This window comes from Botrytis cinerea, chromosome 12, assembly GCF_000143535.2.
Source record: "Botrytis cinerea B05.10 chromosome 12, complete sequence".
NCBI classification, from domain to species: domain Eukaryota; kingdom Fungi; phylum Ascomycota; class Leotiomycetes; order Helotiales; family Sclerotiniaceae; genus Botrytis; species Botrytis cinerea.
This window is the reverse complement of record NC_037321.1, coordinates 938,015-1,969,251: the sequence shown is the minus strand read 5'-3', so window position 1 is coordinate 1,969,251 and position 1,031,237 is coordinate 938,015. Positions and strand designations below refer to the sequence as shown.

At 41.7% G+C, this 1,031,237-nt stretch overlaps 303 protein-coding genes across 333 annotated transcripts in view; 144 read left to right on the top strand and 159 right to left on the bottom strand.

The window, feature by feature from the left end:
- Bcmet8 overlaps nt 1-974 on the top strand; it is a 1,434-nt gene extending 460 nt beyond the window's left edge. The window contains exons 2-3 of the mRNA XM_001547151.2: nt 1-288; nt 337-974. The exon at nt 1-288 is cut by the window's left edge and continues 194 nt beyond it. Of these exons, the coding sequence (XP_001547201.2) occupies nt 1-288; nt 337-559 (511 nt within the window). The 3' untranslated portion in view covers nt 560-974. The remainder of the gene's footprint in view (nt 289-336) is intronic.
- Nucleotides 975-1,753: 779 nt separating this feature from the next.
- On the top strand, nt 1,754-3,098 carry BCIN_12g05700 (hypothetical protein; the record flags this gene model as incomplete). The annotated part of the gene is made up of 2 exons (XM_001547152.2): nt 1,754-2,824; nt 2,876-3,098. The coding sequence occupies 2 exons, from the start codon at nt 1,754-1,756 to the stop codon at nt 2,966-2,968; spliced, it is 1,164 nt and encodes a 387-aa protein (XP_001547202.1). The 3' UTR covers nt 2,969-3,098.
- A 3-nt stretch (nt 3,099-3,101) lies between these two features.
- On the bottom strand, nt 3,102-4,373 carry Bcgst20. The gene is made up of 2 exons (XM_001547153.2): nt 4,149-4,373; nt 3,102-4,089 (listed from the first exon to the last, which is right to left on the bottom strand). Exons 1-2 carry the CDS (start codon nt 4,182-4,184, stop codon nt 3,403-3,405), a joined length of 723 nt encoding a protein of 240 aa, XP_001547203.2. The 5' UTR covers nt 4,185-4,373; the 3' UTR covers nt 3,102-3,402.
- A 1,230-nt stretch (nt 4,374-5,603) lies between these two features.
- Nucleotides 5,604-8,205, bottom strand: BCIN_12g05680 (hypothetical protein). Its single transcript, XM_024696530.1, has 6 exons — nt 8,079-8,205; nt 7,779-7,968; nt 7,564-7,721; nt 7,193-7,509; nt 6,235-7,145; nt 5,604-6,184 (listed from the first exon to the last, which is right to left on the bottom strand). The coding sequence occupies exons 1-6, from the start codon at nt 8,171-8,173 to the stop codon at nt 5,708-5,710; spliced, it is 2,148 nt and encodes a 715-aa protein (XP_024552341.1). The 5' UTR covers nt 8,174-8,205; the 3' UTR covers nt 5,604-5,707.
- Nucleotides 8,206-8,428: 223 nt separating this feature from the next.
- BCIN_12g05670 (hypothetical protein) lies at nt 8,429-10,343 on the bottom strand. The gene is made up of 2 exons (XM_024696529.1): nt 9,918-10,343; nt 8,429-9,870 (listed from the first exon to the last, which is right to left on the bottom strand). Exons 1-2 carry the CDS (start codon nt 9,967-9,969, stop codon nt 8,630-8,632), a joined length of 1,293 nt encoding a protein of 430 aa, XP_024552340.1. The 5' UTR covers nt 9,970-10,343; the 3' UTR covers nt 8,429-8,629.
- A 185-nt stretch (nt 10,344-10,528) lies between these two features.
- Nucleotides 10,529-11,937, top strand: BCIN_12g05660 (hypothetical protein). The gene is made up of 2 exons (XM_024696528.1): nt 10,529-10,771; nt 10,851-11,937. The coding sequence occupies exons 1-2, from the start codon at nt 10,587-10,589 to the stop codon at nt 11,605-11,607; spliced, it is 942 nt and encodes a 313-aa protein (XP_024552339.1). The 5' UTR covers nt 10,529-10,586; the 3' UTR covers nt 11,608-11,937.
- Nucleotides 11,938-12,658: 721 nt separating this feature from the next.
- On the top strand, nt 12,659-15,428 carry BCIN_12g05650 (hypothetical protein). Its single transcript, XM_024696527.1, has 6 exons — nt 12,659-13,096; nt 13,157-13,511; nt 13,564-14,263; nt 14,318-14,425; nt 14,476-14,697; nt 14,752-15,428. The coding sequence occupies exons 1-6, from the start codon at nt 12,743-12,745 to the stop codon at nt 15,299-15,301; spliced, it is 2,289 nt and encodes a 762-aa protein (XP_024552338.1). The 5' UTR covers nt 12,659-12,742; the 3' UTR covers nt 15,302-15,428.
- A 46-nt stretch (nt 15,429-15,474) lies between these two features.
- On the bottom strand, nt 15,475-17,197 carry BCIN_12g05640 (hypothetical protein). Its single transcript, XM_024696526.1, has 5 exons — nt 17,005-17,197; nt 16,801-16,952; nt 16,422-16,669; nt 15,840-16,319; nt 15,475-15,778 (listed from the first exon to the last, which is right to left on the bottom strand). Exons 1-5 carry the CDS (start codon nt 17,117-17,119, stop codon nt 15,625-15,627), a joined length of 1,149 nt encoding a protein of 382 aa, XP_024552337.1. The 5' UTR covers nt 17,120-17,197; the 3' UTR covers nt 15,475-15,624.
- Nucleotides 17,198-31,091: 13,894 nt separating this feature from the next.
- BCIN_12g05630 (hypothetical protein) lies at nt 31,092-33,729 on the top strand. Its single transcript, XM_001547161.2, has 3 exons — nt 31,092-31,484; nt 31,639-32,346; nt 32,606-33,729. The coding sequence occupies exons 1-3, from the start codon at nt 31,291-31,293 to the stop codon at nt 32,895-32,897; spliced, it is 1,194 nt and encodes a 397-aa protein (XP_001547211.1). The 5' UTR covers nt 31,092-31,290; the 3' UTR covers nt 32,898-33,729.
- A 756-nt stretch (nt 33,730-34,485) lies between these two features.
- BCIN_12g05620 (hypothetical protein) lies at nt 34,486-36,103 on the bottom strand. The gene is made up of 4 exons (XM_001547162.2): nt 35,443-36,103; nt 35,297-35,382; nt 34,754-35,142; nt 34,486-34,657 (listed from the first exon to the last, which is right to left on the bottom strand). The coding sequence occupies exons 1-4, from the start codon at nt 36,054-36,056 to the stop codon at nt 34,583-34,585; spliced, it is 1,164 nt and encodes a 387-aa protein (XP_001547212.2). The 5' UTR covers nt 36,057-36,103; the 3' UTR covers nt 34,486-34,582.
- Nucleotides 36,104-37,979: 1,876 nt separating this feature from the next.
- BCIN_12g05610 (hypothetical protein) lies at nt 37,980-40,150 on the bottom strand. The gene is made up of 2 exons (XM_001547163.2): nt 39,848-40,150; nt 37,980-39,775 (listed from the first exon to the last, which is right to left on the bottom strand). The coding sequence occupies exons 1-2, from the start codon at nt 40,083-40,085 to the stop codon at nt 38,181-38,183; spliced, it is 1,833 nt and encodes a 610-aa protein (XP_001547213.2). The 5' UTR covers nt 40,086-40,150; the 3' UTR covers nt 37,980-38,180.
- A 590-nt stretch (nt 40,151-40,740) lies between these two features.
- Nucleotides 40,741-42,929, bottom strand: BCIN_12g05600 (hypothetical protein). The gene has a single exon (XM_001547164.2). It carries the CDS (start codon nt 42,737-42,739, stop codon nt 40,883-40,885), a length of 1,857 nt encoding a protein of 618 aa, XP_001547214.2. The 5' UTR covers nt 42,740-42,929; the 3' UTR covers nt 40,741-40,882.
- A 361-nt stretch (nt 42,930-43,290) lies between these two features.
- Nucleotides 43,291-45,917, top strand: BCIN_12g05590 (hypothetical protein). Its single transcript, XM_024696525.1, has 2 exons — nt 43,291-43,552; nt 44,324-45,917. The coding sequence occupies exons 1-2, from the start codon at nt 43,390-43,392 to the stop codon at nt 45,877-45,879; spliced, it is 1,719 nt and encodes a 572-aa protein (XP_024552336.1). The 5' UTR covers nt 43,291-43,389; the 3' UTR covers nt 45,880-45,917.
- Nucleotides 45,918-46,184: 267 nt separating this feature from the next.
- BCIN_12g05580 (hypothetical protein) lies at nt 46,185-48,787 on the bottom strand. 2 transcript variants are annotated; one of them, XM_024696524.1, is made up of 3 exons: nt 47,717-48,787; nt 47,116-47,346; nt 46,185-46,841 (listed from the first exon to the last, which is right to left on the bottom strand). In XM_024696524.1, the coding sequence occupies exons 1-3, from the start codon at nt 48,383-48,385 to the stop codon at nt 46,680-46,682; spliced, it is 1,062 nt and encodes a 353-aa protein (XP_024552335.1). In that variant the 5' UTR covers nt 48,386-48,787; the 3' UTR covers nt 46,185-46,679. The 2 variants fall into 2 exon arrangements, with proteins under 2 accessions (XP_024552335.1, XP_024552334.1); XM_024696523.1 differs by having other exon boundaries at nt 47,116-48,787.
- A 356-nt stretch (nt 48,788-49,143) lies between these two features.
- On the bottom strand, nt 49,144-51,595 carry BCIN_12g05570 (hypothetical protein). The gene has a single exon (XM_024696522.1). The coding sequence runs from the start codon at nt 51,501-51,503 to the stop codon at nt 49,602-49,604; it is 1,902 nt and encodes a 633-aa protein (XP_024552333.1). The 5' UTR covers nt 51,504-51,595; the 3' UTR covers nt 49,144-49,601.
- Nucleotides 51,596-52,381: 786 nt separating this feature from the next.
- BCIN_12g05560 (hypothetical protein) lies at nt 52,382-53,723 on the top strand. Its single transcript, XM_024696521.1, has 3 exons — nt 52,382-52,576; nt 52,632-53,323; nt 53,377-53,723. The coding sequence occupies exons 1-3, from the start codon at nt 52,457-52,459 to the stop codon at nt 53,615-53,617; spliced, it is 1,053 nt and encodes a 350-aa protein (XP_024552332.1). The 5' UTR covers nt 52,382-52,456; the 3' UTR covers nt 53,618-53,723.
- Nucleotides 53,724-54,155: 432 nt separating this feature from the next.
- On the top strand, nt 54,156-56,241 carry BCIN_12g05550 (hypothetical protein). The gene is made up of 2 exons (XM_024696520.1): nt 54,156-54,675; nt 54,727-56,241. Exons 1-2 carry the CDS (start codon nt 54,496-54,498, stop codon nt 55,813-55,815), a joined length of 1,269 nt encoding a protein of 422 aa, XP_024552331.1. The 5' UTR covers nt 54,156-54,495; the 3' UTR covers nt 55,816-56,241.
- A 355-nt stretch (nt 56,242-56,596) lies between these two features.
- BCIN_12g05540 (hypothetical protein) lies at nt 56,597-60,640 on the bottom strand. Its single transcript, XM_024696519.1, has one exon. The coding sequence runs from the start codon at nt 60,551-60,553 to the stop codon at nt 56,804-56,806; it is 3,750 nt and encodes a 1,249-aa protein (XP_024552330.1). The 5' UTR covers nt 60,554-60,640; the 3' UTR covers nt 56,597-56,803.
- Nucleotides 60,641-60,843: 203 nt separating this feature from the next.
- Nucleotides 60,844-62,205, bottom strand: BCIN_12g05530 (hypothetical protein). 2 transcript variants are annotated; one of them, XM_024696517.1, is made up of 2 exons: nt 62,156-62,205; nt 60,844-62,064 (listed from the first exon to the last, which is right to left on the bottom strand). In XM_024696517.1, the coding sequence occupies exon 2, from the start codon at nt 61,983-61,985 to the stop codon at nt 61,299-61,301; it is 687 nt and encodes a 228-aa protein (XP_024552328.1). In that variant the 5' UTR covers nt 61,986-62,064; nt 62,156-62,205; the 3' UTR covers nt 60,844-61,298. The 2 variants fall into 2 exon arrangements, with proteins under 2 accessions (XP_024552328.1, XP_024552329.1); XM_024696518.1 differs by lacking the exon at nt 62,156-62,205 and having other exon boundaries at nt 60,844-62,151.
- Nucleotides 62,206-62,644: 439 nt separating this feature from the next.
- On the top strand, nt 62,645-63,627 carry BCIN_12g05520 (hypothetical protein). Its single transcript, XM_001547170.2, has one exon. It carries the CDS (start codon nt 62,683-62,685, stop codon nt 63,226-63,228), a length of 546 nt encoding a protein of 181 aa, XP_001547220.2. The 5' UTR covers nt 62,645-62,682; the 3' UTR covers nt 63,229-63,627.
- An 888-nt stretch (nt 63,628-64,515) lies between these two features.
- BCIN_12g05510 (hypothetical protein) lies at nt 64,516-66,841 on the top strand. Its single transcript, XM_024696516.1, has 5 exons — nt 64,516-64,897; nt 64,951-65,162; nt 65,209-65,407; nt 65,461-65,735; nt 65,852-66,841. The coding sequence occupies exons 1-5, from the start codon at nt 64,650-64,652 to the stop codon at nt 66,628-66,630; spliced, it is 1,713 nt and encodes a 570-aa protein (XP_024552327.1). The 5' UTR covers nt 64,516-64,649; the 3' UTR covers nt 66,631-66,841.
- A 398-nt stretch (nt 66,842-67,239) lies between these two features.
- Nucleotides 67,240-68,796, top strand: BCIN_12g05500 (hypothetical protein). Its single transcript, XM_001547172.2, has 4 exons — nt 67,240-67,375; nt 67,508-68,114; nt 68,293-68,392; nt 68,543-68,796. Exons 1-4 carry the CDS (start codon nt 67,333-67,335, stop codon nt 68,612-68,614), a joined length of 822 nt encoding a protein of 273 aa, XP_001547222.1. The 5' UTR covers nt 67,240-67,332; the 3' UTR covers nt 68,615-68,796.
- A 65-nt stretch (nt 68,797-68,861) lies between these two features.
- Nucleotides 68,862-70,473, bottom strand: BCIN_12g05490 (hypothetical protein). The gene is made up of 3 exons (XM_024696515.1): nt 69,979-70,473; nt 69,632-69,918; nt 68,862-69,576 (listed from the first exon to the last, which is right to left on the bottom strand). The coding sequence occupies exons 1-3, from the start codon at nt 70,413-70,415 to the stop codon at nt 68,957-68,959; spliced, it is 1,344 nt and encodes a 447-aa protein (XP_024552326.1). The 5' UTR covers nt 70,416-70,473; the 3' UTR covers nt 68,862-68,956.
- Nucleotides 70,474-70,972: 499 nt separating this feature from the next.
- On the bottom strand, nt 70,973-72,501 carry BCIN_12g05480 (hypothetical protein; the record flags this gene model as incomplete). Its single annotated transcript, XM_024696514.1, has 3 exons — nt 70,973-71,572; nt 71,635-72,053; nt 72,116-72,501. 3 exons carry the CDS (start codon nt 72,499-72,501, stop codon nt 71,043-71,045), a joined length of 1,335 nt encoding a protein of 444 aa, XP_024552325.1. The 3' UTR covers nt 70,973-71,042.
- A 1,277-nt stretch (nt 72,502-73,778) lies between these two features.
- BCIN_12g05470 (hypothetical protein) lies at nt 73,779-77,773 on the bottom strand. Its single transcript, XM_024696513.1, has 4 exons — nt 76,402-77,773; nt 75,571-76,264; nt 74,540-75,523; nt 73,779-74,491 (listed from the first exon to the last, which is right to left on the bottom strand). Exons 1-4 carry the CDS (start codon nt 76,424-76,426, stop codon nt 74,443-74,445), a joined length of 1,752 nt encoding a protein of 583 aa, XP_024552324.1. The 5' UTR covers nt 76,427-77,773; the 3' UTR covers nt 73,779-74,442.
- Nucleotides 77,774-81,739: 3,966 nt separating this feature from the next.
- On the top strand, nt 81,740-83,956 carry BCIN_12g05460 (hypothetical protein). The gene is made up of 3 exons (XM_024696512.1): nt 81,740-82,337; nt 82,392-82,714; nt 82,770-83,956. Exons 1-3 carry the CDS (start codon nt 81,837-81,839, stop codon nt 83,740-83,742), a joined length of 1,797 nt encoding a protein of 598 aa, XP_024552323.1. The 5' UTR covers nt 81,740-81,836; the 3' UTR covers nt 83,743-83,956.
- Nucleotides 83,957-84,044: 88 nt separating this feature from the next.
- On the bottom strand, nt 84,045-85,749 carry BCIN_12g05450 (hypothetical protein). The gene is made up of 3 exons (XM_024696511.1): nt 85,259-85,749; nt 84,978-85,016; nt 84,045-84,819 (listed from the first exon to the last, which is right to left on the bottom strand). Exons 1-3 carry the CDS (start codon nt 85,544-85,546, stop codon nt 84,274-84,276), a joined length of 873 nt encoding a protein of 290 aa, XP_024552322.1. The 5' UTR covers nt 85,547-85,749; the 3' UTR covers nt 84,045-84,273.
- A 1,437-nt stretch (nt 85,750-87,186) lies between these two features.
- Nucleotides 87,187-90,441, top strand: BCIN_12g05440 (hypothetical protein). Its single transcript, XM_024696510.1, has 4 exons — nt 87,187-87,470; nt 87,529-88,066; nt 88,135-88,201; nt 88,292-90,441. The coding sequence occupies exons 1-4, from the start codon at nt 87,389-87,391 to the stop codon at nt 90,161-90,163; spliced, it is 2,559 nt and encodes an 852-aa protein (XP_024552321.1). The 5' UTR covers nt 87,187-87,388; the 3' UTR covers nt 90,164-90,441.
- Nucleotides 90,442-90,710: 269 nt separating this feature from the next.
- BCIN_12g05430 (hypothetical protein) lies at nt 90,711-91,908 on the bottom strand. Its single transcript, XM_024696509.1, has 3 exons — nt 91,469-91,908; nt 91,348-91,409; nt 90,711-91,281 (listed from the first exon to the last, which is right to left on the bottom strand). The coding sequence occupies exons 1-3, from the start codon at nt 91,565-91,567 to the stop codon at nt 91,086-91,088; spliced, it is 357 nt and encodes a 118-aa protein (XP_024552320.1). The 5' UTR covers nt 91,568-91,908; the 3' UTR covers nt 90,711-91,085.
- A 1,024-nt stretch (nt 91,909-92,932) lies between these two features.
- On the bottom strand, nt 92,933-94,822 carry BCIN_12g05420 (hypothetical protein). Its single transcript, XM_024696508.1, has 4 exons — nt 94,287-94,822; nt 93,728-94,234; nt 93,294-93,671; nt 92,933-93,236 (listed from the first exon to the last, which is right to left on the bottom strand). Exons 1-4 carry the CDS (start codon nt 94,689-94,691, stop codon nt 93,123-93,125), a joined length of 1,404 nt encoding a protein of 467 aa, XP_024552319.1. The 5' UTR covers nt 94,692-94,822; the 3' UTR covers nt 92,933-93,122.
- A 175-nt stretch (nt 94,823-94,997) lies between these two features.
- Bcesf2 lies at nt 94,998-96,130 on the top strand. The gene has a single exon (XM_024696507.1). It carries the CDS (start codon nt 95,097-95,099, stop codon nt 96,078-96,080), a length of 984 nt encoding a protein of 327 aa, XP_024552318.1. The 5' UTR covers nt 94,998-95,096; the 3' UTR covers nt 96,081-96,130.
- On the bottom strand, nt 96,064-97,092 carry BCIN_12g05400 (hypothetical protein). The gene has a single exon (XM_024696506.1). It carries the CDS (start codon nt 96,814-96,816, stop codon nt 96,124-96,126), a length of 693 nt encoding a protein of 230 aa, XP_024552317.1. The 5' UTR covers nt 96,817-97,092; the 3' UTR covers nt 96,064-96,123.
- A 233-nt stretch (nt 97,093-97,325) lies between these two features.
- On the bottom strand, nt 97,326-98,100 carry BCIN_12g05390 (hypothetical protein). The gene has a single exon (XM_024696505.1). The coding sequence runs from the start codon at nt 98,074-98,076 to the stop codon at nt 97,708-97,710; it is 369 nt and encodes a 122-aa protein (XP_024552316.1). The 5' UTR covers nt 98,077-98,100; the 3' UTR covers nt 97,326-97,707.
- Nucleotides 98,101-98,606: 506 nt separating this feature from the next.
- BCIN_12g05380 (hypothetical protein) lies at nt 98,607-99,588 on the bottom strand. Its single transcript, XM_001545465.2, has one exon. The coding sequence runs from the start codon at nt 99,383-99,385 to the stop codon at nt 98,765-98,767; it is 621 nt and encodes a 206-aa protein (XP_001545515.1). The 5' UTR covers nt 99,386-99,588; the 3' UTR covers nt 98,607-98,764.
- A 614-nt stretch (nt 99,589-100,202) lies between these two features.
- Nucleotides 100,203-106,601, bottom strand: BcCHSV. The gene is made up of 3 exons (XM_001545464.2): nt 105,986-106,601; nt 100,624-105,926; nt 100,203-100,569 (listed from the first exon to the last, which is right to left on the bottom strand). Exons 1-3 carry the CDS (start codon nt 106,279-106,281, stop codon nt 100,538-100,540), a joined length of 5,631 nt encoding a protein of 1,876 aa, XP_001545514.1. The 5' UTR covers nt 106,282-106,601; the 3' UTR covers nt 100,203-100,537.
- Nucleotides 106,602-109,637: 3,036 nt separating this feature from the next.
- On the top strand, nt 109,638-116,035 carry BcCHSVI. Its single transcript, XM_024696504.1, has 3 exons — nt 109,638-110,494; nt 110,546-114,220; nt 114,284-116,035. Exons 1-3 carry the CDS (start codon nt 110,181-110,183, stop codon nt 115,632-115,634), a joined length of 5,340 nt encoding a protein of 1,779 aa, XP_024552315.1. The 5' UTR covers nt 109,638-110,180; the 3' UTR covers nt 115,635-116,035.
- Nucleotides 116,036-116,150: 115 nt separating this feature from the next.
- Nucleotides 116,151-117,899, bottom strand: BCIN_12g05350 (hypothetical protein). Of its 3 annotated transcripts, none has more exons than XM_024696503.1 (4): nt 117,709-117,899; nt 117,390-117,617; nt 117,003-117,041; nt 116,151-116,834 (listed from the first exon to the last, which is right to left on the bottom strand). In XM_024696503.1, the coding sequence occupies exons 2-4, from the start codon at nt 117,516-117,518 to the stop codon at nt 116,367-116,369; spliced, it is 636 nt and encodes a 211-aa protein (XP_024552314.1). In that variant the 5' UTR covers nt 117,519-117,617; nt 117,709-117,899; the 3' UTR covers nt 116,151-116,366. The 3 variants fall into 3 exon arrangements, with proteins under 3 accessions (XP_024552314.1, XP_024552313.1, XP_001545511.1); XM_024696502.1 differs by having other exon boundaries at nt 117,390-117,679; nt 117,822-117,899; XM_001545461.2 differs by having other exon boundaries at nt 117,390-117,899.
- A 43,508-nt stretch (nt 117,900-161,407) lies between these two features.
- On the bottom strand, nt 161,408-163,074 carry BCIN_12g05340 (hypothetical protein; the record flags this gene model as incomplete). Its single annotated transcript, XM_024696501.1, has 6 exons — nt 161,408-161,997; nt 162,066-162,257; nt 162,352-162,432; nt 162,485-162,635; nt 162,689-162,939; nt 162,994-163,074. The coding sequence occupies 6 exons, from the start codon at nt 163,072-163,074 to the stop codon at nt 161,647-161,649; spliced, it is 1,107 nt and encodes a 368-aa protein (XP_024552312.1). The 3' UTR covers nt 161,408-161,646.
- A 1,470-nt stretch (nt 163,075-164,544) lies between these two features.
- Nucleotides 164,545-165,807, top strand: BCIN_12g05330 (hypothetical protein). Its single transcript, XM_024696500.1, has 4 exons — nt 164,545-164,922; nt 164,976-165,034; nt 165,085-165,203; nt 165,349-165,807. Exons 1-4 carry the CDS (start codon nt 164,772-164,774, stop codon nt 165,641-165,643), a joined length of 624 nt encoding a protein of 207 aa, XP_024552311.1. The 5' UTR covers nt 164,545-164,771; the 3' UTR covers nt 165,644-165,807.
- Nucleotides 165,808-166,034: 227 nt separating this feature from the next.
- On the bottom strand, nt 166,035-167,504 carry BCIN_12g05320 (hypothetical protein; the record flags this gene model as incomplete). Its single annotated transcript, XM_001553788.2, has 1 exon — nt 166,035-167,504. The coding sequence occupies exon 1, from the start codon at nt 167,115-167,117 to the stop codon at nt 166,035-166,037; it is 1,083 nt and encodes a 360-aa protein (XP_001553838.1). The 5' UTR covers nt 167,118-167,504.
- Nucleotides 167,505-167,679: 175 nt separating this feature from the next.
- Nucleotides 167,680-169,766, bottom strand: BCIN_12g05310 (hypothetical protein). Its single transcript, XM_024696499.1, has 6 exons — nt 169,597-169,766; nt 169,345-169,468; nt 169,088-169,271; nt 168,902-169,031; nt 168,425-168,848; nt 167,680-168,364 (listed from the first exon to the last, which is right to left on the bottom strand). The coding sequence occupies exons 1-6, from the start codon at nt 169,674-169,676 to the stop codon at nt 168,014-168,016; spliced, it is 1,293 nt and encodes a 430-aa protein (XP_024552310.1). The 5' UTR covers nt 169,677-169,766; the 3' UTR covers nt 167,680-168,013.
- Nucleotides 169,767-169,914: 148 nt separating this feature from the next.
- Nucleotides 169,915-171,020, bottom strand: BCIN_12g05300 (hypothetical protein). The gene is made up of 2 exons (XM_001553790.2): nt 170,288-171,020; nt 169,915-170,235 (listed from the first exon to the last, which is right to left on the bottom strand). Exons 1-2 carry the CDS (start codon nt 170,935-170,937, stop codon nt 170,013-170,015), a joined length of 873 nt encoding a protein of 290 aa, XP_001553840.2. The 5' UTR covers nt 170,938-171,020; the 3' UTR covers nt 169,915-170,012.
- Nucleotides 171,021-171,335: 315 nt separating this feature from the next.
- Nucleotides 171,336-173,612, top strand: Bcgln4. The gene is made up of 3 exons (XM_024696498.1): nt 171,336-172,023; nt 172,082-173,307; nt 173,359-173,612. Exons 1-3 carry the CDS (start codon nt 171,465-171,467, stop codon nt 173,434-173,436), a joined length of 1,863 nt encoding a protein of 620 aa, XP_024552309.1. The 5' UTR covers nt 171,336-171,464; the 3' UTR covers nt 173,437-173,612.
- A 201-nt stretch (nt 173,613-173,813) lies between these two features.
- Nucleotides 173,814-175,937, bottom strand: BCIN_12g05280 (hypothetical protein). The gene is made up of 4 exons (XM_024696497.1): nt 175,749-175,937; nt 175,595-175,697; nt 175,485-175,538; nt 173,814-175,435 (listed from the first exon to the last, which is right to left on the bottom strand). The coding sequence occupies exons 1-4, from the start codon at nt 175,810-175,812 to the stop codon at nt 174,076-174,078; spliced, it is 1,581 nt and encodes a 526-aa protein (XP_024552308.1). The 5' UTR covers nt 175,813-175,937; the 3' UTR covers nt 173,814-174,075.
- A 2,044-nt stretch (nt 175,938-177,981) lies between these two features.
- Nucleotides 177,982-179,058, top strand: BCIN_12g05270 (hypothetical protein). Its single transcript, XM_001553793.2, has one exon. The coding sequence runs from the start codon at nt 178,082-178,084 to the stop codon at nt 178,718-178,720; it is 639 nt and encodes a 212-aa protein (XP_001553843.1). The 5' UTR covers nt 177,982-178,081; the 3' UTR covers nt 178,721-179,058.
- Nucleotides 179,059-181,799: 2,741 nt separating this feature from the next.
- Nucleotides 181,800-183,451, top strand: BCIN_12g05260 (hypothetical protein). The gene has a single exon (XM_001553794.2). The coding sequence runs from the start codon at nt 181,932-181,934 to the stop codon at nt 183,279-183,281; it is 1,350 nt and encodes a 449-aa protein (XP_001553844.2). The 5' UTR covers nt 181,800-181,931; the 3' UTR covers nt 183,282-183,451.
- Nucleotides 183,452-184,394: 943 nt separating this feature from the next.
- BCIN_12g05250 (hypothetical protein) lies at nt 184,395-186,214 on the bottom strand. Of its 2 annotated transcripts, none has more exons than XM_024696496.1 (3): nt 185,850-186,214; nt 185,384-185,800; nt 184,395-185,318 (listed from the first exon to the last, which is right to left on the bottom strand). In XM_024696496.1, exon 3 carries the CDS (start codon nt 185,036-185,038, stop codon nt 184,697-184,699), a length of 342 nt encoding a protein of 113 aa, XP_024552307.1. In that variant the 5' UTR covers nt 185,039-185,318; nt 185,384-185,800; nt 185,850-186,214; the 3' UTR covers nt 184,395-184,696. The 2 variants fall into 2 exon arrangements, with proteins under 2 accessions (XP_024552307.1, XP_024552306.1); XM_024696495.1 differs by having other exon boundaries at nt 185,384-185,779.
- A 169-nt stretch (nt 186,215-186,383) lies between these two features.
- BCIN_12g05240 (hypothetical protein) lies at nt 186,384-192,327 on the top strand. The gene is made up of 15 exons (XM_024696494.1): nt 186,384-186,767; nt 186,823-187,398; nt 187,450-187,647; nt 187,704-188,156; nt 188,206-188,329; nt 188,378-188,534; nt 188,585-188,648; nt 188,701-188,977; nt 189,031-189,119; nt 189,174-189,271; nt 189,324-190,229; nt 190,285-190,678; nt 190,725-190,763; nt 190,815-191,174; nt 191,227-192,327. Exons 1-15 carry the CDS (start codon nt 186,668-186,670, stop codon nt 191,928-191,930), a joined length of 4,539 nt encoding a protein of 1,512 aa, XP_024552305.1. The 5' UTR covers nt 186,384-186,667; the 3' UTR covers nt 191,931-192,327.
- A 332-nt stretch (nt 192,328-192,659) lies between these two features.
- BCIN_12g05230 (hypothetical protein) lies at nt 192,660-197,537 on the top strand. Its single transcript, XM_024696493.1, has 2 exons — nt 192,660-193,176; nt 193,278-197,537. Exons 1-2 carry the CDS (start codon nt 192,766-192,768, stop codon nt 197,394-197,396), a joined length of 4,530 nt encoding a protein of 1,509 aa, XP_024552304.1. The 5' UTR covers nt 192,660-192,765; the 3' UTR covers nt 197,397-197,537.
- A 93-nt stretch (nt 197,538-197,630) lies between these two features.
- BCIN_12g05220 (hypothetical protein) lies at nt 197,631-199,500 on the bottom strand. Its single transcript, XM_001553798.2, has 2 exons — nt 199,019-199,500; nt 197,631-198,971 (listed from the first exon to the last, which is right to left on the bottom strand). Exons 1-2 carry the CDS (start codon nt 199,379-199,381, stop codon nt 197,910-197,912), a joined length of 1,425 nt encoding a protein of 474 aa, XP_001553848.1. The 5' UTR covers nt 199,382-199,500; the 3' UTR covers nt 197,631-197,909.
- Nucleotides 199,501-200,569: 1,069 nt separating this feature from the next.
- Nucleotides 200,570-202,269, top strand: Bcmdh1. Its single transcript, XM_001553799.2, has 4 exons — nt 200,570-200,740; nt 200,834-200,951; nt 201,053-201,843; nt 201,918-202,269. Exons 1-4 carry the CDS (start codon nt 200,672-200,674, stop codon nt 201,963-201,965), a joined length of 1,026 nt encoding a protein of 341 aa, XP_001553849.1. The 5' UTR covers nt 200,570-200,671; the 3' UTR covers nt 201,966-202,269.
- Nucleotides 202,270-203,722: 1,453 nt separating this feature from the next.
- On the bottom strand, nt 203,723-208,539 carry BCIN_12g05200 (hypothetical protein). Its single transcript, XM_024696492.1, has 6 exons — nt 207,853-208,539; nt 207,016-207,611; nt 206,434-206,961; nt 205,885-206,386; nt 204,474-205,834; nt 203,723-204,391 (listed from the first exon to the last, which is right to left on the bottom strand). The coding sequence occupies exons 2-6, from the start codon at nt 207,415-207,417 to the stop codon at nt 204,233-204,235; spliced, it is 2,952 nt and encodes a 983-aa protein (XP_024552303.1). The 5' UTR covers nt 207,418-207,611; nt 207,853-208,539; the 3' UTR covers nt 203,723-204,232.
- A 7,169-nt stretch (nt 208,540-215,708) lies between these two features.
- BCIN_12g05190 (hypothetical protein) lies at nt 215,709-216,998 on the top strand. Its single transcript, XM_024696491.1, has 3 exons — nt 215,709-216,203; nt 216,257-216,731; nt 216,786-216,998. Exons 1-3 carry the CDS (start codon nt 215,794-215,796, stop codon nt 216,816-216,818), a joined length of 918 nt encoding a protein of 305 aa, XP_024552302.1. The 5' UTR covers nt 215,709-215,793; the 3' UTR covers nt 216,819-216,998.
- Nucleotides 216,999-217,676: 678 nt separating this feature from the next.
- On the bottom strand, nt 217,677-220,930 carry BCIN_12g05180 (hypothetical protein). Its single transcript, XM_024696490.1, has one exon. The coding sequence runs from the start codon at nt 219,868-219,870 to the stop codon at nt 219,106-219,108; it is 765 nt and encodes a 254-aa protein (XP_024552301.1). The 5' UTR covers nt 219,871-220,930; the 3' UTR covers nt 217,677-219,105.
- Nucleotides 220,931-222,649: 1,719 nt separating this feature from the next.
- BCIN_12g05170 (hypothetical protein) lies at nt 222,650-224,745 on the bottom strand. The gene is made up of 7 exons (XM_024696489.1): nt 224,309-224,745; nt 224,070-224,183; nt 223,870-224,002; nt 223,204-223,817; nt 223,129-223,152; nt 222,856-223,049; nt 222,650-222,781 (listed from the first exon to the last, which is right to left on the bottom strand). The coding sequence occupies exons 1-7, from the start codon at nt 224,700-224,702 to the stop codon at nt 222,686-222,688; spliced, it is 1,569 nt and encodes a 522-aa protein (XP_024552300.1). The 5' UTR covers nt 224,703-224,745; the 3' UTR covers nt 222,650-222,685.
- Nucleotides 224,746-225,990: 1,245 nt separating this feature from the next.
- Nucleotides 225,991-226,834, top strand: BCIN_12g05160 (hypothetical protein). The gene has a single exon (XM_024696488.1). The coding sequence runs from the start codon at nt 226,105-226,107 to the stop codon at nt 226,489-226,491; it is 387 nt and encodes a 128-aa protein (XP_024552299.1). The 5' UTR covers nt 225,991-226,104; the 3' UTR covers nt 226,492-226,834.
- Nucleotides 226,835-227,057: 223 nt separating this feature from the next.
- Bcppx1 lies at nt 227,058-228,819 on the top strand. Its single transcript, XM_001553809.2, has 3 exons — nt 227,058-227,236; nt 227,358-227,847; nt 227,959-228,819. The coding sequence occupies exons 1-3, from the start codon at nt 227,122-227,124 to the stop codon at nt 228,599-228,601; spliced, it is 1,248 nt and encodes a 415-aa protein (XP_001553859.1). The 5' UTR covers nt 227,058-227,121; the 3' UTR covers nt 228,602-228,819.
- A 33-nt stretch (nt 228,820-228,852) lies between these two features.
- BCIN_12g05140 (hypothetical protein) lies at nt 228,853-232,773 on the bottom strand. The gene is made up of 2 exons (XM_001553810.2): nt 232,173-232,773; nt 228,853-232,115 (listed from the first exon to the last, which is right to left on the bottom strand). Exons 1-2 carry the CDS (start codon nt 232,588-232,590, stop codon nt 229,030-229,032), a joined length of 3,504 nt encoding a protein of 1,167 aa, XP_001553860.2. The 5' UTR covers nt 232,591-232,773; the 3' UTR covers nt 228,853-229,029.
- A 331-nt stretch (nt 232,774-233,104) lies between these two features.
- On the bottom strand, nt 233,105-236,017 carry BCIN_12g05130 (hypothetical protein). The gene is made up of 2 exons (XM_024696487.1): nt 235,741-236,017; nt 233,105-235,690 (listed from the first exon to the last, which is right to left on the bottom strand). Exons 1-2 carry the CDS (start codon nt 235,808-235,810, stop codon nt 233,310-233,312), a joined length of 2,451 nt encoding a protein of 816 aa, XP_024552298.1. The 5' UTR covers nt 235,811-236,017; the 3' UTR covers nt 233,105-233,309.
- Nucleotides 236,018-237,598: 1,581 nt separating this feature from the next.
- Nucleotides 237,599-241,433, top strand: BCIN_12g05120 (hypothetical protein). The gene is made up of 4 exons (XM_024696486.1): nt 237,599-237,999; nt 238,052-238,182; nt 238,714-239,073; nt 239,129-241,433. Exons 1-4 carry the CDS (start codon nt 237,893-237,895, stop codon nt 241,024-241,026), a joined length of 2,496 nt encoding a protein of 831 aa, XP_024552297.1. The 5' UTR covers nt 237,599-237,892; the 3' UTR covers nt 241,027-241,433.
- Nucleotides 241,434-243,078: 1,645 nt separating this feature from the next.
- BCIN_12g05110 (hypothetical protein) lies at nt 243,079-244,366 on the top strand. The gene is made up of 3 exons (XM_024696485.1): nt 243,079-243,390; nt 243,457-243,678; nt 243,919-244,366. Exons 1-3 carry the CDS (start codon nt 243,369-243,371, stop codon nt 244,137-244,139), a joined length of 465 nt encoding a protein of 154 aa, XP_024552296.1. The 5' UTR covers nt 243,079-243,368; the 3' UTR covers nt 244,140-244,366.
- On the bottom strand, nt 244,359-247,366 carry Bcsyf1. Its single transcript, XM_001553817.2, has 3 exons — nt 247,083-247,366; nt 246,845-247,015; nt 244,359-246,792 (listed from the first exon to the last, which is right to left on the bottom strand). Exons 1-3 carry the CDS (start codon nt 247,182-247,184, stop codon nt 244,549-244,551), a joined length of 2,517 nt encoding a protein of 838 aa, XP_001553867.2. The 5' UTR covers nt 247,185-247,366; the 3' UTR covers nt 244,359-244,548.
- A 495-nt stretch (nt 247,367-247,861) lies between these two features.
- Bcvma8 lies at nt 247,862-249,003 on the top strand (the record flags this gene model as incomplete). Its single annotated transcript, XM_024698322.1, has 7 exons — nt 247,862-247,876; nt 247,936-248,048; nt 248,104-248,114; nt 248,171-248,496; nt 248,571-248,619; nt 248,671-248,680; nt 248,742-249,003. 7 exons carry the CDS (start codon nt 247,862-247,864, stop codon nt 249,001-249,003), a joined length of 786 nt encoding a protein of 261 aa, XP_024552295.1.
- Nucleotides 249,004-249,151: 148 nt separating this feature from the next.
- On the bottom strand, nt 249,152-250,264 carry BCIN_12g05080 (hypothetical protein). The gene is made up of 3 exons (XM_024696484.1): nt 250,193-250,264; nt 249,812-250,125; nt 249,152-249,652 (listed from the first exon to the last, which is right to left on the bottom strand). The coding sequence occupies exons 1-3, from the start codon at nt 250,237-250,239 to the stop codon at nt 249,255-249,257; spliced, it is 759 nt and encodes a 252-aa protein (XP_024552294.1). The 5' UTR covers nt 250,240-250,264; the 3' UTR covers nt 249,152-249,254.
- Nucleotides 250,265-250,673: 409 nt separating this feature from the next.
- Nucleotides 250,674-255,172, bottom strand: BCIN_12g05070 (hypothetical protein). Its single transcript, XM_024696483.1, has 6 exons — nt 254,509-255,172; nt 252,782-254,321; nt 252,665-252,729; nt 252,379-252,529; nt 252,023-252,307; nt 250,674-251,968 (listed from the first exon to the last, which is right to left on the bottom strand). Exons 1-6 carry the CDS (start codon nt 255,093-255,095, stop codon nt 250,844-250,846), a joined length of 3,753 nt encoding a protein of 1,250 aa, XP_024552293.1. The 5' UTR covers nt 255,096-255,172; the 3' UTR covers nt 250,674-250,843.
- Nucleotides 255,173-255,770: 598 nt separating this feature from the next.
- BCIN_12g05060 (hypothetical protein) lies at nt 255,771-257,764 on the top strand. Of its 2 annotated transcripts, none has more exons than XM_024696482.1 (5): nt 255,771-255,848; nt 256,291-256,408; nt 256,462-256,547; nt 256,605-256,695; nt 256,826-257,764. In XM_024696482.1, the coding sequence occupies exons 2-5, from the start codon at nt 256,348-256,350 to the stop codon at nt 257,455-257,457; spliced, it is 870 nt and encodes a 289-aa protein (XP_024552291.1). In that variant the 5' UTR covers nt 255,771-255,848; nt 256,291-256,347; the 3' UTR covers nt 257,458-257,764. The 2 variants fall into 2 exon arrangements, with proteins under 2 accessions (XP_024552291.1, XP_024552292.1); XM_024696481.1 differs by having other exon boundaries at nt 256,260-256,408.
- Nucleotides 257,765-257,936: 172 nt separating this feature from the next.
- Nucleotides 257,937-259,487, bottom strand: Bclea1. The gene is made up of 5 exons (XM_024696480.1): nt 259,318-259,487; nt 259,168-259,208; nt 258,653-258,913; nt 258,406-258,540; nt 257,937-258,337 (listed from the first exon to the last, which is right to left on the bottom strand). The coding sequence occupies exons 1-5, from the start codon at nt 259,394-259,396 to the stop codon at nt 258,107-258,109; spliced, it is 747 nt and encodes a 248-aa protein (XP_024552290.1). The 5' UTR covers nt 259,397-259,487; the 3' UTR covers nt 257,937-258,106.
- Nucleotides 259,488-259,722: 235 nt separating this feature from the next.
- Nucleotides 259,723-264,785, bottom strand: Bcvps15. Its single transcript, XM_024696479.1, has 2 exons — nt 264,425-264,785; nt 259,723-264,373 (listed from the first exon to the last, which is right to left on the bottom strand). Exons 1-2 carry the CDS (start codon nt 264,633-264,635, stop codon nt 259,884-259,886), a joined length of 4,701 nt encoding a protein of 1,566 aa, XP_024552289.1. The 5' UTR covers nt 264,636-264,785; the 3' UTR covers nt 259,723-259,883.
- A 373-nt stretch (nt 264,786-265,158) lies between these two features.
- On the bottom strand, nt 265,159-265,938 carry Bcpio7. The gene is made up of 3 exons (XM_001553825.2): nt 265,738-265,938; nt 265,573-265,682; nt 265,159-265,436 (listed from the first exon to the last, which is right to left on the bottom strand). Exons 1-3 carry the CDS (start codon nt 265,823-265,825, stop codon nt 265,338-265,340), a joined length of 297 nt encoding a protein of 98 aa, XP_001553875.1. The 5' UTR covers nt 265,826-265,938; the 3' UTR covers nt 265,159-265,337.
- Nucleotides 265,939-269,101: 3,163 nt separating this feature from the next.
- BCIN_12g05020 (hypothetical protein) lies at nt 269,102-271,873 on the top strand. The gene is made up of 4 exons (XM_024696478.1): nt 269,102-269,600; nt 269,665-269,748; nt 269,806-269,968; nt 270,028-271,873. The coding sequence occupies exons 1-4, from the start codon at nt 269,218-269,220 to the stop codon at nt 271,354-271,356; spliced, it is 1,959 nt and encodes a 652-aa protein (XP_024552288.1). The 5' UTR covers nt 269,102-269,217; the 3' UTR covers nt 271,357-271,873.
- A 283-nt stretch (nt 271,874-272,156) lies between these two features.
- Bcbcp1 lies at nt 272,157-273,384 on the top strand. The gene is made up of 2 exons (XM_024696477.1): nt 272,157-272,293; nt 272,519-273,384. Exons 1-2 carry the CDS (start codon nt 272,201-272,203, stop codon nt 273,323-273,325), a joined length of 900 nt encoding a protein of 299 aa, XP_024552287.1. The 5' UTR covers nt 272,157-272,200; the 3' UTR covers nt 273,326-273,384.
- Nucleotides 273,385-273,527: 143 nt separating this feature from the next.
- On the bottom strand, nt 273,528-274,664 carry Bcaro7. The gene is made up of 2 exons (XM_001553829.2): nt 274,538-274,664; nt 273,528-274,439 (listed from the first exon to the last, which is right to left on the bottom strand). The coding sequence occupies exons 1-2, from the start codon at nt 274,627-274,629 to the stop codon at nt 273,698-273,700; spliced, it is 834 nt and encodes a 277-aa protein (XP_001553879.2). The 5' UTR covers nt 274,630-274,664; the 3' UTR covers nt 273,528-273,697.
- A 1,178-nt stretch (nt 274,665-275,842) lies between these two features.
- Nucleotides 275,843-278,326, top strand: BCIN_12g04990 (hypothetical protein). Its single transcript, XM_024696476.1, has 4 exons — nt 275,843-275,972; nt 276,106-276,718; nt 276,775-277,823; nt 277,912-278,326. The coding sequence occupies exons 1-4, from the start codon at nt 275,901-275,903 to the stop codon at nt 278,194-278,196; spliced, it is 2,019 nt and encodes a 672-aa protein (XP_024552286.1). The 5' UTR covers nt 275,843-275,900; the 3' UTR covers nt 278,197-278,326.
- Nucleotides 278,327-279,833: 1,507 nt separating this feature from the next.
- On the bottom strand, nt 279,834-284,718 carry Bcnrps1. The gene has a single exon (XM_001553831.2). The coding sequence runs from the start codon at nt 284,663-284,665 to the stop codon at nt 279,887-279,889; it is 4,779 nt and encodes a 1,592-aa protein (XP_001553881.2). The 5' UTR covers nt 284,666-284,718; the 3' UTR covers nt 279,834-279,886.
- Nucleotides 284,719-285,764: 1,046 nt separating this feature from the next.
- On the top strand, nt 285,765-287,381 carry BCIN_12g04970 (hypothetical protein). Its single transcript, XM_001553833.2, has 3 exons — nt 285,765-285,840; nt 285,899-286,772; nt 286,877-287,381. Exons 1-3 carry the CDS (start codon nt 285,810-285,812, stop codon nt 287,244-287,246), a joined length of 1,275 nt encoding a protein of 424 aa, XP_001553883.1. The 5' UTR covers nt 285,765-285,809; the 3' UTR covers nt 287,247-287,381.
- A 640-nt stretch (nt 287,382-288,021) lies between these two features.
- On the top strand, nt 288,022-289,015 carry BCIN_12g04960 (hypothetical protein). The gene is made up of 3 exons (XM_001553834.2): nt 288,022-288,150; nt 288,257-288,328; nt 288,423-289,015. The coding sequence occupies exons 1-3, from the start codon at nt 288,081-288,083 to the stop codon at nt 288,944-288,946; spliced, it is 666 nt and encodes a 221-aa protein (XP_001553884.2). The 5' UTR covers nt 288,022-288,080; the 3' UTR covers nt 288,947-289,015.
- An 887-nt stretch (nt 289,016-289,902) lies between these two features.
- Nucleotides 289,903-292,850, top strand: BCIN_12g04950 (hypothetical protein). Its single transcript, XM_024696475.1, has 5 exons — nt 289,903-290,378; nt 290,447-290,710; nt 290,781-292,445; nt 292,502-292,630; nt 292,716-292,850. The coding sequence occupies exons 1-5, from the start codon at nt 290,112-290,114 to the stop codon at nt 292,797-292,799; spliced, it is 2,409 nt and encodes an 802-aa protein (XP_024552285.1). The 5' UTR covers nt 289,903-290,111; the 3' UTR covers nt 292,800-292,850.
- Nucleotides 292,851-293,155: 305 nt separating this feature from the next.
- Nucleotides 293,156-294,976, bottom strand: BCIN_12g04940 (hypothetical protein). The gene is made up of 3 exons (XM_001553837.2): nt 294,818-294,976; nt 294,557-294,744; nt 293,156-294,484 (listed from the first exon to the last, which is right to left on the bottom strand). Exons 1-3 carry the CDS (start codon nt 294,935-294,937, stop codon nt 293,263-293,265), a joined length of 1,530 nt encoding a protein of 509 aa, XP_001553887.2. The 5' UTR covers nt 294,938-294,976; the 3' UTR covers nt 293,156-293,262.
- Nucleotides 294,977-295,987: 1,011 nt separating this feature from the next.
- BCIN_12g04930 (hypothetical protein) lies at nt 295,988-296,783 on the top strand. The gene has a single exon (XM_001553838.2). It carries the CDS (start codon nt 296,090-296,092, stop codon nt 296,753-296,755), a length of 666 nt encoding a protein of 221 aa, XP_001553888.1. The 5' UTR covers nt 295,988-296,089; the 3' UTR covers nt 296,756-296,783.
- Nucleotides 296,784-303,874: 7,091 nt separating this feature from the next.
- BCIN_12g04920 (hypothetical protein) lies at nt 303,875-305,228 on the bottom strand. Its single transcript, XM_024696474.1, has one exon. The coding sequence runs from the start codon at nt 305,039-305,041 to the stop codon at nt 304,163-304,165; it is 879 nt and encodes a 292-aa protein (XP_024552284.1). The 5' UTR covers nt 305,042-305,228; the 3' UTR covers nt 303,875-304,162.
- Nucleotides 305,229-305,452: 224 nt separating this feature from the next.
- Nucleotides 305,453-306,633, bottom strand: BCIN_12g04910 (hypothetical protein). Of its 2 annotated transcripts, XM_024696473.1 has the most exons (2): nt 306,094-306,633; nt 305,453-306,027 (listed from the first exon to the last, which is right to left on the bottom strand). In XM_024696473.1, exons 1-2 carry the CDS (start codon nt 306,554-306,556, stop codon nt 305,582-305,584), a joined length of 909 nt encoding a protein of 302 aa, XP_024552283.1. In that variant the 5' UTR covers nt 306,557-306,633; the 3' UTR covers nt 305,453-305,581. The 2 variants fall into 2 exon arrangements, with proteins under 2 accessions (XP_024552283.1, XP_001553893.2); XM_001553843.2 differs by having other exon boundaries at nt 305,453-306,633.
- A 1,331-nt stretch (nt 306,634-307,964) lies between these two features.
- BCIN_12g04900 (hypothetical protein) lies at nt 307,965-309,575 on the top strand. 2 transcript variants are annotated; one of them, XM_024696472.1, is made up of 2 exons: nt 307,965-308,092; nt 308,167-309,575. In XM_024696472.1, exons 1-2 carry the CDS (start codon nt 307,996-307,998, stop codon nt 309,420-309,422), a joined length of 1,353 nt encoding a protein of 450 aa, XP_024552282.1. In that variant the 5' UTR covers nt 307,965-307,995; the 3' UTR covers nt 309,423-309,575. The 2 variants fall into 2 exon arrangements, with proteins under 2 accessions (XP_024552282.1, XP_001553895.1); XM_001553845.2 differs by having other exon boundaries at nt 307,965-309,575.
- A 498-nt stretch (nt 309,576-310,073) lies between these two features.
- On the top strand, nt 310,074-312,958 carry BCIN_12g04890 (hypothetical protein). 2 transcript variants are annotated; one of them, XM_024696470.1, is made up of 4 exons: nt 310,074-310,422; nt 310,481-310,496; nt 310,573-311,102; nt 311,154-312,958. In XM_024696470.1, the coding sequence occupies exons 1-4, from the start codon at nt 310,294-310,296 to the stop codon at nt 312,687-312,689; spliced, it is 2,211 nt and encodes a 736-aa protein (XP_024552280.1). In that variant the 5' UTR covers nt 310,074-310,293; the 3' UTR covers nt 312,690-312,958. The 2 variants fall into 2 exon arrangements, with proteins under 2 accessions (XP_024552280.1, XP_024552281.1); XM_024696471.1 differs by having other exon boundaries at nt 310,481-311,102.
- Nucleotides 312,959-313,320: 362 nt separating this feature from the next.
- BCIN_12g04880 (hypothetical protein) lies at nt 313,321-315,901 on the top strand. Its single transcript, XM_001553847.2, has 4 exons — nt 313,321-313,940; nt 314,051-314,251; nt 314,335-314,728; nt 314,979-315,901. Exons 1-4 carry the CDS (start codon nt 313,895-313,897, stop codon nt 315,679-315,681), a joined length of 1,344 nt encoding a protein of 447 aa, XP_001553897.1. The 5' UTR covers nt 313,321-313,894; the 3' UTR covers nt 315,682-315,901.
- Nucleotides 315,902-317,392: 1,491 nt separating this feature from the next.
- On the bottom strand, nt 317,393-319,390 carry BCIN_12g04870 (hypothetical protein). The gene is made up of 3 exons (XM_001553848.2): nt 319,015-319,390; nt 317,788-318,959; nt 317,393-317,712 (listed from the first exon to the last, which is right to left on the bottom strand). The coding sequence occupies exons 1-3, from the start codon at nt 319,231-319,233 to the stop codon at nt 317,478-317,480; spliced, it is 1,626 nt and encodes a 541-aa protein (XP_001553898.1). The 5' UTR covers nt 319,234-319,390; the 3' UTR covers nt 317,393-317,477.
- Nucleotides 319,391-321,503: 2,113 nt separating this feature from the next.
- Nucleotides 321,504-329,028, bottom strand: BCIN_12g04860 (hypothetical protein). The gene is made up of 4 exons (XM_001553849.2): nt 328,243-329,028; nt 327,159-328,190; nt 321,975-327,013; nt 321,504-321,923 (listed from the first exon to the last, which is right to left on the bottom strand). The coding sequence occupies exons 1-4, from the start codon at nt 328,853-328,855 to the stop codon at nt 321,867-321,869; spliced, it is 6,741 nt and encodes a 2,246-aa protein (XP_001553899.1). The 5' UTR covers nt 328,856-329,028; the 3' UTR covers nt 321,504-321,866.
- Nucleotides 329,029-331,256: 2,228 nt separating this feature from the next.
- Nucleotides 331,257-335,254, top strand: BCIN_12g04850 (hypothetical protein). Its single transcript, XM_024696469.1, has 2 exons — nt 331,257-331,764; nt 331,819-335,254. The coding sequence occupies exons 1-2, from the start codon at nt 331,467-331,469 to the stop codon at nt 335,079-335,081; spliced, it is 3,561 nt and encodes a 1,186-aa protein (XP_024552279.1). The 5' UTR covers nt 331,257-331,466; the 3' UTR covers nt 335,082-335,254.
- A 79-nt stretch (nt 335,255-335,333) lies between these two features.
- On the bottom strand, nt 335,334-336,295 carry BCIN_12g04840 (hypothetical protein). Its single transcript, XM_024696468.1, has 2 exons — nt 335,756-336,295; nt 335,334-335,550 (listed from the first exon to the last, which is right to left on the bottom strand). The coding sequence occupies exons 1-2, from the start codon at nt 335,929-335,931 to the stop codon at nt 335,451-335,453; spliced, it is 276 nt and encodes a 91-aa protein (XP_024552278.1). The 5' UTR covers nt 335,932-336,295; the 3' UTR covers nt 335,334-335,450.
- An 810-nt stretch (nt 336,296-337,105) lies between these two features.
- Nucleotides 337,106-338,454, top strand: BCIN_12g04830 (hypothetical protein). Its single transcript, XM_001553852.2, has 2 exons — nt 337,106-337,261; nt 337,314-338,454. Exons 1-2 carry the CDS (start codon nt 337,209-337,211, stop codon nt 338,215-338,217), a joined length of 957 nt encoding a protein of 318 aa, XP_001553902.1. The 5' UTR covers nt 337,106-337,208; the 3' UTR covers nt 338,218-338,454.
- A 20-nt stretch (nt 338,455-338,474) lies between these two features.
- Nucleotides 338,475-341,003, bottom strand: BCIN_12g04820 (hypothetical protein). Its single transcript, XM_001553853.2, has 8 exons — nt 340,638-341,003; nt 340,522-340,587; nt 340,275-340,463; nt 340,197-340,224; nt 339,814-340,143; nt 339,093-339,761; nt 338,890-339,026; nt 338,475-338,830 (listed from the first exon to the last, which is right to left on the bottom strand). The coding sequence occupies exons 1-8, from the start codon at nt 340,911-340,913 to the stop codon at nt 338,624-338,626; spliced, it is 1,902 nt and encodes a 633-aa protein (XP_001553903.1). The 5' UTR covers nt 340,914-341,003; the 3' UTR covers nt 338,475-338,623.
- Nucleotides 341,004-341,489: 486 nt separating this feature from the next.
- Nucleotides 341,490-342,872, top strand: BCIN_12g04810 (hypothetical protein). The gene is made up of 2 exons (XM_001553854.2): nt 341,490-341,836; nt 341,887-342,872. The coding sequence occupies exons 1-2, from the start codon at nt 341,622-341,624 to the stop codon at nt 342,578-342,580; spliced, it is 909 nt and encodes a 302-aa protein (XP_001553904.2). The 5' UTR covers nt 341,490-341,621; the 3' UTR covers nt 342,581-342,872.
- A 2,800-nt stretch (nt 342,873-345,672) lies between these two features.
- Nucleotides 345,673-346,940, bottom strand: BCIN_12g04800 (hypothetical protein). The gene has a single exon (XM_024696467.1). The coding sequence runs from the start codon at nt 346,889-346,891 to the stop codon at nt 345,827-345,829; it is 1,065 nt and encodes a 354-aa protein (XP_024552277.1). The 5' UTR covers nt 346,892-346,940; the 3' UTR covers nt 345,673-345,826.
- A 147-nt stretch (nt 346,941-347,087) lies between these two features.
- Nucleotides 347,088-348,541, bottom strand: BCIN_12g04790 (hypothetical protein). Its single transcript, XM_024696466.1, has 3 exons — nt 348,381-348,541; nt 348,033-348,331; nt 347,088-347,833 (listed from the first exon to the last, which is right to left on the bottom strand). Exons 1-3 carry the CDS (start codon nt 348,445-348,447, stop codon nt 347,138-347,140), a joined length of 1,062 nt encoding a protein of 353 aa, XP_024552276.1. The 5' UTR covers nt 348,448-348,541; the 3' UTR covers nt 347,088-347,137.
- A 1,964-nt stretch (nt 348,542-350,505) lies between these two features.
- Nucleotides 350,506-351,356, top strand: BCIN_12g04780 (hypothetical protein). The gene is made up of 3 exons (XM_001553857.2): nt 350,506-350,955; nt 351,021-351,140; nt 351,194-351,356. The coding sequence occupies exons 1-3, from the start codon at nt 350,597-350,599 to the stop codon at nt 351,327-351,329; spliced, it is 615 nt and encodes a 204-aa protein (XP_001553907.1). The 5' UTR covers nt 350,506-350,596; the 3' UTR covers nt 351,330-351,356.
- A 77-nt stretch (nt 351,357-351,433) lies between these two features.
- On the bottom strand, nt 351,434-352,658 carry BCIN_12g04770 (hypothetical protein). Of its 2 annotated transcripts, none has more exons than XM_024696464.1 (4): nt 352,418-352,658; nt 352,043-352,362; nt 351,709-351,992; nt 351,434-351,659 (listed from the first exon to the last, which is right to left on the bottom strand). In XM_024696464.1, exons 1-4 carry the CDS (start codon nt 352,597-352,599, stop codon nt 351,444-351,446), a joined length of 1,002 nt encoding a protein of 333 aa, XP_024552275.1. In that variant the 5' UTR covers nt 352,600-352,658; the 3' UTR covers nt 351,434-351,443. The 2 variants fall into 2 exon arrangements, with proteins under 2 accessions (XP_024552275.1, XP_024552274.1); XM_024696465.1 differs by having other exon boundaries at nt 351,943-351,992.
- Nucleotides 352,659-353,531: 873 nt separating this feature from the next.
- BCIN_12g04760 (hypothetical protein) lies at nt 353,532-355,047 on the top strand. The gene is made up of 4 exons (XM_001553859.2): nt 353,532-353,756; nt 353,824-354,081; nt 354,141-354,618; nt 354,673-355,047. The coding sequence occupies exons 1-4, from the start codon at nt 353,677-353,679 to the stop codon at nt 354,829-354,831; spliced, it is 975 nt and encodes a 324-aa protein (XP_001553909.2). The 5' UTR covers nt 353,532-353,676; the 3' UTR covers nt 354,832-355,047.
- A 315-nt stretch (nt 355,048-355,362) lies between these two features.
- BCIN_12g04750 (hypothetical protein) lies at nt 355,363-357,712 on the top strand. Its single transcript, XM_024696463.1, has 7 exons — nt 355,363-355,676; nt 355,723-355,863; nt 355,917-356,337; nt 356,402-356,559; nt 356,758-356,907; nt 356,963-357,347; nt 357,420-357,712. Exons 1-7 carry the CDS (start codon nt 355,419-355,421, stop codon nt 357,545-357,547), a joined length of 1,641 nt encoding a protein of 546 aa, XP_024552273.1. The 5' UTR covers nt 355,363-355,418; the 3' UTR covers nt 357,548-357,712.
- A 2,019-nt stretch (nt 357,713-359,731) lies between these two features.
- BCIN_12g04740 (hypothetical protein) lies at nt 359,732-361,249 on the top strand. Its single transcript, XM_001553861.2, has 2 exons — nt 359,732-360,407; nt 360,583-361,249. The coding sequence occupies exons 1-2, from the start codon at nt 359,797-359,799 to the stop codon at nt 360,920-360,922; spliced, it is 951 nt and encodes a 316-aa protein (XP_001553911.1). The 5' UTR covers nt 359,732-359,796; the 3' UTR covers nt 360,923-361,249.
- A 1,319-nt stretch (nt 361,250-362,568) lies between these two features.
- BCIN_12g04730 (hypothetical protein) lies at nt 362,569-367,664 on the bottom strand. Its single transcript, XM_024696462.1, has 6 exons — nt 364,921-367,664; nt 364,529-364,775; nt 364,039-364,476; nt 363,911-363,988; nt 363,512-363,859; nt 362,569-363,433 (listed from the first exon to the last, which is right to left on the bottom strand). Exons 1-6 carry the CDS (start codon nt 367,617-367,619, stop codon nt 362,843-362,845), a joined length of 4,401 nt encoding a protein of 1,466 aa, XP_024552272.1. The 5' UTR covers nt 367,620-367,664; the 3' UTR covers nt 362,569-362,842.
- A 2,627-nt stretch (nt 367,665-370,291) lies between these two features.
- Bcalg3 lies at nt 370,292-371,956 on the top strand. The gene is made up of 3 exons (XM_024696461.1): nt 370,292-370,589; nt 370,662-370,906; nt 370,988-371,956. Exons 1-3 carry the CDS (start codon nt 370,409-370,411, stop codon nt 371,885-371,887), a joined length of 1,326 nt encoding a protein of 441 aa, XP_024552271.1. The 5' UTR covers nt 370,292-370,408; the 3' UTR covers nt 371,888-371,956.
- A 2-nt stretch (nt 371,957-371,958) lies between these two features.
- Nucleotides 371,959-372,522, bottom strand: BCIN_12g04710 (hypothetical protein; the record flags this gene model as incomplete). The annotated part of the gene is made up of 2 exons (XM_001553864.2): nt 372,114-372,522; nt 371,959-372,058 (listed from the first exon to the last, which is right to left on the bottom strand). The coding sequence occupies exons 1-2, from the start codon at nt 372,422-372,424 to the stop codon at nt 371,959-371,961; spliced, it is 411 nt and encodes a 136-aa protein (XP_001553914.1). The 5' UTR covers nt 372,425-372,522.
- A 492-nt stretch (nt 372,523-373,014) lies between these two features.
- BCIN_12g04700 (hypothetical protein) lies at nt 373,015-375,288 on the top strand. Its single transcript, XM_001553865.2, has 2 exons — nt 373,015-373,780; nt 373,830-375,288. The coding sequence occupies exons 1-2, from the start codon at nt 373,335-373,337 to the stop codon at nt 374,929-374,931; spliced, it is 1,548 nt and encodes a 515-aa protein (XP_001553915.1). The 5' UTR covers nt 373,015-373,334; the 3' UTR covers nt 374,932-375,288.
- Nucleotides 375,289-375,788: 500 nt separating this feature from the next.
- Nucleotides 375,789-377,615, top strand: BCIN_12g04690 (hypothetical protein). The gene is made up of 4 exons (XM_001553866.2): nt 375,789-376,063; nt 376,119-376,973; nt 377,034-377,266; nt 377,322-377,615. The coding sequence occupies exons 1-4, from the start codon at nt 375,954-375,956 to the stop codon at nt 377,453-377,455; spliced, it is 1,332 nt and encodes a 443-aa protein (XP_001553916.2). The 5' UTR covers nt 375,789-375,953; the 3' UTR covers nt 377,456-377,615.
- A 558-nt stretch (nt 377,616-378,173) lies between these two features.
- Bcpkc1 lies at nt 378,174-383,438 on the top strand. Its single transcript, XM_001553868.2, has 7 exons — nt 378,174-379,497; nt 379,555-379,824; nt 379,881-380,861; nt 380,912-382,037; nt 382,088-382,289; nt 382,338-382,743; nt 382,796-383,438. Exons 1-7 carry the CDS (start codon nt 379,032-379,034, stop codon nt 382,855-382,857), a joined length of 3,513 nt encoding a protein of 1,170 aa, XP_001553918.1. The 5' UTR covers nt 378,174-379,031; the 3' UTR covers nt 382,858-383,438.
- A 562-nt stretch (nt 383,439-384,000) lies between these two features.
- On the bottom strand, nt 384,001-386,163 carry BCIN_12g04670 (hypothetical protein). Its single transcript, XM_024696460.1, has 2 exons — nt 385,533-386,163; nt 384,001-385,479 (listed from the first exon to the last, which is right to left on the bottom strand). The coding sequence occupies exons 1-2, from the start codon at nt 386,060-386,062 to the stop codon at nt 384,225-384,227; spliced, it is 1,785 nt and encodes a 594-aa protein (XP_024552270.1). The 5' UTR covers nt 386,063-386,163; the 3' UTR covers nt 384,001-384,224.
- An 84-nt stretch (nt 386,164-386,247) lies between these two features.
- On the top strand, nt 386,248-388,236 carry Bctcp1. Its single transcript, XM_001553870.2, has 4 exons — nt 386,248-386,350; nt 386,401-386,448; nt 386,499-386,584; nt 386,635-388,236. Exons 1-4 carry the CDS (start codon nt 386,308-386,310, stop codon nt 388,156-388,158), a joined length of 1,701 nt encoding a protein of 566 aa, XP_001553920.1. The 5' UTR covers nt 386,248-386,307; the 3' UTR covers nt 388,159-388,236.
- Nucleotides 388,237-388,388: 152 nt separating this feature from the next.
- On the bottom strand, nt 388,389-389,688 carry Bcrip1. Its single transcript, XM_001553871.2, has 4 exons — nt 389,338-389,688; nt 389,075-389,163; nt 388,851-389,001; nt 388,389-388,782 (listed from the first exon to the last, which is right to left on the bottom strand). Exons 1-4 carry the CDS (start codon nt 389,597-389,599, stop codon nt 388,601-388,603), a joined length of 684 nt encoding a protein of 227 aa, XP_001553921.1. The 5' UTR covers nt 389,600-389,688; the 3' UTR covers nt 388,389-388,600.
- A 620-nt stretch (nt 389,689-390,308) lies between these two features.
- BCIN_12g04640 (hypothetical protein) lies at nt 390,309-392,053 on the bottom strand. The gene is made up of 3 exons (XM_001553872.2): nt 391,823-392,053; nt 391,485-391,706; nt 390,309-391,429 (listed from the first exon to the last, which is right to left on the bottom strand). The coding sequence occupies exons 1-3, from the start codon at nt 392,006-392,008 to the stop codon at nt 390,386-390,388; spliced, it is 1,452 nt and encodes a 483-aa protein (XP_001553922.2). The 5' UTR covers nt 392,009-392,053; the 3' UTR covers nt 390,309-390,385.
- Nucleotides 392,054-393,380: 1,327 nt separating this feature from the next.
- Nucleotides 393,381-394,785, top strand: BCIN_12g04630 (hypothetical protein). Its single transcript, XM_001553873.2, has one exon. It carries the CDS (start codon nt 393,406-393,408, stop codon nt 394,765-394,767), a length of 1,362 nt encoding a protein of 453 aa, XP_001553923.2. The 5' UTR covers nt 393,381-393,405; the 3' UTR covers nt 394,768-394,785.
- A 134-nt stretch (nt 394,786-394,919) lies between these two features.
- BCIN_12g04620 (hypothetical protein) lies at nt 394,920-395,829 on the bottom strand. The gene has a single exon (XM_024696459.1). It carries the CDS (start codon nt 395,603-395,605, stop codon nt 395,243-395,245), a length of 363 nt encoding a protein of 120 aa, XP_024552269.1. The 5' UTR covers nt 395,606-395,829; the 3' UTR covers nt 394,920-395,242.
- A 3,275-nt stretch (nt 395,830-399,104) lies between these two features.
- On the top strand, nt 399,105-401,171 carry BCIN_12g04610 (hypothetical protein). Its single transcript, XM_001553875.2, has 5 exons — nt 399,105-399,296; nt 399,355-399,602; nt 399,658-400,268; nt 400,326-400,502; nt 400,583-401,171. The coding sequence occupies exons 1-5, from the start codon at nt 399,154-399,156 to the stop codon at nt 401,060-401,062; spliced, it is 1,659 nt and encodes a 552-aa protein (XP_001553925.1). The 5' UTR covers nt 399,105-399,153; the 3' UTR covers nt 401,063-401,171.
- Nucleotides 401,172-401,711: 540 nt separating this feature from the next.
- Nucleotides 401,712-404,295, top strand: BCIN_12g04600 (hypothetical protein). Its single transcript, XM_024696458.1, has 3 exons — nt 401,712-401,796; nt 401,858-402,027; nt 402,096-404,295. Exons 1-3 carry the CDS (start codon nt 401,783-401,785, stop codon nt 403,703-403,705), a joined length of 1,794 nt encoding a protein of 597 aa, XP_024552268.1. The 5' UTR covers nt 401,712-401,782; the 3' UTR covers nt 403,706-404,295.
- Nucleotides 404,296-404,409: 114 nt separating this feature from the next.
- Nucleotides 404,410-407,537, top strand: BCIN_12g04590 (hypothetical protein). 2 transcript variants are annotated; one of them, XM_024696456.1, is made up of 3 exons: nt 404,410-404,627; nt 404,694-404,851; nt 404,920-407,537. In XM_024696456.1, exons 1-3 carry the CDS (start codon nt 404,614-404,616, stop codon nt 407,169-407,171), a joined length of 2,424 nt encoding a protein of 807 aa, XP_024552267.1. In that variant the 5' UTR covers nt 404,410-404,613; the 3' UTR covers nt 407,172-407,537. The 2 variants fall into 2 exon arrangements, with proteins under 2 accessions (XP_024552267.1, XP_024552266.1); XM_024696457.1 differs by having other exon boundaries at nt 404,410-404,851.
- A 186-nt stretch (nt 407,538-407,723) lies between these two features.
- Nucleotides 407,724-412,736, bottom strand: BCIN_12g04580 (hypothetical protein). The gene is made up of 2 exons (XM_024696455.1): nt 412,140-412,736; nt 407,724-411,999 (listed from the first exon to the last, which is right to left on the bottom strand). The coding sequence occupies exon 2, from the start codon at nt 411,957-411,959 to the stop codon at nt 408,423-408,425; it is 3,537 nt and encodes a 1,178-aa protein (XP_024552265.1). The 5' UTR covers nt 411,960-411,999; nt 412,140-412,736; the 3' UTR covers nt 407,724-408,422.
- Nucleotides 412,737-413,058: 322 nt separating this feature from the next.
- Bcerg8 lies at nt 413,059-415,475 on the top strand. The gene is made up of 2 exons (XM_001553881.2): nt 413,059-414,211; nt 414,286-415,475. The coding sequence occupies exons 1-2, from the start codon at nt 413,700-413,702 to the stop codon at nt 415,352-415,354; spliced, it is 1,581 nt and encodes a 526-aa protein (XP_001553931.1). The 5' UTR covers nt 413,059-413,699; the 3' UTR covers nt 415,355-415,475.
- A 1,062-nt stretch (nt 415,476-416,537) lies between these two features.
- Bcgst24 lies at nt 416,538-418,012 on the top strand. Its single transcript, XM_001553882.2, has one exon. The coding sequence runs from the start codon at nt 416,615-416,617 to the stop codon at nt 417,863-417,865; it is 1,251 nt and encodes a 416-aa protein (XP_001553932.1). The 5' UTR covers nt 416,538-416,614; the 3' UTR covers nt 417,866-418,012.
- An 82-nt stretch (nt 418,013-418,094) lies between these two features.
- BCIN_12g04550 (hypothetical protein) lies at nt 418,095-420,477 on the bottom strand. Its single transcript, XM_024696454.1, has 2 exons — nt 420,379-420,477; nt 418,095-420,332 (listed from the first exon to the last, which is right to left on the bottom strand). The coding sequence occupies exon 2, from the start codon at nt 419,893-419,895 to the stop codon at nt 418,528-418,530; it is 1,368 nt and encodes a 455-aa protein (XP_024552264.1). The 5' UTR covers nt 419,896-420,332; nt 420,379-420,477; the 3' UTR covers nt 418,095-418,527.
- Nucleotides 420,478-422,518: 2,041 nt separating this feature from the next.
- Nucleotides 422,519-423,652, bottom strand: BCIN_12g04540 (hypothetical protein). Its single transcript, XM_001553885.2, has 2 exons — nt 422,911-423,652; nt 422,519-422,857 (listed from the first exon to the last, which is right to left on the bottom strand). The coding sequence occupies exons 1-2, from the start codon at nt 423,500-423,502 to the stop codon at nt 422,583-422,585; spliced, it is 867 nt and encodes a 288-aa protein (XP_001553935.2). The 5' UTR covers nt 423,503-423,652; the 3' UTR covers nt 422,519-422,582.
- Nucleotides 423,653-424,289: 637 nt separating this feature from the next.
- BCIN_12g04530 (hypothetical protein) lies at nt 424,290-426,071 on the top strand. Its single transcript, XM_001553886.2, has 5 exons — nt 424,290-424,697; nt 424,749-424,977; nt 425,051-425,292; nt 425,395-425,603; nt 425,657-426,071. The coding sequence occupies exons 1-5, from the start codon at nt 424,404-424,406 to the stop codon at nt 425,994-425,996; spliced, it is 1,314 nt and encodes a 437-aa protein (XP_001553936.2). The 5' UTR covers nt 424,290-424,403; the 3' UTR covers nt 425,997-426,071.
- Nucleotides 426,072-426,150: 79 nt separating this feature from the next.
- BCIN_12g04520 (hypothetical protein) lies at nt 426,151-428,041 on the bottom strand. The gene has a single exon (XM_001545246.2). The coding sequence runs from the start codon at nt 427,618-427,620 to the stop codon at nt 426,331-426,333; it is 1,290 nt and encodes a 429-aa protein (XP_001545296.2). The 5' UTR covers nt 427,621-428,041; the 3' UTR covers nt 426,151-426,330.
- A 1,418-nt stretch (nt 428,042-429,459) lies between these two features.
- Nucleotides 429,460-435,776, top strand: BCIN_12g04510 (hypothetical protein). The gene is made up of 4 exons (XM_024696453.1): nt 429,460-429,509; nt 429,567-433,268; nt 433,352-434,715; nt 434,799-435,776. Exons 2-4 carry the CDS (start codon nt 430,571-430,573, stop codon nt 435,174-435,176), a joined length of 4,440 nt encoding a protein of 1,479 aa, XP_024552263.1. The 5' UTR covers nt 429,460-429,509; nt 429,567-430,570; the 3' UTR covers nt 435,177-435,776.
- Nucleotides 435,777-437,439: 1,663 nt separating this feature from the next.
- On the bottom strand, nt 437,440-441,632 carry Bcnit4. The gene is made up of 8 exons (XM_024696452.1): nt 440,841-441,632; nt 440,222-440,753; nt 440,098-440,119; nt 439,968-440,018; nt 439,749-439,918; nt 439,514-439,699; nt 438,958-439,341; nt 437,440-438,909 (listed from the first exon to the last, which is right to left on the bottom strand). The coding sequence occupies exons 1-8, from the start codon at nt 441,097-441,099 to the stop codon at nt 437,769-437,771; spliced, it is 2,745 nt and encodes a 914-aa protein (XP_024552262.1). The 5' UTR covers nt 441,100-441,632; the 3' UTR covers nt 437,440-437,768.
- Nucleotides 441,633-443,421: 1,789 nt separating this feature from the next.
- BCIN_12g04490 (hypothetical protein) lies at nt 443,422-445,888 on the bottom strand. Its single transcript, XM_024696451.1, has 3 exons — nt 445,114-445,888; nt 444,534-445,061; nt 443,422-444,289 (listed from the first exon to the last, which is right to left on the bottom strand). The coding sequence occupies exons 1-3, from the start codon at nt 445,649-445,651 to the stop codon at nt 443,646-443,648; spliced, it is 1,710 nt and encodes a 569-aa protein (XP_024552261.1). The 5' UTR covers nt 445,652-445,888; the 3' UTR covers nt 443,422-443,645.
- Nucleotides 445,889-447,252: 1,364 nt separating this feature from the next.
- Nucleotides 447,253-448,444, top strand: BCIN_12g04480 (hypothetical protein). The gene is made up of 2 exons (XM_024696450.1): nt 447,253-447,386; nt 447,452-448,444. The coding sequence occupies exons 1-2, from the start codon at nt 447,317-447,319 to the stop codon at nt 448,354-448,356; spliced, it is 975 nt and encodes a 324-aa protein (XP_024552260.1). The 5' UTR covers nt 447,253-447,316; the 3' UTR covers nt 448,357-448,444.
- On the bottom strand, nt 448,290-449,438 carry BCIN_12g04470 (hypothetical protein). The gene is made up of 5 exons (XM_024696449.1): nt 449,095-449,438; nt 448,996-449,009; nt 448,866-448,945; nt 448,525-448,807; nt 448,290-448,462 (listed from the first exon to the last, which is right to left on the bottom strand). The coding sequence occupies exons 1-5, from the start codon at nt 449,378-449,380 to the stop codon at nt 448,319-448,321; spliced, it is 807 nt and encodes a 268-aa protein (XP_024552259.1). The 5' UTR covers nt 449,381-449,438; the 3' UTR covers nt 448,290-448,318.
- Nucleotides 449,439-449,655: 217 nt separating this feature from the next.
- BCIN_12g04460 (hypothetical protein) lies at nt 449,656-451,990 on the top strand. Its single transcript, XM_024696448.1, has 3 exons — nt 449,656-450,181; nt 450,234-450,494; nt 450,548-451,990. Exons 1-3 carry the CDS (start codon nt 449,781-449,783, stop codon nt 451,686-451,688), a joined length of 1,803 nt encoding a protein of 600 aa, XP_024552258.1. The 5' UTR covers nt 449,656-449,780; the 3' UTR covers nt 451,689-451,990.
- A 47-nt stretch (nt 451,991-452,037) lies between these two features.
- Nucleotides 452,038-454,624, bottom strand: Bccef1. Its single transcript, XM_024696447.1, has 2 exons — nt 452,560-454,624; nt 452,038-452,505 (listed from the first exon to the last, which is right to left on the bottom strand). Exons 1-2 carry the CDS (start codon nt 454,579-454,581, stop codon nt 452,176-452,178), a joined length of 2,352 nt encoding a protein of 783 aa, XP_024552257.1. The 5' UTR covers nt 454,582-454,624; the 3' UTR covers nt 452,038-452,175.
- A 440-nt stretch (nt 454,625-455,064) lies between these two features.
- Nucleotides 455,065-456,289, bottom strand: BCIN_12g04440 (hypothetical protein). Its single transcript, XM_024696446.1, has 4 exons — nt 456,183-456,289; nt 455,963-456,120; nt 455,812-455,910; nt 455,065-455,636 (listed from the first exon to the last, which is right to left on the bottom strand). Exons 1-4 carry the CDS (start codon nt 456,224-456,226, stop codon nt 455,236-455,238), a joined length of 702 nt encoding a protein of 233 aa, XP_024552256.1. The 5' UTR covers nt 456,227-456,289; the 3' UTR covers nt 455,065-455,235.
- A 433-nt stretch (nt 456,290-456,722) lies between these two features.
- Bcrpo41 lies at nt 456,723-461,503 on the bottom strand. The gene is made up of 2 exons (XM_001545867.2): nt 457,097-461,503; nt 456,723-457,044 (listed from the first exon to the last, which is right to left on the bottom strand). The coding sequence occupies exons 1-2, from the start codon at nt 461,243-461,245 to the stop codon at nt 456,994-456,996; spliced, it is 4,200 nt and encodes a 1,399-aa protein (XP_001545917.2). The 5' UTR covers nt 461,246-461,503; the 3' UTR covers nt 456,723-456,993.
- A 489-nt stretch (nt 461,504-461,992) lies between these two features.
- BCIN_12g04420 (hypothetical protein) lies at nt 461,993-464,891 on the top strand. 2 transcript variants are annotated; one of them, XM_024696445.1, is made up of 2 exons: nt 461,993-463,217; nt 463,280-464,891. In XM_024696445.1, exons 1-2 carry the CDS (start codon nt 462,056-462,058, stop codon nt 463,309-463,311), a joined length of 1,194 nt encoding a protein of 397 aa, XP_024552254.1. In that variant the 5' UTR covers nt 461,993-462,055; the 3' UTR covers nt 463,312-464,891. The 2 variants fall into 2 exon arrangements, with proteins under 2 accessions (XP_024552254.1, XP_024552255.1); XM_024696444.1 differs by having other exon boundaries at nt 461,993-464,890.
- Nucleotides 464,892-465,143: 252 nt separating this feature from the next.
- On the top strand, nt 465,144-467,013 carry BCIN_12g04410 (hypothetical protein). The gene is made up of 8 exons (XM_024696443.1): nt 465,144-465,462; nt 465,661-465,677; nt 465,728-465,795; nt 465,899-465,966; nt 466,221-466,277; nt 466,330-466,341; nt 466,391-466,806; nt 466,860-467,013. Exons 1-8 carry the CDS (start codon nt 465,277-465,279, stop codon nt 466,909-466,911), a joined length of 876 nt encoding a protein of 291 aa, XP_024552253.1. The 5' UTR covers nt 465,144-465,276; the 3' UTR covers nt 466,912-467,013.
- An 813-nt stretch (nt 467,014-467,826) lies between these two features.
- On the top strand, nt 467,827-469,265 carry BCIN_12g04400 (hypothetical protein). The gene is made up of 2 exons (XM_024696442.1): nt 467,827-468,097; nt 468,184-469,265. Exons 1-2 carry the CDS (start codon nt 467,890-467,892, stop codon nt 469,170-469,172), a joined length of 1,197 nt encoding a protein of 398 aa, XP_024552252.1. The 5' UTR covers nt 467,827-467,889; the 3' UTR covers nt 469,173-469,265.
- A 994-nt stretch (nt 469,266-470,259) lies between these two features.
- BCIN_12g04390 (hypothetical protein) lies at nt 470,260-472,453 on the bottom strand. Its single transcript, XM_001545863.2, has one exon. It carries the CDS (start codon nt 472,425-472,427, stop codon nt 470,403-470,405), a length of 2,025 nt encoding a protein of 674 aa, XP_001545913.1. The 5' UTR covers nt 472,428-472,453; the 3' UTR covers nt 470,260-470,402.
- Nucleotides 472,454-475,952: 3,499 nt separating this feature from the next.
- On the top strand, nt 475,953-479,915 carry BCIN_12g04380 (hypothetical protein). Its single transcript, XM_024696441.1, has 2 exons — nt 475,953-476,536; nt 476,739-479,915. The coding sequence occupies exons 1-2, from the start codon at nt 476,343-476,345 to the stop codon at nt 479,746-479,748; spliced, it is 3,204 nt and encodes a 1,067-aa protein (XP_024552251.1). The 5' UTR covers nt 475,953-476,342; the 3' UTR covers nt 479,749-479,915.
- Nucleotides 479,916-480,742: 827 nt separating this feature from the next.
- On the bottom strand, nt 480,743-481,418 carry BCIN_12g04370 (hypothetical protein). The gene has a single exon (XM_001545859.2). It carries the CDS (start codon nt 481,316-481,318, stop codon nt 480,782-480,784), a length of 537 nt encoding a protein of 178 aa, XP_001545909.1. The 5' UTR covers nt 481,319-481,418; the 3' UTR covers nt 480,743-480,781.
- A 2,494-nt stretch (nt 481,419-483,912) lies between these two features.
- Nucleotides 483,913-484,542, bottom strand: BCIN_12g04360 (hypothetical protein; the record flags this gene model as incomplete). Its single annotated transcript, XM_001545857.2, has 1 exon — nt 483,913-484,542. The coding sequence occupies one exon, from the start codon at nt 484,540-484,542 to the stop codon at nt 483,913-483,915; it is 630 nt and encodes a 209-aa protein (XP_001545907.2).
- Nucleotides 484,543-499,404: 14,862 nt separating this feature from the next.
- BCIN_12g04350 (hypothetical protein) lies at nt 499,405-501,392 on the bottom strand. The gene has a single exon (XM_024696440.1). The coding sequence runs from the start codon at nt 501,333-501,335 to the stop codon at nt 499,455-499,457; it is 1,881 nt and encodes a 626-aa protein (XP_024552250.1). The 5' UTR covers nt 501,336-501,392; the 3' UTR covers nt 499,405-499,454.
- Nucleotides 501,393-501,454: 62 nt separating this feature from the next.
- On the top strand, nt 501,455-503,033 carry BCIN_12g04340 (hypothetical protein). Its single transcript, XM_024696439.1, has 6 exons — nt 501,455-501,622; nt 501,784-501,818; nt 501,871-501,939; nt 502,515-502,604; nt 502,655-502,764; nt 502,815-503,033. Exons 1-6 carry the CDS (start codon nt 501,508-501,510, stop codon nt 502,990-502,992), a joined length of 597 nt encoding a protein of 198 aa, XP_024552249.1. The 5' UTR covers nt 501,455-501,507; the 3' UTR covers nt 502,993-503,033.
- Nucleotides 503,034-512,863: 9,830 nt separating this feature from the next.
- Nucleotides 512,864-515,105, top strand: BCIN_12g04330 (hypothetical protein). The gene is made up of 5 exons (XM_024696438.1): nt 512,864-513,186; nt 513,246-513,427; nt 513,483-513,586; nt 513,638-513,967; nt 514,034-515,105. The coding sequence occupies exons 1-5, from the start codon at nt 512,907-512,909 to the stop codon at nt 514,914-514,916; spliced, it is 1,779 nt and encodes a 592-aa protein (XP_024552248.1). The 5' UTR covers nt 512,864-512,906; the 3' UTR covers nt 514,917-515,105.
- Nucleotides 515,106-515,328: 223 nt separating this feature from the next.
- On the bottom strand, nt 515,329-517,660 carry BCIN_12g04320 (hypothetical protein). Its single transcript, XM_024696437.1, has 4 exons — nt 516,726-517,660; nt 516,515-516,669; nt 515,974-516,463; nt 515,329-515,899 (listed from the first exon to the last, which is right to left on the bottom strand). The coding sequence occupies exons 1-4, from the start codon at nt 517,587-517,589 to the stop codon at nt 515,501-515,503; spliced, it is 1,908 nt and encodes a 635-aa protein (XP_024552247.1). The 5' UTR covers nt 517,590-517,660; the 3' UTR covers nt 515,329-515,500.
- Nucleotides 517,661-517,865: 205 nt separating this feature from the next.
- BCIN_12g04310 (hypothetical protein) lies at nt 517,866-519,239 on the bottom strand. The gene has a single exon (XM_001546560.2). It carries the CDS (start codon nt 519,091-519,093, stop codon nt 518,158-518,160), a length of 936 nt encoding a protein of 311 aa, XP_001546610.1. The 5' UTR covers nt 519,094-519,239; the 3' UTR covers nt 517,866-518,157.
- Nucleotides 519,240-524,145: 4,906 nt separating this feature from the next.
- On the bottom strand, nt 524,146-526,117 carry BCIN_12g04300 (hypothetical protein). Its single transcript, XM_001546558.2, has 3 exons — nt 525,418-526,117; nt 525,006-525,343; nt 524,146-524,937 (listed from the first exon to the last, which is right to left on the bottom strand). The coding sequence occupies exons 1-3, from the start codon at nt 526,079-526,081 to the stop codon at nt 524,359-524,361; spliced, it is 1,581 nt and encodes a 526-aa protein (XP_001546608.1). The 5' UTR covers nt 526,082-526,117; the 3' UTR covers nt 524,146-524,358.
- Nucleotides 526,118-528,132: 2,015 nt separating this feature from the next.
- On the top strand, nt 528,133-530,817 carry BCIN_12g04290 (hypothetical protein). The gene is made up of 2 exons (XM_001546557.2): nt 528,133-529,367; nt 529,418-530,817. The coding sequence occupies exons 1-2, from the start codon at nt 528,354-528,356 to the stop codon at nt 530,246-530,248; spliced, it is 1,845 nt and encodes a 614-aa protein (XP_001546607.1). The 5' UTR covers nt 528,133-528,353; the 3' UTR covers nt 530,249-530,817.
- A 3,452-nt stretch (nt 530,818-534,269) lies between these two features.
- On the bottom strand, nt 534,270-535,566 carry Bctrx1. Its single transcript, XM_001546556.2, has 3 exons — nt 535,103-535,566; nt 534,754-534,858; nt 534,270-534,654 (listed from the first exon to the last, which is right to left on the bottom strand). Exons 1-3 carry the CDS (start codon nt 535,225-535,227, stop codon nt 534,459-534,461), a joined length of 426 nt encoding a protein of 141 aa, XP_001546606.1. The 5' UTR covers nt 535,228-535,566; the 3' UTR covers nt 534,270-534,458.
- Nucleotides 535,567-536,992: 1,426 nt separating this feature from the next.
- BCIN_12g04270 (hypothetical protein) lies at nt 536,993-540,562 on the bottom strand. Its single transcript, XM_024696436.1, has one exon. The coding sequence runs from the start codon at nt 540,447-540,449 to the stop codon at nt 537,987-537,989; it is 2,463 nt and encodes an 820-aa protein (XP_024552246.1). The 5' UTR covers nt 540,450-540,562; the 3' UTR covers nt 536,993-537,986.
- A 6,098-nt stretch (nt 540,563-546,660) lies between these two features.
- BCIN_12g04260 (hypothetical protein) lies at nt 546,661-547,670 on the bottom strand (the record flags this gene model as incomplete). Of its 2 annotated transcripts, XM_024698321.1 has the most annotated exons (2): nt 546,661-547,206; nt 547,266-547,670. In XM_024698321.1, 2 exons carry the CDS (start codon nt 547,668-547,670, stop codon nt 546,661-546,663), a joined length of 951 nt encoding a protein of 316 aa, XP_024552245.1. The 2 variants fall into 2 exon arrangements, with proteins under 2 accessions (XP_024552245.1, XP_024552244.1); XM_024698320.1 differs by having other exon boundaries at nt 546,661-547,670.
- A 1,489-nt stretch (nt 547,671-549,159) lies between these two features.
- BCIN_12g04250 (hypothetical protein) lies at nt 549,160-550,378 on the top strand. Its single transcript, XM_024696435.1, has 2 exons — nt 549,160-549,859; nt 549,966-550,378. Exons 1-2 carry the CDS (start codon nt 549,207-549,209, stop codon nt 550,069-550,071), a joined length of 759 nt encoding a protein of 252 aa, XP_024552243.1. The 5' UTR covers nt 549,160-549,206; the 3' UTR covers nt 550,072-550,378.
- Nucleotides 550,379-551,957: 1,579 nt separating this feature from the next.
- Bcdao1 lies at nt 551,958-553,495 on the top strand. Its single transcript, XM_024696434.1, has 4 exons — nt 551,958-552,157; nt 552,229-552,366; nt 552,441-552,538; nt 552,593-553,495. Exons 1-4 carry the CDS (start codon nt 552,135-552,137, stop codon nt 553,405-553,407), a joined length of 1,074 nt encoding a protein of 357 aa, XP_024552242.1. The 5' UTR covers nt 551,958-552,134; the 3' UTR covers nt 553,408-553,495.
- A 317-nt stretch (nt 553,496-553,812) lies between these two features.
- On the bottom strand, nt 553,813-555,050 carry BCIN_12g04230 (hypothetical protein). The gene has a single exon (XM_024696433.1). The coding sequence runs from the start codon at nt 554,920-554,922 to the stop codon at nt 554,197-554,199; it is 726 nt and encodes a 241-aa protein (XP_024552241.1). The 5' UTR covers nt 554,923-555,050; the 3' UTR covers nt 553,813-554,196.
- Nucleotides 555,051-555,624: 574 nt separating this feature from the next.
- Bctvp15 lies at nt 555,625-557,186 on the top strand. Its single transcript, XM_001546550.2, has 7 exons — nt 555,625-555,759; nt 556,063-556,134; nt 556,202-556,245; nt 556,307-556,321; nt 556,441-556,509; nt 556,580-556,715; nt 556,801-557,186. Exons 1-7 carry the CDS (start codon nt 555,740-555,742, stop codon nt 556,835-556,837), a joined length of 393 nt encoding a protein of 130 aa, XP_001546600.1. The 5' UTR covers nt 555,625-555,739; the 3' UTR covers nt 556,838-557,186.
- A 448-nt stretch (nt 557,187-557,634) lies between these two features.
- Nucleotides 557,635-559,866, bottom strand: Bir1. Its single transcript, XM_001546549.2, has 3 exons — nt 559,395-559,866; nt 558,799-559,346; nt 557,635-558,750 (listed from the first exon to the last, which is right to left on the bottom strand). The coding sequence occupies exons 1-3, from the start codon at nt 559,814-559,816 to the stop codon at nt 557,843-557,845; spliced, it is 1,878 nt and encodes a 625-aa protein (XP_001546599.2). The 5' UTR covers nt 559,817-559,866; the 3' UTR covers nt 557,635-557,842.
- Nucleotides 559,867-560,208: 342 nt separating this feature from the next.
- On the bottom strand, nt 560,209-561,465 carry BCIN_12g04200 (hypothetical protein). Its single transcript, XM_024696432.1, has 2 exons — nt 560,745-561,465; nt 560,209-560,402 (listed from the first exon to the last, which is right to left on the bottom strand). Exons 1-2 carry the CDS (start codon nt 560,882-560,884, stop codon nt 560,342-560,344), a joined length of 201 nt encoding a protein of 66 aa, XP_024552240.1. The 5' UTR covers nt 560,885-561,465; the 3' UTR covers nt 560,209-560,341.
- Nucleotides 561,466-565,521: 4,056 nt separating this feature from the next.
- On the bottom strand, nt 565,522-567,939 carry BCIN_12g04190 (hypothetical protein). The gene is made up of 5 exons (XM_024696431.1): nt 567,800-567,939; nt 567,708-567,743; nt 567,559-567,636; nt 567,430-567,451; nt 565,522-567,377 (listed from the first exon to the last, which is right to left on the bottom strand). Exons 1-5 carry the CDS (start codon nt 567,879-567,881, stop codon nt 565,877-565,879), a joined length of 1,719 nt encoding a protein of 572 aa, XP_024552239.1. The 5' UTR covers nt 567,882-567,939; the 3' UTR covers nt 565,522-565,876.
- Nucleotides 567,940-569,870: 1,931 nt separating this feature from the next.
- Nucleotides 569,871-574,112, bottom strand: BCIN_12g04180 (hypothetical protein). The gene is made up of 13 exons (XM_024696430.1): nt 573,442-574,112; nt 573,269-573,387; nt 572,980-573,218; nt 572,816-572,930; nt 572,750-572,763; nt 572,680-572,701; nt 572,331-572,620; nt 571,375-572,059; nt 571,245-571,320; nt 570,818-571,194; nt 570,508-570,761; nt 570,373-570,454; nt 569,871-570,317 (listed from the first exon to the last, which is right to left on the bottom strand). Exons 1-13 carry the CDS (start codon nt 573,697-573,699, stop codon nt 570,251-570,253), a joined length of 2,598 nt encoding a protein of 865 aa, XP_024552238.1. The 5' UTR covers nt 573,700-574,112; the 3' UTR covers nt 569,871-570,250.
- A 1,291-nt stretch (nt 574,113-575,403) lies between these two features.
- Bcnuf2 lies at nt 575,404-577,213 on the top strand. The gene is made up of 3 exons (XM_024696429.1): nt 575,404-575,749; nt 575,799-576,974; nt 577,029-577,213. The coding sequence occupies exons 1-3, from the start codon at nt 575,654-575,656 to the stop codon at nt 577,140-577,142; spliced, it is 1,386 nt and encodes a 461-aa protein (XP_024552237.1). The 5' UTR covers nt 575,404-575,653; the 3' UTR covers nt 577,143-577,213.
- A 23-nt stretch (nt 577,214-577,236) lies between these two features.
- Nucleotides 577,237-578,352, bottom strand: BCIN_12g04160 (hypothetical protein). Its single transcript, XM_001546543.2, has one exon. It carries the CDS (start codon nt 578,148-578,150, stop codon nt 577,311-577,313), a length of 840 nt encoding a protein of 279 aa, XP_001546593.1. The 5' UTR covers nt 578,151-578,352; the 3' UTR covers nt 577,237-577,310.
- Nucleotides 578,353-578,465: 113 nt separating this feature from the next.
- BCIN_12g04150 (hypothetical protein) lies at nt 578,466-581,314 on the top strand (the record flags this gene model as incomplete). Of its 2 annotated transcripts, XM_024696428.1 has the most annotated exons (3): nt 578,466-578,530; nt 578,620-578,768; nt 578,855-581,314. In XM_024696428.1, exons 1-3 carry the CDS (start codon nt 578,491-578,493, stop codon nt 581,141-581,143), a joined length of 2,478 nt encoding a protein of 825 aa, XP_024552235.1. In that variant the 5' UTR covers nt 578,466-578,490. The 2 variants fall into 2 exon arrangements, with proteins under 2 accessions (XP_024552235.1, XP_024552236.1); XM_024696427.1 differs by having other exon boundaries at nt 578,530-578,768; nt 578,855-581,143.
- A 5-nt stretch (nt 581,315-581,319) lies between these two features.
- Nucleotides 581,320-585,786, bottom strand: BCIN_12g04140 (hypothetical protein). The gene is made up of 3 exons (XM_024696426.1): nt 584,522-585,786; nt 581,880-584,441; nt 581,320-581,827 (listed from the first exon to the last, which is right to left on the bottom strand). Exons 1-3 carry the CDS (start codon nt 584,734-584,736, stop codon nt 581,815-581,817), a joined length of 2,790 nt encoding a protein of 929 aa, XP_024552234.1. The 5' UTR covers nt 584,737-585,786; the 3' UTR covers nt 581,320-581,814.
- A 346-nt stretch (nt 585,787-586,132) lies between these two features.
- On the top strand, nt 586,133-587,987 carry BCIN_12g04130 (hypothetical protein). Its single transcript, XM_001546540.2, has 4 exons — nt 586,133-586,420; nt 586,479-586,712; nt 586,775-587,029; nt 587,103-587,987. Exons 1-4 carry the CDS (start codon nt 586,405-586,407, stop codon nt 587,564-587,566), a joined length of 969 nt encoding a protein of 322 aa, XP_001546590.1. The 5' UTR covers nt 586,133-586,404; the 3' UTR covers nt 587,567-587,987.
- A 13-nt stretch (nt 587,988-588,000) lies between these two features.
- Bcrdi1 lies at nt 588,001-590,127 on the bottom strand. Its single transcript, XM_024696425.1, has 4 exons — nt 589,669-590,127; nt 588,769-589,094; nt 588,660-588,708; nt 588,001-588,606 (listed from the first exon to the last, which is right to left on the bottom strand). The coding sequence occupies exons 1-4, from the start codon at nt 589,760-589,762 to the stop codon at nt 588,476-588,478; spliced, it is 600 nt and encodes a 199-aa protein (XP_024552233.1). The 5' UTR covers nt 589,763-590,127; the 3' UTR covers nt 588,001-588,475.
- An 870-nt stretch (nt 590,128-590,997) lies between these two features.
- BCIN_12g04110 (hypothetical protein) lies at nt 590,998-593,325 on the top strand. The gene is made up of 4 exons (XM_024696424.1): nt 590,998-591,340; nt 591,432-591,618; nt 591,677-592,937; nt 593,006-593,325. Exons 2-4 carry the CDS (start codon nt 591,555-591,557, stop codon nt 593,037-593,039), a joined length of 1,359 nt encoding a protein of 452 aa, XP_024552232.1. The 5' UTR covers nt 590,998-591,340; nt 591,432-591,554; the 3' UTR covers nt 593,040-593,325.
- Nucleotides 593,326-593,352: 27 nt separating this feature from the next.
- Nucleotides 593,353-597,238, top strand: BCIN_12g04100 (hypothetical protein). Of its 4 annotated transcripts, XM_024696421.1 has the most exons (4): nt 593,353-593,450; nt 593,601-594,702; nt 594,756-595,022; nt 595,086-597,238. In XM_024696421.1, the coding sequence occupies exons 2-4, from the start codon at nt 593,649-593,651 to the stop codon at nt 596,876-596,878; spliced, it is 3,114 nt and encodes a 1,037-aa protein (XP_024552231.1). In that variant the 5' UTR covers nt 593,353-593,450; nt 593,601-593,648; the 3' UTR covers nt 596,879-597,238. The 4 variants fall into 4 exon arrangements, with proteins under 4 accessions (XP_024552231.1, XP_024552230.1, XP_024552229.1 ...); XM_024696423.1 differs by having other exon boundaries at nt 594,756-597,238; XM_024696422.1 differs by having other exon boundaries at nt 593,353-594,702.
- A 216-nt stretch (nt 597,239-597,454) lies between these two features.
- On the bottom strand, nt 597,455-598,959 carry Bcbub3. Its single transcript, XM_024696420.1, has 4 exons — nt 598,814-598,959; nt 598,510-598,756; nt 598,372-598,454; nt 597,455-598,312 (listed from the first exon to the last, which is right to left on the bottom strand). Exons 1-4 carry the CDS (start codon nt 598,821-598,823, stop codon nt 597,621-597,623), a joined length of 1,032 nt encoding a protein of 343 aa, XP_024552228.1. The 5' UTR covers nt 598,824-598,959; the 3' UTR covers nt 597,455-597,620.
- A 137-nt stretch (nt 598,960-599,096) lies between these two features.
- On the top strand, nt 599,097-600,584 carry Bcgpn2. The gene is made up of 2 exons (XM_024696419.1): nt 599,097-599,824; nt 599,889-600,584. The coding sequence occupies exons 1-2, from the start codon at nt 599,435-599,437 to the stop codon at nt 600,549-600,551; spliced, it is 1,053 nt and encodes a 350-aa protein (XP_024552227.1). The 5' UTR covers nt 599,097-599,434; the 3' UTR covers nt 600,552-600,584.
- On the bottom strand, nt 600,514-601,249 carry Bcpop5. The gene is made up of 2 exons (XM_024696418.1): nt 600,984-601,249; nt 600,514-600,915 (listed from the first exon to the last, which is right to left on the bottom strand). The coding sequence occupies exons 1-2, from the start codon at nt 601,198-601,200 to the stop codon at nt 600,566-600,568; spliced, it is 567 nt and encodes a 188-aa protein (XP_024552226.1). The 5' UTR covers nt 601,201-601,249; the 3' UTR covers nt 600,514-600,565.
- An 81-nt stretch (nt 601,250-601,330) lies between these two features.
- On the top strand, nt 601,331-603,715 carry BCIN_12g04060 (hypothetical protein). The gene is made up of 3 exons (XM_001552146.2): nt 601,331-601,647; nt 601,700-601,778; nt 601,828-603,715. The coding sequence occupies exons 1-3, from the start codon at nt 601,381-601,383 to the stop codon at nt 603,513-603,515; spliced, it is 2,034 nt and encodes a 677-aa protein (XP_001552196.1). The 5' UTR covers nt 601,331-601,380; the 3' UTR covers nt 603,516-603,715.
- Nucleotides 603,716-603,732: 17 nt separating this feature from the next.
- Nucleotides 603,733-605,694, top strand: BCIN_12g04050 (hypothetical protein). Its single transcript, XM_001552147.2, has 4 exons — nt 603,733-604,027; nt 604,162-604,372; nt 604,513-604,936; nt 605,049-605,694. Exons 1-4 carry the CDS (start codon nt 603,788-603,790, stop codon nt 605,566-605,568), a joined length of 1,395 nt encoding a protein of 464 aa, XP_001552197.2. The 5' UTR covers nt 603,733-603,787; the 3' UTR covers nt 605,569-605,694.
- An 8-nt stretch (nt 605,695-605,702) lies between these two features.
- Bcvma16 lies at nt 605,703-606,866 on the bottom strand. The gene is made up of 5 exons (XM_024696417.1): nt 606,723-606,866; nt 606,632-606,666; nt 606,487-606,578; nt 606,125-606,433; nt 605,703-606,073 (listed from the first exon to the last, which is right to left on the bottom strand). Exons 1-5 carry the CDS (start codon nt 606,778-606,780, stop codon nt 605,971-605,973), a joined length of 597 nt encoding a protein of 198 aa, XP_024552225.1. The 5' UTR covers nt 606,781-606,866; the 3' UTR covers nt 605,703-605,970.
- Nucleotides 606,867-607,009: 143 nt separating this feature from the next.
- Bctoa2 lies at nt 607,010-607,876 on the top strand. The gene is made up of 3 exons (XM_024696416.1): nt 607,010-607,084; nt 607,150-607,297; nt 607,387-607,876. Exons 1-3 carry the CDS (start codon nt 607,041-607,043, stop codon nt 607,537-607,539), a joined length of 345 nt encoding a protein of 114 aa, XP_024552224.1. The 5' UTR covers nt 607,010-607,040; the 3' UTR covers nt 607,540-607,876.
- Nucleotides 607,877-608,472: 596 nt separating this feature from the next.
- On the top strand, nt 608,473-610,569 carry BCIN_12g04020 (hypothetical protein). The gene has a single exon (XM_001552150.2). The coding sequence runs from the start codon at nt 608,692-608,694 to the stop codon at nt 609,664-609,666; it is 975 nt and encodes a 324-aa protein (XP_001552200.1). The 5' UTR covers nt 608,473-608,691; the 3' UTR covers nt 609,667-610,569.
- Nucleotides 610,570-611,159: 590 nt separating this feature from the next.
- Nucleotides 611,160-612,412, top strand: BCIN_12g04010 (hypothetical protein). Its single transcript, XM_001552151.2, has one exon. It carries the CDS (start codon nt 611,224-611,226, stop codon nt 611,980-611,982), a length of 759 nt encoding a protein of 252 aa, XP_001552201.1. The 5' UTR covers nt 611,160-611,223; the 3' UTR covers nt 611,983-612,412.
- A 783-nt stretch (nt 612,413-613,195) lies between these two features.
- Nucleotides 613,196-614,903, top strand: BCIN_12g04000 (hypothetical protein). Its single transcript, XM_001552152.2, has 3 exons — nt 613,196-613,890; nt 614,081-614,177; nt 614,305-614,903. The coding sequence occupies exons 1-3, from the start codon at nt 613,406-613,408 to the stop codon at nt 614,767-614,769; spliced, it is 1,047 nt and encodes a 348-aa protein (XP_001552202.2). The 5' UTR covers nt 613,196-613,405; the 3' UTR covers nt 614,770-614,903.
- A 520-nt stretch (nt 614,904-615,423) lies between these two features.
- Nucleotides 615,424-618,744, bottom strand: BCIN_12g03990 (hypothetical protein). Its single transcript, XM_024696415.1, has 5 exons — nt 618,219-618,744; nt 618,051-618,162; nt 616,941-617,973; nt 616,702-616,872; nt 615,424-616,652 (listed from the first exon to the last, which is right to left on the bottom strand). Exons 1-5 carry the CDS (start codon nt 618,687-618,689, stop codon nt 615,674-615,676), a joined length of 2,766 nt encoding a protein of 921 aa, XP_024552223.1. The 5' UTR covers nt 618,690-618,744; the 3' UTR covers nt 615,424-615,673.
- A 629-nt stretch (nt 618,745-619,373) lies between these two features.
- Nucleotides 619,374-620,594, top strand: BCIN_12g03980 (hypothetical protein). The gene is made up of 3 exons (XM_024696414.1): nt 619,374-619,607; nt 619,672-619,694; nt 619,789-620,594. Exons 1-3 carry the CDS (start codon nt 619,565-619,567, stop codon nt 620,158-620,160), a joined length of 438 nt encoding a protein of 145 aa, XP_024552222.1. The 5' UTR covers nt 619,374-619,564; the 3' UTR covers nt 620,161-620,594.
- On the bottom strand, nt 620,364-621,449 carry BCIN_12g03970 (hypothetical protein). The gene is made up of 5 exons (XM_001552156.2): nt 621,166-621,449; nt 620,982-621,029; nt 620,843-620,930; nt 620,731-620,793; nt 620,364-620,672 (listed from the first exon to the last, which is right to left on the bottom strand). Exons 1-5 carry the CDS (start codon nt 621,318-621,320, stop codon nt 620,610-620,612), a joined length of 417 nt encoding a protein of 138 aa, XP_001552206.1. The 5' UTR covers nt 621,321-621,449; the 3' UTR covers nt 620,364-620,609.
- A 94-nt stretch (nt 621,450-621,543) lies between these two features.
- On the bottom strand, nt 621,544-623,329 carry BCIN_12g03960 (hypothetical protein). The gene is made up of 3 exons (XM_024696413.1): nt 622,775-623,329; nt 621,917-622,721; nt 621,544-621,863 (listed from the first exon to the last, which is right to left on the bottom strand). Exons 1-3 carry the CDS (start codon nt 623,011-623,013, stop codon nt 621,759-621,761), a joined length of 1,149 nt encoding a protein of 382 aa, XP_024552221.1. The 5' UTR covers nt 623,014-623,329; the 3' UTR covers nt 621,544-621,758.
- Nucleotides 623,330-623,387: 58 nt separating this feature from the next.
- Nucleotides 623,388-624,370, top strand: Bcmrpl19. The gene is made up of 2 exons (XM_001552158.2): nt 623,388-623,614; nt 623,732-624,370. The coding sequence occupies exons 1-2, from the start codon at nt 623,486-623,488 to the stop codon at nt 624,059-624,061; spliced, it is 459 nt and encodes a 152-aa protein (XP_001552208.1). The 5' UTR covers nt 623,388-623,485; the 3' UTR covers nt 624,062-624,370.
- Nucleotides 624,371-626,071: 1,701 nt separating this feature from the next.
- On the top strand, nt 626,072-629,887 carry BCIN_12g03940 (hypothetical protein). 2 transcript variants are annotated; one of them, XM_024696412.1, is made up of 5 exons: nt 626,072-626,508; nt 626,563-626,903; nt 626,997-627,250; nt 627,523-628,912; nt 628,963-629,887. In XM_024696412.1, the coding sequence occupies exons 2-5, from the start codon at nt 626,855-626,857 to the stop codon at nt 629,553-629,555; spliced, it is 2,286 nt and encodes a 761-aa protein (XP_024552220.1). In that variant the 5' UTR covers nt 626,072-626,508; nt 626,563-626,854; the 3' UTR covers nt 629,556-629,887. The 2 variants fall into 2 exon arrangements, with proteins under 2 accessions (XP_024552220.1, XP_001552211.1); XM_001552161.2 differs by having other exon boundaries at nt 626,072-626,903.
- Nucleotides 629,888-630,401: 514 nt separating this feature from the next.
- On the top strand, nt 630,402-631,397 carry Bchsp10. Its single transcript, XM_001552162.2, has 4 exons — nt 630,402-630,478; nt 630,612-630,839; nt 630,998-631,056; nt 631,119-631,397. Exons 1-4 carry the CDS (start codon nt 630,476-630,478, stop codon nt 631,141-631,143), a joined length of 315 nt encoding a protein of 104 aa, XP_001552212.1. The 5' UTR covers nt 630,402-630,475; the 3' UTR covers nt 631,144-631,397.
- Nucleotides 631,398-632,015: 618 nt separating this feature from the next.
- BCIN_12g03920 (hypothetical protein) lies at nt 632,016-634,352 on the top strand. The gene is made up of 3 exons (XM_024696411.1): nt 632,016-632,554; nt 632,611-632,796; nt 632,917-634,352. Exons 1-3 carry the CDS (start codon nt 632,362-632,364, stop codon nt 633,849-633,851), a joined length of 1,314 nt encoding a protein of 437 aa, XP_024552219.1. The 5' UTR covers nt 632,016-632,361; the 3' UTR covers nt 633,852-634,352.
- A 547-nt stretch (nt 634,353-634,899) lies between these two features.
- Bcdyn1 lies at nt 634,900-648,518 on the bottom strand. The gene is made up of 3 exons (XM_001552165.2): nt 648,050-648,518; nt 635,720-647,997; nt 634,900-635,671 (listed from the first exon to the last, which is right to left on the bottom strand). The coding sequence occupies exons 1-3, from the start codon at nt 648,345-648,347 to the stop codon at nt 635,210-635,212; spliced, it is 13,038 nt and encodes a 4,345-aa protein (XP_001552215.2). The 5' UTR covers nt 648,348-648,518; the 3' UTR covers nt 634,900-635,209.
- A 649-nt stretch (nt 648,519-649,167) lies between these two features.
- Bctom20 lies at nt 649,168-650,339 on the bottom strand. The gene is made up of 4 exons (XM_001552166.2): nt 650,099-650,339; nt 649,795-650,040; nt 649,641-649,741; nt 649,168-649,588 (listed from the first exon to the last, which is right to left on the bottom strand). Exons 1-4 carry the CDS (start codon nt 650,157-650,159, stop codon nt 649,478-649,480), a joined length of 519 nt encoding a protein of 172 aa, XP_001552216.1. The 5' UTR covers nt 650,160-650,339; the 3' UTR covers nt 649,168-649,477.
- Nucleotides 650,340-650,452: 113 nt separating this feature from the next.
- On the top strand, nt 650,453-653,165 carry BCIN_12g03890 (hypothetical protein). Its single transcript, XM_024696410.1, has 4 exons — nt 650,453-650,913; nt 650,992-651,552; nt 651,604-652,517; nt 652,568-653,165. Exons 1-4 carry the CDS (start codon nt 650,737-650,739, stop codon nt 652,914-652,916), a joined length of 2,001 nt encoding a protein of 666 aa, XP_024552218.1. The 5' UTR covers nt 650,453-650,736; the 3' UTR covers nt 652,917-653,165.
- Nucleotides 653,166-653,303: 138 nt separating this feature from the next.
- On the top strand, nt 653,304-655,192 carry Bcpp2Ac. Its single transcript, XM_001552168.2, has 7 exons — nt 653,304-653,711; nt 653,787-653,828; nt 653,880-653,985; nt 654,041-654,574; nt 654,626-654,698; nt 654,750-654,799; nt 654,856-655,192. Exons 1-7 carry the CDS (start codon nt 653,544-653,546, stop codon nt 654,876-654,878), a joined length of 996 nt encoding a protein of 331 aa, XP_001552218.2. The 5' UTR covers nt 653,304-653,543; the 3' UTR covers nt 654,879-655,192.
- Nucleotides 655,193-655,893: 701 nt separating this feature from the next.
- BCIN_12g03870 (hypothetical protein) lies at nt 655,894-658,053 on the top strand. The gene is made up of 2 exons (XM_001552169.2): nt 655,894-657,070; nt 657,127-658,053. The coding sequence occupies exons 1-2, from the start codon at nt 655,960-655,962 to the stop codon at nt 657,624-657,626; spliced, it is 1,611 nt and encodes a 536-aa protein (XP_001552219.1). The 5' UTR covers nt 655,894-655,959; the 3' UTR covers nt 657,627-658,053.
- A 479-nt stretch (nt 658,054-658,532) lies between these two features.
- Nucleotides 658,533-661,099, top strand: Bctyw1. Its single transcript, XM_001552170.2, has 2 exons — nt 658,533-658,625; nt 658,682-661,099. The coding sequence occupies exons 1-2, from the start codon at nt 658,574-658,576 to the stop codon at nt 661,039-661,041; spliced, it is 2,412 nt and encodes an 803-aa protein (XP_001552220.1). The 5' UTR covers nt 658,533-658,573; the 3' UTR covers nt 661,042-661,099.
- Nucleotides 661,060-661,839, bottom strand: BCIN_12g03850 (hypothetical protein). The gene has a single exon (XM_024696409.1). It carries the CDS (start codon nt 661,747-661,749, stop codon nt 661,117-661,119), a length of 633 nt encoding a protein of 210 aa, XP_024552217.1. The 5' UTR covers nt 661,750-661,839; the 3' UTR covers nt 661,060-661,116.
- A 1,895-nt stretch (nt 661,840-663,734) lies between these two features.
- BCIN_12g03840 (hypothetical protein) lies at nt 663,735-664,555 on the top strand. The gene has a single exon (XM_001552172.2). It carries the CDS (start codon nt 663,806-663,808, stop codon nt 664,427-664,429), a length of 624 nt encoding a protein of 207 aa, XP_001552222.1. The 5' UTR covers nt 663,735-663,805; the 3' UTR covers nt 664,430-664,555.
- Nucleotides 664,556-666,082: 1,527 nt separating this feature from the next.
- Nucleotides 666,083-667,969, bottom strand: BCIN_12g03830 (hypothetical protein). The gene is made up of 3 exons (XM_024696408.1): nt 667,686-667,969; nt 667,366-667,629; nt 666,083-667,315 (listed from the first exon to the last, which is right to left on the bottom strand). Exons 1-3 carry the CDS (start codon nt 667,869-667,871, stop codon nt 666,224-666,226), a joined length of 1,542 nt encoding a protein of 513 aa, XP_024552216.1. The 5' UTR covers nt 667,872-667,969; the 3' UTR covers nt 666,083-666,223.
- Nucleotides 667,970-668,186: 217 nt separating this feature from the next.
- Nucleotides 668,187-669,512, bottom strand: BCIN_12g03820 (hypothetical protein). The gene has a single exon (XM_024696407.1). The coding sequence runs from the start codon at nt 669,331-669,333 to the stop codon at nt 668,527-668,529; it is 807 nt and encodes a 268-aa protein (XP_024552215.1). The 5' UTR covers nt 669,334-669,512; the 3' UTR covers nt 668,187-668,526.
- A 1,857-nt stretch (nt 669,513-671,369) lies between these two features.
- BCIN_12g03810 (hypothetical protein) lies at nt 671,370-673,666 on the top strand. 2 transcript variants are annotated; one of them, XM_024696405.1, is made up of 4 exons: nt 671,370-671,726; nt 671,972-672,694; nt 672,766-673,287; nt 673,343-673,666. In XM_024696405.1, exons 1-3 carry the CDS (start codon nt 671,631-671,633, stop codon nt 673,213-673,215), a joined length of 1,269 nt encoding a protein of 422 aa, XP_024552213.1. In that variant the 5' UTR covers nt 671,370-671,630; the 3' UTR covers nt 673,216-673,287; nt 673,343-673,666. The 2 variants fall into 2 exon arrangements, with proteins under 2 accessions (XP_024552213.1, XP_024552214.1); XM_024696406.1 differs by having other exon boundaries at nt 671,370-672,694.
- Nucleotides 673,667-673,931: 265 nt separating this feature from the next.
- Nucleotides 673,932-675,065, bottom strand: BCIN_12g03800 (hypothetical protein). The gene has a single exon (XM_024696404.1). It carries the CDS (start codon nt 674,995-674,997, stop codon nt 674,356-674,358), a length of 642 nt encoding a protein of 213 aa, XP_024552212.1. The 5' UTR covers nt 674,998-675,065; the 3' UTR covers nt 673,932-674,355.
- Nucleotides 675,066-675,099: 34 nt separating this feature from the next.
- Bcgef1 lies at nt 675,100-678,118 on the bottom strand. Its single transcript, XM_024696403.1, has 6 exons — nt 677,895-678,118; nt 677,812-677,827; nt 677,604-677,759; nt 677,421-677,549; nt 677,305-677,372; nt 675,100-677,257 (listed from the first exon to the last, which is right to left on the bottom strand). Exons 1-6 carry the CDS (start codon nt 678,069-678,071, stop codon nt 675,260-675,262), a joined length of 2,544 nt encoding a protein of 847 aa, XP_024552211.1. The 5' UTR covers nt 678,072-678,118; the 3' UTR covers nt 675,100-675,259.
- A 705-nt stretch (nt 678,119-678,823) lies between these two features.
- BCIN_12g03780 (hypothetical protein) lies at nt 678,824-679,298 on the bottom strand (the record flags this gene model as incomplete). Its single annotated transcript, XM_001552180.1, has 2 exons — nt 678,824-678,967; nt 679,110-679,298. The coding sequence occupies 2 exons, from the start codon at nt 679,296-679,298 to the stop codon at nt 678,824-678,826; spliced, it is 333 nt and encodes a 110-aa protein (XP_001552230.1).
- A 1,820-nt stretch (nt 679,299-681,118) lies between these two features.
- On the bottom strand, nt 681,119-682,631 carry Bcnop53. The gene is made up of 2 exons (XM_001552181.2): nt 682,434-682,631; nt 681,119-682,381 (listed from the first exon to the last, which is right to left on the bottom strand). The coding sequence occupies exons 1-2, from the start codon at nt 682,583-682,585 to the stop codon at nt 681,220-681,222; spliced, it is 1,314 nt and encodes a 437-aa protein (XP_001552231.1). The 5' UTR covers nt 682,586-682,631; the 3' UTR covers nt 681,119-681,219.
- Nucleotides 682,632-682,768: 137 nt separating this feature from the next.
- Nucleotides 682,769-684,068, top strand: BCIN_12g03760 (hypothetical protein). Its single transcript, XM_024696402.1, has 6 exons — nt 682,769-682,922; nt 682,974-682,999; nt 683,054-683,142; nt 683,197-683,326; nt 683,377-683,652; nt 683,708-684,068. The coding sequence occupies exons 1-6, from the start codon at nt 682,876-682,878 to the stop codon at nt 683,761-683,763; spliced, it is 624 nt and encodes a 207-aa protein (XP_024552210.1). The 5' UTR covers nt 682,769-682,875; the 3' UTR covers nt 683,764-684,068.
- A 392-nt stretch (nt 684,069-684,460) lies between these two features.
- Nucleotides 684,461-686,022, top strand: BCIN_12g03750 (hypothetical protein). The gene is made up of 2 exons (XM_024696401.1): nt 684,461-684,616; nt 684,685-686,022. The coding sequence occupies exons 1-2, from the start codon at nt 684,575-684,577 to the stop codon at nt 685,606-685,608; spliced, it is 966 nt and encodes a 321-aa protein (XP_024552209.1). The 5' UTR covers nt 684,461-684,574; the 3' UTR covers nt 685,609-686,022.
- Nucleotides 686,023-686,386: 364 nt separating this feature from the next.
- Nucleotides 686,387-691,843, top strand: Bcmet5. Its single transcript, XM_001552184.2, has 4 exons — nt 686,387-686,746; nt 686,884-687,032; nt 687,096-691,466; nt 691,523-691,843. Exons 1-4 carry the CDS (start codon nt 686,635-686,637, stop codon nt 691,550-691,552), a joined length of 4,662 nt encoding a protein of 1,553 aa, XP_001552234.2. The 5' UTR covers nt 686,387-686,634; the 3' UTR covers nt 691,553-691,843.
- Nucleotides 691,844-692,443: 600 nt separating this feature from the next.
- BCIN_12g03730 (hypothetical protein) lies at nt 692,444-695,269 on the top strand. The gene is made up of 4 exons (XM_024696400.1): nt 692,444-693,249; nt 693,308-693,379; nt 693,430-693,607; nt 693,676-695,269. Exons 1-4 carry the CDS (start codon nt 692,774-692,776, stop codon nt 694,771-694,773), a joined length of 1,824 nt encoding a protein of 607 aa, XP_024552208.1. The 5' UTR covers nt 692,444-692,773; the 3' UTR covers nt 694,774-695,269.
- A 1,188-nt stretch (nt 695,270-696,457) lies between these two features.
- On the bottom strand, nt 696,458-698,885 carry BCIN_12g03720 (hypothetical protein). The gene is made up of 9 exons (XM_024696399.1): nt 698,552-698,885; nt 698,367-698,494; nt 698,127-698,271; nt 698,025-698,067; nt 697,822-697,935; nt 697,688-697,729; nt 697,404-697,635; nt 696,800-697,339; nt 696,458-696,724 (listed from the first exon to the last, which is right to left on the bottom strand). Exons 1-8 carry the CDS (start codon nt 698,705-698,707, stop codon nt 696,856-696,858), a joined length of 1,344 nt encoding a protein of 447 aa, XP_024552207.1. The 5' UTR covers nt 698,708-698,885; the 3' UTR covers nt 696,458-696,724; nt 696,800-696,855.
- A 126-nt stretch (nt 698,886-699,011) lies between these two features.
- On the top strand, nt 699,012-700,662 carry BCIN_12g03710 (hypothetical protein). Its single transcript, XM_001552189.2, has 4 exons — nt 699,012-699,190; nt 699,259-699,365; nt 699,593-699,788; nt 699,982-700,662. Exons 1-4 carry the CDS (start codon nt 699,188-699,190, stop codon nt 700,462-700,464), a joined length of 789 nt encoding a protein of 262 aa, XP_001552239.1. The 5' UTR covers nt 699,012-699,187; the 3' UTR covers nt 700,465-700,662.
- Nucleotides 700,663-700,978: 316 nt separating this feature from the next.
- Bcnde1 lies at nt 700,979-703,890 on the top strand. The gene is made up of 2 exons (XM_001552190.2): nt 700,979-703,226; nt 703,282-703,890. The coding sequence occupies exons 1-2, from the start codon at nt 701,159-701,161 to the stop codon at nt 703,296-703,298; spliced, it is 2,085 nt and encodes a 694-aa protein (XP_001552240.2). The 5' UTR covers nt 700,979-701,158; the 3' UTR covers nt 703,299-703,890.
- Nucleotides 703,891-703,935: 45 nt separating this feature from the next.
- Nucleotides 703,936-706,184, bottom strand: BCIN_12g03690 (hypothetical protein). Its single transcript, XM_001552191.2, has 3 exons — nt 705,560-706,184; nt 704,911-705,382; nt 703,936-704,806 (listed from the first exon to the last, which is right to left on the bottom strand). The coding sequence occupies exons 1-3, from the start codon at nt 706,057-706,059 to the stop codon at nt 704,405-704,407; spliced, it is 1,374 nt and encodes a 457-aa protein (XP_001552241.2). The 5' UTR covers nt 706,060-706,184; the 3' UTR covers nt 703,936-704,404.
- Nucleotides 706,185-708,418: 2,234 nt separating this feature from the next.
- Nucleotides 708,419-711,110, top strand: BCIN_12g03680 (hypothetical protein). The gene is made up of 3 exons (XM_001552192.2): nt 708,419-708,635; nt 708,693-708,898; nt 709,046-711,110. The coding sequence occupies exons 1-3, from the start codon at nt 708,616-708,618 to the stop codon at nt 709,885-709,887; spliced, it is 1,068 nt and encodes a 355-aa protein (XP_001552242.1). The 5' UTR covers nt 708,419-708,615; the 3' UTR covers nt 709,888-711,110.
- Nucleotides 711,111-711,440: 330 nt separating this feature from the next.
- On the top strand, nt 711,441-712,573 carry BCIN_12g03670 (hypothetical protein). The gene is made up of 2 exons (XM_001552193.2): nt 711,441-711,881; nt 711,966-712,573. The coding sequence occupies exons 1-2, from the start codon at nt 711,564-711,566 to the stop codon at nt 712,173-712,175; spliced, it is 528 nt and encodes a 175-aa protein (XP_001552243.1). The 5' UTR covers nt 711,441-711,563; the 3' UTR covers nt 712,176-712,573.
- Nucleotides 712,574-712,590: 17 nt separating this feature from the next.
- Nucleotides 712,591-715,114, bottom strand: BCIN_12g03660 (hypothetical protein). The gene is made up of 2 exons (XM_001552194.2): nt 714,122-715,114; nt 712,591-714,072 (listed from the first exon to the last, which is right to left on the bottom strand). The coding sequence occupies exons 1-2, from the start codon at nt 714,774-714,776 to the stop codon at nt 713,033-713,035; spliced, it is 1,695 nt and encodes a 564-aa protein (XP_001552244.1). The 5' UTR covers nt 714,777-715,114; the 3' UTR covers nt 712,591-713,032.
- Nucleotides 715,115-715,312: 198 nt separating this feature from the next.
- BCIN_12g03650 (hypothetical protein) lies at nt 715,313-717,235 on the bottom strand. Its single transcript, XM_001552195.2, has 2 exons — nt 716,840-717,235; nt 715,313-716,788 (listed from the first exon to the last, which is right to left on the bottom strand). Exons 1-2 carry the CDS (start codon nt 716,958-716,960, stop codon nt 715,779-715,781), a joined length of 1,131 nt encoding a protein of 376 aa, XP_001552245.1. The 5' UTR covers nt 716,961-717,235; the 3' UTR covers nt 715,313-715,778.
- Nucleotides 717,236-718,307: 1,072 nt separating this feature from the next.
- Nucleotides 718,308-720,407, top strand: BCIN_12g03640 (hypothetical protein). The gene is made up of 2 exons (XM_001552196.2): nt 718,308-718,975; nt 719,035-720,407. Exons 1-2 carry the CDS (start codon nt 718,411-718,413, stop codon nt 719,949-719,951), a joined length of 1,482 nt encoding a protein of 493 aa, XP_001552246.1. The 5' UTR covers nt 718,308-718,410; the 3' UTR covers nt 719,952-720,407.
- A 1,367-nt stretch (nt 720,408-721,774) lies between these two features.
- On the bottom strand, nt 721,775-725,151 carry BCIN_12g03630 (hypothetical protein). 2 transcript variants are annotated; one of them, XM_024696397.1, is made up of 8 exons: nt 724,331-725,151; nt 723,764-724,254; nt 723,642-723,705; nt 723,577-723,594; nt 723,492-723,527; nt 723,184-723,426; nt 722,325-723,130; nt 721,775-722,272 (listed from the first exon to the last, which is right to left on the bottom strand). In XM_024696397.1, exons 2-8 carry the CDS (start codon nt 724,239-724,241, stop codon nt 722,169-722,171), a joined length of 1,749 nt encoding a protein of 582 aa, XP_024552205.1. In that variant the 5' UTR covers nt 724,242-724,254; nt 724,331-725,151; the 3' UTR covers nt 721,775-722,168. The 2 variants fall into 2 exon arrangements, with proteins under 2 accessions (XP_024552205.1, XP_024552206.1); XM_024696398.1 differs by having other exon boundaries at nt 724,417-725,151.
- A 744-nt stretch (nt 725,152-725,895) lies between these two features.
- On the top strand, nt 725,896-728,259 carry Bcarg82. The gene is made up of 2 exons (XM_001552199.2): nt 725,896-726,434; nt 726,492-728,259. The coding sequence occupies exons 1-2, from the start codon at nt 726,373-726,375 to the stop codon at nt 727,471-727,473; spliced, it is 1,044 nt and encodes a 347-aa protein (XP_001552249.1). The 5' UTR covers nt 725,896-726,372; the 3' UTR covers nt 727,474-728,259.
- On the top strand, nt 728,250-730,229 carry Bcclp1. The gene is made up of 5 exons (XM_001552200.2): nt 728,250-728,482; nt 728,540-728,644; nt 728,752-729,427; nt 729,492-729,758; nt 729,823-730,229. Exons 1-5 carry the CDS (start codon nt 728,444-728,446, stop codon nt 730,119-730,121), a joined length of 1,386 nt encoding a protein of 461 aa, XP_001552250.1. The 5' UTR covers nt 728,250-728,443; the 3' UTR covers nt 730,122-730,229.
- BCIN_12g03600 (hypothetical protein) lies at nt 730,171-731,117 on the bottom strand. The gene is made up of 2 exons (XM_001552201.2): nt 730,913-731,117; nt 730,171-730,803 (listed from the first exon to the last, which is right to left on the bottom strand). Exons 1-2 carry the CDS (start codon nt 730,968-730,970, stop codon nt 730,382-730,384), a joined length of 480 nt encoding a protein of 159 aa, XP_001552251.1. The 5' UTR covers nt 730,971-731,117; the 3' UTR covers nt 730,171-730,381.
- Nucleotides 731,118-731,301: 184 nt separating this feature from the next.
- Nucleotides 731,302-732,723, top strand: BCIN_12g03590 (hypothetical protein). Its single transcript, XM_001552202.2, has 2 exons — nt 731,302-731,908; nt 731,962-732,723. The coding sequence occupies exons 1-2, from the start codon at nt 731,386-731,388 to the stop codon at nt 732,444-732,446; spliced, it is 1,008 nt and encodes a 335-aa protein (XP_001552252.1). The 5' UTR covers nt 731,302-731,385; the 3' UTR covers nt 732,447-732,723.
- On the top strand, nt 732,713-736,763 carry BCIN_12g03580 (hypothetical protein). The gene is made up of 3 exons (XM_024696396.1): nt 732,713-732,968; nt 733,039-736,063; nt 736,124-736,763. Exons 1-3 carry the CDS (start codon nt 732,874-732,876, stop codon nt 736,475-736,477), a joined length of 3,474 nt encoding a protein of 1,157 aa, XP_024552204.1. The 5' UTR covers nt 732,713-732,873; the 3' UTR covers nt 736,478-736,763.
- Nucleotides 736,764-736,929: 166 nt separating this feature from the next.
- On the bottom strand, nt 736,930-738,747 carry BCIN_12g03570 (hypothetical protein). Its single transcript, XM_024696395.1, has 3 exons — nt 738,156-738,747; nt 737,932-738,101; nt 736,930-737,707 (listed from the first exon to the last, which is right to left on the bottom strand). The coding sequence occupies exons 1-3, from the start codon at nt 738,280-738,282 to the stop codon at nt 736,973-736,975; spliced, it is 1,032 nt and encodes a 343-aa protein (XP_024552203.1). The 5' UTR covers nt 738,283-738,747; the 3' UTR covers nt 736,930-736,972.
- Nucleotides 738,748-739,293: 546 nt separating this feature from the next.
- Nucleotides 739,294-741,044, bottom strand: BCIN_12g03560 (hypothetical protein). 3 transcript variants are annotated; one of them, XM_001552205.2, is made up of 2 exons: nt 740,772-741,044; nt 739,294-740,427 (listed from the first exon to the last, which is right to left on the bottom strand). In XM_001552205.2, exons 1-2 carry the CDS (start codon nt 740,923-740,925, stop codon nt 739,541-739,543), a joined length of 1,041 nt encoding a protein of 346 aa, XP_001552255.2. In that variant the 5' UTR covers nt 740,926-741,044; the 3' UTR covers nt 739,294-739,540. The 3 variants fall into 3 exon arrangements, with proteins under 3 accessions (XP_001552255.2, XP_024552201.1, XP_024552202.1); XM_024696393.1 differs by having other exon boundaries at nt 740,551-740,772; XM_024696394.1 differs by lacking the exon at nt 740,772-741,044 and having other exon boundaries at nt 739,294-740,548.
- A 1,742-nt stretch (nt 741,045-742,786) lies between these two features.
- Nucleotides 742,787-743,664, top strand: Bcspl2. The gene has a single exon (XM_001552207.2). It carries the CDS (start codon nt 743,052-743,054, stop codon nt 743,505-743,507), a length of 456 nt encoding a protein of 151 aa, XP_001552257.1. The 5' UTR covers nt 742,787-743,051; the 3' UTR covers nt 743,508-743,664.
- Nucleotides 743,665-743,682: 18 nt separating this feature from the next.
- On the bottom strand, nt 743,683-745,109 carry BCIN_12g03540 (hypothetical protein). The gene is made up of 2 exons (XM_024696392.1): nt 744,673-745,109; nt 743,683-744,624 (listed from the first exon to the last, which is right to left on the bottom strand). Exons 1-2 carry the CDS (start codon nt 745,036-745,038, stop codon nt 743,845-743,847), a joined length of 1,146 nt encoding a protein of 381 aa, XP_024552200.1. The 5' UTR covers nt 745,039-745,109; the 3' UTR covers nt 743,683-743,844.
- Nucleotides 745,110-746,149: 1,040 nt separating this feature from the next.
- On the bottom strand, nt 746,150-749,413 carry BCIN_12g03530 (hypothetical protein). The gene is made up of 3 exons (XM_001552209.2): nt 748,355-749,413; nt 747,157-748,303; nt 746,150-747,097 (listed from the first exon to the last, which is right to left on the bottom strand). The coding sequence occupies exons 1-3, from the start codon at nt 748,599-748,601 to the stop codon at nt 746,542-746,544; spliced, it is 1,950 nt and encodes a 649-aa protein (XP_001552259.1). The 5' UTR covers nt 748,602-749,413; the 3' UTR covers nt 746,150-746,541.
- A 4,082-nt stretch (nt 749,414-753,495) lies between these two features.
- Nucleotides 753,496-754,971, bottom strand: BCIN_12g03520 (hypothetical protein). Its single transcript, XM_001552211.2, has 2 exons — nt 753,788-754,971; nt 753,496-753,720 (listed from the first exon to the last, which is right to left on the bottom strand). The coding sequence occupies exons 1-2, from the start codon at nt 754,779-754,781 to the stop codon at nt 753,647-753,649; spliced, it is 1,068 nt and encodes a 355-aa protein (XP_001552261.2). The 5' UTR covers nt 754,782-754,971; the 3' UTR covers nt 753,496-753,646.
- Nucleotides 754,972-755,057: 86 nt separating this feature from the next.
- BCIN_12g03510 (hypothetical protein) lies at nt 755,058-755,478 on the bottom strand. The gene is made up of 2 exons (XM_024696391.1): nt 755,395-755,478; nt 755,058-755,345 (listed from the first exon to the last, which is right to left on the bottom strand). Exons 1-2 carry the CDS (start codon nt 755,426-755,428, stop codon nt 755,176-755,178), a joined length of 204 nt encoding a protein of 67 aa, XP_024552199.1. The 5' UTR covers nt 755,429-755,478; the 3' UTR covers nt 755,058-755,175.
- Nucleotides 755,479-756,788: 1,310 nt separating this feature from the next.
- On the bottom strand, nt 756,789-758,528 carry BCIN_12g03500 (hypothetical protein; the record flags this gene model as incomplete). Its single annotated transcript, XM_024696390.1, has 8 exons — nt 756,789-757,411; nt 757,467-757,497; nt 757,545-757,612; nt 757,668-757,807; nt 757,858-758,078; nt 758,140-758,269; nt 758,316-758,446; nt 758,498-758,528. The coding sequence occupies 8 exons, from the start codon at nt 758,526-758,528 to the stop codon at nt 756,949-756,951; spliced, it is 1,215 nt and encodes a 404-aa protein (XP_024552198.1). The 3' UTR covers nt 756,789-756,948.
- A 1,832-nt stretch (nt 758,529-760,360) lies between these two features.
- On the bottom strand, nt 760,361-761,912 carry Bcnbp35. Its single transcript, XM_001552213.2, has one exon. It carries the CDS (start codon nt 761,774-761,776, stop codon nt 760,745-760,747), a length of 1,032 nt encoding a protein of 343 aa, XP_001552263.1. The 5' UTR covers nt 761,777-761,912; the 3' UTR covers nt 760,361-760,744.
- A 1,592-nt stretch (nt 761,913-763,504) lies between these two features.
- Bccho2 lies at nt 763,505-767,560 on the top strand. The gene is made up of 3 exons (XM_024696389.1): nt 763,505-764,157; nt 764,232-766,954; nt 767,242-767,560. Exons 1-3 carry the CDS (start codon nt 763,983-763,985, stop codon nt 767,305-767,307), a joined length of 2,964 nt encoding a protein of 987 aa, XP_024552197.1. The 5' UTR covers nt 763,505-763,982; the 3' UTR covers nt 767,308-767,560.
- A 21-nt stretch (nt 767,561-767,581) lies between these two features.
- Nucleotides 767,582-770,836, bottom strand: BCIN_12g03470 (hypothetical protein). 2 transcript variants are annotated; one of them, XM_001552215.2, is made up of 2 exons: nt 769,698-770,836; nt 767,582-769,595 (listed from the first exon to the last, which is right to left on the bottom strand). In XM_001552215.2, the coding sequence occupies exons 1-2, from the start codon at nt 770,080-770,082 to the stop codon at nt 768,178-768,180; spliced, it is 1,803 nt and encodes a 600-aa protein (XP_001552265.1). In that variant the 5' UTR covers nt 770,083-770,836; the 3' UTR covers nt 767,582-768,177. The 2 variants fall into 2 exon arrangements, with proteins under 2 accessions (XP_001552265.1, XP_024552196.1); XM_024696388.1 differs by having other exon boundaries at nt 767,582-770,836.
- A 239-nt stretch (nt 770,837-771,075) lies between these two features.
- BCIN_12g03460 (hypothetical protein) lies at nt 771,076-772,115 on the bottom strand. Its single transcript, XM_001552216.2, has one exon. It carries the CDS (start codon nt 771,897-771,899, stop codon nt 771,189-771,191), a length of 711 nt encoding a protein of 236 aa, XP_001552266.2. The 5' UTR covers nt 771,900-772,115; the 3' UTR covers nt 771,076-771,188.
- A 261-nt stretch (nt 772,116-772,376) lies between these two features.
- Nucleotides 772,377-773,952, bottom strand: BCIN_12g03450 (hypothetical protein). The gene has a single exon (XM_001552217.2). The coding sequence runs from the start codon at nt 773,895-773,897 to the stop codon at nt 772,506-772,508; it is 1,392 nt and encodes a 463-aa protein (XP_001552267.2). The 5' UTR covers nt 773,898-773,952; the 3' UTR covers nt 772,377-772,505.
- BCIN_12g03440 (hypothetical protein) lies at nt 773,919-774,734 on the bottom strand. Its single transcript, XM_001552218.2, has 2 exons — nt 774,402-774,734; nt 773,919-774,292 (listed from the first exon to the last, which is right to left on the bottom strand). The coding sequence occupies exons 1-2, from the start codon at nt 774,618-774,620 to the stop codon at nt 774,101-774,103; spliced, it is 411 nt and encodes a 136-aa protein (XP_001552268.2). The 5' UTR covers nt 774,621-774,734; the 3' UTR covers nt 773,919-774,100.
- Nucleotides 774,735-776,690: 1,956 nt separating this feature from the next.
- On the top strand, nt 776,691-778,795 carry BCIN_12g03430 (hypothetical protein). The gene is made up of 4 exons (XM_001552220.2): nt 776,691-777,135; nt 777,188-777,435; nt 777,485-777,893; nt 777,947-778,795. Exons 1-4 carry the CDS (start codon nt 776,910-776,912, stop codon nt 778,543-778,545), a joined length of 1,482 nt encoding a protein of 493 aa, XP_001552270.1. The 5' UTR covers nt 776,691-776,909; the 3' UTR covers nt 778,546-778,795.
- Nucleotides 778,796-780,070: 1,275 nt separating this feature from the next.
- BCIN_12g03420 (hypothetical protein) lies at nt 780,071-781,175 on the bottom strand. Its single transcript, XM_001552223.2, has 2 exons — nt 780,609-781,175; nt 780,071-780,558 (listed from the first exon to the last, which is right to left on the bottom strand). The coding sequence occupies exons 1-2, from the start codon at nt 781,042-781,044 to the stop codon at nt 780,368-780,370; spliced, it is 627 nt and encodes a 208-aa protein (XP_001552273.1). The 5' UTR covers nt 781,045-781,175; the 3' UTR covers nt 780,071-780,367.
- A 176-nt stretch (nt 781,176-781,351) lies between these two features.
- Nucleotides 781,352-783,170, bottom strand: BCIN_12g03410 (hypothetical protein). Its single transcript, XM_024696387.1, has 2 exons — nt 781,899-783,170; nt 781,352-781,851 (listed from the first exon to the last, which is right to left on the bottom strand). The coding sequence occupies exons 1-2, from the start codon at nt 782,503-782,505 to the stop codon at nt 781,649-781,651; spliced, it is 810 nt and encodes a 269-aa protein (XP_024552195.1). The 5' UTR covers nt 782,506-783,170; the 3' UTR covers nt 781,352-781,648.
- A 77-nt stretch (nt 783,171-783,247) lies between these two features.
- On the top strand, nt 783,248-786,024 carry BCIN_12g03400 (hypothetical protein). The gene is made up of 3 exons (XM_024696386.1): nt 783,248-783,448; nt 783,505-784,134; nt 784,192-786,024. Exons 2-3 carry the CDS (start codon nt 783,523-783,525, stop codon nt 785,812-785,814), a joined length of 2,235 nt encoding a protein of 744 aa, XP_024552194.1. The 5' UTR covers nt 783,248-783,448; nt 783,505-783,522; the 3' UTR covers nt 785,815-786,024.
- A 3,001-nt stretch (nt 786,025-789,025) lies between these two features.
- BCIN_12g03390 (hypothetical protein) lies at nt 789,026-791,309 on the top strand. The gene is made up of 4 exons (XM_024696385.1): nt 789,026-789,374; nt 789,428-789,643; nt 789,691-790,288; nt 790,342-791,309. The coding sequence occupies exons 1-4, from the start codon at nt 789,149-789,151 to the stop codon at nt 791,147-791,149; spliced, it is 1,848 nt and encodes a 615-aa protein (XP_024552193.1). The 5' UTR covers nt 789,026-789,148; the 3' UTR covers nt 791,150-791,309.
- Nucleotides 791,310-795,902: 4,593 nt separating this feature from the next.
- Nucleotides 795,903-797,588, top strand: BCIN_12g03380 (hypothetical protein). The gene is made up of 2 exons (XM_024696384.1): nt 795,903-796,169; nt 796,268-797,588. Exons 1-2 carry the CDS (start codon nt 796,009-796,011, stop codon nt 796,911-796,913), a joined length of 807 nt encoding a protein of 268 aa, XP_024552192.1. The 5' UTR covers nt 795,903-796,008; the 3' UTR covers nt 796,914-797,588.
- A 161-nt stretch (nt 797,589-797,749) lies between these two features.
- Nucleotides 797,750-799,309, top strand: BCIN_12g03370 (hypothetical protein). Its single transcript, XM_024696383.1, has 4 exons — nt 797,750-797,925; nt 797,981-798,018; nt 798,069-798,785; nt 798,837-799,309. The coding sequence occupies exons 1-4, from the start codon at nt 797,875-797,877 to the stop codon at nt 799,153-799,155; spliced, it is 1,125 nt and encodes a 374-aa protein (XP_024552191.1). The 5' UTR covers nt 797,750-797,874; the 3' UTR covers nt 799,156-799,309.
- A 43-nt stretch (nt 799,310-799,352) lies between these two features.
- On the top strand, nt 799,353-800,713 carry BCIN_12g03360 (hypothetical protein). The gene is made up of 2 exons (XM_001552230.2): nt 799,353-800,413; nt 800,501-800,713. The coding sequence occupies exons 1-2, from the start codon at nt 799,484-799,486 to the stop codon at nt 800,621-800,623; spliced, it is 1,053 nt and encodes a 350-aa protein (XP_001552280.2). The 5' UTR covers nt 799,353-799,483; the 3' UTR covers nt 800,624-800,713.
- Nucleotides 800,714-800,859: 146 nt separating this feature from the next.
- BCIN_12g03350 (hypothetical protein) lies at nt 800,860-804,953 on the bottom strand. Its single transcript, XM_024696382.1, has 3 exons — nt 803,394-804,953; nt 801,684-803,305; nt 800,860-801,631 (listed from the first exon to the last, which is right to left on the bottom strand). Exons 1-3 carry the CDS (start codon nt 804,592-804,594, stop codon nt 801,170-801,172), a joined length of 3,285 nt encoding a protein of 1,094 aa, XP_024552190.1. The 5' UTR covers nt 804,595-804,953; the 3' UTR covers nt 800,860-801,169.
- A 2-nt stretch (nt 804,954-804,955) lies between these two features.
- Nucleotides 804,956-806,354, top strand: Bccuz1. The gene has a single exon (XM_024696381.1). It carries the CDS (start codon nt 805,212-805,214, stop codon nt 806,145-806,147), a length of 936 nt encoding a protein of 311 aa, XP_024552189.1. The 5' UTR covers nt 804,956-805,211; the 3' UTR covers nt 806,148-806,354.
- A 647-nt stretch (nt 806,355-807,001) lies between these two features.
- On the bottom strand, nt 807,002-811,756 carry BCIN_12g03330 (hypothetical protein). Its single transcript, XM_024696380.1, has 3 exons — nt 810,122-811,756; nt 807,996-810,050; nt 807,002-807,933 (listed from the first exon to the last, which is right to left on the bottom strand). The coding sequence occupies exons 1-3, from the start codon at nt 810,321-810,323 to the stop codon at nt 807,236-807,238; spliced, it is 2,955 nt and encodes a 984-aa protein (XP_024552188.1). The 5' UTR covers nt 810,324-811,756; the 3' UTR covers nt 807,002-807,235.
- A 1,099-nt stretch (nt 811,757-812,855) lies between these two features.
- Nucleotides 812,856-814,739, top strand: BCIN_12g03320 (hypothetical protein). Its single transcript, XM_024696379.1, has 2 exons — nt 812,856-813,622; nt 813,678-814,739. Exon 2 carries the CDS (start codon nt 813,737-813,739, stop codon nt 814,706-814,708), a length of 972 nt encoding a protein of 323 aa, XP_024552187.1. The 5' UTR covers nt 812,856-813,622; nt 813,678-813,736; the 3' UTR covers nt 814,709-814,739.
- A 15-nt stretch (nt 814,740-814,754) lies between these two features.
- On the top strand, nt 814,755-816,384 carry BCIN_12g03310 (hypothetical protein). The gene has a single exon (XM_001552236.2). It carries the CDS (start codon nt 814,777-814,779, stop codon nt 815,602-815,604), a length of 828 nt encoding a protein of 275 aa, XP_001552286.1. The 5' UTR covers nt 814,755-814,776; the 3' UTR covers nt 815,605-816,384.
- Nucleotides 816,385-816,745: 361 nt separating this feature from the next.
- BCIN_12g03300 (hypothetical protein) lies at nt 816,746-819,283 on the bottom strand. The gene has a single exon (XM_024696378.1). It carries the CDS (start codon nt 819,194-819,196, stop codon nt 818,297-818,299), a length of 900 nt encoding a protein of 299 aa, XP_024552186.1. The 5' UTR covers nt 819,197-819,283; the 3' UTR covers nt 816,746-818,296.
- A 731-nt stretch (nt 819,284-820,014) lies between these two features.
- Nucleotides 820,015-822,179, bottom strand: Bcafg1. The gene is made up of 4 exons (XM_024696377.1): nt 821,780-822,179; nt 821,647-821,730; nt 821,136-821,586; nt 820,015-821,079 (listed from the first exon to the last, which is right to left on the bottom strand). Exons 1-4 carry the CDS (start codon nt 822,045-822,047, stop codon nt 820,188-820,190), a joined length of 1,695 nt encoding a protein of 564 aa, XP_024552185.1. The 5' UTR covers nt 822,048-822,179; the 3' UTR covers nt 820,015-820,187.
- A 304-nt stretch (nt 822,180-822,483) lies between these two features.
- On the bottom strand, nt 822,484-824,246 carry BCIN_12g03280 (hypothetical protein). 2 transcript variants are annotated; one of them, XM_024696375.1, is made up of 4 exons: nt 824,071-824,246; nt 823,535-823,973; nt 822,889-823,372; nt 822,484-822,839 (listed from the first exon to the last, which is right to left on the bottom strand). In XM_024696375.1, the coding sequence occupies exons 2-4, from the start codon at nt 823,833-823,835 to the stop codon at nt 822,668-822,670; spliced, it is 957 nt and encodes a 318-aa protein (XP_024552183.1). In that variant the 5' UTR covers nt 823,836-823,973; nt 824,071-824,246; the 3' UTR covers nt 822,484-822,667. The 2 variants fall into 2 exon arrangements, with proteins under 2 accessions (XP_024552183.1, XP_024552184.1); XM_024696376.1 differs by having other exon boundaries at nt 823,535-824,246.
- A 36-nt stretch (nt 824,247-824,282) lies between these two features.
- Nucleotides 824,283-825,992, bottom strand: BCIN_12g03270 (hypothetical protein). The gene is made up of 4 exons (XM_024696374.1): nt 825,702-825,992; nt 825,125-825,654; nt 824,833-825,043; nt 824,283-824,768 (listed from the first exon to the last, which is right to left on the bottom strand). Exons 1-4 carry the CDS (start codon nt 825,888-825,890, stop codon nt 824,535-824,537), a joined length of 1,164 nt encoding a protein of 387 aa, XP_024552182.1. The 5' UTR covers nt 825,891-825,992; the 3' UTR covers nt 824,283-824,534.
- Nucleotides 825,993-827,151: 1,159 nt separating this feature from the next.
- Nucleotides 827,152-829,047, top strand: BCIN_12g03260 (hypothetical protein). Its single transcript, XM_024696373.1, has 5 exons — nt 827,152-827,462; nt 827,534-827,676; nt 827,736-827,955; nt 828,011-828,410; nt 828,480-829,047. Exons 2-5 carry the CDS (start codon nt 827,655-827,657, stop codon nt 828,714-828,716), a joined length of 879 nt encoding a protein of 292 aa, XP_024552181.1. The 5' UTR covers nt 827,152-827,462; nt 827,534-827,654; the 3' UTR covers nt 828,717-829,047.
- A 68-nt stretch (nt 829,048-829,115) lies between these two features.
- BCIN_12g03250 (hypothetical protein) lies at nt 829,116-832,098 on the top strand. Of its 2 annotated transcripts, XM_024696371.1 has the most exons (3): nt 829,116-829,222; nt 829,280-829,942; nt 829,998-832,098. In XM_024696371.1, exons 2-3 carry the CDS (start codon nt 829,905-829,907, stop codon nt 831,772-831,774), a joined length of 1,815 nt encoding a protein of 604 aa, XP_024552179.1. In that variant the 5' UTR covers nt 829,116-829,222; nt 829,280-829,904; the 3' UTR covers nt 831,775-832,098. The 2 variants fall into 2 exon arrangements, with proteins under 2 accessions (XP_024552179.1, XP_024552180.1); XM_024696372.1 differs by having other exon boundaries at nt 829,116-829,942.
- A 998-nt stretch (nt 832,099-833,096) lies between these two features.
- BCIN_12g03240 (hypothetical protein) lies at nt 833,097-835,379 on the bottom strand. Its single transcript, XM_024696370.1, has one exon. It carries the CDS (start codon nt 835,029-835,031, stop codon nt 833,439-833,441), a length of 1,593 nt encoding a protein of 530 aa, XP_024552178.1. The 5' UTR covers nt 835,032-835,379; the 3' UTR covers nt 833,097-833,438.
- Nucleotides 835,380-835,580: 201 nt separating this feature from the next.
- BCIN_12g03230 (hypothetical protein) lies at nt 835,581-838,272 on the bottom strand. Its single transcript, XM_024696369.1, has 2 exons — nt 837,685-838,272; nt 835,581-837,628 (listed from the first exon to the last, which is right to left on the bottom strand). The coding sequence occupies exons 1-2, from the start codon at nt 838,219-838,221 to the stop codon at nt 835,904-835,906; spliced, it is 2,262 nt and encodes a 753-aa protein (XP_024552177.1). The 5' UTR covers nt 838,222-838,272; the 3' UTR covers nt 835,581-835,903.
- A 1,705-nt stretch (nt 838,273-839,977) lies between these two features.
- BCIN_12g03220 (hypothetical protein) lies at nt 839,978-846,043 on the bottom strand. Of its 2 annotated transcripts, XM_024696367.1 has the most exons (4): nt 844,463-846,043; nt 843,660-844,406; nt 843,604-843,611; nt 839,978-842,836 (listed from the first exon to the last, which is right to left on the bottom strand). In XM_024696367.1, exons 2-4 carry the CDS (start codon nt 844,226-844,228, stop codon nt 841,560-841,562), a joined length of 1,854 nt encoding a protein of 617 aa, XP_024552176.1. In that variant the 5' UTR covers nt 844,229-844,406; nt 844,463-846,043; the 3' UTR covers nt 839,978-841,559. The 2 variants fall into 2 exon arrangements, with proteins under 2 accessions (XP_024552176.1, XP_024552175.1); XM_024696368.1 differs by having other exon boundaries at nt 843,660-846,043.
- A 13,850-nt stretch (nt 846,044-859,893) lies between these two features.
- Nucleotides 859,894-864,324, bottom strand: BCIN_12g03210 (hypothetical protein). The gene is made up of 11 exons (XM_024696366.1): nt 863,177-864,324; nt 861,998-863,126; nt 861,688-861,947; nt 861,555-861,633; nt 861,347-861,432; nt 861,205-861,292; nt 860,849-861,113; nt 860,713-860,799; nt 860,543-860,658; nt 860,442-860,495; nt 859,894-860,371 (listed from the first exon to the last, which is right to left on the bottom strand). The coding sequence occupies exons 1-11, from the start codon at nt 863,652-863,654 to the stop codon at nt 860,284-860,286; spliced, it is 2,730 nt and encodes a 909-aa protein (XP_024552174.1). The 5' UTR covers nt 863,655-864,324; the 3' UTR covers nt 859,894-860,283.
- Nucleotides 864,325-866,518: 2,194 nt separating this feature from the next.
- On the top strand, nt 866,519-869,107 carry BCIN_12g03200 (hypothetical protein). The gene is made up of 3 exons (XM_024696365.1): nt 866,519-867,039; nt 867,090-867,554; nt 867,607-869,107. Exons 1-3 carry the CDS (start codon nt 866,642-866,644, stop codon nt 868,862-868,864), a joined length of 2,121 nt encoding a protein of 706 aa, XP_024552173.1. The 5' UTR covers nt 866,519-866,641; the 3' UTR covers nt 868,865-869,107.
- Nucleotides 869,108-869,628: 521 nt separating this feature from the next.
- Nucleotides 869,629-878,298, bottom strand: Bctao3. 2 transcript variants are annotated; one of them, XM_024696363.1, is made up of 4 exons: nt 877,942-878,298; nt 877,139-877,803; nt 876,856-877,086; nt 869,629-876,803 (listed from the first exon to the last, which is right to left on the bottom strand). In XM_024696363.1, exons 1-4 carry the CDS (start codon nt 877,943-877,945, stop codon nt 870,090-870,092), a joined length of 7,614 nt encoding a protein of 2,537 aa, XP_024552171.1. In that variant the 5' UTR covers nt 877,946-878,298; the 3' UTR covers nt 869,629-870,089. The 2 variants fall into 2 exon arrangements, with proteins under 2 accessions (XP_024552171.1, XP_024552172.1); XM_024696364.1 differs by lacking the exon at nt 877,942-878,298 and having other exon boundaries at nt 877,139-877,922.
- A 1,604-nt stretch (nt 878,299-879,902) lies between these two features.
- Bccpr1 lies at nt 879,903-883,796 on the top strand. The gene is made up of 3 exons (XM_001558144.2): nt 879,903-882,481; nt 882,540-882,818; nt 883,030-883,796. Exons 1-3 carry the CDS (start codon nt 880,700-880,702, stop codon nt 883,045-883,047), a joined length of 2,079 nt encoding a protein of 692 aa, XP_001558194.1. The 5' UTR covers nt 879,903-880,699; the 3' UTR covers nt 883,048-883,796.
- A 5,097-nt stretch (nt 883,797-888,893) lies between these two features.
- BCIN_12g03170 (hypothetical protein) lies at nt 888,894-892,645 on the top strand. Of its 2 annotated transcripts, XM_024696361.1 has the most exons (10): nt 888,894-889,558; nt 889,657-889,718; nt 890,036-890,153; nt 890,313-891,039; nt 891,092-891,182; nt 891,231-891,320; nt 891,373-891,464; nt 891,520-891,834; nt 891,885-891,977; nt 892,033-892,645. In XM_024696361.1, the coding sequence occupies exons 3-10, from the start codon at nt 890,042-890,044 to the stop codon at nt 892,175-892,177; spliced, it is 1,665 nt and encodes a 554-aa protein (XP_024552170.1). In that variant the 5' UTR covers nt 888,894-889,558; nt 889,657-889,718; nt 890,036-890,041; the 3' UTR covers nt 892,178-892,645. The 2 variants fall into 2 exon arrangements, with proteins under 2 accessions (XP_024552170.1, XP_024552169.1); XM_024696362.1 differs by having other exon boundaries at nt 890,036-891,039.
- Nucleotides 892,646-892,685: 40 nt separating this feature from the next.
- Bcrio2 lies at nt 892,686-894,328 on the bottom strand. The gene has a single exon (XM_001558141.2). It carries the CDS (start codon nt 894,234-894,236, stop codon nt 892,977-892,979), a length of 1,260 nt encoding a protein of 419 aa, XP_001558191.1. The 5' UTR covers nt 894,237-894,328; the 3' UTR covers nt 892,686-892,976.
- Nucleotides 894,329-894,479: 151 nt separating this feature from the next.
- Bcrpn1 lies at nt 894,480-897,783 on the top strand. Its single transcript, XM_001558140.2, has 4 exons — nt 894,480-894,799; nt 894,855-894,922; nt 894,978-897,458; nt 897,527-897,783. The coding sequence occupies exons 1-4, from the start codon at nt 894,655-894,657 to the stop codon at nt 897,554-897,556; spliced, it is 2,724 nt and encodes a 907-aa protein (XP_001558190.1). The 5' UTR covers nt 894,480-894,654; the 3' UTR covers nt 897,557-897,783.
- A 16-nt stretch (nt 897,784-897,799) lies between these two features.
- Bcmlh1 lies at nt 897,800-900,714 on the bottom strand. Its single transcript, XM_024696360.1, has 3 exons — nt 900,391-900,714; nt 900,157-900,336; nt 897,800-900,101 (listed from the first exon to the last, which is right to left on the bottom strand). Exons 1-3 carry the CDS (start codon nt 900,493-900,495, stop codon nt 898,158-898,160), a joined length of 2,229 nt encoding a protein of 742 aa, XP_024552168.1. The 5' UTR covers nt 900,496-900,714; the 3' UTR covers nt 897,800-898,157.
- A 197-nt stretch (nt 900,715-900,911) lies between these two features.
- BCIN_12g03130 (hypothetical protein) lies at nt 900,912-905,214 on the bottom strand. Its single transcript, XM_024696359.1, has 8 exons — nt 904,597-905,214; nt 904,286-904,547; nt 904,103-904,232; nt 903,773-904,047; nt 903,504-903,717; nt 903,367-903,459; nt 902,654-903,321; nt 900,912-902,604 (listed from the first exon to the last, which is right to left on the bottom strand). The coding sequence occupies exons 1-8, from the start codon at nt 904,806-904,808 to the stop codon at nt 901,561-901,563; spliced, it is 2,898 nt and encodes a 965-aa protein (XP_024552167.1). The 5' UTR covers nt 904,809-905,214; the 3' UTR covers nt 900,912-901,560.
- Nucleotides 905,215-905,359: 145 nt separating this feature from the next.
- On the bottom strand, nt 905,360-906,923 carry BCIN_12g03120 (hypothetical protein). Of its 2 annotated transcripts, XM_024696357.1 has the most exons (4): nt 906,847-906,923; nt 906,643-906,729; nt 906,185-906,527; nt 905,360-905,945 (listed from the first exon to the last, which is right to left on the bottom strand). In XM_024696357.1, exons 3-4 carry the CDS (start codon nt 906,392-906,394, stop codon nt 905,871-905,873), a joined length of 285 nt encoding a protein of 94 aa, XP_024552165.1. In that variant the 5' UTR covers nt 906,395-906,527; nt 906,643-906,729; nt 906,847-906,923; the 3' UTR covers nt 905,360-905,870. The 2 variants fall into 2 exon arrangements, with proteins under 2 accessions (XP_024552165.1, XP_024552166.1); XM_024696358.1 differs by having other exon boundaries at nt 906,643-906,923.
- A 622-nt stretch (nt 906,924-907,545) lies between these two features.
- On the top strand, nt 907,546-910,186 carry BCIN_12g03110 (hypothetical protein). The gene is made up of 4 exons (XM_024696356.1): nt 907,546-909,051; nt 909,099-909,343; nt 909,427-909,813; nt 909,890-910,186. The coding sequence occupies exons 1-4, from the start codon at nt 907,749-907,751 to the stop codon at nt 909,917-909,919; spliced, it is 1,965 nt and encodes a 654-aa protein (XP_024552164.1). The 5' UTR covers nt 907,546-907,748; the 3' UTR covers nt 909,920-910,186.
- A 2,951-nt stretch (nt 910,187-913,137) lies between these two features.
- Bchis2 lies at nt 913,138-914,608 on the bottom strand. Its single transcript, XM_001558133.2, has 3 exons — nt 914,206-914,608; nt 913,613-914,149; nt 913,138-913,559 (listed from the first exon to the last, which is right to left on the bottom strand). Exons 1-3 carry the CDS (start codon nt 914,365-914,367, stop codon nt 913,332-913,334), a joined length of 927 nt encoding a protein of 308 aa, XP_001558183.2. The 5' UTR covers nt 914,368-914,608; the 3' UTR covers nt 913,138-913,331.
- A 303-nt stretch (nt 914,609-914,911) lies between these two features.
- BCIN_12g03090 (hypothetical protein) lies at nt 914,912-916,194 on the bottom strand. The gene has a single exon (XM_024696355.1). It carries the CDS (start codon nt 915,730-915,732, stop codon nt 915,268-915,270), a length of 465 nt encoding a protein of 154 aa, XP_024552163.1. The 5' UTR covers nt 915,733-916,194; the 3' UTR covers nt 914,912-915,267.
- Nucleotides 916,195-917,937: 1,743 nt separating this feature from the next.
- On the bottom strand, nt 917,938-918,726 carry BCIN_12g03080 (hypothetical protein). Its single transcript, XM_024696354.1, has 2 exons — nt 918,281-918,726; nt 917,938-918,209 (listed from the first exon to the last, which is right to left on the bottom strand). Exons 1-2 carry the CDS (start codon nt 918,602-918,604, stop codon nt 918,183-918,185), a joined length of 351 nt encoding a protein of 116 aa, XP_024552162.1. The 5' UTR covers nt 918,605-918,726; the 3' UTR covers nt 917,938-918,182.
- A 469-nt stretch (nt 918,727-919,195) lies between these two features.
- Nucleotides 919,196-920,885, top strand: BCIN_12g03070 (hypothetical protein). The gene is made up of 3 exons (XM_024696353.1): nt 919,196-919,569; nt 919,771-919,869; nt 919,927-920,885. The coding sequence occupies exons 1-3, from the start codon at nt 919,375-919,377 to the stop codon at nt 920,710-920,712; spliced, it is 1,080 nt and encodes a 359-aa protein (XP_024552161.1). The 5' UTR covers nt 919,196-919,374; the 3' UTR covers nt 920,713-920,885.
- Nucleotides 920,886-922,428: 1,543 nt separating this feature from the next.
- BCIN_12g03060 (hypothetical protein) lies at nt 922,429-925,374 on the bottom strand. The gene is made up of 2 exons (XM_001558127.2): nt 923,934-925,374; nt 922,429-923,884 (listed from the first exon to the last, which is right to left on the bottom strand). The coding sequence occupies exons 1-2, from the start codon at nt 924,441-924,443 to the stop codon at nt 922,916-922,918; spliced, it is 1,479 nt and encodes a 492-aa protein (XP_001558177.2). The 5' UTR covers nt 924,444-925,374; the 3' UTR covers nt 922,429-922,915.
- Nucleotides 925,375-925,869: 495 nt separating this feature from the next.
- Nucleotides 925,870-927,739, bottom strand: BCIN_12g03050 (hypothetical protein). The gene has a single exon (XM_024696352.1). It carries the CDS (start codon nt 927,541-927,543, stop codon nt 926,521-926,523), a length of 1,023 nt encoding a protein of 340 aa, XP_024552160.1. The 5' UTR covers nt 927,544-927,739; the 3' UTR covers nt 925,870-926,520.
- Nucleotides 927,740-929,645: 1,906 nt separating this feature from the next.
- BCIN_12g03040 (hypothetical protein) lies at nt 929,646-930,859 on the top strand. The gene is made up of 2 exons (XM_001558123.2): nt 929,646-930,326; nt 930,381-930,859. Exons 1-2 carry the CDS (start codon nt 929,761-929,763, stop codon nt 930,484-930,486), a joined length of 672 nt encoding a protein of 223 aa, XP_001558173.1. The 5' UTR covers nt 929,646-929,760; the 3' UTR covers nt 930,487-930,859.
- Nucleotides 930,860-932,188: 1,329 nt separating this feature from the next.
- On the bottom strand, nt 932,189-933,660 carry Bcpan6. Its single transcript, XM_001558121.2, has one exon. It carries the CDS (start codon nt 933,463-933,465, stop codon nt 932,323-932,325), a length of 1,143 nt encoding a protein of 380 aa, XP_001558171.2. The 5' UTR covers nt 933,466-933,660; the 3' UTR covers nt 932,189-932,322.
- Nucleotides 933,661-933,729: 69 nt separating this feature from the next.
- On the top strand, nt 933,730-936,607 carry Bcdbp7. The gene has a single exon (XM_001558120.2). The coding sequence runs from the start codon at nt 933,810-933,812 to the stop codon at nt 936,441-936,443; it is 2,634 nt and encodes an 877-aa protein (XP_001558170.1). The 5' UTR covers nt 933,730-933,809; the 3' UTR covers nt 936,444-936,607.
- Nucleotides 936,608-938,649: 2,042 nt separating this feature from the next.
- Nucleotides 938,650-940,613, bottom strand: BCIN_12g03010 (hypothetical protein). Its single transcript, XM_024696351.1, has one exon. It carries the CDS (start codon nt 940,457-940,459, stop codon nt 938,981-938,983), a length of 1,479 nt encoding a protein of 492 aa, XP_024552159.1. The 5' UTR covers nt 940,460-940,613; the 3' UTR covers nt 938,650-938,980.
- A 677-nt stretch (nt 940,614-941,290) lies between these two features.
- BCIN_12g03000 (hypothetical protein) lies at nt 941,291-944,455 on the bottom strand. The gene is made up of 4 exons (XM_024696350.1): nt 943,791-944,455; nt 943,635-943,741; nt 942,022-943,552; nt 941,291-941,959 (listed from the first exon to the last, which is right to left on the bottom strand). The coding sequence occupies exons 1-4, from the start codon at nt 944,211-944,213 to the stop codon at nt 941,486-941,488; spliced, it is 2,535 nt and encodes an 844-aa protein (XP_024552158.1). The 5' UTR covers nt 944,214-944,455; the 3' UTR covers nt 941,291-941,485.
- A 536-nt stretch (nt 944,456-944,991) lies between these two features.
- On the top strand, nt 944,992-946,640 carry BCIN_12g02990 (hypothetical protein). The gene is made up of 3 exons (XM_001558117.2): nt 944,992-945,440; nt 945,558-946,068; nt 946,141-946,640. Exons 1-3 carry the CDS (start codon nt 945,208-945,210, stop codon nt 946,510-946,512), a joined length of 1,116 nt encoding a protein of 371 aa, XP_001558167.1. The 5' UTR covers nt 944,992-945,207; the 3' UTR covers nt 946,513-946,640.
- A 10-nt stretch (nt 946,641-946,650) lies between these two features.
- On the bottom strand, nt 946,651-947,960 carry BCIN_12g02980 (hypothetical protein). The gene is made up of 3 exons (XM_024696349.1): nt 947,824-947,960; nt 946,734-947,675; nt 946,651-946,656 (listed from the first exon to the last, which is right to left on the bottom strand). The coding sequence occupies exon 2, from the start codon at nt 947,292-947,294 to the stop codon at nt 946,851-946,853; it is 444 nt and encodes a 147-aa protein (XP_024552157.1). The 5' UTR covers nt 947,295-947,675; nt 947,824-947,960; the 3' UTR covers nt 946,651-946,656; nt 946,734-946,850.
- Nucleotides 947,961-948,702: 742 nt separating this feature from the next.
- BCIN_12g02970 (hypothetical protein) lies at nt 948,703-950,109 on the bottom strand. The gene is made up of 4 exons (XM_024696348.1): nt 949,947-950,109; nt 949,375-949,870; nt 949,147-949,286; nt 948,703-949,070 (listed from the first exon to the last, which is right to left on the bottom strand). The coding sequence occupies exons 1-4, from the start codon at nt 950,046-950,048 to the stop codon at nt 948,957-948,959; spliced, it is 852 nt and encodes a 283-aa protein (XP_024552156.1). The 5' UTR covers nt 950,049-950,109; the 3' UTR covers nt 948,703-948,956.
- Nucleotides 950,110-950,168: 59 nt separating this feature from the next.
- On the top strand, nt 950,169-951,296 carry BCIN_12g02960 (hypothetical protein). The gene is made up of 2 exons (XM_024696347.1): nt 950,169-950,255; nt 950,333-951,296. Exons 1-2 carry the CDS (start codon nt 950,239-950,241, stop codon nt 951,153-951,155), a joined length of 840 nt encoding a protein of 279 aa, XP_024552155.1. The 5' UTR covers nt 950,169-950,238; the 3' UTR covers nt 951,156-951,296.
- Nucleotides 951,297-952,302: 1,006 nt separating this feature from the next.
- BCIN_12g02950 (hypothetical protein) lies at nt 952,303-955,399 on the bottom strand. Its single transcript, XM_024696346.1, has 5 exons — nt 955,126-955,399; nt 954,594-954,995; nt 954,400-954,525; nt 954,269-954,349; nt 952,303-954,213 (listed from the first exon to the last, which is right to left on the bottom strand). The coding sequence occupies exons 2-5, from the start codon at nt 954,990-954,992 to the stop codon at nt 952,735-952,737; spliced, it is 2,085 nt and encodes a 694-aa protein (XP_024552154.1). The 5' UTR covers nt 954,993-954,995; nt 955,126-955,399; the 3' UTR covers nt 952,303-952,734.
- Nucleotides 955,400-960,673: 5,274 nt separating this feature from the next.
- Bcfip1 lies at nt 960,674-962,291 on the bottom strand. Its single transcript, XM_024696345.1, has 4 exons — nt 961,949-962,291; nt 961,840-961,895; nt 961,556-961,791; nt 960,674-961,494 (listed from the first exon to the last, which is right to left on the bottom strand). The coding sequence occupies exons 1-4, from the start codon at nt 962,114-962,116 to the stop codon at nt 961,007-961,009; spliced, it is 948 nt and encodes a 315-aa protein (XP_024552153.1). The 5' UTR covers nt 962,117-962,291; the 3' UTR covers nt 960,674-961,006.
- A 17-nt stretch (nt 962,292-962,308) lies between these two features.
- BCIN_12g02930 (hypothetical protein) lies at nt 962,309-964,501 on the top strand. The gene is made up of 3 exons (XM_024696344.1): nt 962,309-962,482; nt 962,685-963,203; nt 963,255-964,501. Exons 1-3 carry the CDS (start codon nt 962,412-962,414, stop codon nt 964,210-964,212), a joined length of 1,548 nt encoding a protein of 515 aa, XP_024552152.1. The 5' UTR covers nt 962,309-962,411; the 3' UTR covers nt 964,213-964,501.
- A 97-nt stretch (nt 964,502-964,598) lies between these two features.
- BCIN_12g02920 (hypothetical protein) lies at nt 964,599-966,104 on the bottom strand. The gene has a single exon (XM_001558107.2). The coding sequence runs from the start codon at nt 966,012-966,014 to the stop codon at nt 964,830-964,832; it is 1,185 nt and encodes a 394-aa protein (XP_001558157.1). The 5' UTR covers nt 966,015-966,104; the 3' UTR covers nt 964,599-964,829.
- Nucleotides 966,105-968,030: 1,926 nt separating this feature from the next.
- BCIN_12g02910 (hypothetical protein) lies at nt 968,031-970,687 on the bottom strand. Its single transcript, XM_001558106.2, has one exon. It carries the CDS (start codon nt 970,510-970,512, stop codon nt 968,122-968,124), a length of 2,391 nt encoding a protein of 796 aa, XP_001558156.2. The 5' UTR covers nt 970,513-970,687; the 3' UTR covers nt 968,031-968,121.
- A 1,262-nt stretch (nt 970,688-971,949) lies between these two features.
- BCIN_12g02900 (hypothetical protein) lies at nt 971,950-975,349 on the top strand. Its single transcript, XM_001558105.2, has 2 exons — nt 971,950-972,931; nt 972,986-975,349. Exons 1-2 carry the CDS (start codon nt 972,125-972,127, stop codon nt 975,194-975,196), a joined length of 3,018 nt encoding a protein of 1,005 aa, XP_001558155.2. The 5' UTR covers nt 971,950-972,124; the 3' UTR covers nt 975,197-975,349.
- Nucleotides 975,350-977,266, bottom strand: BCIN_12g02890 (hypothetical protein). Its single transcript, XM_001558104.2, has 3 exons — nt 976,694-977,266; nt 975,703-976,640; nt 975,350-975,614 (listed from the first exon to the last, which is right to left on the bottom strand). Exons 1-3 carry the CDS (start codon nt 976,909-976,911, stop codon nt 975,391-975,393), a joined length of 1,380 nt encoding a protein of 459 aa, XP_001558154.2. The 5' UTR covers nt 976,912-977,266; the 3' UTR covers nt 975,350-975,390.
- A 562-nt stretch (nt 977,267-977,828) lies between these two features.
- BCIN_12g02880 (hypothetical protein) lies at nt 977,829-980,287 on the top strand. Its single transcript, XM_001558103.2, has 4 exons — nt 977,829-979,120; nt 979,171-979,373; nt 979,428-979,636; nt 979,696-980,287. Exons 1-4 carry the CDS (start codon nt 978,896-978,898, stop codon nt 979,995-979,997), a joined length of 939 nt encoding a protein of 312 aa, XP_001558153.1. The 5' UTR covers nt 977,829-978,895; the 3' UTR covers nt 979,998-980,287.
- A 716-nt stretch (nt 980,288-981,003) lies between these two features.
- BCIN_12g02870 (hypothetical protein) lies at nt 981,004-982,210 on the top strand. Its single transcript, XM_001558102.2, has one exon. It carries the CDS (start codon nt 981,229-981,231, stop codon nt 981,961-981,963), a length of 735 nt encoding a protein of 244 aa, XP_001558152.1. The 5' UTR covers nt 981,004-981,228; the 3' UTR covers nt 981,964-982,210.
- Nucleotides 982,211-982,416: 206 nt separating this feature from the next.
- BCIN_12g02860 (hypothetical protein) lies at nt 982,417-983,924 on the top strand. Its single transcript, XM_001558101.2, has one exon. The coding sequence runs from the start codon at nt 982,717-982,719 to the stop codon at nt 983,662-983,664; it is 948 nt and encodes a 315-aa protein (XP_001558151.1). The 5' UTR covers nt 982,417-982,716; the 3' UTR covers nt 983,665-983,924.
- Nucleotides 983,925-986,142: 2,218 nt separating this feature from the next.
- Nucleotides 986,143-988,458, bottom strand: Bcesf1. The gene has a single exon (XM_001558100.2). It carries the CDS (start codon nt 988,373-988,375, stop codon nt 986,225-986,227), a length of 2,151 nt encoding a protein of 716 aa, XP_001558150.2. The 5' UTR covers nt 988,376-988,458; the 3' UTR covers nt 986,143-986,224.
- A 107-nt stretch (nt 988,459-988,565) lies between these two features.
- On the top strand, nt 988,566-989,721 carry BCIN_12g02840 (hypothetical protein). The gene is made up of 4 exons (XM_024696343.1): nt 988,566-988,749; nt 988,857-988,887; nt 988,990-989,072; nt 989,189-989,721. Exons 1-4 carry the CDS (start codon nt 988,720-988,722, stop codon nt 989,345-989,347), a joined length of 303 nt encoding a protein of 100 aa, XP_024552151.1. The 5' UTR covers nt 988,566-988,719; the 3' UTR covers nt 989,348-989,721.
- A 741-nt stretch (nt 989,722-990,462) lies between these two features.
- Nucleotides 990,463-994,510, top strand: BCIN_12g02830 (hypothetical protein). The gene is made up of 3 exons (XM_001558097.2): nt 990,463-992,008; nt 992,063-992,474; nt 992,583-994,510. Exons 1-3 carry the CDS (start codon nt 991,795-991,797, stop codon nt 994,417-994,419), a joined length of 2,463 nt encoding a protein of 820 aa, XP_001558147.2. The 5' UTR covers nt 990,463-991,794; the 3' UTR covers nt 994,420-994,510.
- A 241-nt stretch (nt 994,511-994,751) lies between these two features.
- BCIN_12g02820 (hypothetical protein) lies at nt 994,752-1,000,797 on the bottom strand. Its single transcript, XM_024696342.1, has 7 exons — nt 1,000,108-1,000,797; nt 997,494-1,000,045; nt 997,154-997,440; nt 996,759-997,104; nt 996,211-996,709; nt 995,780-996,162; nt 994,752-995,727 (listed from the first exon to the last, which is right to left on the bottom strand). The coding sequence occupies exons 1-7, from the start codon at nt 1,000,592-1,000,594 to the stop codon at nt 995,449-995,451; spliced, it is 4,833 nt and encodes a 1,610-aa protein (XP_024552150.1). The 5' UTR covers nt 1,000,595-1,000,797; the 3' UTR covers nt 994,752-995,448.
- A 194-nt stretch (nt 1,000,798-1,000,991) lies between these two features.
- Nucleotides 1,000,992-1,003,294, bottom strand: BCIN_12g02810 (hypothetical protein). The gene is made up of 6 exons (XM_024696341.1): nt 1,002,920-1,003,294; nt 1,002,161-1,002,840; nt 1,001,793-1,002,112; nt 1,001,645-1,001,740; nt 1,001,353-1,001,595; nt 1,000,992-1,001,299 (listed from the first exon to the last, which is right to left on the bottom strand). The coding sequence occupies exons 1-6, from the start codon at nt 1,003,015-1,003,017 to the stop codon at nt 1,001,291-1,001,293; spliced, it is 1,446 nt and encodes a 481-aa protein (XP_024552149.1). The 5' UTR covers nt 1,003,018-1,003,294; the 3' UTR covers nt 1,000,992-1,001,290.
- A 930-nt stretch (nt 1,003,295-1,004,224) lies between these two features.
- Bcsen34 lies at nt 1,004,225-1,005,506 on the top strand. Its single transcript, XM_024696340.1, has 2 exons — nt 1,004,225-1,004,293; nt 1,004,493-1,005,506. Exon 2 carries the CDS (start codon nt 1,004,522-1,004,524, stop codon nt 1,005,437-1,005,439), a length of 918 nt encoding a protein of 305 aa, XP_024552148.1. The 5' UTR covers nt 1,004,225-1,004,293; nt 1,004,493-1,004,521; the 3' UTR covers nt 1,005,440-1,005,506.
- Nucleotides 1,005,507-1,005,748: 242 nt separating this feature from the next.
- On the top strand, nt 1,005,749-1,009,635 carry BCIN_12g02790 (hypothetical protein). Its single transcript, XM_024696339.1, has 3 exons — nt 1,005,749-1,006,878; nt 1,007,020-1,008,094; nt 1,008,281-1,009,635. The coding sequence occupies exons 1-3, from the start codon at nt 1,006,005-1,006,007 to the stop codon at nt 1,009,281-1,009,283; spliced, it is 2,952 nt and encodes a 983-aa protein (XP_024552147.1). The 5' UTR covers nt 1,005,749-1,006,004; the 3' UTR covers nt 1,009,284-1,009,635.
- Nucleotides 1,009,636-1,009,649: 14 nt separating this feature from the next.
- Bcopi10 lies at nt 1,009,650-1,011,158 on the bottom strand. The gene is made up of 2 exons (XM_001558090.2): nt 1,010,822-1,011,158; nt 1,009,650-1,010,713 (listed from the first exon to the last, which is right to left on the bottom strand). Exons 1-2 carry the CDS (start codon nt 1,010,860-1,010,862, stop codon nt 1,010,032-1,010,034), a joined length of 723 nt encoding a protein of 240 aa, XP_001558140.1. The 5' UTR covers nt 1,010,863-1,011,158; the 3' UTR covers nt 1,009,650-1,010,031.
- Nucleotides 1,011,159-1,011,303: 145 nt separating this feature from the next.
- On the top strand, nt 1,011,304-1,012,996 carry BCIN_12g02770 (hypothetical protein). The gene is made up of 2 exons (XM_024696338.1): nt 1,011,304-1,011,587; nt 1,011,977-1,012,996. The coding sequence occupies exons 1-2, from the start codon at nt 1,011,550-1,011,552 to the stop codon at nt 1,012,923-1,012,925; spliced, it is 987 nt and encodes a 328-aa protein (XP_024552146.1). The 5' UTR covers nt 1,011,304-1,011,549; the 3' UTR covers nt 1,012,926-1,012,996.
- A 55-nt stretch (nt 1,012,997-1,013,051) lies between these two features.
- On the bottom strand, nt 1,013,052-1,014,009 carry Bcrpb8. Its single transcript, XM_001558088.2, has 2 exons — nt 1,013,392-1,014,009; nt 1,013,052-1,013,281 (listed from the first exon to the last, which is right to left on the bottom strand). The coding sequence occupies exons 1-2, from the start codon at nt 1,013,739-1,013,741 to the stop codon at nt 1,013,176-1,013,178; spliced, it is 456 nt and encodes a 151-aa protein (XP_001558138.1). The 5' UTR covers nt 1,013,742-1,014,009; the 3' UTR covers nt 1,013,052-1,013,175.
- A 70-nt stretch (nt 1,014,010-1,014,079) lies between these two features.
- On the top strand, nt 1,014,080-1,015,472 carry Bcelp4. Its single transcript, XM_001558087.2, has 2 exons — nt 1,014,080-1,014,606; nt 1,014,695-1,015,472. Exons 1-2 carry the CDS (start codon nt 1,014,156-1,014,158, stop codon nt 1,015,450-1,015,452), a joined length of 1,209 nt encoding a protein of 402 aa, XP_001558137.1. The 5' UTR covers nt 1,014,080-1,014,155; the 3' UTR covers nt 1,015,453-1,015,472.
- Nucleotides 1,015,473-1,015,481: 9 nt separating this feature from the next.
- On the bottom strand, nt 1,015,482-1,015,964 carry BCIN_12g02740 (hypothetical protein). The gene is made up of 2 exons (XM_024696337.1): nt 1,015,796-1,015,964; nt 1,015,482-1,015,728 (listed from the first exon to the last, which is right to left on the bottom strand). Exons 1-2 carry the CDS (start codon nt 1,015,851-1,015,853, stop codon nt 1,015,535-1,015,537), a joined length of 252 nt encoding a protein of 83 aa, XP_024552145.1. The 5' UTR covers nt 1,015,854-1,015,964; the 3' UTR covers nt 1,015,482-1,015,534.
- Nucleotides 1,015,965-1,016,109: 145 nt separating this feature from the next.
- BCIN_12g02730 (hypothetical protein) lies at nt 1,016,110-1,017,323 on the bottom strand. Its single transcript, XM_024696336.1, has 4 exons — nt 1,017,104-1,017,323; nt 1,016,832-1,016,920; nt 1,016,588-1,016,641; nt 1,016,110-1,016,289 (listed from the first exon to the last, which is right to left on the bottom strand). Exons 2-4 carry the CDS (start codon nt 1,016,910-1,016,912, stop codon nt 1,016,266-1,016,268), a joined length of 159 nt encoding a protein of 52 aa, XP_024552144.1. The 5' UTR covers nt 1,016,913-1,016,920; nt 1,017,104-1,017,323; the 3' UTR covers nt 1,016,110-1,016,265.
- A 137-nt stretch (nt 1,017,324-1,017,460) lies between these two features.
- Bcmtr3 lies at nt 1,017,461-1,018,845 on the top strand. The gene is made up of 2 exons (XM_024696335.1): nt 1,017,461-1,017,678; nt 1,017,731-1,018,845. The coding sequence occupies exons 1-2, from the start codon at nt 1,017,540-1,017,542 to the stop codon at nt 1,018,543-1,018,545; spliced, it is 954 nt and encodes a 317-aa protein (XP_024552143.1). The 5' UTR covers nt 1,017,461-1,017,539; the 3' UTR covers nt 1,018,546-1,018,845.
- A 457-nt stretch (nt 1,018,846-1,019,302) lies between these two features.
- Nucleotides 1,019,303-1,021,240, top strand: BCIN_12g02710 (hypothetical protein). Its single transcript, XM_024696334.1, has 2 exons — nt 1,019,303-1,019,467; nt 1,019,648-1,021,240. Exons 1-2 carry the CDS (start codon nt 1,019,393-1,019,395, stop codon nt 1,021,136-1,021,138), a joined length of 1,566 nt encoding a protein of 521 aa, XP_024552142.1. The 5' UTR covers nt 1,019,303-1,019,392; the 3' UTR covers nt 1,021,139-1,021,240.
- Nucleotides 1,021,241-1,021,465: 225 nt separating this feature from the next.
- BCIN_12g02700 (hypothetical protein) lies at nt 1,021,466-1,024,654 on the bottom strand. Its single transcript, XM_001558084.2, has 2 exons — nt 1,024,100-1,024,654; nt 1,021,466-1,024,018 (listed from the first exon to the last, which is right to left on the bottom strand). Exons 1-2 carry the CDS (start codon nt 1,024,107-1,024,109, stop codon nt 1,021,887-1,021,889), a joined length of 2,142 nt encoding a protein of 713 aa, XP_001558134.1. The 5' UTR covers nt 1,024,110-1,024,654; the 3' UTR covers nt 1,021,466-1,021,886.
- A 1,961-nt stretch (nt 1,024,655-1,026,615) lies between these two features.
- Nucleotides 1,026,616-1,029,115, top strand: BCIN_12g02690 (hypothetical protein). 2 transcript variants are annotated; one of them, XM_024696333.1, is made up of 2 exons: nt 1,026,616-1,028,252; nt 1,028,460-1,029,115. In XM_024696333.1, exons 1-2 carry the CDS (start codon nt 1,026,761-1,026,763, stop codon nt 1,028,882-1,028,884), a joined length of 1,917 nt encoding a protein of 638 aa, XP_024552141.1. In that variant the 5' UTR covers nt 1,026,616-1,026,760; the 3' UTR covers nt 1,028,885-1,029,115. The 2 variants fall into 2 exon arrangements, with proteins under 2 accessions (XP_024552141.1, XP_001558132.2); XM_001558082.2 differs by having other exon boundaries at nt 1,026,616-1,029,115.
- The last annotated feature ends 2,122 nt before the right edge of the window (nt 1,029,116-1,031,237 follow it).

The following is a 1,031,237-nucleotide window of genomic DNA, read 5'->3' as shown; positions in this document are numbered from 1 at the left end:
ATCTTCACAGATATGGAAGTTGTGTAAAGAAAGGAAAATAGCAGCGAACATTGCAGATGTGCCCCCTGAATGTGACTTCTACTTTGGAAGTGTTCACCGAGATGGACCTTTACAAATTATGGTTAGCACAAATGGGAAAGGTCCACGATTTGCCAATATCGTAAGGAGACAAATTGCTTCGAATCTACCAGACAAAATTGGAGACGGGATAGAGAAGATTGGAAAATTAAGGCAGATGCTCAGGAAAGTTGCACCGGCACCAGAAGAAGGACCAAAGAGGATGGCTTGGTAAGCACTTTTGAACAATGATATTGGCACTATACTTACAACAAGCAGGATGATCAAAGTTAGCGACGCTTATAGTTTAGAAGACCTACATGCGATGACCGAAGAAGATATGGAGATGCTACTAAGATTTTACGCCCCGAATCAAGTCCCACGATTTCATTGTTTACAGAAGATGAAAGATAAGACGTGGGATTTGGGATGTTTACGACCATTGAAGGGTGAGGATGAAACTTTTGATGGCTCTTGGGGGTTCTCCGTGGGATGGGGTTGATAGATTTGACCGACTGTATACATGACGGGAAAATATCGGCGTTTTTGTTCTATCGGAAACATCTCTATGAAAGAGCACTTGCTAGATGCTTTTCCAAGCCTTTGGGACAACTGTTACTCATGATGGATTCTCTCAATCGAAAACAATTGGAAATGAAGCAAGGGAGTTTATCACATCAGGACAAAATCGCTCATGTTCCACCCATCAACTTATCCACTCGAGTCACTCTCATGTTACCCTTTTCTTGGCTGGAATGCTCTGTTAAAGTTCGTCCACCACTCTTTATTGATAATGTTCGGCCAAGCTCTGCTGTTATATATTTGACTCTTTCAAAGTTGTGGCTTAGGTATGATTTTGTACATATGATCTCTTCAGTTTACATTCTAGGTCTGACGAATTTAAAATTGACATACCACCATACAAGCATACAGCATGCAACATCCAACATACAAGCATACAGCATACAGCATACAACATACAGCATACAAGCATACAGCATACAGCATACAACATACAGCATACAGCATACAGCACACAAACATAAAAACCTTGACTGTGGCATTACTCTAGTAGGCACATAGCTTGTCGAAAGTTCTTGGATTTATGAGTACTAGCGTGTCAGGTAGATCTGATATGTCCAACGACATGTTTTTGTTGCATTGCGGATTGTAAATTTTCCTCCTTTCCATGATTTTGACAACACCAATTCAAACTGACTGCATGAGAATATGTACTACGTTTGATACCTTGATCCTTCCGGCTAAGACATCCTTAATCAAGTCATTTCTCCGCATTTCACTGGGTTTATACATCCGGGGTCCCCACACCCCACGTCCGCTGGAGAATTCTCCTCATTAACTTGGCAAGTCTAATCAAAGCAGATCTTATCTTCGAATGAAGATGCGTGTATCTTTGAGTAGTACGAACTTCATTTCTCGGCATATCCCTGACCCGACGGAGAAATTCTCGAAAACAAGACGACTCAAGATGAGGATGTGACGGCCAAGATTTCATGGTCTCTATACCCCTCAACGATCTCCTGCTCCTTGATTACATGCGAACAAACACGATGTCGATATTTGCATGCTAATGTATTCAAGGATGATGTGTGAATATGCAAATACTATATATGTTGGTAAGTTCCTATCTCTTTTCCATTTTCTATTCTTCATCTCCCCTCACAATCACATCAAGATGCGATACTCTCTTCTTTTCGCATATGCATCCGCATCTGCAGCAAGTGTTATTAGTACAAGGGCCGAAGATGCTACGACCAAGTATTCTACCTTGGTTTCTGATTCATTCATTCAAAGAGGAGTGCCAAAAACGGCCCAATACCCTCAAGCAGTTTTCTATCGAGGTGTTGAAATGGCATACAATGCCACTGGGAACGCAAAATACATCAATTGGGTAAAATCACAAATGGATACTGCTATATCTCCAAATGGATCGATTCTCAGTTATCCATCCTATCCAGCTTCTCTTGATGACATCCGAATTGGAACCATCATCCTCGATACATGGGCTCGAACTCACGAAGAAAGATATAAAGTTGCCGCCGATACATTGCGCCAACAATTCAACTACAACCCACGAACGGCGTCTGGAGGATTCTGGCATCGTGCACCTACATACCCAAATCAAATGTGGTTGGATGGCATTTTCATGGCTGATGTCTTTTATGCTCAATGGACATCCTACTTTGATGCCGCTAATGTTACTGCTTGGGATGATATCCTATTGCAATATTCGCTTATTGAAGAACATTGTCGCAATCATACCACAAACCTTATCGTTCATGGTTATGACGAAAGTAAAACTCAAGTATGGGCTGATCCTATAACCGGAGCATCACCTAATGTATGGGATCGAGCATTAGGATGGTATCTAATGGCCCTCGTCGATGTTCTCGATTACTTCCCGAAATCACATCCAGGACATGCAAAACTTCTTGATTGGTTTATTACTGCATCTGCCGGTGTAGCTGCTGCACAGGATACAACGGGTGGTTGGTGGTTAGTAATGAATAAACCATATCCAGGAAAACCACGAAATTATATTGAATCTAGCGGTTCAGCAATGTTTGTTTATGCAATTTTGAAAGGCGTTCGAAAGGGATATCTTGGAAGCGAATATATTGCACCAATGAAGAAGGGTTATGAATATCTTGCGGAAACTTTTGTGGCCCACAATGGAACAAACGGTACGGTTAATTGGGAAGGGACAGTTTTGGTAGGAAGTTTGGGATCGAATGCTACATTTGAGGTTTGTCTTGTGTATGAAATTGCATTGGAGATTTGACTAACTTTTGGATAGTATTATACCTCTATTGCCATTGATGAGAATGATATGAAGGGTGCCGGACCTTTTGTTTATGCTAGTGTGGAGTATGAGCAATTGGCGGCATGAAATGTTGAGACTGTCCATCAGGAACAAAGGCTTTTAAGATATTTTGATGAGTCCGGTTCACTATGCCCAAGACTAGTACATAGTGTGTATTGTATATATGAAAAAGATCATTGAAACCAAGGAATTCTTATAATGACATTATTGCCCTGTCTGTAGCCGGACTCTTCAAATAATGGAGAATCATATAAACCCATCAAAATTACAGCGTAGAAGAATTGGCCATCTATTGATTAGGTAGAGGTAAGTTGGAAAAAATCATCATTCCTCTTCTAATGCCAAAGATCTCCAAAATCGTACATTTCCACATGAGTAAAATTTAAACTGTGCATCGGCGAAATAAAGAAAGGATCGTCACGTGACCCAAACGTGATTTACAAAACAAGAAAGAAGCTGGCAAGGTCCTCATAGGTACTTTACATTTCACCCAACTTTATTTACAACTGCGCTTGCAAATGTGCCTTTTGAGGAAATGTAGTCAAATCATACCCATTTCCCTTTTCAATACTTCTCTTCCAAGCAGGTCTCTCATAACACCTCGTTAACCATTCACCCAAAGCCGGAAATTCCTTCTCTATATCCACCCATCCTCTTTGTTTAATGAGTGTCATAGGAAACTCCAACATAATATCCGCTCTTCCAGGATTCTTTCCCATAAAGAACCCTCCCTCAGGACCTTCCTTCAACTCTTTCTCCAAAACCCCCAATACTTTCCTTAAAGCAGGTCCATCGAGTAGTTTCCCCATAGGTCCAGCTCCATTAGCTATAAAATTGAAATCAAGCATCAGCATCGCATATGTCAATTGTCCTAACTCAGTCATGATGACAGAAAGTAGCATTTCATCACGAATCCAATCGCCCTCACGGAGACCAAAGGTATCAGCGGAATCGAAAGTACGGATGAGGTAAGTGGCTATGGCGAGGCATTCGGGGATAGAGCGATTCCCATCTTTGGGACCGGTGACGAGCAAAGGAGCTTTTCCGTAATTGCTGATGGCTTTGAGAGATGGGGGTGCGAGGAAAGGAGCCTTGGGATCGGTGGCGGGGTTGCGGGTATGGCTTTGGAGATTGTAGGGAATGGAAAGTTCTTCTAGAAGCCAGAAGATCCGTTGGGATTGTGAGTTCTATGTTTATTAGTATGTGAATAGGTATCATTGAATAATTGGAATGATTAAGAACTTACATTGAGGTGGTGAAATGTGGGTGTATTGTCTGTCATTTTGTTGGATTTGAGGTTTGATGTAGTGATGCAGTGGTGTAGTGGTGTAGTGTGGGGTAGAAATGGGATTGGAAATATATAAGAACAATTGCACGAGAGATGGGATATATATACAAGAAAATTGTTATGGATTTAAAACTTGAAGAAAAAGTCTAGAACTTTATCACAATCATCTTGATTTATAATGTCAAGAATGAAATGTCGATTCCAAGGTAAGAGTCGAGACAGAATGAGATCCACATGATTCGGTTAAGAAGAGAGGGGCCTCGGAATTTCGGTCGACTGGTGACAATCCGAATGGCATTGCATACGGACATAATGATGGCGATGGCTAGCTAGTCGGACATAAGGCATGTATCGTGTTACGTGTACGATGTATCGATGTCATGGATAGTGACTTTAAATATTGAAGAGTCAATAGGGAAAGCTGTTAGGGAATTGGATTTATCTGGGTGGCAATTTCGATGTGTTATGGTACATCGTGGATACTATTCATGTCATCAAGTTTGTGAGGAATGAAAATTGTGGGTTATATACCTAGATTGAATTTTACATCACTTGGAGCTGGATACATATTGAAAACATATGGGGTTATTAGAGGATACTGATGGTATAAGAAGGAAATTCATGTATTTTATATTTTATATTTTGGAGGGGGGGGTTGAGGTATTTTTTGGATCGACTATGAGATTCTGGGAAATACTTCAAAAGGAAATCGGGAGAAAAGGAAAAAAATTACAACACCTAGTGGATGTTGTCGCCAGCGACACTTATCTCTTCTCAACTGTTCGGCGCTCCGTTCTCAACTTATTGCTCGTCGACTTATTAAAAGGGTGGGTAGGGCTGTTCCAATGGCCATTGGGTCCATGGGGTGAACCGGATAGTGCAATGATCACAAAGGCCTACCTTTGCCTACACATAGCTCTCGTCTCTGGAGAGTCAAGCTGATGTGGAAGAGCGCAATCAACATCCTGAACAACAAACTCATTCAAATTGTTAAATCGCAAGTCTGTGAACAAGATGCAATGTATTGCGTACCACCCGATCTGGATGTCCTCAAATCCGTAGTAACTATCGTGCCAGTTCCGTAATGTCTGATTCCAAGTCCAAGAAGAACTCATGAAACCCCCCAAAATATCAACCATTGGAAAGGTCTCACGGACACAATCTCCAAATACTGAAGGGATGAGTTTTATAATGATTGATCCGAGTCATCCGACAATGTGTTGGCAATTGATTCGTTACTAACGGATTTCACATCTCTATACTATCTTTGTTGTTCCTACCCTCATCATCATGAGAGTTCCGTATTTACCACGAAATAGGAAGTCACTTGTATCCCTTAATCTTTCAGCATCAAAAGGAATCATGATACTTATCCCAACAAACATTTTTAACACTCACATCTTTCTCGGTGAGTGGGAATTTCAAAATATTTCTTCAATTTTTGTAATATTATTTGCAAGTGACATAACACTTTTACAGTCCCGCAAATTTATTCCCATCATAACAAGTCAAAAGACTCAACCAAAATTCCCAGTACTCCACCAATCTTCCATATGGCCTATTCCATCACCCCGTCCATCACTCCGTTGATGAAAGAAACTTTCCGCCAAAACTGCCAACTCATCATCAGAATAATGAAATGGCGGTTGAACAAATTCTTGTTCTTGATCTGCGACCCCATTTCCTAAATTCACCACACTTGTATTGACAGAATTAGGACCAGATCCTTCAAAATCTTGTCTATCAACCCGAGTAGGTTCTGGAAGGGATGAAGCATGGCTCATTTCATGAGTAGCAGGAATTGATGCCGAGTATAAGGATGGTCCGAAAAGACGACGAGCCAGTGCGGGGATTTCACTCGAGGAAGAGTATTCTAGAATTTCCCAAAATTGACCTAGATCAATGAGAAGATTACGGTTAGGGGTTTGTGGTGGTGCATCAGGATTTGGATAAGTTGATGAAACGGTATCACAAAGATGTTGAAGTTTTTCCGCCTAAGTCAATTTTAGCAGCAAAACAAGAGTCTCGAGGATGATTAACCTACCATTCGCGCAACGTGAGGCCACTCTTTAAAATCTCGTATGAATTTCAAACATTTATCAAAGTTGTCTCGTTTTTCTTGTCGCACAATTGGATCTTCGGCAAAACATTCTTGTAAATATATTGTTGCAATGATCGCTACACAATGAGCAAGAAATGGATCCGAGACCTTGAAAGATTTAACTTCCAACATATCAATATATCTAATGACCCAACTGGCATGTGACGAGATCAAATCTGAAATGTGTTGTAAGAATATCTCTGGAATCGCAGATTTGAGATGTTTCAATCGGAGTGACAACAAGAGTGGATTATTTAACAGGCAAAGGTTTGTGTGATACAAAAATTGAATAAACAACCAAGGGCCCCAATAATCTCGACTGGCATGTAATTCTTCGGAAGTTCTTTGGGAGAATTTGGCTGATTTGAAGCGATGAATTTGTGAGGTGCGGGTCTCAAAGTCCATTTGCTGAGCCATTATTAATGCGTAGTCTGATTGAGGAGACCAAGGGGGTAAAGTGCTTGGATTTCCACGTCTTCTCGCGTACCGGGTAATCTTAAACCACACTTCACTGAGTTGAATGGCATAAGCAACGACACCTTTATCTTGGGTATCAGATATAGCAAACTCCGGAGATGAAAGGTCGGGTGTTTCTCCATGCGTAAACTGGCCGTGATTTAATGGCTTGCCAGTGGTTTCTGGATACCATGGAAAGTTATCTTCGCCTGCGAAATCTATAACACTAAACTCCGCGCCATGTAATTTTTTGAGGAGGAATAAACTCCAAAAACATCGTCGGCGTTCTTCACGTAACGAGTCAGATAAGGGTGCATGAGTTTCCGTCGTGAGACCAGCATTATGGGCTAAACTCATGGCTAGACTACTATGTACACTTGCTTGTCGTGTATTTCCATCTAAGAGAGTGTTAGCGAGGTTGCATTTTTCGACGTATCATACATACTAGTAAAGTCTACTAAACTAAGAAGGCATAAAGATTGTAGTGTTGAGAGTTCTATTCGACCTCCAAATATTCTGGCCGAGATAATTGATTGAGCTGCCTCTACGTATCCCGTAATGAGTTCCGATTGATTATCCCGGAAAATATCATCATCCGAAAATCGTATTGCCAAAGCTAGGATTGAGAAAATTACTTCTGGATCACGTTCGTTGATTGTTTCAACAAATCTATTCCGACAGAATACAGGAAGTGGTTGGCAATCGCAATATAATAGGTAAGTTTTTGCAATGCTTATGACTGCCTCATATGGTGGGAGCTTGCTTCAATTTGGTCAATATAATAATCGTATAAATCACTGCATTGAAACTTCTCACCTACTCGATAGCCTGAAAACATTTGGTGTCCTCATGGTCTGTCCCAATTGTGATAAAACAGGGGAATTTGACATGTGTCTTGACGCACTCCTACTCATAGCTACTTGGTTGGAAAGGACCTCTGCAAGTTGAGCTTCAACTGATTTCAATCTATCTTCCTAGTAGATCCTGTAAGTGCTGATATTCATAATGAAAGTCCTACACTTGTGACTTACCAAGTTTATATCACTTGATCTCACGTGGCTCTTCTCTTGTATCCTAGTCGGTGTGGGTAATGGAGTTCTCTCAATTGAGGTTCTCTCATTGACATGATTTGAACCATCATCGGCATAATAGCAATTTTGTCTTAATCTCGCACAGTGAGAGCATATTGGTTTTTCACCCGGACATCTCGTTTTCTTGCGCCTTTTCCCAGTTGTTCATCAGTCAAACCAATTTTATATATTCAAGTTCTTCAATTCCCCACTCCTCACACTCGCCATCCCTTTATCCAAATGAAAAGAACTATTACTTACCGACATGGCTCACATGCTTGGCGAATACGTTTTGCAGGACGTTCTGACATTGAAGCACTTTCGATGAAATGTGCAAAGAGGTTGAGGTCGTTCATCTATCATGATGTTTATTTATTAATTGAAATGCGTGAGTGGGATAAAAGTTAGTTTATTGATAAAGAAGTCAATGCAATGGATGCACTAGTAGTAGTCATAATTATGTTACTAACCGGATTAAGGTCAGATGAAGGAGCAGGGGTTCCCGGCGGAGAACGGATGTTGTTCGGATCATCCTCCTTACCTACCCGAGTAGGTGAGAATGTAGCATTCAATACAAAATTTACGTGGTAATTATAGAACTTTTAATATAGTGTGAATTATGCCATCTAAAATATCCAGAAATTAAGGGTCTTGATGAGTCCTTGATGAGTCCTTGATGAGTCCTTGTCCTTGGTAACTCCTTAATGTGGTCCTTGATGACTCCTTGATGACTCCCTGATAACTCCTTGATAACTCCTTGATATACTCCTCGATATACTACCCCCGAAACCCAGAACAGCAAGTACTTGAGCCTATAAGCTAGCCCTCATCTCGACTTCTGGTTGTGTACCCGAAGCATGTCTCTCGATATCCAAACCCATATCATATTCATTCATCTCCTCAATTGTCAATTTCTTCTTTTCATCCAATACTTTGTAATTAGGGTTGTTGGTATTCGATGAAAATCCGATCCGTTCATTAATATTTACCCTAGCACGAGCACTAGCCGCTTGCACTCGAGAAGCTCTAGGCTTACGAATTTGTTCATACAACTTTAACCCCTCGCTAATGGTTGCTTTTGAATTGGCAAATCCATATTTCCTTCCATAAATTATACCCAATGCAGCGGCATCTTCTAAAGCCTGGCATGCCCCTTGACTTTGATCTGGAAGCATAGGATGTGCTGCATCACCGAGAATGCAAGTAGTACCCTTTTGCCAATATGGATATGGTTGATGAACAAATAATCTCCATGGTTTTACGTCAGTTGAGTTCTTGAATAATGCAAGAAGTTCCGGATCGAGGTCAGGAAATGGTCTGAGAATATCCTCAACGGAAAGATTTATATTCCATCCTTCGCCGGCATGAGGACTTTCGTTTGTTGGAAAGAAACAATAGAATGAATGAACTTCTCCATCTCGACATGGTGAAAATACAATCTTGTGAATTCCTTGCCCACCCCAAAATTCGATAGCACTATTCGGCGATAGATCTCGAAGTCCTAATCTCCTTGCATCTTTTGTTTCAATGATACAATGTAAACATGTAGATGTAGATAATTCTCGATCCGGCACAATTCCTAGAGTTTTGCGTACTTGTGACCCAATACCATCTGCGCCAATAATCAAATCATGTTTGACTGTTAGACCATTCTCAAATGTAACCACACCTTGTTCATGATCGATCTCGGCGCATTTGTGATTGCATTTTAAGATTGCTGGGATGCCGGAATGATTTGACCCTGTAGCAGAGTCCATCAACATCTCATGCATGTTGACTCTGTGAAACATATTATAAACGTATCCCCATCTACTCTTGTAGTCGGCCAAATCATAGACATTTTGAACCTCTCCAGTTTTCCAATCATGCGATATAAGTTTTTCTAGAACCACAGGTCGTCCAATTGAGATATTGACACCCCAATCCTCGAGCCATTTTGTGCCATTCGCCGCACAAGATATAGAAGCACCAACTTCTCCAGCGAAATCCGCTCGTTCATATATTGTGACTCGATGTCCGGCTTGTCGTAAACTTGTTGCAGCAGCGAGACCACCTATTTTATTAGCTATTATCAACCAATCCGGATGGATTTATGCATACCTATTCCACCGCCAATCACACCGATATCCAATTCTCTCCAAGAATTCGCCATTGAGCTAATGTTGATTGACGCCAAAATGTTGACCGAGATATTGAAGACTATAAGATGAGATTGATCTCGATAAAACAAACTCACGAATATTGATATATTCGAAACCAAATGACAAGATGAAGGCTTTGTTTGACCAAAAATGAAAACATAAGAGGGTTTTACCTTGACTCTCTTTATAACTTCCCTACTGCATCACCACAGATCTTACATATGATGGATATAGCTGGTGCAGTTCCAAATTGGTTAAACGCAAAGGCTGCAACATCTTGGATTGGGATGAAACCCCTCACTTAATTATCGTCAAGATAGGAATGATTCGTAGATACAACTTAGCTGAATGGTTTCCGCTTCCGCTTCCGTGTTGTGTAGATAGCTTGACTTTTTGAAGATGGGATTAATGGGCGAATTCTTGGAACACCGGAACTTTATCATGACTTATGTAAGACATTCCGCTTCCGAGCCGTTAGCGTGTTACCAAATCGATTCCCGCGGCCCTTGCTAGTATATCACACTTTTCGTCATTACAGCTTTATTATTGGTGATGAGTTGCATTACTTTTGGACGATATTCCTAAATTCATAACATCACGTCCTAGGATCCAAAAACTCAAAGTCACAATGTCTGTTTCAGATGATTCAGCACTGAACGCTCAAGTCGATTTTCTAAGAGAAGATGTCAAATACGCACAAGAGCATGACTTGCAAACTTTGAGTATCTTTACTGCAAGACATAGCAAAGATGATAAGCCTCTCACGGGAGTCATTGGAGAACCTTCCACAACCTCATCTAAGATTTGGGTAATGTAAAAACTCCCGAATCTGTCACACTTTATGTTTGCATCACGTGATATATCCCTTTCCACCATTCTAACATCTTTACAGTTACATTCACGGAGGAGCGTGGCGGGATCCACTTGTGACATCCTCTTCTTTCATTCCAACGATCAATTATCTTGTATCTTCATCTATTGAATCCAAGATCGCCTCATTTGTATCCATCAATTACCGTCTATCTTCTCATCCATCTTTTCCTCAAGATTCTTCGTCAGTTCCGAAACACGAATATCGTAATGCTAAGCATCCTGATCACATACAAGATATATGTTCTGCACTATCCTACTTACAATCTAAACACTCCATGGGGGATCAATATCTACTAGTTGGCCATTCATGTGGTGCAACGCTATCAATGGAAATTGCAAAGGGGAAAGAATATTTGCATTCTTGTGGCATACCAGATGAGGATTTGAATTTCAAACTTCCACGATATGTTCTTGGAGTAGCTGGAATCTACGATTTACGATACCTTCGTGATACGAATCCTCATCCTGCATACAATGAATTTCTCACCGAAGCATTCGGGTCTGATGAGCAACTCTGGGATGCAGTTTCACCAGCGAGATTCTCCAACTTTGACGAATTTGAAAAAAGTGGAAAGATTCTTGCTTTTGCTACTTCACCAAATGATGAATTGGTTGATGAGATACAAATTGATGTTATGGTGAAGAATGTGCAGGGTATTAAGGGAGGAGTAGTGGTGAAAAATCTCAAAAATCAATTGAGAGGAACTCACAACGATATCTGGAAGACTGGAAATTTGGCCAATGCTATAGTTGAGGTCTTGAGGTCATCTGAATAGCCGAATATGAGTGGAGAGATTTAACACTAAAGTTCGGAATTACAAACTCTAATTCGACTCCATTACTTCATTCAAGGAAACTGAATCAAGGTTATTCAATTCCAATTATTCCCTGGTGGCCGATATTTGAGTCTGCGTTTCCTTGTGTAATCATTTCTTGATGGAGGTGGATTCGACGCGGCGGAAGATGAGCAGACGAGAGAGTCAGTAACTCGGATTTAGTTACTTGATGGGGAGCAATCATATAATTCTTCTTATCTTATTTTATAGAGCTCGTCTGCTCTATTGGTTTCGTTTACCCTAGAGCAAAATTCATATGTTTGGTTTACAGCCTTTGCACTTCATGCATGAAGTCTTCAGAAACTTATTCTATGGAAGATGACATCACAAGCCATAATTTTGGTGAATGCGTAAATGCCTACCCCATCAGTGAGATTGTCGATCCACGAAATTATTAATGCGTTTCAAAATGTCCTAAATGAGAATAGAGTCATGTGACGAGTCTAGTGTACATGATCTGTCAGCTCACACTGGCGAGACTGGGTTGATGAGTAGGTATATGTATATTCTTCATACTGTTCCACCTCTAGGAATTGATACGTATATTATTCTTTCAAGGTATTTGGTAATGTTCGCAAATAGACTGGAACTTCATTTTCGGAGAGAAAGGTATGTATCGATAGATAAAACGACCAGAAACCCTCGATTTTGATGGCCATCTCTGCTTTAGGTCAGAATACTTCTCACAGTCTTACTAATTGAAGAACCGGCGGAGTTCTGAGAGTAATTCCAAATACTTATCCAATCAAGCGATCAGTTGTTATCATGCATTAGAGTAAGGCTTCGAAATACAGTCGAACTTGGCCGTGCAATAAGAACCTTCATGAGGTTGGCGAATCAATAATCATCGAGGGAACTGTCATGTAAGCCGATTCAAGGATCGCGGGTAAATGCATAGATTACGATAAAATTGATTGCATCGCTTTTCCTGCACCTGTGCCGTAAGCTATCTCGAAACGATTATTCTCCTTGGTACCTGTTTTCTCTTCCAGCACAATCAAACAATTTACCAAGGCTCATTCTTTTTTGGCAGATGGATATTCCTTAACATCATCGTCGTCGTAGAAATCCAACTATGGCAAATCTTCAATATGAATTAAGTTCTCTTCCTGAACGAGAAACTCATTCTACTTCTCCTGTTTCTTCGATGGGGGATAGTCGGAGAAGCTTCGATAGAGATCAAGATCATGCGACTTCATCAACTAGAGAACCATCTTCAATTTCACACAACATCGCTGCTGTTCGGATACCCGAGCGCACCTTGGATGGGTTCGATCATGACTTTCATTCATCACTTCATCATGAAAATCCTCCTGCCTACACAATTTCTCCCGAAGTCTCGCAAGTCAAAAGTCATACTTTGGCAAGGGATTTTGGTGGGCTTTGGTTGTCATTAGTATTTTCGACCTTGATCCTATTGCAATGGATTGTGAGTTCTCCAAGTCAAGTAGTGTCGTTGGAATATCTCACAATTGAATGTAACTAACAGGGACTCCTTCACACCTGTTATAAACCTTTTGGTTCGAACTATTCATACGAGGTTACAGCTGCGACCAGGAAATACGATTTCCAATCGAATGAAAGATGGTTGAAAGCTTTCCAAGTATTAATCTCAATTTGTTCCCTCTTTGTACTAATTGTTCTATCGACTATTCTCTCAAGAGCTGCTGTCATTCTCACACAGCGACAGATTTCCAAACCAGGATACACATTGAGTCAGATACTTGCTATTGCCGATGAAAGTTGGCTTAGCATCCCAACGCTTTGGAAGTGTGTGACTAGAAAGGAGATGCGATCTATTAAATCAAGCTATCTATTATATGCTTGTAGTCTTTGTATATCGGGTAAGTCCTTTCTCTTCGATAATAGATTGAGAAGATTTAATAACCCTTTTAGCAATATTGATTTACCCCATCCAGCAAGGTTCTCTTCAGGTTTTTGATATCTACGTACCGAATCCTCAATATCCATCTAAAAATTACTTTGATTCCATGTATCGCTATAGTTATCCACTCCTCAACGGCGAACAAAGTCTTTACGATTTGTACACTTCACATGGATATCAAGGAGCTCTGAGCACGGCTTTGGTTGACACCAATCCGAATGATATTCAACCGAATTTATGGAATCCATCAAACTCTTCCATCTCACATTCAAATGAAAGTCCATCTGCTGATATCTCAGCCGGTCTCCAACAAAGATTATCAAATTCTTCAACATCATGGTATGCGATTCAACATAATACTTATAACAACGGGATGTATAATTCTACCGGTCTTCGAATGAACACATCCATCACATGTTTCATCATTCCACAACGCCAGTTTCCAACAGTCTGTCCAGGTATTTCGCCATGGACTACTTCGATCAATTTAAACACTGTAGATAATTCCATGTATATTGAATATGCTGGCTATGCTATCAGTGGATTGAGTTTGAATGTCTGTGTGCCAGGAAATAAATTTGCTTTTCCATGGTCGGTGAATAGGACTCTCCAAACTATCGAAGAATTGTTGTATCTTGACATTGGTTGGTCCATGAAAGATATTGGTTATGAACCCACTGAAATTGAATCTTTGAAAAATTACACACAAAAGTAATTCTCTTCTCAAATGCATTCGATGTTATTGTTTTGACTAAGTACGTACAGGTGTATTGCAGAGACCACATTTGGGTATTTCAATCTTCCGACATACGGTAACAATCGTGCTGGTCCTCTGTTACCTGCCGACTTTCCTATCTTTGGGGCGATAGAAAGGTATTGATTATATCACAGATGATAAGATGTTGAAGTTGACATGGATTTAGTGAAGAAACCCCTCGAACAATATTCAATGAAAGTAATCCACGAGTTGGTCGATACAGTACCATCAATCGCATGTTACTTGACTATCATGGTCCTCTCTTGAGTTCCGCTCTAGCATTATTTCCAGATTGGAGCAGTATGACAGATGAATATGGCGGGATTGATCAACGCCTTAACATACAATGGCCGCTCAGCAAATTTACGAGATCGATAAATCAGAATGAGTAATTAACCATCGAATCTCTACCCAAGTATCAGAGAATTACTAACATGATTAGATCTTACGCATCTTATCTCAGTCGATTTGCAGCCAATCCAAATTACCTTGAAAACAGTCTCCGAATTTCGACATTTCTCGCCACCAAAACTGCATGGGAAGTCGCAGCGGAAAATACCGTGATTGATCCTGCCCATCCTTTATTCACCGAAATGGGGAAAGTAGTCAAACGTCCACACCTTCCCTTACCCGTCATCATCATTGTCAGTATCTTAATCGCCTACCTTACATTATCATTATTGTACCTGGGTATACGTAGTGCATTTAGTCGTACATGGACCACCACATTGAATTCTCTTTCGGTGATATTTTTGACTAGAGGTGCGGCTGAGAGAATGCCAAAATTGCCAGTAATACTACATGGCAATACTGGGAATGAGGGGAAGTTCTTTGGGGGGTTGGCACATGAACCAGCAGTGATTGGGGATATCATGGCGGGGGATAAATTAGGTATATTAGCGGTTGGTGGAGAAGGTATTCTTGGGGTAGCAGGAAGAAGGTATAGGAATGGTGAGGTTGAAGGTTCAGTTATTGGTCCTGTTATGGTATAGGTTCTGGTTAGGGGGATGAGTGATGATGTTGTGATGATTGATGTTGTGATGGTTGTTGTGATATTCTCCTCGTGATGAAAAATCCTATCTTTTTTTAACTATGAATGAATTAGACACGGAGTTATCAAAAGTTGATCGATCAATGTATATAGAATTTGAATTGAGATTTGAATTGAGATCTGAATTGATATGTTAATTGGCAAGATAACTTGCTTAATGTGAATCAAAAAGAGATGGAAGCCACGAAGCCTATTATCTTTCTCAATAAAGAATAAGATCAGGTGACGTGACATGTGACATAACCTGAACACTCTAATCATCAATTACTTCATCCATTGAGATTTGTAAAGATCAGGTCCTTTAATCTCTTGTCCCTCCTCATTATCCATCTTCTCCAATTCTTCATCCGTTGGGGTTTCATCAATTCTATAGACCAATTTTCCCGCACTAACTTTCCCTTCCGATACCTCCAACATACTAAACTCCAGTTAGCATAGATCTAGATTTATCTTTCGACAAAATAAAGTAAATCACTTACCCATCAATGACTCCTTTTAATCCTCCCGGTCTCACAATAGCAGGTTGATTCTTTATCTTCCCCTCCTCCAGTAACTTTGCACTCATCTTCCAAAATCGAACTGCAAATTCATAGTGCTCTGGATAAAACGGGATATCCAAGCCAAACTTTGAGAAAGCTTTCCCAAACGCCGTGTATGCTAAGAAAGCTTTGGCATCAACATTTTCCTCATTCTTTCTCGCAAATGTATCCACGGGAAGTACCCCAATCAATTTCAATTCCCCGGTAAAAGATCCTTTCTCGGGGAACGCCGCGGCACAGATGGCGAATGTAGATTCAGAGCATATGCAATCGTAAATGTAGTGAAGAGATGAGTTGGTGTACGCTCGAATGTCAGCTCCACAAGTGGGAGAGTGGTAATCGAAAACGGCATCTGCGCCGAGTGATTTGACATAATCGAAATTGGAGGGACTGCAAGCTGTTATGACTGTGAGACCAGATCTAATTTTGTTAGTTGAGTCTTGTATCTTAGGGTTTGACTGTCCTTTCGAATGAAAATCATGGGAAATTCGAGGGGGAACACAATTCAAAGAAGGAACATACAATTTGGCAAATTGAATTGCCATAGCTCCACAGGTTGTACTTCCTCCATAAATCAATATCGGAAATGGAGTTTTGCTAGGTTCAGTAGGAAGTGGAAGATTCAAATTCATATAAAGAGCTTGACCTGTACTTAAGATTGCTACACCAATTGTTGCTGCATCTTCGAATGACATGCTGTCTGGAATCTTGGTAAAGATACCATCTGGTGCAAAAATAGCTTCGGCAAAGGTACCACTTTCTTTGTCATTCTATTGAGAATTAGTATTTTTATGATGTGTGTTGAGAGAGGGATAAATATGAGGGATATTGAGAGGTGTGAAGAGAGGTGTGAAGAGAGGTGTGAAGAGAATAGGGGTAAAAATAAGAGAAAGCTACCAACAGTATTCCCACCATGACAAGGTCCACAAATACGATCTCCTTTTTTCAAATCTGAATTTTTACATTCAGGTCCTACTTCTTCAACTATACCAGAATAATCACATCCAAGTATATGACCATCGGGTGCAACACCTGATGCATGATGAAAATCCGCTGGTCTTGAGCTTAACTTAATATTCAAGGGTTATTTGAAGTGTGTACATACTTGGATTGATGGCTACTGCAACAGTTTTGACTTTAACAAAATCGGGCTTTAGAGCTGGTTCGGGGATGTTGGATACAATAGCTTTACCAGCTGTTTCGACAATTACTGCTTTCATGGTGAAAGTTTTTTGAGAGGGACTTGATTTAAGAGATGGTAGGTTGGATGTAGAATTGAAGATGATATCTTGATGATCGAGAGGGGAGTAGGAAACAAGAAAATGAGAAGGACAAAGAATTGATCAGAAGATAAAGCAAACCAGAAAACTACCATGCAAGATACTTACATCATAATCAAATAAATCATCATCAAATTACTGTGCCTTTGAAGCACATGTGGGTAATATGTTGGTAACATGTTGGTTGGTATTATCGTACGTGCCACTTGTGCGCCATTTAAGGGGGAAAATACAAACCATGAATGGGATTATCCGGAAAAGTCTTGATCTTACTGCATTTACTTCAAAGTTGATAGGCCCGTAATATCATTCTTGAAATCCTGCTTGCTTTTATTTTGACAAGGAAATTTCACCCATCAACCTATGGTTTATGTAAATCACCTGGTTTGAGAAGAATGAAAACTTTTGATGGGTGTAATAATTTGGTACTGATGATGAAAACGAATTGAGTAAAGTGACATAAGTCGAGATACAAATAATATGAGACCGCCTGAATGGTGAGGAGATTTTGAATCATGAGAGAGATGTCTATTGAATCATCATGTCACGTGAAGCTCTGAATATCAGCAGCATGGTGTATATAAAAATGATGGGTATATCCGAATGGGTATTTAAATCAAACTTCTTTAGATGAAGACTTCTCAAGATCTGAAACTATGCTTGAGACTTGCAAGCATAGTAATAGAGATTTTGTCCCCTACTATGATGTAATTGGCCATAAATGCAGCCAGATCATTGACTTTCCATTTTTCGACAATGAAGGAAAATTCGACGACAAAAGAACCCACAATATTATCAACACTAGTTGATGGTCAACTTATATCGAATTAATTCATCTATGATGTGATCTTTTTTCATTCTCATTCAATCAATTCCGTAGCACGTCGGTGAAGTCGCTATTGGAATTGGCAAGTGGCTCTCGTCTAATCTTGACGTCTAATCTTGACGCCTACTCTCCTTGAATATATAGTTTGGGCTTGTAATTTCAAAAATGATTCTAGCGACTGGAATCTAGACTCAAGTCTAGAGAATCTATGACTTTATTCCTGAAAGTATATCGTGAACTCATTATGGAGTTGTGAAGCTTTGATTAGAAGTGATTGATGATTTCACGCGCCTAAATAGGGGTAGATGAATGATTCGGAATATTCAACCTCTTTGTACAGCGGAAAACTTTCCAGAAGATATTTGACGCCACTAGGTTGAGTATAGACAGGTTTTAATCGTTTGCTATTGAATATTGGAAAACCTTTCTACCAATTCCGTCAAAATCAACTCCGTGTATGTTTTTGGGCATGTTCTCGACTAATGATGCTCGGGAGTGACGAGTCAAAGAAGTATCAAATTGCCGAAAAACGTCCCATCAATTTAGAAGACATCAATCACAAGAAACTTTCTAATCAAAAAATATTTCAAGGACGCATTCAGATTCGACTATTACACATAGCCTTACATATTGACTCTTGTATAACTTCTGACCCGACAAGGCTAACACCAGTGACATTCAAGATAATTCTCGATAACTAATTCACATCACGAGCCTTTCTGACAATGTTACACAACTTCATCAATCATGCCACCATAAATGCATGCGGGTACCTCCCGAGAGTTTGGTTTTGTTGCACATCGTAATCTGCGGATCATTCCATGGTTTAATCTTTGGTGATATGCATGACGCATTAGATGATTTGTTGCATATCTCATATTTCGGGCATCTCCTTGAAATTACTAGTAAGAATTCGAGATATGACTATGAACCCGAGTTGGGGAGAGTCATATTTGAAGGATATATGCGCGTATGAATGAATTAGGTACGAGGTGCATGATCGAAGTATTCGACCTATGGGAGGAGTAGCAAATAACTGACTTCGACATCCATCTCTAACATACTTACACACACAATCACGAATCGTTTTTTAAACCTTGTCTCGAATTTACCCCTCCTTTCTTTCCACCACATCATCATACATTATTCTCCTCTCACACACACACGCATAACTTTTACAATCCATCTTTATAACCATCATAATTATAATCATCATCATTATAGCCACGTTTGTTGCAATTGCACATCGAGTTTCACATCCGGGGGATCACCACATCATTTGTATTACATTTTGATCAATTCATGTACTACTTCATATGTAACGTAGTAAGTTTTTCTATTCAACTTTGACCTACTATTCATTTCTATCACATTTCAAAATCTTTTTGTTGCATATCTCGATTTGCGGGCTGCTCCGCGGTATACCCACCATCTATATGGCGTCAACTTGATAAATAAATTATCGTTCCTGTACTACTCATGGTGTTACTTATAGTGCGGGGATACTTGCATTAAGGTTCCACTTACTCCACGATTCCAGTTACTCCACGAATTCCAGTTATTCCGCGGATTTTACGGATTTCACGGGTTTCACGGATTTCATAATGTTTGACTACATGATGATGTTTGATTGTTTGTTGCATATCTTATTTTGCCGCAACTGCCTCTTTTACTACTGAAATAATGACTTGGTCAGAAATACTCCACGTGTTGTTGAATATCGTTTGATTTGCATTTGCCTAGAATATGTAGTTCCGTTGAGGTTAATTGTGGGTAGAAAATCCACTTTGATGTATGTAGGACCGAAAAGGGGAGAGTTCAATCATTTGGGTTGTAATGCAGAAGTCCCGCTTTAGGATTGAAGATGTATGGTTTACCCCACCACTACCTCATAATTTATTTGAAATGGAGAAAATGGGGAAATCTGGACACGTGAAAGTAAATCACTGGTAGATATTATTGTAAGGAAGTAAATGGCTAGATCTTCTATTTTGGTACAACTAATGAGTTCTCTTAATTTGTGTAACTAAGTTAGTATGAGGAAATATTTATTCTCCGTCCCGATTCTCCTTCCCGAATCAAATGATTTAGAATGACATTCTTTTCGGGTTTGTTACTTGATTCATTTGTATGTGCATATATAATTGACAAGTATGATCATTTGTATGGACAAGTATATTGAGACATCATAGATATAAGTATTGTGAAGTGATTAAGAAGTGATTAAGAAGTGACCAAGAAGTGATCAAGAAGTGAATGCCTGGCATATCAAAACTTTAAATGATAAGCGAGAAGCCCGAAATATAACGTTTAATCTATTATAAGTCACATGGAATCATAAATAGATTCAAATAGATTAATCTTCAAAGTGAAATGGAGGGAATATGAAACCTATCTTCTCATGTATATGGTTCGACACTCAAAATCAAAAACTGCGGAGAAAATGTTACCTTATATCACATTATCTCTACATGAAAATGAAACAGTAGTAGAAATGATTGTACAGGTGACCTCGCTAAGGAACTTTTCTCAGCTAAAATGTACCCTAAGATGTACCCAACTTCATTCATTGTCAAGCTGACTGCATGTGACAACAAAGAAATTTATGCTCGCCAACGGGGTTCACCCCTATAAATTCGCCACTAATGAGTTCAAAAACTCGCGCCCAATTCTAGATGTGCAACATTATCTTTGAGAAGTCTCAATTTTTCCCAAATTAACCAATCATAATTGAAGCCAAGGAGGAATCACTTGACGTTGGAATCCAAAAATAGAGAAGTAACTTCACAAACTCGCGCCCAATATTAGATATGCAACAAAGCTTTGATGAATGTCAATTCTTTGTTTAACGAGCGGCAATACACCAATCAAAATTTTTCTTAAAAAATTCTAAGATGCAGTCACTTATTCATAACAAAGGGGAAGTTTCATTACTAAAAGTTAGGCGAGTCGTTGTTATGAAATAGAATATTCAAGACTGTGTTAAGATATGTTTACGCTCATTCTAGACATACAATAGAAAGTTTTGAATGATGAGTTATTTTTGAGCTCTAATAGTGAAATTGAATAGTAGGCTTTAACTTGAAGTATATTCTTGTAATAGAAATATATTTCTTTCGTATATAATCTTATGAGGAGTTGTAAATAATATAATAATAAGAAGTAATGTCCTCATCTTATATGTATTATATTTATTCTATTGTTTAATTTTCTCTAACTTTCTTTATTGTCATGATCATACACCATCATTGATCTGAAAATCAAACTATAGGCTCCAAATATTATGAATCAAATCTAGAATTCTTAATTCGTAATACTTTCCCTTACTCTCAGAATCCTACTTTTCCATCAATGTCAGGCACTTCGCAAGAGATATAGTATCCGTACTTATCTACGGTTGAATACAAAGCATCAAGATGAATACTCCCTCAACACTTTACTATCGTATCAAGGGAAGATCAATATTTTTCATCATCATCAACTAGGCTCATCATCAACTAGGCTCATCATTGACTGTGCTCATCATTGACTAGGCTCATCATTGACTGTGCTCATCATTGACTGTGCTCATCATTTCAAAGTTGTATCATCCTCTCAAGAGATACAAAGTAATCATGGCTTCCCAATCTCAACTCACTCATAGAGGTTTGAGTAGTTTTACTAATCTACTCAATCCTCTAACGAATGAACTATCATTATTACAATACTGACTCAAACTTCTTTCATATTAGTCTACTTATAACTTCATTTTCCTTATATATTCATTCATCTGAGTAATTCTGATTTAGATAGTAAGAATCTTATACACTCAGGCTATAGTTATTTCCTATGCATATAAATAAGAAAGATTATATTCAATGAATAGTCCCATTACTTATTTGCGAATAGACTCAATCGAGAATACAAACCTTTTTCCGTCAAAATCAAAGGGAATTATATTACTCGTTAAATGATGTCGTCAGTTTATTTTTCCGTCGCGAACATTCAAGATACATAATAACAATAATAATGACAATGACAATATGTTTACTTCTATTCTACTCCAACCCCTGCATTTGAATTATCAAAATTCAACTGCCGTCTTTTTCATCTATAATAAATTGTGTGTGAAATAGAATGATATTTAATCATACCATGTATTCAACAGTCTATATATTAAGCTTAGCAGAAATGGTTAAATTTTAAGAGATTCCCAGCATTCGAATTAATCCATTCAATCCATTTAATCCATTCAATCCAACCCAACAATCTAGACACTCGAATAAATACAAGCTTGAAGAAACCCCATATTTACTTCCCCCATCGTCCAAATGACCCAGTATATATCTACCTAGTTCCTTGCTTCATGAAATTTCCTTACAACATTATAAACACACATACGTACGCACGCATATTCACACGCACGATTACTATTCAATCCATCAATCATCAGTAATGAATAAGATTAAATGAGACTACATCAAAATTCGAGAACCTAATTCGACCCAATTCGAAGATACACTTGTTACCAACGATCTTGAAGATGTTCTTCCGAAACATCAAGATTCCTTTCTAACCATCTTAGCTAGGAAGTTTTTGCGAAGAATATATTTTGTAAATAGAGGAAACCCCCACTATCTTTATTTTTGATAGAAGTTAAATATTCTAACAGGTAAGACCTTGCTTACTTGATTGATTTCTTTGGATCCAAGTACCCGGTTCAGTCTATTGTAAGAGAGAGAGAGAGAGAGAGAGAGAGAGAGCGTGTGTGATGAAACAAAACAAAGCAAACAAACCACATCCATCCATCCATTCATTCATCTCATCTCATCTCGTAATAACTACTCCATGCGCATTCAACTCAACCACATATTTCATATGTCGTACGATAATTCGTATATTTCCATTTCTATTATTATCGCTCCAACTGATTCAAACAATTCCACCCAGTCATGAATGATTAATCGCCGAATCATTTGTTTCGTCTTTTCACATCTCATCTCCAATCATAAATTGATCTTCAACTATGATATTCGATATGAAGAACTACAAGGAATATCGCTGTATTGAGATTTCTATATATACGTAAAACCTCTCCTTCGTGTAATGCAATCAATCAATCAAAATTCAGAAGCTTACCTGATACCTTCCACCAGTGTCGCATCAAAATTCCCAAGACCCTGTGTATTGGATTTCAATATCATGTATGTATGATTGCTTATTTTGTGCCGGGATGAAACTTGGAACAATGAGGCTTGGGAATCTCTTGGGAATTTGATTAGCGAAAAGTGGCGTGCGTTAGAGGGGGTGGGGGGTGCTGAATGGAAATTCAGGGTATTCGGTTAGAGTTGCGATTTGTTGGGGGAACACTGAAGTATGCTCTGTACGTGACGTTAATACAATGTCAACTATAAATCAATTCTAGGTATTTAGAAATTCCAGATATCGAGAGATGAAATGATTTTCTATTTTTTCCATTTTTTAACCTTTTTTCATACACATAAATATTTAGTACATCATCATACAATTCTCTATAAAACACTTTACCACCCAAAATTTATAAATAGAGCCACCAGATGAGCCGCAAGACTAAAACCTCCCATCACGCCTCCAAAAAGCCCCCAAAAGCCCCAAAGTAAAGATCAAGAAATGATCTCAGCGCCGACCAAAATGGCGGTTCTACCCGTCCCCATTCTTCCCACTTTGAGACTTCGTTCATTCCACCATTCATAAGCTATCCCTTTGATTCATTTTGCTACCCAAAAATTTGAGAAATTCAGAACAAAGAGGTAAACTAATCCTTACCTGTTGATGGGGGTGCTAGTTAGTGAATCTTTAGACTTCCCGTCATGAACCTTAAAGCACAGACTTGTAGTGATTGAATTGACGTTCAATAGTGAATTGTAAGTTAAGATGGGTTGATTTGTGGAAGTAATAAGTAAGTAAGTAAGTAAGTAAGTAAGTAAGTAAGTAAGTAAGTAAGTAAGTAAGTAAGTAAGTAAGTAAGTAAGTAATAAGTAAGTAAGTAAATAAATAAGTAAGTAAGTAAGTAAGTAAGTAAGTAAAGTCTATTATGTTTATTTATCTATCTACCTATTTGTCTATCTATCTATTTATCTATCTACTCATCTACCTATTTACCTATCTATCTACCTGTCTACCTATCTATTTATCTTCCTACCTGCCTACCTATCAATTAATACAACCAAAGAAATCTCAAACCAAAGAAAAGAAACTTGGATCAAGTACAAAATTGATTTACAAAGTACCAAATATTATTGGTGAAAATTTCGATTCTATATTTAAAGATTCTGGACCTACGTCCGCTCAGAGGAGATACATCCGCATTCGATGTGATGTGATGAGATGAGACTCGTAGTGTAAGAGATCATACAGGGGAGAAGGAAAAAAGGAAGAAAGAGAGGCAGAAACCAAGAAAATGAGAAAGAAAGAAGTAACGACTAGGATAAAATTACAAATTGTGCCGCAAGAATCATCCGATTTTAGGGATTGTAAATGGTGATGGGTGGGATTTTCGTCCAAGGGGAGTTGGAATGGGTCGATGTGGCGTGGATTGAATATTTCATACTTATCCTATTGTATCTTACGAGCGAGGAGATATGGAGAGGACGATACGCATTATTTTGAGGAGGAACCGATTTCGATACGGAGATCCGAGACGAAGGGGGGGATTGCATCCAAGGACAGATATCCATCGAGTATGGGTATGTATTGACTACTGGTATGGATGGAGTATGAAAAATTACTTTTATTTTGTTTCCATGTTTCAAAAACCCAACCACGCCCATCCACTCACACGCAGGAAAACATATCTTCAGCTTATCGAAACAAAGCTCTGTCCTCTCCCTATCCATTTTCATACATAAATTCCCTCTGTATCTCCGCCGCCCCATCCTCTTTCCCGGGAAGATACCAGAAACCGCATTTTTCCCGAATAGCTGGTACCGTAACGGTGCATTGGGCATGTCAGGTATGGATGGATGGCATGATGTTGAGTCTCATCTGTGATTCGATTCAATTTTTAGTCGGTGGATATTCATTCATGCATCTATCAATTCATCGACCATTTTTCATTTCCAAACAAAAAAGCCACGCAAGGATGTCTCACCGAAGAATCTGGCCCGGCGCCATGGAGAATTTGACATGTCAATCATTGACTCGGGTTGAAGACATTTGACATCCAATTCGACTATGGACAATGTATATTGTATACATCATATTCTACAGGACAACATACAATATACAACATACAACATACAACATACAACATACAACATACAACATACATATTTATTCACATCTATGAATAATCTGTTAAAGTTACAGAAATCATTTTATCTATATTTACTTGTGAAAATATACTTACAAATCCCCATTCCCAAAACTATCCAAGTCCGACAGTGAATGTAACGGTGTGACGGGTTGATCAGATTGGGTTCAACAACCGTTGAGAATTAAGTTTTTTTCTCTGGGACAAAAAAGTTAAATGTTGGGTCCCCTCCTCTCCCACAACGATTCACCAAAGGGTTTCGGAGATGGATAAATAGATAGATATATCGTCATTGTACATTTCTTGACCCTACCGCCGTTTCCTTTGGTGGGGATGAAGATACTTTGGATGGAAGATCTTCGTTGGTGTTTTCTGTTTTTGATTTTGCGCGCATGGAGATGCCGCGGGTATGCTATCTTGGATGGATATATGTATGTATGTATGTATGTATGTATGTATGTATGTATGTCTCTATCTGTCTATGGTATGTACATCCCAAACTATAAACATAACTACATTTTCACCCTAGAAGGAGTGGAGTTTCGATACCGAACAGAAGCTTCCAAGGTTGGGTGATCGAATGGAATGATTGATATACGAATGTACAGAACTTGGAAAGTATCGATCCGTGGTTTTGCCAGATCGATCATCACTCATTAGATTTGAAAGCTTGATTTTGGTGGTATGTGTGATGTGATTTTCGCGTGATGTTTGCGTGATGTTGTTGTTCCGTAGCCAGCCGGCCAGCCAGCCACCAAGCAAGTAACTATAACCAATATACGGTAGTGCGTACTATCTGTACAATAGGAAGATTTCCCATTCACTCACTCGGGGGAAAGATGGCCGGTTTCTCTTTTTCCCATTCATGATGTACGGAATTCGGAATGCGGAATACGGAGTACTGCGTATGTAAATGCATCATATCGTATCGCATCTCATCGAATCGTATCGCCAACCTCGTGTTTTCCCCCTTTCGATTCGTGTTGTGTTTGCGTACTCCGTTAATCAGTATCAACTAACTATCCCCAAAACTTCACGTTACATCCCCCTCCCCCCAATTTACATGACCAATCCGAAGTTCGGATACCGATTATAATCTAGCCCCTCTTACGGATATTATATGGTACACGGATAGAATGTATTTTCATGCACTCATGTTCCATTGTGATACCGTTTTCTGCATTGCTGCGACTTCACATCGCATGGCATGTGAGAGTTTCTGGAAATGTGCTGGCGTGCAGATGGCGTTCATTTATGGAAAAGTTTATTTGGAATGGATGGGTCCGGATTATTTGTTTCCCTTTTACCGAAGATGATAGCATGATTTTAGCTTGTAGATATGTTGTGTTCGAACTTGGATGCATGGATATATGTGTGTAGGGAGTAGGGAGGGTAGGTATGTGTGTGTATTACCCAGGTTGGCTGGCTGGAGTGTAGTGCGATTACGTTGATACATTCTGAGAGGGTGTTGATGTCTTGTAATGCTTAGACTAAGGTGTACTATATGCTGAAGAAGAGGAGAAAGAGCTAGGTACATCGGACATGACATTGTAATGTGATTGACTGAAGTGCATCCATTTATTCAGTATTATATGTTTCGGCAATAAAATAGATTCCATCTGCCGATATTTTCCTTGGGATTTATCTACCAAGTACGAGTAGCACGAGTAGCACGTGAAGCAGCTTGAGAGGAGGTATGAAAGAATGCCTTGACTATTATTCTTCCTTCCAGAGTAACCTTTCCTCACTCCGTAAATCCCAAAAGTCAAAGGAAGACCAACTGACGAATAGAATCATGCGGATCGTAAAATACGAAAGCAATCACCTCATTCGTTCATTTCATGCACACCAAATGCAGGGTAACAGAGCCAAGACCATTCCAAAATATTACCGGAGTACATTCTTGGGAATGATACCAATGCCATGGCAAGGCACCAAACACCATCAAAGTACCGGATGATTATGACAAAGAAAATGATGACTGGTTTGATTTTTGGGTATCAAATCACAATGAATAATTTTGATTTTGATTTTGATTTTTTTTTTCGACAGTGCTACACAGTGGCTTAGTGGTAATATAATGTTTGCTTTTGGGTGTGTGACATCCTTTCACTTTCCGATTATGGATCTGATTGAGTGGGGTTTTAGGGTCGATCAAATCAGCGCTCGTTCCAGTTGATGATTATCCAGGGATTTCCAGGAGAAGGGAGGTGGTGGGAGGGTCTTTGAGAGGGTTTGGAAGGGTTCTGAGGGGACCTTACTTTTTACCGTTTATTGGGTTGAACTTATAAAATGGGGTGGGATAAGTGATGGGATGATGGGATGGGATAACTGATGGGTCGATGATGGGATGATGGGATGATGGTATAAGTGACGGGATGAACGGGATGGTCGTGCCGTATGCAAAGCCGTAGAAGGGATATCGATCTGTAGAAATGATTTTCATGAATATGAGGGGATTTCCATTTTTTATACTTTGAGTGATGTCAGTTTGTGATATATATATATTTTCTTTTCTTCAAGATGGGGTATTGGTTTTGTAATATTGTGATTGTTGGATCTTTTGAAGGATATAATGGATGAAGTTTGACGGATGAAATTTGACGGATGAAATCTGATCGATGAAGTTATATGGTGTATGATGTATGAGGCATAGTGTATGAGGCATAGTGTATGGTGTATGGAGTATGTGAATAAGGAGTATTCGAATTAGGAGGGAATAAACAGAAGAAATTATTTGAAACGATGTCCGTCCTTGTCGTCGACAGTCGACGCGTAAATCATCAATTTCCCAAACCATTACCTATCTTCCTTCAACTCCACACCACCCTCCTACCGGGATATTTTCAATTCGTGGGTCAGTAGGTGCAGACTTGTTTAACTAAATTCCGAATAGTATCAATGACCTTGAAGAAAATGTGCTAATGATACCTATTTATCCTTGCCTTACTTACTTGATGGTTCCGCGCGGTCGATATAACGGGTATCAAAAAAGTTACCCTACCTTTCACATATGAATCGAGTAATGGTGCTCCGATGTTAAGATTTGCCGAGCGCGTTGATGATTTTTATAATTGGTGATTTGATTCTTGAAGATACGAGTCGAGAAGAATAATTCGATGAGATTTGGGGGGAAGTTTGGATTATTAAGAAACATTTTGGTCGTCTTGTCTTAAGATTTTCGCGATCAATGAAGGGGGGGATAACCGAATGGGTTTAATCTTTGAATATCATAACTACATTACCAGATAATTAGTCAATTTGATCAGATATCAAAAAAACCGGAAGCAACGGCTATTTGAATGCTCTGTCCAATCATCATTTGTATGTAAATATTTTTATGGTTCTCGAGTCTCGACCGAGTTTGATCCATAATAGAAATATCGTTCATTGATCAAAAGACCCTGGGGGATATCACCTATCACCGAACTCGACTCTCTAGATGATAGATATCACCTGTCACTGGCATATGAAATTTACACCTACCGAGGTGTTCACGGGTTTAAAGATTGTGATGAATACTGCGTACTTATTTTTACTTTTTCATTGGACATTTGACTTCATGCGGTATCTATTTCCCGTTGTAGATTTGATAAATAATCTTGAAGAAATGGGGAAATCGGGGAAGTCGGGCGCCCTCTCTAGAAATTCAAGCATTTCGATTTCATATGCTATCAAGCAATTAAATCCGAAAACTTAAGAAGAGTACCCCAGTATTTTGATCCATAGAGGAACACGGACATCAACCAAAATTGTACATTTTGACCACACCCATTCATTTAGAGGTTCCAATAGTAAGGTTACTCCTCTAGTCACTCTAGTCACTCTAGTCACTCCTCTAGTCATCCTTCAAATCCATCTTACATGGTGAGTGGGTGGGGGAAAAGGAGGAGGCATTTCTAGTTGACATTGGATAATAGGGATAGATTAAAGTTTTCCAACCCTACGAAAACCGAAAATATACCCTAGGATAAAGTAACATATTTTGAGGTTATGCCTCTAATCGCAACAAGCTACGGACATGAATCTTTTTTGGTCTGGATCCATGGAATGATGAAATCTTTTTATTCTACTGAATCATCCTTCAAATCAATCCTACCCCCCTCTTCCAAAACAGAACCCTTTTTTTTTGAGAGAGAGAGAGAGAGAGAGAGAGAGAGAGAGAAAATACTCCTCGAATGACTGCATCGAATGATATTACTTTACACCTCATTGCTGCATGTCAACAAAAACTTCAAGCCAGACCTAAAGTAATCATACAACTCTTTTCCCTCCAAACTCAAAATACACCTCCTTTCGAATCTTCCATACGTGTCAGAATTATAATCTTATGAGAAGTGGAGTTTGAGAGTGGTTATTGGTATAAGTTTTGTTATAAATCATTCCAACCCAATTCCAATTCAAAATCGAGACCATCATCACCCGAATCGAGATACGAGTACTCACACATCACTCGTGAACCCTCAAATATTAGTTGTACAAGAAGGACATGTCAGCAAGGAAGAGGTCAAGAACTTAAACGACCTACTTTTTACAACCACAACCACAACCACAACCACAACCACAACCACAATCACATTCACATTCACATTCACATTCACATTCATATCCACATTCTTAAAATCAACCTCACCATAGTGTTGATTATTTGAGGGTTATTTGTCCTCGAAAATTCAGCTCATCTCAGCTCATCTCATCTCATCGCCACCCATCGTAATACACCGCAATACACCGCAATACACCGCATATTATCTCATTCCTTTTAATATTCATTTCACCCATCATCATCTTATTTACCAACCCATCCACTTGGAACCATTATACTCACGGGGCACATTTTATACATTGAACAATATCCACGGTATCCAAACAAAATCCAAGCAATTCCACCATTCTCCACCAACAACAAGCTATCAAAAATACCAAGCATTTTTGATTATTCGGGAACTATCAAGCCCCCACATTATTTTTACTTTTTGGTTCCTCTCTTGTCCCGTCTATCTGGCACGCTGCCTCGCTGGCTCGCTAATTTCCAATCATCCCATCCATCTCCCTTTTCTCTCCTCTTTTTCTTCAACCGATATCTCTCTACATACAGCTGAAGTTTGATAATTCAAATTTGGGATTCGATAAAAGAGGTTGTCTTGGTCCGATACAAAGACTTCAGAGTTAGGATATAGAGGCATACACTTATCTATACACAACAAACCCACATTACTACCTTACATTATACATTTACTACGATTCTCACTACGATTCTTACCACTTACAACACACTACCACCAAACTACCAAACTACCAAACTACCAAACTACCAAACTACCAAAATACAACCAAATATCACCTCAAACATTTCATCCTGATACATCTTTTTGTCATACAATTTTCCAAGACAATTGGTTATCACACCAATTACTCAATACAACCCTCAATTCCTCTTACATAATAGTTTTAGGAAGACACAACATATAATTATCGTCTTATTTTTTTGTCTTCAATATCTCCATTGTATACCGGTACATTGGCTCCGAAACGCACGAGGTGGACGATCGATTGAAGTTTAATCGTAGTAACACTTCACACCGAAAAATTTCGAAAGGGGATTAAGTTTTATTCCTACCAGGAGATCAATACGCCACTTTTTGTTAGGAAGAAAAGGAAATCCTCGAGGGAAGGAAAGTATAATTGATTGATGGAATCTTGAATTTGACATTTAAGGATTTCGACTTTCATTTGGAGTGTTGGGTTTCTCGGGAATTTCTTGGGAATTTCTTCATCGATATCCATTCCTCGATATCCATTCCTCAATATCCATCGGGATTATCGGTTCGAACATTGACGAATTAATTCAATAAATCCAAAACAATAAATTTCAACAGATCGACATTCACTACGAACTACGAACTACGCACTACCGACTCGAACTCGATCTCGAACTCGAACTCGGACTCGGACTACGTACAAGTTACAGATTACGGATTACGGAACATATCTTAAAGATCGGACCCCGCAACCATGAGTTCTTCAGCGCAAGGAGCACCGAGAGCACCGGCAGTCTCGACAGTTCCAACAACATCAAATGATGATAAAAAGAAAGGATTAAGTCGAGTTTTGGGACGAATGAAGACAGTTTTGAAAAGAAGTGATGGATCAAAAAGATTATCATTTGTTGGAAAGTCTTCAACTTTAAATACAACAGGAGAACCGAGGTAAGTAATGAATATTTTGGTGTCTATTACATTGTTTTCTTTTCACCATGTCCACGTATGGTTTTATGAATATGAATATGTGGAATTTCAATGCTCAATCCTCATCCTCAATTTTCATCCATATTCATTAATAACTTACTTGTGAATTTCTTAGTGTCCCTAAATCCACTGATCAATCATCAAAATCACAATCACAATCAAAACCAACACCGGCGCCAGCACAATCCAAGGAAATCCCCGTCTCAATTCCCACTGCCGTCGAAACGAAACAAACTACCACTACCGCTACCACTACCAAATCCAAATCCACTACTCCTAACACAACAAAACAACAACAATCTCAATCTCAACCTCAACCCACCAAAATCTCTCGAGCAGATATCAATGCTGAAAGAGCTAGAAAGTTAGCTGAACGTTTTCAATTACAAATCGAACCACATGAATGGCAAACTCTTACTGGAGAAAAAGATGTTTGGAGAATCGAAAAACCTATTCGAATGAGAATTCATAGAACTTGTCATAAATGTGACACAACATTTGGTGCCAATAAAATTTGTACCAATTGTGAACATCCAAGATGTACAAAATGTCCAAGATATCCTTTGAAAAAGAAGGAGAAAGGAAAAACTGCAGTGGCTAATGTTGGTCCAACGAAAGTGGAAGTTGATCGAGAATGGAAAAAGGCTGAAAAATTAATCATGACTTTACCAAGTCAAAAATTGGGTGGTCAACCTTTGGTCAGGAAAAAACCTATGCAAAGAGTTAGAAGAACTTGTCATGAATGTTCAACTCTTTTTACGGCTGGAAATAAAATTTGTACAACTTGTTCTCATACTCGTTGTGCTGATTGTCCTAGAAATCCGTAAGTTTTTTTCTTTTCTAACTTCTTTCTGTCTATCTCAAATATTCGAGTCGACAGAAATAGTCTGCCTCCACGGCAGTGGCTCCCGGAGGGCCAGCGGAGCGTCATTACATTTCATTTGATTTTTTTAATTGATTGATTATGGGGGCAAGCCCCCAAACCCCCATAGCTCGCTCCGCTCGAAAATAAATTTAATTCTTTCCTCTTCCTCTTCCCCCCCAAAAATAAAACACTCAGACTAATATATTCATCTCAATAGATCCAAGACAAAGAAATACCCCGATGGTTACCCTGGCGATCAACCATCTTCCAAAATCAAGAAATTCGCATGTCATAAATGCGATAAAACATTCCCTCATCATTCTTCCTCGGATCCATCAAGTAACATTCAAGAATGTACAAGGTGTAAGCATGTTAGATGTGATATGTGTATGATAGCTGTTCCGCGAAAAGTGGTACCAGAGCCGGATCCAGAGGTGTTGAGGAGAGTAGAGGAAAAACTGAGAGGGTTAACTATTAGACGGCCGATGACAGTAGATGTAGTTGTTTGATGGGCTGCTAGGGTAGTGATGTGGGGTGTGGGGTAGGGTGGGAGAAGCGGGGAGCCTGGTCGAATATGGAGATTTGGTAACGAGAAAAAGGAAGAGAGAAAGGAAAGGAAAAGAAAAGAAAAGAAAAGAAAAGAAAAGAAAAATTGCATGGACGGATGGATGGATCAATGGGCAAAAAAAACAACTCACATCGGAACATTTACATATTTGACGGCATTTAAATTTTTGCATTTTTCGGATTTTGCATTTCTTTGCATTTGCATTGCATAGGAAGCGATTTGACTTGATGGGGAAGATGTTGGAAATTCGTTTCGAAAGAATTGTCAAAAAATTACGAGGCGATGAATTAGCGAATGTTAATTGTGTATGAATGGATACATGCGCATTAACATTTTTGAGTTTGAGGTTGAGTTTAAGTTTGAATTTGTTTTCTGTTTTGTTTTGTTTTTTTGTTTTTTTACATTAGGTTGTTTTAGTTTGGGAGGATTGATTGATACCTTTTTGTGTTTTGAGATTGTTGGCTTGTGTTGTGTGGAGGGTGAGGGGTGAGCTGCGTCGGCTGGAAAAGGATTGAGAGCGAGAGCGACGTGGAAAGGAGATAGGGGATGAGGATAAGGGGGACGAAACGAGATGAGGTAAAGAAATGAAGAATATTTTAAAATGCATACATACGATTGATATCATGATACCATAAACCTGTCTACCTATTAGTGGGACTTTGTTAATTGTTTCAATCGTGAAAGGGGAGTGGTGGTGATGTGGATTTGGATGTGAATTTGGATGCGAATGAATGGGTGGATATATAGATAGAAATATATAGAGTTCGAAGTCAGAAGTTGTTGTTTTGGTTGTTGATTTTGAGTGATGTGAGTGAGTGATTGATTGTTTGACTAATTGATGTTTTGATAGATTGAAAGATTGGAAGACTGGAAGATTGATGACTTGATAGACTAAAAGATTGATGGTATATATTTAAATCGTATACCTGAAAGCGGTGGCTTATGAGTACCGAAGCTAGTGGAGGAACAATTTAAGCTTATTTTATGATTGATATGAGATGATGAAGACTGCCTTAAGCTACATCATCGTCGCAAATAGAATAATCAAGATTTCTAGAGATCTTCAAAACGATACCGTCAGTTCTCGAGAAAAGAATGTAGCAATCGCATTTTCCTGATACTTCTTTAGACAATTTTGATTTTGAATTGGTCACGGAGGATTATTATGATTCCGAAAGTATGTCATATACATATGTTGATATAAACTTAGTTAACAAGTGGAAAGTGCTTTAGTCTATTATGGTTATAATCGTTGGTGATCATTATTAACTATGGGAAGCTATATACAAGGAAGCGCTAATGTCTCGCTAACTAATACACCGCCCTCTTGTGATCACATGATCGATATCCGACACCATATGATAAGATGAATTCTAAATCTCTTTGGGAAATTTGGAATGAAATGAAATAAAAAATACCATGAACGGCTCGAAAACAATTCTAGTAGGCTAGAATAAAGGAGTGAATTAGAAAGCTTAAAATACTTTCAAATACTTGGTTAACTTATCAAGTAGGATGAGCATCTGGTTTGAACCGTTAAGCGAAATTCCGACTCAAACTCATTTATTTTCCCATGAATGATCACCCTTCTAGTTACTGTTCCAATCAATAACCATCCTGATATATCTATATCTTTCCAACACCTGCATTGGCTAAAACACTACTCTTAACAGCGCTAGCTGCAACGGGAGTGACTAACCACTACACATCAAATGGTTAGTAAATTGACATTCAAGGAATTGTGAGATGAGATAAATATCAAGCGATTATCAAAACTAAATGATGAAATTTACTCACATTATTACCATATTGCTTGAAAGTGGTTAAAGCCGCTACGACTTTAAGACTAGGCCAAGCAGCACCCGAATTCGTGACGGTGTTTAAAGCACAATTTCGCCCCAAATAACTGGCACAAGTAGTTGCAGATGTAGAATCTGGAACATTCCAGACAGTACCACCTGTACCACTAAAAGGTAAAGTGACATTTTCGAGTACGTTACCCTCAACTAATACCGTAGTTCCGTCGTAAAGTTCAAAGTCGTGGCCGGCGTTATTGGCCATGTAATTGTTGGTAATTTGAACCACGGCATTAGTACCACTAACTTTTGGTGCTCGACCTGATAAGTTGTGCCAGTAATTTCTATCGAGAGTGAGTAGGTCGTTAGGACCATCAATCATCATGGTCCCTAGTTTGAAATGAAAAGTTAGTAAGTTCTTAACCTGCGTTTATGACTGTGTTTATGCTTGTGTCTATTGCGTCTATGAACCATTGGTTTCCCTTTTTATAGAGACCAAGTAGAATTGAATCATTAAAACTGATTTATAAGATTGAAAACTTACAGTAATGATTACCATTGCAGGTAGCTGAAGTTGTGGTTGTACCATAGAACTCACAATTAGAAATCGTGAATTGACTAGCGGCATAACTAATGAAGAGTTTAGTATCATTTGTGGTTCTCCAAGAAAATATTTAAAATAGAACTTACTGTGAAACAATCATTTGTCTTCCAATTAAACTGAATTTACAATGATCAATCCAAACACCTCTACTTCCCTCCAAAGAAATAGCATCTCCACCCCAAACATGTGCAGGGTTCATATTTGTGAAATGAATATTTTGAATAATGATATTGGTACTGGTAGCAGGGATTCTGAGTCCTTTACCCGCAATGACACCAGCGCTACCAACACCCAAAAGTGTTTTTGAAGATGCGACAACTAGAGGAGTCGATCCGGCTTTATCGTAAGTGATGGTAGAGGCAACAATGTTAGATCCGGGTGTACAACTTAGGGTTCCTATGTAATCTTGACCACCATTAGACGGCTTGCAGCTAGCTTGATAACAACCAGTATCAGTAGCTGATCCTTCGGAACCAACAAAGTTGAAAGTTTTATCGATGAGGATTACTCGCGGTGTACTATCAGCGAGCCATGATTTGAGTTGAGCAATATCAGATGGTGCTGCAGCTACTGCTGAGCCACCGCCAGAAACTCCTTTGGCAAAACCATATGCGCTTCCTGAGACTGTAGTTGCAGCATTTATGAGGGGAGAAAGAGCCAAAGTAATGAACGTGATCAACCTTGTGGATGATTTCATCATCGGTAGTTAATCTGAAGCAGTTGACAGATAGTAGAGAGGTAGTTGACAGGTAGTAGAAAGATAGTAGAAAGGTAGTAGAAAGGTAGTAGAATGATGATAAGTGTTTTGAGATTTAAAACTCAAATGGTTCCTCTTATAGAGAAATTTATGCCAAGATTTTGGTCATCAATCCTTTCATTTCTATGTACTGACATATTCTATGAGTAATTTTATTATACTTCAGAACTCCCTTCATCATCAAATCAAGATTTCAATTTTTAGACTTCATGTTTTGCCTAAATCCCCCAGTATCTAATTAGATGAAAGAGGTATGATTTATGGTTATCCAAGTCAGATCTTTGATCTAGTTTGTCTTTTTATACAAGGTATATTCTTGAGTTGCATATAGAGTTGCATGTAGTTGAAAATCCGTCACTAAGTAGGAAGCTCGGGAAGTAATGTAGCATTCTCAAGACTTGATAGTCCACGTGTAGTCGACCATAAGAATTCTGAGGCTTCCTCGTCTCAAAGAAACTCGGACTATATAAATTTTATAAGATCCGGACAAGGGTCTATGCCACTTAGGTCCTCAAAAGTCTTCACTCGGAGGAGATCTATAAACTATTCCATTTGAGGAAATAAATCATGGATCGGCAAATGTTGTCACCGAAAAAGATAATATACTCGACTTCTAATAGGCAACGAAATCGGCGTTAAAATTGTATTGGGGGAACAATTAAGGACCCTGGATATGAAAAAGATCCTAGTGGATGTTGTTAATCTATTTCTTACCATTTTCTTCAGATGATGAAATCTCCTTAACCTATTTCGATTCTTGGAAGTTCAAAATGAAACGCTGAATTCAAAAAAGATGGGGTAATATGGATGAATAAAACCTACGAATACCGAGGTCTCGGAAAATAAATTAAGGCTAGAAAACCCAAAGAGCCGGTTGAACAGTTTTTTGTATGGAGCATAATAATTCTTCAAGATTCTTAGAGAATAATGTCATTTTCATTGGCATCGAGAGAATTCATTGATAGGCTATGTATAATAGCTGATAGCTTTACGCCTCAATGATCACCCGCAGAAGGAAGATTTTCAAATACTTTAGCCATTCATCATATCAAATACAATAGGCAAAAAGAAATCGCTTGATTCATACCCAACCCCGATCTTAGTATAAAAGAACCTTGGAAGAAACATATGGATTTTACCTTCCACTTTGAAGATATCGTGGTGCTCGGATTTGGATCAAGTATTCGGAAGGTGACTTTGATTAAACCATAGGTTGATGATCCTTTGAATATCATATCATGTAGTTACGGGAGATAAGTTATGCAGTCACGGAGAATTTACCATACAGTCAACTTCTCTAGATATTAAAGTCGTATCACACGCATTGATAAACAGTCATCCTATTGACCAAGAAATACTAGGATCTAACATCTTTAAAAGTCATTCGGAATTGTTTTACTCATATTACTTGGCCTTTCAGACGTGTGACCTTATTATTCTGTTCTTTGCCCATATATACATCACAAAAGAAGCTGTCATCTAACGAGCAGAGCACGCGTGTATGGGTATTTTCTTCTTTTTCTTCTTCTTCTTCTTCATTACATTTCAAATAGTTGCGTATGTTAGAGCCCATACGAAGTCTCTTTAAATGAAAATGTCAATATCACATAGTTAGCTATTATGATGTCTTCTTAATGAGTTTGATTTAATGTATTTTATAATGTCTATCTATTTTATGTTCAAAGCTACGTGAGCTACATTCGTGTGCTAGCGCGAAATCACGTGTACATACTCACTCATGTCACGACAAAAACTCTCCACACTAACTCCGCTACCGTCCACTACTGTCCACGAATGCAGTGGACGGAAGTTTTCTCACCAAATTTACTCACTAACGGATATCTCGATCAATGATACTTTCAAATGTGACTTCATTATTAGATACATACCCACTATCCCATTTACTCCCGTTACATATTCGGGGTATCTTTTGCTTCCTATAATACATATCCACATATCCGCATATCTACCAAAAACGCCTTTTACTAACCACTCATACCACCAAAAAATACACCTTCATCTCATACCTAACCACTCATACCACTAACAAATATACCTGACTCCATCTCAAACATTGTATCCATTATCAGTTCCAACACCATCTAAATCCATAAATTGATCAATATCTGGTATGACAACATTTGGTTGTGGAGTTGATTCAGGAAAAATGTTATCAGCTGGAGGACCATCTAAACCTCTACCAACTTGATAATTATCTGGAACTGATTTTCCTAATGTCGTTCTCCTATTCTTTTGTCTCTTTCCGGTTCCTCCAATTGTATCACCTCTTCCATTCATCCATAAACTAGCATCACTAGTCTCACCTCTTCCAATACCAAGTTGATAAGCTTCCATACCTCTTAAAACTGGTAACAAAAGTCGAGTTTCATACCAACGACCTTTAATATCAGCTAATCCTCGACGAGCTGCTGGTTCAAGTAATTGCCATTCATACCAAGTACGCTTCTTTGCATTATCCGCTACTTCATTACGGAATCTTAAATCAGAAACCATTCGCGGAGGTAGATCTGGTGTTGGCCATTGTGATCGATTGTTATAAGGCATTGGCATCTCGACAAATTTGTAAATATCACCCACGAATGTTACATCAGTCAAAAGTGGATTTGATTGTACTGTACGTTCAATGAGTTTTTGAATGACGAGAACCACAATTGAATCTCCATCAACACGTAAACGAACTGGTTCACCAACCCAAATCTTTTCAGCTCCAAGAAACATTCCATTGTAATGTACTTCTCCAGGAGATACAATGGCCTTTTCAAGTCTATCAAAAAGTGAATAACTTCCATCAATCACTTTTGCGGCCAAGATACTACCATCAACTTGGTAATCTCCTCCACCATATTCACCTCGAACAATACGATCCCAAGGTACTTCATCAAATGGGATATTGTTGATTGAATTGATTGTGGTTTGTGGTACACTCCAAGCAAGCCAAGGTCTAATTGATTCTTGATCTTTGATTTGAGCTGGTGAATGTGAAAGTGGGTGAGAAAGTGGTTGAACCAAATATTCCGCTTGGAAATGTTCATATCTTCTCTTTGATACAACTGCGAGACCCCAAGCATGTCCTCTATTAAACCAAACTAATTCTCCTGTACGATAAATGAGTCCTGTATCAGGTGTACTATCGAGTTTTTGTTCTGCTGATCGAATTGATGAAGTTGGTTGAGGTGATGACTTTGATGATCCAGAAGCTGCGGATCCTGAGGTGGAAACTTTTTGAGGTATGCTAACAACTGGCATACTATCCTTTTTAATTTCCTTCTTGGGTGCTGGTATACTGACGACCGGAGTAGTTGCCTTGGTTATTTCCTTCTTCAATATCGCGCCATTAATTGCTTCTTCTTGTGGATCATCCTCCCCGAATGGTGAACAAACTTTACATGAACAATTCCTTGGGTCGCCATCTGGATCCGTACTTAACCAAAGTACATGCGGGAAAAAATCTGCCGGACTTCGATATCTCTTCTTTCGACCTTGTGGATGTCCATATAAATAGGTATCTTGTCGTTCATAAACTCCAGCTGTATGTCTGCCTTTTTCCTTCTTCGAATCTGCTTCCAATTTATTCTTGTTATATTTGACGTGTTCCCATAAAACATATCCTTCAGGTAGATCTTTAAGTACGTAATTCCTATCTGCGATGAAGTTAGTTGGTGAACGCATAGGATGTGCAGTACGATGTTATGAAGCTTTTGAGAGAATGTTACCAGAATGCTCTTTTCCACCTAAATAATGCATCAACATGCCGCCAATCTTTCTTCTCCAATCGATAGCTTTTGGTTCATCAGAATCGAGTTTCTTGTAAAAATCAACAAGTCCTTCCGCATCTTCTTTATCATTCAATTGAGCTGGTGTTGGTTGATTCAATTCTTTGATACCTGTCTTTGTAATGATTTCTAATTGCCCATCTGATCTACAGATAGTAATAGGATGAAATGGTGCCATGATGGCAATTGTGAATGGTAGATACAATTAATTCTTGATGGGATTCAGAAGATATGACGGTAACCTTGAGATAAAAAGTTGTGGGGCGGAGCTAGGTTCTATTTGAGTGAATGGAATTTAGTTATTACTAAGATGTTAGTTTTTAGTAATCGGTCGGATTAACTTTAATCCATTCCCCCTTTCCCCTCCCAAATGGATATGTTTAAACGTACCTTGATTCAAAGTTTCTCTCCCAAAAATGTACAACCAAAAATGTACAATCACAAATGATGATATTCTTAAGGGGTTGATCAAAGTCTGAGTAGTAATGTTCAAAGTTTATATATGAAGATATAATCATCCAAGATTATACTTGTCTTTATTCATTGGGGGAAAGGGGATGAGAATAAGCGAAGTACTGACTTTTTCGTATTGAATTTATAATAGAATCTTTTTAAAATATCTTTATATATAAACCTTGCTTGCTTTCAGATTATTCTTATCAACTTTTACTATAAGTTAATACACTAGCCGTCGGGGAAAAAGGATTTTTCAGACTGTGGATTCATAGAAGCTTTTTTTCTTCTTATTTTTGAGATGTATAAAATTTTAATCTTATTTCTTTAATCTTTGTGGCGGCCAGCCTCCAAACCCCCGATCTGATAAGACTTCAATTTGACATTTCAGTTTATTCAATTTCGCTTTGCTTGGAATTAAGTGATTGGAGAGATCAGCTTTTGAAGTCAGTAGAGATGTTGATTAGTTCTTGGGATGCCTCCAACTTTTCACGCAACAATACAAGGTTAAGAACTTTATATTTATGTTATATAATACCCCGGGGTTTTAGGTGTAGCATCTGGTAATCTATATCGATGCGCCAGGGGTGCAATTACAGGGCCATCTCCGCCAACTAAAACACATAACAAACGCCTATCCATACAATGTTTACAAGCAAATTTTTCTCCAACATCTGAACTTGGTGGACCTCTTACTTGAGTTAGATTTTTAGATCTTACTTCCACACAACGGGTTTTACTAAGTATTGTTGCTTGATACCATCTAGAAGGCCTTCCAACCCTTATCCATTCACCAATTTGTTCATTCATTTTTTGAGATAAACCGGCTGGAATATCCAAGGTCAACAAACCACCTTCTACTCCTCCACTGATCAAGAATCGATAATTATGTACGACAGGTGGAACAATTCCCTGAGCTGGACCTTGTACATTCCCGGACTGAGCAGGAGTTTGATTCGACGATGTGAAGTTGCGGTCCAATTGAAATTGTCCAAATTGTCCCTGCAAAATGGTAGGATTAGATTGTTCAAATCCAGGTGGCTGATTGGTTCCAGGTGTATGCGACGGCGAATGACGCGCAGGTAGCTGCATTGAAGTTCTATATCCTGGAGTGAGTGGTGAGCCTGAGTTAAATGCATGTCTAGAAGATTCTGGTTGACCAAATTCCGGTGAATGGATAGGAAATTGTGGTGAATAGTATTCATCAAATGGCCATGTCGGAGGAGGTGGTACACTGAATCCATGCGAGGGGATAGATTGCAAACTGGAGGTGGTAGATGACGGTGATTGTTGCAATAATGCGGACTCGCCACAAGGTGTTTGAGGTGCAATAAATCCAGGTGGCTTTGGTGATTGTTGGACAACATGGCTTTGACCGGGAACAAATGTATTAATTGTTAGTGGAGGATGGAAGATAGGTTGACTTAGTTGTTCTCTAAGTTGTTGGATCAACTTTTCTGATGCCAATGCTGCATTCTTTAATTCCTCATTCTTCCGAGATAAGATATCATTTTCTGATCTAAGTCTCTTGGATTCCTCCCTAGAATGGATCAATTCTCCATCTACCCTACCTTTTTCCTTAGAAATTTCTTCATTTCGATGCAACAACTGTTCACATTGTTTTCGAAGATTCGAAATTGCTTCCGTTTCAACGTTCTCTTTGTTTTGAACTTTCAAAGCACTGAGATTTTCTTGAAGGAACTCCTTTAGTTCATCACATTCAATGCTAGTAGCAGCAGATGAATTCATGGTAAGATCCGTAATTCTACCAGTTAGCATACCAACTTGTTTCAACAATTCTTCATTCTTGTGTGTCAAACCAATAACTTGACCTTGTCTCTCGAGCAATAAACGATCCAACAAAATTTGTACCTCAACAGATATAGTAGAGAGAATTTGTTTGTACCTCTTCATTTTCTCTTGAGTTTTTTCCGTCATCAAATTGTAGGATTTAAGTTGGGATTCCATCCAATCAACTGCTTTTTGAGATACTTCCAAGATTTTCTTTCCATTCCCAATACCTTTTTCACGATTTCTAACCTCGGCTGCAAAATCAAAGCCTTCTTCGAGATTAAGGTCTTGAACCTTTTTTATCAATTCTTGTCCAGCTGACTCCAATTCCACCTTACATCGATCAATTTGAAGGGCCGGTGCAATAATCCTTGTAAAAGCATCCCTATTATCACGTTGTGATCTAGGGGCGGATCTGGATGCGCGACTTCGTGGTGCAGGAGTTTCATCTTCACCATCATTTACGGCCGCAGCCACTTGACTACGGTTCCGACGATTATCATTTTGACTCCGAATAGTTGGTGCTTGACGACTACGGGTCACACGTCTTTCCATTTGGTCAGAGCCGTTGTTGACATTAGATGCCATGATGAGATTAAGTTCCGTCTGTGACGGCTGTCAACTAAATTAATAGCTGAGAAAATTTGGGGAAAATAATCAAAATTACTAAAATTGCTCGCCCGAAGTTAGGAAACTAGTCCAAGTCTGGGTACGCAATGATAGGTCCAATTGATTATGGAAACTAGAGATGATATCAAATGAGATTAAGATGTGAGTCGTGGAATGAAGATGCGTTGATGTCAAATGATTGTGATGAGATGGTAACAATGATTCATCTTGAAGAGAAAAATTCAAAGAGAAGGCTTACATAATCAATTGCGAGCGGGCGCCGACGAGGAACATTGCCACAAGTCCCTTGGTACCGGTGAATTTATTTCCTTTCACTTCTTTTTTCCACCACGATACAACAAGTTTTATGATTCTTTCTTAAATTCAATTGAGAATTGAACCTTGAATAGTTAATCATTCAATAATCAATCGACAATCCCCCTACCTCATATAACTCCTTCATCCTTTCAAAGAAGCGCCTTAGCCCATCCCTATCAAAGACTTGAACTCTTTGAGCTGTGGGAGACTTCGGAACTTTTTTGAAAGTTTTCCTCTTTTTCTCATTAGTTTACTTGAGTATTCTATTGACAGTGTGCACAGCACAAACTCAAAACTCTACTATAATCAAGATGGAGAAATACCTCATGATTTTCGATCCAAAAGGGTCCAAGGAAGCGTCAATTGATGATGCTGGTAACCCAGTATACCAAATCTGGAAGATCCATGATAAATGGAATAGAGAAGATGGATTATCATCACTTTATGAAGTCCAATTTTGGGAAGAAATCAAAGGTAAGAATGATATTTATCATATCGATGAATATGAAATGAAGTATAAGTATGGAGCAATGGTTGATCGATGGGAAAAGTGGTTTGGTACGAATTGGAGAGAGGAGTATGGTAAGTTTGGTCATATTTGTGGTGCAGAACGTCAGAGGTTACTTGTATCAACTCCAAAGAGAAGATTTGATGATACACCTAGTAAGTCAAGATCAATTGAGAAGAAATCAAGAAGTGGGAAATCTTCCATCTCAAGTGGGAATGATTTAAATGTGAGTAATTCTTCACTTACTGGCGGTACTCATCCAAGGTCAGGAACTAGGTTTGATTCAATGCCTTTATCATTCTCACCCGCTTCAAGAATTGGAAATTCTCCTATTTCAGATGGTAATGATTCAAGTGTGAGTAGTCCTCCACTGGCCAATGTTTCTCGTCCGGTTCAGGGTAAGACATATACTTTACTGCCTCCACCATTGTTGGCAGCATCGTCCAAATCTTCAAGAAGATCACATGAATCCCAACAAAGTAATGTGGGTTTCTCTAGTGGTTTTCATATCCCATCAAGATCTGCGAGACAAATAGCTTCGGGATCTCCATATCCGGTCGAACAATCTGGCAGACGTTCAGGTTCGGAAACTGGTCATCCTGAATCGCCATCTACATCTAGGCAATCTGCCACAAGGATAGCGGCATCCTATACCTCTTCCCATGGACAATCTGCGATGAGTTCAATCTCATACCCAAGTCACTTGGCATCTTTTTCAGTAACTGACCAATCTGCAGAGCGTTTAGAAGCAACATTTTCTCCTGCCGAATCGAGACCTCCTATTTCCGAAACTCAACTTTCGACCTCATTCTATCCTATGGGAAACGATACGGAAGATCAGTCTGCGGAAGAACAAGTGGTGGGGTTTGAATATGATCTTGATGGTTCGGAATATGACGATGAATATAAGGAGATACTCAACAAGTTCGATAGGGTTACATTCCAAGCTACAATTGACTCGATACATAAAAAATCTGGAGAAGAACTTGAAGCCATGACAGAACAAGCCATAGCCAAATTAAGACAGGAGGAGAATTCTCCAATGGCTGATGCTAATGATGGAGAACATGTCGAAAATCCTGGAATGATACTTGATGCTTATTCCAACAGACTTGTCGAAGCACATTCAATAGGTCTAAAAGAATTGGTTGATGCCGCTTTGGATTTGAAAGGTTTACCTTGTGATAAATGGGTCAATAAAAGAAGGGAAGATGGAAATCTTGATGTCATGAAACTTGAGCTTCTCTTCATGTCATCGTGTATTCATCCTGATGTATTGAAACATCTCGTTCGAGGGGATTTACCCAAAGCTTACTCGGATCCCTCCATTACATCTATGAGAGTACATATGATATCTATGATGGAAGGAAATAAAAGAGAAAAGAGGATTTTTATCTACATTCATTATTTGGTCAATGCAATTGGAGTATCCCCTTCACCCTCACAATTGGAAAATGTTTTGAAGACAGCTGACATTTACATTAGGGGATTTGGTAAGCCTAATGATCAAGCATCATATCGAATTTCCAAAAAGATTGATGAAATGATTGGTAATCACAAAGCCGAACCAGATGGAAAGAGAAGATACATCAAGGGTGATACTCAGTATAAAGTTATAAATGAGTGGATTTCTCTGGTTCGTGGGAGAATTGAATTTGATAAACTCAACAATCGTTGGAATGAACCATTAACTCGGCCCATTTCCGAAGTCGGATTTGCGTCAAGTCTTCAACGTTTAGATCAACATAGAAAGCATGTTAGTTCCAACTATATTATGAATTTGATTGAGGCCATCTTTGCGTTGGAAGGTGGCGTTTATAGGAATCGTCAATACATTGTTTTTAATTGTATTGAACCATGCCATGGAACATTTGGGGAAATTTTATGTTCAAGATATGCTCAAGCTTATTCAACACATGGTGGAGGATTCTCTCATTTCGTTGCTGGTGTAAGTGTTGCTAATTCTTATAAGCATGAAGAACAAAATTGGTCCTTGGCTAAAGAAGATTTATTGAAGACAAATTGGTTCAAACCAATTATTAAAGAGGAGACGATGAAACTACGAGAAGAAATCAGTATGATCAGTAGACTCTATACTTCAGCTCAAGATCAGGATGAAGAATTGGAAGAGATGATTGAAACGATGGAAAGTTTGGATTGTTTGAAAGAGGAATTGTCGGTTAGTGACGAGAGATTAGAGGAAATGGCGGATGAGTACACTAATCTTATGGATCCTATGTTGGAGTTTTTAGCTTTGGTTGAATCTGGTGATTTAGATGACTGGGTAGTCTAATAAATAAAACAAATATCATAATCACGTTGTAAAGCACATGTACTTGGTGAAAGATTCGATATTCGACGAAAGGTGGTACAGAGTTTGAAAAGCCCTGATAACATGGGATGTAGATACCTAAAACATCTACATCTCTGTACTAGTAAACCTGTAGCAGAACTCTTCAAACAAAATCATAGCGCATGATTGAGATACATTATATATATTATCATTTTCTCCAAAGTCATCACTTAATATTCGAGAAGAATGATGACGCTCCGCTAGCCCTCCGGGGGCCACTGCCGTGGAGGCAGAATAGGATGATTTGGGAATTATATTTTTACATTAAAACCGAAAGAAGACCAAAACAAAAGAATCATAACTCATAAATCCATTATCATTACTCATTCATATACCAAACTACCAAACTACCAAGACCAAGACCAAGACCAAGACCAAGACTAAGATCAAGTCCAAGTCCAAATCCAAGTCCAAGTCCAAATCCAAGTCCAAGTCCAAGTCCAAATCCAAGTCCAAGTCCAAAACAACACAACACAACAACTATACCCATTCTACTTTATCATAAAAGTAATTCCCCAACATACAACAGTCTACCTCACGAGTGATCAAATAATCACTATAAACTTTTCCAGCCATCTCAAATCCAGCCATCATAATTCTCAAAATTCAAAACACCAAACACCTCTTTTCCCATTACCATCTCAACCACAATTCCATTTCTTTAGAATTTCCTCCCAACTTTTTAATCTTCCCCACCTTCTCTCCAATTCCCATCCGCTAAATTTCCCCAACCCCACAAATTACCTCATCGCACATCTCGGATAATAATACTCATGTTCATATGCTTTTAACAACCCCACCAAATGCATTATCGATGCTGCCACAACTAAAATATGGAAAATTTGATGCGAATGACCTAATATATCGAATTTACCCGGAAAGTAACATTCTGGTATACGTAGCTTTTTTGATGTCAGTTTTTATTCATTTTTTATTGTATCTTTAATTTTTTTCCAGACCCATTCAGGATTTCCGTACCCTCTACTCCAAGGTACATCGAATCTGAAGAAGGTATTTGGAAAGAGGAGAAAGAGAAAGAGAAAAAGAAAACGAGATAGAAAAGAAAGAGATAGAAAAGAGAGAGATAGAAAAGAAAATAAATAGAAAGAAAATAAATAAAAAATAAAATAAATAGAAAAGAAACAAAAGAAGGAAAAGAAAAAGAAAAAAACTCACACTATAAATCACTGCTCCAAGAATAAGAAATCCTCCTTCTCCAAGATACCAAGGCATACCAGTTCCATTAACAACATAATCCCAACCAAAATAAACAATGGCATGAATAATAGGTGCAAAAGCCGAACATCCTGTTCCTATAAAAATACATACTCGAAAAGTACGCCAACGAGGACCTTGAAATTTTGGATGTAGTAGAACGATGAGGATTGTTGAAGTGAGAGTTATTATCTAAGAGGATGTGAGTATTTTGACCGTTTATGAGTACCATGTGAAGGTTTGAGGTGGTGATGGAGAGAGAGGAGAGGAGAGGTGGAGGAGAGTATAGAAGTAGAGATGGAGGAGAGTGGAAGAGAAGAAGGCAGAGGTGGAGATGAGAAGGGAGGAAAGGGGAAGAAGAGTGAAGGTGGAGGAGAGTGGAGGTGGAAAGAGGAAGAGGAAAGAGGAAGAAGAGGGGTGAAGATGAGAAGAGGAAAGAGGAAGAAGAGGGGTGAAGATGAGAAGAGAGGTGGAGAGTAGAAGGGGGGAGAGGATATGAGAAAGGAGGAAAGGGGAAAAGATAGAGAAGAGGGACAGGGAAAATCAAAATAAAAACCAATACCATAACCCAATATCCAACTTGTAACTTCCATTCACAATAAAAAGCTACATAAATCGCCGTCACAAAATCCCCCAAAGTCGCAACTACTATTCCCAAAAAATCCAACTTCAACCATACCTCCGCCACATGTTTCGAATGATTCATCAATGTATGATAGGCCATACTAAACCCCATACAAATCATAGTTGTCCAGAAGAAAATGGAAAAGATGAATCGATCAACCAATGGACTTTTGGGAAAATATATTGAAAAGATGTAAAAGATAAGACCGGTGAGGAGAAGACATATCAAAAACGGAATCGAATGAGTATGAATATTGAATGTTTCGTTGTGGAGTGTGAAGAAAGTCTTGAGAGAATCCCGAAGAGAGTGAGTGATTGGTCGATAGGAAGTAAATATTGAAGGATTATCTTGATGCCATGATGGAAGATCATCATATGTGATTAAACCTTTATGGATGGTTGAAGTTGAATCTTGTCGACAAGTGATTGGAGTAGGTGGTTTCTCCGATTCCGATGGTTGAATGTTAGGTAGTGCGTAATTGGAAATTTGGGATTTATCCATGGTGTTGTAGAATTGGATTTGTTCGAGATGAGGATGAAACTTGTAGGGAAAAGAGATATTAATAACAAAAAAAGGATCCAAAATGTTGTTGGAAGGAATTATCATGAGAGCGCTTGTTTCGAGGTACGTTGAAAAGGAATTATCATGAGAGCGCTTGTGTTGTGAGATGCCTTGAATAGGTATAATGGTAAGAGCGCTTCCGTTGTAAAAGTATATTTGAACACGGTCGATCAGTAGGTAAAGTATAAATATGTTTTGACATTGATTGTGCTTGAGAATGAATTAAAGATATAGAGTAATAAATTGACTCTCATTCATCAAATAAATAACCCCAAATTTGAGACGGGCCAAGAAATATATGAAGCGATATGGTGAGTAAAACACTAGTCCATTCACTCGAGAATTCCAAAAGTCAAGAACTCAAGAACCATCGAATGAATGAACAATCATATTCTGAACTTTCACCGTGTAAGAAATATCAGGTATACGATCGAAATTTATGATCCCAATAGGAGAAAGGAAAAGAAGTGGGAAAATGAAAACAACGATTGCTCATATGTGCTTACCTTAGCAAAAAAGGTAGAAGAGATCCGATCGTTAACCCGGTATTTCCGGTTAAAGTATCATGTCCGATTACGCCGATGTTCTATTCCTTGCGGACCTACGTATAAGGCAAAAACCGGAGGGGAATGGAAGATGCGGGATGCGGGATGGAGGGGTGGAGGGGTGGAGATGGAGTTTTTCGGATTGGATGAAATTCAAATAGATCTAAATTCGATGGCACATGAATCGTAAATGAATTAAATAAATGATGCTTATCATTCATCCATATGATATGGAATACTAAGCTATAGTAATGACCATGGAAACCCCACAACATTAATCATTTCCTCTCAATACACCATTCCCTCTCAATACACCAAGCATTTCCTCCCAATATACCACCAAGTATGTTCTGACAAATATATATAAATATTCCCAAGTAGAAATTCAAATGGGTATGTACTAAAAATCAAACCGCTCAATACTAAATATAAACGCTAAAACCATTGAACATCCAATCCATATAAGGTATCATCAAACTTTCTCGTCCGCCTTTCCATCATTTGATGTTACTTGAGCATTAGTCTTTTCTGTTTCGCCTCATACTTTTTCTCCCCCTCATACTTTCTCTCCCTCTCTTCATCTTCCTCTCTTCCTCTCTCCATCTCCCTCTCATACTTTCTCTCCCTCTCTCCATCTTCCTCTCTCCCTCTCTTCATCTCCCTCTCCTACTTTTTCTCCCCCTCCCTCTCTCCATCTCCCTCTCTTCATCTCCCTCTCATACTTTTTCTCCCCCTCCCTCTACCCCTTCCTCTCCCCCTCCCCCTCCATCTCCTCTTCTCCCTCTCTCTTCCTCTTCTTCCCTCACTTTCTTTGCTTCAACTTCTTTCTCCATTCTTACCATTCTTTCTTCTCTCCAAATTGGTCCCCACTTCAATTCAATCCATAACATTGGAGATGCAACAATACATACAAGAGCAATGAATGTAAAACACCATCCTCTTCCCATATGATCAACCATAATAGTAATAATACCTGTTCCACCAGCACCAAGTAAACATCTTACAAGATTATTTGCAGCGGTTGCAGTAGAAGGACTTTGTGGATATAAATCAACAACAAGTGTACTAAGAATGTTAAAAGAACCATTGATGAAAAGTCCCAAGAAGAATTGAAGAATGAGTGGTGCAGCCAAATTAGCATTCTTCTCCAAAACCCAACCATAACATAAATAACAAGCAAGTCCCATAATTAAAAGAGGCCAAATTATTTCTAATCTAGCTCTTTCAATTGGAAAATGTCTCAAATCATCACCCCTCTTATGATCAATAGTAAAACCAATATTTCGAGCAATTTTTTTGTAATTTCGATCCAACATCTTACCATTGATGATACTAGCCAAAGCGCAACCACTTCCAAATGGAATATAACATAAACCAATTTGTAAATCATTAAAGTTGTAAATTTCTTTGAAAAGTTGAGGTAGAGAAGCTGTGACATCATAAAATGCTGTATATAATAAAGCATTATAAAATAATACCATGGCAACATCTTTCTCCATGACAATGTATACCGTCTTCAAAGGATTTGGCCACCTTAATTGTCGTTTACTTGCAAGTTCAGCTTGTGCAAGTTTTCTACTTTCAGCAGTTGCCGTACGAGAAAGTTGATTTTCCGATTTTTGTTCTTTTCGATATTTCCACCAATCAATAACTGTCATATTCCAACCTTGAGGGGGAATAGATCCATTACCAACAACATTACGACCAGTTTCGGGAACCGTAAGAGTAAATGGTATGAGGAATAAGGCAGCGAGAATAACGAGGAACCAAAAGATTGCTCTCCATCCTAAGAATTGAGCCAATATACCACCAATAACAGGTCCTAAAGCAGGTCCCATCATGGTACCAGCTCCAACAATTCCCATATATGATCCACGTTCAGCACTTGTTGATACATCAGCCACAACACCAAATCCTAAAGCAATAGCACCACTACTTCCACAACTTTGTACACAACGTAAGATGAATAAAGCAGCATAACTATTTTGTAATGCCAACCCAATATTTGCACCCAAGTATATAATGAATGCAATAATATATGTAGGTCTTCTTCCAGCCATATCTGCTAAATCTCCAAAGACTGTTGGTGCAAGACCTTGAAAGATCATGAAAGATGTAAGGGTCAAATTGATGAGGGTATTCGATACACCGAGATCAGCGGCGAGTGGATTGAGAGCTGGGAAATAGATATTGGCGGATGTAGGTGAGATGAAAGCTGCCAATGTACACATTCCTACGATATATCGTTTTTTCCACACACCGAAAGCCGAATAAGGTGGACCAGAAATTACAGGTGCTAATTCGAGATCGCGTGTTCCATCTTGATCTTCTGCGATTGACGATGCGGATGAGGATAAGGATGGGGGGGTGAGTGCGGGTGTAAGAGCGGGTGTAGAATGATCATGGCTAGGATTTCGTTCTATAGATCTTTCTGGGTCGTCTGGGTTATGTGGGTTGTCTGTGGTGTCTGTGGTGTCTGTGGTGCCTGGGTTGTTTGTGATGCCTGCGATGGAATCTTTTGGTGTTTGGTATGTTTCTTTAGGAATGATGGCCCCTTGTAAACTCGCTACCATTTTTTCTGACTTTTCCCCATTTTCAAGTCGATTATCTTCAACCATAATGAAGAAAATGGAACATGAGAAATTCGTAATCGAGTAGAGAAACAAGAATAGGAGATGTACTCAAATATAGTGAAAATCACTTACCGTTCGAAGGACCGTTGGAGAGACATTTTAGATAAATATAGTTAAAGCCGAAAACGTTTAAAGTTATTCCCATAGTATCGCCTCAGAGATCGGAATCAATCCCCAATCCCAATCATTTTAGTGGTACTTCACGGCACTCTAGATCCGATCCATCATTTGATACACGTTCATTCGTCAATACCATCAAGCGGGACTCGCAAATACTCCACCGATCTCGCAATTCAGAATTGAAGTGATGCATTGATCGCTTGAATTCGACCAGTTGCGGGAATCGCAAAGTTTAAAGCGAATTGGGAAGGGGAGGAGATGGCGAATGGAGGATGGAGAATGGATCCTAGGATGATGGCATGATAGAACCGTAGAATGATAGAACGACGGAACAACAGAACAATAGCACGACAGAACAACAGAACAACAGAACAACAGAACAACAGAACAACAAAACAGAGCAACAGAACAGAACAATAGAACAAATCAATAGAATGATAGAACGTCCATTGATAACATTGAAAAGAAGAGAGAACACAAGGAATGGAGATGAAGCTGGAGGAGAGAAGGAAACTTAATACAATGAATGAAGTTACTAGTAAAGACACTAACACCAAACCTCTCTGTGTTGTCAAATTCAATCAGGTCAGGCTGAGAATCATATCTCCGAGAATCATTATCATTGGTGAGCGTAAAGCTTAAATTTCTTACATAAACAATCTTTAGTTTATCTCAGCCTCGTCATTGCATCTGGCCAGTCCAGCTTTATTGAAGTTATTCAAAGTTTTCAATTCAAATCCAAAGGGCGGATGGTACAACACGCTCAGATGACATTATAACACATTGATGCCTTTACCTTTTCCATACATTATTCAATCATGACAGACATCACTCCTGAGTTCAATAAACTGTTAATGGGGCTTAATGCCCCTCCTACAGTTGATCCTTCTTTGACCCTTCAAAATATTGATGAATTCTTAAGGGAAGCTTATCGAATAGTATGTTTGACCAAAATCTATTCCGCACACGCACCCTACTTACTCTCCTCATCAGAATTCGCACATAGCTTCATTGAATAGCTATCTAAAAGATATTCGACAATCCTACCTTTCAACAACATCACCTCCACCAAGACGAACCAATATATCTTCCAAGACGAAACAACGACGACATCTTACCGATCGACAACGAGAAGAAATTGATGCCGAGACGAAAAAGTTATTACGAGAATTGAATTTCAATATACGGAGTATGGATGAGGCTGAAGGAATACGATATACTACCGAAACCCTCATAATACAAAATAAATATGCAAAAGCTCTTGGACGATTTGGAAATTGGGCAGCAGGAGGAGGAGAACAATCAAAATCGTTGGAGCAACAATTGGAAGAAGCAAGATTGAATGCAATCAAGATGCATCGAGATAATGTCATATGGTATTTACGACAAAAACTTTCAGAATGTGGAAAACTTCAAGCTTCAATGATGGAGATTAGAATTATGAGGGAAGTAGAGAAGAATAAGAGCAATCTTGCCAAATCTCGAGCCATGATGCCAGATCTTGGGAGCTTGGGAGATTCATCATCAGCCAAGTTCACATCAAGTGGAGATATTCACCTGGAAGCACAAGCACAAGCACAACCACAAACATCAGGTCCTCAGTTGAGTTCGGAACAATTACAAATGCTGGCAGAAGAAAATCATGATATGGTAAAACATTATCAAAGTACTTTGGATCAAGTCAAGTATGTTTCGTGGTGCTTGGAGATGATTTGATCTGATGCTAACTCTCTATCAGAACAGCAGAAAAGTCCTTGATTGAAATCTCGGAACTTCAAACGCAACTCTTAAACAGTGTAGCATCACAAGCGGAACAAATTGAAATTCTAGCCGAACAATCTTATCAAACTACCGAAAATGTTGGGGGAGGTAATAAAGAGTTGAAGAGAGCGAGTGAGCGTAAGAGCACAGCCAAGTATGTATTCTATGCATCATGTGGTCTCAGTGCTTTCTTGATCTTATGGGATTTGGTGATATGAGGATTAGTTAATGTAGTAATGAATCAATGAAGTGGAAGTAGAAGTTGATAGAAGTGGGATACCAACCCAGTATTAATATCTGAAACTTTTCATGAAGTAGTAATCCGTAGAACCGTACCAATCATTTCTATTTCATTCACATGTAAAACTACTTGGCCGTTTAACGTGACATGCTTGGCCAGGTACCCGAATCCTAATGAAGGAAATTTATCAATCACAGGGATTTTATTTATGGGTCAACATATGCATTTGAATTAGTTGAATGTCAATGCCGAAGTTTTAGAAGGATTTTGAGGTATTTGGCAGTATTTTCTTTGAATTTGCGTACCCAAGTAATATGTTGAGAGCATGTCGGAGTATGTCGAGAGGATGTGTGTAAGACTTGGAAAATCTCGGATCGAAGTATAGGTGCTGGTGGAGTAGGGAGAGTAGAGTAGAGTAGACAATACCTCGGTTCTCAACATTGATGTGTATATAAAGGAAATCAAGTCTTGGTTTATATATGATAAAAATCATTCTCACGTCCTCAAACTTCTTAGACCTCTCAAACTTCTTAAACTTCTTATACCATATATCAGATATCAATTTTGCTTACTATTAGCTAAAGTTTGATACGGAAATAACTCAAACGTACAATCATAGTATCATAAATCACCCCAGATTTCTGCCAAGCGAGACACGGGTCCCGCATGTTTGCGTTGTTTTAGAGGCAACAATCATTAGACCAAGGTTATATATCATAACATTTAAATCGTCTTCTTCTCCCTTTACTACCGACTCACCTTCTTCTCTCCAATCTTCATTATCTTCATTCTTCATTGTCTTCATCATCTTATTGTCTTCATCGTCTCCCAAAAAGACTTCAAATTATACCAAGCATGTCTCAATTATCCAATACCAGCTTTCCAGAGGGTACAGTTCCTCAAGCTCCAGAAGATCCCCTCTTTGGGTTAATGGCTGCTTATCGTGCCGATACTTTTGATAAAAAGGTTGATTTGGGTATTGGAGCTTACAGAGATAATAATGCGAAACCTTGGGTTTTACCCGTTGTCAAGAAGGTATTTGAATACTTTGCTCGTCATTTAATATCTGCTAATGTTCTCTGCCAGGCGGATGAAATCCTTCGTAATGACCCCGCACTAAATCACGAATACCTTCCTATCGCTGGTCTCAACACTTTCACATCCGCAGCCGCGAAACTTATGCTCGGATCAGATTCGCCAGCTCTCGCAGAAAAACGTTCTTGTTCCGTTCAAACCATATCAGGAACAGGTGCGGTTCATCTCGGTGCCCTCTTCATCAAGAAATTTTACCCAGGTTCTCCTACGGTTTATTTCAGCAATCCAACATGGGCAAATCATAATCAAATCTTTTCCAATGTTCATCTTCCCACCGCGACATATCCATACTTTTCCAAATCTACCAAAGGTCTCGATTTCGATGGAATGAAGAATACTATTCAAAATGCTCCGGATAAGAGTATCATCCTCCTACACGCGTGCGCACATAATCCTACTGGTGTGGATCCAACTCAAGATCAATGGAAAGAACTTGCCGTTCTCTTGAAACAAAAACAACATTTCCCCTTCTTCGATTGCGCATACCAAGGTTTTGCATCAGGAGACTTGGCAAAGGATGCTTGGGCCGTTCGTTATTTTATTGAACAAGGCTTTGAACTTTGTATCGCTCAATCTTTTGCCAAAAATCTTGGTTTATACAGCGAACGTACGGGATGTTTTCATTTCGTCACAGGAGCTGGTGAAGATGCAGAGAAGAACATTGCCCGAATCTCAAGTCAATTGACTATCCTGCAAAGATCCGAAATCTCAAATCCTCCAGCTTATGGTGCTAGAATTGCAAGTACCATTTTGAATGATGAGTCATTATTCAAAGAGTGGGAAGAAAATTTGAGAGAAATGTCTGGAAGAATTATTACTATGCGCAAGGAACTTCGTTCCAAACTCGAAGAGATGGGTACACCAGGGAAATGGAATCACATCACGGAACAGATTGGCATGTTTTCATTCACAGGATTATCGGAGAAACAAGTCATGGAATTGAGAGATGAAGCTCATGTTTATATGACTAAGAATGGTAGAATTAGTATGGCAGGTTTGAATACTAATAATATTGATTATTTTGCGAGGGCAGTGGATAAGGTTGTTCGAAAGACACAACAAGAGAGTGCGCATCTTTAGGGGTGGGTGGAGTGAATCTTTAGGGGTGGAGTGTGAATCTTTAGGGATGGGCGGAGTGAATCTTTAGGGATGGGCGGAAAGTGGCGGAAGATATGAATGGTGGTGGTGAATGAGGTGGGAGGGATTTGATTATTTGATGGTGCATTGGAATGAAGGGAGGGAAAGGAAGGAAAGGAAAGGGAAGATGGATGGGCGAAAGAAAATAGGATTTTGTCGGAAAAGGCATTTCATTTAGTGGGATGGGATTGGGATTGAAATGATAAGGATTTGGGGCAAGATGAGATAGGTACAATTAGATTTTCATATGATTCATACATGAGGTTGATGAGAAAATGAGGTTGATGAGAAGCGTAAGCTATCTGATCTTGGAGGAATATCATAGATCGAGACGATGAAGGGCAGAAGAATAGATCTCAACTCGATTCTTGGTATTGAATTATTGTGTACACTCTTTGTTTGATTTCACGTGCTATACTGTGTAATGTATTGTGATATCCTTCGATCATAGGAATCAGTTATGAAGACTACAGCCTCATTCTCATTCTCATTCTCATTCTCACTATCCCCCCATCACATGACATCACATCACTTCATATTATATTACCCCACCTCACCTCACCACAACCACAACCACAGCCACAGCCACAGCCACCAGGTTTTCTTACCCCACCACCATGTTCTCCCATCGAGTTACCGTAAAGTTCCCCGCATTATCCGATTATTCATCACCCACCTACCTACATTCTATAACTTCCTGCTATCACATCCCATCGCATTCCAATGCAGAAGTAAAATTCCACTCTCATTATATATTTTTATTTATATCATACATCATATCATACAAATCAATCAGACATGGATGGTATCGTTCATAACTATCATACATACATACATATATACATACACACATAATCCTCTTCTTCCCACCACCACCACCACTACCACCACCACCATCTCCACCATCTCCACCCCTCAATCCCCATTCATCTCACCCCTCACTCATCTCATCCTCACTATCCCCATGTTCAAAATATCTCGACCTCGTCCCCGTCTCACTTCCTCTCTTTGCATTTCTACTCGGTGTTTTTCTCGTTGCTGGACTAGAAGTTACAGGTATGGTTTCTTTCCTTTTCATAGCTGATTTCCTCGCTATTGGTTTCTTCGGAGATGATTTTATTACTTCTTTTTCTTCTTCCTCTTTCTCTTTCTCTTCCTCTCCATCTTCCTCTCTATCCTTCTCATCCTCATCATCATCATCATCCATCTCAATATCAGACAATGAAGAGGATTCATTCTCCTCATTCTCATCATCCTCCGAATCCGGTATACGTTTTCGTTTACCAGAACCTTTTGGTAATGAAGCTCCTCGTTTTGCAGGAGTTTTCGATTTCGGTTTAGGTTTCGGAGTTGATAAAGTAGATTTTGCTTTGACAGGAGTTTTATTCGTCGATGCGGTAGGTCTCCCTCTACGAGATGTTGGAGCTGGGATGATAACTTGTGGTTTTTTGAATTGAGTTTCTTCCTCTGACTCCAATTCATCTGAAATCGAATTCATCTCGGTATTATCATTTCCAACGAATTGAAATGTTTGAGAAGTAATGGATGAAGTACCATTAGTACCATTAGTACCGTCAATACCATCGCCATCAATACCATCGCCATCAATACCATCGCCATCAATACCATCACCATCTATACCATCACCATCAATAATCTCTTTTCCTTCCTCTTCCACAATAAATCCACCTCCATCTCCATCATCTTGTGAAGCAACAACTGGAAAAAAACTAGTCGAATGATGTTCCGGTTCTTCATCATAACCTTCAGGAAAGAAACCACCTGCCATTTCTTCATCTCGTTGTTGCATTTCCAATACTTTCTCTTCCAAATTCAAATCATCAATCTCCTTTCCTTTCTTATTCTTATTATTAAATGGATTAACCCGATCAACTTCTTCTCCACCATGTCCATATTCATCCGTCATTCGTTCAATAATTCGAAGTCCCATTAACATTTTCCTCCACATACCAATTGCTGCCTTTGTCTTTTTCTCATCTTCTTTTCTAACTCTTTCCACTTCATCTTTTTCCCATTCCTCCATAACCAAATCTAGATTCTCTTCCGCAACCACAACACCAGTAATAATTGGTATGGCCATTCGAGCCCCAAATTCAAATCCAGTAACAGCTTCCGCATAGTCAATACCTAATCGTGTACAAATTCTTTTTGTACCTCTCCTAGGAATATGTACTGCACCCACTGGTACCATACTTGGAACGTAAACATCCATATTTCCATATTGATTTTTTGGTATCGCACCATTCTCAATGGGCGGAGGAATAATCCAATCCGTTTGATCACGACTATAAAGACCTTGTAACATCTTTTCTCCACTCTCCAATTCTGCTTCGGCCAATTCCCGTTTTCGATTGGTAGTCGCTGCTCTATATGGTACGCGTTTTCTTGGTTGTGCACCAGGTATAGGTGCTCTTCCCTCTTTATGCCACGTCTCCAAACTTTTACAATTAACGACATCCTTTCGAAGAAAAACTTTCTCTTCTGTTGGATTATCCCCTTTTGCTTTGACAGTAAACATTTTTACATGTTTGGCTGTATCAAGAATAGCTTCTTCTCTTCTGAGATGTCTTTCCAAAACAAATTTTGTAGACGTTTTATAAGCTTGAAGAGTTTCTTCTCCTTCCTTTACTTCTTTCTTCTGAGGTTGAATAGCTTTAAGATCAGTCGCTTCTTCATGATCGTCAATTTCCGTTCTTGGGCATTTCTCACTTCCTCGAATATACCCACTCATGACAGTTTTAAACCAATCATATTGGTCATACCGTTTGATTTTGCCTTGGGAATTGTAAACCGGAACTTTTTCAATTGGGATTCGATTGCCTTTGGTGCGACCAGGTAACATATGACCTTTTAAATATCGGATCGTCACATCTTTAGCTGAACCATCTGGTGAATGGCCAACAATATATGCAGTTACTTGTTTCGCGTTATCCGCTTTTGCGCCACGAGGTTCAAATTTTTGAAGAAGTTCGGAATTAGTTGCAATAACATTTAGGACGAGTGGATCAACAGGTGTATATGTATTTGTGATTGGTGATAAAACTTCTGTCCAATAATGTGGGAATAGGAGATCTTTATCGTATGGTTTTGAAGGTTGTATACGAGTTTTGGCGGGTGTGATATCAACGACAGATTCATCGTCTTCTTCACTATTGATCGTGGAAAGTTCATTGGAATCTGATAAATCAATTGGAGCATCTTTGAGACCATTTCCACGTGAACTTGTCGAATGATTGGTAGGTTTGATGGGTTGAGTGGATTTCTTTGAGACTTGAGAAGATTTTTCTGATCCGTTTACTTTCTTGGATGATTTTGGAGGAGGTTTTGCTGTCGACTTTGTGGTAGGGTTGGTGGTAGGGTTGGTGGTAGGGTTGGTAGATATTGGTGTAGGCTTTGAATCAGATTTCGGGTCATGCTTCGGGACATGCTTCAAATCATACTTCTCACCATACTTCTCAACATACTTCTCGTCTTCACTACTCTCCGTATCCGATGTATCATCCTTCGGAATAGGTTCACTTCTCTTCTTATCCTTCTTCTCTACAGCATCCTCATTCTTATTCCAACCAAATCCTACAGGTTGAAGACTAGCAATCATTCTAGATTCAATACCAATCCCTCTCAATAATGCGGTAAATAATTGAGCACCCACATCTCGACTTCCTTCCAAAGATTTGGCACATTTGCGAAATTCATGTATATTAATTATCCTTTCCCCATGTCGTTCAATATCATGCTCATCTTTCTGAAAACTCTTCGATTCCTGATCAAGTCTTTCGAGTGACATATAACCAATTTTTCGTAAACCTGGTGCGACAATTCTAAACCTTTGCTTCCAATAATGCATCAATAGCTTCAAAAGTCGAAACATGGGATCCCCACGACTCATATTGATTCCACCGGCCTCGTGTCTTTCTGCAGGCTGTCCCCAATCTCGTTGACTTCTAATATCGACCTTGTTTCCTTTTGTAACCTTTCCTTTACCTTTTCCCTTGGACTTTGAAGTATCATCCACCTTGGATTGTAAACCACTATCCTTCCTCCATTTTTCAATCTCCCTCAAAATTGTTTCCGGTAATTTTCCCACCAGAATATCTTGCAATTCCTTATCGCAAAGCCAAGAATTTCTGATGGCATTATGCCACATTAACATCTGGACATGAACTTTATGTGTAGCCATTCTAATCCCCCTCTCAATTTTACTTGGCCCCTTCTTCGTCCCCAATGGATTCGTAAGTGATATCCTCGTTTCTCTCGTTAGTGTAAGTTCGAGATCTCCAGTAGGTATGTTCGCAGATGGTTTATGGGTGATATTTGTATCGACATCTTCGAATTCAACATCTTCATCTTCATCCTCAGTTTCCGTCGCGTTCTCGTTGGGTTGTCTATTCATATCTGGAACATCTTCGAATTCATCATCAGAAAGGGACGATAAGGAACTTTCATCATCTTCATCTGTCGCTTGAATTTTGCGGAGAATTGCCTTTGTATCCTCAGGACTTTTTGCTCCAGCATCCAAATCATCAAATAATGTAGATTTTCGTGGAGTGGTTTTTGATGATTTACTTTTTTTGCCTTTATTTTGTTGCTTTGATGGACCGGGCCGGTCTGACTCTGGAGATGATGAACGTAAACGTTTCCGCGGAAGGAATGGAGGCATATTGAGAATTTGTCACCGAAACATAATGTTGAGAAGTTTGACATTGATGTGAAGTTATGTTGATGTTGAATTAGGCCACACGAAATCAACACGAAGTCAGGCGTCGGAATTAAGTTTGACGCGCGAAAATAATTTAATGGTGAGGTCATCAATCAATCAGGTACCGACAGGGGTGAATGGGCGATTACACAGTTGAAATATGATGGAGAATACAATAAAGGTATTGATGAGAACGACAACGAAGGTAAGAGAAGGACATGGTGGAAATTTATAATTAATAGTATTTATATTGATGTGCATGTAATATTGGTGTATTGAACATCTTCTTATTTGCTGGCTTTTGAGAAAGTCAAGATATTATTATGTGGGTGTTGTCGTGAGACCGTATTTTGATGTTATCATATCCATACTGCTCACACTGTCCATACTACCCATACTACCCATGGTGCCCGTACTCGTATGTTCTCATACTCTTCGTCTGTAGATGTTGTCTCGAGTACCACTCCTACCACTCTTACCACTCATTTCTACCCTCCTCCTATCCTCCTCTCCTCCTCTCCTCATCTCCTCCTCTCCTCCTCTCCTCATCTCCTCATCTCCTCCTCTCCTCCTCTCCTCATCTCCTCCCTCCTACTCCCTCCTCCCTCCTCCCTCCTCTCTCCTCCAATTCTCCTTCAGATATTCTCAAATACATCCAAAACTCCAAGTAACATTCAATTCATTAACCCATAATCTATTCTTCTATCTATTCATCATTATCATTATCCATGCCATCATTATATTCAGCACTAGAAGAACCTTCCATCTTATCCCCCAAACCAGATACCTTCATTTCATGACCATTCATTTGTCTCCATTCTTTAATACCTCGATTGATCTCTGCTTTATTAACACCATCTCGAACCAAACACATCTTAACTCCTAAAGATTCAACATTTCTATTCCTGGCTTCATCATCAAAAAATAACATATCTTTATATGCTATCCCCGTACTCTTGTGTAATTTCGTAAAATGGGTAATCTTGCTTCCAGGATAAATTTCGAGTTGATCAAAGTATTCAATGGCTTTCCTCTTCTTCCCATCTATATCCATAACATGAAGTAATCTTAACATTTCTCTTCCCAAGTCAGGAGCAGATGTGCGAGATGCGGCTCCAACCATTATGCCATGATTTTTAAGTTGTGCGAGAATTGAAGGGACTTCATTATAAAAGGTAAAACTTTCCCCCCAACGATCGGTCGTCGCAGAATGTTCAGAGTTTGCTTTGATCGGAGGTGTAACATGTGTATCTACCCAGAATGGCCATAATGTATAATCGAGATCGAATACGATGAGTTTGGGAAGGAGGAGAGAATCTGTAAATGTAGATGGAGGGGTATCGATTGGAGATGTTGTGGAAGGGTTATTGATTTTCTTTAACTTTTTGCCCATTGTCGTGAATAAGAGGATGAGTAGGAGGGTGTTGAAATTCGTATTGTTGAAAGGGATATTGTGTATATAGATAGTAGTACTAAATGATTGAAGTCAGTATTATGAAAGTTTGTTGAATTGAGATTGAGATTGAGATTGAGATTGAGATTGAGTAAAGAAGGAAATCTTACCAGAGAAATGGTCGATGTTGAATTGTTCACGACGACCTGTATTTCCAGGCTGTTAGGGATGTGAGGTGGTGAAGTTGCGAGGTTACGCCGCGCCGCATCATGAAGTTTTAGCGAAGTAAAGCCTAATTTGGGGGCGAAGGCGAAGAATGAAGAACGAAGAACGAACGGAGAATGAAAACGGAAAACGACACAGCATACAATTCATGGAATCTTCAGCTGGATGGAATATTCTACAGTCAATCCGTCCAGAATTCATCCATAATCCATACACAAATCCACACATCCATCCATCTACTCAGACACATCGATCAATATCATCTAGTCTGACAATAAAACCGGTACTCTACATAACAAATCGACACACCAATCTTCATCAATACTTTGTACCTCTCATACTCCATACGAGCTTATGTCTCACTCTACCCGATCATTATAAATTGTCTCACGTTTACCGTTGACGACCATAAGCCACCCTTCTAGACTTTTCAAGATCTATAGTAGTTTGTTTGATGGTACGATGAACTACCATGTCAGAAGTACATGAACAACCAAAGATTCCAAAATCGCGTCATCATACTATACGTGAAGCACGACACGAGGATATTCCATTACTAGCAGACGTTGAAAGATCAGCAGCTAAATTGTTCACATATTTCAACGTTCCCGTTGATGATTCCGTCGTGGATTTATCATTGTTAACATCCATGTTACAAGATCATCATCTCTGGGTGGCTGTTGATGATGAAGATAAACCTGTGGGATTCCTTGGAGGGTTCAAGGTTGATGATAATTTCCATGTGGCTGAAGTCTCGGTCAAGAAGGATAATCAAAGGCAAGGTATTGGGAATTCGTTAATGTATAGAATGATGAAAGATATAAAAGAAGAAGGATTTCCAGCAATTACCCTCACAACCAACCAAATTCTTCCATTCAATCGTCCTTGGTATCAAAGTTTAGGATACATTGAACTCGAAGCAAAAGATATTGGCAATGAATTGACTCTTTTAATTGAAGAAGAGTCAAATCATCTTGACAATAACCTTAGATGTGCTATGAGAAAGAACATCTTATGATTTGAGGTAACTAGAATAATTCTTTTCTCTTCCAAACCGCCACCCACAATGGATGAATGAATTACAAAGAGACTTGATAATGTCTTCAAAGTAGGATACATGATGTTTCATATTTCTCAAAGTAATTCTCCTCAAATACAAAGTTCTCAAATACAAAGTTCTCATCAAACATTACCTGGGGAAAAACACGGCACTTGGAATATCTTTCAAGGGTCATCTGAGTTGATCACGACAGTATCATGCTATTAAAGGTTGTAGAACCTGATACCTCATAGTCCGAAGTCAATGGGAAACTTACAGAATTCCACGCGGATGTCCGCTCCAGGGAAATCATCAATGTAATATCAGAAATAGAAACGAATGGCGAGATAGAAATAAATGACCAATTATTTCCAATCAGTCGCTTCCCGTTTCGCTGCTCAAATGGTTACACTTAGACAGACAAGTTACACGATATGAATTTATCGGGATTTTTAATACAATTGATAATTGAAAACACATTTGAGATATCAATTGTATTACTTTATCTTTTACGCAAAGAAACAATGCGATATTACATACTATCTCCCCTTCATTCTCTTATCGATGAATGGTACGGGGTCAAGATGATCTGATATGATCTTCTCTAGATTGAACCATTCAATAACCATGTTCTCATGCAAGTCAATCTTCACCCCAAACTTGCCCCACCCACCATGAACCTCAATTTAGATACGGGACTTTATATTTATTCCTTAACATTCAAAAACTTCCGTATGGGGTATTTTGATCTTTTTATCCACTAGATTCATCATATCCAACTTGAGCAGGGTCAACATGTTTTACGGTAAGCTACATGATCTTGGTGGGTCTTATCCGTTTAATATGGCTATGTCTACCGAGGCTGATAGGTTGGAAAAGAAATGGTACTTTTTATGTACCACCGGTACTGATAATAGTCCAGAGTACTTTTGACTGATGTTGTTTGATATCATGGATAAGATATTGAAGATGGGGGTAGGATTTGGGGGAATGTAAGATACAAAGTAAAACTCAGCTACCTTTATTCTTATTACTTTACATTGTTATTTGAACTGACTGTTCTTCTCTTACCTTTTTGACCTCATTGATTTATTTGATATCCAATTGATACTTGATTCTTGATTCTTGATTCTCTTTCTTATCCAGGCTTCTGCCATCATTCTACCCAGGCCTCTGCCATCATTCCATCTACCTCGAGTTCACTAGAAGTTCTCCACACGATCATCACAAGTTGACTACAAGTTCACCACACGATCATCACAAGTTGACTACAAGTCCACCACACGTCCACCACAACTTTCTCACAAGTTGACCACAAGTTTACAAGTTCACACAATCATCCGTGAGATTTGTCAAAGCTTCCTTTAAATCCAATACACCTTACACTACAGTTCATCAATATGGAACAAACTATAATTGATCAAAGAAATCCATCACTTCAGAATTTCTCACCAAACTCGTCAACCTATAAATCGGAGAAAGTCGCTATTGCTGATGGTGAAAATCATTCCCAATTAGTAGAAGTCAATGAAACAGGTCATGTTCAAGAAGTTGAACGTAACTTCTCTTTACTTTCTATATGTTCAGTTGGTCTCGTTACGGGAAATACATGGGCTGCTTTAGGTGGTAGTATTGCTACAGCTATTTAGTAAGTTATCATTTTTATAGAAATAAAAAAAATAAAGACTAACATGTCTATAGTAATGGAGGACCACCAGGTGTTTTATATGAATTCATTGCTGTATCAATTTTTTATTGGCTCGTTGCAGCTTCTTTGGCTGAATTAGCTTCATCAATGCCAAGTAGTTCTGGAGTTTATCATTGGGCATCAATTACTCCAGGTCCAAAGTATGGTAAAATTTGTGGTTGGTTTGCTGGCTGGTGGAATACATTTGCTTGGATTTGTGGTGCAGGTAAATTTAACCCTATCAATTTTCAAGGCTCATCTAACATTAATAGCTACTATGTCATCTATTGCTTCAAATGTTGCTGTTGCATTATATGGACTTTATCATCCTGATTATGTAGTGGCTAGATGGCATATTTTTATCGGTTATATTATTATAACTTGGATTGCTTGTGGCATAGTCTTATTCGCTAATCGTGCTCTTCCAATGATCAATAATATTGGACTGGCTTTTATCTTGGGTGGTGTTTTGTAAGTTTTCATTATTTAGTACTTGGAATGATTAACTAATTTCTTGGTATTAGTATCACAATTATAGTTTGTGCAATCATGCCATCTGGCACTGGTCATGCTACTCATTCTTTTGTTTGGTCAGACTGGGTTAATGATACTGGATATTCCAGTAATGGATTTGTTTTTCTAGCAGGAATGTTAAATGGAGCTTATGCTGTTGGTACACCTGATTGTGTTTCTCATTTGGCCGAAGAAATTCCAAATCCTAGAAGAAATATTCCACTTGCAATTGGTGCTCAAATGAGTATTGGATTTATTACAGCATTTTTATATACGATAACTATTTGTAAGTTATTTCGTCTCATTTTCATCTCTCATGCTCTTCTGTCATTCTCTTCTTTCATTCTCTTCTCTCATTCTCATTCTCATTCTCATCTCTTGAAAATATTAATTCTTCTCTAGTTTACGCAACTACCGATCTCGATTCTGTATTAGCCGCACCTTTTTTCCCACTTACTCAAATATATTTACAAGCCACAGGTACCATTGCCGGAACAACTGGTCTTCTTTTCGTTATATTCTTTCCAATTTTTTGTACCCTTATTGGAACATATATAACTGCAGGAAGATGTCTTTGGACTCTTGCTCGTGATGAAGCAGTTCCTTTCTCAAATTGGTTACACATAATTCATCCACATCATAAAAATCCTCTCAACGCAACCATCGCTTGTGGTATTTTTAGTACTATATTAGGAGTTATCTATGTCGGTTCATCAACAGCTTTCAATGCTTTCGTTGGATCTTTCGTCGTTCTTCTCACTCTTTCTTATTTAGCATCAATTCTTCCATTCATCTTTACAGGTCGTTTCAATCATTCTTCTCAAGATTTAGGTCCATATAATAATGGAATGATTCCTGGTTGGTTTCAAATGAATAATATTGTCGGTTATACTGTCAATATTATTAGTTGTCTTTATATTATTGTTTTTGTGGTTATTTATTGTTTCCCTTATTCAATACCTTTTAATGCTGCAAGTATGAATTATTCATGTCTTATTGCAGGAGCTTTATCTATTGCATCGGGAATTTGGTGGTTAATTAAAGGTGGAGATTATAAAGGACCTCAAGCTGGTATTTATGGTCAATCTGAAGTGGATTCTGATGGAAGAAATGTTTTGAATGGTATTTCTGTTGGGGATAATGATGGTTTGAATAAATCACTTGAGACTGGATCAAAATAATGGAGGGGATTTAGGGGTGTTATACTGTCTTGTGGTTTTTTCTCGATGGAAGGAAGTTTGTGGAAGGGATTTTATACACTTCGGTTCTCGTCGGTTCTCGTCGGTACCCGTTAGGTAAAAGATGGAATTTTCTAAGAGTTTTGATATTGGGATTGGGATTTGGATTGGGCTTTCTTATGGAAAAATATTTGCCCCTTCATTTTATGATGCAAGAAAATGGCGGGGTAGGGAAAATTAGTATGCTTAGTTATTATATACATTACTTGTTTGAACAGAATATAGTATGTGTTAGCTTATTCAAAGTAATATCTTTATATCGCACTACTAAATTTATTTCAAGAATTATCAGTAAAATCATCTAGTAAAATTATCTATAATACGAAAAAAACTCATTCATGACACAATTCTACCCTCCTTCCTTCAGAGGAAATCTTACATCCACTCTTCCACTCTTTCGTTCTTCTCAACAATTCCTTATCCAATCATCTTATCGTTTAAAATAGTGCTTATTCAAGTATTTCTCGGCATAATTTGTATATAAATCACTCATTCGCACATCTTATATTATCTCGCCTCTTTATTTCATTCATTCATTTCCTCAACAAAATCGAATTGCACAGAATAATCGAGACCTCGAATTTCATTATCTGATTTACGATATTATTGAATCTAATCATTATATATTTGAATAGACGATTCGGAATGCAGGATTCTATGGTGTATTTTATTACGGGAGGAAATAAAGGTATGTGAATTTATTTGTGTGATTTTTTGGGTTTCGGAAGAGGGAAATGGAAAAGGGGGCCCCTTTTTGGGTGCGGGGTTCTCGCTTAGGAGTTTCCACATTTTTTTGAATTACTAACAAGTAATGAAATAGGAATCGGTCTCCAATTAACCAGTACACTTCTTCAACGCGAAAATACAATTGTTATAGCTACCAAACGAGCGATTTCTACAGATTCATCTGAGCTAGAAAGACTTTCCAAAGCCCAAGGCTCGGAACTTATTATTCTTACACTTGGTTCGGATATTGGAGATGGAAAAGAAAAGAAAAATACCGTCGATGATTTGGTTGAGAGATTAAAAAATCAAGGAGTGAATAGGATTGATACATTGATATTAAATGCTGGTGCAGCTACATCATTTCAATCCGTGGCTGAAACTTCGATTGAGGAACTTCAAGCACATTTTCAGATTAATACTGTTTGGCCGATTCGGATATATCAAATTTTGAGACCTCTTTTGTTGAAGTACTCTTCTTCCGTCTCTAAAGTTTCCGATGGCTTTATTTCATCTAAGGGGGAAGAGAAAAGATTTTTGAAGAAAGTAATTTACATCTCTAGCTATCTTGGTTCGATTGGAGGAATGGAAGATTCAACACCTTCTCTTGCATATGGAATTAGTAAAGCGGCAGGAAATTATTTTGTAAGGAAAGTACATTTTGAGGAGGGTAGTGGATTTGTATGTCTTGCGGTACATCCAGGGTATGTTTTTGTTTTTATTTAATATTTTGGAGGGCTTCTTTATTTTTATTTTTATTCTTATTTTGGTTTTTATTTTTGTTTTTGTTTTGAGAATTAAGAAAGTTCTGGAAATATGAGATCCGAGTGAGGTCCATGGATCGGAAATGGCTAATTATGAATTCATTTCATTTACATATAGATGGGTTAAAACAGATAATGGACAGGCATTTGCCGATAGTGTTGGAGTTAAGGAACCTCCGATGAGTTTGGAGGAAAGTGTGAGTGGGGTAATGAGACAGGTATGTTAGATTCTTTCACATGAAGGATGGATAAGATATGAGGGGATTTGAAGTATCGCTGGATTATGGTTGATAGTGATGACTGGTGTTGTGATGACTGATATCGTGATGGCTAATATTTTGATTCTGGCTAATATCTTGATGGTGTAGATTGATATAGCGAGTAGAGAAACTACTTCTGGAAGTTTTGTTTCGTGGAAGGGAGATGTGGTTCCTTGGTAATGGGAGGATGTGGTCAGTGGATTGTTAGAGAATTGGTTCTTGCTATAGATCAGAATGAATGCTATATGGATCAGAATTAATGAACTAGTTTGTCTTGATATGAGATCATATGCTTTTACTTTGTATGGTTATATAGATTCACCATTTTTGAGTGGAAATTATAATACTTGGGGAGAATCTCAATTGAGAACAAAGGTTCGAAGTCATAATGCCGGAAAGAAGTTTTATTCTTCAATTTGATCATGTAGGATTTAAATCAAAGTATCTTATTTCTTATCTTTATTGAATTCCATACCAAATACATTGTGATGTTATAATGATTTATCCTATCCCATGTTATACTCAAAAATCATCATCCTCTTCTTCTTCTTCTTCTTCTTCCGTGAATTCTGGCTTATGTCGAATTAACCACACATAATATGCCGTGTCTTTAAGCAATTGCAAGGCCGCTCTCGCTATTCCTCCCGCCATTTCAATGCAGCGACTTCTCTCTCCGACCGCTGTCTTTCTCCAAAATAATTGGGTGAATGCCATACTATCACATATACCAACTTTGGGAATATCCTTATAGCTATAAGATCTTTTCATAAAAGCACGTCTCATCTTGTATTCCCACCAAGCCTTGACTTTCTCTTTCTCAAAGAGACTCTTGAATGAACCTCGTTCTCTATCATTCAGTCGCTCCCAGATTTGTTTCTCAAAAAGACTCCTATTATCCAAAATATGCCCTCCTGTAATAAATGGAAATCCCATCTTGATATAAACTGCAGGCCAATGTCCTTCCATGGCTCGTTCATCTAAGAATCCATAGCCACCGATTTGAACCACTAATGTTTCTTGATTGATTGAATTAAATCCTTCAGGGTCCAATACAGTTTCAAATCCATGCTTTGCAAAGAATCTTGCATCTGCGGGTGAAAATTCTGGATCTTGCATTACGTTCCTGGCATTTGGTGAAATCTCTATGAATAGTATTAGCATCTCGATTTCTATCTACTAGTATTCTGACCGACTTACCTAAGATCTCCATAAGTTTAAGAAGCACCGCAAATTGTTCAAAGGATCTTTTTGGTTCATTGTAAAGACGATGAAATGATCCTAATGCAAAACAAGCAACATTCGTTGGCTTTACTTTGCCTTTCATTATGCTTTTGACAAGTTTTTTCAATTTTGTTTCATCCTCACTACCAAGTTTGTATTTCTCGAATATTGCATCTAGTGTCGATTCCTCAAAATGACGATATCCAGTCCAGGATTTACCAATTATAAATTCTTCTCCGGATCCCATACAAATTTCTTGCTCTCTAGAAACATTTTTGATTAGATATCTTCTTCAAAACTATAGGAATTAAAAGAGTGAATACCTAAAGAACTCGATTTTCTTAATATCAAAATTTTCCAACATGTATTCTTCGGGACCTTCATGTTCATGCCATTTATGATCGTTTCTCAAAATCATCCATTTCTTATCTCCATATCGAATAGTATCTCCAATATCCCAATGACCTGTAGGTGGAGTAAATGATGTATCTTTTGATTCCGTGGTTAATGTATTTATCAATGGAGCAGTTGATTTATCCTTCAATGAAGCAGTTGATGTATCCTTCAATGGAGTGGTCGGTGTATCTGTCAATGGAGTAATCTGTGAATCTCCGAATACTTTCATCTCCATATCTTTGGATATTCCACTTTCGGCTGGAGAATGCATATCGAAGGTTTTGGAGTTGTTGTCCTCGTGAATATCTGTTACTAAACGTATATCCATTCCACTAAATTTTCTCTTATCCGATAAAGTAGTCATATTAATGAATTTGGATTGATTGATGATTTTGAATTTATTGTTGTAATTATTTAAGTTCAGAAATAATGATCAAGTCAAGGAATGTAGATGCATATATCATTATTAGTCTCGCTTAGAAGTGGTGTAATGCGGTATAAAAGGTTTGAAAGAGACGATTTGAGTACGATAAATGGTATGATATTTCGGTACATCTGGTGATCTCTAGTATCTATCTACTTATTTGATAAATCGTGATAAGGATCTGTATCATTCACTTAATTAATAAATTATAGTGAGGAGAAATATTATTCACTTATTAGAATAGTATGATATGATATTCTAAGAACTCGAACGATTACTTCAAATTATGATTGAGTATTTATGATTGGATTTTTATGATTGAATTTTTATGTCGCATTTCATTTCAGAAAAAGACAATATAGAATAGTAAAAATCGAATGCTTTTATTGAAATTGTAAACTATGAAGGAAATCGTATTCATGCTCTGCTCTTCCCCTCTTCCCTCCTCTCCCCTCTCCTCCTCTCCCCCTCTCCTCCTCCTCTCCCCTCACACCTAATCCCAACCACACGTACAGTGATGTACCTTCCTGATCTTTTATTCAAAGACCACCAATATACCTCTATGAATTATTCAAACTCAGAAGCATCAAAATATCGATTAGGATCTCTTTCAGAAAAAAGTGATCTCACAAATCTCCAAACATCTATAAGCCATTGAAACATTCCTCCCTCTACTTCCTTTCTCCAGAATAATCGAGTATCCCTCATGCCAGTACCTATACTACTAAGCGCAGGAATATCCTCATAATCATAAGTTTTTCTGATTGCCACAAATTTCTTCTTCCCATCCCACCAATCATTCATTGGAGGTCTTCCTTCACCACGACGCCAATTCTTAATTCCCTGCATAATCTTGCTCCAATTTTCTAAGATCATCGCACTGCTTCCACCAATAAATATGGCAGGCCAAGGACCATCCATCATTCGTTGATTTATACAATTATATCCACCAACTTGAAAGACAAAAGATTCCTCATTTACAGCTTCAAATCCTTCAGGATCATTTACAACTTCAAATCCCAAGCGGGCAAGAAATCTTTTATCTCCAGGTGAGAAGTCAGGATCTTGCATAACTTTTCTAGCGGTAGACGGAATTTCTATAAATTATATTAGCTATCAATATCCTTTTAGGAAGATTTTGTTCAAGAATCATTCATACCTAGAAGTTCCATAAACTTCATGAGCACTGCTAATTGTTCAAATGATGCTGTTGCCTCTCCACATCCCTCAAAAGATCCCAGGGCAAAACAAACTACATTTGTCGGCTTTACCTTGATTTTCTTCATCTTCTCCAAAAGATCTTTGAGAATTCTCACATCTTCATGCTGGATAGATGTTCCTGTCTTTGTCATTGCTAAATATTCATCGAATAATCTCTTGAGTTTTACCTCATCTTCATACTGAATTACTTTCCCTTCCTTCATCGTCTTTGAAAATCCTTCGAGAATCTTCTCATTTTCATGCTGGATTTTATATTCCTCAAACTCGACATCTAATTTTTCTTCGTGACGTTGATAACCAGTGAAGCACTCAAAAACTTCGAGTTGCTTTCTGTATCCATGCCAATTCTCATTGGATCTAGAGATTCACATTATTAGTATTTTTCTTTTCCATGAGTCCGACTCAAGATCTTTACTTACCTAAAAAAATCCGCATCTTCATATCCGCAAAACTTTATCTCAAATTTATCCGGTCCTTCAGTTTGATGCCATTGTCCATCATTTTTTAGAGTCATCCATTTCTTGTTGTAGGGAATAATATCTCCAACATCGAAATGGCCTGTGGGAGGAGTAAATGATGTATCTATTGGTGATGGAGCGAGCGAAGGTTTGATTGTCCCAATTTCCATGCTGATAGCTTTGCTCTTGTCTTCTGGAGAAGTAATCGTATCGGAAGGCGTACTTGCGACTTCATCCGTACCCGAATCATCAGATTTCCTACTGTTTTCGGTTGAAGTGATGATCGTTGCAGGTGAAATTGTTCTTCCCATGTTGTTGGATTCTGTGTCGTTCATTAGAGAAGCCATAGTGAAAATCTTGATTTTGTTGTTATGGTATGAGAATGAAAGTTGAAGAACAAAATCTTCTACAAAACTTTATAGATGAATCCTTTGCATCTATTTTTTAAAGGTGGTATCATACCTGTGTGAACGAAGTGAATGACTTCAATTCAATTACCACTGTAATATAGCTACCTAGGTACTGTAATATAGCTACTGTAATAAAGCCCTAAGCGAATGCGAAAGAGACTAGCTCTTTCAGTAAGTCTATATGAGACTTACTCCTTTCAATACGTAGCTATCTCTTTAGACAGAATACAATTAGACATACAGGACCTACGTGAATCCGTGGGTGCTACGTCTTTCGTATTTTTCTCGTACCAACAATGCCATACTGCAGTAGTATTGAATTACGTGAGTATTCATTGCAGATCGTATGATTTTCCTAGCATATATCTTTTATTCACTTACGATGGAATTTTTCCCAGAATTTGTATACGTAATCCAAATTCACTGAAGCCAAAACTCTTTCACAGAAGGCCATAAAAAGTATTGATATGTTCTATCGATTGACAAAAATCGAATGTTATTTTCCATCTACCCCTCAAGCTGTAGTTGATTGTTCCACATAAGTCATCGACCAATTCTACAATGTCGCCTAGACTTTAATCGTTTTTAGTATCACATAATATGCAACTACTTACCTGCTAGTATTCCTTCGAGTCCTAGACAAACTATAACTATAACTATGAATTATTATATTGTTATTATATTGTTATATTAACAGAAGAGATACTCTTAATTCTACATGCATGCATGTAATATCATGAAATTTTTACACTGGTGGATAATGTAGCTAGCCTCAAGCGCTAATTAATTAATGTCCATCCATCCATAATCGTAGTCTTAAGACTTCTAGAATACACTTGTATAAGTGTCACCCTTATAGAATTGATTTTCCTCCTCTCCTCCCCCTCTCCTCCCTCCCCCTTTCTTCATATCCCAAAACTCTCACCAACCCCAGTCCCAATTAAAGTCCCAGTCAGTCCCAACCCCTATCATTCTCGCTAATCGAATATCAAATCAAACTGATCCACATCTCCCTATCTTTATTCCTATCTCCATTCCTATCCCCATTTCTCTTAATCTCCATCTTCATATCTAGTCACTCAAATTGTAATATTCAAATTATTTAAGCCCAGTCGCTCACCCATTTATTTATTTATTCATTCATTCATTCATTCATTCATAACTCACTCAATTCATAACAATATAAAACTAAATAAATATCCTTAAAAGATCATGTTATCTTTTTTTATCTCATCGTCTATTTTACTCTAACATCTACAAATCCCTCTCTCAATTCCCTTGTAAAATTCTATATTGGTATCCATTGCAATCATTCTCCATACTCTCATTCTCTTATTTTCTCCTCAAGCTAATGTTCCTCTCCTTTCCTATTCTCCCCTCTCTGCATCTTTATTTCCCCCTCCATCTTTATTTCTCCCTCCATCTTCACCTCAACTTAGAAGAGAAGAACGAAAATTTAAACTCCTAAACACCCATCTAACTGAACAAAGAATCTCATCGAATAAAAAACGCCCGCAATTTTGTGGGATATGTACATGCATGCGTGAAAAAAGGTGGTATTCATATTATACAATCGGCATTGAAAAATATGAAAAGAGCGAATAATAAAAAGAATGACATAAACATTAAATATTGAATTGTGTACGTGTGTATACACTGAAAACTCGAGGTCGAATATGAACTGTAATTGATTTTTCGATTCCGAAAACAAGTAAAATGCTCGAGATGAAATATCAAATTTGTTGATATAAAATTAGCTTCGAAATGCTAATAGACGTAATGGTAGTAGACGTCGAAAATAACGTCAGACTCAATGTAAGAAAGAAGTATTAACTCTCAATTGAGCTAAACGTATTTAAATATTTCGATGTTTTCGATTTATGCTACACCTGTTGCTGGGTAATACCAAGCACATACTGCAATAATTCTATCAAAGGTTAGTATAAAAACACGATCAAAGTAAATTCAAACTTACATGTAAAGACATTGTAAAAGCATCCCTTCCAACCAATGACTTTTACCATCACCAATCAAATAATTGACAAGTAAGATAGCCACAAATAAAACGGCAACTTGGAAACCATCGAAACTCAAGTTCATAGCATCATTGCCCATGATCCATCCAATAACAACCAGTAAAGGAATGAGGAATAAAGCAACTTGCATACTAGATCCAACAGCTACACCAATTGCAAGATCCATTTTATCCTTGCAAGCAACTGTGACAGCAGTGGCATGCTCAGCAGCATTTCCAACAATAGGTAGAAGAATAAGACCAACAAATTCTTCCGAGATGGCACCCCCTTCAGTAACTGCACTAATACTATCAACCATGAATTCTGCACAAATTCCAATGATGGCAGTACAAATCGCAAGAGTAGCCCAAGCAACCAAGATGTGTAATTGGGCTTCTTCACCTTCATCTTCTTCATCTTCTTCATGTGCATTTGGGTTGATGAGTTCATCGTTAGGTGGTCGCTCGGTAATATTTGCTCGACCAGGTCCTGCTCCAATTCCACCCGCCTTTGCCAAACTCTTTGCAATTGCCCCTTGTGGTAAAGCATTCTTGCGTGGCTTCATTGGTACCTTTCGACTTTCCTCATTGAACATGGTAGAATGAGTATGTAATTGAAAGTAAAGGTAACCAATGTATACCACCAAAAGGATGACTGAAGTACCACGAGAGATAGCGGCAATTGGAGCATCGGTTGTTTCACTCCATAAATCAAAGGCGGTTGGAACAATGACACTAGCAATAGCTAAGGCCAATAAACTTGCAGCGGTTTGAGCAACGGTTTGGTTAAAGAATTGTTCTTCTCTTCGAAGTCCTCCAAAGAAAAAGCACATTCCCATGACAAGTAATAAATTGGATAAAATACTACCAACCAAAGAAGTTTGAACAATGAGAACTTCTCCTTTGGCTAAGGCAATGATGGCGACAATCATTTCGACGGCATTTCTAAGTCAAGTTAGTCAAGACCATAAAATGCGATTCATGATACATACCCGAAAGAAGCATTTAGCAAACCTCCTAAACTTTCACCAACATGAAGAGAAATTTCTTCTGTAGCAAAACCTAACATAGCTGCCAATGGTATGATAGCAATGAAATTGACGACGAAAATAACAATACCATTTACCCCTCCAGCGTAATTGAGTGCGATACCGACTGGCGCAGCGATAAGTAAAATGTTGATCCAGGAATTAAAGATGGTATTTTGCAATTGACTCCTCAAGGTGAAAGGCGCGTGTTTGATATCCTTTCCTTTGAAGATTCCACCTTTCTTCTTTTTCTCTTCACCATCTACTTCTTCTCTACCCTTCTTGGTAAATCTGTCAAGGAATCGTCGTCGAGCTTTTTCTTCTACACTTGGTTGCCTCGACGATCGTCTTCCAACAATTGTCGCTTCCGTACTTGGATCGCTAGGACGTCCATCATTATTTGCAGCCGACTTTTCGAGATCTTGCATTTCCATTGCTGTACCTTCATTGTCTGGATTGAAGAATGGTGCTTGGCTCGCTGATGATCGTGGTTCGGTATTTATCGTTCGTAAACCAGATCCACCTAATCCTCTTAAAGCTTCTTCGTCGGGAACTTGGGCTGGAAATGTGCTACTTCGTCGAGTGGTTTTCGAAAAAGGATTCCATTCTGTTCCTGGACCATGCCACGCTTCCTGTCGCGCCGCTCGCTTGGTTGTATCTAAATTGAACATGGTAAGTATTGAGCCATCAACAATTGGGAAGGAAAATCAAAACAAAGAAGAATAAATTGTTGACAAGGGCATTGACATGATAATCATGGACCAAAGATGTTAGTGAGGAAAGGAATTAACTAACAAAGGTTATATTCGTTTGGAGCCATGTTTTGTATTATCGAGTTGACAAACAATGTATGGGGGGGAGTGTTGATTCGAAACTTGTCGTTCGAGGGTGGATCTTGACTAAATGACGGTCGCAGTCGTGGGCGTGGTTGTGGTCGTATAATAAAATACGGACTAGGGAATAGGTAGGGCAGATAAGGTACAGTCAGGCTTTATTCCTGCAGACCCAGCTGATGGTGGTGTTGGTGCCGGTGTTGGGACTGGCGCGGAGCAGTATGGATGCTGGCGCTTCAATGATTGAAGTGGTTGATGTTGATGAATTGGAGAATATCGAGGTGAATTGAGAACTGACACCCTTTTTTTTTGCGTTCAGAGTGAGCAGATCCTTTCCGAGACCAAGGGGATTGGTTTCGTCGATTGGAATTGGGTGGTTCAGATCTAAGTTCCCATGCGTCGTCCGTGAGCCTAGCAGGTGCTGGTTGTTGATTTGTCGACTTGGCTCGTAGTGATTCTCGTAAATTGTCGTAATTGTCGTAATAAAATTATTATTGAAATTGTACCGAGTTCCTAGGTATTGTGTGACAAGGGGGTTGGTTTAATGAGAGATCCTTCGTAGGAATCCAAAGGGCAGGAGAGTTATGTGCTTTGTGAACAGGTCGAGGATTAACTTTTACGCTTTCGAATGAGGCGAATTAATTTCTGTCCTTGACTCTCTTCTTCGATGGGCAAACTAGAGAGGTGGCTTAGATGTCGATACCGATGTCGATGTTGGGATGTGAATTTATATCTGATGATCTTTTTTCTCCACGCTCGTTCCCAGGATCAACCGCCCCAGAGATTCTGGCTGTGGAAGTGTGGCTGGGAAATGGTTCTTTGCGTCGCTCGATTTTCGAGACGAGAGACCTGTGGCCTAGAGGGGTAGAAGGGTAGGAGGGCAGGAGGGCAGGAGGGAAGAAGGGTAGGAGGGAAGAAGGCGAGAAGGCGAGAAGGCGAGAAGAGGCGGAGCTGAGGTCTGATGTATAATCGCAGGTGATGTGGAAGATATTGTGGTCGGTAGGCGAACGAGGGAGAAAGAAGAGAGAAAGAGGAGAAGAGAAGAGATTCACAAACCATAAAGTGAGGAAGTGAATGAGGATAAAGATGTCAATTTCAGAGGATCCCAATATCTTGGCAAATTTAACTGCGGTACTCTATCTGGAGAGGGTAATTGTCTCCTGGGTGACCAGTTTACTTCGCACTTTCTTTGCCTCTTAGACAAATACCTCATGATGCTACCATGAACGACGGGAAGGGAGGTTTGATGATGACGATGCGAAAGGATCATCAGATTGTAAATTGTCCAATCAATGATATGTAGAGAGGTCGTTTGCGCAAACTCAAATCGTGGCACCAATGCGATATGATCTCTTGATTGTCATGGTACCGGTATTGTGACTGTCTGGCATTATGTTTGTTTGTATGGGGTTGTGACCGTTGGACTGGCATCATTGTGTCTCTATCATATATCTACAGGTATTTTACATTTGACGATAATCATATAAAATGTTACTATTCACAGATCCTGTCCTCAATAATACATTCAATTCTCGATTCTCGAATTCCATCTCAAATTCCATCTCAAATTCCGTCTCGAATTCCATATCTCCAATCGAGTCTCGAACCCCGAATCCTTATCCCATTATCCCATTACCCCTAAAACCAAGGAATCTTCGACAAGAAAATCAAGATTTCTTAATTCCTCCCAAATCACCACACCACCACTTAAATCTTGATATTGTCATCTTGGCGCGTTTGACAAGAGAAGCCAATTTCGACAAGAAAATCAAGCTTCTATCAATGAGATATTGGCATACATTAGTTTTGGACATCAACAACTACACTTGATTGCTGATACTGCGAGTACATTTCATTCTTGATAGTAATTTAGTACCTACCTAACACTTGTGTACATACACCTCACCCCTCTACTGTTCTCATTAACACGTCCAATCCCATTTCGATCAATCACAAACAAGCGCCGTATTGTGTGCTGACGACGACATTATAATTACCCCTTAACTCCCCCCCCCCACATGCAGAGTACATGAACGCTTCTCCCGGGGTCGCATATCGGTCGCTTTAAAGTTGTCCTGTACTCCATATCATTTACTATGGGCATACTTGTTACTTGTTACTTGTTACTTGTGCTCATTTCCTGAATTTGAATTTGAATTTGAATCGGTGGTCACTAGATATTTGTGTCGCGGCTAACCTCCATCAATCAATGTCGACATCAATAGTATCTATCCATCGTCACACACGGCATCATGATTCATCTTGAATAACACAACATATCAAGGTTCAACACATACACATACACAACCCCAATCTCAAACCCTCTGAATCATTCACAAAATCCAATTCATCCATCGCAAATATCATCCAGTCGTTTCTGCAATCGCTGCGGGGACAGGGGATAGACATATCCATTCTATCGCATCGTATCGAAACATCCGTCCCGTGGTTTAAGTTTCCACCCATTCCACTTGCTTGTCTATAGGCTATCCGTGATAGAAATTTTCAACATAGCCACACAACAACTGCTGAAAATCCATTCCATCCATCCACTTTTGCCCACATCACACATTACCACATCATCACATCACAATTAAGAACCATCATCCCAGTCGCAGGGTCGCCATCGATATCAAATCATGATTCGCTCACGTGATGCCGTTGATACACAGCACAACAACACAACTACCGGGAACTGCCGACGCTTTTAAAGTCGTGACTCGTGGGAAATACTGACATCGAATCATACATACCAAAAATATGAAACCGCATTCCATGCTACCACAAGTTTTGTCTTGGGTTGCAGATCACATCTGTTCAGAGTACCGGTACCTATGAAATGTAAATAAGAAATGGGGGCCAGGAACATAAAATTGATGTGGCGGTGGCATTTATGGGTCGCTGTGGCTGAAGAATTATGAATCGTGAGTGGCTAATGGCTCGCACCTTCAAAGGCCGATGAAATAAAATCGGTGAACGGCAAAACTATGGAGGAGCCCTGAGCACAGAGCTACCTACCTCATCTGCACCAGATACCATACACAAGTAACCATCCCGCAAGTGACGGTGAGGATGGATAAGCCTCCTATGCGGGGTTGCCTACAAGTTACTTACGAACTCAAATCCATGATGAGCTGTACATTGCATCGTACGCAGGAGGTTGCCTCTAGCTCTAACCTCTAGCTTCTAGCTTCTAGCCTCAGTACGTACTCAGTCATCCATCTCCACGGACGGTAAGCAATACACACATACCTACACGAGCTGGAAATGGGTGTTGGAATCTGACGTGTCAGACCAACATGCTCATCTTCTCCTTTGAGTATGTTTCGCGACACGATGACAACAAATTCTCTTTCTTTCTTTCAGTCATTTCACGTGGTAATGATAATCGTCAGGCGTGAAGTATTTCAAATGTCAGTCAGCATTTAGAATATTCCAAATCATTGCTAAGTAAGTTTACGACACTCGTGGCGAGGTAAGGCGGATCGGATGCAGGCGCGCGTGCGTTAAAATGGCCCGAATCCAGAGGTTTGGGCCGTAAGGCTATGAATGCGGTTTGGTTGGAGTTTAGGTTGCCTCGTCTTATCTTTAATTTTTAATGGGGGTCTTTTTTGAGGCGTTTTTGAGGCTTGGTTTAGGCATTTGTTTCGTTGGTTTTGAGAGGGCGTTTCGGATTTTAGGGTGGTGGGTGGTGGGTGGTGGGTGTTGGAAGCAGGGAGGGAGGGGGGTTGGGCAGAATGTTGAAGAGATTTTGATATTGGGATATCAAGTCAAGCGAAGATAAAATGTGTGGTTAGGATTGAGATGTGTAAGTGAAGTGATCGTTGGGCTTTAGAGAAGAGCTTTTTCATTTGTTCGATTTATCAATTAAGAGACTTCTCTGTTTCCTAGTATTGGAATGTCGAGGAGAGTAGTAGACTTGGAGAAGTTGATTGACTCCTAAAATCAATTCGTACCCTTCTTCAACCAACGACGAGTATGTAAATATTCTGACGTGTGTGTTTCAATCCCACTCTGTCATAATATACTTGTCATGTTATTTCTATTTTGAGATGGTTCATAGAAAGTCCTATCTGGATAACAACATCTTCCAATTCTTGTTACACCTGCCCAAAAGATTCATCAATCACCTCGCCATCAATGTATCTCTTTCATTGAAGTTAATCATACCCTCCGTTCGACGTACCACAAGTCACATTGCATTCAATTCGGGCTATGAAAGTTTATTCGGAATGTGCATGCTCAAAGACATTCCTTTTGTAATTCAATGTTGAGAGATTCTCATAGAAGATGGTTTAAAGATACGTACAAGTGTGATGAATCGGATCGATGGACTGGCTGCATTTCCTGGTAATGATGTATGTTGACGAGGGCATATTTAAGTATACTTACTATCTTGCTTCCTCTTGAACTCTAGTTTTCATTGCGCCACTATCGACCTCGTTTTTCAATAGTTTACTCGGGGAGGTGTGATGGTTAAATACAAAAAATGATGAAACCTCGGAATGATAGCATGAGGAGGAATATTTGAGTTGCGTGTGTATTTTATTCTTCTCGAGTAACATAATCATGTCACCAACATAATCATGTCACCAACACAATCATGTCACCAACACAACCATGTCACCAACACACTCACGACTACCATCCAGGTCGAAACTCCTCGATATATGAAATGATAAAGAAATTGATAAATTGAATTGCTCTGCCTTTTCGATCGTGGCTAGTTAGAACTTTGCCTGTTCATATTTCAAAGGCTAGGTAGAGAAACTTGCATGTGTTATTCATTAACTTGATATTGTTCCACGACATGAGCCCCTCTGAAATTTCTTCAGTATCACCAGCCTGAAACCATAAACACAGCCGTACTACAAGACACGAGGCACAAGATTGGATCGGGTGAGATAGAAAACATGTTTCAATTCTCGAGTCTTCATGATGTTATTGTAGTTTAATTAAAACCGGAAATTTATCTTGGTATGTCGAATAGAAGTGTTCTCTTTCCCGGATAAGATTCATAGAAGATTCATAGCAGATTCGTAGTAGATTCATAGTAGATTCATAGTAGATGGTTATACGATGGTTATACGTGCTTGCTCAAATTCTCATGAAAACTACCCAACTTCAAGTACTTCATGATATTATATGATTCTTGTATACAAGACATTAGTGTTGCATAGAAGCCTCTAATCCCTAGATATCTGCATGTGCGACTTGGAAATATTCATTAAATCTTAAAAAGCAGGCACAGCATAGTCTTTTCTATATATAGGTATCCAATTTCAATCATTTAAAATCTTGATAAAATTGATAGGCCTTTATACTGTCATCTCAACTCATCACTCTTCATCTAATGTTATAACAGCCACCGAAAATTTTCATTGAGAAGGCTGTGGTATGGACTTCAACGAGACTGAGGTATTAACCTCAGGGCGTAGCATAGGAACCATTCGAAATTTCAGTACTTTTGAAAGGTTATATAGTTTCCTTGTCCCTGGGCCAAAAGATATTTTAATTTACAATAAACACAACATACAAAGCATACAAAGCATACACAATACTGAAAAATCCCTTCCTGCATATTTTCACTACAACTCCAAACCAACTGCCAAGTTCTCTAGGCTTTATCAAATCCTCTTCATCATGATGAAATTCATCCTTCTCTTCCTCTTTGTTACCACCATCTTATCTCAATGTCCCGAACAATCCGAAGCAGCTCGAAGACTTTATCGTTGCATTAATACAACCAGTGGTCAAGTTGCTGGTCATCCATCTCCCAAGCATCCAGGCGTTTATGAATATCTCGGTATCCCATTCGCACAACCTCCTATTGGTGATTTACGGTTTGCTCCTCCTCAACCATTTATTGGAAATGAATCTATCAATGGTACAAACTTTGTAAGTTTATCATCTTTGTTCTACCCTTTCAATAATTAATCTAATCATCAATAGGGTTATACTTGTCCAAAGCTTTTCTCCGATGAACTTTCACTCATCCCATCCAACTTCCCTGATGTAATCGATAACTATACAGCTTCGGGTATTGTTATCCTAGATACATTTACTCAAGCAGGTGATGGAGCTAGAAATAATGAAGATTGCTTGACGCTTAACGTTTGGGTTCCAAAACCAGCTCAAGCACCAGATGTCGAAACAAAAAAAGCTGTCATGATTTGGATTTACGGTGGTGCGTTCAGAGATGGTGCTACTGAATCACATATCTATGATGGTTCCAATCTTGTGGATAAGGAAGATGTAATTATGGTTAGCATCAAGTAAGTTTATCCTTTCCATCATGATAAAGTCGACCACCTGACTAATAATTCAAAGCTACCGTGTAAACATCTTTGGTTTCTCTGGCGATTCAACAGGTCCCACTAGCAATTATGGAATGCTCGATCAAAGATTGGCTATCGAATGGGTTTATAACAATATTGCCAATTTTGGTGGTGATCCATCTCGCATCACTCTCTTTGGTCAATCAGCAGGAAGTTTATCTATTGACTATTATTCCTACGCCTATCCACAAGATCCTATTGTCTCCGCCATGATCATGCAATCTGGTACCATCGCCGCTCTTCCCACTCTGACCTCCGCTCAAGCCTTTTCCTCTTGGCAAAATACTTCGACAGCCCTCGGTTGCGGTGATGCATCCATCAACTCCACTTCCGTCATACAATGCATGCGCAATTCTAATCTCACCACAGCCGATATCCTCAGAATCGCACATCTCTACACCTGGCTTCCATCCATCGATGAAACACTCGTCTTCTCCGATTATCCCGCTCGTGCCGCCGCGGGAAATATTACTACCCTCCCCCTCCTCATCGGCAATACCGATAACGAAGCCGCAGTCTTCGCCGCTCAATCCCTCATGTCCGGTATCCCAGTCGATATCTCCGAAATGACCAACTCCACTTTCGCCTGTCCTACTGCCGCACGCGCAAATGTGAGTGTAGCTTCTGGAGCAAAGACATGGAGATATCGTTATTTCGGGGATTTTCCTAATTTGCAAATCGTACATGGTGTGGATGTAGGAGCTTTCCATATCAGTGATGTCTATAGCATTTTTGGAACATGGCCAACTGGAAAAGGCATCACGGGTGCAGGAAAAGAGCAAGTTTCATTGGGAATTTATATGAGAGGTGCTTGGGCGGCTTTTGCAAAAGATAGTGAGAATGGATTGAGTAATTATGGATGGCCAGTTTATAAGCCAGAGGAGGAGACGGTTATTAGATTGGGTTGGAAGAATGGGGTTGATTTGGTTTTAGATAATCCAGAGGTTTGGGATAGTACTTGTTAATTTTGATGGGAGTTTGGGAATATTGAATAGGACTTGAGGATGTTTAATGAGGATTTTCGCTGAGATGTTTGGGAGACTGTTTTTGTCTGTTGAATGGGATTTGAGTCGGGTTCGATTTCGAGTCTCATTAAATCAGATGCAAAGAATAGGGTGATGGGAGAGTGAAGATAGATTAGGATGGAGTTAATAGAGATTAAATACTTTCCATGTATCAATTGATTTTTGTCTTTTTGTGACGTGGCGATGAAGATAGCTAATACATAAGATAATTTAATTTTGTAGACTTACATACTTTGATATGATGTTCATAGAATTTTATATTCTCTAGCCTTATGGTTGTGACTATAGTAAAGTCCAGTAGCTGTCTCATACCTATGCGTATAATTTCGCAAAATCTTTTCTAGGAACTTCAAAGACAAAACACGACAAAAAAGAATCCATTATCCAACACTACAGCACTAATAAAACACTACAATACTAAAACACTACAACAATATAACACTACACCACTACACCACTGCAACTAAAAAATCATCCACACCTTACAGTAAAGTCCAAATTCAAAAACTCTTGATGATCATCATCATCCCTCATATACTCCCTTCCCGTAATCAATTCTCCCGTATCCTCATAACAATCAAAAAATCGAACCTTCAAACTTTTAAAAATCTCCACACTCACTATCTTCGGATTCCCAAGCTGATCCTTATGTTGCGCAAGTAACCATCCAGTTCCTTTCCCATTAGGTGTTCCCAAAAGTGCGGCTCCATATCCTTTGGAATCATTGATATCAATTATCAATCCATTTTGTGGAAACATTATTTTTTCTTTTTCGAGTATGTATTCAATCACTGAGATTGTTTTTCCGTTGGTGATGTGAGTTTGGATTATGTGTTTGAGGTTTTTGAGGGGGGTAGATGATTGGGTGGATTGTTGATGCCATGAGAGATAGGTTATGTCGGACCAAGTCTGAAGAGTCGTTGTCGAAATTTCATTTACTGGCTCGCCTGCTGTTTTTCCCTTTGATCGTTTAATCATATAGGGTGAGTTCGACTCGGTGGCAATGATGATTCCATGCTGAAAGATTATGTGTTAGTTAATTTATAATATCTTCAGGAAGGAGCAGGAAGTAAGATAAATCGATTTCAGAATTCGCGATTTAAAATGCTTCTACCGGATTCAACCCTCAGCAACAGAACCGTGACAAAGCTTTACGTGCCTTAGGATCAGCTTACCTTGGTGTTCATTGCATAGGAATAAAGTCCATCTGAATCCTATCTTCAGTTAGCTTATATGCTTTAAAATTCAGTTCTTATTTGATCAATTTGGTTTGATGGTAGAATACTTGCAAGACGGATCAAAAATCTTGCCACGAAAAATTCCCAGAATAAAATTCAACTGGAAACATATAGGTGCTTAATTTAATCTCTTCTTGAAATAAATAAATCCCTAATATTAGATTCCAAATTCTCAAATTATATATATCACCCAAAATAACAACAGTGAATAATCTTACCCCAAAAGTCTGACCCAATGTACCATCAGATTTAGCAAAATGTCTAACCTGAATCCCGATCCAATACAGTCTAAAATTCGACTTGGTAATTTTCCTTATGTGCTGTAAGGTATGAAATGCGGATTCAACCTGGCCACGATTTATTTCAGTATGCCAATCATATTCTTCTCTTGATTCTGGTTTGTGGAAAATGCTCTGAGCTGGATAATCAGGTTGGGTATTGTCATTTTGAGAGATTCTTTGAAGCATTAGTTGGCCTGCAGTTTGAGATTTTGAGAATCCGTCCATAACTCTGGGGGTGAGTACGGTGTTCGTCGGGTGTTTGTGATTAGTTTCGTCTGGTGTTTGTGATAAATGAGGAATGAGGAATAAGTGGAATAAGAGGAATTAGTGGAATAAGGAGGGGATATTTCCTTTTTTATAGTAGGAGACAGGATTAATTCATAGCCGTGGATATTTATCTTTGCTTGCTCAGTTTTGTCAGTTTTGTCATGAGAGCAAGTCATTGACTGGGTTGAATTGGTGTCTTGTGAGTATATGAACAAATAAAAGAGAGAGAATGTGGTTATTGTAAGGCTTTAGAGAAGGTAGTCCTTTAGGGGTGTTGAAATCACTAAATTGGCATGCTCTTCTGTATTTTCTCCTCATCTGAATACAATATTACCATATAACTGCCATCTTGTAGGGACGGAATGAGTTAGACTAGAGGTGAATCAAATCATGGAATTTTCAAACATGAAAACTAGCAAGATCTAGGTCTTCATCGGGAGATTTGATTAAAGTAGAAGAAGAACTCTCGATGAAGTGTATGACTTACCCTACTGATTTAATTCACTCATGTTCTATTATTTGTTGAATCATCGGAATTAAAATCAGTCTCCTCATCATCTCACCTCTACTTGTCTCAGTTTTGATACTCTAGATAGAAGATTAATCCTCTCATGATACCTAGAAATCCGTGATTCCGTTCCATGCCGAACTACATCACTTCATTCTCATATCAAAAGTCAGTGAATGGAGCTGTTTCGATAATATTATAATTGAGTTGAATGATTCACTTATGATTAAAGCTAGTTCAAAGATTTTAGTCAATTTAAATTTTCTCTCGAAGTCTCTTCTTCTTTTTCTTTCTTTCTTTCTTTAAGCAATCATGTCAAGGTCTCAGATAGAAGCCATGTTAACACATGTTGATCAAGTATGTGTATTTCTAATTTTCTCTTATTCGATTTTATTTCTTTATTATTCATAAATCTTTCTCCTCTCAAAGCTATTATTATTTGATCATACAATTTTTAACAAGGTTTAAAATCATCCGATTGGCTCGGCTGGAACACAGACTTATTTACCTCACTCGTACTCTCAGCTACCTTGGCTACCTTAACTACCTTAACTACCTTAGCTTTGTGTGAATTTGACTATAACTAACTAATTTATTTGTATAGTCTATCATTGATAATTATCAGCAAGCCTTGGAAATAGCAGGAGAAAATAGAATTTTAAGTGGTAAGTTTTACTGTTTCTACCTGTCTTGATATCATCTCAAATGAATCTTGGCGGATTATTTCTGTCAAGCAGCATCTTCAATACACTCAAGAAAGCGACTCAAATTTCTGATTATATTTTTAAATATATTTTAATTGTTTTAAAGAGAAGAGATAAGCGCTCAAACTTCCTTTACATCTGAATCTAATTACTATTCATATTTTTTACATCCCACATACAGCAGCCTATTCAACATGAGTCTCCTGTTCCTTTTTTTTCTCAAACAGTTTTATTTTTGACTAAAATTAAGTTGGTTCTCAAAAATCATTTATAAATGATGTTATTGAACAACTTCACCTCTTCATGTCTCTGAGGGGTCTTGGAGAACAGTCTATTTGTTGTCCTTGAGATCCTTGAGAGAGACTTCAATTTTTTCTATCTCAGCTGAATTTCAGCCATCACATTACATCACTTCAATATATTCAGATAATCATCCAAGAATTTATTCACTACACGATGATCAACTCTACCTCACTATGTTGATCATCCTTACTTTGATCACCCTTACTGTCAATGAAGCTTCACCGTAGTTAACTCTACCATCAACTTCCTTCCGTTCACCGCCTTCGAATCACTTTATATTTAACTATGAAATTCAAACTGACTTTTCCTCTTCCAAACAAAGTTGTCGCGAATCTTACAGAACCAGAACCTTTATTCGAAGTTCATGGTGAGTTTTATGACTCAATTACCCAACATCCAAACTTTCTTATCTAAACTATCGACAGCTCTCACCATTTCAAACTCTCCTTACTTAATGTGCGAACCAATATATCTGGGCGAAGAGCGCTTTCAACGCTGGCCTTCCCCAGGCAATCTTGCTGAACCTCATCAGCTCGAATTCTCTCTCGCAATCGTGAGAAATCGCATGAATCAATTTCCCTTCACTATTACATTTCCATCAGATCTTTACCGCGATATCAAGAAGTCACAGAGGATGCGCGACAAGATGCCAGATGTCAATCTCGCAGATATGTCTGGAGACAATTCTATCGATGGCATTCCTTGGCCCGACTTTCACGATATCGAAAACCCGCCAATTTCTGAAGATCAAATGGAAAGTATTGGATACCATATTGACTTAATGGAGTCCGAACTCCTTGGTCCGATTAAAGGCCCTACAATAATTGATGAGGATTTCATCGTTCAAAAGCTTGGATTGAATCAAAAGAGAACAAAAGAAGAACCTTTTGAAGATATTCCCTTCAATTTATTTGAACTTAAATTCTTCGAGGCAAGAGTTCAAAGTTTTGATTCTGCTATGAGGTATTTGAGATTTTGATTTCTAATGTCAAATCTCATGATTCTTCGAAACTGACACTTCTTTTGAATAGAGCTGGAGAAGGACCACAATTACCAGAATGGACACATCAAGGTTTTGATATTAATGAAGAAGAAGATGTAAGTCTTTCATCTCCATCTGTTCCTTTCATTTTTCCTCATTCCCTACTCATGAATCGTAATGAAAAAAGACTAATATCTAAATTTCAGATGGCCTTATTAGACCGTGAAGAAATTAAAAAAGGTCTTCGAAACTACGACGCTAGCTATCGCGCAAATTATTTTAATCCCGATTTTGCACCCGAAAAGAGATTAGGTTCATCGAAGAAGCCAGGTGCTATGACGAACTGGTATCGAAAAGGTCCTGTAGGACGTGGTAGAAACCCTCCTCCAAAACCTCGACAAGATGCTGCGGAAAGAATGTCCCAAGATCATATATGGCTCCTCCAGGAAGATAACCTAGCTTCTGCCAAAGATAAAGAGGATACTGAGATGAGTGGAATGAACATGAGTGGTAAAGGAAATGTCGTCAGTGTGGGAGCTATTGGAATGAATGCTACGATTGATGTTTCTGGTCCTTCGGGATTCAATTCTAGTTTCTCTCAAACGAACACTTTAACCGGTACCTCTGGTCCTTCGGGATTCAATTCCGGACTTGGTCAAATAAACACTATGAACAATACCCCTGGTCCTTCTGGCTACAAGTCTAGCTTTGTTGGTGCAAATACCGCCAACAACTCTGCTGGTCCTTCTGGATATAATTCTGGAGCTGCTTCAAGAGTTATACCTGCGAATACATCAGTCACCGCCACCAATAATACACTGGGCTCCTCTACATACAATCCTAGAACTTTTTCAAGCGCCGCCTCTATCAATGTACCAATGGCTTCTATTATTAGTGCGCCAGGTCCTCCAGCACATAATTCCGGTTCCATTGCAAAGAACATTGCAAATGCCACACCAGGTTCTTCTGGGGACAATTCTGAAACTATCAGAGCTAACAGTTTGAGCAGTACGGCAGTTCCTTCGGGATATACTTCTAGGCCTGACGGAAATAACTCGATGAATGCTGCGGCAAATCCTTCTAGACACAACACCCTGTCAACTCCGACTCCAAGAGAAACTGTTAGCACGAGAGGAATCGATGGAACGAATGCCATGAGCGAATCTTCAAACTCTTTCCCAGGTTACAATCAAGGATATACTAAGTCTTCAGCCGAGCCCGTCAGACATAATTATGTTAAATCTTTCCCGACACACGACGCATCTATCCCACCAAACATAAACCCTCACACCATCAGCGAAGTCCAATCTCGAGAAATTACTCACGAACCCAATATTTCCACTATAGCCGTAGTCACACCCGTACACGTACCAGCACCCGCACCAGCACCCACAAGTGGAGAGATCTTCCAAACAACATCTACAACCCAAAATCTCGGTATGGAGAATCTCGTTCCCGTCAACAAAAAGATGGCTGCTAGAGACGAAAAAGATAAAGATTGGCAGCCAGGGCAGAAACCAAAAACAAAAGCCACCAGAAAAACTACTGTACCCGAAGCTGCAACTGACAATCCAACTCCGTCCAAAACAATCAATCGAGAAATTGCTACTCCCAGAACTAGGAAGCCAAAGACTATTAATCCTATTGTCGCTAGTTCCATAGTTACCAGCCATACAGCTATCAGTCCCACAGTTGCAACACCCAATCTCATCAAGTCAGCTGCCGTTCCGAAAACTAGGAATTCTAGAGCCGCTACTCCCAAAACTGCCGGTCCCAAATCTGCTGTGTCTAAGGCCACTACTCCCATGATTACTACTCCCATGACTGCAACTCCCAGGACTACTACCCCCAGGACCATTACCACTAGAGCTAACACTCCTAAGACTTCCACTACCAAAAGCGCAACTCCCAAAACTTCTGCTACCAGAGCCAAGGCATCTAAATCCAGCACCCCCAAGTCTTCCTCATTTACTTCAACTCCCACTCTCAAACCACCTATCACCAGAAACTCCTCGCTCAAAAAGAGTATTTCAGAAGAAAGTGCCGATGGTACATGGGAACCTGATGAGGACTACTGATTTTGTTTAGCTTTCCACACTTTTCTCTTTGGAGTTTCTCATTTTGATCTGGTGCTTCATTCCTAAGATCTCGATGATATTATATCCTGCTTTGGTTTGGGTTGGTAGATGGATTCCAACAAATTTTTGCAAGGTGTTGGATTATGAAAGAGAGAATGGAAGGAAGTAAGGGTCTAACATATAGAATGAGTTCATGAGTTGATGAGGATTTTTTTTGAGCAAGCACTACCCAAGTACCTACTTAATACAGCTAATCTGCTCGGCTTTTGGTGATGACACTTTCCGAGGATAGTATTGAGGAAATCTTTTGTTTCATTTCTTTCATTCGATAGATAGATATTTCATTCCATAAGAACTCTATCATAAGTGAAGAGATGAATGAAATCGTATAGAATTAAACTAATACATAGATAGACCTCGCATATGAAAAGAATTAATAATAATTTTCCAAACACGCATGGAATGATAAATACTTAAGAAATTCGTGTTCTTAAAATGAAAAATTGAATAATTAACTTCTTAAGAAACTATCTCAAGATGATAAGGATGGAAAATCAATTTATTGCTTTCGTCTTTCCTTCATTCTATCAATTTGTATAAAGTCACCATGTGACCATCTATTTCTGTTCCCATTCCTGTTCCATTACCACTTAACCCCGATGTTCACCATGATCAATTATATGATCAAAAGTATTCCCCTCCGTATCCCCTCCGTATCCCCTTCGTACCTCCAACAACCCCATCCCATAATAATATCGATAATAACAATACTCCAACACCTCCCACTCATCCACCCAATCCAAATAACCCCAAATCAACAACCATAACCATTCTACCCACCCAATACCTATCGTACACCAATCCATAATCATACATAGAACTCCAACCACCCAATCAATCTTTGCACCACCACCCTTCCATCTTAATTCCCATACATACACCCTCTACTGGCTCTCCTCGCATGATAAACCACACTCCTCCCAATTCCACACCCATGAGATCCCGTCCTCGAATGTGATTCTGAGATATCTGAATCGTAACATCGATTTAAATTCGCATGGTGATTATCTGAAGCGACGGCGGTTGACGCAATGGCTTTTTCTTTCATGAGTGATATTCTGTTTGAATATTATTAGGATTTGAGAGTATCAAAGGAGATTTGAGAAGTGGGAAGGCTAACTTACTCATCCTCGGAATAACCGGGGAGATTTACTGCTGGGCCTTCTTGAAAATTGAAGGGTGCACTCTGTGGTGGTCATGTCAGATATAACAATGCGGAATTCGAAGATATGTACAGATACTTACTATGGATAAAGGTTTAGGAGCTTTTGATTTCAATCCCAAGGTTTCAGCACATTTATTGCTGAATTTTAAGAGTGTAGCTTTGAGTTGTATGCAGGACATGTTGAGAAGTGATTCAATTGAGGTTGAGATGAAACTATGTGCGTATATAAATATATATATCTTGTGATGTCTAACGATAAGTGATTGTTATATTGACAATTGAATGTCCTCGTGGTGATATATTGTAGATTGAGTCCAGGTATGAAAATGTAAGGCAGACGCGCTTTTCTGAAACGATGAATATGCAGAATATTGGAAGACGCGTGATTGAGGAATGATTGTAATTAATGACACAAGAAAATGAAAGAATGATTGTTAATATAGGTATTTTGCTGACTGTAAGAAGTAGAAGAAGAATTGCTGAAGAGCTGACTGCCAATGCCTCGAACAATAAGACTGGCGATGATAGAAGAAGATATATGAGGAAAAAGATTAAAGAGAAGAAGATGAATTTATGAATATAAATTGCCAGTTTGCTGTCAAGGGCAACAATACTATCAAATGAGAAATTACACAGAGTCAGTACTACAATGAGTACTACTTCGGGTGCATCAAAATTCCCATTCTTTGGTACGCCTCAAAGTAACGGCAATCCGGCGACGTAACGTGGCGGATTCCTTACTCCAAAACTTGAAGGAAATGAGGAGTTCCCCTAATTACTCCCTTATCAGATGAGGCCCTTCTGGAATGTTGATGATTAAAATGTATCGCTTCTTTTCAACTACATCTATCAAAGGGGGCGGGGAGAAGGGGGGGGTTACCGAGCTGAACATGAACACGTTTAATGTCAAAAGAGATACTAGATAGATACATAGTAAGTAGATAGACAGTTCAAGTCAGTTCAAGTCAGTAATACCATACCATAAAATACTAATAATAGTAATAAATAAATAAAACTTTGACTGGAATTCGATTGCCCTCATTCATCAACATGACTAAATTGACTTGAAGTAAATTGATGAATTACATAAATTCCCCTTCAATAATTATGATTTACAGATTCAAATCAAGGAGGCACGGAATGTTGCCCAAAGAACATACCTGAATAAGGGAACAGCGTGGAAATGTGAGGGAGCACAACAGGAAGATAGGAAATAGAAAGGGTTGATCATGTGATGACCTATTCCAAAGAATTCCCCCTTCCAATTATTTTGCAGTAAGGCTTATTACTAGGCAATCTTCACCCATTTCTCAGTTGTCTTATCCAATCAAATAGTTCCCTTGCGTTACCTTGGAAAAATGGATCAGCATTAATCCAAATCTTTTTACTTGACACAAGAATTCTTCGAGATTGTATCACTAATAAAATGTGCATATTGCTTGGCTAACATTGTACCAATGGCGCTTCTACGCCATTGGCCCATCAATGCCAGAATGACATTCGACATGTGTAGAACTTGATCATCAAAAAGAATTTCAGCGCCGTGGAAAAAGATAAGGTATATTCGTCATTCGTCTACGTGAAATCCTTCAATCGCTTATTTCTACTCGAATGCTCTCTTTTGACTAGAACTTATCGATTTGTGGCTCTGATTTCTGGTGTTTAAATACTCAAAAGTCGTTCGAGAGTTCTGTACTACAAGCACACATGTGTAGAAGTAATACTTAAAGGCCCTTATTTAGGGTAATCCTTCAAGTGGTAACTCTTCAGCTTGACGAATTGTTCAAAGCCAAATTTACTTAGAGTGACACCCCTTCCGGAATTTTTCCATCCAGTCCATGCAAGGTCCTATCAATAATTGTGAGCCATATTCATGTACATCGTCAAAGGGCAAAGGTGACTTACAGGGCTTGGATAATCACATCTGTTCACAAAGACAGTTCCAGCCTCTACATCTTCAGCTAATTCGGCTGCTTTTGCCGTGTCTTTTGTCCAAATCGAGGCGGTTAAGCCAAACTCACTGTCATTCATGAGTTTTATGGCTTCTTCATCACTCTTTACTTTCATCACGGGAATGACTGGACCGAAAGTCTCCTCCGTCATCACAGTCATGCTATGATCGACATTACCAAGCAGCGTAGGTATAACATAGTTGCCTTCTGAAGGAGGAGACTTGAAGGTTTCATTCTCGGGCGTGAGATTCTTGGCACCCTTATCTAATGCATCCTTGATATGTGCCTCGATCGTTTCCTTTGACCTCTTTGAGACGACGGGGCCGACATGCTGCATAAGCAAGTAGTAAGTATTGAGCCAGCGATAATTGTGTGTGAGGTACTTACCGTTTCCTTATTGAAAGGATCACCTAGTTTGTAATTCTTCAAGACATTCTGCAACGCCTCAATGAATTCATCATGGATCTTCTCATCAACATAGATTCTTTCCAAGCTACAACAACTTTGGCCCGAGTTGAAAACGGCTCCATCGACGATCTCCTCAGCTGCCCACGCTACATCAACATCACCTCTTACGTATGCGGGATCTTTGCCACCAAGTTCGAGTCCAACATTCACAATTCTATCTGCTGCTGCCTTAGCTGTAGCCAAACCACCAGCTACAGATCCAGTGAAGCACACGAGAGCTACTTTTGGATCTCTAACAATAGATTCAATAATGAGGGGAGAGCCGCAATGGAAGTATTGGATGACATTATCTGGAAGGCCAGCTTCAGAAAAGATAGATGCCATGTGTTCAACAATTGTAGGAGTCTGCGGAGATGGCTTGAGAATGACCGAGTTACCAGCGAGAAGAGCAGGTATCAGAGAGTTGACGAGAATAAGATAGGGGTACTGAAAACAAAAGGTTAGCCAGGGAAATGAGGACGGAGAACTCAACACTTACGTTCCATGCAAAGAGGATGAGACAAGGTCCAACTGGCACCTTTCGAATGAATCTCTTGAAACCTTTCTCTGCCTCTCCATCTGTATCTTTCAACGCATCCTCACTAATCTTCAAGAGGTATTCGCCCCTCTTCACAGCTGTGGTAACTTCTTTCGCAGTGTAGGCAATGGGTCGACCCATTTGTTCCGTCAACTCCTTGGCCAATTCATCTTGCTTGTCGTTCAAAAGCTTGAGAGCTTTCTTTACGATATCTTGACGTTCTTTCAATGAAGTCTTGCGATACTTTAAGAATGCTTCCGTGGCAGTGATGGGTAATTGCTGCAAGTCTTCCGCAGAGATTCCAGTTCTGGTCAAGACAGGCTTGTTGGTAATAGGAGAAATGGTAGTAATTGTTTCGACAGACATGTTGGAAATCGTGATGTTATCTTGAATGGTTTAAAATTCAATACACAAACAACAATGACAATGACAATGACAATGACACTCTTCTTATGTTGCAGATTTAATCCTGGTGGGGTGGTGGGATAAAGATAGTCAAGCAAAGCTATCAGTGACGCCCACTTACCGGTATCGCTATGCGTCAATGTCATTACAGGATGTAACAGGGGTCCGACAGATTCCAAGCCGCTAACATTTTAAACTTTTTGTTAATTCACCACCCAAAAAAATTGATAAGTGATCCTGGTCAAAATTTATAATTCTTTACAATCCGAATTTCTTCCAATCCATCAATCCAGCTGTTCGACCACCAGGACCAACCAGCTAAGCAACAAGTCAAACGATCGACCGATCAATCAATCAATCAAGAGAATGGCGACGAGAAAGCACAACGATTTCCTAGATTTGGAGGAAAGCGACGGAGAGGAGAGTCAAGGATACAATTCGGAAGCAGAGGATCTCAAAAAGGGTGGCAGAAGTTTAAAGAGGAGAAAGGTCGATGACGATCAAAGCGATGACGAAGATGTCGAACAGAATAGTGATCAAGAGAGGGAAGACTCTAAGGACGATATAATTGAAGACGCTTCACAAGAGATTGAATCAAAATCGGACTCGAAGTCGAAGCCAAAGAATACCTCGAAAGAACTGGAATTGCCAGGAATTTCAAGGCCTCTCACGAAGAAGAATCTTGTCGCGAGTGCTGCTGCTATCAAAAGATCCGGCGTCGTCTATCTTTCCCGAATACCACCTTTCATGAAACCAACAAAATTAAGATCCCTCCTTGAACCATACGGTGATATCAATCGCATATTCATGACACCTGAAGATCCAGCTTCGCACACAAGACGAGTTCGCAACGGAGGAAATAAGAAGCGATCATTTGTGGATGGGTGGGTAGAATTTGTGAACAAAGCAGATGCCAAGAAAGTGTGCGAATTATTGAATGCGAACACAATTGGAGGCAAAAAGGGAAATTACTATCATGATGATGTATGGAATCTTCTTTACCTGAAGGGTTTCAAGTGGAATAATTTGACGGAACAAATTGCAGCAGAAAATGCGGAAAGAAGCAGCAGAATGAGGGCTGAAATTAGCAAGACGACCAAGGAGAACAAGGAATATGTACAAAATGTTGAACGAGCAAAGATTCAGGAGGGGATGGAAGCTAAGAAGGCTGCAAAGAAGAGGAAGGATGGCGAGGACGCCGACGTCACAAAGGATGAAGGCGTGGAAGCAAAGAAGCAGAAGAAGGATGCTAATAGACCAATGCGCTTCAAGCAGAATGCTCCAGCATTGAAGAACAAGACTCAGAGTCAACCAGAACAGGTGAAGAGGGTTTTGAGTAAGATTTTCTAGACTAATCAAATCCATCGTGAAGGGAGTATCGCATCTACATAATTCAACCATCCCACGTTGGCCTTCTCAATGATCTAAAGAACCCTTCTAATAATTTTACCAAATCCATGTTGTGCTCTGTTGTTAACCATCCCTCAATCATCTCTTGTGCTGCTGCATCAATAGCTTTTCCAAAAGCGTCAAATCTTCTTCTCAATCCTTCCACTTTGATATTCCTGCCCGAAGCAGCAGCATTCTTTTCCAAATTTTCCACTTGTATTTCGGCCATAGCACGCCATGTTTCAATAGCTTGGAGATTATCATCCAAACTCTGAATAAGCTCCGCATTGAAGGTATCTTTCATTCTAAGCTTTTCATATTGTTCCAAATCTAATCGGAATCCAGGAAGATGCATTTCCACATCCCTCCAGATGATTCTCAAGACGCTATGAGCAGTAGGTTGGCTATATAAAGGACTTGCTAGGTGCGTAGTCCATTCGAGAATTGTTGCAGCCGCTCGTCTTTCTTGGTCTGGTCGGTAACATCGTGGATCTGTTTTTGCAACAATTCCAGTGCGGACTTGGCGGGCTAGAATTTCTCCTTGATCTTTAAATTCGAGCCAGCCTGGTGGAAGTGGACCGCGAGTTGGATTTAATTTGGTTCTTTGACATGTTGCGATGTTGTAGTAGAATTTCGTCCCGTCGCAACATTGTCTTTGCTCCCACCATTCGGGATTGGATATGGTGGCTTTGATCATTGGATTGATTGTAGGTATAGTTGTTTTTATCCTTTTCTTCTCTTCTTCGTAGTGATTGAATGATTGAATACCATTCTAGAGTGGCCATTGTCGGTCTTTTATATCTTGGTCTTCACCAGGTAAATGTTACTACAGAAATAATTTGATATCTCACATAAGTTCTCAATGATATTATAATGACGAAGATAGAATCATGAAGCCAGATATTCAAGCTTTTCTGAGAGTCTATATGCCAAATCTCCTCCAGTCATAGTTGATGAATATCTTTGGTTTCACAGTCCGGTGCGTAAGTGACTGTGTTCATTTCCTAATTCGATAATGCTGTAATGCTATCATATCTTCTCCATTTAGATAATCACATTGGTATGTCGCTTCATGGGCACAATTTATTCTAGTCAGCTACTCATTCATTTAAACGGCATTTAACAATATCTCACTTGACTTGATGTACTTCCAAACAACTTCCTGTCACAACCCGACAGAAAACGAACATTGAATAACAAGCAAAATGAATGGATGAAATAACAATATTATCCTAGTCTATCCTCTATGATGTTTCAATCTAGGTACTCTCTCGACTTCCCAACCTCTAAAAGCAAAATATCCCTTTACCTGCGTACAAGGACTAAAGATTCCCCTGTAGATTCCTCTCACATTCTTCTCGCCATAATCTCATCCTTCAATGTCCCAATAGCTGCATTCAAAGAATTTAATTCCTTCACCAAAAATCCAAGCATATCTTTTCGTGGCTTCTCTTCCGTCTTCTCTCCATATTTACACCATCCGTAATAAGTTTCTCTTGCCTTTCTAGCCTCTTTCCTACTCGTTTCTGCTACCCGAACCTTCTCTCCTTCACTCGGCTAAAGTAAACTCAACCACTTTTCACCATTCCTACGACCTTTCCTCATGTTCCCTGGTAATTCTTTCCTGGTCTTGAATCTTTCTCAATCCATTTCTAAACCGCACTTTTCTCTGATCAATTTTCCTCTGGAACTCCTCAGAGTCTTTCCTCATGCCTTTATAAAAGTTCTCTACATCTGTCCACAGCATTCTATTATGTAAATCAGATGCTTCCAATTGTCCCTCCATTTTATGAATCTCTCCCTCGAGATACATAATTCTTCTTTTTAATTGTTCATATGTCACTTGAGGAGCCATTCTTGTCTGAGGATTTGCGGGGATTCTGCAGTTATTTGAGGATCTAGAAGAACAATGTTGCGAGTGATTACAAGAGGACTCTGAGCTTGAAAATGTTCCCATGCTGTTTTATTCCGTTGTATTTACTTGAGGATTTTAAGAGGGAAAATATTATGTTCATGATGTTCTGATGGATTTCTACCTGTGATATACATTACCGTCATTCAAAGTTTGCCAATTAGAAAATAATGATTGCCCTGGCGGTTAATTAACATTCATATGTGACTGGTTGATAGATGTTGTTCACTATGCAATTAAAATTTACGACTCATGCTTCGAGTTTGCTAACAAGTCATACAATTCACCACCTTCATACACAGAAATCAACAATTATCCTCATTTTGATACACAAGGAGTTTAATAATCTCACTTTTGCGAAAAGAAAACAAATTCACGGACACGCGTCGTTCCCAAAATCTGTGACCACTAAGGCTTTTTTCATACTCGGATGTTGAATTTATTGTAAAAGCGACTTTCGAAAAATAGAAATCTATTCTGCAATTCATCGCCGGACATTGAACACTCATCTTACGAATCACTTTCGTACAAGACCCAGAGTTGAGCTTTCATAATTGTTCGATTTGCCAAGAAATTGGGAAATATTTCTACCAAATATTGAACTAGAGCCACCTTTTACAATCCTCTATCTAATTCCCAAGCCGACTCTGTGTCTGCAACCTTAGTCTTCTTAGCCGCCTGATCTTCTTTTTTTATCTTCATCTCACTTTCCCCATTGTACGTTCTCTTGAACTTATTCGACTCCTCCATTCCCAAAGCCCGAATCTTCTTGAGCCTCGGACTCAAACTTTTCCGTTTGATCTTCTTGACTTCCACTGTCATTCCGACTTGATTGATCATCATTTATTCCCTGATCATTCGGTCCGCGATCACCCTGTGACCATTGATTTCCACGGACTCCCTCCGGCTTTGTCTGGAAACTTCTGACACCTCCCGTCTGTCCTCGTTGATTTCCTCGCACACCGTAATTATCTTCATCGCGATTGCTATCTCTGCCAGTTTCACTCCTCTGAGCTCCATAACCATTCACTCCCCGATCATCATCTCTACCAACCCCACTACTTTCAACCCCCTCTCTTTCATACCTAGGCGATCCCATTTTATTCCTATAATTCGCTTCCGTCCGTTCCAAACTCTCTTGTAGATTCGCATAATCCTCTCTCAGACCCCTAAATAAATTCTCTACATACTTCCTCCAGGTGGCAAGAGTATCTTTTTCAACCTTGACATAACTAGCTACATTCTTCTTCTCTGCCGAAATTTCCTTTTCTAGTGCTGTGACTTTTCGCCTGAGAAGATCGATTTCGGTTTTTTGTCTTACTTCGACTGGGGTTCGGTTGAATATTGAGGGCATGGTTTTGGTAATGATTTCTTGCCGAGTTCAAGTTCGGTAAATAAAGGGTAGAATAAGCAATCATCTGCCGTTAAAAGCAAGTTCCTAGCCTAGATGAGAATCATGATATTACAAAATCGAATTGGTTACCTTAACACAATATATATTTCAAAATGTACAGAGTTTGTATATTCACTCATGCTGTACCGCAGGTGACTATTATCAAAGTGACTGTTGGTATTATTGACTTATATAGCAAGAAGTTTTCGGGATTTTCCAACAGCAAACAATGAGTAATTTCAAAATCGTTCCATCTTCGAAATAATAAGTCAGAAGTGCCTGCAGCGATGGATATGCACAAAAGTTTGAAATACCTGAGTCATCATTATTGAAACCGCAGTCTTCTGTGACGCTTTTTATATTCTTCAGCATGTAGTTTGGCCATGCAGTATTTTGACATGTTTTTCACACCAGTTCCAATTAACTCTTCTCCGCTACCCGGTACTCACTCAACGCTCTCAGATTATTTCCTGACAATTGAAGTTCCAATAACCATAACAGAAATCACAGTGTTATCTCAAAGTATCTTCTCCTTCCCTCAAGATAGAGCATCTTGTTCTCTTTCAATCACGTCTGTTCAACATAAACCCAGATGACATCCAAAAACTTTCCGTAAGAACCTCACCACAATTATTTTCTCGTAGGCCTAAAACATTACTCCCTACCCACCCCTATTTTTGAAACTCCTCAATTACATTTCTTCCTCTCACCACTATTAATCTATACATATTAGACTTCACAATCGCAGTACAATAATAAAGAATTCAACAGAAAAAAATGTTATTAATCTTATTCAGAGAAAAAATCTCCTAAACCCTAATTACGCCCCATTGCATTCCATTCTGCCCATCTTGAAATCAACTTTCAAGCTCAAATAAAATCCGGTAATTTAATGTAACCAAGTTTTCCTTTCCTTCTTCACTACAATCATTTCTCACAACCATACAATTCAGATCGCTCCAATGCTTCAAAACCCAATCCAACCCCCATTGATTCCCTCAAATCTTTTCAAACCCTAGTAAGAAAATAATTCAAATCGTCGAAAGAATGACAATAATGACTCCGTTTTATATGCATGTAGTTCAAATATAAATCTTTCTCCATTCTTTTTCCTCATAGTTGGCCAGAAAGAAGTGCTTCAGTTGCTATTTAAAAGTTAGTTGATGAATAATTTAAATCAGGAGTAAGTATCAACATACCAGAATTAATATAAGCTCTTCTAGCATCCAGTGAAACACCAAATCTCTTCTCCAACTCCATCTTGATACTCTTCTTCGTAATTGTCATCAAATCAGCTGTTCTGAGAATGTCTCTAATCTCTTGTAAGATAGAGTCATCACTTGGCAAACCTGCCAAATTAGACATCTCCATTTCTTGTTGACCAAAATATTGACTTCCGCTAAATTGACTAGCTCGGTTTCCTGGCGTCCCCATTCCCATTTCTGATGGCGCCAATGAGAGACGAGATTGATATGGATTGCCGTTCTTAGACTCGACGCCATAGCCACCATAATGGGACATTGGGCCAGATGCTGGAATGGCGTATTCTGAAATGTTAGGTTGATACTTAGTACCATAGGAATATCCTGAGATTACAGATCTTCCATCATCATCTTGTTGGGTTTGAGCTTCCCAAAGCTCAGCTTGATAATCTTCCCATCTCTTGCGTGGAATAGATGCAGGATCAAATACTCCTTCATCAGTGATGACAATCTGTTTACCCGATTCTCCAGTGACAACACGAGTGTTACCCCAAGAGAAATCATCCATATGCCAGAAACTATACAATGGAAGACACAAGGAGTACACGGGAATGGCAAGGATATAAAATATCATCCATCCGATCATCTCCCACTTGCGTCGCACGATGAAGATGATTGCTTGCAAACCATAAATTGCAGCAAGTAGAATGAATGCCGTCACAGGAACATAACTTGGTGATTCGATGACGAGGACGATGAGATAGACGATATAAGCAACAGTGACCGGTTGAACCAAGGTGGAGACCAAATCCATCATGACAACAAAACGCATACTGAAGCAGCAGAAACCACAAAGTTCCGACATGGGCGCGAGTTCCGCAAGGTTGTGTACGGTTGAGTTAATCCAGCGACGACGTTGAGAAAGGAAGATAGACCAGGTGTCAGGAGCAATAGTCCAAGCATGAGCGGAATTGATATACTTGGTCTTATACTTAGAATGGTATTTTATAAGAAGTGTGGTCAAGTAACGATCTTCTCCCAAATGTAGCAAGTTCTTCATGTGAAGTGTGTCGACTCGAATATTGGCATAGTCTTCGACAACTTCACGACTGACGAATAGAGGCTTTCCAGATTCTGCAGCTCGAATACGATACATAGTGAAACAACCTGGCAAACAAGTAACACTACCAAACAAACTTTCGAATGCTTTAGCCAGATTGTGAGAGATGAAGTATTCGTAAACTTGGATCATAGTGACGAATGTAGCTTTGGAATTTGTCAATGACGTCTCTCCACAGACACCGAGTAATTTAGTATCGTCCAAGAATGCCGAAACCATTCGTGAGGCAGAATCCGCTGCAACGACCGTATCGGCATCAATTTGTAACATGAATTCATAAAATGTCGGATTAACACCAATGATATTGCGAATTTGATGATACATTTCAAGCTCGAGAGGGCTCATAGGCGCATTGTAGTGAACGCGGTTCAAGAATCGCATCATGACCATTTGAGAATCACGCTTTCCTCTGTTTCCTGGTTTAGAAACTTCAGAAGGCTTACCAACTTTCACAACGACCAAGAAAGGAACGATATGACCTTGAACCTCGTAAAGACCGGAATAACATTTGCCCATATTGTGTTGTTTCATTCCTTCTCCCAAAGACTCGAAGCTCAAGGGTTCAGGATCAACAGTATCTGATACTCCAAGAATGTCCAAAACGATGCGTGGAGTAGGTCTGTCGTTACCCTGACCAATGATCATACCATCACAAATAACGACCAAGAGTTTACGCTTGTCGTCATACTTCATTCTAGCAATGGAGTCGATAGCACGGCGAAGAGAATCCTCGTCTTCTGTATAGACAGGCACTTGACAGATCACAAACTTATCCAGATTTTCGGGAATGTTTTTGCCACCGAATTGAAGAGCTGCAAGAAATTTGAAGACGATGACGGAGGCGATGATCATCGAGATGGCCAAAACCAAGTACTCGGAAAATTGACACTTGACAGAGTTTCTGGTATCAACATCTGCAATGTAGAAGAGATTATCGAGACAAATCTTCATTCTAGATCGCATCTCATCACTAATGGCAAGAGCATGCCAGTATTTTGTGAGGTCCTTTCCAGATTTTTGTTGGAACAAGTCCACGACTAAGGGTGACATGAAATCGACACTAACATCCGAAGGTGCAGTTTCACCCTCGGCGACAATGATTTTACGACCTCCAGAAACATATTTAGTAAGGTCATAGACTTTACCATCTATAATGCCGATCGAGTCCAATTTTTTGGCAAGCGATTTAACATATGATGCCGTATAACCAATGTGACCCTTGTAATAACCGGACTCCTTAAGCATGATCATCTGCTCTATGAACCAATCGGGACGGGAATCATTTTTGAAGGCACGGAAGTCATGATATGCAGCATTGGCATCTGTGCTACTGACTGTAGAGGCGGAGCCACTGACATTAGAAGAAGTATAATCAAGTTGCACTGACGGATCAATAGAGCCGGTGGTTCCTTGACAGAGAGCCGAGACTTGAATCGGAAATAGGCCAGTAGCATCGAGACCAGCATACTTCAAAATACTCTTTTGGGGTATGATTGACGGGTAATGACGAGTTGTAAAACTTGAGAGATCAAAAACCACTCCTCTAATGGCAATATAGGCATCGGCGCTTTTCCCGTCGTACGACGTCAACTCAGCCGCGCTATAAACGTGTTGAGTTGGACAAATCAATTTTGGAAAGACCACGATAAAGAAAACGGAGAAGAGACAAGCCAACCAAATCATCATGTTGATCGCAAGCTTTTCTCTCCAGGCCACCCGAACGTCTTTTCGAGGCATGCGACCTATCAGCCGTATCAAGAAATCAGGAACGAACCAAGTCATCAAGTACACCATTGCTACCCATCTCTTGCGACTAGCGCTGACCTTGACTTCCTCCACCTCAACCATGGTCTTTTCATTTCCCTTTTCAGCCAATTGCTCCTTGGTATCCAGATTACGGAACATGTCACCTTGACCAAGAGCCGAAGCACCAGCATCAGAGCGTGCGTCGTCTTGACTACCAAAGTACCCAGATTTCTTATCTCCATACACAAAGGCTCCAGGGGATGGTGCGAGTAGACCGGCCCCAGGGCCCACAAGACGTTCTTTTGAGGCTCCGTAGTTGTCACCACCTGGTGTGAGTCTGGTCTCACCACCATCATCAGATGGTAAGGGGTAGCGTCCTGCGACGAAACCACGTTCATTCAGTTTCGCAATTTCGGCCCAGCACCTCTCGCTGAGGAATATTCCAGTACTTCCAACTCTAGCCTCGTTAGATGGCCATCTTTTTTCTTCAATGACATTTTCAGCCTTTTCTCGCTCACTTCCAACCAAGATTGTTTCGGTGTCCGCAAGTCCGAGGAATTCGCCAAAAGGAAGGAAGATGCTAAAGTCGGCATTTCGTAACCGTTGACTGATTTCAGCAATACCGAAAGTTTGAAGTTGCATCCGTACACATTTGCTATCGAATTGATTTGCTATGCGGCGGTCATTGGGCTTAAGACAGAATACAAAGTATGGGTTCGTGTGTTGTGAGTTGAGAGCTTTGAAGATATTGTCCAAGGATGACAGGTACTGTGCAGCAGCACCTTGTTCGATATTGAGCCCCTTTCTAGCTTTGCTTCCAGAATCGATCGTTTCCGAGATGTCTTCAATCGAGTCTGCTGCATTCTTTGCACCACCAAAACGACTTGGCCGATCCCCCTTTCGGCGCATGACACTTGGTTGTCTTAGAGGCTTGGAACTAACTTGAGCTTGCATGATGGTTGACTTCTCTTGTGGATGAACCATACGCTGAAGAGCTTCTTGACCAAAGAGCTGGCTTACAAAGTCACTCTTCGTGTCACGAATCAAGTTCATAAGATCTCCCGAGATGACTTCTCCATTTTCTTCCACCAGACCCGCCACAGGGTATTCTACTTCTCCAGCAAAGTGCTTAACTGTGAATGCAGCGGCAGCATTGTGAGTAGCAAAGTTACTTCCTGGGAGTCTGGCAGTAGCACTGCTGACTGTTATCGCCGGGTTCTTGCCCTCGAAACGTTTTCTCAAGCTTTCTAGTAGTTGTATGTCTGTCTTGTGACGCTTGGTTTGATCGTCGAGAATACTCAAAAGACCGTTGCCGTGCTTGAGAAGACCCCTAACGGCATCAGAATTGTCAAAGTAGCTGGTAGCTGCAACAGTCACTTCTTCAGTCTCGAGCATATCAGCTTTGGCTTCGAAAAAGCTTTGCAAGGTAAAGTTATAGAGTGCTTCCGTTGCAGCATTATTCAGAAGTTGATCAAGAGTTGAGTCAGTGGCAGGCTGTTGAGCAAATCCTGGGAAATCGACAATGGAGATGGTGTTTCCAACCGAATCTTCTGGCGCGCATACTCTTTGATTGATACTTTCGATAACATATGCTACGAGCAACGAGTATAAAGTCCTTGCTAGTTCGTCTGCATTGCTCTTGGCACCCTTAGGGTCGAGCATCACTGTCACCCTTTCTCTGTGCAAAATTTTGGTCTTGTATCCAAGGGTGGTTTGCAAATCAGTCACCCCAACACCCAAAAATGCTGCAATGATAGAGAGAACATCCTTGTTTTTCACACCAGTGAATTGTTGACTACCTTCGTGTGAATAACCGCCACTGTCATCACCCATTGCCGTCGTATTTTCCGCTGTTTCAAACTCAAGTTGACCAATGTGAAGAATACTAGCCAAAATCTGGCAGATCTCTGCGATTTCACTTCTTGGAAACTCCAACTTTCTCAATGCTGTCTTGAACAACTGAAACCCTTCTGCATCGTTGATTCCCACTTTGAGTTGCGTTGGATGACCAAGGTATCGCCATCTCTTTTGACCTCCGGTAGAAAGTCGATTGCCGGCGCCTCCATGGTCTGCAGATGAATCTAATCCCAAATGTGCCTTTTCAGCAGCACTGGTGCCAGCTAAAAGGTAATACAATACGTGAAAGTTCCTCTCTCCGGTCGGTACTGATGCAACTCTACTTCTTTCTAATCTGTGATCGAGAACCTTTCCACCAATCAAGGTTGGGTTGACTGTTGATGCTGTGTCATATTGAAGCTCGAAGAACAGACCTGCTTTCGAAGCGGTTGGGGTGGTAGCTGTTTTAGTGGATGTGAGAGTATCGAAGACGTATGCGGACAGAGATAGCTTGGTGGAAAGAGGTGTGCCGGATTTGCTCAGTAAAGCAGAAAGCAAGTGGGAACGAACGGTGGTTTTACCGGATCCTGATTCTCCTCTATGTGTCCAATTAGCAATATGTTTTGGGGGATGGTGAATATGACATTTTCCACTTACAAGAACACAACGGCTTGGTTCTCAGTTCTGGCCCCAAGTCTGGTGTATGCCTTGTCGGCCATGCCCTCGGCACCCCCCATTGCACTCCCTTCTTTACCTCCATCTGGACCTTTTGTCGAAGAAGAATATGTATTGAGAGATATTAAGGCGTGAGAGGAGAGATCTGCCGTTGGTAAGGAAACGTGGAATCGGCTTGCAAGATGTGCAGTTAAATGTGTGTCTGATTGTAAATGGGCTGGTAGAGCAGGAAGGGATGGCTGCGAGTGAGCTCCGCTACTTGGATTATTGAGAGCCATGATGGATGGATTTGGGTCGAAACCCTTGATTTGTTATGTGTGTGTCAATGTATGATCGATCCTCTGGTCACTTTCCAGTAAGAAGTATTATCGATATTGGTGTATGGGACCGCGTTTTGGGGGGAAATGTTGGGTCGGCGAAGGGGTAAGTAAGTAGGTAAGGTTTAAGTTCGTGAAGAGAACGAAAGACTCTATTAAAAGCGGACTAGATAGCGAGTGAATTAAGAGCAGACGAAAGCGAGTGTATGGAAAAGTTGCAAAAAAGGGTTAGGAAAGCAATTCAAGAGAAATGAAATGAAGATGTTATTGATGTTAAAGTCGAAGGGGGAAAAGTTGTGAATCCCTTCTTTTTACCCAAAAACAACGGACTTTCCTTTTCCTACAAGCAGCAGGCAAAGGGAAATATTATGGTTAGGTACGAGAAGATGATTTGGTTTATGTTTACAGGGGAGGGACGTGAATATTTTGGGATTTGGGAGTCTAGACGCTGCTATGGTCTACCGTAATGATTACTTGGGGTTTAACATTTCTCGTGTGTGAACTATTTTAAGGAGGAACGACCAGGGGCAAAGAGCATTCACCAGCAGGGAAGTTGCGCCATGAAGAAATACGGACGGCGTGCATGCACACAGTCATGGAATAAGGAGAAGAGGGAGAAAACACATTGCGGCAATTTAAGCTTGCGAGAGGGCTTCAATCCCGCCTCAGACAGCTCATCACATCTTAAGGTTATTTGGAAGATCCAATAAGACTGGGAGGAAAAGGAAAGAAGAAGAAGAAGCCTTGAAGATTCAGAAATGCCCCGAACCGTGCTCCATAGAAAAAAGGGAAAAAACCTACACGCCACCACGTCGTTCCAGATTTTGTGTATTATTCAATCAACACGAGAAAGCGAGAGAGCAAGTGGATGATCATTGAGGAACAAATCAACATAGGTACATGCTAGGGTGATCAGAGATATCATACACAGCCACCAACAAATAACAAAATGCCCGCCGTTTGCAAAGTGCTCGGTCGAATCATCATGTCTATCTCGAGCGATTCTCCCTCGTTCACTCACTCAATGCTGTTATTATGATGAGAAGCCTTCGTGATCGCGTCGAACATTCCCCATTGATTGGCACGCTTGGCACGACAGGAGCTGGTTGAATGGAAATGAGCAGGAAGCGATTGGGAATTTCGAGGGAATGAATGGATGATGGATGGTGGATGGTGGATGATAGATACGATAGATAGACTTGACTGATCCACATATTATAAGGGTACCTGGGTGATCAAGTACGAGGTAGATGGATGTCACAAGCATCAACCTATCTCGCCCATCACGATGTTTTACCAAGTACAGGAAAATCAGGTGTGACTCTGCATCACAATATCCATTGTCCGATTTGATATATTGTTGTGTGATACCAGTGTATCATGTCATGTATCAATAGTTGAGTCTGTCTGCTCTCTCTCTGCTCTCTCTCTGCTCTCAAATCTTAATTTACTCCTTTCTCCTCTCGCAAAATGGTATACTTTGATTATCTTATATTAAGGTACACGCACACATTAAATACCTGTAGACATCCATCCATCCTCTCGCAGACCAAGACCTCCCCTCCCCAGCACCCTTCAAGGCTTGTTCCGCCTCCATTCCATTCTTCCTTCTACCGGTATTTTAATTTTGACGCCCGTCAACAACTCAACATACATATAGTGGAGCTTGGGGGGGGGAGGGATCGTTCCGAGGAAGTTCTAGAGACGCGACGTCCGCCCAAAATGTCCTTCCAGCAGTTCCATTCCTCAATTAGTAAGCCAAGGGGTAAGTCAAATGTGGGTAGATCTTCAAACAACTGACTCCGAGTATCTTTAGTAGATCCAGGCAAAAATAATATGGATCGATTGATTGATTGAACAAGGTTAATTTTATCGTCATCTACGATGTACGGAGTGTTATATACAGCCATATGCCCCCTATTTTTGCAAGATCAAAGTTCAAACATCAATCTTGGAAGTTTGCAATCATTCGATGCTTGTGATTAAATGGATCCTCAATTTTGCAGGACTCTGTAGGCAGGTGGATTGTCTACGGCCTTCGGAGGGATTGTATTCCCTCACACATTTTCCAACTGCATGATCTCTGTGATGTATACGTGTGTGTGTGTGTGTGTGTGTGTGTGTGTGTTTGAAAGAGGACTCGGCGCTTGTATGGACAAGCCTTCCGTGGTGATCAAAACAAAGCACGGCGAGCGCACCTAGGTAAAAGAGCCATGTAGGTTGGTCGATGGATGGATTGATGGAGTAAGGATTCACCAAGCTATGGGCAACTGTGGGAACAGTGTGAATGGTTGATCTATAATTGAAGTGCCAAAAGGTGTTAGATCATAAGATCGTTTTAAATCATATTCACAGAGAGAGCTGGAAGCGTTAGGTCGAAATGCTCAAATGCTCAAATGTCTCACGACGAGCAGTTCGGTACGATGTGGTCTTCGATAGACTTCGACTATGGAAAACTAAGAAGGCTCCCTAGTGCGTGTGGATTTCTTAAAATAAATTTGAAGTTTGTCGCTGTTTTTAAAAAGCTCGTACTTGGGTCGGTACGAGGTATGGATCGGATGGGAGCTGATATTGAGAGCATACGATTGGGTGGGAAAGGTGGTGGTGGGTGGTGAGTGGTGAGTGGTGAACCGTCAATCGTCAATCGTCAATCGTCAATCGTGATATGTATGTACAACAATGAAAAGGGTCCAACGACCTAGCCTCCTACCTAGGCAGGCACTCTTTTCCTTCCCATGCATTGAATGCAGTGGCTCGCGAGTGGCAATTAAATTCTCGATGAGCAAAGCACACTTCGAGTATCATGTATATCCCTTCAATTCCCACTTCTACCGATTAAAACGGCATTGATCCGACCACAGCAAGTCTCGTATTTATCTTTTTTTCCTTCCCAATATGCGGCTTAGCTAGATAGTTTATCACAAACAATCCTGGACCCATGGACCCATGGTCAACATTTGCATTGATCGAGCCACCATAGGGAGACTTGGCTGAAGACTGGAAAGGGAAAGGGAAAGGGAAAGGGAAAGGGAAAGGGAAAAGGAAAAGGAAAAGAGAAAAGAATTCCCGGACGGTACGGGTACCTAGCACCTATAGAACGAAGGTTGGAGGTTATACGCCGTAGCGCATGTTTATATGCTTAGTGGCCATTGCCCATCACCCACCCCATTGGCCATTTTATATTTTATATTTTCGATTTTGCATTTTATATTTTGCATTTATTTATTTATTTGTTCATTTTCTCTCCAGGGGCGGTCTCTATCGTCTCCCGTAGCACCCTTTCTGCTAGGTAATCATCCTACCCTCCGTGCCTCCCTGGCAATCATCCTAACCCATCCCATACACAACCGCAAGAAGTTATTCTCAAGTACCAGCCAGTGCAGTTGGTATGAACTGAACATTCCTATCCTTTTTTGCTTTTGCATTTTCCTCATCTCATTCCGACTTCTCCATTTTTTGTGCCATTGATTCTATCTCATTCACCTCATTCGTTTGGTGAAGGCCGTTCAAATCCATTCAGTATTTTTTTTATCATCCTTTTAATATTCATTCCCAACTCTCGTTTTTGTGCACTTGCATCAATCCAATTCACTTGCTCAGCGATCACATAAGAAAGACGCCCTGGAGAAACACAATAACACGAAATATCTTCCCAGACCATACTATTGAATCCATATCAAAAGAACGCGACTGTCGAAACTCTTGATATCGAATAGACATTTCATCCACACAAACATCTTGGAAAGGGGTTGCTTTGGAAAGAATAGTGAGTGTTGGAGTGTTGGAAAACATTGAAGTCAACAAATCAGGCTTTTGCATTGAAGTGAGGGAGGAAAAGTCCCCCCCATCTGTATTACACGATGGCGGGCAACAATCGTGTGTCAACATATTCCATGACATCTTCAGCTACTGGAGCCGCTCGAAACTTTCACGCTGCGGGTCAACAATCATCTCAAGTAACAGCAACGACACTTTTGAACGCTGTTCACCACATTTACACATCTGGTCAGCCATACCGATTAGATTCTAGCAGTAGCTTGGTTGTGAACACTTGGCTATCTGCTTCACAACCTGATCGTGAAGGAAGAACGGGAGGTGTAATAGATTCAGCCTTGGCCGCACGAGCGTGGGAACATGCTAGAAGACGTGCGGAGGATGGTTGTATCGTTTTAGGGTATGAGGTCCATTGAACTTTCTACAAATTTTAAAGCTAACTAGACAATAGTTCTCTTCACGAGGCTACTCCTTCCATTTTGGCACCATTCCTCAACACTCTCCCTCTTACAATTCCCAACTCGTTGTATACCGCCCTTGAAGTGTTACGACCATTTATCCATTGTGTCTCACCCCAGAACCCATCTACACCTCGACAATCTGCTCTTGGTGTGACCTTAACCCTTTCACTTGCTGGAAATCTTACGGCTGCGTCAATAGCATTATCAGAGGGTGGAATTGATACTAAAAAGGGACTTTTAAACCTTCCTTCCGAGCCAGGATATCGAGCTTTCGACGTCTTCTACTACCTCCTCACATCTGCATCGACTCCTGCCGAACGAGAATTCTTGAGCTTAAAGCAAGCTTCTAGTTACGCGCTTCTAGAAAAGTCTGGAACATATGGCCCTCCACCGTACCTTCCTACTGCGGATGATGCTGCTGCTGCAGACGACTTCAGAGCATCATTAAAAGCTATTGGTATCAAGGGTGCCGCACACAGAGATCTCATCTCAATATTAGCAGGATTACTAAAGCTAGGTGATACCTTGAGCTTTGTTCTTGATGGGGATGCGTTGGAGGAAATTTGTGAGGATGTTGGAGGTCTGCTTGGTTTGGAACCCGATGTTCTCGTCAAGCAATGCACAACCCAAGAGCGAGAAACTTTGATCGGTGGTCTCTATGAAGCCCTTGTAGATTGGGTAATTCTGAAGGCCAACGAAGCCATTGCTAGTGAGATGCTCAGGATCAAGGACGGTGATTCTTCCAGTGAAGGGGGACCAGGAGCTCGAACCCCAAATACAGAAGACGACAATGGTGATACTGTCTGCATAACTGTTCTTGAGATTCCAGACCCAAATCTTGGGAAAGCGGCTGCAATGCGAGGTGTCTTTGACGATACTCAGGGTATTAATTCCGAAATGAAAGAAGATGGTGTGGATGTAGTTTCTGCTGGCTCAACGGTTATCCGAGAGATGCAAAATTCTGTATCCGAAGTTGCTCCAGATCTCGGTATCATGACTGGACCTTCTGGGAGAGATCGTGAACACGAGCTTGAGAAGCGTGAGATCGTATTAGAGAAGGTTGCCCGCGAGGGAGAAGATGATGGTTTTCTCAAGAAGCTTCTGCTCCCAATCGAGGGTCAAGGTATTAACCTAGGCCGCAACGGTCGTATTGACCTACCTTCCGTTCTTGGTAGCAGTCGCGTCTGGTATCACTTATCTATGCATCCGACCGACGATTCACCCGCAGCTCTCGCTTCGCTTCCTTCAACAACTTCGGCTTGGTCCGCGGGTGCTATCTCACGCCAACTTCGCGCCTGGCGTTTGCCAGAGTGGGCAAATCGACGAAACAAAAACTTGGATTTTACAGCCGATTTCGATTTCGAAGAATTTGTTCAACGATATGCCCCCCTTGGTTGTAAGGATGGCCGTGATGGCATTGAAAGCTGGGTCATGGAGCGTGGTTGGAGCAATGGTGAAGTTGTCATAGGCAAAGAGCGAATATGGATCCGCGAAAGTGCTTGGTGGGAAGCTGAAACCATGCTTGACCTAAAGCCGGCCGAAGGGGAGTTCCAAAGTATGGGCGGTCCTGGAGGCATGGCAGGCATGCTAGGAGCCCACGACATGAACACAGGATACTCCTCCAACCCACCAAATGGAAGTGGTTTCTTTGCCGGTCCCAATAATGATCTGACGCCTCTTGGGAGTCACGATAATATGATGAATCGACAAAGTCAAGTCAACGTGGCCCGGAGTAACCTCGGGGCTCCCACCATCGCACCATCAAGAAATATCAGTGGTGGTGACTATGGACTCGGCTTCAAGGGAGATAATACGAGGGGCCAGGTTTATTACACTGATGAGAATGGAGAAATGGTGGATGATCCCGAAGGTGGCACCCCGAAAGCTGTCGTCAGCGAGGCAGCAACAAACCAGCGTCGTATCTGGGTCGCCATTACCTGGGCTTTCACGTGGTGGATTCCTTCATTCCTCCTCTCATTTATTGGTCGGATGAAACGACCGGATGTACGCATGGCTTGGAGAGAAAAGCTAGTGTTGTGTTTCTTTATCCTCTTCATCAATGCCTTGGTTATTTTCTGGATTATTGAATTTGGTAAACTCCTCTGTCCAAATTCCGATAAAGCGTGGAATGCAAAAGAAGTCGCTACTCATCAAGGAGATAACGATTTTTGGGTCAGCATTCATGGAAAAGTATACGATCTTTCCAAGTTTTGGAAGTTGCAGCACAGTGATACCACTGTCGAGACAACCTCTGATGTTATGCAACCATTTGCTGGTTTGAACTTGGACAGTTACTTCCCGCCACCATTGACTGTTGCATGCCCTGGCCTTGTAACCGATTACACCGTGGTTTTACTGGATAATAGTACTGCTGAATATCCTTCCGGGGTCCATACATCTGGCAACCTTTCAGCATATACAACCAGTAAACTTTACGACTGGAATTGGTATGCGGACGTGTACACACCTGCAATCAAAGAGTATTACCATGGTGATCTAGTGGTCAAGAATAGTGCGATCAAGAGTGAAGGCCAAAATGAAAATCATTATTGGGTTGTTCTAAAGGGCAAGCTCTACGACTTCACCAACTATTACTACACATTAGATACCTATCCTAGTGTTGACACTTATGAATTTATGGATGATACAATTTATCAAATGGTACTCAGAAACCCGGGTCTAGATATCACGAGTGATTGGGATGACAATTACAAAACAGCCAACGCATCTTATCAAGTGGATATCCTCAACAACTTGAATTGCATGAACAATTTGTTCTATGCAGGCATCCCTGATTTTCGAGATTCTATTAGATGTCAGATCAACAACTACATCCTTCTCGCTTTCACAATTATTGTGTGTGCTGTCATTGTCGTCAAGTTCGTGTCTGCACTTCAATTTGGTTCGAAGCGTCGTCCAACTCCTCAAGACAAGTTCGTCATTTGCCAAGTTCCAGCATACACCGAAGGTGAAGACTCATTGCGTAAAGCTTTGGACTCTGTTACCGCTCTACAATACGACAATAAAAGGAAGCTCATCTGTGTCGTTTGTGATGGCATGGTTGTAGGAGGTGGTAATGATCGCCCTACACCAAAGATTATCCTCGATATTCTCGGTGTAGATCCCAAGATCGACCCTCCAGCCTTACCGTTTAAATCCATCGGAGATGGCAACGAGCAACTCAACTATGGTAAGGTATACTCAGGTCTATACGAATTTGAAGGAAATGTGGTACCATATATTGTAGTGGTCAAGGTTGGCAAGGAATCCGAGCAATCCAAATCGAAGCCCGGTAATCGTGGAAAACGTGACACTCAAATTATTCTCATGAGTTTCCTCAATCGCGTCCATCACAGAGCACCCATGAACCCATTGGAGTTGGAAATGTTCCATCAAATCAACAACATTATTGGCGTAGATCCAGAACTTTACGAATATCTACTGATGATTGATGCCGATACCAGTGTAAGGGAAGACTCGCTGAATCGTCTCGTTGCTGCCTGTGTCAATGACGGTAAAATCGCTGGTATTTGTGGCGAAACCAATCTTGAAAACGAAGAGCAATCTTGGTGGACTATGATTCAAGTTTACGAATATTTCATCTCGCATCATTTGGCCAAGGCCTTTGAATCTCTATTCGGAAGTGTCACTTGTTTACCTGGTTGGTAAGTAATCCCTTTTCTGGTCCCCTATTTGTTACATACAGCACACTAATACCAGTTCTATAGTTTCACTATGTATCGTCTACGTACCGCTGACAAAGGCAAACCATTGATTATCGCTGATGCCATCATTGACGAGTACAGTGAGTGTGTTGTTGATACTTTACACAAGAAGAATCTTCTGTCTCTTGGAGAGGATCGATTCTTGACTACGTTGATGACCAAGCACTTCCCATACATGAAGTACAAGTTTATTCCAGATGCATACGCTAGTACTGCCGCACCCGAAACCTGGAGTGTTCTTCTTTCTCAGAGAAGACGTTGGATCAATTCCACCATTCACAATCTAGCTGAGTTGGTCCGACTTCCTGAACTGTGTGGATTCTGTTGTTTCAGTATGAGATTCGTCGTCTTCATCGATCTGTTCGGTACAATTATTCTTCCTGCAACTACAGTCTATCTAGGATATCTGATCTACAAAGTCGCAACGCATCAAGGTCAATTCCCTCTCATTTCGATTTGTATGATTGCTGGTACATACGGTTTACAAGCTTTGATATTTATTCTCAAACGTCAATGGCAACACATTGGATGGATGATTATTTATATCCTTGCGTTCCCAATTTACTCTTTCATTTTGCCAATCTACTCATTCTGGAATCAGGATAACTTCTCGTGGGGTAACACACGTATTGTCCTGGGAGAAAAGGGAGCTGCAAAGGTTGTGGCCGTGGACGGCGCTGAATTTGACCCAAGAAGCATTCCTCTTCAGCGATGGGACGATTACGCCTCACACAACAACCTTCCAGGACGTCGTGGAGTACCAGTCGAAAAGGCATACGATACATTCGATGATCAATACGAAATGGATGACATGAAATCCATGTACTCATCTGTCAAGCCAGCCTCCACTATTTTAACTGGTTTCCCTGGTCGCGGTCCATACATGCCTCCTCAATCTACTTACTCCGCAAACCAATACACTGACCACCCTGTCCGCAATCATTCTGCAATGTCCCTTCGCCAACAAGATCGTTCCGCCTCACCATATCAAGACTACCCTGGCAACAATCGACCTTCGATGCAAATGATGTCTTCGGATAATCTTCTCGGTGGTGGTCCAGGACGACATCAATCACGCTCGTCGGTAGGCTTCACAGGTGGTGCTCGCTCACCATTAGCAGGAGCTGGTATTGATAGACCTGCTAGTGGATTTGATTTCCAAAGGGGTACCGCCGGTCCAGATGATTTGCAGATTGTAGAGGCTATTCAAAACTGCTTGAGGGAGGTAGATTTAGATAATGTTACGAAGAAACAAGTTAGAGCTTTGGTAGAGCAGAGGTTGCAGACAGAGTTGGTTGGTGAGAGGAGGACATTTTTGGACAGGAGTATTGATTCTGAGTTGGCTGCTATGTAAATGAAGATGGATAGGAATATTGGGGATTTCAAAATGGAGAGATGGGGAGATGGGGAGCTTTAAATCGGAATTAGGAAAGGTGGAGGGGTAGAGGAAGGTGCTTAGCATTTGCGCGCATGTGAGCGATTTTGTGGGGAAGGAGGACATTGAAATTAATCTCGAGTTTTCATGGCGTATATTTTCTGCATTGGATGGTTGGTTGGATGGTGTTTTCTGGATTTGTATCACTCTTTCTTTTTACTTGAGACGGAAAACAATTCGGAAAAGAACGTACCTGAGAGCCAATAGCTAGCGGGCTGGTACATTAAAGGGAGGGCTTAATATCAGTGTGATGAGATTAGTCAAGAGTTGAAATGAGATCCAATCTTTTGAAAATAAGAATTCAGTATTGAGAACGAACATCGATTACTGGTCTGTGATATTGTTTCTGTGATGTTTAAAATTGTGATGTTCTTCGACAAATGCATATTATTGGTAAGGGCGAGGTTCCATTGGTTTTATGAATTGATGGAATACTGTGAGGACTAAATACGAGAATTTCTTTTTAAAGAGTAATTCACTGCCGTTGGAAATCTGACTCTGTAAATGAAACAGTGCATTTTATCTAATGTCTCGGTATAGAAACTACATACATGTATTGTTTCCATGTCGAAACTCTCTCTCCTTCGCTATTCCCACATATCTGAATGATCGAGCCAGTTTCAATCAGATAACAGAGACGTAATGTCTAGATCATTCTTGGCCAATTCGAAAACTGAGATTGAACAACGGAGACTTATTAGCTGGGTCTCTAGATTTACTCGAGAATATCTCCACGCTGATAATTGTCATGTCTTTGAAGGTCTCTTTATGTTGAGCCAGGAGCCAAGCAACTCCTTTTCCATTTGGGGTGCCCAATAATGCAGTACCATGACCATTGCCATCCCCCATTGACACCACACATCCCGATGGCGTGAGCGATTCTCCTCTTTTCTCCAACACTTCTTTTATGACTTGTGATGTTATCTGATTCGTTACATGATGTCGGATGACGTATTTCAGATTGCTCATTTCAGTGCCATGAGATTTGCAGACCTCCGCCCATTGCAGATATGCAATATCTGACCATCTACTGAGGTCAGGGATGATAGGAGATTTGACATCTTTGAGGAGCTCAGCTTGGTACGGGCTCATGGAGTTGTATGCTACTATTACGCCGTGCTAAAATATCTTTGTGTTAGTCAATGTACTGAATATAGCTAGTACTCTTGTAGGCTTAGCCATGGGTAATATTCGCTTAATACATAGATGACATTCTGATTCAGAGAACAGGAAGATTATGTCGAGCATCTCATCATTTGGATGCATTGAAAAGTCGTGAACACTTACTGTGAAGTTCATGGCTAAAGCATAATGAGGTATTGGCCCCTAAATCAAACGGATGTTAGCTTATTCTCTTGAACAATAAATTGTCTGCTTTTCGTGTTTTAATATTGTAAATTAAGAGACTGATAGTCCTCTGATATTGAGATGAAGTGGGGTTTCGGTTAAAATAGGACGTCGAGCGAACGTGACGCATTCACTTGTATATTCATAAACCAAAAATCTAATATGAAGGCTGACTGCTGCAGGATTAAAAGCATTATCTGTGAATAAAAAACCCACAGATCTCTCTACAGATGTGATTTGACTTAGATGTCACATTGTTCGGCAATGCCAGTATTTTAAGCACAAAGCATCTGGAAGCTGTGACAGTGTTAATCGAGGACAACTTACCTTCAGATCATCAAGGTCGAAGTTTTCCTTTTTATGTACAATTTCAAATGCTTCCCATGACTCTACACCCGTGGGAATATTCAAAACATTGAGATACACATATAGTGGCTGTATCACAGCCATGGCCATAGATGTTTCTTCCTCGGCGTTCCAGTTGTTGTCCAGCAAGGCTTTATAATTACGAAGCAGGCTTTGTTTTGGGTAATCTTTTTCTCGTGGATTATTACACTTTATGTATGTCAGTAACTGCTTCCCGGATGTTCGCGCCTTTTGATAGGTTGGGGATGAGACTGAAAATTGAGACATTAGAAATTATTACTGGATGTGTATGCGAGATTTCTAGGAAATGCTTTCAACGAGGATTTGTCTCATCTAAATGCCAATCTCACTCAATTCATTTGCTTTAATCAATTTAGTTGTGAAGAAGCTCACTTGATCGATTGCCGAATTTTGGCCGGCCAAGATAGACAGTCAACTTTCTGAGGATTTCTTGAGATGACACCCCTACTCAGTGTTTTGAACTAGAGGGCGCAAAAATAGGATTTAATGAGAATATCCTACGGTGTTATATAGGTTCGTGGTTTGCTTCTGTCAGATCCAAAGACAATCAATACTATGACACGTGTGATATGAATCATATGCGGAAGATGATGAGTAATATGTGAAAACAATTCCGAGTTAGTGACGGGACATTGTAGTGTGGATGAGAAATAAGAAACAGTGTCATCTGGTCAACAATGATCCCAGATATCACCAACAGATACTTCTGCCCGATAGCACATTAGCGACAGGAAATCAATCGTTAGGGGAAACAAAATATCGGTGGTTTGCACATACTAAATTTAACGTTCGAAACTATTTAAGGAAGATGTGAAGGAAATGACTGTGGAGGAAAGGAGAGTTTTAAACTGCTAGAACGAGCTAGTAGGGGTAGAAAACCTATAGACTTTTTATAGTAGAAAAGTAGAAAATAATTTAATTCTACTGTGCTATTTTTTAAAATTCTGATACATTGAGAATAATTGATTTCTTATTGCTATTATTAGTTTCTGATTCTTAAAAAATGCTTATATATTTCTATTATGTTAGAAATAATAAACAAAAATATTTTCCGAGATGAATTTCTCAAAGACTATTAATTTTGAATTCTTTATCATATATTACACTATATAAAGTAATAGAAATTGCTATTGAGCTTTCAAAAAAAAACTTTTTTTGTTTAAAAATTTGTTTAATTTATTAAAATATATGTCATACAAGTTTTATTGAATACATCATTTACACTTATCATCATTTTACAGTTTTTACATCCTAGTCTATATCAAAATTAAAATTGAGATTGAAAATTTGTAAGTTTTATTGTTTATTAAGAGACTCAAAAGATAATGGATTCGTAAAAGCAAATCAAATGGAAATGTACTTTATATATTATATAATCATATATCTCTATAGCAGGCCATTTTCATATTTGCAAATTTATAAAATCCCTTCTAATTTGTCATAAGTAATATACTAATGCTAAAGCAGAATTGTTCCAGCCAATAAGGAAGCTAAATCATTATAAAATTATATATCAATACATGTATTTTACTATAAATCTAATTAACAAACTATCAAATCAAAATTTCAGTTTCCTTAGTTATTTATTTATAATTGAATCTTAAGTGTGATCAGAATCAGAGGTTTGGAGATGGATTCTCATAAAGATTAAAATTTTATACATTTTAAAAATAAGAAAAACAGCTTTTACAAATCCACGGTCTGAAAAACTCTTTTTCCAAGAGGCTAGTATATAATCCTCTAATTGATTGACTTTCTCTTAAATAACTGACTTCATTTTCCAGTATCATATTTGAGATTATATAGGCTATATAGTGTAATATTTTACTAATTAATATTTTGACTTTCTGAGATGGTCATTCAAATTATTCTTCTAATCAAACTGGGTAGTGATGTTTAATATAATATTGAATAATTATAAACCTTCTGACGAGTTTAAAAACACAATAAATCAATACTCATATATTTAAACTTCCTTCAGTATTATGTTAAATCTTCTTAGTTCAAATAAGGAACTAAAATAATATAGTATTTTTTTAAACAAAATTCTAAAGTAGATCGAACTTTATAGATAACATGTTATTACTAGTGTTTAGATTTTTAGCAAATTTCAAAACAAATCTAATATTTCAAATGGATTTGTAATATTAAAATAGTTAGTGTTATAAAATCTATCGAAAACCTCATTTATTTTATTTTAACTTTAATGCATTTAAATCATCAATAGATCTTGATACTTACCTAGGTACATTACAAGTATTTTATTTATACACCACATATATATATACACTTTATAAAGTCTGTTCAATAACTACAATTGAGAATAATTAAACTATTCTTACACTATCGACCCTCGATTGAAATTTATTTAGTATTTATATTCTATATTATATCCTATATTAGATCTTAAAATTAAGAGACTAAAATCTGGAATCATAATTATAAAACTAATTATTGAAATTTTAAGTCTAGAACAAAAGACTACCTTAGTAGGATCTAAAATTATACATAAAGCCTTTTGAAACAAAAAGACTATCATTTACGGTTTCAAAAAAAGTCATTACCTAGGTATTTAGATTTTCCAATATTTTAACTATGCGGATACACAATGGAGAAGTAAAAGCTAGTCTCCAGATGTGTGACTGAAAACTAAAATCTATATCATGAACCAAAAAGTAATAATAATATATTATTTATTAAAATTCAAGTAATTCAAATGATTCAAGAATAAATCAATACATATTGTAGATTTTTGCATTTCAATATACGCTGTGGCATGTATATGACATGAAGTCACGCTTGTAGTATGTAAATCTTAACATAATTATCTCCTTAAAATAGAAGATTTTGGAATTCAATAAATAATAGCTTTGTATATAATCCCATTGTTTGATGATAAATTCTTATAACAATATTTTTATTTCTGTTCAATTAATATAATTGAGAGAATAACGCTTATTATCTATTAATTGTTATAACATTTTAAACACTTTTTACACATTACATAAATTTGATGTACAGTTAACATACTTAGGAAATGATTTTTAAATTAAATAATTACTAATTTTCTTATTTTTTAAAGTACAAATCTAGTAAAACTATAACGTAGTTTATCAGTGAATGGGTCACCTCATTTTATATACAAAATTCGTCTGTGCATAACCGTGCACTTTCTTTATTTAATAATATAATTTAGAAAAATCTGAGGGTATTGAAGTTTAATTATATAAATATTATAAAAATCTAGTTATTTACTAAAAAAATCAAATTATTATAATAGTTATTATAAAAATAACTTTTTTGTAACGAAAATTATAGCAATTTCTACTTTTTTTAGAATATAATAAAAATATTTATAAAAAACTAAATTTATAAGAAGCTAATTTCTTATTGTTATTGAAAATTCTTTTCTTTTTTCAAAATAATGATTAGTTATTAAAGTAAGAATATTGAAAAAGGCCTAATTTTGATGTATTTTCAAATGACTCATTTACTGATATGACCCACTCACTGATAAACCACGTTATAACAAGGTGATTATTAAATTTCTCTTTTATATAAGAAAGATTCTCAATAATGTTGCATATAATTCATAGCCATTAATTAACAAATGAATATTTAAAAAAAAAATTTATTAATTTGTTTAAAAAGAGTATATTAGACTTTGTATTATCAATGATAAACATAATACCTAGGTGGTTATAAGGGAACTTTAATAAATATAAGTAAGAATCAAATAAATACTAAATAAACAAAACTGATTTTAAAAGAAAAGACAGAAATATATTAAATGAATCTAATACTTATTTAAATAGTTGAGATTCGTCTTTTTCTAGGGATTTTTTTTTGGAGTTTATTTCTGTTTTATATATTCTTTACAATACGTAATTGTAATCTCCATAAAATCCTTAGCCTTGTTAAAAACAAAGCAAATTAAGAATGTAAGATTTTTGATTCTTTATAGGGAAACTTTTGAAATATAAAAAGAGCAATCATAGAAAAACTGATAATATATATTGATACCTGCACATATTTTTGTATTTCGATTGAATGTGTGGTTCTTGTTAAAAATTTAGTATTTTGTCACTTTCTTTTTTATGAAAGTTTATAATTGAATAGTTATTATAGTTCAGATTAATTTGAATATATTTGTGACATTTATATTTCATCAGTATTTTACTAAATGTAATATACAGTTATTTTGATTTTGATTTAGAGCTGTTAATATGTCATTTTTCAAAATATCCAAAGCTTTAGTTCTGTTGAATATCAAAAATTTTCTTGTTTCAATAATTTTCTTTTCGAGAGAATTTCTTCTTTTTAAAACATCAGAGTATTTTCGTATTTTAAGTTCAATACTCATGTCAAAATATACATCTATTCATAAAAATTAAGATCACATAATAGCAATAAATTTTTTTACATAACATTCAAAGTATAAACAATAGAAACGTTCATTTCAATATTCAATAGAATATCAAAGTATAAAAATAAGTTGTTTGTTCAACAAGGTTACTCAAATTCAAAAATTGCGAGTTTCAAAATTTATTTTTAATATATTATAATATTTATAATTGTTTTTTGTAAACATTAGCCAAGATATTTAGTTATTACTGAGATTGTTTCTACATGTGTACTTTCTAATAAATCATTCACTACCTAGGTAATTTAATTTGAATACTCTATATAATATTTACGAAAATGGACTAGAAATATATAATTAAAATTATACATATTTTTTGGGATATTCTGCAAGATAAATTCTACTTTTTTCTAAATATACTATTCATAGATTTTTGAATTTCCTGTTCCCAATCTTTCAATCAATTCTTTTCATACAACTTCAAAAACGTTTAATTCTTCATTCGAAAAACAAGATTTCAGGTTCCAGAATTGATCTAGGTACATTGTTTCTTGAATACGAACACAACATTCGTTTACTAACTAATTTATATTCTAAAACACCTTCACTACTTCGTTTAAAATTCAGTTAAAGTCCGCAGTTCAGAATCATCAAAATAAAATTAAATATGAGAATATTCATCTTTTACATATTATACCTTTTGTAAGATTGAAATTACATTATTATCTCGTTTTTAGTATCTAGTTTATGATACTCTGTCATCTATATAGTTCGTAAAACATATTATCAAACATGTTTAAATAAGTTAAAATACAATACCTATGAGTATAATATTCTAAATCTAATAACAGCTTTAAATCTCAGTTATTAAAAAACAATCTTAAAAAACTTTGTACAGACTACCTACCTAGGTACCTAGGTATACATTTTTGTAATAGATATGGATTCTTTTTTTTTTACATCATTTGCATAAACCTATCTACGATGAATGGAGTCTTTTCTAATAATTGATACTTACTGATTATAATCAAATTTAATACATTAAAAATAATTCAGAAAATAAAAGTAAAACTAAAGATAACAAATAACATAGAATTATGTAGAAATATATAGGATTATATAACAGTTATTTCAATTCATAGAACTTACATCTTTTTATAACTAACACTCTTTGTTTACTATTATAACATCGATACGTCATTTTCGATAATTAGTTTTTTACTTTTAAAACATATAAATTTGACATTTTCGATTTGATACTTGGTGTATAATAATTTAAGTTCTTTCAATAATTTATGTCTATAATGCGTATCTGTATTAAAATTTTATAGATGTTAACTTAATTTAGGTAGGTATTAAAGTATTTTGAGATGAAAAAGATTAATAAATTACTTTTTAAGTCATGATTTCGAATAAGTATAACAATTATGTTTGTTTTATTGTATTTCTAAACATATTTTTATATCAATTCATTTTCGAATATCTTTTATATTTTCACTAAAATTATATTAACATTATTCAGTGCAGATTATTTCACTATTGATTTTGTGAAAAAAATCTCAAACTTACCAAGATCAAAAAGGACTATTTATATATTAATATGATGTAAGATGTTTTAGTAAATTTAATTGTAATATTATCACTCATATATATTATTGTAAAAAATACTCTACTATATAAGATAATATAATTTATTTAAAATCATCTTTATTCTTATTCTTATTTTATCATCATATTGGGTAGTATTATTATTTTAAATCGGAATAACAAATATTCCCCGAAAAAAGTTTTGTTTGATACAATAAACAATGATTATTTTTTGTATTTTAAGTTTCTGATATACTATCCATTGCAGGTAAACAACAATTCAAATGCACCCTTATTGAGATTTGATTAATCAAAGTTATTATTTCAGTATTATTGAAAACTCTTAATGTTGATGTTGAAAGTCATTTGAATACATCATAAAAGTTTTTCAACTTTTCCTTTTCTGAAATATCATTTATCACATTAAATCCTTCTGAATCCATTCAGTTATTTCACATATATTTTTAATCAATGGTTATTTATATTCTGCGATCTTTGAAAAAACCATCAGAATTCAACAGACTTTGAGAAACATAATGGTTTTTAATGTTTTAAACGTCTTAATATTATACTCCAGATAATTATAAGAGCATTATCTAATAAATCCCTTTGACTTTGCAATACTGTATTCAGCAAATGTAGAAAAATGATAATATAAACCATATAAATAATTACCTAGGTACATAGAATTCTACTTGTTGTTATTGTGTATAATATACATTCAAAAAGAGGTATACTATATTACATCTAGGTAATTATATGTTTATAAGTGTGAACTATTTGTAAAATATCTTTTTTTGATGATATAAAACATGTTTTAGTATTTTTTATATTTTTTTGTTATAGTTGAAAGCATTTACTGTAATAGAAGCTACTTGGGCTCTTCAGATAGATTTTTTTCTAGAAACAATAACCTATGTGATTTAAAACAGTCTTCATGATTAGAAGCTGAACATATCTGATTTGTATTCTGAGAAGTAAAACTATTAAAATGAAGTAGTTCAGAAGATAAGTATAATAATTAGGTATAAATGGTTCTTAAAGGAATATTAGATAGGATTTAATTGATTACTAAATTAAAGGAAGGGTGTGAAAAAAATACTATTTTCATAGTTTTATAGTCAATCATCATTCATTCCACTATTTATATGAATAATGATAGATTATCCTCACTCATGCTATTTATTACAAGTCTAAAATACTACTCTTATACCACTTGGATTTTAGCTTCAATATGCTGGACTCTAGGTATCTTTCAGTAACAAAAGAATGCGTGCGGAATGGCTAAAAAGGACTATTATATTATCATACCCAGATATAATGTATATTCATAGCTAAGGATTTACATCTAAAACTAATTATCTATGTTAAAAAGATTGGGCTCTATTTTTATTAATTTCAAAAATACTTCTTAGCGATACCCTAGATTCTAATTTTAAATCACAGATTCTGGCTCGGGATTTACTACAGGATCTAAGTAGACTAAAAATATCTAGGTAATTCACTATTCTAGTCCTCATTTTAATAATCTCCAAAATAATTTAGAATGATACAAGTACTATGTACTTTTCGTCATGGTTTTTAGTGTTGTTAATGATATTAAATTAATAACAACAGAGAGAATGATACCTAATAAAAACGAGAAAGGACTTATAATATAGATTCAAATATGGATTAGGATTTGGATTTAAACCCCAATTTGAATTTTTAAAAAACGTTAATAAAAGCTTACTTTATTCGAATAAATCAAAAAAATCTTTTACAACTTGGAGAATTTCAAAAGTTAAATACCTCGGTATAGTATAAGTATGGATGTAAATTCTATGAAAAGTAAAAGACAATTATAATGCATAGTGATGATTTTGGTGTTATTTTGAATTTTGAAACCTCCAGAAAAAGTTATTATTAAATGATATCTTTACCTTGATTTATGTGAGGTATTTTTAGTATACAAGATTAAAAAGTTGTCTCTCTGGTATTTTATAATCTTTTATTCCTGATGAAAAAATGATCATTTTAGTCTCTAATCATTTTTTAATTTTGAAATAAACTATGTTCCAGTATAGATTAGTTTTAAAAGAATCAATTTCACATGAAAAGACTTAGAAATTGATTTAACATATTTGAATTAACTTTATTTAATATTCTACATCTATCATATACCTAGTTATTGAGTCAGTACCTACCTAAGCATGCACTAATAATTTGTTTTGAAGTATTAGTTTGTTTTAGCGTACTTCTACTAATAAATAAAGTCACTATGATTTTGACATTGCTTTTATTTTTATACTCAATATTGTGCTTCTTTTCCTTTTTTGGCTTTCCTTTTTCATAAATACTCTTTCAGTATACAACATTAAAAATACTTAGGTAGTAAAAGATTTGCAATCACAATCATAATTTTTATAAGAACAAATCAAACATTCTTGTTAAATAATCATATTTATTTGTATAGCATTTAATCCTACATTTATATGATATAATAAATCTTTTTACCGTTAATGGTACGCGAATTATAATATAAATGAAAATAAATGTTTTAGAATCACTAACAATATTAATAAGAACTAATTGTTATAAAGATACGTATAATTTAAGTAGGCAAATGAAAAATTTATGCAGTTTCAAGAGTATTTTTATAGATATTTATTTATAAAAATAGTTTATCTTTTCTCAATCTCTTATGTTAAACATATAGACATTTTCGATAAAAACTAATAATTCATTATCAACAATTGCAATTAAAAAGTGATGAATGATTTTATCGAAAGCTTAAACTTACATAGACTTTATCGATAAATTTAAAAATCGATATTTTAAAAATCTAAATCTCAATCCAGAAAAATCCTGAGAGTTCAGAAACTTCAGGATAAATTTCAAATTATTTGAACTACCAATATTTAAATATTCAATAAATTCCATATGAAAAGAAGAAAATTAAAGATATTTTTTTCGAGATTTTAGATGCGGAAGGGTGACCCAAGATAGAGGTGGCCAGAAATTACGATGCCTAGTAGTAGTAGTAGTAGTAGTAATAATATTTATTAATGTTCAACGAGCCGGTATAAGGCTAACCCTGGGAACCTTTCGAGGGATATAGGGATATATTAAATTATGGATTTAAGGTATCGTTATAAAAAGCAGATTATATATATAAAAGTTATAAAGTCTAATTGAATAACTCCTTTTTTATTAATTGAAATAAGGCTAATTATATTCAAAGGATTTCAAAGAATCAGATATGATTTTGAAAAATAATATATGTAAATTATAAAAACAAGTATTTATAAAAGTGGTTTATATTAATATATATATATAAAAAAAAGAAAAAGGGTTTTAATTGTATTTCTAATTATTATTTCAATAAGATATAAATAAAATGGAATCCTTTTTAATAAGAGAAAAGAAAAGAAGGAAAAGGAAAGAGATATCCCTAGTAAGAGTAAATACTAAAATAGAATTAAATGATTTTAAGGAATTCGGCTAAAATTAATAATTGGGATATAAAAAACAAAAAGTAATTAAAATCTTTTATTATTATAATTAATAAAAGTAAAAATGATTATTTAGATTATTTTTTAAATTGAATAAGCGATTTATAATAAAATACTAAATATTCAAGGATTTTTTAATAACTATAAAAGTATTTCAAATTAATATTTTAATATTTAAATTGTTTATAGTATTATATAAAATCTTTATATTTGAAACAAATAATAAGGATATAATATAATATCTATTTTAACAAATTTAATTTTAAAAAAGCTTTATTATATAAAAAAGGTTTTATTTATTATATATATTTGAAAATATAAATTATTATTTAAACTATTAATATTGTTTTATACAAAAGTCTAATTCCCTAATTATAATATTAATCCTATTAATAATAAATTCCGAAACAGATTTAATATTCTAAATAGATTTGTAAATATCAAGATTAATAAGCTTATTGATTATCTTATTATTCTCAATTTCAATATATTTAAAGAATTAATGAATTCAAATATCAAAGATTTATATAACATTTTGATAAATATAAAAAGTTTATTATAAAGAATCAAATATATTATTATATAGATATCAAATTATTAATATATTATTTATATAAAACCAAATATAATATTAATTGAATAAGAAAATCTTGAAAATGTATTTAAGATTTATATATACCCTAATCATTTTTATATCAAATATATAAAAAATAAAACTGATTATATTCGATTCTATATTCAATTACTTTTTATTTTGATATATTATATATTTATAATTAACAAATCTTCTTTTATTTTCAATTTATTTAAAATTATTTAAGAAAATTGAAATCTTATCAAAAGGAAATCGAGATTATTATTCTTTAAAACTAATTAAAATAATCTCTTTATCTATATTACTTATTAAATTAATTCTATATTCTAAAAAGAAATAAGGAAGTTTTAATATAAGTTATATAATATTGAAAAATAAAATTTCTAAATATTGAATTTTCATTTTAAAGATTTATTAATAACCAACTTTTTTATTTTTAATAATAAATAAGAATAAAATCTAATAAATTATAAAATAAAATATATTTGTTATTTGAATATATATAATAAAACAAAGTTTAATATTATTTAATAAAATATCAATTAAAAGAATACTTGTATTTCGAAAGAGAATAATAATAGAAATAGTTTTCTAAACAAAAAGAATATTCCTAATTATAAAAGCGAATATTTATTTAATAAAATCGATATACTAATCTATACAAAAGAAGATAGCAAGATTGCAATTAATATATTAAATATAAGATAATTTCATTCTTCTATTGAATTATATCTTTATTCTATAAATAAAAAAAAACAATACAAATTATTATTACTTTATATAATATTAAAATTAAAAGATTATCAATTGTTTTTATAAGGTTGTAAATATAATATACAATTATTTTGATTTTAATAATCCGAATAGCTATATACCTTTTGAAAATAAGATTGTAATTGAATTATATTTCAAACTATTTCAAAACTAATTGTATTCCTTTTTCAATAATAATAATAAATATAATAATGAAATCCTTATTAATAATATATTGAAAAATATAAATACCTTTTTTTCAAATCAAATATATTATTTCGAATTTCTTTAAAATAAAAATGATTTTATTATTATTACTCCATTCTAGAATCTTCTCTATATCATTTACTAAAACAAAAACATTTGAATTTAAAGATTTGAAGATTCAATATAAATATAGATTATTAATATATCCAAAACAAAACTCGATATTTTAAAAAATAAGCTTTATTAAATATAATATATATAATACTAAAGAAAAAAGAAAGTTTTGAGATATTCTATACTTTATATTATAATTAAAAATAATTGAATTCTCCAATCTTATTCAAATAAATCAATTAATAAGAAAAAAGTTTATTAATTTTAAAAGAATTAAAAATCAACTTTATTTAATTATTCTTTTTAATAATTATTATTTGAAAAGGGTATTAAAGGCTTTCTAAATATTTATAATAATTATAATAATCTTTAATTCTTAAGAAAATATAACCTCTACATTATAAATAAAACAAACAACTAGATCTATAATAGCTCTTTTAAATAAAAGCCCTTTATATTATAAATTAAGAATTCCATTAATTAATACAATCTATATTAATCAATAAACCACAATTCTTTTCAAATCTTTTAAAATATAAAAGATAAATATAATTGATTTTCAAAAATAAATAAAAAATCTATTCTTTTTATTAATCTTAAATAATATAACTTTTTTAACAATCTTTTAAATATATAAAAATAAATTGAATATTATACAATAATTATATAAATTATAAATAATATATTTAATTATTAATTAATAAATTTTAAATATATATATTATAATATAATTTATTTTTAACAAAATATTGAAAATCCCAATTATATTATATTCAACTTTTTTTATTGAAATCAATAACGATTATTTTAAAATACCCAATTTATTTCAATTTTCGAATAAATCTTATTTGAAATTGTTTGTAATAATAAAACAAATAAAAACCTTTCTTTATAAAGTTTTAATCTTTTTTATAGTATCTTTAATAAAAATGTTATTGATATATAAAAAAAGCGATTTCAGATTAGTTTTTAGTTTATATTAATTAATAATTTTATAAAGCTTTTCATTGTTTTTAATATTATTTATAATATATTTTTAATAATTGTATTTCGTTTGATATATTGTAATATAAAAAGTCTAAATTATAAATGAAACTTTCTTTTTGAAATTATATTTATAAAGATGGTTTTGATAGATCTTTTTATATTTAAAAATTTATTATAATATTGTTTTTTTATTATTGTAATTAAGTTTATCAATTATATATATAATAGAATTCATTATTATAATAAGATTAATTATATATAATTCAATTGCTTTTTTATTATTTAAAAAAAGAGGATTTGAAAGATAGATAATATTGATTTATATTAAATTCGAAAATCTATTTAATTTTGAATCCGGGATTTTATAATAGTATTGTTTTAGTAAAGTTATATCTTGTTTTAGAATAATTGTAATTTGGATTTTGTAATTTAAATTATTATATATATCTTTTTTAATAGTAATATTAGTGAAAGGGATATTGGAGAATATAAGATTAATAATGTGATTTGTTTTATAAATAAGATTATTAGAAATATTGATGTAATTTATTTTATTATTATTAAATTAATAAACGAATTCTATATTCCTATATTATAATTATATTTTTAATTCAAAAGTATAATATTAAATATTGAAATCCTTTTTGGTTAAGTAATATAATGGAGGGATAAGATATAAAATATAATTTATTGTTTTTTTTATATTTGATTAGTAATATAAATTGAAAATTGTATTATTATTTATATCAATTTAGAAAAGTTTCCTATTATAAATAGATTTATATTATTATATATAAAAACCTATTCTTTTATATATATATATTATAATTCTAAATTGATTAGATTCTTTAGAATTTGTAAGATTTTAGAAATCGAATAGGGTATAATAATTATAGTTTAAATAGTTTTATATTTGTATATTTATAATTGTTTAAGATTTCTAAATATATATAATATCGATTTATTGAAAATCAAAGATTATAAGAATTGTTGTATATATAAAAATATTTTTGTTAATATTGATTTAATAGATTTGAAGATTATATTATTAAATCAATTGAATATAGATTTTATTATAAAATCTGAAATATTGTATTAATATTAATAAAAGGTTTTATTAATATTTGAAATATTTAATTTATTAGAATTTAATATAGAAAAAGATTTATTCTTTTTTTTTTTATTATTAAAAATTCTGAAAGGGATTTTAAATAAAAGAATGAAGATTTGAATTAGAATTATGAAAGTTTGAATTTGATTTTGAATTAGGATTTGATTTATAGTGGAAAGAATTTTAATTTGTTTGTATATAGTGATTATTTTATTATATTTGTATTTATATTTGTTAAAGAGTATTAAAATTATAAATATATTAGATATTTTAGTTTTTAAAAATTTGATAATTATATTAATTATTTTATATTAAATAAATTCCTTTTATTTTTCAAATAATTTTGAATTTATTTTTAATAAGAATATAAATATTCTTATTTTTATATTATAAAACAGTTAAATATTTATTATAATCGATTTTAAATAAATTATAATAATTAATATATTAAAATAATATAATATAATTGATATTAATAAAATCTATATATTTTTTTATTCTATTGTTGTAGTGAATATAGAAAGAGATTTGTTTATATTATATTAGAATATAGTATTTTTAATATTTTGAATTATATTGAAAAATAATATATTTCTTTTTAATATATTAAAAAGAATTATTGTTATTAAAGAATATAAAGAAATAAACAATTTTAATAAATGAAATAATTTAAATGATTTTATTAATATATTTATTGATTTTATAATTATAAATATTATATTTGAAATATCGATTAAAGAGAGGTTTTTAATGATTTTTATTAATTTTTATTATAAAAAAAAGATAAAGGATTTATTGAATAGGATAATGGATTTATATTTTGTAAGTAATCTTTGATTTTAATATTATATATAAATTGAAATAAAACTTTTTTTTAATATAAAATTATAAAAGGTTTTTTCAAATAATATAGAATCGGGTTTATTAAATATTATAATGTTTTTGTAATTTTTAATATTATTAAATCTTATTATTTTTATAAAGGTTTTGAAATTAATAATAGATATAATATAAATAAAATATTAAATATAAATATTAAGAAATATAAAAAAGGTAATAATATTTATAAAGATTATAATAATTATAAAATTGATTATAGAATTTATAAGTTTTTTTATAAATCCTTTATTAAAAGTATTTGAATAGAATATTATAAAGGAATTGAATAGAATTGCAAAGATTATAATGATTATATATTTGTTTTTAATATTGTATTTAAAGATATCAAATTGCTTTTTAATAATATTTGATATATTGAAATCAATATTGAAATTATTTTGATTATAATAATTGATAATAAAAAATAAAAGTAAATAAATATTTATTCTATCTTTATATTTCTTATTTGTATATAAAAGATTAATATTGATTAAGGATTATAGAATTTTCAAATATATAAATCTAAGATTTAATAATCAAAAGGAATGATTTGGGGTTTCAAATATATTATTTAGTGATATTATTATAAAAGTAATTGTTGAATTGAATAAAAGAGTTTAAAGAAATAAGAAGAGTATTTTTATAAGTTTAAAAATTGAAATTCCGAAGATACCTCAATTTTTGAATGTTGTGTCGATCTTGTGTAGCAACTATACTGTGAAACTGCGAATTACAATGCCTAGGTACCTAGACTTAAGATTTAAAATTCTATTAATAATACAACATCGGAAAAACAAGCCGGTGTATAGTATTTATGAAAAATATTATCAAGTTTAACAATAATTTAATATTCATTTAATCATATGATTTGTTGTAATCATAGTAGCTTAGATATAGATATATGGATTCTATAAATTAAGAATATTTTTATTGTTTGGAGGAATGTGAAGTTTATCTACCTACCTAGTTATATAATTTTCAAAAGGGACAATAGTTTTGGAAAGAAATTGATACTACACTGTTTTTGAATAATGTATTTAAGAATCATATTATTTAAATACTTAGTAAAGCCATATCAAACATGTGTATTGAAATACTCTTTGGTTTTAAAAATAAAATTACTCATTATGTTGAAATTGGGTACTATATTTTATGGAAAAGACTTCAATGTATGATTAATCAATATTTTATTTAGCAAGGAAATCGTCTTTTTTTCAAAAAAAAAAAATGTACAGTAATATTAACCTAGGTACTAAAGTGTTATGAGTTCGAAAGGATTAAGATCAATACTTTGTAATAAATCGAAAGAAGTGTAATATGATAAATCTTCAGAATTTTTATAGAAGAATTTTTCTATTAAATAAATTTTTATTTTTTTCAAGAAAAAGAATTTTGGTATCATGAATCAGAATATACTGAGATCCAATTAATTAAACTGTATTGGTATTAACATATTAGAAAATCAACTAGTTTCGTTCGCAATCCATAGAATTGATTCTACAATAAGAAATTTGTGCTATATCATATAATGCTTATATCTGCTTGTATTATTACCTAGGTATGTTTTTATAACCATCATTACTTTATGATACATCTGGGTCAATAATACTTTAGCCTTTAATATAAGTTACAAAAAAGCTTTAGGCTATTCGGTTTTGAATATTCTCTTCAAATTCCTCGACATTTCTGTAAATCTTTGAAATATTTATGATTGTTCAATTTTTTCTAAACGAGTCCGAGTAGATATGTAAAGTAAATGTTGATATTCTAGCTCTAAGTATACAGAATATAAAAAAAGACTATAGCAATAATATTTTGGATATTGAAAAATGAAGAGAAGAATAGTGAGTGTACTGATTTAGATCGAGGGAATTAATTTCAATAGCAAAGAAAGTATTAGTGTATGAAATGTTATTATGTGAGATTGATAATCTCAGAATGGATTTCTTTTCATTCAAATGTTAGTTACTGATATTTGTTTTTTATTCCACGATGAATTAGCACCGACAACATCGATGTTGAATCTCATGTCACTAATAATGAATCTCGTTACTTTTATAATATTAAAATTCATTTAAATTTATTTGACACCATTGAGACTTTATGAGGACTAGAATCTATAGTTTTATATCAGAATTAGGGATTACAATTATTAAATTACTAATCTTTTTTCTTTATGAAAATTATTTTTAATGTTCTGTAAACTATATTTTACATTTTTCCTACATAAAAAGAAGTTTATAATAAATTAGTATTTTGAGTTCAAAATTAGAATCCAGGATCTTAAAATAAATTTATTATTAAGTCTACCTAAGTACCTAGGTGGCTTATTCAATTCAGAATCGAAGTGACAATATTGTGATTTGCTTTCAAAATAACGTATGATAAATTTACTGTCTAAATAGTAGACAATCTAAAGACGATCATTTGGTAGAAATAAACAAGACATTAAAATTATGAATGTATTTGATAAAAATGTTTTTTTATTTGTAATCTAAATCGAAATCGAAATTAAAAAAATGAAAAGCTAGGCAGGTAAATTCGGCAAAAAAGCTAGTAAGGAAATATCTAGATTCAAACCCAAACAAGAAATCTGAATAATAAATATCAATAAAAATCCAAATAAGTTTTTTGAATATGAAGTTTCGAAAAAAGCTGCAGGGAAATATAGATAAGAATACTCATCTAGGTACAAATAAGAAAGTTAATTATAATATAAACGAAACTTTAATTGAATATGAAGAACATTACTCTATTATTCTATTCTATTTTCTGATATATTACTGTGTTATTATACTACTACATAGCTTAGAGTTTAAAACAATAAGTATTGTATTTTACAGTATTTCTATGATACTCTTTTAATATTTGTGTTACATATTATACAATAATTAAAACTGAAGCATGATGAGAATCGAGAGCTTCAAGGCTGGCCTTCATATATTAAATTATATTCTCAACTTAGATTCTCATTAGATTTATCTCCATGTTTATTTATACATTATAATGAATTAAAAATTTACAAGTATGAAAAGCATTATTCTTAAACTCTAGGTACTCACAAAGCTTACTTATAAACTGTACTTATAAACTCTACATCTCATGGTAACATGTTCTCCGATATTATTATTGTAAAATAGATTATGAACGACTTACAAATCTATTTAAACATTTACATCGAAGTCCATCAAGATGAAATATTAATATGATAAAATGACATTTTAATTATAATCACGTGACTTATATAATAATAACTATATTCAATCTTTACGTAAACAATCAAACTTTGCATTTACATGGTTTATTGTCGAGTAGCCCAGATCATCGAGTTAGCCACTTTAAAATTTATTAAAATTAGTCTTTTGCTAATATTCTTACAACCAATCATTGTTTTTGGGGGGGGAAGAGTAAAAAGTATTTTGAATAATGATAGAAAGGTAGAAATCAAAAAAGAGTTTTTTTGTAGATATGTAAACATTTCTATTATTTTCTGAAAAAGATCAAAATTGTTATTATTTTGGGTGCAAAAAAATCATTTCAAAAACAGCTCTTGTATTAATTTGAACTTTCAACAAATAATTGATCTCTAAAATCTTTATTTGATTATATTTTACAATTTAAAATTTTAAGGTTTTTCAAAATGTTAATAGTAAATGAAGAAAGTGTATAGTTGTATATAAACAAATTTTTTATGTATTTGAAGTGGCCTATTCGATGACACACGCTGCTCGATAATAAACTATAAAATAACTTTTGATTATGAAACTCTCGAATCTGTTAGGTAGGAATCGTTATATTCAATTCATTTCATTTAACGAAATTTATTTAAATCTTTAGATTTGTAAATTCATAAATTTGATTCTGATCTGATTACTTATATTTAATCTAATATAAACGAGACTTTGCTTTTTATATTGCTTTTTTACAATTCACAATCTAAAATTTCTTTCTCCCGACGACTGCTTATGTAAAATATAGAATAAACGACTTTCATATAGAACATACTTACTTTTGATTAGGTATAACGGTTTCTTATAATACCTAGGTATAAAACAGTTATACATCTAATTATTGTTTTCATTCCCAGTTTTGAGATAGTAATGTTATAGGAATTAATAGTTATTATTATAGTAATAGATATATAAGGAACTTTTATTATTTTTTCAATAGAATAATCAAATATGGATACCTAGGTAATGTGATTTATCATTGAGCGGATCACTTCCATCTCAATTCACATTTTCAATTCTATATTATTCAATAAAAATTGAATAAATTGATTAAAATTATAAAGATTCTAATAATCTAGAATCTGTTATACTATTCTGATAAAGTCTCATATTGTACCTAGGTAATTTGTTTTTCTGTATTTATTATAATATTAATCAAAACATGCTTTTTATTTGAATTCCTTTCTTTTTGATATTTGGTTTATTGAATCTGAATATTAATTTTTTATTGAAATAATATATTAAAACTTTTTTATTTAATGAGTATTCATTTTTAATATAATGAAGTTTTTTTGTACATCGATGTTTACTTGATGTTTTGTTTATTTTTCAAACTGTATGAATTTCTATATTCTAAAATGTGTTTTTATAAGCTCATCTTTTTATATTATTGATTAAAACTATTATTCCTAGTTTTGAATATAAATGTTCAAGAATTTAGGTAATTGGTAAAGGGTTATTCGGAATTTTATTAAAATTGACTAAGAAATCTTTTTAATCAAATTTTGAGAGATTTGAGAGATTTATTGATTTAATTTGAAAGAAAAGGAAGTAGATACCTAGGTATATAAATTTGAATATTTAATTTTAGAACTAAATTAAAATAAATAATATTAGGCCATTGAATAGATTATTTAAATACAGTAGTAAATATAAATATATAATAATATTCTTCGGATGATATATTTGAAAAGCTAATATTTTATAGTTTTTTATATTTATTTCATATTTATATTCAATGTAATTTTTTATTCTTGATGTGTTTATTGAAATATTTCAATTATTTTGAACATGTTTTATTGTTTATTTATTTACTAGATCTTGATTTAATAATCTATTTTGTAGGAAGACAATTTCAATACATCAATCGAAAAACTGGATTTATTTCTAGATTATTAAAAATAAGAGAGCAGTTTTATCTTTCTCATTTTTATATACCTAGGTATTATAATCCACTCTTAATCTTTAAATTTTGTTAAATTTCCTTATTATATCTTTCAATATTAATAATAATTATTGTTACGTATATAATCTTTATTATAAGCTCTTTTTCATTAAAATCATTGAAAATACATTTAAAGATATTATATTCTGTTTATATATTCAAAATTAATAAAAATTATTTTTCAAAAAACTTGAAAACTTTATGGATTTTCCTGGAAAACTATAATGGTAATTAAAGAACATTCTTAATTCGTCTCAATACTTTTGAAATTAATACTTTTATAAATTTTCAATGTTTTTACACTTTCAATTCGAAAACCTGGTCTATTATATTTTTCATACTTAGGTACCTATAAGTTTGAACAAACTAAAGGCTGGTATAAATATAGATTTAATAAAACTACAAGAGTTTTTATTAATTTTTGAAAATCTTTTTCCAAGGTCATATATATATATATATATATATAAATTCTTTACTATTGAAGTAATAATCATTTTAATAGGTATTAATATTACATTGACACTCATGATAAAGCCTTCCCTTTCAAGCATTATTTTCAAAAGCTTTTTATTTCCAAAAACCTTTAAAAGTTACCGGCGTATTTGATAATCACCTTGGCAATCATTATTACGTTAAAGATGTATTAAACCTTATTATGGTAAGTTAATTATATAATCTTTCAAATCATTGAAAACAATTTCTTTATTTTATTACCTAGGTAATATTGATTTTCTTCTAAAAAGATAATAATACTTTTTAATGAAGTAATAGATTGTATTCAATGAAACTACTTCTCTCTTTTAGACTTTCTATCTTCGAAATTATAAAAGTCTATAGAATTAAGAAAATCCTGAAAATCCTAAAAGTCCAAAGCATTCTATAAGTCCTAAAAATGTTCAGAAAATATTAACCGTCCTGAAAATCATTTAAATCCTAGAAATCCTGAAATTTCTAAAATCTTTGAAAAAAGCGGAGATTCATTAGCTTTCCACCAAGTCGTCGAAATCTAACGAAAATGCTAAAAAGATGAAATCCCTTTGGCTGTCCACTCAATCAACTCAATCTCATGAAAATCCTAGAAAATCCTAAAAAGTCCTGGAATCACGAAAACCCCGGGAAAATCCTGGAAAATTAGGAGCTTCAGTAAGTTTCTGTTGGGTCCTCGAAATTTAAAGGAAATCTTAAAAAGTGATATATTTGTACTTGCTCAAAATAAAAAACTCCAACAAAATGCTTTTTAATTTTTTGTTATATACAAACCATTTATCGTAATATTGATTATTTACAATTGAATTTCATTTACAAATTTAGTTAATCACAAAGTAGTCAGTTTGACGCTTCTCATGTATGAAACATCTTAAGCATTATTCAAAAAATCCATTGTTTCAACAATAAAATCATGAATATATTATCAACAGCTTTTAAATATTATTTAGAATACCTAGGTAGGGTTTGTTTTTCTAAAAGAGAGATTTTCTTTTCTGATTTCTTTTTAATTTTTTATTCAAAATACATCAAAGGTATATTATGATATAATATAGACATTTCGACAGATTTGTATTAGAGTTTTTTTTGGCTTTTTTTTATTCAATTTAACAGATGAGATAAAGATTATCTCCATATTTCTGTATATTACATACTATTCAAATTTGAATATATCAAAATGAAATTTTGGAAATCATTTTTTCCCAATCTTTGCGATTATTTCTGGAAACTAATCAACACTTTGCATTAAAAATTCAAAATAAAAAGAATTGTCAGAACAAAAATAGAAAATAAAGATTAAAATAATAGATAATGTAGGTTATTATTGAACAGATCGTATCACTAAACGAATCACTTTTATCTCAACTTAGACTTTCAATCCTACATTATTCTATAACAGTTGAACCAATCAACTAAAACTATTAAGAAATTAATAATCTAAAGTTTCTTCTATAATATAAATAGGTTTTAATACAAAAATCTCTTTTTCTATGTTTATTATGATATCAATTAGAAAACAAGTTTTATCATACTTAGATAATTTTCTTCTTTTTAATATTCATTCTACTAAGTCTAAATATCAATCTCCTATTGAAATAATATATTAGAAGCTTTTTGTTTACTTTTTAAAATATACAAAATTGTACTAGAGTTGAGTGAAAACAAAGTTCCATTAAATTATAAAGCTTTTGAAAGATTTATTGATTTAAAAAAAAAGCAATTAAATATATTATATTGAACAATTAATTTCGAAGATATAGTTTTGAAACTAAGTAAAATTAAATTTGTTGTTCAAAACTCGAATTTTATATTTTAAAAAATCATTGATTCTTTATATATAACTTTGGAAACTAGAAAAAATTCAACTCTCAAGATATAATCAATACATACTTTAATAAATCTATTAATTTCATCATCATACAAATGGTTGATATTATTGATATTATTAGTATTATTATTCAATGTTCTTTCTTTCCTTTCTAATACATTTATTCAAGTATTTCAATTAATCTAAATCTACTTTATTATCTATTGATTTATGAGATGTAAGTTTGATAAATTATTTTATAGAAAAACTAATGAAAAGAATGAATCTATTATTAAATCATTAGAATTAAAAAACGATTTCATTTTTTATTTATTTCTATATATCATTATCATAATTCATTCTCGATTATCTAATTATACTCATTTATTACTATCATATCTATAATCCCTCCTATAAAAGTTATTCATTTGAAATTATAAAAATTTTTAATTAAATTTTTTTTTTATTTTAAACTTGGATTCTTTAGCAAAAGCTTTTTGTAAGTTATAGATACAATTACAATATACTTTTAATTTAATTCAATCTTTTATAAACCATTATACCCAAATATTTTTGATATATTTTATATCCCTCAATTCATAAATACAATTTACTATATCTTTGTTATATTCTTAAATCTAAATAAAGAATGTCAAATGTGGATCGAATAATAATTATCTCTTTTAATTATATAAAAATGTCAGAACTTCATTGAGTTCCGATATGAAAATAAAATTATTCATTCCAAGGTTTTATGATTCAATAGCCTACCAAAGTACATAATAAATTATATAAATCAATAGTTTTTTGAAACCTTTTTTTTGAATAGTTTCCATAATTAAGAATATTCGAGTTTGTCTATTATTCGATAGTATTTCAATTGATTGATAAAGTATATATCAAAAGAGAAAGGTGTAGATTGAGGTAGAAGTAATACGCTTAGTAATATGATTCGCTCGGTGATAAATTACATTATAATAAAAATCATAAGACTTTTTATCAAGTTCTTTAAAGCCTCTCTTTGACACTATATATAGGTATGAAAACTCTGTAGTGTCTGAGTAATAATCAGTCTAACGCTGATATTACATCGATGCTTGTAACAAAACTTGAATTTTTATAATACTAATCATTAAATCCTTTTATAAAGATTTCATTGAGTACTATAGGAAATTCAATTATACCTATAAATATCAATCTCAATAGGTATGAAATATTTTTATAAATAATATAAAATCTCTCTCTATATTATCTGTTATACCAAATCCAAAAATTATTTGAAAAATCACTATTCTGATCACTTATTCTTTTAATCATAATTATAAAAGAAATCGAATATCTTTTATAATTATTAGAGAACTTTAAAGTTAAAGAATTGCTTACTTTTATTAGCTTTTATCTTAATATCTATTCTCAATAGTATTTTATATTATATGAATATAGGCATCAACTGTTCAGATACTCTTTTCTTCGTTTTTTTCTTATGTTATTATTTTTTCTTTTTATATACCTAATATTCGATTAATAGAATTAGTAATCGTATTTTACTTCATTCTTGATAAAACTTATATTTTTAACCAGGGATAATTGTATCATTGTTTTTAGGTTAATTAATAATATTAAAACAATAGTATGTATGGTTTTTAATTAATATAGATTTGAGTGAATAAAAATTAAAATATTGGACTTAAATACTTCTTATAAAACTTATTATAAGTCAGAAATAGTTGTTGTCATTCCTTGATTATTCTAATTTTAAGTACCCTAGTTTAATACAACTCTATATTCTATAGTATTAGTATTGATTTTCGTCTAGCAGATATAAATTTAAGATCTATATTCTATGATTTTCTAAGTAACATAGAGATATACTAAATTAAGCGCTCTTATAGTTAAAAACATGTTGGTAACTATAAAAAGTATTTCTAATACATATTAAACTTTGAAAAACTATTCAAATATGCTTTTTTTATTTTATTTAAAATAAGTATATTTTGTTTTAAAATAATATTTGCTTTGAACATAAACAATAAAAAGAAAAGAGGATAATTGAAAAATCTAACTTAATATTACAAAATATGAAAAGATTAAGAAAAAACTATTTCTAAATTAGAAATATAAATTTTTAAGAAAATCGGCGAAAATAAAAACTTTCAATTATATTTGTTTAATATTTTCAATGTAAATATTTCAAAAATTGAATTAATAAAAAAAATTAAAAAATAAAAAGTAGCAGTTTAATAGTTTTTGTATTGATTAAAATAGAACTTTATTGAAAGTAAACATTGATATAGAAATCAACAAAAGTAAGGAATTTTTGGAATTTGAGTGATTGTTTTATTAATTGTAAAAGATATTTAATATTTTCTATAATGTTAATTAAAGGAATAAATAATGCAAAAAAAAAAGTTTTTAAAAAGTCTTTGCAATTTAATGTAGTCAATAATATCAGAAAAGATTTGTTTTATTTACAAAAGTGCTTGAGTTTGATACCTGTATAATTGAATTTCTTATAATATTTAGTAAATCCTTATAAAAGAAATTTATAATTAATATTATAAAAGTTTTAGTTCAAAAAGGAATGCAATTTTATATTCGAAATTCCATTTGAAATAACTGGTAAAAAACTTGGATTTTTATTTTAACTATTAAACTTATTAAATATTGTGACAAAACTTTTTAATATAATATACTAGCTGTCGTGGAAAAAGAATTTTTCAGGCAGTGGATTCATAGTAGCTTTTTTTCTTTTTTTCTTATTTTTGAGATATACAAATTTTATTTTTATTTCTCCAATCTTTATGGGGGCCAGCCCCCAAACCTCCGAGCCTCGCTACGCTCGAGATTCAATTATTATTATTTATAAACTTCGCTAACCTCTCGCTTCTAGCTCGTGTAAAGGCGCCGGAGACGCAATTAAGCTTTAAAATCTCAAAACCTTATAAATCTCATAAATCTCTTTCTAAATCTCTTTCTTAATCTCCTTTCTAATTCTCGCTTACATAACCTGAAGACTTACTAATCAAGGATTTTGAGATTTCGACCTGATGACTGATTAGATTTGATATATAATTTTACAATTAAATCTCAGAAAATAATAAAAATCATATATTTGAAAAATGTATAACAAGCTTTAATAGAATATATCTTTAATAATCAATTTATGTATCTTCAAAAAGTTTTATACTAAATTGAAATTATTCTATAATGGTTTAGCCTCCTTATCGGCCGAAACAACCCTGCCCTAACATCGGCACATTACTTATAATCAATCAGAAGGGGTTTTATGAGTCTACAAATATAAAAACGGCTTACTATAAAGATATAATATGATTACATAATACATAGAATATAACTCCACTTCATTTGCTTCTATAAATTCATTAATATCAATAAATATATTTATAATTTCATTATCTTCGATGTCAATACATTTCAATAATTATTTAATATAAATATTATATATTTATATAATATTTTGAATAATATAAAATGCTTGTTGAAATAACTTCAATATATTATTTTGAGTATATCAAATTATTGAAATATTATTTATATAAAGTCAGATCCGTTTTAAACTAATACTTACTACTATTCTGATTATATATTAAAAGCTGTATGATGTATTGATGATCTTACTATTACATATATAAAAAACAAACTCAATGGATTTCAAGTTATATATTATTTGTTTTTATTAATATATTATTTCAATTTATTCAAAAAGATTGCAATCTTACTATTTGCAAAAGTAATCCATTACTTTTTGAATTCTATCGTAGTGATTCTTTTGTTAAGATTTAAAACAGGACTGATATAACATTTATGAATAAAATATAAAGATTGAGGTTCTAATTTGGGAATTACAAAAAGGATATAATCGAGATATTATATCTTACCTAATTTGAAAATCCTATTTGTTTTCTGCTTTGCAATTCCTAACAATTATTAAAAAAAAGGATAACGTGGTTCAACACCGAGTGCATCATATCACCGAATGCATCAATTCAAAATACACCAAAACTAGCCTTATCCTAATAATTATATTTTAATAATCAATCAATATCTTTTGAAAAAGAAAAAAGATTTATTAAAAAGAATTTTTTTATATAAAACTGTTAAGTTTTTGTATAAAAGTTTCTATTATTTTCTATAGAAAGTGGAAATTGTCACGATTTTCGTTATAAAAAAACTATTTCTATAATAGCCACTATATCAATTCAAAATTTTCATAAATAATTAAATTTTTATAATATTTATATTATCAAGTTTTAAAATTTCAAATTTTGAAAAATTATATTATTAAATAAAGAAAGTGTACGGTTATGTACGAACGTATTTTATGTGTAAAATTCGTGGTGCACTCAGTGATATGGTGCATTCGGTGTCAAACTACGTTATATCTAGCTAGGGAATATACAATATTAATAATATTAATACAAAATATAAGTTACGGCTTTGTCTTCTCTAAAGTCGCTTTATCAAATAATAAATTTGTATCTCTATTATACTAAGGATTGAGAATATTTTGAATAAGAATTGTTCACCCTAGGTATTCCTCATAAAACAATTCACTTCAGTCCTTTAAATATATATAAAATAACTGCGATAGGTTTTTAGAAACAAATAAAGGATCTATCTTTTTCATCTACTTTGGAGAATATAGTTATTTCAATTATTCTCCAAACTTATAGGAAGGAAAGGGAAAGGTATTTGTTATATAAGCTGTATATAATACATTTGACCAACTCCTAGTATACCCTGAGAAGTTGTACAATGATCCTATCCATTCTAAGGGATATACTAGAAACATCAATAGTATTCCTCTCCACTTTCTCTAATGATACAGAGTAGAACCATACTAGCATTGTTATATCTTAGTAGTATAATATGAGGTTATATTTTAAATCATCTTCAGCGAAAAAGCAATCCAGAACTATAAAGTATAAAGCTTTTGCTTTGTTCATTGTATTATTAATTATAGGTTTGTTAACAGATAGAGAAAGGAACTTAAGACTAAAATCTAACTTACATCAATTTATAACCTTATACAACCCTTTGTTATCCTTGACCCTGTTTATTATATATTCCCAACACTTGCATTTCGCTTTTCATATAGTGTCTTGGAAGATCTTCCCAGCGATAGGGCTTCCCCCGTCTTGTCTATAGGAGATTATGGAATACAGATTTTAAAACTAAAACTATTAAACGAAAATCAATATTACCATTACTACCATTGCTGATGTATATTTTCTAGTTTTCCAGAAATTCAAACTATTATAAATAGGTACTCTATTATTGAAATTCGGCCTTGGAACTTATTTAGAGATCTTAGATTATTTTAGATAGAACTTAAGTAAAGTAACTCTTTCAAATATAATTATAGAATCAGATTTATATAATATTTTGAAATCTTTCCTACATTTGGGTTTCTTGATTCCTAACTTGAATGAAATTATTATATCTAGAACATCAATGAACTGATTATGAACACAATATCTAGGTAGCTATTCAACTAAGAATTTCTTATAAAATCAAGAAAGCAATCAAGAAACATATTTTGAACATAATTTATTTTAATGATTCAAGTTTCGATAGTTGAAATCAAATATATAATATATTTATGCTTTTCTTTTAAGTAATTAGGTAGCTTATAATTATAATAGGTACTTTAACCTCTGCATATAAAAATAAAATTACGAAGTGGATTCAAAATAGTGCAATTCAATATTAATGATATTTAAATCTTCAGTCCTAATGTTTCTAAGAAGCTGATGTATTTTAATATAAGAAATCTATTCAGTATTCGATGATGACCCCATATAGCAGCATTTCATACATTGATACTTCAAATATCAAAAATATAACTAACATAAAAAAACTAATGTGGTTTATCAGTATGTGGGTTATATTATTATATAAGCCACCCTTTTCTGTATATAAAATTCGTTTGTATATATTTATATACTTTCTTTATTAAATTATATAATTTTGTAAAGTTTCAAAAATTCCAAAAATAATCATGTGAGTACTATTACGAATTAAGTACTTATTGAAAATTAAAATTATTATAGTAGTTACTATAGTACCCAGGTAATGATTTTTTGTTATAAAAATTATAATAATTTCTATTTGTTTTGGAATATAGTAAGAATACTTATATAATATTAAATTTCCAGAAAGTTAATGTTCTATTATTATTTAACATTCCTTTCTTTTCGCAAAATAATGATTAATTATTGGAATAAGAATATTAAAAAAGGCATAATTTTAATGTATTTTCAAATGGCCTGTATGATGATATAGCCTACATACTGATCAACCACGTTACACCTCAATATCATTATTATTCTAAAAATGAAAAAATGTTCCGAATTTATTCGTTATGAAAAATAATGTTTTTTGAGATTTGTTTTTCAAACAACCTTGGAAAGTATATTACATAATATACAAAGATAATGTATTTGTTTTTATACAATCCATAATATATGATGAGGAGATATTTCTTAACCAAACTAGGTATATAAATGATTGTAAACTATCTTTACAAAAGCTAAAATAATTAGAGTACTATTTATAAAGAAATAAAAAAAGTGTAATTTATTTTGGAGTTCTATGATATCAACAACATTAGTATAGGAGATTGACTATATTCATCAATATTAAAAGATTAAGATTAATACTGTAAAAACTAACTAGGTATTAAATATAAGGTAATAGAGATTGATTATTGTTTTTATTAACTGCCCAGGTGCTATTTAATACATAAGAAATTTCTTTTGAAATATGACATAATGAAATCATTAAAATACAATGATTTTCGGAAATCAAAAAACCAATAAATTTTTTCGAATACAAGTATTATTTTCAACAATCTCAATTAAGTATTTCAGCTGTTTTATAAATTCTCAATTGATATATATCGGAAATAAAAAACTATTATATACATAGGTACAAATCAAATTAAAAATTCGAAAAGAATAGTTTTAAAGGGAATGTTAGATAATTCTTAACAAAAAGAGAGTAGATATAAAAATGTATATAAATATAAAGAACCTATTATCTTTTTCTATAATGATAAAGAAAGAGTATTTTATTAGTCACTATAAAATAAACTTTTGAATTTATAAGAATTCCCAGAATCCTGATGACTTCACTGATCGATGTAATCCCTGTATAAGCAAGATATCTTAAGTTGGCAATCTAGGGGATGTAAGTGATACATATATATATATACATTTTATTGATTATAATAATATCTGAAATTCGAGATATTACTATAACAGTCGGCTCTTAAGCAGCGGACTAGTTGCTATTGACTTAGATTTCATTAAAAAGATACTATTCAACTCAATTGTTATCTTCATAGGTAATAATATTATTAGATAATGAGTTTATAACTTTGAATCACCTATTGCAATTACAATATTTTGTTTGTATGAATGTTCTTAATTTAATACAAAGCCTTTAAAGGTATTCAATTGTGTATGAGTTGGATATAAATTTATTACTGTCTTCAGATAAATGTTTACTTTGCATTTTGTTACTACTTATGCTTGTTTTTTACTTGTATTGCTTACAGTTATTATTGATTTTGTGAGATCTATAAAGATAGTTAAATTTAAAAGTTTTTTGATATTGAAAAAACTGTATTTGAAAAAGAAGAAAGAAAGAAGATTATTCAAGAAAATCTTTTATTATTTTACATTTGATAATGAAATTTTGATTCATAATTGAGTATCTACTCTATATATAAACTACCTAGGTAGAAGCTATTTTTTAGATATGAGCTTTCTATTCTATCTAATAGAATTACTGTTATCGTCTTCTCATAAAAGAATGAGGAATTAATCAAAAATACTATATTGATTGGTATTTTGAATAAAAGTTATATGATCGGAGAGAAACTAGATGCTCATATTATAGATAGAAATAAACAAAACTTATTCTGATTATATATCACTTATCAATTCTAAACATTGTAATTTCCGAAAAAATTATTTGATAACAAATTATTATTAAAAAGCTATTTTCCACAAAAATCTATGTAATAATATGATTACATTTATTGAAGTTATGATTTTCGTTGATATTAGTTTATGAATTGAAAGTAACTCACCTAGTAATCTGTATTTTTATTATATCTAAAATGCCCAGGTAAAAATTAAAATTATTCGAATTATTTTATTTTCTCTAGACAAAATCACATTCCTTGACATTGGTAAGATTTTTGAAATTTTTGAGAAGAATATCATAGCTTATTATAATTTAGTTGTTACGGGTAATGTTGCTCCTATACTGGGATAGATTAGATACTATAATACAATTGAAATTAAACGGAAATTCTCTTTAACCTGTTAATGATATTAAAGAGATATATATGATACAAGATAACTATCCGAATTATACAGATTATTAAAATGACTAGATCGAAGATGGGAAGCTCTTTCTTTTTATTTATTTATTTGTCGAGAGATACAAATATTACAAGATTGTTACAATGTATAAAAGTATTAGATATTTTATTATGTTATTGAATAACATTGAAATCTTAGCGTAAAAGCTGATTAGAATTCCAATTCAGAGTTTGAAAACCAGAACTGAAATTGAGATGTTTAAAATTATAGCCTAAATAAGCATTATCTTAAAAGTTAATATTAAAGATAGTAGGAGTTGAATAAGCTCTAATTTGAAAGTTTATATTAATACATATTCGCATAACAATTTTGTTAATCAATTTGATATTTGATCTATGTAAACAACTCTTAGATGCTATTGTAAAGTATGATCTGATGAACCTGTTCAAATATTCTTTTTATTAATATCATTCTGTTAGTGAACGTATAATAATCTATGTTTTGGAATAAAAACCCCTTTTTGCAAAATGTAATTTTACTTTATTGAAATGTGGTTGTTATAAAATCTCAAAAATTTAATTAATTCCCTAGGTATACTATAATTTTAGATTTCATTACTTACCAAACAAATGGATCTATCACCAAACACAATTGATAATCGCTCATTAAAATCACATCTAAAACAACTATTTTACTACTTGTGTTTTATTATAAAATAAAAGCTTTAAATAAATGACCTTAATTGAAGTTTATTATAAATACTATTTCAATATCAATATTGAATAAAATCGACCTCTTGAAACTTTTTAAAATTATCTAAATTATTACTTACCTATATCATTGAAAATCGAAATTATAAATTTTTATAACTTTCGCTTATTTTACCAATAAATTTCAATCTTTTTGCCAAATTATTTTTTAAAAAGGTTTTAATTGTACATTCTATTATGTATAAAAATACTAAGAATAAACTAGTTGATTCTTGATACAATTATTCGATTATATATTTATATAAAATTAGAGCTAATTTTATTAAAACTATAAAACAAAAGCAATAAAACGGCTGTTTTGAGTGTAATTTTGATGAGCGATCATTATCTGTGTCCTAGTACTGTAATAAAAAAAAAGACAAAGCTAAAGTATTTCATATCTTTAAATTTATCATTTAAAATAAAGTAATTTTTTATTATGATAAATCAAATGGAATATGATAAACTGAAAAATGCTATAATCAAAATTAAAAAGAAACTTTATACAATGGTTAATTCATACAAGCTAAAGTCAACCACAATTCGAAATTGATTTCATTGAATCTTATCAATTGATATTTTGATTTCTAAGAAAGGAATTTTCTCAATAATAAAAATGGATTTAATATTTTCGAATTGTGTTAATTTACATTATTTGAAAAGACCAAATACTATTTTCGAATGTTTTTAATACATTACTCACAATAAAAGATTTCTTTTGCTGTCTATATATTTAATGCTTTGTCTTCTTCAGCTTCTTTTTATAAAAATAAGAGAATGCTATATTATTTAAACTTAAAAAGTATTTTTTAAACATCTTTAAAAATTAATCATGAACATTTTATTCATTTTGAAATATTAGAATACCTTGGAAGAATTATAATTCATTCTTAAATTATGTTTTAGGACGGCTTTTTTAATAGAAGGTTTCATATTTATTAAACTTATAATCTACTTGATAATAATAATAAAAATGAAAATTTGTGAAAGACTAAAAATTGTCACAACTACAACAAATATTTAGTATACTTTGAATGTAAGAGTGCTGAAATCTACTTACCACACTTTTTCAATCTTTTTACTCTTTTATCAAAAAATTAATAATCACTCAACACTAAATTATTTATTGAAAAAAGTTTGATGATTTATGAAGGAATATTTAATTTATACACCAATCTCTCAATATATGATTCAAAACCTATTAGATACATTCTTTCACAAAGTATCAATAGCTTATATCTCCATTTTTGAATGGAAATAAACAGAGTATCTTTTGTAGTTCTTTTTTGTCCAATACTATACTTTCTTGATTGAATAGACAACCGGAGAGGAGGAAGGTTAATTAAGACCTTATATGGAGTGCTTTAATCGAACTAATTGAATCAAACTAGAATGAATTTTTAACCTATAAAAATAAAATAAAACTGGAATATACGTTATTGAATGATAAGCAAATGATAATCTTAAGTATGTGATCATAATATATTGGATTAATAATGCTTTTTGTATTCGATTTCTTTTTAGAAAGAAGGAATAGGGATTCATAATTTCAATTGATTATTTTCCAAATTATTATTTGTATTCTTTTTAATTGATATTCTGATTTGATATGGGAGGAATTGCTCTTTTTCATTATCCTTAGTAGTCTAATTATTTTTATTCCTTTCTATCTCAAAAAAAGTTTAATCCAATTATATAATCTTTCTCAAATGCCTTTTCTTTAGCTTACTGATATCGATGTACACAAAATCTAACCCTTTTTTTTTAGCTTTGAAACAAATGTTTTAGAACATATTATATAGTGTTATAGTTGTACCAGTATAGTTTTCAACAAATTGTATGTATGAAAATTCTTAGCCCTAATATATTTTTGATTTACTTGTAAATCATTCTTATTTTATTCCAATTTTTACACAGATATTTTATAATTTATCGAATTTCTTTAAACATGATTATAGAAAATTAATACATTTTCTTCTTGTATATAGTTTTATAAGATTTAGATTTAATTGTAGCTCTTATTCTATTTTGGAATATACTTAACAGATTTGGTCCAAATTTGGAATATCTTATTATCATGTATTCGAAGCATGTTAATTCGACAAAGAGTATTCCAGTTTTGATAGAATTCAAAGGGACCTTGAATTAATTTAAAAAGAATAGTGGTTTTTAGTTTTTTGATCAGATATTTATTGGAAATAAGGTAATCAGCAAGAGGCTGCTTCTTTGAATTCTTTGAATTCTTTCAAAATTGAAATTTCCCAACTTTTCTAACTTTTTAGTTTTTTAGTTTTTTAGTTTTCAATTGTGTAATCTTCCTGAAAAAATTAAAATAAAATCAAAATAAAATCAAAGAAGATCTAAAATCAAATTTTTTTATTAAAAAAAAATAGAGATTGAAATACCAAGAATTTTGTTTAAGCTATATTAGTAAAATTAAACGGGTTATTATTTGAGATTGTATTAATAAAATTATTGTGCATAATTATTAATAGATTTTTCTTATCAATCTTATTTGTAAAGTTATTAATATTCTTGGGAAACATATAGACTATCTAGGTATTCTAAGCTGACAGTCTGGGGGATAGCTATTTATTATTAAATTATAAAAACAATTGTCAAGTACTAGAGTATTATTTATCTACTTGTGTAACAAATGCTTTTCTTACTAAAGATACTATAATCTCTGTTTTCTACTGATGATATTCTTTTAATAATACAATTTGGCTGTTAAAATTTATTCAAAACTTAGCGAAAAAATTGTATCAATTGACAAAATAAAAATAATCATGCTTGATATTTAATTAGATTTAAAATTGTGTATAAAATTAATTATTACTATTACTACTGAAATCATGAGGATGAATATATGCAAAATAAGCTTTTTTTAATGTTTTATAATTAAGAACAATATTATTTTTATTATGATTCTCCATGATTCTTTTCCAAAATCTATGTCTTTGTTTAATATAGCATGTGATTTTTTTGGATTCGAATTACTCTTTCATTCAGAGTTGGAAATTTGGTTTTTTTTAGTAGATATTCTCAAAATTTGCAAGAAATAATTCATATTTCAAATACCCAATTTAAAAGTTGAATCAAAACTCATGTTTCTTATCTACTATCTATTTCAAATTTAAACAGAGGTAACAAAAATAGTATTATGTAGATTTAAAAGCTATGAAAACTAAAATTCTTTAGAAATCTTAATTCCGAGAACGTTTTATACTCTCTGCTCATTTTTTACTTCAAATGTAATCAGAAATACTAAGAATATTGTCAAGTATCAGTTCATGTTTTATGTAATTTAAAAGCTATTCATTTTTCGCTTTTTTCTTAAAAGGCATCCTAGTGTCTGAATATTTTCTCAAGTACATATTCAGATATTTATTTCAAAAATTCTATGATAAAGATAACGTAATTTATCATCTATAAATTTTCAAAACCTGAAACTATAAAATTTTATTATATAAATATTATAAAATTCTAATTAGTTGTTAAAAATTTGAATCAATACAGCAATTATTATGGAAATAGTTTTTTATACCAAAAATCATAGCAATTTTCACTTTTTATAAAATATAATAGAAGCTTTTATATAAAAACTAGATATCTCTATAAGAAACTTCCTATTGATATAAATACTTTCTTTTTTATAAAGTATAAATATCAGGAAAAGATTAATTCTGATGTATTTTGAAGTGGCCCATTTGATGATATAGCCCACTCGACATTAAACCACGTTATCAGGATTTGTTTATATTTTAGTAAAGTGAAACTCTTTTTAATCAAGTCGAAAAACTCTATATTACATATTTGGTTATCAATCTTTGCAAATAAACTTCATACTTGACTTCATACATTGAGACTTTTTACTATTAAAATTAGAATATAATCAATTTTATAAAATACATATTTGATCAGTTTAAAAATACGAGTTTTAGATTATTGAAATTGACATTAATAAACTGATATCTATATACCTAGGTATGTAATTATTTTTGTAATATTCAATTGCTAATGAATTAAAATTAGTTATATCTAAAGATTATAAATCATTATGAAAATGCAAATATTTGATGCTTCAAATAATAAATAACATAGTTTATCAGTGTGCAGGCTATATCACTATATAGGCCATTTTAATTTCAATCTATCTTTTCAAAATTATATAATTTAATAACAATCGAATCAATTAATTAAAAATATAATGATCTAGAATTTATTATATTATTCTGACAAATTCTTGTATTATGATTTGTTTTTTTGTGTTTGCTATAATATTGATTAGAAAATACTTTTTTATCAGACTTCCTTTTTTTGGATATTTATTATATTGAATCTGAATATTAATTCTTTATTGAGATAATAGATCAAGGGTTTTTTATTTAGTACCTAAGTATTTTCTTTTAATATAAGTAAGTTTTCTCTGTATACTAATATTCATTTAATATTTTATTTGCTATTTAAAATGTATGATTTTTTATATCTAAAAGTGTGTTTTTATAACCCAATTTTTTGTATATTTTTAATTAGAATTAATATAATTTTGAATATAGATATAGAAAAGCTTGATTGATAATATATGATTTGAGATTTAATGAATAATGACTAAAAAATAGTTTCAATTGGATTGTAAGGGATTCAAGAGATTTATTGATTTAAATTTGAATATTTGATTTTGAAAATATAATTTTAAAATTGAATGGGATTAAATTTGTTTTTTGAAATTTTGATTTTATACTTTGAAAAATAATAATATTTTTGTACATAGTTTTAAAAGCTATATAAAACTCAACTTTCGAAATATACTTCATATATATTTTAATAAATTTATTAATTTGATATCTATATAAATGTTCTATATTATTAAAATAATTAAATATTAAATAATTAAATATTAAATAATTTGAATATGGTAATAAATATAAATATATAATATTGTTCTTTTTTGTAGTTTATTTAAAGACCTATTAATTTATAACTTTTCTACATATTTAGTAAGTTATTAATATTTGATATTTAATCTTTTTCAATTTTTAATATATATTTAGTAAGTTATTAATATTTGATATTTAATCTTTTTCAATTTTTAATATATATTTATTAAAATACTCCAATCATTTTAAATATATTTTATTGTTTATTTATTTATTAGATATAAATTTAATAGTTCAGTTTATAAAAGATTGATTTTGATATATTGAATAAAAAAATGAATTTACTTTTAAATTATCAAATGTAAGGGAATAGTTTCATTCTTTTTATTTCTATATATAATTCTTATACAATCACCATACACACCCACTAGTCGAAACACACTTTCTTCTATTTTCGATATATTTTATTGTTTAATATTATAATTTATTTTATTAATTATACTACTATAATTTACTCCATTAAGGTCAATTGATTATATTAACATTCTTAAAATGCAATTCAGTTCATTCATATAATCATGACAGAATTATAAAAAAGATTAAGGAGAATGTTGAGTTTACAAAGTTTACAATGTATCGACAGAATCATTCTTTTAAAAAGAATAAACGGCAATCATATAAATTTTGAGACAAATACACATTATAAAGTTATATTCGACTATTCCTCAAATCTTTTTACGGAGATTGTTAACGTATATACTCTTGATTGTAATAGGAATATAATACAACGTATTTTCAAAAAAAAAAATGATATAAGCAATTGAAGAATTAAAAAAAGGCCTAAATTTGTAAAAGAATATACAATTAAAGAACTAACTTAATGTTTATATTATAAAAAATAAATAGTAAAGGGGTAAAGTTTAGTATTCTAGTTAGATAAATACTCTGTAGAATAGGGGGAAAAAAATTAGAAATAAGTCTTCCACACTCTACATTAGAAATGAAAACAGAACATGATTAAAATTTATTTTACGAATGAGAATATAAAGGTTATAATCTAGGAAGGCTTTTGCAATACTAAAAGGAGTAAGCTTTATATTATAAATAGGGATTTTGAGAATAAAAGGTTCAGATATAACCCTAAGTTTTATCTCAAAGTCCTTAACAAAAAGGTACTTTTTATTTGAAAAATATTAAACAAAAGATATCAATTTATAAAGGATAATACTCCTATATATTATATTTATAAAATATTAAAGTAATTCAGAGAAAAAAACGTTTCTTTAATTAATCTTTAACCTCTTTATAATCCAAAATCTCAATCTTATCAAGCATATTTAATAACACCTAAAAGCATATAACTTTGAAATGTTTACAAGCAAATCAGAATATATTAGACAAAAAAAAAGGATTTTGCAAATAATCTAGAATACATTAAATAATAATCTATTTATAAATTTGAGAGTAAGCATAAAAAACAAACTAGAGATTTTCATCATAGCAAATAATTGATATATTAAATATTAGAAGATTCAATCATAATATTATAATAAGATTTCATACTATTATTAATATTTATATATTAATTGAAATAACATTAGAATTTCAAAGCAAAATTTTCGAATGATTGATTTAATAATAATAATTGAATTGATTGTTGATGTTAATGAATTCCGGATAAAATCTAGCCGACTAACATGAGTGCATTAGTATTGTAGTTTATTCTTGATTATTTAGTTATATAAATTTATTTTTATTATATTTTATTAATATTAATAGTGATTATTGTTGTATATATGATTTTTATTATAAAATCTGCTTTATTGAAATTATTGAAATTTTTATTCAAAATGTTGTATTTTGTTTGTACATTTGTGATTAATTGGAATGACTTTCTGATAAGTTTAGGGTTTTTATTAAAAGATTTCTGAAAATTATAAATATAAATAAAATATATTTTCAATTCGATGTGACGTTTTACGAATCGATATATTTAGATTTTATCAATATATTCTGTATTTTTCAATTTGAAAATATGATTTATTGTGTTTTTTACATTTTTAAATTTAAATCAAGAACTTTTCAGATTTATATCAAATATATATTTGATAATAATATTCTTCTTTAATTTCAAAAGACTATAAGATTTATGTAGATGTTTTGTATAAGAAATAAAATTATTAATTTCGAATCATAGTATTATGTATGAGATATTATAGAATTTAATGATTTTTCGAATATTTATTTCTTAGTTTTTTTGAATAACTTTGATAGTGAAATGTATATAGGTTTTTCAATTATTCGAATTCGTTATAGATTATTAATAAAATGTGTGTTGAAAGAAAAGAGAGTGAATTGAGGTGAAAGTTGTTCATATGGTGATGTGACCTGCATGCTGATAAACTAACTACCTAGGTATGCTATCACATTTTGATAATTCTTTAGAATTTTACAAACTATGAATTTTCATTGATCAGAGATTAAAAATTGATTGTTATTGAAAGTGATTCAAAATTGTTTTTAGTCGATTTCAACTCTATAATGAGTTTTGAACTCAAGTCTAGGATGATGGTTATAAAGCATATATTTGGAAATTAGAACCTAAAGTTAGAAACTAGGGTTATTTTTATATGAAATACTTTTAAAACGAATGATAAAAAAATTCAATTTCTTAGCCTACACTACTAATTTTAGAAATAAGTCACCGATTCTAAGCACGTATTATATAATTTTGTAATTATTGAGAAATTTTGGATACCTATATTAATTAGATTTTTTGAAAAAAGTTGTATCTAGACTATATGAAATACACTAATATACAATAAACTCAAATCTACAACCAAACTAGAATTTAGATTACATAATTGAAATTTGAAATGAAATCTAATTTATTTAGAATAAAACAATAATAGTAGTAATCTTAATTTATATTTAAGGATATTTTCTGAAGGGTATAGAGATATACTAAACTAAGGAACTTATAATAATATATTATCTATTAAAGGATTCAAACATCATAAGGGGAAAAAGGGGTTCTTTAACAAATAGTATTGTGTTTTTGATTTTATAATATTATAAATCTATTATACATTTTAGAAAGTACTTGAAGCTTTATTGTGTATAGTTTTACAGTCATTCTTCATATATAGTTATAGCTACATACTGTTTATATAATTCTTTTATTCTACTTAGAGTAGATACATAATAATCTGAATGATAAAAGGCTTCAAATAGTTCAAATCCTTTTTAAACAAACCCTAAATCTTTATCTTAATAAATTATATATCGCAAAAATTCAAAAAATCCCTTTTTTGTATTTCAAGGATTGCATCTTTTCCCCAATATCTTTTTATTATTAAATATATATATTTAATAAGATTTGTTTTAGATTATATAAAAAATTTGAAGAAATTAGTAGAAGAGTAATTGAATTTTTACAAAATAATAACTCAAAGAAAAAGAATTAATACAATTAAAAAATTATTAGAAATATCTATATTAATAATTCAATTTTAATTTTATAGATTTTGATAGAAGAATTGTGGGTTTGTAAAGGGCACTACGTATAGATATTGAATCTTCGCCTTTTTTTTAAAGAGTGAAATCTATAATACAGTTTTAGTTATAAAAACTACATCTCAAATGCTATAAAAATAAAAATAAATTAATTCTAGTAAGAAATACATTTATTTATATTGGGAATTTCAAAATTACAACAAAATTCACTTTTTGAACATTGGGCCGAGTGAAAAAGATTCAATGATAGAAAACTCAGTATCTAACTTTACAAAATTTCTTGATATTTATTATCAGAATTTGTTTCAGATTCAAATAAAATTTTATTTAGATAATACTGTTTTGAAAACTTCAAAAAATATTTTATGAGTTTTGAAGTAATTTTCTTTTTAGCAAACATGCTACTTTAAGTAATCGTAGAAGCGATACTCCTTAGTAAATAGCTCTATAACAACTTACATGTATTTGAATACTATAATTTAATTTAATTTATCTAGAATATAGATTTCATATAGTATTACAATTTTCTTTAATATTAATACAAAAATTTGAAATACTCTCATTTTTATTATAATTTTGTTAATCTCTTAACATTCCATTGGAAGTCACGATAATTTACTTTTATACTTCCTATATTTTATGATATACACTATAATAAATTTTACACTTGAATGGACAAAAGTCGGAGTTTTAAGATTTAATTCTATTACTCAGTCAGTATACAATTTATCTATTTCATTAAAGAGTCTAATTTTCTTAAGTGTATTACAGAACTCACATTTTTAACATAAAATCTATTGTAGACTCTATATAATAATTATATACAGCTGTTTGTCTAATACTAAAAATAAGCATTCTTTTTATTTATAATCACAACAAAGTAATTAAATTTCAGATAGATTTTCATCTTATAATAAAAAACTTAAAAACAATAACATTTATTATTTTTAAAAAGTAATAAATATCCTAGGAAGGAATGATTTTATTTTTTAAAAATTTAATTAATAGTGAATGAATTTATAGAATTCATTATATAAAACATTGAATCATATTAGATATATATATTAACCGTATAAGTTTTTATATGATTTCAGTATGATTTTAGCATTTGACGAATAATTATACTCTAGTACTATGGAATCCACTATAGAATTCAAGAGATACGAGAGTAAAATAAATATAAGTCTTAAAGTACGAGAATAATTTAATTAATAAAATAGAAATTGTTCGAATAGAGTTTTATAATTGTTAGATATGAAATCATTATTAATAGTATTAAATCGACTTATAATTTAATATATTACTATAATTCTTTTATTTTATTCAAGATGGATATATATTGATTTCAGTAATGAGAGATTTTATATAGTTCAAATATTTTTTAAACAAATCTCAAATCTTTGTTTTAATGTTTCTATAAACTATAAATGCCAAAAAGTTTAAAAAATCCCTTTTGAATATTTAAGAGATTCCTGTCTATTACTTCTTTAGTATTCCTTTTTCTTTATTATATACCAATTCTTTATTATATATTACTAATTATTCGACTAATGAGATTAATTTAATATTATATAAAGATATTAAAGATATTAGTAGAAGAGCAGTTAGGCTTTTGAAAGATAATTATTTAAAGAAGGAAAAAAGATTAATATAATTTTTAGAGTATTAGAAATATCAATAATTCAATTTTAGCTTTATAAGTTGTAATAAAATAATCATAGGTCTGTAGAGCGCACTATATACAGGTGTGAATCTTCGCCCTTCGTCTTCCAGTACTAAACGCATGGATAATAATTTTCCCATTATGATTACAAAATATTAGGATTTAAAAGTAGTAATAGTATTTGTTAATGTCTAACAAGTCAATATAAAACCAAGCTCAAGAATATGTCTAAGATTATAACGTGTTTTATCACCGAGTAAATTATATCACCGAGTGGATCACTTTCATTTCAATTATTGATTTCTCATTTCAATATGCATTTTATTAATCAATTGAAATACAATCGAATAATAAAGAAGCTCGAATATTTTTAACTATTGAAGCTATTCAAAAAAACAAAAAACTTAGTATTTGAAAAGCTGCTAAATTATATAATTTATTATATATAATACTCAATTATAGAATAAATGGTTTTACTTTTTGTATCGAAACTCAAGCGAATTATTATAATCTTATATAATTAGAAAAGGAAATAATTATTCAATATATATTTAATATAAATTCAAAAGGATTTTTATTTAAATTTAAAATAATAAAAAATATAGTGAATTATATTTTTGAATCGAAGAATATAAAGTGTATTGAAAAGCTTTAAATGTATTAATTTGTAAAGTATTAAATCAAATTAAAGATATATTTTAATCGTATTTATGATTTTCAAAAAGCTTTTTATAAAGATTTTAAACTTATTAAAAAATAGTTTTAATTAGTTTTGAATATATAAATGAAATATAATATTCTTGATTATGATTTCTATAATTTCAATGAAACAAGTTTTATAATGGATATAATATACTTTGGAATAGTGGTAATTAATATTAAACGAAATAATAGAAATAAGGTAATATAATTAGGTAATAAAAAATAAACTATAGCGATTATATATAATAATGGGGAGGGTGAAATTATATCTTTATTTCTAGTAATTCAAGGATAGGTCCATTTTTTTAATTAATATATCGAAATCGATTTTCTTACAAATTGAATTATTAAATTTATATTTAATAAATAAATAAATAATGAAATGGATTTAGAATAATTAAAATACTTTAATAAATATATTAAGAATTAAAGAAAGGGTAAATATTGAATATTAATATTAAATAAATATGAAAGTTATAAATCAAAAGTTTTTCAAATATATTATAAAAAGAATAATATTATATATTTATATTTATTATTATATTTAAATCATTTAATTCAACCATTTGATATAGATTGTTTTGATAATCTGAAATATTCATATGGTAATCAAATTGATAGATTTATTAAAGTATATATTAATCATATTTTGAAAATTGAATTCTTTATAGTTTTTAAAACTATATATAAAAAATCAATCATTTTTTAGAATATGAAATCAAAGTTTTGAGAAATAGATTTAATATTATTTAATTCTAAAACTATACTTTTGAAATTAGATATTCAAATTTATATATTTACCCCCCCCTTTTTCAATTTAGATTAATAAATCTTTTAAACTCTTTACAATTCAATTGAAACTTTTTTTTAATCAATATTAATTAAATCTTAAATAATTTATTATTAATCAAACTTTCCTATATTTATATTTGAGATTGTATTAGTTTTAATTAAAAATATAAAAAGATTAGTTTATAAGAATATACTTTTAAATATAAAGATTTGTATATTTCGGGTAGCAAATGAGATATTAAGTAAATATTAATATATAAAAAAAACTTAGTTATATTAAAAAGGAATATTTATTAAATAAAAAGCTTTTAATATATTATTTTAATAAAAGATTGATATTCAGATTCAATACAATAAATATCAAAATAAAAGAAATCCTATTGAAGAAGTATTTTCTAATAAATATTATAATAAGTGTGGAAAATCAAATTATAATTCAAGAACTTATTAAAACAATATAATAAATCCTAAATTATTAAATTTTTAATAGTTTTAATTAATTGATTCAATTGTTATTGAATAATATAAGTTTAAAGTGATAAATTGAGGTGAAAGTGATTTATTTGGTGATATGATTCACTCGGTGATAAAATATGTTACACATAATAATTATAATTATATATGAAGAATGTTTATAAAACTATATATAATAAGCTCGAAATTCTTCTTAAAATAAATAATAGAACTATAATATTATAAAATCAAGAACTCAGAATTACCTGTTAAAGAATCCCTTTTTCCCTATATAGTTTTTGAATCCTCTAATAAATGATATATTATTATAATTCCTTAATTTAGTATATCTCAATGCCCCTCAAAAGATTTCCTCAAATATATATTAATACTACTACTACTACTACTACTACTATTGGAAGATTGCTGCTTTTGAATCCTACCTTGAAATTTGCTTGTACTGTATTTGTATTGTATGTCCTGACAGTTGTGAAATTATCTAGGGTAGTATGAATCTCTCTTTTCATCTTCCCAACTGGATGGATCAAAACTGTCTTCTCCGCTTCTGTGGTCTTTACAATTTTTGTTATGGCCTGACCCGCTGCCCTGTGAAGCACATCAATTTCTCTCAATTATTAATCAATCGAGATTTGAGAGCATTTTTAGAGACTATCTCAACGTTAGTTACTGCAGTTGCCGCCCATGTGCGTTAGCCTGGCAGTTCACGCTTAAAATTGAGTTATTGCCAAATCTTGTACAACGTTGACGCAATTAATTTGGCTTTAAATAATTGGTTGATATGAACGACAGAGGTTTCCTGGCCAGTCAGAAAGAAAGCGTGACTTAGTACTTAGCTGTGAGAGCCTTCCAGGTGAGATACCCTTAGGGACTTTGTCAATCAACTGGATGATCTCGTGAAAGACTTTTTGCTGCTTTGCTGTCATACCAGCCATTAATCTCTCTTTCAAACCTTCTGAACTAGAGATATCAACACCTCTGGACTTGACTTCTACCATAGCCATGGCAACAGTTATCTTGTGAAGCCCTTTAATGCTGAGGCATGTATAATCGACATGAAGGTAGCCGATGACCTGCCTGGAATTAGGAATTAGAAAATTCGACTAAGCTATATGGAATGAATCATCACATTAGGTTGGTGGGAACAATTGCTATTGATCTGCAAGACAGATGAATTGGGCGCCGTTTGACATCTGACACCAAGAATTCATAGATATTAATAGCTGTCACGATCATGGTGACACTGAAAGTAAAAAATTAACTCTAAAATTTGTTCAGGGCCAGCCAAGTCAGCTAGGTATATTTGAGAGTTTCAGGGAGAAGGTTTAATATGAAGCATGTGTTCTATATGTTCTGAAATGTATCGTCATTGATGTGCCATAGCTATAACTTTAAGATTTTCAATACGGTTTGAACCCCCCTCCCCCTCCCCCAAAAACAATAGAATTTAGGGTCGTTCAAGGAGATACAACAGTTCTCGCAATGCTTCTAATGTTCAGAAGTCTCTTTTCAGTGAGCAGCTTGAGAGCCCCATTTCTGCTCCAGCTCAAGCAATGACCTTACTGAGCCCACTATGGATTCTTCCAAAGTTTTGAAGTTCCAACCCCAACCTTTGGCTTGTCGAATTATTTCCAAACTCCTGGCGTTGTTCAATGGGGTAGGGCGCAGGCCTTTTGGGAAAACTTCATTTTCATCACCGCCCCTCGGTAACCTTCCTTCCAATTCAGGGAAATTCTTCCGAATGATATTCACGACCAACTGGGGCGAGAGAGGGCCCGAGGAGATGATGTGACGTTTGTTAGCCATATGGGGAGAGGTGAGTGCGATGACATGTAAAAGAGCTACATCGCGTACATCAACCTTTGCATTCATTAGTTTGATGAAGAGCAAGAGGAAGCATTGTGTACAGCTGACGAGGAAGAACTTACAAAATCCCAAAAGGCAAACATTGCATCACCGACAGCTCTATGGGTGCCATTAATAAAAGCATAGCAAGCGAACTCGTTGGTTTCGTTAACATTTTTGGGACTGGGAACAGGCTGGAGCATAGGGCCGATGACTACATCAGGATTGATCACGACAAGTTCAAAAGAAGGCTCGGTTTCTTTCATGAAGTGCCACTGTGAATAATGTGTTAGCAACCTTAAAGAAGGATCACCAAGCCAATATGTAATTGCATGCTCCATTCTGAAGGCGGGAGAGGGGCTTGCTTACGGCTGCTAGTTCGGCATTTTTTTTGCCAACATTGTATCCGATGAGAGGGCTTTGAGACGATACTGCATCATGCTCAGTCGCCTGGGGGTAAAATTAGCCACGATGCCATATTGCGAGGACCAAGAAATCTGACAGGGTTCCAATCATCTTCGCTATAAGGTTTGCCTTCAGGAGCACTCAAATCTTCGAATGAATCAAGAACGGATACAGCACTACCGAGGAGAACAAAACGCTTCACCTGCTTTCCCCCTAGTTCGTGAGTCGCTCTGAGAATTTCGGTAGTGCTTTCGTGAATGTTAGAGATCGACCATAAGAGTGTGCAGGCTTGTGTAATTACCCATGAACAGCTGGGTCAATCAAGTCTTTCTTCACGTCCTCGACGGAAAATGTGACTGGAGACGCGGTATGAATAATGTAATCGAAGCCGCCCTTTTCAGCTTGATCTCTGAGAACATGATCAAAGGCTCCAGGTGTTGTGATTTCAGGTACGAATACAAACCTAACCTTTCCCACCCATTCTGGATGAAGTTTGAGAATTTGATTGACTTTTGAAGGGGACCGGACACTGGCAATAGGTTTGTATCCGTTCTGCGAAGTCCGTTAGATACCCTCGAAATTATATCTTAATAAATGGAGGCATACCTTAATCAGAAGAGAAAGGATATGAGAAGCTATGAAGCCACTGCCCCCGGTCAAGAAGACGGATTTTCCTTCAGTAGACATATTGTATGTTGTAGTATGTTGTAGTATGTTGTAGTATGTTTGTAGTATGTTGTAGTATGTTGTAGTATGTTGTAGTATGTTGTAGTATGTTGTAGTATGTTGTAGTATGTTGTAGTATGTTGTAGTATGTTGTAGTATGTTGTAGTATGTTGTAGTATGTTGTAGTATGTTGTAGTATGTTGTAGTATGTTGTAGTATGTTGTAGTATGTTGTAGTATGTTGTAGTATGTTGTAGTATGTTGTAGTATGTTGTAGTATGTTGTAGTATGTTGTAGTATGTTGTAGTATGTTGTAGTATGTTGTAGTATGTTGTAGTATGTTGTAGTATGTTGTAGTATGTTGTAGTATGTTGTAGTATGTTGTAGTATGTTGTAGTATGTTGTAGTATGTTGTAGTATGTTATAGTATGTTGTAGTATGTTGTAGTTCGATTTTACATTTCTAAGTTCGAGAACTGAAATGGAGGAATGAGGATATCATATACTTTAATCATGCGGCGTTACCCTTTCTTAAGTTTAATGCTGCTTTGTCACAAAATTGAGCATTGAGATATTTACTAATCGCGTTGTGCGGAGATTTTCATCTCTAGGAATGTCGATGTAAGCTTTGCACATAGAGAGGCTTTGTCACCTGTCCAATGACCAATGTTACTACCCCAGCTTGGTAGCGTCGACTGCCCGAAAACGACGGATGAATGCTGGAACCGGAAACGATTACACAATCTTCTTGCATGCAGTTGTCCGTATACTACCAGCAAATCAAGTTGCCGAAAAAGCCAATCTTAGTGATTGAGGCGCCATGATAGCACATGGATGATGATGCATCAAGATACCAAGAATGCAAATGGCAAGGAGATATAGATCACTCATCATTTCGCCACTCAGAATCCTGATAATACCACAATGTCACTCATTATCGAGGAGGGCTCGTCGCTGATGCTTTACTTGACTCCCTGCCCACCCACAAACTAATAAACGGCGGGATGAGTGAGGTCTATATCATTTTCAAGCCGGTCTTCATGAGTTCCACTAGAAACAAGACAAGAATCCGACATGATGGAATGGACACCTTGGGCACATAAGAAATCCATTCGTGTTGGCGATATTGACTTCTCCCACGAGACGTACGACATCGGAAGAAGACGAAGATCTGGATTCGAAGATGTGGTTCTATGCACAGAACTACTCCATAGAAACAGATACCACTAAAACAGAAAAGGCAAAGTACCCAGCAATCTGTAGGTACTCAGGGACTTGAACCATGGGAACCATGAGAACGATGGAGACTATGGAGCTTTCCAGATTGAATCCACATCATCGTCTGCACGAAATAATATATCTTCATTGAGATCCTCTCGAGATCCTCTACTATGATTGCCCAAGTTTCACACTGCCGCGAGTTTGAATCCTTGACCGCCGTTCTGACCTCGCTCGCACGGAAACTTCCAACACTCAACCCCCGCTTTCCCTTTGCCCCACCAATTCCACCCAACACCCAAACATCCGACTCCCTCTATTCAATTCATGCCACGAGTTTCATACAAAGGGTTCCTCTTAAAGCTCCCCCATATCTGTTCTTCTCCTGAAAGCTCTCATTCACACTCTCTCATTATCTATCTTTCTCAATTTCTTGTCAACTTCAAGCTTCATCTCTATACCCGTCTGCTCCAGTCAATCAAATCAAATAAACTCACTCAAAATGGCTACTGTCAAGACAATCCCACCTGGACAAACCTTCATCGATACTCTCGATAAATCATTCGTTGATGTCCCCGTCAACAAGGAGAAGGACAATGCCATTGCAACCACAGAGTTTCTCCAAGCTGCCGAATCCCTCACCACTCTTTTTGGTATGGGCCCCTTCCTGTCTCTCCTTAAGAAGCAACGAGTTAATGAATTGTAGATGTGATGGGATCTGTAGCATTCAACCCAGTTAAGAATGATATGACTGGTAACATCAAGGTATGATTGTCCCCTGCTGACCAAATACAATTGTGCTGACGATCTGGCAGAAAATCCGCGAAAGACAACTTGCTGCACCAGCAGAGTCAGAGACCCTCCAAGAATTGGTCATTAATGAGCTCAAGACCAAGAAGCACGCCGCTACCGAAGGTTTAGTTTGGTTGGTTCGGTATGTCATTTCCATACAATTCTACATACTATTATTGCCATCATTATCTGCCGACATGATGGCATGCATTGGCACAATATTCCCAACCGATGTATCCCTTCTTACAAACTTTGAATCACAAAGCTAACAGCCCGTCTCTCCACAGTGCTCTAGACTTCACCTGCATTGCGCTCTCCCAGAACCTTGCCACCCCCGCGGATGAACTCTCCGTATCCTTCCGTGCTGCCTATGGCGAAACACTCAAACCTCACCACTCCTTCATGGTGAAGCCCATATTCAGCGCCGCCATGTCCGCCTGTCCATACAGAAAAGATTTCTACGTTAAGCTTGGAGATGACAACTCCAAGGTCGAGGGTGCTTTGAGAGTGTGGTTGAGCTCATTGGAGAGTTTGATCGCCATCTTGAAGGGATTTTTGGACAGAAAGGAGGCTAAGTGGTAAGTTTGGGGGTAGATGCTAGAGATAAGAAGGCCGTCGATTTAGGTATGAGTGAGTGAGCGAGTAAGCGATTAATTTTGAACGACTTGATATGATGAAGCGTTATATTTTGGGAGAATAGCAAATCTACAGGAGCAGAGAATATGAACAAAGTATGCATGATACCACAAAAGTATATGTAACTTAGCAAGCTTTTATTTTGTATGTGCATGCTAATCGGCATTGACTTTACGAATCCCTAATTCTGTCAACACATGCCAATTCTTCATTATTGCTTATAAGCCTGCCACATCTCCAACTACCAAGCACTGTAAATTCGTTATTTCCTGTCATAAGATCGAGATGTTTTGCTATAGCAAAAGCTTGACCATTGAGCCTGATTCATCATCAATCCCTATCTACCTCTTCTAAGTATTCTTCTGCGTGCAGCTCTCAGTAATTGTATAGCTCCTACATAGGAGTAAACGAAGTCTTGTTTCAGACCTACGTAGAACCTATCTCTCTTAACTTTGCACATCCTTAATTCCGGCATCCTATTATCCTCCGCTTGTTCCTCTTGAATGTCATCCTCGTCATCGTCTACCTCAGTGATGGTAACGCTCGCCGCCAAATTTGTTGTCGAACTCGCTCCAGTATTGCGGTGGTCAATGCCAAAATCCTTTTCAAAATATACGCCAATCTCATCACTTCCCTCCACATCATCCACACCTACAGTAACCAGCTCCGTCGCATGCCCTGGCCTTAAACTCGCTCTTAATCTTCTTCTAGCACTATTCCTACTGTCAACCGCAATACTTAATATTTCCAGATCTGGGAATAACTCTCGAATCCTATGTTGTGGTGTTGGTAGGTCGCTCGCAACCACTGCCACAAATCGCATATGTAAACTGTCCAATGCTACGTTCTTCCATTTTTTCATCGGCGCAATTGATTTCGGTGTTTCATCAAGTAAAAACCACCTCACGTCGAGAAATATTGATGCCACACAATTTAGGAATAGTGTATCAATTGCAGGATTGAAGTAAAACGGCGTGATTCCAGCAACAGCCTCGCGGGGCTCTGTCACCGGCGGCGGATCGTATGCCATTAGACAGTAATGGTTCAAAGCGACTCCTCGTGATTCATGACTTGCATGCAAAAGTGCAGGAATTCGCCGCCTGTTTGATCGAAGTTTTGTTTTGAAGTTATAAGGTGAGCTGGTCGGACAGCTGGGGTATAATTCGTGAACGACAGGACCGGGAAATGCATATCCCCAGACAATTAGTCGTAGTTCAGTTGGTAGGTCAAGGAAGCGCGTGAAACGTTGGGTAAATTTAGCTGTAATAATGCCAGATAATGTGTTTAACTCCCTCTTTTTCTTTCTTGGAGGCGAAACCAAAGAGGTTGAGGAGAGGTTGGGTGATGCATTGTCGCTGTCGTCTGCTCTTGCTGAATGTGAAATAGTGTTCTTGAATCTCGTGGTTATGGTGGTTGTCATGATTGTGGATTCAGGCCTGGTCTAGAAGCGTAGATCCAACGTGAGCAGACTTTTGTAGTACAGCCAACAGTAGAGCACCGATATCGAGTGGTGATGTAATTCTAAGGCCAAAATCAATGCCTTGGACGTCACCGTTTTAAGTCGTAATGTGATGGGCGACCTTTCCAAAGTATAAAGGACTGATGAATGGGTGGGCGTAGCGAATCAGAAGAAAAATGATAAAGGTGTGAATATCAATCAATACCGCAATAACATTGATTGGTATTCGGGAGAATCACGTAGCAGAAAAACATCGCAAGACAAACAAGGACAACAAACGTGAAATTGAATTAAAAGGAGTACTGCGCATAGAAGTGAAAGAAATGCTTTCCCCCGAAATCTGCTCTCGTCGATAATGATTTGGGTGGTTTGGAGAAGAGAGGAAGAAGCGGGGGAAGGGATGATAAGGTGGTAAGGTGGTAAGGTGGTAAGGTAAGCTTGTAAGGAAGTATAGTACGTACTAGCCGACTAGGTCGCGACTGACTAATAATCCCAACGCTCAGCCTTGTTCGTGTTTTTGAATTGTTTTAAATTAATACGATTTGTTATTGATACGGATTGTCCATTGCGTCCAGGTCCATCAAATTTACTAATAATAAGTAACTAGAACTACAAATCCAACCCCCTTCATCTCCTTTCAACTCGCAATGGAAGGATGCACGTATTGATCATACCCATATATTTGTGCCCTGGTTGCTGAATCGAACCCTCTCACAGGATCAATGTTTGTCAAAAAAGAACCTTTCATTTAGATCGAGGAACTTTGGATTTGGCTGTGTATCCTTTGTATCTCGTCACAGTTATTGTGTAGCTCCCCAGATCGGCAGATAGCGCTCGGAAAATTCATTGCGCTGACATCACATGTCTTGTAACTTTCTTTTTATCATGCCACAAAAGCTCTCAAATAAAACACTGTCGTGGCCTTTCAACCATCGAATAACAACTTTAGTTCCGGGAGGTTCTTCCTCGGGATCCCCGAATGAGATTTTGAACCCAAAAGCCATATCTCCAGGAAGAATTTTCGAGGCAACATTTGACTTCTCATCATTAGTCTTGTTTAGATGCCTGCGTGACGCTCGAGACCACACGGCTTTCTCGCAGAAGCCTGTACCAACGGATGTCGCGGGCTCCCAGCTCCATAGCGTGATAAGTTTTGATAACATATCGTGTAGTCGTGCAGCGATGTCAGCTTTGTCGTGTATGCCAACCTAGGGACCACTTAATACTCAAGATACTGTAAAGCATGCTCGCGGACAAACCAGACCTACCGTAATCGTTTGCTCTGCTGGGAATGGCAGTAGACTCTTTTGTAAACTTTTACAACCACGAGATACTGCAGCACTCGGTCTTCTGTCGTTAAAGCTCCACGCTACCGCCCACCTTCTTGTCCTAGTGCCCTGTATGAACTCTGTCACCGCATAGTTGTCGACTTTGTATTCCTTCAACTGCTCAATGACTTTCGATAAACTTGAGAACTTTCCTAGCATGGAAGTATACCATTGAACTCCATCTCTTAATTGCAAGGATTCAACTATCATCTGTGAGACAAAAGATACTTCTCCGCCTTTGCAGACCATCTCCGTTTCGGAACCGGTGCAAGCTGTAAATGGAGGTCTTTGTTTAAGGGATGCTGAAGAAATTAGGTCCTCGGCTGAAGTGTAGAATGGTGGATTGCAAAGTGTAAAGTCTAAACTTGGACTTATCAACAAACCCTCCTTTTATTCTATGGGAATCACAATAAATACCTGTCACAACCTGTCTTATCAAGAGATATCAACGGCCCATTTGGTTTGGTCTGGATGAGCTGAATCCGAGTTTGCAGTCCATTACTTTGTACATTAGTTCTAGCAAAAGCAATGCTCCTGTCATCGATATCTGAGTATAATTAATGATTATCCTCGATTAAAAAAAGAATCCCCCAGGGGACATACCTGTTCCAGTAAATCTCCATGAAGCACGTTGAGCACAACCCAAAAGTGGATATATACAACTTGCTCCGGTACCAATATCAAGCCCATGAACTTGTCGATTAGGGTTGTAGGAGTCGGTATAATCATCACTTGATGTATCAATAAGTTCTTGCAACCAAACTATGTAGTTTAACCTATTAGGTACCTTGATCCATTCAGCTTAAAGGAACAAAATAACATGTGTAATTAAATACAGTTGGAGCTTAGATTAGACTTACCGGTGGGCAGAGTCGGTCTTCTGGAAGTGTCAAGTTCAGACCAAAGTCCCGCTTCAACAGTGATTTTGTGAGCTGCTGAACCGATTTAGGATCGCTAAATTCCAATTGGCCATTTGACTTCAAACTGAGATATGTTCAGCAGGCGCAGAAGACATCTAGAACAAATTGCAGATACGACAACAAACCGAATAAACGATTTCTCGTCGCTGAGGTCAAGAACGTGGAAAGACATTCCTTTGGTTGAGAACCTACAGTTTACCAAAATCTGGGTCTTCATTTCCCAGAGCTACAAAGTCGATCTCCTCTCTGTAGATATTTGCAGCTGCCGACATCTTCGAACTTGGCCAATGAATGTTGATGAGCCAGGTACCTAAGTGATTACTATAGAGAATTCATGGAGGCCGTGTTTGTGATTTGACAACGGGGAGTTTCAGATATCCATAGCTGGAGGTCTAATGAAGAGAGATAAATACTTGTGTTGATTAATAAGCATGAAAAAGGCGGGGCACACGAGAGGGTTCAAGGAGGGGTAGCTTTGAGAACAGCTTCGCATGGCAGGCATTAGAAATTTGGTATCATGAGCTTTAGTATTCCATAAATCTAGCTAACTAGTATCAAAAACCATTACTCCAGGAGTATCATCAATCGTAATCTTTCATAAATCATCACTAGTTCGTATCATCGCTAGACTTCTGCTTCTTTGCAGCAGGTCCTTCATCCTCGATTGGCTCCTTAGTTGGAACTTCTGGAAGCTCAACCTTGCTCGCTTCTGAACCACCCTTGGCTGAACCAGTAACCTTTGCTAACACAGCTCCATTCTCAGCAGATTCAACTTCGTCGACTTCCTCCCAATCGTCGTCGGCGTTAGATTCGGCCGTCGGAAAGATACGTCTGTAAACCTATTGTTAACCCAGCGAATTGTCAGAAAATGGAAGAGACTTACGGAATCCATTCGTTGTAAGCGGCAACATCCTTGGGAACGAAGGTGCAGAAAATAATCTTCTCCATCTTCGAACCCTTCTTACTTTCAAGGAATCTTCTAACAGTCATGAGTGCGACGGGGGCAGCTTCATCACTGGGATAACCATAAACTCCGGTGCTCAAGGCGCTGAACGCGATAGTCTTGCAACCATTCTCGACCGCTAAATCCAAACTTGTACTGTAGCATCCTTCGAGATTTTGTTCAGAAACTTCGGGCTTATAGCTATCGTAGACCGGTCCGACAGCATGGATGACTTTCTTACAAGGAAGTTCATAGGCGTCGGTGATCTTTGCTGACCCAGTCCTGCAACCGTTCAAAGTTCGACATTCCCTCAACAAATCGGGACCAGCAGCGCGATGAATAGCTCCGTCAACACCTCCTCCACCCAGCAAAGAGTTGTTGGCGGCATTAACAATTGCGTCGACTTCGAGATGGGTGATGTCACCACGAATCAAGCCGATGCGATCATTGAAGAATTGATTTGGAGTTGGGGGTAATTCGTCTGCATCAGTTGTTTTGTAGGGAGTCAACTTCTTCAAGTGATAGAGAAGGGATACAGTCGGTATCTCGGTGGCTGATATAATAGACATGATTGTTTTGCTCCTGATCATCTACAATAAGATGTAGATTTCAGATTTGATCTGGAGAGGAAAAGCCTGTTTAAAAGGAAGAGAGTTATGTGATTAATGGACTCAAGGCTACAGTACAATTTAAATATTACATAGTATATATACGTGCTGGGCATGTGCCAGGTAGGTCTAGTAGATACGACGTAACACAAGGCTACAGCTTCCTACACGCCCACGTGACGCCTACCCACAGCCAGCACTTAAACTTTGAAGTGTGCACGGACTCCAGTATCTTGCTCCAGCCACTTGCAGCTGAGTAGATAAGCAACTAAGCCACTCTCGTCTTGCTGCTCGTATCCCTGCAGAGACACCGGGATGTCGGTGCTTTCAGCCCTCTGCTTCAAAATGATTTTGACTCATTGTTGAACCCCTCCATATCAGTTTAACCATCAAGATAATAACTGAAAAATCCTATCCACATCTGAAGCTCCTGAGCCTCGAGATATTTTCAAAAGCTCGAGAGCATTAAACTACACCACAATCTAATCGGTTTGACCTTATCGTTCAATATGGCGGACGCAATTACCGAAGGAACGGCCAAGCTCCAGCTTGATGAGGAGACAGGTGAGATGGTCTCGAAGGCCGAACTGAAGAAGAGATTGGCAAAACGTGCGAAGAAAGCAGCACAAGCAAAAGCAAAATCAGCAGCACCACCTAAAGAAGCTGCTGCAACTAAACCTAAGAAGCCAGAAGAGACCAAAGCAGCAGAGCCATCAAATGTATTCGCCCAAGGATTTCTCTCAGAAGTGTACAAGGAGCGTCCTGTCAAACCAGTCTTTACCCGATTTCCACCTGAACCCAATGGATACTTGCATATCGGTCATGCAAAAGCTATTGCTGTCAATTTCGGATTTGCTAAGTATCATGGCGGTCAGTGTTATCTGAGATTTGATGACACCAATCCCGAAGCAGAGGAAGAGAAATATTTTACAGCGATAAAAGAAATGGTTTCGTGGTTGGGCTTCACACCTTACAAGATTACACATTCCAGCGATAATTTCGATAAACTTTATGAGAAGGCAGAGGAGCTTATCAACTTAGGGGGGGCTTATGTTTGCCACTGTGGTGGTAAGAATTACTTTGCGCATGCGTTTGACACTGGCAAATACTAATGTATTTAATCTAGATGCTGAAATCAAAGCTCAGAGAGGAGGTGAAGCACGGGGTCCGAGATTTAGATGCGAGCATGCGAACCAATCGATCGAAGAAAATTTGAGAAAGTTTAGAGCCATGCGAGATGGCGAATACAAACCTAGGGAGGCATTCTTGCGCATGAAGCAGAACATTGAAGATGGAAACCCTCAAATGTGGGATTTGGCAGCATATCGAGTCTTGGATGCTAAACATCATCTAACGGGAGATAAATGGAAGATTTATCCAACATACGACTTCACTCATTGTCTTTGCGATAGTTTTGAGAACATCACACACTCGCTTTGCACGACCGAGTTCATTCTATCAAGAGTATCGTACGAATGGTTGAATAGTACACTGAAAGTATACGAGCCCATGCAGAGAGAATATGGTCGCCTAAGCATTACGGGTACTGTCCTTTCTAAGCGAAAGCTCAAGAAACTTGTGGACGACAACTATGTTAGAGGATGGGATGATCCAAGACTATATACATTGATTGGAATCAAAAGACGTGGTGTACCTCCTGGAGCAATCCTTGAGTTCATCAACGAACTAGGAGTGACGACTGCTCCTACCAACATTCAACTTTCTCGTTTTGATCAAACTGTTCGTAAGTACTTGGAGCTCACAGTTCCCAGACTTATGTTAGTTCTGGATCCTGTACCTGTCGTCATCGAGGATGCCGAAGAGCTTGAACTTGACATTCCATTCTCACCTAAAGTACCGGCAATGGGCAGCCACAAGGTCAAGTTGACTAGAACTGTTTACATTGAGAGAAGTGATTTCAGAGAAGTTGATAGCAAAGATTACTTCCGTCTCGCCCCTGGAAAATCTGTCGGTCTACTACACGTTCCATACCCAGTCAAGGCAGTCTCATTCTCTAAGGATGGAGATAAGGTCACAGAGATTCGTGCCGTCTACGATAAGGAGAGCAAGAAGCCCAAAACTTACATTCATTGGGTTGCAGATGGTTCAAAAAATGTCGAAGTTAGAATTTTCAACAGTCTCTTCAAGAGTGAAAAGCCAGACGATGCTGAAGGTGGTTTCTTAAATGACATCAACCCTGATAGCGAAGAAGTTTGGCCCAATGCTGTTATCGAGTCTGGATTTGACGAGGTACGAAAACGAGCTCCATGGCCAGAAGCTGCTGGAGAATCGGAGCTCGGCAAGGGAGGTCCTGAATCTGTCAGATTCCAGGCCATGCGTGTAGCATACATGGTGAGACATTCCGTCGATCTTTATACTTGAAACTTTTCTAATTATTTCTAGGCAATGGATTCGGACTCAACGGATGATAAGATTATATTGAATCGCATTGTTAGTTTGAAGGAGGATGCTGGAAAGTAGGGAATTAGGGGCCATTATGCAAGGGTCCAAAGAACTCATCAATTGAGAAGTGCATGGGATATCATGAATGAATGATTTGTTGCAAAGAAGTTTACGTCTAGTCAAGAATATACTGGCCTTGAAAAGCAGATTCATGCGCAAACAATTGAAGGGAATACTGAGTGAACAGCGTATCAAAAAAATCCAAGAACTTCACTTCAATATCTCTTCATCTCAGAAGTAACCAGTCCTTTCTGCGTCAAAAAGTTTTGCATATTTGAAAAATTGAATGGTTATGAGACAATTGATTGATTGGCCGTTTTTGAATTCAAAAGACTTGCGACTTCTGCGACAGCGCACTTCACTGTCACTCCCATATCTTCGCCCGCCATGCTTGTTGGCGTTGATTCTGATAGGAGATGAGAGAATTCTTCGATCACTCAAATAATCTTTTCAAATATGGTATACAACAATCGTGTACTGTACAATGTAAAAAGCCACGGGCGACGCGATTTGAAAATAGCAAGAAATTCGACAGTACTTGCTCAGAAAACATCCATAGGTCCCGTCACTTCTCTCCCACCAACATGGCGCTGTCCTATATCAGAACATGAATATCCCTTATATACATATTCTCTTCTTACAGATTCAAATTCCATTCTACACACCATCCTCCGTGGCTCGGGGTGCTTCCCTCGCAAAAGTTGCCTCCTTCATAAAAGGACTTCTCTTTCTAATCTCCTCTCCCTTAACCAACAACAACACTGGAGCTAGACTCAACACTAATGCTACGAATCCTAATAAAGAGCTTGCCCATTGAAAACCTAAGTTGGTGAAGAGTGCTGGACTTGCTAGTGGCAAGAAGGCTCCAAACGTATTTCTTCCTAACGACGCTGCCGAGAGCGCGGATGCGTTGTATTTTTCGTAGGAATCGGTCAGATAATTTACTACAGCCAGGTAAATGGAATATATTCCAAAGCCGACACAGCCAATACCGAGCGTGGGGACAATCCAGGGGAGAGAAGGATAGGAGGACCATCCGTACCAGAAGAGACCCGCTGTAAATAGAAGAGAACCTGGGATGGAGGAATAGAGGCGGGCTTCTGGGATGGGAGTTCCTGTCTTGGAACGTTTCGCGGATTGCAAATATAGGTGGTCTTGAATCGGATTTACGAAAGTGGCGATAATGGCACCAACGCTAAGAGAGAGCTGAATGAGGGAGGTCTGGAAGGTGTTGTAGTTGTAATTTGTGGAGAAGGTTTGAGTGACGGAGGATTGGAAGAGAAATAGCAGACCCCACGCGAATGATACCCAAAGAGTTTGCGAAAATACCACCCATTCAGTGCAAAGCATCTTGACTGGACGCTTGAAGGAGACCTTAAGCCGGGTAGCCACAGATGGCATATCAATCTCAGCTTCCGCATAGCGAGGCTCTTCGTCTGGATTGTTTTTGCGCCATTTCTTAGCTTCTCTGGCTAAAATTATATCCCCTCGAGTTTCCACCAGGAGAAACCAGAAAACGGGTAGAAGTCCACCGGTGATTATGAGTAGAACCCAGTATATCCATCGAAAAGACAGGTATGTGGAAGTTATAGCACCGCCAACAAAGGGACCCAGCGCAATTCCGATGACGCTTGTCGTTCCAAATAGAGAAAGTGGCAGGCTTCGTTGTTGAGGACCTTTCCAGACGTCTGATATAGTACCGCCAACAATATTAATAGCCACTGAAGAAGCTCCTCCTCCGAAAAATCGACACACAACCATAGTTTCGAAATTTTGTGCTACTCCGCATGGTATCAAGAAAATAAGGAAAACGATATATGCGCCAAAGTATCCGGGCATACGTCCCGAAGTCTCTGTCAATGGAACAAATAGTAATGGAAATACTGCTGCCCCAACGTTCCAGGAAGTTGTGGCGAAGAATAAGTAGGGAAAGCCGGAGTTGCTGACGTTGAATAGAGCACTCATTTCATCATTTCCAGCGCCGTATGCACCCGCTGGGAGGCCGAAAAGAATGGATCTGTAAAGAAATCGTTAGAGCAATTGTCGATTGTTTAATGGTTACTTACACGATAAGGACAGCTATAGTTAGCCTCCATTTGAGCAATCGAGACCAATTGAACCTGTGCTACTCAGTATTTTTCTCCGCACCGAGTCGGGAGGAAGGAGGCCCATTTACGGATTTCTCGGATCATTCTCGCCATCCCAGTCATAAAGCAAAGTCCCATCTGTATTTCGTTCCTCCTGACGACTTTTTTCTATTGTCAATCTAGTACTTCCATCTATACCTTGAAGTCAACATAAGAAGTAGTAGGAAAGTCTGAACAACGTACTACTTCTCCCATCCTCGTAAGGTGTACCCGCGTGGCCGTTGGTACCAACTTGAGTATCACCCATTGCGTTTGTAGGAGTTGAAATCTTAGTAGCTTCTCATTCAGTTTCTTCGTGGCAGTTCAAAAAAGTGCTTGATACTTTCAAAAGATCAATTGATTTGTTATTCAAGGCATAAGCCATTGCGGATCAATGGATATGGGAAGGTTCTTATGTTTATTACAACAGAGATCTGAAGCTCCAAATACTTGTATTGTGCCTATCTTGGCCAAAGTCTTAATTGCAATTTCCTACGTGCTACACTCATAGGACCATGGCGAATCTGAATTTCCGTGTTGATCAGCCGCAGTTAAAGTTTTATTCGAATTAAAGTTTGAATTGATGACAGCTACCCCGCTTTGCACAGCTCTCCTACCAACCTGTGATGTCATATTAGAGTTTGCGGCAATCGCGACTCGGGTTAAGATCGGAGCTGGCCTTTCCTTTTCCAGTAGAGTTGCTTGATCGAACATAAATGTAGTTACAAACATTCTAGATTGACATCATGTTGTTCTCCCGCACCGGGCTAATTCAAGATTGACCAATCGGTATAAAAACGGGAAGAGCTAAGCTCATCTGAACTTCTCCTGAATCTGTTCTAATTCACTTTAATAAGCGAAAACATTAAAGCAATCGAGACATATTAGTCAATACGCGAGTACCTTATTTTGATAAAAGTATTTGAAAACTGCTGGAGCTCTTTTTAATCGAGCTCTTTTATTTCCTTATTCATATCACTGTGATTGTATGACAATAAGTGCGAACCTTTCTTCCCACGATATATAAAAACTAGCCAGAAGTTGGTACTTAAATTGGAATTATCATGTTCAAAGTAAAGCACAAATCAATTCCAGAAGAATCTGAACAATTGACCGATCTGATCTTCATTTCTAGAATTGCTATATAAGCTCTCAAGATTCCAATGAAAGTTTTGAAATCTGCACTTGTTGATTCAAATTTCATTTGTCATTTTCCAATCTAGAATTCGGTATTATATTCCACGAGTAGTAAAAACCCGTACATTTTTCTTAGAATTCAAAGCACAGAAATTTTATCAGTTCAGACACACAAGACCCGGAAAATCCCAGCGGACACGCACAAGAAAATAAATATACGCAAGGCCGTGAGAACTGCATACCGTGACGTGAAAAATCAAATAGATCGTGAAGACCCGGTCCTTCGTAATTCAAGGTTGTCTGTATCAATCCCTGTACATTTGGATAGACACGAGCATGCAAGAAGTGGATATAAAAAGATAAAACCCAGACTTGATGGGGAGTCTATGCTGGAGGACCCGAAATGGCACCAAATGAAAATGTCTTTACCGTTATCCGACCAAAAGAATATCGATATATACCAGGAAACTGCTGTATAAAAGACTTCTTGGAGCTAGAAGGCTCCAAAAATATGGATGGAGCTTTATTTGAAAAGGATATTGAGGTTTCAGAGGAAAACGAACCACAGATAGTCGTGCGGGAGGAAGACAAACCCATTCAAAAAGACCAATTGAACTCAGTTGTAATTTTAAACTTAAGCAAATCCAATGTAATACAAGAAACTGGAAAACAAACGGTCACTGATCAGATAAAAGTGGTGTAATCGCTCGAATTTACCGTCATCGCTGTCTGAACCCAACGAAGATCTAGAGAGGAACGAAGTTTCAAATCAGGAAAACAACTAGATAAATGGTGTTCTCTTTTTTTCCCTCTGTTATTTGGCTTAGAATATCTTTGAAAAGATAATGTTGCAAATTGAAAATAGTCGAAGACAGGTTCAAGTCCAGGGAAAAGGAACCAACCGCAGAAATGGGAATGTTGTCAGGATATATTATTGAAGGAGAGCATGCAACGCCTTAGCCTGTCGACTCTTAACATTGTGGAAATCTATGAATAACAACAATGTTAAATAAGATTGGATTGCATACAAATCAAAATAAGACTTGGAGAATCTTGTTTTTGAAATTTTGAAGCCATCACGTGAACAAACAGAATCGTTACTCACAAACTTGCTACTTCTGGAAGCGGGATACGAGCTGATCTATAAATAACGGGATGGTTTTCAGCTTTTCTAGAAAATGTTGTGACTTGTAGTAAAATAGGCTGCAGCGAACCCGACACCAAAAACTTACCTATGAGTTGTTATTGGCTCCCACCAAACGCCACGCTGAAATGGATGCCAAAAGTCTCATATCGCTCTGGGACCAGCGTAATTTGTGACATTTTGATTTTGACTGCTAATTGAATATATTTCTAGAGCATCGCAAGCTCGAAGTCATACTCATCACAAGCTACTCATAATGACGCTATATACACCTCTAGATTCAGACCTGTGCCAGATTCGGCGCTTGGTCCTTCAACCGGCTGTCAATTTTGATGATCCTCTCCACAGTCATCTCGATGTCATTTCTCTGGAGTCCAGCCCGGATTTTGAAGCTCTATCATATGTATGGGGCTCAACCACACCAGCTAAAACTATCACTCTCGGTGACCGTCTAGTGACCATTGGTCCAAATCTCGACAATGCCCTGCGCAACCTCCGTCTTCTTGCCGCACCTCGTATTCTCTGGGTTGACGCCTTATGTATTAATCAAGATGATCTTGATGAGCGAGCATCACAGGTTGCGCTGATGAGGAGGGTCTACTCCGATGCATCCACGGTATTGATATGGCTCGGACCGGAGGCAGATGGCAGCGAAGAAGCGATGCGGAGTGTTGAAAGGTTTGACAAGGAATATTGGCAAACTTATGACTTCCAGGCCCAATTTATGGAGATTCTATTTCGACCCTGGTTTACACGTATATGGACGGTCCAGGAGTTCGTCATGGCTAAGCACAGCGTTGTGGATGGAAGAATGAAAAATCCTCTATTTGGATGTGGAAACGTTTGCCCTGTGGTGGCAAAGTTAATAATTTCGACGAAAAGAAATTCAATATAAATCCCCATACAAATTTTTCATTCGTACATTACGTTTATAATATATTCAATTCGTCAGTAACGATATAGCCAATTCATTAATAACGAATAGAATCGGCACAGATTGAGACCCGTTTAGTATTGACTTTTAATAGAAAAAAAGAAAATGGGGGTCTTGAAAGGTCTTAGAGATTTCAGGATTGATGGATATTAGAGTTCTAGAAAAGGTGGACGAAAGGGGAGTAAGTGTAAAAGCTAGAAGAAGGGGAGGAGTGAGTATAAAGCTAGGAGGAAGAGGGGAGTGAGTGTAAGAGCTAAAAGGAGAGGGGGAGGCATTAGTCGAAAGCTTAAAAGGGATCACTTATTTCACTTTCAATTTATTTTTTAATCAAAAGCTTTATTATTGTATTATATATATTATATAGAATGTATTATAAAGATACAAATATCATATAGCTTTAATATATATAACGTAGTTTATCAGTGTGCGGGTCATATCAGTGTGCGGGTCATTTGAAAATACATTAAAATTACGCCTTTTTCAATATTCTTATTTTAATAACTAATCATTATTTTGATAAAAGAAAAGAATTTTCAATAACAATAAGAAATTAGCTTCTTATGAATTTAGTTTTTTTATAAATATTTTTATTGTATTCTAAAAAAAGTAGAAATTGTTACGATTTTCGTTACAAAAAAGTTATTTCTATAATAACTATTATAATAATTTGATTTTCTAATAAATAATTAGATTTTTATAATATTTATATAATTAAATTTCAATATTCTCAGATTTTTTCAAATTATATTATTAAATAAAGAAAGTGCACGGTTACGCACAGACAAATTTTGTATATAAAATGAGGTGACCCATTCACTAATATGACCCGCACATTAATAAACTAACGTGTTTTATTACCAAGTGGATCATATCACCAAGTGAATCATTTTCACCTTAATTTACTATTTTAAATTTATATTATTTAATAATAATTAAATTAATTGATTAAAATTATTAAGAATCTAATAATCTAGGATTTATTATATTGTTTTGATAAATTTTTGAATTATGATTTGATTTTCTATATTTATTATAGTATTTATTAGAAAATGCTTTTTTAATAGGATTTCCTTTATTTTGATATTTGTTGTGTTGAATTTAAATATCAATCTTTTGTTGAGATAATATATCAAGAGTTTTTTGTTTAGTAAGTATTCTTTTTTGATATAATTGAGTTTTTTTTGTGTATCGACATTTGCTTAATATTTTATTTGCTGTTTGAAGTATATGAATCTTTGTATTTAAAAGTATATTCTTATGAGTTAATCTTTTTGTATTTTTAGTTAAAATTAGTATAGTTTCAAATATAGGTATAGGAGAGTTTGATTGATAATGAGTTATTTGAGATTTAATTAATATTGATTGAGAAAGAGCTTTAATTGGATTGTAAGGGGTTTGAGAGATTTATTGATTTAGATTGAAAGAGGGGGGGGGTAGATATATAAATTCAAATATCTAACTTCGAAAATATAGTTTTAGGGTTAAATGGTATTAAATCTGTTTTTCAAAATTTTGATTTTATATTTTAAGAAGTGATTGATTCTTTGTATATAGTTTTAAAAGTTATAAAGAATTCAATCTTTGAGATATAATTGATATATGTTTTAATAAATCCATCAATTTGATTATTATATAAATGTTTTAGATTATTAAAACAATTTATATCAAATAGTTGAATTAGATGATTTGAATATAATAATAAATATAAATATATAATATTGTTCTTTTTATAATATATTTGAAAAGCTTTTGATTTGTGGTTTTTATATTTATTTAATATTAATATTTAATATTTACTCTTTCTTTAATTCTTAATATATTTATTGAAATATTTCAATTATTTTAAATCTATTTTATTATTTGTTTATTCATTAGATATAGATTTAATAATTCAATTCACAGGAAAATCGATTTTGATATACTAATTGAAAAGATAAATCTATCCTTGAATTATTAAAAATAAAGATATAGTTTCACCTTTTCTATTATCATATATAATTACTATAACCTATTTTTTATTATCTAATTATATTGCTTTGCTTTTGCTATTTCATTTAATATTAATTATTATTATTTCAAAATATATTATATTTATTATAAAGTCTATTTCATCGAAATTATAAAAATCATAATTGAAAATATTATATTTCACTTATATATTCGAAATTAATTGAAATTATTTTTCAATAAATTTAAAATCTTTATAAAAAGTTTTTTGAAAATTATAAACACAATTAAAATGTATTTTTAATTCGATTCAATATTTTATAAATTGATATATTTAAAACTTTTCAATACACTTTACATCTTTCGATTCAAAAATATAATTCATTATATTTTTTATTATTTTAAATTTAAATAGAAATCCTTTTGAATTTATATTAAATATATATTGAATAATTATTTCCTTTTCTAATTATATAAGATTATAATAATTCATTTGAGTTTCGATATAAAAGATAAAACTATTCATTCTATAATTGAATATTATATATAATAAATTATATAACTTAGCAGCTTTTCGAATATTAAGTTTTTTGTTTTTTTGAATAGCTTTAATAACTAAAAGTATTTGAACTTCTTTATTATTCAATTGTATTTCAATTGATTAATAAAACACATATTGAAATAAGAGATCAACAATTGAAATAAAAGTGATCTATTTAATGATATAATCCACTCAGTAATAAAACACGTTACATTATTCATATCGAATTCAATTACTAATCGAATTCAATAGAAATAAAGTATTAATTATCTTGAGCTAAAATTCAAGAATTTCACTAAGTCTCTTTGGAATAAAAATTTCTAATCATTTATAAAAGAAAAAGCCCTCTAATCAATACTTTAAAAACGCTTTTTTCAATACAATATAAAAATATTGAATATTTTCTGGGGCTGACAAAGCGGCCACTTCGTCAATCGCGGATTCTGCCACCACAGGGTTGGGTTGAGTGAGTAAATGGAAATTTATTATTTCTAAAGCATCAAATGAGCGTTTTGATGCTTATAAGATTTGTGATATGGAGCATTTTTTTTTGGATTATATTGTCACAGACTCATAGATCTCTGAGCAAGTCATGAGTACTAGCTGAGTGACTGCTGATATATTCATTCTAGGTGGCTGCCATTTATCACAGCATGGGCACATTTTTCAGACGATAGAGATGTCATGCAAGATAAATATAAGAAGGCGTATCAAGATGCAGTGGTCGAGACTTTTCGACCAGAGTGGATTCGGACTGCCCACACAAGATCAATAGGCACAGAACAGACTTCCCTAGAAGGTGTAACCACAGGACTGAGGAGTGCTTTTGGAGAAAACTTCTTGCAGAATTTGTCGTACCATACTGTACTAGAGATAGCCGAGGATATTCAGCTCAATCCGCTAGTATGGAGAGCTAGGTATACCGTCATGAGACATTCTCAATACGATTCTGTCGAAGCGAAAGCATTTTGGAGAAGAATGGAGCTCATGAAACGAGTTCCAATTACCTATCACGGATTTCTTATGCACTCTCGGGGTACTATCCACATACGAAAAGAATCTCTAACTCTTGAAACTGTCTTGAAAGGTACAATGAATCTGCGCTCTACCGATCCGCGCGACAAGATATATGGTATCCTTGGCTTGCTAAACGAGAAGGCTAGAGCCGCAATTCCCATTGACTACCACAAGCAGCCAGAATGGACGTTCGTACCGACGATGGCTTATATCATACAGCACGAGCCAAAGGGTCTAGCACTGCTTGGTCTTCTTTGGCGAACGCGTCATTTCAAAACACCCCTACCCTCATGGGTTCCAGACTTCACCATCTCGGCTGATTTTAACGACCAACATAATCCAGTTTTTCTGCGTGGGAGTTGTGTAAACCACGATTGGGAATGGCCTGAAGATCTTAGAGCTACTGTTTCCTCAGACAGAAATAAGCTTCATGCGTTCATGGCCAATTTTGGCCGCGTTACGCATATCGTTTCTTTCATCGATGGAGATCGTGATTACTACGTCTCGCGATTCAAGGAGATTGAGACTCTTCTTACTGTTCAAGCACCCAGAAGCGAGCCCCTTTGGCGCACACTTATTGGTATCCGCAATACTGACCATGAATCAATAGTAACATATCCCAGAGCCTTTGAAGTATTAATGGGGCGGATTCCGGAGCAGGATGGTGAGGCACAAAAGATGTTTCAAGATGCAATCTTGCCTATTTTTCGGAAGCGCAAGTTCTTTGTCACAGATAAAGGGTTTGCAGGTGTGGCTACACCGATGATTCGGGATGGCGATACAATTGCCATTATAGCGGGGATGGGTAGGGCAGCAATACTTAGAGATACTGATTTTAAGGAATTAGAAATTGAGGGGAGGTTATATGAGGGGAGGGAATATAAGCGAATCACAGGGTTTGCATATGTGGGATGCCATGATAGAGATGGATTTGAATCTCTAGCTAACGAGAATATGGGAGACCCGGGAAGACATAGTTGCATTGCGAGAGGTCTAGAGCAGTGTTATATCATCTAAAGTCGAGTCAAGTCGAGCTTTTCATTTGTAGTACTGGCAGAAAACTCTTCCGCTTTCATATGCGGTTGTATTTCATAGATCGATTGTTGACTCGAGAAGCTGCTGTTATCTTGCTTGGAATATTCAGTTTGATAGTGTAATATGAAAGGAGTGATGTGGATGATTACGCAGGCTCGTTTCGAGACTAAATAGCTCGCTCTAATTCATTCATAGTGAAGTAGTTTTAGATGCCGTATTTTTCAATAATCTCTGAAAAATCATTGAGTTGAATGTTTGATCGAGCTTAAACAATCAGTTATTAATTTCAAATCCAAGTGCGGATATTGAAGTATCAATGCTCTTCAAGTATAGACAACCAAGTGATATTATCCTACAAGACTTCAACAGAACCTACTGTTTATTGACTTCCCGGGGATACATTGAATGATCAAATTTCCTATCAAGTCGGCCCCGTCAGTCTTCCGATGATGAATTCACATGATAAAATATTGTGCCCATGAAAAGTAGTATTCGCAGTGTTGAATTTAACCTTGAATATGATTTCAGAGCTAAAATCACGAAACTATGACTGAGTGACATGATCTTTTTTACCCCACCAAGAAACTGTTTGCTTCATTCCCTGTGCACCATGAAAAGCTCATGTACAGTACAAAGATTGATAGTGAATTCAAGAAACATCCACCGTTTGTTAGTAAAGGGTTTCGAAGAATTTTAATCGTTTGCCCATCCTATTTGATGGCGAATTTGACCGTATGCAAGTCACTGCGCATTACCTGATATGTCTACTCTTGTGTGACGCACTGTGTTATTCGTCCTAATTGGCAAAGATATACCAACACTTGTGAGGTTCTCCTCTATGAACCATTTCCTTTAAACCATTTGGACCGCTTAGGAGATTGAGCGCCACTCCTTTTTACATTTAATGAAAAATTCAGATCGGATTCACGTACTTTTCTTCATACTGGGAGACGGATGCAGCAATAAAATGTGATGCATGATATTTGAATGTAAGAAATAACGTGTGTTGAATTACGATAATTTATTGAACAAAAGCGAATACAAAAATGATGTCTAAAATCGAGCACATCTAAATTAAAACTTGATATCATCTCCAGAATTTACATTCTTGTAATATCTTGGTCCACCGATATTCAGTCCAAGTCACTTGAAGTCTCGGAATACATCTCATGTAACTGTTCATCCAGTTCCCATGCAGCCCCACGTTGATGAGTATAGTAGTCACCCCCTGGATGATTCTTTTTGAATTTTTTGTACCATTTAATCATGGTTAGTAGGCAATTTGATTACGTTCAAGAATTTGGGAGAATTTCGTCTATGTACCTCAAGTTTCCAGTCCCATCTAAACCACTGTCTCTCCATTTGATTCCACTTGGGATTCAGCTTTACGTCATCCTTTAGTTTCCAATTTTTTTTTCCGCCCAAAACTTGTACCCATTCCCACCATCTGCCTCTGGGAAATCTTCTTTCTTTGATTTGTATTTTTCCCTCCACCCATTAATCTTTTTCTCAGAGATTTGCACTTGCTTTTTTACCTGCTTTGTCAGATCAATGCCCGCTTCATCACATAATTGAAGAATTTCGCATTGGCAATTCAAGTCAAGATCTGTAGCGGTATTGTCGAAGAATTCTAGAAAGATAAGGCAAATGATGGGTATGTTCTTGATCTCGGAATCTGCGGTGAAAAGATCATGTCCCGAAAGCATTTCAAAAGATGTGAGAATCGTCGTTCCCATCATATCGCAAATTTCTCTCAAACCATCTGCATCATCCACATCTAATTGAGATAGTCAGCCAGCTTGATCATGAAAACACTAATTTTCAAGGGAAGGCAAACGAAATGGGAAGAGGGGAAGAGAAAGACGATCCTAATTCTCGGAAGGAGACAAAGATAATAAAAATACTCATCCACATCAATGGATCTCCAGCTTTGAAGAATATCGCCAAAACTTCAATATAAGACCATTTTGTAAAGGGACTAACTGTTTTCTTATGAATGTCCAGAACAAAGTCTTTTAGCTGCGCAAGAACAAGAAATTAGCCTCAACATAGCATCACGATTCACGTCAAAATCTACAACTTACAAAGTTTTCAATGGCCTCTGAGAATACATAACCGGTAAGATCGTTGAACATAAATGCGGCTGAAGAATTTGGGCGTCTTTTGTCCTGTTCTCCATCAAAATTTTGAGCAAGCTTCATCCCCTCTTCAGATATTGGAAAGCCTATATCAGAAACCCTGGCACACCATGTTTCACCGAGTTCCTCTCCTGGCTCCGGAAGATCCAAATCTTCTTCCTTTACCGATTTGCCTTTGTCATCCCAGGCGTTGAGTGCGAACTGGCCATCGTCACTATTCTCGCCACTCTTCTCACCTTCGCCTTCATCTTCAGTCCCAGCTTCACCGTCTTTATCGTCATCGTTGTTAGCATAATCTGTGGATTGCCAATCAAGAATAACATATGCAGGTTTCTTAGACAGCTGGAAAAAGCCGGGTTAGTTCTGAGACAGATATCAGTGCTGCTGTGAATAAAGGAGTTTCTCACTGTACCAGGGTTTGAAAATTTGATGCTTCGGTCTTTATTTGCCGTTTCGGCTTGTGCACCTGACTTTGGGTTTGTGTTTCCGCTTGATTTGGCGACCTTTGAGGAGAACCGGCGTCGGGGTTATCGCCACTAGCAGCTTTCCTCTTTGGTGGCATCTTGAATTGATCGAGGTTACAGTTGATAGTGGAAGGAAATTTAAAATATATACGGGTAGAATCTATGGCCCTCGCGATCGAGAATGATTTCCAACCCTTTTGCACGATACTTTGAATATCAACGCGTTTGATATCGCGTGCTCAGCTGATTCTCTCGTTGTAAGATAAGGCCGAGGGAGGTAGGGATTACGGGAAAGGGGGCTTTGAAAACTACCGAATGAGGGAAGTTGAGGTAGCAAAAGAATGCACAACACTCGCGGTCGACGGACCAAGTTGTTGACGAGAACATCACGTGATTACGCGATCAACAACCCTTGGTAGTTGGATTTGCATGCCCCGCATTCATCGCGCGCGTTCACGTCACGTCGCGTAAACCTTATCAAAGACAAAGTCTCAACAGAACAAAGTTGTATTGAGACTGGGAACTCACACTCGACTTGCTTATTTCTCAATTATACCCCTTGTCAAACCCAGAATATACTTCATCTCCATCCACTCTGAGGTTCTATTGCTTACGCTTGGGCGTCCAAATTGATATGAAAAGCGAAGGGCAATCTCGTATCTCGTACCAAATGAACCCCAGCTTCCCCGCAACGTAAGACAGAACATTGCCACGATTTCACTGATAAATACTACACCACACTATCCCGCCATCATAAAGCCTCACAATGGAGGAGCATGGAATCGCGTTACATCGCGCGTTCCATGAAAAAGCCTTGACAGTGGCACCAAAGGCTAGGAGAGAACCGGGCGAGTTTTGGGCAGCCGGTAGGTTACTCCTTATATTGATTGCCGTTCGTCAGATTAACCCATTTCCACACAGTGCTTGAGCCTGGTAAGACGGTTTCAAATTTGGATTCGGACAATCTGCATTGGTTCAAGGTCAAAGGCAAACACACTGTTGCAAAAGTACGAAAGGCATTCCACAAGAAATGCGGGGTCGAGGTTTTACTTCATCAAGGACCTCACATGGTATCGTTGACAAGTCAGATGCAACAGATCAACCATTTTAATGACGATATCATCATTTTCTCAAGTCTAAAAGCTGCTTCTGGAGATAATGTCTCTGACATCATGCAAGCGCCATTACAATCAATTGGTAATGCAACACAAAATCGCATGCATCCCGCATCTGAGACACCAACAAAATTGAAGCCCGACCCTGAGCCGACGCCGGCTACGGTAAAGTCAGAACCAGTTGACTCAGCTATCTCTCCCAGCCCCTTCGAGACGCCTGCCATCTCCGGCCCATTGCCTGGAGTTGGACGGCTTCCAGCCACTAGACTGTTGGGATCAGGATCAACTCAACTAAGTGTTCCTGCATCAGAACCTATCTCTGGTTACGAATTATTCGCTGACACTCATCGTGAAAACCATTGGGCGTCCAAAGGTACACCTGGTAAGTTATAGTAGGGTAAAATCTGTATATTCCTAAGCTAATCTAGAACAGCTTCAATCGAGGCTGCTTTGAAAAAGTCATGGACTGTTTTGACGCCTGAATCGCGCGAATTTTGGGGATCTAAAGCTTCAGAAAATATCAACAATGCACTCCCATCGGGCAATGCTTCCACACCGAATTACCTCTTAGGTTTTGATTCCTTTGCCGAAATACATCGGGTAAACTACACAGGCTCAAGCATAACACCTGGTAACGCCTGCTCTAAACCAGAGGTCCCATTCCAGCTTATGCTAACTATAAAGTAGCTGAAGTCGAATCTTCCCTGCGTAGGAGCTGGGATAAAATGCCAGCTCAAACTCGTCAGTACTATTCAACAAAGGATGCTCAAAAGTCGAATCTTCCCTCGTCAAGTTATGGCCTTCCTTCGCCTGAACATGCCGTTGATACCAAGCCTCTTCCAGGAAGTTTCAGTCTCTCGGCCAATGGCCCTCGAGCCTCCAGGGTCGAAGATGAAGCCTTTATTGAGCCCGCAGATTTTGTCCTAGCGACCGAATATGATAATGGAAGCCTAGAACCAGAACCACAAACTGTCGAACTCGCAAAGCTTAGACTTCAGAAACTCATGGATGATAGTTCACCAGAAGTATTGGAAGAAGAGGTGAAGAAAACAAACAATTTCCTGAATGGTTTGAAAAAACATCTTCAAGTACCGGAAGCCCAGGGAAACCAAGATACAAGCCATTGGCTGCAACAAATCGGTAAGTGGTGTTAGTATATTGTGGTTTTCCATCCTGATAATTTCTGCAGAAACTTTACAAGCTCAGGTTGTTGATACACCTACAATTATTGGCGTCGTTGGAAACACCGGTGCGGGTAAGAGTAGTGTAATTAATGCCATGCTTGATGAAGAACGCTTGGTGCCTACTAATTGGTATGTTTTTTGTTCTCCCGAGAAATTGAAATGCTTATAAGTCTCTAGTATGCGCGCTTGTACCGCCGTTGTTACAGAAATGTCATGGAACTCTAACGATGAGCCGGACAAGAAATATCGAGCAGAGATCGAATTTATCCAAGAATCTGACTGGAAGAAAGACCTTGAACTTTCTCTGAGCGAGTTGATTGATGTTTCTGGCAATGTAAGGAAAGAGCTAGCTCTTAATAAATGATAACCCTAACTTCTTGTTAGGTCTCACGAGATTGTTCTAATGCAGAAACCGAAGCTGGAATTGCATATGCTAAGATTAAGGCGGGTAAGTAGAATACTTCATCCTATACAATTTACTTTCTAAATCTGTTCATTAGTCTACCCCAACAAAACGCATGAAATGCTAGCAAAATCCACCGCAGAGGAGCTTCTAGCCGAATTCGACGTTGGCAAAGTTCTCGGAACTACCAAAACTATTGAGAAGTCCTCTCCAGAATTTTTCTATAAGGAACTTCAGTGTTACGTTGACAGCAAAGAAAAGTCTACCAAGGAGAAAGGTAAAACTAGTGAGAAGAAGAAAGAGAAGAAGACTATGGAATTTTGGCCCTTGATCAAAGTTGTGAGGATCTTTGTAAAAGCCGATGCTCTCTCTACGTGAGTACTTGAACCTTAATTATGCGTTCTTTCATAAGCTTATTCATTATTAGTGGAGCTGTTATTGTCGACTTGCCTGGTGTTCACGACTCAAATGCAGCTCGCGCCGCTGTGGCAGCTGGTTACATGAAACAATGTACCGGTATTGCTCCAATTCCCTAGTTCTGTTTGTGAATCTTGTCTAATAAGATACCAGGTTTATGGGTTTGTGCGCCTATCAATCGAGCAGTCGACGATAAAGCTGCGAAGTCTCTCTTGGGAGAATCGTTTAAACGTCAACTCAAGTATGATGGGGTAAGCCAATATGACCGATATTTTCAACTCGCAAATGCTAATCAATAAATAGCAATTTTCGAGGATTACATTTATATGCTCCAAGACTGATGATATTTCTGTCCTTGAAGCTTCAGATTCTTTAGGCCTTGAGGAAGTTATGACAGAAGATAACGCAAAGATCGACCAAATCGACAAGCAAGTTGATAAACTCAACGCGAAAATTGCAGAATTGAAAGAGAGTATGACCATGTATAATGATATTTACCACGACGCAGACGAGAGCTTAGATGTTTGGGATGATCTGAGGCGAGATTTAGATGCGGGTAAGACCGTTTACGCCCCCAAAGCCAAGCTTGAGAAATCTCCTAAGCGAAAGCGATCTTCTTCACCAAAGAAGTCACGCAAGAAGTCGAAGAAGTCCGGATACGAAGATGATGAAGATGAAGACCATTTTATTGATGACGGTGAGGATGAGGACCAGGAAGATGAAGAAGACGAAGTTTCTGATAATGACGCCGAGGTTGAGGAAGAGGAACTCGACAAAGGCGAGCCTTTAACAACCGAGGATATTGAACAAAAGATTGATGAGCTCAAGGACATCAAGAAGAAAGCCCGTAAGGAAAAGGTTGCAATTGAGCTTGCGATTAAAGATGTCAAACATGAATTGAAGGGATTCGATGCGGAAAGAAAAGAAATCGACACCAGAATGAGAGCCATCTGTATTGATGGTCGCAACAATTATTCAAAGACCGCTATTCAGCAAGACTTTGCAACTGGTATCAAGGAACTTGACATGGAAAATGCTGAAGAGGAAGATGCTGAAAATTTCAACCCGGATGAAGATATCAGGGATTATGACGCCGTGGCTCGGAGTCTTCCAGTGTTTTGTGTTAGTAGCAGAGCCTATCAACAGTTGAATGGGAGATTGAAAAAGGATGCCAAAATCCCCGGCTTTCGTAATGCCCAGGAAACCGAGGTATTTTGACTTGGTAGCACTCAATTTTATGAACAACTGATAATTGATTCCTTAGATCCCACAACTTCAAGCACACTGCAAAAAACTCACAGAAGCTGGTCGAAGTGCTGCTTGCCGTCGATTTTTAAATTCTCTTCTCCAGCTTGTGTTGTCCTTGTCCTTATGGTCCAATAATGATGAAACCAATGTTAACCTTTCAGATTCGCAAAAGGCCGCCGAGGCGGGCTGGCTTCAGAAAAACGTAAAGGAGTTGGAGGAAACCCTCGACAAGGCCGTAGGAAAGTGTGTTATGGAAATGAAAGATGCACTGACCGAGAATATTTTCGAAAAGTTCAGCGAAGTAATTCCCTTGGCTGTGGACCAAGCTCCTGGAATTGTTACAAAATGGGGCTCCCCTGTTAACAAGATTGATCGTGCAGCCGGCGGTTTGCATTTCCAGACATACAAAGGTAAGCTCTCTTCAGAAAAATCATATTATTATACTAAAGATACTAGCTGTCACTCGTAGAAATGGTGTTTATGGAAACAAGAGTGGTAAGTCTCTATCTTATAGTTTCCAAAAGAATGCAAAACTTACGGCCAAAGGTACATATGATTTTAATAGCGATTTGACGGAGCCAATCATGAAATACCTGGCAAGCCATTGGGAGAAGAACTTTTCCCGTAGAATTCCCTCTGTGTTGCGTAGCTTTACTACAAACGCCAATCTGATCCTGAAGAAATTTCATCAGGCAGTTGAGAGTAGAAGCTGCAAAAATCGTTCTGAAATTGCTGGCTTGTCAATGCTGTCTCAACAACTTCGAACTTACGAAGCAACTTTCTCGATCTTGACCACGGAAATGGTCGAAGCTATTAACAATCTTCAACGTGATGCCAATCGAGAATTTGTGCCTGTAATTGCTAGGAACTTGGCACCTTCTTATCAATACTGTGCTAGTGAAAGAGGTACGTTGAAATCTTGCTCTCCTATTCATTTTAGTATTGACATTATTTAAAGGAGCTGGCATGTATATGCGCATGAAAGACCATCTGCATGCTCAAATTGATCAGAAACGCATCTTTATATTCAAAGAAAGTTGCGATGAAGTCAAAAGAAGTCTCGATAAGATGTGTAGACGAGTTGAGGAGAGTATGAACAACAAGACCGACGAAGTTTATTTGCTTATGCGCAGAGATTATTTGCAGGTCCTCAATGGTGCTCAAGTTGGTGGTAAAATAATGCCGAAATGGGAACGTCATATGAGATTGCAAGTTGCTCGTGCATTGGAGACCTATGAAAAAGATGAAGCGGAGAAGGTTTTTAACAGCGTGAAGGAAGAAGAGTCTGAAGAGACTGAATCTTTGAAAGAGGATGAGGCCATGAAGGGTTTCAAAGTCGAAGAATTGAGTGATGAGAAGGGTGATGAACTTGTCGAAGGCAGTGAAGCTCGTAATGACGAACTCAATGTTGGTGCTGAAAGAGATGATACGTCAGAGGCAATTGCTGTCAGAAATGAGCATCCCGCAGATGAAGAGACCAGCAATAACGAGGAGTCTGAAACGTATCGAGAAGCTCCTGAAATCGAATCTTCTAAAATGGATATCGATGCTCCAGCTGCTGAAGTTTCTTCTACCACTCTTCCTCCTACCGAGGCTGCCTCAACTGAAGCTGTCTCAACCGAAACTACTTTGACCGAAACTTCTGAGCTCCCTTCCGCCTAGAGACCTCACTGTTTTAGCGTTGCTGCTCGTAAAGCCATTATATACATTATGTTTTTTGTAGGATGTTTGCAGGATATACATATCATTCTCTTACTACTAAGACGGCGTTTACAGATATGACAAAATTTTCAGAACAATTTTGTTTTAGGACGAGTCTTTGCTATTTGCTTCTGGCTGTCTATTACTTTATTTACGAGTATCTGGGTATGAAACTAGCTAACGATGGGATGCGATGATTGAGATTCAACTCAAATAACATGGATTTAAAACCAAATGTTGGGGATTATTTTTTTGAAGGGCCGTTATGATGGGTATTTGCCTAAAAGTATTTTGGTACGATGATGTCTGCTGATTATGAGCCACTGTACGAGGCACAAAATCAATATTTACAAGTCCCGATAGCTGTGATATGTTTCTGTGATCCATTGTGAACACCAAAAAGGAACAGTCCGCATTCATATATTTGGATTGATGACAGCCGTACAAGAAATGTGATTATATAGCAGATCTTTCAAGACGTTCTTCCTGATGACACATTCCAAGTAGCGATTGTTGAGAAGATCTCTGGATGAAGAAGGAGCGAAGGTATGATTTCTCCCAAATATTCATCATTATCTTGAGCGACGACTAGGGTAAGAACCAACGGCAACAAGAGGCAGATTTCTCACTTTAACATTGCAAAGCTCAAACCAATTCATTACCATCATCGTTCACATCATCATTACCCTCGTTCAATATTCATGAATATTTATTTACTTTGCATAGATAGCCACTTCATTACCACTGTCGTTATTACAAAGAAACATTTTAGCAAAGATCAGAGTACTTGGTCAATATGGGTATTCGATCTAGCTTAGCTCTACCATCCGTTTGTACTTTATTGACGGAACCCAAATTATCAGAGATTATTATTCATCTAACATTTACCCCCTCGTCACTTTCGAGAGCAATTCATGCTTTAAGGAAGACATTAAGTCATGGAAAGCTCTCTAACACAATAATCAAGCAATCTATATCCAACACCTTCAAAATCGTGTCAAGAAAACACGAACTTCATCCTTGGAAATTCATCAACATCGAGCTAAATTTTGAAGGGGCAGAATATATACCATTAATTGACGAAACGCTAAAGGAAATTCTTAGACAATTTGCCTGTAATTTGGGGCTTTACGAAGGTTGTCCTGTTTCCGTGGGTACTTCTCGGTTCATACCAGATAGTGGCTTTTATGTTCATGGATTGGTGAATGTAAGTGTTTCTCCTGGTCCAGATTTTGTCTCACCCGAAGTCGAATTTGATGGAATACCCCATCGCTTAGCTTAGTACACTCACTGATACCATATTGATAGCACGATGAACTACTTCACTTCATTCCTCGCCCTCGCATATTCAATGGATATTTGACTCGACAACTACAAACTACAGAAACTTCAAATACCATTCCTTGTAGCAAAGCTGATGAGAAAATTGCGCAATTTACTTCAATTGGTATTCGGCTAAGTGGTATTAAACTACATGGTGATTGCCATCAACCCCCAGCATTCGCGCAAGAATCCAATCCGGACTCGGCATCAGAGGATGGCTCTGGAGAAGAGCCTGATATACGGCCAGATTTCTCCGAACTATCTGAAGAGCTCAACCAACAATCTCAAAAGCAAACGCAGCAACCACTAAAACCTCAAAGTATGGGTGCGATTCCTAATGGACAGCCGACAACTGATTATCAAACTATGCAGTATCAACAAATATGGAAAATGCAGATGCAGGCCAATGCTAAGCATTTCAACTATCAAATACCTATACACATGACAGCCAGTGTGAAACACGAGCCTATAGAAACCACCAACTCTTCTGATGATTCAGATGAGGGTGGAGTCTCAATTTATCTAAAACCAACCCCGGATTGCTTTGAGACGGTCAAAGACTGGGCAGAAAAAGTTGAAACGGAGCGAGAAGATACTAAGGAAAGATCTTGCTCATATTCTTTGCAGAATAACACTTCTGGTACAAATTTTGAATGGCCATGGGCTCAAATCGAGCTATATGAAGTTTTGCAACGGCCTGTCGTGAAGGAAAGTCCCACCCTACAAGTTGATTCTAGGTCGGACAGTGAAGAAGCAACTTCTTTCATTTCAAAAATCATTCCATTTAAGGCATACCCGGAGCAGTTAGCTTCAACTGGCCTCGGAAGTGCAACAAGTTTCGGGACTCCTTGCAATGCTCTATCGATAGCAGATGTTAGAGACTCAACTTCACCTATTTCAGAATGCCGTCCTCATCTTCGTGGAGGGAGTTTACCAAATAGAGACACTTTGAAACAATGCTTAAAGAGGATTAGCGAGAGAATCTCTCGTCGTAATTTTCAGTATGACATAGATCTTGGTTATGGTGGTTCTAGCGTTTCTGCGGAACCGTTTCCTGAGTATGATCCAACGGTGGACATGGCGTACCTGAGTGATTTGAATGGTACCTATCGAATTGATACGAGGCGGAACCTTCGAGGCAATGATTCCTATGCCGAATCTATCGTCAAGCTTCATCCTGAAGATTTAACCCAATGCAATCGGCTTGATACCTCGAGTGCGGAATCTAAATCAAAATGCCATCACGACTTCACGAAGAAGCTCAACAGCGACAATAATTCTACACGATCGTACATTGGCCTTCAAATAGATGCCATTCAATCAAAGGGAGAGACCGGAAATACGACCCAGAGTAGTTCGATTGATAGTCCATCGAAATTATTTATGGCTAGCCACAAACACGATAAATTGCGAGCTATGGTTGAAAGTCCCCTGAAATCTATCAAGGGTAAATCTTCTTGCGAGAAATTCAAGAAAAAAGCCCGGAACGGAGAAATTGAAGACAGTGATGGGTACGAAGACAGTGAAGGAATCTGTGATAAATTTAAGAGGCCATTGCAAACTATGGAAAAAGAGGAAAGCGAGAAAGAAAGGGAATCTTCGGAAGACAAACATGGAAAACATGAGCGGTACCCTGCACTTGTCGGAGCGGGCGAAGGTCCACACTTTAGGAATGCATACCAGTATCCTCAGTCAGAGTTTGATACCCACCTCGGACTTGCGGCAAAGACAAGAGGGTTACAATCGGATTCACTCATTATTGGAGAACTACTTTCTGAAGAATGCACCGAGGAGTATCACTCCCGCAATCATGTTAAAGAATCGGAACCGACAGATATTTATAATTTAGGATTGGAAGAGACAATTCAAAAGAAAGAGAAGAGACTCAATGTAGAGAGAATCTACCGGCTGATAAATCATTCCATTCTGAAAGCAAAGCTTGTTATGGGAACAATACAAAAAAAAACTAATTTGGCAAGAATTGCTCAAAGCCAATTGTTTCATGGTCTATCATCTGATCCCAAGCCCTACGGACCCACAATGGTTTACTTGACAAGCAAAACTCAGTTGCGAGGAGGAAGTGGGAATGAGAAAGAGACTAGCTTTTTCACAAGGAACAGGCTAAGGCTTGGGCGATTTTTAAGAAGCCATTCAGAGAGTGAAGGAGCAACGGCGAGACATGCTCCACCGGCGACAGGGAATGGCACGCCTGGCTCAGAAAGCGGACTGCAAAGACATCATCGATATGACAGTGGCATTTCAGGAATGAGTGATGAGCAGAGTCGAAATAAAGATGTGTCTGTTGAAAATGGAACTCCTCGACAAGCCGTCAGTCTTTCAGAACCTGGGTCCCAAACCACGGAAACGGTTAGAGAGGTTGATTCGGACACCTCGGAGGAAGCAGGAAATGCAGCACATTCTGAACATGTCGAACATGTTGAATACGTTGAACATGTTGAAAATACTGAAAATGTTGAAGATACTGATTCTTCAAAACCTTTAGAGCCTAGAGGCGCTCCAAGAAAACGACCTGAAAGACAGCTGGAAGAAGATGAGACGCAACAGCTTCTTAGAAGTGGGCTTCTAGATATATTATGGAGGTTTCTTGCTCTCAAGCAGGAAATCTGGTTTAAGCGTAATGCTATCATACATGGTGCCCCTAGTTCTAAGAACAACTTCGAAGCGCATCTTACCGCGGACGAAGTAGACGATATACGCCAATATGTACAGAACAGTAGAGAAATGATAGAAGTCAGCAACAGACCGCGCGATGCAGATGTTCTTCCTGACCTGGTTACACGCGCAAACAATCACTTATTAAGAACACGTCGTGTGCGGCAAATATTTGACAATTGGTATGCAAGAGAAGGCCAACAGCAAAGACAAAACGTTTCTTCCACTGATGCTGATGAAGGATCTTCAAATATCGAGAGATCCAGTACAGTTCCGACACGGGGTGTGGGAGTTTTGGATAATTGGCCTTTCGCAGCAGCTCCAGATGAGAATTTTAGACGTGATAGAAATTCTAGCGAGACTAGTACAAATATTCCAAGAACTTCTTCTGATACTCAGTTAATACGTAGAAGATCTTCATTGATCTTAGCTCCACTTCCGAATTTGTTCGCAGCGCCTTATCCTGGTCAAGCATCTCGGGGTGAAACACATGGGGAATCTTCACGAAGTGGTGCTAGTGGTGGAAATGCGGACAGTATCGCTGAGAAGATAGATGTCTTGAGGGCTAGGAACAATATATCTCCGAGAACTTCTCAATATGAATCTAGTATAAGTAGTTGTGGAACTCAACAAGGCGGCATGCCTAACTGTAGTGAGCAAAACGAGGACCACGTATATCAGGAACCAATCTCTAAAGAAACCATCCAGAGACTCCAAGACTTGGGAGCGACGCGCGTGGAAGCTGTTAATCTTCTCAATGCTACTGCTGGTAATGTTGAGCGTGCGGTTGAGGTTCTGCAAGATGAAAATCCTCTCAATCAGGAAGATATGAGGAGAATGCTGGTGGATCCGGAGAACGATCTGCATCAAGTTGTGATGGTGACCGGAGTTCCGACCCGGAGAGCTTTTTTAGCATTGCTTGTTAGTGAGAGTGATGTTGGAGGGGCGATTGATCTTTTGACGGGTGAGGCGACTGGTGCAACGATGAATGATGAGGTTATCAGCGAAGACGATAGTGGAAATGGATCGAGTAGTAATGGGATGAAGAAAGATGAGGAAGGAGGGGAGTGTGAGAATAGTAGTAGTAGTGAAGATTCGGATGTGGAAGTTGCTGGAACGGACGAAGGACTTGAGCCTCTTGTTAGCGAGACAGAAGATAACGAGAAAGCAGATGAGTGTGAGAAGGGCGACTGTGATGGAACGAATGTAAACGCTGCTGAATCGGATGAGGAATACCAACCTCTTATTGACAAGGCAGAGAATAATAACGAGGATGATGTACACGATGACCAAGGTGGCATAGATAATGATGGATATGACGATACAGATTCCATTGAACATGATAGGGCAGGCGAGGCTCCCATTATTGAGGTGGAGATGGTATTGTCTTCTCGGAAAGGAAAAGAAAGAGCAGAGGGCTATAATCTTTGATAATTGGGCAGATGTTTTTAAACAGGCTGGGTTTGGCGATTAGCATTCTGTATTTCTTTCTTTCTTTCTTTCTATTTTTTTTATAGGAACATCAGCGGATTGTATATAAATAGCGAGTTGTAGGAAGAGATAATTGGAACACTTTGAGCGTGTGATAGATATATTCCAACGCTTGATTGTGAGAATGAAAGACGGTGGGTTCTGTTTTGAATTTTCAGAATTGGTCGTGTAGTATGAAGAGCTCATTCCGCTCATTACATTCATTGCACCTGCCTCTTATTTGCTTTGAAGCTTGATACATCCGAATGGACGGTGGAAAGACAGGGGCTTGAGGTGGTAAAGGCGAAGAGCTGGCTTTGATTCCTCCTTCTTGATTCTTTCATCTAGAGTTTAGGATAGCAAGCTTCACTTTTGAAATAAGCAATATATCATGCAGAACAGTGGCAAAAGCAGTCAAAATGAATGCGGAGTCAACCAATTATATGGCCGACCGCGCTATATCACAAAACCTCTTCACTCCCCCTCAGTTCTTCTCCTCACTTCTGCAAAATCACTCAACACCTTATTCAATCCCTCTCTGCGCATACAATTCTCAAATTTCCAACTACCCGCCAAGGCATCCAATTCATCTTCACCCAAGCCTCTAAAAAGCTCCGCAAACTCATCCGCAAAACTACTTACAACGTATGTTTGTACTACTCCCCTCAAAAGCTGCCTGTGAGTACCCCACGGTGTCGGATATTGTTCTTTTGCTTTTGGAGCATTTTCTTCAATCCAGTTTACGAGCGGATCTAGTACTTTATTTAGAGAATCCGAAGCAGGGGGTCCCCATAGATCGAGCTGGAGAGCGCGTTTCTTTTCAACAAAGGAGGATGTGAGAGAATTGTATGGGGAGGAGGAAGATGCGGTTACCATGCCTTGGAGTCCGAGATCTTTGTAGAGCCAGATACACCAGGGGATTTGGTATTTATCGTAGATTTGTAGTTGGGCACCCAGGAGAGAGTAGCGCTGGTTGTTTATTTCCGAAGCGTTTGGTTCGACAGATGGATCGGCGTAGACGGGACCGAATTCACCGTTCCAGCTGGGGACCGAGTGGGTATGCATGAATGTGCATTTGCGTAAGAAACTAGCTTCTAGTTGGGCAATCTGGGCAGGGGAGTTGATGAAGGGGGTGCCGGTCGGGAAACCCATAGACGAGTAGTCGTGTAGTGAGTAGGCGCAGTTAGGAAGTATTTTGGTGAAGTGCTTCCATTCCATGGCGAATGTATTTCCGTCTAACCAGAGAATGTGATTGGGGTCTATCTGGCGGATTTCGGATTCGAAACGGGTGTAGAATTCTGGGAGACGATGGTGTTGGGGATCGCAGGGCTCGTTGATGGGGTTATAGCCTGCTACCCATGGGTTGTCACGGTAGCGGGCGGCAATTTGCGACCACAGCCATATTGTACGATCCTGATGATCTTTGTGATCCCAGAAAGAGGCATAGTTTGATGGATTATCGGAATGCCATTCTGGGTTTTGCGAACCGGGGACAGAGTGCATGTCGAGGATTGTGTAGATTTTATGCTTGGCGCACTATTTCCGTTAGTACATTTAGACATAGAGGTTTGAAGTATACTCACAAGATCAACAACACGATCCAGATGTTTGAATCCACTTTCCTTCAAAACTCTAGGATTCATGTCATCTTCAAAATGACGATAATTGAATGGCAAACGTAGACAATTCAAACCCAGGCTAGCAAAAAATTTGGCATCTTCTTCCATGAAGAAATACTCTAGGAATTTATCGAAGAAGAACTCATATTTCTCCTTGCCGAGGACTTTTAACATGGCAGCTCGATGTTGATGTTCTTGGCCAGGAAAGCCGGTGATGAAATTCTCCATGTTCATCCATCCTCCTAAGCCCGCTCCACGAAGAATGACTGATTTATCAGACTTGTCGACGATTTGGTCGCCTTTTACTCGAAGGATGCCGTTAGACATGTTGTAAATGGGAGAGAAGCAGTTTGATATTTTGTACGACTAGAACAAGAGTGCCAATAAATAGTTCTCTATCGCAAGAACTTTCAATCATAAGAATAAAGAGAAAGTTCGCACGTCTCAGAGTTCAAATGCATATAGTTATACATCGTATGTAAATGAAGTCATGATCTTTGCATTTAGGCTGATATTCGAAGTTGTTAATATTACGATTCTAGTATAACCCCACTTGTGTCCCCCCCACGCCCCCATTTTATCCGAACCCAAAGTAGAATTGGATCAACGACAAGACTGTTCAAGCGTGCCAATTAGACTACTGAGTCTTGACATTGAAGCACTTGCTTAAAGTAAACAATTGTTGCTGGGTCAAGTGGTGAGTAGAATACATATTTCGGGTGAGCGGTTAGAGGTTCGGGTATGCATGGAATTCGGAAGGACTTCGGGCTCAATTGATCAAAACTCAAAGCTTGCCGAGAGAATCTCAAGCCAATTCTCTGGTGTGTGTTTGAATGAGTATGGAGAGTAATGCAAAAGAAACCAGAACTCGGGCATGATACCATTTCATCCACCTTGGACGTCTGGTCTGGTTGTAGAGAAGGCAGGCTTGTTCCCAGCTATGGGAAGTATGTGACTATGTAGAAGACAGAAGATGTGACGAGTTTGTATTTTATACGGCCAAGCCTTTGACCCGGCCACTCTCAATGGATGAAGACTTTTCAAATCGGAAAACATCACAATCCTCACATAGAGATCGAACTCTTGGATCCAGGGCAAACAATACGAAGCACTGTATAATATCAGCATGCATATGTGCAGCCATTGTTGGAATAGTCTGCCTCCACGGCAGTGGCTCCCAGAGAGCCAGCGGAGCGTCACCTCAATCGATTGAGGGTGACGACAAGCTCTTCAAGTCTCATCTCACAGCTCGTTGTGTTCGAAAAGACTGCGTCCTTGCACGTCCTATACAGACCGAGGAGAGCATTGCATTCTCTTGTGATCCTCCGAGAGCAGCACCAGTGAGCCCAACATCTTTCAAGTGCCGACCTCGGTCCACCTCCCCACGTGATCCCTCAAAATCATGCCGCCTTTCCTATTCAGGTTTAGTTCCAACGATCGGGAAGCAGCCGGAAACCTTGGTCAACACAAACAGCAGCTTATATGAAGTAGCACACGAAAAGATTCCTCTCCACCGAAAGTCTCTTTTGTCCCTCATCAAATATTTAATCCACACCAACACTCTTTCTTCCTTTCCCCTTTCCCACCCCCTCACCAAATAATAATATATTTCACATCATGTTCGCCGCACGAAGAGCATTGACTGGCGCAGTCCAAACCAGAGCTTTCTCTGCTTCTGCTAGAGATGTAAGATAATCTTCTCCGTCTGATCTTTCTACTGAGCTTATTGGCTTGGCTCCGTCATTTGGTGAATCCCAACTAATTCTGTATTCGATATAGCTCTCCAAGGTGACCGTCCTCGGCGCTGCTGGAGGAATTGGACAGCCATTGTCCCTTCTCCTCAAGTTGAACCCCCGCGTTACCGATTTGGCTTTGTACGATATCCGTGGAGGTCCAGGTTCGTCGAAATTTCCTAAATAAATATTGTTGAGGATTCAGTCAAGAAGAGGGGAATTGGATGTACAGTTATGCTAATAGGGTATTCAATTGGGTAAATAGGTGTCGCAGCTGATATTTCCCACATCAACACCAAGTCCAAGGTTACCGGATATGAGCCAACCCCAACTGGTCTCGCCTCTGCTCTCAAAGATGCCGAAATCGTCTTGATCCCAGCTGGTGTTCCACGTAAACCTGGTATGACTCGTGATGATCTCTTCAACACCAACGCATCCATTGTTCGCGATCTCGCAAAGGCTGCTGCTGAGTCTGCACCAAACGCCAACATCCTCGTTATCTCCAACCCAGTCAACTCAACTGTTCCAATTGTTGCCGAGATCTTCAAGGCCAAGGGAGTTTACAACCCAAAGAGACTTTTCGGTGTTACCACTTTGGATGTTGTCAGAGCTAGCAGATTCGTTAGTGAGATCAAGAAGTCCGACCCAGCTGATGAGAACATTGTTGTTGTTGGTGGACACTCTGGTGTTACCATTGTTCCTCTCTTCTCTCAATCTTCCCACCCAGATCTCGTCGGCAACGAGAACCTTCTCAAGCGTGTTCAATTCGGTGGTGATGAAGTTGTTCAAGCCAAGGACGGTGCTGGATCCGCTACCCTCTCCATGGCTATGGCTGGTGCCCGTATGGCCGAATCTTTGTTGAAGGCTTCCCAAGGAGAGACTGGTGTTGTTGAGCCAACTTTCGTTGACAGCCCATTGTACAAGGACCAAGGTGTTGATTTCTTCGCTAGCAAGGTTGAGTTGGGACCAGATGGTGTTCAAAAGATCTTGGAAGTTGGAAAGGTTGATGCTGCTGAGGAGAAGTTGTTGGAGGCATGCTTGGCCGATTTGAAGAAGGTTTGTTTTCCCATGATACCGAGAAGGTTTATTTCTATTTCACTTGGACTTATACTAACATATCTTTCTTACAGAACATCGCAAAGGGTGTTGAATTCGTCGCCAAGAACCCAGGAAACTAAACTCAAAAATCACTCTCAAAATCTCTTTGATCAATAGTCCGAAATACCCATCTTTCAACAAACCTCATATCCTGAAATGAATTTTACAATGAATCTTTGAGTCCATAAATTCCAATGCGATACTAGCGCTTTCTTTTCGCATGTATGTACACGTATGACGAAATGAAGGAATATAGATAAGATTTTGATTTTTTGATGAATTCGATGGAGATAAGTTTGGTCATGATTTTAGCTATTTGATTTAAGGCAATGTATTATGCAAGCGATGTAAAATTATAATGAAATGACTCCCCTATTATTGACATTATTTGTTAGTTCTTTGTATTTCGAAGTGAGTGTCTGATCAAAAGAGGCTATGTATTTATGTGTATTTATGTGTATTTATGTGTATTTATGTGTATTTATGTGTATTTATGTGTATTTATGTGTATTTATGTGTATTTATGTGTATTTATGTGTATTTATGTGTATTTATGTGTATTTATGTGTTTATATATGCTATTATGTTATCTACCTTAATTTCTATAATCTCGATCCATCCCTTCTCATTCCATCTCATCCACCCGTTCCGAATCCCGCCTTAGCCGTCCGTCTCCTTCCCTTCATTCCGAATCCGAATGTCAATTCTTGTTCGTTTGTTCGTTCGTCACCGTGCTTCATTCATTCATTTATTCGCTTGCTTGCTTCCCGCACCCAAAAAAATAAATAAAAAATATCCATAATGAATTTGATTGATCACTTCCTCAAGATCTATTACTTTGTAAATTACCCCCCCTCTCTCCCGTGATGCTTTCTCCCCGTTTTTTCCCTTTCTCTCTCCACTATATATCCCACTATGTTCCACTCCATCCCACTATATATATCCCATTCCATCCCACTCCATCCCACTCCATTCCACCCACCCACCCACCGTGGTGTAAATAGGTAGCCTACGTAGGTGTGGATGAGGGGAGGCAGGAAGGAGCGTGGAGAGAAGAGAGAAGAGCGCCGAGAAATGATCTCGCACTGAATGATTGTTGACTAACTGGGCTCATTCATTCATGCATTCATCTTCATCTTCATCATCATCATCATCATCATCATCATCATCATCATCATCATCATCATCATCATCATCAACTATCGCACTCAATCAAATCAAACCAAACCAAACCAAACCAAACCAAACCAAATTGATCTCACAATCCCACAACCCCTCTCTCTCTATCTATCTATCTATCTATCTATCTATAACCCCCCTTTTCCCCCTCTCTCCCTCCCCCACCACTGACCAAAAAAAAGAAGAAGAAAAAGAAAAACACCACTCACTCACTCACTCACTCACTCACCCGCCCACGAAAGAAAAAAAAAAAGAGCAAAACCCCAATCCCAAATTCAAATCCCAAATCCCAAATCCAATCCCCCAAAAAAACAAACGCAAATCCAAGAACCCCAAGCCCCCAAACCCCTCCCTCCAAAAAAGAAAAAGAAAAATGGAGATGCCCGGGATCGAACCGGGGACCTTTCACAATCACACATGGGATATCAACTCGTTAGATCTCTTAAGCTAAGGGCTAAAGAGGGCGAGAGAGAGAATGCGAAGCGAACATAATACCACTATACTACATCCCCTGATATTGTTGGAGTAGATATGAGGGTTTGAGGGATTATACATGGATGGATGGATGGGGAGATGTTGACGGTGAGTGGGGTTATGTAGGTAGGTAGGTATGGAATAGATTTCTGGATATCTGTAGAAAAGAGACAAAGAAAATAAAGATAAAAGTAAAATTCATTGCTCTTCATAAAATGGCTAAGCCTAGGGCTGCCTGCTATGCTATGCTATGTAAGTAAGGATGCGTGCAGAAAGTCTCGCTCATGACACAACCCATCCCATCCCTCCTAACCTATCCTATTTTATCCAATCCAAATCCTCACCCCGTGTAATCAGGAACATTTGTTACTATGCTTGAGATTCCCCATTCCATTCCCGTTGATTCTCCATTCGCACACCTCAATTGTTGGTAACCGGAAGCCCCCAAATGTTAAATGAAATCAATCCATAGAAACACACCAGAGTAAGGAACACTGCCAATACCCAAAATTACTAGCGCAACCCCTCCCGCCTTAAAAATTCCTCGGCCAATTCCTCACCAAATGATTAAAATAAGATAAATGAAATAGACAGATCGCTGAAATTTCCTTTTATTTATGCCCAAGGAAATCCCGTTGCCATTGCCCAATCCTCTCCCCTCCGAGCCGTTGCCAGAAACAGAGATAGAAAAGATTTAAAAGTATCCTCTCATAGCATCCTCAAATCCTGTTCCTCCCTTCAGATCCCTATCAAAAGCATTCGAGACATCCAATACACGTTTGATATGTTCCATGGAAAGAGGTTCTTTATTATTGACAGCAAGAGCTTGTGCTGTACGGACTGTGTTCTTAATCTAGAAGGTTGTTAGTTGTGTTCTTACACTAAGTCGTAGAAGGCTGATGGAAAGAAATGTAGTAAATGACAGCAAAACATACCTGTCGTCCATTCAAATTATTCCTCGCCAACGCATTATAATCTTCCTCTGTAAAAGGCATTGTATCAATACCTTCCAAAACCCTAACTCTTTCAATAAACATCTTGAAAACACTCTTCTTTGCTTTAGGACTCAAATCACCATATCTTAATGCGATGTGGATTCTTGATTGAAACGCATCATCAAATGTTTCAACACGATTTGTAGTCAAGAAAAGAATGCCTTGGAAATATTCCAAAAGCCTCAAGAAGATAGAAACCAAAGCATTACGGTGAATATCTTGAATAGTTCTCTTTTCCAAGAAAACATCAGCTTCATCAAGAAGAAGAACGGCACCCCATGCATGAGCAATATCGAGAATTTTCTGAAGTTCTGCTTCTAGAGTACGTGGATCGGTACCAAGTTCTCCGGCTGAAACCATATAGAGGGGGCATTTGAGGAGTTCTGAGATACCTTCTGCGGTAAGGGTTTTACCTGTACCAGGTGGACCATGAAGAACGGCAACAAGTCCTTTACCTTTACCTTGAATAACGTCATCGATGCTTTCGGCTGGGTGGTATTTGTGGGATTCGACCAAAGCTTTGACAATGGCTTTGGTGTTGTCTTCTAAGACAAGGGAATCATAAGCACCTTCGTTCCAAACAATATCTTTGATTCCTGAAACTGTGAATTCAAGCCAAAGCTTTTCAGCAAATGCAAATCCGAGAACAACAGGAGAAGCAATTAAGTATTCCTCATCAGTAAAGACGGGAGGAGCTTTCTTGTCTTCTTCAACCTGTCCCTTTTCATCCTTGTTGTCTTTGTTGTCCTTGATGTCCTTATCGACAACTGTACTTGGAACCTCATCTAGCTTTTCAACAACGACTTCATTACCGTCCTCATCGACAGGAACCTGAACTAGACGAGGTCTCTCCTTTTCATCAAGAACAACCTTGAACTTCGTTTTTTGTTCATCGCCATCATCTCTCTTCTCTAGAGCATGGTCTGCTTGACCATCATCAGAACTCTCATCGCCACAACAGCCACAGTCATCATCCTCACTATCTGAATCGCCGAGGAGATCCGGATCATTAGGCTTGACGGTACTGACGTTGTAATTTGGTAAAATTCGGCGATGAATAGCGGGATCAACCATAATTCTACCATCAATGTTTACTTTGATAATAGCCTTGCGCTTCTTGTAATAAGCCATTCCCTTGTGACTTTTATAATGAACACCTTGTAGAGCCACAAACTTCTTACCTCTCTCAATGAGCTCGGTACGAAGTTTGGCTTCATTCTTGTGATATTTCAGAGGATAACAATTAAGACTTGTGATCTTTCTTGCGCCCTTGAAAGCCGGAACATCACAATCCATGGTACCTGTGATGACGTTAGCAGGTTGATTTTGTGAAACATAAGATGTAACATACCCATTCCCCACGTCTTTCCATCATACTCCAAATATTTACCCTCAATATTATACCAAGTTCCCTTCATGAAACTGGCAATTTTTTCGGCCAACTCGATTTTAAAAGCTCTTGGCTCATCTGCTGTTCCATAAGTTGTGGTATAAGCCAACGTATTGGGTTTGTACAAGGCCCAGAGTAAATCAAATGTAATAATTCCGTTCTCCAGCATAGGATAAAGAGTCTTTTTAGTAGAAGCATAGTCCTTGTCGAGATATTTCAAAAGAACTTTGAGGTGTTTTCTCTTGGTCTCATTTCTCTTCTTAATCTTCTTTTTGCCTTTCTTTTCGGTAACCTTCTTATTCTTCAATTTTTTGCAAGATTGTCGAAGGTCCTCAAGGTAGAGGAAGAGAAGATTAGGATCAATGCATGGAGTTTCTTCGACAAAACTGACACCTTTAACACCATCCATAGCTTCAGTCAGAGCTTCTTTCAGAAGTTTACTCTTGATATCAACGACAGTAGCCTTCAGGATATTAGCTGACAATCTAGCAATGGATCTCGAAGACATACCTTATACTTTCCCTCCCAATCAAATGTTCTGCGAACGTTAAAAAGATATTGATCATATTCCGAACTCTCTTCATCCTCAGCCGTGTCGGTAAGCTTGTAATTATGGATTGTGCTATCCCATAATTGATCTACTCTCTTGAATTCCAACTTACTTCCCCTCTTTTTCTTGCCCTTATCCTTTTTACCCTTTACCGGTTCCTTCCTCCCATCCAACAAAAGCTTTCTACGCAAAGCTTGGCGTCTTGCATCAGGGCGAAGAGGATTTGTTGGTGGAGGTGGAGGTGGCAAGTTCCATATTGTGGCAGGTGGCAATTGTGCACCAGGGTGAGAGATATGATTTCTTTGGGTTGCTTGAAGATGCATCGCTTGAAGCTGCATCACTTGCGCTAGAATTTGATCATTCGTGGCTTCGGTGACTTCATCGGCATCATCATCGGCATCGGCATCACCAGAATCATTCTCGGCTTCTTCATCTTCATCTTCAGAATCGGAATCGGAATCGGAAGTTGAATCGGAGTCAGAAGTATCCTAGAGGATTGTTAGTGTTTGGTGGATTTGAAAATAGAATGGATTGATACCCACATCTTTCTTAGCTCTCTTCTTCGCTTTAGCCTTACGCTTCGCCTTTAATTTTTGTTTAGCCTTCGATTTAGCCTTTCTCTTCTTCTTTTCCTTTTCCGTCTCAGTCTCCGAATCAGAATCAGAATCACTGGAAGAAGAGGAAGAAGAATCTAAATCGGACGATTCATCGTCTTCGCTCTCCGACTCCGTCTCCACCACCTCTTTCTTCTTCTTTCCCTTGGACTTGCAATTCTTATCTGCCTTATCTTTCTTAGATGTCTTGGCTTTACGGAGCTTATCCGTAGTTTGTCGCGGTTTAGCTTCAATTTGTGCAGTCGATGAGCCTTCTCCAACAACCACTGTTGTAGGCTCTTCCCTCTCCGTTGCTTGATCACTACCTTTGCTTGAACTTGGAGTATCCATCTTGTTTGGCCTACCCTTTTTCTTTCCTGCTTTCAATAGGGGAGCCGTTGTGAAGGGAAGAATTTTGGCAGGTTTGACCTATTGTGCAATTTGGAATAACGTGCTTGTGCGGCTGACTGCCTAATATGAGATTGTAAGACGGCAGGCTGTATTTTTGCAGATGGGCTATCGAATGCTCGAATTGAATTGACGACCTGAGTTGATCCCTCTCGAATTAGCTTGAATTTTAAACTGGGCTCAGAACGGGCGCATGTTGCGAATTCACTGATTGCGGCAGAGGTTCTTTGGACGTATATGATATGATTCCTACCAAAGTAGGTACTTGCAAATGGTGGTAGTAGCCGTATGTTGGAGAAATGAAGTGTAACTCTTGCACGGCTATCAATCACCAGGCGGATTGTTTGCTGACGGGTAGATTGATCATCAGACACTTACCTCGTGGATTATTACTTTGTTTCAGCTGCTGCAGGTCGCCTTGGTATCCGTGGATTGGTGAGAGGAAGGTGCAATGGCAAGTCAAATGATGAATCCTCAATCCAGCGCAATCGCAAAATGGGGAAGGGGACGTGTGAAGGGAAGGTGCAAGTAAATAGAATATAGAATTGGTCGTTGGATGGGCGGGTGCAGTGAGGGATGTACTGATTGCAATGGATGCGAATCGGCCAATATACAAGGACTTTCTCCCGTCGGGGATTCCTTTGGTTCAAATAGAAAATGCGGCAAGCTGGGGAAGAGAATCCTTCTCATAAATAGTCTGTCTGTCTGTCTGTAGGTAGGTAGGTAGGTAGGTAGCTCGGTAGTTAAGTTAGGTAGCAGGTAGCAGGTAGCAGGTAGCAGGTAGCAGGTAGCTAGCTAATGGTTCCTCCATCGGTGTGACAGTCATGCATGTAATACTGCTGGGTAATAATAAGTGTACGGGATAGTAAATCGGGTGGTCAAACGCAATGAGTGGGAGTTTGAGGCTTCAAAACGTGCATCCGTCACATAGTTCGCTGAGAAGAGGAGAGAGGACTTTTGCTTTATTTGCCTTTTGGGGCTTCTCGTCGTTGCGAGTGGAGGATCGCTAGTGCAGTTGAGGCAATATCTGGATATGGAGATGTTCCCTCTCGCACGATCATCGTCAGAAGAAGAAGAATGATGGCTGTGGAATTAATGTGTGTCTGGAAATGTGATATCTGCATGCATTTTCATTGGGTGATGGCGGCTTCCTTGCATTTGAAGCTAATCGATAGTGAGAGGGTTCCTTTTATCTCGCAAACGAGGCTGAGCGTCGGCATTTCGAGGTGACATGTACGAGAATGACATTAATGAACAGAAAAAGAAAGAATGATAATAGAAAAGAGTCAAACTTCCTCTCCTTGGACTTTTATTGGCGCTCTCCATGTTCCTCCTCTGAGCGCTACATGCAAAGCATCTCCACCTCGTCGCTCGTGCCTCTTCTGCTGTATGGTGTTGGTGTTGGTAGTAGGACTGGCATTGGTACTGCTCCTGGCACTGCTGGATCGGATTGACTAAAACTTATGTCAAGAGACCATTGTGATATCTAGGTACATCCATTCATACATTCATTCATCCACTCATCCATTCATGCTAGCCTCGGTCAGCATCGAGAGGCACGCCTAGTGCATTCAGCTCAACAAGGGCATTGAAGAGTCCAACGTCTCCCATCGCCTCAAACAGACCCATTGTTTCCTTCGTTGACTCATTCATTCCCCAGCACAGGGAAAATTCCAACGGCAAGAGGCAAACAGAGACCAGGCTTTCCGCAAGACAATGGTTACCTCGTAGGATTCGAGGGGCTGGTGGCATCAAACCGGATTTGGGCTCCACGGAATATATTGGCGGACTGGATCATTCAATGGCAATTGGCAACTCGGTGTGTTGTCAGAAGATTATGTCACATTGTTATTATATTGTATGTATATTGTATGTATATTGTATGTATATTGTATGTATATTGTATGTATATTGTATGTATATTGTATGTATATTGTATGTATATTACATGTATATTACATGTATATTATATATTTAATATCGTCCATATTCGATACGTGATATTGGATATACAGTATAGAACAGACACCTAGGTAGCTGGTAGGGACATTGAACCTCACATTATCTATCCTCATGATTTTTATGTTATCATTCACGGTGAATTATAATGATATATTCATTCCACCATATCACTCATACCATTCATACATATCGTCTATGCAATTCCTACCTCCACCTATATACGCAGACAGCTAGCTACATAGACAACGTACGTTATACGCACTTGCACTTGCATATATCACCTTCCTACCTGTTGGTACTTGGTAACGAGCGATCATCAAGGACGCAAAAGCAACTCCACTCACAATGCTCAATGCACTCTGCACTCTGCACTCTGTCTGCACTCTAGATGCAAGAGAAGTGGGTATCTGTCTCGTACCTAGTATTTCCATCCTTCAAACTTCACTCGCTCACTCCTGCTGCTTTCGCTCCCTATCATAACACAACATCCAATTATTGGCCAAAACAGTATCGTGAAAATTCACATACAACCTGGCCTTCATCAATCTTTACTTGTCTAGAACTTCATCCATCTGTCCATCCATCCTACCAGCCATCCAATCATCATTTCAACACCCTTGGTGTGCTGAGTACAGCATGGTCGATTTTCCGAAGTCGGAAGAAAGGAAAGAAACAATACACATACACATACACATACACAGCACGCAGTAGTTTTGCACTTCTGCAGTCTGACAACCACTACATTTCATACATTCCTCACATTCCCTACATTTCCTACCATGCATATATCGTCGTATGCAGAATGAAAGAATGAATGGTTACCAGCCTTCATGCAGATGCAGCACCACGTAATATACTTTCCACCATGTCTCTCTCATCACCGTCCATCAATATTCGTCAATTCATTCCAGACCTTCTTTCTTTTTACCCAAACCATACAACACAGCATCCCATATGCTTCACCTGTCTCCTTTGGGTCATGATAGTTCATTTTCCCCACCACTACCAGCAGAAATTGGAATCTCCATCAACCCGGATTGGAAAAATTCCAAGAGCTGCAAGACATCATTGATGCATTCCATAGATTAACGGGATCGCCTACTGTATTGCCTTTGAAACTTTCCCCTCGCCTAACATAACCGCATAATCTATCACTTTCTCAACTTCTCCGAAAATGATGTTTACATTACATCTCGTATGCTTTTTGTTTGCATCGAGAACCATTGATTGAATGTTTCTCAACATATCGGACATTCATGATTTTTCTCAAGGAATTCTATCTCCGAAAATTACCCCGCCAAGCCACCTCTCTTCCCCTATCATATGACACTTTGCACTTTTGTATGGTGTGTGAGAAATTGCCGAGTTCCACCACATTATGCCCCAGCTGTACTAGGATTGAGTCGTGTTTTGTTTGCGCAGTACAATGCCTTTATTTGCCTCTCGTTTATCCTGATTCCTAATCATGGCACATAATCATTATCATTCTGCATTCTTCTATGTACCTTTCTGCATATAATCATGTTCTGTTGTATAATCATGTTCCGTGTACAATGATGTTCTGCTGCATAATGGTGTTCTGTTTAGTAATAGAATGTTGTAACATCCGAGCAAAGATTTCGACCTTTTGACAACATCACAACATCCGAGTAGATCATCAATCTCTTGGATCTAGTATGGTAAGATCAAACATTTATGATGCATGATCTGAATCTTTCATCTATCTGATCACGTCCCGATGATTTGTTTTGTATTTCTCCTATGATATCTCGAGAAATCTCGAGATATCTTGACAATATCGTCCCAATTCAACACAGCATTTGATCTCTCATCAATTCTTGATACACATCACATTCTAGTACAATTTATGGAATCACGACTGCAATCAAGATCTCATCACAGTTACTATTGTATCATTCTGACCTGCATTATCTCATCTCAATCATCAATCTTGATATCGTAGCAAGTCCGTTCCCACATCAATTCCGATCATTTACTTGAACTGGATGAAAGGAAACCATTTTCTGCCGTTTTACAACTTCATTTTGTCAATCCGTGTGGTCTCAACACATAGTCATTGGTCTATAGCTATAACATTGAAATCTAAGAGTTACGTTTCTCTCTCTATATTTCACAGATCTTCCGTCTGCACAATCTATCTAATTATTTCTTGGATAGTCAACATATTCATTCTTCACACTGCATCGCCTCATGACTTCATCTCCATTATCTCAATACCACAGGATCTCATTCATTAATGAGCGCTCTATCTTTTATCTCATCTCAACGATAAACCGTGTTATCGTCGATATTGACTAGTATACTTACTGCATCATCTATTTTTCCTGCGTCATCTTTTGTAACCACGCTTGAATTAAGTGTCTTTGTGAGACTGAGATGATCTCGAAGCTCGTGGTGTCAATTTTCTAGTTTCAATCGCATTGTCGAATCACAATATAATGTCAAGATAGTTGGTCATTCAAGCGTCGTCTCAAATTATTCGGAATATTTGTATCTTGCTGAATACATAAATAGATCTCCAGGATTTGCCATGATATCTTCAATATATCCGAGAACTACCAAACAAGGGTTCGTCTTGCTTTATTAGGCAAACTACTAAAGATGTTTTTTATTTGAATTGCAGACTTCCTGTTTCACAGGTTGAAATTTGCAATACAATCTCCTCCCTCTAAACTTGATGTTCTCTATTCTCGGTATCATCAATAGATTTCTTAGAGTGTAATTATAGTAGTTGTTCATTTCTCCTAACCGAACCCAACCCAATTCTCCTCGTGTATTCTGTTCATCTAGAATTCAATGGACGAGATTAATGTAATAGCTTTCGAGTTCGTTATATACTAGCTATCATCTACCGGCAACTCATCGGATCTCAATCACCTTCTTATATTTAATGAAATTTCGTGAGATGATGAAGGTATCATTGAAAACCCCAAAACACAGTATGCACTACTCGATTTGGCATTTGACCAAAAACGTATCCTCAACTCCTCTTGAATCTTTTTCTTTGCCTTCTTCTTCTTCTTCTTCTTCTTCTTCTTCTTCTTCTTCTTCTTCTTCTTCTTCATCAAAAACAAATCAATCTCTCATGTAAATTTTCTCTCTCTTTCATACATTGATATATTCATAGATTAAATTATCCCTCTTTCCCATCCTCCCCTTAATCATCTCCCACCATCCCCTTCTCAAATCTTCAACTTCCACTTCTACTTCCCCCTCCCCTTCCCCTTCCCTCTCAATAAAAAACTTCACCTCATTTCCCCAACTTCTCAATACTCTCTCCTTTTATCATCCATCCATCTACACACAACTGATTCAATCTCTAGAACTACGTAAGTTATCGCATTCTCCATCCCACCCACCTCTTTCACTTTGAATCTGAATCTGAATTTGAGAGAAGACCCAGCAGTAGTGGGAATTCATGCGGATGAAAGTATATGTTAGTGATAGTAGGTTGCGATATGATATATCGATTCCAGATTATGGATGGATAGTACATTTTAAATCCTGATTCTATTCATTCATTCATTCATCCATCCATCCACCGAAAAATCTATTTCATCCCCCAGCCCCCCCCGCCCCCCAACAAACCCATATATCACTCGCATGATTCGATTCATGAAAACAATGAAGGTTCAAAGTAAACGTCTTCTTCTCGGATTCGGAATAAGAATAAGAATAAGAATAAGATGGCTATGAAAGGGATTTCGAGAGCTAGGTATGTAATATATATAATATAGCGCGTCTTGTTTTGTCTTGGGAATTATTAGGGGGTTGGTGGCTGTTTTTGGTTTGAGTTTGTATCTGGGGTTTGGGGGTTGGCGGTTGGAAAGTGCTTGGGGAGGGGAGAAAATATTTGATTTTTTTTGGTTTGAGTAGTTTTGGGTAGTTTTGGGTTTTGTGAAAGAGGAAGAGGAAGAGGAACAGGAAAGGAAAGGAAAGAGATTTTACAGATAAAGTTTGAGAACTTCACAGGACCACCAGTGAGTATACGGAATAACAGGATACTACAAAAAAAAAAACAGACTTGGAAATATCTCTCGAGGTGTTGATTAGAGATTGAACAATGAAAAGATAGATTTTGCTCCATTCGATTCTGACATCAAACAATTTCATTCTTCAATTTTCAAAAATTTCGAAAGGTGAGAGGTGTCCCTCTATACATCCACCTACCTACCCATTTACTGATGGATGCACATAATGAAGAAAAAAATGAGCAAAGATAAACAAATAGTGGGAGATCGAAAGACCGGAACGAGAAGCGAAGGAAAGGAAATGGCTAAAGAATCATACATCACATCACATCATGCATTCATGAGAGTTTACTTTACGAGAAAGTAGCAGGAGAGCGAATGAATGAATGACAAGCAGGATATTTATACGGATTGCGAAATTGGTCGGTTGTAGAAAAATAGAATGTCTCTAGTCGGATGAATGAACTATACGAATGAGGAGACTAACTTAATTGTATAGCTTGATTGACATGATATGCTTATTATCTGATTACAAAGGTAAAGTAAAGTAAAGTATTAAAATATCTGGATTGGATCGGATTGGATTACCTGAAAAGCTGGATTTTCGCTGCACAATTTACTTTCCTACGATCCCCCGCTTCGTTGTGGATGGAATTGAAGATGGAGGGGAGGAGAGATTTGCTACTGCTTGGTTTTAACAAAGAACAGATAGATAGATAGATATCTTCAGACCAAAAAAGAAGACGGATAGATTTGGAATTATCTACATACAATACATACACATACACCGACCCCTCCCCTCCAAAAACTGCAAAAAAATCGCAATCCTCTTATCCCAGCTTCAAACTAGGTATGGAAGGGAAGAATGTTCTTTATGAATGAGAACCTTCTAATAGGAATCGAACCAATATCTCCAGAATCAAAATCTAGTGTGCTAACCATTACACCATAGAAGGATTACTTGTTTGATGTAAGTGATGAGATTATTTATACTTATATTGTTGTGGTGGGCGACGCACTGAAGAGATTTTCTGCGGAGTGGGGCGGGGTGGAGGGCGAAGGACTTTCTTTGAGGGGCGCAAATAAATAGTTTCTATCCGGCACTAAAAGTTAAACAGGGATAAGGGTCATTGCGGAAGTTGAATAGGAACATTAAATTGTAATCGAGAATCCGACGTTGGCACTACTACCATACAGGAAATGTTGTACGCAATTTGGCCCAGGGCAAAATTATAAGAAAAAATAAACGATAAACCAAAATATGGTAAAGTATGTGCAAAATATCCCTTAAGGAACGCATCTTTATCTTCCAAACGAATCCTCTTCATGAAATTTCCTCGAGAACTTTCAAAGTCTCCAAGAATATATACTACCTGGTCTAGGTAGGGATATGTAATGTGTCAACCAACGGACTAAATGGAACTAAAGTCTCGAAGTCTGAAAGAAATACAATATCAATATTGAATCCAGGAATTTTAAGCATTATAAAACTTCTGGTTACATCAGAAATTGAAAGCTTTTGATTGTTGGTTCGTGTATTAAGACATTAAGAGCTTTCAATTATCGGACTGCATATCAAACTGTTGAAAGCTTCTGATTGTCAAATTGCACTTCAAATTATCGAAAGCTCTGGTTGAGACTGACCCTCGGACAACAGCTGTCACCCCGGAAGCTACTTCAGAAGCTTATCAAGCGTCGAAGCAGAAAAGACTTGGATATCAAGACAACTTGAGGAAATTGTAGCTATCATATCCGGCAAATGATATGAGAAGAGCGGTGGAGGAATCTATGAAGGGTGTGCGAGTGAGAGAGGCTCAAAGCGCTTGCTGTCATAGAATACTGCTGTCTCTATCACAATGATCAAGTAGAAAGAGAAGGATGTCCCTTGAAAATCATACATTGATGTAGGAAGTTATCTGCCAGTGTGTCAACTTGCCCTGCGACTAGCAGCGTGTAGTTGAGAGTTCCCGAATCATATTTGACATCGATGGAAGGGGTTTGGATCACTGTGTAAAGGCCCAAGAAAGTTCCTCGAGGATTGGGGTTTGACCAAGAGAAATGCCCTCTTGGATGGATATGAATCCGAAGAGCACGAATGGCCAGAGTAAGGTTGCCGGTACGATGGAGGGACAGATGTAGAGACAAACCGAGGAAATGACACAATTCCGCCTTATCACCGAAATGTGGGGTAAGCTTGTAGCTATCAAACCCCCACCCCTCCCCTCCCCTCCATTCATAATATTAATCATCCATCATCTATCTCTCTTTTCCCTTATCTCTGACTCATTCTGACTCCTTCTGACTCCTTCCTGACTGTCCTTTTCTCAATTGACTAAGAGATATATCTGCTGCACTTCTCCCACGTATGCCAATTCTTCAGAGATCACACTTAGTCCTGCCAACTCTTAAATCCTTCTTCAAACATCCATCTCGTTGTCAATCCCCTCTTCCACAACTCTACAAACGAACCATGTCGTCCGCAATGTCCAAACGGCTCGAGGGCAAAACCATTGTTATAACCGGTGCCTCGTCTGGCATTGGCAGGAGTACCGCTTTGGAATTTGCGAGAACTTCTCCCAAAGACTTGAGATTGATCTTGACCGCTAGAAGAATCGATGTTTTGGAAGAAGTAAAGAAGGATATTGAGAAAGAATGTGGTGAGGGGGTTAAAGTGTTGGCTGTGAAATTGGATGTCAGTAAACCTGAGGAGGTAAAAGGTTTTGTTGGTGGATTGCCAGAAGAATGGAGGGAGATTGATGTTTTGGTCAACAATGCGTGAGTGTTTCCAAACTCTGAGGGGAGGGAGGGAAACTAATTCTTTAATTCAGTGGTCTAGTCAAAGGTGTAGCACAAGCCCCGTCTATTGCCGAAGAAGATATCAACATTATGTTCGCAACAAACGTAACGGGCCTCATCAACATGACTCAAGCTGTCCTCCCAATCTTCAAATCGAGGCCCGATGGTGGAAAAGGCGACATCATAAACATTGGCAGTATTGCAGGAAGAGAACCATACCAAGGAGGAAGTATCTATTGTGCCACTAAAGCAGCCATTAGAAGTTTTGGAGATTCGCTGAGGAGGGAGTTGATTGCTACAAGAATAAGAGTCATTGAAATCGATCCTGGACAAGTCGAGACCGAATTCAGTGTCGTTCGATTTTATGGCGATAAAAAGAAGGCAGATGCTGTCTATGCCGGGTGTGAACCATTGACTCCGGACGATATTGCCGAAGTTATTGTTTTTGCAGCCGGAAGAAGAGAGAATGTCGTTCTTGCCGATACTTTGATTTTCCCCAACCACCAGGTATGTTTGTCATTCATTTGGTGCGAATACAGAAACTAATAGAGATATTGGCAGGCTGCTGCCACAGTATTGCATAAGAAGTCATAAGCTGACCATACATAGGCTGGTGCCGGAGGTGCAATGTATAAGAAGAGCTAAGTTCTATTTGTGCATAGAATATGAATACCCTTTGATAGAAAGAAGCAAGAGCGTGTGTGTTAAAATGCATACAATAGATATCATATTCTTTCATTTCAGAATAAAAATGTTTCTGCTTCTTTTCTGCCAACTATAAATCTTGTGTCATTCAAAGTTTCTCCACTGTCTTTTCAGTATCTTGATGTTTTCATTCTCAGGCCATTTGAACAGTTCTTGTCGACCTATATAATACTCGGTAAAGATTATACATGGTTGAAAAACAGTTGAATTTAAGAATGGGAAACTTGAAATATGGCTTTTTTGGAGAATTTCTGAGAGTGCTGTAGTAAGCCTGCTAATATGAAATCAGAATATTCTTATTTTTGGTCTCGGATGGCTTCACATTAGGAACATCTCGCTCGACTGTTGTACTTTCCTAGGTAGTAAGTTTGATTCTTCATCTACAACTACAATTTAATCTTTCCGGAAATGAACGCCCCAAGAAGAAAACTAGAGAACTCATTCAATCCAACTTTGTACCCACTTCTCAACCCAGGATCCCTCAATACCTTTCAACCCACGTAATTTCTCACTTGCTTGTACCGCCTTCTTATTCTCCAGGATACTTGTAACTCTTCCCTTCGCTAATCCTTCATAAAAGGACAATAGTTTGATGGCCGGATTCTTTCCCAACATTTCTTCGAAATCAATCTTGGAATGTAAATCCTCGGCATCTTTTCTAACAAGCTCAATCCATTTCGCAAAAGGTACAGGAGTAGTCTTGTTTTCTTTTTCTACTGTGGCGGTTTTAATAATCTTAGGCAAAAATGACTTCCATGGAACGAGAACAGGATTGACGGGACGATAAACTTTGGCTCCATTGTTGTGATCAATTCTCTGTGAAAATATAAGTTCCACAAGTATATCAGCGATGAGATCAATAGGTACCCAGTCAACCTTGCTGCGATCGGTTGAATCAAGTGATTTGGGTATAATACCAAGATGAATAGAGCTAAGCACAAGACTTGGGAACCACTCATGTTTAGTCCAGATGCCGGTGGTAGAAACTGGACCTGCGATTTGTCCCACGCGAGCAATGCTAATGGATACACGAGGAAATTTATCAGTAGCATAGGAAAGGAGATTTTCGGCGATAAATTTTGATTCCGAGTAGCCCATTGGAAGAGATGCGGTTATATCGTTGATGACGCTTTCGGGGACATCTCCTGAAAAGTTACCGACGGAACTAAGGGATGAAAGGAACATAAGAGAAGGATCTTGAGATGCAGTAGCTGCGAATTCAATCAAGTTGATGACTCCTTTGATGTTGGGATAGAAAGACAATAGCGGGATGTTGAAATTTACAGGCCATGCATTGTGGATGATATGTGTTGTGGAGGCTTGATTCTCTCAAACGTCTCGGGTTCAAGACCTAATCGTTCTTCTGAGAGATTAACCTGGAGGAATGTGACGCGGTCTGAAGGAAATTCGGTAGGAAGACCGTGGGCCTCGCTTCGTTTGATTTGTGGTTGTTCCCCAGCAGTTCTGTTAAGACAAAAGATGTGCGAAACGGTGCTTGATGAGAGAAAGGTTTGCAAAACATATGAGCCGAGTGCACCGGTGGAACCGGTGAGGATAAAAACCCTCTCTCTTGATGACGTGCCATTTACATCTTTTATCCCATTCGAGTACGTCTGGTTATCGCTGGGAGCGATCTCATCTATGATAGTCTTGTATTCAACCAAGCTATCATGAATACCTTGCTGTCTCGACTTATCACTCGAAGACTTTGCAGATTCGTGGAGCGAAGAAAGTTGAATTATCGCCGTGGTAAGAGATTCTACGGAAGGATTGGTGTACAGAGTAGTAATCTCCAACTCCGGGATTGCGAAAGTGTTTTTCAGAAAATTCTGGTTAATCGGAGTGTTTGCAAAGAATCCAACATTCCTCAAATATATAAATCGTCCTCGTCCTGGAAGATGATGCTTCATATGAGCTGAGAAATGGTATCATGGATGAATTGACTTATGGAGGTACTGTCAATGATATCTATTTCACACTTTTCAATATCGAGTGTTGAAATGTCTAACGGATTTGAAGTTAAAATTATATCGGCGTCGGCATAAGGATTATCGATCTCTTTTGAGTACAAATCAAGTGTTGGTTGTCTCTGAACCATTCCCTTTCCCGATATTCCCATAGGTTTATCCGGACTAGTGAAGAACACATGGGATTTGGCAACTTTAGCATGGCGAGGTCATTCCTGATTTGCTTGGTGAATGGTCGGCCATATACGTTCGATTGCCTTGGCTCGTTCTACTGTAGAAAGAGCTTGAAGAGATACCAACTCAATCAACAACGCGGTTTGGAATCGATGAGCACCAATGACAAGCGCAGCTCGTACTTCATGATGATGTGACATCTGTTGTTCCATACTGAGAGGATTCGTTTTTTCGCCAGTTAGAAGTACAATAATATCATCGCTTCGTCCAGAACATAACCACAGATCTGGAATTGAAGGATGTGGAGCATACAGATCGTGTGTTTCCCATTCATTCAAGGATGGAAACACGGAGAAAATGGGCTGTACTTTTTCAGGATCAGAATTGCGAATGAGAACCGCTTCATACCGGTTTTCAGAGTGCGGTCTTAATTTGATGCCAGCGTTGGGATGGAAATGGAGACATTTCCAATCATCAGATGGCCATTTATCGGTAGGGAAGACGGCGGGGTAAGCACCGCTTTCTGTAGACCCTATGATCATGGATAATTTGAGACGTTTGGAGATCTTGTCTCCAGTAGCTTGTGAGACGTCACCACCGCCGTAGAGAAGCACATCGATATTTTTGACTAGGAAGTTTAGCATTTCTGGGTTCGCGCCAACTTCTTCGACAAATGGTGGGGCGAGGAGAACGCTATCTGCTTTTACGTGATTGAGTGCCTCGAGTACGATTTTTGTTGAGAGAGGTACCCCGGATAAGGGGTGTGGTATTTGGTTGAATACTGCGTTTAAGAGTGTCATGAATATTCCACCTGCCTATAATTGATCTATTAGCCATGACCTAACTTTCAATGCCCAATGTTGCAGAACGTTTAAGAAAGCTAGTCATTAAGTGGACGATCAAACAAAAACCGCAACTCACATGAAAAGGCGGCAGAGTATTCAGAAGTCTCGTCCTATGAAAACAACAGTCAGATAGATCCCTTTCAGTGCATAATTAAAAAGATACGTACGAAGTCCACAACGCAGTTTGATTCGTATAACCATTTGGAGGAGCAATCGCAAGTCAATCACTCCAACTACCAACCCACTCATGGTTCCACACTATAGGTTTAGGAAACCCAGTGGTTCCAGAAGTGTGCAAAATGACTAGTGGTTCTTTTCGCGCTTGCTCGAATGTTTTGTTAAAATGGTAGTGGGGGTAAATGGTATCGAGTAATTCGTCCACATCTGGACACTCAATTGTTTGAACGCCGGTTGTTTCGATAATTGAGGGTGTTATGGGGAGAGGGGGGTTGACTGTAATGAGGATTTTGCAGTCGAGGATCTTGAAAAGATTGGCATGGGATGGTATACTATTTCGCGGAGAACTGAAGAACATCTATTCCCATTCCTATTAAAGAAGCCCCAATCACCAAAATTGCAGGTTGTAACATACTTTATAACCTGCTTTCACAGCTGCCAACATTAGCGCGTTGTATCGGAAGTCATTCGGTCCAATATAAGCTAAAGTTGGGAAGTTTTCCGCAGGACCAAGAGTATCGTGTAACCATTGAGCAAGACCGTTAATAGCATTTGCAAAGTTGGCATAGCTAATCTTGCGGTATCCAAACTCGTAGCTGATAGAGGATCGGGGAACCTCGGCGTAGATGGTGCCGGGACGAACTTTGGCTAATCCGTCGACTATGTTGTTGAGGAGTTGCTTTCGGCGGATGGGTTTTAGGGCGTCTTCTTCAAAGAGAATGGATGCCATTTTCTTATGTATGTATAGTTGAGAACAAAATAGGAAAGGCAAAGAACTGTAAGTGGAAGTCGTTGATGTTTAGGATATGGAAGCGAAGGACATGCAACTAGCAATGCCTGAAGACTGAAGGGTAAAAAGTAACGAAAGTTCTTCTCTCAAGAAACATGTACGAATCGAAGAATAAGTATAGAATAAGAATACAACAAACTCATATTTACACCTAGGAGTGGCCGCCACAAGATGTCTGTGCCGTTAGGCCGTTAAGCAATGACCTATCTAACTACATATGCATGTCATATATTTGATACTAGAATGCTTAATTACGCGGGGGATGTCCTCCATTTACACGGAAATATGTATACGTGTGTGTATGTACTTGAATACTTTTGGCAATACCGACTTTTTAAACCTTACAACGACAAAGAGCCTGATAGCCCAACAATCATGATTCTATGAGAATACACCGGGTGAAGCAAGTTTCCTAACCCAAATTTTGCACTCCGTGGGTGCAAGTAGTTAATATACCCAGAATGTCTGTAATGTTTTTTCTGCAGTAATGAGACACAGGGTGGCTTATTGTCGGTAACCCTATCTGAATATAGTGGGATTATGTAGTAACAAGTTACTAACAACATTTAGATGTTATAAGAACACGTCATGTGCGAGGAAAGAACTGTTGGCTATTGAAAGTAGGATTCTATCAATAATGATGAGGTTGGTAGGTACTACGAAATGAGTCGCATGACAAAGTCGGGAAGCATCATCTTCAAATGACCTCGACACAATTTTCAATAATGCAATATATTTTCCAATATCAAATTATTCCAAACCCACGAGGCTCATGATACCTTTAATATTCGATTTAAGAATTGATCATGGGAATATTCTTTAAACTTTTTGAACCCCACAGTTTTGTTGAATGGATATGCAGATGGAAAGACAAATCCATCTCAACTTTGTTAATAGATTATGGATGAGCCACAAAAACTTAGACTGTCCCCCCAGACAAGAGTAAGAATATGAGCTAAGTCCCCGAAGGAACCTTTACAATTTACTAAACCATTCTTTCCAAACCCAGTAACGAAAGGAAACAGTGTTTTGTGTATATAACAATGGCGACAATGAGAAAGAAGCTATACACAGATCAAACCCATCCTTCAGTAGCACTCAGAAGTAACAACTAGTTACTTCCAACCATTTTGTCAATGAGACTACTCACTCGATTTCTATGTACCAATAAGTAGATTTTCAATCAATAGAATTCCAATCTCCAAAACTTCACAGCAAAATAATTATTAAAGAAGGAAGCTCTTATCCAAGATGATCAGGAAGGGGCAAATCAACCCCATGACTCAAAAGGGACAGACTCCCTGACTCGCATTCGCTTACACCACCCACCCCACCATAAAAAAAACTTTTAAAAAACTCCTCCCGTCCCACATTCTTTTAACTAATATAAACACAAAAACGCGACTCTAAAACATCAATTCAAGCAATCCTTCTATGGTGTAATGGTTAGCACACTAGATTTTGATTCTGGAGATATTGGTTCGATTCCTATTAGAAGGTTCTCATGTGAATATTCTATCCTTCCATACTCAGTTTGAACCTGGGATTACAGGATTGCAATTACTTTTTTGCAGTTTTCTTCTATGTACGAATTTAATTTTAGATATCGCGACCCATTTTCACGGCGAGTGCTTGCGTTTTCCCCTTGTCATGATGTTTTTGTTGCGGGCATTGGATATTGCTCAAGAAATTAGCATCTTTGAAAGCCATAGATGATAACAGAGGAGTCTCTGAAATTTTGACCTTTAAGTAGAGAACTCTTCATAATGTAGGCGTTGTTTAGTATTTACATTTATATTCTCTTCATGAATCTTCTTCCTGGCCTTCATCATCTAATTTCATGCCATCAATGTCAATCTTTATGAAGATCGTAGATAAACCGGCTAAGAAATAACATATCTGTTGTGATCATTTATCAGCACATTCTACATCTTATTCTCATTTTCAATTGTAAGAAGTGAAAGACTACCTACAGCGGCGACAAAAAAGGGCAATGCGTGCCAAACAGGTGGTAAACGTAAGGTTGCTGCAAATATGTGTTGCATGGAAGGATCGTTGATAGCATGGCCGAGGTTTTCGAGCACGGCTATTGAGGCGTACAGAGTAGCAAGTGAGGAAGCGGGGATGAAATGGGATATAAGAGAAAGAGTTGAAACTCGGGATCCGACTAAGTATGGCTGTTAGTTGTGGTTTTGGGTAGTAGTTTCAATGCTGAAATTAGAGAAGTGAAAGAGAAGAGTACGCACAGCCTGCAGCGAAGATAGAAACACCTATTTCAAGTTAGACATTGTAATTCATTCTCAAGGAAGAAGACATCATACCAGCTGGAATCCAACCACTGGTCGGTGCTAACCCAATAGCAAGAGAACCCATCAAAAGAAAACATACACTAATCCTCATCAGTGCTAAGTCGATTTTCTCGGATCTCACATGATATCTCGATTTTATCCAAACAGTTATCCTCGGGATCAGGAAAAGGAATAGGATGATATTGATAATAGCTGTTTCAGTGTAGAACATTGCTCCTTTAGATATCTTGGTGTTGAAACGGACCGATGAGTATTGAATCAAGACATTGAGAGTTGTGTATCTGAGAGTTCCGACTAGGAAGACTGGGATGCAAAGGAGAACATTAGGCTGAATCACGGCGTGGCGGATGGTAGCGAGAATGGTGGTCTTTGGGGTGGTTTTAAGGTTCCTTGATCGAAGTCTTGTTGAAGATGAAGGGGAGGATGTTGAAGGTGATAATAGTTCTAGTCTCGGAGACGATTGACTAAATGGTACCAGCCACAACAAAATCAGTCCCAGGATCACAGATCCCATGGCCATACTACAGGCAATCCAAGGAGAAACATCTATAGTGATAGAAGCTACATATGATCCGATAAGTTCTGCAATATAGAATGCCGAGAAGATGTAATAAAACGCATAGCTTCTATTACAAACCACCCGTTAGTCTGGAACATTCACCCAAGTATACTATTTACCTTTCAACTTCCGGTATGAGCGAAGATGCCATTGCCCACATAAACGCTGCACTTGAGTACAAACCTCCTCCACATAGAAGGAACAGTGACGATAACCATACCCAACGCAGATCAAAGATCTTTGGATATGCACCTTATCAAACATTGATATTAGCGACATGTCAAAGATATCATGGATGGCAAATCAATGAGATACGTACAAACAATAAAAATTTCCACCAAAGATAATCCAACTCCAATTAGAGATAACGCCATAATATTTCTCCTTCCATACCGATCTCCCAAGTTCCCAATCGGAATCGCTACTAGTAAAACTATATACTTATCAGCATTTCTCCGTTTCTCTTCCCCCTTTATCTTTTTCCTTCCTCAAACTCGATCAAAAGACCCCAACTCCCCTCTTTTTTTATTTTTAAAAAACAAAAAAAAAAAAATGTACCGGGTATCGTATCCCCAAAACTCTTCCATCCCCTAATCGTCGCCAATGGACCCTGAATCTCGGGTATTTTACACATTTCTGAAGTTATCTCCTGGGTATTCAATTTTGAGCTTAGGCTTGGCGATGGAAAATTGTAGTAAGAGTGACAGAGGGAAGATTCGAAGAGGGAGATGAGGGGAGCTACGAGGACCATCTCGCAAAAGGCGATGAGGAAGTGGAGGGCCATGAAGTAGAGGATGAGGGTTGGGAGGGAGGCGGAGGGAGGGGAGGGAGGGGAGGGAGATGGGAGTTCATGGGGATGGTTGTGGGTGGAGATAAGAGGGGATGTTTCGTTGGGCGGGTTAGTGGATGGAGAGTTTGGGTTTGAAGACGGAGGGGTAGACATGGCTTGCATGAATGATATGTTGTGGTATGTGAGTTGTGATACATGAGACTGCAGGGAAATGGAAGTGGAAATGTGTGGCTGATCATCTTTGTTTGCGCCACAATGTTGTTGCTCTGGTTGGTTGTGGCGTCGAGTAAGAAATAGAATGAAATTGCCATATTGTAGACCATTCCAAATTGACTTTAGATTTTCTAAAGAAGCTGGATGATTTGATTGCTTTTTTCTGAAGTACGGGATAATGATTTGCTGTAGATAGAGATTAGAAAGCACTCGAGTATGCGGGAGAAATGCAATATTACCTAGGTACATATTCAAGGATAACCGAGAGTTCACCGGGAATTTGGAAATGATATTTGTCTATGTTCATTCACTAACATCAGCTACCATTACTAACGTTAGCTAGAAAATGCTGATTAAAAATATTTTTTATAAGAATAGAAAGAAGAAAAGTAACGCCAGGTGAATGTATGTATTATTATGTTGAAGCTCGCCCGATCACTACAAGTTTGAGAATGTCGAAAGATTTGAAATCATATCGCAGGTATATATCCATACTATTTCGACCATAATTGAATACAGGAGTGAGGTTGTGCAGTTTTTCCAATATGATCAGTAAATGTCATCTACAGCTGTTCGATCATTAGGTCCCACTATCCTGCCTAAAGGCATAAACAATACCTACTTATATTCTTCCTTGTACCGCCCCTCATTCACCATTGCTCCAAGTCCTTCTCTCAGAAGCCCAAACTATATTGCTTTGATTCCTTTCTCACACAATGTCCATTTAGACCCAACAAAAAGACATGGGTATCTCAAAGATTTACGACTTCATCATTGTGGGAGGCGGCACATCAGGTCTCGTAGTCGCCACCCGACTATCCGAGAATCCTGATATCCAAGTTCTCGTTCTCGAAGCTGGTGGAAACCATTTGGAAAATCCACAGGTAAATATTCCAGCACTTGGATCTCTTTGCTTGGTACAGAACTCGATTGGGCATTTAAAACTGTTCCCCAGGTAATGTGCACCAGCTCTTCCCTGAACCGCTCAGTGCTGATTGCTTGTAATGAAGAGTGAACTTGGAAACCGCACTTTAGATCTCCCTGGTAGATGTCTCCCTGGTGGATCAAGTGTAATCAACGCACAAGCTTTTATCGCTGCATCTAAAATTGGACTTGACGCCTGGAAAGAGTTTGGAAACGAAGGATGGGATTGTGATTCTATGAAACCTCACTATAAAAAGTGTCAGACTGTTGAAATCCCAAATGACAGGTTAAGAAAGGAGCTGGTCTTAAATTACCTGACGTCGTCGAACAGTCCGGGGTCTGATGGTCCGATCCGAACATCGTATTCTCCAGAAATGGATGCTGTCAGAAAAGCATGGGTTGACACTTCAATGCCTTGAAGTATGAAATGTCTGAGAATGCATTTACGGGATCTTCAATTGGTGGTTTTGTGAACAATTCGACAGTCAATGGGGTTGCGAAGGAGCGGAGCTATGCGGCAAATGCTTACTTCAAACCCGCGCAAAATCGGTCCGACATTCATCTCGTTACTAATTCTCTAGTTGAGAAAATCATCCTCAACAAAGAATCTGGGGAGGCCGTTGCCAAAGGTGTGAAAGTTACTATCAAGGGTGTTGAACATATCTTTCAAGCCGGGAAGGAGGTTATCGTCGCAGCCCGTGCTTTGAATTCTCCAAAAATTCTGGAACTTTCAGGAATTGGTGAAGCTGAACTTCTTCGCTCGCTTGGAGTCGATATATATGTTGAGAACTCTAGCGTAGGAGAAAATTTCTAAGATCTTACATCTAACGGAATGAGCTTCGAGGTAGTTGACGAAATCGAGACACTGGATTCTCTCAAACTTCAAGAACCAGAAGCAATCGCAGCCGCCATGTCCGCATATCAAACTGAAAAAGCTGGACCTTTTGCTAGTGAGGCAATATCGTCTTTAGCTTACATGCCCGTTCCAGACTTCCAGACACCCAAAGGCAAAGATGCTTTAGCTATCTTGATTATTCATATTTGTGTACCCTGCAAGTAGACGACAGTATACCTTTAGACAGATGGATGGATAGCCGGTTACCTTCTGGAATCGGATGTAATTTTCACATCGTAAATATAAGATCTCCTGCTCTAAACCCCCTTTGTATAATAACTATGTGATTTTGTTCCAAGAAAACCTATCTTAGGTGAACTCCAAAGAAGCTTTTGTGACTTTCAACATACACATTAATCTAAACAATTCAGATCATTCAAATCATTCTAATTGTTTTAATCATAGCCGACGGAACCACCCAATGACGTAGCTCGCGTAAGTGGGGACTCTAATCGCGTCCCCCTCATCCCCTCATAATTCCACTCGAGAAACAACACCAACACGCGTTCTCAGCCCGCATATTCTAGTCTCCTGGGACAAAATCCAACAATGTCTCTCCCACGCGTATCCCTCTCCTCATTTCTATCATCCGCTAAAACTGCTCTGAACGGCGCATTGAAAAGCGGGGGAAAAGTCAATTTTGTCGTGGGTAATGAATCGGCTGGTATGTACCATTTTACCCCTCCTCCTTGTAATATTCTGGGGGGAAATATTAGTGGAAGCATTCCGATGTAATTGGTAACTAGCTTGCAATCGTCCACGTAACTAACACACACAGTAACTAGATCTCGATTCCCTCTGCAGCGCCATACTCCTAGCTTATCTACGTACATATTCCCCTCTCAACCATAGCAAATCCCTCTACATCCCTCTGTCGAATCTACCTCGCGCGGATTTAGGATTGAGACCGGAACTGCATCCTATTTTAAAGAAAGCAAGAGTCAAGGTGGGAGAATTGATAAGTCTGGATGATTTGAGAGAGCACGGCACAAAGTCATCGCAGTTGACGAAGTTAAAACCAGGTGATACGAGATGGATATTGGTAGATCATAATGCGTTACAAGGGGAATTGGGTAGAACTTATGGGGGCAGAGTAAGAGGATGTATAGATCATCATGACGAAGAAGGAAAGGTTCCCGGGAAGGAAATTTGTGTGAGAGAGGGCGAAATGAGGATTGTAGAGAAGAGTGGAAGTTGTGCGAGTTTGGTCATTGCATGGGCAAGGGATGGTTGGGCAGAGATGAGGAGAGGAGATGGAGTGGATGGAGATGTTAGGTAAGTTTGTGCTTTGGAACATTCAGTTCCATTTGGATATCCAATTAATCATCCACCATCCTCACTTTGATCCAAAATCTGATTTAATCCAACTAACGCCCTGATTCACAGTAAATGGGACGGAGAACTAGCATATCTAGCACTAGGCCCAATCCTAATAGATACAAACAACCTCCAATCCGCCGACAAAACCTGCGAGAGCGACCGAGCCGCTGTTCAATTCCTTGAAGACCTAATCACAAAAGATCCCAATACATCACAGCCACCATGGAACCGAGACGAATATTTCTCTACAATTACTGCCGCCAAAGAAGATATAGGAGATATGGAATTACGAGACATATTACGAAAAGATTACAAAGAATGGCACGAAGGGGGAATGAACCTGGGTATAAGTGCCGTAGTTCAGAATTTCGACTTTCTACTCGCGAAAGCCGGGAGTAGGGATAAGTTGGTTGAGGTACTTGGCGAGTGGGCAAAGGAAAGAAGCTTGGATATTTGCGCAGTGATGACGACTAGTAATAAGGATGGTGTGTTTAGGAGGGAGCTTTTAGTGTGGGGGTTGGGAAATCGAGGGGCAGAATGTTTGAGGAAATTTAAGGGGGAAGGAGAGAGAAGGTTTGGGTTAAAGATTTGGGGTCAAGGCATACTAAATCTCGATGACGAGAGGGAAATAAGACATTGTTGGTGGCAAGAAAGGATTGAGCATAGTAGAAAGCAAGTTGCTCCTCTATTGAGGCAATCGATGCTTTGATACGGGGCGGGTGACTTACAGGTTCACGATTTGTTCTAGCCCGGTTAGAAAAGGGGTGGGTTGATTTACATAGATCTTTAGAAGCGACCATTGCTTACAGAATTTTGCCCTACATTTCCTATATATAAACAGTAACATAGACGGCCGGAAGCACTCGAGGAACTAATTCTCACTTTAAAACATCAAAGAGAAGAATTTGACACCGATCATTGGATCACATAAGACGGCAAGATTTAAAGTTGAAAAGGCATTGAGTCAGTTAAACTAGGCACTAAACGTCTATTTATCATTAAAAGCGTCTTTGAGAATCATAGAACTTGGTTTGAAACAGCTTAAGCTCGCCTCAGAAGAAAAACACGCCAGTAAATACGCAAAAGATGATTATCGACCTCTAGAAAAGAAAGCTATTCCCAAAGTACCTCTTCCACCTAAATCGCACGACCTTTTCCCTTCCCCTTTCCTGCAAATCCCAATCCTGGAAAGGCCTCAGTCTCAGCCTCAGCCTCTTGTTTACTACGCTCCTCCGCTAGACTGAGTTGCAAAGCAAACTCAAGATCGTCTGACAATTGAGCATTTCTATCCATAGAATGCAACCCTTCATAACTGAATCTATTCTTGGATACTTGACTAGTTGATGGCGAAGTGGACTCTGACCGTTTTGTCTTTTTCTGTTTATAAGTGAAATTGACATCATAATCACCAACACTTGGCGAATACCCATTGTCACCAATCGCTTGACCATCCATTAGAGAGAGACGTATAGCCTCCTCAAGATCATGATCGTAGTTAGGTTGAGGCTCTGTAGCTGAAGTTGGTACCGTGGAATGACTTCTAGTGCTCGCTTCCGGTGTAATAGTTCCGAAACTACTCTCGCCTTTAGTAGGAGAATTCTCGCCAGTATCTGCAAAATATCCGGCTTCACTGATACGGCGTTCTTCATCATCTATAAGAGCTTGAGCAGACACCATTTCCGCATATTGTAAAGCTTCTTCTTCACTAAGGCCACCAAAGCCAACGCCAAATCGGCCAGCGAATCTCGCTGCCTCCTTAGCTTTTTCTTTCTTTTCTTGATCGAGTTCTTGTTGTTCTAAAGCAATTTGACTCAACAAAGCTCCTCTGCCAGTGTTACTAAATCGATCGGTTGCTCCATTACTACCACGTTCGCCACGGCGAAGTCTTCGCTTTTTAGTCTGAAATTGATCGGCAGCAGAGGAGCTATAGTGCCAATATCGAAGATGTGTACCAAGTGAAACCATACCACGCAGGATGGTTGGATCAGGATCAAGAACGATAGCACCAGCTGCGTAAAGATTGATGCCAACTCCATGAATTCTTGCCTCGGCTTGAATCAATCGACGCCGAGCACGGGAAGAAAAGCGGGAGTGTAGAGTGCGAACAGGTTGATTGGATGATGCAAGAGGATCCCACGCCTGTACGAGGCCATCATTACCACCATGAACAACAAACAGTGCAGAAATTGCCAAACATGATATTTGAGGTGATTCTGTGACGATGGTACGGATTGGATGTAGCTCATTGACCACTTGAGGGTTCGCAGATTGAGGGCCTCGCATGTTCCACAGAATGACTTGGCCTATCTTGGTCCCAATGGCTAAATACCTTGCGCGATAACCGGGGATGCTGGTTGAAGAAGTTTCATCAGATGGTGTCTCTGGAAAAGTAGTAAAACTTGTTTTTCCGTTTACAGTATGTAATGGATCCTCGTCAATGGTGACTAGGGCATATGTTGATAAATCTATAGCAGAAGTGGTAATCTCAATGCCAGGATATGACTTCAAAGATAGTAAGGAACTCCGCCATTCTTCGTCCATAGCAGCGTCCGCATTTCCAGAAGGTTGAACGATCTTTGACATGGGTGATATTGGTGAACTTGGGGAAGTGAGCTCCTCAGATTTGACTTTTGATACATTTCCAAATATTGAAGGTATTTGAGTTGGCTCGGATGATATTGGTGGTGTTGCTGGAGCAGTTCTTGGTAATGTGAATCCGTCAAGTGAGGATTGTTCGACTTTACATCTTGTGTATCGCTTTATTTCGGCTTGGTCTCCAGAAGCAATCCCACAACCAATGACAAAAACGCTCTCACCTGCTCCATTACCATCATCACCACTAAAGTCAACTTCGAGCCTTCGACGCATATCCCAGCCATTACAAATAGTGCGAAAGTGTGATGGACGATACCTCAGAAATTTTTCAATTTCACGAGTTTCTGCCTTGAGTTGTTGTTTAGAGAGATTCATAGAAGTGCAAGAAGATTTAGGAGAGTAGCTGCCGTGAATTTCAGCTTGGTGCCATGGATCATCGCGTGCTATGCGACGGGAAGCTTCCACAACTTGCCAGTATACTGTACGACCAGCAATCCAGGCTTCCCTACCCAAATAATCTTCGGTTGAAGATGCGTCAGATGGAGGATGTGTAGGTATTTCTGTTAAGTAGAATACTTCGCCCAAAGCGTTGAGTGCAACAGCCCACGTTCGACGTGATGTTTTACGTGAGCTGCTATAAGAATCATCCACCTTTATTGCAACTATAGGTACGCCAGGGCAAGGAATCCATCGTGCCATCACCTGACCAGCCTTAGCTTTAGGGTTTTCAGTACCGAGACTATAAGCAGTGATTACACCAAGTGTCGAGCCAGTCATTATTCCAATGATATCATTGGTAACTTTGGGCACGGAAGAAGACTTAGCAATCCAAACAGATGACATCGCCTCGGTGAGGGGGGGTATGTTTGGGATACCAGATTCTGCCTCGGCCAAACTTGGTGGCGAATGTTCTAAAAAGCGGCCACGCCCTTCATTTGGTGCTCGGTAGTAAGCCGAGCCTCCAGGAAAACCTTCTCCATACACCATTCCAAAAGGCTGACTAACATCCATAACATTTGGAAGACCAGCAGGACCGTTTCCAAGACCGAATGGAACGTCACCTGGAAAGAGATCTGCGAATTGAGGCATTGGCTGAGGATCAGTCAAACCCCAAGGATCAATTCTTCCAAGTTTAGGATCACTGCTACCAGCAGACCCAGTTTCATCAGTACCATGAATAAAGCGTGGATATTTCTTTCCTTGTCCAAACGTGCCATGAATGTGATTGATGGATGTGAATAATTCCGAAGTGTATGTAGTCACAGCACTTGTATTTCCCACACCATTTGTTCGACTTGAGTTATTTTGTTCAACTCCCTGAGCAGGTTTCCCTCTTCCAAGACTTCGTAGGAGCCGTGTTCGAATCACATATTCGCTCCTCCAACTTGCCAAACCTGTTAGTCGCGTAAAAAATCGTTGTTCGCGGAATTGTTCTCTTTCCTCATCATCTCCAATATGATCTGATCCAATAGGTGACGCCTCTGTAACATCTTGGCCTGGGAAAAATCTCGAAAATGCAACGCGCCACGCATGAGGTGTAGTGACCAAATTGTAAAATCGTCGCGATACAAGTGAGACTGCAGATAAAGACGACGCAGGCAAATGCGATAAGATATGAGTCAGAACCTCTGTGAAGGAAATTATGTTAGAATATCAAATTATTCCAGGGTCAGGATTAAAAATACCATTTGGAAAATTCTCTAGTTGCGGACCTTCCTCACCCGTACTGCCTTTCTTCTTCACCACCTTAAATCCAGGTCCCTCGGGTTGCTTTCTGGGTGGACTAGGAGCAAGTGCGTTTTCATATTCAGCAATTCGTTGATAAGATGGTCTTGGGCGATTCTCCATATTAGTGTCCAAATTCAACCCACGCAGTGCCTCATCCACACCATTGAGTGGCGATCGCCATCCTGAACCTGTTCCTGACGAACTTGTTGAAGGAGTTGAGCTTGCGGTTGAGTTGCCAAGCCCATTTCGAGGACTGACCAGCTCGCTGGACTGGAGTTGAGGAGAGTGAATGCCATGATTAGAGGAATTTGGTAAGTCTGACGGGTTTTCGAATGTAATAATTCTGTTAGTATTATCGGGAGGCGATGGCTGCATAAAATTGAACGTGAAGAGGTGGGATGTGTGAGTTTGACTGAGCCAGTATATCCGGTCAGTCTATTGTAGAGTTGAGTAGTCGACGGCGTCGTGATGTTTCGAACGTTTGCGTGGAAGTTGTAGTTTCTTTTGCTTCTTTTGGATTTGAATCTTACTGAACGGAGTGTGACTGTTTCTCGTTTCGGTATCTATCACATAAAATCAGAGTCATGCAATTTCCATGTGCAGTGACGTCCTTAGGTTACTATTGATGCCTGAGGTTTTAATAAATACACCCCACCTCGTCGACAGCCTTCGATTTCAACAAACACCTTGAACTGGACAATGCATATCATCTAGATTATATCTATGTACATGAAAACTTGTGGACTTTGACTGGCGGTCTCTCTCTCACCTCAACTCTCCAGCTTAACACTGGAAGAACCCATAGGTTAGATACTCTGCTTACGAACTATTGTATGCATTACATCCATATCCATCTGGGCCTCAAATCAGTACACAGCCTTTCAAGTTTTGACATACAAGAATGATAAGTATTCTCTTGCGGTATATGAAAGATCAAGTTGGTATCATTGTGATTATAGTATCATTAAGAAGTCTTCGTGTATCACATAAGTACATTTTCAAGAATCGAATCAATCTTCCCATCCCATCCAATTTCCATTTGACCGTTTCACAACTCCTAAAACTCCATATCGAAACAGTGTTTCGTAATTCAATCATGTCATCATTATAATGAGATAAAGAGCGATGCATCCATATATCCCGAGTGGAGCCTTGCTTCTCCCAGCATCACTCTTTTGATTTGTGGAAGTCGCCGCTACAGATGTAGACATGTGTGTCGAGTCTTCGCCTGTAGTCATGAACGTCGATCCTTCACTTGTACTTTTAGACGTAGCCTGTGTCAAGGAAAATTCAGAGACACCTGTGAATGTGGTCTTTGCAAACTCAATGCCATTACTTCCAACTTTTATAGTATGTTGAGTGAAGGTATGACTGGTAGGCGATGCGCCTGGTCCAAAAGTAAAGGTCGTTCCGTCTACGACTGCTAGACTTGATCCAATTTGCGTGAACGTGATATCTGACATTGTGACAGGATGTGTCGCTAGAATGAGAGGATTTGTTAAAATTGTACCAGCAAGCACCAGGCCATTCTGATCTGCAGATATACTTTCTCCACTTATCACTGTCTTGGTGGGAGTAGCATCCGGTCCAATGGTGAACGTAATGCTAGATATAATTGCGATTGATGAGCCTACTTCCGTAACCGAGAGACCGCCAACTATTCCAATTTGATTTCCTGTTCTTGAGTTGCCTCCTAAGGTTGTTTGCGCAAATACCACTCCAGTAGGGTAGATGAGTATTGTTTGACCATTAAATACTTCAGTTTGAATGGGCAATCCTGATCCGTAAGTAAATATTGAAGACCCAATATATGCCAATGAACTCCCAACGCTTATGGGCTCGCCACCAATAATCAGATGGTTCGTGGGTTCCACAAGTAAAGGTGCCAGAGTCGTGTGCGCAAATCCGACTCCGGCAATACCAATCGTGATTGTCTGGGTGTTTATTACAGTCACCACTTGAGGAGCTTCCGAACCTATTGAATAACTCTGACCATTCACAACAGCAATGGAAGGTCCCAGTTTTACCGAAATATTATCCACCACAGTTGAAGTGGCTAATATTTCGATATTCACTCCTCTTGAATTGGTAGCCAAAGTTGGTGATGTCCCAATAATAACTTCCCTAGAAGCAGGAGTTGGATTTGATTGTGACTGGATACTAGTTGCCGCTGGCTTGTTGGATTCGATAGCTCCGTGTGAACTTGGTAATGCGAATGTTGTTCCTGGGCCTATCAGTTGAGATGGATTAACAGTAAATACATGCCCCTTTTGCTTGATAGTTAAAGGAGAATTCCCTCTTTGAATCGTATGTCCATTTATAACAACATTGCTCGGTGACAACACAATCGGTACTCCAAGAACCACCATTGTGGTTGTAGAAATTGTAGGTGATGCAAAATTATTGTTAGATTCTCCTTCGGAATCCTCTGCACTGTTTGATTCAGGACTAGCCGTTTTAACTGTAGGATTCGGTGTAGAAGTTGACGTAGAAGTTGGTGTAGATGGTTTGCCGACTTTTGTTACTGGAACTCCTGGGAAATGTGGTGGGGTATAAGTGGCCAAAAAAATCTGCGGATTCTTACTTGTAACGACAACGGTTGTCGTTCTTATCTGTGAAAAGCTGGCAGATGCCAAGGGCGACAGCGATTCCCCTGGGCTAGTTTTATTTGTGTCTATCAGATTCGGGTCCGTTCCATTGCCAAATGGAAATGATGGGATGGTATACGTTGGTAGTGTTCCCGGTGGACAATAAACTGGGAGAGTAAACTCTGGTACTGGAATGTATGTTGCATTGCTAGAAAGAGTAATTGTTTTTGTGTTGGGTACGAGAATAAATTCATAATAATCGTCGTCAGGAGAGTCGAGAACAATGCACGAATTCGTCTCGGGATCTGTCTCAGGAGGTGAAGCGGGTGTATTGATGGTAGTATTGTTGACAGTTCCCGTTTGACTGTGCCCGAAACTGGAAGTTGTTTGGTGATGGAAAGAGGATGTAGTCGCGTTTGCAATATTGACTGATTGTCTCGAGTTGGTAGGGACAATCAGATAACCGAAGTTTGTGTTTGGTCCGAAAGTTGTTGAAGTAACAAAGCTTGGAGACTGGGAGGTGGAATTGATGGTTGATGTGAAGGTGGAAGTCACGTTTATGATACTGCTTTGCCTTTGAGATGTATGATTGCTGACTGGAGCGATGTCAGATGCCACGCTACTAATGCTATCAGGCCACTGAGGTGTGGAAGTGACAGCAAGAAGACTGGCAGAGCTTTCATATTTAGTAGTACCGACGCTGGCCCAAGAAGTAGTAGAACTGTTTAACGTCGGCAGTGGAGAAGCAGTTTCGTCAAGCTCACTATGAACCGATGAAGGTTCTGCCGACAACTCCAATAGTACACTCGACGGATGGGAAATCGAAGATTGGTCAACTTGTATAGATGTAGAAGTTATGCTAGAATTTGGAAAGCGTTGAAAGTTTGCTTGTTTATATTAGCTAATGTGGTTTTTAGGCAGACAAATTCAGTCATACCTCGGGCAAAGACTCCAGAGCATTTATTTAGAATGAATATCCATATAAACATCGATCCATGACAAAGCATTGCTCCAGATCAACTCGCAAAATAGTCAATCTTGTCAGGCGCCTATGGAATGGACAACAGTCAAAACTTGTTTGACTATTCATACAATGATGATATAAAAAGCGAATGTATTGAGATCAAGCCTGCATAAGTGATAGGTAGAGAATAATCATGGAAAAGCATAAAAAACGAACGTATAGGAAAGAATGTCAAATTACTTAACGTTCCGGGAACTGAACTGAAAACTCTTTCTTATCTCGCTTTCATTACTTTGCCATCATAATTTCACTGACTGAGTTGGTGAAGATAGTATAGGTAGTGCTTTGGTCTAAAGTTTAGTACTGCTGGTGCTAATGAATAGTAAGTAACGCGCCCACGGTATTTGAAGCGGCCATCATACTTTCAGGGTACAACTAGTAGTTTACAATGCTTTTGTAGAACCTGCTACGATCCTTAAATAAACTATTCTTTAAATAAATCCGGATATAGAATGCTAAGCATATATCATATTGTGTTTTGTGAAAAGCAACATGCTACCAGAGAATTTCAGTAGCATCACAGCTTCTTACTATGTTAATTCATACGATCGCCTCTCGCAAAAGCTTTGTTACTCACTTTATTAAATAGCGCTGTCGGACGTCGGATACATGGAGATCGTCGAAGTGCTAAAGGAAGCTAATGTCGTAAATGTAGGTACCTATTAGTGTGAGTCTAATCCTTATATGGCTAAGCGAAAAGTTTTCCGAGAAACAAACTTTTACGCTCTGAACTAAAATGATGGAAAAGATTTGGATCCTGAATTGACAAGATATTGAGAGCAGACAATTGATTAAGTAATTCCTCACACTCAAAAGAAATCCTGAGAAATGCACATCAACCACTTGCTATATCCAAGGCTGTAGTGAGTATCTACAATGTGGATTATTCATGCGCTTTCAAACCACAACAAATGACAATTTCAATGAGTTTTTAGAAGTTGGTAGCACAGATAAAAATATCTCTTGATGGTTTTGAGATAGCCTAGCAACTTCGTGTAGCCACAATATCACTGTGGCAAAATGCTAACCAAAAGTGAAAGCCTACTGTGATTGAGTTCAACGCTATGAACTTCTTCCATTTCTCCATATAAACTTTTGCGAATGACAATGAAAGGTCTAGCCAGCACTTTCATCCATTATCGGCAAATAAAAGATTAGCTTCGTTGTTCGGGGCCATTTTCTCGGAGGCGTCCTGACATAGTGTAATTTTCCAGTAAGGAATAATGTCCTTTCCTTATGTAGTAAGTTAGCCCATAGTTCTACTTTAAGGCCCTGTTCCTGACCAATTGACCGTGTTAGTCTGATCTAAATCGCATCCATTATCCACCGACTTCTAAATTTGGGAAGAGACTCCACTATCTCTAACCTTCTTTTAACTTATCAGCCATCTCTCAATCTTTCTCTTTCTCTTCACCCTCAACTCAATTTTCATTTTATAAACCAGTGACCATTCGAATGTTCCGGGATTAGGTGTTCTTTTTGGCAGCTCGAGAGCGTCGTGATGGCTTTCGTCTTACCGAAAGCCATCCCGAACCTTTCAAATTCAAAGTTGATTAAAATATCAATATTAATAGATCAAAATAATTAATAGGGAAATCTGTGGCAGTGAACTTTGGTATAATTTTAAAGCTTTTTTTAACAATCGTATGTTTCGTTTAGTCGATGCTTAGTGGCCCCTTTTCCTTTCCTTTCCTGTTGTAGTTATTTTCTCTTTCTCTTAGTTCAGTTCTCCCACACAATACGTTTAATTCTCTTTTCCCATCAAAATACAGGGGGAGACTAAAGCAATTGCAGCACCATCGAATAATTATTTACTGGCTTTAGTCCTTGACTTATGACTCTTCAATTTCTTTTGATTCTTATCATCTAATTGGATTTGAGCCTGTCATACCTACTCTTCAGCCTATGCACGACCTGGTAGTTTTGCACCTTTCTTAAGTTTGTTGTGGTTTCCCGTCTGCTGTTATCGTATGCTTCTTTTTCTTTCGATTCCTTCAGTGCTTGGCATAGTTCACTGGTCAGATTTTGTGTCTCCGATACAAAAATCAAGACTATAATCTTTGTCATGGGAATGTGTACTCCTACACAGACGGTTCTTCTATTGGTCTTGGGAAAATACGTTACTGGTGTGGCAACTGCTACAGCTTTAAGTCTAACGCCTTCTACTGAATGGTATAGTAAACGGCATCCCCATATGTTCAAGTAGATGCTGATATATTGAAAGGTATGGAGACGATGGATCTTGGTCTGCTGTGTCGATCAGGTTGGGAAATCCCAAACAATGGGTCAATCTCTTCCCGAATACACTCAGCGCTGAAACCTGGGCGATAGGGCCATATGGCTGTCAAGATGGTGGTATGTTAGCTTTTCTTATATCATACTTGTTCTAGGTCGTTAGAATCTTGAATCAATGTCAGCCGGTAGTTTCTGCTTCATTGTTTTCTCGAAAAACTTGAAACATTACTTTTTCTTGTGGCAAAATGATCACTTTCAAGTTCTATTCTTTTTGTACCATCATGCTTCCATATCGAAATCGCCGAACTGCTGTTCGCATTTATATTTGATTAGATGTATTCTTGTGATTGAATCATAGTCTTTGGTTCAAGATTGTTGGTTACGCTATTTAAACTATTTTCCGCAATTAATTAAACGTTATTATATAAAAATCAAGTTATGGTTCGCAATTGGAGCCGCACATCAAGTGATAGTTCTCAATACCTCATCATCTTGAGTTGATATTCCTAGTAGTCAGGGTTGTAATCTGAGAATATGAGACACTTAATTGTGGATTTATGATTCTATATAGTGCATATATACAGTCTTGTTTACATTAAAATCCAAGCTGAAACAGTCTATCTCTCTTATTTACTAATGACACCTTTGAAGATTCGACATGCTTGGACAGCAGAGGCTCAATATTTAACGCAACTCAATCTTCTACATGGGAACCTTTGTTGACACTAGAGTCTTCCCCATATTGGCGTCTTGGTACAGGAAACTCGTTACAATGGCCACCTTATGGAGAGTATGGACTCGAAAATCTCGCATTTGGACCAGACGGGCCAACCATTCCCAACGCGACAGTCGCGATGATCAACGCTACAGAGTATTGGGTAGGCAGCTTTGGCTTGGGTGCTAGTGCTGGAAACTTCAGTTATATCACTCCAAATGTCACATTTGCACAACTGGAAACCCTGGGAGATATAGTAAGTGCAGGATATGGATACACTGCTGGGGCTATATATCGTAAGTATTTAATAGTTTTAGAGTCTCTTTAGTATAGTCTACTAACCAGATTTAGAGCAAAAGGGGGAACCAATGTCTCTGACACTAGGTGGATATGACGAAAATCGATTCATATCTCACGATGTTTTGTTTACTCTTACCCAAAATCCGCCTGTACCTCAAGTTTTCCTCGACAGTATTTTTGTAATATCCTCCAATGGATCCAATACGGCTATAGAACTTGTGTCATATGAGGATGACATCAACGCACTGATTGATAGCTCAACTCCTTATCTATGGCTTCCGGAAACAGTTTGCGATCGTTTCGCCGATGCTTTAGGACTAAGTTACAATGAGTCCTTGAACTTGTATACTTTTGACGAAAACCCCACTCAGCACAACAATCTATCGGATTCATCTACAACGACAACTTTTACGTTTACATTTAAAGACGAATCATCAGGCTCGGATTTTGTTGAGATTGATTTACCATATGCAGCTTTCGATTTATCATTATCCTACCCGTATATCCCCAATACTGAATATGGAACAGATGAAGCATCGAAATTCTACTTTCCATTAGCTAGATCAGCAAATAGTAGTCAATACACTATCGGTCGAGCATTTTTACAGGAGGCATACATTATCACCTCTTACGAGACTAACCAATTTTCCCTTCACCAAGCCGTTCATGTAGCCGACACGCTAAACAACAAAAGTATTATTGCTATCCCAAGCGGGGATACTACTACTGGACAAGGAACTGGTACAGTGCCATCCGGTCAGAATACTCGCTTAACCAAGGGGCAAATTGCTGGCATAGTTATTGGTGTAGTCGGGACAGTAGCCACTTTACTAGTTACCTTGTATTTTTCCTATATTAAATACTATAAGCCAAGGAAACTCGCTCTTGCTCTTAAGAATTCTAATTCTAAGTCTGAAGCTGGTGTTAATCTTCAACAACTTGATAGTCCTTCACCAACGGGAACTTATCCTTCAGAAGCTCCTGGTGATTTCAGTCATCCAGTTGAGATAAATTCAGACATCACACAGCCAACGGAAGTTAGCGCCGAGGTCCCACACCAACGTCTAGAACTTGCAGCTGTGATTCCAAAGGAACTCTCTGCAGAAACTCCTATTGAGCTACCAGCAGAACTCCCAGCCGATTTTTTCTATGGGGGAATTACAGTCGATAATACTCCTACTGCAAGTCCTACCGTCAGTTCTATCTCTGCTTCACATTCGGGTTCACTGCCATCAATGAATGCTCTCGCTATCAGTTCTGCAGAGCCATCATTCGAGAGAGGATCCGAGTCCATAACGCCTACTCGTTCTTCGATTGTAGCAGATCAAGTATCGCCTATATCCTCTGTGACACGTCTACGGTCTGATGGGTTTTCTCCTATAGCCGAAATTCAACACAGCATAAATCCTCCTCCTACATACGCCTCAGCACAAACTAGCTACAATTTTGCTGGAGAATCCTTTTCTGATGACTTGCCACTAAGTCAATTCACTCCTTCTACTAAATTTGGAGCCCCAGAACCGAGTAACTATGTTTTTGCCGGAGCCATGCCTCGAGGTATTCAACCTCCAAATCCATTTGCTCCAACTACGATGAGCCGAGACGCACAAGTAACTGAATGGCATCGCCGCGATGTGGAAAGACAAGAACGCGAGGAAGAATTACATCGTCAAGCATTAGCTCGCGAAGAAGAAACCCGCGAAAATCAATTCCAAGCACGCCGAATGGCCCACAGACAGGAACTAGAGAGAATGGAACGGCTGGGAACCGATGTTTTTAAGTATCGCAATGAGGACGTAGGGAGTGTTCAAGAACCTTTCAGAGGCACCGTTCAACGTGATGAAGACGGAGCTCGCAATATACCTCCCACAATTCAAGACGAAGATGCTATGCCAAGTGTATCAGCTCAAGAAGGTGCTCCGGAAGTTGCGCGAGTAACTGCTTTGTGACGATTCTCTTTTGAGAATGGAGATGAACACGATGATGTTTGAATATTGCTGATATTTTTTCTGGACTACCTACCTACTTATCTTTTTAATTCAAAATGTTTGCTATATTATCATGAGTTTTAGAAAACGAGGTGGACATTTTTCATGTAAATAAAATTTGAATACCAACTTGATTAGAAGAAGGTTATTCGTTTACTTGTGGGCTCAGTGTTTAACTTTGAGCAGGCGTTATATCAATTGTGTACTGTACAAATTTCTCAGAATTGCATCCGAAGACCTTTTCAGGGTGTTATGGGGCGAAAAACATTTATGTGTCAATTATTGAGAACGAGATAAATGGACTGTGATAGAACTGACCACAGTTTTATCCAAATTGAACATCTGAGGAAATCTGTATGCCTAACTTCTCTACGATGAATTATTATGGTAACTCTTACTGTGAAATTCAAAGAGGTATTCATGAGATCGCCACTAAAATAGGAACGGAGGAGAAAAGTCCATTAACACTTGCAACTAATGGATTTAGAAATTCTTCATGTGAAAGTGGTAAGTTTCGAACCCAAAACTAAGAGTCCATATTCAATGGTTCTTGGAAGTAGGGAAAAGCTACTTGCGGGTGGATCTGATGAGAGCTTTATTCTAAGGGTGTTTGAGGTGTCTTGTGGAACATCATGTACCTTTGCTTTTGCAAATTTGAGCAATGTAATATCCAATCCTCCTTTGCTGGTGCTTATTAGTCTTCATTCTAACTTTCTACACTCTATCCGTATATCAGAAGGTACCAGCCAGGCCAGCATATGATTGCAGCTATCAGTGCCCATGCAAATTTGTTTGCAGTCAAGAAGAATCTCGACCTTAAAATGAAAAGCAAGGTGTGATAATTCAAGCAGATAGATATATACTAGATTGGAGATTTAATTCCTTATGAACAGAAAGCCCTGTGTAGATCTCTTTAAGAAAATACCAGGATAAACTGGAATCAAGCTAAAAAGCAAAAATACAGTAACCGGGTTTTCAATGTAGTAGTCAGGTAAACAATACTTTGATGAACGTGGAAACACATCACCGTAATTGGATGATCTCGGTGCTTTGTATATAGATGACCAGATCGAAGTACATCCACGATGAATTCCCAGATTTAAACCCTGAAGAATAACAAACGAAAACTTCGAGTTTCATAAGTCTCCCCCAACATCCATCGTATTCTGGGTACAAGCGACTTCATTTTATCTCCACATCCATACCTACCATTTTGTGACCTCCTACCCCCAACTCATCACTTACACAACCTACGCACCACACTTCCCCCCAAAAACCACAAGATTTGTCGATCCTCCACCTTCTTTCCACTTCATTGGTATTTCAATGACTGCTGCCAACCATATCACAGCCACTCTGTCCTTAGCACAACATTTCCCACTATACTAGGTGGCGAACTTTCGTTCCTTCACGAGCCCCTAAACCCCCATTTCCCCGCGGGCTGGGCTCGAAAGAGATATGTCAAGAGACCAAGTGATCATGAGCTAAACAGCAATACGTTGTTCATCTTCCTTGTAATATCTGAGCATAATAAACATCCAAGTCTATCCAAGATTTCCGTCTACATTCGCGACAACTCTTTTCTTTCCACACCACAATCTTTTTGATCAACCCAGAGTAATTTTATACGTCATCAAATCCCCGCCTTCATCTCCCTTCTCCGATTCGTCTAAGCGAGTTTGGATTCTTCGAGTCCTTTGTCGTCCCCTCCAATGATTTCTAACTCCTCATGTTACACAAAGCCACTCTTGTCTCGCCAAGTGCATTGCCTTTGCCATCTGGGCAAGACAGCCACACATCATCCAATGAGATGAAGTGATTCTTTCCAATTGTATTCCCCTCAATCCATCTCTCACATTATTAGCTCACTCCTTCCACAACGCAGAAAATAAACATGCGGGGAATTCTCCCACTTGCACTCTCGTCTGGCGAGCTACAAAGAAAACAAAGAATCGTGGCATGACAAAATTTGTAATTATGATAGAGCTTACCTCTTCTCCTTGCCGTCTCAACGGAGATGTGCGTCGTGGTCCGTCATACCTGGAAGCTTTAAATAACAGAGGAGCAGCCGTCCTTCCTCTTGGCTTGATCTTGGTCTTTGTATTCATGCAATCAATCAATACCAATTGAAAATCCTTCAATTTCGAACAAACCAAACCCGTCGCAGCAACAACACATATCTGCATTTGTATTTTGAGAAACAGAAGTCCTGCAACAAATTACATGAAGCTGCAGAAACGATAGCCCAAAACGCCAACAAGACAGATAGTCATCACACGAGCGAAATATCCATCAAAATAAATATGGCCTCACCACAGACACAAAGTTCGTTCTCATTCCAACTTGCAAGTTCCAAATGATTCAACTAATGCTGTTCTCCTATTTCTTCAGCCCACCACAGCCCATCTCCCACCTCTCCAACTTCTCCAATGGGCCTCTCGCACGATGATCCCTTCGCCGCGCAACGCAAAGATCCCATAAACAACAGCCCATTCGCCTCCAAACCGCAAGGCACAAGTCCAATGGACATTCCCACGCCCAGCTCTCCAAATGCGACAAACACGCATTCCGGATCACCAAGTCAAGATCGAAGATTAAGTTCTGATGAATGGGGTTCGTTGGTTTTCCCTCTCAGTCGTCGTCCATCTCATCCCTCCTCATCACCAATGTTATTACCATCCGTTCCCTCCTCATCACCATCTCCTTTTACACTACCCCATTCATCATATCCCCCCAAATCCCAAGATTCACTCTCCTCATCTTTTATTTCTCCCCTTAATCCCAATTCTCTTTCTCCTGTATCCTCCCGCCAAAATCGATAACAACACTAACACAACTCCTCCAATCATTCAGACGCTTCAAAAACACCCCCTTCTCGTTTCCAAAAACGGAAAGGTTCAATCTACGCAACACCAAGTTCTCGCGATGGTCATGTTGATAAACATATTGATCGTGATGCCGTTTTCCATGCAACACATGCGGAGAAAGGATACATGGGAATCTTCGGTCTAGGCGGGAATCGTAATAAGGAGGGAGGAAATCAGGGTGGAAGGAGAGTTAGTAAAAGTGAATGACTGGATAGGGGAGGATGAGACTGTGGAGTTGGAAAGAGAGCAAGGGAGTTTCACCAAAGAAGAAAATTGATTTGACAAATGAATACCTAGTGCTGATGAATTATGTAAGAAGGAACCCAATGAAATATTTGTATAAGGAGAGATATGAGGAAAAGTTTGGAAAATACAATTTCCATCATTTAGCGAAGCAATCTTTAATATTTCCACCGCCTGTACCTATGATACCAATAACATACATATACATTTGCAGACAGTAGTGTCTTGATCGTTTGTAAACCCGATTGAAAACGCCGTCCTATGCATTGAGAATCCTCGAGATCTCAAAATTCCCACTATGTCCAAACTCCCCTTGATTGACGTTCCCGTATTTTAACCTCCCCCACCATTGAAACCCCGCTCAACCATTCCCTCAATCGTCGTCCATACCATCTAATTCGATAGCGTCAGGATTTTCAGTAACAACTATTGCTGGCTGCTTAATATTTCCACCTTGAGGACCTGTGCTTGCTGGTACGAATCCAACAGGAGCTCTTGCCTCGCGTTCTAATGCTGCCATTGCATCCGCAGCCTCTTCTCCATCCTCATCAGGTTTTGCTTGACTTCGAGCAAGAGCTTGAGAAGCAATGAAATTGACATCAGTATTATATTGTGCTTGAACACTTCTCTTGATACGAAGCATCTCTTTGAATGTATCTTCGTTTCCATGTTGAACCTCAAAAGATTCCCATTTCGACCAAAATGTTGGACTTGTTCGAGGATCGCAGAATTGTGATGCGTGTCCGTAAATCGCCCTTGCACGATCGATCTCGCCCAATCGTTTCTCCATATCGGCGAATTTTAAACACATATCTCTAGCATCTTTGTCTGGTAGTGCCGCAATAGCTCTTTCATAAATTGGTCGTGTCGAAGGCAAACCGAAATTGGAAGCCGACTTGGTGATATAAAAGTTGAACATATCTGCGCGATCCTCATCAGAGACAGCCCGAGTTGCTCTTTCGTAAATTCTCATCGCGTGCCTTGCTAGACCCCGCTCCTCCTCGAGATTTCCATACATAAGATACAATACTTTGGCAAACCTAGGAGGACATCCCTCGACTGCTTGCTCGAATAAATCTCGAAGACGTTCGATACCAATTTTTCTATCAACTGCCTTGGTCAAGTATAAATTCCAGAGTTCGAATGCTACCGGATAACTGAATAGATCAAGTCCTCTCTCGTAGACTTTGAAGGATTCTTCAAAATATTTGTTCTCTTCCATTAAATTGGCGTAATTGACAACAGTTTGTGGTGTTGCAATTCGAAGTTCGAATATTCGTTCGTATATCTTCTTAGTCTCTTCCAATGTGCTAACACTCTCTACCAAGTCTACATAGAAACTCCACAGCTTCCAGCTCTTGTGAACTCTTTGTTGAGGTGAAAGAGTCTCGTCGAAATAATCAACATTAGATCGCTTCGGTGCCTGGACTGCCTTTGCCATAATTTTTACAGCTTCATCGAAGTTCTCGTTTCTTAATTCCATCTCCGCCCATTCAATCCAAGTATCAGCAAGTTCGGCCACAGATTTGAAAGGTACTTTCACTGCTTTTTCGAAGATAACTCGAGCGTTACGTAAATCCCCACCCTCCTCGTAGAACTTGGCGTAATTTGACCATAACTCGTGGAACTGTCCAACGGCTTTCTTCGGCTGAATAGCAGCAATCGCGTCTGTGTATGCTTTAACCACTTCAACTTTGTTGTCCCCCCACAGAGAAATACGTTTCATCCATTCAGGTACATTGCTGGGATTTTGTCGTAGTAATACGTCGTTCAGTAAGAATGGTCGGCGATCCATAAGTTGCTCGAATCTCATCATTCGAATATCCAAATCAAAGTCTGCATTTTCATCCACAATACCCTTCTCGGATCGAACTGCAGCGGCTTCCATTAGGACTCCAGTAATCGATTCTTCGAATTCGGCATAAGAATCGAATATCAATGTGAAATCCCGAACGGTCATGACTGTAGTGATTCCCTCTTCAAATACATCTCGTGCCCGTTCAAAACTGCCCCGAGTGATCCAGTATGTTGCTAATCCAGACCATAATTTTCCTCTCTGATCCGCAAATCTTTCAATGCCACTTCGAATGATTTTCTCGACATCAATTCCGATTTCATCTCCAGTTTCAACTTCCTTGGCATGCTCCACCAGAAGATCTACCATCTCACTCCATAGTTGATAATGGCCCTTTCCATGTTTGCTCCGGAACTTTGGGTTATTGAGTATATCCATATATTTCTTGACGGCTTCCGTGTAAAGTTTCATCTCAATTAAAAGTTCAATAAAATCCTCGGCATCCTCCGGATGGATCTGCATGTAACGTCGCCATATCTTGACAGCTGTAGAACCGGACGCGGAATTCGCGAAAGGACGGTAAAGGGCCCATATTCTATTATGTTGTGTAATGGGTAAAGCTCGAAGTGCTCGATCGAAAGTTCGGCGCGTGAGGGTAACGAGGGGTTGGAGTAGCAAAAATTGAAGGTACATCTCCCAGATTTTCGGCATCTTATTCAGAAGGATCAAGGCTCTCTCGTAAAGCGCGTTGACTTTGGCATATTCGGAGGCAAAAGCAGCAGGATTTAACTTTCCCAAATGCTTCATTCGTAATGTAAGGTACTATTTTTCGTCAGCGGATATTAAAGCGGGGTTTGCGCGCATAGATGTATACCATTTTCCATAACTTGTAAGATCTGGGTAATTGTAAACAAGCTCGTTCCAAAACGAAGGCTTGCTCAAGTTTTGTGCCATGCTGAAATTTGAACTCGATGTATGCCAACCAAGGCTTCGTACTGCCCGGGTCGCGCAGGATATCCTGTTCATAGATGGTATCTTCTTCAGACTATCGATTTGATTAGCCAACGTGATTGTTCAAGGGAGACTGTAGGTATCTGAGGGCATCGACATACAATAAGATACAAATCTGGCTTTCCTCGAATCGATAAGGTTAAGGCGGATTTTATTTCGGGGACGCTGGGAGCAGCCATTATAGGGAGCAACTCTCCAGGCATTCTCTGCCTGGAAAACAGAGAATGCGATCAGTCCCGAGAGGAAGAAATATTTGGATGAGCGTCTTAAAAGACGTCGAGGGTGTTGGGTTGGTCTGATCTGGTCGTTCGACCTCTTTTTTTCTTCCGTACCAACAATCAACCGACTTTGCTGCTTAATGCTGCTCCAGGGTCATTAGCACTACGGGAGACTAAGCGACAAGTATTGGGGGAAATGTCAACCTCTTCTACCCGAGGAGAATCAGAAACAGTAAAGGAAGAGACAAAAGAGGGAAAAGATCTGGTGTCTAGCAAAAGTGCTCAAGATGTCTAATATGTACTGGCTACTCGGGCAGTGAATGATGACAGCCAATCTCTCTTCCCCTTCCTCTTCCTGACCAACGATACCATGTCTGAAGATTGAGATCTGCTACTCGAATCACGTGAACACAATTGAGATACAACAGTAGCCAGTCCAGCGTATTTTGTTTGAGAAGCGCTAAGCTCACACCCCCCAGAGCTTGGACTTGGGCAGTTGCAACCTTGGAGTGGGAGTGGGAGCTTAATCAACAACTTCTTATCAGCCTTCTCTTCCCACTCGACAACAGCCTCCTCTTTATACTTCGAGAGTCCCCATTTACGCTTGAATTCACAGGTGGATTACTTTGCCAATCGTCTAGTCAAATCGAAAAGCTGCCAAAATGTCTGGAGCCGGGGTAAGACAGAGCAACCGGTTCCAATGGACTGATACAACTTCATAACTAACATGATGTAGAATCGAGAAGCTGTCTTCCCAACACGACAGTCCTTGGGATTGATGAAATCGAAGTTGAAGGGAGCGCAAACTGGTCATGATTTATTAAAGAGAAAGAGTGAAGCTTTAACTAAGTATGTTTCCCCCCAACCCAACAAGCTCTCCGCAATACTAACTCTTGTTGCGCAGGCGTTTCCGAGGTAATTCAACTGCAATGCTACCAGTAGTCTCCCTAAGATTCCTAACCTTACTCCAGAAATCACCCGCCGAATCGATGAAGCCAAACGAAAGATGGGTCGCGTAATGCAGATAGCCGCCTTTTCTCTAGCAGAAGTAACCTATGCGGTAGGAGGAGATATTGGTTACCAAGTACAAGAATCCGCAAAATCGGCACGATTCCGTGTACGGACGAAGCAAGAGAATGTATCGGGTGTATTCCTACCGGCTTTTGAAAGCTATACAACCGAAGGCAATAATGATTTTGGCTTGACGGGCTTAGGAAAGGGTGGTCAACAGGTACAGAGATGTAGAGAGACTTATGCGAGAGCGGTAGAGACATTGGTAGAATTAGCCAGTTTACAGGTATGTTTAGGATTGGACTGACCTGAATCAGGGGAGATGACGTACGTTGAATGGGGCTAATATGATGCGATTAGACTGCTTTTGTTATTTTGGATGAGGTTATCAAGGTTGTGAACAGGAGAGGTAAGTTTGATTCTGGATCTGAAGCACATAACATGTACTAATTTGATATAGTAAACGCAATGTTAGTCTTATACTACCATACCACACTACTCCCCCGTTAATTCACACTAATCAAATAACAGTGAACATGTGATTATTCCACGCACAGAGAACACCATCAAATATATCAACTCAGAGCTCGATGAATTGGACAGAGAAGAATTCTTTCGATTGAAGAAGGTCCAAAATAAAAAGCAGAGAGACACAGCTGCTCAAGATGCCGAGATGAAGGCCAAGAAAGAAGCAGCAGCAGAGAAGGAGAAGGCCGGTGGTAGTGATAAGGAGAATTCGTCTCATACCGGAGATATTCTAGGTGACGAGGAAGATGCGGACGTCATTTTCTGATGCCTCACGAATGCCATTTTACTTGTTTTAAGTTTCACCAGTCGGGTCATCAACTCGAATAAATATCATGTAGCATTAGCGAATACTGTAATTAAGATTGTGCATTGTTTTCTCTATTTAGCTATACTCATTTGTGAAAAGCAATCTCTGAAGCATTCCATCCATTATTGCAACAACTTTCCATATAAATGGGTACGCAATCTGAAAACTCCTTGTGATACCTTCATATGGAAACCCCCCCCCTTCACAACTTACTGTCTTTGATAAGTGACCTTGATAACCTTCTGCTCGTCACCCAAAGCCATACCCGCCGTGTTTTCCTTGGCACCAATACTGCCCGTCTCAGTCTCATACTCCACGAATGCAATGCCCTTTCTTCCCGGCACCAATCTTACTTCTCTAAAGCCTTCAAAGCGTCCAAAGATACTTGTTAACATATCAACATCATATTCTTCCGGTAGATTCTGCACAAAGAGAATCTTGTTAGGAGGTAAGTATTCATCCGGTACGACGGCCGCAGCAGCAGGATTGGAAGATTTGAGTCCAGCGCCACGAGTAGCTTTGATGGGTCGTGCAGCGAGATCTGCTGGATTGGCAAGAGCAGGACCGGTCGTAGGACGGAGGGTAATTTCGGCGGCCTTTTTTCTTTCTGCATGGGGAAGAATAGATTTCGTTAGCTATGCCATTATAGTATGCATCATCCACATCCGCATTCAGTCCCATACTGTATGTATATCCACCATACAATCGCAAGGAAAGGAAAGGAAACAATCAAAGACAACACAAAAAAAAAAAAAAGAGAACTCACCCTTCTCCGCCAATCGTCTCCTCTTGTGAACCTCCAATTCCTCATGTCCCCCCTCCCTCTTCACACTAGCATCACTCCTCGTCTTCGCATACGCAATGCGCATTTCCTTTCCAAAAAGCTCAAAGCCCTGAATATCCTCAATCGCCTTCGTCGCACTCTCTACATCTTCAAAGACAATGAACGCCTGCCCCTTGGCCTTCAAATTGGTCTTTGCGACGATTTCCAAAATGGTGCCGTATTCGGAGAAGAGTTCCGTGAGGGCTTCGATGAGCGCGGCCGGCTTGATCGATTCTTCGAGATTGTTGACGTAGAGTCTAGATTTGTTAGTTTGTGGGTTGGGGAAGGAAAGGCTAGGACGTGTCGGGGTGCAATGACACGTACGTAGCGTTTGGTGGGGGTGAGCCACTGGGTGCGTTGGTGGTAGACATGGTGGTGAGGTTTTGAATTATTTGCGATGGGGATGGTGAGATGGAGAGGAGCTTCATGTTGGAGCTTAAGGTGCTTAGCTTGAATTATTACTTGGTGCCTTGCGACAGATATTCATGCCTAAGGCATGGTATCTATGTGTTCCTAGCGAGCTTCAAAGTCTACAACCACAATTGTGATTGTTGGGAAATGTTTAGGTTATTGAGTGACTAACTTATAAAGCCTGACCTAAGAAGTATGGATAGGTATACAAATATACACTGTCAAGATCATCTCCTCTGTGAAGGATCATCTCGAAGTTCGACCAGAGCACTTGGGCATTCACCATCATGCCTCCTCCTGACATATGAACGGCAACGAGAGTACTCATGGATATTGTCACCGAAAAACAACTTTTTTCCATAACAAGGAGCAAATGGTTAAAGAAGTTCAGAATTGCTTTTTATTGGTAAAATAATACTCTGTTAATAATACATGGATATAGTGATTACCTCACAATTGACCCATACCATACTACGAAACACCCCTGAGTTAAGCCATATCCATAACATACTTATTATTATTATAAGGATAAGGGGTGGAGTCCATCATGGCCAGCAATTGAGCCTACTTTTTTTGAGGAACATTTAAATCCGATCCCAAGGACAAGTCAATCGAGGTGCGTCCATCTCTCTTTGGGATACCTTTAATACCACTAACACCTTCATCATCCTCCGATTTTATGGATGATGCTGAATCCTTTGCCAGAGACGCTTCCGATCCCACAGGTGATTCCGCTCTCAAAGAAGCTTCTGATTTCAATGAGGAAGCTTTCTTCTTTGGTCCATCGTTATTCTCATCTTCCCACTTTCGTGCAATAGCTTGAACCCATCCCCAGATACTTTTCACATATACCTCATTAATGTCAGTGAAGTCGCTCATCGTAGGAGAAATCTGCCTTGTTCTTAGAAGACCAAATGTTGCCTTTTTGGTAGATTTCTTCTTGTTCTGCTTTTCCATATCTTTCCAAAAGCCAAGTAATGATCTTGCAGGGTGATTTTCTTTCAATCCCTTGGGACTCGGCGACTCGGCACGTTGCAGCCATCTTCCGAATTCCTCAGTCTTGCCCTCGTGACCAATCCATTTCAACAAGTGCTTCCATGTTATGGCTGTTGAGTTATTTACTAGATGAAACACACTTGCTTCGTGTGGGGTCGGGTGTGGTTGTAGAGGATTCCTTGAAATCTTTTTATGAAAAGCAATTTCAACCACTGCTGCAGCTGCGGTATTGACTGGAAGCCAGGAAAGTGGAATATCGAGATCAGGTAAAGAATTAAGACACTCAGGGCCTCCGGTGCTTAGCATTAGTGGCCATGCTTCCTTTTCGTTCCAGCTTCCATTGAAAGTATTGCCTGACAGTTGACCGATTCTCACAATACTAATATTTGCTCTTGTCGTTTGACATGCTGAAGAGCAGATTGCTTCAGCAACCCACTTACTCTTCGAGTAACCCAACGGACCAGCATCCAAAGGATTGCGGTTTATACTTTCTACAATTCTGAAGTCCTCCTCCTTGTCCTCCTCCTTGCCCACCTCGTCGATTTTGGTATTAGCCACGCTTGCAGTAGATGAACAGAAGACAAGATGTTTCGGTGCTTTCCCGGACAGGGAGAAGTTTATCAAGTTGCGAATTCCTTGAAACTGCTCGGTGAAATCTTTCAAGGGAATAGAGAAATTAACTTCCCAGGCTGCCTGTAGTCTTGCATCAGTATGTATCAACCATGATTGTTAACTGGGGAAAGTTACATGAATGATTGTGGTAGAATTTTGACGAAGATCTTCCAACACATCTCTTGAAAGGCCCAACTCAATTTGATCTAGTTTCACAGCTCTGCATTCGATATCTTGGGTAGCAAACTTCGAATTCTCGGGATAATGAGACTGCCACACTTCTTCTACTCTCTCACGAGCTTGTTCGTCATTTTTGGCTCGAATGAAGCAAACGATCCGAATTGTCTTATGACTTGTAGTCATATGTCGCAACAAATCGACGATGTTCATACCAAGAGTACCGGTGACTCCAGTTACAATCTACATCTCATTAGAAAATTCTTCTCAGAGGTTTTGGGTATTTCATATACACCAATGGATTATATACTTACTATGGTTTCTTTGTCAGATTTTTCACATGATTCTGTTTCGTCCTTGAACGATTTACTAAAGCGTTCAACCATGTTGTTCATCTGATCCGCTTCATCCTTCTCACTCTCAGGAATCGATCCATTCTGAGAGGCTTTGATGTATTCGGTAAGCCTAATTCATGCTGTTAGTCTCTCGATGCAGCAGATAAATTTTACCATCTTGGACCTTTAAGTATGCAATAGATACTATGTGATAAGGATATTTGACAAAATAGATGCCTGGTATCATTAATGACTGAATACTTACGCTGTGACACTACCACATTGGTAGACTAAGTTCCAAGGAAAGGATTTAGACCCGCGGAAGAATGCCTGCAGATTCATCAGCATGAAGATATTATGTTCAAGAATAAGTTTTAATCACCAAATTGATATGCGATCGAATCCGCGTCGCCTGAACAGAATCGATGTGATGAGCCCGAAAGTCCGAGTCATATTCCAGGTCAATCGGAGCGCCAATGGCTGTTTTGACAGCTTCCATTACACTTTCTAACGAGACGTCACTGTTGAATGCTGACGCATCACCATTATAAGCACTTTTGATATCGGAATCATAGTGCATGTGGGCACTTTGCCTCTTTGTGGTTCCTTTTGCTGTTTTTTCCAAAGATTCGGTGTGTGGCTTTAAGACTAACATGTCTTTGTAAATCTTCGCATGGGCTGGGGCCGTTTTGTTCACGTCCTCGACATACGGCCAGATCAAGTCTCTGAATTCATCATCGCTAAAATTACTTGCAGCGTTCTGAGACTTGATGATTATTGCTCCAGGATACATCTGTCCATTCCCAAACACAAATGCATCTTGTATATCGGGGAATCTCTTCAGTGCTTCTTCAGTGTAAATAGGATCGAATTTCTTCCCAGTCGAAAGAGTGATTTGAGCATCACCTCTACCAACATGTTTCCATGCATTCTTTATAGAAGGATGTGGCTCAAATAAATCACTTGTTGCAAAGCACCCATCCTCTCGATTTGCCTTTGGAAATTGTGGCCAGTCACTCATAACCACCAATTCAAACCTGTTAGAACCATCATTTAGTGGTTCAAACTTGAGAGATTTAACACCTTCAGGAGCTCTGAAATATTGCCACTCTTTGTCGGTTTTGTAATCTCGGTGGGTCGAGAGAAGAAATGAACACTCTGCACTACCATAACGAGAAACAAGATTGATTCCTTCAGAGATGAGCAGTTTTCCATCTTCTTCTGGCAAACTAGCACCACCCACACCCACAATGTCCATCGTACGAAGAAATTGAAGTCCTTTGGATGTCGTAGAAAGCATTTGCGCTATCGTCGGGACACAAGAGAAGTACTTTGACTTTGGAATTTGATTGGACAATCTACGCGTAAGCGATTTTGACCTGGGACGTGTTCTGAATTCATGCATTTTACATATAGATGATTCATACTTCTCTTTTATTTGCGAGAAACAATTAATGATTGTCTCCGAAGTAAGTGGGTGCTGACTATCAGGAGCAAGACAGATTGTTGATAAACTAGTCCAAGCACGCAAACAATCTGCAATGCCGCCAGTATATAAAGGTGTTGTGGTAAAGGTCAATGTTCCTCGACCATCCAAAATTGGCAGAACTCCGCATGCAACATGGTGAGTGTAGGGAACGGGCTTCGGAAGGCCAGAGGTGCCAGAGGTATGATGATTGTAAGCTGGGCTTTTGCCCGTGACCTTACACGATGGAATGTATGATGGATTTCTCTCGGCATGTGAAACTAACTCCATAGTAGATGTCCTTGAATACCCCCGCATTTGCAGTGGACTATTGCGTGATATCCTCTCGAGTTTCTGGATTTCCACATATTGTCGTCGGAGGTCAACGTCGTAAAACACAATATCAATATCGCATTGTTTGCAAAGATGCTGGACAGCTTCCGAGCTAAGTGATGGCCTATGTTGTGTCAGTATAAACGGATGACACCAGTTCCCGAATCCAATTCAACGTTTGATGGTTTAATCCTTTTACGGAATTCTGAATTTTGAACTGCTTCAAATATTGAAATTTCCATCCAGTCTGCTACAAAATACTATGCACAAAAAAAAAACAGTGCCCAAGACTGGAGACATTTGCAACTTACACCATAATCATAACTGATGCTCCCAATCGCATTAATGCCAGCCACCTGAATAGAAAAGCCGAATCACTTCTACCCATGAGACCAACGCACTTGGGGCGTCTCAAATCTCTTACGGTCATAATATCAAATGGAAAAAGCTCCTCGGAAGATGCTAATTTGTGGGACAATCTCAATGAACAATCTCGAAGTTCTTGGAAATTATAAAGATGGACTTTCCATTCAGTAGAGGCCACTTCAGTATCAGCGACATTGACTCCATTGCCATTCGAAACCCGCGCTGGAATCTTTCCCGGTGAGGTATGTCTCGTATCTTTTCTTCCATTACTAGCAGACGAAGATCCTCCATGATCATTCAATACTCGCTTGCTACCATAAGACGATCCAGAATTTGAGTCCTCTTCAGAATCCTTCCTATTGACGATTTCTTCAGGGATCGCTATAGCTAATTGGTCTCCATACTTCGCAGCGTGATGATCGAGGAGTTCATTGATTGTGTCATATTCATCGACTGGAGTTAATTTTCTACTATTGGCTTCACCCAAAGTACAGGTGAAATAATTAAGATCACCTGGAGCAATGGAAGCCATTGTAAATAGAGGTGGGATACCCAAAAATATCGATGAAGCAAAAGAGAAAGAGTTGATGTAACAGTTTAGAAATATTCGAAGAGGGATTACTCCAAGAAGCACTCATAAACAATACATTGAAAGAAGGAACCCCACGGCACTGACGGGAGTATCTAAAGGGAAGCTGCATTTCAGAAAACCTTAAAAAGATAGCTGCTCTGAGTCTGAGCCAAATCTTGATTGGCAACTTCAAGATTTTGAACTTTGACTTGTAAGCTCTTTACTTGTCATGTTTTCCAGGGGTTGGAAGTTACTAGATGCGGAATCTAGTGATAGGTCAAACAGGCCTGCTAAAGCTGCCTTTGTTTACTTAGTCCAAAATGCCATCGTCATGACTATTTACTAGTGGCAGCTGCATGGTAGGCACTAAGTGAGGGAACGTTGAAAACATAGGTTTGCCATCTTTTCTGGTGAGAATGGAGGAACTATACACCCGTTAATAGACAATTCTTCGCAATGGGTACGAATGTAGAACTGAGAACTTTGAAATCTGCTAGAGAAGCATCCCTTCATTCATTGACGAGGAATTGTGCTTTATAGTCACGTGATAGACATAACACTACGGTTCACCATAAGAACATTTACGCATTCACTCCTCGAACGCGCGAGAGCTATTTCTTCATATTTGGCTTTCTCGATCCTATATGAACTCAACTTAGGCACATACTTGTCGACACCCTCAGATAAATCTAAGCTCAGTATATTTTCAAAGAGGTACGCGACATGTTGTTCTTCATCGATGGATGGCTGGAATATCTGATGTAGAGTTTGACACTCTTGATATCTCTCCTGAGAAAGTCTGGGAAATCTATAAACTTGGCATTTTGCAGAGGTCCTGCGTATATCATGCCACTGTCTCAAACGCTCTTCGCTTGATTCGAGTTGAATCAACTTCACTTCTAAAAAGACCACCATCACCATTGCGTTTGTCGGAGTCCTCCCCTTTTTCCAGTGCACACGTGATCACGTTTTGATATTCTATTCACACGCGAGTATCGTAACCTGCGAGTGTTCGGTTGGCGTCTACGTGTAGTGATACGGTACCGAGATCCGTTGTACGAAGATAATCTACATGTTCTCTTATAATTTTCAATACAATGTTTCTAAATGTCAAGTGTATTACAGCAACAACCAAATAACCAAGCCCGTCCTTCAGATACGTCTTCTCAGTAACCATTTTCAACCAAACTGTTCTTTAAGTCCAGCCATTACAATGCCTTCCAATTATTCCACAGTTCCTCCCCAAGAGGTAACGGGAACAACTCAATTACCTTGTAAGTTTCAGAACATCCCCAAAGGTCCCTCTTCGCCAACTAACATTCACCAGTATCACGTATCAAGAAGATAATCGGGACTGACCAAGACATAAACATGTGTTCCAACAATGCCGCATTTGTTATTACTCTAGCCACCGTATGTTATTACTCTCGATTTAATATTCTTCATACAAAAGCTAAGTATACATATCAGGAAATGTTCATTCAATACATGGCCGAATCAGGCCACAATGTTGTCAAGTCTGAACGCAAACCTCGTCGAAACATTCAATACCGTGATCTTTGTAAGTACTTTATCTCTTTGATTGCATCATCAAGATGCTCCAATCACCACTCAACTCAATGCCCATCACCAACCCCCCATATCTTCAACAAATCCCTCTTCCACATCCCACTTATATCTAACACCCCCAGCCTCCGCCGTCTCCCACATCGACAACCTCGAGTTCCTCAGCGACATCGTCCCCAAAACGGTCCCCCTCAAACTCGTCAAAGCCAACGCCCACGTCGCGCACAACCTCGCCAAAGCCAAAGCCAACGCACCCCCCACCAACCCTCCTTTCCCCCAACCCTCCACCTCGCACGCCGGCCCTTCAGCCCCAACCCCCAACCCAAACACCTTCCCTCAATCCCCCCTCCTCGATACCGCACCCCCCCGCGTTTCCGTTTCCGGCCTACTAGAAGACTCTGCATCCGCGTCCGCCTCCCCATCCACTTCCACCCCAGCAGCTCTCAACCAAATCCAAATCCAACCTCAACCCCAACCCCAAACCCAAAACAACTCTCCCACCCAACCCCAAACCGACATCCAATCCACCCCCGCCCACCCAAACACCATCCCTAGCGGCTTCGCCCCCACCAATGGTTTCACTCCCGCCAACAAATTCAAAAAACAGCAACAGCAACAGCAACAGCAACAGCAAGAACAGCGAAGAGTCAGCACCGCCACCGAAGACGAAGATCCCAATGCGCAATTGCGGATGGAGAGTCAAGCCAACAGCGACGATCACGACGAGGAAGAAGATGAAGATGTCGAGATGAGTTAGTTAGTACATGACATGACATGACATGTCATGAAATGGGTCGTGCCTCTTTTTGGATTTTGGAATCTTCACGTGTATCTATCTGTTTTTCCGATTTATTTGTTTCTTGCGCCGAAGATGCAGTTCAGGAATCAGTCGAGATAGGAGTGGAAAGATCAAGTGGTATTGTAGACAGGACGGGGTATAGTTGGTTGATTGCGCGGGTATGAGGGTATGTATTATAGATATCACATGGCATTGTATCACATTACAAAGGCAGCGACAATAACACGAGAACCAGATAAACGATTTAAATAGAAACTTATTTGCAAAGCCGTAAAATTGCTTTCTGTAGAGAATAGAATGCTATGCTGTGCAATGCTATGCTATTCATTGCATTCCATCACATACATACATACATCAGCACCACCATCTCACCCAAAACGCCCAGCAATATGCAACCGATATGAAGTACTTTTTCTCTCTCTTCTTTCGGCATATCATGATTTGATATCATCTTATTCATATCCTCTCATATCCTCTCGTCCCAGCCGAACTGGGCCTAAAGCGCTTTAACTAGGTAGGTACGCATTTATTATAACCCCTCCCTTATAGCATATCGCACCAACATGCAATTTTATTTCCCTCCCCTCATCTCTTCACTTCTCTCACTTTATTCTTCCATTGGGTCATCGCCTTGCGCAGCCGCTGGAATCCTTCCTTCATTCAATTCCTTCTCTAATTTAATAATCTCCTGCAAACTCTTTGCATTCTTGATTAATTCCTCGACCTTCTTTCGTTCGGAATCGGTAAGCTTGACGCGGTAGGACTTGGAATTAGAGGATGTGGATGCGCCATTGGTGACGCTGGATGTATCGAATGTGTGAGATTTAATGCCCATGATCTGTGAGGGTGGATGTATTAGTAGAGCGCCATGAGGAGAAGAGAGGGCACATAAAAATGTAATCTTACCTTTGATGCAAGAGCAGATGGTTCTGCAAATGTACCGAATAACTCTCGAGCTCTTTCTCTCTCTACAGCTTTAACTTTCTTGTAATCCAGAAATCGTACATTGGGACATCGGAAGAGAATCCATTCTCTGTAATGCTATTATCCCAAATATCAATTAGCTCTCTTCGCCCCCCTCGTTCCTTTCCAAACAACATCAAATCAACCCCCTCGTTCTCCACAGCACAAAACAAAACAAAAGATAACGTACCTCCTTCCTAGTCACCGGATTCTCCATCAAAACCAAACTCGTCAATCTCGCACACCCAGCCAATCCATCCAAGTCCGCCAACTCAGCTACATTATTACTCGTCAAAACCAACGTGGTCAAGTTTGGTAATGAATTCGCCAACGTAGGTGAGATACTCGAGACGCGATTGCGAGCTAGGAGAAGCGTCCTTAGACGAGGGCTGAGTGGGAAGTTGCTGAGTAGTTGGATATCATTGTCTGTGAAATCGATTGCGTCGTGTGGCTAGTTCTTGTTAGTATGCCATCTTCTGGGTATGTGAAGCTTGTAAATGAAAGCCAAAGACAGAAGCAAAGAAACAAGACCCCCGTCTTCCTCCCACCATCCTTCCACTTCCACTCCCCCTCCCTCTTGCTTTCCCTGCCACTCTCCTCTCCCAACCCCAAACCAACAGGCAAGGCAACAAGCAAACAACCAAACCAACAGTCAATCAATCAATCAACAACAACAAGAAGAAGAAAAAAAAGCACAAAACTCACCCCCGCAACCCCCAAATTTTCCACCGCCGGAATCTTATGACCTGCAACCCACCAACCAAACCAGTATCAACTCAGCTCTTTTCAAAAGTGTAGTACAGGGAGCCCCTCCCCCATCCGTTCTTAACAGAAAATCAAAGATTTACAACGCACCTCGGAGATCTAATTCGCGTTCCTTGAGCGGATTGAGATAGGAAAGGGAGGATTGGATTAAGTCGGCCGTGAGACGCATGATTGATTGATATTTTCGAGGTTAGTTGTACAAGTCGTTTTGTTGGTGGAATACCAAGAGACGTGAGAATATATGTGGAGGTCGTAAGGTCGTGAGGTGCGTGAATGGGTCGCAAGGCTGATATCGTGATGCTCGCAAGCTAGAAATTATTTTGGCAAGCTAAGCTGTGATTTCGCGCTAACCGGTTTCAATTGTCAGCCTTTTGGAGAGTTATCCCTTTAGGTACACCCACTGGTGGTATACGCAAGTAATCATTTCCATCTAAAACATACGAGATGAATATCAATTCGGGTAAATTATAACATAATGACTTTTTAGTAGTCATCGTCTAATAGATGCAAGAGCCTATTGCTCAATCTATGTGTATCTATCATACATCTCAAAAATACAATAACCCGATTACCATCCTCATTCCCATAGCTGTGTTCACTACCGTTTCCATTCCAATAACTCCTGTCCTTCATATATTTTCATAAATCCTCCTGACTCACTGGAAGACAAAGATTACTCCTCCTCTATCAACACTAACCACCATTCCATAGGGACTCTCTAACAACGCCACGTCCAAAATTGAATCCAAATGCGCCCTCAATAATTGATGCCCTTGTAATGAAATAATCGTACTCCTTGGCGCCTTTCCATTTCCTCTACTGCTTGCTTCAGGTCTACCTCCATCATTGCCTTTATCTCTTGTCCCAGCATTGGGAGCCGTTGGAGCCTGTCTAGGTACTCGCTCGTGGTTCAATGTAAGTATTGGTGTGGGATGTGAGGAAGTGTATGATGGTTTGAGCTCATCAGTCTCAAGACCACTCAAAACCATTGAACTTTCTACGCGTGATAAATCCCAGAATCGAATCTTACGGTCTGAACCACCAGTAATAACAAAACCATATTTGCCATCACGATTGTCATCATTAGCATCAGTGCCAGCAATCATAGCACGAATTCCGTAATTTGGGACACTGGCTGTTGGTTCGAGGGCCCCTGCAAAACGACCGAGCATACCTTCTGGGCGGTCTTCATCAACGGGCCAAGGTTCATAATTCTTTGGCGCCTCTCGACTTGATCCAGATCGATACACTTCTCGGCATTGTGTCTTTTCAACATCCCAGACAGTAATTTCTCCTTGTCCACTACCACCAGCAACACACACCCATCTACCTCGACCTCTAGTAGGGTGGATTCGAATTCTGTAAATAGATGTGGATCCCGGTACACCCCAAGCCTTCAAACGGACCTTGAAACGTAAATCCCATAGATCCAAGATGCCATGTGAAGTTCCTAGCAATAACCAATTACGTTTCTTATCGACACAGAAACATGTTGGAGTGCCATGGTGAACAGGGTTTTCGAGAACATAGAGAATTGTCATGGCTCTTAGATCAATAGCCAATACTCTTGAACGATTCGTAGCGATAAGTAAAATCGAATTCGTCTCCAATTTAAAGTGTTCTGCCCATATAGCGAATTCGTCTTTCGGTAGTTTATATTCACGCAAGAGGCGAAGTTTACTATATCTTCCTACACCGCCGCTTTGGACGAAATCAACCTTGACTACGTTGATGCTGCCGTCACTTCCACAGCTCACAAACGAATGCGTATGTTCCACAAAGCATAAAGCAGTAACCTTGGCACCATCTGCATGTTTGTGCGTTTGTCTGGATCGATGAGCGATATTTCGTTCAAGTCTACCAGTATCCCAAACTTTTACACAGCCATCATCTCCACCTGTGAGGAAAAATACATGATCCGGAGCAACAGCAATATGATGTATTGGTCCGATATGCTCAGCAAAAGTAGCCACAAGACTACCCTCGGGTCTCCATGGTTTATCACCGGCTTGATTACTATTCTTATTAATAGCTCGGCGTCGACTCGAAGGAGCAATCATAGGTCCGAATTCGGCAATGTCATTGGGGTAATTATCCACATACATTGCGTCCAGCATTTTGAGTATGTTTGGATCATTGCCTGAATAGGTATGAGCGGCTCTGAATCGTATTTCGTTGTTCGTAGAGGCATTTTGATCTTTTGCCAAATTAATTGACAAAGATTGAGGAGGAGGTTGTGAGAAGGGTCCCTCAACCTTGCCGAAAGCATTTGTTGAGGTAGTACTTGTCTCGGGAACGCTTTTCCCTGACTCCTTACGATTCATCAGAGTCATAGCAGAAGACTTATGACGAATACCACGAATAGTGTCCCCTGATTCAATAGAAGTAGCGCCTAGTAGTGACGCTGTTCCATCGTCGCTCACCTGACCCGATGTATCTGAACTTCCAGGACGGACTAGAGATCCTTTTCGTGGTGTCATAGATGACCTTGGAGTCGAGGTATCCGTAGGAGATAAGAATGCCGGGGATAAAGTTGGAGAGTGTGGCTCTAATCCATTAGTAGTAATTGGCAAGCCAGCTTTCGATTTATGCCTATTCATCGCAGAGAGTTTTCTTCTAGCGATTGAATCATCGATAGTCATGGAAGCATCAAGTAAAGCATCGGCGATAGAGTGTTGCTCTCCATTGATCTCTGAGCCATTGTTTATTTTGCGAGGTGGTTCTTCTGTAATCTGTTCATCAAACATCACTGTTTGTGGTGTAATGTTGAAACTTCGGAGATTGATGACATTGTTGAGATAGGTTGGATGTGTTGGAACTTCTCTGACTTTAGAAGGTGCAAGACGCCATATATACTCTCTCAGAGCGATCAACTTTGCTTCATCTTCGTGACCCATTCCTATGTTTCGAAGTTTTGCCAGCCATTGTTCATCTTCTTCATTTTTTGGTATTCTGGATAAAGTATGATGACCAGACTCTTTAGATGTGACTGTGGGCACAAAACTGCTTGAATTAAAAGAGAAAGTTCGTAACTGATTCACAGGTTTCCAAAATATTCCTCTATCCACTTTGTTAGCCCAATTGATAGACATATCAAGGACTGCCCTCGATAGTGGCTTCTTCAAAGCATCAAGTAATGTGATCTCCGAGTAATCATTGACCCCTGTCTTGAGATACGGACGGACGAGTGGTAAGATGATGCATAAAATATCAGCACTGGACAGAAAAATGGTTGCCGATGAAATAAAATTCACTGCTGCCTCTCTTATCCAAATGTTAGGATGCATTGTGAAGCGACTGACCACATCTACCATTTCCCAAATCTTGGATCGTTGGAACAAACCCAACTGTGCCATGTCAGCAAATGAGTGAAGAACACTCCTTACTACAAAATCTTCAGAATCTGTCAGAGCTTGAACCATTAACGGCAGTATGAATTCTTCAAGGCTGATACCGCCTAAGAAAGTTGCGACCCCAACAATGGTCTCGAAGAAAGCACACTTCAACATCCAATTTCGGTCGTTCAAGTAAGTATTTAGGTGACTCAAAATAATGTCATTCGAGTCTGCTGTGCCGAAAAACATACATAGCTCCGGCACAGATCCTAGAAAAGCTCTCTTGACAGCAGTGTCGCTATCCGTAATCAAAGCCTTTGTATGTCCTTCAAAGACTTCAATAAGCTCATCTCGAGCTGTGTCAAACAACCCTTGAAATGGAGAATCCTTGCTATTAGCATCGTCGGCATCTGGATCCGTAGGGGGCAGTGAACCATCTGACCTCAAAGTTGCAACCATATCCAGAAACTTAGAGGCAGAAGTAGCAAGGCTTCCTATACAGGCTGCATAGGTCGCCCTTACTAAAGGTCCTGGTTCTGTAGGTGAACCTGGAAGAAATATTTGCATTCGTGGCAAGATGTATTCTGGAAATACGTGTGCATTTATAGGTGAGACCACTGTAACAAGAGCCAAAAGTTGGGTTATCGTTCGAATGGCTGTTACTTTCACAAGCTCTGATTTATCCGTAAGTAAAGTCATAATGTATGGTAGAACCCGGTCGAGTTTTGCTTCATCAGTCAATCTTTCGGCAAAAGCTAGTAATATATCGCAAGCTCGAACTTTTGCGGTGGCTCTCGCAGTATTTCGCATTGAAGATACAACTAATGTTAGAAAAATCAAAGTCCCATCATCTATAGGTCGTCTACCAAGAGCCGAAGCAAAATGCTCATTGTTCGGTATATTGAGATGTACAGGAATTGGTTGTAAGCCTGTTCCCGTAGATATACTCTTGGAAGCTGGTGTTGGTTTTTCATTCTCATAGCCTAAGAAGTAAGAAATCTTATCAAAGTCGTAGTAGATACGATCAATACGTTCATCGGCCTCACCAAGATTTGTCGATGACCCAGATATTGGCGCTCTTCCTGATGATGGATCGGTAATCAAACCCATGTATTGATGTAAAAAACTGTAAAAGTAATCTGGAAAAACCTTCTTCCTCCAAAATTGCAAATATTCTTCTGCTGAGTATCTAGATTCAGGACTCAATTGTATCATATGCGAGACCATGTCTCGCACATCTTTATCTGTTATTCGATTGAGCAACGAGGTAACTGGATCGTACTCTCCTCTGCGATATTGATATAACTGACTCAATGTGAAAATAGGAGCTTCTGTAAAAAGTTCTGCTATCACACAACCGACACTAAAGACATCCATAGCCCAAGTTATCGGCGCTTTGGGATCTGGCGTTTCTCCAGTCGCCAAAAACCTTTCCGGGGCTAGATAGCACGTTCTTCGTCCGGCAGTATCGAAATAATAGGAGAAATCTGCAGGATTATCTTCCGGTAAATTTGTTGGCTTGAAGGAAGAAGAGAAATCAGACAGATACAACCAATTCCATGAGGTCACTAATGTATTCTCCGTCTTTATATCTCCATGGAACACATCTCTCGCATGACAGTCACGAATGGCGCACAAAAGCTGAAATGCAAGCCATTTCTTCTCGACATCTTCTAGAAAAGGTCTTGTACTCATGCGATCGTATAAGGAGCTATATAAATATTGTCGGACAAGATAACCATTCGTCTCGGTCTCGACGATACGTTGATAGGGGAGTGCATTTGGGACATCAGCCAGGGCTTTTCGTTCTCCTGTGCAAATAAATTAGATCCCATCCAAAGAAATCCATGTACGCAACTTACGGACTATCTTCTTCCTATACTTCTTGAGATCCATGGCATAAGGCTTGACGACAACCTTGACAAGTACAACTCCATCTTGGCTACGAGCGCGAATGCTTTTCATAAATCGGGCAGTTCCCATAGACTTTTCGTAAACCAAATCCGAGAGTTCTGGCACATCAATACCTGCAGAGCCCGCCGAGAGCGTCGTGAGGGAGAAACCTTGACCCATGGTTGTAATGAGCAGACGTTCATCCGCCTGAAGTCATGGATATTGCTCTTCTTGTTTGTTGAAACAATAAAGTCAAGCTCCCAGAAGCTGTAGAACGACAACAATACTAGATACGGCAGTGAATCATATCCACCGAATAATTGCAGAATCGTTGTAGTTGGCGCAAAGCATTTATGGTTGTCGATTTCATTATGATGGATGGTTCTACGGATGGAGGTCATTACTAAGCGATAGGGCGGTCATTATCTGATATGTGCCTAGCCTAAGTGGATACGTCCCTAGGATTTGGTGTTTCGTACAATTCAACATTTGATGAGAATGATCAAACCGTCATGATGCGTTCATATCGATATCAAGTGTATCTATCGTTCGATATCCCAAGAGAATATTCCTTCATTTTTGAAAGAAGGAATTCTCACGACAAACCAGAGAACGACTTTTACTGCAGTCCGAAGTCTCCTTTGCATATTACTGTTTCACTCTACTGCACAGGGTAAAAATCATCAGATGAAGTGATAAAAGGTCATTGATTATAGTATCATGTCTCGTCGCCAATAATGGCATTTAAAAGTACAGTGAGTTTCCCGACTCATTTCAAACTCCAACGATAGGGTCTTCAGACAGCCTATCATCCCATGAATATACTGGTGGGTATAGATTCATTTTCTTGCTTGTCACACATCCATTTGGTATGCGTTCCATTTAAGCCTTTCCCTTCCTCTTCAACTCAGCCTCCTCTTCCTCTCTCAACTGTTGGTCGATTGTGGCACCTCTGCTTGGGTCATTGCCGTGCATCTTGGCCTAGTAGCACGAACGTTAGTATCATCTTTGGAAGAATGGGCATCGATATGTGCAAACCAAATCCAACAAAGAATGGAGGATCGAGTAAGGTATTGCGGTGCAACGATAGGTATGGGTGAAGAGGCAATAAACTTACTGGGAGGGTAGCATCTTGCTTTGCGGCTTTGTCCTCCTTGCTCATCTCCTCGGGTTCATGCTCACGTTGCTCCTCACGAGCCAACTTGTTTGCGATGGATCTCTCATCCTCTGTTTGATTGTTAGCTCATGATACGTCAAACTTCAAGCGTCGGACAAATCTTACTGGAGTCGAGGGCTTGATGGCTGTTCTCCTTTCCCTCGTGGAATCGCTCGTGGTTCTCGTGGAGTTGTTGATCGACGTTTGAGCTCATTTTGGCTGATTTATATGATTTTGACGCGAATTGAGAGAAGATTGATGTAGATAGTGTGAAGGATTGTATGATTGATTGATGTGAAAGTTGTAGAATATGAAGAATGAAAAGTCGATGAGGGGCATCAAGTCGACTATAAAATAGGTAGGTAGGTGTTGGATTGCTCGAGCAATACGTCATCATGAAAGCTTTTTCCAGACACCAACTAGATTGCCTTGCCTTGCTATCAAAACACCACCATCCCAATGATAATACATCATACCACAAAACAGACGTCACTTAACATCCATATCTTCCTAGTATGTAAGGTACCCGCTGTTTTTCCAGAGAAAGAACCAGGAAAGCGATCGTAGCAACTCTAAGGAATCGCAATACTCTGAAAAGCATTGGAACTCCTCTCCACTTACCATGTTGAGATATGCGATTGATTGGCCTTTCATCTACCCCTCTATCGACGATCAATCGTAGGGCAGGAAGCTTCGAGAACGCGTTGTGTACTCTGTATAATCTCTTAACGATTCACCGAGAAAGTTTCTTTTCACAATGTATCATAATGACGAAGGATAGGGGTTCGTTGATATCATTCCTGTCTTTTCTGGCAACGGTGAACAGCCCTCAGAGAAGTCTCGTCGCCAGCCACATCGACTACACCTAGGTTACCAACCACATCGCGCTTTGCCGTCTCCCCAATTGCAAAGGGTTAGAGGTGTGACGACGAAGGAAGCTGGATATTCTAGAAAGGGAGAAGAGGATAACTTCATCAATAGACCCGCTGCAGGCTGCATCCAAACCAATCCCAACTTTCACAGGAGCCCAGCCGGGCCAGCTCAAGTTTAAGCTTACGAATTTATTTTCCGGGCGATCAAACCAGCAAGAATCGAAACTATCGGGTCTCATTTCCGAGAACCTAAAGCAAAGCAACACAGCCATCAAGGATTATGAGACCGACAGATTTTACAACAATTATTTGGAAAACATCGGCGAAGATACAAGCAAGGGCGACAACTACTCCTTTGGGAGCGATGTAGATCAATGCATTAACTAATGGTGTATGCACTCAATGAGAGTTTTGGATCAGAGACGATGTTTTGCATGAGTGCCACATCACAATGTCAAAAGTCTCTGACATGACATGGCATGGCATGGCATACCAACTATAAATCTGATGAACGACAACTCAATAGATCGATCGTTCATCCCTAGAACGGTTTCCACAGATAAGATGGTAAGAAACATTTGATGGGGGTTGTCTTGTTTTACACGACCTTCGATCTCAATCTGCAGACCAGTCCATCGTTTCCATGCGGAGTTCAAGCAGCGAAATGAATCACCCCAAAGACAGGTTTCTGTGGCACTCAATAGCATATATGTAATTACCTCCCAGTCCTCTTGTGCCATGAGCGAGAGAGAAACGACGACGCTGCAATGCTTCACCATTTGACGATACAAGTAAATGATTGGACAGTACGAAAGCATTAACGTCCTCCGTAACTACTGGGTAATGAATAATCAGACCTCGTACCCTCCAGCGTAACCGCCATTTTATGGAAAGTTGCATCTTTCTCATTTCCCAGCCTCTTCGCCCTGATAAAACGGAGTCTTGCTAGCCATCCATTTCGACTGTGGGAAGTCTGCATTGAATAGCGGCATCTTGATAGACTTAACAGAACAAGCATCTCTCTCACTATTGAAACGAACTAGGACTAGATGGACATGGCAGGAACGTTCGGATAATTTCTATTCTGGATGTCTGTTCGCCGTGCGTTGCCAGTCAGCCAGCGTTAGAGATGTACCTGTTGAATAGCTAGCTCGTGATGATATGCTTGGTAGTGTGACAGAGAACGTGGCTATCAAATGGCGAGAGTTGGAGAAACAATCATCAAACATCCATGGTCCATGGTCCATGGTCAATCATCAATCATCAATCGCCCATCTACCGATCGTATGTATAGCTAGCTAGCGAGAACACTTGGGTGGCTGAGGGTCGCTCGGTCGCTCGGGTAGAGGGTGAGTAGTGAGTAGTGAGTAGTCAGTAGTGAGAACGGGTATTGTGTTGGCGATGAAAGTTAGCGGGGATCAACGGGACGAAAGGGAAACAAGCGTATGAAACCTTTCCTTCTACGCGTGCGTGGTTGAGCATCCGACGAACTTCACCGATACATGCTTTCTTTTTTCTTGCTGACTATGACTAACTACCCTGGATCAACCAGTCAATATCAACACCACACGGTTTGACCATACCATGCATCTCTCCTGAGCCCGCGATCTCTTCATTGTGACAACTCAGAAAGGGCCAGCCGTCAAATACCGGCCACAGGTCGACAGATGCGCAAGCTCTCCCCAAAGAAACACCCAGACTTGCAGGTAGGTACATGGCATGGCATGGCATGGCATGGCATCGCATCGCAGCTTTCTATCATTATCACATTAGGTATTGGTATGGTGTTGGTATTGGTAAGATATTGGCATTGGTATGATATTGGCATGATATATTGGCCTTGTATTTATTTACTCTATTGTACCAGAGACCCAAACCCAATTCTTCGGAATCCTTCGTCCAATGAATCTCTCCTCTGCATTCTCTTCCCTCCAAAGGTCGATTGTGCCATCTCACTCACCTCATTTTAAATTCTGTCTACCGCGCATGCTCCCTGTCTGCTACAAGGGGTGCTGTGCGCAGAGTGGTAGGTACAGAGCAGTGATTCTTATCTACTTTTCCCACTTGGGCTTTTTGAGCGCAGACCTTTCGAACCTTTTTTAGACATTCTTCCGGCCAACACGCCAAACCAAAGGACCAAAAGACCAAAGGACCAAAAGACCAAAAGACCAAAAGACCAAAAGACCAAAACCTTCCTTTCGTTCAATCGTCTACCTAGTATGTGCTTGAGTTTCAGGCCCCTTCCGCTCTTTCCCTCTGGCCCTTTTCTTTCCTCAGGTAGAGAACATCCAAAACCTTAATATTCCTCGACAAAGGTCTCGCACTCTCAAAACAAGAGGCGGTCACTAAAGGAAAGAAGAGGTTGATCCAAGTTCAACCATCTTTTGGTCCTTGGGTCCTTGGGTCCTGCTTCTTCCTCTCCCTCTCCCTCTTCCTCTTCTTCTCCCTCGATTGCATTGCAGTGAATATTGTTCATTCATTCAACCCATTTTGTTCATACCATACCTTGCCCAGCTCCAATCGTTACCGAATAAACAGAATCATTCTCTTGAATTTTCAATTCGTTTTTGGAAGAACTTCTTTTTTCTTTTCTTTTCTACAAAATCTGTTAATTCAACGATCGCCTCTTTGGATATTGGGTGGCACTTTTTGTTTTTATCGAGCTGAGGCTGTATGAAAGAGTCGACTCTAGGAATAGGAATACCGCGAAGGATATAATACCATACGGGTTCGCATGCTTGTACATGAGCGAGGACGATTACAACAAGAAATTATGAACCAGCAAAGCTCGGGAAACGATTCCGATTACACCTCCGTCACGACTTACCTTTCGAAATCAAACAGTGCGAATCGGCGTTGCGACGATAGCATAGCATACGAACCATTGAAACTATCCCCATCTCAGACCATGGCGAAAGTATCATCGAAAGACGGGCGAGGACTCAACAACGGGAGCAAACGAAAACAAAGGTGGACTGGATCTCTTACCAAGGCAACCGTGATATCAATTCTCGCAAGTGTACCTGTTGCAATTGCAGATTGTATTTCTCTTTCAGGTTCTACTCAATGTTCTGCATTTACTTCGGCTTCAATTGATACAAACCTGACCGGACTTTTGTATGTTTTGACCTCGCCCTACCAACGAGCGTTTATCGACCAACACTGACTATGTGCCCTTTAGCCCATTCTTGTCATATGTTTCCGATCGCGCCACTTTCGATACTCAATTAAGTGCATACGTTCAAACAAGCTATGTGCAGTCCAAGTATGCATCCCTATTATTCTTTACATATGCCGACGCTTGTCTAACACGATCATGCAGGTACCAGCAACTTCTCGGATGCGGAAATATAAATCTTACAAATACGTCAAACCTTTACGCTCGATATACCACCACAGTTATATGTAATTCTATAATACAGAATTCCAAATCATCATGCAGTTTGTCGGATACCCAAGCACCGCCAGTTTGTGCAGATTCTTGCGTGAGTTTTTACCCTTCAATTTTTGTATGACTTGAAGTTGATAGATAAAAAAAAAATAGGCCCAATTTGCAGAGAGCGAATCGATAATTATTGCTGATAGTCAACTTTGCTCAAGTCCCGGAAGCAATGCTATTTCTCAAATTCGTGCCGACTTTACAAATTGCGCATTACCATCAGATTCATTAACTGGATCTTGTGTAGAAGGTGCCACTAACGAACCAGACAATTGCGGATATGGCAATAGCACATTCGGATTGTGTCAGTACTGTGGTACTGGTGGACAAAACAGTACAGATACTTGCTGTTATAATTCAGGAGCAGAATCACGTTGTGCTGGTGTAGTATTACCTACGATTACAGGGTTCATCACCTTCTCCACAAGTACCGCCTCTTCAAGCTCAGGAACAACGACTCCACCATCATCTTCCACCGGTGCCGCCGCCGCCTCCTCGACATCGAATAAGGGTCTTTCTAGTGGTGCTATTGCAGGCATCGTTATTGGATCTTTACTTGGTTTGGCTGCACTTGTTGGCTTGATCGTTTTCATGTGCTTGCGTAAACGACGTGGAAGTCAGCATGGAAGTATCCTAAACCAACCGACACCTGCCAGAAATAACGGAATGGCATACAATCCCGTACATTCTAATACTACCCCTGAAGGATACGAAGTACTTCCTGGAGGACGAATCGCCCGAATGTCGGCACTTGAAGGTCATTCTCATTCTGGACATTCTTCTTCCCCACGCGACAGACATGGAGCAATTGGTGGTGCTGTATTGGGAGGTGCGGCTGGCTATGCTGCCGGACGAAGACATGATCGTGAATCTTCTTCAAGTGATTTTGGCGATAGTCCAAGATCAGGTATGCAAGGTGGAATTCTACGACCACCTCCAAATAGACGAACCGGTTCTCTTTCCAGTGGCTCAGCTCTTGGACTTGATGACCCTCAAACTCCCGGTACTGGTAGTATGTCATCACCACGAGGCGTGTCTAGTAACCAATCCGAGCAACTACCATTCTTCAAGGATTACTATTCACAAGATGAAATTCACCCTGGCGACAAAGTTGCAACTTTATGGGCCTATCAACCACGTGCCGGAGATGAATTTTCATTGGAACGTGGCGATATGCTTAAGGTTGTTGGTATTTGGGATGATGGATGGGCTACTGGAGTCATGATAAATGAGCGAGCTGATGAATGGGACGAAAAACATAAAGCGCAACGCGATAGTGGTGTCTCGAATACATCTGGGCGAAGAAACGATTCTCCAAACGTTAGTGGCGAGATCAAAGCCTTCCCATTAGTTTGTGTTTGTCTTCCAGACCATTGGAGGAGGACAATCGACGGTGATGGATCGACGGATTCTGGGGGTCCACCAGGCCTATGATAACGGCATTTTTTTTTTTTACATTTTTTTTTCTTAATCAATAATTTCACGGCTTCACGATCATCGTATTTCATTCAGTACAGGCGTTAAGGACTTTAAGATTCTCTTCACATGCACGTCACCCGATCTTATATTCACCCGCAACCCGATACCTCATTTACATTCGAACTACATTTCACGCCCCTTTACGTTATAGATTTTACTAACGGCACCACACCACAAATTGCCGTTCTTGAGCTTATGTGTTCATGGATTGGAATTAATTTTTTAAATGATAGCGTCAATTTTTTGCTGCTTGATTATGGAAGAACGTTGTTAGATTATTGATACTACTACCATTTTCTTTCTTATTACATATACCCAAAGTCGTTTATACTGCTATTCGGATGGAGACAAAACTGGGAGGATGGAGGCATTTTCTGATTTGCGTAATAGTGACTATTGAAGAAGATTCATTTATTGGGGATGAAGCAGGCTTTTCAATAGGGGACTAGAGGGATTAAGATTGAATGATTATCTATATGGACTGTTAGGTTCATTTCATAGATAATCAAATAAAAAGAAGGTTAATAAATTACGAATCTTATGAATGAAGTTTTCAATGAGTTGAATGTTGTGAATTGCCCATACATAAACCCGTATTGTCTCCTGAAAACCGAGAGAATCAACCGAATGATGCCCCCGAATGATGCCCCGCTACTAGCGTCCTTATTTCCCCAAATTTTATAATTCTGCCAAAGCGGTCGACCATCAGACTTCGACTTCGATTTTAAAGACTTTCACAAATCAAACTTTACTTTGAGAAGACGTCACATACACATTTCTACATATACACGATATCAAAATGGTTAAGAAAAGAGTTCGCGATCCGGAAGAACTTCCTGATGCGCCTGTTCACAGTGCAGGAGAGGACAATGATAATGATAGTGGAAGTGATGTAAGTTTTGGGTTTCATTTGAGTGGGTGGATGGTTTTGGGGGATGATCTGGAGGAATGATTTGGAGGATGGATTAGAGGATATATTAGAGGCATGGACAGATGGGAAGATATCTGGGATTGGCCATCTGAATTCCATTATGCGGATCCTTTATCTCTGCACTCGCTCCATTCTTTCGCGCAGTCAACCATACCTGGACATAACTAACTCAGGCAAAATCATCAGGGCGAGGATATCCTCAACGTCGATTTCGAATGGTTCAATTTCCGGGAGATCGATTTCCACGGCGTCAAAAGCTTGATTCGCCAATTGTTCGATGTGGATAGTCAGCTGTTGGATCTGAGCGGGTTGGCAGACGAGGTCGTCAAACAGGATACCATTGGGAGCACGGTGAAGGTGGATGGGGAGGGCACGGATGCGTATGCGTTTATGACGGTGTTGAATGTGCATCGGGGGAATCGGGAGGGGGGAGAGGTGAGCGAGGCGGTTCGCGGGCTGAGGGCTTATTTGGTTGGTCAGATGGTGGAGGGGGGGAAGATTCAGCAGGTTGTGGGCGGAGGCGGCAAGCTGGGCGGGGATGTCGGCGTCGTGTTGGCGGAGAGACTGATTAATGTTCCGTCCGAGGTGGCGCCGCCGATGTATGGCATGTTGGTGGATGAGATTGAGGCGGCGGTCGAGGACAAGGAACCGTATGAGTTTGCGTATTATCTGGTTGTGTCGAGGGGGTATCGAGAGGTGGAGTCGAGGTTGGATCGGGAGGAGCAGGGCCCGAAAAGCAAGAAGAGTAAGGGGAAGGGAAAGTCGAGTGGAGAGGTGTTTTACTTTCATCCCGAGGATGAGGTGTTGAAGAGGTTTAGCTGCGCGTACGAGGAGTTTGAGTATAAGAAGGATGAGGGCGAGGGTATGGCGGATAGTAAGAGGGCGTTTCAGGAAATGGGCATTAGAGCGGTGGGAGAATTGATCTTGATTGAGAAGGCGAAGTGGGAGGAATGCGTTAAAGCGTTGGGGGAGTATCTGGGTGCGCCTAATTAAGAGGTGTTGAAAGAAATGAACGAAGTGGAAGAAAGAAATAAAATTCAATATTAATATCACATGTATGACTTGGGAAGCTTTTTGTCTATTTCTTTTGATTTTTCATTTCCTATTTACTTTCTCCTTTTTTTTGATATTCGCTTGGGTATACGCATGTTTGTTTTTACAACGTTCTCTGCCCCAGTTGGTATTCTCTCATTCCTGATCTCCTCTCCCGTACTCCTATGAATCTGATTCATTCCTCGTGAAGGAAAAGCAAGAAACTCTTCAATGCTCTAGTTGCGGACAAGAACATGATCCCAACGATCAATGTCAATACATCCTCCCTCTCCTTGTATCTTCTATATAGTAGTACAACACGCCCCTCACCATCTACTCCTTATTATCCAATCTCTGCATCAAATACTCCACTTCCACCACCTTCGTCAACGGAATCACAAAATCCCTATACAAGCCCTCCACCGCCTCGACATTAATTTTCCCCTGCGGTTCCTCGCCCTTCGCATTCCCATTACTCAAACTGGGATCCGTGCCATACGTACGCGCCTTCAATCTCAGTCTTTCCAAAACCTGCAATTCCACCTTCTCGTTCGTGATTGCGCGGCCCAGGCCCTCGCGATCGCCCGCGAGGATCATTTGAGTAAAGGCGGCCTCCTCGGCGCGGAATTTCGACTCGGCTACAAATTTGCCAAAGTGGATGCGTCGCGAGAGCGCTTGCAGACAGTTGATGTCGCAGGTTGCGGCGGAGCCGTAGTTTTCCTCGCGTTCGCCGCGGTCGGAGCGTCCGGTTTGCAGGCAGGCTTGCGGCAGGAAGGTGCTGATGTAGTGGTCTTTGATCTGGGCGTTGACGTTGACGGTGTTGGGGTGGAGGATGGTGGGGTAGTGGAGCGGTTGGAGGATGGGGGTTTTGAGAGCGTCTGGGAAGAAGGGATATTCGTCAGGGGATTGGAAGCGTCGGATTAGAGAGTCGAGGGTTTCGCGCGAGTGGAGGAGCCAGTCGAGGAAACTGAGCGTGGTGTTTGGGAGGGGGAGCGCGGATGGGATGTAGATGGTGGGGTTGAGGGGGAATTGGACTCGTTCGATTAGGTGGAAGGTTATGGTGTCTTCGAGACGGCTGGGAGGGGGGAGGTTAGTTTGGGGATTTGGAATTTGGAGGGTGGAGAGGGAGAGGGAGGGGAAGGATGGGGGGGGAGAATGAGGAAGAATACATACATGAGTTGAAAACGGATATTAGCCAAATCGAGAGCTTTAGAAGCATCTGAAAGATCGATTGCTGCATCCATGATAAAATTGCCAAGTATCATGTACCAATTGAAGATATTGAATTTGAATTGGGTTCGAGAAGGGGGGGTAGAGGTTTTGAAGTGTGTATGGAGAAATCAAAGAATTTTGACGAAAAGATTCGAATGATGTTTGGTGAGGATGAGGTTCCAATCGCAACTTTATGTATCGAGAGCGGTGGGTGAGATGGGTGAGATGGGTAGGAAAGAAGGAAAGAAGGAAAGAAGGAAAGAAGGTAAGAAATAGAGTTTGCGGTCTGGTCTGTCTTTGCTTGGATGTCTGGTATTGGATTTCTGGTCTGTATGGGATTTCTCCTCGGATCCGGAGATGTAGCGAGTGAGTGAGGGTGAGGGTGAGGGTGAGAATGAGGGTGAGAATGAGATTATAGCTTGCTGTGTGTGTATGTATATATGTTCTACCGGTGAGCAATGATCTGCCAAGTACCTACTACGTACGTCGTTCTATCATGAAGCTTTTATTCTGGATTGTATGGATGAATGGGAACACAGCCATAATCCACCACGTACCATCCCACCACCACACCCACCATAGTAATGAGTGTGAACGAATGGTGGGGGTAAAGAATGTTCCGGAGAAAAGGCCAAGCATGGCTCTTCTGTTGTGCTTTGCACGCTCTGGATGTTATTCTGCTGTGCGTGTATTGTGTGCTCTGTTGCTCGTGTGCTCTTTTACATACACGGACGGGTATGGATGTATACTACGATGCATCATTGTGCTGGGACGAAGTGCTTGTAAACCTACCGACCGACCTCAATTATACGTGCTAGGTGTATATATATATATATATATAAGCAGGTGTATAGCTTCTCATATATTAAACGGACCCGAGCTTGAATATCTCTCTACAGATATTATGTATGCACAAGGCTAAAGGTAGCTTCTTCAATCATCCTGCCTTTTATCCTGCCCAGACTTTTATGAGACATATCTACCTCTTCCCATCTTTCCCACCTATCAATTCCATCCCACCAGTCTCACTAACCCAGTCAATTACCAAACTACCTCGATTCCATTCATCATACCCGTCTCAAGCCGGTATCGTATCGTGTCGTATCGTATCGTACCGCACCGCACCGCACCGTATCGTATCTTGCAAAAGATCTGGACAGAATGAACAAATTAAAAAACTTTTAACATTCTTTCCCAAAACCATCTTAATTGTGCCAACACACACATCCCACGGGAGCCAACCAGATACCGCTCTGCAATTGTCCCGCATTGAATTATCAATCGTGATCGGAAACCTGCCATATTGTTGAAAAAAGACAATTGTATGGCTGGCTCCAGTAGCCGCAATGCCTCTTCATACGGGGCAGAAGAGGACGAAGATGGAGCTTTGATATCGGTATGTTTATGCTGTGTTTTCTCTTAGCTCGACTACGTTGTTTCTTATCTGCATATTCTATTCACGTCTTTTATTTTTTTTTATTCATGTTCCCATTAATTTGTGCTTGCTAATGGGTATCTATCTCGATCAGACCCGAGGGTTAGAAGCTTTTGGTCGAAAAGTTACCACGACCGCTGGCCATTTAATAGGTCCCATCGATCCCACCTCGAGCACCCATTACCAAAATGCCATGAGCGATTTACACAAACAACTTCGCAGGCCCAATCTTCAACGCAGCGTCTTCTCCTTTGCGAAAACTACCCCGACCGATTTGGTGCGCTCGAAGCTGTCGACCTCGGAAATTCAATATCGGGCCTTGACTTTCTTGCCAGATGAGCTGTTGAGGAATATCCCCGACAATGAAAATAGCTATTCCTTGTTCCAGGGTTTTCAAGCAACGCTGCCGGAAACGAGCGAGGAGAAGGGGAAGAAGCACAAGAGGAGAATTTCGAGGGGTAGGAAACTTATCGATAATGCTAGTGAGGGGGGTTCGGAGGGGGATGGCCCACCCAGTCTTGCGAAGTTGAAAAAAGAAAAGGCTGCTCTGAATCATCGATTGGAGATGATGGGGATCAGGAAGAATATGGCGAGTAGTGAGATTCATGGGATTGATAATAAAATCGCAAATCTCAATTCGATGAGGCGAATCGTTTTGGATAGGTTGGCGGGATTGGAACAGGAAGAGTCAATGTTGGAACATGAGAGTCAGTATATGTTGTGAATGTTGAAAGTGCGGGGTATCACTAACTTTTTGGAACAGTTCTAGATGTGGAGAATCGATTGGAGGATGCTCAAGAACAAATTGATGACGCCGAAGCCTTGGGAAAATCCATCACTGGAACTGATGAAGGAGAAGATGCCGAGAATCCAGGAATGGATTCATCATTTATGTCTGAATCGATTTACGAAAAACTTCCCTCGAGGGCAAGTACACCTTCATCGAAAGGATCGAGAAGACATAAAACGATTCGAAGAAAATCCATGCCAATTTTACATGAACACTTCGAACCTGGGTCTTCAATTCGAGAAATTCAAGCACATGATGATATGATTACTGCTCTGGATTTTGACGTACCATTTGGCACCATGGTTTCTTCGGCTTTGGATGATTCGGTTCGAGTATGGGATATGAATGCTGGTCGATGTATAGGACTTCTTGAAGGACATACTGCATCTGTACGAACTCTTCAAGTAGAAGATAATATCGTTGCGACTGGATCTATGGATGCTACCATTCGATTATGGGATTTAAGTAAGGCTCGTTATGATCTTCAAGATAAGATCAAGGAAGAAGCAGAAGAGGAAGAGGAAGAAGATCATCTTGCATTTGGTGAAGCTGTGGAACAAGAAAAACAACCAATCCATATCCCACAAGGAATGATGGTGGATTGTCCATTATTCACATTGGAAGCTCATGTGGATGAAGTAACAGCTCTTCATTTCCGTGGCGATACTCTCATATCTGGTTCGGCTGATAAAACATTAAGACAATGGGATTTAGAAAAAGGAAGATGCGTACAAACATTAGATGTTATGTGGGCAGCAGCACAAGCTTCGGCAACCATGGGTTCTACTGAAGGTACATGGCGACAAACTGGACGTTTACCAGATGCAACAGCAGATTTCGTCGGCGCGGTACAAGTTTTTGATGCTGCACTTGCTTGTGGTACTGCTGATGGAATGGTTCGTTTATGGGATTTGAGAAGTGGTCAGGTGCATAGGAGTTTAGTGGGACATACAGGTCCTGTTACTTGTTTGCAATTTGATGATGTTCATTTGGTTACTGGTAGTTTGGATAGGAGTATTAGGGTATGTTATTCGAGTTTTGGTTTCTTGTTTTATCATTTCATCATATGTTGGAGAATATTACAGGTATCATTTACTAACAATCAAATAGATCTGGGATCTCCGAACAGGAGCAATCTATGATGCATATGCTTATGATTCACCTATTACAAGTATGATGTTTGATACAAGACGTATTGTAGCGGCTGCTGGAGAAGATGTGGTCAAGGTGTATGATAAAACGGATGGTAGACATTGGGATTGTGGTATTGGTGCTGAAAGGGAGGGAGATATGACGGAAGATGGTGAGAAGAATATTGTAGAGAAGTGTAGGGTTAAGGATGGGTATATGGTTGAAGGAAGGAGGAGTGGCATAGTGGGGATTTGGAGTTGTTAAATCTTTAGGGGAGGGGGTTTGATAGATGATGCATGATTTATCATGAGATTGGCATCCATTCCCATTCTTGACATTGGCATTAGATTCTGGCGAAAGAGAACCGGAAATTAAAATTGGGGTTATGTATGCAATGATGATGGATGGATGGATGGGTGTGGTGTGGATGGTGTGGATGGATTCATAGACCATACACTATATACATACATACATACATACGAATGAATGAATGAACGAACGAATCAATATATATGAAGTATTATTGTGTAGAAATGTTTATATGGAATTTGAAAGGTGTATTGTTTTGAGACCTAAATTTTGGTTTTGGGGGCGGGGGGGAGAGGGGGTATTGTGCTTAATTGTTGGGCTTTTAAATGTATTTTTTTTTGGATGGATGAATGGATGAATGGATGAATGGATAAGTATTCATTTGATCATTGTATATGGTATAGGGGGAAGAACGAAAATGGGATAAAGAAGGAAAGAGGAAAGAGGAAAGAGAAAGAAAAGAGGAAAGAGGAAAGAGGAAAGAGGAAAGAGGAAAGAGGAAAGAGGAAAGAGGAAAGAGGAAAGAGGAAAGAGGAAAGAGGAAAGAGGAAAGAGGAAAGAGGAAAGAGGAAAGAGGAAAGAGAAATAAAAACTTGGGGAGCTTGAGGGGAAAACGGGTAAATGTATATTTGAATGAATTGGGAGGAGGGGGGAGGAGGGGGGAGAAAGGGATTTGGCGATCTTTTATGACTTGGCTTGAGATGGTTTGGGATATATTGAGTATTGCAGTTGTGGAGATGGGTATGGGTATCTGTAGTGGAAATCTATGGCTTTGATAAACTTCGGTTATTTTGTGGGGGTGGAGGGAGGAAGAGAGGAAGAGAAGGGGGGTTAATGGGAAGGCTCCTAGGATGAGAGGAATTTGAATATTCCGAGGAAGTGTTGTTTGGATATTGGATTGTGTAGGAATGGAAATGGAAATGGAAATGGAAATGCAATTAGAAATTCATTTAGAAATAAGGAATGATTGATATATATATATGTGTGTGTGTGTGGATTGTAAGAATTAGGGGTAGAGAAAGTTATGTTTTTCTTCACATAATGATATGGGTCTGGATGGGGATGGGGATAGGGATAGTGATACTACATCATGATTGTGATATATACAATACTCGCAGGGGGAAAAACATTACAGTGTTCCACTAGAGATGCAAGATACGAAATGCGTGTTCGGTAGTTGATAATGGAGCTGAGTTGAGTTAGGTTGGATGGTGGAAAGGAGATAGATAGGTAGTAGATCTGAACTTGGATGTGAAGCCATGGATCTGGCAGATGTGATGGATGCGGGAGATCGATGTCTAAGTTTGAGCATTCGATATTTTTGGTGAGGTGTCCAAATCTTCTGGTCTAATCTGTGTAGGGAAACCATGTTTTAGTGCAGTGCTTCATTGGGAACGAAGGTGGATATTTTCTCACGTAGCCAGTAGGATGTTTTTGCTGGTTCACTTCGCGATAATGACAACAATGTTTGCTGATCGCAGTGAAATTTGAAGTATTTGAATTCATGAACCGTGTGCTCCTAAACTCCCCAGATTCTGAAAGTCACCTGAGAATATCTATATAAAAAATTTAACCCCCCCCCCTCCTCCTCCTGGAATATCCCCATGAAATTTCCACGACATAAAATCCATAAACTCTTAAATCTCTAGAGACCACTGAGAATATCCACTCTCGTCCCGAAATAGTTGGTAGATGCTGCTACCATTCCATCACCATTTTCCCTCTCTGCCTCCCTCTTCTTGACCCCCAAATTCTTCTTCACTTCTCCCAAGCTCATTCCTCCGATCAATCCTCTTACAGCCTCAAACACCACCGCCTCAAATGCCACAATTTCTGTTTTCGTCACACAATTCGTATCATACTCTAATCGCAACGCAATCGCATTATCAGAAAGCACTGAGAATTCCACCAAGAGTGCAAATTTGCTTCCTTCGGTATAGGTGATCAGCGGATCCACCCCTTCGATCATGGTCTTGGGAGTGCGGTTGTCGTGAAAAGTTACCATGACATCGAGAAGTGGATGATTCGGAAAGCGCGCGTGTGTGGAAGTGGCGCGGAGGATTTGGTCCCAAGGCATCGCGTGTGCGATTGCTTCTTGGCTGGAGGTTTGAACGGCGCGCAGGAAGGATGCAGAGGGCAATTGAGAGGTTGAAGGTTGGCGGATACGAATGGGAAGTGGCTCGAGGAATAACCCAACGGTCTCGAGATCTTTAGCTCCGCGGTTAAAGTAGGGACCTCCTAATACGATGTCGACATCGTTTTGATCGTGTTGAAGAGAGAGAGCCACAGCGCCAAGGGCGATTTGATGAAGCGTAACTTTTTGCTCATCCGTAAATGTGAGAATTTGGCGGGTGAGATCCTGGGGGAGCTTGGTAAGGCGAGTACGACCGGCATAGGAGGAACGCTCTACGATGTTGGGGAGGGTGTAGGTTTGCGGTGCTCCGTGGAGATATTCTTTCCACCATTTCTGCTCAGTGGGTGTGGGTGTGGTGCTCCACTGTGTGGTATCCATATATGTATGCTCGACAGGTGGTAGTGAGTTACCGCTATATAGCGTAGTAACCTCCTTGAGGAGAACTTCAAGGGAAGTTAAGTCTGCGATTATATGGCTCATAGATGCAAGCATCGTGTTTCTAGAGAGGAAGACTCGGATAGGATTCTGACGTTTCAAATCAAAAGGTCGATTACATTCTCTCCAGAGACCAAGTTTGTTGACTGTCTTGATCTGAGGTGGGAATCGGTCATAACCTCTTTGTAAAATGCCTTTTTGTCCACTTCTGATATATCTGCAGCGGAGAATGCGATGTCGGGATAGTACCGTATTCCATGCTGAGATTAATTTATCAGTGTCAACAACGCTAGTGTCAACTGCACAGGCGTAGGTGACATTGAAAGAGGAACTTCCGACATTTAATCTATACTTCTCCCACCACTCACGCTCGATAGGTGATACTCTGTACTTTCCCAGTGGGACCAATGCATCATCAACATCAGTAGGTTGAGTTTGAGCACGAAGATTCTCAATGATCTTTGCCATTTCGAGCAAGTTAGCCGACTGCATGATGTGAGAAACCGTCATCCTCACATGGAAGATTTCAGAAAGTTTGCTCGCAAGACGAAGTTGCATGACGGAATGACCTCCTAGTGAAACAAACTCAGAATCCCTAGTGATCTCCACATTGGATTCGAGTCCCAACAACTCTTTCCATGCTTCAGCAACCCTAACTTCGGTCGAGCTTTCAATCTTCTTCGGGGCGGACTCCTTTTCCGCCAAAGTCATGTTTGTAATGGCCTTATAGTCCAACTTTCCAGCAGGTGTCATTGGGAACTTCTCAACAGCCATGAATACTCTAGGAACGGCATGAACAGGGAGTACTTGAGTAACCTTTGCTCTAACCTTTGCAATATCGAGTGTCTCGGGTTGAACCATAGCAACGAGGTAGTCACCCTTTTGACAAATAGCGATACCGGAACATTCTGGGAGAGCTTCCGCTACTCGAATCTCCAAGTCATTAAGATCAAGACGGAAACCACGTAATTTGATTTGTCGATCATTCCGACCCAGGCATTCGACTTCACCAGCTCGATTGAAATATCCCCGATCGCCAGTTCGGTACATCATTTCGCCTTGACGATTGCAGATGGTATCGGGGAGGAATCGTTCGGCGGACATTTGGGGCATACCGATATATCCTCGTGCCACTTGGACACCGGCAAGATAGATTTCTCCAATCACACCCGGTGGCAGAAGTTGTTGGTTTCGATCGAGGATGTAGACGCGAGTAGTGGGGTTTGGTGCTCCTATATTCACCGGCTTTCCAGGAAGAAGACGCTTGATGGTAGCCCCGCATGTGGCTTCCGTCGGGCCATACATGTTGTAGAGGTTTTTAACACTAGACCATACATCATTGACATGTTGTGGAACTGGCTCGCCGACAAGATATACATTTCGCAGCATGGGGAAGTCTTCTGGGTCCAAGATATTGGCAATAGATGGCGTTAAGATCGCAGCTGTGGATTTTTCCAAGTGAGAGAATGGATGTATGCCATCGGCGAGAACAATGGTAGCACCGTAGCTTAGAGCAGAAAATATCTCGTGGATACTTCCATCGAAAGCTGGGGACATCAATTGAGAGATTCGCTGTCCTGGAAGTGCGAAAAGTCGAACGGCAAGATCCTTTTGGAATGCAACAAGGCCTTCGTGGCTACACATCACACCCTTAGGTTTGCCGGTGGACCCGGATGTAAAGCAGAGATATGCATTATCCGCAGGTCTAGGTGTTTGTCTTGGAGCGACCGCTACCGAGCTTGGCAAAGGTAATTGAACCAAATCTTCAACCGAAAGACACAGCTTGCATGATTCCGGCGCAATCTTTCGTTGGGAAGATGCCGGTGTCAAAAAAAGCTTTCCGCCAGCAGTTTGGAAATTGGCTTCTCGAATGTGACCTGGCAAGGCGGCATCTTGTGCAGAATATACCGCCCCGGCTTTGAGGATACCGTAAATGGCAACAAGCCAGTTGATACTTCGATCTGCATGAACGCAGACGATATCTCCTGGTTGGACATATTTAGAGAGTTGAGCTGATAATTTGGTGGCCATGTTATCAAATTCTTGATAGGTCAGACTGTCTCCAGCTTTTTCAACGGCTAAGATGGATGGATTTTCTACAGCGGCGCGCTCAAATAGAGTGACTAGATCATCTTTGATGGAAGCTGGTGATGTTTCATCTGTCAAGCAATTTCCCATCTTCATCAGAGTTTCATGAGATTTGGAAGACAGCAAGTTGGATAAGCATTCGCCGATGGACTTTGCTGGCGACAGGAGAGACAAGATGGCACTTTGAAAGTTTTCGGATAATAGCTCAATGTCCGACTCGGTGTACTTCTGTGTTTGATATGACATTCTGATGGTTCCAGTTGTAGACATGAAGATGCTAAGTGGAATGTCGGGCACAACTTTAAACCATGATTGTCCGATAGGACGAATCTTGTGATCATCGGTAGGTTGCATGTCAAACTCCATTGCCAGTGCTGATGCAAATTGCCTACTGTATCCATCTTCTGGAAGAGAATGTTGAAATGTGCCTAAGTCAACCGAGTGTCTAAAGACAGATTGAACATATTCCAAAGTCGTTTGCTTGCGGTCGAGCGAGACATGAAATGGCAATGTGTTTATCAGAGGTCCAATTGTGTCATCCATCCCCGCTATCGACAAATTGCGACCGGAAAGAACAGTACCAAAGACTACGGTATCGGAATCAGCGTACATAGATAGTACCAGACCCCAAGCTGCTTGGAACCACGATGCCAACGAAATACCAGCCGATCTCGCAGCTTCGGCAATTTCTTCAGAGGGTATTGTAAATGAAACATCGGCGTTTCGAGATAGTTTGGAAGGCGAAGATGGAACCGGGAGAGCTAAATCCCCAACTGGTGATGGGTGTGATTCCATTTGTTTTCTCCAGAAAGCTCTGCTGACATCTCGGTTCATCTGCTGATGTTTTTGTACTTCGTGGATAACATTCGAGAATGGTGTGCCTGGAATAATGCTCTGACCCATCACAATCTTTCGAACTTTGTCGTACAATAGATTTGCAGAGTATCCATCAATGAATGCATGATGAACTCTCCATATTATTGTGCTAACGCCAACATTTCCCGATCTTTGAGTCCTTGGAGTAAGAACTGTAAAAGTAACCTCCATCTTCTCTGGCACAATCTCCTTTTCTAACTCTGATATATATGTATCGGTATCTTCAACCCAAACTTCATCCCAGATGAATGGCAAGGGTTGTTTCGAATAAGTTGCTGTAACCCTATCGTGATCGAAAATTGTCCGGAATACTGGTTCCGAATCTATAACTGTCTTCCAAGCTGTTTTCATAGTTGGAATGTTGGCAGAACTGTAAGTTTCATAGAAACTAATGATGTTGCTACCAGGTTGTCTTTGGTAGCTGTGCATAAATGAGTGTTGCATCTCTGTTAATGAAAGATTGGAAGCAGATGCTGTGTGTCCATTTGGCTTAGAGAGTGACATGCGGCGTTCATGGCTCAATCGTGTAGGGCTGACTAGTGTATTCAGATCACGGGTATTCTTCAGAATATTTGTAGAAGGGGTAGATCTTGTTTCGGTAGCCGAGTCGATGAGTTGTGTAAGAGTGGGACTTAAAAGAATGGAAGGTATTGATAAGGCGAGACCATCTCTCTTGCAAGCTTTGGAGAGCTTGATCGCCATTAATGAATGGCCGCCGAGACCAACAAAATTGGATTCCAGATCGACTTTTGCTGTAGGAAGCTCAAGTATCGAGCATAAATGACTGAGAATAAGGGCTTCTTTCTTTGATGGTGTCATACAGGAAGTCTTTTCGACCATGTTTCGTTTCGTGTAGCCATTGCTACCAATGATATCAATGAATGGAGACATTTTAGATAGTGATCTATGCTGTCGATGCTGATCTGTGAAGTGAAAGTACAGACGAAAGAGGAGAAAACGGCCGTACATAAAGAAATCATGACGATAGATTATCTAAGGAAAATATCTAGATAGAACATATAATTCCTCATCCGGCTCCGAGAATTTGACGACATCTCAACTAAGATTTCCCCTCTGCTATTCTCATCAACACATACTGCAAGCACCAATCTTACATATCGAACTAGCGAAGTCAGAATGGTAGCTTGTCAGGATATTCTCAATCCATATCCTTCACATCAGCTACAACTGAGCTTTCAGTTGCCCACCATGGCAATTGTGAGCACTTGGATAAATGAAATTGCGTGATATGCATCCACACACGTAAGACAAATGGTGATTCGCTTCCATATTTGCATCTAGGATTTGGATTTACAATCAATCACGTTGAATATTTCTATGCGACTATTGGTCTAAGGAAAATTTTCAGATGGCATTATCAGCCTCCTAGGCTATGAAGCTACTAGATTTTAGACATCAACCTCGTATGATGATTTAGCTTGTATTAGAAGATCCACTCTCTGATCTATTTGCAAGTTTAGGCCTGGCTCAGGTGATTCCTAGCGATAGACATCTAGAGAAAGGGGATATGTTGTCAAAATTCGCTTGATCCCGAGCATCTCCGGTGGATACACGGATATCCGAGAGTAACATAAACGGTTTCGTTATCATGTCTCCACATTCTTACCCGCAGGCTGATATAATAATTTTGTTTGAGACTTAGTCATACTTAGTTTCAGCTTCCAGTGATCTTCTAGCGTAAGTGGGATTTGGTCTGTGTATCAATCCTTTCGTATACGGTAAGAAATAAGGAACGTTGTATTCTCGGTAAATATCCATGTGGGTTTCACGGGTCCGCCATTTCAACACTACAATAGTACCGGATCCGAAAAAAAACTCCTGTCAGCACGTTATGAGCACGTTTTCACAGGTTGAAGTGGCTTCGTATTGCGCGTTAGATTGTGTATTAATCCAGCTCATATACCGTCAATTGTAGTATTTTAAATCATCTTCTTCTTAAAGCTTGAAACTTCTGACACCACCCTCTATCGATACACAGATTTTTTAGACTTAAAACTGTCACTTATTGATCAATATGTCTCTTCCAAAAATTGCTGTCATAGGTGGTAAGTCACTGTTATGAACTATGTTTCCAAAAAGAATTTCTCAACTGACGGATCATAGCTGGCCCTGCCGGGTTGACCTTTGCTCGTCTTATTCAATATAATGGTGTTCCATGTACCATATTTGAATTAGACAGTGATCGAAATGCACGAAGCCGAGGAGGCTCACTCGATATCCACGAGGGATCAGCTCAAGTTGCACTCCGGGAAGCTGGACTGTATGAAAAATTCCTGGCTGTTGCACGACCCGAGGGGGAAGTTCTCAAAATTTATGACCCTTCTGGAAATCTCATCCTTGATGAGAGCAAAGATGTTGGTGAAAGCAGACCAGATTCTTTCAAAGGTCGTCCTGAAGTGGATCGAGTCCAACTTCGTAATATGCTTTTAGATTCTCTTGAGCCAGGGAGCATCAAGTGGGGACATAAGCTACAACGTGTCGAAACATCCGCCGATGCAACATCTCTTACGTATGATTTACACTTTCAAGATTCTGTCGAGAGAGGCTTTGATTTGGTTGTCGGAGCAGATGGGGCATGGAGTAAAGTACGCCATATAATTTCCAACACGCGGCCACAATTCGCTGGAATCACTGGAGTGGAAGCCAAAGTTTTGAACATCGACCAGAAAGACCCAGCTCTCGCAAAACGAGTAGGCCTGGGTATGTGCCTCACCCTCGGTAACCACCAAACTGTACTGTCGCAGCGTAACGGTGACGGATCTGTTCAAACGTATGGATTCTTCCGAAGACCTGAGGACTGGCAAGAAACATGCGGTATTGATTGGTCCGCGCCTGGTGTGGGAAAGAAATTCGTGGATAAATATTACGAAGATTGGGATCAAGACGCGAAAGATTTGATCATCAAGAGTGATGAAGAAGCAATTCCAAGACCAATGTATATGCTTCCGATAGGACATAAGTGGCTTCACAGAGCAGGGTAAGATACCTTTTCAGAAATTCATAACTTTCATTCAGCATTTGAAGGCCTTTCTCTTTCCTCCACCTTCACGATTTAAACCAATTAGCTAACATTCTATTTAGTGCAACCTTATTGGGCGATGCAGCCCACCTAATGACTCCATTTGCAGGTGTAGGAGTAAATGTTGCTATGGAGGATGGAATGGAACTTGCAAGAGCTGTAATTGCTCGTAAACCAAACTGGGTAGGAAAGGAGAAGTTTGAGGATGCTGCTGGTCTATCCGAAGCTGTAAGAAAGTATGAGTTGGCTATGTTTGATCGTGCAGAGGGGTATGCAAAGGAAACTTGGATGTATCTAAACCTCTTCTTCAACGAAAGAGGAGGACATGCAATGGTTGAAAGTTTCGCGGAGCAAAAGAAGCAACAGAAAAAGGAAGCTGAGTCAAAGGTATTGGAAAAGGAGACTGTTAATATTGAGGTCGTAAGAGTTTAAACGTTTGCGTTATTTGCCGGAGTTCTGATTGGAGTTAATGAGAATAGATAAAAGTCTAGGTCTCGTCATGTTGACTGTTCTGGATTAAACATCAATACAAATATCAATACTTGGCGAATTTCAGGCCCAGAAACAGTAAAACTCTTCAATAAAAACAATTGAGATGAATTAGCTTCATCTGTACTCAATTCCAAAAAATTAGTGACTATGGTGACTTCATAGTTTTACAAGATTTTCAACAGGCTGTACTGCAGTCTGACATTCAGAAGCTTTCGATTCCTGAATTTAATGACAACATTCAGTATTGAATTGCAGAGTTAGTCTCCAATTTTGAGTTGTTCCTAAACATTGAAAGTAGCAAGGACTATTGGAACCCGGTAATGTGACCACTTGATGATTTAGACATCAACTGCTGTGCTGCTATCAAACACCCACTTAGTACAGTCATCTTGTAGCCGATTTCCGCGTCTGGACTCTGGGGTAAACATCTGAAGACTAAAAGAGATTAATGTAAGACAGAATTGGATGCAAGACAGCGCCGTTCATTGGATAGTTCGTAAGAAAGAGCCGGCTCCGACCGGCTCCGGAATTCATAAGCATTACCTTCAGGAACAGAGCAAAATATATAGCTGGAGGCTTTGTTTGAAGGAGCTCAAGAGCAACCATGATTTCATATAAGGGAACAGAAATATCGTCTGTTGCTTGCATTGCCAGCTCTCCTCATCCCTCCTCAAAATCGCCTACCACATATTACACAACCTTTCTGCCCTTAATTGAAATTCGATAACAATTCAAGAAGACAAAAGTCAGCTGAAGGTTAACGTTCCATAAACTATGCAGCTTTTTGTAATCGGCGGTAGTGGAAGAACGGGTAAGATGGTAATCGAAGAGGCATTACTTCGAGGTACGTATATGCGTATATAGTAAGAATGCAGTAGCATACCAAGAGATCAGCGATGTCGCCATTTCTTATGCTTCCGACATCCGATAGCTGATATGCCGATATTTAGGTCATGATGTGACAGCCCTAGTTCGAGACCCCTCTTCCATGGAAGCCAAGGATGGCTTGAAGCTTTTCAAAGGTAAGAGATATGATCTTCTCCTCAAATGCCGAAACTAGGTATTGTATCCTAGCTAGATATCAAAAAACGCTTTGACTGACTCTCATCAATACAGGTACCCCTCTCAATACAGCTGATATCAAAGCTGCATTCGAAGCAAGTACCGACATCCCATCCGTTGTTATTGTTACTCTGAGCGCTCCTCGTACATCTGATAGCCCTTTCTCTGCATCTATTTCTCCACCAAGGCTTATGGCAGACTCAAATGCCAATATAATCGCTGTTATGAAGGAATTTGATGTGCGCAAGATTGTTGTGATGCAGGCTTTTGGAGTAGGGGATAGTTGGCCGCACATGCACTTCTTACTTCGAATGTTGATGAAGAAGTCCAACATGTATCTGCAATATGACGATCACAACTTGGTGGATAAAGAGGTTAAGGCTAGTGGTATTGACTACGTTCTCGCTCGACCAGCCAGACTGGAAGAGGGCGAAGCAAAACCCGTCAAAGTATACGGTGATAAAGGGAAGGGGGTTGCCATGATGGCTAGTATCACACGAGAAAGCGTTGCCAACTGGCTTGTCAGTGCAGCGGAGCAGAAGACGTGGGATTCGCAAACTCCGGTATTGACTAATTAGAGTTATCGAGTGGGCGGATGTTGCGCCATTTGCTTGAGAGATGGGACGGCGTAAATCGTATTTTTGCCAGATGCAAAGCTTATCTTTTCTTCATGTCGATGGGTCAGCAATGTGGTATCAGTAGGCTGACGGTAGTACAGATGGGATGACTCCAAGCACTGGCCGTTGTACAAAATACAATTTTCAGACCGTACCTCTCTCATCTCACATCATGCTATTTGATTTGTGATTATTGTTCGAACCTCGTGGACTGAATGATTGTATCGGTTTGTGTGTGGGTTTGCAAATGTATCAGCTCCACGTCCCCGTCTAGGCCCACATGAATTAAACGTCGATATTTACCCATATTTACCCGCAAAATATGCTAGTGGTATTTATATATCTCTGTTTATTGGCTAAACATGTTTTTTTTTCTGGGTGTTTACATGATTTGCGAACTTGTTTCGTATTATGATGAGTTGATAGGTAGTCTCGCTTTTCAGCCCCTTCATTTCCTCCACACCCGAGCTTAGTGCCTTTACACAACGACACAGACTGAGACAGGATATCGCCATTGTTCTAGGTCAGCGAGAGCGAGGGGAACTGGGTAGTAAGAGACGAAGGAATCTGCATTTACGTGAGTAAGCTCACAATCCTGGTGAATAAAGCTGCTCTTTCCAGGCTGCTGCAAACTCTAGCCACTACAGCCACCACTCTCGTGCCGTCACGAGTGAGCAATATAATACATATTATTACAACTATGGAGTATTTTGCTAAACTCAAACCACATTTTACCTACTCCCAAGACAAGTGTGAGTGAGCACAGTTCCCCGGTCGATAATAATACGACAGGCTATTACGCAAAGCTTACTGTACTATACACATCCTATGTTTTATTCCATACAGCATTTGTAAAGATCAGTCGTGGGTATTTCGGGTTAGCTGTCACGAGAACCTGACTACTTTCCTTTTTTTTTGGCTTCATGGGTTCGTGCCGCCCATGTCATCTCATCCAAACGCAGTGAATTCAAACAATTTAATCCTCCGACATCCCCTCTCTTTGTCAGATCCTTCCAAATTGAGGTATCACGACTTCCACGAGCATTGGCAGCATTGCATTGTGTTGTACTCCGGGCCTCCATCTATCTTTTTATATTCACAGACACCGGGCACAAAGCCTTGAAAAATGGAGGATACTCGATTTGATTCTTCTCGAAAACGGCCACGACCAGTAGTTTCTTGTTTACGATGTCGTGAAAAGAAATTGAAATGCGATCGACTTTTGCCGTGTCAAAATTGTACCAAGATACCCAATGGCTCAGCTGAATGTACTTACAATCACGACCCTACAAAATCCATTTCAAAATCCAGACCTACAACACATTCACCAGGAGATCGTACTCCGGATCTTAAATTCACACCAAGCGTAGGAAACAATTCAAACGTTATTCAAGTGAGTTTCTTACACAACTTATTTGCTGCAAATAACTACAACAATGGCAAATACTAATTGCTTCCCAGGGCAATGGTGGGGTCGGTGTTGTTGAGGAGCTCCAATCCCGTGTCGCAAGGCTTGAAGAGTTACTTCAAGTCACTGGGAAGTTATCGAACATTCAAAAATTATCATCACAGCCATCACAGCCATCACAGCCATCGCCGACTCACAAAGTTTCGAAACGTACAAATGCTCCTTCAAGATTGATACCAGGACTCTGTACCTTGATTGTGAAAGGGTCGAGGAGTAGATATCATGGCCAAAATGATCGAATCACCTTGTTGAACCAGGTAGGTGTTCCATCTAGATCTATTCTTACTTTTTCTACAAGATGTATTGCTATACTAATTTCATTCGAAGTTTCCCGAGGCAAAAGATTTCATAAATAAGAGTGCAACCAGCAATACTTCCATCATTAATCTTGCTAAAGATGTTCAATATCTACAGCAAAAATCGCAGAGTCATTTCAGGATGCGAAAAGAGACATTGAGCCAAGAAAGTGCTGCAGTCCTTTCAAAACTTCGAGAATTTCTTCCGGGAAAACCTGTTTGTGATAGGTTATTGAAGATCTATACTGATAATTTCGAAAAGAGTTCAAGGATTCTTCATGTGCCCTCCTTCCTTCGTCTCTACTCACACTTTTGGACTTCACCCGACGATAAAATTTTCCAATCCTCACCATTTCTACCTCAACTGACAGCTATACTGGCGATTTGCTACAAGTTCCTTGATAGCGATTCGGGATTTGACGATGACCAGAAAACATATCTGGAAATGGCATCACTCGAGCTTGTGGCGGCTTGGACTGATACTCTAAGTAGAAAGCAGGCAATTGATATATCAACTTTGCAAACCGAAACGCTGCTTTTACTCGCTCGACAATTACAACTTATCTCTTCAGATAAACTCTGGTGTGCCACGGGGGCTTTGGTTCGTTCTGCCATGGTAATGGGACTTCACTTAAGGCCAGCGGACTTCAAGAAGATTTCACCGTTTCATGCCGAGCTAAGACGAAGACTTTGGGCAACGATTGTTCAAATGGATCTACAAGCATCCATGGCTGCGAGCATGCCCAGTATTGTTCCTGACATAGACTTTAGTCAATTGGCTCCAGCAAATCTGAACGATGCGGATTTTGACGAATCTTCAACCGAACTTCCTCCTTCAAGACCTCTATATGAATGGACCGACTCTCTCGCCCAGGTCACATTAGCTATGTCATTGGCGCAACAACTCAAGGTGGTTTCACTTATCAGAGATATTAGCCCTGAAATGGATCTTACAGAAGTTGTTCGAGAAGGAAGGAAATTGGAAGAACTTTTACGACGTGTTCCAGTACCACTCAAATTAGATGGAACACTTCAACGCTCTCCTTCACATCTATTAGACTGTGTCTTATTAGATATTTATCTGAGGAGACCTTTTCTCAATCTTTACCGATTATTTCTATGGGACGAGCGACAAGATGATCCATTATTCCGAGAGATGCAACAAATTTGTTTGGAATCTTCAGTTGCCATTGTTTCTTATCAAGATTATTTTGATCCCTCAGTGGCAGATTTGGATTTGTTGAGTACAAACTTACACTGGACGATGTTCCAAATTTGTTGCAAGAACGACGTTCTAGCCGCTGTCTTGAGCATCTGTCAATATATCAAAGCATCCGCATCAGGGTCTCAAAGCAATGAGCCTAGTCCAGGATTTACACCTAATCAATTCTCAACAACTTTACCTAGCCCTCCAGCAACAAATACCCATTTTTCAAAAGCCAGGCTTACTAGGATAGTAGAAGGTACACTAGAAGGCTTCACCAAGAGAGTGGGGGAATTTGGTAGTGATCTCAAAGATGTTCTCATGATTTCTGTGGCGATGCAATCCGTACGAGCGACTGGTACATCAAATCTAAAAGAGAGTCTGATGCACGAAGGTGCCAAGAAAGCATTATCAACATGCAGGCAAACGCTTCTACAATCCTTTCCTGGAGAAGAAATGAAACTCCCATCCAACAATCCAGAAGTGAACGAGGTAGGCATTCCATGTTTGATTGTGCAAGCGGAGATATCTGACTAATTCTTTTATAGGATAGTAAGAATAACATCAGAGTAACACCAGCAGTGGATATCCCGATGTCTACTGTAGACCAAGCCATATATACCTCCCAGCCAGGATTTGTAGATCAGTTAGCCACCTTTTCGGCTGATGTAAATCAGGTAAATATTTTTCTGATTTACTTTTTCGTTGGATTTTCGTGTGATTTATATAAAGTCAATGCTAATTCAAATATTATCAATTTAGTTTCAGGGTGACATCTTTGATTTTTCAGATGCAGGCATTTTCAATGTAGACAATGATTGGAGTTACAACGAATTTTGGCAATAAAAGTTTTTAAATCATATTAGAGTAGGAATGGGAAATATTCCTAGTTTATCATGTCCCGCCTGCTAGCCATGTGAATATTTTCACTGCTCATCTCAATACATGCACCAGTATCTGCACGAAATGCAGATACTATTTCAGGTACAGATCAAATACTACGGGGACAAAGGAATTCTGATTGGAAATTGATTTATGTACATATGGAATTAGTATGTGTTGAATGGGGGTGAGAACTCTCAATTGGAACCAGGAGTATATAATTCGTGTCTAATGATCAACGCAACAATGCTTACGATTTCAAACTCGAAGTTTTATATTCAACGTGGTTTGAAAAACACCTGCCAAGCCATCGTTTTCAATGTCATATCGAACTGTATACATTCAATGTGGCTCTCAGGAATACAAGATACGCCACCAAACAATACATCTCAGTTACCCATTCACTGAAGCGCCGACTTCATAACGCTCATCCTTCTCTTTTCACACACCTCAACTTCATATCCGGATGATTAATCCAAATCTCAGGATTTCTCTGCCACTCTTCGGTTTTCAACAATGACAAGTCATACTCTCTTACCAAATGTACCAAAATATTTCGTATCAATGTATCTGCCACAAATTTCCCCATGCATTGCCTTGGACCGAATCCAAACCTCCAAAAGTTATATCGTGCTTGAGTTGCGGTTCTTTCCATGAAACGACTTGGACGATATATGGCTTTGTCTTCTCCCCAGAATGAGTTACGGATATTTAAAGCATATGAATCAATTACAAAATTTGTTCCAGCAGGAAATTCGTAGCCTCCAACAACTCTTGGTGTGGGGATACTTTGTGGCACCGAGAATGCTGCGAGAGGGCGTAGACGAGAAGCTTCGGACACACAAGCGGCGAGGAAGGTTGTGCTACTCGACAAGTATTTCTCTAGCGTCAAGCCATTCTCGTCGGCTTCTTTCTGGGCAGCTTGATATTCCGCTCGTAATTGATCCTGAACGGATATGTCAGATGCAAGGAACACGAGGTTCCAGCTCACACCGCCAATTGTGACATCAAGGTTTGCATATAGCATCTCGTCAAGAGTATGCAACATTTCATTCTCGGTGAGTTCCCCCATCTCTTTTGCGGCAAACAAATCCAAGATAGGGGCGTTGAGACCTTGTTCCTTCGCTCTTCGATAAGCAAATTCGTTGAATGCAATCCATCGTTCTTTGAATGCTGCAAGGTGTCTATTGGCCTGCGTAGGAAGGTAAGCTGACCATTCGAAACGAGTAAGCCCACCCGAGATAACGTGCTTGAAGAAGGATTCGCGGATCGGAGCGAGGGCACGGAGCTCGGATTCAACGTCAGGAGCTAGCTTGCCGTAAACGACTTCCGCCACAATTAAGAATGGAAGAAGTTTCAAATCATCTGCTGGGTCAATAAGTCCACGTGATAAGTCCCTAGAGTCCCAAAGTTCTTGGAAGAATGAAGTTGTCCGTTGTTCAATCATTGGAACATATCTTGGAGTAACACTGCGGTGGAATGGTTTTTCAACAATAGAGCGAACTCGCTTCCATTGCTGGCCACTGATTAATCCAACGCATTGACCAAGTATTTGACCTAACAAATATCCGGAATTGTTGTTCACGGCTTTGAAATGCTTGTCTGAATCACTGAAGACGGCTTGAATATCGGCAGCTTGGGTGAGCACACTGTGATTTGCATTAGAACTTGGCTCTCATTTGATTTTGGGTTGCGGGTGGAGATTCAGATGGTGTACTCACATTTCTGGTTTATGGCCTGACCAGATTTGGTAAATAGATCCATAGTTTGATCCCCATAATTCGCTGTTTTCTTTTCCATGAAGGAATTTGGCACCGTCACCCTGACCATTGGGGAATTCATAACTGCAACCTGGAAGTCTATGTCCAAGTTCGACATGCTTGACAGGATATCGATATGATAAGTATAGCTATTTCTCAGTCAGTCTCATTTTTTAATGACAAATAACAAACACCTCATATTGTGGCGGAGCAGAAACTTACGTTAAGAACCCTTGAAAGGATACTATTACATGTTGCCGTCAAAGGCTTTCTGAAAATAAAACAGCCGCATAAGACAACGGCAATGACAAATTGCCCTGTAAAAAGAGTATTTGGAAACATCTTGTCTGCTGAATGATCAATAGTGATGGTTAGACCACCAGGGAAGACCAAACTTATATGTCATCTGTCATGATATAATCAGTACTATGAGAATATGGATATATCTGATCCGACGACACCGGAGCAAGCAGACCGAAATCCATTGCTTATCACATTGAAATGGTGTTAATCTGATTATAATAAGCTACATAGTAAGACACAAACCTACATATCCGGTCCGTTGATAGATGTCCGGTCACCGGATCCGACAAAAATTGTGACACCCCTTCGCTTACTTGTCAGATGAAGAAGCACTAGCGATGTCAGCCCCTGGCAAGACTCACAATTAGACGAAAGTCACTCGTAATATTGGATTGATTAGACTTGAGGCTCAATCCTTTCAACATCCCAAGCACCTGCGTCTCGGATAGATCTCCCAGTCATGCTGCAATGCTGCGTCCGATCATTCTCACCATGCATCTCAACCACGTTTTCAGCCTTGCTACGATGCCCACTAGAGTAAAACTACGACGTAAAAGCCTATACAGCACATGGCTTTCAGGGTGGATGAAGTCTTGGCTTTTGGATTTGGGATTCAGCACCGAATGAAAGGGTTGAAGTCTGTAAGGTACGATCAGAAGTGCAGTCATCCACGTGAAAACCGAGATCTCAGCCCCTGTTAAGCTGCACTCAGGGTGGCTTTGCTATCAGCAAGAGACCAAAGTGGGATATGGAACCAAGGATTTGGAATTGTAGGATCTATTTTGATGAACTCCACAGACTCACATCGCTGTCATCCACGTGGGGCACAGTTATGGAAAATCTCATTGTAGGATTCTCTGCCGTCTGGGCTTTGAGCTTGAGGGAAGATTCTTCGGAGCTGCCAGTTAATGCTGTGAAGTTTTGAGGTTTAGGAAGATTGGCACAGCTTGTGGCTAGGAAATTCTTGTGTTCCAAAATGTATAAGAAGATCTCGATTTCCAGATGTCAAATTCCTTTTCATTATCATCAGCATCATCAGCATCATCATCTCAAGTATCAACGATATCACTGAGAATAAGACCATCTCCCGATTACCAACAGAATTCACTACAATCAAGTAACACTTTAAAGTCTTCTACAAGTCTCCTTCATACAATTCCCACCAAAATATCAACCAATACAATAACCAAAATGCGTTTCTCTATCCTCGCAATCACCCCTCTCATTGCTTCTGCTCTAGCTTTACCAGCTGCAACCACCGTAGACTCCTTATCCAAGTCTCGTCCCACCCCCTCGCCACCCAAACTTCCCACTTGCGGACCAACTCCTCAGCCCTGCTCCTGCCCAGCAGGCACCTACTATCAAGTGTCCACCTCCATCGCCATAATCCCCGCCTCGGTTTCCGATCTCCAATCCATCATCGGTGATTTCCTCTCCACCTCCTGGTTCGGAACCTCTCCCGAATCCGTCACCGGCACCGGCTTCGCCCCCGGCGCAAAGCGCAACCTCTTAGGCGGCATTCCCGGCGCCGGCGTCTATCCCATCACCGAAGAACTCACACTGTGGAAAACCTATCCTAACAATGCTGGATTCTACCAGAAATTTCAAATGGCAGATGCGCCTTTCTATTTCAATTTGACGACTGGCGCGCCCGGGATTCTCGCAGGAACTTGGGACATCATGGATGTGCACGCCATTGGATCAAGCTCCAGCAGTTGGTTGTGGAATATCTATGCTTGTTTCAGTGTGGATTTCGATTTCCAGGAGTTTCATGAGAGTGCGATGAAGAATGTCAGTGCGATTTTGACGAGCAAGGGAAAGTCTCATGGGAATCTCATTGGGCCTTTCTCTTACTAAATGGGTGCATTTAGATTGATGAAGCTCAATCGGTATGGTGGAGGGTGTATTTTATAGTGAATATGTGAGGGGGGGGGGTCTTATTCTTGATTTTTGGGGGGTTGCTTGTCGGTTTTCATTCTCGGTTTGTTGGGGAGAAGGAAGTTTGCGATTTCTTTTTATACCTTCTTGCTTTGCTTTCTTTCTAGACGGCTTAGATCTTACTGCTCGCGCAGATCGTTTTTATTTTTTGGTGTTTAGAGATGCGGTTTTAGAGATTCATATTTTAGATTTGGAGGTTTGTGTATATTATTAGCTTATTTGAAATTTATACCTATCTACTTTAGAGATTATTCTTCTGCCTAAAAAGTGATTTGTGAATCAGTTAAGACCTCTAGGTTGTGATTTTGATGATTTTCAGTGGTTGCATATACTTTTGTTCCTTTGGTTTCGAGAAGATTAGCCGGTTATTTAAGTTAGAGAGATGATTTCTAGTCGTAATCCGTTGCGGAAACTAAGTACTACATGGTTGACTTGGGACACAACATAAGTGATACTTCATAGTATCTTGCCCGATTGCTATTATAATTCTACAAAACCTTAGATCTATAACACTAGTATGTCAATAGTTGACTATTGGCTTTCTTGACATATGTGTCATCTATTGTTCTCTGTGTGATACAAATTTGTCCCGCCTCCTCGAAGTGACCGTATATTCTCTGCCCGTAGTAATTCGGCTGTGTATCTAAAATCACCGACTATGATGATAAGGTTTGCCCCTTTTACGACCTTGAATGCTTAGAATTAGTGTGTATCGCCTGTGTTTCTCTAGCTGATGAGCTAGTTGTCTCAAATTGCTTCTCTCGTGGCGTTTAAGGATTTTAACGAGAATTAGTTCCATAACATAAGTTTATCCAACAACATATCGTAAATGCACGTCTTAATATAGTAACATTAGCATCGAAAGAAGTCTTGCATGGATCTAGAAGCTTATTTATCGCTTACAAGTTTAAGGGTTAATTTCTCAAGTACCGAGGAAGGCGGGGTAAGATGAAAAGATCTTGGCACTCAAAGCAACGTTGTAGCTAGGATTCTTTTATATAAAAGATGACATTCTGTTTGCCACCTTGAGTGATGTGACAAAAATTTCCGAAGATTTGACATATGAGTAAGCTGACTTTTGGTTGATGATCAATCGGATGACTGGGATATATATTGTTTGTAATCTGCCAAGTGCCAAGTGCTCACAACACGGCATATTTTTTACCAACCCAATGCAACACTAATATATGCATCTTTACGGAATATATTTTTGGGTTAATATCATTCATCAAGTACATACCAGCCAAGTTTCATCGGTGAACGGTGAAAGATCCTTTCAGTTGATTGTCTCTCCTTGACTAACTGCAGGACGAAACTTTAAGTACGCCATAGGATTGTGGCTAACATCCATTATCACTAGTAAAACATCCTCAAATGATTAAATGCTTGGTTATCATCTGATGATTCTCAAGCTGACCGGGAAATATCCACTTGCAAGGACATTGCATAGGCTTCTGAACCTATTCCAAGCCGTCGCACAGCGGCAGCACCGATTGGTTCATGCAGACGTCATGCCATATTCACACTGATGACATTCCAGAAGTTCTTGTGGTGGCTCCTCTGATAATGTGGCTTCATTGCAAATATACTGACACAGCAGTTAGCATCAGCCCAAGAGAAGTCATGCAATGCAAGTGTGGTTGCGCAACCCATACCATCTCACTTTCAGACAACGTTCGGAAACACAAACCCGTCCGGCTATATTAGAATTAGTCGAGTGGTTATTCGAACATATTAGTCGGGTAGCTTTGTGGTATCCGATAATATCCGGTGATGCCGATGTCTTCTCTGAATTCAGAATGGTATTGATATCTCTTTCCGTCTATTTGACTATCAGGTAGTAAATATAGTCACAGAGAAGCTCCAATGTGTATCAAAAGCATTTGAAACAACCGAAATAGCCCAAGATACAAAATCCGGTGCTCGCCGTTATTTGACAATAGATACAGATGATCAGATCCCCAGTCTTCATGGCCTCGTAATACTTTTCCTTGTTTAAACTTGACTTCGACAATGAGCAGTGTTGTCAGGCTCAATAGCATTGTGCCACTTCCTACTGTTTGTCTTTACTTTAAACTTGAGTCAAGCATCCTATGAGATTTGAATGCATGTAAGAAGAGTCCATGAGTAGTACGAGATGTCTGAACACAATTTGTTATTTGATTGTCTGAAAGTAGAATCAAACACTCAAGGTTATCATAAGTATCTAGGCGTAACTGGCCATTTGATGACCAAGACCAGATATAATAACGAAGAGCATCATGTATACAGCTCTCATGTATCAACTTCGATGGTTAAGACAAAGATACAAGCTGCGCTGTTAAATATCTCCTCGATACGATGTATCCAAGTATCATTTTCGAAGGCATTCGAGCGCTTTATCAAAGTGACTCGCCATCCCAAGATGATGAAGTATTTCCAAGTATTTATTCTGTCCAAAGTTTTTGGACGATAGAAGAAGCTGGAAGTCCTTGAATATTCTTCTCCTCAGTGAAATAACCAGCTGATAACACTTTTAACTAAATCATCAATTTGGTGATACAAGATGCCGCCAACTCCAGCTCCAAATCGAAAACGTCGAAAGGCATCCAGCACGTCTTTCGATGGCGCACTTACATCAAAACGAGCAAATGCTCAATCTCAATTCAATTCGGATGACTTAAACGATGCTACTGGGTCCATTCGATCAATTCATTCACCATCATCGTGGTCTGCAGATGATGAAGTATTTCTTCAAAGAACGACCAATGTAGAAGAAGATCTTTGGAAAAGATGTCTGGAGATCCACAGCATTATACCATAAGAATTGATTCCACATGGAGAATGCGTTGATATCTCGACAATCATGAGATAAATGGTAGCAATGGTTCAAAGATTCCAAACACCAACTGGAGCGATTACTTCATCACCGAATTAACTTCCTCGGTCATATGTCCAATTTTTCATCGGAATATTTTACTTCTTCTTCATGCCATCCAACTGGCCACATGGCACAGGTTAGGTCAACAATATCGCCAAGACCCGGGGTATTATACAAATGCTTCGAGAAAATCCAGGCTTCTGGGGAAGCTCGAGGGTTCATTGGACTCTGACTTGTTCACAGAAATTCAGACATTGTCCAATGAAAGAGTTCTAGATTAATTTTCAGATCATTGTTAATTTCTCGGAAATATCGAAGATTGTGTTGGCAGATTCACTAAGTCAAAGACTATACAGTTGGGAGTTTCCAACCGGGATCTTGAAGCCATTGGCGATGCATGGAATCAATATCTCGAAGAACAAGACGGTATCAAGATTGATCTCTTGCTATCTTCGACTAAGGAATATCGTAAGGTCTATGATGCTAGAAGAAAGGCCTTCAAATCCCGAAATGGCATCATTTCAATGGACAGAGATATGATATTGTCCCTGAAGAAATCGGTGATTCTCGAATCTCGAGCTTCGGACTCTTCATCGTCGCATGGAGAAGACAGCGAAGACGAGAATGAACACTCCACCAAAAATCACCCGCAAGGGCAATGGCTTTGTGGAGAGATGAGATGGTCTGATTGGATCTCACTCACTGCTCTATATTATAACCTATAGGTTCGGGCATCATATGTTTTCTTTTCTATGTTCATTATATTCTAGCCAATAGGCCATTGTTTCTGTGCTTGTAAGTCACCACCTAAGTATAGGTTTGACTCTATAGAGTCTTTTTGTTACCATTTTCATCAAATATAAGCCCATAGGCTGTAGTGTATTTGCAGATTCCATGGAATCATCATTAGCCCGGTAGGTCTATAGGCCCTTTCTTTTCTTCAACGAGATTACTTCAAAATCCTGTTAGTTCGACCATTTTGTATTGTATATAGATCAAAGACAATAAAAAAGATGTCACAAACCTCTATTTCCTCCTGACTTGTTTTAAGCTTCGCTTCTTGGTTCTATGAGAATTAGCAGTGTCTCTCTCGCGGCACTTAAATGTACTTGTCTTTGCGAGCAGCGACAAATGATAATAGGCATTAAGTATTGGAGGTTGTGAAATGTGGAAAATTTCTGTTAATGAATGAGCTGGAGATGGAAAAAATCTCATACAAATAAGTTAAGTGAAGCAGATAGTGTTGTTTCTAACAGTAAGTGTTTATTGAGAGGTTTGGCCATTCAGATTTCAACTTCACACTATCAAGCTCCATCTGATGGCATAGGATCTTCTCTACCGCCTCTACACCAGGTGATTGGCTCTTCATATTTGAATCAGTGGCACAACAATCAGCATCGACCTGATCTTCACAATGTGATGCTTCGAAGTCGAAAATATAGATAATAACAAAGATACAATGTCACCACCTTCATTCCAACAATTAGTAGTCCTCAACAACGACAGTTGAAACGACACTCTTCAGGTGGTAGGCGACAGATTTCACATCCACAACTTAAATTTATCTACAGAAGGGAAACGGGACATGCGATTCATCAGTACAATAATGTTTCGAATCTAAAGGGATATATTACAGGAAGTCCACCATGAGATTTCTCGCATTGGACTGCCCTGAAGCATATAGGTAGGCTTGATAAGCCTTTTGACGACCACGGATTTCTTGGACAGTTCTTCACGGCAAATATTCTCTTCGATCTTTGGTCAACGTCTGTTCCATTCCAGGTTTCTTCGCAGGAACATTTCGTACTTCTTGCACAGCCCGCTCTGGTTAAGCCTTAGGATATTGCGAGAACTGTTCCTACCGAATTGATCCAGGAGGTGACACTGTGGTCCTTGGTGATTTTTCCTAGAATGATTCAAATAATACCCTTAAGTATTTAGTATCCAAGAACAGAGAGAGAGAGTGTGTGTGTGCATGCATTTGTATTCCTAGGTTCATTTATCTAAGCCAAAACATCGTAGCCATGAGAACAGATTTGAAGCACATAAAGCACGGCATGCATGTAGGATAGAATGTGATAACCTGGATATACTCATTATGCTAGTGGTTGTAATAATCGAGAGCTCCTCGACCACAACAAAGCATTCACTTGCCTAAGAGGAGTGAAGTCTGAACAGATGAAATTTGGGTGGTATCTTGGGCAGCGAGTCTTGATATGAGTGACGTCGACATTAGTTTACCCATTCCCGAACTTGAAACCCTTACGGGATAGATCATACCGAGGAAGACCGAATCGGGTCATGAAAGTGAATTTGAAGTGATATCAGACGAAGAATTTGGGAGGAAGTAAACGACCCAACGTCAAAACCATCAAAAACGAAAACCATCTACACCACGACCAATTCTTGTCAGATTTGAACGTCGATAGTTTTCCTGAATTTGCGCAATCGAGAGCCGTGTAAATCTGCAAAAAAATTGTAATTTTTCCAAAAAGCCCCAATTTCAGAAAGGCCCATAGACGTGCAACAAAACGTTTTGTCAGTCAAAACTCATCACGTGGAAGGCCTGCTATTGGTCAAAAAATACTTCAAAAACATTCATTTGGGGATTTTGAGACTTCCGCGCGGTAGAAGTTCTTAAAACTTTTAATATACCTTGGAGAGATACCTCTTAGTATTATGACGAACTTTAGTCAAGTTCTAAGATCAAGTTTTGGAGTTATTAAGATCGCCGTTTCGTTGGGCTACTGTGCGACAACCATTTTGACGACTTTCAACATCAGCGAAAATGGAATTTAAGATTACAACATCGACAATGGTGCTAAGACTCTGAAAATTCGAACATAGATTCAGTTCAACTACAGTTATATGCGCCAGGTCTTTTAAGACGCCTTCTACGGGAAATTTGGTTTGCAGTGATGTTAGCACGAATTCTGGTGATTCGGATTCTACCCGCAGGCGATCTCCAAAGTTACTGGCGGGCACAAGAGGGAACGAGAACAAGATCTACTTTATGAATATCTCAATTTCGATCAACAATACTGAAAGGTGTTGTTATGCCATGAAAAAAGAGAGCCTCGCGACCGAGAGTGTGACACCACCTCGAAATCCAGAAGCTCAAAACAAGCACTTGTCCTGCAAGCTATCTATTTATTTCTCGCGCACACGAATCTATGGATTGATCGCAACAACAAGCCTCTTTATTAGTATCGAAAAACACCTGCGGCAAAGATTACATTCTTTTATTGTGTATGCGCCGGTAACTTGCTACCAGCAGTTCAATCCACAATACATGAGAGAGGAATGGTTGAAGAGAAGTGAATATATTCGTTGTTTTTGGGCCAAGAAGGATCACAATTGGGGATTTGCTGCTAGAAAAATTACACCTATCATGGTAAATGCCACTACACAACCTTCTCAAGCAAATTGTTAAATCAAAGCAAAAATATATTATTTCTGATGCGTAGAGAATCTAGCGACAATTCTCCGCGGGCTCTCACTACTGTCTGTGTCGCAGACACTTTTGAGTCTCACGACTACTATTTTCAGTTGATTGCCCGGAGACAGGCAAGATGGGAACTTGCAGAGTGATCATGTATTTTATACAAGGTCTGCTATACACTTCATTTGTGCGACAAGGCACAATCTTGCTGCTTATCCGACTCTAACTGTATGGTTTAGTATACCATTGGCAAATTGAACCCCCGACCAACAAGCCACCTCTGAAGCGGTTATGTAACTAAGAAGGAGCAGATTTTACACTGGTAAAGATTGGATTGGAGGAATTGGATTCCTGCGCCCAGCGGTAGAAAATGGACACGCGCATTCGACCTACGCCTACTATGAATATGGGGGAAAGGCATCGCTTTGAAGGAAGCCATACTTTGCGATCAAATTTGAATACAACACAGGTACCCAAATCTCGACAAGTTTTATTATACCCAAGATACAAAGTGCTGTATATCTAAGACTACAATGCCTGCTACAATCCAAGATGTTCATTTCCATCGCTGGTTCCGTACTCTCTGCACTTCAAAGAAGCTTCCAGAGTCAAAAATACGTTTCGATTTAACCACAATATATGCGCAAGGCATCGATTGAGATTGAAAATCGCATGCGTTTTCCTTAGGAGGAAGCTTCAAATTGAACAAGTACGCAAGGAACCAGAGGGAACGTCTTGGAGGATCATGGCACCGTATATTGAAACTACTTTCGTTCACCACTGGCCATGGGTGTAAACCACTTGATTCAATTCTGGGGTTTCGGAGACGAAAATGTTATAAAAATACCATTACGACTGGAGTTAAACATACAATTAAATACGTCAAGGTAGGTAAGATTTGCTAACTGCGCAATCAACAATTTCGAAGTTCCATAACACATTTCCACAAGCGCCGGGACTACAGTTTTCCAAACCTAGCACAAATCATCGGAATACAGAGACAAAGACAAGACTAGATATAAAATCAATGGTGGCAAGGCAGATCGAGTGATACTACGAAGGGCTTGTAATTTGGACGCATTCCCTTCGCAGTGTTCATCATGATTGCCGTATTTACCATGAGAGTTTGCTTTCCAGATTGGATTGGCCACACATTTGTATACGGATACTCGTTGATTTGTTCTGTCTCCATCGGTGTAGCTGATGATGGGTCCTTTACGCTACCATCAGGTTTCCATGTTACAAGATTTGCACCGCTTCCTTCATGAATGTGTCCAAAGCAGTGCATCAGTGGCCGAACGCGGCCGACTGCACGAAGGAGGTTACGACGGCCTTTGTGAGAGCCATCAACTTGGTCGAGTATCGTATGTGGAGGACCATGAGTCATGACGATATCGACACCTTCGGGGATAGGATTGGTGGCAATTGAAATTTGGCCTGGGGCGACTTGAGTTGCGTTGTTGAAGCGATCTTCGTTTATCTTATATTGAAAGCCCATGGACCCACAAGTGTAGGGTGAGGCATATACTGTGAATTTAGCACTATTCTTAAGTGAGAACGTACGGGTACCTTCCGTAAGATAAGTAACCCTGGCGTCTTTCGCTGATTGACCCGTCATGATGTCGAGGGCAGACTGGTGATACTCCGAATATTCATCGTCAGACATGTTTTCTGCCCTATTTTGCTTATCAAGAGTTATGTCATGATTTCCAGCAATAACTAATTTTAACTCGGCTTCAATAGTGCTCATCATCTTGAAAGAGTCTTTCAAGGCCTCCAATTCGCCAAAATTAGTTGAATCGCCAGTATGGAGGAGAACGTCAACCTCGGGCATGTTCGCTCTATTGAGAGAATGTTCGTGAGCGTCGGAGATAATCATCGCTCGTGTAGGAATTCTGGACATGGTGAGTAGAGTATTGGAGGTTGGTATGTGATTATAAGTTATCGTTGAGAGTTTTGTAGAGTGTGATGGAAGTTTTTCTTATAGTTGTTTGGAATTTGTGGATTTCAAGGTATGGAGTACTAGTATATACAAATATTTTTAGAGTATATCCCTCGTTATTGTGTAGGTTTATCATCGTAAACCCTCCTTAGTTCTGGAGCTACTTTCGTAGTGTCGACTTAGACTAAATGGCACACGTGATTTTCCAACGGACACATTTCTTGCAAACCGTTACGATTTTGTTGCATGGCTCGGCCTTTTATTGTCGGTTTCATTCGTTCCTAAAGGCTTCGATGTGTTTTGAATGTGCTAGGCTATTTGGTAGTGATGAGCATCAGAATGAAAGGCATTGTGTATGACACATTGAGACAATGAGAAACGATTCAAGTATTGAAGTATTTTTGGTGAATCAAGCTGAGATTTTTACCACTACAATATGACAATTCTTTTCCCATCGTTTCGAAAACGCAGTAACAGCCTGCCGACCGAAGATCCATCAAATCATTGAGCCAGTGAAACCGCCGCTTCTACAATAAATTCCATCGTCTCTTTCGGTCGACTCAGCATCGGCGAATGACTACTCACAACCTCTCTAACCGTGACATTAGCCCCGGCACCCCTCGCCATCTTCGCAAAAATCTCTTGCGCCTCAACCGGAAACGTCCTATCATCCATCGTCATCAAATACCAAACCGGCACATCCATCCACCCATCATACACCCACTCCCCGCCCTCCTTCAAAACCCTCTGTGACTGTTTCCTCAACCTGCTCACCCAATACTCACCTTCTCCTTCCGTCAGATCATGATAAAACGATTCTCGCGCCGGAAGTTGTAATACCGCAAATCCGCTATCGTCGAATCTCCATAGTGGTGGAGGACTCCCACCAATCGCATCGAGAAAACTTGATCCCATTTGTGCGAATCCGCATGCGGTCATAATGAGTCCTATCACATGGTCAGTTGGCTTCTCATCGGCGGATGAGAGATCATCTGGGTAGCGACGCGTGAGACCTTTGACTGCACTTTGACCGACGGCCCCGCCGTACGAATGCACAACTAGTATCACATCGCGTCCGTGTTTGGTCTCGGACAATATCACGTTTCGTACCGCTGTGATGTCGTCGTTGATACCTATCGTGGCGTCTCCGCCTGTCGAGGGGAGTTCTATGGGGATACATTTGTATGGTTGTTGCTGTTGTTCTAGGAGTGAAGTCACTTTCTCCCAGATTTCGGCACGGTGCCATGCCCCAGGAACAAATACGAGTGTTGGTTTGGACATTTTGATTGCTTGTGCGTTGGATGGGGTAAGGGGGGCGGGGGAAGGTGTTTTTTGACAGGCGGATGTGAATAAAGATGGAGGAAGGAAGGAAGATATTAGGATTATCGTCCATCTGTCGAAGAAAAAGTCTCTATTTAAATGATATTGACTATGATCATCTCTGACTTGTCTTTCGTTCACCTGACTGCATTTCATAGGAAAGTAGTCAGCAGCGTAACTTTCTTCCGGAACCTTTTCGCATTCCTCGTGAAATACCGGGTGAGATGCGGTTCAAGGAGAAAGCGACGGTTTTGAATTTGTGGGACAGCAAGACCTTTCTTTAATGTTTTGTACGGATGATTTAAGGAGTAGTTGATTCATCTAAAACCATCGAATCTTTCAATTGAGTTGAAAGTCTGGAAAGGCTATAGCGAATCAAGAAGCGATCAATTGTTGAAATTGCAGGTCGGAATGACATAATTCGTCTAATCTCTTGCTCTCTTGCTATTTTGCGAAAATAGACTCCATCTTACCTGATCTATTCATGTCTATCATGTTTTGTATTAGGGGCTGCTTGATGAAGGGTTGAGATAGACTCATCTCATTTTCGGACTGATGATTTGGCCTTATGAAGACCAAATATTATGGCGACGTAGCTTCGCCTCATACACTCTTGAGGATATCAATATATATTTGGAATTTGGCGCCTCTTCTTCACTTCGTTGCTATTTGTGGGTAATATCTCGATCTTCCAGTATACGCAGATTGGTATTGCTGTTGTAGAACCTCATCGCAATAGTTTTGATGTATGAGCCGGATTTGAACTTTGGGATTGCCTTTTACATCCTTTTGTTGTTTTCTCAGATCATGAAACTTTCAATCGAATGCTGGTCTGATTGCGAGTATCGTTTCACGAACTAATGCCGGATGGAAGCTCTTTGATGGCCTGTTTCGTTTCTGATATTTACCTGAAGATGTGAGGGCAGTTGATTTTATCCTCCACCGCTCTTGGTTCAAATAAAGCAGGAGTGGCGAGGTCTCTTCTTCTATCCTTACATCTTGGTAGCTATGTCTGAATGGATAGCCGACTGTCTTGGAAGAGTTCTTTGGCCCAGATCGTGTCGTGGTTGCGTGCTTCTTGGTCTATCTGACATGATGTTTGGTGATTATGGACGGCTTGACGCTGTGAATGAAATTTAAGTATCAAATATACCGAAGATAATCAAGAATCTCTCACTGTCAACAGGATGTCTGGGCGATTGGAAACGCCTACATGCCATGATGGCCTATTTTTTATTTATTTATACACAAGGGAACAAAGTTAGATGGAAGAGCCCAGTATGTTTGAATATATCGGACCACTGCATTGCAGAAATAAATTCATAAGCAAACAAACCGGTGTTAAGAATATACTCTTGAGTGCGTGAGACGAACAAACCGGTGGACTTGTGCGCAAATGAAAATGCCGTTCGGACATAAGACACCGGGGATTAGATGTACGTAATTGACCAACAAGCCGAAATGCTCACTGTCGCACAACCAGTCCGGCTCGGATCCGAAAGTCCAAAAATCTTACACGATGATGCAGGAACCAGCAAGAATGTAGGATGGAATTCTTACACGAGGATTTAATCTGGCAGTGCATGATTCGGTGAATGAATATCATACCATTGAATGGTCATATTGTGAGCCGACGGATCACCAACAGATTGAAAGAAGATATATATCAAGTGAATATCCTTCATTCCAAAGGTATCATATTGTCCACACAGCTTTCATTTAAAGATCAATAACCTCAAAAACCACGCAACTAACTCACTTCAAAGACTTTACCAACATTCTCTGCATCCCGCCAATCAAAATGTCTGCACCATCCTCTAAAGAAGTCGCCATCATCGGATCAGGATTATCCGGTTTGACTCTCGCTCTCGCCCTCCAACAAAACAATATACAATGTCGTGTTTACGAAAGTCGACCGGCACCTTTGAATATCGGAGGTGCCGTCATGCTTTCTCCAAATGCTCTCAAAATTTTGAAAGCCCTCAACGTCTATGATAGACTTCGTCACAAGGGTTACAATTTTGATAACCTCGAGTATCGCACCGCCGGAGATGGGAAATTGGTAGAGATTCAAGAATTTGGTTCCGAGGAGAAATATGGTTTCCCAGCGCTTCGAATCTACAGACACATTCTCATTACTGAATTACTTGAAATGTTCAAGGAACAAGATATCCCCATTACTTTTGGCAAGAAATTCTCACACATCACTTCGGAAACCGACAAACAGGTTGAATGGGAATTCACTGATGGTACGACTGGTACTGCGCCTCTTCTCATTGGAGCTGATGGTATTCATTCTACTGTTCGTCGCTATCTCTATCCTGATTTGGAGACCAAGTTCACGGGAATGGTTGGAATCACAGCAGCTGTACCAACATCTCAATTACAACTTCCGGAGGGATATCATATTCCTGTCACTATAATGTCCCCAAAGGGTGCATTTGTGATTGCTCCTCAGCAGGAAGATGGATCCGAAGTATTGATTGGAAAACAATTACGCATTGAAGAGAAAGATAGAGCCGGATGGAATGATCTGTCTAGCAACAAGGAAGAAAGTGTAAAATTCTTGCAAAGCAACAATGATCTATTCCCAGAGATCGTCCACAACGCTGTTTCTAAGATTTCCCACGACAAGATTAATGTTTGGCCATTCTATATCGTTCCAAAACTCGATAACTGGGTATCTGAGAATCGACGTGTGGTTATTCTTGGCGATGCGGCTCATGCAATTCCTCCCTCTGCAGGCCAAGGTATCAACCAAGCATTTGAAGACGTTTATATCTTTGCATTGCTACTTGCAAAGTCGGACAAGGGAGATACCCAGAATGCACTTTCATTCTGGCAAGAATATCGACAAAAGAGAGTTGGCAAGGTTTTGGAATTGAATCAACAAATTGATTTGAGACGTTTGCCGGGAAATTCGGCAGACCAGAAGAGAGAGCCATTTGAGTTGAGCTGGTTGTACAGTGCGGACTTCGAGGCAGATGTACAAGAGTGGGTTGATCAACAAGGACGGCATTGAATTGAGTAGGTAGATGTTTTCGGTAAATGCCGGAGAGGAGAGAGAAAGGGTTTATTTGAAAGGGATGGGATGGATTTTGGCTCAATGTGGCAGCATGGGATCTTTGAGGCGTTTCTTGAGGCTGTGAATTAAATATTGGTAGATGGAATGACAAAATGGGACTCTTCTTTTCTTCGTCAAACTTTCAATTACATGACCTAGCTTTTCCCAATCTTCTTCCACCTAACAACAGAGACGGACGATGGATGAGATTTACATCTAGTTCATGAACTGTATGTAACCAAGTCTGGAATTCGATCGTTCTAACATACTCGAGGAAAGATGAGGATGTATTCAAATGGCAATCGGGATCATCATGAATAGAGAAATAGTGACATATGATCAATCTGGAATCAGCATGTTGGTCAAAACGGCCACCAGGGTCAATGCGAAGCGATCTTACTGCCCCCTGTGCTTGTCTTGTCTAGTCGGTGCCGAAAATTCGTGCGGGGATTCTTTGCAGGAGAGAGGTGGAGGCAAGGCAAGGTAAGGCAAGGTAAGGCAAGGCAAGGCAATATAATATGTACGAAGTCCGAGTATGCATTTTGGAATTCCTTGAGCATAGATAGATATACCCCAATCCCCCAAGTACCCCAGAAGGCTTACGTCGTTGGGACTTGTGTTTTCTAAGTAGTTAATTAATGCTGCATCACCTACCATTCCCAGGAGAGCTAACCATTCGATACTACCTTCTTTACACGTCAATTGTCCTATCGCGACGGAAAAACATCCGATCGATAGATAACCTCACAACTCAAGTGAGGCAAGTCAAAGCCAACACCTCAACCATACAATCAATCATACAATCAATCATACACCTATTCCAGTCATCATGGAATCTCCAAGGCAACCCACGACAACAGTCACGCCCACTCCCACCTCTGCACCCACACCGAGAAAATACACCGGCTTGGATTGTAGATTTTGTCAAAAGAGTTTCTCCAAAGGCGAGCATTTGAGGGTTAGCACCACAGTATCTTCAAGATGTACAACTTACACTCACTAATCATTAATTATAGAGACACGAAAGAAGTCGTAAGAAGAAATCCCTCTCCCATTCGAATGCCTCTTCATCAACATGAATCGCAAGCTAATCCAGTGATGCAAAAAGATACTGGATCTCGACCTTTCGTATGCAAAGAATGCAGACGACCATTTGCAAGACAAGATTCCCTTGCTCGCCATGAAAGATTACATACTCGGAGAGAAAGCAATTATCCCAATTATCCTTCACCACCTTCGAGTTTGGTTTCGCAATCAAGCATACCGACAAATATGTTACCCGCGATGGATTCAAACTTACAAGTTGAGACACCACGAACACAACAAGGAAATATGGAGGATAGAGGTACTGGCCATTCTATCATTGGAAATACACCTTCTTCGACCGAAGATCTCGATTTTGAATTGATATGGCCAGATTCGGAAGATCTGTTCGAAACTTTGATGTCTTCCGATCCAACGAATTCTTGGCAAATGCCAATTGGAATATTACCTGTACCTATTACAACTCGATCACACATAAATAACGGTAGTTTTGGTATACCAGGTCCATTTCAGGAGAAGGGCTCGATTGGGTCAATTCCGGTGGGAGAAAGTCATCAAGCGGTGCATAATGTTAGTGAGATGGTCACTAGTCTGGTAAGTTTTCCTGCCTCTCTAAATAAATTACATACTCATTAAAATATACAGTCATCAACTGTTACGGCTGCTGTTGAAGCTACGTCTCTTACGTCAGTTTTCCTGGATGAATGTTTACATATGTTTTTTGTAAGATTCATACCTACATTTCCAGTATTACATCGATCAACATTCGTCTTTCGAGAATGCACTCAACCTTTACTTCTCAATGCCATGGCTATCGGTTCTTTATATCTTGGGCCCAAAGATTCAGTTGCGAAAGGCGAAGCTTTATGGAGGCTTGCCCATGTAGCCGTTGCAACATCTTGGGAAACATTAATCACTCATCAAGGTCCGTACGATAGTTGTCAGGGAGTACAATTAGTGGTCACGGCTCTACTTGCTCAAATCTACGGCGCCCTTTCAAGAAATCGAGTTATTCGCACTACAAGTCAAGCATTCCATGCTCTGGGATTTTTTTGGGCAAGACAATGCGCATTATCTGATAGCGAGCCATATTCAAGGAGCAACTTACCAAACCAAAATTCTACCGACGAAGAAAAGAATAGAGCTTGGAAAGTTTGGGCAGCCAAAGAAATTCAACAACGTGCGTTATTAGGTCATTACGTATTGGACGGCTTAATATCCCGAATGTCTGGGGAAACACCATCAGTTCGACATGCTGCCAATCAATTGGGTTTACCTAGTAGTGAAACAGCATTCGAAGCTACTACTGCAAATGAGTGGCTTAATCACATGAGATCTCAAGAACCCTTACAATATTCTTTTCGAAGTATTATACGATCATTGTTTGCTCCGGCTAGTCAACCTCTTACTAGTTTTCATGCCTTCTCGGCATTTTCTCTTCGAGTCATTCTAGAAGGCCTTCAATCCTTGGTTTCAGATTGCGATTCCGATGATCTTTCTACAGTCGGGGTACCTACAAAATTCGAATTACGAAAAGCTCTGAGTCACTCATTTGAAGCTATATCAATGAGCCCAAATCTTTCACATTCCGAACGACTTGAACTTCTACTAAGGTGGCATACTATTTGCCTAGATGCTTGTAAAGATTCATCATTACTTTGCAGATCTATTTGTTCTCGTTATGGTATCGTTCAACATGTTTGTGGTGGAAAGAATATCATGAAACCGGAACAAGATTTGATAAGTTGGGCCAGTACGGAAGAAGCACGGAAAGCTCTCTTACACGCCATTGCAATCCAGGAAATTGTAGAACAATTACCAAGAGGTAGAGCACATGTCATACATATTCCAAGTTCGTTATTTGCTTCAGCAACAGTCTATTGTGTATTTTCACTGGCTGGCCAGGGTGCAGTCAATGTACCAAATATTGTGGACTGGCAAACTGTTTTGGCGACCAACGAACCTGGAACTTCTTCAACTCAACCAGGATGTACGAATCAATCAGAAACAGCATTATATCTTCGAGGGGAAAACTCATTTTTTAGGGCAATGGGGACAACGAAAAATCTTCTTTACGAACTCAATTCTATGCAGAAGCTATTTAAATGCTTGTGTTCACAATGGGGCATTGCATTCGATATGGAGGATATCTTGGATCAATGGAATACACTTTGCCATTGAGTTAGGATATGGGTATGTGTATAAATGATTTATGATTTATGGAAATGTGCGGAGCAGGGCGTTATGTGATTAATCAGACTTGCGTTTGATGCAAAATGGGTTTGGATGGGAGGCACTCGGAGGTTAGTCCTTGATGGAATGTTGGTGTACATGACCACTTTTAGTTTCAGTCGGCGTAATGAGTTATAATATGCGGAGTAGTTTTCATCATTGTCAATCTCAAGAAATAAATCATACTGTTGCTTGTATATCGAGGATAAACCTCGTCACATCCATCATAGACAGCATTTACTGTATCTATCTACCTTCTACAAAAGTTGGACGATCAAACGTTTTTACTTCAAATCCCCACACTTGAATAATGAAGAATTGTCATGGCGCGCAAGGGTAACCATATAGCGGCGTTTTAAATCCAAAGCGTATTAGTGCTCCACTCGCTTATTTAGTGCCCCTCAATGAATGAACGGAACTTGGCGACAGAAGCAATGATGATAAATCAGCAGAAAGATCTAGTCCCGTGATATTCTTACCCCTCCTTCTCCACAAATCATGACACCTTCCTTCGTTCTCTCAAGATCTATTTCCATAAGGAATCTAGATTGTTCCCATTTCTGTCCAACCTATCATCATTGGCGGCTCAGACCTATTTTTACGGATTTGCATGAGCATCCCATTACTTATTACTTTATACTTTTTCAGACACGCATTTCCCCTCACTTGACAAGGCTGCTAGGGAAAGTATGGATATTGTAGTACTTGGTGTTTGAGGGAGAGGGAGAGGGAGAGGGAGAGGGAGAGGAAGGGGAAGGTGACATATCAGCCTTACCTATGTAATCTCGATGAATGGATCTTGATTATTCAGCGGGGATGTACTACGTGCGTACTATCAGATCATACGATCTTGGTTGGGTCTTGCGAAACTTCGGGATATCGAAACGGGAGAAGAATCGCGTGAATCAAGACGATATCGGCGCGTGGATCGGATTGGGTTCTTGAATGTTATTGTTGTTGTATTGAGATATTGAGATATTCTTTTTTGCTTGATGATCATTTTGTATATTTTGATACCTTTCCTGAAGCTTTGTGACTAGTTTGAGGAAATATTGGAGCATCTAGGTATCTTTATGGTCTGTCGAGAGTGAGACTTATACAACCAAAAGCGGAATTTAGAAAAGATTCTTCTTGTCAACTTTACACATACAAAGATGGACGACCCGAAGCAACATTTGAAGATATGCATTATCGGTGCAGGTATGTGTATTATTTATCTCTCTGTCAATTTTCATTCGCTTCGTGCATGGTTTCAAGGTGTCGTTACACTGCTTTCGTCATATGGAAAGCTTATTCAATATGCATTGTAGGAATGGCAGGTCTGACATCCGCGTTGGCTTTGAAAAAAGAAGGATTTAAAAATGTGGAAGTCTTTGAGACGGCTTCGGATCTGGGTTTTGTGGGGGCGGGAATTCAACTCGCGCCTAATATGTCGAGGATTTTGGATGGGTTGGGGGTTTGGAAGGATATTGAAAGGGAGGCGGTGGAATTGAAGAGAACGAGTATTAGAGGTTAGTTGGTTTGGGGGGGTTTTTTTTTTTTTTGCTTTTTGCCTAGGATGGGTTTGGAGTTTACTAATGAGAGGGAATCGTAGAAGGGTCAACGGATGAAGAATTGGGTTCGGTTCAATTAGGATATATTCAAGAAGAATATGGGTATCCGCATATGGTTGGCCATCGACATTCTCTTACTCAGGGTCTTTATAATGGATGTAAACAGTATCCGGACTTGAAATTTCACTTCGGAACTAGTGTTCATGAAGTGCATGATTTTTCCCCGAGACCCTCGTTTACGATTTCTTCGAGAGGGGGAGAAAAGAAAAGAGTGGAATGTGATATTTTGCTGGCTTGTGATGGGATTAAATCGAGGATTAGGGAGAAGATGTTGAGGGATTTGGGGGTAGATGCTAAAGTGGTGGATTCGGACCAGGCGGCTTATAGGATTTTACTCACGAGAGAACAGATGGAGGATGATCCGGAACTTTTGGAGTAAGTTTATTTTGTTTTTGGAGTTCTTTTGTCTTCTTCTCTTTGGACTATTTTAGTCATTTTTTCCCTATTTGTTGAGTTGGGATAACTCAATGGTTAAGATGACTCGGGGTGATGTCTGGATATCATCCGAAACATGACTTCTTCCCCTTCTGTTGTCTTTTCTCATATCGTTTCCTAAAATTCTCGCATTGATTTGTTACTGCCCAGAATCATCCATCTTGTCCATCATCTACTCACCACCTCCTAGATTAATCAACACATCCGGCGTCTCCCGTTGGATTGGCGAACGTCGCCACATAATCGCCTACCCCATCTCCTCCAAACGCATCTACAACATCTCCACCACGCAACCCGATATCAATTTCGCCATTTCCCCCTCGGAAACCTACACCACCAAAGGATCCAAAACCACCATGTTACAAGTCTTTGAAGATTTCAATCCTAAAGTTCGGCGCATGTTGAATCTGGTCCCTGATGGTGAAGTCTGCGAGTGGAAATTACGTCTGCATGCTCCGTTGCCGACGTGGGTTTGGGGTAACATGGCATTGGTGGGTGATGCGTGTCATCCTACGCTTCCGCATTTAGCGCAGGGGGCTGCACAGGCGGTGGAAGATGGTGCGGTGGTGGCTGTTTGTTTGGGGAAATTGAAGGATGCAACGAGGGAGAGTGTGAATAGAGCGTTGAGGGTGTATGAGAAGATTCGGAAAGAGAGAGCGGAGAAGATTGTGGAGTTGGCGGCGGCCAGCGCGAGGAGTCTGCATTTGGGAGAGGGAAAGATGAAGGAGGAGAGGGATCGAATGTTTAGGGATTTGAGGGAGGGGAGGTCGAAAGATGTCCCGGATAAGTGGGCGGATGCTGAGGTGCAGAAGATGGTTTATGGAGTTGATTGTGTGGGGATTGCGAGGGAGAGGTTTGGAGAGTTTTGGGAGGAGGTGGAGAGAGAGGTTTGAGGGGGTGTTGTTTAGTGTTTAGCAGGGAGAGGGGATGTGGGAATGGTGGTATCTGGCTTGTGGGGATCATAACAGAGGTATAGTTTCGTAGGTGGATTTGCCTGATTGGTACATTTGTATGGAGATGTTGGAGGTATTTGGATTGTTGAAAACGGGTTAGTATCTTTGCTATCTCTCATTAGATATAAATCCAAACATTGTTAAATATATCAATCTTACAGTTAGTTATATTATAACCTTGATATATTTGACTTTACTACTATTCATCTCACCGCATCTCATCTCATTCTTTACGTAGTATATATATATATGTATATATAGTACACAAACTTCCAACCAACACACCAACTTCTAATAAGTATTTATCAAAATTCAACATTCACACACACATAGATCAAATAACCCAATTCAACTCAACTCAACTTAACTTAGTCCAATCTGATCTAATAAAATAGATCATTACTCAGTACTTATCACTCATCTATCCTATCCTATCTCATCCCATCTCATCTCATCCATTTCATCCATCCCTTGTATTTATTTAAACTTTACTTCTTTTTTCACTTTTTCCTTTGTGTAGTTGTTTATTTATAGATCTTTTACTTTCTCCTATATCCTGCATCTCGTGTCTCGTGTCTTATGTCTTATGTCTCACATCTTGTACTTTAACGCGTAAGCATATGTGTTTGTGTTTGTGTGTGTGCATTGGATTGGATTGGGTTAGTTATTTATAAGATTAGTATATTATTATACTGACTCACTAGGTGGATAGGAAGGTATATAGTTATATAGTTGGATGGATGGATGGATGGATGGATGGATGGATGGATAGATAGATAGATAGATGATTGGGTATGTACGTATGTATTTCGATTTGATTTGGGGGATTTGGAATTAGATTTAGAATGGTGATTTGAAATCTGGGGGGGGTTTGTCTATGCATGTATTTATTATTATAGGGGAGGGTAGAAGAGAATATGATGGAGTAAAATAAAAAGATATCTGTATGAGAATCTGAGTTTGAGTTTGAGTTTGAGTTTCGAGAGATGGGTGTTAGGTAATAGATTATAGGGGGTAGGAAGGAGAAAGGAGAAAGGAGGAATTAAATAATAGATAACTAATAGATAACTTATATAGAATATTGTATAATGTAATATAATATAATATGATATTTATGAATGAATGAATGAATGAAAACGATTTCCACAATAAATATAAAAACGAGATGATGGAAAATGAGAGAATAAACGAAATGTAAAATGTATAGAGATGAAAAGGGGATGGATGAAGAAGTAAAAGGAAAGAAAGAATGCGAATGAGTGTGAGGTCCATGAAGACTATCTTGATATTCTGAGATTCTGATACTTATTTTTTTATTTTTTTATTTTTTTTTCATATTTATTGTCGATCTATTTATCTATTTGTCTATCTACACACTCATATTATATTATATTATATTATATTTCATGAGAATAAAAATTAAAGACTTCTAGGGTTGAAATCAAAAAGTAGAAAAGTAAAAAAGTAAAGAAGTGAGGAGGTAAGGAGGCGAGGTGAGGATTTTGTGCGAGAGAGATAGATATTAATGTTGGTATTATTAGTATTAATATACATGTCCAGAATATTCACACTCGTGGATTTCATACCCAGTTCAATCCATTCCATCCCTCATCTCCCACAATTCTCAACACATACACATAGAATAAGCATCTCCATTCATTCATTCATTCATTTATTTATTCTTCTGCAAAAAAATAGACACAAACATAAACATAAATATACAAGTCATAAATCATTTATTTCGCCATCTCTCCATTCCCACTCACACTCTCATTCGCATCCACATCCGCACCCATCACCCCTCGTTCGCGATCCTCAACCCTTCCCGCCAAATCCGCTGGTCGCGATGGTCTCCATCGCTTCCCCATAAATTGTACGATGAGCGTGGGGATAATGCTGACACCGATAAGCAGAGCCGCTGCCACGGCTGCACTTTTCGAGAGGCCGAGATTCGTGAACATGGATGGGAACCTATTATTATATTAGTTGGGACATTCTCTAAAAAAATCTCGATGGGGGAAAAGAGAAAAGAAAAAAAAAACATACCAAAAAGGACCAATAAATCCCCAAATCTGTCTGACAAACGTGATGAAAACTCCAATGCTTGCCGATTCCTCTAGATGCGAATCTACCGCATAAGTAATCAAAACTGTTGTGACAATTTGATTTCCCACGCCCGCAATGGCAATTCCAATCACCGGTGTAATATTCCAATGCATTTCCTTTGCCTGTTCTGTTCGGACGAGGAAGACTACGGCTCCGACAATGGTGAGGATGAATCCGGCGTAACTTAACCATAGACGATGTTCGGGAGCGGGCTGGATACCCGTTTTGCGAGCCTTGCGATTCATCCAGAAATCGGAGAGATTACCTCCTAGTTGTTCGCCGATGACGGATCCGATGATGAGAGCGAGAAATTGGTAGCCGAGTTGTTGGGCGTTGAAACCGAATTTTTCGGCAAAGAGTTGAGGGAGTTCGACGGTGATGAGAACGGAGCCGAAGAGGAAGGTCATGGCGTATGCAACTGCTGGAATGACAATACATGGTTTTGCGAAGAGAGTGAGAGGGTGGACGAAATCGTAGATACGAAGCGGTGAAGGATCGATTCGATGGAAAGTGAGGTATTCTTCCTTGAAGGAAGATTTAGAATGTTGGACTCCATGACGAAGATATCTGGTTTCTGGACCCAGGAAAACATAGGCGATGAATTGAACTCCGTTCATGATTGCCAAGATCCAATAAATCCATCTCCATCCTACGTTGTTGGCGACGAATCCCATGACGAAGGGAGAAAATGGAACTCCGATTGTTACCATCAGTGTCCAGATTCCCATGTAACGAGCTCGATCTTTCTTAAAGAATGATTCTGTGACCACGGCACTACCAATTGCTCCAGCGGGACAAATGAAGAATGCAACAATAGCACGGCAAAGTGCCATGGTAGCATAAGTGGGAGCTTTAGCACATCCTATGTTTCCAACCAAGCTAATGATAAGTGATATAAGAAATAGAGGTCTTCGTCCGAAAGTGTTGGATAGAGGTTTCCATAGCAGGGGAGCTCCTCCCAAGATGGCAATTTGAAGTGAGGTAAGATATGAAGCTTGTTGAAGTGATACACCTAGTTCTTCTGCGATACTTTCGTAGGCTGGAATAATGGCTGCGGCTGTAAATGTTGACATACATGCATGGAGTGCCACAAGTACAAGATTTGTAACTTTCTATACTTTTTATTAGCTAAGTTTGAGAGATAGATTAGATAGATTCGATAGGTACCTTTGAGTTTTTCCAATTGTATGGATCAGCTTCGCTAGGTCCGGGCAAAGGATCTAAATCAAGAGTTCCATGTCGTGCAAGAAGATACTGTCTATGTTCTTCAGATAACCCATTGGCTTCAATATAAGTTGCATGAGTTGCTGCATGGTCGATAGTTTCAGAAAATTCACCACTAGGGTTTGAATCTTTACGCTCAATGGCGCCTGCTGTAACTGCCATTGTATAGTTTCGTTCGAGACAACTTGCTATGGGAGTTTAATTCCAAATGGTACCAAAACCAACGTCAAACCAACTTCAGTCTTTTCAGACGTCAAAAATAGTTTGAGATTGTAAAACTACCCCTCCAAGACTTCAAAGTACTTGAACAGAGGAACTCGTAACGGAAGAAAGAAAAGAAGAAGTTTTTGAGCACAAACGGTTCAACTCGAATCGAGGATACATATTTAAAATATAGGAGAAAATCTTCCCCATATTGAGCTAATCCACCCCATTCTCCACACCTTCTCTATTGAAGGGCGTTAGGGGCCTTGCACTAAAATCCCATGCCGCTTCCAAGGTACCTTCCCCTGTTCGTCATCCCGATCATGGTGCCGAACATCCATTCCACTGCAAAAATCGTCCAACCTCGTGGAACTTGCCACCAAAATCAAAAAGATAAGCAATTCCCCGAGACATGTCAAAGCAGCACCAAATCATACCTATCTCGAGCCTATGTAATGAGATAATGTAACAAGGTCAATAATCAGCGTCCCGTGTATGCCTTGCATACTAAGATGAAATGAGATGGGTAACACGAGCGATTCGTGGTCTACTCACGGTCCTGACTCCGAATGTGAACATTGTGGGGACTGGGACTCTCCACACTTGACCAACATGTAGAAAGTCGTTGGCTACGAATAAGTGGAAGGCGTCAGAACGAGTGGACGGTTGCGCGGCCCCTTGTTTGTTTGCAATCCGCGCGGGCCTGTATGTTAATTTTCTCCAGGTGCTCCACGAAATTTTAGCTTTTTAAGTTTTCATTGTAGTCATTTGGACCGAAAGTTGGGGTTTGTGGAGATACACAAATGTTGGGGTATGGGGGAATCGTTCTGGGGTTCTTTCTTGATTTGCATGGCTACTCTGTGTATTCTCGAAAAAAGATCATGTTGCTGGTGAATCAATTGAGGATATAATATTGGTTATCATATGTCGTGGATATAGATGTTAGTATGAGTATTTGGAGATGCATGGCGTTGAGGTATGGTTAGGGGGGGGGGTCGTGTAAAATACTTTTTCCGAGGTATTGAAGTGGATTCATACAGAGTGGACGGGAAACAACTACTTGACACCGCTGTCGATTAATAAACAAAGATCTCCAATGCGGTAGTTGTTACTCGTCCTTGAAGTCTATTAGAGTAAGTTGAGAGTAGGCGGACTTCCACATATAGTATCTCCTCTCCGCTCTGTCGCTCTAGTTCGTTTCATTAATTCTGGTTCTTAGTAATTTTTATAAATCGCTCATAAATCTCCTATGTCCCACCGTTTATATATGTATGTGCATTAGTCATTTCTTTTCTTCATGGAATAATATTCCAAAAAGTCTGGTGCGTCTTCTACAAGCAGGTAAAGAAACCACAATCTTTCAAGGAGATAATGATGTTACACTCACAAGATTCACAATCTCGTGGCATAGTAAAGCAGTCGGTCCGTCCTGTCTGGGCATATTTCGCACCTAAAACAGTGCGAATAAGCAATGCCACCCAGCCTTCCCATCTTGGTATCCCAAACAAGACTTTGGGCGTTCCCACACGTTGTAACCTTCCTGTCTACCGACATAAATGTGCTGTGCCAACCTTGGCGTTCAATACGACGTCAATCCAGCACCTATATAATTTCCGTGCAAATCAGAGAGGTCAATCAATGTGGGAAGAAAAAGCTGTGGGGATGTGTTTGCGTGTTTATATATCCTACAGCGAGTGGAAAGATAAGTCTGTGTTTTTGATTGGTGATTGAATGGATGGATGGATGTATTGCGAAGATATCGCGAAGATTTTCATCTGCAATGCTACCTCGCCATGTAGGAAATAAATTGTATACCCACAACCCTTATCCATAACCCAACATACTCGAGTCTGAGAGGCCATTCAATTGCCATACTCGCATAGAAATATTGAAGAGCGTCTCAAGGCAACGTCATGAAACCTTTTCGGGAATCTCACAGGTGTCTAGAACGTCCTCGTCGGTACCGAAAATTCGAACACTCACCTACCGACGTCCAACTTCTATACATTTCTCAAAAGCCCCTTTTCACTTGCGTGTGCAATCACTTTCATGATCGTCGATATCCAATACCACACTGTGTGATTTGATTTTAGACTCTTCGATGGTTTTGACTCTGGTTTACCGAAAAAGTACAGCATGAATCTCATCAACCCTCCTTATCTTCACTCCTCAATTAGCTAGGCATACCAAAACAAAGCACAGAATGAAGAAGACGAGAAGAATCATACTGGAATATACAAATAATAATAACATTACTCTAAATTAATACATAAACTACATACATACATATACTTATACGCTATACACCATCCCACACATACATACACATACATAACCCAACCCAAATAAATACATAACCAAATATACACATATGTATGAACATACACGTACATACATATACCCATCACTCCAAATAAATATACATCAAAATTACAAATCGAAACCATTTCTACAATCATAAAAGAGTGTCTACTCGTATCTAATGCATTTACTCGTAATCATATAACAATTAAAAAATCGACTTTTCCTTCCATATATACAACGCCAGGCCCATGATCTTAACCAAAAGAGGTGATTATACAAAATCAAATCTATGGGGCTAATACCAAAGCCAACAATGCCATGCGACAGTAAAGGCCATATCTCATCTATAAAAGGGTTAGTAAAAATTGTATAATTGGGGAAGCTTCATAACGTACCTGTCTAAAGTATGCAGCTCTTTGATCGAAATCCACTTCCTCTCCAATCTCGGCATTTCTCGGCAATGGATGCATAACAATCATTGAACTCTTTGCATTTCTCAATGTCTTGTTATCAATGATGAAACTATCCTTCAATCTCTCATACTCTTCCAAATCGGCAAATCGCTCCTTTTGTACACGAGTACAGTAAAGGACATCGGATCTAGCAAGGATCTCGGGGGTCAACTCAGTAGAAACTGAAAGTAATTGACCAGGCTTAGATTTGATAAGTGCCAAGATCTCTTGTGGAAGGGATAAAGCTTGTGGGGAGACAAGCTGGATGTGAACATCATAATGTTGAAGAAGCTTGACGAGAGAGTGAACGGTACGACCATATCTAAGATCACCAGTAAAGGTAATGGTAAGACCACCAACAGTACCCAATTCTTCTCTGATTGTGAACAAATCCAAGAATGCTTGAGTTGGGTGTTCTTTGCTTCCATTACCTCCGTTGATAATTGGAACTGGAGAAAATTTGGCAGCAGTTGAAGCACTACTCTCTTCAGGGTGACGAAGGACAATAGCATCTCCATAACAACCAAGAGTGCGGATGGTATCTGCAAGAGATTCGCCCTTGACAGTGGAAGAATGAGAAGTAGCGATTGCAACTGTTCGTCCACCCAATCTTTGCATAGCAGCATCAAATGATGCAGATGTACGAGTAGATGGTTCGTAGAACATTGTGCAAAGAAGACGTCCCTTGAGAATAGAAAGAACACCTTCGCGTTGAACACCCAATCTCATTTCTTGAGCAACAGAGAAAAGAAGATGAAGATCTTGACGGGAGAATTGATTGACCGAAAGAACGTGTTGATTCTTGAATGGCGATTGGCCGAGGAGGGTTTGTAGAGATGGTGATATTGTTGGTTGAGGGTATAATGGAGCACCCAAATCTTCAGCTGTTGAACCAAGTTGTGGTGCTTGGCTGGCAGCACCGTCCAAGAACCTTGAACGAGTTGCAGGTCGCATAGCTGAAGATGATGCACCAGCAAATGAAGAGAACTTTCTCAATCCATGAGAGCTATCAGGTCTTGGTCCCATAGCTGGGGATCCAAGATTAGCCTTGACAAGTGGTGATTGTGGTACTGTGGTATGTAAATCAATAAGATGAGATGACATATCTTTACCATCAATAGCATCTTGAGTTGGTAAACCATCTAGACAAGCAGTCTTATCTTGGAAGATGACTCTTTGGACAGCTCCTCTTGTGACCTGTCCAACAAGTGGCGACCAAACTGTTCCTGGCTTGACAGTGTGTGGTCTATCAATCTCAACCTCTACGGAAGCTCCGACTTGATCGTGAATTTCGAAAATCTCCTTTGGATTGTCATGGAGACGAGCCTTAATATCATCGACTGTGAGTCTACCATCTGCAACAGCTGAGAACAGTAGAGGCAAAGTGTCAGCAATACCAACAGCGGCGTCTGCCTCTGCCTTTGCAAGAGTTGCAAGTTGATATGGTAAGCTACCAATAGAAAAGACATCAATGATGTTCATGTGTTCCCATAATGCTTCTTGGTCCTTGGCAGTTGGAAGGAAAGAAGCTTCAGGGTAATCATCTTGGCTGAAGAAAAGGGCGTACACTGAAACATCACAAGTGACTTGAAGACCTTTTTGCTTAGCCAAATCAATCAATCCAATATCATCCTTGGTGGTGACATTGGTGATGTGAATCTTTCGGCTATGGAGACTTGCGAGAAGTAGAATTGATGCAAGATCGGTCATCTTTGCATCAGTGATGATTGGCTTGAAAGATGGCCAAGATTCAAAATGAGCAGTAACAGCAGCTACCTTGCTGATATTATCGGACAAGTGATTGAATGGGATGAAGAGAGAGCCAACTTCACCAGTGACTTGACTAATTTGATCGGCGTTAGATGAAGTTGCGGCAACAGAGAAATTGTAATCGCAAGATGAACCAAGTTTGCTGTTAAGTTGAGCTACCTTCAATGCTCTAGCATCAGTGACTGATCCATCAAGACCAAGAGGCATAACACGAATCATACTGAAACCAGATGCAATTGATGCTTTGGTGACAGTTTGGAAATCACGGCTGCCAGGAGTGGTGATGCCAGGAACGAAAGATGCAATGTTGATAAGACCAGGAAGAACAACAGTTCTGTGACTAGTTTGTGCATCGAATCCACTGACTTCCATATCATAATGTCTTGCGATGGCTTCGATAAGGATCTTGGCGTTCTTGACGTTGGTGACCAAAGGTGTTTGATAATCGACAGCCATACGTCTAGTTTGGTAACCCTTACTCATGTAGTTGGCAGGTCTTCTATATCTGTTGCTGGAAGGAAGATTGATATAAAGATCAATCATGTTATTGGCAAGATGTTGAGTCAAAGAATATTCCGATTTTTGATCATCCTCACCCTTTCCGAGAATTTCGAGGTACTGAACTGGGACATCATGTTCTTGTAAGAAATCTGCGGTACCGGCTGTAGCGAAAAGTTTGTAACCCAACTTTTGAAGCTTGACAACAGATGGAAGCATTTCCTTCTTGTCCTTGTATGAACCAATAGAAAGGAGAATGTTTTGCTTTGGTAATTTGAATCCAGTAGAGATCAATGCTTTGATGTAAGCCTCATACTTATCACGACCGAAACAAGCAACTTCACCAGTAGAAGCCATCTCGACACCAAGAACTGGATCAGCACCAGAAAGTCGAGAGAAACTGAATTGAGGTACTTTAACACCAACGCAGCCTGCAGGTAATTCGGTAGGTGGGTATGGCATGAATGGTACACCCATAATGGCTTTAGTAGCCATTTCAATAAGATCAACACCCATGACCTTTGAAACGAATGGAGTCGATCTAGATGCACGAACATTACATTCGATGACCTTAATATCATTGTCCTTGGCGATGAATTGAATGTTATAAGGACCAGTGATGTTAAGAGCTTTACCAATCAAGCGAGTAGCTTCCTCAATTCTCTTGATAGTGGTAGGGTCGAGATCTTGAGGTGGTAAAATCAAAGTAGCATCACCAGAATGTACACCGGCGTTTTCAACATGCTCAGAGATAAAGTGACCAACCATAACACCATCCTTTGCAACAGCGTCCATTTCAATTTCCTTTGCATTTTCGATATATTTGGTGATAACGACTGGATGATCTCTTGAAACTTCAACAGCTTGAGCAAGATAAGCTTCAAGATCTGGTTCGGAGTAAACAGTGTTCATAGCTGCACCTGAAAGCACATATGAAGGTCTAACGAGCACTGGATAAGAGACCTTGTTACAGAATGTTTTAGCATCCTCGAAACTAGTCAACTCTTTCCATGTTGGTTGATCAACATGGATGCCATCAAGCATACGAGAGAACTTGAAACGATTCTCAGCAGTATCAATCATTTCTGGTGATGTTCCAAGAATCTTGACATTCTGTCGGTGAAGTGGGAGAGCAATGTTGTTTGGTGTTTGACCTCCCATAGCAATGAGAACACCACTTGAAGACTCCAATTCGTAAATGTCGAGGATGGTTTCGAGGTTGATGTTCTCAAAGTACAATCTGTCGGCTTCATCATAATCGGTACTGACAGTCTCAGGGTTATAGTTGACCATGACAGTCTTGAAACCAGATTCCCGAAGAGTTCTAATAGCACGAACGGAACACCAATCGAATTCGACGGAAGAACCAATTCTGTAAACTCCAGAACCGAGGACCATGACACCGTGGTCATTGAAAGAGATATCGCTCTCAGATCCGTTGTAGGTCATGTAAAGATAATTGGTGTGGGCCTCGAACTCGGCAGCAACGGTATCAATTTGCTTAACAACTGGGACAATACCAGCTTCGGTTCTCAACAATCTAACAGCAAGTTCTGTAGAATCCCAGAATTTAGCCAATTGTCTATCGCAGAATCCAAGTTGTTTGGCTTGTCTGATTTGGTCATATGAGATGGTGCTAGTGTTGAAGGTTGACATGTGCTTGCTGAAGTCATTCAATCCCTTGAGCTTGTTCAAGAACCATTTGTCAATCTTTGTCATTTCCCAAATCTTGTTAACAGAGTAACCAGATTGCATGGCATTAGCGATTGCAAAGAGACGTTGATCGGAAGGCGTTTGAAGTTCATCATCAATTGACATTAATGCCTTTGTTGCACTGAAACCCAAGTTATGGAAATCAATAGCACGGATTGCTTTCTGAATAGCTTCTTCGAAAGTTCTTCCGATACTCATAACTTCACCGACACTCTTCATTGATGAACCAAGTTGTGTAGAAACACGAGTGAACTTCTTCAAATCCCAACGTGGCATCTTAACAACAACATAATCCAAAGATGGTTCGAAACAAGCGCAGGTCTGTTGAGTGACTGAGTTCTTGATTTCGTTGAGTGGGATGTTAAGACCGAGCTTTGCGGCGATGAAAGCCAATGGATATCCAGTAGCCTTGGATGCGAGGGCTGAAGATCTGGACAATCTAGCGTTGACCTCGATAATACAGTATTCCTTCGAGTCAGGGTTGAGTGCGTATTGAATGTTACATTCTCCAACAACTCCGAGATGGCGAATGACGTTAACAGCTGTGGTTCTCAACATGTTGTAATCCTCATCGGATAATGTTTGAGAAGGAGCAACAACAATGGAGTCTCCAGTGTGAATACCCAGAGGATCGAAGTTCTCCATGTTACAAACTGTGATACAGTTGTCACGACAATCACGGACAACCTCGTACTCAATTTCCTTCCATCCCTTCATACTTCGCTCGATCAAAACTTGAGGACTGGCGGCGAAAGCTTTGTTGCAGAGTTCAAGTAATTCTTCCTCATTGTCTGCAAAACCACTTCCAAGACCTCCCAAAGCATATGCAGCGCGAACGATGACTGGGAATCCAATGTCCTTCACGACATGCATAGCTTCATCGATGTTGTTCGCTGAAGCGGATTTGGCGCATTTCTCACCAATCGACTCCATACTGCGAGCGAACAACTCTCGATCTTCAGTAGTGATGACAGTGGAAATTGGGGTACCGAGGACGCGAACTTGATACAAGTTAGCAGGTATTATTTGTAAAGGTATAAGGGAGATTCAAGGAATTAGACTGCCCAGCCAGATTTGGATGTTCAGAATAATTTGGACATGGAAAATGGGGAAGGGGAGTGGGTGAAGAAAGCGATCTTTACTTACCTCCGAGCTCTTCGAATTCATCCTTGAGTTGAATACCAACAGATAAAGCAGTTTGGCCACCAAATGTGACGTAAATTGCATCAGGCTTCTCGTGCTTGATGACTTTGCGAACAAAATCAGCTGTGACGGGAAGGAAATAGACCTTATCAGCCAATCCTTTGGAAGTTTGAATTGTAGCGATGTTAGGGTTGATCAAGATGGTATAGATTCCTTCCTCTTTAAGAGCTTTGATAGCTTGACTTCCAGAGTAATCGAATTCGCCTGCTTGACCGATACTAAGACCACCACTACCCAAAACAAGGACTTTCTTGACGTTGACCTTAGGCGTAAGCTTCTCATTCTCAGCTTTCTCACCACCTGGGAAGACAACTGGTGCGGAAAGAAGTTTTTCGTCATCGAGAGTCTTTTGGATAGTGTTGATGAAGACATCAAAGAGGAATTCAGTATCCCTTGGTCCAGGAGTACTTTCTGGATGGAATTGAACACTGAAGTATGGCCTGTTGACATGTCTGATACCCTCGTTACTTCCATCGTTGGCATTAACGAAAAGTTCCTCCCATTCTGAAGGCAAGGAGCTAGTTTGGACAGCGAAACCGTGGTTTTGGGAAGTAATATGACATTTTCCGGTCAACATGTTTGTGCATGGAATGTTATGTCCACGGTTACCGAACTTCATCTTTTCGGTTTGAGCTCCAGCAGCCCTAGCGAGAAGTTGATGTCCAAGACAGATACCGAAAATTGGTGTACGGTTCTCCTTCAAGGCAGATTGAATGTGCTTGACAGTTTTATCCATCATGGCTGGATCACCAGGACCGTTGGAGATGAATAGACCGTCATAATCCTTGCCGGCGAGAGCAGGGAAATCATAATCCCATGGGCAGACGAGAACTTCCACACCACGCTTTACAAGACAACGCAGCTGGTTGTATTTCAAACCAACGTCCAAACACAACACACGTATAGGTCTACCAGAAGGATGTTTCAAAGCATTCGAAGGATCAGGTTTGTATAATTTTGGCTCGCGAATTGATACTAAGGCATTATGTTAGCCCTTCATTCGGGCTATAGCAAAGTAGAAACTTACCATCTGCGACAAGGTTCTTGGCATTGGGGTCGACCCAATCAATTGCTTCGAATGATGATCTCCAATCCTTTGTAGATAAAGCAGAGATGTTGTCGTTTCCACTGGCAGGGATGTTCTTTTGCAACAACATTCGTCCAAGCATACTACCTTCTTCTCGTATTCTCTTGGTTAAAGCTCTGGTGTCAACACCATAGATTGCTGGGACACCTTGCTCTTTCAACCATGCTCCCAAAGAAGAGGTTGCGAGGAAATGAGAAAACTCTTCGCCTGCGTATGAAGCGCAAATCAAACCTGCGATGTGGATCTGTGATGCTTCGAAATGCGCTGGCAGATCCTTGAGGAGTTCATCCATGGTTTCTCGAGATGGTACACCATAATTGCCCACCAAAGGGAACGTAATGACCAAGATTTGTCCACGGTATGAAGGGTCAGTGATGGATTCTGGGTACCCCACCATACCTGTCTGGAAGACCAATTCTCCCGCGACACTCTTCTGCGCACCAAAACTATATCCTTGATAAATTGTGCCATCCTTCAATTCCAAACTGATGAGTCCTTCATCAGTGCCATTGAGGATTGGGGCGGCAACGGGAGGGAAAACTAATTCTGCCATTATGATGTAAGATATTGAAAAGACGGTTTTTAAAGATCTGCGCGCAAGGACTTCAAGAATTGCCCTTCAACAAGCTGCAAAGCAGATTGAGGAGTGCTTTAGTGATCCAAGTTCGCCAGTTTGTAGGTCAAATATCAAAGAATAATTCCTGACCGTACGACTTTTTGGGTATCAAAGATTGAAAGTGTTGAATAAGTTTTTAGGAGTTTAGGAATTTCTCTCCAGAAAATGGGACTCCTCAATTTTTTTTTCTGGTGCTGAACAACCGAGGAGAGCCGATTCGATATCGGGCTTAGTGTGTGACGCTAGCAGGGAAGCGAAGTCAAGGCTGTCACCAATTATCATCAGCCTTGCATCTACCCCTCGTGCCCCTCAAGAACTTTTCGCCGGTATATTGCCAGAATAACACCGACATTATTATGTCATAAAGGTGGAGTGAAGCCTTATCGGGGCAGCACGTGAACAGCACGTGGACTTGGAATAATTAATTGGAAGTCGTGTTGAAAATGCATCATATGGATATGAGGGAGATAGATCGTCACAGCATTTATTTGGAGTGAGGTTACGACAGCACTTCGTATAGCAGGTTATATGTTCTGTTCTGTGCTGTGCTATCGGAACATAAACCAGTACACAGTATATAGCAGCTGTTGGTCTCTCAACATCTCTCCTATTCCATACCGAATGTTTGCATGAAAGGCTGTCGTTTCTGTGTTCTGATGCTGATACTGACACATCAGTGATACACCGCAGCTACATAGACATCAATGCCCCTTCTACGCCCCCCTCTATTTTCATGTGGGAGGCTGTAATGCCACCGTTATTGCAGGATGTAAAACTGTCTTGGTGGCTGCAAATATTAAATGTTGCATTCACCCCATCGCTGTTTGTGCGGTGAGTGTATTGATGTCGCTATTGATAATAACATTCAGACTCGCATACGAAAACAAGATCTCGAACCAAGCCCAGCCAAGCGATGAAATGCATGCGAGTCAGATCTACATTCTTCCATTGTCGCACTTCATATATACCATGGGGAAGAATGGCGGTCTGTTCGTTGATTAATCGGTGGTGTGCGCCTTATGAGTTCAAGCAAGCCCCCGGAAGCATTTCTCTCTCTCTCTCTTTCTCTCTTTCCCTCCCACCCCCCACTCATAACCGATGTGGCATTTTATCTCGCCCACACCAATTGCCATTGACCACCTGCGCATGGTCCAATAGAGGAAGCTGCAAAATACAATAATTATCTGTGTGTACGAGTATGTCTCTGATGATGAACCAATTTTTTAAATCGCTCATGCGGGTTTCCTGTGAATCGATGAGCTCGCGCGCAGGTCAATCGTCCTGTGGAAAGAAAATTAATGTGTTCGAGATTTGAGACACAATCGACGCCTAGTGCACACAGCACACACGAGGGGGAGGAAAATCATTCAGGAAAATGGAACAATGCCGTCCCTGTTCGACGATAGGACATCTACAAACGGGGCCAGAACATTTGGGAAACGGCGGAAGGATGAACTACCTCTCGAGCAATCCAATGAGACTCTCGTTTTGGCAGCTTCTTCTTTTCATCATGCAAGTAAGGTAAGCTGACCCTCCCCCATATTAAAAGTTTGCAAGCCACCAACTTCTTAAAATGAACTATAATGCATGCATGATAATGGTATCTTGGTGTGTTGAGACGAGCGATGGAGAGGCGAGAGAGTAGCAACGGGAGAAAGGATTCTACCTCAACAATGGCAAAATGGCACACAATACATCTCTCTATCTTCACCCGATCACGAGGACATCGCATACGAACGGCAACGTAGTTTTACACCTGCGAAGTGAGACTCAGCAAGCACTTCGCATGTACCGACCTCCGTCTTTATCTTTAGATAGCCCTCAATTCATGTTCTCGCACTTCGTTCGTTGATTGGATGAGACAGGAACTTCATGGCCAGGATTGATCGGCAGCATGCATATAAACGAGCAGTGTGCATCGCATCAAGGGTGTCTCGGCGTGCAATGACATGATTGATTGCCTTCCCCAAAAAGTTGAGATCATTGATTCTAGGTTTCCCCAATTCTCGGCCAGTATGGGCTGAATGTCGATTTGATATTGTATGTGAATTTGGGGGGGTTGTGAGATAAGCAAATGAAACAGGATTCGCGTTGCCATCTGCTACTCTTTCTTCTCGTTGCAGGAAGAGATTTCATGTCTTCATTGTCACTCCCTTGATCTTGTTTTGATATATAATTTAATTAATTCGATAGATTGGTTGCTTGATCTTCATCAAGGGATATCCATCCACTCTTCGAACGACCGAGCCTTGGTTCTGGGAGCTGGGACGAGAAATAATTAAAAAGTGCTCGAGAAACGCGATAACCTGGAAATTAAAGATTTCTTTACTTCTTTCTTGACTTATTTACAGATCTTTGAAACTATTCCTTCGCTCGATCCGTCTTCTGATCGCGTTGCTTTATTTCTTCAACTCCTGTCGCTACAAGATGAAATAAATTAAGAAAGGCAGCCTCCCAAGCAACCAGTCTTCCTTCCTACTTTGCGACCACACAGGAGTAAATCCCTCAACCACGCACGAACTTCCAGTTGGAAACACTCCAAGCAAAAATGCTGTCTTCATTACTGCGGCCGAAGAAAGCTCGACGACGCCCTCAAGAAATACATTCCCCTTTCTCATCACTGTACGTTGACCGACCTTCGACAACGGCGGCGAGAGGAGAGCGTTTACCTCGACACGCATCCGCAGATTTTACGGAAACGGAAATTGAAGAAGATACAGAGGAAGAGATTGCGCAACAAAATGATGGGGGAGATGACGATGAAGGAAGTAATATAGACGAAGTAGAGGAAGAAGATGGTGATGAAGATCAACCTCTCTTGCCTATATTTTCCGCCGCACATCTGGGTATCTAGCATTTCTGAATCTCTTTCCAGAAACCCAGTGCTAACATTTGATTAGACGCGCTTCCAGTATATAACCTTACACATGCCATTCGACTTATCATCCTTCCGCGGACGGAAACTACGTTAACATGGGATCAATTACGGTCCCCACAAGTGTCACAGTTCTTGGTGAAGCCTATGCAACAGCAAATTCGAATTTCGCACTTCTCTCGAGCTACTTTATATGCATTGATGGCAAACTGTTTACAATTCAAAAAGGAGAGTCAAGCAAATCCAGGTAATGCCGGGAATAGCTTGACGAGAGCTTTAGTTTGTGAGCTTCTAGCTATCAAATTATTGAAGGAATACAATACTAGAGAGTTGATCGATGCTCTTTCCTATGACTTCTTTCCATTACAAGGATTGGCAGAACCGAATCCACCTACAACAAACTGGAATCAAAGAAATCGTGCAAAACCAGTTGCTGCTAGGATCTCAACTTTGGAGGTAGCTATCAGGGCGTCTGCGAAACGATTTTTGGCACATCCGCTTGTAGTGCAACAACTAGAAGCCATATGGGCTGGAACTATTGTATTCCATTCTGCGGCCGATAACCTTCATCGTACATCAATAAATCGGACTGGATACAAGAAACCAGATCCAAGCAATGGAAGTGCGGTCCCATTGCTTACCCGTGATCAACTTCAATATGGGGCGACGGTCAGTCGCCCCAAACTTCAAAATAAAGAACCAGAATCGGAACAAGCAATTCAAACTTTGACTAGGAGAACGGTCACATTATATGATCCAAGAGATGCATCTCTATTCAAACTCTCGAGGTTGAGGGTACCAAGATATCGACAATTCTTCTCGACTTGCTCACTCGCCATTCTTCTTGTTCTTTTTCTAGCCGTTCTCAGTCAAAGATCAACAGACATCACTGGTCTCGAAGTCATATTTTGGTTTTGGAGTGCAGGTTTCATGCTTGATGAGGTAGTTGGGTTCAATGAACAAGGATTCTCGTTATATATTATGAGTTTCTGGAATGCTTTCGATTTGGGTATTCTAGTTTTACTTACTATTTACTATTGCATGCGGTTATATGGCATTTTCTTGGTGGACTATGGAAGAGAGGAGTGGAATAGTATGGCATATGATGTTCTTGCAACTAATGCAATCCTACTCTTCCCTCGATTATTCAGTGTTCTGGATCATTATCGATATTTCTCACAACTATTGATCGCGTTCAGATTGATGGCAATTGACCTTGTGGCAGTATTTGTACTAATATTGATAGCTTGTAGTGGATTTTTTGTTGCATTCACTCTATCATTTGGGAAAAGTGAATATGATGCAGCAGGAGTTGCCTACAAGATCTTTCAGATATTGATGGGATTTACACCCGCGGCATGGGAAGCATGGGAAACTTACAATTTCTTAGGAAAGGCATTACTTGTGCTTTTCCTATTTATTTGTCACTTCCTCGTTATTACCATTCTCATTACGGTTTTAACAAACTCGTTCATGTCCATTGTTTCAAATGCAAACGAAGAACATCAATTCGTTTTTGCTGTCAACACAATTTCTATGGTCAAGAATGATGCTCTCTTCTCTTACGTAGCACCAACCAACATTCTTGCTTGGGTTCTCACACCATGCAGATTCTTCTTTCCTTTCAGAACATTCATCAAGATGAATCGTACTGTTATCAAGATGACTCATTTTCCCTTATTATTCAGTATATGTGCCTACGAAAAGATTTTCTTGGCAAGATCTGTCTTCGAACCTACGGATTTGGTTGAGAAGGTTGGGCAACGATCGAAGCGAACAATATCATTTCAAGATCGTGGGCATGGACTCTTTAGTCCCAATTTAAGGAGACATGAATCTTCCGTTGCTGGTTTCCAAAAAGACAGAGCTCTTGATGACGTATTTAGGCTAGCGCCGAGAGATAACCTTGGTAGAAATCGTCCTAGTTTTGATCGTCGAAAAACTCAAACTGTCGTCAATAACTGGATGGAACATCAAGGGGACGTTGCTAGTCCACCACAAGAACAGGATCGTTCTATATTGGAAAGATTAGAGATGCGAAGGCAGTCTAGACAAGCAAATGCCATGAAACATCGTGCACTCAGTCGTCAGCTTTCCGGAAATAGATCTGTGGCTAGCGACCCGGCAGAATTTATGTCTACAGGATTTCATGACATGACTCGAATTTCAGATGATGAATTGCATCCAAACTCGTTTGGTGGAGGTCATACAGATGCAGATGGAGATGATGAACTATTGTCCAACGATGATGACGAACATACCGAGGATAAACACACAGCGACAAATTTTAGCCAAAGTGGTGCTGAATCGGAAGAAGATTATTTCCAAACCCCAACTGCAACGAGATTCATTTCTCCCACTGCGGCTTTTGATCCACAACAAGATGTCACTCAGCAAAACAATTCTCCTTCAAAGCAATCCAAATCGACACCAAAGAAAAAAGCTCATGATAGGAATTTATCAACGACGACGATTCTCTTCAACCCTGTTATTCAGAATTCTTCACTCTCATCCAATTCGCCCCCTCGTTCACGGCCATTAACGGCAAAAATGTATTCACAAGCTAATACCGGAACCAACACCCCAGCAGGTCAATCAGGATCTCGTACTCCAAGAACCGCCAACTTCACAAATACAACTGTTCGCCCACGTCCTATTTTACCCAATCGCGCAAATTTTCAATCTGCCCCAATTATCAGTAAGCCAGACCCGGTACGTAACCGCGTTGTACGTCATAAAGAATCTAGTTTGAATATGAGTTTGTCGGAAATGGGTCTTGAGCATGCACAACTTGGCGCAGTCCCGAGTTCATTTCAAACTCAAATGGCTATCGCTACGAAGATGGCGATGAAACGTGACAAAAAAGAAGAAACTACGGATGGTATGATGGGAAGATTGATGTTAGCAAGAATGAAGACTTTGGAGGAAGGGTTTGCTGAAGTCGTTAGGGAATTTAGAGGAATGCGTACAGCTGGAAATTCTTCAGTCGAAAATGAAACTTCGATTGGAAAGCGGAAAGAAGGAAAGGGGGATAAAAAGAAGAAAAGACCTGGCAGTGCCAATCTTTCACAAACAAAAAGTGAAGTAAATATGGAGAGGCTGAGGATGACAAGCTTAAAGGGAAAAGAAAAGGGATATTTTGATAATGATCATGGCGGTCTGACTTCAACTAATGGACTTGATATTGGAGGGGTTACCAGTCAAGGAACGAGTGAGTATAGGACACCATATGAAACGCCAGAGGCTGGTATCATTGCACAGTATTTGACCAAGGGGAGTTCCTTGTAATAATTGCAAATTAGCGGGAGTTTGAGCGGATAGAATTTTTGACGGCGGTGTTTTGTGTTGTAAGTTTTTTGTTTTGTATTATTTGAAGTACATGTATTGAATGATATCATGACTGGAGGTTGTGTTTATTGTGTATAAAGAGGATATAATATACCCAAATTGTTTTTAGGTCAATCAGTTAGTTATTATGATGAGCAAGCACATGAAATAGTAATGAAAGAATCATGATGGGATGGTATCATATCATTTTCTTGTGTTATTCATTTATTGTCCTTTGCCATGCTTGTATAAAGATTCTCAACATGTTCGTCGGAACTCAACCTCGACCAGCAAGTCCCATCGCAAATTCCACATCACTCCATTCCCATCTTAAGCAACCACGCCCTCCTTCTTAACTCCTTTTGAAAAATTCATCATCGGCGCAATCGGAACCGGCCAGAACATGACTGCTGCAACGACGGGAACGTAACTTTTTAGATGAGGTATTAGCACAACTAGCTAGATAGGTAGTTATAGCATATCAGAGCGTGGATTCCTTTTATCTTTTTCTTTTTCTTGCTCTCTTAGGGGGAGGGGGAAGGGGGGGAATTATTTTCCAAATTAAATAGATGAATGAATGAATGAATGATGAAAGGGTGAAAGGGTGAAAGAATGGATAGATGCCAAATACATACAGTAACCCGGTTCCGTACACGTTCTTCCACGCTTTTCCCCAGTACACGTCGGGGCCGAAGTAGGTGGCTTTGCGGGGGGCGAGGGATTTGATCGAGGTGGTGCTTGAGGTGGAGGATTGTCGGATTGTGCGGGTGAGGAGGGGGAGGAGGGTGGTTGGGAGGGTGGGGCGGGGCATTTTTTGAGGGGGGAGGAGGAGGAGTTTGGTGGGATTGAGTTGGGTGGTGGATTGAGGGAGGTTTGGATCGTGGATTGATGGAGAGTGTTAGAGTTGTTTGGTGAGTGAGAATCGGTTTGATGAGTTGAGCTGAACTGGGTGGTGGGTTGAAGATTGCGCAGTATTCTCTAGTGGCGAGAAATGAGTATTGAGCAGTGAGTAGCGAGTAGTGAGGAGAGGAGAGGAGATTGCGATGGTTTTGATTGTAGTGGTAGTTATGGAGGTAAGATCGAAAGAGGTTCAAGAAAACGAAAATCGATTTCTTGAAATTCAAACGGAAAGAGAGAAGGATAAATAGTCAAATTTATGGTTTGGAGGAAAGAGCTAGAGGGTTGGGTAGGTAGGTAGGTAGGTAGGTAGGTAGGTAGGTAGGTATGCTGGTTGGTTGGTTTATTTATGGATTTGGGTACGGGTAGGACGGGTACTGGGGAGGGAGGTATAGCCTGATTGTCTGTGATAGGATTGGATAGGAGAATTATGTGGAAGGGAGAGAGAGAGGGAGAGGGGGATTTTGAATCCCGGTATTGTGATTCGTGATTTGGGATGGCGTGAGATGGGATGTGGTGATTGGAATGAAATCCCGGTTCAAAGCCCGATGGGTTTCAGAGCCCGGAGTGCGTGACATGTTGGGTTGTGCATGTTGGATCGTGTTTGTTGGTTGTGTTTTGGAGTTACGTCTGACAACGGGATGGAGGTTGGTTACTTGGTGTCGATCGATCTGCTCACCTATGTATACAATAATTGCTGATCAGACACTTGTGAATTCTATTAAATCAATCGAGCGTGCGGAACTCATGGATGTTTTTCTCAAAGTGTCGATTCTTGTCGTTTGTTATAGATTGCTTGGTCGTGCTGTAACATACCGCATTCTCGTTTGTGTCAGGTAACAGCTCATGGTTGCATGAAGTGAGGAGGAGGTGGTATTTCGTACCTATTCTGGGGTAATGCGGGGTAGAGCGTGCAAGGGGTGGGTAAGCGTATCGCTTATTCTGATACATGTGACGATTACCTAAGAAAGTGTGACGTGATTCGAAATTGCTTTGGGAACATTTTCAATATATCACGTTACGCGGACTGTCGTGACCAGTTTGTTGGGTTTACATATTGACATTGGGCATATCATCTCTCTTCTTTCGACTTGAAACTGGATGTTTATAAGTCGGCGTATGAAAGGGATTTCGTTGTCGGATTTAATTTTATCCCACTTTTAAAGCATATCGTGTGTATGATCAATCACCATGTCTTCAGATTCGAAGAAGTCCTATCTAGATCTCGTGAAAGCTTGTGATAAGTAAGTTAGACCGTCTACCCCCCTTTAAACTATGATGCTAATTACCCCTCAGCTTTCCATATGATGAAAACATCGACGAACTATACAAACTCTACCTCCCAGACGATGGCCGGGTCCATGGCTACATGCTCCCCGAAATCGTGTCCCAGATGCCCTGGTCCCCCGACTTCACCGTCACCCAAAGTCATCCCCTAAGCGTCCAACTGCATCCCACCGACATCTCCACCACCAATCTCTCCAGCGCATGCAACAACGCCTTCGCAACCGTAATCAACGAAGCAATCGACAAAAACATCTTCAGCACTCTCCACGGCGAACACAGCGAACCCTACGCCATCCCGGGCGCCAAAGAACCCGTACACCTCGAACGCTACGCCGCCTCTCTCTTCGGTATCGTGTCCCGTGGTGCGCATCTCACCATCTTCACGCGGGGCGACTCCGGCGAAATGAAAATCTGGGTCGCAAAACGCAGCGCGCATCTTTTTACTTATCCCGGAAAATTCGACACGACGGTTGCGGGGGGCGTGCGTGCAGATGAATCGCCCTTTGAAACGATTGTTCACGAGGCTGATGAAGAGGCTTCGTTGCCCGCGGAGCTTATTCGCTCCGGTGTGAAATCGACCGGTGTGATTACGTATATGAAAAGGAGTGGGGAGGGGTCGGGAGGGGTCAAGGGATTGGTGACGGCGGATATGATATTTGTGTATGACTTGGAGGTTGGGGAGGAGATGGTTCCGCGACCGAGGGATGATGAGGTCGAGGGCTTTTATCTGTGGAGCGTGGAGAGGGTGATGGAGGAGCTGGGGAAGGGGACCTTCAAGACGAATAGCGCGGTGGTGATGATTGATTTCTTTGTGAGGCATGGCGTTTTGAGTATGGAGAATGAGAGGGATTTTGCGGAGATTGTTATGAGGATGCATAGGCATTTGCCGTTTCCGACGGCGGGGGGAAGTTAGGTTTGGGTTGTGGGAGTGGGGGCTGGGATCTGGAATTTGGAATTTGGGAACTTTCTTTGAGGTGGGATTAGATACATGGTTTTGCTAGATATAGATTTTAGGATGACGAGATAGATAGATCATTGGTAGATATGAGTATTGCTTTACTCTGTTGACATGTTCTCACGTGTGAGATACGTAAGGCTTTGTGAAGATTTAGACCATTTACATGGATTACATAGCACGAAATATATCAACCCTATTTAGCAGGAATTTCCGCAAACCGCTCCAATTCATGATTCTAACAGTCTACTTCCTTTAATCCGATTTCAAATCATCCCGTTTTCCTTCCTATCTGATAATCACGAATATCCTCTCTTCCATGTAAAGCCCACGAATAAACACAACTAAACAAAATAGACATCACCTACAACAACTTCATCAATTCTCGCAACGCCCACTCCAACTCCTCATCCTCATCCCCGTCGCTCTGTGACTCCATACCCTCAACTTCAATTCCAAAGGGTATAAAATCCGGCTCGCACACCGTACCATTTGACGGGAGAATCCCGGTTTGAAAATACGCGAGTCGATGTTTGGCTGTGCATTTGGAAGGACAGGATGCCGACGTATGCTGGATGATTTGGTGAGTTGTGGATTATTAGATGTTGTTACGATACGGGAAGAACTTACACCATAGGAATTTTGTACTAAAACGGAGGAACCGGGGAAGAAGTGGGAGTTGTGGATTGCGCTTGCTAGCGGTGTGATGTTGTCTGCTGAATTGCCGATGAAGAGGATCGGATGACTGGTGTTTTGCTCAAATGGACCTTTTCGTGAGATTCTCATTAGCATATATAGTTCTGAGAAGCATGATCGATAGTAGGAATATTCACCAACGAAATTCCATTTTGTTCTCGATTTCCATCCCGCGCACGCTAGGCGAATATTGAACATCACGGATGCCGATAGTGGGCTTTTTCTTCGTAATTCTTCCTCGTATTTTATCATAACCTCCAAACTATCTTTATCCGCACCGGCTTCACCTTCTCCGCATTTTACATATGTTGCTGCGTCGCCATTTCCAATTGCTTTTAAAGGCCATCCGGATTCTTCTTCGCATTCGGGAGAGTCGCAACCACATGTGAAACTTGGTTGTATGTGTCCTTGAGCTATAGCCAATTTCAAGAAAGGGATACCATCATCAGCTTCTAGTGCGGCTAAAGCTTTAGCGAAGTGAGAAAATAATGCTAAAGGTTGGTAGAGTGAGTAGATTACTGAGTTCTTCACGTCTGAATAAGTGAGAACTTTTGGTCGAGTGATTCCCAAGGACTGTAACTCCATTGTGTTGTTTGTAGTGGGAAAGACTTGCAAGGGGTACTTTTGAAGCTTGGTGTAGATACTTTCAAGTCGTTCTTGGATTGCTATAGGCGTTGAGGCATAGAGCGCACATTTTTGGGGACCCGCCTTATGACATAGGTCAAAGAAAGCTAGCATTACTTTGTCTGTATCCTCGATATAATGGATTCCGGTCCCATTATACCACTCTGAGTAATTGACGTTTCCTGTATCAGGTTTAGCAAGCCTCCATTGTCTAAAGCCGGAAATGATACTAACCGTCACTAACGAGACGCTCAACCTTATCGGGGTACATGGCTGCAAAGGTACCTCCGATTACTGTACCATAACTTAGACCCCAATATCTTAATTTTTCATACCCAAGCTTATTGAGTATCTCCAACATATCTCTTGCCACAGAAGCTGTCCCCACAAATCGGGATAGATCACCAAGACTAGCTTCACAATTCTTAGACTCGATACTTTGATGTGCATAAAGATCATAAATCATTCCTGGGTGTGAGTCGACGAGTCCGAGTTTTTGAATGCCCCAAATTCTTTCCTCCTGTGGTCCATTCCAACAATGAGCAGAAGGGGTGGTGGCGCCAACTTTATATAAAGTCAATACATCATATCGCTATCATTTTGGTGCCCTGACTTACTTCCACGTGGATCGAATCCAATTATATCCTATTTTGATTGTTAGATGTAATCTTGAAGTAACCGGGAACAAGACTTACGTGGTTAGCTCCAACAGTAACATGAACAGCCTTCCAAAAGTCTTGCACAGTGCCTACACCAGATCCTCCAGGTCCTCCTGGATTAATGAAGAGTGGGCCCTTGTAATCTACCATTGATGTTGCATTTTTCCTCAAGACGGCCAAAACAGCTTTTGATGAGTTGGTAGGCTCTAGCCAATCTAGTGGCACCTGTATTGAGAGTATATTATGAGTTTGTAACGAAAGTCGACGGACGTAGTAGCCATACCTCTAATCTTGCACAATCAAACTCATCAAAGCATTGATGCCAAATCAATTCGGAGTTTGGCTTGATCTAGTGATGTCCAGTCAGTTCCGTCTAATTGTCACAACCAGAGTCCTCACCGATTCCCAAGACCAACCGCCCTCACCAAGTCTAGCATCTTCATCGGATGTATCTTTACCATATGGTAAGAACATATAAACCCAAAATACCAACAGGCCAAGTAGCAGCCTATCTATCCACTTGTTTCGCAAGCCTTGTCCGGACCGTGTTATCCGTGGCTTCTCATCATGCTGAGATTCTAGTTGATATGTGTCTCCCATTTCATCCCCGAGTAAAGAATCACGCATGTCCTGCTCTTCTTCTTTGGAGGAGTCATCATGTTTTCCCGGTTTCATAATGCTACTTCAACCAGATTATGTTTCTCGTCGTGATGAGCTGACAGGACAACATCTGAACTGGATGTCAAAGTCACGACGATCTTTCTCATTAAGCGAACAAACATGGGGGGGGTATTAATCTAGTTTTCATGATTGGTTGAATCATTGAGAGATAGGATGTGCCCCTGTTCTTACCTGCTCTTCGGATCCGCTTCTTTCCCCCGGAACGGCTATCTGGAGCCACATCGTTTACTGTAGAGAACCCGTACTGTGATGCTACTACTTTGACGGTAGAGGTGCTGATACAGATAAGGCTATATGTCTATCATCTTGTATTGATACATTCATTGGTCATAAATGGAAAGGAAAAAGCAGAAATTGGAAAAGAAACGTCTTCACTGAAGTCGAAAGGTTGATTCATACTGCACACAATCGGTTAGCTTCGGCTGCTATCGTCAAGGCTTTCTCCGATAAGCGTATTATGCATATCAGTTGCTTTTTTTTCCCTTGCTGCGATTTCGGCCTCCACTCACGAAACTTTATTGAACGGAGATACAATTTTTGTTTACTCAGATCCCTGGTATCATTCTTCAAGGCTCTTCTAAGCAATTGTTTGCTTCATATATATTTGATACCGAATCCAATTGATTCTGTATTTCCCACTCATTCGTTTTGCAGAGAGGCATATACATTGGTCGATTGTTCATCGTTAATGCCATTTTCTTTATGAAATCCGAAGACTCACACAACATGGAGTCACCCAAAACCCCCATGAAGATTGACAACCCAAAGACAGTGACTCGAAGTCCTGAACTCGCAGAACCTATAGCAGAGCCTCGAGAATGGAATACGAAAAATCTGCCATATAGATTGGGTGTGGATTTTGTGTCTGGTGCCACTGCTGCAACTATGGTCGCGCCAATTATCACTATCATTGATAAGTAAGTTTCAACTCTCTGACTCTTTGCGCCAATTGCTAATGTTATCACAGAGGTATTATGCAAAATGCCTCGGGTCAAGCGACACTCAAAGAATCTCTACGATCATCACTCAAGAGCTTTATTCTTCGACCCCATAATCTCATCTTCTCGAAACCGTTCGCCCTGATATGTATGTTGTACGGAGGCACATATTTAACAGCCAATACCCTCGATACTGTTACATCCACCATACACAATAAACCCGCATCCACAGTCACATCTGGAACCTCCAAATTCGTTGCAAGTTCGACTGCAAACATTGGGTTGTGCCTTTTCAAAGATCAGACATTTGCCCGTATGTTTGGTCCTTCCGGTCCACCGAGACCTGTACCATTCCCTTCATATATACTCTTCACTGCTCGCGATTGTCTTACCATTTTCGCTTCATTCAATATACCGCCAATGCTTGGTCCGATCATCAACAAGAGTTTATCTGAGGAATTGCAAAAATCCATAAGCGGACAAACAATTTCCCAATTTTTGGCCCCAGCTTCCGTACAGCTTCTGAGTACGCCTATGCATTTGTTGGGCTTAGATTTGTATAACAGAGGTCAAGGTGTTTCTTGGGGAGACAGGTGGAGTATTGTAAAGAAAAATTGGGCTGTCAGTGCTGCGGCTCGGATATGTAGAATTGTGCCTGCATTTGGTGTTGGAGGGGTTGTCAATATGAAAGTTAGGAAAGGATTAATGGGTCGTTTAGAATAATCGGTTCGAATTTGCAAACATAGAGCGCAATCGGGATGTCCATATGAGTTGAGAGGGCCATAATGGGGAATGTGACTCATTGAATGCACATATTGGGGACACATTATGGATGGATATACAAGCTATCATGAAATCATGGAACTAGTACGATGCATTTGCAAGGCGTTATGGTATATAGATGGAACATACGTGTCAGACATATATGACGGCGCGATTAGAGGATATGCGGCATTGATTCTTAAAATCTTTACAGGGTTAGTCGACTTCAATATACAGTTTATGTACTAATACATCAGAGAGACATTCGACGTTATCTTCAAAACCATTCAACTCTGCTCATTTCGTTATTCTCTTTACTTTTCATTCCATGGCATTGGAAGATTCCTGCCAGTTAAGGAATCTAGAAATTCTGGCTGACGCCCCCCATCTCCTCTCCTCTGAAACTTGTTGTATTTTTCTCATTGTGTTGAATATTTACTTTATAACAGAAAATTCTTACAATACAGCCTTGGATATTAACTATGTATTGTTAGACATCCTATCATATCAAAACCGCTTGCGCTCTTGCCTCACCATGCTAGTGCACGGTATTCCCTTGGACGAATCGTAGTTCCCAAGCTTTAGTAGGCTTGAATCCTGACATTTCGTACTTTGAAAAGTTGGGTCAATGGTTCATCGGTTCTCCAGAAACTTATTGCTATAGAAGCGTGCACTTGGTGTTTATGAATGAGCGCTTTCTTGTGAGTCTGTGATATATATGTGTAGTGGAGATTCATACATTGCAACTGTTGTGGGCGGGGTTTGCGACCACCTACCTACCTGTGTACATCTCATATTCGCTTGAGATGATAATCTATAACTTGATTTATCACTTTATCTGCTGGTTTGATTTCCTGTTCTAATACAGTATGCACATGAAACTCAGAAGAGCAGAGTGTCTGGGAAATGTTTGGTCGTTGTGTTTATACATATATCATGCGCAAATCAAGATGATTGTATACCCAGGCGGCACAGCATACGAACTTAGGTCTTCTGAGGTGGATAAAACCCACACGTACAATATCGATGCTGGGTATTTACGGGTGGGGCTGAATACGTCTTATCGTCAACGAGAAGTTTTGTTGCACATCTGAAAAGCCAATTCAAGATTTCTATTGGCGGATCATGTTGGAAGAAATTTCTGGATTTTTTTCGAGGGGGAGTGAATGGTGATGAAGTCTGTGCTGGGGCTTGTTGTGAGTGAATATGGAGAGTTGGGGAGGTTTTGTTGCATACCTATCTATATTTCAGCTTTATGGGTAAAGCTTGATCTATTGAGGTATTAGATCGATGGGCTAAGGTTTGTTGGGAAAGAGAGGATGCTTGGGTATTTAAGTGTTTATTTTGAGGTATGGAAGGATATGTTTGTTTGAGTAGGAGGGGGTCAAGGTATAGATAGTGTGGTCAACAAGGAATGGTAAAGCAAGTACTAGTATTATGATCGAATCAGGATAGGGCTGAGATTTCCGAGATACAGCGGATGGTAAAGTTTATTTAGTTCGAAGTTAGGTTAGTTTATGGCTGTCTAAAACAATCTAGCGCCAGAGTTCTGGTAGCAACAGTATCAGTTCACCTTTGTCGTTGAAAATAGACGTGCAACAAAAGTTTTCGGTTGTGGCTCTTAGCCTATAATAGCAATGTTATATGTGAGATCGGATATTCTGGTGGTGAATGTTTTTACTGGAGGTTTTGTTGCATATCTGAAGAGTACATTAATCGTTAGCCAGCTGTTAGCGAGAGATGTATCTGTAGGGTGCGTAGCGTCTGTCTACAGTCACCACGATACATCAGACAGTTGAGAGATGACAGAATAGAAAGACTTAACTAATAACTACCTACATAGATATGTTTCATCACCAAGGTTGACCTTCAGTCAATTCATTGTGTTGAAATATCATTGGTGTCATACTAGCTCCATATTCCGACAGGACTGAAGGTTAGACATGCAACAAAATATTGATTCAATGGAATTTAACCTATCAAGTCTATTCTCTGTATGAGAGAAGACCTCGGGAATGGCTGATAGTGAATCTTTCTACTTGAGAAGTTCTATTAAATATCTAAAGTGTATATATATCATTCGTTAGCCAATTTTTAGCCCCATTTTCGAAACGGCCGAAATGGAGATATGCAATAAAATATTTATTTCATTGGATTCATCCTATCATAGCTAACTCATTCTATCTATTGGACACAAATTTACCAACAGTGAATATTCCAATCTGAAAAGTTTTGTTGCATATCCAAACATTGCAGCTGAGTGATCGCGAAGGGTAACGCTCTTTTAATACGATTTCACATTGTAACCTCTTTTCTGAAAAGTGCACACCGTTGTTTCAATTGGAAATTTTCAGCTTACTGCCATCGCTTACTTTCGACTTCATTCGAGTATCTAGTATGATATGCATCAAAGTTCGTGCGGTCGGTATTAACAGGAACTAGTGGGCAGATGACTGAAAGCAGTGTGTACACGAATTCTTCTCACTGGGAGCAGAAATAGTTAGCAATTAACTAACTTCCTAGTCTGGATATCTCGGAACTTGGTAGAGAATTTACCGCAGAGCTGATTGTACACTACTAGTACACTCACTACATACAGTATTGGTGTAGGGACTTCCCTGCACAGATATGCATGGATATGCAACAGTCGGAAGTATAGAAATTTAGTCAGAAGTCTTTCAAAAAATCATGTATAGGGCGTATTTAAACAGAGTCTCTTGAATTCAGGGCTAGCTACATATTCTCCCATGCCCTGTATTCGGTAAGAGTTCAGATGTTGCGTCATATTACTGGATAAATGCGCAAGAAGGGGCCATCAAAGAAATTTCAGATATGTTTCCACATATTTATGGCCAGGAACTCATTCTTGCTGTTCATCGTCTGTTTCTCATGGCAGGTAGCTCAGCCCAGACGTTTGAAATAAGAATCAGTGGGAGTTATTGTCTTTTCAGCACGTTATGTCCAGAAGTGAAGGCTAACCAAAAAGCTATTTCATTTTGGCAATTAATACAATTCAATACTTTAGTGAATTGCGTGCTGTACTTGCACAGTTTGAGCCGAATATCTATACAATGTAAAATTCCCATCTCAATAGTTTCATAACCAACATTAATCTCGATCTCACCGTTGTAACCATGACCGCCCCATCACATAATGCTTCCCTAGATCCGAAACACGTTGGCCAAGGCCATTGCGCATTGGAACTCCTCATGTTTTCAAAATTTCCTCATCCTCCAAAAACTTCTCCAGTACCCCCGCTACAATTCTCAGCAACGGATTCTCACCTCCGGTCCTTCCTTTAGATAGTATATCCAAAGTCATAAATAGAAATGCTGGCTCTCTTCCACCAGGTAACGTACGCTTTGGATTTTGTTTCCCAGTGGGATCGATCGCTAGACGAATTTTTTCCAACAGGGGATAACAAGCGAGTGTCAAAGCGATGTAATCGAATTGCAGTTTCGATATCTCTTCGGGCAGAAACCCTTCCAAAACGTGTAGGAATTGTAATGAAGTAAGCTGTCGTTTCACGCGTCGATTGGTGTCCTTCATCATTGCTGCCGATGGGAGATTCTGGACTAGGTTCTGGAGACTGTTGGTGGCTTCGTTGAAAGTTGCTTGGTGTTCCAGAAATGGACGGATAGCTTGACTGAAAGCTTTTCTCGATAGTTCCGGCATTGTCATTTCTCCTGGAGGTTTTGCTCTGGCGTATTCTTGACTTGAAACCTTGGACAGGAAAAATTGTTTAGAGAATTTCTCGTATGCCTCGTCTGCGGACTTTGGTACATTGCCATCAAAGATGTCCTTCCGATGTAGCTGTATCATTGTTTCCATTGCTGGCCATACTTTTTGAAAAAAGCTGGTTCGTACGCATTCCTGATACAGATGCGCCATGAAGATTATGACGAGGTGAAAATCACAATGGGCAAGACGGGCCTCGTCGTGGCTCGTCAATAATCGGAGACCGATCATCCCACAGTAAACAGGATAGTGTGTGTAGAAGAACAATACGTCGCTATGAGGCCATATCAATCGAATATCGAGATGATTGACACTTTTAATGAGTTGTTTATTGTAAACCTCGGTATCACTAGCTCTCGCAATTGCGCCAATGCTTACCAACCATTCTTTACCCCAATCGGGGTCTACCCTGCCATCGGAAAGAATACCACACTCTAGAAACCGAGTATAAGTATTGGTTAGCACTAGATCTTTTGAGAACTGTACTCCTTGTAGGTCTCCTCGTTCCGTGCAGTATGCATTCTTGTTTGCCATTGGCTGGTGGGCATAAGTGCTACTCGATTCTTGATCAGATCGATTGACCAAGCCTATTGTAGAAGCGAACTCGTAACCATCCGCCCTACCCCAATTAGGCCCTGAGCAGGTTCTCCGCAACCAGAACTCTTTGAGTTTTCTGAACCTATTTGATTGGGTATACCTGGAATTGATATCGCATATCTTCTTAAGAGTATGTAGATCGCGAGGACTCCACCAGTAAGTATTGGGGGTATTCATTGGAAGCTAGAGGCCCGAGGAATCTAGACTAGATTGGTCTTTCCAAGCCAATTTCCCCCAATCTTTGTGTCCTTCTGTGATGTCATCCCCAAGTATCTCGTTCAAATCGAGGAATATTTGGGCGGCAAATACGACAGTGACACTGATTTGTCCTTCATTTTTTAATCTCAATAAGCCAGCAGTCAATGCATCCGGGGCTGGAGGTGCACATACTGCCGAATTTTCAGATTCATCTTCTTTCGTCAGTCGGTTATATGTGTTGAATAAGTCGAGATCAATGAATAGTTGGGAAAGTAAAACATCCTCCTTTTCTTTCTTATCCATGTAAGGAGTTCCCAGAATTTCCGGGCATGGGATGTAAACTGCCCGTAACGGAAGTGAAGGAATGGGAAAAGTTGGATTCATTTCACAAAGATTTTCATACTTCATCAGAATCCGCGAAGTGGATAGATATATGAAGTCATCGAAGGGTGTAGGCCGTAACAATTCCTTTAGCTCCATCTTCTGTGTTGGATCTTTCCCAGTGTTGAGTCCGTTTGCGTAGAAGATGACAGCTGCAATGGCGTCATAAGATCGTTTTTTCGAGAATAGCTTCGGTGCACCGTTCAAGATTTCTTGTTCACTGCGACGAACTATCTCAAATGCGGTGTTTGTTATTGAAGTAGCACTGAGGAGATCTAGATTCCTATTCTTGTATTTCTTCTATATCTTGCGGTTTTCTTGATGTCTTGCATGAAATATCCGTGCTATTTGGATGACTCCTGTCGCTCCGGCCCTGGTCTAGAGCACAAAGAATCTCTTGCAAAAGGCCGATGAAGTGTTGATGACCTTTGTTCGAGTACTGGTTCCCAAACTTGGATGACTCAAACCAATCTGCACAGCGTTTTCGTGCATCAATTACTCTCTGTAGAACCTTTCGAATCTTTTGGGGGAACTCAATCTTTCCAGTAACAAGTTTGGCTTGCTTCAAGATTTCTGTTGTTGTGATAGTGTACTTTGAGGGTGATCTCGACACAGGTACAGTTTCTTGGGCCTTTTTCTTTTCTCTAGATTCTTTCTCCAGTTTTGCCAGCTTTCTAGCCTTCCCTTTAAGTCGAGGCTGTGTGTTTAAGATTGGAATCGGTATCGAGACATCTTCAATGGTAGATGTGGTTATTTTTGGCATCTCATAGCCACAAGCTTTTGCAGATTTGAATAGCCCTGCATGATAATTAGCTAAATCTTCTCATTTTGTAGTAATGGCACCCACATTTGGTGAACATAGACGTATCTGCCTTGCAACTTGAGTAGGAACTAGCTAAATCGTCGGTCAACATGTTGAAAATCTTCTTCTAGTAGCTGTTGAGCTAATATGGTAACAAACTAGATACAAATGAACTTTGTTATGAACAACAATGTGTACTGTACATCAAAGATACTGTGAAATAAAGAATGAGAAAGATGATGAGAAATGAAAGTGTTTATGCATATTCAGCTGCCGTATTAATGTGTAAGATACAATAGCAAGCACTGAGTGGTGCAACCTCGGACATGACTTCACGTTGGATAATTTAAATGATCTTATTCACTCCCAGCCCTCGAATTTCACTACATCAAGATCCATGGATCTCTAACATATATGAGCGGCTGAAAAATTCTAATAAATTGTAAATATGATGTGAGCAAAGCACGTGACTTTCAGGTAACGTGTTACCAGTTTCTAGTATTTATAGTTTCACTTCTGTAGACCTGAAAAAGACATCGAATTTTACACCTTCCAAGTTGACTCCCGAAGTTTGAGTGCTTTACTCTAGCCGTCCCCCTCACCTCGCTGCCGCGAAGTAGTGATTCACCCCATTTTCTATGTGTAGCCACTTGTTCTATTACTGGTATATGCGAAGGCTTTTCTTGCCCTGTGGTGACAGAATCCGCGGTTGACGAAGTGGCCGCTTCGTCATCCCAAGAAAATCCTCAATATTTTTATAATGTATTGAAAAAAGCATTTTTAAAGGATTGATTAGGCGAATAATTTCTTTGTAAACGATTAGAAAATTTTACTCTAAAGGGACTTAGTAAAATTTTTGAATTTTAGCTTAAGATAATCAATACTTTATTTCTATTGAATTCAATATGAATATATAGATTAGAATTATATAATTTTGATATCTTTACAATACATTCTATATAGTATAATACAATGGTAAAGCTTCTGATTAAAGAATAAATTGGAAGTGATGAGTAATTTACCCTTTACTCCTTTTTAAGCTTTCGGCTAATGCCTTGTATCTACTTCATAGCTTTTATGCTCGCTCCCCTTCTCCTCCTAGTTTTTACGCTTGCTCCCCTTTCGTCCATTTTTCTTACAACTCTAATATTCGTCGAATTCTGAAATCTCTAAGGTCTTTTAGGGTTCCCATTTAGAGTGGCAAATATTCGTCAATAACGAAATAGCTATTTCGTTACTGACGAAGATATATATTATAATTGTAATGTATGTAATAAAATTTGTATGGGGATTTATATTGAATTTCTTTTCGTCGAAAATGTTAACTTTGCCACCACACGGTTGTGTGACCATTACCGTCTTCTACTCTTTTACAATGACCGTCCAAAAAGTAATAATAGATAAAGAGAATAAACCACTATGAACAATGAATCATAATGAAGAGATAGAAAATGTGGCTTTAAGCAACATGATGAATGATAAGTGGCATGAGGCTTATAAACTGGATCAACTTGGATTTGAGTTTTCTGATGCAAGATAAGGATTCTCCGTCTACTTAGACATTTCGGGTTACACCAACAAATTGGGACTCCCACGCCAAAAAAAAATAAAATGCAAGTGTATCCAGCAAATAAAGATATAGAAAAGAAAAGGTTCCGCTATATACAGAACTTCATGAATGATATACATGAGATATATGAAAATTCACAATCACTAATCAACAACAACAACAATCACTAATCCGAACTCATGGAAACACGAACAAACGAACAAAAAAAAAAGACGTATCATGCACAGTCACCAAAAACAACACAAAATCATTGACTGGCTTCAGCCCTGTACACACCCCGCATTTCATCGTCTAATCATACATTAATGCCGATTCTAGTTTTCACCACATCCCAGTCATGCAAGCTAACAAGCTAATAATAAGGAGTATTATCCGAGACTAGACTATGTTGCAATCTGCACGTAAGTAACGACAATTCGTGTTGAGTTCATATAATCAGTTGATAAATCAAAGAAGCATGATGCTTTGTAACATTCTGCTCAAAGTACATGCATTAAGACCGAGATTAGTTTATGGAAGAGAGGTGCACTCCTGGCTATAAGCAGCTCATGAAGAAGTATATGAAGGCAGGGTGATTCCAATCCAATTCCATTCCATCCAGCTCAAACACATTTCCCAACTCATCATTCTTCACACACAATACCTATACACTTTCTCCATCTCAATCAACCCAACCCAACCCAACTCCAAGATGTCATCCACCAACAAAACCGCAATTGTTCTCATCGATCCTTACAACGACTTCCTCCACCCCGAAGGCAAAGTCTATCCACTTATGGCCGAGTCTATCGCCAACACAAACACCATTACTCATCTCCAGAATCTCGTGACTACAGCTCGTGCTCAAAAAATTCCTATCTATTATGGTTTGCATCAACAGACCAAAGCAGGATACTTAGCAGGATGGAAACATGCAACTTTGACGCAGCAGCGCCAGAAAGAGAGCAATGCTTTTGAGGAGGGATCGTGGGGGGTTGAGATTTATAAGGGATTGGAGCCGGATGTGGAGGGAAATGGGGATGTGATTGTTAGTAAACATTGGTGTAGTAGGTATGTATTATGTTGTGTATTTTGGGGATGCTATTCGAAAAGAGAGGGTAGCTAATCTGGGATAGTTCGTTTTCAAACACCGATTTGGATTATCAGTTGAAGCAAAGAAACATCACGCATCTAATCTTTGCCGGATTGACGGCAAATACCTGCATGGAATCCACGGCAAGATATGCTTATGAACTGTAAGTCAACTTTGGACTTGCACATCTTGGACAAAAACTGACGACTATACTAGGGGATATCATGTAACTATGCTTACGGATGCAACGGCAGGTTTTACTACCGTGGCAAAGGATGCCGCGACTAGTCTTATCTGGCCATTGTTTGCGAATGAGGTGTTGACCGTGGAAGAGTGGAAGAAGACTTTGTGAAATAAAGTGGCAGCAGAAATTTTTCCAGTTTAGTTGGTGATGAATGATTCGAAGAAGGATAGTTCTAGAGGTTCAAACGCTATGATAGATTGCAGATTGAAATTTGGAGTTTGATTATTTCATCATATAGTTATGCGATTTTCGTTTGATACCATAAAAGTCCACAAAAAGTCCATAATGCCAATCATGATTCCAAGGACCATAACAAACTTTCAGCCAGTTTGTAATCATACCACTCATTCCTAGAGTGTTCATACCTCCTCTCATGGTTAACATTTTGTTGATACCTAAGAGATGCATTTCATATTCTTCTCCATCTCCACCACCGACCTAAAATGTATTGTCAGCTCGGCACTTGAGTGTCCAGGTAGAAACTTGCGTTGAAATAAAGTAAAATTAAAACCACTAGAATCATTTGATCCGTAGCAGCTTCGTGGGGTATATTCATTGTTTCATTTGCTAAACGAATCGTCTCAATCTTGTACCAGAAAAGACTACGTTTGTCTATAGGTCTTTTGCGGTCTAGGTGGACGGCTGCGCCTAATAACGTAGCATAGAATAATGGGGGATGTTGCAGAGCAGATGTTAGCCAGGAGAATGCTGGGCGACCCACAACTTCAGAATCATTGTATGAACCAAGCCACGGGCCTAATTGCTTAACAACTTTATATTATCAGTAAAACTTCTCCCAAAACATGAGATAAGCTGCTTACAGTATTCTATGAGAATTGATTTGGGAAGCGGATCTCCACTTGTATCTGGAAATACCGAGAATGGATCAAACCCATCCAGAATCCCACTTGTTAGATTGGTCCGAAAGGAAGCCTGTAGTTTTGTATCATGAGTAGGAGTACGATCAGAGAACAATTTTCGTGTCACATCTGTAGATGCATGAGTGAATGCATAAGATGATCCAGCGCTTCGTAGATCTCCGACTGATTCAAAGCTAAGTAGAATTTCCTCCCCAGAAAGTATCCTTCGGTCGCGAGCAGCTTTTGCGGTTTCATAATCAAGCTTTGAATCTCTTTGTCTTCTTCGCCCCCTCTAAATCAATAAAATTTCTTGGTATTATGTCAATGGACACTTACAAAGGTATCACAAAACGACACTTATGCGGAACGCGTCGCTCCAGACAATGGTTACAGGGATGATTTCGATTGCATTTTTGTTTTCTCCTATGGCATTCCGTACACGAGAGTAGCGTACGATTGCGACTTTGTTTGGAAGATCTACTTTGCATGTGTGGGACTTCGGTCGTGTTATATGCCATGGTGTTTGTAACCGTGATAAAAACCACTTGAATGAGATCCGTCTTTGCTATGGATATACTATTGAAGCTAGAGAGAAGGATTTATATGGAGTTATTGATAACCTCCAATCCTGTTTGTGAAGTATCGAGATGCTTCTGCTTATGAAGAATTTCGAATGTAGAAGAAAATAAACGGATACGACGAGGAGATTGTTGAATTACTCCAAGTGATGACAAAGACGGGTGATGTTCGAGATATTCCAAAACGTTTCATTCTCGGAACTGGGGTTACAGTGGAGCTGACTGGCCATGACACTAAAATCGGTGTTTATGCAGGCTCGAGGTAGATTTGAATGGTGGATCCATGTAGGATAGCTATAAGCTGATAGGCCTTTGAAAATGATGCATTCGCCATTCGCAGTTTTATGTTCAGCTCACATAGAGATCGAACTCCCATATACTTATGGATGTTCGATCTTGAATTCTCAAGACAATATGAGATGAGAGTATTGCATCAAGCTTTGCGGAGAGACGGATGGAAACAGAAACTCGCGGGATTGAGAACGCACTAGACGATGGGGAAGGACAGCACAGGAAGGTTGAACGGACACGACAGTAGGAATGGCCAGTAGGACATCTGGCGATCTATGAAGTATATATCTTCACTGCGCACTCAAGTGTTCACCGTTGTACGAAGGACTCACCGTTGGCTGCCACCCTTGGTGTGAAGCGGAAGGAAGTGGTGGTGGCTCACCGGTGGCTCACCATGGCTGTTCAAATGTGGTTAGTAATCACGGAACCATGCGGCCGCATAGAACAGCTACCCCTGTGTTTCACAGCCTTCTATCAGCTGATAACATGGAAGAACCGTGTCTGAGCGTGTCTGTGATCCATATTTGTTGGTACCTTGTTATGTACCGACCTGTCTAGCTCCCTAGCTATGGTATTCCTTTGAAGCTTCACTTGAGATAAACATCACCATCCACGACTTCTTGCCAATGATCTGAACGTATACACCATAGAAATAGGAGGCTTTGGGTATTCTAACTATCCACTAGCAGATACATTCGTCTCATTCACATCTCAAAATTCATCATCATGTTGTCCATTGCAGACAACTTATCAGACCGCTGCCAAAAGCTTCAAGATGTGAGCTACATCAACCTCGCAGTATCTATGTAAAGAACTTCTCCACTCCTCCACTCACTTACCATGGTAACATTCTAACTTATGTACCTCATCCAGCTTCATTCTCATTGGCATTCTCGTTTCTTACTTACCTCAACACTATCGAATCATCAGTCGCAAAAGCTCAGAGGGAATATCCCCCTTCTTCATTCTTCTCGGTACAACATCAGGAACATGCGCTTTTGCAAATATAATAGTTCTGCCAGCATCTCGCGCCGATGTGGCATGTTGCAGAACTGTTAGCACATTTGAATGTGCCGCAGGATTACTTGGTATTGCCCAAGTTGGGGTTCAATGGTTTTGCTTCACCGTAATGTACGCAGCGCAAATATTTACATTGAAGCGGTTGAATGCTAATAGCACCTTTTACATAGTCTGGTTCTTTTCATGGTATTCTTCCCGCGAACTCCGACCCTTCCTACACTCGATGACAATAAACAACAACATACATGGCGTACAGCTGTCACGGTAGCTTTGGTTTGTCTTTTCCACGGATTTGCCACTATCGTTGTTAGTGCATCATTGGCACTCGCTCGTCCTAATGTCCTTGGAGTATGGGCCAACACGTTGGGCGTTATAGCTACGATTCTTGCAGGTATTCAATACTTGCCTCAAATCTGGTTGACATACAATCTTGGTCATATTGGAAGCCTGAGTATACCAATGATGTGTATTCAAACTCCTGGCAGCTTCGTTTGGTCCCTGAGTCTTTTCGCTAGATTGGGAGCCGGTGGTTGGAGTACATGGGGAGTCTTCTTGATCACAGGGTGTTTACAAGGATGCTTGTTGGTTATGGGGATATCTTTCGAAATAAAGGCTAGAAGAGAGAGACAGAATAATGAGGGTGGAGCTGTAAGTGAAATCGTTTATCCGTTTGGTTCAAAAACACTCACTAATGTTAAGCAGTCCAATGGAAGATGTATCGTTGGATATATTGCAGGCTCGCGAGAACATGATACAGATGACGAAGGTGGAACTACTGTTGAAAGTACACCGTTGTTGTCCGAGTCGGGATCGTCAAGCAAAACTCCTCGACCTTCAGCTCGAACTTCTGCATCCAATTAGATGGGGACTCAGGTATATTTTCGTTGGTAATGAGATGCTCCATACCCTAGATTCTTTCCATTCTGAGAGTTCTTGGTTCTGATGTTATCCATAAATGATTTGTTTGAGATCTTTGGCACCCCCGTCCTCCCGTTGTATTTTATTTTGCGTCCCCTTTTAGACATTCAACCCCTGTATCATACAATAGGTTATGGTTTTCGTTTAGGTCTTATTGCATTAGTCCTATATCTTCGAAAATCCGTATCGAGCTCATGAGACTTTGTATGCATTATTGTTTTCGTGGAATGTTGCTTTCAATGCCCTGGATTACAAGCGCGTTTCTTCATGTCAACATTTGCTGCGCATCGTTAGTCGCTGCCTGAACCTAGTCCACAGATAACAGCATCACAGCTTCCCCACACAGGGAACGTCTACTATCTCAAATCCTACAAGGCTAAAACATACTAGGCGCCTTCGCCCCACTACAAGATGTTGTGCTATCTTCTTGTTTCGTCTGTCATCTCTTCAAAGTTCGTCCTCCTCTCCAATACTGAATATCGGATCACTTTGAGTATCAACTGTTATTTGGTTCTGTCAATTGAAACAAGATGTCCTGGCAAAATGTTGCAAAAGATAAGAAAGATCGAATCGACGCCAGCATTCCTCCGGAATGGCGTTTGAAATCCCAACCTTCCGAATATTGTGTGATGGGATATACTAGTATTTGTGACGTGATGTCTACTGACGAGATTTCCATCACAAATTCGTCAGCTACTGATCTCGTAGCCAAGATGGCGAAGGGTGAATTGACTTCCGTTGAAGTGACAACGGCATTTTGTAAAAGAGCCGCTCTGGCCCATCAATTTGTGAGTAGTTTATGGGTGCAATATGAGCCATGTTAATGATGTAAAGCTAAATTGTGCTCTCGAATTCTTTCCTGAGATGGCTCTTGCACGAGCTAAGGAATTGGATGAGCACTATAAGAAAACGGGAAAAACGGTCGGTCCACTTCATGGTCTACCAATCTCTTTGAAGGATCAATTTAGAATCAAGGTGAGTCGAACACGATTGTGCTATAGGCTTTCTGCTTATTCTGTGTTCATCAGGGTCTTGAGACATCTATGGGATATGTTTCGTGGCTTGGAAAGTATGAAGATGACGATTCAATTCTCGTCAGGCTTCTACTCAAAGCCGGAGCCGTCTTTTACATGAAAACCAGTGTACCCCAGAGTCTAATGTGCTGTGAAACGCTCAATAACATTATTGGGAGAACAGTAAATCCTTATAATAAGAATTGGTCCTGTGGTGGTTCATCAGGTGGTGAAGGTGCAAATATCGCATTCCGAGGTGGAGTCATTGGTGTTGGGACTGATATCGGTGGCTCTATTCGTGTACCAGCGGCGTTTAATTTCTTATATGGCTTACGTCCAAGTCATGGTCGTCTTCCTTATGGTAAGATGGCAAATAGTATGGAGGGTCAGGAAACTGTGCACAGTGTTTGTGGTCCCATTACCCATTCAGTTGTAGGTATGTTAAACTTACTTCAGAAATTTTTTGATAGTCTTTGTGTTTGAATTAATGAATTTTGCAGATATGCGATTATTCGTGGAATCTGTTCTTGCAGAAGAACCTTGGAAATATGATGCTAAAGTTGTCCCTATGCCATGGAGGCAATCGGAAGCCGATGTTATAAAGTCCAGAATTTCGAATGGTGGCTTGACGATCGGGTACTATGATTTTGATGGTAAAGTATGTCTCAAGATCATCTTAAGTCCCTCTACACTTTTCTGGCAGTTCGATTGCTACATGGAACGAGGATAAGTCTGATATCCGACCATGACTGCGGTAATGATGAGGTCTCAAGTAAACACAGCTAAGTGGAAGCGCTCAATCTCCCTTTCCAGAAAGACAGAATACATATAAACATTACGATGCTAACTATCTCAGGTTCTACCCCACCCCCCAATTCTCCGTGGCATCCAAAAGGTAGTCGATACTCTGAAACAAAATGGGCATCAAGTCTTTGAATGGAAGCCCTACAAGCATGATTATGCTCACGATCTCCTCGGCAAAATATACAGCTCAGATGCCGGAAAGGTAAGACGATTTATAAACAAGTCTCTCATCGAGATCCCCACTAAACAAACCCAAGGACATCCGAGCCGATCTTTCCGCATCGGGTGAGCCTCCCATCCCCAATGTATCCGACTTTGCAAACACAACCGACCCCCCTCTCTCCCTCAACGAACTCTGGGACGTCAATATTCAAAGATGGACATACCAATGCGAATACCTCGAGCAATTTCGAATCATGGAAGAGAAACTCGGTAGGGAAATCGATGCGATTGTTGCACCTGTGGCGGCGACAGCGGCGGTTCGCCATGATCAGTTTATGTATTATGGGTATACGAGTGTGATTAATTTGCTAGATTTTACGACCGTGGTGGTCCCGGTGTTATTTGCTGATAAGGGGGTGGATGGGAGGAAAGAGGGGTATGAGGGGTTGAATGAGGTGGATGGGATGGTGCAGGCGGAGTGTAAGTTTTATCTTTTTCTTTATTGGGTGATAACCAAAGGGGGTGTTTATAAATTTACTAATATGTGAATAGATGATCCGGAAGCATATCATGGAGCACCAGTTGCCGTGCAAATTATTGGGAGAAGATTGGCGGAGGAGAGAATCATGGAGATTGCGGAGGAGATTGGGAGGTTGCTGGGGAATGAAATTGTTTCTTGAATGAAGGACTGATTGATTGTGTTGAGATTGATGGGAGGGTAGATAATGTGTTGCGATGCGTGCGGGATAGATACTATATACATATATACATACATGGTTGTACATTTCCTACAATCTCAAATTGATCAAAGTCTAAACAAGATCTGTCGAATGTAAGATCTTACATATAAACATACTCATAGAAAGATTTTAGATGATGCATGGATAGATACTATCTAGCTTTCTCGAATTATTATCTTAGTACTCTGTAGATGATACTTCTTATTAGATTCCAGATCTGTTTTTTTTTTTTCTTTGGGAGGGTTTGGTTTTTTGATCTGGTTTGTACAGACGAGGTGATTGATTGATTGGTTGGTTGATTGGTTAATGTGTAGGTTAGAGTGAATTTTTGGATTTTGGGGTTTGGATTTCATATTTCCTATTTCATATCAGATGTAGATAGATGTAGGTTTATGAATGATATATAGTGTTTACCTACCTAGGTATTAACTTTCTCCTCGCTCATTTATCCCTTTTTATTTATTTAATTAGTTAGTTAGTTATTTGTTAACTCTATTCTATGACAGCTGTAACTATATCTATGACAATTTCTACTATTTGGCGTACTTCTCATCAGATCAGACGAATACATCGGATCCGAGCAGACCAGCTTGGATCAGCGCACATCCATCCATCCATTCATCCATCCATCCAATCCGAAGAACCCCAATAGAATCCCAGAACTTGATACTTCGATAGCGTACGCACCATGAATTTGATTGTGCGTAGCTAAGATGACTTTAAATTTCTAGGCTGTGTTCTTTCTTGGTAATCAGCTGTTTCTCTCTTACATGGTGATGAGTACATGTGAGTAAATTCTTATGTCTGGAGTGTGTATGTAGTGTGTACTATGTAGTAGGAAATAATTAGCGATCGTGGGAAGTCAGATGGGAACTAAAACGCTCGTCAGAATGTCGAGAATGCAGGGACGCAGTTTAGTCTATTTTGCGAGGAGCAACTAGAGAAGAGTGTAGTGTGGTATCATGTAATGAAATGAGATAAACTCGATTAGTGCTTTGGTACCTGCAGTAGTCGTGTTGGAGATGGTGTGGTCGGTAGTCCGAGCTAGAAGAGAATGGCACGAATGGTTCTCGGGGGCTTTGGCGTGGTGCTTTGGTTCTGTGAGTCAGGGTTCTTGGGATTGGGGAGATGATGTGGTTCGTTCTTTTCTGGGTTCTGTGTTCACTCGCTCATTGCTTGGGTGTAACTAATGTGTTTCCCGAGTGCCGGAAGAGTGGTCTTGAGGAGGTCAGCATATGAGCTGGTGGAGAGGGAATATGCTGTGTGTATATGTATGTAGATATGTATGTGATATGCAGTGGGCAGTGAGTAAGTGGTAGGCACTCCTCTGCTCCATATGATATATCGCCATACAAATACATATAGTCATATGATCCATACCAAGTCCCATAAAGTGCAATGTCGCTCTCCCGTTTCCAAGCTCTCCAAGCTCTCCAAGCTCTCCAAGCACGCATGTCAACAAATTCCAGAACCGAAAATAGATCCAAAGTATCTTAGCGCTGTCACTAACAAAAATCAAGAGAACCGAGACAGGACCACCAGACCGTGCACTTATCGTTTTCTCAACTAGTTATCCATTTCTTTTCATCCAACCATTCGCATGTTCCTGGATGATTTCGAACCAATACATGCATAAGGAAGGGTACGGTACGACGTAAAGAGAGAGAAAAAATACCAAGGCAAGGAAGGGAGGTAGCTTCGGATGATGGGAAAATTGGGAAGCTATCTCTATCTAGTAGATAGGATAGCTCGTTTTTCAGCTGGAGATAGCAAATGCTACCTAAAGGCATAGATGTCCCGTAGCTATTTCTTTCTATCGTCTGTCTTTTTATCTCTTGTTCTTCTTCCTCTTCTCTCTCTTCTGTCCATACTCATTCGTATTGTTGCAAAGACGAGTAGAATTGTTATCGATATATCCTTCGTATCTATCTACATTCATTTGATAAACTTGGTATCTATCTGTGCCTTGTTTTGAACCCAGCAAGAAGGTGCATCGTGAAGATATCTTGTTTTTCGGGGTTTGTAGATTTTATTATTATCATTCAAGAATATACAATATCGTTTTTGTCTCAATTATTTTAATATTTATATTTAATACTTCAAAGTGACGCCGGTCAATTGAACGCCGCTCAAAAATACATACTCAATCATCCCGAATCAAATCATCCGATAACCATACAGCCGTCACCATGCATCTCAGCACCACTCTTCTCCTAGCAATCACAAGCTACATAACCAGCGTCTGCGCCGCCGATAACGATGAAACCGTCGGTTCATCATCCAAACGAGGTCTCGTCTTCGTCCCCAATTCCAAATATCCCAGCGACAACCAAGTCTGGGTACAGCCCGGCTCCGATCTCTCATGGTACTACAACTACGGCATTGCCGCCTCCCCCGCCTACTCCAGCACAACGCAAGAAGATTTCGAATTCGTCCCCATGCTCTGGGGTACCTCGACGACCTTCCTCACCGATATCAAATCACTCGTGGCTACCGGTCGTAATGTTACTCACGTTCTCACCTACAACGAACCTGACGGTACTTCCTCAACGGGCGGATCAGCAATCTCCCCCTCGGTCGCCGCTGCAAATTGGATCAGCCAGGTTGAGCCGCTGCGCGCATTGGGTATCAAGACTGGAGCGCCTGCTGTAACAGGTTCTCCGAGAGGAATTACTTGGCTGAGTAATTTTTTCAGCGCCTGTGCGACTGCGGGAACGAATTGCACGGTGGATTTTATCCCGCTGCATTGGTATGGGAATTTTGAAGGGTTAGCGAGTTTTATTGGGGAGATACGCGGGACGTGAGTTTTCTTTTTCTGTCTGCCCCTCGTTACTCAACCTTTATTTTGACCTTTCCCATTTCTTGCGTTCCCCTCTTTATATTTCCCCAATTCCATCCAATCCCATCTCCACCCACCAAAACCCTCCTCCCAAACCCAAATGCACACCCATACTAACACGCCCCTCCCCCAAAAGCTACCCCAACACATCCATCTGGCTCACCGAATACGCACTCAACGACCAGCCCCTCCCCACCACCCAAGATTTCTTCAATACCTCTGCAGAATATTTCGATCGTCTCCCGTACGTCGATCGCTACTCGTATTTCGGATCGTTCAGATCTAGCGTGAGTAATGTGGGATATAATGCGACGATGCTGGATCAGGATGGCCAGCTAACTGATATTGGGAGTTGGTATTTGGGCGGGAAGGCTACGGGGAATGTGCCGGAGAAGAGCGCTGCGGGGAGAGTGGGAGGGATGGGGGTGTGTGCAGCGGGGATTTTGGTCCTGCTTATGGGGGGGTGGTTGTTGTGAGGGAGTGGGAGTTGAGGTTTGGTTGGGGGCGGGATGAGGAATTGGAATTGGGAATGGAAATGGAGTTGTGCATATGATACCTACCATGTGCTATAATTTACACACTGGCGTTTTTCAACTAATCATACCATATATAAATTCACCACCCTTAGAATGATATATAGCAAGCGAGCAAGCAAACAGACAGACAGAAAGACAGGCAGACAGAAAGACAGAAAGACAGACAGACAGGTAGACAGACAGACATATAAATAGAACGATAGAGGACGAAATTTCTCTCTCACATATATATATCATAGAAATCCAAAATCCAAAATCCAAAATTCAAAATCCAAAATCCAAATCACGCGTTGAAATCTTACATACGAGAGATTATTTTTATGATGATTACTTTTTTTTTTTTTTTTTTTTTTTTCTTTTTCGGTTCTACATACTGTGCGATGAATGAAGACATTCTTTCTGAACTTTTTTGACTTTTGAAAAACTTTGTTTGTTTGTGTTTATTTGGATGGGGATGGAGATATGTGGTAAGTATAGTAAGTATAGTAAGTATAGTAAGTATAGTAAGTATAGTAAGTATAGTAAGTATAGTAAGTATAGTAAGTATAGTAAGTATAGTAAGTATAGTAAGTATAGTAAGTATAGTAAGTATAGTAAGTATAGTAAGTATAGTAAGTATAGTAAGTATAGTAAGTATAAGAAGACAATAAATATATCTCTTCAAAGATTCCAGATCCGTTATGAAGCTGTGAAGTGGGAAACATCTAAAAGAAATGATTCATTGATTTTGATATTTAGGTAGGTAGGAGATAGAGTAGGGTAGGGTAGGGTAGGGAGATGGAAAAATCCGAAGATGGGGAGAGGAGACGAAAGGAAAGGAAAGAGCTAGGGAGGGAGGGAGGGAGGGAGGGAGAGGATATAAGTGGATGGATGGATGGATGGGTGGGTGGATGGATGGATGGATAGGTGGATAGGTATATAGATACATCTCCATCTGCATCACTATGTTTATGTTTATGTTCATGTTCATGTATACATTTTGTAGGAAAAGGGGGAGGAAAGGAAAGGAAAGGAGAGAAGAAAAAGAAGAAAAAGAAGAGTAAAAGAGTAAAAGAGTAAAGAGAAGATGAAAATAAAAATAAAAATTAAACAAAAATGTGTTGAATAAATACCTTCCATTCTCTCCTTCATTTTCACTCTCTCACTCTCCAATCCCCAACCCCTAAGAATTTTCCAAATACCATCAAACACTCAATACAGCCCATACAATTCCAACCTGAACATCGTATCGAATATCTTCCTAATCCACCAGACCAGACCAGACCAGACCAAAGACCTTCCCTCAACAACTAGATTACATTACATTACATTACATTACATTACATTACATTACATTACAGCTAATCCCCCCCGAAAACCCCATCCAGACTCAAATCTCAAATCTCAAACCCAAACCCAAACCCAAACCCTACCCCTCGAGTATCCAAAACAAAGTGAGAGATTAAGAATCGAATATTCGAAATCAAATTGATGATTTGGAAATTCGATATAGCCATCTAACTAGGATGTAACTGATAAATTTTATTTGAATATGGAATATGGAATACTCTTTTCTTGTATTAAATTTGAGAAATTATGTATGTATCTGTGTATGCATGTATTTTGAAGAATAAACCCCTAAGAGAAACCTCTCCTTCTTTCCTCCTCCCCCCCTGAGTTTTCGTTAATCGATAAAACGCCCGCGTGAAACCACCTATCATAATAAAATAACTTCCCCAATCTCGCACCAACAAGCATGTCTCTAGCAAAAAGAACAATATCAACCTCTAAATCAATTCCCTGCTTCCCATATTGACCCCATCCTCAAAACCTCAAAGAATATCACTTTGCGCATCCAATCATCTCACCAACCAACCAAGCTCAACCCATCAAACCCTCCTGATCCGCGCCCCCATGCGCAAGTCCCCCATCCATCGGATCCTCCCCATCCTCATAATCAGGTTCAATCCTCAACAAATTATTATCTTCATCCGTTTTCAAGAATCCAAATAACCTCGCCAACTGCGACAAATTCAATGTTCCTCCCGCGCTTCCGCTCGCACCGCTTATTCCATTATTATCAATCGCCTTCTCGCACGCTTTCAATTTCCAATTCTGCATACCCAACAGACGCATGTCGACCGAATTAGCCACGACGAGTCGCGTCATCCACGTTTCTTTATTTTGGCCAATGCGGAAGATGCGACCGAAGGCTTGTTGTTCGACAGCGTGGTTCCACCAAAGATCAAGCGAGATACAGCGATTAGCGAATGGGAAATTGAGTCCGAGACCACCGCATTTCAGGCCGGCGATCAGGATTTGAATATCGTCACGGTTGCGAAATTCTTTGGTGGCTTTGCTTCGATGCTCAAGTGAGGCGTCGCCGGTGAGGTACAAAAAGCCCCAACCTTCAGCTTTGCACATGCGGCCGATGATACGGGCTAGCGTGCGGAATTGGACATAGATAACTACCTAGCAAATGGGTTGATTGTTTAGTTTTAATTTGAACATTCAAAAGTCGGAAATGGGTGGTTACTTGGACAAACGTACTTTATCATCAGGAGCCTCTTCAAAGCCTTTTAAAAGCAAAGCTTTCAACGCCGTGGTTTTTGCACTTGGAATGAGGGGGAAGTTAGGATCATAATCTGATCTGGTGACCCAAGTATTGTCTTTAGTAAAAGGTTCAAAATCAAGTGCATCCAAACCTTTGCTTATAACTCCATGTGTACGACGAGATTTGTCATTGGTGGTTTTACGGCGCTTGCTTGCCCTAGATGAGCTTTCGGATTCTTGAGCTTGGTTGAGACCAGAGTCCATGTTGTCATCATCAGGAATCTCGAGATCTTTATAGGGTAAGGCATCAGCGAAGATGATGTCACATTTGGGACAAACGGTGAACTATTATTTATTATTAAGATTCCTGTAAAGATTGTTAAGGATGCTGCTTACCTTGTCATCACCATCGGACAAGTGCATCTGCGTGTGTATATGATTTTCCAAACAGCTCTGACAGAATATGTGTGAGCACTGGAAAGATGTTAGCATGGCTACATACTCTATTGAGCTTTCCGACTTACATCAGTAATGACAGGCTCATTTGGAACATCTGAGCAAAGATGACAGGTGATCCGAGTATAAAGCTCTTCCTCGTTGAGCGAATCCAACGCACTATCAAACTTGAAGCTTTCACCAAATTTGGAAAGTCCGAAAGGAATAGCTTCGGCTCCCTTTTCACCTCTAGCTATAGCTTCTGCTCTTTCTTCCTCACTTTCAGTAACCCAAAGTTTGCATTGCTCGTAAAAAGCTACGTTTGTGTCTTTAAATTTGCCAAGCTCCTTGCGAAGCCGCTCAACGTCTTCGGTAGTCCAGGACTCTCTCATTGTGCGTTCAAGCATAAAAGGGTGAGAAGTACATTGTCTAAGACGAAGTAGTTGAACGAAGAAGACTCCATAGGCTCGTTGGGCCGTGCCGTTGGCCAGGAACACATTAAGGTTTGCACGAAAGCGGTTCTCAGTCTATAGTAGAAGAATCAGTTCTTGAATGTCCCAAACCACATGGGACACTTACAATCCGATAAATAATCCTCTCTTCTCGAGAGAAATTGAGCTGTTGCATAACAGGGTGGGGCTTAGGGAGAGTGATGATTGGCCTATTGAGAATCGTGGTCTTCATAGTACGACGCATCATGGCGTAACTTAAAAGAGTTGCAATACGATTATTACAATCGTCAGCGTCAGGATCGCAAAAGTATTGCTGAAAAGTCCTCCAATCCATTGCATAATTGGCCTTGAGAAATCGAAGGTACGGAAAAAGCCTAGGTCAATTGTCAGTTTCCGATTGTCTCAAATTCTGTCAAACAATCAAGTGGCCTCTGGTGATCAGTGGCCAAACCAACCCTCCCATTGTTCAAATGGTATTTTGACATTCAAATGTAAGAAATTTTGGAAAATTCGACTTACTCTTCGAGCCTATTCAAAAGAGGAGTACCAGTCAAACACCACCGATAAACACTCTTCAGATTTTGGCAAGCCAAACTTGTTCTCGCAGAGTTGTTTTTGATTGCATGAGCTTCGTCGAGAACAATTCTGCGCCAATTGATCTTATGAAGATCGCCAAGTTGGTCATGAGCGCTTTTCCACCATTTTTTATACCCATACCTAGCAATATCTTCCCGGCCCTTACGATCAGGGAAAGGGAATTGCTTCATGACTTCTGTGTAAGAAGTAACGACAATGTCTAAATCTTTGAGGACAGCTTCGGGGATATTCATTGATGCCTTATACTGCATTACCTTTGGGAATGCCTTTTCGTAGACATGGTTCCGAATTTCTTCCAACCATTGGGAGATGACTGAAGAGGGAACAACGATCAATGTTGCCGTCACTCCGCGCTTTGTATCTTCTTCTGTGGGTGGATTGCCAACCATGCAAGCCAGGGTTTGCACAGTTTTGCCAAGACCCATTGAATCAGCAAGTAGACCACCATGAGGTGGCTCAGAACTCAATTCTCTAGAAACCATCCACTGTGCACCGAGTAGTTGATGATGGTACAAGGTTGATTTCATTCCCTTGACAAGCCACTTTCCATTGACAGCTTTGACTTGTGCATAACCAAAACTTCGAGAAGCTTGCAAAAGCTTTGCTTTATCGGATTTTCCCTTGGTCTTATTACTACCCTCTGGAATATTGGCGAACAATTGTTGAAGTTGGGATGCTTTGGTTCGGGGTCCGTCAAGCTGGAGTTCGGGAGCGCAATTGAAAATAGGATCTTGAAGACGATCTCCGATCGCATCGGAATTCATGAGATCATCCAAAATCAATTGTCCAATGTCATCTTGTCCTCCGCGTTGTCCCATGAATCGAGCCTCTTTCATGTTTCTATCGACTTTAACAGCCCCCTTTTTGGATTTCTTCTCCTTCTCCTTGCCCCTGCCTTTGCCTTTTCGTCCGGCTTTAGCTTTTCCGCTTTTACCACCACCAGCCTTTTGCTTCTGTGGCTTTGCCTTTTCTTTCTCAAGAATTTTTGCTTGTTCCCTAGCCTGGAATTCTCGAGCATTTTTGGCTGGGGCTCGACGTGTTCTCTTGGCTTTTTGCTTTTTGGAAGGGTCATTGTCATACTTTTCCTGAAGCATTTTAGCAAGACCTGCATTGCCATCATCAGCATCTTCAAATCTGTTGTCAGATATTGAAGATGGACCTTCGCCATTATCAGCAACATTTTGAAATCTTCGATACCCTTCTTCAGGGATGAACAGCGATTCTTCGTCTTCGTCTTCATCCTCAGCACTTCTAGCTTTAGCAGCCTTAAGGCGATTCCACTTTGCAATATTTTGGTTGACTCTGTTGAGCTCAGCACTTCCGTTGAAATCGAGAGTTCCTTTTTTCAGGCCTTTGTTCAAAGCATTTTGTAACCTCACAAGGTTCTCATATTCCTCTTGTGAATCGTCGCCTTCATCTCCTTGGGCATACATCCAATTATTGTCATCTTCATTAACTTGTATAGCATTGTCAATATCTGCTTGATCCTCGAGGTACACCATGCTCTCTCTGCGTCTCTTTCTACTATTATTTACCGGTCTGGGAGAGTTTTCATCTTCAGATTGAGTTCGATGTATAGTTCGGCGTAGAATTGATACTTGAGCTGCGATCATTTCTTCTTCAGTAGGGCTTAATTCTCTGTCAGAATCATCGGGCACCACGGTATTCTCAGGGCTGACACTGGCTATGTTTGGTGCGCTAGCATTCATTGTCAAATCAGAGGCTGGCTCATTCTTTATAACAGGAGGCTGATGGTCCATCCTTGGCTTTCCGGGACGTGCTGGTCTACTCATTATAATAACGCAATCATCGTCAGAGTCAGATTCATTCGGAACTACTTCTGCTTGTCTCTGTTGGCGTGGCTCTTTTGGGGTCTGGGAATGACTGGAAGTTCTGTTGAAACGATTATTGGAATTATGTGGAGTACCGAATGTAGACTTGTGATGCTTTTTTGACATCTGTAGAGGTACGTGGGGAGATCTTTGAGGAATCGCATCGTGCGGATCGTTTGTAACCACTTGAATTCTGCCATGGTCAATAGTAGCCTCGAAATCTTCCTCGTTTTCGACGTCTGGCGACTCAATACTTTGCATTAAGTCGGCGCTTGTTCCATCTGCATGCTGGCCATCTGTTGATGAGCTATCCTCGTTATCAGAATCAACTATTGGGTTCGGAACATCTTGCATGCTATCATTTGACATGGAAGGACTTTCTAGAACGACTGAGGATCTTCTTTGCTCCTGAGGAGTTGAAGAGGCATTTTTTTCATTTGGGCTGCCGCTAACCTCTGGGCTTGAAAGTGCATTTCCTTGATCTGAACTGCCGCTACTCTCTGGGCTTGAGGGCTTTTGTGAAACTGCAAGAGTTGATTGAACGGGAGGCGCAGACCTTTGTGGAGGCTCTGGACGAACTTCTGAAACACGCGTGTGAATTTCAGGAAGCTGGATAGGCATCCGGCGTTGAGGTTGGGGTGGTGTAACATAATTTGCCGGTCGCTGAACTTGAGAGGGTGTCAAAGGATTCACACTATCAAAATACTGACCTCTGTCGGCTTCAAGAAATTCGTCACCATCCCCTTCGCCTAGGTAATCATCACAATTTTCTTCTTCGCTAGACGACATAGTATCGACGTAATGCTTTTGAAATAATTGCTCGAGTTGATCTTCGAGTTGTTGTACTAACCAGCCAAACTTTGCAGAAGAAAAGGCAGTTTTTCAGTGTTGCAAATTGCAAAAAGCAGAAAAGCCAATCGAGTGAATCTGAATTTGAAGAATCAAAGTTTGAAATGAAAGCGGGGATATGTAATGCCAGCAAGGTTTGCTGATGATTACCCAAGTAGAACTTGATGCTAAAAAAAATGGAGACTGGAGGTGAGGAAATTCAATTTGCAAGGGAAGGAACTGATTTGGTGTGAAACAAGATATCAGATTGATCTGCATGAAGAAATTTGAGAAGTGAGTGCGGTTCGTCTTCAGTAAGAAGATTGACCAGCGGTTATAGAATAACGATTTGTGCCTTTGGAAAGGATATCAGCCTGTGTTTAGAGATGAAGAGGTGAACTAAAATCGGGCGTTGGAGCAAAGGTGAGATCCTATGCCAAGGGCCAAAGGCAGATATTCAGGAACATGGGCCAACAGCAAGAAGAAGAAAACGTGATCAAAAGAGCTTGCAAGCTCTGACTTTGGCAAAGAGGAACATGAAGGGAAGGCTAGCATTGGGCCTCCAAATAAAACGTACTCACTATGTAAAGGTATGAGCAGAGTGATGCTGCCTTATGCATGCTATAGACTCAAGATGAAGCCTTCGAGAATCAAAAGATAAAAGATTGTCGCGATGTTACTTTGTAAAGATAGAAGTAGAAAGTAGCTTTCCTCCGGGAGGAATGACGTTGATATGGATATATTGTATCAGTAAATTGTTGTTGTGATAGAGTTGATATCAAAAAAGTATGTGGAGAGGAGGAGGTGGTGGTGGTGATGGTTGTTATAAGAGAGTAGGAATTGTGGAAGCTTGAGAAGAAAAAACAGACTAAGCTTAACTAGTCGAACTGTCTCAATATTTTCAAACCACAAGGGATTGGAAGATGGGGTAAAAGTGAATGTGTGAATTTCAACAACGCTTGTTGTAGGATTTTCTGCTGCAACAAGAAGGATGCGTAGAAACATGAACTGAGGATGAGTTAGACTAAGCTGGGTCAGAGCCGCTCAACACACTCAAATTACAATGAGGAGTGAGTGATGAGGCAGAAACGAATTGTATGAAAGTCCCCCTTCATCATAAACTTTCGGGTTTGTTGTAGGAAGATAGTGTAGAAGATTGGGGCGAGGGGTAAGTGAACTTATAAGGTTTAATAGGCTGGTAACATTTGCCTAGCACGTTTAGATCACAACGGGAAGGAGGGAACAACGAGAATGAACTGAATTGCATGAAAGTTCCCATTAAACATCCATCTTCCAAGTCTTTCGTAAGAAGACAGTGTGCAATTCACTCATGGCCCCGTCTAAAGTCTGGGGAACTTGAGAAATTCTGACTGACTTAACTTATTGGTCTCCCACTTCCTCACTCCAGTCTTTTCAAACATGAGACAAGATCGATTGCCGCCATTCCTCCGTCTACAGTTGATCAAGACTTTTAGAGTGGTGTTCTGATTTCAGTATACTGTGATTGTTCAACATGCGACATTGAATCAAACTATACTGCGAAGTATAAAGTTGTCATATAAGACGAGAATGCTGCGAGATTTAGTCTGAATTGATGTGCAAACAAATGTGCAATATAGGTATGATCAACGGAGAAAGATATGCGGGAGGGATCTGAAATCTTTTGAAGATCATAGATGGGAACAAGAAGTCAATATGATTCTAGATTTGAAATTGCACTTTGACTCAATCTTATAGGACGAGGGTCTCCCGAGACCCGAACGACACCTAGATTGACTTTGACCGCCGTGAGATATAAATCGCAAGAGAAGGGACGGAGAGGTCTGAATGTATGAGTGTAGCTTAGCAACTGAGGTGCTAGATGGCAGGCAAAAAGATGACGAAGTCCGAATAAATGTATTCATGATATCTGATGTTGAGGGATATGGTACTACTCAACCGATTCGGTATTCTAATACTGTAAGATGAATATAAACAATATAAGAAGAGGTATTGATGAGCAATCACACGAACCTTATTATCTCGTCTGGAAGAGACTCAAAGATGGGATGTGTGTAGCACAATGTATGTTGACTGCCGCACCGGAGTTGGACTGGAATTCCGAGTGCAGACTGACATATATACGACGGTAGTTGGATGAGCATCTATCGACAGCTTCATGGTTCCAAGCCCACGTGATTTCCTCAATTTTCATGGCTCATATTCGAAGTAGGAAACATCAACCAGCCCCGCATTGCTGGCCCCTCGACGCTCCTTCCAGTTTGGTCTTCAAGGTCATTTGTTACAAACATAGGTGACTGGAAAAGAGGAGAGCTGTCACTTAACATAACATTGCTTGAAAGCCAACTTTGACTATCGGCTAGGCCGCCGTAGTTGCATGGCCCCGAAGCATGAATTTGGGCTTTGGGCAATGTGCTGCGATCTCAGATCCCTCTCGCACTTCATATGAGATCCAAAGTTTTGACGGCCCTGCACCTTCACCAAACTGCCACCATTTGCCGTGTTTCATCTCGAATGCAGACGTTCCAAACACCCCTGTAATCATGACCAGCATCCACGCAACACTACCGAAAGCTTAATTTTCTAGAGCTACGTAACACTGCGCGCGAATTTCTCACTCTACTCGTGTCCTCGCATCCAATCTTCTCATTCCCACCCCTTTCTCTTCTTGTACTTGCTATTTCTTTCATTCATTCATTTGTGAACCCTCTGCCCAATCTTTCCCGGTACGCATCTATACGTTTGCAACCATGGCACCCGCCCCTCCAGCTTCGAAAAAGGAGGACAAGGCTGCCATCCCCCTAACCACGAATGTCTACCTCCAGCTCAAACAATTAGCCATGGGCGAACACTGGCTCTCCCGCTATGTTCCTGCGCTCATCCTCCTATTCGAATCGTTCCTCTGCAGCGCCATAATCTACTTCATTCCCTGTATGACGTTCCTTCTTTCTCTTCTCCCAAGTCTGCCCCTCCCTCCCTCCCAATTGCTAATTCTCTCTCCAGACACAGAAATAGACTGGAAAGCCTACATGGAACAAATCAGCCAATACGCATCCGGCGAGCGCGACTACACTCAAATTAAAGGCGGAACCGGGCCACTGGTATATCCCGCCGCACACGTATGGATATACTACGCATTATGGTGGATTACTGATCATGGACGTGATATACTGGTTGCGCAGCGCATATTTGGAGTTTTGTATTTAGGAACTTTGGGGGTGGTTTTGGCTTGTTATAAGAGGGCTAAGGTAGGTTTCGATAATTGGATATGGATTGGGGGGAGGGAAAGAAGTGAGAGAATATGGACTAATTTCCAATTTTGAATCTAGGCACCGCATTATATATTTCCAATGCTCGTCCTTTCAAAACGATTACATAGTATATTTGTTCTTCGACTTTTCAATGATGGCTTCGCGGTTTTCTTCCTATGGGTTGCGATCTATTTCTTTCAGCGCAGATTATGGACAATTGGGAGCATGGCATATAGTTGGGGCCTGGGAATTAAGATGTCACTGTTACTGGCATTACCATCTATTGGAATAATGTTATTCTTGACAAAGGGAGTACAAGGAGCCCTCAAACAGGCATGGCTCATGGCACAATTGCAAGTTGTGATCGCACTTTCCTTTCTCCCAACAAATGCAATTGGTTATTTGAGTAGAGCTTTTGAGTTTTCAAGGGTTTTCTTTTTCAAATGGACAGTCAATTGGAGATTTTTGGGAGAAGAGAAATTTCTGAGTAAAGAATTCTCTGTAACTCTATTGGTAGGACATGTCAGCACTTTGGCTTTGTTCGCAATGACTAGATGGCTTAGGCCAGCGGAAAAGCCGATTACGGATATGATTCGAAGTGCGCTGAGAATGGAGGAACCATTGGGTCAAAGGCTACACGCCTGCTCGCATACGATAACACCAAACTATATCATGACAACCATCCTGACTGCTACCACAATTGGTATGCTCTTCGCACGATCCTTGCACTACCAATTTTATGCCTATCTTGCATGGGCCACTCCCTTTTTACTTTGGCGCAGTGGCATGCACCCAATCCTTCAATATGTTTTATGGGGGGCGCAGGAATGGGCATGGAATGTGTACCCAAGTACTGATATAAGCTCGATGGTAGTAGTTGGTATTATGTTTATTACCGTGGTGGGTGTATGGTGGGGAACCAGGCTAGATTTTGTTGCGCCCAAAGGCCAAGGGGCTATCGAAAAGAAAAATTCTTAATCAGACGTGAGCAGAATTTCTTCAGGCCCCAAAACCTCCGGTATCTTGTGCAATATCGTATCTTGGTCATATCACTCATCGTCCGAGTCTGAGGGTGGCATTTTGCCTACAGTCGATTCCTCGTCATCCGAATCCTCCATGTATGCGGAGCTTTTTGGGAATTCCTTGGGCCTATTGAGATGGTGTCAGAAAATCGAGATAATTCATGTACGATGTGAAGACCTACCAATAGGCTTCCTTTCGCCAAATGTGTTCATCTCGGACGACATTTATAATTTCACCACCAATCTTATTCTCCCTCACATTCGCATCCTTCGTGTCGATCAATACATAACCACCACGTTTGATCCAGATCGTGTTGCGGAAGCGAGATGGTAATTCGACAAGAATAGTTGACTTATCAGTAAGAGTACAGGAGTATAAGCTGTTTCCTTCAGCTTTGATAACACGAGCAATTGATTGTGTTTGTGTCAATGTATCTGGCGGGGTAGAAGTTTCTTCGGCGGCTGCAAAGACATTACGCTTTGGTTTACCCATTGTATAAGACCTTTTGGTGAAACTTAAATTGATTTCGAGATTTGAGATTCAGGAAGAGAGGAGTTCTAGACCTGACGATTGAATTGTGTGGAATGATCAAGGATGATGAAATTTAACAAGCTGATTGTTACGTCCATCAATTTTCAGGTGCCTGGGAAATGCTTTTTTTTTTGGCGGGGTTCGGAATTATTATTATCCGTGATCGTATTCTCCAGGGGAAACTTAGCCGAAAAAAACCCTGACGCCGTAATATAGAAAAGATCTAGAAGACATAAATTTATGACTCAAGGTAGTATTGGGCAACTCGGATTAATTTGTTTTCGAAGCCCTATACGTTGTCATCTTCTCGAAATGCTTTTAAGATGCTTACATGAGCATATAACGTGCATTTTCCGAAGTATTCCCATACATCCAGATGCATTCCATTGTATATCGAGGTCCAATCACGGCAGTCATCTTCTTATCATGGATCCAATTTTTCAAAAACCTGTTAAATTTCTCCATATTTGGCGGAGATCCTACTTGGCATGGAGCTAGTGTTCTTCCCCAACTCCCCAAACCCTTATTTGTAAGCCCTTAGCCTTCTCACCGGTCCTGGTCTAGTGATTTTAGTCTGCTTCATACCTCAAATTTCATAATTAGTATGGCGAATATCATCTTTAGTCTGTAGGGACTACTAGGTACTTTTCGTCATTAGCACTTCGTGTGAACTTCAAATATTCCACTGCCTCAGCAGTTTAAATCCAGATTGTTTCGCACATATCATTGAGCTCTCCATTTCCTTTTCTTAATTTCCCTGCCACCTATCATCTCAACCATTAACATATATACATACACAATCTCATATTTTGAATTACTTCTATACAATTGGTTGTCTTATCTGGCATACACAATACCATCCACAGTCACAATGGCTGCCCATTTCTCTTCATTCATCGACGTCGTATCGACAAACAACGAGCTTGTTGCTGCTGGTACGGCTGCGAACAATGAACCCATCGCCGCTCCTCAGAAATCAGTCACCAGAACCTATCACTCAGCCCAACAACCTCATGCAATTGAGCTGGATAATTTACAATGGGGATCAAATGTCAATCGACCATCTGCATCTGGAACCACCACACCTGGAGCAGAACCTGGATCGGGATGGTCAACTCCAGGCTGGCAGGGTTCAACGTCCCCAAGCGCTTTGGAGGAGAGTCGGCCACAAACTCCAAATAACGAACCGGAATATATCGTTCAAAGCTTCTCTAATCCCCCCAAAAATAGATTCAGAATGGCTGCGACCTGTTTGTTAAACTTTGGCAATGGTTTGAGTGATGCTGCAGCTGGACCATTGATTCCAAAGATGATCATGTGTGTATCCATTCCCAAGAAACGATAACCGTTGCTGATCAAACTTTAGAGCATATGGCATTCAAGAAAGACTCGTATCTCTCATATTCATCACGCAGGCAGTAGGCTATATTTCGGCCGCCTTCTTCATAGATGCTATCAGATCTCGATTTGGAAGAGCCAAATCTATAATGTTTGCTGAAGGTCTCATGGTTATTGGCTATGTGATGATCGTTACCAATCCTCCATTCGCAGTAGTTGTCGTGGCATTTTTATTCATCGGATTTGGCATGGCAATTAACTTGTCCTTGTCAAACGTTTTCGCAGCCAACCTAGATAATGGTACTAAGATGTTGGGCTTCATGCATGGTTCTTACGGAATTGGAGGTATCATTGCTCCATTGATAGCTACTGCACTTGTTTCATCTGGAATTTCATGGAGTCGTTACTACTTTATTCCGCTCGGAATGATGCTTGCCAATCTAGTATTTGCGGGATGGGCTTTCTGGGACTACGAGGATCCAAATGAAATGGCATTGCTCAACTTGACTCAATCAGGAAGCAAACCAAAATTCAGTGCAAAGAAGGAGTTGAAGGAAATGTTGAAAGCTGCTAAATTACCAGCTGTATTGATTGGAGCCACTTTCATTTTCTGCTACCAAGGTGCGGAAGTTTCTATCTCCGGATGGGTTGTCTACTTCCTTCAACAAGTCAGAGGTGCCAACAATAATGCTGGATATGTTACTGCTGGTTTCTGGGGTGGTATCACAGTCGGTCGTTTCTTGCTGTCTCCTATCGGGCACAAGATTGGCGAAAGGAAGTTTGTGGTTATCGTTGTGATTTTATCAGCTGCTTTCGAAGGAATCGTTTGGGGTGTCCCTAATGTCATTGGAGACGCTGTTGCGGTTTCTATCGTCGGTCTCCTTCTCGGCCCCGTCTACCCATGTGCCGCCTACGTTTTTACTCGCATTATCCCTCGCAAATACCAAGTCAGTGGAATGAGTGTCATCAGTGCTCTTGGTAGTTCTGGTGGTGCCATTGCTCCTTTCACTACCGGAGTTTTGGCTCAGGCGGTGGGCAATTTTGTCTTACATCCTATTGCTTTATTTCTCTTTGGTGTCATGCTGGTTTGCTGGTTCTTATTACCAAAGTCGGAGAAGAAAGACGAGTAAACATACGGTATGCTCGCATGATGATCGACTTCGCGGCAAAAAACGGAAATTGAAAATGAAATGCGCTTTGAATTTGGATACATATCTACATGGATTTTCGGTACTGAGTGGATGTGCCATGGCGTTTTAAATGATACCTAGACGTTGGGACATGGCTGATGAGCGTATGTGGAGGGACCATGGCGTCAATATATGAAAGACTTGCTTTCTGATTTGTATTGGGATTTTTGAAATTTGTTGATGGAAATTGTTGTTTGATATTGAGATATCGGAAAGACCACTAAAAGTTACAGTAATATTGGGCTATCTAATCATGGCTTACGATAGGGAGAATACAACTTCATCGTCTATCTACCACACGAGACTCCATGCATTAATTTCACTTGAACATCGGTGGCTGAATATTCATGATTTTTCATGTGTCTGAATAGTGCAACATAGATAGTGCAATGGACGGCATTGGATCGGATACTGATCGGATAGTGGTCGGGTCGTCGACGGCTGAAAGGGCGCAGTGGGGTGGTTTAAGTTTCCTGGTCACCCCGCATTTTACATGTGTTAATTGGTTAAGGTCATAGCTTTGGTTGCGTTGCGAAGACAACTGCAAACCCCGAAAATTTCGGTGGACAGAAGTGTGATTTTGATTGCTCGAGTTTTATAAACTCCGATGCTCGTGGAAACGAGTCATGGAATTTGTCAATTGTGTTCACACCTTCAAAATGGTAAGAGCTGCTTTCGGTGATACAGGAGGCAGGATTTGGGAATCTGGGGAATGTATATATTGCTTTGCCAAGCCCAGCGGCCCAACAACCGAGGATGTCTTAAGCCGAGCTGTTCCTTCCTCCATAAACACCAACGATTGAGTTTCACGAGTCGTAATTGCCTCTCCTGTAGAATACCTTAGCAATTGCTCTTTGACGTATAAAAGCTCTTGCTGTTCTCTCGCGGTTCTCTTGAAAGTTCTCACAACATATTTTCCCGTCTTTCAGTATCCAATCGACGCAATAAAAGATAAAAGAAAGATGGCCTCAATTGTTAAAGCTTTAGCACCGGTAGTGAGAAGAGCTGGTACGTCTGCGTCTGCTGCAAGACCTGCAATCAGACTTGCGAGGCAGAGTAGGATATACCAACAGTAAGTTTTCCTCGTTATGATTGCTATCATTCCGATCAGTCTAACATCGGCGCAGTGCCCGTCCTCTCTCCGCCACCTCTCGCCTTCGTTCAGATCCCGTCGACATAACTGAGATTCCTCCAACTCCCATAACACATCTTTCTGAAATTGAACTGGCCATGTCGGAATCGGTTTCTAAATTTGCGAACGATATCATCGCGCCAAAAGTACGAGATATGGATGAGGCTGAGAGCATGGACCCTGCGGTTGTGGAACAGTTATTTGAACAAGGGCTTATGGGAGTCGAAATACCTGAAGAGTATGGTGGTGCGGGAATGAACTTTACGGCAGCAATTGTGGGGATCGAGGAATTGGCAAGAGTCGATCCAAGTGTGAGTGTGTTGGTGGATGTGCATAATACTCTGGTCAACACTGCGGTTATCAAATATGCGAGTAAGGAATTGAAGAACAAGTGGTTGCCAAAATTGGCTACGAATACTGTTGGGTCATTCTGTTTGTCTGAACCAGTATCTGGATCCGATGCTTTCGCGCTTGCCACCAAAGCTACCAAAACAGATTCAGGATATACGATTTCTGGAAGCAAGATGTGGATCACCAATTCTATGGAAGCAGAATTCTTTATTGTTTTTGCAAACCTTGATCACAGTAAAGGTTACAAGGGCATCTCCGCGTTTGTTGTCGAGAAGGGGATGAAGGGGTTCTCTATTGCTAAGAAGGAAAAGAAGCTTGGTATCAAGGCCAGCAGCACTTGTGTTCTCAACTTTGACGATGTGGAAATCCCTAGAGAAAACCTTTTGGGAGAAGAGGGACAAGGATACAAATATGCCATTGCCCTTCTGAATGAAGGCCGTATTGGAATTGCGGCACAAATGACTGGACTTGCCCTGGGAGCATTCGAAAACGCTACTAAGTAAGCATGATGAGTATTCTTGGGTAGTTTTTTTTTAAAATGGCTAATGAATTTCAATAGATACGTATGGAATGACCGAAAGCAATTTGGACAGTTAGTTGGAGATTTCCAGGGTATGCAACATCAAATCGCACAATCTTATACAGAAATTGCCGCCGCTCGCGCTCTAGTCTACAACGCTGCACGCAAGAAGGAAGCGGGTGAGAACTTTGTTCAGGATGCAGCCATGGCTAAGCTTTTTGCTTCACAAGTCGCTCAACGTGTGAGTGGACTGGCGGTTCAATGGATGGGTGGTAAGTTTGCTATTTCACATTCATGGTTCTGGCTCAGCACTAATTTTTAACATAGGAATGGGATTCGTCCGTGAAGGAATTGCAGAAAAGATGTGGAGAGATTCGATGATTGGTTCTATTTACGAGGGAACGAGCAATATCCAATTGACAACGATAGCAAAGTTATTGAAGCAACAGTATAAGTCTTAAGTTAAGAGATAGTTAGATGGTTAGATAGAACGATAAAGAGATAATTGATACCAATCTAGAATTAGAAGTATGGAGTGAAAGCTCGCTCTCATTAATCGCCCCGTCTTGATTCGAGTCTGATGTCTTTGTATTGTTAATATGTAGTCTAAAAAAATCAGCATTGAGTGGCATTCATTACCCATCTCCTGCAAAGCTTAACCCCTGAACTAGAATGACGATGTTTACCCTAGATTCTCTAAATTCCCGAAATTGATAGGAGGAGTGGCACGGACATCACCCGTTGGATTTCCCCTCTTGTTTGCGGAAGGACAGAATCGTATGATATTTTCATCTGGGCATGCATTGTGTGATTTGAGGGGACTGATCGGCTGTTGATGGAGTAGAGAGTGTGTGGGCTATTTGATGTGTATTGATGTTGTTTGGATTGATGCTGTTGTTGGACTGGTAGTTGTAGATGTGGCTGCAGATAGCAAGTAGCCTTGATGATAGATAGATAGATAGATAGGTAGGTAGGTAGGTAGGTAGGTAGACATAGCTTGGTATGACTGATGTTCATTTGGATGCCGGTAGTCAGCTCTGTCTGTTTGTTTGTTCACCTGTTGCAACCGGCGATGACTGGGAGGTCCTATTGAAAATGCATTAAAGATCTTCTGTACCGAATCAAAAAAAGAAAAAAGCCACACAAACCTGCGAGATCACCAAGCTCCGAAGAAGACACGGAAACTAGATGATACCTGTATCGGTATTCCAGCACCAGGACCAGTTCGGCATATAGTAGCTTTTCTTTATCCTTCCTTCCGACCCGCCATCAACCAATCTGGCAGATGGTGGCTGGGCAACATAAACAAAGTAATGCACTCACTTGGATATCGAGACGGCCTACAGCACAGCAACGTCGGACAAGTCTAAGAGTGTTCGGTACTATCAAAGACATAGGCAGCAGGGTGATTGGGGGAAAACTTAAAGTTCCAGCTAGAGTTGACTGATATCAACGAAAATCTCCATTTCCGTCTCCATCTCCATCTCCGTCTCCATCTCCATCTCCATCTCCATCTCCATCCACAGCTATCAGACCTTCCTTCATATCAATACCGGCACTATCAAATACACACGCCCACACTACCACCATACACACATTCAGCTCCTCGATCAAATTCCCACACATATCGCGAAACACCATACGAAAAGAAGTCTTGGGGGATTGAAACACACAGAAAGGATAAAGATAAGAGACATAAGACAAAACACGTCTTTTCATGCATAAGCCAATTCAAAACAGAAGAGCTCTCAGATTCTACGCATCCTAAGCTTTGCATTTACCCATCTCTCACATACCGGTACTTCCCCTTCTTCGCCTTGCCAAGATTGCTTTTTTCCAACAGCAACATCGGGCGTCAACAAACAAATCCCAGCCCATGCCCGGATAGTAAAACCCCACCTACTCCATCTCCACCTCGACCTTCACAAACCTTACCATATTAAAAATCGGGCAAACGTTGAAACCCTTCGCCCAGAATTCATTATTCATATCTACGCAAAGTCGTCTTGAAGAGCGGCAGAGGACCAGGCCGCAATCATGAATAGCAACGATGAGGAGGCTCTTAACTCCGTCTACAAAAAGATCCAGCGCGAACGTGCTCTCCTCAATGCCGCGAATCAGATGAGGCAGCAAACTCAAAATGAGCAAGTCAGAGCTAGTATAGATATTCAAATGCGCGATGGCCGTCGAAATATTTCATACCTGGAGGAGCGCATGAGAGAATTACAACTACGAACAGAAGGTCGAACGGGTAGTGCAGGGAGTAGTGCTGGTCGCCCGCCCAGTAGCGGTCTGCGTGATGATAGAGCCGCTCCGCCGCCCACCCCGCCGCCCAAGGATGCCAGAGGGAATCCCATCGAGACGGGAGATCAAGCCGGATATGGTGACCAGGAATACAGCCAGATTGGTGGCCATGGTGATATGATGCCACCGAGAAATCCTTTTGCGCCTCCGGCACCAGGATCTGGCATGCCTAGATCACGTCCGAATTATACCAAGCTTGGTAAGTTACTTTTACACATTCTATCATTGATGAACAAACACTGATTTTGCCTTTCAGATCTCATCAAGTATGATACCCCTTATCTGGGACCCCGCATTCAACTCATGCTTTCACAATTGGAATTTAAGCTTAATGTCGAGAAACAATATTTGAAGGGTATCGAGAAGATGGTTCAATTATATCAAATGGAGGGCGATAGGAAGAGCAAAGCGGATGCTGCTGCTCGCCGAGTGGAAAGTAATCAAAAGATTCAGATCCTTAAGCAGGCTTTGAAAGGTTACGAAGATTTACACATAGACATGGAGAGCTCAGCAGATGCTCCAGATGGTAGGATCTCAAACGCGTCTTTGGGCTAACGTCGCAAGCTAACAAGTTTTCCACAGATGATAGTATCAACACCCCTAATATGCGAAAGCCTTTAACTGGTCAACTTGTTCTCCGCATTCAAGCAGTTAAGGATGTTGATCATGCAACAACGAGTAGATTTACAAGAGGTCCGGAAACGTTGATCGCCGTGAAGGTTGAAGATAACGTAGTTGCACGAACGAAAAACAGCCGAACTGATAAATGGGAAAATGAAATTCATAACATTTATGTGGACAAGGCAAACGAAATCGAACTTACGGTTTACGATAAAGCTGGCGATCAAGCATTGCCTATTGGTCTATTGTGGGTCAGAATATCTGACATTGTCGAAGAAATGAGACGGAAGAGAATCGAGGCCGAGATTAACAACTCGGGATGGGTTTCTGCGGACCGCATGGCTAGTGGTGGCGCCCCACCGGCACAATTTCCAATGAGCGGCACAAGTCAGTTTGGACCGCCGCCAGGTAGCGCGGGAGCTGGAGCACAGCCAGCCGGAGCAAACGAGTTTGGAGGGCCGGGCAATACAGTGGTGGCACCACAACCGATCGATGCGTGGTTTGCTCTTGAACCCAGCGGTGCCGTGAAACTTAATATCTCCTTCACGAAACAGACTAAAGATCGAAGACCGTTTGACCTTGCCCTTGGTCGAAAAGGTGCCATTCGTCAAAGAAAGGAAGAAGTCCACGAGATGTATGGGCACAAGTTCATCTCGCAGCAATTTTACAACATCATGCGATGTGCACTCTGTGGAGACTTCCTTACATACACTGCTGGTATGCAGTGTGAGGACTGCAAATATACTTGTCATACGAAGTGTTTCTCACAAGTCGTTACCAAGTGTATCAGCAAATCCAATGCGGAAACCGATCCAGACGAGGAAAAGATCAATCATCGCATTCCACATCGTTTCGAGAAGTTCAACAATATGAGCGCCAATTGGTGTTGTCATTGCGGATATGTTTTGCCATTTGGAAAAAAGAATTGTCGCAAGTGCACAGGTAAGTACTTTTTAACCAGAATTGAAATCCCTTTTAGCTAACAAGATTAGAATGTTTCCTTACATGTCATGCACACTGCGTACATCTTGTTCCAGATTTCTGTGGTATGTCCATGGCGGTCGCAAACGCCATTCTTGATGGTATCAGAACTCAAAAACGTCGACAAACGACACCTGTTCCCTTGAGCGCAAAAACATTGAGAGAGAAAAAGCCAGAAACAGAAGGAGCACAGATTGATCGTAACTCTTATGGATCACCTGAACATACACGACCTCCTAGAGCAGAGTCTTATGGGGCACCCAGCTCTAGCGAAGCTACCCAAGCCGCCCAGGCAATGTATCAACAAAGTACCACTTCACCACAACAACGACCAGCAGGACCTGATCGAACATCAACATCATCAAGTGCTACTGCTGCCGCCGCTGCTGCAACTGCTGCAATGGGGGGTAGACAACCAATACCTCCAAAAGACCAATACTCCAGAGCTTCTACCGATTATACTAATCAAGTTGGAGCTCAACGAGGCTCGGCTGGTCATGCACAACCACTCGACAAGCATTCTGAAGATAGTCCGTATGGTGCAACTCCCTCAGCACAGATGCCTACGCAACCCACTTATAACCCTGCCTTATATGCAAATGTTGATAGTGGTTATTCTCAGCCAGTGCCCCAACTACAACATTCGCCACTCCCACCTCCTCCTCCAACTGCAACAATGTATGCACCTCCATCACAAGGACCTCCTCCAGAGGTTCCACTGCCTGCACAACCTGGTTCACAACAAGTTGTACCTCAAGGGCAACAACGAAAGCAAGTTCCTGCAGCAAACGATGCAGGTACCGGACGTCGTATTGGTCTTGATCATTTCAATTTTCTTGCGGTTCTGGGTAAGGGTAATTTCGGTAAGGTCATGCTTGCTGAGACCAAGCAAACTAAAAAACTTTATGCCATCAAGGTTTTGAAAAAGGAGTTCATCATTGAGAATGATGAAGTCGAAAGTACTAGATCTGAGAAGAGAGTGTTCTTGATCGCAAACAAGGAACGTCATCCTTTCTTATTGACTCTTCATGCATGTTTCCAAACAGAAACTAGAGTGTATTTCGTCATGGAGTACATCAGTGGTGGTGATCTTATGTTACATATTCAGCGAGGACAATTCGGAACTAAGCGAGCACAGTAAGTCATTTATCATCTTTTCTAGTAGAACCCTCCACTGACAATCATAGATTTTATGCTGCTGAGGTCTGTTTGGCTTTGAAATACTTCCACGAAAATGGTGTTATTTATCGTGATTTGAAGTTGGACAATATTCTATTGACACTCGATGGTCATATCAAAATTGCCGATTATGGTCTCTGCAAGGAAGATATGTGGTATGGTTCGACTACAGGCACTTTCTGTGGTACTCCTGAATTCATGGCTCCAGAGGTAAGTCTTTCCCATGGCTAATGTCGAACGAAGCTAATTATGGATCAGATTCTACTAGATAAAAAATATGGCCGAGCAGTAGATTGGTGGGCGTTTGGTGTTCTCATTTACCAAATGCTTCTTCAACAATCACCCTTTAGAGGAGAGGACGAAGACGAGATTTACGATGCCATTCTTGCGGATGAACCATTATACCCAATTCACATGCCCCGTGATTCAGTATCGATATTACAAAAATTATTGACACGTGAACCCGAACAAAGATTAGGAAGTGGACCGACTGATGCACAAGAGATTATGAGTCAGCCATTCTTCAGAAGTATCAACTGGGATGATGTTTACCACAAGAGAATTGCACCACCTTTCCAACCTTCTATCACCAACGCTACCGATACTAGCAATTTCGATTCCGAATTCACCAGTGTCACACCTGTTTTGACACCAGTGCAATCTGGTAAGTTTACTTTGTATCGTTATGGAAAACCTCTAGCTAATGATATATACAGTTCTGTCTCAAGCTATGCAAGAAGAGTTCCGCGGTTTCTCTTACTCCGCCGATTTTGTTTGAGCGGGTCGACTGCCCTAGCCACTGATTTTCTTGTCGCCATAGACACTCTGAAACTCACACTTTTGGCAAGGGGCTGGGCTTTCTGTAAATCAAATCATGCCAGATATAAGACCTAAATTAGGAAAAGTATTGGGACGGACTTGACACGTGTTTAGTGGAGGAGAGGGGGGACAAAAAGAGAATACTGAGGGAAATGAGGGAGTAGAGGGGAGTAGAAAGTGATTGGCTTGGATGAATGGATAAATATGGTGGGTGGATGAATAATGGTACGAAAGAAAGTGAACGCATCGATAATGAACCATTGATAATGAATGAATTAATGGATGGATTGCATGATATATGACGATTGATTGGTTGATTCAATTGAAAAGCGCTGTATGTGAGCATGTTGTGGGACGAGTGCATTAGTATGAGTATAAGTATGAATATGAGTATGAGTATAACGATGAAAATGAGAGCTGGAGAGAAAATGGGGGGTGAAGGTGGAAGGGAGTGAGGAATAAACTTTAAGATGTATAGACAAGCAAAAGACATACAGTACAATACTGTACGGTATGATAAATAACTATGGATTCAATTCAATTTAATTCACTCACTCACTTACTTATTTGTTACATTGTGTCATTTTTTGGGAGGGGGTTTCCTTTTCTGTAAGTATATATATATATACATATTTGGGGCTTGATGAATTAAATTATTGTGGAAATGATGAGAAGGAGGATAGGTAGGTAGGTAGGGGATGAGAATGATGAGGATGATGAGATGGAGGATAGGATAGGATAGGATAGAGGATGAAGTTTTTTTTTAGAAAAGAGAGATTGAGTATTAGGGGGTTCGCTTGAGATTTGAGATTTGAGATTTGAGATTTGAGATTTGAGATTTGAGATTTGAAGGAAGGAAGAAAGAAAGGGTCGATGGGAATGCAAAAGGAAAACGAAGGGGGAAAGGGAAGTATAATATAATAGGGTGTAAGAATCGTATTTTCTTTTTTCGCGGATTTTTATAGAGATGTGGATGTGGATGTGAGGATGTGGATGAGAATGAGGGGATGAGTGAGGATGATGGATATTCCTATTGTACACTTTGAGTAGGTATTTCATTTTTGTGAGAGATGCAACTAAGTCAAGGAAATCAAATGCGCAGTGAGAGGCTGTGCTGGTAGTCTTTTTTATTCATTTCTTTCTTACTTGCACTATATCGAGAAGTAGCTAAACGCTTGAAACCTAGTCAGGAAAACAACCTATAAGCGCTTTTTCGCTATCTAATCATTGAACTCAAGTTGAGATATTCATCTTGATCATCATTCATCCATGCCCTCAATCTTTTCTTTGCCTCCAAACTCCTCAATCCCATCCCTACACAAAAATCTAGTAACTTCTTCCGTACATACAGTATTTCTCTGCCAAAACTCCACACTCTGGGTTCAAACATTTGGTTTCACCCTTGACGAGACCTTCTGGTTGCTCAAATGGAATACACAAACTCTTCATTCCCATTGTTGGTACCTTCTTTCCATCAGGTCCAACTTCTTCACTAGCACCTCCCTTTGTCAAATCCTTAATCTTATCTTCGCACTTCTCGCCCAAGCAGGATGGAATAAGAACGACATTCTTGGCATCAAGTGCAGGTACGACTTCGCTCCAGTTGTTGATGACAAGTCTGTGAGCTTTGAATGCTGCTTCGGCCTTTGTGTAGAGAGAGCTTTGGATGGTTTCGAGGAGAGCGGGGACTTCAGTTGAGAGGTTTGCGATAGCAATTGTGCCTTTCTCACCGGTATCACGACGGGCGTAAGAAACAACTCCCTGGGCAGCATCTCTTGGACCGTATTCGAGACGAAGAGGAACACCCTTCAATTCCCAATCGTTGAATTTCCAAGCTGGAGTATATCCATCACGGATATCGTAGTCGGCGCGAACACCAGATTTCTTGAGAGTATCCTTAATATTTTGGAGTTCGTCGTACCTCTTGGCCTTCTCTTCAGGAGTAGTTTTATTTGTGATGCCGACTGGAACAATGATGGCCTGAAGTTTTGCAATACGAGGTGGAAGAACAAGTCCCTTGTCATCACCGTGAATCATGACCATAACACCGATAACACGAGTGGAAAGACCCCAAGAATTTTGCCAGACGTGAAGATGGCCGGCCTTTTCTCCGTTCTTTGGAGTTGGATCCTCGACAGTAATATCGAACATCTTACTAAAGTTTTGACCAAGACAGTGAGAAGTAGCACCTTGAATACCGCGTCCGTTGGAAGGAATATATCCTTCGACTGTTGTAGTATAGTATCCTCCTGCGAACTTCTCCTTCTCGGTTTTGCGACCGCGGACAACTGGAACTGCCAATAATTCTTCATAGACACCGGCATAAAACTCGAGGATCTGAAGAACTTCCTCCCCAGCAAGTGCTTCTGTAAGATGTGCGGTATGTCCTTCCTGCCATAAGAATTCTCTAGCTCTCAGGAACGGAGTTGTTTGTTTGGCTTCCCAACGAACGACACTGTTCCACTGGTTCAATCGCAAAGGAAGGTCTCGATGACTTCGGATCCATTTCGAGTAGTATGGGTACATAACAGCTTCTGAGGTAGGACGAACTGCGACGGGAACTTCGAGATCTTTATCACCACTTTATCGCAGTTAGTATAGCGGGGTAGGGGAGAATAAGATAGTGAAACTTACGCCTTAGTAACCCAAGCAAGCTCAGGAGCAAAACCCTCAACGTGATCCTTCTCTTTCTCCAACGACTTTGAAGACAAGAACATGGGGAAACTAGCCTCCTCTACATCAAGTGTCTCGATTTTTGCTTGAAACCAATTTCGAATTTGGTTCCAGATAAACATAGATTGAGGACGCAAGATAAAGAAACCGGAGATTTCGTTATAATACTCGATCATCTCCGCCTTCAAGACAACCTCTTGATACCATTGTGAAAAGTCCTCGGATTTCTTGACCGTAATACCAATAATATCATCTGTTTTCTTACCCCCCACTACAGGAAGAGCAGCATTCTTAGCAGCTTTCGCGGCCTTATCTGCAGCCATTTTTGCTTCCTTGGCGGCTTTTTTCAAGGCGCTTTTGGATGGCCCTTCTTGCGCAACTTCTGGAGTATTGGAGTCCGCCATGATTGTGTTTGTTGTTGGTGGTAACAAGTGTGAAGGGAGAGTGTTGGCTTTGTTTCTTGAACGAGTGACTGATTCATCGACTCCCATCAACTGTTCCCCCGCCCTAAAATTTAAGCGACAAGGATTTATTCAGGCTTGCGATTTATTAGTGGACTTTCCCCTGGCCTGGTCGACCCACTAAGTATTTCGACGAGGCTGAGCTTTTGCCTTAATTTTCAAGGCCAAATGCTTAAAAATATTAGCGTGGAAAGCTCTCGCGTCCCTTTTCTCTCGCGACGACGAAGAAGAATTGTTACCAGAAGAGTTTCCGCCATTTTAAGAATATCAACAATATGGGGTCCCTTTTTGAACAACCTAGAAATGCCGGAACTTTGTGTAAGTTTGCACGGGGAAATTCTGCTAGCAAAAATGCTAATAACAAGTAGTCCTCGGCGGCCAAAAGATCAGTGGACAAGATATTCGGGATCAAAATGGTATGAGCTCAAATGATCACGAAAAAGATATGAACTGACTCTGTTCATAGTTCTTGCAACTCAGGCTATTGCCAATGTGGTCAAAAGCTCATTTGGTCCAAGTGGTTTGGACAAAATGATGGTAGATGACATAGGAGTATGCTTGTCCACTTCAAAAGAACCCCACCAAATACTGATTTCAGACAGGACGTTACAGTCACAAACGATGGCGCAACTATCCTGAGTTTATTAGATGTCGAACATCCAGCAGGCAAGATCTTAGTCGACTTGGCACAGCAACAAGATAAAGAAGTTGGAGATGGAACGACATCTGTGGTTATCATTGCAGCAGAGCTTCTTCGAAGAGCCAACGAACTTATGAAGAACCGTATACATCCTACGACAATTATCACCGGTTACCGTTTAGCACTCCGTGAAGCTGTCAAGTACATGCACGAGAACATTAGTGTGAAGGTGGACCAGTTGGGTCGGGACTCTTTAATCAGCATCGCCAAAACTTCCATGTCGAGTAAGATTATTGGATCAGATTCCGATTTCTTCGCAAACATGGTTGTAGATGCTATGCAGGCAGTCAAATCAACAAATACCCGACAGGAAGTTAAATATCCCGTCAAGGCTGTCAACATTTTAAAAGCACACGGTAAAGGATCTTTGGAGTCTATTTTGGTCAAGGGTTATGCTTTGAACTGCACAGTTGCATCACAAGCAATGAAGACCAGAATTACAGATGCCAAGATTGCCATTTTAGATATCAACTTACAGAAGGAGAGAATGAAGCTCGGTGTCAACATCACAATCGACGACCCAACACAGTTAGAAGAAATCCGAAAGAGAGAGGCTGGAATTGTCATGGACCGAATTGATATGATCCTCAAGGCTGGAGCAAATGTGGTTATGACGACAAAGGGTATCGACGATATGTGCCTGAAACTCTTCATTGAGAAGGGTGCCATGGCCGTTCGAAGATGTAAGAAGGAGGACTTGAGAAGAATAGCAAAGGCAACTGGCGCTACCTTGATCAGCTCATTGTCTGATTTGAACGGTGATGAGAAGTTCGAGGCATCTTCATTAGGACATGCCGAAGAAGTTGTTCAGGAGAGAATTTCCGACGACGAATGTATTTTGGTTAAGGGCACCAAGGTTCACACCTCTGCATCCATCATTCTTAGAGGACCCAACGATTATCAACTCGACGAGATGGAGAGATCCGTTCACGATTCTCTATGCGCTGTTAAGCGAACTTTAGAGAGCGGAAGTATCGTTCCGGGAGGAGGTGCATGTGAGACTGCACTCCACATCTATTTGGAAGAATTTGCCGGCACCGTTGGCTCAAGAGAACAACTTGCCATTGGCGAATTTGCTCAAGCTCTCCTCGTTATCCCAAAAACCCTCGCTGTCAACGCCGCTAAAGACTCGTCTGAATTGGTTGCGCAGCTCCGTTCCCGACACGCTCTATCGCAACGTATCAAGGATGGCGATGCTAACGAAGATGAAAAGACCATTGCCAAGAAGAAGAACTACAAGAACTACGGATTGGATTTGTTGAAGGGTAAAGTAGTGGATGAGATTAAGGCCGGTGTTTTGGAGCCAAGTATGAGCAAAATTCGACAATTGAAGTCGGCGGTTGAAGCTTGTATTTCCATCATGAGGATAGATACCTTGATTAAGCTGGATCCGGAACAGAGAGAGGATGACGGACATGGACATTGATGATTGATGGCTTTTAGATGAAGAAATGACCTACATATGAAGGAGATGTAATATTACGGGATATAATAATGTGAATCAAAAGAAAGCATTTACCTGTAACTTGTCTGTTCCCCAATTGTGGATTTTCGACCTTCTCAATCATGCCAGAACATAACTCATTGGGCAAATCACTTGGAAACTTTCATGCCATGTACAAAATAACCGTAAACAAAGTGGCTAAATCCAAAATTTGAAACTTTTCGAAGCGATATCATTTATCCGATCTTTTGTACAAAGGCCATTCCACCACCCCTTCTACAAAGCCATAACGCTTCCAGATCAAGGTCTATCATTCTCTCGTTCAAAATAAAAACGTCGTTTCATCTATCTTCCACTCTTCCGTCCATCCCCACTCCTCCAACTTTATACAACTACAAAATCGCTCTCCACTCGATTCTCTAATTTAACCAATAACCAAAGAAGATTCTTCGGCGAAATCATATTCTGGAACCTCCAAGTTCAATGGAGCAGGTCCCTTTCTTATACGGCCGGAAATATCGTAGTGGGAACCGTGACATGGGCAGAACCATCCTCCGAAATCACCAGCTTCACCAATTGGGACACATCCAAGATGTGTGCAGACACCTGTTTGACTCTTCATTAATATCTTGCATCGACTAGACCGTATAGATTGTAGAAAACATAATACATACCAACCATGACCAACCATTCTGGCTTCTTGACACGGTCAGCGTCGGCTTGTGGATCTCTCAAAGTCTCGACTTTGACGTTCTCGGCTTCCTTGATCTCATCGGCAGTTCTGTGTCTGATGAAGACGGGCTTTCCACGCCACTTGATAATAACCTATTGCGTATTCATGTCAGGAATCGATCTTTGATCATGTCGGAAAAGATAGATGTGTTAATATTGAACGTACGTTCTTGCCCTCAGGAATAGCATTCAAATCGACCTCAACCTTGGCCATGGCCAAAACATCTGCGGATGCGGACATGTTGACGAGGAAATCTGTGTAAAGTGCATCGTTAGTCCATAGGTCTAGTAGGTGCAATTGTCTCAATTGCATTTCATATCACATCTTCCGCTTCTCTTGTCGGCCATAATATCCATGCCAATATTTAACAGTCCTCCGCTCTGCAGACCTGGAATCCTATCCCATATCCAAAGGAAAAAAAGACAAACCTTGAACAGTAGCCTTTGCCCCCGCGGCTGTCAAAGCACCCATAGCCCCCACCATAAAGTATTGATAAACCAAATTACTTCCACCACTCTTCTTACTTCTGTATTTGCTGAAATCTGGAATGTTGCTGAATCTATCCGTGGTGGAAGCGGAGGCATCGGGACGGACTGGTGTGGTAGAGAGGGCGCGGATGGCGGGAGTTGCGGCAGAGAATGTGCGAGGGGCACTGCGCAGGAGTGCGCGGGATGTGAATAGTGATGCCATCGTCGGCGTGTATTGTGTGGTGTGTTGAGATGGAGAGGAGAGGTAGAGTGGTGGTGGTGTGGGATACAATTGAGTGTTAGGGTGGATTCGGAGTGGAATTGAAATTTGAGGTGGTTCGGTAAGGATTACGATGGGCTTTGTTTTGATTGGTTGGTGGATTTGGAGCTCGATTTTCGTGTGGGACAAGAGGCTCAATCGTAGACAACCAAAATCTCAAATAAATTAAAGATCTTTTGTATTGTGATTTTAAATATGCTGTCATATATATTGAAAATCGAAGATTTCGAATATCTTATAACATCCTCGATATAATATGTGGTTGATTAAATATTGAATATACTGTGATTATTCCCTTCCATGCAATTCGTTCATACTACATACACTAGGGACAACAAAGAAAAATAAAATGTCAGATCAAAATTCAAGATTCTAAATTCTAAATCATTACTTTCGAAACTGCTAAAACTTCATCACATAGCTACTCCAAAGTGTCCCTCTATATGGTCTGGATTATTTTCGTGCATTTAAAACATGGATTGAATTTTTGGTAGTGTGGCACGACGTCGACGGAACGGACCTGCGTCTGCTTACGATACTGTTCAACATGAATCCGAATGGATGCTATTCAACAACTTCAAACATTTCAGGAGCTCAAATTTTCAACCTTCTATTATCATCTCAAAACGAATCAATGTCAATTAGGAAACTTTGCCAACTCCAAGTTATTAAACTAATAAAAATTACTTATGTTATTCCTTCACTGTCATCGACAATCATCGCATACCCCTAGATATTGAATCCACCAGCAAGAAGCATAACTCCATTTGGATCATACTTTGACTGAATTTCTCTTAACCGCGCTGCATTCGTTGGCCCATAAAGCTGAGCACCGCCATAAGTGCTCAAAGCGTAGTTCGGATATGCATATTGATCTTCGGAAAAGATACCTTCCCTTTTAGCCACCTCAGTTAGATGATCTATGCTCTGTTGCATAACCCCTCTCCAAAATGCATCTTGGCTCTGCAACGTCCAAGCAAAATAGAGATTTAATGGCAGTGGAGAGTTCGCGTGGGGAAACGCAGAATCGGTAGCGTATCTGCCGTAGTCGGTAAAAGGCTCAACATCATAAGAGAGGAACGTTCCGCCATGAAGGATAGCGAGAGCTCCGTAAAAGCTAGATTCGTTATAGACTGCTTGCATAAACCCGACTGTCAGGCTGGTAGTCATCATGGTATGAAAGGCTCCTCTATGTCCGGCTTGAAGATTGGACGGAGTGGCTTTAGCAAATGATGCGAAAGATTGAGATTCGACATTAGATATCAGTGGGATGGCGCCAACATTGTTAAAAGGATCGAATGCTGAAGGTCGAGTTGGGCCATCGTAGAATGAAATAAGGATAGCACCAGGGACCAAACCACCATTGATGGTGAGAATTACCTGAGCTTTATCATCTGTATTCTCTTGTTGAAATGTATTTGTGGCGTTGATAAGACCAGGTATCGCATCAATCCCATATATCTGAATACCACCGTATACCGTGTTCTGCTGTGGAACTGTGTTGAGAACAATACTCGTGACAATTCCGAATCGATTCAAACCACCTTTAAGGGCAAAGAAGAGATCGGGATTCGAAGAATCAACTTTGGTTATGGTGCCATTAGGAAGAACAAGATTGAAGGAGACAACCGTGTCGCAAGTAAGACCGTATTGATCTGTCAACCAGGAATAACCCCCTCCAAGACTAAAGCCGCCGACACCAGGACCAATAACACGTCCCCCAACAACATTAACACCCGTTCCGTCGAGGGCTGAGTAAACATCAGTCCAAAGCTATTTATTTGTCAATATTTATGAGCACAAGCAGAGCCTTAATAGAATAACATACGTTTCCGGTACCTAACTCCACTGTACTTAGGTCCTCAGAAAGTGTAACCTGAGTCAGTCTCGCTAGAGAGATGAAGACTCCAGGAGTACTAGAGAACCCAGGATTGGACGCATGCCCACCAGATTTGATTCCCCAGGGAACCCTTCTAGATCCTACAATCTTAATGACAGTAGAAACATCTGCATCGCTAGCAACTTCAACGACGCACATTGGTGTCTGTGTCTATATGGAAAACATCATCAGCATTCGTAACCCCTTAGCTCCGGTTCTTCTCACTCCCTTCAATTAGAAGAAGACAAAAAAGTTCTTTTGGAAAGAATAAGTTGGCCAAAACATACACTGGATGTCATATAATGCTCAATATCTCTCTTAAAATTAGGTTCCAAACTCAAGGGGAGGTAGACCTTCCCGGTAATGTTTCCGCTGATTTGCTGACAAACATCATTGCCTGATAACGTCTGTCTGTCCGAGAGAACAGCAGCAGAAGCTATTGTGAATAGCAGATGAAAGATTATAGACAGCATGGTGATAGATCTGAAATCAATTGACCAAAGAACTAGCCACCTTCCATTGTGAGTGAGAAATGCAATCTATATGTACAAAGTAGAATTGCATTTGACCCACGACCAGCACTTGCTTGAAAAGCCATGCCAATAACTTTGGCCAGCTACAGTGATGATCATCATTCTATAGGCCAGCTGAGTTGAACCGTGCAGGGTGACATTCCAACAAACACCTAAGACATTGACATGATCAATGTCATCCCATCCCACTCATCCCTTTCGTTGCAGAATGGGGTTTTTTCTTCAACGCTTGTAAGATATTGCCTGGGCGGAAATGAAATCAGGGTTAATACGGCTCCAAGTTGAATGTGGTATAGCTTCAAGTGACCTATTGGCCGAATGCCAAACCCCTACAATCGAGCTAGTATTGATTATACTTTAAGGTTGTGTTTCGGGTTGAAGGATACCAAAAAGGGATACGGATATAGAGGCATTTTCAATTGATGATGGCATCGGCGTTTTTCCAAGCCTCTCAAAAGGGATCCTTTCAACGTGGCGGAAACAATACAGTCACCTCCGGACAGCCCAAAAACTGGGTTATCACAGTCTGATGTCCAATTCAAACTTGGACAATGGAGTAGAATCAGCTTGTGGCTTTTTTGATTTGGACGTTGAAGCATTGAGGTGGTATCATCTGATCGTGCTCATAATGAGTTTGGATACTGGGAGCGGGCCGCCTGTAAGCTTTTCTTGGCTTCATTGAAGTGGCCTAGGAAGGAAAATCTAATTGTATTTCAGGTAGCATCGACGTTGATTGTCTTGTTTTCTCAAGACTAACAGCTAGCTTGGTCATTCCGCTTCAGCGTAGTGTGACAATCAAATGACTGCCGTAATAAGGTTGGCTTAACTTTCTTTAAGCTTGATTACACGTGACTTAATTTCCGCTGCAAGTCACCTGTTTCGGTGTGGATTTACCTCCCTTTGCCGCATCACAATCCTCTCCGAAACTTTAGTCAACGATAAGTCTGTCCCAGATTTTCAAATCATTAATAAAATGATCAAAATCGCCCAAAGGCCGAGGGTCTTTCACCGCCTGAGTGCGGTCTGCTAATAGTAACCAACTCAGTTCAAAGTATAAGGGGAACGTGGCCGCCCATCTGCACAATGCAAGTTCTGCACAAGACTCATATCTCGTGTGCCCTTTAATGGTGTTTGGAGGCTGGATACTGAGAACATCCATTCACGTGTCTAATTATACATCAGCGACGGCAGAGCTTGAATATGAAGTTCTCATATAAATCTGCCGACATGTACCTCTGCGTTCTATTTTCCATGCTATCCCAATCTTTCAATTGCTGCTACACTTCTGTTCATTTTTTCAATTTTCTCAATTGCAGTTTTATGTACAAATTGTCAATATGAGGTTCGTTCTCGCGGCCAATTGGTACATTTTGCTTTGGGCTACTACCACAGTTGCAGTCCCAACCAGTGATCAACTTTTGCAGCGTGCAGTTCCAATACCTCCCACAGATGATCCCTTCTATGTACCACCAACAGCGCTCGAAAACTCTCAGCCGGGTACGATCTTGCGCAGCAGATCAATAAACGATCTTTCGATTGGAGGTGTCGTGCCATTCCAAGCTGAGGCCGCATATCAACTTCTCTATAGAACGACAGATAGCTTGGGGGATGCATCAGCAGCGGTCACAACAATCATTGTGCCAAAAAATGCGAATTCATCGAGGCTGCTATCCTACCAAATGGCGACAGATGCTGCGTGGCCAAATTGTGCACCATCTTATATATTACAGTTGGGGTCAAGTTTAAAAAATGGGGGCTCTGGTGCGGCTGAGACCTTGCTGGTCATTGCTGCTCTCAATCAAGGGTGGATAGTCAATCTTCCTGATTACGAAGGTCTTGAATCAGCTTTCACTTCCGGTATACAAGCTGGTCAAGCGACTCTTGATTCTGTTCGTGCGGCTCTGTCATCTGGGGATTTGACTAGCATTTCATCTCAAGCCGAGTATCAAATGTGGGGCTATTCTGGCGGATCTCTGGCTTCTGAATGGGCTGCAGAACTTCAACCTTCGTACGCGCCAGAGCTTAACTTCAAGGGAACTGCTTTGGGTGGCCTCGTACCGAATATTACATCTGTGATGCTCTCTTCTAACAAAGGTCTCTTCACCGGTTTGATTCCTGCTGGAGTTATCGGTCTCACCAATGGCTACCCAGTATTGAAAGAATATCTCCATAAAAACCTTGTTCCGTCAACGGCTTCCAAGTTTTACAAAGCATCAACTCAATGTTTAGGTAGCAATATCGCAAGTTTTCTTGGTCAAGATATAGGCCTATATCTCGATCATGGACTATCAACCCTGTTCACCAGTATCGCAAAGGATGTCCTGGCAATTACCGGACAAATGGGTTTATATGGGACCCCGAAGATGCCGATATTCTTGTACAAAGCGATTAGTGATGAGGTTTCGGTAGTCGGAGATACAGATGCCGTTGTCAGCAAGCTTTGCTCTCAAGGGGCTAACATCAATTATGCTCGTGATATGTTTGGGGGCCATGCTACCGAAGCAATCACTGGCGCTGGTGATGCGTTTACGTTTTTAATCGATAGGTTTAATGGCGTTCCTACCACATCGGGATGCACTACAAATAATGTCTGGACTGTCACTTTTAATCCTAGGGCTATTACAGCACTGGGACCTGCGGTTGCTTCTGCATTGTTAGCGTTGCTGCAAGTCCCTGTTGGCCCGTCTGATATGTTTTGAGATTTAATAGAGACATTATCGGTCCTAGGGTATTGGATCGATGTGATGTATATATGTTTTGTAGAGGGGGCACAATGGCGTTTTGATGTTAAGATATTCACAATGACAAGGGAAGATTGCATTACTAAGAGATCACAGCGGAGTTGTTCAGATGACTGTTTGAATTTATTTAAGTTTCAAGTTTGTACAAATGAATATAATGCCATATTCCAGGCCTCTGTCATGCGCCCTATCGATATATTGAACGCCAAATAAATGCACACATGAGTTGGGTATCAATATATCGTCCGATGTTCCAAACCATCTGTCCCGTGAATTCCCATCTCGTTGTACTCCCGTTTCCCAAATATCAAAAATACTCCTCTCTCACATCATAGACTTCGGCGTGCATTTCCTTCTCCGTCGCCTGAGCCCCATCAATCCAGCGATAAAATTCGATAACCAGCCCCTGATAAGTATTGAGATAACCACGATCTCATCTACCTCTCAAACTATGTCTCTTATGCTTCTTCTCTTTCTTCTCAGCCAACATGGTAACTTCCTCATAATAAGGATATCCAACCCTAATCGGAGGTCTTATTTCTGGCTCTTGCATGGCCTGTTCTCGGTATTTATGGGAATCGTTTAAGGAGAGTGAATGACGGCCCAAGAACTTTCGCGGCGATGAAGGAGATCGAGTGGATTGTGAGCGTGAAATTGATGGAGATGAGGTGGATGAGGTAGATGTTGAAGTGTTCGAATGTTCAGAGTTGGTCCTTGAGTTTCGTTTGTATGAACATCGAGAAGTTGAATCTTGTCTCGACTCATGGCCATGATGATGTGAATGTGTGTTTCCCATTGCGACAAATACGATTCACCTCTTGATGTAAAAAGTTGTGGTATCTTGCGATTATTTCAATGTGACAAGCATGTGATTAAGCTTTCTTTGAACCAATCTTTCGGGTGGGAGCACCCTGATACATATATTATATAAAGACAGGCCACTGACTCACCGTACCATCTACCAGGGCGGAAACATGGAATCCAATCCTTCTGCGGAATTCCATTGTAGCCTAAGTATCCAAAGGGTCAAGACTCGAGACTCAATAGAAACTTACCACGAGAACAAAGTTAAAAAATATAGCAAAATCCCCGATCTGGATTCACGTCAATTTTCTTTACGTGCGTGATTACGGATCGGCATAAGGCTGAGTCCGAGTCCCGTGTCCGTCGTACGTAGATCAGGTTTTTCAACAAGCATTCTTGCATGGACCTGGAAGGGTTTCTGATGCTCATTGGCTGGTGTAGAGACGCAAGAGACGCTAGAAGAGTCAACATCAAGAACCATCGAATAAACAACTTGGTTTTTTTTACGAGCATTTAAACGGAGAATAGGAGGACGTTTCGTCCTCCGCCCCCCAAATGCTGTAACGTGAATTTGACGCCGAGTTTTGACTTTCGACTGTTCGTGACGTTTTAATGGTTTGATCTGGGGACGGTGGCTCAGCTGCTCAGATATGGGGGAACTTGTCATGCCACGATGCAATGCCACGAGATCGCCATGCGCCCAGAAACCATCTGATGTGCAGGCACATTTAGGAATGTTTTCCCTCTGTCGTGTCGTCTTGGTGTTGGCAATCCAGAATTGACGGGCTTTACATTCGGACGATTCCAAGTTCCGTCTAAATTCCCGAGCGGTCGAAAAATGCCAAGAATGGTAAATCCCGTTCCCATGTCCTTAAGGATGATAAATTTTCGGGAATGTGATCATGATTAGATAAGGCAGAAGGTAAAATTTCAAAGGGGCAGTCTCGAATTACGGCCGCGAGTTAACACTTGTCGGATACGAAGATCACCGGTGGATGTATGTGGGTGAGTTATGTAAGCACGGATCAGGAGCAATGCCATATTCCGAAAATCCGGGCATGAGATGCTTGCATGTATGTATGAATGTATGTGTGTATGTGTGTACCTAGTCTTTAAAGTTGATAAACATGACTCTGTAAACCAAGTGCCGTGTATCGTGTTATAAGGCTGAGACCTGCTTCGTGTTCGCTTTTATGCTGCCCAGACAGACCATGTTTTATCTTGAATATTGCCGAAGACGAATACATTAACTAGTGATGGTGAGAAACGAAAGAGTTCAGATGAATTCTATCTCCCCTCTGTGATAGATCGATTTCTTAACAAATCGCATCGGATTATAGACGCGGGTGAGTCTTGGTTAGAAACTAAGATACTCACGTTCACAAACTAAATCTTTGTATCATGATTTATTATGTGGTAGGCTTTGCGCCCGCTATGGCCGTTTGTACATCTAGAATCAGATTCGAATGTTGATGTATATGCATCATCCCTGGTTGGGTACACAGCACTTTACCTCGGCCATGTGGAATGGATGGATTGACAGTAGGAGTTTCCTGTCCTTAATAGTATTCCAATTCTGGAACCGCCTCCTGTTTTGAAAGTTTTAGCTTATTGGAACTTGCAAGAGCTACACCATCGATATCATAACGAAAAGGACGGACCGTCTCAAGGAATTGCATATTATTGCAAGACAGGTCCTTGAGTCAAAACTTAGAGTCAATATACCTGTAGGTAAGAGCAAACAAGCGACAAAAACAGGAAAGATGAGTTGCCCTGTCACTCAATCTTATCATTCTCGGAGCACGATTGTTGGGGTTCCCTGATTTGCGCAAGCGAGTATTCGTCTGAAGCATCTACGCATTCTTGACTACAATATTATGGACAAACCTTTCAGCTGTGGCACACATTATCCAACAGATTGCTATCTCAAGCTTATTCGCAATCGGCAGAAGCGTAAGAATAAGAGCAGGAGCATTTTGTGAGTGCTCTTCTTCCTACATGTTTTCCTCGATTCTGGCATAGAATATCTTCCAAAGAGTGACTGCTTGCTCGAAAGGAGGAGAATCGCCAGCCATTATTATCACAGCTTCACGACAGCGGGAGTTTGTGTTAAAAGAGACTATATTATGGAATCGATATAGACAGTGGGACCAAAAAGTATTTCGGTTGGAATTTGCATTTCAAATGCAACGTGCCACAACACCAATACGGACTGTCACATCCCGTGCTATCTTAATGGCGGTACCATTTCGACCATTAACTTTCTCATCACCATCACCAAATTTGTGATCGCTAAAGTCGTCGGAGTAACCCAAGTCAAGTTGTGAAAGGTTGCACTGGATTTGAAATGTCATTACATGAATGTTACACACTTCTAGAAGATCAATACCAGCCGCTTGAAACTTTCTGGGAAGGTATACTGGATAATGTTATCAAGAAAATTGTCGAGCACTCCAGTGAAAGACATGGCAGCGTTGGACAGAGTAGTTATAAGACTCAAATGATCGATGCAATCCGTCTCGGATCGACTATGAATATACGTTATGTGCTGGAAAGGTCCTTGCCATCACTTTTGGCATCAGAAACCAAATTTGTGGACGCGAATGCTCGAACGCCTCATGGCACTTCTTTGTTTTGTTTTGGGAATGGCTCTAGTCTTCTAATTGAGAAATCAGCAATCCAATTTGGTTCTAACGATCAAATCCGAATATACTTATTCGGCCTGAATTCCACTTGTCAGATGAATCGAAGACTCAAGAGGGGGAGAAACAAAGCAATTCTAAGAGATCGTTTAAATCTGTCTCGCGGAATCTGAACATCAAAACAGACGGCCTTTGAGCTTTCAAAGGATTGCTTCAATTCTGCATCAAATTGCGATATCACAGAATATTCCAAGCAAAAAGTAAGACTAATTGATTGTCAAATCTGAATTAGGATATTTAAAAATGGTGTGTCGATACCGAGGATTTGGGACTGACCTTGGAGAGAGATTTGATTGGGCAATTCAAACACATCTTTGGTATTTGGCCGTACTTTACCCAACCGACCCTGTAAGTTTTATCCCTAACAAGATTACGTCCGCAATCAATTCTTCGATTGTTCACATTTTCTGGGGCATTTCTTCAGATGTTCTAGTTGTTTTTGGCACTATTCTCCTCTGTATCATTATCTCGGCTTGACTTTAATGGCAGCATTTAAAAAAAATAAAAAAATATGTCGAGATGGAACAAGATCGACGAAGCTACTGTACATACTCAAATCGCCAGGAACTGCATCGGTTAGCAACCGAAGCTACTTGTTGGACTATCAAAAGCTTCCAAGCGACGGAGTACGACAATTGTATTGTGTTATCGATGTTCCACTAGTATTTTATGGTCCTGCAGATACTAGGATACAAATCTATGTATGCAGGCAAGTGCCAACAAAATAAGATCATATTGAGCACAATAGTGGTTGTAACCGACATATATATATGAACTACATTCCTCCCAGAATCTAGTAAAGTCAATCGTCAACAACCCTCGAGAAAGTGATCGAAAAATGGGGATTCTTTCGACTTCAGTATTATTGATTCTAGCTTTCACAATATGGTATCTATCTGCTCTCCCAAGTAATTACCGTGCGGCGAAAAATTCCGGCTTGCCTATCAGATTTGGTTTATGGGGTTCGGCAAATCCATTATGGTTAGTGGTTGCCCTACTGTTGTTGTCACCTCATCTCCTCAAACATAATCAATTACAGGCTTATCATTTGTACAATTGTCGGATATTCGAATCTTTCGAGAGTTTTTCCTCAATTCATCTTCGATAGAATTAAGATAACAATCCCCGCATGGGAACATTATTGCAAGCATTTTGTCCATGAAAAATGGGGTACTACGTTTATTCTTGTTACACCTGGGAGAAACACAGTCTTTGTTGGAGACGCCGAAGTAGCTGAGGAGGCTTTAACAAGAAGAAAAGATTTTGGGAAAAATGAAATTGCTCTCCGTGAGTGTTGTCTCTTATCTCTATTGAGTAAATACAGAGGCTAACTTGGGTGTAGGCGTCATGGATGTTTGGGGACCAAACATAAGTGCTTCAGAAGGAGAAGATTGGCAGAGACATCGAAGAATTGTAGCGCCTGCTTTGAATGAGCGAATCATGAAGGAAGTTTGGAATGAATCTCTAACACAGACTCAAGATATGATTTCCACGTTGTCAAAGTCAACTATGAAGAATGAATCAAGCTCGACCAACGTCACATTTGAAGGCTTGAGGACTATCACTATCAATGTGATCACATTCGTTTGCTTTGGCACCCGTCAATCTTGGGGGGAAGCTGTGAACGCCAAAACACCCCCTGAAGGATTTGAAACTACATTCATATCGTGTTTACTGACTATTGTACACAACCTGTTTGCTACGGTATTCATACCTACGAAATACTTGACTTCAAAGTATATGCCGGCTGCAGTACAGAAAATGGGTATTTCTAAGGCCGAGTTTCCCCTTCACTTGAATCAAAGTATAGCCGAAGAAAGACGTTCTCCAAGTTCTCGCAATTCTCTCCTAAATTCTCTGGTGAAAATTGCCGATCAGAGTACGGGTTCTTTACGTTCAAAGACGTCGAAATATCTATCAAATGAAGACGTTACTGGAAATTTATTTGCTATGGTAAGTTCAGAACTAGTTCATTTGAGAATCGCCCGGAACAGTTCTAACCAAATACAGACCGTCGGTGGATTCGATACTACAGCGAACACCCTCTCGTATGCTCTCATGTGTTTAGCACTCTATCCAGAATTGCAAAGTTGGGTCATCGCCGAGATCGATGAAGTCGAAAAGTTGCATCCTGACTCCGAGTACTCTACCACCTTTCCTCTCCTTACTCGCTCTCTAGCAATGATGGTATGTATCATTCCCCAGTCTCATTTTGAATCCAAATACTCTAGATACCTAGAATTAACTCCATATTTTCCTGGAACTAGTACGAAACACTCCGTCTATACACTTTAGTTCCTACCATAGCTCGCAGAACAACACAAGCACAAACCATCAAAAATATCAACTTTGCCCCCGAAACAGAAGTCCTACTCAACACTACCGTAATTCACACTTTACCCTCAATATGGGGTACAGATTCATTAGATTACCGGCCCTCGCGCTGGATCGAAACTTCTCCCACGTCAAAGAAAGAAACTCTTCGAGAACCTCCCAAAGGCACATTTCTTGCTTGGTCCCATGGACCCCGCTATTGCCCGGGTATGAAAATGTCCCAAGTAGAATTTGTCGGCGTGCTATACGAAATATTCCGCAAGTGGAATATTGAGATTGTGAGGAGAGATGGCGAGACAGAGGAGGATGCGAGGAGGAGGTTAATGGAAATCTTGGAGGATAGTTCGCCGAAATTGACGTTGCAGGTTAATAGGCCGCAGGATGTAGTCTTTAAGTATCTGAGAAGAAAGTAGGTATCACGAAATATATGTCTCTATTCCCAGTTTTGTTTTTGATTGCAGCCTTAGTCTACGCAGGGCTTGACTGTACTCCATCGGAATATGCGATGGAGAAAGTTGTGTACTACACAAACTATTCGACTCGCTTTGCAGTCGACTGGTGATACAATGAATACCACAGATTGTCAAGGCAATGAATTATTGTTGAGAGCAGTCACGTCATCTGGAACAACCGCTACATCCAACTTCTGATCTCGTTGCCAAGATGATTACTAGCCATAACACCTGTGATTGAATAATGAAAAGATAGATTCTGATACTAAACAATTGGAGAATGAATTTGTTAAAGATTTCGAAAGTTGAGAAGTCCATATACCCACTGGTGTACGTCTAGCGTGCACCAGGGAAGTATTTGTTATTGTTGTTGTCTATTTCCCTAGCAAATGCGATTCGGAAAATGATTCTTTTGGCCTTGTTAGATCAAAGAATATAAAGATAGTTTCGAGAAGACTCAAAGGTTCATTCAATCCTTTCGAATGGATGGTGCTTTCCCTGCTGAGCACGAGCGAGATACATACACGTGATTGCCTGACTGGGACGTGGTTGCGACAGTCACCGATGAGTACGCGACGCGACGAGACCCGGGACCACCAATGTTCTCCTTGCATAAGTCAGTCTTGATTGACAAGTTAAAGTGCCTAACCTGGCCCCATCACTACGTTAAGCTCATATAGGATGGGTATACCAGAGTAAGCTACCTAGGTATGTTTTGCGATGGCTCACCAACCCTCACTAACATTCTTTCTTCAGACTCTGGCAGCTTTTTGACAAAGCTGAAATCGGAGAGAATATCTCCACTGCTGCGTTTGCTGCCCAACATTTTGAGAGGGAAAGAAGGCCCCTTCGAATTGCAGTGGATGTTTCCATCTGGAAGTTCAAGTGTTATTTAGATAAAAAGGAAGTGGAAGCCATTCGTAGAAGTACATCTTCCTTCGCCTATGCTGATTCAAACATCGGTGTCCTCCGCTAACATTAAGTTTGTCTCAAGAGGTCCCACCTGCGAATCCAAACGAGAAGAACATTCTCTACAAGATTTTGAAACTTCTGAAACTGAACATCCAACTGATTTTTGTCGCGGATGGTAGTCATCGACCAAAAGAGAAATATGGTGGTCAATCGCCATGGTACAAATATCTTTCCCAGGACGATAGACTCCTCAAAAAGATGGCCACTTCCCTAGGCGTAATATGGCATGAAGCACCCGGTGAAGCCGAGGCGGAGTGTGCAGCTTTGCAAAGCCGTGGGGTGGTAGATGCCATTTGGACAGAAGATTCGGATGCTTTCATGTTCGGGTGTACATCTCTAATACGTTTCTGCCATGTTAAAAAACCCAAGGTGAAGAGGCCTGGAAACAATCAAGACTGGGTCAACGAATCTGATGAGACAAGGCGTGAGGTCGACCTCGATAACATTATCATTTACCGAGCAGATAAAATACAAGAGCAATTCCCAGGCTTGACTCGAGATGGTCTCGTATTGTTCGCGGTCTTAAAGGGGGGCGATTACAGTAAAGACGGTAAAAGTCTCACAAATTGTGGTGCTTCTCTGGCGTTACAAATAGCGACTGCGAAAGAAGGCTTTGGCAAAGACCTTTGCAACGTATCACACGCAGATTTCTCAATTTGGAGGAACAGTCTTCGGGAACATCTCACAAGCATCAACAAAAGAATCGACGTACCAGATAACTTTCCAGACCCTCGCATTGTTGGCCTTTACAACAAGCCTTTAGTCTCGTCCGAGAAAATTACGAGCGACATTGGAAAGTTTTGGAACCCCTCTTTTGATGAGATGGAGTTACAAAGATTCATCGCTCCGATATTCAATTTTTGGGTAGCTGAATACATCAAGTATATCTTACCTATCCTTCTCGTCCGTTCTCTCGCCTCTACACAGCCAGGACAGGAAGCGAGTAACAACTGCTATAAACTTAATGTCATTACCAAGAAGAAATCGCCTGTTCTACAGAAGAATGTAGAGGTGCTAATATCTGCAGTAACACTCATGGACTTACAAGCCTGGAGAGATGAATTTACGAATAAAGGTCGAAGCGGGAAAGTAGCACCAGTCACTGAAATGGTCAAGTGTGAGGATTTGCTGGCGTGCATTATTGAACATGGTACCAAACAAGCTCTTCCACCGGCTGCACCATCCTTCGGGCGCAATAAAACTGTGGTATCTCTTGAGACCATTTCCAAAGCCAAAAAACGGGCAGGGTCGCCAGTAGCTCCGATCAACACTTTCTCTTCGCCACATCAACAGCTGCCGCCAAAAAGAGCTAAAATTATATCAGAGCAGATACCAAAACCCCGGCCAACTACTAAAGCTTCTATAGAACCTGCGCCCGCACACTCTGAAGTCTCACATCAAGCTCAAAATATTTCTTCCTCTACCAAAGAGAATACAATGCATAAGTCACCAGAACGGGATAGGAATCCGAGGCATCCTCGGCTGAGAGATACAAATAAATCTTCGGTAACAACCATTGACCTCACTCTCGATGATTCTTCGGACGAGGACAATCAGGTTACCAATACTAATGCTCAATCACACCTTTACCCCAATCTCGTCACAAAACTCACAACTGGGTACCGTTCGTGAAGCTCGACTTAGAAATTTCGGTTCTGATATCTCTAAGCCAGCATCTATGCCAGCGGCTCAAAATTCCATTCACTGCGCATCGCCAAATGCACACGGAGACTCCAAACTCTCACCCCTCGCTAACAAACCTCTTCCTCCGGGTATTAAGGACGATGATTTTGATGGATTCTTCTCTGATTCGTCCATTTGACGACTTTACGACTTGATGATTATAACTTCATTTCGTGTGGCGCAAATTGCTTGAGCGAACAGTATTAGGTGATTTGGTTTTGCTTATACCCTTTTGATTTGGCATTTGATTTAGCATTTGATTTGGCAATCATGGGCTACACATAACTTGTATGATACTTGTAAAGATTCAATGGCGATATCGGCTACGAAGAGTGGCTTTGCAGATTATGTTATATAGGAGAAACATTATCAGGGCAGTAATCGTATATTCTTGGTCATACTTTACTTGAATCATGGATTTGGAAAGAAAAGCAATCCCGACAAGCAAACCCTCCTCTGGATTGTTGCTAGTGAAAAGTTTAGCTCTACTGTATTTATGTTTTATAACCAATCAAATAGAATTGGAAATTCACCGGTCAGTTGTCTCACAATTATTGAAATGGCTTAATATAATTTGTGATAGAAATATTTACATATCAGACAAACTTCGAATAAAGGAATTGGATTTTCCTTTTTTTCCTTCCCATCTCCATGATTCAAACCAATGTTACGCTGTCGCAAAAACCAATCCTACTCATTTGTGAAAACCAACTGAAGTTCTGACTTGACATTCGTATTAATTGAAGTTTGAGCTATTCAAAGACGGGCGACCTCGAATCCCACTTACATACCCCATCGAGCTAGCTCATCCACCCCACCATCTCCCTGTGCACATCTCTTTCTCTCCAAATCCCACAATGGGCATTCCTGGGTAAGTTTTTGTTTGCTTCTTACCGGTCACAATACATGCATCACTAACACACCATGCATGAATCAGACTCTGGGATTTCATCGCCGACTGCAAAGAAATTGTTGATCTTGGCGAATTCGCAACCCAACATTTCGAGCTACACAAAAGACCTTTGAGAATAGCTGTTGATGAGGCAACTTGGAGACATAAGTTGTGTATCAGTAACAAGGCGAAACTTTGTAAAGGTACTTTTTGTGATCACTGTTACAATCATGTGGTTGTAGAATCTGAATCTGATGCTGAACAATCTCAGAATACTCCAATCTCCATCTCAACGAACGAAACCTCGTATCTGTCGTTCTACGGCTCTTGAAACTAAACATCCAGCTGGTCTTCGTAGCAGATGGTCCTCATAAGCCTCATGAGAAATATGGCGCCAAGGGAGCGGGAGTGTGGAAGTATAAAAACGAAGTTTTGCAAAATTGTTTGGGGCTTTTGGGAGTGAGGTGGCATGAGGCGCCTGGGGAGGCAGAAGCAGAATGTGCGGTGTTGCAGGGGAGAGGGGTGGTGGATTGTGTTTGGACGGAGGATGGTGATGCGTTGATGTTTGGGTGTGGGGTTTTGATGAGGTTTTGTTATGGGGATGCGGAGGAGGGAGGGAATGGAGAGAAGAGGGAAAGGGGGAAAGGTGGTGGTGGTGGTGGTGGGTGGACGGTAAAGAGGAGTGGGATGAAAGATTTGGATAAGGTAGTGCTTTATAGAGCGAGCACTATTCAAAGTAAACATCCAGGATTTGATAGGGAGGGCTGGCTACTTTTTGTGTTGTTGAGGGGAGGGGACTATGGGAAGGGATTGCATGGTTGTGGGATATGGAAGGCAAGTAAGGTTGTTGAACTGGGATTTGCAAAGGAACTTTGTGAGGCGATGAAAACATCCGAGGATCTTGAGATTTGGAGAACCAAACTACGGAAACATTTTGTGGGTTCGAATACAGGAGTTAGCGTTCCTTGGGATTTTCCGGAGAAAAGAATCTTAGGTCTCTATCAGTCACCTAGTGTTTCTTCTGTTGAAAGACTAGAAAAATTGGAGGAGAATGTGTGGAGTGGGAGGATCGATGAGGAAAAATTACAGCCTTTCTTGCTGGAAAAGTTTGATTGGGGGATCGATAAATATCTCGACTATATCGTCCCGATCATTCTCGCACAGTCTCTAGCTTCCTTTGACCGGAATGGGGAATCGGGCATTGAAGAGTATAATCTCACATATATGGAGTCTGGATTAATATGTAACGTGTGGTTTTCACTGTACGCTGTGACATCTCTAGGAAAAGAGTGGATGGATAGATGCGTGGAGGAATTAAACAAAAAGCGCCCGAAGAAATGGAAACGCTATGAAATACCATGGGGAAATGGACCGATGGGAGAGGGTAGGGGGTTATTAACATGTGTTGTCAAGCATGCGATGGAACCAGAGACTTCTCCAGTACTTGATACTGAACCCGAATTTGAACAATCCATTTCCAAAAACAGAAGACGATCTTTTTCACCACACAAAATGGTTCTTGAAGACAGGACACGAATAAAAAAACCTCGAGTTTCGATCTCGCCTCCACCGACACCCAAATCTCATGATCGGTTTGTAGTTGCGAAAGAAGAGATCTCGTTTGATATCTCTTGGTATGAAAATTCAGACGATGATTTATTCGTTGAATCTACAGAGAACGTATTAAAGCCGTCGAGACCACCACAGCCCAACTCATCATCCATTGTATTTGACGATCAAGAAACACAGCAGGTCTGTAATGCAAGGCCCAAGATACAATTAGATTCTTCCAAACCTCTCAAATCAACTGGAAACCCCGTGTACAGGATTACATCACCATCACACACACGATATAAACCCCAGCCAACTCCCCATCCTCCAACAAATCTTCTCTCCAACCCCAATGCCAAACACAACGCTATACCTACACCTCTTCCCCCCTGGCCTCACATCACACCCACAAACGAAGAATACTCAAGCACATACCACATCGCCATGGACGAACCGTTAGACTCAGATATAGATTCCGAATTTGAATTCGAATTCCCAGACCTTTCATCTCCTCGAATCAAAATTCCGAATCCTCGTCCCGTCAACTGCCAACCCTCGCACCTACACTCTCAATCTCCTCCTGACCACATCATCTCGAATCCGCAACCGACTCTCCACCCCCTTTCCACCAATATCCACAACGACTTCCCAAACGACTCATTCCCATTCGCCTTCGCCATCGCCATGGACGAACCCCTCGACCTCGATCTCGATCTCGATTCCTCACCCTCACCCTCGCCCTCATCCCATCAACCTCTAGATCCACCTCCACCTCCACCTCCACCTCCACCTCCACCTCCACACCCTAAAACAACATCTCCCATCCCTCCCTCCCCTCCAAATCCCCACCCCAACATCCTCCTCTACCCCTCTCACCCCACAGGTCCCTATCAAGAACTCGATCTTTCACTTTTTTTCTCCTCTTCCTCTTCCTTTTCCTCTTCCTCTTCGCCTTCGCTTTCTCAATCATAACCCCCACTTCACTCCTATCTAACTCTACATCAAATACATCAAAAATCGATTTTTAACCTCAATCTCAATCTCAATCTCAATCTCCCCCTCCAAATCCTCACACTCACACTCGCAATCACAAATGAAAACAGAACCAGAACCAGAATCAGGATCAAAAATTGTTTTTTTCTGAAATCTTTTCTTCCAGATCTTTTTCGATTATGGGATTGGTTTATTCTTGATTACTTGGATGATTGATCGATCGATCGATTAATTAGATGATGGGGCGTTAGGTGTTTATTAGTGTTGGATACTAGGTGTTGGATATTGGGTATTGAATATTAGATATTAAATGTTAGACATTAGCGAGATAATATATATTATACATCTGGAATCATATACCTCATCTAATGAGAATATCTAAGATCATGGAAAGATACAACAGATCAAAGTTAACTCCACAAGCCATTTAATCGAAATCAAATTCCCGTTCTATCTTTCCTGATATTCGGTTAAAATTCAAGTCAAGATCACTAACACATCACGCTCACACCACAAGACGTCAAAAATGAATGTTAATAATCTTTCTGATTTTATTATTACATATATATCTGATATGTATCTGTAATATATCCATCATCATCGAAAAGCCAAGCCAAGCCAGCCAGCTAGGTAGGCAAGTTCCCGGTTTCATCCAAGGAAAAACCATCATCATAGCCACTTGCTTGCTTCCTTCCCCCCACCCACCGTCTGATTTCTGTGTATAAAGAGTTGAGATTTATATTTTGGCGCATGCATATCCGTGTCCTTTACACCATGCATTCATATATTCCATTCCATTCCCTCACCTCCAAAACGCCATGCTGCCAGTAGCTAGAAAACACTAAATTCCACCCCATATCCTCAAAAACGCCATTATCCTATTCTCGACATCGTAGAGTTCTTGAATTAGAACTCTACAATCTCAAAAGAATTTGGATATTTTATTATCTAATAAAACGAACATAAGAAAAGATCCTAAGTCTGACCAGCCAGCTGAAGTAGAATGCAAGTATACAAGCAAGCAAGCTCAACTGCTAATCGAGACCTCGATACCCATAATCCACCATCATCATTTGGATGTGCCATTGCACGGGTATCATAACATACTTGAACAAAAGAAAAAAGGTATTGTGAAGGGCAAAATAGAGACAGCCGAGAGACTTGAATCGAAGAACTCGAATCAAAAATAGACTGAAGTGTCGAAATTAAGTCAATATGATCACGTTAAACTTAAGAAGTTTCGGCATGACCACCACCAAGCAACTCCAGGATCTTGTTAGAAACGGCTCCAGGGTATCCTCTGCTAAGCATTTCCTGGACAACATCCTTGGCGCTTTCTCTATCCTCAACCGCAAGATAAGCTCTAGTCATTGCTTCGTATGTACTTGGCTCTCTCTTTTCTCTTCCAACGGTTGCAAATATCGATTTGCTCTTTTCAATATTGCGCTCATTGGCCCAACCATGAATAAGAGTATTGGCAATATATGGAGTCATCGCGACACCTTTAGCAGACATTTCGGCGAGGACGGATTCGGTATCAGCGACGTTGTGATTAGCGACCATCGATTCAAACAAGGCCTGGTAGAGACATGCTTGAGGACGAATAGAGGAGTCAGCCATAACAGAATCGAAAACCTTTCGAGCACCTTCCATATCATGCATAACACAACCCTTAGCGTGGATCAACGAAGAGTAGTGAACAGCTTCTGGCTTCTCGCCATTGCTACGAATGGTGTCGAGAATGGCTTCAGCGGCCGACATATCAACAGGTTCAAGAGTAGCATGAGTATCGACAAGTAACTTGTAAGTATGGTTGGTTGGTTGAATACCCTTGGACTTCATTCGTTCGTAGTATGCGAGAACCTTTGTCTTGTCACGCTTGGTAGTGAGGAAAAATTGCATCAAGCTGTTGTATGGAGCAGGTCTAGCCTTGTAGTTTGGCATAGCTTCCATCTCTTCGAACAATTCCTCGGCAAACTTTTCGTCGCTGACACGGCAAAGAGCATTGACGATTGTACCATAAGTAACACTAGTTGGGCGAATCCCAAGAGCGCGCATCTCAGCAAAGTAAAAGAGACAATCATCAATACGACGAGCCTTTCCGAGTTTACCAATAAGAGCATTATACAAGAAGGATGAAGGTTCAACGCCTTCAGTCTTGGCACGGTGGAAGATCTTGACGGCTTCTGAAGCTTCATCAAAAGTCTTAGTGGATTCCTTGAGAGTGGTAATGTAAAGACCGAAAGTGTTCGCTGTTGGTGCGGCACCCATGTCGAGAAGCTCTTGATGGTATTGGGCAGCAAGGTTGCGGTTTCCAAGAGTCAGACAAGCACCAACCATAGCATCGAGGATCGAAACCCAACCATATCGAACGATGGGATATTGAACAAGTAAAGGTACATCAGACCGTGCCATACCAAGAATATCATTAATCAAAGGCATTCGTTCCTCGCGAGCAGCAGCAGAAATTAGCTTAGCATAAGTGATGTATCTTGGATGACGACCAGCGCGACGCATATTTCTGAATCTTCCCATGGCATCATTAAGCTTAGATGCTTTGCCACGACCAGCACCTCTCTCAAGTTCATCAGCGATGAGAGCTGAGCCTTTGAAATCGGTAGAAGCGGCATATGGATCAAAAGTATCCTCGAATGTAGGTGGTGCAGCATATACAGCAGGTTGGAAGTTTTGTTGATATATAGCTTCTGCCACTGCTGCGTCGCGAGGATCGACAATACCATGTGACTTCATGAATCGGGCAATAAATTCAACACCCTCTTCAATCTCATCAGCCAGGTGAGAGTTTACATCAATAGCGGAGTCTCTAATTCTTGAAAACATTTGTTCGGATTGTGTGAGACCCTCAAGAACCTGTCCAGAGCCAATCATTGCAACGGCGAACATGGCAGTTGGTTCAATGAAAGCGGACGATACAGGCATTTCAGAGGCAGTGAGTATACCCCAGTATCTCTGGGCTGCAGCGACATCACCACTGCGAACACTCAAAGCCAACAATGCCATGGTTGGCTTGGCAATAGTTGGATCGGGATTGATGTGAGAGAAAGCAGCGACTGCAACAGATCTTTCTCCTTTGTCAGCAGCATGCATCGAGATTGTGCTCATTACCATGGACTTGGTGGTAGGCTGAAGACCTTCAGCCCAGCTAAGAGCATCAGTCAACATGTTGCGCTCAAGAAGACCCTGGACAAAACCTTCATCAATAAGTACATCTCTGAAGGCCTCGACATTTTCTCCGTATCCTTCAACAATTCTGTTGTAAAACTTCATGGCACCTTCCATTTTATCGGAAGTGACGTAAGCTTTAACAACAGAGGCGTAGATTTGTGCGTCTTGACGATCAGTCAATTCAAGTTTGCCACTATCATCTGCGACAGCCAACTCTTTGTACTCATTGTAACATTCGACAGCACTACTCAAATCACCTGATTTCGTAAATCCTTTGATCATGTGTGGGAAAGTAGCAGCCAATGGTACAACCTTGCTAGTCTCCATATGTTCATACAATCGTACCATATCTGGAACACGGCCAGCATCAGCACAGGCAGAAATGAGCTGATGATAAGTCTCTGCCGGGAATGAACGATCTGTGTGGTACGAGATTGATGCATCAAACAACCTGACGGCAAGATCTAGCCTGTCATCTTCGGCAAGGATAGCAAACTCCAATTCATTAGAAGCAAACATAAACTTGCCAGGTTCTTCCATTCCACCAAATCTAATACGTTTCTCTTCCAATGTCTGTTTCAATGAAGTTACAGTCATGGATCGAGAAGCAATCAATTTGATAAGTGTGTTGTACGTCGCAGTGTCTGGCAAAACCTTTCGTCTAAGCATATCAGAATAAACATCAAGTGCCTTTGGAACAACTTGAATCTGATCTGCGGGTAGATGAATAGCGGCATCAAGAAGAGCGTTATATGCAGTTGCCGTTGGTTTGATACCACCGACAAGCATTGCCTCAAAAACTGCAGGAATTTCAGCATGTCTGCCGCTTTCCGCAAGTTTGGTGAGATGTTCGGCATAGCTCAATGATTGAACGTCGGAAGCTGAGGTGGCTGATGCAGCAGAGCTAACAGGCGATCGCGAACGTTCCGATTTCTCGAAGCTAGTCTCGACTGTGAGAGCAGGTGACTGATATGGCGCAATAGGAGGAGTCGGTACACGTGCCGCGACAACACTCAATTCCGCCTCGAATGCAGCTTGGTTCTCTCTCGACTGAATTTCCTTTTCGATCGCCGCATCAATCTTTGCCAAGGCAGCTTCTTCCTCGTCCTCGAAATGAACTTGCTTGATATCATCTACCGCACTAGTACTATAAGACCTCTCAGCCTGCTTAGGGGCATCCTTCGTCGCATCGCTGGCAACCACATTGCTCTTTCCCTCTCCATCTACCTGAATAGAAGCTGGTTTCCATTCGATACATTTAGAGAATTGAGCTTTCTTCTCCTCCTTCGCTAATTCATTTGCCTTCCAGGCATCCGATAATATTTCTAATCCTTCTGGTCTATCCTGCACGACGGTCGTGCCGGTCGAATTGGAGCTTGTGTGAAAAGCATTTTGAAAGGTGTAAGTTGGTAAGTGGCCAAGCTTACTAGTTCGACGTTGTAAGCCTCGACCAGATCGGTTCTGGTTTGCTAAAGCTTGAGGATGAGTTGCGGCAACGACTGATTGAGCGTAACCGTGGGTGACTGATTTTGCAAAACCTTGACGTGCAAGATTCGAATATAGACTGTTGTAGATGGGCATTTAGGGATGGTTTGACCTCTCAGGATTGGTTGAGAGGAGACTATCGAGAAGTTTATGTCAGCTTCCTGCTACTTTAGTATTGGAACTTTCTTCGCCCCAATGCGCGAGAAGGTTATAGTATGACTCAAAGTTTGGATTGTGCGTATTGAAAATGAGAGGCAGAGCAGCCGGAAAACCTACTTGAAATCTCAAAAAGTCCACAGTTGCAGGTTCATTTGACAGCTCTGCCGTCAAACAAACGCGCTGTTTGAGTTTTGGATGGGGGACTTGGGGGAAGGGTAAAGAAAGTGACTTTGATATTCGGATTCAACGAAAGTCCAGGATTCCGACTCTCTTCTGAGTGAGGTTGAAGGGTGGCGTTTCTGAAAGATATAAAAACCAAAACCTAAGGTTGGTTGTGTGTTGTATGTAGATGAATAAGTATTGAATGAGAAGGATGTAAGATGATGAATTATACGAGGAGGTATAACTTTTTCTTCCCACTAAGGTAAGCAAGCCTTCAGGTGAAGTGGATGACGAATTGATTTGATATTGTGCGAAGTCGTCGGTGCCTTCGGATGATCAACTTCACATGCAGGCGGGTGAAGGATGCTTGGACGTAGGGTAGGTTGACCGGACTTCGTATGTCAAAAGACGCAGACGCAAACGAATAAGAGACGGGCGAAATCCAGAGCGAGCATGGAAGGGAATGGAATGGAATGAACTGGATTGGATTGGATTGGATTTGGATAAATTCCCTTTTCTTTTTAATAAGATTTGTATGTTATTACCGCATGCAAAGATTCGGCTCAGGGCTGAAATGGACTTTGGTGCGCACATCAAAAGGCCTTCCACTTCCAGTCTTCCTCAAATTCCCCTTCCAAGCCTACGAGAATCTTTCGGCATAGAAATTGTTAAAAATTCGATAAAAAGTGACTCCATTCCCGTAAAATATCTGTATCATCCCGGTATTATCCCAGCGGATCCAGGAGCCACTTAAGCCTCTTTGGGTCAAGCGTGCCATAGTTAAATCCAAGAACGCGGGTCTAATTCTAGCGTTGACCGATTCCACGCGGACTGCGGGAATGTGATTGGCTGGTCTGTCTGTCATGTTATCCCCGTGAAGGAAGCGGGCGGACGGAGACGGATTTAACATATCAAATCAAAAGGTGCCTGGATCAACATTGCAAATTCACCGGCTTTATGGCATCGGAAGATAGAATAGTCCGAACATACAGGAACGACAGGCGAATGGGCTACTCGGGACCGCGGATTGTCCATGGGAGAAAGACGGAAGAGGGAGGAGGAGAGAAGGGGCAGGAGAGGAAAAAGAGGAAGGCCACACTCGTACAAATCTTACAGTTACAAGCTACCTCCTAGCATCAGCATGATTCTGGTGGTGGCTCAGCTCATCTCATGCGGCGATAACGCTTCTCCCATCATATCTACCGGTGCCTATCTAGTCTGCATCGCGATAACGCGGCGCAAAGTATCTTGAGACGACTGGTGTGCGTATCGTATTCAAAGCAGGTGATCGATCCATCACCGACATCGACATTGTGAGATCCAAATTCCCATGGAACCGAAGAGAAGCCATGCTGAACTGCAAATCCCAGTCCACGAGTGGGAACCAACCACATCGAACGCATTCTCAGCCCAGTGAAGTGAGGTGAAGTGCAATCTGCAATCTGCAAAGAAGAAAAAAACTCGCAATACGTGATCCTCTTTGTTGATGTGGAGTACTTAAAGTGGGTCGTTTATATGGGGTATCAAACGCCCGACGGCTTTCAAATCCCTTTCTCGGACCGTTTGCCGAATGTGATTCCGTTGGTCATTGCTATTGACTCACTCAACCCTCATGCTAATGAAATTTGTCACTCTGCCTCTCTCATCCCAGCTTGTCCTGCAAATTCCGCCTCAGTTGTCATATTCTCGTATCCTGGCTCACACACTCGCCCACCAAAGAAAGCATTCAGTCCAGTCCAGTCTCGATCATCATCAAAGAACAGGATGACTAATCACATAACTGCCGTATCGGCCCCGGGCAAGGTCTTCTTAGCAGGAGGGTATCTAGTGTTGGATCGTGATTATACCGCTTTGGTGTTTGGTCTTAGTGCCCGGATTCACGTGTTGGTGCAAGATATTGCGACGACTTCTGGGGTGCAGCTGTCGGATATCATTGTCAAGAGTCCTCAATTCCGGGAAGCGGCTTGGAATTACGGATTTCACCTGATTAAGGATGATGGGGGTATTGAAGTGACCCAATTAAAAAGGTAGGATGTGTTTCTTTGCCTCTGGACGAGCAAGTGTGCTACGAGCAAGTGTACTCATTTCATAATCTTTCTAGCTCGTCATCAGCTTCAATTTCTCGAAATCCATTCGTAGAAACTGCATTACTCTACGCCCTAACCTACATATCCTCGGTTCTCCCATCTACCACTATCAAACCAACCTCCATTACAATCTTAGCTGACAAAGATTACTACTCCAACCCCTCCACCAAAGCTATTGCCACCGATGCACACCATCAATTCCTTGACTTTGGCGTCCGCCTCGAAGACGCTCATAAGACGGGCCTTGGCTCTTCTGCAGCCTTGGTGACTGCTTTCACCGGTGCAATTCTCTCCCACTATCTTCCTTCCACAATATTCTCTCTCGATACCAAAGAAGGCCAATCTAAACTCCACAACCTAGCTCAAGCAGCCCACTGTGCAGCCCAAGGGAAAGTTGGCTCAGGTTTCGATATCGCAACCGCCGTCTACGGCACCTCCCTCTACCGTCGCTTTTCCCCCTCGGTTCTCTCTTCCCTCGGCGAACCAGGCTCCCCAGGTTTCTCCACCCGCGTCAAAGCTTCGGTTGAAGACACCGCCCCTCAAAAATGGGACACCCAAATCGAAAAAGGCAAAATCACCATCCCCCAAGGTATGGCTCTCGTCATGTGCGACGTCGATTGCGGATCCCAAACCGTCGGCATGGTCAAAAAGGTTCTCGAATGGCGAAAACGTGATCCCGCCGTCTCGAAAGCATTGTGGGATGAATTGCAATCGCGAAATGAGAAATTGGCAGAGATTCTCTCGTCGGGAAGTGATATTAGTGCGGCCGGCCCTGCGTTCTCGGCTATCAGAGAGAAAATTAGAGAAATGGGTAAGCTTTCCGGAGTGCCGATTGAACCTGAAGAGCAGACGAAATTGCTAGATGACGTCATTGAGAATGTGGAGGGGGTTATTGGTGGTGTAGTCCCTGGAGCTGGAGGCTACGATGCGATTGTTCTATTGGTTAGAGATGATCAGGAGACGGTGGATCAGATTAAATCGTTCCTGGCGCAATGGGGTAATGTGAAATTGTTGGGTGTCAAGGGGGAAATGGATGGTGCGAGAGTAGAGGATGGTGGGTTGTACGGAACTTTACTTTTGTAGACAGGGTGAGATGGGATGGGATGGGAATGAGTAGAAGATGGTAAGTTGTATGGAACTTTGCTTTTGTAGATAGGATGAGGTGGGATGGGATGGGAATGAATATTGGAATTTAAGTTGTGCATGTCTTTTTATTTTCCTTTTTCTCGGTCGAAATTGAAAATGAAATGAAGTGAAGTGAAATGATATGATATGATATGGTATGGTATAATAAGAGATCTCTGGCTTGATACACAGTTTTCGAAATGTAAAATGTAAAATGTAGATGCACTCATGGCTTTGCTATGCTATATCCGCTCATCTATCTGTCTGTCTGTCTATCCATCCATCCATCTCTCTCTCTCTCTCTCTCTCTCTCTCTCTCTCTCTCTGTGAACCGTGCAACGCCGCATCAGTCGAGCATCTTGTCTATCTATTTCTTCTTCTGATTGTGAGAATAGCCAGGACGGCTTCTTCGAGTGGTGGAGTTATTAGATATGGATGCTTGCGATATCGTAGTATACTACATACTACATACTATATGATGGAGAGTGCAACCTTTTCAACAGATATATATACATATATATATACTTTAAGTTTTGAGATTATGAGAACAACCCGGATTCTAGATCTGACCTGATCTGGTTCAGAATAAAGAAGAGGAACCAATCTGAAGCTTGGTTTGACTACCTAGGTAATTAATTGTATTGATAAGGATGAAGCGAACTGTATCGATTTCCCAATTGTCTTTGGGGGAGTGATGAACAACATATTTATTTGTAGGTTTGGAGAATATGATAGAGAATCTTATTAACTGTCTATGATGATGTGCTTCATAATACTACAGGCATTATCCGACAGACGAAAACCGTACGTACTCAATCACTTGGTTGAGAATGGAGTTTGACACTTTGGGTATCTTGATGGTAGAGAGAGAGATATCAGGATTCAGTTCTATATAGGAAAGTCAAGGAACCTAATAAGCTTTTGAAGATTTCTATGCAGTTTTCAAATCGATACGAGAATGATTTGATTTGATATCAAATGTTCAAAAGAGTGTAGCTCTGTAGTATAATTATAACCTTGATGTATCGTATCTACTCGTATCGTACCAAGGCGATAAAGAATGGTGGGGTAAAATAGAAATTTCACCTAACAAATGACTCAAAACAAACCAACCCAACAAACCACCCCTCAACCCCTCCAAGAACCATTTCCAAGCTGTATTCTCCACGCCTCATCACCCGCGCCATCATCAGGGCCAATACTCAATTCTCCCGAACCATGGCCAGCTTCACCTCCATCAAATACACCCCCGCCGAGGAAACCGAGCTCAAACAATGGACGCTCACTTCTGAGCGTCTCAAGACCTCGAGCTCCGAAACCTCCTCTCTCCTCGACTCTCTCAACACCCATCTAGCATCGCGCACGACGCTCCTGGGCTCCAAGCCTTCATCGGCCGACATCGCCATTTACGAGAGTTTGGCGCCGCAGGTCGCGAAATGGAGTAGCGAGGAGCGAACGGGTGAGAAGGGCCATCCAAATATCGTGCGCCATGTGGATTTTGTGCAGAACTCGCCGATTTTCGGGCTGAATATTGAGGAAGAGAAGAAAGTCAAGGTTGATGCTGAGGAAATCCTATATGTCAAACCGCCTGTTGATGCCAAGGCCGAGAAGGAGCGATTGAAGAAAGAAAAGGCTGCCGCTGCTGCCGCCGCCGCAGGAGGCGAACAAAAGGAAGTGGCAGATCGAACCAAGGAAAAGAGCGACAAGGGAGTTGTAGCTCAAGTCGCCGAGAAGGTTGCCGAAGCAAAAGATACAATTGTTGCAGCTGTAACAGGCGAACAACCACAATTCCCTAGACAAAAGAAGGAGAAGAAAGAGAAGGCTCCCAAACCTCAAAAGGCTCCCGCTCCATCTGCTCCTCTTTCTCCATGTTTGATCGATCTCCGTGTTGGTCATATCCTCAAAGCTATCAAGCATCCCGAAGCCGACTCTTTGTTTGTCTCTACCATTGCTATGGGTGACAAGCCCGGTACCGACGATACATCTGAATACGAAGGACAAGTTGTGCGAACCGTCTGCTCTGGTCTTAACGGTCTCATTCCTCTCGAAGAAATGCAAGGTCGCAAGGTAGTAGTTGTGTGCAACCTCAAACCCGTCAAGATGCGTGGTATCAAATCATGCGCCATGGTTTTAGCCGCCTCTCCCAAACTCAAGGAAGGAGAAGAAGATCACCACGCCGGCCCGATCGAACTTGTTACTCCACCAGCTGATGCTAAGGCTGGTGAACGAGTCTTCTTTGAGGGGTGGCAGGGAGAACCCGAGGGCGTTTTGAACCCAAAGAAGAAGGTTTGGGAGATGATCCAACCGGGTTTCACCACAACTGCAGATTTAGAAGCTGCTTTTGATGCGGGTGTTGTAAAGGAGTTGAGCAAGGAAGGAGAGGATGCCAAGACTGGTGTTGGAAAATTGGTCACTGTGAGTGGTGGTGTTTGCAAGGTCAAGTCTTTGGCTGGAGCTATTATCAGATAAAGTGTACAAGCAATTCAAACGATAAACTGTACAATCGAGAGCATTAGGGTGTATGGAAGTTAGGAGATGACAAGTCACGTAGCTACCAACAGACCTCATGCATGATACCATGAATGATGTACACGTATAAAAATAGATGAATGAGCATTGCCCTTTTCTATACTGCACAAGAACCAATTCCACCATAAAATGAGGTGAACCGTGATATGATATGATATGATTAAGTTGATGAGATTGATATATTAGATTACGTCCAAAAATATTCAACACCATTCTTGTTTCTGTATACGACTCATCGCTTTTCCACCCCAATGCCAATCCAAATGAATGACGATAGCCATTCACATATCCATCAGATCCATCCATCCAACTCAGAAAACTATATCCCAAGCCTTGGATGTAAACCATCCATGCTACGCACCGTCGAAAATGCCGCACCTTTGCAATCCCACCTCCGTACTTTTTCACGCCGTACATTCCATGCGGCAAGAAGCAAGCAACCAAGCAATCCTTACGCCGACCCCAAGAATCTCACTCCATTCAATATATGTTTTTATATATATATATATATATATTTTTATAACTTTTTATAAAAAAATATAAAAATATAAAAAAGACAACTCCAATGTTTCTAGAGAAACTCAACATGCATGTCCAAATGTTCAAGGCATCCTATCTCCCGATCGTTTAAAGATCAATTTCCTCGGATCAAAATCATCATTATCATCATCATCGTCATCATCATCATCATCCACTTCCATCGCATCATCCACTTCCAAGTCCACCGGACCACGAGAGACAGGAGTTAGGACCGGGATAGATTTCCTTCCATCAACAAGCGAATCAGCATTCGGATTTTTTTTTTTCTTTTCCGATTCTAATTCCAATTCCAACGCCTGCTCCGCCCGCAACTTTTCAACCTCCCTCTCGGCCATCTCCCCAACTTCTCCCAGTCTCCTCTTGATATTCTCAATCTCCGTGCTGCACTCCCCATCGCGCAGGAATTGGTGAGCAGCGTGCTCGCACTGTCCCTGGCACCATTCGAGCCCCTTGTCGAGCTCGTCAAAGATATCGGGAGAGTTTCCTCCGGCGCCTTCGATTCCCCCTCCGGCTCGACGATAGCCTCGTAGCACATTCATCGTATTTCCAATAGCCACGCGATCGCGAGTCGAACCCATGTTTCTCGTCGATGTGAATTTGAGTTTTGCTCCCGCTCGAGTATCTCCAGTTGTGCCATTGGAAGTTCGGTCCGAGCCCGCTTGAGGGTGTAAAGAAGGCTTGAGCAACGCGTTGCCCAATACTTTTGAAGCCTCCGATTCGGATTCGTCGTCGCTTTCTTCCTCGGCTTCCATTTCAGCCGCTCGTCTCATTTCGGCCATCTTAGCAGCCATTTTCCCCTTTCTCATCGCGTTCCTATTGCCGCTCACAAATTTGACGAGTTCTTCGAATGCGGTCTGCACCGCGCTGTCGTAGTATACTATGATCATGGATCTGGTTCTGTATCGTGGGGCGTGTGAGTTTCCCGATGCGAGGGATTCCGTTTTGCGTTTTCGAAGGACGGCGGGGGCTCGTGGTAAGGGTTCGGTGGGGGGTGTAGGTTGTGAGGATTGCCGGGTTAGCGCGTTGGGAGATGCGCGGGGAGTGAGTGGCTCTGGCGATTGGGGAGCGGGCTGAGAGGGGGATTGGTTGTATTCGAGGGCTGCAGCAGCAGCGGCTCGAGCTACGGATGGGGAATTGGGTCGGGCTTCGGAGGAAAAGCCATTTTGTGCTGGTTTGGGGGAGCCGATGGGAGATGTGGGAGTTTGCTTGGGCTTTTCGAATTCGTTGGGGGCTTCTTCGCCGTCTTTGGGTCGTAGTGACTCGGTGGAACCTTTATTTTTCACAGAGCGTGCAGGTTTGTGATCTGTCAAGCGTGCAAGCTCGATTTGTCGTAGAGCTATTTGACCATTTAAGTCGTCTAGTCGTTTGTTCCAATCCGGTATGGATTGGGTTAGACTCGTCAACGCATCCAATGTCGAAAATGTCGTCATGATGAATTAGGATCAATGTAAGTTCAAAAATGATTTGGTAAGATTGTTATGGGTGTAGATAGTATTATTCGAAGTATATTGGTTGTGGTAAAGAATATATTCTGCTTGATTCGAGGATTGAAAGCTTCGAGGTAGTTGAGGAAGTCAACGGACATCATACTAGTACCATCATCACTGCGTCATAATGGGGAACAAGTAAATAAACAGTTGGACAATGCGTGCGACTCTTTGCGTGGGAAATAGGAGAGGAGACCGAAGTAAAGGGATTCTGATCTCTGTCCTTCGATTACAAGACCCGAAGGACTTTAGTAACCAGGAGCGTGATCTGTAAATGAAGGATATAGGTATGGAGTATCCAATATGTATCTCGGACTAACTGCTCACACTACTTGCATGCAAGTTTGAACAGGCGACTCTGAGAGGATGCGAATACCGACCTATATCTATAAGAATATTATTGCATGAAACTATAGTTCAACTTACTTGTAACCTTACATAGGATAGGGAAAAGGTCTTGTGTGATGTTTTCTTTTGCTCAATTTTATTTTACTTTCTTTTTAGGGAAACCAATGCAGACCGACCTTAAGAGCATGTTGAAATGTGTGGTAGGGTGTAGATGAATGGAATCAAGGGCAGAGGAAGTGACAAGCCGTCTTCAATGAAATGGCGTAAACCTAATCCTAGCACGTCGGATTCGAAAGCTAATGATATTCAGGGATTTTTTCGGATCGGTGGATAGTGGACTGTGGACCCCCTTCATTATTCAAGTTCATTGTCAGTGTCAGAAACCCATAAGCGAATCATCCAATTTCATTTCCATCTTATACACATAATTAGCAAACAATATTGAAACAAAACGGAGATGCTTCCTGCAAAAAGAAGAAGAAACGGCATGAGAAAGTATAATTGGAAGAACCCGACGGCTCGAGCCGTTAGACCTCTTCCAAGACAACATCTTCCCTGAAGCTTCATTTGGAATCGTGATCACTAGGTCTTCAGAACGCACATCCCATTTCGTGTCTTTCACGTTGGGAATACGAAGATGGGAAATCAACGAGAGTCTCAGGACACGTAATAACACGCCCTGATACAATGCAACAACAGAGCAAAAGAAGTTCACCGAGCGGTTATTCCCTTTGAAAATCGTGTCACTTTTTCATTTCGACCAAGCTGTCGGTACCTTGATAGCAAACCTGACAGATCCAGATTACCATCTATGTCACTTACACCTCGGGAAGGTGCAGACGACCGGATATCGTTTGTGATGGTTTCTGCTGCGGTGTCCGCGTGTGGATGAAGAAGATTGTTTCCTTGTAGGGATATGCTTTTCGAATATTGACACTCTGATTCTGGCATTCTGATAGGTACGCAGTCCTTGCAACCAACCATCTTTTTTTTTCAGAGCAACTGCCAACCGTGCTATGCGAAGTCCAAACGATCCTGCCGTGTTGATGTGGACGAAAAGATTTCCCTATTCGAGAAATAGATGTTCAAATACAAAGTCAAACCTCTCTGATAGATCTTAGACCCTTACCAAACCCCTCCCAGCCTCCATTTCCCTCTTTGTCTTTTGCTGCATCCATAGATTGAAAAAATTGTTGGGGGGGGGGGGGGTTTCAATTACCTCGGAACTTTGTTGTCATCGTATACCTACCTACCTACTTGGTCTTGATACATTTTCCATCTTCTGCTTATACCCCCCCCTCGTCATTAATGCGTTGCAAGATTCCTCCCTACGAATAACCCCTCGTTAGATCTCACGCGGAGAATAAATCACAACCCTCCATTTGACTGCGGAAGAATCCCCAGCTCATCACTACTATTTGGGGTTTCATACGAGTTCGTGGCACATACGTTTTTGACTACATAATCACCTAGGGATGTGAAGATGCATGTTCCTTTAGCTGCAATACAATGTTACATTGATCTACCTGTATAATAAATATCACTACACGATAGAGGATAGCGAGCTGCCTCATGTCGAGAAGTAGGTATTGAAATCCATCTCCCTCTAGTACATTTAAAAAGTTTTCTCCATTAGAGACTCTCAAATCCACGGAGGAAAAGGCTCTGCCAATATAGGGCGTCTTTTCACGCCTTGACCCCTCCCGGGGAACACATTCTACCCGGTCCGGTTCCTTTTCAGACGGTGAGGCATTTCGAGAATTAGACTAGAAGCATTAATGTCACCATCTCGTCTCGTGGCTTTTAGTTTTTGTTTAGCCCATTCGACCAGGACAGGGCCAGGGCCAGCAGGGGAAGACACCAGGTTTTAGTTTGCCTCTTGCCGTTCCTTGTCACACGTGCTTTATGCAGGAAAACGGCCGCCATCGCCTTTCCTGATGCATGGATTATGAGAAAGCGACGGAAGTGTCTGGCACATGGGTGGAAATGGTGGGAAAATGATACTTAAATGAACTGGAATTGGTTAGGGAATCCGGAAACCCCGGTTAACATGAAAGTTTACGAGCATTGAAATTGTGTGCGGCAAACTTACCGCTGTTCTGTGAGGTGTGTTTCGTACCCAACCACCAAGCATAGGAAGCTAAGTTCTGGATAGTTGTGATCTCCATGGAGATTTTTAAGGAACAAGAAAGAAGAAAGAAGCAGGAAAGGCTTGGATTGAAATTTTTATTACAGCGTTGCTCCGCACGGTATTAACATCTGCCGAAGCTCTAACTGAGGATTTATGGCCAAAGCTCTTCCTTCTTCCATTCTCCAATAATCTCTCCTCCCTTTCCAGCATCGCCATCGGGACCGACGTAAGTGAATCTCCATCTCCTTGCTTTATCAGGTACACTCAAGTCAAGTTGTTCGATCTCGACGGGTTTGATAATCACAACCCTGAAATTCTTTCGGGAAGCTTCGTCGTTCAGATCAGTGACTTTTTGGCCCAATTTCCAATTTGGATCGCTGAGTGGTTGCGAAACGGGTGTTCCAGGTATGGGGTTTTTGAAAGAACCTGTAGATTGATAGTTAGTCACAATAGTCATCCAATCTCTATGTTTCCTTTACCTCTCATGCCCGGGCTCAGATTGCCAAAATGGGCAGTGAGCTCTTTTCCCCAACTCCACGCTTCTTTTCCATCTTCCTTTACAACTCTCATTCTCTCTCCAATCTTGGTCTTTACAGTTCGTGTCCCGCTTGATTCTTGGCCACTTCCTTCAATGTCTTGCCCTACGATATAAGCCTCTCCCTTCACTCTCCATTGAGTCATGACTTCTTTTATCCAGAAAACTGCTTCAACAGGTCCACCGCCACCACTGCCCTGACTCTGTTCTACCTCGCCGTGACCCTGTGAGCTAGCAAAAAATTGAGGAATCTTCTCCATACGCACATCTGTGGTAAAGGTTGGAAGGTCACTCTCGTAAACTCGATCGTTCATAGGAGCTTCATTGTGTTTGTTCTCTGGAAGCTCGGCCCACATTCCTCTGTAGATGCAGTAACGAGCTCGAGGAAGATAAGGAGTGGGAGAGTCCTTGTCATTGCTTGGGTGTAATGATGAGAGGACGAATTCCGGGGAATCCATCTTGGAGAGGTGGGAGAGGAACAGAGGACGCCATGGAGCTGGACCAATGGATGCTGGAGTGGTGGTTGATGTAGACATTGTGCGAGCGAGACGCAGCAGTCGTGCAGAGGCTTTAGAAGCTATTTTGAATGATTTATTTCTAGTCGTTGACGGTTGAGATGAACCCCCGACGAGTCTATATCGTAGCTTTATGGACTCAACAAGTGGCGAGATTTTGGCCGTGAGCTCTTAGTTCGTTGTGAAAGTTGATGGATGACGCATTGATTGAAGCGCAATTGAACAATTCAAAGCTTATGGTGGGGTGATTGATGGATTACATCCCACCAAAAGCATCTACCGGCACCAATGTCAGTGCCATCATCTATCTACCTGACTCTGCATTGAAATGATCCAATGTCCAGGCCAGCTACCATTTCCATTTCCTCGTATCTGGGAATAGCTTCAATATCTCACACTTCCAAACCCCCATTGCATTTGCATATGAGCGGTGATGGTTGTTCCCATTGCGCATATGGACTCCGAATCACCCAAAGTCAAGAAACCCCACACTCGGTGCATCATTGCCCGAATCCGCAAGAACATTTCTTTTACCCCAGATGACGATCACCGTCAGGACCCCTCTTCCAAGCTGGAAAACATGGGGAAAGCTTCTCTATGTGGCAATCTGATGAATGATTTAAAGTTCCCGAGAAGAATTTTACCTCCAATTGGGTAGCTTGCTTATATTGTCTTGCTTCGGAGAGCGATGGATCTGACGGATGAATGCAGCACCCCGTCATCGATACTGCCATTGGCAATGCGGATCATGTTTGTATATATGCTCAATATGTCTTCATCTGTATACGCTTGCTCGGCCTTCTGCTGTGGGAAATCTTTGTTTTGGTTTTTTCTCCATTTCAATTGTAAAACATTGTCTGCACGTTGAAGCTCCTGAATTGCGAGATTCCATATCATTCTTCGACTCTTTCTCCCGCCCAAGATGCGTCTCATAATTACCTCAACGATAGCACTGTTCTCCTCTCTCATAGCTGCGAAAGGACACAGTCATAGGGGCTCTGATGTTGTTCCCGCCCCTCCCCGTAACAATCATAAGACTTGCACTGTTCACCCCCTCGGAAACCACACAGACGACACTCCTCAAATCCTCAAGGCCTTTTCAGATTGCAATCATGGCGGAACCGTCGTATTTCCCAAGAACAAAGTATATTGGATCGCAACGAGATTGAACCCTATCATTTACGATGTAACAATTGATTGGCAGGGTATTTGGACTGTATGTTTGGGCTATCTTCCACTCACAAAAAGTGTGCTAACGATCGGACAGCTATCGGATGACCTCACATATTGGCGAAACAATTCCTATCCCGTCGCATTCCAAAACCACGCTGCCGGTGTTGTCTTCACTGGAGATCGTATTCATATTAATGGAAGAAGCACTGGTGGTATCAATGGTAATGGAAATGCTTGGTACAATGCCGAGAAAGCAGTTACGCAGCCAGGACGACCTATGCCTTTTGTCTTCTGGAACGTTAGTGAAGTGTTTGTCGAGCATTGTATGTCACCATTTTCCTCTTCCGCTCTTTCCTTGCAGGACCCTCTAGCTAACAAAACTTTCTGGAAATCAAGTCTCGATAAAGGATTCTCCTCTCTGGGCAATCAACATCATGAACGGTACTAATATGTGGTTCGACGATATGCTCGCCAACTCGACCGCCGTAAACGTACCATATGGAACGAACTGGGTCCAGAACACCGATGGATTTGATACCATGGACGCGAACAACATCAAATTGACCAATTTCTGGTATCAAGGAGGTGACGATTGCATTGCCATTAAACCAAGATCTTACAACATTTGGGCTCAAAATGTACCTATCCCTCTCTTCATCGATTGATTCGATCTATATCCTCTCTTCCCTACCTCTATCCCTACAATCTAGCTCAAAAACACAACTAATCTGGACAAATAGGTCACATGCCACGGTGGCAACGGAATAGCAATTGGTTCCCTCGGTCAATATATCGAAGACTCATCCGTCATAAATGTTACCGTAAAAGATGTCAATATCATCTCCTACAATCTTGACATGCACAACACCGCATATATCAAAACATGGATCGGTTTCCAAGCTCCACAAAGCGGTTACGAAAGCGCAGGTCTCCCTCGCGGCGGCGGCTGGTATGTTTCCTCTCCCTTCCCTCTCCCCCTTTCAAACTAACATTCAAACCCAGGGGCAACGTAAGCTCCCTTCTCTTCGAAAACTTTCACATCGAAGGCGCCGCCATCGCAGCCGGCATCTCCCAAGATTCCGGAAACAACGGCTCCTTCACCGGCACTTCCAAGTTTCTCATCTCGGATATCACGTTCCGCAACTTCACGGGCTATTTGACCGGCGCAAAGGGGACTAGGACTGCGAGTGTTAGTTGTAGCAAGGTGTATCCGTGCTATGGAATTGAGTTTGAGGATTTCATGGTCGCGTATGCGCAGAATGTGACGGCGGCGAATGCAACGGGGACGTGTAGTATGGTTGCAGAGGACGGAGTGGAGGGAATGCTGGGGAGTGGATGTTAATAGTGGTGAAGGAGATGATTGTTACGTTTAAATGCTTCGATTTATGTCTGGGATTAGAAATATAAGTTTCAATCAAATTTGATATGTTGGCTTGCTATGGATGTACACTGTATTGATATGTATCTAGCGGAAAATGCCAAATACCTGTTGTATTCCTCGCTCGTCATTGTTCTTGATGGAGTATCTCAGCCATGTCTCATGCCTCTCTTCCCTACAGAGATATTCCTATCTTACTGTTCATTGAAAGAGACACTCATCCTAGGAGACTTCCATGGACATTGATAGGGTTATGAAGACTCACTCCAACTATCACCACTACCCCTATTTTCATCATTTAATCCTCGTCCTCCTCTCCCCAGTCCATCTCATCTTCATCGTCACTATCCATATCCAAATCCACTATCTCCTCACCCCCCTCTCCTTCAACCAACCCACTCTGTTCTCCCACCGGATGACCTCTCAATTTCCATTTCACCTCCATAACAACCAACATCGGACCTTCTCCGTTCTCCATCAAACTTTTTCTCTCCCGACACTTATCCCCATTCGCCCCTTTCGCAGGCTCCGTTCGAAGACAAGCATTCCCCACACAATACGGACAGACGTCGCTCCAATGAACCGGCTTCCCTCTCCACTCCCACGTCTTCACATCCCCCAACTCACCTTGCTGCATTTCATCCCCAGCACGCGCATTTGTATGTTTACGCGTACTCAACACCCCTCTTTTTCCCATGGGGAATTCCCACGTCCGGGCCCACTCCACGATCACTTTCAATTCCTCTCGCTTCTCCTCGCTGGTCTCGAATTCCATCTCGAGCACCGCGAGCTGCGGGAATCCCGCAAGCGAAGCGCCCCATTTCCCCGCTTGCCATGCGGGCGCTTCGCCGCGGCGCGACCGCTCCATATCTCCGCGCATGCTGTGGATGTCGGCGTCTCCGCGGTAGGGATTGATGGCTAGAGCTTCGTTTCGCTCGTTCCACCACCAGTCGCCGCGGCGGATGGTGAGTTTGAGATGCGTGATGGTTTGGAGATATTGTGCGGAAGTGAGGGGGCGCAGGAAATCTTGGAGCCAGTAGAGTTGGGTGTGTAGATGGATAGAGCGGAGATGCGCGAGCTGGTGATCGCGGAGACGTGGGAAATAGGAGTGTTCGCTGCGGGGTGGTTTAGTAGAGGGGGGGTGTCGCGCGTGCCAGAATACGTGGGGGATGGATGTGGGTGGGAGGTGGTAGGTTTCGAGGTAGATACGTCGACATGTTCGGAGGAGGGAAAGGTGTAGTTGGGTGCGGCAGGTGAAGCCTGGGCGCGCGTAATTGGTGTTGGGGTCGTAAGCTGTGTTTGGGATTGGAGTAGGAGTGAGAACGTAGGAGAAGATCAAGGTGCGGATTTCGGCTGGGAGGATTCCGGAGTAGAATGGAGAGAGAAGTTGGAGGCGGGGAGGGGTGGGTTTGAGATGGATGTTTGTTGGAGGCGCAGTGGGGAGTTGCAAGCCTAGATCGATGGCAGGAGTGGAAAAGTCAAAGGTAAAGTGGCTGTTCCTGGTCTGGTTATCCATGGCTGAACTGTGGGTTATTGGGTTTGAGGTTTTGATGTTCGTTGGTGATATCCTTGAGAGACAAATTCCCATATCAGTGCTGCGTGATAAAGTGTGGGAAGGATAGTGGAAGAGAGAGGGGTAGGGAAGGGTAAAAGAGTAGAATGCTCTTTTCAGACTTCAGTGGACTTATATTATAGACGACTCATGCTGTGCCGTGGTCATACATGTAGGTGCTTATGGTTGCCTAAAAAGGGTCAACAATTTGAACAGAAGATTGCTCATGGCATGAGTTCTCTCCAATGGCTGACTGGCTTGACTCGCTCAAAACTTGCTCGAGGCTTGCTACTGTTGAAGGATTCCAATGTGGTATTTTCAAACGCCTTGCTCCATCTATGGGTTGCAAAGTCAGCAAGTAGCATGGGGAGTTGCTCACGATCATGTCGTCAACTGATAAAGCTATCTTCATGAAACGGTACCCTCCAATCACATCTCGAGATTAAGGTATTCCCTCAGAGGAGTTATCCAGACCAATCATGAACTTCTCAGCACCTAATCCCTCATCGTCAAAAAAGGAGTTACTTCAAGATACTAGCGCGGCGTGGCTTGATGTATTGATATTAACCGGTATCACGATGGAGTTTTTTTCTGATGCACAGCACCTTCTAACCCAACGTTCTTTTCTTTAACTACCCCTCAATCCGTACACCCACCAACGAGAGCAAACATAACCGCATCAAGCGCTGATGAACGGATAAGAAATCCCTTCATCGATAAGAAATGCCAAGTCATAGATCGGCACGTATGGGACCACACGGCCGTTTTCACTCCTTATGCAATCTGGAGAAAAAGACTACGAAGAAGGAAAAAACCCCCGAAACCGCGAAGATTATATTCCAACGGAAACTTCCAGTGCTCGGAACAGGAATAGGAATAGGAACGCAGTCCTGTCATTTGAATTGGGAAAGAAAATCATCCCAGCAACCTGATCCTCTTGACTTCTAGATGTTAGGTATCTGGATACGAGCCCCATCATTCACCAGGAAGACTAGTGGACTAATAGATAGACATTGCGGTGCAGCTAAACACCCCTAGCTTTTTTTCTCCTGCACGTACCCAGATATCTAGCTAGCTGCTAGGTAGCTTGGGCGGCACCTGCCACCCTCATAAATAGATAGTGCGCAGTGCATGTGCCTGAACAGCGTTGAATAGACCGTTACACTAATTCTGAAGCCAAAAATGCAATTATGACCTGATCCTTATTCAATAGCGTCTCATGGCTTGAATATAGGATGAGCATAGGAACCAGAGATCGATCAGATCACATGCTAAAGCTCGGTAGAGTAATTGAAAAGATAGATAATATATATCAAACATCCAAACTAAAATCCAAAATCAAATCAGATTATGCTTTTTGGCCCTTGTGTAGGCACTCAATATGTAATTGTTAGCGTCTTAGGGCTACGCCGCTCCAACGCCGGCAGTTCAGACAATCCATTGCTGATTGAAGTTTGGATATTGGATGGGATCGTATTACTGTGGCGTTGCATCTCAAATTAAAGGAATAACGTGTTGTCCTCGCGTTGAGCACGAATGCCCATCCATCACATTGATAGATTTTTCTTTCTCTTGGGGAAAGCCTCGGTCAATATCGGTCGGATATAGATTCTAGCATGTTCCTTGCACTAGACACACTAGACATCGTAGCCAATGTAGAATTTTCCATGCTCGGTAGGCTCTGGACTCGCAGAAGAATTGGAAGTGTTGATGAAGGGGTTGTTGCTTCGGTTGCTGGTTAATGTGTTAGCAACTCGAGTAGGGTCCTCGCTTTGATACATGCTAATTACTATCTATCGCATGCCTCCTTTTCTTCTACTTTCGAAATATACATACTCACTCGGTTTCTCGGATCCTAAAATTCCTTTCACATCTGACAGCCCAATTTTTATGCCGTTGTGGCACAGTCAAATTCTCTCGGTTCTGTAAGTTGATCACCTAACGTAGCACTTTAAAGGGTCTAGATTGATCGAAACATCAAGGTAGCCGCTAAATTCACCCTTATGGAACTTTCCCTCCAGGGTTTTTCTTTCCATTTTTCTACCCGTTTCTCAAGGGGAGGGGAGGGGTTTTAAAATTCAGCATGCGGTTGTTAATCGGGAAATTCTGTCGTGATCAATAATATCCATTCTTGCCCACTTGTAGAGAGAAAAGAGAGAAAAGAGGAAAAGAGGGGAAGAGGAAAAGAGGAAAAGAGGAAAAGAAGAGGAACATCCTAATGTTAGCAAAAAGAGGATCGAAACAATTCCAACAGCAGAGAAAGGGTTTGAGTAGCCTTCAACCTCATTCATTCAGTCATCCATACATCCATACATCCATACATCCATTCCATACACACACACATACACACATACACACACACACACACATACATACATACATACATGCCCATCCATCCATTCGTCTATCCATTCGTCTATCCATCCCTCCATTCATTCAATGTTCGAATGCATCATCTCTTCACATCGAACTGAAGTTATAGCTTCAAAATAATTACAATCCCTCTTCGCCTAAGGGTTATCATCTAAATCAATCATTCATTTGGCTGCCACACACTTCGCTTCGTACTGTTGATTCTGACTATACGCCGCCTCAGAAACCACCGTTGTTCCTATCGTCTCTCTTTTATTCCATTTGACATATCCAAACCCTATTGAAACAGATTCTAGGAACAATCAAGAACAGTATATCACTCCTCATCGATACTCACTCATTACATCCACCAACCACCCACATTCACTCTTCGCTTCAAAGATCTCCCATACATAACTTATACTACCTCTCCACCGAAACCTCTACCCAACCGACTGCCCACCAATATGTTAAGATCCTAGCAGTTTTATCTCAAAACGAACAACACCCACAAAGACACACTGCCGAAATACTTCCCTGTCGGTTTTACATTGGGCATCGGCAAAGGGAGTGACTCTTCAACACCTTTGTGCTAATGGACATGCGGAATTTCTGAATAATACATAAACATTCGATGTCACCCAGGTCAAGGAAGGCCCAAAAACTTATGCTGTCTGATTCACCAACCCACACACAGTCGCCTTTACGAGACGCCGAATATTATCAATCAAGCGCCAATGATGACGATCTACCCGATTCTGAATCTGATACCCCAGGAGAATATGAAGAACTCGATACAATAGGACTTACAGACTTTCTGAATTTCGACCCTAAACCCACCCTGATATTTGATCTCTTGCGCCACAATGCCATCGGAGACAATTTGGATCCGGTATACATGAACAAAACTTTCCAATCCAATGTTCTTCTCACGAGTACCATATCTCCAAGCTCTGAAGGACAGACTTCTCCAGTACTTCATTCTGGAGGACCTGCCTCTACAACCTTCAGATCTCTAATCAAGGACTTCGTCCAGAAGCAAACCAGTGAAGATTACCCAGGCCAATCATTTTCATACAATGGATTCCTCTGGTCTGGATTCACAATCCGGAAGAGATGGGTTTTAATTTGTGGTAACAAAATCGATGTTGAGTTGAGAGATCTTATATTTAGTAATTATCCTCACAGCCAAAGGGGGACTTTAAGCACCACCTTCTCCGACAAGACAATTGCAGCCTTGAAAGATGTCCAAGTGTCAAATTTAAACAGTCCGGCAAGTGGCGCACAAAATCAGAACGAAGATGTCATTATGAGTGAAATGGTCGGGGCACCATCTTCAGATTGGCTCACCGAGTCTCCAGTTGCAGACTGGACAGTCGAGCGACCCGAAGGGTATCTCTCTGATCACATCGTCTTCACTCGAAGTGTGGACTGGTCTTCGACACCTTTAGGACCTATGAATAGCTGGTCGCCCGAATTCCGCCAGATCGTGAACATGGTGATAGCAAACCCCCACCCCGCTGCTATTTTCTGGGGCGAAGAGTTGACCGTATTGTACAATCAAACTTACGCGGAGAATGTGGCTGGCCAGAAGCATCCGCGTTTAATGGGGACAGGCGCTCGAGGTCCTTTCGCAGAGATTTGGGAAGAGGTTGGCGAAATCTTCAATGAATGCAGACGGACAGGGAGAGGAATCGCCATGACGGATCAAATGTTACCCCTAGAGCGTCAAGGATTTGTCGAGGAAACTTTTTACTCCTGGAGTTTGACACCCATCTGGAAATCCGGCCCTAGCCCTGAGCTCCTAGGCGTTTACAACGCACCTTTCGAGACGACGCAAAAGGTAGTGAGCAATCGAAGGATGAGAACGCTTTTGAAAGTCGGCGAGGAAACAGCTCTTGCTCAATCTGTGCCGGATTTTTGGCAGTTAATGCTTGGCGGTCTTGCCGAGAACGAATACGACTTCCCATTTGTTTTGCTCTACTCGGTCCTTGATGACATTGAGAATGATGCAACATCATCGAGAGGTTCGATTTCTTCTGATAGTTCTACGAGTATCAAGTCTGTTATTTTAGAAGGCTCTTTGGGTGTTCCAAAAGGGCATGTAAGCGCTCAAAGCAGACTCGACCTAAAAAGACATCTGGGAGGATATGTGCCAGCCTTGAGAGAGGCCATGAAAACACGCCAACCAACATTGTTGTCACTTTCGGATAGCATGCTTCCAGTCGGCCTGACACGAGGATATAATTGGAGAGGGTTTGGTGAGCCGTCACGAGAGGCTGTGGTATTGCCATTGAGACCAACTAATGCTGAAAATACTTTGGGCTTTCTAGTTATTGGTGTGAATCCCAGGAGACCGTATGATGCCGATTACGACTCTTTCGTCAAAATCTTGAACAGACAATTGGCAAATTCCCTAGCCTCAGTCACACTTTTCCAGGACGAAATCCGACGTGGTACCGATGCTGCAGAAATCGCCGCTGCTGAGCGCATGAAACTCTCTGAAGAGTTAGCTTTTCAGAAAGGAAGATTGCAACGTATCGCCGAAGTCTCGCCTGTTGCTTTATTTTCAGTTGACAGTGATGGTACATTGCTCGAAGCCAACGATCGTTATTACGAGATTACGAACTTGCCTCGCGATACGGCTTCTAAAATGTCTTGGATGAATACAATTGCTCCGTCTAGCATTCCGACTATGATGAAGGGTTGGGAGAAACTCACGATTCGTAATAAGCCGTGGTCTGGTGAGCTCCAGCTCGTCAAGCCATGGTATGATCCTGTCACTGGCGATAAGTTTGATAATTGGATTCTGGCGAGTTATCAGCATGAATTCTCTTCGGATGGAAGCATCAAGAGCATTATGGGATACTGCACCGATATCACGTTCCAAAAAAGATTCGCTAAAGAAATGGAAGATCGTGCAGAGCTCTCCGAACAACTTTTACTTCGCACAAATCAGGCTAACGAAATCGAGCGGAACTTCAGAAGATTCAGTGACCTTGCTCCTGGTGGCCTAGCTATTCTCGATCCAGAAGGCAGACTGACCTACGCGAATGAGCAATGGTTTCATATTTCTGGTCTCGCAAAAAACGAAACCTTTTCGCAAATTCCCTTCTCATGGATGAATGCAATACATGAGATGGACCGACCGAAATTTAGATCGCAATGGTTAGCGTTGGTAGAGAGAGCCACTCCATTCGTGACAGAAACACGTATGGAGCAACCATGGATAGGGGACATAGCCGGGAGTACATTGACTATACAGCGCTGGGTTTTGGCTACATTCTCTGGAGAGAAAGACGAGAACGGGAAGTTAAAGAGTGTGATGGGCTGTAAGTTTGAAATAGGACTTTTTGCTTCCCTAGCGAAAACTAAATCCATGACTTTACAACTGGTTTTTACTGACACAACATAGGCTCAACAGACATTTCCAGGATTAAATGGGCCGAAGAGATTCAAGACAGAAGGCTGAAAGATTACGAAGAAACAAGACGCCAGCAAAATTCATTTATTGACATAACAAGTCATGAAATGCGCAATCCACTCAGCGCTATCGTTCAATGTGCAGATGGTATCTCATCATCTTTGAAACAATACAGAGCAGCAAATAAGGACCTAGAGGAGCGCGATTGTCAACTCGCGAATATTTTGAAAGACGGTATAGATGCCGCCGAAACAATTCAACTTTGTGCTCAACATCAAAAATCAATTGTTGATGACGTTTTGATGATTTCCAAATTAGATTCAAATCTGCTTACAATTACACCTGTCTCTACTAAACCTGTAGAGGTGGTAAAGCTAGGACTGAGGATGTTTGCCGGAGAATGTCAAATGAATAATATATCTCTCAACTTAGACATCAAAAAGTCTCTTCAAGAGTTGAAAGTTGACAGTGTCATGCTTGACTCGAGTAGATTGACTCAAGTATTGATTAATCTCATGACAAATGCTATCAAATTCACCAAGGACGAGAAGACGCGAGAAATCCATGTTTCCTTAAGTGCCTCCTTGGAACCGCCTTTATTAGAGTCACTGGCCAATTTCGAATACTTCCCATCTCCTACCAGGTTTTCGAAAGCTAATATTACTGAAAGCGAGGAATGGGGGAGAGGTCAAACCATATATCTTCGATTCGAGATAAAAGATACTGGTTGTGGATTAACACCTGCCGAGAAGAGGAATTTGTTTACACGTTTCTCTCAAGCATCGCCGCGAACTCATGTGCATTATGGAGGATCTGGTCTTGGACTATTTATCTCACGTCAACTTACCGAATTGCAAGGTGGAGAAATCGGCGTGGCATCAGAGTTTGGGGTTGGGAGTACTTTCGCTTTCTACATTAAATGCCGCCGTGCACTAGTAAGGGCCAAAACTCTGGATGTTGAATCGCAGATGAATTCCGATCTAGAAGCCAATGGGCGACTTGCGACAAACGTTCCGAAAAGTATCAAGGACCACGAGGAAAACATGTTGAATAAGCTCCTGGATCTGAAGGAGAAGGGAAGATTACCTACCAATCGCAACTCATTTGGATTCGAGGAGGAGGAAGGTCAGAAGTTGAAAACGAATAAGGCTCCGGATTTTCTCAGGCCTGGTTCATGGAGTGTATTGATTGTGGAGGACAATCTAGTTAATCAGAAGGTCTTGGCTGCACAAATGAAGCGGTTGGGATGTACAGTTCACGTAGCAAATCACGGAAAAGAAGCCATTGAGTTTATGAGTAAGACGAATTGGATGAGTGAGGAGGTGCACCATTTGAATGCTGTTGTGTCAAAGAAGGTAAAATGTTCCCTTTCTACGTTTCTTTTTTTGTCATCCCCCCCGACCCCCCAATGAAATTTATGCTAACACTCAGTACACAGAATACCAGCGTTCCAAACCAAACCCAAGAACCTTCAAAACTACATCAAGAATCACGATTACAAAAATCTCCCATTCCTCTCACCCTCATTCTCCTCGACATAGAAATGCCCGTAATGGACGGTCTCACTTGCGCCCGGGAGATACGCAAAATGGAAAATAATGGTCAACTGAAAGGACATGTGCCTGTGGTGGCAGTGACTGCCAATGCGAGAGCAGAGCAGATTCAACAAGCGCTGGAAGCTGGCATGGATGAGGTTATGACGAAACCTTTTAGGATTACGGAGTTGGTACCGGTTATTGAGGGGGTTCTTGTTAGGTTTGGGGCTGAGAAAGGGGGGCCGAAGGAGGAGAAAGGAAAGGGAAAAGACTACGACTAGGAGGGATTGAACTGAAACAGAAAGAAATCTCAAAAGGAGACACTCATCTTATGAGATAAGAAGGAGACGCATTATGGAAACGAACAAAAGAATAAACGGGTAAAGAGACCGAGAAATCAGAGGATGAAGAAACCGAGCAATATAACGCAAGGAAACGAAACGCGACGTACAATAAACGCATGATACGCCACTTTTATGAGCATATATGGGAGAGGGGGAATCTTTTTAGCTTTACTTTGCATTGCGTGGTGCACAGCGATCGAAGGACTTGGTTTATAATAAATACCCTTTTGCATATCGCGTTGGACGATGGAAAGGAAAGGGAATGTATGAGCATATATGAATGATTATATGAGAATCAAGACAGGACATGAAGGTCAGAATCAGAGTAAATACGATGGTGAGGAAGAGAAAGATGTAGAAGAGGTTATTTGAGATACTCGCCACTTGCTTAGTCTTTTCGAATCCTACATACATACTTAATTAAGAATTAAACACTAGAAATGGGGGTTCTTTTTGAAGAGAGATGAATGTGAATGTTTTTCCAGGTATCTTAAGAGACGAATTTGTGTTCTTTTCAGTTGAAATAATCATTGTTCAATCTTGATAGGTTCTTGAAATGGGAGAAAGGAGGTCGAATGAATGGTTGGAGTTTTGGAATCTAATTGTTTTTGTTAAATCAAACCCTACCATACATACATGATCTTTCCACCGCAGAGCATTTTATATACGTACATAATAACCTTCAATCCAAATGGGATTAGAATTACAGATAGAAATATTCCAGAGTCCTCTTCGGAGGGTAGGTAATAGAGCTCATATCCATCCATTCATTCATTGCAATCGAGGATATTGCTGCTATAGAGCCATATACCTATCTTACCTCCATCTCCATCCATGCCCGACTACATAATACATATACATCTATCCCCGTACGTAGTCCAGTGCGTATATACTTATATCGAGCATCCCTAGTTCTAGCTTTAGCTCTCGAACTACACTTGAATACGCCCTTCCCGCGTCGGCTCGAACTTTCCAAGCTCGAGACAAGCCGCGAGACGTGGGGATCCGAAAGGGAACTACCACGTATCTATGTATGAGTAAGTAGACCTATCTATATAAGTAAACATCCTGCAAGATGTAAAAAGATCTCGATTTTTCTTCTTCTTGTTCTTCTTGTTCTTCTTGTTCTTCAAGTACCCTTCCCTCCCTCTGCCTCCCATCTCTCATCTCCACCCCTTATCTCTACCCATCTCTATTCTTCTACCCTCACTACACACACTACTTCTGTTCGCATCCCATGCACTATCAAAACGAAGTTAATTCCATATCCATATTTATACCTACATAAACAAACCAACAAACCAACAAACCAACACAAGACCAAACAAATCTCCCTCGTCCCTCATCCACCACCCCCATCCTACTCAGTAGCATCTGCGCAAGCCATCCATCTATCTACACAAAACACACAGTTCGTTCATCTTCCATACAATTAAAAGATCGACATAACAACACATCAAGCATCATCATCATCATCATCATCATCATCATCATCATCATCATCATCATCATCATCATCATCATCATCATCATCATCATCATCATCATCATCATCATCATCATCAAGGATCCAGATAAGCCAACACGAATGCAGAACGAAGGAAAGAAAGAAAGAAAAAAAAAAGACACGAAACAACATACCCACCATCGCTTAACAACTTAACAACTTAACAACTTAACAAACCGGAGAGGGGAAAGAAAGCCTTTCCATGCAAAAAAAAAAAAAAAAAAAAAAAACCTCAGAGCGAGATCTCCCAAATCGTTTAATGTGAGATATCATCAACTTGCTACTTTACTTACTATATCGAAGAAGATCCACTACGACTCAGGAATCAACATTACTTCTCGACGCTCGCTTGAGGGAAGGAAGCAGCGGTTTGAGTGAGAAGTTGGAATCCACACTGTTGCAGAAGGATCACTACTCGTCTGCTACTGTGAATCATTTGATATATTTTTCTCCCAGCGAAATAAAACCTTCTTTCATCACTAGCTCCAAAATATTAAAAAAAACTAGTCATTCCATCCAAACAATCGCGGTTTAAAGAATCGATCTTCAAGAGAAAAGGCTTCACTGAAGGCATCAACGAAGAAAGAACAGATGACCTTACTCTAATTGTAATTTGATAGAAAAAGAGCGTTCACCTTCCTTCATTTCTTCAAACCTCATTTGAATCCCAAAGGGTGAAACATGAAATACGAATGTTTTTTTTCTACTCCGTGTACGTTATCGGTACTAAGGTCCATCCTTTTCCACACCTTACCACCCCGAACACATATCTATATATAATCAATCATTGGTACATACAATCCCATCTTATTAAATCAAAATATTCCACTGTGACAAGAACACAGGTATCCCACAAAACTCCTACCCTGAATCCATGCCAGGCTCCTGTTTCCGCTCCGGCCATGATCATTGATCATCATAACCATAATTACCCTGTCAAAGCCCGACAGGATCCCTTCTCAACTCCATGATAGCATCGTTCTATTATGTCATATCGTATTATATCAAAACACCCATAGCAATTATGAGAACCAGTCGTCATCCCCAAACCCTCTATTAGCGCCACCGCCACCCCCTGAACCTGCATTACCACCATTCCTAGGATTGGGGTTGCCGTTATCATAAAATGGATTGCCCGTCCCGGCACCTAGATCACCACTCAAGCTATGACTATGCCCTGGGCCAATACCAACACCCCCACCCATCCAATTCTCAAACCCGACTGCTAAGCTCGCTTGATCCCGCAACCACCAATCCTGACTTTGAACCAACTGCTCCACCCCACCAAAAAGTGTACTAGGGCTAACGTTTCTATTGGCACTTCTATTCCCACTAGTCAATGGGCTATTGTTAGCCGTAGAAGTGGCATTCGTGATACTAGGGGCGAAAGATTGAGCCGGGTTGGTATAGATTGTACGAGAGAGGGGGTACGCAGAAACAGGTGATATGTGGAGGGGATTTGTTGTCGTAGAGTATGAAATAGAATCTGTATGGTCGGATGGTGACGAGACAGCATTTTGGAGCCTGGGCAGTAAAGACTGTGTTGATATATCGCTTATCAAACCATGCGTAAGCGGAACTTCTGGATCGAGAGGATAACTATACAGGCTCTGTTGTAATTGCGTCTGACTTCTTGCAAGGATCGGTTGAGAATTTACAGGAGTCTGAAAATGAGCAGGTGACGAGGATGATGATGATGGTGTGGTGGCTATTATTTCTGCTTTCGGCGATGGAACATCGGCTGTTGAGAAATACCCAAACCTGCTATCAGTACGAGAGAGAACAGCAGACGCTTCTGTAGGAAGATCGATATTCCATTTTCGAGCCAGCACAGAGAGGATTGAAAGAGTACGGCGCGCACAGAGCCAATCATCGGCAATTTCCTCGAGGTGTTTGACTCCATGAATTATATCTCTCTTCGCTGTCTTTTCCGGGAGATTTAGGAGGTGAATTGTGCAAGCAGAGTGAACAATATAAACTGCTATATTGCAAATTTGTCGAAGCCCGTATATACGCTTGTAAAGACGCATTAACTTGGATATCGAACCAGCAGCTTGAGTGCAAAGTTTTCGAGGAGATACATGTGCCGGCAAAGGCGATGTACTTGGATTATATTTGAGGAACGGTCGAAACAGATGGATGTATAAAAGATGGAAAAACATGCTATATGATATCAGTATTGAATTGAAGTTTAGATGAAGTAGCGCATACTGCATGAGAAGGACATTAGGTAATTGTCCTTCCTTTGGTTCAAATTCCTTGGGTAAATCTCTTTTCCAAGCCTCGAGTCTTGTTTGTAATTCGCTAAGTTTTTTTAACTCCTGTGATCTTCCAACACCCCTTTCAACATTTTGTGGGTGGTAAAAAAATGTGAGAAGATCACTACTAATCTCACACAGGCTCGAAATCTGTAAAGCTACAGCTCTTGTCCTTGATGGCTGGGAATGTAATTGACCGATTCCATTATCTGTGTAAGGTGACCAAATTTCAGCATCATCGAATTTTTTAACATCATATTTTGGGACCGTAATGTCAGTCACTGATAATAGAGGAAGTCTTCCTAAATAATTTGAAAAACATTTGTCAAACAGAAAGCTATCGAAAGAGATCAGTAATTGTCCATCAAAGAATGAGTTCCAACAAAATGAGGATTGATATTGTATTAGAAGTAAAAACTAGAAGTTGAAGGACTAGACAAACAGGACTTGTGACCGGGGAACAAATTGAACAATGATAAAAAAGACTATATTGAGTCAATTCAACATACCAGCCCCAAAATGTGACTCTTCTAACATCGATTTCGTCTTCATCAACGGGAAATTCCTTTGGACTGTTTTTGTTGATTCCGGAATCCAGATTGAGACCCATATCTTGAGCCATTCGAAATGCCATACCAGAGTATACCCACCCTTTCCCTTCGCGGCCTGCACCTGCCTCACGGACTGACATCAAACTGCCTTCATGTTAGATATACATATTTGAACATGAGGACAAAGGCTCACCAGAGAGCTTGTATTGTAGTCAATCTCGGCTTTTCAAATTCTTCATTCTCAATAAATAGTCTTTTCGCTTCCGCGAAATAATGGTCACCTTTAGTAGCGGTGTCACCTGGATCTGCACAAGCTTGGGGAGAGTTTGTGAAATGACACCCTAGAGCCAGCATAGCATTAACCTGAGATTTGTTAGAAGATAATAATATTGAGGGTTGGGTCTTCACTAACCAATAATGATGAACAGTACATTGTTCTTTTTGGAGTTCCTGGAGGTTTGCCCTGGATTCCGTTAACCCTGGTTGTTTTGAATGTGGAATACAACGAGCCACTGCCTGGCAAGTAGATAGGGTGAACATACCAAAAGGAAGTCTTTATAAAACCTGGTGATATCGGTCAGCCAGTAATTCTTGGAACAAAACGCGAGAGCGAAAAAGCGAAAAGGGATAATTTCGAATCGGGGAGAATACGAAAGGAAAACCTACAGCGTTTTACTCAATGTGGTAAAATATGGATAATGCCATGTAAAATACATGTTAATCAAATGAACGATAACCTCTGTATCACTTGTAACTGTAGTCCATGACAGGAGAGGTTCCTCTTGTTGAGTCGTTTCCAAAGCGTCCCCATGCTCAACACTTGCTGCATCGAGATAAATTAAATTTGAGGTGCCTCCTAAGAACCTTACCGAGCCATTTTCTAGCCTCAGTTCACCCATCTTCCCCGATAACTGAGTCTCGAATGTCGGCAAAATAGATGTCGTATATACTATGTTATCGTCCATATCATCATCTTCGTCTTCGAGGGCTTGGTCTTGTTTCAAAATATTTTCTGCTACATCATCGAGACTTTCACACGTCCGAATTTGGCGGACCAGATTTGGCACATCTTCTTCCGCGGCATTCAATATTGCTTGTATCAATGTTTGCAGAGTGGAATTGCGAGTCTTCAGACTATCGATCTTCTCTTTATATACGCCTTTCCTTCTATGGTCTGATAAGGGATCGTAGACACATTCTGTCAATTCACAATGTCAGTTCAAGTACTCGGCTAGTTTCGCAGGCCAATTGCCACAGATCAATTGCAGATACGAGATGAACATACCAGTCCCATATACACTTGAGCAAGCTGCGCAACTTGGTGTGTTTCCATCGCATTTGGATTTGCGCTTCCTACATGCGACACAAGCTGTTGAAACACACCTTCTCTTGATCGCAGCGGCATCTCTGCTACTCCTTGATCTTTTATTCGACGTCGAACTCTCCCTGTCAGTCGCCACATTACTCTCAGGCTTGATCTTGACATTATTCAACGAGGACGACGATCCTCCATCAATGTGACCCGCATCCCGTACGTCAGCCATCCAGCGCGAGAGAGGGGCACGATTCTCAGCTTGTCCCTGACGTTATCCGTATCGAATCCGTTGATGGGTATTGTGCGGTGTACGGTGATGCGCTGCGGGTCCCTAGTAGCCGGTAGACAAGGCTTATCCGATCCGATAAGTATTTACGAAGTGCACACGCGCGGGTCTATCCTGCCCAGCTAACGATTATGAGGGATTGCTACCCTGGATCATTAACCCTTTCGAAGCTATAAGCAGAGCTGTTCCCTATCTCTGTCCTTCCTGTGTCAAAGCGATAGGCACACATATACTCGGGTCCTTATCACAGCTAAGCGTTCCATGGAATTTTGGGCCGTGTTCAAGAATGTATAAGGAGACGAAGAGCTCTCCCTCGAGCTGATTGCCTGGAGACTGAAGTAATGATCTTTCTAGATATGGAGATGGTTTTCACATGGACAGGTAGGTATGTTCTCTTGTGAAGCGCGATGCCCAAGTAAAGCAAAGAAATGGGATGCTGCTGCCATCAACCTTCTAGATTGATAAGAGTGGTTGGCTTGTGATTGGGGAGGGGTGAGGAAAGAGTGGAGATATCAATCGGATTCGAGGAAATTTCTAATCCGTCGATTTGATTGGCCAAGACGGATTATCAATAAGGTTAACAAACAAATTGTCTAAACGCATGAACTACTTCCTTTTGATCAATCCACTCCAACATATATCCAACATTTCCTATTATATAACTCTGTCAATTCAATGTAATGTTACTTCCTCAGTGCAACTCTTATTAATATCGGCGATAAAAAAGTATGTGTCTCCGAATTGATGAGATCGATGCTATTTAATGTACGTACTGTCCGCTTGCCGCTGAGGTTTGTTTCCATTGCGGGGCCGTCATTCTCTCAAACTCGTCAAGATCCTTCCTCCCCTTATGCCCTGTAGGGCCGCGCGACCTGTCTGTCGTACTATTACTGTCGCTACTGCTTGTCAGCACTGGCGAAGGCATCATTCTCACTTGTCTGACGGCCCTTGGTCCCTTGGTTCCTCGTGCCCCAACCTTGCACTCACACAACGCCCTTGCACGCTTCCACGCGTGCAGTGAGCATTTCGGCCCTGCATGTACGAGTCTTATTTTCTTTAAAGATCGGCGACTGCAGATAAATGCACCATGAATAATAGTTCGACGAACCCTTAAAGCTTCATATGTGGCTATGTAAGCTTCGAGGCCTTCCAAACCAAGAGATGCCTAGGTGCTAGAGCAGAGCTGACGATATCGTCATATTATCCCATACGCTCGAGATTTCCATTAGCTGAGCCCCATGGATCTTAATGGAGGCGTGATTGGCTATTACTCTTGGCATCTATGTTAATTAAGAACCGCTGTGCCGCATCTTCACCGTATAGGATTTCATAATCCCTCTCACTGCCATGTCTTACGTGCAATCGACATAGGTATGGGCATTTCGGATTCGGTTAGCCCAGACTGTTGACCGTTAACCTTAAGCCAACCCCGTCATGACGAATTCGGGATCATGATACTTCGCGACTACATCAGACCAGATGGACTTTATGGCGAGAGGTATGCATATCCGGACAAGCACCATCTACTGGTAGTGGGCGAAATTCGAGATATATGTCATCAACGTCGACTCGTCATACAATCCTGTCTTCTTTCGCGACTAGCATGAGCCTGTCGAGATTCGACATTCAAAGGGAAGGATTAGTTCTGAGTGAGATTCTTGGCAAGTAGACATTCCCTTGTCGAAGCAAATCTTGGACATTGAAAGATGGGGTGTTCCTCACTCAAAGCGATGCGTTGTTAGTGTAGTATCGCATTGTCATATTGCTTGTTCTCCGAAAGCTAGGAGTTAAGGATGTCGAATCTTTCATTGATTGATGGTGATTCTAGACATTGGTGTCGATATCGTTGCAAATGCACATGGAGTTTCCACGGTTCAGTGATTTGGAAGTAATCCGGAGGCCGGCGGAAGTAAACTACTCGTCTACTTAAACTCCTTGTCTACTGCTGACACGGAAAGAATCCGCAGTGCGTTTGATTTTCAACGCCTTTTTCAACGCCTTTTTGGACGCCGAAGAATAAATTGCGCAATATTTACTAACTTCTGAATGCCGCTCAGTCGACGAAGTATCAGATCAAAGGTATTAGTGACATAGTCTACCCATTCTCGTTTCAGGTCTACAGACAAAACTTTCGACCGGATAACATCATTGCAATAAGGATTCGCATGAAACCTAGCAAGACAATTCTCATAGCAATGATGACCAAAGTATACACTTGTCAGGCTTATAACTCTATTTTGTCATTCGAGAACACAGACGCAATTTTGTTCTCCAATTCAACAATCATCGTATTACTATTTATATATACTCATCAATTTGATTCGCAAAAGGGTATTTTTCACACTGCCGTTTGACCTTAAAAATCGCCCAGTAACTCCATATGGCTATGCTTTTCATTTTCGTCCACTCATACGATCACGCTCGGATCCGATGCACCAATAATAATCCAATTACTCCCATCCTACCAGTCGTACATTTCCGCACTTGTCTTATCCAGCAGCAAATGTACTTCTCGTACGAAGTCTCTCGCCATATATCCACAGCAAAATGGGAGCCGGCCACCCCAAACCAATCGCGATAAATCCGATCAAACTATTACCCCACCCATAATCTAACGCCGCATACAGGTACGGGGCGAATAATGGGAAACCGAAACCAGCCAAACTTCTCAAAACAGTTGCTGCTCCGACCGCACTTGCAGCATATTTGGTATAGGAGTCGACTATATATGTTTGAATGCATTGGAATCCGATAATGGTTCCTGCTGCAAAGATTGCCGCTCCAATATTCGGCACAATCCAATGAGTTTTAGCCTGGGCCGACCATCCATACCAAAAGAGCCCCACTGGCACAAGCAAAGCACCGGGAATCATGAGAGGGACTCGAAATTCAGGCTTTCCCACTCCGTTGTTACGTGCTTTCAATGCTCGATAAATCCTATCTTGTGCCGGTGCACATATTTGCGTTCCTAAGAAGAAACCGACTCCCAAAGAAATATAGTTGAGCCCACCCATCCCAACGCTTTCGTTATATACGCCTTCCCATAATCCGGGAAACGTGGAGAGTACGAGATACATGATACCATAGAGGTAAGCCATATATACTGCTAATACTTGGATGATTACTTGCGTTCCTGAATGATCGGCCAGTCAGTAAAGGCAAGCTTCATGGGATCGCGCGCACAAGAGTTACTCAATGCCAGATGTATAACAATGTGGTCATGAACATATATGTGGTTATGACCATTTTAGAAAGATACTTTCTTCCCAGCAAAGTTCTTTATCCGACTAGTAAAGTCTGACACTTTTCTCACATGTTTGTATAAAGCTTGTGCCGACACATGGAGTGGTGGAATTTGATAAAATAATTAAGCATACCAAGTAGTTTGAATGGGCGCGTCAGACTAACAGAAAGAGCCTTGAAAATAGTTCTGCCCGGAACATCCCATTCTGTGTGAAGATCTTGATTTCCAGTCTCCTTGATGAGCTTATTCTTCTTACGTCCGAGTAAAACAGGTGGAAATGTCTCTTGGAGGTAGAATAACCCTATTATTTGAATGACTGCATCTGCAATAGTAGTAGCATAAAAGACCCATCTCCAGGTAGTATTCTCGGCTATGAACCCGCCGGCTATTGGACCAACTGCCGGCCCCAGTAGTGGAGCGAGAGAATATATAGAGATTGCTTTGCCACGCTCTTCGGCTGTGAACAAATCACTGAGTACTCCACCTCCGAGAGCTAAAGGGGCAGAACCACCTAGCCCGGCAAGAAATCGGAAAGCAATCAATTGCCCTTTGGTTTGCGCCAAACCACAGCCGAGATTGAAGAACAAGTATATAAGGTTACTGACTTGCACTACAATAACTCGTCCAAACATTTCACTCAGTGGTCCAAGAAACAATGGGCCTGGTTTTTATGTCAGTGTTTGCCTATAATTGCAATGATAGAATCGACTCACCAACCGCATAAGCCAGTACGAAAATAGATAGCACCAGACTTTGCTCTATGGAACTTTCAATGTGTAAATCAGAACTTATGGAAGTTATAGCTGGTGCTACCATGGAAGAGGAAACTGGGGATATAAAGGTGAAACTTGAAACTACTAAGACTGCAGCCCATTTACGTCCAATCTTCCAATTCTTAGGATTCTCTGGATCATTTGGTCCTTCCCAAGTAACTAAGTTTGGATCCCTCACACTTTTCGTGCTCTTTTGCGTCTTTTCTCTCCCCAATTCAACGTCTCTCTCAACCTCAATCCCATCTATGACTTCTGGCGAAATGCTTGAAGTGCCATCGGTATCCGTATCTTCCGAACCAATTGTGGAATCGTGCTCCATATCTTGACCAGTTTTCCCTTCAGATGCACCAGGATGACCTGTATAATAGGAAGTGTCATCGAGGTGATTTCCAGATAAACATCGACTTAGGCCAGGAGACGAGTCGGGTTTTGATGCACCTGACTTGCCAGTCTCTTGCCTCGATATCAAGTCCGTCATTTTTGAGGTAGGAAACCCTCCTATCCTTTTCCTTATTATTGGCGCTTATCCGTTGTTGTGATAGCCTCGATGATGTACGTCGACAGAAAGAACTAAGTGATAAGAAAAAGAAAATGTCAATCCGAAACAAGAGGATTATATTAGTAAAAGATATTAGAAGGAAAAGATCTTCAGATATGACATGAAACTCTGAGTGAATGACGAGTAGAGTATAATTGCAGAGATCGGATGGACACCGAGGTAAAACATGCAGGACTCACTCTTTTTATATATAAAAGATATATCAACCTACCTCTATCAGACCGTCTCCACCTTCCTCACGCTTATTGGTGATTGACGATATGTAATAGAAGATGCCGATTGACCGTTCTTCATCTGGCGGGGCCGACAAGATTCATGCGGGTTTTGGGGGGAAAAATTCAGTTAGACCTTGCTTGAACTGCTTGAGAGAACGGGTATCGGCACCGTCGATACGAAAAGGGAAGCGGTGAATGTGAAACTCTTGATCATGTGATCTGCACACGGCGACAAAGTTCTTATTTCCGTTGCGGAATAGGAAAATTTTGAAGCGACTGCGCGGCGTTCAAGATTATACTTTGTAATCAGGAGGTGAAGGTGGTGGTGTGGATCATAGGATCGTAACGAGCAGCAACTAAGAAAGCTATTCATAGACCAGGGTAGTGCCAATAGAGATAGCACAATTCAGAGTGAGCCTCGGGAGAGGTTGTCGGCTATCCAGTCCTATCAGTGTCTTTATCTCGAGGCTGTGTAGATGCAGTAACCGCAGATAGGCAGACGACGGAGTAAGGAATACCCAACGGAAAAGGACATCGATTGACCTATCGGGGGGAAGATCAGGATGCAATGCAATGTGAACGCTTGATAATGGTTCATATCGTTACCCCGCAACTTCACTACTCCGTACGTACTTGTTCCTGATCAAAAGCTTAGGGCAAACGACGGCATTAGCCAAGAAATCTCAGAATTCCTTTGACAACGTGCATATATGGCTCGTGATGCGTGGAATGAATCTCAACCAAAAGCTTGACGTTCTTGGCGTCTTGCAACACACGTCAATACCCGAGTAGTTCTGCTAATTCGACTGCTAAATGATCTCAGACACCGTGACACCCGTCAAGACCCCAGTCCGGGCGCAGAAGAGGATTCTCTCTCAAGTTTATTAGATGGTGCAAGATTTGGCCGTCGATCGCGTGGATGTCTCGAGCATGTCTACCAGCACCACTTTGATCCTGAAACTCGTATCGATAGCGTATATTTGACGGGTTGTCCCTTGCTAGTTTTGCAAATCATCCATACTTGGCATTGTCGGAGCTCTTTGACTGATTAGATAAACATATCGGGAATATATTTGCAATTGGTGTACTCTTTCATCATCGAGGAAACTTTGCCAACGCAGATTTGCTCTTGGATATGGAAGTGAGATTTGATGAGTGTCAGCGCCCGTCCCGTACATACTGAAAGTTTTATGCTTGATTCACGGTACACGTGACATGATGACTGTACATATATATATATCTTCGTTGCAGACAATTTTTAAGATATGCAACAAAACGCTTTTTGATGACATAATCCTATCCATCGGGAGCTTGGTATCCCACCCAACTTTTAAGCTTGACTGTAATAAAATCAACGCCTACTCCAATCATGACAGAAGAAGCTCCCGCCCCAACGTCTCTCATTCGAGATTTTAAATTTGATCGTCTGCTAAACCAAGGTAACTTTTGATATAACAATCCATCTCCGTCAAATACACCACATCTGACTAGTCTTCCTACAAAGATCAAGCAGGACGACGTTCTGTTCTCTGCGGTCAAATCAATTCCAAGCCATGTCTCTTGATTCTCGAGCGCGCTCCATTTCCTACCTCCTCAGATTACCTATCTTCCCTCCCGACCACTCTCCAATCCCTTGAGAATCTCGGCGCAAATGACGTTTACTTTTGGTATTTGGCCAATGCTGGTCCTTCGCAAACGACCGAACCTACCGATCTAAAGATTAATCTTATCTATCCATGCTCAGAACAGCACACTAAGAAATACAGCAAGCAAGGACTTCGTATGATCACAGAAACACCCCAAATCTACAGCGAGAAGATACGCCCATACATGCAAGCGAAAAGAGATGGAGGCAGATTAAATTGGGTATACAACATAATAGATGGGAAGACTGAGGTGGAAGATGTCATTTATAGAACACCACAGGGCCGAGATGGAGACGAAGGGTTCTTGTTATTGCCAGATTTGAATTGGGATCGAAAGACGATGGAAGGGCTCCATTTATTAGGATTAGTGGAGAGGAGAGATATATGGAGTTTGAGGGATCTGAAGAAGAAACATGTACAATGGCTGAGACATATGAGACAAAAGTTTGTGGAGGCTACGGTAAACTCATACAAAGGACTGGAAGAGGATCAGTTGAAATTGTATGTTCATTATCAGCCGACCTACTACCATTTTCATGTGCATATTGTACATGTCGCATTGGAGGCGGGCGCAACACAAGCAACCGGAAAGGCGATCGGACTGGAGAGTATAATCGAACAGTTAGAAATTATGGAGGGCAACGAAGAAACCGGGATGGATAAGATGTCTTTGAGCTACACAGTTGGAGAGGCGAGTGAGTTATGGACGGATATATTCGAACCTATCAAGACTGGTGGTACAGCTTGTCTACGGCAAGAATAAGATCGTTGACTTCCGACCCTCCTGGGCAATCCGTCCACTTCCTGCCATCACGTATACAAAATATTTCTTCGTTGAGTCTGACAGTGCAAGATTTTATAACACCAGCCTACGGTTTTGGTTAGCATGGAAGCTTTTAAGGATAAACAGGCAATTTATCTCCACACATACCTCAGTACTCCTTCTGACACTATCCCTTAACATCCCCATTCCATACCCTCCATCATCTTGCACAGTACACGCATTGAGTTTTTCGAAATCCATTCCATGCTCTAATGCGCAATCCTCCACAAGACTTCTATCTGGTATGTCCTTATAGTCTCTAGTTAAACACATCGTAAATCCAAGGTAGATTTTTGGGTCGGGATATAGCGTCGCAGAACATAGCTCGAGAATATTACCCATGCATTCTTGCGGGCCATGTTTACAGGCAACTCCATCGTTGTCTGTAGGTCTGTGAAAAAAACTGCCGTTAGATTCTTCCGGTGATTCTTGGGAGCGTCGGTACTTACGCGCCAATAAATGAGAGTGTGAAGTTTACTTTATCATATACTCTCTGCATAGCTGGTAATACCATCATTTTCAAACAATCCTACAAGTAAATTAACAATGTCCCGCAAATCTAATAACAGCTCGACTAACCTGCGCATCGGGACCTGTATTAAGAAGTTAGTAGCTGCCTGTCAAAGAAATACTCTAGAGCAATACAAGCGAAATGCATTGTGAACTGATTAAACTTACATTTAGACATGATATGCGCTTCCAACGGTATAGGCTTATGATCAGATACAGATGCAACGTCTTTTGCATTGTTTAATCCGACAGGCTGCGGCTGCATGCCGCAACCCATGAGTAATTGATGGACATTTGTAGTCCAGAAGAAATATAACAGAGCAACCGTTAGAGCTCCAAAAGCTAGAGGTCTAGCTCTTCGTGCAGGCGGTCCGGTCAACATTCTTTCTGTTTTCTCGTTGTCCATACTATGGTATGCGAAATCGGTATTGATCGTGGGTAGGGAGTCCTTCATATTGATGGATCCATAAAGTACTGATAAGATAATGAAGCTTGAAGATTAAGGGAGCGCCAGTTGGAGCTTTATCCAGCTGAAGATTCCCGAGGTCGGTATATCTGCGGCTAAATACAGAGTCACCATATCTGATCGGCTGACCTAAGCGGGCACTCATGAAAGGAGTTAGTACTCATCGGGTACATGCTTTGAATCTTCTCCTTTCTCCTTCATGTGCTTACCTAGACTTTTGTCATGATATCCATACAGACTATCTTTTCGGATCTCTCCTCTTTGCCCAGATGGATCCATGTGTAATATAATCCACCTATCATAACATTTTGAATCACTAACATCACAAAAAAATTATATCATTCACTGTACCATACGCATGGCGGTACATCTCATTCACTCTCCCTGAATGTGCACTAGCGAGACAAAGCATACAAGTCAACCTCATCTATCTAAACTTTCCTTACAATTTGATTTGAATATTGATAAACATCTCAAAGTCGGAGATTCACACACCATACAAACACGTTTCTCAAAACAAGCCTCTCACCACTCGATCATCCATCTCACTCAGCTACAGTCAGCTAGCTCGCTTATCGAAATTATGACTTTAAATTCAACCGTTCTTGACCAGGTCCTTGCACCTCTCGACGTGGATATTAATAAGATTCATGCATTAGCCAGGAGTCTCTGTGAGACGTTCAAGACGTTGGCAAAGGAATCTACCAATCAGTTTTTACCAACACCCATTTCTGAAGAGGTGCTGAGACCAGATCTTGAGGGAAAGGGGAGATATTTAGCAATCGATATGTGAGTTCCCTTGTACCAGACTGTAAGATGATTTGTATCTGACCTACAATAGCGGCGGATCAAATCTGAGAGTTGGGTTCATAAAGTTACTTGGCCCTTCTATTCAAAATGGTTTAGCATTACCAGGTAAAATTGATAGGTTACTTGAGAAGTCATGGCAAATTGGTGAAGATCACAAATACAACAATGCAGACGAACTGTTCGTGTGGATTGGAAAGTGTATTGCGGAAGTTGTTCGGGATGGAGTTGACGAATGGGGCTTACAGCTGCCTTCTGAGTTGCCAATGGGCGTAACAATGAGTTTCCCAATGATGTTTGATACCCTTTATGTCATTATCAGAAGAGTGGCCACTAACATATGGACAGCCAAAATAAATTATCAGACGCAATTTTAATGTCTATGGGCAAAGGATTTGCGATGACTTCAAATCTCAACCTTGGCGAGCAGCTTCTCAAAGGCTACAAAATATCAACTGCAACCTTGCCCCATCTTCCCCGCATCAAAATAACTGCCATAGTAAACGACGCCGTTGCAAGCCTGGTATCCTTCCACCGACAGCAACGTACCCCGTATCAGAAGGTGGCCATGGGTCTCATTGTTGGCACCGGTTGTAATGCCACTATTCCACTTTCAATATCCAAACTTCATGTCACAAAATATCCATCCCTTACCTTAAACACCATCGAGCATAAACAGAAAGACCCCAAAGTCATAATCAACACCGAATGGTCCATCAATGGTACAGCTCCTCCTCTTCACACCCTGAACTTCATCACGAAATGGGACAAGATTCTCGACGCCGAAAGCGAGACTCCAGGTTTCATGCCCTTCGAATACATGACCGGTGGCAAATACCTCGGCGAACTGGGCCGTCTCATCATCCTCGACTATTTCACGACCCAACTGCATCTACCATTAGAAGCCCTTCCAACAGTTCTCCACAGACGAAACGCTCTCGATGCAAGTATCCTAGCTAAAGTAGGAAGGGAAGATCAACTATGCCAGTCACTCGATCTCGCCATGCCATTTCCCGTGGATCCAACTAGCGAGAAACGCAGAACCTGGACTCCGGAATTAGCAAACGTAGTTGTAAACGTAGCCAAGAAAATCGAGAAGCGCGCAGCAGGCATGGTAGCTGCTGCTATCATCGGTCTTCTCGCTGCAGCCGACGAACTTCGCTTCCCCCCATCTCCCCAAAACGCTCCAGAAACAACAAATCCAAACCAAGCGAATCCCATCCACGCCTCAGAAAATACAACAGAACTCCTCGTAGGCTACACCGGCTCCTGCATCTCCCACTTCCAAGACTATCTCGCAGATTGCCAAACGTATCTCGACGACATCATGCGCAAGGAATTCGGCTCCGACGGAGGCGGCAAGAGAATCGTGCTAGAAGCGTGTATGTATGGAAGTATTATCGGAGCGGGCATTCTGGCCGGAACGGTGGAGTGTATGGAAGAAAATCAAGTTTTGGTCGAGGAATCGGCTGCTGATTTGGCGGGTTGAGGTACGCGTCTTTGGATTATAGGGATCGGAGTGGGGGTTTGAGGTTGGGATGAAGCTGCGGGCGGTATTTGCGTTGATCGATTGCATCAGTTTTACTTTATTTTGTTTCGTTTTATTTGGGAAATAGAGTAGCGAGCATCAGTATGGGCATTTGCATTTGCATTGGTACGAAGACAGAAAGGGGGTCCACAGAGCCGAGGACTGAACATGAGATACGAGATGAACGGCCAACATTTGTGATAGATAGGTAGACGGGCAGACGGATACATCATATAGATAGACAGCTTAAGCAATTCACATCACTTACCTACTGAGGGTTTTGCACAGATTTGAAAGAATTAATCTCAAATGGGGATATCATACATTGCATTTTTACCCGGCTTCAAGTTCCGCTAAGCCTCAAAATAAATTATTCATGTCCACGCCACGCCATTCATTGAAGACAATGTCTCCATATATTACAAATTTCTCATTTCCGTTCTCATCCTCAATGAAAACCATTCACACCATCCGTCAAATTCGTCAACTCCTCTTTTCTCTCTCTATATAGTTCTTGAGCTTCTCTCTCACGCTTGGAAACAAAGCCCACTCTCTCCCTCAAGTCTTCTAATCTCCTCGAGATGGCTACGTCTTCTGAGATCTGTAACGTTTTGAACGCATCTAAGGAATAACTAGCTTTAGACAAAGCGTCAGCTGCCTCGCCAATTTTTTGACGTAAAGTTTTAGCTCTTTGTTGGTAACCGCCAAGATGGAGAGCGAGTTTCTTTTCGGATTTGTTGCCCTTCTCAGCAGCAGCGACGATGGATTCTTGAACATTCTGGTAAATTGTTAGTGATTGAAGCGACAAAACTGGTAGGAATTCAGGGCTTACGTCAAAAGCATCTAGAAGCATCTGGTGCTCATCAATCTCATCATCAGAATCGTATCCGCTTAATCCAGGCAATAACGATGATTTATGGGCTTCGTCCCATGCCGCTCTGAAAGCATCCGATCCTTGCTCTACCAAGTCCTTAGGAACTTCCATCAACAACTGTAATCGTGCTTGCGAAAGATCATCATCCTCAAACACATCAATGGCTTTCGAGGTGCCTCTGACTTTGGCTCCAGGCGTTGGGTACTGGAGTGCATCATTTGCAATCAATAAAGCTGCTTCTCTTTCAATAGAACCTTCGATTGTATCTTCGATATTCTCCACAGTTTTCATTAATGCGTTGATATCGATGACTGATGGCCGAGGCAACCCTCTTTGTAAAACTTGTGTTCTTCTTTTGAATTCTAGTTGTTCTCGAGCTTCTCGGATTTGTTGGTTCCTTCTGTCCCTGAGCTCTGCGTCTTCCTCGGATAATTCTTGAACACCAAAATTTTCTTGCTGCTCTTCCGGTAATTCTAACTCCCACTCGGTATCCTTTGGCTTTGGTAAAGATGCAAGACCAGCTTTCAATGAATTTTTAAGGGTCATGTCTCTGATTTTTAGATCTTGAGGTGTTCTCCCAACCAACTCCATCTCACCATCTGCATTCAGTGCAAAACTATCTCGAGGAGTTCGCATTGGTGTAGCTCCTACACCATTTCTTGCAGGAGTTGCACCGATTCCATTTGCACGAAAAGGGGTTGCCATAGGATTAGGTGTTTCCATTTGATGTCTTCGAGGAGTAACGCCATCAAACCCTGTGCTACCAGATCCTTCGTGCAAAGGTGTATTTTCTCCTCCTAAAAGTGATGATTGCGTCTCGGTTAGAGCTCTGATATTTCGTATTTCATTGGCAATATGGTCCTCTTGTGCCGGGGCTCGCGGTGTTCGAATTGGTGCTCCACTGTTGATAGTCGAATACGTATTCACAAGTCCTCTTGTTGCATCATTCTCGCTCGACCTTGCAATTATGTTCGCCCTCTCCCCTATCATACCCATCTTTACAATTTCCTCCAGTTCCCCCTCACCAACCTGGGGTGCTGGTAGGACCAACGCCCGTCTCTTACTACTCTGTTCTGCTTCTCGAATTTTCTGCATCTGTCCAGCTTTCATGGCCGCTTGATAGGATGCTGATGGAGCGTTTTTATCATTCTTTTGTCGTTTTGGATCCTGGTTATCATCTTGTTCTCCTTTGCGCTTAATTGCAAGTTGCTGTTTTCGTGGATCGAAAGCTGCTCTTTGCTTTTCGTTTTGGATAGATTCATCACCAGTATCGTAAAATCCAGGAGCGGGGGCTTTTTCAAAAGGTATATCGGCATTGTAATCCATCATCCCCTTCTTCCGATTGACCACTTTGATATTAATGCCAGCATTTTTAAGCTCTCTGCGCTTCTGCAAAACGGCCAACCTCCTCGTCTCTTCCAATTGACGTTCGCGAGCCTTCCTCTTCGCCTTCTTACCCTGTGTATTCGCTAAACGGGCACGAGCTTCACTCAGCATTTCTTTTTCATCCTCATCTAAATCAACGGTATCTGGTCTCGCAGGTTTCGATTCTGGATCTGGATCGACTTCCCCAGGTCGCAATCTGCGTACATCATCCGCAGATGGTGCTTTGTTTTCTCCGCCATCAGGTCCACCGAGTCCGAACTCTCCAGCCTCTTTCTGTTCTGCTTCATCGAGTAATTTCTGGTACCTTTCGAGGCATTGGGTCGCGGTTCGTCCGACAATAGGAGCAATAGTTCGCCATTGCGTTGGCATCAACTTCGCCAAGTGCAACAATTTTTCATCCTCTTCCTTGCTCCATTCTATTTTGCGAATGCCTGGATCTAACCATTCGCTCCACCTCGCTTTACATTGTTTTGGTGTTTTTCTTGCTAGAAGTGAGGAAACTCGAGCCCATTGGTTCAATCCATATTTCGAAACACTTGCTTTTAGAATTTCATCTTCGATATTAGTCCAAACTCCACCTTTGACAACTGGCATTTTGGCGTTTGAAGTTGTTGATTTTGTCTTGCCTGGCCTCTGCTTTATGTTGATGCGCCTGGAAGCTTGAGTCGCGAGAAATAAATCTTGGGACCTTGCCAATCACTAGCGCGAGATATCTACTACGGTCCTCACGTGATTGATTTTCGACGTCGGTCCTTCAGCTTCATCGACTTTGTGTTTTATAGGAGTGACCTACGGATGAAATGTTTAGACGTTCACTAATGTTCTCATCTTCTACGGTCACGGAAACGATCTTCGTCTTTCGCAGTCATGCATTTTTCTTATACGATACGGTGATGTGATGATCAAAAGCCAACGCCGATGATGACTACGAGGATATCAGCCATAGAATTCCAGCTTAGGAATTTCCCCAGGAACAGTTTATTGGAATCGCAACCCAGGCAGAAGCGTTTCACATTCCAGTAAGCTCACGTATCATGTCATATTGCATTGCCAAGTCAAAAAGGCTGAAGCTTGTATTGTAAAAGGAGCGGTATGTAATCGTGAGTTTGACTCTATTGCAAATTTTATGATCAATCTTTCCCTGTCTGTTTGTCTGCAAAGCGAGTGTAGCAATGAGCTTAAGTTCAAGCATCAAACAAAGATTTCCAAGAAAGCCCCCCCCCCCCCTATTCCAAATTCCCACCAAACCTACGCCGGCGTTGTAGAGCAAACGAAAGCCGTAGTAGTAGTTGGCACATCTGCCTTTACGGTTGTCGTAAAAATCACAGCAGGACCGACACCTCCAATAGGCTGAACACTCAAAGCGCCACAGCCTGCACAATCTACGCTGCTAGTATCTGTGACTGTAGATGGAAAGAGTGTTTTTGTAGGTCCATGGGTAAAATGTTTCAACTGGCTTAGAGTAGACGTGCATGGAATGATTGGACCTCCCTGTCTTTTTGTTGGAGGCAATTGAGGACCGCCCGGATTGTAGGATAGCGGTGCTGCACCTTCAGTGACAGTGACCGTCGTCAAATCTGTGGCGCAACCTGTTTGGCATTTCGCACATGCGCCTGGAACTGTTACTGTTGGAGTTGCTACACAACATTCTGTACGGATTGTCAGTATTGCCCATCAATAAAGGACATGATGGCAGTGTGGAGCGAATAGGTGAGACCGCAAAGAAAAGCAAAAGATCCGCATAGAAAGAAATACAAAAGTGTAACCTGTACCAGGGAACACAATCGAGGAATCAGAAGGAGTTAATGAACTGGTTAAGCATACTATCACTGGGCGGCACTGTAATTGTAGTTGTTGATAAAAGAATACACAATGGCACGGGACCACATGTAGCAGGGCTAAAGGTTTTTGTTCCTGAGCAAGCTATTGTAATATCAGTCAGCTGATATTACTTAAAGGAAGAACAATGGCGTACGGAAAGAGCTCTGAATAGTGGTAATCGAGCGAGTATAGCAAGAATGCGGAACTGTCTTGACCGTCGAGATAGTACTAATGTAGGTAGTAGTTATCAAGCTTGGCGCACATGTTTCAGAACGATGGCGAAGGGCTTCGGGGATACAGTAGGCGCTTTGTCTGGAATCGGTGTCAGTATTTGTACATTTCTCAATATGTGAAAAGGCTCAAATTGCACTTACACTGCAGTCAACAAAAGGAAACCGATAGTGTAAAGATGATACATGATAAAAGTCTTGTTTTGGAACGTCTATCGCGTAGAAGTTATCTGAGAGTTATTGTCTTGATCGATTTGAAGAATCCATATTGCGGAGGAGACGAGCCGTATATATATCATCAGCCAGCCATTGAGTCTCGTTCCTTCCACGAATCATGCCTCGCTACCTCGCGGAATGGATCATCACATTCACAAACTCAACGGGGAAACACACCTACGCATCAGGCTTGTCTTACCAAGCTAGATCGTCAGCTGAAAAGGCTTGTACGATCTTGTTATTTGTGTCATGAAAGATTGACATTGCTTACGCAAATCAATTCTCGTATCCAAGTGTGTTGTGTGTTGTGTGTTACCAAGATCACTCTTCAGTGGTTGTCATCACGGTTGTCATACAATTTGATACGAGGGACTCATGAAATAACTAGATGGAAGCTCAACCCCGGATTTGGAGGCTCAAATTGTCAAGCGTAAACTATAACTTTCAACAGGATATCTTCGTCATAGTTGTGGGTAATGTGTTTTCTGATTTTGCACATTCTATATAATTCCTTCATGTGAAAGAAGAACGTTGAGCTTACACGTTAATCATACATTGCCAGCCATTCCATTAGTTTTCAACGCCTTGTAACGTAAACGCCCTCGCTATGCTAAAATAAAAGTATTTGCCGAGGAATTCAATCCAAAATGTGTATCCTGCTCTTCAAAGCTCACCTTACCGGAATGCAGCCGGCACCCGAAATCATATCCCAGACGGAACAAATCCATTGTCATCTCCGTTAAGAGAAGAAATATTGACTTTGCTTAAGCCGTGTCACATCGAACGCTCCCTGCATTGAAATTAGTCTTCAGCCAGTTTTATGGTTTAGAATGTGTGCTTACCTTTTTAGGAATAGGGGCGAACTTCAGTGGAAGCCAAACCAATTGGAAAGTTTGAGTTGTTCGAGACTTCGGCTTCATTGAGGACTCAAATTTATCTTTGGGTGCGGTTTCTAATTCTGCCTCTTCTGAAATCTCTTCCGCTGCCTCCAATTCAATGTTTGGGTTATCTTCTAAAGCTTCCTCTAAGGCTTCGTCCGTAGCGCCGGTATCCCAGCTAGATACGGCATCGTGTTCTTTAGCTGACCTTGAGTTGACCATGTTTCCCAAACCCACGGTTTTAACATCTAATTCCGGATCCAACTCAACCTCACCCGCCATAACCTCGTATATACTGGCTGATGTAACCATGCTCTTCCCTTCTTCTACTTCTTCTGGGTTGGATGACCTAAGAAGGCGCAGCCTCTTTACCTCCCTCAATAATTCGCTGTTCTTATCCCTCTCACTTGACTTGAGGGATTTGCGATATTGAGAAATCTTAGTGAATGCTAGAGTTCCTGACTTGACTTTCACAAGTTGCATATAATCCTTGTACCGAGTAGTCATTTCTGCTGCCAAACGTCCAATAACATCGTCACTATGAATTTCGATGAAGGCATCTCTTAAAAATGTGTTCATAGTGTCGATATCAGCAGCGTGTGTCCAAAATGAATCATGAACAGCTGCAAACGCCAATTTTGCTTCATTACATTTCACTGCTGAAAGAAGCATGTGCGTTGCATCTAGAGAGTGAATGAAATTCGGAGGAAACGCTTGGAGTTGTTTACGACTACTGACAGGGTCCGATCGATGTGGTTCAGATAAGCTGAGAAGTTGAAGGTTTGTGCGTACTAGCCGTGATTTGTGGGTTCGGTAAGGTTGGACAACTGGCAAGTTCAAAGGCGTTGTCCAAATCACACTGGATTTAAATTGAGAAATTTCATCTAAAGCTAATGCAGCTCGTTTAGAAGGACGTCCTTCTTGCTCTGAAGCTTGTGCGACTATCCTCTCAATTTGTTCAGGTGTTAAACTATTTGAGATTCGGGACGCACAATCTCCAAGCCAGTACTGAATGTCGTGGGCTCCCTTAAACATAGTGGAAAGAGCGGTAAAGATTTTAGTGACCACGTAAGAGGCTAGAGTTCCGGGATTAATTTCGTCGTTATCAGGTAAATCTTTGTGGGCTGCCACAAGTTGTTTTCGGACTTGTGCCTTAGCTCCAATGAAGGTAACTCCATAGACATTAGTCATAACGGTTTGTTTGACAACCTTACGAGTTATTTTTCCGTTCAAAATTTTAGCTTTGGGTTGGCCGGCAAGCAGATCTTTTGCGATACTCTCCTTCACAAGATCTGCGACTGCAGTATAGACATCCGCCGGGCGATCACCAGGCTCAAGATTAACTTGCTGGGCACCCCATACGTCACCACCTAAGGCTGCGTAATGTTGAAGACCATTACATGTACCATCCTGGTGAACAGGTAAATACGAGACGAAACTAGCTGGGTCTCCAGATTCAAGCGCGTTCTTGAATTCCATGCATGCTGCTAAGCATTGCCACGGATCTTCGGCCTGTAGCCACCATCTTTTGCCTCCCAATGGGTTTGTTGCTGAGTCGTAAATTTCATCTATGTTTTTGCTTGCGAATTCTTCTCTCTCTTGAAGACTCGCTTTATCGAATCCGTATACGTTGGCGAGGTGAACTTTGAGCCACCTTAGACCAGAATTACCAAGCGCCTTCCCGGTCCCAAACATCATAAGTCCTCGACAATGATCTGCTCCCATGTGATTAAGGTAGGGAGGAATTGGATATGCTCTTCCTCGAAAATCCACGTTGTGTGGGAAGTAGAAGGTTTTATCGCGTAGAGCTCTAGCGATTTCTAATTGGAAATTTTGGAAACAGCGTTGAGAATGAAAACTTGACTTAGAATTTTCAACTTTCTTGACTGCAGTGACCCATCTTCGGCGTTCGAGTGGGTCGGAAGAGGTCTCGGGCTCGGGGGGGTAATCGAGTTTTGGCTTATCCGGAGCAAGGTTTGCAATTGCGTCACCGGAATTCCATGCCTCTAGCATAATATCAAAAACTGGCTGGTTGATTCTCCATGATTGCTCTCCCAGTATGTTGAGGCCTTTGAAAACCGTTGATAAATTTCCCCTATCAATAGCAGCATCCGCATAGTTCCTTTGATCTGCATCTCCATTCTTAACGCGCATTACCCTTCCAGGATGTTTAAGAAAGCCACCAGAACTAAACCCAGTCCATGGCTCAGGCTTTACAAGCATGGGAAGATGTTTTGCAAGAAGACTATGAACAGGCTCGCGCTTGAGTTGCTCGACAATGACTTTATTGGCGTTGATCACACCGAGCTTTCTACCCATTCTGTATTGCTGGGCATGAGAAAAGGCAGGTTGCATTTGAGTAACAGTCTCATTAGTTTCAGGGTGTACCATGGTAACTGGAACTTTTGCAACCTTCAGTAAGGATTCCAACAAGAAAGATCCAACTTTGGCTTTAATTCCTACAGACCACTCATGCGCACGAATTTGCGAAGAAACAAAAGCATCAGGCGAAAAGCTTGTAGAGTTGGTGTTATCAGTTAATTCGCTATTACCGTGTGCTTTCGCTTTGAGAATCCGGAGCGTTCGAACTCTGTCGGCTACGCTGTCGGACCACGAGGGCTTTGCCATATTTTGTTGTATGGTTTCAAAAATACTCTCATCTTCTACACTCTTAGCAATTTGCAAGATGGAAAAGGATAGTGTAAGTCCTTTGTCGATTCCCGAAGACGACAACGCGTGCATATGAGCGATAATTGTCAGCGCTGCGAGCTTCTCAGCCGGTAGGTAGCGTAAGAAGGGCCCGTACTCGCATCTGCTTATATCTTCCGTGCTTCGATGCTGCTTCATTTCTGCTTCGTCAATGGCTTTTAATTCTTCTTTCAAGGTATCTGTCAAAGCTACATGCCATTTCCACATTCTCGCTCCTAGTGATTTCGATTGTAGTGAGGTACTTAATCCTAATCTTGTCAGATTCACGCTCTCATCCCTCCAACGGTCTATGGCAGCCTGCACAGCATCCTCTTCTAATTGTGCTTGGATAGCCCTCTGCTGTTCCTCGCTCATTTTTGACATATCATATCCTGCAGATGGCAAAGAAGAGAAAAGCGACAAGGTTTTTCTCAATGACTTAAGTCCGAGACCTTTTTGGTCGGTTTGACGAACTTCCGGAACTGATGTGCTTGTTTTTTCGACATACTGTAGAACTCCGTCGGAAGGATCTACTGCTCTAGGCGTCTCAGAGACAAAAATATCTTGAAGATCTCCAAGTCCCTCTGCTAGATTGTATGTGGGGCAAATGTGGTTGATGATGTCCAGCTCGTGGGGCAGCAAAACATTGCATGCTAGAACCTCCAAACCAGCTTCTCCTTGGACCATGTCCATATATCTTGATACCAGTCTATCCCGTCGTTGGCCTGGAGGTGATTGAAGTGAAGCCTTCAGCATGTATGCTACAGTCAAGGCATCTTGTGGAAGATGTTTGTTTCGTACTTCGAGTTCGAACCACTTATGCAAAAACTGGGTGGCATGCTCCGTGGGTTTCATCGTAATTTCATGGACTGCAGCTCGCAAGAATTGGTTTTGTAATTGTAATAGAGTCTCTCTGTTGACTTCCTCCATTTGTGCTAGGCGTTTAAAGATCACACTCGCACGCTCTATCCTTCCAACCTGAAGGCAAGCATCGAGTAGTGCTATAATTTCCTCACTAGTACCACCGACCGCATCATTGCCTCCACGTCGATGTCTTATGGGAGCTCCCGCGCTATCATCCGGGATTATGATTGGCGTCTGAAGTTTCGGTATACTAAATGGCAATGATGCATGATTTTGCGATGGTGAATGATGTAACCTCTCAAAAGGAATTTCTTCGAACGGTTGATCTATGGCTGTTGCTAATGACCGCGATGGAGGTTTTGTAGCATTGTCTCTCGAGGTTCGTTTTCTCCGCAAACCAGTCGCATGATGCCCTGAGTCGACATTAATATTCCGGCATGCCACAGCTTGATTCGAATGGGTAGTTGGATATAGAAAAGGAAGATATGCTTGTTGCTGGCGTTTAAGTCTATCAACAATTGGGTTGCCACGAGCTTTTCGCCCTGCAGCTCGTACAAGCATTTTTGAAAGATGAGGACGGTAAACTCGAATGAGGGGAAGTCGGAGTGATGTCTAAGAAAAACAATATACAGAAAAAAGAGTGGTAACAAAAAAAAGGCTATCTCTAAAAGTCGAAAAGCAAAACTAGTGCGCTCATAATCAGTACAGTTCACAAATAGCAAATGTACAATGGTTTTGAGACCTAAAGCAGAGATCAATGTGTGAATGAAGGATGGATAGGTCACAGTTTGAAGGCAAAATTGAACATTTTTTTTCTTCTTTTTGGACCTGGTATGTACCGACTGGATAAGCAGAAACTGATACAGGGGTCGCCTTCGATAAGAGCCCAATCAGTCATAGCCGGGGTTTAGCCGTCCGTGATCCGATCAGCCTTGTGGGTTTCAGCCAATTACAGGTGTCTGCCATCTTATCTGACTAGTCACCTTACAGACTGATAAAAGCTCTACCTCGTCAGCCTTGCTCATATCACCACGTGATCAGCATGGCCCTCGCTGCATGGCTCATTATTTCGACATTGTACCTGGAGCTCTACTGGTAGGTGTCTTTTGGTACTTTATAAGAAGTGGAAAGAAACCAGGTTCTCAATCAATTCTTCAATACTTCGTATGTACCTGCCCATAATGCATAAACATACCTGATAATTCACTTTATACCCTACTTGCGGGACATTGCAACGGATGCTTGCCCCGCGAGATCTCACTGGATGCATGTTCGCTAAAATCTTCCCCAGAAAAAATGTCTAACCTAGGCAATTGGAAACAACAATCCTTCGTGCTATAGTTGGTTGTTTACAGACATCACCAATTGTTCATGATGGTTGTCAGTAAAGCTATAAGAGCTACTGGATGCGCATCATGTCGCTTATCATTATTACGAAATGTTGTATCGCTCCCAATTCGAACTATGCCAGCGTCTGGTAAACTTCAGGCGAATAGGCTTCCGAGGCAACAAATTCGATTTTTATCTCATTCACGATTGGTCGAACAGGATGAAGCTTCCAAGCATGAGGATGTTTTGGAAGACCGAGAGATTCTAGATGGGAATAAGGCAGGCAGAGAGGAGGTTGAGAAAGAAAATTTCCAAGATCAGGATATTTTGGAAGATCGAGACCTTTTGGATGAGAACCAGGCAATGGGGGAAGAGGTCGAGAATTCGATTTCTGCTGTGCCATGGTATCTACAAGTTGAAGCACCTCAAAGAACGCCTCAAACCCTTTCTGAACGCCAAAGAATTCCAGATCTACCAGATTTGCCACCTCCGATCCTCGAACCCATGCTACAAGAGATCTCAGTCGACCTAGGCCTTGACAATCTTACAATATTAGATCTACGAAAGCTTGACCCTCCGCCTGCACTTGGAGCGAATTTGATCATGCTTATCGGAACTGCGCGAAGTGAAAAGCATTTACATGTCTCTGCAGATAGATTGTGTCGGTGGTTGAGAAGTACATATAAATTACGTCCAAGCGCAGATGGACTATTGGGAAGAAATGAATTGAAGTTGAAGTTGAGACGCAAATCGCGGAGAGCTAAGCTTTTAGGCAGCGTGGGTGATGAGAGTGGCGATGATGGTATAAGAACGGGCTGGGTTTGCGTTGATATCGGAGTGGTTGAGAGCCCAGATATACATGCAAATGCTACACCCGAAGGTGATGGCTTTGTGGGCTTTGGAAGACGGACCGATGGTGTAAGAATTGTCGTTCAAATGCTTACCGAAGAGAAGAGGGAAGAGATCGATTTAGAAAAGCTATGGGGTGGAATTTTGCGAAGGTCTGGTCAGTCGGAAGTCGAAGTTGAAGAGGTCGTTGAAAATGCGGAGGTTGGAGAACCAATATCTACATCGAATTCCCAACCTTCACAACATACTACAGCATCAACCGTTAAACCTCGAGGTTTTCAAATTTCCCAGATTCGACAATTTCATACTTCGGTAGAAAGAAAATCTGACATTCCAAGTGACCATCACCCACACGGTATCTTATCCTCACCACAACAAGACGGGCCAATTGAAAACAAAAGACTAACAGAACTCCAGCAATCGGTCCTTTCCGACTTCTCCCTTGGTGAATTCGAAAGGGCGAAGAACAGTGTTTTGGAATACTGTGCTAGCAACGTAGAGTTGGATTGGCAAAGTTTTCTGTTGCACCACTTGCGGATGTATCTTGAGAATGTCTCAGCGGAACAGGCAATGTTTGATTTGGGCAAAGGATATACTCCCGGAGATACACCCTTCCTCAAGTGTTTTAAAGATGCTGTGGGTGGTGTCAGAGAACCCCATCACCCCGCTCCATTCAGGTGGGATTATGTCTTCTGGCTATTCCATTATGCTCGAGATATTGGACACCCTTGGTTCCATACCATGAATTTAATAAACTTATTCAGAAGATTTGAAAGAAAGAAAAATGACGATAGTGATATATCTGATGAATATTACCACAGAATCATACGTACCATACTTGAACCTGTCCATGGCCCTTCAGATACGAACTCCGCTCCTTCACGCCTTAATGCCCGGCTTGCATTGAAGGTCATTCAAACAATGTACAGACGCGGTCACAAAATTTTCACAGAAGAAATGTTTGTGACTTTACAAGAAGCCACAGAACGTGTTCCGGACCTTGATATCATGACTGTTCAACCGGAAGCGACTGTTAATGATTCTTTCGGAATACCTACAAAGGCAATGACACCAATTCAACGTCGCATCCATACTCTAATGATAAACCTCGAGTCACCCCCCTTTTCAGATGAATCTAGAATGCGACTGATGCAACTATATGCACGAAATGAACAGTGGATAGCCTTTTGGGATATCTGGAGATTACCTCTTCGTCAGTCGAAATCACAGTCAGCCGACATGTATGCATATGTGTTTCAAAGGGTAGCAGAAACCGGGCATCAGAAACTCTGTATTAAAGCATTACACACTTGGATTGAAGATTTAGACCAAGAAGAACCCTCTGTGAAACTAGAAGGTGATGTTGCAGAAGCTATTAAAGCTTGCTTGATGGTCGCGCAGAAAAGTATTGAGCAAGAAGCAATTGCGAATCCTGAAAAAACTGGGCAATGGCATTCTTTATGGCGGAGATGCCATGGTGGAGATGAAGCATGGAAAAAAATTGCTGGTAATATGATCGCTGACTATGAGCAAGGCGTTGGCCAGAATGATGATGTTGAATTGAGTGAGAATGGTGCTATGGTTACTGATCAAGAATCTAACCAGATCTATGGTGATGAGTATCAAAAGGATCCAGTCACACGTAGAGGAAACCCCCTAGGGTAAGAGTTTTCTCCCATGGCCTCCCAGCAAGAGATTGGCCAAGGCGACGATGCAAATATCCGTGGATGATATAATATGTATGAATTTGGTAGAGGAGATAATGAAAGAGTAAAGAATTTACGACATGAACGATGATTTGTTAGAACGAACTTGATGACAGCTTGGGCATTAAAGCCGGTTATTTGATTTCAGTTAATATTGCTTGTTACCTTCCACTCCATCTACGCAGTACAGTTATCAGAGCTCACCGGGAGTTGAAGAAAAAGAACACTAGCTAGTATCAACCTGTCGGCGTGGCTGTGAAGCAGGAAGGACCAGTGAGTGTATAGACTGATGGGACACTTCTCAAATTTCGGGGTTTCTAACAAATTCATTCTTCAATTACTTGATATTATAATTTGTCTTTTTGTTTGTGTTGTTTAATTGATAATGGATTATTGCGATGATTCCTAAAGTATTCCCAAGTCTATTTTTGTAGTGTCCCGTTAGTCCGCGCACCCACTGATAGACCCCTGGAGCTAGCCGCTCGTACATCGATCATGATTGGCTAATCTACTCGTCCCCACGACAACAATTGACACAAGCCAACCACATCGAGTCAACCGTCACTTCATCACAAGACTCACCGATTCAATGTTTCGTTTCGTTTCGTTTGATAGCAATAAAGACCTACATATTATAATACAACAGAACTTCTCCCACCCTTTCTCAAATCCATTATTCTATTCTTCTCTCCTAATCCTATATTCAATATGAAGTTCAATCCTTCCGTCTTTTTGTGTCTGAGCCCTCTTCTTCCATCAACATATGCATGGGGAACGTTGGGCCATCAAACGGTTGCTTATGTAGCTACGAATTTTGTGGCGGAAGAAACTAGACATTATTTTCAAACGCTGCTGAAAAATACAACGGAGAGCTATTTGGCAGGGGTGGCGACGGTAAGTAAGGATCTTGGGAGAGACACCTTTTTGATTGGCATTGTTATCTCTTACGTATTCCAATCATAGAAAGTTCTGTGAAGGAGTTTGGTGCTGCAGGGTATTCAAGAGTACAGACTGCAGTCCAACAATGAAGATTATCAAATCTCCAAACCAATTGGAATATTCAAATCATTTGCTAACATTTCGAGGGGCTAGTGGGCTGATAGCTTCAGGTAACCCCTTTAGAAATCTAAGGATTCTTCTTGTACTGATTTGGTTTTAGATATACTAAGGCGGGGAAGCATACAGGCGTTTGGCATTTTATTGATGCGTTGGATGATGTACCTAGGTGTTCGTATTCTAATTTCAATCGGAATGTTTTGGGGATAAGAACTGAGGTCAATGAGAGATCTTGGAATGTAGGAAGTCTTGCTAATGCCGAGGTGTTATCTAGCTTGTGGAGTTAAGTTTGCGAGGGATTGTGGGGAGGAAGGATGTGTGGTCGGAGCTATTTTGAATTTTGTGAGTAGATATTCTTTGGGGTTATTGATGGTGCCTGATGGGTATTCATGGGCTTGCTTATGTGCTTCCGTGATTGCATATCGAGAAAACGAGCCTCTCGTGAAAATGATCGTACACTGCAAGTACTCGACTTTGGCTAAGCATGAGGAAGCTTCGAAGATGTTCAAAGACATGAAGATCAACAGCAGCAGCGTCATATATTTATATCTAGGTCCAAGAAACTGAGATGAAAGTCAAGCTAATCGAAACCTTAGACAAGCCAATTGCTCGACCCAAATGTTGTGAGGTATGACAAATATATTGCTGCAAAGGTATGAAAGATCCATCTTTCTCTAATCGTTACTAATAATATTCATTCAATAGTTCATCGTCCACGTAAGTTTCCACTTCCGAGTTCTCTTGATATAACTCATCAGTTATTCAGTTTGTCGGAGACATTCACCAGCCTCTTCATGCCGAGAATATCGATATGGGAGGAAATAATATCGCTGTAAACTGGACTGGAAAAGATACCAATCTTCATCACGTTTGGGATTCTTCCATCCCCGAGAAACTTGTTGGGGGCTATTCAATGAGCGATGCTCAAGACTGGGCAAATGTGCTAACATCCGCGATTAAAAATGGTATATACCAAGACCAAGCAAAATCATGGCTCTCGGGTATGGATATAAGTGATCCATTGACAACGGCCCTAGGTTGGGCTACAGACTCAAATGCTTTTATATGTACAACGGTCATGCCAGATGGAGCAGATGCGTTACAGGGAAAGGAGTTGAGTGGTGAGTATTACGATACATCTGTGCCAGTTATTCAACTGCAGGTTGCAAGGGCGGGCTATAGGTAGGTCATCCCACTTACTTACTTTGGAAATGCAATTCTGATCATATTAAAAGGTTGGCGGCTTGGTTAGACATGATTGTTAGTGGTATCAAGACAGAGTTGTAGTGGCATCCTTAGGTTTTGCACTTTGAGAAAATTATAGGACTTTCAGAGGGAGTAGAATATTATATTGTTAATGAGATTGGAATAAAAGATTGGAATAAATCACTGCGAGATGCCATGGCAAATAGTGAAAAATATCGAAATAAACAGGAGCTAAATATGCACAGAACATCAAAGTCTTCTGCCTGACGAGGTCAATTCACCCTCGCATTGACGAAATGAATTATCGACTTCATGGCTACATGACAGTCTTGAATAAAGGGGATAAAATGGTTACAAATGTTGAATTCCAACAAGAAGTCAAGTTGACGATGGAAGTCAGAATGAGATTACACTAGAGACCATGAAATCCGCCCAGATCCATTCAGCCTCAAGCCTGGAGAAAAGGGAAGATGCTTAGACACTAATAAATTAGACATCATTATTTGTTTAAGATAATAAGAGATTGCTATTCGAGCAAAGGAAATCAGACGAGAAAGAAACTAGTACAATTTCAAGTGAATCTCGCTTAATCACTCACTCATGGGGTGTCCATTCAGAGATGTTTTTCTAACAGAAACGTATGGTCTTATCTTGTACAGGAGGTTATCATGTAATAATACAGCTAATTAAAATTCCAAACTGTATTTCTTGGTGATAAAGTTAGTAAACCCAGTAAACATCTTTATCCTTATTCACCTCTAGATCTCGAAACCAACCACCTCGACATCTACAAACCAAAAAGGTTCCTTTACTTATCCAGTTCAGCAACTCGCAGTATCTCAGGACAAAATCTCTCTACCACGCCGTATTTTGTTATCTAAAACAACACCTCCAGATTTCCACCATCTACACTTATCCATCTCTCCAAACTTCTATATCCCATATCTACTTGGCACAACTCGAAACGCACCTGCCCGATTTCCACCAATACTACAAGTAAAGTCATAACTCTACCAACTCTACTACTCACCTAAAGTCATAATTAATCATCTCCTCAAAATGCCTAAGGCTGGCAACTCAGTGTATCGAAAATCACTGTTCCGGCGAAACCCCTATCCAAATCTTCTGGAACGGGCACCTCTCCCCGATCTAGTAGCTTTGCATGAAAATGGAACTTTGTTCTCGAATCCGAGGGTGATGACTGAGAGGGCTAAAGAGGAGGAAGTTGCTCGGATGGCAAACTCTACACCCAGGAGCAAGGTTAATGGTATGCATTTATTTTTTGTTCTCCGTGTGAGGGGAAGGAGTGGGATTATACACACACGAATAAGACGAAATACTAATAGATAACAGTAACAGAGCCTCATCCTCACCCTCGAGCCTCTGTTATAGAATCTCAAGCTGAAGAAGATAAAGATAAACTCCCCAATTCACAGAGTGGACACTGCTGCTATCCACATCTCCCAGAAGACGAACACCGCACTTACTCACCTACTCCCTCAAGTCCCCATCCCAACATCCAGCATAACCACTCACCGTCTGCATCTCCAAACCTCTCCACGCAGACAAAATCAATGTCTCATCACTCCCTTCGCCAACGAAGTCGCGGACTCCCCGATCTCCGCGTCATCACATCACCTACTCGTCTAGCCCAGCTGAAAAACAGAAATATGAGTAATATATTCAGGAAACTTCCTCTTCTTGAGTCAAAGCAAAGAGAACAGACACAAGAGCCACGATTCCAAAACACCATTTTTGAATTTCAAACGCAAGGAAACAACTATAGGAACCAAGGAATGGAGTATCATAGCCATAACAACCGCAATCACCACGACCCCAACCCCAACCCTCCCAGAAAACAGAGAAAAATTCGCTTGCGCACAGGTGTACCTCCTCATCCTCGCACTCGATTTTCGCTCGGATCCAAATCCTCAGATCCATCACAATACATAACTAATCCCAACTCCACCCCCATACCAAACCGAAGAACTATTTCTCCTCGCCCCGTCTCCCCATCTACTCTCTCGCCCTCCCTTCCACAACTCCTCCCACGCCCCCTCTCCAACCCCCTCACATCCATGCAATACGTATCCGCCATCCTATCTCTGCGGGCCTCGACGCGCAATCTGCAATATTTTCCTTTACCGCCCGGCATCCAACTTCTTGAAGATTTTCCGCAGGGAAACGAAAAAGGGAAGAAGGGTAGTACGACGAGAGAGGAGCAGGATATCGAATTCCTCGCGCTGCAGATGGAACAGGTGGAAGATGCGATACGGCTTGAGGGGGCACCGGCGGAGGCAAGAGAGGTTTACTATGCGCAGTTTGCGAGGGGGGAGTTTTGAGGATCGAGAGGGAAAGGGGAGGGGTTTGGATGGAGAGAGGAGGAAAATGTTAGAGAGAGGCGGGGAGGGAAAGAATAGATGCGATACTTTCGATTCTTTCCGCGAAGGAAAGGAAAGAAAAGTCGAGCAATATCTCAATCGAAACAGAATAATCAAATCCATAAACTGACCAATTAACATCCGATACCGTCCGTCATAAATTCAAATTCAAATTCAAATTCACAATAAAGTATCACATCATTCCGCATCTAGACCAGACCAGACCAGACCGCCCATTCAAATCCTCCATGCATGCATTCATGTTTTCCCCGAAGTAAATCCCTATCCCGATCTTGATTGAATACCTATAAAAAGTAGATAGAGATTAAAAAATACAAAAAAAAGAAGGGAAACCATACAGCCATTCAGCCAGTCAGTCAGCCAGTCCCCGTAAAAATGATCCACGCATCCACGCACCTATTCTCTACGCTTTATCTACCCTCTCCACCGAACTCTCGGTCCCGAAGGATAAATTAAACGTTCAGATCCCGAAGTGAAGACCTGCAGGCCTGCGCCTCTTTTCTCGATGAAAAAAAAAGTGTAAAAAAAAAAAAGATTTGTATGAGGCTCAGATGCATGCATGCATGTGTCTGCGTATATGCATGAGTGAATTGAATGTATGGATTAGGGAATAGAGATTGTTTGCTAGGTATTTACTATTGCTTGATTTGTGGTGGGTATGGATGGAGGTGGGCATGGAAGTGGATATGGATATGGAAGTGGTTTTGGCTTTGGCTCTTGGCGGGAAAATCGCGGGGAGGGGGGGCTTTCGGGGCTTCGGGGGTTTGGGTTTGGGTTCGGGATCCGAGATGTGTGGATGGTGAGTTGGTGATGGGGAAGGAGATTAAGGTTTATAATGTTGGTGTTAGGAGTTTGATGAATTGATCTATAGAATGGTGGATGTGTGTGATATACGGAGGAGAATTGACGGTTGGGAAGATGAAAATGGAAATGGAAATGAAAAGATAAATTTGCTCAGTGATTATTGATTTAGGAATTGGATATTCATTTGATAGAATAGATCGAACATCGAGTAATAGCATAAAATTGAATTTGGATATTCGCCGAAAAAACTAATAAGTAACAAGAATCATAATTTTCCTCTTCTCTCCCCTTTCCATCCCTAGTTTCTATTTTCTACTGTCGCATTACAATTTCATAAGCATCTCATCCCTCATTATCTTCCCCCATCTAAAACTCATCATTGAGAACGTAAAGAGGCATACTATCCTCCCACATACTATCAGTCAACATAGTCTTGTTTGAGCCATCAAAGTTCATCGAGATAATTTGTCCATAAGGCTGGAAAGCGTTATCGTAAAGAGGACTCTCCTCTCTGAATCCATACATTCCACTGCTGTACAAAATTCTTCCATCGGCGGACCAAACGGCGTGGGCATCATTGGCTCCACTGGTTGTTACTTGTGTGAGACCAGTACCGTTAGGGAAGATAGTGTAAACATCGTAGGAATCAGTAGATGAAAGATCATCGAAGTTGAGATGGTTACGACGGGTGAAGACGATGCGCTCTCCGTCTGGAGACCAACCAGGAGTGTTGTCCCAGGTATCGGTCAAGTTTGTCACGGTACCATCAGCGAGGTTCAGAATGCGGAGACCGATGCAGTACAAAGGAGCAGGGCCACACTCTCTGTAAACGATCTTGGTTCCATCGGGTGAATAAGATGGGAATCCTGCATTGGAAACACCGGCTTCTCCGAAAGTCAATTGTTCGTAGTAAGAACCGTTAGCTGCGACGCGATAAATCCAACCTGGCTCAATGGATCTTTCAAAAAACCAGTATCCGAGTCCAAAGGTGATCCATTCGCCATCGGCAGTCCACGAAGGCTGGAATGCACCTGCAAGACCAGAAGAAGTACCTGCGGATGAGGTTTGATTTGTGGAGAAGACGTCGAAGACCAAATCGAGATCGGTACCATCTGGGTTCATGGTGACGATAGATGAGTTACCGAGCTGTTTTTGGGTGATGGCCAATTTGTTTTGTTTGGAAAGCATGGGGAAGACATCGGTGAAGCGGTATTCATAATCGCCATCCCAACTGTACAAAGGTTTCTCCATTGGACGGACGGGGTCAAAATCAGTCTTCTCATAGATGACCAGGGTTCCGTCTGGGGACCAGGCGGGGTTGCGCATATCGCCCAGGATGGTGGTGTAGTTCGCGGCTCCGGTGCCGTTGTAGTTGATACCAATGTTGTCATCAGTTGAGCCCTTAGTATTGAAGCCGACAACATCAGCGGTCACGAATTGGCCATTGACTTTGCATCCAACTCCAGAGGTATGGTAAACATAATCAAGTCCAGTGGCAACGTCTACGGATGCGATTTGTGTCTCTGCACTGTCGACAGAAGTCATGTGGGCGTTGTAGGTGTTCTCTCTGGTCATCTCATAGAAGATAATTCGAGATCCGTCTGGGCTCCATTTTGGCGATCCAAGAGAGTAACCAGCTTTGGTGACAACTTGGGAGAAGTCAGATCCGTTTGGTCGGATCTTGTAGACGGAAAGTTCTTGGGTGTGTTCCCAACCGGTACCGTTGCTATGTCCGGTCCAGGCGGTGTTACGGTCGGAGGAAAAGGCAATCCACTCTCCATCAGGTGAGAAAGAAGGACGGAAATGACCATCTGGAAGTGCATTGTCACCAGCTGTGGTGGGTGTGTTGGTTAGGTTAAAGGCGACTCCTGTAGTAAGATCTTTAACCCAGATATTTGCTGTGAAGTTTCCTTGAGTGGATACATAAGCAAGTGTTGTTCCATCAGGTGAAAGTACACCTGCATCTTCGAAAGATGGTGTTTCAACCAAAGATTCCAGTCCAGTACCATCAACCTTGACTCTGTAGATATCTGACTGCCCATCCCCGTTACGTTCAGTGGTGAAGATAACATACTTTCCATCAGGACTGAAGTTTCCGTGATAATCGTAGGAAGAGCTGTTTCCGAGAAGTTCACGTTCATTACTTCCATCTGCATTGGCGATATATAGAGTAGATACGGATGGAGCAATTCTGTTCATGAACATAACGCCCTTTTTTCCTGGAGCTGCACCAGTACCAGCACGAGGGTAATGCTCTCTTGGGGTATCAGAGACACTTCGTCCTGCATAAGGACAAGCACTCCTCTTCTCTTGAGCATCAGCGTATGGACAAACACCAGCTAGGGCCTGGCCGACGAACATGCCAAGAGCAGAAGCTGTAGAGAAACGCATCTTCTTTACTTGTCCTTGACAAAAGCTAAGAAAATTGATAGTTAAAGAAGGGGATGAGGAAAAGACGTTCTCCGAGGAGATAAAGATCGACTTTATATACCTATCTCAAAGCAGGAATACTAATCCACTATGCATTGTAGGTGGCTTGGCATTCTTCAAATTATTCAAGCAAAAATGTCGGGCGCAGATGCTAATACTTCAGACCAGGTTCATTGATGAAATGAAGAGTCCATGGAACGTGCAGAATATCCACTGCGGGAGTGGTTTCCTCGATAGGAAGTCATAGATTGGGGACAAATGGTTTATCTGATCAATGATTTGATCATCCGATGAGAGAAGATAGCCAGAATGGACGACTAAGCCATATATTGGTATAAACACGCCCACTTCATCCCATGTAACGGATGCAACCGAATGAAGGATCGGGCTTTAGAATTTTATCGAATATCCGAGGACACCTACAATCTGTAAGGCACAGAGCCAGTGAGATCATTGTGATAGCACCCTTCAAGATAATATTAACATCCCTATTGGCGGAGAAGCGGAGGAAATCCCATCGGCAGCTAGTCAAAAGTGGCAAAGCTGGGATTCCCGGCTCCAGGTTCCTTAAGGGTGCCAATTTAATGGCTGCAATCAAGAGAGATCAGCCTTTGGAGTTGAAAATTATAAGTGAACGACCTCGGGACCGAACTTAAGTCCTGGTAAATTGCCATGTATAAGACCCACTTTATAGAATCCTCAAACTCATGTCAATGTCCTGTACAGAAGGTGACACTGAAGGTTCATACCGCAACGAATCATCCAAGACCCAGAACTCACATCTAGGTTATGTCTCCGATATGGATATCGCATGTATGATACAAGCATGTAAGAAGCTCACCGGTGTACCACGACCGTGTCTTGTAGATTGAATACGGATTAGCGAGCATAAATTACTTACTAGATATAGTGATACCGTTCGCTCATTTTACAAGCTACATTGAAATGACGGAAGAGTATATCCTATGCTTGATGCATTAAAGCGCCGAAAGATTTAAAGAATGGGCTCGAAGAAAGTTCCGAGAATCTTAGATATCTTGGCACGTTGAAATAAAGTTAAAGGGGAGAAGACATTTTTGAACTATTCGTAACAGGTGGAGCCGGGATACGTAAAGCTCCGAAATATATGAATGTTTCGAAAGATATAACATCATCGGGATGGAAATTCGAATATGCTGTATGGTCTCGGGACCGAAAGGAGGAGAATATGGATATTGTGATAACATCTAACGTTGCCATAAAAGAATGGGTAATACATGCTGCGTAATGAGTGATGCAGCCGCTCCTCGTCAACAGCACGAGCAGCCTTACATTCAAGTTAACATTTCTCTTGGTTTAGAAATATCTGACAGCTGCAGAAATCCATTCAAGTACTCTCATGTCTACATATCGATGGAGATAAGTCAATATCATGCCTGAGGCATCTATAGCTTGGTCACGGCACGTGATTTATCCTCTCTCTTTCAATCTTCTGTTCTTAGGATGGATGTGGGGTAATCTCGGAGTTCAGAGAATTTCAAGCTTCAAGAGGCAAGGTTAGTTCGTTTCAATTGTCACAGCACAGACGAGATACACAGACAAGATACAAAGTAAATTCTCGGGACCGGGCGGTTGCTAAGAGTATGGATGCCAATGCCATGGACTACCGATGAAACTACGGAGTAGACAATGCAACGATGTCTCGGTAGATTGTAGTCTCTAGACTTTAAAGAAGCACAAGAAGGTTGGGATTCATTTAGGGCAGCTTGGGAATCAAAACATTGTGGATGGCTGCTTAGTTGAGTACAATTGGAGACGGCTAAAGAGGAACAAATTAGCAGATGAAACAGACAAACGTAGAACACAATCTTCAGCACATGAGAATTATATCAGTGAAGGGGATGGCCCCAAGTATAAAAGGAAGGTCCTAAAATCCATTCTTCTCGCCAAAATCGGCTCGCCTCACAATACCAGACCCGACATTTCTAAGACTTCAAAGGAGAGCAGCATTTGCAAGTATCGAGAATTTAAGGGCCAAGAAAGGAAGACTAGCATGACTAGGTATTGTATATTGAAATCCTGGGAAAACAATCTGGAAGGATTTGAAAGACGAAGAAAGTCTGGGGGAAACATGGGGATCCTGTTGATCGGCTTAAGATAAATACATATCTGCAGGGGGTTTTCTGCACGTAAGGGAGAGAACGAGGAAAGGTACCCCTTTCTGTCTGAGTGACAGCGGTGGCGGAGGATCAGATATGTTATACAAACCAAATGTAGATGATTTGTCTATGCTAGCTGACTGACTGAAGGCTGATATTTCCGCTGATATTTATTTTTAGTTGAGGTAGCTGTTGTTAGACATGATAACTTGTCCCTGGGGCTGGGGCTGAGGGTTTTGGATACACAGAGATAGATGCCGAGCGAGCATGTCTTTTTGTCTACACAGCTTTTAGAGCGAACCAGATATCAACAAGCCTCTAATGCCCATTATAGGGATTCGGTAGTATTGAGAATGTTGAACAGTCTTGAGAATATGTCGACTCTAACATTGAAAATATCTTCATCCCATTACATCTTACCAAAGAGGGTGTATGGATTATTACCACTCATATTATTGACTTTCTGCGGTAACTCCCCCCCTTCTTTCGTTCGTTACCCCACAATCTCTCGCCTCAATCTTGACCCCTTCGTGCCATTCTGCTGTCATCTAGAATTTTCCCGATATCTTACTAAGAAATTTCTATATCAAAAATTCTAACTAGTACTATAGCATTTTTCGCATTGGCTCGATTGGATACCTCATGTAGCCTACGGGATATGTAACGAGAAGAGTCTTCAGGCAAGAAAAAAAAAAAAAAAACCAATAGTGAGCTTCTGACTAAGTTTCGCCCTACGGTATCGCCGCTACATATCCGATTCCACACCTGCCTATCGACTCATGATTCGTTCAATTCACTCCATACGTGTCCTAAAATGGTTGAGTTAGGTCTGGCCGGATTGAGATGGGTTGAAGCGATTCGGTGCGTAGATCGATCTTGACTATATCTAATAACGCATTGGTTATGGGCTACTCGATGTAGTGCTTGTAGATATATTCAATTCACTGTAGAGATTTGATACTATACTTGTGATATGTGATAGCACCATAGCACCTAGTAGATCTATTATAGATCGTGCGTGTGAGACAGATTCACACACACAATTCTCTCCTTCATGGTGGCAAGCCCCCAAACCCCCAAGCTCGCTGCGCTCGAGAGTGTTCATAGAATGCCTTTGGCGTGTACTCGTCTATACAATTGCAACAACTGTAACAAATGTTTTAAAGATAAAATCTATATTCTCACATGCTTATTCAGCGATGGAGCAACAGCCAATTAGATTCAATTTCCGCCACACATTCTCCTACGCCACTCCATTGACTCTCTGCTTCTCACACCGAACAATCAAGCTAAGAGATTAAGCGATCGAAAACCCTTGTAATGATTTTTTATCAGTAATGCCACTTCAGAAAATCAAAAAGGTCGAAAAGGCTCCCTCTGTATAAAGAAAGTCACATCTCTTTTCCTCCATTCTTCTTCCTCTTCAAACATACCCCATACACTCTCTGTCTTCTCTCCATTCTCTGAGATTCCACGTAGAGACAAACAAGACGAGTGTCTCCATACAACAACATAGAAAGGAATAGAAAAATCAAGGGTTTCTTTATCGAAATCAAAGACAGTCCGCCACTTTTGCCCATATTATCTGGATTTATTATCGAATCATATATCAGGATTACAACACCTTCTCCACTCTCAACGCACCGATTACTACGGGTAGTTTCGCGCTAAGCAAAAATTTCATTCCCACAAATCCTTATCGACAACTTTTCTCCCCCTCTTCTTCTCTTCTTTTACAATGCCTTCTATCGAAACACCATCGAACCCAACAACAACAGGAAAGATGGCTGAAAACAAGAACTCGATCAAGGTCTTAGATGACTTAATGTCGAAGTTGTCTGTTTCGAAAGAGCAGACTGACATTAACGCTGCCACTCATAACCTCGCCATTTTCATTAATGGTAACATCGAGGAGAATGATGCCCCCACCAAGTATGTATTTCCGACTACAACTTTCAAATTTTCATCGAAGAGGAGAGACGGAATAGATGCGGTTGAATATCTGTCAAAGACTTGACACTTGAGACGCTCTTTCACCACCTTTTCCTATCGGTGTGCAATCTCACGGTCGCACCTAAAATCTTCGTTCAAATTTTTTTCATTTTCAGCTTTACTAACAATGTGTCCTTTGCAGAACTGTCGAGGCTTTGAAGAAGCAATTGGCAAACAAGAAGGATGCCAACGTCAGAGAACGCGCTCTCAATGCCATTCAGGCAATTGCCGAGCACTCTGAAGTCTCTGCTGCCGTCGAGCCATACCTCATCGTCCTCCTCGGTCCCGTGCTCAACTCTGTTGGTGACAAGATGGTCCCAGTCAAGAACGCTGCACAAGCAGCCGCCTTGGCCATCGTTAAGGCCGTCAACCCAAATGCTGTCAAGGCAATCCTCCCACCTATCATCAAATCCATCCTCGAAGCTCAAAAATGGCCCGAAAAGATGACCGGTCTTGACTGTATCGAGGCTCTCGTCGAGTCAGCACCAACTCAATTAGCTCTTAGAGTTCCAGATCTTATTCCAGTCGTTTCCGAATCGATGTGGGATACCAAGCCAGAAGTCAAGAAGAGAGCATACAATATCATGGAGAAAGTTTGCGGACTTATCGTCAACAAAGATATCGAACGTTTCATTCCAGAGTTGATCAAGTGTATCGCCAAGCCAGAGAACGTCCCAGAAACTGTCCACTTGCTCGGTGCTACCACTTTCGTCACTGACGTCCACGAGCCAACCTTGGCTATCATGGTTCCTCTTTTGGATCGTGGTCTCAACGAGCGTGAGACTGCCATCAAGAGAAAGTCTGCTGTCATCATTGACAACATGTGCAAGTTGGTCGAGGACCCCAACATTGTCGCTGCTTTCTTGCCAAAATTGATGCCAGGTCTCATCAAGAACTACGAGAACTTGGCTGATCCTGAGGCTCGTGAAAAGACCAAGCAAGGTCTTGACACCATCAAGCGTGTCGGTGCTGTCGGTGCCGACGGAAAGATCCCTGAACCATCAAACGCTGGCCAAGTCTCCACTGTCGAGGCCATTCTCAAGGATATCCTCAGCTCCAACAAGAATGCTCTCAAATTCGAGCCAATCATTACATACATCGCCGCCATCGCTGGTCAACTCATCGATGAGAAGGATGCCGACTCCCACAGCTGGACTTCCAACCTCAAGCCATTCATCGTCGCAATCACCGGCGAGAAGGACGCTCAATCAGTTGTTGACAACCTTCGCAAGCGTGCCTCCCCAGGTGCCGAGGCTGAGGATGCCGAAGAGGCCGATGATGAGGAGGGTGAGGATCTTTGCAACTGCACCTTCAACTTGGCATACGGTGCTAAGATTCTTCTCAACCAAACTCATCTCCGTCTTAAGCGTGGTCAACGATATGGTCTTTGCGGTCCTAACGGTTCCGGAAAGTCTACCCTCATGCGTGCTATCAACAACGAGCAAGTTGAGGGTTTCCCAAAGAAGAGTGAAGTTAAGACTGTGTTCGTTGAGCACGATCTCGATTCCGCTGATACTGAGCAAACTACCATTGCCTGGACCATGAAGAAGCTCAAGGAGGTCGGTGTCGAAACTTCCCAAGATGAAGTCGAGAAGCAATTGAAGGAGTTCGGTTTCACCCCAGAGATGACCAACAACTTGATTACCGCTCTCTCCGGTGGATGGAAGATGAAGTTGGCTCTTTGCCGTGCTGTTTTCGAGGCTCCAGATATTCTCCTCTTGGACGAGCCTACTAACCATTTGGATGTCAAGAACGTCAAGTGGCTCGAAGATTACCTCCAAAACTCTCCATGTACCTCTATCATCGTTTCCCACGACTCCGCTTTCTTGGATAACGTCTGTCAACACATCATTCACTACGAGCGATTCAAGCTTAAGAGATACCGTGGTAACTTGAAGGAGTTCGTCAAGAAGTGTCCACAAGCCAAATCTTACTACGAGCTTGGTGCTTCTGAGATGGAATTCAAGTTCCCTGAGCCAGGTTTCCTCGAGGGTGTCAAGACCAAGGCTAAGGCCATTGTTCGTGTCAGCAAGATGTCCTTCCAATATGAGGGTACTCCAAAACCACAAATTTCCGATATCTCCTTCCAATGTTCTCTCGGTTCCCGTATCGCCGTCATTGGTCCTAACGGAGCTGGAAAATCCACTTTGATCAACGTTCTCACTGGTGAACTTATCCCAACTGTCGGTGAGGTCTATACCCACGAGAACATCCGTATCGCCTACATTAAACAACACGCCTTCGCCCATATCGATCACCATCTCGAGAAGACTCCATCCGAATATATTCAATGGCGTTTCCAAACTGGTGAAGATCGTGAAACTATGGACAGAGCCAACAAGATTGTCACTGATGAGGATGAGAAGGCTATGGACAAGATTTACAAGATTGAAGGTACTCAACGTCGTGTTATTGGTATCCACTCCCGTCGTAAGTTCAAGAACTCTTACGAGTATGAATGTTCGTTCGCTCTCGGAGAGAACGTTGGCATGAAGAACGAGAGATGGGTTCCTATGATGACTGCAGACAACGCTTGGATCCCACGTACTGAGATCTTGGCTTCCCATCAAAAGATGGTTGCTGAAGTTGATCAAAAGGAGGCTCTTGCCAGTGGTCAATTCAGACCTTTGGTTAGAAAGGAAATTGAACAGCACTGCGCCAACTTCGGCTTGGATGCTGAGTTGGTTTCTCACTCCCGTATGTTGGGTCTCTCTGGAGGTCAACGTGTCAAGGTTGTTCTCGCTGCTTGCTCGTGGCAACGTCCTCATTTGATTGTTCTTGATGAGCCTACCAACTATTTGGACCGTGATTCTCTCGGTGCCTTGTCCAAGGCTCTTAAGAGCTTCGAGGGTGGTGTTATTATCATTACACACAGCGCTGAGTTCACCAAGAACATCACTGAGGAAGTCTGGGCCGTATTGGATGGAAAGATGGTTGCATCTGGACATAATTGGGTACAGGGTCAAGGATCCGGACCTCGCCTGAAGGGAGAAGATGCTGATGAAGAGGAGAAGTTCGATGCCATGGGCAACAAGATTGTATCTACCAAGAAGAAGGCGAAGTTGTCCTCTGCTGAACTTCGTAAGAAGAAAAAGGATCGCATGGCCCGTCGCAAGAGAGGAGAGGAAGTTTTCACGGATGAAGATGAATAGATTGAAGGTGCCTGGCATACTGGAGATAGATAGACCGATGAGAATGAATTACCACGAAAGTGCTCCAACCAAACAAAAATGGGCTAGAGGAATAGATTTTTAATGACACAATTTCAGTTAAACATATCAAATGGCTCATCACACTAAATGAATACTTACGTGATACATGTTTTAAGTAGAAGACACTGTAAGATTAAACAAAACTCTACAAACAAGCCCTATGCTTCAAAGTTAGCAAGGAAACTGAATCTTCATCCTACGAGTCATTAATAATTCCATCGAACTTCGTTACTGACAGTCTACAGATAGACAGGAATTGGTGAAGCATATTGTGTTCAGATGAATTGTTGCATATGTTTCAATACCTTCAATTTCACATTTCGTTATATAGGGCAATAGTATATAATCTACTTCTTCATCTAACATTTTTTCTTTAATATTCGCTTTGCATTTTCATCGATAGTAGTCTCAAACTCGTAGATCTAGTCCTTATATTCAATTTCATAACTAGCTTTTAACCTCTTAAATTCTAGTTCTTATATTATTTAATCTCAATACAATTTATAATTAAATTATTTTATAATATATTTTATCGATAAGTAGATCATATCAATAAATAAATCACTTTTACCTTAATTCACTTATTCAAAACTATGTTATTCAATTCAATTAAAGATTATTAAATTAAAAAATATAATTGGAATATTGAAATTTATTATTTTATCATGGGGCAAGGGATAGGTCCTAGGTAAAATATATGATACTCTACAAAAATGAAAGAAAGTATTGAACAAGCACCGACTATATAAAGCATGAATGTTTAAAGAATCTACAAGACTACGCTGTTGAACCCGTAACAATACCTCCCCCTAATGGTTTGTTTATTTCAAGTAAGCAGAAGAATTGATACTACAATGCTTACCATTATGGTTAAATCAAATGAACAAAGAAAATAAACAGATTCCTATTCATTAATTACTTGACCCACCCCTGCTGTGCCATTTTCCCCCCCTGCCGGCAGGCTTCGTCTCCTTCAGGAAAATTTGACCTTTTTCTGCCGGGTCGATCTTCGAGCTGGTGGTCTTACTGTATCTGTTCCTGGTAAAAGTATCTCTTTCGCAGTAGGGTCGTCTAAGACCCATTTCGGTGGTCCAGGTTTCTCGGGGTGTAAGTGATGGTATTGAGCTACAACCTTCTCGTCGCTTTTTAAATCTAAAGCTGGTTGCCAAGTTGGGGCATAGTGTCTCCATTTGACTAGATAGTGATATCCATCCTCATTGTGGTTATCTAGTATTCCTTCAAATACCCACTTCTGAACAGATTCATCCTCGCTATCCTCCCTTTCAAGAACTCTACTGAGTTTCGTCCAAGACTCCGAATTATTGATCTTGATTTGCGCAAGGAAACGTTTGGCATCATACACTGAAATAAATAGAAAGTGATGAAAGACAGGGAAGATTCGTACATTTTCCAGCAGCTGAATAAAACCAGAATATAGGTATACCTTAATGATTTCGTAGGGACCGGTCCATTTATCATCCAACTTCTTGACTTTTCGGGATGTTTTCATATTCTTTGTATTAACAGACACCTTCTACCCTATACAATAGCGTGGTGAATCAGCTCGATGTCTATTCGCATACTCCTCATAAGCAGCTACAGCTTGTTGAGCAAGCGCTCAAAGTTGGTCCAAGATCCTTTCCATTCTCTCTGCTGTTTTATTGTCCTTGAAGAACTCGCGCTTCTAGATTAAGGTCATCTCCAATACACAAGACTTACTTGGTTCTACTCCAATATGCAAATTGAAACCATAATTAACAAAGAATGAAAAACAACCAGTGGTCTCCGGGACCACATTGTTAAACGCAAATTTTGCTAACAATAACCATTCCATCCAATCATCTTAATGGAAGTTCACAAATGCACACAAGTATTACTCAAGAACCGAATTGATACACTCCGTCTGGCCATCCGTCTGCAGATGAAATGCTGAAGAATATTTAAGAGTAACCGCTAAGCGCTCGGACAACTGTATACAGAATTCCGATACAAATTGTGTCCCTCGATTCAAGATAATGTTGTCTGGTAGATCATAAAGTGCATATATTCAACTAATAAAGCCATTGACTAACTTCTCTATAGTTAAAGTTCTCATACCAATAAAGTGACACATCTTCGTCAATCTACATACGACAACAAGAATATGCTTGTGTGCAGAACTGTTGTATTGACTTTCCGGGAGAGTAGTAATATAGTCAATCGATATATCAGACCATGCACGGAACGGGACAGGAAGAGGTCGTAAGAACCCCGGTGGGGCTGACTTCGAAGCTTTAGTACGCGTGCAAAGCTCACACGCCTGTACATATGCGCCAATCTCTTGGTGCACCTTTGGCCACCAATAAGTTCTAGCAATTAGATCAATCGTCTCTGTACGACCTGAATGGCCGGCCTGGCCTGAGGAATGCATTCTATAAATTATCTGCACCTTTAATTCGTCATCCGATGGTACCTAAAGCTTTTCCCAGTCATATATCCTATTGTTAATCACAGTGCAGTCCTGCATAGCAACCCTCAGCACCGCTCGGAATTCCGCCGGCCACTCCCGCACATATGGGTCATTGATTGCAGTGATCAACTGCTGTGCCATATTAGATCTCGAACAGGCTTTATCAATCTATTCATCGATAGATCTTTCCTCAATTGGCATTAGCAGATCTACTGGTACCAAATTCATTCCCTCTGTTAGCTCTTTATGCAAATCGATATCAAATCTCTTGCTAGGTAGGACTATCCTCTCTCGATTCTTCAAGCGCTCATTATCAGGGTTCGAAGAGTCGGGTCTGTCTTCTCTTTTGCGATTTAGCGTGTCAGGCCGGATGGCCTTGGTTCCTCGTCGATACACAACGCGAAAGTTATAATGAGATAAGAATTCGGACCATCTAACTTGTTGTTGATTCAAGGCTTTCGTCATCATGAAATACTCCAAGTTTTCGTAATCTGTAAGAATTTCGAACTCTTATTGTGAACCTTGCAACTCCAGTCTCCATTCCTCTATTGGTTTAATTATCGCAAGAAGCTCCTTATTATAGATTTCGTAATTGCACTCCGATATTGAATGCTTTGTTAAAAAGTAAGCTACTAGTTGCAAAACACTCTCCTTGTTATATTGTGAAAGTACTCCCCCAAACACCCAATCCGAAGCATTTGTCTTCAAAACGGTGTACTTATTGCGATCGAAATATACGAGGACTAATTTTGTAGTAACGATTAAACTCAAATATCTTATAGATATGGTTTCGAACTCGCATTTGCTAATACCCTGTAGTAGCAAAATTAATATTTTCGATGAAAAGAAATTCAATATAAATCTCTATATAAATTTTATTATATATATTACGATTATAATATATATCTTTGTTAGTGATGAAATAAATGTTTCATTATTAACGAATATTTGCTGCTCTAAATGAAACTCGTTTAATATTGACTTTTAATAGAAAAAAAAAGAAAATGGGGGGCTCTAAAGGGTTTTAGAGATTCCAGAATTCAATGAATATTAGAATTGAAGGAAAGATGGATGGAAGAGGAATGAGTGTAAAAACTAAAAGGAGAAAGAAAGCAAGTGTAAAAACTATAAAGTAAATAAAAGACATTAGCCGAAAGCTTAAAGGGGAAAGAAGTAAAGGTTAAATCGCCCACTTACCTCACTTTCAATTTCTTCTTCAATCAAAAGCTTTACCACTGTACTTTATTATACAGAATGTACTATACATATGCATTTTCTACTTAGCTCTAATCTATATATTCATATCCAATTCAATCACTAATTGAATTCAAAATGAATAAAGTATTGATCATCCTAAACTAGAATTCAAGAATTTCACCAAATCCTTTTGGAATAAAATTTTCTAATCGTTTATGAAAGAAATAGCCTCCTAATCAATACTTTAAAAACGCTTTTTTCAATACATTATAAAAATATTGAATATTTTCTTAGACTGACAAAGCGGCCACTTCGTCAATCGCGGATTCTGCCACCACAGGGTATAATGGTTTTAATAAGTAGAGATCTGCTATCTATAGAGCTAAGTTGTAAAGGCTCCTTGCTGACTATAGTGCGTCTTATCCATTCATTATCCTATATCGACCTTCATGAGCGACTTAGTGTGGAGATTGGACTTTTCCCTTATAGTCATTGATAGATGATATTGAGGTATCTCTGGAAGGCGTGTTGGAAGCACTCTCAGATGGTACCAAATACTCATCCTCTACGAATCCCTGAAGTGCATTCAGGTGCTGTCTTGGATAAAGGGAGGCTTGGCCATTGTTGTTGTAGTTGTTTCCAGAACCGTATTCCTGGAAGTCATTTCGGTTGTAGGAACTATTTCGATTACCAGAGTATTGACTAGCACGACCAGGGGCACCACGGTATGCACCGCGGCCACCAACAGATCCCCTATTGGAACCTCTAGATACCCTCTGCGAATCGGCTTGCTTCTTGGCATTACAGTCCCATACCGAGTGGCCCGGTTTCTTACAGTAGTGGCAAAGGCCGAGACGACGTTCTTCCTCACGCTGCTGATCTCGATTCTGTGTTTTAAACGCATCGAGATCCATAGGGTCAGATGGCGTAGGTGTGACAGCAGCACGGTTCGAGGATGAGTGTGTATAATTCATGTTCGCACTTGAGGACATGAGATGTTCCGTCTCATGCAAGTTCTGGCTCCAATTTTCAAACTTCTGTTTCCAACCTGCAACATCGTCAAGCTCGCAGTGATTTGAGTCTCCCATGAGTAATCGTTGGAGATTGGGCGGGACTTTCAGTTTCATTGCCGCAACCATCTCACGAGGCGGCTCGTGACAAGCTGTGTCGAGGTGCTCCAACTGTATATAGAAGGCGGAGAATGCTTGTCGGACATCTTGAGTTTATCAAACCGGATTGAAGCTTCTCATGCAACGTCGACTGAAATATAGAGTTTATCGAGTTTGTCGAGGAACGAATCTGCAGTAATATACAGCGATGTGCCATTAATGATATCATTTATATCGATCAGTCTTTCCTGTCATGGCCTACCATCGATTAGGGAAGCTAGATGCAGAAGTTTTTTCTCCGTGTCGAAAACTGTTGGGTCAACTTTCCAACAAATCTGTAAGCCTTGTTTCCATGCGGTATGCTCCTCTTGCCGAGCTATAATTCCCACTTTCTCTCCTTTGAGCGGTCCAGGGTTCCTCGAGTTTTGACGGCGACTTCTGCCACCACCTCCCTGAAAAGGAACATGTAGTGGATCTTGTGCTACCTGGGCTTGTAGTAACTGTATCAATTGTAGTTGGGTTTGTAATTGGCTGTCCACTGCGGCCTTGAGTACACGCTCTGTATCTGGGTCATGCTGGAGTGTCCGATGAGCTTGTTCAAGCGTCTGTAGTGTAGCAGAGAGGGAGTCCAAGGTATTTTTAACAACGTTTCATAGATGATTGATGTAAGTCTTTTGTTTCGGTGTTAGTGTTCGTAAAGGGGAGGAGCTGTGAAGATCATGATCCCGAAGATTGACTAGCTTTGCTGCCAACCATTGCCATTCCCCGAAAGCTGTATTAATATCAGCCCGAACCTCGTCGGGATTCAATAGTGGTGGTGATCCCTCCGCAGAAACTCCAGAAGTATCCATGTCTAAAACAAAAGCAAAACAATGAAGAGATCAAAGACGAGGACGAAGAGAAGAACGAAGAGAAGAACGAAGAGAAGAACGAAGACCAAGAAACGCGAGGATTGAAAAGTGCAATAAAAGGTGTTGCAGAAACCTACCGTCCACGTTCGAAGCAGTTGGAAGGACTCTTTTAAGAAAAATTTTCAGATCAGATTGCTATTAGAATAGCAACGGGATCTTTTTAAAGGTAGAATATACTATCACGGGGCGAGGAATGGGTTCTAGGTAAGATGTATGGTATTCTACAAGGATGGAAGAAGGCGCTGGAAGAGCGCCGACTATATAGGGTATGGATGCTTAAGGCATCCACAAGACTACGCTGTTGAACCCGTGACGATAGTTCAAATTTACCTTTTTAATTTATATTATGCTTTTGAGGGAGTATTGGAAATATCAATTATATTGTATTGTATTGTTTATAATATTGTGTTAGGATGAATAATAGTAATGAATCAACTAGTATATTGTGGCACCAAGACTTTTCATTGCTTTTCTATAACTATACAAATTATATAATTTATATATATGCAGATCTCATTCGATATACAATAGATCCAAAAGGTTCATTATTATATACCTAATTGAGCCAATTACATTTTGTTTTATAACAAAACCTCTTTCTTTACATTTTGTATTCCGAGAAGTGTTTGTTTTTTTTTATATTGTTTATTCGGAATATGGGTTGTATTGTTGTATTATTGTATGTTCGATTCTGTATTGCATTTCAAAAGTAATTCCAATCTTATTTAGATATTATAAATAATAAATAAACAAATGACGGTATTCTTATATGTTTCACTATCTTATTAATAAATCATTGATAATTTTATAAAAGGGGTTTTCTTGTTTTTGATATATCTTTTATAATCAGATTATTCTTTTTTATTTATTTATATAAAGATAACTGCACTGCAATTCATCACTTTAGCTATTATCACTAATCGATTCGCAATAGCCTTTTCCGTATTAGTTATCTTTATTTGCCTTCAATATTCTAAACGAATTGCTATCTCTTTTAATAATGAATTTTGTTATTTTGATAAAGGTTCTGCTATTAAATATAGTTATTATTGCAAACAAAAGAAAGTCTGTCTCCTAATATCTCTTTGCTTTGTTTTTAATATAAATCTCTTATATTAGACTTATACTTTTTGATGCTTTATTTTGGATAATAACTAAGAGAATGAAAACACCTTTGAGGTGATAATTCATTGGTGTAATCGATATATCAAGGTAGTAAAGGCTTTTCTTCGAAAAAAGATTAAATAAGGGGGGATTTACAAATTATAGTTTGTAAAGGAATTGATTCTTCTTTTGGTATTCAAATTGAATAGAATTGGTGATCTTATAAAGCGTATTGTAAATTCGTATTGATTCATTGTCAATTGTTTTACTTTTGTTTTTTGGTGCTATTGATAATTGATTTGATAGTTCTTAGAATAACCTATCTATCTTGAATATCACTGCTGCAGTTTCTATTATATTATTAATCACTGTTTTAAATTTAAATAAAGAAAGGGAGTTTATAGCTTCGGTTATATATCCTCGTGTTGTATACATTGTTGCTGATATATTATAAAATGTTTAAGCTTTTTTGGGGCTTTTAGATAGTAATCAGGGCTTGAATATAATAGCTGGTTCCTTAGGTTATTATTATGCTTTTGTTTTATCGAATTGGATAGGCCTTGTTGTTTTTATGATAGTTTAGTAAGGCTTTTAAAAAGGTTTTGCGAAGTTGAAGAGAAGTGTAATTGTAGATTTTAATGAATCCGAAGAATCTATTTCTGAAGAGAATGATATATCGGATTAATTTTATCAGACTATTGATATCTTGTATTATTCTTTGAATGAAAGTGTATTAACTTTATTGTTTGAAAGCTTGGATAGAAAGAATGCTTCTTTTATTATATTTTATTATTTTCGATTTAATAAGTTTGTAATTAGATTTGCTATTCCCCTTTCCATTTCTAAATCATTATAATTTGTTTCTTACAATATATTGATACCCTGTTTTCATTTTATAAGCTTTCTTAAATCCCAAAAAAGGGCTTCCAATACTATTCAACAAATCTATATTAATAAATCTAATAGTTAAATAGATTCATTTCAAAAGCTTTGCTTTAAGAATTCTAATATAAAACAGATTTCCAAAAGATAACAGATTGCTATTGGTTTTTTAATAGAAACTTGTTTTATTAATAAGATTTGCAAAAACAAAAAGGAAGGAGTTGATAATCAAAATGAAATTAATAAAGAAGATAAGATTAATTAGATTGGGTTTGCAAATCCTAAGGAATATATTAGCAATATAAATTCTATCCTTTTTGATAATCGAGATATTACAACTAACCTTTTAGATTAAACAAATGAATTAGGAAATTGATTTCAATCTTTTAAAATTCTCTTTATATAATAAATCATTTGGATTTGATTATTAATATATTATAAATTCAAAGGAGTTATTCTTTTTGATTTCTTTATTGAATAATCCTTTTTAAATAATTTAATATAATATATATATTCTAAATATAAATTTTGTAAGATCTTTTTGTATTAAATATTTTTAAGCTTTTTTTTTGTTTTCTTTTTTTTCTATATTAATAATACTTTTTTTTTATAATATTCTTTTATTATTACTTTTACATTTTCTAAATTATAAAATACTTCCTATATATTTTCCATTAATTAATAACTCTTCCATTACATTAGATATTATACACCTTTATTTCTTTTTCTATATACTAAAATCCTTTCCACTTTATATTCTATATAATTATCAATTTCTTCTAATAGCAATAAATCAGTGGTATCCTATTATTCATATTATAATTCGAATAAGAAGATATAGAATACATTATAGATTTTATAAATAAACAATAATCTAAATTCATATATTTATTTATTAATTTTTATATTTATTATAATAAAAAAGTTTATAAATCAATCAAAGAATTTTTTCTTAAATTACAATTGTTTAATATTCTTTATACTTAATATCACCTTATCCTCAATATTATATTGTTATAATAATTTCTTTATAATATTCTTGTTTTTCTAATTGATTATTGATTTCTAGAATTCTTTCAACTTTTCTCTTTCTTTCTTTAAAGTATTGATATACTTACATATTACCAATGCCCTTTCCTCTAAATCAATATCCTTACTAATATAATAGAATATAAATTGAAATCTATATATAATTTAAAATAAACTTATATTAATTATACTATATTATATCATATTATATATAAATTCAATAAAAGATAATAATAATATCTAATTGTTTTATCTATAATTGATATAGCAATTTATATAATAAATCAAATTTTGATTTTGTTATTCAATTTAATTATTAATTTACAAATAAAATATTATCAACAATTTACAATAGATTTGTAAATAAAATATTAGATTATTTCAAAATTTATTAATGAATTGTAATTCCCTATTAGAAACTATATCTTCTAGTATATTAAAATCTTTAAATATTATACTGATTATAATATTAGCTAATTCAAAAGATAATATTATCTTATTGATAGTAATATATCAAATTAGCTTTATAAATCTATTAATTATTATTAAAATAAAATTGTATATATATTTTTTATATTTCGAAAAAAATAAATCTATAATAAAATCTATAGTTATCTTTTTTCAAAATCTTTTTAAAATAGAAAGGATTTGTAATTCACTATATAACTTATATCTTTTAATAGCGGTTTATTAATATATTATATATATTTTGATATATTATTTGATATCTTTTCTTATTGAAAGTCAATAATATTTAGATTTTAATATTTCCAATGTTTTAATAATATTTTAATAATCTTTAATAAGATTATTATAATATATTTCTAAGATTTCTATTCTGAAAGTATTATCTAATAGTATATATATGTTTTTCTTATATTTAAGGAGCTTATCGGCGTCCATCTATTATAATAAAGCGTTTTCAATGGAATATAATCTTTATCTTAGATATTCTTTATTCTTTATAAAATCGTTTTCTTTTTGAAATTGTAATAAAGCTTTTCCTATCAATTCTAATATAGATTCGAATATCATTTTGTCGGATATAAAAATATTAGCAATTCAATATAATATCGATTATTTGTAATCAGTTTTTATTAATAAAATTAACTATTTATATAATAATAAGCTATATCTTTTTCTTTGTAAACGATTAATAATAATATATAAAAGTTCCGTTTTCACAATAGATTTGTAAAATAAATTCACAATAATTGCAATACTTTTTAATTTATTTTAGAATATAGATAGTATATCATTGATACCCTTCATATCGATAATATAATCAAGGCAATACAATAATCTATCGACTGAATTCAATTTCCCTACTCTATATACTATTTCAAAATTGTAAATTACTAATACTTCTGTTTATTTAGTTTATCTATTATTAAAAATCTTTTTCATTATAAAATATTATAAATTATTATAATTCGATTTCATTATAATTGTATATCAATTATTTATTAAGTAATAATATTATTATATAAATACAATATATATTACTAATAATTCCTAATTGTAAATGAAGTATTATTATTCTATAAAATTTAATTTTCTTGAATAGAATATGATAAAGTGTTATTATTATATCAGTGCTTTTATAATCCCTTCTTCGAATAATTACAATAGAATATATTCTAAAGCAAATATTAATAAATCGATTTCAATTATAATACAAAGTGATAATTCGAAATGCTTAAGTATTAATATTATAATAAATGCTTTCTTTAATATTTCAAATGTATTTTGGATTTCCTTTGTTTATATAAACTTCTTTATTATTTTATCTTTTTTTATTCCTTTTATAAAAACAATCATTCTATAAACTATTATCGAATAGGTTTTGATAAATTATTGATAAAAGTTTGTAAAGTTTAAAAACACTTATAGTTTTTTAAGATTTATAGATATTGATTATTCTATAATAATTTGAATACAATTAGATTTTATTATCACTCCTGCTTTTGAAATAACAAATCCTAGGAATTCAATCTTATAAATATAAAAGATATATTTTTTCAGTTTTGTAAATAGTTTGTATTTTATAAAGTATTTAAGAATTTTGTAGACATCCTATATATAACTTTCTCTATCCTTAAAGTAAATCAGGATATTATTTAAATATATTATATATATAATATTTATCAAGTTTGATAATATTTGATTAATATATATTTAGAATATTGTTGGAGTATTGGTTAGGCCGAATGGTATAACTAAGTATTTGAATTATTTATATTATATATAGAATGCTATTTTCTATTTGTCGTTTTTTTTAATACAAATATAGTAATAAGTATTTTATAGATTCAATTTAGTAAAAACGATATCTTATTGAAATCGATTTAAGAACTTATTAATTAGGAATAATAGAATTCGATCCTTTTTGATTATCCTATTTAGATCTTAGTAATTGATACAAAATCAATAGCTTTCCCTTTTCTTGAGAACAAATATAATTAGTATTTTTATTGAACTAATGGATTTCCTTATCTATCCCTTTTTTTGATATTCTATTAAATATTCCCTTAATATTATTAATTCCTTTTCAAATAAAAAATAGATTAATCCTTAAAAAGGTTTCGAATTGATTTCGAAATCAATACAATGCTTTATTGAGTAGTATTTTAATAAAGTATTGCTTTTTTTTTTGAAAAAGGTTTATTGATATTCTTAATATTCTTTAAAAATATTTAATATGGAGAGTGTAAATATTTAACAATATTTATTATTTTTACAATAATGGGGCTGGATTTCTAATAATATAATATATATATAAATATTCTTTTTTACTTTACTATAGAATTTGTTTATAAAAATCATTTCAAGATTATTAAAAAAGGGGTAATAATAAAGAGATATTGATTTCCAATTGATATTTGGGTTTATTACTTATAGCCAAAATAATTTAAATATAATATTAATTTTGAATAAGTTTAATATAATAGTAATAAATTTATAAATAAAGATTCTTTTCTTTTTTTTTTGATTTTTTATTTCGATAAAAAACTAATAATTACTATACGATAGTATTGTAATATTATTTGTAAATACTAAAGTTGTTTCTTTCTTAATAGATAATCAATTCTATTCAATATATTTGAATTATTGAATGATATTGATTTGTATTTCTGAATTGATAAAGTATCAAAATACTATCAGCTTATCTTTTAATTGGAATATTACTATAATAATAAAGATAATATATTTTTCTATTTAGGAACCCAATATTAATAGGATATTTAGAATAACAATTAGATTTAAGCATTTCCCTATCAAAAAAGTTGTAATATAATTCCTAAATATTTTCTAGATTTATAACTTCTTTTATAATATTAATATATAATAGGATTTCGGCAATTGAAAATATAATATCCCCTTTATTGATATTTATAATAAATAATATTCTTTATATAATCCACATACAATATTACAATAGATTTAATATTGACCAATTCATTTTTTTAAATCTTTTTTTAAATTAATTTCGAAAATCTTATAACAATATTTATTTATTATTTGATTTCGAAATAAACTTGTTTTAATAAATATTATAAATTTTAAAATGATTAGATTTATTTACAAAGTTTTTGTGATTTATTAATATCTTACTTATAATAAAGCTTATTTATATTTTCCAATTTACAAATTTATTTTATTAATTCGCCTTTGGATTCCAATTATTATAAAGATTTCAATATTCTTTTAATTATATATAAATATAGTTTTATAAGAAGCCTCTTTTTTTAAATACTATCCATCTTCAATTCAATATTCTTCTTTAAACTTTCCAAATAGTTTATAAATATATTTATTAATTGCCCTAATTGTTATTTTATATAAATAATTTATTAGATTATTTATTACTATCGATTCCCTTTATTTATAATAAAATCGTATATATATTCCTTAAAATCAAACTAGCTTAGACTAATATTAACTGACTTACTTTTATATCAATATTATATTAATAGAAATTGTTTCTCAAAATATTAGATAATATAATCGATTTTTTTCTTATTTATTAGAAAATAATATTTATTATTATTTCGAAATATAATCTCTATTTAAAAAAAGAAATCCTTTATCTTTCTAATATTCTCACTTATATATTTCTTTAGTCTTTATAATTTTAAAGGTTTTCCCTAATTGAATATAGTAACCTAGCGAATCAATAATGATGGGGCTACAATGCTATTATCATTGACCAAGGGGAGAATATATAAATTACATTCTATAGCCCTTTTATAAATCTATTTTATTTTTTTCATTTCCTTTATCATTTTATTAAACATCTTTTCTTAAATTAAACTATTTACAATATTGATTTATTATTATACCATTACTTAAGTATTAATAATTATTTCTTAAAGACTTTAATTATCTCCATTAATAAATTATTATTATTTCATTACTTGACTTTTATTATTATCATTTTAAAGAAACTCTTTAATATCTTTTTTTAATTAGTTTAAAATTATACTGAGGAATTCTTTACTATCTCTTTTGGATATTTTTTTTATAGAAATTATAATAATATTAATAATAATTCACTATTTAAATTAATTAATAAATTATTTTTTTTTTGAAAAATGAAAAGAATTATTAAAATAAATAATAATAATAAATCAATTAGTATATTATAGTATCAAGACTTTTCATTGCTTTTCTATAACTATGTAAATTATATAATTTATATATGTGCAGGTCTCATTCGGCATGCAGTAGACCTGAGAGGTCCACTGTCACATGCCTAATTGAGCCGGTCACGTTTTGTCCCGTAACATATTGTGTTTAATAAGTAAAAATAATAATATAATATAATATTGATATCTTTTAATTTATATATGTATATTCAAATAAGAATAAAGTAATTTTCATTATGAATTCAAATTATAATTTAATAATGAAAGATTGAAAGCTATATAGATCGATTAGATAAGATCGATAAGATAATAGTTAATCACCTAATCGTCATTTCGAAAGAATGAAAGGAAAACTAGATTCTTTATTTAAAGAATCGCCGGATTAGGAAAGGGATTTTGAATAAAGAAAGCTGATTCTAAGCGAATAAGCATAAAAAGAGATCTAATCCCTCAAATTGTAAAATAAGAAAGTTAATCTCATATAATTTTTTAATCAAAATCATATGTTATATTGTTTATATAGTTTTTTAGTTATTTACCCGAGTATGTTTTCATATTATATATATATAATTATATATATATAATATAATTTATCAATATGCGGGTTATATTAGTATATAAATCACTTTCATTTCAATTCATTTTTTTTTCAATATATATTTTTATTAATAATTAATAATGAATTCGAATAATCAAGAAGTTTGTATATTTTTTGTTATCGAAGTTATTCAAAAAAACAAAAAAACAAGTATTCGAAAGGTTGCAAAGATATATAATATCTCGAATATAATATTATAGTGTAGAATTAATAATATTACTTTTCGTTTCGAATATCGATTTAAATCTTATAATCTTTTAGAATTAGAAGAGAATATTATTTTTGAATATATAATCGATATGAATTTGAAAGGTTTTTTATTTAAATTTAAAAATGTAGAAGATATAGTAAATTATATTCTCGAATTGAAAGGTGCAAAATGTATTGGGAAGTTGTAAATATATTGATTTATAAAATATCGAATTAAATTAAAGATATATTTTAATTATATTTATAATTTTCAAAAAACTTTTTATAAGGATTCTAAATTTATTGAAGAGTAGTTTCAATTAGTTGTGAATATATAAACGAAATATAATATTTTGAATAAAGGTTTTTATAATTTCAATAAAATAGATTTTATAATAAGGATTATATATATAATAATAATAGTAATTAATATTAAACGAAATAATAAAAGCAAAATAATATAATTAAATAATCGAAAATGGATTATAACAATAATATATAAAAATAAAGAGAGTGAAACTATTCTTTTATTTTTAATAATTTAAGGATAGATTTATTTTTTCAATTAATATATCAAAATCAATCTTTTTATAAAATGAATTATTAAATTTATATCTAATAAATAAACAAATAATAAAACGAATTTAAAATAATTGAAACATTTCAATAAGTATATTAAGAATCGAAAAAAGAATAAATATTGAATATTAATATTAAATAAATATGAAAGTTATAAATCAATAGCTTTTCAAATATATTATAAAGAGAATAATATTATATATTTATATTTATTATTATATTCAAATTATTTAATTCAATTATTTAATATTGGTTATTTTAATAATCTAAAATATTTATATAGAAATCAAATTAATATCTTTATTAAAATATATATCAAATATATTTTGAAGATTGAATTCTTTATAATTTTTATTGTTTATAATATTGTTTTTTATAAATAAAAATAATAATATAATATAATATTGATATCTTTTAATTTATATATATATATATATTCAAATAAGAATAAAGTAATTTTCATTATAAATTTGAATTATAATTTAATAATAAAAAATTGAAAGATATATAAATCGATTAGATAAGATCAATAAAATAATAATTAATCATCTAATTATTATTTCAATAGAATAAAAGAAAGATTAGATTTTTTATTTAAAAAATAACTAAATTAGGAAAAGGATTTTAAATAAAGAAAACTAATTCTAAGCGAATAAGTATAAAAAAGAATCTAATCCCTCAAATTATAAAATAAGAAAATTAATCTCATATAATTTTTCAATCAAAATCATGTGTTATATTGCTTATACAGTTTATTAATCATTCATTTGAGTATGCTTCTATTTTATATATATAATATATATATATATATAATCACCCTTCATATGCTTTCGATCTACGACAATTTTTAAAACTATATATAAGAAATCAATCATTTTTCAAAATATGAAAATAGAATTTCGAAAAATAAAATTAATTTTATTTAATTTTAAAACTATATTTTCAAAATTAGATATTTATATTTACACACCTACCCTTCCTTTTTTCAATCTAAATTAATAAATCTCTTAAACCCTTTACAATTCAATAAAAGCTTTTTCTTAATCAATATTAATTAAATCTCGAATAATTCATTATCAATTAAACTTTTCTATATTTATATTCGAAATTATATTAATTCTAATTAAAAATATAAAAAGATTAATTTATAAGAATATATTTTTAAATATAAAGAATTGTATATTTCAAATAACAAATAAAATATTAAATAAATATCGATATATAAAAAAAACTCAATTATATTAAAAAGAAATATTCATTAAACAAAAGACTTTTGATATATTATTTCAATAAAAGATTGATATTCAAATTCAATATAACAAATATCAAAAAAAGGGAATTCTAATAAAAAAGTATTTTCTAATTGATATTGTAATAAATATAGAAAAACAAATTATAATATAAAAACTTATCAAAATAATATAATAGATTCTAGATTATTATAATTTTTATAATTTTAATTAATTGATTTAATAATTATTAAATAATATAAATTTAAAAAAGTAAATTGAAATAAAAGTGACCCGCACACTGATATAATCCGCACACTAATAAATTATATTTATCATTTTTCATATGCTTTCGATTTACAATAATTATCAATAAAACACATATTAAAAGAGAAGAGAGTAGATTGAAGTGAAAATAGCTCATATAGTAATATAGCCCGTATACTAATAAATTATATTATACAAACTCTAAATTTCTAAAGATTTAAATTCTTATTATTATTTAATAAATTTTTTTTTCAAGAAAAAAATACTCAGTTATTAAAATAAGATTTTTTTTTTAAAAAAAAAGCCTAATTCTGGTGTATTTTCAAGTGGCCCATATGGTGATAAACCACGTTAATGGAATTGATTATTCGTTTTGAGTACCTAAAACGCGTAGCGTCCTTGGAGTGCCTAAAGGGACCCTCGCATTTACCTTATCATAGTTACATCGACTGTCTTATTTTTTGGGTGTATAGTAGGTAGATACATGAACAATAATAATTGTATACCTGAAACACTAGGTATATTATATGGTTATCAACAAGGTTTATTATTAATGCCGAAGCCAGATGCTTTGACTAGAAAGCCACTGGATAGACCGCAAGACGACCAACATGAGAGGCAACAGTTCCAGTACCAATGTATTTTAGGAGCGGTTAGGTCATCTCCGGACCTCCAAGACTATCTCGAAACAACCGCAGATAAGGAGACGTTAGATAAGGAACCCATAATTCGCCAGTCTCAGTGATCTCGCAAAACGACGAAAATCAGGCCGGCAGAGCTCGAACTATAATTAGCGGATGAAGTAGCCGGTTCGCTGTCTTTGCGAGTGGTGGATATGCAACAGCAAGATGATCAATACAAATGAATCATCAACAACTCAGTGAATGGACATCGGCTCGATGAAAATGTTCAACATGACTTATTATATTGCATCGAGGAGTTTTTGCCTCACATTAAGCGCGTTTAGCTCCCCAAAAATTTCATGCGCAAGTCATCGACGTGACACGCGCAGCCGTACAAGAGGATATTCAGAATCATCACAAATGCCATACTACTTACGGGCGTCATGTTAGTAGTTGAAGAAGGGCATTCGATATATGAGAAAGAATGCAGAAATGATCAACCATTTTAAGATACATGTAATGATGGCCTAATCACATTCCTGATTGCTCACACTCCTGGCTATAAAGAGCATGGAACATATTATCAGGTTTCTAGAATTGAAGGGAAGCTATAACATAATTGCCGTCCAGGGGCCAACGTGCTAGAACAATATCCGTGAGCCTGTCAAAGCTGGGTAGTTGGGGGGCCTCTGACAAGAAAGGACTAATAATTGACAAGACGGCAAACACAATTTACTTTACAGCATCAAGGCTAGGGTTGGGAAGGTATACTATTTGTGTACGATCGTGGCACATTTGGGACAATGAATTGAAGTGTCATCTTTCGCCGGGTACGGGGTGGTTTGACATCTATCAGTCCAAGAATTACACGGTAACCTTGAGTAGTCACTTTGCAAAGGATTCCACAGTACCCAGGTATGAATCTATATCTAAAATCACCAAATGAACGAAAATTGTTCAATTTAGTGATGAATCAAAGATACTCAGTCGAGAACTTACATGCTCTAGTGCTGCTTTCAAATAATGCATTGTCGATTTTTCGCCCGTTTAATAAGAAGGAATGAACATCAATTTTCGGTATGTCACGACTAATAAGCGAAACACGCGGTGTTGAAGATCAACATGACAGGCGCGACCCTGGCAAAGTAGCACACGGCGGCACCTTACATCGTAATAATAGACATCCTTTTCAGATCTCTCTCCAGAAAGACATCCAGCATCTACTTCCCTCTGTCCAACCCGATTATCCGCTGGTAACCCTGCCGCTGGAAGAATACATTCAATTCAGACTTCAGATTTGATCAAAATCAATACATTGATACCATTCCCTCGAACTCCTACTACTTCTGAAGTGAGTATATACCCCAAATCCCGCGGTGCACTTCATCTGTAATGATCAGTATGTTAGCTCTTGTGTTCGAATAGTCTGGCGGACCCTTCTCGCTGCTTGCTTATACGATACTACCATTTGACGGCTCCTATGATTCTGCAGGCTTCGCGTCGTGTTATAGAGTTGGGTTGGCAGACGTATACCTTACAGACTCACAATGTTATGGGTTAGATACCAGGCTTACAGGCCTAAGTATCGTCGTCTGTAGCTCTTTAATACATCTCGATGTGGAATTCCGGGTTAAGCTAATCGCAGGCCTATACCGTGGCAGGAAGGTAAATCGGAGTGCGTGTCACAAGCTAATATAGCAGTCGCGAATCTGGTTAATTGAGATATAGCCTCATCTCATATCATGATGATATGAACACTCGGTCTCGGGAAGATACTCGATATCTAGATTGACGTTTTCCATCGCATCTTTATTGAATCATCGTTTTTAGTTACGAGACGAGGGAACCTCATTGTCTTCTGATACCCCTGTAATCTGCAGACCCATGGCGCGGCTGAGAAGATCTATTCAGCCTTGATTATAATGGGTCCCAAAAAAAGTATATTAGCCGAGCACACTTTTTTTTATTAATATTTCTCTGTTGTTATATTGGTACTCCCATGGCTGACATTCAGTACTTACTGGCGATACTATTTAATATCGGTATACCATGCATATAGTACATGATGCAGTAAGCAGCGTGAGGATCACTTCTCGGTAAACGATTATGGAATTAAAAGGCAACAGCTTTGTCGAGTGTAGTCGTGCCAAGCTGGCACAGTGCCCCCCCCCACCCCCCCCCATAGTTGGGTCATATCAGGGGCAAGATGGATGCGTACCTAGTTACTCATCTGTGGACCATTTAGGGGAACCATTCTCGCGACCGTTAAGGAATTAAGTTCTTTTAGCACGTCCCGATTTCCGGTGAAAGGCGAAGCTGCTTCTGAACACCTGTCAGGGACAAGGAGCTCCAAATTCACATATTTCCCTCTGCTGTGAGGACCTGCTGCTTGAAAAGTTTGGGATGAACGCTCAGGTACAAGTGTCGGAGTTAAATTAGACAGCCGTTCGAGCGGGATCAATTTTCTATGCTGTCAGCCCAACTGTTTATGTTTATATCAGCTCGCATTCATCTTAGTCGAGATTGTTCTGTGAAATGCAGGGAGAGAAAGATCAAGTATCAATTCCCACATACATAGTGACACCAATCCCCATCTGATATCATGGACAAACCTCCTTTGAGAATCCGTTGTGTAGACGGAACATTCATCGGATGTGACCAGCTCCCCTTCAAATCCCACTAAGCTAGCAAGAAATTAATGGGAAGCTAATATATAGCAACCAAAAAGATCAATGACCAGACCAAGTACTGGCAATCAAAATTTTCAACTCTAGAGCCTAATGTCTATGCATTAGGCTAAATCACCACTACCCTGACCCAAAGTGCCAGGTTCATGGATTCTTTTTCCTAGAGCAACGTTGACAAAGTATGGCCTGGAACTTAGCTACAAAGCTAATCCTGGGTACTTCTCCTTTCAATCTCGATATTCCGCACTTGGAACATGTGATCGGCCGGCCTGCCGCATTGTCTGCCGTTATCTGGCGTTTCATGTCAGAGACTTCAGAGGTTCTGGTACTCAAAAACTCTTGGATCTCAGCAGCATTCATCTTACGATTATTCTTATCGATGAAATCATAGCATGCCCGGCAAAATAATTCATTTTGCATGGCAGGATGATGGGCATGTTTCCGATGTGCGGAAGCATATGCCTCACCTTTATTGACACCACTGAGACGTTTACGTGCCTTCGGGAAATTAGATTCCAAACGACCACAACAATCACAAGCAGCATCGGCGCCACCAGCAGCAGCACGAGTCTCATGAAAAGACTTGCGCCGTGCGGTCCATACAGCATCAGGCAATTTACCATTGCGAAATCTGTATCCGCCACACCCATTACAGAGAAAGCCCCCAAGGGGGTCCTCGGAATTGTACGCATATCGCTTCATCTCACCATATCCTCGCGGATATGCTGTGAACCCACAAACTGGGTTGCAACAGGGCGAAGGTTTATTTGTAGATCCTTTTTGGAAGCCTTGATAAAGCACAAATGCTCTATTCAAGCCCTTCCATTGAACAGCTGGCCATCCCGCAGAACTGCGTGATTGAGCAACAAAGTCGTATGACTTTTTGTTGTTCCAATTGTGGTATGAAGTTTTTGGATCTTGATATGTCCCAAGGATAATCATAAAGATACCCTCGAGAAGATGCAAATACCCTTCTGCCACTGCAAAGTCAAATTTTGCCCAAACATGATAGTTTGAGGTTACAGTGTCCTTGCACATATGCAGATAATGAGCACTTCTTTCTCTTTCAGGCAAAGACTTCAAGTCAAACCGTTCAGAGAAACTGCTATGGCGACCAACACGATCGCTTATCCTCTTGCTCGACCCAACGTACTGTTCCAGTTTAGGATCAGTTTGTGCCGAGTCTACTGCAGTACCACCATAGATACCTGGCACAAGGAGATCTCGCCAATCAACGTTCAGGCTCATGAAATCTTCTTCTGACCAGGATATCTTGCCAAGAAAAGACTGATTCTCGAGGCTGATGCAGCCTAGAAACAATCTCATCAAGAAGGAGACGGCAGTGCGAGAAAGCAGCTGAGCAAAATTGAAAGTCATGCTCCTCTGTCTTCGCTCAACATCAAAACCATTCGTAAGAATAGTCTTGCCTTCACTTTGAAGTAGTTCCAAAGTTCTCTCCAGGCGGCTTCGAAAGCGCAGAATGTCATCGTCCTTGCTATCCCCAATATCAGAGACAACATGGTAACGAACTTCTTCAACAGTAGACTCGGCGATTGCTTCGTCATCTGCTGCGCTTTCGCCTTCGTCATTGACATCCCTTTGAGCAATATACTCGTCGGTATCGTCAAATTCGAATTCAGAATCATCACCATCCTCAAGATCTGAGGCGGCATCGTCATCTGTAGTGTCCTGAAGACCTGTCTCAATTGCCATATCAGCAACCTCAGCTGCCATACCAGCAGCTGGAGACTTCTTCTTGGGGACGGGCTTTCCGGGAACATTGGTAGAGGCCTCAGACAAGGCATGCCTCTGAACTTGCTCTTCTCCCATTCGGGATTGAGCACCGGCGGATCTCGAAGGCTGACCCGATCCCGAACTACTGTTCTTAGATCGGCGCTGCTTCTTCTGAGTGGGTTTTATGGACTCGGTATCGCTTAAAGCGTCCTCATCCAACCCCTCTTCCAAATAGACCGCTGGTTTCTTTGGGACCCTTAAGGCACGTTTGTGCTCGTTACGAGATTGCATATTGCTATCAAGACGATGGAATCGTTCAATTATGTGTCAAATATGTTTTAAGCTTACAAAGTTAGCATTTTGAGACAGTTTCAATAACAATTCATACCTGTAAGCTGTATTTGATTATTGTGTTGAACGCTGGAGAAGAAAGAAATTTCTCCGGTCAAAATTTGACACCATTATGTTACGCGCATTGAAATTGGTGATGTCCCCTGATGAGGCAGCAGCACTCATCGTGACTTCCACATCAAGCACACATCAAGCACACATCAAGTACACACCAAGCAAGATGATCGGTAAGTCGGGCATGCATCCCAATTGAGTTAGGAGCAGGTAGGTACTTCATGTGAAATAAAAATTTTGTCATTTCGAAATTTTCTTCTCCAACCATCATTGTAAAAATGGGTACGGATTCTGGAAATTGCAGTATTATGTTGCCAATGCTAACAGATTGAAGCCAAAGAAAAGAAGAAGAACCTTCCGCTCCGCCCTGTAAGTCATTTCCACTGCCCTGAAGTTATGCAAAGGTTAACGATTTATTAAGAAGGGCCAAAATACAAAACCTCCGGCGGCTTCGGCTGCTAAAAATGTTTCTGCTGGTGGCGGAACGATTGTAAGTCATAGCATTTTAACCTTCCTGTACACTTTCAAATATACTCATGTTTTGAGATGAATGAGTCGAATGTTTCTTCTTCTATTTTGTGTTTCATGCCTGGCCAGCGTCACGCATTCACACCATTTGGAGAGTCGCAACGTCCATTAGGCAGAAGTCTCTCCTTAGATGTCACGTGCATAGCTTACGTCACTCATATTTCATACACCATATGCCATAGAATTTAGGGGTACCTGGAGTGTACACCATTCGCGAGCGTGTGGTTTGTGTCGTGGTATATCAAAGTGGAATATGGATCATATAATACTCAATGAATTCTATATTGTTTGTTTATGATCATACATATTATTCTATAATTGCGAACTCTTTTCTAAAGTAGTGATAACATCTTGCACCATCTGATTGACATTGAATGTTTATTCTCGTAACACATTATCTTGCACCACCCAGTCCACATTTGGTACAAATTACTATATTATGACTGGCCCAAGTAACTACATGGAAATTACAACCTGCTAAATGATTTTTGCTATGCTTCTGGTCGTGTTGACATCAATTAACTCTGAGATATATAGTCCAAGGCGGAGAAGAAGAGAAAGAAGAAGGATGCGGAGATGGAGGAGGAGGTTGAGAGGAGGGTGAAGCAGAGGCTGGCCGATGGCAACGTTAGTTCATCATTTTATACTACTTCTACAAAACTAATGTATAAATATAGCAAGAAGCTTCGAATGCTGCTGCGGGGGGTGGGGAAGAGATGCCGGGGGTTGAAAAAACCCTGGTTTCAACCCGGATCTTGACCCCGGGTCAAGCGTTGAGGAAGGGAGAGTGAGTGAGAATGAATAATTTTTTAGTGATATGTGAATGACCATTTTTAGATTGTTGGCAGAATTGGCGCAAGTTAAGGGGGTTCGGGCCCTGTTGCAAGAAGAGAAGAAAGCTCTTAAGAGCAGGCAAGCGGCCCTGGATGCCCAACAAAAAGAGTTGCAGAAGAGGCAGGAGGATAACCAGACCTCCTTTGACCAATGTGTCAAGGAGTTAAAGTCTTTAAGTTAGAAAAAGAGATACTATAAATTGCTAAAATGAATAAATAAACAAATGTTTTTGCTTCATAAAAATAGAAATGATAGATTAAAAGATTTCCGTCTTCACTCAAGGTATTGAAAACCTTATTAAGGAACTAGTGATCTTAATATACAAATTAAAAATATTGTGTTATTATTTGTTGATGGAATATAAATTGTAATATTGTAAGATTGAAAACATGTGACTTCCGGGGTCACATATTACTAGTAGTTATTATTTATAGTTTCTCTTTTGTAAATAAAAACAATTATTGAATTTTCTATTTTCCAAATTGATTTTTGAAGAATTGAATAACTAATTCTTATCGCTTTCCTTACTTCGTTATTGTAATATAATAATTTATTTTATTTTATTATATCTAGCTACATGCTTTATGTTTAATATAACGTAGTTTATCAGTGTGCGGGTTATATCAGTGTGCGGGTTACTTTTATTTCAATTCATTCTTTTCTTTTTCAATATGTGTTTTTATTAATAATCAATAATGAATTCGAATAATCAAAAAGTCTATATACTTTTTGTTATCGAAGTTATTTAAAAAGATAAAAAAACAAATATTCGAAAGGTTGTAAAGATATATAATATTTCGAATATGATATTATAATATAAAATTAATAATATTATTTCCTGTTTCGAATATCAATCTAAATTTTATAATTTTTTAAAATTAAAAGAGAATATCATTTCTGAATATATATTTGATATGGATTTGAAAGGTTTTCTATTTAAATTTAAGAATATAAAAGATATAGTAAATCATATTTTCGAATCGAAAGATGCGAAATGTATTGAGAAGCTTTAAGTATATCGATTTATAAAATATTGAATCGAATTAAAGATATATTTTAATTATATTTATGATTTTCAAAAAGCTTTTTATAAAGATTTTAAACTTATTGAAGAGTAGTTTCAATTAATTGTAAATATATAAACGAAATATAATATTTTGAATAGAGATTTTTATAATTTTAATGAAATAGGTTTTATAATAGGGATTATATATATAGTAATAATAATAATTAATATTGAATGAAATAATAAAAGTAAGATAATATAGTTAAATAATTGAGAATGAGTTATAGTAATAATATATAGAAATGAAAAGGGTAAAATTATTCCTTTATTTTTAATAGTTCAAGAATAGATTTATTTTTTTAATTAGTATATCAAAATTGATCTTTTTATAAAATAGGTTATTAAATTTATATCTAATAAGTAAACAAATAATGAAATAGATTTAGAATAATTGAAATATTTTAATAAGTATATTAAGAATTGAAGAAAGAGTAAATATCGAATATTAATATTAAATAGATATAAAAATTATAAATCAATAGCTTTTCAAATATATTATAAAGAGAATAATATTATATATTTATATTTACTATTATATTCAAATTATTTAATTTAATTATTTAATATTAATTGTTTTAATAATCTGAAATATTTATATAAGAATCAAATTAATATCTTTATCAAAATATATATCAAGTATATTTTAAAAGTTGAATTCTTTATAATTTTTAAAATTATATATAAAAAATCAATTACTTCTCAGAATATAAAAATAGGATTTCGAAAAACAAATTTAATCTCATTTAATTCTAAAACTATATTCTCGAAATTAAATATTCACATTTACATATCTACCCCTTCCTCTTTCAATTTAAATCAATAAATCTCTTAAACTCTTTACAATCCAACAAAAGCTCTTTCTCAATCAATATTAATTAAATCTCAAATAATTCATTATCAATTAAACTCTTTTATATCTATATTCGAAATTATATTAACTTTAATTAAAAATATAAAGAAATTAGTTTATAAAAATACACTTTTAAATACAAAAAATTATATACTTCGAATAGCAAATAAAGTATTAAATAAACATCAATATATAAAAAAAACTCAATTATAATAAGGAGGAGTATTTATTAAACAAAAGATTTTTAATATATTATCTCAACAAAAGATTAATATTCAAATTCAATATAATGAATATCAAAAAAAAGGGAATTCTAATAAAAAAATATTTTCTAATTAATATTGTAGTAAATACAAAAAGATAAATCATAATACAAAAATTTATTAAAATAATATAATAGATCCTAGATTATTATAATTTTTATAATTTTAATTAATTGATTCAATAATTGTTGAATAATATGAATTTGAAAAAGTGAATTGAAATGAAAGTGACTCGCATACTGATATAACCCGCACACTGATAAACTACGTTATACGAAGATTTTCTTATATAACCATTATCATCTTTTACTCTTTTATATTGGTGATCTATATAAAGAAGAAAATGTTGAAAGATTAGATAGCTATATACAAATCTGAATTCTTAAATTATCTTCAGAAAACAAGTAATTATTAAATACAATAACTAAATTGAGATAATAGGATTACTAAAATACTTATAATGTAGTTTAACACCGGGTCGCCAATATCATTGGGTCGCCATTAATTTTTATATACAAAAAACATCTGTGTATAACCATACACTTTCTTTATTCTTGAATATAATTTTATAAAATCTGAAAGTATAAGATTTAATTATATAAATATTATAAAAATCTGATTATTTATTGAAAGTTTGAATTGATATAAAAGTTATTATTAAAACAATTTTTTTGTAACAAAAATCATAACAATTTTAGCTTTTTTCGAAATATAATAGAAATATTAATATAAAAACTAGATTTTTCAATAAGTGATTTCTTATTATTATTTAATATTCTTTTTTTTAAAAAATATAATAATTAATTATTAAAATATGAATATTAAAAAAGACTTAGTTTTGATATATTTTTGAAATAGTAACCCAATGATATTGGCAACCCGGTATTAAACCACGTTAATATAGTTTAACACCGAGTGGGCCATATCACCGAGTGGGCCACTTCAAAATACACCAAAATCAGCCTTTTACAAATATTTATATTTTAATAATTAATCAATATTTTTTAGAAAAGAAAAGAGATTTATTAATAAGAAAAGATTTCTTATACAAATATTTAACTTTTATATGAAAATTTGTATTATATTCTATAAAAATCAGAAATTGTCACGATTTTCGTTACAAAAATATCATTTTAATAATAACTCCTATATTAATTAGAATTTTGAAAGATAAATTAGATTTTTACAATATTTATATAATTAAATTTCACTATTTCAAATTTTATAAAATTATATTATTAAATGAAGAAAGTGCACGGCTATGTATAGACGAATTTTGTATGTATTTTGAAGTGGCTCACTCGGTGATATGGCCTACTCGGTGTTAAACTACGTTAGATGATATGGTATTGTAATTTATAATTGTTATAATAAGGAAGATATTATTTTCTTAAAAATTCAAAACCAATATATAACTTTTTAATATAAAAATAAGAGGAATAAAAAAACTTTATTATTATATTTATATTTATTACAATACTAAAAGAATATATTATAATTGTTTCGAATGAAATAGCTTTTTATAAAATTATTGATATTATTTGAAAATTAAATAAAAATCTTTGCTTTTTCAATCTATAAATTATATAAATGGAGGGATATTAAAATAAATGAAGCAAAAATTCAAAAGTCTATAGGATTAAAAAACCTTTATAGAATTCTAATTATATATAATTAGAATAGAAATGGATTAGTTATTATCTGAAAGATATTTATTAATAATATAAAAATGAATTCTCTCTTATTTAATAATAAAAGGGAGATAAAAAATAGAGATATTTTTTTAATTAAAAATCATTTCGAAAATTCAAGAAATAAAAGGTTATAAGTTAAAAAAGCTTAATAATAATATATTAAAAAATAATAAAAATATTGGTTAATATAGATATAATAGATTTCTTTATAATTTTGCAAACTTTTCATAAAATTATAAAAAAGAATAAAAGATTTCAAAATTATATAAAAACAATAATATAAAGTCTTACTATTTTTTCAAAATTATAATCTGTAATAATTAATTCAAAAATAATAATATTAGAAAAAAGAAGGAAAAGAAAGTATTTCAAATAAAAATAAAGCTTATCAAATTTAAAGAAAAAGCTAATTATATATAAAAAAGAAACTTGATCTTTAATTCAATTTTTAATACATTAAACTCAATCATTACATCCAACTTTCAAAAATAGAAAGATACCCTCAAAACTCCAAAAAAAAAAGAATTATTCCTTCAACAAATAAAAAAATAATGAAAAATCGAATCTACTAAATAAAAACAAAGTGCTAATATATTCCCACAAAAAGAATATATTAATACTATACAACTTACTACTATTTTGAAATAACTAAATAAAATAAATACTTTATCATTACCTTTCCCCAAACAAAAAGAAATATTATAATTCTAAGATTTCAATATTATAAAATAATACAAAAATATAAAACAATTTTAATACAATTATAAAATAAATAAAAAAGATTTTCATTTTCAAATTCCATTACAAATAAAAAGGACTCTTCAAAAGAATATTAAGGCTATAAAAAAGTAATAATAAAAAGATTGAGATTAGGAATGCAAATTCAAACCTATATTTTTCAAAAAACACTTAACAAATAATATTCATTAGAAAATGTATTCGAAAGATTATATTCATTACTTTACTAAGAAATATAAATAGGAAGGGGAAGACAATGCTGATGCACTTGCACGCTTTATGTGTTAGTATAATCAAGTTGCCCAACGCTTGATTAGAGACAAAGCTTCAACCAAGAACGAGGAAGTGATCGCAAACCTGGAGAGATGGTCAAGATTGGGAGTCACAGTGGCTGAAGAAGACAAAGAGCCGCGACAAAATTGCTTGATGGATAAATGGATTGTGAGACAAGCTGCACCATTGGATAATGAGGAGAAGGCAGAAAATGTGGAATAGTCCGAATTGTGTAAATGCCTATCGGAGGCTTTAGTATCAAAGGACTGATACCTAGCCTTAAAAGAAAAATTTGTGGCCAGATAAATCGGATGGATGACCATAGCCGAATTAATTCCCCACAGATCTAAAAGACTTTGCAACTTCCACCTCCACTACCTAGCGAATGTATTAGATCTCAAAACTACTTATATAAAAAATGAGTATCTTATTAATCGTTTTAAAACTATGTATAAGTGTAGAGATTGCATCAATAGTATGCGGATACATGACAAGTACTTTGCCTAGTTCAAGCCCAACGAAGGCGCGAGCAAGGAGAGGAAGAAGAGGATCCTTGGAGTTTTGAAGTTTCGACCCTTAAAATCCTTACAAAAATTCATGATGTAAAAAGACGAAAAGCATTGGCTACTAATCCAACTCTCACTATACTGATGAACCAATTTTCAGATTCGGTATCTGTATTGATAAAGATATACTATCACCACAACCAATACGAAAAGCTAAAACTTGATTTCACTCATCACTACTACTACACCTTTTGATAATAAGGTTATAAACAAAATCTAATACTTTGAAAAGAAATAATTAAATAATATATAGATTAGAAATACTATTTAATAACAATACCTTTCCCCACACTTATTATTTAAACGAAGGAAGAATACAATCGCATCTTTATATAACGTAGTTTAATACCGAGTAGGCTATATTATCGAGTGGGCTACTTTCACTTCAATTTACATCTTCAAATATAGATTATTCAACAACTATTGAATCAATTGATTTAAATTATTAAGAATCTAATAATCTAGGATCTATTATATTGTTTTAATAGGTTTTTATATTATAATTTATCTTTCCATATTTACTATAATATCAATTAAAAGATACTTCCCTATTAGAATTTCCCCTTTTTTGATATTCATTATATTAAATCTAAATATCAACCTCTTGTTGAAATAATATATCAAAAGCCTCTTATTCAATAAGCATTTCTCCTTAATATAATTGAGTTTTTTTTATATATTAATATTTACTTAATATTTCATTTACTATTCAAAATATACAATTCTCTATATTTAAAAGTGTATTTTCATAAGCTAATCTCTTTATACCTTTAATTAAAGCTAATACAATCTCGAATATAGATATAAGAAAGCTTATTTGATAATAAGTTATTCGAGATTTAATTAATATTGATTAAGAAAAAGCTTTTATTGAATTGTAAAGAGTTTGAAAGATTTATTGATTTAGATTAAAAGAAAAAGAAATAAATATACAAATTCAAATATCTAATTTCGAAAATACAATTTTAAAATTAAATAGAATTAAACCTATTCCTCAGAATCCTAATTTCATATTCTAAAAGATAATTGATTCCTTATATATAATTTTAAAAACTATAAAGAATTCAACCTTTAAAATATAATTGATATATACCTTAATAAATCCATCAATTTAATCACCATATAAACATTTTAGATTATTAAAACAATCAATATCAAATAATTAAATTAAACAATTTGAATACAATAATAAATATAAATATATAATATTATTCTTTTTACAATATATTTAAAAAGCTATTAATTCATAACTTTCATACTTATTCAATACCAACATTTGATATTTACCCTTTCTTCAATTTTTAATATACTTATCAAAATATTTCAATTATTCTAAACCTATCTCATTATTTATTCATTCATTAGATATAGATTTAATAGCTCATTCTATAAAAAGATTTTTTTAAATATACCAATTAAAAAAATGAACTTATCCTTAAACTATTAAAAATAAAGAAATAGTTTTACCCTTTTTATTTGTCAAGGCACGAGTAAAGACGTATATTATACCATAAGGATGGAAGAGCTATGAAAGAGTGAGGCCCTACTTATAGGAAGCAGGGCACGCTAGTAGTCCGTGCCTAAGGCACGAAGGCAACTACAGAACATGTAGTTGGCGCCGTGACAATTTCCACATATTATTATTATAATCCATTCTCAATTACCTAGCTATACTACCTTACTTTTACTATTTCATTTAATACTAATTATTACTATTATTATATATATAATCCCTATTATAAAATCTATTTTATTAAAATTATAAAAATCTTTATTCAAAATACTATATTTCGCTTATATATTTATAACTAATCAAAACCATTTTTTAAAAAGTTTAGAATCCTTATAAAAAGCTTTTTGAAAATCATAAATACAATTAAAATATATCTTTAATTCGATTCGACATTTTATAAATCAATATACCCAAAACTTTTCAATACATTTCGCATCCCTCAATTCAAGAATATGATTTACTATATCTTCTACATTCTTAAATTTAAATAGAAAACCTTTCAAATCTATATCAAGAATATATTGAATAATCACTTTCTCTTTCAATTCTATAATCTTATAATAATTCACTCGTATCTCTATACACTAAAGTAAATTATTCATTCTATAACTAATCATTATACAAAATATATTATATAATCAAGTAACCTATCGAATACTTAGTTTTTTATTTTTTTGAAAAGCTTCGATAGTTAAAAATAAACATGCTTCTTTATTTATAGATTCTATAATAAATAATTAATAAAACGCATATTGAATATAAAGAGTATAAATTGAGATGAAAGTGGTTCACTTGGTGATATGACTTATTCGGTGTTAAATTATATTATAGAAATACTACAAACCTATATACCATATCCGATTACAAACTAGCAAATTATATTATAATACATTCCCATAATCAAAATAATAAGAATATATTGCAAACTGAAGTTGTATATAAAAGGATCAAACCTTTTATTATAAATAATACAAACTGGAGAACCTTAGCTGAAAATATATTTGATAAGAGCAAGATGATCTTTAATTATAGATTCTTTTAATGTAGTTTATCAGCATGTGGGTCATATCAGCATGTGGGCCATTTGAAAATACACTAAAATTAGGCCTTTTTCAATATTCTTATTTTAATAACTAATCATTATTTTCGAAAGAAAAAAAGAATATTAAATAATGATAAAAATTCAGCTTTTTAGAAATCTAGTTTTTATATAAATATTTCTATTATATTATAAAAAAAGTAGAAATTGTCACGATTTTCGTTACAAAAAATTTATTCCTTTAATAACTACTTTAATAATTCGAATTTCTAATTAAAAATTAGATTTTTATAATAATTATATAATTAAGTTTCATAATTTCAGATTTTATAAAATTATATTATTAAATGAAAAAAGTGCACAATTACGCACAAACGAATTTTGTATATAAAATGAGGTGGCTCATATACTGATATGACCCACATACTAATAAACTACATTATGATATTACAATTAAAAAACGATATCAAAATTATACCAACTTGATAAAATCCGATCAATATATGAATAAACAAAATAACTCATAAGCACTTATAACTAATAGAAATCCTATCTTTATTCAATCAGATTTAGATATGTACAGAAATAAACCATTTGCAGCCACAATTGTTCTATATATAACTATAAAAAGAAAAGATAATGAAACCTTGAATCCGATCCTCGAAAATAATATGAAATACTAAGACCTAAAGAATACCTACAATAATTTGAAACCAATCTTTGATAAAATAATTATATAGAATGGATGTTGGTATCATCATGGGGATGATGAAGTCAATATAGTACTATGGTTCACACTGTTGTAATATTGCTTAGGGTTCTAAAAGCTAGGACTACGAAACGTATTGCTGTAGTGCCGAAAGGCGCTATCACGGTCACATGATCCCTATCCCGACACTAATTGTGTTCTGTCTAAAGAGCTAGCTACATATTGAAAGTAGTAAGTTTTATATAGACTTACTAAAAGAGCTAGTCTCTTTCGCATTCGCTTGGGGCTTTATTAATTACAGTAGCTTTATTATAGTGGTAATTGAATTAAAGTTATCTACTTTATTTGTATAAAATCATAAAATAATAGATTCTAGAAAAAAACAATAATATAATAAACAAGAAGGACTAGCCCCAGGACAAGAAAACAGCTAGATCGCGAAGGGTTGTAGGACAAGCGTCATGTGATCAAAAGTCGATCGACTTGTCGGTCGACTTCAGTATGAAGGTCTATCTATATAGGGAATAGGTTTTATTATAATACAGAGCTTTATATTCAAAAAAAAAAAAAAACAATTATTAGTTTCATATTATAACTATGAGAATTATATTCAGCTATAATCTTATTGAATCTTTATTTGAAATCTAATCTAAACTATTTTGAAAGTATTATAGAAGCTATTATCTCTAGGGTCATATGTGTCACGGCGCCAACTACATGTTCTGTAGTTGCCTTCGTGCCTTAGGCGGCACGGAATACTAGCGTGCCCTACTTCCTATAAATAGGGCCTCACTCTTCCATAGCTCTTCTACCCTTATGGTACAATATAAGTCTTTACCCGTACCTTGACAGTGGTCCGAAAGTGGGGTACCCAACTTACCGCAAAGTTCCACTCCGAAATCCATAATTCCATAATTCCATAATTCCGTAATTCCGTCGAACATTCCCGGATGATCAATCGTGATAATCATATACCACGAAGATTCATTGCGAAATCCATAATTCCGTAATTCCGTATAACATTTCCGGGTCATCGACCTCATGCAATATGCACAGCCCAAAAGACAGCCAAATCCTGTGAAACGAGTATAGAAACTTGGAATTCTTTGCGGAAAATTCCGTGCGGAGTAGGTCAGACTCTACTCAACCATCCAAGAGAAAAAAAAAATGACGGTGCTTTTGTTACTGAATGAATATATCTCAAGATTTTGCATGACCAACCGGAACTACATAGACCAGAGAGATGTGGGCCCAAGATATGGCAACAGCCATATCTTGGAACAACATTTGGTCTTTGCGCTGGCTAGAAATTAACATATAATCCCTCTCCCATTTCCTTCAGTAGCTTTAACTTAGCCCTTCCTTGTTACTCCAATCTTGAAGTATGTCTCATTCTGTGGTGAATCACAAAGTCAAATTCGTCAAGGCTGGCGACTTCGTCGAGAGATACGCTTTCACCACTGAAAAACGTATATTGGAAAAAGGTTGGACGCAAGCTGCGGGCACAAGACCACTGCCGATCGACCTGATCTGGGAGAAAAATGTACCAATCAAGCTGAGAGATGGAGTAATACTATATGGAGATGTGTTCCGCGCCTTGGAAAGCGACAACTCTCGACAACCCGCGTTGCTTCCATGGAGTCCTTATGGTAAGACCGGCAGTGGTGAGTGTTTTTATCAGATATGCAGGGTACTTTTCTGGGAATGCTAATATTTTGCTTAGGACATTTTTTACTCAACATGTTCCCCTCGCGTGTTGGTATCCCATTAGCAGCTACGAGTGGCTTGGAAAAATTCGAAGGCCCTGATCCGGCAGAATGGTGCAAAAGAGGCTATGTTGTTGTAAACGTTGATGCTCGTGGAGCCTTCAATTCACAAGGAGACATACAGGTATTCGGAACTCAAGTAGGTGTATCTACCACAAATCAATTGTATTAGCACTGACATAATCGAAAATTAGGAGGGTCGTGACGGCTATGATACGATTGAATGGATTGCTGCTCAATCATGGTGCAACGGATCTGTCGCACTCGCGGGGAATTCCTGGCTCGGCGCAGCCCAGTGGTAGTCTACCCTCTGCTTCTAACTAGCCTCTTGTTGATTGATTTTGTCTAGGTTCATAGCTGCCGAAAATCCGCCTCATCTCAATGCTATTGCGCCGTGGGAAGGGCTTGGGGATTTCTACCGCGAATCAATTTGTCGGGGAGGTATTCCTGACCGCGCCTTCTGGAATGAACTTTTTCCTACTTTCGGTGGCAAGAACCAAAGAGAAGATGTGTGTGCTATGGTAGATGAACATCCGCTATGGAACTGGTACTGGGAAGATAAGAAACCCAAACTTGACAGAATTAACGTACCAATTTATGCTACAGCCAGTTACTCGACTGGTCTACATACCGAGGGTTCTTTTCGTGGATATCTCTTGTCATCCTCGTCTGAAAAATGGTACGCCAAGAATTCAGCAGCAAGTCACCTACCTAACCCAGAATAAGTGCTGATCAGTCCTCATAGGTTACGGATTCACACTACTCAAGAATGGCACGATCTATATCAGTCAGAAAACAACGACGACTTACAAAGATTCTTTGATCATTTCATGATTTCTGCCAACAATGGATGGGAAAACACTCCCCGAATTCGCCTGTCTTTGTTGGGTTACAACAGGCCTAATGTAGTCAATCGACCAGTCACCACTTACCCACCACTAGAATTTCAGTATCAGAATTTCTATCTCGATACAGCTACGAATCATCTATCGATGCATCATATCGAATCAGTCTGCACCACGAGCTATGACGCAGAAGCAAGGGGCGGTAACTTCAGCCGCTTTGAATTCAAATTCGACAAATACACAGAACTTTCTGGCTTCTCTAAGGTGCGACTTTTTATGTCTACTCCAGATCACGATGATATGGACGTTTTTGTCTTGTTACGAAAGCTAGACTCCAAGGGTAACGCATTGGAGTACTTCAACATCCCATTCAAGGATTTACCTGAAGGTACAAAACCCGAAGATATCCCAAAGGACAATATCTGGAGATATGTTGGCCCCAATGGTCGTTTGAGAGCCTCGCACAGAGCTACATTGCCTGAGCCTGGACTTTCCTCAAATCAGCGAAAACTTTTGTCTGATGCCTATGTCTGGCATCCTCATGACAATGAGGAGAAGCTTGGCAAAAATGAGATTGTGGAGCTGCAAATCTCGCTCTGGCCAGGGGGCATCGTATTCGAAAAGGACGAATCAATGGCATTGGAGGTCAGCGGATTTCACGGAATTCGACCCGAATTTGAGAAGTTGCAAGACACTATTTCCAACTACAATGTAGGTCGTCACATCATCCATTCTGGAGGTCAGTATCCATCGTCATTTCTAGTAGCTATGAGTAATCATTAGCAAGAGTCGTCGGATTAGATGGAATGGTTTATTCTTATACTCAAACCCTTTCAGAGCAAGTCGTATGTCATAATGTTATTAACTTTATGTACAAAAGAGGGTCCCAACTGTTTCCAGAATGTGCCTGTGTATTTTGTTTTTCGGAGAACACGCTCTTTAACTCCGAGAATATGTTAGATAGACTGACTATAGACTTTCGGCTATATATCATTAAGCAATTGGCGATTTTTGTTTTGCTTTGTTGAAAATTTATGAATGTAAAACAACCTACCACCGCTTTTTTCCCCATCGCGCCTCATCAGGTTCCTTGCTTCCCTCTACATCTTTTTCTGCCGGAAATTAATTAGGCCTTGATTGCTACTGTATATATAGCTGCTGAGTAAAAGCAACTAATCATACGTTCTCCACCCATTGGTGTCCCAGCATGCGAAATTGTCCAATGCTACTATTGAGTTTTGTGATAATTAAGTGGTTAGTATAGAAAAAGATTGCGACTCGAAGTCGAAAATGTATCAAATTCACTAGTGCAATATGCGCTACTTCTGAATATACCCAACCTCCCACGTGGAATTCCGAATCCAAAATCAAGATACAAATAAGTCGAGATCAAGTGGCCATGAATTAAAATCCCACGCAGCGTCATCCACGCTCAATTGCGACTCTATGATGTCCAGCATCCAATCGGTTGATGGCTGTTGTAATAATTCGGAGTCAAGACTTTCCATATCCAGGACGGAATGTGAAGATTTGGCTTGATGAGCACTTGCTATAGCCTCGGATGTTAGTTGCGATATTGCAGACAACATCCGCTCAATAGCAAAAACACTGCATGAAATGGCTTCCGAAGATATCATCTGTTGAAGATGGTGAAGGGCAGTTTTGATAAAATAAAAGTTCTTGTCTATGGTATCTTTATCTCTCAAGGTATCCCAGACAAGTACAAAGCAAGCGCTCTCGATGTAATAAGCATTGTATCTCAAGTTCTATAATGATTAGCTAACTTAATTTGCATGCTTGAGGGGCTGAATCGAGGGCAAAGAGCTTGAAAAGCATTTACATTTATTAAAGGATTCGCCTTCGCAGCTCTGCTGGCAAAGGCTATCAGCTCTTGAGCGGCAAAAACTGCTACTTGGCATGCTTTAAGAAGCCACAGAGGGGTACTATTCTCTGAAGTCGGCACTCTTTCAGCAGTCTGCTGTCTGATATGAAAGATCAAAAATGGTCGAAAAGTTAGAATGAGAGAGTGGTTGTGAAAGTTGGACAAGAATAGTTGTTCAAGAGTAGGATGAGCTGAGGATTGTAAGTCAAATTGTAACTTGTCTTCAAGATTGAGCTTTATGGCTTGTAACTTGCGATGTATATCCCAAGCGGCTTCAATGTTAGTCTTGAAGTGAACACCACCTGATCTGTAGACAGTGTGACTTGCTGTAGATGCTAAGGATGCAATCTCCACCCAAGCCCGTAAGAATGTTGGTTTAGTAGGATAGCCTACAGATATAGTATTCTCGGACAAGGCCGCCGGTCTTCCCAGACTAAAGGATGTCATACTACTATAACGTTAAATTATTGACACATACACATTTCGGGCCAGTGTATACCATTCGAAAGAGTACAGAGACCAGAATGTCTCGACTCTCTCTTCTTTAAACTCAGAGACTGCTCTGTGCAGACCGGCTGCATGAGCTTTTCGCACTGCGGTGCCGAGATGTAAGTACGCAGAATTTATACGTCCAGCTACTGCTTGATAGTGGGCGTAATCATAGGTTAGTCTATAGCTCAAATCAAGATATCTGACAAAGTTAAACTTATCAAAAACAAGGGCAGCTGAACAGCTTGAACATTAACGAGATCTTCAATGGCATGCATTTCAGATTTTGCTCTTAAAAAGAGATCTTCCCCTAATTGCACGTGCTCTGTCAAGGTCGCCCCTAAAGCTAAAATAGCCATAAGGATACCGCGCTCTAGAGCGCTACCGCCCGAGGTATTTGGGAAAGAGTAGAATATTTGAAGCATTCCCTCTATTCGCGTCCGTGAGATGAATGGGAAGAATGGTCCAAGAGTTGATATAAAAAGATCGACAAAGCTGTTCGCAAGATGTTCCGGCACAATCAGCATCTGTATTGAACTCCTTGGTATGATATCAGAAGACGTATTCCCCAAAAAAAGTTTTCGATAACCGAACCAGTCTAGAGCCGTATCACCGTCATCCGCTCTAGGGTTGGTACTACTGAAAGGAGCTTTTACAATGGACTTGAGCTGCTGATATATTTGTTGCAGAAATGCAAAATTGGACGGGGGGCCGTAATATAGTTGAGGTGATGACGATAGAGAACTGTTGTCGGTGGCTGTTATATGATCGCCATACTGCTCGTCGCCGGGTAGCATGCTAGGTAAAAGAGGCTGTTGAGACATCTCCGAAATTTTTTCGACTCCTTCATCCTCCTCCACCTGTGGGTCATAAGGTTCGCGGGAAGAGGATGCTTTGCCCTTCTGTCGTCGCCGAACGTAAGATCGGAAGTGACATGTTCCACCATACTTCCTGCAAGTATCACAGGGTAAGCCGCCATTGCACCTAATCTTACGTCGCCTACATTCATCGCAAGCCTTTCCTATCGATGTCCGAACTCCTTTTCGCGGTGAGGGAGCGGATCCAGACATTTCGACAAGGCACATTTAGACTCTGCGTGGAAGAGGGTCGTTAACATTGTAACGTTTTTTAACTCAAATGCCAAGTGATATGAAACTGTGGGCCTTGAAGAATACCGAGGCTCCGAGAATAATAATTGTCACGGATCGGACCCAATCGCAATTGCGATCACTCACGTGCATGTAACTAGGTAGTGTAAATTGTCGTTCACGTGATTCCGCTTCTCTAGTGGCTGCACAGACCACTTGTCAAGGTTTCTTCTTTGGCCATTATGTTCTGGACTTCACTTCATCTCACATTACTGACATTACTTCACTTCACTCCACTCCACTTCATCTGATGCTACTTCTTTATCCGCGCTCTATATCTGCAAAGACTCACAGAAAGATGGTGGGTATATGGATCAGATTTCATCCTGGAAATGAGAGGATTAATCACTTTTTTCATGAGACGTTGACACGCAAACTGCATGGCTGTGGCTTCAAGAAATGGCCCAACTTCATTAAATCATTATTCTGATATAAGTAACATCTAGTAAGATATGTTTATGGTCCGCTAATCTTTACGCCAGTCCGTTATCTCTAAGATATTGAACTACTTCTCTTCTCTTTCAAGTACCCATGTCCACTTGCTTCCCCGCAACACCTCGACAAGCTCGGGGTTGCGCATGGGCTCATTGAATTCTAGATTCAAATTCACAACTTCCGATCTAACATCTTTCTGTCCTCCAAAAGCTTTCAATTTCCAGATTCTCTTATCTGTGACACCAAAACAGACTTCGTGGCCTGCCATTACGGTAACCTGCGAGATCATGAATCGCGGCATGTCGTCCCATGGCGTAATACCCTTTGGCTCAATTGTGGCGGATTTGAGTTTGAAGTCTTTATGGTAGTCCAGAAAACTTTGCAAAATTCTACACATGCCCAGGCTTTTTGATCCGAAGGAAGAGCAGAAGGTCTTGAACTCTAGTTGAATTAAACGAAGATTGGGTAAGCTGTCTAGTGACGGGTTCACTACCTCTGGTATTGGACTCCAGCAGTAGTAACCCTCGTCTTTGACAACAATTGATTGCCCCGCTGATGAATTGGTATCGGAAGCAACATGGCTATTCCTGGAAATCCCAAAGCGCCAGGGGTCGGAAGAGTGATGTCCCCGGATCCCAGGCACATATTTAATGACAATGTTTCGGACTACTCCACCCTCTTCAGAATCTATTGGTAGCTTCCAGTTATTGCCAAAGTGAAGTGAATAGACAAAAGTTTTGCTGCAAACATCTAAAAGATAGATATAAGCTTTACGTCGTTGATCGTTCACTCCACACTTAAAGCTGGTGACAAGAGTCGGCAAGCTGCGTGTGATGTTGCCAGGATTTACACCCATCTCTTCCTCCATAGAATCCTGGCATATCTGACCTAGAATCTCCACAGGAAGATTTTGCAAACGTGTGGGGGGTTCCGGGTTGACTTGCGAGTTCGCAGGTGGAATGGGGGGACTTTCTGATTGGCCCTTGGGAATTTGTTGGAAAGACATCTCAAATTGTTACCTGTTGGCTTATAGATTTCTTGAATTTATTGGTATGTTGAAAAGGTAAGTCAAAATATTTGAGTTTGAATGGAGATGTTTATAGACTTTTGTAAAGTTTCAGATTCTTTTGTAATTGAAGATTCGTTGATGTCAAGAAGTAGTGCGAAGTTATTGTAAAGAGACAGGAAAACAATGTAAAAGATTTTCCTTTTAACATGGAAGATCTATATGTAATAATCATACATTCTGCCAGTCATTAAAGCGTACAATAACTACGGTCTAGATGACCGTAACAAACACGGCAAATTACAAAGCCCCCATAGGAGTAAAATCAGAATTTGGGCTGTTCTGATAGCCCAACCGACTTGTCTACGGCTGAAACCTTCGCTATTATGGTTCACAGTTCATCACATTCTACGGCCTCCGGCACTGTAGCAATAGTGATGGATTACAAATCTTTGCATTGTGGTCAGAGGTAGTGGTGGTGGTCTAAGTTTTGAGGCTCTACTGATGGTACAGCCAACGAGTCAAGAACCAATAAGTTTCCCTTTGTTAGTACATGATGTAGTAAGTATATAGCACTTGGATATGGAAGTCGCTCCACAGTAAAGTTTTTTTCGTTGGTATTTTCCACATTTTCTGTACTACAAAGGTAAGTGCTTTTGATAATCAAGTGTCTTCGAAGCCTCAAGCTCTTTCGTGTGGAGAGTATAGAGACTATTCCTTCTTGAGCATTAGTTGACTCACCTACATCCCGATGGAAACTTTGAGCGAGGTGCATCATGGGATGATTCGGCAAAGTGAGCCGTGTTCCTGTTCAGATATGTGCTTAAATTCCCGATACTTCCGTATTGGCACGGAAATAGGTTCAAGAGGAGAAAAGCTTAGATTGAGTGAACCAAAATAGTCGATTTATGATTGTATTGACAGATACTGCAAAATTCTTCTGCCAAGAACCTCTTCTCTTGTAGTTCACCCAATCAACGCACACGAAAAAAAAGTAAGTGACTCTAACTGTCTGCAAGCAGAAGGACAGACAGCATCTGATCATCAGCAAAACGGTTCTTAGGAAACGATTCTCCCATGACGATTATGTTGGAAAAATTGTTTTGGGTGTTATTTTGAATGATGTTTTGAATAAAAACAAGCTTTTGTCTTCATTAATGCTATCCATATCTTCAACTGTGGTTGACTAATGGTAGCATTGAAATTGTTGATTTTGACGTGAACAAATTTCGCCCTAACGTTCCATTAGCATGAAGTTTAATTTGTTTCCCCGCACTAGAAGGAGTGTCAGATCGCTAGTCAGGTCGGCTCCCCTTGGACGGAAAACCGGGATACTAAACCAAACCCGCCAAAATCAAGACTCTTTTCAAGACACTGTTCTTCTAAAATTCAATAAAAATTTGAAAACGATTTATAGATTGAACAAGATGGAAACATGTTATAAAGCATAAGCTGTTAGTATTTCATTCTCAATTCAAAATCGAAAACATTAGTTGTTGATTTGAAAAAGAATATTGAAAATGATACCATTTTTTGATGTCCTGGGTTTTCCGTCCTAGGGTGAGGTCGGGTAGAAAAAGGAGAATGGAAAGGCCCACTTAGTATTCACCAGTACATCATCTTCCAGAGAGATTGTGCAAGTCTGGATCTTAATCGTACCAATTCTTTCTACGTCTGGATCGTCAACTGAAGAGATCTTTTCAAGTAAGCTGACTTTGCTGATGGCGGAGTAGTTAAGTGACTTGAAAAACCAGCACAGTGAAGCTTTGCTTGAAGAATAAAATTAACAACTTAGTGTGCTGCAACTGACCGTTCCATCCTGATTTTCAGTCAACATTTATACTTTCGCTCTAATAGGGTATGTGACGATATCACTCAATCGACACTTCTATATCTGGCTTCCGGGAAGGTTCGATCTTTATGACTACGCTACATTGGCAACGTGTACTAGATACTAACCAATAAGTCCAAAGAAGTTACCCATTACTAAGAGACTTTCGCACGAATTCTTATAAACGGACTTGGTAGTCAAGTTAGTCCTGGAGGTATTGGAAAGCTTACTAGGAGATAGCTTATTAGTCAAAAAGTTACCTTTGGCTCATCATCGATCCCTTCAAATCGCATTACGAACCTAATCTATTCCCAAATAAGCCAAGTGTGTCCTATTTGCACTAACTGGCTTCCTCTGGTCTCTCTGCAGAATTGCTATAAAGTCGCACCTCGCACTCATTTCATTTCCTTTCCTTTCCTTTCTTCTTCTCAACCCCAAGACCGATTACCAAGTCCGTGGACCTCGCTTTGCCCATTCTATTGTCTCTTTCAATGGTACCTCGAGTGCCACATTCCAAATCCAGCAAGCTTTTTTTTCTAACCTGGGCGATTAAAATCCTAACTCCGACAGGATTGTCTCCAACTTGGGCGATTACGATTCCAAATCCGACAGGCTCTGGTTCTTAACTTGGCTGATTAGCATGTGTTTACCTTGGTTCTCTTTGCCTTGAGCGATGTTTCGGTACACTTGGTCCCCCGTCTTTGGATAATCACGCCAGATATATCATTGTTCTGTGATCTTTGTAGACGTTCCAAATCCAGCATGTCCGACTTAACCTGGGCGATTAGAATTCTAACTCCGACAAGATTGTCTCCAACTTGGGCGATTAGAATTCCAAATCCGACAGGCTCTGCTTTCCGACTTGGCTGATTAGAACAGCTCATTCCAAATCCAGCAAGTTTGTCTTTAACTTGGGCGATTAGAATTTTAACTCCGACAAGTTGGTATCCGACTTGGCTGATTAGAACAGAGCGCTTTGATCCATAGATACTCTGATTATCTCGCGGGGTTCGCCTTAGGGCTGTTCCAAATCCAGCAAGATCGTTTCCGACTTGGCTGATTAGAATTGTGCCCCCGGGCTCGCGGACACCTCTCCCAGTAGAGATCCTCTTGTACGACTGGAGAAACGGGGAGAAGCCACGGTGCACATTTCGAAGTCCTGTGTTAAAGCCCCAGCACGCGCGTCACATCTATTTCGTGAGTATCCCCTTGAACTCCTTCGTCTTCGCTTCGCTAACCACCTGTAACTATTCCAGCATCCGTACCGATCGAATCGCATTCCTGGTACATGAGTTGTAATATTGGCTTGGGGGCACTGGTGGAGAACACTTGAAGTTTGACAAGATTGAAATTTATGTATCTTAATTTAAATCGCAATGAAAAAACTCTTTGAACAACACGACCTGTTGAAGAACCCTGTGATCCTTGTGCAAAATGTTTATGCCATGTCTGTTAATTCTATCAATATTGCGATCTAGAACAATCCGTAGTCACGCGGGTAGAAAATACCGACACGGTGAATTGTCTAGACAGAGTCGAGAAATAATGTGCCGTTAACGCTATTCAACATTGCTCATGATGGGGCTTGGTAATCCAGGTATGTATCCAGCCAGCACAGATGACCCATCAGAACCAATCCAGATTGTCAAAACGATTGTTAAAGCGAAGAAGGATGATTTCATCTGCCAAATAGAGCAGAGTCCACGTGTTAACACTAAATATAAGAGCACGAAACTACAAGTCCAACTTGATGAAAAATTGCTCGAGGAAAAAATGACTATGGAGTGACGGCAAAGATCAATGAATTTGAATTTGAATTAAAAAGAGCAAGAAAAGGGGTATTGGATGACCGTCTGTCTGTCATTGACTTCATTACCATTCGCGCTCATTAGCAAAGTCGGAGAAATTCTCCTTCCAATCCTATAATACCATGAATGCCAACCAACCCTCAAAAGTATCCCTTACCAGCAAGCATATCTATTCCCCAGTGCTATATTCCCCCCTCCCCTCCCATCCCCGTAGTCATATACATCTACTCCAGCAGCTCACAAAACACCGCACAAATCCCCAAATATATCCCGAAAACAACCCAACCCGTGTATCCAATAGTGCAGACTGCAGTCCCACAATGAAGATTATCCAATCTCCAAAACCAATTAGAACATTCGAATCATTTGAGATGTCGAATTTGACTGGAGTATTGAATCCTTTTCAGATTTCCAATTGCTTTTGGACATTCAAAACCTTGTGTTGTGGGACTGCAGTCCGGACTATTCTGTTGGATACCCCGATTTCAACTTCCTAAATATAAAGCTGCATTTACAGATCTCCGCACCTCTATCTTTGTATCTCATGCTCTCGCTAATTATGTGATTCTTACACATATTGCATATTGCATATTACACACCCCCATCCCCAAGTATAAGCAGACGAATCAACGACATCTTCGAAACCATTGTTTTGATTTACAGCACAGCACAGCACGTATGTATGTATGTATGTATGTATGTATAATATAACATAATAAATACAAGGTCGCTTCACCCAAAATGAAATCGAAATCAAAAAAGAAATCTACACATATCCATCCATTCATTCATCCATCCATCCATCCACACCTCCACTTAAGAATCCAAGTCCAAAGCGGTCAAAATTGTAAACTACACGAAACTCTTCTTCAGCCCAGAGTATCATGAACACTACAAATAAATAAAAGTTATCGAAAATCCTCTCGATATCCTACATTTTAACACCCCTCGCTATTGTAGGGAAGATGTAGAAAGCGTGGTGGGAAATGTGGGATTTGATGGTATATATATATATATATATATAGCTTCAAGAGATGATGGATTGTGTGTAATACTGTTGTTGATGTTGATGTTGATGTTGATGTTGATGTTGATGTTGATGTTGATGTTGATGTTGATGTTGATGTTGTATTTGCGAGATTTGATTGATTGGGATGATGATGATAAAAATAACAAAATAATATATATATATTGAGAATTTATTCTGTCACTCTACTACAAATAGACAGATAGACAGACAGACAAACAGATAAGCGGAACAATAAATTCACAGAAGTGTATATGATCGCTAAGGTTATCATGGGCCCGTAATATACATACAATTATCAGTAGAAGAATGAAAATTCGGGTTTCCTTGATTTTTATGGTTATGAACTGAGCGATTATGGGAATGGAAGGGGATGCTGAGAATTATCTTTTTCATTGGCATTCGTTTTTCTTGATATCTTATTGAAGATACAGTTACAGAATGAGATGTTTGTAATGAGAGAACGTGCATACGAAATGAGTATGAGAATAAATAATCTAGAAAATATAAAATATGAAAAGAAACTTCCGCACACCAAACTCAAAATGCAAAGATATAGTACATCACTTCTTTTCACCCCATGGTATCTAATCCCCAACTCAACTTCCCCTATCCCCATTCATCCTCGCTCTCCCCCACCAGCTCCACCCACTCCGCTCCCCCCATTCAAACCGCATCACCCACGTCACACCAAAAATTGCCCCCATAATCGGCAGCGACGTAACCCAATAAACCCAAAACGCACTCCCACCCGGTCGATATTCCCCACTCATACTAAAAAGCGCACTAGTATACGCCAACGGAATAAAAACCAACCCAATAAACGTAAGCGTTTTCGAATTCTTCGCTTCGCGTACAGAGAGACGTGCTTCGTGTAGAGCTTCGCCGCTGGCGACGATGGAGGAAAGTCCTTGGGTGGAGGAGATGATTGTAGATACGCGGGTGTAGAGGTTTGAGAGGGAGGTGTGGATGAAGGGGAAGTCGAGGTTGGAGGAGAGGTAATGGATGGGGAATAGAGGGGAGGAGGGGATTCTCAAGGTTTGAATGATGGATTGGATGTCGGAAGTGTATTCTGAGAGGAAGCGATGGGTGAGTTGTAGACTGGACCATTGTTCGCGTTGTTCTGGCCAGGAGTTGTAGTCTTTCTTGTCGGTTTTACGGGAGAGTAGTCCTTCTGCCTACGTTGAGTGTCAATAATAGCAATATTATGAAATCAGGTTATAGATGGTATGAAGAAAAAACTTACCCTTTTCAATCTTTGAACAATGATTTCGAAATAGTCAATCACTTTGATGTAATGAGAAGCTACTATTTTCTTGAGGAAGGCAGACGCAATTAATGGGGGTGTGGCTCCTTCCATTTCGAATAGAATTGTGCTATGATGCTCGAAGTAGAAGCATAGATCATCAAACATACAGGTTCTCGGAGGGCCATGCAATGCCGCATTCAAGCCGCCTCGGATTAAGACATCAAAGTCGATGAAATCGACATAACCACCTTGAAATAACTCACTCTTGATCTCTTGCGGAAAAAGGCTCCTCGCGCGATATACTTTGTGGACTGGTGGCTCGCTGAGAATAACAGCTAGGAGTCAGATGTTAGTATTCCATGAGCACTCGCGTGAATGTCCAAATTGAAATGATAAAATTATAACATACCATCCCACCCTCCTTGGTTATTAGTAGCATCTCTGAACCAAAAGGAACACTTTCTCTCCACTGCAGCTAGACTGTCTAGTTTATATTCAAACCCAATTCCCGAAACATGTGACCCACTCGTCGCACAAACCGTTCGCCAGTGATCATAATCTGGACCGAATTTTCTCATTTCACGATATTTAAGACGAAAATATTTATCCGGATTCTCCAGTGAAGGTAAAATCGGGCTATCACTAAATTCTTCCTGGACATCACGCATATCCCATACTGTATTTCTTCCTTGCCTAACGAAAAACGTCGGATTCATGAAGAAGTATGACCCATATGCTTCTATAAATTGTGGATCTAATCCTTCGAGAATATACACCCTTTGCCCCGTGTTTGATTTTCCATTCTCATCTTCTTTCACTCGTTGAGCAAAGTGGTCTTTGAGTTCGGAAACATTTTTGAAGTATTTAGATATTACTGTGTGATCAGGGCGAACATTCAGGACGACTGATCTTGATGTCCCCAGTCGGGTTCCAATCCTATGATTTTTGGGGTCTGGCTTATAGATGGAGGGGTTTCGTGATTTCAGGCTTTCAATAAATTCTAGATATGGCCCTTCAGAACATAACCACGATAGGTCACTTGATTGGGTGTCCGGTTGATATTTGGAGGCCATTCCACAATATGAACTTCTGGTTGGTTTGTGGATGTCAATAAGATAGTAAATAGTAAAGAAATATTCGTTTCTAACTGCGATGGGGAACGCAGGTAGTTATAAAACGCGGGTAGTGGAGGCTGGGTTATGCATAAAGTCACGAGAGTTGATTTTGAATTGATCTTGATTGGCCTAGAATCTAAGATGCATAAGTTGTGGCGCATTGTTGCAGGGCAATTGCCAAGTTGCTAGACTTTTTACTGCGTACATCAAGCTTGCCTAAATGTATGTTTGATGCCATTTGTTTGCGCATACTAATCAACGTTCCACAAAGTTCAGAGATGTAAAGTACTTCTACTTATTCCAATTTGACTGAAAAATCGTGGATGATTTCTTCTTCTCTTCTTTTGATTGAAGGAAAGTGGATTAACTGAAGATTAACAACATGCGAAAAATGGCAAGGAAGTCTATACAGACTAGTTTATAGCTTCACGGTGTTACGTTACACTCTGATGGCTATCGTTTTGCAACATTTGCTGTGCAGTTATTGCTTGCGTATCTTCAATTACATCGTAACAACAATTTAGACCCTTCCACACGGAGTAGCCATAAATAATGATGCATTATGATCCATCATTAAACCGCAAAAACGAACCAATAAGGTACCGTGGCTACTTGATATAGCCTTGAAAAGCATAATCATAATCGTGCATCCATTTCAAGGACGACCAAGAACTCCGAACCACCCAAATCCAAATCCGTATCGCTCTATCTACAGCTGGAGCGATATTTCCAAACCTCTAAAGCCAAAAAACAGAGGTCCGGAGGAAACCAAACACGAAATTGAGTACAAAGCCACCACGCGACCGATCGGGGCAAAATAAACAAAAATTGATTCCATGCAAAATCAAAAGATTAGACGGTATAGACTTAACACAAAGCTCAGATACTTCTAAGCTACCCAAGATCGAAAGTTTGCAGTGATCGGGGGTTACAGATTCTTATGGTGCTGAGAGTATTGATAGATGAGTGACAAGATGATGAAAGTGGGTAATGGCAAAATGTTTTTATGAAGACCTTTAGGAGGGAACACCAAAACTTCAGGCCAATGAGTGACTGTTAGTCCAGCTGCTCTAAAACATCGATTGCTAATAACATACACGCTCGTGAATTTGTATATATATGAGGCACAAGGTAGGCTCTCTTTGGAAGTGCAAAGGATACGGCGCTTTGATTTGCTACTTCTTGAGAACTAGCAGAGTAATGGTTTCATCAAGTCTCCATGACAGCAATTGATGTTAGAAGCATACGAGCAAAGATGGACAGATACTCAGTTATCAACTCGTGAGTGATGGTTGCACTGCACCACCATGGCGTGTCACGGTTATACGAGTCTTTGATGCACAAAAAGAGTCCAAAGTTTGGGACTAGTGGTCATGTGGATTGTGGAATAGATTGGGTCAATTGTTACTTACTTACTTACCCCTTTAATTCTCCGGAAGCTGGATCTAAGGGATCCAACGATTTCGTTTGTACCGATGTGATGGTACTTATTGGCGTTATAGATATATATATGAGGTATACATTGTCGGTGTCGTACCATCGAGTGTTATTCTAGAGGGTTGATAAGTTCATACTAAAGTGACTAGTGATCTTAGTACACGGGTTAAAAATGTCGCGTCGTTATTCGTTGATAGAACTAGTCGGCATGTTACTATTATGATTAGTCATGTGACACCTGTCAGAATGTTGACTGGCCGGACGATCGGACGACTGGACTGGTGGACTAAAATGACCTGAATGATTGCACACACACTCGAGTACATGTTGTGGAATTAGCCCTGAGTTCACTTGTTACCTTGGCTGTCGCTTTGTGGCGATTCTTCACTCAGGGCTTCAGAGGATGGCGCTAGTTCCAAACTAGCAGGCGGTAGCTCCCTCGGCCGTCGAATCCGGCTAGTACGTACTCTCTGCCCAAACCCCTAAGCCCAATATAGTATGGCGCGTCTAAACAATAGCTCATGGTTAAAGAAACGCGACGGAATCTGATTATTCGCACACAACTTCGTACCGTACAACAATTCTCAATACACAACAACCACTTCAATCTCAATTGGATTCAATCAATTACTCCAATCTTCAATTGCATCGAGTTGTAATCACTTTTCTCGTACAAAAAACTTATCAATCCTCTTTTCAAATCCCACTATCACTCGAAGATTTATTCTCGAGGACCGTACATCGCGTCTTTCGTCATCTTTGAAGCTTGTTGACAATCACTTCATCCGACAAGATGCCACCAAAGAAGATCCCAACACCTCCCAGTCGAGTTTCATCTCGTAAAACCTCTCCTCCAAAGAACACTAAAGTCGAGGCAAATACTTCAAAAGTCATGAAGAAAGCTCTCGCACCCAAAAAGGCTGGTGTCGCAAAAAATGTCGCGCCTCAAAAGAAAGTCTCTCCCGCGGTCGCAAAGAAGACAGCCAAGGCACAAGCAGCTTCAGCTAAGAAGACTGCTACTACGACTAAATCTGTCGCCGTTAAGAAGACAACTATCACCAAAGCTGCTATGGCAAAGAAAGTCGCTGCCGCTAAAGCCGCTCCAGCTAAGCCTGCTGCCCCAAAATCAAACAAGCGCAAATCCACCGAAGATGTCGATGAACCTGTCGCAAAACCCTCCAAGAAGGCAAAAGTTACCAAATCCGCTCCTGCCGCCAAGAAGCCTGCCACCAAAGCAGCTGCGAAGCCTCTTCCCATAGTCAAAAAGCCCAAGGCTGCTCCAAAGCCCAAGGCTCCAAAGGTCGTCAAGCCAAAGGTCGTCAAGCCAAAGGTTGTGAAGCCAAAGACAATCATCAACATCGCTCCTACCCAACTCTTGGACATTTATGTCTTTGGTTGCAATGAAGCTGGAGAGCTTGGCCTTGGTCTTCAAACCAAGAAAGATACAATCAATCGACCAGTCAAGAACCCCGCCCTCACTGCTCGTGGTGTTGTTCAAATGGTTGCCGGTGGTATGCATGGAGCTGCTCTTACCAAAGACAACAAGATTCTTACATGGGGTGTCGCCGATGGTTTAGCATTGGGCAGAAAGACTGATGATTGGGTTGCACCTGAGAGAGATGCCGATGCAGAGTCGGATGATGAATCAGCCGCCGCAGATGCCCGCAACCCATTGGAATCAACACCTGGTGAAGTTGATTTGACCAATGTACCAGAAGACACTATCTTCACCCAAATCACTGCTGGTGACAACGCTACTTACGCCCTCACCAACGATGGCTTAGTTTACGGATGGGGATCAATCAGAGTAAGTTAAATCACCACAAAGTTCCTCGAATTATACTAACTGCCTAATAGGGCGCTGATGGTCCAATGGGCTTCACCAAAGATGTCAAGGAGACCTTGGTTCCAATACTCATTCCTGGTTTGAAGAACATCGTTAAGCTTGCCGCTGGCAACAACCATTACCTTGCTCTCAACAACAAGGGTGCTGTTTTCGCATGGGGTGCTGGTGAGCATAATCAACTTGGCCGAAGAATCGTTGAACGTTCAAGATTGAATGCTCTTGTCCCTCGTGAATTTGGTCTACCAAAGGCCATGGTCGATATCTTCTGCGGATCAGAACATAGTTTCGCCATTCACAAGAACGGTACCGTTTACTCTTGGGGAGCAAACAACATGGGTCAATGTGGTCAATTCAGCAAAGATGGTACCTTGACTGAAGAGGTTACTTCGACTGCCACCAAAGTCAGTATCCTCAAAGACAAGAACATCAAGATGATGGCTGCAGGCAACGCTTCCAGTTTGGCACTCACGCACGAGGGAGAGGTTCTCTACTTCGGCAAAGCCCAAGATGGTCTTTCTGGCCATGATGTTGAGGCACTTCCAGAAGATGTCATCATCAGAAACGAACGTAACCAACGATCGATTATCAAGACACCTCTCACCTTCCCATTCAAGGGATCGTACATTGCCATGGGCAGTGACCATAGTATCGTTCTCGGCCCTGATGGTCACAGTCCTCACTATTCATGGGGATTCAACACATACAGACAGACTGGTTTGGAAGATGACCAAGATGTCTACATTGCAGAGGAGCTTGAGAACAAGAACATTGAAGGAAAGAAGCTTGTCTGGGCAGCAGGAGGTGGTCAATTCTCCTTCTTGGCTGCCATTCCAGAAAACTAAATTCTGGCTCGTCTCGTGTTTGATTTTTTCGCTGTAAATAGCGTGGTCCGGATCCTGATACACCACAATCAATCCAGCTCGAACTCGGCCTGACAGCATTTGTTCAATAAGGAAAGTATACCTGCTTTGATTTTGAGAGACTGACCTTGATGGATCTCTGGTTTTTACCCAGGACTTTGATCCGGACCATCACGGCAGCACTCTCTTAATCAAAGCAGGTATGCTTTCCTTATTGAATAATTGCAGAAAGGGCGATAATAGAGAGGATTGAGCGTGGTTGTAGATGGTGATGGCTGCATTCATGAATTGGCGTTTCGGAATTGGATTGTATGGATATTAAAAATGGGAATGGATCATGGCATTATTGAGGTGCATGGAACAGAACAATGGAACATTGGGATGGATTAAACTGGCGTTATTTGTCTAAGTAGTCTTAAAGAGACTCATTATCATCGGTCGTGAGAGACCTTTTTATGGAACTGTTGGATTTGTTAGACTTGTCTTTCGTTGTTTGTTCATAGTCATTGCGTTTGTGGTACATAGAATACGTTTCTCTGGAATTAAAGATCTTATAAATGAATATATCGTGCTTGTGCAGTTGTGTTGTGATGTGTTATGACGTTCTAGATTGAGAAGTTGATAGTGAACTCATAAACCTGATTGTTAAAATACATGTCTTGTGAGATCCTCAACCCGGGAGTTAGGATACTCACCGCAACATGTAGGTGGGTAGTATGATGTGATGTGACGTGATATATATGAGGCTTCGTGAGCGTTGTTATTGTTGTAATTTTTTTTAAAAAATTCTGCTTGTTTTTTTGGAAAAAGATGATTGTTTTGAATAGATAGATAGATGGATGGATAGATGGATAGATAAATGGATATAGATCGTGCTTTTAGCCAGATAGTAAAGCAGGAGAGTCAGCTTTGTTATTGTTTTGTATCTCCTGAAAATGGGGGTTGTAGTTGAACAGAGTTGCGGATGAGGATTCGCGAGACGAAACTATATTGATCTAGATTCTTTAAGGGGAGGGTTAAGGGGGGGGGGGGGGGGGGGGTGAAGTAAACTTGTGAATTTTTCCGCAGGAGAAAAAAAAAAACAAAAAAAATAAAAAAAATGGGGAAGAACGAGAGATGAGAGATGAGAGGAGAGAGGAGAGAGGTGAGAAGTGAGAAATGAGAAGTGAGAAGTGTAGGATACCGCATCTGTATATCCAAGTAGAGGAAGTGAAGATTCGTCTGCGTAGATACCGAATACCTAGGTAGCTAACCTTAGTTCACGCGAACAAATCGTACAATCGAATCTGAATATGCGCCAACTGGAAGATTCTCAGCATCTGTCTGCTGCAACGTGATATGAACATCAAGGAGGATCGACAAACTTGCGTTGCGAAGTCTCTAATTATTCATCTCGGAAGTAGAGTCCGCGTTGTTTCTGCGCCGGTCTATTTGTATATCAGAAAGAAATGTTCATCTTCCTTCCCTCTTCGCCTAATCCAAATCGATTCAAAAATCATATATATATGTATATATAAACCAATAGTGGAGTCAAGAAGCGCATCGGATCGAATCTAAAATAATACACAATCGACTAGAAACCAACCTCTCAACCTCTCAGCCAGCCAGCCAGCCAGCCAAAAAGAGCCAGTCCATGCACCTATCACCACGAAAACTCTCATCTCATCTAAACCCGAAGAGAAAATCGAGAGAATCAACAACACAACTATCTGTCACCGCGAGTACCCCTACTCATTCATCATCTACAGAGATGACGCTTGCCAAAAAACCATTCTTCGATACTCATCGATGCGAAACCCGCTGATTCCGACAATTGGGTTTTTGAGGCTGTCTGACAAGGCAGTGCCGCGCGAGCTACCATCTGCTGAATAGTGGCTGATGGAGACGGGATTCTGGATCCGCAAATTTCGCTTGAAATTCGTGGTTTCTATCTATCTGCCCATTCATCTATCCATCCGTTCATATATAGATCTATACTCACTATCCTCATCTTCTAGGATATATATATACTACCCGACAGATTTCCATTCAAACTGCACAATACAGCCAGGTGTACTTCTCCTCTTCCCATTTTCTCTTCTCTTCTCTTCCCCTCTCATCTCCTCCTCAGAATAACCTACAACCCCGCGTTCTCGAATCCATCAGCCCCCCACAATCAAAGTTTCGACCTGCAAGACTAATATCCATTTGTGCCGCCATACATCTACTGTTCACACACATAATGAATAGGATATGTATAAAACGCATATCCACTCTAAACCTTTCAGTTTCTCGTTGAAGGCAGAGGCTATCATGCATTATATTTTTTGCATCGTCGTCTCGTGTGTACATTTGTAAATTCGTAGATTGGCATTTATGTACTTGTTATATGTCGTGGTAAATTTATGATATATGGTCAGAGCCATGTCCGGAGATCGAATCGAAATGAAACGAAGGGAGAAAAGAAAAGAGTAAAGTAAAGAAAAGGAATAAAAAAAAATATAAAAAAAATAAACATAGAGAAAAAGAGACAACAAGAGCAAAACCAAACTCTCAGCCAGCAAGCAAGCAAGCAACAAGAAGCAACAAAAATTAATACCAACAACAGACAGGCCTTCCACCATCGCCTTTAGCATCTTTCAGCTGAATCCTATATTATTTCCCAACTCGGCCTTGGGGGATTCGACAACCCCTTCTATTTTCTTGTTTTTATTCCCATCTTGACCTAGGTCATATCCCATTAAGTTTTGTTCATATTGTCGTGCGAGTCTGTTATATACTCCTATCGACTGAGAGTGAGACTGCGACTGCGACCATGACTTCGCACCCGAGACACAGGACATCTATCGGCCGTCGAGGAATTTGTTCTGTACTCTATAGCTCATTAGTATCGTGTTTCTAGTTTTCGAGGATGAAGAGTAACAGAGCATAGATAGTAAGATCTTCCTACTTCCTCGTGTATTCTCATCTTATGCAGAACTCGCATCTCCAACAACTTTGTTGAAAATACAGTATTGAGAAAGAAAGAAAGAAAGAAAGAAATGACACCACCCCTTCCCACCCCCCCAAAAGCATGTGAAAAATACAAAGAAAGAAATACAACGATGAATTCTAAACACAAGCAGACAATGATTACATTATATAACAAGCACAAGAAAATATACCAGAGCGCCGGAAAAAAAGAGAACACTCAAATTGAGCAGAAAAGATGCACACGAACATCTTGATATCCACGAGAAAGAAGTATCTACATATCCGTATTTATACACTCTCCCTCCCAAACAGCCTCATACACTACGGTGCCACACCGTACCACGAACAGACACACTCTGGCTCGACCTACCAGGTACGGAAGTACAAGCAAGGCTATCAACATCTCGACTACAAAATACACAAAGTCAGGCCACCAAGCGAACCTGTCCAATATCTCCCATCTCAGGCGGAAGCCAATCTACAGTACCGCTTTCTATAAAATTCTAGTTTGGTCCTAACACGTACTAGCCAACCAACTATCAACCACCAACCCCTTTCTTTCCTCATCTACTCTATTCTCCCTCTCCAACAACCAACCAACCAACCAACTATTACCCCAACCAAAAAAAAAAAAAAATACGCCATGAAACACAGATCCATATTTCTATTCCCATGCACCAGACCAGAAAAACGGTGGTCCACCTAGGTCGAGGTCGAGGTCGAGGTCAAGGTCGAGATTGGTCAGTTCATTTCAACCCATCGACTTAATTGAGCTACCTGTACATCCTATCAACAGGTTGAGATAGATAGCTCAGGCAACTACAAGACTGATCGAAATGCATGGTATGAAGCTACAAGTTCCTTGGGTTCTCTGCATTAATGCGGAAGGAATGAGAGATGTTTGTCCCAAATTTTCATAACGGTTGCGCGTTCCTTCCTTCTCCTAGGTAAGGGAAACTTCCCATTGAATTAATATTGGTCAGTGATCTCACAATATATTGGCTGGTGCGCGGAAACAGCGAACTCATCCCAATTCACAGTTCATTCACAAGAATCATAAACCAAAATCACGTATTTCGAAACTATCATTTCATGCGTTCATTTCCTAACCTCCACGGACCAAATCCCAAATAACCCATACGGTCTCTTCTCCTTGGTCACTCGGCTCTATTCATGTGTATAATCTTCCTTTGAAACCTCTATCACCATTCCCTTACTCCTCAATCATCAAAAACGCCCCCTACAACTCCTCCACAGCCTTACTGATAGCGTCTTCCAACGCTGCAGGATTGGCACCTACAACCTCTGCGAACTTTTCCTCTCCCTTGAAGATCACAAAGGTAGGCATGGCTCTAATACCAAGCTCTTGTGCTACCTCTGGCAATTCATCGACATCGATTTTAATGAAGTGGGCGGCGGGGTAGGCTTCCGAGAGTCTATTTGATGAGAATTAGAATTTTTTATTCGTTATTTTCCCCTGTTAGAAAAAGACAAGGGGAAACAAAGAGGCAAGGCAACAAAGGGAGAGAACATACTGAGAAACTTTAGGAGCGATGGCTTTGCAAGGGCCACACCATGTTGCAAAGGCGTCGAGAACTACGACTTTGTTGTCGGTAAGAGCAGACTTGAAGTCAGTTGCACTATTAATTCTTTATCAGCATCTGTGTTTTTACATCTGTGTTTTTACTATGGATATCTCTCGGAAAGCTCTTCGTGCCCCACGCGACCTACACATATCATCGAGGATATAGTATAGTATAGTGCTGTGATTCGACCGAACAGAGATATCGACGACGTATTCCAATATACCAAACCCAAAATCCATGGGCCGAGTGTATATCTCGTTTCTGGAGAGAGGGGGGGGGAAGGGGGAGTAAAACTCACTTGGCAATATTGTGAACACCCATATTTGCGATAGATTGATGAAAAGCTCTTTTGTTGATAGATTGAAAGACGACGCGATTGTTTGGTTTTGGTAATCGTTGAAGAGATCGAGTGAAGAATGACATATGAAAACTCTTGCAGAGATCTGAAGAGTATTTGTATGTTTTGGAAGGGTTGTTGAGGCTGACAGGAAGAGAAGGTGGGAAGTTTGCGGAAGACGTGTAGATTGGTTTAGAGAAACGATGCTTTCTAATGCCGATTGCTTTCTAAGAGGGGTAATTGTGAATCATGCCTTGTAATCCAGGCGACAAATGACGAAATCGTGCTTGTGTAAGCAGAGATGGGCTAGACTCTCTATCCTTGTTCGGATGATTATGAGATATGATTGGCTGAAGGGTGCTTGGAGTGTGTGTGAGTGATTCCAAAGAATCTTCCATGCTTTCTAGAATATTGTTGTTTCGGGCATAGAATGAATGGGAGAATGGGAGAATGGGAGGTGGTGGTGGTGGTATCAAGATCTATTTTGGGACTATATTATATTACATTATGATTTGTATTTGAATTCCTTCGGTGTCGCCGTCGCTGTCATTTTTTTGATCATCTGCTTTTTGCCTCTTATTTCCAACCCTATCAATATCACAAACTCGGCTGGCAATATATGATCAAACAGGAAACCCCCCGAAAATAACCGGACTTGCCACTCATCTCTCCCGAATCTAGACATTATAACATCATAAGTCTGCGCGACACTCCATCCATCAGCCATTCATTCATCCATAGCTATCTCGCTAGCTACTAGCTACTGTCTCGACACGAACCCCCTCTCTTTTCACACCCCCGAGTCATGGAATATCAGACCTTCAGACCCTATCACAGAAGATCAACCAACAATCCCCAACACAATTATGCAGTCAGTCGGTCATCATAAAATCACCCCTTCCACCCAACAAAACATCACATCACGACACAACACCACTACTCCTTTTCTCCTTGTAGATCTCATACTCCTACTCCGTGAGACATACACACCAAGTGTTCACCCTATAGCTACCACACACACACACACAACTCAGCCCCAATTCTAAATGACATAATTCATCTGCATCTTCAAGCTTCTATCTCCCAGCTTTCATCTTCACTCTCCTCCCCTCCCGTCTCCCAGCTCCAGCCCCAGCTCCAGCCCCACCCCCAGCCTCGGCTCCTCTTTCACAATACCAAAAACACACACACACAGACAGCAAACCACCCCCAAAGCCACAACAGCAAACCAACCGTTCAGGCATTCATCCCCCTCTGTCTCAAATCTCCATGCACGAAATCCATGCACCCCATCCCTCCCTCAGCTGAAAAGGAGAAGAAGAAGAAGAAGAAGAAGAAAACAAACCCTACCCACCCTCCACCCTCCACCGCCCCTTCTACCCCTCTCAAACCCATCCATATCATCAATCACAACTCCGTCCTATATCTGCAGCTAATAGCTACACCACACCCATCTACATAGGTATCTACCTACCCATCAAGTCTTATCTCATCACATCATATCATCACTACTCTCCCGAATGGTGATCTCATCCCGTGCCATCCTCTGAGTATATATGCATATGCATATGGACACATCACTGCACATACATACACTACACACCAAAAAGAAAACTTCAGCTGAAACCCCTACCTATCTACTTATCTACCCAGCTACTGATCTAGGCACATACAATATATTAAGCCAAGTCAACCACACAAGCAGGCAATGCACTCCCAAGTTCCAAGCTTCCAAGCTCCATTCATTCATTCACCCCTCTCCCCACCCATTCAAACCACAAGCACAGTCACAAGTACCTACCTAGCAAAAGCGATTTCAGAATCCACAAAAGCGAGCACGGTTATATAGCATGATATAATACAATCATCATTACGAGGTATCTACCACCTATTCCCCAAACTAAGCTATCTCATCTCATCTCGTTCCCCTCCTCCCCTCCTCCCCTCCGCTTCTTTCCTCCCTGGCCTCGTACCACCTCTAAAGATTTCAATCCCCAATCCCCAATCCCCAATTTCGCATCAAAAATCGGAAGCCTGGCGTCTTTCTCAATTCTCACACATCTCACCTCATCTATACCTCAAGAGATCAATCAACCAAAATAGAGAAGAAAAGCTTTCAAAAAGAAGAAGCTAGATAGCTCACTATTACTAAAGACTATAATCTTCCTCAATTCCCAATCCGCAAGAGCCCTGCTCTCTCTCCCCCCCCCTCCCTCTCATCTTTCTGATCACCGGGTATCTCTTCCGCTCAAGAAGTAATATTACATGTTTTCCTCGCCTTCCAGTTCCTCCTTCGCCCAAAAACTTTCCCCAAGATCCTGTAAAAAAAAAAGGAGCGACGCCGTCATAATTTTCCACTCCCCAACGATACCCCGACTTCTTTTTTCGGTCCCCTATCTCAAATACATGTTGGGGTATCGATTTGAACAAATCAAAAAGCAAAAAAAGCAGAAACATCTATGTGCTAGTGGGGATATCAATTCATTATGAAACCGAAAAAAAGCAAAAGAAATAAAGAAAATTTTTGGTCGTGAATCCGTGAAATAGTGATTGTGGAGGAATGCGAGTAAGTTGATGAGAAGTCGATAGTTGATGTATAGAATAAAGATATCATGGACAATGACAATGATCGAGACAAAGCTTTTTTTATACTGTTTTTAGGTCGATTCGAGCCCTTTTATAAGGAAATGTTTGTTAAAGGAGCGAATGCTGACAAAAGAAAAGTTGCAATGAGCGTGGGTGTCGATAGTGACAAATTTGTTGTAATGAAATAATTAAAAGAATGTGGTGCTCGTTTCGTTTCGTCATTGTCCTTGAAAATCTTCATCTTTCCACCAAGTCGACTCTACGAGTCATTATGACTCACACTCGTCCTTCGAGCCTCTCCAGAAGCTCTTGGTTTCATGTCAAGAAGTCTCGCGCTACCAGCACTGACTCTTCTGACATGTCCGAAGTCAACACTTGTAGCTCTGCTAATACCAGGGCCATCCTCGTTGACAAATTCAGCTTGGTAGCTAATACTTCTTCGGTAGCTTGGAGAATCTTCAGCAGCCTCATCCACAAGGCCTTCGCGAGATTTCGCTCGTTCACGGTGAATTACAGTAGCATGTCTTGCCACAGCTCCCCATTTTGTCTTCCCTTCTGTGGATGGACTCTGTTTAATGCTAGTTCCATCATCCTCGTCGCTAGAAGCCATGGGAAGACCAGTAGATTGACGTTTCATCATATTTTCTTCATGAGGCCCTGGTGTAATGCGGCTGAAGTATTCGTCTTCAGCAATTCCAAGTTCTTCAGAAGATTCCGATAATTCTTTATAGCGTTGTTGTAAAGAGCTAGCAGAATCACGTAATGGCGACAATGTCATTTGTGCAGATCCTCGTTTTGAGGCTGCTTTCTTTCCAGAAAGCCATGATCCTTCAGAGTCGATTGATGCAAGAGATTGGGAGATGAGCGTAGGTTGTTCGGGTGAAGGTACATCTGTTGATCTGTGACCACTAGTAGGCGTACTATCTCGTAAACGCACGACACTGATTGGAGTATCGTATCTGCGTTGCTCCTCCAAAGATCTACGTACACTACCTCTCTTTTCTGGATAATCGGTTCGTATTGGTGGCACGATATCAGTCTCATGAGATTGTAGTCGAGAGTCCGGTGGTGAAACTGGAAGTTCGGGTAAATCTTCTCTAAACTTTGACATCGTTCGTTTGGGAATGTTTGATGTTTGCCTAATCACTGGCGTATATCCCAAATGTGGTGGTGGTCCGGTTTGCACTGTTTCCCGTGAAGTATTCGAAAAGGATGGTGTGGAAGTCCTGCTAAGTCTCTTGTTTCGTCTAAAGAATGATGTCCACGATTGAGAAGTTTTGGCTTCCACAGGCTGTTTGGCGGGTTCTGTTTCCACTCGCTGTTTTTTAGATGGGGAAGGAGTCCTGGATTTGTCCAGATTTGCCATCTGTGAAATATTCGATGGCCCTCGAAGGTGGCCCTTTGGTGAAGCAGGTGGTGAAACATTAGCTTTGCCAATAGTGCCAACTTCCGCAGTTCCTAAGAATGGCACGGAGCGTTCTGAAGAAGGGGTTAAGTTGTCGTCGACGAATGGAGTTTCGTACGCAGGAGAGTCTTTGAGGAAGGCATCCGCAGGTCGCTTTCCTCTACCAGAGTCCCAAGTATCCGATCCTCTCCTCTTGCTTGACGTGGTAACCGCGGAAGTTCCAATGCCCAAGCCTACTGCGTCTCTTCCTAGAACCCCCCTATCCATGTTATCCGGAGGTGGTGTACCGTATCGAGCAGCTGCTGCTTCTTCGGCCTTTTGTTTCTCTTGCTTTCTTGCTAACCTTCTCTGTGCCTTCAGCTTCTCATCTTCCTTCTTTCTTTCTCGCCTCTTCTGATCTCTTTCCATGAGCTCTCGAAGCTCTCGGGCGTCGAGATCATCGGCAAGTTCATCAATTCTCTTATTTGCTTTTAGAACTTCTTCTGGAATATGTATGCGATCCAAGATACGTCGTTTTTGCGAGTCTGATCTATCTGAACCAAAACCGGTTACGCCAGGCGCATATCGAGGGTTTTCGGAATGTCGAATCGTAGGGCGTGGTGCCAACACGTCTAATGCAGATATTCTCCATGACGTTTGATGTTCGGAATTCGAAGATACTGAAGAACGCATCGATTCCGCCGTTGGCAATGAAATATCGGAACGCGGGTTCTGTAAATTCCCTTTCAATCCAGTTCGCATTCTCTTGCTGTCCCTCTTCATGGGACGACCAGATGATGAGGCATCTGCGGCCGGTCTGTTGGGCATAAAAGAAACCATTGCTTTAATTTCCTCTTCCCTATTGAATTCTTCCTTGCGCTTTTTACTCGACTTTCGCCTTGAGAGTTCTGCAGCACCTCTTTTATGTAATGTTGGCACCCTCTGCCAATCCTTTAATTCCTCGGCGTCTTGGTCTGTAAGTCCAGTTGTTGTGTCTCTTCCGTCTCGAACATCTGCTGGTAAAGGAGGAACTGGAGGTCTATGCACGTCTCTAAGCACGCGAATGCTATCGTGTCGACCGGGAGAAAAACTATAAGTCCTTTGCCTTTCAGGCTTCTGTAATTTTTTCGAATCCCTCGAAGGTTTTCTCCTTTGAGAGTCCCTCCGGCTTCTTCTCCTCTCAAGGACTGATAAAGGGTTTAATTCGGATCCATCATGCCTTCCAGGGTCCCGCTGTGTGCCAGCATCGTGCATGGTTGAGTGTTCGGAGCGAGAAGTGCTTGCCCCACTGCGCGATGCTCTGCGAGTACTTTTCCAACGGAACGGCCACAAACCCATCTTTCCATCGATGTGTATAAGATAAAATTTCTGCCCCTCTCAATATTACGAGGTTGGCACTGAGCTGTAATATATTCTCTGCGAAAACCCGCTCAAACCCTTCACGGAGCTCCAAGGTTTCAATCTAGTACCTGCACGCGTTGACCATGGCCATCAAATTGTGAATCTCGACCGAGTTAATGTGTGTGAGCACTGAGCACTGAGCAAGCGACTGACAGATAAAACGTTTAAAACCCCACGAGGTCCTTCCTTGTCGCAAGTTAATAAATAGAAAATTATTTTGTGAAAGTGGATCGCGTTTCCGCTCGCATGACGTTCATTCAAGTAGTGTCTGTATACGGAGGTTCTGCTCTGGAGTTTTTTTTGGTGTGGTTGGTATGGTTGTGTGTGCTTTGAAAGGATTACTCCGGTATCATTTGAGCAGAATTGAATGTAATGAAGGTTAAGCCAGACAGGCAAGACGAAAGATGGAGATGGAGATGAATTGGTCGGAATGGTCGAGATCTTTCTCTTCGGGGGTGAATTCCGGGGATTTGGGATGTTGAGGGAATGCAATTGGCGTTGTGAGATTTGAACGGTATTTGAAATTGGGAATTCTTTTAATTGCGAAAGTAAGGGAGAAAGAAGAGAAAATTGAAAAGAGAAGATGTGGTTGGCTCGTTGCTTTTGGTATGTGTGTGTGCCCAGGCAGGTGGGTGTGCAGAGTACGAGCGAGTGGAGTAGATATGCTGTGATATGTGTGAGGGTGTGCGGGTATGGGAGAGTGAATTTTCCAAGGTTTCCTTCTTTTTCTTCCCCTTGAGCTCTTTTTCTTGGTAGATGATGGGATGGAGATGGGTGGATGGGTGGATGGACGAGGAGGAGGAGGAGGAGGAGGAGGAGGAGGAGGAGGAGGATGAATATGGGCTGGGGAAGAGATATTCGTGTGTATGTGTGTATGTGTGTGTGTGTGTGTGTGTGTATCTATCTATGGTCGACAAGGCCTGGCTGGTCTGGTCTGGTCTGGCTGCCCAGGTGTGTGTGCGTGTGTGTGTGTGTGGCTGATTCGATTGATTATTGATTGATTGATTGATCGATCGATTGATTGTGTTTCCTTAATAAGATCTGGGCCAATATGGCATCAAGAATATAACAGGAAGAGGTGGTTTGGTAAATAAAACCAAGTCAAAAAAAGACCCCAGGGATGACTGGTTGATTGATTGAGAAAACAAACCAAGTTCTTGGTTCTTGGTTCTTGGTTCTTGGTGGTTGATACTCCTTCCCTAAGCACAATAAAATAAAACAAAATAGACCTCGTTGATCTGACGATTCTGACCTCACTAACAATAACCACTCAGCCCTCGTTCGTTTCTTGTTTCTCCCACGATATGTTTATGTTTAATAAGCTGCGATGTATATAAGGATGCAGGAAGTATATAGTATAAACTCGCAACTCTACTTGCCTTAGTCATGTAGCTACTGGGTATAATAATAAGTGTTTACTAGCTAAGCACATAGTATGTGTGTATGTAGAAAGTAAGTATTCGATACATTGCAATACGTTTTGTAGCTCTCCCGCTCTCCCGCTCTCCCTCTCTCCCTCTCTTCCTCCCCTTCCTTCATTTCACTCTGCATCAAACTACTCAAGTATCAGCACGCAGCACACACCAGCACTCCTGATTCCAGTTGCCACAATGCTAACTAACACATCCGGATCGATCATCTAAGTTCTACAAGCGCACGCTACTACAAGTTTGCGGTACAGTACGAGACGGAGAATGCCTCAACTTTCCCTTGAACACAATCCTCATTACTAACTCTTCCTCTCCCGTAGCTACCTCACTCCCTGGGTAATGCCGAGCAGGTAGTCAAATCGTGCAACCATTGGCTTCGAATCTTCAAACTCTAGTTGCTCCTTACGAGATGAACCGATGTTTTTCTGATGAAAAGTCGAGTCTTGCTTGAGTCTTGACCTTGACTCTTGACAGTGGACACCTTTGAATCCACAATTCAAACATGAGAACCCACATCTCCAAGTCGAAAATCCACAAATCAGGTACGAGATCAAGAATCGATGACATTTCATCAGATGCATCATGTACGAAAGCTCGTGAGGGAGGAACCTGGGCAATGAGACGAAACAAGAGAGGCAGAGTGAAAAAGAGTCAGAGTGTACGCTAATTGTGTTTTTCTTCTTGATCTAGAACGAACCTTATTAACGTCCAGGGAGTCAGGGACCTGAAGAACCCGGCTGGTCGATCAATGTACTACTGGGTAGTAGGTACCTAAGTTTCTACCAATGTAGCTGGAGGGAAACATTTCAATGTTCATGCATGCATGAGGTCCCGGTCGGTTTTTGTACAGCTGTTGGATGCATGGCATAAAATATACACCCAGGGTTTTAGTATACCTCTACCCATACTCGTATCTATCGATGCTGATGTTCGGGCTTTCCAGGGTGTACTCTTCAGCCATTCTGAGAATTGAATGAAGAAGAAGACGAAAGACGAAAGAACGACGAACTGTTCTTATGATTTTCCGGCTATGATTTGCAGGAAATCATATCCAACACCACCTGCTCCCTACAAACTACCTGCAAGCTACCTACGAGCTGCGAATGGAGAGTCGGTAACAAATTCTGGGATGCCGAGAGAGGGAAGTCCCGTAGGATCAAGGTACGAGAAAATATATTAATATCGATTCATGGTTGGTATCTTCCTTGCAATTTTGACACTCATGGATTACAACCTTGATCATTCTGGTAGAGCAAGTTTGGATCTGTACATTTTTCCCCAGGCTCATTTAAGAATGTACCCATTAGGCCTGCCTCTAGAGTAAGCCTCCAACCGCCTCGACGATACCTTTCAAGTCGTCACCCTGAATCCCGAAAGCCTTCAAATCTGGGCATCTGGGGCACAGGGTGACAGGCTACTTTACTTTACTTGGTGATTCCTGTCCAAATTAAGCCAATCATGCTATAGGTGCATGTGTATATAAGAAATCTAAGCCTCGCTCCCTCGCTCCTCTACCTCCCATTGGGGTTATTGGTTGAACGAAGGGGAATTGCCAGACAGTAAACAGCCTATTTCAGTTAGTTACTGACTAGCCTTGATCAATGTTCGAGAAGATGCTAAGATTATCACGAATCACGATGCCATAATGGTCTGTCCACTGAAGGAAGCATCACTCGACAATCTCCAATGGATTCCTTTTTCTCTAAGCGAACAGCTCATCTACATCAATAAATCAAATAAATGCATACATATGCTTGCGGAGTGCATTTCTGTAGGTACGGTACTTAAATCACATTTCCAATCCGAATTGTAGCCTGACACGTAAAAGAGGTAACAATGCATCAGCAACAGAGTCGCATGCCGGATTATAGAAGCACAGGACAGGGACAAGGGCAATCTAATCCTCGTGGCAGTGTATGGCTGCATTCTGTATCACCACCTCGCCATCAATTTTTCTTCCCTTGCACAAACAATGTTCGGATCAAAGCACACAACGATAGTAAAACTTCCAATTTTTCGATGAGATAGATCTTCCAGACGCTATCACGCTCTCAATTGCCGTGCTCGTTAGCTCTCTCCACGATCATCTACCATTTATTTTCCTCCCAGGTGACCAACATCCAGCAGCACGGATGAATCGAAGGCGTGGACGATCCCACAACCGAACGGTCGAAATGCATCCTCGAACCCGCCACACGGGCTTCGGGCTAAAAAAGCTGGCCTGACTCCTGAGAAAGCCTAGAAGGGTTTCCAAGCTCCAACCGCTACGGTTCACGGGTTTCAACGACTCGTGAGTTGGTCGGGAGAAAATCCTTTTCCCTCCTTTCTTTCTTTCTGTCTTCGTTCAACCCCGCGCGTGCTATGCTTTGGCTGCGCATAAGCCTATGGGATGCGATGTGGGATGAGGTGATCCTTCACGACGGATGTGTGTATCAATCCACCACACAGCCGTACAAGGGACTGGAAGGAAGCATTGTTGTCGAGTCATTGCCTCGCGTGCTCGTGTGACGAGAGTACTGACTACAGACTACATCTGCAGCATGTACAGTGCATGCCCTCACTCACGGCTCTGTTGAGGATTGTCTGAGCAATTTGCCTGTCGTCTTGTATCAAGTAAGCACCAAGCAAGCATGGAGAACAAACTACCCAATGCTACTTCGTATTTACGCTCAGAGCCTGTTCTATCTCCTTCCTTTCCTCAGCTCCTACTTAATCTATTACACTTTCCTGTCAACAACATTGACACCATGACGGGCCACTGGTGGACACAGGCTCCAAATGTCAAACTCTATGCTCCATCCCAAGTGATTCCAATAAAACATGGCAGCAGTGCGTAGGTATGTATGTAATTGCGAGAGATGAAAAATCGATCCACTGGCCCAATAACCCATTAATCAATCAAAGACCCAACACCCACCCAAACCCAAAAGCCCCCCCAGGCTCGGCTCAAGACTCAAGACAAGACGCATAAAGTAGGTACACACATCCAGACCGGACCCAAAAGTGCCCCCTTCACCTCCAAGAAAGCTCTCTCGGAGCATGGCACCCATCGTTCCCGAAGCACGCGAATTCTTTCCTCCAGGGTAAAACTGCCCCAGAATGTTGCTCTTTCCCTTTTTCGTCATTTATCTCCGATGGCACTAGTGGGTAGGGGGCTTGGCAGAGCTTTGGGTCAAAAGTCACGCTTGATGGGGAAGAGATGGACGCAGGACATGCATGGTGTGCGAATGTGTGAAGCAAGGTTATTGGCATTGCTTTCCTTTTGCGTTACTCGCCGTCTACGATACACCGTCGAGACAGTCCGATGTATGTGTGTAGGTATGTAGGTGTGCAGGTATGTCTCTGCAGAATTTGTCATCTTTCTTGGAGAGGGGTGCCGTTTCTGGACCGCTGATTGGGTGGGCGGGTAGGTGGGGATATCCTCATTTTTTACTCACTTGGTGAAGAGTCTCTTGTGCCTGATACGAGAAAAGACACGTTATCCCATGCTACAATACGACACAACACAATACGACACAACACAACACCACACAACACCACACCAAATTCCCCAATTCTCAACTCATCACGTCTCACCACGCACACGCATACATATTGGGAGAAGTTTCTCTCGCCCTTCTCTCCCCAATTTCCAATTTCCAATTCACATTTCATCCCTACGTCCATTCCCCCATCCCTACATCCCTATCCAGCAATTTTAATCCTCCCTCCCTCCACAGTCACCTCGGAAATTATCATCACCACTACTTTGAACTCACAGACAATTAACCGTACCGTTTGGCTCGCATCGATACAGGGAGAAAGAATAACTGGAGCCGTCACCGTTGAAACTTTAAATTCCAATATACCACATTTTCCCAAGCTGGAACCGGGATTCGGAGGTTTGGATTCGGACTTGGACAGGGAATGTATTTTGGGCGAGGAGCAGTTTTGAGTTTGCGTGTTTCGTCATCAGAGACAGTGAGTTGGTGAGTGTCACTCACATATATATCGTGAAAATTTGATGAAGGTTTGGAGAGGAGAAAGTTGGGAGAAAGTTTGGTTTTTGGGGGTTGCATTGGATTTGTCATTTTTTGATGAAGGACTCGATGTTGATGATTTGATTTGAAATCTCGTTTGGGGTATTCCGTCATCAGAAACACACGTCAGGACGGTTGAAAAAAAAAGTTTAATCTTTGATCTTTGACGGAACTTTGGCGGATAGACATGTCATTGTTCATGACTACGTCGATGATTTGACGTCGATGACTTCAAATCTCGTTTGGTTTGGCTCGGCTCGGCCTGGCTGTTAAGTGAAGTTCGTTAGATCTGCTTTTTTTTCTTCGCTATTGTCGGCTTTGTAGTGGTTATAGTGTAATCACGACGTCCTTCGAGTACAATGTGCTCGTATTGGTTAAGTAACCACGGTAACTCGGGATATACTAGATAGACCTCGTGAATTAAACTTCAATAGGAGGGTTTAAGTTGGCAGTTTTTGGCAAGTATATCTTCTTTTACAGAATGCACAGTCCCAAAGGTAAGCAAGCGGCACAGTGATCATCCGCAAGCCTCTTGACAATACTGATTCTTTGCCCAGCTCTGGACGACTTTACAATACAGTTCTAAGCTAGTTAGAAGAACTAGTTGATGTTCTGTTCAATAGGAACATAATATCGCATGGCATTCTTAGGGTCCCATTGAGCTTTAAGTTTCTTCAGTTTCTCCAATCTCCATGTTTCCTACCCATAGATCGCCTGTAAAGACTCATCGCCATCGGTATAGTTGACGTAGACACGGAGATGTTCTGGGTCTTCACTTCCATCTAGCAAGTATTTCCGACGCTTCTCCCCAAATTCCTTTGCTATCGGGTCGATGTTCGAGTCAGGCGCATACATGACGTACGATGTAACCAAGATGTTATCGTCTCGATGCGGAAACGCCGTATTTACTGCATCAATGGCTTTAACTGCTTGAGTCGAGTAGCCTTCGACCAAGAAAAATGAACCAGCTATCTCTGGAACTTTGCGGAATGTTGAGTCGATCTCGTTGTATACTTGTCTGACGGCCGTCACATTGTATGATTTCAATCCGATAGGGTATCGGAGGGATGTCATTCCGTAAGTGCATCCTGGGCCATCTGCGTCTTGAAATGTGACGACGGCGAGATCGTCTAGTGATCCCTGACCAGTCTGTACACTATGTGGTCCGATGCCATGGAATGGTTTGGCATATTTGTTGGCTATTTCGGGAGAGCCGTTGTAGATGATACCGAACCACAGCACCGGCTGCTAAATTGTTAGCTTCTAATCATTCCCAAATATATTGCGTCGGGACAGTGACTAACATGATCTGGATCGATCTCTGCAGCCTTGATAATATGTCTCCAATGAACTAGCTCCGCCGGTTGATCTCGCAACAATCTATTCGCTTCCTCATAGAGAGACTCAAGTTTATCTCCTGAATAAATAAAGATTTCATAAGACCATAACGGGGCACTATTATCATAAACACGATATTCCCATTCCATCACCAGCCCGAAATTATGTCCTGCGCCTCTAATGGCCCAAAATAAACTCGGATAAGAATTCTCCGATACAGTGACGAGTTTGCCAGAAGGAAGCAAGAGACGAGCAGAGGTTACTTGATCCGCCATGAGCCCATATTGACCCTGAAGCCAACCATGGCCACTCCCGAGAGTCAGCGCAGAGAATCCGACGAGCTCACATATACCGGTTACTGAATGAGTCATTAGTTCAGGTTTCCTTGTTTGAGAAGGAATGGCTTCAAGAAACGGATGTATTTACCTGTTCGTTTTCTTAATCGCGTAAGGGCGTCAGCGACATCACGCACGTTGGCGCCGCCGCCAATTGTGGCACTCTATCCGTCTTCTGAAGGGGTAGTGTGGACCATGCAGCGAAAATCAATCTGGATCGTGCTCTGAGCCTGCCTGAGAGCGCGGGTTGTGCCGTGCCCGCTGGATCGCGCGATGTAGGGGATGAAATGTTGGGAGGCGTAGCGGATCTGGGGTTGTTTTGGTGGATGAGTCGGGGCGTGGGTTTGGGGAGGGGGGCGTTTATTGGGATATTTTGTGTGTATTGTAGATTTTTGTGGATGGAACGGAGATGAGAATGGGCAGGAATACTAGTTGCTTACGGTTTACTGGACGTCGGATTCGTGGGTTACTTGGATGATACGCATGACGTGGGGACTAGAGTATTCTCGTCATCTGGCGAGGAGAGGGAGAAGGAGTGGTGTGTGGGGAGGAGGATGGTTGCGTTGGGGAAGAGGAGGGGAGTGAGCTGGGTTTGGATTTCGAGGGGGTTGGGCATGGGGGATAGTTGGGGAGATTTTTGCTTGGGATGGAAGGTAGAGCTGAAGATGGAGATGGAGGAATAGAGGGCTTTTAATTGATAGTATATCTGAGGCAGAATTAGATGTTGTTTTCTTGAGTGAGTGAGAAAGAGAGAGACATTCTCGATTAGATGTTTTGAATACCGCGTTGTTGTAAAGCAATCTTACCAACAATTGGCGTATGCAAAATTCCAAACAGATAGATGCCAACTCATTTGCCCTACCGAATCACATAACTTCCAGACAAATTTTTAGAATCAACATGTTGGAGTCGGCACAATATATCAGGTTCGATTTCTTTCGTGCTTTGTTCGTGTATTGTGTCTAACATTTGGTGCGAGTAACTGAACGCGCATGGATACATAGAGTCAGTGTTTGTTTTCGTTGGTTCGGATCGTGTGCGGTGTTGTGAGATTGTCATGTGGCCATGGGGGGGGGGGGGGGGGGGGAGTGTAAGATTGTTGATTTTAGATGGAGATTTGGATATTTTTGTTTTTGTTTTTGTTTTTGATGGAGAATGGAGATATTGTATCTAGATGAATTGGACATTTGGGAAAGGGAATAGAGGTATGAGTGTCTAGCTGGCTAGGTAGGTAGGCAAAAATGAATCTTTGCGGAATTGTCAGCATGAATGACATCATTGGATTTGTAGCTCAAGCGAAGGGCGCACTTGACTGACGCCTTTGGATGTTTTGAGTGTCGATTTTTATGCGTGACAGAGTGGGATTGGGAATGTGATGCATACATACATACATATATATATGAACTTGTTTGATAAATATTGAATGGACAGCAATTTTGATACATCAAGTGATGTGATGTGATGATACAAATTTATATATATATATATCTATCAACTATCTGATTCAACGACCGACTTCCATCTTGGTCGTCAGTGAGGAATTAATTATTTGCAACGTAAGAAAATTAAAGAATGTCAACCTCCACCGAGCCCCTCGAGATCCGCGCCATCCTTTTCGATTTCATGGGCACATGTCTAGACTGGCACGGCTCACTCCTCCCGCATCTTCTCCCCCTCCCCTCCCATCCCTCCTACCCCTCCGAACTCGCTTCCAAAATCCAATCCGACTTCCTCCTCCAATGGCGCCAATCCTACTTCGACGCCAACACCCTCCGCATCTCGCACAATCTGCCCGTCGAAAACATCGACGTCACCCACCTCTCCACCCTAGAAACCCTCCTCCTCACCCCAACCTATTCCCCCTGGTCCCCCTCCTTCACAGCTCCCATCAAAGACTCCCTCATCCAGACATGGCACCATCAAATTCCCTGGCCGGATGTTCTTCCCGCGCTGCAATCCCTATCTCGAGGACCCCATGAACTTTTCGTCCACGCGAACGGATCCACACGATTGCAGCTCGATTTGGTGAAAGCGGCGGGGTTGAAATGGATTTTCGATATGTTGTTCTCGAGTCAGTTGGTGGGGGTGTACAAACCCGAAAGAAAAAATTACGAGTGGGTGATGGGGGTGTTGGGGCTGGAGCCGCGGGAATGTGTCACGGTGGCGGCGCATACGAGTGATTTGAAAGGGGCGAGGGAGGTGGGGATGAGGACGGTTTATGTGAGGTTAGTGGATTGGGTTTTGTTGAAGTTTTTGCTTGTAGGAAGGAAGGGAGGGAGTTTGGGAATTTGGGTTGGAGAAATCGTTTACTGACTGCTTTGTTTCTTGTAGAAGGTGGACGGATGATATTCATGATGATCAGGAGATAATTAAACGTGAAAATGATGCGTATTTGGAGAACATGGAGGACTTGGGAAAGGTGATTAGGGAATTGTAGGGAAAGAAAAGAAAAAGAAAAAGAGAAAGAAGAAGGATACGGAAAGGATAAGTGTGGTGTGTTCTTCAGTGGGAAGTTACAATACTATATAGAATCGAGACATTTGATCTTCTGGGAACACGAGAAGAGGGAAAGGGGGAGAATCAAGCTCAGTCGATCAACTTATACCTCTCCAAGTAGCTCAATCTTATGAGTGATTTGGATTAGATTGTTTGACAAAATTTCGCCAAGTTTCAGAGGGGGGAGACTTTGTATTTCCTGACACATCGTACCCGGTGCATGAACCATAGGAAATACAAGTTTATCAATACTCTAGAATTACCCTGCCAGTGAGTATCTTCTATAAATATATCGAGGTCATGCCATCTTTCATCTTTTATCCTCCTCATATTGTATCGGCGAATCGAAAGCTCTTCGGCTGAGCACCACAGCACCGCGTACAGAACGTGTAATCATTGAATGCATGTATCTCTTTCATCTTTTTTTCCCTTTTGCTACTTGACACCAAATATCCCGATTGTAAACTTTTTACATTTTATCGTGGCTAATTAGTGAATTTTATGATAGCAACCGCACCACAATCCTTCATAATCATGATCACACAGTTACAGTCTCAGATGATCATAAACATATATATCCTCGTCCTTCTCAATCAGTTTGCCAACTCCAACTCTTTTGCAAACGCTAGCCAAACTCCTAGACTTGAAGTGAATCTTGTCTTCTCATAAATCTTCGGCATCGTCATTCTAGGTAGATAAGGTGTTGGAGGAACCACTAGAAGAAGAAGCATACTTAAGCTCCATCAACTTCTTTCGTTGGCCGAGCACCCCCTTGTACCCTTGCACCTTTATCGCTTATGTCCTCGACCCCTCCCTTCACAGCTACTGTCAGCCCCCTTCCCCGCGTTTTGCTTGACATACTCTCAAAGAAGTGACCTTGGCCTCCTCTTCCGACCGTATTTGATGGTAGACAGTTCTGAAACGTCCGTCCAAGTTGCGAACAGAAGATTAGTGACTGCCGATAGCCTATCGTGAGAATTGACGTTTTTGGGTTGCTAAAAGAGTATATAAAGATACTTCAGATACAATGGACAAAGGTTTATCACCGTACTTTCCTTCTTGTGCAATATTCCTCAGATCCGAATTGACATTTCCCCATATAGTAACATCCATCCCTAACACCTTTGCAAAAGCAACTAACTTGAACTGCGTGACCAGTACACCTGCCTTTCTTCAGCTACCCTTGAGAGATTGGTTCTCCTTTTAAATCCGTTGCCACTTCCTTATTGAAATAGGAGGGAGAGCCGCTGACAACTCTGCTGGTGCATCTAGCGAGAGCATTGTCCGGAGATGATGTGAGAAATGAGTTTCCATGCAATCAATTTCCCGGTGGCGCTACGTGGTTATTGAAAATACCAGATATCTCATAGGAAAGTAGGCAAAGAAGCAATTGACTACAACAGAGGAAAATTCAGATACCACTTCCCTACAAGATTGAACTCAATCTTCATATCATACATACAAAGAAAGCAAGCAACCTAACCCTAGGTATGCTTTACACACTTGATACAACGAGAAGAGCAAAGCAGTATTTTATGGCCAAATAGGGAACTCTCTTAAGACCAATGCCAAACCCACACCTAGTATGCAGTCTTTAAGACATCCGACCAGACATTCCAGATGCGGGGTTCAGACTCCGTCGCCATGATAGGGCTGAAAGTTTAGTCAGTGTGTGATTTGAGCAACATGAAGCACTTGCCCAATGTAGCACGTGGCTTGCATATATCTGTACGCCAGGGTGGGATTTATTTAGGCAGTCACGATGAAGATAACCAGAAGTATATATAAAAGACATGTTCTGAGGAGAAATTCAAAAAGAATATTTTTGGCGCGAGAAGTTGGATATCACGACAACGCTCGAGCCTCGGATTATCTCCGGAATATCTTCTGTGTCACAAACATCACTCCACTTTCAGTATATCCCAAGTGGGATATCTTTTGTTGCTATCTCCCCTTAATTCTCCGAATCCTGTTGTCAAGACTTTGATCGTAGCTATATTGAAAATGCCAAATATTGTGGTTGTTGGGTTCGTTTCCTCAACGCTCTGTTTCTTGTCCTCCTTAAAAACAAAAGTCATAGTGACTGACGTCTCTGCAGTGCGGGAGTGTCCGGTTTAACCACCGCTTTACTCTTGTCCCAAAATCCTAGCTTCGAGGTCACCATTATTGCAAAGCATATGCCCGGTGATTACGACATTGAATATACATCTCCATGGGCTGGTGCAAATTATCTTCCGTGAGTCACAACTTACCATTTCTCTGCCCTGGCTGAATTGAGTCCGGTATGAGAAATTAACACTCAATTCACAGGGTATCAAATGCGTCCGACTGTAGATGGGAGAAGCGAACATGGTATGAACTAGCGAGACTGGCGAAGGATGTCCCAGAAGCCGGCATTCATTTCCAAAGCAAGTTCTTACGGTCCTCCCACTTTTGAGGTGACTCTTTACTGACTTCATCAGATACTGTGATTTTGAACCGTGATAAGGATGCCCAGGGAACTACAGGTCAATGGTTCAATGAGTTGCTTTCAACTGATCCTTGGTTTAAAGATGTTGTCCCTGATTTCCGTGTATTACCACAAAATGAGATCCCTGCTGGTGCGGACAGTGCAACCGCATTCACATCAGTTTGCATCAATACCGCCGTTTATCTATCCTACCTTGTTGGTCAATGTCTAAAAAACGGTGTTGTACTTCAACGCAGCATCATCAGTCATATTTCCGAAGCCGGCAATCTGCATCACTCCGGCAGAAAAGCCGATGTGATCGTCAACTGTACCGGTCTTTTAGCCTCGAAGCTTGGTGGCGTTATGGACAAAGATGTTATTCCCGCTCGAGGTCAAATTGTACTCGTACGTAACGATCCTGGTGTTATGTTAACGATATCCGGTACGGACGATGGAGACGATGAGGTATGTTACATTATGAAACGTGCAGCTGGCGGAGGAACAATTCTGGGAGGCACATATCAAAAAGGAGACTGGGAGTCCCAGCCATGTCCGAACCAGGCTATGCGAATCATGAAGCGAGCTGTGGAGTTGTGTCCTGCTTTGACGAATGGAAAAGGTGTTGAGGCATTGAGTGTCATACGTCATGGAGTGGGACTACGACCGCTGAGGCTGAGTGGAGTTAGAATTGAAAAAGAGAAGATCGATTCTACATGGGTGGTTCACAATTATGGACATGGGGGATGGGGGTATCAGGGCTCGTATGGATGTTCGGAGGGAACTGTGGAGCTTGTTGAGGAGGTTTTAGGATCCAAGTCTAGGCTTTGAGCGCGATTCACTTGATGTTTTTCTTACATATCCTAACTTTGCCAGTGGGAAATATTAGAGTTATTTATCGCCTTAGATATTGTCTCCATCTTAAGACTTCTGAATTTTTGATTATTCAAGTGTGGGAAAGCCTGCCAGATAATGCAACGTATTGTGCATATGCCGCATGAAGCGCCTCATAAATAAGTGTTATGGGCAAGGAAGCCCATGATCCATTCAATAACAACGATCAATCATCCTACATGTCCGAGTCATTCTAAAGAAGAAGTGTCGCGCTCAAACCGAGTCATCACTTGGTCGCAATAGCGGCGTCATAAGAGGCCACATGGTACGGTAGAAACACACAGATGAATGCAAATTCTGAGCCTTTTTTACAAGTGGAACAGAAAGCTTGCCTGGAAGCTTTGGATCCCCATTTACAGTCAGTTTCATCTTCATATTTCGATTGTACAAGTGAAGGCAGAAGTCATCAGCAAGTACTGTCACATATTTTTCATGCCCGCTTCCACAGTACAATCTTGTTCATGTCAAATTCTTATCACGTCAGCCCCCTTTTCCTAAACGATCTGTCAGGCTAAAGCACCACGATCTTTGCCTGTCTAATGTATTCTGATCCTGAATAGACAAACCAGTAAAATCAACAGTGACGATCAAATTTTATGTTTCCAATAATTATCCTTGAAGTAATAAACAAAGATACGGTTTGCGTTCCCCAAAACGTCCAAGCAACACGAGTATACTGATGATTTATGGGTACATCTGCTCCTCTCTTGCTATCATACTTCCCCTTCAGTCTTGCCTAATAACCATATCATTCTTATCAGTTTGACAGATCATCCACAGAAAGCGGCGCATTAACTCAACCATCTCATTCTTTGGGACCATATCATGAAACACGATGATGATTTTGCGCAGTGTTGGTATGGTGATCCTTAGTTGCGTGTCGATATGCGAGCACGCGCCTTGGATGAATTGTGAGTGGTGCGCATCCTGGTTGGCTTCGTTTGTGTATATAGGATTGAAGCTATAAAGTAGAGTTTCTAACGTCGTCAGATTGGTGAATTGTTGCAGAAGCATCAGACTATCTACATCATCTTCACAGAGCGCGTATTTCTCTGGCTCGTCTTTAACACTCTTCACAATGGGAAGACTAATGCAGATGCGAGACATAAGACTTGCGTTTACGGGCCCAATGGACTGTAGAAAGGACTGTAAAAGTTTGGTCTGGCTTCCGATTGTATCCATAAAGACAAAACGATTTCGTCCATACAACACAATGCTAGCCTCCTCGCGCATTTTTCGATTGATATACAGTAATTTAAGCCATAGAATTGGTCTCCCTGGAATCACCGTCTTGATCGCATCATCATAGACTTGAAAAAGATATATTCCATGAGGTACAACTAGCACTCTTTGGTAGATGTCGTCGCAAGTTTTGACGGGCAAGTCAAAAAAGCCGATGACAGATGAGGATATTTGCGGAACATAGGTATTGCTCTTTATATGAGCATCCATAACAGACCATAGGAAGATGATTTAAGAAGCTCAATACAAAGAAGAAACAGCCAAGGCCTACGTAGACCTTGAAATGAAAGAGAGAGAGAGAGAAATGAGCAATTAGAGCTGAAATCGAAGTAAAAGCCATCGTACCATGAATGAAGAAGGGATGTTTCGGTATCAGTGTCGGATTCCCTAGTTGCAGTATTGTATGTATGTCAAGAGTCGGGTAGTATGCATGATAATTGATCGGGCGACAACAATGCTACATCGCCATCTGTATCGCTGACTTGCTGACCATACTTAGCTTGTTACCCTATTAACAGCTTATACCATACCTGAAGACTTCCTATACTCGCTCGATGTGACCACTTAGTGAGGGCCTTTGGAGCTTAACTATCTCTCGAACCTCTTGCACTTGGGTTGTTTGTGGTTTTCATTCTGCCCTATGTATCATGACCATGCTTATCAACGTTGTTGATCTTGGCTTTTTGATTGAGAATTTCAGATGATATCTTCTAAAATCTGATATTGGAAACAGGACGATCTGTTGAGACTTCATATAAAAGTGTCTCTGAGGAGAAATGTTCACGTCCCCTTTGTTTTATAAATTCTTGGCAAAATCTTTGTGTTCCACCACAGATGCAATAAGATACGTGAGGTGAGGCGCGTGCACCAGCTTTCAAGATCTTCATCTGTTCTGATCCTGCCCTACCTACTGAACACATTACAACCACAACCACCAACGTCCAGTTACGGGAAACTCTACGATTCCTAAAGTCCCCGCGAACGAAAGTCAACACATACATACGGTCATCCTCATACTACAGCAACGATGGATTACTCTGATGCTTTGTGAGTTTCCCAAGACTTGCTTGCGGCGTGCTTGTTGCGCGGCGTTGAAGTGTGCGCTTGAGCTTGAGGCTTGGACCGATTGATCATGATTGAGGGATTGGAGCTGCAGCTGGAGCTCAAGAATTTATGCTACTTCTTGGTAGACCGATTGATTGGGCCATGACAGACTTGCAAGCTTCAAGGCTTCATCAAGAGCCCCTCCAGCCCTCAACCTCACCATCCCCTACCGCCCAGCGCCCGCGATTGAATCTGCCAACTTAAGATCTATGATTGAAGACGAGACTAATCATGTATTCTTCTTAGCCGACTTGTCAATTTGGCAGTAGGTGTTTTTATGGTTCTTGGTGGAATTTCCCAATTCTTCCCCTTGGGCTTGTAAGTAACATACATATCCATGCGACAACAATTATCGAGAAATTCGCTCGTTCTAACATCATCGTAGCCAATCTATCATCATTGGATGTTATGTGATCATCTTTGGAATCTGTGAGTTACCCTTACAATATATCGTCCCGCCCATGAAATTTACTAACATACAATTTCCCAGGCACCGCTCTTCTTGGTTCGTCTCGCCCACCTTAAGCTCCAAGTTTCACAACAATTCCATCTCATCAAACCTCGATTTTGACTTCAAACGAGCCTGTCAAATATGTCGCACATGTCACTAATTCCAAATTATAGAATTCCAAATTCCACCACAAGTCTCGCGCTACGCATCCTTCCTCTTTTCCTTCGTCGGACGAGGAATCTGTACGTCGCTCTCCAAATCCTCCCAGATAATACCCACCACAAACCAAGCAAAACTAACACCCAAACCTAGTCTACGTATTCGTCGGATCCATTCTCTTACACGACCACGTCTTGCGCATCATTGCCGGGTCCTTGATTGGCATAATCGGCCTTATTTACATTGGCCTCGAGTTTGTTCCATCTATCGAGCCACCTGCGAACATGAGGTAAATGCCCATCTTCTTCCTCATATCTCTCTGGACAATTACGATTCATTCGAAACCTTTTGCTAATGATCATTGCCACAAACAGAGAAGCAGATGGAGGATGGGGCGCCGAACAAGTCTAATCGCATCGCACAGCTTCACCTTCCTTCGAGTTCCAAGCCTCTCCACCTGCGATCACTCAACTCAAACAAGATATCATCGATATCTCCTACGATACGCACAACACAATACCGCATCTACCCTTTCCCTCGTAAATGCTACCTTGGCAATCATCTATTTATTGGTACTAAAGACGCGAGTTTTCAGAAAACAGCCTTGTATTACATATCATATTATCTCTCATTCATCGAATCACGGATCCGAATTAGCTATAGAATGGACGGTGACTTGTCGAAACATCTCCTTACTATTCCTCGCGTGTGTATGTATGTACGTCAGCCAGTCTTCAATAAAAGCAAGATACCACATTCAAAGCCGGGAAATTTCAAAATTCACACTGTGAGACTTTCAACTTGGGATTATATAATATTGATATAATGTTTTTATTTTGCTCAGACTCATTCGGCTGCACATATTGAGGCTCTGTTCTGCCATTTTTTTGTCCAGTTGGAACTGCGGCTGCACCTATCTTGCTTGCATGAGTCTTAGATCCTGTGTCTGTTTCCATTTCCATGTATACATTAGAGTTGCAAATTTGTGCATCTAGCACTCCCAATCTCAAAAGCCCAATCTTGGCACTGAAGATATACCCAAGAGAAATCCTGCACGCCTCTTGCCATTCCAATGTTACACTGATAATAAGCATAATGAAATGCCCCATTCATTAAACGGCAGAGGGGTATCTGTATCCCATCCCATTCCGATTATGTAATGCCCTGAAAAAAGAATCCCTGGTAAACTCCCATCATATCATGCAGTGTGTAGCCCAGTCCTTAAAGACAAACTTGCTCACTCCCATACCCTTATTCTTACTCACTCCCCTTTCCCGTTTCATGTTCATCGTATCCTTTCCCATATCTGCAATAACCCCGCAAGAAAATCCACAAAGTTAACGCACATTCGTAATTTCGTAGCTTCCTTTTTCGTCCAATTTACCGGAAAGGCTAGTGTGGGTTGGCGGGTAAATATTAATCCAACCCGATTCCCAACTCGGCCAGTTCTCTTTCCTTGGCCTTTAAAGCTTCCCTCATCTTTTCCGCTTCTCTCTGTAGCATCTCCCTCCTCTCCGTTTTTGCGCGATCGCTTTCACTTGCCGGGTCTTTCGCACTGCTCAGTGCACTCCCAGCTCCACTGCCCGAGGGACTGGTTGAGTAAGTGGCCGGACCGACGGTACTGAGACTCGGGCTATTAGCGGCGGAATACCGGCTTGGACTTAACCTTAGACTATCGGTTCCGCGGCGGAAGCTAAGGTCGTTTTCGGGACTAACATCAGAGTCGGAATTTGTGAAGCCGTGGTTCAGTATCGATTTTATGGACGAGAGACGTTTAGGTAAGGTTGATGCGTGTGCAGATTCCGAGGAGAGGGGATTGCTTGGGTCCATATCGGTAGCGGAGAATGATCGCTTTCGGGAAGGAGAGAGATAATTATTAGGCGATACTGAAAGTCGATTATGGATTGGCGAAGGGTATGATGCCATTGGCGGCAATCGATTGTCATTAGTCAGGGAGTCGAGATTTTGGCCTTGATAATTTGGATTGGATGTATAGGCGCCAAGATCAGATGGTGGATGTTGCTGATGCTGATGCTGATGCTGATGCTGGCCATTTTGTGTCCGGATTGGTTCGGGTAGAGCTCTTCCTGGATCATTGCGTAAACGAAGACCTAAGTTCACTGATCCGTCAGGGTTCATTGTGCCTCGCTCAACTACCTCTTCGGGTGAAGCACGATCGGACTCAGGCGAATCCATTGCACTACTAGTTTCGTAGCTGGAAGCTTGAGAGCCTTGAACTGCTGGAACTACCCTCTTACGACGCTTGATAATTGATTTCTTCATGGTTACTGGTCGATGCACACCATGGAGTTTATAATACAAACCTATCATGTGTCAGTACGGATACATATCTAGCTTGCCGATGAGCTTACCACAGGCGTTACAAATTGTGTGACCACTCTCATCTCTACGCCAGAGGGGTGTGATGGTAGTTCCACAGTTTTGGCAGGCTACAACGACCGTGGTGTTTTGTGCTTGTAATTGGAGGGAAGCGACATCAATCGGAGATGGGGCATCTGTTGGTTGATCATTTTGTGGCTGTGGTGTTTGTGTTGATTGTCTATCTTGACAAGAAGTAAAATGGGCGGTTTTTGAGACTCGGTTGTTGAAAGCTGGGCATCCGCCACACCCTTCGGCACCTCCAGTACCATTGCAACGTCCACCACCAGGACATGTTCCTGTGGAAGTTTGATCTGCAGAAACATAGGTTGCGCCAGCAGTAGGAAGTGAAATAGACCCGCTTGCAGAAGGAGATTCCCGTTGATCTCCAGGATAACCGATAGGGGCAGTGGTTGGTGGACGTTTGAGATTTGTGGGTCGAGAAGCATTGCGAGCTTTTTGATATAACCCACAGGCATTGCATATGGTTGCTCCTTGAGGAGACCTTCGCCAAAGTGGTGTTCTAGTTGTGCCACAATTACTTTATCAAGTTAGTCACAACTACCTAGAAAGTAAATATTTTTCATACCTGCATATTTGGTTAGACTGAATCTGCTCCACGCCTGGGGACGACGCAGGGACGCTGGCCTGGGAACTCTCTCTTTGGCTCCGCTCTAACGAGGCATCCCTAGGACTGTTGTGATTTACTGGAATACCAGCAGTCACAATTCTATCCGAGTTTTTATAGTCGGCATTAGATGAGATGCTATTGGTGTAATCACTTTCTTGTTGGTGCTGATCGTCGTATCTTGAATTTGAGGTTCCGATCAATTGATTGCCCGCTTCGTACTCTTCTTTGGTGGGCTGTACCATCCCAGCAACGGCCGATCGAACAGGAATCACTTCCTGCCTCCGTTGATGCGGAGGTGATGAGCCTCTGTCACTCATATTGCTAAAAGGATGATCCGACTTGAAGCCAATCGAAGGAGCTGTTTGAAGTGCGCAGCACATATGGCTCTCTGAAAACGTTGACGTGTCTCGGAAATGTGAGATTTCTGACCAGCGGAGAGAAAACAGTAGCTAACGTCAACAGATATGATGAGAAAACTCTCAAAAGTAAGAATCGAGTTGTAATGTTTTTTTATGAAGTAGGGAGGAGAACTTTAACACCTTTGGATAAGGAGAAAGGCTTTGCTACTGAGTTGGCGTAAAGGTGATGTCGATTAGCCTTTAAACTTCTCGTGCAAGATAGCTGGAGTAGCGAGATGATATGGTCGCCGATGAGATTATTCTACCGGCTTTTAGATGCGTATGAGGAGGCAGGTTTAGATTGCCTTTGAATCTTCGCTTGGTCTTCTGAGCTCTACCTACTTGAGCCAAAAAGAATACAAGCTGCTAGGGTGTGATGCAGTAAGGATTGGTGTTTATATTCGGAAATGCTGTGAAAATACTGGAAATTACTCCTAGAATGAAATTGGAGCCCTATCAGCGCTTGATAGATCCAGGAGGTCCTGACGATAATTTGAGGATTTCGTCCTAGAGACTCGGGGCTAGAACTTCTGATAAGGATCGAAAGCCTGTTATCCAAGGAGCTGGCCTGATTGAGCGAAAAGTCAGCTCGACAACGTGGTAGTGGTTATTGAAAATAGACTTGACAAGAAAAAGAACGAGTAAGCTATGCAAACTCCAAGTGCTAACAATAATGCAATTCTTTATGTTGTGGTCGTGATTGTGATTTGCGGTTGCACGGGCCAAGTTTATATTGGAGCGGGAAACAGAGCCTACAATGCACTACGCAAACTTCGAACTTTGCCGTTGATGAATGGGAGCAATGGCAATGCGATCAACCTCTTTTGCTCTGGTAAAGGCTCCAGAACAAATAAAAGGGGGCAGAGTGACGGAAAATACAAGTGTTGAGATATCGTGTTGTGTCACCTACCTAAATGCGCTTGGATTTAATGGCTTTTGGATCAAAATGATCGCCGTGATCTCCGGAACGTCGAGCACGAGAAAAGGAATATTGAGGTTGATACTATGAGGAAGGATTGAGCGATTGCGATTTGATTTAACTTCACTCATGCAAGCCCGATTCCTTGTCTGACCCAAGTTTTGCTTGCTTGCTTGCTTGCCTGCTCTCACTGAAATCCGTGACTGAAGATTGATTCGATAAAGTCCAGTGACCCAAGTTAACCTTCCTCTCCTCCCCCGTGCGGATGTTTCAAAAGACTCTTTCCGTCTTTCTTCTTCGCTCCTTGGATCTGGTTGTCGTCGTTCCGTTGTCCTTATTCGAATGTGTGGCTGTTATCACCCATAATCTGTAATGTGTGATTCTTTGTAGCATCCAAATATCGGTGAGATGAGCAATGCACAAAGTCAGGGGGGTTGGCGGCTGAATGAGATGGAATGAATATGGGCAAGAAGATGCTCCTCTCGTTCCCGGTGGTGGTGACAGCAAGTGAAGGGGACTGCGATGAGAATTGTGAAGTGCAAAGATGTTATGAACTCTCCTTCGCCCTGGGGACGGTGTGGTCGGTGTGGACGGTGTGAAGGGGGGTTTCTGTTGTACGAATGGCGTTTCTTTTCCAAACGAATATTCCAATGAGATTTTTGATGGTCGGTACTCGTGCAGCAAGGTCGTAGTAGAAAAAGACTTTAGTTACCTAGTAGGTTAGGTTAAGAAATTGATCGCTACCTAGGTCGGGTAGGTTATGCATACCACATACCACTTCGCTCCTCTTAATCAAGAAACACCTGGAGTCCTGGAAAGGCAAGCGTCACTTGCGCATAAAGAGTGGTCCTGGTGCGATTAGCGCGAGCTAAATTATCTTAGCGTGGTCATTCACATTATCTTATTTTTCATTGGCTCGGCAAAGGCATTTCTGATCAAAGATTTAATGCAGGGTCGAAAAAATATTACTTTATCGGGACCTTCCTGGCTTTTCCTGGCATCTCCCTAGTCCTTCCCTATCGTCGCGCAGCTGGCTCCTCTGTGCGGTTGGAACTTGGTCTCGAGGCAGGTAAGCAGACAAAGGGCGAACGGCCGTTGGACCAGCAGGCCGGGTATCTCTTCACTCGTCTTCCGATTGATGCGATGTGCCAACATGACGGAGCAGCACAGGAGATAAAGGTCACGAGACGTGGATGCTAGCAGAGACGATCTAAGCCTATCTGGGTACTTGGTGTGGGAGATCTGGTAACTTGCCTCCTTTTATATTTATTATTCGTAGAAGAGGAGAGAATGGTGTCGAGGATTATATAATCAGGATTGCAGCCACTCTTGAGCCAATCGGTACCAAGCACAAGTACACGCACTAGGTATTATCTGATCCTATACCTGCTCTGTATACGGAGGATGCCATGTACAGAGGAGAGTATGTAGACTATCGAGACTATCAGCACTATCGAGACTATCAACACTATGAGACTATCAACACTATCGAGACTATCCACACTATCGACACCATCATCACCATCATCACCATCATCACCATCATCACCATATACCTGGGTATTATCAACACCAAACAACGTAAACTCACTCCACGAAGGAAAATCATTATGTAATAATATCACACCAGATGTCACCACTAGCAGCCTGTCGATGCCTGGCACAGAAGACTTTCTTCGCTTCTCCATTTGAGCGTCAACGATTGGAACGCTATCTGATCTGACCAAGGACGTGGGCAGCATCACACATCACATTCATCTCGTTGAACAATTTGTTCACCGGCGACCACATTTCAATCACATTTCAATCACATTTCACTTCCTCAACGCAAGCCTTCTTCCATAGACCTCAACGGATTGTTCTAGACCATTTATATATAGTCCTCAGTGCCCATCGCTCCCATTTCTCCAGAGCACAACCGCTATATGTACCTAGGTCATCTGCTGGCAGATCTAAGTATACTGTTACACCAGACTCAATCCTAACCAATCACCCTCTGTGCAGATGAGATGTGTTTCTGCATTTTCTTTTTCCGCTCCTCGTTATCGCTTCCAGAATGCAGGCGAACGTGTACCCTGTCAAGGGATTCGTGAAACAGAATTGCCACTGTCCATCGGACTATTGCACAATGCCAACTCCGATGCTACAAAACGTCAATCGAATTGGAAGAGCGGCATGGACTTTTCAATGCTGGTCATCTCACGCGCCTATAATCGCTGCGTCAAAATTCCTCCTCAAGTACATCGGTGGTACAAGAAACCAGCGGGGAAAAAATGTTCCAATGCACACACGAACTTCTTCTACGTTGAACTTCTCTCGACCTTGATATGCTTTTTCAACTACGGTACTTGTTTGGAGCTGACATCCTGGTGGTTCGTGATTGGCATGTCATGTATATAGTTCGCACGCACCTCGTTTACACTCCTTTTCGTACCCCCAAACCACCAGCCACGCCAACGATCCTTCTCTAAAGCCCCCAGTAAGATCCTCAGCCTTATCCTTATCCCTGAGTTCATCTCGTGTTTTGTGTTCAACGCGAGATGGTCAACTATTTTCGGCACAGTACGATACAGCACACCCCCCTCATAAAAGTGTGAGTGCGTTACAAGTACATATGCAGTGTGGACCAACTATTGAACCTCTTGATTTCAAAAAAATCAACCGTAAAGTCAGTCTCCGCAGCCATAATTCATCAGCACTCCCGCTAAATGACGGGAGTCTCTTCCGATGTCACGGAATCTCAAACGCTACACTGGTATGTGCCCAATCATAGCCTGCATCATCAAAATTTGAACGTCTCCGACTAATGACAAGAAACGCCCCGCGTTACAGTCACCAAGTACCTCACCCTGTCCAATACTATGTTGGAGGTTACTTTATCGTCTCTAGCCCAACAGCCATGGTAATGTGACCGTCAAGTCTTCCACGGGTAACGATTTGTGTTATACGACAGCGGCATGGAATGTATTTTCCTTTGCCGAATCCGAACTTCCCCCGTCAGTGCAAAGACCCGAAATCATACAGCATGAAAAGGGGATGAACTACATCATACAAACAAACTCGTCCCAAGCAAAGGCACAGCATGATTATTGGCCAAGAAGAGAGGAATCGAGAGGACGGATTCGTGGCTCGAGTTCCCCCTCTTCACACACATCTCAATCATCAAAGTTTCACAACGTGGATATTAATGGGCCTTGCCTATCATCGAGATCCACGAATATACTTCGAGAGATTTATCCTCATCCTTGAGGTTGATCCTTGAGCTTGACACGATGTAACATCAAAGTGCTATAGCTGTGCAACCAAACAACGCACGGAGCCGCCGGCCTACATATACGGTACCATTCCATCCATTTACCTGGCGAAACTCAAATCCTCGAGATTCCAGCCATGCAGCATCCCGACGACAAGGTATAACCATAAGGATGATGTTGGTCGCCGAATGGCAGGTAACGGTACGGCATCACGTAGGTCTTGGGAATCCAATTAAAATCCCACCACACATCTATCTTTCCCATCTGATAGCAAGCATGCTTGCAAAAGCAAGTGAAACCGACTTCTCTCGTAGCCGAGTATCTTCCTAATTTAGTCACATTCTAATCCGACAAAGTTTCTCCCTTCCCTTCCCCACCCCCAAAGATATCTCTTTACGCGCATCGGACGTAGCACCAAATACTCGGCGAGTTTTTTTTCCCTTCTTCTTTCTTGTCAAGTGCCGTACGGAGGTATACTGAGCGGAACGAACAAACTTCCCGAGTTACAGGTGCCTTCCTACATATATCTCATGGGTGCAGGTGGCACGGCGAGTATGCTGCGCAAGTGAGTATATCCATGCATGCATGGATGCAGCAATATCAATATCAGATCCGGACCGAGACCTTTCACACCCTACAAGGCGACACTAGAATGTCAAAGCTACTTGGAATGAGGATTGGGTATGTCACTTGTAAGTACTTGGTACACCGCCAATTGCTGAGCATGAATTTGAACATTGTCTTTGCATCTGAGCAGCAATGCCGGAAATATCATCGGACCATCTTGAAAATTTTCAGAGAAAAGAACAGGCTAGATTCTCCCTTTCTCTCTCAACTCTCGTTCCACTCTTCTCTTCGCAAGATATGTCATATCCATACAATTACGAGTACGGGAAAGGAGTACAGACACGTTGGTCTCTCATACCATCAGTCAAAGACGTGTATCTCTACAGTACAGTATACCCCGTCATCTCCATCTCCATCTCCATCTCCAATAACCATATCCCCCTTCCCCCTAAAAGATACCGACATCCACATGTACCAGTTGTTTTCAATTGCTTCAATTGCTTCACTTCACTTCACTTCCATAACCCTCACCCTCACCCCCTCATCCCAAGTCCCCAAGTCCCCAAGTTCCCGTGCCCACCCATACACACACAATTCCAACTTTCCAACACTCTACACTTTACACTCTACATTCTATACTCATCCCCAACTACCCAATTACCACATACCAATCCCTCATGACCCTATGTATTCTCAGGTTTTCTCAATACATTCACAGCCTGAGTACAAGCCATTAATGTTCAACTAAATCAAAATCTGAAAATATGTGATTTCATCAGCTCGTCACTTTGACTCTTTCTTTTCGTTATTTTATCTCATCTCTTCATTCCATTGCCTTTCCATCTACCTAATCATGATAACACCAACTCGCAATAGTATATATATATATTATTCAACTCCTCATCAATACGCAGAGATTTCATCACAGACACACACAGTTTTTCATATGTCCTTTTTATTGTAGTGTGTACATTCCTTTTTAGTGAGAATGATCTCTCATCTCAGTGCTACATATTTGACGCCACGAAATGAAACAAACTGACCAAAGAAATTCGTGCATGCTTTTTCAAGCCTTCGTAACCTCGCGAGCTCGTAGCCTCATAGGCTCTCCATGAGTTAATCGCCGCTTTCCCATCATTCGGGAAATAGAAAAGTATGAAGGCCATAAAAAGGCACTATGAAAATTAAAAAGGAAACGTTGCAAAATAAGCAAGCCATATGTAAAATGTACACCAACAAAATAGCACCAGTTATAAGAAATCCTCCATCGCAAATCCTGCCAACCTTTATCTTATCCACACATTACTTCTTACTTCCCCTCTTCCTCGTAACTGTGGTCCACTCGTCGTCCTCAATAGGAGGAGGGATGATTGTTTTATCTGTAATAACTTTCTTTCCTTTCTTAGCAGTACTTGTCGTGTCGTTTGAGCTGTAGCCAACAACGTTCGCCCATGTAGAAGAAGTAGACTTAAGCTTATTGCTGCCATACGTCCTGTATCTAACAAGATCATCAATACCTTCATGTTCCATTTCGTCATCTCCTTCTACGGAAAAATCAACAAATCCTTCGGTTTCGAAACCCTTAGAGCCTTGTTTAATTTTACCAAGAGGTGTCTCCGAGATGCTCTTATATAGTCCTGCTTTCGGTCGAATGTGCGATTCGTGTGCCGTGGTAATTCTCAATACTTTAAGCTTCTTGATTTTCTGCTCTTTTTCATCGACAAATTTATCCTCGCTTCCATTTGCCACTTCTTTTGTATCCTTCCTCTCAACCATCATTCTTGCAGATATGCCCTCATCCATAGAAACTTCACCTTCGCTCTCTGGACTATCTTGCCTGCTGGCTTCCTCTGTCTCATCATCAATCTGATAATTTTCAGGTTCGTCGCCAAAGAGCTCTGCTTCAGTTTTCATCGCAATCATCTTCTGACCCGGGGTGATCTTCTGTCCAGTTGCCCAGTCAAACTTCTCGCGATACTCGCGGATATTTCGAAATGCGTTTCGTCCAGCCCATCTCCAGAAACCTTCTTCTCTGATGACAGCCTCTTCTTCTTCCCGTCGGATAACATGTAGATCATTATTAATGGCAGCGATGAGCTTTCCTATCAGTTCTTTTCGGATTTTCGGGTTAGAAGGGGGTTTGACATCAATGCCAAGACGATAGAAGATTTGGGGATTAACACCACCATATGGATCGTTTTTGTAGGCCGTTTCGGGAGTGAACTTTTGCTGGTTACCACGACGTTTGGGTTGTTTTAACGGTGTTACTGTAGTAAGCTTTTTAGCTGCCTTTTGTTGTTTTGGGGTCGGATAGTTGGGTGTCTTGTATTCTTTATTGGAAGCTTGAGTGGGTGGCTGAACCGCATATTCATCGTATTCTTCATCATCCTCTCCGACCGTGCCACTATTTGCAGATGATGCATCGAGATGACGGTTGTCATAAGCATATGTACCTTCCCAAGCACCTTTACTTTCATGTATTTGACCATGCAATGCCTCGCTAATGCAATTGATCTCATCTTGGCTATAGACATCAATAATCCTTCTAGTCTTTGCTTTTGACTTCTTTGCCCGCTTTCTTTCTCGCTTTGTTAAATTCTCTTCCTCGAGGCTCATTTCAGAAATTGCGTCGGTTGCCTCGGAGGTGGTTTCGGAGTCTGTCCGTTTCTTGTCATATTCACTTTTTTTCTTCGACATCTGAGATCCAAGAGATAAACCGGTTTGGTCTAATGTATTGAGCTGTCGAACAATAGCCAGGATCTCCCTATGTCGAGTATAGTGCATCTCATCAGACATGTTGCATCTATTATAATTAGCAAGATAGCCTAGAAAAGTTCGAAAGCCAATGTATTTACCCAAGACATTCATGAGATTTTCCTTTATGATGCATGCAAATTAGCATTATTCTTGACTACTTGGTCGTCTCATAAACACGATCAAGTACTTGATCTTCAGAACAAGATTAATAAAGTTGGAGAACTTACCTAGAAAGTGCAGCTGCTGATGAAATCGGAAGCAAGGCTCAACATGCTTACCAAGACAGGAAGACTTTGAACGAGCATCTATGGGGGTAACCTAGTGAGCAAGTCTACCAAAGTTACAGATGAGGTCGCGATAGCTTCATGTGACTTACTATGAAGTGGCGTTGCACACGTTCCGCAATGATGTTCTAAGAATGGCCGTTAGTATACCCTGCGACAGACATAAGATTGTGGAAAATCGTACCTAAGCCAGGTGATGCGTCCCATCTATACAAGGTCTTGCCCTTATAGAGACGATCTTCGCGAATGATTATCGCCCAATTCATCGTAGCGAATATTGTAGAAGGTAGTTGGAACTTAGATTGCTCGAGTATGAGAAAATCCTTGTGTTCGAGGTTGCGAGTCAACCAACTTACTTATCTTGTGAAATCTTAAAGGATAACCAGCTTACAGGGAAGATTTTTTAAATGTAATGTAACTTGCTGCGGTCAATCAAATGGATGAAATCTTTCTTCAGTCTGGTGTTGAGGAAGATGGAAGACTTCAGTGTTGGCGCAAGAAGCCGCTTATATCGTTTGAAGGGCGTGACGGAGGAGATATGGTATAACTTCCCCCGCGCGATGCTAGTATTTTAATGCTAGTTGTAGGAAAGAGTGGCAGAAATTCGAAGGAGTTGGATTGCGAGAATGTGAACACGTTGTGAAATTGTATTGGTTACAATGTTGATAAAAATCCTGATTTAAATGAGTTTTTGGCTTGGAATTGATTGCGAATCGAACGCTTAATTAGACTGAACTTTATTAAACGGTAGGGCTTGTAATAAAAATCTCGCAGTTCGATGAATTGAGTTATACGGCTCAACACTGCCGTGAGTGGTTGTGAATGGGATTTTGCCGGACACCGGACTCAAGGCTTGTGTAATCAACTTATTAGACGCGATGAATGCATAAGATGTATCAATACCAATCGGATGAATGTCGTCAAGCTGGATTCAGGAGAGTAAAATACGTGGTTTTATATCTTTCCGTTCCAGTTTCGTCCAGTAGAATTACCAATCCTACAGATCCAATGTTCCTTTCGAGATCGATGTGCCACGTTAGGCTGTCAGACTGGGTAGAATTATTGCGTAAATGATGGCTTCATTGAACATTCGAAATCTTGAAAAGGCTTTCTCCCGATTAGATGCTTCTGACTTCAAGTCCCCCTCTAGTCTGGATGCGTCTCAAGCGGATGAAAGCATTGATTGTCGTACTAGCTAGTATGAAGGATTTGATATGATGGGTCAAATTAGAATTGAAAACTCGAGGACTTCTTTGCTTCACATTTGACAGCTGAGCGTTATCGACAGGTACTTTACATGAAATCTTCGCAGAATTCGAGGGATTGAAGGTGGGAAGTTCGCGGAAGTGCTGGTTTTCGTCTTGATGGAAGGAGATTGTCTTTCGATTTTGAATCAAGAACAGACCTGTAGCAGCTAATCCTACTCAGAAGAGACAGCACAATACTAGAATATGCCTCAGTTGAAGGGACTTCGAAAACTCGAGGTTGATTGTTTGTAGATCTCAATCCCTAAGATGGATGCCGAGTGTCCTGTTGATCTCCTTTTGTCTCCTTCTTCTCTTTCTCACTTTTAGTCGTGGATAAACATCGTCTGATGAATAGACGCTGAGTGTTATGGCTTTAATCCTTCCTCTGACCTTCTTGTTTCTCACTTGTAGTAGTAGGTAAAGGCCGGCTGTTGAATGGATAGCGAGTGTTATGTTTGATTCTTTCTTTTCTCCTCCTTCCTGCTCTCACTCGTAATCGTATGTGAAGACTGTTTGATTAGCAAATGTCGAATAATGAAGTTGGATTCTCCCTCTCTCTCTCACTTATATGCGAACAAAGGAAGCAAGATCTTTATGTTGTTGAAGTGGGTGTTAAGTGAATGTTCTTTCTTGAAGGAAGTTTGTGCCAAGTGGTTTGGGTGAATAGATGAATACAAATGGATCGATCAATGGATGAACGTCTTTCCTAATTCTCTTAATCCTTACTTATCAAGAACTCTGTTTGAGGAAAAAAGAAAGTAGACGGCATAAGATAGTTGGAATCAAGTATGGAAGCGTTCAAGTGGGCATCTCATGCGACAGTCGTGCTTGATGGGACGTTTGTTTGCTTTTCTAGAAAAAAAGGAAGGCGCATTTCGCATTTCGACTGCTTGAAAGTTCGGATAAGTGCACCACCACCATACCTATCTCACTCACTTACCTTACTGAGCACTTTCTCTACAATTCACTACAAATAACATCCAATGAGCACATATTTCATAAAATGTCTGGGAGACTCATCTTGACTTATTATCATTTTCCAAAAATATTGCAAAACTTGAACTGCTAGCCGCGAACACGAAAATGACAGGGTAATGTAATGGATCATTTGATTGTTTCCATCTTAAAGTCTCTCGAATAATTCATATAGCTACCCAAATCCGTTCATAGTTATCAAAGTCATTTCATCTGAGTCATTATAACCCAAAGGAAAAAGAAAAAGAAAACTTCAACGTCGCAAAACTCATCCAACTGATTTTATCCTTGATGTTACTATATTGTGGTCTTTTCAAGACGAAGTTGATTCGCTCGAGTGATAGTGGCGTGCTTCCTCCCATGTTGAACGGTGAAAGAAGCTTTAACGCCCATATTCAAAGCATGCAGCCAACCTAGAGATCACGAACTAGTCGTGCACCTGCCCATGTATATGGATAATTCCGCTGGTACCAATTGACGCTAAATAATTCACTTAGTATTGGGATAAAGGATAAATCAACCCGACTTGACTCACAATGTTTTCCTTCCAGCAATACGAGGATGAGTTGCCCATGATCCTCCAAGGATAATGTTGTGTTTTCCGTCAAAGAAGTCGGCTTGGAAGATCAGTTTTTGAAATTGTTTCAGAAAAAAAGATAGGAAGACATACCAGTGTATGCCGGATACAAAGGCATCGGCTCAAATCCTTCATGTTGAACGAGCGGTGAGCTGGTCCATTCCCAAACTCCGCCCATATCAGCTTGCCCAGCAAGTTTATTGCCTCCAGCAGTAACGGGAATTGAATGCCAGTTCTTGAATCCTACATTAGCACCTTTGAGGTCGGTGAAAAGCTCTTGAGAGCTTCCACTGACTTGAGACACTTGTGATGGTGGCGTCTCTTCAACGCCCTCGTTTATTAGATGCCTGTTCATGAATTAGTCCTTCCATACGACTTGAAGCAATATCACTTCTATAACTACCCATTAACAGCTGGCACAGTCTTGCCTAGATGTCTCTCTGCTTTCTTTACGTTCAAGCCGTCAACGTGACTGTAAATACTTCGAGCTTCTTCAACCGTCGGGATTCGCCCCCCCATCCAGGTTGCACATCCAGAAAGCTCGTCGTATGAAGCGAAGACGGGCCAATCTAGGGCATACTCAAGTGGCACTGGACCGTAGACTGTTCGAACTGCCTTGTCCTCGAGATATGCCTTACTTAACCGAGGCGAAGTTGACCCATTTACACTTCCATTACTGTATCCATTTGAAGTGCCGTTGGTGTAGCCGTTCGACCGTTGATTTTGAATCCATGAAGCAGGGATCTTGCTTTCATGTGTCTGTTCCAAATAAAGAGCGTACTGTTGACAGTTAGAAATTGGGTCTCGCAAACATTTCAGGCATGGCTTACCTCTTCATTAGTGATTGGTCGTCCTTTGGCTTCAAATGATTGAACCACAACTTCTCGGGAAGGTTTCTCATTGTCCCTGTGGAACATTGTTATATTTTCTTTGTGCTTGAATGAATCATGTTTAACATACCACCCAAAATGATTGTCAGGTCCAGAATTATCCTCAGGGTCATCTAACCCAACTACGATTTTCTGCTCTGGAATAGTAAACCATTCATTTGGCACTCGCAATGCTTTGGCTTTTACTGCTTCTCCTTTAAAGTCCGGCCTAGCGCTAGTGGGTGAAATTGTCTTATCACTTTGCAGTAACATATACAAAAGAGTTTCCAAATGCATAGCCTCGTGCTCAAACCCCAACCAAAGTGCACGACCAAGATTTCTGGGAAGTGCTTGGCTTGCATATAGCTTCTTAACTTTTGTTCTTACCTTTTCTTGATATGATAGAATGTCTTCAAGTGGTGGCCACTCATCGGGAATCTCGGAATGAGAATGACATTGCTCGGGATTGTCAACATCAGGATCAATTCCCCTTTCGAAAATTGCGGGATACGAAGAAGGCTCACAAAGGGGCTCTTCAGTAACCTTATTAAGTTGCATATCCAAGAATGTCGGAATATGTCCCAGGTAGAAAATGCAAGCATTTCGAAGTTTAATTGGCTTCTCGACCAATTCTTCGTTTGGAATCATTTTTCTGGTGACAGTATCCCATACTGACCACAGATCTTTCCAATCCTCAAAAGTTGGGGCTGTAGACGACGCATATACGTCTGGATTCGAGTCAAATGCCATTGTGCTCTTTAATAAGAGGTGCAAATCTTCAAATTTACGTCAGAACAGAATTCAACGGGATACGGATAACAGTTGTCCTATTATGGAAACGCATTTTGTAATATCATGCCATGCCGATTTCAGTCCCAAGATAGAAAGTGAATAAGCATGCGCCACAAATGCACGATTGGGAGACACCCCACTCCGATGGTTTCCGTGATCATAAGACCATGTACATTCCCGTGGTGTTTGATGTCTACCTCCGAAATTGCCGGTTCAAATAGAATCTGGGGAAGACAAAAATAATACGAGACTTACTGTATTCATCTGTAGAGGCTGACCATTTCTGAGCTTCTGTCATCCCAGCATCTTTCACTAGCTTGGCTGTTTCTTCCTGTGAGTATTTCAAACTGACCTCTATCTTCACACGTTCTCCTGCTTTTACAAGAACGTCTTTGATGACTATATCTCGAGTTGGGGAATAAAAGGCCTGGTGACGGCCACCTTGCATGTCATATACATATTCTCCGATGACAGTCCAATCTGCAATATCAAATACGTTCTCTCCGAGTATTTTGTTCGCCTGGATCAAACCATTTAGGACAAATCTTTTGTGAAGAGTAAGCAAATGACTGTTAATCGATCTCTATTGATTGCGAGTACATACTTATGGGTGACCCCTTTCTTGTCTTATCAAGATTAGCCGCAGGAAAGGTCTTCGAATTGAGTAGACACACCATTATAAGCATGACTATAACAAAATTAGATAAAGACCACATAAGTGATCACTTTGTGGGACTTACTAGATTTTTTCTGGATTACTAGTCGCATCGATTGCAATGAGAAACATGTCCGAAGGGCTCAAAACTTCCGCAAAACTCTTTAAAAAAGCCGATGCATCGTGCCTTTGAAAGTTACCTGAACGTGGTGAGTTGATTGCCAGTAACCAAAAATTGTAAAGACACACCAATGCTCGATCCCATTGATACAACGCACTTTGGCCTAGAGGAGTTTTCAGGAAGTTTCAACCATGCGAGACCATCGTCATAAGTTCCATGAAGTCCATGGCATTTCACGTATCTAAATTCCGGAACCTGCTCTAGAGTTCTCTCCAACTCTTTCAATGAAAGATCAAGCGCGTAGTAGTCGACAGATTTGCCGGCCGCATCTAAAGCTCGTAGTAATATACTCACCTTGCGCAAATTACTGTTCATTGTTAGTTCTAGAAGCTTCAAACCTCAACGAAAATTACAAACCCGCTTCCCAGTTCAACAACCATGGAGTTAGAAGGTATGTTTGCAGCAATACTTTCCGCGGAACGTTCAAGGACATCTATCTCTGCGTTTGTGAGGTAGTATTCAGATAAGTAGGTGATCTGAATCCATAAGTTAACATGATTGATAAATGCCCCAAGTAAACAAATACCGACTTCTTCATATATTTGTAGACCCCGTTCATCATATAGGAGCAGGGTGGGCAGACTTTTGAGACCACTTTTTGGCCTCAAAGATGCCAATATCTCATCCTTCAACTCAATTTCGGCACCATCATGGCGAATATCAATGATATTGAAATTGGAATTGTGATGTGATTTGGGGCTAGCTCCCGTGACCTTTGTCACATGAGGAGACACGCTTGAGACATCTTCGACAGCACCGTTAGAAATGCTGGGAATGAGAATAGCCATTCTGATAGAAGGACTAAGATCGAGGGAGCTTGCAGTATAATATTGGTGTATTGTCAATTCGTTCCGAGTGGGTTCAAACTTTGGGTTTAAAGGAAGAGAGATACTTAGGAACAGTGTTAAGTGGTTGTTTACTTGAGGAATTATGGAAGGGAGCTAATATAGTTTCCTAACCACACAGAAGCAAGCTAATAGCCGAGGAATTCTCATGCTCATGTAGACTTACACAAAGGTCTGACATATAGAACCTGTCTCAAAGGGAACTAGTATCGATTACAAGTTCGGCTTAGAAGACTGCAGACTGCAGGCAGGTCATTATGAGAAATCACCCGGAAGGGTGGAAAGATGAAAGGGTGAATGGGGGATCTCGGAGACAGTGTTAGTACGAGTACTACATATCATTCGAGAATTGAGCCATTCAACGGTTTGCTTGGGGCTCGTTCTTTCGTTTCTTTGTTGGATGGTAAGGATCTATCATATGCAAAACCCCCCCCACATCGAAAGCAAGGGGTGACCTCATATTACTAAACTAGCTCTTAGCCCCGCGGTTTGATATGTTTTGATTGATGCGACGGTAGCCACGGGGTTAACTTGTTGAACGATGTACGGGTAAGCCGGTGGGAGATATAAGGAAAGTGTCAAATAGAAAACGACGCAAGTGACGAGGCGTCTACTTAGGTACCTGTTCATCGTGGGATCTCTGCGGAGGAGGATGCTACATTGCAAAATCATGGGAATGTATGCTCGCACGAACCCCCCAATGCAGGACCACGACATCGATCTTGATTTTTCTAGGAATACCCGCCTATCCCACAATACAGTCTCAGTTCATTGCAAGCTAGAATGGTCGAGGGTGTATGGCTAAGTCATGCCATTGCATAGACTCGTATATCTGTCTGCCACATAGTGTAATCTAGCTCCAGCTTGTGATCACGTGAGTTAATCGGCGGAAATGATTCCAGTTACTGTGCGATTACATCGAGGCTTATGGATGCTAGACAGATGCAGCTAGCAGTTAGTTTTGTGTGCTGGGTAGCCTATGACCAGTTGATCTGAGAAATCGGCCTGGATGCGGGGAAGAGGCACTGGTGACAAATTACTATGTGTAATCAGTGAGCATAGGGTCGGTGGGTATCCATATCATTTATCTTTGATCGCTTCCTGCAAACATAGACAGAGTAGAATATTCGAGTTTTGATTTGGATAATCCTGCATGCATCGGAAGATAACTGGGCCGAGTCTGTAGGATACGTGTGTGCTACTCCATAGCTTTCGATATTTGTTTGGACGTCATTCTAAGCATTGCCAGACTCCACTTTGGCATGGTCAATACGCAGAGAACACAAGGGTATGGAATCATGCTGGAGTGGGGAAAGAAGACAGACTACTAAGTATACGTAGCTGTGAGAAACTGGCTTTACATGTCCATGATAATAAGATCCTGATTCAAGTCTGATTTCGAAGGGGCCTCGGATTGGAAGAGCTAGTACACAAAAGCCATTCAGAAACCGTAGCCATCGAGCTTGAGTGCAGAGGATAGCGGAGAATGATATCTCAGAACCGTTCCGTAGCTGATCTGATACAAGGGCATCGGCAATTTATTGAGGGATGGAGAGGGGTACGTGATCACTTGACACGCTTCTAATAGATTTTGTATCCTTTTGATACTCAATTTGACATTGATTCCAATCAGAAAGTAATACTGTAGACAAGGAGCTTCATCACCAAACCTCACCATCCTTCATCGAAGTCCATCTTGAAGCAGTATCACGTGATTACACATAATCTTATCGGTAGTTGGTTGCTCCGTCCGTTTGTTTACTTTTACGATCTTTGCAAACAACGACGGAAGAACCACATACCTATGCAAAACACACCAAAGTACCAAAATTGAGCATAACAATTTGCGCCGTCAGCTTTCAACTTAATAACAGAAATACGGCTAGCACCACACAAAATGTCTTATAATCCACGAATGAGCCTTGCTCCCAGCTCACAACAACAGAATCGAGGCAAAAAGAAGGAGGAAGAGAGCGATTCATTTATGCGCCTGGTGAGATGATCATATCATGACTGCATTGAATTCCTACTGATCATGGTAGCCCGAAAAAGAGATTGCAGGATGTATCAGCGATATTGGTGTAGCTTTTACTGCAGCGGACCTGTTGAAGCCCAATCCGCTCCAGATTCAAATGATCTTCGAATGGTTTGCAGAGCTGCTCATGAACACGACTCGCGATACAATTGATCCCGCTATGCGTGCAGCTTCCGAAGACGTGTGTGAAGACTATCCAGATATAGTTCCAGCAGAAACTAGGAATCTTATGGGTTTCTATGTTAGTTTACGCAGGTTGCTATTTGAATGTGGCATAACGGATTTCTCGTTCCAAGATTTATACAAGCCAACACACGAACGCCTAGTGAAGATATTCTCTTACATCATCAATTTTGTACGATTTAGAGAAAGTCAAACACAGGTTATCGATGAACACTTCAACAAGGCCGAGACTACAAAGGTTCGAATCGAGACGCTATATATGGAAAACCAAGAGATGGAAAGCCGTTTGGATGAGTTAAAACGAAACCGCAGGGCTATGGAGGTCCATATTTCAGAGAAAGTTAAGCGCAATGAAGAGTTGAAAAAGAGGCTCTTGGAATTGCGCCAAAGCCAAGACAAAATGGCACGAAGATTTGAAGGACTCACTAAAAAGAAGAAGGAGATGACTGCTGTTCTGGAGGAGAAAACTGCCGCGACTATCGAATTGAGACAGGAAAGCTCGAAGTTACAGCCATATGTATCTCAGTCACCAGCTGCCCTGCAAGCATCATTAACAGATTTGAGCAACGCACTAAATACTGACAAGTCGCAAATCGACACTTTTGATCGACGAGCTCGTGCCTTGCAGACTTCGACCGATACATTCACAGTAGTCTCTGCAGATGTAGTTTCATGTACGAAGCTTCTGGAAGAGATTTCGATCGAACTGGCCAAGGAGGAAGATGAAAATGTGAAAGTGGCGAGACAGCGAGATGCCCTTGGTGAAAGGGGAAACAATGTTCGTGAAGTGGAGAGAACCGAGGCCTTGCTACAGCGACAATTGTCGAAACATCTTGAACGAACAGAGAAATTGAGAGATGGTAGCAAAGCAAAGGCTATGAGTGCTAAAGAGAGGATGGAAGAACTACGAGCCGTCCATAGAACGCTCACAGAAGAGAGAAACGAGAAAGGCAGGGAGATGGAGAGGAGGAAAGTGAGGATAGAGCAGACAGAGAAAAAGGTACGCACATCAAAATTTCTGCTAATAACCTGTAAATTTACTGACATGACACAGATGGCGGATTTGAAAGAAAACATTGAGAATGAAATACATAGTGCACATGACGAGTTCTTGAAGATGGACTCGCATATTAAGCTATACATCACGGAAATGGAGCAGTCTATTTGATTTGGAGTAAAAGCTTTTGGATTTCATGTTGGACTAGCGATCATGACAGGCATGCTGATGAATTAGTATGAAAGGTTGGGGGGCCGGTGTCGTTTGGGTATACCTATTGATATATGATGATGATAATGGCTTCCAAGCAAATGTATTCCTTTCTTAGCTTATAGATTACTATGTATGATGACTCCACTCTGCATTTCTGAAATCAAACCATCTTGCGAATATTCGGCCTACTTCAATAGTTCTTCCACTCCATCCGTTATCTTCAGCCTCTAACCCAGTGCGCCTCACACTTCCATTAAGCATCGGAACATGTTCATCCCACCCCTTCCAGGCTCTATTGTCTCGTCCCATGTCTCCATCCGATTCCAGCCCATTTCTGTCATTGATTTGACCGCCGATGTCTTCATCGCCGTCAACATCTACTTCTATTAACCCATTTCTTTCTGTCTTCCTCTCTCTCTCTTCCAAACATACCACTACCCTCTTGTCCCTTCCACTACTTTCAACCAGACCCGACAAACTCCTACCCAGCCCCTGTGCACTCCACTCACTCGTATCCCTATGTAAGTCTATCAATCCATATACAACAATCATCGCCCTTTCCATACCCACCTTATCCCATTTTCGATCTGGTGGAGCTCCGATCTTTGAAGCTGTCTCTGTGGAAAGGACGGAGAGATGGGCGCGCAAATGAGAGATCGTGGGAATATAAATCAGAGATATGTGACGTGAGAGGGAGATCTGGCGGAGAGATTTTATGAGGAGTGAGTGAGAGGGTGTTTGATATTGTGCGACACCGGTCGTCGGATTGGCAGGAGAGGAAGGTGTGTCGACGGGTGATGGTGGTAACGGTGGGGTGCTCGAGGTGACATCTGCGAGAAGGGATGAGATGAACGCCGCGCGAGATTTGCAGATTAGGATAGTGGTAGGATAAGAACCATGATCCAATATCCAAGTCAGAAGTTCGGAAGGAAGAGCTGGCGGTAGTGTGATATATGAGGGTGGCATTTCGAGCGCAGTGTAGTTGTCGTTCTTCGATGTAGGGCAATAATGATAATCGTTTCTAAAGAATTGAGCTACAGTTAGTGCTGAATGTTAATGGTCTATAGTAAAACGTATTTTCCAACATCTGAACCACGAGAATAAAGTCAGCAGCGACACATATATAGACAAGAACAAGTGGTGAAGAAATACAAAGAATTGATAATTCTTTAAGATTGTCATTAACAAATGATGCAATCCCGCAAATATGCGGAGCGAGCCAGATCAATAATAATCGCTTACAGCCCCACCATTACAAGCTCCCATTGATCATGTTCCTCTGTAATCTCCTTTCGTTGTTCATGAAATGGAATCCATATCTAGAATATCCAGCTTGCTGGAAAGTGGTACGAACATTTCTTTTCCTGCTTCACTTCACCAAGACACAGATTTGCGACCATGTGGCACAATGACTTTATGCTAACAACGACAATAGCAAGGGAACTCACACTCGATGCCGCGCAATCTGCAAGAAGCTCTCGAGGAGCGGGGGCGCTGAAGACGTTGCCGCCCCAGCAAATTAAGAAATTGTTGGATAGTAGACATGATAGGGAGGTATTAGAGGGGCTGAGGAAGGTCATCTCTGTATGTTTCCCCGCCTCCTCTGCGCATCTCTGTCCGACCAACATGGGGCTTGAACGTCGAGACATAAGCTCTAACAGAACTTGCAGATGATGTACCGTTCCCAACCATGCCTCACATTCTTCTCGTCCGTCGTAAAGAACGTTGCATCCCCAAATATCGAGATCAAAAAGCTGGTTTACATCTATCTCCTCAACCACGCGGAACAAGAACCGGACCTGGCCCTTCTCTCTATAAATACGATTCAAAAGTCTCTCTCTGATGGCAACCCACAAGTTAGAGCTCTCGCTCTCAAAACTATGTCTGGAATTCGCGTGCCTGTTATTAGTCAAATCGTATCATTGGCCATTAAGAAGGGGCTGGGGGATATGAGCCCCTACGTTAGGAAAGCGGCAGCTTTAGCTATCCCGAAGTGCTACAGATTGGATCCAAACACGCTCCCACAACTATTAGACTACCTCTCGACTTTACTGGGCGATCGACAATACTACGTAGCAGGTGCAGCAGTAACCGCATTCTTGGAAATATGTCCGGAACGTCTCGACCTTATTCACAAGCATTACAGAGGTCTCGTAAAGAAATTAGTTGATATGGACGAGTGGTCACAAATGGCCACTCTTCACTTAATGACTATCTACTCACGGAGATCCTTCCCCAAACGCATTCGGCGCGTCCGCAAAGCCACCCCTAAAGGCAACGGAAATCAAGATAATTTCTACGGTGATTCCGATGCCGAACAAGAAGAAGAAGATACCGAAGAAACCAGCGAAACAATCCAGGTCCTCGATCCAGATCTCGAGCTTCTCCTCAAAAGCGTCAAGCCACTTCTTCAGTCCCGCAATTCTGGTGTCGTGATAGCAGTATCACGCTGCTATGTGGCTCTTGGAACACCAGACTATATAAATCACTGCATCGGTCCTCTTATCGCTCTTCTACGTGGCCCCTCTGATATCCAGCACATAGCCCTCTACAATATCGTCTCCGTATGTCTCACACGCCCCGAAGCATTCGTAAAATACGCCTCTCATTTCCTGATCCGATCAACCGACCTACCGCAAGTATGGGAACTCAAACTCGAATTGCTCACCCTAATATTTCCACATTGCGACGCCTATATCAAAAGTTTAATACTCAACGAGCTGGAGCATTTCTCTCGTGGCTCGGACCGGGAGCTGGTGAGAGAATCGGTGAGGGCTATTGGTCGATGTGCACAAAGTGATTCTAGAACGTCCGCAAGATGCTTACGTTTACTGTTGAAGCAAATCACAAGTCTAGATGGCAATCTAGTCGCGGAGTCACTTACTGTAATCAGGCATCTTATACAACAAGATCCAGCATCTCATACACATACCGTTATTCGCTTAGCCAAGAATCTAGACACAGCTACAAACCCGCGGGCTCGAGCCACTATTATTTGGCTTGTAGGAGAATTTGCTGGTATTGATGGAGAGAACAACATTGCACCAGATGTTCTTCGAATTCTAGCAAAGGGTTTTGCTGATGAGGCAGAGCCTGCAAAATTACAAATTGTTCTTCTAGCTGCTAAGGTCTATCTACATCATCTAAATCGGACTGCGCCAGAACCGGAGGCTATCAAGCCTTTATCACCTCCCGAACCGTCCCACGATTATGCCGGCATTGAAGAAGGAAATGAAGGATTTGCATCCCTTGACTCACCTCCACAAACCTCCTTCTCTCCACCTCCCGAACCAGAATCCGAACCGGATCACCCCATCATCGTTCTCTGGAACTACATCCTCCTTCTTGCACGCTACGATACCTCATACGACCTTCGCGACCGCACCCGTCTCTACAAATCTCTCCTCGCAATCCCCTCGTCCACTCAACTCGCATCCCTTATGCTTCTTGCCCCCAAACCCATCCCACACACCCCCAGCCCCTCCGAAAGCCGCACTAGCTTTACTCTCGGAAGCGCCAGCCTCGTGGTTGGAGAAGAGGGCGGTATGCACGGGCTAAAGGGCTATGAGGCACTGCCTCCTTGGGTAGAAGCTGGCTCCGAGCCAGACCCTTCGTTACGAGAACCTGATTCCGCCCGGAATGAATATGAAGAGAAGAAAGTTATGACTGCAGGACAAATATTAGATAGCGCGGTGAAAGATTTCAGGCCCAGTGTTTCGCCATCCAAGACGAATGGATTCAATGCTGGTGGCTCTGGTACAGCTCCTGGAAAGGAAAAGACTCTTGATGACTGGCTAGCCGAGTCTGAGCAAGAGGAAAGCGAGGAGGAAGACGAAGAAGACGACGATGATGAAGAATCTGGAGAAACAGAAGAGTCCGGAGAGGAAGACTCTGATGAAGCAGAAGAGGAAGAAAGTAGTGATGACGATGATGAAGAACATGATAGATTAGTCAAATAATTGATATCCTGCCGCGTGCGACTGGCTGCGCTACCCTCTGAAAATACAAACATGGCTGGATGGAATGCCTTGCACTAGGAGGCTTACGGTTACAACAAATCTTGCACAGGCATGAAATAATTAGTCACAATAACATTAGAGTAATACCAATGAATTTGAATTCAAAGATCATTGTTTGATAAAGAGCCAGGGACAAAAACAAGCCCACTAGCATTACTATTAGCCAAAGCAAGTAGCTTGGCATTAAATACTACTGAATTATCCCGCTCTCATACAAGACTTTTGAACTTGGTGCTCGCTCCGAACAACAAGTGGCCTTAAGCAGAACGAACGGATTCCCACTGAAGAGTCTCCAAATAGAATATATTCTCTAGGTTCATTCACTCCATCGGCTCTTGCAATGCCATAAAATGCATTGATGTATGCGCAATGAGGATTGTACAGAAAACCATCAACTGAAAAGGCATTCCTGAACTCCATCTCAAAAAAACCCAATTAACGCCGCCCCGTGTATGAAATTTTTATTTGTACAAAGAATATAAACAGAGCCCTGATGAACAACCAACTACTTGAAGGTTTGTTAAATCCAAAAAGGCTCTTTTGCAAACTATATGCTGTTTACCTGACCAAGAGCAGCCACCAATTATCGAGGGGTAATGTTAAGAGTTGAGCTACCAACGGCGACTGCAAAATAATGTATTAGCTAATGTAAACAGTTTCAAGCTTTAAATCTTACCCATAAGCTGCATCGACCACTGGTGGAGCTCTTTTGAGCTTCGGAGTGGCTTCCTCAGATGAACGCGACGATTCTTTGCCTTTCTTGCCACTAATTATTCGTACGATTTTTCGTGGTTTCGCAGGTTCCTTCTTTATCTCCGCAAGGATTTCCAATGAAGTGGGACTCAAAGGAGAATCTGGTACAGCATTTCCCTCACTATCTTTCTTCCCATTTTCCTTATCATTGTCCGTGTGATCAGGGGGAGGCGGTGTTGTCGTAACATTGTGTTCTGGCCACGGGTCGAACATAGGCTCCTCTTCAACTGGTGGTGGTGGTGGCGGAGGTATGTTTTGGTGAATGAAGCCTTGTGGTCCGGAAAGTGAAGGGCGAGCATTAGCATAGCTTGGGTCTTGTCTAAAAGGTTGACCTGCCATGTTAGGATTGAAAGGATGTCGCTGGGCATTATAAGGCTGTTGGGCATTGTAAGGAGGCTGTTGAGGATTAAAAGAGTGCTGCTGGGCAACAAATGGAGGTTGTTGAGCATTGAAAGGACGTTGCTCAGTATTGAACGGTGGTTGGTGGTTGTATGGAGGGTGCTGGGCATTATAAGGAGTTTGTTGTGGGTTGTAAGGGGGTTGTTGAGCATTGAAAGAAGGTTGACGATTATATGAAGGCTGCTGCTGACCATTGAAAGGACGTTGCTCGGCATTGAACGGTGGTTGGTGGTTGTATGGAGGCTGCTGTTGAGAATTATATGGGGGTTGCTGAGCATTGAACGGAGGTTGCTGAGTATACGGAGGCTGCTGCTGAGCATTGAACGTGGGTTGTTGGTTGTGTTGGGTATTTTGAGAACCGTAAGGGGTCTGGTGACTTTCGTAAAGAGGTTGCTGGGGACTGTAGATAGGCTGCTGAAGGTCCTCCATAGGGATCATGACTGGAGGTCCAGGCTCAACCGGTTTCGGAGCACCAGAAACACCCAGAGATGCCAGTAACGCTTCAGTTGGGTCGGCACTCTCTCCTGCCTGAGGAGCCCAGATATCGTCTGGCGCTTCAGCCAGAGGTGGAGAGTTTTTCAATGCATCATCACCACAAAATCTGGGCAAGCCATCCGCAGATTTGAATGACTGGTCATCAACCTTTTGACGTTTATTGTTTTTAAGAGTTGAAACATCAGCTTGTAATTGTTCATCGATGTCATCTTGCTCCGTTGGGCTTGGCTTACGCTTAGCTGTGCGCGGTATATTTGCAGCGGTGGCTTTTCGAGCTGTAATAGATACATGTGCATCGCCATGCCTCGTTTGCATAAAATCATCAAGGTCTTGGAAAGATACTGAATCTTCTCCAGCCTTCAACTCCTGGAAAGTTGGATCTTCTTGCAAGTACGGCCATTGAGGTGTCTTTCTGACACTCTGTCTATACTCCTTCAAATTTTCTCTTCTTGCATACCTTGAAATTGAGATGGTTGATTTCTTGTCGATGAGAGGGACTGGGGTCATATCAAATCTGTTAGCTAAAGGCTGGGCAAGTGCAACAGTTTCATGTCTTTGGCCTGCAACTTGGAAGATCTTTTTGTAATCCCAATTAAACTGCTTTTCCTCATCGGTCCGGTGACTTTCTTCCTTTAAAACGGCCGGTTGACCATCCCATTCAGATATGTTGTCTCTTGAGCTGGGCGAGCCATATGGTGTACTCGCCACACTTGAGGCTCTTGAAGGTATTGGTACCTCGGCGGGTTGGGGAGAAGCGTTTGAAGGGGCAGTGAGTGTAGTGTTTTTGGATCGAGGAATGTACAGCCCGCGTTTATTCAACTCCGGGGATGTCATCGGTGGATTCTGTGATGCCCCCCGACTTGTACCTTGCTGAGGCTGCTGAGATCCCATTCGACTTTCCCCTTGCTGAGCCCACATTCGACCCTCACTTTGCTGAGATTGTTGTGATTGGGACCTTCTGAACTCACGATTATAGCCAGGGTTTGATTGCATTTGACCTTGCTGTTGTTGTAGCCCATTGGGAGAAGACGCCGCTGGCGGTGAACCAACCCATTGCCCATGATTTGGCGTGCCATTGCTTTGATGAGGTACTGATGAACTTCTGCTGTTGTAACCTTGATTGTAACCATTATTTTGGGACTGAAAGGGAGTAGCTGGGACGGATGGGGGAGGATACTGTGATCCATTTTGATTGTGAGTTGATGGCCCATACGGTTGTGGTGAATTAGATTGGGGATGTTGATTATACGGAGCTTGATAGCCTTGAGATCCATGTTGCTGTTGAGATGGATGGTTGTAGTTAGTTCCATTGGCAACAGGTTGGTTAGGATACGCCTGCTGTGGGGGGCCCTGTTGCTGTGGATTTGGTGTGGAATGTTGTTGATAAAGCGGACTCGGAGCAGATGGCATTGGCCCATTGAACTGAGAATTGTGGCCAGGGTCCGTGAATTGCGACATTGGAGCACTTCCAGGGACAGCATAGGGAGCATATTTGGAACCCATCTGGCCACTTTGAACGCTTGCCCACTGTTTTGTTTGGGGTGGTGCACCATATCCATTGACATTTGTTGTCTGGGGAGCAACCATAGCACTTGACATCATTAGCCCAACTCTTGGCAAAAACAAAAGATACAAGAAAATATCAAGATGTGGAAACAACTCATCACTCACGCTTGACCACTTTGATTTTGATTCGGACAATCCTTGACGTAATGTCCTTCTTGACCGCACGTGAAGCATATTGGAAGACGAGGTGTCTTATTAGGTACAGGAGCATTGTAAGAATTGTTGTAGTTCTGAGGTGGACCAGAGTAACTATTGTTGTAGTTATGTGGTGGTCCTTGTGGTGGTCCTTGAGGACCACCTTGAGACCAATTTCCCAACATAACGGACTCTCCTCTGTACAAAAAGAATCCTATTTACTAACAAATCATCGATCGGCCGAGGGATGAATTTGCGTGGCACTGGGCTGAACTTGAGTCGAGAAACCAAATGGATAAAATACCGGTAACCTTATGGATGGCAGACAAAGTATGCTGACGCGACGGAAAGACGAGGAGCAATGTGAAGAAGTTGAATATGCTTATTAGTGAATTCTTGGTATCTTGGTCCTTGTGGTTGCGACAATGGAAAGCATCGACGACTTGGATGGATAGAAAAGGTTTTCTTGTTGGCCGCGAAATTGAAAGGGATGTTCAGAATAATGTGGTGCAACGGTACTGTGTAAAAAAAAACATGGACCGTACTCAAGGATGGACTGTTGTATGGATGTGTGTAGCCCCCCGGACTCCCCAGCAAATAAATCAAAAGAAAGTACTATTTAAGTACCTTGCTAGGTTCACTTATTCCCAGCCCAACAAATCCATCCACATGCAAAAGCGATTGAAAATGGAATGGATAGAGAAGAAGTGTACGAGTAGCAGAAAAACAAATATAACGACTTCTTTTTTCCTCTTTCCTTTCTCAGATTTTGACCATGACTTGACTCGGCCTGCCCACGCGAATATGTCTGCAGCTGAAGAGAAGCGAAGAAGAATGTGCACTTCCCCAAAGTACAGAGAGTCAGTGGCTAGGTAGGCAACTTTGATAATATATTGGAGTTTCCAGTGACACGATCAGCAACTGTGAATATGAACTGGGGTGCCCTTTTCCTCGTCTCTTCTACTGCACGTAGAGACTGAGGGCGAGCGCCAGGGACAGAGAGAGGAAGCGGTAGAAGAAGGGCTATGGCCGAGATGGGGGGAGGTGTGATTGGTTGATTGGCTGTGACTGGTGTGGGAGGAAATGCAAGAATTACAATATTTGGAAGTGAATAGCTTATGGGTAACTGGTAACTGGCAACTGGTAACGGGAGCTGTGGTTGTAATGGACGTCGGGGAGGAAAAGGGAAGAAGTTTTGGGAATGGATGCCAGTATTGGAATATTTGATTGCACTCGGATGAAAATGCGAGGAGAGAGACCAGAAGAGATGCTGCCCCCCGCCGTACTCATGTTCCCATGCAGTTAGGTGACAAGGCTCAGCAAGGGTAACGTACTGGAGAGACCACGCCAACTGAACGATTCATTCATTGCACTAGCTACGGTGCACCTTTGAAGCACAACCCTCAATACTCACCGCGCAGCTTGATGCTAAGACTAAGACACCCTCGGACAACCCTCAGGCAACCCTCAGGCACGCATCTGGAATCACTGCGCCCTAGCTACCAGTCAGCAGCGTACAAGGCTGATGGAATGGGCCTGCCAAAATGAACCAGGTATATTATTCTCAACCAACGTAATCTTGATAATCAACTTTGTACATGTTGCCCGCCCGCTACGTATTTGTTGATAGGGCGCAATCGTTTTTATTCTTTCTTTACCTACCTACCTACCTGCCTGCCTGCCAACCCACGTTTTCATCTTTGCGTATGACTTGAATACTTTCTTGAGCGACCATGTTGCTTTGCCAAAATACTATTCTCCAGAAAATCACGGGTTGTATCAACTGTCATTCTTCAATATTAGATTTCGGTGGCGCAAATCGGAGGTGATCAACTCCTGCACCCTTTTGCAATATGCCCGGTCTGCCATGTAAGAATACCGTGAGCCTTTGGAGCTGGCAAGAGGCCATACTTATACATATCCATAGCTTCCGTCGATCTCGACCAGTGTATAGAAAGTCTCTACAAGAAAAATCTCCTCGCCGAATCGGTGATTGAAGCAATCTGCGCGAAAACGAAGGAACTGCTTATGCAAGAGAGTAATGTGGTTCACGTGTTGGCACCTGTTACTGTAGTGGGAGATATCCATGGGCAATTCTTCGATTTGATTGAGATATTCAAGATTGGAGGGTTCTGTCCAGATACCAATTACTTGTTTCTAGGTATGCCCCGCATTCCGACTCCGCACACACTTCCCCAATGCTAATATATGATCTTTCTCTAGGGGATTATGTGGATAGAGGCATGTTCAGCGTCGAAACGATTTCTCTTCTTGTTTGTCTTAAACTACGATACCCCCATCGCGTTCATCTAATACGAGGAAATCATGAGTCGAGGGGAGTCACTCAGTCGTATGGCTTCTATACGGAGTGCTCCAGGAAATATGGAAATGCAAATGTATGGCATCATTTTACGGATATGTTCGACTTCCTTACATTGAGTGTGGTCATCAATGATCAAATATTTTGTGTTCACGGAGGTATGCTCCCCAACACAATGCTACCTGGCTTTCCTTGGCCTGAAAGCCTTCACATATTGACATTTATCTGCAGGTCTCTCTCCTTCAATACACTCCATCGATCAAATAAAAATCATAGACCGTTTCCGCGAAATCCCCCACGAAGGGCCTATGGCCGACTTGGTCTGGTCCGACCCCGATCCCGAGCGCGACGAATTCTCCCTCTCGCCTCGCGGTGCGGGTTACACGTTCGGCGCGCAAGTTGTGAAGAAATTCCTCGAAGTAAATAAGATGTCGCACATATTGCGAGCCCATCAACTTTGCCAGGAAGGCTACCAGGTTCTCTACGATGATCGATTGAGTACCGTGTGGAGTGCGCCCAATTACTGCTACCGATGCGGGAATATGGCAAGTGTCCTAGAAGTCAGCGACACTGGGGAGAGGTTCTTCAATGTATTTGCTGCCGCGCCGGAAAACGATCTACACAAGGGGGAAATGCAGCAAGCCGGGCAGGACAAGACGGCCGATGGCAGTACTCTGCCAGATTACTTTTTGTGATTCAAGAAGAAAGCCGTCATTTAAACACTAGACCCTATTTTCTTTCGATACGCTATTTTCAAACCAACCACTACTCCCGCCATTCGACATCATGGAGGCAATTATTAAAAAAGCATATTCGCGACAGCTGAGACAGGTTTCGAGAACCCGCTGTGCGCCAGATTCTTCTGCCAAGCAGTTGAGATGCAAATGAGCAACGACCCTATCATTCCATTGTATACAAGACACTGCACTCCAAAAACTGCATTGTGGTCATGATATGCTGTATGTCATTTCACACTTACGAATTGCGTTTTTGTAAATTCAAAATTCCATAGAAATACGAGAAGATACCCATGAATGGATGCCAGGGCAGGACCAGTCATGTAACATGATTCTCTTCATCCATTTAAACACATTAGATACGAAATACAATGAGATACGAAGTTCTATACTCGAGGAAAAGTGAATGAGTCTTTTTGAATTTAAAATAATGTATGCGCGCCTGCCCGCAAGGGAAGTATGCCTTCAAACAACCACAATATGCTTATTACTTTCTCAACTACACATCTCGTTCGTTCGTTCAATCCAGATCATGTGCATGATATGATCGAACATCTTCGTTTCATAACTCATCTGATCATCCGTCCATAACTTATCTGATTATCCACCCATAACTTTTTTCTGTCCAAAATATAAATTTGCAAGGAAAAACAAGTAGGGAAGAGAACGATCGACTAATCTCCTAGCCACAACACAAAAATGAAATCGTCCAAAAGATATTCGTCCAAATCATATACGCGCAAAGGGATGTCGAAAACTTGTCATGTGAGTGCTATGCTATGCGAAGATTGGAATAGATGTCAAAAGAGGCGAATGCGATATGTTAGGCGAAAAGCAGAAGATCAAATGTGAAGCAGATGGTTACATCTACCAGTCCTTGGCGATATCAAAAGACCACTCGAATTCAAGATGCTTCTTCTTGTCGTCATCGACAAAAGTAGAGATGGCGGTGTAGTGACCTCGGGCCATCATTCCACTTGGGGCATCCTCATCGGCGACTAGAATGTTTGGTTAGTTTGGAGAACTTGGAATAGATTTGGTGTGAACGTACATCGCTTGGTGTGGACAGGGTTCTTGTCAGTGTTGGGTGCGTAACTTCCCTGTTGGAGAGTCAGTTTATGAAACATAGTGTAAATATTGACATGCGCGGAAGCACTTACAATCATCTCTTGCAATTTGTCGATTCTGATGCCCTTGCGCTTAATGACTTGAACATATTGGAGACCACTCAAAACATTATGTTGTACTTTAAAAGTAGCAGTAAGATTGAACTTAGAACCTTCCTTAATCTTGAAAGGATGATCCTTCAAGGTACTGAGAGCATCAGGGGTAGAAAGCTCAAGCTTGACTGGAGGGCGGCCTTCAGAGTTCATCTCAAGAGTGAGAATAATACAGTCACGTGGATCTGTTGGGTCACTAAGGTCCTGTCCACCGCCGCCAAGTCCAAGGGATTCCTTGTAGCGTTGAAGAGACTCATCTTCAGCATCTGCAATGAAATAGAGAGTCAGTAAAACGTAGATGGCCATTATTTGTGTTACGGGATAAGCCAATGAGGAAGCATTGGGGTTCTGCTGGGGCAGTAGATTATAGGGAGATAAGGAATGTGGTGACATATTATCTCACTATATCTACCTCCTTCAAACTTGAGATCATTCGATGATCTGTAATCAAGTGGGAAGTTTCTGGCCATTGTCCTGGTCGAATTTGGAAAGCCAAAGAGAGTGGAAAGATAGTGTTTTTGTAACCCCAGAGTCGATGTGGCAACTAAAAGGCATTTGCAACAACTCTTGTACAAACTATTGCACATGGTTGAGTTGCCATGATCAGATAGAATCAAGATACCAAAAGAAACGTTATTTCGAATGAGATCCCCTTCTATCATTTCACGTAGTTTTCTCCAGACCGCTTCAACTGCGGGGTATAGCTGGAGGGGTAGACTTGACACCAGCTAGGCCACGAACACTCCCAGAGGCGTTTGCTAGGTATGATAGAAGCTGAAGATCATCGCAGGATCTGAAGAGCAACACAGAAGACAGGATGAAAGTGGCTTCAGAACGTACCCATCTTGGAATACTCATCCATAGTCTTTTTCTCCCCCACCTTGAATCCATCAGTGGTCTCGGGCAAGAGCTCATTTTCTTGTTGGTCCGCCATCTTCGATGTGTTGTAGTAGGTTTATAAGGGTAGCCGGCGTAACTTGGTGGAATTGATAAGAAAAGGAAGATCTGTAAGGAGAAGTCCAAACACAGAAATTTAAAAGCTGTTGAGTTTGTGGATGCTGCACTTTTGATACAGCAGCGTTGGCAATCGAGATGCAGCTGAGTGGGGCTTGAGCTATGATCCTTGCCCACTCACGAAGGCACAGGAGTATGCAAGAATCTCGTGATGGTGAGGATATGTTTCTTTTGGGCTTGTTGTGTGAAAGGGAGGAGAAGGGGTTGATGAAAGATTGGAATCCAGAGAGTGTTCGAAAGAGATGGATGGGCGATAGCGGCATACGTTAATCAATGAGAGTTTCCAGGTAAATATAACAGGTATGGCAAGATCATGTCATGTGACACACTGCCGTCCATCATAAAAGGGGCATCCCCGTCCAATCAATTAATCAACCAAACATATCCCAAACTGGGCTGGTTCCAGAAGCTTTCCCCCCTCCCCAGCGTCTCCTTTTCCACGCTTGACATTCCAGTCCGATAGCTCTACCGTGGCACAACAATGATCATGATGATGATAAGGCAATAGAACCATCACACGAACGTTGTACCTGGTTGACATTGGATAGAGACCTCTCTAATATACCAGTGCCTAGGTAGCTGGGACGGACTGCAACACCTTCAGATCAAAATGCAGTCAAAGAATGCTCCATATATGCCACCCGCCACCTGCTACCTACTGGGTATAGTAGCTGGACGGCACGTACCTAGGCAAGCCAATGTAAAACACTTTGTTCTTTGTAGAATTATTCAAGATATGGTCACTGTCAGTATGTCCTGTCCACCTCACCGTGCATCTGGGTGTAGTGAATGCCAGTAGGTCGGATTGGAGTGTGTTGCGGTACGAGGGCACGTTATGTCTGCCATCCGTCTGCGAATAGAAGACGGCAGATGGGAGTGGGAGAAAGGATGAAAGCTCCGACTCTGGACACAATGTTGCAACGTACATACCGAGCACACCGTACATACATATATACATACATACAGACAGACATACATACATGCTCGTACATCTCTCCCACTGATCATTCCTCCCCCCCACCCCGGCAAACCCACTTTGCATCATCAGAAAACCACCAATCCTCTTGTCAGGAAGTCCAAAGCCCTCAGGGATCGCAGAATCTCCCACACTGACTTTGTGTTCTTTTGCTTTTGTACCGTTTCCTCCCTCCACTTGCCATTGATCCTTGACGGGAACTCACCCATTCACATTCACGTCTGCATTCACAATCACAAATTCATCATCCTGCATTGCTTCCTGCTCGTTGTTGAGTTTGATCAGTCTGGGGTTACTCCGATTTAAGGCGCACATTTGATATCGCGTACTCAGGTATAATTACTGCGATTTTGGCGGGCATCTCCAATCAATTTTCTTCGATAACCTTTCTTTCCACTTTCCCTCCGTGTCCCGTCGCGAACAAGATCAAAGCTTCTTCACCACACCGGACACTCCTTCCTTCAACGCTCAACGCGCAACATCTACATCAAGAAGGCGTGGATCGTGTTAAGTGTTTTTCATGTACGTTTCCTCTTTTTATGCTCCCCTTGCGGTATGAATGTGAATCAAAAGATCATCAAAAATGTGTGCTAATCGCGTAACCACGAAACAGAATTACAGTTTCTCCGAAATCTTCTTAACGCACCCTTTAGATTTATTCAATCTAATATTCCATCCGACAATCCTCTATCCGCATCCTTTCTAGCGCCTTGTCATTGAGCCAGTTTCTATCGCAATGCCTGCCTCGCGACACTTGCCCGCAAAGGTCAATCCTTTGATGACCTCGGAGATTCCATCTTGTAAGGCGATGCGCCAGTCGCGTACGTGGTTGAGATCCAGAGCTAACGGTTTTCGCAGATGACACCTTAGTCGCCAGAAGAAGACTGGGTCAGACAGATCTTGCTGTGAAGACAGGTCAACTCAACAAATCAAACTCTACCCAGCCCAAGAACTTGGGGACTTTCGATTATGCACACTTACGTGCTCCGCTGCCCAAAGGTATCCACAGCGGCATTTTCAAGCCTTCACCCGCCTCGTATTTTTTGATGCGCCGTAGCAATGATGGCTTCATCAGCGCGACCGGAATGTTCAAGGCTACCTTCCCCTACTCGGAGACTGCGGAAGAAGAGATGGAACGCCGATATATCAAGAGCCTCCCAACAACCTCTATAGATGAGACCGCAGGGAATGTTTGGATCCCACCCCATCATGCGCTTGAGCTTGCAGAGGAATACCAGATCTTGCCTTGGATTAAAGCTCTGCTTGACAATGCGCCAATTGAAGTGAACCCAACTAAAGACCAGACACCTAAATCTATTGCGCCCCCTCCAAAGTTTGACTTTAAAGATCTCGCTCCAATTCCCGCACCAAAGCTACAATTAGACGAGGCCCCTCAAATCTCCCCTCCTGAGGCCCTAGCTGCACTAACTACCAAAAGTGGCCGCCCTCGTCGATCCGCGTCACCCAGCAAGTATGCAACTTCATCCCCACGCAAGATCGCAAGGGCACGCAAACCAAGTGCCAGACTAGCAAGTTTGGAACCTGTTGCGGCTGCTACCAATAATGTACTTGAACAAGTCCTGGAAAATGGCGTAGTTGAGGCCGAGGAAAAGGGGGATTCTACAGAGTCCACAACTTCCCAACCAATTCAGGAGCAAGTCGAGGAGCAAGTTGAGGAGCAAGTCGAGGAGCAAGTTAAGGAAATCAAGGAAGTTAAGGCGCAGATTGAGGAACCAACCACAGAGGAATCAAGCGAAGAAACCTCGGAGCCAAAGGTCAAAGTCAAGGTTGATACTGATGTTGAAGTTAATGGCGATGTCGAAACCACCCACACTCACGTTCAGGTTGAGATGCCAGCTGGTACACCAGATCTCCCTCTCCCAGAAGATACGGAGGCTATGATCGCCAAAGCGAAAGAAATGGTAGAGGCTGCTGTCAAGCAAGACGCAGGAATACCAACTCGCTCGAAGAGAAAGGCGGAAGAGTACGAGGAAGATGAGGAAGAGGAAGAAACTCTGGAGGTGGGCACAGCTAAGAAGGTTAAGGTGGCTGCCGATTTGAAGAAGGAGAGAGTTAAGACTCGGGCTTTGATCGGTCTGAGTGCAACTTTGGCAATTGGGTAAGCCCCCCTCCCCGAACCTCAGCAATTTCATACTTGATGCGATGCAGTACTAACATAAATCGCAGTGCAATGATTCCATATGTATTTGGCGCATTTTAAAGTGATCACGCTGGACATGGGTTGTATATTGTTATGTTTTCTGTTTCATCTCCTGTTTATTAGTCGAGGGGCGTTCATGGCAGGGACACTGGATTTTCGGATGACCTTGAAGACCTGCGGAAACTTTTGCTGGATCACTACCAAGTAAAAAGAACATTTTTCAAAGTAGATATTACAGCACTGGAAGCCACGACGACTTTTTGGGAGCAAACGCGGTGTCGTTTCTTCCTCATACCATCATTGTGTTCTGATAGGCAAAATCAAATTAATTTGACCATGGGTTTCAATTGGTTCTTGAGATTCAAATAATGCTGGGGTGGGTGGGTGTTGGTTTGTTCCTTCTCAATCGGTGAAAAGGAAATAAAGGTCCCAATTGGGAAATGCCACCATCGTGCCTTCCCTAGGTGCTAGGTAGGTGCAATCTTTTTACGACCTTTGAATTCTTGCCTCTCAAATGTTGGACACTCTTCCTAATTAACCCATTCTTCTATCTTTTTCTTCACTATATCAAAAATTTGAAAATATCATCATAATCATGCTCACCATCAATTCTGCCTACAGTGAGAATTGATCTTCATCAAGATTCTTTCATATGAGCACGGTCTTGCCATGGCGCAACCAGAGACACCTGCAAGCGCATCGCGAAATTCTGTCATTTCCCCTTTTGCAGGTGGTATAACCACCGCTCAACTGGAACAAGTGTTACCGAGGACTCCTCAGATGACCAGATTTAATCTTTTGAGAAGACATCTTCGGGCGCCTAAAAATCCCAATTCTCGCATTTCCAATAGTGAAATCATCGCTAGTGATGACGAGGCAGCGACCACATCACCGTCAACCCCGATCGTGCAACCACCGGAATCTCTAACTGGCGAAGCTACAAGAGATGAAGGTAAAGAAATATCTGTAGCTGCAGATGGCGATGAAGTTGTGCAAAGGATTCCAAAATCTACTGATATTCTGCGTTCTTCCCCTCATGAAAATGTTTCACATTCAAAGCAACTCAGCAAAATATTACCCAAAAGGTTTTTAAGAACAATCGCGAAGCGCAAAAAGTCACGGAGGGAGCAACGCATCGCGTCTAAACTCGCTACTTTACATCCTATCGAAGAATTATCGAGTGCATCGACCCATGAAAAGAAAGACGATGAAAAAGTAACCCCATCTCATCGTGGGTGTCGTCGCCCAGCTGAATTAAATATATTGTTCAAAAATCCCGACCCCCGTAGCGATGAAACATTCGATGACAGTCAAGAATCTACCAGTCTTGAAGAACACATTCGAATAGCTTCGCGCACATCCAATTTACGGCCTTTAAGTGATCCTGAGGTCCGAGATATCTGTTTTCCATTTGGTACATCGCGGTTAGTTCCAAGAACGGCTATGGGCTCACACAAAAATGAAAATAATAGCAATCATCTTAATGACCTTGAGATCGAGATTCTTGGACTGCATGATGCTAGTCATTCATCTGATTGTATGCCTGGCCCAAGCGACTCAGAGGATGCCCACATTGACCACACGTCTCGCAAGGGTGGTCGTCCAAGCCCAAAGAAAAAACATAAGAGGAAGAATAAGAGACCTCGACGACTTCCAGTGGATGAGTTGCACTTGGTATCTGAAAGAGTGGCAGAACTTGGTCAGGAGAAATATGATGAAAATGGTATGGTCAAAGTTTTTCAAAGAGTGTGTGATACAATATTGATTAGAGTATAGTGCAGCCTTCAGCTGAAATCCTAGATGATCCAATCTCTCAAGACTCTTCGGATGCCCTAAAAGTTATACAGAGTTTTGGGCGGACAAAGAGCGAGAGAAAAGTGTTTCAGACATACTATGGCGCCTTTGGAAAGATTGATAGTAGAGAATTTCGATTCCCACATCCTTACACCAAATCTCCTCGGGCAGAATCAAATAATCGCCATGGAATGAGCTCTTCTCACTCTGATGGTTTCGTTGGAGCTGAAACAAGTCTCACTGGTAGATGTATGCTGTTGCCCAAGCAAAAGGGTGTTTGCGTTAGCATATGGGGACTGACTACTCGAGTAGCACAATTAGAGTTGGTTCGCGAAAGGGACTACGGGCTAGTCGGCGAGCCAGATGATCAAGCTAAAAAAAGAGCTCTAGCGAAAAAAATCAACAGACATCCGAAGAAGAAAGCTACAATTAGTGCGCCATTAGTGATTGAAGTTGAGTCTCAAGCAGTTAGAACGGGCGAAATTCAACAAAATGACAATGATAGCCGGAGTCATGGAGACTGGGAGACGAATCTGGACGATCAACCGATTAATGGGTATCTTTCTGGAGATGAAATGATTCCAGGTGCAGAAAACAATTTTCTGCCGCCGCCCACTGGGAAAGTGTGCCGAAGAGTCACCTTTGATGAAAGAGTCGAAGTTGACTGGCGTGTCAGAATACCTTCTTTGGACTCTAAGACATCTGGAGGATCTTTCGAGGTCAAGAGAAGAAGCAATTCATCTGATTCCATAATTTGGCGGGACATGGAGACGGTTCGCTTGAAGAGGTGCCACGAAGAAGATAGCGAGGAGGATGTGTTGTCTATCAATGAATCGGAACGAAGCATCATCAGTATTTCAAGTGATATCGACGAGATGGGAGAAAGCGACGGGTCTGGTAACGATAATGATGAAGAGATGGACGACGAGGACGAACCTGAAGACGAGAGTGAACATGAAGACGAGGGAGAGGGTGGAAAATGCTTCAATGTGCAAGCAGTCCATGCACAACAATCAGATGAGCCAACCGACGGGGATATCCTCTCCACTAAAGACGAATCGGGAGAGGAAAGGCATCAGAGCAACGAGAAGGATGACGATAAAGATGATTTCTATACTTCCGAAGAAGATGCGATTTTGAACAAGCCAGTGGACGGTGATGAAAAAATCACCGGGATGTTTTTCTCAAGAGGGTTGAATCAGCACAAGAAAACTTCTTCAATTCAAGGGTTGACAGTGCAAGAATCACAAACGACAAGAACTGAAGGTAACGACTGCAGCCAGGTATTACAGCTATCCAATTCCACGAGTCGGCAGAATACTACACAAGCATCAAGAATACCAGAGGCCGATATTTGGAGACCTCGAAGGCCAAAGTCAAGAGACATTATGAACGAGACGCAAGAGGACATCTTTGATAGCCCAAGCCCGATTTCAACAATCGCCAAAAGAAAGTCAACTGGTTTGCAGACGCGTAGACGGACAACATTTCGCAATAGGCCGCTAGCCCTTATGACTGGTAGACCTTCTACGCCACCCAGTCCTGAAATTCAAGAGACTCAAATTGTGACACCTGAGAAATCAGAAACACGATTAATTGCAGTCCGCGACATCTCTCCTGAGCTTGGCGAATCGCAAGTATCCAATACACCTGATGAGTTCGACGAATCCATATCGGACGTATTGCTCCTTACCAGCAACGAGAGCTCACTTCATTCTTCTCAACTTTCATTCGTCCCAGATGAGATTCCGAAGGAAACCTACTTTTCCCGAGCGTCCCAGGCACTGGAAGAACACAGGACACCTCCCATGTCTAGAAGCAAGTCAACTCCTGGTCGCTTCCATCCCGATCACTTCAAGAGAATTGCCATTCCCACTTATGCCCAGCCAATCACCGAGACTACGGCGAGCGAGGCATCTGCACTGAGCATGTCGCCCAATTTTTCACAACAGTCATACCGACCTACGTCTAGCTCAGAAAAAAGCTTGAGTAGTCTTACGCGACAGGCCAGTTTTGCTTCGGGGACTTTGCCAGGCTCTGCTAGGAAGAGAACGAAAACTTTACCATTCAAACCGCCATTCAAACAGCCAATTTTGAAAATTTAGCTACGCCTGGTTCGCTAAGCTAAGACGAAGTTTACGGAGGGCCAAGAGATATTTCTTAGGCTTTAACGTGGAATAATTTGCTATCTAGGAGGGAGAATTGTGGCGATATGAGCATAAATAAGGATCATTCGAAATTTGTATGGAGATCGAGCTGTTGGCAGTGCCATGAGATAGAGATGTCAGTTTTGCAGCAATATCCGAGGAGCTGATGTTTACAATATTTTATTCATAATATGTATATCCGGGCTTTATATATCTTTCACTGTAGCTTTTATCCATCTAAACATTCTTACCATCATAACTTCGCTTCTCATTCTGTATGTTCCATTGATTAATCCGCTTCCAATATTGTTGTGCCTCTAGATACAGGACGAGATACTAGACGAGATGTCCAACGTGAAAATCTGCCATACTATAGTTGGTTCTCAGCTTGTAAATCGCTTAACACCTACCAGTTTTTAATTCACTTCCTCGATTATGTTGCTAGAAGCGTTAGCCTTTCTTTACTTGAGCGGCAGTGGTAGAATTGGACCTTCGGGTTTGACGAGGATTTACAAAGCAGATTAGTCGACAAAGTGATAATTTCATCGTCTATTTCTCAGCGGTTGCACTTCTCCATCAAACACGCTTTCTTTAGAGTAAACTTCTCTTTCATTTTCTGTACCAGAACGCCTTGCTAAATGAACAATTTGGCCAGTACAGTATCTTTCCAGTAGTAGTAGAAGACGACATTAAATCTCAATTATTTCGCACCTTTTCCCTTCGCTTCGTTCTCGCCTAGCTCCCTTATATACACCTTTGTCAATCCTTCTCCACTATAATCTTCCTGTCCGTTCTCGAATCCTGGACACACGCCCACGGCTAGATATTTTCCATCACTTGAAAATGAGAGAGCGGCCACGCTCGTTGGGTATTTCTGATACTGTCTAATTCTTCTTTTCGCAACGGCGTCCCATAGCGCAACTACTCCATCACCGCCTCCAGATGCGAATGTACCGTGAGTGGGGTGAAATGCGAGGGCGTTGACTGGATATACGATGTCTGTTCCATCGCCTGCAGCATCTGGTTGGCGATGGCATTTGAAAGCGTATTTGCGGGCTTGGGATTCGGTGGATGGATCAAACCATTCGACGGCGACACGGCCTTCGATTGAGGACGAGGCATAGCCGTCATCGTTGGGCATGCAGGCTACGGCGCGGGTCATGAATTTGAGAGAGGATTCGCGTTGTTGCCAGGGCTCTTGGGAGGGGTCGGTAGAGAAAGGGAGTGAATAGATGTAGAGAAGTCGGGAGGACATGGCGACTACGAGTTTCGTGGCTGTGAGGGAGAGGGAATGCGGCTTAGAAGGAAGGGGGATTGTCATTGGGGACTGCGAGGGGTCGGAAAGGTTGTGAATGTGAAGTGTTTGGTCCCATGAAGCGGATATGAGGAGAGCTAGAAGATTGTATTAGTATTCTGTAACAATTGACCCATGTGATGAAGGAGATAATTACAATGCTCTTTACTATACACCACCGACTTGACTGGCGCCTCATGGGTACTCAACACTGTGTGTTCTCCGCTCTCCAAATCAATCCTATTCCACATTAGCATTCCAAGTCTAACTCAATTGTCCCAATGATCAAACAAACCTTTTCACCTGCCAATCCATACCAGCTGAAAACGCCTCACTCTCATCCTTCCCAAAACAAACATCCAGTACTGGCGCCCGGTGTTCGTAAGTTCTCAATAGCTGCCCCCCTTCGGAAACATTTTCTGTGTTGTATAGATAGACCTTTTTATCCCAAGATGAAACAAGTAATCTGGTAGGCGTATAAGGCGAGTATTGTAGAGAAGAAACTGCGTCAGTAGGTGGCTCAGAGAGCTCGAATTGTACTGCTGAAGAGCTATGTTAGTATCCTTGCTTGAGCTTGAGGTGATGTATCGCTTGCGTACCTGGCGCCATGATTGTGTAATAAGATGGAAATGATAGTGAGGGTAGAGTTAAATTCTTTGCGCGCAAGAATATGAAGTCTGTAACAAGGAGCTTTTCAAAAGAGTGATTCGTCAATGATAATTCAATTCAAGTGTAACGAGGTTCCAGTGAAATATTTAGACTGATCTCGAAGCCGCGTTTCTATACAAGGCTTAGCTTAGGTATTCTGCCATACTCACCGCTAAGATGTTTGTCAGCCTTGCATTAAGCCTTTCAACTTTTGCCAATTGTGCCCCTCTCTATGTTCAACAACCACCGTTTCAAGCTTTGCAAATCGCAATAAAGATAATACTCCTCTCAAAATCCCAAAGCTGAGAGCGTGGACAGACGTGCAACAAAACTTCTGAAAGGTTCTAAGGGCGAGCTAATATTGGCAGTGAGCTACAACTGCGACCTCCGCACTACTTTCTCCGGCATTTATAAACACATTTGAGCGCGAATATTTGATACTTCGTGGGTTCGGAAACGAATCTAGAGGAGGCATTATTGCTGTCTAATACCACAAGGGAAAGAACCAGGATCCTTCTCGTACTTCCCACTCGCGAATCGCCCTAGATCCAAACTACGAGCGTATACACAAGATGCCTTTCGCACAACTCGTACTCGGTTCTCCTGGCGCTGGGAAATCTACATATTGCAATGGCATGCAGCAGTTCATGTCTGCCATAGGAAGAAAATGTTCCATTGTGAACCTCGACCCCGCCAATGATCATACAAGCTACCCCTGTGCCATCGACGTGCGCAATTTCATAAAATTGGAAGACATCATGGAGGAAGATTCATTAGGTCCCAATGGTGGCGTACTATATGCACTTGAGGAACTAGAAAATAATATGGAGTGGTTGGAGGAAGGACTGGCAGAACTGGGCGAAGATTACGTACTTTTTGATTGTCCAGGTCAGGTCGAACTTTATACACATCATTCGTCTTTACGAAACATATTTTTTAAGTTACAGAAATTAGGATATAGAGTACGTTATTCTATTCTCTATTGGGGGTCTATTTTCAGAATTCAAGATGCTGATTTTTGTGCAGCTTGTAGTTCTCCATCTTTCCGATTCTTATTGCTTGACTTTGCCTTCATTGTACATCTCCAATCTGATCCTCTCGCTGCGAGCAATGCTCCAAATGGATTTACCACATCTGAATGTATTGACGAAAATGGATAAATTGGCTTCATATCCACCACTACCTTTCAACTTAGACTTCTATACCGAAGTCCAAGATCTTTCACACTTACTTCCTAGCCTTCAGGAGGAATCATCGTTAATGAAAGGCTCAAAGTTCGAGGGTCTGAATAAAGCGATCATTCAGCTTGTTGAAGATTTCGGCTTGGTAGGATTCGAAACTCTAGCTGTGGAAGATAAGAGGAGTATGATGCATCTACTTCAAGTCATAGATCGTGCCGGAGGATATGCTTTTGGTGGTGCAGAGGGTGCGAATGATACCGTGTGGCAAGTAGCTATGAGAGAGGGTACGACAACGATGGATATTAAGGATGTTCAGGAGCGCTGGATTGATCGTAAGGAGGAGTATGATGAATCATATCGAGAGATGGAGAGGAAGCAATTCGAGGAACAATCCAGGATGCAGGAAGAGGAAGAGAACTCGAGAGCTGCAGAAGATGATGATGACCTCGAAGAGATGGCTCGGGCGCCATTCGATTCAGGCGTAAAAGTTGTTAGAACAAATCAATGATACCCTCAACCATTTCAATCACTTAATTCTTCATCCTCCTCACTATCCACTGCATCCACCATCATAATATCTTTCGCAGATTGTGCCGTAGCTCCCTTGTTTGTGCCAAACATCTTTTCCAATGTAGATTCACTTTGTTCACCCAAGTCTCTGCGGGCCTTTAATATCATCTCCCTCGCCCTTCTGATAGCTTCTTCCTCTGCCTTTCTAATTGTCCCACTAACCCTCACAACTCTGAACAAACAGTTTTTACCGTTCTTGATAGGTAGGCTGTTCATTAGCGATAAAGCTGCCCATACAATCCTATAATGCGCTCGCGAAACTCGTAGAATAAATGTCGATGTCGCAGATGACAAATATTTTACTACATTTCAATCGCATCAGTATCCACCACTCCAGATCAAAACTTGTTTCAGAAAAGAATGAACAAACCGGCAATACTATCTGCAACTGCACCGCTTCCATAATCTCCAAACAGATTCGTAACTTCCAGTTGAATGCCTCGCAGTAGTGCGCGCGAAGTCAGTGCATCGACTGTTGGTTGATTGAACACCACTACATCTGGTAGTTTTTCCTTGCTACCGGTGTTCTTCTCTAGCTCCGGGTAGAGAATATTGACCAGAAGGTATCGATTCTTAATCCGTACCATGGTTGTTGAGATTTGATGTATCAATTGCTTTGGTCTGGAACAACGCGCCGAACAGAAAAAAAGTTCGGGATACGCGATTTCTTGTGACGTCGGCCTAGGGATCGGTAAGTGGGGAAATTCACTATCTCCCGAGGGGTAGCGACGACTAGAACCTCAAATCATTCGACAACAGATTTCAAAATGGATAAACAAACTTTGAAAGCAGCAATTCTTATTGTGTCGACTACTGCAGCTAAAGATGCATCAACCGACTCCTCCGGTCCTATTTTAAAAGGTGTTTTCGAGGAAGCAGGCGGGCAATGGGAAGTTGTGGAAACGAAGATCGTGAGTGACAATGTGACAGATATTCAAAGAAGTGTGATGTCCTGGACAGATCAAGGAAATACTATCAACGTTGTGATTACTACTGGTGGGACGGGCTTTGCAGTCTCTGACAATACTCCTGAGGTAATACAGTAACCCAAGGTATCATACACATGCTAAAATAGTACTATCATAGGCAATTACACCCCTTCTACACAAGCAAGCTCCAGGACTTGTCCATGGGATGCTTGCTGCTTCATTGGCAGTCACTCCTTGTAGGTTTGGAAGAATCACGAGTCCCAACAGTTAGTTGACTGATAATAGTTGCTCTCATGTCAAGGCCAGTAGCGGGTGTTCGCAACAAGACGATCATCATCACATTACCTGGATCGCCCAAAGGAGCAAAAGAGAACCTTCAATCAATATTGAAGCTTTTGCCGCATGCCTGCTTTCAGGCTATGGGGGCGGATTCTCGGTCGCTACATGTGGGAGGTGTAAAGAAGCTTGAGAAGGAAGCCGGCATTAGTTCTGCGGGTGCTTCTCTGCCAGTACATTCACATAAACATAATCACTCACATGGTCACGACCACAGTCATGGTCATGGTCATAGCCATGGGCATGCAATGCCTGTCAGACATACTGCGCCAGATGAAAATCCTCTTTCGAATGATCCTGCTCTTGGTCCAACGCGACGGAGTCGTTCATCGCCATACCCCATGTTATCTGTCGATGATGCTTTGAGGCTAATAGAAAAACACACACCTGCCCCGCATGCCATAAAAGCTGATGTAAATGGAGATATTGTAGGGTCTGTCCTGGCGGAGGATGTCACGGCAACTGAAGCTGTGCCGGCATATCGCGCCAGTATTGTCGACGGATATGCGGTCATTGCTACAGAAGGTAAATCAAACAAAGGCGTGTTTCCTGTAGCATCGATATCTCATGCCACCGCTGGTGAGCATCCTCTTCTGCTAGAAGGTCAGATTGCACGCATTACAACCGGTGCACCGCTTCCGCCTGGGGCTACTTCTGTCATAATGGTAGAAGATACTGTGCTGAAGACAATGACTGAAGATGGCAGCGAGGAGAAAGAAGTTGAAATATTAGCCGATGGAGTAAAACCTGGTGAAAATGTTAGAGAAGTTGGTAGTGACATTGAAGCTGGGTCTACTATAATGCGCAAAGGGGAAGAAATATCTGCCAATGGTGGTGAACTCGGTCTACTCACATCTGTCGGCAGAGCAGAGGTAAATGTTTACAAGAAACCAATAGTCGGCGTGCTTTCCACAGGAGACGAAATTGTCGAACATAATAGACCTGGCTCTCTCAGAATGGGAGAAGTTCGTGATTGTAACAGGCCAACAATCATGGCGGCGGTGCGAGGTCTAGGATTTGAAGTCCTGGATCTTGGTATTGCTCGAGATAAGCCTGGAGATTTAGAACAAACACTTCGGGATGGACTTCGAAAAGTTGATGTTATCATTACCACCGGTGGTGTATCGATGGGCGAGCTTGATCTTCTGAAGCCTACCATTGAGAGATCATTAGGGGGAACCATTCATTTCGGTCGTGTATCAATGAAACCAGGAAAGCCTACAACCTTTGCAACGGTACCAGTGAAGAACAATGATGGGGAAAGAGTTTCCAAGGTTATATTTTCTCTGCCTGGCAATCCAGTCTCTGCTATAGTTACTCTCCACCTATTCGTTCTACCCTCTCTACATCACGCTTCTGGAATATCCCCTGTAGGATTGCCCAAGGTTCCGGTAACTCTATCACACGACATTCGTTTGGACCCTCAAAGAGCTGAGTACCATAGAGCGGTCGTCACAATAGCGAGAGATGGCCTTTTGTATGCAAGTAGCACTGGTGTGCAACGCAGCTCGAGGGTTGGAAGCTTAAAGAGTGCAAATGCATTGTTGTGTTTGCCAACAGGATCGAAGAATCTACCGAGAAATACAAAGGTAGAAGCATTGCTGATGAGTAGAGTCAGAAGTGAAGATGAAGGTTGATTGATTTTTGCGAGGGGATAAACATGCTGGTGGGAGGTGGTTAGTGGCTGGACCGATTTTTACCTAAACGAGAATCGAAAGTGAATTAAAAGTATTTCGTATCCTCCAATTGGAAGGAACTCTTCCCTCCTCTCATTCTCGATATCACATTTTCTAGAAGCTCCTCAGCATGGTCTTTTTCTCTCCCTCCCAAATATCTACTCTCTCGCTTTCTTTTGGATTTTGACGGTTCACAATCATCACAATATTACTTCTATTGAATAACCTACTTCATGATGTGTCAATACGAATATTATCAATGGCAGAAATGTGGTCACAAATCTATCGAAATCACGGAATACTGCAACACAGCTTTCTGGAGAGCTGGTATGACAGCTCGTCTTAATCCATGTCCCGAACAAAATTTCAGAGCATTTTTTGTGAGGGTTGGCATCTTAGATGGCTTGGATTTTGGCACTTGTAAATGGATCGGACAGTCTGGATATTGCAAATTGTGTGAAGAGGAATTCCATGTATGTGTAACTGGGTGCTCCTGTTCTATGTTCTTGGTCAAGGTTGTCAATCGAAAGACTGGCAGCTTCTATAACGATCTGCTCCAATTTGGATGGAGCACCGCGAATGCCATCACATTAATAACTATTTGCAGATGCCAAAAGCCGTTCCTTTCCGCACCTATGAAGACTTGGAATTTCTCGAAGGAATTGGCGACCTCACTGGCCCAATCTTCGCAGTCAAGTTAGCCGAACCGATTACATACTCTCCTCCGCCTCACTCAATTCAGTTCTCCTCTACTCCAAATGAATGTGTCACCAAAGACTTTCTTGACATAGAGATAGCCAAAACCTTGACTCCCCATCGTGAGTACAACTTATCATCATGATTCCCACTCCTTTTGAGTGCGTTCAGTTTCTAACCAAGCTCCCACGGCTCTATGTATTCAGATATGCTTTGTTCTGTAATATTTACATTGAAAAGTACTAACCACACAACGTTGTAGACGAAGCAACACCTCCCACTGGGGAAAATTTGTTGGAGCGTAGACTCAAAGCTTCATTGCACCATCCATACATCTTCACACCGTATATCAACAATACAGTGGCAGACTTGATCTCCGTTAAAGGTCAGGACCTCGCAACTTTGATCTCTATTCAAGATAAAGACATTCCTGGGGGAGTTCCAGAGAAAGGCTCCGTTAAGGAATTACGAGAACTGTACTTTCCGGCAAAGATGCAAATGTACGAACTAAACCAAGGTGTGGATGGTGTCACTCAACAATGGAGCAGCCGAGGCTATTTTGAAGGACTAATGATAGAGGGTGCACCTAGCCATTACTTCTGGGATCACTGTGGAATGACACCTCAAGATGAGCAGTATGTCGTGGATAGGCTGAAGGATGGGATACCATTGCGACACGTATGGCGGTAAGTACGAAATTCCTCTGGTTCTGATGGTGTTTATGCACTTGAAATATCCGCTCCCTTGAATTGAGTGCAAGATATCACTATTTAAAAGCTGATCCGTGATCTCTTTTAGTGAAACATTCAAGGAGAGAGGCATGGATCTTGCAATGTTTTATCAACATGGTCAAAAGATGGAGCAGCTATTTGAAGCTCGTCGGGTACGGTTAGACTCCAAGATGGGAGAAATTCAACGAGAACTTGGTGCAAGATCCCAAGCAGCCGATGGGATGCAGCCATTTGGTACGTATCGACAGGGTGTGAACAGTGGTTTGCAGCCTGGCTATGGGGTATCTCATGCTCAGATCAACCCTTTTGGACGAAGCTTAGAGGATCTAAATCAACAACATCAGCGGCAGCAGGTGGAAGAACAGACGCAACAAAATGTGATGCAACGGTTGATGCAGCAGCAATTAGTCCAGCAACAAATGGTCAAGCAGCAGATTCTCCGACAATACCAGGTGCGACAACAACAGATGTGGCAACAGCAGATGGTGCAACAAATGCAACAACTACAGGAACAATCACAACAGGTCACGGATATTGAGAAGGGTCCGATTTTGACCATGGAGGAAATCGAGTCGTATGAGGCATAATGGAGCAGACGATGCACAAAGCTTGTGACGTCAAAGGCGATGGTAGAGTAGTAAAGCATGGGGTGTCGCTAATGGAGTAACACCGACTGGGGCGTCTGAAGCGTGTGAGCTGCAGTAGAATAGTCATGAAATGTTGCACTTTGGCACTTTATTATGTTCGAGAGCACGAGCGTTCCATTTACTACAATGGCACTTTAATAATACAATCTAGCGATACCACCATTTGACAATAGTAATATTAATGCAACCTTGCCTAAAACCCAAAAGTGCTCGAAATCAATTTCTCCCTGAACGCCATTTATCGGCTTCCACTTGGATGATATACACGGTACAAAACAGTCATTTATCTAACATCTTTCCACACCAGAACTGCAACTCTCCTTCACGTCCACAGCTTATCCTCTACTCGAAGTCTGGCGCCTTTGATGAAACCAACAAGCCGATAATGAGACCAAAAAGTCCTAGAACGGAACTGAAGATCTCGATGACTAAAATCTTAACGAACCTGACATGAGTTAGCATCTTCAAGCAGGCTCTATCGACGTGTTACACTTACAAACTTGGATCAGCAGCATCTGCCAGAGCAGCACCACTACCATTGATGCCGACCGAAACACCGCATATCAAGTTGCACATTCCCACTGTGATACCAGACCAAAACAGAGCATATCCAGTGTAGTAGTTGCTGGCAGAGTATGTGTTTTCGCTCTCCATGAGACCGAGCTTGGATGAAAAGACGATGGACATGATGACGCCGTAAATGGCGACTACTTCGCAGAAAATAATGGAGATAAGATTCTTGGTTCGAATGCGAGGGGCCTTAACACCACCACCGAGGATCGAAGAGCCGGTAATCAGAATTCCCCTACATACTTTGTGAGCTGATGATAGAGAAAGAGGGGCGAAGTTGGTGTGTACCATGCTGCCCCAACCACTGACAATCCTATACACATGCCAATACCCATGTCTGCCCACGCGTATGGCGATATCTCTTCGAGGAATTGTCCGAACTATTACTCTTGTTAGATTCACTCCATTCCAGATCGCGCTTCGAAGTTCGTACATTAAAAGCTTCTCCATCGCCAGTAAAGAGCATATCTAGCAGCACCTGTTAGCTTTAAATCATCAAACCAAACCGGACATCTAAAACTTACAAGCCCCAACCACTGCCAACGCTGTGGTAGCACCACCAATTCCATATGTAAGGCTCATCTTGTCCAAATAATCTGCGTCAACAAAGTGAAAGGAATTGAGTGTTTATTTGTTGTCGACAAAGCTATGTTTTGGGTGGTCTGGTCTGTACCTCATCGAGCTCCAACCGAAAGAGTAGCCTAAATCGCCAACCGTAGTTAGCGCCAAACGCTGCGCAACCCAGCCGCTTACTTCAGCCTTCCCTTCATATATAAACAACAACCATCAACAACATCAACTTCTCCCTTTCGACCGCAAATCTCAAAATACAATCATAAAAGATGGCGGCTCCACAGTCTTTCTACGAGCTCTACCGCCGTAGTAGGTACTGTGCCTTATTTTGCTACACAAGTACACAAATATTTCTACATTTACTGACAAAGCATCAAGTATCGGCATGGCGCTCACAGATACCCTTGACGATTTGATCAGCGAGAGACGTATCGAGCCCCAGCTCGCAATGAAGATATTGGCAAACTTTGATAGGAGTATCACGGAGGTTTTGGCAGATAAAGTCAAGGCGAGATTGACTTTCAAGGTATATGCGCCCAGGGTCTTGACGAGGAACAACAATTTCGACACGAGTGGCGACAATGAAATAGAATTCTAGCTAACTGGATACTGAAGGGCCATCTGGATACGTATCGTTTCTGCGACGAGGTCTGGACTTTCTTGATTAAAGATGTCACTTTCAAGATGGAGAACTCCAGTCAGTCAGTCACGGCGGATAAAGTCAAGATCGTGAGCTGCAACAGCAAGAAGCCCGGTGATCCTCAGTAGGGATATTTGGGAGGAGCGTTTACGGGAATTCGATATATTGAGGACGTGGTGGTGGTTAGATTGGGAAATGAAGAACGATTTTCGGATGTTCAAGAATGGCATTTACAGATTGGGCTCTTCAATGACTTTAGAGAAAGGATATCTCGGGCGTTTATTGGTTTCCGTGGCGTTTCATGGCGCTTTGCCGGAGAATGAGGAAAGCATGCCTATCTTGTTCGTATGTAGCGGCATGGTATCAAAATCTTAGACATCGCAATGCGATGCGTCACTAATTTAGTAGCAGAACCATGATAATTCTGTTTACCAGTCTTTCTCAATAGAGCCGCGCTGTGCTCCAGTAAAAGTGATCATGACTTGCCAGTTAGAGAGGCAGAGCAATTTCAACAAATCATTTCAGTGTCTGACTGCTATGAACAATTGAAGATGCTCTGGGGAAAGAAAATAGCTAATCCCTCCATTACGGAGGGCCCCTTTTGTCCAAACATCCGTTTGTGATTCGGTATATTTATATTGGGTAAAGTCGACTGACTACATTAGGTAGGTACTAAGTGGACACCGAGTACATGATTATGGATGGATTTTTCGGTGATCATGATCTTCTACTTCTCTTCCCTCTTTACCGTCACATAATGCCCAGTTGTATCATTCAATTATAGAGACTAGTTCAGACATTGAATGTTTTGAAGGGTTAGTTTACTGATTAATCGCTCTCAATATCAAAGCGAGTCCAGCGAAGATACTTACGCCAAAGCTCCTGATACGAAGACAGACCCCTCGGCTCGTGATGATCAATGGGGCTCAGCTACATGTGTTTTCTTTTCAATCTGTCCTAGATTCCGAACTTCGAGGCCATCATTTAGGTATTCCCACCAAAAATCCAGACCAAGATGCTTGGCTAAATAAGGTTGCTATTGAAACGCCAACTGAACATGAGGATCAAATCTGATTTGACGGATACCAATGCGAAAGCCCGATACTTTTGACTAAAAGGAAACAATTGATATTATGTGTCAAAGGCTGAAGCTTCAATACAAATGATGGGGTACCCCATACTGTTGCTCTCTTATTTATATACTTTGCGCTACCCAACGGTATTCGTCATTTACCTAGTCTAGTGGCTTTATAGGCAATTCAACCGACACACCTCTCAACATGTTTGAACAGAACTCCCAACTGAATAACAACTTCATTGCATCCAGATCTCCCTTCTCTCACCCTTCTCAAGGTTCAAACATTGAAACCATGCCATCTCCGGGACCAACGATCAAGAGGTTCTTTGTCGCTGCCAAAAACGTAATGACACAGAAAATGAGGTCTAGATCCCCCTCTCCAGCTACCAGGCCTTACTTGGCTTTTCCGCCACCTTTAATGATCCTTCACGATAATGCTCTTCTTTCTCCCGTCTTTACCACGGATTCTTTGATAACTTGCGAGGAGGGCTCTGTGACTCAGGTACCAAGCGAGATCCATCGGGGTGCAATTCTTGAGTTTGAACATCGACTTTTTGGCAGGGAAGAACCTTTGACTCAGAATCACATTCATGTGGTGGAGTGGCTGAATGAGTCTGAGATTACATTCTTCGAGGAGAAGAAGGTATTGAATCATGTGCCCGAGCATGAAGCGTTTAATGATGAACTGTTTTTCACTGCAACTGAGAGTGAATTGTCTGAGGATGAATTACGCAATGAGGGTGAAGAATTCAAGGAAAACTATGGTATACCCGAGGGGAATTACAGCGAGTATTACTGGGAGGCAATGGTGGAAACGGCCGATGAGGGAAGAGATATTCAGCAGGACCTCGACGATGTTGTAGTTCGGCTCGCGGTCATTGGCCTAATGACACAAGGCCGTAAGGAGACCAGTTCGGCTGTTTCTGCCTTGGGATTGTTTGATGAGGATAGATTTGAGAATGTTCCATCTGTGTTACCGGGTGAGTTTGACGAAGAAGAGATGGAATATATGCCGCGGGATGTCAGTATGAGCTTGGAAGAGGCACAGGCACAGGCCCAGGAATCTCGAAGAACTTCGTTGAGTTTGAGAAAGACCATAAGTAACAAGTGGACTGAAGTGAGGGTTAGCCTGCGTTGGAAGATGTCTATTTCATCTTTACAAACGAAAGATAGTTGAGAGCCATCAGTAGTGTTCGCGGGAGACTAAGTTTCTGGTAGCTGAACACTGCATGCATCGGATGCGAGCTTTCAAGTTGTCGAAACGGCTACTACGAGTGTTCTCGACGAACACAAAACTTTTATCGGCACCTCCAATTTGCGCAATTAATGTAAAAAGTTTCCTGATTCAGGCGCAATCCAAAGATTGGTTAATGTCTGTCCTGAAGATCGATGGAAAGGAGGAATTCCCAGGATCCAAAGTGGACCAATTTCATCTTGAATGTTTACTGTTTATACACATGTATTTATACATTCACCACATATACGCATTCGACAACCCTTATATCATCCTTACTCCTCTTTTAATGAGCGAGTGGATTGGGACATAAAGACATCACTTGTAAGATTGCGCACTACACCAGCTACCCTATAGTCTCTAAAATGACAAGCGTTCGATTCCAACTACCCAAGAACTGTCTCTTCAGCCCGCAGCTCTACATGACCCGGTAACTCACCAGAAACAAACCATCCACAAGCGAGGGTAATAACGCTGTACCATCGGACCCGAGCGTTTTGGCTGTTAAGATTTTAATTTTTGAAGCTTCCTTGGGGAGGGGGGAGGTCTGAAAGCGGGAATTGAGTAAGATCGTGGGATTTTTGGTCTCTGGCTGTTCTACCATTCTTGAGAGTAATAGATCCGTAGCTACACAAGCGAGGAAAGAGTTACTTGTATTCTACATCGGCAGTTCAAATGAGGGTCTATGTAGGAAACCATGAAACACTCCTCGAGGCGAGGTTTTTAAGATATCCTGCTCGGTAAATTGAATGCAGAGATAGTACATGGTATACCATGAATCCAGTTGTCTTAAAGAAGTTATCTGTAGAGATTTGGAAGATGTAAGAAATTTGAAGATTCTTAGGATCTTGAAGTTGAAATTTTGATGTGTATTCTTCACTTGTGATTCCACTCCTAATACAATTATCTGTCCCGTAATTAGTCTATTATTAACGATACTACTCGATCTAGACTATTGTACTTTCCACTCTAACGTCTTCTCTGCTAATATCTCATCATATCCCATCGATATGAACCTTATTCAATACGCGAGATGATTCTCTGCTGAACCGATCAGACCGGATTGTCCATGAATGATTCCTCGTGAACTTTTCACGCATGTCATGTCATGTTCAAGTCTGTTTCTGAGTATTCAGTACATTCTCAATTCGCATTTCGTACCTTTTCATATACTCCGAAGGCTCACAGCTTCATCGTGAGCATGCAATTCTAGTCATAGGGATGTCATGATACCTCCGACATCAAAATATATTAGTCGATTCGTTGATTCCTTGGGAATAACCCTCGAGTCATCTAAAAAGAACGTTTGATTCATGTTTCTTTTCAACATTATGATTCTAAAGACTACAATTCTCGTGCGAAAATTGTAGTGTTAAACTTCGACATTTTCCTGGGGAAAAGAAAGAAAAGTAGAAGTACAGAAAATTTACTCGCTTGAACTATTTACAGTGTCACTTGAAGATTCCTACAGTTCACACCCGTTCATAACAGAAAACAACCATGTATGAAGGTCCTAAGTACAACAAGAATTTTCTTTACCCTTATACACTAGACCAGCCGTCCTCTGGTTCAAATCCGCCCACGAACAACACACTCCGTGCCTCTTCTCCCACCGTTAATGATCCAGCTCCTCAGTGTAATCAAAAATTTCCCCGTCCATCCATGAACAGACAACGCTCCGGTGCATACTCATCTAGTTCCACCTCCTCTACCTATGCTTCTGCTTCTGCTTTTATTGGGAATTCCGCAGCTGAATGCGTCCTTCAAGCAACAACTTATCCCAGCCCTATTCAGCAAACAAGACACCGTGCATCCCGCCCTTCATTGAGACGCTCCCAGAACTCATGTTCTTCAGACACATGCTCTCAAATATTCTTACTCCCCTCTCTCAAGCCCTTCGACGCACTACGTACTCAGCAATGGCTCTCTCAATTGCGGTGTGATATTCCAATGAGATCCAGCATCCGAGATGTAGACAGTGACTCGGGCGGCAGCAACTTATCGATTTCGGGATCGGGTTTCCCGGCGCCAACATCAGTGAGTAGCTCTTCTCGTATTAGAAGACGTCGTGGAGCAGATGGGTTGTACGAGTTAGAGTATGACAGACCGAAGATAAGAGCCAGGGAAGCTCGCAAAAAGGAGATCGCAGAAAGACAGACAGCTGACAGACAAACATTCGACAGGGAGAAAGGAAAAAGAAAGACACCGGAGTACTGGAACGAATGGCAGGCTAAAGAGGAAAATGGAGGCTGGGTGTGAGAAATGGTGCCTTCGGTGGATTTCCCGAATCAAGGAATTTTCTTATGTTTTCGGGCCTTTGAGTTATCATGGTTGTACTTATACTCTGAAATAGATAACAAATTACGTGGTAGATGTATGATACTACAATGATTTTACCTTTTAATCAAAAAGACAGTATGGTGATTTGAGTGATCAAATTAGTCAACACTTGAAAAATTTGCGTATAAATATCTTGTGCCATACAATTTTTCGGTATCATGACTCCAAATATTGTGAATTTTGAATGAAAAATTTCACTACTAACCTCTCCTTGTCATCCACCTCTCACAAAACTCAAAGTTCACTTTCCTCTTCAAATTGTTCGGCTCCATCATCTTCAAGTCCCTGACCAGAAAGTCAGTAGAAGAAAGAAACGTGTACAGATTCGATAGAGCAATTTGCACGCCCAGGAGTTGGAATCACGCCTCCTGCGAATAAATAATAGACCAAACGAAAGATCAGATATACCGTGAAGTGATATATTCTAGACAATGCCGTTTCGTATCATTGATTCAGCACAACAAACGTCCAGTTGAATCTAGAATCTTCAATTTCCACGTCTTGAGGATATCCATCATCCCTTTTATCAAGATCAAATGAAGTCGTTGACCTTGACGATGAAAACGAAAACTCTTTGATATCATGGGGACTGTTCACATAATAGAGCCAAACTCGGTAGTCGATACTTGGTCCTCAACCTCAACGCAAGTGGAGGATCCATAACCGCACCAATAACGGCTAAATCAGCTACAGAGATTCGTTCTATCAATCACAATTCTGATCGGAATGCATTAAACGAGATGATAATAGTATGTGTTCAAAAGGCTCAAAGTGTGGGTTTTCTCTCAATACCAATGATACAGAGATCATAAGAAGGCAGTGGCTCGTCTCCTCCCCTTTCTACTGATCCCTTGGACCATTTGAAGAACCCAGAGAGCTTCTCGCGACAGTCACTAGACTATCAACCCCAATACCTTAGACCCACTGGCGCTTTTGTTGTGAAAAGAAGGGAAGATATGTGGAAACAAAGATTTGCCGCAGAAGTCCTGACATGCATTTTTGAAAACATGGCGTTTTGCAGCATTTGTGAAGAGGGAAGGTGTGACGCCCTCGACTCACTAGTTCGGAAAAAGAAATAATTCCGATGAAATGCAGATGACCTGCCTACCCTTACCTACTATTACGATTGTCTGACGAAAATTGTCAAAATCAAATGATTGTCAGTAAAATCTTCAATACCATGTGCGATTTCTCAAAACCCCATGCAATCAAGCATCCGCGCAATATCCAGGGTTACTTACGGGCACCGTAACATACCACATCACCCTAAACCACACCTCAAATAAAGGGATGACCACCTCTACCTTACCCTAACAACGCCCGACACTGCAGGCTCTCCGCCATGCTCCGCCCTGCCAAACGCAAAACCCAACCCTCCACCCTTTCCACCTCTACCCACGAACCCGACAATCACGAATCCTCGGGGTCAGTAGAAGTCAACGCCGGTTCAACAACAGCACTCACTACCGGTTCTACCATGTCCGCTCTCACACCTGAGGCTGATGGTGGAGCAGACGCACTTGGTGGAGTTGGGGTGGATGATCCACGTAAACCCCTCTTAGGCACAGCAGGAACAGGGGTTAGATATAAGCTTCAGACTAAGAATAGGATTCTGAATGACGACGGAGCTTATAATGCAACTACAATTTCGGAATCAACATCTTCTTCACGTCGTGAAGGCAATGAACCAGAATTAGAATCAGAAGAAGACGAGGACGAAGAAGAGCAAGAACACACGATGGAGAATATCAGTCGGAAATCGCAGTGGATTTTATTGGCGGTGGCTAGTGGTGCTTGTGCAGCTTTCAATGGAGTTTTTGCGAAATTGTAGGTTGCCCTTGGATTTTTTTTTGGCTTCAGATCCGTTGCGCCGACTCGGTGATTCCATGGAAGAAGAAGAGAAGAGATTACATATGTGCGGATGTATCGGAATGGTTTCTTTTCGAGACTATGCGGAATGATTGGATATGTCATGTCATCGCTAGAATTCAATGCGCTGACAACTTATTGAACGCAGAACGACAACACAATTAACGTCATCGTTCGCAGAGCATGTTGCCGGATTTTTCGGATTGGGAGAGGGTGAAAAGGTTGTTGAATATGGTGTGCGAGGAGTGAGTTTCCCATTCTTGTTCAATGGGCCATGGTGTTTCTGGACGTGACCCTTCATGCAGAAACGGAACACCAACCCAGCCACAAGATGTCTAGACTGTACACCTTGCTAACCTATGACCGTAATAGATATTTTTCCTCCTCAACTTGGTCTTCAATGGTATAATGTGGACGCTCTTTACCAAAGCCCTCGCTCGCGGCACCTCGACCGTTCAAGTTTCAATCATTAACACATCGTCCAATTTCATGATAACCGCCGTTCTCGGCTTTATAATATTCTCGGAAAGTTTACCACCATTGTGGTTTTTAGGCGCGGCGTTGTTAGTTGCTGGGAATGTGATTATTGGGAGAAGAGAAGAGGAAGAGAAGGGGAATAGTGGAAACGATATGGAAAATGGAGAAGGTAGAGGAAGAAGCGGAAGCCGAAGCGAAGGAGAAGAAAGGGAAGGACTATTAGGGGAAGAGTTAGAATTGGGCGGGGGCATTGTGGAGGGTTCTGATGACGAACATTCTAAAAGAGATGATGATGTTTTGGATTTGGGATTGGATGATGAGGGAAAGAGTGACGAGGAAGAGGATTTATTAATCCATTGATTGGAAAGTACATTACTTGTATAGATGTTTTTGTGGCATGGTATATATAGCTCGATACTATACGGACGGCAGAACGTTGTTTGGCGTTCACCTTGGATTTAGATACGAATTAATATGATATTGTGGTATGATCATAACATCTACTCGCTGCTTCTCATTCTGTACCCCAATTGCATTCTTCAACTCTAGTGGAGAGCTAGGTAAGATACGAGAAATCACTTATGCAAATACATACTATACTATACATCAAGAAGAGTATCGATCGAACTTCACAAAACCCAACTCAGACACGACGCACATGTCAACCAACATGTGATATCAAGAAAGAAAAGCCCACCAGGCGACAACAAAGTTCAGCATATAAATTTCAATCAGAGCTCCCCGGCGAACTTTTGAATTCTTATTTCCATGTCCCGTTTTATCGACATGTTGCATGGATTCGGTGTGCTTCGGTATGGATGGGTTGGCCTGCCTTGTAGCTCTTGCGGTGTTTCTTTTTCCAATTATGCTTCGCGTGCTTAGAGTGATATTTTGTATGAATATGAGTAGTTATAGTTCTGCTCTGTCTCCTAATCATATCTTTCTGGACAATTGATGTTTGTACAAGTCTTGCTCTAATGATATGCAAACTTGTAACACCAACATACCGTTTCATTTCTTCATAAGGAAACAGTATATTTTACAAAGTTTTATTTCCTTTATGTGGGTAAATTGTACAGACCACACGGGTTGTGAATTCATCTAGATGCCGCGAGACCAAACAAAATAATCTCTCCTCTAATTCGTCAACGCCCACGCGCCCTTAACTCCAGATGAAATACGAATTCGCCATCCGCGCAGATCCAAACTCCATCACTCACCCATCACTCAACCCAACAATATACAAGTCCAATCTAACCACCACTCAACGCAACAATCTCAAAATATCTCCCATCCTTGTCTCTTTTCCCTTTCCTCTGCTTTTCCCCGTCTGCTCCTGAAACGCTCTACCGACCAATTTTCGCTTCTCCCCCTGAATCTCCAAAACTCTCTCCTCAATACTTCCCTCCATTACCAATCTCCAAACCTTACATTCACGCTTTTGTCCCAACCGATGCACGCGATCTACCGCCTGATCTTCGATTGCCGGGGCCCACCAGGAATCGGCTAGGATAACTGTATCTGCTGCTACTAGATTGAGACCTACAGAACAAACCGCCAAACTAGCGAGAAGGATTCGACATTCGGGATCGCTTTCAAGGGAATTCATGCCTTTGTCACGTTGTGGAGCCGTCATTGAACCATCGATACGAGCAAATTTAATTCCAGCTTGCTCAAGTTGTTTTTGAACGATGTTGAGGAATGAAGTCCATTGCGAGAAAATGACGACTTTGGAGAGTGGGTCATTGTGTGTGACTTTAACGATTTGCATAAGAGCTTCGGTTTTGGAAGATTGCTCATCTGTGTTGATTTCCTCGTCTTTTGCTGTTTCGACGGCAGGGTGAACGAGAACTTCTTTGTTCCCGAGATGGGCACGGCACATTGGACATTTCTGTTGTAGTTCGATAGTGCGCTCGATACATTCTTGTCCAAAAACGTGTTTACAGGTTGTGATGACGGGGTTATGGAGTTCTTCGAGACAGATAGAACACTCTTCATGGTTGTCAATATTGAGTTGAAGGAGCATTTGTAGCGCGAGACGAGTCTCGGCGTTGAGTACAACTACGTCGTCTTTTTCAATACTTTCCATGAGGGTATTGACTCTGTTCTCGCAAAGCTTCCAGTGGTTACATACTTGACGCATGCGAAGCAGAATTTCAAGAATATGGGTGTATTGAATTTTATTCTTCTTGTCGGATTCCGACTGCTTTTGATATTGATCAGCCATACCTTTAGCTTGTTCACTAGTTTGTTGTTAGTATGAGCATTGGAAGATTGGGTGCTAGTACTCACACTAAAGCTTCATAAATCTTTAACTCATCATTTCTGAACTTGACCTTGTGGACGAACTCTGACAATTCTGGCAATTTCAAATCGACGAACTTCATATCCTTCTTGCGTCGCAAGCACAAAGCTCTCATTGTTGTTTGTAGAAGCAGCTCCGATTCACGATTTCTCAATGCCCTGAATGTATGTTAGCATGAATAATTAATGTGATACTCCTTCCTTGAGTTGCCCGAGTAACTACTTACAATGGACGGGTAAACACAGCGTTGAAAACCTCAAGCTCATTAAGGCCACCACCAACACCCAGAAACCTGAGCATCGAGTAAAAGTCCTTGATAGTATTGACAATCGGCGTTCCTGTCAGCACCCATTTTGAAGTAGCACTAATACTTGTTGCTGCAATCGCGCTCTTTGTCTTCGGATTACGGATGATGTGACCTTCATCCAAGACAATTCTGCGCCAGTTGAACGAAAATAGTCCAGAAGTAGTCGGAACTTTCGCAGGAAGTTTTGAACTGCGAGAGAACAATTCTGAGCTAAGCGTACCGTATGTAGTGATAACAACATCGTACTTTTTGAAATCACTAGGGACCATTCCCTTGACCTTAGCTTGGCTACCGTGGTATGTCAAAACTTTCAAGGCTTTATCTTCTTTGATATGTCTTTCCATTTGCTGTGCCCAATTTGACATTACACTGACCGGTGCAACGATCAACGTTGTGCCTGCTCCGCCCTCAAGAATAAGGGAGATAACCTGCAAAGTCTTTCCAAGACCCATATCATCCGCAAGTATACCACCGGAGGCCAATTTCGGAGCTTTATCACAGTAGTTGGTTGCGATATTTTTGTACGTGCCTTTGTGTTCTTTTGAGGCTTTCCAAAGCTGCACAACTTTGTCTGACTTTGCATCTGGTAAGACTGGGTTCTCTTTCTCAAGCATCCATGCTAAGCCTTGACGCTGATATGGAAGCAATGTAGCCTTGAGATCTTTTGGTTGCTCTGCCATGGACATCTTTGAGAGTGCATCTTCAGGTAAACCCAACTCCTCGGCCATTTTATCCACTTCTCTTGGATTGAATCGCTCGCTGTTCGCAACAAAATGCGCAAGATCGATTACTGATTGGGGTGTTGGCTCTATTTGACTAGAGCTACCAGCTTGAGAAGACGTGAAACCCATTTCCTTTCTTTGCGGGGGTGGAACTAGAGCCTTGGGCGGTTTTGGCGGCGCAACTTCTCGTCTCTTCAATGGTAATCTCTTAGCAGCTAACTGCTTCTCCACTAGTTGTAGGATTAGCAAGCAGAAACGCTATCTTAGAAACTCTTGTAGTACATAAATGCTTGAGGATATAACATACAGTTAGCTCTCACAGCAGGATCCGCCGGACCATAAATCTTAAGCAAAACAGGACAATCATATGCTCCCTTTTTCCCTGTCAGAACTCCCTCCATAACAATTTTTCTCGCATCCTAACTTTTGCATTAGTCTCAATTTCACATCACCAATGCCTTCAGAAAGCACATACCAAAAACCCTGCCAACTTAACAGCCAGCTCCCTCGGCAAATGTCCAATCTGTGTACCTCTCACATTGTTAATCCGAATCGCATTCGAATCGTACGGGTTTCCAGGTTCTCTCCTAACCATGACCTGTTCACCAGCCGTCGCATATCCGTCATAAAATCTAACCCCCACAATCTTGCCATCAAGAGATCCAATCAACACCCATCCAAACCCCTCTTCAACATCTTGACTCAAATCAATAATCTCATCTTCATCGCCCTCACCCCACTGATCACGAACATTCAGAGATTGACTTGAATTCAAATTTCCAGCAGCCTGTGAAGGTCTTGAAGAACCAGAACCGGCTCTTGACAGACCAGGCGTAGAATTAAGTCTGGGCTGCTTAGACTGAGCGCAAGATACCTCATCTTCTGAATCCGAGTTTGTTAAATCAACAAAACTAGAAGAAGCGCTGCGTTTTCCTAAATTCGACATGATGAATCTAGAATTCGATTTATCATGTACCAAAATTCCAAAATGTGATTGTTGCGAGGGAAAGCTTGACGCGTTTGCAAGGTTCAATTAATTCTAAGAGCATCGGTAATTACATGGGTATGGAACGCCTGAGCACGTGACTATGGTCTTTGTGCCCAATCGACTTGTGTGTGTGTTTGTGTGAAGAGTTTCTCGTGTGCATGTGTAAGTTGATTGCTACCGGTTCTGTCAATGATATGGTTGTTTGTTTTAGATCGCTATTACTAGCCAGGTAAGGTAAGTGCTAGCATCTTCTACCCTGGGACTAATGGCTCCAGATGCTAGCTATTAGCACAGCAGCTTAATTAGCTACTCCATAAGTTGATATGTCACTATTCGCTATTGCGAACTAAACATCGATGTTGTATTGTTGTAGACTCATCTCATCTAATACAAGCATAGATAACATTATTTCATGTGCTCTTTTACTTTCGTCTATCTACCTTCTCCCGGAAACATTAACATTTAACCTCTCATTCTCACATGCAGCTCACGGTCATCGTCATCACCCAGAACCAAGCTCTTATCCCTGCTCTCTTCATTCGAAAGAACAGGATCCAACACACCCAGCTCTTGGTATCAATAATAGATAGCTTACGAGTCAAGCCCAATATAATATTCAAGTTCTCTCTTCCACTTTCAAAAGTCCTAAGATTACAATGATATGATAAGTGCGATTAAAAAGTCGTGTATTTTGTTTAATTTTTATTTTTATTTTTTTTTGGAAAATTTGATTCCTTTTGCGAACTTCGGTGTATGTTTGTGCATTTGAACATTTGAACATTTGAACAGGGCAACGAACTATATTTACGCTGTGTTTGAGACTCCAAGTCAAGATGATTCGAGAAAGATTATTGATGTTTTTGATTAACATTTTCTGTATGTTTATTTTCTGCAGTCTTCCAGCATCGGTTGTACAATAAGGATACTAATCGAAGTAAAGGTCCACCCGTGACAGTCATGGCTGTAAGTTCTTTTCTTTCCGTTTCACTGCCCCATTCTTTCTCAATACACGTCTCTCAACCCCAAATCCGCTCACATGAGTTAACAATCATCCCAGATCGCAGGCGTGGGTGCCGACTGTCTCCTCAATACTATCCTTTTCCTCCTTGGCGTTATTCCTGGCCATATCCACGGTTTCTACATAACCTGCACGTATTTCTCTCGAAAGAGTAAAGTTCGGAAAGGACAGTATCCAGGCGGGCCGAAAATGGGTATTTATAGTGAGAGAGTCTGGTACGGAGGTGCCAGTTCAAGACGTATAGATGAGTTGTGGGAGAAGAGAGAGAGCGAGAGAGTGGAAAAATTGGAGAAGAAAGGGAGAGGATACATGGGGAAAAAGAGTCAAAATGGGAGAAACGATGAGAGAAGCGAGGTGCTGAGAATGCATAGCGATGTGGGACCGGAAATGATGCACCCAAGCGCTCGCTAAGGGGGCGGTAGAGGAATGGGGAGGATCACGACGACGGCGTAGGACGATGTGAGGAACAGCACTCAAAAAGGTTTGGTATCGAGTTATATGCTCACTTAAGCACATAAAAAGGAAATTGAATGCAGACAGGCCATCTTGCCTGGACAGATAGGAGAGGACCGATAGAAGTTGAAAACACTTTTGTATAAAGCCTGCTCATAATCTGATGGCCTCGATTCGATTCTCCTCCTTCCAATACCATATTATCATCAGAGTTTTGTTACAAACATACTTCTTCCGCTCGACATATCCCTCAATGTCTTGTCTTTTTTTATCTAAAAAAAATCGTGGCTTAACAACGAAAAGTGTTGCGCGCCAACATTCCCATATCCATAAATGGTCTTACAAATACGCACGCAACGGGTATCCTCGCAAAATAATCGAAATGCACATCAACGGCGTGCAACCGTTCACTTGTCGATGTTGTCAAAACCATAAATAGGTCTTCCTTGACGACGCAATGCCCAAATGACCTAACATGGCATTATCAGCTTTGACTCTCAACCAGCAATTGTAGCATATGGAACCCACATCGTTGACAGTGACCGTCTTCCTCTTTGAGTGTTCAACTAATGCGACGCAATCCTTCAGAACCTGTAAGGTATTAGAAACGACGATCTCAGCATTGTAGCAAGGCACAGACATCATTCAAACGTGACTTAATCGCCTCACGGACATCGCCATAGATCATCGATGAGATACGTTTGACACCGCCTCTGCGTGCTAGACGTCTATGAATTATGGTTAGTTGGCAGCTTCAGCCTTATCGTGGAGGTACTAACCGAATATCACCTTTGGTAATACCATTGATGTTATCTTTCAAGACCTTTCTGAAATCGGAAGCATGTCAGAAGATCGTCCATTGTATTTGTGAATTGTGTAATCCTGGAGGGCAGTGATAGATGAAGTAACTTCAAGAATCTCCAAAGGATGGTAAAATCATAGAGATCGATCCAGAAAGCTTACCGGTGTCTTCTCGAACGAGAAGCACCTCCAATTCCCCTACCACCTGGCCCAGTCTTACCCTTGCCTCCGCCAAGGGCGCTTGACATGACGGTCTTTCCAGCCATCGAATGATGACCTTTTCGAGTGTATGGTGAGGAAAATGATTCTCGTGCCATTTTGTTAAAAAGAGGTAACGTACGGCTTTGGAGGAAGTAGGGGGATATCGTAATGTTGTTACTCAACCGTACATGGAAACAGTTGTTCAAAAGTTGAAAGGGACTGAGCAAACGAAAGTTGAACGCGGCTGGGAAGCGGAGGGGAAACGAAGTCACGAGATTTGATGCTAGCGCGTTTTTCTGGCCTTTCCTTACTCAGGTCTCACTTTTACAATGCTAGATATGGACTTAGCAATTTTATTATTGGAAACAAGAAATTCTGTTGATATCCAAGCCTCCTAAAGAGACTCTATTACTCCATAAGATATCTCCAAGCCCTACAATGTATGTACTTATTCTCCAACGCACCCATGATATGTCTCTCGTTCTGCTGACGCCCGAAAATAAAAAATAATAACAAGTTAAAACATCAATGTCATAAACTCGAGTCCCAAGGTATCATTCGGAAATAAACGTTGCTTCGGTGTAGAGAACACCCTCTTCTGTAATTTCTTCATCTCCGATCTTCAGTGTCAAGGTGGTAGGCTTGTTGCGCGGGGAGTACTACATGTAGTATTAGTATCAGAGAATTCCGTAGAAGCATATGTATGACAAACCTGGTAGATATATGGTCTTGTTCCAGCGACATTGCCGACAATTTTCTTTACAAACCCAGGGACTTCAGCCATAACATCAACTCTATCGAGTCTTTCCTCGAGGTCTGTTTCGATTAAACCAGAAACAGATTTTCCATCCTTTGTCTTCCCTTGCCAATCGAATTTGACAGCCTCTGGTTCCGGCCAGCCAGCATCCTCATCATTCTTGATCCTGGTGTGTATTGCGGTATTTCCAGCACCAGCACAGATGATTTCACCGTCCTTGACTATGCCACCGACACTGACAACCGTAGAGCCATATGCTGGAGGTGTTGTGTATTCCATCATTATAGCTGAAAATTGTGGACCTTGATAGTTGACAAAATTCCACTTTGCGGCAGCGTGGTGTGGTTTCATTCCCTGGAGAGCATGTATGAATAATGCCTTTCCCTTGAAGTCTATCGACCCATCTTTGGTTGTAATGGATCCTTTGGTGATGGTTCGTGGCCAAAATGCATGTCTCATCGAACCCCAAGGAGCCTTTGGATCTGTGCCATAGTATGATTTGCCATCTTTGCCGACATGGAAGCCAGGAGCAACTCGTGTCACTGTGAGGTTGACGATGGATGCTTCATTTGTCATGGATTTGATAGTATATTCTGTGCCATCCTCAGAAAGATCAATGGCAACATCGTCTGCGTAAAAGCAGGTTTTATCATCGCTGAATTCGACGTTGCTGAGTTGATCGGAACTCCATAGATTAGGCTTTGAGCTGCCTTTAGGATAGGAGATTTTGCAGTTGAACTGAGTTGTCGTTCGCACGCCACTTCCTATAGTGTCAGCATTTCATTCCTACAAGGAGAGAAGTGTAAGTCATACATAACATTACTGTGTATAATTTGCGCCATAGCAATGTGTCCACTATTGGCCATGAAATAGAAAGTCTGAGTCTCTACGCTCGTTGAGTCCATAGCGACCCATTTCATATCTTCTCTCGAAAGTTCAGTGTATGGCGTGGTTTCTGCTTGCTTGCCGACTGGTATAATTGCTGACGGTCCATAGATTGGTTCCGCTGTGCCAGCAACATTGGCCATTGTCTTTTTGGCCCAGTTCATCATCTTGGATATTCGTATTGTTGTATCTTTGGGAATTGAAATGATTTATTGTGATGCTTGCTTTTGAGAGAGGGGCAACCGTCCTTCAAGTACCAAAATGACCCCCCATCACTTTGTTCCTGCCTAACGCACACATCATCCATATTTGATCACGTGCAAGCCCCTTTCATAGATTTAGAAGGGATCAATCTTGCTGTCGTTTGCGAAGAATATCAATTTGTATACAAATGACGTATTGTAGTAAAAGGCATTGTGTCGCATCATTTTACAGAAATCAAATGAGTTTCGGCATGTGGATTATCTAAAATTTGGGGTAACCTTGAAAGGCTGAAAAGATCCTTGACCAAAAAACCCCATGTCATTTGCAGAACCTTATCGACAAGGCGACAGACGCGGCCTAAAATTTTAATTTGTCAAATTGACCTCGAGATAGCTTCATTACCAGGACATTTTCCTCGCCAGCACTTCAATCACGATGTCGAAAGCACGCGCAGCTTCAGATGTGATTGTGAAGCTCATAGTCGGAGCAGGACAAGCCAGCCCTAGTCCTCCTGTCGGTCCTGCATTGGGTAGTAAAGGTGTGAAGTCAATGGATTTTTGCAAGGTACGCATATCCCCAAGTTGCGCAGTTCTTGAACTTTGGCGCTTCTTCGAGTTCACTTGTCTCAAAAATACACATTTGTCATTCTCAATCGGTCAGTTAGTCTAATTGTTTCGCTAGGAATTCAACGCGAGAACTGCCCATATGAATGCAGGAACCCCAATTCCTGCGAGAGTTACCGTACGACCAGATCGATCATTTCATTTCGAACTACGCACACCATCAACATCATGGCTACTTCTCAGTGCTGCGGGTGTTGAAGCGAAAAAGGGAAAGCTGAAGGGAGCACCAGATTCGACAACGGTTGTGGGTACTGTCAGTTTGAAGCACATCTACGAGATTGCCAAAATAAAACAATCGGAATTGCGCCTATCGGGTTTATCTTTGGAGGGGCTTTGCAAATCAGTAATTGCGCAAGCGAAAACCATTGGGGTTAAAGTTGTCGCATGAAGGGGGTGAGGGGTTGTCGATCAGGCTGATTCGCAAAAGCCGAGTCAATTTACATGTGTGGTATCATTGCGGCGGCGTTGGGATTCATATGTACACTACTCTCAGAGGGAAACCTGAGATTACATGGTGTAAGATAGACGATTTCATGACTGTTTAACTTCGAGAATGTTTCGACTAGGACATGAGCATTTCGTGAACAGGATCGATGGATCCGATCTATGGGTGTCCGTCCAGTAGAACGCTCAGAAATGGAATCATGAATCAATACAAACCTTTCCAAAGCCATGCACACTTGGCACATTTGTTTCATTTTGCCCTGAATTAAAACTGCGCTTCAAGATACTTGATTATTGGGCGCCCCGCGAGAGTAAATACTGAAGTAGATAGGCACGGGAGGTCATGCTTCCTACGATGTCTCTTCACGGAACGGATGTCTCTCATTGGAAATCCGAGACGAACTCCGGATTGCCTCGAGCTAATTGGATCACGTGTCGTCACCTCCTCCAATCCTTCTGGAACCTTTTGCGCAACCCCAGCAGCGAAATCGGGCCTTCAGGGGTTGTCCTCGGTAAAATTCGGTATCACTTAGGCTTGGCTTTGACAGTGGAGTTCTAGAAGAAACCTAGAAGAAGCGAATCCCAGCGAACCCAGCTATCTTCGACCAATGCAGCCATTAGTGTCCATAAAGCAGGAAGATCTACAAACCAAATCGCCCCCCAAGAAATGTGCAACGATCCACTCATCAACGATGCTCCGTGTCGGATGTGCCGGGACAAAATACGATGCGAATGTTGTACAAGCAAGCAGGCGCCGCGATGAGTCTACAGGCCCGACATGCATAATCTTGTACCTGCTGAGCTGCTGTGCAAGACGAAGACTTTGGCGAATTAAGCAATTAGAGATGCCTGGTATTAATTTGAGTCTTCTGATTTGAGCGACTCGAGACGGGGCCAATTTCTCCATTGTAGGAGAATTGCTGGTTCCAATTACATCGAGACATATGCCTTATTTGCTGTAATGAGTTTGTTGTAATGAGTTTGCTGTAACCAGTGTAAGGAGTAAAGATGGCATGCCCGTACTTATTGATAGGTTGCCCCCTTTCTCATCAAAGTTTACAAGGCGGATTCGAAACACAGCATCGCCAGTCAGCCACATGTACTGACTGAAGGACGGCCGTCTTCGTGCGTGCCTCTCCTCTGTGGATGGCCTGTGAATATCCAGCTCTAGGTTGGGCTAGCTTTCAATTTTCTCCATCTATTTATTTTTATCCTGCCTCTGGTGAAATTTCGATCCACCGCTCTCCATAATGCCTACCTCGAAACGGAAGGATGGCGGTCGAGACCTAGATAATGATAATGTCAACTTGTATGATTTGCTGAGGACGAAGAATGCCTAGGTGTCTATCTATCTACGATGTACGCGGAAAAAAAAACATCAATTTTCTTTCTTGCATCAATCGCATGTGATGTGTTGAAAATCCAAAGGCGAACCCGTAGTAGACCTCGTAAAGAGTTTTCCTGTTCCAAGCGGTGATGGCCTAACCTGACCGGATGTAGACAAGAAGCCAAAGACTTGTTTTTCATATTACGATATTAGCAGGCAATGGTAGTCCAAATGAATGCGAGTCAATGGAAATTATCTTCAACCCTGGGCTCGGCACGAGTCTATCCATTGAGGGTTTTCTCATTTCTTCGCAATATCCTTTTGATGAACGATCTCGAAATCAGCGGTGCAATTTCTCCATCCATCGCATCCACGTTTGTGTCGTATCTTGGCCCGTTGTATCGTTCGTTGTATATGGCAACTCGATCAGTAGTCCAACGTAAATTATCATCCGGCTTACATCATACGCGAAGTATATCGCACATTATACATCATACCGTCATCTTCTCATAACGATTACAGCCGGTGCACATCCGCCCTATCATATCACTCTTGCTTTTCCCGACTCCCGATTGCAGAATAGCGACAAAGCAGTACACATCTTCGTTTCGCTCGTGCTACTGCATTGGTCCTTTCCTCCTTCATCAAGCATCGAGTATTACCTTGCCAATTCCAGTCTAGACATTGCTTGTGATCTAGGGTCTCTTGGCCTCTTGCATTCAAGGTTCAACTATTAACCGGCAACCCGTCATCATTATTCTTGTTCCACCCACCCAACATCCACCATCCACCATCCAAAATCCTTCCTCCACTCAAAGTTTGACTTGCACTTTGACTTTTGCCTACTCCCAGTCTACCAACCCACCACCCATTGAAAATCCTCAAAGATCCGGCCTTGGTGTTTCTACTACCTCCGCTCCCAGTTCTTGTCCATTTGTCCATGCTGTTTGCGACGGGTACATAAATTTCTTGGTTGTACATGATCTAATCGAATCAACTAGAGAAGATTCGAGCAAAGAATCTTCAAATACTTCATTTTGCAAAAACAGCCAAAATTGCATACTGTACTTGCATACTGTACCCTACTTTGCACGATTAATTACTCACCTCGTTTGCAGTTTCTATCTTCTCTTTGCTGGATATCCAATCCGATGGTTGATCATTCATCGATTGGTGCAAAACTTATCATCTCGGCTTCTTATTCCGTTTAGTTTGCTCTCTTACTGTGTTGTATCCGCTTTTGACTCAAGAGAAACGCTCCGAAAGCCCCACCATCAAACCTCCAAATTCTCCTTTCAGAATCAACCTTCACACTTACAACCTGCCCCGACTTTCGTGAAGGCTCCGGAGGGCTATCCTCGACCATAGTGCAATTGCTCCAACATCCTATACCCCCCCATCACTCTCACTATGGCTGAACCTCAAGCACCATCGTCGTCTACTCAGGCCGCCCCGCTTGGTGAGTTTCTGCGCTTACTGCTGCTGTTGTTGACCCAATCACGACATCTTGTCAACATGCTTTGAGAAAAGAAGGCTAACAATGGCCAAGCAGGCTCTGCACCTTTCAAATTGAACGGCAAATCCTCTACTGAAGGTTCCCCACAAGTCCGGTTCGCCGCGGTCAACGAGCAGATAGCACCGGATGCAAGCTTCGCTGGTCTGGATCATAGCACGGCTGTGCAGAACATGTCAAATAAGGAGCAGGTAGATTTAGATCAGCTATCGAAATCACTTCAAGGAACTCATCTACAAGAACGTCGCATGAGCCAATTTGCATTCGAGCCTGTGTCTCTACCAGCTTCGAGAGTACGTCATTCCTATTTGCAACATTCTACATTTTCGAGGGCTCTGCCAGTGTAGGTTTATATTTCAGCTTGAAGTGTCAAACTGCAACAAAGCCAACATTTGGCAGAACTGCGGGCTAGATTTAGTAGACCCTATGCATTAAGAACCACAATTTGCTTTGCAAGGAATACGCATTATATGGCCCACAATAGCGCATATTGCTATTGTTCATAATTTTGACTCTGTTTCTTTTTTTAAGTCTTTTGCTATCCTACTAACTCATTGAATTGTAGATACCCTCAACCGAAGAGAATTCGCGAGAAGCTAGCCGATATAACACACACAGTTCTTCGAGTCGACCCTCCCCCCATCAAAGTCCTCGAACGTCATCCATGCATTCTCCACCCATAACCCCTGCTGCAACACGATCGAGAGATGCTCCGACCGAAGCAGCAAAGGGGGTTCCTGTCCAGAAAGTGGCTGCGGAGGGAGATCCGGCAGCTATGACACCTCAGATTTCACCACCTAGAACCTCACCCTCAACTACAAACGCTGATGCCTCTCGACCTGGATCATCTGGGCAAATAATGACTAGCCCTAATAGCAATTCGAACGAATCAGTTCGATCAAAACCACATCATACTTTTTCGATTGGTCCAACTGCAAACGACACCTCTGTTCCTGCATCTCGAGAACCTAGTCCCACCCGTTCTGCTACTCCCTCGGCCTACAGCAGACCTTTTACACCAGCCGGTGATATAGATGATCCTTACGCAGCATCTAGAAGAGTCCCGCAGCCCAAGAATGCCGAGGCTATCGAGTCAAGGTTCAGATTCGGCGCGGTAGGCGCAAAGAACCGACAATCTCCAAGCTCATCCACAACTAGCTTGCCTAGATCCTCCAGAAGTGCCGCAGACGGAAAGACACCAGCACAAGGCGTCGAGAAACGACACACTGGATTGTTCGGACATAAAAATCATTTATCAGGTGTCCACGATGATAGTACATCAACAATACACAAAACTCATGGTTCCATGTCAGAGCTCAAACGATTCTTGAAAATTGGTCAACACAAAGCCAAGCGTGCTGGTTCTCCAACACCATCAACTAAATCCGGTTCTTCAATAAACAAATCATCGCCATCTGGCAAGGGACAGCAGCTTCCATTTGGTGATGATCACGGGCTAACTTCGAAATATGGCAAGTTTGGAAAGGTTCTTGGAGCTGGAGCTGGAGGCTCCGTACGTCTCATGAAGCGAAGCAGTGATGGTAAAACGTTCGCCGTAAAGGAGTTTCGCGCCAGGCATTCATATGAATCAGAAAAGGAATACACGAAGAAAGTGACTGCCGAATTCTGTATAGGATCAACTCTACATCATGGTAACATTATTGAAACATTGGATATTGTGCAGGAGAAAGGAAAATGGTACGAGGTTATGGAATATGCACCTTACGATCTATTTGCCGTTGTCATGACTGGCAAAATGTCGAAAGAAGAGGTTACCTGCTCATTTCTCCAGATTTTGAGTGGTGTCACATACTTGCATAGTATGGGCCTAGCCCATCGAGATCTGAAACTTGATAACGTGGTGGTCAACCAATATGGTATCATGAAGATTATCGATTTTGGCAGTGCTAGCGTGTTCTTGTATCCCTTTGAAGGAGGTATCACGCTATCCAGTGGTACGTTACTTGAACTTCTTTACAAAATTATGCTAACATTCTTGTTGTAGGTATTGTTGGCTCCGATCCTTATCTCGCCCCAGAGGTGTATGACGAGAAGAGATATGACCCACAGCCAGCTGATATCTGGTCCCTTGCAATCATCTTCTGTTGCATGTCTTTACGTCGATTCCCATGGAAAATGCCTAGAATGACAGATAATTCCTTCAAATTATTTGCCTCTCCTCCATCACCAAGACCAGAACATCATAATGGAACAGTCACACCAACCACAAAGGAGTCGGATACCAAATCTTCTCATTCGAAAAACGGCCAAAACGGCCCTAACGGCTGCGGCTCTGATGTTGATATGCTCACCTTGATTAATTCTATTGAATCAAAGAAGCCTCCTGAGCCACCAAAGCCAGAAGTGATCAAAGGACCAGATAGATTACTTCGTCTCCTACCCAGAGAGAGTAGAGAGATTATCGGATTGATGTTGAAGCTGGATCCAAAGAAGAGAGCTACGATGGGACAGATACTGGACAACCCTTGGGTAAGAGATACAGTGATATGCCGCCAAGACTCAGATGGCAAACCTATATCAGCTCCAGGCCACACACATACTCTTGAGCCACCAACACCACCTCCTTCCTCGAAATAACGAATTTTACGTAGCCTTGGATGATTCTCGATTTGCATAGTCAGGCTTGGGATTAGGGGGCGTTTTGGGTGGGTTGGTTTACATAGGGTGATTGGTTCATATTGATAGCACTGATTCAAAGTGCAGTGCATAAAGCTCATTTTTAGATAGTAGAGGAATCGCAGTAGATTGTATATCCATAGGAGTGTTGGAGGTTTTATATTCTTTTGGAATCATTACTAGATACATACCTCGGGGTCGTTTTAGATAGGAATTTTGTCGAGTCCTTATGATATTAACGACTGTTTTTAATTAAAGCATAGCTATATATAATTCTTGATATAACGATTGCAGTTTCCTTGTTATTTGCTTATGTGAACAGTCCAAACGAGAATCAATGATAGATAGAATCCGGCTGCTCAAGTGACAATCCATTAATGACATCAATTCTCACTTATTCTTTCATAAAGATATCACCACCCACTCCCATCCCTCTGGCGTAACTCTTTTTCCCCTCCAATTGACGCATCCTCTACTCCGATTTCCTCCACGACCTTCATTAATATTTGTCTGTCTTCTTGTTCGTTGATCCGGAGTATGCGGGGCTTTTAAAGATAGCGTGTCAGTCAAGATTCGACAATTCGACTACTGGTCAAGTTTAGAAGCTCCAAAACATTCTTCATTCCCTCAATGGTTATCATTTGATGAGTTTTGCAAATTTCTGTAAAGGGTTCACTGCTGTGTATCTTTGGAGAAATGTATACTGTCATGTGACCGGGTGTCTTGATCAATGGCCGATGTTCGGTTAAAGAAGATTCGAGAAACCCGAGAGGTACAAATTATTTTTCTCCACACCCAGTCCTCCGAGCTTCAATTCTTTGATATTACTCCAAACAACTTTCTTCAAATTACTTTCTACACAAACTTTAAATACCCTCAAAATGGTGAGTGAGCCTTTCAATTTACTTGCGCCCTTGGAACTTCATAGTTCGGGGCGGCTTCAATCCTTATGAAAGCCTACAGAGCATTTTAGCTTTTCCTCTATATTTTACTTGCTAATGAACATTGATATTGCAGTCTACCGCCCTCAAGTCCATCAAATCCCTCGCCCCTCTCCTCGACCGTGTCTTGGTCCAGAGAATCAAGGCTGAGACCAAAACCGCCAGCGGTATCTTCCTTCCAGAATCCAGTGTCAAGGAGCTCAACGAGGCCAGAGTTTTGGCTGTTGGGCCAGGAGGTTTGGACAAGGATGGAAAGAGAGTTAGCTGTAGTGTGCAAGCTGGCGACAAAGTTTTGATTCCTCAGGTAAGCTTGATGAGTGTGTGGTAGATGAAGCAGGGGCCTGGAGGCGTTTGTTTGCTTGGGGCTTGCAGATAAGATGGATGGCTGCAGCATGGATCAAGAACGAGTGTTTCGGAAGTTGTGGAACATATGGATATTTGAGCTGCGCTGACTAGGAGTAGTACGGAGGATCGCCAGTTAAGGTTGGAGAAGATGAATACTCCTTGTTCAGAGACCATGAGTAAGTGCAATGTCTTCTGCGCATTCTCCTGCCTTGGAACATGTTACTGACATTAGCTACAGTATCCTTGCAAAAATTAACGAATAAATGCTTTCACGATATGACGAGTTGATGGAGGGTGTACCATAAATGTATTAAATCGAGCGTCGCGGGCAAAGAAAAAAAAGATATCAAGTAGAAAGGATGTTGGAAAAAAACATGTCGATGAACTGGCCTAATACTAAGGGGCTCAAGGGGACGAAGATTTTTGTGTATACCTTGACCTCCGCCGGTGGATTTCCGTGCATGAATTTAAATGAATCTCTTCTCTTCAAATATCAAAGTGGTTCGTTCGGGGTACAATTTTGATGGCAATCCAAGGGATTGTGTTTGCATCGGACATTTATTCGCAGGCATTGAAAGCTATGTCGTGCTTGTGTTAGAGGATGATTCCCGTATGATGGTTCCTTTTGATGCAATCTGCAATGAGTAGTGAGCGATAGGGCAGAGGAGGCCCCTGGTGGACATGCAAAAGGTGCATGGCAATTTATTGCGGCTGTAAAACTGCAGGTGTAAATTTTGGGCACTTGAACCGTTAGGTAAGTGATATATGGGTAATTGGCGTTTGTTTCTCGAGCCAAGGAAAGGGGCCGTTTTCTGAAACCAACCGAAAATGTTTTACCGCCCTGCTCAATTTCTCGAGGAAAACGGAGATCCAATGAATGATGCTGTCATACATGCAATAAATACTCCTCCAGCTGCGCCTTTGACCCTACTACTTCATCTCCAGATTGTTCCACGGGTCTTTTGGTGGGTTATAGGATTGATATGCATGGTGTAGATGATGTGGTTGATGCATTTCCTTTTTAGCATACCAGTAGTTTGGTCTGTCTCTGAATCGAAACACAAGAATAAACAAAAAGTAAATTCTTACATGCTTGTGTCACAAAGTACGGGTTCTTAATCATTGATAATCTACTGATCGTGAATGAATGGTTAAACCGTTGAAGTGAATAGGAGATTCGAATCCATCAACGAGAGGCTTTCCATATGGAAACAATAACAATATAAACGACTGTTGTTTCTGTACAATAGCACACCGAATCCTTCTTTTCCTTATTAGCCGGTACTTTTCGAATCATCACGATTCTGTTTTCTTTTCATTCACAGCACACCCCAACACACTCTTTTGATTCTTTAGACAAGAATCTTCTGCTTTGCGATTGTTTGTCTACTTCTTCTCACATACGTACTACCAAAAAGCATCGGTACAAATTCGAAAGCTGTTTACACATTTTCCTCCAGAGATTTATCTTTCGAGGAAAAATGAATCTATCTCTTTTCACACTCGCCCTGGTGGCATGTTACTCTTCTCAGCTGGCAGCTGCCCACACGGTCTTCACGACACTTTTTGTAAACGATGTATCGCAGGGCGATGGAACTTGTGTGCGCATGCCCTCGGATCCTAGCACGGCTACATTTCCCATCAACGATTTGGATAGTGATTCGATGGCGTGTGGTGAGTTCTCTTCTTCTCGGTTGAGATGTAGGGAAGTGTGCTGATGACGAGCATAGGATTTAATGGGACGCGGGGAGTCGAGCGTGTCTGCGCGGTTAATCAGACGGCTAAATTGAGCTTCTTGTTTCGAGAGTATGCGGATGCGTCTCAGCAGGGTGCTATCGATCCGAATCATAAGGGCCCTTGCGCGGTGTATATGAAGCGTGTGGCTTCGGCTATTAATGATACGGCGGTGGGGTCTGGTAGGTGATTTTGCTTTTGTTTGTTTGGATTTCTGGAGTTCTGGAAGGTGGAAAGTTCGGTTTTGCTTAACTAGGTGTCTTTTTGTTTGTGCTTCTCAGTACAACTAACTTTGTCTATAGGCTGGTTCAAAATCTGGGACGAGGGTTACGATAACAGTACACAGAAATGGTGCACCGAGAAGCTGATCCAAAACAATGGCTACCTCTCCATCAACATCCCCAGCGATCTAGCAGGAGGGTATTACCTCGCCCGGCCCGAACTTCTCGCTCTCCATCAAGCGGATAAAAATCCTCCAAACCCTCAATTCTACACCGGCTGTGCACAAATCTATCTCGATTCCGCCGAAACCGCCATCCCGAAAGATACAGTGAACATACCCGGCTACGTCAACATCCACTCCCCATCCGTCCTCTACAACATCTGGAATCCCCCACCGACACCCTACACCATGGCAGGTCCCGCGCCCTACCAACCCGGCATCTCCAGCATCTCCAACACCACCGGTAGCAAGGCTGCGAAATTCTCAGCCTACACTGCGCAGCAGAACGAAGGCCTTCTGCCGCAAGATGCAGCGATCACGAATGCTAATTGGTGGGGCGTCGAAGTCGCTTCTTATACTACTGAAGCTGGGTGCTGGGACGCTAGCTCCGATTGCTGGAATCAGACGACCGTGTGTTATGATTGTGCGCCGCCGACGGGGGATAAGGGGTGTAGGGAGTGGGAGGCGCATTGTACGGCGATCCAGAAGGGTTGCGAGGGAGGGAGTTTTACGGGACCGCCTGTGATTGTTAAGACGGAGGGGGCGATGACGATGGCGATGACGGCGACGATTGCGCCGGCGGCGGAACAGACTGGGGGTGTGTATGCGGCGAGTTCGACGGTGGTGAGTGTGGGGAGTTTGGGGGTGAGTGAGGATGGAAAGTGTGGGGATGGAAATGGGCAGACGTGTAAGGGGAGTTTGTTGGGGGAGTGTTGTAGTCAGGTGGGGTATTGTGGGAGTAGCGAGAGTTATTGTGGGGTGGGGTGTCAGGGGAATTTTGGAGTTTGTGGATGAGTTGAGTTGGGGTGGGTGGGTTGGAAAGGGGGGGGAAAGAGGATGTGGCAGGAGATGAGATGAGATGATCTTGGAGAGTTGAGGAAATTGGGAACACCGTAGTGGGTGGATTATGAAATGGGAGGATCGGGGGAGGGAGGGAACAGGGAATGATATTGCGACGAATTTCTCATGATATTTACATTTCGATTCCGATTTGGTTCGAGTTCACTGACACACGACGACGCAACTCGAAAGACAGAAAGGAGAGGAGAGGATAGGATACGATAGACTGAGCAGGACTCGACACTCCTTCCTCAACGACGACGAAGATCAAGATCAAGATGAAGCACATTCCATTCTTCCATTCTGTACATATTTGTCTATACCTTCCATAGATCCCAGATGCTAGATCCTAGAGCAGAAATATGAAATCCGAAGATTAAAACCGAAAAAGAAAAAGAAAAAGAAACCGAAAAGGAAAAGGAAAAGGAAAACACGCGAGACAATAATACCTATGCAAGATACTCATACTCACTTACACATACAAATCAACATTCATATTCACATTCATCATATTTGCGATACTCGATTTCCAACCATCAGAACACCAATTACACTAATAATTCGAAGAGCGATCACGCATACAGACAGCTATATCTATCTACCAGATAATCACAACAGACGGACGCCATATTGAAATAAATATACGTAACCACCACTTGTTTATTATCATTACTTACCTTACCATAAGAATTGATATTGGAGGTCGCCAGCCTATAACTTCTCTACCTCCCCAAATCCCTCCAAGAAAAAGAAAATGCCCTCAAAACAGAACATCCCCTTACTTCTTCAAACTGAAGAACAACCTCCAAAGCGAATCTCATCCCATCCCATCCCATCTCATCTCATCTCATATCACTTCTGCAACTTCGAATTATCTCAGATTCGCAACTTCTAGCACAAATTGATACGCCGATAAATCTTATATACCAGAAATTATGTGAACACAAACATGTGAGTATTGTGCTGTGCAGCTTTTCACATTACTGTATCAAATGGTGCGCTTTGGAGCTTCGCTGTGCGGAAAATATCAAATTGTGCTCTACGCATACATAATCAGAGTATAAGATGAAGTGCTTTGCTACGAAAGCACTTGATTACCAATATACCTTCAATCTTTCACCGTGCAGGCCACGCTGTGCTATGCAATAAAGAACCATATGATGTCAGAACCTCCGCTAAAATCTACAATCTACAAAGGAAAATTTCTTCACAAAGCCCTTCAATGTATCTTATATTCTTATTAACCATCCTATGACAAATGAAATCTAACATCCTCTATTCTTTCTCATCCATCACAATAAACTTGACATCTATCAAGCGGCTTCCGCCATGATTTGTTCGCCCTCATCCAACATCTCAGTAATCTTGCCTAGATTCTGAATCATGCTACGACCCTGTCCCACCAACAACAATTTCTCCGCGTTAGCCGGTAGACCCAAATAAGTTGGAGGTTCACGCTCGGGTAATTTCTTAACCCATTCTGTGAAATCTTTCATTGTAGTTCCGCTTGGTACGACTAAGTTTCCGGTCTCGGATTCATCACCTGCAGCGCCTTCGACCAATTTATGACCGATATCATAGGCGGCTGGAGTCATGAAAGAGTGGACAAGTTGTGTGAGACGGGCGAAGTCTCCTTCATCGTCAATTTTACCACCGTAGGTCTCCACGATAAGTGTGCGAAGCATATCCCAAGGGAGGTTTTGTGGGGCCACGTTAGATCGTCCTGCAGCTACTGTTTCCACCCAGGTATCGATGATATACGCAGAGCATTCATACTATAGAAGGTTAGTATATTCAAAGGAGATTGGGCGTGGCAAACTTACATCACTATCGTTGAACTCCCAGAACCCTTTCCATCCAAGACTAGGAGCATATCTCAAACGCTCTTGAACGACAGCGTGCAAGAAAGACAAGAGAAGATACAATCTTGTTCTTTCTACAGGAGTCTTTGTACCTCTGGTAGAAAGTGATGTCATGGAATCCTTCATGTTGGCTCTGACACCCGCTGGTTGCTCGTACATCAACACCCTGGATGCTCGCAACAAATTGACAGGAATTTTAGGGCTAGATTCCATTGACAAGAACAATCTAAAGTTTGCATGGGGTTTGAGTGAATCCATGCGTTTCTCCAGACTCTGTAGCCAGGTTGGTGCCAAATGAACGTTCTTGACAAGGACCCATGATCCATTGGCAGCTGCATTACTGATGGCCTTATCAGCGGTTGCTAACCCTTCATTAGAACCCATAGCAATGTTGGTACACGCGGCTCGTGATTGTTCCACGAGGTTCTCGACTTTGTAACTTGCATCGAACCCAGGGCTTGAGCAAAGCGCAATAGGACGGCTTGCAGATACTTGCTCGACAATTTGCTTTAGGTCCTCAGTGATGTCAAGAAGGCCAGAGCCAAACACTGCAGTAACAAATCGCTCAGCGGCAGGAACAAATCGATCAAGACGGAAAAGCTTGATAAGCAACAAGGATATAAGCTCTTGATCTCTCTTTTCAACATTATCATCCCAGACTTGAGGAACGAAGTTTTCTGCCAGTTCCTCGGATAAGAAACGATCCCAAGCTTCAGAAGACACACCCTCAAGTTTACCCTTGAAAGCAGGAAGTTTAATTGCATTACCCATGACTTCATCCTTCATGTCACCATCTGTAGACAAATCAGTGCCCACCACAGTTTCATCTAGAATGACGTCAATAAGACTCTTGTCCATCTTGTATGGAGCTGCTTGGGCGAGAAGCATTGCTAAGGTAATCTTGTCTTTTTGGAGTAGTCCAAGGGATGTACGCTGGTAGGCGGTGACGAACAAGTCTTCAACGATAATATCCCGACGCCTATCGTGGTTTGTCTCCGATTCTAGTCGCTTGTTACCCTTTAGCACAGAGTGGAAAATGTCGAGGAAGTACTGTAGAGAGAATTGATAGAAATGATTGAGGTAGTGTAATTGTTCAAGAACGGCGAAAATGGCGCTGCAAGAGCGTGCGATGATATTGTATTGGAGCGTAATCTCATCGACTTCAGCCATTACACCTTCAGTGTTGCCCATCTTCACAGAGATTTCTGCAGCTTCCTTCTTCAAAGTCTCAAGAGTTTCAATGACGTTGTCATCATCAAGAATATTGCCACGTGATTCGTTCAGGGCTTGCAGCAAGCGCTTCTCGAGCTGCCTGAGGTGAACTTTGAATTCGCCTTGTAACTTGATGAGATTAGAGCGTCTCTCGTCCACATCAGGTCGTTCGGATTTGAGAACGTCATTGAGTGACTGTGTTTGCAAACTACTCTGTGTGACTGTGAAATTAACAAATGTTGTGCGACTGCAAATGTCCGGTGCGAATGTTGCAGATGGATCTCTGGTGGAAAGGTAAATCTTGAATGCGGGCGAGAAATCGATTTCTTGCTTTCCAAGCTGGATGAGAACACGCCCACCAGTCTTTTGGTACTCTTTGTTGAGAACGTGGTTAAGAATTGGGTCCAGGTATTCGGCATCTTGGATAAGAATAGGATTTCCAAAACGAAGGGAGCTTTCGAGCTGTTTAGTGAAAGAATCATCCAAGAAACTGGTGACGGTAAGCTTTCTGTCCTTGCTTTGCTTTTGTAGGAACTCTGTAGCGCGACCAGAAGGATCAATAATCAGTGGATATCTATTGAATCGTTTCAATATGATAGCGTTTTCGGTGCAAAGATCATCCACTGGTAGTGTGTCTTGTTGCCATCCAAGTCGCTCATCGGCACTTGAGAGATATTCAGTGACTGGGTTATGTTGCTTGTAATTGACTCCGGACAAATGGAGTTGATGTAACCAGTCTTCCATCATATTCTTTCGGTATTGCTGGTCATAGAGACCACTGTATGCAAGGAAAGCAGCAGCAACAAGGACGTCACCCACAAGTGTGCTGATTTGTGTCTCAAACGACTTGCTTCCCTCTTCCCAGCGCGTTCGTTCGGAAGAAAGACTGTCAAGCAATCGAACACTACGATCAACTTTGAACTGAACCTTTGACATCTCAGACTTGATGGCCTGTGTTTCACTGATCAGAGCTGCGTATTCTGTCTTGTAAGTTGCAATACTTTGTTCCAATGTGTTGATAGTGTTCTCAATGGTTTGGGCCTCAGCTTTGGTTTGTAGAGCTTGTTCCTCGAGCAACCCAACCTCTTCTCTAAGTGGTCCGACACGATCGAGAATTTCAGAGTAGTTAACTTGAGCCTGAACCCATTGAACAAGCGGTCCACAAGCTTTACTGGCACGGTTAACTTTTTCGTAAGTGAAGTCATCGTTTGAAAGAAACTCATTGCGCATCTTTACGCGCAGATTCTTTGTCATCTGCCTCTCGTTGTCATAATTGACAATGCTAGCAATAAAGTCATCTTTTCTGATGATACCCTGTACTGTCTTCCAACTCTCAATCTTATGGCCAAGGAGAGTACAGACTGAGTCCAGAGCAAGCTTCACACCCTGGGGTGGATTACCCATGGAACGAACTTCAGTCAGATGTTGTCGCTTAATGTTGCTAACACTCTTTTGAGCTTCGATAACAGCAGGTTCCGCGTTAGCCAAATCGTTGAGTACAACCTCACGACGTTCCGCAACTTCCTTTTCTTGTATTTCCAGAGCAGCTTGAATTTCGAGTGAAGTCGTCTTACGTTGCTCCGCCTCTCTTTGGTCCGCTACCATGCGCTGCAGTTTCTCGTTGGCTTCTGCATCTTTACGTTCCAATTGACCTTTCTTGTCTGCCAAGCTAACTCTAAGATCGCGTACTTTATCGACAGTATCTCTGAGCTTTTCCAAACCGACATTAAGATGTCTTTGCTGCTCCTCGAGGTCATCTCGTTTCTCCGTGTACAGTTTGACGTATTGAGCCACGAAGTCCAAGAAGTGTCTAGGTGTGAGGAATGTTACCTTGCCTTGTTGCTTGAATAATTTAACATTGAATCGGTGTAGTGAGTAATGGATGTACACCATTGAATTGATTATTGTCTCTCTATGGTTTGCTGGCAAGCTAAGATCTCGATATGCAACTGGAATGCTGTCTGGTGCTGTAAAGTTTGGTCGATCAAGATCAACAGATTGAGTCAGCTCTGTGCCTACTTGGAATAATGCTTGATCAGACCAGTCTCCAAACCAATTCAGTACGCAACGATTGAAGAGAGCAGGACTAGTCGCAGCTTTGGAAGACAAGCCATCTTCAGGAGGGTTCATGGTGAAGACAACGTGCAGATTCTTCACAATTTGTCCGGTAAACCATTTGTAGAGCTCTTCTTGGGAATCCAGTAGAAGTCCTTGACGCTGGGCACCTTCTTTGCAGGCTGTCATCAACGACGCGAATTCATCGCCTTCGAAAAGACCTGGAACTTCAGCATTTGCCAGCAGGGTGTTCATTCTTTCCAAGAAACCAGAGTCGAGGACATTCGATTCGTCCATAATGAAACATATTTTCTCTCCCTTACAGCCGCATCGACGTAGTACATCACGTAGATCGTCATCGAAGTCTTCAGCGGAATATTTACCATGAACCTTGATTTGGAAGACTCTGAGACCATTCATCCAAGCAACGAATCGAGACAGCGTTGTCTTACCACTTCCACTGACTCCAATAAGAATCAAGTGACCTTGTGGTTGTCTGAAAACACGATCAATACGAAGTACGTGCTCCAGAACATCGTTGAACAGAATAAGTGGGACATCAACCTCTTCTTCACAGAAGGTCTTCAAACGCGCCTTGACAAACTCTCTCAATTGCTCTCTGTCGACTGGAACGTAGTTCTTTGAGAGCCAGTTGGAGAATAGAATCGGCCCTCCGAGGGCTTTATCTTCATCGATAGTGGGGAAAAAGTCAGTTGCAATGCGATGGACAGCATCGTCGGTCCATTTACGTTCATCTTCAGCCACGAGACGGTCTTGAAATAATCTCAGGGCCTCGTGAGCCCATATTCTGACCAGACCTTCAATACTAAGTGTCTCAAGTGGTCGTATGGCTTCGTAAATGCCGCGAACCCAACGGGTAAGCTCACGAGGACTGTACACATAATGAGGTTGGATCTTAGGAGTAAAGCGTTGCTGTGATTCGGTGTAAAATCGGACCATAGCTTTTGTCAATGCTTCAGAGTATCCTCTCAAAGCGGGAATAATCTTGAGAACAGCGTTATTGAAAGTGCCGTAGATCTGTTGAAGGGAAAGTTCTCCTGGGTAATCAACCATGATGAGTGGTGCGTGTCGCAAGAAACGATCTCCCATGGGTGTTCTGCCAGCATCTGTTGGAGGATTACAAGCACCTACAAACTGAATGCGATCAAGTGTAACCCAAGTCTTATCTGATGTGCGCCAGAATCCGTTTTGCTCCACTAGCTGACGCAAGAAAGATATGGCTCTCTGCGTACCATACTTATCTGGGGCGGGCAAGTTGATTTCGTCGCAGAAAAGGACAAGCCAGCGACCAATTTGAGTAGGTGAGAGCATGACTCCATTTACAGTTTTCTTGTACTCACAGTATTGCTCAAACGTCTTGATTAACAAATCCGGAGTAGTTGCACTAGAGAAATTGAGTCCAACGACCTCCATATTAGGAAGCTTACGTAGAGCACTGAAGAGAGTCATGGTTTTTCCGGAACCAGGAGGACCGCACAAAAGTAGGGGCTTGTGTTCTGCTAGCCAGGAGTATAAGACATCCTCGTGACGCACCGTATCGAGAGTAGGAATAACCACATCAGTTTGTGTGATGGAGTGCGTATTGACTTCAATAGTGGGTACTTGATTTTGCCACGAAGACCATTCAGCTTGGGGTAGAGTCACATCAAAATCGATGAGAGAAGAGTTGTCACCCAGTATTGGATTCCCAAATGTAGCCAACCCGGCGAGGCAATCTCCGAAGCTCTTACGATCTCCTAATGGACAATCACCAGTCAAAGACCAAACAAGTGCGAGTAGAAGCTTTTTGGCGATAAAAGATTCGATTTGATCTGGGTCAAGTGGGAAGTCAACATGTTGAGAATTATACTCGATAATGTCTCGTACGGCCTTGTTCAAAAGCGAGAAAAGTGTGTTGAGAACGCGAGATATAGTGTAATCCATGATGTGGTTGAATCCTTCGGCGCGTTCCAAAGCATTAATGATAAAATCTTCCGTTGTGAGGAAGGTTTGAAGAAGGTCCGCCACGTGAGATTGAATCTCCAGCGCTTGGGCGGCACTTTGTCCTGTTGCAACGGCATCTTCATCCAAATCCTCGAACGCCTCTGACCTCAGTTTTTCTAGGTAATTGGAAACCATCATGTTGGGTGTAACAGTGTCCTCGCTAAACCAGACCATACCGCATCGACTTACAGTTGCAAGAGTAGCGTACTTCAAAGTTTCGACTTCGAACATGATTCTGACGTTTCCGGGAAGATTGAGACGTTCACCATTAGGTAGGGTGAGCAGTTTGTTATCATCCAAAACACTGTTCAAATTCTCAACCCATTCAGGATCTACATCACCATCAAAAACGATCCAGTGTCTCTTTGACTCCTCACCACGCAAATTATCCACAATCTTGCGGAGGATGCTTGTAAATAGACCATCGGTCCATTCACGAGTAGTTGAATCCAGGTTACCGTAGAGAGCTTCCTTCGACATGACTTTTGAGTCTATGATATGGCACACCCCTTCGACTCCTTCAACTTGCTGCAAAGCTTGTAAGAGGACCTTCCAGGCCACCGACTTTCCAGAACCAGAATTTCCGACCATCATCACACCATGATGGATGCCTTGAATTTGGTAGAGCTGAAGAATTTTAGTCATCCAGGTATCATTCACTACCAAATGCTTCTCTTTCGCAAGGCTCTTGATAGCATTCTGAAGGTCGTCTAAGCTAGCGGGAACGTATTCAACGCCGGGGAATGACTCTGCTTCGATGGTTCTCATGATTTCCACGTCGCTCTTGATTAATTTAGGAGCAATTGTCTCTCGAAGACTCTGTACAATAATTTGTGGTTCTACCTCCTCTTCAGGCCCGAGGTTACCATCGGAATTTGTTAGACGAGCACGTTTGAGCCCACCAGAACTGACAAGAACACTCTTCAAGGCACGCAACCCAAAGTCATAATGAGCTTGCTTGGAAAGTCGTGCAGCACAGCTATCGAAAAATGGCACAGTCTGCTTAGAAAGCTGTTTCGCTTGATTGAATCCTTGTGAGTATAACATGACTTCCGCGATAAGCTCTTTGTCAGGCTTGGACATAGCAACACTTCGGAACAATTTCTTCAAATTATCTGGCAAGTTTGATCGACCAGCATAACCTGGATTCATTGTGATGAAAAGGCCGGTATTGGCATTCACGTGCAGTTGTCTGCCAACTAATTCAATTTGTGCCTTCTCATCCTCCGCGCCTTGTTTCAGACCTAGTTGGATGTTTTGAACTTGCTGGGAAACCGCAGATAATATACGCTCCTCAAGTCGATTGAACTCGTCAAAACAACCCCAAGCACCAACTTGACAAAGACCTAGGAAAATACGCCCCATAGCCTGAAAGTCGAAAGTGTCATCACAACAGAACACTAGGGTGAAACGACCTAACTGAACACCCAGAGCTTTCACGGACTCGGTCTTTCCTGTACCTGCTGGACCGTAAGGTGAGCCACCCAGGCGTTGGCAAAGAGCTTGCGTGAGTGTCAGGAAACATCGATCTGTCAAAGGTGTTCTGACAAGGCGTTCTGCTACACCCAAATACTCGAAACCATAGTTGAGCTTCGCGTTTGCCATTTTTATGTACAGGCGTTGCAGGAAATCGCCTTCTGGCTTGTACACATACCTCATTTGCAGAAGCCACATATAATGATTAGGCGTGCTTGCGTTGAGGTTACGGAGCTTTTCAATGACGTCTCGTTGGTGGACACACTCAGTGATGAGGTGCTCGCATCGCTTTCTCTGAATTGGGTCTAGGTCACCTAGAACGGTGGCTGCAAGAAGGCGAAGTACTTTGACCTCCTGGTCGAATAACTTTTGCAGATCAGCGCCTTCGTTTTCAAGCGCTTTTTCTACACAAGAGGTCCAAACAGCCTGCGTACCCAATACAACGATTTGACTAGGGAATGCAGAAATGTATTGATTTAGTGCTTCTTGGTCTACATCATCCGCAGTGAAAATTGCCTCGTACTGTTCAACAGCCTCTGCAAGCAATTCGGCGAGCGTTGACTTCATACTGTTTTCAAGCAAGGTTAACCAGTCGTTGATCTTTGGAGTCTTGATCAAGTTTATCTCCTTCTTGAGTCTGACCTCCTCGCCCTCTTTTGAGGTGAATCCTGAAATGACTTGCTCTTCATCCATAATTAGGCCAGATAAGCCGGCAAACATCTTCTTGAAGTGCTTAGCAATGCGTAATGTATCGTTGCTGTTACCGATGATTTCAAGCAGATCCTCATCACCAACGAAGTAAAATCTTGGAAATGACACACGCTCTCTTTCGAGGTACTCGCCAAGAGCCTTCTGGATCTTGTTCAAAAGCTCTGCAAGACGTTCTAATGATTTCTGAACGCCAGATATGTTGAGTACATCTAATACAAACGGCTGCTTGTAGACTTTTTTCATTACCGCGAAGAATTCAGAGTTGATGTTCTGGAATCTTGATGACTCAATTGGTAGGAGATGTTTGATATCTGCATTTCCGGTGAAAACTCCCTCAAGGTAAACCCATTGGCGTTGGACATCAATCCATACATCAAAAAGTACGTGTACGCGGTTGAGTTTATCTTCCCATGACGCAGCTTCTTCCTCGAATTCCTTGTAATAAGGAGAATGCTTCATTGCCTGTAAGGAGTTCAGATTTTCACTGCATTTTGCAAACAAGTCATCCCAACCACGAATAAGGCGGCACTTGTTCTGATAATTCACAAGATCTAGTGAGTAATTGGACCAATCTTCCCGAACCTGCCTCAAGAACTCTTCCAAGGCCATTTCACCTTGGGCTTGTGCAATAATATCTCTTATAATCTTCTCGGTGGAGACAAGATTTAGATCCCAAACTTCTCCTAGAGTCATTGATATTGGCGAATAGCGTTTCCCGGGTTTCAAGTTTTTAAAGATTTTGTTCCAGTGGCGGTCCCTGACAGCCTCGGATTTTAAATCTGTGACCACAGGATTAACTTTTAGAAACTGTCTAAGAACATTTTGAATATGCTCAAATGCAGCATATTGTCTCATTCGACTTGGCATTTCCTTGGTCATCTTAATGAGACCATCAATTGCGGATCGTAATTTTCGGGGCTGAACGCTTGTCCACAACATATCGCGGAGGTCATTAAGGCTTTTCCATATGGTCGACAAAGCAGCCCATACAGACTTGAAGTCCTGGACCTCTTCTAGAATAGCCACAAGTGCTGTATCTGCAGTTGCTGGAAGATCCAAAGCCTCTTTGGCGCGAGCAACCATTTCCGACTCCTCATGCAATTTTGTGATGCGACTTTCGAATGAAGTGAGTGTTGCAGATGCCACATCTGGAGCAATAGTACCAGATACAGGCTTTTCCTCATTCCATTGGATAGTGATCTCTGCGATTTTCTCTCCAACTACCCTGTCCTCCGCAGTAATCTTGGCACGTAACGCGTCGGTCTGATCTTCCACGATTTTAGCTTTTCGAGCTAGGATTTCATTGAGAGCAGTCCATTCAGAATCGATTTGTTCCACTCCTAGCCAATCCGTGGGGAATTGATATCTTTGTCTAACAAGTGTAGTTTGTCCTTGCCTGAAAATTTCTACCTCTGGGCCCCAAGCCTTAACTCTCCGCTTGCAGGTCTGTACGATGGTGATAAATTGCACAGCTTGCGCCGTAGATGATGCTTCTAAGGATTGTACTTCAAGATCACGTCGTGCTTTTTCAATTTCAGCATAGACTTCACGAACACGGTTTCCGAGACGGCTTCCAAATTTGATCAAGATCTCATGTTGCCACTGGTCATATTTGGCATTGACCTTTGTCTGCACCTGATCATAGTCAATGGTAAGATGGCCGAACGATCGACTCACTTCAGTTGTGTCGAAAGTGGAGCGAGTTTTCCTGATCTCTTGCAAAAGCTGGAGCCACTTTGAGAGTTGTTCACCCAAGGTTTCATACACAAGATCAGATTGAAGATCCCATAGTGATTGAAACTGTAGCCATTTGTCAACGTAGAGGCTAACCTCGTGCAGTTTTGCTTCAACGCATTTGTAAGCTCTCAGAAGTTCATCTGCACAATCTCGCGGGAGTTCCGTGAATAGCTCCTCTGGATCATTAGTTGTTCCCAAGGTCATGACATAACGAGAAGCCTTGACCTTACGAAGGTGGCAGACGACCCCAAGCCACTCATGTAGTTGGGAAAACCAGCTAGCTCTGGCATATTCCAAAGGCGGGTCCAAGTAGATAACTTGGTTGCGCATGGAGATCTCGTGTACTAGGCGCTTCATGGATGGTTTGTTCTCAGGTGGAGACTCAGTCAAGATACTGAAGTGTTTTCTGCGGCTATCGTCGTTAACGCCATCGGATCGTTCATTTTCGAAAGTATCAATCCAGACTTCGATTGCATGTTGTAGACGCCTCAGAAGAGTGACCTTGATACGGTCGTTCATTTCTCTAACCCAATAAGGCAAGTTGACATAGTTCTCGAGGTTCAATTGATCAACAGCCATCTGAATCGTTTCCAGACGGGCCTGGAATGCAGTTACTTCGTAAGGACACTTATCTAGCTCGGCCAATGTTTTCTGGATCGTCGCATTGATAGAAGAAAGAGTTTCCGTCTTGCTTTGTAATAAGGCAACTGAGGCAGCGATTTCCCGAACGAACTGCACATGTTTGCTCTCGGTTCGATTGGCGATGGCAGGTTCAATTGAACCCTTTGTATACGTGGGTTTGATGTGGATATCGTATGAGTGCACGAATGACTCCCATTTCAAAGAAACTCCACGAGCAATCAAGGCCTGAACTTCGTTCTGGTAACCGCTTAGAAGTATTTGAACATCGGCCATTTCGGCTATCTGACGACTGGTTTGGGTGAATGTCCGAACGGTTTCCATGAGACTCACAGCATAGGGATACACACGCTTTGCATCTTTAGATGTGTTGTTGATTTGATGAGGAACGGGGTAATTCAACCATTGTAAGTTTCTTGTCTCTTTAAAGAGCGCGATAACTTGATGGTCAAAGTTGACGGCCAATTCCAAGGCATTGTTTGCTGCACGGATTTTATTTATGTTAAAAAGCCTGCCAGAAATGGTAACATGCTTTCGTTGCACATCATGAAGCCATGCCTCAAAGATTGGTCGAGTATCCAGCTTATTGCGAAAAAGATTACTATCACTGAGAAGCTTCTGTCCCTCGGCATGAAGCGCCCATTCGGTTCCAAGTACGTCTTCAACTTTCTTCATATATCCATTGAGTTGTTTCTCAATTTGGCGAGCCCAAATGATCGCTCCCGAAACGGGAGGCAGATCTCTAAGCTGTGCCATTGCATGAGCTTCGGAATGGCCATATTGCTGCTTGAATCGCTCGTGTAGGGAGGATATATCATGTTTCACGTTGTCAATAAGTTGCGTCTGATATTCTGTAATAGCTCCACGGATTTTTGGTCGGACAAATAGAGCATTGAACTTAGAAAATACTCGAAACATCTCACTTGCTGTCTTGGCGGTGGCTAATCGATCTCGCAATCGGGCAATAATTGAGTTCTCGACACGCGATGTTCGCTCATTGTAAGTACTCTCTGCTTGAATCCACAATTGCGTTCCCTCGGGAGAAACATCGAGCATATCTATGTTGCTCAATGCAGCCCAAGCTTGTTTGATTTCTTCGACAGCGTCCACGTCGCCCATCTCTTCAACTAAAACAACTCCATTTGCTCCACCTTCTGGAACGTCATCACCAACCTTGGGTGCTAAAACGTTGATAATTGTTCGCTGTAGTTGCTCGTGGTTATCTCTAAAGGTGCTCACATATTTCAGACGTGCTTGCAGCTCTGCATGCTTTCCAATGATTTTTATGGGCATGAACTTCTCGTTTCTTCGACGCGTGACTTCTCGGGCAACGTTGGTGAACTCCTTTAGATTGTCATCCCAAATGGCCCAAATTGAATCTGCCACGGACATCAACTTTCTGAAATCTCGATACTCCAAATGCATCAAGGAGCGACCGTGAAGTAGGATGTGGAGTCGATTGTCAAGATCTGCAGAAATTGCTTCAACCAGTGGCAAAGCACGTCGAACAGGGTATGGACAAATGCGTAATTTCTTGTTCAAGTGCCCAAAAATAAGACCCAGTGCATCACCAACCTTCTGCAACGAAGTTGCTGAAAGCAATTCATCAAGAGGGAAGTCTCGCATAAGTTGATTGTACTTCTGTACTTTGTCAGTCGACTCCTTCAACCCAGTATCGGATGTGAAACTGAGAGTGGCCTGGAAACGTTTCGCGTGTCTTAATATCTCAAGAGTAAGCATTACTCCATCGCTGGATAGTTGTGCACCAATATTTTCGAGTGTGGACTCCATAGCGAGCCAAAACTGAATTTCCTGTGATGCAGTACCGCTTGTTGGATCCCGCGACAATTTTGTAATAGCTTGTATTGACTTAATCCATCCGTTCACTAAAGACTGCAGGGTGTTGAGGAAAGCACTGTCTTGCATCAATCTTTCCGGAATTGAATCCACTGTCGCCTTGCGTTTACGAGCGGCTGCTTCATCAAGTGCATGCTGCACCATTGGATGGAGTTGAAGTATCAAATCGGGAATCTCAACATTCTCCTGAAGATGTCGCAAAGCCAACTCCAACTCTGCTAGCTTCTTTTTTGTGATAGAAACTCCGCTCTTGGCCTCATGATCTGATCTACCTCGACCCCCAGTCGTTGCTAGTTGTTGTTTTGTATATGCATCGAAGTATGGCGCCAGCGCTAGATGCACAAATGAATGCAAAACAGAAGCTCCCGCCTGGCCGTTTGTGCTTTCATTCGGTAATGCTGCGCCAGGTAAATTAATAAGTTGTATTTGAGAAGATATGGGTATCAGAGGATCTATAGGTTGCGGTCCTTTCATAAAAGCGACAGATCCGGTTGTCGAAGAAGAGGAGGATATGTCGGAAGCCAAACTATAGTTGTACAAAATGGGACCTGAACTCCAGTTAACAAACATTCATCAGAACCAAACGGATGAGGCTCTTACTTGAGTCATCTGGGGAATCCCCTTCCTCTCTTGGAACTGCATCTTTCTGTACGTATATTACAGATTGCTGAGATTCAGATGCAAATCGGGTGCAGCGCTGAGCTGTATCAGAGTATTGGGCTTCGGAAAGAAGACTGCCAGTATGTTCAAGGTCATGTCGTGTTGCTCCTAGAGTGACCTCAAGAACAGATGCAAGAAAGTCAACAAGTACCATGGGTTCTATCGAAGGAAATGTGCTCGTTCCGACCCCGTTTGCTCCATTTCCGGAGGGACTTGCGGTGGAGTCAAGCAAGCTCATGGCTGTTGAGTTGGTAATTTATAGGGTTGTGTTCATCACCAGTGTATTTTATTTTTCTATGTCATAAAGTGATCTTAGTATGATAGAGGATTTACAATATATTGTAAGGGGGTGAATTCGTTGATTTTGGTGGTAGGAAAGTGGGTGGTAGGGTGGTAGAACCAAAATATCGATGCTGTATTTAATTACATTGATTTTGTTGTCGCGACCGCGATTTCAACCCCTGTCCCTCTAATCATCCCGCTCGCTAGTGTCTAGTGTCATGCAATAATTCTTGACCTTTCTTTCGCTCTCTCCTATTAATACAACTCCCGCTTCTAGAATAAAGCAGACGTTTCATGGCCGATACCGAATTAGCCAGGTAGAGGTAGTCAGTCTTTGATGCCTCTTATCACAGCGGAGAAAGTACACCCGTGGAGTTTACCACACTTCCAAAAAGGGAACGGCATGATATCATTTCTACATAGGAGACAGAAAGTACACTACTCACATCGCATTTCCACGATGGATCGAGCACACATTGAGGGTTGAACATGTGGTGGAAGTGTGATCTTATAATACAAGCATTCACATTCATTCAAATGACCAAAATGGATTTAGATATCCACGTCCAATTGCATGTTCAAATCTTTCCAAACAGTCAGATATCCAGACGTCCGCATTCACATTCGAGACACTCTAGATCTCCTTCCAAAGCATCACAAAATTTCAACACAGGACATGCAACGTTTACTCCATCACAATGACATGCTCAGCATCTTACACTTTTCAAACTACAGAGCACTGGCTGCGGGGAATGGAAAACAGGCGATCTGCACGGTGCTAAGGTACAACAATGAATCTGGCTGACCTGATTTGCATTACAGACGTACGGCTCTTTGCAGTCTTGCAAATAACAACCAGGCCCATATTGACAGTATGGATACTATGTACAAATTAGATGTGATGCGTAATGCGAGAACCTACGGACGCCAAGCATGCGAATTGATGTACATTGGACTTTTATACAGTCCACCCTGGGGTTTCGGAATTTATCCAGTCGCCGTTCGTGAAGTCGGTAAAAAGTTTGGGTGATAAGGAAGAGTGGAGGGGTTCAGAATACATGTATATTGAGACAACAACCAAACTAATCAATCAAGGCCAACGCCAGGAATTCCACTATCCGAACCACTGCCGCCAAAAGGTCCAACATCTAAAGCTGCATCCGCTGCAATCATTTCTGCAAGAATATCGAGGACGGGCTAGTAATTTGTCAGTCTCTTTGTCATTTAAAACGGGGTGGGGGGGAGCTACCTTAGGCACTGTCTTGTCGTAGATAGATATTAAATCATTTGGTTGAGGGTAAACTTTGAGTGCCTTGTAAAAACAAAGTGCTGCTTCTATGGGGTCGCCACCTGTGATCGAGTATTAGATTCGAGACCTGGCCTTCTTCGTGAAGATCACTCACCCTCTGAGCTTAACCCTTCTCCTCTAGCAACTTCTGACATGAAATATGCCTCTTTCTCCTCTACGTCTACGGGGAATCCATCTTCCTTGGCTTCTACAACCACCGCCTTGATCACTTCTTTCTGTCTCTCATTGTGAGCTTCCGCTTCCTCCTTCGCGGCCTTTGCTTGTCGCTTCGATTCTTTCTTCAATTGCTTGCGAAAGTTTGGATCGGTGCGTCTCTTGTGGTCGAAATAAATTGCGTAGGCTATGGTGAGAATTGTGAGCAAATTTAGAAATTCTAATCGAGAATGGAATCCACCTACCGACCAATCCTGTAGCAACTGTGCCAACACTGGCAGCGACGATTGTGGAAGTCTGAACCATTTCGTATAAATTTGTGTAATATTAAAGAAAGATTCGGGAAGAAAAATCAAGAAGCTTATCAGCTGTGGTCGTCTACGGTATTGATGGGGTTGATTTCAAGTCTCCGAAGCTCAGAAATGTTTCTCACAGCCAAAGCTATCGATAAATTTTGGGAATTTTAGGTCCAGCGGCTCTCGGACCAATCTAAATCCACCCACCAAACATTTTGAAAGGACAATCGTCGCGTCCTGGTCAGATTGATTGATTGGCACTCAATACGGGTAGCTAGTTCGTCGTCATAAGCCTCTTACCCAGGCACGACTGTGCAATTCAATTAAACTCTTGGATACATTTTATTACATGATAATTGGAAACACCATTCAATCGACTTTCTTATTTTCATGTCCAATTGACCAAATCAGGTACAGACATACATAGGCGTGCGGGAACGCTTGCTCCTTTCGGTTACTCCTACTCTGGGATATATGTCTATGGACCAACCTGAACCTTAAAACACGTCCCTTTCGATATACAACTTCCTCGAACTCATCACCCCAGCCCTCCTTTTTTCTCTTTCTGCCGTCGTAGCTACAATACAATGTCGGACGAAAGGAAAGGCGTGTCTCTGAGGACCAAGAGGAAGGGCCGTCCAGCAATAAGTGCTCCCAAACAGATATCTGGTCCAATTCCACAAACCGGAGGGGATGCTTCACGAAGTACAGGGCAGCCATCCTTCAATGCCCCGCCCGCGCAACGTCCTCAGCCTGGCGGAAAGGTATGTCGAAGTTTATCTCGAGTTCTATTGCTAGAGAGGCCTAAGATTTTTTGGTATAGCTGCTAATAGAAGTCATAGACATCTGACTTAGTGAAACGTCGATACTCTACTCGATTTAATAATCTTCCCTCTGACTTCGACCCTTCCGCTCCTCCTCTCCCATCTGTTCCCAATTTACCAGCTCAGTATGCTCCAGCAAATGACCGTTCACGAGGTCCCTCGCCGGCGAGAGGACCTGGTTTGGTAGTAGACCAGAGAGCTCTGCGCGATCCCAATTTGAGGCCAGATGTGTACGTAGCGGGACTACTAAGTGATGCGTCAGAACAAGATATTGAGGACTACCAAACGAATTTAAGAAAGATGAAGAATCGTACTTCGACGGATTTACAACAAAACGTGTATCAAAATCGAACACAGTTCATCAAGATTAGTAAGGAGGCAGAAAAGCTGAAAGGGGAGATGCGCGCACTCCGAAATCTGATGGCGGAACTCAAAACCAATACCACTGCGCTCAGAACTACCTCTTCACAAGGTCCGTCCTCGTCGACTGATTTCGACGGCTTCCCACCAACTTTGAGCAAAAGGGACAAGCGAAGTTCTGTGGCAGACCGAACTGCCATGTGGAACTCGCAGCTTCAAGTAGGTCTACATTTTTCAAATGTCAATTGCTAGGAGTACTAATTTTGCTAGGCTCTATGGAAAACTATTGAGGGTTCCCAAAAATTCCTACCTGCGGCCCCTGGTCGTCACGTGGTACAAAATGCCGGGCTATGGATAGAGCTTGATAACGCTACCTGGAAATCTCGAAGAGCCATGCAGATTGTGTTGTTGAATGATCATCTTCTAGTTGCATCAAGAAAAAAGCGAAAAGTCGAAGGCACTGATCAACGACAAGCTCCATCAAAGTTGGTTGCAGATAGATGCTGGCCACTGTTAGACATCGAAATTGTTGACCTTGCAGGGACGAGTGAAGGGACTAGTGTGCGTAATAAGTTGGCTGATGCGATCATGATTAGAGGTGTAGGTCAGGAATCTTTCACCTATCGAACAGAAAAACCAGGCGACACGGAAAAGTCCTCCCTTATGATGAACTTTCGAAAGGCAGTAGAAGAGCTTCATAAGGGCCTGCGATCGGAAATGGAAACGAGCAACAAGGCTAAAGAAACGATCAATTACTTTGCTTCTCGTGACCCAGGATTGTTAAAAAAGACAGATTTACTTGAAACTCTTTCGGATATCAAAGATATGCTTATCGAAGTTGATGGCAAGCAGCAAAATCTGCGGTGGGTGGAAAGTCAGGTTGATGAGTTGGATATCGAGATCGCACTGCAGCATTTTGACATGGCAGTCCAACGAGTTGCAAAACTAAATACCTTAGCCAAGAGTCTTAAAAGCAACATCGTCGCTCAGGATTTCATTAGTTTTAAAGCGGATGAAAGAGCCACCAGACTTGCAGAACTTATCACCCGTGAACTTGTTGATACACATAATGAGCCGAAAAAAGTCAGACGCAATATCAGCTGGTTGACCAGCCTTGGCTTCGAGGATCGGGCAAGAGAAGCGTATCTTGAGGCTCGGGGGGGTATCATTCATAAGAGATCAAGGTATGGCTCAAAAACTTTTATTTAATTGGCTTCACTAATTCGTTTAAAAGACAATGTATATTCGAAGGTAACCTTCACCAATATATCTGGGAGGTATCATTCGTGTACTTCACAATAATACGGAATACTGTGTCAACGTTTCAAGCCTGCTTTCCACAGCCTCTTATGAGCGCATGTGTCAAATGGGCCAAAGAGCAGGTCGATGCGTTCAATGTTATTCTTGCACGACAGCTTAGCAGCACCGAGAAGAATGGTCAAGTGTGGACGGAATGTATGGACCAGGCGAGAGAGCATGCAAAGATGCTCTCCGAAGTTGCTTTAGACTTCAGCAGCCTCATTGGTTCAACCCCGATAGATGTTCTCAATGGACCCAGAGGCGTAGGGTTAGGCTTGGCGTGATGCTGTATCAAATGGGGAGATTGGTATACATATCAAACCCAAACTTAAAACTTGACCAAGGATATCCTAAAAAACGTTCAAGAAATACTACCTACGTAGGTGTCTATCTACACTCTTACAACAATTCAGTAATTGGATTTATGAAATTAATTAGATTTTCACATCCCTTTCGCCGTGGCTAACACTTAATCTTGCTTCCGTAATTCATTAATAAATAAAGTTGAGAAAGTAAAGCTAATGAATATGACATCTGCATTGACGCATGCTCTCTTGCCTCTTCCAAATAGGTATAATAAATGCCAAATCCTCTCCGTTGCGATCTTGAAATATGCTTATTAAGCGAGGAGCTGTTCCTTTCAAATAATCTGCGCACCGCTTCTACAACCTGAAAGCCCCTCCACAAACATTTCTGCACGACGAACGCCCTGAAATCTTATGATAAAATTGCTTTTGCGATTCTCAACATAAGATACTAGTTGAAGTTGCGCGGACCGCTTCCCGAAAAGAACAACAAACTTAAATAGCCCTTTTGACGACCAACCCGCGCGCTTGTCGTCACCAAGCTCGAGCAATTCAATATCGACAACCAAATTAAACAACAAACCATCAAATTTATCATACGATAGAATGAACACAATGGATACAGATATGGCAGATGTAGGCAGGACGGTTGAGCCCACGGGATTATCTCCAGTAGCAGAACCTGCCTCAATACCAACTCTTGATGGGTGGATTGAGAACTTGATGGCGTGCAAGCAGCTGGCCGAGGTCGACGTTCAGAGGCTTTGCGATAAGGTATTATTGTTTGCGAATCTTGTCATATTTCAAGGCTGCATAGTATGAGCCAGCTAATCAGGAACGCGTTACCAGGCACGAGAAGTATTGCAAGACGAGTCGAATGTACAGCCGGTGGTATGCTTGCCCTTTTCGTGTTGGAATTCAAAGAGCTGATCAACGATCTAGAAATGCCCTGTTACTGTCTGCGGAGATATTCATGGGCAATTCCATGATCTGATGGAGCTCTTCAGAATTGGTGGACCAAACCCAGATACCAATTATCTATTTATGGGTATGCCTCCTATCCCTTACTGCCATTTCCTTGAATTACTGACACGTTATCATAGGTGATTATGTTGATCGAGGTTATTACTCAGTCGAAACTGTCACTCTTCTAGTCGCTCTAAAAATAAGATACCCCCAAAGAATCACCATCCTCCGTGGTAACCACGAATCCCGTCAGATCACTCAAGTTTATGGATTTTACGACGAGTGCCTCCGAAAATATGGAAACGCAAATGTTTGGAAGTACTTCACCGATCTCTTCGACTACCTTCCCCTCACCGCCCTCATCGATAACCAAATCTTTTGTCTCCACGGAGGTCTTTCCCCCAGCATTGACACGTTGGACAACATCAGAGCTCTCGATCGTATACAAGAAGTGCCACATGAAGGTCCTATGTGCGACTTGCTATGGTCGGATCCAGATGACAGATGCGGATGGGGAATATCCCCTAGAGGAGCAGGTTACACTTTCGGACAAGATATTTCGGAGGCGTTCAACCATAATAACGGATTGACCTTGGTCGCAAGGGCTCATCAATTAGTCATGGAGGGATATAATTGGTCTCAGGATAGAAACGTAGTTACGATCTTCTCAGGTATAGTGCATTTATCTCCTTCAGCGGTGTCTGATGCTAACCGTAAAATAGCCCCCAATTACTGCTACAGATGTGGTAACCAAGCAGCAATCATGGAGATTGACGAGCACCTTAAATATACTTTGTAAGTAGCAACTTTATCCTCCTCGATCTCGCAGTCTCTAATATAATGCAGCCTACAATTTGATCCATGCCCAAGAGCTGGAGAGCCAATGGTATCACGTCGTAAGTACCCTACAAATCTCAATCTCCGTTGCATCTTTTACTAACTATGGCGACAGGTACCCCCGATTACTTCCTCTAGATATACAAACGGAGCGACTTAAGACGAAACACTTTGATATGCGATATTGCGTTACAATGATTGGGACAGAAGCAATGAACATTCTGTTTTCTGTATGTGAGGTTCTATGGCATCCTTTGGGAATAGCATTCTAATTGGTATTGCCTACGAATAATACATTGGTGGCCTAATCCGGAATTCATCCAACTTTTGTAGACTTGCAGTAGACTACTTATTATACCAAAATGCAAAAAAGCAGTTGAGGATATTTTCTTTGAAGGGGGGTACCAGCGGCGTGAATATACATTCCTGTTGTTGTAATTTGATATGATACACTTGAATATCTTTTCCTTGTGATCAAGATTATGATAATGAGGATATCATAGTCTTCGATGGGCTCTATTGTTTCCTTCCACAGACGAATCAAGGAATGCCTTGCCTTGTCCAGATGTATCGTACAATCAGTTATTTCATGGAGCACCCACCATCCGTTTGAATTTGCTTGGCCATAGCTGCCTAGCAGATATATGCAAAGGGCATTGGGTGTACGAAACAATTTACCTGACTGGTCCTTTCTATCAGTATATCCTCAAAAAGTCGTCGTCATGGCCAGAGTATCTATCCTTGAGACAGTGATTCTAAATGAGATACACCTGAGCTACGACAGGAATAGCTAACCGAGTAGACAGCAATGACTCTTGGAGATGATTTGTGTACTATATACTGGGTATGTCTGTCTTCACAATATTTTTAGACACAGGTGCTCCAGGTGTACTTATTACAACCCCACCATCCATTACACTGACGCCATTTCCGTCGATTTTGCCGTACTTGCCGCCTTAAGCCTTAGTTCTCCGGCGGTTTCTGTTCCAAGGCACGCAAGGTTCATCATACCAAACCAAAACCCCATCCTCAAGGCATTCTTGCCATTTGTTGCGTCAATCTTCGGTTTTTCGCTAAGTCGTCCAATCATCGACAGCTGGTCTAAAGTCAGTAAATTTCCTGATGAGTCCACACTCCAAAGTTCTTCTCTATTGATACATTCACCACTTTTTGTTGACCACTTTGCGATACGAGCCATCGAGCTTTATCAATTTCCATCATGTCTTTACCACCTCAAGATCCTACGAGAAATTCGTATCAACAACCAAATACACAACGTCACATATTCCCGGTTCAACAAAATCTTGGTCAACAGAACATTGCTTACCCAAGACCAACTTCAACTGGCATTCGTGGTCCACCAATTCAACAGCACAATTCTCCATACTCTACACCATACGCCAATAAGCAACCAGTTCCGTCGAGGCAAAATGGCAACAATGGAGTATCTGCAGAACAGCAAATTGCGCAAGGTATTTTGAGTAATACTACTAACGGTCAAACTCCTCAGCGACAGCCTCAGAGACAAAATGGCCCACCTCCCATGGGTGCAGCAATTCACATGGCGCCTCAGCATACCCCGCAAAACCAATCCATGACTGTCACTCATGCCGTTCACCCAACTCATCCAACTCCACCATCTGCCATGAATCAAACTCGAGATTTCGCAACACAGCAACGGCAATCACAATCCCCCGCGATGCAAGGACAGAGTCTTGGTGTTCAACGACCCCCCTCCATGAACCCCTCCCCCGCCAACTCAAACCTCGGATCTACGAGACCGCAAGATTCACCGGTAAGCTCCACTCAAGATATGTCCATGATTGATCCTCAGCTTGCGCTCGATCAACAATTGGACCCTAGCGGTTCTCTCCTCTCTCCGGCAGATGAACACGATCAAACCGAAGCTCCGGAAGTGACTCTTGGTGAAATGTTATCTGCCCCACCAGGAGGTAGTTATCCAACTTTCGAGGCCCTTTTTTCAGCTGCGCAGGCACATGCTTTGACACATGGCTATGCATTCGTCATTGGCAGATCTAAACGCGACAATAGAGGTCTAAAGAAAGTTTTCTTGATTTGTGATCGCGGCGGAACGAATAAGGAGAAGGTGCCTGGTGAACAGCGACAACGGAAGACTAAATCGCGTAAATGTGGTTGCGAATTTGGAGTTTTCGGTCTCGAAAATAAAACTTCTTGGCTTCTACGAGGTCGAATTGATGGAGAGCATTTAACACACAATCATCCTCCGAGCGAAAGTCCTACCGAGCACCCGGGAGCTAGAAAATTAGATCCTAAAGCAATTGCTGCTGTAAAGGCACTGGAAGAAAACGGTATATCACGTTCTGCCCGTTCGCATATATAAGTGGATTGCTAACACTATTCTCAGGTGTTTCCGTAAAAGAAACCCTTGAAATTCTCCATCGTGACAATCCTACTATTCGCTTCCTTCCTCGTGACATCTACAACGCCCGAGCCGCCATTAAACGCGATCCTTCTCGTGTCGAACCCACGGCCATGGAGTCTCTTCCCACGTTTTACAAAAAGCCCCCCATGTCATTTGAAGAGAAACTCCGCGCCGAGCTTCGAACTGAGGTAGCGAATGCCCAAGCTGAAGTAGAGAAAATCAAGGCCGATTGGAAGCAAGAAGTAGAAGATTTGAAGGAACAGTTAAGGCAAAAGGATTTGGTAATTCACAAGTTTGAGCAATTCATTGATATTTGTAACGAGCGGGTAATGATTAGAAGGGACGAGTTGTCGGATCCCCCCGCTGGCGCAGAGCCGGGCGCCAACGCTATAGCAAATGCTATGGGAAATGCTATGGGAAACGCTATGGGTAGCACCATGGGTAGCAGCATGAGCAGTAGCATGGGCAATGCAATGGGCTAAACTTCTTCGGCCTTTATCTATTGATTAGATGAACGTATTGATGGCTGGACTACAAATGAATTTTAATGGACATGGATCAAGGAATGGAATGGACTATGGGATTACGGACAAGGGAGTGCTACTTGCTTTACTTTTCCTCAAGGCGGACATGATTGGTTTTGTGGTTCTGGGATAGGTAGTAATATGGCTGCTTGGCGTCTGGGACTGGGAGGGAGGCCGGATTTCTGCATGTTTTTGTGTTATGCTCTCTTATGATGCACGGTATTCCATTTAGGTGTTTATGGTATGTTCATACATGAGATGAGACACAGATCTTCATTCATGCGGCTGTCTTCAGCAGATCACCTTTGACACACGGAATAAATCTATGGGATAAGAGACACATATTGTATTCGTTATCTGTCGATGAAATTGATATAATCTGAACGACTGGTCTTCTTGATGATTTGTGTGAGAGCACTTGCGTGTAGATGTTATTGAAGACATTTCTTATAATTCACACACATATTTGAGACTTAAATATTACTCACGCGTAATTACAGCTCAAGAACGAGGATCCAATAATTGAAATTCAAAAAAAAAATATATATATACAAAGATCAAGTTACGGGAATGGAAGTGTTAAATTTGAAACTCGAGACGGGATGGATATTATTTATGTCATAAAATTCTTGAAAGGTAGCTTTTATAGACTCTAACCTTTGTCAAATTTGGTTCGTATATATGTACATACCTAGGCACCATACAAGAAACAGGTTTGTTACTCCAAACTCAAGCATTGCTCCCGGTGAGCATTTTCAAAAGATGCATTGCGAATCCCCATTCTTTGAGTGGTGGCGTGAGCAACGCTAGTCATAGCAGCGGCCGCATCATGCCCCACGATTTTGACTTCCCCTCCAAAATTTTGAAAGTTTATTATACTCGCGCAACATCGACATTATATAGCAATGGCCTACGATAGCTGGATTTCAAGGCCAGTTTGGTCTTTTGGGATCGATGGTAAGTTGTTCGCTTTCCAATGTGCATTGATTAAATATTAATACTTTACAATGTAGATGTCGTCGCATTATGGCACCTGTATCGCATTCCAATTATTCTTACGACGGCCACGATCCTCATACTCGTCAGGATAACCCTTCGTCCGCGAGCATTGAGGGAGAAACTATCGGCATCGCCTTTACCCACATCACCGATTTTATCTGCAGCGAAAGAGAAGATATCACCACCCGTGATTGACGAAAAGAAAGCCAATGGCGTAAAAGCCCCACGAAGAATAGTCGGAGGCATTAAAAAACGCAAATCTTCCGAGGAAAACCTGCAGACTGGCCCCGAAAAGATTCAACCACTCGTTTTCTTTTCATCATTGACTGGCACGACAGAAAAGACTGCAAATTCTTTTGTGAAGAGCTTGACACGCGACCTCTCTGGACGTGCCAATGAGCAAAGAATTCAATTCCTCGAATCTCAACTACTCGATCTGTCATATATTGACTATGATGACTACTTCATTAACCCACCAAAGGGTGAATCTGGAACTAGCTACTTCTATCTAGTGCTCATCCCTAGTTATAACATCGATACTGTGTTAGACAATTTCCTGGAACATTTACAAGAAACGCATAATGATTTTAGAATTGATACAGCTCCATTGTCGCCCTTGGTAGGGTACTCAGTGTTTGGGTTTGGTGATAGAGAGGGTTGGCCAACGGAGGAAGAAGGATTTTGTTCGCAGGCTAAGGACGTTGATAAATGGTTAGCAAAATTGACGGGAAGAAAGAGAGCGTTCCCTTTGGGAATGGGCGATGCAAAGACGGACGCAAAAGAAAGATTGGCGGAATGGAAGGAGGGAGTTGTTGACGTGCTGGAACATATTGCAAAGACCGGAAGTCTAGGCGAAGGGGTTGTCGGAAGTGGAGACGCAGTAGAAAGTGATGTGGATGATGTTGAGGATGACGATGATGGGGAAGTTCTTTTCGACGAACAAAATGTTGCTTCAAGAAAAGCCAAGACGCAAAAGAAAGATGACAGTCTGAACGACTTAGAGGATATTGGAGGTGTTCTAAATAATACAGAAACCATAGACAACACTGCCAGTGAAGAACCAGAAGAACTCGAGATAGACTTCACCACAGTCGGATTGAAGAAGGGGAAGGCCAAGACAGCTCCAGTTGTCGCTAAGGAGATGGTTCCAACAACTTCACCTACATACGCAGCTTTGACAAAGCAAGGCTACTCAATCGTAGGGTCGCATTCAGGCGTCAAGATTTGTAGGTGGACAAAATCTGCTTTGCGAGGAAGAGGTTCTTGTTATAAATATTCATTTTATGGCATTGCATCTCATCAATGTATGGAGACTACGCCATCGTTGTCATGTTCTAACAAATGTGTTTTCTGCTGGAGACACGGTACCAACCCAGTTGGAACTACCTGGCGATGGAAGGTAGACCCACCAGAAATGATTTTCGACGGTGTCAAGGCTGGGCACTACAAGAAAATCAAAATGATGAGAGGTGTTCCTGGTGTCCGAGCTGAACGTTTTGCGGAAGCAATGCGCATTCGTCACTGTGCTCTAAGTTTAGTTGGCGAACCCATTTTCTACCCTCATATCAACGAATTCACTGGCATGCTCCACAAAGAACACATCTCTACCTTCCTTGTTTGCAATGCACAACATCCAGATCAGCTCGCCACTCTTCAGCCCGTTACTCAACTTTACGTTAGTATCGACGCTTCAAACAAGGATTCTCTCCGTAAAATTGACAGACCTCTCCATCGAGATTTCTGGGAACGTTTCCAGCGCTGTCTTGAAATCCTTCGCGAACGTCGCTTTGAACAGCGTACCGTATTTCGTCTTACGCTCGTTAAAGGTTTCAACATCGAAGATGAAGCAGAAGGTTATGCCGATCTCGTCGAAAAAGGATTGCCTTGTTTCGTGGAAGTCAAAGGAGTCACATATTGCGGAACATCTTCTTCCGCCGGTGCAGGACTCACGATGCAAAATGTACCATTCTATGAAGAGGTTTGCGCTTTTGTCGAAGCTCTTACTGCATCCCTCAAAAGGAGAGGATTAGGATATGGTATTGCAGCAGAACATGCTCACAGTTGTTGTATCTTGATTGCATCTAATAGATTCAACATTGCGGGTAAATGGCATACGAGGATTGACTACAAGAAGTTTTTCGAGTGCTTAGAGAGTGGTGAGAAGTTTGGCCCAGAGGATTATGTGGGTGCCGAGACTCCAGAATGGGCAACGTGGGGACAGGGTGGATTTGATCCAAGGGATGAGAGAGTATATAGGAAAGGAAAGAATAAGGTTCCTCTACCGGAAAGTCAAGGCATGGTTATGGGAGAGGTTCAAGATGCGGGTGAGGATAAGGTTGCTGAGGACAGCACCAAGGATGATCTTGCTTTCTAGGTAATGCCAAGCAATAAATGTTCATATCAAGAAAAATAAAATTCAACCCAATGTACCACTATTCTCTTAGATCATTCAAGTACTACCTTTCTTTTTCAAGACAATCATATATGCTTTATCAGATCCCTTCCGATAATCATTCAACTCCACACTAACAACCTCCAAAATTCCTTCTGTCTCCAATTTCTCAATCTCAGCTTTGTAGCCCCCCGATTCCCAAACCTCCTCTAGAATGGTCGCAATGATAAGACCATTTGGAATAAGTACCCGAGTGAATTCTCTTAACGCAGGATTGGGACCAACATGTCCATACGTAAATGTCCCCGCACAAGTCACCAAGTCATACGTTCCATCTGGCACCTCAATCGCCCGCGACAAGTCTCCTACGAACAGATTGCGATAGCAGCCCGTTAGACGCGCTTGGGCGAGCATAGCGGGCGAAAAATCAAGACCATCAATCTCCGTACCACCGCTCTTTACAAGCGCAACCCCTACGAGCCCGGTGCCACATCCGGCATCGAGAATGCGGAGGGTTGGATAGTGCGGATATTGGCAGGCGATTTGAGCGATTAGGGTGGGGGCAACGTAGTTTTGGAGCGCGACGATGTGGCTATCGTAAGTGGGGGCCCATTGGGCGTAGAAAGCTTGGAGGTCGGAGGGGCTGAGATTACTGCGGACTTGGGCGATGAGTTGGTCGGCTGGGATCATGGTGGGTTGGTCTGGGGGCGGTGTGGTGTTTGGAGCGCGGTGGAGATGTGTTTTGGGAGGGAGGAAGGGAGGAAGGAAGGGAAGAAGTACTGTGGGGGTTGGGGATGGATTGTTTTGGACTTGAGTTGGTGATTGTGCTGGCTTGTTTGAGGTAGGTAACCTGAACCTTGACTCCGCATATGAAGTAGCACCAAGTCGGACAATGAATGTTGTACTTGACAATCAATCATAAAAGTTCGGTTGGACAATGAAGCATGGTGGTACAGAATGAGATTGCTTGAGAGATCTGATGCATGGATACACTCGTGACCTCACGATACTCATTTTCCCATAGCTTAAGCAGTTTCAAGTTTGTACAATATCCAGCTCGTTAACTAGAAAATCAAATCCCACTCCATCTGACAATGGAGAAGATGAATCTAAATTATCCAGACGAATTCCCGTATTTGCTTCTCGGGTTGAATTGTATCGAATAGATAGGGAAGAAATTCGTCAAAAGTCAGCTTGAAAAATCTTGTTGAAACATTCGCTTCTTGAAGGATGTATATAAAGAGGAGGGCCATTACAGAATGCATCGTTCTTCTCCCAATCTATTGTGGATTTGAAAGTTGGGAGGTGGGAGAACGAAGGAGCTAGCTGGAACACATGAATTGGGAATTTTATCTTTGAAATCTGGGTGTCTGAGAATCACATGTAATATCTCGCTATAATAAAGAAGCATCCAAGAACAATCAGGACTTGCCTTGAAAGCTGGAATGGTCTTGATAGCAAGTCTACTCATTCCCTTTCGCTTTATGCAACCTTTCATTGATAACAATAACATCCAACCTCTCCTAATCTGCTCATTAATGTGCTATCTCTCTCTTGGAATGATTGAACGTGTGGTTACCGAGTAATTTTTCTAATCAAGGTTGGATGAAAACCCTACCAAGCGAATCTGGGAATCGATACATCGCCAAGATAAAGATCGTGGCCGGTAGAGTAGAGAATGGTGGAGTTGGAGAAGAGAAGTTTGAGGTAGGAGAAGATAATGAGGATCGCATGGGCGGTAGGAATGGGGAGGGGAGGAGCTTAAAGCGGTTGGGTATTAGATTCCGAGGAGTTATGATGGAACGTGAAGAGGTGGTGGATGGGGTTTCCATGATTTATGAATGAGTGAGCAACTTGTGATAGAATGTTGGTTTTTGAGCGAGATAGGAATAACCGCTAATTCTGATGATAATATGTCGAGAACGATCAAGTCTAGTCCTATTCAGACACCGATATGACGTAGCAATATCTTCAATTCATCCCTCGTACTTCCAGCAATCTTTTTTTTTTTCTAAATTTCATCAATTGGCATTGTGGCTTTCCATCTCCATACCGAATTGTCATAACCTATGTAACACTCGTCAGACAAGGTTCTCCGCATCTTGATTTGAAGTTACACAAGTGTGGCAGAAGATCACTTGAACAAGTGTACTGATTCTAGATCTTCTTCGTATGTCCCAATATGAACGAAAGCTATTCGCATTGTTTGGTTCAAACTGTATCTTCAGAGAACTAACCAGCACTAGGTAAAAAGACATCCTAAGAGTGGTGAACTGCGTCGCTCTCATTATTTTCGTGCATTTAGACGGATGGATTCATCAAATCACTCGATGGTGCTAATCACAAACCGCAACTGTTCAGCCTTCGCAACGGGAAAAGAAGGAGATTTTCGTAAGTGCAAAAAGAATAAACAGAATGAACTGCGTGCGTGATATGATATATATAACTGCCGAGTGATCAAGTTGGGCTGGTCCTAGAGCATTGAGTATCTTGCTTGGTTGCTAGGATGAACTGTATGACGAGGATTCTTAAATGTGACAACCACTTCTTGTCTATGGCCATGATTGCCAAAATGTTAATATCCAACAGGCAACTAAATAGAAGCCTAGTGATGAGACTCAATGTTACGAAAGACTTACGAATCAATGCAATGACTCTTTCCTTACCCCACTCTAGGATCACATCTATAAATGTATTCCCTTCGACATCTTCCTTCCAGAATTGACACAAAACCCCAAAATTCAACATGGAAGCATCAGATTCTTCAAAACTTTTCACAGAAGATTGGATAATAACTATCCCATCTCATCCCCACCTCCGCTTCATTCGTCTAATCCCCAGCCGCTACAACCATCTAGTCCGCATATTTAGCAACCCCTTAAACGACCCCAATAACCGCACTCCAGACGATACCAGCTGGAAAGAATCCGATTCTGTTGATCTGATAAAAACCTACACTCAACGCTTTTTCACTTCCAAAAGCTCACATAATGCCCTGGCACTCCTAGTAGAGGAAAATGGCAACACTGTAGGCATAGGACTCATGCATGAATTCGAAAACCAACCCCGCTTCGCGAATATTGGGACGATTCTTGAGGAAGCGGGAAGGGGTCATGGGATTGGAAAGGTTTTGATGAAATTACTTCTGAAGTTAAGTTGTGAGTTGAACGTGGATGTTGTGGAGGCGGGTACGATGAAGAAGAATGCGGCGATGAGAGGGCTGATGAGGAGTTTGGGGATTGAGGAGGTGGAGGAAGAGAAGATCATGCCAGGGAATAGAAAGGTAGCCGACATAATGTTCAAGGATATCGAGAGGCAGAGGTGGAAGGATTTTGAGATTCAGGTTGAGTTTTTGGGAGAGGTACATTGATGAGGGGTTAGAACGTGGTGGTTATGTCACTTATTTGATACATATATCTCATAAGATTCAAGTTAAGTTGAACTTGATTATCAAAATGCTAAAAAAGTAGCAGTCTGCTACTTTGTCACCCCCTCAGCTCCCGAGTCTGACTTACAGTAATCTCTCTCTCTCTCTCTTAAAATCTACAAGGCACCTGCACATGTACGACTTATTATCCTGCAACTAGATCCTCAAACTTTCTTCATTGCTCCAATGATTTAGATTTGGGTGGTTGAACTTGTTTGAATACTCCCGGAGATCAACTTGGGGTGATTCAGGGAGATGTGCGCTAGATTCAATGCTTGTTGGTGATATTGTAAAGGTAAAACATGGTATTGAGAAGCAAGAGATCATCACATAGAAGTCTAAGCACAGGCGAAGACAACGGGCACGGTGGTGAATTCCAATGCAATGTTAGACTGGGCTGTGAATACCGCGCTCATGATGCTGATCTTGTGGCTGTACTGGGGCTAATCAGACTTATAGATCTGTGAATGGTAGTATGTAACGCCCATCAAGAGAGCTATTTCGTGCGTCTGTATCATATGGACGTAGATTGTACCGCCGTCAACCTTGCTAATCCACCTCAGAAGGCCAACTACCATAGCTGTACGATATCAAGAAACCCGTATCTGCCCACCTAATTCGGATTTTGATGCAGCAAAATCCGGCCCCTCAAAATGGTTTCGAAAAGTAACCCCGCCCACCTACCTATCCGTATATGCCGAAGGGATGGACCGGTACTTGGTAGTATTCTTTCTGTTTGGACCAGCTTGGCAAACATCCGTACCCATCAGAATTTCCATGGATGATAATCTAGGGACCAAAACTGGGTCGATCGCGCGGACATTGTTGAGATCCGGGTACCCAATACTACTTGAACCTTTCTTCGCTAGACTTCGATAACGTTTAGGTCGGTAAGATTAGCATCTTCCTCATATGTACTACATGTAGTAGCATTCTTTGAATTGTCATGTTAGCGAGGCCATGACACATACAGACAGCAATTGTAAAGCCGTCTACTCATCGTGAGAAGGATCTAATGCAAAGCCTTCATTGAAGTCCGTTCGCCAGAAGACTCTTAGCTCCGTAGACCTTGGGCTAGATCGAATATAATTGTCCACGATGCCCCAACTAGCTCCAACGGCCCCTCTTCATCGTGAAGCTATGACAGTCTCCACAATCCCCAGCTGTGGATGCCAAATGCCACAATATTCGGGCCGACTCTTGTGATGTGTCCAGAGTATTGGTAGGCTAACAAGCGGGAACGACCGAGTTGATGGATTAAATAGGCTCATAGGGTATGGTAAATAGAAGAATCCCATATGGGGCGATTGCTTCAATCGTTTTTGAATGTGCGGTGACCGTTATCATGTCCTTGCGGGGCAGCCACCACGCTTTGATCTGGCCATTCTAGTGAAAAATATCGGACAACATTTCCAGCTTCATATGCGACTTTGTGGAAACTTTACGAGATAGTCGGACTTCAATCTGAATTTGGGTTATTGAGGGAATATTGGTTGGAACTTGGGAGAGGATTCAGTGACAACTAACAGTCATGTACATACAAGCAGAATGTTGAGGGACTTCAAGAATCAATCATAAAACATTAAAATTTTCATATGCTCGGTCCTTCCAAAGCTATTCTGTGACGTAAAAATTCATATCCAAAAGAGTCAATCCGCGCCATAATTTTCCTGCTCCCATAACCGTAAGATTTAACATAACTCATATCGTTGACATAATTTTTCCCAAAAAAATCCTTCATTGAGGCACATTATATCCCTTGAACTTTCGCGCCGGAATTCCTTGCTCAAATAACCAATCAAGCTCATCAAATTTTCTCCCGTTAGTTTCTGGGACTCTTAGCCAAACCCACAAGGTTCCCAAGGTTGATGTCCCAGCAAAAATAAATCCAATCTTTCCTCTCAGATTTGCTGAGTCTGGATTGATCAAAAGTGGAATGGCAATATTCATGACAATACCAAACACACTCTGTACCACTATACCCAGTCCAACTGTCCTTGAACGTAATGACGAAGAAGGAATTTCAGCAAAGAGTGCCCACCCCATTGGTCCAATAGTCGAAAGATAAATGAACGAAAAAATGATGACACAAGCTACTTGGCCATAAGCTGGCCCTTTGCTGGAATAATTAGGTAGGATATCCAATATACCAATTAGCAAGAGCAAAAATGTCAAAATGGCTGTTCCGACAAAAGATGTAGAACGACGTCCACATCTATTGATAAGAAACCATGAACAAATCACACCCAGCAATCCCAAAATCGTAACTCCAACTGACAATGTAAATGCAGTAGAATCAGACATGCCAGCAAGTTCAAAGAAGTAACTCGAATATCCAACTGAGAAAACAACACCAGTAAGTTGGGCGACAGCGAAGATACCCATCGAGATTTCCGTACGACGGAGGTTAGAGCCTCGGAAACAATCAAGATAGGTAGTTTCGGAGGAATTTTTGGACTCTGTTGAAATGATTGATGTCATTTCTTCTGCGGTGTCAAGAGGAGATAGATAGCCTAAACGAGTGAGAGTGGAGGTTGTGCTGTCCATGTGAGAATGGCGGAGCAAATACCAAGGCGATTCAGGTGCAAATGGGAGACCGAGAAGGATTATTGTTGGAAATATGAATTGGAGAGCAAAGGGGATTCTGTAGGCATTCGACGAGGCAAATGTTCCCGTGCCCTTAAGAACGAGATTGCCCGTGAGTTGACCAATAGAGATAAGTAGTTGAACTCCAGAGGTGGTTAGGCCTCGTATAGTCGCAGGACATATTTCGGCAGCGTAGCTTGACGGAATAGTGAGAAATGCACCCAAGGCAAGACCGTTGATAAGCTTTGATATGTTAGTTCATATCAGATTCATAAAGGGGGTACTGATCTTACCTTGCCTACGAGTAAAACCGCCGACGACTGAGCAAAGACTTGCAAAAACACTCCTATAATGCTCAATATGCACCCAACTCCCATCATCAACCGCTTCCCAAATCTATCGGCAAGATATCCAGTAGCAATGGCTCCGAATAATTGGCCAACGTAGGAAGCAGAATTGAAACCCGTTTGCCATTTCGAACTGATTATATATGCGCCTTTGTAATTATATCCAAAATCACGCTCGAAAGAAGCAATTGATATTGCACCACCAGATATCTATAGATACTGCTTAGCCATCAATCATGTATGTTGAATCTCGAGCGTCTACTAACCTGAATATCCATTCCCCAGTTGACAGCTGCCAAGGCAAAAAACCCCGACCAAAACACCGCAACTCTGTGTCTCATCACCATCTGCCATGTCGAAAGTTTTTCCAGTCCATCTTGAGTTTCCAAACTCGCGATTTGAGTAACCGGTTCCTCGGAAACAAGAACTACCTGTGTGTCCTTCATCATCATAAATTCATAAGAGTCGTGCTCGAGAAAAAAAAAAAGGTGGTTATGATCAGTTCATTTCCTGGGGATTGCCTATCAAGTATATTATACGAATGCTAATCTTTATGTGGGAGCCGTGCTTAACGATATAAAATCTGGGGAAATCCCGGAATAAAAGTATATGCTACCTTTTATAGTCAAGATATGAGGATTAAGACCCAAAATGAGAATCACTTATCAACTAGAACTGATGTTGTCAAGAGGCTGGGGTTTCTACAAAAACCGGTGAAGGTCGCCCCTGACTCTACATTTTTAGGAAAGGGGTCAAACGCATTTTGTTGAATTTGATTTGTTCTGGTTGTTTGGCTTGCTGCATGAAGGTTGACATAAATACTAAAATTCTAAATAAGTGGCCGCATTCTGGGGCTAGAAGGCTTCGAACTCTCAGACCGCGACAGCTAGACGTTGTGATTGTTCCATAAAAACTTTGAAAAGTGGACCAACCAATGAAATGCCTCACACTATTCCCAAACCTCTTTCGAAAATTTCAGCTTCCTTGTAAGAATTGTTGACAATGATTCAGGTTTCAACACCGAAATGCAAATAAACGTGGCTTTGGACGCCGGAGAGTTTGGATGATAGTGGGAAACCTCGCTATAAATCAGATGTGCGGGAAGAACTATATGACCCCTGCAAATATCAGAAGAATGAGTCTCCCCAATTCCTTTTTTTCTATTTCCCAATAATCTTGTGCAAACTTCATTAGATCTTGCTGGTCGGGACATGATGTTGCAGCGATGAATCGTTTAATAATATCAACATCATGACCGCTCATTAACACAACCGCTCGTAGCAAGATCAGTACTCCGGCACCTCCTAGGACATGTGAAATCAGTGGCGTAAGCCAATATGCTGTTTTGATGAATTCATAAAACAGAAATCCATCGTAGACACCAAGTCTCCGATCTTCTAGCAATATGTCACTTATTGCCTGGAGTAGGTGCAAAATTTGTTGCGCTGCAAAACTTTCCATGTGCAGGTCTCCCAGCAGGCCATAATGATGCATATTATCAATGCGAGAGAACAGAGGATTTTCCATGTCGCCGAGTGAGACCCCGATTGGATTTGGATAACATTGCGTTTGTTCCGAATCGTTTATCACTGCACAGATCCATTGCCCAGCCTCTGAAAGCTTTTCATGATCGTCAAAATGTTCGAATGTATCCCCAAATATTTCCATGAAATCTATTCTCGGATTGCCACGTTCACGAGCTTGATGGTGAATACCCGGTAGGCTACGTTCAAGTTCAATTGACCGCATTGGTACATCATTTCCATTTGGAAGGCTAAGAACCACGGGAGGTGAAGTTCTTTCAATATGCTTGACGGGACCCTTGTAATGTAAGGGCGGAATTGGCAAGGAATTCGGGGCATGACGTCGATTGTTCCGTAACCCAGCCGTGATGATTCCATGGTAAGGAGCCATTTGAAAGACTCGGCATTGGCTTGATTCCTCAAAGGGTAGTTTTCGAAAGACGAGGAAGAGGGATTGGATGGACGGAGGAGCAGGAACACTTTGAATAAACTTGTATTCGCAATAAAGAGTGTTTGATTATGTTAGCCACGCAACGATGGCATTCAGGTACAACTAGTTGATTAGAGTTCGAAGAGATGTCCATGAGCTTAATATAAACAAACTTTGCTTCAAAACCTTCATACAAACCACTGCAATTACTCTCAGGTTCAAGTCACACAAGTGCAACTTCCAAGATGCAAGAAACACAAAATGTAGAGCGGTTCAGTATGATTGGCTTTATTTAATAGTTCACAACTGTAGTGTTGAAGTGACCTGCCTCATTGTGCTACGCAAACATTGAAAAACGCCCTGATACTATGTCGCTTGATTGCGGACATGAGAAATGAGGCGGAACACATGTATTAACATATGATAATGGTGATGGATGAGAATGGGACACTTGACCAGCAATCACAACTCAATGTAATATTTCGTGTATGCAGAAGTAGGCTGATAAGGAGGTCATGTTCTAGGGAATTCCGAGGTAGCTGCGCTTCGGGTGGTAGGATAAGTCTTGAGGGATATTGCCTACCGAATCAATTAGAGCAGGCAAATGTGACAGCGGCAAGTAAGCTTAGCTGCGATAAAAGTTTCGCCGAGAGCTTTATTTGCTTGGCCATTAGTACCTTTTTATGGTCCTGAAATATGAGCCCAAAAAATCATCAACTCTGATGTTTGTTCAAGTCGAGGAGTTATTACTGAGGTATGAGGAAGGACTCAGTCAAGAAAGAATGGACTGACTAAGCAGACATGCTTAGAGGAGCCTTGGTCACGTGTGTGTGAACCTCTCATTCAGTTCTTGTTATTCACATTTTTACTTCTAGTGACATCTGGGCAGCAGATCAATGCTAGTCATCTACAATGTCTATTAAGATTTCATGTATCCGAGTATGATTTATCAGAAGTTCTGGTCTATCAGTGCTTTTTGTAACAGGACGTAGTTTCTGCTTACCACGTATCATGTTGGGTTAATCGAGTGGAAGTCCACTCGAGTCCCATCGGAATGAAGACGCGTAAATACCAATAAGAGATTTATCATAATTGTTGATTTTCACAGGTATCTTCTACCCCAAACGTGATCTTTTGCTCTATCTTTCACGGCGTCATATATCTCTAAGGCCTTCGTCCAGACTACGAAGTGGCAACTTTTAATATTGGTGTTTCTGAAATTGTCTAGCGAATACACATCCTCATCATAGGGTCAAATAAACTGGGCAACTGAGATTATATTTAGCATATTGCACAATATAATGTTTGTCTAGTGAAGGAACTTTGCGTTATAATCCCGGCATTTCGGTAGTGACCATTGGAAGAGCTTGCCATTCCATGCTATCAATCGCCTTCAGCGGTTATTTAGGCTGGGTTTAAAGAATGCTTTCACCTCACAATACACCTTTTTTATTCTCGGTTCATCCAGAAATGTGTATCTTGACCTGTTGCTTGTCGGCCAGAAGTTTCCAGGCGGACTAACAGGGCCACAGTTCACAATTGGGGCATCGAAATCATGCTAGCTATTCTCCATCTTTCTAATATTATTTCAAACGTCAAATGAAATCAGGATCTGTAGGTGGTTCATTCAGAAGTACATGATACATATTGAGTAATATGAAAAGATGCTGATTTTGAGACACGTATGTTGGACTGGGACTTTATCAACACTGTTTTGCAACTTCACAACAAAAACAATCGAGAGTTCTATTGGATTTTCATACATCTTCGTACCAGTTCCGGAATTTTGGAGATCTTAGCCTGTCGTAGCCTACTATGCTCCTACCCGAACCTCTTGCCAATTTTCAGTCTCCGACCAATCACAAGTCAAAATTGCCAGCTCCCAATAGCAACAACAATATAGATAGGCAACAAGAATTGATAGTTGCCTAGCTTAAGGCCTTATACCTCTCACTTCAAAAACTTTCCCTCGCATCCAGAACCAACTCGGTGACTTCGAATGATTCTATGCGGCTCTAAGTAAATCCTACGAGCACCAAGAGCTCGAGAAACATCTGGAGCTCTCTTTCCTTATTTTTCTTTGAATTTGACTTGCCAGTGCTTTTCTAATGAATTTCCGAATGTCTACTTAAACTCTGCTTTGCCAAAACTGAACGTATGCCCGAAAGCCGCAAATACCAAAGTACCTGACAAGAACAGAAAAGCACGGCATACCACGCAGCACTTCAACCAAGTCCTCAAACATCATACCTCCCAACATGTCTTCTGAGTCCGACAGCGCCTTTATCAAAGTCAAAGCTGAAAGCTCCCCAGTACGCCCTACTACTCACGAAGTTTTGGTAGGTCGATCAAACGTAAGTTTTGTGTTCTTTATCCTCAATTCTTGCGACAAATATTCCCTCGATCATCTTATGGTCAATGTATTCAACTATTTGGCACGTTGAAAACGCTATTTGTGAATCAGTTTCAATTTCGATTGCCGTCGTTGCCAATTCCAGCCAAGCTGGATTGTCCTTGGATCGAAATCTTTCCAGCCTTCCTTCTCATCACTTTACATCCTAACAAAAAATTATCTTAAAGTTGACACATTATACTGTAGACCTCCTCACCTATAAAGTCATCGTCAAGCAATTCTTCAAAGCATAAGACTGCCACATCGAAGAAACAGAAAACGGTAGGTAAAATGACCAAAATCTCGACCGTTGATAAGGATGACGATGCTTCTGATGTCGACAATCCCGGTCATGAGGATGAGATCAGCTCACCAAAGGCCGGCACTACCCATGGAAAGATTTCTTCTAAGGCAACTCCTGTCACTAATGACGAGAATGGTGGTGATGATGATGATTTCAATGGCGATGATGAGGAGGATGCAAAGGATGTTGAGGAAACAGTTACCAAAAAACCCGCTGCTGCTTTCAAATCCAAGTCTTCTACCAACAAAAAGCCAGATACCAAGATCATAGAGAAAGCCGGACCATCAGAGGACGCAACTCCAAAGATCTCTGATGTTGTCACCAAAAAGACAGCACCAATTCCCCAGTCCAAAAAGAGAAGTGCGGCTGCTATTTCCACGAACGGTGGAGCTCGCAAGAAAGCCAAGTTACCAGCAAATGCTTACAATCCTGATTGTTATGCCCAATTGAATAGGGAAGACAAGTTATTGTTTGATCTCAAGACCAAAAATCCAGAGGCTTCATGGAAGGAACTCATTGTTCAGTTTAACCTGGAAATACAGGGTAAACCTGAACTCAAAACTGATACGCTCAGAAAGAGATGGCCCAGAGTCAAAGCTGCAGCGACCGAGATCGAACATATTGATGTATGTTGGCAATCGGGTTTCTTTCAATTGTGTTTCTCTAATGTCTTGTGAATGCTAACTTCTCACATCAGATCCAAAAGATGTGCATCTCCAAGCAGGATATGGAAGTTGAACAAGAGAATATGAGAGATGAGCTTTTGGCGAAATTTGAGAGAGAGAGAGAGGCTGTGTTGCGAAAATTCAAAACAGAAATGTGGACTGAAATTGCCAAAAACGTCGGCCAAAATGGTGGTAACGAATATGAACCAGCTACTTTGCAAAGAAAGTACGAACTCTATAAGCGTCAGGGTCGTATCGATGACAACGATAAATACTTGGCATGGACTGAGGAGGATGAGAATAGGGTGAATGCAGAAGAGCAAGATGCCGAGGAAGAAGAAGAAGAGGAAGAAGACGACGAAGAAGAAGACGAAGAGGATGAAAAAGAAGAAGCCGGCGCCCAAGAGGATGTAAATGATGAAGATGAGATCAAAGTCGACATCAAAGGAGAAGACACCAATATGTCTGAAGCCGAGGCTTGAACAATACTCAGCATCTCGACCACTAGCACTTGAGAGTGGGTCATGCTTGATAATGGAGAGTTGTTTCATTATGTGAGTATGTTTCGCCGCAGGAAAGCCTTAGCATCGCTAACGGTCAAGAAAGCAGAGCTACTCACTCATTTGCGTTACCGTCGCACAGTGCAATCTTCTCCTCTTCTCCTTCAATTTGCTTCAGGATTTTTATCGTTTCGGAAGTACACGGTTTACGTTGCGTTCTTTCCTTTTTTTCTTTAGAATGAATGGGAATTTTCGTGGGATTTGCGCCATTTTTGTGTTGCTTCGATACGGATTGCTTTGATTTGTATTTGGATGCGGCGGATAATTATGGGATCCAGAATGGAAGAGAGTGATACATACTATGGGTAGACGGAAAACATTAGCTGTGATTTAAACTGCGTCAGATTGCTATAGCACAAATGAATTTGTTCCAGTCTACCAAAAGAAAATAATGTCTTGGTTCTCACGTATTGACTTGCAATAGCTGGAGTGACATGATTTTAGTGCATTCAATATATCTAAAATTATAGATGATCCAAGATTATCTCGTCTTCATCCGAGATAGAATGGCCATGCATTATCTAGATATGATGTTAAAATGGCACATGTCCCGTCTCATGATTATAATCAAGCATCTTTGGACTATACTATTATCTGACATATTTTGACATACGAATTTATGCTAAAGGGTCATAAATTGGAAGAACAATTATTCATTTGAAGGAAATACCAATATTGACAATGTATCATCCTCGATAGCGGTAGGTAACTAATGCATTTCAAAGCTATCTTGATTCATACCATAAGAGTCAAAGACTGTTTGAATATGAATCAATGCATGGCGATTCACTCAACTTCAGGCTCATGGCCATTATAAAATCCAAAGTAGGCCATGCCAAAAGCTTTCTCTCACGCCAACGCATTGCATCTGAGAGTAAACTCATAAGTTCATGGTCCTCATTCTCGTCATCATATCGACCCAAAGATTCCCACTCTCTCTGGCTCATACCTTGAGTTCTGTTGCAACAATCCCACGAATATCGCAGATCGCCATCCCCTAGCTTCCACGCCCTGGAAGAAGTATGCAACATCCCACACACCACATCATCTCTCCATTCCCCATCACATGGTCCCTATCATCTGACTTACCTCCGACTCCCATGAATCCACCCCCGCCCCAACTATTGTCTCGACCATCGACAAACTATCCACACACTGCACCCCAAACCGCTCACACAAAACCTTCACATACCCCTCTTTCCAAAAACCCTTCTCCACACAAACAATCACCTTCTGTCCTTTCCTCTCCAACGCCGTTCCCAATTCTACCAATGCCGTCCCTCCGGTCCCTATTTTCCCAGAGCAGACATCCGGTCCTATGAATCCCACCACAACAATATCCGCTAATTCCAAGCCCTCGAGCTCGATATTCACCTGTGTGACAAATCTTTTATCTGAGGGATCTTCACGCCAAGTCGAGTCCCAGGCGGGGTTGTAGGGATCGATTATTGTAACTGGTGCAAAGCTGCTTGGCTCATTGGTACCATTTTTATCATCTGTAGATTTGGAACGAGAGCGTGCTAAGAGGCGATCAGTAAGGATCTCTTGCCAGCGGCTCTCGTCTTTGTTGTAGTTTGTGGTACCGGAGAGAAATATTAATGGGTGGGGTAGATTGTGGGGGTTGATGATTTTGCCATTTTCGATCAAGTCTGAAGAGGGCGTTAATAAGATGTTCTGGTTTGGCGACTTGGTGGATGTTGACATTGCCTTGGGAGACGACTGTGTTAGCGCACTGTTCTGATGTTGAGGTAGGATGATGATATAATATTGCCGGATGATTGAGGCTGTAAATTGTTTGATCTGCGTTGCATCGCATCTGCATGTGCGTTTATTCATTGGCCAATCATGAATCCTCAAACCTGGTCATATCAGTAGATTCTTGAAACCCATGTGAACCTCATGAGATCATCTTCTCGAAGTATATAGAGTATAAATTCAACCATAAATAATCTCATCTTCAATCTATCTATCGATCTTCTAACTCAACTCCATCATCAAATTCGTCTTCCGCCCCTTCCACTACATGTTCATTTCCATGATCTTGCGGAAACCTCGGACTCCCTCTCCTTCCTCCCGTTTCTCCACTAGCAAGTCTAATTCTTCCACCACTAGCACTATGTACTTTATTGCCCACCCAAGTCCCCACACTTCTCATTACACCCCATAGTCTTTCCTCATTGTTTGATAAGACGGGACCTCGTTCTTCTCTAAACCCTTCATTGGCTTCTACTTTAAATTGGTATTTTAGGACGTCTTTAACAGTTACCAGACCTTCTAGCTTCCCATGGTATTCAATTAGAATTACTCGAGGTCCGATCTTTTGAAATAATTCCATGACAGTTTCCAATGGTAATCGAGGATGGACAGTGACGGGCGTAGAATCTATGAAACGACTGAAGTCGACCGATGATGATGCCATGCCTTCGAATGTTGTAGAGGCTGCTGGTGTAGTGGGAGTCATGGGATCAAGGGTTGAATTATTGCTCGGAGGCGAAAAATAGCATTTTGCCGAAGGTGAGATAGTTCTGTCTCGTTTAACACGATCGATTGCATATCTCAATTCTGTCCGACCAATATATCCGACCAAAATCTTTGAAACACGGTCTTCGACGATCGGAAATCCTTGATATCGATCTTCGAGAAGCAACTTTTCCAAGTGCCTCATTGTGTAGCCAGTTGTCGGTAAGATGACCACATCGCCTGTCATGACTTGAGACACTGGCACACCAAAAGTATGCTCCTCTTTATTATCGAGGAAAGGAAACCCATTGAACCAAATCATGCGATCCGCTATACCACCCTTTCCAAAGAATTCAGAGACAGCTTTCGTTACACCGACAACAATCATAGTTGGAAGAATATAGGTTGTAGCACCCGTAAGCTCAAACATAATAACGACGACGGAGACAGTAATATGCATGATTCCACTCAGAGCAGCAGCTGCGCCAAGGAATGCATATGTTCCTGGTGTGATACAGGGCACATCGGGTTGACAGGCAGCGAAAAATACGGAGGCGGGATATGCTTCATGAATCGCCTGGACGAGAATACCGATAGTACGACCAAAGGATGCTCCAATTGCCATGGATGGGACGAAAATACCAGCTGGAACTTTACATCCATATGAGATGATCACGAGGAACATTCGAATGATTGTTGCTAAAGTTAATGAGAAGACCATTCTCCATCGGTTCTCTTTATCACATAGACCATTGTAATCCTCCGCGCCTTCACATTCCAAGAACAGAATCTCCATACTTTCGGTCATGTCGATTCGTAAAAACATGTTTGGATAGCAAATCAGTGCAGTTCCAGTCGCAAGTAAAGTCGCTTCGAGAATCGCATATTTGGTGAGATATTTCTTTCGAAATGCTTGTGCTCTCAAATTCCACTTGATCATAAATGCTCCATAAAGTCCACCAAATATACCTAATACGATGTAGAAAATTACCTCAAAGAAATGCCATTCACGATCATAATGAACTTGAAACATGACAAGTTGACCTGTTCGGAATGGGTTCATTGCCGCAAGAACAGCTGTTGCAACCAATGCGCAGAAATAACTTCGCCACATAGTCTTCAGGGGAAAGTATGAGGACATCTCTTCGAGGGAAAACAACACACCTCCTATTGGGCTACCAAATGCCACAGCAACACCAGCTGCTGCACAGGCACTTAAAATTTCTCGAGTTTTGGAGGCATTTCGTTTATATTTTTCGAAAAGTCTGGAGATGACATTGCCGGTACATACTGCATAATGAACACTTGGTCCTTCTTTACCTACTGATAAGCCAGATGCAATTGCTAGAGGGAGTGCAATTGATTTAATGATCAAAGTCCAGAATCCAAGAAATCCTTTCATGACAAATCCAGCAATGATACATTTTATCTCAGAAATTCCAGATCCAGCTGCATAAGGAGCAAATGATCTTACGAGGCTTGCTGAAGTCAATGCGAATATCGTCTAAAGAGGTCAGTATCGATGCGACTAAATCGAACGAAGATACTCACAGCAAATAAAGTGTATATCACATAATTAACTGGTGGGAAAGAACTCCATCTATGCCAATCATCACATCCTACACTCAATTAGCGCCGTATTTCTCATTTAATGGTTAGAAACATGCCTGTGTCTTCTCCCCAGCAACAAAAGCTCTCATTAAGGTAGAATCCAGTCTTGCAATATCCCAACTTGATATCCGAAAGCCATTCCGTAATTATATTCAAGAATGCGGCATTAAGACCAATTGCAGCTCCTAAATATCCCGCATTAACATATTACCCCTCACCACATTCATATCATTGCGCACCTATAATAGTAACCACAATCCAAGCTTGCGCTGCATCATAAGATTCCCATAACTTATATCTCCAGCCCGCATGTCCACCTCTTTCAAAGAATCCCGCAGTTTCCCTCTTTCGAACTTTCCTGCGTATTTGTTCTTTTGCCGCGTCTTGAACCCAATCTTGAGAGGTGTCAACTGAGTTGTCGCAAATTGGATAAAGGAGGGGTAATACCTATAGTTGTGAAATCCTACTCAAACATGATTAGCACCGGTATTCTGGAACTTGTAAGCACAATATGCAAAGTAGTCTCATACCTCATAACGTTTGATTTCCTCAATTTCCTCATCTATCTGACGTTCTGCGACGTTGGGCACATTGGTAGCCTCGCCTTGTTCAGCACTTGAGACGGCAAAGGATAGACGATGGGAGAAGGAAGGACGCTGATGTAGGCGCGCTGATGGCACAGAAAAAGAAGATGATCGTGAGTTCATGGCCCCATTTGTAAGGAAAGCATTGTGCGATTGAAGTCATAATATCCAAGAGCTCGATGTTCGAGATGGCTTGGCTGATGATAGGCGGTCTATGCGGCCGCTAGTGTCGGATTACTGGCATATGTGCTCAACGTTCCAGGAAGGTTAGAATTTGAAATTTGGTGATCAGTTAAGTATTTGTGTCATCTCGCTCCAGTGAGCCATCTTCTTAGATGAATGTGAGAGGAGAAAGAGAAGAATGTTGTTTTTATTGTTCCTACGTGCTAGTAACAATCTCTACAATATAGCCTTCTTCTCTCCGAAAGCCAGCTTCATCACAAATTCTTCCGAGTACGAACAGAACCTTTCTTTGTTTGTCGAGATCGTCAAATGTCTCATGCATTTTGGAGAGTGCTGTGTGAGGCATTTGTCCATAGGAATTGCGTGATTTAAAACCAACTTCCGCTTAGCTTGACATGCCTTACGACTTGCTACGGTTTCCAAATCTTCCTCGATAAAACGAGATGGACGTCTACACGCCTCGTTTCCACAGAGCTTACTAAATCTAAGCCATCGCGTAAACGTTATCAAAGTTAGTGTGTCTTTTTCAATGGTATGCGATTTGACATTCGCTTCCACTCGTATTCCCTCTCCAGAAGACTTCTCCTGCGCTGCCCCGAACTTGCTGTCCTCAATACTCTCTGCTGGCCTCGTGGATTGTGACATTTCGGATTGGATTAAAGCACCAGAACGGAATTTAATAGAGATGAAGATTAGCTGCTGGAGAAGAAGCCAAATGAGGATTGTAGACTTATTCGGCCGAGAATTTTCAAAGCTTGAAGACGGTCATTATTTGCAATCCAAAGGGCGAATTCTAGACGCTCTACACCATCTCCCTTATTTGGTATTTCTTCAAACTGATGCAGAAGTTAGCTTTACTATCAGTGCAAACGTTCTAATTGTCTAGAACGATATGTATTTCATGAACCACTGCACGTTCCATATTATTTGGACACCCAAATCATATATGTTCACTAGATCAACTGCAGAGCAGCTCACCCTCAAAAGTACATCGACAGCATTCCAAATGCAACCATCTGTTTGAAGTATCGCAAAACGAATCAATTCATTATCAAACCCTAGAGCCGCAACATCTTTGATTGTCAATCGAGGAGCTTCCTTAGCAGGCTTCTCTGGGCTAGTGATTTTATCTGCAGGTCCATTTGCGTTTTTGATCAGCTCAGCCATGGCGGTTTGCAGTATTTCAAATGTCCGAGAAATTGAGATGGCGAGGAGGTATTTGTGCTGAGAACACGAAGTATTCTCTTGTTTAAGTGTTATTGTATTATGATAGAGAGTGTGAGGAGAGAAAGGCGATTGTTTGTTTTTATTCAATATGTTGGATAGTAAAAGGGAAGTGGTGAAAAGAAAAGTGATCGGAGTTGGAGAAGCGAGAAAAGTGAACCGAAAATGGAGAGGGGTAGCGGGACAAAAGTGAATATTTTATTGTAATTTTGCTGTAGCGTTCTATCAATTATTATATTTCCGCCGATATAGTACAGCCTGGTTCAATATGACGTTGCATGATTTAAAAGTCATATACATTGTCGATTTATCGGCAGTTTAAAATACATTTACAAGAGAAGCTTCATGCATCTCGCTTAACACAATAATCCTCGATGCCATCCTCCATGCTGCGTGCTGCCAGAACACCATAGATAATCTTTTCCCGATTTAATTGTCGCTGATACCAAATAAGTACCCTCCCCTCCTACTAATATCGCGGAAGATCCAAAGCCTTGTCGCAGCTTGAAATAGAGCACCGAAACTCATGTCGACTTTAATGAAACTGACGAATACGCCGAAGAAGTATTTTTTGAACTGAGATGGGGCTATATCGAATTAAAACCCTTTTCGCCTAGTTTGAATGTCGAGGAGACTACCCAAATGCCAGAAGATTTTCTAATGAGACTTCATTTGATCTCGAAGTGAGTGATGAAACTGATAAATAGACGAAGCCAAGAGCACAAATCGAGAGTCGTTTTACAGAACAATTGGAGTCTCTATGTGACTCCTGACATGCGGGCCGACGTACCAACAAGTTTGGAATGAGTATACTCCTCTCTCATTGAACTAGTAAGTAGATATGGCGTGTTATGAGAAAATTGATCGGTTTCACCTTGACAACAAGTCTACTTTGGGCCTCGACACGACATCCTCGTCGTAAACTGATAGTAGTTGCATTCTCGCCTTTACGAAACAATGTTTGCCCCTAGCCGCCCCGGAAGAATGTGGATCGGAACGCAGCTGAGCTGTAAGTAGTTTTCGGTGTCGTAAAAGGGTTTCTGTCTCTTGATCGGTGGGTTCTTCGAGGTCATGGCCATTTCCCAGTTTAGAAGTTTCTCCACTGACTGGTTATGAGCAGACTTGAAGAGGGTTTTTCTTTTCTTAACTATGGGATATTGTCTGCGTGTATTCCAAGCAGTATGAAATTGACGCATTTGTCATGTCAAAACTAAAATCTTGTTAGCTAAAAGTTTGTAAGGATCAGTTGATACTTAGGAAATAAAAACATACCTTAGCTATTGACTTCACGGCCTGATTGTTACCTGAGGCCCAAAGGACAAGAACCAGAAAATTCGAGTTGACATTAAATTGGTTGGGCCGAGACTTGAACTGTTTTCTATTTTAGCATCTCAAATTCAGAGCAAATTTGGGGGACCTAAGCTACAGAACTCTAGCAAAATGTCTACGGCGTCAAATAAATCATCATTTGAATGGTTCACGACAAAATCGACCAGCTCTCGATCGGATCTCAAGCTGTAGAGCGTTTTAATGGTCAAGTTACCCTATTTGGGAGAAGTCGCAATCTACCGTTTAGGCATAGGTGGTTTTTGGAAGATCGATGCGAGAGATGTGGCGGATTCTAACAACTGACAGAAGAGAGGCAAGTCGACAAGCCTGGTGGATATTTTGAAAGCTGTCGAGATTGTTTAGTTGTTAGGAAAGAAATGGAAGAGTGTCTCAACGTCTGGAGTGCTTGCTTCAAAAAGCCAAACAAACTCGCATGCAAATCTAATAGACAAACGTTGGCAAAGTGTTCTATTGTATATTAAATAACGTGTTATCACGTGAAGCTGCAATTTTCCGTCCGTCTAGGACTTTTCCCTCAATGTAACATGAAATCCTTGTGGGTCCACTTCTCTGTAGCCTTTCTCTTTGCCTTCTTTGCGAAACTGATAGGACGTCTACTCTCGACTTTTCCGCGAACCAACATATTCCTGTACCTATCTTTCAACAGGTTACCCTCGGGTTTCAGTAACCTCAGTGATTCTTGCAACTCGTCTGGTAGGACGAGCTCAAGGTCCCTCTCTGGCAAAGAAATCTTTCCCAATTTTCTTCTTCGCAGTTCCATATCATCGCCTTCACTGCTATCGTCTTCCACAACCATCAGCGAGCGAGCCTTTTCTTTCTCCGCAAGAGCCTTGGCCAACTTCTTAACTTGTGCAGCCTGCTCTTCTTTCTTTTTGTTGTGAGCAGCCATTTTAGCTTTTCTTTCCTCTTCCTTTCTTCTCTTTATCCTATTTCGTTGAGCTTGAGATTTCCTCTCAGGCCTCTTAGCGTTCAAACGAACATCTTCTGCACCACTCTCAAAACCTTCCCAAGCAGAATCTTCTTCCCACTCTGACATATCTGCTCGTGCTTCCGCAGCTTCTGCCTCGGCCGCAGACTTATTCGCTGCTTCTCGCTTTTTCTGCTCTAACTCAATAGCAGCCAATCGTTTTTTCTCCGCTGCAAGCTCCTTCTCTCCTTCAGCCGTCAATCTCTCTTCGTAATCTGTGAACACTGGGTTATAACTGTATCCTCCTTCCGGCCTTTTAACTGCAGGGATGTCTTTTCCACTGGCTGCCAACGAAACTGGCTTTTGTTTCCATGAACTGGGGATTGTTGTCTTTTTTGTCTTCTCGAGAAATGAGAATTTTGGATCCTGTGTCGCTTCTTCTATGTCCTTCTGCTCGTCCCAAGGATCGAATGAAGCTTCCGTGACTTCAACAGTCTTCTCTTGATGTCCGTCGGCAATTTTGCGTAATCGGGTAAGCTCTTTGTGTGAAATATATCCAGTTCTTTGGCGCTTCGATTCGATAATTCCATCGGTAGTGCCTTGTCCTGGGCGCTTCTTCATCGACACAGCTGGAACAGCGGAGCGTTGAGCAATGATCTCATCGGCTCTGAGTGGCTTCGAGGCTTTCAAATATTTCTTCGGTATCGCAGCATCTCCAGCAGTATCCAAGGTGAAAAGATCAGCGGAATCCTTCTCAGCAATGACTCCACTGCAATTGAATTAGTGATGTACAAATAATTGATTTAAAAATGGTCTCTTACCCTGCAATCAACTCATCTCTAACTTCATCCAAACCCTCTTGAACTTCTGTAACATCGACATTCTTTCTCCAGGCCTTCTTTCCTTTCCTTGACTTTTGATTATGTTGCTGAGGAGCATCGTTAGACCCCGCAAGTGGTTTAAGGACAGGCATTTTGTTAATGTTGTGTTGCTGAAACTTTAGAAATTCTGGCGATTGCGAGAAAAATAATTTTGAGATTACGATAATTTTTCTGATAGCTACGGTAGCCTGTTCGAGCCAAAGGGCCAGCCTCGGCCGCCTCTAACAATTTACGGTCAGGCTATTGAAGCAAGCTTCTGAAAGTCGTCCTCCTTTGTTTAAAAGGCGATACCGAAGTGAATTCACGACTTTCAGAGATTCCTTGAAACCATCTTAATCAATTAATAAATCTCTTAGCCGTCTTTATATTCTGGAACTTCAAGATGGCGCAAGCAACGGGAACTTACAACAATCCCCTGAAGAAGTTCAAGTACGTCGTTTTCTGTCTTGTCTAATACCACATCACTAATTATGGTTGCAGATTGGTCTTCCTTGGGGAGCAAAGTGGTATGAACTTCATGCGGTATTCTATATGGTTGACAAGTTAATAATGAATTGCAGTTGGCAAGACTTCTCTTATTACACGTTTCATGTACGACTCTTTCGACAACATGTACCAAGCAACGATTGGGATAGATTTCCTCTCTAAAGTGAGCATTCTCCGAGCACCAAGCCCACAGCAATATGTCTAATACTTTCTTCAGACTATGTACCTGGAGGACAGAACTGTGCGATTACAATTATGGGACACTGCTGGACAGGAGAGATTTCGAAGTTTGATTCCTTCATACATTCGCGATTCTAGTGTAGCAGTGGTGGTTTATGATATTTCAAGTACGATATTGCTTTTGTCTTCCAAACTACACACTCTAATGTCTTGTTAGATCGAAAGTCGTTCCAAAACACGAGAAAATGGGTGGACGACGTCAGAGGAGAACGAGGAAACGATGTCATTATTGTATTGGTTGGCAACAAGACAGATTTGAACGACAAAAGAGAAGTAACCACAAGCGAAGGTGAAGAGGAAGCAAAGAAGAACAATTTGATGTTCATTGAAACGAGTGCAAAATTGGGTCACAACGTGAAGACTTTATTCAGGAGGATAGCTCAAGCTTTGCCCGGGATGGAAGGCGCTGATAATGCAGCGACGCCGAACCAAAGTAAGTTTGAATGTGGCCAACAGCATTGAAGCAACAGTTGCTAACCGCTAAATAGTGATTGATGTCAACGTCAACCCAACTCCTGCAAACCAAGAAGGATGTGCATGTTAAACGAGGAAAGTAATAATGGGAGTAATCAATTCTTTTCGATGCTTGTCTTAATTGGGACTTTGAAAGGATTAGGAGCATAGCATTTCACAGCGTATTTATATGATATTGATAGCGTACATCTTTGGCGTACTTAATGAACTCTTGAAGTTATTGTAGACTAGGGGTAGAAAGCTAAGTGATCGGATTCTGGAATAGAAGAACACACTTTACCTCGCTGCGTCTTCCCGTTAAGGGTGCCCAAGGATATGCCCAAGGATATATTACATGTTGAATCTATTGATCTAACAGTCTTAAAGCCTCTTGCAAGCAATCCCATGATTTCAATCAATGATAAGCGACCCTCTCCGAACGGACAGAAAAAGCTGAACAACAAAATTCTACATCTCCATCTAAATTTGATATCAGAACAATCAAGCAAAGGATTTTTTGAGTTTTTTTTTCCTTTGCGAATTCCCCAACACAGTAATTGTTCAAATGATGAATTCTCTTTTTCGATGCACAAGAGTTGAAAATGTAGAAACAGATTTAAATTCAATTTCAATGTAAGAACCACTTTCAAACTCGCTCTTATGTTTTGCGGATTTGTTGTTCGGTCTTCTTGTCTATCGCGAGCCCCTTTAAGATTGTGCAGATCCAAATATAGGTGGTGGCTTATATAAGCAATCCCAATCCGAAGATCCGAAAAACCATCTTCCAAGTTATCAATCAAGAACGACTTTCTATCTTTTCTTTTGGCGCATTGTTGGATTTTTTTACTTCTCGTCGCAACTTATTGACGAGTCAAATTCCTATACACCTTAACAATTTCATAATGGTCTCCTTACCGCGATGGGTGCGGGTTCCTCGCCCCAGAGTAAGTTATCTCTATTTATCAATCTTTTGTCGCCCATGGGAGAGGGAGCAATATTAATTAGTGAACAGACTTTCCTATATCTCATGACTTTACGCACCGGAACAGAGATGATTTCATTATCCATGATCTTCAATAAAGTTACTGGTTTTTACGGTCTTCTCGCAGTGCTTGCCGGCTTGAAATTGTCGCCTTTACAACTTTCAATGTACATATATTCCGTCGCAGCTCTCGCACTTATCGCGTTCCTTATGCCTCACATCCGCAAACAAACACCGTTTCAGTGCTTAGCCCTCGCATGGTTTTACTTGTTCGACACGATCATCAACACCGCCTTCACCACAGCGTTCGCAGTAACATGGCTCCTAGCCGTAAGCGCCGATCAATCTAATAAGGGCATTCCAAGCGCCGCTCCAGGAGGTAGCACGATCGATGAGACGGCAGGCTTTACGAGCCCGAAATTCAATGTCAGCGCAGTCAACGTTGTTGCCTCGCCAGCTTCGGGTGCTGGACAAGATGCGGTAGCATACGGAACTGCAGCTGGAGCAACCCTTGAGCAGAGTGTTGGAATCGAGGAAAGCGTTCCTAGTATCATCGTCGTTGGAATTCTCACATTGATTCGAATCTACTTTATCCTGGTAGTGATGGCATATGCACGACAAGTTTTAAGGCAGAACATGTACTCTGCTTCTTCAACAAAATTGCATCTTAACACCGATGGTAGCACCGACGCCCGCGCGGAAAATCCCTTTGCGATAGACTCGCCACAAGGGCAAGGTTGGAAGGGCAAGCTTGGTAGACTTATGGTGAAGGTTGGAGAAGGATATTGGCTTGGTGGCCAAGTAGATGAAGCATGGGCCAAAGGTTTAGATGGGCGATTCAAGACTCAAAGAACATTCAATGGACCTCCAGGTACCATAGAAAGAGAACGAAGAGCGAGAAGTGGAACAGGACCACCCGTTCCTGCCAAGGGTCTCGGTATTGGGAAGTTGTAAGACTATATACAATGTGACGGCGGCCGTTTGGGCAGTGAGAAATAGATATGATAGATGGATATCTATTATGTTGGTACGATGATGTAAGCTGTATAGGAAAGCAATGGTGTAGACCGGAGGACGTCATTGGCATGCCATTCTGTGATACATTTCAGAAGAGCTTGATGATCAGTCTTTCGTAACCTCAAAGCTGGAAGAGGTTTTCATAGTACACATGGCGTTCTTTGGGTACATTGGTAGGGTGTGCTTGCAAGCAGTCGAACTGCCTTTTTTTTTGATGGATTCTCGAATTGCTTATAGTCATGGAATAGGAAATCATTGATGACGGCAATTACTATTATATAATGATTTAGGAATTAATGCAAACTGATAATTGCAACCTGTGAAAACATCTCGTGTTCGGGTTCCAGTCCAGTCCAAGTCTCTTGCCACTGACATGGCCTCATTTGGATGCTTTCAAAGCCCGGATTCAACGAGGCAACTAACAACCATTCAAGCGTCAAACCAGCAACGCTTTGAAACTAGACCAGGCACAAATCAAGACCTCAACATGGGCAAGACGGGCTTTGCTCGGAGAGTACCTTATACCAATAAAGTAAATAAAAGCATTTCGGGATTCTTCTCCCCTTGTTGATTTTGATATTCTCACCATCAAATATTTTGATCAGCATCGATGGCGTGCTCGATTGTGGCTGGTGTTTTCCTTCAAAGCCGTTTTAGATGACAAACGAGACTTTTGTTGACTTCTCATTGGTCAATCATTCGTCCCTTTCTCCATGAATTTATGTCCCAAACCCTTCCATTCTCTCACTGTCCCCTCTGTTTACTACATACACTTGTTGACTATACCATAAATGACAATAAATCCACTGATTGCCGTTGGTCAACTGCACTTGACGGCCTCGATAGCCTCGATAGCCTCCAATATCTAAAGATATACCCTTGTATCATTCGCCGAATATCGCATCACATTAATGGCCCTAGGAGGAGGCACTTGATTAGGAAGAGAGAAAAATATATTTGATCATGTCGTTCCTCTTTCGCAGTCTCGAGAACACTTCTAATACTTCATCTCCTTCTCATTATAATTCCAAAATGGCGACGAATTCAGGAAAGATTCGTACACCTGAAGAAGCTGGTATGTCTACACTCTCTGTGCTATCAGTTCTATCTATCTATCAGTTCCACAACCCTGTTGTGCGGCACCTTTCCCCTCCATTTACCCCCCACTTCATGAGATTCTATGACACTGATTTTATTGTTTTCCATGAATAGTGGCAAGAATTGCATACTTGTCCAGCGATGTAATCATTTCTGTACAGCCCGCTCATTCAATTGAGTCGGAGTTCTCTTCACATTTACACAGATATGCTGGAAGAAAGGATCTGAGTCTCGTTGCTGCGAATGAGAGTGGTGTCCCAGAGGTAAGTTTTCCAAAACTACTTTCATCCGGTGCGAACCAAAATGTTAACATGATACTCATCTAGTTACAAACGATTCGAGAAAACAATGATCCTTTATTATCAGTATTTACACCAATCCGCAATGGAAAACTTGTTACAGTCACTACAAGTTCCTCAATCCTCGTTTCCTCCGTACCCCACCTATACAGACTTGCCAACTTCCCAGTGGTCATTCACGTCTCATTACAACCCTCACAGTATCCAGATTACTCTTCGATAACCTCTATACGAAACTCTGGCTTCACATTTTTACAGTCCGAGACATTACAGGAGGCACAAGACATTGCTGTGACTGCACACGCTCTTGCTATTAAGTCAGGGAAAGGTGTCATTCATTTCTTTGATTCCAGATCGGCAGCCAACGACGAGGATGTTGATTTTGAGGACCCCAACGTTGTCTCAAAGATACTGAATATCGATTCCGTGAGAGTGTTTCAAAGTAGCAAGATTGGAGGTTCTAGCATATATGCCGATGATGGAAGAATTGCAACTATTTCCGAGAACGTTGCAACAGGCATTACGTCTGGAGGCGAGAATAGTACTGAGTCTGCTGTACCAGGCCAGACAACCACTGAAGTACCATCTAAGGCTTCATCCGTGGGATCCTCCAAATCTTCTTCAGTACGGGCAAGCAGTGTGGATAGCAGTGCTTCTTCTGCCACAACTGTCGATGCGCCAAATGCACGTACTGTGAGCTCGGATGATATTTACAACTTTGTCTCTGGCATTTGGGATCAATTGAAATTGATGGTTGGTAGGGAATACGCTCCTTTCCAATACACTGGTCCATCAAATGCTGAAAATGCCTTGTTCATTTTTGGATCCGATGTTGGATTATTTGGCCGAGCAATTGACGAAGGAGCCGACGAAGTTTTTGCAAAAGCTGGTATCATTACTGCACGTTTGTATAGGCCATGGTTGGGCTCCAAATTAATCGAGGCGATCCCTAGATCTATTAAGAGAATTGCTGTTCTCGAGCAGATTAGAAGAAAGACAACTAAATGGGGACCTTTGCTTTTGGATTTACTTACCACACTCAAATCAGGACCTGGAGGCGGTGTAGAAGTTATTGTTGGACATCAACTGGGATTTATTGAACCGGATACAGTGCGACAAGCACTCCGTGGTGTTGTACAAAATTTAGTCTCCGAGAAGCCGGTTCAGAATCTGGAGGTCGGGAATCCTGATGGGCCCAGCGAATCTTCAAGCGGTCCTGCTCTAAGTCAACCAAAAGTCGAGTCCGCTTACATGAAGATCTTGGACCAGGTCTTCGGTAAGAGACTTCATTTGGCAAATCAAATCGATTCCCAAAATGCCGGTATCTCATCCAGTATTGCGTCGAATCCAGAATTTGGTTTCGGTTCTCTTTTGGCTAGAAAGGAGCATCGCCAAAGGTTTACCGAGGAAATTAAGGAGGCGGCCCAATCTAAAGAATTTATCACAGAAGCACCTAAATCATGGCTATCAAAATGGTCTGCGAGTGCCAGTGATGATTTAGCAGATGAGATCATTGCTCGTCTCGAAACAGACGGATCTGCGTTATCACGAAGTTTGCTGTCAAAGAAGGGATTGTTCCGCAAGGAATCCCCTTGGCTTGTTGGATCTGATGCTTGGGCGTACGACCTTGGAAACTCTGGTGTACACCACGTCATTGCATCGGGTGAAAATGTCAACATGCTTATCATCGACTCCACACCATACTCTGAGCGCTCAGCCGCTGATGCCGAAAGAAGAAAGAAGGACATTGGTCTTTATGCCATGAACTTTGGTAACGCTTACGTTGCATCTGTCGCTGTGTACAGTTCTTATACTCAAGTGCTACAAGCAATGATTGAAGCAGATCAATTCGATGGTCCATCTGTCGTCGTTGCTTACCTTCCATACTTCAAAGAGAACGATTCTCCTTTGACAGTTCTCCAAGAAACTAAGAAGGCGGTAGACCTTGGCTACTGGCCATTATACAGATGGAACCCTGACAATGAAGAAAAGGGCGAGGTCAACTTCTCTCTAGACTCAGAGCGAATCAAGAAGGAACTTAAGGACTTTTTGGCTCGTGATAATCATCTTACTCAGTTGATGAAGAAGCATCCCCAATTTTCATCCAACCTTTCCGAAGATTATGGTACAGAAGTTCGTGCTTTGCAAAAGAGAAAGGCCAAGGATGCATACAATGAGCTTCTTGAGGGTATGCTCGGTGCACCCCTGACTATTCTCTTTGCTTCGGACAATGGCAATGCTGAATCTCTATCAAAGAGATTGGGCAACAGAGGTAAAGCCCGTGGCTTAAAGACAATCGTCATGGCTATGGAAGACTATCCTATCGAAGATCTTCCTACCGAAGAAAACATTGTCTTCTTGACGAGTACCGCTGGTCAAGGAGAATTCCCACAAAATGGTCATGCATTCTGGGAATCCATCAAAGATAACACGGACTTGGACCTCGCATCAGTCAATTACTCTGTATTCGCTCTCGGAGATAGTCATTACTGGCCTCGCAAAGAAGACAGACACTACTACAACAAGCCAGGAAAGGACCTCGATCGCGTCTTGGCAAATCTCGGTGGAAAGCGTCTTGCTGATGTTGGATTGGGTGACGATCAGGATCCAGATGGATACCAAACCGGTTACCAAAACTGGGAACCTATCATTTGGCAATCTCTCGGGGTCGACAAAGTTGAAGGTCTTGAACCTGAAGCTCCACCAATTACTAACGAGGACATTAAAATTGAGTCAAACTACCTTCGTGGTACTATTGAAGAAGGACTGAAGGATATGTCAACTATGGCCATTTCTGCCGCCGATCAACAATTAACTAAGTTCCACGGTACATATATGCAAGATGACCGTGATCTTCGGGATGAACGCAAGGCACAAGGTCTCGAGCCTGCCTATTCTTTCATGATTCGTTGCAGATTGGCTGGTGGTGTTGCCACTCCAAAGCAATGGATTCAAATGGATGATGTCAGCAACGAATTCGGAAACGAGACTATGAAACTTACCACCCGTCAAACCTTCCAATTCCACGGTGTCATTAAGACCAAGCTCAAGGGAGCTATGCGCGGTATCAACAAATCTTTGATGACCACTATCGCTGCATGTGGTGATGTTAATCGTAACGTCATGTGCAGTAGTTTGCCAACTGGTTCAAAATATCACAAGCAAGTTCATGCTATTTCTAAGAAAATTTCTGATCATCTTTTACCATCTACAACTGCTTATCACGAAATTTGGATCAAGGATGAAGATGATAAGAAGGTCCAAGTAGCTGGCGAAGCTGTTCAAGATTATGAGCCTCTCTATGGTCCTACTTATTTGCCAAGAAAGTTCAAGATCACTATTGCCATCCCACCACACAACGATACTGATGTATATGCTCACGATGTTGGTCTTATTGCTATCAAGGGTGAAGACGGCAACTTGGCAGGATTCAATCTCCTCGTCGGTGGTGGTATGGGTGTTACACACAACAACAAGAAAACATATCCTCGAACCGGAAGCAACCTTGGATATGTTTCCAAGGAACAAGCTCACATCGCTTGTGAGAAGGTCATGCTCGTTCAGCGTGATCACGGTGATCGTAAGAACCGAAAACATGCTCGTCTCAAGTACACTGTTGATGATATGGGTGTCGATGTTTTCAAGGGCAAGGTCGAAGAATTATGGGGCCAGAAATTCGAGAAGGCTAAGCCATTCAAATTCCAAAGCAACATTGACACATTCGGCTGGGTTAAGGATGAGACTGGATTGAACCACTTCACTCTATTCATCGAAAACGGCCGTATTGAAGACACTGCCGACTTCCCAATGAAGACTGGTCTTCGAGAAGTTGCCAAGGTTCACAAGGGTGAATTCAGATTAACTGGTAACCAACATTTAATCCTCAGCAACGTTGCCGATGAAGACCTCCCAACAATGAAAGAGATGTTAGCTAAGTACAAGCTTGATAATGTTTCTTTCTCCGGAATGCGTCTTTCTTCCTCCGCATGTGTCGCTTTCCCAACATGTGGTCTTGCCATGGCTGAGTCCGAACGTTATCTCCCACAACTTATTACCAAACTCGAAGGTGTCATCGAAGAAAATGGCATGCGTCAAGATTCCATTGTTATGCGTATGACAGGATGTCCTAATGGATGCGCTAGACCTTGGTTGGCAGAAGTTGCTTTCGTGGGTAAAGCCTATGGTGCATATAACATGTATCTTGGGGGTGGATATCACGGTCAACGTCTCAACAAACTCTACAGAAGCAGTATCAAAGAAGAGGAAATTTTGGAGATTATGAAACCATTATTGAAGAGATACTCGTTGGAGAGAGAGGAGGGCGAGCACTTTGGAGATTTCTGCATCAGAATTGGTATGATTAAAGAGACGACTGAAGGAAAGACTTTCCATGATGATGTGAGTATTTCTGTTCCCTAATCCGTGACTGAGATTTGTCCTAACGTTAATAATAGGTCGCTGAGGAGGAATCTGACGAAGAATGAGAACATGAGAATAGGATAGTCCTTTCTACACTGCACGTGCGCATGGCGTTTCAACGGGTTTAAAATTACCAAATCATTTCTGTTTCTCTTATTTTTCTTGTTCATATACTCACCGATATGTTATGAATGTATTTTAAACAAAGTTTGGCATTCAACTGCACATCCGATAGGTTGGATGGTCTTCTCAATCTGTACGTATTTGAGTCACTGGCAGCATAGTCTTCTTAGATTCAAAATGAAATGTACATTACAAAATTCAAGAAGAAATACAACATATAAGTTGTCTTTTCAGTACTTTATGATGCCGTTACAGTCGAGGACAGGTCAAAATCGGCGAATCGAACCCTAAGTGGATTTTATTATGGCTTGGAGGTAGGTAATGACTGCAAAGATCGTCGAGGCATTATATATCACAAGTTGAATAAAGCTTCTTTCTAGCCAAGTAGGATGAAATCCATTACGGGGCAGATTGGTGTTTTTCATGGCGCAATATCAAGGTGAGATATTATCAGCTGTATCAATGAAGTGATCCTTTGGTTTCCTATGTTGGGCTTAATCTGAAGCTGTTGAATGACTTGGGGCAGTTGCTGCCAAAGTCTCTTTTACAAGCAGCTCCTTTGTTGTTTTCTCAAGGATTCAATGTAGGATTGCCTACCTTCCATCATGTATGATATGGCGAAGTATGCCTTTCGCACGAGAAGCCCATGTTGTACCCGGGTTAATGTATGTGTGAAACGGCACGAGTATTGTTACTATCACACAACAGAGGAAGGAACTTGGTCGCACCTACCATTCTGATATAACTTTTTGTATCAAATAGGATCGTCTCCATTCGATGGCCACATTGAATCTGAATAATGGGTAGGTACAATGGAACTAAATCTCTAGTTTGTACTACGCGATTAAAGTCGAGGGTTCTTTGCACACGACTGATTCCTTTTTTCCTACAACTACGAAAAGTTCTGGTCGACAAGAACGGCATCTCTTCAGGAAGTACTTATTTTCTTCCAATGCTACAATTGCAATTCACGTTCTTGATGCGCATTGTGAATCGTACATTCTCTGTCACTATCTTGATAGTTTCCCGCGAAACCCTTCTACTGCATTGTCGCTTTCAGTTCGCAAAACCAATCATAGTTTCTGTAGCGGTCATTCAATTCTTTTAATCATATTCACATTCTCAGTGTACTATAACGAGTTATCAAGCCGCATACACAAAGAATGGCTACACCTACTGCACCGGCAGATTCTGCTGGTAACCCTCAGGTCGACGCCGAGAATCCCAATGCAATGGCGTCTGTATATATTCAACCCCAGCATAAGAAATTCCACGATTCTTCAGTCACCCTTGAAGAATATCATTATTATGCCGGTCTCGCACGCGCAGAAGAGGATGCTAGTACTAATAATGATATTGGCGATACTACTTTCTTTTCTCTTATTGTTCCACCCAAGAATTTGAAGGGTCAAGCTCCGGTCAATTCTGCTCCTGTGTCTGAGAAGCCAAATGATGGAAATGGTGAGAATGGAACTGAAAAGATAGTCACTGAGAGAAATGTACATGATATGTCTCATGGTGATCGCTCAACGATTACGAATGATGAGTGGACAAATGCCAGCAGGGCTTTAAGAACGGCTACTTGGTCCTCAGTGTTCTATTTGATTACCACAGATATTTTGGGTCCTTTTGGTGTTCCGTAAGTGATTGCATGGCTGCGACTTTGATGAACAATCAGCTAATATTTTACTTGCTAGTTTCGCCTTAGGTACTCTAGGCTGGGGACCTGGCATCGCACTCTATACTGTGTTTGGTGGATTGGCCGTGTAGTAAGATATATCTGATATCTGCAATTGAACCACACACTAACAAATACTAGTGGTGGGTTTCTTTTATACTACATGTTCCTGGGACTCGATTCCCATCAATATCCATTGAGAACGTATGGAGATATAGCTTTCCGAGTTTATGGAGCACCTGTCCGACATGCAGTCAACGTTCTTCAATCTATCCAACTTCTCTTCAATGTCGGTGTTATTGTTGTTGGCAATGGACAGGTTAGTATTTTCTTCACCTGATTGACCCTCTACTCTTGATTGGGTCCTTCATTCTAACATAATTGTAGGCACTTTCCCAAGTCTCAAAATTCAAACTTTGTTACGCAATCTGCTGTCTTGTATTCGCGCTTGCCGGCTTTTTCCTTGGTCAAGTTCGCACTTTACAAAAGTTTGGTTGGTTAGCTAATGCCGCTATCTGGATGAATGTTTTTATCATTTTGTGTACGATGATTGTCATTTCACATAGTGCGCCAAATTACTTGGCTGTAAATGCTGCTGCTGGAACTGCACTTGGTGGTGCACTCGTCACTCCAGATAGTGCTGGTAACTTTCCACCCGTCACAACATTTGGCAATCTTCCTCCTTCGACAGCTGGCTTCACTGGTGCCGTGAATGGACTCATGCAAGCCGTTTATGCATATGGAGGAGCTTTGTTATTCACAGAATTCATGTCGGAGATGCGCAAGCCCCGTGACTTTTGGAAGGGTATGATTTGCGCCCAAGCATTCATCTATATTCTGTACATGATTTACGGATGCTTCATTTATGGCTATCAAGGTCAATATGCTGTCAATCCTTCTTTTCAAGGCGTATCTCCATATGCGTGGCAAACTGTCAACAACGTCATTGCGTTCATGTCAGCTCTTATCGCAGCTGGCCTATACGGTAATATCGGTATCAAAGTCCTATACAATAACATATTAATGGATTTCTTTGGTGCACCGCCTCTCAACTCACATAGAGGCAAATTACTTTGGATGAGCATTGTACCTGTTTATTGGTCAATAGCTTATATTGTTTCTGCCGCTATACCAAATTTCTTTGGTCTCTCTTCCCTAGTCGCAGCCCTTTGTATTCTACAATTCACCTACACATTTCCGCCTATCCTCTACTTAGGTTACTGCATCCGAGTTGATGCTATCCTTGACACGGAAGGTTTCAATCCCGCCACCGGCCAAGTCACACTCGCAGACACTGGATTTAAGAGAATCCTGCGCGGTTTCAGAAAGAGATTTATCTTGAACACCTGGAACATCATTTACTTCTGTGGTGCATTGCTGACCGCTGCTTTGGGTGCGTACAGTGCTATTGAGGCATTGATTGCGGCGTTCAAGGAACCTAAAATTACGGCTTTTACTTGTAGGAGCCCGGTGAATGCTGGATAGGGACGATTCAAGTGAAGGGCAATTTGACTGCTTCTAGAGGATTGAAATTAAAATGCCGGATTATGCTGGGGATCATACAACACATGAAATGGTTCAAAGAATACTATAAAATCGAAAGTCTGTCTAGCTAACTAGGAGATGTATCTTGGGGTAGTTTTGGTTCGCTATTTATAGTATTATGGTTGAGACGGATTGCTAATATTATATGAGAGAAGTGTTACGTATCGATAGCCAAGGGTAGAAGAAACTTCAGAGGAATACCTGTATACTTCACTGAGTACCTTACCTGCTTTAATGTACAGCACCAAAGGGATACAATGGGGGTGGTTGATATCAATACACGTTTATCGTGATGTCTTAGCTACACAAAAAAAAGTATTTTGACATACAGGATCATCTTTAACAAGTACAATAAAATGTCTTTGAAACCCATAAGGTTAGATATGTGAATAAAAATCACAAAAAAATGACTATAGGGATATTAGGTATACTTACAATGAAGGGGATTTTTGCCTATAGTTTCTGAGTATCCATACATGTATGAGATTATGAATTTGACCACCACGAGAGAGCAGGCTCACAAATCCGAAAGAGTGGTATTAATAGGCTCAGGTTAAGAAGAAGAAGAAGAAGGCCAATTAATTGTTGAAAATGTCCAAGCTGTTTGCTACACACTCTGGTAAGCGAATTGAAAATGAAACGGTGAAGCTTTTGTCTACCACAAGTCTGACTCTATGAATCGAAGACGGAAAAAAGTGAGCTTCGCTGTCCTCATCCAAGCTATCTCTCGTCAGAGCCCCTAGACAAAATCGAATTGTCACTATATAAAAATGCCATGATTTCTCGGGTTCGAATATTCTGTTGATTCGAGATATTGTGGTGTTTTTTCTTGTGTAGAATGGAAAATGAGCGCGTGATTAAGATTAGAATTTATCAGTCATTAATTATACATGTATATGGAAAGGAATTGTATCAGTAATTGCGTTAGAGTATCACGATCACGAGTAACAGAATGATCGAACATGCGTCTTCGTCAAACATTGATCTTGAAATTTAAATAAAGATCTGGACGTAATACTGTTAAATCTTCGCTTTGACTTTCGCTTGTGCTCAGAAACATTGATCATGTCTCCTAGTTTGATCCGTTCACAATCCCGAGTGTGTGAATTGGCATGCTCAATTTTTTTTATTTTTTTTTTGGAGATCAGCTCCAAATTCATGCGTCAAGTTAACAAGGTTATGTATCTTTGAGTTTAGCAGTGCAAGTTCGGTGGTTATCTCCACTGGGATCAGGAATTTTCACAGTCTCGCCAGGCAAGAGTGAGTTGACCATAATGATGTTTGGATTGGTGGGATGTTGATACCATCATGCTTAGAAGATACAATGTGTGCGTGATTGAACTGCATTTCGCACTACCGAATACTCTGCTTCAACTTGTGTCAATAATCTGGATGATTGAATATAACCCCATATTTCTAAGAAGCAAAAGAGACGAAAGAATTGAGAACTGTCTCGAGATTCAAGGAAATAGATAATTCCATAGCATTCGCATTATGAGTCGATGAATAAATAGTGATAATGAAATCCTAGGCACTGGTATGTTTTAGACTTGATCGCACAGAAAGGAAAATTCTGATATTACTCCAAGACTGGATGATGATTTATAGTATCTGCGGTAGAATATGACAGAAAGCAAGAGAAATCCATCGATGATACCGCCTGGTCTTGTTTATTATTTCTTTTCTTAGTTCACTGGCTGTAGACTCAAAAATATTGCTCAAGTCGATATTATAAGTTTCTAGATACCAAAAAGGGGTAATCTATGTAACAATCTCAAAATGGAAAACCGTTAAGAAATTAACTTTGCTCGAGTGCCGTCGTCTACTTGGTACCCGAAAGTTTGTTTGAATTGATGGTAAAAGATTTGAAAGTAGTAGACCGCTGGTTCATCTAATCAATAGGTCCACCAGTCAGAACTAGAGTCTTGAATAAATATCCTGTTATGAAAATGTGTAAACTACTTACTGATGAGTCGCTGATATATCCACCAAACCAGGCTGTCACCAACCATCTCATCATGATCAACATCCAAAATACCTCTTTTCGATCCACCTCTCCTCGAAGTCCTGAATTATCGTGCATACCACAACTTTAACCTCTGGGAATACCTTTGTAAGTCGGTTTAATCCCATTTTCCCTGCAGTGTAAGTCACAAATACAATCTTCTCGGGTGGTACTCCATGGTCGACGAGAATTTGAACCGACATAAGTGCAGCTCCTCCACTTGACATTTGTGGATCAAGTAACAACACACTATCATGCTTGTTGATATTGTCTGGTAATTTTAAGAAATGTAATTCTGGTTCACCAGTTCGGATATTCGATTGAATCAGTAGTCTTCCAGTTTTGCAATCTGGAATGACTCGCTTCAAGCCAGTTTCGAGAGCTCCTCCCGCTCGAAGAACAACAACTGCACTAACTTCGCCCGTAGCTATTAAACCATGGTACTTGTTACCGATTGGTGTCTCAACGGTTTTTTCTGTAAAGAATATATTGTTCATAGCACTACAATTTGTTAGAAATGAGACCAAAAAAATCAACATTATGAAACAATGCAATGATAACATACTGTTCAACGAGTAAAGTAGCAATCCGGTCAAAGTAGAAAACAAACTCCTCTGCTGGAGTACCTATATCTTGGATGATGGTGTTCATTCCTTTAAATTGAGGTGTTTGCTCCATAAGAAGAACTGATTTAGATAGAGGCTCATCCTCAGCACCCAAACCCAATTTCTTCAAGGCCATAATGTGTGCTATTGACTTTTCTTTTAATGTTCGTTGGATGTATTGTACAACCATAGCTATCGGAAAATTAATACAATACAGGATTCGTTGAACGAAAAAGGAACTTACTAATAGCAACTCTATTTTCTACACCTCGTGGCACAATGATATCTGCTCTAGGAATTAGGCATCTGCAGTGAAACACAATGGGGCCACACATCAAGATCAGAGCTCATCTTGTGTCACATTATGTGAGATCTTACCGGCAATTTCTCCCTGAGGCTCTACATATCGTTGGAAGTTTGGCTTCACAAAACCAAACCATTGTTTTATAACACCTTCAATATCTCTACCTCTTTCTGCGACATCTCTAAGGACTAGCAATTCAAATTAGTTGAGTCATAGTTAAGCAATTGCTCTTATCATTTGCTGCTGGAAATGCATTTTTAATATGGAGAAATCATACTTCTCCGGGATAAACAAGTATCTCCATCTGCTTGACAGAAAACCTAAGACAAGTTAGTCCTCTAAGGTTCAATACCTTCTCTAAATTGAAGAGGAATATCACCTTCATATCTAACAAGTCAAGAACTCGAGGATCGTATAATGCAAAGATACCCTCCAATATGAGTACATGCGGTGAATAAATTGATGTGGTCTCCTTCTCTCGAGCATGCTTTGAGAATGAGTAGATAGGGATCTCTGCTCTCTTTCTAAGCAACAAAATTAATTATATGACAATGTATCCAGTAGGGAGAATACATGGAATTCGCTCCTTTCCAGATGCAGCAGCGTAGATAACACTTACCCTGCTTTCAGGTCTTTCAATATCTCGACTAGTCTATCGAAATCTATGGCATCCGGTGAATCAAAGTCATATTCATTCAAAAATGCTTTTCGTGATCCTTCCGCGTCTAAAGACTTGTAAAACGAATCCTTTTTTTCACAATCATTAATGGGTCTATTGATATAGGAATAGGGAAAAAAAATTACCATGCTGAGAATGCAAACCCATGGCAAGTTCATTTGAGAGATAATGGCATGAGACAAAGTAGATTTTCCTGATCCAGAACTTCCAGCTATACCTATGATACTAACTCCAGCCCATGGAGGGGAGTAGTGAGCTTGTTCTTTCACACATACAGCCATTGTGAAAGTCGGAAAAAATGCTGATTATGATATGTAGCTCTGGGTATCTGGAAACTTCAGCAATGCATGTTAATAAGAGGAAAAGAATATAAAACTAGGTGAGCAATTGAGTACGGCAGCACAATATATACAGAAGCAATTCTACCTATGTGTACTTAAGTTATGACATTTTCTGCGCAGGAGGGGTCAAGGTCGTCTTTTTTAAAGGTCACGTGCATATTTACCTAATGCTATCTCCAGCTAGGCCCATAAAGGCTTAGACCCTGGAGCGAGCTTCTACTTCTACTTGAAATCTCAAATCAAAGCTTTCCTTTCCCTTCCATTCTTCCAATAACTTCATTTTTTTCACCAACCATCATCTTTTCTTTATTCACATCACTAAAAACTTATAATAATTGTACAAGTGCTGGACACTTCAAGATCACTTACAATTGTTTCCTATCTCTTTATGGAGAAGAGATAATCCTTGGTGTTGTAAGAATGGTACGTAAACCAATACTCTTGATAGCTTTGTAGATATCAATCGGTAGCTGACGTGATCCAAATTATAGGCATCTTCAACAGCTACCGCAACACCCTCAAGACTTAATACATTTGAGAGACCGCTTTCACATATTGCATTCGAAAAGCGCGTCGACAATGTAAAACCAATGAAGAGGTAGGCATTACATTTTCTCTTTCATACCCGGGGCTTCGTTGAAGCTCCATCAATGGCAAACTTTATATGATGACTATCATCAACTGGGAATCTCTCCTAAAAATTACGCATGCGGAGAACAAATTAGTTGTTAACTGATATACTGCCACTCTTACCAATTTGGCTGTCGCCCAGCCCGATATGAATTGATAATATGCAGCCAAGCTAACATTTCTATCCATTCACAGTGACATCAATGCTTTGATATTAGATTATCTCACTACTGAAGGCTATCCATCAGCAGCTGCAAGGTTCTCTAAAGAAGCGAATCTTAAGCCACAACAAGCCGAAGAGTTTGTCAAAGCTCGTCAAGCTATTCAGCATTCCATCCATTTGGGAAGCATACAAGATGCCATCGATGCAGTCAATGAGCTAGATCCTCAGGTTAGCACCATCCCATCCAATTGTCTTTCATTATTTCCTTGCTATGATTAAACAAGTTCATGCACCACTCATATAGCCTTCGGGTCGTTGATGAGATACAATACCATACTTCAGTCCTCAGTATGAGCAAACTTCAACCTAATCATCATTCTTCTTCTTATGTTCATTGAATGTTCTCTAACATTGCCAAAAGGTTCTCGAAAATAATCCAGCCCTCCATTTCTCACTCTTGCGACTACAACTAGTTGAGCTCATACGGACTTCCGGCAGTGATGTTGGTCCTGTCATAACTTTTGCCAGGACCCAACTTGCACCTCGAGCTGCAACCAATCCGGACTTTTTGGAAGACCTTGAAAGGACAATGGCTCTACTAGTCTTCCAGCCGGATAATCTAGAGCCAAAGCTAGCGACTTTAATACACCCTGACCTGCGAAGGTCCGTCGCAGATAAAGTAAACAAAGCTATACTCCAATCTCAAAACAAACGTCGAGATGCAACCATTAGAGATCTTGTTCGTCTACGTGCCTGGGCTGAGAACACTGCACGAGATGCAAAAAAGGAAATACCTCCCCTCATCGAGCTGGGTCTCGATAATGATGACCGTGACCATGATAATATACATGGTGATGGATCCCATTTACAACAAACAATGAATGAAGCAATGATGATGACATGAGTGGGGTATTGGATTGGTTATATTTGGCGTCTGGGTTACCAATATTATTATACCCTTTCTGAAGTTTGTTCAGGTAGAACTTCATAAATGGCGCAGGATGGAATTGGAGTTTTACGATGGGAATAATCATTATTTATTAGTACATAAGAAATCCGGATATCGGATTCGATTAATATAAAGCTCATTTGATACCTTACAATACACATGATGCTTCTTGTAGACCTGGTGCTATTTTCAAATTGTGCGTTTGTTTCATTCACTGATAGAAGCAGTACCTACCTACATCAGACGTTTCTTGATCAAGAAGGCTTTTGAAATAAATACTACCATTTTCTATATTCCATCCTCGAAATATCCCAAGAAAAACTCAACCATCTTTACGGCATCTAGTGGAGACCATTCTCCGACATATCCGTGAGCGGGCGGGACAAATTGAGGGTGATGGTGGGGGGAGTGAAATGGGTACGTCAGAGGAAAATAGAAGAAGCCCAGAATTCCGTTCCCCTTACAACTTGGCAAAAGCTTCAAATACCTAGAAGTTCATTAATACGAGTACCTTCTTTTTACCTTCAGACCAACCTACATAGAATAATTTTTTATATCAAATTGTTAATTTGTTACTTTCTTAGTATTTACATTTGAGTTATGAGCTTCAGTTATTAATTGAGTAGAGAAACCGTCACCAGCAAGTTTAATGACATACACAAATATGCTCTCACGTCAACCTGCCTCATCTCTTGGGAGAATTGGCAGCAATTCTTTATTACTTCGCAGATCGCCATACTCGTCTCTCAGTCGATCTGCACTATCCTTCAATTCTCTGCCTGGCCAAAAGTTTTCTACGGGCTCAAGAAGACCTCTCACAGCCCTCACAAACCAAACACAATGGGGAAAGCTCCCTATAACACGAAATGTTCGATTCGTATCTGGTAAACCTTTGCCGCAACGACGGTCAAAAGCTTTGAACTTTCTATATCGATCTGCGGCTTTGCTTGGAGGTTCACTGATCGTTTTGGGAGTCGGCGTGGTTGGTTTCTTCGTGTATGATGCTACGACATATCGTGAGGATTTGTCTTACTCGGATATCTCCATCTCGGAGCTTGCTTTGTCTCCACGACTAGGAGGTCCTAAGAATTTACCCATTGCCGAAGTTCAGATTGACGACGATGATTCCGAGGAAATGCAAAAGCAAAAGGACAAGCCGAAATTGGTCATTCTTGGAGGTGGATGGGGAAGCGTGGCGTTGTTGAAGACTTTGAATCCAGACGACTATCATATTACTTTGGTCTCGCCTACGAATTATTTCCTCTTTACTCCTATGCTACCTTCGGCAACTGTAGGCACGTTGGAGTTTCGATCTTTGGTGGAACCCATTCGTCGGATTATCACAAGAGTTAAAGGGCACTTCATAAGAGCTACGGCGGAAGACATTGAGTTTTCGGAGAAGCTGGTAGAATTGGCAGGGAAAAGTCCGGATGGTAAAGAAGTTCGATTTTATCTACCGTATGATAAATTAGTTATTGGGGTTGGATCCACGACAAATCCTCACGGAGTAAAAGGATTGGAAAATTGTCATTTCTTGAAGGATATCGATGATGCTCAGACGATTCGAAATTCTATCTTGACCAATTTGGAATACGCATGCCTCCCAACAACATCTGATGAGGAACGAAAGAGATTGCTTTCTTTTGTTGTTAGTGGAGGTGGTCCTACTGGAGTAGAATTTGCTGCCGAATTATTCGATCTTCTAAATGAAGATCTCACAGCACACTTTCCTCGCATTCTCAGAAATGAGATCTCCGTCCACGTTATTCAGAGTAGAGGACACATTCTCAATACATATGATGAAGCGGTATCCAAATACGCCGAGGAAAGATTCGCTCGCGATCAGGTAGACATCCTTACCAATTCTCGAGTCCAGGAGGTCAGACCAGATAAAATTCTCTTTACTCAAAAGGGAGAGAATGGTGAATCGATTGTTAAGGAATTGCCCATGGGATTCTGTCTTTGGTCTACAGGTGTTTCTCAAACCCGATTTTGTCAAAGAATCGCTGCCGCACTTGGCTCCTCTCAAACCAACCGTCATGCTTTAGAGACCGATACACATCTCCGTCTGAAAGGTACACCACTAGGAGACGTGTATGCCATTGGCGACTGCGCAACGGTTCAAAACAACGTTGCTGATCACTTGGTGACTTTCCTCCGAACGCTCGCGTGGGAAAAGGGACAAGACCCAGAAAAGGTCCAACTCACATTCCGCGATTGGCGAGACGTCGCGCAGAAAGTCCGCAAGAGATTTCCTCAAGCGGCCGATCATCTCAAACGCGTTGATAAGCTCTTCCAAGAATTCGATAAAGATCAATCCGGCACGCTCGACTTCGGTGAATTGAGAGCACTCCTTATGCAGATCGATAGTAAACTCACGTCGCTTCCTGCCACTGCCCAGAGAGCTCATCAACAAGGTCAATATCTAGGGCACAAATTCAACAAGATTGCAAGAGCAGAACCGGGAATGAGAGTTAACGACATGCGTGATGGAGATTTGGACGAAGCTATTTACAAAGCGTTTGAATATCATCACTTGGGTAGCTTGGCTTACATTGGCAACTCGGCCGTCTTTGATCTCGGAGGGGGATGGAGTTTCGCGGGAGGCCTTTGGGCGGTATATGCCTGGAGAAGCGTGTATTTTGCGCAGAGTGTCAGCTTTAGAACCAGATGTTTGTTGGCTATGGATTGGGCCAAGAGAACCCTTTTCGGAAGAGGTATGTTTTGATCAAGGGCGTTGCGTGAACTTTGGATGGCTAATGTTGGAAATAGATTTGATGAATTGGTAAATTTCGCCTCGGCCTCCGACCTACCTATGGGTCTACATGGTGAGGGAGGAATAGAATTGGATCGCAGGTGGTGGGTGGTGGATTTGTATTATAGCATAGGATAGGATAGCATGGGTTTGAGGATGGATAAGAGATTTTCTCCGCGCAGTACGGGTCCTGGTTTAGATGGAAATATTTCAAAAGCGTTACGGATAGGAAGAATGGGAAAATGGAGGAGAAAGACTTTAGAATAATTGATGTTGAATTTTTTTTTTCTTCTCTTCTCTTCTCCTCTTTTCTTTTCTTTTCTTTTGTGGATTGAATTGAATTGAATTGAATTGAATTGAGTGGGTGGAGTTTATTCGTTTGTTTGTTTGTTTGCTTGCTTGTAGGTAAGTAGATGGGTAAGGTGCTTGGGTAGTTGGTAGGTAGGTAGGTATTCAGTTATTAGAAAGAAAAATATTAGTCGCTCCTCTTCCTCGTTATTATTCGCTTAGAGGTACTTTTTATATTCTGTTTCTGTTTGGAGGGATATATATGTATATGTATATGTATATGTATATGGATTATGGGGTAGGTGAATAGGTAGGTAGATAGGTATGCGAGTATTCATATGATTTGTAGATGATGAATGGAATAATGATTAAAATGATTAAAATGCAACGATTTATTTATTTATTTATGTATGTATGTATGTATCTAGAATACATCATCTAATCTCATCTAATCTAATATGAATGGACGTATGTAGGTAAACTATCATGGCTCGAAAACTGATATCTGTAAGTAGGTATGTATGTGTACATGGATGGATGAATCCGATGGATCTATGGATGGGTATCTATCTATACTCGTTTATTTGTTGATGTTTCGTCGCTAGTAGTTAGTATGATGTGATGTGATGCGATGTGATGCGATGTGAAATGGTGTGACGCGATGTAATATGACATCATCGATAAAAAAGAATTGAACTTCCTCTCCTCTCCATCCCTCTATTCCTCGCGAGTATTGGTTAATTAGCTGGTGTTCGAACCCCGTATGAACAACACCCAACACGCTCCTTAATCAGCAACCCCCCACCCCCTCACTCCGCACCACCCAACTGCACTCAACCACCTCAGCCTAACCTAATAAATCTCCTCCACTTCATCCCAAATCACACTCGTAACCTGGCCATTCAACCCATCCACCCCCTCGAAAACACCGACCTGCACATCCGCGACAAAATCCCCAAACAATCCCGTCTTTGGATCGCGCTTTGCAATCACAACTCGTGCGCTCCGTTGCAAAGCGATCGCTACGAGCGTCCCGGCTTTATTCAAGGACATTTGACGTGGGAAGATGCCGCCTGAGGGAAAGAGTTGCGAGAAGGAGAGACTGCCGTAGGTGGAGTTGGAGGCGGTGTTGATACTCCAGGCTTGGATGGTGTCGGAGGGGAGAGCGGTGTTGTTTAGGGGATGGGTGGGGGGTTGGGGGATGGAGAGAAGGGTGGCGTTGCGGGAGGAGGTGAGGATGTGTTTTCCGTCAGGCTGGGAATGTTAGTTTGTGTTCATTGTTTTATAGGATGTTTTCATCTTTTTATATTTAAATTGATGAAAACTTTGAAGAAACAAAAAAACTTGGAAAAACTTACAGTCAACAGACATTCCGCCGCGGCTGCTCCCTCAGGAATTTTCTCATCACCATAAATACCATGAGTATCGATATTGGTAAAAGTCATGCCCTCAGAACCCTCTCCATAAGTCACCTTGAAACTCGACACCGTATTTGCCAATTCCGAAACCAGGTAGAAGTAAGTATCACCACCATCCGTCACGTGAAAAGCACCATGACGGGGACCACTGGCCGGAGGAGCCGTGCAGGGAGTTTGTTCTGTCAGAAGAGCGGTGGCGGGATCGATGGAGAAGACGCGGACGAGATCGGCGCCGAGATCAGGGACGATGATGTATTTCTCGGTGGGGTCGAGGAGTGCTTCGTGGGGATGCGGGGTGAGTTGTCTTTGGAGGGGATCGGGTCCCGGTCCTGGCATGGTGAAGGTCAGGGTTTGAAGGGGTGAGAGGGTTCCATCTGCTTGGATGTTGTGGGTGGTGAGGGATGCACCGCTGCTATTTTGTGTGTTAGTATGATGGCTTGGTCTATGTTGTAGAAGGATGCGAATTTGAATGTGAATGTGAATATGAATATGAATGTAAATGTGAATGTAAATGTAATAAATGTGAATATGAATATGAATCTGAATCCGAATATCAACATAGACATAAATAGAAAATAGAAAAACCTACTAATGAGCCGCCGCCATATTTCTTCCCCCATTAAACAGAACCGAACTAACAGGTCCACTGATAGTCAAACCATTTCCCAACAAACTCAAGTCCCCATTACCCGCAACGGAGAAACTCGAGATACTTCCATTCTGGACACTCAGCCCCTCGTTCAAACAATACAAGATGCCATTCTTCGGATCTTTGTGCAGCCACGAGGGATTATCGGTCGTCACATTGTTGACGGACAGCGTGTTGAGCGCGTACGAACCATTCAACGATCGGGACAATTGTAACGTGCTGATGGTGCCGATGTATGAGGAGACGAAGAGATTGGCGGTGATGGTACCGTTTACAAAGACGTCTCGAGCATGGAAACGCATGGTGAAATATGGGAATGTTTGTTTCAGACAATGTGGAGAGAAGAAAAAGATGGAGGGAATGGGAGAAGAAATAGACGAAGAAAAAGTAGAGAGGAGCGAAATTTGTGGAAGGAGGAGAAGACTTAATAATACCCCCATCTTGAGGGAAAGATTATGAATGCGCACCTTATGTATGTGAATGTTTAATAAATGAAGGGCGGGGTGCCAGTCACTTGGCAATGAGGATCTCAAATTTGGTGAATGGTCACAGTTATTACAGTTACAGTTATGTGAGTGTGAGTGTAATAATAATAAGTGTGAGTGAGTGGTGGTTATTTTGGTTGATTGTTGGTTCCTATGGACATTTTACCTAAAAGTGTTAGTCAAGACATGGAAAAATGATTAAGATTTTAAGCTTATATGTGTGAATCCTTGTATTCACCATGATTTGTGATGATTTGTTTCTGGATCGAGACCCGTTTGCCTATGAAAGATGGGATGCCGAACGTTATGCGGTATGAGGATAATTATCCGGGGGCGGGGAGGGAGAGGGGAAGGAGAAGGGGAAGGGGGAGGGGAAGGGGAGGTTGAAACATGAGACATGCATGAAAAGATGGAGGGATGGATGGATGGATGGATGGATGGATGGATGGATGGTTGGATGGTTGGTTGGTTGGTTGGTTGGTTGGTTGGTTGTCAGTTACGTAGATGTTCTGCAGCCATGTTCCATCTGATAACAGATAATAGACGATCGATGGCGGTAGTGGTTGATTGATCGGTTGAAGTTGGATTAGCCCTCATAAAAAGGGCTAGCAGGAGTGTCCGTTGGTGTCCATTGGTCTCCGAGACGCGGCATTGATTGGTTTGCATTGCTTTCTAATAAAGTTTTGATCGTGCGAACGAGTCGGACCGTGAAAATGGCCAAGGAGACTTGTATGTCACGCCCCCGAGTATGAGGATGCAGTTGGTAACCGGAGTGATTGGATCATGGAGGAGGAGAGAAAGGGTAGACTTGAGTTTGCTCCCGTTACTCAGATACCGAGTAGATGCTGAGTGTTGCAGATGTTCCGCGACCACGCATTATATATTCGAGTGGTGTCGAGTCAATGTCAATATGGGAATGAATGGCTTGTATCGATTCTGCCAACCAACAGGAGTCCTAAGGTTACCCCTGAGATGAGATGTTTCACTTCTTTCTTTCTTCAAGGTCAAGCCCTTCGTTGGAGGAAATCCCAGCTCCGCCACATCCCAATTTCCCACGGCCATCTTGCCAAGGAGAGAGAGGGAGGGACAAGAGCTCTTCATTTCTGTCGTGTGCTGTCAATCTGTCAATCTGTCAATCTGTCACACAGTCAAACAAAACAGCCTTGGAGAGTACAATCTATTTATGAATCTACCACGTAACGTGATTATCAATCAAAGAGCTCATTATTACACCTTAATCCACCTGCATACCACGAGTATATCGAGTCCTTCTCCAATCCCATCTGAATTCCCAGTTCCGAGTTTTGACGCTCGAAGCTGGGGACTTTTCACACTCTAAAAGAATAAGGTTAATTCCACCCGTCCGCCATACCGGTGGCACAATAAGGATCTTATTGGAGAATCGATAAAAGATATGATGGAACCAAATATTATTGACGGATTATTATTCCTCGTCCGAAATTCCGAAGACCGTAGTGGGTGGTAGAGCATACCCGGTCCACCCATGTCCCGAACATACCGGTACATACATACATACATGCATACATATATATATATATATATAGATGTATACACATATACACACATACATACATGCATACATACATATATATATATATATAGATGTATACACATATACACACATACATACATACACACATACCAAGAAAATGCTGACAGGCACCATAAATGACGGTCTCTCTTTGATGGAAAAGTACAAATATCCCTCATGTCTGGATACTGTGAAGAGACTGGGGAAATGAGACCTAGGCCGTCAGTACCTTTACTTGTTTTGAGGATCTCGAGTTGGAATCCTATCGTATCATTATATACTATAATATACTATCATCGGTCATCTACGAGCGTAGCGTTAAATCAACATAGTAAAGAGAAGCAGGAAAAGGATACCTAAGCAGGTAGGTAGGGATGGTATGCTATGGGATGTGATAATCAAAAACAACTCAATCGTACTGCTTCGCCAGGTCTTCGTCTTTTTATTCTTCTTCTTCTTCTTCTTCTTCTTCTTCCTGCAAGAGGATTCGTGCAAAAGAGGTCAATATCTCTCTTACATATGATATGAGGCCAGTAGTAGTGCTACTAGTTTCATTTGCCACACATCCATAATTCACAATAGAAGCCGATGTCTAAATTCTAGCCAAGTGGAGAAACCTTGGAGAATATCGAAAAAAACATCGAGAAAACATCGAGAAAACATCAAGAATTCAATTACCCCTCCATCTCCCATGGTTTGTTTGCTTATCAATATGAAAAGTATCTTACGTCATTACGACCCCATCCCCATAATATTTCCACTGACGGGACCGAAGAGCTCAACGCTCAATTCAATATTTGTATTTTTTGTAACTTATCTCTTGTATATATATATATAAATCGACCTTTCAGATATCTTTCAGATTCTCCCATTCAATTTGATTTCTCACATTTCCATCGATCAATCTCAGCCCAACAAAACACACCACAACAAATCTCCACCCACTCCAAACCCACACCATGACACCCAAAATCTTCATGTAAGCTACCCATCCCCCTTCCACCACCAACAAAACTCAAACTCACTCCCCCAAAAGCACAGGAACCACAGGATACACTGGAGGCGATGCCCTCTACACACTCTACCACGCGCACCCAGACTGGGAATTCACAGCTCTGGTGCGCAACTCGGATCGAGGCGCTCCTGTCGCGGCCGCTTTCCCAAAAGTTCATCTAGTTTATGGTACTTTGGAAGATGCAAAGATTCTTGAAGAGGAAGCTGCGAAGGCGGATGTAGTTTTACGTATGTTTTTTTTTTTTTTTGTTGTTTTATTCTGGGTTATCTTTTTCTGTTCTGTCATATCTGAAATAGAATCAACCACGCATCCCATCACATCCCATCTAGAGAAAACAACCCCAACTCCTCCACTAACAATCCCCTCACATACAGACACAGCCGACTCCTCCGACCACGAAATCGCCGCAAGAGCCATCGCCACCGGACTAGCACGCGGCCACACCCCCTCAAACCCAGGCTACTGGCTCCACCTCTCCGGCACCGGCATCCTCTGTTGGAAAGACATGGAATCGCAAACCTATGGCGAAGCCCCCTCCCAACCCCCCTACGATGATCTCGACAACGTCTCACAACTCACCCATCTCCCGGACTCCGCCTTCCACAGAGACATCGACAAGCTCGTCCTCTCCGCCGGCTCCTCCTCGCTCAAAACCGCCATCGTCTGTCCCCCTACCATCTACGGTCCCGGTCGCGGCCCCGGAAACCAACGCAGCAGACAAGTCTACAACCTCGTCCGCATCACTCTCCAAAAAGGCCAAGCCCCCCAACTCGGCAAAGGTCTCACCGAATGGGACAACGTGCACGTGCACGATCTCAGCACTCTCTTTCTCCTCCTCGCCGAGCGCGCCATCGCAGGCCCCGCATCCGACGACGAGGAAATCTGGAACGAGAAAGGTTATTTCCTCGCCGAGAACGGTCACCATGTCTGGGGCGAACTCTCCCAGCAAGTCGGCGCGGTCGCGTTCGCGAAAGGTCTCATCCCCACTCAAGAAGTCGCGCGCATGGATGTCGAAGAAGCGAAGGAGTTGGCGGGCTTCGAAGCCATTTCCTGGGGGTTGAACTCTAAGGGAGTTGCGAAGCGAGCGAGGAAGTATTTGGGCTGGACTCCTACCGGCAGGAGTTTGAGAGATGAGATTCCGTATATCATTGATGAGGAAGCGAGGAGAGAGGGCTTGGTAAAGGGACACAAGGAGAAGGCTGCTGGTTCCGCGTAGGTTTTAGTAGCAATAGGTAAATAGATGAAAAAGCAGAAAAATCAATCGAGAAATAAATTCATCTAAGGAAAACTCTACTCGACGATTCATTCATTCATCATAGAGGTTCTTCACTTCACAACCTCACGACTTCACGACTTCACAACTTCACAACCTCACAACCTCACAACCTCACAACCTCACAACCTCACAACCTCACAACCTCACAACCTCACAACCTCACAACCTCACAACCTCACAACCTCACAACCTCACAACCTCACAACCTCACAACCTCACAACCTCACAACCTCACAACCTCACAACCTCACAACCCCACAACCTCACAACCTCACAACCTCACAACCTCACAATTTATCCAAATTCCTAATCACAAGAAGAAACCTCTACATCCCCCTCCCTCTTTCCCCCCCCCCTCCAAAAACAATAAAAAAAAAACATACAAAGAATTTCCACTCCCTCCTAAATTTAAACTTGTCTCGCATAAATATCTCATCTCATCTCATCATTTCAATTCACTTAGTAGAGGTAGAGCTATCAATTCTCCAAATTTAAATACTCCTATTATTACTATCTATCTATCTATCTATCTACTTATATATACATAGGTACACATATATCAATTAGAGCAAACTTCACCCTTATCACTAACTTCTCTATTCCTTACAATTCCTCAAAAAAACTCGAAAAACTCGAAGAAAAAAAAGACTAGCTCGCTAAGATTAATTAGCGAGATATATATATAGTTAGTTAATTAATTAGTTAGTTAGTTAGTTATGTGTATGTGTATGTATATATGTAATCTTATATATAGTTATACTTTTACTTATCAGGAAGGAAGGAAGGAAGCTGAGATTGGTGAAGGTGGATTTTTTATTTAATTATGGGTTTTGGAGATGGAGATGGAGATGATGAAATTGTAATTTATAGATTCTTTTATATTGATACGCGAGGAATTGGATGGGATAGGATTGGAGTGGATTGGAATGGAATGGAATGGAATGTTGTCTTGTCTTGTGTATAACTTATCTGGATCGAAATTGAATTGGGCTTTTGAACGTATCGTATATCAGTGTATGGGATTGCGATTTCTGTGGGGAGGGGAGAGTGAAAGAAAGGGGTTGGGTGTAACTTGTGGGATTGAGATTAATTTAATGATATTTTGGTTGAAAATGTGTGTGGTATGTAGGGATTAAGAGGTTTAGATGTTATAAATAGTTAACTATAGTATTTGGATATTGTTGATGTTGTAGATATAGTTGGATCTTTTTTGTGATTTATGAGGGGTTAATAAGAGTATATACATATATGTATATATGTATGTATGTATGTATGTATGTATGTATGTATATATGTATGTATATATGTATGTATGTATGTATGTATGTATGTATGTATGTATGTATGTATGTATGTATGTATGTATGTATGTATGTATGTATGTATGTATATATATGTGTATTAATAGTCATAGTTATAGTAGATTATATAAAATCAATTCCTATAGCTATCGCGTAGCTATACGAACTAGGGTGACAAAGCCCAAAACCAACGTCATCAAGTCCAAGCTCCCCACCATCCACCTACTCAACCCAGCCCAACCCAACCATCACCCCCCATTCCCCAGCTCCAAACACCACCACCACCACCACCACCACATAAAAAAAAAAAAAACCATGTCTTCCCACCTCATCCCCAAATATCTCCCACGCACTCTCGTCCGCAAAAACCCCCCCATCTCTACGCCACGCATTTTCAACACTCCCACACCACGAACGCCAGCAGCGGGGTTCTCGACCCGAGCTGCGATTGGGAAAGCTGCTGCTGCTGCTGCACAATTCCCACATACCCAGCGAAGACTATTCCCCCGCGCCTCCTTATCGAATCGCAGAACGCACACGCATGAAAGAAGAGGCTATGCAACGGCGACTCCAGCCGACGCCCTAATTGAAGATTTGACAGAACAGTACGGCGTGGCGCGCGATGAATTCGAGGTACCTATATTCCCCCCCCCCCCCTCCCCTCCCATATCATCTCATCTCATCTCATCCCCCAGACCCCCGCGCTAACACCCCCAGATCGCAAGCGAAGAAACCGACAAACGCTCCGTCTACGCCTCCGCAGACCGCGAGGCGGCCGTCGAAGAATTGCACAAGTTGAAAAATATGTATGCGGCCGCGGTAGAGGGGGAGTACGGCGAGGAAATCAAACGACGCGTGGGATCGAGGGTGAGGGAATTGGAACAGGGGGTTATGGCGCTGGAGGCGCGGGCGCTGGAGGATCATTAGACTAGATTTGGGGGGAGGATTTAAAGGAGGCGGGGAGAGTTGGAAGAAAATGGGTGCGGAGCATGATCTACGGATCTTCTCTTATGGTGGATATTTAGTTTTGGGGATTGGAGGAGGAGAGGCTGTGATGGTATTGGAATTGCGGATACTAGAATGGTTGCATAGTGGAAGTGGCAGATATCATGGGAGGGTTGAATGGGCGATGAATATACTTGCACTCCACAGGCTGTCTTTTTTTCATGATGGGAAGATATACACAAATCTGCCATATGCCTCTTTAGATATTGATGCGTGTCGGATGCAAAAATTTATCAATGTCAAGATAGGCCATGATGCTGAATGAACTTACGAGAGACAATTTATAAAATCAGTCAATTCAATATACATCATTGCATGCAATTCATGAAACTTATATTGTTTTAAATATTTCTGCTTATTATCATTATTGGCGTAAAGTAAACGGGGGTATTTCATGAAAGTAAAACATCTAATAAAGGGACAATTAAAAACTTGCAATCCATAATGATTCCTCCCTCGACCCAATCCCTTGCTTATTATTATCCTTCCCACGTATTTCCTGATCTACCAATATTGGAGAGCGTCTGACGAATGCCCCACAATGATTTCTTCGAAGCCACTTTGTTCAAGTGTATTTTCAATACGTCTTGGATGAATCAATCCTATAGTGGCGTGACTGCTGTGTGTTGATGCGCGCGAAGAGCCTTTAAAAGAAAAAGAATTGAAAGTAGTACTCTTACATCCAACAGAACGACCATACAAAAAAAAACGTGGTATGTTTGTAATTTTCAAACAAGATTATAGAGATAGCGTTGTTACAACTCATTTGAGCATGCTGATCAGAAGGTACGTCCAGTTGCGTAGCGATTACCGACGTCAACCTTTTCATTATCGTTTTCGTTTTTAACATGGCTATCATCTAGCTCATCTTCGTCTTCGGCGTACTCTTCAGCATCTTCAATATCTCCGTCGCTTGTTAATTCTTCATCCGCACTTTGCTCACCGTTTTCATCTCCATCCTCATCAACTTCAACCTCCACTTCTTCCTCTTCTTCCTCATCATATTCTGACATTGATGGTCGATCGTCCTCGAAGTCTTCTTGTTCTTCTTCTTCGCCCTCAATAATTTCCACTCTCTCATACTCCTCGATGGACTCCATGACATGATCTTCCTCTTCTTCCATCTTGATTTGGTTCATTTGCTGCTCAAGTCTCGATAGTTCTTCCTGACGTTGACGCTCTTTCTCTTGCTCCATTCTCTTCGCCTCTTTCTGCAATCTCTTTTCCCTCGCACGTGCGGATTCTAATTCATTCTCGCTACACGAATCTGGTTCCGGCGGATCATCATCCTCCAATGTATCAATAATTGACATCATGTACTTTTGTGCAATTTTGGCCACTATAGCAACAGATATAGCATGCCAAAAATGCTTGCTTGAGTCTAAGAAATCACAAACGTGGATATCTCTGATCTTTGCTTGTGGATCTGAAGAGTCAAGTGTAACGAAAAGGGCTTTCGCTTGTATGTAGAGAATTCCATAAATAAGAGGAGGACGTCGAAAGTAAATTTCTGTCTGACCAAACTCATTGACAACGGGCGAAGGACGCTGTAGCGTTCGACGCCATGATTCAGCATGAAAATTCATTTGGTCTTTGAGGCGTTTGGTCGTTTCCGCAGCGGGTGCACGCCATCGACCTTCAACGAGGCACAGAACTGGAATAAACTTTTTCCTATGATAACCACCATCCCTTTCAGTCCATTCAACGTACTTGCCAATCCATTGCCGCATCTGTGCTTCAGGTGGGCCAGATCCACCGTAATATCTATCATGCACGCGACGAGGCAGGTAGTGAACGAGGAATTCTAACATCTGAATAGCTGTATAACGATTAGTATGGAGCAATTCAAGAATTTGAAAAAAACTTACATTTACTGCTCTCACCCAAGAGGGCATTATCATCAGGGCAAAACATAGCTTCAGGAACCGTTCGAAAATTCCGCTCCTTTGCCCAGTGCGGCAAAAGTCCTTCATGACCCATGTATTGAAGTCTTTCCAATAGAAAGAGTTCTTCGGGAGACCATTCGCCATCTGCTCGAGCTCTTTCTACCGTCTCTTTTGCCATAGCAAATTCCGCAGCCTGCTTTGCAAGATATTCATCTACTTTTTGCTGGGCAGAAATTTGATCCTCTTCTTCATCATCATCATCATCATCGTCTTCATCCATATAATCGGGGTTCTCCGATTCATCACCACTCTCAGTGACGTTGTGCGAAGAAGATTGCTTTGGTGAAGTTTCATCTCCTGAAAATATAGGCCCTTCAATTTCATCGTCTTCGCGAGAACGTTTAAGGGGATTCCTCGTGGGTGTCGTTCTATCTTCGTTCGAAATATAGCTTTGATTCATGCGACCATATGCGAAGTTGAGAGACCTCCTATTGTTTTGTGGTTCGGAGAGAAACTGGTGTTCGTCGTCGAATTCGATGTAACCTGGTGTTTGAGGTCCTCCCATTGTTCTTCGTCGTTTCGCAACGGGGGAAAGGTAATTGACGACAGCATCTTTGATTTTGAAAATTTGATCCATTTTGAGATCGAATAAATATGAATCTGTTTGGATTGTGGCGGAAGATTCTTTTGCTGCAGGTTTCGTTGTTAGATCGAGTCGCGTTTGTATTGAATTGAGTCCCCTATTTCAACTCAAGGCTGAGGGTCTTATTTGTTGTGAATTACTCCTGATCGGCATTGAAGTTGCAGAAGCTCGATTTGAAAGAATGTATGCGTTATTCTGCTAAGAGAATGGCTTTGTAAAAACAAATTTTGGTTATTGGAAATACTAAGTATCTTGGTAATTTGGAAGATTTCGATGTTGACTATGTTGACAATGCTTTAACAAATAAATAATTCTTTTCAGCCTTGGGAACCTTGGAAATTGTGATAGAAAGTCTGGGGTAACATAATTTCGGGATCATAATAATAAGCTAGTAAAAAAAGGTGCAGCAATATTCCCCACTTGCCTTATGCGGCTAGCGGTAGCTTTTCAGGTACGGCAACAGGGGCTTAGTCACGTGGCACATCTAATCATGGCACATTTTCTAAATCAATATTTGGATTCTGCAGCGTTGAGTAAACAACGGACCGTTCATTGGGTCCCGAAATGATATGTAGTTGACTTTTGGTTCATTTAAGAAAGGATCGAATGTCCAGTTTGGTATGCCACGACTAGGCTGAGTGGGGGGCACCCATCAAATCATCCTCTAATCTTCAAATCTTGATAACAGCGTACCCAACTCCATCTAACGTACAAAAGATTTCAGTCCGAGTTTGCATTGTCCTTCCATCATACGGCCGTCCACCTTCATGACAGGAAGACGCCGGGCAGTACACCAATGATCTAGTTGTCGCGGTTTTGAATGGAGTCCACGAATAGCTAGAAACACAGTACGTTCATGGACCGGTATCATTCCATCCGCTGCACTAATAAAGCATATGATATATTGATTCTTTCCAAATACAAAAATTGAGATTGTTTCTACTTATGGATCTCTTCATATCCAGATCCAATTCCATCTACTCTTCTCCCGTCCATTTATGGCTTGTGTGGTGAAAGAGGCTTAGATGGTTGAACGTGATCAGTTATACCAGCTGATGCCATCAACCACACATCACCTGGACTCTTCACTCCGTTTGGACCTCCTAAGAAGTTAAGAGGGAAACCGATATCAAACGCGTTTGACTCCTCAATTTGTTTGACATCATCATCACTCAACTCCAACGATAGAGCTTCGATGTTTCCCTTCAGATGCTCAATCTTCCTTCCACCTACGATAGGGAATACATACTTCGCCTTCTTCATCACATATGCCAATGCTACACTAGTAATGATGGTCTTTTTCTCGTTGGCAATCTTCTCAAGAACCTTAGATATCTTGATGGCAGCCTCGGTTGGTTCCCACAACTTTCGTCCTTCATCAGATTTACGTTGCTCGTCACTTTTGAAGTGACCACCTCCCAATGCACCCCAAGGAGCTAGTCCCATCCCTTCATCAGCAGCCATATCGATAATGTCACGCTCGAAATCACGGTTCTCGGCAGACCAGCGTCCTTGATACACTGAGAATTGACGGAATCCATGATCACGAGCATATTGATTGCATTTTGATACAATCCAAGCTGGCGTGTCTGAAATTCCAAGGTATAGAACCTTTCCGGACAAGACCAATGCGTTTAATGATTGCATGAGTTCTGGAATCGAACAAGTAAAATCCCACCAATGAACATACAGAAGGTCGATATAGGATGTTCTTAATTTCTTTAAGCTTGCTTCGAGAGATAAATGGAGAGATTTTGTTCCATTTCCGGTAGTGTTGATCAAAATTTCTTTGTCGCCATGTCCAGCTCGGAAACAAGTTGTGAACTTTGTGGCAATGACAAGTTGGTCTCGAATTCCCCGTTTCTCAGCCCATTCACCAATCCATTTCTCGGATTCTTCGGCTTGATAATTGTTGGCGGTATCAATGAAGTTTCCACCAGACTCGTAGAAGAAGTCCAATATCTCCTCGCTTTGTTTTTGATCGCAAGCTCCCATGAAGCTCTCCCCTTTACAGTGTTAGTGGATATCAAACCGAGTCGTTTTTTAAGTATACTTACAGGCATTTCCAAAGTTCATTGCTCCCAAGCATAGAGGGCTCACTCTAACTGATGCTGTGGGCGAAAGCATTCTGTAGTGACCAAGAGCGGTCTTTGGAGCGGGGGCTGCAGCGAAAGCCATTTTGTTGATTTAGCAAATGTATGTATATTTACAAGAGAAGACGGTTTCAATTAAGATTTTGAAAAGATGTAAATATCTATCTTGGTGGTTGTGGAATCAATTCAGAGGATGGATGAAGACATTATATATCTGGCTTTGATGGTACATTATCTCATTCGTGAAAGAAAGCATTTCTAATCCTTCTCCGCATTCATGCTCGTTGCCAGAACTTTAATTCCTAAACCCGACCATTGCATACGAATGAACTCCACAGTTTGACCTGGAGTTAAGTTATCTGCGTGAGTAAACGGCAGTTATTAGACTTTTTGTTGAAGGCGGACGTTCGTCAATATGCTTTTCGGCCGAAGTCCAAATTATGCACTGCGGTCATTGCTTTGGCCCTGCATCACTTTCCTCCGCCGTTAATCCCGAAAGCTGCAGATCTCCCCCTTGAACTAACTGTGATAGAGATATCTACATTTCTCGATCCAGATTATGTACCTGAGCCTACATGTTTGATACACCATACTCAGATGCCACTGCGGCTATAAAAGGCCATCTCGTCCTTTCGCCGTTGGTGATGCATAGGACACAGAACTCCTGCCTGCTACAAGGCAAGTAAACACTTGTGTTCTTGTACGTATGGAGCGTTTGACTTTACGCACCTCTTCACCATACAACGCAGCCGTACCAGAATCATGATTCATCGACAGAACTACAGCTCGCTCACTCTGTACTCTGAATCTGAACAGCCTTCAGTTGCATCACGTGGGTGGTTAACACGTGATATAACTCGAAGCCATCCATTTCCCGATCTCCCAACCATTGGCCTTCCCCATTATCTGGCGATTGCCCATAAGATGAAGGAAAATTCATTCTTCTTGGCGCGAAAAGGGTGTTGAATTAGCAATGCTACGAGTTTAAGCTGTAGAGTGCTCGGCTAGTCGTCTCGTTCATGTCAATGACGTGAATGACTAACGACGCGAGCAATGGTCTCAATTAAAGATCTAAGTATGCTATTACGTTTGGACTTAGTGCAGTTTACAATAAGTATGATGGAATTATCGAGGAGTGTCTCAATTATGATCTCCCGTCTTTGCTTTTCCCTCCGATCATCACGAGCGTACTTTTACTTATTACGGCCTCTTTCCTTCCTACGGTTGCTACGGTCCCATTCAAAGCGAACATCATGTCTTCTTATGTGTTTTCCAACACATTGATCTTCTCAATACTTCTTCCGTATCACGTGGAATTTTGCTACCTATTTCGGAGGCTAAGTTATCCCCTTGGCATCGGAACTGACCGACTCTCGAATAGGAAAGCTTGAAAAGTCTAAACATTTCTCCACTTTCCCACACCTTTTTCCACGGTGCACCGCTCTTCTCGAGTTGACAATTACATACATCTTTATATCAATCAAATCGCTTCTGGTATCCTTACTATTATAAGATTTCACCAGAAGGTGCAGCATATGACACCGGGAGGGACACACGATGCAGAGGACAGCTGCCTAAAAAACCCAGACGTCTTTACATCTAGTGTAAACGATTGTTCTCAAAATAAAATTTTCGAAAAATCTGGGGTAAACTCGATTTTACCTAAATCGGAGGGTTTAGACAACAACAACAACAACGCAGAAAGTGCTATCACTTTCAATGCGAATCTTGAAAAGGGTGTTATTCAGAATGGGTCCGAACAACCATCTGATGGAAATTCAATTTCTGATGATGAAAAGGATAACTTTCCTGACGGCGGTTTGAAAGCTTGGTCTGTGGTTGTGGGATCGTTCTGTGGCTCATTTGCGGTCTTTGGAATTCTCAATTGCAGTGGTATCTTGCTCGACTACTTCTCCACTCATCAATTGCAGGGCTATGCCACTGGCGATGTTGGATGGATCTTTGGAGTATCACTCTTCTTGACCTTCTTGGGTGGTACACCAGTCGGTCCAATATTCGATGCATATGGCCCCAGAGTCTTGATCTTCTGTGGAAGTATCTTGTTGATCTTGTCCATGATGCTACTTGGATTATGCAGTGGTAAGTCATACAAATCTCTCCAAAACTTTATGTCTACTTAACCTTACTTATTGTTCCAGAATATTGGCAGATTTTCATAGTATATAGTGTTCTCAATGGCATTGGTGGAGCCATGGTGAACACTCCATGTATCTCTTCAATCGCTCAATACTTTCAAGCAAAGAGAGCTTTTGCTACCGGTATTGCAATGACGGCTGGAAGTGTTGGTGGAGTTGTAATTCCTCTCATGCTACAGCGCCTCTTCCCCACAATCGGATTTGCATGGGCAACACGGATATTGGGATTCATCCTTCTTGTGCTCCTCATATTAACAAACCTCCTCGTTACTAGTCGTCTTCCCAAAAAGCCGCTTCCTAGCATGAAGAGCATCCTTCCGTATTGGCCTGCGTTTAAGGAGCCGTCTTTCGTCTTCCTTACCATAGCGATCTTCCTCCTCGAATGGGGCATTTTTGTCCCTCTGACATATATCACACCCTATGTTATCGCAAATGGCCAATCAACGTCATTTGGGTTCTACATCGTTTCCATTCTTAACGCCGGTTCATTCGTCGGCCGATTGGGAGCAGGCTATGTGGCCGATCGTCTTGGTTATGTGAATACGCTCATTATCTCCGTCGCTTTCTGCGTAGTAACATGTCTAGCGCTGTGGCTACCAGCTGGTGACTCCCAAGCTGTAGCCCTTGTTTTCTCTGTACTATTTGGACTTGTGAGCGGTAGCAATCTTAGTCTGAGTCCAGTATGCGTTGGTCAGCTGTGTGGGGTTGAAAAATTCGGCACTTACTATTCTACATGTTGGATGATAGTTTCATTTGGCACCTTGACTGGGTTGCCTATCGCTGGGCAGATCCTGACGGCTAGTGGAGGTGACTATACATGGTTGATTGTTTTTGCCGGACTCTCCTATGCACTAGCTGGCACCTTCCTCGTTGCTGCGAAAGTTGCAAAGCTCGGATGGTCAATTACTACGAAATACTGATGAGAGACTGAATGATTTATGATGCAGATGACTGCCCACCTCGCATTTTCCTCTCTAGGAGTTCACAGCTACCTAGTAAATATCTTCTATCTCAGTGGAAAATTGTACCGGACAAACGACCTCGTTTAGCTCCTAGTGCGATAATGTCGACAATTCTATTTCTTGACGCTCATTCCATACAAATTTGCACACGTTTGTTTTTCTTACAAAACTGAAAAGGAGGTCGGATGAAACAATAGGGGGAGCCCAGAATGTCAGGGTAGAAATACTAAATAGGGAGGAGTATTTAGCGAGTCTTTTGTGGTACCTAGATACCAGTTATCCAATGGATCTACTTTACTTTCTCTTCACACATATCTTAATAAATATGCGGATACATACATACATAGCAATATTACACACTCATTTATATCCCCATCTCTGTTTTAATCGTGCAGCAATAAGCTTCGCTTCTCATATTACAATTTTCATTCATTCCTCATATTATTTGATAGAGAAACTAAATAAATGAACGTCCTTTTTGCCTGTAGAATATTCAATTCCTCGTTACTTCAACAGGAACGGTCTAGGTATTCATTCTCCAAATATTATTCCGCCCCCTACGGATCAAATGGAATCGAATCAAATCACATCACATCACATCACCTTCATCTTCACTTTCATTATACAATATGCATATCTATCTATCTATTTATCTATTTATCCATTCATCCATCTATCCCATACATACATACACATACACACATACGACATTTTACACATCAACGAGCCAGCACAAGCACAAGCACAAGCAAGTATTTAACATATTCTTAAATTCAAGTTTACACATATGATTCCAATCCAAAGATTCAAAGCTTTGCGGTTCTGCGTATATCTTGTTATCTAGGTGGGTAGTTATTTAGGGATGTATATAACTATACGTATATATATATACCTAATAACTCTACACGATTAGTGACTATACAATCTAATTCCATAATTCCATAATTCATTCATTCATTCATATGTATCTGCTCTACTCTACCTACTCTACCTACCCTCCTTTCTTAGGTATCCTTATTACAACTCATCATATTCCCTCCTCTTATTTCATATAATGAACTATATACGAGAAACGAGAAACGAGATGCGATATGCGATACAGAATATACGATAAAGATCTCGCCGAAAGAGATATAGATATTTATTAGTCACTTATTATTACTTGGGGGGTGTGTGTGTATATCTGTGATATTACAGGTTTTGGATTCTAATTTCTAATTTCCATTTTCCATTTTCCATTTTCCATTTTCCATTTTCTAATTTCTAATTTCTAATTTCTAATTTCTAATTTCTAATTTCTAATTTCCTACACAAACCCCCGGAAAGTAGCACAAATAAATAAATAAATAATATACAACAATCTAGATACGAATCTATAATACACAAACCAACCTATATATATATATATATATATATATATATGCACCACCCAAAAAACTTGAAACCAAACACAATAAATAACTCCACCCACCCTCCTCCCTCCTCCCTCCTTCCTATAAAACAAATCCGACCGCAGATCTTACGTGTAAATCTTTCAACAAGCAAACCTAGATATTTTTACAATCTAACCAAATACTCCGAGTCCATATTTTCTCCCCATTAAAAAGGGCCTTTGCCGAGACAGATTGGCTTGATGGCTTCTCTAGTCGGTACATCACATAAGAGTTAGCCCCTCAGGCCATGTTATTTTGGAATTCACAATTTCGATAATCCAAACACCACTTTAATTCATTGCACATAACTTGCAAAGACCATGAAATCAAATTTAAAGTCTACTTTTATGTTATTCAGTAGTTTATTTTCAAAGCCAGAAGTGACTTTGCCAGATTGCTGACCCATTTATTTCCCTTCCTAATGTGCATCGTTTTTTCATCCCTGACTCCAAATATCTTCCTATTTTGAATCTTCCTCCAAATTAACTCCTCCATTCTATGGAACCCGACCTTGCCATCATATTTCTGGTCGTACCTCATCAAATTGCATATCCACGCAGAATACCATTCGCCCTATCAATGCTGATATGAAGACCATTTGAAATATAACAGACTTTGCCAGCCGTAAGAGAAGTAAATCAGACTTCCCCCAGAAAACGAACCATGAAACTAAATGAAGCTCACAGAAAGCATCATCACGTGTGCTTGAATCGTCAACGCAATGAATATCAACGCTAAAGTTCTAGATACGTTCTATCTCATTGGCAGCATCATTTGCAATGGCATTCATGACTTTCTCCTCCGCATCGGGGTCGTCCTCGGTTGGTGGCGGTCTCTCATTAGGAACTAGCAATGATTAGCACAGTATTTAGGAATATGTATTGATTCAAATACTCACCAGGTTCTTTCCATCCCATCATCTTCTCATTCGGAAGGTAAAGATGGAAAGAAGGAAAGAATTCCACGACTTGATCAAAATATTTGACTCCGATGTTAAGCTCATGAACAACCACTTCAAGTTTAAGACCCGGGTAGCATTGTTGTAAAATTTCGTCCTCAATCCAGAACTCTTCGATGGAATCGTCAAGTTCATCGATTCCATCGTCCGTCTTGTCTTCATAGGCAAAGCCGGGACCTTCCCAAGATTTGCATAAAAGCTTTCCGATTGGTTTTAGAGCACCCAATCCTCGAGGATCTTTAACATGCGAGAACTCTTTAACCACGTTTGCCGAAGCACGATGAACATCTGCCACCTCTATGAATCTGGTTTCAATTGTCACGACATGAATATCACCATTCTTGGCTTTATCAAAGTGGCTCTTGTCGCCAATGAAGGCAACAATCCCTCCAAAGACAAATTGACAAACAGGCAGACTAAGTACCGGTATGTTGGTATTCCATTGACTCAAGTCGTCCTCGGGATTAGCCCATGCCGAATTGATCTCAAAGTGACGCTTGTAGTTTTCACCAAACAGTGTTGAAGCGGCTACAGTGAAGTCGCCGGGAAACATTTGACGGAGACATCGGATTGCATCGAATTCCCTTTCAGCTACGTCACATAATCGCCGAGCGGCCATGACTTCTTTAGTGTATTCTTTACATACCTCATGAGCCAAGACGTAGTTCAGGAAGTTTTTAACCACTCCGCAAAACATAGTAACTTCCTCTGCTCCATCACCAAGTATTCTAGGGGCTCTGTAAGATCTATGGAATTGTTAGTGCATTCGACAAGGTATGCTCATACTGTGTAAACTCACAGGAAGCCCTTGGCAACTCCCTCCCAATCCACAACCCAATTCTCGGTATCTGAGGGATCATAGTATTTAGCGTTGCTAGCTCGAACAAAGTCTGTAGCTTGAATAGCGGCGATTTCAGCTGCAGTGGAGTTGTCTAAAGTTTCTTGATCGAGACCACCATTGAAAGTTTTGGCGCCAGATTCGATTCCACCCAAAGCAAAATACTTTGTAAGAATATTCGCACGAGTGCTATCAAACTTGCGTCTAATAATAGTCAGATTATCAGCTAACAGATTCTGCATATTGACAAGGTGTATATGAATAACTACCGTGCTCTGTATCGCTGAATGCATGTCTCAATACGCCTTCAAATTTTGTCAGTCTATGAAACCCACTTCAGGAATGATTGCATACGCAGCGAATGTTCGGCCTCTGCAAAGTTATTAGCGAAGTTGACTGAGAAAGTATGAGGTACTTACTTGTGGTAAATATCACATTCTTCTTCATATTCATCTGGAGTAAGAGGTGGGTCGGCATAGAATTCTACCGTGTCACGTTAGAGGTATATTCGAACTTTCCATGTGTGACTGGTCTTGCATACCCTCAAATCCCGTTGGGCCTGCTGCCTTTTTCTTTCCACCGCTCTTCTTCTTCTTTTTCTTGGGTTCACCCTCTCCACCTTCAGTGACTTTTGCGTCACCCTCTGCGCCTCCATTAACTGCGCCTTCCTCCTTCTTGTCGGACTCTTCAGGAGTGACGGGGAGTCTAGCAACTGGCGTGTTTGTACCAGAAGCGGGGGTAACTGATAAATGGTCTGGGGTTGGGGGTGGGACTCTTGGGGGGGCTGGTGGTGTTTTTACACCGGTCGCAATCTCGGGGATGTTGATATGAATTCTCTCATCGTCGCTGGAGCTCGACTTTGAACGAATACTCAACAGCTGATCTCTTGTATAGCGCTTGCCCATTTTGATGTCGGATTCATCCGTAGCTCCATCGACCCCGCGTAAGACGGTCAAATCGAGCTCGCTGATGGCACGAGATAACTCTTCAGGTTCAGGACCTACAGAGTGAGGCGCCATGATGTTGAGCTACCTGGTCCAAATGGATGGATTAGTGTCGTAAACAATAATGTAGGACCACTTGGTGGAGAAAAACTGTCGGTACTTACGACGGCGAATTTTGGTTGGCCGGGGTTTATCACGAGAGGAAGAGATATAGAAGGCTGTGCAAAAATTAAGAGTTGGGTTACACTACCTTGATGTTGTTGGTTTGTCGTGGTTGTGGGGGAAGTTGCAAGTTCTTTCTTTGCGAAGGCTTTCTAAGAAAAGGGATTAACGCCCAATATGATGAGTCAAGTGAAATCAAGTGAAGCCAAGCCAAGAATCAAGTGAATCCAAGTCAAGGCGAATCTTATATTCTGGGCTGGATAATGGCAAAGTGAATTGAAATAATTTGATACAAGTGCCATGAAGAAATAGCAAGACAAACGAAAAGGTCAGCGACGGCGGAAAATGCGGAGTGAACAAGGGTCAGTTGAATGTGCAATGAAGAAGACCTGGTGTAATAACGGTAGAGAGATAGATTGATTGATTGTACAGATGAGATTGTTTCAAGCTTTTGGTTTGCAACTCTCCATTCAGATGGTGTCCAACAATGACACAGAGTCCAGTAGTAGATTGGCGAGCTGTTGAATTGAGTGTGAGTGTCGGTATGGGTTGCGTGTATGTATGTGTGTGGTTGGATACAACAGCTGATGTGGTTCGAGTGAAAACAAGAGTTCGTGTGTGTGTGTGTGTGTATGCGATGGTGTGGTGACTGGGAAATCCCAAAATGCCAAGGTAGTTGTGGAAAGAGTAAAGTCGTCGGCAAGGTCAAGCAAGAAGGTGCACGCCAGCGAGAGGAAATGAAGATAAAGATGAGAATACAATAGACCTCCCCAATACAATTAATTACCTACCTACCTCTGCTCCATGTGCGAACAGCGGTATCAAAGTCACGTTGGTTTTTGATATTACCTCTTGATACATCTTTGCCTCTTGATACATCTTTGCCTCTTGATACATCTTTACCTCTTGATCCATCTTTCCCTCTTGATACATCTTTACCTCTTGATCCATCTTTGCCTCTTGATCCATCTTTACCTCTTGATCCATCTTTACCTCTTTCCATCTTTGCATCTCTCCACTGCACACTAGACCCGCCTTCTGTCGCCAGCACCGCCGAGTACCTTTTTCATAAGGTTTACCGTTGAAAGTCAAGATCCTGGTTGCGGGGAACTGCAGATGGAGATGGAGATGGACAGAAAAATGCCAAAAAAAATACCTAGATCGTGAAGTAACCTTATTAACATTTCATTCCTGTTTCCAGCGTTTCCTGCTGCAGCTGGATCAGGACCATTTCGTCGATAGTGAGCCGTGAAGAATGCCTTGTTTCCTCCATCGCACCCCCTTTGCCCTCGCATTGGCTGGTGGCCCTGCTTCTGATCCCGACAGTGCCCTTTCCACACTACTGCAAGGTGGCGCATCGTCGCATCGTCGCATGAGAGCTGTTGACGCTTACTCGTTCGTCGACCCTTCCCTCGCTCCGTGTTGTCTTCGCAAATAAGGTACTTGGTGACATTGACGAGGGTACATTGCAGGGAGCAGTGGCAGTGTCGGGTGAATTGTGCGTGTTGATGAGCGGAGGGGCGTGGAGGCGCTACACTTCTACACTTCTACACTTCTACACTTCCTCGATGCGGAAAGGTTCCAGCGTTTTTCCATCTCGCGGCAAGGGATTTATTTACTTCCCGCAGGTAAAATTGTCTCTTGGCTCGTCTGGGTTCGTCGTGCGCGCCCAATGTGAAATCGGATATCTGGTTAATGTTATTAATCTCGATAACCACCGCTCCAGCTCCTCATGATCCCCAAACGCTCTCTGAGTAATTAATTATTGTTGCAGCCACGGCAGACAGCCGTCTCACTCCAACGCCCCTTTACCACGCACACACACTCGCACACACACTCACACACACACACCCTTACAATACTCAGCCTACTCTTACTCTTACTCTTATTATTACTTTAAGCTTTCTTCTCTCTCTAGCGCCAGAAGACAAATAGAAGGAAAGCCGGTTCCTGGTTCTTCCTTCACTCGATACTTATACCCCAATACATTCCTTTCAACAATGATATTCTCTTGAGACTTTGCGACCACCAACAAAATAATACAATGGCCAAACCTCTCCCAATCCATGCCGACTTGATCGACTGCAACTACGCCGTCGCAGGGCAGTAAGTGTCCAGGCCACCTTCGCTCTTGTGAGATTGAAAACATTAACCCGCAAGCAGTGACGGCACGCTTTCCGACATTGATGGCGAATTGTTTATCAAGCCCTGCACCGATACTGAGATCGCATTTTACAACGACACGATAGCAGGGCACCAAGATTTTTACGATTTTATGCCCGAATTTCTTGGAACTTTGCAGCTAGATCAGAACCAGAATAAATCTTTTGACGAAAAGGCGACCGAGTTGATTGCGCAGCATGCCAAACCTGAAGTCTCATACCCTGGCAGGACTAATGGCAAGAGAATCACCACCAATCAAGCCGTGGTTCTTATGAATGCATCGCACGGTTTCGTGAAGCCCAATATCCTCGACGTCAAGCTAGGTGTACGCTTATGGGCAGATGACGCGCATCAAGAGAAGAAAAAAAGGTTTGACAAAGTCACGCAACAAACTACACACAAAGACCTTGGCTTTCGCATCGCAGGTATGAGAGTATGGCAGGGTCCCGATGCAAAGGGCGATGATATAGACGAGGATGGCTATAGAATATATAATAAAGATTACGGCAGGTACGAATTAAATAATAGCAATGTTCACGAAGCATTCGAGAATTTTATCTTCACACAATCAGCTGGTATCGACACTGAGTTGGGAAGATTAATATCCCAGGCGTTTCTCACGGATTTGAGAAGAATACAGGATGCCTTGGAAAGTCAAGAGAGCAGAATGTACTCTGCTAGTCTTCTCTTCGTTTTCGAGGGCGATGGAAAAGCGTTACGCGCTGCAATGGAAGAAGCTAGCAGGACCCCACCTCCAACCACTATGGAACATGGATCATCATCATCCGGAGAAACTTACTCATCCTTTGAAGACGACGACGAAGACGAAGATTTGGAAGAAGAATCTTTTCCAAAAATATATTCTCTAAAGGTCATAGACTTTGCTCATGCTACATGGACTCCTGGCTTAGGGCCGGATGAAAACTCTCTTGTGGGAGTCCGTAGCGTGGGCGAAATTCTGGAGAAACTGGCGGAGTCATAATGGACAGAGTTATAATAATGCCCAACGGCATATTGAGTATACTATGCTCTAGGAGAGCTGCTGGTGTGCGGGAGTTGTAGGAGTCATGGGCTTGTCAAATGCAAGGTATCTTCACGGAGTTGCTTGGACAGGGCACACACCTCCCTACACATGAGCATGGCTGTTTATTAAAATCTTAAGATACCCCACTGCGATTGGACATCTAGAAGTCTGCATATGCAAGCATATGCGTTCATTTTGCTTTTACTTCTCATCTATCCGGTTTAGACACGGTTAATAACACATACTCAATTTCATGCTCCTTGCTCTTCTCGTGTCTATATTTGGATGTAGATGCTATAGCATGATTAATGGCGAAGAACGCGGATCTCGGCTTCATGACGTGAGGTGTCTGTGGCTTTGAGAGTGTGCTGTCCCTATCGGCCAAGCCCGATCTCTGACATGCTGTCGTAAAGTACTCATGAGCTGCGGTATGCTTATTTTATCGACTAATCAAGCACGGGGCTAGATTGGGAGTTGTTGGGCTGTAGGCTTAGAAAGTATTACATAGCAAAGCTGTGATTGTATGTCAAATTTGTAGATGTTTAAAGATCGCTGACGACATTTCTTTGACAGTGATAGGCGCCCGTCTAATCGTTTTTATTTTATCGAGTGCCTACCAAGGTACTTGTGTATTCAGAATCCACTAAAAATATACATCTACCTATCCACAGCTGATTTTTACATTCCTGTGCTTCAAAAATATAACATCAATAAAGTAACTCTAACTAGCTAACGGGTTTCACATGACAAACGCGTCGCGTGAACGAAACCACTATACCTACCGTAAGGCTGAGAAACCCCTGCCACGGAAACCTTGAAACCCCATATCTTTGAACTGGGAGCTCGACACACTACACTCCCGCTCCCTAGCTAAAAACTTTACCCCATGCTCCACATCTTATCAACGTAACCATACCTAGATAGAATCATGTCGATACCAGGGCTTGGTCAAGCCGTTCACGCTGCTGTGAGTACTTCATGCACTGAAACTCCAAATTTACTCTATTTATTGACTCGTGTGTAGAGGACTGCTGCACCAGCAGCCGTTGCGCATACGAATATTCACGAGCTCCAAGCTAACTCGGAATGGCGCTTCGAAGTCGCAATTGGTTCGAGCATCGAAGTTAAGGTATGGATTTTATTTCGTTTCATTCTATTCGATTCTCTTCCATTGCAGTTATATCCATCCATATTCTCAACGAGAGAATCTCGATCTAATCCCTCCCTTCCTCCCAGGTCCTCTCTGGTACCGCAGAAATCTTCGGCACAGAGCTCGCGGTCAATCACACATATACATTTCACGGCACCAAATCTTCCATCTATACCTGGCACGGTTGTCGCCTCGAGGTAAACGGGCCATGCGAGGAATACACCGCCGAGGAAACCCCCATGATCTCCTACATCAACACGCATTTCGCGCTGGAGAACCTACGATCCGACGCGAAGAAAGCAGGGCAGGACGGTCCGCGCGTGCTCATCGTCGGACCTAACAATACGGGCAAGACCAGCTTGGCCAAACTGCTCACCGCGTACGCGGTTCGCATGGGCCGCCAACCAATTGTTGTGAATACGGATTCGCGCGAGGGAATGCTGAGTATACCGGGGAGTTTGACGGCGGCGGCGTTTAAGAGTATTGTGGATGTGGAGGAGGGGTGGGGGAGTAGTTCGACCAGTGGACCGAGTCCCGTGCCGGTGAAGCTGCCGTTGTGTTATTATTATGGGCTTCCGAGTCCGGAGGATAATGTGAAGTTGTTTAAACCGGTGGTCACGAGGCTGGCGTTGGCGGCGACGAGTCGTTTGCAGGACGATGCCGTGTGTAGGGAGACGGGCATGATTATTGATACGCCGGGGGTGATTAGTCAGGGGAAAGGAGGGTATGACTTGATTTCTCACATTGTGTCGGAGTTTGCAGGTGAGTTTGTTATTTGGGAAAGGGGCCTGTTTGAGAGGAGAGTGTGGACTAATGGAATTGGCAGTTAATATTATCCTGGTCTTGGGCTCGGAACGTTTACACAGTGAAATGTTACGGCGATTCTCAACCCACAAGACTGATAACGGAGAGGCCATTACTCTCGTCCGGTTAGACAAATCAGGAGGTTGTGTTGACAGAGACGATGCATTCATGCAACAAATGCGGGAAGCAACCATCAAGGAATACTTTTTCGGAGATGCAAAAAGAACCTTGAGTCCGCACACACAAGTGGTTAATTTCGATGAGCTTTCAATTTACAAAGTCAAAGAAGGTATACAATATATTTCCCTTTTCTCTTGTCTCTGGGTATTTTCAGAACACTAACACTCTACAAGCACACTCGATGCAAAGTGCATTTTTACCTGGAGGAGAAGAAGAAGTCGAACCCACACAATATGAGAAGGTAGAGCCTACACCCTCGATGTTGCATTGCATATTTGCTGTCATGCATGCGTCGACTCGGGATTCTCAGGACACTATTCGAGATGCGAGTGTCATGGGCTTTGTATATGTAGCAGAAGTCGATGAGAAGAAAAAGAGAATGAAGATTCTAGCACCGCTTAATACGAGAGTTACGGATAGACCATTGATTTGGGGTAGCTGGCCTGAAGCCCCAGTAAACTTGATGGGATAATCAAATAATACAAAATATCAGCGAGAAGAAAATTTCTAATACATGTTTTTGTGCTGGGTGTTGTGCCATGTGAAAGCAAATACAATAGTAAGAAAACTCCTGCGAACAAACTGAAAACATCCTGCCCGCATTACCCAAATTACGCCGTTTCGCATTGGTCTGCGCATACTCAAACCAACCTGGATATCCCTCATTCATCCTTCATTCTTAGTTCGTATCACCATATCCCATTCCTCATTTCGCCTCTCATCTACCTTTCTCTAATCCCTCGACTGCACCTTATGATCCCCCCTAACAGCCTCCGCATACGTGGGTGGCACAGCCCCTCCACTGCTCCCCTCTCCACCTTGACCCTGACCCTCTCCCGCATTCGTCCACGTCCCATTCTGCTGTTGCTGCACCGTGGGGGCTTCCATCGGAGCATTCGTGCCATATCCTTGGTGTTGTCTTTGCGGACCTCTCGAATCCTTGGGCACGCTCTGCGCTCGTCCGTTGGGGCCCTGTACCACGACATATGTTACACGAGCGTTCTCGGAGTCGGGGATGGCGTCGTACTGCGCGTCTTGGTCGGGGAATTTGGCGATGATGTACCAGGCGTGGAGGAGACCGGGGAGGAAGCCGAGCATGCAGAGGAGAATGTTGATCAGGGAGTCGGCGGAGCAGAGGCCGCGTTTGACCCAGACTGGAGGGGGTTAGTGGATGAGATGATGGGTGTAAGGGGGAGTGGACTGTTATGTGTGGTTGTTGGGATTTTGGGGAAGGAGTGGGGAGTTGGGAATAGATATGCTTACCTGCGAGAGGGGGGAATAGGATGGCGATTAAGCCGAGGAAGATATCGGATGAGCACATTTTTGATTTGTTGGATGTCTGTATATGAAGATGCGTGTTTTGTAGGTCTGAAGGGTTCTTTGATCTTGCAAAGAATGGTAGGTGGTTGGAGGAGCGGTTTTGGTTTATGCGAAATCAAATGTCTCTGTTCGCGGGCGAAGCAGATTCTTGGTTGTGCAGGTGGTTCGTCATCGGAGATCGGGCCTTGCGAGTCAAAGGAGGCACAAGGAAATCCTCTTTACCTCTTTTAAATTAGCGTCAATGCAATGATGCAGCCTTGGCAGGCTTATCGATAAGGTCGTCGGAAAGTCGGACTCAAATATTGCAGCTAGATAATCCATGTCGCTCTTTAGGTCCAGACATTTGATGATTAAAAAAGTTCAAGATTTGATCTGTTGTGCATTGCAAGTGTACATATAATTCTCGAACAACCAATATGCCGGAAAATAATATGGATATCGATATGGAGGAAGAGGATGATCCAATAGTCAGCTCTTATGATATTTTCATTAAACCTCGCATCTCTGAAGGCCGAGAAATTTATGTATTACAATTTCCCAATCGCGATATTGAGCAACGATACGCCGGTTCGAATGATGCTCAACCTCTCAAATTTCGAACGAAACCCAAAGCCGGAATGGTCGAAATGGATGTTCCAATCGATGCGCGCAGGAACTATGACAAGGATAAGGGTGTAAAATGGGGAGATGCTATCAAGAAGAGTCAAATGGTTAAGGGCGGAGGAAGTCATGGTTTGCCGGGTGGTTTTGGAATTGGAGGAGCACAGCCAACTGGCAGAGGAAGAGGACGGGCACAAGAGGTTGATCCTGAGAAAGTAATGGCGGATTTTGAAGGTGCTATCCGGACGGAGCAGGTTTTGGTGAAGCAAACTCTTGGTGGTCAAATCATTCCGGTTGACCAAAATAGTCCTCAATACTTTTTAGGCGCTTTTCAAAGTGGTAATTGGAGATGTTTTTTTTCCATGCTCGGGCAAGATGCTAATTTAATCTAGACAAACTTCATCTCACTCCAATTGACCATATGGTACAAATGAGGCCTCAATTTCATCATATCGACGCACATGTAGAACAGGAAAAGCAAAACCGACCTCGCGAAGGACCTGCACCAAAGGCTACCGAAGCTCGAGCTATTCATATGACGGTTAAGTCAAACATCGATGGAGAGGAAGATGGAAGTGATAATATTGGCGTACGAATCTCTGCTGCGCAACAGGAGCAATGGATAAAGCACCGATACGTTGATGAGGATCATCAATCTGCTTGGGAGTGCTATCATGAGAATATGTTTATTTATCCTGAGCAAGATGAGAAAGGAGAAGAGCAAGAACTTTCGCCTGATGTGGTTCCCAAGTTAACCACTGGGATAGATGATATGACATATATGGATACCATCAGCGCGCCAAACAATGCTGCGAAAATGTCAAGGGCTAAGGTGGATGCGCAAACGATTGATCTTGATGCGGATGATGAAGAATAGAATTGTATGATATGGGCTCATTCTCTGGCGTATAAAATCAAAAAGATACCCCGCACATGTCCTTGGTAGACGAGATACTAGGTAGACAATTGAACATACTTCAGCAGAACAATTTTACACTTGTATACTTCATTTGAGATGGGATGAACATCTTTTGATTGTATATACTCGAGTAGCTTTTCTTTCTTTTCTACTTCGTCTATGGATTTACTCTAGCTGGCTATCAATCAAAGCACTGTGCGTGAGGCTTGACATATCTTAAATCCGAATACAGGCAGGCGATAACGATAAAAAAGTTCCGGCGTCATTCATTATCAGCCAGAGCTCGGCCGACAGGTAGCTTTACTTACTTGCTATCCTAAGCTCGCCATCCCACCAAAATAAACCATCTTCACCACACCTTTTCCACGCAATCTACAGATTCAATATGGCTTACTTGGCACCGATACATAGACCAAGTAGTGTACGACTTACACTGCGATTGAATCTTTTAGATCATAGAGAGGAATGTCTGGTACTTGCGTAAGTAGTCATCTACACAAGATTCCATGATTTAGATTCACAACACAATGGAATGCTGACCTCTTCACAGGAAAGCAAACCGATTGGAAATATGGAGGGCCACAGAAGACGGTCTCACGATGGCATATTCGAAATCTATATATGGCCGCATATCCATGCTGCAAAAGATCCAACCTGCGGGATCTAAAACTGACCATCTCTTCGTCGGGACCGTTCGAGCACAATACTTTACCGTGATGTGGAATCCTCAGACGCACAAACTGGATACCATGCAGTCTTTTGTCGATGTCTCTCAAGAACACATGCGGGATTCGGAAAGTAGGGATAGGTGTCTTGTGGATCCGACGGGGCGACTATTGGTTATGGAATTGTACGAAGGAGTGCTGAATTTGGTGAAGATTGTGAAGCCTAGGGGAGGCAAGACGGATTACTTGGAGAACCCAGAGCAAGTTAGGATTTCGGAGATGAAGGTTCGGGCGAGTGCGTTTTTGTATACGGATACTAAACAGCCGAAGTTGGCTTTGCTGTATCAGGATGCGAGGGAGAATGTGAAGTTGGCGACATATAGAATGCTGGATGACAAGGGACAGCTAATTTTGCAGTTTGATCCAAAGAAGAACAGGGAGAATGACGTGGATGATTTGTGTGTTGGAGCTATGCATATCATACCGGTTCCGAAGGCGAGGGATGAGGCGAGCAAGAGATATATTGTCAGGAACGCAACGACTGCCAAGGCTAATTTAGGAGGTCTGGTTGTCTTGGGAGAAACAAAGTTTACATATCTGGATGATGAAAGTAAAGCTATTGTCGAATATGCGCTGGATGAGGCTGTATTATGGGCTGCTTGGGAACCGATAGATGAGAGAACTTATCTACTAGGAGATGATTATGGCTTTTTGTACATTTTGACAATACTGGTCGATGGTGCTACAGTTACTGGATTGCAAGTTGTAAAACTGGGACAGGTATCTAAACCTACATCTTTGGAGAACTTGGGGAATGGAGTGTTCTACATTGCTTCCCATGAAGCGGACAATCAGGTTGTTCAAATAGATTTGGAGAGTCCAGAACATGGTGTTACGTTGTTACAGACACTACCGAATATTGCTCCAATACTTGATTTTACAGTCATGGACATGGGCGGGCGAGAGGGAGAGACCCAATTGAATGAGTATTCTTCAGGTCAGGCTCGATTAGTCACGGGCAGTGGAGGATTCGAGGGAGGAAGTTTAAGAAGTGTTCGGAGTGGAGTTGGACTTGATGATACTGCAATACTTGCCGAAATGGAGGGTATCCGTAAAGTCTTCGCGTTACATTCTGGCCCAACTCTACCAAATGATACTCTTGTAGTGTCGTTTTCTACAGAGACTCGATTCTTTAAGTTTGATACACAAGGAGATATTGAAGAAGTGGAGACTGTTAAGAATTTGTCTTCTACATCGGAAACATTACTAACTTATAACCTTGATGAAGGCTGTATATTACAAGTCACACAACATGAGGTATCAATATATGGCAAATCTCCCGGTCATCGATGGCAACCTCCCAACGGACAAATAATCACGGCAGCCTCAGGAAACCAGAACTACATTCTACTTTCATCGAATGGACGTACCTTGTTTACTTTATCAATTCAACAAAATTTGGCAGAGGTCGCATTTCAGGAGCTTGGAGATGATCAAGTAGCTTGCATACATGTACCCCAAGTAATGGGTGATATTGGTGTCGTTGGATTATGGAAGTCGGGATCGGTATCTCTGCTTGATCTCGCAACTCTCAATACTATCGTATCTGAGGATTTACGACGAGCTGATGGTGCTTCTATACCGAGAGATATTGCCCTTACTCAAATTTTACCCCCAGAACTTTCAGGTCCGACATTGTTTGTTAGTATGGAAGATGGCATTGTGTTGAGCTTCAATGTTGACAAGTCCGATTGTTCACTGTCGGGACGCAAAAGCATTGTCCTTGGAACACAACAGGCGCAACTTCAGATTTTACCACGGGATAATACAACCTTTAATGTTTTTGCAACATGTGAGCATCCTAGCTTGATATATGGTTCTGAAGGTAGAACTGTGTATTCGGCCGTCACAGCTGAGGACGCAATCGCAGTATGTTCACTGAATAGTGTAGCGTACCCAGGTTCAGTAGTTGTGGCTACAATAAATGAACTCAAACTCGCAGTCATCGACAACGAAAGAAGAACACATGTCAGAACCTTACCGATTGGTGAAACTGTAAGGAGGGTAGCATACTCAGCTAAAGAGAAATCCTTTGCGATTGGAGCTATTAAACGTGAATTGACAAAGGGACAAGAAGTTGTCACGACTTCTTTCAGGCTTGTCGACGAGGTTGTTTTCGGTGAGCTAGGAGAACCATACTATTTACCACCAAATAACGAAATTATCGAGACTGTCGTACGAGCGGAGCTTCCAACAAGACATGGCGATGGCGAATTAGTCGAACGCTTCCTTGTCGGTACAAGTTTCCTCCACGAGGAAGAAGCGAATGTTCGCGGTCGTCTTCTTATTTTCGGTGTCAATGCAGATAGAGCTCCATATATGATCGCTTCTCACAATCTCAAAGGTTCTTGTCGATGCATTGGTGTACTCGATGGTAAAATCGTAGCGGCACTAAATAAAACAGTCGTAATGTACGACTACGAGGAAACTTCGAGTACAAGCGCCACGCTTAAAAAACTAGCAACATATCGATGTTCAACATGTCCGATCGATATTGATATTACAGATAATATAATAGCAGTAGCGGATATTATGAAATCGATTGCGCTGGTCGAATATACACCTGGAGCCGATGGTCTTCCAGATAAACTTGAGGAGGTCGCAAGGCATGCACAACAAGTCTTCTCAACCAGTGTCGCAGAGGTAGATACAGATACCTATCTGGAAACAGATCATGATGGCAATTTAATATTATTGAAGAGGAATAGAGAGGGTGTCACGAGAGAAGATAAAACTAGAATGGAAGTTACTTGTGAGATGAACCTTGGAGAGATGGTCAATAGGGTTAAGAGGATCAATGTGGAAACATCGAAAGATGCTCTATTGATCCCGAGAGCCTTTCTCGGCACAGTATGTTCCCCCTCCTCCTCTCCTTCAACATGTTGATTCGTGATACTAACGACTTCTCAGACCGAAGGATCAATCTACCTCTTCTCTCTCATCCCCCCACAAAACCAAGATCTATTAATGCGTCTCCAATCCCGTCTAGCATCTCTTCCTTCCGCCTCCTCCATCAGAGGATCCTCGGACTCTACATCTCCTCACCAAATCGAACTCTCGCCCGGTAATCTCGATTTCAATAAATACCGATCCTACATATCCGCCACGAGGGAAACAAGCGAACCCTTCAGATTTGTAGACGGGGAATTAATAGAAAGATTTTTGGATTTGGAGGTTGAGGTGCAGGAACATGTGGCCGAGGGGTTGGGTGTCAAAGCCGAGGATTTAAGAGGTATGGTGGAGGGATTGAGGAGGTTGCACTAGAAGAAGGAAGGGTGGGAGAGAGATTGGATTTCAGTGGATTTATAGAATGGGCATGTGAATATCGATATTGGTGGAATGAGATGGGTAGACAGAGTAAAGCTACCCAAGGTTGAGAAAAAAAAGAGAGAGAACGACCTTTTTATATGCATCGAAAATGAATGAAGTTACCAATCACGCAAAGCTGGTCACTATTGCCATATGGTATGCGACGAGGTATAGATGATAGATATACTTCTATAAATTATTTAGATAGCAGAATTAAAAATACAAATTGTGCTATGTAACATCAAAGGATTACCTAGCTAAAGGGAAGGTATTCTACGTGACACATTTACCTTGAACTACAGCTCTGGGGGTCTATACACCGAATGATTGTCTAGCAATACGATCCGTGACTGTAATTTTCACTGGCTCACCCGCTGAGTTCACACATAGTACGTCCAAACACTTCTTGTAGGGTATATTCATTTATATTACTTCTACTCCATAGTATGACTACTCCGAGCCACTAAGATATCTATAAACAACAGAGAAGTCCTTGCCCTTACAATTCTCCTGCTGTTCCACAGTTTCATAAACCTCTCGAGCTCTATTACCAAGCTCGAGTTTGGCCTGAACTTCTTCAGCTGCTTTCAATGCAAGTCCTAGATCTTTCTTCATAAGACTTATACCGAATCCTCCACTGTAATCTCGTTCGACTGGTGCACCAGCTACAACGCCCTTAACTGGATTGTTAAGCTCACTTGGCCAGCATTTGCCAGTACTGCTGTTGATCAAATTACCTAGGACTTTTGGATCAAGACCCCACATTATTCCCAAGTTCATGGCTTCAGCTGTTGCAATGTTATTGATCGCCAGAAGGTAGTTGTTGGCAAGCTTTCCCGAAAGACCTGCACCTTGAGCTCCGCAATGTAACACCCTCTTTCCCATCATCGTGAGTATTGGGGTCACACGATCAACTAGATCATCCGAAGCCCCAAGCATAAAGGTCAGAGTTCCGGCTGTTGCGCCAACAACGCCTCCTGACATCGGTGCATCGACGAATCGACCTTGTTGAGTAGTATGAACTGCCCTAGCAACATCTCTAGAAGATGTTGGATCAATTGTGGAACAATCAATAAAGAGACGATCCGGGTTGGCGACTACGGATGTAGAAAGTGGAGGCTTGAGTATTTGACCAAAGACATTCTTTACATGTGCTGGCTCTGGTAAAACGGTGATGGTAGTTTCCTGCAAACAGTATCTATTAGCAATTGAAACAGATGTTTTCAGACAAAATAGACAATTGATTGAAATAAAATCAGAGGATTGGCTTTGTTGTATAATATAAAAATCATTAGAAGATCAACCAAGACGGTTGACCCCAACTTAGATCATTCATGGAACAAACTCATCACATAAAACGGAAGAATGAATATGATTGCGAAAGATAAAAATATCGTGGGATAACTCACAGAATTCTCAGCAGCTTCTCTAATACTACCTGCAGCTTCGACAGCAGCGCCAGTCCCAAGAGCTTTGGTGTCTTTTGTGAATCTCTCCACTGCTTCAGTATTGATATCATAGACTCGAATCGTATCGGCAGGGGGTAATTTGGCTTGAAGGTTTCTCGCCATATTGTATCCTGCGTAATGTTAGCAATTGACTCTCTTTTTTGGCAGACTCAAAGTACACATACCCATTTGACCGAGACCAATGAACCCCCATTGCGTCTGCCTTCCCACTGATGATGAGAAGTTTCTATGTTGAACCGGTCGAAATAATGACCGCACAATTGGCGCCGTTGTCCTCACATTTACCCTCATCTTCACAATCCAATTCACGCTCTGGGAAAGTCAATTGAAAAGAAGAAGAGGGAGTTTTAAGTATAACCAGCCGCTTGAAGCGGATAGGTACAAGCAACCGTAAAAGCTGACGAATGAACGAATGCGGGTGTTCCCTCGGGTGATATTTGGTTAAATGGGGAAGGCAGCATGGAGAATGTGGGGAAGTCAGTTTGGTTGCGCTGCCCGAGGCTGCTTTGCTTCCTGAATCCTTGGACCGTTACCCCGATATCCGACGTAAGCCGGCAAGATCAGCAGTTTTGCTATCAATCCATGATAGGAAATACCTCACATGAGGGTGAACCTTGAAAGGCACATGCTAGCTAACCAATGCCAATCGTGGGATTAGTTCAGGGAGTGAATGCATAGCAAAAGAATTGGTGATTGACAGTTGATTCCTCCATACTTCGTGCTTTGCAGAGAATCCAACAGATAAAAATGGGAGACATATGGAAAAAGATGGGAATAAAAATAAAAAGAATTGGAGAAAAGTTTGGAGAAAAAATGGGAAAGAAATGCTTAGTCATTCAGTAAGCGAAGTAGCTTGCCCCTGCCCCTGTCAGATGAAAAGCACTGATAAGAAGTGTTGAGAGAGAGTCCCCATCAAAATCCAGTCCATGATCCATCTCCATTCTATCTACCTGCACCATTCAGTGATGGCGATTCTTGATCCATATAAATCAAAGTCAGCGCGTCGTCATTACTACTACACTAGAACTTCCTCGAATTCGGCTCAGATAATGCGGGGTAGGAGATTCTGAACTCAATATCAAGGCACATGTTGAATGAAACAATTCGCATACCATGTTTATATACTTGCGCATAAGTTTCGCGTTATTCTTCCATTTCCAAATGTGATCGACGATCAAGTCGTTTTTCGTGCTTGTGTATATGCTGTAAATGTTGTAAATATTGAGGGCGAAATCTCATTGTTATACAATCAATCTCGTCCACTGTGGGAGGGCCCCTGAACGTATAAAGCTCAGTCAAACATGTAGTTCAATGAAGTGATTATAGTAATATATCTAACCTGTGCCCATCCCTGACCAAAAGACTGACTCGCTATGCTATAAACGATTGTCAAGAGCACCGAGAGGTAGCTCATTCTTGCTGCCATGCTATTCTATGACCAAATCCTGTATGATATCCAAAATCCTGACCCAAGCCCGAACCCATACCCGAACTACCACCCGGAGGAAATTACAAAGGCCTCAAATCTATCCCATCTATACCCATTCATCTACCTCTTCTTCCCTCTTCCACCCTCGACCACCGCTTCCAATGCTCCTGCTGCCCGTCTCTCCCTCCTCCTGAACTCCCCATTGAACATTTCCGGCAATATCATCTTCGCATTTGCATGTTCTTTAGCAAAACCCACCTCTGCGGAATTTCCAAATTTCCCTCTCGTTATTCTGACAGCCTCTTCTAACATCTCTGTTCCTACACCTGTGCCTCTATACCTCACTTTTGTAGTCCATGCCCTGATTACACCTTTCCCTCCCTTCTTCCCACTTTTCCCCTTCCTTGGTGATCCAGTTACATGAGGAGCTCGTTCAATGCGCAATATGAGTGCTCCGATGAGTTCTTCCCCATATCGAGATCCAATAATAACATCTTCCTCTCCTTCATCATTTTTAGCAAAATTCCAATTGAACTCTTCGGCCGTGTGTAAATATCCTGCAGTGGCAGCTCGAACTGCTACCAAACATGCCATTGTTACTCCTGCGAGTGTGGTTCCAAGCAACCCCAAATCGCTGGTGTCTGTGTATTGCCATTTTGTAACAATCGCGATTAATAATGCGTAAAAAGTAAGAGTAAGGGGATGGAAAATTAATGCTTGGGCAGCGATCTGTCGTTGTTGGGCAATAGAATCTGCGACTAGTTTTAGGGCTTTCGTTTTATCCTCTTCGGTGTCTAACGTGGTGGTGGTGAGAGAGGGAACGCCGTCAAGGGGATCGGGAACAACGGTATTATCGTCGTCGATATTGGAAGACATAGTTGCGAGAGACGACGGGCGAAGTAGTGGGAGATTGTGAGAAAATGATGCGCTCAGAATTGGAGTTGAGGTTGCAGAGTTGAGTGTTGATGGTGGCAGGACCAGATTGGCTCGAAGGAAAGTAAAGAAAGCTGGTGGGGGTTTATTGTTAGCAAAACTTGACTGGACCTTGTGTTAATTGGTGTTGGAAGATAGATGATCGAGGATTGCAAAAATAAAGCATTTTAACATGTGAACAGTCTCTTCGCACTCACAATTGAGGGATGAAATCCAAAAATAGCAAAGGTTAATATAAATTGGCTCGAAATCGCTTCCCACCTGCTCAAAATGAAAGTTCCACCGAAAACCTTTTCCAAACTTTTTGTCTTCCAACGACCACAAACGCTTTTCGTACAATGAGAACGGAGACCTCAACTGAAAAGAGAATACAAAAGGAAAACTGCTGGAAGGAAGATGTATAAATGGAGAAACTCACCAGCACTAGCCAGAAATCCAGGGACAGCGTTCATTTTATCCACCACCATATTGGCAGTAGTAGCAGTAGTACCATTCAATGTCGCACCGCCACCATACTGCGACCTTCTCAACTCCAATCCTCTGGGAATAGACATAGGCACGTGTCTAGGCATTTCCCCCAAACAGGTAACTGTTACCAAATAAGTCAACCTCTTTCGGCTCTTTTGCCAATTTCCGATACCATTCGCGTGAGGATGGATACTTGATGGAATGCGATCAAAACTCAAGGATCTGAACTTTTTATATGGCATTTTGGGATACTTACTGACGTATGAAATCTGCACGTGGGGGGTCCCAGTTTAATTGGTGAGGAGCTTGTTTATCTTCTTATCGATGTGCCAAGAGTTCAAAGTTTGATGGGCACCAAGGGTTGATTTGGAACCAAGACATGGGACAGAGAGCCACAACCCATGTGGGATCCTTTTGAATGGATGAAGATAGGGCTTAGTAGGCGAGGGGACGACGGGGGAGGGGTTGGTGTGGGAGGGCATCCAGACTGGTCAACTGGTGCATATTGTTGATAACTGTTGGCTGCTGTTGGCTGCTATTGGCTGTTGGCTGTCGACTTCCGACTTTGACTTTGACTTTTGGCTTATCGTCAATGATAGGAATGGAATGGAGGGGCTTGATTGTGATATTGATGCCCAGTGGGTGGACAGTGGGCGGGCAGATGTTGTGTAAGTATCAGCATCCAATCGGCCTCGCTACCAGTCTCGGGATGTTTTTATGGATAGGAAAGATAACTCGTCCGTGTGACCACATCTATCAGACAATCGTTGCCCATACTGGCGTGCTTGACCAGCTCTGTTTCCAAGATCCTTTTTACTTATATCTGAACTAATGCGCGGCAGTAGGAACTTGTTGTGTAAAGTAAATCACTCGAATATGCAAGCGTCAGCTCACTGCCAATGATAGATGGCTCTGGCGAATATCCCAGATATCAGTCACCATATCCTTGACGCCTCGATGCCGATGAGTTAAACTCTTTGTCAGGATTTTGTGTCCGTATATTACGTATCATTGATGAAGTTTCATACTTCATTCAAAGGATCTTCTTGCCTCGTGAGCAACAACCCACCTTTCGATCAGGCTTTGAAACGGTTGAGAATCTGACTTGGGCTGCCCAGCGCTATATCGGCTACGGCGCCAAAATGTCCAGAAGATGAGAGAACATCACCAGAACACCACAGGGCCAAAATAAAGTCCATCATGACAGCCACCAGTACGGACCTCCGGTATGGGAGCGCTGCAATTGTAAGCCCAAGGTATTCAATAGTCCGGAATGCGATCCAACATTCAAAAACTCATGTACAATATCAAGTGCAACAGGAGTTGAGATGAGGCTTACAATAGTATGCAATCCGTGTGGTTTGTGAAGCTGGAGGAAATCTGAACAAGTACCGAGAGGTCCGTGCACCACTCGAATTCATCAAAGACGCTCCAGCTCCAGCTTCAGATACTCATCATGCTATTTCTTTCCATCATGTCCTTATTCAAGCCTGCGTGGATCTAGTCTCTCGGTACCAAAACCTCATACTTAGTAGTATTTTGAGTGGCACGTCAAGAACTTGGTGAGAAAACAGAAGGCAAGCTGCCAGATCATGATTATTGAGGACGTTCTCAGTCGAAACATTTGAGCGTGTTCAAGGAAGTCTTCGATTACAGTGGGAATGGAGATTAGGAGGGATTTGTCTATTCTTAGAAAATCTCATGCCTATATTTAGTAAAGGAGTTAGAATCTTGGTAAGAAGCCGCACGTCGCTCACTTCACAATCTTCTTTTGGGCTTCCAACATTCCTAACATTCTTCATCATCCCGTCTCAAGAACGTGAAGTAATAACTATCTCCCAGCCAACTCTGATGTTTTGATTCTTCCTGTTATTACAATTTCAAAACATGCACCGTCATGACCACTCAACTGGTCTCCAAAATGGAACAACTTCATGAATTCTACCCACTACTCTAGGACTGCGAGGAACTTAAAATTCCGGATACTAACGTCCTAAGTATGCGTATCATAGTAAACAATTAGATCTGCAAGCCACATAATCCATGATGATGGATATAAAGTGAAGCAAGAGTCCTTCAAGAAACCAACATCAACAGCATCAACTCTCGACAAGAACTTTCGACATCTCGACAAACATCACATCACATCACTACACCAAACCACCTTCCAACACTAACTACCACCCGCCTGAATTCAAACACATAATCCCCTCAAATTAATCCACTCAAAATGCAATTCCGCAATCCCCTCTCCCTCCTCACCCTTCTTCTCACCTCCACCCAAGCCATCCAAGTAACCTACGACTCCGGATACGACAACGCCGCTCGATCCCTCTCCGTCGTCTCCTGCTCCAACGGTCCCAACGGTCTCGAAACCCGATTCCCCCAATACAAAGTCCAAGGTGATCTCCCCACCTTCGCCCGCATCGGCGGCGCATCCACAATTGCCGGTTGGAACTCGCCCAACTGCGGTACTTGCTATACTTTAACGTACCAAGGCGTCTCAATCAATATCTTGGCCATCGATACCGCGGCTACCGGGTTTAATATCGCCGAGAGCGCGATGAATACTTTGACTAATGGAAGAGCCGTTCAGTTGGGGAATATTGATGCGGATTGGACTTTGGTGACCCCTGAGGAGTGTGGGTTGCCGGCTGAGGGCGGTGGATCACCGTGTAAGGCTTAGATTTGGGGATGCTGGGGATGGAAGGGTATTTTGGGAGAATGGATTATGGGAGGGTAAACTTTGATGGAGCGAGGATGGTTTTTTTGGTGTAGTGGTGTGATGCCTGATTTGTTTAGATGATCGATACACCTTTGATTGTTTCACTGTTCAATCTTTAAAGTTTTCTTTTAATATTTGAAAATAATTCTAATATTAATCTTCATCAGTACATTCAATGTGGTTTGTGTGTGTGTTTTTCAATTCTCTAAATCCCTTATCAACTCATATCGCAATGTCATGAGTTTATAGCCTCATACAACTTATACGCTCGAAAGCGAATGACTGCTTTCCAAATCACTCAATAAACATCCCATAAACTAACTTTCCCATCCTTCCCTCCCACAGCAACCCAATGTGTTTCTCTCGCCTTTCTCAGTCTCTCCCTTTTAACATCCAACTGTCCCAGTCTCCCTACCAATTCGTTTCCCTTCTCATCTCCTCCGCTCCCCACTCCTTCCCCTTGCAAAACATCCGCAACAGCAATAGCAAAACACCCATCCTTATGCCACTTCAGCACCGCCAATTCTCTCATCTTCGCCACTCCGTACACTCTTGCTCTCCCGTCCCATCCAGCGGTCACGGCAATCTTTCCATCATTTCGCATCTCTATGCTTTGTTGTCCCGCATGTGCTGTTTTCAGCATTTTGGGCTCGTCTTTGGCAGAGCTTATTATCGATTTTGAATTTGATGTTGAGGGAGAAAAGGGGGTCGTGGTGGCAGGGATTAAGTATTTGATGATCCGATCATCAGCACCGCTGGTAAGAAAGAATTTGCGATCTGGGCTTGGATCTAGAGAAAGGGAGAGAATTGGTTGGATGTGCGATTTAGAGTGATATACGATGTTCCATTGTGGTGCCCGAGATGAAGGTGCAGATGAAGGAAAAGAAGAGGATGCAGATATAGAAGAAGTGAAGGAGAAGACGGAAACTGATCCGTCTTCATAACCGGAGAGAACGGTTAAGCATTTAGTGATAGGATGGAAAAAGAGTGATAAACACATTATCATGCCTGGCTTCTCTGGTCCTGGCGAAGGGATATTGTGAAGACGGTGGAGAGTGGGAACATGGAAGATATCGATCTGGAACCATTAGTTTACGTTGCTCATTCCGTATAGAAGAATACTTACCGATTCCGACGTCAACGTATTCGGGACTGCGAGTAACAATTGATCTCCACTTTTCTCTCCCTTTTCAACGTCTACTTCCACTTTCTCGTCTTTCCCGCTGTCCCCATCTTCCTCCACTTTGATATCTGGATGCAAAGGACACATAGCGAAGGCGCAGAAATTCATGGTGTTGACATCTAACATATGTAGAATCCATGGTTTTCTCCTCTCTTCCGGGACGGTATCAACCGGAAGAACTTTACTCATGAACTCCTCCTCTGATGGGGGAAGCTTCCATATTATTAGTTTGTTGTCTTTCCCATGCCTACAACATGTCAGTCTGACGTTTCTCTTCTTTCTTTCTTTCTCTCTTCCTTCCTTTTCCATATATGGTGACAGCTAGTCAATCTCTCCCCCGCCCCCCTTCTTTTCCCTACAATCACAAATCCCTAAACCCCAAGAAAAGAAAAAACAAAGAACAATCAATACTCACGTAATAACCCCCTCCCCCCACTCCCCCACCCCAAGCAAAACCCCCTCATGCGCCCTCCAAACCGCAGTCCCCCTCCTACTCTCCAAACTCCACATGACAACCCATCCCTCCGCATCCCCAGTAACCAACCTCGTATTTCCTCGTATAAACTTCGCTACATGTATTGGAGTCGCATGTCCGCGTAAGATATATGATGGTTGAGGTGCGCCTGGAGGTATGGACATTGCGTCCGTGTCAAGCTACTCAAGAGTGCCCGAGATCGAGTGATAAAATGTTGATGAGATTTGAAAGTCAAGTTTCGCATAGAGTCATGGATAGGAGTTTTGGATGAAACCGTTGTACTCCAGAAGCCCGATCTGTTGAAATAGATAGATTCGTTACATAAGCATCACTGGAGCCACAACAACGATTTCTCCCCCTCCGTGATTCAATAATGAGGATCATTGTTATTGGAAATCGTACTCTAAGGTTACTTTTAATATTGCCCAAATAGATTGCTACTCAAAATAGGTATATATGGACGAAGCCTAACAGCTCAGTGCAACCTGAGAATTTCACCTAGAAAGTACCAACAGCAACTACCGTCTAATGAATTTCTTCTCCACTACTCCTCCTCCAAAAGGATTTATTTACCTAAACACTTTGAAAACGTTTTTGAAACGTTTGTAAACGACCGACACATTATAGATATGCAACAAAACCTTTCAAGATTTCATGAAAATCACGTGTCGCTTATATCATTGGTTTATTTCCGTTAACGTGTCGGTAATGTTGATGACTAATCCAGGTAGGTCTGAAAGCAATTTTCCTATTGAACTGACAATTGAAACGCAGGAGATTGTATGATATTGACTTGTTGACCTATCAATGTTACTAAGTTCGCCTACCTGTACATCAAGTTGGACATCATAGAGTAGTGGCATTAATTATCTGTTTATCATGAATTTACCTACTCACCAGCTTCAAACCATTCAAACGATATGGGCGTGCATTGAACAAAATAGGTGCATTCTCTAAAATTTAGAGATAATATCAATTCATAAATAATGTATTTACACTGTCGACCAATGTCAATCGCTCTATAGTATTACACTATCCAGGAACAACGCTGAAAGAAAGCCCTCCATTCCCTCAAACTCCAAGGTTCTATGTTCAAGAATACCGAGGGATGCCTACCAACCCGGGACCGATTATTTATTCCCCAAACGCCAATTTGACTCCAATTCCCCATTTCATACCGCTAAATTGAAATTTTTGTGCCGTTGATTCCGTATGCAAAATGGCGCCCATCCCCGAATTTGTCCTCTCAGGTGTCATTTTAATTTGCGTCTCCCGTAGCGTCGTCGAAGTAATGAACAATGAAGATCTCGATGGTCGTTTGTAACATGATATATCACTTATAGATATGTATGAGTAAATTGATTTGTTGTGTTTGGTGGTTGATAATGTTGTTGGTATGGATGATTCGGTAGAGAGAAATCCGCAGTTTTCAGAAGAGGATTTAAAATGCCGCTTGGAATGGACGGTCTTGCCGGTGCAGGTGGTGCTGGCGTATTAGAAGGGAAGAATTGAGACAAGGAACTCGCTTGAGGCATCATCTGTTGCTGCTGCGCCGTTTCATCTGGCCAACCCCACTTCGTTTTGAGTTCTTTGTGTAAAAATCCAACTCTCCAACCCGTTTCTTTTCGAATTTTTTCGAATATGGTGAGTACTTCTTCTTGTTCGCGACGAACAACTAAACATTCGGCAGCGATAGCTAAAGAGCGAAGCGCGACACTAGCCACTCCCCTGTCCTTGACATGTGCTACAATTCCACATATGGAACGAGAGTGGCTTTGCTGCATTTCGTGCATTTCTACATTTTCTGGACTCAACAACGGATTAATTTGAGGGAGAAGGCACATTGCTGTGTGGTAGAACAATCTACCAACGATTGTGGCACGTTTGAGAAGCCTATGAGATTGTAATTAGTAGGTTACTTTGTACACCCCGCTTAGTGGATAGACACTCACCAAACTTCTGGGAAGGCGGAACTTGAAGTGGTCTGTGACGGATACAAATAAGCCATCGGGTGCATGGTCCGAGGTATGCTACTGTTCCAGCTATCACAAAGATTCTTCAATTTTTGCCACTCTGCATACCTAGATTGCATTCGAATTTGCTCGTCGTGCGGTGAAGCCTCCTGAAACCGTGGAATCGATGCCCTAAAATTTGCGATTTTTCCAACGATGTATAGCATTCGATGAACCCAAACTTCCTCTCGTCCAACTTCCAATTCTCGTGAAAAGTCCATATCAACTCCCCATTGATCCGGTTCCCAGGCTACCTGCCAATTGAAGTGCAAACAACTGAGCAATTCCATGCCAATGTTAAGCCAAAAGCATGCGGCCCCTACACCAGTACTTCGTGCATTCCATCCACATTCTTTAATCAAAGCTCGTGCTCCGGCAATATGGTTCATACGTTGCATCGCTCTTTCGGACATGATCTCGTAAACGTTAAGAATGACAGCTGTAGTTGCACAGATGACAGTATCTCGATCGGGGTTTTGTAACGATCGTAACAATTGAGTAGTGGCTGTATCATAATAGTACAATGCTTTGTCCTCCTGGTAAGCAGGATTGACCAGAGTCAAATGTCGAGCTCCACATGCCAGGAAAGCATTGAGAAGCATTGGTTCTCCTAGAGAATGGAACGGTAATATCCTGGAGAAGTGTTTCGTCGGGTCCATACTATCCATCCATAATCCAACTTCCTCGACGAAAACTTGCATGTATAGAACTTCTTCAGGAGTAGTAAGATAATCCCGAGTTTCGTTGGGTGGCGTGATAATTTGTTCCGAAGCAGTGTATGCAGTCGGCGCAGTCAAATAACTAGAACTCTCACTACCGGCGTGAGATAAATGTCTGCTTGTATGCCTAGAATGCGAAGAATGTGCCATCTCTTGCTTGACCCCAAGATTGTTTTCTATGAAAGTACCAGCAGTCTGTATTGGTGGAAGGGCATTCCCTTGCATCATGGGATCAACAACCACAGGTCGCATAGGGTATTCGGTGGGCGGATCTCGAGGAGGAGTAATCGTTTGTTCGATGTGCGCATATCGACTCAAACCGCCCTTGTATTCCGAAGCAATTTCGCGGGATTCATCTTGGAATTGAACTGAAAATGCGTGAGTAAATGTATGTTGAAAATATCCTTCAATCTACTAACCTGACCAATCTGCCGTAGGAGGGATCATTGGTGGTGATTTGATCTGGGTATCGATAAAATTTAATCGCACCCCTCTTTTGCATTCCCTACTGGATTTCCGGCAATTCAGACAATTTGGTAGACCCTCATCGCATTTCAAATGTCTTTCTCTGCACGTCAAACATCCCGTTCGCACTCGTTTCGGTTTACTTGCAGCGGCCGTTGGAGCCTCCGCAGCAGTTGCGGAAGACCCATCATTTCCTGGCATCTGATTATCTATAGTCGCTCGAACTTTAATCTGCTTAGGCTTTCCATTAATCTGTTGACGTTTCGTAGATCTAGGACTGTTGTTGCAGACGGGATAAGTTGGGGAAGCGTATCGTTGATCGCCAATGATAGTCAAGTCCGATGTGGTACTGGCCGATCCCGAATATATTGAAGAGGGGTTCGATTGAAGATATTGATATTCCAGATCAAATCCTGGCGCAAGATAAGGCGGGTTGTATGCCGCCACGATTGGGTATGCTGCGAATCTTCGCAGAAGATTTTCTTGTGGTATCTCCGTCTTCCCAATAACATTGGCCAGCGAGAAGGTATTTGGAGCTGGGATACAACGGCAGATATTACACAGGGAAAAATCAAAGGAATGTCACGGTAGAAACCCACAATGATGTTAAATTTGGATTAATATTGTAGTGCGATATCGATTTTATCGACTAAGTAGAACTTGGAATGGAGTTGAGGTGAGTTTTGCATAAGAAGCACGGAAAGCTGTGGATCCGATGTCAAAAAAAAGATGGTCTTGATACTACTCAGGTATCCTTGTGAAGGCCGAGAACAAAGATGATGTAGATTGGTATGGTCGAAAAGAAAAGGAATTCTGAAGCAGTGAATCAATTGTCGACTTCCATATCTTCGTATAAGAGTGCAGAAACGATATCTACGACTTTGCTGCTTTTTTTGGTCAATTTAAATGTTGGAGCCCTTTCGTTAGATCTGTTGCCATGCGTACGGCGCACATCCGCGTCCTCTTTATTAATTGGTGGCGGCTTAGAATTATGAGCGAGTGAAGCATGAAGCAAGAAGCCTGTTTGAAGTGAAGGCACGAAATATACCGTATAGGGAAAAATTCCCGAACTGATGTATGTAGGTACTTCGCTACTTAGTATCGCGGTGATCATCGCCCCCCTTGATGCTTTGATTCGGCACGACTTTCGATAATTGGTAAATCAGGATTGCCTTCTAGACTCACGATTCCCCTGTGGATGGGTGTGAATGTTGTGATAGGGTGGGATTAAGAGATTCACAGATTAGTGAGATGAGAAGAAGATGAAGCTATACTCAGATAAGTTTACTGTCTCCGTTTTTCTCTTCAAGGATTCAACGCCGCCATTCTACTTTGGAGCCGGTCTAAGAGTTTGAGTGGAAGGAAGAACTCATTAGCCTGTGTACGAGAGCGAGCAAATGTACAAACACAGCACATAATAACTTAATAGGCGTGGAGCTAACTACGAGTGAAGACAGAGAGCTCAGAGAAGTACTCCTGAGTTTGATCGATGTCGTGCAATGCGCATTCTTATCAATGTTGAAGTCCTGGAAGTCCTGGAAGTCCTGGAAGTCCTGAAACATATCATACTGTACCTACCTCGCCTACCCAAGGAGGCATAGTAGTACGCAGATCTTTTTCTGGGTCACATTTTGGAAGATCTGTTGATTCCATTCAGAGCATAACATGATATCTTTTCAACAGTATCTATCTTGGTAGTCAGCGCCAATGAGAAAGCATCCATGTGTCTCGATTTAGGGAAAGACCCTGCCTACAATGCTTGTATTATGGCGTTTTTCATTATCCATGATACTCGAGATGGCATTTCTTTTTTGCGCTCAATGGTCATAGTTTACAGCTGGCAATTGTCCTTGAATTCATACAGAGGCGTTTCTTATATGGTTAGTAAGTGGTTTTGATATGTTACCTTCCTCATGTAGTAAGCTGAAGACCCCAAAGTAGGATAAGTGTGTATATCTATCTAGTACCTTATTTGAGCATTTTCTAGAACTCCACGAGCATGATAAATGTTTGCCATCTAGTGCGGACAAGAGATACAGACTCCTCGTCATGTGTGTTGTACGCCATGTGTACCAAGTACACAAGAATCGTAATGTTTTCACCGCCGATCCATGTTCATATCACAAACCTCGGGTTGTACGTGTTCGCTTTCCCTCCTCCTCGGGATGTGACAGTATGTATAATGTAGGATTGACTTGCAGGACTTTGATGTTCTTGGCAGATCGGCCCGGGAACAGATCCGGAAGACCTCGTTTGATTTAAATAGAACATCTTGGAGTGCACGTGATGGACTCAATCTCCACTTCTCGTTAAAACGATTTCAGAGATCATTGAATGAACAATCGAGACAATGAATCTTTTCATACGTCAATAAGATGTGTAGATGCATTGAGCGCCGGCTATCTTTGGTCTACCAACACTACTCTATATGTTTTATTGAAACCGCATGGTGTCGAAGTTGACTAGATCAACGACAAACCGGACATGGACAACTTTCTGTTTTAGCTTCATCTACGTCAATTATATACACGCACATGGGTGTGGATCATGAACATGCATAGCATGGATTACTGCAGTAATCAATATGTATGACTTCTTCAAAGTTCAAAAGCAAGTCGGCATTAGACCTGCATATCAGAACTCTACGAGAGTCTTAAGTCGATAGGGAATAGTCACAACCAGGATTCGGGTATCAAATCTGACAAGTCTGTGGGGTTGATTTATGCTTACATCTCCAGTTATATTCTAACTCACTGTTCGTTTCTTATCCGTTTACCACTTACTCCGCTGACATCCCTCACCTTTGATCTACATAGAGAACCTTCCCATTTGTTGACTCTTCTATTTCAGTCGACAATTGAAATCTGCAAGTCCTATATATATCTCTACTATATATTGATGACTTTCTCTAAATAACCCCGCCATTGGAAAATTGTCTTATTCATAGTCAACGAGGCGTTGTCGAAATTACACCATCCTAGAAGCTAAGGTCTGTATTCCTGGACTTGTATAGTTACCAAGTCCACCTTGTGAAGTATACACACTTCTATGATTGTGAAATCTAGCTTCAAGTGCTTCCATAGTGTCTTCGATCAGGTCTGGGTGGGTGGTACTTTCGTCAAATCGGATAAAGCTAATTTGGACCGGGCTAGCTATGTCTTGCTGTTTCAACTTTCTGAAGATCTAGAACAACCACTTTCTTTCTTTTATTGAATCAAATATTATTAGATGGTTTAAGAATAGAGCATGGAGATCGAGTTATAATCAGAGTGTGAAAACCGATTGGCCTTTCCACTCTTTTCCAACCAACGAAATCGTTCAAAGCCATACCTCCCGACACACACATACCCATATCTCCAGGTCATTTGGCTCGCTTAACATATCTATATGCATATTCTTCTGATATTCTATCCCCTCCATGGTACCTACCACCTTGCCATAGGGTTTCGATCTTACTCTCCGTTTGGCCCTCTCAAACAATTGAATTTCCTAAATCATTTGAAGCGGAAAGGGCGTCTTTTTAAATTTTGCTCTGATTCAATACTACCTGGTTATAGGGACATGTTTTTCGATTGTTCATAATCCTCTCAAACAATCATCATACATCGTCTGAATGATTTTTCAGATACGCATGAAAAACATGATAACTCCTATAAGCGTCAATTTCAATTCGTTGATACAACAGGAAAATGCCCGTTTGGTTTATTCATAATATGATACATTTCATGTTGGCTGAACTACTCATCTCTTCAAATTTGCATCTTTGTCCCGTCACACTCGGTCAACCGCTACGCTGCGAATATTCAAAAGCGTATAAGTTGTTTGATCTCGGCAGTACCGCCGTATGAGATATCGAGTTTTACTTGGACCCTTTCTTGCTATTTCGAAGGTTGACAGAAAAAGCGATGTAGAGTCTATGAGCCGAGCAGACGCAGTGTTTATTTAGCACTTCTTGTCCCATTTCAAAATACTCACTCACAGGTAACATAATTCCACGTTATGCATCTTTATGATACGCCTAGATGTCCTGTTTAACTTTTTCCAGCTCCGCCACTCCCTCTTTCTCGGGTTGGCCTATGGTATTCTATATCAATATTAGGGTGCCGAGATTTATGATATTTCTAGATTATCTATAGATATAGTCTCACAATGCTTTTCGAGTCTTGCATTCAGCTATCTCTATAAATCTTCCTACATATCACTTCAATATTCTTCTCGTCTGTTATCTACAAGTACCCCGTTGAAATAACTCCTCTTCGGAAAATCTCTCCAGCTTATCTGCTCATATTTTAGACAATCATAATAGCCATCCAGGCAAGAATCAAAAGTTCGAATTCCAAATCATCGAGCCAGAAATCAAAGTTATACGTCATTAGGATGTTACCGTAAAAAGGTACTGCTCATCTCGTGTTCCAAGGATGCAAATGAGGATATCGGACAGCTGAAAACACATATCTTCCAATTTCGAATGAAGATTTCTTGCAGATTTGTTTCATTAATGGGAATTCTGAATTTGGACTGCTCAAAATCCAGATGGGCTCAAAGAAAATCTCGATGTATAGCGGAAGTAACCACCTCGTCACGCATACGATCAGAGGCTGAGAGGACTGGAGATGAAGTCCACACACTATGCTTGGGACAACCTCAAAGTCTGGGGAATAGGGTAGGTAAAATACAGGAATCAGTGAGTCCTCAATCTTGCCCACATTGCGTTGCGTTCACGATGCTGTTATTTATGCCCGACACGCAGGTTCTTGAGGGTACCGAAGCTCCAGGGGAACTTTGAGAGTTTGGCCGGTTTTCACATGTACGGTGGGTAGGTAGGATGGCCCTTAGGGTTACCGTGTAAAATGTCTTGGTTTAATAAAAATGGGCAGTATCAGGACTGTAATTCGAAGTGGAGATGCTCTAGAATATATTGCTCTTAGTATTTTGCTCATTCGCGTAGACCCCCCCCCCTTTATTCTATGTCTATACCTGTTTTCATCATGTGAAAACCTTCCTCTTCCTTATATCACAAGCCAGTGGTGCTATAAATAGTTTGAAATTCCAGTCCAGAGCACTTATTACAGATAGGCAACGGATTATTAGCTATTGAAGATGTTATTATTCTCTATAATTTCACATAAATACACGTACATCAACTCCAAATCAGTATCAAACATGGATTCATGCCATTCTATTCTTTGAATTTACTCTTCCATATCTGCATCACACTCATCATCTTCACTCCCGGGCGTTTACTGCTAGAACCCAGTGGTGTCGATCTTGACGATACTTCCTGCTACGACTACGGTTCCGTTGATGGGTAATGCCAATCCTATTTACAATTAGTACCTCCAAGCTTGCAAACAAGAAAAAATCAGGGAAAGAAAGGGGATACCCACCACCACTAGTAGCCAGATATAAGATATTAGCATCTTTGGCTGTTCTTCCAAAATGACCAGAAGTGACACCGGCCAAAGTAGTTGAAATATTGCTTCCAGCGACTAGAGTAGCTTGAGTAGCTCCCACGGGAATGTAGCTCAATTCATCCATTTGGTTTTGCGCAACCCAGATGGTTCCGTCGCTCTTGAAAATAAAATCGTCTGCTTTGGGAACATTGCTTACGACGACGGAGCTGGAGCCAATTGGCGTTCCGTCGCTTGCAATCTTGATTTTGTTAAGAGTACCCACGGCGGTGTTGGTCCAGTAGAGATAGGAATTAGAGATTTTGATACCGTTGACGCCGAGATTGGTGGAGGCGCCAGCGGGAATCTTCATCTTGGGATCGTTGACGACGATGGAGTAGGCGCCGGTGGTGACGCAGACTTTGTAGACCCAGCCGTTGTAGATATCTCCTACAAGAACATTTTGATCGTCCAATGTGGTCATTCCGTTGAGGAAATCGGCACCGGGGATATCGACGATTTTGGTCACGGTGGCCGGAGAGGTGATGGTTCCGTTGCTTTGAGCAAAGGTGTTCATGTTGATTTTCCAGATGGAGTTTACGCCGCTGGTTTTGACGAAGGAGTCGTCGACTTGGGCGGAGGTGATGACGTAGAAGACATCTTTTGTGGTTTCGGAGATACCGAGGGCCCCTTTGTAAGTAGTGGCGTTGAAGGTGGTGACGGTGATAGGGTCGAATGCGTTTGTGGGGGAGACGAGGAGGACCTCAGGGGTATCAAGACGGGAGACGAGAAGGTTGCCGTTGGATCTGATGGCGAAGTTCTCGCACCAGGAGGGGAAGCCAAAGGTTTTCACAACACTGACTGTTAGGGGGAGGGATGGGGTAAGCTTGGAGATGGCTACTGAGCTGGGGCTTGCGATAGGAGTGCACGTGCTGAGGGAGGGGAGGAAGGTGAGGGCTGCAAGAGCCGTGCTCATTACTGAAGCCTTCATCCTGGCGAGAAACGGTACCTAGAGCGAACTGGAGAGCCGCAAATGAGATGGATTGATGAAAAGGGATGAGACGAGAGAAACAAAGTAGAAAACGAAATAAAGAAGATACTGAGACAACAAGCACTATCAACAAGGGAGGAAAGTAGACGGAAGTATATAGGTTCAACAAATCCCAACCTTTGACTTCTCCAACGCTTGAATCACGGATATTAAACTGCTACATTAGAATATCAATCAAAAGCGGAACTATTGAATGTACGCATCAGACCATTCGGATGGGAATTGGTATCGAATGGAAATAGGCCTTCGGTCCCGATTAACTCTATATGCGATTTACGAATATGAGCCAGGCAAGAAAGCGACGGAAAGGTACATCGATTGCACGAAGGAAAGGCTACAAAAATCCAATGTACCTTTCGACGTGCTGGTTCAATCTCCGTGTTGTGGCTGGGATGTCCGGAGTTTGCTGATATGCTAGGGTGTATGGGGGAGGTCGGTTGATTTCCGTCTGCAAGGACCAAGGGGTTGTCGAGTGGGGTGCTCTGGGTTTATCGGGGGCTTCGCCTATCTGGTATCAATACTGCTGTGCTAGAGGCTAGAGTGGGAGAATTACATGCAGAGTAGAATGCATACGCATACCCATTCATTTGAGCATTTTCTAGAATTCAAGGGCCCATTAGCTGGAAGAAAGAATCTCTGTAGATTGAATAATGAAAACTACAATTTATTACTAGCGCAGTATAGTTAGTACAGTAACATAGTGCAACCTATTCAACAATCAAAAAAACCGCCTCTTTCTCGTGCACTCGAGTACTCGTAGAGTACATACACACACAAGACAATACAGATCCGCACCCCCCATTCCGGCCCTCAAATTCCGAGCCCATCCCGATCCCACATTCAACATTGCACATCCACATCCAAATCCACAAATCATCTGTTCATATAACGGGCCCTACGCTGCGGGACGCACCCTAGTCTCGCACCCTGAAAGCTGGTGCGAAGAAGATTAAGCTTCAACGCTTTTGTACGATATAGTACAGAAAAGCTTGTTCATTCTCAAAGCTCAGCCATCCTTCATTGTAAATCAAACTCTACTCGCCATTCTGTCTTCTGCATTCATTACTGAATCAAGTTCACTATGTTCTAGAGATGTACAGTAGCACGCTCACAGAACCGAAAAGTCACACCATGGCAGTTATACTCTGTACATCGGAACCCTTATATTTTCAATTCTGTACAAGGTTAGCAATAGTTGATTGACCTTTCCCATTCAAAGAGAAAATACACCCACCCTACACAATACAATACACACATAAAACCCATGAACACAACCACTCAATCACAACCGCAAATTTCAAACCCAAAAAATAACCACAACTACTCTAATCCAATATCCAAAGACAAAAAAGAGCATACACCCAAATGAGCTGATCTTTCGAAATCCTAATTTTTTTTTTATATCTTGCTCTCTATAGGAGCAGCACCTCCCCGTGCTCCCTTCCCGTTACAAAAAACTAAGCCCACCCCAATATCCCCTCTCCATCCCAAAATCACACTCACAGTCACATTCACAATCTCCATCCCTCATCCCTCATCCTCCATCCCGCACCCAGAGCCTAGTCCAGCCCACGACCCATTAGCTACCGAGTCCCAACGAGACGGTCGAAGCCAATACAATACAGTACATTACAATACCAAGTACAAAGTGCATGTACAACAAGGCATGGGGTACGTACACAATTTTTCCTGTTCTCTGTTCTCCGTTTCCTTTCCGTAATGAGAATTTCCATTTTTTGTGACAATTTTTCAATTTTTTGCTTGCATCACTTGTGGGGATCTATATCAATATTGATGCCCGTTTGGCGTTGCAATTTCATTTCGATTTTTTTATCGATTTTTTTTATGAACGCTCAGGATTCAATAGTAAGTACGGTATATAAATTCACAATCAACGCGTTTGCCCACTAGTAAATGTTTAAACGAGAGATATCATAGGAAGAATAATGTAACAAATCTGATTTTAGAGGGTATTTACAAAAGAGATGATTTGCTAGAGTATAAGTTATCCATATCCACATCCATATTCATCCAAGATCCCATTTCCGTTCCAATACCTCGATTATTACCCAATAACATATAACCCAAACTCCACGATGAATGATTTTCACACCACGGAAACTTGACTCAGAACACTCATACTCCCTTTACTCGCCCTTTTCGGCACCAGGAACACATGGTTTCTCCCTCTTTCCCTCTCCGACTCTCCCCTTTCAAGATCCTCATCCGCCGTGTCCTCAACCCTCACACTATAACTAACCTCCTTCTTCACCACCCACGGCTCCAAAACTCTTTCCTTCTCTCCCTGTATCGGCAAGATATGATCTTCGCTTCTTTTATCATCTATTGCGATCCCATCCCGCGAATGCTTCATCCCCAAATCATCATCGCTTATCTCACTGAACATATGATTATTCTGTATTGATTTCCTCTTATTACTATATCCTGACAGCTCGAAAGTAGGAGCTGTAGAGCCATTGCGGGTGCTAAAATCGCCGGATTTAAGACGAATAAAGAGAGGACGAAGAAGTGGAACTGAAGAGGCGATCACGACGAGATTGGATTCGACTCTGTTTTTGAAAGATTAGGAAAGCGCTATTTGGGGAAGTGGGGGCGAAAACTTACTGTACCCAGACGAAGAATGGGACTGTGTTGTCTGCTATTGTCAGCGGGTTGTTATTTGATGGATATTATGGTACTTACAAGTATAATCTCCTCGGTCGGCAAGCACTCCAATATACACAATCTTCAAGATAACTCCCACAAAGGCGCTGCCAGAATATTAAATTAAAGAAAGTGGTGAAAAAGGCAAAAAGTAGAACTCACAGTAAACTAAGACTTAGCAAAAACACCAAACCGAATTTCGTACGACGATTCATTTGTAAACTCCACAACATTGTTGCCGGTAGACACGTCAAAAATAGATCCGTTAGACCATTCCAACTTGTATGTGCGTAGCCAATATACTAATGCGTCATTAGAAAATCGTTCAAGTGGGAATGATGTCTAGACTCACCGTTTGGTAAGACTCAGGCCAACATGAAGATATAATCGACGTGTCCCACAAAGATCGAATATCACTACATTGAACATACAATGTGACGACGACAATACAGTTTGGAATGAATTGTACCCAGAATAATGTCCATAGAGCTGCGTGTTTTAATTTAGAGGTTCCGAATAGCTGTATCATGAGGATAATAAAGGACATTCGGCCAAAAGTCGAGCCCATAACACCTGTCGCATATAAACGTCAGAGAGAGATCTTGCATAGAGACTCTTGCTGAAGTAGAATTACCAAAAGATTGCCCAATTGCATTGTACTTCATTGCCTCGATTCTATCAAATGGATCGAGATATGCGTAATGTCGTCCCCATCCATAGTGATATTGCACTGTGATCAAAGCTGCCATAGAAGAAATGGTACACTTCATCATTAGTTATGATTCATGGCTTATGAGGTAGAGAACATACCATCGATACAACGACCAAAGCGTCACTAAGCCCCAGTTGACGGATTATGAATCTTTGTGTCATGCATCTTGCGATAACAATGGTGATTGAGACAGCATTGAGAGCCCAGATCACAGCCAGACCTTTTCCGCCTATAAGCTGAGTTAGCGACAGCGAGCCATTGAAAATTTGAAGTAGCTCACCGTTATTGATATCAGGCCCCACAGCTGTCATGTTGGAAGGTCGATTTTTACTTACTCAAAAGTATATCTCGATCGACAACCGAAAGAGCGGGGTCTAAGCAGGTAAAAGTAAACATTGGAGATCCATATCGCCACTGCTGGCTTGCCGGGGCTCATAAAGATCCATCAATCATAGAAGCCACCAAGAAAGACCGGATGAACCGTTTTTTCCCTATCGGTTCGTGCCTTGCAGTTTCTGCTTAGGTAGCGACGCAATGTGATCGCGGTATAAACAAGCCATTATCATTCGTGAATACAGGTCTAAACAGGGACTGCAGGTAGCTACGAAGCCCCAAATGATTAAGCTTAACCACCAAAAACAGAAAGAGTAACCGCGTGGTATCGTATTTCGGTTTATATCGATCCATATTAAGACAAGGGACATAAATTTCGTCTCAAGGAAAAGTACCGTGCGTGCAGGTGGATAAGTCCACATATGGAAAGGAAACCGTGCGAACGAACCTCTCATCCGAGTTGTAAGCTTGTCCCACTCTACAATCTGACATACAAGCCCCAGGGGTATTAAAGTCTAGCTGCCCTACAAAGGAATCGTTCTCCGGATGCTTAAATCGTTCCGGTCTATGAAACACGGCTAAATACTTCACTCACAAATAATTGATCCCCACAAACACTTTGCAATATAAGATTGTTAAATGAGAATGCCCAGAGTATACCCATCCGCATGTAACTCTAAAGCTTACGACAGCTTGCATCTGGTGTGGTGGTTTAAGAGATTCAAATGAAATTTTTTCAAGACAATAGGTTCGGCAATCGTTGGTTCGGTTTTAGGCGATACTTGTTGGTACCTGCATCTGACTGACTGCTGTTAACGTATGAAGCCTTCATTATTTATGTGGATATAATTCAGATGAATGATTTCTGCGATGTGTAACCGGGAAAGCACCTTGCGCTATTTCTTTCCCTGTACGCCAAATTGGCCAATATCGTTTAATGTTAATAAATGGACATATAAAGAGAGGGTCCAGAGTTTTTCGACTCAAATCGCGATAAGCAAGCTTGAGAAGAACGGTCGACAAGGTGAGAAGAGTAATCGGCTTTAACCGAACACTGGCCCCCGTGGAGCCACTTGCTCAAAGGGGTCACCCTGATTTGTCTTCGGACAGAATCAAGTTCACGCAAGTGATCTCTGAATGTAATTAGAAGCTCTTTATTTCATATAACATGTGAATTATAGAGACATATAAGCGAATCCCTTGCTATATCAAATAATCTGCATTGAAAGCTCGGAGGGTCATGCCGCCACTCATCATCCACATTCTTATTCGAGTTGCATGCTGAGTCACAGAACGTAAGCAAATCCAGTACCTGCCATGATGAACAAAACATCAAAAGATACCCTACTTCCCAAATGGGTTGTCACAAGACTGAACTCCTGATCATGGAAGGACAAAAGTACCCCTAGGCGTTTGAAAATCATCTCGTGATTTCAGGCCTTGCAAAAAGAAAGAAAAAAAAGTGAATCCTCCGAAGTACAAGAAGCTCCGATGCATAGATTACTCCGATATATCTGGGTACCTTGGGGACATGCATTTAAATCATTGATCATATTCGGCCACGACTCCCTGAATCAGTGGTCCCTTTTGCTCAGATAGGAATGTGACTGTAATCGAGCCAGACCAGATTGCCCGAATTCGACTCTCTAGACGCAGAAGATGGTAGCATTTGCAAATTTGGGGTACAAATTCATTCGTGGTAACCCGTACATTTGGAAAGATTCGAATCATGGGTAAAACAGCAATGATACGCGCTGCTTCAAAGGTCAGCGACTTGCGCGGGAATGAAGGACTTTGAGGTTTCAAGTGTTGACGAAATCTAAAACAGGCAAGTGTATTTAAGCTAGTGTACAAACTTCAAGTGAGAGATGAAACTTAGGTGGGCACTCGCCGCCAGAATCATACCGCATTGCTAAGCTCATTGGGCTGAACAATAATCAAGCTGTTTTTTGAATCTCATATTTGGTTCGAATTCTATATGCTAATTATCCTTGATATTATATCAGTGTCTGTCGGTATTTCATCACTTTCTGATTACGGATCCGAGCCGTGGCAAAGTTGACGAATTGTATGGGTAGTATTATGGTAGACATAACAGGGAGCTGATTGCCTCGGAGCAGATGTTGATCACGCTCTGCTGACCGAATCTTGTTATCGGTTGATCTGTGAGGGAATGGACTCCGTGGAAGAATGTTCAATCGTCAGGTAATATGCTCTTGGGATCGAGTCCGATCTCTTCACCAAGTTTTCTAACGACAGTCTTCAATGCCGTGCAGGCTGGGCTATCAGGCCAAGCATCGAAAAAGCTCTCGCCATAGTCGCACGACATCCCAATTCGAGGATCTAGTGGTACGGCTCCCAGGAAAGGAATATTCATTTCTTTAGCCAAAGCTCTCGCACCTCCTGTTGTTGCTTGGAAGATTTGACTTTCGTGTGTGCATTTTGGGCAGACGAATCCTGACATGTTTTCGACGATCCCTAATACCTTGATCCCCGCCTTCCGACAGAAGTCAATTTCTTTTCTAACATCTAACAGTGAAACTTCCTGTGGTGTTGTAACTATTAAAGCCCCATCTACCCCACTCTCTTTGAGGAATGAATTCACACTCAAATGTTCATCGCTGGTTCCTGGAGGTGTGTCCACCAATAAGAAATCCATCTCTCCCCACTCTACATCCTTTAAAAACTGCTTGATCAATCCATTTTTCTTTGGCCCTCTCCATATCACGGCATCGTCTCGATTGGGTAGCATAAACTGCACACTCATCACACCTAAGTTCTCCATAACCCATACTGGACTCCAACCTGCACCACTAACATGTATCTGCTCCGTTTCTACTCCCATCATCTTGGGTATACTCGGTCCGCAGATATCGGTATCCATGATTCCTACTGTGTTGTCCTCATTTGTTGCGAAGGCATGTGCAAGTAAAGTTGTAAATGTGCTTTTTCCTACACCACCTTTCCCCGACAGAATTAAGACTTTATGTTTGATACCAGCAAGACGTGCAGTTATAGCTGGAATATCTGGATCGGGACCTTTGGGTGCGGATGCGCATATGGCTTGGTTTGGACAGCCCGCGCAAGAATCTGCCTTTCCCGCCGCTTCGGATTCTGGACCGGGACAATGTTCAGGTTCTGGGGCGACAAGTTTGGGAGCATTTTTGAGAGGATTTGAGAGGACGTCTTGCACAGCATCGGGCCTTTCCTCAAGAGATGGAGCCATGATTTACTGCGACCAACTCAGAATATTGTTTTTCAATTGTTTATTGAGTGTAAAATGGAAAATGTAAATTGTGGGATGATCGATGAGATAATAAAGTCGTAGGATGGATGTTTACAAAGCAACAATGGAATTTTGCTAAAGATAAGATTGGTTTATAATATCGTTGACTTAATTGGTAAGGCGGTGAGGTTGTGGTTGTTTCTCCGATTACCGGTTACCGGCGGGGTAGTATGAACCCTGTCACGTGCCTTTGAATTATCGCTCTCAGGATAGGTCCATCTCTATCAGTCTTTCTAAACTCTATGAAAACAACGGATGGATTGAAAAACGAATCCTTCTCTTTCTCACAACGAAGAATCTATCAGATTAGATGGTATATACTCTGTCTCCTCTATGTTTTGAACTGCTCATCTCATCATATGGGATGATGATCGCAAATCTACGGACAGAAGCACTGTGATATCGGCTGAGCAGTCGAAGGGGTTCTTTGAGAGATCAACGTCTGTCCGAGATTGAGCTAAGGTCTGGGAGAACATTGCCGTACAGTCCTTTACCATGTATCTAGCAGAATGCTGTACCTCTCTTCTATCACTCCCGTTTTATGATCGTTTTTCTGACTCGTTCGTTAGCTCTGAAGATTCTAACACTGTTACTTATTACCCGTTGGTTATAGCCTCAAACTTTCAACGAATACGAAGTTTCGATCGTGCGGGATCATACAATCAACTGACCTGCTTGATGTTTTCATCACCGCGGAGTTGACCTGACGACGAACGAGGACCTATACCTGGATGCACTCTACCAACCTTTTATCTGCTCCGGCAAGTAGATAAGGTCTCCGGTCAGACAGAGGTGGTCAAAGTATACTTTGAATCTTATCATGGATGGAACCCCCACGAGTAAGATTCTATTTGTGAAAATGGTAAGACGTTATTCTCGGGGAAACCTAGAACTGCCATGGTAGCTTTACAGTCGTTCTTATCGACCGGATATTCTCCGTCACTTTCAAGAAGGAAGGTCTCTTATTGGTTCCGCTCCTGATTACTGTCCGACACTCGATTGCAGAAATGCTACAGTAGTGTTCTGTGAGTAACACGACAGATCATAAAAACGTGGATGATGGGGGATAGCAAGGTGAGACGGGATCCTTCCGCCAACCCGAGCCCTGCACAGAGGGAGAGGATAGATGAATCTGATATAATAAACTTTATGATTTCAATGATCTCCATCTTTCCCCAGATATGTTTCTGGTCGGTTACAAAAAAGAATGGGGTTTTCACAAGCATCCTTGACCATGCATACGGATAGAATCGCATCATTGATCGGCCATTCGACTGGATCTTTCACATGTCAATTAATTGACACTTGATTCTATAGAATTCTATCTGAATTTTTTTGTTGAGAATCATCTCGTGCATAACTAGATTGATTACGGAAGGATATCGTGCGTGTGTGCTGGCAGCTTCCTAGAATGCCGGGGAAAACGAAGATGGAGAGTATTCAAAGAGAGAGAGAGATAGACAAGTGCAGTACGACTATGCCAGTATTGGGATTGTCAGAATTTGATTGATTGGATAGTGAAGAGGAAACGGCAATGGCAACGGGTAACAGAATCCCCCACGCGTTTCCCCAACTTTCATCGTCACATCGCATCAATCAACAAAAAAGAATATAAAACATGTCATACCTTCCTCAAAAAATCATGCATACATGCTCTCTGTACATACAGACTGCCGAGTAGCGACTAGCTACTTCTTCACCATTCTCGTGATTGATCAATATGACAAACAAAAATCCATATTCATATCTAAACTGGTCCCGGATATCCCATTTACCAGCAAGAATCCAATGTAAAACAGCCGTGTTCTTGGTGGTGAGCAATATCATTCGTCAGAATTACCTCCACTCTGATCGTTTCGGAGCGACGCGAGGTGCAACTTAATGAAGGAACCCCATTGAATTGAAATCCAACAACCTTGATCTCGCAGAAAAGGACAGCATCAGCAAACGGTTCAACCCACTTCTATAAATTCAACATTTAGACATATCTGTATGGTTAACATAAATACATGTTAACCTCCACTGCCCTTGCACTCTTTATCCCAACGTGTTGTTTCATTGGAAACGCCCAGAACTCCTCGATTGAACGATCCAAAGCCTCAACGACATTGTATTGCCGTTTTCAACACGGCAGAGTCCATTCGACATGAGCACTTCTTCGATGAAGTCCCAAGATTCGAATGGCTTACGGGAACGAATCAACAATGGTTCCGCCACAAATGACGATAACATGACAGCCCGTTGCGGTTCCGAGCCACCGTCCGAAGACTTTGAACTTGACAAAGACAAGAAGACCTTTGGCAGAACGCCCGACGGTACCAGTAAGTGAAGAATTTGTTTCGATGATTGCACATGCCAGTATCAGTTTAGGGACTCCAAGCTGACAGATCCACAGTATTTACAGTACCCCAGACTCATGATATGGTTTCTCAACTGCTCGATCCTCGACAACCCAAGAATCTCTCTGATTTAATCGTATTGGTCATACTTGCCCTTCATATATTCGCGCTCTACGCGCTGCCTAGCTCATTGAAGAGACCAGTATTCGCAGTTATCTTCCTTTTCTGGCGAGGATGCTACAATGTTGGCATTGGATATCTCCTTCACATCCAATCGCACCACAAAAGAATAGTAGCATGGGCAAAGAAATGGAACCTATTTGAAAATCCAGTTACTGGCAAAAATCCTCGACCATGGTTATACCAATTGATCAAGACTGAACTAGAGACTAAAATACCAGAAGATTACAAATTTGAGCAAGCTCCCATTGAGTATAATACATGGCTAGTCTTTCGAAGGGTGGTGGATCTCATTTTGATGTGTGATTTCACATCATACTGTCTCTTTGCGATTGCTTGTGGAGGCGCACCATCTGATGAAGGTCTAGTCATGTCAACACTCCGATGGGGTGCCGGAATCATACTCGTTCTGTTTAACTTATGGGTTAAGCTTGACGCGCACCGAGTCGTAAAAGATTATGCATGGTACTGGGGTGACTTCTTTTACCTAATCGATCAAGAATTGACATTTGATGGTGTTTTCGAAATGGCACCTCATCCAATGTATTCTGTTGGATATGCTGGTTATTATGGAATCTCAATGATGGCTGCAAGCTATAGCGTGCTAGCAATTTCGATCGTTGCACACATGGCTCAATTCGCATTTCTACTCGTTGTGGAGAATCCTCACATCGACAAAACATACAATCCGCCCCCTCCCAGAAAGCACCAAGATAATCCAACCCCAAGCGACATCGATCATGCAAATGCACTAGCATCAAGTAAAGAGGGTCTTGAATATAGTTTAGATTCATCACCCACTCAAACACCGCCACTAAATACTACTCAACCATTAGCGGTCCATAACCTCATGGGACTGGGCAACATTGATCTTTTCCGGATTACAGATGTTTCCATTCTCCTACTGCTAGGTTACGTCTTTCTCATTACTGCTCTCACTCCATCGACTCCCGTTTATCAGGCACTTTTTGTGATAAATGCTATGTTTTGGCGTTTGTGGTACTCGGTGGGCCTCGGAATAATTCTCGATAGACAATCGAGCAAAAAGATGTGGACACGACATTTCGTTAAGTATGGTGATAGCACAGAAGAAGCTTGGAGACAATGGAAAGGAATGTACCACTTAAGCATGACAATGTGCTACGCAAGTTTCATTGCCGCAACCTGGAAAATGTACTCCATCCCATCTGATTGGGCTTATGGGCTTGTTTTGTTGCGACACGTGCTGGGTGCTGGTTTAGTTTCACTCCAGCTCTGGACGGCTATCAGCATTTACGAGTCTTTGGGTGAATTTGGATGGTTCTTTGGAGACTTTTTCTTTGACCACGCTCCCAAACTCACGTACAGCGGTATTTATCGATACCTCAATAATCCAGAACGTATAATCGGGCTAGCTGGTATCTGGGGAGCAGTCTTCATCACAGGAAGCCGAGCTATCTTTTGCTTGGCGCTTCTCAGTCATACACTTACTCTTGCGTTCCTTCAATTTGTCGAAAAGCCTCACATGCAGAAGTTGTATGGACGAAATCTTCGATCAGAAGCTGGTCTATCAAAAAGCATCAAGAGATCTTTACCACCTCAAATCAAAAAATGGCACGGCAATGTTGATAGAGTTTTAGAAGAAACGGGTCATTTTGTCGAAGAATTTTTGGATGCCGCTCGACCAAAACTTGCGGCGGGTGTCTCAACCATCTTCAGAGACACCTCTGCACTCTTTAGTCAATATCCTGCTCGTCTGACATTGACAAGAATTGCACCAGATTTGGCCGGTTATGATCCCAGAGATTACTCTGTTACGATCGAGGGTACATCGTCTGACTCGGCCCTGCACAAGCGCACAACTTCTAAAGAAGGAATCACCGCCCGCATTCCACAAGAACGAATGGACGGGTTCAAACCGCTCGTTTTCGAATATGGTGCACCAATAAAAGTGAAATGGACAGCCCCAACAAAACACAGTAAAGCTGATTGGATAGGTATGTATATGGTAGCTGACAATGCATCACGAGAAGTAACTCGGATTCCTTCAGCGGGCCGCTGGGTTGCCACGGTTCCTAATGAGTACGAGTCCAGTCCAGCAGATCAAGGTATTCTCGTTTCAAATAGGTTCGTTTCGGGCTCAAAACGTATAGATGGCTCAACTCAAGATTACGTGGAAGGAGAAATGATTTTTGAGGGCGATAAACTCTTCTGGACCCAGGGAGTCTTCGAATTCCGCTACCACCACGATGGTAAACACAATGTTATGGCCATCTCTCTCCCGTTCGAAATCCGCATTCCCCGTTTCGACGACGAAAACTCAAACGTGAACATTACACTTGATTCTGACAACTCTCAATCCCAATCTCTCATCCGCAGTGCAGTCGAGCAAGCTTTACTACCTGTAGTTCGCAATTGCTTCGATCGAGACCCAGATATTGCACCTAATTCTGTAGATGAAAGTTTTGGGGTATTAGTAGCAAGAGATGGAAAATACCCTAGACGCGTAGTCCATGCTGTTCATTTTATGTTTGGTATTGAGTTTGCGCCTGAGGTGGTCAGAGCGGATGGAAATGTGAGGAATCTGGCCTGGAGAATTTGTAATGCGAAGCAGGTATTGGTATGCAGATTTTCTCAAACTCGTCCCAGGTCACTTTCTAGACCGGCTTCATTACGTCAGAATCCTTAACTTTCTTTTCGACTTTCCATTATTTTCATTTTCTTCGACACATCGACTTTCGAAAGGAGCCACTAGTTTTGGGATTTCCGTGCATTTTTATTTCCATCTTTATTTTCTGTATCATTATATCCTGGAGTTTAGACGGAGCGATCCGAAGCAATTCGACGGACAGCATTGGAGAAAGTATCAAATTTAGAGAGAATAGGCATTGACCAACACGTTCGCAGGCACCATATAGCATGTCGCATTCCAAGGGGACAAATACACCTGATGTTGACGGGGAAAAGGCTTAGGCGGTCAGTTGTAGAGTATGTGGAGGAGGTGGGTGGAAGGAAACATGCCAGTGGATGATTATATGAGAATGAGATTTACATGATAGATTTCTATGAAGATGGCACGATGAACGAGATGGGATGAAATGTGTGGGTAATGGTTATTGTAAAGATACCCTGTATTGGCTTGGTTGATTTGAAGTCACGAGCATTATGTTACAAAATCAAAAAGAATATGGTTTAAAGACGAGATTTAAAGGTTTTATTTTGCGCATTTTTATGGTTGGAGATTGATTGTGAATGAGTTCATTATTGATATTGTATTGGCCGTGGTTATTCATATGCTCACTTCTAGCCAACCTATCTATCTATCCATCTATGTAGCGAGGCTCAGCCCAGCAAATCTATCTAGGTAAGCAAATTTGAAAGCATAAAAGCTAGGCAAAATGAGTAAGTAGTGAGTAAGTAGGTAATAGGTAACTGTTTGCTTGATATGCGATATGCAATCTGCGATAGATATGCAAAACGCAAATTACACAATTCTGCAGCATTTTGTAGGTTTCTACCTGCTCTGGTTTGTGTATTTTCATTCTCTCCTGGCGGGCATACCTGGGTAACTCATGTGATTTGTTCGCCTCGTTTCTTCATTCCTTCGGTTCTCATTTACCCCGTCTCGACCAATTCACTGACATCCTCTTTCTTCCGACTGTAACGTCTGATTTGGTTCGTTCCATTTCACTCCATTCCCTTCCGTTCAATCCCATCCCATCCATCTCATTTTCCGAAAAAGAAGAAAAAGTACATCTCCCCCCTCTTCTCTCTCTTCCCTTTCCCCTAACACTAAGAAATAGAAAACATGGATGAAGTTTCTCCAAGATCCAAGATCCAAGATCAACCCGAATTCAAAAACAAATTCAGAACCCACCCCCCGCCAAACCAACCCCAAGCAGCGGTTGCGAGGGAAAAAACAATGAGGAACTGGAGGGAGAGAATTATGGTTTCGTGGCGTTCTTCCTCGTCTTCTTCGTCTTGGGTGTTTGGGGAGGAGGAGGAGGGGTTGGTGTTGGGGTAGTCGAGTTCCCAGATTTCGGAACCGGGGAGTTCGTGGAGTTCGGGGGTTTCCAATTGCGCTGTGGGAAGGGAAATGGGGCGTGCGTAGGAGGGAAGGATTTTTGGTTCCTCTGGGGAATGCTCGGTGTCGGGATCAGAGTCGCATTCGCATTCGGAATCCGAATCAGAGTTGTAGTCGAATTCCCAGATTTCTTTGCGGGAAATGTTTTTCTTCTTCGGGTTGGCTTTTGGGGTGGGAGGGGGTGTTGGGTAGAGGAGTTCGACGATGCTGAGGATGTCGGGGAGATCTGTTTGGATGGGCGGTGGCGAGGTTGGTGGGCTGGTGTTTGTGGCAATTTTGGGAGGTTTCGTGATCTCCTGTGTATCTTCTTCCGTTCTAATAGGTTCCTTGTTGGAGTTGGACTTAGGCATTATCTCTGCAGTCGTTTCTGGGATGTTTAGGATCTTCTCATCCGCTTCCTTAGCCTCTGATATCTTTCTGACATTCTTTGACATTATTTCCAGAAGATTCGGTGCTGCTTCTTCAGACGCAGGCAGTCTTTCGTCCTTGTCATCCAACCCCTCTTGATCATTGTTGGAAATCATCTCTGGGGTGATCCGAGCCTTTTCAAGTTCAGAAGAAGAAAGCATTGGAAACAGTCCTGTGATCGCAGATACAGGCAATTCTTCGAATTCCTCAAGTCTTTTAATTTGTTCAGACTCTTCGGACATTCGAGGATGTCTTCGTTCTTCCTCTCTGTCCGAAAATGTTCCTGTGGATCCATTCTCATCACCGGAATCGTCCTCACTACCAGAACCGTTGAATTCGAATTCGAGACCCAATCTTTCCCCAACAATTTGGGAACTCTTGGTACCAAAATCCATTTCCTCCCAAGGTACTCCCTCTTCTTCATCTAACCCATCCAAACTCATGCTCAATCCCATGACCTTGACCTCTCTTTTAATAGTTGCCGCCACCTCCTTTTTCGCCATTCTCAACTCGCTCTCTAGTCTTTTCATTTCCGCATTCTCGGTGAAGGCTTTGACATCCTGAGTAATGGTCTTGTGAGCTTTGGAAATCTTGTCAAAGTCATTGTTCAACTTTTCGAAACGCTCTCGATTGTTTAGTTGAGATTCCTGAAGTGAGTGAGCACGACGGCCACGGTCGTAGGTGCGTCGCCTAACAGAGCTAGTGAGCGTTTTACGAATTTGCTCAAGATTTTCATAACCGTGTGATGGATGGGAAGATGGATTTGATACTGTGGAGGTTGTTAGTTTGGGTTGCTTGTGTTTGGAGCCAAGTGAATCGGAATTGTTTGAAGGGTAATTATAGGATTGAATGAAAAGGAGGGAAATCTCACCGAGGTTTTGATAAGCCTCTTCAATCTCCTTGGTGGTAATATCCGGACTCTCTGGCAATCCAAGGATATGGTAGTACGACGTAGTGTACCGACTTGGCACTTCGGGTTGCACTACGGACTCTGGGACAGTTTCGGGTTCGGTTGATGAACTCCGGTCATAGTGTTTGAATTGATTGGAGGTGGTACCGATCACAGGAGCTGTCGCTGATCGACGCCCTAGAGGTGGGACTGGTACACTCTTGACATTCATGGAACTCGAGCGAGCTATCTGCCAAGTTTTATACCTTGTCATCTCTGTTGGAAGAGGAAGTGGACGTGGTTTTTGTTCCGAGGGAGAGGCTGGTGGAGAGGGAAGATAAGATCGTTGTCCTCTTGGGACCGCCATTTTGATTTTGTTTGTATTTTATTGTTTCTTGTTTTTGTCAAAGTATGGATAGGCAGGATAAGTTAAGTTGCTATGATAAGATGATAAAATCCAAATTCTGACAACTCTTATCACGGTGCAAAGATAATTGTTGAAGTTTGGCAAGTGGGTGAGATGGGAAAATTTTCGAGTTTGTCGTGACTTGCCAATCTGGATTCGTTCCTGGTCTCTTTTGCAATTGTATGGAAAGTTGTAATGAAGTTGTAATGAAGAAGAAGAATAGAAAGACCGAGTCACAAAAAGATTCTTTTATGATGGAAAAAATAAGAGTGAAGAACAAGACCGTATCGACACATGCGCGACTGAGGGGAAACACTAAGATCGATGAAGGACTCGTACTAGCGAGACGTAGATAAGAAGAAGAGATGGAGTGAATTTCGATTTGTGGCGTTCGTTTCCGGTGGGGTGGCGTGATTTGAAAGGTGAAGGGAAGTGAATTTCTTTTGGCGGGAGCTGGTGCGGGGAAGTAGGAGTGAAGGTTGGAGTTTGGTGCGTGGGTGTGATGGGATGTGATGGATGTGATGAAGGTGACGTGACGTGAAGTGAAGATGGAAATTCGGTTATATGTGTAGAGGGGGAAATGAAATGATGCGTGTTGACATTGGAGTTTCAGGTGAAGTGAAGTGAAGTGAGGTGAGGTGAGGCGAAGAAAAAAGTGAAGAAAGAAGTTGATAGCTAGAAAATATGCGGAACATGTGTGGAGTGATGTAGGGCCATATGTAACAGTATATGTATGTATGTATGTATATAACCAAAGCAGATTGAGGTTTGAGATAGTGTATGAACATGGATATGCGTATGAAGATGACTTGGTCGGCGATAACTAGATGATGGACTTTTGCCATCTTAAATGTACGGGTGCCTGGTCTTTGAGCTGTTTACGGCTTGATAGTTGTGTACTTGCTACTCAAACAAGTTGGTTTCTTAACTCCTGGTAACACAGACAGACAGGTTTGTCATCAGAAACCATCAATTCAATCTTGATCTCGAATGGGAGATTTGCTAAAGAAGCAACATATACTTACGGAGATGGCAGATTACAGATATCATTCTTCTCTCTTTTACTTCTAATACAATCCCCTCGTACCCGGACTACCAGCTTCCGTATCCTCCCATCTCTCTTCATTCCACCATCTATATTGTCGACCGTTTTGACCACTGCGATCGCTTCCAACTCGACCACTCCCTTCACTCAAGCTTCTTTCCGCCAACATCCATTCTTTGAAATCTCTCTCTCTCCACCTCTCCGCATCCCTCCTTTCTCCCAGCACCTCCCACGCCCTCTCAAGAAACCTCCATTCATCCTCAATCCTCTCCTGTTCCCGACATATTGCATCCTGCAATTCCGTTATCCCGTCTATTCTCCTCTGAATCTCCAATTCCATTTCCACCTCCCTCTCTCTTTCCATATTCTCAATACTCTTCCTTCCATTTAGCGGAGTTGCAAACACCCCACTTCCTTCACCGTATTGTTTCGAAAAAGCTTCAGCTCTTCCACGTCTTGAAAAATCCGCTTCACCTCTCCTTCTGCTTCTTGTCTTCTCGCCTTTCCTGGCTGATAAGCTAGGACTGTACTCATAACTGTTACTCTGCTGTCGTCGTCGTCGCCGTGAAGAGCTCACATCCTCGGACGATAATTTGATTGGCGAAGAAGCAGATTCGGGATGGTAATACCATCCTGGAACACGATGGTACGGCTTACTAGTATTGCTAGTCTGCCGAGAACGGCTGGGGAAGAAAGTTTGAGGGTGAGGAAAGAGGTTGCGCATGGTGTTCATGGTTCAGAATTTGATTAGGCTGTGTGGGAGAGTCGGTTTGATCTCAATGGTATTTCGCGAAGCTTGGGTTCTAAAGAACGATTACAAATGAATGGGAGATGGGTATGCCTGATGCTTTAATAGAATGACTACCACTTGGTTGACTTTAAAGGCCATGGAAAGATAGAACCATGATATTCTCTGATGATCAAACACCTAAAACGAAAATTCTTACTCGTTGAAGAAACTCTCATGTGATGAATATTGAGATGGAAAAAGTTTGCTCATGATATGGCAAACTCACAGAAAAAAATCATGGAAAGTTTGATGCCTACAATTTGATATAAAGAAATTGGCAATCATATATGAAGAGGAAGGCCATCAGCGTGTGACAACTGGTGCATTGAGAAGTGATGTGGAGAGAAAGTCAGGACAATCAAAACATAAAAATCGGATGGAAACACTCGCAAGAGTAACAAAATAACTCATAGATTACCATGGTGTGAGTTAGAATAAACTCCCCTATTTCTAATCATGGCAGCTGACGTTAAAAAAGCCTCCAAAATATCCCACTCAACTTGACAAGCAACGATGTCACAACCATCATCACTAAAACCCAGTATTCTTCTAAATGGCCCTCAATTCAAAAATAATCTCCCTCTCCGTCGCTTTGCGATCTCTCCCTTCCAAGTATTCGAAAAGTTCAACCCATTCCTTGATATCAAGGTGCTTGTAGGGACCTTCTTTGGGATCACTAAAATATGCCTGTAAATCCTCATAGCCCTCAGAGATCTTCCATCTTTCTTCATATATTTCCTGCACCAATTTCGGGTTGAATCTGAAATCTGATTCGCGGGCAGGTCTCAGATGAGGTGGAATATCTTCATATTGAGAGATTGCTGAAGCAGGGAGGGGAAATCGGTCTGAACTTGGAGAATCTACACGCTGAGTTGTTTGTCGAAATTCTTGGTATGTGGGGATCCTACCGCTGGGTGCGAACGGTTGTTGACTGGCATTGATTCGCTCGTCCCAGAGTTTGGCGACTTCGGGATCGGTGGGCACGGAGGTGCGGTCTAGGGAGCTGGCTCTTCGTCGGTGAATGTATTCTTTGCTTGAGGGATGGTGTCGACTAAATCTACTGTCATCTTTCTGGGTTGCGTAGAAGAGATCTCGATTCTGGGGGGATTTGGACGCAGGTCTGTAGATTCCTTGGTCGAGACCGCTGATTATGGATGACGATCTTTTGTTTCTCTTTTGGAGTTTTGGTTGAGACAAACCTGGAGGTGCTAATAGTTGCGGTTGGTAGCTTTGGGAATGAGAGCTGATCACATTCGGATGCTGGGGACTTTGGGGCAGCACGTTTATTGTTGGAATGATATTATTTGCGGATTTACGTGGGCGGGTATCTTCTGTGTACTCCGGAAAGAGTTCCGCTGTGCCTTCGTCCACGGGAGATTGAGTGAGTTCTGAAAGGCGAATCGAGCCGGGTGAGCGGGAAGGTTCAGGATGTATTTCTCTTTGATTTATTAAAGTTTCAGAAGTGAGATCTCGAGAGACGTGAAGGGGATCTGGTAGAGCGCTATCAGGATATATCGAAGATGGAGATCCAATCATTTCTCGCAAGTCACGCTGAAAGCGCGCAGAAAGGGGTACAGGAATGTCAAAATCATATTCAGAATAATTCGAAGATACCCTCCTACCATTCTGGGTTATGGAATCTGGTACTGGAAGCACTCGGTTCAAACCAGGTGCAAGAGGGTACGCTAAGGGGTGAGATTTAATTGGAGATTGTGCATCTGCTACCTGGAGTGATTCTGATGGAAAGAAGGATGCAAGGAGATCTTCTCTAGGACGTGCGGTTTGAGGATAAGCGGTCGAGACATCATCATCGACCCATACAGAATTGCGTGTCGGCAATGATACCGCGGTGGGTGGTTGTTCTGGGTTCGCTGGTGAGTCTGACGAGGTGTCATTCAACCTAGGCCATGCCGTCGTAGGAGCAGAATTGCTGGGGTCCATCGTGGTGCTTCTCTTCAAGGCTGCTAGACACGTTCTCTTGATACAGATTGACAACAGTTAAAAGGTACTGTATCGGAGAGTAAGAGCTTCGAGTCATCCCAGAAGCGTTACCGAGACCACACCATCTTCTCTTGGCTCTCTTTTTCAAACCCAGTGAATGTCACATAATCATGCAACCCCCCCTTTTACCTCGTTAACCCCCATCAATCTTCATTTTGTCCCTTCATAAAACCCATATGTAACCTCCACCACTTTCTTAACTCCTCGTCCTTCCCGACCTCTACCCCGTAATCCTTCAAACTCTCCATTTGCTTGACTTTTCCAGCGGGTATATCTAACCTCCTCCCATCTACCTCTTCTTTCTTCATCAATTCGAAATTCTTGTACCTCAGATTCTGTATTTTCAATACATCATCAGCTATTCATCCATATTTTAATTATGCTCCATCTCCTAGCCAGGCAGTTTGATTCCTAGTCCAGGAAATTGCACGAGAATCAACCTACCTTCACAACGTCCAACCATTGTTCTGCCTTCCCAATTTCTCCTTCCGCAAGCATCACTCCAGGCGGTCTTCCAGTCTTCAGTAACACTGCACAATCCAGTTTCTTGGCTGATTTGGTTATCTTTTCAATCTTTTTGACGGATGTCATGTGATGAGTCTTGATCAGAATTCTTGCTAGATTGTGTCCGAGCAACATTGTTACCGCTCTCTGTATCTGCATGAACTGATTTTCCCGTAGATTTTCGACATCACTGTATCGTCCTCTGTCAAGCCATCAATTCTTTGATCTCTGCAGCAGCTAAAATGATACTGGAAACCTGGTCATGTGTAGATCTGGTGGAATTGATTATGTCATCGAAGCTCGAAGCGGCCCCTCCTCCGCTAGTTCCATAAAGATATTTGAGTAAATTTAAAAGTTCTGATTTCTTCACTTCGTCTTCTTCTTCTTCTTCTTCCTCTGCTACAACCAGAATCACCATCAATCGAATAAACACATTGCAACTTGTGCCATCTTTCCAATGCACATGGAAATGGTATAACAGAAGTACTACAGTGCAAGTGGTGTGTTAAGGCTAGTAACTTTATTCACCATCTCGCGCCTATTGTTTTATCACTTCTCACTTCAATTTTCAACGCCTTCGCCGGACACAACAATTCATGAAAGGTTAGTCACAATTCTCTCTTTACGTATCGCATACCACCCATATAAGCTTTGTGATGAACAAATCATAGCTTTTTAACCCCGAGTGCATCGCACCCTGAAGACCAAAAACAACAACTCTAATTTTTTCCTGAATGCTTTCAATTCTACCATCTTGTCATACAACATAACATCATGATCACTTGCTAACAATGCATACAGAAACCTTCATTGATTGGAGGTCTTAGAGAACATTCCCTATATCGATATGGATACTACATTGAACGACTGCTAATTTGCACAATTTTGCGCAATGTAACATTGCTCTGTAGCCTACTGAACGTCGATTTTGATTGAACATTATAGAAGGCAGGGTTACATTGGCCTTCTGGGTTACTGTCGGTATGTGAAGGGACTGTCATGGCCCTGCAGCTTCCGGATTGCCTAAGCCAGTATGCTATCAACTGGTGCTTGAAGAGTTGCCCGAAAGCAAGAACTATTCTGAACGCAAGGTAACATGGTGAGTTCTCAATATTTAGTTAGATACATGAAATGCAAACTATAAATTTCACACCTCCACATTGCCATTGATACATGTGAATGATACTATGCTTGCGATTGTTAAATAAAAATGAGGCTTATTTTTTGACGTGGCTACTGTTGTAAAGAAGCATCGCTCCAAGAAGATCTCATTTCTTTGCAATGTGAGATTGAATGGCGAATGACAATATGTATCTCTAGATGAGATTGCCAGGCCATCACATGCGGAGTAGTGCTTCGGCTCCTCTATTTCTCACATTCATGTTGGAAAGCTCCAGCAAGTAAAGGCCCATCTATTTGAATTTGAGCATCCAGGGACAATTGTTCTATATCACTAGTCATAATTAGTATCTATTGACCCCGAGGTTGTCGAAAGCCGTCCAGAACTTTACGATGAGGACGATGCTATCACCGATCAGAAGCCAGACCGGTCACCACTGACGAGTGAGGCTAAAGGCTCTTTGGTGCCAGTTCAACAGCAGCAAAATTCGAATATTGTCGAATGTTACTTGCCAATCGACGAATGATGGCATACAAAGTATATATATATATATACATATCAAAACAAGATACAAACTGTCATAGTCGTTGACAGATTGCTTCACACATTACGATTTCGACCAAAAGCCGCCTTTTCAGAATGATGGCGGGGCTTTGTTAGTTCCTTCAAGTCGGATTTACATTACCGTGGTGCTAAGAGGTCCCTTGTTTTATTTACCGTCGGCTTCTCCGCTTTTAATGCAGAAGGCATGTTGATTTGAGAGTCGCGATACGAGAGACAATCTCTCTATACCCCCCACCCAACCAGCTAAGTGTGCGGAAAAAACCACTTTTAAACCCCTCCCTCCGTCCGTTCCCCTCGATGTGGAATACCGGTATTGAACAATCACATTGGCTAACATCCGTGACCGCCATATACATCATGGCTCTTTTCTCGCTAATGTTTCCTCCGAGCCCCCTAACTAAATACGATGTGGCCTGACAACGCCAGTCGGCTGAGCTCCCCCTTCATTCCGCACGTCTAACCACTTCTAGTTCAGCCTCATCGGATGGGACAACGTCCACTCGCTGATCCCTTTTAAAGATGGGGATGGCTGCAATTAATTCATCGATTACAGAATGTGCCGGAAAGCACTGAGCGCCCCATGACAGTTGGATCGGAAATTTCATCTTACTGGCCATTCAGCAGATGTGTTATAATGTCCCCTTCCTCATCTCTTATCAGAATCTCAATTCATATCCCTTATGCACGTTTTCGCTGTCACGTTTGATTATTTGATTCTCCGCTCGGACACTTGAGGGAATTCCAACAATTGTTGCAGACAAAAGATGTATCCATATGCATTTCTCGCAGTTATAACTGCACCTTTAGTCTTAGCAGCGCCAGCCCCAGTTCCAGCACCTTTCCCAAAACCACAGCTAACAGGAGATCCCGTAACAGGTCTTCTGTCAGGCGTCGGGAATGCAGTGCTTGATATTGGTAGTTTGTCCTCGGCTATTCCCGCAGTTTTATCTGATATTGGGCAAGTATCGACCGCTGCGAATCTGGTAGTAGGTATGTAAATTTCATTTCTTCACGAATCGAAATTCTCATTGACATAACATAGCGGCAATTGCGAATGGAACTATTTTAGGCACTGATGTACCAGTGATTGCTAAGAAATTATTTTCGGCCGCTCAACCTACAGCCAAACCAAGTAGTGTTTCTCAAGCAATAAGTTGGGCAGCTGGTGCTTGGGGGGTATCTGATCCCTCTGCTTCCCCAACTCCGCCAGCAAATATTGTCACAAATGCTTTGGGACTTGTTCTTAATGGTTTCACTTCCAATGATCTACAAGCTGTCGCATCTGGTGCTGTAAGTCGTGGACTGCTTTGATGTCTGGTACAATACTGATTTTCTTCAGAGCCCATTTGCCAATTCTGTCAATAATGTAAATAATCCAGTGCCTCCCAACAAGAGATTCTACAACAACGTAAATCGAAATGCACGATTCTCTGTTGATGAAACAACTCTTCGGGCTGCAATTTACATTCCTCCTGGATTTACCTGGGGCAAGAAGCAACCCGTTATCATGTCACCTGGTACGGGAGCATTTGGCTATGGCACCTTTGCTTCTAACATAGGCAAACTTCTCGCTACAACCAACTATGCCGACCCGGTCTATCTGAACATACCATTCGCTTTACTTGATGACGCGCAGACCAATGCAGAATATGTAGCTTACGCGCTTCAATACTTCTATGCCATGACTTCGCGAAAAACTGCTATTGTCACATGGTCTCAAGGATCTCTCAATGCTCAATGGGCCTTTAGTTAGTACTGCCCAATATCCTCTCTCGGATATTTAGTTAACAATACCCTTCAGAATATTGGCCATCAATCCCAAAAACTGTTACAGACCACATCGCCATCTCTCCTGATTACCATGGCACAGTATTATCATACATTCTCTGTCCCGGATTCGAGAGCGGAAACGACGTTGCGTGTACCCCTTCCATCCTCCAACAACAATACCAATCCAATTTTGTCAATCGACTTCGCTCCAACAACGGCGATTCGGCCTACGTCCCCACCACTACCGTCTATTCTCTCACTGACGAAATCGTCCAACCACAAATCGGAACTGCCGCCTCGGGTTTCCTGAATGATGCTCGTGGCGTCGGCGCCTCTAATACCTTTCTTCAAGGAGCATGCTTGGGACTTCCGGCTGGAACGCTGTATACCCACGCAGGTGTATTATTTAATCCGGTCGCTTATGCATTGGTAACAGATGCGCTGCAAAATGACGGGCCGGGATCGTTTGATCGGGTTAGCGATCAGTGTGGTAATCTTGTTGCGCCGGGAATCAGCTTGGCAGATGTTATTGAGACTGAAGCATTGATTCCTCTGGCGGCGCTGAATGTTCTTGCGTATGAGAAAAAGATTACTAATGAGCCTGCTTTGATGAGTTATGCTACTTATTAATGAGTGATGGCTCGAGAGAGGGTTTCTCGAAAGATGAACATGAATTATGATTGTTATTTTCTGAGCGAGTATGTTATTTGTATACATTGAAATACATTGGATGTATGATTAGCTGGTAAATGATTTGGGAGGTTCACTTTTTTTTGCATATACCATGGAGTACTTTGGGCATTTTAGTAAGCGAAAGGAACTGACCGGTAATGGAAAAAGCAGGGGTAGGACATACGTATTATCTTGTAATCGTAATTCAAAGTACACTTTTCTATCTAGATTTGAAGCAGAGCATGCTGTTGTGACTACTTCATATACCTAGAAATCTATAGAAATATAGCTTCTTCCAAACTTTCTTTACTTAAATGGTCAAGGGTCTCAATCTCAGGAAACTGTTCCTACATCTTTGCGTCTAACGACCAGTGTCATTCTGAGATTCTTGGCTTTGAGTTCTACAATATCTTTTCATGGGATTTAAAAATAGATTCTCTACAAGCTCTTGGGGTTGAGGTGTGTGAAGTAAAGCATGTACAAACGAATTAATAAGCCACGTTAAAATACAGGTATGGTAAACGACGGGTCCATGTATATGATATGGTCTTGTGTGTTGACATGAATTCGATGATTGCGTATTCATCGGAAACTGAATAACTTCCTTCTATATCGCTTTGCTACATCAGTTCCGATGGAAGAGGGCGAATATATACTGCTATTCCTCTGTCTTCCCCCACGACTCCTCTACATGAATAGCAGGATAATCTACGTCTAGAACCACAACCTTAATCCACATGCAAAAGGAGAAGAAAAAAAGGGCAGTAAGATAAACGCAAACAAATTCTTCCACAAAAAGACCCGCCCACGTATCATTCATCTAGAATCCTCAACTAACCCCCAAAAACCCCAATCACGCTGCCGATCCCCAAACTGATCCGTACCGCCGTATTCAAACCCCCAAGGCCATATCTTCCCATCGCCGCACTCTGCAAATACGCACACAAACTTCTGGTAGCGACGTTACCGAAAATGCTTTGAGTTATAGGCGCAATAGATACTATGATACGGTTAGCTTTGGATCATGATCATAAACTCGTCCTTTGGGATTACTTACAAGCTCGTGGTTCTAGATGAGCAAATCCTTACCTAGTAGATGGAGGAATGGACTACTTGCTGCAGCGGGGGTGAAGAAAGTAGCGACTTGGAAGGCGGTGCTGTATGGGTGGGGTAGGATGTATGATGCGATTGTTTCGGAGGGTGTGGGAGGCGGTTTGGCTGGACTTCTTGATGGCTTGGGAGAGAAGGATGGTTATGATTGATACTAGGAGGATTGCGATAGGTTCGAGGGATCGCGGCATTTGGGTGGGGGGTGGAAGGGCTGAGGCGATTTGAAGGGATTTTTTTTTAAAGATTCGATTGTAGTTAGATAATGGGATCTGTTTTATACGTGATATGAAGGTGGGAGAACTCAGTAGAGATAAATAAATACAGAAAGAGAATTTCATAGAAGCAACTTGGTGGCTTGGAATTGAGAGGCTAGTGTTCTTCGTTTGATTATTTGTTATTTTGCTCTTGTCAACAATATCCGGAATGGGCAGGGTTTACTCAAATTGCTTCTCACTGGGCTGGTCCAAAATTGAAGTATCATTCGTGATTTGGCGACTTGCATATCGGAATGTAGACGACTGCATATCTGATAATTGATAGTGAAAGATCAAATATGTAGTATTAAGCGGCGAGTCTTCCTAGACTACGTACGACACAACCTATTGCTGCCAACCTCTTCGAAACTTCTTCCATCATGCTCCAGAGTGCTGCCCTCCCTCATATTCTCAGTCTACGCCGTACTATTTCCACGAGCCCACCCCCAGAATGCAGCACCAAAGCTATTAGTGAACGCCCCGATCTTTGTAGCCGTGTGCACAATGGGTGCTCCCCAACCACTCATGGGCACGCTTTGAAACATTGCGAACCAGCTCTTTGCGATCACCAAACCGATTTTACTTTGCAGGAATGATGCAAAGGATGCTATCAAGAATTAGGGTTGAGTGATTAGATTCATTGTCTCTCTCACTTACCAGCTCTTGGTCCTACTGAGGTGAAACCTAGTGCCCAGAGCACTAATCCGCTTGCTCCAGCTGGTGCAAAGTAAACTGCTCCATTTGCAATATGGAAGGCCGTTTGCCAGGGATGTTCCAAAATCCAGTTCTTGAGTATATTTGGCAGATGCTCCCACTCGATTTTGTACCATTTAGCGTGCTCTTCTTTCGCCTTATCTCGGAAGTTTTCTGGAATCAACGCAATTTCTGCGTCTGTGGGCTCTTGGAGTATAGCGCCGTGCTCCTTGAAAGCTTTGTCGACACCAGTTGTCCATTCTGAGCGTAGAGCTTGGAGCTCGATGGGATCGTAGGATGAGAGATCTTGATTGACATGGCACATATCATTGCTAGTTTGAGTTGCAGTAGCTGTGCTTGCTAAGAGAAGCCAGCTCATGAATTTGGAGAACAGAACCATGATCGTAGTAGGTGTAGATGGTTAAACCAAAGAAAGACGATTTATACAAACTTGAGAAGATGTATTTACTTGAATTAAAAGATTTTGAACAAACAGAGAATCAGTTTTTGAAGCGAATGTTTCATGGTGTCAAAAACAAGCAAAACTAAGGTTACGTCGACCTGTTTCTACCCTTATGCGTGTCCCCGACTAGACGATCTCCACGTGGACGAGAAAAGTGGCACACCAATCACTTGTATAGAATTAGACACTAGAAACACTTCAAATTTCGATATAGTAAGATTATGTAATGTACTTGAATATAGATTGACATAGGATACATATCATACATTGAAACCCCTTCATGTATTCATTCAACTTCTAACTTGGATTGATTGTTGTCTGTCGATTTTGAAAATTCTGAGTCGTTTATGGTGGTTAAGACAGATGACGTCTTGACAGTTATTTTAAGGGACGAAGAAAAGGTAAGAAGAGCAAGAAATTGGATGCTAAACCTTGTAGTGGCTAAATAGCAATATGGTATTAAAAATTTGGTACTAATGATTCTGTCGGCTTCAAGGAGAAATTCGTTGGCTCTTGATCAAAACCCATGAGAGTACGAAACTCAGAGCTTCGCAAAAAAACTCCTACCGGACTTCCGCGATCCCCACATCCCACCAAGAAGACTACTTGCAGCAACGCCAAGTCTTGTTACCATATCTACAGCAGTAACTCCATAACCTCCCATGGCAGCACTTTGAGTATGAGCAAAAATGCCCTTGGCGCCGACCGTGCCAAATTTTCTCTGTAACATCGATGCAAAGGAAGCTATTCAGAAACTTAGCGCCATCGTTATTTAGAGACTACCCACTTACCAGCTTTTGGGCCTTTATCCGAGAATCCTAAAGTCCATAGAACCGGACCACTTGATGCAGCTGGAGCAAAGAATACGATTCCATTCATGACATAAAATGCTGTTTGATATGGATGTGCCTTAATCCAATTTTGTATGTCTACTGCTAGTTTGTTCCATTCGATCTGATAGACTTTAGAATGCGCCTTCTCGACCTCATCACGAAATTCATGGGGTAGCTGTCTATAGGTTGTTCTTGCAGTTTCTTTGAGTGTAATATCGCGTTTCTTGAAAGCGTCATCAACACCCATAGTCCACTCGGCGACACGTTTCAGGAACTCCATAACCCCCGGGGAGGAAATTGCATTCACAAGGCGACCTTGCACCATCTCAACTTTATTCCGAACTTCTGGGGGCATATGCGCATAGGTTGCTTCAATCGAATCTTTGAGTGTGGTACCGTGTTTTCTGAAAGCCTCTACAGCACCGCCGAGGTCTTGAAATCCAATTTTTTGAAGAGAAGAAAGTGCTTGCGCGATTGGAGGACCATTTCTCGTGGCTTGATTGGGGGCAGCAGCAATTTCTGCAAGGGTTTGTGCCCAGACAGCAATATCTCGAAAAGCAGCCATAGCTGGTCGTAGTGTTTGATATACAAAGTGAAATGTCTTCAGATATCTTGACCTTTAGATTGTATGAGAGAGTCAGGAACAACAAAAGTCAAAGGTAACTTTAAAAGGGATGGAATCGTGTCAATGAAAGTGTAAATACTAAAGGTGCATCTCGCTTCTGCTGCACCTTCTACACGTCTACTGCGCCGCACAGCGGTAACCACCTTTCAAGACCCAGCTTTGTTTCATGTCTCGAATATCCTCTCCCAAAAGCGTATCTTCAATCCCTTCTCCGAATGGCTCAGTGTTGCGACAGTGTGGGGGCAGGAGAGGGGGCGGTGGAAGAGGCGGTGGAAGGGAAGGATTTTGTGCGCTCGCTCACATTGCCTGCATAATTTCCTCTAGATAGATGAAAGCATGGAGCGGCAACATAGCGCTTAGGTATCTGGGAAGGAACAGCGGTCCTAAGCATCTGCTACCTCTACACAATCCGAACAATACCCTATTTGGTTTGAACAGCGTTTGTGACACTCATTCGATTGGCGACGAGCAGAATTGCACGACGTACTTGCAGAACCCGAGGATTGGCGTGATAAGCAGGGTCTCTAGTTGAGACGGATAACTGCTGTCAACTCTAGCAATTCATCCCGTGTGATTCGATGAGTTTCATGCAAGTGTAAAAATGCAGACATGAATAAAATTATGATTGAAGTGAGGTGGTGGGCTGGAACTACCAGGCGGTGCTCCAAGCTTCCGCATCCCCGCAACGCGCCTGCAACGCGATCTCAGGGAAATTTATGACCTCAATGAACCATAGCTCAGTTGCTACACATATCATGTTTGGCTGATGCGCCCTCGAGACCGAACATGTTGTGAATCAGATGTGCCGGTTTGAGTTATTGGGTACTATCCTATTGTTATATTACGACTTGGCAGATTGGTTCGCGGGCAAAAAGAAAAGCCAGTACGAGGAATCATCATACTCCATCGGGTCTTCTGAGTTTGCTAATTGTAAAAAAGATCTAATCCTCAGCCAAGATGCTCCACGAAATACTCCTCTCCCTCTCGGGGCATCCTTCTCCGCTCCTCACTGCCGATCACGCATCCTCATCCTCCATCCTCTCCCCCTCCGAAAAGTCCCTCCTCTCCTCCATCGCCCATCTAAGCGATCTTCACTGCAAGCTCCTCGCGCATACAAATACTATCTCTTCGAAGCACTCTTCGAGTATCTGCCAAGCTGTCGCTACATCTATAAGCTCCGTACATCTTGCAAGTTTCCAACGCAAAGTGCTTGAGGTTGAGAATGGTATTTTGCGCAAAGATGCTGGGAGTGTTGGTGCATATAATATTGTGCCGTTGACATTCATCGTGGAGAAGTTCTCTGGCTGGACAAGGAGGATGGAATGGTTCCTGGAAATTGTGGACTTTATGATGCAAGATGTGGGTGGAAAGAAGTGCAGTGGGGCAATGGTCATTGATAGGCTATGCAATGCTATACAAACAGGATATGCAGACATAGAAGCGGCAGCATTGAGTCTGGTGAAGGTTGCGCAGACAGCTTGGCTGAAGCAGGTATCGGCCTGGATTCTATATGGGCGGCTACCAAGCTTTGGACGCGGGGACTTTTTTGTACAAGAAGATGATTCACAGGTATGTTTCCATGGTTCACAATTACGAGAGATGAACCGCTGACTGATCGGATCACAGGATTACATGAACGTTAAAGACTTGTTACCGGCGTTCGTGTCAAACTCTACCGCATCATCGCTTCTCTTTATAGGACGGTCTTTAAATCATATTCGAGTCAAGGGTATCTCGTCTTCATCCTCCCCGGAGCTCGACCTGTTATCATCCCACTTGCGACAGTTGTCAACAATCAAATTCCCAATCAATGGCGCCAATTTCGCTCGAGTCATAGCCGCTATACGTCTTTCCCTATCTCAGACTACATTGCAAAAGTTATTACCCATAAGTAAAGTAGTCGAAGCGTTGACTTTATTACGGGAGTTCTTTCTACTTGGCAGAGGAGAATTCGCCATCGCGTTGATCTCTGAGGCCGATGAAAAGATTCGATCACGATGGAGAAGATCCGACAATTTAGGGTATGAAAAGAAGGATGGTCTAGGGAGCATTGTGGTGAAGGAAGGGGAAGTCACTGCCGTTCTTGCTAGGACCTGGGCTGCGATGGGCGCACAAAAGGGTCAAAATGACGAAGAAGATGATGACGATTTGCTTGAACTTGCAAGAGACCTTGTTCAGTTAAACATCATGAAAGGAAATGTGAATACGCCAGGGAAAGCCAACTTAAGAGCTTCGCAATCTTCTCTAATTGTTTCCACCCCTTTCCGAAACCTCTTACTTTCCGTCCCCGTGGCCCTTACACTTCACATTCCTTCACCATTAGATCTGTTCCTTACTCCATCTGATACCCAGATGTATTCCAGCATCAATGCTTATCTTTTAGCAGTCCATAGGGCTCATCTACGGCTCACCAATCTTTGGAAGATAACCTCGTTACGTCGTGATCATCCTGCACCCCCAGGTCCACCTCTGGGTAGTTCGGCGTTTGGTCGACAAAAAGTTCTAACACTTCGAAGTAGAGCTAAGGATCGTTCTCACGCTATGCGTAGCGTATGGGCAACTAGTAGCGCTGCAGTATTTTTCCTGGGCGAGACTGAAGCATACCTTCAAGGTGAAGTTGTGCAAGGAACTTGGTTAGGCTTCACAGCCTGGCTCACAGGAGAAACGCGTGGATCAAGAACCCATGATGAAGATGAAGATATCTGGTTGCAGGCTGCCAACCAATCAACATCGAGGAACACCAGCCATAACCACGATCCTCAAACACTCGCAGATGCACATAGGAGATATCTCACAGCTCTCGCATCCAACCTCCTCTTGACTACTTCAACATTTACGGATCCACTATATTATCTACTCCAACAAATTGATCATCTAGTTGCTCTTGTCCATCGTATCCACTCTGTTTGGCAATCTCTCGATCTCGAAGCTGATGAAGGAGTGGTAGATGCATTCTCCGACTTTCACAAAGAGGAACAAGACATCAAAGAACAACTTGGAACAATTGCAACACGCGTAAAGGACGCAATTGAAGAGTTAGTCAAAACTCTTCGAGACATAGATCAAGATAAAAATGGCTGGGACAGTGGATATGAGGAGTTGGTCTTGGGAGAGGAAGGTGCATATGTTCCAGCTAAAGTTGGCAGAGTAGACAGACTGCTGATGAAGCTTGATTTTGGGGGTTGGTTCGATAAAAGAGGTAATGGTGAAACAGGAGATGTTTTTGATGATTTTGGTGATGATGAATAATGAATCAATTGTTACTTTATTTGAAATCTCGTGGCAGGGCATGGGAGAAGGGAAAATACCCAGGCGTTCAGGCACGAATTATATCATTATAGAATCACGATCAAGCGGATCGGCCAAATGTACTCTAAAAGTCAACTTCCAGGCGCAAGATCTTTTGTTAAATCTAAGCTGGGACACAAATCTGCCCCACGAAATACCATTTTCAATGCAGTTGTCCCGGGAAGAAGCAAGGTGAGTGAGGTAGTGCCTATTTTGTTCGTCTACTTTGTTGTTGCTCCTTTGATCCTCTTTTCACCATCATATTTACCTTGTCACATTTTTGACTCTCAATTTCTTGTGAAACTTCCGAGTTGGAATATGGAGAACAGGTTTTTAGTTAATGTTCTATGTTACTTGAAGACTCTCTAGCTTTTTTTGCAAACGATTCCATAGCTCTAGCCCGTTGAACAGAACCCTTTGGGTTTCTCTTAAGGGGTTTCTGTGGTTCGGTAATGATGATACATTCCTTCCGCACCCAAGCTTTTTCTCTGTATTTCTTATTGATACCAATAACAATAATCCAAATTTCTTCAATCAGCCTCTCTTCATAGTCAAGCGCTGCCGCATCAATACCGTCTTTTAATCAACAAGAAGGGCTGTTTTCGCTGCAAATCTCTCGTTGGAAAACTTTCCAGCGGAAACCATAACTCCATCCTTGACGTCTTGATGGTCCTTCACTGCATGTTACATAAATTGCGGATTCAACGGACGAGTTGCCACATTATCTACAACCACTAATACCATATCGTCGGTACGCCCGCGGTATGTCTATAAACCTGCCTTTGTGAGATGAGCGGACACACATAGCACAAATAGTCTAGCAAACCACCATAGTATGCAAAAGGATCATCTATCAACCTGCCTTTTTAATATACCCGTATATCGATACTGACTACCGAGACACTTCGGAATTATAGTCATGGCTAGTGTTCCCTTCTATTTTCTTCCAATAGTGAAAGGGTGGCTCAAAAAATTCAGTACGAAGGAAATAAGTTCAGGTTCTCAGCCAGAAAAAGAGTTCGTGCTAATTACTAAGTGGTCTCAGTAATTACCTTTTTTTGTTGCTTGACACGCACCAGCCTTCCTTCAATGTGAACCTGAAGTAAAGATAAACTTCAATCATATTTTGTTGCAAGTGATGTGGTACTAATTAATTGGATCAAAGGTTCAAATCATATATGTAGTTCTCATGAGATCAGATGGTACCGCAATTATTGCCGTTGTCATTTCGATATTATCATTGAGCAACCATGAGGGAGGTAATTCTTCTGGCAATAAGAGACGATATGTAAATGCGTGGTGGTCAACTCCAAGTAGTACCTTTTGGGACTAACTAACTAGCTCACTCCAAACGCTACTTTCGAAAGAACATCGACCGTGAACGTCGAATTCAAAATCGCAATATATGATACGCACCATACTGCTGGATTCGCCCTTTATACTTCTGTGGAGAGTATCGGAAGCCTCCTATTCCATAAACATATAATGTATCAATGAGTGAATTCAGGCGAGAGAAGCAGACCGGGTGCTGCAATTAAACCATAGGGACATAAATTGTTTCACTATAAGAACAGAATTATATGAGTCTGTCGGCGGCTGTATACAGAAACCTCCTACAAATTCTATCACAATAGAGGGGGTTATTGGTAGTAAGAATGGCACGCAGATAGATCCATGTCCCTTCCAATTGTATTAGTAGGAAGAATATAGCGATCGTGCACAGGAAATTAAGATTGCCAGACATGTAAGATGAGATGGAGCTCACACAGAATCTAATAACAGTCTGATGAAAATGACAGCTAAAAACTCAAACTGACAACAAACTGGATATCGAGAGGTCGAAATAGAAGATAGAGTTAATTCACGCATAGCAGGCAAGTATTTCTATCTCTTGACCATAGAAGGAGCTACGGCGAAGAAGGTATATAGCTCATAATAAAATCGAAATTCATACCCCTATTGGGCATGATAGTTTTAGTGGTATAGCTTGCCATCATTTTTTTATATGCCATTTCTCTCATTGACGGCGGAACGCTCGGAGGTACTTGCCATGGTATGAGTTATGCATAGTAGGTTCGCAGGTGAGGATCAGGGTTGTAAAACTAGAAAGTTCTTATTGAGTCTTCGAGCCTGCATAGTAAGAGATCCCATGCTATCTCGCCTGCCCAAAACATCAAATGATGGAGATAGACTTCCCCATCTTAACCCGGATCTAATCACGTGCTTGCTGTACCTTGTGAGGAGGCCGTTGAAAGCCACAACCGTCATACGCAGAGAAAGTACGACCCATCCATTAGATATGATGCTTTTTCTCATACGCCCTTACTCGGATTCGTGCAGTATTTATCGCTTTGGACGACAGAGGTTAAGATGGTGGGTTCGAGAATACAGCACTCTTCTTCTCTGAAGCCAATTAATCCGATGGGTGTGCTTCAGCCGTTTTGTCGAAGTACATATGGTTGTCGTAAAAGAAAATTGTCTATCTTTATTCCATCTAGACCCAGAAGGGCCAAGGAAGACCGTGTAAATTAATTGAAGTTATGAAATCCGTGATGAATAAATAGTTATTCGCTCTGTCAAAAGTCCTGGTGGTCTGATGATAATGGCGGGAGGCTATACAAGCGAGGGTGTTCATTTTTTTGCGGCGGTCCTGAATTGAGACATGCAACAAATGTCCTTTTGTTCAAGTCACGAGAACACCATGTGAGTCCTTCTAATTTCCGATGTCCGATGGCCGTTTTACACAGCAGCCAATTCTTCTCTTCATCAAACACACGCTCTGGGCATTCTGGGCAAAGCATATCCGCAATCTCAAGAAAGCCAATGTATGAAGGTTCTGGTAACTCAGCTCCTCGAACTTGCCTTGGTATTGGCAATAGATGTCATTGCAAGAGCGTACCTGTTCGACTCGCGAATGTACTATTTTCCGTACTAGCTGAGAATGCTATTTTCCCGCAGCAATGTTATGTAAAAGACGACGGCACGATATTACAGAACCCCTGATATTAGACCTCACATGTCAAAAGTACTTGGCTTTCATGCATTTATGTACCTTCCCCGCTTGTAACCCCGCAAGATAATCGGGCCGTCGTCTTGCTCCTTCCATCTGGAGTACATGGAGCAAAAAACGTGGAGGCTAGTTTGGCCAATCACGATGTTTGTGACATGAGACGAAAAAGTACAGACAAGTACAAGAAAGTATCAATAAGAGCTCATCTTGCTGCATGTTATTTTGTTTGTACGACAGTTGTTTCTTCTTTTCTTGACTTGAGGTGAACAATTGGCAATATCCAAGATGCTGTTTTCTCGAACTGCCACGATTTTGTCTCTGCTATGTGTACAAGCAACTGCAATTTCACCGAGAGGTTCGGCCGCAAGTTATAGTAGTCTTGATTCCTTCATTGCTTCCGAGAGAAAGATTGCTCTGCAGGGTGTTCTCAACAATATTGGACCAGACGGATCGAAAGCATCAGGAGCAGGCAATTATGTCATTGCAAGTCCTTCCAAGACCAATCCTGATTGTAAGAAATACCAATGTTATGTTTCCAGGCCGAATCTTGCTAATTGATTCCAGACTTCTATACCTGGACTCGAGATTCTGCGTTAACGTTAAAAATGCTTGTTGATGAATTTATTTTTGGCAATCGTGCACTCCAGCCTCAGATTGAGAAATACGTGAAAGCTCAAGCCATCCTTCAAACTGTTACGAATCCTTCTGGCACTTTCCTTCCTAACGGTTTAGGACTTGGTGAACCCAAATACGAGGTTGACGGTACTCGATTTAATGGTGGTATGTAATTTTCAGAGGTAACTTCTGGCACTGCTGACGTTCCCCAGCATGGGGTAGACCTCAGCGCGATGGTCCAGCTCTTCGTGCTATCGCATTAATGGCCTACAGCGATTGGTTAATTAATCATAATCAGCTTCAAAGAGCCAAGCTAGTTATATGGCCTATAATCTCAAATGACTTATCATACATTGGCGAATATTGGAACCAAACTGGATATGATTTATGGGAAGAAGTTCTAGGATCTAGCTTTTTTACCGTACAAAATCAACACCGTGCTTTTGTTGAAGCCGGAAATCTGGCCAATAGACTCGGTGTTGAATCTCCAGGATATCTTAATGCATTAGAAGCTCTATGCTTCCTTAATCAAAGTTTTTGGAACGGAGAATATATCGTTTCGAACATCAATGTCGATAACGGAAGAACTGGGTTAGACGGAGCCTCAATTCTTGGATCTATTTCTATCTTCGATATTGATGGCTCTTGCGATAGCCCAAATTTACAACCGTGTAGTAGCAGAGCGTTGTCTAATTTTAGGGCAGTCGTGAACAGCTTCCGATTTTATAGTATCAATGCTGGTATTAAAAACAATTCAGGTATCGCCGTTGGAAGATATGCCGAAGACATTTATCAAGGAGGAAATCCATGGTACTCCATTCCACCCCTCTGCGGCTCATTACCTTTGAGGCTAACTCTCGCAGGTACTTACTTACCACTGCGGCCGCAGAATTTCTTTATGATGCTGTTGCACAATGGAGAAATCAGAAAAAACTTACCGTTGATTCAACATCCATTAATTTCTTCCGCGATCTTTACCCATCTATCAAACTTAAGAGTTACACAAACAGGGACAACGAATTTAACAAGATTCTTAATGTCGTAACAAAATACGCCGACTCTTTTGTCGCAATTGCTCAAAAATATACACCCAGTAGTGGATCTTTAGCCGAACAATTCGATCGCAATACAGGAGCCCCCATTTCTGCCAATGACCTTACATGGAGTTATGCGGCATTTGTCACCATGGCTCAAAGACGTTCAGGTCAATATCCTGCTAGTTGGGGAAGTGCGGCAGCATCGGTTCCACCCCCAAATTGCGCATCTTCATCTTCTCAAGGAGTGTATGTTCCAGCCATTGCAGCAGGGGCCCCAAATGTAACGGCAACATGTCAATATCCAGTGCGATTTTATGTTAATGCCACAACATATTATGGTGAAAACCTCTACATTATTGGAAATACAACGGATTTGGGAGCATGGAACTTGAACAGTGCATTACCTATGAATGCAGGGATGTACACGACGGAAAACCCTGTTTGGTATGTGGATGCGCAGTTAACGGCTGGGGAGCCAGTCAGTTATGTTTATGTGAGAGAACAAGATTGCGGTCAAGCTCCAATTTACGAGACGAATAATCGAACAAGTGTGGTTCCGGAATGTGGTACAGGTGGGTCGACGATCAGGCGTGATGTATGGGTCGGTAGTGGAGGAAGTAGTGGAGGGTGTTAAGTGAAAATCAGATTGTTGACATTTTATAAGTGATGTCTGGTTTTCATTGTGGATTTTAGATAGAATTTTTGCACTGAATCGCAATATTCAACGTGAAAAATATTAGAGAAGTACACGCAAAACTTGCAGGAATTCTAAATCAATATTGCCTCGGTACCCACTCTATGCCTTGCAGAGAGTTTTATCTTTCTCTCCAAATTAACTCACATCATTCTCATTCTGTCATCATTTGTTATCACATGAAAATCTGTCCCATATCTTGATTTAATTTTGATTCGTCGCTTCATCATTCGTCTCTCATCCTGAACCTGAAAGTATGATATAGTGGGACCTCAGTCCTTCTCGTTGGATAAACTCAACTGCTTCTCAGGAATTTATAGTCTTGGCTCGAATTTTGTCGTCATTTGATATAATACTCACTGCCGTATTGATTCTTCGTTGTCGTCCAATGTTTAAAATAGTCTAGAGAATATTCTACAAGTTCTGGTTTCGAAATCTCCCAGTGGATACGAATCATTGAACCAGACGAGGAAAGCTTCAGATGAACTTCCCCAGTGGGATTCAATATTCTTTCAACACTTTCCAAATACAGTTATTATTGTTGTCATTATCATCATTGCCCTAATAACTTAAATCTTGCAGCTCATTTTCACTGTCAGATTCTTGGTACGCGTGTGAATTAATCTTTTCTCGTAGCTTCTGGTAGAGTCTTGATTTTAATAAGGTTCTATATTTCTGAATTTCTTGCTCTTCAGATTATGAAATATCAGACGGCTTTTATGTTTCTGTCTTGCTTATTTGATTAAAGTAGTCACGGGATTGATATCAATTGAATATTGTATTCGTGATTTTTTACACGGTGATTATAAAACCTCAAGAGGACTGTTGTTTCTTCGAGTAAAGAATATCATACTCTGAAAAGTAATGTCTATGGCTTTGCCGAATAATTCCTTTTCACGAGATTGTACATCGCTTTGCTCTTCCTTTACAGAAGCAAAGTGGTTCTTTAAGTTTAATTTCTATTTGATCTCATCTCAAATTTTGACTATCACTAACCTGTTCCAATTTCGATGTCGATGCTATCTCTCTATCGATATTTTCATCTATTGTTAGTGCACCATTGTTGAATCTTGTACTTGTGTGTCTCATCTGCAGTTGCATAACAACTCTTGTAAAGGATAGACTATTGAAAAGATGATTAGTCTGGTGGCAAGCGATGGAACCATCCTTTTTCTTTCGTCCAGTTTAGTTTATTTCTTACGATGCAGAAATAGAGGGTTTCAGGGTGCCATATAAACAAAAAGATATTGACGGATGTACTGAGGAATTTCAAGTGAATGCTAGTTCTTTTGGGGGGTCTCGAGATTCGGAAGTGGATTAAATAGAAGACCGGGGGATTTTGTGTACCTAACTAGGTATTTTCAGGCGTGGAGGCTGATAGATGGGGTATATAATGTTTAAAATCCAGGTTTGTTTATAGGAAAAGGAGAATAATCGCTCTTCTGAGTCTTCTCAGGACCTTGGAAACGATGCGGCTCACTATCTGTGTTCGAAAACTTTGTTCCTAGGTCGACCTAGTGTAACGAAAGGTTTTTGATTCTCTTCTTAATTGTTTCAAATCCAGTGTTGTCAAATATTGCTCTTGTTAATACCATTGAATCATTCAATTTTGTTGCGAATAGTCTTGTCAAAAACTTCCGTACCCACTTTATCCTATCTCATCCTTCTATCGTTCGACTTCACTTTGAATTGTCGTTCTCAGTCGTTGTAGAAGCTATCAGAGGAAAGATTAGTTGTGCACAACGCGTGTTTCAGCTCTCATCTCATGGAGAACTTCCACCAATGATAGCGTTTCGTTGCGTGTCATTGAGTACCATCAATCTTCATCTCCGTTGCCAAATTTTCTCTCTCGTCTCGTCCCCCTTAGCATGATTTATTATTGGAGTTTGGTGGATTTTGAGAGACCATATTGCCCCAAGTGACTTTAATAACACGAAAACTGAGCAGATACAGATGCTCGTTCGCAGTCGATTATATACAATTCAACTCTGTCGTCTAGAATCATATGGTGATTGAAAAAGGAGAATGAAGAAACAAAGCAACCAGATATAATACCGTTGTGTGTTTCTTATTGGCTCACTTCTCTGAGATTAAGCAACATAAGATTGGGCAGACTTTCAAGTGATGGACTTGACCGAGTAATGCTTCTAGCCGCACCTGCAGATGTTGGAATTTATTTCAGTTCTCTATTTCACTAATCTACTTAAGGGCTTTCATAGCAAGGGGAAAGGGCTAGTGAACTACCTCCGTCTATTTTACCTGCATGATTTATCCTCAAAACTTCCATCGAAGTGGAATCTCTCCTTTATTTTTCAATAAAAGCTTTTTTCCTCAACCAGAACATTCTTTTTTACTTTAATCTAGAGAATTGGATCTTCTCGGATCGTATCTTCAATCCCAGATTTGTTGATCGCCGGAATAACTTTCTTCGGATGATTCTCGAGTTCAGCGGCAGAGTCCACGTTACTTCTTGTTATAAGCCGGATTCTTCGGGTATTGTTTACGTGCCGATCCTTCTCGAGCTTGAGTGGTGCTTGGCTCAATAGTATTCGCTAAAGGTAGTGTCAGGATATCAATCATGTGAACATACAGAGGGAGCTGTATTGACTAGCGCAGGCGCTAGCTTCTATCTATCTATAAATGTACATAGCTTTACATAGTAAATGGATAAGAACAATTAAAACCATTGTAGACGAAAGTACTTTACACTTATCAACCAAGTTGATACCAACAGGTAGGTTCTGTACTCTCCCTTCAAGATCAAACCCATGACCCGGCCCATGAAGGAACGGGAATGAATTCTCAAAAATAATAAATAGCATCTATAGATATGATTTCATGGAATGCGGAGCTTTTGGCTGCTTTCAATTCGAATTAAATGATTTAGATTTGGAGTCTGAGCTCGAAATGTGATGCTAAAGTTCCGAGTTGAATATCGGGGGTTTTAAGATCTCAATTTAAGAGCCTCTGATTTATATTTTGAACTTTGTAAAGTTAAATCGGTCTCGTCAATTTACAATTAAGTATCTCAGAATAGCTAAGCGATTCAATCCACCAAATGTTCTGGTAAACAATCAATGCAAACCGTTTAACCGCGCAGGGTCAGTTTTTCCAACTCAAACAGAATCAAACGATGGCCATCAAGCATCGTTCGTTTTACCCGACCTATCCAGGCGACTCTACGTGAAAGACTTGGGAACGCTAACCGATTCTCGCATCGAAGACCCAAATGCGGGATCGGTATTGAGGGCCTAATTGATTGGAGCTTGAGCACTACAGCTCCTACCCTTTTCCAATTGACAGATGAATCATATGACGGCACTGTACTATCTCATATTTTTTTATTGTTTCTCGTGTTATTACTTGTGACCATGTAGGAATTTCATAAAGAGCGCAGAAATCCATCATCATTCTAGTGTGGGCAGAAGAAATCCTGATCGCGTGACCTTCTGTAGCTAAGATACTTCCGAATGAGATTGAACGAGATCAATTCTGGTGAACATTCAACATACTTGAGAGATGTGTGAAGTGATGACTATTATTTTGTTTTCAGAATACTGCAGATTACCATTTGTAAGTCCAGAAATGACGGGACTCCTTTTATAATCTCGAACTCTGTGCTTAGAGTCACAGGACTGCACTCGCATTTGCGGCTTCATTAGGCTGTTTCAGTGGATATGATCATGCATACGAACTATGGTCTCCAAAACTGTAAAAGATATATATGGAACCTTCGGCAGACTTCTGCGTCAGCTTACGGACTACCCCATGATACTCCATTCTGTCAAACTGCAAGCGAACACGAAAGGCATCACACCAAATGAACATAAATCATCACCAAGATATGAGAGGCTGTCAAACAGATTCAGATCTTCGCTCTATTCATACTATGATTATCCTATGAAGGTATTGTGAATACGTGGTGGTGCTGACACACGTAATATCTGTGTTACAAGATTACGTATAGTGTGGGGAAGCATGTCGAGTACCGAGAGGCGTCAAGCGGAACTCCGTTCATATCGAGAGAATGTTCGACAGAGCAGCCCATATGTATGATTGAGCGGGAACGAGGTGTGGGAACAACCAATCAATTGCGATATTTGACTCGGTGAAACTACCAAGCGTGGATTTACTGAGATGTCTTGGTATATCAACTGTACATATTAGACTAAAGTGCGGAGAGGCTGGGATATCTGGTCTTGTATTCGCGAACTAACTGAAGCGAGGAAAGAATAAGGAGGGAAAAGATCATGTTAGCGATGCAGTTTTGCCGTTTTTCAATGTAAAAGTGTGCTTGAATCATGTATCTGACCCTGCATGTGATTAAATTCTCTGCGGATGTTGAGCTACGCATATCTTAGCCTCAATCCATCAAGCTATAACGATTGCTGCCGAACCGTGTCTTAAACCGAGTCTCTCGTGACGACGACTTTTCAGAAGCATTCGAGGCTTAGATTAATTTTGATTTCTTTCAGAATATGAATGCATTTTGATCAAGCCGAAACAGTAAGTATGTACCGGGGAAGCCTGCCCGGCGTGGCGGGGTACGCAATGTGGAAAGCAAACGGGTCAAATAAAGCTCGTGATGAGATTTCTCAGATATCTAGATTTTTATGAGAGATTTCAAATCTCAATGTGCATATATTCTGTGTCAATCTCTTAACTTATTTCCGAAGTTCTCAATATTTCACTTGCACATTCCAACAGTTTTTCGAACACAAGATAGCATTTTTGAAATATCTCACTTTCAACCAGGAAACTTAGACTGGAATAGTAACGCATCGTTCAGAATTGCAAATATGCATATCAATATCTTGGTGATGGCGGCTAGTTTTTGCACTATGGTGCTTGCACATTATCCATCGGATGATAATCAAGATGGCTTCACCGATTACTCATTGGATCAGAACCAGGCTGGTGTACCGGACGTCTCATTGGACACAAGTCAGGCAGCTATAGTGTAGAGTTTCCGAGATTCCATATCAATCAATCTACCTTCTGATCTCGTCTTCTTTGATCTCCGTCAAAAGAACTCTGACTGACACTCATATCTCACAGCTCTGGCATAGTCTCCAGTCTCTCTGCTCTCTCCACTGCGCTCGGCATCCCTTCATCCCTTGCCTCTGAACTTTCCAACATTCCCACCTCGGCCTCAGCCCTTGGGTACTCTCCACAGGGTATTTCCCAACTAGACGAACAAATTTCCAGTACCAACATGCCGGACTGGTATACCTCACTATCTCCTGACGCAAAATCCTATGTCGATAATGCTGTAAGCATACTAGATACTGTATATAGTCTCAAGAGCATTTTAACCACTGCCACTGCTTGGCAAACTACTCCTGTCGGAGTATTAGGCGGTACGACGGCAACACCGCTTGGTACTTGGGAGTCAACATGGGCGAGTAGTACTGAGTTTGATGATTGGAAGTCTTCATGGACGAGCAGTACCGGAGTTGGCAGTTGGGACTCCACATGGGCGAGCAGTACCGGGGTTGATAACTGGGAATCAACATCGCCAACTAGTACAAGTTTTAAGGCTGAGGAGTCAGTGTTTGGAAGTAGTACTGGCACCTGGAATAGCACGGCGGCGCAGACGACAGGACCAATCGAGGTGACCACCTCAAACGCGACCCCGGTTATGTGCAGTTTGAGTCTGGGATTGGCATTAGCGGTGTTTGTGTGTTTGGTTTGCGCTATGTAAAGGAAAAGGAGTAAGAAGTTTGGTATGAGTACACATGTCATGAGGAGAGGGTTACTTTCCCGTTCGTTTCTTGTTCTGTTATTGGTTGTGAGGTCAGCAGTAATGAATGGATGAGGATATAATAGTGCGAAACGAGCAATTTTTATCTCTTTTGTTTTGTTCGCGCGTATCAAGTAGCATTGTTTAGTTTAATATTGGTGCAGCATAATTAGGAGTCAGTGACCGACTTTCCTTAACAATAAATGTAATGCTCAACACGAAGATACTCGTCAGCGGAATGAATACCGAATACTCCTATCGTCTCTCTCAAACCCATATGCAAGTATCATGCGACACGTGATATTGATTCGTAGCCATGTTTTCTTGAGATTCCACACTCCTCCAACATGTCTCGCAAAACTTTTGAGCCTCCAATACAAAAGGAAGGAGTACCGATATAGACTCACTGTTCGCGTCACAGAATACTGAAGAACCTTTCGAATAATCTCAGTTCTCAGTTGAAGATGGTAGCATACTATGGAGTCAATGAAATCGTATCTGTAGAAGAGTTATATCTCGAGGGAATATTCTTCCAGGCTGGGTCTGCAAGTTGTTGCCTCAAACTCCTGTCTTTCTTGAAGCTCGTAAAAATACTGGTGTGACTTAGCTTCTGATAATCTAATTGATTTTCGGCCAGGAAGGTAATCATGTTCAAATGCTTCGTACTGTAAAATCTTCCGACGAGCTTTCTGGTGGTCGTTGTCGTTCTAACCCCCCCCCGCGATGTCTCGGATAAATACCGGCCGATAGCTGTCCGACATCACCACCCCACCTTTTCCATCGCTGTTGCTATCCAAGACTCGAGACCTCATTCGACCAAGAAGAACTAAACAGTCTTCAATACGTACACTAGAAATCTTTCACGGCGACAACTGTGGCCCTTTGAACTTCATATCAATCTAAAAGCTTTGAAGGCGCAAAGATGGCAGCAGTAACCAATTCTGATGTATCAAGCGTGCCCACCAAGATAGAGGTAATGTTACTATTTCATGATTGTATTCTTGCTACGTGCTAACACTTCTTATTAGATTGTTGACAAACTAAAGGCAAGCAGTGGAAATGTTACGTTGGTATATGTTGCTCTGTCAATAACATTGATGCTGACACATCCATCAGTACCACATATGGACTTTCAGACCAAGTCACTCTTCTTCAACATGATTCCGCATTTGCCTCGTTAGTTGGCGAAGCCCCGTCACATACACTCTTATTTTCTACTGCTGGTTCAACCAACAACCCTTTCTTTCACGAAGCCTGTGTTCTGTTGCCCGACCATGATGAACTCTATGTCACATCAAACCTCCTACAAGCTACCAGTTCCGCAAATTTCCCAACCATTCTGATATCTAGAATTAAGCTCCATCGCATTGAAGATGGAAGTATCAAATCTGCAGAGTGGGTTAAAATGCGCCCGCCACCAGGAATTGACATGCCGAATGGTGGTGTTAATTATGAAGATGGTATTCTATTTTGTGCCCAAGGAAATAGAAACGCAGGCTCAGGTGGTATTTATCACATGCCCAGATCTTCGCCTCCGAAACCTATGGTGACGAATTTTCATGGAAGACAATTCAACTCTGTAAATGATGTCGTGGTGGCTAAAGATGGCAGCATTTGGTTTACAGATCCATGTTATGGATGGGAGCAAGACTTTCGATTGAAGCCTAAACTCCCTTGCCAAGTATATAGATTTGATCCTCTTACGGGAGATATCAGAGTTGTAGCAGATGGCTTTGGTAGACCAAATGGAATTGCTTTCTCACCAGATGAGTCATTGATTTATATTACGGATACAGATCAAATCCACGGAGATGGAAACGAGGATGTAACGCGGTACGTTTCTTCGGCTTTCAAACCCTGGATCTTTCACTAATTTTGGTTTAGTCCTGCAACAATCTATGCTTTTGATGTTCATATGGCATCAGGCGCACCCTTCCTCACCAACCGAAGAGTTTTCGCTTATGCAGTTGATGGCTTCCCAGATGGCATCAAATGTGATATCCACGGTAATGTATACTCTGGCTGTGGTGATGGCGTTGAAGTCTGGAATCCAGCTGGGACTTTAATCGGTACCATTTTAGTTCCTGGCGGTGTAGCAAACTTCTGCTTTGGAAAGAATGGAGAAGTGTTCTTGTGTGCCGAGCAGAAGTTCTGGAGATTGCAGTTGGCAAGTACGACAAAAGGCGCATTACTTGGTATTTAGTCGAGTTATGAATTACGGTATTGGGGGATAAAAGGATATGTATTTGAATATACTAGATCATTTCAAGGGTTTACAAGTATTTTGTATAAAAGATGAGTATTCCTCAGAGTTATTTAATAATTCAGAAACTATTCACGACTACCCTCGATTTGCAGTGTGGAGCCTACCTCTTATCTTCATCTTCACAACCGTATACTGACCGTACGAGACTTGGATGAATATTTAACTCCCTTTTGGAAATTCGAACTTCCCTAAAGCAAGAGCTGCATGATTGATTACTACATATCCACGACTACACTTAAAAACAACAACTAGCAAACTATTATCCATGTTCACAGCAGATATGAACTCACCCTCAAAACTCAGAATGTTTTTCTACCCCCCTTTACGCTGGTCAAATGAGGACATAGAGAACCAAAAGAGTCAACAGGCCAGCACCCAAAGATTTCAAGACCCTTCTTCTCAAATGCACCACAGTACTGATCATTCAAGAGAACAAAATTCTAGTCACAACGATAGCATCGAAAATCGCGACACCCCTTCATCGCACGCAATCGAAGACCACGATATCCAAGATCCCAATACCCAAAGTCTTACGCAGAATCCAACACAGAGTCTCACCAACACACCCACACGAAGACCTCTCAGCACCAGTAATCCAGAATTTCAATTCTCTATTCCCAGAAGTGTCGCACAAGAGAACAATAACCCTAAAAGCCATTCCGAAAATAAATATTCTTTCTTCATCCCCCCAAAACGCCACGAAGATCGCAAAATCGATCTCGAGAGTCAGTATCCCAGCATTCAAGCCTCAGGGGATCATCCAAACCACTATTTAGAAACCAGCTTCGCAAACCGAGATTGCAAAGCCAGTGGTTCCCGCGGTCAACGCTCCATTTCCGACCTCTTCGAACATCATGTAAATAGATCACAGTGCCTATATTCAAATACTCAAGATGCACATCAGAATGCAAACTCAGAGCCAACTTTCACGCCGACACAAAGAATGCGGGGCAAACGTGATCCAGAACATGGATTCCCGCGAGTCGAACTCCTGTTTCATTCATCGGATCATAAAATTGATGATGTAGAAAGTCAGCGTTTCAAAGCCCCAGAAGCGCATGCTCATCCTATCGAACTCGACTTCTCTAAAGTTATACAGACGCTTCGAAGACCTATAGATTATTTCAGAAGAAATGTAGAGGGGACAAAGACGATTTGGCAGTGTGTACCGAATCAAGATTTGGAGGAAGGCATGGTATGTCTTATTTTCCATCGCTCAAGTGTCTTGCTTCCCAAAATGTGAAGTTTTAGGGAGAATACTAATTGGTAAATTTTTGGACAGTTGGGATGTTATGCTTGGAATCATGAGGATAAAGATGTTTGTGTTAGTTGTAGGAGGGAGAGAGTAAAGGGAGAGAGGTCGAGGTTGGTGGCGCTGAAGAGTGCGTTGGATTTCGGGGGCTAGGATAATAGTTTGAAGAGATACCTATAGAGATGAAATGAAGGGTGAGCGTAATAATCGATCAGGCAGTTGGTTTTTTGTTTATTCTTGCCATTGCTATTTAGAAGGCCAAAAGAAAGAAAATGGTGGAAATATTTAGAGTCGTTGGTATAGTTCTTTTGAAAGAATGTACGGGCTTATGGTTCAGAATATCTTAGATCAGCAATTTAGAATGCTTAACTCTGTTTTTGGAAATTTGATGCGAGATTCTATTATGCAGAAAATGATGGTTGCTCTAGATACTTGATATATTGCACTTATATCTATCTTGAGACTTTTCCCTTGACCGAACCAATGAATAAGTTTCGCTCATAAAAGATCTCTTTCTAGTCTTCTCTGCAAGTGATTCTGATTTACCTCTTCCACATGATAAGCAATTTGTACTCACTTGTTAGAACCTAAACGATGAAGATAATTCGCAGGTAAATATACATATAAAACTTAATGAAAATATAAACAAGGGTATATACACTATGTCCGAAAATTGAAGTTCTAAACAGACCCTCAATTTCATGCTTTAATGCGTTTTGCTGGAGACGGCATCTTATTCACTTCATCTTCACCGCTGACTCTTGGGATAGTCTCATCTGAATCTTCGGTGTCGTCCGACTCATCCAAAAGATCCTCAGATAAGCGTTTTTGACCGATGTCAGTATTTTCGGCGCTCACGATAACCGTGAACCCGCGACACGCCGTGTCCGCTTCCATGATTCTGTCAAAGTAAGGCTCCATAGCAGCATTTACATTTCTCCCTGTAGGACTCGGTAATAAGGTTCCAAGGTAGATCAGAATATGGGTGGAGAGGTTGACAAGGGATTGCTCGTAGTCTTTATCCAGACTCATTCCTTTCCATTGAGCATAGATGTTCTCCATAACTGTATATCGAGCGATAATGCTAGAAATTTTGGTCATTTCTGTGATGATTTCGATTTGGGAGTCAACTGTCCGGATTGTACTGAGCGAGAGCAGGTTCTATGGAGAATCATTAGCTGTTTGTTGTCTGAAAATTACACATCAAGAATACCTCAACAGCGCCCAGAAGACAGGTCCATGCAATGGCCCCAATTCCAAGACCAATAGTCTCTTCCATGACGGTTAGAACATCTGTTATTTTCTGTATAGAGCTAGCAGCACGCGGAACCATCTGACGACATAGAGCAATCCTTTCTTTGTGAAAATTTGCAGCCCTATCTAAATTGGCAACATATAAATTTGAGCCTACTTCTGAGGTAGTGTAAACGCGCTCCCGATTCAAGTACAGTTGTAGATTACTCCATATGATAGCATCGAATGACTTGACATTTATGAGACCTCGGGTCCAAAGTCCACCTAAACCCTTGTTAATGTCTTCATTCTGGGAATCGAAAATAGAGGCCTCATTCGATTCAACTTTTTTTGATGACCCAAAAGCTTGTTTCGAGACATCATCAGTATAATCTGCAGGCAAGTCCATAAGTCGGTGATATTCGCTCTGGCCACGGAGTGTTTTAAACGGATAAGGAGGTTGACTGTCTCTTGTGTGGAGTTTCTGTGAAGTTTGAATTCGCGTTTGGAGCTGTTGGAGCTGTGGCTTTGGTGATATATTTTCAATTCCAGGCTCATAGAGTCCCGTTTGCATGTTGGTTGGAGAATCCATGTTTTGGCACGCATCAATATTACGCCAATGCTCAGCATCCATCCTGATACCCAGGTCAGTAACTCTAGGAGGTCGACGGGAAGATATTTGAGCCATTTTTTGGTGCTGCTGTTGTTGAATTTGAAATTGTTGAGCCTGTTGGGTAGGCGAGTGTGGCTTTTGACGTTGCTGTATCATTTCAGGCCAAATTCTTTTTTGGGCGGCAGCGAAGTTTTGATTTCTCTGAGGTGCAACACTTGAATAAGGATTGCGTTTATTCGAACTGCTATAGTCATAATAAGCATCAGAGTATTGAACTATCTTTCTTTTCTTTGAGAGCGGTGCTATTTCGGGTTTTATGCCATAAGAACTATAATTGTCGGCAACAGATTCATCGTTAGATAAATTGTCAGGCATATTAAGTATTTCATGCTGTGCGTCATCAAGCCAAACCGGTTTTGAGGACGCGTTTAACTCATGCAGATCGCTTGAATCCTGTAGAATTCCTGGATTGCTTAAATGTTGGAGTTTTTGAGCACCCCTACAAAGATGAGAATCGGTGCAATCGCGCTCTAATAGTATATCATTGTCACTTCCACTTGTAGATGTGTTCAGACAAGCGAAATCCATGGAGGCTTGAAGATCTGCAGAATTTCTCAAAGGCGATTGATTTTCTTCTGAGTCCGCTCCATTTCTGTCTTCCTCTAATTCCTGAGGCTTGTTTTTGATTTGTGTTTGAGGCGAGCTTTTCGCTGGACTGGTAGGCCCAGCTGTTGCCGAAAGATTGCTAGGAATTTGCAAGTGCTTGGCCCATTCCTCAGCATCCATGGTGTTCATATTGAAATGCTTCATCGCTGAAAGAGCCATTTCATTTCTCCAACTTCTGAGAGATTTCGATACGGAAGCATCTAGCTGATGGCTTTCTTCTGCCGACAATGAAAGCTTGTCGTTGATATTAGATATCCCTACAGACTGTCGTATCACATGCAAATGGTTAAAATCTTCTGGTTTGAGGAAGCCCTCTACTTGTTCTGACATTTCGACTTGTTAGCCCATGTTAAAAAATACTATACGCATCACATGTTGCAAATTTTGAGGTATTGAAGGTTACAGACTTACCCATTCGCTGCTCTAATAATTCCACATAATCACGTCTTGGGCCAGAATTTCTCTGCAATGGATCATACTCGCAATAATTTCCCAATCTAGTGTTGTTTGCTCCCAAATGGTTAGATTGAGAAGGTGGCATGCCGTGCGTCATTTCAAGCTGCGGAATTGTGGTTGTACCATCGCCACTACCTAATTCGGTGATGCATTGTTTGCAAGGCAACTTTCCATCATACTTTCGCTTCTTCTTTCTGCATTGATAACAAGCCCTAACAACTGGGTCCATCGTCTTCTGTGAAGGCGTGAACTGTGGTAGTGGCGATGATGATGATAGTGTATGAGATAGGTCAGTAGATGTCAGACTTTGCTGTATTTCTGAATTCTGTGAATCTTGATTTTGATATGATAAGGCACTGTGGAAGGAATCGACAGACTGGTTTGCTTGAGTATTTAGGATTGGTGGCATATTGTTCGGCACCACTGCCATTGAAATGAATGGGGGGACAGAAAAGCTGACTGTGCTAGGCATTCTAGATGCTGGGGAATCAACAAGAGTTTCTGATGTAGCCGATGTACCTAAAGTCGAGCTTGAGCTCTCCGAAAGTAAAGATGCGCTCGATGATACCATAGGTTTTGACCCCGAAGAGACAGTAGTATTCTTCATCGATATGCCGGCCAGTTTCAGTCTCGTGTCCTCCACTTGTATGCGTGTCTCTGTCGATAGACTATGTCTGTCTGGGCCTCCAATCATACTGGGGTTATTTATACCCAAAGAGTCCATCATACGATCGGCTCTCAGTGCACTCAACACACTCAATGTACCCATCAGACTTAACTTTAAGTCACGAAGTCTTGCCAACAACTTCATAATTTCCTTCTCTTTGTACAACCATTTGATTTTGGCCAGAACACTACCGCTTCTCAATTTTCGGATAATTCTATCGATTTTCGTGCATATCGTGGCACAATCCCCAATGATTTTAGCTGTAAGCCTGTACACCTGATCGGCGTAGCGACCATCTTTACCGTGAAGTAGTGTGGATAACAGATGAAGCTCGTCTGAAAAAGTTTCAAGATCTCTTGCTAAATCCTTAATATCGGAAGGGGCGTTGGATAGAGCTTCTCCCACTTCGTAGAGGGTCTTTGATATTGTGTAGACAGTTCCGGCGAGTTGAGCAATGCTCGCTATTCCGCCGATTACTTCAAGAGCCATGATGGTGAGCCCGTCAGGCTATCTAAGCCACGGAAGCTTTCCAATTACATGAAAGAAAGACTTGGTAATCAATGCTTGCTCGTGCAAAAGGGTTTTCGTAATATTTCGACTTTTGGAATGAAAATCACAACGTTTGCAAGTTTTCAACACATGATGAGGCTGAGCCCCATCTTTCTGCAGGTCATCCTCATGCGGTCCATTTTGGAATCCATCCTGGTGATACTCCATTGTTATTGGAGAAGACCTCCCTATCTTCGGGTCAGGAAGCAAGAAGCAATCATCGACAAAACAACGGATTGATTGTTCGGAGAGTTTACATAAGGATGGATGTGCAAACCCCTTATTAATGTCGTCCTCTCAAGCAGTTGTCTAGGGGGTAGTTTATCTCACATGCTTTTCTGATGCACGGAAGTTTAAAGGCCGACGCTAAGCCTTGATCTAATGTTAGCTTCGTATCGTCCCAGCTATATTCCAGAAGCCTCTAGACATGCATTCATAATCAGCCTCGCCATCGTCACCAATTCCTTTACATCTTAACACCTACACATCTTACCTCCGCCGATATTACGACACATCGGAAGCCTGTTCGAAGTGATTATATATTCCTAGTCTTCACCATGGCCTCCTCATCAAATTCAGAAACTCCAGAAGATACGTCCTTCAGTACCATGGACGAAAAAGATCCAACATTAATTGGTGTACATTGCCAATACGAATACTGCAATCAGCTAGATTTCCTCCCGTTTCGCTGCGAATCATGTCGCGGAACGTTTTGTCTCGACCATCGTACCGAATCGAGTCATCATTGCTCAAAACCTGGAGAATGGGCAGCCAGACGTCGGCTGGCCAATCAATCTAAACGTTCTTTGGGCGAAGGGAAAATGATGGCAGATGTTGAAAAGCCATGCGCATCACCGAATTGTAAGACGACAATTGGAACGAGTTTATCGACAGGTGTACATTGTTCTATATGTAATCGGGACTATTGTCTCAAACATCGATTGGGAGAAGACCACGATTGTAAAAACCTCGTACCAATAGGTGCAAGAGTTGGCAGATTCAATGAACAGCAAACAAGTGCAAAATTGGCCTTTGGAAAATTAAGGGCTTGGGGAGCAGCACAAAAAGCAAAGGTCGCATCAACTCGAGTTCTGCCTGAGCCGAAACCTTCATCTGCAGCTGCAAGACTGGTAGCCGTCAACCAACTCAAAAAGACTGCAAAAGGGGACGCCAAGATACCTCCGGAAAAGAGGGTATATATAAACGTGGACGCGGAAGCCGCGACAACGACTGCGAAATTTCCTACTGGTGCTTTCTTTTATTCAAAAGATTGGGTAATGGGTCGAGTTTTGGATGCAGCGGCGAAGGCACTTCAAGTAGAAAACGTCAATAACCAAGGAACCGATGAGAAGGAGAAGCTCAGAATCTTTCATGTGGAAGCCGGAAGACTTTTAGAATTTAATGAGAAGGTTGGAGATGCTTTGGTTAGCGGCAATCGTATAGTATTGCTCAGGGGAGTTGGACCTGCTGTGCCTGATCTTATTCAGGCATAATCTTCTTTTACATATGGGGTTACTAATCTGGAGAACGGGATTTATGCGCGTTATTTGGATGATACCATGATATAACTTTCAGGAATTGCGTAGGACGCATAGGGTGGGAGTTAGGGTATTCTGAGGCTTTGTATATTAGCGTTCATTAGAACATTATAGACCACAGCAGTCCATTTTGTAATTCCAAATCATGACTTTTCTTCAACATTCTGGACATCCTAGATTCGATGAACGTTTTGGATAGTCACGACATGCTAGTGCATGTAACAGCAGAGTAGGCTGCGCGTCTTATCAGTATCTCGTCCTCCAAATCGCAGAGAGTGGGCGGATGCCTCATTATGATTTTGAGGAATACTTTAGCATGAATTGTTCCACCTACCTCTGAGTTGGACCTAATTTCCACGTGCTATTTCTATATTTCCAATTCTCACATCAACCATCAACCATCATGCATCAACTCCCGACTCATTTCCTCGCCCCCTCTTCAACCTCCACCCCCCAAACCATCACAAGCTCTCTTTCCAACTCCCTTCCCGCCCCGACCTCCACGCCTGGAATCGGCACCTCCCCGCCTCCTCGTAACCCCACCCCTCCACCTCCCCCGTCCCCGTCTTCAAAGGCTCCTGCTCCGTGCGCGAACAAGTATGCGTCTACGAACAACAAGCCGTCCCACTAATTCATCACCTCGACAACGACGATGCGCGCTCCGTGCATCTCCGTGCATTTTGTAATCTACGCACCTTCCCCTCTCTCAGATCCCTCCCACAAATCCTACAAACTAGTCGGAGCACTCCGTCTCCTCCCCTAGTGTGAGTGCGAGGGTAGTCGATGGTGAGGAGGTGAAATAAAGGGGGTGGGTGTCATTTTCTTGTCATAGCTACACGTTGTATGATGTAATTGATAAAATTTCTCTAAATAAAAATACATATCCGAGGGTATGTTAAAGAATGTGTTCCAGGAACCCTCAAGATGTTAGAGAAGCCATATAGCTTCCCTTGACCCACATTTAGTCTAAATTGTGTAATATACAGTTACCATCCATACCAGAAGATGCCGTTTGAATTCATCATCATTTTTTCCTCCCCAGTCTAACCTTCCGCTCTAAAACGTAGCAACATCGCCATATCGAGCGCAACTCCCCAAGTTCCAAACCGCATCAGCGTATCTGCTGCACTTTTGAATAGCGATCTTGACACTGCTTTCACCTTTGGTCTTCCCGGGCCTACGTTCTTCCCCTTGCCAGTTGATCCCTCACTATCTTCCTCGTCCATCAATTCCCTCCCCAATATCTCCAAAAATGCGTCGTCTGCTGTATTTTTGTGTCCTCTTAGTCTTTTCATCAGACTATCTTTTTGCTTTTTATCCGCAACTTGTGCGAAAGCCCAAAGGATGACATGAGTCATCATTAATAATGAGGCTCCATAGACTCCTGTGTCTATCATACCACTCTTTGTTTCCTTGGGTGCCTCACTCCCCTTTTCTCGGCCTGTCACATCCACATCGAGGTCTTTATTTGATTCCATGATTGCAGCAGCAGCTCGGACAGCTACATCAATAGCTAACTCTGGATCTTCTTGTGCCCATAATCTTAGTCTTTCAAGAGCATGCCCAATACCCGTTTGACTCGAATTTCCAATCACATTTAATAGATCGGTAAAAGGAATATGGAGGAAAAGACTCGTGATATGGTGTTGAACAATACAAGTATGGTGAAAAACATGAGATGTGGAGTGGGGGATAGTCAAATGAGGTCGTAAGTAGGTTTTGAAAAAGCGGTTAAGCGTGTCTGGATCTCGATTAGTTTAGTAATCGGTACAGAGAAATGGGATATATAATACACCAACGTACAGGCTAATTCTTTTCTCCTCGCAGAAACGCGGGATTTGAGGGCCTGTGAGAGAGATGAAGCAGGATAATGACCGGGTGGACTTTCGTAAATTTCTGACGGGATCTGACTGTTGATGAATTTGCAAGCAACTAAAAATTCTTGTGAGGCATCGAATATCTGACGTTGAATTTCAAGCAAAACAAGAAATGCGGTATATGAATTAAGGTTTGGTAATGGAAGGTGCTGGGGTTGAAATATAGGTTCCTCCCCCGTCGAAAAATGACCCATGGGGGGTATAGACGAGGATGGAGGGAGAGGAAACAGAAAAGGTCCTATGGCAGCTGCGAATGATAAAGACTGTGGTAGCTTCGCAGAACCAAGCGCAAAATTCCAATCGCTAGCAGAAGGGGCACACCAAAAGACTTCATCACAAGGACAGCTGACATCTACCAATTCACCAATTGTCATTGCTGACGATTGATTCCAAAGCGCAGAGAATTGGCGATCAGTTGCAAAGACAACCCAGTAAAGCCTATTCAGAGATTCTTCGTTGATCCATCGTTTCCATTGAACTTGGGGATCCTTCAATGTTTGATCCTCAGACGAATATCTATTTAGTGCATTCGACTTTTCACTCTCGTATAATCGACGCATGTGAGAGACAGCATGTCCTTTGAAAGACTCAGATACGCCGAATGCACGCTTATTCCCACACCACAATCCCATATGGATAAGTAAGGCTTCGGTAAAAATTGTCATGGGGTTTCGAATCAAGCTCATGTCTAGATGAATAGCGGCAAGTAAATGCCAACCAATCACTTCAATTAAAACAATAGCTAGTCGTCTTCCGTTCTTAACATGACTATAAGTAGATCCAACAATCATCATGGCAGATAGTAATGGCGGAGAAAGTTGATTGGTGTCCACGGTAGGATGATGAAGTACGGGTGCTTGGTGTGAAAAATGCTTAAAGTAAAGCCCGATAAAAATGTTGACCACATATAATGGTGGCATTGTAAAATGCGGTTTTCTGTTAGGAACTTCGTGAACGGGGGATATCAAAAATTCCCGCATTTTGTAATATGTCGATTCTGAAATATCATATCTTGGGTTATGGTTTTGAAATAAAGGATGATCAAATGGTAGATCAATTGGATCAACTTCCAACACTGCAGTTGGATCCATACTAGGATTCCATGAAGAAGGCCATTTATCTTCACCCCAAGGTAGATTTGGAGGTGAAGGCACACCTGCGATACTCGCAGATCGGGTTGACCCAGATTCTAACATCTCATTTTTAGGTTGATGGTACTCAAAATGAGGCTCGCTAGCTGGCATTGTAGAATTTGAACCTGAACCTTCCAGTTTAATATTGCTAAAATGGTGCTGTATAGAATCTGAGATGGGAATATTTTGATTGAAAAGCTTCCCAGTATTTTCCCATTCGTTCCCAGGTTCAACCATCGTAGCATATAAGTCGTTGGGAACCCACGCATTTCCCATTGGGTTGTTCTCCGGTTGTAAATAGGAAGTATGACTGAAGGGTATCTGATAAGAATATCCCAGTATACCAAGAGAATTCGTAGGAAACTGGTGGTCTAGTATTGTGTCATGGTATGGGTCTCGGTATTGCTGCGTGAAAGAATGCGTCTCCTGGTGTACAAAGCCAGGTACTGGCATTGCTTGGGGCACATTGTTGTTAATATTTAGTTGTTGGTCTGCTCCAAATGATCTAGGCGCAGCTTCGAGGAACGGTACATTTATCCCCGTGGACTCTTGAAAGGAAGTTGAGTAATTCGCCGTTGGCGTTTCCGTCGGAAATGATGGGCCACTTTGCAAGGGAGATAGATGAGCTGATCCTGATCGACTTGTAGGCGTCCAATTGAAGTTTTCAAAGTTGTCGTGACTTTCAGGGTCTTCGGAAGTCTTCCTTCGTTTCACGGATCCCCTTCGGCTCTCAGGCTTTGGTTCTTTCTTGTCCCACCGTTCATGGCCGGCCTCATGTCTTTTTAGTAAATCACTCCGAGTAAAAGTCTTTTCACATATTTGGCAAATGTGAGTTCGAGGAACATCGTCTAAGAGGTTATTTTGTTAGCGGTGGATAAGCTTTTTAGTGTCCGAGGTCCATTCTAACGTGCTCACTTACGAGTTTTCATGTGACGACTCAAATTCTCGCGCCTATTGAAGGATTTCGGACACTGACTACAGCCAAAAGAGGAAGCCGGCATGGGCAGGCTGCTCTTTCGAGGGATTGAAGCTTCGGCGTCCATATTTGCTGAGTCGGAGGTCGAATCTGACTGGAAACTCGAGTGGACACCGCGTGTCGAGGGGTGGACATTATCAGACATACTTGAGGATTCGGAGAAATGTTCAACCAACGGCGGCGACCCGGTGTATATTTGAACAAAACCGTGTATATCGACGGAATGCCACAAGAAGAGGCCTAGACCCTGCTCAGCGGCTTAGAAAGCGTGGCCGCATTGACCAAGCACGCAAGTCAAAGTTTACCTATCACGCCGATGAACGTTTAAAGTTCAAGCGCACGTCCAATAAACGATTTTCAACTTCATGAGACAGCTGTTGCACGAGAAAGTTGAGAACTCCCCCAATTATAGATTCGCTACCCTATGTGAAAGCAAGTTATCCATGCGAGCAGAAAGTGTTCTAAACCCTAAGGAAGTCTGTTTCTGTGCCTGCCCCTCCTGCCCAACAAGGGGCAACAGCAGATCAGTAATGGCACTGACCCCAAAACCCTCCGATCAGTGTCCCCTTGCCTGGGAGGGACTAACTTGTATGATCCGGAACCTCCGCAATCCTTAAATTAGAACCGTAACCCCCTAAGCAAAACCCCGTTCAAACCGTCCAATTTGTCTTCAGTGATTGCGAGAAATTTTAAGTGGCCTTTGACCTAAAGAATGTGTTGCTTGCGAGGCTTGCTCATACCGCGCCGCTCACCAGTAAATACCCGGTAAAATTACCACAAAGCCGCTACCGCCAACCTTAAATAGATTGCCATGTCTGAAAATCCACTTTTCAGGGCTTGCAAGCTATGTCACTCTGCACTAGTATGTTCTAACTCTCATCATCACATCTTAGAGGAACCCCCCTTCAGCCTTGATCCCGCCAGACCGTCATCAGTCGCGGCATGCATGGAGAGCGTGCCGTACGGAGATATTCCCAATGCGGTTCTTCTTCCCACACACCACCCTTGGATGTATTGTTCGTCTGAGACCTGTCGTATTTCCCCGCAAGCCATCAGGTCATCGTCTACCGTTCTTGGTGTAACCTTTCCTTGAAAAGCCGCGGTGACGTTGTGGGCTGTGCAAAAAAAAAAGGTGAGTCGAACCCCAAGGATTCCCTCGAGATTTGAAGTCTTGGACACGATTCCGCGCGATATAAGGATGCTTCGTATTTTACGCGTGGAAGCCGATCCGAATCTGCTGGTGCTTTATTAAAGTTCGCTTTGATTCAAGCTCGCCCTGTTTACATGGCATGGCATTATGCCTGCCATGATCCAAGGATTGGCAGGTGCCCAATGATCGCTCAAGTCGGTGGAATGCCTCGCCGGCAGATGCCCACTTCCTGCACATCCGGCAGAGGAGCAAGGAGAGAGCATGGCATGGCTCGAGCATGGTTGAGATAAGCAATCTGCAGACCTGAAATGAATCTATTTTTTGCCTGTCAAAGTTTGGAATAAATTGTGAAAGAACTGCTGCTCGACGGTCGTATATGACACCAATCGTTTTACCTTGAAAGGGAATGTGCCGTAAAGCTCGTCTGCATAATATTAGACATGAATGAAAAGTATTCTTGGGTTCCTTTCTGCCAGATCAATCCTTGGGCATCGACTTGGCATCAATTACATAGCCCCTGATAGGCGGACCGGGTACCACATCTCGGTTACCGTATTTTGCAAGATCTCACGGTAATTAGACTCCGACCCCCGGTTGATTCTCTCTTCAACATCATATCGTGTCTTCTCGCTTGAAGACAATGATCGACCGCAATGCGAAGTCTTCTTTTCTGCTAAGGAAACGTTTCGTTCCCATCACTTCTTAACTGGTCGACAGATCTTGCGTCTATGGCGACTTGATGCACAGGTGCACACGTTGCACGTGTGATTTGGGCCTGCTAGACGAATTGGCAAGTCTTGTGATGTGGGCTCCAGAGGCTGTTCGCATACTGATTTGGTAAAGGACCGTTTTGCTCTACTTGCCAATGGATTGGCACTTGGACGAAGGTTTACTGCGTTCAAATGATAAACATCGCGTGGCTTCGAAGAATTGCACTCCGCCTCATCTAATGACGACGTGCCGACACACACCCGTACCACGTACACACCATACGTCACACACATATTGCACATCCAGAAGCCGCCTGACATCTCGGCATCTCCACGAGCAGTGATGTAGTTGCCGCTGTCGGGGTATAGATTATCAGTTGCCAATATCGACAAGGCCTCACTGATGCCTCGACGATATATGCCAATATATATGTCACTATATCTTCCAGCATGGCAAAGTCAAAAGTAAAAAGTAAAATGGCGTTGCGATAGGTAGGTGTGTCTTGGCAAAAGTCAACTCGAGCTACTTATCTAGTAATAGACCTCAGAGAAACCTGTTAGAGGAAGGTGTGAAGAGGCCGAGGCGATGAAGAGGCCTAGATGCTCGGATGCTCTCAGTTCGGTAGTTGGAGAATTACACTTGTTGCCGCCTTGACATGGGCAGGCCATATCAAATCTAGAACTGTAAAAAGGGGCTAGGTAAAACTGCAAGTGAGGTCTGGCTGAGATGCTGAAGAGAACGCAAAAACTGACCATCGATGTGCTTCAAATCCAGTATCCAGTACCATTCAAGCAAGCTGCTAGAGCCGTCCCAATCGGATTTTACCCTCTCGGGTGTCGAATTGTGGATAGTTTGGTGTATACATTTTTGCAATGTAACATTAATACATTTGAGACGGTGTTCATTGAATTATCCATTCGGGGAAGAGGCTGAGGTTTCCGATGCAAGTGTCTCATTTATTTCTTCCCTCTCTCTATTACTGCCTGCCAAGGAATGAAACTGTATCTTTGAGGGGGGTAGAATCCAACCGCGCTAATGGAAATCACCCTTCCTACGTTTTGTCTCACCCTCACCAGCTTCTCGAAATTCTTCCAACACTTTCAATTCTCAACTCTCAATTCTCAACCACGACAAATCCGGCGAATCTTACCACAATTGAGATGCTCATTTTCTTCACTCTTTCAACCCTTTCGATCTTGAATTTACCATCCAACATTCTCTTCAAATTCTCCTGATTGTTGACCAGTCGGGCCTCACATTGAAACATTCTGCCTTCTTCGTGGATTCTATCGATCAACAAGCCTCACTGATTGAGTTTTGGTGCGCATGAATTATTCTCCTCTCATTCGTCTATTCTAGGATGCCTTCTTTCTCCCTCTCTATTGATTTCACCTCCCCTCCAGTGGCTTGAATTCCCTCCGAAGGCCTTGCTTCCAATGCCTCTGCCATCATTAAGATCCTTCACCAAGTCATCAAGTCTCAAAGACCCAAAGACCATCAAGTTTTGCCCCATGACTTCCTTCCTCCACATGTCGCATTTCTAATTCGGATTATACGAAGCAGCACTTCTCGTAAAAGCCAAGGTTTGCTAGCATCCCTGCTTGAAAGAGACCAGTTGAAAGCTAACAATAATACCAGTTCTTTTAGCGCAACCTACCCAACCGCTTTAATATGGTGTTGTCGCATACAAATTCACCATGGCACCAACTTGTTACACATGCAAAACCACCTTCCAAGTAAATTCGCATATGGTATCGCACTGCCGAGTAACTGGACACGTTCGTGGCTGGGTCTGTGGCAATTGTGATAAACCATTCCAGGACGAAGAGGCGAGAAGACAGCATGTTCAGGCGAAGCATCCACAGGGAAAGCGCCCATTCATGTGTTCTCATTGTAACGAGTCTTTCCGCTCCGAGGAAGCAAGAAAAAAACATACTGAGGCCAAGCACCAGTTCCAGTGTTCTTATTGTAAAGATAATTTCAATTCTGCAGACAGTCTGAAACAACACAACTTCACCGATCACTATTTTCCCTGCGAATTCAACGACTGTGACTCTGTATTCAATACGGAACAGCTTCTAAACAACCACAAAGGAAACAAACACAAGTTCCGGTGTAATAAGTGCAATAAAGATTTTCAATCCCAGGGCCCTCTCGACAAGCACGATACAGAGTTCCACCGCTCTTTCCGCTGCAAATCTTGTAACAAAGATTTTAAATCGGAGATTGCGCTAGAACAGCACATAAGCTCTTCGGCCCATTCACAGACCTGTCCAAAATGTAGCAAATCGTTTCCATCCTATGCTAGTCTTCAACAGCACACCACCGCCGAGCATACATGGAAATGCAATCATTGTCAACATACATTTGATGGCCAGAACCACCTTATACTACATCATACCTATGAACACTTGATGGTCAAATGTTCCATCTGCTACGCCAAATTTAATCACATTGCAGAGCTAATAAACATAAGTCAGAGCAGCATTCTTTTCAATGTGAATACTGCCCAATTCATCCATTTGCAACCTATACCCTTCTCAAAGAACACGAATCCTCATCTCACAACTTCAAATGCTCGGCATGTCCCAAACATTTCAAACTCCAGGTTGAGCGAAACAGCCATTTCGAACAAGTGCATCCTCAGTTATGCTCCCAATGTGGCTTAAGATTCGATAGTTCGGCTCTCTTGAATATTCATAGATTCTGTCATCAGGTCTCCTGTCCGTCTTGTCAGATGAAGTTTGATGACGAGGCAGCGTATGAATCACGCGACAGAGATGCACATCAACTCGAGTGCCCTAAGTGTTCCAATTTGTTCAAGAATGCTCGCAATTTCTTTGGCCACGCCATCACTCATGCCCCTATCTCCGAAGAATTAGTGGCTGCTCCTAAAAACAATGGACCAAATGGAAATGCTACTTATAAGCTCCAGCTGAGGTGTCTCGAGTCCGGCTGCCATCAACAATCTAGGATTCTTAATGCAGCTCGCCACCACTATCATAATTTAAATATGGTTAAATGCGGTGAGTGTAATGGATTCTTTGACCAAGGAGAGGACCCGCAACTTCAAGCACACAGAGCCAAGATGCATACCTTAAGACCAATCTTCGGCTGCGTTCAATGCGCTCAAACATTTCCGTCATCCGATGATGTTGCCGTACATCACGTAGCTGAGCATGCATTTATTTGCGAAGCTTGTCCCGGAACGTACTTCATCAATTCAGCTACGCGGGAAAGACACTTCTCCACATGCGGTAATATATCCGAGACATCCGAATCGGGGGAAAGTTTCCAGACTTCCCGAACAGCGTTCTCGCCACTCATGCAACGAAGGACATTACCACCAGCCATCAGAGTACCTCAATCTTTAGCCGTGCCATTGGCTCAATTTCATGAGGAACCTTTATGTCTAACTCAACCCCTGATTCAAAGATTTGAAAACCCCCCGATCAAGAGAATTAATGCTGCACAAGAACTTGCCCGAAAAATCCTCACAGAAGCTAATGCACGCCCACAAGCAGCATTTTCATGCCAGAAATGCTCGCTTCTCGTGGAAATCTGAGTAGCTTTCAACACTGTGGTCTGACTGGATTGTTATTGTTTTTGTAATTTTAGGGCAGGCGAATTTGCGATGGTCTTGCTTTTCGAGAAGTGAATAATATAAGATGCAGTTTTAGTCGACTGTTAGGATAATCATTTCCACTGGTTCACAGTTACATATGGAAGGGGTAGTACACGAAGTAACGAATTTTCTTTTTTTATGGCCTCTTCGGATCAAGTAATGATAAACTGGTTCGAGGAAATGTTTAACTCTGTGAGCCGGAATATTTACGAGTATGAAAGGAAAATGGTTTGACCAGATGAGGTTTCTCAATTTTCCGCGTGTTCATGTTTTCGAACGAGGGACAGTCTTTATGACGTACACATCTCTCTGGCGTACTTGATAGTCAGCTTCGAATAAATAATTAATATAGTTATTCCTTTTATACTCATTGTGATTTTCCGCTCCCCCAGGCTCTTAGCTCTTTCACCTCGCAATTGCGGTGAGGAAGTGGTAGTGTACCGCGAGATTCGCAGATTTCTCACTTCTTGACTACTCGACATTTCTTGGGTTTAATATCCACGATACTCTTACGACAGTCGTGAACTCTCAAAATGGTAAAAAAGATATTTTCAATCAAATTTATCTTTTTGTTACGCTAATCGATAGCCCTGATTGAGGGAGCTGATTTATATTCGGATATATTATTATCCGAAGCGGTTGAATATTGAAAATTCTTTTTGACCTAAACGGCAAAAATATCTCGAAAAAAATATTTTCCGTATATTATATTAAACATCAAATCAAGTAATCATATTTTGGAATTTCTGTTTATATTTCTGTACTTCCTTCAACCAGGACTATCAATTAATATGATAAAAAACAAAGTTAATTGAAAAACAATTTCTTGTTTGTGAGAGTTTACAACTGTATTAGTGTAGAACGAAAATATAACTTGGATTTCTTCAGTTTAATAGCCATACTTCCATGTGCTCCCGCAAGTAGGAGATTTGATATACATAGACATGGCCATCTTTCGTGTAATATCTTATTTGGGAAGATGGGGATAACTTCCCCCATGAATACCAGTTTCTTGGGTTACTTGGAGGTGTTAATGTCGAACTGAGGATTGAAATAATGAATTGAATCTTAACAACTTCATTGTGGACTCATACTCTTCATCTAGATTCTATTATATAAACCTTCAAACTCAGCTTCTACCTACCGTACACTCATCCATCCATCCATTCCTCCTTCCAACACCATTCACCATTTCCGCATTACACACAACAGATTCCAACATAAAATTACACTCTACCCTACCAAAAACCACTCCCCATCAATCACAATATCAAAAATTCAAATCCCTGAGAGGGAAAAAAAGACCCAGTAATCAAGCACTCAAGCTCCACATGCAGAAGAACAGCCTAAAAGATGGCCATCACATGGAAATTTGAAGTTCCAAGCAGCTAAACCCCAAGTATCTCTAGTGACTCCAGGACTCAAGGATACCTCCCATACGATGCTATTTACCATAATTCCAGACGAATCCACTATTTGCTTTGCATGAACGTGCATGCAAAGCTCAATGACGCAACTCCCCTTTCCTCACATCTGATCAAAAATCTTGTTTTTTTTTTTTGGAATCCCATCGTAGCATATATCCATGCAATCCCATCCCCAATCACATTATCACACCTGTGAGTCTCGCCTGCAACCGCCGTGCTAATGCTCAACCACATGCAAGATTCGTCTAACATTACGAGTTCCGGGTTGATGAACCCGAGTATGGAGGTCGTGAGATCTAGCTTTACTCTATTTCTCAACCTAGACTCGATTTAGCATAGTCACGAACTTTCCCGGGAATAATCGATAAAGGTCGAGTTTTGAAGACGACCGGGAAGGGGAGTGGAGATTCACGTTGTTGTTTGTTTGTGTCTTTGTATGTAGGTATATGATCTATCATATTGGGTATGATGGGATGCAAAAGGGTAGGTAGGGGGGTTACGTACTTGGCTGTGTATGTATGTCTGTGTTGAGTTTGGTATGGTGGAAGAATTATTCGAGATGTGGATATGTGAATGAGGATTCCAGATCAAGAGACCGGAAATACAAATAAACAATCCAATCGCAAGAATCCCGAGTCATTTGTTGAGAGGGAACCAAGAAGTGAAGGGTCATTTGATGGGCCCACATTACCTATGCAAGTTTATCCTTCAGGGAAAATATGCGATTTGTGCGAAGCGATCTTGAAGATCCGCGAAGAAGATCAACGACTGCATGATTAACTCTCTACTAGCGAATTGATTTTCACCCTCCCGCTCCAAACCTCAAGCATTCCCATCCTTCCTCCCCATGCTTACCAACCAATTCTGCACATCCCTTAGAACCAGTTCCTCAACCTTGAACCCCGTCATCTCATTAAACACCCCACAAAAACTCTTCGGCGTGATCCGCACTCCCGTCCTTAGCGCCTGCTTCTTCAGTATCCTCCTGATCCTCGCCGTGTGTCTCTGATCCAGTAATCTTAATCTCTCGGCCACGACCGGCACAATCCACTTCCTGAACCTGCACTGGCCAATCTGCACACCCAGATGCGCATTGAACATCGCACAGGCTTGATTCCATCCGTAGGCCTCGAAATAGATATGCGGCAGCACTGTTGCGAAGATTTCGGTAATTAGGGAAGAGGGAGAGGAAGAGGAAGAGGAGTCTAATTCCGCACCCCGCTCTCCCTCCCTCTCCACCCACCCCCCACCTCCTCCCCAAGCAACAACCCAAACCTCTCCGCCCCTCCCTCTCTAAACCTCCCCGCCTCCCTCACCAACCCCTCAAACCCCCTAAAACAAATCGCAAACCCGTGATCCTGAAACTTCACCCACGCATCCCTCATCGTCACCCCTGAATACCATATTTGCGCTCGAAGGGCATAGAGCAAAACAAAAGACGGAGCGCCATTTGTGGCTGTCTTTCCTTGTTCCAGCGCGAGGACGTCGATGGCTTTTTGCAGGGTGGGGAAGTCGGAGTTGGGGAAGGATTTTTCGAGGCTGTTGAAGAAGGTTTGGAGGGTGGAGGAGTGGGATTCGGTGGTGTTGGGGAGGAGGGGTTCAGAAGGGTAGAGATGGGGATAGTGTTCGTTGTGGTCGAGAAATGTGGTGATGGTTTCGATTTCTGGGGTGTAGTGGGCTTGGGCGAGGCCGTTCCAGTCGATTGTGCTTTTGAGGAAGAGTTTGTGTGTGCTGTCATAGCTGGTGTAGATGGTAAGATGGTGGGGAGTTTCTTCTAAAGTGTCTTCTGAGTTATCTGTAGTATCGCTCGTTTCTAAACTCTCGGAAGTGGTATTTGGTGAAGATTCTTCAGGATTGTTCGTGAGAAACTGGGGGGTTTGAGTGTGAATGATGGGAGTAATGTAATCGTTAGGTGTATTGAGAAATGTTGCATGTTTGGATATGCGATTGGCCTTTGACGGGGAATGAGTAGTATCGGAAGGGTTTGCTCGTGAAAAGTTCTTGGTTCCATGTTTGGGATGGGAGAGTTCTGTCGTAGGTTCTGGAGCTTCTGGAATATCATCTACTGAATTTCCTTCAGCTACGCTTGTATCGTCTTGATGCATCTTTTGATGTAGAGTGTAATCACTTTAAACCCTTTCCTTTAAAATTTGAAGTTGAGAAAAAAAAGAAAAAAGAAACAGAAGGAAACCAGAAGCGTCTTTAAACACATCAAAACCCAGTCAGCATCCAATATCCAACATCCAGTCATCTCCAAACCCCAATCAAGTCCTCAATAAAAACAGTCACCATCAACACCATTTCCATTTCGAATCACCATTCCAAGTCAAATTCTAAGAATACATCCACAGTCACAACACAAAACTAAGTAATCAAGACGTGTTCCCACTCCTTCCTCAGATGGAAATACTAATAGTGACTAGATATCATATGTGTAATCATGCAGAAGACAGTATATTAAATATCCAACATGACTTGACGTACCCCTATCAGAAGTGCACGCTAAAAAAAAAGAACGCCCATAGTAAATCCCAGATGCCCTCAAAAATTTTCCTCAAACGACACTCGCGCAAAATCCAACAAGCAGGAGAGCATGCCCTCGAAAGCAGAGATGTTGAGAGATCGAAATATTCTCCAATTTGCCTACTTAGGCAAGAAGTTCATATGTTTTCAAGTTTTCAAAATAGAAAAGAGACAAACAAACTGAAAAAGAAAGGGAGGGGAGGAATGGATTAAAAAACGATGCCCCTTCCCGCCCCGTGAGCTCGCTTATCCTATTCTTCACTCTCGCTGACTATGTAACTCAAGTGATACTAATACACTTAGATTGACTTCGCATTTGGGTATATTTCGATCGATCTATCATACTTGTATATCCTATATATCGTAGTGGTATTCTCAAAAAAAAAAAAAAAAAAAAAGATGACAAATCTCTCTCTCTCTCTCTCTCTCTCTCTCTCTCTCTCTCTCCAACAATCCAACAATCCAACTATAGATCTCCTCCATCCTCCAGCCCTTCCATCATCTAAGCAGCAAATCATTGGTATCTCGCGCAGTATCAACTTCAACTTCCAAGCTACTCCAAATATACTCCCACTACATACTATCCTCCAACCTCTTACTTCTAACCTTCTGCCAACCCTCCTTCTCCTTCTCTCCCCCATCTTTCTCTAATCCCATACCCCTCTCTACCCATTGCTGACTTCCCATCTCACTCAACCGACTCAGCGCTCTCGCAAATGCGAATCTCTCTTCATCTCCACTAAATATGCTAGTATTCTTCAACATATTCATATTCATACCCAAATCATCCATCATCATTCTCATTGCATCATTAAGTTCTTCTCCATCATTGAGTTCTTCTTTCTGTCCTTTCTTATCCTCCACTTCTTTCTTCATGCTATCTTGAATTTCTTCTTTCGACAAAAACAATTGCGTTAATGGTACGGCAGTCGTCAAGACAAGCTTGGCACGAGATTCATATACGGCATCGATGAACGTGATGAAACGACGAGCGAGATCACGTTGTTGATGTGTCATTCCGGGAACATCCGTAACAATAAATGCGTCGTAGCTTCTCATAAGTTCAATGTAATCAGCTGCGCTAGTGGGTTTTCCAATCAATTCATCGAATGTGAACATAGCAGCTTTACCACTAACTTTCGGAACGTGAATTTCGCGACCCCAGACATGTTGAGTTTCTGAATGAGGGGTAGATTGTTCAGGGTCACCAAGAAAACGGAACCATTTTTCCGCATGAGTAGGCGCGTGAGCGTCTAGAGGACAATGATAGACGCCGGAAGGAGGACGAGGAATCTTTCGGTAATCTGTAGGACTGTCGAGGTTTATGACGTGAAGACGGGATTTGAGGAGATTAATACAAGGAATAAATGATTCTCTTTGAATGCCGTTACGGTAAAGGTCATCCGGGTGACGATTGGAGGTTGTGACAAGAACGACTCCGTGGGACATTAAAGATTCCAAAAGTCTATAGAAGATGAGCATAAGAACCAAAATCTGGCCAAAGGAGAAAGAGGACAATACCTTCTCAAGATCATAGCATCAGCCACATCTGTGCATTGAAATTCATCAAAACACAAGACATTTCCCTTCTCCGCAATATCCGCTGCCACGAAAGGTACAGCATCAATATCATTTCCGTATTGCATTTTCATCATATGTAACCTCCTATGAACATCCTGCATAAAATTATGGAAATGGATCCTCGTTTTCGATGCTACACTGCTTGGCAGTGTCTCATAAAACATGTCCATCAACATGGTCTTTCCACTTCCTACATCTCCGTATAAATAGAGTCCTCGAGGAAGGTTTTCTGGTATCTCCTTCAAGGCCGATTCTTTGGGTTTGTTTCCAAATATACGTCCAAACATGGAAGTTGGCGGAGGCTGAAGAGATTCAAGGGTTGGGTGAACAATCGCAGGCGCATTATAATATCGCAATTCGTCGTGGAGATGTTGAAGATTCTGTATAATGCCTAAAAGCACAATTCGTCAGACTTTGTTACAGAGTATGAATACGTATATGTGTTGCTGACCTCTCTGGTGTTCATCGTCCCTCAATTGTCCCGACGCAACGCGCGCATTGTATTCCTTCATAGGTCCTCGATCATCCGGATTTTCTGCAGTACTCTTAGCAAATGTTTTTCGTTGACCAGAAAGACTGTGTACCATTTTGAACAGTGGCCAAAGACCTTCGCTGCCCTGCAACAAAAGATGCGGGAAAAGCCAGTAGACGTCTTGGTGCTGATGAAGCGGCGTCTAAATTCGAGGTCGGTTTCCTCGGCGCCAATGCGATCGCAGAGATGTATCTCCTTCCATTTTCTCTATTGAGTTCACAGCGATTAACACATATCCAATTCCTTGAACCTTTGTATGTACTTCTAGAATTTGCGGATAAGAATCGAAAGGATCGCGCCGATGTAGTTCGTAGTTTCATAATGACTGTAAATTGCAAGATGCGCCGCTTACAAGAAAATTGATCTATATGCGCATGCTTTAGTAAAAGAAAGGAAAAAAGACAAATACACGTCTGGGTTTCTGGTAAATTTATAAATTCTTGATTGTACTCTTATTAAACCCTCTCCAGATATGTTTGCGGAGTTAGTACGGGATCTGAATAATTTACAGTGGGGGTTTCATCGGAAGGGATACCTCGGATATGTGACCGGAGGCTGAAACTCGTGGACTTGACTCAAGAACAGAAACTCCGTAGACACGCTCGAGGGTTGAGACAGCGCACGCCCTGACTAGACTAAGAGTAATTGACATCACTGCAAGCAGTACTGTTATGTTGTCATTACTACTGGCCGTATCAACACACTTGTCAGGACTCACTCGGAGTGAAAGATTTATCGTCAAGGTGAGTAGTAAGTTGGAAAATCATAAGGTTTCATTGAATTAAATATGATGATTAGACCTATCATCTACGGATCTAATAGCTATGCAAAACCGAGTAATGTAACGGACGAAGAATGAGCTCAAAATGTGGCACTGATAACCAGAACAGAAAAGAGTATTGGCAAAGGTCTGCCAAGGTAAAACATCAAACCTTCACAATCAGATCATTCCCCACAACGGACGGGGGAGGTCGGATTGGAGACGAGAAATCTGTCCACCCGTACCCATTTCCTTTATACCGACATAGGCCTCGCGACGAGCGGGATCGCCGACTGTGATAGATCGAGAAGTGAGACCATAGTAAGATGCAATAGAATGGACGAGCCAACGTCTATAAGGATGTTAGAGTGAACTCTCAGATGATCAGGAATATAACATACCCGAAGCTTGCCCCTGTGTCATCAGCTAAAGAATCGAAGACTAGTTTTTCTCTTTGTAACTCTTCCTCGACTAGATTCCGCTGCTCATCACTCATTGTGCCATTTCTTCCAATGAACACAATTTCTTCATCCTCACTATCCATTTCATCTTCCTTCATCTGTCCCAGGATTTTCTGCTTTCCTTCATATTCTTGGACGAACTTTCTCACCTCCTCCTCCAAGTCTTGCAAAAGACTCTTAGCTCCTTTGCTCTTCTTGAGCTTCTGTCTTAAATCTTGCGGAACACGGCCTCTCTCCTCGCAGCTGCCTGCCTTTCTTGCTTTGTCCAATTTCTTTTCAGCGGCGATTTCTTCAGCTCGATGACGGACACCCGCATCCCACAAAGGAGCTAAATAATACGGTACGTGATGAACGGGGTAGGTCGGACGAACTTCCCAGTCACTTGGAAGTGGCGGTTGGGCATTTGGAACATGGAGTAGATGATCTGCGAATGCAATTCAAATCAGTAATCGATGTCATTCGCACTCGGCCTTCTCAATTTCCCAAGTATCGCGTTGTGTGACACGGCATGCTTTGATGGTTGAGATCGAAATGCCAGATGAGTGGCAACTTCAATTCTACATCACCGTTCATCGGTAACACTCACCGTTCTCCCATCTTTGGCGTCTACGACTGCCCTCCTTTCCCCTCAGCAGTGTCTCTCTGTGTTTCTGACTATCGCGTTTCAAAAGTTCTTTGCGAGGTTTGTACGCGGTGGGCCTTGAGGGCGTCGCGTCTTTGGGAGGCTCAACCTGTTCGAGCGGAATAGAAAGTGTAACTCCGGTACCGCGAGCAGTGGGAGAAACATTGAGTGATTCTAGAGCAGACACTGTCCAGGCTTCGATGTCTGGACCTGGTAAGCCGGAAGCCTGTTGTGAGGGTGGCGGGACGGATGAATAGATTGCCATCTTGATTCAAGATAAGGAATTGAGCAAAGTGATGAATATATCTGCCTGATTGGAATTTGGAAAGGGGACTGCAAAGATGAAGTTCTGAAGATGACAGGTATCCGGATGGAGGAACTGTTAAGAAGAAGAACTATCTGTCTACTGATACCTCAGTATGTATGCAGTAGGGGAGAGATGCAGATAGATTGATTGATTGATAGGATAGGATAGGATAGGATAGGAGTCATATGGATACCTATCTATCAGACTAGTAAGGAAGTGACGACTGACGTCCGATAAGGCACGGCCGCACAGGGTCGTCCACTTCGAACCAATCATGCACGACCAAATTGAATCGTGCCATCATCGAACACTGTGGGTAGAAGATGAGGAGTTGGGTCGATTGATGATACTGTACGAGTGCAGTGTTTCAAGGTCTTCAATCGTCGAGTTGATCACTTCGTTTCTTGATTCATTTCTCTGAACAATTAGGTAATTGAATTGAAGCCACCTGCACCTCTGACCCTAATACATTTCTTGCATAGTCTCAATGCACAACACATGTGAAGCTTACAGCCACCAGATATTCAACACAGATTAACGATAGATGCTTCTGCCAATATAATGCTTCCAAAATCTCTTGTAAATACAAATAATCCAAGGCCATAATCATCTTCGATGGCGTGCGAGACAGCCACTTAATATACTGCACAAAGCCATCTATAGCTTTGCAAATGCAAGCTCATAAACCAAACCAAGAGTCAAACGAGCATGCTGCAGCATGTGGTCGAAGTTCAAGTACTTGATGGTGTCATCCGAAGTATGGATATGGTTATCGGAGTACTTGAAGTCGCTCTCAATGACGAAAGCAGAGGCGTACCCAGCCTTTGAAGCGCTAGCATGGTCAGAGCAAGCATAGCCACATTTTGTCTCGACGTATGGGATATCACAATACTAAAGTCGTGTAAGCAGAGAAACAAGAAACTATGACTCCCAGTGCTTATTATAAGCAACTTACCTCGGTAACGATCTTCTTGATAAAATCTGTCAAGTCAGGGTCGACAAAATCGGTAATCACACCAACACTCTCTGGCTCTCCGGCATCCAAAGTCTTTTGAGTGTATCCCGTCATATCCTGTTGAAGCATTGCCTTAATATCTCGACCAGTCTTCTCATATTCGGAGAAAATGGCTTGACTGCCGAGCAAACCACCCTCTTCAGCCGAGTACCTGATTAAATGTTAGAGTCATACATGTGAACTCCAGGCACCTAATTGATTGGATTTGTGAAATGAGAAGGGATCTACTTACCAGTGAAATTCAATAGTATTCTCCCCCTTTCCTTCGATAACATCCTTGGATGTGAGTAATACACGAAGGGTTTCGAGAATAGTCACAGTTCCACTTCCATCATCATCAGCGCCAGGGGCAGACAGGATAGAAGGTAAAAAGAGGTTTATGGAGTCCTGATGTGCGCCTACGACAACGGTCGAATTCTTTTGTCCAGGAATTGTAGCAATAATACTATTTTGTCCCCATGAATGTTTGAAATGACGAGCGTGAGCTCCGTGTTTATCGGCTCCAGCATCCTTGATCAACCCTTGAACTTGCTCCAGAAGCCATTCTGAGGACTGACGACCATAGTCGGACTTGTAATATCTGGTGTGAAAACTAGTGAAGGTCTTGAGGTTCTCGTGCATATTAGACTTGTCCAAGTCTTTAAGTAGCGGTTTGAGGTCTTTCTGAAGGGTTGGTTTTGATGGAAACTTCGCCTTGACCGACGAAGCCTTCAAGGTGCCAAGTTCTGGAGTTTCCGTAATGTCCATAAAGTTCTGTCCATTCTTCGCGATGTCAGCTAACGCTACTCTGGGTCGCACAGTTTACATACTCTTCTTAATTCCCATTTCTCTTCTTCTGTAACCCATTGTTGTTTGCCAGGGGCGGTCTCGATCAGATAACGCTCACTATCCACGACATTAGAATTTAGGATAACTTGATCCGTTTCGTGTTGTTCAATAAATCTTGCAGATGCAAGAGATGCCGATAGAGCTAAGAGTGATAAGTTTGTGAGCTTCATGATGGATGTTCGGAATGTTTGATGATATGTTGTAATTCAATGTACGAGATATGTTGATAAGACCTTTGGTACCTGAATGGATGGAGCTGGTGATAACAATCCAAGGATTAAGGATTAGCTCCCTTCAATCCCGATAAACAGTGTGGCTGGTGTCACGCTTTTGAGCCGATCATGTTTCTGTGCTCCACATTACTCCGTAGATGATTGATTGATTTTGAGCTTTTACTTTTTATAACCAAGCCTAGGTTGATTTATAATGTGGCAATCTCGAGTTTAATGGCAATCGACTATTGAAAGGGCATTCATTCTGATGCTTAATGCCATTGAATATACGCGATCACCCATATATATCCGGTAGACAAGACGACGGCGATGTACATGGCGCAACAGTTTGCTTGTTCGAAGGCAATCTTCCATGTAGAAAATATGTATTTAGATGTTTACAATCCTGCCCTTCTGCCCTTCTGTCCTGATGTCCCGAAAGGCACTTGCCTATACAAGCCTACTACAGACATGTTGGAAGGTTTGCTCCGGTACAAGAAGTCAATCGATGATCTCGCTCCCCCTTTATCCTTTATCGACACGTACGTGTACCCGAGTTGACTCACAATCCTGTCAAGTCTGCGACCGTTACGACATACCTACCTACCTCCCTAGTAGGTATATCAAGTCGCTCGAAAAGATTCATATTCTAGACTAATACATATTATATCATACCAATGCTTCCGCCCAGTTAGTCAGTTGGTTAGTCGTACCCCCTAGATGGTATACCTAGGTAGCTATAGAATCTTCTCAATCGTTAGACGGCCAGACTACCACATTTGTCAAAATTGAGTACAGCTCCAAAGCCCGACCCTGAATGGTCAAGTTTTCAATGGCATTATGCAACGGGAATTCCACAATTGCATACTCTGTTCTGTACACACGGAGTACCCTCCAAGTGCATGTACTGAGACAGTAGCCACCTTGTTAGTAGGATTCCTTCCGCATGCTTCCTCTTCTTGATTGGCCACCATGCCTCGCTCCGCCCAGTACTGTATCACATTGCCAGTGGAAATCATTGATATTCGACCACCTCAGCTCGCCCAGTCGCCTCGCAAGCCAATCCCCGTATGCGGACGAGAATCCAAGTTTCGAGTTGAACGAATGATAGGATCGCTTGAGTCTGTTTGGTGGTTGTGAGTGCGGGGTAAATCATAGATCGCACTTCGTATGCACCTTTAGTGTTAGTGCTAGTCGTTTCAAGGGTCCCTATCTTCCCGTACGTCATGCTTGCTACTCGAATGGAAGCTTGATTTTCCATTCCTTGAGTTTATATAGCTAGGTGGGTGGGCTGTCGGTAGGTATGTACGAGTAGACAAACTACTACTCTACCTAGCTCCTTCCCTTCAAAAATTAAAGTCAAGCTTAATTTATCATTCTGCTGAAGTTGTGAACGATGCTAAAGCTCGATTAACGAAACAAGACGAGACTACTCCCACAAATCTATCTTCGCAATACCCAACGCGTGATACTCCAGAGACCAAAGATACCCATATCCTCATCCTGCTTTGTTTGGCTCGCTCATATTGGGTACGTAATATCATGTTTGTCCCTTCTCCTCTTTTCAGCTGCAGTTACTAAAGAGAAATTCCATCAATCAGCCTCCTTGTGAATCAACACCACCTATTTTCTTGACAAAGTCAACGAACCTCAGCAGAATCATATTCAAATATCCTACTTGACTTCTTGATTTCTGGCAGATCCAGCCTACACAGTTTCACGATGAGTCCTTCATTTGCTCAAGGTACTTTCTCTTCCGAAATCCATCATAATATATCTCTAAACTAACGACATGGCACACAGCGAATCCATTCGCGCGACGAGATACCCATCCACTTCAAGCAATCTGGACATATAAAATATGCACAATTATATCCTGGTTGTTGGTGGTAGTGGTCACCTTTTACTACAACTTCAACGCACCTCAAGATGACAAGCACAGTTGGCGTCATACCATTTGGGAGCAGAATAAGATACATCACACTCCGTTTGCTATGAATGCTTTCATTGCTTCATTTTATTGGTATGATTCTATCCGACAGTATCCCAAAGCTCACAGTATTAACACACAGTCTTAGGCTATTCCTCTTCATTCTTCAAATTGGATATGTCCTTCATCTGTTCAGCGACGAGGTTGAACATGTCAACGCCGCAGCATCAGTTGGAAGTCATTTCATTGTCAACAACCTCTTCCAATTTGCCTTCGTCATGTTGTTCGTTCGATCTCACTTCGTATGGGCTGAGATCATATTGATCATCAATTTTTTCAACCTTTCTTCTCTTTACTTCCGTCATAACACTACCCCAAGATTTATTCATATGCCCGCTACCTCTGGCCCACTCGCTTGGACATTCGTAGCTTTATACTGGAACGGAGCTATTGCCGTTGGAGCTCACAACCTTCCTGCACGTATCATAGCAAATGTTGCAATCTGGGGTATCTTAGTATATGGACTCTTCTTCCTTGCTGCTTACAAGGTACGTTTGAACGATTTAAAACTCAAAGCATGAACCACAAAGTTTCTAAAAGTACTGACTAAATATTAGGATTACACCATGGGATTTGCTCTTAGTATCATCACGGCAGCCATCGGAGTTGGCCAATTCTTCACAAAAGTATTTGCTCTTCAGTGGATCTTTGCCTTTACCATAATGGGCACGCTTTTCCTTGCTACGTTGATAGTTGCTGTTCCTGGAATTTTCGGCAAGGAGATTTCATTCAGAAGGGAAACTCCATTCGCCTCTGAGGATCAAGAGAGAGCCCCTCTTTTGGACGACCACTAAATTCATGGAAAATGGCTGGGCTCTTGTGGTTTCAATCATTACCTAGGTATCACTTGTTCATGGATATCTTAATATTACGAGGGTTGGTCGAAATCTCAACAACGAACTTGACGCTGGAGGGGTTTAAAATAGTAGGGGAAGTTTGTAATGTCATGTCATGGAGACCCTCTGGGTTAATAGTTGTTACGCATGGATTTGGGGGATATTCTTCCATTATTATTTCTTCTCTTGGTCTTTTGACAGATAATGCGAAATCTATCCCAATTCTAGGTTCAGGGTTATCAGACAAATTGAATCTATATGTGCATCAAAATTACATTATTCTCCTTCACTTGACTTTTTGGAACTGTGTCTGTCTTGATGACCTCATGCCATCTACAATACTTGAGTGACCTTCTTGCAGATTGGAAATTGAAGCTATGCGATCGTCAAAGTCTTTACTTCAGCTTCCAGTACTTCTGGCATACAAATATGGATCACAATGAATGCATTTCAGCAGAATAGCAGTAAGTGAGGTACACTTCCACGACTTGCAAGCTGATGGAGGTTATTAATAGATGTAGATACCCGTCTCGTCAGGTGTTTTCGCGTAGTGGGGCCGAGCTTTCACAAGGTTGGCGGATAAGAAACTTTGGGGAGAAAACCCTTCGATAACACAATTTCGATAGATACAATTCCCCTCATGTCGTTGCAGATGAAGAGCGACATGTGTAGCGCCACTATGAGACAAATTTACCTCACAGCACCTATATGACCAGATTTTACCCAACATGCCACGAGCATTCCCTTTTCCTGTTAACATTGGAACCGACATCTGCAGGATCAGTCGCATTCAGGATATCTTAACGAAGCATCAATCGAAATATGCACATCGATTTATCAGAAGGATATTCACTCCGCAGGAGCAAGTGTGGTACCGACCGAGATTATTGCCATTGATTGAATACCTATATTTTATGGAGCGGAGGGAATTCATTCAAGGGAAAATAGAAAAGCAAGAAAGATGGAAGGCGAAAAGCTTGGAGGCCTTGATAGGACTCGTTGCGCCCAAAGAAGCGCCCCTGTTGAACAATACTGCTGCGATTGATAGCCCTGTTGGTTCTTTAATATGGCCTACCTACGGCGCAGAAGATTCGAAAAAATTGACAAAGGAGGAAGAGGAATCAATTTTACTTCAACTGAAAGAAAATGTGCAGGGAGTTGCGAGATTTGTGGCTGGTCGGTGAGTTTATTGACATCATGATTCCCACAGTTGGCTATGGCTAACTTGAATTTATTCAGATTTGCGGCGAAAGAAGCGGCGAAAAAAGCATTCAGCAAGAGGAAACTGAATTTCCACGACATTACGATTGACAGTCCATCTTTGGATAACCTCAGATCAAGAGCACCGGTCACACTTATTAAATCGATAACAGGACATGAGGATCAGATAGTACCGATGAGCATAAGTCATGATGGAGATTACGCGACTGCTGTGTGTATGTCTTGCGAGGACGTTGCTCCTCCACCTACGCCGGATCTTCAACAGATAGAACCTATGTTAGCCCGCCTCCTCGATGAAATAACGATTAAACGATTGGAGTTGTCATCAGCGTCATCCAGATCTTTGGAAAAGGAAAAACGAACACCTAATTCAACCTTGAAAGATTCTACCTCAGAAACATCGTCAGAGAGACTTTCGACTCCACTCCAGAAGATACCGGTAAAGCTGACAAGTCCAATCAGTGGAAGGTTATCAGAAATTTTGAATTCTACTCCTGGCGGTGGATCTAACATCTCGGCTCCTGAAGTTAGGGAAGATCTGAACGTTCCAGAAGTCTCGGATCGTCTTGAATCTGAGGCATCTTCATCCTCTATGAACGACCCGGTGATTGATGATAATTTGGATGTTTCAAAAATTCCAAGTCATGTTCCGTCAGAAGCCTCTTTACCCTCACCTAATGACCTAAAGATCCGATATCATGTTAGTGCCGCAAGTGCTCACAATTCCCTCAATGTCGATCTTTTGAATGGATCCTCCATCCGTAATTCTCCTGATTTTGAAGAAAGAGGATTTACTTATAGGGGCATCCAAACGAGTAACTACCAACCGATGGAAGACTCTCAGCGTGATAGAGGTTTTCCACAACCATCCGATGATTATCTTGTTCATCGCTCTGATATTTGGACATGTAAATCTGAAGGATGTGGTAGTCAAAACAGTTTCTATGATCGCCAGTGTGTGAATTGTGGTACCAAACGTCTTGAAGGTTGGGTCAATTACGTAGACCTAGACAGTAAATATAATGAAAGATTGGCAGAATTCTCGAATCATCTCGGGCTCCCATTCGAGATCGATCCGGCAAAAGAGGAAGAGAAGAAAATGAGGGTGGCAGTTCGACAAGCGAGGCTACACGAACGATCGCAAAGTATCTATGGCTTACCAACATATATAGATCCCAAGGTAGTCAAAAAGAATGTCGAGAACAGTCTTAAAGTTACAGGGATTCCCAGCGGCACCACAAATGAAGAGTTAATAGAAGCTTTCAAGGGAAAATGTACAGCCATAAAAGGATATGTAAAACAAACGAAAATGGGTGATATGTATGGTTCGATCATCTTGTCACGAGAAAATGAGGCCAATAAACTACGGCATATTGATAGAAGGCCTGATAAGTTACCCGAGATTCGGGGCTCCAAGTTAAGAATGCACAAAACGGATGACTGGCTCAGAGGGTTGCTGAGAGATTATGGATCGGGCGCTCGGGCATGGGATTGGATTGCGGAGTTCTGGACTACGGATGTTTTTCATCAGTATGATAAGAAGGAGTGTGACGAACATGCTAAACAGCGGTTGGAGGTGTGGAGACAGGCACAGCGAAATAAACAGAAGCAATGGGAGGCGGAGGAAAATAAGATGAGAAAGAAGTTGAAGAAGTTGGAGAAGGGTTTGGAGGAGAAGGGGACGAGGAAACTGGCGAAGTTGGTGGAGGAATTGAAGCAGAAATTGGAGGATATGGAAAGGGGGAGGTCAAAAAGGAAGTTGGAGGAGGGGGAAGGGGAGAAGGAGAAGGAATAGTTTGGATGGTGAGAAGGGGGGTGGGGGAATAGAGCCCCATCCTAGATGATGTTAAGAATTTTAGATGAGATATTGTTGGATACACACGTATCTTGTTATGTAAAAACATATATTATTTCTAAGATAAGGTAAGAAAGAGACTTTGTACATATTTACTGTTTATTTTATGTACATGCATATATTCATCTTCACTCATTTCCCATCGCTTAGCCAGGTTGCTTGGGATCTGGGTCCCTCCTACACAGCATAGTGAGTTTCATCAGAAGAGCTACCTATCCATGATAAGTTTAGTATTCCATATACTTGAAAAATAAGTCGATAGCACGAACGCTGGAGTGAGGTCTTGTGTAGTTTACTGGATGGTAATCACTTGGTTGGTGGGTAGGTAGGTAGGTAGGTAGGTAGGTAGGTTCTTGTTGGGGAGGTTTGTAGGACTGTGGATTTGTAGGTTCTTGTTTGGAGAGCATTTATTTACTTGGGTATGGATGGTGTTGTATATGCTATATGCTATATGTGATGTGTGATGTGTGATGTGTGATGTGTAGATGATAGATATATCTTTAGGTGTGGATGATAGATGGGTTAGTGGAGGGGGAGTGGAGGGGGTGGGAGTTTAAGGGTAGATAATTATTGGATAGTTAGTAGTGAATGAATGGGTGAGTGAGTGAGTGAGTAAATGATTGTGATTTCTTATGAATAGAAGAGGGAGGGAGGTAAGATATAACATCCAAGTCATCTTTTAAATACTCATGAAAAAAAAAAAAAAAAAAGGAAATAGGTAGGTAAGCAAAGGGAAAAGAAAAAAGTTAGTAGTTTACTTAGGTATGAGTATAAGTATAAACATAACTACAGATATAATAAATATATCTCTATTCAAGACTAAAAAAAATTACACATAAAGATCTTTTTATATAATTTCCAAACGGTATCTTTTGATTCAATGATATCCGCGCCTATATATCTCTAAGTATGTACCTATGTATCTACAAAATCACACACCTTCTCCTTACATTCCCAATCCATTTCCAATTCATAAAAAAGCAAATGTTGAAATATCACAACAAGAACCCTAGAACCTTCTCTTATTTTCTTTTCGTTTCGAGATAGAAATTCCAGATCAAGAGTTTCTCTACTTAATATCGTAATTGATAAAAAAAACATGAAGCAATCAAGGGGTAGAGAAATAACCTCCATACACCAAAACACCCGTACAAGAAGCGAGGAGTTAAATTAGCAGGGGTTATATATTTTAAGTTTCGAGCAATAGAGTGATTACATCATACATAGGTACATAGTCGATTATTCATGGATACTCGTCTATTTGATCATATCTAGATGTTCTAATAATTTCCTATCTTCACATTTGCAGGGGCGTTCAAGTCTGGAAATTGAGTGAGGATGAGGATTTCTAGTACGTCGGATTCAAGGAGTGGATGTGAAATCTTGATTCTGGTTCTTGATTTCTCAACAGTAGTATGATAAGTGAACAGTAACTTATTTTAAAGTTCAGAGTCATCGAATCTCCTGATTAGTTCTTGAAATAAGAACTTTTGATTAACGAACTGCAATCTACACACAGTGTTGACACCCCGCGCAGAATCCCCTAAAACTCACACATCCACACTGAGACCTTCAACACCCTCACAACCCCATCTCACCCCTCCTCAAACCCCAAAAAACTTCCCCGTACTAACATTACACCTACTCCACCATTTCCTCTCCCAAATACTCACCCAGAAACACCCTGGCAAAAACAATACATACAAACACCACGCTGGCCAAGGATCCCAAATCTCGTACGTGCCATCTTTCCACAACAAAACATGTTTACCGAATTCCCACCATTCTCTTACTAGATTCGTGATTCCTTTTTGGAAGCTGATTAAGTGAAATATTGGGAGAAGAACTTTTGTGACGAAATCATGACCAATCCAGTAATACCCCCCATTGACGGCTTGAGAAAGAGGAGTTATTGGATCTTCGTTTCTTTGAAGCGCAGGTAGATATGTATCTCCGTTTCCATTTGTGTTATAGTCAGATAATAGTGATAAATAAGCCTCTGCCATTTCTTCCGCAGAGTCATTGAGCAAAACTACCGCTGTGTGAGCGCGGGGATTGCACTCAATAGGAAAGAGTTCTTTTTGCAATTTTTCAACTTCCTTAGATGAAGGATGAAGAGAACCCTCTGCTTTCTGAGCGATTTCCTCATCTATGAGAAAATCTAGAGAGAAATGTCCGGTGATGGGAGAATTGGGAGTTCTTTCCGCAGCACGCTGAATATAGAGAGTTGTGTAGTGAAACATGGCCTTGGCGAGAGCAGATGAAGACGGAAGTGCTTGGTAGTGCATTAACATATCTGAAGAGCGACATGAGACGAATGCGTGGATCTTGCCTTTGAGAACAATACTATGTGTGCAATATTCTCTCCCTTTGATGTATTGCTGAAGAACGAATGGTCTTTTGAGTGCGGGGTTGAGTTTTTGAATATGTGTATCTGTTTGTGTGCGTGACGGCGAGGGAAGTAAAGTCATATCAGCCCTCACACTATCATCGACCATTTCCGGTTTCATGATAAACTTTTTATCCACCGATTCTCCATTCTCCGGATGCAAAATTTCCAAAGCCTCTTCACACGAATGAATCCTATACGTAAGCGGTACGTTCAAGCCCAGCTCCATCGTATATTTAATAAATGCGAATTTTTCATGCAACATCTCCGTCAACCCCACCCCAAACTGCACCACCGCGCATTTTGTATTCCGCTGCACCATTTCCGCCGCTTCTCCATCTTCAATCGCCGACGCGACGCCCGAGCACGATACCCATAAATCCACCCTTTCTTTCTCAATAATATTCACAATATCCCTGGTATATTCCTCTGCTCCTGATTTCCCATTCGGTTTCCGCAGACGGTAGAATTTTCTGAGAGATTTGGAGAAATGCCCGGAAACGGGGATATAGTAGGGTTCGAAATCTGCGCCGATGACGCGGTGGCCTGCACGATAGAAGGAGCGCGCAATGCTGAGACCTTTGCTCATTCCTACTCCTGTTACTAGGATTGTGCGGGGAGGGGATTTAGAGGAATCTGTGCGCCATTTGAGGGGATGTTGGATTTGTTTGGAAGTGATGAGAGGAGATATCAGGGTAGAGAGTATAGCTATTGACGTTAGGAAAGGAGTAAATGCTGCGCAAATCGCAATGAGAAAGAGATTCTGAAGGTAGTGTAGAATCACAGGAGAACGGGCGTCGAGAGGCATTTTGATTTGATTGATTTGAAAGATCAAATCATTGGAATGTTAATACTGATATCAACATGGACAATTGCATTTCTGGAAGAAGGTTGGAATATTGAGTTAGTTACATTGTGTTGTATTTATTAGAAAGTTTGCATATCCGGTGTTTGTTGTTGTTGTTGGCAGGAATGATGACGACAAGACTCCAGTAACCTTAGCGTCGTCCCACGATGACTTTGTTTTTCCGAACAACAACAACACTGACATATTTAGATAGGCATGTTAACAATTATATCTATACTTCTTTTAATTCTATCATTCTGTTGCCATCAAATCAACGGAAACATTGTACTCAAACTATTTGGAAAGATCACAGGGATATAAAAAGATACAAGATGTAGTTAAGAATACGTTGAATAAGATCTTTAGCTCGACTACTAACTATTCGGGTAACTACGAGATATCTAGTTTCAGAAGGCGTCACGTCATATCATAAAGTATTTAAAATGTAGATCCCCCACACGTTCTCCCCCACAACCAAGTCCACGGCCTAATCTTATTAATAAACGTCTTTGTCCATCCACTCCCAACATCGATTTTGAATGTAAAACCCGCCAGAAAAGCTGATCAATGGTTCGATTTGGATTCGCTCTTACTCCAGTTATAGAAGTCAACCTTACAAATTATTAATATCTTCTGATTCACTATAATAGTATGTCACCGTATGTGTGAGCGTTTAGTTGATTTATTAGCCGATGTCTTTATTCAAGCTTCTTTACACTTGTTGTTCTATATTATATATTCATGGCAGAGACATAGGAAAGTGCTCGATTTTAGTTATTGTATTTATTAGCTTCTCAAACCAATCAGATAGATTCCCTTAATCTATTATATTACTAAGTAGTATGATCTTTAGCGTGGTCCTCTAACAGCTTAACAACAGACACATGCTTGTTCATATTAGCATAATATAGCGGTGTTCGCTCAAATCTGTCCTTCGAGTCAACTTTAATCTGGTCAATTGAGAGTAACAATTTGACAACAGATTCATGCCCTTCTCTAGCAGCCAAGCATAGTGGCGTCTGATCAAATCCGTCTTTCGAGTTAACTTCAATCTGGCGAATCGAGAGTAACAATTTGATAACAGATTCATGCCCTTCTCTAGCAGCCCAGCATAGTGGCGTCCGATCAAATTCGTCCTTCGAGTTAACTTCAATCTGGTCAATTGAGAGTAACAATTTGATAACAGACTTATGCCCGTTAATAGCAGCCCAGCATAATGGCGTCCGATCTGATCCGTCCTTCGAGTTAACTTCAATCTGGCCAATCGAGAGTAACAATTTGACAACAGACTCATGCCCTTCTCTAGCAGCCCAGCATAAAAGCGTCTCTCCAGATTCATCCTTCGATTCAGTGTTAACCTGACCAGTGGCAAGTAACAGCTTCACAATGGCTTCATGCCCATGCTCAGCAGCAAAAAATAGCGGCGTTCGACCAACCTTCCCATCCTTTATATCTGGATGAATTGTTTCAAGCAGCAGCTTGACTATATTTTCGTGTCCTTTCTCAGCAGCGAATGCCAGTATTGTCCGACCGCATTTGCTTCCAGACTCATACCATGATGGCATTTTACCAAATGCTGCCAGATAGTACTCGTCTTGTGCTGCTATGAATCTCTCATCTGCTTCTTTGACTTCAACCAAGTCATCCAATATCGCTATATCGTTCCACAATTTAGTCACTTTCTCTAAATATCCTCCGGGCTCTACTTTTGAAAACACTGATGCTTGACTAAATGTCTCTATTAAAGTCTTATATTCTCCTTCATCTCGCATATCTCCAGAGGAACTTTCCCAGTCCCAGACAAGTTCAAAATCGCGCAAGAACTGTGTCTTTGATCGTGAAAATTGAGGCCATTCATGACGGATCAGCCCGTTTAAAGGAGTTACCGCAATCACAATCATGGAAAAGTGATCTTTACATAGCCTAATTATCGAAGGGGTTGAAGCTCCATATATAAGACAAATAATGTCGCGCTCGCGGATGGGCTTCGCCGAAGCTGGTAGGGTCCATTCCCTCGTGCCGCCTAATTCTCGATCTCCGAATTTAGATGTGAAAATCACACGCTGTCTACTGTTCATCCTTACCGAGTATATCTGGCCAACAACAATACCCCTACATTTAATCCTCGGTGTTTGACTAGAAGCCCTGAAGGATATATCTTTACCGAGAACGAACTTGACAAGTTGCTGGAAAACCTCTTCCCACGAAGCCTCATAATTGGGCTGCAAGCCGGCTTTTCCCGGATCATCAGAGCTCATACCAAGCAGAGCAAACAACTTATCACGGATATCAGTGGCTTGACGGGTGTAGAACATATCTATCAATTCAGCTAAAGGTCTTATCTGCAGTGAGAACCTTTCTGACAAATTTGCTTTAAATTTAGGTCGGAGACCAGCGCGCTCTATTATGTCAATAACTGAAAGAAGAGTCTCCAGTCCCGAAGAATTTGTATAGAAGAGTTTCAGAGATTTTACCCCCAAGCAGAATGCATATCCGTCAATAGTTGTGGAGCCGCACACAATTATGATATGTCGCGCTGCGGCAACCTCCTGAAGCACCTGAAGCGATCGTGTCAATATTGTCTAGCAACTGTGGCTAAGAGTACATTCCTTACCCAGATACGTTGGAACCATGGATTTCGAAGAAGCTTTAGTATGCGTTGTTGCTTTAACTCTTTCTTCGGGAGATTTTTTGGCCCTTCATTGGCAGCAAGCTGTATATCCTCAAGTGCTCCCTTTACCTCTACTTTTTCTTCACCAAGCCAAACTATAACACGATGTGCGCTGCTATAAATTTTAGCCATAATCTGAACTTGATGGTTTCTCTCTTCGTGGTTATATTGATCGATACAGATAGCATCTACCCATAGAATTCGTTCGAAGGAGTGATCTCGAAGACGTAAAAGAGCATCATGTAGGTTCACCGTCACTTGAAACTGTTTTTCATTTACAGAGATAGGTAGAGTGTTGTGCGGATCACCCCATACATAAGATAGAGCCTCATACAAGTGAGTTCGTGGAGTTGATCTTTGTAGAGAATAATCTCGAAGCTCGCAATGTAAAGGCGCAGCCTCGTCTTCACTTGGTAATAATCGAAGCAGGCGAATGTTATCGCCGCTTGCTGGAAGCAATGAATAGGTATGTGAAGACATAGCACACGATATCGCACATTAGAACTAAGTCAAGATTGTTTCACAAATAGCCTAGAAGTGCTCACTCGCAAGTGCGGGGTCGTCAGCAGCACGTGATATTTCCGCGCAGCTGACCACGTTGCTATCGACCTATGGAACAGATATTAACGATGGAACAGAACAGCGAATAGTAAGATTTACCTGTCGCGATAAAGCTCCTTGCTGACCTTTGCAGGAGATTTCTACTGCTGGCGTGCTGACTAAACTAATAATAAGCACCACAGCAGAAGAGCCCAATTTCCATATTATCTTTTTACTTGAAGCGCTTCTCATTAGGCCAAGAACTCTAGTCACTCTATCGACAAAGAAATGTAAGATTAAATGAATGATTGAAGAATTACACTAATCCATCAGTCAGTCCTCTATCCCAACAAAACCCTAATCCTTCTTCAAGCACCAAGATAGCCAACCAATCAATTGCCGCAACCTCGTCTAAATTTCCTCAACCGCCCTCCATGCATTCAACAAGACTGCTGTAGAATCGCTTCATATCTTTCTCAATTCTCATTCATTCAATCGATACCTACTCATCATACCTACTCATCATACCTACTCATCATACCTACTCATCATACCTACTCATCATACCTACTCATCATACCTACTCATTATCTCAACCCTTTACCTCTCAAACTCTCGTTTCTCCAATACACTACCCATCTAAACTACACCCATCATACCCACCAAACCTGCATAGTAATCCTCACTACAACCACAGGTGAATAGTGAATATACGCACAAATCAAATCAAATGAAACCCATATCAAGCCCCAACACAATCCCCAACCACCCTCGTTCCTCTCCGTTTCTCCCTACTTCTCTCCATTTCCCCGCAAAACAAACAAACAAACAAACAAACAAACACCCCTCATAGTCTGTCTGCCTTTCCAAAACCAGTCAGCGAAACCTAGTACCCCTCACCACACAACCCTCTAAGAAATCAAGAACGAACAAGAATCTTTACATAATTACAACCAGTTCAACAAAACAATAACTTGCTAATTTAATAATAAAAGTTGATGGGGGGGTTTTAAGCAAGGAGATATTTGCCTGTAATCAACACTCGCTTTCCTCGAGTCGGCTAATGAGTCTGGAAGGATGATTATTATATAGCCCTAGATTCTCTGACGACTCAAATCAGCTCGAATCAGCTCAACTCAACTCAACTATCCACCACCAAAAAATACCAAAACCTAGAATAAGAACAAGAACAAGAAACCCCCAAATCCCCAAATCCCCAATCCCCCCATCAATCAACCAATCAACCACCAATCACCCTCCCAACAACACCTACAAAAAACCAAGCATATGCATATGCATATACATAGAAAAGTAAGTACCTACCCCCCCTTCCGCCCCCTCCTCTCTCTCTCTCTCTCTATACATATCGCACCACTCGATTCCTCTTTCCTCTTTCAAATTCTCAAATTCTCAAACCCTTGAAATCTAGCTTCCCTTTCCCCCGCTCCCCACTCTCGGCACTCCTCTCGGCATTCCCAATCTGAATCTCCATTTCCATTTCCTACCCCTCTTCGCTTGAAGACTTGAAGTATGTATATGATTGTGTGTGTGTATCATACTATATTATATCATATCACACCACACCCCAAAAAACATACCAACTTCAAGAGTCGACCGCTATCAACAACTATCATCAAAGTATTCACCCTCTGATCTCTCTTCTCCCCCAAAACTCGGAAACTCAGGAACCCAGAGTTGTAAAAAATCTCTCAATTTTATATTCCTATTATCTCCATCATCTTTACTATCAAACATCATTTCTCAAATATCATTTTTATCATCATCTATCTAAATTCAATCTATACTCAATTTTATACTCAACCACCCCTTCCTTCTCACTTGCCTATCACCATCACTATCATCTCATCATTCCATAAATGCTCTCAGCCCTTTCCTCCCGTCCATCCACCAAACTTCAACCTAAATCCAAATCCCATTTCCATTCCAAATCCTCATACCCATTTCCCATCTCCATGCCCATTTCCAATCGCGATCCCAATCCCATTTCCTTACCCAAATCCCAATTTCTTCCCATCCATCCTCCCGTCAATCTATCCCTTAGCCCAAATCTCAAAAATCAAAAACGAAAACCCAATCACTCACTCACTCAACAAACAAACGAACAACCCAAGAAACAGGACCAAAATATCATACACCCTGCATTCTATTCCCACACACTCAGATACAAGACCAAGAGAACGAGGATGAGAAAATACCACAAACACACACACGAAACAACCCCCTCCCTCCATATCCGCCTACAATAAGAAAAATCCACATCCACATCCACATCCACATCCGCATCCACATCCACGTACATATATACCCAACAAACAAAAGCAAACCAACCCAATCAAACGCCCGCATTCCGCATCTGCATCATGATTTTCGCAAACATATATGAAAAAGTCTCCCCCACAATCACAATCCACCACCTACCTACCTACCTATACAACGAATCCATCATCTCATACGAAATTCCATTCCATTTGATTCCACTTCCCTATATCCCCCGCCTCAAGAAAACATCGCACAAAACACGCAAAACCCCCGCTACAAAATAAATAATACACAACAATAACAACGCCAACAAACAATTATGAATGAATGTATGTATGTGTGTATAAATTTATGCGCGCATGATTTTCCCCAAAGACAAGACAAGACAAGACAAGACAACAGAGGATAAGAATAACACAACACAACACAACACAAAATAACATAACATAAATTTAGCTCAATTCGGCTCAGCTTTGCTGCATGCATTCAAGCATTCCTACTGCACGCAAAATCCAAATGCCAAATAAAAATAATATAATACAAGAATCGAAAGGTGGATGAATAGATAATAACGACACAATCACAATGGATGAAAAAACCGTCCCCCCCCCAAATTTCCCAGTCCAGTCCCCCCTTTAAACTCCCGTCTTGGAAATGGAAATGCATGTCTGCCTGCCTATTGGAGACGCTGTAAATACGAGCGGTGAAGCAAGGCGAAGCGAATGTTTCCCCTCCCGTTCGTTCCAAAACAAATCCGTTCCAAATCCGTTTCAATCCCAAACGCATCGCATCAATCCGATCCGTTTCAAATCCAATTCCAATATAAATCCAGTCCAATCTGCCATAAATGAGATATTAATTTTTTTTCGTTTCTCAAAAATAATCATAAGATTGGGAAGTTAGAGAGAGAGAGAGAGAGATAGAGAGATTTGCACATGGCGTTGAATGATTAATTAAATGGCGCCTGCCGGCCCGCCCGCTTGTTTGATTTATTTTATTTATTTCCTTCTTCGAGAGGGATCCGGATTTTGCAGGAGTCCACCGATATCTACCCGACTACTACGATCGCCCTGTCCCCTAACATCAATCGAAGGTGCTTGTCCCCGTATGGGAGGGAGTTGCAGATCCGAGGCTCGTTGACTTTGAGCTTGCGTTTGGGTTTGTGAGGGTGCTTGTGCTTGTGGCTGTGGTGCTTGTGTTTGGGGTTGCCCTTGGCCTGATAAAATGTCACCCATGGGCGCTTGCGGGTAACTCATTTGAGCGCGAGAATACTCCGGTGCTCTGGTAGGAAGTTGTCCATATGAAGAATTATTATTTGGCATGGCAACGGTTTGTGATGGGGGTCCCGAATTTCGATATGCTAACATGTCGCTCCCAAAGGGAGGATTCGACATGAACGGCGATGTTCCTGGGGTTTGAGAGGCATATGATATTTGGCTTGGGGTTTGGTATGCATATGTGGAGTCCCGAGACAAGGAGTCTCTTGAATATGGCGAGGATGATTGTTGGAATGCTTGCGGCGTGGTTGGGATATGAACCACCAGAAGCACAAAATAGATCGAATCCTTTTTCGCGAGACCCAATTGCACGTGGAAGCCCCTTTGTTGACCATCCGGTGTCTGGAACGTAAAGACTTCCGGTCGATCGGTCCTCAATTGCTGCATTTCGTTGGGCGCAAATGTCAAGGACTGGATCACTCTATCTTCTTCCTCTTTCGAAAATATCGGAGGGAGGTAACTTGGATCTCGGCTTCGTCGCTCATCTTCGAATCCGCTCTGTAATCGGAAAATTTTATCTCGATCGCTAACACTCACAATATCATGTAACTTTCTCCCCACGACTGAGTGTGCACCGACCACTCCCGAAAAAGCCTGCGTTGTTTTGGCGATTTGCATTTCCATGGTGAGAAATGCACATGCCGGTTCATAAGGTACCATGCGCTGATTTGTCGACATCGCCTCCCCATAAACGTTAGTATTTATTGGTGTGGGAACCATTGAGTGGTTCATTGGGTTTCCGCCTTGCGACTTGAGCACTCTATACCCACTATTCCGCTGGGCGTCAGAATATGGAGTCGAAATCGAAACGTCGCCAGTAGAAAACATGGGCATTGGTCTTCTCATCGTATCTGCCGGTGGTGGGTAATTCGATCCGGCGCCCTCGTATCGAGGCTCGCGCTCATCTCTCAGCCTTGGACGCCCCCTCTTTTTATGTTGAACATCCACACACGTATCCTCCTTCCCATTGCTTAAACATCTCGAACATGGTCGTTGAGCTAAAAGTATAGAATGATTAGTATTTGAGTATTCTGAGTTGAACCTCGACAGGTTGCGCAAGAAGTTTAGGATTGTCTTGTGGAGTTTAGAGTTGCTTTCCATGCGGAACGTGACCGCTTGGTACGTAAATGGAAGTTTCGTATCCATGGGTCATCGATTTCCCAGAGCTTTGGTTGAGTGTTTAGCCAAGCCTAGTACAAGAGCACCTCGTGTTGTACGACACCCTACCTAGTACATGCTGCAACATACATGGATAGATTAGGATCGGAAACATCTCATGGTAAACATGAGGGTTTCTTAGCACTCGGCATGCCACAAACCCGAAAATTACAATTTATACATGTTTGGCGCGAAGGCCAAAAAGATAGTCGTCACTAGAACCAACTTTCAATTTTGCACTTCTTCGCCCCCTTAGCACCCAACACGGTAATTAAAATTGCCGATCGAGCCGTTGGAGCTGCCACTAAATAGTAGTATTAAGCTACTGGGGCATGTTACTAGACCCTCAACGAAGATTTTAGTGCGCTGAGCTCACAATAAAATCATTTGCCTGACCAAATTATGTTTTCATGATCATTGGTGTTCTCGCTTGAGAATGTGATGATTATGTTCCCGTCAGTCGCATTGCGAATGATTTTCTGCCATTGACTCATATCAAGAGTAGATTTGGATAGTGAATAAAGGTACAATCAGATTTAAGGTGTGGGTGAATATCTCGTGGGGGAGAATAAAATGCGCTTCAACTAGAAATATTTTAGAAACATACCGTCACATCTAGAATCAGTTAGCACAAGGCACAAAAAATATTCCAAGATCCCTTACCTAAGATGGGCCCTTTTACAAGGCACACAAGCAGATGCCACATGCCCTTTAGTTTTTCTCTGTGACTTCGGAGAAGTGTAGCCGGGGGCTTCCCCGATTGATTGCCGTTCCAATGCGGGATATGGCGCAACTTGTTGGGCGGCATATAGAGCATGAGGGTGTTGATGGGGCGCCATCTGCGGCCGAGCTTGTTGATATTGGTATTGGGCCGACATGTCTTCCATCTGGTATTGTGGATATGAGAGCTGAGGTTCCGGCTGGTAATTCCTCAAAGGCACACCACCTCTCATCTGATTAAAATGTTCTTGTTGAGAAACGCGTCCATCTCGGAAGACATTTCCCGTTGACCCATAGCTTCCATGACCGCGATCGCTGGAATCCAGGTTGTGTCTACCGGGAAGTGGAGGAGACCCTGACATGGGCGGAGAGGGGTATGCCCAAGACTGAGCTCCGTCTGGTACCGCTCTGGCCCAACTCAAATCAAGAGAAAAACGAGCCAGGTCTGATTTTCCTCGCCGTTCACCGAGCGAGATAATTGAATGATCGACTTGGTTCGTTGGAGATTGCATGGAAATGATCGTGTCCTCGTGAGGTTGCAAAATCCTCAGGAAGGTCAACGCTGTTTTGATGACAGCACAGTGCCTTCTCAAAGGTTTATATACGATGCGCCGGGCTATTTCCCAAGCGGGATACCCTTTGGAAAATGAAGAGGGTATGTAATTTCGATTTCCTATTTGTTTGACAATGCTATAGCTTCATTCAGTATATTGCTTCCTTAATACCTAACATTGGCTGGAACTAACCTGCCCGGAAAGAATTTCAGAACTTCAAACAAGACCTGAATCCAAGAAGTTTAAATGGGACTCTAGAGCTTCCGGTCCCGGGTTATGCACGAAGAGCGTTGTCGGAAGAATAACGAGGGCCGCTGTTCTTGAGAGTTGGTAAGATGGCTTGGTTTGCGCTACTTCCGAAGCAGACTGAGACAAGAAGGACGAGACATATACTGAGGTAATACTGCAGATGCGAAATGTTCGTGACTAACTGACGTGGACGGTGAGCTGCAGCATGCACCGAACAATCTGTGTTGATGTGCAACTTCCGTGGAAAAGGTTGCAAGAGCTTGGGGAGGATTCCGAGGGGAGGTACAGAGGTAAAATTCTTGAATCTGGGGATGATATTCGGGCAAAGGATGGACTTGTGATGAGTCGTGGTGGGGTGAAATCTTGAGGGCAAAGAACTAGGTTCGTCAAGGCCGTGAAATTGACAACGGAGATATAAATCAAGGTGAAGTGTTGGCGTATCTTGGGAATAATAAGTATTTTTCCAGGTAAATCCAAGTTCTGGGTTCGGAGGAGTCAGGCAAGGGTCAAGGAAGGGCTCGTTTGGTGTACCTTGAATGATTGTATGAAGTGGATCGAATTTGTTTAATTTGACTTCAGGTAGCTCGAATGCTTGTCAAGAGATATATTATTGCGGGTATTGGAGGCGTGTTTGAATTTTGAATTTTGAATTTTGGATTTTGGGAACAATCGGACGAATTGATGTATGAGGCAGGAGGTGTGGGGTGGCTGCAATACCGTGGGAGTATCCTTTTCTCTCTCGTGGCCAATTGCCAAATGAAAAAGCTTAAGTCGATAATAAATAGAGGGGGAGGGAGATCAGAAAATCAAGTGAGTGCGTGGAGGAGCAACCAAGGGAAGGGGTGGAAATGCTGCAGGAGGAGGTAGAGGGAGTTGATTTTACGTAGATAGTCACGTATTAGTCGACGACCGATTTTGGTGTCGCGTATGTGAGTGTATGGATGGGAGGTGTATGTGGATGTGGATGTAAGTGCAGAGTGATAGCGTGTAGGGTGTATTGGATATTGGATATTGTATAATGTGTAGTGCAGTGTAATGTAATGACTGTAGTTAGACGTGAGAGGAGGAGGGAGGACGACTTCGGTTGTAGATGTTGATATGTATGGGCATGGTGTGCATGTATGTCCCTCAGTACATTTGGGATGGGATGGGATATGGGCATGGATATGTATGGAGATATTCTTTTTAGACCTTCACTGGAGATGATACCCATTGTACTTAGCGCGTCTGCTCCTCTTCACACATACACATACATCTCCCTCTCCCTCTCCCTCTCTCTTTTTTTTTTTTTCCTGTGTGGAATGTATTCGGCTGGCTGCGACGCAATGCGAACAGGGAGTATAAGCAGGGAGCAAGGATTCAGGAAAGGAAGGGAAGGGAAGGGAAAGGGAAAAAAAGAGACGTGCAGTAGAGGCAGAGGAGCTTGCTTCGCTTGGGTCGTGTCGGTTTTTAGAATAGACTAGGGGAATAACCTAGGTAGGTTGGCGGAGGTGATCTTATTCCGGTCCTGACTTAAAAGAAATCCTTGTAGATAGAGAAAAAAAAAAAAAAAAATAGAAAAAAGAAAGGTTAGCTTGATTCCTGTAAGAGTTTAGAGCGATACGATATAGATAATTTTTGCATCGGAGTAGCAATTGAGAATCATTGCAATTTGGTCCTTGAGTACGGTTCCCTAGTGCTGGTAGTGGTAAGTCACACTTGCTACCGAATGGCAATTGGGACAGCGACTGAACGAACGGCAATGGTGGCAATGAACAGAATATCAGCTAGCAATTGACAATGGACAATGGACAATGGACAATGGACAATGGACAATCGACTTTGAATCGACTTTGAGTCGTGGTGCAATTGGAGTAGTCCCCGTTGACATTAGACATTACAGTAGGCCGGCTAGACTGGCAAACTAGAATTTGGGGGAAGCGGCACATCCGCATGTATGTCGTAGATACCAGGTAGATGGCTGTTCTGTTGCCCACCACCCTTTGCCCACCACCACGACTGTTTTTCAAGGCTCATTTGGCTATCATAACATGACGGAAAAATTACATCTCGAGCCGGAAAACGTCTGGTGCCATGTGGCGATGTGTGAAAATAAATGGAACAAGGTGAAGACTGGGGGTGCAAAGGAGGACGATGTATATTAAAAAGTAGACAGAGATCCATACGACTTGGGATTGGGGTGGTGGGAAGAAAGTTAAGGAAATGATGGTGGGGCGGAATTGAGTGACAGGAAGAAAAACCGGTAGAAAATAGATGAATTGATAATGGTTTTGGGATTCGAAAAATGGATACAAATCATCTAATACGCCGGTAGCTATTTTGGTTACTGTTGGCCGTGATTGTTGCCGAGGGATTGATTATGGATCATTGGACATTGGACATTGGACATTGGACACTGGACACTGGACACTGGTTATTGATCATTGATCATTTGAAGAGATGGCGTGAAGGGATAGAGGCAAGAGGGAGGAGGACGGAGGAGGGACGAGAGACGAGAGACGAGAGAAGAATGTAAGATGGTATGCTATGCTATGCTACGAGTATCAATGCGCAAATGTGCCGATGCGAACAGTTCGTTGTACGGGTAGGTACCTAGGTAGTAAGCAGCAACATTCTAAGCGCAGATGATAAATTAAAACTCCGTTCCCTGATCAATTCTGCAATTCTGATTTGAATCTCCCGTTGAAGGTCTCGATCGTGGTCTTGCATCTTGCTAGTCGTATTCGCAGGTCAGATAGCGAAAGGAGGCAAGGGAACGGAAGGGAAGGGAAGGGGTAGCATTGAGCGTCTTTCTAATCCGTATTTTGATGAGTAAGAACAAGGAGGATATAAGAAAATGACCCGGTGCGGATGGGATGGCTGAGGGGGGAATGATAGAGCTCGAGGGTGTTCAATCTACGTTCGTGTCTCCTCTGGTTTCAATGGGATGGAGGAGCAAGGAGAGTGAGTATTGGCTTGATTACATTGAAGATGATCTGGTCGCAGGAGCAAGAAGAGTATTGTCTTGATTACATCAAAGACGATCGTGTAGCAGGAGCAACACTTCCCCTTCATTCATTCATTCATTCATTCACCCGGCTCACCGTCATCGTTCACTCTTCAACCATTAGTTCTGCACCATTTCATCCCGTTCCTCGTGCCTCACCATAGCACGCCAAGTATGACTTGACATGTTTTGACTACCGTCTTACCAGTTGATCCGCCTTATCCTAAATCTCTCTTCATTACTTCTTGCGCTTCGATATCCTTGTTCACCCTGGACAGACGTACCCATCCGTGAACATGGGTGCTTTATCATAGTGGAATCATGCAATATGGATAACTTATTAGGCACGATATGCCGAGGAAGAGCTGGCATCTCGGCGATGTCGACGGGCGACCTTGGAGTGAGGACGCAGGAAGAGAGAGAGAGAGAGGCCATCGAGAGCTTCGCGTGGCATTGGTGGCAGTGTGATGAAGTGATTACGTTTCTGCTGCTTTCTCAATGCCGTGTTAGCCTTTCCTGCCAACCCAACACGACAAAGTGTATCTCTCTCTCTCGCTATCTCGCCATCCATCACGCGTTAATCGAAATAGTGTAATGCAAATAGTAATAAGTTTTGCATTTACTTTTTACCATCACATGTCGCAAATCTTATCGGGTATTTTTTACCTCCGAGCGGAAGACTCACCCAGTCATCCACTCATCCACAACTCATCCACAACTCACCCTCTCGTCTTGCCAGTCGAGCCAGTAAAGCCACTCCAGCAAGCCAATCCACTGCGAGGGAAGAGAATGAAGCTACGGAGATATACATTATTAGTGCATCGATGTGGATACCAGACCATTCGGAAAGAAAATTCAATAATCATACAATAATTTCCTGTTTTCCCTATTTTCCTCGGATCTTACCGTGATAGCCAAGAACTGACTTTGAAAATCGATTGTTCTAAGATTTGACGTTTTTTTTTATGATTTTTGTGATTTTTATGTGATGATGATGCGGTAGTGAGTCTCTGTCATTCATCCATCATGTACCTATGTATCTTTCTGCCATCTTTTTGCTGTCTATTCGTGATATCTTTTGGTAATAGACAGCCAGTAGCAGCCTCGCCATCTCAAGTCTACTCGGCAGCCATCGTCAACACCGTCTACGTCTACATCGTCCATGCCATCAGCACCTTCAGAATCCCGAATCCCCTCATTTCCATCATCCATCTATCGACCGAGCAGTAATCTCAAAACAAACGCTTAGACTCCTCATAGCCTTAACTTCCTGTCCGCAACAACACTTGGACTTCGCACCAGCGCCAAGAATCACCTCTACCTGCCAGTGAGTGCCAACGTGTAACAAGATTTTCAGATGAACATTATGCATTCAAAATGAATGAAGCGCAGGAGAACATTCATTGCCCCATTGGGAAGATTGATTTCTTATTTATTCCCTATTGATTTGGATCTCCCTGTTGATCTTCGCTTTCGATATTTCGACACACCGCAAGTAGGTTGGTAGATACATCTTCATGTCACATACATATATTCGAAACCTTTTGCATCGTCATTCCCGACATACGTAAATCCTTTTTGGGGCGACGATCCTCATCTGCCCTACGGCGGCTGCTTGCAGGAGAGATGCATGGTTCTGTGAACTCCTTTCCTCGAAACAGTCCACGGTCTCTTGACATTCCACAAAATTCCACCAATGAGATTGGTGGTAGAACGTGAAATCATCCTGCAGTGATACAGAAATATTGGAAGATATGGAATACCTACGGAGACACTTGTCGTTACATTTTGAGCGTATTATGAGAGAGACACGATAGATCCTATTGATTTACGAGATTAGATATTGCTATTGAAGTAGACTACTACATGACTACTTGAGTACCTGGCGTACCAACTAGACAGACTACGAAGCTCTCAGTCTGCCGTTTCCTCCTACCTTACTTGGATAGTGCATGCCAAGTCCTTTTTTTTTTCTTTTTTTCTTTTTTGGATCTGGCCGCGGTGGTTGGACATGCCGCATGCGTCCTTCTAGTGAACTTCTAGTTAATCCCCATCATTCGGTAACTACGGCTCCTCGGCGTCACCATGATTGGTTCATTGTTAATGAAAAGCTTGTCTGCGAGGAGAAGTAGAAAAATCAGCCATGGCTAGTTTAATCGCAACAATTGATTGCAATGGTTCCCATCATGTCAGTCGGTTATGTTGTTTAACTTATCTTCATTGTCACATCGAATGTACGCGACGTACTATCTATCTCCCACCCACCGCCTCGACTCCCTTCGCCTAACCCCAAATGCCGTGTCTTTCATTCACTGTTTCCTTCTTGTTCTCTTCTCTTCTTGACTTCACAGTCACGACACAATCTACGCATGGCACCGTGCCTCCTATTTCCTCAAAACCTTCCATCAATGGCGTGTGAACTAAATGAATCGTGATTCTGATGGTTAGCTAGCTTCCCTTACTTACTTAGGTAGCAGCTGTAGTCCAATGCACTGGTCTAGTTAATATTGAGGTTGATTGCCAGTAGTTCTAGCTGGCGCGTTCATGGACCAGTGACGACCACCTTACAGCCCATACCGGTGTGATTCGTCTGATATCTGAACTCTATCCACCTCGCTACCACTCAGTTTCCGTATTGTGAATCACCAAAAGAACGAGTTTTTTTTTTCTTTTCGCTTTTTTTTCCTGCATGTGAGACGATTGGAAAAGGGCAAATAAACCGTTGACTATGATGTGCGTATCCATGATTGAGATCGATTATCAGTGGAGAATTAACTTCTACGCGTTAGGAGCGACTAACTCTCTCTCTCTCTATTGTCCGAAGTCAGCTCCGAAACTACGAGCCTACCTAGCTAGTCCGGATCCCCAGCACAAACAAAGTACATTGATTCAACCTTCCCAGGGGTTTCTCGTTCGACAGTCTCAATCAGTACACACGCACACAAACATACAACCACACAAGTACCTACTTTACTCGCTACGAGTTAGCCACCCAAGCACAGCGTGAGGTTTATTTGGGGTTCACGCTGATGGCTGCAGTTTGACAGGGCCCCATGTCGTAAATTGGATATCCCTAAATCTTACGTGACAGGGCAACAGACTAGCACAACCACCAGTGGACCTTCGTGGTTTCCTTAGCTCTCTAGCACGGTCGAACTGGAGATGTTGAGGATGTGATTTAATTAAGAATTAATTAATTCGGTCTATATTTCTCTCAATATCATGCCATGATAATTACCTTCATCCGTACCCAGTCGACGCCAGTGAGCCCAGGTGTGTTGCTGGAGGGCCAGTTCAATCTCCCAATGTCCCAGTATCCCATTCTCCTAGCAACGCATATATTAAAAGTATAAACGACCTGCTTCCTTGGGATCTAGGACCAAGTGACCCTCACGAGCCTGCCTACCTGGCAAATAGCACTCATCCAACTCTGGTACGGACGATAACTAAAAAAAGGTATGCTGCTAGTAGACATGGTAAATCTGGTAAACATGGCTCGTTTGATTAATTTAATCAATTCTCGGCTCCGGAAAGTCTCGTGAACATTGCCTACTTCGGTTTGGATGGTTCCAATTTGGTACCAAAATGACCAGAGCACACATAACTCAGGATAAGCGTTTGACAAAATTGGTTATGATGAGATTGCAGAAAGGGCACAAATGTTGTTTTGCCCCGCTCGCTCTTTTCCTCCAAATCAATCTCTTCCATCTTGCGACCCTGTCACCGTGCCTGCTTGCCGCTCGCCACAACTTTTAGTACACCACCATCGCTTCTGCTTCGGCCCATGCCTCTGGGTCACATCGACGGATGGGCTCGCCATGAATGTCGGATTTTCATCTATCTCTTCCTCTGGTTCCCGTTTGGGCGAGTGGGTGCTCGAATGGGACAATATCACTTGATAAAAATAGTGCGTTGGAATTCATTAAACTTGTCTCGAGATTCACTGTTCATCAATTTGGAATATCGTCCATCCATGACTCTTGGGGAAACTTGTGACAGCTCTCGGGCGCGCAGGCAGCATGATCGTCTCTCGAAAATCAAAAAGAAGCACAGAAAACGGCTCGATGCAGTAGCCCTGTCAATAGTCCAAATCCTCTTTACAGGTATGATCAGTCAACATTTAGTCATGGGCATCACAATGCATTTTGGGGGGAGTTTTTATTTTTTATTTTTCGGTTTGGGGAAAGTCAAAAGATGGTCACTACTCGACTTCCACAGACAGACAATCAGACAATGCAAGGTAGATTGGTGAGTTCCTGAGACTGGATATAACTGCTCTGATAATAATCGCTGAACAAGGGGGTATAGATTCGGGGAAGCGCTAAGCTTCAAGAGTACCCAGGACACCACGTTATTTCAAGCATTGTTCACTTGTTTATTACAGTAATATAAGCCAGGTACGAGCCACTTTGGCATCATCATGCATGCAATCATTCCCCTTCCTTGTAGACCACAACGAACGGGCGTGTTCCGGGGACAGGGGAATTCTGATGAAGCTTGGACAGTGTCAACTTTTTTTCCCTTCCCATCTGGGGCTCCCAAAAATGTCACTCCAGGGAGTCAGGAAGAGTGGTAATTATGGCTAACGTGCCGATGAAGCACTCCGCGTATCTACCGTTCTGCAAATAGATTGGATGCCATGGAAGGACTTTGGTGGCGTGGTCGAAAAATAGCTCATCGTTGATTTGTATTCATTAAATAGGGTTTTGTATGTTCAATCTTTGGGATTCCAAGGAGCTCTAGACGGTTCTCAAATCCAGTCGGTAGTAATTCCGAATGACCACGATCCCACGGGAGAATAGACCTTTCACACAAACTCTGATATTCAGACGAACTGAAGCACAGGTATTACGAGATCCGATTGCGATGAAGGAAAGCAAAAAGCGAGGGGGGCTATTCTTCAAACCCGAACAAGGGGGCCATCAACCCACACAGACTATTATTCCGCACAAGCGAAATTTAACCAACAAAATCAGTACTGTCGCTACAGGTACTCTCTCACCAACCTCCAAACCTATAGCCAATACCTATGTAGCTACCGGACAGTGATCAACTAGGTTTCGGCAAAGCCCAGAATGTCGTATTTTCAACGTTCAAGGCCGGCTACATGAAGCTTGAGCACGTTCCTATCAATCTCCCGACCTGGCAATTAATATATTCGGCCCATGAACGTTGGCTGCTTTAGATGAAGGTTTCCTGCAAGGTGGGTTGCACCTATCTCAAAGGCTAATAATGGGTGCAGACAAATTACATATCCTAGTCGTCTTGACAATTTGTCATTCATCGTGATTAAGAGCGAAAGTTAATCCGTCTCCTCGAAAACTTTGTAGTAAGGAATTAGTCAGTTATGTCATCGATGTTCTGTCGACTGTGCGAAATACGAATAGCGTGAAAATGCCAAGCATGGCATGTTGTTCGATGAGTTCTGGGAATTCTTCGCATAGAACTATGCCGATTAACCCCTGTGCCTGCCTATATGAGCATCGTAATATAACTGCTGCCCCTCTTATCTCGACCCTTCGCAACCTTGCAATGAATGGGAAGGATTACTGGATCAGATCGACTGCACTGCGAGTCTGCCAGGGAACTGTGATGGCATGTATCATTACAGCGCGCCGTTTTCCGGGTTTTCACACATATCTGTGGTGGTGAGGTGGTTTGTGTGTACTGGTGTTGTACCGACGAGATCTCATCTAATCTCTGGCCTCGTTCCGAAAATCCTGGGATATTTTACTACACCCCTCCTTCCCCTCCCCCTCACACCATCCAATCAGCAACTCCATCGCCTCCATACTAGGGACTGATATGGATCCGAGATTCAGAGCTACACAGAGCACACAGGAATGACATGTACTTGTGCTACATCTGTCTGATCGGCGCAACACTCACTGGTATGAAGAAGAGAATCTCTTCTTGCTATTTTCTTTTCCGATCTCAAGTCCTTCCAATGTTGGTATTGCCATCGAAGGTCCTGCAGTAGCGCTTTCGCTTGGCCCTTTCGGTCCATGATAGTTTCGGAGTTTTTGCTAGATCTTAGCGGCGTTGCATTTCTTCCGGATGAAGCTTGCTAGTGTGTTGGTTGATTACTGTATCGAAATGAGAGGTATATTGCAGAGAATCGGTTCCAAACATTGTTCAGCACCATTGTCTGACGTGGACAGTAAGCTCACTCATCCCTTGGTAATCCGTAATGCGAAACGTCCAGAAGGGTACATTGATATGGATAAAATGATCTTCAACGAGGGCTATTGGGACCGCTACCCGAGAGAGAAGGAGTTGGCTTGATAAGTCAACAAATCATTGGCTGGAGTGTTTGGAAATGCGGGGAGCATTGAAATTGCAGTACATATGAAAGCATGATAGATCTCATTTCAAGCGCTTCAGCGGAGAATTACCTAGTAACCCGTTCGCACTCGAGCCTCTCCCTGGTCAACTACAATCATATGACTTCTTTTGCTGTAAATTTCCAAAAGAAGATCTATTAAGTACGGCACCTGCTAATGATACATTGATGATGAATATCTGTCTTGTCTTGTCCCATTGGTTGCATCTCGAAATGGGGGTAGCAACGCACGAATCAAGACCACGAGAAAAAGACTGCAGGTACTTAGACATGGCCAAGTTACTTGGGAGGTACGCATACGTATATCTTACGGCGACAATAATCCATAGGCAAAAGAGTTCTTTGGCTACCATTCTCATCCAACAATCTGGTCCAGACTGTGATGAAATTGTCCTGCTATGCTATGATCTGCATGGAATAATGATAGTCAGTCACGGTAGGTAGCGAAAAGCGTCTGTAGCTGACGATCATGAAAAGCATGATGCTACAGTACCGGTACATGTTTGAACTTCCCGATTGGCGAGGAGATCAATGCGGGCTCTGCGTCCGCACTTGACTGGATCAATCGAAATCTTGTCAATCTGTACGTGTATGATAGTGGGCTAATTTTAGATCGCGGATTCAGTGACTGTAGATTTTATTATTCAATTATCTACCCGCTACTGAAAACTAGAGTCTCTGGAGAAGTCTAAACATGACGGGAAGATGATGCTCCGCTAAGTCCCTTGGCAGACCTGCGAACGTCTATCTGTGCGCCGTATAAAGTCGAGAGACAGTAGCCAACGTCCACACTGCGTGTAGAAATTTATGACCACCTTCAACATTTTACAGGGGGGAGAAAAAGAGGCTTCTCTGGTTATCATGTCAAGGCAAGCCAATACATTTGAAGGCTGGACTATCGCACGCCATCTTACAGCCACGAGTCCTTCTTCGGGGTTTGAAGAGAAGAAAATGGATCGGGATTGCCGAGAGTTTAAAAGTTTGGGACCGGTCTAAAAGTCGTAGACAAGATATGCGGACGGGTATTTAGGGTTGAAGGCTGCCGAAGTTGGCTAAATTCTCTATGGGGGGAGATCATTAGCCTGATCATATAAGGCTTGCATATTGCGTTGAGCACATGAGTATGAACGAGTGGGGAGTGGGGGTGAGGCTGACTATAATGGTTCTCCAGCTGCATATCAACGACATATCTCACGATTCTCTACTACTTTATCTCTGGATTTGGCCATAAGCATGATGACGCTTTACCGGTCGGTTACCGATCTTGTCTATTCATTGCTCGTCAGACGGGCTTATAATATCGCCACTATACATTATGGTCTATAAGACCGGTAAAAAAGAATAACCTCAGCCGTCTTATACATACACGGTGAAAAAACGAAAACGATCCAAGTAAGGATATCTTATCATGACCTATTGGCATCTATTGAATGCCAATCAATTTTATAGTTTGCACTACCGACTTGACACATCGGGAACCTAAAACGGAGATGCAGTCACTGCTGAGCCACACTACACGTCTTTTCGGACGAATCGTGCAGGTATCTTCGAACGGCTCTCGGGCTTGATCCATGAAATTCTCCGCTTTAATGGTTGATGGGGTGCAGTTAGCGAGATGCGTGGGATCATAGCGGTGGCTAACACGTTGCATGGCGATTGATAGGCTGACGGCTGGAGTTGTGAGCGAGAGCCTAGAGGTGAACGGACGCTGATAGTGTCCCAGAACTTTCGATAGAGGAGAACCATAAAGATATAGGTATCAAACATGCCGCTTGTCAACTTTGAATATCGGACGCGCTTGGTGAAGTTAGTGCGCTAACTTCTTTTTCATTTCATGTCCTGCAACACAGTGACATCGAAGAGCTCGTCATGATTTCGAGGATTGAATCGTATACATGTCCTCTCAACAAGGCAAACCAGAGTTCGCCACCTGCAATAATGCACCGTCTTTAGCCCTGAGGATCCAGTTAGGAGCTTTGTTATGCAGTCGTAACTCCGAAGAGCTTTACGGGGAAACCCCGCTACTAGCGCTGTCAATGCTTAATATTGGTTTAAAATATTCCGGCAGATCATCATCAAGAGCGAACCTATATCCCAGCCCATGTCACTTGCAAAACTATGAACACCCATCAAGGACTCAATTATCGCGTGCGTCCAATTGAATCCTCTCTTATCCATGGAACATGCCGATTCTTCATCTGGAATCAAGCCATCGTCTGAGTCAAGACTCGTTCGATCGGAGAAGGCATGACGTTTGCCGTCGCAAGTGATGCCTCCTACAGTTACAACCACCCGCTATGTAGTATATATGTTCCAAGTAGAGTGTCTGTCTCGTACAACCAGTGCTAGATCCAAGCATTGAGCAGCTCAGTGTATCATTAATGAGCCACCCGTTGTAGTCCTACTGAAGAATTTTCCATCTCAAGCTCTCGGAAGCGAAGTCCGCTAGTCCGCTGCATCCGCTCAGTGCGCATTACGTTGAGCACCCGATCAGACTACGTTCAGCAAGTTGCAAGTGAAATTTTATTTTTGTGCAGAGCAATAGCTGAAGTAGATCTTCCATGCTTTGAGAGAATCTAGCTGAGACCGCTGGCCTACCTGACTCAACTCACCTCTGTCCGTTGCAAAATCGAGTTCCTAGTGTCTCGGCATCCACTGTTGAAAGACCCGTCGCATTCAGCGCCCATAGAAGAGCTGCGATTGAGGCAAAGGGATCCATCTAGCCCTATTCGATGCATAAGCCTTAACATCCGATCGTCACTGTTTATCTTTACGAGAAGCCGGATCAAAGAACTCGAGAGCTCTTCCTTGCGATGATTGAGCTTGCTTCCCAGACTGGCCCATTCTTGATTAGCATCCACGCGACACTAGCCCATCACGTTGTTCCACCCCCTTCGTCTTGTCAAAAAGTAAGACACACATATTCTCCTTCCGATTTATTACCTCCGGTGACGATCCAATTTGTTTCTAGCAATCCTCGTGCGCTCAGGTTCCACTGTTCCACCCGATTGTGCGTTTTTAATGTCTCAGTTTCTCTCATCTTTCCGACGTGTCTCAGTCTCTCTGCCATTCCGAGACATGCTCACTATCTCCTTTTGAGGTATATATTTTTGGCGGCTGCATAGCTGCCATTTTTGATTGCTTGTTTTCTCGTCCAATCGTTGGTTTTTGAGATCAAGGAATCTCCAAGGAGAGATATGTGATCATCTCACGCTTCCTGTTCGGGCGACTTCTCTTCCGCTTTGGGAATCCTGGCCTGATGTGGATGTGTGTACGGCTTTTGGTGTCACTCTAGATTCGTGATAACGTGGAAATGTTTTTCTCTTATTTTGCACGTGGTGAGACGAAATCAGAGATAGTATTGGAGGTTCTCTGCTCTCGGATCCCATATTGGGCGCTCTCCCTAATGATGAACGTCGGTGTGTGGAAGATAATCTGATGAGATTGCGCCACATACTTCACACTTTCTTTGAACTTCTCAAAGGATAATTCAAGAGACAGGCATCAAGTAGATCCTCATATAGTACCATGTTCAACGACCTTTCACCCCACGAACGATATCTTTTGACTTGTCTGCTTCGTACAAAATCTTGTAGATTCCATCATACATGCAAATGTATTGACTGTAAACCATCCCAAAGTATTCCAGCTACCTAACGATGAATCCCAATATTTCCCACCATCTCTAACCCATCTCTCTCTGTCCCCTCAGCCTCAAGCACAACTGCACACACCCGAAATCTCTGCAACCACCCCGCTGCCGTCCGATCCTCCTCATCAATAGATACACCAACATCAGGAACATGCCGAACTTCCCTGTCGTAGTTCTGTGTCGCCATGCAGAAGAATCTAATTTCTTTCCTGCATGGGAGAGGGAAGGGGTTAGTTAGAGAGCTTTGAGAAATCCTCCTTCGCTTGTGATGCGTGATATATGTATATATGCATGTAATGTAGATATCCAAAACTTGAAAAGTGCGCTACGACTCACCGAGTTGTGGGAACTTGTGTAATCGACTTCTTGGGCTAAGGAAGTGCAATCTTACATTTTGTAATTTTGCATTGCTAATCTCGTTCGTGTGAAGAAATGCGCAGAACTTCAGGAGCGTGGAGATATTTCGACACAATCTCTTATAATATTCATATGTAATATAATACCACAAAGGAACACATACCTACATCACAATCGATTCCAGCCAGCTCCTCAACCTACTCATTCTCGTAATAATTCACAGTGCACACCCTCTTCAGCGAGATTCCCACGCACAACCAACTCCGTGTTCAACCTACCGTACCCCCAGCCATCTCACCGAATACCACCGCTGCACAATCCCAGCGACTAATCATCATTTCATTCCTGGCGGTCACTTCCAAATGGTACCTTGTATGTAATATGTACTATGTATGTATGTCTAGTACATACTTACGTATATCCCAAGCCTTCCTTTTCTCCCTACCCCTTCCCTGATTTCACGTACCTAGCACAACATACATACATACATACACACACACACATCCACATACACATCTCCAGACCCCAGAAACCAAGCTCCAAACTCGATTTTCTTTTCCCTTCTACAAATATCCCTAAAAAGCATAGCTCACCACGCAAACATGACATCCTGACGCTAAACATAAAAACACACAGTAGCATGAAGGATACATGATGTGCATGACATTACATTACATTGCATTGCATATAGCAATTTCAAACACATCTGCGAGTGTTGAATTATCCATACCGTAGTATCACTCCCTACATGTCATATACTACGATGGATTACATGCATACACACACACATAGCAAGCTCCCCTTCCCTTCCCTTCCCTCCATATCCACATACCAAATCCCTAATCCCATTTTCTCGTGTTCCAGAACTCATGCATACATGCAAGTAAGTAATACCGCACGTGAGGGTTCGAAACGGGGATTTCGTCCATCTGCACATATACACGAATCCGTCCATCTAGCTAGCCTAACCTTTCCCTCGCCCATCAACCCACATTCTACATTTCAACCCCTCATCAACTCACACTCTCACCCACCGGTCTCGGAGCTCGCACCCGAACACCGACCTCCTGGCTCCCAACCCCATCCATCCATCTATTTATCTATTCATCCCTTCATCCCAGCCACCATGCTACCCTCCCCATCCATCAATCACTCATCCACACCACCCACCATAACCCCACACCTCTCACGAAAGAAAAGCCCGTAAACCCGCACACTATGAATCCCCCTCATCACCACCCCAGCCCGTCTGCACCAACCAGTCCCCAGCACCTCCATCCACCGCATCAAACTCCCCGGCTACCCACATCTACACAACCCACCTCCTACACATCTTATGTATCTCACAGCCATCCTATCCAATCTCGTCCCACCCCCCAGCTCTCCGTGCCACTCTGTATACCCACCATGTACCTTCGTACCTTCGTACCATCATATATATAGAGAGACGAGGTACGTACCTACGCCCCTTCCCTCCTCTCTCCCGTGTTTGCAATCCGTTATTTCCGTGCTTATACATTGATTCATCTTATCCCATCATATCCTATCCTACCACACTCAACATAAAAGAAAGAAGGAAAGAAAGAAAAAAAGAAGAAAAAAAAATACTGCAAAATAAACTTTACGGCCTTTCCAACGGTTTCTTCTCTTCTCTTTTCTTCCCCTTTCGATATTGGGATTCTGCAAATAATCATATCACTAACTATACCAATAATAACTATTTATCTCATTTGAATGACATCATTAATTATCAATCGAGTTGTGATGAGGAAGAGGCAGAACTGTTTATGATACTATTCGAAATGATTTTATTGTAGTGCTTTTGGTGGTCTTAAGATACTTTTTGAAAATTATCTTCAGTGACTTCCAACTTTACTAAGTCAATACCCACTAAACACTTAAACATTGAAATACTAAATGAGATGCCTGATGCATTTCAAATTTCTCTCCAGATAACCCCAAAACCCCTTGAGATAATTCAACATTTAAATCTTGTACAGACACTATTCTAGGAAAGCAGAACTTCCCTAGCCTGATGGCAGGTTTTCATCAATTTCACAGAGTGCAAGTACTGCCGATTTGAATGACAATATAATACCAATTCTACAGATTTCTATTTAAATCTTGCGATTCGTTTTGAAAAGAGTGGCGACTGCCTATACAGGTATGATGATTTTTGAGCCCCTAAATTATACAACACAACGCCCTCCAGCAAGTAGCCCCGTACCCAAACGCGCGCCAAAAATAAAACAAATATACACAAGATAATAGTAGATTACATACTCTGTGCTTCAGCTCGAAACGCCAACTGTGATCATATCATTTCAAGGAAGCGAGAAAAAGGCAATTTATCAGCGGACAATTTCTGTCAAGATTACACAACACGGTGCCGCCGGGAGATTTCGGATCTGATATGATTATCAGAATCATAAACGACTTTCAATACCCGCGAAATTCTCCTCTCCCGGCCAATGTGCTTCAGGCCAGACGTATCGCATTGCTTCCCAGATGTGCCTAGTGGCATGTTAGTCTTCAAACGATAACAGATGGATGGGTGAGATGATAGAGAAGATGAGGCACATACCTGACGTGGATGATCTCCAGGCCATCTTTGACTTCTTGCGGAACATCTTTGATACTAAATAGTGTTAGCGTGCTGGCTAAGTTGAAAGACGAGATACCTACTCCTTTCTATTGTGTGCTGGTAATAATACAGTCTTCACACCCGCACGGAGAGCTCCAATGAGCTTCTCTTTGATACCTCCTACGGCAGTAACACGTCCACGCAATGAGATCTCACCCTATAGAAGATATTAGTGTCCGTGAACATACGAGTATTGCATACTAAGACTTGCCGTCATTGCCATAGTTGGGGGCACAGGCTTGCCGGAAAACAACGAAATAAGTGCAATAGTGTGTGCCATACCGGCAGATGGGCCATCCTGGTCAATTCATTAGCGGATTATAACACAGCATCATGGGAAAGCAAACCTTTGGGATAGCCCCTGAAGGACAGTGCACATGAATACTCCGCTTCTTCATGATGTTCTCCGATGGGTCATGCGTCAGACCCAACTCGTACGCATGAGCTTTTACCCAGCTTAGTGCTACCTCGACACTTTCTTTTAGTACGTCGCCCAATTTCCCTGTTAGCTGCACGCTACCGCTCCCTGGCATATCGGCCACTTCGATGAAAAGAATACTACCGTTCCCACCAGAACTATAGGCCACGAGACCTGTAACTATCCCTGGTCGGCTATTCTTGGAGTTAGTGTTTACATCTTTACAAGAGCTTGAGGAAAATAGTCTCGATTTCGAAGACCAAAGATAGTAGATGGGGGGCAGACCTCGTCTTTTCGGCAATTTCTTCATCAAATTTCTCAATACCCAGAATTTCCTCGATGTCTTCCACAGATAACTTTGGGTTGTATTTTTCTGTAGAACTGATCAGTATTCGCTAGCTAGGGATCATGCGGAAAGAGCCTCTACCCGTATGTCCCGAGTCCTTCGCCTCCGCATATTCTACCGCCTTGGCACGACATACAGATCCAATCTCTCGCTCAAGGTTACGGACACTAGGGGTTTAGGTGGTCAGTGACGTTACTGAAATGAGTTTTGACAGTGGCAAGATTATACTAGTAACGTTGGGGATGATTCGGTCTATAGAAAAGAGGTATTTAGGGCCATCAATGCTTACCCTGATTCACGAGTGTAGGATTCGATGATCTTGGACACAACATCTTGGGTGAACTCGACTTGTCCATCTCCGAGCCCATCTACACAGCGTCAGTGGCCGAATACAATGTTCTCAGCTGATTATGAAGGCTTACTAGTGCGAATCTGCTTTGGGATTAGATGCTGCGAAGCGATATGTCTTTTCTCAAGTGTCGTGTATCCTGACAAGCTAATAGTTTCCATACGATCAAGTAATGGTGGCGGGATAGTATCTAGACTGTTCGCGGTGGCAATAAAAAGAACTTTGCTAAGATCGATTGGTATGTTGACATAGTGATCTGTGAATGTATGATTTTGTTCTGGGTCTAGAACCTCAAGCATGGCAGCCGAGGGGTCGCCATGAAAGTTAGAAGTGCTACAAAAGAGTCAGCTACAGGAATGCCTACACACAACAACGTTACTTACCCAACCTTGTCAATTTCATCAAGCAGAAAGACAGGATTCGCCACACCGACCTTTTTCAGGCCATTCACTATCAAGCCGGGCATTGCTGCCACGTATGTTCTGCGGTGACCTCGAATTTCCGCCTCGTCCCTAACGCCGCCGAGAGAGATCCGATGGAATTTTCGTCCTAACGCAGTAGCAATTGACTTTGCCAGACTAGTCTTGCCCACTCCAGGAGGGCCGACAAGGAGCAGAATTGGCGATTTGTCAATTGTCCTCTTACTTTTGAGAATTTCAACCTTAGCAGTTGAATCTTCTTCGTTTGCTTTGGCAAGTTGTGAATTGACATCGTCATTGATACTTTGCTTGAGTTTGAGAACCGCCAAATACTCAAGCAATCTCTTCTTGACCTTTTCCAGCCCATAATGATCATCATTAAGTTGTTTGCGAGCCCTCGATAATGTATCGACGCCAAGTTGATCTTCAGTCATCTCGGACCACGGTATCTCAATCAAATTCTCCAGATAATTCCGACACACTTGATACTCTGCTTGAGCTGGTGACATTTTCTTCAATCTCTTCAATTCTCGGTCGGCGACTTTGGCTGCTTCAGGGGACATCTTTGCGCCATCGATCTTTTTCTTAAGCTCCTCCATTTCATCCGGTTCTTGATCATCATCCTGAGACCCACCATTACCTGCCATACTGGGAGGCAGTGGCGCGCCCGATATTGATAGTCTTCGCATACGATGTCCATTTACTTTATTAAATTGATCGATATCTATGTTTGCAGGGATGTTGGAGGTTGTGACTGTTGTTATTTTGACGTTGTTTTTGATAGTGCTGACTTGACGTTCAAGCAAAAGGATTGCTCGCTCAAGGCGATCCTTAGTTGAGAGCGCTGCTAAAACCAGTAACTTTTCCTCCAACGATGCTTCAACCACATTCACCATGAAATCTGCCAGAGTTCCGGCGTCCGATATATCCTTCTTTGCTATGTATACTTCGAGGCGGCGGGCAAGTACTGGGGAAAGCCCACCAGATGTACGAGGGAGGAGGGATGAAAGTCGTAAAAGGGTCAAAAGGTCTCGTGACAATTGTTTGAGATGTGCGAAAAGTCCTTGGACAGCTACATCTTCAGTAGGCACATCTGCAAGAGTTTAGTAATTATCCTGTCTCGATCAGCACAATTCTCCGTACCTTCATCGTATAAATATGTAACTTCTCCCTCGAGGAATGGCTTCTCCTGTGTTATGCTATCCAGCTTGATCCTGGCTACACCCTCAACCAACAAGGCGAATTCCCCGGAACGACCAGTTGTGCCTTCAACGCCCGATATCTTAGCAGCCACTCCATATCCAAACAGGTCATCCTTCGTGGCTCGCGATGGCTTAACATCTAATCGTTCTCTGGGTTGCGGGGTTTGCTCATTTCCAGTAATCATCTTTTGCCCATCCTGAGTGAGAAAGGACGAGTTCAAAGGAACGCAGGCGATATGGACACTGTCCAATGGCTGACTCGGTGTAGTCGAAGCAGCTCTGCTATAAACGCCAGAGAGCAAAGCTGGAATATCCGTTCGTTGACCAGACACTGGAATGCGAAGGACTATTCCAGGGAGTAGAACGGTCCCTTTCACCAAGGGAATAATGGGTAAATTTGCGGTCTTCGCAGGACCCATCTTGATGTTGGAGACAGTGTGTTTGGTGATAAATGTGTGTATGTTGTAAATGCGATAAAGTTGGAGATTGGTTGATGTTAATCGTTCTCAATAGTATATGGTATATAATTAATGGCTTTGTGGCAAGAATGCTTCATCAATGATGCGAGCTTCAGTCGAGGTAGAGGAGATAAGGAGCCGAGGTTCGTCATGGTGTGTGTACGGAGTGGATGGATGGTTACGTGATGGTGTAAAAATGGCGGGACTCGATTCCTTTTCCGTTCGCTGTTTTTTTATTCCCCACCAACAACAACACCATACATGCACGAGCATGTATGTCTTAGAAAACACATGAATTTTCTAGAGACTTCACCGATATTACATATCTCCTGATTGAGTTCGCGCTCGCTTCGTTGAATAAATAATACATCCAAATGGCTGGCATCGTATCTAGGTATTCGATTGTCTTCAAGGTGTTGTTCATTCATATTTGGACCTGTTGCAGCACCCGATGCATTTGTACCCATTATGTATGTAATTGTATGAGCCCGTTTGCCATGCCGTTCATTATTTGAAAGCTTCCAAGTTTCCTGGGCATATGCTACTATTGTGTATCTTCATCTTCGTCTATCACATGCAAGGAGTTTGGTTGAGTACCATTAGCAATATGATATATACACAGGAGCAAATCAGGAACGTCTAGCCAAACACTGTTAGCGATGTTTTGGTGAAGCTAATTTGTTACAGCGAACTATAACGCATACACGTTCTTGGGCAATTTATCTTACGAGAGTCTAGTATCCATCCTTCGATATACTGTCCATTAGGAATCTTGTGGTAGTTCCTACAAGTATGACAGCCAACCTTTATTCGTCAATCGTGGTCATAAATATTAGTGGGCTCGCCTCCGCCTTCGGGCTCCATGTCTTTTCTCCTGCATTACAACTATTTACCTTTTCTTTGCATCTGCGAACTGCTGAATGGGATTACCGAACCATTCATAAACTCACTTATCACGTCAAAATTCACAGAGCAGAAGCTCGACTCTGGGGGGTTTGACGCTTGAGCGGAAAGATTAAGAGTATAACTAGTGCATGTTCTCTTGCATATCACTAATTCAACCCGATGTCATTCTTGCTTCAAAACGACGGTTAAAGGCTGGCCTAGACTATGGGTGAGTGTAATAAACAGGAAGTTACTATTTGATTGCACATCGTGTCTGGTTTTGCTTTGTTTGAAAAGACCGGCCTCCCCAACACAATTCATCTGGGTAGAGGACACGCCGCAAGAGGTTGATATCCATCTACTCGAAGTAGGTATCTATTTGAAGCACTATATAATAACAGTGGATACTTTGCTTTGATACTCTTTCACGATGCTTTGCAGCATTCTGACGGTTTGGGCGAGCATTAGCCCACCCCCAATCGCCTAATATGTATGAACAACAAATAGGTCGCTAGAGGGGTTCAATTTGTAATCCGTCAAGGCGAAAATTCAAGCCGAAACACGGATTTTCAACATGGCAAGATATACAACAGATAACTTTAGATATCGAGCATGCCGAGTTGAAATGGGTTTGAAAGAGAGTTGATCAGACGAAAGAACACAAAGAGATCTAAACCCCCTGAAGTGTTTGACAAGCAACTAGGACAGATATTGTGATTTATGAGGATGTTTTGATATTGCAGTCCTTAGTAAGGTATCAGACCTTCGCAGGAGAACTCTCAATTAACTCCCGTACACTAGGTTCAGTAATACTGAGTCTTGGGAGAAATTTTCAGATTGATCTTACTTGAAAGTTTCGAAGCTAATGTTCCTCAGATGCTGAATTACTAAATAAGCTTTCAAAACTTTAGACGATGAATATCGCGCAAGTCAAGAGTCAATTTTGATACTCTTCCTTATGCAACCCTCATCGGAATTCAAGCGTACAAACATACCTTTTTGATTTGCCGAGACTGTAACGGCCACAGCGTGAGCACATCATCCAATATTGGGTTCCATTTCACGCCACGAAACAGCATATATCATCTGTGCTTGTGCTATCTTCGAAGAATAACTGTCCAGGTTTGGAATATCTTGAAACGGTATGACGACATAAACCCACGCGAGACTCTCTGACGACTCTAGAAGCATGTCGGTTCTTGAATGGGTTGTCAGTTCCCCTTCACATTTCTAGAAGAGACAGCTTATTTTTTTTTTTTTGAATGTATAAGGTAAAAATAGATCAATAATCAGCAGTACATAAGCTCGTACAAGGGATTGGAATACTATATGCCAAGAACACGTGTAATATCGTACTCTCCGGTAGGCAGGGGGGATTTGATGATTGATGGTACAGTAAGCTCGGGAATCACTAGCCGATCCTCCCTCATCGCAAATGCAGGTACCAACAGATCATACCAACCACATCAACAAAATACAATTATAAATCTCTATCAATCATCAAGCTTGGTGATCGATGCAAAAGTTTCTTTGAGAAGTTTCAAGAATCTTAATATGGCAATTGGTATATCAGGTTTTGATTCTATCCAATGCATTGCCAAAAATCCTATGTACCAGCTAATACTATACCAATAATAAAAAGTGGCGAAGCCAAATTTCCAATTGAGGGTCTTTGGTTGCATCTCACAAATCCCACAGCCCCTTTGAGAAATCATACACGGCTCTCTACAAATGTTTAAATTTGTCCTGTGGTCGCATCCTTCGCTCATGATCCAATTGGGTTTGTACGTGTTCAGAGAAATAAGTCTTTGATAATGTAGAAATAAATCTTGTGGGATTCTGGCCCCCGGAAATGCTCTTGTTCTTCTCTTCTGAGTTGCGGCGTAACCAGATGGATTGCAATACTCATTAAAGCTTACTTCTTTCATTTAAGATCTTTAGTATCCTCTGTCATGTACTTTTGAAACCTTTTCGACCTTCGTCGTTATTTCTTTTCTCTGTCGTTCATTTTGTCAAGCTCTCTCGGTTGTTACTTCGAGGGGTCTTTAATCTCTTTCTTTGCCATGTCTCCCTTCATGATAATTTTATTTTCTACTTTGTTTGGAGTTACGAACGCTATACCATGGGCCGCAGCTAAACAGACAGCTACGTATAAGGAAGATGAATGGTCTCCACGACCCACGAATACGATCCTAGAGCCTCGTGACCTGTTTAAGAGAGGTTCATTCGATGTTGATATATGTGGTTGGATTGGAGGAAACAAAGCTCAGTCGGTGGGTTGTGCAAGTGGATCTTCATGTATTCACGATACTTCTTTTGGAGTAATTGGATGCTGTCCAACTTCGTCGGCTGGAGCGGACCCGATTCCTTGTACGGATGGATTGTATACCACTTGTATCGATCATAATAGTGCTGGATATGTCTCAAATTCTTTTATGGTTAATAATGGTATCTTATCATGGTTAGTAGAAATGTGCGATATGTGAGATAAGTTGCCTAACAGATGCTCAGCCCTTCGAATTCAAACTGTTACAAAGTTAATTACCCAGAAAACTACGTACAATTTGGATGTGGCCCCTCAACTGCAAATGTCACAGCAGTAACCACTTTTGCTGGTCAAGCGACAGATGATAACCTACAGATTGTGTATACTGGAGTGACTTTCAACCCAACAATCACAATTCAAAATCCTAGTAATTTTGGAGCAGCCACCTCGTTTCCAACTTCGACGGCTGTGACTCCAACACAATCTACGGCTTCGGCTACTGCTGGGAAGGGGTCACTTACACCTTCAATCCCAGATTCAACAAATACGGCAGCTGCAGCATCGAAGGGAAGCTCGAATACTGGAGCGATAGTTGGTGGAACGATTGGTGCCCTGGTTGTAATTATCGGAGCATCTATAGCAGCATTCTTTCTTATTCGTAAAAGGGGAAACAAACGAGAATCAAGCGTTCCTCGTGGTCCCATGTCTCCGTGAGTTTCTGGCCAATCTTGTACTCTTCTGAAAGCCACTAACTTTTTCCAGTCCGCGGCCATCAAAATCAACATTTGAAGCAGTTCCTAACCCAACTCCATCTCCACAACCATTTCACTCTCCTGTTTCATTCAGAAATCATTCCCCACCCCCTCAAGATCACTACTCTCAGATGAGCGGCCTCGACAACCTAGGCTATGCACCCGTCTTTCAATCTCCTTATCATCGACCCACCACGCCTGCCGGACATGATGCACCCGTTGAAGCACCAACTCCTGATCTTTACGCCCGCAACTTTCGCTCTCCATCTCCTCTACCAGATCGAGATCCATTCCAACCACCCCACTCCGAAATACTCCCAGAGTCCTATGATCCGACTCGAACACGTAGTCCACCCTCCTCCGAGCCTTACCACTCATCGCAATCACCTGAACCTCAGCACTACTACCCATCTCAATCCCCAGAGCCTCAAATGCATTATTACTCCTCCTCCCCCGAACCACAAGCTCTCCGCCCCCGTCCTTCTCGCTCCCCACCACCCGTAAGCACATCTCCAGCCCCAAACACAAACCCCTACACTCTCCCTCCCACCGCCGACCTCCCACCCCTCGACATCATGGAAGACATCCAAACCCCCATCGCCCCCAAAGCCTCCCAAGCAAACTGGCACCTCGCTCTCACAGGAGATCGACGCACCTACGCCCCCACCGACGGCCCCTCCACCTCCGCCGACCATCAACACGAACCCATGCCCGCCATGCCTGCCCTCTACGCCGACATCACAAGCGCCATGGGCGCCGAATCCATGTCACCCCCCGCAGACTCCTTCCTTTCACGCCAAATCTCCGACCCCAAACCCCCCGGCACCCGTCGCAATTTCTCGCGCAAAGGCCGCTCCAATAAAGAAGACGTCGGCGAACCTGAAAATCAAAACCACAACAAAAACCAAACTCAAACTCAAAACTCAGAAACAGAAGAACAAGAAGAAGCAGCACACAGCAACAACATCCGGCAATCAGGCTGGGTACCCTCCGGCCTACGCACCCGAAACAGTCCCTCTCCACATTCCGCCCCCCGAATGCCCGACCGCAGAACTCCCATCCCAACACCTAACGGAAACCATGCCGAAGTCTCCGCGCAGAGATACCCGCTGGCTAATTCCCGGGACGAGGAAGCGCGCATTGCGTATAATGGGCCTGCGCATGCGGGTATAGATATGGGACATAGCGCACCATCGCGAGGCATGGGGATTGCGAGGAAACCGACTCCGGTTATCGATCCAAATGCGGTAGAGGGGGGGTGGTTGTAGGAAGTTTTGTTTGTAAATGGCGTTGGAGAAGAGGAGACGAGATGCAATGTGATGAATGATACGATATGAGGGATTCCTTAGATGTGTATTAATGTTTAACATACCGGATTCTGCACTCATTGCAGATTAGTCGAATGGATAGCGAGCTTTTCATGCATGGAATGGGTTAAGTTAGGATAGAGCGAAAACCAATATATATGTACATACATACTACATATAAACGTCCAATCAATTTATTCTTCAGCACCACCCGTGCAACATCATGATGGGAATCAGCGGGCGAAACAACGTATGCAGCAAGCACGTAATAGAAACTATGATTACAAAAGTTAATCTCGATACGGTAAGACAACATTATGAGGATCCATATGTAAGATACATCCTAGCAGTACCTAAAAATCATCCATCCAACCCGGTCGTTGCGACTATTTCTCTCAAATTGTAAATCTTTTTTTGTTTGTTTTCGAGATTAAAGTAAGCTTCTTAGCTGGCGCTCCCACCGAATCTGTTGCTGTTACATTGCATTAAAACTAACACACAAGAAAAAGAATCCATCCCTCAAGTATCCAACTTCTCGACTATAGAGGAAGATCTGAATGCCCGAATGATATCCCAATAAACCATTTTCACTGCACAGAGAAGTGGTCTCGCCGAAATGAACCAATCAGGTATGTATCATCATTCCATCAAGCCCCTCCTCACACACACAATTCAAAAACAAGACACAAGTAAGCTCACCGGATATACAATCACTGCTACACTCATGAGAATTAATGATCGTAATATTCTTATCACCTCTGGCCACTAATCAAATATAAAGGAGCCCACCCCAAGCAGCTGAGTTCACACTATCATACATACACACAATACAAGAATCTTATCATCCATCCATGCTAGATTGTCGCCACACGTTGTTTCCCCAATGAGCTGCGCAACGAGCACGCGTTCCGTCCATGAATCTAACTAGTCATCATCCAAATCGATCCGAATTTTTCTTCCATACCATTCTCATTCCCACGTAACTAAAATGAAATTTCAGGAAATTCAAGATATCAAATCAACAAAACAAAATTCTTGTTTGGCGTTTGCTCTTGTTTCATTAAACTCCAGAAGTAAATTCGAAAAAATTTCATTAAATTGTCTCGTCAAAAATCGCATTGTCCATAAATCTCGTCAAATAATAATTATAAATCTCAACGCCATACAGACCAATGCAACACTTTTATTACAAACCCTCTTCTGGGCTCAAGGGTTTTTGCGGCTGAAGATACGCGGTAGGGACTTTGGGAACTCGTGGCGACCGAGGAGGTTGTGAGATACCTCTCCTTTCTGCTCGTAGGCTTTCTCGAAAACGTTCATTGTCTCGTGATCTGCCTCCAGTGAGTCGTCGCATGCCTAATCTGGTACCGGCTGCGAGGGGCTTGATCATATTCTCAAGGAAAAACGACCCTTCCCCTGATGCTGTTGCACGGTCCTCTTCACCATCTGAGAAAACATCTTCGCTGAAGTCATCATCTGACATGTAAGTTATACTGGGATGGCCTGATGATGTCGAAGGTGATGTCAAAGCACGCGCGTGTAAACTCGGTCGAGAGGTAGGGACGAGATTGAAAGCAGCCGGGGTCATGGCGTTATTTGATTCCCGCGTTGGCCGCAAATCAGCAAAGCCATTTTGAAACGTAGAATTGGTTGCTGAATGAGTGAGAGACTGATGAAGAATAGGTAAAGTTTGTTCGTCATATAATTGAGCCGCAGCGGAATCGAAGTTTTCGCCCGAAAACCCAACTTCTGTAATGGTTCTTGAGGACCTGCCATCACTAGTGGGACTCTGCAAGCTATCTTCAAAGAAGTCGTCCAAGCTGTCCAGCTTCATCATAAGGTCACCAATATTGCCATCGCCTCGAGCCTCGTCCGACATCATAGTCTCAGTTCTCTCAGGTTGCGGGAAATAACCGTATTGGAAGTCATCCACATGAAATTCCACATCTGGGGTTGCGGCAACTTCATGATCCGTATTCTTAGTACTCTGGCACATGTAAAATACAGCATGAACATTAGATCTTGTGATACTAGCTTGTTTCGCAGGCATGGGAATTGACCAGCCGGAATCTTCTGGGATACCAAAGAGACTCTGAGTGTTGTCATATTCTTTCCTCATCGCCCTTGAAGAGGATCTCGTCATGCTCATACGTAAATGGTGCTTGTCCATCGGAGTCCCAGTCATGGTCATGATCTTGTCTAGTACTTCAAGAGCTTCCATACAAAACTCTGTTTGAAGCAGTCTTAGGAGGGGCGAGATAAGATCAGGCCCATGAGAAGCAATCTCCGACTTTTTCATGTCGATGTCAGGAATGATAGCACATAAAATGCGCATCGTCTTTAACTTAAACCACGGTATGCTATTCGTTAAAGAACCCATGACGAATGTCAAACTACGGAATTCCCATTTTGGGAAGAAAGACTCGCGAAGAGCAGAAACCAGTTGCGCCAGGAAATCTTTGCTAGAACGGTAACGCGACCCAGCGAACCCAATAAGAGCCCGCGAGATAGTGCTACAGCCTTGTGCCTCTGCAACACCCGCGAGAATCTCAGCAGTTTGTATGCTCTTCTGATCAATATTTGGTTGGTCCATAGCATTTAGAAAGCCAGGGAAGTTAGCCAACACCGCAAACAACAATCGACTGTCGTCTCCAATGAGCTCGTCACTCGGCAGTGTAATGAGCTTATTGAGAGTTGCGAGTGTCATGTCAAGACAGGCAGATGAACGAACACCCTTGTAAACCAAAGCTTGGACTCCTCCGAAAGAACCCTCCCAATTTGTAGGTCTTCCTTCAGCAAGTAAATCTCTAACCGAGGGATCATCCAGATCAAGTTTTGCCAGGAGTTCTTCGAGCATATGACCAGCTTCTAGAAATTCTTGTTCATTTATCGTATCCAGACAAGCACATGTTGTCCAGAAAAGTTGAGGGAAAGTGAGCAAGTCGGCAGGCTGGAGTTTACGAATGAGCGTCCGCAATGTCGTGAGTATCTCAATAGAAAATAATTGGGTAGAGTTTTCCAAGTCGGCAATGGTATTTGAAAGTCTTATCAACATATCAGCAAGCATAGACTGGTCGAGTGAAGTGAGAGTGCATCGGAAGACCTGAAATGATCGGCATGCAAGATGTCGGACAGGACAAGAAGTTGCCCAAGTCAACGATAATTTGGCCCACTGCTCTTGTATGCCAGGATATTTCACTTCGAAATCCCTCACCACCTCACTGGTGAGAAGCTCCATGCCTGGAGGAACTTTGTTCTCTTGGTCGTATACCTTGCCGCTGTTATCGTCGTAATGCCAGATAACTTTAGGATCATGACGCCGAATTGATTCGATGAAATCTTCGATTGAATTCTTACTTGGGTTAGTACTCTCGTCATCAATCTGAGAAATCACCAGCTCATGTATCAGATGAATCAACATTTCTCGAGCTTGTTCTTGAACCAGTGGTATATAATGATCCCAAAGGACAGCCACTACTTGCAAAAGAAGGGGAACGTTGTCTGCCACGAGCTGAACAGGTGATACCATCAAATCGACGAGTAGTATGAGAGACAGTTGACCCAATGAGAGTCCTGTTTGTTTATTTCCAATTGGCAACGCCTCCGAGAGTTCTGCCATATACGGCAGCTTTCCAACATCAGGCGGAGGTGGCAAAAATTCGCGTTTCTCATTGGGGACCATAGCTTTCGGTGTGATCTGCATCAACAAAAACTCCACGACTTTACCTCCAGCAGGAGTGCTGGACAAGAATACTACAATTTGCTTTGCATACTCCACAAAATTTTGTTCTCGCCTGTCGAGACACAATGACATGATGAAATCTAGTACTAATTGAACATTCCCAGCATGAGGACCTGTGGCAAGCGCCTGCCACAAAGCCTGTACTTCATTGTGAAGAGTGCTACTGCATCTAATCGTTATCTCAAACAGATTTGCCAATAAAACATACGATTGCGCAGTTGGCCCGCCATTCGGATCCAATTGCAGTTCTATAATTTGAATCCATGGCAGAATGGCGGCAACCATGTTTCTTTGTGGTCCAGCCTGCAGCTCTTTGAAATACATAGTGAACTCAGAGAAAATCATAAATGCCAATTCGGAATGGTTAGTTGACAATCGCTTCGAAATTTCGAATTGAGCGAGCTTGTACACCGCTTTTGTTTTATCTGAAATGCTGATGTCAAAGTCTTGTATTTTAGAGCTTCTTTGCTGTCTCTCTTCTAAAGCACGAAGTATACGGGCAGACTTGATGCGGATATCGCCCAATTCGCTTCCAAGTGTGTAAAGTCCAATACCTAGCAATCTCCAAAAGGGCATTGGATAGTCTGGATACTCAATTAGTACCTCGGTCACAACTCCAAAATAGCTCTGGAGTACTTTGGCTGCTTCCGCAAGATAACACCTAGTGATAGAATGCTCTAGGAGGTAGGGAAATTCCTTGTTGTGTACTATCAAGTTTTTCAAAGCTCGTCGCCCAATGACATGCATCCGATCACTGCCAGTGTTGAATATCGTATCTACCCATGAGAGCATGCGTCGAATATCGAATTGCAGATTGGCTCCACTTTCTGTTGTTATGCTGACACGACCTCCGCACAATGCAGCCATTGCGCTAAGAGCTGCGGTCCGAAGGTTCCTTTTTTCGATTTCCATGGCAGCCGTTACAACTCCCCGTTCACCGAGTGATTGTTGGTTGATCATAGATTGTCTCATATTGTCCTCTCGCTGTCGTATTTGGTTCTGGTTAGGGGAATAGCCGCACCAGTCCTCCATAAGCGCAAAGGAAGACTTCCTAGACTCGAATGTCATCCACCGAGAAGGGTCTTTGGTAAGATTGATGCCCTCAAAGAGTTCTTCCATTAATCCACAGTAGTGACGACGGAGCTTTTGGAACTCCCAATCCAGTTGAACATCTCCGTCCATCAGGAAAATCTTCAGGTCCTTTGTGTAGATAACAAGGTTGTTTAGAATCCAATCGTCTTCGTAAACCTCCTTCTCTTTCAAGAACGAAGCTGTTAATTTGTATACATGAGTAACTTCAGTTCTTAGCAAATCAGTTCTCCTGTTTCGTCTAGGGCCACTAGAACTTCGTTGGTGAATACGAGCGCGTGCGTCATCATTGCATCGGCTTACTACGCCTTGTAGTTCTTCTAGTAGTGTCTTATATATATTAATATTGATCGCTCCAAGTGCCACAACCACTGCATCTCGAATTGAAGCTGGGCCCACGGAGAGTAACGGAATGAGATACTTGAAGAGGATCCTTGCGGAGGTGATTTTTTCCAATGTTTGACTTGGCTTTGATCCCTTTCGATAGTGTTGCGTTATTGGCGGCGATGATTGTTGTTGGCCACCCTTGTCAGAGAGTGTGGTACATGCAACGATAAGATAAAGCTTCCACTGTTCAATCAGTACTTCTGGTGGAGTGGTTGATGACCTCGACAATAAACGGCCGCTACCAGTGTCATAGCCGTATTGCGGGCCACGATTTGCTTCCGACAATACAAGGATACCTCTGTACATCTGAAGAATCCGATTGCATATTAGCTCCCGTCCCAGCGTCACGGCGAATGGGCAACGATCGTAACTGATTCGTATTAAATTTGGAAAGATTTTGAACCATAGAGTGGTGTCATAAGAGACATCGCTGCTGCAAAGCTCAATCAAATCACTCTCGTTTCTTTCTGACAGGTCTGTCTTCTGTAAGCCACGTTGTAGTCTACTTCGCTCTGCAACAGACAAGGTCTCGTCATTGAAATCCATTACCCCTTTGGCATCCCCTTCAAGGATATGTATCAATCGACCATTGTCCTTACCCAAAGCAGTGTCAAATTCTGTGATTAGACGCAAGACGGTAACCGCAAACGCACGTACTCGCCTTGACTGCGAACACAAGAAGAACAAGCCATGCGATTCAACCTCGTCAACATGTGCCCAGATCCCAGATAGATCTAGTTGAACGCCCCTCTTATCAGCAGACCCATCTTCTGAGATATCTAATGCAGCGTCTTTCATTTTATTTTTGATTTCTTCAATCCAGATCTGAAGTAGCTCCACATAAAGCTTCAGAGTATTCTCGATGTGTCCTGGACCAAGCATACCACCATCAGACATAGTAGAATATCTGTCATCAAAAGTGAAGATGAATCGAGCAAACCCAATAGTAACCGGCTGAGCGTGAGACTGTCTAGCAATCGACTTCAAAGACTGTGCGGATGACTCTGCAATGTTATACTGCACGTGAGCGGTGCCGGTGCAGAGGAGATTCACGAGAATGTTAAATGGTATATCGGCCGATAAACACCTAGGTAATGCTTGCACTGCAACATGCAATAGCTCATAGAATCCTTGTTTTTGCTCTGATGGAGTTAGGTGGTCGTCTCGCCGAAAGTTGAAGCTCTCAGCCAGTGGGGTTTTGGGTATGGGTCCATTGAATTTTTCGTCCAACACGGCTTGACCCCCAAAAGTATTGTCGCAGATGATAGTAATTTTTCCTAGAATTTCACAAAACTTTGCGTAATATTCTCTGGCAACATCACCAAGTGCATTAGTAATTACGGGTCGCGAGAGTCTTTCTTCGCGGTTGGGGACTACTAGAGACGGGGTAATGGGGCTGCGAGGTGCTGTCATGATAGGTGAAGTCGGCATTCTTTCGAACACCGGCAACTGTGAATAGTGCTGTGGAAATGGTGGGCAACCTTGTTCGCCCTTCTCTAGATCTGACATGATGGCAAGGAAAGCTCGGATCCCTACAACCATTTTTTCTGGTTCTAACTGTTCGACTTTCAGTTCCCGCCCAGAAGCGAATAAATCTGCATTGATTAAGGGGAAGACTATTGTCCGGAAACAGAAATCCTGATACTTAAAACCAATGATGCGTATGATCTGGATTAACGGTTCGATGATTGATGAATCCGTTGAGATGTAGGACTTCTTGCCAGGAGGTAATACGAGTCTCATAACATCTTCTAGCTTTTTGATTGTGACGTTTGTAGTTTCGTTTGTGCGATGTAAATAGGTCCAGAGAAGCCTTGATATCACCTGTAGACAAATGGGTCTAGTTCTTGGTTCCTTCATTTTTGTCTGCAGGGGTAATACTAGCTGAAGCCATTGTGTTGAGAAGGTATCTGTGGGGGAAACGCAGAGCAAAGTCGCTGTCAAAGGAAACGCAACAGCCCAGTGACGAGGTTTAATGAACATCGAAGCCAGTCTAGGACCTATGGTTGCTAATACTTCAGTCCACTTTGGCATGTTGAGTTCCGTATTTGCTGTGGCAGCAATTGGCAAAAGAAGTATTTCAAGCGCCATACAATAGGCGTATTTCAGTTGTTGCCCATGAGATTTCAGAAAGAATTTACCAAGATTGATCATGAAATCGCAAGATTGGTCCCACGCTTCCTCAGGATATGCTTTGAGACGAATATGCTTCATACCACCGAGAACTAAAACCATTCGCCCTTCGATATCCCTATTTACCGGACTTTTGATCACTAGATCCTTCTGCGACTTCTCGAGGTCTGCTATGAAGCGATCAGTGACACTATCGAAATTGATCTCAGCCATAACGCCAAGCAATTGACTGAATAAGAACCAGTTGGCCATCTTGAGAGGTGAAGTACTCAGTTGATCTGCGTCGGCGATCTTCAGCTGTCCGAAAATAATGCCTTCTAGCTTTTCTTCCATCTCAGGAGTTATGCGAGCCAAGGTACTTTGGCCAATGACTTCCATCAAGACTCGGCACAGTATAAATATTGAAGCTGTTGAGCGTCGTTCTGCTTGTGCGACAAACTCCTGCCGTGCAGCGATAGTTGGCAGACCAGCCATTAGATCGTCTTGATGCATATGAGGCGGCTCAGTGTTCCTCCGAGGGAGTTGGCCTGGGAGCAAATTGCCGCGAGACTATAAGGTTTCATCAGCAGCGGACATAGACACTTGGAAATATCAAGCATACCTGTTGAAGCTGAATCCTAGCCTCATTGGCAGCATCGCTCTTGTTTTTCCGCCATAGCATCATGGAATCAATGAGAGGCTTAGGTTTTTGGCTTGCGATGTGACCCAAAGCAGAAATCAGTTGATCAAATGCGGGGTCTACTCCCATTCCGCATATATGTTCAATTTGAGGTTCTGGGTCCAGTGGTAAAGTAACACACTGTGATATCTTTTCCTCTGCTTGTGCAATAAACTGGAGCATGACATTAGAAAGTATGCCAACAAAATGGTCAAGGAGAACTGACTGAAGTGAACAAGACATGCAGAGCATACTCGCCAACAGTTTTCAACTCGTCCTTATGATGTCTTGAATGGGAATGATGATGCGCATGGCTTCTACGACTCCTCCCACTATTACTATTACCACGCTCCATATTTCTCTGCGTGTTGCCTGATGGCGCATTTTCGGCCGCTGAAGGGCTCCGGGAGGGTACAAAAGTTGTATTCGAGCTAAAAGAAGTGCCGCTGGTCATGCTGGATGCGCTGGAGGAGAAATTCGAATCGCCCATGACCGATGCATCTGTCCAATCTCCACCTGCAGCAGCAATTATCTGCGGGCTCAGCGGGCTAGTAGATGAACTCCCAAAGCTCCCATTCCTGGATCGCTGTATGCCATTAACGATGCTAGTATTTCGGTGATGGCTCTTCGCATCTGCATCTATCGACCCCCCTCTCGTGCTACCTGCGTAGAGTCGCGGCGACAAATTGGCCGGCTGAGAAGGCGACTCGGAGAAAGCGGCCTTGAGTCCTGCGAAAAAGGACTGATTCGAACTGGGCTCTCGAGAGTGAACGACGGATCTCGAGTTGGCGGTATGCGAGCGTTTCAAGGTTGCAGGGTACGTAGTCACATCAATGTCGATGGGCGAGAAGTTTTCAGTTATACCTTCAGCACGATAATCTGGAGATGATGCTTGAGAGAAGTATCAGCAAGGATATGTCTCATATGTAAATAAGGGCTGGTCCCCTAAAAATGCAATGCAATGCTTTGCGTTAAGTTCTGAGGGTCGGGAAGTTTGAGCTAAAACATCCTAACGGGCATGGTACTCACTCATTCTGTCACGGGATATTGCCCATATAATTCTCTCTACATTCTCTACTTCCTTGTTCCTCTCATGATTAGAATGGCTAGCTATAGCAATATAGTTGCTGGTATTGTCGCCGCTTCAATCCGTACTCTTTTCAACGTTCTGACGCTCTAAATCTACGATTTCAAGAATATCGCGAATGTTCATAGCAGGCCATGTGTTAGCAGCCAATGATTGTCCAACCCCTGGAACAGACCCCTGATGGCGCTGAGGCAGCCCCAGCCCAGCCCAGCCCATGGAACATCCAATACGATGTAAATCGCAGGGAGAATTATCCATACGAGGCACATGCACACATGTAAATATATATATCTACGCACAGAATAATTGCATGGCACTCTTCACGGGGGCTCAACGACAGCAATACTAGACCAGGACACGGACTGACTGTTCAGGCTGTTGCGCTGGAGTATATTTCAATCCTCCCTTGCTACTCAGTTCTTCTCTGCGCACCGGCCATTCATGACTCGGGTGTGATAACAAGACTAAGAGTGTTCAAAATAAGAATCGATAGTGCCTACAACCACCACCTACCTAGGTCGTTATGAGAGAGACTGCAATTATTCATATGCAGAGTAGTAGTAGTAGTAGTAGTGGTGGTGGTGGTGGTACGGAGGGGAGATGAGCTGGCACGGATCCTTTTCTTCCCTTCCCTTCCCTTCCCTTCCCTTGCCCTGCTTTGCCTTGCCTTTCCACGATTCGCCAACAGGGCCGGGAGCATAGATCCCCTGTCTGCAATCGATAAAAGGATCTAGCTATACATGTGTTCTAAGTTCGAGATACATGCCTACTTTAATATCTCAGAACAGGTAGATGGCGGACACGGAGCAGCTGGATGAATCTCCGGCGAGTTCTCAGTTCAAGACATCTTGAACCTTGGAGGGCTCATCGATCGATACCTACCCCCCTATACTCTTTTTTGCAGAGAGTATTGACCACCAGAGTAAGCAGCCGCGATACCCTTTGAGTCCATGCTACACAAGCTGCGAGCAATATTGGATGTGTAAGATAGATACCTCCCTGGGCAGATATTGAGCAGTAGAAAAAACAACGAACCGATTCCTTCTCGTCGTGACTATCATGACAAGGTCTCTATCTGGTGGGTACATGCGGAGGATGTCGTAACAATCACCACCACCAAAGTATCCACCGTCCGTCGCCCCATCCACCCTTCATTTTCCTCGGAGTCAATATCAAAACCTTATTGAAGCATACAGAAGCTTATAATATGCCGGAATCATAACATACCGGATCCGATGTTTTACTGCAATTTGGAAAAGCTGATGATGCTAAAGTATCTCACCCACTCACCCACTCACCCACTCACCCACTCGGCACTACGCGGTACTCGCATGATCTTGGTTCTAGATCTGCCTACCGATATAAACTCCGAGGGCTCCAGAGGCCCAAGGTCAAATCATAAAGTTCCGCCCACCAGCCTGTCCCACCAAGCTACGTTGCCCCAAAGCGGAATGTCGGAGAGTCCGGCGGGATGCGCTTTTTCCCGTGCCCCTCGATGGCATCTAGTACCGCATGGAGATATCTGTGGTGAAGGGAGTTTTACGAAGGACATGCTGGAACGTTCGCATGCCTCGTTTCATGTTGAGTCAGTGAGTAGAGACGCGGAAAGGAACCGCGCATCCGCATAGAACGAAACGAACAAACATTGTAACACTGTCACTGCAAAGCCATGAATTGTCACTCTCGATCCTGATCCTGTTATCTATGGGCTACAAGGGGAGGATAGGTCGGATATTTCCATCTCCCTCGAAATCCGGACTCGTGATTGAACGCCCGCCCGCCGAGCCAGCATCCAATGTGCGGACAGTGTCCACGGCGCACACAGAGCACGATCCGTAGAAGTGCCCCATCCATGTGCCGGTATATAGATAGAAACCACGGCCCACAAAGTCCTTTGCTGAGCGAGTGTGCGCGTTGATGCTTCACATTCTCATTCTCACTCTCGTTCTCACTCTCATTCTTTTCCCCCCTGGAAAGTGCCCTTGATCCCAGTGCCAATCAGGTTGCTTGACGTGATACCGTTAGCGACACACCACCCTTGCGTCACCACCTCACCAATCTCGAGCCACACACACACACACACACACACATTCAGCCACACACACTGTTCCGCCACACCCCATCGCTCCTTCCCTTCACATCCACCACCACCATCACCACTTTCCAACTCACTCCGATCAATCTTCATTTTACTTTCAGTTAAGGTTTTCATCATACTTTCGGCCTCTTTTCGGACCCCGGTCAATCTTCCGACCGCTCCCGAGAGCATCCAATCATCAACTTTGCCTTTCCCTCTGCCGATGCCGTTGCTTTTACCTTTGCCTTTTGCCTTTGCCTCCACTGCCTTTCCGCGGATTACCCGTGCCCTCTTGGAAAGCAAGAGAACACTTCTCATGCAGACTTGACTCGGCTAGGCTTGTGATTGATCGTCCTCCAGGATCCAAAAGGTTGACCGTAGTTACAACATACATTTTGTACATGTGTACATAATAATTTATATCTGTCGATATTAAACCTTATCTCTTTTTTTTTCTCAAAAACACAGTCAGCACAGCGGCGACTTGACTCACCGACTAGCAAGTTGTCATTTCTTCTCAGCTCTTGTCTGAGCATAAGTTCTCTCGTATCCTCTCCGCCGTGTCTACGGTTATTCTCTCATTCATTTCCCTCTGAACCGTCGGCAGCTCTTCAAACTTCAAGATGGGTGGACAACTTGACGTCCTGGACATTGTCGTCCTTGGAGTTCTAGCTCTGGGAACGATAGCATACTTTACAAAGGGAAAATACTGGGGTGTCGTGAAGGATCCCTATGCTACCAGTTATGCCGCCACCAATGGAAACAAACCCGCAAAGACAAGAAACATCACTGAGAAGATGGACGAGTCCAACAAGAACTGCGTCGTCTTCTATGGTTCGCAGACTGGTACCGCAGAAGACTACGCTTCTCGATTGGCAAAGGAAGGCAAGAGTCGTTTCGGCTTGGAGACCATGGTGGCAGACTTGGAAGACTATGATTATGACACTCTCGACACCTTTGGAGAAGATAAAGTCGCAATCTTCGTATTGGCTACATATGGTGAAGGTGAACCAACCGATAACGCCGTTGATTTCTATGAATATTTCATGAATGAAGATGTTGAGTTTTCTAGTGGTGAGAAATCGCTTGCAAACCTCAAATTTGTTGCATTTGGTCTCGGAAACAACACCTACGAACACTACAACTCAATGGTCAGAAACGTCACAAAGGCTTTCGAGAAGCTCGGCGCTACAAGAATTGGTGAAGCCGGTGAGGGAGACGATGGAGCTGGTACTATGGAAGAAGACTTTTTGGCCTGGAAGGATCCAATGTGGACTGCATTGGCTGAAAAGATGGGACTCCAGGAACGTGAAGCTGTTTTTGAACCGGTTTTTGCTATTACAGACAGGGAAGAGTTGACAAAGGATTCCTCAGAGGTTTATCTCGGCGAGCCAAACAAGATGCATCTAGAGGGTACTTCAAAGGGTCCCTACAACGCTCACAACCCTTACATTGCACCTATTTCTGAATCCAAGGAGCTTTTCACTGTCAAGGACCGAAATTGTTTGCACTTGGAAATCGATATCAGTGGATCTAACCTCAGCTATCAAACCGGAGATCATATTGCAGTTTGGCCAACAAATGCTGGAAGAGAAGTGGACCGATTCCTCGATGTTACCGGGCTCTCTTCCAAAAAGGATTCTGTCATTACCGTTAAAGCATTGGATTCAACTGCAAAGGTCCCATTCCCTACCCCAACTACATACGATGCTATAGTTAGATATCACATGGAAATATGCGCACCTGTATCACGTCAATTCCTTGCCACTTTGGCTGCCTTTGCCCCAAATGACGCCATTAAGGCCGAAATGGAAAAGCTTGGTGGTGATAAAGATTACTTTCATCAGAAGATCAGCAACAACTATTTGAATATCGCTCAGGTTTTGCAGGAAGTTGGTGGTCAAGAAAAGTGGAGCGCCATCCCATTTTCTGCTTTCATTGAAGGTTTGGGCAAGATTCAACCTCGTTACTACTCTATCTCGTCTTCCTCGCTTGTACAAAAGAAAAAGATTTCCATTACGGCGGTTGTTGAGTCAACCGATATTCCTGGAAGAACCGATGCTTTGAAGGGTGTTACCACAAATTATCTCCTTGCATTGAAACAGAAGCAACATGGCGACGAACACCCCGATCCTCATGGCCTCACATATGAAATCACAGGACCACGCAACAAGTATGATGGCATTCACGTTCCGGTACACGTAAGACACTCCAACTTCAAGCTTCCATCCGATCCATCCAAGCCTGTCATCATGATTGGTCCTGGAACCGGTGTTGCACCTTTCAGGGCATTTGTCCAAGAGAGAGCTGCACAAGCAAAGGCTGGCGAAAATGTTGGACGAACAATCTTATTCTTTGGATGTAGAAAGTCTACAGAAGATTTCATGTACAAAGATGAATGGAAAGTAAGTAAATTCTTTTTAAGATTGAAATAGAGGAGCAGTTTAGCTAACATTTCACCAGGAATACGAAGAAGCCCTTGGCGACAAATTCTCGCTCATCACTGCATTCTCTCGTGAGGGCAAGGAAAAGGTCTATGTCCAGCACCGTCTCAAGGAACATGCCAAAGAAATCAACGATCTTCTTATGCAAAAGTCCTACTTCTATGTTTGTGGTGATGCCGCAAACATGGCTAGAGAAGTCAATACTGTTCTTGGCCAAATCATCTCAGAGCAACGTGGCATCCCAGAATCAAAGGCTGAGGATATTGTAAAAAGTATGCGATCCGCCAATCAATACCAGGTATGTTATACTTTAAGTTTTTACTGTCCCTTTCGCATTATCTACTCCTCCATTAAGTTGTCTGTCACTTCGTTCGACTACCCAGGTGGTGTATTGTCATGATTGGAGAAATTCCAGCTTTGAGAGGAACTTGATTAATTTCACTACCTACCGCACTGCATTCAATATTTAAGTCTTTCTTGTACAAACATAAACTAACACATGATTATAGGAGGATGTGTGGTCATAGATACATCATCTCTCGTTTCTACACACACCAATCTGTACATCCAAAAATTTCGTTCATCTTCCATATGACAACTGGTATTAAATACCATGCGGTCATCCAGCTCGCCTGCATAGTTTGCCTCTACCATACCTTGTACTCGCTTGCTTGTTTGCTACCTCACGCGCACAAAATTATCAAGCCACCAAATCGGATCAACTGGCTCAGAGATCTATCATTACTTGAGACTCGAAAGCGAAGCAAATTTAGTCTTTTTTCCTTTTCAGAATCAAACACAATATTTTCAATGGGTGGATCTAGACATGTTTGGATGGAGTTTGATTTTTTTGGCAAACAGATCTACCTACTCAAGACTTGATCGTTTGTTTGCAAGGATTGGATTTAGATTGTGATGGGTGCCCTCGTCTTATTCGTATGGTGGGGTTTTAAATGAATGTTTTATGGGTGAAATAGAGAGGGGTGGTATAGGACCTGGGATGGGATGGAACGAGAAGGGATGGGGAGGAGAAAATTGACACTGGTATATCATTTATACCCAGTACAGTACTCATGATGCGCGCATAAGAACATAGAAAGCAGATCTCACACGTGATTTTTTTGGTCTCTTTTTCAAACGTTTTTCTTGTTAGATAGGTTGGGCGGCGGGCATACAATACTTAGGTAGTCGATAGGCCAATTAAAAGATTCCAAATTACTACTTTTGCAGATAGGTATATCTTGAGCTTACAAGACGAATAATCTTTGGAGAATGACTATATCGATTATAAGAAGAGACCAAAAATTAGATGCTGATAATCTGTAAAGTTGAAAGGTAGAAGTTGGACTTTATTGGGCTTGGGGAAATTAAGATTCTTATAATTGTTGTTATTATTATTAGAGGGTGGAATTGAATGGAAAATTTAGGAGCATTTATTCATATAACCTTTTAGTTGAACAACTCGGTGGGAGGGGGGGGGGAGGTGGATGGTTGGATGGTTGTATAAAAATTGATTTTGGGGATGGGGATGGGGATGGGGTCAGGTAGGTGGATGGGTAGGTGGATGGGTAGGTGGATGGGTAGGTGGATAGATGTTGATTTCTTCAAGTGCTGGATTGAATTGAATTGAATTGAATTGATAGGATAGGATAGGATAGGATAGGATAGGATAGGATAGGATAGGATAGGATAGGATAGGATAGGATAGGATAGAATATCTCTATTAAGTGTGTGAATTTTATATTTGTTAGATGGATGGGTAATATAGATGAATGGATGGATGGGTACGTATATATATATATGTATGTAGGGAAGGAGGAAAGGAGGAAAGGAGGGAGTTGGGAAGTTGGCTTCTCTCATGCTGTGCTGTGCTGTGCTGTGCTATGCTATGCTATGCTATGCTATGCTATGCTATGCTATGCTATGAAGTTTGTGACATTGGGTTTGTTACTTTTGGGATTTGAGGTTTGAGGGCTGAATGAGTATCGAGGGCTCTCTCTCTCTGATGGTTGCTAGATCTCTAGATCGTATAGTCATCTATATATTGTCATGGAAAATCCCATATCATGTATAACTCACATGTATGTATAATATATCTTGACCACATCAATTTTCTCTGTAGATATATATATTCACCAGCATTTAAGTATTAAGCAATCGATTTGATTGTAACTTTGCCTAGTGCTGGAAAAGTTATGCAGTCTACAAGGAACTCACTCTTTCTTGATTGTGCGATTGCGTCACCTATTCGGGGTGTATATATATATATATATATGAGGATTGATCTTTTTGATCAATCATCAAGTCAATCTAGGATGTTACTATTTATTCTTTCTTGTTATTCCCTATCAAAGTGATACCGAGTGGCGTAGCTATCCTCTGTGATATATGTCTATATCTATATCTACATCCTAGATTTTACATAGAATTTACATTCAAAAGCCAAAGTAGAAGTGAGAAATCCTCAACCGTCCAATTTACCAAATGATACAAGACTACACTAAAACACAATACCTCTCACCAAGCACAACCTCCAGAAATCGAGGATCCTCTCAAAAATTCCTTATTTACCATATCTCAGAAAGATGTGTAGACAAACTGTATATACAAAACAGCATATATGTAAGGACGAGCTATAGCCAGTCCCCAGCCCCAAATCCCGCGAGAGAGATACCTATTTCCTCAGATTCGTCGTTTGCTCGCTCGCTCACTCCTTTTGCGAACATCTAGGCGAGGCTAAATGCGGGAGGGGACCGTAGCGAAGGTGGATACCCGGGACTGTGGGTGGATGAGTCGGATTGGGTGGAGAGGAAAGGATGCGTATTATATCATTATATGGGAATTATGGACTTTGAGTTCTGGATTGGGGATTGGTGTGTTTGGATTTTGGATGGTGGGTGGGTGGATAGATAGATGAGCGGATTGAAAATGATGGTACGAATCGTCGACTTCGTTGAGTTGAACTGAGCCTAGAGATTACCTTTGGTCATGACTAGCGCAACATGGTTGGAGTTGTATTGATGAAAGAGCAATTCATAACTCCGAGGCCATACTTTCCTTTGGCTACGCGGATGGATGGGTGGATGGACAAAGCTGTAGTTCTGATTGTATTTGGAACGCGGGGCCCAAGAGAAGTTCGGGTGAGGTGCATGGAAATTTGTATGGTCTTCAAACTGTAGCAACCCGTGAGGAAGGGCCGACCTGTTGACCCTGTTTATTGTTAAGCCGGGGTTTTGCACACGTTTGGAAATCTTTGCGGTGGGAGATAGGAGAGGAGAGGGGAGCAGTATTTTAACCTTGACGTTCGAGAATGGCGTCTATATATTCGATGCGTTTGTTCTTGCTTGTCCTCTATAGACCTAGCCGAAGATGAGTCAACAAATGGGGTTTCTATACAGTCGTGTGAAAATACTCAGGACGAGTTCTTTAGATGATCAATTTTGATTCAATCGTTCTCGGATCTCAGGGTGGTAATATCGTAGGTTGCATTATCAGAGGTGCATGGGTAGGATTTGGCGGGGTGATCCTGTAGATTGACAAGGAAGGGTTCTATGGTGTCTTTTTGGGACAAAAAGTGACAAAAACCAGCTTTTCAATAAAGATCACTAGTTTTTTAATATAAATCGATAATTTTAGATATAGATTACTAATTTCAATTGTATAATTATACAATCGCACTAATAATTTTCTTAGAAATTCTAAAAACTTATTTATTTAGAAATTCTAAAGACTTTTATATTTTTTAGAAATTCTATAGAAAATTATTAGTGTGATTATGCGATAGTGCGATTATACGATTGTGTAATTGTGTAATTATGCAATTGTACAATTATGTAATTATATAATTGAAATTAGCAATTTATATTAAAATACTAGCAATTTATATTAGAAACTAGCAATCTTTATTAAAAAGCTGGTTTTTGTTACTTTTTGTCCCAAAAAGACGCCATAGGGTTCCCACATTGCGCCATGATTGCTATCCATTAAAGTAGGGTCGTCTAGGGGTCCAGATTTTGAAATCGAGAATTCCTTCATCATACAGATTCAAGATGCCATTCCTGAGTTTGCGAGTTATTATTCGCTGAACCGTTATTCCACGATTGGCATAGAGATTTCTCTCGCGCGAATTTCCGTCTTCGGCTAGACAGGATGCTGGATTCGGGGTCCAGATCTATCGCAACATTTGATTGCTTCTCAAGAATCCTCATGATCCGGAGCATCATATTCAGACAATGTAGGTTTCTCCAAGTAGGCGTCCCAGAAACCCGGATCTCTGGCCATTGAGAGTAAAGCTTGCGGAAATTTCTAAACGACGATGGAATAACAATTCTGGGTTGCAGATAGACGATACACATCCCAACTTCTTGGTGGGTTAGGCTGGGGAGGTTCCGTCTTAATTATCTATCATCGACAACGTGGGTATATCGTATAGCCAAGTCAGATATATGACCCGAACTTGCAAGGAGGCTGGTGGAGAAAGAAAGAGGTCAAGGCGCAGGAAAGGACGAAAGAAACACATGGTAAGTAAGATACGTCGGGTCGTAATCCCCGCAGCATCCGCGGTTTCTAGCAGTATCGTGTTTCACTCGATCAACATAATTGCGGTCCAATTGAAGCGAACTGAACTGTGACTTTTGTGCCACAAACAATAGTAGCATATCTTGATCAGCAAATGAATGGATTTCGAGGTTAAGGACGGGAAACTGATGGCGGTTCAAGAGGGTAGTTCTTAGCGAAGGTCTAGGCTGAGAGAGAGTAGCACAACGCTCGGATTTTGTGCAGCCATTTCCTTCACGAGCACCGAGATAGTCTTGATCTTTACATGAAACGGCAAAATCTTCTCTGGACCATATGGACCGAGTAGATTAGATGATTCTCTTGCAGTCTTTTAGGATGCTTATAGTAGCAGCATAGTCTCAAAGCAAAGGTTTATTGAATTGACGTCAGGTACACTCACAATTCATTGTTTGTACACCTGGTGGTAGTTGCTTATTCCCCTGAACACCACAAATAGCCGACACATGAACGTCCCTTGCGTTTGTCTTACCCTGCCCCACAATGAGGGTTCGGGGCCCATAAAGAGATCTGCGATCCGCTAGATTCTGCAGACTCGCCGTGACAACGGCAAGATACTCATTATTCGGATACCTACGTGGGCGGCAGACTCCTTTCCATGCAATTTTTCGCCTTCACTCGATGCTATGAAATGTTTTCATTAAGTAAATAGTTCTTAGGCACAGTCACCAATGAAGATGCTTGGTCGAAGTCAAGAGTTGCGGAAGCCTGTGTTGGCTGAATAGAATCTGTGTTTGGTACCTGGAGGCGTAATTTGGTCAATTTTTGTAAGCAGATACTCTATCACACTTTGCTTCCAATGAATTTCAGATGGCTCTAAGGCCTATAGATACATTCCCTTCACTCGCGTGGCATGCACTTGAGCGACCGAGGAAAGGTTATCCCTACTCTTGGCAGGTGGTTTCTATTGTGTACTTTGATGATCATGAGAGAAGAAGAGGGAGAGGAAGAAGCAAATACCTCCGAGGACACTTCGTACTACTATTAGACACATGGCTTTCATCCCTCTTTCATGCCTACTAGGTATACACCAGTGAAGTGCGGGAAAGTGCATGCATATCCGTAAAACATGCGTCTTCTTAAGAGATTATTGTCTCCTATGTTTGGCTTTTTCTTTATACTTACTTATAAGCTTCAATTCCACATATCAATATTGACAATAGTAATAATTAATTGTACTTTATCTTTATGTATGTTCGAGTGTCCTGACGTGTAAAGATTTTGTAGTTTGAAATCTTTTGGGCGGTCCATTTCAAGTTATTCTATTGCATTATTGTGTTGCGTTGCCGACATCAAGCTGTCACCCATTTTCAAATCATACTTCACATCACCGACACAGCGCTTTCACCAATCTTCACAGATTATCTGATTCTCGCCAACATACGCACCTGCCTGATTTGATACATATTGCTTTACAGTCGTTGCCTTGTCTAAGTCATCTCTGCATTTGAAAATCCATCTACCTGGGTGTCTACCTATATCACCTCGAGTCTAGTCATACCTATATCTGCGTCTGCGTCTGCTTCTACTTCTCCGTCCCATATATCACTTGTGTATCTACGAGTTCTCCAAGAGTCATTCATAGACACGCAGCTATTCTTCTAGCCATATCCAAGAATATTCATTCATTCAGACACACCGGCAGACATACAACCACCACGCGAGCAACTGCAGTACGGATAGCAACAGCAATAGCAACAGGTATGTTTACATTCATATGTTTGTTTATACTTTCCATCTTATCTTCACTGCTCAGGTACTCTGATGGCAATCGCCCTCGCACGATTCACTCTTTCCTGCTTGGGTTGGTTAACTTGCTAAACATCGCAAGGAAGAACTCGAACCTTCCATTCTCATCCAAAATAACAATTGGTTGCCAACTCTTTTGCAGAGAAAATCCCAATATTGAATAAGCCAGCATCGTCACTTTCCCACTTTGAACCAGTCCCGAGTGATAGCAACAGCGATTGTCAAATCTATCTTCAAATGATCACGTTACCACGTTGTCACATTATCATCACATCGTCTGCGACTGCCTCATATAAGGACAGCAACAACATTACTCGAGCTGGCACCGGCACTTGTTGCCATTTTTAAGAAGTTCCGACAAATACGTTCTTTCCATTTTCACCTCCTTCCGGTCCTTCAGTTGCTCTTAGCTTCATGGTCCCCTTCTTAACCAACTTCTCATCTCATCCTCTCGTCCTCTTCCTCTTCCTTTTGTTCTTCTCTTTCCACACCAAATCACATTAAAACCAATTCTTCATCACAATCTCTACCTCACAACAACCACCTGGCTCGATAGCTTTCTATCATTCTAGAAAACTCTACTCGCTACTAAATTCATTTTCTTCCTGTTTCTTGAAAGTAGCTTATTCAAGTTTACTTCTACTCGTCCTATCATACATCTGGAAAACGCCATCAGAAAGGCAGTAGTCTCCGTCCAATCGTCTTTTGAAAAAGGTAATGGGAATTGAACTCATTCACTCACTCAGTCACTCACTCTCGTACTCTCTCTCTTTCGTCCTCGATTGGCGGTCGCTAACTGTGGAACTCTCTAGCTGGATTGCTTGAGAACGCCATTGTTTGAGCAAAAAGCGTTGTTCTTGTCAAGAACTGCAAAGTAAGTCAAGCAGTGTCTCAATTCCTCGATTCTCTCGATTGTATCCAATCAATCTGTTTCGGCATTGCAGATTCCCGATCGATGATGTCTGGCCATCTGCTTTGTTCCGCCGGGTCACAAACATCATTTCTAACACTTCACTTTCACTGTCCTTATTCACTGCTTCTTATCATTCACAAGGAAATATTCTCTTCGAATTTCCCCACTTCTGATCCTCCTATCCTTATTTATATCTTCGATGCATTTCATCTCCCATCAACTACATCTTCCATCAACCATCAACTCATATTTGATACTAACAAATATCTTACGTGCAGGATACCATGTCTTACCCTCAAACTGCTACACACGCCGAAGCAGCAAATACATTCCCAAACCGCACCACAGCAACCATGTACACTCAGCAACAAGCTCGCACAACTCGAGATTCTCAAGGTCAGCAAGCCACATATGCCCAGGCCAGCACTGGCATTACCCAAGCTGGGGACGGTGCCATGAACGCAATGATGAATCAGTTTGCTGGTTTAGCTATTCCTGGCAGCATGCCTAATTCTACGGGTCCAATGGCTACTAACCAACATCATTTGGGGACAGGCCAAGTCTACTTTCAAGTTACCCCTGATGGCCTTGTGTATGCACCAAGTATGTTCCAGCCACAATCGTTAGCCCCTCAGCAGTTATCTGAGAATGCATACAACATGAACTCCTTCCCTGGAGCATTACCCTATCTTGCACAGGCATCTTCGGTCTACCCTGGCTATGTTCCAGGATACCAACAAAACATTCCCTACACCCCAAACGCCCGATCTGCCTACTATGCTGACAGATCTGATCATTCCCACTCCACCAAGGATGTTCCTGGCCTCGAAAATCGTCGCGGCTCTTACTCCACTACCGAGTCTCTTCCTGGAACACCATACTATGCCTCATTCGCCAATCGTGAATCTGGTGCTCATATTGCTGCGATTGACCGATCTCCATTCGGCTCTACCCCATCTCCTCAGCAGCTTCCAGTCCCTCATGCTCAATCACTCGTCAAGGCACTTCCTTACCCAACACTTCCAATCGGTGTTGATATCCAAGCCCTTTTGAAGCAGTTTCCACCAATTCCAAAGGCAGTTCCAGCGGTTTTTACCCCAACTGAGAACATGAGAACTTTGGATCAGAGTTTGCACAACCCCATTAAGAACAACCGCAATGTCTACATTCGTGGACTTCACCCAAATACGGATGACGAGACACTTGCACAATATGCTGCCCGCTTCGGTAAAGTCGAGACCTCCAAGGCAATTATTGATACAGCCACTGGTGCTTGCAAGGGGTATGCCGTTTTTCTACAAGGAAGTTTCTTACTGCCACTAACAGCTTTGTAGATTTGGTTTCGCTAAGTATTTTGACGTCCGTGATTCGGAGATGTGCATCCGTGGTTTCTGGGAACTTGGTTACGAAGTCGGTTTTGCTAGAGTATGTCTTCAACCACATGTTTCCTTGATGGTGGCTAATTTTTCACAGGAATCCTTCAATGCTCGTCTTAAGGCAGAGGGCGATGAGGCATCCACCAATCTTTATGTTTCCAATTTGCCAAAGACTATGACCGAATCCGTAAGGCAGTTCTCGTGCCTAGTTACCCTTACTTCAACTAATCTTGTTGTAGGAACTTGGTGCTATCTTCATGGACTACAAGGTCAGCAGTAGCCGCATTCTTCGTGATTCCCAAAACCACAGCCGAGGCGTTGGATTTGCTCGGTAAGTTGAAAATCTTCCACCCTGCCACTAATATATACTTATTATTGTGTTTCAGTTTCGAAAACCGTGATGTCTGCGAGGAGATCATCAGAAAGTTCCACGGCCAGCCCATCGGCGAAGAAGGTCTCTTACTTCAAGTTCGTTATGCCGACACTCCAGCACAAAAGGATTTGAAGCGAATCACCACTGAACGTCGTCAATTTCGAACCAATGAGTACAACGTTGGAGCTTATGGTGCCCCAGCTGCCGACATGATTGCATTGGCTTCTCCCCCAATGCCATCCCCAATTCTTCCCCGAGCTTCTCAGATTGCTCGTCACCTTCCTGGCTCCAGATCCAGTGGATCCTGGAAGAGAGATGGTATTCCAAGGTATGCCATACCATTATGACTTTACAGTGACGATGCTAATGTGATTTTAGCCCTGTTGGACGTGTCTCAGGTTTCAAGGACTTGGACCGATCGGTTGTCAAAGTTTCCTTGACCGAAGCCTCTCCCAAGAAGCCTTTGACCCAGTGAGCTTATTCCACGGGCAATCTATGAGGCACTTGAATACTAACTTGTCGTCAGTACCGTTCTCCCAAGCGTCACTCCAACCGTTTCCGAGAGTGGCTCAGCTGACGATGGAGTCACGATTCACGATTCCCCAGTTGTCGTACACAGTTCATCCATTGCACATAGTGCTTCCATCACCTCTCCATCCGCTCGCAAGTAGAGAGATCAAGATGGTTTTGTATCATCATACCTTCATGTCAACATTTACTCAATTTTGTGGCCCAAATTTCATTATTGCACCAACACTTGCTTCGCCACGACGAAGCATACCCCGCTTTCAACGATACCTATTATGATGAATCAATATCTTCCAGCATACATGCTTATTCACCAAGCATACATACATAATCCTGGTCGAAGTATTATCTATGTTACATTACATACTCGCTTCTAGTTCAATATTTTTCGAGGCTGGCGATCTGTACATCCACGAGGGTGTGACATATTGATGATAGTGGTGCGAAACATTACTTTTATGTCAGAGTGTGAGGATATCAGGCAGATTACTCTTTTCTTTGTAATTTCTTTCGTTTTCATTGCTCTTGTTGCAACAGTACTAGGTAGATGAGACTTTTCTGTAGCATAATCAAGCTAAATTTGCATCAACTTCCCATTATATCTATGATCAAAAGTGTATGTCTTGAAACTAGCCACATAACGGAGGAGGATGCACACTGCAACTTCGACAAATTAGGACTTTGGTGCTTTCCTTGATTTTGGAGTGACCGATACCCACATTGATGGCTCCGATCAAACACTCTCGAGGGAGTCGTGATGCGATCATACTACAATTGTCGTGATCCAATGTTACTGTAGCAGTCCTTTAAAATGCTCTTTGCCTGGCTACATCGAATATTGATAGTATGGGTCACCACAAAGTAAGAAGCAACTTCTCCAGGTAAGTGATAAGCCGCACATTTATTATCAATTGTTATTTTTGTTTTGGCTGCGAAATAGAATCAAGTCTTCTCTTCGATCTTAAGATTGGACAATGACAGTTCTTCCTTGTCATCATTCGATGGTTCAGCATCCCCCTTCGGCTTTGTCTCTGTAGTCTCTTCATTCTGCTGTTCCACGTTGGCAGGATCTGCAGCCTCCTTTTCTTCTTCTTCCTCTTCTTCATCCTCCTCCTCGTCGTCATCATCATCTTCGTCGTCGTCAAAGTCATCATCACTTCTTTCTGCTCCAGGCTCGCCATCACCATCAACGCCTACCGCTTTCATGTATGCCTCAAGCTCTTTCGCCATCTTCTTTGAGAATCCCGATGCCTCAACAGAAACATCAAGTCGTTTTACACCATCCTTGCCGATAAGTTTGCGAGCATCCTTGAAATGAGGACCCTTCTCATTGCTTGTGAAATGGAATCGTCGGTCAAAAAATCGCTTGATGCAGTTGACGTCTCGATCAAAGTAGTACTCCGCATTTACATGATCGACAGAAACCATTTGTGGAAAATCAATAAGAATAGGAGTCAAACTGAGTACCTCTTCAGGATTTTCTGGGTTGGTCTCTTCCTTGATTAAAATGTTGAATTCGTTGAAATCGCCGTGAATGAGACCATATTGTGCTAAGCGTAGGATCATGGAGATGAGTTCGGCGTATAGGGACGCTGGATCTGGAACGGAAGATATTTGACGCATAGGGAATGCATCGATCAAAGACATAACTATAGTGTGTCTAGATTGTGCGAGTGGTTCGGGGACTGGAAATCCATTATCTCGTAGAGCCGTCATGAATGTGAATTCCTTCAGCGCTGCCAATCGTGACATATGCATCCATGATGCCGAGGATCGATGTCGTAGATAGTCTCGATTCGCCTTGACCGTTCTAAATGATATTCGTCCCAATCGATGGATCTTTAGGACCCTCTGCACTCCCTTCTCATCTGCCACCACGAAAATATCACTCTCTTTTCCAACCCCAATTTGATTTCCGACACTGTAGACATCCTTGCGTTTGCGATACGTATTCAACGCAAGATAATCGAGTCCTCCGTATGTGAGACGATAGCCATCGTACTTTGCGTTCTTGAGACGTGCGATTAAATTGACTTTTGCGAGTGCGGATATGCATCTGTGAACCCCGCCTCGGAGACCTGATAATTGTTCGATGAGTTTTGTAGGGACAACTTCATGATTTTTGGAACCTTGTTCGACTGCTGTAAGTGTGCGCCAGTCTTCAGCGGTCAAATACCGCATAGCCTTAGTATCCAACTTCATCTTGAAAGTTGTTATACGGTATTGTTGTAATTTGATGCGCTCTCTAGAAATTAATTTTTGGGATTTTCTGCCGCTGGGCTGTGAATGGCTGCGAGGGTGGTTTTAGTAAAGTATTGTTAAATTCACTCTCATTGGACGAAGCGTCCTCGGGTGTGCAATTAAGGTTGGTACGGTTCGGCTGCTAGTGACACTACTTGAGCTATGATCTGGTGAAGCTGCTTAGACGCGAAAGCAGACCTGCCTGGAGGACCTTATTAAGAATCAAAAGTCTATCACGAATTCCACGATATACCACTCACTTTCACTACTACTTGACTTGTGGTGATTTATACCCTTCCTGCGCATTGTCTTTAGCCTTTCTTTTCATATTCCCACCAAGTTCAGAAACGCCGCTCCCACATCAACCATTAGAAACAACATGGCGCAAGATGGCGAACCACCAAAGTCTGTTGACAAGGGCAAAGGCAAGGCGGTCTCAGATCCCAAGAAGCCAGAGGAGGTAGAGAAGGATAAAGATGGAAAGCCTATAGCTAATGGGGCGAAAGAAGAGCCGGTTGTTGGAGGTATGTTGTTGGTAATGGAGTAGACGGGCAATTACTAACATGGCTGTTGTATTAGCGGAGGAGCTCAGCGAGGAGGATCAACAACTGAAGAGTGAGCTTGATATGCTGGTGGAGCGATTAACAGTATGCAAATGGTCATTATTGGATTTTGCAAGTAAACCTAACAATCTTGATATAGGAATCCGACACAAGTCTGTACAAAAGTGCCCTCGAAGCCATCAAAGATTCGATCAAAACCTCCACTTCATCTATGACCGCTGTACCAAAACCTCTCAAGTTCCTTAGACCGCATTACGAGCCTATGATTAAGTTGTACGAACAATGGCCAGAAGGGGACGACAAAACATCTCTTGCAGATGTTCTTTCAGTTATTGGTATGACATTTTCGGATGAAGAAAGACAGGACACTCTCAAGTTTCGATTGCTTGCACCTACATCAGACATTGCCTCATGGGGTCATGAATATACACGACATCTTGCTTTGGAATTGGGAGAGATGTACAGCAAGAGATTAGCAGAAGATCAACCAACTCAAGATCTTATTGATCTAGCCTTGATCCTTGTGCCATTATTCTTGAAGAGTAACGCCGAGGCTGATGCTGTTGATTTGATGAGCGAGCTTGAAATTATCGACCAAATCCCAAATTATCTGGATAAGGAAACCTACACACGAGCATGCCTCTACATGGTCAGCATGGTCAACCTCTTGACTTATCCAGAGGATCAGACATTCCTCAAAACCGCACACGATATTTACAAGAAGTACAACCAACTTACCCAGGCAATTGTCCTTGCTATTAGGTTAAACGATCTCGAGCTCGTCAGATCCGATTTCGATTCCACAACAGACCCGGCATTGAAGAAACAAATGGCTTTCCTCATTGCTCGCCAAAGAATAGTTCTTGACGACCTACCATCCGAAACCAGCGAGGACCAGGAGATCATGGAGTGTATGTATAACACTAAGATGCCGGAGCATTTCAAGGCATTAGCCAAGGAATTAAATATTTTGGATCCAAAGACGACCGAAGATATTTACAAGAGTCATCTGGAGAGCAATAGGGTCGCGGGATTAACCAACCTTGACTCTGCTGGGCACAACTTGGCAGCAGGTTTTGTCAATGCTTTCGTAAACGCTGGGTTCGGCAATGATAAGATGATGATGGTTGAAGACGAGAAGGCAAGTTGGGTATGGAAAACTAAGGAGGAGGGAATGATGTCCACAGTTGCGTCGATGGGTACATTACTTCTCTGGGACGTTGAGACCGGTTTGGACAAGATTGACAAATATACATACGCCCCCGAAACTCAAATCCAAGCCGGTACTCTATTGGCTATCGGTATAATGAATTCTGGAGTACGAATTGATTCTGAACCTGCTCTCGCTCTTCTTGGTGAAGAGGATAAGCTTAACCACAAAAACCCTCTTGTTAGAGTTGGTGCTATTATGGGTCTTGGTCTTGCGTATGCTGGATCAAACAGGGAGCAACTTTTGGAGCTTCTCTTACCTATTGTTACCGATACCTCCGTGGAAATGCAAATTTCCGCCATGGCAGCTTTATCTTTGGGTATGATCTTCGTTGGATCTGGTAACAGTGATATCACTGAAGCCATCTTCCAAACTTTCCTCGATGATGATCGCAAATCTCAGCTTAAGGACAAGTGGACTCGATTTATGGCTCTTGGTCTGGGTTTGTTGTTCTTTGGACAACAAGAGAACGTTGACGTTATCCTCGAGACTTTGAAGGCTGTTGATCACCCCATGTCTAAGCCAACAGCTGTTTTGGCAGAAATTTGTGCCTGGGCTGGAACAGGAACAGTTTTGAAGCTCCAAGAACTTCTCCACATCTGTAATGATCATATTGAAGAGAGTGATGATAAGAAAGGCGATGAATTACTTCAAGCCTATGCTGTCCTCGGTCTTGGTTTGGTCGCTATGGGAGAAGATGTTGGTCAAGAGATGGTTTTGCGTCAATTCGCTCATTTGATGCACTACGGTGAAGCCAATATCCGAAAAGCAGTTCCTCTCGCTATGGGTCTTCTAAGTCCTAGTAACCCACAGATGAAGGTTTATGATACATTATCTCGTTACAGTCACGACAATGACAATGATGTTGCGATTAATGCTATCTTTGCAATGGGTCTCTTGGGTGCTGGAACCAACAATGCTAGACTGGCTCAATTGCTCCGACAATTGGCTAGCTATTACCACCGTGATCCTGACGCCTTGTTCATGGTAAGAATCGCCCAAGGTCTGCTTCACATGGGTAAAGGAACACTTTCCATCAACCCATTCCACACCGACCGCCAAGTACTCTCTCGAGTAGCAGCCGGTGGTCTTCTCTCCGTCTTGGTTGCTATGATCGATGCCAAACAATTCGTCACCACCAAATCACATTACCTCCTATACTACCTCGTTACAGCTATGCACCCTCGATTCCTCGTCACTCTTGACGAAGATCTTAAGCCATTAACAGTCAATGTTCGAGTTGGACAAGCCGTTGATGTTGTAGGACAAGCTGGTCGTCCTAAGACTATCACTGGTTGGCAAACACAGAGTACCCCTGTACTTTTGGCATATGGCGAGAGAGCGGAATTGGAAGATGAACAATATATTAGTTTGAGCAGTAATCTGGAGGGTCTTGTCATTTTGAGAAAGGTATGTTTTGAAGCCATATAAATTTTTGCTCATTTATAAATTTGGATTAATGCTAACGTTGAAAATAGAACCCAGAGTGGGAAGATGGAAAAAGCTAGAGTGCTGAGATAGCAAATGAAAGGAATATTAAACTATTGTATTATAATGGAGGGCGGGGGGAGGAGCTATAGTAGGTAGACATGCATATCATGTTCCCTTGAATGAAGGGGAGATGTGGGGACAACTACGCAATGAAAACGAAAAATGAAAAATGATAGATGATGGATGATTTGCAGCGCTATTAGGTTGATGAAATAAAAAAAAAACGGTATTGTGATTTGATGCAGCGTGATGTGATGACGTGAAAAGGTATAGAGCACAGGATATGGTAATTATGCTTACTATCTCTAACCATTATGGTGCCTACTATAGACTTCTCCATTCCCAAAAAGCGAGAAAATGCGATTGCTAACCTCGACTCGGCTACCCCTTTCTAATGTGCTATGCTATGTATATATGATGTGAATCCCAAAAGTACAGTATGTCTAATTATCAGTCTACCCAGTAGCACATGCAACACGATACAATGCAATGATGTATATAATGCCATTCCAACTCAGTCCGCCCCATTCCAAGTTATGTTATATAATACAGCGAAATACACCCTGCATATACATTTCTCACCGTTCCGACCTCCCCGAAATCGGATTAAAAGACCTCTCAGCATCGTTCAAAAACACGATACAGGCCCTTTAAATTCGCCACCTCGAGCACCGCGCCCCCCATCAAGTCTCTCGTAGCGAGTAACCTAGAGCGGAAAGCTGGGAACAGTACATCTTCGACCATTTTCCTCACTGCATCTCTGCGTTGTTTGAGCTCGGGAGAAATGGATGTCGTTTGAGTTTCTGGTTCGTTCACATCTTGATGTTCTGGACCGGGCGATGGAGGTAATTGTTCTGGGACGTAGAATCTAGCTAATTCCTGTAGGAAGGAGGAAAAGCATTCTTTCTCATCATTCCAATTTACATGCGGACCTAGACGGAGGAGAAATTGCGGGAGTTTAGATAAAGCCGGTGTGTAATTTTTGAGGAGGAGGGGAATTCCTTCGACAAGACCATCGGGGGTAATGGAGAGCGAGAAATATTCCTGCAACATTTCGCGGCGGGAGATAAGTTGTTCGGAGACGATCTCTACTACGTCTTCTACTTCGAAATCATCTTCGGGGGATGTATTCGGGGGCTGAGTGGCTTTTTCGTGAGTGGCTGCAAGGGTCAAGAGAGATGTGAGGGATAAGGGGGGATTGAAACGAATTTCTCCAAAGTTGCCAAAGTCAGTGAGGCCGACTTGATAGAAGAAGGCAGAAGATATAGCGGCGTAGTCGACGAGGAAGAGCTTCACGCCAGACTGAATGGCAGCAAGGCGACGACGCTCATCGACTATACCAACGAAGGTGTGGCTAGCGAAAATTTCGGTCAACTCGTTGTGCATAGAGTCGCGGACAGAGGTACGGAGCTCTTTGATGGTCATGAGGCGACATATAATTGGTTCGCGGTCAGAGTGGGTGTATTCTATATCTTGGGAGTTCGGGGCTACGGTGCTTCCAGAAGGATTGGGGGTGGCTTCTCTGTTGGCAGTTGTTGTAGGCTTGGTAGTAGGTGGCAGCATAGTGGTGATTTTACGGAGTTTGGCATCAGTACGAACAAGGTTGTTCTCATATGGCCTAGTAGTGGTTCGGGCTCTGTCCGCGGCAGCGAATGCGACAGGATCCAGCGTGTCGGCTACCAGTGGCACTTGAGCTCCGGGAAGGAGGGTTTGGGTCATAAAGTTTCGACTTTTGTCTACGTCGGCAAGTTTGATACGGATATCGTTGCATATTTTCTCAATGATCTCTTCTTCGTTGAGGAAGTTGACCTCGCGTTTCGTGGGGTGAACGTTGACATCCAGCCGATGAGGTTCGATCTCAAGGTTAAGATATGTAAAAGGGTGGCCACCTTTAGGGAGGAAGGCAGAATAAGTTTGCTCAATTGCTTTTCGAATAGCTGTTGACTCGACCGCACGATGGTTGATGAATAAAAGTAAGGTTGTCTTCTTGACATGATAATTCGCATTCGTAGTCCATCCTTGAGCAGTAAACCCCCATTGCGGATCAGCAGACTTGAACTCAATCAGCTCATTTGCCACTCCACTGCCATGAATTTGTCGAATGCGATCTACAGTGGAAGAAGCCAGCTGTGTTGAGATTGTGGTGCTAGCCTCTCCGTGCTTCTTACAGCTGAACGCTACCCCCTTGCAATGAATAGCATATCTACCGACGACGTCAAGTATTTTGTTATACTCTTCCGAGGCTGATCGAAAAGCACGACGACGTGTAGGTACATTATAGAAGAGATCTTCCACCGTGATTTGTGTACCAGGACGACCAGCAATGGGCTTTGGATCAGAGCCTTGACCAGGCTTTGCAGGTATCAAACGTCCACTATCATAATGTGCTCTAAAGGCACAATTCGAATCCTTCGTCCTTGTCGTGACAGTGAGATGTGCAATATGACTAATACTAGCCAAAGCTTCTCCACGAAAACCATACGTTCCAATCGACGTCAAGTCTTCAAATTGTTTGAGCTTGGAAGTTGTGAAACGCTCACATAGAATTGCCATATCTTCTTTCTATCACCGCTTAGCTTGGACACAAAGAAACTTTTGAACGTAAATTGATACGTACATTAATTCCATGCCCATTGTCAGTGATTTGCAATAACTTCAAGCCGCCATCTTTGACCAGCACCTCCAGGGACGTTGAGCCTGCATCAACGGCATTTTCAATGAGTTCCTTCAAAGCATGCACCGGAGCTACAATGATCTCGCCTGCAGCGATCTTATTGACTACATCGGGATCCAATGCCTAGACAATAATTAGGGCTTAAAAATCGGTGTTTAGTGACTTCGTTAAACCCACCTTGATACGCCCAGGGGCAGTAACTTCTGGGAGTTCACTCTCGGCTTTTCTTTTTGTGCCTCTTGATGTTTCGGTGCCTGCGTCCATATCCATGGGCTCAGACATTATGTTTTCCTTTCTTCTTTCTGCTTAATGGCTGATATGGATCTGCATCAAATTTGAAGTCAGGTGTAATTAGCAGTCAACATTTCGAATTCAAGACCAGGGTGGGTGATGAAGCAATGAAGAATCAAGAATCAAGTCAGAATGCCATCTGTATAACACCAAAGTATATAGGAATACAGATTCTAAAGGAGCATCAGTCTTTGCATGCAGTACCAATTCAAGATATAAAAATCGCAAGTATTCATCTCAGTATTGGCCAGAACAATGAGAGATAGCAAGCAAGGAGTTTCGAAAGATCCATGTTAATTCTGCCGGGCGGTGTATCCCGGCATACAACCTTCTACTGTCCGATTGGCTGAAACGATGTGCGACAAACCTCAGGTACATCAGAATGTGTGAGAATCGCAACATTACAATGACCTCCATCTAGCAGGATTTCCTACGATCATGGGTCAAACTAATCTAGAGCAGGCATATATATACTCCAGGGGCCATAAACCATCTGCAGGTAAGTTAACAAATCAGGTACGATTCCCCCAATAATCCTTATCCAAAACGGTGCCAGCTGTGAATGTCAGCTAATTTTCTTCTCTTTTAGAGCTACGTAACCACGGCCGAAACCAGACTGGATATATTTTTCATTCGGGGTTGAATACCTGGACTACTCTGCCGAAATGACGATGCAGATACCAGAGAAAACGGAAAGACTGAACTGGAAGAAGATTAGTATGTAAAAGCACTTTAAAGTCGTGAAGAAATGTTAACGTCTCACAAATATTAAATCGAACATCGACAAGCTGCTGCAGATCACAACGGGCATGCAGTTTTTCATTCAGATAATATGTTTATTTGACAACTATAATTCTAATTACAGTGAGAAGCAACTTCTATGTCTAATGACAGGTAACAGGTTCAAAATTGGTTGTGCAAATACTACTACCTCCCAAAACTTCCATAAACTACAATTCTCCCCTTCAGTACATTCCAATATCCTCGAATCACATAAAATCTCCACCATAGAATCTCGTTACAACATCAAAACTTTCGATCGTATTCCGTTTGAATTCAACCACCTAGTGGCTCGGTTGATACGGTTGCATACTTGACTTCCAGCATTGACGCTACACTATGAAAATTAGAGCTTTCCAAAGTTTTGAACATCAGTGGTGTTGCAGGAAGTATATCGAGCACAGAAACAGGGGATGTAATTGTGGGCCCTTGTGTATTTGTATCTGCTACAGGAATAGTAACAAGAGTTGAAGCTACCTGTTCAAATTTTGCTCCAAATACAGCTGCCACGTCCGCCAATGCATTTTGGCTGGTGGTGAATGGTTTAGAAGTTTGACTTGCTTCAAATTGTATGGCAGTTTGCGTATTCTGAACAGTAGCTGGTGGTAAAAGAGGTAATGAGGACGCGGATGCTGCTACGACTGGTGCTGTGAGAGTGGGATTCCCCTGGCTCATGATCGTTGATTGAGTTCTTTCGCTTGAAGATGAAAGCTGGGAAGTGGATTTGCTTTGCAAGTTGGATGTCGGTACAATAGATGTAGTAGCAGAAGTTTTTGTATCTGGTGTGCGAAGGGGAGCAACATGTACCGTGGGAACTAGAGACGATACAAAAGCACTATCGAAACCATTTCTAAGGGTCGGGCTTCCAATATCGACACCAACCGATGGAGTCATGGCTGTTGACTGAGCGATGGAGTTTCTTACTGGTGTTCCAACTACAGTTTTTCCCATGTCGTGGGCAAGTGAATGTGAAGAATCATTCCAGCCTTGTAAAACAGGGAACACTGCTGAAGCGCTGAGAACCGGGCTCCCCAAATTAGGAATAGGTGGAGTGGAAATATTCTCTACTTGTGGTCCAGGGACAAGGAATCCTGCCGGAGGAGATAATATTTGCAAAGACGATAGAGTGGAAGGTGGTGATGAAGGTGATGGCTTCACAACTTGAGGGGTTGTAGCACTAGGTGGCGGATTTGAGGCGGATAACTTCAAAGAGTTTATCGACAAATTTGATAAGACTGGACCAGGACGTGCAAAAGAAGAACCTTTGCCACATCCTTGAGGAGATAAACCATAGTTGTCGCGCTTTATGGTGTCAGCAGCCTATCACTGCGTCAGCAAGGAAGAAGACAGTTGATGGGAAGCATAATACCTTTTCCGCGATAGCATAAACAGGTGCTTGTAGATGAGAGGCAGGAAGCATTGGTATGATGCCAGCATCGACAATTCGAAGATTTTTGGTTCCGTAAACACGCAGGTCTGGATCGACGACACCGCCCATTTCGCGTGGCATCATTGCGGTTGAGCCTGAGCCGTGAAACTCCGTTCGTAAGCCCGATTCAATTGCAGGTATCAAGGTCTTTGGTGTAGCATTGGGAAGGAATGGGTAGTAAGGTCTTGGCTGCAACAACTTCATAGAATCGGTATTCACAATTTTGTTGTTAAACATAAGGGCTTCCGTTAATATTTGAAGATCGAGTGGATTTGAACAGTAGCGTGGGTCAATATCTGGTGGTACATATGGATTGTCCGTTGTAATATGAACACTCCCTCTAGAGAGAGGATGCATTGCAGCAACAGACATAAGCCCCACATTATCATTGAGAAGCTCATAGGCACTTACATCAGAACGGCTGAGAAGCTTGACAATGAGGTCTTTTTGGGCATCATACCCTGAGAGAACACTTGCATCTAGGCCTGGTACTAAATAGTCCGCTACCCCTTGGTTCTCTGCGTCAGTTAACATGTTGGCCCAATTTGAAGTAATTTGTGATAGTGATGGGAATGCGACTGTGTTAATTGCTCCAGCAGTCCAGGGTCCTGCGTTTCTTAGTATTAATCCCAATATCTGGGTAATGATCCTACCAGTTTTATTGACGTAATATTCCTGCTCTGCTTGTGTAAGAAGTTGTGCATCATTGTCAATCTGTGCAATGGTTCGGTAATTAGAGTTGGTATCTAGCAATGTTAGAGATGCCGGCAAGAATGAAAAATGTACTTACAATAGTAGACGGCACCAACGTAGGGATGATCTTGGAAGTTCTCTCCCACTCCTGGCAAATTGATGTGTACTGGCAAGCCGAGCTGCTCAAGGATATATGGCTGACCAATGCCAGACAATTCAAGTATCTGAGGGGTGTGAATACTTCCCGCTGCAAGTATGACTTCTCGCGAACATGAAATTTCGCGTACGACCGTACTCAAAGAAGGTGCAATCTAAGAAATGTTAGTGGATATTTCAATTCCACTATTTTGAATATGATTGACTCACTTGGATACCGCTAATCCATTGGCCAGCTGGAAGATTTCGTGCAAGAACTTCTGAGGGGGCAGAGCCCATCAAGACTCGAATGACAACTAGGCCTGTGGCAATGTGTAGATTTGGGCGGTTGTTAAAACCATCATAATACCCACGCCTCGCATCAGAACGTGTCTGACTATCCGGTGAAAGGTTGTTTGGTATAAGCATCCCGCCAGCAGTTGTGCCATTGTTTGGGTCGAGTAAAGTAGGTATTCCAAGCTCTCGCAGTCCATCCAAGAACAATTCTAGCTATCTGTTAGATTATTGTCTTTAGAGAGTAAGCGAAGATTAGAAACTAACTAGATTGAGGATAGAAGTAATTTGGATACGAGACATCAATATATCCAGTCGTACCGTGCGTCGAAGCATCTGGGTATATGTAGAGTTCATGGGCAAACGCAGCATCGACATCATTGGTATATTTCTCGGTCTGAATGAACATACGCTTAGCTTGCGTTCAAAGGGGAGGGGATGTGTTCTTACTCTTTTGAAATAAGGTAGGAGATCGTTCCATCCCCAACCAGGGTTTCCAAGAGCTACCCATGCATCATAATCGGCACTTCCACCTCTGGTCCAGCACATGCCATTGATGAGACTGCCACCACCAACGCCTTTCCCTAAATCCATTGGTCGGGAAGAGCCATCAAGAGATGTTTGAGGAGCAGTCCAAAGGTTCCAGTCATAATTTGAGCCTAGACCCTCTCCATCTTCAAAAGGATACTTGATGAAATCTTCGTCATTGTCCCTTGGTCTGTGTTAGTGATGGCCAAGAGATGTTGGTGGGAAATATTTACAGATTTCCAGCTTCAACAACCAGTACCGCCACTTCGGGATCCTCAGACAATCTATTAGCAAGAACGAGTCCAGAAATACCACCTCCAGCAATTATATAGTCGTAGCATGGCAGAAAGTCCGCATTGAGATCGCGATGTCCGAGGCGTATTGACGATGCCAATTCACTGAGCTGGAACGTTAGGAATATGGAGGAAAGGATGTAGAATCCCATTTTGAGAAATCAAAAACGTCACACAATACGACAGACGTCTGTATCGGACCAAGAAATCAAAAAGCAGAAAGCAAAAGCAAGCAAAACCGGAAGCAAGTTGTGATCAAAATCTCCGTGTAGCAAAATGGAGTGTGTTTGTTTAAGGAAGAGAAGAAGAGAGGTTCAACCATTTAAGATGATATGGATACGAGGTGTGTTTACTTGCGCTTTCCTCCTTTGCGGAGTTGCAGAGATTGGGACCGCAGAGATACAGTGAGAGGAAGGAACGATTGCTCGCAAACCGACTGTATTATGGGATCAGCGTCGATGCTGAGTGGGATCTATTATCTCAAATCAATTGGAAGTGTAGAGAGAAATACAATGAAATAGAAACAGGTCGGCTGCTTCCAGACCTATTTTATTGAACGAAAGACTAAGCATTGCAGACTCGCTAGATACCTGCTGCTGGCAAGTACCTCTGGCTACCGGTGAGGGGATGTTTCATTGTGTGCGGAAATATCTGTTCACTCCCTGCATCTGGAATTATCTGTAATGTAACCATACATTCTAGTTGTAAAATTACTAAAGTAGATTTATCATCAGTCAATTATCAGACAGACATTCAAGAACCAGCCACAGGTTACTGCTAGCCAAACACTTGAACTTTTCATCATCATAGTAATCCAGAGTCTCCAGAAATGGTCAGTTCTCTCTTCGTCTTTCTGATAGCTTTGCACACTCAAAACTTAGTTTCATCACATCGCAAAGTTCTTCAAATCCACCTAAATATTGCTAAGTGGCCAGCTATTTTTACTTCATCATACATTAGTCTATCCTCTTCATTACATCCTCGGCGTACCTTTGTATCCTCAACGGACGCTTCAAAGTGCTACTTGGCCACACCGTGAAGTCTAGAAACAAATATCACCAAGTCATCTGGGAAGGACTGAAGCCAAAAAGTCGAATCCGAAATGTCATGCAATAAGATATTGGGCTCCATTATGGCATAGCTCATGCAATATAAACGAAATGGCTTGAAATCGTGCAATACCTTTGTGAACTCTGATACTACGGTTCCTCATGCTAGGCTCTTTTCGAACTCGTTGCCAAGAATAAAACACAAACTGCTATTATCGAGACTGCAACTGTTGAGAGAACCTACATATGTTTAAAATTAGCTTGTCCATGGAATCCCCTCATCCATTGTGGAGATAGAGCACTATTCACCCTTAGGTACCGGCGCATCAACCACTGAAATCTCTTCCACCTTGCGCAAAGGTACTTGGAATTTCTCCGTTGGTAGACAAGCCACTGTCGCAACCGAAATTCACAGAGCAAATTTCCCCCAACATTATCAACCCCATAGGAAGGAAAAGATAAGAAAATGCATCACTCACCCCTTGAGTCTTCCACCCACTCTGCACAATAGCCACTCTCCGACTGTACTTATTAACCGTCTTCATGTAGTTCCCAAATCCTAAGGCCAAGCAAAGGAGAGACAGTACCCAGAAGATTATGCCCAGAGGTTGTGCCATGCGCAGTTCGAGCTGGGTGGGGGTAGATTTTAAATGAAAAGAAAGGACTATAGCGAGGGAAACGATAGTCATATAAATGGAAAGGCGGAGGTAGGAGAGAAACGTTCGCTCGTTAGCACAGTGGTCGCGGCAGTCGGAGTCCACATTATCGAAAAGGAGAGGCCCGAAAAGAGGTGGTGTGCAGAAAACCGATTCGCCATGGTAGCTAGAGAAAGTTCATTAGTTCTCTCCGACGAGGTGTGAAGAATTCGGTGAATAGGGAATATGAGCTGGATGGCATTTAAGACTCTGGATTCACGGAAAGAAACAATGGAACATACTTGGCGACATCAACCGGTGCTGGACGACGAGGGAAATAAATTGGTGAGTATGCTTCCCGCGGAGAGCGTTGGCATTCTCCCTCTTCGCTGCGAGACATTGTAAGAATAGATCGATTCTAAAGAACCAAGGAGTGAAGGTTGGATATCAATTGAGTGCTTCTGCTAAGTAGGCCTGAGGTCGATGTCTTTTCTTTGTTGACGTACCTTTCGTCACTTATTGGAGTTGAAGCTTCACCGGAACGATACCCCGGACTTTGCTATTCCTATGCGTGCTCTGCAGCGGAAAAGCGGGCCACGGACTCGCTCTATTGTTAATCCGTCCCGACTGTTCGGATAGCCACATGAACCCTTTATGCTTTTGGTGGCTGGCTATTTTGGGTTTTGACAAATCAGATCAATTCATCTCGTGCCATACGACGGATCATCCACTATTGCTATCTTCTCGACCAGATCTTATCGGAATCGGTGTTCGGATATCGTTGTATCTCTAGAGCTGGTTTCCGATAGTTCTGTTCGAAAGGAAATACCTGCCTATCAGGGCCTAGTGGGCAGCAGCCATGATCGTTGGAACTGGCTATTGGATGAGGAAGCTCTTTTGCGTACAGACACATACACTTATTAGTGGGCTGAACGTAAGACATTGCCTAGGTGAGGGTGGTAGCCGTACCCGCGCAACCATTGTCAGCATGCTAGGGACCGGTATGCAAGAAGAAAGCGGACCCACGAGCTCTCTCTGAATGGCAATGGCGTCCGTCCATTTTTTATTCCGCAAAGATTAAGAGAGAGCGAGCGAGCTAGCATTTTACTAGGTTGGCATGGACGGTGAGTGATCTCCCATTCGATTTCCAATTGACCTCTGCTCGTTTTGTTCATATGTTTGACTATCTTTTTTTCTTCTTCCTTGAGTATATTCATTCGTTATTCGTGAGTGCGGATTATGGTAGGACCGTCATTGCATGCATTGCGTCAATTAATTGCATGAGTTCTTAAAGGTTATTGAGAAGTGAGAGAAGGGAAGAGTCAGAACTGTGACTCGCTCTCATCAAAGATAATTGAGTATCTCTTGGAAGACTCGATATTGATAAGAAATATACCATTGCGCAACAATGTCGACTTCTTTTCCAGTGCCGATCAAATCTGGAGATGAAGGCCATCTACGGGATTCAATCGCCAGATCTCCTTTCAGCACTTCATTCATCTCAAGCTCACCCATAGCTCAAGAGTCTCTTGCGCGCGATTTAGCAGAATACCCCGCAAATGAAGCAGAAGCACCAGAACACAATGAATGTACCAGCTCTGGAGACGAGTCTTCGGAGGCTTCTACAATTCGACAATCGGAAGCTCAACATTCAATGACACATTCGTATCGACGGCCAGGTGTTGCGGCATTCGGTGGCACTCGTCCTGCCGTCACCCCTCAACTCAAAGAAACAGCATGGTTGACTAAGAAGGAAAGACACGAAACGAGAAATGAGGAAAGGAGTCTATTGAGGGACAATCATCTAGCTCCGCCGAAGCACCCCGAACCGGTGAAGCGAAGCGCTTTCAACCGACTATACGGGAAATTGTTTAGCACAAAAATACCAAAGCCAATGGGCGATGAAGAGGCTGGAGTGCCATCGGAGACTTCAGCATTGCTGCCAAATGGACAGCTTGAGTCTGCGCGTTCGCGTCACGAGAGATTAAACAGACAGTGGGAGGAAGCTGTAGCAGCAGGAAAGATTAAAACAACCTGGCAAAGAGAGGCGAAAACTTTATTAAGGTACTCGAGCCCATTGGTTGTTACTTTCGTCCTCCAATACTCCCTTACTGTTGCAAGTATATTCACCGTGGGGCGTCTCGGGAAGGTAGAACTAGGCGCTGTCAGTCTAGCTAGTATGACTGCAAATATTACTGGATATGCTATCTATCAAGGATTGGCTACAAGTTTAGACACTCTTTGTGCGCAAGCATACGGATCTGGTAGAAAAGGTCTAGTTGGACTACAGTTGCAGAGAATGGTATGGTTTCTCTGGGCCTTGACTATACCAATTGGAATAGTTTGGTTGAATGCTGAGAAAATCTTGGAAACCATCGTACCCGAGAAACGTTCTGCAGAACTGGCAGGACTGTATCTACGAATTCTACTGCTTGGAGCTCCCGGGTTTGCTCTTTTCGAAAGTGCGAAAAGATTTGTACAAGCACAAGGATTGTTTTCTGCCACAACTTATGTTTTACTCTTTTGCGCACCTCTTAATGCTTTCATGAATTGGCTATTTGTTTGGCAGTTTGAATGGGGGTTCATTGGAGCTCCAATCGCCGTTGCTGTGACAGACAATCTCTTGCCTCTTTTACTATTCCTCTACGTTCGATTCGTGGACGGAAAAGAATGTTGGGATGGATTCACATGGAGGGCATTCCATAACTGGGGTAAGTTCTGAACTGCTCCATCCTTATCGTTTTTTAACAGTCATCAGGTCCGATGATCAAACTCGCTCTTCCTGGTCTCGTAATGGTATTAGCAGAGTACTTAGCATTTGAAGTTCTAACTCTAGCATCAAGTTACTTCTCCGTAACGCATCTTGCAGCTCAAAGCGTTCTCACTACCATAACCGCGTTGACTTTCCAAATTCCATTCTCAATTTCTATTGCAGCTTCAACTCGTGTGGCCAACCTTATTGGCGCCACCCTCTCAGATGCAGCTAAAACCAGCTCGAAAGTGGTATGTACTTTTCCCTCCCATTCTCAAATCCTCCCATGCCTGTCCCAATGCTCTCCTGTTAACAAAGGCACGCTTGCTACTAGGCTATTTATGGTGCCTGTTTAGTTGGGCTATTCAACTTCACACTCATCTCCTCACTCCGCAACATTGTCCCACGCCTCTTCACCGACGACCTCGATGTTATAAACATTGTCGCCAGCGTTCTTCCTCTCTGTGCAGCATTCCAGCTCTTCGATGCGCTAGCTGCGAACTGCGGCGGGTTGCTAAGGGGATTAGGAAGACAAGAGATAGGCGGATATGTCAATCTTTTCTGTTATTACGTATTAGCCATGCCAATCAGCTTTGGCACCGCTTTTGGATTAGGATGGCAGTTGGAGGGACTGTGGTTGGGTGTTGCGTTGGCGTTGGGATTGGTAGCGGCAATTGAGGGTTGGTTCTTAGTGAGGACTGACTGGGCACATGCGGTAGAGGTATGACCTGCTTCCTCTTATGTTTTTATTCTACTCAACCTTTTTTGGAGAGACTACTAATGCAGAATTCTTATAGGCAGCACAGGACCGAAACGCAGCAGGATGATTTGATGCTTTGACGATTTGATGATTTGAGTTTTAATGGATCGGGTATCACGGCGCAAGGAGGAGAAAAAAAAATGAAATACTGGGCGATTGCTCTTATTTATTGCGTGGTACATTTACGAACATTTACCACTCTCTTTTTCACTTCGGTTCTTACAAAGCATTTCAATGTTATGACCGACTTGGTCTATATAAACGAAGGCTTGTAATTGTAGATACCCCGTCTGCGGTACATGAGCATGTATACAAATAATAGATTGGATGAGCACTGGAATTTTTTCTCCCGGATCTTCGAGATCGAATACACGTGATTCCTGATACGATGCGTTGCATCTCGTTCGCCAATACTCCGTTTGGCCATTGCAAGAAATCTCAAGCCTCTTGAAAAGCATGCAAAAATGAATATATACTATCAGCTCAAGAAACGCGTCTCCAGCGAGAGCTCTGATCTTTCGGGCTACTGGAAATTCATGAGAGAATGATCTTATGTATGCGAGCTGTGGTGTAATTCAAAAGTGTTTTGGTATCATTCTTATAAAGATCTGTAGGTTGGTGGTCATTGTCGTTGTAACTATTGTTATTATTATCATTATTGTTTTCAGAATCGTTGTCATCATTATTGTCGTTGTCGTTGTCGTCCTTTGAGTGTTAGAAATTAGCTACATGTATTTCAGGGAATAATAGCCGGAAATGCAATGATAGGAGCGAGGTTTCTGATATGATTCGAAGTATGGGGCTAATTTTTTTTAAATCTTATTGAGAGATTAATTCAGGGACTTTCTGTTTTGTGTAGGACTCTGGAACTGATCTGAGATTGTCTCCCCTCGCTCCCTTGTTGGTCTTTGAGGTGTTCATTTTCATATTGTGATACTGGTTTGTTCATTAGCTAGAGATTTCTTACATATATAGTATGGTTAGTATGGAATTTAAAGTTGTGGTGCAGGTGGTAACAAGATTAGGAGAGCGTCTTGTCGTTTGTAAAATGAATTTATGGACATGTAACAGAGGGTGAAACTGACAAGGCCAAGTCCCGAAGAAGTCTTCGGGATGGTGAAGAATTGGTGACAGCGGTGATGCTAGTTCTTAGTGATGATAGTGAGATAGGATATACGATAACGATATTCGATTTGTCGCTGCATTGATAGTAATAGACAAGTCATTATTTGAGAAATCCTGAAAGTAGAAGCAATCTAGGATAGTGTCAATCGAGCCAACCATTCATTGTACGCACCAGCACATTTTGGTTCCTGAAACGATGAAGAGAAGCATTGTAATTTCGGATTTAATTCTGTCGATTCTAGTATAGAGCTTTTGAGAAATACTACCCGGTAGATTTATAGCTTGGCATCGAGGACTTATTCTGAGAGTGGGCACTAGAAACAGCAGATGATGTGGAAAAGATACCATGTTTGGGAACGGTATGGTTTGTCACTCAGTGGGTAGAATTGCACCTTAGTACTCAAAATCTCACACTATGAATATGCTGTCTGATTGGCTTCCATGAAAGTTGTTCTGATCGAATGGAAGCACATAATGGTTGTGAAATATCAGATGATTTTCCAAGGCATCCCATTCTCGCTTCTCTAGATTCTAGATTTGGATCAGTATTTAAGGACTAAGAATACACCTACTGGTCGTACACATGGCCTGAGGTTGATGCAAAGAATCCAAGGTGAGCCTTGTGACTTTGGGTGTGGAATATAGAGGGTTCCTTTGACAGAGCTTTTTACCTTAGGCTAGCAGGTTTATCGTCAAGATCTGGATATGTATAGTGAGATGAGATGAGAAATAGACCCAGACCCGCACAATCATAGACAGTGAGTGAAAAGAAACGGCGATCAGAAGTCCTACGTAATTATATTTACAAATCCGGCAGCAAATGATCAAGAAATGAGCACAAATTTATCTACAGCTCGAGTTGGTTAAAAGTTGAAGTTCTTACAGAAATCTATTAGCCTGAAAGAATTTGCAAGTAGTAGGCCGTCTGGCTCAGGGACAATTTTCAAAAGACGGAGTAGTTTGGGATGCATAGATTTCTTAAATAGTGATTGAAATAAGTTTGCTTGGGCAGATATATTCATATACATACCACAATGGTCTCCATTGGAAAAACTCACTAATTGTATACACTTCTATCACTTGGAAATACTCTCGGGTGCTTCGGATATAAATATACACAGTGAATTCAAAAGCACACGTAGAGAAGTCTGAACTCTAGCGGACTGAAGAGTGGCTGTTTCCACGCAAGTGACATAAAAGCGCAGCTGTTTTGCGAGTAAATACTGCAGGAAGAGATGTAACTAGCATAAAGTTAACATCAGGGCGGAAAAGCGAGAAGTGCTTGAGGAGAGTTGATATCTACGCTGTACTTGAGCGCAAAATAGTTGATGGTATCAGGATTACTGACGAGAGGAGGAAGGAAGACAGTCACTATCACTTGACCTCAACGACAACAATAAAATGATAATGGTAGTCTTGAAACGATAAGACAATACCGAGTTGTAAATCAATCCTTTTACCCTCCGATTATAACATACCACTTTTGTAAAAGTCACAGAAGCCGTTCGCAGTCGTCCATGACAAAGATGGTCTGTCATCTAGTAGTCCCTACTGGCCATGCAGACTCACGCGGTGTTTTTATATTGCAGCATTAGAAGTAGCGAGAGACCTTTCCCGGATTCTTATGGATACGATTATCCCGTGCAAACTTACTTCAGGCCATGACTGTATAGTAAGATTAAGCGACAACAATAGTGATTTAATACGCGCCAGGTAAGAAGCTGAAGATGATATGTCTGCTGTAGGTATTTCCTGGCCAAACCCCCAGTGAAAACCTAAGCCACAACCTGTAGAAAAGAAAGTTCATAGATGTTGGCTCATCATTTTCTGTGCGAGATCTCCTAGGAACTTCAACAGAAAAAAAGAGAGGAAAGTACAGCTATGTTTATGCGAAGCAAAGGAGACGAATTGATGTACTCAATTAGTAGACTACATATGCAAGTATAGAACATATTCGGCAAGAAGAATGATTTGCCTAAAACGGTTCGTCTCTCCCTTGCATTCACTTTCGATTTGTTCGTTCCGCACCATTCAGCCAATCAGTTGAGCTTATCCCTCCACTTGAAATTCTTTTGTTGCATATCTGCTACAGCGCTTCAAGCCTGTAGAAGCCTATAACTAGATGTTTATCGTACCTGCAAAATCGATTGTTGATATCATTGTGATATGTTTAGATTCAGGGGAAAATCATCTAAATGTCCGCCTCATTGGCCAACTCTCATGACACGGTACTCTTTTCCGATATGGATCCTCAATACTCTGCGTATTTGGTTCACATAATAGTATTATACCTGAGAACATGTGTGCCATATTAACGTGGTTTGAATGATATAGAACTGCCTAAAACCCATGAATCAACCCGGGATGAAAGTTTCCTTCACGCTTGATAAAGTTACACTCTTCAAGCCCAAAGTTTGATTGACCCCATTTGATCCAACCAAAGTAGTCCGCTCGAAGGTATAAAGCTCTTCAACCCCGAGAGATTCTATATAATCTATCGCCTTAACAAAATTTGTTCCTACATGCCCAATGCCATGACTGTCATCAGACATCGTGAACTTGCCGCCAAATCGTATGTATGCCTATAAATCTGTCAGAATCTCCTCCATCACATCCTTACACGTGTAATACATACCTCACAGATCTGTCTTCCCGGATATGGCTCCTTCAATCCTTTTCTCAATGCACTAGTATTAATTTCCAACAACCCTCCATACTTCACCACCTCCAGCAAATTTCTCAAGACCATATCCCAAACTCCTTTCCACTCAGTCAAATCTCTATCTGGATTCTCACTCAATAATCGAATCAAATCGAAATGACCCACCACCTTCGGTTTCAGGGTCTGCAACAATTCATACTGCTGCTCAAAATAGTCTTCATATAATTTCTCCTCCGAGCCTCCTGATTTCTCAATCGCTTTGGCATATAATGCAGCGTCGTAATCAATAGGAATTTCATTCACGTGATGTATTGAACCAATGAAGAAATCGATGAGAGGATTCGAGGCAAGATCTTTGATCAAAGGCCCATAATCCGATCGAATCCATTCTCCTTCAAAGCCTATAAGAATATTGAGTTCATTCTTGTATTTTTCGCGAAGACGAGTGGCTTCAACGAGATAAGCTTCGTGTCTGGGAACGAACCGAGCTACATCATCGCCGGCTTCGACCTAGACTTGTTAGACTGTGTTGCAGATGAAGTGGAAGAGGGAATGTCAAAATGTACTTCTTCGGGATATAAATCAGAATTTGAGTTCCGGGGCATGTGCTCTGTTAATGCAAAGGTTTGCATGCCTCGAGAAATGGCCATTTGAATCACTTGTTCGAGTGTATCTTTTGCGTGGCCAGGACAAAACTGCCCAGAGTGGCTATGCATTGAGAATGCCATGATGAAGAGGTATGTATATTTGGTAGGGCTTGAGTGAGGAATAGATGTAGTGTTTGAATTTTCCAATTTTGAAAATGATGATGCAGAGGTTTGCTGGCTAGCGTTCGACGCAAGTGATGCAAAGAAGCAGGTTCAGTTACAACTCAGAAAATGAGTGACAAGGAGGTATGGACGAAGTACTCGAGTATATATGAAATATATAGCCTCAATGTAACCTAGCAATATAAAAATATCGTACCCCGAGTGATAAGAGAGATAGAGACACCCAACCCAACTCAACCCAATACCATAATCTGGATTATCAACGTGGGGTGATAAATTGACCAATCATTTGCACTTCACATGGCACGCCAAATCACAGGTAAGCTGGGCCAGGGCGGTCACACGTGATCCTAGAATTTATGGAGATATATATATAAGATGAAACTCTTCAAGTTCTTGGAGTCATTTACTAACTTCGACCTGCTTTGCATGGTAACATTGGGTGTTTAGCGCAATGGTATCGTGTGGACCTCCAATTAACCGGCCGGAACGAATATATGGCTGTCAACCAGGAAAGGTCGAGATTTCTTTCAGAACGAGGTAATCGATTGCTCCTTCGGAAGGATCGGTTATTTAAACTGATTCGCACCTCTCGAATGGAGGATGAAGAATAGAGCTTGGTTCACGCACAGGTTATCCTTCCACGGACCTAGGGTTGGAAAATGGCTTTGAAGAAGTCTCATCCTGCGTAGGGCAGAGTTTGAACATGTTAGTTGAAAGTTGAAACTTGGATATGTCGATTTTAAGTGCGACGAAGCCGGTTCTTCTAAATAATATAACTCCCAAAAGTCCTCCAACTCTAACGTTTGTTTCAACCACCAAAGAAGTCTTTCCTAACATAGATTACTAAAGTTTGATCTAATCCCTCGACAAATCCGGCATTATCAGAAAACTATCTTCAACTCCCTCTATGGAATACGCCCCTTTACCATCCCAACGATGTCCATTCGCCTCAAACTCCATCCTAATCTTTACATATCCAGCATCCCCAATCGCAGTAGTTACCCAGCTATATGGAGCATCGCATGCCACATAGTCCGTCGTGGAACCAGTCAATCCAGAGCACAACGCATCAAACACCGCTGGACCTTGCTCTTCTTTGTTGGCATCAGGAGGTGTGTAATTTATTATCATAGAGTATGGCGCTTCACCAGTACATTTGAGAAAAGTTCCACCGGCACATGCCATTTTGAAATTAGTAATGAGGTACGCCGGGGTACTCATAGAGCGTGTTGTCCATCCCTCACAATCTGCACATGTGGGAACAGAAGAAACGAGATTTGAAAGACCGAAGAGTACGGCAATGAATATGACGGAAGGCATCAGTAAAAACTAGGGAGGTTTTAAAGAAGGGGAGTATTTTATGCTTAGTTTTGAGCTGAGGAAGTCTTAGAATGGGGCTACTGCAAACTGAGACAACCCTTCTTAAAGTATATTCTTCCGCTTCCAACAAGTTGCAATTGTGGCTGTGAGTTGGAAGCCAGGATACAGACCCGAGGATATGTAGTTGGACGCTGATGGATCTCTGGGGTAAGCGCCTACAGAAAATATTACTTGGGGGCTCCTGTTGTTGGGAAACTCAACATTGGGATGGTAACTCTAGTATTGCGTTCTTCTACGACCATTTCCGGATGCTTAATTGGACAGATCCGCCCAGAAGTCAGCGTTGGGGCCTGCCATCTGGTGAGACTTAACCTTTCTGGTCTAAGCATCGTGTTGAGACTATCATACAATCTTGATAAAAGCAATCTTAGTTTCATTTGTACATGGCTGTACATTGAATACAGAAATTCCGATGTTATGAAAACCTCACACTACATTATGTGTTTCAGTACCCTTTGTTTCATCATATTTTAGAGATAATTAGAGGCGAACATGTTTAACTATCTAGCGAGAAACGAGGGGCAGGCTAGAGAGATGAGATTGTAGATGTGATGATGGTACACGCATCACCATTCTCCAGTTTGACATTATTGAATACTCGTCCAATCATTCAAGATCATTGATTCAAAAACACAAGGCATGATACCCCAACCAAAGTTTCAATAAATAGGATAGGAAGATCAAGAGCACGGGAATTGTATTCTCAAGATCGTCCAATTAGAATTCAGGGAAAAGCAATGCCGATATCTAGGCATGTAAAAGAAATATATACAATGATAACGAAGACGGATATCTCCCCTCTCACCATTCTTAAATACTTATTCAAGGGTTTAAGACCGTCTACCCCAAGCTCTTCTTACAGCCTTTGACCGATAAGGGCTGATAGGTTTGAAATTCATCTCAATCTGCCACAGCTCGTTCCAAACCTGGGTTCTGCGGCAAAATCAAGAGTTCCAATTGATACTTGGATTTCTATCAGAAGCTACCACTACCATCCGCTGCACTCCACTAATGACAAAACCAAGATGGCTGGATTTCAATCCAACGCAAGATTGCAAGAATTTACCGGTAGTAAATGCAAGTGTGTCAAAACACCAAACCAGAATTGTTTTCCATAGGTCAAGCCAGGAACAAATGCGGGGAATCACTCCACCGAACCACAAGCATCTTCCCCATTTGCTATCGAGATCGTTCTGTTGCATATCTGGACAGGGTGGGGTACGAGATATTACAGACGAGTTGTCGAATGCCCAGCCAGTACGGGGCGATCTTAGCACGTTGGCTAAAAGCTCAAGGGAAGCTAGTTACTAGTAACCGGCCACCTAAGTCATAGATGGTCTCAATCCCTGCCAACCCCGCATGCAGTCCAGGATGGAAACTAAAATGGTATGGAGATGTTCCCATTTGTTGCATATCTGTACAGGGATATGTGTCGGTGCTCTTGTCAGAGAGAAACTATATGCGTGCTCAGAACCGCAAAAGTAGTTTAGCACTCCGATGAGAAATTAGGTTGGCGCTAGTAGGTGTTGGCCAGAGAGTTCTCTTTGATCTTTTCATAAACTTTAATGCAAATTCGAAATCCAATTCAGTTGTTGCATGTCTGTACAAGGATCTGTACAGGCAATGCGTTTTCTAGGTTTAAGTATGGTGTGCGGATCTTGAGAAGCTAGTAGAAAGCTATTCGTTATATTACCTGATAGCCAGACTTCGTTCGCATAGTAGCTTGAGTATGATTCAAAATAGTCCTCGTTTTGTTGCATATCTATACAGGGATCTAGATAGTTTCTCGCACATGAGGAAACATAGGACAATATCTTAAAGAGATCCCTACCATCTTCCAAAACTTTAGAAGATTCCTTTGTCACTTTATTGGTGGAATTTATATATAAATTTACATGAAAATTCTCTATGTTATGTGTTCTGTGTTTCGTCCTGGGCGCGAGTTTCACGCTTGGGGTGCTCATTAAGTAGTGGTGATTCAACATGGGGAGCTGCATGCAGACTATGGTGGTAATCGGGAATTATTACTTAGATGTTAGCTCGCCACTTACGACTTATGAGCTTACGATGACCTTTCGGGATTCATAAGAACAACGATACTTTGCATAATGACTTGACTTGGATGCTGGGCAGTGTACATGTGGGTGAACATGAATGTAATTGATCTGTCATAAGGAATCACAACCTGTGGCTTGCAAAAATAATACCTGCTGTCGCAGTCTTCTTGTAACGAATAGCATCCTGGTGAACAGTACAAAAATTAACAATGAAATATCCTAAATTCCAATTTGCAACAGATTCCCCAGTCAAAACTTTACCCTCAGCTTGTTTTTCATCTTCCCACATTCATTCTACCTGTGTGTTCTTCTGGTGACTTATATATTCATTGTCTACCAGTCTAGAGCCGTAGCATCCCGCTGTAGATACATCATGTTAGTTTCATTATGTTTAAGTACAGGTAGTGCAGAGTTTAAAGGCGTGAACTTACAGGCATTTCATCGTCGGCGATCTTGGTGCAGAGGAAGCAATGCTCATAACAACCTTCGCCAGGTCCGTCATTGGCACGATCAAATACAAGATTGTTGGCCAACAAGCGATCTATTTCAGACTCGAGAATATCTGCAACCTCGCACATGTGAGCTAATTCTGCGCTCAAGTTTTTCCAGAATGCAATTGCAATTTTTGGATCATGTTTAGAAGGAATAAAGTCTTGCTCAGCTGCTTTCAATATGCGTCTTAGTTCAGGTTTATCCCGCGAATATTTGGTCAGTATAGCCTCAACCAAGAATGTACACTCCAACCCATCGATCATTTTGCAAATTCGAGAGAACTTTGCTTCGATAAAGCCGCGGATGGTTTCACCTTTTCGAGTACGAGGAAACTTGAAAGTGTCCTTATCCTTTCAATTAACCAAAGTGTGAACTAGACACTCGCAGAAAAAAACGGAATTTCTAAGCTTGTGCGCGATGAATATCATGGCGTCACAATCCTTCGCTAGCTGATCCTTATTCCAACTAAAATGGAAGCTATTCAACATCCTAGAACTGGCTTGTTTTTTTGATAGTGAGCATTTCTCTGAAGGTTTGATTACACAGTCTTCTCGCAAACTAGCAATGACCCGGTATTAAGAGGTGCGAGGAATTGGGAGCAGCTGAATAGATCACTTGACATATATCGGTAAATAATACTCATTAACGTGCTGAAAATAGCATACATACACCTGAATATGTGTATACTGTCAATCCAAGCGAAGTAAACTAGAGCGTGTGGTTTGGAATTCAAATCCACGTGACTAACAAAGGATGCAACTATTTGGGTAGATACGTATACTAAATAGCCATTAATTCAGAGTTCTTGACATTGTATGATGGATGTTTAGCCCATAAGATTACCCAGGAGCTTTGATGCCATTACCTTGAGATTTCAAAGGGTGAAGCTCACCGTAGGAGCGACTCACTATCACTTGCCAAGTTTCCTAGCACGTGGTATTGAGGTAAGATAACTTTGCCGGTACTCCAATCGAGCCAATTCCTTCTAAATACTCGAACAACGACAAATCAACACTGGAAATTTTTCATCAAAATGGCGCAACAAAACAAGAAAAGGAAGCACGGCGAAGATCTAGAACCTGCACAACAAGGGCTTCCATCACCTATCATTTTTCTTGCGAGAGGTGTCAATGCCGATACACGATTTACAGTATTCCGACAGCAATTCCATTTGCATTCTTCTGGCCTCAAACATCACTCTAATTATTTCCGCAAGTTTCTTAATTCAGTGAGTTTTACTGATTTCTCTTATCTTATAAGTCCTCTTGAATAGTCGTTTCTGAGAGCTTGTTTCACTCCTTCGAGAAGATCCAATGTCAAACATCATCAGGCACTGCGAGCAAACGCGTTTAACAGACGATAAAATTGAATTCATTGTTTTCATTCCAAGGTTTTCCTTGATCAACTTCCACTAACTCTCATATTTTAGGCTGACAAATCACCTGCCCCTGCATCTGCGTTATTCAAATACGACTATTGCTCTGTCATTGACGAAGATGGAAGCTGGGCTTTGATGCCAGCTTCAGATGTTTGTTTCCCGCAAACTTCTTGACACAAACACTAAATGCTAACTCTCAAATCATAGTCGCCAGAGATAACAGACCAGAAGATAGCCGTTATCGATGGGCCGGAGAAAGAAATCGAAGCTGTTCGAAAACTCCTTTGTGCGATCCATTCGAAAAGATACAAGATTGAGACTGCAGACGAGCTCGAAAGACTCACACGCTTGGCAGATTACCATTGCGCCCTGCCAGTGGTTTCAGCAACCTTGACTGGAGCTTTGTTCAAGAGTAGTATGTTTGAAATCTCACCCATGATATCGATATACGATGCCCAAGGATGCGAAATTCATGATAACTCTGTATCCTTGCTTTTGTTAGCCCGCAAACTTCGCAACGGGGTGCTTTTCAGAGAATGTTTGATCCATACAGTTGGGAGGTGGGATTTTCTCCCAGATCCTGAGAAGGAGATGATCAAAGAAGACCAAGAGTTATATAAACTTGTGCGAATCAAGCTTAGTTTCTTGTATGAGACTCTTTCCAAATCCCAAATTGCATTATTTCGGGCTCTTGTTGAGGAAGAAATTACACTTCACAAGATTGCTCAATATGCTTCCCCGAGAACATTGATCGGTGAATATCTTCCGATGTACAGAGCTCTATGGGATGAAAATCCATTCTACAGTCTTTCTCCGAACGAGGAGACAAAGGATCTAGGTGATTTTATGCCAGATCTACTCAAAAATAATCTTACTTTAGGCTGTACAGGTGAGATTCCGGGGAGGAAGGATAGTGTCTTTGAACACACGTTCCTATGTACTGAAGTAGAGGATGATGAGTTCCCTTGGGATATGGAGGAAATGGATTGGTAGGAAGAGTATTTAATGGGAAAATTGGAACATTTCATCGTTGGTCAAAACCGGATAGCTTTCCACATGACACGCAAAAGATACGTTAGTATTCTTGCCGGTCTTTTGAAACCTGTGAGAAAGTTATCATATGTGTATTTCTCCGGCCCTTTATATCTCCATAGAAATCACGTACATTTTGGTGTTGTGGAAAATTGTACTTTACTCCATAATGTGATTATGTGATTCAAAATTCTCTCCAGAGTCTAGAAGTGCCTTTAAGAACTAGCTTTCTTGTGATTCTCTTTCCGCCCTGAAATATTTCGAAAGCCCTATGGTTGATCTTCTTATATTAATCAATCACAACTACTTTCCAAAATCCCCGGTTTCCTCCTACATTCAGCCAGTCGAAGCCTCATCCTCATGATAACTCTTCTGATCGCCCAATAACTTTACATATCTCGTGTCATTATCATCTACAAGACTTTCCAAGACCTCAAGTAAGATTTCCGAGGACATAATTAGAAAGCACCAACTTAAAATTCAACACGATAACCAAAGAAGCATCATCTTACATTACTCACCTACGCACAGCAAAATCAACCCTCACTTAATACACAAGACAAATATTTCAACCAATCAAAACAAAACTTCAGATATCAAGTGATATCTAAGAAGAAACATGAAAAGCGACAAACATCCACCCCAGCTGTCTGGTATCTACCCCTCAAGATCAATATACCTCTACTTTCTACCTCAACCCCCTCCCCCTCCCCCCTTTGGACCTCTTCACTGCAACATCATACACCCTCATTCTCATCCTCATCTCTTTCCTTCTCCTCTCTTCAGCACTTCTCTCCATCCATCCACCCATCCATCCAGCCAGCCACCCTGGATACTCGCTCACACACCAAACATCCATCAAATCAAATCAAGTCCATCTCAAACTCTCGAATTCTGTTTCTCATTCCCTAATCACGCAGTTACAAACTCATAAAAAAAATAACAAAAAAAAAAAAAAAAATGTATATATCTATTCCACACATACGACATCCCCCACACATCCCTCACTCACCCTCTCCTTTCCCATCTCCCCAAATTCCAAATAAATATCCTCATGGAAATAAATAGCATTCCATTCCATTCCATTCCGTGACTTCTCGACTACACATACAGCTATACACCTACACTCACACACTCATACACACACCCACACACCCACAGAATTCCCTTCGCAATCTCCGATCTCCAACCTCCAACTCGCAACTTCCGAGCACCACACACACGATAAACAACAATCCCCAAGTCCCCCAGCCCCAAGTCAAGTCCCCCAGGCTCCAGTCCCCAAACGCCCCTCGAGACTTTCCAGTCCTTTTCAAACCCTCCAAGTTCCAACCCAACCAACCAAGTCACAAAGCAAAGCAAAGCAAAGCAAAGCAAAGCGAGCGAGCGAGAGAGAGAGCCCTCAATACCCAATACCCAATACCCAAGTCCTAAATCCCAAATCCCAAATCCTAGCGAACGATTTCCGTTATAGAATACAATACCATATAAAACCAAGCTCTTAATTGCAAAAAATATCACGCATCACATATCACACACTCGATATCCGAAATACAAATACAAATGCACAGTAATCAAGTCTCAAAGTCTCAAAGTCTCAAAGTCTCAAAGCATCAAAGCATCAAACAGAAACAAATATACATATACACATACCTACACATCAAAAACATCAAGTAATGAATAATAAAAATATGAATCCAAATCTAGCTACCTAGCTAGTATGTGCACCGAATGACCGCCCAGCCCCCGATATATGCTTGCTGATGCACACAACCATGTATACATACACCATGAATAAAAAATGATTACATCCCGTACATCCCAAACACCCACGTGACGCCTCTACCCCGAGAAACGCGCTTCAAGATTCCGCAGAACCTCCTAATTCATAACCGAGCCAATGAAAAAAAGTATAATCAAATGGAGGCCTATCACATAACCCTGACCATAATCCGAGAATGCAGTTTAAGTGCTAAAGATGAATGTGATGATAGATGGGCATCGACGCCCGAATGATGTTTTTAAAGCCGAATACTCCGAACAATGCTAGTATTTTACTCCTCGAAGGATACATTTTTGTATGTCCTTCATCAGTTGAGTGAGGCCCCGTATAACAATACAATGCGAAAATTAAAGATAATTGATCGACCTGTGTAACATGCTTTTAGACACGACCTGGTATACGTCTTCCCTGTGGCAAAGGTAACTCGACTTCTTCATCACTACTCTCATCCATTTCATCTAACATCCTGTCCGTCACTCGTCTACTTTGAAGATTATTCCTCATGGTAGATTTTCTATGGCTTGCTGCCTGGTATCCATTGTCGCTTCCACTACTAACACTTTCTGCAAACTCCACTCTGCGTTGGGTCTGGGGTCCCAATTTACCCTTACTATTCCGAGTCATCTGCCCGAATTCTGCGCGAAGAGGACTTTGCCTGGGACTTTTCTTTGGTAACTGCGGAGGAGTTAAATTAGGTGCCATGTTTTGTGAATTCCCAGGCGAGCCCATCGATAACAGCATTTCGATTGCATCTTGTTCTAACGTCTCTCGTTTCTCTTGTTCTCTTGTCGTTCTATGTTCAGAGGTTGCGGTATGCCTAGAGCGACGATGAGCAGTCCCACTGGGAGTTTGAGGAGCAGAATTGTTAAATGAATGATGCGAGTTGGCACTTGAGTGGCGTGGGATAGATGGAAGTTTTGAGAATTTTGAGTCTGATCTCCTAGAAGGAGGTGTTGGCCGTATATCAGCTGGAGGAGCGAGAGACTTAGATTGTGGCGATGAAGAGTTATATAAGTTATGTCTATATGATTGGGCTCCGTTGGCGGTAGAATGGTCACGCCAGAACGATTCATAGGTGCGAGATAATGGCTCTGTTCGTGTATACAGGTCGAAATCGGCTGTAGATCGTGGTCCAAATACATCTCTGGATCCCTGGCCCTGAATACTTGCTATGGCTGTTCTAGGAGAAGTGTGAACAAGGTTTCTGCGATTGTTGATGGTTGAATTCGATGATGTTGGAGATCCAGCTTGTGATGCAATAGTTTCAACTTCGTTGATTGATTTCGATTCCCATCCATTGTTAACTTTAACCATTGCATAGGAAAGTCGGGTCCTTAATTCGGAGGATAGCTGTCTACATTTAGTTCAAGTACCCTACTGCTGCAGAAACTCTACTGACCTCTCCAAATCTGCTTGCGACCGAAGATGCATTGCTGACTGTGCTTGTATTTCTTGTATGGCTTCGAGCGGATGATGGGCCTGTGGGACTTGGCGTATTTGAGTTGGACGCTTTTGATTTTACATGACCATCTGCGGTTCTCTTCTGACTCGCATTCAGAGTGATGTTGATTTTTGGTGGTGTGGTGTGAGTATTACTTTCAAGTGGTAGTTGTGCGGCAGCCAATTGCGAGAGCTGTGAGAGCTGCGATAAAGGCCCTCCATCGTGACTGGTACTTTGTGATGAGAACTCATCAGACGCTGGTGGCGTAAAGACCGCGGCGTCTTGGCCTTCTACTGTTGATTGCGAATTGTCGGGTACGGGCGCGATGGCAATCGCGGGTTGTGTTGCGACGCTCTTCTCGGCGTGGTATCCTTCTTTGTTCCCTTGCGATATCAAATTCTGAAGGGTTTCTACTATTTCCGGCTCATGCGCACCGAGAGGGGTGGCATTAATGTCGTTGTTTGCCATCAGAGGGGAGGTATAATGAAACGCGGGTTTCCGTCGCGTCAAGTGGGACTCGAGATTGTTAAATTACGCCGATGTGGAATCGCAAAGTCGCGACAATGACTCGATGACTGAGAGATTATGGCGTTTGCGGAAGACAGCGATAATGCAACAATAATTGTCGTGATAATTATGGAAGTTGAGAATAATGGACGAGAGGGATCAATTAATTGACTATCGATCGATATAACTATTGATGTTTAATATTAGGTTGGAGGGTTCGAGGGTTGAGAATGACTGTGGCGGGTGATATCGAATGCTGGTTCGGTCTGTGTGTGAGTGTGGGTGTGGGTGTGTGTGTGGGTTTGTTCTGATTATGGGTGAGTGGGTGGTGAGTGAGTGGACAGAATGGAGGGTTGCGGCGCGCAATCGCGAAAAAAGATGGACCGACGCCTCAATTGTCCGCGTGTGTCGAGATCTAGTGACAGATGCAAGCGTGCGTGAAATTGATTGGACTTATTATATCGCATCCACAGATTCTGCGAACAATCGAAGTGACCGCACAATTGTACTCGTTTTCAACATGTATTTATTCACTGCTAGTGCTGGGTCGGGAGGGCCGGGAGTGCAGAAGTACGGAAGGACGTATGTGTGGACGTGATGGGAGCGTGGTCGATGGTATGGGTATGGGTATGGGTATGGGTATCAGTATGGCTATGGCTATGGAGATATAGATATAGATATAGATATAGATATAGATATATGGATGTTGCAAGAGAGACGAGAGAGTGGAATCGAGCAAGTGAGAAGCGACGGATGAGTGAGTGAGGAACAGTACCCACCCAATGAGCCAGTCTACGACGACAAAGTAATAAGGAAGGAAGCACTTAATTAGTTGGTTGGAGACGTGAGCCAACCCCACCTACTACATCAATTCGCGTGATCACGGGTTCTCGAAAGGTTTTGATTGACTGGCTACGACGGGCTGCTGCAACACGCCACATGCGCCGGTTGAAGAAACGGCCCAGGGAAAAGCAGGAGGAAAAAGAAAAAGAAAAAGAAAAGGAAAAGAAGCCTCAACCCCACTATTGCATGTAGAAGTGGGGGATGGAGGAAGGAGGAAGCAATATGTATATGTATACCTAGGTATGTATATGTATATGTATATGTATACCTATGTATGGTGGGGGATGGGGGGTAATAAGTTGCTCGTATTGTTCATAATTGTATGTGAATCACAATCTGCCGTTGTGTGTGTGAATCATGATTCGCTTCGTGCGAGTAGCTGCAAATCCGTATCTTATTTTAGTGGTATGCGGCCAAAGTACTAGGTGAAGTGCTAGTAGAGTTCGGTTCAATCACATCTTCACATCTTCACATCTTCACATCTTGCTGTTGGCTGATTACTCGACCATGAGCAGGGAAATTATCCGCATAGCTTTCATACGATTGCGATTTATAAATTTGACATTGTATTTATCATTCCCTAGGTATTGAATAGGGGCGTCATTCGCTAATTATTTCATCAAAGTTCATTAAATCTTCTCGGCGAATTTGGATTCCATGACGATTGTGTTCGTTTGGAGAAACCGACCTGGTGCCAACGCGATAATATTAGCCCACCATGACAACCTGCAACATGATTGGTCTGTGATCCTTTTGGGTCGCCATGGATGGCCAGATGAAATTGGCCTCCACTATTCAAACCGAGAGACATGAGGCCTGAAGGCTTATGATCTTTGGCCATAGCCAGATTGCTTACAGTAACATATATATCAATTAACATTTCTCCAACAAGTAGACATGTCGATGATGTTTAGCCAGTTCTGTTAATGTACTTAGGTTGCATACAGTTCCTCTTGTCGTGGCTCGAGTGTGTAAAATGATAAGCTGCATCTTTCGATACACAATCCCTTTATGTAGCCAAGCCCGAACACAGGGTCATGACGTACTCATTGACATCAGCATTGGAAGGTCGAAGTCCGGATGGCGATTGTTCTCTTGGTAGGCCCTGGATTATATGACCTCACGTCTGAGTCTGAATTGTCGAAGGGGTTTGATTAGGGCGAAGAGTCCTCGACATGAGGAGGTATGTTGGCTTTCACTTCTCTCCCAGAATTCCTCGTCCGGAGGCGATATCCACAAGGCTGTTAAGAAGCTGTCTCGTCGCTCGATATTGTCCACTATCTTCATGCTCGCCACTGGATGGCTGCGTCAATTTCAACCTCCCTTCGCCAAGTACAAATGAGCCACATGCAATCTTAACAATCTTCACCTTTTCATGCCCTAGATCCAGTGCCAAATGAGCCTTGACATAAGTTTTTAATGCAGCCATAAAGGGAGATCCGTCTTTCGTAATTTTGTTTCCTCGTGCAAGCATACGAGGCAAGTCTTCCCTGGCAACATGTATCTCAATAGTTTTGAGAGCAGCCGATCCACCAGGTATATCGAAGCCAACAGAAATTTGAACTTCTTTAATAACCTTTTGTATACTAGCTCGGCGCTCTTCGGTTGTTGCATCTGAATTAATCGAGTTGGATGTGTATTGTTCGAAAGATCCCAGCAGATGTTTTCCTTCCAACTTCAGGGCAGACACCCTTGTATCGAATATCCTGCAGATGTATTGGATGAATGTTTCTTTTAATGACAACGGCATTCGTGTCAAGATCAGTGGTAAGCGTAGGAATCCAGCTTCATCACGAGAATTGCCCATGATCGAGTCGTCCATGTCGTCTTCGGAAGTGGCGCGCAATAAAATTGCCGTGTATTTCGCCTTCTCATAGTTGATTTCAACCAGTATTCCGCGATTATTTATAGACTCGGACACAGACTCATCAAGAGCTTCTCCTGTAGTATCTTCGACAGCCCATTCCGATTCTACCTTGAAAATCCTCCACGCCACCGTTTGCAAAGCTCCTACACGAGCCAGCGTATCATCTTCAGATCCTAATCCAACCCGAACTCCTCGTAAAACATCGCCTGCTAGTATATCTCGAAATCGGCGTGCATGTACTTGTAAGTTCGAATTGTTGAGAGGATTTTCGCCAATGTAGAGTGGAGAAGCTCGATGTAAGGTGAATGTGGTGTTGTAGAGGGGGTATTGGGAGCCAGGTTCGGGAGCCATTAGATTGATTGAATTCAAGACCCCGCAGTATTGCGGCACGTTGTAGGATTGTTTGACTGGTCCTGATGTCTCCAAAAGTATGAGTGCTTAAAACAGAATTGCAGTGACTTGGTTGACAATGATATCTCCAGTTAATATTGTTCGGCGAAAAGATTAGAATTGTTTACTTGGGCTTGATTCGAATGTTCTACTGACCCGGAAACGCGACGCGGTGATATTTCTGACAGGGATATTGCGCGACAGTATTATTAGCGCGAACTTCAAACCCATGAATCTTCTGCACGTGAAAGAGTCTTTGGACAACATCAACAGCAACTTCACTCAATTCGAATGTCCAAAACCTTAGAGGTTGGAAGCTTGAGTGTTTATCGTTCCTCAATTGGTAGATGTTTCGACTCCGCGTCTGTTTGTTGGTACGTCTCGACAGCGAAATATGCTCCAGGTGACGACAGATTCGCACGCCCCAGTGATAGTTGACGTTCACCTGTTATCGCCCGCTTTCAATATGAGTTTCCTACCCTCATACCATACCCAATCACTTTTCTGTCTCAAATAGAGTGTAAAGTTTTGTGCAGTACCCTGGGCCCAATTCTGTTTGGAAGTGTACAGAGTAGTTCCTGCACTATATTTGGATCCTGAAATCCGTCCGAGCAACCTTGGCAGTTCGAGCGGCATCACATTTGTATATGCACTCCAGAAAGAAGTTTCGGACGCAATCCTTCAAAATGGAACTTGTATGGGGACATCATGTTCCTCCATACGTTGCTGGTATGGTTGAACTTGTACTTGTACTAGACATACAGTTCTCTGAACTTCAAAATCTATAAGACCATCTTGCATGTTGGTCCTGCAAAGATTGTTATCAATGTATCGATATACCCTTTATCATGTCTAACTTTTTATGATCTGAAAACTGCATCTCAGTGAGAAGTCGAAAGATACCAGACAATGTTAGCTAGAACTGGTCAATGTCAAGCCAAGTTTGCTCGAAGCAGTGTTAGGTCCTTTCCGTCCGGTACTAGTAGATCATGATTCCACTTAGTGGAGATAATCCCCAGAGAATGTTGATCACGGATAAGCATGGTTCAAGAGTCAGGATAAGAAAAAAACAACATGTTCGAACTCCAATTTTGATCATCATCGACACCAAGCGTGGCTCTACAAGCTCAGTCCACATGATTATGGCTGCCAAAACAGTAATCGACGCCAAGATTTCAAGCCGCATTTCATACAGCAAATCTTAGTATTAAATTCTGATCAAGTGGTATCTTGGCATCTTTTGAAGCATTGGATTTCTTGGTTGGTTTGACCTATTCATGCTTTCGGAGTCACTTCCCCACTCGCACAGATCTTCAGCCCTTTTCTTTCCTTAGCCAGCGTTCTATTCATAGTCAGGGCTGTCCCGTCAAGGGTTAAAGCCTTTGTAATGCTAGCTTCGACTGTTGGAGAATTCTCCGTCAGCCTATTATTGTGGGATGATTATCACGCTACTTAACAAAGCTTAAGTCTGAGCGTATGTCGCACGTTCGTTGGTAGCTTTGAATTCCAAGCCTCCAGTATGCACAACATCTTCAGACGAGATCGGTAAAAGTTCCATCTGTACAAGGCAGGATAGATGTGAAACAACCGTCGAGATCTTCCTGGAATATCGCTGTACATCAATTTCATGGTTTCGTGATCACAAGCTTTCGATGCAATACACTTAAAAATAAGCCCTAAAACTATGCTTGGTTCGTGATACCTGGTGGTAGTTTGTGGGTACATCGAAAGGTTTCGATGATTCGAAACTACGATATGAAATTTTTGGGTCATCATCGTCATGTAAAAAGGAACATAATTCACCAGTCATCTTAAGTCACGGATTCAGTGCGGATTTTGATTGGACGAATCTACGTTAGTACTGTTTCGGATCCAGAACATTGCCCATGAAAAAGCTAGATGGTAGTGAAAAATTGAAACGACTCGCGGATTGTGCCCAAAATGGGCATCTCCAACGGCAAATTTGTCTGAGCATAGTTTTTTGACGTCCCATAGTTGTTTTGAAAATCCCATTCAAACTAATTTCCAGCTGATTGATTTCAGACGCATCTGAAGTTTTCTTGGAAGTTCTTGGCTACCTGTATATACAACTTCGATGGACCATTTACAACGGGCCAGTTGTTTAGTTTTCATCATACTAGAGTTCTAATTGTTTTCATTCCTTAATCTACATTCACAATGAAGTTCTCTTATGTCCTTGTCGCACTTTCAGCCCTCACATTCTCTACTGCTTTACCAGTCGCCCGACCTGGCTCCAATTACTTGGTCGCCCGAGGAGGAAACTCTACTTCGTCATTATCCGGAAATTCCACAACCTCCTCGCTATCATCAACATCTTCCGGTAGTGCAAAACCAACCACAGCAATCAACCTGGAAGACATAAACGAGAATGTTGCCTCATCGAAAGCAACATCCAGCAGCAAAAAGGTCACAGCTGCACAAGTCAAGTCAGCTGTCTCTGGATTCGCTAGCGATGCCAATACTGTGTCAGCAGCTCTGAACAAACTTCCCACTATGACGGACAAATCGGCTATCTCATCCCTAGCTGGGAAAGCATTCGCTGCCGAATCAGATGAGGACTCTCAGAGATCGGTCCTCGCTGCCGCGGCGGGTAGTGCAGGTACTTCAGCAAATAGCAAAATTGTCAAGAACACCCCTGCGGTTCTCAAGGGCTTGAAAGCCATGATGACAAACCCTTCAACTTCTTCTGTTAAATCCAATGTGGCTACTATTGAAAATGCTCGGTAAGCATCATCCACTTTCACCCACACCTCGAACTACAAGCTAACGCCCCATAGAAACCCAAACATTCTCCCAAGCATCACCCAACTCTCCAATGCAGCATTGAGCGCAATGAGTCTCTCTCAAACGGCGCAAAAGTTCCCCGCTACCGGAAACAATTAGGCTGGTCCTAGGTAGCTGTCCAGATATATCTATCCAACGAGCAGGTATCGGATTGTTTAAAGTTTAATTCACTTCTCTTGTTAGTATAGGGAAGTGCTATTATAGGATAATTTAAGCATTTATCTTGTTCTTGTGCCCGGTTTCGTTTCTTGTGTGCATATATATCCTCTTCTTTTCTTCAATGTGTAGATACCTCCTGTAGCAGCGTTTGTTTTCTGGGCCGGAAAGCGGGATACCATGGGTGTAGGAGTTTTGGGTTTGAGAAGAGAAAGGAAGGAAAAAGCGTTTCTAGCAATGGAGAAGCAGAATTTCTGTTGTAGGATTGTAACTGAGATGTACATATATATACACTGAGGAAATATAACATTATTCAAAACTAGTTTCGCTAAATCCTTCCTTCTGTGCACATGCTGAATGCTACTCTCCACACATAGCTCACGGCTGTAAGTCTTATTAGTAGAGGGTACCTAGATTGAAAGCTCAACTGCGCACCATTTTCGATTTGTATATCATTCGAGGCCCCTCATATATACTCCCTTCAACAATTATTTTCAATCGAATCCTGGGCAGTCAAGTAAGGTAAGGGCTTACGAGCGAAAGATGTGAGATGTGAGAGACGACGATCATAATGGTAGATTTGAAGTTAACACTGGACGTCCACGTGATGTAATGGGGGAGTATTCGCAGAAGAAACCATCGCGTGAAAATAGAGGGTATTTAAGGTAGTGTATATAACCCAACCCCCCTTAAAGTAACAACAGGTAGCAATCATAAAGTACCCTTCAAATATTCTCCATACTCGAATCCAAATACCGAAACTAATTCCCGGCTCGAGACACCGAGGAAAATTTGGCTTGTCTGAGTCGACTATTGGTGAGTTGTTGATGCATGCCACATCTATCTGTATTCAAAAGAAGAGAGATTCAAGGCGGAGATTTTGAGGAGATGGTTGGATCTTGAAAGCCGTCATCACTAATAAAGTTTCGATTGAAGTTCTTGGATTGCCTGGATGCATTGGAGGTTGGAAATTTCGGGCTCGGTTATTATATTGTTATGCGGATTTTGTTGGGGGGGGGGGGGGGGGTGGATTCATTCAATGGGTGCGATTATATGGTATGGCGTTAGAACTTAGGAGAGATGAAGAGGAAATTGAGGATGGATATGGAGTTGTTCAAGAATATGAAGATGAGTTTTCGAGCATGACTGTCTTGGGAAAAGAAGTTGTAGCACTTGTGATGAAGAGAATGGAGGAAGCTCGAGAAGGATAATTTAGGACATGGAGCACTGATAGGGAACTCAAGACTCGCTGGCATGAAGTAGATACTCCCGTAGACACATTCAGCTGCAGATCTATGAGCCTCCTCGCACATGCAACTAAAAGGATTCCAGCAGATCCCGGACCCACTGAAAGAAAAACAAAAACAAGAAGAGAACTTCAAGCCTAGACTTTCCTATTCTATAACTTTCCGAACAACATCTCCATGTTACAAAACATTCTGAACTCGCCAACTCCACCCAAAATGATCTACGGCAACGATGAAGTGCAACTACGACGAGGCTACATGGAGTTAATGCGTCAGTTGATCTTCGACGGGATGTTACTGAGAAAACATATTTTTAGAATGGTGGGGTGGTATGTTTCATGAAGTTTTTCAGATGTTGTTTCTAGTTTGTACCATGTGGGATCTGCATCACAGGTTCTGTTTTCGGTGAGCTTGATTTATGGGAATCGCTTGTTGCAGTACAATAGTTCGGAACACTCGGGATGAAGTTGGCGAGCAAAAATCGCCGTTTGTTCTCTAGTATATGTAAATTCTATCTATGTAGCTTAGCAACTTAGACCTTGACAGGTTTCAGTATGATGTTATCTATCAGCCTGACTGGGGGTCCATCAGATAAACCGAGATCCTCTCCAACTTGTGGTGCTTCTACTGGCAGCATCTTAATTGCACCGCTCAAGATTGCCCCTTTTGTTTCGTCAACCTCCTGGATTTCCTCCATCGTCTCAGGATCAGCTAAAGAGATATAATCCACCTTGTATCTTACTCGTTCTTCGGGCTTCAATTGATGCTGTTCCATCAATAACAATTTTGATAGTTCCAGTGCAGGCCCTAGGAGCTCATCTCGTGAACGACGTCCAAGATTATATCCCTGCTCCGCAACTTTGAGCATATTTGATAATGCCGTAGCTACATTTCTTCTCCTCGTTCCCAAATAAACATTCCGTGAACTCAATGCAAGGCCATCATGCTCTCTTTGGGTTTCTCCGATGATAACTTTAGTGTCAAAGCAGAAATCCTTAACCATCTTCTTTATAACAACAGTCTGTTGTACATCCTTCTGTCCAAAATAAACACTATCTGGCATAACAATATTGAACAACTTCATGCAGACAGTAGCCACTCCTCTGAAGAATGTTGGGCGGCTTGCTCCCTCTAGTAGCTCTCCAACTGGTGTAATGGTGATGAAGCTTCCTTTAGCCGCAACTTCTTGACTCGGCGGTCCACTGGGGTACATTGTTTCTGTTGTAGGCGCAAATACAGCTGCGATCTTGCCCATATCCCCATTGTCGGCTAGTTCCATATCGAGTTCCTTCAACATCTTGCAGTCCTTTTCCCATGTCTTCGGATAGCTATCAAGATCTTCGTGGACGCCAAATTGGGTCGGGTTAACATAGACGCTCACTACGACATTTGAGTTTTCTGCAGCGGCAAGGCGAATAAGTGATAGGTGACCCTCGTGAAGAGCTCCCATGGTTGGCACGAGACCAACCATTCGATGATCAATTAATTGTTTGCGGCGCCACTGGCGTAACGCAGGTACATCTCGGAAGATCTTGATGGAGGTGCCCGGTATGGTTGGATTCGCGACTCGACGGAGAAGGGCAGAAGTTGTCGAGAATGCTCGTGGTGCGCCGTACACCTTGGTGGTGGAGTTGAGGAGGGGCAACATTGATTGGCGCATTGGGGACGGCATCATCGTGAACAATGGGTGCTGTTGTACTCCAAACTGAGTGTCAATATCAAAACAAATGCAGAACTGAGATTTGCAACCCAATTAGGGTCCATATCGGTAAGAAATACAAATTTGAGTCATCCTGTTCTGTTATGTGCAGCGTAGAATGAAGCCCGAGATAATTTTTGATATTTGCTGGAGCTCGAATGACGCTTGTTCAGAAATAGTTTAGATCTCCCGCGACTGGTGGGACGGAGGGATGGTGGTCTAAGCTCAACTTTTTTTCTGGCATGAAACTTCTGCATTTGCGCATTTTGTTTCTGGAAATTTATAGCATTTCAGATTGAATTTTCACCAAAATAGCAACAATGGCCGACGATGGAATGCTGATGAATTTTGAGATTGGGGATGTACCTATAGTTGCGAAACAAGCATTTAAAGGAGGACGTTGGAAGGATCGATTGGCTGCGAAGAAAACTGCGCAGCACCGAGTCACCAAAAGCACGAATAAACCATCGGCAAGGGAAATATTCTCTGAACCACAACATGACACGAGCGCGGAAGAGTATATCGGGCGAGAAGCTTCATCAAGAGCACCAAAGCGACAACGAGTCGATGATAATTATAACTCTTACGGTGGAAGAAATGAAAATACAGCAGCTTATGCTTCCGGGAAACTTCCATCTGGAAGTATAAATGTTGGTGGAGGTAGGAAGACCACTTTTCAAGAAGAACCACGAACGGCATTTGTCGCTGGCAAGTTGCCCCCTGGAAGTATCAACATTGGTGGAAAGAAGGCTACTCAAATCGAGGACGAGGGTAGAGCAGCTTATGCTTCCGGAAAATTGCCTCCAGGAAGTATAAACTCTGGCGCAAAGAAGGCGATTTCATTCCAAGATGAAACGAGACCGGCTTATGTCTCCGGAAAGCTTCCACATGGTAGTATCGACGGTATGCGAAACCGTGAAATGGCTGCCGTCCACCGCGAAATTGCTGAGGGTGGGAGGAAACCAGGCCAGGTTGTCTCTTCTCTATTCACATTCAATCCTACTTCAAAGAAAACTTTTGATGAACCCGAAGAACAAGCGGAACCGGCAAAACCATCCAATGCGCCTTTGACAGAGGAAATGGCGACTTTCACCAATCTAGGGTTATCGAGAAGGCTTGCAGCCCATCTATCGACTAAACTCGATATGAAAGCTCCGACCGCCATTCAAAAAGCATCTGTACAGCAGTTGGTATCGGACGATAGCGATGCTTTCATACAAGCAGAGACTGGATCTGGAAAAACTTTGGCATATCTACTACCTATAGTCGAGCGAATATTAGCATTGAGTGAGAATGGCGTACAAATACATCGAGATTCTGGACTTTTTGCGATTATTCTTTCACCTACAAGAGAACTGTGCAAACAAATCGCGGCTGTGCTGGAGAAAGTTTTACGTTGTGCGCCATGGATTGTTGGTACGACCGTTAACGGAGGAGAGAGTAAGCAATCAGAAAAGGCTAGACTTCGAAAGGGTGTCAATATTCTTGTTGCAACACCGGGTCGATTAGCAGATCATCTCGATAACACAGAAGTGTTGAATGTAGCTACTGTAAGATGGCTAGTGTTGGATGAAGGAGATAGATTAATGGAGCTTGGGTTCGAGGAAGAGATTAAAGGCATCGTTGAGAAGATAGGTCGAAGATCAGTGGCCAAAGCAAATTCGGACATGGGGTCACTCCCGAAACGAAGAGTTACTATCTTATGTTCTGCTACGATGAAGATGAATGTTCAGCGTTTGGGAGAAATCAGTTTAAAGGATGCTGTGCACATTCAAGCGGATCCTTCCGAACAAGAGAAACAAGACAAGGAAAATGGCGTTGAAGCCCAAGATAAAGCTTTCTCCGCCCCTACGCAATTGAAGCAGTCATATGCTATCGTTCCTGCGAAGCTCAGACTTGTTACCCTGACGGCTCTATTGAAACGTGCTTTTGCACGAAAAGGGTCCGTGATGAAGGCGATCGTTTTCATTTCTTGTGCTGACTCTGTTGACTTTCACTTCTCGCTCTTCTCTCGTACCCCAGAAGCTTCAGCCGAGGTTGTGGACGAGGAGAAGGTTGATCTTCCCGCATTACCAAAATCAGAATTGGTCAAAGAGACTATTGCGCATGGAACTACAATTTCGAATAATTCAAACCCTGTAATTCTACACAAACTTCACGGGTCTCTTGCACAAAACATCAGAACAGCAACCCTCAAGGCATTTTCCGAATCTGCGGACCCTTGTGTTATGATATGTACTGATGTTGCATCTCGAGGTCTCGATCTTCCAAATGTCGACTTTGTCATCGAGTATGACCCGCCTTTTAGCGCGGAAGATCATCTACATCGTGTTGGTCGAACAGCCAGAGCTGGTCGCGAGGGTCGTGCTTTGATCTTCCTTATGCCTGGCGTCGAGGAGGAATATGTTTCTATCTTAGCATCCGGATACCGTGAAGGAAAGAAAGCTCTGACACGTCACACTGCTGAGGATTTGATACAAAAGGGTTTCGGTGGTATAGGTCGCGAATGGGAAGAGAGAGCTACGAATTTCCAACTTGAAGTTGAACGATGGAGTTTGGACTCGCCAAAATATCTTGAGATGGCACGCCGTGGATACCAGAGTCATATCAGGGCTTATGCCACTCACGTCGCAAATGAGAGACACATATTCAATATGCAAGAATTGCACTTGGGTCATTTGGCCAAAGCATTTGCCTTGCGAGACAAACCTGGAAGCATTAAGGTGCCAGGATTAAGACCAGCGAAGATGACCAAAGCAGATCGAAGTGTCGCGGCTAGGAAGGCGAAGAGGGGTGAGAAAGCAGAAGATAAAGCTCCCGAGGGAGAAAGAGTGCGGAAACAAAAGAAGATGGAGCTGGACTTGCCTACTGTGGATGGCAATGAAGCTGCCGCGAGGATGAAGAGGAAGATGAAGGAGCATATGGCTGCTGCGAGCGAGTTCAATATTGGTTGAGTGACTGTTCACTCTACTTGATTACATGCAAGAATATTAAGGCTTAAAATATATACAAAAAATTAATCAAATCATATCCACGTCACTCATTTTGTATTACGTCATGTGTCTGTCTCTCTATAAACAAACCCAACACAAGATCTCTGCAATTACTTCGCCAGCCACGTGTACGAAATTTTGGCCATATCTCAGACGACACCTCCATTCCTTTGCGAGTTGTGTCGAAATTGGATATCTCCAGCATTATCTACCGTAACGTATGCGACATGTTTGACGCAGTCAGTGGTGGGTGTGTGCTTTGCGACATCGTACTTAAGTACTTGAGAAGACCGGACCTTTGGGGCCATCTCGACTTTATGAAGATATATGTTCCACTTTCAAAACAGGTAGTAACATGGAACTCGTGGGGAAAAGAATTTTCGTTGGGCATCTACACTACGAAAGGTTAGACTTTACTACAGTTTTCATCCGATAAAGATGCAAGGCTGAATAACTTCTGTCAAGACGATCGACTGGCCAAAAGTTTACCCTTGAGACCACTATCGTCGGATGTTTCATCGAAAGAGAGCTTCAACGTCATATCCACTTGGTTACAGCAATGTCTCTCCAACCACAAGGAATGCCAGAATCGAGACAATGTTGAACGAAAACTGCCAACCAGAGTTATAGATGTACAGCACGAAAGTGAGGATCCGTTTTTGTTAGAAACTAATCAGAATTGGCAACTGGGTTTCATTGAGTTATTGTTGGGGCTCTTCACCTACAACAGTAACAACGAGACAAAACCTCCAACAGCATTGCAAAAAAATACCTCTGTCTGCTCTTCCTCAAACCTTGAAAGAGGCCTTCTTTGGCAAAGGTCCGACAACAGCGGCTTGCCACTCATACGGCATGCTGAATATATCGCACCATCTTGGAATTGGGCTTCAGTCAGTGCCAGCCACATGTCAACTCGTCGAATCTATGATAACTTAGATGGGGATGATAATAATATGAAAGATCAGCTAGATGCCAAAATCATAGAAATAATCATTTGTAATGAGAATGATGATCATTTTGGAATAGTACATAAAGGTCATGTTAAGCTCTCAGGGCCAACTTTGGAAGTCTGCGGCCATGAAATCCCGTCAATTTTTTGGGATTGCCCTGAGGATGCAGCCCCAGATTATGCCGCAAGGAGGGCACACTTCGAGAGCGAAGGGCGACCCTATCACTATACGTACAATCAATTCGTCCGGGAATGGAACTTGATTACGAACGAATGTAATGCATCTCACTCAAAGGTCCTGCTAGTCAACATTTAAACTCCTGGTAAGAGTAGGAAGAATGCTTTAATTCTTCAAAACACTGAAAGCACTGGTGTATATCAAGGGGTTGGATGTCTTGAATTGGTCATTTGGGATGACAAGTTCCAGCATCCAGGTTGGAAAACAAGAGAGATAACAATTATATGACTGTCACGAGACAGAGGACTCATCGAAAACCTATCAAAGACACGGAGAGCTACTCTCCACTGTGTTTGATAAAAAGAAATTGGGAGCGGTAGAATCGTAGCTTTTGTGTTTTGAACCCGAATAGCCGCTGAAATCGCGAAGCTCGATTGCGGCAAATTCTGGGGCAGACACCAGGGCAGAAATTCAATCGTCCATGATCTTGGAGAGGGACCCGTGGGATTTCTTCAAGATACACATATGCTGATTCGTTTGATTTCATTTCATTTCATCTCACATATACACGCTCTTTTGAGGACTGGTCTATCAATCACTAAACATTATCTTCTAAATTCACAACCAGAGAACAGGCATCGTCACATTCCTTTGTCAGTCTTTACATAGCTCTTTAGCTCCTAGCATCACCAATACACAAGCGATTTTCTCTCCTTCTCTAGTTCATTTGGTCTACATTTTCTTCTCTCACTATAAAATTTCTCAGACAGGCGTTTGGAGAAATCATGTAAAGAAACGAGGAAATATAGCAGAGTGCTTTACAAATACACGATGAGTGAGATGAGATGCATTCCGAGGACATGATTTCCGGAACGAATGTCTTTAAAGCAATAAATGAATCTCATGACTCGATATCAATCAAGGGCCTACAAAAAGGACCAGGAGTTAAGAGATAACTCAATTTTCACGCATTTCCCTATCAAGTAAGTTGACAGGAAACCTTCCAACCCCTTTTTCTCGCTAGCTCCGTCACAGCCGCTTGAGATAGATCACACCATGAAGGATTTCACCGTGCTCCTTTGTTTTTTTGACATTAACGATATGCTGGAGAATTTGAAAGGCTCTGTCATGGGAGACATTGAGGTTTGATAATTATGTGGCAGAAGTGTGCCATTATACTCCCTCCTTATCTATATCTCTTCTAGCCGCAGGCCTTTTACCACCCACAATGCCTCTATCTATGTTGTTTTCATCCATAATTCTCTGAGTTATGCTCTTTTTATCCATACTTCGTACGATAGTTTAGCTTATGCTCCATCTTCCCATACTCTGTCCGTTCAACAAGCTAGAACTCTCGGGTTTATGGACCCATCAAACATCTTCTCTTGAAAGACCAACAAACATCAAATGAATCCCATTCTCCCCAAGATCCTTGATCAAATTATTTTTCCAAGTCTCCTCAACCTGAAGTTTCTCGACCGCGTATCCGAATTTCACCTCTCTCAATGAAAAACCTGGAAATTTCTTTTTATGTATCATCAACCCAGATAAGTTCTCGGTGAGAGTCATGTATTCAATGCTAGTTTGAGACCACAATTCCAGAGTCTCTAGCGATTCCGGCAGAAGTTCATGTAATTGGAAACCAACCGAATTACCCTCCACACCGACCAATAAATCCAGCTGTATCTTCATGTGCTTCAAACAAAACAACTGTGTAAAGCCAGGGGTAGTCGATATTTCGAGGTACTTATGGTCATATACCGACCTATGGATTCCCGTCAAAGATAGAGATTCCAAGCTATTTCTATGCAAAAAGATGCCTTCCATAAGACTGCCAAGAAAATGGCGAGTGACTGAAGCAACATTGCGCCGCCTTCCTCCACGATTTAAATCCCTTGAATTTCCATAGTATGAGAAATGCTTTAACTTCTTGAATACGGCCAAGAAGATTTCCCACTGTACAAATTTGACATTAAAGTTATACATGAGATCTAGAGATTCCACCGCACACGATCTCGGTCTCTCGACCCAAATATAGAGCCACTCTGATTCGAATGCAAAGCCATCGACCTTCAACTTCTTCAGGGTAGGTATTTTCATCAAGATATCGAGCTCTTCTAAACGTAGTGTTGTTGTGGCAACGACCTCTCTCGGCATTGATTCCCAGGAATCCACAGCAACGTAGTGAAGCTCTTCAAGTGAGACGAACTTGAGAGAATTTGCCTCTGTGAAGATTTCTGAGCGCCAAAAACTTGAACTTATTCCTTCCGAACCATTTATCTTAATATGGAGCTTTTGTATGTAAAGGCTCAGAATATTGAACATGTATACCAGTAACGTAGCGTAGGTCTGAGGATCACCCACGTCTAGTAGTCGTTTGAATGCTTCTGCAAGATCCGTCACATATGTTGTGTGAGGCTCTCTTTTCTCTTCCTCTCTAATCTTGCCATCTGTCCGGTTCTGTAACCTGTGAAGTTCGGCTGGGAGTAGATCTATTTTAGTTTTCAAGAACGGAACATCTGCGAGCATATCAATGTGTTCATCTCTAGTCAAGAAAATACCGAAGTATCTGTGATCCCATCCGTAATCCCACCCAATCGAAACGAATTTGAAGTCAGGCCATCGATCTGGCCGCGATATGAGCATTCTAATAAATTTACTGACCCTGCCAATGTCATGGTCTTTGTTGTTGTATCGGGAGCAGAGAAGAGGTTCGCACATTCGGTAAAATTGTCTGCATGTTAGTGCCAGACTATACACGCTCTGATCAAGTTCGAACGGCGAATAGCTTTCGTGAAGATCCTCGACAATCATAGTTAGGACATCTCGATATATATCAAGTAATTTCATGGTCGTGTTGAGATATTCCAGTTCCTTTGGAAAGAAACGGGATGTGGAACAGAAGTCTAAGCGTGAAAGATTATGTACTTGGGGAATTTCTATTCGGATCAGGGAAATGTAATGAGAATCTCTAGAATACACAGACAACAGGAATGTTTAGAACATGAGAGGTGTGATTGTTTGATAGAAAGAGCAGCATTGATTCATCCTGCTCTTGACTAAGTCAAGCCGAGCCAGTGCCTATGTGATGTGAATCAAATCCGCTCCTTCTACTTCATATTAGCCTATTCCAGACTTTCAGTTCCCACCTTCCTTACACGCCTTTGCCTTTTCTAATTTCGACGGTGTTTAGCAATTATTCTGTGACTACGCGATGAAAGAAATGCTGACCACCCATTTTTTACATACGACAGTAAAATTAATATGTTGTAGTAGTCGCTTCCTTCAGAGGGGAGACGAGTCAGCAAAATGAACCACCCTTACGAAAACCCCTTCCTACAAACAAATCGCCACCTCCAAGTCTCAACATCACTCCACTCCACTCCACTCCACCCACCCCTCCCTCCCTCCCTCCCTCAAGCCTCCCGTCCAATTCCACAAACCCAAGCAAAAAAACAAGCGCTCTGATTCTCACCACAAGAAATCCAAACACAACAGTGCTTTCTTAAACTTGTGTAAATGATTGTGAGTTGCGCTTTTTGACGAGAGAAGTTGTATTGGTAGTCTTTGTTGTCAGGTATGTACTACCTACCTAGCTAGTTTTCAAATCGCTCTATAGTATCTATATATACTATTCGTGTGAGGATATTACAGGATTAAGACGATGTTGTTTATGATTAATGTAGATAAGATGTTATTATATTTCATTCTTCATTCATACTCATAAATGCGTGTACGTATCATAAAACTCCATACCGAATAGAAATCCCCTCCGAACACCGAAAGAAATGCAATTCATCACTTGTCTCCTCCTTTACCTCCTCCTACTCCTCGTCCTCATACTCATCTTCAACCGTATCTCTCGCCCCCCTCAAACTAAAAATCTCCCGTCCCCCTAACCCTATTAATCGCGCCCAAAAACCCCTTCGCCCAACTAAACCTCCCGGGATCAACTCCAATAACATCCTTCGCCTCCTCTCCCCTATCATCCCTCCAAATCCCATCACTCTTCCCCACCTCGCCATACAAATGCGTATTTTGATTTCTCCTCAACCCATCAATCCATCCTCTACACACCATCGCGCTATCAATCATAACATTAATTTCCTGACTATGGAACCAACTCTGTGTATCTTGATTTCCATTGCCTTGAATACCGATATGTTCATCTACGATCATCACTTTGATGTGGCAATCGCGAAGCTTCTTTTTTGCTACCAAGGGGGTGGTTTGGTCTTTGCCCACGTAGAAAAAGTAGTGGAGATGTTGTTTTCCGGCGTCAGAGAGTGTGGTGTACATTTTGTGGGCGATCATTTCGTTGGTACCGCCTTGCATGGGGAGGAGTTCACCCTAGAGTCATTGATTAGAAACCTCCCACTGAATTGTTCGAAATGTGAGTGTAGAGAACTTACAGTATCATTATAACCCAGACAGATATAGCAATAAACATCAATACCCCTCTCACACGCATTGATAATTTCCGGAACCAAAGGCTCAGCATTAAGTGTTGGACTTTGGATAAAAACATTCTTGGTAGCATTTCTCAATGCAGAAAGCCACACCTCGTTTTGAGGATTATACACAGAACTATGATTTGGGGATCCATATGGTTCACGACAAACCATAGCAATGGGGAATGGTTCATGGACTGGGTGGGGTATGTAAGGAGTCATTTCCTCTTGTGGTGCACAATCTGGTGCATTTCCTTTGAAACCTGGATTCTTAGTGTGGTTGAGATGACGAGTGACAGCTTCCACTCTGGTTTCTCCATTCTTGGGAGATACTGCAGTTTGAACTCGAGCCACTTCGCCAGCGATATCTTCATCGTAATGGGGGTCATCCGTCGTGTGTTCTGGGAGAAGATTCATAGATGACGAGGGGTGTTCGATTTGTGATTGAGGAATTACTTGAATTCCATTACTCAGAAATTCTTGAGTCTCCATATCGGGCCCATTAACTCCATGCTGAGCAAGAGTGCCGTTTTCAGGTAAAACAGGCTCTTTTTTCTCGCTATTTTTGGTGTGAACAATGTGTTCGGCATCTCCTGTCGTTGCAATTGCTCTTGCGTTTTCGGCCATCATTTCTGTGGTTTTGAGATCTTTGCCTTCAAATTCATGATGAGTATTTTGATCGCCATCTAGTTGGATCTGTCTGACTCCGTTGCGAAGGTCTTCTGTGCTGTTAGAATTTCCAATAGGGTGTGTGACACTCTCATTCGTTGAGGGTCCTGTAGCTACATTGCCATCGACTGTAGACTCGGGGCGAACATAACCAGGCTGATTTGAAGCTCGAGGCTCATATGAGTAAGCTGATTGTGTCTGCATTCTTTCTGGGTGTAGCACAGCTGAGTGACCCCTAATTGCTCCATTTTGATCGAAAATTTCATTGTGACCTTTGTTTTCAAATGATCTCAGTCCTCCTTGAACTGCAGGAGAATTATGACTTGGCAATGGTGGCTCAAACTTCTTATGCCAAGAAATTAAAGCCATGTCATAAAGCGAATCAACGATTGGTCCTTCCAAATGTGTCATCATTTCCATGTTGTCGTTGTCCTGAATATTGTTGCTTTGGAGGACAGCGAATTTTCTATCCACAACCATGTATTTGCAATGGAATGTTCCGAGCATAGGTCTGTGATAATTCATGACCTGGAGGTCGATATTTGGGATGTCTTCTGCAGCAGGAAGAGCAACAGCTTTGCCTAGATATTCCTTCTCCGGGACGAAGTAATGATTGTCGAGCAATTGTTTTGGACTTCCTCTATCATATTGTAGTTTGAATACTATCCTCTCCCCTCTCTCACCAGCTCTTCTAGAAAGCTCCCTCATGGCATTTGTAATATATTTCGAGGCTACCGAATTCTGCCAATAATTTGTTGCTAGAATAACTTCTTTCTCAGCTCGAACGATGAGATTGGACATATGTCGCATGATGTCCGGTACCCTAAATGCGTTCTCTTGTTAGAATATTTATTGAAAAAGAGAGGTCGCCTGATATAATTGCAGGAAGATTGAGTGGTACATACACTGAAATAACACTCAATGGCATAACACCAGAACTTCCCATCAATGGCGGACTGACCATGCAATTGCTTACGCTATTGTCTAGAGTACATAACGCATCATGATACATCTGCCGATTGTTAACAGTGGTCTCGAATTATCAGATAAAGACCTTTTACCTTCAGAAAGAGTTCACTTGGTTGAGTTGGGCCCCAATTCCCACATTCCAAAGCTCTCTGCAAATCTTCTGGTGTAATTGTATCGCGATGTCTCCTAGCCTCATTCTTGCTCTCTTTCTCACCTGCCGCATGCCCCCCATACAATTGCTTCCAAGCATCACCCGGTGCCATAGTAGGATCCTTTGCGAGTAATGAGGAGACCGTCTCCTGGCTCGTACAGAGCTTGTGAACTTTATCGGAGATCATAGCTCCTGGTTTTCTTTCTGAATCTTTCTTTTCGGAATGTGCGGTATCTTCAATCGATTGTTTATTCTTTGGTATCAATTCTCGCTGCCGTCTAATCGTTAAAGCACTATATGGAAAGATCACAAACAGCTGTATGAATAAAGTTACAATGGCTTCCAGAGTTTGATAGAATGTCATGGTGAAGCAAAGAAAAGACAAGAGAAGAGGGGGTCAGTCGATAGTTATTATATTGTCAATTAAGAAAAAATGTTATTTAAAGTAACATCGGAGTGAAGATTTTAGTAAGGTTTCGTGATGGATTCGTACTACTCTTTCTCTTTCTACGCCATTTACCTGTTTTTGATATAACGTCGCATTCGGATTCGATGAATTTGGATGATTGGAGCACCTGGTGGAGGGGCTCGAGATGGTTATGACGCTGAAAATACCAGGATGAAGATCAAGCTTTTGCCAAGTTATGTTTAAAATCTTGGCAACGCATAAGTTTGCCGATTTTAAGGCTGATTTAATATAAATAACTGGGTGGAAGAAGACAAAGGAGAGGAAAGAAAGAAGAAACCTTGGTTATTGTTGGTTGTTCATATCTGAAGTGGCTTTTTCCCTGGATTCGCAACGGCTCTGCTAGTCTTGGCAATAAGGGTCCCGGGGGAACTCTATGCCCATTTGATGCTATGTCTGCCATGTTGATAAATATTCCACCATACATACATGCGTGTATATGCGTAGAGGTATATAATAGATGTGTATATACATACTTGGTATGCAGGCGTGTGCAGATGTAGATGTAGATTGTTTGTGCTAGGTAGTAGACAGGGTGGTGGGCAAGGTAGACAGGTGACATTCTCTGCAAGCAAGTTCTTAGTGACTTACACCTTTTACTCCAATCAGTCAATTCAATTCGACAAATGACGTCGGAGGTTCGGATAATATTGCCGAGTCTCCCGTGACTTTTCTCGACCATGTACCTACGCGCGTGCCGTACCGCGCGTACCTACTTAGGTATGTCTGACTAAGCGCATTTCTCCAGTAACACGAGCACGCCACACCAGCAACACCAGCCACAAACACTACAGCCACATCTCGAGTCACCATCCACCTCTACCTAGTATTTTCTCAAGATCCAGACCGTCTCAGATTCCTCCCTCACAATATAATTTGCATCCCCATAAACATGTCTTCCAATCCACCCTCCGAACCTCCGTCGCGCACCGCAACGCCAAATCCACAGTCGCGCTTCACATCGCAATCGAAAACCGTCGAAGATGTTCTCAGCACGCAAACCGTGGGATTGGTCAAGCTGTCTGATTTTCGCAAGCGCAGAGCGGAGGCAGTAGAGATGAAGGAGAGGGATGCGCAAGAGATTGGAAGCGGAAGGAGTGGAGCGAGCACACCTGTGGGCGACGGGTGAGTTTATTTCTCTTTCTTTTGCGCTTGGGTTTGAGGGATGAAGAAGAGATTAAGATGCGCGAGATGAATGGCCCATCTCAAATATTACGAATAGGACTAATAGCATTAGTACAGTGCCTCCACGCCCACCGACCCTCAATCTGGCCCCCTGAAGAAAAAGAAGAAGAAAGCGGGAACACCCAAATTATCATTCGGAGTCGACGACGAAGAAGGAGGAGAAAATACCGAGTCCGACCCTTCACGATCCGCAACTCCAGATATTCCAAACAAGAAGAAGAAAATAGGCGTCAATTCTAGCGTTTCGTTCGTCCCCAAAACTCTGACTAAATCGGCATTGTTGAAAGAAGCGCAAACGCGAGAATCATTACGGAAAGAGTTTCTGGCAATCCAAGAAGCGGTCAAGGGAACAGAGATCGCAATTCCATTTGTATTCTATGATGGGACGAATATACCAGGTGGAGTAGCGAGGGTGAAGAAAGGAGATTTCATTTGGGTTTTCTTGGATAGGAGTAGGAAAGTTGGAGCCGAATTAGGGGTTGGAGAGAAGGCGAACAGTAATAGAGAGTGGGCGAGAGTCGGTGTAGATGATTTGATGTTGGTTAGAGGGGGGCTGATTATTCCTCATGTAAGTTGCCTTGCTATTTTTGTGAATATTTGGGTATGTATTGGAAACAATGCTGATTATATTGATTTCTAGCACTATGATTTCTACTACTTCATCATAAACCATACCCTCGGACCTAACAGCCAAGTCCTCTTTTCTCATAGTTCTTCACCGCCTCCTACCGCCTCAATTACTCCTCTTGATACCGATTCCCCTATCCCCGAATCATATAACCCACTCTCGCGGCCTTCTGCTTCGAGTGGTACCAAGACCCCCACAACGAAAGTCGAAGATTTAGAGGGATTTGGCGATGACCCAACTTTTACAAAAGTAGTGGATCGCAGATGGTATGAGAGGAATAAACATATCTATCCAGCTAGCGTATGGCAAGAGTTCAACCCTGAGAAGGACTACCAGACCGAAGTTAAGAGGGATGCTGGCGGAAACGCATTCTTCTTTTCCTAGGGGAATGCTTCGTGGTTCTAGTGGTACAAATTGGAAATGCGGAGGTCTATAGAACTTGTATAATTGTTTCGGGACCTGGAGCGTTTTGGATGAATACATCGAGGGATAGACTTGAAAGCCTTAAAACAGGTAGGAATATGAAACCTGGATAGAAACGAAGAATTAGCTTTCAAAACAAAATAATAAAATAAACACATAAACAAATTCTCGTTATCTCTTACCCCATTCTCTGGAAGTTTCCTTTAATTTCCTCCTCTTTTACCCATCCGCAATGAGCTCCCCTTTTAGAACCCTTCTTTCCCCTATCTCAATACCAAAGTTCCACTTTCCCCAACCCCTCAACCCCAAACCCACCACACACCTCCCACCACCCCCAGAATCGGTATCCACCCAGGCCACAACAGTAAAAGCATGAGATTAAACCCGCCCCCTAACATGAACAGCGCGAATTCAAACGCCAAACGTCGAGCTAACAGATCGATGACTTTGTAGATGGAGAGCAGGATGGTAAAAGTTGTAGATGTGGCGGATGTGTTGTTTGTGGAAGAGGAATCGTTGGCGGAGGAGGGATATCGGTAGGAAAGTGAGAGGGTTTTGTAGAGGGGACGGAAGGTGGGACGGAGGGTCGAAGAAGATGGTGAAGACGAGGAATGAGATTTAGATGTAGATTTAGAAGTCGAGTAAGAGGGCGCAAGAGAGGGTGTAAAAGAGAGCGGAGGAGATTTTCGGTGAGCCTCTCCACTCAAGGGAGTTGGTTTTGTGAGGAGTTGGAAGTTAGACATTTTCCGTTCCTTGTTGATATCTGTTTCTTCCTGTTTTTGCAGCTCTCTATATCTGTATGTGTGTATCTTTGGATATGTGTATAATACTCGCACTATCGAGAGAACCGTAGACTGTGGACGAAAAACTTCAATGATGGGATTTGAGGAATTCGATGGTACTTCTGTATCCTATTTAAACAAAAAACGCACAGATCATTTTCATGTGATGATCCGGGGGGTAGCGGTGGGGCTGTCAGGGGTTTCGTTTGGAAGAAGGAGGAAGAATTATGACGTCGTGGGATTTAGGTTGGTTTCAGTTCCGTTGGTTTCGATGGATTGTGAGTAAATTGTTGATTTAAAGTTGGAGTTGGGGAAATGATAGATGGGAAATGGGAAATAGATCTAGATCTAGACGTCAAGATCGTGAAGAGAGAAGGCAAACTTATGGCAGGAGTCGAAGAGTTTAAATTGAAGCTGGGATATAGTGGATGTGGAATGAAATCGTAAAATTATGTTATTTCATGAATAAAAAGAGATAAATAAGACCTACTAATAAGCAAGGATAGAAAATAATTTTGAAGATTGTAGAATTCATCGCAGAACACTTCAACCCTTAGTTGAATATATAATTGATAACTTTTTGGGGAGTAAAATTGATTTCCTGTAGGTCTTCTGCAAGCGATGATCTGATAGGAGAGAGAAGTGATATGTATAAAGGGAGGTGCATGCATATGCAGGGGATATTTATATCGTGATGCTGTTTCTCCTTGTAATTGTCAGATCCAGATTTCTCGCGACGGCTTATTCTTTCCTTCATAGATGGGAAAAGGTCGTACTAAAATCTAGCGTGAAACAGATAAACATGTCTCGATCTCGGAACTAATTTAGAGCTAGCAAGAGCTATCAAATGTCAATGAAGAACGAAAAGAAAAAGTTAAAAATGAGCTCTCCTTCCGTGAAACAATGAGGAATCTGTGCAATATGGAACGATGGCACAGTAAGACAAGAGTGTCTAAGACTCCTTATCTCTAACCTTGTACACTGGAAGTGTATTTGAGACTCGCTACATTTTCGATTAGTCTGTAGCTTACAAAGGAAGAAGGGATGAAGTGGAAAAGTAAGAGATCGTGGAGAAATCATAGGGCGGTATTAATTAACGGGTTGGTTTGTTTAACCTTATTCGAGGCCATATTTTGTACGTGATATTACCTTTGAAATGGCCAAAATGGAGATCGGAATGGATATAAGCGAATAAAAGGAGAGAACTAAGAACATGTGGGGGGATCGATTCGTGGGGGATATTTTCGAGTAAGAGTATTGAGCATACAACGTGGTATGCATTCGTCTATACAAGTGACATTGTGGACTTAACGAAGGGTATCATGGGAAATCAATATATGTAGCGCAAAGATACGCATGGTGTAAACCTTGTGAATCCGATTAATATTCTTGTTATCGAATGGGCACACGAAGCACGCCCGAGAGGATTTGTTGTGTTAGGCGAAGATGCGGTGTGATGAGGCCATTATCAGAATTCATTTTCCTCGTACATGCCAGCTGCTTCAAAATGTAAGGATATAGGATGTAAGTCTCGAATATAGTTACCCAGGCATACTTACTCTCGGGGTAGACATATAACTATGGTGTGACCTCTAATCCTATCTTGGAACCACAAAGTTGTAGTTATGAATTCCCTCCTTGGTTAAAATTCATACTATACCCACCAGTCTTCTCATCTTTAACCATCTGAAAATTGTCTGTAGATAATCCAAATGGGTTTAATATGCCATTCCCGAACTACAATGTCACATCCCCAATCGTAAGCTTCTATGAACAAAAATAAGCAGGACTTACAAGAATAAATCAAACTAACCTGTTTTAATTTTCCCATCATCTCGCCCATTTCTCTATCTTGAGCTGCTTTACTTTTTGGTGGTAGGACGCGAAGTTGTGTTTCAACTGTTTTGCGATCAATGGCGGAGAGGTTGGTAAAGGTTGAAAGGAGTTTGTAATCTAGAGTGCGGGGTGTGATATGTTAGAGCAGAACTTGGTGTACCAGCATGAGACGTTGCCAATGAAGGAAAGAGATAAACAACTGTACCTTCCACAGCACCAGCTAAAGTAGACCATCCGTCCTGTTCACTCCTAGCCCTCGCTCTTCTCATCAAAGCTTTGGCTCTTATTCTCTCAATGTCATTTGCTCGACTCTCTTTCGCGTCATCAATATTCTTTCCTCTAGTATCCTCCGCTTTTGTAGCTCCCTCACTGATGATTTCCTCGTCCGCTTCTTCCTCTTCTTTCACCTCCTCCTTTTCTGTTTCCCTATTCTCATCTTTCTTCTTGTCCGGCGCCTCGTCTTTCTGCAACTTCTCTAGCCCATCTAAAGCTTCTGAACTTGCTTTGGCAGCTTCCTTCCACGCCTCTAATTTCAAATGGCAAGCCGCCACATTACTCTTCAATACCGCTCTCTCATATTCTAAATATTTCGGACACGTCGATAATGCGCTTTCGTATGTATCGATAGCTTCTTTGTATGCTTTCTGGGAGAATAGAGTATTGGCAGAGGCCTTTAGTGTGTTGGATTCGGCGAGGAGAGACTATCATTTACGTCATTAGCGACCAGCAAACATAATGCAGTTGCGCATTGCAAAATGGTGTGTGGGTACTACGTACAGCTTCTTCTTCGGGAGAGAATCTTAGGATTTCTTCAGCTTCTGATGGTTCGGCATCGGCGTCGCGAGGTTTGCGCTGAAACTTTTCGGTACGTGTCGTCATGATGAATGAATGATTCCGGGCTGTATTCTGGAAGGTCTGCTGGCGTGGAGCATGTATGAACGGAAGGGGTACCGCATCGGCCGCACTGACCGCATGTGATATTTACCCCGCCAACATCTTGACCCCTACACTTCACTTACCACAGCTTTGGACTGTATTGACATCAGCGCCGTAACACAATACCACAAATATGGCACCTCGAACAGAGTAGGTTTTACACTGGAACCTCATTTCCCATTCTTTTTGTCCCTTTTCCCGCAAAACTCTAGCTAACATCATGCCAGCTTCCCCCCAATCCGAGCATGTCTCTTCGACATGGACGGACTCCTCCTCGATTCCGAAGACAAGTACTCTATCGTCACCAACACTCTCCTCGAAAAGTACAACAGGCCACCACTCCCCTGGTCCATAAAAGCACAATTACAAGGTCGACCCGCAGCTTCTGCCAGCGAAATTTTCTTTGGTTGGGCCAACCTACCAATCTCCCGTGAGCAGTATATCGAAGAACAAGAATCCCTCAAGCGAGAATTATTCAAAACCTGTATGCCGTTACCCGGTATAACAAAACTTTTAGAAGATTTAAGGAATGCAAAATCAACAGCAAAGGAAGGAGAGAAGGAAAGGAAGCTACATATTGCCCTAGCGACAAGTAGTCATCAGGAGATGTACGATGCCAAAACTTTGAATCACGTAACGCTTTTCGAAGTCTTTCCTCCACACCGAAAAGTTCTAGGAGATGATCCACGAATTGGACCAGGACGCGGCAAACCTGCTCCAGATATTTATCGGCTAGCACTGGATACCATAAACCAGAGTTTAGAAGAGGGGGAGGAGCCCGTGAAACCGGAAGAATGTCTAGTATTTGAGGACTCTGTACCAGGTGTAGAAAGTGGAAGAAGAGCAGGAATGAGAGTAGTGTGGTGTCCGCATCCCGAATTAAAGAATGAGTTTGTGGGGAGAGAAGGAGAAGTTCTGGCAGGATCGACGGGAGAAGGAGGAAACTTGAAGGAAGATGGTGTTGTTGGTACCGTGGGAGATGGATGGGGTGATTATTTGGAGACCTTAGAGAACTTCCCCTATAAACGATATGGGATTTTGGTGAACTAGAAGAGAGGTGCTTAGACTTGCACATAGATACTTCGCGATAGAATATACAAAGTCGATAGACTTTTGGTGAAACAGTATAGATTTAAGATACCTTACTAATCGGCCCTGTAGAATCTACCATGATGAAAACTTTCTCGAGCATGAAACCACCACGTGTAGAGCTTGTGCACAAAGAAAGGAACAGGGAGTGGTCGTATCGTTTCTCCTGTCCAATCTGGATCCCGTTCGTCTTAAGAAAAAGCATGAGAGCAGTCGTGCAGTATTCATTAGGATCCAAAGAATGTCGACTCGACAAAAGTGCCAGGAAGTGAAGAGAAATAATGAATAGATTAGAGGTCATTCATTTATCTCGGTAAGCTTGACTTCACCACATCTATGCCACACTTTGACGAGTCATAATAATAAATACACTCAAAAAGATTGACACTATTCAATTTCCTAAAGTCACTATCACCAATTCACATATCACGGTTTCAGTTTTGCACTCAAAATGGCGAGAACGCGTAGTCTCATTGAAGATTGAAGCCCTTAAAGGGTCGCAGACAAAAGAAAGTAAAGCTAGAATACAGGAATGTCCTCCATTGCAAGCAATTGGAACGATGATCCAAAGAAATTTTAAAGACAGACAAAAGGCACGAATGCAACGTCTAATGAATGAAAAGCCATGATAACTAAAGAGAAAATTGAAAATTCCGCTGAAGAACCAGAAAAAACGCTTTCAGGGGTATCTTTTCCCAACTCCATCACTATGCCTTATATCCTAGAAGAACCTGAGATAAGACCGCCAACACCTTGCAATGTAATGCCCATAATTGTAGAACCATGCCAGTACTAGGAAGAAGTGTCGTAAATGTCGTAAATGCTATGCGAATGTGAATTGCTGTGAAAAATCCCTGGGTATCATTTTCCGAAAACTCCGCTGTATGCGTGATGCAGAATGTATCTATGCTGCAGTGTATCCGTTTTCCTTGCAGTTGAAATATTAAGAAAACTTTTGGAAGAGACGTCAATAAACCGATTGGCACTGGAGCTTAGTAAGTCCAATTGTCGAATGGAATCATGCAAGACGGTAGAGTGGGCGGTACACTACAGATGATGGATATCTCTTCTGCGAGAAATAACATATTCGCTACTGGAGCTCATATGATGCAGACATCAATAAGTATTGCGTTGATCGGAAGTAGAAAGTAAAGGAAATGCATGTATGGTGGTGTTAAAAAAGTCGATATCTGAACCCATAGAGTCAAGTTACTGCAATAACAGTCTGAAAGAAGCAGGCGTAATGAAAATAAGTGTATGAATTGTGCTGTTGTTGAATGCACAATGACCCGTAATATGCTGAACACTTTGGCAATATCGAGTCGAGGTAAAATGGAGTCCGTAAAATCGTAAGATAGAAAGTGAAAAAATGTGTCGAAAAGCAGTGCAAATACGCACTAAAAGAAGCCATCTGAACTCGTTGCTGTCTATGATAGACCGCAAAAATGTAGAATGCAATTGAGAAACTAAAAAGTTGATGAATGAAGAGAGCAAATTCCAGCTAAAGACCAAGTCGATGACTGAAGATTAAAGCTAGAATCTATTGCGGGGTTTGTTGATTAGAGCAATCTTCAGGGTCTGGGTATGTGCTATCACTATGATGAGTAGCAAGACTGGGTAAATGCGGACTTTGTGAGACGAGGCCAACACTATGACCAAGTTGAGGGGTGGTATAAGGACTGCTTGGGACAGTATGACTAGGGTTGTAGCTAGGAGTATGACTTCTGAAGGAAGTGGCATAGCCATTCTGGGTCGGACCAGAGAATCCAAGACCATCCATAGAACCAAAAGTGTTGAAGTTATAGCCCGGGTTGGTAGCGAATGATTGATGGTTGGCCATATGTCCCTGTTGAAACGAGCCATTATTATAGCCCCTACTGGTGGTAGCAGCTAAGTGAGGTGAGTGACTAACGTGCTGAGATGGATGGCTGGTATGCTGAGAGCGATTATGGCTATAGGGATAATACTGTGAGGCAGATTGATCATATGCACTCGAACGTTGATAGTAGCCGTGATCAAAATGTTGATATTCAACGGGCTGACGCGCTTGAGGCTTGAAATTGTTGTTGTCTGCGATCATTTGCGGGGTACCATGAGACTCAATACTTACGGGAGCAGGATATCCAGCGTGAAAACGCACAGCATTCATAGCAGAACCAAGTGCCATACGGTCCTCCTGTGACTTAGGCTTGAAGGTCTTATTTCTATGCGGCATCACTTTGCCGTCGACGTAATCTCCTCGAAGCTTAGCAAGCGGCATCAATGACTTGATGATTATAGAAAAGTGGTCCACACGATTGTCGTTTTTGTCCTTAAAAACGTGTCCAAGACCCTTATAATCAGGCCATTGTGGATGTGACCATACAGTTTCCATATGGTCGACATTGTATGCTCTTGCATACCATCTGAGATCCTCAAGGCTGTAGGCCATGACTTTCGAATTCTTGGGGTCGAGACCAAGAAGTCGGCAAATAGTCTTTTTGTAATCGTCTTCAGCTTCTGCCTCCACTACTTCTTGTGGCTTGAGAGGAGTTGTTATACTGGTGAGACGTGAGCGTGTATTGATCGGTTGCCCTTTGGTCTTTTTAGTCTGCGGAGTCTTGTCCATAACAGAGTAGTTGATATTGGATCTTGTAGGGGTCTTGAGAGTCGCTCGGCGAGCTCGAAGAGTTGGTCTGGCATTAGATCTGACTGCTGAGTCAATGTAATCGTCCTCTTCAGACTCATCTTCGTCCTCGGACTCTGACGTCTTCTTGCGCTTGGCTGAGTTGGTGACAGCTGATCGAGCAGGCTGAATGCGAACTGGGGCCATTGGCGTCTTTGGACCGGCTGCATTACCACCGGAAGTTTGATGAGGGCTGAAGCGGGCATATTTGTCATATGGCTCTGCCTCTTCAGGAAGCAATTTGGCTAAGGCTGTAGCCGCCGCCTCGGGACCGACGCCTTTGCTCAAAAATTGCCGACCAATCTCATTTTGCGCATCGCGCTGAGCGTTGATCTTTTTGTTATTGAGCTTCATCTAAAATCCATATGTTAGCACTAGCAAAAAAGTAGGAAAGGATAAGATTGTTTACCTTCAGCTCTCCCTGTGGATGACTAACGAAACGTTCGAGGTATGGAGCGTCCAATAACATTTTGCACAAGGCTTTAGAACGCTGTAAAATAGATTAGATTATATCTCTTGGAGCATTGAATGGGTACTTACAGTGCAGGCGCCACAAATAGCTGTCCAGCGTTGACCAAACGAAGTATGGATCATTGGTCCCTCAAACTTTGACTCGTGAAATGCTTCTAAGAGCTTCACATCCATCTGTACAATTCTAGCCTTTTCCTGTGTTTTTTTTTTCATTAGTATTTTTGAAATGAGCGAGGCCTAGAAAAGATTAGGGATATACTTACGAAAATCTCCCAGCAGACTTCTTCTATCGCGTACGCCGGGTAACGATTTTCCTTAAACTTAGTGGCTGCTTGCGACAATCTGCCATGTTTGGTTGGTTTATCGATGATCGCATCATCGCCCTCGGTTTCAACAGAGTTGAACGCTTCGAACAAGTCTTTGATAAATTCTCGCTGATCGGCAGGATCATCGGGAGCACCACTCAAGCGTCCCTCTTCATGGGCTGCCTCCATTCGTTCATCGATTCGACGGCGTCTTGTCTCTTGCATGTCGTCAAGGTCACTATAGATTGCCCTATACGGACCGGCGGGCCCCCGAGGAGTTGTCAACATTGGTTGTCGGACGTGCTCCTCAGGATACCCGCCAGTACCGTACTCAGTATCACTGTCGTCTTGATCCATCTTCTAGAAATGAATGCGAAAGTCAGCCAATATTTTCGTAAAGGTGAATATAGTTGGGTGGGAGATAAAAAAGGTAAGAGTAAAAATCTTAATATGGAAGAATATGAATGAATGAATGAAATATTGTACTAACTTCACGCTGGTGTGCGAGACTTAAATTGGTTTTGAGTATCTGCAGATCAAAGAAAGCGCAAGTAAGTCTAGATACGGCAACTCGTGTTGAATATTCAAAGAAGGTATGGTGTAGTATGACAAGTAGACAAGAAAGAAGGTATGGTGTAGTATGACAAGTAGACAAGAAAGAGGATAGCAAGTCAACAAGCAACGAACAGGAAAATATCTGGTGGAACTTGTATCGTCTTTTCTGTACTTTGTATTGATTGTTTTTTCTTGTATTGAATTGTATCTGAAATTGAAGGAAAGAGGTTCTAGATTCACAGGAAGCTGGAATCCTCGGGTGGGGTAGTTGATGATTTTAAAAACAAGGGAAAGGAAGCGGAATCGAGAATGGGAACCAAATAAAGTGGGTACCAAGTCAATGTGATCAAGAATATATGTAAGTGAATTCAAACCGTGAATGGAGGCTGAGAATAAAAGGGAAATGAATCAAGCGAGGAGCCGTATTGGCTGATTGGGGAATTTGAAAGTTTAGAAGACAACCCGTACGCAAAACCGAGGTAATGAAATATTGGGTAATTTGTACGGCCAGTTAGAATGGTAGAAATGGAAACTGGTAGTGGTTTGATTTGGAAAAGATTAGTCTGTTGCCCTGGGTTACATACAATACAACGAGGACATTGTATTGAATTCTCGTCTGAACCCCTTTCCACAATCTCTTTGAATAGAAAGTGGGCCCACGTGAACGAACCTCACCAATCATCAGGCGATACAGTGCATGCTATTATCTTTGGCACACTTTCATTTTAAGAGCAAATGCGTATATGTAAGTGCCTTGTATCGTTGCAAAAGCTAAGAGTACGTGCATTATAGACTTATACAAGCAAGGAACTCAGAGAGTACGGAGTTACATGGTGAATGCACTTGCGTGAGAATGGAATCAGTGGTTAAGCATAACACAAACATTTGCTGATCACGTCTTCTAGAGTCTTAGACATAAAATACAACCAATGTTCACAGTAACATGTGGTTTTGTTTACAAGTTATGTTAGTAACTTATAGATTGTTCACCTGTGATCGGTGAAGAACTCGAAGGACTATGGAAGATTGATTATATATGGACTGTCTTGATATCATCTTCATTCAAGAAATTGTGGTAGAAGTGATGAATAGTTCAGCACAGATCAGGCCAACTTAATCTGCAAGTCCCTTCTTCACATACGATTATCTGGTCATGTGTTGAGCTTTCACACACAAATTTTAACAGCCTTATGGGCAGATGGAACAGAGCTTTACTTAATATGAATTGAACTGACGCTCTCAAGTGAAAAAATACTAGCGGGAAGCAAACATTACGGTATTGTACATGTAGCTGGCATAGATAGCACCACTGAGAGCTAATTGACAACGTATATCCACACTCATAGCAACCAGAATGATCACCAATACTAGTGAGAAACAGAGTGCTTACTTCAAGTGAAGTTAGCAACATGGATAGCGAGAGACTTTAGCCACCAATGATTGCCGGTATCAAAATTCAACGGACAACGGACTTGTATGTCACTATTTGATATATTGCAGAAATACCACATAGAACAGGGGCAGGTCACTGATTACTTCATAATTGTCTGACCGGAATGAAGCTCGGAAGTTCCGACATGAAACAAACTCCAGTGACAGCGATAAATTAGAAGGACAGCGACGAAAAGGGAGAGATGCACAGGAAATATAACTTTACGAAGAAAGAATTCTGCTGTGGCTGGACATACCTTTATGAAGGCCTAAGGCCGTGCCATTCTGGAGGCATGAAGCTTCAACTAAAAACTAAAAGTTCTTGTTGGCATTTTTAGTTGATTGAGGGGGGGCTTTAATAGATACTAGATGAGGAGGAGGAACATTAGCGACAGTTCCAGAATCATTCAAATTCACCGATATTCAGCGATAGCTGTGGTTCCACCATGTTATTGGTGTCAAGCAAACAAGTGGATAGAGCTTGTGCATGTGGAAGAGAAAACTCTCAAAGTGGCATGCAAAAGTTTAAACCCTCACTACCTTATTGAATGCTTCAAGGTGTAATACTTGGCTTCGACTTGCAGCCAAATAGAAACTAAATTTGAATTGGTCTGGTTATACCAGAATCCACTTGAGAATAGTTTCTTTTGTTGTATGCAGGCTACAACACTTGTTGCCCATAACTTGTCAAGCAACTGAGCGTATTCCATCAAGATTTTTGACAAGAATCGTGTCCACCGTGAACAGAAATAGAAATCTTCAATTTTTCTGTACGAGAGGAAGTGACATAATGAAAAATGCTCCGAACCCTGGCTGAAATGGCATTGAACTGCCCCAGTTGGGGGTGCCACTGGAAATAGTTAGCACGGAGTCATTTTGTTGTCATATGTAAACTGGTGGAGGTTGTAATGAGGCTGTCACTTACTTTTCTTTCTTGCTGTTCTAGAATTTTAAACTTCTTTGGTGCTTACTGGAGACCATGATTAGTTGTGCGCCTATCAAATTCCAGTTGAGGTTCCGATTGAAGAGGAGAGACTGCGGGGAGATTAAAATCAGTAATATTCAATGGAAGTATAGGGATATGACATTGAAAGAGATTTGGGGGATGATAAATTAAAAGGAGACGGAAGAGCACAGGAACTGCGGTGCTCAATCGTCCTTTAAGTGAGATCGGTAGTTTGAAAGAGCAGTACTCAGAGCACGGAAGGATGCCGGCTGTTGAAACTTTTTAGATAATACCATTATTATCCACGAGGAAGAGGGATATAAAAAGATCTGAGCTAATAATAAGAATGAACGTACAAATACGAGGGAAAGTAGAGGTCTGCCACTGGACTTCGTGTTTGCGCAAACTTGCGAGTAATGGAAGATGCTCACCTGTTTGTAAATGTTGTTAGCAACAGATGAAAATTGTTTGAAATAGTACGAATATCGCACGGGATAAAGATAGAAGAAGCACAAAGGATAGAACTCACTGTATTTTTAAGTCTGTCGGCGGCGAGGATAATCTGGTCAGTTTGGTCTTTCATGAAGATGGATTATTCGCAAAGTAGAGGAGTACCTAAATCAATTCAGATCAGTAACATGCTATTAAAGAGGACTATAGTGAATAGTGATTGCTTGAGATACCAAGTGGAATAATGTCTCGGTCTCTTCTACGCAACTGGTGCGAAAGCCATGCTTTTCACATTGATTTTGCAGGTAGAGGTATCAAACTATGATTGAATCGACACAAGTGCCTTCCAAAAGACATGTATGAAGAATTTGATCAATATAACTTACTTTTTTGATGCTTTTTAAGGGTTATTGTGCCCATTTCCGATTGTTTTTGGTAATTTGGTGTTGTGGTTGTTGCGGTTTGGAAGGAAAGAAGAGAAATTAACTATTTGTGCGAAGATACTTGGCAAGAAGCTGCTCAGATCTACAAGAGAAGCCTAGCCTCGAAGTGTGCAGGGATTTCCCTTCAATCCTAAGCCTCTTTGAGAGAGCGGGCTACAAGTCACGCCATGGTGCATACTCCCAGTCTAATTATAGACCTCCTAGAGGGGATACATCGCAGTATCTCACTTCTATTGACCCTCTGTGAAATACATGTAATCTATTTACACTATTATACTTGTCCCTGAAGGCATTGGGACACTGTAACAACGATCTAAACCTATGTTTTCCTGTATTTGCTTCATAAGTATAACTTTAGATCGGTGACTATCCTTTTTATGAGTATCAGCTTCTTGTTAGACCTAGAAATTGGATTGAATAAACCGTAGATGGCTTGAAAGAGCGTCCTATGAGGGTGAGTATGCCTTTACTTCAATCAAATTAACGCTTGAGACCGTGCCGTTCACCTAGAGCCTGAGCCTGCAAGGTGACTTTATCTTTGAGCTCACTAATTTGTTCACAACCTTTTGATCCATTGTGTCCTACTTTTGAGGACTCGATCTATGTCATTGATCCTATCAAGGTCACCAGAAGTTTTCGATTTGACTCAATGTCTCTTTGTTTTGTTTGAATTATAATAATATTCACCTATGCTTTTCCGGATTCAACCAACACTTCATCTCAAAATCTGAAAACCCTTCAAAAGCTGCAACTAATTGTGATGGATCACCAAGAACAAGGTCCAAATACTATGATATACTAAGTTTTGTTCCACAAAAATCATTCTTGTGCACAATAGACCAAGATTTTATCACCACAGCCATGAACCGCTTTATTTGCAGTTAGTGTAAATCATGGCAACTACATAACAGCCATTATGAATTGTATTACCTGAAATCTATAGCACTATACACACTCAATCAGACATTGTCTTTGGCTGTTATGATCAATTAACCTGAGGCAGAAGACCTTAGCCTGCTTCACAGACCTCAAAAAGACTTCCAGAACTTTTGAGAATAGTTGAACACAACACTGCCAACTATTTCAGCTAGAAGAACCTAAACACAAAGCCTATCTGGCAGTAACAATCATTAGAATGTTGAATTGGACATCGACTGCTATCCTTCAACACAATAAAGAAATGTTGTAAGTATGATCCAGGATCAGTCAAGGAGAACATTCTGGGCTCAACGGAGTTTACTAATTGGTGGCTTCTTGCAGTCAACTACAACCTCCAACAAATACAAGAATGCATTTACGAAATCGATGCCGTCTGCTGTTAGGGGGACACAACCATCAAAAAAATACAAGCTAAGGAAGAAGGCAGGCTGGGGAGGAAGGAATTGCCGCAAAAGTGCAAGCTCGCGGCGCAGCATCGTCAACGAAGGTAGGCGAAGTCCTCTTCTCTTTTGAGAATACCGGCATTGCTTCAAAGAAGACCGGGAAGAACAAGCAGGAAAGTTAATCGGGCACCTGAGATACCCGAGCCCAAAGTCGTCTTTCGCTCCTCTTGATGATAGAAAGTACGCGCCGTAGCAATAAGAGCTCACGGTGCAAGTTTCGATTTCCAATCGCAGACGAGGGCTCTTAGCACGCCTAACTTATCTCGACATTAAAAACATATACAGAATCGAGATCATACCGTGAATGATTATGTCACTATGATTTTACAGAAGTGTGCGGAGGTTGGTACAGGCATACATCTTCCATTCCAGCCCCCACGACGGAACTGCGCACCAGCAATGCTAATGGCTCTTCAGATGTTTATGATGTCACATTGCTACTTGCAAATAGCCTACACAACAGACCCGAAGTCTTACACCTCCGCAAATATACAGAGATTTATCGTCGATGACTAGATTATGCTCGCTCAGCGAGTTCCAACGGTATACAAAAGGAATCGTCGTTGACTTCGGAATACGAATCCACCATGCTACTATTACATGTATACAAAGTAGGAGACAGTCATGACCATGAGGGGCATTGTGCAATACAAGGTACCGCAGCAATTAGAAATCATAAGCTTGGAACATCAATACTACAATATTCCTTTACCATGGAAAGACTTACTTGTTTCTCTGTTTTAGCGCACAGCAACTATCATATCCAATACCCAAAAGTAAATAATAACTCCAGAACTCCGATAAAGCAGACCATAAAGAAAACCAACAGAGTGTACATCACTATTACAATAACTCAAGGAAAAAACTTCATTCCATTACTTGCTACTATGGCAAATAAAGCTTTTAGAGATGCAGTCTTGCATCTCTACTACCATGATACCATGACACTGAAAGCACCATCCCCATAAGCCATGAAAAGTACTGGTAGAAGACCTACAAAAAACAAACCTGTTCACTCTTAACCATCACGTGTTCGCTTCGAGGGAAGCTTGACTTTCAAGCCCCTTTTCAAAGTTGACTCTTTACAATTTCTGGGTATACTTCGGCTCGACTAAGATGCCTCATCAAACTTGAGATATGACCTTTAGAGGTATATCTTCGTGTTTACCAATTTCCTCTTCCTCTTCTACCTCTACCTCTTCCAAAACCTCCTCCCCTGTTACTATTTTCACCTCCAGAACCCATCATGCCTTGATCAAACCCTCCACCTCCAAATTGACCTCCTCCAAAACCCCCCGCACCCCCCGCTGGATTCGAGCCTCCGAACATAGAGGGGTCCATCTGGCTAGGATCCATTCCACCCGCTGCCATCATCTGTTGCATTTGCTGCATCATTTCTGGCGTCATTCCTTCCATGCCAGGCATACCGCCTGCGGCTTGCATTCCCGGCATTCCACCCATGGCCATCATCATATTCATATCCTCGAACATTTTCTTATTGTTCTGTGCGATTTTATTGGGGTCGAATTCGGAGCGCAATGATTCTTGTTTGTTGGCGTAGAGGGCCCAGGTAAATTCATCGAAACCGTAATTGAAGTAATCAGATATGTCGGTACCGGGTCTTCTCCAAGGTTTGTCGTTTTCATTGAGATCTGAATGGGTTAAGATTAATTACATGAATAAATTGCGGGAAAGTAAAAGAGGGCTAAGTACCTTCATCAATATTGATTTGTGTGATTGGTTTCCCGGCTGGCTCATACATAGGCTTTGCATTTACGTCAATTTTTGATGTCGCTAGTCCAGGTAATTCTGCACCGGATATCGCTGGTGTCTCAGAATCTTTCTTTACTTTCTCGGTTTTCACGGCGGGAGCTTTCTCGTCTGCTTCGGTCGTAGATTTCGTATGGCTTGGAAGATCACTGCCGGGCAATTTATCGTATTTTGCGCCTCTGTTTTGACGTTAATACTGAGCACTGTGAGCTGGGCGCAAGACATACTGAGGCTTTGTGGATGGCGGAGCACCATCTTTCTTTTCTGTGATAATATCTATGTCCTACATCTGTATCAGCGAAAGCTATGCAGAGCTTCGGGGTAACCATCTCGTACCGAGTCGCTGTCCTCGTCCTCATCTTCCTCCTCGCCCTCCTCTAAACCTTCATCCTGCTGTTCGGCTTTGACTTCAGGCTGCGCAGCTTCTGTGGGCGCGACTTGGTTTAAAGAAAGCGGCGCACTCTCTTCGGGCGCATAAAAATCATCGTCTTCATCGATATCCATTTTGATTATTGAGGCTCTATTGAGAGTCCGTGTTGTAATTTCTGGGATTGATGGTTGTCGCGATACTACCTCGCTAGGTAGGTATGGCAGATACCTACGGATGGTATGTACTGTAACACAACAGCCTGGCCGCCTTAGTCTTAGTGAATATTAGACGCGTTCAGGCTTAAGTTTCAGGACGAGATGGCCCTGGAAAATTTATTAAAGTTTGATTTTACTTGATTTTACTTGATTTTACTTGATTTTACTTCAATATTCTCCCCCAAAAGAGTCACAACGATAGAATTATCTCGATATGGCTTTAACAAGGTCTTTTTCTGGTCCAGGTGGATTAAGTATTAATACCAATTCTGCCAATTCTCTATTGTAAGTCAATTATTCAATCGAATTGACCAATTCAAAGGTTTATTTGTTTTGTCGTGTCAACCAACTCATTGCCCAAGCTTTTTGTGGAGCAAAGGGAAAGCTATCAAAATAATTCATTGTGAAAGATTTCATAGAGAGAGAGAGAGAGAGAGAACATTGAACGAAACAAAGAAAGAAAGAGCGATTCTAACATTTCATCCAGTAGCGGCTCAGGAACGACACAGCCATCATCAGGAGGAATGTTTGGAAGTACACAGGCTGCGAAGCCTTCGACAGGTCTTTTCGGCGCACCTGCAACCACGCCTGCTCCTCAATCTGGTGGATTATTTGGTTCAACAACTTCAGCTGCTCCTGCTACCGGTGGTTTGTTTGGCTCAGCTCCCGCAGCAGCTACCTCTGCGCCGGCGACTGGTGGATTGTTCGGTAACGCCAATACTTCTCAACCGGCTTCAACTGGGGGTGGATTGTTCGGTTCAACGACTGCTGCGACGACTGCTCCTGCAACGGGCGGGTTGTTCGGATCTGCGACTACTAGCAATAACCAGACTCAAGGGGCTACAGGTGGTGGATTTGGAGGAGCTCAACCTAATAATCAGACAACTGGCGCAAATACAGGTGGTGGATTATTTGGCGGTACTGCCTCATCACAACCTGCGCAGAATGGAGGTGGATTGTTTGGAAATTTAAACCAAGCAAAACCTGCAGCATCTGGAGGTCTCTTGTAAGTGACCGTTGCGAATATAAATTATGATGAATCAACTAACTAGCTTAGTGGCGCAAGTCAACAAACTCAAACTCAAACTCAGACCCAACCACAGCAAACCTCCTCTCTTTTCGGCGCACCAGCTCAAAATCAACCACAAGGCCAAACAAACAACAACATGCTCGGGGGTAGTCGTCATTTGGGTCAATCCCAACAGCCTCAACTTGTTCCAGGCGTTCAAATTGACCTTAGCCAAATGCGCGGCACGACACGATTCAACGACCTCAACGAAACCGTACAAAAACAAATCGAACACTTTGATCAAGTAATTCAAGCTCAAATAGCCATGAAAAACGACTGCGATGCCATCATGCCCCAACATGGCAAGCTCCTTGAGCACGTTCCTAACGACGTCGAATTTTGCCGGAGAAAATTACTCGGTATGGAGGAAGCCATGGAACGCGACGCCACAGAGATTGATCAAGTTCGTCAATTGATAAAGAAAGACGCCGATAATGCTACTCTCAGTTTCCGCGCAATTGATAATCAAAAATTGCCAGCCCAATATCAGACCCCTGGCATCTGGGCTACTAAATCTACGAACAATCCCAATAGTGCGGCCAATGACACTGATGCCCAAGATTTGGTGTCGTTTTTCTCCGCTACCGCCGATGAATTAGACGCCACTCTCAAGAAGTACCAGAACAATTTCACTGAACTAGAAGCGCATCTAAGGAGCCTAGAACAGAGTACAGCGCAACAGACCCAAGCCTTACTAGCGCGCAGAAATGGAAGAGCGTATCAACAAGAAAACCCGGTTCAAGAGTTGGGATTGGCACTTGTAGAATTTGAGCAGAGTATTCTGCAAGTGGCTGGTAAGATTGGCGCGAGTAGAGAAAGCATTCAAGCATTGCAACTTGGAAGTTTCACGGGTCCTGGGGATAGGGATAGAAGGGGCGAAACGCCGACAGGATTTGGAAGCAGTGTTAATGGAGCCAGTGTGAGGGGGAGAGGAGGTGTTTACTAAAGGATGGGTGTATATAAAGTTGGGTAGGCCGGAGAATCTGTTCCAAGAGATTAGAAATTGATTCGGGTGGCGTCTGGGAGTTTGGGTTGCGAGGGCTATGTACTCGTACTTCTGCGCAGCATTCACGTCGACATTTGCACGAGAAAAATAACGTAAAGCAAAGTATGAATTGATTGGAGATACCAAAAATGAAACCTAATGTACTATCTTCGAGTTGGATCAAATGTGTTAAACATGTGAGAATCGAGGTTGATTAAATCGAGAATCATGAGCAGTAAAGTGATTGGCAAGTCATTGTTGGCAAGTCCATGCTGGTGGCTTACATTCGGAGATGAAACACTATTCGTTCAAAGTTTAGATTGTGGGATAGTATAAGTAAATGGTTGTGTTTATTCTTGTGTGTCATGATTCACGTGAACTAATGAACTATAATCCGCTATCAAACAACTTTGCTTCCAGCTCTAGAAATCTAGACAGCTGCCATGCATATACCGCTCCACGCTATAGAACTTAGCAAGAAAACCCCTTCTGATCCTCAACTCCCCATTCCTAACCCGTTTCCCAAAACTCCGTATCGAATACAAATATCTATATACATGTTCCCCAGCCGTCAATCCCTAATCATTATAATTGCTCTGGCCACTCCCATCCTTATTCACAACCGGCAATCCATACTTCTCCCCCAACTCCTCTTCCTGACTCCTTGCATCTTTCTCTAAAACGGGTTTCTCCCCATGACAACACACTCTGACCGCATGTCTCCTATGCGGAGCAAACCCATACGAAGCAGTATGATTCGAAATTCTGTTATCCCAAAACGCCACATCATCCTTTCCCCATTGGAACCTAACATGCAATTCCTGCGTCGTCGCCACAACTTCATTCAGATACGCGAGAATCACATCGCTTTCAACCTTGGGGATTCCGACGATCTTGGTCACGAAGCCGGGGTTGAAGAAAAGAGATTTCCAGCCTGTGACTGGATGCGATCGGATGAGTGGGTGTTCGGTGATGATGGGATCGCGTCGAACGGGTCGGCCTAGCGCGCGCGAGCCTTCGGCTTGCAGATGAGAGGTGTGCAGCGCGGTGAGGGATTCGAGATACTTTTGCATGGGCGCGGATAGCGCATCATAGGCTGCGTATTGGGAAGACCATAAAGTGTCGCCGCCGCCACCGCGAGGTGGCCCGGTGAGAACTTTAAGTGAAGTGTAGGAGGGTGGTTGAATTTCGTATGTTACGTCTGAATGCCAGAGAAATGTAGGCGTGAAGAGTGCTCTTTGGTCTTTGGATTTCTCGTCCGTGTATACGACATGGACATCGTCTAAGTCTCCGCGTTTAGGTACGGAAGTGGTTGCATGCTTATGCAGTGTTCCGAAATAAGAACCTAATTTGCGTTGTGCTTCGATGTCAAAGTTCTTTTGATTGCGGAAAAATACGACCCCACGGATGGAAATAAGTCGAGCAAGGTCATTTTTCGCCGCATCGGTGAGGTTGGCTAGATCGACACCGTGGATTTCGGTGCCGATTTTAGGAACGTAGTCAAATACATCAGTGGCGGTTGCCAAGAGGTCTTTAAAAGTATCGGAGCCCAAAAGTCCTTTGTCTGTGTATGGGAGTTCCTGTAACGCTGGCCATTTCTTATCTGGAAAAGAAGGCCGGAGATCTTCATACTCATAGGTTTCGTGTTTCTCGACTATGGTGCGACCCGGTGTATAAGAAAGCGCCGGCTTGGTGGTGGATGTAACTTTAGTGGGGGGAGGAGTGGGAGCTTGTTCAAGGCCGACTTCTAATGAAGGAGCCATTTTGGGAAAGACAGTATTCGATGTAGAAAGTATTCAACTAAGATGTTTGTTCAAGATCCAAATATTACTGTATATTCGAGAAATTTGTTCAAGAATTGATGATAATTTGGAAGTGATAGGAAGAAAAGAGTCGCTACTTACGAATCTACCTATATAAGAACGAACCCGAGTGGCATGGCACCATCGATCCCATCAAGCACACCATCTTGCGTTTACAAACTTTGAAATCAACAAATTAAAGAATCCATAAGCCTGAAACCTCAGATGGCATTACAAACCCCACATACGCTTGCTTCGTCTGATATGATAATCCAAGCACGCATGGTAATCAATCGCACGTAATACACATGTAGATACTTACTTAGAAACACACCTGGCCTGCAAATACCGAGTTCTCCGCCTCGTACCAAAAGTCTGGCATCGAAGTTCCCTTGAGCTCAGCATTGCAATATCGCGGGGAAATCATGACTAGATTTAGCATGAAAGTCTCGGAATCACTCACCCACCGCCATTCTAGAAGTTTCATTCCCAGGAACAAGGTCGATGGAATACTTTATTGCGGGGCAGGAGCTGACGATCGAGTTGGATCGACTCAACACATGTGTGGGGAATACAATACCGCATCATTTCTAGAAAACAAGTACCGATATCCATTCCACATATATCTGCTCATCCAACTCGCCATTCGTTGATCAAATGTCTTTGATGCATTGATATTTCCCCCTATACTGGAGCCGCAAGTTCCTATACCCCTGGTTGGTGAAACGTATGCGCTGACGTTTCGCTCCCCAGAATTCAGTTCCCACGACACTCGCCATCGAGAAGGTTTAAGGCGTGATCAATTGAGATTTTGATAATGATAACAGGTACCCCCTTACAAAATAGTATAAAGTTTCCTTCGAATCTTGATTTCAAAGGAAGCGGTCAGACTTCTGACTACAGATCGATCACGACATTGATATCGCCATATCACGGGACGTTGATAACGCCCCACGAAGAATCGATTCGAAGTTTCTGTATCTTGTTCACTTGGAACCGAAGACTAGATAAAATGCCATCTAATCTGGCTGTGACTAGGTTTGATGAAGTGTACATCGTAGCCCTTGTGTGTTTTTTGCAAAGTAGTTGACGAAGGCTCCCATCTTTGGCCAAACGAACTGTAGCTGCTGCAGATGGAGTTTCATCACCAGCCACAGGTTTTCAAGCCACTCACTCACTCCAATACTACCGACCTCGACACACCAAGAATCCCTTCAAATCACATTTTAATCTATTAATAAATAGCTTCAATATTCAATTTAAATAGATGGTATATTCAGGCAATTTTAGTTGTCATTAATTGCTTATGAAGCTATTAATATAGTATGTGGCTGATTTATAATGAATATTCAAAAGCACCGTCATGTGCAAGTCATGTGCCGTTACATAATCGCAATTTCGACTTCAAATCTCACAAAAACCCCCTTGCGATATCGATTGTGTCGATCGTCTATGTCGCAAAAAGAAGATATTGATTCTCATATCTAGTTAATACTTCTCAAGCTATACTTCTTGTTCAATAATAGTTTGCTAGGAGATATGGGTTTTGTCGACGGTTGTATTATCTGTCGATATGTAATCATGACTTCAGGTCCAGGAGTAGACTGTTCTCCATTCCTGCAAACACCACAGACTTCATTGGCCATGGGTTCTTCAACACTTGAGTGGATGCTTCGATGAACGCGGAATCGAAGCTATAACCTATGAGGATCGAGTATCAAACTAGCAATCGCAAACGAAAGCGTCATTCATGGGGATCATTCTACTTGTCGACGTGCCGTCTCCATGGACATTAGCATTTACTGGCTACTACCTAGCCACAACACCCACGTAGCATTCACGTCTTGAAGCAGAAGCCGTTTGCTTTTTTGCTTCTTATATCGAAGTCGCGGCACTAGGATAGACTATCCTACTGATCAGATACCTTCTGTGAAATGTTCACAAAGAGCAAGGTGTATAATTTGTGTGTATGCGCAATGTACGTTGATTGTCTATATTGGTTGTCTATATTCTATAAAGTGATAAACTATTTACAAAGAAAGATAAAGGAGGATCCGTCCTATTGTATCTAAGCCTCACAGGCTTCATCATCATCAGCACTGGCGGCACTGGGTGCAACAATAGCAGCAGGGAGTTTGGCAGTACTACCGGTTCCGGTGACGACGTCGTAAGCTGCGATCTTAGCAGCAGCCTGCTCAGAAACAACCATGATGATAGCCTGGGTGTTACCAGTTGGTAGATCGGGGTGAATGGAGGCGTCAACAACGAAAAGGTTGTCAGTACCGTATACCTTGGTATCCAAGTCAACAACGGCGGTACCATTGCTACGTCCATCATCTGTGCCCATCTTAGCAGTTCCAACCCAGTGATCACCACTGACAAGAGATGATGAAATGATGCTTGAGGGGGTTGCTCCTGCTGTCTGGTAGCTGAGAGTAGTACTGCTGTTACCTGCGGCATTCGGGGCATCGCTAGAAACCATGTCCAAGAAGGACTGGATGAATTCTGAATAGACAGCCATGTCTTCAGTTGTTTGCAACCATGGCTTGGCGTTAATGACGGTGCTACCAGATGCAGAGATTCCAAGCTCACCAGTACTGGTAGTACCATGAGTGAGGAATGCTTTGATAGTGATAGTATTGTCGATCATTGAGCTAACAGTGCCTTGGAGGTAGCGGGTTACACCGTCAGTACCATTGATTGAGGTCCACAAGTGCATTCGTTGAGCTGCCTGTGTTATAGTTCCAGAGCCTTGCTTGTACAAATTCAAGTCAGCGGCAACTGGCGATGTCGCCAGTCCAGTGTAATCAAAAGCTTTGTAGGCAGGTGAAGTAGTAAACTGCAAAGGAACCTGAGCATGATCCTTCAAATTGTGACCAACAGGAAGGTCAATCCATTCGGATGAGTCTGGCAGAGTGACACCAGATGTGCCGGATTTAACAATGTTGAGGGCGTCAGATCGACCAATGCCAGAGTTCCAGAGAATACGGGGAGAAGATAGAGCACCTGAGGCGAGGACAACCTTACCCTTGGCATTGAGATTGATAATTTGACGGGAACCATCTGTAGCCTGAGTCAAAACACCGGTGATTGTGCTTCCGTTTCGCAAAACCTGGATAACGGTAGTTTCGAGCTTCAATTCAAAGTTGTCAAGCTGCTCGGCGAACGGCATGTAAGTTCTAGCGGGACCAGCTCGGAGGTGATTGGAGATACTCCAAGCAGGACGAGAGAAGACTGCATGTTTCTCGTTGGGACTCTCAATAGAGTCGACCTCACTCCAGCCTTGTTGTCCAAGATATGCTGACCAGGTAGTGTATGCCAAATCATCGTAGTGCTTTCCATCAGCCGAAGGCTGGGTGGTACCAGGGTTACGAGAGTAGAGACGGTCAGCTGCCTCGGAGACAGAATCCCAATCCCATCCAGTAGGCCATCTCTCAAAGTCATGAGCGGCCGGGTGAATGAAGTTGAGGCCGTTGATGGAGCTCGAACCTCCAAGAAGACAACCAGCAGTAGAAGCAGTGTCAGAGCAGAACTTGGTTCCTGTGATGGACGCAAGACTGCTACCAAGAGCTGGCACATCATAGGGAGTAAGAGTATCATTCCAAGAAAGGCCTTGGGTGGAGCCGAGGGCAACTGTGTTGGCAGGACCACGCTCAATAAGGAGGACACTGACACCACTCTCAGCAATACGCTCAGCAGCGATAATACCTGAAGCACCACCACCAACGACAATAACATCGTAAGTACTGTTGAGTGTAGTGGGCGCTGGGATTGTGCTATTTGAGCCACTGCCAGTAGTTGAATTTCCACCAGATGGTGTAGTTGCAGCGGATGCCCATGAAGCCCATGTAGAGTATTGAGCAGATTTGGCAGCTGTCAAGTTGAGGTTGTAAATGTTTGCACCGACATCATGGTATGACAAAGCACTTCCCGAGCTGGATGGGGTGGTTGGAGTAGAACTTGATACGGCATAACCGAGAGTGGCGAGTACACTCGAAGCATCGAAGGTTGTCGTGCCTCCGATCACACAGGATTGGCAAACAAAGGTGTAGGACAAGTGTGTGCTATTGATAAATGTACCATTGGCAATTGGTAGAGCTGCAACGGTTGAGGCTGTGTACACATCGGGGTTGGAGTAACCGGTGGCATATCGGAAACTCGACTGAATTTCTTTGCCGTTGGGCCATGCAACAAAGAGGAGTTTATTTGTCATGCCGGCACCCATGGAAAGAGCACCCCAACCTGCACCAGAGGCAAGAGGAACCACCAACTGACCGATGAAATCGGTTGTTGGGTTCTCGGGGACCGCAATACCAAAGCTGTATCCTATCGAGCTGTCCTGGTATTGTTGAAACTCGATGCCAGTGTTTGCGTCGGTGTAGGCTCCAGTTGTTGTAGCTGCCGTAGCTATTTGGGCGAGCCCAATCAGGGCTGTTGACCCCAAAATTTTGGAGTACATGGTGAGTGATTTCTCAGTTGGCTGTGAGTGAGAATCAGAACAGGAGAGGAATAGGCCTTCAAAGGCTTAAGAAATGAATGAATGGGTATTGAATGAATAACAAAAACCGACCCAGCGGCAAGCTCGAATGAATTTATAGATACTTCTGATATCGAGAACATGTGAGAAAAAGGTCCATAAAGACGTTATCAACCTTTATAATGTACCTGCATACTCGCCTACCACCCATGCATACCTCGAACCTTGTCTGCAGCCCCTGAATCTTTCGAACGACATCCACTTCTCAATCTGCATTTGCAGAGCTCGGTCTCCCTCTCGAAGTGAATAAGCAATCTCCTTTCATATTCCGGTGTTCTTGGCTCCAGATTTGACAAGATTATTGGGTCTCTGGGTCTAGCAGCCGCTCGGCAGATAACCGACTGGGGGATAAATTCTGGCGAGCACACCGTGCCAACCTTATATTTAAGCATCTTCTCGTATAAATCCATAATTTAAGCATCAGAAGATTACCCTGAATCTTCTTTGATAAGGAACATAAAGCAAACAATAATAAGGAAGAAGTTGGTCATTGCCGCCTGCTCATTGGTCAGAACTGAAAATAACGTTTCATCTAAAAAGATAAGACTCAAACGATCCTGGTGCTGATCCACTTCGGTTTCGTGGGATTGTGTGGTTTTAATATAAGGGACACAATCCTGCTGTCCTTTGCCTACTTCTATGTATTAAAATGAAGCTGCAATTTGTTTCTTCTTTATTATATTGAGTGATGAGTTCTGACTGCTGAGCATGCCTTTTACTGCGTATCGCGCTGAAGCTTGGCATTCCGGGGTTAAAGGAATGACGGCAGCAAGCTCGCATAATCGTGATCGTTAAGGTTTGTATGATTTGGCATCACCTTCTCTATTCTCTTTTGTTAAATTCTCCGAATCAGAAAGCGACAATTACCCGTTTCTTCTTTCGGGGCTACTTCCTTGTGTTTTTTAACACCCTCCCTTTGTGGCGAAGCATGATCATAATCCCGGTAGTTGTCTCGGAAAAACAATTAAAGTAGAAGCTGCGAGACTGCTGAAGTTAAAGTGTGCGTTGAGATATATTGATCGGCGCCCACTTCGAGCCTCGTCAAGCAAGGGGTTTGATAGAGGAGGATCCTTAAGTATCACGCGCTCATGGGGCGCATCGAAATTACTTCGGGAGACCACTATCAGATCAGAGAGCCCCTGGGGGCCTCTAGGAAGTAATCTCCAACTGCCTTCCGTGGCTGCCGTTCAGAGATTTCATTCAATGCCGCCGCCGTAGGGCTCGATAGGATTCAAGTTCTGCAGTGGATCCGGAGCTGCCCTACGGGAGACTGCCGTCACGTGCTGAGCACCACTATCATTCACTTTGGGTTTCATTTTCACCTTCGCCTATCACACAATCACATTTCTTTCTCTCTTTGGTATCCTATTGCTATGAACATTGATAGAACTTGATGAGTATCTGGAATATCTCACTCCTTACTACTGTAATGCTCTTTTCACACGTCCAATGTGCTAGGGTAAATTGAAAAAGGATGACCATTTCCATCTGGCTGGTTTGTGTTCTACCCTTTACATCTTGCGAACACTGATCCATGATGGATTGCAGCATGGATGACTTTGTGAATACACAAGGTGGCAGCATGGCCAATAACATCGGTTCCCAAGACGATTCAATGGACTATACAATGGAACATCAGGACGGGATGGATTATACTATGACCTATGATGCGACAAACCAAACTTTGTCTCAATTGCCAGACGCAGAGGATCCCTCAGAGGAAGGTGAGGAAGAGGAAATTCCAGTTGTTGAGCTTGCTCGTTTGATCGGTGTATCTCAAGATCATCAACTTGACAATACCTCGGTGGATATCTTACTTGTGATGCAGAAAGATGTTGATCCTAGTATCTCCAGTGATCTTAATGATGATCATCTGTCTCTACTTACTACACCAGAAATCAATCCCAATGAACGGCTATCAGTAAGTATCGGTGCCGCACGACTTCTCACATCTATAGCACAAAGTGAAGGCCAAGAATCAATCGATACTTTGAAGCATCCTTTACTTGAGCCAAGAGTTGTCAGAAATCTGCGGGTCGAATTTCCCTTGTTGCTAAGTGAGCATTCTTTCGATCTCAGAGGGTTTGCAAGAAGAGATGGGTTCGAAGTGAGGCCTCAAGATATCAAATTGCCACTAGAGCTACTTAGTATTGAGAACAATGAGGGGCTGGGATTTCCATCAGACTTTTATAACTTCGAAATTGAGGCATTTGAGACAATAGCGAATGAGAAGATTGAAGTAACAAGAAACTCGATGGTCTATCTTCAAACGGCCTTGAAAACAACACTAACGGTAGAGAATAAACAAGAGATTTGGGAAGACGATAGAACACACCCAAGAGTGAGTAATATTTTCTTCTGGCGCATCTCATCTACTCTATACTGATGTTTCTAGAAATTCCCTGTCTCGAACCATGTTACGCCACCTCTGTCTCCGATATCAGCCCCAGTACCTGACAGCCCTCTTCCTTTTGTTTCGTCCGGCTGCGAAATACCAGTACTTTCAGATCCCGATTCTCTTACATCGCTGGACCTCAGAAGGATTGAAGATGAAGTATTCAAGGAAGATCTTCCAACACCCCTGCGCAACCAATCTATGACTGCAGCAACAATTTCAACGTCCGATGAGCAATGTTTCAAGCCTGCAGATCTATACTCACCACCGGAGTGTATCAGAAATTTCGACCCATCTTCTTCTCCGATAGAAAAGAAAAGGCTTATGGAGAATCTAAAAGTAGAAGAAATCTTGACGCCACCAAAGCCGTTCGAAGAAGCAGGACCTAAAAGCGTACACTTCAATAACATCGTAGAAGAATTTCTACTCAGCAGTCGACCACATTCTATATTCTCTGAGTCCATAATCGAGACCAAATTCTTCGAAGAGGCACTCGGCGATAATGGAGAACAAGCACAACATCGAGTTGAACAAGAGAGACTCGCAGATTCAAGAAGTCGTGTCGAAGTACCCGTGATGGACTTTAATCTACCTGGACCTCCCTGGATGACTACTAATTTCCATAGTGTCAATGTGGTTAATTTGGCTTTAACAAAAGTCGCCAAGGATATAAGTGTTAGCCCCTCAATGCGTTGGCCCGGATTAAAGAAGTTGCACTCGAAAATTCCATGGGCACCATTTAAACATGACCTGGGAAATGTTGTCGAAGATTTCATGGGCAACGAGAAGACTTGGGAGGCGTTCGTATGCAGCTTAGAAGATGATGGGGTGGTCACAAGTTCAGATCTTACCTGGAAGAGGGAAGGCTTTCGAATTCTTCAGGAAAACCCTGAAGATGGTGATGATGATGATGATGACGACGAACTTGAGTTGGGATATTTCCCGAAAGAGCTCGTGAAAACACCACCATTACTTGGTAAACAGAGCCCTGAGATACAAGATGTAAACCAAAGGCAAAAGCCGGCATGCCAACTCAGCCTCAATACTTACAGAGACACAATGATGTCTTTTCAGCCATTGGTTACTCCAGAGATGCGTCTAGAAATAGCGGATGCGAAGATGATACCACGAACTAAGAGAGCACGATTAAGGGTTGACGAACAAACTTCCCTGCTCGGCGGTATATTCTTCGCAGAGAATGAACTAAGTAATTTTATGGAGATACGAGGAGCGAAGAAACCGAAACTGGTTGCAAGTTCTCATTTCCCAGTTCCTGATTTTCCAGCACCCTTAGCATCCATTCAAATAAACCCAGACAAGGAATCACAATTTCAAAAGGCAGTTCCCTCTCGTTCGCCTCTCCCAACACCCGTTATAAATACCCCAACAGTCACCATCTCTATAATCCTATCTTCCACGATCCTCAAAGATCGCCCTCTTCTCCGCTCCCTCGAAACCCTGATTCCGACTCTCAAAATCTGCGAGCGCGATTTCTCCGCCCACAACACTACGACTTGGAATCCGGGTTCTGTGGTCCGCTCCCCTATAACTTCAACTCTCACTCACGAAGCCGATATTATCATTTCTCCAAGCACAGGACTTGTTCTTACTACTCTACAACATGTCAAGCAAAAGCCACTACCTGGACACAAGACTTCTGTCCCAATTCGTGATCGATTGGAGAAAGTCAGTGCACGGTATGAGAATTTAATTGTTCTTGTCGCTTCCTCTACAACTGGTATAGGCGATGGTGATAGCATTGCCTGGGCTGATTTCGTCGGTTTCACACTGACATTATCCGCAAGCGTTATTGTCAATTACATCCCCGTTGATAAAGCCAACGCCGAAGATCAAAGCATGGAAAGATATATCTCCTATCTCATTATCCAACACTCTAGAAATACCCTCTCGAATCCAGTTCTGGAACTGCTAGAACAGGAGTCATATTGGGAGATATGGCTGAGAAGAGCTGGAATGAATGCTTATGCTGCTCAAACAACGATTGCAGAGTTGAAAGAGCCGGAACCGAGACTTGAGATGGGTGAGGAGGGTTATGAGAGGGAGATGCAGATGATTTATGAAGGGGGCCCATATGGATTGACACTGTTCGTGGTGATGGGGCTGGAAGAGAGGATTAGGAGATTGGGCGGGTTAGTGGGAAGGGGTGTGTTGGAAAGGGTCAGTAGGGTTGTCGATCAGGTGTGGGACTAGAGATTGTGAAGGCTGTATATTGGGAGAGTGGCTCGTTGCAGGAGAAGTTGATTATAGGGCGGTAATGATTGACGAATGTCTGGCTGAATTTATGCAACATTTACTTGCCGCTGAGGATTGGCTTTATATGAGCCAAGCAAAAATAGCTGGACATGCTCACAGATAGATTAAAATAATTGAAATAGGCTTTCGTGTTATAAACTCCATACTTTTAAACTGTTATCTGGTGCTCTACCTGTGTCTTTAGGTGTCCTAGGCGGGGATTGCAGCGAATTTGGGGCACTTTCATCATCGGAGCTATCTTCATCTGATGTATCATCATCATTAACATCAACATCGATATTCGTTTCAATTCTTTGACCCGAACAAGTTGCTATGACTGTTCCAGATGGGTGTAACACTGTCGAGCCTATTGGATCTATCGCTCTTAAGTCAGTATGTGAATCATGACGCAGTGACATGTCAATAAGAGCGATGAACGGGGGGAGAATTTAGAAATAATATACCGTCATGGGCTTTCCACTCCCAATCGCACTCAACACCACCTTCCTTCCTACCTACCCCTTCCCACACCCTCACTACACCATCCGTACCTCCCGTCCAAATTTCCATCCCCTTCTCTCCTTCGAAAGAATCTACTCCCGTCCTTTGATTCGTCTCCGCTTCCCTGCCTTCCAGCCAAGTGACCAGCTTTCCAGTAACCCTCACATCATATACAAGCACGCCTCTGGTCTTCCGTTCCGCAACCCACAAGTACCTTCCACAGCTACTCCAACCCACCTCACTAACCCCTTGCCCTCCAATGCCCGCCTCTTTATCGGCTGCTGTGGAAATATCCCACGTAGCAACAGTTCCACCCAAGCCAGAAGCATCATAGAGACCAAGCCACCTTGTCCAAGTGCCAGCTGCGAGGATACTTGTAGCAGACGGGTCAGTACATGGCTGCAGCGACAATGCACTTACAATACCGCGCATTCCCACGCCGCCGCCTTTAATTTTATGGCGCTTGGAAGGAATAGTGGGGAGCTTGGTGACAGGACCAGAGCCAGGACGAGATATGTCGAAGTGGGATATGAGACATTCTGTTCCGGTTAAAAAATGAGTTCCGGGAAAACTCCAGAGAATAGATGCAGGTGTGAGATATCTTTCGGTGGTGGGACAGATTAGATTGTAACTAGCTTGGGGAGTAGCGGTGAGAGACAGAATGTTTGAGAGGCGGATTGGGAGGGAATTGGGACAGCTAAGATAGAGAGTTGTGCTGGGGTCTGAGAGTGTGTAGTGTGGGTAGGGAGCAATGCAGTTCACGGGGGTAGGAAATGCGTGTGTTGTATAGGGAGTGAGGGATAGTGGAGTAGAAGGGTCGTCGAGAAGTGTAGGAGGGAGGATGAATGTACGAATTTGATTATCGGCGGAGGAAGCCAGGAGGGTTGTTCCGTCAGGTGTCCTACCAACTTTAGCAATCGCGACTATATCAAAAAGGTCCATTTTTAAACATACCATTGCGCACTTTTAAAATAATTCACCTCCAAATCTTCATCTCTGATCCTGTGACTTTCGCCTCTCTTCAACACCTCACCATCCACACATTCTATTCCTTCTTGCGTTGCATCGTTTTTCCTTAACTCCTGTTCGCGCAAATGAGAAGTTGATATGGAACAAGAATATATATCATTTGTTGAAGCCACAAGAGTCGGTTTCTTATTACTTGTTTCCATTATGCGTCGACGATACTCAACTTTATCACATGTGAACGAACTGAGATATCAAATCAATTATTAGTCACGTTACTACACCTTTTCGCGTTCGCCAAAATGGCAATTTTGCGAGCCATTCTGTAGATATGCAACAAAGCCCGGCTTGTCTTCGGCAGGGACCGGAATAGCATTATTCCGGCGCCATAAATTCGGTCCCGAATCCGTTGATAAGGTTCTACAACGGTATGGTTGTTGCCGAGTCATTGTGTGATATATCCAAATCTTCATTTCTAAGAATTGTAATATATTATTCGAGTCAAAAGAGATTTATCTGATCCCTGGATTGTATTACAGAGTCAACAACTCTATTCTCTCCTGATTCACTGCTTCATCAGCCACAATTTGGAAAGTTGAAACAGACCACCACGGGCCGACTGGCTATTTTCTTCCCGACAAAAAGCCATTGATGCGTATGTGGAAACGCACTCCTTTCTGCTTAATTTCCAGTGATAGTTACCTGGAAGCATCAAGGAGGGAGTCTCCGTTAGCTGTATATGAAGTATCTGTTGCTTCGGAATCCTGATTGGCGGTTGCAAGCCTGTGCGTGGAGCAATCTTGATTCGTTCAAGACTCCGCTTTCATTCCCCTCCCCTCTTTCACTACGTTGAACATCGATGTTGTGTAAGCAATCTTGACCATATTTTCAGATATCAATGAGCCATTCTTTTGCACTATTTGGTTTGCCTTTCTACTTCATTACGTTATGATTATTGATTCATAAATCTCAAAAGCCATTTGTTATGACATCGTCCGTTTATACCCGCGCATCTGTTACACATAATTTGAGGGGATCTAAAGGCATAGCCAACCACTCGGAAGGACAAGCTTTATTAATATATAGCTGCCGTGTTTCAAGCTTCCAACTTCTTGGTATTGAAGGCCTTTTGTCAACGACAACCACTCCTCGATAACACGGGCCATCGCCGTTTCTAGTGGTAGCACGACATTCACGATGGGAATTTCCATCAAAGAATGCAGGAGATTTTGGCTTACTCCTCAATTGTACATCATGAGAATTATCATCTCTGCCAATAGATCCTCAGTCAATTCATCGCTCCCGTTATCAGTTGTCTTGTCGCCATCTAACAGTAAGAGACCCAAGACTTGCAAGCCTGCCTTCGAGATGGGAGACAATCCCCGCAATATTGAGACATCGATGAAATTATATCAAGTAAATCATTATTATCATGCGGTTATGATTTCATTATCAAGGTAATTCTTCGTCCCGCCAAGATCAGACATATACGAAGAATATGCCATCGGATACGCAAACTTGCGGGGCAAGAGAAGATAAAGATTGAGAACAGCAACAGGACACTTCCAAAGATCTTGATCCGGCGTTTTCGATATTACTATTGCATTGGAATGTCACTATCGATAAAGAAAGGACAGGCTGTTGGCGACCAAACTTTTCAGATCAGCTATTCCATCGATTCCTGTTTATTCTTGCGTCCTGATACATCATCTAGTGGGGTTAACTTGTTCATTCTCAACAATTTGAACTCTAGATTCTTTTGATTCAAGGCCTTGACCCCATTTCCCCTCATTTCTTTGGATTGAACAGATCATGCGATACTGCAAGTACTCGAATCTATTCGTGTAATCGCTATATTACTCGTGAGTCCTCTAACAATACCGGTTCTCTCATGCAGCCACAGATGAGTCTTCGCCGCGGATGCATCGGGTGAGTTCAATATACCGTATTCAAAAGAGGGGGGAAGGGGGAGGCGCAGATTTGAAGACTTTGAATGTTTTCTCCTCAGCACTTGGCTTTACCAAAACCGAGAGCATTCGCCTTGCTATAGTTTTAAAATCTTCTATATATACACCTCAAATTTTCTTGAAAATGTAAAATCAAAGCTTTAATATCCATCATCATTTACTTACGTACCAACACTTATACCCATTATTTTGTTTTGAAATCAATTCTCTCAATAATACAACAATGACTTCTCTTCAAACCACAGAGCTTGCTTGCACTTCTGCTCCTGATCAAGTCCTACATCTCTTCTTCCAAGAGGGCCAGAACATCTTGGAAGCGCGATCTCCAGACGGTGGTGTTGTTTGGGCCACTCAAGACACTATTATTTCCACAGATGGAGATTACAGTGGTTCTTCGATGACATGTTATTATGTAGACAAAGACGCGAACTTCGATAACCAGCCCTCAGTATGTCTAGTTCCACTATGCTTATATTCATCTGCTGACACAAACTCCAGATTCATCTTCTCTACATTAACAAGGACAAGCAATTGATGGAGAAAGTGAAGCGAATGCAGAAAGATAATCCAATCTGGGAGGACGTCGAGATGCCGGACGAAGTCAAGAAAGGCCCAGTGCAATATTCGAGATTGGCCAGTGGAGCTTTTAATCAAAATACTGGCTGGAATCCAAATGGTTCGCAGTGGGCCTACTTTTCAGCGTGAGTTGCACTCTACAGTTCTTGGATTTAGAAATTCACTAAATTCAATCAAAGTACCAAGGATGGCAAGATGGGTATGGTTGAAATTCGACGCACTCCAAAGAGCCCATGGCATACTGAGACCGTTCTCCCTGAAAAATGGGGCGAGCAGCTCGCAGGGACCTCCCTAGATTGCACAATTTCGAGTGGGAAAATCATGATGTTCTTCCAGCACCATGACTATAGTATCCGTTTGTTTGAGAACAAAGATAACAGGTGGAATGGTAAGTAGAGGTGTTCACCTGTCAACATGCTAATACTTTAGAAGCTAATAATTTTCTAGATCGAGGCGTCTACGTCGAGAAAGACAATGTTCAACCCACAACGCCAATTGCTTGCACTATGACTAAGGACGGAAGCGTCCATCTTTTCTACGTCTCAAAGAGCAACAAGATTGTTCACTGCACCGATGGAAAGAAAGAGGAAGAGTTGATCAATTTCTTCCCAGGCTCAAAGTTGGGCGCCACATCAGTTGACAACAAGATCACCTTGTTCTTCAGGAACTTGAACCCCGTCAATGAGGTCGGTACATTGAAGAATGAAAATGGCACATGGGAGAGAGGCAGCACCGTCATCCGTGCATGATTAATGGTGGGTAATTAGGAGGAGGCTCTTTCATATGTCAATTTACGGGACTCCCGCTTGGGGAGAAAAGGTGTCAGCTTTCTTTAAACACAAAACCACACTCAATCACATCGGGATGATATCTATGAACAAATTCACACTCCTTGCAATTTGGTTCACAATCAATCAGCTATTAGTTACCTTTCTTTTTAATTCAGTCATTTGTCGCCCGAAATATTGACTTCGTTACCGGCCCTGAGTGTGAAATCTTCTTGTAATGGTTCAAACCACGCTAATCATATTCGCCTGTACTTTCATGAGATGCTCGTCTACGTACTATCACGTGATACCAAAGAAAACCAAATACCAAGCTGGATTGTATTGAATACAATCTTTCGGATTTGCGACTTCTGTCTATTAATATTTTGACACAGACTTGGCAACTAATTATCTCTGCTTTGTATAAAGTGAAAGTAATGGTAGGTGTTACCTGAATATTTGATTGAATAATGCATCATGAGCTAGCGTTGACAAAAGCATCCATCTGCTTGTGGTGTGTCATGTGACTTTTCTAATCAACATCGTTGTATTTTGACTGGATAATCTATAAATTCTCCTCGTGTGATTGCCAGTTTCTACCAGGTATTTTTTGACACCCATTCCTTCAATACAGCAAGTGTGTTGTTCAATTGATCAGTGGCCAGGTGTATATCTCAAAGAAGTGTAACATTTTGCCACCCCCATACTGATTTTCGAGTTTTTGAACAACATTCGGATTCGTCAAAGAGATCTCTGACAAATATTTTGGTAATTTCTTCCTTTCCTATGCATGCACAGTTCTTGGCTTATGGGCATTCACCAGAGGCACCAATGTATTTCGTGATGATTGATTGAAGATAAGATTCAAGGCAAGGATTGTACACTTATGGTGATGCCTACAGTGGCTATGTTTGTCTTGTGGTTAGCAAGGCTGATTCTTCACGTAAAATTTTGTTGATCTCATCTACAAGCATCATCAAACCCTGTCGGGTTGAATGTTTTCCACCATTCTTGATAATAGATATACATCTATATGAATGAATGTTTCCCAGTGAATCAACATTATTTGGTTTATGACCCCTCCATGTTGATTAAATGACAAGCAACTACAACCTGATCTAGAATTTTTATTGCAAGACTTCTCGCAAAATCTACAACAGAAATCAAAGAGAAGCTGCAAACTCTACAATTTTTGGCATTCAACATAATCGCAATGGCCGATAAACATCCATACGATGCTTCTGCTTCATCAAATACAATGAGCCAATCTTTCACTAGCTCATATCCTGAGAGCCAGTCGCCGTCAACCTTAAATTCCTCAGATGTGGTACATAGGTTTCTACAACAACCACAACCCTCTTTCATAGTCGGCGGAAGCCCATACCTCTTTCCATCAATTTTTGGGCTTTACAGGGATGGCATGAGGAGACTTTGCCTCGCGGAACACCATGTATCGACACCATTTATGACCGTTGCTGTTCATTCTGGTTGGTCTGGCGAGCCCTCGATTGTTCTCTCCTCTCCCACAGCAGTGATGGGGACTGCAGAGCTCCACACTTTTTCCTCCAAGATTGACCTCGTTATCGGCAATACCTCATCGACTATACAATCTTCAGGCTACTTTTCACCGGTCTACGACTTCACCTTCACATTCGATGATGGACGCCAGGAAGTATTTCAATGGAAAAAAAGCTCCGGGGATGCAGTTGCAGGTTTATGCGGCAGGAGTAGGGGTTACAAGCTTGTGAGGGCCTCTAATGGGGAGGTACTAGCCGCCTGGACGCATCCAGGCGGTCCAAGTATTGATAAGATGGCGAAGTTTGGTCTGTTGGATAGTATGAGAAAGCTTGGTTGGGGTGAAAGGTGGGAAGTAACGCTGGTGCTATCAGCTATAGCACTTGTTGAAAAAGAGAGAAGGGCGAGGAAGAATGCTGCCGCTGCGGCGTAGGGACTGTTTGAATTTCGGGGCGAACCTTGGAGGGCCCGGTATGATACCCATTGTTTTCGGCGAGTTTTAATGGAATTTTACGTTGCTTGGATATAATTGAGAACTTGGTCAGAATTTAATATGCACCACGAGATCTGATGATAGTTTTCACCATTGTTGACTTGAATTTGCTATAATACTTTCTGTGATTTTCAAGACACATTGACTCCAGTGAGCCAATTTGATAGATGAGAAATTGCTTGAACCAATAAACAAAAAAAGCATTTTGGAGCTTTCTCTAGAACGCAAGTTAATTCTTCGATTCTTCGATTACCCCAAAGATAACATTCGCTGACTGTTTTTCTTTCTTTGTATGATGATAATTTTCCCGCTAACTTGTCGTGCCATGTGTGTACCAACAACCCTTTGTTCTATAGAGCGACAAAGCGACAATCTGTTCGGCGTGTCCCACGTGGCGAGAATGAAGAGAACAAAGTTCTCAGGAAAAAGTTTCCACATTGGCAAAGTCATTGGTCACAGAAGCCATCTTCGTTAGGCTGCAAATCTTCTGGCGATCTAAAGGGAATAAATAAACTTGAAATTTTTCACTATGCAAGAACAAAGGAAGACATCAATGGCGACAAGCTAGCCTTTTTGCAGCACGCTATCTCTTCTTTCATCAATATGATGGCCCTCTCACCCATCAAGTATCAAAATCTTTCTTGTTCACCACCAAGTTAGATTCAAGATATCACCACTACCTCAACTGCGAAAATGTCACATAGTCCAAGCAGTCCAATTGTACGTCCACAGGAGGATCACGAAGGCCTCCAAGTCGTTCCCGATGACGGTCTCCAAACCCCAGACCCAGAAGAATCCCCCACAGCCAAAGATCTTAAATTCCAACCCTATTCGGCTGGATCCGCCTATGGCGGCAACATGAACGTTCGCGAACCTGGTTACGACGTCGTCCCACCAGCCCCGGAGTCTCCTCCTCCCGCTTTTCATCTCATAAACGAATATAAATTAGGGCATAACAATACATTACCTGTTGAAGATGCGCCTCCACCACAAACGATTAAGAAGAAACGAGTGTGCGGATTGAAGAAAAGAACATTCTGGTTGTTGACGATATTGTTACTCATTGCAATCATTGGATTAGCCGTCGGCTTAGGTGTCGGACTTGGCGGGTCTAAATCATCAACCTCTTCTACCCCCTCAAATTCTAGCTCCTCGTCCGAGTCTGTAAACGCTACAGGCACATCCTCTGCAGCACCATCTGCCTCTTCCGCCATCGGTCAGACATGCGTCAAAGGTACAGGACCAGGAAATTATCTCGGTCTCTGTGACTTCTCCTGTAACTTCGGCTATTGTCCCTCTCCCTGCTCCTGCATCCAATTTTCCTCGACCGCAGTCCCACCGCCTCCCATCTCAAACACACCTGGATTTCCACTACCAGGACTAAATGCGGATTATTCAGGCTTGTGTAGTTTTACGTGCAATCATGGATATTGTCCCGACGGAGCTTGCACCACGGATGCTTCGGCTGCCGCGGGAAATTCATCTTCGAGTGCTGTCTCAACGCCGAGTTCGACATCTTCAACTTTGCCGACGTCAAGCTTGGCGCCGTTGACATTGACGGCGCCTACAAGTACGGTGGTTGTTACGTTACAGGGTTCGCAGACTAGTACGGTAATTGTAGTGCCAACTTCGACTAGCTAGCATTGTTATTGTGGTATGGATGGTAAGACTAGAATATTATGTGTGATCTTGGTTGTATACTAAATGATATATATCAGAGTATAAAAAGATCAGAGGGAGAAGAAAAGGCCGACATCTTGCTTCTATAGATTTTGTATTATAGTTTTCTTATTGTTCGCTTCCATTGTAGATATATTGAATGGATTCTCGAAGAAGAGAAGAGTTTATCAAGTTGGATATAGAATTGTTTAGATCTAGAAACTGAATCAAAGACTTTTTCAGTATTCTTAAGCGTTTTGAGATTAAGTTAGATGAGGTGAGCGGCCCAATCAGGAGAAATTGAAAATTGCGCACAAAATTTTGGTCTTTCTTGGCCTTAAAATGTCGAGTGAGATTAGATTTCTAGTGGCTAGTCCACATTTTCAACGGAAAATTCAAACTTTTGGCAAGTTGGGCAATTACTGTGATACCAGAGCTCAGCGCAACAAAATTCAAACCTGATGTTTCTGACTGAATTTCAATGATTAGACGATGTGACTTGATTCGGTTCTGAATCTACCACTATCATTAGTCTAGCTCATTCTTCATGCAAAGGTACTTTGCATATATACTTTGCAACAACACATACATTCCAAATTTTAAGTCAAATCACTTCACAATAGGATAACACATTCATCATGATTAAGATATCTTTATTATATATTAGACTTATTTGGGAAATGAGCTGCGTCTCTAACACTGTTTACTTCAACTTTTCTCAGTACGAAACATCAACAATCTACTCGAGGAGTAATGAAAAGAAATTACATGTAGATTTATCTCATAGATAAAACGAAATGAGAAGCAAAGTGTGTGAAGTCAGTGAATGACTTCAATTCAACGGCTACTGTAGTAAAATCCTAAGCGAATGCGAAAGAGACTAGCTCTTGTAGTAGGTCTATATAAGACCCTCTATTCCCTGTACATAGCTAGCTCTTTAGATAGAATAAAATTAGACATACAGGACCTACGCAATTCGTGGGTGCTACGTCTTCCGTCGTATCCTTCTCGTACCAACACAAAGAGTAAATATCGTTTGACGATCATCTACTTTATAACGTAAAATTAGTTAAATTTCTTCAAGATGGTTGTAATACACGGTCTGCTGCTTTGATTCCCTTGGACACTAAGGGCGCGTTCGAATTGATTTCTTCCACATTTGAAGAAATAAGTAGATAACTGGGGGCTTCTTGAAGGGGTAGAATGGGTTATCAGGATTTATATCTCGATTGTTTTCGGGATATGACCGTTTAGCTCTGCAAAGAAATCGACCTGATTTGCTACCGAGAATGATGCTTTTGTCTGCTGTGTGCCTGATTTGATGTGAGATTGTTGAGACTGTGATTGCTTTGTTCTTTGATTCCTTCACTCAAAAATTCAAGCTTGCAATTCTCGGTGATTTGGATAAGAACCTCACAGTACTTTTCTTGCCGAAACTATTCCCTTTTTGTTGATGGTGCTGAAACTAAATCTTAAAGCAATTATACTTGCGGATGTTGAGATAAGGAGCGGCATATCTAGCTGAGAATTATACTGGCTAATGGTAAAAGATTTCCTATGGTTAGCGGCCAGCAAGATTGAGATATTGGACCCGAAACTTATTCGAAGGGGAACTAAAAGTAGCACGAAAATACCAAGAGAACCTTCTATTCGTTTAAGCTCTGCACAGGAATTTGTTTCTATTCAAACCGCACATGAGACTGACTTAAACAGGAAAGAGTAGCAGTGACAGCGAGGCTGGCGGTATGAATAAGGGCGCAAGAGCTTGCATCTGCCTTTGATTCACTGAATGAAATTTTCTACCAATCGAGGCATTCGCCAAAATCAAGTTTGAAGATGCTATGTTCCTGAAACGGCTTTCCAAATATACAATTCATTTTTTAAGACTTATTAGCCAAGAACAATAGATATTCAACGGAACTAGCGAATTATCAAGAGTATTCATGAAACCACAATATCCAGAAGTCATCCCATCCCATCAACGAATACAAGGGAACAATAGAATCCAATTCAATACTTTATAAACGAGAATGAAATAGTCTCTAAACAAACATCCCCTTTTCACATCATGATTTGTATGTTCAACCACACCACCAATTTCATCTTCTCGAAGCCTCGGTTATCACGCGTTACTTATGAAAATACTATTCATGTGAGTGATTTCCTTGCCACTCGCTTAAGCTCCTGATTCCCCGCAGACTCTTTATTCATTTATTTGTGGATTATCTACCACTCTATCTGTTCATCTCCTGCATGTTATTTTGAGTGGTGGTTGTATGATAGTATCTTGGCATCTTGCAATTTCTTCATGATCGCAGCAATATTCCATCTATGAATGTAACATTCATCTATATGTCCAGTGTGAGACTCAGAACTAAGGCGACGATGGCACATCATGTAGAAAAAATCTGGATATTAGTTATCTATCCCAACAAAAGCACATCTGCAGAGAAAAGGCAATAGCCTTGAAAATTAATGGTATCATTTTATAGCTCGAAAGAAAATATTTACAGCCACCACAACATCCGAATAGTCCTTTTCTTTACTTCACAATCTTCGACTTCTTCTTGACCTTCTCGATCAAACTGCTAAGATCCGCCTTATCCTCTTTTTCTCCCTCGACCTTCCTCTTCTTGTTCTTCGTCTTCACTTCGACCTCCCCATCATCTTCCTCACCTCTCTTCCTCCTTCCCTCTTCCAACAATTTCTTCATACCCTCCGTACCCTTGAACTTTGGATTGCTAGGATCAATAGCATACTCGTGATTCTTGAACAAATCACCGAATCTCTCATCACCAACGTCCATCTGGAAATTTTCCTGTAGCCCTCCTCTCTTGCTCTCGACTTCTTCACTCTTCTTCCCCTTCCCTTTACCCTTCTTCTTTTTCGCCTTCTCGGCGCGTTGAATCTCAGCAATGTCGAAATGTTCCAAATGTTCCGCCTTATCCGTCGAATTGTCCTGCATAAGTAATTCCAACTCTGCACGATTCGAAGCCTTTTCTTCTGCTTCCTTAAGCTTCGCATCGTGTTTCTTCTTGCGTTCTTCCTTGCGTAGTGATTTAGCTGCTTTGGATTTGGTAGCTTCATCGGTTGCGAAGAAAGGGTCGTCGAATCCGAGATCTTCTTTGGCTTCAACTTCTTTCTCCTCATCATCAGGAGCATTTGGATCTTTTCCTTCACGAACAGCCTTGGCCTTTTCTCTCCTGCGGGCTTTGCGCTCTTTTTCTTTACGGATGTATGCTTCGGCTGTGGTTTCATTAGGTATGGGCTCGTTTTCGAAAACATTTCCTTTGGCGGTGGCGCTTAAACCGGCTGTGAATGTGATCTCCATGTCACCAACAGGGCCACTCTCTTTCTTCTTTTTGGTTGGCTCATCTCCAAGTCCGAGAGCTGCGCGAAGTTTCTGTCTCTCAATTTCTTTTTTAGATAATTTAGGGGTATTTTCCTCGGCCTCTTCTTCTTCCTCTTCATCGTCCTCCGAATCACTTCCTAGGTATGCTCGTAAATCGTTCTCGCCAATTTCCGCGCGACTACCTGTGAATGCTCGGTTGATTGCATCTTTTCGGCTTGCCTCCTCGGGGTTCATATCCCATGTGAGTTTGACCTTGGAATGTTGAAGCGCATCGGTGACAAATTCAGTAGGTTTATATCCAGAAGGCACCTTTTCACACTCATCTCTTGGTTCATCATCGAATTCTGTACCATCAGGGATGAATCTTAGATCGAAAAAGTTGGCGGAACTCAAATATTCTGTGCCGTCGCATTTCTGGTAAATGTTTTCTGCAGTTTTCTCGTCCGAACAAACGACAACGGCGTAGAAATATCGTAGTCGTTCGAGTTGATATTGCCGCAGTGCCGCGCCATCAAATTCATTACCATCGTCTGCCTTTTGTAAATCCTTCTTAATTTTCTCCTCTAATTCTTCGTCATCGGCTTCCTCATCATCCTCAGAGTCATCCTCATCCTCTTCTTCGTGCTTCTTTGCGAAAATTTCTTTTGGTGGGCCCTCCAATTCTTCTCGCTCCATCCTTTCTTTTCCATACTCAGACTGGTAAATAGAAATCTTATGAATCTTTCCACCAGGCTTAACGAAACTCTGAAAAACAGCCATTAGATCCACCGATCTAATATTGTCCCAATCCAAATTAACCACCGCTATTCTCGATGAAACCTCTCCCATTTCGACTGCCTGCTGTTCTGCTTGCATATCTGGAAAAGTAGCTTCCTCTTCAATATCTACTCCTCCATCGTCATCTTCATCCTCATCCTCGTCTTCATCTTCCGAGGAAGAAAAACCGCCGCCTCTTGCAGGATCATATCCGACAGCCGCTTTTCTCAATTCCTTTTCCACCACCTCGTCATCCTCCACCTCCACATCTTCTCCGGCCTCATTCTCATCGTCACTTTCACTGTCCTCGTCTTCTTCATCCTCATCAACATACAATCTCTCCAGCGCCTTCTTCTTTCCGCTGCCACTCAACTTCCTTCCGTATCGATCCACCTTTGCTGAATTCAAAAAGTCATCGTCTTTCAGCATGTGCGAGAATCGTTTGTCAATCTTCGTTCTGGTCTGTTTCTTCGAAGGAAGTCGAAATCGAGGATCGGTAGTGAAATTGGAGAATCGAGGATCATTGACTGCAGAAGCAGAGAATGCATCATTCGATGCACCCTTGGGAGCCTTTTGTTTTGGCATTGTGCTGTGAAGGTTTCTAAAATGCGCAATTAACAAGCTTAGAACTTGGAGAATTGGACTTGCGAACTGAGAAACTTTTTTTCGAGATTGCGGGTTTCTGCCGGTGGAGAGTAAAAGCGGTGAGATTAGCATACACGCTGATTAGTCAGTCAGCCACATCCTTAGCCACGTCCCTGGCAACAATGACGATGTAGATCATCGGTCTGACAATGAGTTTACTGGCCAGACTTATTAGGAGATCAATTAGAAATCCATTCAAATTAAATATAAATAACATTCACCCATCTTATACAAACTTCACATAGATTTCAATTCCACAGCTTATAGCAGAATTATCATCCACGATGGGTCGCGAAGAGGAACTGGATAAACGTGTATGTACATGATTACCCGTGACCCTCTCGCCCACTTGAATCCTTCAGCAGTACTGCAAGCATCTTGTTCGCTTGATAACTCTATTCCACAACTAAAATCCATACAGATAGCCTTTACAGTGAGCGGGAAAGTTCAAGGTTCGTTATAGAATATGCGTTTAGTCAATTACGCATATCGACAACACCTCGTCACGTTCACCTTGTGATTCTAAAAGCATTGTTGACGATTGGAGTTTTCAGGGGTCAATTTTCGCTGGTTTACACAGAAGAAAGCGAGGGCACTTGGAGTTGTTGGTTGGGTACGCAATACAGATGATGGAAAGGTACGTTCCATATATTCATACCGTTTGATTTTCTTTCCCTTTCCTCCAATGTCCCCCAGAGTCTTATACTCTGTCCAATCTTGTTGCTCCAAACCCAAACCAACATATTCCGACAGGTGAAAGGCGAAGCTCAAGGTTCTGCCTCTCAAATCGAAGGTTTACGCGCAGATCTCAAAGAAGGACCACCTCATGCAAATGTCACAGAGTACGAAGACAAGGAGCTGGATCTCAAGGAGAAAGGAGTGGCCGAGGAGAGATTTGAGGTTATAAGATAGTGGATGTCGAGTTTGACGGATTACATATGTGTCGGTCCAGATATCAAGCCATGAAACAATGAGGTGTCAGTCTATTAATGTTCATCGCAACTTCCAACTCTCATCAAAGGAAGTTTACTGGTGGCTGTAGACTGTAGACAGATAGTTTACCAAGGTAGATGGCGAGGCCGAATTATAAGAAAAAGGTCTCAGGATGATGTAAAGAATACTTTATGTGTGATGATAATGAAGAGCCGAATCTTTATTACCACTGCCTGGCATTTCTCCTATCTTTTCTCTACTTAGCCTGCCTTTTCAAAGTATCAAAAACTATGTATCTAGGTAGCTGTAGCTAGAAGTGCAGTCAGTCCACCGGAACCGCGAATTAAATTGTAATGGCATAAATGGAAGATCTAAGGGAAGTAAAGCTTTTCCATCTTCCGTCTACCCATACAGGTTTGATGGAAATGAAATGAAGGCATCAGATTGGCTCTGAACTGACAATGTTTCTGCAGATCGACTTTTTGAAGGCCAAACGGTGAGAACTTTCTCATCTAGACGCAGATACAAAACAATCTAGGTCTGATTCCATAACCATGTTGATATCTGCCTGTGTTCCGAATCTTCCAAGGGCTCATATAACCCATATCTAGATACGATTCAAAGACATGTTGAGCAGCAAGGGTGATTTCCCTTGTAAGACTAGAAAGTTTTCGTGCGATATTAACGCCATGCAGACCACCATGAGAGCATCGATCATCAGTGGCAAAGATTATGAGCAGAGCTTGACTATTAACCGAGCCCATGTCTTCCAAGGCTCTGATATAGACGAAAACGATGCAATATTCAGTTGTGAACAATTTGCATAGGCTTCTGCAATAACTACTCAGGTAGGCTTGCTTTTAGAATAAATAGGTCTTGCCGTAATCCATTGACAATGCACCATACATACACGGTGAAGGTTGTCGAAAACAACGCGAAGTAACCCTCCGATTTTTGATTCCCAATCCTCCTCGACATCAAATTTCCGCCGCTCACAAAGCTTATCAGGTGGACGGACCAGGATGGTTTTGGTGATAAGCGAGGCATGTGATATCATCATGTGATGACAGTCGACCACCGCTAAACACTCTAATGGAGCTTGTCTTCCGTTCACCTCATCAATTCTTCTCCATATAGAAATATCTAGATAGCCACTTACACCTATCAGAAGTTGCAACCGCCATACAAAGCATGATACAACATTATCGACATCTTCAAATTCGTTGTTATTCGGCGCAGCTCCATTGTCATACTTGATAATTGCGTTACAATCAGCGAATATTGCTTCTTGGTCCCTTCAGCGTTAAGGGGTCCAAGGTTATCAACTTCCTTGTCCAAGCAACGCCGATTACTTCTGTCCTAGCTATGTTAGAACTCCAATATCGAAAGCCTCCTTGGGCAGGTAGTACTGCAATGTCTTTATCTTCCACGATTCTACAAACGTTTGAGGCATCTTGTCTTTTTTGGCATTGGCACATCCACTCCTCATGGCCCACCCGTCCACCATGACAATCAGAAGCATGCATTAAGGTTCTTACCCGTTCCATCTACCGGTAAACCAAGAAAGTCCTAGTACTACATTCCCAGTCGATATCTTCAATGTCTTTGACTCCACAATCACATATACCTGAGATAGCATCGACGAATTTGGCTCCATTGCCACTCTGTTTCCGAGGCCACTTTGGTCGTGCGTCAAGTGTCCACACTAATGCATGTTCTTGAACTCGATTTATGAGGAGAGCCATATTCCCGACAAGTTAGTTTAACCTTATAAATGCTGGTACGCTATATTTTATGCTTTTATTTTCAGTTTGTATATAAATGTGCTAGCCGACGAGGTTATGTGAGACCCCCCGGACCTTGCTGGACTTCTCATAACACCTCTGTGGAGACAACGGTAACTGCGGGCAAATTGGTCTTTTCAAAATCGGTCTCAATGTTTCAACTACTGTGGAACATTGACAATGAAAACCGTCCATCGTGCCTTAAGTCTAAAGCAGTCTCCTTCCTTTTTCTCTCCATTCTCCACCTTCAATCAGCCTTTTCTTGAAATGTTGCCCCCTCGTCCACTGTCCACTTGAACACGATGGTTCATTCCCCGTTAGCAATGGATCCATTCTATCAGTGAACAAACCCATTAATGTTATCATGATCCTAGGATGACCACACTTATGGCATTAAGTGTCTAGATCCTGTGCTACGGATTCCTCTTGAATCTCGTGGATTTTGCTAGGTTAGAAGTATAATTTGTCACGTCAAAGTCCTCGGCTGTGCCACTGATGTCGTCAAACATAGCATCATGTCTCCACACACGAGTAGTTCGCGGAGCTTATCCAAACAACAGAAACAGGTTGCCTATGTCAGTGGCCAGCCCTGCCGACAATCTCCCAGGGCGTTTTCTAGGGTAGAAAATATATTTATAATGAATGCCATCCGATGTTTCTGCATGTTCATCTTCACTTGCATCTTTCATTCTATTGTTCGCGGCCTTGTACACTCATTCTCTGCCTTTGAGCATTTTCATTCTTTTGCCAGTCATGAGGGTTCAAAACTGCCATATCGTTGGCGCCTTCCTTTTACCTTTGACCGTTGGTGCCACAAACTCTTCTTCAGTGGAGGGATTACTAAGTTCCAATAATGGTAAGCTTTTAATGATTATCAATCGAGGTGTTGATGCTGACTTTTTTTCATCAGTTGACCTCGGGGCTTGGTCTGCCGCTTACAGCAAAGCTCAAGCTTTCATTGCGGAGCTCTCAAATGAAGACAAGCTCAACTTGATCACTGGCAACGATATAGCATCAGCCAACTGGACATCACTTGTCTTCTTGGATGGAACACAAGGTCCTCAAGGTTACGAATATGTCACCGGGTGGGCAGAAACATCCGCACTTGCGCATTCATGGGATAAAACTATGATGTGGAACCAATTCAAAGCAGTTGCTGCCGAATTTTACAACAAAGGTGTGCAGGTCACGAATGCTCCAACATCTCAGCCTCTTGGTCGCACTCCTTGGGGGGGTCGTCTTGTCGAGACAATGGGTCAAGACAGTTACCTGAACGGTATCATGTTCGGTCTTGGTGTCAAAGCCTTCTCAGAGACAGGAATGTATGTTTGATCTCTTCTCTTACACTTACTCCATAAGATCTGATTCTCCCTGAATTTTCCATCATTTTCTTCATATTTTCTTGTGCAAATACTAACCTCACGGTACAGCATTCCAGGAGGTAAGCATTTCCTTCTCAATGAGCAAGAAACCAATCGACAAGCATTTGGCCATAGTGATATTGCTCCATACACCTCCAACACTGATGATAAAACACTTCACGAGACATATCTCGCACCATTCTATGATGGTGTTAAGAATGGGATGGGTGCAGTAATGTGTGCTATGACTCAAGTCAATGGCACACTCTCTTGCGAAAACTCCGATCTTTTGATGCATTATCTAAAGACCGAGCTTGGATACCCAGGGCTTGTATTCCCAGATCAAGGTGCCCAATCGACTGCTTTTGGTTCTGCAAATGGAGGTCTCGACTTTGGAGGCTCGAGGATCTGGAGCAATGCTACTATCGCTACTGGTCTCGCTAATGGTACACTCTCACAAGAACGGCTTGACGATATGGCCATGCGAAATGTCATGGGATACTACTATGTCAACCTCAATAATGGTAGCCAGCCTTCGCACGTTAGCTCTACAACATACCGCGATGTTCGAGCAAATCACAGTGCTATTGTGAGAGAAAATGGTGCGGCTTCGTTGGTTTTACTCAAGAATACCAACAATGCTTTGCCTCTTTCTAATCCATTAAGCATAGCCATCTTCGGTTCACACGCAGGCCCGATTATGGCTGGACCAAACTACGAGTTCACTATCGACGAAACTAAGATGGTTTATGAAGGCCATCTTGCAGGTGGTTCTGGATCTGGTCAAACTTCTTTCCCTTACCTCATTACTCCTCAGCATGCTCTCACGACTCAAGCCAGAGAGGACGGTACCATGGTTCGTTGGATCTTAAATAACACCTATACCAACACCATCTCCAACGGTATAGGCGGTAGAATGAGTAAGCGACAGACAGCAGTAGACTTTGGTGGAAATGGAACCATGAGCGGAGGTGGCGGCGGTGGCTTTGGAGGGGGAGGACCCCCAGGACTTGGCGGCGGAACTTCCCTCAGTCAGGACATTTCTACATACGCTACTGACGCAGAAGTCTGCTTAGTGTTTTTGAACGCATTCTCCGGCGAAGGCGTCGATCGCACTGAGCTCCGCAACACAGATCAAGATACACTTGTCATTTCCGTAGCAGCCGAATGTAACAACACCGTCGTCATTATCAACACCGTTGGTGCTCGACTCGTCGACACCTGGATCGAGAATGAGAACGTCACCGCCGTTGTCTACGGCGGGCTTCTCGGACAAGAATCCGGCGATTCTATCGTCGATGTCTTATACGGAAAAGTCAATCCTTCCGGACGTTTATCCCACACAATCGCGAAAAACGAATCAGATTACAACGTTGAGATCTGCACAACTCATGTTTGCAACTTTACTGAAGGTAACTTTATCGATTACAAATACTTCGACGCATATAACGTTACCCCACGATATGAATTCGGATACGGGTTAAGCTACACCAGTTTCACGTACTCCGATCTCGCAACTGAAATAATCAACTCCAGCGCCCTCGCATCTACATATTCAACTGGCATTCTAACCGTCGGAGGAAAAGAAGATCTCTGGACTGAGGTCGTATCGGTCAACGTCACAATCACCAATTCCGGATCCGTCTCCGGCAACGAGGTCGCGCAATTATACCTGGAGTTCCCGGCCGAAGCTGACGAGCCAGTAAGACAGTTGAGAGGATTTGAAAAGACGCGTTTGTTAGCGGCTGGGGAGCAGGAAACGCTGGGCTTTGCGTTGAGGAGGAGAGATTTGAGTGTGTGGGATACGGCAGCGCAGGAGTGGATGGTGGTTAGGGGGACTTATGTCGTGAATGTTGGGGCTAGTTCGAGGGATTTGAGGGTGGCGGGGACTGTTACTGTTGCTTAAGTTGTTGATTTAGCATTCGGGGTCAGAAGGTTGATGTGGATAGAATTCAATTGTACATATTTGACGGGAATCAAAAAATGTTGATAAACCATTTCTTCATCGGAAGGTATGCGTACAAGTAGCAGTGATGAATTTGATCGTCTCGTTAATATTCGCCAATTTCAACTACGATGGATGCAAAAGCCATACAGCCACTTAGGATTTATAGTCGATTCAAGATGAACTCTCAATTCGATTTCCCATGTCAATAGGTCAATTCAAGAGTTTGAATGGGTGAATACAGGGAAACAGAAAACCTGTATAAGAATTCAGTAAATATTAATATTTAGAAATATAATTAAGGCTCACTCGATCTTAAGAAATCTGCAAATAGATGCACATGTATATATCAATCGATCCGATTGCAAACCCCTATCATCGTAAAATTATAGTAAATAACTACATCTCTCCTCGAACCATTTCAACTTCATTGTCTGACCATTCATTCTATTTCCGCACCCAACAACACAATGAACACTTTCAGAAACTCGCGTCAACAATGTACTCGAGTATAATTATCACGTCGTTCTTTCTATTACTTTAATTTTCAACTCATCCATGCATCCCTCAACTCCTAATCTGTTTCGCTATACAAACTTTACCATGCAATATCATCCATCTCAACCCATCTGTTTCCACCAGCTTCCATCCTCCGTACCATCCGTCCCATGAATCTTTCGTTTCATGTCTAACCTTTGCATGTTTTTCCTCTCCGAAAAGAATCAAACTACATATCCCATATAGTGAATTATGTGTGCACATCTTTCATTCATTCCACCCATCCGTCTCTCATTCCTAGCGACCAACCTTCAACCGCACATCTCATCTTCTTTCCCGTTCGCCCACGCACACGAGTTTTTCTTTGAAACAACCAAATCCCTCACATCACAAATTCATCCAAACTCCTTGTTCCCCAGCTTTCTTTTGTACAACGTAAATGCAACTCCCACTACTCGATTTAAAAATACAATCCTTCATCGTTCTTCGCAATCAAACTTTAACATCCGTCTTCTCTTGTTCAACTCCTGCTTCGGTATCACTCTTGACATTTTGTGCCAATCCCTCATTTTCTTTCCCCTTGATATTTTCCTCAACCCCCGGTCCCTCCAAATCGATTTCCTTTCTCAAATCAGGCAAAAATCTATCAATTCTCTTCCACGTTTCGGTCCATAACTTCTCTTGCGTCTCATCTTGACTACGCGGGACCAGGTATCCGCTACTAGACATTACAAGAAGGACATTCTTTAAACTTTCTGGCACTGCTTCTTCCTGTTTCGTTTGTTAGTAAATTTAAGACCATCGAATAGTTCCATTGACATACCAGACTATCACCCTGCCCACTATTCATTAAACGATCCATGATGTCAAGTATCTTGATCCAAAGATCTAGCATACCCTCCCATTTCGACAATAGTACCAAATAGTGCAGGAAGATCCTACAGAGAAGTGTGGCAGCTTGAACACGAGTCTCACTCATGCCAATTGGATCGGATGAGTATACTTCTGGCTTTAGCAATCGAGTTATGAGAGGGAAAAGAACCTCGCTGAAAATAGCGGTCCATTCTTCGTGATCACCTGACGTTAATTCTGGTGATAATAACGAACGCTGCAATGAAGAGAATGCTTGATGTCGAATTTCCCGACAAGGATTCGTGCACTGTGTCGTTAAAGCCATGAAGATTGGTGACCAATAATTTGCCCAAGCTGTAATGAATTAATAAAAGTTAATGCGATAGATGAATCAAAACATACCCTCTTTGCTTTCAAGATGCGATTGTTCCATCAGGACAGGAATTCTTGACGTCAAAGAATATATCATTGTTATAGCCTTGACCCCTCTAGCTACGACCGCATCTACCACCTGTGGCTTTGGCTGTTTGACTGGTTGACCTCTTCGTGACCTCTTATCGTGCTTTTGCTCCATGGTGGATCCTACACTCCCGGCAGTGGCAAAATCATTAAGCAATTTAACAGCTGACTCATAATTATCAGCCATTATAGTTGGTGGAGAACCAATAGCAACGCCCTCAAGGATTTCAAATACAGCTGATGCTGAGGAAGGACTGGTTGCAAGATTTTTAAGGATCACCCAGAAGTCAGGAGACGTCATTATTTCGTTTCGTAACGGGCCTGGCTCTTTTATACATTGTGTTAATCCCTGAAGAACAAGTGTGGCAGATTTCTCGAACAAATCTTTCTTGAAACTTGAGATAGCGTGAAGTACCACAGGAACACGAATGTATGATTGTTCCTATATGTACATTAGCTTTGATTGATTAGACAAGGTAAGATATACTAACATAGCTTGCGTGCAGTAGGTGCAGTAAATAGAATATTGTTCTAGATACCATCAAGGGATGCCAACTGGTAGAGTTTCTTAGAACGTTTTGTAAAGCTTCTGCAACTTCAGCTCCAAATGCGTTGATAGTTTCATTATCTCGCATTGCAAGCACGGTACACAGCTCTAATATGTAAACCATTGACGGATCATACACAGGACCAGATGGCGCGCCATTAACGCCGTTTGTGGGACTTGATGGGGGTTCCACTTCCGATTTCACACTTATGACGACTGATGAAGGGTCATCTGGCAATTGCGATATTAATGCTTGTATGAGAGGTCGTAGTGAATCAATAGGCATGTTTCTAATCACATTAGCGACCGAGTCAAAAGAAACATGTAGACATTACTTACACTACATTTGCAAAAACGTCGCCCATGAAGCAAGCATTCACACAATCGACTGTGCACAAAGTACTTTCGAGCTCTTCATCTGATGGCTCCGGAGGATCGTCTGCAGCATAGCTAGTAATGTATGATGCAAAAGCGGAGAAAAGACCGGTATCGCTGGGCTTTGCCCCTCGATCAATGACTTGGGAAGGAGTTTGTAAGGGAATTGGTGCAATATCCATGCTATTGGATGTAGCAAAGAATGGGGGTATCAATGAATTAACAAATAAGTTCAACCAAATCTTAGAAATCTATGCATGTAATTAGCAAATTGTATAGAGCGCTTGACTATTGATCAACTTACGTGCTTCCAACTTTCTCCTATCACACTTTCACTGCCTAACACAACTCGGAAAAGAACAACAGTCGCAAGCTGAGCCTTCACATCCCTACCAAATTTGACTGCAAGTTCACTAACCATAACACTATTCTCCCCAACCTGTATCTCTGTATTGAGTGTAGTACTGGATGGAATCTCTGTTGCAAGTGTAGTAATGTGACTCAAACAATACACGACTTGGTCTATGACTTCAGTCAAACCATGCTTGGCTGCGATACGGACACACTGATCAAAACCAGCAATGACTCTCTCGAACACAGCATCATCAGTCGCCGACATGAAGACATACGATAGAGTTGCAACTACTGGTTTCCAAGTAGCTGCGAACATATCTGCATCAAAGATATTGGTGTTACAGATAGTAAGATCACCCGCAGAAGTGGTTTTCAGTAATAATTCTTTCCAAGCATAGTCGAATGCATGTTTGTTGTCATGCTCATCAGGTAGAATGATTTCGTTTGATTTGATAGACTCGTAAATGTCCTGGAGGTATTGCGGAGCAAAATCCTGCCCGCCATTTACTCCACGTAGATTCCGTGCAAAGTTTTCTAGCTCCATGCGTTTACCTTTCATGTTCGGATTATGCTGGTCCGTATTCAACATGATAATGGCATAAGTTAAAACATACACAGAATCTTTATCCGCGATACCTTCAGGTAAGGTACCCGAACAATAATTTTCTGCGAAAGTCGAGATAATCCGTTCGATCAAAGCAGATTCTCCAGGTAATCTAAAGGTCTCGAGGAGTTCACGTAGCGCTTCATCAACTCTCTTGTTTTCAAAATCAAATGAGTCCATCAAAGCTTCTAGAATGGGCTCATTTCCTTTCTTGGATATGAATTCGCCTAATTGCTTTTTGTCGATACGAGATGTTCCCTTCAAGAAATTTGCGACAGTCTTTGCATCTCTTGGATCATCTATGATGCCTTGTGACGCCAGAAACGCAATTCCAGCCTTCGGACTCTCGTTAAATTTGACCGTTCCCTGAATGATAATCTTCTTCCTTCGTTTCTGCTCGCGTAGTGTTGCGTGATCAGGGTAGCCATCATATTTCGGTTCATCGCCAAGCCTATCTGCAATGAATTGGACAAAACCTAAGAGAGCATCGAGACAGAGTGGTGGGACACTTGTCGTGCTCCAAGTCGCAGAATCCGGTATCGCATTGCGAGACAGAAGTCCAACCATATCCTCGCAGATATCACTTCGGTCGATCTCGCAATCATAATTGACGTATAGTTCAGCCATATAGCTCGGGATCCGCGCAAGAGCTCCAACACTTTCCACCATTGCTTCACGTGCATCCGGCTTACGCGACCCACCTTCTAACCCTAGGGTCCGACGGTCCTTCACAGGCACGGGCGTGGAACGACCGCTGCTGGCTTGTGATGGTGGCGGCTTAACCAGCTTTGGAGCCTGCGGTATACCAGCATATAGAGAGGGGTCGATTCCCCTTTCCCGGGGAATTTCTACACGAGGGTGCAAGCATGCAACCAGATAAGACAAAAAGAGCTCTTGCTGCAACTTCAATACTTCTCTGCACGTCGAGAGGAGAGTGCCAGCAACAATGAGCGACTCCTGTAAGATAGCCATGTTGTCCGATCGGACTAATTGAAATAGATATCGACAAAGGCGGTCTTCAGCAAGGGTTGCTAAAGCTGGATGCTTGGCAATAGAAGGACCTGCTATTTCGAGAGCTACGTTAATCATACGAAGTGCGATAACTCTCAAAGGATCGGCATGCTTTCGATCGTGAGGATCTAATAAATCTATCAAAGCCCTAAATAGCTCACAAATAGATGGGAGAGAATAAGGCTTGCTGGGAGTATCATCCGAAGCCTCTGATGCCGGCGCCACGATTTCACCTTCAGATGAAGACTCCAAGAGAGGAACCTTCTCCATAGCAGATGACGGCCGTGATGTATCAAAGCTTGAAGAAGGAGGCCGTGACCCGACAGGAGATGCAGTCAATTTCGTGATAGCACTTGTACTGGCTGCTGAAGGGGCCATTTTGACAGTGTCCATATCTTCCTTCGTCTTCTCGTCTAAAGCTTCTAGATCATCCCCAGCCTCAATCTCTAAATGCTTCAGTCTCTCGAAAATGATCTGACACATCTTGGCCATAGTCATTTCGGCAGTCCCGCGAAATAACTCCGATAGCTGTGGCTGACAACACATATTTAAATTCGTCTCCATCATCTTACAAACACTTCCATCGCTAAGTAAATCTCCACCGGGGCCAGACAGCATTCCTTCCATAAGTTTCAATATTTTTTGATATACCTTCTCTTCAGCCACTGTATCTCGAGCTTCAAACCGGCAATTTGTCATGGCAGCAGACAAAGACTGCATTGCTTGTGAAAGTCGAGGGGATCTTGGACTAATTAAGTTGTACGAGAAGAACTTTATGATGGCAGCCAGGGCTAAAGTTGTGATCGGCGACGGCGTTGCAGGATTTTCGATGACCATGACTTGGAGAAAAGGATGGAGTAAAGATGGTGCATCGAATGTGTGTATATCTAACAGTAGAAGAATTATTAGATCAGTTGTGCCCAGCTCAGAAATGATTTATGTTGCCTACCTTTGCATCCAGTCAATTCTTGTCTGAGACGCTGAAATCCAGCCATCAGAGGATTATCTTGCATGCTCTTCCCTTTCTTTCCCCTCAAACCCCATCTGATTGCCAAGCCTGCATCATCGTTCCCTTCTGGGGCCGCTGAGCCTTTCGTCGCCCTGCGAGTTCCTGGTTCGTCTCGCGGTGTAGAAGGCCTTGAATTCTGAGCTCCCGCGCTCAATGGACTTGAATGTCCACCCAATATAGAAGAAGCCGATGAATGCGCCCACCGAGGATGCTTGCGCATGGCAGAAGTAACAGCACGACATTCTTGAATGATAAGGGTGACAGGGTCGACAGCTACTGAAATCATACTAGTATTCGAGGCCATGCTGCCATTAAGTCTTTGCGGGGCGGCACTATCAATGCTTTGGCGCAAAGCTGTAGAAGATGTTGAACGACGTTTGGGAGAGGTAGCCGAAGCTATATCTTGTGTTGGGGCATTATTGCTCATGTCGTATGTCGATTACCCACCGCGCACAGCATAAGGACGATTCGCTAGTATGGACCACGCGTGGGTGTTGTAAATCCTTGACGATAAAAGAAATCCTGTTGGAATAAGTTCGAGTCACAAAAACAAACGAACTATCTGTATGTGCTATACAAATACGAAAATGTCAACTAGATTGGATATCAAAAGTAAATAGCTACGATGTCATGGTAGGTTATACTTTACCAGGTACATGAATTCGAAGAGCACAGATGTCTGTAATGGCAGAACTACGGGTACCCGAGTAGCGATACTGTGTTCTTTGACGCAACAGACAAATATCCTCACTCTATACAAGATGACATGAAATTTCAAGCAGCAAGTAGAAAGCAGAAAAGTATTGCTACAATAGTCCGTGAGATGGTTTGTTTATCAATAATTTAATTCTATAGTACTGCTGTTTGTATTTTTACATGAACTCCAACCTAGATTACACTTTGAAGTTGAGACTTAAGTGCTGAAAGGCCACACTCCCCTGTATTTACGATTCGGCATCAAGAACGCTTTTCCCCCTCTCAACTAACAAGATAGAAATAATTCGTCAAGTTGTGGTAATTCTCTAGATGTCCTCGTGGCCGTGTCAAGAACAGGCCCAGCCAAAAGCTAATTCGTGTTACTCACTTAACCAAGTTTCCTCATACGCCTCTCAAATGAATCCCGTTATTGTACCTAAACCAGTCAGTAATCATGCTACTACTACTTGAGCTTTATATCATTCTTACTTTGTCCTTTGGCTTACTTTCTTCGGCCTTGGAGTCAGGCGCCTTGGCAGCACCATCGTCTTCCTTAGCTTTAACTTCAGCTTTCTCCTTCTCCTTCTTCTCTTTAAGAGCTTCATCTGCGATGACGTTCTTATCCTTCTCCCATTGTGGAGTTGGGTCATCAAACTGTTCCTTCATCTTCTTATTACGTTCCGCCTTTTCTTTTTCTTCATTTTCGCGAGCAATGCGCTCTTGTTCCATTTCCTAAAAAACCATAAGTGATTTGTCAAAAGCCCAATGTTATTTCACTGACCTCCATATGACGAATATCATCAACACTTGGCTCGTACAAATGCCAAATAGTATAATGAGGCAATCCAACCACCGAGAACTTCATTCGCTTTGCCATCTGTCCCTCTAGTTAGCACGAGCAAAGCAAGAGAGTAGAATGATTTTCGAACCTTTCCGAATCCTTCAGTCTCGGCATGCTTTTCAAAACTAAACGCAGGGAAATGGACACCGGATCTGAAAACCTTGGCTTTGGCTAAAATACTGACACCTCCAACACCATCGATATCCATTTCCATGTCAGGGTCACCATATGGATCTCTCAAGTATGCAAGATGAGGACGCCATGTTGCATATTCCGCGTATCCCTCGACGATAACTGCGTCTTCGTCAAGAGTATCAGCTAAAGCTAAGGCTGTTTCGGATTCTTGCCATGAATTTAAATCATAAGGCTGCTCTCCTCCGAGCCAATCAGGCAATGGTCGCCAAACATCTAAAGCTTGTTAGCAAGTCGTAACAGAAACTATACACCATTACTCACTAGGTACGATGACGTCCTTGTTGTGACGCATAAGATCCTCTAGAATTGTGAAAGGTGCGGTCTCAACATCGACATCTCTCCAGTAGACCCAACTGTGATAAGGACGTAGTGCAGCGCTTAACAGCCAATTTCTAGCTTGTGCCATCAACTTTCTTCGACTTGCTTGAGCAGCAAAACCATGACGACTCTCTACATCCTGGTTGACCTTTTGCCCAAAATCCTTTTCAATGATAGATACTTCACCATATGGTTGTTTTGGGTCCTCGTCGGCTTGTAATTTCTCCAAAAGCTCCGAGAGCAAGGATAGGGTGTTGTCCTTGGAATCAGAGACCAAGAATGCAAGATCTATAAGATGATGCGGGTATGTAAAGTTATGAAGATGGGCGAAAAACATTGGCAGATGAGGTTCGGCATCACGAAGGGGGGCACAAAGTAAGATTCGCTCCTCTCTTTCCCAACCTCTGGCGGTCCCTTGTACATTTGAAAGATCATAATATCGAACGGTTTCGAGTTGAAAGTCCTCCCCTGAAGATATGAGGCCAAAAGATAATACTGGAAGGACCGCGGCACCAGGCCATATAAATAGTCCCACTACTAATGCGAATACTAAGACGAGAGTCAAACGAACGAGGAGCTGCCTTCGACGGCGCAGCGCTGGTGGTGATGTCCTTGGTTGGAATCTATGTGTGAAGAATTGTTAGTAGATGGAATATACAATTGTGGCGATGACTCCGGGTGTTCAATTCGATCTACACGAACCTATGTGGTGATATGGAGTATGTGTCGCTCTTAGAGTATGGATCGCTCTTGCGAGGATATCCATTAGAATATGCGGTTGCTTGATGCCTGGGCATCATTGTGGGTGAGGCTACAGATGCATAAGAGGGTAACAATCAAAAGAGTTACAATGAACCCAGATGGCCGAATGTCGATGTTGACCGTTGGTTGTGGAAAATTGGACGTTGTGTAATTGAGCACTCGGAGTATATTAGAATAGAATACTTTAATTCACAGTATGAGCATCTCTAACTTCTGAGCGAGCAGGGGGATTGCTGAGTGGATTCGTGTTCCTTGGGTGGAACTTGCTCCAAACCCAAAAAAGAACCTTAGCCACAACTTCCCTACATACGATACGGAGAACAATTTGCAGGGGATTCATACGACGTAATTGAACTTGGAAATTATGTGTGCCCATCACGTTTGAACAGCAATGAATCGTGCAATTGGTGGTACTGTTCGTTCGTTTCCAATTCACAATGAATATTGAAGGAGATACTGGCTGTACATGCACGGAGCGTGGGAGAACAGAACGATCAGAACGAATCCATTCTGTCTGCTCTTGTTTTGGAGTGTGAAGTTGGACATTCCACGAAGAAATGATAGATAGAGTTTGCCCACCATCGAGTGACCCTGCCTCCCTACTGGAGTGCCTACCTGTCTATAAGTACGGGCAGCATCTCATGAACGGCTGCTCCAGCAAAGCCATCGCTGAAAGTCTGAAACGTCGAACGAGCCATACTTTAATTTAAGCGATTAGACGCCAATGTTGAGCTTATTTTAAAGATGCACTTACTTATTATTATTACTATTAGGTAGGTATGTAGGATTATGGCTGATTCAGCAATCCAATGGGAAGTTATAGTTCACCAGTTATCTAACTTTTACCTTGACACAATCACTAAAGTAAGATTACATTTGCCGGACATCTTGAAAGGGGCGTGTTAAGGGTTAAGATCTTTCTCATATGGCAGACGTTCATACGATGGCCCAAGGGTAATCGTGGCACAGAAGGAAGTCGATATATGGAGATTGTGTTGTCGCTTTTCGCCTTTGACTCTACATAGGAGGCATTTTAATATTATTAGTCTTGACTTGAGAAGGGGTCCACGGAGTGCGCAAAACCTCTCACATGTATTTATTTGGTGCCTGAGACCGGTGCGGGCACGTGTCAGGCACACACAATTTCGAGAAAAGGTGAGTCACATTACCTAAGCTAGGCTAGCGCAGAAGCTAGTGAGAAGCTCTTTTTAATTCTCTTCGCACAAAAAAATGAAAATATTCTTTGATCCAAAAACTTTCAATCTTCCACAATTCTCAATTGAAGGGAAGTCGACAACAAATCAACCACCATTGGTAAGTGACATCTATGCAATCTTTTCATCTCCCCTCTCTTCGATATGATTACAAAACCGATCTGTCAATCCCCTGACAACCAGATTTATCTGGACATGATGTCTTAAAATATGTTTTAATTCATGATTCATCGAACTTCAAATTTATCATTGTACATTCTGCCACTTGGACAATAGAATCATTACTAACTCGATAAAAGTAATTTATAGTCTTAAGCCCGAACCCAGAATGTCTCCGAGCTTTGTTCCAGAGCCCGTTGCCATATCATTCATTGCTGGCCGGTATTTGCTATTCGACATAGATGTCGTGACTCACCTTCGCAGGACTTACCATATCTGTGGTGTTTTGACTGGCACCATTCCGCAGATTCCACAACAGAACTTGTTCCTTGGCCTACCCGTTGAGTTGCTACCAGAAGAGGCCAAAGTCCTCGTCGATAAGAAGATTGCATACATCGTCGAGGATACCCCTTGGCATAAACAAAACTTCAGTTCGCTGGAAGGCTTGGACAGAAAGAAATACTTAGAATCCCTCAAAACCGAGGCATTCAAAGCAAAAAAAGCTGCAGATACTGAAGCCAGAAAGCGCACTGAGAATGCTCTAGCAAAGAAAGCTTTGAAAGGTGGGAGTGGATCGTTACCAAGTACATCTCGTCCAAGTAACGATCCCACAGATGATACTATTTCCAATGAGTCAGACCCTTTATTCGAGGATGAACGCCCTGCCTCTAGAGCTTCTTCTGTAGCACCTTTATCCACGAAATCTTGGGGTATTACACCAACTGTTTCATATCCCTCATCACCTTCACCCCAAACATTTCCATCAAGTCCAGATCCATCCGTTCCTTCATCTTATCCATTATTTGCTCACTTGCACTCTCGTGACTACTTCATGACACCTGGTCTCCGATTCGGGTGCGATTATACTGTGTATCCGGGGGATCCTCTCCGCTTTCATAGTCACTTCGTAGCGACAGGTTATGAATGGGATGAAGAAATCCGGTTGCTGGACATAGTTGGAGGTGGTAGGTTAGGTACTGGTGTCAAAAAAGGCTTCTTGATTGGAGGCGAAAACCCTCAGAAGAAAGCGGCTGAGAAGGAAAATGATGGAGTCAGAACCTTCTGCATAGAGTGGGGTGGCATGTAATTCCAGAATAATATATACCTACCATAGCAATGAAAAACAAATCGAAAATGAACAGAAGAGCGCTTCAAAATCTGGGTGGTGCCTTACGCGTGAAGACCAATGTAGGTTTGACTTATGTGACAACTTTGAAATCGGACTCCCAAGCAAAAACCTCTCGATAGTTAAACCGGAACTGCATTTTGATCTGGAGGTCAATGATGTCGAAGTACGTACTAATCGGAGTCTCTTCTCTTTCACCCCTCCCATTTACGACAATGTAACCTTCAAGCTTCTTTTGAGCATCACCACGGCACCTTGCATTCTAGAATCGGCCGGAACAACGTATTCCGAAACATTAAATGAGGTCGCATCAGACAATCGAGAAGTTCACGGAGATGTTTGGATTTCTCTTTTCGACATAAATTTTATTGACTGCCAACGTCTCAGTCGTATTCTTCTTCCTTTTAACACAGGAGGATGCTCTTTATCTGGAAATTTTGATGGTTTGGTGAGACCAAGAAACATCGACTAGTTATCTCTTTGTGACGACCTAAGCCGTTTGCATTGATCCGAATCCTAGCTTATCATGGCCACTTCAACAATGCTCGATAATGGTACAAAATTTGACATTGCCTCATGGACAAACTGGACCGCAGTCAATGTTACGCAATATGTGCCGTCTGCAAGGGACTTCGCTTTGGCAGGACCGCGAATGGTCATGAAACTCGGCTCCTTTCTTGCAGTTCCGGAAAGTGTCGACAATATATTGGGTATAAGGATGGGGGCACGAATAATACCAGAAGCTACTGGATCTGGCATACCTGATCCCGCAGAAACGATAACCGCTGCTGCAGTTGCGGGTATTAGACAGATTGTAGAGACCAGCTCGGAAACATTGACGGAAGAGAATATCATGGAAGGTTCAAGATTCTCTTTGGAGAGTGCGCGAAGTCTCGGGGGTCTATTTGCTTATGCTACAAGTAAATGGGCTCTAGGGTGTGTAGTGATGGCCATCGTTTTGAATCGCACGCATATAATGGCCAGCACGAGAAGGCCACTCGAATTTACATGGAAGCCACGCTTCCTACTACGAATTATACCTATAATACTACTTCTTATTCAAGCCAGATGGTTGCTGCAATCGATACAATGCCAGACGTCCCCTGATTTTGGTTACTTACGGTGGGGTAATTCTTCAAAATCCCATAACCTTTTGTTCACCCAGGATGGAGGTCCTTTGCATACGTTCAGTCAAGCCCTTCTGTTTGGTGCTAAGGATTCATCCTCATGTCTGGCGGTGAGTATGATTCCTAGTAATTATACTGTGGGAAACGAGACCAATTCTGAGGGGGGAATCTCCACCACATACGATCTGTCCGGGTCCTTATCACTTCTATGGCCTTTATTTAAAACATTTAGCTTCAGTCAATTTGTCGAAACGGTGTCCTGCGCTGTTCAAGGTAAGCCTACCCCATATGATTTCCAATCATCTTTTTGTTTGCATGCTCTAGATAGTGCTAGAGGATTACGGTGTTCTATTGTTTCTGTATTTTCCAAAATAGCTTGGGTATACCATAAGTATGTAACCTAACAATATCCAGGTCGTCAGGTCGCAGCTGAAACAGGAATGACGCTCTTCGAACACTCATTAGCCTTTGCTGAGGCCGATGCCGCTATTAGTGCTCAAATCGTTGGTTTTACCAAGATTAAGATTCCAGCGGAAGACAACTCGGATGCTGGACCCACTCAATTTGCTGTTACACGCTCTATGATCATGAAAAAAATAAATACCACGCCAGAAGTCCTACTTGTTGGGTTCCTCTCGGTTATGAATCATCTGAGTAGTCACATTCTTGCAATCTTCGATATCCAAGGAAGATTTCGGCTACTTAGTACTGGGTTCTGGGGCATATCATTCATGTCTGTAATAGTATGGAGTCTCGTATCATTCTCTTTCGACCATCCTTCAAGCCAAGCATTATTGAGGTTTCCTACGGTTTGTATTATTGGATTTATTCCCCATGTTCTCGTTCTGTGCGGTATTGTCATATGTTCAATCATATATGGCGTTGCGTTGATCTTGTCTACATTGGCTCCTGCTAGTGGTATCGACGAGTCCAATGTTGCAGTTGGACAAAATCTACCAGGCACTCCCCATCCTCGGTTATCCTTCTCGCAGAGAGTGATCAATGCACATCATAACATGCAAGCAAATGTCCCATTGTCAAGTATTCGAATAACGATGCACATGGACTTCTATACGGCTCTACTAAGGACAGGATTTGCTGTTATGACTATGGCTAGTGAAGCTGTTTATCTGAATGAGAGTCGAGGGGTAAACGTCAAACCTAACACCTGGCTCGAAGATGATCGTCTCCGTGAGATTGAAGAGACTGGAGCTCAATGGTTAGGTCCAAGTTTCAAAGCTCATGAATCCGAGCTTGCTATAGATGATCATATGCCTCATAACGTTGGTCTCGTGGCGGCTCCCAATCAGACAGTGCGCCCTTCAAAGAATAACAGTCCCTATGGGCGGGAGATGACTGCACAGAAGAATGCAAAGTCTAAAGGACAGGAGCGATCAGTAAGAGATGGTGTTGGTGCTACAGAGCGCAGTGGGCGTTGGGTAATGGCATTAGAGTTCTTTCTTGGGATCAATAGACTAATTCTTAGCTGGTAAGTGATCTCCCGTCTTTTTTAGTCCACAGGAATTCCCATTCATCAACAGTTTGATAATGGAAGGTTATATTGAGAACGTGCAGAATGATATCACAAAGTTTCTTGCAATAGTGATTTCTAGATCCACCCCCGCACATGCCATACCCTTGTACATGTTGATAATTTCTAATTTATGGATTGCAGGTGGGCAACATGCATCTTGATATTTATGAGTTGGCTTGGAATTCAGAGCCGCCCAGGTTGGCTTCTTTGGCTTGTATCGCGAACAAAAAGAGACCCTACAAGCACAGCCGTGCAAGCAAATGACCCAGATACCCTTAATTTTTGGCTTTTAAATGTCGATGGAGAATTGACTCTACCCAAAGATGACCACGTGGATGTAGAAGTAGAAATGAGACGGCGACTCAAAACCAGCCAAGAATATTGGAGTCGACATAGAGAGACTGAGTTAGACTCCAGTCTGTATCAATGGTGGCTGAATGGCGGCTGGTGGGGAAGTGATGATAACAGTGGAACATTCAGCCCTGAGAAGAAAGACATCGAAGATGACATGACCAGTGTAATCTCCTATTCGACAGAAGATGAACGAGATTGGGAGTCGGACGATGCCATTACAGATGGTCAAAGAACTCCTACACAGCGATCACCTCATCCATCGCGAGAATCTAGCCCATTTCTAGACACACCCCTATCCACAACAGATCTAGCTCAACTCTTGCATCCTCGAAACCCCGAACAAAGAGCAGAAGCTCAAGCCCTCTCCCTCCACCTCTCAAGCGACAAAATCCTAACTCGTTCCCGCTACCGCGATATCATCCAGAGAGAACGAGCTCACGTCCTAACATCCACTCTTCAACGTCCCCCGAATTTCATCCCCTCCGATCCATCGGGTAAACTTTCTCCAGACGAAGAAGCTCAAATCCTCGAACACCTCATCATCTCCAAACGCAATTATCAGAAAGCTACCCAAGAACCGGCTTCCTGGATGCAAGGTGCATCCGGCATGGGAGAAAATGGTCCACAATGCGTGGTCTGTCAAAGCTCGCCTAGAAGTGTTATTGTGTGGCCTTGTCGTTGCCTGAGCTTATGCGATGATTGTCGTGTTACGCTTGCAATGAATAATTTCGACAAGTGTGTTTGTTGCAGGAGGGATGTGGTGAGTTTTAGTAGGATCTTCGTCCCATAGTGGGGAGTGATAGGTATGGGAATAGAACCTGGACAGGATGAGTTTGAATGGGTGCACAGAATGATTTGTTAGCTATGGCACTTGTCAGTTTGGGGTGGAGATTTGAAGTACGTGCGTACGGTACTAGCATATTCATAGTTGGCAGCAGAAGGGGTACGGTTCTTCTATTCTTTTCTTTCGGAAGCATGGGGATTTCATCGCGAGGAGTAGTACAAAGTTGTGTGTTTTCTTTTGTATCATTAGATCGACCCGTGTTATGTGATGTGATTTGAGTCGGTAGTATTTATCATGACATGAGCACATATTACATTAACGCACATAATATTCATCCCCAATTTTACTAATAAACTCATTTCACTTGGTTCGTGTAACTCAGTACGTCTTTATTTGAAATGATTATTATTTACTATCTTGTAATATGTCCGTGTAATCCTGACGTGTGGTATGTCTTGCAAATAGCACCTTTATATCCTAGCTCTGAGTGATGTCCGCAAATCTCATGCCTGCCCTGAAATAATCGAATATGATGACTAGGGGGGTCGCATTCTCGCTTATTTTGTTTTTTCTCCATTTGCTGTCCTGCCTCTCTCGATGGCTCCATTGTGCATTTTTTTGCGCAAAGATGCTGAAAGTACGAGAGGTGAATCTGATTTCCTATCTCCATCCATCCAACAAATCCTTACTACTCTTTGTTCAAGGGATGTCATTTTTTATCCTTCTCTTCACCACCCTGCTTGAAATTGAAAACTCAATCCCCATCCTTCTCCAAAAACCCCGGATCATTCCTCACCCTCGCCTCAAACTTCTTCCACCACTCTTCAAACGCTTTGAGAGGCACTACTTCTACCCCCTTCCCATTTCCCCCATCCATTATATTACCGCTAAAACTCGCGAGGAAATTAAATGCATTTTTTATTATGCGTTGCGCGAGGACTAGCGTATCGGTATTTGTAGGTTGGGGTCTGGAGAGAACTAATGAGGATCCAGGATTTGACGACGATGCACCTGCGGAAGCAGAGTGAGACGAAGATAAGAGTGCCATTTGTGCAGATACCGAGTCGGCGCTCTCGAGAGATATGCCAAGGGTGACTTCGCCCTGCGTCTGAGGGGCTGAGGATTCGGCATCCATGTCGATTTCGGGAGCGTTGTTGGGTGCTTGAGAGGAGATGTCGCGGTTGATTTTGAAGATGGCGCTTTCTTTTCCGGGGCCAATGCCCCCGAGGAATTTGAAGGGGGGGTCCGATGATGCGCCCGTCGGGGAGGGGGGGAGAGAGATGTAGACTGCGGCGGCGGTGGAGGGCGGGAGGGTGATTCCCGGGAGGATGAAGACGCAGATGTGTTGGTAGGAGCGGGCGGGGAGAGTAAAGGTAAAAGATGTTGGTGAGGGGGCAGAGGTGGGAATTGTGATTGGTGGGAGGCCGGTTGGAATTCTGGAGGAGGGAGAGAGAAGTTAGCTTTTTGCTCGGTGGGCTGTAGAGGAAAGGAAGGGTGGCAGGCAGGCCAGGATGAACGGAGCTGAGGAAGAGAGATGAACTTACATGCCAAACAATTGAGGCAGTGAAGGGGGAGCTTGCTCCATGGTGAATCCGTGGTATATTCTCGCGCGTTGTGTGATTGCGATGCGAATGTGACGTATGAGAGGAATATGTACCTATGCAACTGATCAGAGCTCCAATTTGTGCTCAAATAGTAAGAAGTCACACGACAAAGACAATAAATAAACACAATGAATGTATCTAGAGGAATAGGTATACTTCGTTAATAAAGAACAAATGGTTGTAAATAGAGTATGAAGAAATAAATGCGAATTTCGAAGTGAGGTAACTATTTTGACTGGGTGACCGACCGACCTAACCCAAGCTTAAGGAATTTTTCAACGTCATTCGCGAACGTTCTCGCTGTGTCTACGATACGACGAGCTAATAATCAGATTGCGGGGCTTGAGCGGGGCAGCTTTTTTGGTGCGTGGTGGGGGGGGTGCAACATTGCAAAGAAAGTAATCTTAGTAATCTTGGCCATTGGATTCAGTCATTCTTTGCTAATTTTGACTCCCGAGATTCATTCAATACACCTGGGTATAATTGCACTAGTGCTAGCACGTTGCTATATCGACGTGTCTATAAAGCTTCTCAAAAACACTATCACGAGCTTTAAGATTTAAAGTTCGGTCGTTGGTTATAGAAATATATTTGGCACTTACTGGAAGCTTTTTTTGGATACACTTCAACACATACGAATCACGCGTTTCGAGAAAAAGACATACATCATGAAGACTTATCTAGATCTTGTTGATGAGTGTGATACGTAAGTGATTCTAGCTTGAGTTCTTTCGTTAACTAGCCTGCCGCTAGATGGTATCACTGCATGGAAATATTTGAGTGGTGGCTTTGGAGGGAGGTGGTGGAAGGGCTGGATGGCTTCTTGGATGATGCAAAATCTTACCATACAACCAAGTGGTTAGTCAAATAGAGTTTCAATCCTCATGAAGATCTATTATTGCATTACAAGGATAAATAGGAGCCAATGTTCCAAGAACGTTTTTGAACTGGGCAGATTTCCAAATTCAAGTTCGATATACGAAACTACTCCACTCAACTCCAAAGCCACATTCAATCCTATCATGTCCCTCAAATTTCAATCGCACTATCTATCATTGCTTTTTCAAGCCGCGCCCTCAACTAACATCTCCTCAGATTTCCCTACCCAGAGAAAGATGCCACCGCCCACTCAGCTCTAACCTCCACCCTCTACACCCTCATCCACGAGGACCCCACCACATCCACCACCTACCCTGTAGGCTGCATCACGCTCCCCGTCTATCAAGCTCTCCTCAAAGTCCCCACCAGCATCAAAGGAGAAATGAGCATCAACCAATCTCAACGCACCATATCCCTCTTCACGCAAGCCACCGAACCTGAGCGGAGCGCCGCCGTCGCTGCAACATGCGAGTATTGGCGCACCAACAAAACCTTCGAGGTTCTATCCGGCTGGCGTGATGAGCTATATCCGGTCTATGGCCCCGGAAATGAAGTCCTCTGGTCGGTCGAACGTAGTGCTTCTGTACTGTTCGGCATTCTGGGTTATGGAATTCACATGATGGCATATGTGCGCTGCCCTGAAGTGAAATACGGGATAAAATTGTGGGTCCCGAGACGTTCGGCTACGAAACAAACATATCCATCGATGTTGGACAACACAGTTGCAGGAGGAATGTCTACGGGAGAAGATAAGTTTGAGGCTTTGGTGAGAGAGTGTATGGAAGAAGCTAGTTTCCCGGAAGATGTTGTGAGGAAAAATGTGAAGGCTCACGGCGCTCTTACGTATTTCTATGTACGGGGTGCCACTGCTGGAGGAGAAACGGGTCTGATGCAGCCGGAATGTGAATACATTTATGATTTGGAGTTGCCTGCTGATGTCATTCCTAAACCAAATGATAGCGAGGTGGAACAATTCTACCTTTGGACGGTAGAGGAAGTTCAGGAGCACATGAAATTGGGAGAGTTCAAGTCCAATTGCGGAATTGTTCTAGTGGATTTCTTCATCAGACACGGCATATTGACAAGCGAAAATGAGAGCCATTTCGATGAGATCAACAGCAGGATTCATAGAAATTTGCCATTTCCAGGACCGCACAATATTTGAGTATTTTAGTATTCCAGATTTGAAAAAGGTATCTGGTGCTTGAACGCCCTCAAGACTTGTTCAATTTCCCATCCACAACGCCCCACGCAAATGCAAAACCACATATGCATACGATAAATCGGGTTTTGTAACTGTCGATTTTCGTCTGCCAGATTCCTCACAAGATTTCACTACAACATAGATAGCGAGTCCTTTCATCTATTCATTTTTGGTTCCCCAGACAGTTTCCCGGGCGATTTTCCTAGTCTATCTATTTCTTGACGAGAAGATAGACATAGTCGACTCTTAAAGGTGTAAGCTTCTTGTAAGGACCCTCCAATCCCATTAACAATCCGCCGAAGGAGATGTATGCCTTACTACACCAGAAGTCAGTCAATCATTTCATAGCATAGATAGATACCATAGCCATGAAGCAAGCAAATAACCAATCAAATCCTCAATCTCAAGAGAAGAAGAAAGAACCTACATAAGATCACTGTTCTCCTGATCCTCAAACTTGTAAATCTTCCCATGACAAACATAATCAAACATATCCGCAAGCGAGGCCTCACCCCCCAATCCCATGCGGTTAGCATCTCTCCATCCCTTTCCGTCATCCTTTGTGCCATCCAAATTCAGAGATGTCGCAAGCACAACGCGAATGTTGTCGCCGACGGCTAAGGGGAATAGCTCGGTATTGATATCCAAAAGCATCGACACGGAATGGTCGACCGTGGAGGTGGCCTTGATGCGTCCTACTCGTACATATTTCTTATGGTCCAATTCGTTGACGGTGAAGTGCTCGTCGAAAAGTTGCGCGTCTTGAGGACCAGACATTGTGGATTAGAAATTGGAGATCGGGGAAATTGAGATGGCAGTATGTAAACTTGAGGACCGTTGGCGGCTTGTATTGATCCTTGGGCGGAATGATCGAGGTATCAAAAATATAATTCTGTCGGACTTTGAATTAAATCACTCGAGAGTGTGGTATCAATGGCGTTGCTGTAAGTAAATACTTAGTAAAAGAAGCATTGTCTTTCGCAAAATATTGCACTCTGCCAAAACCATCAAAAATCCAGCCGGAGATCGGTCAAACGAATGTTCCGGCGCAAAAAAAAAATTAATGGCAAGTGGCTCGCGTTTATTAGGTGGGATGTGAATCCCATAAAATAAAAGAAAGACCTACCCCGCGACCATCCAAATAATAACTTCTCGTCATAACATAATTCACACCACCAATTTTTTCCCACCATGGCTTTTCGAAAACGCAACGTAGCAATCGCGCAGCCAGGAATTCAAAGCTCGCAGATTCCGATTCCGGAAAAAGTAGCACCGATTCCTGGTATTCGTCCCTCACCACTCGATGGCCGGCCAACGACATCGACGGGCATCCGTTCGCTCGATTCTATACTGGCTGGCCATGCGGGACTTGCACTCGGCACTTCGTTGCTACTTGAGGAGAGCGGAACTACAGATTTTGGGGGCACGTTGTTGAAATATTATGCTGCGGAGGGGGTGTTGCAAGGGCATCACATTCATGTTTTGGGAATGCATCAAGGATGGGGAAGAGAATTGCCTGGAATGGGTGTTGCAGAGGGATCATCTTCGAAGAAAGATGCGGAGAGTAAGGCGGCAGATGATAAGATGAAGATTGCGTGGAGATATGAGAGATTGGGGGAATTTGGGGCGAGTGGTGCTAGAGGTGGGTGGCCCTTTGTATATATGTTTGACCGAGTCGTAGAAGAATATAATATCGAATTACAAAAGCTAATGCTCTTATTTGTGTGCAGAGAGAAATACCGTGCAATCGAGTACAGGTTCTTCAGGACCACCTTCAATATTCTGTCACGACTTCGATCTTAGTAAACGATTGATTCCACCTTCGTCTACTCAAATGCATTTCATTCCCACGATTCTCAGACCCGACTTCGAATTTGCAGACACAGCAAATGAAACAAAATCTCCCTTTACACCATTCCTTCAACATCTCTCGACTCAACTCTCTCGAACCCCTCCTACAACTATCCACCGCATCATAATTCCCTCCCTCCTCTCACCAGCTCTATACCCCTCACATGCCTCTCTCCCCCACCACGTCCTCCCCTTCCTCCACGCTCTCCGCGCTCTACTTCGCCAATACCCCACCCGATTAACTCTCATGCTTACCCTCCCTCTCCCCCTACACCCCCGCACCACCGCCCTCACAAAATGGATCGAGCTCCTCAGCGACGGCGTCCTCGAAATCGCCCCATTCCCATCCATAGCCATCATCCCCAAAGCCACACCCTCCAGCTCCTCCAATCCCGCTCAAGAAGAGCCTCCACAAGGCATGCTCAAAATCCATCGCCTCCCCATATTCCACGAAAAGGGCGGCGGAAGCGCTGGGTTCGCTGGGGACGATTTGGCATTCTCGTTAAGTAGAAGAAAGGGACTCGTGATCAAACCCTACAGCTTACCACCCGTCGAAGACGAAGGAGAAGAACAAAAGGGTGGAATCGACATCGATGGAAAAGGAGGAAAAGCCACCAAAGTCGACATAGAATTTTAGATCATAATTTCCCCCATCCAATAAATGTATGGACAAATTTTGTATATAGCATAGCACCGGCGTTGGAGAAGGATAGGAAACTTTACTCGGAATCGGAATGTTCAATATGATCTCCCAACATATCTTGCATCTCAAATTGGTTCCAAGTACCGTGTCCATTGGATGTGATGGCTCCCAAGTAGTTACTGTCATATATGGCTTCTCGGGGATTGTATGACATTCCTGAGATATGACGACGAGCTCCTTCACCCAAACATGACGTGAGTATCATCCATGCTATAGCTTTTGTTAGTGCTTGAGTGATGTGCGAGGGATGGAGATGGTTCGGGATAGGATCACATGCCGATGAAAAGCGTGATGCCAATTGACATCACCAAAATTAAGGGCCAAAGTGCAGGCATTGTGAATCGAGAGATATTGGTTTAATTTCTTTTATCTGTAACTCATGAGTTGCCGGTGATGTTGTTCCATGCGATTCACTCAAAGCTGGAGGTAAAAAAGGTCATGCTGACTAATAATGCCATGTCACAGATTTGTCGATGCTGTGCTGAGAGGACTTGCATTTCATGCTTGCATAGAGATACGATGCTACAAAAAGTCTTGTTCGATTGTTTCAGACCAATCACCATGTCAAGATGTTACAATGAATATTGCAATTGGTAAATAATTTAAATTGTCACTATCTGATAATGTATAAAACCTGCCGCTGGAGGCATTTCATCGTTCCATAATGCTGATAACCATAGGACCTACCTTGATCCAAACTTACCTACGAGTATTATCCAAGCCCGGTTACACCAACATGTCAAGCATTCAAAGTCGAAGACTCAAATGAACCTAATAGCACCCATCAATTAGCATAGAACTAATACTGATGTTTAATGCTGAATGTAAATTTCCAAGATTGTTCAGAAAGCCGTTTAAATCAAGCACTTCAACCGGCGACAGAGACTTGAACTACAAGACGCAAGACGAATCTCTGAAGCTCTGAAACCCCAGCTCCACAACCTATCATCCCAAGCTTGAAGGCCCAGTCCGGTGCGGGAGTAGGGTTCGGTTGATGAGCATTCATGGAATGGATAAGCTGTTATCATCATAACGAGGGAGTGCTAAGGTGATATAGAGTATACCGTACCTGTGAATATCGTTGCTGTGCCTTGGGTGCGGGAAATGTGTATAGAATCTGTATCTGAAGTGACAATTAGCTTTTGTAATGCTTAGATAGTTAAAAAAGCAAAATGAGGTAAATGTCTTTGTGGATCAGAAAAGTTTTGGTATATTGGTTATCAACATGAAAGTTCAGAAGCAGAACTGATTAATTTTTTTTCATCATATAAAGACTGTGTGGAGTGCGAACATTGGAAGATAGGTGAACTTACGAATGAGAAGACTCCTGCTTCCGGTGCAATAGATAGCAGGGTAGTGTTGCCGAAGTGTGCGCTGCTTGAAGCAATCATCATCTATGTATCTTCAGACAACTGTTAGCAATTGAAAACAGGTGAAGTTTTCTAGTATAAATACGAGCATTAAGATCGTGGCTCATATGGTGATGCATGTTTGTTCGTGGCTCAGGAGATCGCCGAGAACTAAAAGGTGTGTAGTTTGAATCCGGGCCAGGAAGATGTGAATGAGAGAGGATGTAAGAGCTTACCAAGTTAATTGCAAACCAGATGCCAGCTGCGACTGAAGATATTAGTGCGCGAAGTTGTGAGCTTCTTGTCCATTAATACCATTGTATCAGACATTGCTGGTGTCTTGTAATTCATTGCTCGAGAAGCAATAGATGAGGCTTGAGATGTTGAAGAAGGCAACTTACAACCATCTCGACACCAAATCAGAAGAATATTGTTTATTGTATAAAAGAGAAAATCTTGTCGAGGTGCGCGAAAATTTAAGTAGCTTCAACCGCGCTAAAAACATTTGCAGGGATATCATCGGTCCGTCTATTAATCCGGACTCCCCGGCAGAAAATGTTGATAGTACCTACCGCAGAGAGCTATTTGCGATTGAAGTAAAAATCAAAAGACAATACGATAGATAAATTTGGTTGACGTATTTCACCAATTTCACCAATTTTCATATCAATCATGTCTGATCGAAGGAGAATAAATGGTCCCCCTGGTGGAACAAATCCACCAGTATTTTTAAAGTATCTTACCAAAGATTCAAAGAATCGTCCAGAACGACCTTCGAGGAACAGGCAACCCAATGTTTTGAGGAAAATCTGTATGTACATACCAATTTTGATACCAGTAGTTCTCAGCTCATCTTCAATCAGTTTTAAAAACCGGTGTAACACCATCAGCCTCAGGATCTGCATATCTCGAACTTGAACCATCTCAGCCCTCGAATCAATCTGCTCCAGGCCTTGCTTCCCTCTCTACATCCGGTCTCAAGCTTGCATGTACCGTCCATGGCCCTCGACCATTACCTAAATCTGCCGCATTTTCACCACATATGATCCTACAGACGCATGTCAAATATGCGCCGTTTGCAGCGCGAAGAAGACGCGGATATGTCAGAGACACAAGTGAAAGGGATCTTGGAGTGCATCTGGAAACCGCATTGAGAGGTGTAATCATTGGTGATAGATGGCCTAAGAGTGGAGTGGAGATAAATATTACGATTCTTGAAGGGGAAGAGGACCATTGGTGGGGTGATGATAAATCTTTCGGTTCGTTGACTGCCGGTGGATGGGGTATGATGAGTGTTCTCAGTGGCTGTATCACTGTTGCTTCTGCAGCTATTGCCGATGCTGGAATCGATTGTGTTGATGTTGTTTCTGGCGGAGTCGCCGCATTAGTACGTTCACCGGCCACTCCAGAGCAGGATGGTTCTACCGAATTGGTTTTGGATCCAGTACCATCTGAACATAAGGAGATTCTAGCTGCATGTATTGTGGCATATCTTCCAGCTCGAGATGAGATCACAGACCTTTGGGTGAAAGGAGATATTAGCCACTCAACTGAGTCTAATACTGATGATCCATCTTATGAAAAACTTACGGAGAATGCGGTACAGGCAGCTTTGGGTGCACATAGAGTTCTCATCGGAGCTCTAAAGGAAACTGCAGATATCAAATTCAGAAGATGAAACTGTACTTTTAATCGTTGCTCGTGTTTTTGAAAGTGGAGTTTTTGGGCGTTAGAAAAGAGAGTAATGATCAGTCAACATTGGCTTAGGATCAACAAGGCGTTAAAGGAAATCTGGACCTTATTGCATAAAAGCGAGGAGTTTCTCGTGATCTTTCGAAAGTCAGGCTTCGATATCTACATTGAATGATTACAGAATTGTCATTGTTCATTTTCAAACATGGATACACATTCTTCTTGATACACCCTTTCTACAGGATTGATTCTATATTGTATGTTCCAACATTTAAATTGTCTGTTATCCTTTGAATGAACAACATTTCAAAATTCCAAGTGAAGCCCTTTCAGCATTTTTTACAATCAAAGAGCACCACAAACACTCCCATCTTTATGTAGAGTTTCAGAAATCATGTATGAAGAATACCTTTAACGTATCTCCCAAACAAGCACCAAGCTTTCACTTTACATAAAAAACAAGCAATATCTCGAGCCAAGCTGCATACCAATACCCTCCCAAAAATCAAAACATCTCCAGACTCCATCGTTTCATTCATGTGTCCACAGTTCGCTTTCATCATCTTGCAGCATATAGAAGACCAAACTTCCCATATCCCAAATCAACTTGATGAAGATTTTGAAGAGATTCTTGATTACATTCTCAAACACCATACTTGAACATTCCAACACAACACACTATTGTAATCTCACTATCAAATCACATCTTCGAAATCGCTGGAAGATTCTCTCAATATCACTCAGGAAGGCAGATCAGCAATCTAGTTACTTGTCAACTATCAAATTCGGTAGGCGAAAGAGTGAGAAGGAAAAGGGTGTGAAGAACAACAAATATGCCTTCGAAAATTCAACTTGATGAAAATCTCGTCTTTTTGTATATTTGTCTCCAGAAATCAGATATGAAAACTGTGAGTAAATTTCTAGACAGTGTTTATTGTTAGTGCATTGATTATATATTCTCATCTTTTCAAACTACATATCTCTTAAACACTATCCAATTTTTAATCCCCCGTCCCCTTTCCCCCCAACCGAATCACAGCGCATAATTTTCCTTCCTCCCTCTCTCTAACTTTCTTCCCATTCTACAGATTGATTTTGCAGCCGTAGGCCAAACCACTAATCTCAAATCTCCTGCTGCACGCATGCGCTACACGAGACTCAAACGCCAGATTGAAAAGGGGGTTATTGGGGCGAATGCGAATATTCATCTTGGGAGTGGGAGTGGGAGTGGGGAGAGGGGAGGGAATGGAGAGGAGAAGGAAAGAAGGAGGGAAAAGAGGGAGAAGAAGATGAGGGAGAAGAAGGAGAAGGGGGAGAAGAAGGAGAAAGGGGATGTGAAAGATTGGGATAGTGGGGTGATTGGAATGGGAATGGGAATGGCATTGAAAACAGATGGTGGAGTGGAGAACAAAGAAGGAAAGAGGAAGAGGGAAATCGAGGATACCACAGAATCCGACGCAGATGCGATCTCGGAGCCAGATTTCCAGCTCCAAGGATGGAAAGCCTTTATACTCAACAACAAAACCTCTCCATTCCCCCCATCCATCCGACTTTCCACATACCCGCAGCCCAACCACCTTCCTCACGCACCCATACCCATTTACCCCGCCCCTTTCACTCCCCCCTTCAACAACTCACAACCCGACATCTCCCAGCCCACCTCCCAAGCTCTCCTGAACCAACTCCCCTCCCAAACACCCTCCTCCCACTCACTCACCCCCCAAATCAAACTTGAACCCTACTCCCCCTTCTCCTCTTTCTCCTCCTCCTCTACCGAGCGCAGCCTATCGAATTTCCACGAGCGCACCGCCGCCACCCAAAACAACAACGAAAACGACGACGCAGATTCCGAAGACGAGATGCCGCTTGCGAAACGGAGGGGTAAGGATACTCAGCACAATTCTCCAAACGAAAATGAAAAGGAAAAGGAAAATCCAAATCTGAAGAGAGAAGCATGGCCACGTGCGAACACGTCGAGAATCGCAGATGCATATACCGACGCACATTCTCATTCTCATTCCCACGAATATTCCAAGATGCCGGATCCATATCAAAATGGAAATGGAAATCCAAATGAATACGCACGTACGCATACACATCCACATCCTGCACCTCATCCCTCCCTCGAATCCCATATCTCTACATACCCGTATCCCAACCCCTACCCCTACACCACACCCTACAAACCCATCTACACACCTCCCAGCTTCCGGCACGAAGATTTCTCAACCTCAAACCTCACACTCCTAGCACCCTCTTCATCTCCCTCTTCAACTCCCTCACCCTCGCCCCCAGAATCTCCATCCCCACCACCCTCTAACGCGCCTCTCCATCTCCACTCCCACTCCCAACCCCCCACCTGGACCGAAACATATCAATCCTATCGACATCTCTGGGGTGCCGAGCGCATGGCACGATTATCGCCTCCTTCTCTATCCACACCACCTCCCCCGACCACTCCTCCTCGACACCATACCCTCAACCCCACACCGCACTCCAATTTCCCTCCTCTTTCCCACTCCCGATCACAATCACAATCAGCTCATCCCAATACTCACTTATCATCGCCACAGTGGTGATTGACCGAATACTCGGTTCGGGTCTGGTTTTATTGGTTTAGATGGGGGGTTGGAGGAGGATGGATGGGATTGGATGGGGTGAGATTAAATCAGGCGAGATCAAGTTAGATTGGATCAAATAGATTTGATTCCATTATCTATCTATCCTTTTCGAAAGAAAGAAATCGGTACCTTCGCTTCTGATTTCTTTTCTTCAATTACTTTCCTCTAGGTGAGAAACCAAATACAAATGAGAAATGAATACTGTAGGAACAATTCCATCACATTCTCATCTAATCCATTAAAAACTTATCACTGGCATCCCAAAATTGTGCATGAGAAAACGAGTGTATATATCAACTGAATTAATTAATTCGGCGGCATACTTTGATGATGCCTCTCATCTCATACTCTATGTGCACTACAGATATACCATCCATCTATTCGCAATCACCACATCAAGATTGCGTTGGCAACCCCATGCATACCCTAAGAATATTTATATACAAAAGTCCTTCTCAGTGATAGACCTAATATCCACAAGCTGCGCCATATGTCAAACCAAGCTTGCAGTCATTCTTTCTCAATCAGTACCATCCCTCATTTTCAACGCCAATTTTCAACTCCCATTCCATTCCAAGTAAAAGCGCCATGCTAAAAGAAGAATATATGATAAAATAAGTATGAAGGGAAAGGTTCCCCGATTTCGAAGTAGAACCAGTTACCTCATTGACTGGTCCATCGGTTTATTCATTCTCAAATTCTCGTGTCATGACTCTTCAAGCGGTGTCATTAGGGGACTTTTCCTTGTCGGACTACCCGTTCTACTTCTTCTTCCTGCGCCCAAAGAATGTAAAGCAGGTGCCAATCTTTCTCGACTTTCTGTTCTGACGACTAGACCACTTCTATTCCATGCATTTGGCAAGCCGCTTCCCAGACCGAGGCCAATACCTTGGCCATGCTGCGAATTATTATCGAAATAATTAGCCGCCTCAAAATTAACCACATTCAACTTTGGCGTTGCCAATCCAGAAGATCTTCCTACCCGAGATCCTTCACTTCCGTCCGAATTATCGTTTTCCTCGGATGAATCGATGTCACCTAATTCGAACTCAGCAGCGGCATCACCATCTTCCAATACTCGTTCATAGCTAGTAGAGCCTCGAGATCCAAATAACTTTCCTGCGCCGAATAAACCGCGAGAGCCTTTCTTTGGGCTACCTGGCCGACGGTTCCGACGTAAAATTGTATTGACACCCCTATATAACCGAAGTCTTCTATCTCTCTTGCGGAATAGATAAGCGAAGAGTGCTAAAAGAAAGAAAAACAAGAGAAGCCCGGGAGCGGATCGAGAATGTGCCTTTTCAATGAGATCATCGGCTGCATCAGACCAATCATCGTCGTCCTGAGGTATAGGATTTGCATTAGAACCAGCCAGTTGAAAGTCTGTAGGGACCCCCAAAGTATTACTTCCAAAGCCGACCGGTAGGGCATCCTCACTTGCTGGAGGAACTTGTCCAGATGCATACAATATCATCTTTCCCAATGTCCAACTGACTTCTACTCCATCAATCTTGTCAACTGCTTGAAATGGATCCAAGAAACCTTTGCCTTTCGAGTGAAGCATCATTTCCTTTGTCGCATTGTAATTTGGTCCCGGCTTCTCCAATCCAACTCTTGGTACCCCAATTCCGTCGTGAAGAACATTAATCAACCATGAAGCTTTGAAGCAAACTTCTTGCGCTGTCTTGACATCCACTTTCTTTCCCCATTTCTTCTTCTTCTTCACTTCTGCCTCGATGTCGTCCCATTCCTCACTACAGAAATCTTTTACCAAAGCTTGATATTTTGTGAAATCATAGGCTCTATCTTTGTGTGACATCTCGAAAACCTCATGAGTTGTGTGCCAATACTCAGAAACTCCGACGAAATGGTTGACGTCGAAATCGATAGCAGGAACGTGTTGTCCGTGAAGCAAGCAAGGTTTGTCGGCACAAGGGGCATCTTTATCCAACAAGGGATATGTCGCCGCTAAGCATTGATCGAATTGACCGGTACCTAATAAGATTGGGTTTTTTCCTGTGGGTTTCGAGCCGTCAACAACATCTCCATCCAAGGTTGTTTTGAGGCCAGCTGGAAGACATGGGTCGAGCAATTCTTTGGTATCCTTGGTATAAGAAGCGTCCTTCAAACTTTCGATGAAGCGATGTCTAGCTTGGTTGACACCAAATCCTAACCATGTTGTAGTGAAAACTTTATATTCCGCGGGTTGTCCATTCATAGTTCGCATTCGTAATAACTTGAGGTCATTTGCATGTTTTTCGGCTTCAGTAGTATTGGGCGCAAATGCAATTTGCGCTGACGCTCCACCCATATCTAAAAATCCATATGTATGGTGCCCTTTGCCATGGGCATGTTCCTCTGGTGTGTCGAAACCTCCGAGTAAATAATTTGCGGCGATCCATCCATACAGTCCTTCTGTTTCACCGGGGATAACTTGGATATGTAAACCACAATCTGGTAAGTCGAATTTTGTATGCTTTTGGGCATAGGCGCAAATCTCGGATAGAAGCACATTTTGTTGAACCTGAGGTAGTAGTCGCATACCAGCTGTTGCCATCAAGAATATTGGTGTATCGGATACTTGATCTTTGGGGACGATATCGAGAGCGTGGTCGAGGAGCTGTTGTAAATGTTCTGGGCCAACATCGTTAGGCCTTTCGCCGAACGTCGATACGCCTGGTTTAATCTTCTTCGTCCACTTCTTGTCGGTTTCTAGCCTGGGTAAACTTTGTAGGGTAAGGGCATCGGGATTCTGTAATGCTTTGGCACTATTAAGCCATCTATAGATGTGAACTCGAGTGCCTGACGAACCCGCGTCCAGGATGACACCATATCGCCCTATTTATTGAAAGTTGTTCGTTAGCAAAGGTTGGTTGTGGTGTAAGTACAGCTGATGGATCAATTAAAGGGCTAATTTACATTTACCCATGAGGAGAATGGGGATCGATTGAAATTGGTGAAAGGTATCGAGGTGACGAGAGGTGATGAGAGTCGAGGTGAGTTGGGGGAATTGATGGGAAGGGTGGTTGGGTTGGTATGCTTGATAGGGTGATTTCTTCAATTCCTTATCTCTTCGATATTTCGCGAGGATTAAGATTACGGTTGTATATGCATGTGTGAGGTGAGATGAGATCTGATGTGACGTGAGGTCAGTCAGCTTTCCTTCAGCTCAGTCCTTATATCGTTCGAAGATTGGCGAGTAGTGTTGAGATTATGAATTTGAATGTATTCGGACGAAGTTTCAATCGGGAAGAGCGAAAGGGGGGGGTGTGCGGTATGGTATGGACGGAGTAGGACGATGAAAACGAACGGAATGATCTTCAATTAATGAAACTATTGAGATCAAAGCAAGGACGAGACTGTGTACATGAAGACAGGTTGTGAATTAATTAATAAGAAGGGTTTAATAGTTGGGATCCTCCTTCGTATTGCGATGGCGACGAGATATCTACCAGGCAGATGGTCTGCATGAACGAGTGTGAATGAATGCGGATATGAACGTGAAATTCAAATTGAGTGGTGGTGGTGGATTGGTGACGATTAGGTAATCGTGCTAGGGAGGTCCGGATTGTTTTTGCTGCAGGACCAAGACGCTACGGGCGCATTAGTCAGCACCGCTCAATATGGTATAAACGCTTGGGGAGATTGTAGGACGTGATTGGACGAAGATGGGAAGATACACGGAGAATCGACAGATTCGGTAAATGCGACCCGATTTATGCCTTAATATGCATCGACGCACCGGTGGCGATCTAAGGCCACAAGATCTATATTTAAAACAGCCGCCATTAACCTTATTGGGAATAACCTTTGCACCCAGTCCACCAGCATGGCGCACCATCATCATTCCATACATTGATTCCATCCACCAACCAATCGTTCCGACTCTAATCACTCCCTCCCCCCCACGCCCACTGAATCCACCAAACAACCTTCTTTTCTTTGGGCATTGAGGGAACCCCCTCCTTGAAAAGTTGGGGATAACGATACGAGTCTGCCAATGGTTCTCTCTTTTGATTCGACTATATTGCTTATCGTCCCCGCGCTATACATGTACGGAAAACCCCAACTTCAAAGTTTGCATGGTGGTTACAACTTGCTACATATCAATACGAAAGGCCACGTAATTTCGTGCCTTCTCCAGGATCTACTGAAACTTCAACCAACTGGCCGTTGCAACCACTAGCTGCTTGCTCAATCATCAATTCCGTAGTCTTTCTAGGACCTACACACACTTACACCCTCGTCGCAGATATATCAACCTTCCTATAACGGGGTTGAGATAGCATGCAAGTTTATCCAGCAATCACATGTGGCTTCAGAGTGGCTATCTTGTTGATCAAGAACTTTACTCGCTGACATCTCATTCTTCTCGTCCTCGCCTTGAATCTCACACTTGCTGTGCACAAACATACATAAGCATGTACTGTCTATTCGTCTCTTTTCTGAAGACTGAGATAGTTCTCAAACCACAGTTGGAAAGGGTGCAATGCCGCGCAATGCATGGACGTGCGCCGTCTGTTCTCGTGACATTGGATGAATGTCAAACAGCACCAACCACATATACTTTGAAGATGTTCACCCTCCATAGGGAATGATTGGAAGCATAAGGTGTAGAACGTGAAGGCATTTATACTACTTTCGAATGGCTAAAGAGGCTAGAATCCACTTCGTATGGAGTGAAAACTCTACTAGTACCGATTGAGACTAGCTCCCTTGACATTGCTACTACCACAGAATCATGAATAACTTCAATGTGTAATCTATAAATGTGGTGGATGTTCTCGAAATTCCCAAACATTGATTTTTGTGTTTGGCACTCTTATTAATGCAGTTATATCGAAATTCTATGTCATACTCTACTTACTACTGGTGAAGCTCTGACCAAATGATTGAGTTTGTAGACTGTAGGCGGTCTCGATCGTCATAATTGAACATTCCCGTGTCAATCATTTTGTTTCTGGGGGGAATAGAAAAGCGTGTTTGCCTAGAATTTTCATTACTGGCCACACTCTTTTTCTATCTATTAACGTATGACGGGTGCCTATTGTTAGTAGAATGTTCATGTCCCTATCCCAACATTCTTGCGTTGGTTTTTAGTTAAATCCTCAGCCGGGTCAGATATAGATAACTTTTTGTCATTTTTTCCTTTATTGTGTTCAATTCCCCAGTTTTACGGCCCATGAAACTGTGCTACCTAGCATATCTAGAGATGCCTTTGGCGACGGTACACAACGGGAAGGTCTCGACCTACGAGTTGGTATCCACAGGTTCCACTTCTTATTTTTGTACGTCTTCGAAATGTCCAGTTCTGAACAATCTGTAGGCTTCAACAATTGAAGATCGAGCATCGTACAAATTTGTTTATGGGTTGAACGAGTTGGCCAAAATTCTACACTATAAGAATAGTTTGATTGCCCAAATAGTATTCATCAGAATCATCAATACTACTCTACAATCGTCTTCTTGCATTGAAAGCCAAGTCCACAGCTTAAATAAATCTTGCGGTATTCAGCTTTCGTAGGCGCAGGATAAAAATACAGACAGCTATCGAGCTTTCAATAAACACTTCAGATCAAAATGCTTTCTGAAGAGGAAATCAATCTTTGGAACGCTCAGAATGAACAAACGGCACGTTCGGCAAGAGGAAGCCGGCATTCTAAATCTTCTGGGCATGGATCGAGACAACCTAGTTCTGTAGGTTCTCATCCTGCATCGTTTAAAGGACCACCTCCAATGGCTCCAATGGCTCCATCTAAAGTACCATCCGCGAAAAAATCGGCAGTAACGAGGCGGGGTGTGAAAAAGGTTAGAGGGACAAGTGTCTGGAGTCAAGATGAGGAAGACTCGGATGAGGAAGACTCAGATGAGGAAGACTCGGATGAGGAAGACTCGGATGAGGAAGACTCGGATGAGGAAGACTCGGATGAGGAAGACTTAGATCAGGAAGACTCGGATGAGGAACATTTATCAGTATCGAACCACAAAAATAAACGAGATGATACAAGAGCTCGTACGGACCCACGTCATAAAAGATCACCAGCACCGAGCCATACGAGTAAACGAGATGATACAAGAGCTCGTAAGGAACCACGTCATGAAAGATCACCAGCACCGAGCCATACGAGTAAACGAGATGATACAAGAGCTCGTAAGGAACCACGTCATGAAAGATCACCAGCACCGAGCCATACGAGTAAACGAGATGATACAAGAGCTCGTAAGGAACCACGTCATGAAAGATCACCAGCACCGAGCCATACGAGTAAACGAGATGATACAAGAGCTCGTAAGGAACCACGTCATGAAAGATCACCAGCACCGAGCCATACGAGTAAACGAGATGATACAAGAGCTCGTAAGGAACCACGTCATGAAAGATCACCAGCACCGAGCCATACGAGTAAACGAGATGATACAAGAGCTCGTAAGGAACCACGTCATGAAAGATCACCAGCACCGAGCCATAAGAGTAAACGAGATGATATAAGAGCTCGAGACTCGGTTGAGGAAGACTCGGGCGAGGAAGACTCGGGCGAGGAAGACTCGGGCGAGGAAGACTCGGGTGAGGAAGACTCGGGTGAGGTAGACTCATCAGCATCGAACCACAAAAGTGGAAAAGGTGATGGAAGAGCTCGAGACTCACATTATAAAGGATCAGTAACATCGAACCACGGAAGTAAACAAAATAAAGGAAGAGCTCGAGGCTCGGATCACTTTGAAAAGCGAGATGGTGAAAGTAAAAATGAAATGCCTCAAGAACCAAGTTCAATGAAAAATGGCGATCAACCTCGAAATTCAAATCCCCATGAGGGACCAAGAGGAGATGATAGAAAATCTGTCCATGCGGATTCCGTAAATGGTGACACAAAATCTCAAAAATCCACGCAATTCAAAGCAAACACTCCGGGATGGATAAGAGAAACTAAAAAACCTTCCAAATCGATAGCAGGTGATTCTAAAAAGAGTCCTAAGAGTGTTGTGGGATATACAAGAGATAGGGTCGGATCTTCAAGATCAAAGAGTAATCATGGAGATGGTAAGAGAGATGATGATAAAAGTCAGAAGGGAGGTGAAAGTGGAAAAAGAGATATTGGAAAGTCCCCAGAATCAATAAAAGATGGTGGGAGAGATGGCAAGAGGGATGATGATAAAAGTCAGAGGGGAGGTGAAAGTGGAAAAAAAGATATTGGAAAAAGAGATATTGGAAAGTCCCCAGAATCAATAAAAGATGGTGGGAGAGATGGTAAGAGAGATGATGATAAAAGTCAGAGGAGAGGTGAAAGTGGAAAAAAAGATACTGGAAAAAGAGATACTGGAAAGTCCCCAGAATCAATAAAAGATAGTAGGAAAGATGGTAAGAAAGGGGCTTCATCAAGTGCAGATAAAAGTCGAGCCAGCCCACTTAAAGACATTCAAGAAGACTCCGAGGGTTCTGAAGAATTGGATCTCCAAAGAGCTGATGCTCGGAGACCCAAAAAATCGGCTACGATCGCATCGGATACGCCATCCAAGGAACCTGAAAAGCCTAAAAGGAAGGGGGAGTATACCAGAAAAACCGTACCGAAAGGGGCGAAAGTCATATCACCAACACGTGGGTTTGCAAGGAAACCAAGACCAGAAGATGCTAGGTGGGCCTGGATAGACCCTAAGGTGAAGGTAGATAGCAAAAAGAGAGCCGAAGATTGGGGTTACGATGCATGACAAACTCCTATTGCGAGCTAAGAAAGCTAGAAGGTTGACTGTTAGACGGAGCTATCTTGGGATTTTTGCTGGACGTTTTGCTTGGGTCTATACGAGTTGATTTGGGGCTGAATATCTTGTTGGCGTTTTTGGGGACTTTGTTTAGATTTGCTTGTCTTTTTGTCGTGGGATATTTTTGGAATTAATAGATTAGATATCAATAAATTGTTGCAGTCTAATTAACTTTTCTGAGAGTGTGTGTGTGTGGGTGTATTTGTATTTGTGTGTACCGCCTCCTTATTTTCTCTCCAGAACGTTCGTGCAGTGCAAGATATTATAAAGATAAGCTCATCTTTAGAGAACTAGTCTTCGGGGACAAACGCGTACGAAATTACAGTATGGGATTATTCAAACGTTATCATTCTGTGCACTACACCCGTATACTCGCACACTCGACGTATATGCATGATATTTCGCAAAACCTCTAGAGCGCTATTAATGTTTTGTGTAGTGGTTAACTTAGTTCTAGACCTGCAGTCAAGAACGAACGCGATAGATGCGAGAAAGCTAAATGGGAAGTAATTAAATTTGTAGATGCTAGAGAAATGTGCATCGAGAGATGGATAATTGGATGTCGAAGTAGCTATACATTGAACCACTTGGAAGCCTACTTACTGCATGACCGGTATATATTAGAATAGTCTTTTGTTTCCATATCATAATTTTTTGGGGGTATGTTGCATTCAACAGTTCTGCAATCAAATTGATTTTTAGATTCACATGAAACTTGATTATCACTACGACAACATTTCTTCGCCATTTCCCCCTCGATTTTAAGGGGCCTCTCTCTCTCTCTCTCTCTCTCTCTCTCTCTCTCTGAATTTTGAATTCAAAATGCTGCGTTGTATATCGACTTCCAATCTAGACTTCCAGTGACGTCCTGACCAGAAAACATCTCGATCTTGAAACCGGCCCCTTTCTTCATTATCCCAGAAGGATTACAACCGAAAGTTTGAAACGCAGGCAGGCTGGCCTCAAATCAGGCCATGGCTCTACCAACATTCAGGTAAAACTAGGGTCCCAACCCTCAAAGCATGGTCATGGCCATGGTCATGGCCACGACCTTTAGATTCTGTCTTAGACCTCGAATTTTTAGATCTGCCTACTAGGCACGATTCTGTTATTCATAACTTGTTGTTCCAGGGGTTATTATTGGATTCAAGCTCAAATAAATCTCTAACAGGTGAAATTTAGAACTGGTCTACATAGGTCATGCACCGCATACATAGACAACCACATAGATACATTGTAGAAGAAGTATAGTTATGTTGTTATTATGCTTCAGACATTTATCCTAGATACAAAGACCTATATATCTCTTCAAAGTCATGACCATCTGCATACGATATTAAATTAAGCACATCACATCACAGAACATCACATCACATCCAACCATATCATATCATATCAACTCCTCTCTTTGAATAATCACTTGACTTGACTTAAAAATCCATTCACCACATCCCCATTTTCACTTTTCGAAATTAAAATTCCTTCCCGAACAATAAAATAACAACATCAGCGAACTAGCCTCGAGAAAAGTTACTTTTTGATACCGCAATCTACAGACAATAAAAGACGTACCTATCAACCCAACTTGAAAAGGCTAGAAAGCAACGGTAGAGCCATAAAGTCAATAATCAATATGACTAGTAGAGGTGGTAAGTCTAGACGCAAGCCGTCGATTAGAGGAAGCGATTGAGAAAACATAGAAGGGAAAAAGAGAAAAGCGAAAGGCCTACAAGAGGAGGAGGGTAGTGATCTAATCACAGTGCCAGCACGTAAGAGTCTTCTGGTCATGGTCCTGCCGTTCCTAGAACTCCCAAGAAGAAAGATCACAAAGTCCCTGTAAAAATGTCTTCAGGTGAAAGTAGTGAAGAATTGGAAACGGAGAAAAATCAGACGATATTGATTCCCAAAAAAGCAATTACTTACACTAAACATAAGAATCCTAGTGTTTCTGGATATGGAGAAATAAGTTATTCTGAATTGAACGAAGCTAGTGTTTCTGTATAAAAAAAACCAGAAAGCCCATATTACCAGGAGTGAGCCCTGAAAGCACTTTGCATGACGGGAATCGCGGCCTGGCCACCCATGAGAGTAATACAAGTTAGCATGTATCTGGCAATCTAATATTGAAGATTTCTATACTATATCAGCATACAATGATGATTGGATTATCCATTGCAATACATATAAGCTATATTATATAAAACTAGTAACATAACAAGACAAAGATGAACATTCCCACTATGGATTTCTAAGCGTTTCGATTGCATTTCCTTGAAAATCTAGAGATATTCAATGAATTCAA

Bases quoted from the DNA above. Each gene is read 5' to 3' on its own strand.
- Bcgst20 (XM_001547153.2), bottom strand. From the start codon at position 4,184: ATGACAGACAATACACCCACATTTCACCACCTCAAT. The intron at 4,090-4,148 runs GTAAGTTCTTAA...TAATAAACATAG, and splicing joins CCACATTTCACCACCTCAAT to AACTCACAATCCCAACGGAT.
- BCIN_12g05680 (XM_024696530.1), bottom strand. From the start codon at position 8,173: ATGAACGACCTCAACCTCTTTGCACATTTCATCGAAAGTGCTTCAATG. The intron at 7,722-7,778 runs GTAAGTCACAAG...AGGATCTACTAG, and splicing joins GATCAAGTGATATAAACTTG to GAAGATAGATTGAAATCAGT. The intron at 7,146-7,192 runs GTATGTATGATA...ACACTCTCTTAG, and splicing joins TAGTTTAGTAGACTTTACTA to ATGGAAATACACGACAAGCA.
- BCIN_12g05670 (XM_024696529.1), bottom strand. From the start codon at position 9,969: ATGGCGAATTCTTGGAGAGAATTGGATATCGGTGTGATTGGCGGTGGA. The intron at 9,871-9,917 runs GTATGCATAAAT...CTAATAAAATAG, and splicing joins TGTGATTGGCGGTGGAATAG to GTGGTCTCGCTGCTGCAACA.
- BCIN_12g05660 (XM_024696528.1), top strand. From the start codon at position 10,587: ATGTCTGTTTCAGATGATTCAGCACTGAACGCTCAAGTCGATTTTCTA. The intron at 10,772-10,850 runs GTAAAAACTCCC...ACATCTTTACAG, and splicing joins TCATCTAAGATTTGGGTAAT to TTACATTCACGGAGGAGCGT.
- BCIN_12g05650 (XM_024696527.1), top strand. From the start codon at position 12,743: ATGGCAAATCTTCAATATGAATTAAGTTCTCTTCCTGAACGAGAAACT. The intron at 13,097-13,156 runs GTGAGTTCTCCA...TGTAACTAACAG, and splicing joins TGATCCTATTGCAATGGATT to GGACTCCTTCACACCTGTTA. The intron at 14,426-14,475 runs GTATTGATTATA...ACATGGATTTAG, and splicing joins ATCTTTGGGGCGATAGAAAG to TGAAGAAACCCCTCGAACAA.
- BCIN_12g05640 (XM_024696526.1), bottom strand. From the start codon at position 17,119: ATGAAAGCAGTAATTGTCGAAACAGCTGGTAAAGCTATTGTATCCAAC. The intron at 16,320-16,421 runs GTATGTTCCTTC...TAACAAAATTAG, and splicing joins GCAATTCAATTTGCCAAATT to ATCTGGTCTCACAGTCATAA. The intron at 15,779-15,839 runs GTAAGTGATTTA...ACTGGAGTTTAG, and splicing joins TTAAAAGGAGTCATTGATGG to TATGTTGGAGGTATCGGAAG.
- BCIN_12g05630 (XM_001547161.2), top strand. From the start codon at position 31,291: ATGAGTTCTTCAGCGCAAGGAGCACCGAGAGCACCGGCAGTCTCGACA. The intron at 31,485-31,638 runs GTAAGTAATGAA...TGAATTTCTTAG, and splicing joins AATACAACAGGAGAACCGAG to TGTCCCTAAATCCACTGATC. The intron at 32,347-32,605 runs GTAAGTTTTTTT...TCATCTCAATAG, and splicing joins GCTGATTGTCCTAGAAATCC to ATCCAAGACAAAGAAATACC.
- BCIN_12g05620 (XM_001547162.2), bottom strand. From the start codon at position 36,056: ATGATGAAATCATCCACAAGGTTGATCACGTTCATTACTTTGGCTCTT. The intron at 35,143-35,296 runs GTAAGTTTTCAA...ATTTCAAACTAG, and splicing joins CTGCAATGGTAATCATTACT to GGACCATGATGATTGATGGT. The intron at 34,658-34,753 runs GTGAGTAAATTT...TTTGATGTGTAG, and splicing joins TCAAGCAATATGGTAATAAT to TGGTTAGTCACTCCCGTTGC.
- BCIN_12g05610 (XM_001547163.2), bottom strand. From the start codon at position 40,085: ATGGCACCATTTCATCCTATTACTATCTGTAGATCAGATGGGCAATTA. The intron at 39,776-39,847 runs GTAACATTCTCT...ACTTCATCGCAG, and splicing joins AGGTGGAAAAGAGCATTCTG to ATAGGAATTACGTACTTAAA.
- BCIN_12g05600 (XM_001547164.2), bottom strand. From the start codon at position 42,739: ATGGCATCTAATGTCAACAACGGCTCTGACCAAATGGAAAGACGTGTG.
- BCIN_12g05590 (XM_024696525.1), top strand. From the start codon at position 43,390: ATGGAGAAATACCTCATGATTTTCGATCCAAAAGGGTCCAAGGAAGCG. The intron at 43,553-44,323 runs GTAAGAATGATA...ACCAATCTGCAG, and splicing joins ATTTTGGGAAGAAATCAAAG to AGCGTTTAGAAGCAACATTT.
- BCIN_12g05580 (XM_024696523.1), bottom strand. From the start codon at position 48,385: ATGATAATTCCTTCCAACAACATTTTGGATCCTTTTTTTGTTATTAAT.
- BCIN_12g05570 (XM_024696522.1), bottom strand. From the start codon at position 51,503: ATGGTTGAAGATAATCGACTTGAAAATGGGGAAAAGTCAGAAAAAATG.
- BCIN_12g05560 (XM_024696521.1), top strand. From the start codon at position 52,457: ATGACAGACATCACTCCTGAGTTCAATAAACTGTTAATGGGGCTTAAT. The intron at 52,577-52,631 runs GTATGTTTGACC...TCTCCTCATCAG, and splicing joins TAAGGGAAGCTTATCGAATA to AATTCGCACATAGCTTCATT. The intron at 53,324-53,376 runs GTATGTTTCGTG...ACTCTCTATCAG, and splicing joins AGTACTTTGGATCAAGTCAA to AACAGCAGAAAAGTCCTTGA.
- BCIN_12g05550 (XM_024696520.1), top strand. From the start codon at position 54,496: ATGTCTCAATTATCCAATACCAGCTTTCCAGAGGGTACAGTTCCTCAA. The intron at 54,676-54,726 runs GTATTTGAATAC...GTTCTCTGCCAG, and splicing joins TTTTACCCGTTGTCAAGAAG to GCGGATGAAATCCTTCGTAA.
- BCIN_12g05540 (XM_024696519.1), bottom strand. From the start codon at position 60,553: ATGCCTCCATTCCTTCCGCGGAAACGTTTACGTTCATCATCTCCAGAG.
- BCIN_12g05530 (XM_024696517.1), bottom strand. From the start codon at position 61,985: ATGGGCAAAAAGTTAAAGAAAATCAATAACCCTTCCACAACATCTCCA.
- BCIN_12g05520 (XM_001547170.2), top strand. From the start codon at position 62,683: ATGTCAGAAGTACATGAACAACCAAAGATTCCAAAATCGCGTCATCAT.
- BCIN_12g05510 (XM_024696516.1), top strand. From the start codon at position 64,650: ATGGAACAAACTATAATTGATCAAAGAAATCCATCACTTCAGAATTTC. The intron at 64,898-64,950 runs GTAAGTTATCAT...ACATGTCTATAG, and splicing joins AGTATTGCTACAGCTATTTA to TAATGGAGGACCACCAGGTG. The intron at 65,163-65,208 runs GTAAATTTAACC...TAACATTAATAG, and splicing joins TGCTTGGATTTGTGGTGCAG to CTACTATGTCATCTATTGCT.
- BCIN_12g05500 (XM_001547172.2), top strand. From the start codon at position 67,333: ATGCAGGATTCTATGGTGTATTTTATTACGGGAGGAAATAAAG. The intron at 67,376-67,507 runs GTATGTGAATTT...GTAATGAAATAG, and splicing joins TATTACGGGAGGAAATAAAG to GAATCGGTCTCCAATTAACC. The intron at 68,115-68,292 runs GTATGTTTTTGT...ATTTACATATAG, and splicing joins TGTCTTGCGGTACATCCAGG to ATGGGTTAAAACAGATAATG.
- BCIN_12g05490 (XM_024696515.1), bottom strand. From the start codon at position 70,415: ATGACTACTTTATCGGATAAGAGAAAATTTAGTGGAATGGATATACGT. The intron at 69,919-69,978 runs GTATTCACTCTT...AAATGTTTCTAG, and splicing joins AAGAAAATCGAGTTCTTTAG to AGAGCAAGAAATTTGTATGG. The intron at 69,577-69,631 runs GTAAGTCGGTCA...TACTATTCATAG, and splicing joins TAAACTTATGGAGATCTTAG to AGATTTCACCAAATGCCAGG.
- BCIN_12g05470 (XM_024696513.1), bottom strand. From the start codon at position 76,426: ATGGCTCCAAACGAATATAACCTTT. The intron at 75,524-75,570 runs GTATGTATCATG...AACTTGACTTAG, and splicing joins TTGCTAAATGCTTCTTTCGG to AAATGCCGTCGAAATGATTG. The intron at 74,492-74,539 runs GTAAGTTTGAAT...AACCTTTGATAG, and splicing joins CTTTTACAATGTCTTTACAT to AATTATTGCAGTATGTGCTT.
- BCIN_12g05460 (XM_024696512.1), top strand. From the start codon at position 81,837: ATGGACTTCAACGAGACTGAGGTATTAACCTCAGGGCGTAGCATAGGA. The intron at 82,338-82,391 runs GTAAGTTTATCA...AATCATCAATAG, and splicing joins CTATCAATGGTACAAACTTT to GGTTATACTTGTCCAAAGCT. The intron at 82,715-82,769 runs GTAAGTTTATCC...AATAATTCAAAG, and splicing joins GTAATTATGGTTAGCATCAA to CTACCGTGTAAACATCTTTG.
- BCIN_12g05450 (XM_024696511.1), bottom strand. From the start codon at position 85,546: ATGGACGGATTCTCAAAATCTCAAACTGCAGGCCAACTAATGCTTCAA. The intron at 85,017-85,258 runs GTAAGATTATTC...AACTGAAGATAG, and splicing joins CATTGGGTCAGACTTTTGGG to GATTCAGATGGACTTTATTC. The intron at 84,820-84,977 runs GTAAGCTGATCC...ATAATCTTTCAG, and splicing joins CCTATGCAATGAACACCAAG to CATGGAATCATCATTGCCAC.
- BCIN_12g05440 (XM_024696510.1), top strand. From the start codon at position 87,389: ATGAAATTCAAACTGACTTTTCCTCTTCCAAACAAAGTTGTCGCGAAT. The intron at 87,471-87,528 runs GTGAGTTTTATG...AACTATCGACAG, and splicing joins ACCTTTATTCGAAGTTCATG to CTCTCACCATTTCAAACTCT. The intron at 88,067-88,134 runs GTATTTGAGATT...TCTTTTGAATAG, and splicing joins AGTTTTGATTCTGCTATGAG to AGCTGGAGAAGGACCACAAT.
- BCIN_12g05430 (XM_024696509.1), bottom strand. From the start codon at position 91,567: ATGTCCTGCATACAACTCAAAGCTACACTCTTAAAATTCAGCAATAAA. The intron at 91,410-91,468 runs GTAAGTATCTGT...TGACCACCACAG, and splicing joins CTCCTAAACCTTTATCCATA to AGTGCACCCTTCAATTTTCA. The intron at 91,282-91,347 runs GTAAGTTAGCCT...ATATTCAAACAG, and splicing joins CCCGGTTATTCCGAGGATGA to AATATCACTCATGAAAGAAA.
- BCIN_12g05420 (XM_024696508.1), bottom strand. From the start codon at position 94,691: ATGTCTGTCGAAACAATTACTACCATTTCTCCTATTACCAACAAGCCT. The intron at 94,235-94,286 runs GTAAGTGTTGAG...TTTTGTTTTCAG, and splicing joins TCATCCTCTTTGCATGGAAC to TACCCCTATCTTATTCTCGT. The intron at 93,237-93,293 runs GTAAGTCACCTT...AATTATTGATAG, and splicing joins GATGTGATTATCCAAGCCCT to GACCTTGCATGGACTGGATG.
- Bcesf2 (XM_024696507.1), top strand. From the start codon at position 95,097: ATGGCGACGAGAAAGCACAACGATTTCCTAGATTTGGAGGAAAGCGAC.
- BCIN_12g05400 (XM_024696506.1), bottom strand. From the start codon at position 96,816: ATGATCAAAGCCACCATATCCAATCCCGAATGGTGGGAGCAAAGACAA.
- BCIN_12g05390 (XM_024696505.1), bottom strand. From the start codon at position 98,076: ATGGGAACATTTTCAAGCTCAGAGTCCTCTTGTAATCACTCGCAACAT.
- BCIN_12g05380 (XM_001545465.2), bottom strand. From the start codon at position 99,385: ATGCCCTCAATATTCAACCGAACCCCAGTCGAAGTAAGACAAAAAACC.
- BcCHSV (XM_001545464.2), bottom strand. From the start codon at position 106,281: ATGGCTCTCAATAATCCAAGTAGCGGAGCTCACTCGCAGCCATCCCTT. The intron at 105,927-105,985 runs GTAAGTGGAAAA...TTGGACACATAG, and splicing joins AACCAAGCCGTTGTGTTCTT to AGGAGAATCAGGATCCGGTA. The intron at 100,570-100,623 runs GTATGTTGATAC...ACTTTTAAATAG, and splicing joins AAGAGCTTATATTAATTCTG to CAACTGAAGCACTTCTTTCT.
- BcCHSVI (XM_024696504.1), top strand. From the start codon at position 110,181: ATGGCGGGCAACAATCGTGTGTCAACATATTCCATGACATCTTCAGCT. The intron at 110,495-110,545 runs GTATGAGGTCCA...ACTAGACAATAG, and splicing joins GATGGTTGTATCGTTTTAGG to TTCTCTTCACGAGGCTACTC. The intron at 114,221-114,283 runs GTAAGTAATCCC...CCAGTTCTATAG, and splicing joins GTCACTTGTTTACCTGGTTG to TTTCACTATGTATCGTCTAC.
- BCIN_12g05350 (XM_001545461.2), bottom strand. From the start codon at position 117,695: ATGTCTCAATTTTCAGTCTCATCCCCAACCTATCAAAAGGCGCGAACA. The intron at 117,042-117,389 runs GTAAGTTGTCCT...CGTTTGATTTAG, and splicing joins TCGACCTTGATGATCTGAAG to GGGCCAATACCTCATTATGC. The intron at 116,835-117,002 runs GTAAGTGTTCAC...AAGATATTTTAG, and splicing joins CTTTAGCCATGAACTTCACA to CACGGCGTAATAGTAGCATA.
- BCIN_12g05330 (XM_024696500.1), top strand. From the start codon at position 164,772: ATGGCTACTGTCAAGACAATCCCACCTGGACAAACCTTCATCGATACT. The intron at 164,923-164,975 runs GTATGGGCCCCT...AATGAATTGTAG, and splicing joins ATCCCTCACCACTCTTTTTG to ATGTGATGGGATCTGTAGCA. The intron at 165,035-165,084 runs GTATGATTGTCC...ACGATCTGGCAG, and splicing joins ATATGACTGGTAACATCAAG to AAAATCCGCGAAAGACAACT.
- BCIN_12g05310 (XM_024696499.1), bottom strand. From the start codon at position 169,676: ATGTCGGCAGCTGCAAATATCTACAGAGAGGAGATCGACTTTGTAGCT. The intron at 169,469-169,596 runs GTAGGTTCTCAA...AACATATCTCAG, and splicing joins GACCCAGATTTTGGTAAACT to TTTGAAGTCAAATGGCCAAT. The intron at 169,272-169,344 runs GTAAGTCTAATC...GAATGGATCAAG, and splicing joins AAGACCGACTCTGCCCACCG to GTACCTAATAGGTTAAACTA.
- BCIN_12g05300 (XM_001553790.2), bottom strand. From the start codon at position 170,937: ATGATCAGGAGCAAAACAATCATGTCTATTATATCAGCCACCGAGATA. The intron at 170,236-170,287 runs GTAAGTCTCTTC...ATAGGTTTACAG, and splicing joins GCTTACAACGAATGGATTCC to ACGTATCTTTCCGACGGCCG.
- Bcgln4 (XM_024696498.1), top strand. From the start codon at position 171,465: ATGGCGGACGCAATTACCGAAGGAACGGCCAAGCTCCAGCTTGATGAG. The intron at 172,024-172,081 runs GTAAGAATTACT...TATTTAATCTAG, and splicing joins TTATGTTTGCCACTGTGGTG to ATGCTGAAATCAAAGCTCAG. The intron at 173,308-173,358 runs GTGAGACATTCC...AATTATTTCTAG, and splicing joins CCATGCGTGTAGCATACATG to GCAATGGATTCGGACTCAAC.
- BCIN_12g05280 (XM_024696497.1), bottom strand. From the start codon at position 175,812: ATGGGTGATACTCAAGTTGGTACCAACGGCCACGCGGGTACACCTTAC. The intron at 175,539-175,594 runs GTAAATGGGCCT...TGAGTAGCACAG, and splicing joins GAGAATGATCCGAGAAATCC to GTTCAATTGGTCTCGATTGC. The intron at 175,436-175,484 runs GTAAGTAACCAT...ATTTCTTTACAG, and splicing joins ACTATAGCTGTCCTTATCGT to ATCCATTCTTTTCGGCCTCC.
- BCIN_12g05270 (XM_001553793.2), top strand. From the start codon at position 178,082: ATGACGCTATATACACCTCTAGATTCAGACCTGTGCCAGATTCGGCGC.
- BCIN_12g05260 (XM_001553794.2), top strand. From the start codon at position 181,932: ATGCAAGATAAATATAAGAAGGCGTATCAAGATGCAGTGGTCGAGACT.
- BCIN_12g05250 (XM_024696495.1), bottom strand. From the start codon at position 185,999: ATGCCACCAAAGAGGAAAGCTGCTAGTGGCGATAACCCCGACGCCGGT. The intron at 185,780-185,849 runs GTACAGTGAGAA...GGCTTTTTCCAG, and splicing joins CATCAAATTTTCAAACCCTG to CTGTCTAAGAAACCTGCATA. The intron at 185,319-185,383 runs GTAAGTTGTAGA...GTTCTTGCGCAG, and splicing joins CAGAGGCCATTGAAAACTTT to CTAAAAGACTTTGTTCTGGA.
- BCIN_12g05240 (XM_024696494.1), top strand. From the start codon at position 186,668: ATGGAGGAGCATGGAATCGCGTTACATCGCGCGTTCCATGAAAAAGCC. The intron at 186,768-186,822 runs GTAGGTTACTCC...ATTTCCACACAG, and splicing joins GGGCGAGTTTTGGGCAGCCG to TGCTTGAGCCTGGTAAGACG. The intron at 190,764-190,814 runs GTAAGTCTCTAT...TTACGGCCAAAG, and splicing joins TGTTTATGGAAACAAGAGTG to GTACATATGATTTTAATAGC.
- BCIN_12g05230 (XM_024696493.1), top strand. From the start codon at position 192,766: ATGGGTATTCGATCTAGCTTAGCTCTACCATCCGTTTGTACTTTATTG. The intron at 193,177-193,277 runs GTAAGTGTTTCT...CCATATTGATAG, and splicing joins ATGTTCATGGATTGGTGAAT to CACGATGAACTACTTCACTT.
- BCIN_12g05220 (XM_001553798.2), bottom strand. From the start codon at position 199,381: ATGTCTAACGGCATCCTTCGAGTAAAAGGCGACCAAATCGTCGACAAG. The intron at 198,972-199,018 runs GTGAGTATACTT...TAACGGAAATAG, and splicing joins TGGATCGTGTTGTTGATCTT to TGCGCCAAGCATAAAATCTA.
- Bcmdh1 (XM_001553799.2), top strand. From the start codon at position 200,672: ATGTTCGCCGCACGAAGAGCATTGACTGGCGCAGTCCAAACCAGAGCT. The intron at 200,741-200,833 runs GTAAGATAATCT...TATTCGATATAG, and splicing joins TCTCTGCTTCTGCTAGAGAT to CTCTCCAAGGTGACCGTCCT. The intron at 200,952-201,052 runs GTTCGTCGAAAT...TTGGGTAAATAG, and splicing joins CGATATCCGTGGAGGTCCAG to GTGTCGCAGCTGATATTTCC.
- BCIN_12g05200 (XM_024696492.1), bottom strand. From the start codon at position 207,417: ATGGATACTCCAAGTTCAAGCAAAGGTAGTGATCAAGCAACGGAGAGG. The intron at 205,835-205,884 runs GTATGTTACATC...ACGTCATCACAG, and splicing joins TGGAAAGACGTGGGGAATGG to GTACCATGGATTGTGATGTT. The intron at 204,392-204,473 runs GTATGTTTTGCT...ACAACCTTCTAG, and splicing joins ATAATTTGAATGGACGACAG to ATTAAGAACACAGTCCGTAC.
- BCIN_12g05190 (XM_024696491.1), top strand. From the start codon at position 215,794: ATGCCAATTCTTCAGAGATCACACTTAGTCCTGCCAACTCTTAAATCC. The intron at 216,204-216,256 runs GTGAGTGTTTCC...TCTTTAATTCAG, and splicing joins GATGTTTTGGTCAACAATGC to TGGTCTAGTCAAAGGTGTAG. The intron at 216,732-216,785 runs GTATGTTTGTCA...AGATATTGGCAG, and splicing joins TGATTTTCCCCAACCACCAG to GCTGCTGCCACAGTATTGCA.
- BCIN_12g05180 (XM_024696490.1), bottom strand. From the start codon at position 219,870: ATGACACTCTTAAACGCAGTATTCAACCAAATACCACACCCCTTATCC.
- BCIN_12g05170 (XM_024696489.1), bottom strand. From the start codon at position 224,702: ATGCAAGCCATGTCTACCCCTCCGTCTTCAAACCCAAACTCTCCATCC. The intron at 224,184-224,308 runs GTACATTTTTTT...ATAAGTATATAG, and splicing joins TTTTGGGGATACGATACCCG to TTTTACTAGTAGCGATTCCG. The intron at 223,818-223,869 runs GTAAATAGTATA...GGTTTGTAATAG, and splicing joins CTCATACCGGAAGTTGAAAG to AAGCTATGCGTTTTATTACA.
- BCIN_12g05160 (XM_024696488.1), top strand. From the start codon at position 226,105: ATGTCTGAGAATGCATTTACGGGATCTTCAATTGGTGGTTTTGTGAAC.
- Bcppx1 (XM_001553809.2), top strand. From the start codon at position 227,122: ATGTCTCTCCCACGCGTATCCCTCTCCTCATTTCTATCATCCGCTAAA. The intron at 227,237-227,357 runs GTATGTACCATT...CACAGTAACTAG, and splicing joins CGTGGGTAATGAATCGGCTG to ATCTCGATTCCCTCTGCAGC. The intron at 227,848-227,958 runs GTAAGTTTGTGC...CCTGATTCACAG, and splicing joins GGAGTGGATGGAGATGTTAG to TAAATGGGACGGAGAACTAG.
- BCIN_12g05140 (XM_001553810.2), bottom strand. From the start codon at position 232,590: ATGCAGCCATCGCCTCCCGATAATACTAACAGAATTATTACATTCGAA. The intron at 232,116-232,172 runs GTATTTTTAATC...TTTCCTTCACAG, and splicing joins ACTAGAGAATTTTCCAAATG to AGGTTCTGACTCATATCTTA.
- BCIN_12g05130 (XM_024696487.1), bottom strand. From the start codon at position 235,810: ATGCTTTGTCATGGATCGATGTTTATATGGATATTCATTCTAAATAAA. The intron at 235,691-235,740 runs GTATGACTGAAT...AATATAAACAAG, and splicing joins CTCTGGAGTCTTTGCCCGAG to CAAACTTTCAACGCTTTCCA.
- BCIN_12g05120 (XM_024696486.1), top strand. From the start codon at position 237,893: ATGGGAATGTGTACTCCTACACAGACGGTTCTTCTATTGGTCTTGGGA. The intron at 238,183-238,713 runs GTATGTTAGCTT...ACACCTTTGAAG, and splicing joins ATATGGCTGTCAAGATGGTG to ATTCGACATGCTTGGACAGC. The intron at 239,074-239,128 runs GTAAGTATTTAA...AACCAGATTTAG, and splicing joins CACTGCTGGGGCTATATATC to AGCAAAAGGGGGAACCAATG.
- BCIN_12g05110 (XM_024696485.1), top strand. From the start codon at position 243,369: ATGGCCTCACCACAGACACAAA. The intron at 243,391-243,456 runs GTTCGTTCTCAT...CTATTTCTTCAG, and splicing joins GGCCTCACCACAGACACAAA to CCCACCACAGCCCATCTCCC. The intron at 243,679-243,918 runs GTTCGTTGGTTT...CCAATCATTCAG, and splicing joins ATTAAGTTCTGATGAATGGG to ACGCTTCAAAAACACCCCCT.
- Bcsyf1 (XM_001553817.2), bottom strand. From the start codon at position 247,184: ATGCCTGGAGAGTTGCTCCCTATAATGGCTGCTCCCAGCGTCCCCGAA. The intron at 247,016-247,082 runs GTATGTCGATGC...TCAAATCGATAG, and splicing joins AGCCAGATTTGTATCTTATT to TCTGAAGAAGATACCATCTA. The intron at 246,793-246,844 runs GTATACATCTAT...GACGAAAAATAG, and splicing joins CTTACAAGTTATGGAAAATG to TACCTTACATTACGAATGAA.
- BCIN_12g05080 (XM_024696484.1), bottom strand. From the start codon at position 250,239: ATGTCTACCACCAACGCACCCAGTGGCTCACCCCCACCAAACGCTAC. The intron at 250,126-250,192 runs GTACGTGTCATT...TAACAAATCTAG, and splicing joins TCACCCCCACCAAACGCTAC to ACTCTACGTCAACAATCTCG. The intron at 249,653-249,811 runs GTGAGTTCTCTT...TTCCCCATGCAG, and splicing joins GAGACGATTGGCGGAGAAGG to AAAGAAAAAAGGCCGCCGAA.
- BCIN_12g05070 (XM_024696483.1), bottom strand. From the start codon at position 255,095: ATGGCTTCCATTGCTCCAGGTGATCTTAATTATTTCACCTGTACTTTG. The intron at 252,730-252,781 runs GTGATTAAAACT...ATGAATCTGCAG, and splicing joins TTCGATCGCATATCAATTTG to GCATTCTTCCGCGGGTCTAA. The intron at 251,969-252,022 runs GTAACTTTCCCC...GCAAGACTACAG, and splicing joins ATTCTACCACAATCATTCAT to GCAGCCTGGGAAGTTAATTT.
- BCIN_12g05060 (XM_024696482.1), top strand. From the start codon at position 256,348: ATGCCTTCCAATTATTCCACAGTTCCTCCCCAAGAGGTAACGGGAACA. The intron at 256,409-256,461 runs GTAAGTTTCAGA...AACATTCACCAG, and splicing joins GGGAACAACTCAATTACCTT to TATCACGTATCAAGAAGATA. The intron at 256,548-256,604 runs GTATGTTATTAC...TATACATATCAG, and splicing joins TTGTTATTACTCTAGCCACC to GAAATGTTCATTCAATACAT.
- Bclea1 (XM_024696480.1), bottom strand. From the start codon at position 259,396: ATGCGTCTCACGGCCGACTTAATCCAATCCTCCCTTTCCTATCTCAAT. The intron at 258,541-258,652 runs GTACGTTATCTT...TTGGGATAATAG, and splicing joins ATCCGGTGACTAGGAAGGAG to CATTACAGAGAATGGATTCT. The intron at 258,338-258,405 runs GTAAGATTACAT...CCACCCTCACAG, and splicing joins CATCTGCTCTTGCATCAAAG to ATCATGGGCATTAAATCTCA.
- Bcvps15 (XM_024696479.1), bottom strand. From the start codon at position 264,635: ATGGGTCAAGGTTTCTCCCTCACGACGCTCTCGGCGGGCTCTGCAGGT. The intron at 264,374-264,424 runs GTAAGTTGCGTA...TTATTTGCACAG, and splicing joins GTATAGGAAGAAGATAGTCC to GAGAACGAAAAGCCCTGGCT.
- Bcpio7 (XM_001553825.2), bottom strand. From the start codon at position 265,825: ATGAGCTCAAACGTCGATCAACAACTCCACGAGAACCACGAGCGATTC. The intron at 265,683-265,737 runs GTAAGATTTGTC...ACAATCAAACAG, and splicing joins CCATCAAGCCCTCGACTCCA to AGGATGAGAGATCCATCGCA. The intron at 265,437-265,572 runs GTAAGTTTATTG...TCGTGCTACTAG, and splicing joins AGCAAGATGCTACCCTCCCA to GCCAAGATGCACGGCAATGA.
- BCIN_12g05020 (XM_024696478.1), top strand. From the start codon at position 269,218: ATGCTTGTACATGAGCGAGGACGATTACAACAAGAAATTATGAACCAG. The intron at 269,749-269,805 runs GTATGCATCCCT...ACGATCATGCAG, and splicing joins ACAAGCTATGTGCAGTCCAA to GTACCAGCAACTTCTCGGAT. The intron at 269,969-270,027 runs GTGAGTTTTTAC...AAAAAAAAATAG, and splicing joins CAGTTTGTGCAGATTCTTGC to GCCCAATTTGCAGAGAGCGA.
- Bcbcp1 (XM_024696477.1), top strand. From the start codon at position 272,201: ATGGTTAAGAAAAGAGTTCGCGATCCGGAAGAACTTCCTGATGCGCCT. The intron at 272,294-272,518 runs GTAAGTTTTGGG...CAAAATCATCAG, and splicing joins ATAATGATAGTGGAAGTGAT to GGCGAGGATATCCTCAACGT.
- Bcaro7 (XM_001553829.2), bottom strand. From the start codon at position 274,629: ATGATACTTGGCAATTTTATCATGGATGCAGCAATCGATCTTTCAGAT. The intron at 274,440-274,537 runs GTATGTATTCTT...CCCCCCTCCCAG, and splicing joins AATATCCGTTTTCAACTCAT to CCGTCTCGAAGACACCATAA.
- BCIN_12g04990 (XM_024696476.1), top strand. From the start codon at position 275,901: ATGGCTGGCTCCAGTAGCCGCAATGCCTCTTCATACGGGGCAGAAGAG. The intron at 276,719-276,774 runs GTCAGTATATGT...TTTTTGGAACAG, and splicing joins GTCAATGTTGGAACATGAGA to TTCTAGATGTGGAGAATCGA. The intron at 277,824-277,911 runs GTATGTTATTCG...ACAATCAAATAG, and splicing joins GTTTGGATAGGAGTATTAGG to ATCTGGGATCTCCGAACAGG.
- Bcnrps1 (XM_001553831.2), bottom strand. From the start codon at position 284,665: ATGTCTCCATTCATTGATATCATTGGTAGCAATGGCTACACGAAACGA.
- BCIN_12g04970 (XM_001553833.2), top strand. From the start codon at position 285,810: ATGTCTCTTCCAAAAATTGCTGTCATAGGTG. The intron at 285,841-285,898 runs GTAAGTCACTGT...GACGGATCATAG, and splicing joins AAAAATTGCTGTCATAGGTG to CTGGCCCTGCCGGGTTGACC. The intron at 286,773-286,876 runs GTAAGATACCTT...CATTCTATTTAG, and splicing joins AAGTGGCTTCACAGAGCAGG to TGCAACCTTATTGGGCGATG.
- BCIN_12g04960 (XM_001553834.2), top strand. From the start codon at position 288,081: ATGCAGCTTTTTGTAATCGGCGGTAGTGGAAGAACGGGTAAGATGGTA. The intron at 288,151-288,256 runs GTACGTATATGC...GCCGATATTTAG, and splicing joins CGAAGAGGCATTACTTCGAG to GTCATGATGTGACAGCCCTA. The intron at 288,329-288,422 runs GTAAGAGATATG...TCATCAATACAG, and splicing joins TGGCTTGAAGCTTTTCAAAG to GTACCCCTCTCAATACAGCT.
- BCIN_12g04950 (XM_024696475.1), top strand. From the start codon at position 290,112: ATGGAGGATACTCGATTTGATTCTTCTCGAAAACGGCCACGACCAGTA. The intron at 290,711-290,780 runs GTAGGTGTTCCA...TTTCATTCGAAG, and splicing joins GAATCACCTTGTTGAACCAG to TTTCCCGAGGCAAAAGATTT. The intron at 292,446-292,501 runs GTAGGCATTCCA...ATTCTTTTATAG, and splicing joins ACAATCCAGAAGTGAACGAG to GATAGTAAGAATAACATCAG.
- BCIN_12g04940 (XM_001553837.2), bottom strand. From the start codon at position 294,937: ATGTTTCCAAATACTCTTTTTACAGGGCAATTTGTCATTGCCGTTGTC. The intron at 294,745-294,817 runs GTAAGTTTCTGC...ACTGAGAAATAG, and splicing joins TCCTTTCAAGGGTTCTTAAC to CTATACTTATCATATCGATA. The intron at 294,485-294,556 runs GTGAGTACACCA...TGCAAATCACAG, and splicing joins TCAGGCCATAAACCAGAAAT to TGTGCTCACCCAAGCTGCCG.
- BCIN_12g04930 (XM_001553838.2), top strand. From the start codon at position 296,090: ATGCGTTTCTCTATCCTCGCAATCACCCCTCTCATTGCTTCTGCTCTA.
- BCIN_12g04920 (XM_024696474.1), bottom strand. From the start codon at position 305,041: ATGTCCAGAATTCCTACACGAGCGATGATTATCTCCGACGCTCACGAA.
- BCIN_12g04910 (XM_001553843.2), bottom strand. From the start codon at position 306,556: ATGAAATGCAGTCAGGTGAACGAAAGACAAGTCAGAGATGATCATAGT.
- BCIN_12g04900 (XM_024696472.1), top strand. From the start codon at position 307,996: ATGAATATCATACCATTGAATGGTCATATTGTGAGCCGACGGATCACC. The intron at 308,093-308,166 runs GTATCATATTGT...CTCACTTCAAAG, and splicing joins GAATATCCTTCATTCCAAAG to ACTTTACCAACATTCTCTGC.
- BCIN_12g04890 (XM_024696470.1), top strand. From the start codon at position 310,294: ATGGAATCTCCAAGGCAACCCACGACAACAGTCACGCCCACTCCCACC. The intron at 311,103-311,153 runs GTAAGTTTTCCT...TAAAATATACAG, and splicing joins GTGAGATGGTCACTAGTCTG to TCATCAACTGTTACGGCTGC.
- BCIN_12g04880 (XM_001553847.2), top strand. From the start codon at position 313,895: ATGGACGACCCGAAGCAACATTTGAAGATATGCATTATCGGTGCAG. The intron at 314,252-314,334 runs GTTAGTTGGTTT...AGGGAATCGTAG, and splicing joins GAAGAGAACGAGTATTAGAG to AAGGGTCAACGGATGAAGAA. The intron at 314,729-314,978 runs GTAAGTTTATTT...ACCACCTCCTAG, and splicing joins GATGATCCGGAACTTTTGGA to ATTAATCAACACATCCGGCG.
- BCIN_12g04870 (XM_001553848.2), bottom strand. From the start codon at position 319,233: ATGGCAGTTACAGCAGGCGCCATTGAGCGTAAAGATTCAAACCCTAGT. The intron at 318,960-319,014 runs GTACCTATCGAA...TAAAAAGTATAG, and splicing joins ACAATTGGAAAAACTCAAAG to AAAGTTACAAATCTTGTACT. The intron at 317,713-317,787 runs GTATGTTTTTTT...ATATAATAATAG, and splicing joins GGATTTATTGGTCCTTTTTG to GTTCCCATCCATGTTCACGA.
- BCIN_12g04860 (XM_001553849.2), bottom strand. From the start codon at position 328,855: ATGGCAGAATTAGTTTTCCCTCCCGTTGCCGCCCCAATCCTCAATGGC. The intron at 328,191-328,242 runs GTAAGTTTCTAC...ATAATGCCTTAG, and splicing joins CAAGAACCTTGTCGCAGATG to TATCAATTCGCGAGCCAAAA. The intron at 321,924-321,974 runs GTACGTTATGAA...ACCCTTTTATAG, and splicing joins GAGCTGCATACTTTAGACAG to ATGAGATATGGCCTTTACTG.
- BCIN_12g04850 (XM_024696469.1), top strand. From the start codon at position 331,467: ATGCTGTCTTCATTACTGCGGCCGAAGAAAGCTCGACGACGCCCTCAA. The intron at 331,765-331,818 runs GTATCTAGCATT...ACATTTGATTAG, and splicing joins ATTTTCCGCCGCACATCTGG to ACGCGCTTCCAGTATATAAC.
- BCIN_12g04840 (XM_024696468.1), bottom strand. From the start codon at position 335,931: ATGCCCCGCCCCACCCTCCCAACCACCCTCCTCCCCCTCCTCACCCGC. The intron at 335,551-335,755 runs GTATGTATTTGG...TCATCTAAAAAG, and splicing joins GTGTACGGAACCGGGTTACT to TTACGTTCCCGTCGTTGCAG.
- BCIN_12g04830 (XM_001553852.2), top strand. From the start codon at position 337,209: ATGTCTTCAGATTCGAAGAAGTCCTATCTAGATCTCGTGAAAGCTTGT. The intron at 337,262-337,313 runs GTAAGTTAGACC...ATTACCCCTCAG, and splicing joins CTCGTGAAAGCTTGTGATAA to CTTTCCATATGATGAAAACA.
- BCIN_12g04820 (XM_001553853.2), bottom strand. From the start codon at position 340,913: ATGAAACCGGGAAAACATGATGACTCCTCCAAAGAAGAAGAGCAGGAC. The intron at 340,144-340,196 runs GTAAGTCAGGGC...CTTTATATAAAG, and splicing joins TGGATTCGATCCACGTGGAA to TTGGCGCCACCACCCCTTCT. The intron at 338,831-338,889 runs GTAAGTTCTTCC...CAAATCATCCAG, and splicing joins TAGTACAAAATTCCTATGGT to CATACGTCGGCATCCTGTCC.
- BCIN_12g04810 (XM_001553854.2), top strand. From the start codon at position 341,622: ATGAAATCCGAAGACTCACACAACATGGAGTCACCCAAAACCCCCATG. The intron at 341,837-341,886 runs GTAAGTTTCAAC...ATGTTATCACAG, and splicing joins ATTATCACTATCATTGATAA to AGGTATTATGCAAAATGCCT.
- BCIN_12g04800 (XM_024696467.1), bottom strand. From the start codon at position 346,891: ATGGCAAACAAGAATGCATACTGCACGGAACGAGGAGACCTACAAGGA.
- BCIN_12g04790 (XM_024696466.1), bottom strand. From the start codon at position 348,447: ATGTTGACCGACGATTTAGCTAGTTCCTACTCAAGTTGCAAGGCAGAT. The intron at 348,332-348,380 runs GTGGGTGCCATT...ATTATCATGCAG, and splicing joins TACGTCTATGTTCACCAAAT to GGCTATTCAAATCTGCAAAA. The intron at 347,834-348,032 runs GTAATTGATGCA...CGCAAGATATAG, and splicing joins TTCGAAAGGTTCTACAGAGA to AAGAAATACAAGAATAGGAA.
- BCIN_12g04780 (XM_001553857.2), top strand. From the start codon at position 350,597: ATGTCATCCACCAACAAAACCGCAATTGTTCTCATCGATCCTTACAAC. The intron at 350,956-351,020 runs GTATGTATTATG...AATCTGGGATAG, and splicing joins AGTAAACATTGGTGTAGTAG to TTCGTTTTCAAACACCGATT. The intron at 351,141-351,193 runs GTAAGTCAACTT...CGACTATACTAG, and splicing joins GCAAGATATGCTTATGAACT to GGGATATCATGTAACTATGC.
- BCIN_12g04770 (XM_024696464.1), bottom strand. From the start codon at position 352,599: ATGGCATATAACACGACCGAAGTCCCACACATGCAAAGTAGATCTTCC. The intron at 352,363-352,417 runs GTAAGTGTCCAT...GAGGGGGCGAAG, and splicing joins TGTCGTTTTGTGATACCTTT to AAGACAAAGAGATTCAAAGC. The intron at 351,660-351,708 runs GCAAGTTTCTAC...AATACATTTTAG, and splicing joins TAATTTTACTTTATTTCAAC to GTCGGTGGTGGAGATGGAGA.
- BCIN_12g04760 (XM_001553859.2), top strand. From the start codon at position 353,677: ATGTTGTCCATTGCAGACAACTTATCAGACCGCTGCCAAAAGCTTCAA. The intron at 353,757-353,823 runs GTAAAGAACTTC...TACCTCATCCAG, and splicing joins ATCAACCTCGCAGTATCTAT to CTTCATTCTCATTGGCATTC. The intron at 354,082-354,140 runs GTACGCAGCGCA...CCTTTTACATAG, and splicing joins TGGTTTTGCTTCACCGTAAT to TCTGGTTCTTTTCATGGTAT.
- BCIN_12g04750 (XM_024696463.1), top strand. From the start codon at position 355,419: ATGTCCTGGCAAAATGTTGCAAAAGATAAGAAAGATCGAATCGACGCC. The intron at 356,560-356,757 runs GTATGTCTCAAG...TAACTATCTCAG, and splicing joins ACTATGATTTTGATGGTAAA to GTTCTACCCCACCCCCCAAT. The intron at 356,908-356,962 runs GTAAGACGATTT...AACAAACCCAAG, and splicing joins ACAGCTCAGATGCCGGAAAG to GACATCCGAGCCGATCTTTC.
- BCIN_12g04740 (XM_001553861.2), top strand. From the start codon at position 359,797: ATGCATCTCAGCACCACTCTTCTCCTAGCAATCACAAGCTACATAACC. The intron at 360,408-360,582 runs GTGAGTTTTCTT...CTCCCCCAAAAG, and splicing joins ATTGGGGAGATACGCGGGAC to CTACCCCAACACATCCATCT.
- BCIN_12g04730 (XM_024696462.1), bottom strand. From the start codon at position 367,619: ATGTCGTCTAGCGAAGAAGAAAATTGTGATGATTACCTAGGCGAAGGG. The intron at 364,776-364,920 runs GTAAGTCGAATT...CAATTGACCTAG, and splicing joins CTTTTGAATAGGCTCGAAGA to GCTTTTTCCGTACCTTCGAT. The intron at 363,434-363,511 runs GTACGTTTGTCC...CCCATTTGCTAG, and splicing joins AAGAGGCTCCTGATGATAAA to GTAGTTATCTATGTCCAATT.
- Bcalg3 (XM_024696461.1), top strand. From the start codon at position 370,409: ATGGCACCCGCCCCTCCAGCTTCGAAAAAGGAGGACAAGGCTGCCATC. The intron at 370,590-370,661 runs GTATGACGTTCC...TTCTCTCTCCAG, and splicing joins CATAATCTACTTCATTCCCT to ACACAGAAATAGACTGGAAA. The intron at 370,907-370,987 runs GTAGGTTTCGAT...TTTTGAATCTAG, and splicing joins CTTGTTATAAGAGGGCTAAG to GCACCGCATTATATATTTCC.
- BCIN_12g04700 (XM_001553865.2), top strand. From the start codon at position 373,335: ATGGCTGCCCATTTCTCTTCATTCATCGACGTCGTATCGACAAACAAC. The intron at 373,781-373,829 runs GTGTGTATCCAT...ATCAAACTTTAG, and splicing joins TTGATTCCAAAGATGATCAT to AGCATATGGCATTCAAGAAA.
- BCIN_12g04690 (XM_001553866.2), top strand. From the start codon at position 375,954: ATGGCCTCAATTGTTAAAGCTTTAGCACCGGTAGTGAGAAGAGCTGGT. The intron at 376,064-376,118 runs GTAAGTTTTCCT...ACATCGGCGCAG, and splicing joins CAGAGTAGGATATACCAACA to TGCCCGTCCTCTCTCCGCCA. The intron at 376,974-377,033 runs GTAAGCATGATG...GAATTTCAATAG, and splicing joins GCATTCGAAAACGCTACTAA to ATACGTATGGAATGACCGAA.
- Bcpkc1 (XM_001553868.2), top strand. From the start codon at position 379,032: ATGAATAGCAACGATGAGGAGGCTCTTAACTCCGTCTACAAAAAGATC. The intron at 379,825-379,880 runs GTAGGATCTCAA...AGTTTTCCACAG, and splicing joins CTCAGCAGATGCTCCAGATG to ATGATAGTATCAACACCCCT. The intron at 382,038-382,087 runs GTAAGTCATTTA...TGACAATCATAG, and splicing joins TTCGGAACTAAGCGAGCACA to ATTTTATGCTGCTGAGGTCT.
- BCIN_12g04670 (XM_024696460.1), bottom strand. From the start codon at position 386,062: ATGGGAGTCGATGAATCAGTCACTCGTTCAAGAAACAAAGCCAACACT. The intron at 385,480-385,532 runs GTAAGTTTCACT...ACTGCGATAAAG, and splicing joins CTTGCTTGGGTTACTAAGGC to TGGTGATAAAGATCTCGAAG.
- Bctcp1 (XM_001553870.2), top strand. From the start codon at position 386,308: ATGGGGTCCCTTTTTGAACAACCTAGAAATGCCGGAACTTTGT. The intron at 386,449-386,498 runs GTATGAGCTCAA...CTCTGTTCATAG, and splicing joins AGATATTCGGGATCAAAATG to TTCTTGCAACTCAGGCTATT. The intron at 386,585-386,634 runs GTATGCTTGTCC...GATTTCAGACAG, and splicing joins TGATGGTAGATGACATAGGA to GACGTTACAGTCACAAACGA.
- Bcrip1 (XM_001553871.2), bottom strand. From the start codon at position 389,599: ATGGCATCACTATTCACATCCCGCGCACTCCTGCGCAGTGCCCCTCGC. The intron at 389,164-389,337 runs GTTTGTCTTTTT...CACTTTACACAG, and splicing joins GGCAAAGGCTACTGTTCAAG to ATTTCCTCGTCAACATGTCC. The intron at 388,783-388,850 runs GTATGTATTATG...AGAGTCAAACAG, and splicing joins AGAATGGTTGGTCATGGTTG to GTGTCTGCACACATCTTGGA.
- BCIN_12g04640 (XM_001553872.2), bottom strand. From the start codon at position 392,008: ATGCTGTCTATAATCTTTCATCTGCTATTCACAATAGCTTCTGCTGCT. The intron at 391,707-391,822 runs GTATGTTTTGGC...TTTTCCATATAG, and splicing joins AGCATTATATGACATCCAGT to ACACAGACACCAATGTGCGT. The intron at 391,430-391,484 runs GTATGTTATTCT...ACAAATAAATAG, and splicing joins TGGAGTTAGGTACCGGAAAC to CTTTGGACTGATGTTTACTC.
- BCIN_12g04630 (XM_001553873.2), top strand. From the start codon at position 393,406: ATGAGGTTCGTTCTCGCGGCCAATTGGTACATTTTGCTTTGGGCTACT.
- BCIN_12g04620 (XM_024696459.1), bottom strand. From the start codon at position 395,605: ATGGGAAACACACATTCACATCATCATGGCCATGAGTCGAGACAAGAT.
- BCIN_12g04610 (XM_001553875.2), top strand. From the start codon at position 399,154: ATGGGGATTCTTTCGACTTCAGTATTATTGATTCTAGCTTTCACAATA. The intron at 399,297-399,354 runs GTTAGTGGTTGC...AATCAATTACAG, and splicing joins GGTTCGGCAAATCCATTATG to GCTTATCATTTGTACAATTG. The intron at 400,503-400,582 runs GTATGTATCATT...TCCTGGAACTAG, and splicing joins CTCGCTCTCTAGCAATGATG to TACGAAACACTCCGTCTATA.
- BCIN_12g04600 (XM_024696458.1), top strand. The intron at 402,028-402,095 runs GTACATCTTCCT...GTTTGTCTCAAG, and splicing joins AGTGGAAGCCATTCGTAGAA to AGGTCCCACCTGCGAATCCA.
- BCIN_12g04590 (XM_024696456.1), top strand. The intron at 404,852-404,919 runs GTACTTTTTGTG...GAACAATCTCAG, and splicing joins CAAGGCGAAACTTTGTAAAG to AATACTCCAATCTCCATCTC.
- BCIN_12g04580 (XM_024696455.1), bottom strand. From the start codon at position 411,959: ATGCCCATCTACAACAGTCTATATTCGAATCTTGCACGTCAAGGTTTT.
- Bcerg8 (XM_001553881.2), top strand. From the start codon at position 413,700: ATGGGGTATCAAACGCCCGACGGCTTTCAAATCCCTTTCTCGGACCGT. The intron at 414,212-414,285 runs GTAGGATGTGTT...TAATCTTTCTAG, and splicing joins GAAGTGACCCAATTAAAAAG to CTCGTCATCAGCTTCAATTT.
- Bcgst24 (XM_001553882.2), top strand. From the start codon at position 416,615: ATGGCCAGCTTCACCTCCATCAAATACACCCCCGCCGAGGAAACCGAG.
- BCIN_12g04550 (XM_024696454.1), bottom strand. From the start codon at position 419,895: ATGACGACATTTTCGACATTGGATGCGTTGACGAGTCTAACCCAATCC.
- BCIN_12g04540 (XM_001553885.2), bottom strand. From the start codon at position 423,502: ATGTCTACATCAACCACCACTCCAGCATCCATTGGTCCAGCTCCATGG. The intron at 422,858-422,910 runs GTAAAGGAAACA...ATCAATCTACAG, and splicing joins TCTGAGCCCGGGCATGAGAG to GTTCTTTCAAAAACCCCATA.
- BCIN_12g04530 (XM_001553886.2), top strand. From the start codon at position 424,404: ATGCGTCTCATAATTACCTCAACGATAGCACTGTTCTCCTCTCTCATA. The intron at 424,698-424,748 runs GTATGTTTGGGC...ACGATCGGACAG, and splicing joins ATTGGCAGGGTATTTGGACT to CTATCGGATGACCTCACATA. The intron at 424,978-425,050 runs GTATGTCACCAT...CTGGAAATCAAG, and splicing joins TGAAGTGTTTGTCGAGCATT to TCTCGATAAAGGATTCTCCT.
- BCIN_12g04520 (XM_001545246.2), bottom strand. From the start codon at position 427,620: ATGGGAATTTGTCTCTCAAGGATATCACCAACGAACATCAAAACCTCA.
- BCIN_12g04510 (XM_024696453.1), top strand. From the start codon at position 430,571: ATGTCACCCAGGTCAAGGAAGGCCCAAAAACTTATGCTGTCTGATTCA. The intron at 433,269-433,351 runs GTAAGTTTGAAA...GACACAACATAG, and splicing joins GTTAAAGAGTGTGATGGGCT to GCTCAACAGACATTTCCAGG. The intron at 434,716-434,798 runs GTAAAATGTTCC...CTCAGTACACAG, and splicing joins ATGCTGTTGTGTCAAAGAAG to AATACCAGCGTTCCAAACCA.
- Bcnit4 (XM_024696452.1), bottom strand. From the start codon at position 441,099: ATGGCTGACGTACGGGATGCGGGTCACATTGATGGAGGATCGTCGTCC. The intron at 440,754-440,840 runs GTATGTTCATCT...GTGAATTGACAG, and splicing joins CTCAAGTGTATATGGGACTG to AATGTGTCTACGATCCCTTA. The intron at 440,120-440,221 runs GTAGGTTTTCCT...CGATATCACCAG, and splicing joins ACCACATTGAGTAAAACGCT to GTTTTATAAAGACTTCCTTT.
- BCIN_12g04490 (XM_024696451.1), bottom strand. From the start codon at position 445,651: ATGACGGACTTGATATCGAGGCAAGAGACTGGCAAGTCAGGTGCATCA. The intron at 445,062-445,113 runs GTGAGTCGATTC...CATAAAAACCAG, and splicing joins CGTACTGGCTTATGCGGTTG to GCCCATTGTTTCTTGGACCA. The intron at 444,290-444,533 runs GTATGCTTAATT...CCGATCATTCAG, and splicing joins GCGCCCATTCAAACTACTTG to GAACGCAAGTAATCATCCAA.
- BCIN_12g04480 (XM_024696450.1), top strand. From the start codon at position 447,317: ATGACAGAAGAAGCTCCCGCCCCAACGTCTCTCATTCGAGATTTTAAA. The intron at 447,387-447,451 runs GTAACTTTTGAT...CTTCCTACAAAG, and splicing joins TGATCGTCTGCTAAACCAAG to ATCAAGCAGGACGACGTTCT.
- BCIN_12g04470 (XM_024696449.1), bottom strand. From the start codon at position 449,380: ATGAAGGACTCCCTACCCACGATCAATACCGATTTCGCATACCATAGT. The intron at 448,808-448,865 runs GTAAGTACCGAC...TTTTTTTCACAG, and splicing joins ACACTCTCATTTATTGGCGC to ACCTACAGACAACGATGGAG. The intron at 448,463-448,524 runs GTATGTGTGGAG...CCAAAACCGTAG, and splicing joins GTGTCAGAAGGAGTACTGAG to GCTGGTGTTATAAAATCTTG.
- BCIN_12g04460 (XM_024696448.1), top strand. From the start codon at position 449,781: ATGTGCACTAGCGAGACAAAGCATACAAGTCAACCTCATCTATCTAAA. The intron at 450,182-450,233 runs GTGAGTTCCCTT...GACCTACAATAG, and splicing joins AGATATTTAGCAATCGATAT to CGGCGGATCAAATCTGAGAG. The intron at 450,495-450,547 runs GTTTGATACCCT...ACATATGGACAG, and splicing joins ACAATGAGTTTCCCAATGAT to CCAAAATAAATTATCAGACG.
- Bccef1 (XM_024696447.1), bottom strand. From the start codon at position 454,581: ATGCCAGTTGTCAAAGGTGGAGTTTGGACTAATATCGAAGATGAAATT. The intron at 452,506-452,559 runs GTAAGCCCTGAA...ACAATTTACCAG, and splicing joins TGCTTCTAGATGCTTTTGAC to AATGTTCAAGAATCCATCGT.
- BCIN_12g04440 (XM_024696446.1), bottom strand. From the start codon at position 456,226: ATGTATCATCTTTACACTATCGGTTTCCTTTTGTTGACTGCAGT. The intron at 455,911-455,962 runs GTACGCCATTGT...ATATTACAATAG, and splicing joins CACTATTCAGAGCTCTTTCC to CTTGCTCAGGAACAAAAACC. The intron at 455,637-455,811 runs GTATGCTTAACC...CAATCCGTACAG, and splicing joins TACAGTGCCGCCCAGTGATA to AATGTTGTGTAGCAACTCCA.
- Bcrpo41 (XM_001545867.2), bottom strand. From the start codon at position 461,245: ATGCTTGTACGAGCTGCAGGGCGAAAAGCTCGTGGCAACCCAATTGTT. The intron at 457,045-457,096 runs GTAAGCACACAT...ATTTCAATGCAG, and splicing joins TCGCCCCTATTCCTAAAAAG to GGAGCGTTCGATGTGACACG.
- BCIN_12g04420 (XM_024696444.1), top strand. From the start codon at position 462,056: ATGATGGTTGTCAGTAAAGCTATAAGAGCTACTGGATGCGCATCATGT.
- BCIN_12g04410 (XM_024696443.1), top strand. From the start codon at position 465,277: ATGAAGTTCAATCCTTCCGTCTTTTTGTGTCTGAGCCCTCTTCTTCCA. The intron at 465,796-465,898 runs GTTCGTATTCTA...GGTGTTATCTAG, and splicing joins GTTGGATGATGTACCTAGGT to CTTGTGGAGTTAAGTTTGCG. The intron at 465,967-466,220 runs GTGAGTAGATAT...TCGAAACCTTAG, and splicing joins TCGGAGCTATTTTGAATTTT to ACAAGCCAATTGCTCGACCC.
- BCIN_12g04400 (XM_024696442.1), top strand. From the start codon at position 467,890: ATGCCTAAGGCTGGCAACTCAGTGTATCGAAAATCACTGTTCCGGCGA. The intron at 468,098-468,183 runs GTATGCATTTAT...AATAGATAACAG, and splicing joins ACCCAGGAGCAAGGTTAATG to TAACAGAGCCTCATCCTCAC.
- BCIN_12g04390 (XM_001545863.2), bottom strand. From the start codon at position 472,427: ATGCGTTTCTCTACAGCTTCTGCTCTTGGCATGTTCGTCGGCCAGGCC.
- BCIN_12g04380 (XM_024696441.1), top strand. From the start codon at position 476,343: ATGCCTTCTATCGAAACACCATCGAACCCAACAACAACAGGAAAGATG. The intron at 476,537-476,738 runs GTATGTATTTCC...TGTCCTTTGCAG, and splicing joins GAGAATGATGCCCCCACCAA to AACTGTCGAGGCTTTGAAGA.
- BCIN_12g04370 (XM_001545859.2), bottom strand. From the start codon at position 481,318: ATGAAAACATCCCGAAAAGTCAAGAAGTTGGATGATAAATGGACCGGT.
- BCIN_12g04350 (XM_024696440.1), bottom strand. From the start codon at position 501,335: ATGCAATCTCGTAACGAGCACAAACGTGCCTTAAGGGTCCCAAAGAAA.
- BCIN_12g04340 (XM_024696439.1), top strand. From the start codon at position 501,508: ATGTTACGCGCATTGAAATTGGTGATGTCCCCTGATGAGGCAGCAGCA. The intron at 501,623-501,783 runs GTAAGTCGGGCA...AACAGATTGAAG, and splicing joins CACACCAAGCAAGATGATCG to CCAAAGAAAAGAAGAAGAAC. The intron at 501,819-501,870 runs GTAAGTCATTTC...CGATTTATTAAG, and splicing joins AGAACCTTCCGCTCCGCCCT to AAGGGCCAAAATACAAAACC.
- BCIN_12g04330 (XM_024696438.1), top strand. From the start codon at position 512,907: ATGTCTCATTCTGTGGTGAATCACAAAGTCAAATTCGTCAAGGCTGGC. The intron at 513,187-513,245 runs GTGAGTGTTTTT...TATTTTGCTTAG, and splicing joins TTATGGTAAGACCGGCAGTG to GACATTTTTTACTCAACATG. The intron at 513,587-513,637 runs GTAGTCTACCCT...GATTTTGTCTAG, and splicing joins TGGCTCGGCGCAGCCCAGTG to GTTCATAGCTGCCGAAAATC.
- BCIN_12g04320 (XM_024696437.1), bottom strand. From the start codon at position 517,589: ATGTGCCTTGTCGAAATGTCTGGATCCGCTCCCTCACCGCGAAAAGGA. The intron at 516,670-516,725 runs ATAAGTTTAACT...ACCTATGATTAC, and splicing joins TTCAGCTGCCCTTGTTTTTG to GCCCACTATCAAGCAGTAGC. The intron at 516,464-516,514 runs GTATACACTGGC...ACGTTATAGTAG, and splicing joins TCTCTGTACTCTTTCGAATG to TATGACATCCTTTAGTCTGG.
- BCIN_12g04310 (XM_001546560.2), bottom strand. From the start codon at position 519,093: ATGTCTTTCCAACAAATTCCCAAGGGCCAATCAGAAAGTCCCCCCATT.
- BCIN_12g04300 (XM_001546558.2), bottom strand. From the start codon at position 526,081: ATGGCCTCCAAATATCAACCGGACACCCAATCAAGTGACCTATCGTGG. The intron at 525,344-525,417 runs GTATGTTATAAT...TCTGACTCCTAG, and splicing joins TAACCAAGGAGGGTGGGATG to CTGTTATTCTCAGCGAGCCA. The intron at 524,938-525,005 runs GTAAGTTTTTTC...CACTCAACGTAG, and splicing joins TTGTTCAAAGATTGAAAAGG to GCAGAAGGACTACTCTCCCG.
- BCIN_12g04290 (XM_001546557.2), top strand. From the start codon at position 528,354: ATGCCACCAAAGAAGATCCCAACACCTCCCAGTCGAGTTTCATCTCGT. The intron at 529,368-529,417 runs GTAAGTTAAATC...ACTGCCTAATAG, and splicing joins ACGGATGGGGATCAATCAGA to GGCGCTGATGGTCCAATGGG.
- Bctrx1 (XM_001546556.2), bottom strand. From the start codon at position 535,227: ATGTCATTCTTCACTCGATCTCTTCAACGATTACCAAAACCAAACAAT. The intron at 534,859-535,102 runs GTGAGTTTTACT...AAGAATTAATAG, and splicing joins GGTGTTCACAATATTGCCAA to TGCAACTGACTTCAAGTCTG. The intron at 534,655-534,753 runs GTATGTTCTCTC...CTCATCAAATAG, and splicing joins ATCGCTCCTAAAGTTTCTCA to ACTCTCGGAAGCCTACCCCG.
- BCIN_12g04270 (XM_024696436.1), bottom strand. From the start codon at position 540,449: ATGGGTTTGTGGCCGTTCCGTTGGAAAAGTACTCGCAGAGCATCGCGC.
- BCIN_12g04250 (XM_024696435.1), top strand. From the start codon at position 549,207: ATGTCAACCTCCACCGAGCCCCTCGAGATCCGCGCCATCCTTTTCGAT. The intron at 549,860-549,965 runs GTTAGTGGATTG...TGTTTCTTGTAG, and splicing joins ATGAGGACGGTTTATGTGAG to AAGGTGGACGGATGATATTC.
- Bcdao1 (XM_024696434.1), top strand. From the start codon at position 552,135: ATGCCAAATATTGTGGTTGTTGG. The intron at 552,158-552,228 runs GTTCGTTTCCTC...ACGTCTCTGCAG, and splicing joins CCAAATATTGTGGTTGTTGG to TGCGGGAGTGTCCGGTTTAA. The intron at 552,367-552,440 runs GTGAGTCACAAC...CTCAATTCACAG, and splicing joins GCTGGTGCAAATTATCTTCC to GGTATCAAATGCGTCCGACT.
- BCIN_12g04230 (XM_024696433.1), bottom strand. From the start codon at position 554,922: ATGGATGCTCATATAAAGAGCAATACCTATGTTCCGCAAATATCCTCA.
- Bctvp15 (XM_001546550.2), top strand. From the start codon at position 555,740: ATGGATTACTCTGATGCTTT. The intron at 555,760-556,062 runs GTGAGTTTCCCA...TATTCTTCTTAG, and splicing joins ATGGATTACTCTGATGCTTT to CCGACTTGTCAATTTGGCAG. The intron at 556,510-556,579 runs GTACGTCGCTCT...ACCCAAACCTAG, and splicing joins CTTCGTCGGACGAGGAATCT to TCTACGTATTCGTCGGATCC.
- Bir1 (XM_001546549.2), bottom strand. From the start codon at position 559,816: ATGTGCTGCGCACTTCAAACAGCTCCTTCGATTGGCTTCAAGTCGGAT. The intron at 559,347-559,394 runs GTATGAAAAATA...AACTTGATAAAG, and splicing joins CAGTCTAACCAAATATGCAG to TAATTGTGGCACAACTAGAA. The intron at 558,751-558,798 runs GTAAGCTCATCG...GACACATGATAG, and splicing joins CACAATTTGTAACGCCTGTG to GTTTGTATTATAAACTCCAT.
- BCIN_12g04200 (XM_024696432.1), bottom strand. From the start codon at position 560,884: ATGAGTGAAGTTAAATCAAATCGCAATCGCTCAATCCTTCCTCATAGT. The intron at 560,403-560,744 runs GTAGGTGACACA...TCGCTCAATCAG, and splicing joins TTAAATCCAAGCGCATTTAG to GCCAGCTCCTTGGATAACAG.
- BCIN_12g04190 (XM_024696431.1), bottom strand. From the start codon at position 567,881: ATGAATTGGGCGATAATCATTCGCGAAGATCGTCTCTATAAGGGCAAG. The intron at 567,744-567,799 runs GTACGATTTTCC...GGCCATTCTTAG, and splicing joins GGACGCATCACCTGGCTTAG to AACATCATTGCGGAACGTGT. The intron at 567,452-567,558 runs GTAAGTTCTCCA...TGCATCATAAAG, and splicing joins TCAGCAGCTGCACTTTCTAG to GAAAATCTCATGAATGTCTT.
- BCIN_12g04180 (XM_024696430.1), bottom strand. From the start codon at position 573,699: ATGGCTATTCTCATTCCCAGCATTTCTAACGGTGCTGTCGAAGATGTC. The intron at 571,321-571,374 runs GTATGTTAAACA...AATGTTCCACAG, and splicing joins CCTGACAATCATTTTGGGTG to GGACAATGAGAAACCTTCCC. The intron at 570,455-570,507 runs GTATGTCTTCCT...TGATCTTCCAAG, and splicing joins TTTGTATCCGGCATACACTG to CCGACTTCTTTGACGGAAAA.
- Bcnuf2 (XM_024696429.1), top strand. From the start codon at position 575,654: ATGTCTTATAATCCACGAATGAGCCTTGCTCCCAGCTCACAACAACAG. The intron at 575,750-575,798 runs GTGAGATGATCA...TGATCATGGTAG, and splicing joins GCGATTCATTTATGCGCCTG to CCCGAAAAAGAGATTGCAGG. The intron at 576,975-577,028 runs GTACGCACATCA...GACATGACACAG, and splicing joins TAGAGCAGACAGAGAAAAAG to ATGGCGGATTTGAAAGAAAA.
- BCIN_12g04160 (XM_001546543.2), bottom strand. From the start codon at position 578,150: ATGCCACCCTCATATATCACACTACCGCCAGCTCTTCCTTCCGAACTT.
- BCIN_12g04140 (XM_024696426.1), bottom strand. From the start codon at position 584,736: ATGTTGGGAAATTGGTCTCAAGGTGGTCCTCAAGGACCACCACAAGGA. The intron at 584,442-584,521 runs GTGAGTGATGAG...AATGATGTCAAG, and splicing joins CAAAATCAAAGTGGTCAAGC to TGCTATGGTTGCTCCCCAGA.
- BCIN_12g04130 (XM_001546540.2), top strand. The intron at 586,713-586,774 runs GTATGCCCCGCA...ATCTTTCTCTAG, and splicing joins TACCAATTACTTGTTTCTAG to GGGATTATGTGGATAGAGGC. The intron at 587,030-587,102 runs GTATGCTCCCCA...ATTTATCTGCAG, and splicing joins AATATTTTGTGTTCACGGAG to GTCTCTCTCCTTCAATACAC.
- Bcrdi1 (XM_024696425.1), bottom strand. From the start codon at position 589,762: ATGGCGGACCAACAAGAAAATGAGCTCTTGCCCGAGACCACTGATGGA. The intron at 589,095-589,668 runs GTACGTTCTGAA...ATTTCATTGCAG, and splicing joins GGATGAGTATTCCAAGATGG to ATGCTGAAGATGAGTCTCTT. The intron at 588,709-588,768 runs GTAAGTGCTTCC...ACTCTCCAACAG, and splicing joins ACAAATTGCAAGAGATGATT to GGAAGTTACGCACCCAACAC.
- BCIN_12g04110 (XM_024696424.1), top strand. From the start codon at position 591,555: ATGCCTGCCTCGCGACACTTGCCCGCAAAGGTCAATCCTTTGATGACC. The intron at 591,619-591,676 runs GTAAGGCGATGC...CGGTTTTCGCAG, and splicing joins GACCTCGGAGATTCCATCTT to ATGACACCTTAGTCGCCAGA. The intron at 592,938-593,005 runs GTAAGCCCCCCT...CATAAATCGCAG, and splicing joins AGTGCAACTTTGGCAATTGG to TGCAATGATTCCATATGTAT.
- BCIN_12g04100 (XM_024696423.1), top strand. From the start codon at position 593,649: ATGGCGCAACCAGAGACACCTGCAAGCGCATCGCGAAATTCTGTCATT. The intron at 594,703-594,755 runs GTATGGTCAAAG...ATTAGAGTATAG, and splicing joins GGAGAAATATGATGAAAATG to TGCAGCCTTCAGCTGAAATC.
- Bcbub3 (XM_024696420.1), bottom strand. The intron at 598,455-598,509 runs GTTTGTTTGATC...AATGTGGAATAG, and splicing joins ATGGATTGGCAGGTGAAAAG to GATTGATTTGGAGAGCGGAG. The intron at 598,313-598,371 runs GTAATTATCTCC...ACAATCTTCTAG, and splicing joins GGTGTATAGTAAAGAGCATT to CTCTCCTCATATCCGCTTCA.
- Bcgpn2 (XM_024696419.1), top strand. From the start codon at position 599,435: ATGCCTTTCGCACAACTCGTACTCGGTTCTCCTGGCGCTGGGAAATCT. The intron at 599,825-599,888 runs GTACGTTATTCT...ATTTTTGTGCAG, and splicing joins TACAGAAATTAGGATATAGA to CTTGTAGTTCTCCATCTTTC.
- Bcpop5 (XM_024696418.1), bottom strand. From the start codon at position 601,200: ATGGTACGGATTAAGAATCGATACCTTCTGGTCAATATTCTCTACCCG. The intron at 600,916-600,983 runs GTTTGTTCATTC...ATTGAAATGTAG, and splicing joins AGTTGCAGATAGTATTGCCG to TAAAATATTTGTCATCTGCG.
- BCIN_12g04060 (XM_001552146.2), top strand. From the start codon at position 601,381: ATGGATAAACAAACTTTGAAAGCAGCAATTCTTATTGTGTCGACTACT. The intron at 601,648-601,699 runs GTAATACAGTAA...GTACTATCATAG, and splicing joins TCTCTGACAATACTCCTGAG to GCAATTACACCCCTTCTACA. The intron at 601,779-601,827 runs GTAGGTTTGGAA...GACTGATAATAG, and splicing joins TTCATTGGCAGTCACTCCTT to TTGCTCTCATGTCAAGGCCA.
- BCIN_12g04050 (XM_001552147.2), top strand. From the start codon at position 603,788: ATGATGTGTCAATACGAATATTATCAATGGCAGAAATGTGGTCACAAA. The intron at 604,028-604,161 runs GTATGTGTAACT...AACTATTTGCAG, and splicing joins TGTGTGAAGAGGAATTCCAT to ATGCCAAAAGCCGTTCCTTT. The intron at 604,937-605,048 runs GTAAGTACGAAA...GATCTCTTTTAG, and splicing joins CCATTGCGACACGTATGGCG to TGAAACATTCAAGGAGAGAG.
- Bcvma16 (XM_024696417.1), bottom strand. From the start codon at position 606,780: ATGAGCCTTACATATGGAATTGGTGGTGCTACCACAGCGTTGGCAGTG. The intron at 606,667-606,722 runs GTAAGTTTTAGA...AGGTGCTGCTAG, and splicing joins GTTGGCAGTGGTTGGGGCTT to ATATGCTCTTTACTGGCGAT. The intron at 606,434-606,486 runs GTACACACCAAC...CAAAGTATGTAG, and splicing joins TCAGTGGTTGGGGCAGCATG to GGGAATTCTGATTACCGGCT.
- Bctoa2 (XM_024696416.1), top strand. From the start codon at position 607,041: ATGGCGGCTCCACAGTCTTTCTACGAGCTCTACCGCCGTAGTAG. The intron at 607,085-607,149 runs GTACTGTGCCTT...CAAAGCATCAAG, and splicing joins GAGCTCTACCGCCGTAGTAG to TATCGGCATGGCGCTCACAG. The intron at 607,298-607,386 runs GTATATGCGCCC...TGGATACTGAAG, and splicing joins AGGCGAGATTGACTTTCAAG to GGCCATCTGGATACGTATCG.
- BCIN_12g04020 (XM_001552150.2), top strand. From the start codon at position 608,692: ATGTTTGAACAGAACTCCCAACTGAATAACAACTTCATTGCATCCAGA.
- BCIN_12g04010 (XM_001552151.2), top strand. From the start codon at position 611,224: ATGTATGAAGGTCCTAAGTACAACAAGAATTTTCTTTACCCTTATACA.
- BCIN_12g04000 (XM_001552152.2), top strand. From the start codon at position 613,406: ATGCTCCGCCCTGCCAAACGCAAAACCCAACCCTCCACCCTTTCCACC. The intron at 613,891-614,080 runs GTAGGTTGCCCT...TATTGAACGCAG, and splicing joins AATGGAGTTTTTGCGAAATT to AACGACAACACAATTAACGT. The intron at 614,178-614,304 runs GTGAGTTTCCCA...TGACCGTAATAG, and splicing joins TTGAATATGGTGTGCGAGGA to ATATTTTTCCTCCTCAACTT.
- BCIN_12g03990 (XM_024696415.1), bottom strand. From the start codon at position 618,689: ATGTCGAATTTAGGAAAACGCAGCGCTTCTTCTAGTTTTGTTGATTTA. The intron at 617,974-618,050 runs GTATGTTATATC...TCCTACAACTAG, and splicing joins TCCTGCTGTGAGAGCTAACT to TGGAGAAGCAGTTAGCTGCT. The intron at 616,873-616,940 runs GTAAGTAGTTAC...ACATACATTCAG, and splicing joins GCTGTGTTTACCCGTCCATT to GGCATTGAGAAATCGTGAAT.
- BCIN_12g03980 (XM_024696414.1), top strand. From the start codon at position 619,565: ATGATTCGAGAAAGATTATTGATGTTTTTGATTAACATTTTCT. The intron at 619,608-619,671 runs GTATGTTTATTT...ATCGAAGTAAAG, and splicing joins GTTTTTGATTAACATTTTCT to GTCCACCCGTGACAGTCATG. The intron at 619,695-619,788 runs GTAAGTTCTTTT...CAATCATCCCAG, and splicing joins CACCCGTGACAGTCATGGCT to ATCGCAGGCGTGGGTGCCGA.
- BCIN_12g03970 (XM_001552156.2), bottom strand. From the start codon at position 621,320: ATGGCACGAGAATCATTTTCCTCACCATACACTCGAAAAGGTCATCAT. The intron at 620,794-620,842 runs GTCTGTGCCTTG...AATACCTTACAG, and splicing joins TTAAGTCACGTTTGAATGAT to GTTCTGAAGGATTGCGTCGC. The intron at 620,673-620,730 runs GTGGGTTCCATA...ATGCCATGTTAG, and splicing joins AGACGGTCACTGTCAACGAT to GTCATTTGGGCATTGCGTCG.
- BCIN_12g03960 (XM_024696413.1), bottom strand. From the start codon at position 623,013: ATGATGAACTGGGCCAAAAAGACAATGGCCAATGTTGCTGGCACAGCG. The intron at 622,722-622,774 runs GTATGACTTACA...CACTATAGGAAG, and splicing joins ATTATACACAGTAATGTTAT to TGGCGTGCGAACGACAACTC. The intron at 621,864-621,916 runs GTTTGTCATACA...TACTACATGTAG, and splicing joins CAAGACCATATATCTACCAG to TACTCCCCGCGCAACAAGCC.
- Bcmrpl19 (XM_001552158.2), top strand. From the start codon at position 623,486: ATGTCGAAAGCACGCGCAGCTTCAGATGTGATTGTGAAGCTCATAGTC. The intron at 623,615-623,731 runs GTACGCATATCC...TTGTTTCGCTAG, and splicing joins AGTCAATGGATTTTTGCAAG to GAATTCAACGCGAGAACTGC.
- BCIN_12g03940 (XM_024696412.1), top strand. From the start codon at position 626,855: ATGGCTGAACCTCAAGCACCATCGTCGTCTACTCAGGCCGCCCCGCTT. The intron at 626,904-626,996 runs GTGAGTTTCTGC...ATGGCCAAGCAG, and splicing joins TACTCAGGCCGCCCCGCTTG to GCTCTGCACCTTTCAAATTG. The intron at 628,913-628,962 runs GTACGTTACTTG...TTCTTGTTGTAG, and splicing joins AGGTATCACGCTATCCAGTG to GTATTGTTGGCTCCGATCCT.
- Bchsp10 (XM_001552162.2), top strand. The intron at 630,840-630,997 runs GTAAGCTTGATG...GACTAGGAGTAG, and splicing joins ACAAAGTTTTGATTCCTCAG to TACGGAGGATCGCCAGTTAA. The intron at 631,057-631,118 runs GTAAGTGCAATG...CATTAGCTACAG, and splicing joins TCCTTGTTCAGAGACCATGA to TATCCTTGCAAAAATTAACG.
- BCIN_12g03920 (XM_024696411.1), top strand. From the start codon at position 632,362: ATGAATCTATCTCTTTTCACACTCGCCCTGGTGGCATGTTACTCTTCT. The intron at 632,555-632,610 runs GTGAGTTCTCTT...TGACGAGCATAG, and splicing joins TAGTGATTCGATGGCGTGTG to GATTTAATGGGACGCGGGGA. The intron at 632,797-632,916 runs GTAGGTGATTTT...CTTTGTCTATAG, and splicing joins TGATACGGCGGTGGGGTCTG to GCTGGTTCAAAATCTGGGAC.
- Bcdyn1 (XM_001552165.2), bottom strand. From the start codon at position 648,347: ATGAGCTTGCTTGACTCCACCGCAAGTCCCTCCGGAAATGGAGCAAAC. The intron at 647,998-648,049 runs GTAAGAGCCTCA...ACTGGAGTTCAG, and splicing joins GGATTCCCCAGATGACTCAA to GTCCCATTTTGTACAACTAT. The intron at 635,672-635,719 runs GTAAGTTTGCCA...AACCTTCTATAG, and splicing joins GGGAGTTCAACGATAGTGAT to TATGAATGCTCTGCGTATAT.
- Bctom20 (XM_001552166.2), bottom strand. From the start codon at position 650,159: ATGGTTCAGACTTCCACAATCGTCGCTGCCAGTGTTGGCACAGTTGCT. The intron at 650,041-650,098 runs GTAGGTGGATTC...TTCTCACCATAG, and splicing joins AGTTGCTACAGGATTGGTCG to CCTACGCAATTTATTTCGAC. The intron at 649,589-649,640 runs GTAGCTCCCCCC...ACAAATTACTAG, and splicing joins ACGACAAGACAGTGCCTAAG to CCCGTCCTCGATATTCTTGC.
- BCIN_12g03890 (XM_024696410.1), top strand. From the start codon at position 650,737: ATGTCGGACGAAAGGAAAGGCGTGTCTCTGAGGACCAAGAGGAAGGGC. The intron at 650,914-650,991 runs GTATGTCGAAGT...TAGAAGTCATAG, and splicing joins GTCCTCAGCCTGGCGGAAAG to ACATCTGACTTAGTGAAACG. The intron at 651,553-651,603 runs GTAGGTCTACAT...TAATTTTGCTAG, and splicing joins TGTGGAACTCGCAGCTTCAA to GCTCTATGGAAAACTATTGA.
- Bcpp2Ac (XM_001552168.2), top strand. From the start codon at position 653,544: ATGAACACAATGGATACAGATATGGCAGATGTAGGCAGGACGGTTGAG. The intron at 653,986-654,040 runs GTATGCCTCCTA...ACGTTATCATAG, and splicing joins TACCAATTATCTATTTATGG to GTGATTATGTTGATCGAGGT. The intron at 654,575-654,625 runs GTATAGTGCATT...ACCGTAAAATAG, and splicing joins CGTAGTTACGATCTTCTCAG to CCCCCAATTACTGCTACAGA.
- BCIN_12g03870 (XM_001552169.2), top strand. From the start codon at position 655,960: ATGTCTTTACCACCTCAAGATCCTACGAGAAATTCGTATCAACAACCA. The intron at 657,071-657,126 runs GTATATCACGTT...CACTATTCTCAG, and splicing joins AAAGGCACTGGAAGAAAACG to GTGTTTCCGTAAAAGAAACC.
- Bctyw1 (XM_001552170.2), top strand. From the start codon at position 658,574: ATGGCCTACGATAGCTGGATTTCAAGGCCAGTTTGGTCTTTTGGGATC. The intron at 658,626-658,681 runs GTAAGTTGTTCG...TTTACAATGTAG, and splicing joins TTGGTCTTTTGGGATCGATG to ATGTCGTCGCATTATGGCAC.
- BCIN_12g03850 (XM_024696409.1), bottom strand. From the start codon at position 661,749: ATGATCCCAGCCGACCAACTCATCGCCCAAGTCCGCAGTAATCTCAGC.
- BCIN_12g03840 (XM_001552172.2), top strand. From the start codon at position 663,806: ATGGAAGCATCAGATTCTTCAAAACTTTTCACAGAAGATTGGATAATA.
- BCIN_12g03830 (XM_024696408.1), bottom strand. From the start codon at position 667,871: ATGATGATGAAGGACACACAGGTAGTTCTTGTTTCCGAGGAACCGGTT. The intron at 667,630-667,685 runs GTTAGTAGACGC...CAGTATCTATAG, and splicing joins ACTGGGGAATGGATATTCAG to ATATCTGGTGGTGCAATATC. The intron at 667,316-667,365 runs GTAAGATCAGTA...AACATATCAAAG, and splicing joins CGGTTTTACTCGTAGGCAAG to CTTATCAACGGTCTTGCCTT.
- BCIN_12g03820 (XM_024696407.1), bottom strand. From the start codon at position 669,333: ATGGCTCCTTACCATGGAATCATCACGGCTGGGTTACGGAACAATCGA.
- BCIN_12g03810 (XM_024696405.1), top strand. From the start codon at position 671,631: ATGTCTTCTGAGTCCGACAGCGCCTTTATCAAAGTCAAAGCTGAAAGC. The intron at 671,727-671,971 runs GTAAGTTTTGTG...ATTATACTGTAG, and splicing joins TTTTGGTAGGTCGATCAAAC to ACCTCCTCACCTATAAAGTC. The intron at 672,695-672,765 runs GTATGTTGGCAA...TTCTCACATCAG, and splicing joins CCGAGATCGAACATATTGAT to ATCCAAAAGATGTGCATCTC.
- BCIN_12g03800 (XM_024696404.1), bottom strand. From the start codon at position 674,997: ATGTCAACATCCACCAAGTCGCCAAACCAGAACATCTTATTAACGCCC.
- Bcgef1 (XM_024696403.1), bottom strand. From the start codon at position 678,071: ATGAACTCACGATCATCTTCTTTTTCTGTGCCATCAGCGCGCCTACAT. The intron at 677,550-677,603 runs GTGCGCAATGAT...CGGGATATTTAG, and splicing joins GATTGTGGTTACTATTATAG to GAGCTGCAATTGGTCTTAAT. The intron at 677,373-677,420 runs GCATGTTTCTAA...AATTGAGTGTAG, and splicing joins TTGCTGGGGAGAAGACACAG to GATGTGATGATTGGCATAGA.
- Bcnop53 (XM_001552181.2), bottom strand. From the start codon at position 682,585: ATGCCTGTCCTTAAACCACTTGCGGGGTCTAACGATGCTCCTCAGCAA. The intron at 682,382-682,433 runs GTAAGAGACCAT...ATTCAATTGCAG, and splicing joins AGAGATGAGTTGATTGCAGG to TGGAGTCATTGCTGAGAAGG.
- BCIN_12g03760 (XM_024696402.1), top strand. From the start codon at position 682,876: ATGGCGCAAGCAACGGGAACTTACAACAATCCCCTGAAGAAGTTCAA. The intron at 682,923-682,973 runs GTACGTCGTTTT...TTATGGTTGCAG, and splicing joins AATCCCCTGAAGAAGTTCAA to ATTGGTCTTCCTTGGGGAGC. The intron at 683,000-683,053 runs GTATGAACTTCA...AATGAATTGCAG, and splicing joins CTTCCTTGGGGAGCAAAGTG to TTGGCAAGACTTCTCTTATT.
- BCIN_12g03750 (XM_024696401.1), top strand. From the start codon at position 684,575: ATGGTCTCCTTACCGCGATGGGTGCGGGTTCCTCGCCCCAGA. The intron at 684,617-684,684 runs GTAAGTTATCTC...ATTAGTGAACAG, and splicing joins TGCGGGTTCCTCGCCCCAGA to ACTTTCCTATATCTCATGAC.
- Bcmet5 (XM_001552184.2), top strand. From the start codon at position 686,635: ATGTCGTTCCTCTTTCGCAGTCTCGAGAACACTTCTAATACTTCATCT. The intron at 686,747-686,883 runs GTATGTCTACAC...TTCCATGAATAG, and splicing joins TCGTACACCTGAAGAAGCTG to TGGCAAGAATTGCATACTTG. The intron at 691,467-691,522 runs GTGAGTATTTCT...CGTTAATAATAG, and splicing joins GAAAGACTTTCCATGATGAT to GTCGCTGAGGAGGAATCTGA.
- BCIN_12g03730 (XM_024696400.1), top strand. From the start codon at position 692,774: ATGGCTACACCTACTGCACCGGCAGATTCTGCTGGTAACCCTCAGGTC. The intron at 693,380-693,429 runs GTAAGATATATC...AACAAATACTAG, and splicing joins TTTGGTGGATTGGCCGTGTA to TGGTGGGTTTCTTTTATACT. The intron at 693,608-693,675 runs GTTAGTATTTTC...ACATAATTGTAG, and splicing joins TTGTTGTTGGCAATGGACAG to GCACTTTCCCAAGTCTCAAA.
- BCIN_12g03720 (XM_024696399.1), bottom strand. From the start codon at position 698,707: ATGGCTGTATGTGTGAAAGAACAAGCTCACTACTCCCCTCCATGGGCT. The intron at 698,495-698,551 runs GTAATTTTTTTT...TGTGAAAAAAAG, and splicing joins GGGTTTGCATTCTCAGCATG to GATTCGTTTTACAAGTCTTT. The intron at 697,936-698,024 runs GTATGATTTCTC...TTGAATTGCTAG, and splicing joins TACTTGTTTATCCCGGAGAA to TCCTTAGAGATGTCGCAGAA.
- BCIN_12g03710 (XM_001552189.2), top strand. The intron at 699,366-699,592 runs GTAGGCATTACA...ATCCATTCACAG, and splicing joins AATGTAAAACCAATGAAGAG to TGACATCAATGCTTTGATAT. The intron at 699,789-699,981 runs GTTAGCACCATC...CATTGCCAAAAG, and splicing joins TCAATGAGCTAGATCCTCAG to GTTCTCGAAAATAATCCAGC.
- Bcnde1 (XM_001552190.2), top strand. From the start codon at position 701,159: ATGACATACACAAATATGCTCTCACGTCAACCTGCCTCATCTCTTGGG.
- BCIN_12g03690 (XM_001552191.2), bottom strand. From the start codon at position 706,059: ATGGGGGTATTATTAAGTCTTCTCCTCCTTCCACAAATTTCGCTCCTC. The intron at 705,383-705,559 runs GTAGGTTTTTCT...CACACAAAATAG, and splicing joins AATATGGCGGCGGCTCATTA to CAGCGGTGCATCCCTCACCA. The intron at 704,807-704,910 runs GTAAGTTTTTCC...TAACATTCCCAG, and splicing joins CGGCGGAATGTCTGTTGACT to CCTGACGGAAAACACATCCT.
- BCIN_12g03680 (XM_001552192.2), top strand. From the start codon at position 708,616: ATGACACCCAAAATCTTCAT. The intron at 708,636-708,692 runs GTAAGCTACCCA...CTCCCCCAAAAG, and splicing joins ATGACACCCAAAATCTTCAT to CACAGGAACCACAGGATACA. The intron at 708,899-709,045 runs GTATGTTTTTTT...CCTCACATACAG, and splicing joins GAAGGCGGATGTAGTTTTAC to ACACAGCCGACTCCTCCGAC.
- BCIN_12g03670 (XM_001552193.2), top strand. From the start codon at position 711,564: ATGTCTTCCCACCTCATCCCCAAATATCTCCCACGCACTCTCGTCCGC. The intron at 711,882-711,965 runs GTACCTATATTC...TAACACCCCCAG, and splicing joins TGGCGCGCGATGAATTCGAG to ATCGCAAGCGAAGAAACCGA.
- BCIN_12g03660 (XM_001552194.2), bottom strand. From the start codon at position 714,776: ATGGATCAAATTTTCAAAATCAAAGATGCTGTCGTCAATTACCTTTCC. The intron at 714,073-714,121 runs GTAAGTTTTTTT...ATCGTTATACAG, and splicing joins CTTGGGTGAGAGCAGTAAAT to CTATTCAGATGTTAGAATTC.
- BCIN_12g03650 (XM_001552195.2), bottom strand. From the start codon at position 716,960: ATGGCTTTCGCTGCAGCCCCCGCTCCAAAGACCGCTCTTGGTCACTAC. The intron at 716,789-716,839 runs GTAAGTATACTT...AACACTGTAAAG, and splicing joins AATGAACTTTGGAAATGCCT to GGGAGAGCTTCATGGGAGCT.
- BCIN_12g03640 (XM_001552196.2), top strand. From the start codon at position 718,411: ATGACACCGGGAGGGACACACGATGCAGAGGACAGCTGCCTAAAAAAC. The intron at 718,976-719,034 runs GTAAGTCATACA...TTATTGTTCCAG, and splicing joins GCTACTTGGATTATGCAGTG to AATATTGGCAGATTTTCATA.
- BCIN_12g03630 (XM_024696397.1), bottom strand. From the start codon at position 724,241: ATGGCGCCTCACTCTGTAGGTCCTGAACCTGAAGAGTTATCTCGTGCC. The intron at 723,706-723,763 runs GTATGCAAGACC...GTGACACGGTAG, and splicing joins AGGCCCAACGGGATTTGAGG to AATTCTATGCCGACCCACCT. The intron at 723,427-723,491 runs GTAGTTATTCAT...GACTATTATTAG, and splicing joins ATTCAGCGATACAGAGCACG to ACGCAAGTTTGATAGCACTC.
- Bcarg82 (XM_001552199.2), top strand. From the start codon at position 726,373: ATGGCCAAACCTCTCCCAATCCATGCCGACTTGATCGACTGCAACTAC. The intron at 726,435-726,491 runs GTAAGTGTCCAG...ACCCGCAAGCAG, and splicing joins AACTACGCCGTCGCAGGGCA to TGACGGCACGCTTTCCGACA.
- Bcclp1 (XM_001552200.2), top strand. From the start codon at position 728,444: ATGTCGATACCAGGGCTTGGTCAAGCCGTTCACGCTGCT. The intron at 728,483-728,539 runs GTGAGTACTTCA...ACTCGTGTGTAG, and splicing joins GTCAAGCCGTTCACGCTGCT to AGGACTGCTGCACCAGCAGC. The intron at 728,645-728,751 runs GTATGGATTTTA...CCTTCCTCCCAG, and splicing joins GTTCGAGCATCGAAGTTAAG to GTCCTCTCTGGTACCGCAGA.
- BCIN_12g03600 (XM_001552201.2), bottom strand. From the start codon at position 730,970: ATGTGCTCATCCGATATCTTCCTCGGCTTAATCGCCATCCTATTCCCC. The intron at 730,804-730,912 runs GTAAGCATATCT...AACCCCCTCCAG, and splicing joins CCTATTCCCCCCTCTCGCAG to TCTGGGTCAAACGCGGCCTC.
- BCIN_12g03590 (XM_001552202.2), top strand. From the start codon at position 731,386: ATGCCGGAAAATAATATGGATATCGATATGGAGGAAGAGGATGATCCA. The intron at 731,909-731,961 runs GTAATTGGAGAT...AATTTAATCTAG, and splicing joins TTTAGGCGCTTTTCAAAGTG to ACAAACTTCATCTCACTCCA.
- BCIN_12g03580 (XM_024696396.1), top strand. From the start codon at position 732,874: ATGGCTTACTTGGCACCGATACATAGACCAAGTAGTGTACGACTTACA. The intron at 732,969-733,038 runs GTAAGTAGTCAT...ACCTCTTCACAG, and splicing joins GAGGAATGTCTGGTACTTGC to GAAAGCAAACCGATTGGAAA. The intron at 736,064-736,123 runs GTATGTTCCCCC...ACGACTTCTCAG, and splicing joins CGAGAGCCTTTCTCGGCACA to ACCGAAGGATCAATCTACCT.
- BCIN_12g03570 (XM_024696395.1), bottom strand. From the start codon at position 738,282: ATGAGGGTAAATGTGAGGACAACGGCGCCAATTGTGCGGTCATTATTT. The intron at 738,102-738,155 runs GTATGTGTACTT...AACATTACGCAG, and splicing joins CATTGGTCTCGGTCAAATGG to GATACAATATGGCGAGAAAC. The intron at 737,708-737,931 runs GTGAGTTATCCC...TACTGTTTGCAG, and splicing joins GAGAAGCTGCTGAGAATTCT to GAAACTACCATCACCGTTTT.
- BCIN_12g03560 (XM_001552205.2), bottom strand. From the start codon at position 740,925: ATGCCTAGACACGTGCCTATGTCTATTCCCAGAGGATTGGAGTTGAGA. The intron at 740,428-740,771 runs GTGAGTTTCTCC...AACCCCCACCAG, and splicing joins TGGATTTCTGGCTAGTGCTG to CTTTCTTTACTTTCCTTCGA.
- Bcspl2 (XM_001552207.2), top strand. From the start codon at position 743,052: ATGCAATTCCGCAATCCCCTCTCCCTCCTCACCCTTCTTCTCACCTCC.
- BCIN_12g03540 (XM_024696392.1), bottom strand. From the start codon at position 745,038: ATGGAAAAGGAAGGAAGAGAGAAAGAAAGAAAGAAGAGAAACGTCAGA. The intron at 744,625-744,672 runs GTAAGTATTCTT...TAATGGTTCCAG, and splicing joins ATACGTTGACGTCGGAATCG to ATCGATATCTTCCATGTTCC.
- BCIN_12g03530 (XM_001552209.2), bottom strand. From the start codon at position 748,601: ATGCCAGGAAATGATGGGTCTTCCGCAACTGCTGCGGAGGCTCCAACG. The intron at 748,304-748,354 runs GTTAGTAGATTG...ACGCATTTTCAG, and splicing joins TCCTACGGCAGATTGGTCAG to TTCAATTCCAAGATGAATCC. The intron at 747,098-747,156 runs GTGAGTGTCTAT...ACAATCTCATAG, and splicing joins TCCGCCTTCCCAGAAGTTTG to GCTTCTCAAACGTGCCACAA.
- BCIN_12g03520 (XM_001552211.2), bottom strand. From the start codon at position 754,781: ATGAAGGCTTCAGTAATGAGCACGGCTCTTGCAGCCCTCACCTTCCTC. The intron at 753,721-753,787 runs GTGGGTATCCCC...AATTGTAAATAG, and splicing joins ATATCTGGCTACTAGTGGTG to GATTGGCATTACCCATCAAC.
- BCIN_12g03510 (XM_024696391.1), bottom strand. From the start codon at position 755,428: ATGAATGGGTATGCGTATGCATTCTACTCTGCAT. The intron at 755,346-755,394 runs GTAATTCTCCCA...GATACCAGATAG, and splicing joins GTATGCATTCTACTCTGCAT to GCGAAGCCCCCGATAAACCC.
- Bcnbp35 (XM_001552213.2), bottom strand. From the start codon at position 761,776: ATGGCTCCATCTCTTGAGGAAAGGCCCGATGCTGTGCAAGACGTCCTC.
- Bccho2 (XM_024696389.1), top strand. From the start codon at position 763,983: ATGAGCACTTCTTCGATGAAGTCCCAAGATTCGAATGGCTTACGGGAA. The intron at 764,158-764,231 runs GTAAGTGAAGAA...ACAGATCCACAG, and splicing joins CAGAACGCCCGACGGTACCA to TATTTACAGTACCCCAGACT. The intron at 766,955-767,241 runs GTATGCAGATTT...ACACGTTCGCAG, and splicing joins GTAATGCGAAGCAGGTATTG to GCACCATATAGCATGTCGCA.
- BCIN_12g03470 (XM_024696388.1), bottom strand. From the start codon at position 770,082: ATGGCGGTCCCAAGAGGACAACGATCTTATCTTCCCTCTCCACCAGCC.
- BCIN_12g03460 (XM_001552216.2), bottom strand. From the start codon at position 771,899: ATGAACACCATGCGCAACCTCTTTCCTCACCCTCAAACTTTCTTCCCC.
- BCIN_12g03450 (XM_001552217.2), bottom strand. From the start codon at position 773,897: ATGGACCCCAGCAATTCTGCTCCTACGACGGCATGGCCTAGGTTGAAT.
- BCIN_12g03440 (XM_001552218.2), bottom strand. From the start codon at position 774,620: ATGCAGATACAGAGAGCGGTAACAATGTTGCTCGGACACAATCTAGCA. The intron at 774,293-774,401 runs GTAGGTTGATTC...TTGAAAATACAG, and splicing joins AATGGTTGGACGTTGTGAAG to AATCTGAGGTACAAGAATTT.
- BCIN_12g03430 (XM_001552220.2), top strand. From the start codon at position 776,910: ATGTATCCATATGCATTTCTCGCAGTTATAACTGCACCTTTAGTCTTA. The intron at 777,136-777,187 runs GTATGTAAATTT...GACATAACATAG, and splicing joins CGCTGCGAATCTGGTAGTAG to CGGCAATTGCGAATGGAACT. The intron at 777,894-777,946 runs GTTAGTACTGCC...AATACCCTTCAG, and splicing joins CAATGCTCAATGGGCCTTTA to AATATTGGCCATCAATCCCA.
- BCIN_12g03420 (XM_001552223.2), bottom strand. From the start codon at position 781,044: ATGGTTCTGTTCTCCAAATTCATGAGCTGGCTTCTCTTAGCAAGCACA. The intron at 780,559-780,608 runs GTAAGTGAGAGA...AATTCTTGATAG, and splicing joins CTCAGTAGGACCAAGAGCTG to CATCCTTTGCATCATTCCTG.
- BCIN_12g03410 (XM_024696387.1), bottom strand. From the start codon at position 782,505: ATGGCTGCTTTTCGAGATATTGCTGTCTGGGCACAAACCCTTGCAGAA. The intron at 781,852-781,898 runs GTAAGTGGGTAG...GTTTCTGAATAG, and splicing joins GGATAAAGGCCCAAAAGCTG to CTTCCTTTGCATCGATGTTA.
- BCIN_12g03400 (XM_024696386.1), top strand. From the start codon at position 783,523: ATGCTCCACGAAATACTCCTCTCCCTCTCGGGGCATCCTTCTCCGCTC. The intron at 784,135-784,191 runs GTATGTTTCCAT...ATCGGATCACAG, and splicing joins TACAAGAAGATGATTCACAG to GATTACATGAACGTTAAAGA.
- BCIN_12g03390 (XM_024696385.1), top strand. From the start codon at position 789,149: ATGCTGTTTTCTCGAACTGCCACGATTTTGTCTCTGCTATGTGTACAA. The intron at 789,375-789,427 runs GTAAGAAATACC...AATTGATTCCAG, and splicing joins TTCCAAGACCAATCCTGATT to ACTTCTATACCTGGACTCGA. The intron at 790,289-790,341 runs GTACTCCATTCC...TAACTCTCGCAG, and splicing joins TATCAAGGAGGAAATCCATG to GTACTTACTTACCACTGCGG.
- BCIN_12g03380 (XM_024696384.1), top strand. From the start codon at position 796,009: ATGCATATCAATATCTTGGTGATGGCGGCTAGTTTTTGCACTATGGTG. The intron at 796,170-796,267 runs GTAGAGTTTCCG...CATATCTCACAG, and splicing joins ACAAGTCAGGCAGCTATAGT to CTCTGGCATAGTCTCCAGTC.
- BCIN_12g03370 (XM_024696383.1), top strand. From the start codon at position 797,875: ATGGCAGCAGTAACCAATTCTGATGTATCAAGCGTGCCCACCAAGATA. The intron at 797,926-797,980 runs GTAATGTTACTA...ACTTCTTATTAG, and splicing joins GCGTGCCCACCAAGATAGAG to ATTGTTGACAAACTAAAGGC. The intron at 798,786-798,836 runs GTACGTTTCTTC...ATTTTGGTTTAG, and splicing joins GGAAACGAGGATGTAACGCG to TCCTGCAACAATCTATGCTT.
- BCIN_12g03360 (XM_001552230.2), top strand. From the start codon at position 799,484: ATGTTCACAGCAGATATGAACTCACCCTCAAAACTCAGAATGTTTTTC. The intron at 800,414-800,500 runs GTATGTCTTATT...ATTTTTGGACAG, and splicing joins AAGATTTGGAGGAAGGCATG to TTGGGATGTTATGCTTGGAA.
- BCIN_12g03350 (XM_024696382.1), bottom strand. From the start codon at position 804,594: ATGGCTCTTGAAGTAATCGGCGGAATAGCGAGCATTGCTCAACTCGCC. The intron at 803,306-803,393 runs GTAAGTCTGTAA...TCGAAATGTCAG, and splicing joins ATTATTAGAGCAGCGAATGG to AACAAGTAGAGGGCTTCCTC. The intron at 801,632-801,683 runs GTATTCTTGATG...GATTCTCCATAG, and splicing joins GTCTTCTGGGCGCTGTTGAG to AACCTGCTCTCGCTCAGTAC.
- Bccuz1 (XM_024696381.1), top strand. From the start codon at position 805,212: ATGGCCTCCTCATCAAATTCAGAAACTCCAGAAGATACGTCCTTCAGT.
- BCIN_12g03330 (XM_024696380.1), bottom strand. From the start codon at position 810,323: ATGTCTGATAATGTCCACCCCTCGACACGCGGTGTCCACTCGAGTTTC. The intron at 810,051-810,121 runs GTAAGTGAGCAC...ATAACCTCTTAG, and splicing joins GAGTCGTCACATGAAAACTC to ACGATGTTCCTCGAACTCAC. The intron at 807,934-807,995 runs GTACGTTGGTGT...ATCGAGATCCAG, and splicing joins GAGGAGAAAAGAATTAGCCT to ACACGCTTAACCGCTTTTTC.
- BCIN_12g03320 (XM_024696379.1), top strand. From the start codon at position 813,737: ATGGCACCAACTTGTTACACATGCAAAACCACCTTCCAAGTAAATTCG.
- BCIN_12g03310 (XM_001552236.2), top strand. From the start codon at position 814,777: ATGAAGTTTGATGACGAGGCAGCGTATGAATCACGCGACAGAGATGCA.
- BCIN_12g03300 (XM_024696378.1), bottom strand. From the start codon at position 819,196: ATGCATCAAGACGATACAAGCGTAGCTGAAGGAAATTCAGTAGATGAT.
- Bcafg1 (XM_024696377.1), bottom strand. From the start codon at position 822,047: ATGAAACTACGAACTACATCGGCGCGATCCTTTCGATTCTTATCCGCA. The intron at 821,587-821,646 runs GTCAGCAACACA...TTGTGCTTTTAG, and splicing joins GGACGATGAACACCAGAGAG to GCATTATACAGAATCTTCAA. The intron at 821,080-821,135 runs GTATTGTCCTCT...CATCTTCTATAG, and splicing joins GATGCTATGATCTTGAGAAG to ACTTTTGGAATCTTTAATGT.
- BCIN_12g03280 (XM_024696376.1), bottom strand. From the start codon at position 823,835: ATGGCAATCTATTCATCCGTCCCGCCACCCTCACAACAGGCTTCCGGC. The intron at 823,373-823,534 runs GTGAGTGTTACC...TTGCATTCGCAG, and splicing joins ACGCCAAAGATGGGAGAACG to ATCATCTACTCCATGTTCCA. The intron at 822,840-822,888 runs GTATGTTATATT...ACATCCTTATAG, and splicing joins GACACAGGGGCAAGCTTCGG to ACGTTGGCTCGTCCATTCTA.
- BCIN_12g03270 (XM_024696374.1), bottom strand. From the start codon at position 825,890: ATGAAGCTCACAAACTTATCACTCTTAGCTCTATCGGCATCTCTTGCA. The intron at 825,655-825,701 runs GTATGTAAACTG...GACATCGCGAAG, and splicing joins AGAAATGGGAATTAAGAAGA to AATGGACAGAACTTTATGGA. The intron at 825,044-825,124 runs GTAAGTAGATCC...ACATTTAATCAG, and splicing joins AATACTATTGAATTTCACTG to GTACTCGGCTGAAGAGGGTG.
- BCIN_12g03260 (XM_024696373.1), top strand. From the start codon at position 827,655: ATGAGTCCTTCATTTGCTCAAG. The intron at 827,677-827,735 runs GTACTTTCTCTT...CATGGCACACAG, and splicing joins GAGTCCTTCATTTGCTCAAG to CGAATCCATTCGCGCGACGA. The intron at 828,411-828,479 runs GTACGTTTGAAC...ACTAAATATTAG, and splicing joins TCTTCCTTGCTGCTTACAAG to GATTACACCATGGGATTTGC.
- BCIN_12g03250 (XM_024696371.1), top strand. From the start codon at position 829,905: ATGTGCAGGGAGTTGCGAGATTTGTGGCTGGTCGGTGA. The intron at 829,943-829,997 runs GTTTATTGACAT...GAATTTATTCAG, and splicing joins GATTTGTGGCTGGTCGGTGA to ATTTGCGGCGAAAGAAGCGG.
- BCIN_12g03240 (XM_024696370.1), bottom strand. From the start codon at position 835,031: ATGCCTCTCGACGCCCGTTCTCCTGTGATTCTACACTACCTTCAGAAT.
- BCIN_12g03230 (XM_024696369.1), bottom strand. From the start codon at position 838,221: ATGTCTTCACATACCTATTCATTGCTTCCAGCAAGCGGCGATAACATT. The intron at 837,629-837,684 runs GTAAGGAATGTA...CGATCGCTTCAG, and splicing joins CATGGTTCCAACGTATCTGG to GTGCTTCAGGAGGTTGCCGC.
- BCIN_12g03220 (XM_024696368.1), bottom strand. From the start codon at position 844,228: ATGCAATCTCCAACGAACCAAGTCGATCATTCAATTATCTCGCTCGGT.
- BCIN_12g03210 (XM_024696366.1), bottom strand. From the start codon at position 863,654: ATGGGTCCTGCGAAGACCGCAAATTTACCCATTATTCCCTTGGTGAAA. The intron at 863,127-863,176 runs GTACGGAGAATT...AAACTCTTGCAG, and splicing joins TACATATTTATACGATGAAG to ATGTGCCTACTGAAGATGTA. The intron at 861,293-861,346 runs GTAGAGGCTCTT...TCAGTTCTACAG, and splicing joins GAAGGACTCGGGACATACGG to AAAAATACAACCCAAAGTTA.
- BCIN_12g03200 (XM_024696365.1), top strand. From the start codon at position 866,642: ATGTCTCCCTTCATGATAATTTTATTTTCTACTTTGTTTGGAGTTACG. The intron at 867,040-867,089 runs GTTAGTAGAAAT...ACAGATGCTCAG, and splicing joins AATAATGGTATCTTATCATG to CCCTTCGAATTCAAACTGTT. The intron at 867,555-867,606 runs GTGAGTTTCTGG...AACTTTTTCCAG, and splicing joins CCTCGTGGTCCCATGTCTCC to TCCGCGGCCATCAAAATCAA.
- Bctao3 (XM_024696363.1), bottom strand. The intron at 877,087-877,138 runs GTCAGTTCTCCT...GTCATGCTCCAG, and splicing joins TGCATGTCTTGTTCACTTCA to TTTATTGCACAAGCAGAGGA. The intron at 876,804-876,855 runs GTATGCTTGATA...GAAACCTTATAG, and splicing joins CTAGGATTCAGCTTCAACAG to TCTCGCGGCAATTTGCTCCC.
- Bccpr1 (XM_001558144.2), top strand. From the start codon at position 880,700: ATGGGTGGACAACTTGACGTCCTGGACATTGTCGTCCTTGGAGTTCTA. The intron at 882,482-882,539 runs GTAAGTAAATTC...ACATTTCACCAG, and splicing joins TGTACAAAGATGAATGGAAA to GAATACGAAGAAGCCCTTGG.
- BCIN_12g03170 (XM_024696362.1), top strand. From the start codon at position 890,042: ATGTCTTACCCTCAAACTGCTACACACGCCGAAGCAGCAAATACATTC. The intron at 891,321-891,372 runs GTAAGGCAGTTC...ATCTTGTTGTAG, and splicing joins CAAAGACTATGACCGAATCC to GAACTTGGTGCTATCTTCAT. The intron at 891,465-891,519 runs GTAAGTTGAAAA...ATTGTGTTTCAG, and splicing joins CGAGGCGTTGGATTTGCTCG to TTTCGAAAACCGTGATGTCT.
- Bcrio2 (XM_001558141.2), bottom strand. From the start codon at position 894,236: ATGAAGTTGGATACTAAGGCTATGCGGTATTTGACCGCTGAAGACTGG.
- Bcrpn1 (XM_001558140.2), top strand. From the start codon at position 894,655: ATGGCGCAAGATGGCGAACCACCAAAGTCTGTTGACAAGGGCAAAGGC. The intron at 894,923-894,977 runs GTATGCAAATGG...ATCTTGATATAG, and splicing joins TGCTGGTGGAGCGATTAACA to GAATCCGACACAAGTCTGTA. The intron at 897,459-897,526 runs GTATGTTTTGAA...CGTTGAAAATAG, and splicing joins GTCTTGTCATTTTGAGAAAG to AACCCAGAGTGGGAAGATGG.
- Bcmlh1 (XM_024696360.1), bottom strand. From the start codon at position 900,495: ATGTCTGAGCCCATGGATATGGACGCAGGCACCGAAACATCAAGAGGC. The intron at 900,337-900,390 runs GTGGGTTTAACG...ATTATTGTCTAG, and splicing joins CTGCCCCTGGGCGTATCAAG to GCATTGGATCCCGATGTAGT. The intron at 900,102-900,156 runs GTACGTATCAAT...AAGCGGTGATAG, and splicing joins ACAATGGGCATGGAATTAAT to AAAGAAGATATGGCAATTCT.
- BCIN_12g03130 (XM_024696359.1), bottom strand. From the start codon at position 904,808: ATGGGATTCTACATCCTTTCCTCCATATTCCTAACGTTCCAGCTCAGT. The intron at 904,548-904,596 runs GTAAATATTTCC...ACACAGACCAAG, and splicing joins GTTGTTGAAGCTGGAAATCT to GGACAATGACGAAGATTTCA. The intron at 904,048-904,102 runs GTTAGTTTCTAA...ACAGATAGCTAG, and splicing joins TTACTTCTATCCTCAATCTA to AATTGTTCTTGGATGGACTG.
- BCIN_12g03120 (XM_024696358.1), bottom strand. From the start codon at position 906,740: ATGTCTCGCAGCGAAGAGGGAGAATGCCAACGCTCTCCGCGGGAAGCA. The intron at 906,528-906,642 runs GTATGTTCCATT...AACTTTCTCTAG, and splicing joins GCACCGGTTGATGTCGCCAA to CTACCATGGCGAATCGGTTT. The intron at 905,946-906,184 runs GTGAGTGATGCA...AAACATATGTAG, and splicing joins GTGGGTGGAAGACTCAAGGG to GTTCTCTCAACAGTTGCAGT.
- BCIN_12g03110 (XM_024696356.1), top strand. From the start codon at position 907,749: ATGTCGACTTCTTTTCCAGTGCCGATCAAATCTGGAGATGAAGGCCAT. The intron at 909,052-909,098 runs GTAAGTTCTGAA...AACAGTCATCAG, and splicing joins GAGGGCATTCCATAACTGGG to GTCCGATGATCAAACTCGCT. The intron at 909,814-909,889 runs GTATGACCTGCT...GAATTCTTATAG, and splicing joins ACTGGGCACATGCGGTAGAG to GCAGCACAGGACCGAAACGC.
- Bchis2 (XM_001558133.2), bottom strand. From the start codon at position 914,367: ATGGCATTCTCAATGCATAGCCACTCTGGGCAGTTTTGTCCTGGCCAC. The intron at 914,150-914,205 runs GTACATTTTGAC...TAACAAGTCTAG, and splicing joins CTGATTTATATCCCGAAGAA to GTCGAAGCCGGCGATGATGT. The intron at 913,560-913,612 runs GTATGTATTACA...ACAGATTTATAG, and splicing joins CGGGAAGACAGATCTGTGAG to GCATACATACGATTTGGCGG.
- BCIN_12g03090 (XM_024696355.1), bottom strand. From the start codon at position 915,732: ATGCCTTCCGTCATATTCATTGCCGTACTCTTCGGTCTTTCAAATCTC.
- BCIN_12g03080 (XM_024696354.1), bottom strand. From the start codon at position 918,604: ATGATCGATGGGTTGGAGTGTACATTCTTGGTTGAGGCTATACTGACC. The intron at 918,210-918,280 runs GTAAGTTCACGC...ATGTATCTACAG, and splicing joins TCGCCGACGATGAAATGCCT to CGGGATGCTACGGCTCTAGA.
- BCIN_12g03070 (XM_024696353.1), top strand. From the start codon at position 919,375: ATGGCGCAACAAAACAAGAAAAGGAAGCACGGCGAAGATCTAGAACCT. The intron at 919,570-919,770 runs GTGAGTTTTACT...CTCATATTTTAG, and splicing joins TCCGCAAGTTTCTTAATTCA to GCTGACAAATCACCTGCCCC. The intron at 919,870-919,926 runs GTTTGTTTCCCG...CTCAAATCATAG, and splicing joins CTTTGATGCCAGCTTCAGAT to TCGCCAGAGATAACAGACCA.
- BCIN_12g03060 (XM_001558127.2), bottom strand. From the start codon at position 924,443: ATGGCAAACAACGACATTAATGCCACCCCTCTCGGTGCGCATGAGCCG. The intron at 923,885-923,933 runs GTCAGTAGAGTT...AAATGTAGACAG, and splicing joins TCGCAAGCAGATTTGGAGAG to CTATCCTCCGAATTAAGGAC.
- BCIN_12g03050 (XM_024696352.1), bottom strand. From the start codon at position 927,543: ATGGCTCCCGAACCTGGCTCCCAATACCCCCTCTACAACACCACATTC.
- BCIN_12g03040 (XM_001558123.2), top strand. From the start codon at position 929,761: ATGAAGTTCTCTTATGTCCTTGTCGCACTTTCAGCCCTCACATTCTCT. The intron at 930,327-930,380 runs GTAAGCATCATC...AACGCCCCATAG, and splicing joins GCTACTATTGAAAATGCTCG to AAACCCAAACATTCTCCCAA.
- Bcpan6 (XM_001558121.2), bottom strand. From the start codon at position 933,465: ATGATGCCGTCCCCAATGCGCCAATCAATGTTGCCCCTCCTCAACTCC.
- Bcdbp7 (XM_001558120.2), top strand. From the start codon at position 933,810: ATGGCCGACGATGGAATGCTGATGAATTTTGAGATTGGGGATGTACCT.
- BCIN_12g03010 (XM_024696351.1), bottom strand. From the start codon at position 940,459: ATGAAATTACTTGATATATATCGAGATGTCCTAACTATGATTGTCGAG.
- BCIN_12g03000 (XM_024696350.1), bottom strand. From the start codon at position 944,213: ATGACATTCTATCAAACTCTGGAAGCCATTGTAACTTTATTCATACAG. The intron at 943,553-943,634 runs GTATGTACCACT...GAACGCATTTAG, and splicing joins CCATTGAGTGTTATTTCAGT to GGTACCGGACATCATGCGAC. The intron at 941,960-942,021 runs GTAAGTTCTCTA...CAATGACTCTAG, and splicing joins GTCTGGGTTATAATGATACT to GGTGAACTCCTCCCCATGCA.
- BCIN_12g02990 (XM_001558117.2), top strand. From the start codon at position 945,208: ATGTCTTCCAATCCACCCTCCGAACCTCCGTCGCGCACCGCAACGCCA. The intron at 945,441-945,557 runs GTGAGTTTATTT...GCATTAGTACAG, and splicing joins AGCACACCTGTGGGCGACGG to TGCCTCCACGCCCACCGACC. The intron at 946,069-946,140 runs GTAAGTTGCCTT...ATTGATTTCTAG, and splicing joins GGGGGCTGATTATTCCTCAT to CACTATGATTTCTACTACTT.
- BCIN_12g02980 (XM_024696349.1), bottom strand. From the start codon at position 947,294: ATGTCTAACTTCCAACTCCTCACAAAACCAACTCCCTTGAGTGGAGAG.
- BCIN_12g02970 (XM_024696348.1), bottom strand. From the start codon at position 950,048: ATGACGACACGTACCGAAAAGTTTCAGCGCAAACCTCGCGACGCCGAT. The intron at 949,871-949,946 runs GTACGTAGTACC...CGTAAATGATAG, and splicing joins TCTCTCCCGAAGAAGAAGCT to TCTCTCCTCGCCGAATCCAA. The intron at 949,071-949,146 runs GTTAGTTTGATT...GTGACATTGTAG, and splicing joins TGATGGGAAAATTAAAACAG to TTCGGGAATGGCATATTAAA.
- BCIN_12g02950 (XM_024696346.1), bottom strand. From the start codon at position 954,992: ATGGATCAAGACGACAGTGATACTGAGTACGGTACTGGCGGGTATCCT. The intron at 954,526-954,593 runs GTAAGTATATCC...AAAAAAACACAG, and splicing joins AAGTCTGCTGGGAGATTTTC to GAAAAGGCTAGAATTGTACA. The intron at 954,214-954,268 runs GTAAACAATCTT...TATGGATTTTAG, and splicing joins ATCCACAGGGAGAGCTGAAG to ATGAAGCTCAATAACAAAAA.
- Bcfip1 (XM_024696345.1), bottom strand. From the start codon at position 962,116: ATGGATATCGATGAAGACGATGATTTTTATGCGCCCGAAGAGAGTGCG. The intron at 961,896-961,948 runs GTACGAGATGGT...ATACAGATGTAG, and splicing joins AGGACGAGGACAGCGACTCG to GACATAGATATTATCACAGA. The intron at 961,495-961,555 runs GTACTTAGCCCT...TAACCCATTCAG, and splicing joins ACAAATCAATATTGATGAAG to ATCTCAATGAAAACGACAAA.
- BCIN_12g02930 (XM_024696344.1), top strand. From the start codon at position 962,412: ATGGCTTTAACAAGGTCTTTTTCTGGTCCAGGTGGATTAAGTATTAAT. The intron at 962,483-962,684 runs GTAAGTCAATTA...CATTTCATCCAG, and splicing joins AATTCTGCCAATTCTCTATT to TAGCGGCTCAGGAACGACAC. The intron at 963,204-963,254 runs GTAAGTGACCGT...TAACTAGCTTAG, and splicing joins GCAGCATCTGGAGGTCTCTT to TGGCGCAAGTCAACAAACTC.
- BCIN_12g02920 (XM_001558107.2), bottom strand. From the start codon at position 966,014: ATGGCTCCTTCATTAGAAGTCGGCCTTGAACAAGCTCCCACTCCTCCC.
- BCIN_12g02910 (XM_001558106.2), bottom strand. From the start codon at position 970,512: ATGTACTCCAAAATTTTGGGGTCAACAGCCCTGATTGGGCTCGCCCAA.
- BCIN_12g02900 (XM_001558105.2), top strand. From the start codon at position 972,125: ATGATGGATTGCAGCATGGATGACTTTGTGAATACACAAGGTGGCAGC. The intron at 972,932-972,985 runs GTGAGTAATATT...TGATGTTTCTAG, and splicing joins ACGATAGAACACACCCAAGA to AAATTCCCTGTCTCGAACCA.
- BCIN_12g02890 (XM_001558104.2), bottom strand. From the start codon at position 976,911: ATGGAAACAAGTAATAAGAAACCGACTCTTGTGGCTTCAACAAATGAT. The intron at 976,641-976,693 runs GTATGTTTAAAA...TAAAGTTGGTAG, and splicing joins TATTTTAAAAGTGCGCAATG to GACACCTGACGGAACAACCC. The intron at 975,615-975,702 runs GTATATTATTTC...TAAGAGCGATAG, and splicing joins GGAGTGGAAAGCCCATGACG to ATCCAATAGGCTCGACAGTG.
- BCIN_12g02880 (XM_001558103.2), top strand. From the start codon at position 978,896: ATGACTTCTCTTCAAACCACAGAGCTTGCTTGCACTTCTGCTCCTGAT. The intron at 979,374-979,427 runs GTGAGTTGCACT...ATTCAATCAAAG, and splicing joins CAGTGGGCCTACTTTTCAGC to TACCAAGGATGGCAAGATGG. The intron at 979,637-979,695 runs GTAAGTAGAGGT...ATAATTTTCTAG, and splicing joins CAAAGATAACAGGTGGAATG to ATCGAGGCGTCTACGTCGAG.
- BCIN_12g02870 (XM_001558102.2), top strand. From the start codon at position 981,229: ATGGCCGATAAACATCCATACGATGCTTCTGCTTCATCAAATACAATG.
- BCIN_12g02860 (XM_001558101.2), top strand. From the start codon at position 982,717: ATGTCACATAGTCCAAGCAGTCCAATTGTACGTCCACAGGAGGATCAC.
- Bcesf1 (XM_001558100.2), bottom strand. From the start codon at position 988,375: ATGCCAAAACAAAAGGCTCCCAAGGGTGCATCGAATGATGCATTCTCT.
- BCIN_12g02840 (XM_024696343.1), top strand. From the start codon at position 988,720: ATGGGTCGCGAAGAGGAACTGGATAAACGT. The intron at 988,750-988,856 runs GTATGTACATGA...AAATCCATACAG, and splicing joins AAGAGGAACTGGATAAACGT to ATAGCCTTTACAGTGAGCGG. The intron at 988,888-988,989 runs GTTCGTTATAGA...TGGAGTTTTCAG, and splicing joins AGTGAGCGGGAAAGTTCAAG to GGGTCAATTTTCGCTGGTTT.
- BCIN_12g02830 (XM_001558097.2), top strand. From the start codon at position 991,795: ATGCCATCCGATGTTTCTGCATGTTCATCTTCACTTGCATCTTTCATT. The intron at 992,009-992,062 runs GTAAGCTTTTAA...TTTTTTCATCAG, and splicing joins ATTACTAAGTTCCAATAATG to TTGACCTCGGGGCTTGGTCT. The intron at 992,475-992,582 runs GTATGTTTGATC...CTCACGGTACAG, and splicing joins GCCTTCTCAGAGACAGGAAT to CATTCCAGGAGGTAAGCATT.
- BCIN_12g02820 (XM_024696342.1), bottom strand. From the start codon at position 1,000,594: ATGAGCAATAATGCCCCAACACAAGATATAGCTTCGGCTACCTCTCCC. The intron at 997,105-997,153 runs GTAAGTAATGTC...TAATGTGATTAG, and splicing joins GACGTTTTTGCAAATGTAGT to AAACATGCCTATTGATTCAC. The intron at 995,728-995,779 runs GTATGTCAATGG...CAAACGAAACAG, and splicing joins GTGGGCAGGGTGATAGTCTG to GAAGAAGCAGTGCCAGAAAG.
- BCIN_12g02810 (XM_024696341.1), bottom strand. From the start codon at position 1,003,017: ATGATGCCCAGGCATCAAGCAACCGCATATTCTAATGGATATCCTCGC. The intron at 1,002,113-1,002,160 runs GTGAGTAATGGT...AACAAGCTTTAG, and splicing joins CAAGGACGTCATCGTACCTA to ATGTTTGGCGACCATTGCCT. The intron at 1,001,741-1,001,792 runs GTTCGAAAATCA...CTAGAGGGACAG, and splicing joins AGACTGAAGGATTCGGAAAG to ATGGCAAAGCGAATGAAGTT.
- Bcsen34 (XM_024696340.1), top strand. From the start codon at position 1,004,522: ATGTCTCCGAGCTTTGTTCCAGAGCCCGTTGCCATATCATTCATTGCT.
- BCIN_12g02790 (XM_024696339.1), top strand. From the start codon at position 1,006,005: ATGGCCACTTCAACAATGCTCGATAATGGTACAAAATTTGACATTGCC. The intron at 1,006,879-1,007,019 runs GTAAGCCTACCC...AACAATATCCAG, and splicing joins GGTGTCCTGCGCTGTTCAAG to GTCGTCAGGTCGCAGCTGAA. The intron at 1,008,095-1,008,280 runs GTAAGTGATCTC...TATGGATTGCAG, and splicing joins AATAGACTAATTCTTAGCTG to GTGGGCAACATGCATCTTGA.
- Bcopi10 (XM_001558090.2), bottom strand. From the start codon at position 1,010,862: ATGGAGCAAGCTCCCCCTTCACTGCCTCAATTGTTTGGCAT. The intron at 1,010,714-1,010,821 runs GTAAGTTCATCT...TCCCTCCTCCAG, and splicing joins CTGCCTCAATTGTTTGGCAT to AATTCCAACCGGCCTCCCAC.
- BCIN_12g02770 (XM_024696338.1), top strand. From the start codon at position 1,011,550: ATGAAGACTTATCTAGATCTTGTTGATGAGTGTGATAC. The intron at 1,011,588-1,011,976 runs GTAAGTGATTCT...ACATCTCCTCAG, and splicing joins CTTGTTGATGAGTGTGATAC to ATTTCCCTACCCAGAGAAAG.
- Bcrpb8 (XM_001558088.2), bottom strand. From the start codon at position 1,013,741: ATGTCTGGTCCTCAAGACGCGCAACTTTTCGACGAGCACTTCACCGTC. The intron at 1,013,282-1,013,391 runs GTAGGTTCTTTC...CTTCTGGTGTAG, and splicing joins CAGGAGAACAGTGATCTTAT to TAAGGCATACATCTCCTTCG.
- Bcelp4 (XM_001558087.2), top strand. From the start codon at position 1,014,156: ATGGCTTTTCGAAAACGCAACGTAGCAATCGCGCAGCCAGGAATTCAA. The intron at 1,014,607-1,014,694 runs GTGGGTGGCCCT...ATTTGTGTGCAG, and splicing joins TGGGGCGAGTGGTGCTAGAG to AGAGAAATACCGTGCAATCG.
- BCIN_12g02740 (XM_024696337.1), bottom strand. From the start codon at position 1,015,853: ATGCCTGCACTTTGGCCCTTAATTTTGGTGATGTCAATTGGCATCACG. The intron at 1,015,729-1,015,795 runs GCATGTGATCCT...CAAAAGCTATAG, and splicing joins TGGCATCACGCTTTTCATCG to CATGGATGATACTCACGTCA.
- BCIN_12g02730 (XM_024696336.1), bottom strand. From the start codon at position 1,016,912: ATGATGATTGCTTCAAGCAGCGCACACTTCGGCAACACTACCCTGCTA. The intron at 1,016,642-1,016,831 runs GTAAGTTCACCT...TTGTCACTTCAG, and splicing joins AAGCAGGAGTCTTCTCATTC to ATACAGATTCTATACACATT. The intron at 1,016,290-1,016,587 runs GTACGGTATACT...GGGTGCTATTAG, and splicing joins CACAGCAACGATATTCACAG to GTTCATTTGAGTCTTCGACT.
- Bcmtr3 (XM_024696335.1), top strand. From the start codon at position 1,017,540: ATGTCTGATCGAAGGAGAATAAATGGTCCCCCTGGTGGAACAAATCCA. The intron at 1,017,679-1,017,730 runs GTATGTACATAC...ATCTTCAATCAG, and splicing joins CAATGTTTTGAGGAAAATCT to TTTTAAAAACCGGTGTAACA.
- BCIN_12g02710 (XM_024696334.1), top strand. From the start codon at position 1,019,393: ATGCCTTCGAAAATTCAACTTGATGAAAATCTCGTCTTTTTGTATATT. The intron at 1,019,468-1,019,647 runs GTGAGTAAATTT...CCCATTCTACAG, and splicing joins AGAAATCAGATATGAAAACT to ATTGATTTTGCAGCCGTAGG.
- BCIN_12g02690 (XM_001558082.2), top strand. From the start codon at position 1,026,761: ATGCTTTCTGAAGAGGAAATCAATCTTTGGAACGCTCAGAATGAACAA.